The sequence below is a fragment of the Phyllostomus discolor genome, chromosome 5 (assembly GCF_004126475.2).
Source record: "Phyllostomus discolor isolate MPI-MPIP mPhyDis1 chromosome 5, mPhyDis1.pri.v3, whole genome shotgun sequence".
Lineage (NCBI taxonomy): Eukaryota > Metazoa > Chordata > Mammalia > Chiroptera > Phyllostomidae > Phyllostomus > Phyllostomus discolor.
The window spans coordinates 151237107-152229228 of record NC_040907.2 but is presented as its reverse complement, the minus strand read 5'-3'; the positions used below and the strand labels follow the sequence as shown (position 1 = coordinate 152229228).

Sequence of the window (992122 nt, the reverse complement as noted above, 5' to 3'; positions counted from 1 at the left end):
AGAAGATAGACAAGATAAAGTGCCAAGAAATATGACAGGATAAACCTTGATTACTTGTTTGGAGGGCATAACGAATACCCAGTCTTGCCTTGGATGACTGGGGGTAGGCTTTTGGAGGAAGTGACATCTGGGTGACACCTGGAAGACAAGCTAACTAGATGAAGAGGGGAGGGAAGATGTTCCAGACAAAGACCTAGAGGTAGGAGAGAACAAGAAGTGTTTGGGGTTGGGTGTGCAGGTGGTTTTGTAGGGCTGACAATCTGGGCGAGGCGGGCAGCTAGAGAGCTAAGCAGGGGCTGGGTCTTACAAGCAATGCTTAGGAGTTAGAGCTTATCCTGAAGGCAATGCAGAAGCATTACAGGATTTTAAGCAGAGGTGTGGTGTGATCAGATTTACAATTTAAACAGATTACTGCGGCTCTCTGAGAAAGGATTAGAGGAGCAAGACTGGACAGGCAGGCAGACCGCTTCGGGGGCCATCACAGTCCTCCAGGCGAGGTCTGGGCCAGGACCACGGCAAGGAGATGGAGGAAAGTGCGAAGTTGGAGCAATGATAGGGTTGTAGAATCGATCGGATTCGGTTACAGAACAAATCTTGTCTGCCTTCCACCTGATAGCCCTTCAAGTATCTATGGAGAATCATGTCTGAATGCACTTGAAATAAAACTGTTGGGAAAACAGCAGGGTCTACTGTTCTAAGCCTTGTTTAAGTCAGCCATGTCGCTCCTCTGATTTAGAAGTGGAAAGGAGAGGTGTTAACGGTGCTAATCGGTGGTCACTGGAGCTTGACTCGCCTATGGCATAAAAAGAGTATGAGAAAATCATCATGAAGGTCCACTTGGACGGCCTGCTAGTGAAAATGGGAGAGAATAGCTGCCTTCCAGCACACGCTAAGCACGAGAAAGGGATGCCTCACTGGACCTTGCCTCTGCAGATAAAATCCGGACCACAGCAGGCATCATAGTAACTCATTTTTCAAGAAGCAATATGGGGTAGTTTCTAGAAGAATGGTAGTCACTAAAGACTCCCTGAGCTCTACTGCTGTTCACAAATAACGAGGAAAAAAATGCAAAGGCGACCTTCCAACACCACTTGCTATCTAGCTACTGGAGGACAGTTAGTTTGGAACTTGGACAGGGCATGAGGTTTTGCAGGTCACTTGGCCCAATCACTGGAGAAGACAGAGGTGGAACAGAAGGTAAGGCCAAGCCGTCTAGAATGCCAGTGACTGGATATCTGGGTCAGAAAGTAAGCCTCCCTTCAGCCCTGGCTGGTGTGACTCAGTGGACTGCTGGCCTGTGAACTGAAGGGTCACTGGTTCAGGGCACATGCCTGGGTTGTGGGCCAGGTCCCCAGTTGGGAGTGTGTGAGAGGCAACCAATAGATGTTTCTCTCCCTTTCTCCCTCCCTCCCCTTCTCTGAAAATATAAAATCTTAAAAAAAAAAAAAAAAAGAAGAAAGTAAGCCTTATTTCCACAGGACACTCCATCCCATGAGAGCTGTGAGTGTCTGGGGTGTTCCCAGGTCCAAGGCCTCTCTGGAAATTGAGGTAGGTTACATGGACCCTTGAGCACCCAGGCCCAAGCCATTGTCAAGTGGCCAGTTTCTCCATAGTGCTATGCAATAGGGAAAGTGGCAGCGGGGAGGGGGGGGTCACAATTTGACCAGAGAAAAATTTTCTTAATTGGAGGTACAAGACAAATGGGAATGAAAGAATCTTATAAAATTTAGAACTCACAGGTAATGGCCCTGACTGCTGTGGCTCAGTTGGTCAGGTGTCTTCCCGCAAAGGGAAAGGTCACCGTTCTATGCCCGGTCAGGGCACATACCTAGGAGCGGCCCAGTCCTGGCTGGGGTGAGAGCTAAAGGCAGCCGACCGGTGTTTCTCTCACACGTCCAGTATTTCTCTCTCTCCCTCTCTCTCCTTTCCCCTCTCTCTAAAAGACATACATAAAATATTTAGAAATCACACATAACAAGAAAATACCTCTAGTCCCATTACTCAGAGAATATAACAACATTCTGAGGTACACATCATCTAGTGTTTTCATGCATATTTTTGTTAATTTTTCGAAATCAGATCACATCGTAACCAGCTTCTTCCACATGATATATGGTGTCCATCTTTCCACGTTATTAAATTTTGTTCCATCACCTCAATGTGAGTAACCACACAACATTCCATTGTACAAATATACAAAAGTTTCTTCATTCTTTGCTGCACCTTTATAATAATTTATTTTGAAAAGCATTTCTGAATGACTAAGAGGAGAGTGGGGAGGGAGTGGAGAGGTTCAGAATAAGGAAAGAGTCTGGCGCCACCTCCTGGCAGGTGCTGATGGGATCCCGACTGCAGATGAGGGCATAGGATGAGGGACAGAAGGGTGGACACTGGCCAGAGGGAATGTCAGAGGCAGGATGATTCCTTAGAAGTCATCTTGCTTCACATTCCTCCTGGAGCCTGACCTCACTCTAAAGCATGCTGGACGAAGAGGTTCCAGACCCTCGCTCCATGTCCAGGCACTCCCTGCTGCTTGAGACCGCACAGAGTCAGAAAGTTCACTCTTCGTGGTCTCCCGCTTCCATTCTAGGGCCACATCGCCCTGCTTTGCTGCCAGACTCCTCACGGTGGCCAAGAGGGACTTATATAACCTGGCCCCTGCCTATCTCTCCAACCCAAACCCACCATGGGAACAGGAGGCATTCAAAATGACACATCTTCTTAAAAATATAAACATTCCTTCTGCTTTCTTCCTTTATTAATTTAGGAGGATTGACAAACAACATTCTGTCTAAACTATCAGAACTTGATCTCTACTACTCACCAGCCTAAGGTGGCAGAAAGTAACAATATATTGTACATTAGGTCTGAACATCAATCATGTCTCCAGTCAGGATCTCTTAAGCACCTGCATAATTTTCTTCCATCAGCTCAATGTGAATAACCACACAGCATTCCAACTCACCAATGTACAAAAGGCTGGCACTCAAAAACTGTGAAATGGCCCTAACAAGTGTGGCTCAGTGGGTTGGGCATTGTCCCACAAAATGAAAGGTCGTCAGTTCGAGTCCCAGTCTGGGCACATGCCTGGGTTGCAGGCCCAGTCCCCGGTTGGGGCATGTGTGAGAGGCAATGGATCGATGTTTCTCTCACACACTGATGTTTCTCTTCCCCTCCTTCTCCCTCCCCCTCTCTCTAAAAATAAATGGATAAAATCTTAAAAATAAAAACTGTTGAATGAATGAATGAATGAACTGGACCCAACTCCTGCTGCCAAAGCACTCAAAGTCAAATGGACAACAGAGATAAATAAGTAGCCAGCATGGTAACTGTCCAGTGGTAAATTTAGGTCCGATTCAAGGCCTGATGCTCACGAAAGTCAGAATGTCCACTTTAAATCAGGTGTGTAGTCCTCCAGGCTGTGCAGCACTGTGGTTAAGAGCATACTCTCTGGTACTGGTGTTACCAGTGCCAGAACCATTGGAACTGGTAGTGCTGGTTCCAGTCCCAGCACTACCCTCTACCCATTAAGAGTTGACCTTGGACAAGTTCCTGGCCTTTCTTGACTCAGTTTCCTCATCTGTGAGTATTAACTAAGCTACTGTGTAGCAAGTGGTTAAAACCAGGCCTGACATGTGGCAGACACTGTTTAAGCATTTGCTATTATTGGTGCACCACACAGCTAGGTATGAGACTCACTCTTTGCTCCACTGCATTGTCATCGGGTGTATCCCAATGCAGTGATAAGTTCCTTGAGAACGGAAGCCGAACTCTTTTTGAGCTCATTCCCTAACACTAAGGAATCTGGGTTTTATTTTATTTTTATCTGCTCTGTTAAAAAAAATTAGCCAAGTAAATTTGAAGATCTAATTGTCTTTATTAAACAATTTATGAATCAGGCAGCATCTCATCTAGCAAAAAAAGATACTCCAAGGAGTTATTCAAAATGGAAAGCCTTTATTAGAAAGGGTGGTGGAGCAAGGAAATCATTAGCAAAAGAAAAATGAGCCCTGCCTGGTGTGGCTCAGTGGATTGAGTGCTGGCCTGAGAACCAAAAGGTTGCCAGTTTGATTCCCAGTCAGGGCACATGCCTGAGTTGCAGGCCAGGTCCCCAGGTCAGGGTGTGCAAGAAGCAACTGATCTATGTTTCTCTCCCTCTTCCCCCCGCCCCTTCTCTCTTTAAAAATAAATAAGTAAAATCTTCTAAAAAAAGAAAAATGAAAGCTCATTGGAAGAAAGTAAGAGTTCAGGTTGATGATGGATTCTCATTGGCTGAGCTGTGGCATTTTCTGTTGGCTGGGCTCATTGATGAGGTAGAAGAAAATCTTCCTCCTACCAGGGTAGATACACCTTCCTGTTGGAGATGTAAGATACGTCTCTTCCTTGTTTGCGATATTTAATGACAAGTGGTAGGGTGTGAGAGCTTCCTCTACAGGCCTTCCTGATTCCAAATTTAGTTAAGGTTTTCTTCATTAGTTCTCACAGGCCCTGTGGTAAATCACCAAGGAATTTAAATTCAGGGAAGACTGTGGTCAGGTTTGGATTTTTAAGAAAGTTATTCTGGCACCAAGTGGATGGTTTTGCAAAGGAAGAGTGTAGAGGGTTGAAATTTATGTCCTAAAATTTGAAATTTGTGTCCACCCAGGACCACAGAATATGATGTTATTTGGAAATAGTCTTTGTGGATGTCATTCGTTAGGATCAAGATGAGATCATGCCAGATAAGAGAGGGCCTAAATTCAACGACTGGTATTCTTACAAAAAGCGGAAAGGAGGCAGAGACGCCGCAAGAAGAAGGCAGTGGAGAAGGGGCAGAGTGCACAGCGGCGAGCCAGGGAGTGCCGAGGGCTGCTGTGAGCCAGGAGAAGCTGGAAGGGGCAGGGAAGGGTTCTTCCCTAGAGCCTTCAGAGGCAGCACGGCCTTGCAGACTTGAGTTCAGGCTTCTAGCCTCCAGAACCATGAGAGAATAAATTTCTATTGTTTTAAGCCACCCAATGTGTGGCACTTTTTTACAGCAGCCTTGGGAAATGAATATGAAGAGTGTAGAGAATGGAGGCAGGAAGACCAATGTGGAGGCTGATGATGGGGCCCAAGGAGAAATTATGGGAGCCTGAACACAGGCAGTGATGGCCGGAAGGGAGGAAGACACTCTGGAGGGTAAATAAGGGGTTGAGTCAGCTGTACCTGGTGACCAGTTGTTCTCAGGGTATAGAAAGGTTATACACAAGTTAGAAATAGCTTGCACATCTCTGGAAAGGAAAGCGAGTTTTCTGGGGAGCCATAATAATCATAGTTATGGACATGTGTTTAAGGCAAGAGTAGATTTCGGGATCTGCAATTACAAATGTAGGAGTTAATGGGCAGAGGTTGTAACTAAAGCCAATAGAGTGGACAAAAAAGGCATGCATTAAAGTACTCTTATTTAAAGCCTTTTAAAATAGCACACCAAAAATGCTGAAATAACATACATAAAGTCCACAGCTTGATGCTTTTTTACATGTGTGTGCACCATATGTGGAACTGCTGCACAGACAATGTCTTCAAAACTGAAGGAGGCCCCTCCGTGTCCTCTCTCAGTTCGTACTGCCCCCCAAAGGGAACAACTACTCTGACTTCCGTTGTTAGAGAGTAGTTCTGCCTGTGCCTCAGCTGCATAAAGAGATTCACGATAGTGTATACCCTTTCACGTCTGGTTTCTTTGGCTTGGCAGACAGGTAGCTTTAAGCTTCATCCATGGCATTGCATGTAGTTGCCTGTCCTTCCACAATGCGCAGTTTGACTATGCCAGAACATATTTATCCATTCTCTTGTGAATAGTTTGTGTCACTTCTACTTTGGGGCTATTTCCAGTTTTCACTACTATACACATCCCGGAGCCTGCCCTTTAGTGCACGCCGGCCCTCTTTATGCTGGGCCGAATGTGAGATGGGCTTGCCGGGTCACGGGGATACATATGTTTAGCCTGAGAGGATATTCCCAGAGAGTTCCACAAGTGGTTTTATCAAGTTATGCTCCTGCCAACAGTGTATGCTAGTTCCAGTTTAGTGCAAATATTTTGTCTACTTTTAATTTGTATATAACCTCACAGTTATAAAAATGTTGACCCCCCCAAAAGTACAACACCCATATATTCTTTGCCCAGCTTTTCTAATTGCTAACATTTTGCCCCAGGGGTTCACCATTTTTATCTGTATCTATTCAATCTATTTATCTGCCCACACATAGATATTTTCCAAACTGTTTATGCACTCTTTATCCCTAAATACTTCAGTGTGTATTTTCTAAGAGCTTTCTCCTACATAACCACATTTATCAAAATCAGGAAATGTGACACTGACACAAAATTATTATCTTACAACCCGTATTCAAATTTCACCAACTGTCCCAACACTGTCCCGTTTTATAGCCATTTCCCCCCGGATCCAGCATCCGATCCAGGTCACACATTGCACTGACTATTCACATCTTTCTAATCTGGATCAGGTTGTCCGCCTTCCTTTATCCTTCATGAACATTATTTATTTGATTGTTTATTTTAGATGATGGGCCAGTACTTTGGTAGGACGCCCTTCAGTTCAGTTCGCTTGGTGGTTCCTCACAATTAGCCTCAGGTTCTGCGGTCTGGGCAGCTGTACCATAGGAGTGCCACGGAGCCCTTCTCAGGGCATAGCATGGGGAAACACGGGGGGTCAGTCTGTCTCTCTATTGGCACTGCTAACTTCGGTGAAATGTTTATGGTTGTGTTCACTGGGTTAGCGCGCACTTTAGAACGACTAATTTTCCATCTGTAGTTAATAAGTGATTTGCAAGCGGGAACTTTCCATTTATGAAAATATCCTATTCTTCATCAAACCCACTTCAGCATCCATGGATAGTTCTCGTCCACACCAGTTGTTACTGTAGCGGTTGCACCATGATGATATTCTAACTCCATTGTTGCTTCTATACTTACTGGTGGACATTCTATAAGGGAAAGCTCTTCCTTCTTCCTTATTTCTCTATTATTTACATTTGTATGAGGTCATAGATTCTTTATTCTACAACTATTCTATAGTAATATCACCATTGCTACTTATTTTGACATTCAGCTTGTCCCAGATTTGACCAATGGGAGCTCCTTCTGATTCCCCTGTTTGTTTGACATATCACCATTATCTCTTAAGCACTTCCTTGCTTCCTGGTACAACAGGAAATCCTAGGCTCATCTTGTACTTTTCCTGTCTCAGCCCTGGAACCGGCCATTTCTCCAAGGAGTCCGGGTTCCCATGAGCAGAGAATGGCACAGTATACAGAAACCAAGATCTGGACGCCAGGTGTGCCCAGGCCGACTGGGTGTCTACTTCTAAGCCAGTTAACAGACAGAACTAAGAAATACAAATAAACATTTATATCTTAATTTATGTCTCTATCTATGTCTACATGCATGCATGCACACACACACAACCATGACCATGAACTCATATAGATAACTCCAGCTCCAATTCCACATAAGATTCATCTTAAGTCTTCCCTCTCTTTGTATTTGTACCTCTCTTATCCAGCAGCAAGAACTGGCTCCCATTATCCCCAGTGCATTTACTCATTTCTCAATTCTGCGGTGCACAAAAAGTATTTCAGGACCACTAAGCTACAAAACTATAGCAAAAACTCTAACTAGAATTCAGAATTCGTTAATTTTTGTTTGTTGGGTTGTTGACTCGCCCTTCAGTATGATAATGTTATTTATTTGAAATAGTGTCAGTTTCATTTGTTTCTCTTTGCATTCCATTTTTAGGTGTTCTTTTTTCCCTCCACTCCTCATCCTCGTTGATAGTTTTTTTAAGAGCAGGAGGAGTATTCCTCACTTAGGGCTTATGGGGTTTATGAATGGGCTTCATGGGGTCTGCAAACTTCCTGGAGTTTTATGCAGACTGTCAGATATGTGTGCATTTTTTGAATAACTTTCAAAACATTCTCAATGTCATCTTGAACGTTAAAAGTTTGCAGGAGGGAAAGACAAGGGCAGGAGTGTGGGGGCCTCTCAGAGGCCTCCTGCCAGTGGGCTGGGAAGTCCCATCGGACTGTGAGACTCTCCAGGGTAGACAGGATCCTATTTACCTTCGAGCCCCACTGCTGAGCACACACACAGATGCCAAGTGAAGAAAAACCAAAGAAGAGAAGAGAAACTTGGGAGCAAATCTGTACGTGAAGCAAGCCCCCCCGCTCTTCCAACCAGTGACAACATGGCACCAGGTAAGAAATCTTAGATTCTGAGCCTCCCAGGGAGGCCTGGAACCAAACCATGGGTGGCCAGGGAGACACAACCTGGGCATGTGCCTACAGATACACACAGAAGACTAACCCAGGGGAAAAATCTCAGCTTGCTGCAGAAGCACTAACCCAAGGCTCTAACGTACTCCTCACATGCATTTCTTTTGGCTGGGAGATCCCTGCCAAGTTGAACAGGGGCCATTATACCTGAGTAGGGAAGCTGTGAGTCATGCAGGTTTGCCCCCTGCAGGCACCAGCTGGAAGCTTTCCCTGAGAGCGGCGGGAGGTAGGGACCCACCCTGGCTTCTGACACAGGATGTTTCATTGAAGGGTGGCACTGTTGTTCCTCAAGGAGCTTCTGTGGCTAAAGAGGGGCCTGGGAATGCAGATCATGAGGTGAGGGCTTCATGGTCAAGGGCAGTCTCTGCAAAATGCCTCCAAGTACAGCACACCCCACTACATGCTGGTCAGGAATCCAAAGAAACAGAAGACCTGGTCCCTGACATGTGGCTCAAAGAATATTTAGAAAGTCACGTGCGGGCAGAAGCAAAATCACAGAACACAAACTGAGCTGACACAAGCTGAGGGGCCTGTGGGCGGGGTAAGTCAGAGGAAGTTTCCCAAAGGGAGCAGTTGACAGGATTTTGAAGAAGGGCGGAGTCTGAAGAAGGGAGAAGAGACAGGAGTGGTCCACTGCAGTGAGGACTCAAGGAATAGGCAAAGGGACAGAGGAGAGATGGCTGATCCTGAGAGAAAAGAAGGAAAGTGGCTTCGAAGACCTAGCTGAAGGGTCCTGAGGTCGTATGTGCATAAAAGATCCAGTGCTTCAAAAGGGACAGTGCGGCAGGAATGATGTTGGAGGCAGAGGCTGTGTGTGGGCTGGAGTGGGGAGCTGCAATGCGAGGAGGGTGGCAGAGGGCTACTAAAGTCACCTGGCGGAAAGGAGAGGTCTGCTGGGGCGGGGACAGATGGCAGTGTGATCCTGTGTTAACCTTTCCTGCGAGCAGTTCAATAAAAGATGAAAATAAGAATTTACTCCTTACATGCCTCTGTGGTCTAAGATCATATTTACATATCTAATAACAATGAGAATTATTTATAACAATTTCCTGAGTGTCTGTTACGTGCCGGTCATTGAGCTAACTGCTTGCGTGAATGTCACAACCCCTATCCAAGGGAAGTATGCGAAGTCACAGACTTCCCACCACTTCACAGCATGTGTTGTAGACCTGCTCATCCGGGCGTCTCACGGGAATCCTGTGTTAGGTGCGGCAGGAAGTAGTACCCGTGTTTCGTAGGTGAGAAAATGGGCGCTGAGAGATATTAAGGCACCGCTCAAAGCCAGAATCCAGGACCCCGGCCAGCTCTCTGGACCCTAAGTCTGGGGGACCCTTCCCCCTTACTTTCACTCTGATTTCACGTACACTGTGTTAACAGAGTCTTCCAGTGCAAACACCACTTTGACCCAGGTCTGCTGTCCACTTCAGCTGAGCACGCCAAGTGCCTGGCATTGATTGACCAAAGGTTAGAAATGGAGCTGGTTTAGGGTCACTCAGCTGAGCCTGGTCCACCTGGACACAGCGCCCAAGGAACAGAAGTAGAGGTGAGAGCAGGGGAACCAGCCCTCCCAGGCTCCTCCCCACCTTTTTTTATAAGACGCGAAATGCTCCATTTCTCTCACTCCTGACTCAGGCGGAGCCTCAGGATGTGGACGGCTCACTCGGTTGGCATTACATCAGGTTGCACAAGATGCAGGCAGAGGGAGGGAGGGCAGGCAGGTCTCAAGGTTGCATGATTTCTTCATGCCCGGAGTGGGTCCCGGGAGAGCAGACGAAATGCTGGTGTTGCTTGGAATTAGAGTAAGCGGGGAGGAGGTCCCTGGGGTGGCACTTTCCGAGGCCTTGTCCAGCAGAAACTCCTGCCAGCCACTGGGGGTTCACTCCCCAGCCACCTCCAGCCACACCAGCACCAAGTAGTTCTGTTTGAGGCATTCTCCCCTTTCCCCTCAGATCCCCTCTCTTCCAGGACCACGAACTGCTTGTTGAAATTTTTCTAACCCTCACAATTAGATGGGTAATTGTGAACCGAGATGGCATGTGAACTTAAGGCTTTGCATCTAACTAAATCCTGAGATCTCTGAGATCTCAGGATTTAGTTAGATGCAAATCCTGCATCTATACAACTTCTACCTGAGTAACTTCTACCCGACTCACCTGATTCTAAGACTGCTTTCCATAAATCCACAAATCCCAGCAATGGCTACAACAAAGCGCTGGTGTCGGGGGCAGGGGGCCGTAAGTATAAGCCCCACAGGCAGCCTATGTAGGGAGAGCTAGGGGGAGGGCCTACAGGCAGGAGCTGGAAGACAGCCAAGGCTTCGGTGGGAAGCAAATGGGCTGCTTCTTGGCTTCAGGTGGAGATCAGGTACTGCATCTGTTCTTACCAAGGTAATGGCTTGATAGGTTTTTCATCTGAGAACCAGACATTAAAACAGGCTCAAGAGCAAGGAGTTCGATTCAGATTTAGTTCACCTGCCCATCTCACAGATGTTCTAAGATGGGTGGGTGTGTCCTTCCCGGGCGTGCATCCCTTCCCAATAGCAGCCGCTCTAAATGTGAAGTTCTTCATGCAGCATTTTCTTAGAGCTTTCGCTCCATAATGTATTGAACATTTACCATACGCCAGGCCTCTGGAATGTGTGCAATTACAATAAGGAATTTCTAATTTTGTACTTCGTCTATGCTGGGCCCTGTTCATTCTCATAAGAGCCTGTGGGTTAGCTATGAAAATACCCCCATTTCACAGATGAGAAAACCGAGGCCCAGGAAGGAAAGAAACCTGCCTGAACTCACACAACACGTACAAGACAGAACAAGGATTCCAACCCTGAGAAGCGAGAGGCAGTCCTGCCTACAGAAGCCACGTCCCGGGGAAGGACTGACACGTGAACAGATCACGGAAGGTAAGGTGCTTCCGGCTCCGGCAGAGGTGGGAAGAAAGTGCCTTCTCTCTCCTTCTGCCTGTTGCTGCAGCGGTGCTCCGGGGAGGGCCAGGACCTTCGAAATGCTGAGTTTAATATTTGTCTTTCTGTGGCTGCTCACTTCTCTGCTAGATGTCAGAGGGTCAGGAGGCCAATGAGGAGCGGCCCCCATGGAGGGTCTCTCTGTTCACATTTGGTGCCCAGATCTGCCAGGGCCAAGGCCCTCACGTCCACTGTCTTGCTTAACCCCATCCGGCTGCACCCGTGGCTCCCTCGAAGTGAAATGCGCTCTCCAGGTCCCACCCCCCTCCGTCTGGTCTCTGCTGCAGTCTCCCCCCGCCCCCGCCCCAGAGAGGTCTTCCTCCAGTTCTTTATCGAAAATAGCCTCCTGCACCTCTTTATGCCTTTCGCTCTGCTTTATTTCTCCTATGGCACTCGTCATTGTCTGAGCTTTATTATATACTTACCTGCTTATTGTCTGTCTCCCCCAATGAAGACTGGGTCTTTTCCTGCCCCCAGCACCTAGAACAGGATCTGGATCACAACAGATAATAAATAATTCCCTGAGCAAGCCAATCCATTTAAACCTTACAGTAATCCTGCAGGGAAGGTATCATTAACATTGTGAGCCTCGTCACTACTTTAAAAGTAAGGGACCGTGCAGAGAGAAGGTACATGGCAAGTTGAAGTCACGTGTGCCAGGCCTAACTGGTCAGTCTGGGTGTATGCCAGGCCGCTTCGTCCCCGTGCCACCCTCTTAGCCCAGTATTGCCCTCCTCTCCTCCTTTGACCCAGCTCACAGTTTTGTGGTCCAGGGACTGCAGGCTGATCATAGAACGGGAAGAAGCCAACTGTACACAGACAGCATTTACAGTCCCTGGGAGGGGTGGACGCACAGCACAGCATCAGTGTCACTACCACTCCTCCAGCTGCCACCCAGCATTCAGCCCATGCAGTGGGCCGTGCGTGAATCACCCTCCAACTGCAAGAGTGGCTCAACCTCTCCCCTGTCGCTGGGGACACCTGCCTCTCTCCCTCCTGGCCTCTCACCCAGAGCCCTCACCCTGCGGCAGGGCTCCTGTGCTTGCATCTCAATAGGCCCCATGTTGAGGGAGAGGATCCAACCCAGCAGCATGAGGACATCTGACCCTTGAAGGGCCTCAGGCTGCCCCCAGCACTGTGAGGATGGGTACCCAGGGGAAGACCTGGGAACCTTTGGGTTCCTTGTGCTAGGCAGAGGCCACCCAGAGAGAGAGGAAGTGAGGGCAGGACCGAAAGTGTGTGTGTGTGTGTGTGGGCAGAGTGCTTCCGAGCTCTCTCACTCAAACACACACAGGGGTCAGAGGGGGAAATGATGTTTGAAGCCGCTGCCGGATCTGGGTTTGTGTCCCAGTCCGCCTCTTAGAAGCTGTGTGGTGTGGCACGAGGGAAGTCACTTCCTGGGTCACTGGGGGTGATAAGACAACACCTGCTGAGAGCACTTCTTACAAAGTGATAGTAAAATTCCGTAACACACGTGAAAGCACCTTAGAAACTCTAAAATATCTATAAACACAGATTTCCATGTTTCATTTACATTTTTCTGATTTAAAAAGGAAAATGACTTGTGGAAAACATCATGAATATCATCAATATAGAAAAAGCATAAAGAAGAAGGTGAAAACCAGCTGTAATCCTGCTACTCATGGTTCGTGGCTGTTACCATCTAGTACATCCCTTTCCGTTTTTTATCCACAGCACAGGTGCACACACACACATCACACACACACGTGTGCCCGGGCACCACGAGACTGGGGTACAGGAACTGTACCCCCAGGGCTTCTTAGAAATTTCATCATTAATTTCATCAGAGTAGTCATCTCAGTCCACACTGGAACTTTATCATTGTTCTGTCGAGGCAAAAAGTTTTAGAAACTTAACTGCTAACAGTATTTTGGTCAATACAGTTACCTGCCACATGGCACCCTGGGAAAGCCATTGCACTTGGGTTCAGGAGAGCTACAGTCTCTCCCTGTGTCTGTCAATGAAGACAGTGTGTAATCTGGCAAGAGAACTCTGTATCTCAGTTCCCCCATCTGTGAAATGAGGGTGACAGTCTATGTCTTGATGAGCAGATAAGATCTCGTAGGGGAGAGTACTTAGAAAATGCACACATCGCCCCAGTGGGGGTTACTGTTTGCGCCCTGTCCACATGGGTAACTGCAGCCAAGGAGACAGTCTGTCTCTGTTCACCCCGGTCCCATTTAACAAGTCCTAACAATGGAGGGCAGAGGCTGCCCTGAGAGTCTGCTAGTTTCTAAGATGCTACGGTACCGTTCCCTCTGCCTCCAGCACTTACCAATGAGTCACTCTCAGCTACACCAGAGCTAAAGTGTGCCCCACAGTGGTTGACTGTTATCCCAAGAGATGGAACTGCTGCACCTCCCAGTTCCAGAGTCTGGTGCTCGAGGAGTCCATGCCACAGCCTCTGTGAGGCCATCAGGTCCTGTTCTCCCAACGTGAGCTCTGTGACAACCACAGCTGGGCTTGTTGAACGTGCAGGTTCTGGGGCCCCAGCCCAGAGCCAAAGCCTCTAGGCATGGGGCTCTGGGATCTGCATGATGGGCAGCCCCCTGCACGTGATTCTGATGCACTCATAGCCTGAGAACTGATCTAGTCCCATCTGTCACTTTACAGATGTGAAAACCGAGGCTCAAGTTGCAAGGCCACGAGTGGCCAGTTAGGGCCACAGGACCAGAACTCAAATTTTCTTCTCAATCTCTCTCTGCTTCTTTCTCCTTCTGTCTTTCTTTCCTCTCTCCTTCTCTTCCTCCCTTCTAGAACATAGATGTTTTCCTCCCACAACATAACAGTTCAGCACGGGGGTGCAGTTCGCTGAGCAGTTTTGCTCCACATGGTTACAGAATTTGGATTTCTTGTTTGCATTTAAATAATGTCCAAGTTTTTTCCCTCTTAAAGCCATAATTCTTCTAAAAATCAGTGGTGAGAAGAGATGGTTTGAAACAGCAGTGAGCAGCCATAACATTCATCTGCCAGAGGAAGCGAAGACGTGGGAAGAGGGCAAAGGAGGGGAGGGAGGGAGTGGGAAGTAGTGCCACTCATCTATTCATCAGCCATCAGTAAACACCCAGCATGTGGCTGGCGCTGGGAATCCCACAGCACCTAGACAGGGCCCTGCCTCTGTTCTAAGTCAGCTCGCATCACAGCATCACTCTGGCTAAAAAAAGTGAAACCAAATGAGCAAGTGAGCAAGTGCTGGGCAAAACGGGTCAGTGGTAGCAACAAGGGCACCAGACCTGGCTTTGTCCTCTTGAGTGACCAGCCCGGTTCTTGCAAGGGCAGAATCTGTGGTCCAAGGGTGACATACAGTGTTTTTATTCCCAGATTGGACACACCCTTGGACCAGAATCCAAAAACAGGGGGAGGAAGGAAGCTCTTCCTCCCTCCCAGAGCATCAGTGCCCTGTGTGCTGGGGACAGACACCAAGAGTGAGTGAGTGGCATTCTCTGACAGACTGCAGACTTAGCTGACCTTCCAGAACCAATTAACATCGTTTCCCTGTGCTTTAATAAGGTTTTGAATAGGTCCCCACTTACACAGTCCTTGAGAAACTTGGAAAATACGGCCAAGTATGAAAGTTTTATTAAGCAGCATGTTGGGGGAATTGGTGGTACCATGGAGCTCCTCCCCCAGAATCATTTTTGGCATGAATATGTTTTGCCCTAGGTGGTCTCCTAGCTCTCCTTGTCTTCTTCCCCATCTGTCTCAGTGACCCTGTGAAATCATATCACGTCCTTCAGGGGGACCTGTGCACCGTTATGTGGGGGTGTAACTGGGACTCGCATTAAAAAACTGGGGTTGAGGGAGACATAAAAGAGTGATTTATGCAAACAAAACTGACTTGATGTTCCAACCTGAATGTCAAAACATAAAACTATTCTTATATACATGCTGGTTGAGTATATGAAAAATAAAACTGCCTTGTGAAAATAAACTCTCAAGTTCATTATACAGCTCAAGTGTGGTCCAGGCAGAGGGCAAAGCGTGGCAAAGGCAGATAGAGGGGCAGAAATTGCCCAGTAGGTTCAGAATGGGGAAAAGTGTGAGTGGCTACAGGAACATCAGGTGGCTGAGGCTGAGGACACTGCTCAGGGTTTCTGTCTCCCTCCTCTGACAGTCACCCCAGAAAGTCACAGCTCCCCAACTGCAAGAGGCAGAAAATAGAAAGGAGAAAACCATAGCTGTCGATAGTTACTGTATATCTCCTAACTGCAGAGCATGGTGCTGAGAGATTTCCTTGCATCCTCTCACTTCCAGTCCCCAAATAATTACACAAGGAAGGCATTATTTCCTGCTTCACAGATGAACTGGCCATGGTCATCTAGCTAAGGTGGGATTTAAACTCAGCTCCCCTGCCCCCCCAGCACAGGGAATGTAGTCAATAATATTGTAATAACCATGTATGGTGTCAGGTGAGTACTAGATTGATTGGTGGGAGTACCTTATAAGTTTTACATAAATGTCTAACCACTATGCTATTATATTGATATACCTGAACCCAATATAGTATCAAATATCAACTGTAATGGAGCCCTGGCCAGTGTGGCTCAGTGGATTGAGAACCAGCCTGTGACATGCAAGTTCACTGGTTCGATTCCCAGTCAGGGCACATGGCTGGGTTGTACGAGGTCCCCAGCTGGGGGCATGCAAGAGGCAGCCAATCAATGTTTCTCTCCCTCTCTTTCTCCCTCCCTTTTTCTCTCTCTAAAAATAAATAAATAAATAAATAAAATCTTTTAAAAAACTGCAATTGCAAATTTAAAAAATAAATAAATAAACAAACTTGGGCCCTCTACTGCCCAAAGCCTACATCTTAAAAAAAAACAAAAAACAAAAACAAAAACAAAAACACAGAGAGAGGATGAATATAAGTATCTGGGCCTCCAGAGACATGTGCATGTCTCATGACTTTCCCATGTTTATTAAGATAGTTTTGTCTTTGAAAAATCATTTATTAAAAAAACATACAAGTGTCCCAGGTTCGATTCCCAGCCAGGGTACATTCCTGGGTTGCAGGCCCTAACCCCCAGCAACCGCACATTGATGTCTCTCTCACTCTCTCTCTCTCCCTCTCCCCCTCCCCTCCCTAAAAATAAATAAAATCTAAACAACAAAAAAAAACATACAAGCCACACATCTTTAATACAGTCTTATAAAAGCCAAACAATTCAGAGTGAATAGAATGAAAAGTAAAACTTCTCCTTGACATTCCCTATATTCAAAAATATGATGTCACATATTCAAGAAAAAGAAATTTAAGACAAAAAAAAAACTATTATCCCTCCGCCTTGTTGAAACAACTGGGAGTAACTTAGAGTATTGCTTTCCAGTCTGGTTTTGTCTATACTTGGGGTGTTTGTTCGTTGGTGATACACACTTGGTATATTTTGTAGCCTGCCTTCCTCTACTTCTGTCAGGGCCATTTTTCACGTCTCCTGCCTGGTCTTCTTACTCCTGGGAGTTTCTGGCAGGGTAACATTTGAGTGAGAGCCATGGTTTGCTCAACTACCGGTCCCCCGCAATTGCTGAGCATTTAGACTCTTCCTAATCATTTGCTATTATCAAGTGAGCTGCGATTAAGATCTCCATGCATTCTTTTTTCCTTTCTCTGGTTTGGATTATTTCCCTAGCATTCCCAGAAGTTGAATTACTGGGTCAAAGGGTGTGAACATTCTTAAGGCTCTTGATCCACAGTGCCAAGTTGTTTTCCAAAAGGGCCAAACCGATTTTCTTCTCCCTTTGGAAGCTTGCTACTTTCCCTGTGTGAGAAGTTCTGAGGAAAGACTTTGTTTAAGGCTGCTTCTTCTGTTTAACTGAAATCATTACAGTGCACTTTCATTTTGCTGTTTCATACGGCCCTTGTGGAAGTCTGTTGACAATGTTTGACCATTTGATTACTGGCTGAATGATTTACACTGGTCTCCCTGTCTCCAGACTCTTCCTGCCCTCCATCTGTTTTGCACACGTCAGCCAGACTAATTCTTTTGCAAACATCACTTGCCTTGTGCCACTGCCCTGTTCAAGTAACTTGTGATGACTTTCTATTTCCTCTGGGATCAAATCCAAACTCCCCTCCTGGGCCTTGGAGACCCCCCACAATCAGGTCCCACCCCCACCTCTTCCCACTTCCTACACCCTCAGCAGGAACCTCCGGTCACTTCTCTTCCTTGTCCCCAAATTATGCACCATCTGCTTTCCCCTTTTGCTAATGTTTTCTCCCACCTGGAATACTCCCCCCTCCTTCTTAGCTAATCCAAATCCTCCACTTTTAGGGTGCTCCAGTCCCACCCCGTCAGTTGAGAATTCTGAAAAAAGAGCCATGAAAAGTGGAATCGGGAGTACAGAAAGGGGGCAACAGAGAAGGAAGAGCAGCAGGGTCACTCGCTGTGCATGCCATCAGGGCCAAGAGGACGAGGCACCCCCACGTTAAATGCATGAAGGGATTGACAACAGAGATTAGAACCAAGACAGTACTTTGTGCTACTGATGACATTTAGGCTGTTTCTAATGGCCTAAAGAGGGGATCTATGAGACAGCACGATTGTGGGCTACAGCTAATAAAATAACGATAACGATAATAATTATAGTATATTAGTTAGGATTAGCTTCACTTTGAGAACTCAAGACCTGAAAAATAAGGACTTAAATGTGAAAAAAAAGTAATTAACATTTTATGAAAAGGAATCTTCAGGAAATCCAGAGCTGGAATGGCAGCTCCCTGCTCATAAAAGACCTAAATGTTTAGGTGAGCTCTCTGCAATGCCATCGCCAGGGTGTGGCCCTCCACATGCTCCAAAATAGCAATTGGGACACCAGACATCACATTCAGAGTCCAGACCACCAGGCAGAAGGATGATGAAGAGTGTCTCCTCCATTTAGCAACTCTTCTCGGAAGTCCCAGGCAATACTTCTGCTCAGAACTCACTGGCTAGTCCCATGGATGTACCTACCTGCAGGGAAGCCTGCAGGCTTAGATAAAAGCAGGGCTATGTCACTAAAAGAAAGAGGGGTATGGATTCTGTGGCACAGAGCTAGCAGTCTGCTACAATCTATTGGTACTATGATCATTAGTTTATGTCTATTACCTCTTTTAATTTTTATTACAATTCAACAAGCAAGTACACAGTGGAAAGGAGAATAAATCCTGAACTGTGTCTGCATCCAGAGCCTGAGCTCTTTTCTTAAAATCCCTTTTAGGCTTCATGGAGACTTAATTGTCATGATATATAAATGACAAAATAATTGGTAAATATCCTTGTTTTTCCTTGACCAAACACACACACACACACACACAATCTTACAGTTTCTGAAATTGTATCTCACCATACAGAACATGCTAGAGTCTCTCCTTTGGAATGTATTTAGTTATCTTTTTGCATATTGTAGGTCTTATTTGTGAAGAATGTATAAGATCATACAGGTTGTAAAACACAGGCAGTTCTCAATAAGTAATATTAAAATGATGTTCTAAAGGTAAAAATAATTTATTCTTGAGAACATTCAATGTAAACATTTTTCACGAATGAGAGGTTTACTGAAATAATTTTGAATGTGAAAGAGGGTAAGAAAGATGACTTGCTTCCTCCTTCAATTAATATTGTGTTTTGGATTACAATTCCAGTTTTCCTGTAAAACAAATGAATGGAAAAATTGCCTCATAAAGTGGCGGGGCAGGTTTGCTAATGCTAATTATGTGACTGACTGGACGCTACGAAGCATGAACTCTTGGTGGAATTGGTTGGAGAGGCAGGGTGAGGCAGGATGGGGGGTGGGTAAGTGAAGAGCATATTCAATGACAAAAGGAAAGCTTTTTGGAAAAAGGATTTCAGATGGATAGGAATTGTACACAGAGAAGGAAGACACTAGGTTAAAAAAAATACCGTGGGCATGGAATGAGGGTAGTGGGGACGCCAACTGGAGTTAAAGTATTTGTAGGTCAAGCAGTTTCAGCTTTCCCCTACTGATGACCTTTAGCTCCTCCCAAACTCCCAAGGTTGAATTATCCCCAAGGACCACAGCTAAACAATGATCAGGGCCAGTAACTGCCAACATCTTGTCACATGCTCTGCCGTCTGTGGCTGTGTGAGCCTGACTTGTCTGCATGCTGCAGTGAAGGAGTTTTGCGTTCTGGGGGAATGATCAAGGCTGGCTGTTGCTGAGGAACAGAGGCAGAGAAAACCATAGAGGAAGACTAGTTCCTTGAATGTAAGCAGCTTGAGGGCAAGGACCAAATTTTATTCCATATGAAATTCCCATGCCAAGTACACTGCCTGGTTCATGGTTGCTTCCACTCTTACCCAGTGACGTTTTGTTTTGTTTTGTTTTGTTTTTACTTCTTGGAGAGAGAGAAATAGAGGGAGAAATAAAGGGAGAGCAACGTCAGTGTGTGACAGATACATTGATTAGTTTCCTCTTGCATGCTCCCAACCTGGGACCTGGCCCACCATATATGTGCCGTGACAGGGAACTGAACCTGCAACCTTTTGGTTCACAGGCCAGTGCTCAATCCACTGAGCCACACTAGCCAGGGCAGTTTGAATGAATGAATGAATGAACAAATGTGGCCCTGAGGTCACAGGCAAAGAAGAATCCATAAGCAGCTGCTTGCTGGCCTTTAAGATGACCAATTGGAGGAGATTCAAGACGGCAGCAGAACAGGTAAAAGCTACACTCACCTCCTCCCAGGACCAAGCTGGAATTACAACTAAATTATAGAATAATCATCCTAAATAACCAATTGAAGACTAGCTGAAGAGAAATCTTATAACCAAGGACTTCCAGAAGAAGCCACATTAAGACTGCTCCAAACAGTTGCCCAGGGCCAGTCACAGGCAGTGTCTGACACAGACCTGTGCCAGAGTCCCTCCCAAGAGGCCCAGAATCAACACACCCAGTGGCTAGCTTCAGACAACATCAGAGCAGGATCCAATAAGCTTTACAAGCAGCTTATCCAAAGGGAGACCCTGGCAGGCACCGAACCCTGCCGAGGTGAATTCCTCTTCGTGTGGTCAGCACCTGCACAGCAGCTTGCGTGCCATGGTCAGGGTTGAGCCATACAGACAGACAGCCTGTCAACCCCATGTACAAATGAGCCAGTAGCAATCAAGAAGACTCAATTATAATAGGAGGGCCCATAAAACCCACACAAGGCACATTCCTGGGGCACCCAGCTCAGGTGATCAAAAAGACCCCACCAATGAGCCCTACAGAACACCTACTTTTTATACAGAAGGCCACCCCACAAAGACTGGCAGTCATAGCAGATTTACCTAATACGTAGAGACAAACACAAAGAGGCAGCCAAAATGGGGAGATAAAGAAACAGGCCTTAAATGAAAGAAGAGGAGAAATCTCCAGATAAAGAGTTAAATGAATTGGAGGCAAGCAATTTATCAAATACAGAGTTCAAAGTAATGGTTATAAGGATGCTCGACAGCATGAGAAAGGACATAGAAACCATAGAAAACAACCAATCAGAAATTAAGGGTACAATACCTAAAATAAAGAGTACACTGAAAGAAATAAATAGTAGATTGGATGAAGCAGAGGACTGAATTGGAAATTTGGAACACAAGGTGAAAAAAAAAACACCCAATAAAAGCAGAAAACATTTTAAAAAATTTTTAAAAATGAGGACAGTGTAATGGACCTGTGGATCAACATGAAGTATAACACCATCTGCATCATAGGGGTACCAGAAGAAGAGCAAGGGCAAGGGATGAATAACATATTTAAAGAAATAATGACAGAAAACTTCCCTAAACTGGTGAAGGAAAAAGATACACAAGTCCAGGAAACACAGAGACTCCCAGACAAGAAGGATCCAAGAGGCCCACCTCAAAACACATCATAATTAAAATGTCAAAGGTTAAATGTTAGTGGGAGTGTCTGGGTTGATGGAAATGGAAGGATGGGCCAAAAAAGAAAAAAAAAGAGGAAAAGCTTATGGATGCAAACAATAGTATAATGATTGCTGCGAGGGGTGGGTGGAGGGAGGTGGAGGAGGGTATAGGGGGGATAAATGGTGATGGACAGAGAATTGAACTGGGGTGGTGAACACACAACACAGTATACAGGTGATGTGTGTAGAATTGTGCACCTGAAACATGTATAATTTTGTTGACCAGTGTCACCCCAATAAATTAAAAATAAAGAAAAATTCTATGTAATTGTAATATTACATTCCAAAATATGCTTAATTTCTCTGACACCATTAATAAAATGATCAAAGAATGCATAGTCACACACACACACAAAAGAGGATCAGTTGGCAATGTCCTGAAAGATCCTGTGGGAAGCAGCCCTGGCCTATTTCATGAATTAGGCAACTGCAGGTTGAAGCCAGGGGCTGGTTACCACAGACAACGGTGTGGGGTTCAGGGACCTAAATGGTGGAGACTGGGAAATCATTGAGATTGGATAAGGGGAGGACTCTGTCCTTTCTCTTTTTTTTTTTCTCTCTTTCAAACCATTTTTTGACCCCCTACTAAGTCTCAGGAATGTTCTTAAACGCTGTCCATGCATTAGCTCATTTAACCTGATGTTCCAGGGAGGGAGACATAAACATCTCTATTTTCCAGATGAAGAAACTGGAACTTGAAGAGGTTAAGTAACCTGTTCAAGGTATGACGGCTCTTAAGCAGGGAAGCAAAATGCCAACCCAACTTCCCCCAACCCCAGAGTTCTCATCTTCACCGCTGCACCCGTCTCCGTCTGCTCCGCACTATCCTTCATGTTCTTGCTCGCTTACTCAACCTGGTCACAAAACATATTCTGTTTATCTCGCTAATGTTTTATTTTGAGACATTTTCAGATAAACAAAAATTTCACCAAAACTGTACAAATTATCCCCATATATTTATCCTTCATCCACATGCTCCACATGCTGGCCTTTTACTGCTGGGAGTAAATATTGGTTGGATTTTCTGAATACATTTTTATATTTCTGTGGACTTAAATTTTCATTTGGATTTTGGGGACCACAGACCCCTACTGAGGGCAAGGGAAAAAAATGACGTGGCTGCTAACCAGTGACCACGTGGGAGCCCTGGAACAGATGTGCCGACTCCCAGCATTCCCCCAGAGAACAAAAGGGTCATCCAGTGACTCTCCTAATGGGGAGACTTCTGAGGAATGAATGTCCCAGATGCTGCTGGACTTGAGAAATTCATTAACTACAAAAGATGTCTAAACAAGTGAAACATTAGTAATGACAGCCCCTCAGAATGATTCTACCTCTTGTTCCCTTGAGCTGTCTGTTCAGAGCAGAAAGACTTCCTGTGACCTTACTGAGCAAAGGGACTGAATTGAGTGCTGGGGCAAATGGTAAGATTGTCAATGATGCTGCCTGTATCGCAACAGAAAAACCAAGATAGTTGACTAGAAAAGATAAGGGAGGCTTGGTAGGAATTTCCCCACGAGTAGCCAGATCAGGAACTTCAGTTGGGGGAAAGCTCACAAGTATTTTGGAAACAAAATGAGGAGGCTGGGAGGTGGATGGAAGGAGGCAGGACAAGATGGGACAAGTTCTCACCTGCAAACAAGGCGATCCAGCGCTGTTTCCTGCCTCATGCTGGTGGTCTTTGGGAGGCAGGCAGCTAAGGGGGAAGGGAGCCCTGTTAGGTGTGGCCAGAGGAGCAGGGGGCCAGAACCCTGAGGTTCTAAGAGTGGAACCTGCCCACAACGCAGGTGGAGCCCTAGTTCAGCCCCCAGGCGTATCTACAGACTGCAGCAAAGAGGGAATTTGGCTGATGCTCCAGGGACACTATTTGCATACAAAGGAGAGGAGAGAGCCTTGGAGATGGAGGAAGAGGCTCCCCGACCCTCCGCAGCAAGGTTCATTGATTATATCCATAAGCCTTCCTGGCCCTTTCTCCTTGCATGTTTTCTGTGCCTTCCTCTTGCCCAGTTTCATCCTGCAGACTCTCCCTGGGCACCACCCTCACCAAAAAAACAAAAAACAAAAAAACAAAAACCTCAGTGAGAACCTGCCGAGGCTCTCAAGTTGGGCAGATCTGGATGTAAGTCCCAACTCTATTACTAACCAACTGGGTCCCCACTTAACACCTCCGAGCCTCAGTTGCTCGACTGTAAGGTGCAGGTGCTGCTCTCCCTTTCATAAACTTAATGCGATGATTCAAGGAGATTGTGCATGCGAAGTGCCGACATGGCTGCAGGCAAGCAGTCTTCTCACACCTGCCTGCCCTTGACCTGATAACACTGGTGACCGGCACTGCTCCCTCCTTGTCCACTGTCTCTAGGTTGTGCTGGAAACAGACCAAGGAGCCTGAATCAGGGTTTGACTTGGGGTTCTGTCACTTACCAGCTGCACGATCTGGGACAAGACACTGAACCTCTCTGAGCTCCAGCTTCCCCACTTGTAAAATGGAAATTGCACCTGAGATAATGTAGGGAAGTGCTTTGTGAATGGTGAAGCACTTTGTGAGAGTCAGCAGCGGTTTGGCTGCCCTTCCCACCTCCCCCCACAATTCCCTCCCCTCTACACGCACAGCCCAGCTTGGGTGGAAGAAGCACTGGACTGGGAGTTAGGAGCTCTGAACTTGGGTCCCAGCCCCATCATCAATTTAGGGTCCTTTGGCTAGTCACAGTCCTCCCAGGGCCTCAGTTTCCTCACATGTAAATGGAAGTGTCTGAAAAGAATCTCTTTCACGGCCTCTTCTTCTATGAGGTTTCACGTATTTGCCATTGAAGGGGTCAAGAGTTTATTTTCCGACAGAATAAATTTGGGCTTTGAGGATGTCACAGCTTCTGGGCACGGGTCTGCTCTGACTGTATTCTTCTATCAATATGGCAGGGATCATGCACTCCTGGGCCACATGGGGGTCTGAGGGTGTCTCCAAAGCTCAGTTTAGGGTAATTAGTCTTTTTGACCCTGAGCAGGGGAAATGTCTCCAGTTGTGGGGAAATGAAGTTGTCAAACATAGCCCTTAAGGAGAGGGAGATTTATAGGGGGTCACATACAAAAGCACAGGAATTAAACAAACAAACAGGGAAAGAGCACTTGAAAGCTCAGACCAAACAATATATACTGCACGCTATGCTCAGGCAGGTCAACCAGCGGCCCGAGGTCTCCCCAAGCACCACCCAGGCGTAACAGCCCAGACAATTGTTCATCTTCCAAGAAGTCCTTCCCAGAAACCATAGGGTTGCAGGAAGGTAAAACCCGTGACTTCATTAAGGGGAAGAGACAGCAGCGGTCAGCCCAGCCCTTAGTGACCGTTTTGTTGTTTAAAACTTGCTTCTTGTATAGCCCCCAGTTGGACCCTGCTCTCCGACCCCTCCTCACGGTGCCCAGCTCCCCGACTGCCTTGGTCACCCGCTCCGCCTGTGCCCCTCCAGCTCGGCCCCCCTTCTTGGTCCCCTTTCAGATAGGCTCTTCGTAAAATACAGGATATCCCAGTTAAAATTAAATTTCAGGTAAACCACAGATACCTTGTTTAGCATAACTATGGTCCGTGTGATATTTGGTATATACTAAAATGTATTGGTTTCGTTGAAGCTTAAATTTAAATGAGCGTTCTGTATTTTTATTTGCTAAATCGGGCAACGTACTCTCAAAATATTTTTACTTGCTCTTAACTGTGTTTAGAATACACCATCCCCACATCTTCTCTCAGCCAGTTTCCTGTCACCCAGGTTCTACTTAAATGTCCCTTCCTTGCAGAGATGCTCTCTGACCCTCCTTCGCCCCAATTTAAAGTAGCTGCCCTGTCCCCATCGTGACTGTCTGGCACATTCGCCTGGGCTACTTTTTTTTTTTTTTTTTTAACTCTGAAATGAGTTTGCTTATCGGTTTTCTTGCCTGATGCCTGTGTCCTGCAGCCAGGATGGTCGGCATTGCTGTGTCTTCCTCTGGTCACCACTCGTCACCTACACATACCTGGCACATACCAGGCATTTGATAAATATTGGTTGAAAGATAAATGAGTGGAACGTAGCCTTTAAAACTGTGTTTCACAAACTTTAACAAAAACCCCAGAGATTTTGTTTAGTTTCATCAAAACCCAGATTCTGACTTGGCAGGCTGGGCGTGGGCCTAAGGTTGCGCATTTCTAACAGCTCAACGTGATGCCGATGCTGCCAGGCCCTGGACCACACTTCCAGAAGCAACGGAGTTCCCTGTGACGATGGAGATCTTCTGTATCTGCGCTGCCCAGCACAGCAGCCACTAGCCACCTGTGGCTACCGACTTCTTGAAATGTGGTTAGTGTGACCGGGAAATCAAATTTTAAATTTTGTTTAATTTTCATTAATGTATGTTTAAATAGCCACAGGTAGCTAGTGGCAGCTATATTGGATGGCACAGCTCTAGGGAAGTGGTTCTCAATGCTGACTGCACATTAGAATCATGAGAAGCATGTTAAAAAATACAGATGCCCAGGACCCACTCCAGACCAGTTAAGTCAGAATATCTTGACTTCAGTCTTACAACATTGTTGTTGTTTTTTATTAATTTCCCCAGGTTATTCCAAAGTGCATCCACAGATGAGGACCCTGCCTTAGAGTTTGTAGAGCAGTCTGCTTTCCTTTGCTCATTCGGTCCTTACAACCTGGACCACAGATAAGACACGTGTGACTAAATGCCATCAGTTCCATTTTACTGGAAGTAACTGAGGTTCAGGAAGGTGAAGGGATTTGCCCAGGGTTACAATGGAGCCAGGACCCACAGAGCTCACATCCATCCTCTGCCTCAGATTCTTTGTGAAAAAGGGGCAAACGTTTACCCATCAATCACTTCATGAAAAGAGGCACATATCTGTCCTTCAGTCAGACAATCAGGCCTGTCCATCCTCTCTCCACAGCTGCCACCAACCTCCATCTGCCTTTAATGCAACCTTTCTCAGGGCCTTGTCTGGCCACATCGTTCCCCAGGGAGGTGGGCCAATCAGCTCTCACCCTGTTCTCACCACTGATCCGGGAAAGAATGGGTCTCTCTCTCTCAACCCGGCAGAAGGGAAGTCCAAATTTGCGCGCAAGAGGGCACCACCTGCAGGGCGGAGCCCCCAAGTGGACGAGGCCCACTCCTCCTTGCCGACGCTGCCCACGGGGCACAGACTGAGGGGCCTTTGGGAGAGAAGTCAACGGTGACAACACGGGGGACTTGGGAGGGTCTCCCAACTGGCGTTTCCTGTGGCAGGGTTGGGATACCACTAATGGGGACCACACAGCAAGGGTGGTTTTAGGTGATCCATGGGAAAACTTTACAAATGCTTAATGCTTATGTATTTATCTTAATGTGTATTAAGAAAAATGTAGCACATTAAATCTGTAACTTACAGATATCTCTGATATAAAGTTCCTGGCAAATTAATTTTTTAAAAATACATTTATTGATTTTAGAGAGAGAAGACTGGAGGGAAAGAGTGAAAACTGATGTGAGAGGGAAGCATTCATGGGCTGTCTCCCGTGTACACCCTGCCTGGGGGCTGCATCCGCAACCCAGGTGTGCACCCTCAGCGGAAATCGAACCTGCAGCCCTACGGTATAAGGGGATGGCACTCCAACCAACTGAGCCTCACTGACCAGGGCCTGGCAAGTTAATTTATTTGAGGAAGGAAGGATAAGATATAAAGCAAATGTTAAGGAAGTAACAGTACATGTGGAACTTGGATATGGCCAACATGGTGACGGTGGCCTGGGTGCACCCTGAGGGTGCAGTGGGAGGCGGTGGACGGTGTCCTTTGTTCAAAAGTTGGAGATGGAAGGGAAGGGGTTCATGGAAAGAAACATTCTTATCAGCAGCTGTGTTTCGATGACAAAGAATTACTGTTGCTGACAAGAAATCCATTGTCTTGGAATAGTGGCCGGAATGAAAACAGCAAGCTTTCCTGGGTCTGCCGTGAGGGGCAGCTGAGGGGAAGGGACTGCAGCTTCATCAGCCCTTTCAAGCCCCAACAAGCCCGAGTGAGACCACACTCAGCCCAGCACCCAAGCCCCAATGCAGAGACATGGAGAGAACTGTGCTTGTCCGAGCCTGGTGTCCAAGGACAGGTCCCAGGGGAAGCCAAAGACCTGGTCCCAGCTTTGCAGGGACAGGATTTCCTCAGTCTCAGGAGCCTGGGTGGACTAAGCTCAAAGTGGTTACCGCCTAAGACGACACATCCGTGGGGGGGGGGGTGGCGATTAGATGACCCAGGACGCTGGGGTGGGAAAAGGGTATGTCTTCAGTTTAATGGGCTGACAGTCACACTTGAGAATAAAAAGGGATTGGATCCAGCTTTTAGGAATGAGAGGGCCATCTTTAAAGTGTCCCAGGAAGCAGGGAGGTATAAATAGGTGAAGCAGCCCTGACCGGTGTGGCTCCGTTGGTTGGGCATCATTTGGTGAACTGAAAGGTCGCTGGTTGCCGATTCGATACCCAGTCGGGGCACACACCTGGGCTGCAGGGAAGGTCCCCAGTGGGGGCGCATCTGAGAGGCAGCTGATCTAACAACCTCACGTTGATGTTTCCCTCCTTCTTTCTCTCCCTTCCTTTCCCTCTACCTAAAACTAAATAAACAAAACCCTTAAAAAATAGGCAAGTATGGAGGATTTTTAGGGATACATGTCATTCATTATACATTTGTCCAAACCTGTAGAATGCACAGCCACAAGAGTGAACCCTAACGTAAACAGCGGATGGCCGGTGATTATGACGTGTCCATCTGGGCCCATCGGTAGAAACAAAAGTGCCACTCTGATGGGGATGCTGAAAACGAAGGGGGCCATGGATGTATAGCGGCGGGGGGTGGGTGTCGGTTATCTCTATTCCTTTTTTCTTCTGCCACAAACCTAAAAGTGCTCTAAAAAAGTAAAGTCTTTTTTTAAAGAAGAAGTCTTGAATGTGTGAACACTCAAAATCCGATCAAAATAACTTGGAGGGGGATGGGCAACTTCAGGGAGACCCAACTTCATTGTGGGTGCACTTGAGAAAGTTTAAGCTATTTGTTTTTTATGGCTAAATAAAACATAAATTCTAGCTAAAGAGAGAATACGCCCAGAACCGGCACAGTCTTCATAAGACACCCACAGAAGTGTGCTCAGAGGGGCAGTTGCGTATTATTATATCTTCAGTACAAAGTAGGGGACAAAGTGCCCAGACCTACAACTGGGAGATCAGTTCTGGATGCAGATAAAACCACAACCACCATCACACCAACAGCTAACATTAACTGAATACTTACTATGTGCCAGTCACCATTTTAAAAGGACTTAATCCTTACAACAATCCTAGGAGGTAGGCTCTACATATGAGGAAACTGAGGCACAGAGAAGTTAAGTGACTGCATCTGAGTAGTGGACATGGAGGTATCTGGCACTCAGAGCTGCGTGATACTGCCATTAAGACCACCCAGGTGGCGATGCCCACACCCTCAAAGGTAATGCCAGCAAAGAGTCAGCAGAATGAGGTTCAAATCTTGGTTCTGTCACAGCTCAGCTTCTTAACTGTTTTATGCCCCAGTCCCCCATCTGTAAAATGGGGATAGCACCTGAGGGTGTGTGAGGATGAAACAAGAGGATATACTCAGAGCCCTTAGCCATCCATGCACACAGCACAAGGGACATAAACTTCCAGGGTTACTGACTGACCAGGTTAACCTCCTTACAGATAACTATCAGGAAACCTCATAATAATAATTGCTCTTTTTATCAAGGGCCTCCCCACACACCACACACTCTGCTAAGAGCTTTGAGTACACCTCTTGTTCAGTTTTTATACGCCCTGCTAGGCAAGTGTGTTCACTCTAATTTAAAACATTTGAATTCTGGCTTACCCATTGACTTCTAAATTTAGTCATGTCCCCAGAGACAAGCCGTTTTCTGGGTGTAGAAACCAAATAGTACCTTCCAGCCTGCAAAGTTGAGGCTCAGGCCCTAAAGGGCTCTGTGGGGGTGACCACGGACCCTTTCCAGGCACCAGCCATCTGACGCAGGGAGCCACCTCCGTAGGCTGCCACAGGATACACCCGGGACACCCTGAAGCTGCTAATCCTAGCATCAACACAGCGCTTTTCCTCGAGGATTTCCTTTCCTTTAGCAACACTGGTACTGGCTAATATTAACACATCATCATAAACTGTTAACGTGGATGCTTGTTTGATGTGTGGCCTCCTAGACATTTTCATACGTAAATCCTCTTTTTAAAAAAACAAAAATGGGATACCATCTTGTGTACTGTTCTTGGTTTTTCCACTTCATCTATGACAGAAATCTCACCAAGTAAGAATATATGGCTCTATATCGTTGTTTAAAATGCTACATATGCATTGTTAAAAAATGCAGTGTGCTTTTTTTAACTCGTTGAAGAAAACCAATTTTTTTCTTTTTATAACACTGCATTTTGTAATTTTTCAACAATGAAGATATGACTCATGTAAAAAAGAGATCACACAGGCTTTAAAAAATAATATTGAAGCACTGTAACAATACTTTAAAAGGAAACACGGCTAGTTTCACTTTGCTGAATTATTTTCCAGTTCTTGTCCATATACAAGAGCTAGAACAAATACAGGGTCCGGCACAAATAATGCCCCCGCTTTAATTACAAACTCATAAGATGTAACTCTGTAATGTAACAACATCACACTCAAGCATACCATATGGCATTTTAGCCAAAATGCTCAAATTGAAATTATAAATTATTACATCCATATTATTACCTTACCGACCACATTCCTGCAGGCGTTACATCTGCTGGACCCTGTATTTTTACCAAGGTATGACCACGCTGAAATGTGCTCCTTTATCCCATTATCCGAAACACCTGCCCACATTCCTGCAGCAGCTTCTCCTTTAACAGCTTCTCTGAAGGGCTGGAGGGCACGGGGACGCAAAGGCGCTGGGCTGCCCTGCTCTGGACGCAGGGCCCTGAGCAACCTGCTGAAACCCCTGAACTCCTTCTCAAAATAACATTTCTGAGTGTATAAAATAAAACATAGAGGACTACAAAAGAAACTGATAACATTGAAACACAATGATCAAAATAAAACATGTAATCTAGTAATAATATATACGCTTCTTTGCACATTAAGAAGTCTAGCAGTGAGATTAATTTCTACAATAATTTCAAAGTAGTGATGAACATAAATATTTCATGATAGCTACACAATCACATGATTGAAAAATATCTGATCTCCATTGGTGACAAGCCTCAGGCTCACTGATAACAGCAGCAGTCAGGTGCAGACATTTGCGATGGGAGGCAATGCTACATTTCACATTATGTTAGCAGAAACAAAGATCTCTTTTCTCCCCACCCGAGTTCACAGACCTCCTGAGTGCTACAAGATTAGTTGGTTCTAGGTCAACAGACACTTTGATCTGCTCCACAGAATTTCTACACTTACTAGCCTAGGAAGGATGAAGGAAGAAGACTCCAAATCTCTTTCCCTTTTCACATGTTCTATCCCTTCTACCCAAACCACCAGCATCTACAGCCCTCACGACTATAGGATTCTGAGGGGATTCGGAATTAGTTTTGGGGTTTCTCCCATCTCTAGGCATCTGCCTGGCCCCCAACCCCTTCCGCTCCCCGGTCATCCTCTGCACGTACATAGAAAGAAGCTCGTCTTGCCATTTTCCAACTCAGCACACTTCATATTTGCACTAGATTTAACATGCACACCCCTCCTCCTTCCTTCCTGATAGCTAGGAAGTTGCCTAACAAGTCTAGTCAGTTCTGAACGAAGGAAGCTCGATAATCCGCCTACTTACTGGAGGCTGCGTTATCCAAATAGATGTTTTTCATCACCAAAGGTATTTTCCAGGGCTCTGCAAATCCAGAGGATCAGTCTCCTTCCTTCACACAAGCATCGGCACTGGATTCATTTCTGAAATCACCGGCACCAGCCGGGCTCTGCTTCTTGGCCGCGGTTTCAGAAATTATCTGCGATTGTGCTCTCTTTTCCTTCCACGATAATTACAACATACTGCATTTGTGTGGCACCGTATGCTTCCCAGAAGTAAGGTGCACACACACGAAATGCTATTGTCCCAGAGCCAGGATGTGGACCCCAAACGCCGGAGTCCCAGCCCCATGCATTCCAAGATACCACGATTCAGTCATTACTATTTCCATTACAACACAGAGGTCCTTAAACATGGTAAACTCCTGTTCCCTTTAACTACCCATAACAATCTTATGCTCTCCTTTAACATTACTCAAAATTTTAAAATACTTCAAAAATTTAAAATACTTAAAATATTGTGGCTAAAAACAATTGAAAGCAATGGGAATTTTTAAAATACTCTTTATTTTTTAAATATCACTCTTATTTTGATTTTTAAAAACAGCATATGTGTAACACCAATTACACAGTATCCTGGGGTGATCAAACTGTCCCGATTTGCCTGGAACTGTCCCAGTTTTAAAACCGAAAGTCTTGCAGTCCACAAACCCCTTGGTCCCAGGAACCCCCCTGTCTTGGGCAAACCCTCAGTCCTGGGTAAAGTGATAGTGGTCATACTAGATGTCACTGTGAGTTTTGATGTGGATTATTGGCTACTTAAAAAAAAAATCCTGCATAGGATCAAAGATCACAGCAGGGGTCACTGACATCAAAACACAGCCTGCTCCACAGAGACGTGGCCCATCCCCCATCGGTGCTACACTGAGTGGTTATGCTTAGCGGACAGAAAAATAAAATCAAATACTAATTTCTCTGCGTGATTTTACAAATTAAACACATTTAAAGCCCCCAAAGTTTAGGCTTCATGGGTTGCAACAACAGGAACCAAGTCACTCTAACTTAAGCAAAAAATGAATTTCTCAAAAAAAAAAAATGCAGAGAAGCTCACAGAATCCAAGGGAACCTTGGAGAGTCAGGCTTTGGAGCGGACAGGAACCAAAACAGTTCCTGGGATCTATGCGGCAGGAAGTCATGGGCGATCCCTTTGGGGCAGAGATCAGCAAACCTTTTCTGTAAAGGTCCAGAGAGTAAGTATTTTAGGCTTTGCTGGGTAGTCTCTCTCTTAACCACTCAATTTTGTTCTTGGGGCATGAAAGCCGCCATGGACAACACCTAAACAAATGACTGTGTCTATGTCCCAATAAAACTTTATTTACAAAAGTTATTGGAGGGACAGATTTGATACATGACCAGAGTCTGCTGATCCTTGCATGGATTTGCTCTGTCTTCAATCTTCACATCACTTGACTAGAGATTCAAACTCAAAGGAGAGACTGGGGTGGTGAACACACAACACAATATACAGCTGGTGCAATTTAGAATTGTACACCTGGAACCCATATGATGTTATTAACCAATGTCACCTCAACACATTCTACTAAAAAATTCAAAGGAGAGAGCATCTGATTGGCACAACTTGTGCCACATGTTCATTCTTTGTTCAGGGGGAAGCGGGGTGCCTGGACTGGCTAGACTTTATCCAATTATAAGGGGGGATTCTAAAAGCAAAATTAGGAACAGTCACTAAAAGAAAAAGGAATGGATGCAGGTGAAACTGAAAGAACAAATAGATGTTCACTGGACATGTCATCCTCTGACTTTCTTCCTCACCTTGTTACTTTCTAGCACTATACTTTCTAGGGAAGGAGTTAAAAAAAAACAGGTGGTACTAGCATCACAATATAGTGTTTTTTCAACCAACACTTATAAGCAAGCATTCTGTGACAAAAGCCCATTTCTCTGAGTTTGGCGATTAGAATTGAACCATAAAGAATGTCAAATGAGCCCTGGCTGGCGTAGCTCAGTGGATTGAGTGCAGGCTGCGAACCAAAGCATCGCAGGTTCAATTCCCAGTCAGGGCACATGCCTGGGTTGCAGGCCACAGCCCTCAGCAACAGCACATTGATGTTTCTCTCTCCCTCCCTTCCCTCTCTAAAAATAAATAAATAAAATCTTTAAAAAAATGTCAACTGAATGATAAAGACTATCATCAACCCTGGCCAGTGTGACTCAGTTGGTTGGAGAAACGTCCTGTAGACCCAAATATTGTGGATTCAATTCCCAGTCAGGACACATACTCAGGTTGCAGGTTCAATTCCCAGTCAGGGTGCATATAAGAGAATGCAACCAAGTAGCCAAGTAGATGTTTCTTTTCTCTCCCTCTCTCTCTCTCTCTCTCTCTCTCTCTCCCACCCCGCCACTCTCAAAAGCAATGAAAAAGATGTCCTTGAGCAAGGATTTAAAAAAAAAAAAAAACCCTGGCTGGTGTGGCTCAGTGCATTGAGCATCAGCCTGCAAACCAGAGGGTTGCTGGTTCAATTCCCAGTCAGGGCACATGCCTGGGTTGTGGGCCAGGTCCCCAGTAGGGGGTACACAAGAGGCAACCACACATTCATGTTTCTCTCCCTCTCTTTCTCCCTCTCTTCCCCTGTCAAAAAATAAAATAAATAAAATATTTAAATAAAAAAGACTACCAAAGTCTTTGGCAGAAGTACTACCAAATTTAGTACTTCTATATTTCAGAGGGAGAAACAGAGGACCAGAGGGGACGTGGGGGCTCCCACATTGCAAGCTCCAAGGGGGCATATTCATATGTCTCCGTGAATGACACGTACCCCCTGGGGCTGTGCAGGGCTCTGGGAGAAGTGGGTGGCTTGGGATTGTTAATTCACAAAAGGGATGGGTTTAGAACTGTGTTTTCGACTTTCAGTCCAAGCCTCTCTCTGTTATACTATTAAACTTAGTCTAATTAATCCCAAGGCTTGATTTCTCCAACACAAATAATCCTCTCTCCTCTCCCTTCTCCCCATTAACCAGCCAGGACCTGGCATTTTCGTCCTTTTGGATTCAAAGCCTTGCACACACCTCTGCTGAGCTGGCACAGCTTTGGTGGCAGGATTTGAGAGGTACACACTGTTCTCCCTCCCCTGTGATATGTATCCCCTGAGTCCATCATGGGGCTGAAGTCAGAGTGACTAGTGGGTGAGGGAGACAACTGCTTTGTGACTTTGACATCTGGCAAGTCAGTCCCAGGAAGGGTGCTGTTTTGTTTTTGTTTGTTTGTTTATTATAGAAGCAAAGTATTCTAAGTCTCCAATATTCTTGTTGTCTAGCCCTGTTTTGACCTCACCCCCACTTTTCCTCTCCCCACATCTTCCCTCCTTGGTGGGGCTGGGGAGGCTCTTTGATCTGGGCTCCGTGGAAACCAGAGGAAATCCTAGATTAAGCTCTGATGGCCAAAGAATGTCTACCAGCCCCAGGGAGGGACAGGCAATTGGAATGAGAGAAGAGCATGGATTTTATGTTTAGGAAAAATTTGCATTTTGTAATATTTCTGCAAAAGTTGAGCAATGTAGGTTCTGAACAGAATGGCTTTAAGGGAGGGGGAGCACACTGCATGTGACAATAGGGTTAAAGGTGATTAAAGGTACCAGTTTTCTCAGGACTGAGGAATTTCCCAGGACTGGGGACTTTCAGTGATGAAATCAGGAAACTCACACACACACACAGGCATGCACTGGTCACACTTGTGGTAGATGATGATGATAATTTACTATGTGGTGGGCACACTGTTCTAAGCAGTTTACATTGACTTACTTCTAAACCGACTCAATGAGAGAAGTACTATATTTATTTCTGTTTTCACAATGAGAAAATCAAGGATCAGATAAGGCAGTTTCAGCAAAGGATGCTCACTTGCAAGTGAATGGGCTATACACGTATTTATCTGAGACGAGGATAAGTGCCCGAAACACCACAGCTAAGTGAACCGAAGACAGCACTCAAAATACAAGGAGGGGGAAAGACACCACTCAGACAGCTATGACACACATTTAGTGTCTCAGCTGCTAAACGGGTAAAATATTACTTACTTCACAAAACCGTGCTGTGGATTAAACGAGATAATGGATGTGAACATGCTTTGTACATTGCTGATGACGTAGGTATCATCATCCATATAGTATTATATAAGGGTATAATTTTGAGTATTTGGGTTTTTACTGCCAAAGCTGTTTTGAATAGGAGAGGGCAGCCACATTTAATATCTGCAACACTAACTAAGAAAACCTTTTTCCCCTAAGTACGCAAGTCTCACGATGTAAAGCACACAGACAACCCAGAGGGAGCAAACAGGGTGAAAGTGAAAGTCCCCTTTGCCTTCTGCCACAAATCCTTGTCCTCTCATTTTTTTTAATGCCTCTGAAAACTTTAAAATAAAACCACCAGAATTCCCTGGGATGTCTCACATTCTCTCCTCCCACCTTAGAGAACATCATTGCTCCTCAGGGGGTAAGATCCTCCCCATGAAACCCGTAGCAGAAGCAGAGATGCCTCTGACTCCTAACCCTGATTTATTGAACGAACTGCCCAAAGCAACTGCCTCCCAACTGTTGAGATTATTCACAAGCAGACATTTAAAGAGTAGACCCTCCCAATGGGTGTTAGAATACGTTTTCAAAGCATTTCGCAGGTATCACCTGTTCCATTTTTACAAAGACCCTATTAGGTAGATAGGATTAGTAGTCCCTTTGCAGAGATGAAGACTCTGAGGCGGTCTAATGCTGTCACACACTGGTAAGTGGCAGTCTGTTTAAAGCCCCGGTGGTGCACAGCCCTCATGCAGGGTGTTTGGAAAGCATGAACACAGCCACCATCACCGAATGCCAATGCTTCTCCAAGGCCATGTGTATCAGCCTCCTCGCAGGGGCTTAAAAAAAAGGCAGATACCTTGGCTTCAGTCTAGACCTATGGAATCATTAGTGTGCAGCTCTGGAATCTGCACTTAAAAAAAATTATCTTGAACTTTTTTTATTGTACTACAATATCTATTATAACAATTTACCACTATGATCATTTCCAAGTGAACAATTCAGTGGCAAAAAGTACATTCCCATTGCTGTACTTGACCATCACCACCATCCATCTTCAGAACTCTTCCATCACCCCAGACCACAATCCCGCACCCGTCAAACAGCAGCTCCCCGTTCTACTTTTCTGCTTCCGTGTATCTGACTATTCTAGGCACCTTGTGTAGGTGGAATAATAGTCCTTTTGTAGTGGGCTTATTTCACTGAGCATGATGTCCTCTGTGTTCACCCACATTGTAGCACATGTCAGAATTCCCTTCCCTTTTAAGGCTGAATAATATTCCACTGCATGCAGATACCTCATTTTGCTCATCAATTCATCCATCAATGGACATTTGGGCTGTTCCCACCTTTTGGCTATGGCAATAAATGCTGCTATCAACACAGATGTGGAGATATCTGTTCAAGTCCCTGCTTTCAATTCTTTGGGGTATATACCTGGAAGTGGCATTACTGGATCAAATGGTAATCCTGCGTTTAATTTTTTGAGGAATCACCATACTGTTTCCCTCAGCAGTTTAATCATTTTACATTCCCCACAGAATGCAGAAGGGTTCCAATTTGTCCACATCCTCTCCAAGGCTTAGTTTCTAGTTTCTTTTTTTAATTCTCATTTTTATAATAATCGTTTTAATGGATGTGACATGGTAAAATCTGTCTTTTTAAAAAATGTAGAACTTGCACCCTGGCTGGTGTGGCTCAGTGGATTGAGGGCTGGCCTGTGAGCCAAAGGGTCGCTGGTTCAATTCCCAGTCAGGGCATATGCCTGGGTTTCAGGCCAGGTCCCCACTAGGGGTTGCACAAGAGGCAACCACACATTGATGTTTCTCTCCCTTTCTTTCTCCTTCCCTTTCCCTTTCTAAAAATAAATAAATAAAATATTTTTAAAGTATACAGAACTTGGCACTTTTTTAACTTTTAAAATATTCATTTATTTATATTTTAGAGAGAAGGGAAGGGAGGGAGAGAAACATTGGTGCAACAGAAGCAATGATCAGGACCTCTTGCCCACGCCCTGACCAGGACCAAACCTGCAACTGAGGCATGTGCCCTGACCAGAATCACACTGCGACCCTTTACTTTGCTGGATGATGCCCAACCAAATGAGCCACATTGGTCAGGGCAGAATCTACACTTTTAACATGATCCTCCAACAGATTCTTCTTCACACTAAAGTCTGAGAAATTGCTACTCTTTAGAAATCTTAGCATCAGCCCTGGCTAGTGTGTCTCAGTGGATTGAGTGCTGGCCTGTGAACCAAAGGGTCACTGGTTCAATTCCCAGTCAGGGCACATGCCCGAGCTGTGGGCCAGGTCCCTGGTTGGGGATGTGTGAGAGGCAACTGATCGATGTTTCTCTCACATCAATATTTCTTTCCCTCTTTCTCCCTCCCTTGCCCTCTCTCTAAACATAAATAAAATCTTTAAAGAGAGAGAGAAAGAGAAGGGGTAGTGAGCTTTCTGAGAGGCAAAGCAGAGATTTGGCTACAGTATCATCATCAACAGTGGAGAGACAAGGAGTCTGACAAACCCCACCCCAAGGAAATATTTTTAAAGGAATGGACTTAAACCACCTAATGAGAATTTGGCAGGTTGGAAAGAAACAGGGAGGCTGTTTCTCAACTTGGTAGTTGCCCTGAGCTGGGTCAAAGCAAAGAAAAAAGTCCTTCAAACCAAAGAACACCCCACAGAAGCCTTGAACGGTGCTTTAAAATAACAAATAACATTTAACTGCAGTGTCCACAGGGGAGAAAAGTTCCTTTCTGGCAACATCTGGCTGAGTACAGGCAACGAGGCGGGGGCGGGGGGGTGGTGCTGGTGCCAGTTGTGACCGAGAGGAGGGAAAGAGGCCAGGAAGAGGAGACTCATAGAAGGGTGGAAGTGTGAGGAAGAGTGAGCTTGTGACCTTGAGTTTCCCTCCACCTGAAAGCTTTCATAATACTTAGGTTCTTAATTACATAGTTTTGGGATAGGAAAATGCACTGGTAAGAATTGAGGGAAACGGAACCTAGGCTTTCAAGTGGTGAAATTGTGCCCCCTAGTGGTCACTCTCTAAGACATTCAAGTTCAAAGAGTGGGAGCCGAAGGTGAGGAAAGGCCTGATGGCGAAGGTCAATGACAACCTTAGTTCATGAGAGCTGGCTGGGTGGGGGAGCATTTTGAAAACATTCCCCTCATCCCTACTTCCTGTGGTAAGCTGTATACAGTTATATTGCCTGCAGTGAGGAGTGATATCCGTTGTATTTCTTGAGTGCTTCCACGTTCCTCTGTACCACACAGAAAGTTCTATTATTGTTGTTGTTATCACTATTCTTAAGTAATCAATGAAGGAACAGAGGCTCAGAGAGATTCAGTGACTCTTCCAAGGCCACAGTCTCCAGTCCTGAACCCCAGCTTTTTAAAAATTTTTTAAAGATTTTATTTATTTATTTTTAGAGAGGGAAGGGAGGGAAAAAGAGAGAGAGGGAGAAACATCAATGTGCGGTTGCTGGGGGCCATGGCCTGCAACCCAGGCATATGTCCTGACTGGGAATCGAACCTGCAATGCTTTGGTTTGCAGCCCATGCTCCATCCACTGAGCTATGCCAGCCAGGGCAAACCCCAGCTTCTTTTACAATGTAAGCTCACAGAACACAGTGGAGAAGAACCAGTAGGATCACGGAAGGGAAAACCCATGCCTCCTTGCTTAGGTTCTCTGTTGTGGCAAGGGGGAAGCAGAGATATACACTAAGAAATAAATTCATGTATTTATTTATTATTTGTTATAAATAATAATTCATGTTATTTATATATTATTTGTACCACACAAATAATAACATTACCTGTAGAAAAATAAGACAGAAATAGGCAAGAAGGAAAACAAAATTACTCATAATCCCACCGTGAAGAGCTCTTCACCATTTGCATTTTGTTGAATATTACCCAAGGCTTCTACTCTGTATATATAATAGTATATGTTGTTGTTTTCTAAAGAAAGAAATTATGGTCTTTTTTATTGTTAATTAAGATGCTATGTTTGTGGGTATGTACTACATTCCTATAAGAAGAATCCCAGGGTTTTCTCTCCTGTGTGTTTTCGTCTTCCTTCCTCCTGGTCCGTGGTGACAGCCAAGGTCATCAGTCAATGAAACCAAACAGATGGATGGGGGCAGATTGTTCCGCCATTTTTTTAGATTAGTGAATTGTACACCAAGTCTGGGGCCGATCGCTCCATACTTGTTTAACCTGCTCGTAAGGTTCATAACAATTTCCGCAGTTCTGTGATCATTAATAGCCGTCATCAGGAAGAAACCAGATGATGACTTTGGAGCAGGCCTAGTTAGAACCTGGCACTTGCCTCTCACCTCAACCTGGTGTTGCTGCACCTGGGAGCATAGGCCAGAATGTTCTGTGCACCGTTAGGGCACCACAGAGAGGTGCTGGGGAGAGCATGATAGTCTCTCATAACCGACTTCCCCCTTCCTGTGTCACAGCATTCCAAAGACTGCCTTCAATTTTTTTGAGGGGCTCTATTCATAAGAGTCAGATACTAGAAAGAAGGCATATAGTCAAATACCCATCAACCAGTTGAATAAATAAACAACTTGTGATTTATATATATCACAAAATTTACCACTTTAACCATTTTAACTGTACAATTCAGTGGCAATAAGTACATTCACATCATTGTTCCATCATTACCACTAACCACCTTTAGAAACTTTTCATCATTGCAAACAGTAACTTTGTACCCATTAAACAGTATCTCCCCTCCCCCCAGCCCTTGGTAACATCTATTCTATTTTGTTTCTCTATGCTTTTGACCATGCTAGGTACCTCACATAAGTAGATCATGCAGGCTTCCAGTCAAGGTAGCACAGGCAGACATGGCTCACTTCTTCACACAACCACACCAAAATTACAACTAAAATATAGAACAACCATCACTCAAAAACTGTCAGAAATCAAGTTGAATGAAGTCTGACAACTACAGAATTAAAGAAACACATCCATCCAGACTGGTAGGAGGGGCACAGATGTGGAATGGGCTGGTCCCTCACCCATGTGTGGTGAATAAAAATTCTGGAGGGATATCTCAGGAGTGAGGAGTCCCAGACCCACGCCAGGTGCCTAGGCCAGGGTTACAGCGGCAGAAAGATAAGTCCTCACAATTTCTGGCTGCAAAAACTAGCCAAGATTGAGTCAGTGGAAGAAACTTCTGGAGTCCCAAGCAGTTCCTCTTAAAGAACGCACACACAGACTCACCTACTCAGACTCATGCCCTCTGAGCTCTAGCACTGGGGTAGCAGCTTGAAAGGCACCAGTGGCCTAAAGAGAGGATCTGAAGTGACTGACATCAAGGCGAGCAGAGGTCATCGTCCCTTTTTTAACCCTCCCCCGACAGAACCAGCAGACTGATGCCATATCTGAGACTCCATCAATCTGGCTCATACTGTTTGACCTGCCTTGGAGATCCCCAGAGACTCTGCCTCACCCAATTTATGGGCCCACCCAAGCTGCTTTTCCACATGAGTGGCTGGTCTTGGCTCCTGCTTCACAACTTCCTAAATCCTCTCAAACAAGCAGCAGCTGGCCTCAGTGAGCCCCAGGCCCAGCATTAGCAGCATCCAGCCTAGATTCACAGCTTAGCTGTACCTGGGAATCTCCAAACCCAACACAAGCGGCAGCCATCTCAGACTGCTTTATAGCTCAGAAAGGCCCCCCACCCCGGGCAAAACACAGGTTGGGGCTGACCTTGGCCTGAATTACCCAGGAAACCCACAGGGCCAGTACACCCAGTGGACAACTACAGACCACTTCAGTGCACCACCACCCTGCCCCTGCACAGCTGATCCTCCACAGAGGGCAGAGGTTGGCGGTAAGTGGTCACAACCAATCTTTGCAGCTGACTGGCCTATGTAAATCCCTCTCATTGACCTGCCAACAGCAACCAAGGCTCAACCACAAGAGGAGGGTATACTCAACCCAAACGAAGAGTGCACCTCGAGTACTCGGCTTGGGTCATAGGGGAGGCTGTGCCACTGGACCCTACAGAACACCTATTACTTTAGGCCACATTACCAAGACACAGAATGTAGGCAACTCTACCTAATACATAGAACCAAACACAGGGAGGCTGCCAAAATGAGGAGACAAAGAAACATGGCCCAAATAAAAGAAAAGATCAAAACTTCAGAAAAAGAGCTAAACAAAATGAAGATAAGCAATCTATCAGATGCAGAGCTCAAAACACCAGTTATGAGGATGCTCAAGGAACTTAGTGAGGACCTCGGCAGCATTAAAAAGATCCAGTCAGACATGAAAGGTACACTAATTGAAATAAAGAATAATTTATTCTTTGTACAGAATAATTTATTCTGTACAGGGAAACAACAGTAATGGATGAAGCCAAGATTCAAATTAATAATATAAGATATAAGGAAGCAAAAAACAACCAAGAAGAAAAAAGAATCAAAAAAAATGAGGACAGTATAAGTAGCCTGTGGGACAACTTCAAGACATCCAATATTCTCATCATAGAGGTGCCAGAAAGAGAAGAGAAAGAGCAAGACATTGGAAATCTATTTGAAAAAATGAAAGAAAACTTCCCTAATCTGGCAAAGGAAATAGACATGCAAGTCCAGGAAGCACAGGGAGTCCCAAACAAGATGAACACAAAGAAGCCCACTCCAAGACGCGTCATAATTAAAATGCTAAAGGTTAAAGAGAGGATCTTAAAAGCAGGAAGAGAAAAGAAGTTAGTTACCTACAGGTGAGTTCCCATAAGACTGTCAGCTGATTTCTCAAAAGAAACTTTGCAGGCAAGAAGGGATTGGCAAGAAATATTAAAGTCATGAAAAGCAGGGACTTACAGCCAAGATTGCTCTACCCAGCAAAGATATCATTTAGAATCCAAGGGCAGATGAAGAGCTTCCCAGACAAGAAAAAAACTAAAGGGGCTCATCATCACCAAACCATTATTATATGAAATGATAAAGGGACTTATTTAAGAAAAAGAATATCAAAACTATGAACAAAAAATGGCAAAAAAAAAAACCCCACACAAATCTATCAACAATTGAATCTAAAAATCAAACTAAGCAAACAAGAAAAACAGAGACAGAATCATGGATACAGGGAGCATTCTGTAGGTTGCCAGGTGGGAAGGGGTTGTGGGAGAATGGGTGAAGAGGTATTAAGAAATACAAATAGGCAGTTACAGAATAGCCATGGGGATGTACAGTACAGTACAGGAAGTGGAGTAGCCGAAGAACTTATATGCATGACCCATGGACATGAACAGTGATGGGGGGACTGCCTGAGGGAGTGAGGAGTGCTTGGTGGAGGGTGGGTGAAGGGGGAAAAATCAGACCAACTATAATAACACAATTAATAAAATATAAATTAAGAAAAGTAGAATTGGCCCTGGCTGGTGTGGCTCAGTGGAGTGAGTGCTGGCCTGCAAACCAAAAGGCCACCGGTTTGATTCCCAGTCAGGGCAAGTGCCTGGGTTGCCGGCCATGTCCCCAGATGGGGACGTTGGAGAGGCAGCCAATCAATGTATCTCTCGCACATCAAGGTTTCTCTCCTTCTCTTTCTCACTCCCTTCCCCCTCTCTAAAAATAAATAAATAAAATCTTTAAAAAAATAAAAATGAAAGAGTAGAATCATGCTATATTTGCCCTTTTGTGATTGGCTTATTTCAATTAGAACAGTGTCTTCAGGCTTCATCCATGTTGTAGCATGCATCAGAATTTCATTCCTTTTTTATCCTGTACAATATTCATTGTATGGATATGCCACATTTTGTTTATCTATTCATCTATCAATGGACATTTGGGTTTTGCCTTTAACTTTTCAACTTTCTTTTCTTACCACTTACTTGTATAATTACAAAGCCATTGGAACATTAAGGCGTGGTATGTGTTTCATTCATGAGCCTGGCATATGGGAGTGGACAGACTCAACATGAAGTGAATGCTTTGAAGAAGTTACCTCGACTTCTGAAATCTTTACCAAAGGCTGAAAGAATTCACCCATCTTAGAAGGTGTCTGCCAGGCACTGTTGGAAAAAGCACTCAAAGTAAACCAGAGAGTATTTTGGTGCACTTTGCATGTGGTTTTGACCTTCAGACCTCAGCTGAAACATCAATGAATTGAAACAGTCCTGAGAAGGAGACTTCTAGAAAGATCACGGCTTCAGAAAGGCGTGATCATTAGGCAGCAAGAAGCAGGCACGAGTACTTAGGAGGGAGACCTAAGGAACAGCTTTTGAAGTTGGAGTGATTTAGGATAAACAAAAGTATACAGTAGGTAATAACAATGTACTGGTAGTTACTGTAGAGGCAGTTAAGCTTAATAGCTCAATATCTATGGCATGAACAGAGGAACGAGTTTATGTGAATCCAGGCCCATAACAAAGCATTGGCCACCATGGATTCTTCATTTTAAAGAGCGCTCCCCTCCCAGTGACCTCACTCAGTTTGGTCCTGACCACAACCCAGTGAGTCCGGCAGGGAAGGGATCACTCTCCTGACCACACAGATCGGGAAACCAAGGGCGGGGGAGGCGAGTAGTGATACAGAAGGAACAATGTTCGGCTTGGAGGCCAGACTTCACTGAGCTTTGCCACCTGGAACCCCTACGCCTCTCCATGGTACAGAGCATTAAGGAACAGACCCTTAATCTTTAGTGTCTGATGTCTCACTGAGTAACCTGTGCCTCCACTGGGTGTCCCTGGAGGCCAGTTCAGTGATGCTCCATGGATGGACCACTGCTAGGCAGTCTGCCACTCCTGTGTCTGTATTTCTCTCTTCAGGCCTCAACAGAAGGCTTTGCCTGTGGCTGCTGTTTAAACTATGGAGCCAGCCCTCCTTTTCCCTCTCTATAAATATGCTGGGTTGGACTCGGAGGGTAACCTTTAAATTTAAGGCTATAATCTCCCCAACTCCAAAATGTGATAATCCTGCTCACCCAACAATTTAATATTTTAAAATCAGGAGGTATTATACAATCCATGTTAAAAGAGTCTTTCCTGCCACCACTTCCTCTGCCCCATCCTCTGACTTGTTATTAAATCCACGGCATCTGTGAATTGAAGAAACCCCTGAGCCCCTCAGGGCAGGGGGAGCGGGGAAGAAATGGGTGGTGGGATGGGATCCTGTCCGGGGTTACCAGCTGACTTGGAGCCACTATCCCGTGGCTGGCAAGATAAGTCCCTGACTGCTCACCCACGTCCCAAGCCCAGGCTGAAACGTTACGTATGAAAGGGCTTGACATGAAATGCACCAAAACGTACACATAAGAGCTAAGCAACAGCAACCCCAGTCCTAGGCGAATGAATACTCAAGAGGGCTGAAAACATGTTCACACCAGAGCTTGTTCTTGAATGCTCACAGCAGCATTGTTCACAACAGCCAAAAAGTAGAAACAGCCCAAATGTCCATCAGCTGAGGAATGGCTAGACAAGAGGTGGTCTGCACATACAACGTGATACCATTTGGCCACAGAAAAGAAGGACATTCTGGTGCATGCTGCAACATGGGTGAACCTGGAAAACGAAGGTCTAAGGGAAGTGAAAGTCAGTCACAAAAAACCACATATTGTGATTCCATTGATACACAATGTCCACGGTAGGCAAATCCATAAAGACAAAAAGTAAATCAGTGGTCACAGGGGCTGGGAGAATGGGAGTGACTGTCACCGAGCATGGGGTTTCGTTATGGGGTCATGAAAATGTTCAGAAATTAGGAAGTAGCAATGGTCGCATAACTCTGTAATATACTGAAAATCACCAAAGCATGCACTTTAAAATGATGAATTTTGTGGTATATCTATAATATCTGAATAAAACTTTTTTCCAAACAACAAGACCTGTGTAAACAACTGTATAACTTATTCCTCCATGTGGATAATAAAAAAGGGAAGAGGCTCCCGCAGCTCCCTCTCCGCCTCTGGAACGCTGACCAGGAAGCGCTCTGTGCCTGTGAGCCAGGGTGTCTCCAGGATCCCAGAGCTTCCAGAGGGGAGACACGTGGGCTCTGGAGAGAGCCCCCATCATCTCGAGGCAGCTGACACCCCTGGGTCCTCCCTCAGGGAGGACCCTCAGAGACCCATGGATCCATCCTGTCTGACCCAGGGCGTGACTCCAGCGGGCGGAGTCGGGACCAGTGGCTGAAGGCACAAGAAGGCTCGGCCTGGTCAACAAGAAGAAAGACTCCTGAGGGATGAGAGCTGTGAACACCGCGCAGGGGCCCACCCGTCTGCGCTGCATTCAGGCAAGGCCGGAGAACCCCCTGGGACCTTGTATATTTGTGTGTTCTCCTTGCAAGAGACCGTATGCTCCAACTCTGAGGTCCTCAGTGTCAGGGAGGAAAACAGGAAAAAATAAACCTGTGAGGAGGGAGGGTTGAGAGGGGGGCGATGGCAGAATCCGTGACAGCGCCACCATCAGTGCGGGGCAGCTCCCTCTCCGCCTGAAGGGGACTGAATCTTTGCAGGTGGGGAAGGCCTCACAGTTAGCAGAGCCAGACTACAGACTGTGCCTGTTTGAGGGGACAGTGGCTCGAACTCAGACCCTCAAGTGCTACCAGAAAGTCTCATGCAGTGATTAAATGGAAAGGCTCTGAGTTCAGAGGTCCCCGATTCAAATTCTGACCTGCAATTTAGTAGCTGTGTGATCTTGGGCAACACATGAAGATCCCTGGGCCACCTTTTCCCTGATTAAAAATATTGGAACAACAACAGGACCTGCCTTGCAGATCTGTTCTAAGGATTATGTGAAACAAGGTAGATAAAGTCCTTAGCTCTAACGTATAGTAACACTAGGTGTTGCAAACGGACCTAAACGAGTTTAGTCATGCACAAACCATGAGGTTGGTTTGGGTAGGCATAGGGAGCCCCCAGATATTAGGGGCTGTTGAGGGCTAGCTGCTGCCCCACAACTTCACACAAGTTTCAGATCCAATTCTGCCACATTTTGGACATTTATTAGATACACTTTTATCAGTAAGTAGACACAAAATCTGTTTTGAAAGCTGATCACAGCTCCATCCTTTCAGATGTTCTAACCAGGCCTTGTGTGAAAGTTTGGTTTAAGGAAATTCCATGGTGTAGAAACAGGATTACGTTAACCTTAAGGCTCGGAGCAAATCAAATTCTTTGGCATTATGGCTAGACACAGGACCACGTCAGAATCCAGCCTCACATAAAGTATACAGGGCTCAGAAAATTCTTTTTTTCTGTCTTACAAGGGTGAGGAATACCTGTAAACTGATTAGTCAATATGCATATCTTCCCTATTACTGATTTCAATGGTAAAAACTTAATTCTAACTGAGTTCATTAACAAGCCACATCCCCCCCCCCCAATAAAAACTAATCTAACACACTTATTGTGCTAATTAAAATGCTCTGGTGCTAATGGTAGATAATAACAGCCTAAGCCCTCAGAACAACAATGAATGTTTAATTAAACACTTGCTGATCACTCTGGTATATTCTTGATTAAGGCCCTGCCGTGCCCCCAGAGCACCATTTAAATGAGCACATATTCACGACCACACTGTAAACCACAGATGTCTCAGAGCTGACTGCATTTCTCCAGTGCCCTGCTAATCCTGAGACAGAGACTTCCTTGTAGTAGGAGCTAACCACCTGGGTCGGGGAGTTCCTTTAAATCCTTAAGGTCATTTAGGTTCTCACCACCCTTTCATGGGTGGGTATGACTCTCACTTCATCAGTGAGAAAACTAAAGTTCAAAGCCACAGAGCTGTAGGATATTTGACAGAAATAACGTGAAGAAAAAAAGAAATGAGAACCTTCCAGTAAATGGGTCACTTTAGGGATAGAGCAAGAACGAGATGAAGTGGGGCCACCGATCCTGCCCCCCATCTCTCGCAGACAGCCTTCCTTTAGCAAAAAGAATCACTCATCTTCTCATGTAATCCACTGCATCTCCTTTGCCTCTGTCCGAGTGTTAACTTCACATTTTCAACTGACCACAGAGAGATGCACTCTCTCCCCGCTGCCGGGCTGCAGACCTCTAGGGTCCGTGCACACGGCTCTGCCCATGCCCACTCCCCGACCACCTCCATCTAGAATTACAGCAGGCGGGGGCTAGGGTTACTGCACTTAGCACTGAAAGGCTGCCTCATTCCAGCCTTTTAGAGCCAGGCAGCTAATCACTCATCACTTGCCAGTTGGCTGGTGTATTTTGGGCTTGCTTTGTTTCTGCCAGGGCTGAAAACAAGCCAAGGGTGAGGGGCCATCAGGAATGGAACAGGCTGAGCAAGGCTGGAGGATATGAGTGACATGGGAATTTGGAGAACCAACACCCCCAGGGTGTTAGGGCAGGTGTGAGGGTCTCCACCACTGACAACATGCATGGAACTAAGGCCTGTGTACACTGTTCCCAGCCAGGATTACTGAGGGCCTACTATGTGCAAGTCATTTTTTTCTTAAATGGGAACTTCAAAACAGTCACTGTCTTTAAGGGAAGCCTGGTAAGTGCCCTTTTATAATGAGAGGAGGTTAGGACACACACACACACACACCATGTGAAGATACGGGGAGAAGACAACCACAGAAACGCCAAGGAGAGAGGCCTCAGAATCTTAGACTGCCAGTCTCCAAGATGGTGAGAAAATAAGTTTCTATTGTTTATTTATTAGTTTTTCTATTGTTGAAGCCACCTGGTCCATGGTACTTTGTTAGCAGCTGGAGCAGACTACTACAACTGGATGTCCACGCAAGAGGCGTGGACACTGAAGAAGTCCGGCTGGGAGAGGGATGAAGCTGGCTCATTCCGGAGAGGAGCAAAGGCAATGCAGCAAATGGGGTGAATTCCAGAGAGGGCTTAAGGTGCGATCTGTGGAACTAGCTGACAGTCTAGCTGTGGGGGGCGGGGGACGGAAGGCTCGAGGATGGCCGAGGCAGGCTGGCCTGAGCACTGGGGGGGCGGTGCTTTTACCAAGAAGGGGAAGGACTGGGGAGAAGTGGGGGTGAGGAGAGAAGCAAGGCTCCTTGTCACGACCTCCATGGGGGGCCATGTTCTCAAGGACAATGACGATAACATTGGCTGCTCCCTCAATAAATAAATAAAATTAAATAACCCAACATAAAGGTTTTAAAAATTAATATACTTCAGTTTTAGAACATTTTTAAGCTTACAGAAAAATTAAGTAGATAGTGCAGTAGTTCCCATATACTTCTCTCCTCTGCACACAGTTACCCCTATTAATACAACATAAACTTTAAGGTCAAAGGAATCTGTTCCCAGGGTCAAAACAAAACCTTTGCATGCCCAACACAGAGAGATGGCTTTAAGGTGGGAGACCTTCATAGTGACCCAACAGCGAGTGCCACCTGCCCCAAGCTCTCTCTTTGCCCCCTCTCTCACCAACTCCCCTCCTTCCCTTTTCCCTTAGGTTTACTTTTCTTCCCTTCACCTGGCTAACGCCTATTCATGCTTCAAAATTTGGCTCTCACGTCACCTCCTCCCAGAAGCCATCCTGAGCCCTCCAGGTTGGGCCACGCCCCATGACCTTGCCTTACTGTATCTGTTCTTAGTGCCCAGCACAGCGCTTGCTGGTAGCATATACCTCACGTGCGCGCGCGCGTGTGTGTGTGTATTTATATTTGGGGGGACTAAACAGAAAGTGATTGGAGCCATTAAGAAAAAGGAAAAGACCGCCGGCAACCCAGCGACCAAGAGCACAGCGTGGACCTCAGGGGGGACACCTTGGCACAGCAGGGACCTCCCCTGACTGCAGCAGGGACTCTGTGCTGAGAGGCTGGTGGGGTGGGGCTGCACCTGCCCAGGGTGCCACCCAGGGTGCCGCCCAGAGTGCACTGAGCTGACAGGGCCACCCCCAGACCTCCAGGCTACCCCTGCTGGATGGTGGGTCCCAGAATGAGGGGAGGGGCTCGCCACACCTGGGCAGAGGCCAGCCTGGGGTGGGGGTGCCAGCCGGACCTCCCCAACTCAGCACTGAATAAAAAAAAAAGGAAAAGGAAAAGAAAAAATCCTCTTAGATTCAGGACTTAATAAGCTCAAAGCCAGCCAGCAAGACTGCCTGCCTGCCAATTGCAGTCCACAACCTCCTGGGCAGAGGAATCACACGGCTTATTAGGGAAGGTACTCAGAGGATGCAGAAGGGCAGACAGTAAGGGGAGCAGCTGCTTGCGGCGAGCTGTTGTCTAACTTGTCATTGCTGGGTGTGTGCTGAGTGCTGAAAGGAAAAAAGATGATCTTCCGTGTGCCACATCCCTGAGCCCTCCATTAGAGTGACCTATTGTGTGAGAATGTGAACTTGACAGGTAATCTATATACTAGAGTGGAATCCAATTTTGTCCACCTGGTCAGTGAGTGTTGGTTAAATGATCCATCTTCTCCCTGGAGGTGGTTATTCCATTTAAGTGGTAACTGGGTCTTACTAATCTGTTCAAACTCTTGTAGTTCCTACAATGTCCTCAAATGATGTATTCCACGTTACGTATTTGTGTTCAACAAATACAAATAGGTTCTACATGCAAGGTCTTGCCTTGAAATAACTGACTGTGTGACCTTGGAAAAACCATGTGACGTCCCTGGCACTCCATTTTCTGTCCGTGGCGCTGAGATGCTCTGTTTGCCTTCTCCAGAAAACTCCGGAGGAGGCAGCCTGGAAATAAAGCAAGGACCTTGGGGTAGAGGGTCCACCTTCAACATTCCAGTCTTACACCTTCCTTGCTGCTGATATCCTGAGGATTTCCCCTTGATGCTAATCAGATGAGTGCCTCCTTGCTGGCTTCCCTCCCCGCCCTATGCTTCTATTCTTGTATAAACTCTGTGTGTATGTGTGTGTGAGTGTGTGTCAGGGGTGGGGAGATGACTTTTCTTTAATTGAAGATCGCTGATGCACAGAAAAAGTAATATGACTTATAAAGACACAAAACACAATTTAATATAGTTGCTATTCTCGTGAGAAAATTATGACTAGCTCAAGTTGTTTTATTTTTAAATATACTGGAATACATGAAGCTATCAAATGTTATATTTAAAAAAATTTTAATGTGTTTATTGACTTTAGAGAGAAAGGAAGGGAGGGAGGAGGAGAGAGGGAACGAGGCAGAGAGGGGTGGTGGGGGGTAGAGAGAGAGAGAAACATCGATTGGTTGCCTCCCATACATGCCCTGACTGGGATCAAACCTGTAACCTAGGTATGTGCCTGACCAGGAATTGAACCTTAAACCTTTCGGTATATAGGACCACGCTCCAACCAGCTGAGCCACACCAGCAAGGGCTATCAAATATTCTTTAATTTTGTATTATAAGTCAGTTAGTGGATAAAGGAGAAGTGAGGAAAGAAAAAAGGAAGAGAAAAGGAGAGAGGGGAAGATGGAATGACAAACAGAAGTTTCAAGAGGAAGAGGCAGAGAGAGAGCATGTCAGAAGACTAGGGGAGGAGGAAAGATGGAGAGAAGAGAGGGGAGCAGAGGTGCGGTGCGGTGAGGAGAAAGGAAAGAGCGTCAGGGGAAACAGAAGAGAACAGTCAGAAATGCCCTCGGTCAGCCCTGCTACTCACCAGGGTGGTCGTCTTTCACCAGGGTTACTTGTTTGCACCTGCCCTCAAAGTGTAAGTCTCTAATTCATCACTGTCCACAGCCTGTCTTCATCTGTACTTTTAGTGACTTAAGGATTAAACCCACTGTAGAACTGTAGTCAATAATGGAGGAATTCTTCTTGGGGTGCAGAAGCAGTGACAGCAGCAACTCTTGCCCCAATGCCCCAGGAAATCAAGCAACCCCAGGCAGGGGCTGGACTTTCCTTCCCACCGAATTTTTCCCAAAACAGTGATTGTGTTGGTGTCCTGTAAAGGTGGTCAGCTTGCCCATTTAACATCACATTATACCAGGCGAGAGGGATTCACAGATGCATGTGACACCTTGCATCTATGAAAGCTACCACATTCAGCTGTGGGAGTTCTTCACTGACCAAGGGGGGTTGGCCCAAGAGACACACTCATAACCGAGCTGAGCACCTGGCCAAGCCATGTCCACTCGGAGGAAGCAATGCCTTTTTCTAATTTGCCCAAAAGGGCAGTGGCCCTATGGGACCCAGACTCCATTCGGAGCAGGTTTGTTATTTACTGGAGACTGCGAGGTTGCGGGCAGTTCCGGAGGCTCAGTCTGCAGAGGGGTTGCTCAGAGACACTGAGACCTACTCTTGGGCACATAAGATAAGTAAATTCAGGAATTTAGCACAATACCAGGCAGAGGTGTGTCAACGAACAAAGAGCCGTGGAAGCTAAGAATAGACATCGGTTCTAGAGACTCTGAGTCAGATGCTCTGGCTGACTCGCTGAAGAGGAATTTGGGGATGTTGCCAAGTCCCTCTCTTATCTTAACTTGGTTACTGTCAGACATGGGTGGGTCTTCCTTAAAGGAGTTGTAGGAGTGGGGTACCCAGAGAATCCAGGTATTTCCTCTGCCCAGGGAAGCCTGGGAGATGTGTGAAGCCCAAGTCTACATGGCCTTGGGTCCCTGGTCAACGGCTGAGGGTGCTGACAAGAGGTCCTCAGAGACAGTGACAAAAAGAGCTGTGCATCTCCTTGTGACCACTAGAGGGCGCACGCAGGGCACTGCTTCGCTGGCTCCAGAGACGCTAAACAGTGAGAGAGCAAAGGTATGGAGGCAGTTCTTACAAGATAGACCTCACCAAGAGCAGCCACTGAGAACAAAGTGGGCATCCAAGTGAAGTGGCCACAGCCAGTGTGTCTCAAAAAGTTTTCTAGAGAAGGGGCATAGATCAGTTCAATCCCCTGCTCTGAGTGAACTTCAGCAAGTTGTTTTACTTCTCTGAGCCCTCGGTTTACTCACCTGTAAAATGGAGTTATTATGACTCAGGGTTGCAGAGTTGCCATGAACCTTCTAGAATGTCTAATACACTGCCTGGTACTTTAAGCATCCAGACTATAGTTTATTGTTATAAAGATTCTACTATGTTTCTGGTCTCAGGGAAATTCTGAAAGGGTACTTGAGCCCTGGAGAGAACCCATGAAAGGACCCTGAAGTGTAACTTCCTGGTGGGGGTTGTGTCCCTCCCACATGGTCACCATTAGTAAAGTGTGTGTGCTTACAACCTTGGCGGTATTTTTGGTTTACATTCCCAAGAGCCCTGTGTACAACACTGAGCACCAGTCGGGGGCATGCGGAGTGCAGAGTGGGGAGAGGGGATGTGGTGAAGGGAACTTGCCAAAGAGGAAGAAGGGCTGGGGACAGGTGCAGGAACGGAACACTGAAGAGAGGGGGCTAGTGAACCTTGGGGTGGGGGACGCTGGATCGGACGGGATGTCAGAAAGCCACTGACAGGAGAGGTGTTGTGAGGACAGACATTCTCCTCGCTGCGATCGTCTTCTCGTCTTCAAGATGGGGAGTGTGGGCGATCCCTTCCAGCCTTGACATTCTCTCATTCCACGTGGCGAAGCAGGAAGAGAATCCCAAAGACGTAGAAATCTAGGACAACACCAACACCTGCTCCAAGTCATATTTCCAGTTCATTTGTGTTGTTGTTGTTACACATGTATCAAACATCCAGCATGTTCTGGGCACTGTACTAAGGTGCTGGGGCAGGAAGGTGTTGGTAAGGATTTAATAGGAGGAGAAGGGAGAACAACAACTCTGGGTCTGACTTATTTATCAAATCCCTCAAGCTTCTGCTGTTTGCTCAGCTTGTGCCCAACAGCAAACAGGCAACACACTTTGGCAATGTTTATAACATAGTAATCTTAAGAACAATACACTTCATTTATATTGTACTTTATACTTTTCTAAGCATTTTTCATAAATGATGTCATTTATTATCTGTCTCTGAAGGCAGTAGGAAAGAAGCGCAAAACCTGATCCTTACCCCCAAAGAGCTGGTTTTCTAATTGAGGACGGACATAATGAGATAATCAATAAAACTACTTGGATCAAGAGCTGAATTTTGCAGACGAGGCCATTTCATCTACATTAACAGAAGGTGACATGCCCGTGCTGTGAGCTCTGTGAGCATGGTAGCTGGAAAGGACTTCACAACTGGGACAGAAAGGAGATTGTATACATCATTATAAATAATGAGAGATTTGGTTGATTGGATACAGTAATGAGGTTCACCAGTGGCCTTTGAGAGTACATTTGATACTTGCACAGTGAGGAGCCACAGTATGACTGAGAAAATGTAGGTACCTTTGATTAAGAGGCATTTGGAGAGCCCGGGCAGGGGTAGCTCAGTGGATTGAGTACGGGCTGTGAACCAAAGGGTCGCCAGTTCGATTCCCAGTCAGGGCACATGCCTGGGTTGCCCAGGTCCCCAGGGGGACCACATGAATGACAACCACACATTGATACTTCTCTCCCTCTTTTTCTCCCTCCCTTCCCCTCTCTAAAAATGAATAAATAAAATCTTTACAAAATTTTTTTTAAATCTTTTTAAAAATAAAAGAGGCATTTGCAGAAAATGAATCTGGTCCTGGTATGAGGATGAAGTTTATCAGAGATCTGCCCAACCCAAGGTGACAAGTTAGGAGGCCATTTCGGTAAAGCACTTAAGCTTTAGGATCAGACAGACCTTGATTTAACCTTGGAGCCCGTCACTTAAGAACTGAATGTCCTCAAGCAAGGGGTTGATACACTCGGATTTCGATCTTTTAACCCACAACATGGAGACCATGGCACACACTTTTCAGGATGGTTCCAGTCTTAAACTGGACAGGATATGCAGAGTCCAGTGCCTGCAATGTGTTACGTGTTCAGTCATGTTAGTTCTCTCATTCCTTCTAGTCTAAGTGCTGAGGGGCTCTCAGGGAAATCCCTTGTCCACCGACTAGTTCCATCCAAAGGGAGGAGAGCAAGGAAAGGCGATGCCATTGGCAGAAGTTGCAATGGGAGTAGTTTGGGGGAACAGTGATGAACTCGAGATGATGATTGTATGGGTTCAATGAGAATTATCCCCTAGGCATTTAAAAATATGACACAGAGGGAAACCAAGCCAAACCTGTAGATGCAGTCCTCTTGGTATAAAAGGGGGAGTTGACGTTGTGCGTGCAATGACAAACTTCGGGACAGCAAGAGTGGAGAACCGTCACTGAGACTTGGAGGACTGTATTAAGTGGGGCTGGAGAAGGAAGAGGAGTGACTACTCTTTTTTTTTATATCCTCACCTGAGGACATGTTTCACGGTTGAGAGAGAGAGAGAGATGTGAAGGAGAAAAACATTGATTGGTTGCCTTCTTGTATGCTACCAGGGATCAAATCCACAACCCCGGTATGTGTCCTGACCAAGAATTGAACCCGAGACCTTTCAGTCCACAGGTGATATTCCAAACAACTGAGCCACACCAGCCAGGGCAAAGGAGTGACTACTCCTTAAGAAAGAAAATGACTGGGATAGTACAGAGTGTCAAAACCACAATAAGACTTTCCAGAAAAAAAGACATTATGTCCAACACGGAAGAGAACACAAACCTGAAGAGAAGCCAGCTGATCTCAAGGTCAGCGTCGCAGATAATGGGAGGAAGTGGCAGGACTTCAGCTCCTCAGGAGTGCTGGGGAAGGGACCCACGTGTCAGGGAAGGGGCCGAACCAGCTGACCACAATGTAACCTCAACTGCATCAATATTCGCCACATGGGAGGAAGCATCATTCAGGATGAGGGAAAGGAAAGTAGCCGGTGAGAATAAATATTCAAAAATCTAACCCAGAAGACAATATGGAGTGATTGCTACGCCTTTGAGGGTGAAAGGAAGAAAGGTAGAGAATATTAAACTTAGGGCAGGGGGATCTCAGAACTTAAAATAAGAAGCACTGTTTTTAGAAGTAGGAAAGAAATTTTTATCTAGACTTTAAGGGAAAGTGTTACTTTAAGAGACAATGGGTATTTAGTCTTTTGAAAACTAAGGAAAAAAAAACATAAATTGAAGAGAGTGGGACCCATGAAGGAAAGCCTCCCAATGGGCCTCAGCCTTCTTAGAAGAATACTTAAAGATGGAAGTGGTTAGCAAGAGAGGACCTCCTATGGAGAATACACCAGGACAGCCCAGGCACAGAGGAAATGGGTGCAGTAGAGAACACCCACTAAAGAGTGACCAGGAGCCTGGGGAAAGTCAAAGGACTGAGGCTATTTCACCTGGAGAAGGACAGATCTACCTGGGCATCAGTGGCTTCAAATACTCGGAGAACTATGCGGAAGGAGCCAACATCTGTGGGAACAGGAGGAGCAGGGATGGAAGTTACAAGAGGCAGATTCCACATGAACACAAGGCAGGACTTTCTCATCCTTGTGGAGTGGAGGGGTGAATGGTTCTCCCATGGGTGTTGTCCAGAAGGCACGGGACAGTTTTTTGCCTAGGATGCCATAGACAGGATTTACTATCTGAAGAGTTAGACTTTGGTGATTTCTAAGACCCTTCCCACTGGCACAGATGAAATCTATAGGCATGCAAAAATTTTAATTTAAAAATCTCAAGGCTGGAAGGAACCTGGACGGTCATCCAATCTAATAACCCATTTGGCTATTGAGCCCTCTCGATGGCAGGCTCACCAAGGGATCGGGGACTGTAAAACCAAGCCAAGCCTGAGTCCACACGTAGCCACTGAACGCACTGGGTGTCTAGTTATTTATCTTCTGGACAGAGAACTAATCTGTGGACCTTCCAGAGAACTCACTGTGAAGGTGGTCCAGGTGAAACTTTCCTGTGGACCATTCTCAATGAAAGAGGAAATGTTGATAAATCTTGTATATAATTTTGAGTTGCTTTTCACCCTTGTTTATTATACTTGAAAGCCCAAACTTACAAAGCAAATGCAGAGTTATTGTTCATATTTAAAAAGGGTCCCCCACTTTACAAAGTAATTCACTTTGTGATACTCTAAGCAACAAATTCCAGGGACAGACTTAAAATGCACTCCGCTTTCTCCCTCTCCACAAGCAAAAGCTCTTTGAACACAATTTTCCAAGAACTTGTATGTCACACAAAGTGAATTTCACTGGCATTACAACATAACAAACACTTCCTCTGCTTCCTTGGCCACGCACAAGCAGTCAATGATCAGTTTGGTTCCATCAGAACACATCTCCTTTGATCCAGAATTTCAGGATCTGCACTAGCCAGAGCTCTGTTTACCCAGAGATGAGAGGTAGAAGACGTCAGAAATGTTCTCAGTGGCTTTGGGTGGAAAGCCCTTTTGGGGTTACTGCAACTGTTACTGGCCTGTGGCCCTGAGGTCAGTGTCTCAATCTCTCAGCCTCAGTCTCTACCTGTGTAAACAAGGAGTACCCAACACACATGGATAATTCTGCGGATTAGAGAGAATGTCTACAGAGCAATGCACACAGACGGCCTGACACATGGGAGGCAGGCCCTCTGCTGCCTCCCAGGGCTGACTTTATTTCTCTACAGCCCAGTGAGGTGGCACACGTAAAGGCTGTTAGTGCCATTCGACACGCGGCAGAGCTAAGCTACAAACTAAAGCTCAGCCAGCACAGAACCTGCCTTCTCTGACACGGCTGCAGCCTGCCAGGCAGGCTCTCCACCTCCTCAGGCGGGAGATTCTGATAAGAGTAAAGGAAGAGCATGGATGATGTTAAGAAGACATAAAGTAACAGGAGCTGTGGGAGAAGAACCAAATACAAGGCCCCTTCCTTATGCCCTGCTGACCCCCATCCAGTTCCTAGAGGAGAAGGCGGACTGGGAAGGAGGAATGACTGTAGGGGCTGTATGAAGGGTGAACTTTACGTGGCTATCACATCTCTCAGTCCCCAAGAATTTCTCCAACCACCATCAGCATTGTCTTTATTAGGGGTAAGTGGCAATTTTCATAATCATACTTGAAAGTGAACAAAAACCTCTTAATTACATGCTGAGCAGAATGGTTAAAAATGAAAAAGAAATGAAATACAAATGCTAAGTATGGGGAAGCCTGTGGTACTAGGCTGGCGGAAGTGTAAGTGATATGGCCAACTTGAGAAAACCGCTTGGCCGAATCTACTAAGGCTGGGATTCATACCCTGTGACACTGACACAGAGGTTGCACTCCCAGGGAAACAGAAATGTTTACTACAGTCACCAAAAGACATGCCGAAACTGTGCTGTCCGATACATGTGGCTCTTTATATTTAAATTAATTATGACTTTAGAAAATTACAAATCGAATTCCTCAGTCACACCAGCCACATGTGACTAGCGGGAACCAGCTGGGCAGCCCCGACACAGCAGGTTCTCATCGCTGTGGCAAGTTGTACTGCACACTATTCCTGAATGTTTGCAGCAGCAACACTCACAACGGCCCCAAACTAGAAACTGCCCAGCTGCCCATCAGCAGCAGAATGGATAAATTAACTGTGGTGTGTTCACACAATAGGAATACCATTAAGTAACCAAAGAAAACTATCTACCACTTCGCGCAGCAATATAGATAAATCTCACGGTGTCAAAGGCTAGGCACGTAAGAGTACATACTACATGATCCCATTACTATAATGTTACCAATAGGGCAAAACTAATTTATCCTGGCCGCGGTGAGAACCCAGGGTGGTGGTTACCCAGGATGGCGGTAGGTGGGCGTAGTGACAAGAGGAAGCCCGAGTGGACTTTTGGGGGCTGGTAAGGTACTGTTTCTCCATCTGGGAGCTGGTCTCATCAGAGTGTTTGGTTCACGAAGATTCAATGAGCTGTATTCTTACGTCTTTTCTGCATGTATTTGCTACTTCAATAAATGTTCGAAAAGCTGCCTTAGAAACTGCTGCTATTAGTGTCACCTACAGCCTAGGTTTTGGGAAGTGCGTCCTTTCAGTAAAGCAAATGTGGTTCTGGGATCAGTGCCGCCTTCCCCGGCCACCTCCCCTGGACTTCCTACAGAGGCCTGACGGACTCACCAAAACTCCCCAGAACGTGCTGCCTCCTCGCTGCGCGCTGGGCCTGGCTCCGCGCCCAGCTTGCGATCGTCAGGACCGCCGGCTCGTCAAGTTCGGGCTGTCGTCCCGACTGCTAGCCAGGCTCTACCGGGGCTCGCGGGTGCGCTCCCGGCCCAGCGGGTTCCGACCGCCCCAGGCCTGTCTGGGAGGCCGCGCCCGCCGCATGTCGCTCGCGCTGCCCCGGGCGGTTCCCTAGATCCTTCCCCTTCGCGCAGAGCCAGGCTCTGGCCCAGCACTGAAGTCTTTTTGGTCACTGGGAATCCGTCCTCCTTCCAGGGTTCGGTTCGAGTTGGGAGAAGGCGCTCGGGAAGTCCCCTCATGGCGCCCTGAACTCTGAAGTGAAGGGGAAGGAGGCTGCGATGGGGGCCTCGAATCCAACCGCCTCCGGCCGGCGCCGGGCCTCCCCGGCCACACCTAGAGAGGAGGCACCGCCGCAGGTTACTCGGGAGGTGCAGAGGCACAGCTGGGCGTGGGACCCAGGAGACGCCCGGCGCAGAGGGGCTGCGCTGCTTCTCCGAGCCTTTCCTCCCAGCCCTGATGAACTGGAGAGGGCCCGAGGCTCCACCTGGAACCCCCTCTCACCTTCCCCTTCCGTCGAATTCAACAAAACCAGCCAAGGTCCATGCTTGTGCGAAGCCGCCTGCCCCTGGCTTGCCAGCAGGGACGCCGACCCGCCTCAGTGGCGATGACCGCCTGCAAGGTTGGGGTTCTGAACCATCGCCGGCGCCCCTCCACGGACCTGGGAGTGCCTCACGAGCAGAAGAGGGTCGTGGGCTTCCCGGCTTGCACAGCGCCTAGCACCCGCCTGGCTTATAAACACTGATGTAATGCCTGATGCGCGGCAGTCACTGCGCTAAGCTCCTTTTACATGGATCATCTCATTTGTTTTCCAAAGCCAAGATGATCTGTACTTGAGCTTTTACATATATAAACATTCGTTGAGTTGTACGCTTAAAATTTGTGCGTTTTGCAGTACCTTAAAAAAAAAAAAACCAAGAGAGAGGCGCTGTAAGTATACCCATTTTATAGAGGAGGAAACAGGTTCCGAGGGCTCCTAACTTACTCGAGGTCCCTACCACAGGTGGGGGTGGTGCTGAGGCTAGAAAGGAGGCAGCCCCACTTCAGAGTCCAGCCTCTTGACCCCTCAAGATTGGGCTCCGCAGAAAAAAAAATGCTGACCTTCTAGATCCTATTCCACTTCCTCCGTCAGTGGAGCCTATTTGGTTCTTAAGCTCAGTGTGGCACCAGTCGCTGGGAGGGGAGGCATCAGCCACCATTCAGGGAAGCAAGAAAGAACTGAGCCAGAAGTAATCTGTGATATCATATAGTCCATCTTTCTCTCTGCCTGAGAGCTCAGAAACCACAGCCCACAGGGGCAACTTATTTCACCTGTTCAAAATCTCACGGGTCATCAGAAGACCTGGCTGAGTTTTACGAGATTCCTCCTGGCTCACAGAACAACCCAGCGAAGCAGCAGTTTGGGCCTGGGAGAGATCTTTTCCCTTGCAGAGGGAGCTTCAGGGAAAGGTAGCTTGTATTGGTCTAGGGTTTTCACCCTCCAGTGGCCAAGGCCCTGGAATCCCAGCAAGGAGCAGTGCGGAAATCCTCCAGCGGAGAGATGGGGAGCTATTTATACGTGGAGACTGCAGGCTCTGGGGAAGGGTAGGGCACGGGAAGGGGTTGGTCCAGACTGGCTTTAAGTATCTCAAGACACGCAAACTTCTGGGAAGCCAATCCATAGAACCAGCTGTGTTTCCTCTGTGAGGGTTATGCACCTTTTCCCACCCTCACCCCAGGACAGCAGGGGATGCGGAGTGAAAGACGAGAAGTGCAGGCCAGAAGGAAGCTGGGGGTCTGGCACTGGGAGCACAGGGAGGCCACGGCGGAGAAGAACACAAGGTTGGAGAAAACATTGCTTACTTAGAAAACCCTCAGGGGAGCAAGGGTGTCCACTCCCAGAGCCCTGGGATTCCTGGTGCGAAGGCACTGAAATCCCATCTTAGAAGTGAGTTCCCAGGACGCAGGCAGCATCTTGACCAGCTGCCATACTCCTCATCTAGTGAACGAAGGGGAATTCGAAGTGGGTCCCAGATGTAGGTCCAGGATTTATCCTATACATCCCAGATTTTCATCTCCCACCCTGCCCGAGTCCCCACATCCTTCCCAACAACTCAACTTGCTGTCCAGGTGTCAAAGTCATTACCAAGTTTTCAGCCTCCTTTCCTAGGTTTTGAGCTTAGAGCAAGGGACAACTCCCTGGGGGAAGCTGTGTCCCCAGGGCGGCATTGAGGGGTGCCAGAGGCGGGACCTTCCTCTGGGATAAGTTGGGTTGCACATCTTCCACTAGCGATTTCAGCTGTCCTGGCTCTGCTCAGGCGAGCCAAGAGTCCGGCCCGCATCCCTCTTGCAGTCAGCACCCAGTGTCAGGCAGTTCGATACCACTGGAGCTACTGACAGGGTCCTGGAGCACTAGGGAAGGTGGCCCTGAAGGAGCCTGGCCCCATGGTCTTCTCCTGTGTTATCTATCTCAGAGGAAAAGATGCCAACCTGCCCCCCCCTTACTGGGACCGCACATGGAGGGAAAGAGACAAATAAATCTTTGCATGACACTATGTTGTGATATTGGAAAGTACCTAAGACTCTGGGTGCACATATGAGGGAGTGATTACCTCTACTTGGCGCGGTTCAGGAAAAAAGCTTGGAAGGCGGAGCACGAGTCCACCAGATAGAGGAGAACGAAGGGAATTTTAGACGTAGGGGAGGGCATATACAGAAGCAGGAGGCTGCAACAGCAAAGCACTGTTTGGACTGGCTGCTGCTTCTTCTCTGTCGTTCAGGCATCAGTTTACATGCAATCTTCTCGACGTGGCTTTCTTGACCATTTGCTCCAGAAGAACCCTCCCTCCAGCACTTGGTTCTCTTCCCTTTTTAGAATCTATCTACTATTTTTACACGTATTTGTTGTCTACCTCCTTGCCAACGCACCCCTGAAAATAAATTCCATATGCCCGAGGTTGCTTTTTCACCGTCCTCAGCACCCAGAACAGTGCAAGTGAACACATTTTAGTAGCTTCTCAGTAAATGCTGCGGAATGGATGGGTGAATGAATGAGTCGTTTGCATCTTCAGGCAGTGAGGAATGTGTTAGGAAGCGAGAATTCCCTAAGTTAACCTAAGCAACTTAGGGAAAGATAATAGCTCCAGAAGAGAGGGCTGCTAGGAAGGGGGCTTGGGGCGTCACGTTGGTGGAAGGTGGTGTCTTCGTTCCAAGGCAGCTTTTCAGAAACTAGGGAACTGGCGGCAAGTAGCTCAGGGACCCGCAGCCCAGTGCAGAAACTCGAGCTCGGCTCCAGCGTCTTTCTGCTTCCAGAGAGGCGAGGAGAGGGAGGGTCCTCTCTCCCCAGGCGCCGCCTCTCCAGCCTCCAGCTAGGCCCTTTTGGTAGCGTCCAAGCCTCATCCTGGGCGGTCAGTGGGTTTTAGAGGATTCCCTTGCCGGCCTCCCCTCTTCTCTTCCCCTCCTCTTTTTCTTCCTTCTCCCCTTGGTCTCTGCTGCTCCCCAGCCAGGCGGCCCCGCTGCAGACAAGCAGCCCCCGCCCCCTCCAGTAAGGACGAAATTGCTAAACTTGTAGCAATAATGACCCTGCATTCAGGCAGCCGACTCCCGCTGAACGTCTCAGCTCCCGGGCCCGCCGGGCCTAATCAGCGCGCCCCTCCCTGCTGCCCGCCCAGGCCCCGTCCCTCCCTACCATCCCCTCCCCCAGCGCACAAAAAGTGGGGAACAAAACCCCCGCGCATTTCTCCGTCCCTCTGTTGAGCAGACTGCTGCACAAAGCCCCCGCTCTGAGAAGCAATAGGGAGCTCGGGGGGGACGTCAATCCCGACGCGCTGGGGTTTTTGTTCGCGCAGGGGACTTCGCCTTCCTACCACACCTTTTGTTCAGGACTCCAATAAAAAGCCATTCTTTCCGCACCTACCCGGCCCGGAGCCGCCTTTCAGCAAGGCCCGGCCCCACAATGGCGCGGCGCTCTGAGGCCTCCCCATTCACCCGCCTTGGCACGCTCACAATCGGCCGTGTGGCAGCACAGACCTCGCACGGCATTCTCCACAAGTGACAAGGAACGGCATAAAGCCGCGGCCGCCGGGGGAGAAGGGAGGGCGGCCGAGGGGGAGAACTCGGCCACGGCGGGGCGCAGCGCTCCCGGGCGCGCTGGAAGCTCCGGCGGCGGCCGCCGAAGAAGGAGCCACCTTCCTGCCGCCTACGGCTGGGCTTGGGACGAGGTTTTCTTTTCCCGGCGACCCACGAGGTGGGACAGACACTAAGCCTTGATCTAACCGGGGCTCGGGCACTAGCCCAAGCATCTGGGTAAAAATGGGGGGTGGGGTAAAAGGCCCCAAGTCTCGGACCTATCCTCCCCACAAGAGTAAAAAGAAATTGAACAAAGCCATGAGAAGCCCAGATTTGCAGCTTGGGGACTGGCGCAGGGCAGAACAGGCCTGCGGTCACCCGACGAGGACTACTTTCCCTGACCCACCTACACCTTCCCCGCTCATATTCAAAGGGTTCCTCCCCACTCTGGGGGTGCCAAACAAAGTCTGTAGCCGGCCGACGGTTCGGAAATATTGCACCTTATTTATTGACTCCTGTAGTGTATGGCAGCGGGTGTGTACATGGCATGTGGATGCAGTTATATATATTATATGTGCTGAATACAGAATACGAAACAGAAAGGAACCTGGTAACACCTCCCACAGGCCACCAGGTGCTGGATTTGTTCAGTGCCCCCCAACTTTTGATTTCGCTCCGCTGTTTTTCTGGAAGAGTTCTACGCCCCCTGACAATGCGGAGATTCCGGCCGAAGATTCTGCTGCTGAGGGCAGGCTGTGGTGGGGGGTGGGGGGTAGGAAAATCAACTGTAATGTGGCGCTCCGGGCCCGCAAGGGGTCAGAGGGTCGGTTAGGGCCTGGGGATTTCTCAAGCCACGACGCCCGTTTTTCTCTCCTTCATGCAATTTTTCTTTTTTGGCCTTGGGGTTTCCGCCCGCGTTTCAAGGAGGCCACGGGAAGGCCGAGGGAGAGAAGCCTTCTCGCTTTGGCAGAAACAAACGGCAGCCAGATTCCCAGCCTCTCGCACTCCCTTAAGGACCAGGTTGGGGCCTTTCGTCCTCCCAGGCACCTATCTGGCCTTTCTGCCTCGGAGACAGTCTCCGCGACCCATCCAGGGCATCCTCCTCGCCCTTGGGTCCACTTTCTCAGGCCTTGTGTGATCTACGCTCCCGGGCTCTGATGAGCGAGACGTTTATTTTATTTTTTTACGAGTGGACCTGGCCCTTGGACCCAGCTTTTCTCGCGCTTCAGTCCCGCTGCGCCAGGCTGCGGTGGGGCGCCCACGGCTGTGGCCCTACCAAGCCCGGATTCCCTGCAAGGTGCCCTGCGTGCAAGCTGCCCCGGCCGCCGCACCCTGGTGCAACGGCTGGGCGCCGCCACCGCCGCCGAAGCCGCCCAAGTTGCTCATGTTCACAAAGGGGCCACCTCCGGCCGCGCTGCAGGCGGGCTGCATGGCCCCGGCCGTCGCAGAGGCCCCACCGCCCCCGCCCCCTCCGCCGCCGCCAGCCGGGTACGCACAACCGTAGCTACCGCTGTAGGCCGCAGCGGCGGCGGCAGCAGCAGCCGCGGCGGCGGCCGCCGCGGCTGAGTTCCCATAGCCGTAGGCGGGGAAGCTGTTGTAGGAGTAGGCGCCCGCGCTCACGCTGTAGGGCGCACCGTAGGCTTGCGCGCCGGGCGTGACGCACGGCTTGCCGTCCCGCACGAGCACCGGCACGGCCACGCGACGCGGCGGCGGTGGGGGAGCGTGCGCACTGAGCTCCAGAGACTTGTCCTGCCGCTGTCTCTTGCACTTGTACCTGCGATTCTGGAACCAGATCTTCACCTGCGTGGACGTGAGCTTCAGGCTACTGGCGAGGTGCTCGCGCTCAGGTGCGGACAGGTACCGCTGCTGCTTGAACCTACGTTCCAGCTCGAAGACCTGGGCTTGCGAGAAGAGAACTCGGGGCTTCCGGCGGCTTCGTGGCTTCGGCCTCTCGCTGTCCTCTGCCACCTTACAGTCTCCGGCCGCCTCCAGAGGCTTCTTCAGCGGGCAGCTTTCTGCAGAAGAAGCAAAACAACAGCGTCCCTTAAGATGTTCCGGGCCTCGCGGCAGCTCGGATCCTAAAACACGGTGGCCCCATTTGATAGCAGTACGGAGAGCGCGGTAGGAAAAGTTTATGGCTCTTGGCACTTTGGGGCCCTGTGACCGCCCAAGTACAGTCAGAACGCCCTTGAGGCACGTTCCATGCCAAGGGATAGTTAGTACGCGTTTATTTAGAACTTGAGCATCTGAGAAAAGAGATTACCCTGTATTAAATGTGTGGCTCAGCGTGCTAATGACTATTTTCAGGATGCAGGTTTGCAACTACATAATAACTACAGTATTTGCAAACTTGCTTGCCTTCCATTCCATCACGGATAGCTGAAGGTGAGAGGCATGTTGGTATCTGGGGACCGGTGTGCGAGAGTTGCTCGGAAATCTTTCCGATAGAAGTGGCTGAGTGTAATGCTCGTGCGTTGCCCAGGGACTGGTTTTTGCTCTTTAAAAGACTACATGCTCACAGCTAAACATCCGTGCGATGATGTCTGCGCTACTTTAGAGAGAAAAAGAAGTTTGATTCACTGATTTAGAGAGTTTCGTGTTGATTTTAGGCCCATGGAGCTGTCAGAGCATAGGCCTTGGTTTTGGCCGCATCAAATCTCTCGGGGAAAGAGACTAGACTGTGTACCCTCAGAAACAAACATTCCCTTGGAGGTTTTATTCAGTTATCCGATTTCCCTACCCAAATCACCTCCCATCAATGAGAGTGGCCAGGATCTCCGACTAAGTTCAGCGCGGTTTTCCCTCGACCCACAGCCGCTTAGTCTGGGACACAAAGCAAAATGTTGCAATTTTTTTTTTTAAGGCTGGTGCCTCAGGGGCGTGATTGCTCTGCCTAATGGACTGTGTTTCTGTGCACTCTCCAACTATCCCCTATCTCCTCCCTCCCTGCCCGATGCTGTGGGTGTGAGAACGCTGAGCTCCAAGGAGAGAGGTGAGGAAATCACTCTGCTGGTCTCTACCAAAGTTCCTGCGCCCTGTGGGCCCTGCAGACACAACCAGCTTGGACCCTCTTTTCTGAGAAGAGGGACCCCTGCTCTGGCATCAGAGAACTCATCTCAGGCTAGAGAGAAAGTAGAAAAGATTCAGGTTGTTGCCCCTCTAGTTCTTGGAAAGAGCAAAAATACAGGGAGTTGCCTGGACCCAGCAGCTGAGCCCCTGTTGCTTACCAGCGTCAGGGCAGCAATAACTACTTTGCCTTCCCTTGGGTGCTGCCTCGACCCCTCTCTGGGAGAAGCAGTTGTCAGGGTCATCTGGTCCTTTTCCCCTGCACCCCAGCTCCCTCTCAGGCACCTGCTTTTTGCAGAGTTGTCAATGACCAGTGCGAGGGATGACCCCAGCCAAAGGGTAAAGGGGCAGGCACATATGCTGGTAAGGTTCGTGGGATGTTTGCGGGCATTCCGCCATTGCTCCAGATGTATGGGCGCATTTCCTCCCCCACCCCCCGCCCCCACTACTCACTTTGGCTCCGGTCCCTCAAGACCTCGGACTCCTCTTCATGTTCCTTAGGCCCGCTGCACGAGTCTCGCAGGACTGTGTGGACATAGCTCTGGGGACAGAGCCCCGAATCCCCGTGGCCATCGGCTGTGGCCAGTGAGTTCAAATAGGACAGTTTCTCGCCCTCTTCCTCCTCGTCGTCTTCCCCTCCGTCAGAAAATTGCGTCCCATCGGCAGCGGCCAGCATGCAGGGTGCCGAGTGGAAGTGGTGCTCCAAGTCCGCTTGCAAGTGAGCGCCGTGGAAGTGCTGTTGCTGCTGCTGCTGCTCCAGGTTCAAAATGTCTTTGACTGAGAAAGGGGTGGAGGTGACCGGGCTTGGTAACATCATCAGGGCCACTTAATTGTCCAGTCCAAATACTCAATAAATCCCGGCGGGGGCGGGGAGGCAGCTCTGCGGCACCAGCACTCCTTCTGGACTCCACCGCTGCTGCCGAGTAGGGATTTTGACAGACCCGGTCCAGCTCTAGTCTAAATCGCCTCCATTGGCCCAGACCTGGGAGTCTGGGTTTTGTTACTACCACTGCAGAGACTGGGGCCTCTGCTGTGAAGCTTGTGTCTGGGGTAGTTGCGTCACGTCGGGGGCGGGGCTCTAGTCTTCCCTTCCCTTTCCATTGGTTCCAGCTCATGTGGACCACGCCCCCCACATCCACGGAGTGGGATGTAGTGGCACTACCAGAATTGACAAGGACTAGTGTAGAGTCTCGAGGGAAGTTCAAGTCTTAGCTGGTGAGGCTGCACCACTTAGGGTGCCGAACACTGACTCCCATGCCTCCGGGCTGCACCTTCCCAGTCAGCTCCAGTTCTTGGAGGCTTCCTGTCTGCAAATCAACTCCAGGAAGGACAGATGGCCCAGGAGCGTGGTTTTTCCAGCTGTTGCGGGGCAGGAAGGCTTCCTGCCCTGTAAATACTGGGCACTGGATCTCCAAGAAGACAGTATGTTTTATATGTTTATAGTTGAGCGACGTGTCTGTTCCTGCCTCATTGACTTTGCTCAAGCTGTTCCCTCCTAGTGGAACGCTTCCCCACCCTTGATTCCATGAGTCAAAAGCTGTTCTCCAAGGTTCTGTTCAAATACCACCTCCAAGGAAGCATGCTCCCTGATTACGTAGCCGGAAGCCATCTCTCTCGAATCTGAACTTGCAGCACGTATTAGTAAAGGACATCCATGTTGCTTATTACTTCCCACCTAGTACTGTAGCTGTATTGCTTGCCTGCTCAACCCAGGTAGACTATGAGCCTCTGAGGGCAAGATCCTGGTTGCATTTGCCCTTGCAGCCCTTGCAGCCGCTGCACTAAGCAGGTATGTGAAAGACGGCACAGCCAAGTGAGTTATTACTGAACTTTGTTGTCCCACGATTCTTGGTTTGAATTCTAGCCTAGTCAGTGTGTGGCCTTGGGCATTTCTAAGCCTCAGTTTCTTTGTCTAACAAAAAGGACACAATAATACCTTCTACAGGGTTGTTGCCAGGAATAAATGAGGCAAAACGTGTCAGGAGCTAAGGGAAGTCCCCATGCATGGGAAGTGCTCAAATACATATTAATTGCTGCCATTCAACATCAGAGGTCAATCAGTGTTTGTTGACTGCACTGGTGATGACACAGCTGGAGTGCCATGCACAAGGGGCGGTCTTGAGTGCAGGATCTGTCCTCAGAAGGGAGGTGACCCAGACGTAGAGGCTGTCTTTTCCGCCTATTGAAATTGGGCGCCTGTTTCTAGGCCTTGACCTTTGGGTGTCTAATTTTTCCAACCCGCATACCTTCTGGCGCCCTCATGTGGCCCTAGTTGTTTTCTGGGCGAATCTGTGGTGTTCCCTGAGATTGTAGAAACTCCCATCGGGTAGGGATCATCTTCCTGTACAATAGGTGTTCACTTGCCATCATGCCTAGCCCAGTGAGGGGCAGCGGGCACTGCTATGAGGCCCACAGAAAGACCCATGAACAGCACTGGCCTTGAAAAAAAATAGAGATCTTTTCCCACCCAACCTTGGTGCCTTTGATCTGACCCTAGCTGCCCCAAGCATTTTTTGGCGGCTGTGGTGGTGGAGCTGGGGGAGACCTGTGTGTCAGCTAGAAGGAGCAGGGTGAACCGTGCAGGGACTGTGGACAACATCCCTGGCTGGTTGCAGACATGGAATGGGAGTGGGGGCACAGTGGAGAGCTGCCAGGTGCCCCCTTGGCCCCCCCTCCCCGGCAAGGCAGTAGGAGTGGGTGTCCAAGGCTGGGGAGAGAAAGAACAGCCGGTCGGGAGGGGATAGAGGCGGGGCTGCTCAGGAGGGAACGGAAATGCTTGGGGAGTCAGCCCCTGAGGCGCTGGGGAGCTGGGATGCGGTAGCACGGGCCACGTGCGCTGGGGAGTACTTAGGTGGTGGTTGCTGGTGGACTGTGGGGAGGCCCTCTTTGGGCAGGGCTTTGTGCTGGGAAGACCATACCACAGCCACAGGGGCACCCCGTGCCTTTCTGCTTTGAATTCTCGGCCCAGGCGGGCTGACGTCTCCAAACCAGGCCACGGTGTTGCAGAGAGAAGGATGAGTCTGGTTTTGTGGCAGATCAAGAACGCTTGGGCGCAAAGATCAAGAAAGAGGTGGGGGTGAGTGCACGGCACTGCCGGGTGGGGATCCTTGAATGTGTGTGTGTTGTGGTGGCAGGCAAGCATAAAAGAAGGAAGCTGTGTTCAGCGTTCCAGCTTCACTTTCCGCCCCTAACTTCAGGGCTAGAAGTTGCTCTGGGAATGTTTCTTCTCCCCTCTGGTTCCCCACCCCCGCACCCCCCCCTGGCCTTTTTAAAATGCCTCTCTGGACGCTTTTTTTGCACGATATCAAGATTCAGTAAAAAAAGAAAGAGAAAGACAAAAGCTACCGAAACTCTCTCATTTCCAACTGAAGCCTGCATTTCTCCTTGCTACAGTTCTCTTGCTTCTCCGCAGGGCTTTGCTTGTAGGCCTTCCTTAAGTCCCTAAGGACCCCCATCATAGAGGTGGTTGCCCTGGGGCACCGGGCATGACAAGGTATGCCCACACACCAGCTGCCGCTGGTATCTACCCGGTTTCCTCCACCCTGAGCACACAGAAGGCTGTCTCCTCCCCATCCACGGGCCCACTCAGTTCATTTTCTTCCAAACCTGCTGCCGCCACTTCCCAGCCAGGTCCCCCTGGGCCAGGCCTGAGTGGCTTATCTCCTGCATCCCCTGGTCGTGTTGCTCCTCAGCAGGCTGCCTGGGACTCAGTTCAGAACTACTGGGCTGAAGGCAAGTGAGGATCTGGAGGAGAGGGGAGCTGAGGTGCAGGGGCCTGGCAGGCAGTTTCTGTGCCCTGTCCTCCTTTTCTCTTCTCATACCCAGCCATGAACAGGGCTATCTGGCCAGCAGAAGACTTGTACCTGATACCTAGAGATGATCTTGGCCTCATGCCCGTGCAGGGGTTCAGGTCATCTCGGGCTGCCCTCCCCTTGTTCTTCAGGTTGTTTTTCGTGGGTCTGGTTCCCCCCAAGCGGAGCTTCCCAGCAGGGATCCTCACCAGGCCAACCCCATCTAAGTGGCCTGCCTTTCCAGGAGCAGAGCTGCTGCAGCCCCCTGCCCCAAGGACCTGGAGTGTGCACACCACCAGTTGTACGCCCGCCCCTGTCGGGGAGGGAAGCGCCAGAGCAGTAGTTAGCTACTTTATCACCGCCCTTGGTTCTCCAGAGTCACTTATCAGGACATGGGATCTGGTTCCAAGGAGTATCCAGTTACGATGGCGTTCTGGGGCATTTGCATTCTCTTGTCTGAAAAGAGGATCTTTAAAATCCTGGAGCTTGTGTTCAACTAATAATAGGTTTTCGTTCCAGATAGCTTAGCTAATTACTATCATATAAAGTAAATATCGTTGCATGCATGGAAGCATTTGATTTTATTTTAATCGAGTGTATCTGCCTACGTATACTTGCCACATTAAACATTTATGCAAGCCCCCCTCCTCCCGTATGTGATTCAAGACCATAGTAAAATGACAGCGAATTCTGATAGGAAAGTGCTATATAGGTGTGTAAGCAATAAATAAAATTATGCCTTTTTTGGAGGAAAGTCGCATACTAATCATTACAATAAATATATTACCAAATAAAAATGTGATGCTTCTTTGAAAACTGTAATGTGTTCACGTTATTATCTTCTTCACAAAAATTGCTTCATTAACTACATATAAAATAGGCTGATAATCGGTCATTTTAGTTATATATGCTGCTTCTTATGTTGTTATTTGCCAACTATTCAAATAATCAGTTAATTATGTAACCAATGCCACAAGAAAGTTCAAAGTTATTGTGGCTCTCTAATCTAAATGTAGCACCAAAGTCAGAAGTGATTTTTCTATTACAACATGAAAAACCATCTGTGATGAGCTTATAACTAGACAAAACTACACGATAACATTTCAGCAGAATTTTTTCATTTTTACTGCTCTCCAAGAAATTTTACTTTTAATGGCTCTTATACAAAAAATAAAGTGAAATTTTTTTCCTCTTTAGGGGCAGCACTTAAGTAGGTTTGGTTATTTTGTTGGTGGTGGAAGTGGTGTGTACGTGTGCAGGTGTTTTGGTCTGGTTTTTAGTTGAGGGATGTTAGAAAGCTATTCGACATTTTTGAGCGATCCAAAGGCAACAGTGTTTTGTGAGGAGGTTGAATACATTTTCTACTTTTCAAGAAACGACAGTCAGCTTGGTAGGTCATTCCCAGAAAGCACTGAACTGATCTAATTCCTTCAGAAGAGATTTTCCCTCGTTTTGGTAATTTTGTGATCGATTTTAAAATGGTGTCGAGCATTTTAGCTTGTTTTGCATGTGTTTGTGTAAATGCCAAATTTTTTCCGTTTTGTGTTTGGAGTTTTCTTAATAAGCCACCACTTCCCTTTCCTGGGAGAAAACCAGTCTAGGTTCAGTAATCCTGTAATTCTTTGTGAATTACAGGCCGTTGCTGAGGACGAGTTTCGATTTCTCAGGGAGAGTGCCTTCCATATCCACGCGTATCTGCCCCACTCCAAAATATTTTAAGATAACAATGTAGATACAACTTTCATCACCAAAACGAGTTCTACTCTGCCAATACATCATACGCCTCAAAAAAACTAACTTTTTCTAATGAAAATTAATGCGATATTTTTCAAACAAAAACGCTTAAATAAAGGATGCCTAAACACAGACATTTATTTGTACTATTTGTGTCTGCTTTTTGGTAGTGCAGTGAAGTTTTTAACTTGGGGATTAAATTGGAATTCTGAATGCATTCTTTAACTTTTTTTTTTTTAGTGTGAGCTAAACTTCCTGTAGCGAAATTTCATTGTCTATAGGCTTTAAAAAATATAGCCTGACTTAAAAACTGCAGCTGCAGTCTTTGGCCAATAAATTCACTTAAACCAGAGCGTCTGCCGGCCCTGTGCAGATCTCTGAGCCAGAAGGGTGGGTGGTGGGGGAATGTGGTCATCACGTTCCAAGAAGCAGAGGTTCTCTGTAACTCTTCTTACCGCGATCTTTTCAGCCCTGTCTGTTCTCAACCGCAAGCTGTGGGACTTTGGCCACGGGCGTAGAAATCTTTTCTCATATCTCCGTGGCGGTCAATTTGAAGTAAAGAACGTCAAACCGTTTGAGAACAAAAAACACCTTTCTCACTTGGAAAGAAACCTTTGCCGCAGCCTTGTCGCTAACGCAATTCCTTGTCTCGTCTCCGCAGCGTCCAGGCTGGAGGTTCGGGTCTGTGGTCCCCAATCTGAGAGCGGTCCCCAAGGTGCCGTGGGACCTTCGCTCCATCAGTGGGCTACTGGGTCTGCCTGTCTAGCCGCCAACTTGCCTTTGATTCTCTGAAGCGCTGGGGAACCCAACAATTACCACTGCCCTGGGGACAGCTGCAGCTTGCCAGACCCTGCAGGGATGTTTCGGGGGTGGGAGAGCGGCTGTGTACTGCTGGCCTTGATCTGCACAGGCCAGGGACTCGACCTGCAAAGGACAGAGGCCCCAGGCAGCCGCGGGGCACCACGGCGCAAAGCTACAAAGCTACCGAAGGCGCGCTGCGCCGTGGGAACCAGGTTCAGGCCCACACTCGTGGCCTCGCCTTCGCAGCCTCCACAACCAGCAGAGACGCCCTGTGTTAGGTGGGAGATCAAGAGTCAGGGGCCATGAGACTGCAGGGACTGTAAGGTCCCCAGGCCTCTCTCCACCCTGCCAACCACCGCGCGCGTCTCCAAGCCCGTGCACTTAGCCGGCACTGAGCACTGGAGTGCAGGGCTTTCTGCCGCGCGCGCGTCTTCCTCCAGCTGCGGGCCAAGAGCCCGGGGCCCTAACAAGGAGCCCAGGGATCACAAGGGCTGGACTTCTGTCCTTGCCTGTAGGTTCTCGAACTCCTCTCGACCTCTCCGGGCTCCCCCCTGCCTACCGTGGAGAAAGACCTCACCTCTGGCGACTCGCGGTACTCAGAGACCCGGGAGAACCTCAGAGTTCCGGACCCCAAAACTTCCGCGGCAATCCCCCTCTACCGCCTCCAAGTCTCTTTTCCCTTTGACCCCTTCCGCTCTCACCGGGGCCCATCTCTTGCTCTCCATCTCATTCCTTCCTCGCTCCCCTCTTTTCCTCACTCCCCTCCCCCCAGCTCCTTTCTCTCTCATCCCCTCCTCTCTCTGACTTCCTTTCTCACTGGGTCTCCATTCCTCCCCCACCTGTTTCTCTCTTATTTCCACTCCCCCCTTTCCATTTTAATTTGATTCCTCTCACCCCTCCTTTCTCACCCCTCCACTCTGAAGCTCTCATATTTTTGTCCCTGGACCCTATAGGTGTTTGGTATGGAGAGAATCCCTCTCCTTTGCTCCAGAGGGCTTGTACAGGTGGGACCACACTGGTAGAGCCTAGCCCCACTCCTGAACCCCAGACCCCCGACCCTCCATTTCATACCCCATACCCGTGCTTACTGTGCCTCGGGAGCTGCTCATAAAAATGCCCAAGCACCGTGAGTGTGTGATCGGGACCCTTTTCTGCACCCTGCTCCAGCCTGGAGGGCCTCTCTCTCCCTGCTGCCCCCCAACCCCCAGCAGCCTCAGCTGCGGACCCTGACCAATCTGTGGGGCTCCAGGTGGCAAACTTGGCCACCTTCTGCATGGAAATCCCCACCGCAGGCGGATCCTGCAGAGCCTCCGTTTCCTTCTATTGTGGCAGTCCAAAGGGGGTCACAGAGGAGCTGAAGGGGGCCGTGGGGCCTGGGCCCCCAGCATCCCTTGAGAACACAGATGGGGGCTCTCAGGCCAGGGCCACCCCTGCCCCCTCCCCCAACACTACACACACAGGCAAGAGCAGACTGAACCGACCTTCCCTTCTCTTTCTTTCCTGCCAGCCCCCCTTTAGATTAGGGGGCAGTTTAGCCTTGAGATCACCCCAGCTGGGAAGTGTTGAAGTGTTTCTCAAACTGCCCTAAAATGCAGGGGCCAAAGCTGGGAGAACAGAGTGGGGTTCTGCACTCTCATACCACTCTGTAGCTGTTCCCCACACACCTAAATCTCTTATGCTCTTCCTAGCTGCTGGGTAGGGGACCAGTGGGGACACCGAGTCACTGGCCTCTGGTGAGGAGACAGGGTCTGGAGCCCTCTCCCCCGGAAGTCGGGCTCCCCAGCTGTATGGTAGGCAGCAGCCAATCCCGATCCCTTTCCCTCCCATCTGCAGCCGTGTTTCTGAGGTTGAGGGCAGTTGCTACAATCTGATAAATAGGGATTTCCAGCAAATGCATGCAGACCCGGCATGTATGTTTCTGTGGACTTATCTTTCTCCTTGAATGAAACGGCGTGTGCTTTTCTGTGCGAACACATTAGTGTGCACGTGCAGATCGGCTAGGGGAAGAAGGCACTTGGACTCCCTAAATGCAGCCTCACATTAGGGCTCTGCTCTTTCAGAGGGTGTGGTCAAAACAGGAGGGCTGGGCCAACATCCATGCTGAAACCCGCTCCCTCCCCTTTCCCCACCAAAAAAACATGAATTACTGGTAGTGACATGGGATTTGAAGAGAAGTATTTATATGATCCAAGATGAAGACTAGCTTTCACGAGTATCAGATGCACTATTTCCATTCAGGCAATTTATGGGATCATTACAATTAGTCTTGTCCAAAGTGGTCTCATAAGGACCTGTCTAAGCTACAGTCGGAGGAGAGGGGATAGATTTTTATTACCAGAGTTGTAATGACTGTGTGTGTTCTTGAAAGTAATAAAACCACACTGAAATTATTCTGTAATTTAGCCTTTTAAAATCTTCACATGCCCCCTTCCTGTCAGCACAGTAGGGAGGGTGGTCTGCGTTTGCTCGTGTACACACATCGTGCCCCCCACACTGCGTGCACACAGACGGGGTACGAATGAATGTTTCACATCTCCCGCAACTAGGAAACCAGTAATCGTGTCTATGAATGGATGTGCACAAACCTCAGGAGCTCCCATGTGTAGGAGCCGGCACCTGTGGCACCCTCCCCTTGGTAACACACATAACAAAACTTACCATTTAAACCACTTTAAAGCATACAATCCAGTGGCAATAATGACACTCACAATGTTGTACAACCATTACCACTATCTCGTTGCGGAAATTTTTCATCACCCTAAAAGGAAACATCCCTATGGGGGTCAGCCCACAGAATGAGGAGGCTGGGTTTGTGGTGGGGGCCTGGGAAGACAGGGCTTTCTCTAAATTATATTCATACCTCATGCCTCTGTCTTGGGCCAAAGCATTGACTTAGGGCCACTTTTGTGGTCTTGTAACCTTCAGCCTTGATAAGCAGCAGTTTTCTCACCTATAAAAGAAGATAATGATGGTGCAGACTTTATGGGCCTGCAGTAAGGATTAGAGAAATGATCGCTCACGGAGCCCGCAGGACAGAGAGGTGCGGAGTAAGTGCTCTTGTGGTGGGCCTGCAGGTGAGTGTTACGAACAAGGAGGAAGGCTCTGAACCTCTCTTCCCCTGAGCGGAGGTCAGGGAGCAGCATTCCCAGGTGCCCCTTTTTCTCACTTGGGGGGAAAAAAACATTATGTAACTATCAATCAAATTTTGCACTTTTTAATTTGGCCCCCAAACAAGGAGACTGGTTCTCTTAATCGTTGGAGCTTTAGGATATACAAGTACCCTTGGAGTCCCCACCCGCCCGCCTATGCACACACAGGCATATCAAACAAACCCTGCACCCTGACCCAGCTCTCTGCTCCCACAAATGCATCATTTTTTAGCGGCAGTAAACAAATCCCCGAAGTCTCACGTCATTGTTATCATGTTTAGATAAAGATCTGGCCAATTAGTGTTCATGCTGGAATGTAAATAAATCAGCAGCCCAGGACCTACCCCTGCGGGGCGGTGGGTGGTGGGTGTCCTTCTTCCCACCCTGCCTTGGTATGACGCCCCATACTCTCGATTTTCTCCTTTTCCTTCTTGTGTGGTGAGAGCCTCTGACCTTCCATTTCACATGGTATCGAATCTCTTCACCCTGTCCCACATCCACTGTGTGACTTCAGGCAAGTCACTTACCCTCTCCGAGCCTGTTTCCTTTTCCTCAAAGAGAAGTTATTGATGACTACGTCTCAAGTAGGAGTGACCAGCAATTATAACAGATATAACACTGCTAACGACAAAAACAACAACAATACTCCCACCAGCAATGGTCATATAGATAACATTAGCTACCTTTCACAGCTTTCAGTGTAACAACCTCCTCACTTCCTGCTCCTGTGCAAACTGTCAGACCTCTGGCAAGAGCCCTCCCTAGGACTGGGGGCTGGGAGACTGCTGGCTATGAAGATTGGAGAACAGCTCCAGGAGCACTGTAAACCCTTCCTCAGTGTCCACCATGGTTATTGTTTCTGCTTCTTGTGACAGCTCTTGTCTATGATCCTATTCATTCAGCGTTTTTTCAGGGGAGGAAACTGAGGCTCAGAGAGGTGAGGTAACTTGCCCCAGTTTTAGTTCCTTGCATTCCCTCCCACATTCGGCTCCCTCTCTCTGCTCCTGGCGCTTTCCTGGACAGCCCCAGCATTACCAGCCCGAGCTCCACGCATGGACTGTCTGCCCATGCTCTGTGCTCTCTGCTTTCGCAAATTCCAGCTCGACAGCCCTCCCCTTCCCCAAACCTTCCAGTAGGACCCAGGTGGCAGTCCAGCCCCAGAGAAGAATGTGTTAGAATGTGCGCAGGTGATGAGATTGACTGGAAGCTGTCTTAAAGAGAAACACTGCTGGGAAGTGGGGTGGAGCCCTGTGGAGTCCCCAACCCTCCCTGGACATTGGCTCAGAACTGGTTCCCTTCTCCCCATCCCTGTCTTAGCTTTCTGTCCAAAAAGAAGAGGATACTGCCACACTGTAGGCTCTGTTTTCTGATGTGCCTGCCATGGAGTTAATATTAATCATAACAGACCTCCCACTGGTGAACAAAATGTTCCACATGCACAATCATTACATGTCTGAGACAGATATTGCTTTTCCCTTCTCAATTAGAGCCACGGAAATTGAAGCCCACAGAAAGAAATGACTTGGCCAAGGTCATAAAGCACGTAAAGGGATGGATGCAACACTTCCAGGCCCTGGACCTAGACGCTGCCACTCCACCTCCTAGGTAGGCTGGAGAGGACGTCCTGCACCAGCCGGATTCCAGGAACCAGGACTCCAAGGCCCCCTGCCCACAGGGAGACCAGCCCCCAGCTAGGCTGAGTGTCTAGCACTGGGGCCCTGAGCTGACCCAGGAGTCTAGAAGTCTAGCTCTGGGAGAGCCTCAAGCCCACAGTCCCAGTCCCTCAGAACAGGCCACAGGGCTTTTGGAGATAGTTCCCCTCTCTGCCGGGACCTCTCATCCACTATGCACAGTCAGTCCCTGCGAAGGAGATGGAACTTCTCCCCGGAAACCAACACTGAAGCCTCGCGGGGCTGGCTCCAGACCTTGGAAACCAGGTCCCTAGGAGTCTGGGCCATTGCCTGCACCCCTGGTGCGCGCAGTGCACTCCTTGGTGCAGAGTGGTGGGTTCAAATCCTGTCTCCACTTTGTCTCCGGGTGAATTCCTCAATTCTGAGCCCTGCTTTTCTCATTTGTAGAAGTGGAAATACTAAAAGTACCTAGCACATTGGTCACTTTGAGGATTAAAGTCTATGAAGCACTTAGTGTGGCGACTGGTACAGCAAACCCTCAATGAATGTTAGTTTATTAGTACTAAACCCGGGACTAGTGGAGGCTGACTGTATCCGTTTCTCTGTGTGAGCTCTGTGTGCCTGTTCGCACCGAGGCTGAGGATGAGGCCCTGTGGCACCGGTGGGCGGTGGCTGGATGCACAGGTGCGGGTATTTGGGAAGAAGAGCCGATTAGCTCCGGTTCCGCGGTGTTTGGGGCCGGGCTCAGGCGGTAACGTAAACTCTGACAGCGGTGGTGCGGCATTCTAGGCGTGTGTGCGTCTGTCCCAAGCCACGTGCGTGCCCAGGCCTGTGTGTGTCAGGGTCCCAGCTGACGCGCCTGCGGGGACCTCACCTGCGTCGGATTCAGATTTCCGCCCCGCGAGAACCTTCGGTTTACCTGACGGATGCGTGTTGTCCACGCTGTGTACACAAACTCTGGAGCAAGACTGGGGTCCCGAGTGCTCGGCCTCCGGCTCATCGAACAATTTACGCTATTAATGGTTATTTTATTTATATCGTTAGAATTGTCCCCCTGGGTCTGTTTACACCAACGTCTGGCTGTCCCAGCCGCAGTGTTTGGACAGGGGATTACACTAATGGATGGTGAGCTGAGAGTGGGGGAAGGAGGCTCCGCTGGCAACGGGGCTCCAGGCCGCCGGGCCGCCGGGCCGCCAAGCGGGGCGGGCCTGGAGGGAAGCGGGAGCAGGCCTCTCCTGGGCTCGACCTCTGACCTTAGGAGGGAAGGAAACGTGTCTGCCCGCGATAGGGAGCTTTGGCCTCCGGTGGGGTGGAGGCTGGAGGTGCCTGCTCCCGGGAGGCCCCTACCCCTCTTCTCTCAGGGCTGCTTCCCAAACCGAGGTCACCCCGCTCGGGCGCGCACGCGTCAACAAGTCAACAAGACCTGGAGCTCCCAGGATGGCGGCCGCTTTGATTTTCCCTGTAGGTGGCGGCCAGTTTAGTGCTGCGGCCTCCAAATCCGGATTACAGCTGAGCCCCGGGCGCCTGGCGGTCGGCCGGGTTAGAGTCGCCTTCAGCCTTCAAAGGGCGGCCACCCAGCGGTCGCGATGCTCCCCAAATTGGGAAGACCCCACAGCGCCCAGCCCTAGATGCGCACCTGCATACCCACCGAGCTCTCTGGGGCAAAACGCGGCCTGTGCACCCACCACGCGCAGTGGAAAGGCCGCTGCCACCTGCTAGCGGGCAGGTAGCCCACCCGCTGGCGCTGAGGGCTAACGCGGATTTCTGGGATCTTGGCAGCCTTCAGCTGGAAAAGACTAGGCCTGGAATTCCTGGCTTTGGAGCCACGCGTCTCTACTACAGGGCTAGGGCTGATGCGTAAAAATAACGTTTAGTTGGCTTTTCCTAGTGCCAGACACCATGCTAAGCATTTTTACTCTCCACAACAATCCTAGGAACTATTATCTCATTCGGCGAAGAGGAAACAGGAGGCTTAAGTCAGGGCTAGTTCTCACAACTGGTGTGGAGCCAGAACTCTTAACTGCGAAGTCCCGCCGGGGAACCAGCGGCGGTTCTTAACATTTTGGGGGTAGAGCAACTGTTTGGGACCCTGGTGTAAGGTATGAACCCTCTATCCGGAAGAACGCCCATGGGCGCATGCAACCCCCCATCCACAGACCTCTGGCTAATTGGCTTTAGAGATTATACAAATCGCACTTGATTTAGTTTGTTAATTTTGAACATAGACCAGAAAGACAGTATTTTTTACACCCTTCTAACTGTTACAAACTTCTAACTGAAAATTCCTGAAGCTCAGAAATGTGAAAGCACTTGCTCTAAAGCACACAGCTGATACATGTGGAGGTGGGTTCTCAGGTCTTAGGACCCTAGAGTCTTCGTGTGCACACCACTTCTCCAGTCTCCCCAGACCTTGAAGTTCTCCTTTTCCTTACCTCTTGGTTCTCACTTTCCGTCCGCTTGCGGGGGAGCTCGGAGCCAGGCCTCCCGAGTATCTCGGTTTTTCTTTGGGGCCTCCTCGAGGTGCTCGGCGGGCCGGTTGGCGGGGGGCAGGGTGGGGGACGCAGCGCCAGGACCCCGTTGCCCTGTGCTCTGTGAGCCTCGCTGCCAGGAGGCGCGCTCCGGTAAACGGTTTATCTAAAGACAACTTCTGTTTCTCGTTCGCTGTCGGGAGTTGCCCCGCAGCCAGCAATGAAAAATGCGCCTTTTCCCGAGGCTCTGGCGCTGGTGATTTATGTGGGAACCGTCCTCACCCGCGAGGCCTGGGCTGCTCAGGGGTGGAGGGCGGGGGCCTGCCTGGAAAAGAACCTAGTGCCCCGGTTCTTCCAGCGCCCACTTTAACGGAGCCCTCCTACACCCCTACCTCCAGGACATTTCACAGCCGCTCCCCAGGAAGCCGAGCGCTTTATCGGCGGTAAAGTAAACACCATTATCCCAGGTCCATTAACACAGAGATTTTGGCGTTGTAAATATACCTCGAGAGAGAGAGAAGGGGAGCCCCGAGAACTCCCTTGTAAAACGGTGAAGGTTCTCCAAGATTTATGGCCACCGATTGGCCCCCCAGCCTTCTAAGAAATCCCTGTCTAAACCAAAGCTAGAAGGTAGGGCATTCCCCCAGCCTAGACATCCTGCTCTGGGTGTTAAGACCGCGAGGGTAGGGAGTCCCCAGGACGCATCTAGCCTAGCCATTAATTTTCTTTAAGTCAGGGGCCAGGAATGCTGATTTCTTTCCGGCTGTGGACGCACAGATAAACGCTTAGCAGAGAACAACCAGTGTAGATGGTGCCAGGGGCCAGGATGCTTGTGTCTCAGACTCCTTCCTCATTTGTAAACTGGATAGTGCTTTCAGCAGCTACTTGGGAGTTTGTAAAGCACAGGAGACCTGGAATTTGTGGGCACTGCCCAAACACCCTGTGACCCAGGGCAGTCATTTGGCCAGCTTGTGTGGCCTTGCTTTTGCTTCTCTTTCCAAAAGGAAGTGCCCACCTAATTTACTCTGGGGCCAGCTTATACATGGAATCAAGTAGGGAAAATGGTGTTGGCACATGGCAGATTAGACGGTCCTCTCTCTCCACCTGTCTGGGTTTCTATTTCTGATGAGTATGACTTGTTCCAGGAAGTTTCTGCTAATCTAGAGTGTGGTTTTCTTATCCTCTCAAGTCAATATTTATTTCGATAAAACAGTGGATTTTGAAGTAGGAAAAGTGGCCCAGTTTGATTGAGAAAACAAAGGGACACGTTCTCCAGGCCAAGGGAAGCTTCAGGAGGAGTCAGCCTCTCCCAACCTTTGCCAAGGCCACTTTCCTAGCAAGGAAAGTAGTCCATGCTAGGAGTCCGCTTCTTCTTTAGCCCTGAGAATTTAGGAACTTTTGTGAAGTCCTCCACCTGGCTGACAGGTTGGCTTTGTGGGGAGGGGCAATAGACTAAAAACAGGGAGCAGAAAGGTGCCAGACATAGTTTTTGGTTCTTTGGCATAACTGTCACTATATAGAGCAAGGGCTTTTAACTTCTTTTTTTCCCTCCGCCAAGGACCTCTTTGACAACTTTGACAATCTGGTGAAGCCTAAAGACCCCCTCTCAGAATAATATTTTTAAGTGCATTAAATAATATACATATAGCGATATTGAAATACAGTTAAAATCTTTTTTAAAATAATAATATAGTAATATATGTGCATTGTTTAAATAAGAAAATCTAATGGTAAGTCTAAAAACAACCATCCATTTATTTATTTATTTTTTCTCTTTATTTCATAGTTGTTCTATTTTAGTTGTCCCAATTTTCCCCCATTGCTCTCCCCTGCACCCTCCCACTGTCAATCCCCACCCTGTCGTCCATGTCCATGGGTCATTTATACCTGTTCTTTGACTAAACCCTTCCTCCTCCTTCCCCCCTTCACTCCCTCCCCCCTAAAAAACAACCATCATTTTAAAGTAGTGATGAATGTAAATGGGATGTCAGAGCATTGGAAGGAGCAGGCTATGACATGTCTGTGATTCAAATTGGTGACAAAAATCACAGGTACTAGTAATACTACTGGGTTTGTTGCCTACATTCAAAGTGAATGAAATTGCTGAATTACAGTTAGGACTAATAAAAATAAAGATGTATTTTCCCCTTTCAAGTTCATGGACTCCTGCATTCTATCCTCAGGTCCCTTGGAAATCCATAAACTGCAGGTTAAGAACCACTGGTCTAGGGTCAGAATCTAGATCATCTCATCTCAAAGAACGGTCTTTGGATCACCTTTATCAGAATCATCTAGGGGTGTTGTTAGAAAATTCTAGGGCCCCTTCTAAAGTCTACTCTGTAGGTGGAACCAGAAAACTGTATTTTAAAATAAATTCTCCAAGGACTGTTTTCACACAACATGTGGGACTCCCTGCATCTGGACTTCACTGATTAGCATTATTATTTTGGTTGGCTGCTTGGATGATGAAAGAAAGACCCCCTCGGAGATGTGGGGGGTAGGGTGGGAGATGGAATTCAGAAGCTGTTCCATGGAGACTACTTTGAGGTGGTGCAGGTGAACTTGGTGGGCACAGGAGGCTGGGGGATGGGAGAACACCATGGAAGGAAGCCGGAATGGGACATTTTGGTGAAACATCCTAACATGCTGGTAGAGGCTCCGGAAAAACTTCAGAAATCAACTGGTCCCCATCCCCACCTTGATCCTGTATTTTATTTTATTTTTTTAAAGATTTTATTTATTTATTTTTAGAGAGGGAAGGGAAGGAGAAAGAGAGAGATAGAGAGAGAAACATCAATGTGTGGTTGCTGGGGGCTGTGGCCTGCAACCTAGGCATGTGCCCTGACTGGGAATCAAACCTGCGATGCCTGGTTCGCAGTCTGTGCTCAATCCACTGAGCTACGCCAGCCAGGGCTGATCCTGTATTTTACATATAAAAAGAGAAACTTGCTGAAGGCTGCATTGCTAGTGGCAGAGGTAGGTGTACAATCCACTATATTAAAATGCCAAGTTTAATCTTCACACTTGCTGGTGGTTAGTTCAGGGCATGACATATGGTCAGTGGCAAGCCTGTCACTATGGCCTTATGTAAACTTCTCCATCAGGGTTCTGCACTGGCTTCCTTTTTGCTTTCAGGTGCTCCTGAGTTCTGAGCTCCTTCATAGAATTTCCCATGTTTCCACCTTTGAAACTTTTTTTTTTAAGATTTTACTTTTAGAGAGAGGGGAAGGGAGGGAGAAAGAAAGGGAGAGAAACATGAATGTGTGGTTGCCTCTCTCACAGGTCCCCTACTGGGGACCTGGCCCGCAACCCAGGCATGTGCCCTGCCTGAGAATGGAAGCAGTGACACTTTGGTTCGCAGCCTGAGCTCAATCCACTAAGCTATACCAGCCAGGGCTTTTCTTTCTTTCTTTCCTTCTTTCCTGCCTGTCTTTAGTTCTTCTTTCGTTCTTTCTTTCTTTATTTCTGCTTCCTTCTTTTCTTTCTTTCTTTCTTCTTTCTTTCTTTCTTTCTTTCTTTCTTTCTTTCCTTCCTTCCTTCCTTCCTTCCTTCCTTCCTTCCTTCCTTCCTTCCTTCCTTCCTTCTTTCTTTCTTTCTTTCTTTCTTTCTTTCTTTCTTTCTTTCTTTCTTTCTTTCTTTCTTGTTTTTGTTTAAGTACAGTTGTCTCCATTTTCCTACCACCTGGAACTTTCACTCACTCACTCACTCATTCATTCACTCAATGATTGTCATGGACCAGGCCTTGTCCTGGATGCTCTGAAAGGTAAAGAAATGAGTAAAGAGGTGATTAGTACCCTTAAGGAACTTTCACAGATACCCTCTCTCATCACTATCTGTTTTAAGTAACCCTGATAAGCATCAAGCCTCTTTTTGATGCAGGGCTGATTTGATGTTTATACAATCACTGAAGGCCAAATATGTTGTGTTGGAAGGGAGGAAGAACCTGCAGCACATTGATTGGTTGGGAACCTGACCTGCAGCACATTGATTGGTTGGCAAGCAGTTAGATCATGAGCTTTGATGAGCACCACTGTAATATTAAAGTGTTGAACAAAGTGGGGCCTTTCCAAATGTAAGAAATGTGCACGATGCACCCAACCTGACACTTAGGATGATTATGAAATTGCTGGCCCCAGATCAAGCAAGTGATTGTAACTGGCTGCCCAGAGTCAGCACAGCTCTAACGAACACATTTTCACCTGGCATGAGCCTCAGCTCTACTGTTACCATTTGTCTCCCTTTGTATTCTAATGTGTGTCTTCCTAAAAACTTGTGCCTCAGGCAAATAGCTGAGTTTAAATTTTCTCTTGACTAAAATGAGTATAGCAATGCCCACTTCATACACTTGTTAGAAGGGCTAAGTAAAATCATGCATGATGAAAGTGCTTCATAAACTCGAAGCCACTATGCAATGTGAGTAGATCTGGCTTCAATGTGAGTAGGATATGCTTTTGGAACCAGATGGACCTGGATTCCAAGCCTGGCATTAACCACTGACACCATCTGTATGCTATTTAACTTCCCAAGCTCAATTTTCTCATCTATAAAATGAGACTAAGAATACTTATTTTTCCGGATCCTTGTTCTAAGATTTAAAGAAAAGAATTTGGTGGGGGTGGGCGGTAAAAGAGTGCCCACCACACTGCAGTGTAAGGCAGCCAAGAGCCATTCCTAGGTTGTTGATGTTGGAATGCAGGAACTGTGTCCTAGTTTTCTTCATGTCTTTAGAATGTGGCAGAGAGTCCTGCACAAAGCTAACTCTTCATTTTGGTTGAATGAATGATTAAGGAAGCTTGGTATGTATGTCAGCAAGCCCTACAGAAGCTGTATTTACACAAAATCCTCATTGGCCAAGCACAGCTACTCCTATGTTAATTCCAACCTCAGTCCTACACCGGTGGGCCCATAGCATTCACCCCTCTCCCTGAAGAAAACAGGAGTCGTGATGAGACTCAGAAAGTTAGTAGCAGCAAACAACAATAGCACATGGCTTGAGGAAAAGATACAAATTTCTAAGTTACCATCCACCCACCCATCAATCAACAGATGTTTATTATGCTGGTACCATGTACCAAGCACTGTTCTAGGTGTTGAGGACTCAGCAATAAACAAGACAGACAGGATTTCTGTCATCAGTCTCTTTAGCCAGTGCAAAGAGTGACACCTAGAGTTTCTGTTTCTTTTCTTGGTTTTCTTTTTGAGACGAGTGGATCTGAGAGTGGAGAGCAAATCCAGGAACTTGCTGCAGTGACTGAGTCTGCAGTGGAGAACCGAGCACAGCCTAGCCACACACACTCAACGATAAGGGCGCTATTGACAGAGGGAGAAAGAGCAAAAGAGAGGGTGAGGGAGAAAAAGAGAAAATTCATTTTCTATTGCTGCTGTAACACAGCCTGTAGACTTAGTGATTTACAATGAGACAAATGTCTTACAGCTCTAAAGGTCAGAAATCTGATGTGGGCCTCACTGTGCTAAAATCAGTGTTAGCCTCTTTGGAAACTTAGAGGAAAATCTATTTCCTTGCCTTTTCCAGCTTCTAGAGGTGGCCCATATCCCTTGGGTCGTAGGCTCCGACCTCCATCTCCACAGCCAGCAGTGACAGGCTAAGTCCTTCTGAGCTGCAGTGTCCGGTTCTCTCTCTGACCCCCTTTCAGTAGTCAAATCTCTCTCTGACCACAGCTTGGAAACTAAGGATTCTTGTGATTAGGGGTAACCTGGATAATCCAGGATAATCTTCCCATATCAAGGTCTGTACCCTTCATTATTGTGCAAATTCGCCACGTAAGGCAATATATTCATAGGTTCCAGGGATTAGGATATAGGCAACTTTGGAGACCATTATTCTGCCTATGAAAGAAACATTTCCCTGATGTCTTTCCCAGAAAAAAGGACTTCCAATAACTGAACAATTAAGACTTAAGAATGCAGCTTTAAAATTCGACATTTTCTAGCAAATTATGTTTTACTTTTTGCTACGCATTCAGCAACAGCTGACATAACATACATTACTCAAAGCACAAACCACTGCTCTTAATGGCCACCCCCTCTTCTCATCCAGGAGTCCGCTCCTGCACACAAGCTATGTATGAAAGTAGGAGATCGACTCCTTGCTCATTACACTTCATCTTCGTCATATTTTCAGCTTCCCATCTAATGCGAGATGAGCCCCAGGCAAAGCTGCGGGAGAGCTGACATCTGTCATTGGTGCCACTGTTGTCTTTACCACTACACAGACTGTTCTGCCTACAAGCACATCCATAACTGCCTGAGGAGTTTTTTTAAAGGTATACACCTATGGAAGAAGATTGGAAGAGAGTACTCCAAATGATAGTATTTTTTTTGGTGGTAAAATTATGAGTTTCTTTCTTATCTGTCTTTTGGACATTATTACTGTTCCTTTGTACTTATCAATAAATATATATTCATAAGTGTTAGCCATTTGATGGACAACTGGTTTTGCAATGTGAAGCTGAGAGCTGGAGATCGAGATTTAGATTTTGTACTTTTACTTCTGAGAAGGCAGCCTTGCCTGGGAGTGAAGAATATGAGACTCAGGTAGACCTGGGCTGGAGTCCTCATTCCTCCATATCCAACCTGGTTGACGGTGGGAGAGTGACTCCATTTCTGCAGGTGTAAGATGAAGAAACTAAACAGCTTTTCTCTCGCAGTGTTTCTGTGAAAATTAAATCACAGATGCATGCAAACTTCTCAGGCTGGTATCTGGCACATAACAGGCCCCCAGTAAACACAAAGCGTTGTTTTTGGAGCACAAACATTCCTTAATCCAGTCCTCAAAGCGCATATCTAATCTATTAGCAGGGACAGCAGGGGTGGCGTGTTCCCAATTTCTGGATGTGGCAATTATGGACAAACAGAATGTGTTTTCATTTGAGAACCTTCAATTTGGGTGAAAGCCCATAAGTGACTTAATTATATAGACAAACACTACTGGTAATGCAGGATATGGAAGCAAAGAATAAAAAAGCAGTCTTTCAAATTTATTTACTTAATACTTACAGAGCACTTAGTATTTTCCGGGGCCTCTATACACAGGTCTCTGTCCCCAAGAATTTATAGTGTACCAGAGGAGAAAAGAAATGAGCACAAATCGCTATAAAAAGAGGCAGGCTAGATATTAGATAGCAAGTGCCCGGGGCAGGTTAAAGGGGGAGTTTTCCCTGGATGGTGGTCAGGCTTCCTGGACACGGTGGGATTTGAGCTAGGCCTTGAAGGAGGGTGGAATTTTGACAGGGTGAATAGGTGGTGGGAGGAAATTGGGGATTACCCTGAAAGCATTTTCAGATACAGGCTTCCACCAGCACAAAGATTCAATGTGGCATTACCAGGAGTTATACTCTTTGAAACAGGGAGGAGTTTCAGTGCAATGTTACAATCATTCTTAAAAGGATAAATATGCAAAGTACTTAAGAACATAAGGTGCTTTTGTTAACCAAGCCCTCAAAAAAGGTATATGTGAAAAATGTACACACAGTATGATATCAGTGATGTAAAATGCACAGAAAAAAGATGACAGAAAATAATTTAAATTGTTATGATTGCATCTAGTTGTTGGGATCACGGATTTTTCTTTTGTATAATTATTATGTGTGTATGCATGTGTACTAAATACCCAGCAATAAATGTGCAAAACCCATATGTTCAGTTGTAATTACAACAATAATATAAACACTTATCACCCAGTAAAGTTCTTATCACCCAGGTAAAGAAATAAAACATTGTTGGTACTTAGAAGTTACCTGTATACCCCTACCTAATTGTATGCCTTCTCTCTCCCACCCCCACCCGGCTGGTATTAAGTATTTCCTTTGAGGTTTTTAACCTATGCATGTATCCCTAAATACCATATTACTTAATTTGGGGGGCGGAAACTGAGTGTCAAACACAAATCCAGCTGTGTGAGGAGAGGACAAGTTTGCTGCTATTAGATGGAGGTGCCCAGAAGGAGGGGAGGTAGGAAGAGTTTCTGGTTCATAGTCCTGCTGTAGCTTTCCCGAGAGTTTACCTGAGCCATCTGGGAGACATCAATGGGCAAGACCATAAGTAAGTCCTGAAGCCTAGGGCTCTCGAACCAGGGGAACCAGCAGGGCAGTAGCGTGGGACTGAGGTAGGATGATCAGTAGACATGGGCAGAGGGAATGGGCTACTCTGTATGTTTTGCTTCTAAGCCCCCATAGATTCCCTGTAATGCTCAAGAGTAGATCCAAGAAGACTCCTCTAGGGTAAAATGAATGCCCTCAGTTGGTCCATGTAGTTAGCATCAGAGTGAGAGTGAGCTAGAATTTGTCAAGACAAACAAGTATAGGTAAGAATCTGGGCCAGGCTTATCTGGAAGTTTTGCCCTCAGGTTTAAAAGATGGTGCAATGGTGGAGGAAATGCCTGCCATGACAATGCTTGGGATGCCTGGTCCTGGAATCTTACTGCTGCCGTCTGAGCTGGCTGCCCTCTTCAATGGGGCCAACCATTCCCTTGGGCTCTCCAACACTCTCTGAGGAATTCCCTTCAGCCCTCTGCTTATGGTTTCCTTATCCCACGTTCTCTTCATGGTTATTGCTTTATTTTGTAGGAGTACTATTTCCAAGAGTTTTATTTTGAAAAAGGCAGGGTGCAGGGGAAGTCAACATTTGTGCCCTTGAATATCTTTTATTTTTAAATTTAATCTTTACTGTATTTTTCCATTACCATGTAGTCCCTTTAGAGACTTTGAATATCTTAAAATGAATTGTATTTTACATTAATATTTGATTGAGTATATGTGGATCTAGAATTCTTGTTTGGAAACTAATTTTTCTTCATAATTGGGAAAACATCGCTCCATTGTCTTCTAGCTTCTTCGTTAGCACTGAGAAATCTTAATCCTCTCTAAACCACCTGTGTTTTCTCTCTGGGAACTTGTAGGAGCTTTTCCTTTGCCCAATGTTATGAAATTCTGTAAAACATGCCTTATTTTGGATCTACTCTCATCCACTGTGCACCTTTTCAGTCTATCAATTCATGTCCTTCACTTTGGGAAGTTTTCTTAGATTATTTCATTGGGTTTTGTCCTCTCTGTTTCCTTCTTCCACTCTTCTATTATCTGAATATTGGATCATTTAAACCAATCCTCATTTTTCTTTTCTTTTCATTCCACCTTTTCACCTCTAACTTTTTTGCTCAGCTTTCTGGGAGACTTCCTCCATGGGATCCTCCCACTAATAGCTGAGCTTTACATCATTGCTTTCATGTTTGTAATTCTCGAGAGCTCCTTTTACTTCATCCTCTGAATATTACCGTGTTGTAACACACACCCTATTCTTATTTCGTGACTACAAATATCTTCTTATTTATCTGAAGGTAATATTGATAATTTTGGCTTATCTTGTTTTCTTATCTCTGCATAACTGCTGTTTCTTCCAAGCTACAGTTGTTTTTGTATTTGCATTTCATGTAAAGTCTTTCCTCAGATGTCTAGTGATACTTGAATGATTAAGAATGGGTACCTAAAATACTGATCGAAACTTCTGAGAGCAGAAGTGGGTCTTTGGACTCCAAGCTTCAATATATAGTGATTTGAGTGAGCTGTATGTTGGCAGAAACCCGATGTCAGAATCTTTAATGCATTTCCTCTTGGGCTGGTCAGATTCTCAGGGCAGAACCTGCCAGCCTTCTGCCTGGTACTGCCCATTCTGAGATTTTGAGGATGCTATGTATTAATTGGATTGGTTCTCAGCTTTACCCACTGCTAGTTGGGTTTCAACTTTCTTGATTCTGCTATCTGTAGGGACAGATACTCTTATAATTGGGAAGTGAACAAACTAAAGAACAAAAAACAAAAGTAAGACTATGGTGTGAGGTTAAATTCTGGATCCTAACATTCAATTTTTATTTCAGAAGAGACTCAGACCTGTATTAAAGTATGAAAAATCAATTAAATTACATATGTCTTAGATATTCAATTAACTCCTTAATCACCTGGGGTAATGGAGGAAATCCTGCATTCCCAGAACAACAGATTGTCAGAACTCGAAGGCACTTCGGAACTCATTCAAGCCTGTCATGTGCAGAAAAAGAGCTCCTGAGCCAGTCACTCCATATTTGCCCCAGAAGGCATTCTCTGAGCTCTGTGTTTGCCTGGCCTAATACACAGCTAGCTCAAGATCCCTGAGCACACATCTCCCAAGGGAAGAGAGGGAGCCCAGAAGTCTGGGTCTTGAGGGAAAAGAAACTTGCAGAGACAATTTGATCAGTGGATCGTGTACTCACAGATGCACCAAAGCAAGCTACATCCAAGTAGCTTCATTGGATCTGACCCCTTTGGATAAAGTACTAAACATTTGGGAAGGTCTTGGTCCTGGAGAAGTGGTGATTATAAGGAAGACCAATGCAGGGACACTTCACCTCCTACTGCCCTATGAGGACGATCCAAAGCTAGGACACCAGTTTCTAAAACCATCATTAAAACCCATGCCAGGGTAAGTCAGTACAAAGCATGTTATTCCCAATATCAGTTGGTAGAATCATGGTGGGAATAGGAACCAGAGGCTTTTAAAACAATCTTAGAAGACATTCTGATTGTTCTTTCTCTTGTAAATTCCCTCACCTGGTAATGTGCTGACTTGGCTCCACACCTTCCCTTTTTTTTTTGTTTCATTATATTTTGCATTTATGTAACTGTAATTTTATGTATTTTTCTGAATAGGTATTAAATTCATGTTTTTCAAACTTTAAAGGGTATGAGTCTCCTGTTTTCCTGTGTGCCCCAGCCGCTGGTTCCTTCTCTAGAGGCAACCAATGCTATAGTTTTCCCACATATCTTTCAGCAACACTCTGTGCATGTACAAGCAAATAAGCTCATATTCTTTTTCTTCCATTTTGCCTTTTGCACAGGTGATAGTATTCTGTGCAGTTTTCTGTGCATGGAATATTACCATGCATGCAATTCTGCACCCATAACCCCATCCAACAGCACATTTTGTTACGGTGGTTTAATATACCTCTACGTAGTACTTCACTGTGTGGATAGACCACAGTGCAATCAATCAATCCACTGTTAGTAATCCCTTATGTTATTTCATCTCTATTTCCTTTTGAAGGCTATGTTTTCTAGTCTTTTCCCCTCTCTCTTCTTTTAAAATTTAATTTAAATTATAGAGTATAAGCATATAGAATTTTAATAGGTATTGCTAAGTTACACACTAAAAAAGGTGATAGCAATTTATACTTTCACTAAATGTATGAAAGTGCCTATTTTCATTATTCACAACAGCCAAACTATGGAAACAACCCCAATGTTCATTGGCAGATGAATGGATAAAGACATTGTGATGTACACAGACAATGGAATGGTAATCAACTTAAAAAAAAAAAGAAAGAAAATACTATCATTTATGACAACATGGATTAAACTGGAGGACATTATGTTAATGAACCAAGCCAGTCATAGAAAGACAAATACTGCATGACTCCACTTACACGAGATGCTTAAAGTAGTTAAACTCATAGAAGCAGAGAATTGAATGGTGGTTACCAGGGCTGGGGGAGGGGAAAATGAGGAGCTGTTGTTCAGTTCATATAAAATTTGTTATGTGAGAGGAGTAAATCCTAGAGATCTGCTGACCAACACAGCACCAATAGTTAACAATATTGTATTGTGCACTTAAAATTTGCTAAGAGGATAGATCTCATTTACATTAAGTATTCTTCATACAAATACACGCAAACACAAGGAAACTTTGGGATGCAATAGGTGTGTTTGTTTGCTTGTGGTGATGGTTTTTTATAAGTGTATGCCTATGCCCAAACTTATCAAATTGTGTACATTAAATATGTGCTGTTTTTATATATTAATAATACTTCAATAAAGCCATTCTTTTTTTTATTTTAAAAAGAAATTTCTTTTTCTCCAAAGCTTAACCCATACAGGTTATTTTCAATCTCTGAAAATGTTCATCTATCTAATAAGTTTTATTTGTTTAATTTTAAATAACATTTCCACAATTTTATTATACAAAAGGTAAACGATAGCTAAATAAAATTTTAAAAATACAGAAAAGAAAAATAAGACAATTATAAACTCCATAATTTCACCCAGCAACAACCAAGTTACAATTTGAGGGATATTTACTGCTCATGCTATAATTTATATTCTATTTTTTCTTTTGGAGGGATATAAATATGGTAACATATTACATGTATTTTTCTTTAACTCATTTTTCAAAGTTAATAATATATGATGAACATTTTCTATATTATTAATTACTTCTGTCTTTAACATATTAAAATTATAAAAATTTGAAATGTGTAAAAGTAGAGAGAATATTATAAGAACATTCATATATACAGCTTAGATTTAAAAATCAGCATTTTCTCATTTTACTTCTTCTATTTCTTTTTCTTTGTTGAGTATTTGAACATCATGACATTTTACCCTATTTCCAGATTTTAGTAAAACCACTCTTTCTCAGTTTTCTTCTTAATCTGGTATTATTACAAATAATTATATATAAAATCATGTATAATTGTGTATAAAACTACATGATAGAATCCCTGAGGCAAAATGGTAGAACCAGGCTAGCTCCTTGCCCTGAGTACCCAGAACCTTGTTCTGTTTCTAGGGGCCTAACAAAACCATTTACACGAAGTTGTCAGGACCTTAAAAAAAAAAAACAATAAATGTTGCCCTAACTGGGTAGCTCAATTTGTTGGAGCATCATCCCTTACACCAAAAGTTTGCAGGTTTGAATCCCAGTCAGGACACATACCTAGGCTGCAGGTGGGATTGCTGGTCAGGACATGTATGGGATATGGGAGGCAACTAATCCATCCATGTTCTCTCTCTCCCAAGAATTAATAAACATATCTTCAGGTGAGGATTTTAAAAAATAAACATTGAAGAGTATGTAAGTCTTTTAAAAATCTCTCTTCAAAGCAACATTAGCTATGAGGTAGCTAGGGAAGACATTAATAACCTATTTTACAGACCAGAAAAATAAGGCTTCACAAAGTTAAGAAGTTGCTATAGACCACACTCTAATGAACAGAGGTGGGACTCTAACTCACGTTCTTACTTGACAACAAAACATTATTCCTCCCAGGAGTTTTGCATCTGAAAAGAGGGCTGCAAAAGAGGATAATACCTTATACACAATGATAAATTGGTAGTGTGGGATTCCGGGGTTTGGAGAAAGATATTTTGGGAAAGAACTACTTTTCCAAAGACCAGTCTCTGCCTACTCCACCAGGAGGTAGAGGTAAGCACATGAGGGCCTGCTTTGGGTGAGGAAGCATTTGGGGATATTTTGCAAAGGGAGAACTAAAAGGATTTAAGAATTTGCTGGTCACTGGGAAAGAGGAAGAGGCACTGGGGAAGATGCCAAGACTTGAGCTTAGTTGAAAGGAAGAATTCAGGCTCAGCTGATCTGGGGGAAAGGATGACAGTCCCCATGGATTTTGGCATATTGCCTTTGGAAAACATCTAGAGAGGGGTGTCAAGTGGTCATTTGGAAGTTCAGGATTGCAGCTCAGAAAAGGAAACTGTATGGCTGTAGAGTTAGGAATCATTGAAGAAGAGGCAGTTGTAGGTAGAGGCCATGGCAGGAGATGGATAAAGAGAGAGAGTGGAGAGAACCAAAGATGAGGTCATACGTAGAATCATCAGGAAAAAGAAGAAGAAAACCAGGAACAAAAAAAAGGAGACAGAGAAACAGCGGAGAGAGAGAATGAAAGAAGGATGGTGTAGTGTTACCACATCTGATTAGGAGTCCCAGCAAAGAAGGTAGAGGGCTGGTCAATAGACAGAAGTTTGCAGGATGGTCGAGGAGGATGAGAACTGAGAAAAGGCCATTGGATATGATGAGAGCTAAGAGTGTGTTACTGAACCGAGTAAGGGAAAGTCAGGTTGAAGGGTTATGAGTGGGGTGAAGTAGAGATAAAATAAGCATATATCTCTCCATCATCACCTTAAACATAAGGGAAACTAGCTCATGCCCTTTCAAATATTCATAGGGAAGGTCCTGGTAATAACAGATGATAGATAGATAGATAGATAGATAGATAGATAGATAGATAGATAGATAGATCAAGTGTCTGTTTAACTAAAGATAGCATACATATAGAAAAGTGCAAAAATCCTAAGTGTATAGCTTAATGAATTTTTACACTGTATATGCCTGTATAGCCACTATTCACATCCTGATATAGAACATTTCAGCACTCTAAAAGTTTCTCTCAGTACCCTTGGCTGTGATTTTGGACAACTGGTCCAACTCCAGATATGAACCCCTGGTGGGACATCAATGTTTAGCTGCCCCTGAGAAGCAGGATACAATGGTGAGAAGTGTGGACACTGGGCTACTACCTGCCTTTAAATTTTAGTTCCACCACTTACCAGCTCTGCAACCTCTGACCACTTATTTAGCATTTCTGTACCACAGTTTTCTTATCTGTAAAATGAGGCAAAATGGTAGCTACTTGATAGGATGATGGAGAAAATTAAATCTGACACTGAGAACAGTGCCTGGCACACAGTAAGCACTGAATAAATGCTATCTCTTTTTAAGCCATTGGTGGGAATTCCAGGTGCACTGCCAGAGGCAATGGAGCATAAATTTGGGGGCGGGACCTGATGACCCTTCAAACCCCACCCTTAGGCGTTTCCACCTAGCTTGCAAGAGACATGGTTTTCCACTACATCTTCCTGGCTCTTCATGGGGCCTCTGTTCTATCCTATCCCTGGGCACTGCACAGTCAGCTGAAGGAATGGAGACGCCAAGCCTAGCTCTGGTGGTGACCTTATCGAGACTTTCCATCACACCCTCTGGGTCATCGGAAAGGCTTGCTCACTGTGCAGGCCAGCCAGCTTCCAGGGACCTTATCAGCATTCTGGAACTGGGGTGTGTGTGACCCTCAGCTGCTCCCAGGGCTTTCCCCTTCCTTCTCCCCACCCTGGGTTCACCTCTGGAATCGGACCAGTCCTCCACAATTGCAGCCAGGGTGACAGCAAGGTGTGATGGATGGACAAGGAGCTGCAGAGTGGCAGGGCGCTTGGTCGGGAACCCAAGGCTGTGTTTATAAGAAGGAAGAGGCTGTTTCCTGGAGCAAGCATAATGCAGCTCTAAAAAAGGCAGAGGAAATACATCATGCAAGGGAGCGTAACCCTGGGAGGGCCGCTGGGAATCCGAGTTCCAGAGAAACCCTGGCAGGTCAAGGTGCCTCTGACAAGACCTTTTTTATAGGCCATTTGCGTGAGGGTTTGCTGCTGTTGCCTGCAGAGCTGACAGCCACTCAAGGTCTCAGTGGAGAGGTTGGGAGCTAATCTTAGCTGTCATTTTCCAGACCTTCTTCACTGGCCCTGCTGATGCATTCAGAAAAGAAATAGCAAACTCTATTGTGTAAAAAAAAAAGAAAACAAAACCCTGCAAAACAACAATTTTAGCTGTTGGCTTTTGCATGGTTGCACATAGGTTGGGAGTGTCGGCTCTTTGCCTCCTTCCAAACCTAGGGCAAAAGGCTATTTAACTGGATTCCCCCTATGGTAAAGTGAGGTCCAAAAATGTGTTTTTCCCAGAGTGTTAGTATCTCTATTTGTCCCTGATGATTCTTGTTCCTCTGACTTTCATGAAGATCCTGCTAGGCCGCAAAGGAGACTCAGGCTAAAATGAGCTTTCTGTATTAGTTTCCTATGACTACTGTAACAAATGACAAACTTTAATGGCTTTCAATAACAGGAATTTATTCTCTTAACATTCCTGGAAACCAGAAGTCTGAATCGAGTCTTGCAGCATTAACAATCAAGATTCCAGTAGGGCTGGCTCCTTCTGGAGGGTCAATCTGTCCCTTGCCTCCTCTGTTCTGATGGTTCAGGTCATTTCTTCGCTCGAGGCCCCTTCCTCTGTCCCTCTGCCTCCTCCCCCACCCTCAACTTTTTTATTGTGGTAAAATACATATAACATAGTTTATCATCTTAACCATTTTAAGTATACAGTTCAGTAGTTTTAAATATATTCAGATGTTATGCAACCATCACCCCCATCCATCTCCATAACTCCTTTCATCTTATTAAATTGAAACTCTATACCATTAAACAATAACTCCTCATTCCCTCCCACCCTTGGCCCATGGCAACCACCATTCTGCTTTCTGTCTCTACAATTTTGGCTACTCTAAGTATCTCATATAAATGAACAGTCTTTTTGCAAGTAGCTCATTTCATTTATATCATATCCATGCTTCAGCATGTGTCAGAATTTCCTGCTTAAGGCTGAGTAATATTTCATCTTACGTATATACCACATTCTGCCTATCCATTTATCTACCAATGGACAGGTTGTGTTCCTTCCACATTTTAGCTATTGTGAATAAACGCTGCTGTGAACATGAATTAACAAATATCTTTTTGAAACCCTGCTTTCAATTCTTTTGGGTATATATGCAGAAATGGAGTTGCTGGATCGCACAATAATTCTATTTTGAATTTTTGAGGAACTGCCTGCCACAGTTTCCCACAGCAGCTGTATGAACCATTTTACATGCCCACTAATAGTGCACAACGTTTTACATTTCTTTACATCCTTGCCAGCACTTGCTACTCTCTGTTGTTCTGACAGTAGTCATCCTATTGGGTGTTAGGGAGGCGGTATCTCATAGTTTTGATTTGCATTTCCCTAATGATCAATGCCGTTGAGTATCTTTTCATGTGCTTATTGGCTGTTTATCTTCTTCAGAGAAATGTCTCTTCAAGTCCTTTGCTCATTTTTGAAATGGTCTTTGTTGCTGTTCTTGTTGTTGAGTTTCCACCTTCCTCTTCTAGGACACTTGTGATTACATTTAGGGCTCACTTGAATAATCCAGAACAATCTCCCCAAATTCCTTCTCCCGAATAAGGCAACATTCACAGGTTTTAGAGATTAGGACTTAGATATGTTTGAGGGTCATAATTCAGCCTATTATATACTCTTTAATAACCATAGGAATTTATTGAGCATTTATTATGCACTAGGTACTGTGCTAGGTGCCTTAATGCAAGTACCTTTCTAATTTTCCTAGTCTAGGAAGTAGGTACTGTCCCCGATTTGCAGACAATAATACCTAACACCCACTGAATTCCTAGTATATACCAAGCGCTCTTCTTCAACTTTTGATATATAACACTTTGAACTCTTACAGCAACCTATGAGGCACATACTATTATTATCTTCATTTTAGAGATGGGGAAACTGAGGCATAGACAGGTTAAGTAATTTTCCCAAGATCTTCTAGTAAGAAGCAAAACTGGAATGTGAATTTAAGCAAATAGCTACTAAACTTTCTGCCAATTCAGCTTTGTTCTTCCTAGTTCATCATAGGTTTGCCTGGCCCTTTATTGTCTTTATTCCACTGACAAGGTGACAGTGGTATTGTGATCTGAGAGCCACCTAGAAGGTTCATTTTTTGTGGTGTTGTCATCGCGTAGGATGTATTCCTTTGCACTCAGTATTGCACTTACATCCTATTTGAAACTAAACAATCTTAAGAGGAGTAACATGTTAAGTCATTAACGCCTTTGTGTGAATAGGTTTACCGGGTAGTTTTTACAACAGAAAGAAATGCATGAACCTGAAGGGTTAAGAAAGAGAAAGCTGAGATACAAGGGTCAAAAATTATGAAGGGGGTTGGGGAATGAGGAAGAAAATAACCCAGCTTCTGTTCTGAGAGTACAAGGTCATGGTGAGGAGAGAGAGGGAGGGAGGGAGGGAGGGAGGGAGGCAGAGAGACAGAGATGACAAATGAGAACTCGAGTGTCCTGAGCCCACCGAAGTGAAGTTTGCTCCAAAGCTGCGGAGCTGCAAGTGTGGAAACGAATGAACGGCCCTGCGTCAGAACTGGCACTTTACTGGGAAGCAAGGTAGAAAGAAGAGATAATAAAAAAGGACTCATTCCGTCAGATTTTTCATTCCAATAAAACCCAAGACCAGCACCATAACCTATTAATTCAAAAAGTATTCATTAAGCTGTTACTGCGTGCTCAGCACTTTTCGAAGAGCTGCCGCTGGAGCGGCGCTGGTCCTCTGAATACAGTCATGAGGCAGCGCATGGCTGTAACGGGATTGCAAGCCCTCTCCAAACCCAGGGGCCTAATTCTGGAAGCAGTACTTTTTCCAGCGAGCCATTTTAAAAATTCATTTCAATTTTTTTTAACTTTAAGCAGACCCTGTTCAGCTCACCACGCTCCTCAATTCTATATTGGTATATTCTCAATGTCCTTCATTCATTGTTTATCCAGCCCGCAAAAGTCTTGAAGTTTGCAACCTTTGAGATAGGCCTTTGGTCATGTAATATAGGCTGCCAAACTATCAGAATGAAAGCTGTTAAGCCAAGGAAAACTATGCTTACAACCATCTTAGTAACTCCACAAGGCCACACACCTGATCTTTCAACCTCATTGGTCCATGAAGTGTGCCTCACTAGAAGACCCATATGCCATAAATTTTACTGCCACAAATTATAGAGTCAGACCCTTTCCCATTCTGTCCTCTATCTTTGGGTCTTCTGGGAGGCTGGAGGCTGTTTCTCCTTGGTAACTGGAAGTGTTTGTCTCAATGGCTTTTACAGGTGGGCAAGATTAACCTTTAGCCTCCACGTGCACATAAGTTGTATGGCAAAAAGGCCAAGACCACTGGGGACTGGCAGGTGCTGAGGAACTGAGATTGTATCAGGTGATTCTAACAAAAATGATAAGATGTCGGAGCTACAAGATACCTTAGATTATTCATTCATTCAACAAATATTTACTGAGTGCTAGCATTTTGCTAGATGCTGGGGTCCCAGCAGTACACACGAAGTTCCTGCCCTTGTGAAACTTACGTCTAATAATGCAGCTACTCACAAGTCATGTCTGTACTCCAGTCACCATATCGACAATGAAATCAGGATCAGAGCAGGCATATGAATTGTCTCAGGTCATATGGCTTATTAGTGAAAAAACCATGACTGAAAATAAGGTTTGACATTCGTTTCCAGGGTTTTCCTACTTCCTACTTCTTACACATTCTCCTTAAAGTCTTTATCTGCCTTCATCTTCCCCAGTGATTCATCCCAAAGCATCCTTCTACTGATGCTGACCATGTGGAGGTCTTCTGAGCTTGCTTATCAATTGATTCTCCTATCTTACAGGATTGAGCAAATTGTCCCAGATTTATAGAGCAACTTCCTTATTTATTGCCACACTATGTTGTTTCTTTCCTATAAATTACATCCAAAGGCTTCACCACCTACTGCAATTATTACATTTTTTAAAAGTGGGTTAAAATATTGTTTAAATGAGTTATTTCCACAGAAGAGTACATACTATATGATTCCATTTATATGAAATTCTAGGAAAGAAAAATTTTTTTATATGAAATTTTATAAAGTTGTAAAAAAGAGAAGTATATCAGTTGAGTTACTTAGTGTTAGGGGTAGGAATTTGCTGCAAAGGGGCACAATAGAACTCTGCGATGACAGTTATGTTCTAGCTCTTTAAAGTGGTGCTGATAACATGGATGTATACATTTATCAGACTTGTCAAACTGTATACTTAAGACAAATGTGTTTTATTGTTTGTAGATGCTATATCAACAAAGGCTTTTTTATTTTTGAAAAAGGGGCTTTTTGAAACAGGCTTGCCTCTTTGCAAAGAGGCAGATAAAGTCTGCCAGAGTACGGAGCTGGGTCTTAAAATGCAACACTTAACTAGCATGGGTGATTCTACCCAGAGGGGAAGCGACACTAGAGATGTGAATCTGCTCTTCACTCCCGTGGTCTCATTTGCACTGTGCCTGTCATAATGTAAGCATTTTGCTGCAGTGAGTGTGATCCTGCTGTTTAAAGAGAGTGACTAGGCTGACTTATGGAGATGTCTTTAGAGAGACACGTGAGAGTACAGGCACAGCTGTTCTACTTCATGGCTGATTTAAGGACTTTCCAAGCACACATGATTGCCACCATGTAAGCTCAGTTTAAATCTTAGCTATCTGCTTTTTTTCCCCAGCCAGAGCTACCATCTTCCAGTAATTCACCCAATGACCAACACAAAGGCAAGAGAAGCACGCATTACATGTTCTCAGAGACTTTTAGAAAACATGGGCTTGTTCCTTTGGCCACGTACAGGCAAATCTACAAGAAAGGTGATATTGTTGACGTCAAGAGAATGGACACTCTTGAGAAAGGAATGCCCCACAAATGTTTCCATGGTAGAACTGGAGGAGTCTACAGTGTTACCCAGCATGCTGTTGGTGTTGCTGTAAACAAAAAGTTAAGGGCCAGATTCTTTCTTCTTCTCCTTCTTCTCCTTTTTATATCAAATTAAAGCCAATTCTCTCTCTCTCTCTCCCCCTCCTCCTTCTCCCTCTCTCTCTCTCTGTCTCCCTCCTTTTCTCTCTTTCTACATCAAGTTAAGGGCAAGATTTTTGGCCAGGAGACTTAATGCACTTACTGAAAATATTAAGTACTCTAAGAGCTGAGATAGCTCCCTGAAACATGGGGAGGAAAATAATCAGAAAAATAAGGATACCAAAAAGAGGGGGATACCTAGATTTAGCTGAAGCACCAGCCTGCTCCACCCAGAGAAGCACATCTTTATGGGAATCAAAGGGAAGGAGCCTGAGCTGCTGGAACCTATTCTCTATAAATTCATTGCATGAAAGGTGTAAAAAAACCCCACAAATAAAAAGACCTCTGTAGTATAAAAACAAAAACAAGGGGAAAAACCCTTTATCCCACGAAAACATCAACTCCATTATTTGCTCTCAGCATGTTTGGGAGAAGAGAACAAAACTGAACTCTAGGTTCATTTTCCCCTGGGGAAATTTGACAAAATATTTTTCTGAGGAATTGAATCAGTTTATCAGTCTGTATATAAGCCTGGCCCTTTCTGTGTGTCTGAATATGAATGTCTGTATATATGTATGCTTACTGTTGGTGGCCTTGTTTTTTCTATTAATTTGAAATCACCTCCAGACTCCTGGAAGTGAGAGGTTATGGTCATTTTCATAATAATATGAACATTTACAGTGGTCTCTGTGGTTATCTGATAAATACATGTGGACCATTTGATTCCTTTTGCTTTTCTAAACTCAATTTGTAGTTGTAATTTAATATTTAAAGGGCTCAGTTAACATCCTTTGTGTGCAAATCTCCCCATGGAAGCACCACAGAGCTGGTGATACAACCTCAGGGGGCCTGTGCAATACTTAGTTCACCAAAGTTACCTAGCCTTTCTCCAGTTTCACCCTACCCCTGGGCAATGACATACTATTTGGGGGAGCGATACATATAGTTTTAATAATACCTTAGATTTGCTGGGCACTTGATACATTTCAGGATATTTTCACATACATTATTCTCATGTGCCTGGGAGGTGTACCAAACACATATTATCACCCCCATTTCATCATCAAAAAGCCCAGACCCTGAGAGCACATGAGATTTGCCCAAGGTCATATGGTGAATTAGCAGCAGAATTGGAACAAGGACTCACAGCCACTGACAACGAACGAGACAAGGGACAGATTAGAAAACCTGTAGAGTTATCTTAAAAGAATTCATCAGAAAAATAAATGAGGAAGATAGCCACAGTTTATTGAGTACCTACTAGGTTCCAGACACTCTTCAAGTTGCTTTATGTCTATTATCACATCCAAAGTCATAGAAAATATATGTGATTGTGATTATATGGGGGAATGACTTTTTCTCTCATTTTACAGAAAAAAGAAATCAGGAATCCAAAAGGACGAGTAATTTGCCCAAACTACTGGAAGGAAGTCCCTTCACTATTCCTTTTATAAGAATATTCTAGAATGTATACGTAAGGCCTAGTCTTTCCTTAACCTCAGCTTCAGTCTCTGTTCCCATCTCTTCCGCCTCCACCCTCATTACCCATCTTCTTTTTCACTTTATCTTCAATTTTATTCTCAATCTCAACCTTAGTTGTAACTTCATCTTCTCCCCATGATCAAGGAGAATCAGTTTCAATACACAGTAGCTGATGATAAGGAATTTCATGTTTCCTGAGTACCCAGCTGACCTGGTCTCCAACCTGCTGGTACAATTTCTGAGGTACCGTCTTTCTCACACAAGCCTGTAGATGATCGTTTTCAAATATTTCTGTTGAGTAAGTTCATGTGTTGTTTCCTCCAATAATTTGCAAGCTCCTTCAGGATAGGAGTTATGGCTGCTGTGCTCTTTAGACTAAGAAGCTAGCATAGTTATTTCTGTACTGTGGGAAGTTAACTGATGTTCGTTCCCAGTGAGGATGTGATTATACTCACAGTGGGTACACAGGGATTCTTCCCTCATCATTTTCATTTGTTTTTTGTGTTGGATCCAGAAGTTCATCACCTTTTCTAATTTTTATGATACATTATTTACTATTATCATTAGATTCCACTGACTATATTCACTTGCTCATTTAACAAATGGTTATTGTGCTAGCTAACAGGAATATAAAAAGGACAAGACATGATCTCAGACTTTAGATCTTGAGGCATCAACTATGTTTTTGTCACTTTGAAAGCATTTATTTTGGTTTGGTAGTTGTTTTGCAAACAGTAATTTGACTAGGAAGAATAGCCACAATTTTGTGCAAAATTATCAGATTATTCTTGCAAGGACCAGAAGAAACAGCAGCTCTGGAGGTCTCATGTGATTCTTTTCTAGTGGTGTTTAGCCACAATACAGTTGAATTTACTTTTATTATACATTTGTTATGCCCTGCATTTCTCTAGTATTCAACCAGAATTTTCTGGAGATTCTCTTTCATAAGAAGGAAGGTTAAATAAAAGGAGACCCCCCCCCCCAACCAAGTAGTAAGATGCCAAAGAAACATTAGGAACAACTGTACAAGAAAAACCAAAAAGAGACCCTTTCATGAGTTATGGTCTTTAACCTGTAAGGGAATTTATTTATTACCTTGGAATACCCCCACCCAAGGATATTTCCAGGATCATGGAAAACAACAGACTGGACCTGTAGGATTCTAGCCAGATTGAATCTTCGTGAAGGACTGTGTAGGGACACATACTGTCCTTTCCGATTCACCATATGACTTTTCTCTCAGTGTGATGGCTTGGTTCCAGGGTAGATTAGTGTTGGCAAAAAAGAGAGGCACAGACTTCCCTTCCTAGGACCTTCTAATTAGGAAGATGCTTTGTTGCATCTTTTAGAAGACATCCAACTGGATATGTATCATTTTGTTTCTGAGAGCATAAAGAATGAATTTCAAAGTGCCCCTTTCCCTATGTATAGCACCCATCAATGTAACCGATTATATTACTATTGTCATAATTTCCATTGTCCAATGTAGTTCACTATGGTGGTTTTGCAGTATAGACCTGAACAATAAATATTTCCAAAGGATGAGATTGGCTATATTTTGTGGTATAGTGCAGGTAAGAAGTTGGTGAGCATCTTTCCCCTGATATTTTCACCTTTTCCTACATCTTTTTTTTTTTCTAGATCCTTCAAAATTAGAGGCTCCCTTACTTATTTCCCACGTGTTCCTCAATCAAAAACCCTCTCACAGTTTAGGTTCAATTTCCTTACTTTCACCCCCTCCCCCACAGGATGCAAATCCCTCCCTCAGATCCCTGGGGAGGAATGACTTTTCTGCCATTTCCAATCCTTTCCTTCCTCCAAAGTCCACTTTAGAGCAGTGTCCTCCATCAAGTCCTCCCTGACAGCTCCTGCCCAGTTCCCTCTTCCTTCTCTGGCCTCCTACTACACAATGGTACATGATAATAATAGCCTTCACTTGTGATTTTTGTAAGCCCTGAGGTGAGTAAGGATAATTTTCTTGTCCCCTCAGAAAAACAAATATAGCCCTGGCTGGTGTAGCTCAGTGGATTGAGCGCAGGCTGTGAATCAAAGGGTGGCTGGTTCGATTCCCAGTCAGGCAGGACACATGCCTGGGTTGCAGGCTAGGTCCCCATTAGCGGGTGCACAAGAAGCAAGCACACATTGATGTTTCTCTCTCTCTTTCTCCCTTCCCCTCTCTCTAAAAATAAATAAATAAAAATTTAAAAAAGAAAAACAAAAATAAAAACTATCCCAAGGCCATATGGCAAGTGGGAACACTGAGATGTCAGCCCAGGACCTGGAAGTCAATAGCTTTCCTACTATAGTCTTTTGTCTCTACCTCACACTTCTATATGACAACAGTACCTAGTTCAGAGTTGAGGAAAATTAGACACTCCAATAACCATTTGTAGATTGCTCTACTGACCTTGTCAGATCTTCATTTTTCTTCCTATATCCCACCTCCTCCCAACTCAAAGTGGCTGCTCACTTGTTTTGTATCCTGAGTCTACAAAGCACCAGAGTTAGAAAATCTGCTGTGTCTAGGGAGTGGGGCTGAGGTCTGTTGTCTGGGGGTGCCATCTGTGAGGGGCATGGTCTCCCTGAACAGCTAGAGGGGGGAAATAGCTCTATAATACAGCAGAATGAGTACATGATTTCACTTGTTTGTCATGAGATTTTTTTTTTTTTGAACCAAAGAAAAGGGGTATTAAAAAAAAACACTAGCAGAGAAAATCTCTCTCCTTTGGCTGAGTGACATTTCATGCCTGTTCATATTATTATGTCAGTCTTTGAAAAATGAAGAACTAAAGCAGTCTCTTTCCTCACTAGACAAAAAGAAGAGTTGGGTGTTTCCCTGGTAGGAGACCCACAAGTGATGAGTGAGGCATTAGGATACAAGCTGAGTCACCGGCATCGGGAGGGTGGGGAATCACAGCCTTCCCCTGAGCTTTCAAACCCTGCAAATGTGCTTAGGGCCCTGGTTACACACACCTGTTGGCGGCAGTCAGTGCTGGTATTGTCAGCATCTGGGACACAGCTCAGGGAAAATCTCCAGCTGTCTTTAGTTCTTTAATTCTTTCTTTAATTCTCTCAAAATGGATCTTCTCCAGATTGGGGGGGCTAGTGTTTTACTTTTTAATAACAACAACAAAAAAAACAATTTAGAATTCACAATTAGTTGTAACATGGTACATATAGTTCTTGTGTACCCTTCACCCAGCTCCTCCCAACGATGATTTCTTATCTAACCATAGTTGTTTGTTTTAATGTAGCATCTAAGAGCAAATGCTTTATTATTATCTGTGGTGGTTCTAGAGATTGATGAGCTCAGCTGGTTCTCTTGTGTCTTTCATTCAGTTGCCATCAGATGACAACTGAGGCTTCCTCACTTTGATGGTTTCCTCACTCATGTGAAGCTGGGCCAGTGGAACATCTCTCTCCACGTGGCCTTTCCCAGCTCCAGCTTCCTGACAGCACGGCGGTCTCAGGGTAATCAGATTTTTTATGTGGTGGCTGGCTTACTCCAGAGCAATTGTTCCAAGGGGCCTGGTGGAAACTGTAAGGTTTCTTATGATCTAGTCTTGAAAGTCCCAGAACATTGCTTCCATCACATTATATTGGTCAAGCAAGTCATTCAATCCAGCCAGATACAAAAAAAAGGGGAATTAGATTCCACATCAAAACAGGAGAAGCAAAAAACTGACAGTTATCTTTAATCCACCACAACTGCCCTATAGTTTGCTTGGTGGTTCCCAGCTGAGTGGACAGGCATGTTAATGGAGAGCTCATTAGAAGTGCTGTTTATGTCATTAGCAGGGCAAGTCCTTGTATGATTGGCCCTATGGGAATTCTCATCTAGTCCCAGTGCCATAGCACATTAGGCAGCATATGCTCAATAAATGGTCTGACAGAGCAATTGAATCACCTTCTCAACTCATACAGAGTAAGCAGAAATCAGTAGGAAGTAGTATTTCTGTGGACTTTAGGGGAAAGCTTGGAATTGCTCTTGTACTGCTGCAGCTTCCATTCTTCAAATAGTTTGGGACTCATCACATTTTTTGTGTGTGTGTGCTAAATTTGTATCTGTTACACTAATCTGTCTGGACTGGACAAGGCACTGTGCTGGGTGCTCTGTGGGCACCCAGATGGCTTCACACGGCTCCTGCTCACAGGAATGCTGGTAGCAATTCCTTCCTACCTTTCTGCTGGGGTCTGATTTGCCATCCTGGGTATTAAGCAAGACTGGAAAAGTGGAGAGGCCCTAGGTGGCGAGGGAAATGGTCAGGGAAAGCAACGGGCGCCATAGTTGTGATGATGGAAACAGGTTCAAGTGGTTATTCCATGAGGGAATGTGCAGCTTGCCTCTCAGCAGCAGCCTTTACAGGAGGGAAACATCCTTCTGGTTCTCTTGTAGGCAGAGAGCAGGGAAAGAGGGTTGGCATGGTGGATCTTGAATTTTTTTCTAAAAGAATTATCCTCTTCGGGGGAACAATTTTCTGCTCATGCATTGCCTGGGTGAAAAGAACTCTTCACCGAGGGGTGGGGAGCATCCATGTCATGGTGGGTGGAGTTGGGGAAGCTTTGGTAGGAGCACAGTGGGCTTCCACAGAAGCTGGTGAAGCGCGGAGAGAACTGAGGGTTCCCGGCGCTGTTTGAATGAAGGGAAAGGCGGGAAGTGAGCAGCTCATCTGGTTTGTGTATTGAACATGCTTCCTGTGATCCTCTTCCTCAGAGTAAAGATGGTTACTATTCCAGTCCTGGGGTTTGTGGGGAGGAAATTTAGAGGAGAGGAAATTTGGTGGGAACCGCAAATGGGTGGGTGTGTCCAACAACAGAATATTCGAAGGACAGGGCTCCACCTGGAGGCCTTTTTTGGCAGTGGTGGCAGGAAAGAGGCTGGGGTGTGCCCATGGGGTGGTGTGGTCTGAAGAGGGGAGGGTTCTGGCCTGAGACCCCCTCCTGCGGTGTCAGCATTGTGGAGTTCTGGGCTGGTAGAAAACCGTGCATATCTAGCTGAACCCTGAAGAGTGTTCTTCAGTGGAAGGAGGGGAGGCTGCCCTGAGCGTGGGGTTGGAGGGAGGGAGAAGCTGTTGCATTCCAAGTGTTGGACCTATGGGAAGCCGGCTCAACAATGGCATTGCCAGCTCTCTGAAGGTGCTCTTTCATGCCTCTGTGCTTTTGCCTTGCTGTTCTTTCTCCTTTGGAATGCACTCCCTTTTCTCAGGCCTGAATGATATGAGGTTGTAAGATTCAACAGAAGCTTCAGGACCTTAGAGGAACTTTTTTGGATTAGTCTCAAAACCAGGCAAAACTTGGGGTTCCCATTGGCATGAGTTCCATGAAGGTAGGGATTGTGACTCTCTTGTCCATTGTAATTTTCCTAGTGCCTAAAACTTGTAGATTGTTAATACATATTGGGTTGGCCCAAAAGTCCATTTAGTTTTCTCTGTAAAATAAAAGACACATTTTTTCATTTTCACCAATAACTTTATAGATTTGGATATTTTGAGTATGAACATTCTTAACTGATGTCTCAATTTGATCGATATCAACTTCAGCTGGTCTACCCAACCAGAGAGCATCGTCCAGAGAGAAGTCTTCAGCATGAAACTTCGCAAACCGCTTTTTAAAAAAAAAATTTTTTGTTTATTTTTAGAGAGAGGGGAAAGGAAGGAAAAAGAGAGGGTGAGAAACACCAATATGTGGTTGCCTCTCATGTGCCCCCTACTGGGGATCTGGCCCACAACCCAAGCATGTGCCCTGACTGGGAATGGAACTGGCAACCTTTTGATTCACAGGCTGGCACTCAATCCATTGAGCCACACCAGCCAGGGCTGCAAGCCACTTTTGACATATTCAATCAGTCACAGCACCTTCTCCATACACTGCAAAAACTTTTTGTGTGTGTGTTTCAGTTGTGTTTTTACCTTTCTTGAAATAATAAAGCATAATATGCCAAAAATGTTGCATATTTTTTCTATCTTCAATATTAAAATGGCTATACAAAAATTCATCAATTTTGACTTTTAAAAAATGCATGCTGATGTGACAGCTGTCACAATACAATCTAACACAATTGTTTTGAATGAAGTTAAAGACAACTAAGTGCTTCTGGAGCCATCTTAAAGAAAAAAACAAATGAACTCTTCGGCCAACCCAATATTTACTGAATGAAATACCTCTGTTGTAGTGGTTATCATAGGTATAAAAATTGTATGTTGACTTGTCTGTCTCTCCCACCAGACTATGAACTTTCTGAGGACAGGGACCATAGCTTATTCATCTTGGTATCCCCAGAACATTAGCTTAGAGTCTGAGAAATACAGGGTGGTTGCCAATATTTATTGAATGAATATTACAAAGAGAAGGGGCAGTCTGGGGATACATGTAAGGTTAGTCAGTGATTCTAAGCTCTGGCTTATAGTAAGATCTCCAGGGGAGATTTAAAAATACTGATGCCTAGGCCCCATGCCAGACCAACCAAAACAGAGTCTCGGGGGTGGGACCCAGACATTAGTACTTTTAAAAAGCTTTACGGGTGAATCTAGTGTTGGGAACTTCTCAACTAAGCTCTAAAGGTGTCAGAGTGTAAGACAGCCAAGAGAACAATCCACAAGAGTCCCTTTTTGCTGAAGAGGGAAGGGCTTTAGTTCTCTTCCAAAACTGTGTAGGTAAGGACTAGAGAAGAAGAAAATAAGGAAGGCTAAATTCTATCCTATCACTTGATGAATTCTCTCTGGGGGAAGAACTGAGGTAGCCAAATGTGCTCTGCTTTCAAGAAATTAGAGTAGTTTTTCCAAGGAAGGTCTTCAATGTAATTTCCAGGACCAGCAGAAGCAGTTTCATCTGGGAGCTTATTAGAAATACAAAATCTCAAGCCCCCACCCTCCCATACCTGTGAATGAGAATATGTATTTGCACAAGATCCCAGGTGATTCATATATGCATTGAAGTTTGAGAAGCATTGTTCTGAAGTGGTTATTCTCAAAGTGTGGTTTGGTACCAGGATCATCTGACGTAAGTGATGGGGTAGAGTTGGGGGGTTGCAGGTCACACACTTTAGTTTGCATCCGAATTACCTGAAGGGTTTGTTAATTTCAGATTGTTCAGACAATTCCCAGGCCAAAGGGAAACTGGTAAACCCATAAACCACCTTATCCAGTAGGTCTGGGGTTGGGTATGAGAATTTACACTTCTAACAAGTTCCCAAGTGATATTGATAGTGTTGGTTCAGAGACCACACTTTTCTTGGCTATTATACAAATAAAGCTGTCATGAACATTCATGTACAAGTCTTTGTATGGACACATACCTTTATTTCTTTGGGGTGAATATCTAAGAGTGGAATTGTTGGATCATGTGAGAGTTTATACTTCATTTTGAAAGCAACTGTCAAACTATTTTCCAAATTGGTAGGACCATTTTACATCTCACCAACACTGGATGAGAGTTCTAGTTCTTCTACATCTTCATCAACCCTTGGTGTGGTCTGTATTTTAGTTTTAGGCAATCTAATAGATATGTGGTGTTATTTCATTGTAGTTTTAATTTGCATTTCTTCAATGTCTAATGAAGTTGAGCATCTTTTCATGGGCTTATTTGCTACCTCTATGTCCTCTTTGGTGAAGTGTCTATTTAAATCTCTTGCCATTTTTATATTGCATGGGTTAACTATTTATTATCGAGTTTTTGCTTATTAAGTTTTGAGAGTTCTTTATTTTGAATATAAGACTTTTAACACATATATGATTTGAAAATATTTCCTTTCAAATAATAGGAAATATTTGGAAGAGCAAGAAATATTGCTCTTGCTCAAGCCATCAGTCATCTGTGACTTGTCTTCTCAGTATCTTAGCAGAGTCTTTCAAAGACCAGAAGTTTTAATTCTGATGAAGTTTAAGTTAGTAATTTGGGGGGTTTTTTTAGGTTTAAAAATTCTTTTTTTAAATTTTATTTTAACTGTTCAAGTATCGATTTGGTTTTGCATGGAATGTGCTTTTGAGGTTGTGTCTAAGAAATCTTTACCTAATCTAGGATCACGAAGATGTTTCTCCTATGTTTTTGTCTAGAGATTTTTTAGTTTTAGGCCTTACATTTAAATCTATAACTCTTTTTTTTTTTGTATATAGAAATCCAATTGTTTTCATCATCGTTTGTTGAAAATACAATCTGCTGATTATCTTCCACCTTTGTTGAAAATCAGTTGTCCATAATGTGTGTATTTATTTCTGAATTCTATTCTTTTCCATTGATCTAATGGTCTGTCTTCATTCAGATACATTGTTTTAATTACTGTAGCTTTATAATTAAATAGTCCTCATACTTTGGTTTTCTCTTTTTTAAAGATTTTATTTATTTATTTTTTAGAGGGGAAGGGAAGGAGAAAGAGAGGGAGAGAACCATCAATGTGTGGTTGCCTCTCATGCACCCCCCCACTGGGGACCCGGCCAGCAGTCCAGGCATGTGCCCTGACTGGGATCTGAACCAGCAACCCTTTGTTTCTCAGGCCTGTGCTCAATCCACTAAGCACACTTTTTTTTAAGTATATTTTATTGATTATGCCATTACAGTCATCCCATTTTTTCTCCCCTGTATTCCTCTCCCCCTGTACCCTGCCTCTTACCAGCATCCCCTGCCCTTAGTTTCATGTCCATGGGTTGTACATATAAGTTCCTTGGCTTCTCCATTTCCTATACTATTTTAACCTCCCCCAGTCCATTTTGTACCTACCAGTTATGCTTCTTATTCTCTGTGCCCTTCCCCTCATTCTCCATCCTTCCCCTCCTTGCTGATAACCCTCCATGTGATCTCCATTTCTATTAATCTGTTCCTGTTCTAGTTGTTTGCTTAGTTTGTTTTTGTTTTTAGGTTCAGTTGTCCATAGTTGTGAGTTTGTTGTCTTTTTACTGTTCATAGTTGTGATCTTCTTTTTCTTAGATAAGTCCCTTTAACATTTCATATAATAAGGGTTTGATGTTGATGAACTCCTTTAACTTGACTTTATCTGGGAAGCATTTTATCTGCCCTTCCATTCTAAATGATAGTTTTGCTGGATAAAGTAATCTTAGATGTAGGTCCTTGCCTTTCATGACTTCAAATACTTTCTTCCAGCTCCTTCTTGCCTCCAAGATTTCTTTTGATTAATCAGGTGACAGTCTTATGGGAACTCTTTTGTAGGTAATTGCCTTCTTTTCTCTTGCTGCTTTTGAGATTCTCTCCCTATCTTTAATCTTGGCTAATGTAATTACGATGTGCCTTGGTGTGTGCTTCCTTGGGTCCAAATTCTTTGGAACTCTCTGAGCTTCCTGGACTTCCTGGAAGTCTATTTCTTCTGCCAGATTAGGGAAGTTCTCCTTCATTATGTTTTCAAATAGTTTTCCATTTCTTGGTCTTCCTCTTCTCCTTCTGGAACCCCTATGATTCAGACGTTGGAACATTTAAAGTTGTCCCAGAGGTTCCTAAGCCTCTCCTCATGTTTTTGAATTCTTGTTTCTTTATTCTGCTCTGGTGAATGTTTCTTTCTTTATTCTGCTCCAAATAGTTGATTTGAGTCCTAGTTTCCTTCTCTTCACTGTTGGTTCCCTGTACATTTTCCTTTATTTCACTTTTCATAGTCTTCACTTTTTCCTCTATTTTGTGACCATACTCAACCATTTCTGTGAGCATCCTGATTACCAGTGTTATGAATTCTGTATATGATAGGTTGGATAACTCTTTATTGCTTAGTTCTATTTTTGGAGCTTTGATCTGTGCTTTCATTTGGGCCATATATTTTTTTTTTGTCTCTGCATGCATGTTACATTGTAAGGGGAAGAGCCTTAGGTATTAGCCAGGGCAGGTCAACCCATGTTGCTGCATTGTTGTGCTGTATGTGGGGGAGGGTTCTGAGAGGGGGTCCAAGAGGGAGCAATGCCAATTTCTCTGTTCTCACCCTGCTTTCAGTCACTTCCCCTGCTACCCACAAGCAAAGTGGGCTCTTCTGGTACTGATTTTTAGGTGGATGGGTTTGTGTATATTCTAGGACCCTGTGGGTCTTTCCAACAAACTCTCCTGTGGGCAGAAGTTTCTCCTTCTGCTGCAACCTTTGCAGGTTTTTATAGTAAGAAGTTTGGAGGCTTTCTTTTCCCTCACTGGAATCCTGGGTTGCATAGTCTTTCTTGCTCCCAAGTTGTTTCTCCTTATTTATCCACACACAAATGTGGGACTGCCAGCTGCTGCCTCGCCTACCTGGTCCTCCAGCTGCCACCTTGTTTTGCATCCTCTCTTCCCTGGCTGCCTGTCTCTGCCCCTCCTACCAGTCTGGGTCAATGTTTCTTCTTTAACTCCTTGGTTGTTGGACTTGCATACACTTCGATTTTCTGGCAGTTCTGGTTGTTTTTTGTTTTTAAATTTGTAGTTGCCCTTCTTGAGGTTGTGCAAGGAGGCAAAGTGTATCTACCTACACCTCCATCTTGGCCAGAAGTTCTGGTTTTCTTTTTCAAAGTTGTTTTGACAGTGCCAGGTCCTTTGCATTACCATATATATTTTGGGAGCAGCCCTTCAAGTTCTAGTAAAAAGCCTGCTGGGATTTTTATCGAGATTGCCTTTAATCTATAGATCAATTTTGGGAGAATTGACATCTTAGCAATATTGTATCTTCCTAGTCATTAACATGGTATATCTCTCCATTTATTTACATCTTTAATGTCTCTCAACATTGCTTTATAGTTTGCAGCGCACAGTTCTTTCATATTTTTGTTGGGTTTAGACCTACGCATTTTATATCTTTTGATGCTCTTGTAAAAAGGTATGGTTTATTTAATTTTGATTTCTAAGTGCCCATTGCCAGTATATAGAAATACCATTACAGTAATTTTTGCATATTGATCTCATATCAGCTTTGTCTTCTCAACTGATTGAGTTTGCCCAGGTCTCTCTGGGTGCCCCCTCTCTGTACTATGGCCTGGAAACTCTCTCAAGATAGGAATCTGGGACAATTGTAGTGCTTACTTCATGTGTTTCACATCTCTGAGAGATCACTTTCCTTCTTTACCTAATACCCAGAACCTTTCAAACAATTGTTTCAGATGTTTTGTAAATTCTTCTGGTTGTTTCAGGTTGGGGAGTAGACCAATCCTCCATTCTGGTCAGAAGTGGAACTCTACATTTAAAACTTAAAGCCTGCTTTTATCCTAAAAATTCTTTATATGTTTTAAAGAATTTAAAAAATTGATTTATACATTTCTCAATTAAAACTCTAATTTTCTTCACCTGAAAACTATTCCTGACCAAGTGAAATTGCCCTTAGCTTAACTAGCAATGCCACTGCTTACTCCAAGATGTTAGAGCCTGCATTTGAATATAAACCAAGCTGTATTAAATCACTCTGTGTGTACTTCACAGTGACTGGCAAAACACAACTGTAGTTCTGGGTATAGCCACTTGAACTAGAGCAGCGGCATTAAATCTTCACCTCACTCAAGTACAGCCATTCTGTGGTTTGCTTTACAGCTGACATGTCAAAGACATTATGAGCAAGAAGACGAAACTCAAAGGTAAGATTTATAAACATATGCTCCCTGCTCTTAGAGTAAGTGTCCCCAAAGACTTCAACCTAAAGTGGATCTCTGTAAGTCAAAATCCTGATTATGCACATGCTGATGTCTTCTATTTGGATATCAGTGGGAATTGTTAAGTGACTATGTAAATCTGACGACAGTGAGGAACAAGCACTTATTGGATAGTGCTGAATGGGGGAGGTGCAAAGTGTGAAGTCATAACAAATGAACATTGCCAGTGGACAGAGAGGAATGGCAAGGATAGTTTAGGCATGCATCAAAGTATTAAAGTGTAAGGGCACTACAGAAATAGTGCAGATCCCAGAGCCTGGATTTAGATCTTATCTGTGACAATTACAACTGTGAAACCTTGGAGAAATCACTTAGTCTTCATTGTGTGAGTTCCCACAATACTAATTCATGGGGTTGTTGTAAGACTTGAATAAAATAATATGTGCAAAGCATCTAGAAAGTGCCTGAACATAATGAGCTCAATGTAATGTTAGTTATAGTTATGGTCACCAGCATGATTATTGCTGCTATGGAGAATTGCACGTGGAAGGACAGGAAGGAATATGGAATGTGTGGAGAGCATCAACAGGGAAGGTCTCCTTAAGACGGTGCAGTCTGAGCTGGGCTTTGAAACTTAGAACTTAGAACAATGGAAATGGGTGGTGATTCTGGGTGTAGGAAACAGAATAAGCCAAAATCCTAAGGAAAAAAAGTTTAAGGTATGAGGAAATCTAGCTGGTGTGTATGGTGTTGCTAGGTGATAAAGCTGGAAGGAAAAGAAATTTTAGGGTTTGGCAACTGTTTGGATGTGGCAAATGAGGGAAAAGGAGGTGTCACATATAACCCAAATACAAGCTCCACATGGCTCAGTCTCAAAGCAATGATGAACTCAAAAAAAAAAAAAAAAAAAAACAAAAAAAAACAACAAACTAGCAATCCAAATTATTTTAAAACTAATTCAAAATTTTGCTTGCCATTCTCCAAGAACATTAAAAAGCATACAGTTCATAAGCGTTAAGAACAATTCTTAAGCCCTGGCTGGTGTAGCTCAGTGGATTGAGCGCGGGCTGCGAACCAAAGTGTTGCAGGTTCGATTCCCAGTCAGGGTACATGCCTGGGTTGCAGGCCATGACCCCCAGCAACCACACATTGATGTTTCTCTCTCTCTCTATCTCCCTCCCTTCCCTCTCTAAAAATAAATAAATAAAATTTTTTTAAAAAGAACAATTCTTAACACCCCCTTTCTCTCCTCAGTAATTCTCATATCCCATCAGCTCTGGAGCTTTCATTCTCTTCACCTGTCACTTTCCATTACTTCTCTCCTGAAACTCTCAACACACTCAGCCCATGAGACCCTGGTCTTTAGTTCTCCTTCTTCCTTTCCTCTCCCTCTTCAGTCTTGTCTCTGTTTATGTTTTCTCCTGGTTTTGGGTCAGAAAACCTAGGAACCACCCTGAAAAAGGCAGAACTCTCCTTAGAGAGGAGGTTTTTCAAAGCTATCAAAGACAATCTTCTCTTCACAGGCGGGTGGCAGAGAGTTTTATGTTATGGCAGAGAGATTATGTATTAACACTTTCATGTTCATCTGTTTTTTACATTATCATACATAACACTAAGGCTTGAGCCTTAGGGGTAAGAGAATGCAGGGTATATCATTACAGACACAGGAAAGCCAAGGAATGCTTGAACACTGGGGCCAAGATGTTGAGTCTGGAACTGAGCATGCATTGGAGCCAAAGCATCATTCCAGGTATAGACAGACAAAAGAAAACTGGGTAAATAGACAAGAGACTTAGATGGATTTGGCCATTATCCCCAAAGAAGTGATAGCTAAAGGCGTGGGAATGAATGAGAATAGACATACAGGGAAAGATAAGAGTTACAGATAATTCAGAGAACACCTACATTTCAGGATAGGAGATGACAAGAGGACGCAGGGAAGGAGAGAGAAATCCTGGTGTCTAGGCCTCACTCAGACCAATTCCACCAGAATCTCTGGAGGTGAGATTCGAGCACTGACATGGTTGACACCTTCCCAAGTGGTTCCATGTGCAACCAAGGTTGAAAACCATTGTTCTAGCAGCTTATGTGAAACTTGATGGCTTTTAGGATTGGGCAGGAAAGCAGTTGTTAAAACATAAAGTCCTCCTAGTTTATTGGGTTTTAAAACCAGAAACTTTAACATTCTCATTTTGCTGAGGCACTGGGACTCAGAGATTAATTTTGTGACCTTAAACAAGAAATTTAATGAGTTTTCAACTTCCTACTTACGTCTCACTGTCACAGACCCAAACTTCTCCGCCCTGACTTCGACTTCTCTCACCCTGCTCTTCCTCACCCCACCCCAAGACTTCTACGTCCTGAGACTGCCTGCCTCTTATTCCAGACTGTGTGATTCTTTCAAGGGCTCTTACTTCAGATTTTGAACACATTTCTGTCAGGAGACAGGCTCATCTAAGGCATGTTCAGCAGCAGCAGCAGAGCAGACCAGACCACACTGTCAGACTAAAACCCTTTAAGGGGCTCTCTCATAACTCTGTGAACCAGGAGGAAAATGGGGAGGGGGAAATCCTGCATGTGAGGTGCTGGACGTAGAGACGCCCTGACTTCAAGCACAGCCCCCTCCTCAGAGACTCCAGCAGCACCCTGCGTGCTGTTTATGAATTGGTGTCACAATCTGGGCTGTGGTGGTGAGGCCTGCCAGAACTGATGGGGACACAGCATTTGTGGGAATTCTGTGACTCCAGAAGGCAAAAGGTCAGTTTCTTTTCATTGACAGTGTTCTTGCTGCCTGAAGGTTTATCTCTGGGAATCTTGACTGGTTTCCAGGGTCAGGCTTCACCTCCATTGTTATCTGGAAACACAGGAACAGCCCTTTTGCTGTGCCAGACTGGGTTAGACATTGCGCCCCAGTCCCCACAGCCTTGTAGCCATGCCCTTCCCCCCTGAGTGAAGTTCTACCGTCTCCCACACAGCTGGAGGAGAGTTTAAAAGTACACAAACCTGCTTGTGTCCCTCTCATATACACATACATTTGAGCTTGACTCCTACTTCCCTCTGGATTTCATTTTCTCTTTGGGCTCCACAAAATCACTCATGATCAACCATTGGAATGTAGCCTGGAGCTTGAGGACACACCTGAAATCCCCTGCAAACACTTGTCTTTCATTCATCCTCATACACAGAAAGGATATGCACATATAACCCCTGAACTCATACATGATTCCACCAGCCCACAGTCACACTAAAAGTGGGTTCAAGTTACACATGTGCTTGCTTACACCTCGGCTCCTGCGCTCCCACCTGGAGGTTTGTGTATACAAGGCCTGTTCATTCTTAGCAGAGCTGACATCTGTATCCACAGCCACATCTGAAACATACCTTTAGGTCTATTAAGAAACAAATGGCAACAGGGAAGGGAAAGAAGGCCGCTGAAAGAATGGCTCTGCTCCTGGCATAAAGCAACCAGGTTCTTTTGGGCGAACTTGGTGTGGTGGGCTGCATTGTAGAGTCCTTCAACAGGCCCTGATCTGGCTCCAAGGCCAAGAGCAACAATCTCCTCTCCAGCAACGTCTGCTGGGTTCCTCCAGCTGTCTCCAGAGCAATTCTCCCTAAATGCAAACTATTAGCATTTCCTGTTAAAACATTTCTAATAAATAAATGAATACATCATCTTTCCGACCCAAAGCAGGTCTGAAAGCAGCCTAGGAGCTTCTCTGGGCTAAGGACAGACATGGACCACCCAGCACCAGCCCACTGGCCTGACGCCAATGTTGCTTTTGTTTGAATTCCTGTATGAGTAACTGCTCGAGCTGACGCCAGCCAAACTCAGTGAAATATTATTTTTAATATTAAATAAATAGATGGTGGGTGTGTTGATCTTTTTTCCCCCCAGTAAATTGCTGCATCACAACATAGAAACCAGTTTTTGTATCCAGATTTCCTCAGATAGCAGAAGGAAGGTTGACATTCTCTTTGACCTCCTTTATGAAGTACTTACCCCCCAGGAGATAGAAAAATCCCAGTTGGTGTTGACAGGACCCTATTTGGAGTAATCTGGAAGTTCAGCTGGAAACAAAGCTTGTATAGGATCTCCAACCATTTTTGTTAATTTTTCTAACTTATTGTTTCCTTTCAATATACAAAAAGTACGTGCTCTTTATGTAAAAATCAGAAAGCACAGGTCAATCCACTGAAATTCTACTACCCAGTAAGAGATAATTACTGCAAATTTTTGGTAAATATTTTTTTCCAGCTTTTCATATTTACATGTATATATCATACTCACTGAAGGTTGATTTTGCAAAAATGGCTCATACTGTACATATGTATAGTTTTTGACACAGAATTAATTTGGGGCATCTATTTTATAGTCTCCTAAAACTCTACTTATAAGGGCTGCATAATACCCCATCATATGAATATGCCACAGTATGTTCCAAACAGTCTCCCACTGTTGGATATTCAGGTTGTTTCCAAATTTTTGCTATTATAAACAACACTCCAGTAAAAAAAATTGTAGCTAAATCTTTGCTTATGTTCCTAATTATTTTCTTAGGATAAAGTCCCAATTTCAAGACTTTGGCTACATGTTGCATAATTGCCCCCCAAATGATTATACCAACTTACATTGCCACCACCAGGGAATCAAAACAGTCCCCTGCTTGTATCTCTGTCATGATGTCTATTCTTCAAAAATGTTCTTTGACAATTTGTTAGGAAAAGAAAAAAGAGCAACTAACCATGAACATTTAACACAAGAGTTGAGCCATGTAGAACTTTTGCCAGTCGGAGGGAGAGAGGTAGATAAGTGGCTGCAACACTGGGCAGTGACACTGGCTGTGATGGCCTTGAGAAAAACTCAGACAAGTGAGAAGTCACCTTGACACCATGCAGTCTGTGCTCTGTAGCCCCAAGGTGAGCCAAGACAAGAGGCTCTACCATGGTGGGTTTTGCATTCTCAATGAGATTCATGTATTTGGAGGAAAAAGACCCTGAGGTCAAGGAGGTTTGGAGAAGAGTGGGATAAGACAGGTGAGATCAGTCTCTTCACGGCGGGATTTCTCAGAACCTGTCATGCTAACGTAGGGCACTCCAAAGCGGGGAATATGGTTATGCAATGTTTTCTCAGCTCATTTAACCACAGATCCAGCTCAGCCCCCTCACCCCATTTGATAAAAACTTTCCACAATGCATCTCAGGGATCTAGCACTTGGTGGAACACGCCTTAGGAAACAGCCTGGTGCCGTAAGTGGAAAATACTTTTCACAGAAAGGGAAGAGAATGGGAGATGGGACAGAAAAGACAGAATGGGGGAGAGAGAAAGAAGGGGACAAGGAAAAGCAGGAGAATGCAAGGGAGATTAGAAGTAAGGAAAAGGACGCTGGCTGGTGTGGCTAAGTGGATTGAGTGACAGCCTTCGAACAAAAGAGTTTTCCGGTGGATTCCCAGTCAGGGCGCAGCTCTGGGTTGCGGGCCAGGTCCCCAGTGTGGGGGCGCTGAAGGCAACCACACATTGGTGTTTCTCTCCGTCTCTTTCTCCCTCCCTGCTGCTTTGTTTAAAAATAAACTCTTTAAAAAAAAGAAGGGAAAGGAGAGAAACACAAAAGGAAAATGGGACAGGGATGCAAAGAGAGGGAGGAAAGATTTAAGAAAGTGGGAGCAGAAAGTACCAATAGAGTTTCCTTATTTGTAGGACCACCTCCCCCTTGCCTGTAGGAGAGGCCCAGCTGCCTGTAATCTCCTTCATGCTCATCTCCCACTACAGGCCTCCCCAACCCCCCATGCCACTCTGCAAGGGGGTTTTCTATAAAATGTTACCCTTCTCTAGCCCTGCCCTCAGTGGCTATTACCTAAATGTAAGAATTCATTTGCAAGGGAAGCTCAGAACATAGAAATAAAAGTAGGCCCCCAAAATACAAATAAAACATATAACAAGAAATTCCAAAATTATTTCATTAGTACCCCTTTTGTTGTTGTTATGTGGCTTCTTGTAGCACAATAGGACATGACTGAAACTAAACAAACACACTCAACACAGCCAGGAAGTCTCGTGGCCTAAAGAGCAGATGAAGGCAAATTGACAGCTTTTAAACACCAACCGGACCTTTCACCCAAGCGGGACTGCTTTCAAGCAAACTGAAAGCACTAAAGCGATAAAATGAATTCCTAAAAGCTTAAATTTAGTGCATGTACACAGTACTAAACTCTTTAGAATTCCACAACAAAAAGACATTTAATTATTTAATGAAAGCAATTTGTTATTTTTTAAAAGTCTCAAGGAACACATGCTAAAATAGAAATAGGCATTGTAAAATAAACTTGCAGAGCATTCATCCAAACCTGAAAACCCTAGAGTTCTCAGAAATGTGGCGTAGGACTTGAAGCGCTTACATGAAGGTTGACAGCAGATTTCAATAGAACAGTGATTTCCAACCTCTTAATCACCAATTGTTCCCTGTGATCAGTCCCTTATCTTGGGTCTTCACTCCATTCATGTCCACAGTTGCTCATGGGTTCAGTGCTAGACTGTCAGGTTGACCAAATAACATCCCCCAAAATTCTGTGATTTCAATAAATGTAAGTCATAGTGACTAACGTGATAACCCAAGGTTAGTGAAGAAAGTTGATACTATTCTATTCAAAGGGAAAGAAACTTGACATTTAGTTAACCTTGTCAACCCTATCACAGATAAGGAGTTGGCGCTTCATATTATTAAAATTAGATATAACCATTAATTCCAACTTTATAAATGTCCCAGGGATCTAAGATCCCAGGATGAAAACTCCCACATTTGAATTTTCCTGAAAACTTTCCAGCTTTCAATATTTGCTGCATTTTTTAGAGTTGACTCATCTTGAGCCTCTGAACAAGAAGTAGCCAGTTCTCCCTCCCTGTGCTTGTGGTAGACATCTCAAATCAATCCCTGCAGTCTTTCCCATTGAGAAATTTTTACTTCCTAATACAGTGTTCTGAGCAAGAACAAACTACAGCTGGTGCTGAAGATGAAACCACCTTGTCTTTCCTGCTCTACCCTGTATCTTAGGTGATCATAAGTCAAGTACGAAAGGTATGGGCTTGAAATTCCTCCGAGTAGGGAAGCTTGAGATTTTACAATAAAGATGGAAGATGTAGAAATGAGGGGAACTAAGAGATGTAGAGTCACATGAGAACAAGATCTGACTTCTCTCCATCCCATTGACAACTGATTATAAACAGCCCCTCCTTGTTCTTTCGGCTTCCTGTACTCCTCTTTTTAGCACAGGTACAAGGATTGAATGAAAATGTATCAGAATGAATGGAAAAGGTTAGTCCTAGAACTGATTAATCTGGGCTAGGGAAACTTCCAAAATGGTCTTGGAATAATACTGATACCACCTTACAGGGCCAAGGAGTCAGAGTTTCCTGGTCTCCGAATCCTTTCTCTCATATTCACTCCTTGGCGACTGACACTCCTCTAAGATCGGTCAGTAGAAAAGATGTCATCTTCCCTCTAACTCATGAGGAAAGAGAAGCTTAAAGAAGGCGAGTGACCTTGTTGAGGTCATGTGGCTAGGAAGAATGTAATCCAAAAAACAATCTGGATTTTAGAACTCTGAGTCCAGTGCTCTTTCTTATGCACTCGTTCTACTCACAATGGGGTAAAGCATGCCAAATAGGCAGGTGGGCCAAGAGATCATTTCAAGATTTGGGATAAAACGGCACTTCTCAAAGATTTTTTAGGAAATATTTTGATATAAAAAGTATAAAGGCACATTATAATGTAAGATGCAGAATTTGCATGACTTTTTATGATAAAATACAAGATTTCAAAGATATCCTTTGCCACTAATGTGGAGCCCTTCTGGCTATGCCCCCAAACTTTCTGATGGTGTGCTTCATTGTTCTCTGCTGTTCTGGTGGAAATGAGTGAGTTCTGCTCTCTGTTACACTGCCTCTTGCCTCTTCTTTTTTCCTCCTCCTTGGATTTCTTCCTCATCTGCATTTGTTTAGTTGATGCTGCCACTCCCAGAACCCCGCAAAGGTAGCTTGCTTGTGAGGTCATTTCAGAGGCATGGGGATGCCATGGTCAGGTTCTGGTGAGGACTCTTTTTTTGGCTGGCAGACACAGCCTACTTCTCACCATGTCTGAGGGAGGGAAGGAGGGAGGGAGGGAGAAAGAGAGAGAGAGATTGATTCGTTTTTTGGTGTTCCTTCTTATAAAGGTACTAAGGGAATGCCCATACCTCATCTAAACCTTCCAAAGGCTCCATCTTCAAATATCATCACATTGAGGGTTAAGGCTTCAACAAGTGAACTTGGAAGGGGACACAATTCAGTATCATTTAGGATGATTTCAGTTTTAAATAACAGAAGACCCTTTGAGACTAAAATGATAAAGGGAATTTGTTGGTCCAGATAACTAGAGGCAAATTAGGGTGGGCCATCCTACACCATATCATCAAGGACTCTGATGTCCACAGTGTTGTCTTCACACTGAGATTGCTTATTCTCTCCCTGTAGGGTGTCTGAGACTTGGTGCTTCCCAGTTTACCTCCAATGAAAATGTCTCATTAGCTGGAATTGTGTTATGGACCCATTCCCAAAACAATTACTGTGGAGACGTGATGGGCTTTATTGATTCACCTAAACCACTCCAAGTTAATTTGGAGAGCTGAAGGAAGGTTCAAGCCATCCAAATTCCACAACTGCTTCATGATCTGGGAAAGAAAAGAGTGGAGATGATGGGAAGTAATTTTGTTGTCCACTGTAACTTCCTCTTTTAAAGCAATTCACTTCACATTGTTCTGTCTGGCATGTGGCAAGTTCTGAATAACTATGAATTGTCCAACTCACCATGTGCCTGTTTATTATGAACAATATGAATATCTGGGGAGGGGGTAACATAAAGGGAAGTGCTGTGAATCCTAAGGCCAACACCCCTCTGAACTCTTATGTGTGGCAACACAAAAGAATTCAAGAAAGAAAAAGAAGTCCCTGGCCCCAAAAGCTGTATTCAGAGTTTCTTAAGACTACATTTCATCTGCATCCCTCCCTCCCCCAGGTCTGGGAAGAGCCATCTTCACTTATCTTCCATATAGGTACTGGCATTGTATTATGCCAACCTGGTAGGATCTAGATTTTTAGTTTTATTTAAAACATTTACTGTGATTTACATCCATAATCATTTTGTAAACAGCTTTGGAATATACCTAGCTTAAAAGTTGCGAGTCCATTATGCTAACTGAAACAAGCCAGTCATTAAAGGACAGGTACTGTATGATTCCACTTACTAGAGGTGACTGGAGTAGTCAACTTCATAGAGACAGAAAGTAGAATGGCAGTGGAGCTGGAGGGAGGAGCAAATGGGGAGTTACTTTCAAGTTTCAGTTTTACAAGATGAAAAGAGTTATGGAGATAAATAGTCTGATGGTTGCACAACAATGTGAATGTATTTAATACCACTGAACTGCACACTTAAAAATGGTTAAGATGGCAAATTTTATGCTATGTGTATTTTACTACAGCTGAAAAAAAAGGTGGGATTTCCTTTTTAAATTATACTTTTACCATCATATTTTTCAGAATGCTCTTTTCTATTTCTATCATAAATATCATACTTGAACAGTCAGCAAAAATTTATTTCCCACCTCAGGCACTTGGACTTCATTTTTAAGGTTAACTTTAGGTCTTCTATTGAGGTACTCTAGATTTCCTTTCTAGATTTACAATATATATTTTTTCTCCCAAAGTGTTCCTTTCCATTTTTACCCTCCTTGATAATGGAATTTTTGTTTTGTTTTTGCAGTTTCCTTTTCTTTTCCAATGGCCTAACTTTTGTTAACTTCAGTGGCTGTTACAGTTACCACGATTACACATTTTCTTGGGGGGGTCAGAATAACCCAACCACATTTTGGGTAGGATGCCGCAAGAGCAGAACTCTACCACTTAGTAGGGCTGTGGTCTGAGTGTTGCATCTTTCCCCAGGCACTCAGCAATCACCTCCTCTGCCAGGCCCTTTATGATCATGATTTCACTGGGTTGTCTCAAAGGTCTGTATTTCACCACCAGTACACATGGGGACATCAGGAAGGTTCAATAACTTGTTCCAATCCTAAAGTTAGTGTTCCTGGCTCCAAAGCTTTGTAATGACTTTCCGTGCTTTGGGGCCTCCACCCAGTCTTTTCCTTTTACTCCAGGGCATTAGGATATCTCCATTGCTGACCTCCTGGAGCAATGACCGCCTTTTGTGGGGGACTGAAAAAACCTGCTGGGAAGAGCTGGTGGTGGAGTCCCACGCAATAAGAGATGACTCACTTTCCACCTTCTTCCCTTTGCATCTGCCCAGTTCCTCTCAGTTCCCTCACTTCTCCTGCTACTTTCACCTCATCTAACCCAAAGGACACTTCAATCCTCTCCTTGAGCCAACCTATGTGTGGACAAATCCTCCCCTTCCCCTTTTTGAACAGAAACAAGAAGAGTACTTTTCAAAAGTAAAGAAACATTTACTGTGAATGTAAGATAAAATCAAAGCAAACTGCAACCAGGAAAGACAAAAGCATCAGAGCAGAAGTACTGACAGGGAGAATCCTCTTCATAATTTAACTGCTGTCCTTCCAGAGTGGCTGCTGGTTCACCTGGCTGCAGTTCCACTCCCCATCCTCATCCCCAAGTGCCTCGGGGGGAAGGAATCAGAATCCTGATGCCTTCATCCTTTCAGGGCCAACTATGGGCCTGGGGACCAAGGGGACCATTGCCCTGAGAGAAAGAACCTTCACATCTCTGCAGCATTAAAGTAACAAGACTGATTTCCATACCTGGAACCCAGTGTCCTTCTCTCCTGACAAGGGGTAGAGGAAACTGACACATTGAACACTTAGCGTGAAAGGAACTGACAGGAGTTTAATTCTCAAGGCCACTCCCACAAACCAGGTATTATAAGGAAGAGCTAAGAGAGTGTTCAAATTCCAGCAGTGTCCCCACTAGCTCTGAGGCCTCAGGCTGGGCAAAGAGTCGTGCCCTCCAAGTGCTATTTCCTTCTTATGTAGGGCATCAAGGAGATGATTTGTAATAACCATACTAGCAGTTGTTATATGAAAACATTATGTCCTCTTCTACCCCAAATCCTGGTTACATGAATACTTAGCATAATCCCCCAAACTGGTGACTTTAAATTCCAACTGAAGAGGTAAATGAACGTAGCACTCAACATCCTCCCCAAATGTCCACTGTTATCAGCGACCCTATGAGCCAGGTGTCAATACTCCAATTTTACAGATGAGGCAGCCTTTGAACCCAGGTCTGCTATGGCCAGGGCTCATGTTCCTTTCATCTGCCCATGGCTGCAGCCCTCATGTGGGCACTTGTTCTCATTCTACCTTGAGCTGTTACCAGACTATGCATTTGTGGAGGCCAGAACAGCCCTAAGTAAACCACTGTTTGAACTGGATGCATGAATGCCTATGTTAGTAAAAAGAGAGGAAGTGATCTGAACTTGAGAAATGAGAAAGCACCTATACCAGAGGATAATAGATTAATTCATTTAGGCAGTCAGTTAATATTTACTGAGCATTCATTGGATACCTGGCCCTATTCATATACATTGTACCATTTTGGATGCCTGGAGGGAGTGGGGAAGGCAGGGTGGGGGAACTTAGAGGAATAAAAAGGTTGGTTTGATACAATAAAAATTCAGAATTATAATTTTTAATACTATTTTATTATTTTCAGAGAATTATAAGCCTCAAACTAGGCTAAAAAAGTATTGCTAGAGAAAGTAAAAACTGATAATATAATATGATTTGTAATAACCATATTAGTAGTTGTTATGTGAAAAGTCTGTCCTCTTCTGCCCTGAATCCTGGTTACATGAATACTTAGCATAATCTCCCAAACTACTGACTTTAAATTCCAAAATAGCATAGAGTCCAAGTGAAAGTTTTTATTGGGCTGTTGCTATGGGCAGAAAACACTTGAAAAGAAGACACCATGCCTTGGGTTGGAGGACAAGATTCCAGAAATCAGGATTTCGTGTCTGGAACGAGGTTTATGTTGCTTGACTCAGGCATTCATCTGGCTTACGAAGGGGACGAGCAACACAGGTAGGAACCCCACACATCAGAGGCATGCACAGGTAGTTGGGGGTAGCACCACCATTGCAGAGAAGGCTTGGTGCAGTTAGGGTTGTGGATGGTTGGTGGAGAGGAGGGGAGAGAGGGAGAAACCCAGGGCCAAGGATCCCTCGGTGTGGGCATCTGCAGGTTCAGACAGGTAAGAGAACAGACAGGTTAAAGCAGGTTGGATCACAGGTGACACGGTGAGAAAGGGCCCATGGGAGTGGCTCCCAGGCATGAATCCTCAAAATGAGTGTTGAAATAAGAGTGAGATGAGTGTGGGGACCTCACTCCTCTTGCAGTCAGACTTGAGCCATTAAGTGGATTCTGGCTCATGCAGAAAGTGGACTCTCGAAAGCAGTGTAGTAAGGTGCCTCCAAACATATCTCAATCCCAATCTGTCACAGGTTGAGCACTCTTGGTAAATCATTTATTCCTTTGGTTTCCACTTCATCTGTGAAGTGGGGATGGCAGCAACAGTATCTGCCTCACTGCAATGTTATGAGGATTTAGTAACTGGTTGAATGTCACATGCTCAGCATTGTATCCAGCACCTAGGTGCTCAAGACCAGGCAGTGACTAGGGTGGTTCAATAGAAGCTTTGCTTCTAGTGACAATGTTGAAAACTGATCAATGTTATATTGGATAGGCTGGGATCCTGGGAAGGAGACAGGAGGTCTCTCCTCCAGATTGGGAGATCTCTGGCTGAGAATCTCTTTAGCAGAGGCAGCTAACATCTCTTATAGTTCATCTAGGTTAAATTACAATAGACTTATTTTAAAAAAGATTTTATTTATCTTTTCTTGGAGAGAGGGGAAGGGAAAGAGAAAGAGAGGGAGAGAAGCATCAATGCGAGAAAGAAACATGGATCCATGGCCTCTCGCTTGTGCCCAGACTGGGGACTGAACCCACAACACAAGTATGTGCCCTGATGGGAGTGGAACCACAACCTTTCACTTTGTGGGAGGATGCCCAACCCACTGAGCTACACTGGTCAGGGCTAGACTACTTCTTCTCCTGCACCCTCTTTCTCCTCCTCCTCCTTTTTTGAATGCTAATTACTCTCTTACACTTAGCTTTCTTAGTACTTCATGCAGGTTACTATCTTCCTTCCTTTGCAATCCCTATCCTTTTTAAATGTCTCTTTATATCTTTCATTTAGTGTGTAAACTTTTTTTCAAAAAAGTCCCTTCATTTCCATATGTTCTCTTCCTCTGACTTTCCAATTCTCTATCTCCTGTCCTTTGGACCTTTGTTCTTTTTTATTAGTCATTTCCTTTTCTGTCTTACTTGTTATTCTTATTGCTCTAATGTAGCATGAGTTTATACTCATATTCAGGTCTACATCTTCAGCCCAAGATAACTCTATCTCTTTGTAAGGAGAAAAAGCTAGAAAAAACCCCCTAAAACTCTGGGTTCTGGCCCTTCTCTTGTTATATAGCTCTGTTTTGCCCTTAGTACTTTTATTCTTAGTGTCAGCATTGAAAAGAGAGAATGAACTAGGATGCTGCTCGATAATATGCTCCATGAATCACCTTTCGACTAACGGGTTAGAAGACCCAACTTTACCATTTAAGGTGCAAGATATTCCAAGCTGATATTATGCTTTTAGAGGACTAGATATTCTGACTGCAGCCCAGCCTCTGCCACTCCACTGCCCACAGGAATTGGGGCACTTAGTAATTCTGAGTAGCCTTTGCTTTGGAGTTATACAGACTTCGGCAGAAAGATCCATCAAAGTCAATGTAGGCTATCCAGCCACTGGACACCCGTGAATCCAGGGAAGGGAAACTCACCACTTCCCCAACAGCCCAGTTCGTTCCATAGTCAAATAAAAAAGCAGAATTTTCAAAGAAAACATTTCTATGTTTGGTCATGGTGGTTGTTTGCTCAGCAAACTACCTTTCAATGAATGATAGCTATTCTTAATTTTCGGTAGCCAGAGATTATTCCCCTTCTATCAAGGCCTTTGCGAGAGAAAGGGCTTTCAAGTTGTCAGAATATTGGGTTATTTGTCATTTTGAAATTTACAGATGTGGAGGTAAATACGTGTTTGTAGTGCCTGGATCCTTCCTCATCATCCTCATTATCATGTGTCATCATAATAGCTAATAGCTAACACTGCTATGGAATTACTATGTGCCAGGCATTGTTCCAAGCATTTTGCATATATTAAATCAAGAAAACATAATTTCTCTAAACAACTTTTACTGTTTGCTTCTGTACAGGTGTCCAGAATATGATGGCACATCAGCAAAAGATGAACCTAGTCATCTAGTCCAACCCCCAACTTTCCAGATAAGTCCCAGAGAGGGTATATGCCTCCCCTTAGGCCACACAGTTATTAGTGGTAGAGTGGGATCTCAAATGTCTTAATAACAACAGGCTCATCAGTCATAGCCAGGATGAAGTAAAGTATTTCAGGAACTTGAAACCTTTTTTTTGTAAGAATCTGCCTTGTTTTGCTCTACATGTGGCTAATACTCTGCCAAGAGGTGCCAAAATTACCAACTTTCCTGTCTTTTTTATCTTTTAAAATAAGCCTTTCTTTGAATTTCTTTGCAGGCACTTCCATTTCCCAGTCCATTTTGAAATGTTTCTAATGCAGCCAAATGCATTTGTCTCCAAGGGAGAGTGAGATTTCTGGATTGGGAACAAAACAATCATTTAACTTCTCTGCCATTGACTCTCTTATCAGAACAACTGACAAACACAGTGCAGTTGACCTAGTCAAGATCTGTCGGATCCTTCTCTTGCATGGCTGATGGGGAAGGATGTAAGAGGCAGTGCGAGAGCAGGTATCAGGGCAACTTGAACTCTAGGCAGAACAAGGGGCTGGCTGCCTGTTGAACAGAACACCTCTCTGGCACAAGAGAAGGGAGCTGGCTGGCTGGCTGGTTGCTTCCATGGAAATTGACCTGAATTTTGCTCCTGGGGCAGCCTAGGGACTCAACATGGAAACTCCTGCTCAATTCTTCCCAAGGACCTCTGTCTGTGCCCTATCCACATTTGGGACATCATTAGGGAGAAAAGACTATTGTCCTCTCAGAACATGGGAATATTCTAGGTCAGGGACTGCTTTTTTTTTTAAATATAATTTTGATGCATCAGCGTGTGGGCTACACAGGATATTTTAAAGTCATATTTGCCTTCAAGTAATGACAGCTTATAAATAGTATGGACATGGATATGAAATTGTCCAATTCAATTTGTAACTAATGCTAAGGCAATTCCCAAACTATTTTATTGTATAAAATATTGTTCAAAATTTGCTTATTGGGTTTGAGCTGCTTTTAAAAATAAAAGAACAGATATTATAGTTGGATTGGTTGGGAAAAAATACTGAAGAGAAACGGGTTGATATTTAGTTAGATCTCAGGCAAAAGGGCATTTTCCCTAATAGTCAGAACTTTTTCCCTCTTCATTAACTGGAAATATGGAATGTGTATGGATTTTAGGGTTACACCACACACACCTGTGGAACTCTATCTACCTGGAGATCTGCATTCTACCTGTTAGAATTGTGGGAGCTTGTGTGCGTGACGTAACTCCCTGGGTCTTTGCTTCTTTCCATGTGATCGCACTTATCTCACAAGCCAATGTGAGTTTCAAACGAGATGTTTGAAAAGCACACAGAATATGTTTGCATCATGCTAGTTATATGGCCCCTCAGTGATGTTAGTGTCTGTCTGTCTGTCTGTCTGCCTGCCTGTCTCTCTCTATGCGTTTGGAGTGAAGAGAAGGGACTGCATCATGAGTGTGAACTGGAGGACCATCCCAGAGATGAAGGATCTGTAAACAATAAAACTAACAAAAACCACAAAACAGAAAGGAACAGAGATGAGAAATGGAAAACAAGAAGCTTAGAAAAATGTTATCAACAAGTATTTACTAAGCACCTCCTGTTTAAATGTTTATGTCCTCCACCAGGTAACCAATGTATGGGACTCAAGCATAGTGCTTATCTTCAGACAGCCTACAATGATTTTGAGGAGACAAGATTGATTCACTTGTAAAAGAGATAATTAAAAAGCAAAAGAGTTGAGGAGTTATTGCTCTTAGAGTTGTAAGGAGAGATATTTCTCTGCATTTATGGTTCTTTGGAGACCAAGACAGAAGTCCAATGGTGCTGTGGGTCAGAGGCAAGGACAGATGAGAAAAATCTTGAAATGATCTTCCATTTAAGTCTGTTGACAAAGAATTGGGAATGGCTTAAACAAGGGGAGAAATTGCTGTTTGTTTATTTGTTTGTTTAAACAGCAGTCGCGAAGAACGTTCTTAATATTCTTTGGAGCAACAGAAAAATCCTCAAAACAAGCCTAAATGGGGCCTGCTAGTCTCACAGCAGTCAAGCTAAGGCGGGGAGGGATGGGGGAGGGGCCGATGGACACACTGAAGACCTCCTGCGCATACTCCTGGTTTCCTTATTTGGCCCGGGAGACACCCATACCCTTTGTTGAGTTACTTATCCCAATCCTTCTTAAGCTCCTTTTCTTCCTTTTTTCCAGTAGATCCCTGGAGAGATGCCCTTTCAACCCTCCATCTCTGCTAAATGCCTTCTGGGTCCCAGCAGTGGAGCCCATTGGATGGTTGGACTGACTCAGAGCAAACTGTTAACTGAGGCCTGTTAGGGTTGGCGAAAAGAATTCTAGCCAAATCTTCCAGGTTAGGGGAGAAAGGACAGCTCCTCCCCTAGTATTCCCATGACAAAGCACAGCAACCATCCTTCAAAGGGTTAATACTTCCCCCCACTCCTGTCCCCCAACTTGCTGCCAGAGATCAGCTAATCTGATAATTATGGCAACAAACACAGTTTAGACAAACAAGACCTGACCCTGAGGGTTTGGAATGAAAACATTTACTCTCTCCCTCCCCGGAGAGTCGGAGAGTCGGTGCCTGGAGCATACACACAGAGACACTGGGAAAATACCCTAGTGCTGGAGCGACAGGGTGAAAACATCTGTGTTCCTGGGCTGCTTAAGAAGATAAAGTTAATGGGAAGAAAGGACGGGGTGGGGGAGGTGGGAGGAGCGGGGAATGGTGCAGTCGAAGGGTGTGCGTCTTTGAAGTGGATGGAAAACGTACCCATCGCTGGAGATGTGAGCCAATGGTAACTGATTTTACAACAGACGCAGAGTGAGGGGAGAGGTGCAAAGGAGACTCAGTGATGCGGAATTCCCGCGAAAAGCCTGGAGAGTGGCTAAATGAGGAGGAACATCTTGGAACGCCAAAGGGGGATTTACTACTGAGCGCTACAGCGGAAGGATATTGAAAGAAGTCCACGGTTCTGAGTAAATTTGGTATCTGCCTGACAGGGAGTGAGGTTCACAGTCTAGGTTGGCTGGTCATCCTTTTCTCCAACCACTCCCCGGCCCCGCCAGCCCTGCCGCCCCGGCCCCAGTTTTGCTTCTGAACTGAACAACATGCTCCTTTCCCCTCCGTCTGCCTGAAAACCTGTCAAGCTGTGTTCGCTTCCAGTTCGAAAATGCTGCTTCCTAGAAGAAATCTTTCTGGGTTGCTTAAACTGGAGATTCTGACCTTGGCTTGCTCCATCCTGGAATCCCAACAGTTTTTCCTTTCTCAGTTCTATCCTTAGGTTTTTGCACTACCTACCCAAGTCCTGGTGCCGAACATCACTTATTTTTTTATGTATGGATGGGGGTGTATCGGCTGGTAAATTGCCTTGCCCCTTTGAACTCTCCACATTGTCTCTAGGCATCCAATCCCTGGAGGATTGAAGATCATATACATGGATGACACCAAGCTAAGAGGAGTAACTACTGGTTGATGATAGGATCAAGCTCTACATGAATTCCGTGAGGTGAAAGACCTCCTGAAATCGATAAGATAGGATGAGCCAGGAATGTGAAGCCCTGCATTTAGGTCCAATAATCAGTTGTGCAAGTATAAGATGGAAAGATCTACAAAACAAAAGTTTATGTGAAAAACAAAACAAACCAGGCAAAATATTTTTTGGTCAACAAGTGGTTTGATGTGAGACAACAATAAACCTTATCTGCTTAAATAGTGACTACAATCATTATAGGTATTAATAAAATTGTTGCAACAACATTAACACCATGTGCTTAACAAATGGAAGGTACGACCAAACAAATCTGTTTTATTTTACTTTAATATAACTATTGGCTGGCCAAGCATGGAGTCCAGAAGGCTGTACATAACAAATTTGTCTTGTTTGTGCTTTAGTTTCAGATGCAAGTCCCCTACTGGTGCAGGGGTCCACCTTGATAACTTCTCAGGGGCTCCCATTCCCTGCTCAGCCAGTTCCACCTGCCTCTGCATTTTGAATCTCACACAAGCCCACTTAGCTGCCCCTCTGGCAGTCTGTTGGAGAGCCCCCCATCCTCTAGGAGAGACACTTCTTTTCCAACAGGCCAGTATTCTCGCTGTTCCTCACATACCCCATGGTCCTTCCTTCACTGATTGACTGATTGATTCATTCATTCATATATCATTGACCATCCACCATGTACCAGTTCCTGGGGAGTCAGTAGTGAACAAGACATGGTCCCTACCCTCATCAAGCTGATGTTCTCATGGGGGAAGGGAGACCCTGAACAAAAATTAAAAATATCAGATAATAAAAATGCATGAAAAGTTACCAGGTACTTGAAAAGCCTTCTATCTTCTGCCTAGACTTTTCAGATGTTACCTCCTGCTTCCTGACCCAGTTCAAGTTCCACCTTCCCCTTGGAGGCACAGGCTGCCTCCAAGATCTCTCTTCCCTGAACTCCTGGTGCCCAGGGGCTTGTAACACATAATTTAGCACTCAACTGCTCTCTGATTGTTTCCCTAAGGCTAATTTTGCCTCTCAACAGACTGTAGGAGACAGCAAATTCTTTGAAGTTATAGGGTATGCCTTCTATTTAATATATTCAGTCAATCTCTACCTAGGATGCTCTTTAAAAGGAGATGAAAAACACAGTGCAAACATGGTAAGGTTTTTAAGCTGATTTCCAGATAACAAGAGAAACTTCTCCCAGTGCCTCTGAAATCCTCTAGAATAAGAATGTAAAGTTAGAACAATAGTTTATTTACTCGCTGAATTTACCTCCTCCAAAGAGTCCTAGACTCTGTAAGGAGATCTTTAAAGCAACAGACATACCTCAAATTTAGTGGTGGCAAGATCAGAGAGAACAGCAGGAAGAAATATCCAACAAGCTCAAAAAGGGAGGCAAGGTAAGGACAGACAATGGCAAATTCAGAAAAATGCTCAGACCAAAACTGAGCCCAAGCATTCTTTTGGACCCTTCACACTCTGTAGAATGAGTGCCCCTCCCCTCCGCCCTCCAAAACAAAGCCAATGGACTGGTTAAAGAAATAATGGTAACTTCATGTGGTGGACTGGTATGTGGGAAGAATAACATAGGTAAAACTTATACACTGATGTAAAGAGATGACCTCTATCTAGTTTAAGAAGTGAGTCTCATACAATCCCTCTCATTAGGATCCTTCTGATTAAAAATCTATAGATAGTACTGGAGATAATATGATCCTTCTCATTAAAAACCTGTATTTATGTATGTGTAGAAAAATGCATGTAAGGATATATACCAAATTGTTAATAATATTTCTGGGAAATACTATTTGGGGTAATAGGAAATGGGGTGGGGGAGACAGAGGAATTTAATAATTTATTTTTGCTTTGTAACTTCTGAACTATTGTATATCCTGCACTTAATTATATACATATGTATATATTTGTATTTAGAATGAACATTTATTGATTTAATAAGACATTAAATAGTTAACTAAAGCAGCCATCGTTTTCATTAATCTGTCTTTTGGAGAAGAAACACGTGGTGTAGGGAAGAAAGATCATTACTAATGTTTGGTTTTCTTCTTGGAGAAGTCCATGTGGGAGGACTTCCGAAGAGAAACTCTAAGAATTTGCCCGTGGACTGTGTATGGGGACAGCTCTGCCTCAGGGGACACTCTTGTAGAACAAAAGCACATCTAAACCAAAGATAAGGCAGGAGAGAGATGTACAAGGAGAGAGATGAGGAGGCAGCTAGAAGCATGTTTCGTGAGTTTGCTTCCTTAATGCAACTCAAGGATGCATTTAACAAATTTCTTGACAGATTTTTTGGTTGTATAAATGAACTCCTGGAAAAAATATGTATAAATACAATTTTATGTCAACCACAATTTTAGGCAGTAAGAGAAAATAATATTTAAGAGATGTTAAAGTTAAGAACGTGGTTTTGGAGTGACAGAGACATTTGAATTTGAAATTTGCCACTTAACTAGCTTTGCCATCTTGAGCAAATTACAGCAGGTCCTGCAATAATGTGGCCTTTTCCAACATCATTTGGTTATAATGTTGATGAGATGCCTAGGAACGTAACTCTTGTTTATGTCGATTAGCCTATGGTAAAACTGGTTTTATTACTTGTTATTTCACTTAGAGGTTTGGAACCTATTGACGACCTTAAGTAAGGACTTACTGTATGTCACCTCTCATTATTTTCCTCCTACCTCTTCTGAATCTCTACTGGGGGCTCCTCTTTCCCTTTCCAACCCTAAAATGCTGATGTTCCCAAAACTGCTGTCTGGGGATCCTCTTCTCCCTTCCTTGGGTAATATTATCTTCTCATGGCTTCAGTTACCACCACATGCCCATGACATGCAGGTCCGTGGGTCAGGCCAATATCTCTCCTCAGCCACATGCTCTGCCTACTGCCTTTTAAGGGATCCCTGTTTCCCACATGCTGAAACCCTTTAACATGCTTTCCGTGGTCCTTCAAAAACTGGCAGCAGTTTATCTTTCCAATCTCGTCACTCACACATTTCCTCTTCCCTTTCTGCTCCAGGCTACCCCACACCATTTTTCATTTCTTTGACTAATGGTTTTACGTTTTCTCTGAACTCTAGGCCTTTACAACTACTGTCTCCTCAGCCTTGAGCCTCCTTTCTCCTTCTTTTCTCTTGGTTAATTCACACTGTTCCTTTAGATCTCATCTTACACCTCAGTTTTTCTGAGAAACTGTTCTTTCTCCACCTGGTCTGATACTGCACTCCTCACTGCATTGAATGATTTGGGTCTCTTACCAGATCATGAGCCCCATGAAAGTGTGGAGCATATTTGTTCTGTTTGTCACTGTATACTTAGAAAACAACCCCCAATACTTAGAACATAGTCCTCAATGTTGGCATTTAATTGTCTTAGATATTTGTTGAATAAAGCACTATGGTTTGTTATTAATATGAATAAGGAGACACATGGTTAAGAATTAGACTCTACTGCTTAACAGTTGCATAACTTTTGGCAAGTAAATTAACTTATTTGTGCTCAGTTTCTTCTGTTATCCCATACTAAATGCTTAGAGGAAATGAAAGACTAACTTAAAATAATCTTTTTCATTACAAAGCAAGGGCTCAATAAATATCATTATTTTAACATGAAAATGCTTAGAGCAGTACCTGGCACATAAAAAGAACATAGTAAATAGTTATTATCACTTAAATTTGTTGTACCAATAAAAAAATCTCTAATTAATTTAAAGAGTTTAGACTTCAGAGTATAGATTTTCCTAAACTACAGAATATCTGTACTTAGTAAGTCAGCTAGTCTAGTAGCTCTTCCCTCTAGGAAAGTATTTGAGCACTTGGGTGGAGACTTATTAGGGGCAGTATGAGGGCAAGGAGAACCAGTCGTATGTGTTAAAATTGTTTTTTATTTAAGTTTTTGCAATACAGTAGTTGGATTTTAAAAAGTGTTTCTATGTTCATTGCTTTTGTTCTAGATGGTAGTTCTCAAACTTTGGTGTGCATTTGCATCATCTGGCAGCTTGTTAAACCCCTGATCAACCACCTCTATCCCTAGGTGGTTCTGGGATGGGGCCTGAGTCCATGGACTCTGCCAAGCTCTCCCGGTGATTCTGATGCATACCAAAGTTTAAAGACCTGTGATCTAATGAAAAGAAATTGGCTAAAATCAACAGCGACTATGACCATGTGGCAGCATTGGGTTCAGCAGGACTATGCTGGGAGTTGCCTTCTGGAAAGTACTCTGAGAGATTGGTCTCTGGAGATGACCCTGCTGCTGGAAGTGGCTTCTGGGACTGTTGTTACCTCCAGGAGAATCCTAGAGACAGCTGACTCCACCTCTAACAGGAACAGCTGCCGGAGAACTGGTCCTGAGCTCTTGAGGGAACTCTTTCTAAGGGATGTGCTGTAAATGCCATTAAGAGTTATTGCTGGAGGCATTGACCCAAGGAGCAGTGCTCCTACTCCAGATCTCCTGAATCAGGATCTGCATTTTACATGGAGATCACATGGAAGGTTATCAGCGGGAGGGGGAGAGGAGAGAATGGGGAAAGAGGTACAGGGAATAAGAAACATAAATGGTAGAAGTACAAAATAGACAATGAGAGGCTAATAATAGTATAGGAAATGGAGAAGCCAACAAACTTACATGTGTGACCTATGGACATGAACTAAGTGGGCAGAATGCTGGAGGGAGGGGGGTGAAGGATGAAGGGAAATAAAGGAGAAAAAAATGGGATAACCATAATAGCATAATCAATCAAATATAATTTTAAAAAGGATCTACATTTTAAATAAGCTTCACAGATTTTTCTGTGTAGGCTAACACCGACAGAAGGTTGAGGCACCAGTGTCCCCTTTGCCATCGGGGGTGGAGAGGTGTTTTTGTTTTGGTTTGTCACAGCCCCTTTTCTGGCAATCTGGCCAAGCTGGAGGCCCAGACATTCTGCATGGAACCTCACACTGATTTCTCAGACCTTAGATGGTCATCAGCTGTCAAAGACCAGGTGGAGGGCGTAACCTGAAAAGGACTTCTGCAAATCGCAGCATAACTTTCCTTGAGGTATTAGGTGTGATGCAACTGGAGTGGGCATCTGGTTTTCAGGTTGTCTGGCTGAAATCATTTTCTTCTGAGAGAAATCTTAATTGTGGTTGGTGGGCCCTGCCTGGATCCCTCCTGTAGGGTCCTGCAGGCGACAAGGCTGTCCTGGCACACTTGGCTCAGGTGAGTGAAGCATTTTGTCGGTGACATCTACTCTTCTTATCTGTCAAACAAAGATAGGTGAGTAGGGACTTGGTTGCCGTGGGGGATGTTACCACCTTGGTTCTCCCATCAAACTGTCAGGCTTTGTAACTTGAAGAAATGAAGGGTGGAGCAGGAGAGGGACAGTTTCTAACGAGCTGTCAGCAGGGCCCCACCACCAGCTGGAAACCGCCCTCTTTGTCGGCCTGCCTCAGCCCCGACTTTGTTCCCGTGCTATTAGGGTAAAATCCTTGAGTTTCTCTCAGAGACAGAGAAGTGGCCTGGGGCTGAGAGGCACAGAATCATAAGTAATTTCTCTCATTATACACTTCAGTGCTTAATCGCCATTTCAAAGAGGAAGAGCCATCACAGCAGACTTTGAGAATTTTGCCCTGGAAAGGACTCACATCCCTCATACTACAGCTTAGTCAGTGTGCTTTTCTTAATTGCTTAAAGTGGGGAAGGCCTCACTCTCAGCAATGCTGAGGTGCAGGTGGCCCTCTGTCCCAGGTGACTTTTAGGGGTGGAACAAGAGATAATTTACAAAGTGCTAATGTAGAGATCCTTCTGGAGGTGGGATCTGCTTGCATGGGTGAGTTATCAGAGGAACCAGGGAGGCTGCTGGAGTTGATGCCAAATATAACACTAGATGGAAGGGGATCTGGAGACGTCAGAGCAGCACAATTCCAGCAACCCTGGAACGGAGAAGTGACAGGCTTACTAATGAAAACCCTGGGTGCCCTAGCAGTTTTTGTTTTGTGTAGGTATTATAGATTTGTTTTATTTTTGCCAGCCACTATACTATTTTAATTATGCATTTAAGATTATAATATTAAAATAATAATTAGTTTAAATAGTCCATAATCCAGGATTACAGATGGTATGACAGTCAACAACCCTGGAATGTATTTTGGATAGTTACCCAGGTAGTGTGTGGATACATTCTTGCTGTAAAATATTTAGAAGTTTACATAGCAAAAAAGTTCTTTTCCCTCCCATTTCTTTTCCCAGTAGTTACCATTGTCAACAATTTGGTGAGTACCTTTTAGTCATCTAATCTATAAATTGCCCTGGCCTGTGTGGCTCAGTTGGTTGGAGCATCGTCTCATAACCAAAAGATTGTAGGTTCAATTCCTGATCAGAACACATACCTAGGTTGCAGGTTTGATCCCTGGTCTTGACATTTACGGGAGGCAACCTATTGATGCTTCTCTCTCTTCCTTCTTGTCTCCCTTCTTCTCCCTGTAAAAGCAATGAAAAAACAATGTCCTCAGCTGAGGATAAAAAATAAAAGTAAACATATACATATATACTTATCTTTTCACATAAATGAGATTATATATCACATATTGTTATGTAACTTTTAAAAAACTTAATAGTATCCATATACCTTGAAGATAGTTTCATGGCAGTAGATGTGTCTTCCTCATTCATTTCAACATTAGCACGGTTTTTTCTTTTTTATTACTTTTAATATACTTTATTGATTATGCTATTGCAGTTGTCCCATCCCTCCCTTTATTCCCCTCCACCCTACACACCCCCTCCCACCTGCATTTCCCCCTTTAGTTCATGTCCATGGGTGATACATATAAGTTCTTTGGCTTCTACATTTCCTATACTATTCTTTTTTTTTTTAAGTTAACTTTTTAAAAAGATTTTATTTATTTATTTTTAGAGAGGGAAGGGAGGCAGAGAGAGAGAGAAACATCAATGTGCAGTTGTTGGGGGTCATGGCCTGCAACCCAGGCATGTACCCTGACTGGGAATTGAACCTGCGACACTTTGGTTCGCAGCCTGCACCCAATCCACTGAGCTACGCCTGCCAGGGCTTACATTTCCTATACTATTCTAAACCTCCCCAGTCTATTTTTCTCCTTACAATTTATGCTACTTATTCTCTGTACCTTTTCCCTCTCTGTCCCCCTTCCACTTCCCCACTGATAACCCTCCATGTGATCTCCATTTCTGTGATCCTGTTCCTGTTCTAGTTCTTTGCTTAGATTTTTTTTGTTTGTTTTAGGTTTGGTTGTCAATAGCTGTGAGTTTGTTGTCATTTTACTGTTCATAGTTTTGATCTTCTTTTTCTTAGATAAGTCCCTTTAACACTTCATATAATAAGGGCTTGGTGATGGTGAACTCCTTTAACTTGACCTTATCTGAAAAGCACTTTATTTGCCCTTCTATTATAAATGATAGCTTTGCTAGCTAGAGTAACCTTGGATGTACGTCCTTGTCTTTCATGACTTGGAATACTTCTTTCTAGCCCCTTCTTGCCTGCAAGGTTTCTTTTGAGAAGTCAGCTGATAGTCTTATGGGAACTCCTTTGTAGGTAACTGTCTTCTTTTCTCTTGCTGCTTTAAGATTCTCTCCTTATCTTTAATTTTGGGAAATGTAATTATGACGTGCCTTGGTGTGTTCCTCCTTGGGTGCAGCTTCTTTGGGACTCTCTGAGCTTCCCTGGACTCCCTGAAAGTCTATTTCCTTTGCCAGATTGGGGAAGTTCTCCTTCATTATTTTTTCAAATAAGTTTTCAATTTCTTGGTCTTCCTCTTCTCCTTCTGGAACCCCTATGTTTTGGATGTTGGAACATTTAAAGATGTCCTGGAGGTTCCTAAGCCTCTCTCATTTTCTTAAATTCTTGTTTGTTCATTGTGTTCTTTCTGGTTGGATGTTTCTTTCTTCCTTCGGCTCCAAACCATTGATTTGAGTCCTGGTTTCCTTCCCATCACTGTTGCTTCTCTGTACATTTTCTTTACTCATATAATGTAAGCTTCATTGCGGCCTGGGTCTTTTTTATGCTGTTGAAGTACCTACCCAGAGAGTTCCTGGAGCAACCTGATAACCAGTGTTTTGAACTGTGCATCTGATAGATTGGCTATCTCTTTGTTGCTTAGTTGTATTTTTTTCTGGAGCTTTGATCTGTTCTTTCATTTGGACCATTTTCTGTTGTTGTTGTCTTGGCATGCCTGTTATGAATAAGGGGTGGAGCCTTAGGTATTCACTAGGGCAGGGCAACCCATTGCTGTGTTGTGTGATGCTGTATGTGGGAGAGGGGTCCAAGAGGGAAAAGTGGTGCTTGCTACACTCTCTGCCAGTTTTCAGTCACTTCCCTGCTACCCACAATCAAATTGGACCCTTCTGGTGCTGATTCCTGGTGGATGGGTTTGTGTACATTCTAGGACCCTATGGGTCTCTCCAATGAACTCTCCTGTGAGGCTGGGGGTTTCTCCTGCTGCCACCTCAACCCCTCACAGGTGTTTTCAGTCAGAGGCTTTGAAGCTTTATTTCCCTGTGCTGGAACCCTGCATTGTGCAGTCTGTCTCACTCCCCAGTTGTTCCTCCCTGTTCATCTACAGGCAAATGTGGGACTGCCCAGTCCTCCAGCTGCTGCCTTGCTGTGAGTCCTCTCCACCCAGCTGCCCATCTCTGCCCCTCCTACTGGTCTGGATGAATGTTTCTTCTTTAATTCCTTGGTTGTTGGACTTCCATACAGTTCAATTTTCTGGCAGTTCTGGGTTTTTGTTTTTAAATTTGTTGTTGTCCTTCTTTTGGTTGTATAAGGAGGCACAGTATGTTTACCTATGCCTCCATCTTGGCCAGAAGTAAACATTAGCGCAGTATTGAATTATATGGATGTGTCCTATTAATGGAATTACTCACTAATTGGTAAATGTGAAAATTGCTTCCAATATGTTTGCTATTACAAATAATGCTGCAATGAGCCTCGGTGCACATACATCTGTGTACACATATTCTTGTAGGACAGATTCCTGGACACAGGACTGCAAGACCAAGGGCAAAGTTCAGGCTGTTTTTTTAATTTCATTACCATTTCTACATTTGTTTATTGCACCATATGCCTAACTCTTTTCATTTCTCAATTCATCTCTTTCAATGGTTCTCAACCCCAGCAGTACGTTAGATTCACCTGAGGAACTTAAAAAAAAATTACATATGCTCAAGCTGCACCCCACACCCCCTAAACCATACTTTTTGAGAAAGGGCTCAGGCTTTGGATTGCCAGAAAGAAATCTGAAAATTCTAATGTGCAGCAAAGATCCAGAATCATTGATCTATACATTAAATAAAACAGACCAGAACTGTAGAGCATTTTAGGATACTACAACAATTATAGAAGCTGGGTCAGTCAGTCACTGGTTGTCTACTCTGAAAACAGCTTGAGTATATCAAGTTGTGCAGGCAAAAAAAATGTGGCATTTAATAGTTGTATAGCATTTTTATCTTTTGAAAGTGATTTCCTCTTTACTTTTAATCTCAGGTTGTCTTCAATTCAAAGCTGTGAGCAAGTTGGACCTTATCTCTTTTACTGTCTCAGAAGCTGATGGGGGTAAAAATGATGCTTCTTAATTTTAATGTGCTTAGGAAATATCTGGGATCTTCTTAAAATGCAAAAGCCAACTTAGTAGGCCTAGGGTGGGGCCTGAGATTCTGTACTTCTAACAAGCATGTAGGTGATGCTGTTGTGACCGATCTGAGGACCATGCTTTGAATAGTAAGCACCTATGTGAAAGGCAGTGAGGTAAATACAAGGAAGAGCCCAATCCAGTGGAAGAAACTGGGTGTCATAGGAGTGCATTCTGAATATGGCACTAAAAGGATTCTAAGCCTACTGGCTGTCATACCATCTATAATTCTGGAGCTTGCCCGATACTGTTTCTTGTCTCAGACTATAACCTTGCCTTTTGAGGAAACCTGACGAGGTTCATGGGTCCTTTAGTGCTCATTCCACTGCCTTTCATGCCTACATTATAGACAATGCCTAAGTTATAGACCAATCCTCCCACAGCGAACTGGAGGACCCAACTCTGCACTTGACTTGTCTCTGTCCATTATTTACTCTTTTGGGTCAGTGATCTTCCAGAGGGGACTTTGCAGCCCAGCACTGGCTTTCATGTCCATCAGACATGAAGGAGACACTGTAAGTCTCTTGGTGATTTCTACTCAACCTCTATGACAGGGCTGTCCTCTTTGGACAGTGCCTATCCTCAGTTTTCCTCTCAGCCTTTAGAAATTCTTGTCTTATGTAGGATAAGCATAATAAACATAAATGTTTCTGATTTTACCTTCTCTTGATACTTGTTTCTCTTGATACTTGTTTCTTTACTTAATACAACTCTGTTACTCTTAATTTCTTACTTGCTTCATGTTTCTCAGCTGAATCACAAAAATAAAAATATTTGTATCTTATTAATGGAAATCAGACTTTAAAAAAATAATGTTTTTATCTTTCAGAACAAAAGAGCTAGAAGCAATAATAAAATAATAAAGGAATTATTTTTAATGGGCCATTTTCTCTTGAAAACATTGGCTGCCAAATGGCTTCCAGAAATTGAAGATGAATATGTGCAAGCTAGAGGAACCAAGAGGTACCGCTGGGATAGGAATTAGAGGCGGGATGCCATCCATGCTGGAGGGAACATTCTGAGGGGGAAAGAACTGGCCTCAACTATATTCATTCCCCCCATTATGTACTTTCATGTGTCTTTTCCATACAGGTATATAGCACTTACCATGGCTATAATTTTAGTAATTTTGTTTATTCAATGCTGTTATCATCTTCCCCATTAAGTTAGAGAAATCATGAGGATAAGGACTTTGTCTTTTTGTTCACCATGTTATCCTGAACAGCCAGTGCAATGCCTGGCACATAGATTGTCAATAAGTATTAATCAAATGAATAAATAAAGCATGGAGAAAAAGAAACACTGGTATTATGTTATGAGATGAGCTTAAACTAAGGCTAATACTAAAATTAAAACTAAAACTATGCCCTGGCTGGTGTGGCTCAGTGGTTGAGTGCTGGTCTGTGAATCAAAGGGTCGCCGGTTTTAACTTCCAGTCTAGGGCACATGCCTGGGTTGCAGGCCAGGTCCCCAGTAGGGGGCACGTGAGAGGCAACCACATAGTGATGTTTCTCTCTCTCTCTTTCTCCCTCCCTTCCTCTCTCTAAAATATAAATAAATAAAATCTTAAAAATAATGAATTAATTTAGAAAACCCTAAAACTAAAAAAAACAACTCTCAAGAAGTCTACAAAGCTTAGCTTACAGAAGAAATATTCCTGATTGGAAAAGGAATATTCCTGGTTGGAGATCCATTGCTTTAGTCATGTGGAAGATTAAAACTAATACACAATATTTTACCCCTTTCAATATTTTTGACATTGTTTTGTAATTCCCTGTAAGGCCTTATGTTTCTTCCACTTCTAGAGCAGGATGTTTCTCTGTTCAAAACTTGGATCTGTTGTATGGAAATTAATGTGATGTCAGAAAGCAAATACCATTGACTTTATCACAGGAACAAGGACCTCCAGTGGTCTTTTTAAACACAATTAATGAACTGGTAATAATGTTTTAAAAATATGCTGTACCTCAAAAGGGAAGTTGTGGTGTTGATTTCCAGGTGTGATTTAATAGGAAATATTCTGAGCTGTCTGGAATAAAAGCAAAATATAAAAACAGTAAAATTGCATTCATTCTTTCATTCAGCAATTTTTTGTCACACCAGAGGCAACATGGCACAGTGGAGCAGAGACTGCCGTTGTCTAGATGTGCTGTCCTGGGCAAGTTGCTCAGTTGCTTTTGCCTCAATTGCCTCCTCTGTTTAGTGGGATAATAAAGCCACGTACTTCAGTTGTTATTATAATTTGAATGATTTAGTGTTTGTAAAGCACTTGGAATGGTTCCTGGCATATAAGTACTATATACATGGTTTTAAACAAACAAACTCCAATAAATGTGGTAGGCAGGTATTAAATATCAACAGGCTCCCAGGAAAGTAGTGAACTACTTAACACTTACTGTGCATCAAGTGCTAATATTCAGGCACTTATACATCTATTTTTATGAAAATGCTGGTGGAAATATCATCCTCATTCATTCCTTCCTTCAGCCAATATTTATTGTATAGTAGATGTCAGGAGCTGTTTTAGGTCCTGGGTTATAGCATCTTGCAATTTATATTTTACAAAATCACTATTTTATTATCAAACAATTTTCAAAAGCCCCCAGTTTCGAGATCTGCTCTAAACTGTAGCACACCATTTTATTTATCAAAATAATAGTTTTTCATAACATCTGAAGTTTTTTTACAGTGCTTTGAAGAACTAGTTTCCCCCTCTGTTCTACTTATTATTGTTATAAACTATCTTAATTTTGTATTCTTATAGTCTCTTTCAAATCTGTTATTTTTCAATAAAAACTTGATTTTTTAGGTTATAAATAACACATTTATTGAAAAGTATGTCAGTGTTTAATATGTTTCTATTAAAGCAATACTACAATACATAGCTGTATACCTCTATACCTATTCCTGAAAACTCATATAAATTTCTTTAAAATAAGTCACTAGAGGAGAAACAGATGGGTAAAATAGTATCTGCATTTTAATTTTGACTGATATCACCAAAATGCACTCTGAAAAGGTTTTATCTATTGACACTCTCACCAACAGTGTATGGAAGTACCTTTTCCCCTGTACTCTCAACACTATTTTATCAATATTTTAAGTTTTTGTCAGTCTGATGTGCAAAAATGGATAAATTGGTATGGTTTCAATTTAATAATGAGGATGACTTTTCGTATGTTTATTCACCATTTATATTTCTTTCCAGATTGATTTCTTCATAGCCTTAGATCATTTCTCTATTAATACAATGAAGCTCTGAATATGTAATAGAAGTATCTGATAAGCATGCTATAAATATTTTTCCAAGTCATCATATTTTTATTTATGGTGTCTATCACCATACAAAGTCAATTTTTTTCTTTATGGCTGTTGAGATTGTGTCATGATTGGGAAAGTCTATTCTACCCTAATACTGTTTCAAAAATCCCCTTTATTTTATCTATTTTGTATGTAGTTTAAAAAATTTAAATCTTAAATTCATCTAGAGTTTATTTTTGTGCTTGATGCAAAAGGGAAAAACAAAATGTTTTAATCACAAATTTGACATTACTGACAATCACAACATTAGATAAAGATCTGTGCTTGAAAAGGTACACACATTGGCAGTTGAATATGGTCCTCTGGGACAGTTTCCTTCCATATACCAGCTTCAGTCCTCACACATACCAGCTGAATAAAAATACTACTGTTACTGCAATAATGACTAAAAATAGTCCTTATCTTCAGTAATTAACAAAAGTCAGATATTTTGAAAATCAAATAATTGGCGAGTGAGTTTATATTTTAATGTGATAGTTTCCTTCATATAAATGTTTCATTATATGCTAGACATAAATGACTCATTGAAAGCTCTTTATAGAAGGACCTTATTTTCCGGCATATATTCCCAGGTTTATAGAAAATGGCTGATTCACAGGTTAGAGAGATTAGGGCAGAACCTCTATGAGAGGAGAAAGAATTTAAAATAGAGTAGAAATCTTTGATTACCTTGTTCCACACATCCCTAGCTACAGAGTGAAAGTCCTGTATCTTTTTTCCTGTTTGTGCCCAATCACTAAAGAAGTGCTTTGGAAACAATGATGTGGAAGATAGTTATTAAGAATTAATTCTGATGATAGCTACTCTGACAGGTGCGAGGTGGTATCTCATTGAAGTGCTGGTGAGAACGTGGAGACAGGGGAACCCTTCTGCACTGCTGGTGGAAATGCGGACTGGTGCAGCCACTGTGGAAAGCAGTATGGAGTTACCGCAAAAAATCAAAAATAGAACTGCCTTATGATCCAGTGATTCCACTTCTGGTAATTTATCCAAAGAAACTGGAAACAATAATTTGAAAGAACATATGTACCCCTATGTTCATTGCAGTGTTATTTACAATCACCAAACTTTGGAAGCAGCCCATGTCCCATCAGTAGATGAGTGGATAGAACAGCTATGGTACATTTACACAACAGAATACTACTACATGGCTGTAAGAAAGAAGAAAATTTTACCCTTTGTCACATGAGAACCTTATGTTTAGTGAAATAAATCAGTCAGAGAAAGACAAATACCATATGATTTCACTCATATGTGGAATCAAATGAACACACTGAACTAACAAGCAAAATAGAGACAGACAGATGGGGAGCAGGGTGACAGCTCTGGGGGGTATATTGAGGGGATAGAGGGATTGAGCAAAAAAGAAAAAGAACTCATGGACATGGACAACAATGTGGTAATTGTTGCGGGGGAAGTTGTTGGGGGAGATAGAAGAGGGTATAATGGGGAAAACGGTAATGGAAATAAAATACAGTAAAAACAAACTATTAAAAAAGAATTAATTCTGGATGAAAATGTTCTAGAGATCTGGTGAACAACAATGTTCATAAAGTTAACACCACTATACTATACACTTTACAATGGTTATAATGGCAAATTTTATATTTTTTATTATAATTAAATTTAAAAAGTTAATTTTGCATGGGAGTTTATGATTTAATCAATCAACAAATATTTGGGTACCTGTATGAAAAATCTTGTTGCAGTGGAGGATATCAGGAAGTATAATTGATGGTTTCAGTTCTCAAGGAACAATCAAGTTGGAGGGAGAAGTTAAGTACACATAGAAATGAACAATCTCAAGCCATATAATGATACTGAATGAAGAGAAGAAACAAAGTTTTATAGTTTAGAGAAGGCAGGCATCTCTTTGAACTATAGTGATAGAAATATGTTAGGTACTTAAATAGCTTTTAAAGCATTTTAATACATATTTTCCAAATTGACCCCCTTACTAGATCTAGGAGTCATTATCTATGTTTAACAGATGAGGAAACAAAGGCTCAGAGGTTGTAATTTTTCCAAGTTCACAACGCAAAGCTGGGAACTAGACTCAGCATCTTCCAGCTCTTATTCTTGGTGGGATTTATTTAAGTTGGCACTGAAGTTTTGCTGCCAAAAAACATTTTGAGGGTTAGAGCAGAATCCAAACGTACCAGGGATACTGTGGTTATGTATTTTCTAGAATTAGGATTATTCTCTCCTCTCTGTCATCCTGCCCAAGAGCTTCATGTAACTTTTAGGACAAAGGAACAGATCTGTCCTTGCTACTTACTGGACAGAGAAATCATACTCCAAGAAAATGAGGACTAGTTAGCACATTAGGCTTTACTCTCCCCTCTACATACACACAGCCATTCAGCCAACTGCAATCTCATGAGACATCCCTACCCTCATGTGGGACACCATTCTTTAAGGTCACAATGCATGTGGTATTGCAAAGATAGATCTGATTCGACTCAGGTGTGACATAGAGGAAAACTAACAGCACAATCAAGTCAGTGAATTATATTTACAAGTAGTTATCAGGGCTTAGACCATGAGTTACACACATTTTAAAACCACATCCTGCTAGTTCAGTAGATTGACTTTTACCCAGAAAGCACAGGAGCATTAGGTCTGTTCATACAATAACCCTATCTGATCGTCAAGCTACTGGGGTCAAGCTACTGTTTATCTTTGCCAGACAGAACCCATATCCTGAGCAGAGGACCTAAAACCTTCTGCATTTTCCACCAGTTACTTCAAGGGTATACAGTCTCTTAAGTTTTTTCTATGTAATCATTGAAACAGTAAGATATACATTTTTTTTTAAGGTATTGGGTAAAGGTAAACATATGGACAGAGTGGTCAAGAACTTTGCTTTTATTTTACTTCTCATGAGCACTCAATATAGGGTGGGGAAAAAGTAGGCTTACAATTGTGAGTACATAAAACAGTTTATTCTTGTACTATTAATTATTGTATTATTTTCCATATGAACACTGTAAACCTCCTTTTGCCCTACCCTGTTTTGCAAAAGAAGGGCAGTGCTGCCCTCTACTGTTAGATATTGAAATGTTAACAATACTTCTATTTCCCTGCTATGTGGAATAGATTAAGTTTTAGTCTCTAATAAATGTGTTCTTGGCAAACACGTTGAATTTATTTACTTCACTATCTCCTCATCTACTCTAATCTTCTGCCAAAGTGTAGGATTTTAGAACATGACTCAATTTAAAAAAGGACATCACAACTTGGGGGAAAATGCTTAACACATTGTTCTAGAAGTAAGAGGCTGTATTTGTGACTCATTTAGGGAGAAACAGATCAAGGAGAGTTAATTTTCTTCTGACTTTAAGGTCTGTAGTCTTGCAGTTGTCCTATCATTTGAATGTCTTCATTTGCTTTTTGTTAAATGATTCTAGTTCCTTTGTATTTCCATTGTACATAAGGAAAGTCACCTGGGGTTGTAGAGAAAGTAGAGAAATAGTGTTTCTAAAACACTTTCCACTCTTTTAAAAAAGATAATATAGAAATACAAAGAGCTATTGTTGGCATTGCTTTATTTAACTTAATTATGAAATATATTGTCTTGTTACCTTTAAATTGCTTTGAAATTTTTACAGATCAGTACAACAATTTCTTGGAGAACTCTAAATATTTTTTTTAAATTGTGTTTTCTGATTTCTTTTTCATTTTTTAAAAATTCAGGGTATATCCCTGCAAGAGGTCAGAGCAGGAAGATTGCAAAGAGAATTAGCCTTATCATTATCCTACAAATACCCAGGGACTAAAGTATATCTCTATGGCAGTAACAATTTCTACAACTGTGTTAAAAGCCCATGTGTATTCAACACTAAGCAAAAATCTTTTGTCCTGCCCTGGCTGGTGTAGCTCAGGGGATTGAGCACTGGCCTGCGATCCAGAGGGTTACCAGCTCGATTCCCAGTCAGGGCACACACCTGGGTTGCAGGCCAGGTTCCCAGAAGGGGGCATGCAAGAGGTAACCACACACTGATATTTCTCTCCCTCTCTTTCTCCCTCCCTTACCCTCTCTCTAATAAATAAATAAATAAATAAATAAATAAAATCGTTAAAAAAAAAGAAAAATCGTTTGTCTCAATTTACAGGCAAGAATACCAAAACTCAGACACATATGTACTCACAGTTTCAAAAACTAGTAAGAGGCAAAACTAGAGTATGATTGGAGGTACAAAGTACATGTATTGTTCTGCTATGCAGCTCATCATTTAATAAACAAAGTCGATACATCTCCAAGGCAAGTGCTGGCAAACAACATCTGTGGTGATGATGATGATGATGGTGGTGGTGGTGACAGCTAATATACTGAGTGTTTACTAAGTATTCAATACAATTCAAAGCATTCTGCATTAAATTACTTAATCCTCACACTTTGCATTTAATCCTCACAGCAACACCATGAGGTAGAACTATAATTATCCCCATGTTACAGATGAAGAAACTGAGGCATACAGAGGAAATCTAGTTTCAGAGGCCATGCTTTTAACCATTATGCTACTGCTTTTTAAGTAACTATATAAAACAACAATTTCTAAATGGTACCCTGGAACTTAATAACATTCAACAAGTAGATAAAGATATCAATAGTTGTCATCCTGTTGATATCTCTGTTACACAAAAGTCTCAAGAGCTTTTAAAAAATGTTCTGATGTGGGTGCCCAGTTCAGGAATTAACATTAGACCCTATCACCCCAGGCTTTAAGGGACATGCCCTTGTATGAGATAGGAAGCAGCAAGAGACCCTCACTTGGTCCAATCCATGTGTACAGGTTGGGCAAGCAGTGGAAGAGAAGAGGGTATAGTTCCACTAAAACACACCCAGGAAACACAAAAAACACCTAGGAAACAAGCCAGTTAATTGGATTGATAAGCAATCTCTTTCCTTAGCAAGAGTCACTCAATTCCCTGAGAGAACCGTACCAACTTAGGGGCTCTATGCTTATCTTATCACTCTGTTTAGCCACACAGTGACTCTGGAACAGATCTCTTCTTACAGGGTGGTTGTTTTTTTTCTAGATCCTGCCTCAGGTTTATTTGTACAGATAGCACAGGACGATGTCAGCCCCACACAGACAGCAGCCCAGGGGTCACACCAGTTTTTCCATATTCATATCAGCAGAGGCCTCTATTCTGAAGCCTTCGTGGGCCTGGACACCTTTAGGAACCTCTGCTAGAGCCTGAGCCCAAGCTGCAGCCACAGCCTGGGTCTTGGTTTGAGCCTTGGTCTTCGATTTTGGTCCGCACAGCCTGAGACCCTTGGCAATCCAGGCATAAGCACCTTTTCTAAGCTTGGGGTGAGCAACGTAGGCAAGTAGATTGGGTTTGTGGCTGTCACCTTTGGGATCTTGGGCTTGACCTCCTTGGGCTTGACAAGGGCCTTGACAGCCTTAGCACATGCATTCATGGCATTCATGGTGTTGGCTTGCATCTTCTTCAGGTCCTTCTTGTTGTACTTCTTGTTGAAGCACATGTTCTTCAGGAACTTGGGATCTACCCCCTTAAGAGATTCATATGTTATTGAGTTTCTTGATGTTGTTTCTGTGCCATTTTGGGGACTAGCTATGCGTGGCGTGGTTCTTGGACTTGGCCATATTTGCACCAAAGCCTGCGGCACTTGAGGCACCTGGGACCGGAAGCTACAACTTTGGTTTTTAAGGAAACATTTGTACAGCACACAGCTCAGCTGCTAACTAATACTCTCATTAGTGACAGCATACACCCAAAACTACTCATTTCAAACCACTTTGCAATTGAATGCAAAGTGTGAAAAAACGCCTCCCTCCCCTGACTTGTTCTTAAATTTAGATTGTCTGGGTATCAAGGGCAAGACTGAATAAAATAAGCAGGTGTGGGTTTGCTTAGAGTGCAGTGCCCACTGCTGCCCTGGCCTGGCCTACCTCTCATGCCATGGAGTGGAGCTGCTCAGTCCTAAACACTTCAGATTTCCAAGAGAGTTATATTCTGAAGAGATTCATTCCAGATGAAGGTGTTCCCACCCAGTTCCTCCATTTCAAATCTTTTGAAAGAATGGAGGGGGGAAAAAAGGCAAAGAGGTGACAGTAGGGAGGACTCTTAAATGCTTAAACAGATAGTAACAGCAAAGTCAGGCGGCAAGGAGAATATCAGCCTATCTTGCTTTTGACCCTTATTGCCCTTTTCCTGGACACTCGTTTCACTCGGCTGCCCACTTGTCTGGGCAGCATTGGCCTCCCAGGAGCCTTTTGCTTGAATTATCCTTTCAGCGGAGAGCCAGTATTGCATCAATTCTAAGTCAAAGTGTTAAAATTAGCAATGGCCTGGGAAGCATTTTGTTTATTTCAAGACTGGCATTTTGCTTGGAGAGACAATCTACAGGGCTCAAAGTGGAATAGTACTGAACTTAAAGTAATCTCCAAGGAAACAGCTTAAGTGCCCATCAGTAAATGAGTGGATAAAACATCTGTGGTACATTTACACAATGGCAAACTATTCAGCTGTTTAAAAGAAAAAAAGGAAATCTTATCTTTGGCTGGACCTGGAGATTATTACGCTAAGTGAAATAAGCCAGTCAGAGAAAGACAAATACCATAGGATCTTATTTATAAGTGGAAGATAATGAACAAAATAAACTGATGGAAACAGAAACACAGTCATGGACACATGGACAGATTGACAGCTGTCAGAGAGGAGAGGGATTGGGGGACTGGATGAAAGAAGGTGAAAGGATTAAGCAAAAACCTTGTGTGTGTGTGTGTGGACAGCAGAGTGTGGTGATAGCACAGGGAAAGGAGGGTGAGGGGTAAGTGGAGGTGGGCAAGTGGGGGTGGAAATGGAAGACTTTGCTTGGGGTGGTGGGCGCATGATGGGGTGTGCAGATGATGCTTTGTTGAGTTGTACACTTGAAACTTCTACCCCAATAAATTAAAAAGAAAAAAGAAAAGGGAAAAATAAAGGTGTATTGAGAAAGGGAAAAAAGTAATCTCTAAGAACCTCATATTCCCAAGGAATAAAGTTTGGGACTTGGATCCCACATATGTTGTCTCCCTCTGCCTAAAATTCAGAACAGATATCATGGACATATTAGGAAAACTGCATGCATATGGCACTTTCTTTGTCCCTATCAGCCCTCACTTGGTTATGGAGCTGCTTAGGTTGTCAGTAAGTATTTATTTGGATTTAACTAGGTTGATCATGTTTGGCTAACCTAGGGTTGTTTTTACCCCAGGGAATGACGTAGGGAGTGACCATGATACTGCTGGCCAACGCTGTGATGATGCTACCTCTAAATCAAACTCTGGGGAGGCTGGGCTTTAGAACACCCCTCTCAGCAGTTGCCCTCTGCCTGTGCTTTTGAAAGCACCACAAGTTCATTGTCATTTCACCTTTAAACTTGCAATCTTAGAGGGAAGTGTTGTTAATGAAACACTGTGGTTAGTTACCTTTAAAACCAGAGGCAACATTTCCAAAAAAATACAGGCAGTCAAAGGTTGGTAGGTGTTGCACAAAGTTCTTTTGGCTCGTGTTCATTACTTTGAACCGAAAACTCGTTTTACCCAAGGAACAGAGGCTGAGGTATTGTTTTCTTCTGACACACCAGAATTGGCTCGTCCTCCCACCACTTACTGGATGCTCACTAAGTGCAAGAGGAAGAATTACGCAGGGTGAGATCTCTAGCCAACAGAAGCTTACCATCTACAAGAGGTGTGGCAGATGAGCAATGATAACAACTAACATTTCAGGAGTGCTTACTAGATGCAACAAAACACTTTATATGTATTAACTCACATAATCCCCACAACCCCGAGGAAAATACATTATGTACTTTACAAAACAGGAACAAAGAGATCAAGTAATTTGCCTAACCCTACCCAGATTAGTAAATGGCAGAGCCAGAGTGTAAATTAGAGTATAGGTTCTTAATTAGGTCATTTTCTAAAATGGTAATATTACTAATAAGGTATAGAAACGAAGGAAAGAGAGACAGATTTTGACCAGAGTGAGGGCTAAGGGAACATTTTACTCTGGGTCTTGAAGGTCACGAGGGCAGGGGGTGGGGGGAGACTGGGAGGGAAGGAATATTCAGGAGGAAGTAACAGCCAGACTGAAAAACAAAAAAACAAAACAAAAAAAAAACAACACGCAGTCTGGGTACCAGCCAGCTGAGGGCGGCAATATCTGGTTGAGTGCGTGCGTGGGAGGGAAGATAGCTGGAGAGGTTAGGCCAGAAGATCCTTGAGGACCAGACATTCTCCGTAAGGAAAAGGAGAGCAACAATCTCAAACTGTAAAAGCGGCAGAAAGGAATTCCTGATCTCTCCCTCACTTTTAGTAAGATGTCCTCTGAGGCCAGTCCACCCACATTTCCCTCGGAGGCTGAGGGCCATGGTCAAGGTCGCCCGCATGGTTTCTGGAGCTGCACGTCCTGGCCCGACGATTAGCTTACTGAGCGCAGACCTGGGAACTTGGCTGCCGGCCCACTACGTGCCAGGAACGTGTGCACCGCCGGGCCTGGCAGAGACAGCACCTGCTCCACGAGTACCGGAAGGCCGGTCCTCAGCAGTTCCCGCCGGCCACCTCTCTCTCCTTAGCCTGGTGGCCCTAAAAAGTCAATGAGGCAGCCTCCGGGACACACTCACCGCTGCGCTCCGCCCCTCAGTACCGGGACGCCGAGGAACAATAGCCTCAGCGGTGGGAGCACGCTCCGCCAATCAACCACAGCCCCCGCCTTTATCCTCGCAGGGGTGTATTGCATTGGTCGTATCAGTCCTCCTTGGATTGGCTAATAACATCTCCTCCTCTTGTCCGTTGTGCGTCAGAAGCTCGCAATTGGTTAGCTGCGTTGCCAAGCTCCAGACGCGGCTCGACGATTGGAGGCCTTGGGCTATCCCCGCCGGCTAGGTGAAGGTGAGAGTCTCCTCCAGCCAGCGCCTGTAGACTGAACGGAGTGGCTTAAGAATCACGGAGGGGACTCGTGGCTAACTCTAGCTCTCTCGCCATGGCGCCTCCGTCAGTGTTTGCAGAGGTTCCTCAGGCTCAGCCTGTCCTTGTGTTTAAGCTCACTGCCGACTTCCGAGAGGATCCGGACCCCCGCAAGGTCAACCTGGGAGTTGGAGGTAAAGATGCAGTGCCCAGAAGTGTGCATCCTGGGGAGCGGAGCGAACCATAGTCGAGCCGTGGGGGCTGTGGGAGACGCCGAGGCCCAGCTTGGCGCTGGGGTGGTCCGGAGAGGGGGGCGAGATCCTCGAGGCTTAGTTCAACCTGCCCTTTTTACAAGGTATAAGAGTCCCTAGAAAAGGGAGGTGTATCCAAGGTCACACAGAACAGGTGTGGCCGCCAGGACACGAACTGTTTTTCCAATCCCCTATTCTATGTTCTTTACACTACATCCTTTAACTTAGTAAGAAATGGGACGACCTGAGATTTTAAGGTGAGGGAGGAAGATAGGAAGACTAATGGGTTTGCAGGCCTGGTTGATGGGAAGTGGATAAAAGGGAGCTCTGTTCTGAGTCGGTATATATTTGAATGACTACTAAATATCAATCAGGTACTTTACCAAGGCTTGTGGGGGAAGGCCGAGGCTTGGTTTTGTTCTCAAGCAGTTTAAAATCAGTAGATGTGAAGTGAGATAATAGAGATCAAAAATGCTTCTGTGACAGGTTAATCCTTCCTGGGGGAACCTGGGAAAAAATGTTCTGGCTCTGAAATGTGGAAGGAATTCGTAGAGATGTGGAAAAAGTGGAAAGACTGTGGACATTAGAAGGTCATTTTCCATGCAACCTTGTCTTTCTTGCTAGCTTGTATTTCTTGGACCTTGGACAGCTCAGAGCTTGGCCCTGTTTTCCTCTTCTGCCTAGAAAAAGATTTGGACTGAAGTGCTTCTGAAATTCCTTTAATTCTAATTTTCTCCGATGAATTTGTTATTTTTATCACCGTCGTTTGGATGTTTAAACTCCACAGACACTTTCTTGACCACGTACAGAGAGCAACCTGAAGAACATGAGTAGGATGATATGTTATGCTAGAGAACTGACTTAGAGTAAAGAGACTAAAAATTTTGAAAAGAGGAGTTGAACTGTTTTGTAGCAGAGTGTGGCAAGAAGGGAGGAGGTTCAGAATCAGGCTTCCCACTGTGGCTGTCTGTGTCTGTACATAGGACCTGTTAAAAACTCCACCAAAGGTTATGGGGGAGGGATGAAAAAAAAAAGCCATTAAAAATGATGGTTTTTTGAAGCTGATAATTTGTTGAAGGTGGGAAATGGGTACATATGATGGGTACCTTATTATCTTATTCTTGCAATCTTGCATATGTTTGAAATTTCCCAAAATAAAGCATTTTTAAATCAATACTACATGGTTTCACCCACAGAGGGAAAGTGATATTTTTAACAGGCAGCAGAGTGGAAGAATATTGAAAGATTTCCTTAAATTGAATTGGAGTGAGTACCATTCAAGCTCCTATTTCAATCCAGTCCAAAACTTCCAAGTATTTCCTTAGGGCCAGATATATAGTGAAGAACTAATATTGATGTTGATCTAAATGTATCTTTCTAAAACCTCAGATTTCATTGGCTCAGTTACCTTTGGACCCTCTTACAGAGTTTTTGTGAGGATTAGTTACATTTGAAGTGCTCAGAACAATTTCTGGCACATACGTAGGAGTTTTGTAAGAATTAGCTATTACTATTATTGTTTTGACATTTTGGGGGGTGGGTCACATAAAAGATGTTAACTAAAAATTTTCAGCTCAAGAGCTGCAAAGCGAAAAAGTTTCTGACATTGGTTCAGGAATACAGTGCTCATGCCAGAAGTGATTAGCTCAGGCACATACTCTGTATCTCAGAAGTTCACTTCAACTGTGACAGTTCCTTTGTCATGTTTTCCAGGAACTCCACCTCCTTACTATGAGCAAATGATTTGTGCATTTAGTCTCATTAATGGTTACAGTAACTGTAGGGTTGTTACTATTACTGTTTTAAAGGTAAGGAAACTAAAGCCCAGACTGATGAAGCAGTTTGCCTCAGGTTATACGGCCATGGGTGGTGTGGAGCTGGGATTCCAGGCCAGGTCTCTCACGCTCCTGGGTCTCTGCCCCCTCCTCTGTTTTGGGTACCTTCTGGTGCTCCAGAGGTAGCCAATACACTATAGTGGGAAGAGCCAGGAGACCTGGATACAGGTCCAGTGATGTGACCTAGGGTGGGTTATTTAACAGATTCAGTTGTTTAAATGAGGAGCCAGGATGTGTATGCCCTTTCTCTAAAATTCTACTCTAAGATTCACTAGCACATTACCGGAATGTAGAATAGGATAATAATGTTACTGACTGGCCTCTTCTGTTGACTGAGGATTAAATGAATAATTATTTGTGAAATGTGATATGTAAATGAAAAGTTATATAAATATTATTTTTGATGATCATTGTGACTCATCTTTTTTGTGGATGGCAGGTGCTTGGTAAGGGTCTGAATAAAGTAGAGTAGAATAAGAGGTCTCTTTCCAACTTTTGTATATCCTAGCTCTATACATATCTCACAGTCAATTCTTTTTGAAGGAAATGTAATTAATCACTGACTTTGGGGAAGATACTCTTTTTCCCTCCAAGTTAAGATAAAGCCCAATGGAGGTTATCCAACTCAAGTTCTAGTGATGTTGGGCATGTTTAAAATAAATTGCAACCATAACCTTATTAGCTAGTTGCTACTTGCCGTTCTTTCCTCAGAGAGTTTCTCGTTGCTGTAACTATTTGCATAACTTCCTTGTAGTTAGAGCAGAGCATCATATTTTCCACTGTTATGTATGGTGCTCTCTGATTTGACAGTTCTAGTACTTCTCAGAGGTTCAGACAAATGGCTTTAAAGGCCAGGGAGCCATGGGTCTAGCTTTGTGCAGCCTAAAGCAAGACATTTCTTCATAGACCCAATTCATTTATCACATAAACAGCTTTCTCTTGTTCCAAACTGCGCTTACTTTAATATTTGTTGTTTTTAATCTGGGTTCTGGCATCTGCAGATAAAATTGTTAAGGAGATGTACTGCATCGGGTTTTTGAGTACCCCTGGCCCTCCCCTCAGGACCCTAGTTGGAGAAGGGCATTAGAGGCTTACCTGCGTGGGCTTTTGGGTGGGGAAGGGTGAGGGAAAGGGGAAATCTTAGGAGGAGGAGAGGATGGTGGTTTCATCATTTAAATCTCTACCTTGTTCCTTTTCTTCTGGAAAGCAAGACTGCTGGACTCACCTGAAACTTGGGTGACTTTTTTGAAAAGGCCTGTATCCAAGGGCACTGGTGCCTGAAGGTGGGAGCATGCTGCTGAAAAGGTCGCTCACACAGTCCTCTGGGATCTGCGTGCTTTGGGCTTTTTCTAGACATCTCTTTCTCTTAAAAAAAAAATCACACGGATCCATGAACTTAATAGTTTGACTTAATAGTAGGACTCTTTCAGTCCTTATGATCTTGGGCACATTATTTAACTTTTCTGGTCTCAGTTTCTAGATCCCTGAAATAGGGATCACAATATCTATTTTGTGAGTTGGTATGAGAATTGAGAGTAAAGAAAAAAAAAGTAAAGCATTTAGCACAGTGTCTTGTATGTATTGAACTAAGTATTCAGTAAATCCTGGTTATACAGTGGCTTTGGCTACTGTCAGTGTCTGTAGTTATGAAGACTTTCCATCCTGGATTTCTTCTCTGAACACCAGGTCCAGTTTGCCAGACCTATCCTAAAACCACCTGAAATTCAACATGTTTAAAACAACTAATTATTTTCACCTCCCCCTCAATCTTTTCTTTTTTCTTCCCCTTATGTTCTATGTTTTGGTTGACCCCCCCCCCCCCCCCCCCCCCCCCGCCCGCCCCCAGCACCAGTCATTACCCAGATGAGAGAGAGACTTTGGAGTCATCAGGTACCCTTTCCTGGGTCCCATGTCTGTTTACTTGATCACTAACATGTCTCTTCTGCCTCGTAAATCTTTTTGTTTTAATTATCTCTCCTTTTCTTTATCTCTGCTGCTGCTGCCTTAATGAAAGACTTCATTATTTTCCTTTGGGTTTATTGCATTAATGTCCTGACTGAACTATCTGCCTCTGTCCTCCTCTCTAGTTTATTTTCTATCATGTCATTCAAGTGATCCTATTAAAATGTACAGCTGTCCATGTCACTCCTTTGCTTAAATGCTTTCACTGACTTGCGCAGTGAAATGAAGTTCCTTCTAGGAGAGACTCCAAGACTCTTGGAGCCACTCCTTTCTATTTCTCCGTGGATCTTACGTGCCAGCCGTGAACATGAAGAGCCTCCAAAACCTCATCTCTTCAAGCTTTCAGGACCTTGCACAGGTGTTCCCTCTGCCTGGAATGTTCTTCTTTCCTTGTTTCTTTTTTCCTTTCTCTTTTTAAAAAGATTGTATTTACTTATTTTTAGAGAGAGGGGAAGGGAGGGAGAAAGAGAAGGAGAGAAACATCAATGTGTGGCTGCCTCTTGCACACCCCCAACTGGGGAACCAGCCCGAAACCCAGGCATGTGCCCCGACTGGGAACCGAACCAGCAACCCTTTGGTTTGGAGGCCAGTGCCCAGTCCACTGAGCCACACCATCCAGGGCCCTTTTTTCTTTTAAATCCTTCCACACTTACTTCATTGTCTGTAAAATCTTCCCTGATTCCTCAGAGGAGAATTAAGGGCTCTCTGCTCTATGTTTCCTGGCGGGCATTGTCTTATCTTATCTTGCCCATTTCTCTGTTGCTACTTCTAGCCAGTGCCCGGTGCATGGTAGATTTAGTAAGTCCTTGTGAAATGAATGAGTGAATGAAAAAAATGAATGAGAAGCTCATGGGCCTAGAAACAAATAAAATCCCTCTGGAGAGCAGGAATAGTGTTGATAATGCTCGACCTTTTTGCTCCAATCACCCAAGAGGAATCTGCCTCTACCTCAGGCCAGTGAGGCGAGGCATTGGGCATACATCTGGAACTGAAACTGGGAAGTGCAGCAGGAAGGGGGAGGTATAAATCAGCCAATTTATCTTTTGTCACAGTGTAGACACACTGGCTCCTTGACACAAGCATTTCTTAGAGTTGCACAGAGTGTACAGTACTGGTAAGAGCAGTAATACTGTGGCTTTTTCTTTATCTTTCATATTTTATTTCTTTAGAATACATGATTTACAAATGACATTATCATAAATATAATATATATAGCACAATTACATATATAACCTCCAAACACAGATTAAGGTATAACAGAACTGGTTTTTCTATTAATTCCCAAGCTCTTGTATATCTAAATAGTATTCTTTCTGTGTAGTGCAGTCCATATATACTGCTATTGCTCAAAGATTTCTGAAAACTCCGTGGCCTAGATTCACATGGGAGATCATGTCTTTATAATTCTGCATTAATATTATCCAGTTTATTCACCCACCTGCTTTGCTAGACATGATAGAAGTACCATTTCCAAAACTTAAATTTACCTCCAGTGAAGTAAAGATTTGGCACCATTGAGGATATTCAAAATAATGAGATGTCACCTCTAAAAACAGTTGCAAAAGGGACAACTCTTACTTGGAAGTATGTAGTTATTTTTATATCTCTTTAAAAAACCAGACCAGATCCCACCTGATAAGGTAGGATAAGTTTTTTGAACTTGTTGAGAGGGAGTTTGGTGAGCTGGAGGGTATAATATAATGGTATGACAACATTGGAATTAGGGCCATCCACCCAGAGATGTTGGTTGTTTAATGGCTGCGTCAGTCCGCAGCACTGTCCACATTTTTATTACTAGCTTGATATGCTTATCATATTTGCAGATGACACATTCCTGTGGGGTAGAGTTAGTTGATAGAAAACAGATGCAAAACCAAAATGATCTTATTAAAAGTCTCATTAGTTGTATAATGTGATTTGGTAATTTTGCATCTAGAAATTTTTTTCTAAAGAAACATTCATGAATATGTGTAAAGATATAAGAACATTCACCGCAATGTTTATAACAACAAATAACCTAAAGCAACACAAATAGTTAATAAATTATACATAGAAAGTAGTATTGTCTAGCCACTAAAATTATGTTGTAAATAGCTCATATATATATCTGAAAAATGCCCAATTGCATCTATAATAGGAGAAATGCAAATTAAAACTACTCTTGAGATTCTATTTACAGCTTCATATTGGCAAAAAATCACTTGCTGAGGCTGTGGGGAAGCAGACAGTCTTATACGTTGATGATAGGAACGTAAACTGATAAAATCCTGATGGAGGCCAGTTTGGATTTCTGTCAAAACCCACACTTCTCAGCTCACTCTTCTATTTTCAACCGTGCATCTAACAGATATATTTGCATGCATGTAAGATGATGTGTGTACAAGGTTGTTCACTGAAGTTTTATAATAGCCAAAAATTGGAAACAAATGTTCATCAATAAGAGACTGGCAAAACAAATTATGCTACATTCAACAGTTTGCAGCTGTAAGAAAGAACAAAGACATTGTATGCATAGATAGAAAAAGAACTTCAAGTGGAAAAAGCAAGGAACCAAACAGTGTGTACTGTGCTCTATGTTACCTTTTGTGTACAAGGCAGGGGGTCATAGCTGTATTTGCTTGTGTGTGCATAGGGAACTTCTGGGAGGCTACAAAAAGAAATTAGGAACAGTTGTAATTTATGGAGGGAGAGTACCTGGAACTAGGTAGACGGATGATAAAGATGGGATGAGGACATGTGAATATATCACCTATTAGAAGAACAGTTAATGGTGATTAAAGATACTCATATATTTAATAAGTGAAAAAAAGCATTTTGAAAATTCTTTATACAATTTGATCCATATTTTATAAAAGAATATACTCATGTAAAATAAAGCTTAGAAGGTTGTACACCAAAATTTTCATACTCCTTATCTCTAAGTGCTGGGGTTACATGTTAATCATGTTTACCTTTCTGGGCTCTTCTAAACTTTCTACAATCAACCTGTGTTTTTCAGTAAACAATATCAACCACCCTACAAAGTGACTTTTTTAAAAAGGGGATTAATATTGGGCAGAAATCAACCGGATAAAACTTAATCAGCTCTGTGGCTGCCACAGCTCCCATGAAAAAGCTTGTGGCAAAGAGGGGCAAAAAAAAAAGAAGCAGGTTCTGAAGTTCACCCTCAACTACACCCACTCGGTAGAAGGTGGAATCATGGATGCTGCCAATTTTGAACCGTTCCTTCAGGAGAGAATCAAAGTGAACGGAAAAGCTGGGAACCTTGGGGTGGAGGGATTGTGACCACTGAAAGAAGCAAGAGTAAGATCACTGTAACTTCTGAGGTGCCTTTTTCCAAAAGGTATTTGAAATATCTCACCAAAAAAATAGTTGAAGAAGAATAATATCCATGATTCATTGGGTGTAGTTGCTAACAGCAAAGAGAGTTACGAATTGCTGCTACTTCCAGATAAACCAGGATGAAGAAGAGGAGGCAGATGAGGATTAAAACTCATTTATCTGATACATTTTTACAAGCTCTTGAATAAAACGTAGGAACCAAAAAAAAAAAAAACAACCCCAAAAAACCTTAATCAGAACTACTCTAAAATTTTCAGCGTCAAAGTCACTTGCAAAAGTGTAGGCTTTTGGATACCTAAACATTTCAGCAGAGGGCAAATGGCCTCAGTCAGGAATTCTATTTGGAGAGATCACTGGCTTGGGTGCGAGCCAGAGCAGCTGCCCTTTAAAGCTATAATCCCAAAATAATCATAGGGTAGTATAGGGAAAAAAGAACGGTGATAGGATAGCCCAAAGTGGACAAAAAATACTTTTAGTGTAGAAGTGCTTAGAAATTTGCCTGTAAACAAGGTTAAATGTTATGAAATAGATGCATTTAGATCAATAAAAGCGTGAAGCACAGGAAGTGGGAGGAACTGTTAAGATGGTAAACACGGAATGGTGTCAGAACACAGAGAGGACACAGGTGCGTTTCAGTGGGTTGTTGGAGATTGTGTAAGCTGTTGTTGGAATCTAGTCACAGGGTGTTTGTCACTTGTCCCATTTGTGTTCTCATAGGACAAGAAGAAGGGGTGGGCCTCCTCCCAAACCCCCACCCCCTTCTCCATGTTTATGTTTGAAGGTGCTGCATTCATCTGAAGTATCATAGCCCTTTTCTGGAAATCTCTTGGGAAGATGCAGAAGGAAGCAGGTTGCTGAGCCAATGGCCATAGAGAGAGAGACCTCAGTGCGCTAGCAGTACTGACACAGCATTTGTTAGATGTACCGTTTTAGTTTGCTGAGTGCTGTCACATGCGTTCTCTCACTCGATCAGGCTCTGATGTCCCAGTTTTGTTTTAGCATTCTAGTTTTTGGTGGCCATGTATTTTAGAACTGTAAGTTTCATAAGGATGGGAACCATGTCTGTCCTGCTTGCCCAGCACCGAGTTCTAGTGCCTGGCCCAAAGCGGGTAGTCAGCATGTGGCTGAACTTAAGTTTTCCTCACAGGTCTGTTTTCATCAGATGGTGGTAGAACTTTTCCTGTTCACAGTTACAAACTCTTATTTGGACGAAGTCTCAGACAATTCCCTTATACAACTCTTTCCCCTTTTGCAGCTTATCGCACAGATGACTCCCAGCCCTGGGTTTTGCCTGTCGTGAGGAAGGTGGAACAGAAGATAGCTAACGACAGTAGCCTAAACCACGAGTATCTGCCGATCCTGGGCCTACCGGAGTTCCGGGCTCTCGCTTCCCGCCTTGCCCTTGGGGAGGACAGCCCAGCTCTCCAGGAGAAGCGGGTGAGTTTTGGATGAGGTTGTATATTTTCTCTTTAGCAACAGTGAAGATAATAAAAGGGTGAAAATTCAAGTTGTTGTACAATGTTAGGTGTTATGTCTATTGAACTGTCAGTGAATAAGAGTTTAAGTAGTGTGACCTCAGGAATCTGATAGTGCAAATAACGTGCTTATGTGTAAAGCACAGCCTCTTCAGTTGTTCACTTTTGTGCAACTGATGATCAGATTTCAGCTGCTGAGTTTGAAGCAGCCAGAGGAAATGCCAAGACAAGGGAACTTAAGGGAGTGATGAAGAGACCAGGGTCTGGATTCAGCTCTGCCACTCTTTTTGACCATGGGAAATCAGTTATCCTTCCAGTCCCTGTGTCTCATCTACATGCTCCTGAAGGACTAGTTTGTGGTTCATGGTTTCATAAGGAGCACTTGCATAAGGGATCACTCAAGGGGCCTCCAAATTCCCCTGAGATTTTATGCAGAATTCTGTGTGTTCATGTATTTCTGAGGAGAAGATTCATAACTTTTATCAGATTTTCTAAAGGAGTCTGTGACCCCCAGAATTCAAGAGCCACTAGTCTAGATGTTCTCTGAAGTTCCTGTCAGTTCTAATAATCTTTCATTCTTCCAGCCTTGATCTCAGCGTCTCATTCAGGTGCTTTCTGGCGTATAGGCTCTCTATAACTGGTGACACATGGAAGACACACTTGGAAGCAGCCAGTGAGAGAGGCTCTATGTGGCAGAAAGTGGTATTGTGGAGATTTTTAGTGTCATAAGAATTCAGAGTAGAGGGAGGCTGGTAATGGCCAAAGATGAGACTTCAGCTAAACCTTGGGGAAAGAGGCCAGCACACAGGTTTTCAACGCTGACTGCACGTTAGTATCACCTGGGGAATTAAAAAAAAAAAACATACTGGCCCTGGCTGGCGTAGCTCAGTGGATTGAGCGCGGGCTGCAAACCAAAGTGTTGCAGGTTCAATTCCCAGCCAGGGTACATGCCTGGGTTGCAGGCCATAACCCCCAGCAACCACACATTGAAGTTCCTCTCTCTCTATCTCCCTCCCTTCCCTCTCTAAAAGTAAATAAGTAAATAAATAAACGAAATATTAAAACAAAACAAAACATACTGATGGCCAGACCCCATACCAGACCAGTTAAATCACAATCTTGTAGGGTACCACCATCCTCCCCTTTTATGACCTTTCCCTGTCAATCCCCTTCCCTTCACGGGCATTTTTTTTATCCTTACCCAAGGACATGCTTATTGATTTTAGAGAAAGGAGAAGGGAAGGGAGAGATGGGGAGAGGAACATCAATGCAAGAGAGAAAAAACATTGGTTGCTTCTAGTAGGCACCCAGACTGGAAATGAACCTGCAACCTACGCATGTGCCCTGACCAGGAATTGAGCCTATGACCTTTTGGTTTATGGGACGACGCTCTAACCACCTGGGCCACACTGGCAAGGTCACGGGCACGGGCAATTTTTAATAGCCTTCCAGGTGGTTCCAAAGTATATATAGTAGGGTTGGGAACCACAAGGTACAGAGGGAAAGTACCCAATATTTGTCTGAATTGGTGGGAGTCCAGGGCCAGAATAAGAGGTAAGCAGGCCTAGGTGTAAAGAGACCTATCTGATTAGAGCTGGGAGCACGATGGATAGATCAGGCAGGCTGGTTTTGGCAGCCAGGGCAGGGAAGCCACCTGAAGGTTTGAGTAGAGGAGTTACCCAATAAAGGTATTTGAAGAAGATAAACTTGGCTGGATGATTAGGAAGGGGAAGAGCTCAGGTTTTTGCAATAGTCTGGTTAGGTATTATGCAATTTAAGCCAGCGGCCTTTATTGCTTCCCTGGGCCATTGTGTAGTGCGGCCCTCATGCGTGGAAGAGATCACATCTTGGAGTCGCCTGATTTGCCCCCACATGCTATTACCCATATGTCCTGATAGACAGGACAGCAGGGTCAAGTGAAGGTTACATAGGAGCACATCCATATGTGTATCAGGAGGCAGGGAGGCTCAGTGAAGGTCTTGGAACTCAGGTCAGTAATTAGGCAAGTAATTGACTTAATTAGGCTTTTGTCTGGATTGACATGAGAGACTGATACTTGCTTCAAGGAACTGAAGGGGAATACGGTAGAAATGGCAGAGTTTAGAGATTGTGGGCGGCACTGGGAAGTTGCTCTGACAATCCACTGTTTCCACAGCAGGAGAGGAGTGTCCTGATGAACTTGAAAGTGGGGAGCTTGGGCAACTAGGAGTTATTCTCTATAGTTGGCATTCTGTTGACAAATGAAAATGGCGTTTCTGTGTTGGGGAACTTCTTCCTGTAAGACTGTGCATTCTTATATATTTATTAACTGTGTTGGCCGATTCTTGTTCCTTTGCCCAATGCCCCCCATTTTTGACCACTTAATGCTGTAAGACTTAGGGCTGTTGCTTGTGGAATGTAGTCTTTCCTTTTAGTCTTTGGTCATAGAACAAATTTAAATGGCAGTCTGTAAATATTTGAAGATTTTTGCAGAGAGAAATGGCACTGTATGGCCCTAGGTATCAGTTATGCTGAGCTCAGCCTTTGCTCTGTCCGCGGATGTCTTCACCACCCCCAGGCTCCTGTGTCAGGTCTGCCCACCACCACCTCATTTGGATTCTTTTACTGGCCTCCTGCCTTTAGTCTCTTCTCTATTCTAGTATATTCTGCGTAGTGCAGCTAGAATTATCTTCTGTAGCAAAACAACCCCCAAAAGCTAATCGTGTCAGCTGCCCCTCCCTCATGCACAATAGCTCCTCCATTATTTACAAGGTAGAATCCAGACTTTGAACTGGGCTAGCAGCATATTTATAGCTGTTCATTCATCCTGTTTTTCCAGTTATTCACCCCTTCTCCCCTTTCCCCCATGGAGTCCTGTCATTCAAGAGCCTTTGTCTCAGGTGTTCTCTGCTGTGAATGCCTCACTCACCTCTTGAAAGCCCCAGTTGCCACCTCCAGGCGATTCAAGGCCTGTATAAGTCTTACCTCCATGCTGAATCCTTCGCTCTTCCAGGCAGAGCTGGTTGTTGGAGTCTGAGTTATCACAGAACTTTGTTCACAGCTTGGGAATGACAGTACTTACTGTGCTTACTAATTTTATGAGTATAATTAGTTGTATAATTTTAATTTTATAAGCCTGTTTCTCGCAGTAGGCCATAGCTTCCCCGGGGGCAGGGATGATGGCTTGCTTATTTATCTTGCAAATCTTCACCAATCTTTATCTCCTAGGCTGGCCCCTCAGACATTTTCAGATGTTTGAATTTACTCATGTATGCAGTCAGCAGATGAGCGCTCACCGCCAGGGGTAGGCACTGGTCCAGGTGCTGGAGTACAGCAGTGATGCAAACACCCCGCACCCCCTGTCCTGGCTTACGGTTTTGTGGAGAGAAACTGACTATAAACATAATAAATAAGAACATGATGTCATGCATTAAAAGATGATAAATGCTATAAAAATAGAGCAGGGGGAAGCATAGTTAGAGTCTGAGGGTAGGAGTGAGGATGGATACAGTTTTAACTAGGGTGGTCATGGTGGAATAGAAATGACATTTGGGCAAAGACTTGGGGAGAGGAGGCATGAATGAAAGAATGAAGGAACCAGAAAGCAGTAGTCATCTTCCCTTAGATTTTTCTTCTCAGGGTTTAACATGACCAGGTCTGACAACCACTTGAGAAGACCTATTTTTTAGACTCCTCACTGCCTTTTACTGCTTTTCCATCTTCAGACCGGAGGATCCAGACAAAAATGTCCATTTTTCATCTCCTGTGTGATACTGTTTCAGCTTCTGAAGTTACTGAGCCCCTGTAGGGAGGAGGGCACGTGGGTCACATGGTGACACTCCAGGCAACTGGGAGCCGTGGGGCTTTGGCCGTGGCGCTCATCCTCTCATCACTTTCTCTCTCTCCATCTGGTTGTGCCCATGTTTATTTAGTCCCATGAGCCAGATACTGTGTGAATTGTTGTGGTCACCCAGATCAGTGCAATATGACCTTGACTGCAAGCAGCCTTCTACTTGGCCGTCCTGCCCCTCACAGTGAAGTTACCACATCAGTAGTTTGTGATCCAGACAGATGTTCTCGAGTCCAGCAGGGATTTCTTGAGTAGTGTGACTAAGTCCAAAGTATGGATGATCTACTGACATTGCCTCGCAATAAGGCTTACTGGATTTCTCTTCGTTCTGGATCTTCCTGTTTAGCCACTCAGCTAGTTGCCTGGCTTCTTGAGAATATGTATTTACTTCCTTTGATATTATGATTTTCCTTCATCCCAAATACAGAACTTTCTTGGGCCCTAGAGCAATTTGCCAAAAATCAGTTGACAGAGTGACCAAATTGGTACATTATTGGTCCACTGTAAATTTGTTTCTGTTAATGCAGATGTAGTTTAGAGCAATTTGTATATCACTGAAGCCATCCATTGTTTATATATATATATATAATATGTATAATATATAAATATAAAAAATATATAAAATATATTTATATATGTAAATATATATATATTTTAGGGAGTGCTAGGTTCTTGAGAATTTGATTTATTAAGCATTATATACATCATGAATATCAAGGATCAGTTCATGTTAGTGAAGTGGGTGTATTTCTTCCAAACACATTTTCAATCATCTGTTGACTTTCTGACTTCTTTTAGTTAATGAATTTGCTTTCTGGACTGGGAGAGGAAGGGTGGAATTAAAAGCTGAGCATAGGAAAGAAAAAATCATTCCTGGAAATATTTTCTCTGACAGCCACACACACCTGTTGCCTATCAATGATAACTTAAAACCTTGTTTTAGGGAGATCTTGCTCATTTGTATAGGAATTGTCAACATTCCAGAATTACTTACATGTTTGAAATGTGAAATAATGAATAAAGTTGACATTCAACTTAGCTAGGGACAAATCCATGAAAAATAAACACACATGTAGGTTACATTACCTTGATAGAGATTTGCATTAAAGAATCCAGATAGATCACAATTGTGGAAGCGAAACCTTTTACATAATGGGAAGGGGCCCGTGCTCCGTCAGGATCACTGAAGAACAGGGAAGTTAGTCTGCCGGAGCTGGCAGGCACTGGCAGTTTCGCCGAGTCCACTGCTCCTGCTTCTCTCTGCAGTGTGCAGCTGTGCTCAGTTTCGCATTTCCTTGAATCTCAACTCTGCTTCTGTTTCTTCTTTTAGACAGTATTCTTTCACAGATGTGAACATCTCTGAATATAGATAGGACAGTGAGGAATGATAGTGGTGATAGGTATCATTGCCTTGCTTATGGCTTAAAGGAGCTTTTTGCTAATGATTTATTGTTCATCGTGAGGCTTACTTATTCATTATGGCTGCATGGATGATTTTTCCAGTTATTTTCAGGATGTGTGCATTGTTTTCTGTCTTCCTGAGCATTTATATCAGAAATGGCTATGTTGTCTTTCTCATCTGTTTATGATGATCATTCAGATTTTTTGTTTAGCAGCATGAAAAATTTTATAATATATTTCTTAATAATCATGCATTCATGGGATGATTCTCACTTGATCAGAGGGCTAGTTTTAAATGTACTTTTGAATTCTTACTGTTCATTAATGTTTATTTGGAAAGTTAGTATTCATGAAAGAGCTAAGCCTCTGCCTTTTCTCTATTTCTGTTTTTGTCATCTTTAAGCATCAGTGTTATGTTAGTTTATTAAAAAAGATTTTGGAGGCTTTTCTTCTTTACCTAGGATTTCATTTTTACCTTTTTTATTGTGGAAAATTTCAAATACATACAAAATGGACAAAACAGTGCGATGAGCAAACCTCCACACGCCCACCATGTAGCTTCAGCGATGATCTGTGTTTGGTCATTCTTGTATACCTCCCACCCCCCCTGCCGAAGCTGAATTATTTTACAGCAGATCCCAGACATCAAAATATATTTTGAAATTATTTTAAAATTTTACAAATAATATACGAATACATTTTCCATATTTTTAAAAGACAATTCACAGGTTGGGCCACAGTCCCTTGGACCACTATTGCCATAGCCTAGGCCCCTCCCAGAGGTTGCCACAGTTACTAGATTGGTGCGTGCCCTTCCCTTTATTTAGACAGGCTTTCTCGTGTGGTTTTTTCCTTTCTCCTTAACCCTGTAAACATAGTAAGCAGCATGTAATTTGTGCTATTTCTGTACTGATGGAGTTATGCTGAAACCTTGTTATCATTGTGACAGGGCAGAATCAAAGACACGGAGGCAGAGCAGCATGAGCACGGCATAGGGACTGCAGGGAGAAGGCCTGGACGGATGTCCAGCTCTGCCACTCCCCCGCTGTGTAACCGCTTCTCTGAATCAGTTTCCTCACGTAAATTGTGGCTGTAGGACTTACTTTATGGGACTGTATGAGGACCAAATGGGAATGTGTGTGAAGGTATTTTGTAAATGATAACATTTAGGATTTTTATTATTCTCCATGTGAGGTCATATTAAGATGAGATGAAGCTCAGGGAGAAGAAAGTAGTTTTCATATGTCACTTTTGTTTTGTTAGAGCATATTCTTAAGGGTTAATACACCTGCATTCTAGAAGGAGAAAGGAGAATTCCAATTGATGTCGATAGCAAGCGGCACACATTATTTTCCAGACTTCTGCGGGGAAGGCAGTTTTGATCTTGGGTTAGGTGTCTTCCAGGGCACACTTGAATGTGCCTAGGTGTGTCCTCTACCTCTGTATTCAGAAGGGAAGCTCCCCTAAGAGTCAGACTTCAGACTTCCTGGGGTGAAGAGCCCTGCCGCTCGCTTAGCTGGTAACTTTGAGCAAGGTGCCGCACTCCTCGGCCTCAGTTTCCTCATTTGTAAACATGGGCAAATAACAGTATCTTCTCCATGTAGCTGTGAGGTTGGATGAGATAGCACCTTTAAAGAGCTTAGCACAGAGAAGACACACAGTGAGTGCTCATCATTGCCATATCTTTTACAATATTTTCTGACCTCACTATCAGCAACCAGTGACCCTGCTTCTTTTATTTCAGGTGGGAGGTGTGCAGTGTTTGGGGGGAACAGGTGCAATTCGAATTGGAGCCGATTTCTTATCACGATGGTACAACGGAACAAACAACAAGGACACACCTGTCTACGTATCCTCACCAACCTGGGGTGAGTTCTTTAGGCATATCACACTTTAGGTGTATCGGGAGGAGAAACAGAAAGGCCAGAGGCAAGTATTCTCATGCCTCTCACTGCTAATCTAGAAATGTAACCCAGCACGGGATCAGCTGACATTTGGGAATGGCTTGAGCGGTGGATTATGGCAGGATGTGAATAAGAGGTTGCTCAGATTCACATTAGGAGTACTTCCCCCTGAGAGTCTTGGTAGACTTGTGTTTTCGAGTATGTTGAAACTTCCCAGAGGAGGCATAAAATGTAGGTACAGGCAGTTCCTGCATCTACATTGGGATATACGTTTATATGAGTAAGACTGGTTAAACTTGTTTTTGGTTACGATCATTCAGATCTTAACCCCTCACCTCACTGTTGCGCAGTAGATATTACAGGACCCTGCACGTTGACTTATGTCCTTTCCAGTTACACCTCCTTGCGTTTGTAAAAGTGTTTCATGTTTTACCCCTTTGCTTGCAGAGAATCATAATGCTGTGTTTACTGCTGCTGGATTTAAAGATATTCGGTCCTATCACTATTGGGATGCAACGAAGAGAGGACTTGACCTCCAGGGTTTCCTCAATGATCTGGAGGTGGGTCATGAGATGAAAAAGTAAACAGAATCCAATTGGGTGGGGGGGGGGGGGCAGGGAAAACGTTTTGGGTCAGTTAATAAGTGAGAGAGTCTGAGAGATCCTACCCAAACCAGACCATGATTTCTGAAGTGGCACATAAGGATGGAATATGTCACCCTTGACCAGTTTGCCACTGACTCTATTTCTCCACACTCTGGCTAGTGTCAGAGCTGACATGGCTTCCTTCTCCTCAGAATGCTCCTGAGTTTTCCATCTTTGTCCTCCATGCCTGTGCTCACAACCCGACTGGCACTGACCCAACCCCAGAGCAGTGGAAGCAGATCGCCTCCGTCATGAAGGTAACTGCCTTTTTAGGGCATCTCTTAAAAAGTGCAGTGTATTGACATTTAATGTACCCAAAAGCCATACCTATTTACTGTAGAATTTGTAAATGGAGAAAAGTTTGAAAAAGAAAATACGTATTAACTGTAAATCCTATTACCCAAAGAAAGCCACTGTTAATATTTTGGTGCAGGGTGTAAGTTGTTTTTTTTAAGTGTAGTTATACATATAAATGTATTTTACAAAGATGGGATCATTTTGTCTGTACTGTTTTATAACATACCCTGTCCTTCATTTGAGCTCCTGCACACGTCACTAACTGTTTTGTAGCGTTGTTTTCTGTGCAAGGAGGTATCACATCAGGGACTGACTAAATCAGCTGATGGACATTGAGAGCTCAGGTTTCTTGCTCTTATGAACAGTTATGTAAATTCCATTGTATTATTTCTTCAGGATAACTTTCTGGACTGGAATTTCTACCTTAAAGTATATGTATGTTCTTCATTAATGTGCTTAAAGAGTGCTTACTGAGAAACAGTTATGTGACTGGCAGCATGGGGATACATTAGGGAACAAAGCAGGGATGGTCCCTGCCCTCAGAGAACACACTCATCCTGTTTGGGGAGACAGCCAAGTACTAGGAGACAGCTGTGTTCGTTGGGTGCAGGGAGACACATAGCCCTGACTTTAGGAAGAGTGTGTGTGGTCAGGGGCGGGGGGGCAGAGTGTGTCGGGAGGGGTGGTAGTGGCAGAAGTCTTCCTGGAAGAAGCGGTTGCCATGTTGAGACTTCAAGGACGAGGACAGGCTGGGACTGGAGGGGCAGGAGTGTTCCCTACAAGGGGAAGAGCATGGCCAAAGCCCAAGGTGCAGAGATCATGCCCCATTTAAGGAAGCAAAAGTGATTCCTGGCTTAGATTCCTGGAGAGTTGGGGGAGTGTGAGTCATGAAGCTGGAGAAGTGAATGGAGACCAGAGCCTGGGCTGAGGCACTGGACTTCATTCTGAGGGCATTGAGGAGCCACTGAAAATCTTTGATGTCGTGGAGTGACATGACCGGATGTACGTTGTCTTCAAGTCACCTTGGCTGCATGGCAGGGAATAGATCAGAGGGAGTCAAGATTAGACAGGCTGGGAGAGCAGGTAGGAGGCAGTTGCTCTAACCCAGGTAGGAGCTGATAGGGACCTGAGATAAGTGGGTGGCAGTGACAGCCATGAAGGGATTCTAGAGCTCTCAGGAGACAGGAGTGCTAGGACTTGGAGGACGAGTGGATGTGAGGGATGAGCTGCAGAGGCAGGAGTGGAGGATGCACCCTGGCCTCTGGCTTCAGTGGTTCGGGTCAAAGGGGTGGTGTCCACGTAGAGAGTGAGCCCAGTAGCAGGATCAAGTTCAGTGTGGGGAGCCATTTGAGGAGACTGGAGTAATTAGAATAGAAAGCATGCAGTCTTCTTGGTCTTTCGGTATGCAGTAGAACAGCCTGAGGTTGTGAAGAGGCCCTGGGGATACCAAGCTGACATTTGACTAAGTTTATCACACTAGGAATTCACGGGAAAGAATCCACGGGAAAGAATCCACCAATGTAGGACAGACACTACCTCCATGCCTCAGAAAATAGGCCCTGGGACAATATATGAATACTTCAAAAATACAAGCTTTACTGAAATGGTTAGATTTGGGGATTGGCATTTAGTTGAACAGAGAAACAGATTTAAAGTGGTGGTTGGATGCAGAAAAAAGAGAAATAGGTGAACTGTACAGTGTTAGAAATTCTTTCTAGGTGCCAGTTGGGGAAGGAAAGCTGGCGTCTGAGGTTGGTTCCAGAAGGATTTCCCTCCCTGACTCACTTTCCTTCCTTGCAGCGCCGGTTTCTGTTTCCCTTCTTTGACTCGGCCTATCAGGGCTTCGCGTCTGGAGACCTTGAGAAAGATGCCTGGGCCATTCGCTATTTTGTGTCTGAAGGATTCGAGCTCTTCTGTGCCCAGTCCTTCTCCAAGAACTTTGGGCTCTACAGTGAGTCTTCTCCTGAGTTACAGACCTGTCCAGCCCACCCTGCCCTCATCGGGGCCCCCCAGGCTGATTCTCATCCCTGTTTCTAGATGAGCGTGTGGGGAATCTGACCGTGGTTGCAAAAGAAGCTGATAGCGTCCAGCGGGTCCTTTCCCAGATGGAGAAGATTGTGCGAATTACTTGGTCCAATCCGCCTGCTCAGGGAGCGAGGATTGTGGCCACTACCCTCTCTGACCCTGCGCTCTTTAAGGAATGGTAAGGGGTTCACAGCCTGATGGGCAAGGGGTGGGAGTGCGGAACAGTAGTTATCCCATTACATTCAACTGTCTGTCCCTTTTATCTTGGCAGAGGCAGGACACAATTGCTTTAGCCTTTTTGAGTCTCAGATATTTCTATAAAATAGGGATGCCACCTACTCTCACATGTGTAATACAACACATGTGCCTAACAAGCACCGGGGATCTAGGAAGAAACACTAGATGAATGCCAGGTTCCCCCATTCTCCCACTAAGGCTTCATCCCCTTAAAGTTGGGAAACAGGAATTCCAGCTTCAAGTTACTGTGACTCCTCAGTAACTTGAATTTGGGGCTCCTCATTCTCCTCCTTCCTTTTTTTTTAGATTTAAAAAAATATTTTATTTATTTATTTTTAGAGAGGAGAGGGGAGGGAGAAAGAGGGAGAGAAACATCAATGTGTGATTGCATCTCATGTGTTCCCAACTGGGGACCCAGCCCACAACCCAGGCATGTGCCCTGACTGGGAATTGAACCTTCAGCCCTTTGGTTCATAGGCCAGTGCTCAATCCACTGAGCCACACCAGCCAGGGCTGGGGGCTCCTGCTTCTTAACAACTTTACATATATTTTATCTTATTTTGAAATAGAGTAATTTTTACATAGTAGCTATATCTGAAATCTTAATTAGGACTGATAAAATACATCTTTCTGTCTAGATCAGCACCTAGGTGAAGTCTAAGTTAAAACATAGGAGGTGTTACAGCTAGTTTGCCCGAGACCAGCACTGAATTCCAACAGTGAATATAGTCCTTTCCTTGGGCCTGGTGATGCTTGCTCTCTGGCCTGCTTATGCTTGCATCCAGGCATCCATGTACCACAGCAGGCAGGCCTGATCCCACTTTCAGCTTATAGATTAAATTGTGGTTTTTAAACCTCCACGTTTTCATGTACAGTCTCTCCTATCTGTATTGGTATTTATGTTACTGTCCACTCAGGACCGGCAATGTAAAGACAATGGCTGACCGGATTCTGACCATGAGATCTGAACTCAAGGCACGATTAGAAGCTCTCAAGACCCCTGGAACCTGGAACCACATCACTGAACAAATTGGAATGTTCAGCTTCACAGGGTTGAACCGTAAGTGGCCCCCACCCCTATGAATGCTCACTATTAGCTATTAGACACAGTGCTCCTTCCTCTCAGTCAGTGTCCTGGGGCTTGGATCCATTAGTTGTTGCCAAATTGGCTTGGCCCAGTACAAGTTAGGTTTCTCAGTGTGCCCCATCCACCTCCTGAACTTCTTGGGTCACAGAAGAGTATTGTTGTGGTCTGTCCTGTCTCCCGTAACTCGGATATTTCATTTTTGTAGGCAGGGAAGTGGTTTAGAGCCAGCTGGTCAGTAACAGGGTTTATACGTTGGAGCCTTGATTTATGAAAGTTCTCTCATAAATTCTCGGGTACTTTTCAGCCCTTCCTTAATTCTAAGTATGAATATTATATATGATTATTCAGGTACCTAATTTCTTAACAGGTCTTTGCTGGTCCCTAGGCATTGCCCTCAAAAAGAATTTTCAAAGTTCTTTCCATTTCATAAATAAGAAATTGGTAGTTGGAATTAAATGACGATTGAATGTCCAGTGGGCAGCCATGTATGATCTCGGTCAGCTGTCAGTAAGGCCTATTCTATTGCAACTGGTTGTCCTTCCCAACGATAGAGGGCTCATTCACTTAAGTTATTCCCAAGCACCTACTGGCTTCCCCAGCTCTAGTCTCATGCATGGTGCGGTGTGCCTACCTTGGGTAGTAAGTGGGACGTCAGAGGTGCTCAGAGGTATAATAAACCAGGGCCATCAGAATGCCTGTTTGAAATGAGCTCAGAAAAAGCCAAAGGAAATAAATATAAAAACAAGAAAGGTAGTAAAGATAGTATGCTGAAGACCCCTTGAAATATACTTTGGGGCAAAGTGAGAGGCTACCCAGGAAAGTAAAGGGACAGCTTAGTTAGCCACAGTTGTCCTCATGGTTCTGGAATGGGGGATTAGTGCACATGAATGCATAAAATAATCCTTCTTCAATTTTAAAAATACTAAGTGTAATAGAAATGGTTTTAATAGTAATATTCTAAAGGCTCACAAGATGGGGATATCTCCCCATAAAACATCAGCTTCACATACCTCCTGTGTCATCCCACTCTCCAGAGTAGGAAATCAGTTTTACTATGGATTGAAGAATGGTGAGAATAGACCTGTGCTTGTAACACAAAAGTTGTATTTTTAGCATCTGCTACCATTTACCTTGTATAAAAATAGCATGTTTTTCCCCCTCCCAACACTTTATTAGGGAAAATTTTAAACATACTGAAAAGCTGGAGGAATTTGTGCAGTGAACCCCACATACCCACCACCTGGTATCTACAATTCTCACGTTATGACACTTCCGCTATTACATTTTATTCATCAGAACAGGGGCTTTCTACCTGTAGTCCATGGGTGTGCTCTAGGAGACCTGTGGAGCCCCTGAAATGATATTTCAAAAATTATGTATGTGTATACTGGCCTTTTTCTAGGGTAGGAGTCCATAACTCTTACTAGCTTCTCAACTGTAATGTTCCCCTCCCCCACAAAAGTATAGCAGTTTCATCTTTATTTTGAAAATCAGGATGAGACACCTGTAACCACATCTGCTTTTGGGGCATAGGATTTACAAATAGTGGTTTGCCTGTGGCTGCATTGCTGTGTGAGGTTAGGCTTTATTTTCTTGGATGACTAATTTATACAGCCAAAGCCGTGACAGCCACTTCTGAAGGTCCCTTTGTTTGGAGGGGCCCATGGGTAGCCCAGAGTAGAGGGTCCAGATTTTCTACTTCGATATGGAGGTAGCAAAGTGTCGTGGCTAAGAACTCAGAATCAAGAGTGACACTGCCTGCCTTAAAATCCCAGATGCACCACTGGCTAGCTGTGTGACCTTGGGAAGGTCACTCGACTCCCCTCTTCGACATCTGTAAAATGGGGATGAGAAGGTTATAATCAAGATGAGTTGAGTTAAATATAAAGAAAGTGTTTAGAACACTGCCTGGCACATAGTGTTTGCTCCTCTGATTATGATGATTTTATTACCATCTTAGCTTGGGCTGCTATACCAAAATATAGACTGGGTGACTTAAACGACAGAAATTTATTTCTCATAGTTTTGGAAGTTGGGAAGTCTGAGATGAGGGTGCCAGCTCAGTCAGGTCCTGGTGGGGGTTCTCTTCCTTACCTGGAGGTGGCTGTGTTCTTGCTTTCTTCTCACATGATGGCGAGAGAGTGCGCTGCCTTCGGTCTCTTATAAGGGCACTCTTCCCATCATGGGGCCCCACCCTCATGACCTCATCCAAAACTACCAAAGGTAATTGGTCCTACCTCCCAATACTGTCACATTGGGGGTTTGGCTTTCAACGTGAATTTTGGAGGGATACAAACATTCAGTCCATGACAATTATTATTATCCCATTCCCTTAAATTGATGGTGTCTTAAGGGTACAAATAAGACAAAAATCAGCTGAAATTCTCTCATGGCTTTTCAATAAAGCAAAAAAACTCTAGAGGTTGTAGCACAAAGGAAGTGCTGCCATTCCCTTCCTATTTTATTCACGAGAATTTCTGCAAACACTTGGGAGAGCACTCCTGCTTATGTTTGAATGAGAGAGCTGAGAAGTACCAGGTCTGAGAGGCATCTGCAGTGTTTCAGCCTGTGGGTTCACGCCCACAGTGTTTATCCAGCTCCTCTCAAGCATAGGCCTGTACAATGGACTGTGAAAAGGGAATGTCAGCCCTGGCTTGCGTAGCTCAGTGGATTGAGTGCGGGCTGCGAACCAAAGTGTCGCAGGTTCAATTCCCAGTCAGGGCACATGCCTGGGTTGCAGGCCATGGCCCCCAGCAACCACACATTGATGTCTGTCTCTCTCTCTCTCTCTCTCTTTCTCCCTCCCTTCCCTCTCTAAAAATAAATAAATAAATAAAATCTTTAAAAAAAAGAAAGAAAAGGGAATGTTAAAGAGAGGTTGCTGCTCAGTGGTTAGGGATAAGCAAATACAGGATAAGGGAAAGATGAAGGAAGCACAACATAACCCGTTTTTCCTATCAGTGGTATGCTCTTAAGTCTGAGGGTTGTTTCAGTTGATAGGGTGTCCTGGTGAATGGGGTGTGCAAGATTGGGTTGGGAGATAGTCCCAGACTAAAATTCCCCTGAGGAGGAGGAATATTGAACTTTCTGGGGATTAGAAAGCTAATAAGCCTAGTTTCCAGAGCCAATTGAGCATATTTCCCTGTGTACCAACTGGACAAACTAATTCCTTGTTTTGCTTCTCAATGCTATGGGGGAAAGAAGGAAAACTATTTGTCATGGAATCAGTAAACCTCCTTGACTTAAAGGATTCCTACCATGATTACATATCTCTTTCGGTTTTCAACAGCCAAGCAGGTTGAATATCTGGTCAGTGAAAAGCACATCTATCTGCTGCCAAGTGGTCGGATCAACATGTGCGGCATAACCAGCAAAAATATAGATTACGTGGCCACCTCCATCCATGAAGCAGTCACCAAAATCCAGTGAAAAAGCAATGACGACACCAGCACCACCAAAGCGGTCCTGTCACGTGTGTCCCCTGCCTGCACAAACCTAGTTGTATACATCATGGATTAATTAGACTTTTGCGGGACTGAAAGTCTGCTCTGGAGGGGTGGCCCCTGCCTAAACTGGTTCCACGTGAAGGGAACATCCGTTGAAAAGAAACGTGGGCCTGGGATAAGAGCCCTTTTGGAGGCCAGAGCAAACGAAGCTTTCTATTTAAGAATAAAACGGTACTTTTGATCATGAGGCGTAGCTATCCTACCCCCTCACTAGAAACAGGAGTCTTGCTGTGTTGCTTGTGTGCTTCTGTGTGTTGCCTGACTCTATAAAGTCTAGTCCCAAAGTTCAAGTTGTCTGAAGAGCCACATGTGATTGTGGGTGTTGTTTGTCATTAAAACTCATCATCTCTACCTGGAGTGTCTGTCTCCCTGCTCTTTCCGCATGGTTGTGTCCCTGGCCCCAAGCTTTAGTTCTTCAGGGCAGCCAAAGTAAGAAATAAATATATTTACATCATGCACATGTGCACACATTTAACTGAAATGTTTCACAAACCAGTATTTGCCCTTCTACATGCAATGCATTCTGGTTATTTTCTAGTCCATTCTCTTCTGTTGTGTTCCATTTCACTAAAGAAATAAAAGTGCTGATTGAGAACCCGTGGAATTGGTTTTGTGACCCACGAATGGGTTATAACCCATGGATTAAAATGGATGCTGGAGAAGGATGTATGTGTTAGCTGCTGGCACCAGGCTTCTCTTCAGTGAACGCGCCGCTCCACAGCTCTTGCCAGTTACCTGGGTTTGTCCTACAGAGACCAGTTGTCTTCTTGTATCACTCAAGACCCTGGACGTCACGGATTCATAGAAGGGTTGACATCCCTCAGGGTAATTCTGGATCAGAGTCCCGCCCAGTGCAGTCGAGCACCTCCTGATCTGTTAGAGCCACTTCAGCACAGATCACATTATCCAGAGTCCAAGGGACCTTACCCCTGATGGTTCTGCAGAATTGGAGTCCTGAGTGTGAAAAGAGTGAATGATAATCCTTGTTGTTTTAACAGGATCTGCCCTTTTCTAGGATACCTTTGAGTTGTTAGAAAATCAGTCTTTAGGGGTAATTGGGATCTTCAAAGTCAACTACAACCTCTGTCCCCAAGTGTTACAGTCTCTTCCATGCTGTCCCTGACTTACCATTTTCACCTGGGGACGGGGGTGGTGGTGGTGGACTCTTAACACTTGGTGAAGCATCCCCATTCTATGGATGGAGCACCGTAATTGAAGAGGTTGTTTACCTTGGTCCAGAACTTGATCTGTTTATTCTACTTCCCTGGTCTCCTTCCTCCTTTCCTTTAAACCACAGACATTAAGTCCACTGGCACTTCTAGTTGATGACCTTTTAAATATTTGAAGTAGCAGTTGTTATTTCTAGTTGTTGCCCTTCTATGTGAAGCCCCCTCCCCCCATTTTTCAGTGTTCCTAAACAGAATATGGTTTCCAAGTCCCTCACCATCCCACTGGGTCCTTCAGAGAACTCTGCTAGTGTGCGATTGGGCTGGTGATGAGAATGGATTTAAAGTGATGAAATGTAAATGGTGATGGAAGGAGACTTGACTTTGGTGAACGTACAATACAATATACAGATAATAAGGAATTGTACATCTGAAAACTATATAGTTTTATTAACCAATGTCATCCCAATACGTTTTTTGAAAGTTTTTTTAAACAGTGATGACTTGACCTCACACTTCACTCCTTGTTACCTTCCATTCCATTTCCTTCCTATCAGGGTGTGTTCTTCCTACTGAAAGATGCTTGTCATGAAGAAGGGAAGACAGGCAAAAAAAGAGTAGAATGATTTCACCTGTCAATCTCCCATTCCCAAAGCATAGTTTTAAACCAGGGTTGAAATCTCTCAACGAGGATATTACCTGCCGGGGGTGGGGGGCAAAAAACGTCTAAGATATCAAAATGGTTTGTGGCCCTCCAATGCAGTCCCATTGGACAAAATCTTATTTCTTGGTATTTAATTTCTCTTGTAAGGGAAAATTTAATTTTTCTCTTTGTGGAGGGAGAGTAGCTAAATAAGAAATGGTTAAAAAATATTTCTTTAAACCAAAGTACCTCTACCAACATGCTAAAATGTTTTTAGTGCTTAAGAAAAAGCCTTAGTCTCGATGGGAGTTCGGCCTTCTTCATTCTCTTATGCACGTTTTGGTCAGTGTTTCCCCATGTGTCCCCATGAACAAAGCGCTCTTGGTAAGTTTGGGAACCACGGCGCTTAGTAAGTTAGGGTAGGCTCTTTGCCGCAGGACTTTTCAGGGCCTTCCACATGCAGCCGTGCACTGTGAGCTTCGGAGATACGATGGTTTCACAAATGTTGCCTGCTCTCGCAGACGGCACTCCTCCAGGCCCTACTACTTCCTGGCTGTGTGACCTTGACCAAGTCACCTGAATGCTCATAGCCCACTTTGCGACTAAAAACAGACTAAGACCTTCACAGGGTCGTTTTTGAGAAAGAGATGAGCGAATGGATACTCAGCACAAGACTTACACATAAAGCCCTCAGCAAAATAGTTGTTACTGTCGATTATTTTTTTACTGTTAATGAAGTTAAGAGCTTTTATGGAGGCTCCTGGGAAAAATCTTAAGTTGTCCTGGCATAGGCCGCTAATTGTCCTGGGTTCTGGTTTGAGATTGGCCGCAGGTGTCAAATCCCAGGCTCCTTCCACAACAAAGATGTTAAATGTTACCCAACACACCTTCCCACAGGCCTGGCTGTTCCCTCCCTGCTGCATTGGTTTAAAACTGACCAATTAGCTCGGCTCACCCGCCCTGTTCCTTTCCCCAGCCTTTGGTGGAAAACTGTTGGAGTCTCACCACTGCAGCCTCTCTCCAAATAGTCTGCAAAAGCAAGCCATTGTGACTAGCACGTGGTGTCAAGGGCTAGGCTGGGTCTGGCCCCCAAGACCTTGAACTTGAAAAGTGCCTACCAGTGTGTCATGCATCACATGGGTTTAACAAAATATTGTCTTAGTGCTTCTTTCTTGCCCTCATTCACATTCTGGCTTCTTCTCATTTGGGTTTTACTTCCCATTTCTGGCATTTGCTCTTGCAAAATCTTACCCATCTGGCTTTCCAAAGCAGAGCACCAGCACTTTGCTGTAACCTTAACTGCAGTCTCACACCTGGTCTTCAGAACAAGCCTCTTCAGGCAGGTGGACCCCAGGTGAGGTCATCAGATGTGCGCTCCATCCAACCTGTATCTCAAATAAAACCACTCCAGAACTCTGAGATTCAGGGGCAAGAAAAACAGTCACATTTCAGGAAAAGCCTTTTCATTTTATTTAAAAATTATTTACAATTCATGAAGCCTTCATAGATGCTTTATTTTAAAATTACAATCCTCTTTTTTTTTTAACTTTTTTAACCTGAAGAAAATTTGGGGTGGTGCAGTTGGGGAATAGGGAAGGGAGTGGTGACAGGCTCCGTAGGGATTTGCAAAGGGCTGGATGTAATGCGATAGTGGTGGCCTGAGTGGTAATGTAGGGAAAACTAGCCAGACAGGCCTCCTTCAGCCAGTGGCCAGCCAGGCAAGAAGAATGCATGATGACATTTCTTGCTTGAAATTTACAGTTTGCTGGTTTGGGCCCCAGGCAGTCAGCACGAGGGAGGGGGAGGGGGGCTTGACACTGCCTATTCCTACCAGGTGAGACTAGGTGTTGGAGGTGGGTGGTAGCTGTGGAACTGTCTACGAGAAGTCATGCACTGCTGAGCCTCAGGTAGGGCCAGGCAAGGGATGTGAAGTCAATAATACACGGCTGGAGAAGGCATCCCCAGCTGGAGAGTCTACTTTCACAAGCTCCTGGCTGCAAGAGCTGCTCTTGTTTGGCGGGGAAGAGGGGGATGAAGTTATGTGGGGTGTAGGTTGTGCACAGCCTAGGGTGTGCCAAGAATTTCTGAGGACCACTCCTTGGTGGGTGCCAGCTTTCCCCACTGATTTCAAGGACACTTGCGAAGACCACTTACTACTAAAAATCTGTCTCAAACCGCCACAGTTCACTCTGCATTGCAGAAACCTTGGGCTGAAAGTTCCACTTTCAGTTAAAATAGGGGTTTTTAACCCTTTGTGGGCCTGAGACCTTGGAGAAACTTATGAAAGCTTTAGCCCTCCTGAAAACACGCATAAGAACACATACACTAAATTCCTACTGTTACAAATTTCATGGACCCTCTGAAGTCCAACAATGGACCCCTTGGGGTGATGGACCCCAAGTTAAGAACTCCTGAGTTAAAGGTTCCTGTGGGTAAGCATTTTCTTTTGAGCTGCAAGTAACCCAGAGGAATTATTATGATTCCTCAGCCCATGTGATTATTGATGGAATGGGTGAAGACATGGGAATGTCCTGATTGTGGAGGAAGGGGAGGTAAGCCTGGTGGTCTACCCCAAAGAAAAGAACATTAGGGAATGTTCTGGAGATTCAATAGGCAGCACTGGATCAGGGAGCTAGATCAGAAAGGGACACAGATGTCCCAAAGACAACCTTCACGTCCACCTTTTCCCTAAGGCTGGCTTTGAGTCCAGAGTAGAACGTTTTTTTTTTACTCAAGTAGGTATGTGTGGTCATCCTGCCATCTGATGGTTATGCTTGGAACTGCATCTGCCCCCACATCCAGGAAGAAAACCAGAGATCTAACATGTTCTTGGATTAAAGTACACATGGCTGACCTGCTGGGGTATAGTAAGGGGTAGGGGTGGGGGGAACGGATGAAAAAGAGAGACTCTTCACTGTTCCTGTGTGATGCACACTGAAGTCCCACGAGAGCTTGCGTCCTTCTTGGCCGACCGGGGCACTCTTTGGTTTGTCATGGCTGAACTTGCTTCAATAGCTTAGAATTTTTCCATATATATTCTACTTCTATTTGAACTTAACACCTGAAGTTCCATCTCTGGCTCCCAACTGGGTGTCTCTGCTCCCTGTTCCTCTCCCAGAGCCGATTTATTGATGGATTGATAACTGGCGAGGGGAAGTCAAAGCAGATGTGTCCCTGGGAAAATTAGTGACTTGAGGTTCCACTTCACATTCTTTCCATTCCAGCCGAGACATACTTCTCAGGGCTGCTGGAACCCTATCTGACAGGGAACCCGCCACCGACAGTTTTCTGTACTGTGGCCTTACATGCCAACATGGATGATCCCACTGCCTCCAAGTTCTGGAGGAATTCTTGGTGCATTAGTTCTTCTGAACTAACTTGCATACCTGCTACTCCGGCCTCCTCCGTGACTGTCTTGTCAGTGGCACTTCTGAGCTAAGCTAAGCATGAAATATGACATCAGGGGATCTCAAAGAACAAAAGGGGCATCAAAGGTCCCCGAGTGGCAATGTCAGCTTGGGGTCATGTCTTCTCCAGTCCCAGACTGTGCTGTGGACAAGACCATTTCTAGCATGTTCCACTGGAGTCACCTCCTCCCACTGTGGCCACAGCAAGGTTCTGAGTCAAACTGGAGGCAACGAGGGAAAGTCTGCCCAACGGACGGGTAGGGGTGAAGAGGTGGTAGGGGAAGCAGTGCGCTCTGTCACCTGTGGGAGGCCTTGGGAGACGCAGATGATGGGAGGGTGGGTTCTCCCCCAAAGCTCTGGAATCTCACGCACTCAGCAAACCATGTCTGCCCCTGTCATGTGATCAGAGGTGTTAAATTGGAGTTCTCCTCAGAGTCTCTCTCTCCATCGGGTGACCTCTTCCCTTTTCGACCACCTGAAAAACACAGTTTGTGAGGATCACTCTGTAAGACTGGGAAGACATTCATACTCTTCTTCACAACAGAAGCGGAAATGGAGATAGTCTGGCAGGAAGGAGTCTGCCTTGTGTCCTGCCTGGTGCTGATATCAGCATGTTTACATCCTGAAGGATGAGGATGCCCCTTCCACCTGAGATGACAGCTCTAAAAAGCCCCAACTCCAGGCTAGTGCCAATGGCATGGAACTTTCCTGGAGAGAACTGAGGAAGGCCCATGTAATGCTTGGGATCATGCCTTTCCCATCCTCACCCCAACCGACCACCTAGCCTCTGACAAAGGATTGGCCTCACACCTTTGCTGTCCCATGCATGAGCCATGGTGGTGGGTACAGCTGGGCACCATCCCCAGGGACCTACACTCTCTAGCTCTGATGCTCTGCTTGCACTGGGCGGGTGGGGTGGAAGGGCAATCTATTCCCAGCTCTGCTGTTTTTAGAAAGAGCATTTTTACCTTTCTTCTGCCACTGACTTCCTTCCTTGGTAGACACTGCTCTCCTTTCTGATCAGTCTCCTGGACATAAATGTCTTTAAAGGACCAGGTAGTAAATACTGGTTTTTTACTATCTGAAAAAACCAGATAGGTTTTGCAGGCCTTATGATCCATTTTGCAATTATTGAACTCTGCCACTGTGGCCATAAGTAACAAATGGGTCTGTCTATGATCCAATTAAGTCTTCATTTAGAAGAACAGGCAGGGGGGTGGTCAGGGTGGGCCCAGGGCCATGGTTTGCAGATCTCTGTCTTAGATAACCGTCACTTGAATAGGACAAATCCCCACATTATCAAGGGTGAGGTACCGGCTGAAGCCCTATGATGGATTTCCATGACTGAACCTTGTTAGGGTTCCCAAAAGGAGCCAATGGTTTCTCCTCCATGAGTAACATCCTAACATGCTTTCTCTACTAACCAGCTGGTGGGTGGCTTTCATCTTGATGAAGAACTACTCACTTAAGGTTCTCAGCAGCTTCTTGCCCACAGTTTCCTCAAAATCGCTACTGCAGGGGCTGGTCTCTGTATCCAGGATGATATTGCAACATTCACTATCTGATACTGAGAGGACAGAAAAAAGGACACAGGTTTTTCCAACCTACACATCCAGGGATCTAAGTGGAATGATTCTGATTGATGTTTCTTAGCAGGTGCAAGTGCAAAACCAGAGCTAAGTCAGCAGGGGCCCTAACAAGGGAGGGATGCCCAGGAAGCCTTTATTTAGCAAGGGGCACTTTAGTGCCACAGAAGGAACAAAAGGACAGAACAGGAATCAGAATCAAGTATTCAAAGTCTGGCAAAGGAAAGAGAGAACAAGATGTTCTCTACTCGGCATCTTTGCCAGACAAAAAGCACATCTGAGGACAGGTGGGGATGTTTCCTTCCTCTGTTTGAACCGTCCCTGGGAAATCACAGGGCTCAGTAACAATTAAGTGCATGTCAGGCTTTCTCCCCCTGAACCCAGTGAGAAGTCAGAAATCTCAGCCAGGAAGGGGCCCAGGCTCCTACTGCCAATGCAGGAAGAGCCTAAACAGGAGGTGAAGTAGTATGGTGGGAACTGCACTGCACTCAGCCAGGAGGCTGAGCCTCCTCTAATGCAGTATATGGACGGTCCATTTCCCTTCTCCAGGTCTCAGGGTCCTTCTGTGTCACTGAGGAGGATGGATTAGATAATCTCCAAAGACTATCCCATCTCCTCCATTCTCATTCCTTTGATACAATTTCTTGCTACACATTTTAGCTACTAAACTCAGTGTGTGTGGGAGAAACAGAACATCAGTTCTAAATTTGGGTCCTGGGCCAGTGATTACGTATGTCCCAGATTTGCTGCATTAGCTACAGTTTGATACATCTTGTCTCCCTGACTTTGAAAATCTATGAGCACTTGTCAGGTCATTGCTCTGAACTTGAGGGGTCTCAGACTATGGCCTAGGGCAGATCTCAAACAAAGGTCAGGCGGGGTAACTGCTAACCTGGGGAGTGGGTACCAAGGGCTGCTGAAAGCTTGGGGGAGTGTATCTCGGGCAAGAACAGGGGGATCTCAGGACTGCTGGGACACTGGGAGCTTGGAGCAGCACCATGTCAAGTCAGGGGCATCCAGTGTCCCGGAGGGAGGTGACATGATTTCAGACTTCAGGACAAGTCCTAAGGTTACTTCTGGTCTCTGGGCCTCAGAGGAAGGGAAGGGCCCTGGCAATGAGTGCTGGCAGACTTCCATGTCTTGATGTGTAAAGCAGGTCTGACAATCACTGCGTAATATTTAGAGAGCGTGGTACCAAGCACTGGGATGTGCCCCCTCTGTATGTTATCTCGTCTGTGCTCAAACCTACTTTATGAGCTAGTTCCCATGATTTGTATTTTTTTTAACGTAAAGAAACTTACCTATTTAGACAAGGAAACTGAACCTTCAGTCACAGTAACTTGCCTAAAATTGCATAGCTCCTAAGTGAAGGAGCCAGGCTCTGAACCCAGGTGGAAGCCTGGCTCTTAACACTGCCCTACACACTGCCTTCCCAGGAGAATGAATCAGGTTGGGTCGGATGCATAGTGATTACTTAGTAGATGACAGTTTCCTTCCCTGGTGGTGTTAAGAGCTGGGACCTACTACACAGGGGCCGGGGCCCCAGGCTCCCCTCACCCAGTGCCTGACGGCGATGACCTCCATGCTGCTCCGAGCCCTGTTTCCCTGCCTGACCTGCTCTTGCGGGAACCGCTGCAGGAGACAGAGAGAGCTGCTGCGTGCTGTGGTCCTCGAAGTCTGTCACATCCTCCTGGGTGAAGGTCATCTCCTCCATCCGCAGGTACACGACCTCGCCGGGGCTTCTCAGCCCATCTGAGTGGCTGCCTGAGGAGCACACGAGTGTCACCACTCTGCTTTGGAGAAGGCCTGGGGCTCCATGAGGACAAGACAGCAGCTCTGGACAGCTCTGAGGAGGAAGGCAGGGCTGCCCCCACCCAAAGGCGGCCCAGCCCACCCGCCTGACTGACTTACACGGCAGGCTGTTCCTGTTGTTCAGGAGGGTGACAGCAGGGTCATCCTTGGGGGTTTGGGGCGTGCCCCGGATCGTGGGGGCCTTGGTGGAGTCTCCATCAGCGAAGGCCTCCATGTCGGGGGACTGGGGTGAGCTGTCCATGTGGCAGGCGGTGAGTGCATTCTGGTACTGCTGCCGTGTGATCTGGAAGGAAGAGGCAGAGGGGGCAGAAGCTCAGGAGGAGCTGGGCTGAGCCCTCCCCAGGTGTGGCCTGCCTGACCAAGCTCAGACGCAGACCTGCCAGGGTGCTTTGGGACCCAAGACTCTGGCCTGGGCCCATGAACTGGGGGGCCTCACCCAAGCTCTACCAGACCAGGGAGTGAAGGCAATGAGGGGACCCTTTGCTTGTTTGCCACCGGTGTCATTTTCATTGGCTCTGGACTCTTCACCTGCACCTGGAGGAGCTAAGTCTTCCCCTGAGACCCTGGAGAGGACAGAGGGCATCTTTGGTTGGCAGGGTGGTTGCCCAGGGAGATGTTTAAAACATAGGCTTCGTTGGCAAAGGGCCCTCTTCCTAAGGGTCAGTCAAGAATGACTGACTTGGCAAGAGTGAGACCCTTAGCTTGTGGAAAAGGCTGAAATAAGAAACTGCCATACACAGAACATGAACTCTGGCAAAACCACAGACGAAGCCAATGTGTATGTTTTGATGCCTTCCATAGTTAATATAGGAGTACATCTGCTAAATCCTTAAAGAAATGACTGCCAGAAAGAAGCTCCTTTCCCTAGGTGATTATATACTTCCTTATATTGGATGAGAACCCGAAGATCCACTGTTTCCACCCTCTCCACTTTTTTTTGGACCAGGAAGCTCATAGATAAATTTACTATTTACTTTCAGTAGCAAACTCCTTCCTGATAGCTTTTTTACCAACTCGGTTTACAATCTCTTCTCAATTTTTAAGTTAAAACATAATTGGACTATTTATTTATTTTTGGAATTCATGTACTGTCTTACTGGAAATACTATAACTATCCTAAAGAGATGGAACTAGAAATTAGGTTTCAGACGCCGGTGAAAGCTCTAGTGCTAGCGTTACCCAGAAGGGCTTGTTTTGCAGGCAGAGGTTGGTAGAGGAGGACGGGACCTTCCATCCACATAGTGCATTATGGCTTACAGAGCACAGAGGCACGTGTAATCGCCTTTGCTGGTCATGACTGTATGGGGTGGGCAGGCAAGGTCTGGGACTCCCCATATTATGAGTAAGGAAATGGGGTCCAGGAGTTTGAGGAACTTGCCTAAGGTTTGGGAGAGGCAGGCCTTCAGATCATGGCCAGGGCACTAGCTCCTGCAGTCTGGGTTTGGCCTGGGGGGACCGCTATTCATTCTTTGGAGCCAGGGTGATCTGAGAATGTGCAACTCCAAGCTCTCAAAGGGGAAGCTCCAGAGTCTCATAATGGCCCCCTGTAATTTGGATATTTTCGTTTAAAGGGTCTTCTCTCTTGCTCTCTATGCCACAAACGTACCTTCCTGCATTAGGCTGTCTTTCTCATGTCCACCGAGATGGCCTTTCACAGTCCTTCAGGGAAAAATGCCCCAATAGCTACTTTGTAGTTTTGGGCTACATAAGAATCTGGAGGACTGACAAAAGCTGGCACAGAGCTGAACCAAGGTCATCATCAAAACCCAGCTTTTTAAATGTGCCTACAGGTTTTCTGAAGCTGAAGCTTTCTTTGGAGTCTTGCAAGTTCTCCTGGCTTAAAGGACAGGAAAATCTCCTAAGCGACACTTGATTAAGCCCAATAAAGCACCTGGTATTACTTAGGGATATGCTGACTTAGTAGCCAACACATCCAGAAGTTCACCTTTAACCAGTGTGATATCTCCTATCATTTCATGACTTTCATCCCTGAAAACACAATCCTGCAATTTAGGGATTCTGCCACCAGATGGTGATGAGGCATCTTGGTCGCAATGACACAGCCAGGCTATGCCAAATATTCTTAGTGTAATAATGATATTTACAGAACATACTTCAAAGAAAAAAGGCATAAGGACTCTTTGGCACCTTTACAACTTACTAACTACTACTAATCACAGCCGTCGTATCTTCCCCAGATAATCACAAGGTCCACTTTTCTGCCTAATGTTGTAACTTACTGTGAAGTCAATTTACTCCTGGACTTAACAAACAGTTCTGGATTCTGGAACTTCATTCAGCCGGTCACAAGGGCTTCAGCCAGTGAAAACTCCCCTTTTGTATAGACTTCTCTAAAGCTTCCTCAAAAACTCTCTTTGTGTTAAAAAAAAGGGGGTGGGTGGGTGGGTGGGAGAGGTCAGTAAGAGAGCAGCCTACATAACGGTCCTCACACATCCATTAAATCAGGAGGGATTTTTAATTTTAGTCTGAGGCAGGGGTGTCTAGCCTGCGGCCCATGGGCTGCAAGAGTCCCAGGATGGCTGTGAATGTGGCCCAACACAAAATTAAGTGAACTTACTTAAAACATTATGAGATTTTTGGGTGATTATGTGTCTCAATGTATTTAATGTGTGGCCCAAGACAACTCTTCTTCTTCCAGTGTGGCCCAGAGACACCAAAAGGTTGTACACCCCTGGTGGCATCACCTTAACTTACATTAAAAAAATGAAACATGAGAAAAACAACACCAAGCCCTGTGTTAAAACGAGGGGTTGAATGGTCAAATTCCCTTCTATCAAACCACTCATTCCAGAGTTCTCCATTTGCAAGATAGGAAGAGGCTCTCAGCAGACACCAGCTCTGCTGGCACCTAGAACTTGGACTTCTAGCCCCCAGAACTGTGAGAAATAAGTTTGTAGTTCAAGCCACTCAGCCTACGGCAATTTGTTGTAGCAGCCCAAATAGACTAAGACAAATAGAAAGACCTGAGGTGCAAACCTAATGAAAACTCCCAGTTCAAACAGAATCCAAATGCCTTACTCTGGCCAAAAAGGTGCCAGCGGGCTCTGCTGCTGATGCTCCAGTCTCATCTCACAGCAGCCGCTGCCCTTGTGCCCAGATCCCCAAGCCACCAAGCTCTTCCTGCCTGTTGTTTCTGTCTTGAACATTCTCCCAACTTCCCATTTCGGGTCTCAGCAAAAACATCCCTTTCTCGCCTGCTCTGGTGAGCATTTCTAACGGAAGCTCACTGTTCACCCCACCACCCTGTTTATTTCGTCATGGCTGTTATCACTACCTGAAATTACCTAGGTTTTATCTACTCGATGACTTGTTTACCATCTTTCTCCCCTGCTGGCATGGAAGGTACAGAAAGGCAGGAGCTTGCCGTCTTGTTCGCCCCAGTAACTCACCAGTGCCTGAACAGGGCTGAGCACATAGCAGGCATTCGGTAAATATTCGAACCACTAACTCCTACTGTGACTTTCCATTTCTCTTCCTACAAATCATGTGGCCAGTCCTACAAACCAGTAAGAGTTAGCACAGTAGAATTTCCCTTCTCCCATTTAGTCCTACCTCTGCTTCTTGGGAAGGTTTGCAATGAGAGGGCTGCAGGGCTGGAAGTGAAGCCAGGAGAAGAATCATGGGCTCTGGCTTTCTGAGGTTTAACCGCATCGTCACATTGTCTGGGATCATGGAGGAATGGGATGCACATCCTGTCCCGCTTCCCCAGCCAACTCTGCCAGCAGGATCGAGGGATGGTCCACCTGCGGGAGTTACCTTCACAAACTGCACGTCGCTAAGGATGTGAACTGAGTAGTCAGGAGTGTAGAGGTTGTTGTTGCTACTGCACAGCTGGGTGTTGCTCCCTCCGAAGTCGCTGCGCTCTCGGTTGGGAGACTCAGAGCGGTTCAACCCGCTGCAGCGAGAAGGGGAGCGGTTCACTGCAGGTGATGAGGGAGAGGGGAGGGAGAAAAGGCAAGGAGGGGTGGGTGCAGAGAAAGGAGAGGGGACCAGAAACAGAGGCGGGGGAGAGAGAGGGGGGTGTTGTTTACTGAGGTTCTGCAGGACTTTAAGGCAATGGTTACGCTGGGTGGTAGAACCAGGCCCTCACCCTCCTGTCTGAGCCCAGGGAAACGGCCAGCTGCCCCACTGATGTGTGTTCCTTCGAGGGGCAAACACCTAGGACAGGAACTCATGGCTCCTCTCTGCTCAGGTTCTTCCTGCTCCCAAGACAGCCAGGGAGAAGCTGGGCCGAGGGTATCGCTGCCTTATCTGGTTCTGGTTTTGGGTTGAGTGCTGTGGAGGAAAAGGGGGCTCCGTAATACATCTGACAGAAAGGAACCCCTCAGGATGATCTGATCCTAAATTTCTCACTGGGCAGTCGCACCCCAGGCCTACAACAAGGTTTAGGCAAGCCCTGTCCATGGCTCTTGTGCATCTAGGTTAACACACCTTTGAAATGTCAGTGTGGTCCTCTTTTCCAGACCCCTCTGGAGTGTGACCGTTCTCTAGGAGGCTCAGGATCTTAACTATCCTGTGCCTTGCTTTCTCCCATCTTCCTGCAATCGTCCTTACATCCTTCCTTAATTTCCAATGTATATAACAAAGTGCAAAATTGTCATTCTCTGGGGCATTGCGAGATCTTGCTCCCTGGCATGTGGTCAGTTTGGTTCAAATAAACTCACAAAAATTCTCTACAGGTTGGGTGTTCTCACACTGACAGTGTGGATAACGCCCAGGCTATAGGTGTGGTTGGCTACCCTGACCATGGGACCTTCTAGCAGGGTGCGTTATTTTGTATGGACTCCATTCACAAGCCTTACTTTAGAAAGGCCAAGATGTGCCCTCAAACCTGTCCGTCACAGCCCAGGTAACCAATCCTCCCTGCACTGCTGTGCTGCCATGCGGTAACTCGGGTCTGCCCCACACCGGCTGGGCCCGGGGCCTGTGGAGGCCCACAGACTCTGTGGGTACATGTTCAAGTCACACCCATGAACTGTTAACATAGGTTCTATCCTTGTCCTTGAAAGCCTGGAAGGCCAGGTCCAACTCCTTAGAGTTTTGTGTCAGGAAACAGGGCTGTATGAGGAGAACCGAGCCCCAGCCCCCTTTTTGAATGGGGAATTCTGGGATTTCTGTATCTTGAAATATAGTCTGGAAGGAAAAACACAGGTTGTGTGGGCATATCCTTTTGGCCTGAAAAACTCCTCACCCCACAGAGAGGGCCAGGATTTAGGAGGGCTAAAGTGGGGCCCTCTGAAGTGCGGGGCTAGGGCAGGGCACCCTCTGTGCCTAATGGGGAGGAAAGAATAAGGCCTCCTAAATGTTCAGAGTCACTTTGTCTTCCATTTTTCAAGAAGCATTTCTTGGGAAAGCTCAGTTAGGACCGTGTTACTTGGTTTCAAAGTGAACTGTGTAAATTACCCTCCCCAGGATTAACAGAAGCGAAGTTTTGAAGATGACCCTAACTTGATCTCACTTTGGGAATAAGTCCCTCCCAGTCCTCTGCTTCCCAACTGACACCACTCTGCATTTCTCCTTAAAAAGGAGAAACAGCAGGCTGTCCGCTTCTCATAACACAGATTTAGCCCAGGGTTTCAAATGAAGAGTCCAATAATTCAGAGATTCTGCTTTTTGTTCTTTCAGGGTAGAACCTCAGGAATTTAATTCTCTCTCTTGAGATAATGTTGTCATCAATCAAAGTATCTGATTAGCATCTATTTGGAGTGAGTCCTTCGGGGCTGATGATTTGTTCAGCTGCCAAGCTATTATTGTCATCTGGCAAACTGTGTTTCAGAAAGATTAAAATAACAACAGTGTGAATCATTTTTTTCTTTAGAACCGTAAGAATCACTGCTTTGATAAGATCACCGAATTAAGGATTCCACTTCGTCTTCCCCTTCTCAGTAAATGTCATTCACGTAGACTGTTATTTACACTGGAAACCAGCATCCACCCTGACCCCTGCCACTCCGCCAGCCCCGCCTCAAGTCCTCTCATCTCTCCACTGCTCACAGAATAAGCCCATCTGCCTCTACCTCTGTCTCAAGTCAGAGCTGTCATCCCTTTCACCTGGCCCACAGTCTGGTCTCCCCACTTACACTCGTGTTTATAATCAGTTCTCACCTCAGCTACCAGAAGCACATTTTAAAAACACAAATCAGTTTCTTATTGAATCTGAATAAAATCCACACTCTTTGCTGTGACCCTAAAACCCTGCCACGACCTGACCTCTGCTGTCCTGTCTGATCGCATCTTGGGACTCCCTTCCCTGCCCCTGCTTGCTCTGTTCTACTGGTGGCCCGGGGGATCCTCAATCATGCAAGCATCTCCCACCTCCATAGATACCATTTCCCCTGCTCTCCTCCTTTTATCCCACCTCTACCTGTGCCCCCACCCCCAGTGCCCCGAGGGCATTGACCTTGTCTTCTCTGGTCATCATTGTACACCCAGTACCTAGCATGGTGCCTGGCCTAGAGTAGGTGCCCAATAAAAATGTGTAGAATGAATGAATTATCAGCACATAACAGTCTCCTAAGGACTTTCTTAAAATTGAAAATCTAAATTTTGTTTTTTAAAGAAGTTTCAGAGCTCTCAAATCATCCTGGAATCAGAAAACCTTTCCCCGGCATCCTAAAGTCATTCTGAGAAAGTGGACATTTCCAAGAAGCTCGCAGTGGGTAGGACACCCTAGAAACACAGCTGGGGAGTGCGGTCACATGCAGTGAGAATCAAAGGGTACCAGGAAGCCGAGGGCGCTGGCCCGGTAGCCTGAGGAAGACGCCACAGGGAGCATTAGGATTTTCTATCTGACTGTCTAGTAGGAGCTTTTGCAACTGGAGGTCATGGAGTCAGGTCTACTTATCCACTGGGCTTTAGAGGGCTGGACCCTCCTCCAGAGTGACCAAGGACTGAAAGGGACAGGGATTGTACAGACAACAGAGTGAAGCACCAAGGTAACTGTAAATGGTGGTAGTATCGGGCAGAAAAATATGTATTTAATTTCTGGTCCTGGTCCCTTGAAAACAATGATGAGTTTTGGCTTGGCTAGATCCATTTGTGCCATTCTAAGGTGGTGGCTGGCTAAGTCTGTTGATGGTGCCTCACTGGGGTGAGTTCTTAGGGCAAAGGCAGGGAGCTCTGCAGGAGAGCAGCTTCTGTGGCCTGTGAGTGGAATCTGGAAAACCATACCTTGACCTGCTGGGTCTGGTCCTCAGTTCGGTTTGAAACAAGAGGGGAGAGCATAAGCAGGCCCTGTGGCTTCAGTTACCCTGAGAAATAACCATCACTCCTTGATAACTCTGTCTGTCTGGTAGGACATGTGCTTCACATGCCCCACATCTGCTGTCCCACATCCTTATCTCTTCTGTCACAATTCAAGGTGCATTCAAGGAAAATGACAGGGAAACACAGCCCTGTCTTATCTACTAAAAAACTTCCATCCATAGAAGGTTCTGCCTGAATCACTTCTATTCTTTATTGGACACAGAGGCAACACATAGTGTCCCGGTTCCCCCAGAGTGCTCCTCCTCACTGACACCCAGCATAGACATGTCACCATGTCACCCAGCATAGACATGTTGCTCACAGGGACCTGCATGTCAAACACAAACAACACCGCTATTGTGCTGGGAGGAGACACAGGGCTTTTTTTTTTTTTAAGTAAAAACAGTGCTATTGAAGGTTTATTTGTAAAATCCCAAAGGATTACCCACACCAACAGATAGAGCTGTCTTACAAAGGTCAGGTCTATAAAAGTAATTTTTAAAAGGAAAAGAAATCCTCATTTCATGACAAAGAAAGTCCCCAGCTCATCCAAGTGTTGTGCAAGATGAGTATTTTCATGTCCCAGAGCCTGACATTCCTCAATAGGTGGGATGCTGATGACTTGGCTTTTTGGTAATTGTGCCCATGCACGCAGAGGTTTCTGAGGGACATGGAAATGCTTTTAATACAAAAGGAGAAGAAATCAGTAACAGACGAGTGTCCCAGCAGCATGGCAAACTAGTTCAAGTTGTACAATTCCCCTTGGCATTTCCTAAGCACACAGAGGCACAGCTTGGGGAGCGAAGCAAAGAGGGAAATCCTGGCTGCAGTGCGAAGAGGTCTAAGGGCGGACAGACCAAACAGTGATGCATGACACTGACCACAGGACCCCTCTACGGGAGGGAGGCCAAACAGCCAACACAGCCCTTGTCAACTCTTGCTCATCACGCCCTCAAGCTGCCCCGGAGAGACAGGGTGGTGGTGGGGGGCAGGGATTTCTACTCAAGACTTCCAAGTGCTGTGGAGAAGTTGGTAGACCTCATTCTTGCAGCCATTGCCTGGTTGGTCTGCAAGGTGTGTCCTAGATGACAAATCAGAGTGACTGAGGTTAGGGGGAGAAGACACGGGGTATAACTGGGGGTGGCGTGGAAGAAGATTTTCTACTGTAGACAGGGCTGCACAGAGTCTCCTTTGCATTGACAGGCAGGGGCCCCAAAGACCTACGCACAGCTCTGGTACTCTTGCTTCACTCTTGACACCTGTACCAGGGGAGCGGCTGCAACTGTATCCCAGGAGGAGGACCCACAATACAGTAGAATCCCCTCTCCCCTGTTCAGTCTGGGGATTTGAGGGGAAAGTGGGGTTCAATGGCTGCCTGAGCCACTGAATACATCTTTTGGAGTATTCAGTGAGGGACAGGGGGAGAGGCTCACTTTGGTCATGGTCAGTGTGCCACAGGCCATCGGTGTTCTCTGAACTTCATGGGGGGAGTATAATTACACAGGCTTAGAAGAGTACAAACTAGGGTTATAAAAACGCATCATTCTGGGTTAATAGCCAACATCAGACAGCCAAATGTCAAAAGCTCTCCATCAAAGCTACAATGTGAACTCTGCAAATCAGCCCAAGTTAGAAGCCCAGATGAACTTGCTCATGTTACACGGGGTTTTAATGGTTCCCAAATGTTTACAATGCAAGAGCCAACCCAAAGGAATATTTCCACTGACCACATTTCACAAAGTAATAAGATTATTTTTAGGGGTTCCTCATATATTCTGGGAGAAAACTCTATCCTCCTTGATCTCAAAGCACATCACAGATGGACAATTGAGCACTGACAAAGAACCCTTGCTCCCAAACTCTCTCCTGCCTCTGCTTTTGTGCATTCAGAGGGATTGTGAAATCATCACCGCTGTTGGGAGAAGAAAGAAGGGATGAATCTGAGGAGGAGGAGTAACAACTGCAGCAGGCCGCATACTCTCAGTGGGTTGATTGGAAGTTTCACTTTTAACTGAAGGCACCTGCAAAGCTGGCTGCTCACACCGCGCTCTGGAGGTTATCCACAGACCACTCTGCTCTCCTTACTTCACACTGAGGCTCAGAGAGCAGGAAACGCCCTATGGATAATGGTGGCAATATTTGGCGCAGGAACCATGGGCCTCAATCCAATGTGAGCACCATGTTCATTAGCAGAACTGCTTTCAAAATGCAACCAAGTCTCAACCCTCTAGAGGGCACAAAATGCCTAGTTTCAGAGGTGCAGCGAAGTCCCTCTACCTTCCTATTATACCGGTGACACTGACCCAAGGGCTGTTTCTCAGAGCCTGTTTCCTTACCTACTGTCTCCCAACAGCAATTCCTGCCCATCCCCTAAAGTGGTTGTGGAGATCAAATAAAATGACAGGGTTCCTTTTACACTTTAAGGCCCTATTAATTTCCAGGATTTATATTCTTCCCAGTGTAAGATGGGGTTAAGACATAATTTATATAATATGCACCTGGATTACAAATCAGGTATGGGCCAGGTGCCCAGGACTGCTTGCCACAATACTCTTATGAGTGAGGCTTCTTCCGCTGCTGATATGGAACAGAAGCAAGAGTGACAGTGGAAATAGCATAATATAGGTCCTGGAGATGTCGCCCAACCACTAGGAAGGCTTGGCCGTCAGCTATAGACAGGGACCAGACAAAAGAAGGTAGGGAGGAAAGAGCCGAAGGAGAATCAAGGCATCCCTGCCTCTCATTTGCTCCTCTTCTGTCGGTCAGGGCTCTACTCTGCAGACTTAAACCAAGGGTTGGAGTATGGTGGCCTTGCTCTCACCTCTTTGTCACTCACCTGTTTCCTGTTGGGTTGAACACCCACAGAGAGGAAAAATGGCCAGACAGTTAAGAGCTCCCGGGAACACATGGCACCAGCCAGCTGGACGGGAAGCCTGCCTGGCAGGACTGAGTCACCTTCATCTCTGACACTGGGTTACCGGGAAGGTGTTCGTAACCAACACCAATGAACTAGAACTAATCTTTAGTTTAACTGGAAAGTTACGGTTAACTAGGTTGTCTGGTAAACTGAGGGTTAATCAGAAAGGAAAATAACCCCCTGCTGTCACTGCTGTTTTTTTTTTTAATGCTTTGATCTTTTTGGTTGAAAATCTTTAAAAAATGGGCATCATCCCTTTTGCTGAAACTCAAAGCACGTTATTCCTTCATCAAGATTCCCCACACGTAAAGGATTTTGAAGGACCATGATGTGGTCATTTCTAGTTTTGCCCGCATGCAGCAGTAGCCGGCGAGGGCACCAGCTCAGCACCTCACACTGACCCTACTGTCCCGTGGTCATCATGAAAGCAAAGTGAGAAAGATGTTATTTCTCGGTGGAAAATCACTATCCAGTGAGAGGGAAAATTTGGTGAAATTCGAGAATGTGGTTGACTTGTACAGATAAACATGGGAACCAGATGCTTTCTGCTGGGAAAATGTGACTTGGGAGAAGTAGGAGTCAACAAAAATACTTCTGAAGTTGCAGACTTGGGGGGTCTGAGCTCTCATATGGCCTTTTTGAATGTTGAGGGTTTGTCTACAGATAACAAAGTGTAACTGGGTTTCTGATGACTGAGAATACGGTGGGGCCTCAGAGTCACTACCGCAGCCCTGGGATAAGGGAGATGGATATAAGGGTGGGGGAAACTGTGTTCCAACTCCAAAGCCATTTAACAAATAAATTCTTGGTTTGGTCACTACTTACTCCCTGAACCTAAGAGATCAACCTCTAGATATAAAAACAAGACAAACACCTAATTGATTGTTAAGATTTATTATATTCTACTCAATCCTTGAGTTACTGTATAACTCTACGGGGAGCTGCTTTACCCAATTAAAAAGAAACTGGTAACTCCTATTTAATTAACGAGAGGTTAAACCTAATGAAAAGTTGTTCTGAAATTCTACATGGAGCATCCTTTGTGTGAACAGAGCCAGAGGGAATATGGTCACCACATGGTAATATTACTGGGAAGATAATGAGGATGGGTTAGTGGTTAGCTAAAGGCGAAGACCACACAGAAAGAAAGGTGGAGAAAAACAGGAATAAAGCACTAATACTCCATCATTTCTTCCTATTTTTCTCCTGCTGCATACCCCTTCCCTCCATTCTAGAGTCAGACAAATGATGAGGAAGAGCTCACACCATCTCACACCCCTTTATTTCTCCATTTACATGCACTGACCCAGCCCTGGGAGCTAAATTCACAAGTGACAACACTGAACCAGCAATGCCTGGACCCTATGTGCAAATAAGTGTTATCTGTGCTTTGTGTTATGCCTTAAGCCCTTAGGCCCGGGAATGCCTCCTGGGAGAGACTGTTCTTATGCAGGAGAGTGAGAGACTAAAGGCCTCTGGTAAATGCCACGGGATCTATGGGGACCCAAGACACCCATGCATGTTTACCTGGGGAGCCTGCCAGAGAGTCCCCTCTGCTGAAGGCGAAGGTATGAGACACAGAGACGGGCACTAAAGAGTCAAGGGCCAAGGATTTGTGAGTTGCGAAGGGGAAGATAAACACAAAAGGAGAGAGACAAAGAGTGTGGTGAGACAGTCTGTTCCGGGATCTTTCTTCATAGCATCACATGTATCTGCAAAAGGGAATCGTGCCTCTGAAAACTTGGAAAACGTTCCCTCTTACAAAGTCACTCTCCAGGAAGAGGAATAGAAAATAGACTTTTCTGAAGGTCTTCCAAAAAGATGCATAGTGATTTTAGAGGCGATCAGACCTGCCAAGGACAAGAACAGGCATTCGCGGCAGCCTTCTTTTTGAGCCGGCAAATCTGCTGGGGGCCCAGCACTGCATTCCCACCAGGCTCTCCCAGCTGCCACATGTATCTGCTTCCCAACCAGAGGGCTGAAAGCAAAGTGCATGCCCCCGCTAGGGGCATCCTGGAGGAAGCTGTATCCTGCCTGGGACTCCTGGGGGGGTCCCTCTGTGGTCACAGTGCTGTGGAGGCACTATGTGTTGCTAGAGGCTTGGGAAACGGGAAGGGCAGGCAGCATTTCCAGCAATCTTAATGTGAATCAATTTGGTGAATTAACTCACAGTCACTTCTCAGCAAGAACGAGTGCTCCAGGATACCTCTTCTCCTGTCCCCTTTTCCTTCTCTCTCTTTCCCCAGAGGGTCCAAAATGGCACTGGTCATCTCTTGGGATGTGGGTAGAGTACACAGTAATCCTCCAGTCCTTCCCTAATCTTGACCTTGATCGAGCAGTGTTTCTGCATGGGAATCTGTCTTCCTCTCTCTTATATGATCATTTCGGGTCCCTTCCAAGGAACTAAACGAAGCCTGTCTGCAGGTGACGGCACACTGAAGCAGGCAGCTGCTGCGGTCTTACCTGCCGTATCAGATGACTTGACTGAAAGGACCCACCACATGCAGGGGAGCGTGTGTGTCGGGAGCTTTATACCTGACAATCATATTTACTCTGACAGAAAATATCAAAGACGACTTGAACAGGCCCTTCATGTCATGAGATACACTGAAATAAGAAACTCCATAGTCTTAAGAAGAATCTTGGCACTTCTGGGCTACAAATTAAATGTATACCCTGCCAAGCAATAGGAGACTTGTCCTCTCCGCCTGTATAGCCCTGTGGGCTGCTTTTCTGGTCACCCCGAGCTCAGGCCCAGTTCCTCCAGTGCCAAGCTCACCATGGTCCTCCCGGTTCCCTGGCAATCAGACCCAAGATAAAGGAGACAGTACTGGCTGTGTTCCCTTTGCTCCACACAGGAAAGCCAGAGTGACTTACCTATAACCTCAAGTTCAACTCTGAAGCACTGGTTACAGGGCTAGTGTTCTGGCAAACTTGTTATACCGTTTATCACCCTCAAAGGCTGATAGAACTACAGGCTGGCTTTGAGGACAGGGGCAATTTGCTGGAGTGAGACTCTAAAAGAGTTTACTGCCTTGTGGCAAAGGCCGACGTTCTTGGCCAGTGAAAGATGCTGGCTGGCTGGCTGGACCCTGGGCTGAAGGTTCACCAGGGACAACAGGAGGGCGTGGGATTCTTTGTAGTTGTTTCACACTTCACTCCACTAAGTGGGGAGGGCTTCGGGGGAATGGTAAATGTCTCTATACCCCTACAGACTAATTCGATTTTCTTTCCCTCCTGAAGATTTCTGAATATGCCCAGAAGTGGGGGGGGGGGAGGGGGAAGAGGGGAGGGAAACAGTGTAATGCTTCCTTTTGGTTAACCAGTTTTGAAGGAGAGATCAGTGTTACAAGTTTATTCCTGTTTCACTGATACAATGGAAGGATTGTGATAGAAAACACTACAGACAGAAAGGAAAGGAGGAAACCAGATCACATCTTCCTATTACTTTTAAAATATTTCCTTTTAAAAGAAGGTCATCTAAATTAGGTGGGCTGGGGAGCCTCATGAAACCATTACCCCCCAGAGTTCCCACCTATTTTGGTCTTCTGGAAAAGCCAGAACAGGGCCAACATGCCGAGGTAAGGTTCAGAATCCCAGTAGTTACTCTACCTTGACCACTGCGATGGATGGAAACCTCTGGAGAACCAGGGTTTGCCTGGTCCTGCAGCACATCCCGCACCCATCCAGAGCTCTCGTTCTGAGTACTGATGCTTCCTCCATCAACCTTTCTGGAGATCTCCTGGTTTATGTTCATATGCTAATGTATCAATACCAGGGATTTTTATTTTTCAGATCTCCTTCAACTCATGTTGGGCCACCCCTTGGGTGTGGGCAGCTACTCCAATTTCATTTCCGCCCTATGCTGGGATGGGATGTAAAATTACACTGTAAATTGTTCCAATAGTCCCACATGGAGATAGCATTCTGGAGCATGAGGGATCTCAAGTCTGTATTTCATTGTGCTGTGTGTGCCGGTCAGGACAGCGGAATGCATCCATGGGAATGCACCCAACTTGCTGGGTGATTTGGAGCAAGTCACTTCTTTAGTTTATCCATGCTAAAACAGTACCTATCTTTCATGTGCCAGGGACTGATCAAGTTTTGGGACCCTCTGAGAAATCCAGTATAAAATGCTACGTAAAACCTTTTTATGATAAGAGAAAACACCCCATCTGGCATTAAAGTAGCCACTGCAAACAATAACAGCTGAAAGCAATGCAAATGTCAGACCAGTGAGTCAAGAAATTCTAGAGAAATAATTCTTCCTGGATCACACTTACATCACAATGAACGCCATGCCTTCTAAACACAAGTGCAATAATTTGATGCAGGAAACAGCAAGTAGGTAAAGTGCAGAAGGGGCAGAGCAAACCAGCCAGAAGCCCTGTGCCAGCCCCACCGTCAGCATGCACGGCCAGCTGGCAGACACCTCTCTGGCAGCTGAGATGTGGCAAACAAGGAGAGAGGAGCAGAAAAGCAACATATTGCACCAGCCTGAGACTTACGCTTGTATATCCCAAGATCTTGCAGTCACTTCCTACTAACCCCACTGAAATAATAACAACATATTAGGTTTTCAAGTAAAGGCCAGTGGGTGAATTATCATAGCAGAGAAAGAAAGGCTCAACCTTCACCAGAGCACACAAATCACCTGCATTCCCTGGCAGGTGACAATAAATGGTGCCTCCCCTCACAACCTCCCACCCTGCCATTCTCACTTGTACATGAGCAGAGAAGCGGCAGAAAACATTCCAGACACAGAAACTAAGCCCCTGTGGCCTGTGGGTACCTGGCAGGAAGCAGTATTTTTGGCAGAGCATTACAAAGAGGCTGCCAGCATTAGTGTTAGCCCCAGCCCAGGCTCAGAGTGCTCGGTCCAGGTGCCCAGAGTGGGCTGAGGCAGGGCTACGATGGGGAGGATGAGGGAGGGGTTTGAGAAATACATACGAAAGACAGACGATCCAGTCAGACTCCCCACCTTCCGCACATCGTTATCTAAGAACAGAAGGATGCAGTGTGTTTCAGAGGCAATTCAGAAAGTACACCTCATTATAGGAATTCTCCCTTTTCCATCCCACCCCCGGCACCAATGAACCCTGAAAAAAAAGCAAAACAAAACAAAACAGACAATTTAGGCCCCAGCAGGGTAGTTCAGTTGGTTGGAGTGTCGTCCTAATATGCCCATGTCCCAGGTTTGATCCCCAGTCAGGGCACATACAAAAGTCAACCAATGAATCCATAAATAAGTAGAACAACAAATTGATGTTTTCCTCTCTCCCCCTTCCTCTCTATCTCTAAAATCAATAATAATAAAAAAAACCCCAAAACCAAAACCCAGACAATGTAATGGAAGTGTAAGAAAAAAATAAAGTTGTTTTTTCATACTAAAAATACCAGTATTCATCCCTAACACTTGATATAACATTACCAGCTACCATGTACTTCCACAAACTCTCTGAATAAAAAATGAGTCTAATTTCCATTTTATGCTGGAGGACACTAAAGCCCAGGAAGTTAAAGGGCTTGTCCATGGTCCCTAACAGGAGTCAAGACTTGATTGAACCTAACTGCTTTTTTCTATGATAGCCCATTGCTTCCCCAACAAGCTGTGGCTTGGGAACTGGAATACCTGAGCAAGAAGTGGTCATGATGGCTGGGACACCATAGTAGGTGAAGGCTCCATTCTCAAAGCGCAGGCCTTCCTTACCAACCTCCACCTCCACTTTCCCCTGGAGAAAGAAGGAAGCGTATTAAAGGTGTGTAAACGCACTTCCGGTTCTATTATTCACAACAACCCTAAGCTTCTGTCTGGATAACAAGTGACTTAAGATCTTATCACAGGAAAATGTGAGTTCTGTCCAGATTTACGTTTCAGAAATAGCACCTCTAACTTCAGTAGCTCTTTGCAGTAAATTAATTGCTTAGTTCATAAAGCATCCAGTCATGAATAACCCTAAGCAAGCTCTCCTTGCATAATGTAATGGCCCTTCCATGATGCAGGTCCAGGCACCAGCCGGCCCAGGGCCCTGTGAACTGTCTCACTGGTTTGGCTGAGATTTAGACCATCCCTAAATCTGGATGAGATAAAATCTGACTTTGTGCAAAGCTTGTTTAAATTCATCACCACTAATGGCGGCTTATGTGTAGCATATAGTGTGTCTGTGGGCCTGACACTGCACTTCGTGCACAGCACATAAAAACCTATGAGGCCCATGCTGACTTCCCTCTCAGTTTACAGATGAACTAACTTGGAGTCTCATAGAGAGGTTACACAGCTTGGTCAAGGCCAGTTAGGAAGTGGCAACATTGGAATTTTAAAGCCTAATCTTTCTAATTTCTGGATTTACATTCTTGCCACACTACACTTTGCTTCCTCCAACTTTGATTTGAAAACAGTTAAGTTTATATTAAGCATAAGACAGTAGTGTGTAGAGGTTCATTATGTTATTCAAAAAATGAGACAGAACACTTCTAGATTTCCAACAGGGAAGAATGTGACTCCATTTTCGGAGAAGGGAGGTCACTTTGAGGCTATTTGGAAAGATGGGTGTGAGGCACACTACCGTGTCAGAGCAGACAGACTGCAGGTGGACAGTGACAAAATAGAGGCCACTTGTAAGTTATTGTGTGTTTAAGATTTTAAGACAATCACTGTATTTAGGGTTCATAAGGTTCTACTGGGAAGAGATGGGACGGTGATAGAGGTGACGGTAGAGCCGGTAGCATCCAGTGCTGGAACTAGGCCTGCCACGCATTTCCAGGCCTATCCGGGCATGCAGGGCAGAAAGTGACTGCACTTATGTGAGTGCTGGGCAGTTGCTGCACCACTTTCTCTCAGTTATTAATTTCCTTCCTGGTTCTCTTAAGGAGAAGAGTCAAGGAACTGCAAAGGCTGAGATGTTTGAGAGAGAATGGATGTGTTCTGTGCACCTCCAGGGAGGAGAGCAGGACCAGTGGGTGGAAGTCAGAGATGATGAGATTTCAGAGAGACAGAGGGAAAAGCTTGAAATAAGAAGTGTCTGAAGTCTGGGAGAAGGCGCAGGACAGTTCCACTTCTGGGCACGTCCAAGCAGAGACAAGAAGGTGTTAGGGATTCTGTAGGACGGCAGCTTTGGCAGTTCAGTCACAAAACCCCTCTGCTGGAGAGGTACCCACTGCACCTGACCACAAACCTCCCTGAGAGGTCAGACTACATGTCATCAGATCCCACCCCTCCCAGGACACCAACCAGTCGTACCGGGCTCCTTCTGTGGGTCACTGACAAACACTGACCTGACCTGGCCTTGCTCCCAAAGGCAGCCAGCTGAACCCTGGAATCTGGAACTGGGGAGGCAAGACCATTCCTCTCCAGCCTAGGGATGCCCTCGTCTTGCCCTCAGAGGGCCTCTACCTTTCCTACTCACCTGGAGAAGCAGCACAAAATAGTCCACAGGGCGGTTGCGCTGGTAGAGGTAGTGTTCTGGGGCTTTCTTGTTCTTCTCATCAAACTTCAGCTCCTGGATCACGTTCGGGTGTTTCAGGAGCCGGAGTAGGATTTTCTCCGAAAGGTACAGAGACTTAAAGGGCTCCACTTCTAGAGGAGAGTAGGAGTCAGGAGGAATTGGCAGCTGGGAAAAGTCAGAGTGGGCACAACCAGGGCACGTGTCTAGAGCCGACCTCCATCTGTGCTCCAGGCACTCAGCTGGAAGGGCTCCTCCTGTGACTCTCCCGGGTGGGGGCAGTCTTAAACCCAAGTGTGCATCCCCCACTCCTCCTGGGGATGCGTGTCCCTGCACTGGCACCTCAGGAAAAACAGGTCACCATTTTGGAAACGACACCTTTGTAATTAATCTTCTACTTGATTTTATTAAAAGTTGCATATGGATTTAAAAAAAGGAGGCAATCTTGCCAAGTGTGACAACATGGATGAACCTGGAGGACACTGTGCTAAGTGAAATAGGCCAGACACAGAAGGACAGACATTGCGTGATATCGCTTATATGGTGAATCTAAAATAATCACACTCATAGAAGCAGAGGGTAGAAGGGTGGTTGCTGGGAGTAGGACCTGCGGAGCAGCGAGTCAAAGGATATAACGTTTCAGTGTTGCCAGATGCATGAATCCTAGGGATCTACAGCACAGCAGGGTGTCTGTGGTGAATGACACTGTACTGTATACTTAAAATTTTGCTCAGAGGGTAGATCCTCTGTTAATACACAAAAATAATAATAAATAAAGAGGGCGGGAGGAAACTTTTGGAGGCAATGGATATATTTATGGCATAGATTGTAGTGATGGTTTCACAGGTGTATACTTGAATGAAATGAAATTTCAAGCTAACAGAAATGGTAATTATTTAAGTGATGTGTGCTCAATAGTGTGGAGCATCCTTGCATCAAATTGATATATTAACAGATATTATATTACATTATATCACATTATAATATTATTGTATTAAAAGATATAGCTGCTTTGCTCTAGAAAATCAGTCAGTAGTTAAAAGAAATCCGTATTCAGAACCAGACAGGTTGAAAACTCCAAGGAACTGCAACATAAACTTTTCTACTTTTTCACACCTGGAATAGTACCAGTACTCATTATATACCCAATAATCATACACTGAATTAATTAAATACTGAACTTCGTAATGGGTGTGATCACTCTAGGTCAGCATATTAATTAGGCATGGGTGAGGAGGTCAGAGGGCTTAAGGACAAACTTTACCTTGTTCGCAAGTTTAGCTTTCCATTCTCTCACTTTGTTTTTTTCTACAGAGCCCAAGATTCACAACCCACTTCTGTATTTTAGAACTCGTACCTCACGGGCCTATACAGCCTCTGGAGGGTACTGGGCTCCGGAGCCTTGTTGACGTGTAGGCCAGTGCCTTTCCCTTCCCCACAAATCCTCTGGGCACCCCAACTCCAAGAGGATGGAGGCCGGCCTCTGTCTCCCGCCAGCAAGCGAGTGGAGGAAGGAAAAAGTGCAGCAGTGGTTTCTTTAGCTTTTTCCTCGAGAGACAAGCAGAGTTGAGTTGTACTCACTCCCTCCCTAGAAGACCAGGCCAGGCTGGAACTGACAGTATGTGGCACCCTGTCATCCTGCCTAAGGCGATGGCCTCTCCTGGAACAGTGGTTCTCAGTCTCACATTGGAATTAGATCACGAGGTATTACAAATGACTGGTGCCTGCAGATTCGGCTTTACTGCCTGGGGTGGAGACACGGGTAGACAGAGTCATACCTGTGGCCATGAAGCGGTGCGTGGCCAGCAGAAGCTGTGGGGAGATCTTCACCCTCATCTCCGAGTCGGAAAGCTTAAACAAGGAGAAGTCATGCCGTTTCCTCTCCCGGTGTGGCACCCTCTGCTTTTTCCGATTGTCGGCTACGGATCACAGGGGACAGATTGCCGCTATCTCAGAATCACTGTTGGTTTTTGGAGGCTTTCCCAGAGTTATATAAGACAGACAGATCCTCTGAGACCACCTGAATTTCTGCAAAGTGTCAACTGTAGCTGACATTACAGTACCTCTCCCAGGGAGTGCAAGGATGCTGACAAGGGCCAGAAGGTGGGAGGTGCTATAATCAGCTCAGTGTTGTTTACACTTAGGTGGTGCGTGGTGGAAAGGGGAGAGGCTGACCTCTGACTCCCAAGGTCAGGTTCTAGAGCGGGCTCCCCTACTACAAGCTGTGTGACTCTCTAAGCATCAGAATGTTTGTTTCTTTTAATCTATACAAAAAGGTTAATAATGTATAACTCTCCTGTCCATCTCGTGCAGTTATTGATGCTGTGAGCCTCCAACCAGGAACGATCTGTGAGGTACTTACAAAAGGGCATTCAAACCTCAGGGACTCACATTCTCAGCATCAAGGGGGTTGGCAGGCCAGGGGGTTTCTGCCTCCGCCTTGTTTCTGTCTGCAGAGCAGGACTCACCTGGTCTCTTCCTGCTGATTTTGACCACGCTCTGAGCAGAACTCAAGCATGCCACCCAAGGGAGGTGGGTGGTCACCTCCTCTTCCCCCATTCACAGTTCTCTTGGGTTAACCTTGGCCCCTCACCTCCGGGGGGAGAGAACTGAGGGAAATAAAGGAAAGGAGAGAGGAGAGGACATGGGAACAGCCTATAACCTGCAGAGGCATGTTCTCTGGGCAGGACCTGGAGGAACTTCAGAGAGCCTGTGGTCATTGTTTAAGAAAGTTGCTTTATCCAATTTTTTTCTCCCTTCTGTTCTTTTAAGTTTTATTTAAAAAATATTTTCCAGGGGAGAAACAGAATGTTTTATTGAGTCATTTGTCTTTTGCTTTCTCTTAGTTTTGAGTAAAAATTGGAAACTTCCATTAGTCTCACCTGTGCTAAGTAAGGGGCATAAGAAAGGAGGTCTGGGTTTTCTCCCAGCTTGGCCTAGAGAAAAACAGGACTGCGGGGAACCTGCAGTGCAGCTGAGCAGATCCCGTGGAAATTAAAGGAAATGAAGCCCAGAGACAGGGAACCGGGGCTCAAATCTGGCTCTCTTGGACTCTCAGCCTCCTTTTGGTGCTCATCTCAGCCTTATCGGCTGGGTCTCCTTCCAGAAGGAGACGTGCCCTCCCACTGTGCTGCTCTCTGTGGACCTGCTTTGGACTCTGGGTCCTGCTTTAACACTCCTTTTTCTCAGGTTGCAACAGTGGCAAGATCCAGACCCAGCTTTCCTGTGGGTCAGGGTCAAGTGAGAAGCAACACAGTATTCCTGGCTCCTCAGACTTCTCAGAGCTCTTAGGAAGCGTGCCAGAAGCTTATTTACAAGGGCAGGAAAACCCTAACCCTCTCTTTTAGAAAGAGAATCAATTGCTCAGCAAGAAAGTAGCAAGTATTTGTGTAGGGCAGTCTTTTTAAAAAATCTCCTGAGGATATGTTTATTGATTTTAAAGAGAGGAAGGGGGAGAAAGAGAGAGAGATAGGAAAAGACAGAGAGAGAGAGAGCAAGAAACATTGATGTGAGACAGAAACATTGACTGGCTGCCTCCCGTATGTGCCCTGACTGGGGACTGAACCCGCAACCTTGTGTTGTACGAGATGACGCCCTAAACAACTGAGCCACCCAGCCAAGGGCTAGGACGGTTCTTTTGCTCTCATTAGTGAGCAACCTTCTGATTTGCACGATATGTTTGCCTAATCATTCCTCTCCGTCCTCCATCAGGATGCCACTAAACATTTCATCACAGAGAATCACTTCTCTGACCTCCTTCTTCATTCCTTTTATTTTAATAGTGAGTATTTAGAACATTAAGGTTGCTAAAAAAATGCCTTAAGAGGTTACTCATTTACACTACTATCCCTACTATCAGCCACTAACATTGTATTGTGAATATCTTCACTAATATACTCATGGAGACACTTGCAATTCTAAACCAAGAGTGAGGGGCAGAGGTGGAGAAGGGAGAAGGGAATGGGGGAGGAAAAGGTCAATCTCTTTTTGAGGGGGATAGGCCTGGCATCACAGCAATACCAGGTACTGTGACACACCTGGTATGTTCTGTCACAACCAGGCCACCTTTTAGGTTAGAGCTCTTCTTAGTCCAAAGGGAAAGCATTCTTTCTGCTCACTGCCTTACAGTATCAAAGCTTTTTCTACTGGGAGCTAGTTTTTGAATGGCTGCTTCTACATAAGGACAGGGGGTCTGGCATGGGTTACCACTGGGTTACCAGTGGGGAGAAGGGATTGCTGGACCATGAGGTGAAATTCAGAGGAAATACTTCCTGGTCCTAAGGATTCCCATGGATTTATTTATTTATTTTTAAGATTTTATTTATTTTTAGAGAGAGGGAAGAGAGGGAGAAAGAGAGGGAGAGAACATCAATGTGTGGTTGACTCTCACGAGGCCTCCACTGGGGACCTGGCCTGCAATCCAGGCTTTTGCCCTGACTGGGAATCGAATCAGTTACCCTGTGGTTCACAGCCCACGCTCAATCCAAGGAGCTACACCAGCCAGGGCAGGACTCCCATGGATTTAGATAACACTCCCATCCTACAGACAAAGCTCTGTCTGCTGTCTGTAACATTTGCAACCAAAGCTTTGATAAGGCTCAGTAACTAAAAGGGTCATTATCTTCACAGAAGACTCCATTCTGTTCCTGAGGAGTAGTGGGTAGGAGGGTGAGGAGACCAGAAAGAAGGGAAAAGGACAGAAACAGGGACAGGAGCCAGGGGTGGGAAGGGAGAAGAAGGGGAAACCAGATGTTAGGGCTGAAAAAACATAAGGGAGAAGAGCAGTGTGTAGGAAGGGACATTCAAGGTGTGGCTTAGGCTGCAGTGCACAATCTCAGGACAGTCTGCACTGCAGGTGATGTTTTGGTGTGAGGAGGCTGTTGAGTGGAACCACAGGGCATACTGGGGTCTGCACAGGTGGACAGAGACAAAACAGGAACAACACAGGGGACAGAAACAAGGACAGAGCAGCCATCCAAGGTGTATTTTGCTTCCTTTAGTTCTTTTTTCATCCAAAGGCCAGGAGGTCTCCTTTTCATAGTCTTCGTTCCTGAAGGTTCCCTCCTGATAAACATTTACCATATTTTGCCTGTTATAGTGCACTCCTGTGTATAATGTGCACCTGTGGTTTTGTGCATGTTATACATGGGATAACATCCATTATTATATCCATGGTATGTAATCATTATACCCACATATAATGCACATCCTTATTTTTCCCTCAAAAATTCGGGCAAAAGAGTGAGCATTACACATGGCAAAATATAGTAGCTAGCACAGTGATTTTCAAGCGGTGTGCCACAAGAATTTTTAAAACATGAAATACTTGACAATTTAGTCAGAGGCACTGACTTCTTTCCCCTTAGATTGTTAAATTAAAAAATGACAAGAGCCAAGGCAACAATAGCCATCCGATGTAAATAAACTGAAATTATAGCTATTTTCCTTGTCAAATCAGCAACAAAATATATTTTTTAGTGTACCGCAGAATTTTAGTAATTACTTTAGTAATGAGTGTGCCATGAGATGAAGAAGGTTGAAAATCACTGACCTAGCATTTTCTCAGGGACTCGGGTAATTCAAGCCAGGGCACCATGTCAGGCCAGCACCTGGCATTAGGGGGTTGACACATGGCAATGCATGGGCTTGGCATGACCCTCTTTCTCACTATGTTTCAAGCTAAGCCAGCTCTGAGCATCACAGAGGAAGACTAGATGACCTTGAACAATAGCCAAGGCCATGCACTTACTATAGAGGTCAGTTTCGTCCAGGATCTCTGACTTGATGATCTCCTCTATGATGTCCTCCAGTGTAACAATGCCCATCACCTCGTAGAAGGGGTCCCCTTCTCCCTCATTATTCACCCGCTGGACAATGGCCAAGTGAGATTTTCCTAGAGAACAAATGAAGTCACAGTTTAGCATCTGGGATGTTTTCAAAGACCCTTCCTAGGAGAAACTTATACAAAGTTACTTTCTGACTAATCTCAGGACTGAAACTATCCCTGGGCCTCCTTAAAATATGAAGTCTGTGTACAAGCTTATATAAATGCAAACCTTATATTTTACATCTCTGATTCTTTTCTGTAAAGTTACCTAATATACAAGGTTGGCAGAAGTAGTTTTACGGTTGTCTGTATGGAAAAAGACATGGAAGTTATGATTACTACAATTGCTTTATTAATTCTGTGTTTCATGCACTCACAACTATAAACCTACTTTTGCCTACCCTGTATACAAAGTCAGTTAAATTTTTTTTCTTTTAACTTTCACATATTAGCAAGTACAGTTGAACCTTGGGCAATGTAGGGGTTGAAGCACAGACCCCTACGCAGTTGAAAATCTGTGTATAACTTCTGACTCTACAGTTAGCCCTTTGCAACCATGGATTCAACCAAAAGCGATTGAAATAGTATTGAGAATGCAAAAATACTGTTTTTGAGTGGCAGGTGGTTGAATCCGCAGATACGAAAACCATGGATATGAAGAGCCAACTGTATTTATTGAAAAAAATCCTCATGTAAGTGGACCCATGAAGTTCAAACCAGTGCTGTTCAGTGGTCAACTGTATATCTAAGCTGAATGAGGATGAATAGCCTAATTAAAGACCAAAAACTTGGAGTCAGAAGAATTAGGTTAGAAGCCTTTTCCTCCTTCAAACTTTCACCACCCCCAACCACCTTAACCATCTCAATTATCCGTGCAACCAACCCTTGTCAAATCATTTGACCTCTGTTAGTCTCAATCTTCTCATCTAGAGTCAGGGGAAAATACCAGTATGGTGACTTTAAAACATTCCCCCAAGTTCTTTGATAGGCTTCCCACAGACAGGTGTGGTCTGTTGTCTCCTTCCCTTGAGTCAGGGCACGTTGGGACTACTTTAACAATAGAGAACAGGAAGTGTCTGCTATGAGACTTAGGAGGCTAGGCCACCATGATGGAGAAGCCACATGCAGGTGCTACATAACAGTCCCAGCTAAGCCCAGCCTTCCAGCCATCCCATTGAAGTGCCAGCCAGGTTAGCAAAGAAGCCACCTTGGCAGTGAATCTGCAATCTCAGTTGATACAGCTCTATCCTCTAAAGTTCTCCAAACCCATTGGAATTATCTCCAGCTGCTGGCACAGACGTTGCAAGGCAGGATAAGCAGTTCCTACTGTACCTTGTCCAAATTCCTGATTCACAGAATCTGTGAGCATAATAAAATGGTACTTAGAAGGTGACTCTGTAGCTCCAATGGCCTAGGGGATGTGTGAAAGCACTTTGTAATATGTCACAGGCAGTTCATTATTATTGCCCCACAACTGAATAATAATTAACACTTCTTGAGCTCTAACTATGAGCCAGGCACTATTCAGAGCACTTCACATGTACTGATTCATTTAATCCTCATTAACAACCCCAAGTTGAGTACAATGATAACCCCCATTTTACAGATGAAAGAGCTGAGGCACAGAATGGTTCAGTAAAATGCCTGAAGTTACACAGCCACTCAGACATGGCAGAGCTGGATTGTAAACCCAGGTAACTGGGTTCCGTCCTAACCAAGGCCCCCAGTCTCGTGTAACGGTCCTGCTTCCTCTTGGTTTGTTTCCACCTTCTGATAAACACACTTCCTGGTCCTGTTTCTAAAATGAAAATCTGGGTGGTTTTTTCCCCTTGTCTGAGAAACACTTAAGGAGAACATCTAGGATGTTATTCTTGAAAAAAAAAAAGAAATTCATGCTTTATCAGTGTTATTTTTTTATAAGTTTTGCTTGGTCATTGCAATTTAAATACATTAACTTCAAAAACTTCTAATCACAAGAAAGCTACCTATTGGGGTTTTTATTGAAAAGATGGTATTTTTAATCACTCAATAATGGTCTATAATTTCTTCTTCACCTTCAACCTATCCTTCAACTTACTCCCAAACTGATCTGATCGTGCCACTGCCCTACTCAAAGACCCTCTATGGCTCCCTAGTGTGCACAGAATCAAAGCCAAACTCATGAGTTTGGTATTATCAAGACTACAAAATGTGGCTCTTCCCTATCCTTCTAACTGCATGCCCTCATCATTCCCTAATCATTCCACCTTCCAGGTTACCTCCCCTTCCTCGACTTCCTGCATGTCCACTTTCTAAGTCTTCACTCATGCAGTTTTGTTCTCTCATTGACTGCATCTGCACTGGCCCTTCAAGTTCCAGCTCACCTGCCAGTTCCTCAAGAAGGCTCTCCCGGATCTTCCCCATTCTGAATCTGAACCAACCTCTCCTGGCCGGGGTTTCTAAGCCCTTGATAACTCCATTAAAGTAGTTGTCATACAGTTTGCTGTTTCTTATAACTGGCAATGCGTGTATCCTCTACTGGACCATGCTTTTCCCTCAGATCGTAAGCTCCTTCAGGACACAGACTTGCACAGGGCACCTTCCATGTACCAGGCAGCTGGCAAGTGCCCAATGAACTGAACTAAAGCAGAATAAAATCCATACTGAATGTAATATTTGACATTAAAACCAGACACTAAAACCTTTACTTTTTAATAAAGCACAATGTGTTTAAGTTAATTAAAGTTTAAGCTCTGTCTCAGTGATTCTAAAATTCCTTCTCTGAAACAACTGCATCCTATCCAACTGAACTGGAGAATTTTGTAGCTTAGTATAGATTATGTTGATTATTAGAATGTGCTCAATTTAAAGTTTTTCCCCCAGCACAGCATTCTAACATTTATGGCTTCTGTGCACATTCTTCTGCTAACACGTGCCAGCAGATGACAAAACAAATGCTACTACAATGAAAAAAACTTGAAAAAGTGATTTCTTAAAAGCATTTCCTATAATTGGATAATTTTTGTAATGTGGAGCCCAGGATATATGTAATACAGCATACTTCCTGCTATTAAGAGATTAGTTCATATGAATTAACATTTTATGATGTTTCACACAAAGTACCATAATGTCCATGTGAAAGTCTACCATTGGGCTATCTTTATCAGGTCAATTGAGGACACACTATGCGATCACCAAGGAATAGAGATTTTAAGTCCTAATTATATAACATTCAGGCAATGTACTTATGTAATCTAGTTACAAACATTCTAAAATCCATGGTCAGCCTTTATGACTCCCTTGAGTGCCTGCAGAGATCTACGAACCAATGAAGAAGTCATTCTCTCTGGGGTACAGACTGGAATAGGAATTAGCAACCACATAGCCCTGTTGGGAGCCGACACTCACAGGGACAAGACAACTGGATTTTCCCATGACACGCATACCTGAGGTCCTTCCTCTCTCAGAAAGGCTGGCCTTTGGGAGACTTATCTCCCTGTTTCCCTCCTCTTCCTGGGCCCCAGAAGGGGTTGGGATGGCCCCAAGTGAAGACCATCTTGACACATGGAAAAGTTAGTCACCAGCTCCTGCCACAGCACTTTGAACATACCTCTCCACTGGCATTTCTAATACGTGCACTGATAGGCGTCATGATTATTGCAGCAGCCACCACTTGCTATACACACTCTAGGGACCAGGCACAGTGCTAAGCATCACACAATTATTTCACCATGTTGTTGTTCTCTGTTTGTATGTGATCCCCCAAGATGATGGTAAGCTCTCTGAGAGGCAGCAGCTATGTTCTACTTACCTCTGTTTCCCCAGAACCTGGAATAGCACCTGGCATAGAGTGAGAACCCCATAAATAATGGGTGAAAACTGGTTATCTACATGAAAAAGGGTAAGGTAGAGTGTCTACCTCACACCATATACAAACATTAATTTGAAATGGACCACATGCCTAAATGTGAGAGTGAAAACTATGAAACTCTTAGAGAAAAATACAGGAGTAAGTCTTTGTGATCTTAGAGTAGCAAATGACTTTTTAGATAAGACATCAAAAGCACAAGCAACCAAAAGGAAACATGCACACACACACACATATATATAACAAGAGCATCAAAATTGAAAAGGGACACCATCAAAGAGAGCGAAAGACAGCTAAATATTTGCAATCATATATCTGATAGGAAGCTTGTATCCAGAATAAAGAAAACTTACAACTCATAAAAACACAACTCAATCAACAAATGGGTAGAGGAATAAACGGACATTTATCCAAGATATACCACCAGCTGATAAGCAATAAATGTTGATGAGGATGTGGCTTAAATTCTCACTATTCCCTTCTTTTGCCTTCTGGGAGGTCCTGGAAATGGGGACTGTGGACTTTCTCACTGAACCATCCCTCTACAGACTAGCAGGATTTTTCAAGTGCCTTCTCACAACTACTGGTCCATTAATTTCAGTTTCCTTCCAACTCACTAGAAAAGCAGGATGCCTATGAATTAATTTAGGCTAATTAATGGTGAGGACTGTTAACATTTATACCGAACTTCACAATTTGTCAAGCATCCCAGGACTGAGTTAGAAATGCAAATTTTCAGGCTCCACCCACACCTAGTAAATGAGAACCTCAGGGAGTTCTGCCCAGTGAGCTGCAGTTTAATAAGTTTTACAGCTGGCTGCGATTTTCAGACTAACGTTTGAAAATCACTGGTTTACAGGTAGGCTCTGTAGCACTCTGGTTATTTGTCTGATCTGTGACCTATTAACAAGGAAGAGAAAGAAGCACTGAGATGTCTAGTTAAATCCTGGTCCCTTTGGTAAACTTGGTTTAAGTCACAAGATGCTAAGTACTCATGAAAAGAGAAGAACCTCCTGGAACAAAAAGTAGTTGCAGTGTCAAGCTGATGAATGCTCTCCCTCATACGATATGGTGGTGAAGGTATTTTGTTGACATGGGGAAGAGAGTGGGTGTTGATGTTTAACACTGAGCTTGGAAAGGGGTTTCTTGTAGTTTTTGTACCTCTGAGGTAAATTTGAGGTTCTACACTGTCTATTAGGCACTTGGTATGTCTGAGGCTGATAAAATTCCCTACTACTGAAAGCCAAACTACTAGTCTTTTCTGTTGCCCCATGAACCCACAGGGTATTCGATCCCACCACCGCCTGGCATCAACATACACACCCAGACTATGAGTCAGATGTCTTAGAAGGGCAACTAGGTTTTCAGATGCTGCGTTTAAAGCAGTGTTTCTTACCTAGGGCTGACTTTGCCCCCCAGGGATATCTGGCTATGTCTGGAGATAATCTGGGTTGTCAAAATGTGGGGCGGGGGATGCTACTGATATCTAGTGAGCAGAGGCCAGGAATGCAGCTAAATATCCTTCAGTGCCCGGGGCGGCCTCACAACAAGAAATGTCCAATGTGCTGTGGTTGGAAACCTTGCTTTAAGAAGACAGAGAATCACAACTGCATTTTGGCATTTAAAGAAACTGAAATATCTTCTGTGGAGTCTTTAATAAATATAGCCTCTAAATGGTTTAGGCACGTCCACAGAGAAGAGCTCCCAAAGACCCTGTTAGCATACCTCCTGTGACTTGGGGAAAAAAGCAAGTAATTGATTTGCTCCCTTTCTTTTTCAAAAATAGCTACATCACTTCGGTAAGGTAAGGTGTTCCCAAGATAAAATACAGAAGCTTGGAGGAAAGCATATTGCTTAGAAATAGAGAATTCAGGAAAGCAGAAATCATTTAATGGTTTTATGGTTTCTGCTTCACTTATGACCTTCACCTTGTAAAATACAGTGGTTTTTTTTATTACCCTTGGTGTCCCTGCAGCATCTTTTATTCATTTGCTTGATAGTATTGAGTGCCTCTTCTTTCTTACCTTGGTCTTGGTGACCCTCTACCACTCACAGTGTGTTCCTTCGGAGGAGCAGCAATGAACATCACCTGGGCACTTGTTCAAAATGCAGATGCTTGGGTCCACCCCTGACCTACAGAATCAGGATCTTGGGTGGTAAGGTTGGGCCCAGACAGCTGCTTAATGACATCCCAGGTGATTCTCATGCATGCTAAAATTTGAGAAGCACTGCTCTTGATACTTGCTACCAGAAGAACTGGTATCTTCTGGGAGTTTGTGACAGATGTAGAAGTTTGGCCTCCATCCCAGCAGTCCAAGTCAGACTGCATTTCCTCAAGTTAGACAAGTAACTCTCATGCACATTTGAGTATGAGAACTGGTCAAGAGTGCCTTAGTTTCCTTCTTACTTTTCTGTTTCTATTGTGGCTGCCTTGACCTTATCCTCACCTAAAGATAAATATACCTCAAAAATTCTCAGTGATTCTCAACTCTGGCTGCATGTGGGAATCACTGGGGAGCTTTAAAACCTATTGCTCTCTGTGTCCCACCCACAGCAGCTCTGATCTAACTGGTCTGGGGTGTGGTCCAGGCATGGGGATGTTTAACACTTCTCCAGGAGACTCTAATGGGCAGTGGCTCCAATCCTTGATCCTCTGCTCTTCTCTCTCCTCAGTTAAAGATCCCAGCAGAGCCCATCACTTTAAATATCATCATTACTTCTTTTCCGAGAACTAAATTTATATCTTAACATCAGTGTCTATTTTAACTCTCATCCTGTTTCAGACATTTTGCCTGAGCTGTCCCCTTGTCTTGTCTAAATCACTTATCCAAATAGGAACACATGATCTTCCAGACCCACCATCCCCGCTCTTCCTCCCTCTTTGCTACAGCAAACGGCACTATCAATTTTCTAGTCACCCGGAGTCATAACCCAGGAGTTATTTTTAACCTCCTCTTCCTTTGCTCCTATTTAGAAGAAATCCCCACATTCTTATACTTGGTCTTTTCTTCATTCTTTCAACAGTATTTATTGAATGCCCACTATATGTCAGGCACTATTTCAGGCACCAGAAATTCAGCAATGAACACAATGGACAAGGTAATTGTTCTCCTGAAGATCACATTCTAGTAAATGGGGGTGAGAGATAACAAGCCAGACAAATATGTAGAGTCTATAGTACAGTGCTAAGGGGAAAAGCAAAGCAGGGAAGGGCAATGAGGGAGTGTGTGGGAGTGAGCCAGTAGGTGTTACAGTCTTAGGTAGGGGAGGCCAGGGATGAATCCCCGAGAAGGGGATAGTTGAATAAAGATACGAAGGCAGTGAGGGAGGAAGCCTCATGGATATCTGGGGGATATCTTTGCAGTAGGACAAGATGAAAAGGCCTTGAGTTGGAATTGTAACTCGTGTGCTTAAGGAATGAATGGCAAGGAGGCCAGTGGGGTGACTGCAGAGTATGGGAGAGGACGGTAGGAAGAGCCAAGGTCAGGGAGGTAGGGGGTGGGGTGGGTGCAGCTATGATCAAGCCTGTCTGGGCTTTGTAAGGACTTCGGCTCTTACTCTGAGTGAGATAAAGCCTTTATAGAGTTTTGTGGGTTTTCTACATGTATTTGCTCTTTGGCAAAAAAAGGTGACATGATCTGACATATGGTTTAAAGGGATCCCTCTAGCTAGTATGTTAAGAATGGACACAAAGATGGGCAAAGGTGGCAGCAGAGAGATCTCACAGGAAGCTCTGGCACGCACCCAAGTGAGAGACAGGTGGTGGCTTGGATCAGGATGGTGGTAGTGAGTTGGTGAGGTATAGTCAGATTCTCTAGATAGGCTGGAAGCAGAGCCTACATGAGGGACTGAATGTGGGGCAAGAGAAAAAATGAACATTAGGCCTGATGTTTATTTTTTTATTTGCTTGGGATGCCTGAGGAAGGGCAGAGTGATGAGTCAAGAAACCTAATGTAAGGAAATTGCCAGAACTCAGTATTGGTTTCCTGGGCCCTACCCAAAATAAGCAGCTCTCAGTTTTGTTTACCACATACAGTGACTTTTAGATGGGCTGGATCAGCGCTTGTCATACAAAATGTCTAACTAGATGCTATTCCTTTAACTAGGTCAGTGAGGTAAGAAGCAAATGGTAGAGTGTCCTGAGTGCTACTACAATGCAGTATCATTATTCCCATTTAAAGAAGGGAAATAAGCCTCATTCTAAGTGGTAGAGGGACTTGCTCCACCCAGTCATACAACCGGTAAACAGAGGAGCTGGGATCTGGGCCCAGGTGTCTACAAGCTCTCTGTGCCTGTGGCTCCACGGTCTGAGGCAGCAAGTGACGATGTGGCTTCTGGTTCTGCCTCAGTCACTAACATTGAGCATGCTACTCATGTCTCCAGATCCCAGGTGCCTCATCTACAAAATGGGGATAAATTCTATTGACCTCACATGCACCGTGAGCACACGAGTTACTGTTGTGGAAAGAGTTTTGCTAGTGTAAAGTCTTTACAACTATAAGGGCTTATCATTGCTATTTTTGTTATTTATCCTTTCTGGGCCTCAGTTTTCTCCACCTTAAAATGAATGGATAGGACCAAGCGATCTCCAAGGTGCCCTTTCTGGCTCTAAAATTCTATACTTTCATAAGTCAAAGGAGTCCTGGACTGCAAAAACAGTTCAGCTCTGCAGAAGGCTTCTTTGTGATGGTATATGATATGCCTGAGTTTTACCAGTGCCAAAAGTTACAGCCTCTTGTATTTACAAAGGGCTGTGAACCCCTAATGCTTATATTTTAATACTGAAGAATTCCACTAGAATAAGATGAGAAAAAGCTGCCTTACCACATGCTAAGTCTTTTTAAAATCTATACAATCAAATCAAATCACTTTCTATCAAATCGGAAAGAAAAAGACAAAAAATGTTATCCTGGCAGTAACAAAGGTCCCTTTCTCTAGTTACTAGAGAGAGACTGTCCTTTGTAGTAATTATCCTGCTCCAATTCATCAGAAATAGAGTAATCAACACATTTATCACAAAATTTCCTGAGCCACTGAAAGGCAATTATAAAAAAGCCAACTGTGTCACCCAGAGCGCCATGGCAACCAGCATCACCAGGGCATGAAAAAGTAGCTGTTTAGTCACTAGAATCTAAGCCGATTGGCAGTTTGGCTTGCTAAGCAACACTATAAAAATAGCAGCGTGGCGACCCATTATCTGGAGGTCTGACTTTGCATGGCTTTGACTCTGGTCCCAGAAGGAACTCTCCCAGGTTTGTATACCAACCCCACACCCCAAACTCCCAGTCAAAGCCTAATTAATCACTTGTTCAACAAATATTTATTGAAGCTTATTGTCTATCAGGCACACAATTCCCAACATGTGTACTTATCTGGTTTCTCAGTGAAATAAAATCTCTCAAAGAGGTTCAGAAAGAGTGGTTTTGCGGGGCAGGGATTTGCTTGCAGCCAGCTCAAATAGAACCAGCAGCCAACAGCCCATGGATAGAGAAAAATAAAAAAGTAAATACTGCATAAAATAATCTCCATTCTCACGGCCATGCTCCTGTGTCCTCAAGAAAAGATCAAGTTATATTTGGGATCCTTTGTTCAGGAAGGCAGAGATGGGTATAAAACGTTTTGGAAATATCACCACCCAAAATGGTTAAAAGATACACTTTCGGCATTGGGAGGAAACAGATTACATTCAACAAAGAGCTCACTCTGCCTAGCTCTCCATTTTGCTGGAAGAAAAGCAGCATTATGATCACGGCTTTGCCAGCACTCGAATGTAGCATTGGCTCCCTCTCCGCCTTTTTCTACCGCAAGCTCCTGCATCAGCTGGCATGCCCTTTCCCATCCTAATTGCTTATCAGAGTCCTTCTCTTTCACTCCCTCAGAGTTTTCCCAGATCCTTCCAGGGAATTATTTCTCCCTTCACCCTTTCCTCCACAGATGTTGTCTGGATGCCTTTGCAGCATTTCCATCAGGGCCCTTCCTCTTTTCATGCTCTTGGAGGGCAGGGTCCTTCCCATATTTACATCCACATCCATCTCCCAGAGCCCTGGTAGCCTGGCACCTTGTGAATGTTACTGCATTCAGTTGTCCAGATGACCTTGTCAGTCAATAGAGGTTAAGGGAGGGTTGGTTGGTGGAGGTGGCATTTTTTCTCATGCATGTTAAAAGGCCAGGAACCCTGCATGACACCCACACTGGCCCTCTTTCCTGAAGCCTTTGCAGGTCTGCTCCCTTCCCCTGGAGAGCTCTTCCTCTGGTCCTCACCACCCTGTAGGACTCAGCTTAGATATCACTTGAGGAGGGGGAGTCTGTCCTTACCTATAAGACCAGGCCAGGGCCCCAGTTACGTGCTCTCATAGATCCCTACACTTTTCCATCAAATCACTTGTCACCCTGTGTAATTATCTATTGCCCAGTGGGTATCTCCCTACTTGACTGCAAGCACCAGGAGGGCAGCAGGCTTGACACAGAATAATGTCATATAGGGAAGGAAGGAAGGAAGGAAGGAAGGAAGGAAGGAAGGAAGGAAGGAAGGGAGGAAGGAAGGGAGGAAGGGAGGAAAGGGGGAAAGAAGCAGGGAGGGAGGGATAAAATGAATTGAGAAAAATCTTAATTTGGAAAGGAACAGACAGCAGGAAATAAAAAGAGAACTGAGCTGTTATTGGAGGTCTAGGGGTCCCAAATGTGGGCCCAATGTTCTCTTAACCAGTTTAAAAGAACACTAGGCAAATCCAGAGACTCCCTCCTCTGAAACACCCAATGCTTTAAATGAGTCAGAAATATAATCAAATGTGTGTGGTTGTTAAAAAATGGAATTGAGGTGAGGTACTATATTCTTCAAATAAAAGAGGACTCACAAAAGATGATAAAAAGAGAAAATGGAATTTAACTACAGCCTGTGGGATTTAGATTAGATAAAAAGATAGTCTGACAATAAAGGCTGTTATACCCTGGAAAAGATAAATAAATCTAAAAAAAAAGTGTGAATTAGATTTTCTCTCACGATTTTCAATGTTCCTTCCTGCTTGGATTCTATTGTTAGCAGCTATTTCTTTTGCCAAGATGAGAAAAAAATGATTGCGGATCAATATTACAACAATCATAATGAGCCCTGGCTGGTGGCCTATGAACCAAAGGGTAGCTGGTTCAATTCCCAGTTAGGGCACATGTCTGGGTTGCGGCCAGATCTCCAGTAGGGGCATGCAAGAGGCAATCACACATTGATGTTTCTCTGCCTCTCTTCCTCCCTTCGCATCTCTCTAAAAATAAATAAACAAAATCTTTTAAAAAATGAAAAATTTAAAGAAATATAAACTAACAATTTTAGCACCTTGTGTAATTAATTATTTTTACTTTTTCTTGTTTCCTTTTTTCTTCCTCCCTGTACATGATGGACTAGGCTTTGTTTACTGTTTGCTCTAATTATTGTTTAGAAGGCAAGCATTTCATTCTAAATATTATTAATTATTACTTAGCAACATTTAACACATTTTAAAGCACATTACATCTAGTTATACCAGTGAACTATAACTTTGTGTGAAAATAATTTTTTACATTCTTTTACGGAAGACAACAAATGCAGCACTCAAATTTTGGCAGCTTTTAAAAGAATTAAACAAGAGACAATTACTCTTCCTGATAAAACAGCTCATGCAAGAACCTGGAGTGATAAAGCCAAGCACCGACTTTCCACCAGATTATTCCTCAGTGAAAATGTTACTGAGCGCTTACTGGTTGTTCCGACGGACTTTTGGCAACAGAGCACGTGCAGTAGGACCAAAGACTGAGGTGCTGCCTTTCGGCTCCACGATGACTGCTCAATGTCTCTCTCGTTCATGGATGCATCCCCAGAGCCTACCCCAGTGCCTGGCCCAAATGAATGAGCAAAGACTGAATGTGAAAATGGCAATAGGCCACCTTACATAATTTTACGTGGCTATGCTACTCTACAGATAGAGTGACCCAACTGTAAGTGAGTTATGCTGCTTTTTGTTTGGGAAGATGGTGCTACTAACCCAGCAGAGCTGAATTGTTTCACTGAGTTACATACCAGAGCTGGTGTGCCTGTAGGTCTTAAGACTTCAAAACAAAGCTTTATGCCTTCTCCCTGTTGTCTATACCACAATGGTTTCTTCTAAAAACAATCCAACGAAAGAGTAGTAAACTTTAGACATTAAGTTCAATAAATCTCTAGGGCTCCATTTTGTAAATTAGCCTTCTTAAATTATAGAACTCAACCCCAAGGCTATTGTAAAAATAATAACATCATATAGAAACCATTCTTGAAATTAGAATGAGATATTTGATTTGTAGAAAAAGGTAAGACCATTTTCCTTTTATTTTCTTTTAAAGAACTTGATTAAGGCTGCTATTATGTACAATATATTTTTTAAAAGGTTTAATTTTTTATTTTTTAAAGAGAGGGTAAGGAAGGGAGAAAGGAAAAGAAATATTGATATGAGAGAGAAACATCGATTGGTTGCCTCTAACGCACTCCCCAATGGGGGACGAACCCTGAACCTAGGTATGTGCACTAACCAGGAATTGAACCAGCAGCCTTTCACCTTGCATGATAATGCCAACCAACTGAGCCACACCAGTCAGGATGCAATATATTTTTAGCATGACAAAAATATTGAGTTATTATTCCAGGACAATACGATAATTATCTTCAGATTGTTTCTACTTTTTCTACTATCCTATATTTTTCATTTTTTATAATAAATATGCAGTGTAGAAACATAAACTTCAATACAGATTTTTAGAAAAGCAAACAACCTAACCATAGTTACTCTCTTCATGTTCTCAGTGAATTTTAATATTTCTATTATAGCACTTTTGTTTTAGTAATTTACATACAGGCTTGTCTTATCCATATACTTATATGCTAAGATGTGGCTTGTGAATTGCACTGAGGTTCGAGGTGCAGGGTGGCAGGTGAGTCCAGCCTGCCTTCTTGCTTTACAAAGTGGACTACTCTTTTCCCATTAGGCTGTAGACTCTTTGGGAGCAGGGACTGTATCTCCTACACCCAACTCTTAGTACACTGCTTTGAACATGAAAAGGGCTAGATAATTGTTATAATAAATAGATGTGGCTAAAGAGGCAAAGAAACAATGTATGTGGCACTTGTCTTCTAACATTTAAAATTTGACTTTGTCCTACTGCATGGTCCCAAATGACGGGGCTGGAGATAATTAATGACTCATTTACTAGAGCTCTGGAGCTCTATTATATTAAAGTTTAAGTCTTTCATCATTTATTCAACAAAAATTTATCAAAAACTCACTGTGTGTCATATTCACTGTTAGTATGCTACAGATACAGACAGATAAGACAGTCTTTGCCATCCAGCTGTTATTATATATGTTGGCAACACAAATAAACAAATACAGATGATAGTGCCTGTTAGTTTAACAATGGAGATAGAGAACAATTAAGGTGGCCCAAACTGGGGTTAACAAGAGAAGCTTCACAGAGGAGGTAGCTTGTATCCCAAGTGTTAAAGGAGGAACTGGAGTAGGGGTCAGTCGAGCAATGCATATTCCTGACACAGAGTAGAGCATGAGTAAAGGGACGAAGGCAAGAAACAGCACAGAGTGGCCATAGCTTGAATGTTGCTGGAGCACCTTCTGAGCTGAGGCAGGAAGTGGTGAGTGATTAGGCCAGAGGGTGGGCAGGGAGCAGAAGGGGGGAGGGGGGACACAGCTTAGACTTCATCCAAGGCGGTGGAGAGTGCAGAAGCGTTTAAAGCAGGAGATGACATCACCAGAGATTATTTTAGCGGTGGTGGAGAGGGCAAATTCGAGGGAGGCAAAATTTGGAAGAAGCAAAATTTCTTAGGAGGCATCTGCACAAATGAGTAGTAGATTTGTTTATATTTAACCACAGCTAACATTTATTTAGCATTAATTAAATAAAAGTTACTAAGTAAGCATTATAATGCAATATTATCTTACTATTTCAAACTACCCTGTAAGTAAATACTATTGTTATCCTCATTAACACAACAGACAAACATTTAAATACATGTCCAAGGCTAGGATGCAATGTGGACAGTCTGGTACGAAAGCTTATGCCCTTAAATCACTATCCCACTTGTTTAATTTCTGTCTCTTGCATAAGAATAAAAGCTCCATGCAGATGGGGACCATACTGGTGGTGTTTTCCACTCTGCCTAACCTAAGTGAAAGAAGTAGTGGACTGAATTGAGTATAGATACAACAAATATTTTGGATGCAGTATTAGCCATGTTTTTTGCACACTTTGGTGATTGTTATGGACTAAATGTCGTAAGTCACATGTTGCCCCTCCTCAAATTTGTATGTTCAAGTCCTAAGCCCCACTGCAACCTCTAAGGAAGTAATTAAGGTTAAATGAGATCCTAAGTGTGGGGCCCTAATCAAACAGTTAGATGTCCTTATAAGAATAGGAGGAGAAACCAGAGTGTCTGTCTGTCTGTCTGTTTCCCTCTCCCTCCCTCCCCCTTTCTCCCCACCTATCTCTCTCCATGCCTCTTTCTCTCTCCATGCCTCTTTCTCTCTCCCCACCTCTTTCTCTCTCCATGCACACACCCAGGAAAAGTCACGTGAGGACTAGTGAGAAGGTGGCCTTCTGCAAGCCAGGAGAAGGCTTACACCAGAAAGCAAATCAGCTGGAACCTTGATCTTGGACTTCTAGCCTACAGAATTGTGAAAAAATAAATTTCCGTTTTTAAGCCCCCAGTGTATGGCAATTTGTTATGGCGGCTAGAGCAGACTGAGATGAAGGTGGTGGTGAAGGAAGGGTTTTTAGCCTGGAAGACTAGAGTGGCAGTGGGGCCAGTAATTGGGGTAAAGCGCCCAGCAAGAAGAGGAGAGATTGGATATGGTCAATGGAACAAACATTAATTTTTCTGAACTCAGGGTTTATCTCACTCAACAGAGAAATATGGAAGTTAGCTATTTAAAATAATTTATTCAATAAATGTTTATTCATCCCCTAGCCAAGGTGGCCACTGTGCTTATCCTGAGAATACAAAGTACATAAGATTCATTCTCTGCTGTCAAGAAGTTCATAGTCCATTGGGGAGAAATATTGTTTCCTTTTGTAAGGCTACATGCCAGGTAGAAAGACAGGTTTCCTTTGATGGGTTTCCTTTTCTCCTAAAGGCCTGGGGATTAGCACAAGTACAGAGGTAAAATCCCATATGGACAAGAGTTTGGAGTCACATGAACTGTATTTGAATATGGGCCTTGGAATATACTAGCTGAGTGATGATCATAGGCAGTTTTAGGGTTCTCACTTGGAATCGCAGAGCTAAGGTCAGAGAACAAAGGTAGGTAGAAATGTTTTGTAAAATGCAATGTGCATGTTAGCAATTATTATCATTATAAAACCGACATTTCTGACCTGCAGAACCTAGAGGTGAATCAGCAATGGGCAGCAAGTCAGAGGTGAAAAGACCACCCTGTAGGTGGCAGGGGTTCTGAGATGGGAGGGGGAGTAAGACTAGGGTAGTGTGACACAGAATAGACTTCGGGGTCTTATGGACCTACTTCAAATTACAATTAGGTCAGTTATTAGCTATGCAAAAATAAGGAAGTCATGAAATTGATCTGCGCTTTAGTTTCTTCATCTGTGAAACAGAGTTAATAATATCTACTCTGGATGGTTGTTCTGAGTATGTAAAGGGCTTGGCGGAGTGGTCCCTCAATTAATGGTAACTGTTGCTCCTATTAAAATATTATCATTTGCCCCTCCTACCTCCTAAGGGGTTTGTGTAGGTAGTGAACTAACTAGAGATGCCAAGAAGTGAGGGAAATGGAAGGGCTTTTATGACTTACTTAAAAGGTTATTATTAAAGGTGAAAAAAAGAGTAGCCCAACTCAGCTTTTCTCTCCTAACTATGGTGCAAACATAACGGTCAGAAATGACCATGGTATTATATAGCTTAGAGTCACAGGACACCCACTGTGATAATTATTCCTTGTATTTATTCTATCCTAAGTAAATCTACCAACCACTGTGAGTAAGGGTTCTCCAAAGGCAATGCTTCTCAGACGTTAATGCACACGTGAGTCACTTGGGGGCTTAGTAACATGCAGACTTTTATTCCGTGGATTTAAAGTGGGGCATGAAATTCTGCCCTTCTAAAAGCTCCCAGGTGAGGCCCATGCTGCTGTTTGATGAACCACACTCTTAGGGAGAAGCAAGGCTCTGAAGGGACGTGGACGTATCTTCCTTGGCGTGGTGTTCACCGTAATGGCCTGCTTCTCTTTCATGATCTACTTAACTGCAAACTAATTACTAGAGCCCTAACAAGCCTTTTTCAGACCAGATTTAGAAATTCTGCAGTGGGACTCATTTCAGACCACTATCGACATTTTTGAGTAACCTGCTCTGTGCAAGGCACTATACAAGGCACTGGGGATACACAGGTTTGTAAGACAGAATTCCTGCTTCCGAAGACTGACTCTTTCTAACACTGTAGGACCTTGAAGACTGTTAAGTTGCTGAGGGCAGTCTTACTGTCTCCCCTGTTGCCTCACACTATGTAGATGCTCAATAAACACTAAATGAATGACTCAATGACTTCATAGGAGTTTCATCAAAAATGTCTTCTCACAGGACTATCTTAAATGTCTTAAATATCACATATAAGGGGTGGTTAAATTAAAACGAGGCTGATAAGATGGGTCCTAACCCAATCTGCCTCACGTCATTATGAAAAGATGAGACTGGAATATACGGAGAGAGACTCCGGGGATAAGAACACAGCGAGAAGGCGACCATCTGCAAGCCAAGCAGAGAGGCCTCAGAGGGAACCGATCCTGCTGACACCTTGATCATAAGACTGCCAGCTCCCAGAACAGTGAGAAAATAAATTTCTGTTGTTTAAGCCACCCAATGTGTGTTATTTTGTTACAGCACTCTTAACAACTATACAGATTTTCACAGCTTTCACGCCCAGATTCAAGATTCTCTTCTGTAAGGTACACAAAATGGAAGAATAATTTGAAGAGTGGATAGATGAACCTCAGAATGCGGTGGGAATGAGTTATAGGGGGGAGACAGACAGAAGGTGAGACAGCTGTCAAAGTGAGCTAAAACAGCTGCAATTTATATACATTTCCTCCCCTTCTCATAATACCAACACAGTCTAGGGCTATTGTCTCTCCAAATCTGAGACTGAAAGAAACATTTTTACTTTTTCCCCCCTTGGTAGCAGAAGGAAAACCCCAGATATTTCTCTGCATGCAAAGAACTAAAGGTTACCTATGATGATAAGGCAATGGGATTTAATTTTTGATAAATAAAATAAAAAAGCACGCAGTCAAATGAGATTCCAGAGAAGCTGCATTAGAAAGCCGATTCTAAAGTCAAGGAATTATTATTTTTTGTTTAGCTTCGTTTGTAATAAGCAAGCCAACTCATATGTATAGATGAGTGCCTCCTTCAAAACTATCATTCTGGAAGGCCCTTCCCTTTTTCTAACCATGTCACCATTCACAAATCATTTCTGGAATTGCTTTCAGAGTCTGTGAGATAGTCTTCTGAACACTCTCAATGGTGACCCTGGAAGGTGGATTTAATGTTCAAAGACAACCAAGTGTCCTTCTGGGTCAACTCTGGTTAAGCAGGGGGACCAAACTGTGGAATGCCAAGAGGACTGACCAGAGTGCCCAAGCTGATGTTTCTTGAGTGAATTGTACTCGACCCTATAAGTCAGTTTCCAAAGACAAACCCCAGACACGTAATGAGCATTATAACATGTAATGTTGTAAGCATGACATCAAGGGGGCATGGCGACTGCTCTGGAAAGAATCACACAAGTTTTCCTTTCCAGTGAATATGTAAGTTGTCTAGTGGTTCTCTTTACCAGACCATTTCCTTAGGCACAGATCTAGCCTACCTCATAGGACTACAGTTCCCAGAAATACCAGGACCTCACTCCCTTAGTCAACTTTTACTCTCCAAATTAGGTATTTGATGTATCGAGTGAATAGCTGATGGAAAATTAAATAGGCAGAGGAAGAATGTCTAAGGTGTTTGGGGCTTACTCTGTGTCATTCAAAAGGCATAATTAGGACCCGGAGAGAGGCCTGGGAGAAATAAATTCCTACTCCATGTGAGAAAGCCATTGTCAGCAGCTGGAGCTGTCCAGCAGTGGAGTGAGCTTGCACTGGAAATAGTGAGCTTCCAGCCCTGGGAGTTTAATAAAACAAAGGCTGCTTGTTATGGAAACCTGTAGAGGTTCTTCCTATAATGGTTGAGGAGCTATATGCCATGACCTCCAAGGACTCTCTTCAAAGTCCATCCTGCACAATACTGGCAATTGGTAGGCCCGGAAAAAATACTGGAATGAAATCAGTAAGAAGTATAGGGCACCTTGTGAGCCAAGTCAAGGGGACGAAGCTCGAAGCTCAGACAACTGAAATGAATGTAGGGAAAGGTGAAATAAAAAGAGCCAGGGAATCATGAGATAGGGTCTATCTTGAGTTTTGGGTACCAAAGGAGAATTGCTTTGGGTACCTGAAGCCCCACAAGTTTACAAAAGGGTAATACTTTTGCAGGGGATAGGAGTGGAGGAAGGAGATAGACCACTGCTCACCCTTCTTAAACTCCTCCAGCACGGTGTCCAGCCGAGTATCGTTGAAGACGCAGTGCAGGGGCCGGTTGTAGAAGCGGGTGACGGTGAGGAGTGGAGTGCAGTCGTCAGGGTCCACGAAGGCCAAGTCCTTGACAAACAGAATGTCCACAATGTTGTGCCGCTGGTCGCCCTCGTACACGGGGATACGAGTGTAGCCACTGCGCAGGATCTCAGAGACAGTGGCGAAGTCCAGCACGGCATCTGAGCGTAGCATGAAGCAATCTCCGAGGGGGGTTAGCACCTCCTCCACCACTTTGGTGCGAAGCTCCAGGGCGCCCTGGATGATATTGAGCTCCTCCTTCACCAGGTCGTTGTAGGGGTCCGCGGCCCGCAGAGTTTCCAGCAGCTTTTCCCTTGTGTAGAAAGTGCTGATCTCCTGGCGCAGGGCCCAGTCTAGCAGGCGGCCCAGCGGGTAACATACGGGGAAAGCGGCCGCCATCAGGAGTCGGGTCAGGCACACGCTGTGTGAGGCGATGGCCAGCCCGTGCCGCGAACATACCGAATAGGGGCAGATCTCCGCGCCCAGGAACACGGCACCGGTGCACACGAGCGCCGGCAGCCACGGGAAGTGAATCCCCGCCTCGCCGTAGTCTTCCCCTTGATCCCCGACGCCCGGAGGCAGCGAGGTATACAGCCAGCCGGCCAGGGCCGCGTTGGCTCCGGCTTGGCCCAGGAGCAGCGTGCAGAGCAGATGGGTTCCCCTGCCGCGCACCGCCTGCACGCGGCGTGCCTGCTCCTGCTCGGTGGCCGAACCGCTGTTCCGCAGCACCCGTAACTCCACGGGGTCCAGCGAGAGCAGGCTCAGGCGCAAGCCGCTGAACAGGGCAGACAAGGCGAGCAGCAGGAGTGCCCCGAGCGCCCGCAGCCACGCGGGGGGCAGCAGGCCGGCGCCCAGGCCGTACATCCGCGGGCGGACGCGCAGCAGGAAGCCGCCCGCGGCGCCGTGGTGGTGCCAGGAGCGTCCGTCCCAGGCGCACAGCGAGAAGAGCTTCCCGCCACCACCCGCACCGCTCCGCTCTGCCTCGCCCTTGCGCAGCTCCCGCACCCGCACCTGGACTAGAGCCGAGCCGGCCACGCCTCCGGGGCGCAGGGGCCCCAGGACCTCCACGTCCGACGCCCAGTCGCTCTGCTCGCGGCAACGCTGAGGCCCCGGCGGACGCGTGGGCACAGCGCTGGGCGCCAAGCCGCTCCCGCCCGGGGGCTCCTCGATAAACACAAGCCGCGGAGCCCAGTCTCCGGTGCCATTCTCCCCCGGGGAAAGGGTGGGTGCGGGCACCCGCGCCACGGGCGCCGAGGGCCCGGGTTGGAAATAGACGCGCAGGAGGAAACTGGTGCCTTCTGCTGCGCGTAGGGTGCCCCCCTCCAGGGACACGCGGCCTCCAGCGGTGTCCTCGGGCCTTAGGCCCAGCAGCCAGGCAGCGGCAGCGGGGGGCCGAGGGGATAGGGAGAAGAAGAGCAGGAGCACAGCACCCCGGCTGCAGCAGTCCCGGAGTCTAACACCCACCGCAGCTGCCGCTGCCGCCATCCTGCACCCGGCGCGGCTGCACGTGATACTGCAGAAAGCAGAGCGAGAACTGGAGGGAGGAGGAGCCAGAGCCGGGAACTGGCCCCAGGCAGGTCACCACGTGTACACCCCCTGCGCCCTTGGGCCAGAGGCGGTGGGGGTTTATAGCATGCCTGGGCAGGGGGTTCCTCGCAGGGGACTGGAGATGACTACCCAACAATACACTGTGCATGACCTTTCCGCACTTCGGTATATCTGAGTTACAGCCTGGAGAAAGCTTGGCTTGGAGCACAGCCCCCTACTTAAGCCGTAGGGCGCTCCTCATCGAACTCTTACCCGGCAGTAATTCTCTGCCAGTCCCTCTTCTTCCCTATTGGCTGGGGAAATTTCCCATCGTTTTGCTTCTCCAGCTGCTAGCGTTCCCCCTTCTGGAGAATACCAAAAGGTATTCTGGAGGCAAGTCTTGAATCTGAAAACTTTGTGTTTGGTGTCAACACCAACTGATCTTTCATGTTTAAAATTTTCTAAATTACTTAAATTCAATTCCTTGTTGAGACTTGAATGACCATCAATAAGAAACTGTTGAAATAACTCATGGTACCTCCGTGCGATGGAATACTATGCAGCAGGGAAAAAGAAAGTCATGGATCCTTGTGTTTGTGGCATGGAAAAAATCTCTAAAGTAAATTAGTCGAGAAATGGCAAGGTGCAGAATAATGCGTTTGATATGCTACTGTTTGTGTTAAAAGTATTTATGTATAAATTTATAGGTACATATATACATATATAAGATATTAGGATTAATAGGCAGAAGATATGAAAGAAATTTGCAATAGTGTTCACCTTTGGGGAGTGGGGAGCAGGACTAGAGTCTGGAAGCTTGTTTGAGAGATATTTAAAATACACCTGCGCAAGTGCACAGGATGAAGTTGCAAAGATAGTACAAAGATCCGTTACCCTTTACTCAATTTCTCCCAATGGTTATATCTTAACTATAGCATAATAACAAAAGCAGGAAATTGATATTGACATAATGTGTATATAGTTCCATGTCATTTTATCACACGTGTAGATTTATATAACCATCACTGCAATCAAAATACAGAACTATCAATATTTATTCTATCACCACAAAGATCTGAAAGGGAGACTTTTTACTGAATTCCTGCATTTGAATTTATCATAGGCCTGTTACTTTATTTTTAATTTATGCATTTATTTTTAAATTTTATGTAGTAAAATTCACTTTTCTGCTTATTATTCTGTAAGTTTTCACAGGTGCATATTCATGTAACCATCATAAAAAAAATAGTGCCGCCATTCCCCAATGTTCCCTTTCATTGTCTCCTTGCAGTCAGCCCTCTCTTCATCCTATCCTCTGGCAACTACCGAGTGGCTCTCCCCTGTAGTTCTCCTTTTCCAGAATATCATAGGTTGGGATAATACAATATGTAGCTTTTTGGATCTGGCTTCCTTTAGCATAATGCATTTGAGAGTTATCCATATTGTTGTGTTTATTGAGAGTTCATGCCTTTTTATGGCTGGGTAGTATCCCATTATATGGATGTATCACAGTTTATCTATTTACCAGTTAAAGAATGCTTGAGTTATTTCCAGTTTGGGGCAATTATGAGTAAAGCAGCTATAAATGTTCATGTGCAGGTTTTTGTGTAAGCATACATTTTCATTTTTCTTGGGCAAATTCACCATAGGTCTGTATTAGTTTTTTAAAAATATAAAAGTAACATTAGTTTGGCATATTACCTTTGGTCCCTTTTACTAATTAAAAAAATTCTTGTTTTGTGTGAAATCTCATTTTCCATTGAATGTTTGAGACCCCAAAGCTGTTAATTTAAAAAGCCTTGCAGAGGATAAAGCTCAATACAAATGGTCCCAGTTAAAAGTTATCTCTTTTTTTCCCATAATGAACTCTAATCACCCAGAGTGGAAATAGCCCCTTTCTGGTTTGGTACTAGACAGGCTTTAGTAGGCTGCTGGGTACATCCCTACACAGGCTTCCTTTTCACTTTACAGGGAATGTGAAACAAACTTGCCATTGCCTTAAAATACACTAGATCCTGTCCACAACAAGCTGCCTCTGGCATGGGCTGTTTAAGAGATAGATGGATTATTTAATTTGGAGAGGGAACATTGAGGCATTTATTGGCTGTATAGGGGAGAGGGAGAGGTGAGGTCAAGCATGTGATTCTTTCCCATAAGTGTTGGGGGGAAAAGCTCTCACTTTTCTCTTGACACTTAGATCTCTCTCCTCTCTTAGCCTAAAGCTTCTCAGCATAAGGGCACATTATCCTAAGGGTACTCCCACCTCTTTTAGGCCACAGGACTTTATCATCATTATAATACCACCTGACAGCTTTATCAAGCTTGAGTGTTACAAAGGAATTTCATATTTATTATTTCATTCACACAATAGCCCTGTGAAATAGATATAAATATGCCCATTTTACAGATTAGATTAAATGATTGGTAAAATGTCTTTGGATACGAGGTTGGTGCTACCTAACTGCACAATGCTAACCACTATCAAAATAAAACCACTCAAAAATATTAGATCAGGAATTTAAAGCCCAAATTTCTAAGTATAAAGAATTATATGCTCATTGAAGATAAACTTTTAATGTAGAATAGCATAAGGAAAATGAGACTATAACCCCACCAACCTGAAATAAACACTGTTAATATTATGGCACACTTTTTAATTTTCTACATAGATTAACAGAAATATCAATATACCTATATTTGGATATTTTATATTTATTTATTTTTCATACATGTTATATGTACAATTCTAGTCTGCTTTTGTCAATGTATCAAGAGCATTTTCCTTAATGTAATGAAGATTCTTTCATAAAGATAATTTTTAATGAATGATACCATTATATATATATGTACAATATTGAGAGAGAGAGAGAGAGAGAGAACTGTAAGAATGATTCCATTTCTAGTTGTGCCAGCTCTTTTATCAGCATGTGTTAGGTTTTGGAAAGTCAATCCACTTATCTGGGCTCATCTGCTCATCTATGACATGAAAGACAGTTTTAAGGTCTCTGCCCTTTCATGAGTCAGTGGGTATGGGCTAAGGTACACTGGGTGAAGATGATCTAGAGAGACTGAGTACTTTTCCTTTACTGAACAGGAAGTTCTGGAAAAGTACTGGGTTTCCAGTATTCTGCTACAGCTGAAAGGATTCCTGAGACAGGTTCAGGCAGCAAGGAAGGGCTGCCAAAAGAGCTCCCAGAATCCGAATGTTGACTGTCTTCCTAGCTTACAAAATGGGCAACTTCTCATTTTCCAGACAGATGAGGAAATGAGATACTTGCCTCTAATCTCATGACTATGCTCTTTCAGAATGTATATGTTAAAATGTTTTTCTCATTACTTGTTCATTGATTAAACAAATATTTGTTAGTCAACAAAGTGCCAGGCTCTGTGCTAGATACTGGGCATAGACAGATACCATCCTTGCCTTCATGGAGCCTAGATTCTACTGAGGATGACAGAGATGAACTAGAAATTGCCACCTACCTAATTAATTAATTACTCTTGTGAAGGAGATGTTCAAAGTGCAATGAAGATTGAGGAAGTGTAATGAGGATTATAGCACAAAATGAAGTTTAATGAATATAGAAGAATATATACATTAGAAAGAACATGATAAATGTCACACTTTGTACTTTCTACTCTTTTTACACTACTTTTAAAACAATGACAATGCATTAATAATATTCCTAATAACATAATATGTAAACATTTGAGTGCTTATTGTGTGCCAAATACATTGTCTCCTTTAATCCTCACAACAGATGAGAAAACTGAGTCTCTAACTGGGTAGTTTTGTGAAAGTCACACCATTAATGGGCAGTGGACCCTGATTGGATAGACAGTCTGAGTCTGGAGCCTACAATTCAAAAAGTTAGAAAAATACTGATACCAGGTAACCCTTATATAAGGTTTGCTATCATCAGGCATAAATTAACTCATTATAATTCTCATAAGCACCTTTGGAAGTAGGTGTTATTATTATCATTTCCATTTGAATTGAGGAAGCTAAGATACAGGGAGATTAAGTACTATGGTGGCCAAGATAATACAACAGTGGCAGAAACATTGCCAGTACACAGCACTACAGCTGTCTGTCATGCTTTTTCCCATTTATGTGCATGGTTCTACATAGTTGCGTTTCTAACATTTTTAAAGTTGTAGCATTCTGTTTCCTTTCATTCCTCATATAGTAGTGTAATTATTTTCCCTTATTAAAACTATAAACATTTTTCCCTCTCCTTCCCTTGTATTGTTATTGTTTTTTTTTATTGGTTTTACCACAGGCACAGAGGATTGAGCTAATTATCTTCCTCAGTTCTGGGCTATGAAAAGCCTTCATCCCCATCCTAATCCCTAATCCCATCCTCTCTCCGTTCAGGCAGCCACTCCAATGTTTTTTTATGTTCTTTTATATCTAAGTATCCTTGTAAAATAAACAGGATTGGTATGTGTGTGCTTTTCTTTTGTTGAGATATGATTCACACCCTTAAATTTCACCCTTTGAACTATGTAATTCAGTGGTTTTTATTGCAAAAAAATTTGTGCAGCCATCATTACTATCTACTTCCACAATATGTTTATCAACCCCAAAAGAAAGCTCATTTTGTTCCCTGCCCCAGCCTTTAGCAACCACTGATATACTTTCTGTCTATGTATGTGCTTTTAACTTTCATAAAATGTGCTATAGAATTTGTTCTGTTTCACATTAGAACTTGCTCTAATGAACTTGTACATTTTCCCTCAACATTATGTTTATAAAAATCTGTCCATGTTACTGAATGTATGCTTAGGTTGATGTTTCTATTATAAAGGCTGGATGATTTTCCACAGTGAAAAGTTATTTTCACTTATTCCCTTAGAGCTGGACACTTAAATTGCCATCAACTTCTCGCTATCCCAAAACCACAGTGAAATTCTTCACCATTCCCCACTGGACCTATGGAGGATTCCTCTGGGATGTGCCCACTGTGGGACTCTTGGGTCACAGTGTATACATATACTTAATTTCACTTGGTACAGCTAGAATACTCTCCACCAGTAGTGCCTGGAGTTTCCTGTTTTCCTATATTCTAGCCTGCAATTAGTATTTTTCTCTTTCCAAATTTGGCCAAGCTGATGAGCATGATGTGCTGTCTCATTTTAAACATTTTAATGTCTCTGATTCCTAACAACTTTGAGCATCTCTTCATTCATTATTTGTTAGCCTTTCAGGTATGAAATTGAGTGGAATGGGGCTAAAGTTTTGGGTTAGCATCTAAAATACATTTCTTTTATGTGACATATATTCAACCATGCTTCATATCTGAAAACACTAACCCACACTTTACTCTGCTTGAGGCCTTGGACCATACTCAGACAGAAGTATGGAAGTGGAACTTCCCAGTAATGCAGGAGTGAGGTAGTCTGGACTCGTTAATGTCTGCAAGAAACCATTGGTTGTGTGCACAACATTTCTGAGATCTAGGCATTTCTATCAGCTAATAAGTGAAGCTCCTGCCTATGGCAGGGTGGTTCTCCCCACTGCCAAAAAAAAAGTTCAAGAATTTTCTTTGGTAATGATTAATCCCCAGCATCTAGGCAGTCAGAAGGTCAATCCCACTGTGATCACCAGCTAATTGGTTTATTGAACACCTGAATCCAGTGTGAAGTACCAGACTGTGTCACAAAGTGCTGGAAACAGAGGTGGTAACTTCCAGCCAAATGATTAAAACTACTGGAGATGTTTTCTTTACCAAGAGGAGATGGGAAAATTTCAAATTTATTCATATATGATTGCCTTGAGTGTTGTTTGTCAGGATAATCGGTTCTCAGAAGGGCAAGGGAAAGTCAGTCTGATTAAGATAGTCATTAATGCAGGAAAATATTCATTTTTTCTTTATAAAGCAATGACTTTCAAATTTTATTATGCATAAAAATCACCTGGGAGGTTTGATTTTTCTTTAACATATCCCAAAACAATGCACAGAAAACTGGTAATGGTGGTTGCCTCTCTGAAGAGAAACTGGTAGCTGGGAAACAGGGATAGGAGAGAAACTTTCCCCTTTTGATCTTTTAAATTTTATACAATCAGCCTACCTGGGTAGCTCAGTTGGTTAGAGCATAGTACTGTTACCCTAAGGTTGTGGGGTCAATCCCTGACCAGGGCACATACAAGAATCAACCAATGATTGTGTAAATAAGTGGAACAGCAAATCAATGTGTTTTTTTTTTCCCCTCCCTCCCTCTCTCTGAAATCAATCCATAAAAAATTTAAATTGTAGCCCTGGCTGGCGTAGCTCAGTGGATTGAGCGCAGGCTGAGAACCAAAGTGTTGCAGGTTCGATTCCCAGTCAGGGCACATGCCTGGGTTGCAGGCCACGGTCCCCAGCAACCACACATTGATGTTTCTCTCTCTCTCTCTTTCTCCCTCCCTTCCCTCTCTAAAAATAAATAAATAAAATCTTAAACAAATTTAAATTGTATACAACTAACATACATTTCCTATTCAAAAATAATTTACATTTAATTAAAAATGCACAATCCTAGCTCTATTTTGATTCTATGTGTCTGGAATAGGACCCAAGAATCTGCATTTAAAAAAGCATTTCCTGTGATTCCAATACAATTGGCTATTGATTCACTTTTTAAGAAACAATGATATCAAAGAGTGGTTCTTTCTTCTTCTTCTTCTTCTTCTTCTTCTTCTTCTTCTTCTTCTTCTTCTTTTTCTTCTTCTTTTATTGTATTTTTTCCCATTACCATTTAGTCCCCTATATCCCCCTCTCGCACCTCAATCAACACACTTGTCCATGTCCAGTGAGTCCTTTTGGATTTACCCATTCCTGGGAATTTCTAATAAAATCTATGGGCTTTTTCCCTAGAAAACTGCACATGTACTCAAGGACATGATAATGGGAATATGTTGTGAATACAATGAAAGGAGTTCATGGGAACCCCAGTGACATCACATTTGTGATCTTAATGTTAGGGACCTCTGATATAGATTTTTTCTATGTTGCAGCAAGGAGTTTTTTTTAAAGAGAAGTTTAGAGAATTGAGAACATTTAAAAGTATGTATATGTGCATATGTGCACATGTGTATGTGTGTGTCTAAGAGCAGAGGTGACTTCTAATTTATTAAAATATTGTATTTATTTATTTTTAGAGAGAGGGGAAGGGGGAGAAAAAGAGAGGGAGAGAGATATCAATATGTGAAAGATACATTGATCAGTTGCCTGTTACATGCCTTCAACTGGGGACCTGGCCTGCAACCCAGGTATGTGCCCTGACTAAGAATCAAACTGGTAATCTTTCAGTTCATAGGTCAGCATTCAGTCCACTGAGCCACAGCAGCCAGGGCTGATTTCTACTTTTAATAAAGGGGTCCCTTCTTCACTTCTAGAACCAGCTCCTATCTAATAAAGGAACAGAAGATGCATTGCTCAACAGTTCCCTTCCAGTTACATCTCGTCCACAAACATGTTAATGAAAGTTGCAGATGACCCCAAAAGAAGATACTCAGCAAACACCAGGAGAGGCAAAGAAATTATATAAAACATAAGCAATATGGCAAAGAGAATGACACTCAACTTGGAAAAAATTCAAGTAGAGGCATCTGGGGAAAAGTAATTGAAAAGAAAATTTTTCATGGGGTGGAAAACACCTGGAAAATAGTAATGGCTATAAGAGGCCCAATGTGATGCTAAATGGCAAATTAGATATATGTCTGTTACATAATATAGATTAGAAAAGTATGACACTGACCTCTGGTCACAAAGCAAGAAGGTAATGGCTCTTTCTGTTTGGCTCTAGTGAGATAGTACCTGGGATGCTGTTTTTAGTTTTGGACACTTCATTAGTGGAAAATTATTGATTAGCAGTTGGGAATTTGGAGGCAAGAAACAAGAACAATTAAAAGCATTTATTTGACACAGCTCAACCATTTAAAACCAAAGGCACAGAAGGAAAGAGAAATAATGAACCTACGTGCTTTGATTATGTTATTTGAGAAATCAAAGAAGTCAAAGTTCTCTTCTTTCAATTTCAGCATAGAACCACTGATTGTTGGAGCTGGAAGGGACTGTGTAAATGAATTTTGATGACCTTTAAGTTCCTGGGTAGTGTTAAAATTTTGTTAGCTGGGCAGGTTGCCCTTGGACTGTGCATTTCACAGATGTCTAGCAAGGGTCCTCTTAAAACATAGATCTGTTATTCTTCTCCTGATTAAAATCCCTCAATGAATCCCCATGGTATTTAGAATAAATTTAGCCTTTTAACAGGGCCCACGTTGTTAAGCCTTTGCCTAAATCTTGGCTTCTACCGCTCTCCCTTGAGTTTACCAATCTTCAGCCACACCGGCCTTCTCCCTATTTCTAGAACTCTCCAAACTCTTCCAGCCTCATAGTCTTAGCATTTGCTGTTTATTTCTCTAGCTCCTTGCATTATTGATTCCTTCTTATCTTTCTTCCTCACATAAACATGTTATCTAGAGTCTCCATTCCCACCCCATCATCTTGTTTATAGTATTATCACAATCTGTAATTAACTTGGTTATTTGTGCATTATCTTTCTCCCTTTTTAGAGTGTAAAATCCAGGAGAACAAGGGGGGAATCCAGTGAGATGTTTTCTATCTCATTCACTTCTATTGTTGCCGTGCCTTTCATGAAGTAATAGCTAACACATATCGGGTTCTTACCATATTCTTGATTCTGTTTAGTGTTTTACATGTATCGATTCATTTAATTCTCACAGCAACCTTATTAGATAGGACTCTGATTATCTACACCTTACAAATGGGGAAACCAAAATACAAAGAGGCTAAGTTAATTTGCCCAACATTAAACAGCAAGTAGGTGGTGGTGCCAGGATTTAAATCTTACCAGTGTGACTTGTCCAGGATCTGAGAAGTTAACAGAAGAGTTAAAGTTAGCACTCAGGGCTTCCTAGCTGCCTGGTGTTCATCTGCCTGGAGAATAGGCAGTGGATTAATTACTTGGATAGTTATGTGCTGTTATGAAAAAGTCTAGTTGGAGACTTGCCTCCATATTTGAAAATGTGTGATCTTGAGTCATTCTTTCAGTGAAAGAATGATGAAAATAGACAATTTGGGACAGGAACAAAAACAGGAGGTAAAACATGGTGGAACAAGATTTGAGCTTTTTGTAATATAGTCTTGGGAGAGGCAAAGGAAGCTAAGAGGAAGTAAAACAAGGACTTGTTTCTTGGACCACTAAGGAAGCAGGGTATTGGGTTGGTATAAGAGGAATTGGGGGAATATGCCTTGGCATGAACTTATTTATCATGGGCAGAAACAAAATCTATATAACCCTATAATTTGCAGAGAAAATTGAGAAATACCTGTTCAGCTAGGCCAAACAGACTAAACAAAGTGTGTCTAAGGCCTTTTTGTATTGGGCAGCCAAGTGACTCAGCCTCTATGAACCTGTGATACCAAGGATGTTGGAGTCAGTGACAACCCAGTGTTATAAAACCAGAATGATGTATTTGGATGGAGGAACAAACAGGGACAACATTTTCTTAGTTTGCAGATTGTCTGGAACCAAGCAAGACAAATTTCTGAGCATCTTGTCAAAACTAAAATGTTTTGAGCAAGCATGGAATGATATGTTGAAATTAACTATTTTATTAGTAGGGATGAAAACATATCCATAAGGGATTTCATTGATTCATTCGCGATGGCATTGGCTTCTTCAACTGTATTTTCCCTGATTCCAGTCTTATTTTGTTTCTCTATGCTTTACAGCAGAGATTGATTTTGGTTAAAATTTCATTTTTTAAAATTGACTTTATTTTTTTATAGTAGTTTTAGGTTCACAGCAAAATTGAGATGAAGGTACAGAGAGTTTTCATCTTACCCCTGAGTCACATATGCATAGACTTCTCCATCATCTACGTCCCCACCAGACTATTACATTTGTTACAGTGGATGAACCTATATTGACACATCATAATCACCCGAAGTCCATAGTTATATTTGGGTTCACTCTTGGTGTTGTATATTCTATAGGTTTTGGCTATTATTGTATTGCTGTCTGTTTCTGCCTTTAAATCTGTTAATAATTAATTACATAATATATTTAGTTAGTATGATGGTGGGTACATATATATTTACAATCGTTATATCTCATGGTGAATTGACCCTTTTATCATTATATAATGACTTTCTTTGTCTCTTATTTCAGCTTTTGCCTGATACAAGTATAGCTACCCCTCCTCTCTTTGGTTTCTGCTTGCGTGATATATGTTTTTCTTTTTCACTTTCAGCCTATGTTTTTCTTTTTCACTTTTGTTTTTCACTTTCAGCCTATGATTGTTCTTACACCAAAGTGAGTCTCCTGTAGGTAGCATATAGTTGGGTCTTGTTTTTTTTTTAATTTAAATTTTTAATCCATTCAGCCTCTCTGCCTTAAAAAAAAGATTTTATTTATTTATTTTTAGAAAGAGGGGAAGGGAAGGAGAAAGAGAGGGAAACATCTATGGGTGGTTGCCTCCCTAGTGCCTCATATTGGGGGCTGGACCTGGCCTGCGACCCAGGCATGTGTCCTGACTGGGAATCCAACAGGCGCCCCTTTGGTTCACAGAGTGGCTCTCAATCCACTGAGCCACACCAGCCAGGGCAGCCTCTCCGCTTTTTGATTGAAGAATTTAACCTATTTACATTTAGAATTATTATTACTGGATAAGGACATACCACTGCTATTTTGCCAACTGTTTTCTATTTGTTTTGTAGTTCTTTTGTTCCTTTCTTGTTGTCTTGTCTTGTGAATTAATGATTTTTTGCAGTAGTATGCTTTCTTTTCTCTTTGTCTATAGTGTATCTATTATAGGTGGTTACTATGAGGCCTTCACAAAACATCTTAAACAGTCTATTTAAAGCTGGGAACTTCAATTGCATAAAAAACCTCTACATTTTTACTTGTTACCCCAATGTTTTATGTTGCTGATGTCATAATTTACACCTTTTTACACTGAGTATCCATTAAAAGAATATTTAACTATAGCTATTTTTAACTCTTTTGTCTTTTGGCCTTTACGCTAGACTTCAAAGTGATTCATATATCATGTTTACAGGATTACGGTTTTGCAAAGTTGAGTGTACATATACCTTTACCAGTGAATTTTAAATTTTCATATGTTTTCTGATTGCCAGTTAGTGTCCCTTTGTTTCAGCTTGAAGAACTCTTTTTAGCAATTCTTGTAAGAAAGGTCTAGTGGTGAATTCCCTCAGCTTTTGTTTGGGAAGAGATCAATATTTATAAAACAAATCTGATTACATCGATCACTTGCTTCCAATGGCCCTCTGTTGTTTTTAGGATAACGTATCAAACCCTTAACATGGCTTATCAAAGTCCTTCATGAGCTGCCTTCTCTCTGTATTCCACCACTTTGTTTCTCAATGGTGATAAGTGGTAGAGCTGGGATTTCAACCCAGATAATCAACTTTCAGAGTCAATATTCTTAATTGCTTTCCTGTATTGTTCAGCAGTCAGCTATGCTGAATTTCTTTCATTATCTCCCATAAACCATGCTTTGCCCTGTCTTTAGGTTTTGCTACAAGCTATTGCCTCTGCCTGGAATTTTCTCTGACCACTCTCTTGGCTTGGAAAACCCCTCCCTGCAGAGCTCAACTGGGAAGTTTCTCTAAGTTTTAGAAATTTCCCAAGTCTAGGTCAGAAGCCCCTGAAGCACATTCCTATAAATTCTTTTCCTTCCCCGGACATGTAACTTATTCATTATAACTGCCAGTTTACCTCCTTGAAAAAAATTGGACTCTGATTTTAGCGGCTGTGATTATCTTTTGCATCATTAATCCCCAGTGCCTACTACAAAAGTAGGCACCAGGAACATATTTGCTCCATAAACGAATGGAAGATTTAAAACTCCTTAATAGGGTTTTTTTTTCTATTCTGTAAGTTTTTAGAAACTTTACAGTGGGGGTTGGGAGGAGAATACTATTGTAGTTTTGTCGTTTTGATCTGTTGTGGGGGCCACTCAAAACACACAATCTAGAGAGAACTTAAAGGCAGCCACTCCTGCGTATGCTCAGGAGTGACAGAGACAGGGAAAAGGCGGTCTGGGACAGGTGGAAGCTGGAGCTGCTTTGCTCTCAGGGATATTCCCCTGAACCACACATCTTTGTGGGTGTATCCGTGTTTTTTTTTTGTTTTTGGCTGGTTTGGGCCACACCTTCCCTCTCAGGGCGTCTGGAGGCCCGGGGAAGGCCTCTCAGCCGGAAGTCTTCGCACAGCTGGTAACATCGCGATGCTTCAAAGCCGCCCGAAGTATCGCGGGGCCTCCACACGGCCCAGAACGTTCCTGTGCGAGAACTTCCAGGAGGTCCTCGAAAGTTCAGGAACTTTGCTTTGGTCGTCGAAGGTTCGGTGACTTTTCAGCACGTGTTCCGACACCTCTGCACTCATGTTTTACACAGGTCCCAGCACGCCAGACTGGAACCGACGCAACGTGTGGAAGAACGTTATTCTCCTGAGGGGTTCCGAGAGGAAACATCTCCGCCAGCCGAAAAGAGCCGGCCTGAGCCCGGTGGTCATTGTTGGGAGTGGTGACCCCGGGCCAGGCGGGGAACAGGGAGTTAAAGGGAAAACCGGCGTCCGGAAGCACAGGAAAGCTCAATTTTTGAAGAAAAAAAAAAAAGGACCCAGGAGGGGATTGTTTTCCTCCAGCCTGCAGTGGTGAAGAGCCCCAGGGTCAGCGGACAGAGGAGGCCCACCAGCCCTGCGCGCTGAAGAAATCGCGGGCCAGGGACAGGTGAGGTGAGCGCTGCCCCCTTTTGGCGACCACTGTCGGGACTAGTGGGGGACGGGTAACTCCCCGCTAGTTAAGGGGGTGGGAGCTGAGGGCACAAGACTTGGAGTATGGCCCTGCAGGGATCAGATTTATACTGTTCTGGAAGACCTCGGAAAAGACTGGTTGTATTTGGACTTTTAAGTTAGCTGCAACTGGGCGACCCTTTAGGAATGGAGGAAGAGATGAGTGCGTAGGGCTCCATTGAAGAACCTAGTTATAAAATATTCATGTAAATCATCTTAGAGATAGCTGGCAGTGGACCTCCGAGCTTATTGCTTAGCCTTAGTCCAGAGATTTAGATAAATTTATTTCTTGCTTGCCTTCATCCCATTCCTCCTAGCAACTTCCTTGCTTTCTTCACTCCTCACTTTTTCGTTCTTCCCCTTAGTTGTCTCCTCATCGATGCCCCCTTTCCTGCCATTAAACCAGGAGTTCTTCACTCTAGCATTCCTGTGGCCCGTGAACTAGAATGGAAAGGATATCACGTCTGTGTTTTGTCTAACATCTAAGTCAAGTTTTTGCGTCTTCGTCATTTATTAAAGTAATCGTAAACCAGAGAAATACTAGCAGTTCGTGTGACTATGTCATCAGTGGAAATCACCTTTGTGAACATAGAAATCATGATGTTGACATTTACATTGTGGTATTTAGAAATATTTTTGCTTAGTACTGTGAAAATGTGCGCTGCTTAACTCACTGCCTGATCTTTTATTCAATGCACTAACATTGAAACAGTTAATACTGTATCAGTAATTTAAAAAATATTTTGATAATTATAGTTCAGTAGGATTGTTTCCTTTGCGTATTTCTTATCCATTCCTAATTTTACTATGGTACATGGAAGGAAACTTGGTCCTGCTGTTTGGAAAGTGAATGACCCAAATCACTGGGCTCCAAATAATATTCCAATGTAGGTGGTTTCCAGTTCTTCCTTCCAACAAAATTGAAGGAGGACCTAATGTAGTTGTTAATTGATAATTAAAAGTAATTTTTAATAATAAATCACTGTGGGATTTTTGGCATATAACACTGGAGGAGGTAAAAAAACTATGATTTTGCCATAAGAAAATGTTTTATTCCTATTTACATATTTATGTAAAACAAGCTTTCTCAGAGTTTATATTTAAAAATAAAGGAAAAGAATTGATTGTGTACATTGACTAATAACTTTCAGCAAATGCTTAGATTCATAAAATAAAAGTCACATTCATCTCACTAAGAGGTATGGTTCCAATAAAAATTTTCTTATATATCTATATAAATTTTATTATGTTTATACTGTTTTGCTCAATTGGGCACTAATACTAATTGTAGTGACAAATTAATTTAGAAGAATTTTTTTTAAATCCAAGGATATGTTTGTTGAAGAGAGAGAGGCAGACATCAAGAAACATTAATTGGTTGCCTCCTGTGTGCCTCCACTGGGGATTGAACCCACAACCTTTTTGGTGTATGGGAGGAGGCTCCAACCAACTGAGCCACCCAGCCAGGGTCCTTGATTCATCTTTAGTTAATTTTCATAGATGGTGTTAGATTGGGGTTCAACTTCATTCTTGCACATGTGGATATTCAGTTTTCTAAAGACCATTTGTTGAAAAGACTGTCCTGTCACCATTGAATGGTCTTGAAACCCTTGTCAAAAATCATTTGATCATATATTTGAGGCTTTTTTTCTGGGCTCTGTATTCTTTTCCACTGGTCTATATGTCTGTCTTTATGCCAATACAACACTGTTTTGATTCTGTAGTTTTGTAGTGGGATTTGAAATCAGGAAATGTGAGTTCTCCGAGTTTTTTTTTATCAAGGTTGTTTTGGCTATTCAGGTCTCTTGAAATTCCATATGAATTTTAGAATGGGATTTTCTTTCTTTTTTGAAAAAAGAGTTTGTTTATTTTTAGAGACGGGGAAGGGAGAGAGAAAGAGGGAGAAACATCAGTGTGTGTTTGCCTCTCATGCGCCCCTACTGGAGACCTGGTCTGCCACCCAGGCATGTGCCCTGACTGGGAATTGAACCTGCAACCCTTTGGTTTGCAGGCTGGTGCTCAGTCCACTCAGACACACCAGCCGGGGAAGGATGGTGCTGTTCATTCCAGGAATGAATCCCACGTGGTAATGGTGTATAATCCTTTTAATATGTTGCTGAATTCTGTTTAATAGTATTCTGTTGAAGATGTGTTTTACATTGATGTTCATAAGGGATATTGGTCTGTAGTTTTCTTGTGGTGCATTCTTCTGGCTTTGCTCTCATAGAATGAGTTAGGAAGTATTCTGTCCTCTTTATTTTTTGGAAAAATTAGTTTAGGAATGATTGGTATTAGTTCTTCTTTAAATGTTTTGTAGAATTCATCAGTGAAACCATCAGGTTCAGGGCTTATACTTTTGGGGAAATTTTTGATTACTGATTTAATTTCCTTATTAGTTATAGGTGTATACAGATTGCCTATTTCTCTGTATGACTGGTAGGTTTTGTGTTTCTAGGAATTTGTCCGTTTTATCTAGGTTATGTAGCTTTTTGGCATACAGTTGTTCATAATACTCTTTTATAATCGTTTTTATTTTTGTAGAGTTGGTAGTAATGTCCCCACTTTCATTTCTGATTTTAGTAATAGGTCTCTTTTTTCCTTAGTCCATCTAGCCAAAGATTAGTCAATTTTGATGACCTTTTCAAAGAATCAATTTTTGTTCCATTGATTTTTCTCTGTTTTCTATTCTCTATTTCATTTATCTTTGTTTGCCCTAATTATTATAATTTCCTTCCTTTGATCAACTGTGGGTTAGTTCTTTTTTCTAGTTCCTTAAGTTGTGAAGTTAGGTTGTTGATTTGAGATCTTTCTTTTTAAAATGTAAGCATTTATAACTATAAATTTCCCTCTTAGCACAGATTTTTCTGTGCTCCATAAGTTTTGTATGTTGTGTTTGCATTTTTATTTGTATCTAAGTATTCTTAATCTATCTTTTGTTGTGATTTTTGATCTATTGATTGTTTAAAAATGTGATGTTTAATTTCCAAAATTTTCTGAATTTTCCAGTTTTCTTTATGTTTTGATGTGTAACTTGACCCTGTTGTGGTCAGAGAAGACACTTTGAATAACATTTATATTTTTAAATCCATTGAGACTTAATTTGAGGCATAACATATGGCCTGTCCTGGAGAATGTCCCATGTGCGGTACTTGAGAAGAATGTGTATGATGATAGTTATCTTGTATATCTCTATTAGATTTAATTGGATTATTGTGTTATTTCAGTCCTCTATTCCTTTATCTTCTATTTATTTATCTATACATTATTATGAGTGGGATATTGAAGTGTTCAACTGTAGTTGATCCTCGAACAAGATAGGGGTTAGGGGTTCTGACTCTCTGAAGCTGAAAATCTGACTCCCCCAAAACCTAACTCTTGGAATCCATGGGGGATGGTTCCAGGATGCCCCACAGATAGCAAAACCATGGATGTGCACGTCTCCTACACAAAATAGCATAGAGTTGGCCCTCTACATCTGCAGACTTCCAGCTGCTGATCGAAAACAGTACAGGCATTTATTGAAAAAAAAAATCTAAGTATAAGAGGACCTGTGTAGTTGAAACCTGTGGTATTCAAGGGTAAACTGTATTATTATGGAACTGTCTATTTTTCCCTTCAGTACTGTTATTTTTTGCTTGATATATTTTGATGGTCTGTCATTAAAATTGTGATTTCTTATATCAAACCTTTCATTAATACATAATATCCTTCTTGTAATCTGTTTTTTAAATTTAAAGTCTATTTTGTTTATTAGTATAGCCAGCCACTCCTGCTCTATTTTGGTTACTGTTTGCGTGGAATCTAGTTTTTTATCCTTTTACTTTCAACCTTTTGTGTCTATATTTAAAGTGAATCTGTAATAGACAATATTTATTAATAGATGGGTTGTGTTTTTTAAATCCATTCTGCCAATCTCTGTCTTCTAATTGAAGAGCTTAATTTCTTTATATTTAAGGTAATTATTGATAAGGAAGGGCCTACTTCTGCCATTTAGCTGTTTTTTGAGTGTCATACATGCTTTTTATTCCTCAGTTTTTTTTTAAGATTTTATTTATTTATTTTTAGGGAGGGAAGGGAGGGAGATAGAGATAGAGATAGAGAGAGAGAGAGGGAGAAACATCAATGTGCGGTTGCTGGGGGTTATGGCCTGCAACCCAGGAAGGTACCCTGGCTGGGAATCGAACCTGGGACACTTTGGTTCCCAGCCCGTGCTCAATCCACTGAGCTACGCCAGCCAGGGCTATTCCTCAGTTTCTTGATAGGCCTCAAATTGTGAAGGGAATGAAAGAATCATGGTTTTAAAGTACTTTTTAAAAAAGATTTTACTTATTTATTTTTAGAGAGAGGGGAAGGGAGGGAGAAAGAGAAGAAGAGAAACATCAATTTGTGGTTGCTACTGGGGTCCTGGCCTACAACCCAGGGCATGTGCCCTGACTGGGAATTGATCTGGTGACCCTTTGGTTCACAAGCCAACACCCAGTCCACTGAGCCACACTGGCCAGGGCTTAAAGTACTTTTTGATTGTATATATGTTATATGACTCAGTACCAAGATGAGAAAGATAAGTTATCAAATATTAAATTGTTCAAGGGAAATAGAACATTCTTAAAAAGAAATTATTTAAGGTTTTATTTTTAAACAACCATTTATTAGGTACTTAATATTTATAAAATACAGTGCTTAGTTCTATAGAGATAAAAAAATAAAATAATGGTAGCCACCATTTGTTCAGCAAAGGCAAGCACACTGTTAAATCATTTAAAATGGAAGTTTATTTAATTCTTACAACAACCCTGAGGTTAAGTATTGTTATTTTTTCTCTTGTTCCCCTACTCCATCAACCAGTCTTCTTGGCTTTACTTCCAAAATATTTCTCATATCAGTCCACTTTTTGGTGTCTTTACTGCTACTACTCTAATCTAAGTCCAGTAATTTCTTATGGGACCTGCTGGTCTCCCAACTTACACCATCTCTCTCTATACAGTAGCCATCATGAACTAACAATAAATGTTTGTAAGATTATATCCTTTTTATTCTTAAAACCCTTCAAGGGCTTTCTGGTATATGAAGAAAAAAGTCCAAACACTTCACCATGATTTACAAGGTCTCACACAATCTCTTCCTTGATTATTAGTCTTAAATTAGACGAGATAAGCTCTTTGAATAGGGGATCCAACAGAGCCACAAGATTTACTACAACCTTAAATGAAAAGGGAAGAAAAAGGAAATTCCAAGGTGGTTCTTCCTATTTAACAAAGAATTTCCCAAGTATTATTCTTTACAATTCAGATATTCTTACAAGAACAATAAATTATTAAATGAAATGATCAGAAATAGAGACTTTTAGAACTTATAGGTTACTTTCACAGAACAAAACAACAATAAACTGATTTCTTATGTTTTTATGAATGACCCTTTTAAAACAGAAAACAGAACAGTATTTTGTGTTTTCTCAAGTGTCCTCAAAGTAGATAGCAGAGTAAATAGGGTATTTTGTGTAAGTTCTCAACATGACATCTTATTAAGTATAATAATTATACAAATGTTTGTTTTACACAAATGTTTGTTGTAAATATACAAATAACAACACTAAGTTACATATATTACTTACACTATGTGCCAGGCAGTATTTTCATTTATGTTTATTGACTTTTAATCCTTCCAGTAACTCATGAGGTAGGAACTGTTAGTCTCATCATTTTAAAGATGTTGAATTGAGGTGCAGAAGGGTTAAGTAATCTGCCTCAGTCACCTCTAGTAAGTGGTAGGGTTAGGATTTGAACTGAGGCAGTCTGGCTCCAGAGTCCACACTTTTAAGAGTGTACTGTATTGAAACTCAAACAGTATACTGTATAGCTTTTTGTTATAGAGTAGAGCAGTGATTTTCAACTTTTTCCATCTGAATGGCACATACAAGCCAATTACTAAAATTCTGTGACACACCAAAAAAATATTTTTCTTTGCCAATTTGACAAAAAAAAGTTGGTATAATTTAGAGTTGTTCACATTGGATGACTATTGTGTTGGGTGTGTTCATTTATAGTCAGGTATTGCATGTTTTAAAATTTCTTGCTGCACACTGGTTGAAAATTGCTGGAATAGAGCCTTCCTTTATTGTAGCTATATGGTAAGAGAGTATATTTTAATACCATCTTTCTGAGATTTTCTTCTCAAGTAATTTTGGGGGCCCATAGCTTCTAAGCTAAGCATAGGAATTCCATTGGAACAGAGAGGAAAACTGAAAATATTAAGAGTGACTTTCTTTCGGTTCTTCCCAGCACTCCAAGCTTGTAACTGTCTTTTTTCTGATTTCTGCTTGGGTTGTAGTTCTCCCTAGTCTTTGAATTGCTGACTTGTCTACATTTACGTCTTCATTCAAATGTCACTTCTTCAAGAGATACCTCTCTGTCACCATCCCATCTAATGTCGCCCTCTTTCCCTTAGTTTATATCATTTTGCCCTGATTTGTTTTCTCTATATCCCTGAATTATATGTTTACTTTTTTATTGCCTCTTTCTCCATTTTAATATAAACTCCATGAACATAAGGACCCTGTATTTTTCACTGTTCTACCCTTGTAGATGCCCTTGGCATCTGGAACCGTACCTCACATATGTAGGGATTTAATTAGTACTTGTTGAGTGAATGAAAAAATTTTGTTTAATAGATAAATAGGCTCAGGGAATTTAAGTGTCTTGTTCAAGGGCACAGAGCTATTAACTATAGGAGTCTGAATCTAGAACTGGAATTTTAACAGCTGCCTAGCTTGCAATATGAGATGGGCATGCCCACAGTTAACAGTAACATAGGGTGGCAGAAAGTGTCTGTGCTACATATACAGGTTAGGTAATGATGATAGGGAATTGTTCCCAAAATTGGCCAGAAGTTCTTTTCTTTTATGCTTCAAATTATGGCTACTTCACTCTTTCCCAAAGTCTGGGGAAGGGAAGAAGAGATTTTGTCATTGTTTAACTGCTCTGATGAAAGGTATGAAAGAAGAGGTTGAAGTAATCGTTAAACAGTTGAGATTTGGGGAATGCTTATGAAATTCAAATTTTCATTTTGTTTTTCTCCATAACTGGGGACATTTTAGGCTTTAATATACTTCTGAGGTTAAATAAATACAGGTGTTTTAAAAGATGTAATGGCATTCAAAGCCCTTTGCGATGTGGCCAAACTTGCCTTTGACTTTTTCTTTTATTACTGTCTAGACTGAATCCTTCCTTAGATGATCTGGTTCACTTAGTGCCCATCTGATAGATCTTTCTCTTTTTCTTCCCTGAAGTTTTGCCTCATGATGCTTATAACCTCTCTTGTGATAAATCTGGGATACTCACAAACTTAGTATTTTGGAGCTGGACTTTAAAAGAACTTCTGATCCAGAAAGCTTAAGACTTGTTTGAGGTAACATAACAATTAATGGCAAAGCTAGTCAAGAACCCAGTTCTCTTACACTTGTAGTCACAGGCTCTGTGCACAGCCTCACTCTGCCTCACTTTTGGATTGCTAAGAGTAGTATCTAAAGGATATGCTGAGAGGCCCTCTGGGTCTCCTCTGACATCAACTTTAAAATATGTGCCAGTGTGAATTTTCATATATAGAGTATGGGATTTTTCAAGAAAGTCACGTCTGTTTTATTTACTCAGTGTAGTCCCTGACAGCAATATGCAAATATAGAACTTATTTAGTCTGCCTTCCCTGGTGACTTGCCAGTCTCCGAGGGGGGAGAAAAACATTTTGTTTCCCATGGGTTTTGTTTGTCATAGCTTGATTTCCCATAATGAAAACAGCCCTGGGTAGCTTCATATGGGACAAAGCTGGAGATTATTAAATGTCTGACTTATGTACATTGGGTATTCATAATTTACTTACGAAGATCCTCCATGCATTGAATTTAGAACTTGCCAAAATCTACCACTCAGAAATTGTTTTTTTTTAGGTATTCTGATGAACTACAGTATTTGACAAAGGAAAGCTAGTCTTATAGTGTAAAAAATTGGAACCTGAATTTTATTTACAGTTTAAGAATCTCTCTCTTCACTAAGTATATTCCCTTTGGTAAAGAATAAAAAGCATTGATTCTTACTGAGAACTATAAATTCTTCCACCTCTGTGGTAACATATTCTTTACCAGATAGATGTTCTTGGCCCCAAAATCCAGCATCATCCTCCCTTTCTATGTATAATTTGCTTGTAGCATTTCTCAAGATAGCTCATTTATGTGCTATCACTTTTCTATGGTATCAGTAAAGAACAAGGCACTCTTTTCATGAAAAGAAACCATTTCTTCATTCTTCCTAATTGGTTCTGTCACTATCAAAAAGAACAATTGCAACCCTTATTCTGAAATGAGATTTCTTTCTTTTCTGATGATAAATGAAGATCCAGGGAATATATATAAGCTCAATAAGTAGGAGAGGAATAATGGTTTTTATAAATTGTGATTTTGATGACTTAATCAGTTATCTTTGGTATTTTGAAGTCTGGAATCTGAACAGGCATTTAAAAAAAATCCTTACCCAAGAATATGTTTTTTTTTTTTTTTTTAAGATTTTATTTATTTATTTTTAGAGAGGGAAGGGAGGGAGATAGAGATAGAGGCAGAGAGATAGAAAGAAACATCAATGTGCGGTTGCTGGGGGTTATGGCCTGCAACCCAGGAATGTACCCTGGCTGGGAATCGAACCTGGGACACTTTGGTTCCCAGCCCGCACTCAATCCACTGAGCTACGCCAGCCAGGGCAGAATATGTTTTTTATTAATTTTAGAGAGGAAGGGAGAGAGAGAAAAACATCAATTGGTTGACTCCCATATGTACTCTGGCCTGGAATTGAACCTGCAACTGTTTGGTGTACGGGATAGTACTCCAACCATCTGAGCTACCTGGCCATGGCATGCCTGTCATATTTTGAATAGCTAAGTCACTGCCTTTTTAAGTTCACTATAACTCAGTCTCATACTATTCAAAGCATAGTTGGTGGACCAGCAGCATCAATGTCACCTGGGAGTTGTAAGAACTATAGCATTCAGATACTGCCATAGACCTATTGAATCAGATTCTATGGTTGAACAAGATCCCCAGGTGATTCGTATGCCTATTAAAATTTGAGAAACGCTGGTTGCCTCATGGTCACAAGAAGTTCTTATCTGAAAATGAGTTCCATGAACTATATTTGTAGGTATGACTTAATTTATGCAGCAGGTGTATTTATGACATACAGTAGACCAAAGTTTTGAAAATTAAATTGTATTAAATACACCAGGACAGAGGGGCAACCTATTTTTTTAATCACATCTTTGTGCCACTCATTGGGTTAAACATTTTACCTGCATTATTTCAATATTCTTGAAACAATCTAATGTCTATAGGTATAATAATTATAATTATCATTGACATTTTCAAGTGAGGAAACCATAGGTCAGAGTATTTAAGTAACTCACACACTCTCAAACATTATATGGCAAAACTGGGACTTGAAGTATCTCTAAGATTCCAGAATTTGCATGCTTAAACATTTACGGTAATCTCATGGTGTAGTCTGGTAAGATCTCTCTCTTTTTAAATGAAGTGCCCTCTGATCTTTTTTCTTACAAGTTTTATATACTGAAATAAATTATGTAATAAATGTAAGAATATAATAATGTTAAATTATCTATTACATATCAGTTATTATTATTGGCATAAATAGCATTATTCCTTCCAGAATTCTTTAATTGAACTTTCATAAAGTAATAAAAATAATATACAGAATAAAATTTGCATTTTTGAAGTTCCTAATCACCCATCTTCAACCTTATAGTTTAAATTTATTTCTTAAAACTGTTCTTATATTTTGATTACATAAGTAATATATATTTATTGTAAAATGCTTTGGAAACAGAAAACTTTAAAGAATAACATAAAATCACTTTTAAACGCAGAAATAGCTATATCTACTTTCAAACTTTTTTCTGACGTACATATCACTTTATACATATTCATTGTTAAAGTATTACGAAGAGTCCTGCTGCCCCCAATTTATTAATTTTTGATTTTTACATATCTCTTCTTAATGTGAGGTACACAAGTTAAACTGTATTATATGATAGACATCTTGAAGTTTCCATCCTCTTAGAAATTTGAGAGTTTTTATTTTATTGTATTGTGCATATGGCATTTATCCTATCAAGAGCATAAGCTAATTATTCCCCAAACCACCAGGATGCATAAATGCTTAGTATTTCTATTAAATAAATGTTTTCTAACACAGAGGGTGGGGTGGTATCTAAAGTACTATCAGAGGTGAAATAGTTCCTAGAGATCTCACCTGGTAAAGAACCAACACCATCCAGTGACCCTGTCTTTTCATGGCTTCATTGAGCCAGGCAGGCTGAACTCACTAACACAGAGTCATCCATTTCATTTTCCTTGATCAGTTTTTCCTGATAGATTTGCCTTAAACTGAGCCTGAACCTTATTTTCCCTTGGTTTCTACCTATTGGTGCTTGCTCTGCTCTCCACAGCAAAACAGAACAAAGTACTTAAGCTTCTTTCCGATTTTTCTCAAAGGGGGCTGCCAACTTCCCAGCAGAATGAATATGATGTTTTACCTTCTCAATTTATATTTTTGTGAATTGTTAATGTACTAATGTGTTAATGTACTAAGTTAATGATGTATATTTGATCTGTTAAAATATGATAAAAAAGTTTGGAGACCTCCCTTTTATCCTTCCAGTATTTGAAGCTTCTTTTTTATAGCCTTTTCAGCTGAAAAGTCTCCTGGGGTCTTTCTCTAGCTGACCTTTATATTTTTGCATTTTGTCACCTGGTTTCTCTCACCAGAAGCTCTGTAGCTTATTAATACTATTTTAAATTAATTTAATTTTACACATTTTATTAATTTTAGAGAGAGAGGAGGGAGAAAGAGAAAAAAATATTGTTTTGTTGTTCCACTTTATTTATTGTATTCATTGGTTGGTTCTTATATGTGCCCTAACCAGGGATCAAACTTGCAACCTTGGTGTATTGGGAAGAATGATGTTATAACTAATTGAGCAATGCAGTCAGGGCTAGATTGATGTACTCAAGATTTCAAAATGCAGACCAGCAGATTATCTGAAGAGAAGTACAGAAACATTTTACAGGAGTAAAGTTAAGGTTTATGTTCTTCTAGAATCCTAAAAAAACTTTTTCCCTTTGTCACAATACATTCTTTTAAAAAATTACTCATGTTGTCTGTAAGCCTTGAGTGCGTGCAAGTGTATGTGTGTTTGTGTTTGGTCTTTAAAATGCCATAAAATGATAGAGATGATTGTTTTTATGCTATTTCTCCTCCCACCCATTGGGAGATATCTTGGTTTGAATGAGGGATAAATGAACTCCTAGCAGTTTTCCATCATGTCTCTATAATTGGATTAAAACCTACCAGATGACAGTCACTATCCATTTTCTGCTCTTTGTCTTACTCTTTCAGAATTAACCTGGTAACTTAAAGATTATGACTCTTGGGTAGCATAGTACCATGATTTAATATCTCTATTTTCAGCACATAATCTTACAATAGTCATTGTAAATGGTTGTAGTCATCAGTTTTTGCAAGTATCAGTACATGTGTCACTGTCACTGATTTAACAACGCCTGCAGAGATTAGAACTCAATAGTTTCTTGTCTGCTGTTACTAATAGCAGTTATTCTATTTATAGCAGTTATGGGATTTTCAAAACTCTTAAGTAGAGATGAAAAAAATAACAGGTTAAAAAAAACTCTAGATTTCATAAAACAGCATTAAAAATATAATTCGGATGAGGTCATTGAATGCTCAGGTAAGAGCAGAGGCTAATAGGTTATATAAGACATACATATAGTAAAGGAATTAGTGTTGTAGTGAGAAACCCTGGGCTGGAAGCAGAATTCCTTTTAAAAATTATCACTAGATAACCATACAGCAAAAGTACCCAGCTATGAAATTTTAAAAATGTTTCTGTAGGGTTTTATATGCTAGTGAAATAAGACATACAGTGACTTGGGCTTTAAGTAAATAGGAATTAGTAAAGAAAATGTCTGTGAAGCACTTAACATTGAGCCTGGCTCATTGTAGGTGTTAGTAAATTGAACTATTATTATTGTTCTAAGTAACAGTATTGTTATGTATATGTGATAAAATAGTCTGGAAATTAGTTTTATTCATTTTTCAACAAATAACTAGGAATTTACTGTAGGCAAAGTATTATGTATGATAAGATGAATAATCTATTGTTTTGAACATTTAAATTATCACTCCTAAGAGTACTAATAAAATATGATTTTTAATATTGCTTGCTTTTTACATAACCCATATTTATGATGCCATGTACTATTATTCAGTCATTCACATTACCAGGATTCCTACCTCCCCCTAACACACACACACACACACACACACACACACCCCTACCCCTACCTTCCTGTTGCAGCCTCTTCTTTTCACTCCCAGTAGAAAGGTTCTGTTACAGTCTCATGTCCTGAGAGACATTCTGGCCTGAAAGAGCCTGGTCTGAGTTGGTAGCTAGGATGATGTTGGCTGTTGTAAGGGTAACACTACAATCATCTTGTTGGAGGAGAGGGAATGGAGAAGACCCTGAAAGGATGCTGTATCTGCCCTGGCTGGTGTGACTCAGTAGATTGAGTGCTGGCCTGAGAACCAAAGGTTGCTGGTTCAATTCCCAGTCAGGGTACATGCCTGGGTTGAGGGCCTGGTCCTCAATTGGGGGTGTGAGAGAGGCAACCTATTGGTGTATCTCTCACACAGTGATATTTCTCTCCTTCTTTTTCTCTCTCCCTTCTCTCTCTAAAAATAAAAAGTCTTTAATATGAAAAAAGAATGCTATATCTGGAAAAAGGGAGGATTCAAAGTGAATGGGATTTACATATCCCTGGGGTGAATCCTAGGAGTAGGGGGTGGGGTAGGGGTGAGAGTAGGGAGGAGGGTGAGTCATGATTAAGTTAAAAAGGAAGGAAGAAGGAAATGTCCCTGGGATACTTCCTGGTCCAGACAATTGAAGCAGGTAATACTTAAGTAGTGTGACCATAATGTTAGTTTGTCCAGAAGAGTCCAGTTCATACCTTGGTTCTTATATATTTATTGATAGCTCTCAGAAGTGTCTTATGTGGGATGACAAATTATACGGTTACCTTACCTTTAGGATACCAAGGTATAGGAGTCAAGAAAGTTCCCCTGAAAGGAAATAATAAAGATTAAAGCTGAAATAAATGATATAGAGACTAAAAAAATTACAAAATATCAATGAAACCAAGAGTTGTTTCTTTGAAAAGGTAAAGAAGATTGACAGACCTTCAACCAGACTCATTAAGAAAAGAAAAAGTGAGGACCCAAATAAATAAAATCAGAAATGAAAAGGAAGTAACAACTGACACCACAGAACTACAAAGAATTGTAAGAAAATATTACAAATAATTCTCTGCCAACAAATGGACAACCTGGGCAAAATGGATAAATCCTAGAAACATACAGTCCTTCAAAATGGAATCAGGAAGAATCAGAAAAATATGAATAGCTCTGGCCAGGTGGCTCTGTTGGTTGGAGCGTTGTCCCATACACCAAAAGTTTTCAGGTTCAATCCCCAGTCAGAACACATACCTAAGTTGTGGGTTCAATCCCCAGTTAGGGTGCATACAGGAAGCAGTCAATCAGTGTTTCTCCCTCACATTGATGTTCTATTTTTCTCAGTCCCCCTCTCCCTCTTTCTCTTTGTAAAATCAACAAACACATCCTCAAGTGAGGATTAAAAAGAAAGAGAGAAAACTTGAATAGATAAGTTAAAACTAATGAAATAGAAGCAGTAACTAAAAAGTCTCAGCAAACAAGAGTCCTGGACCAGATGGCTTCACCGGCGAATTTTACCAAACATTCAAAGAAGAACCAACACCTGTCCTTCTCAAACTATTCCAAAAAATTTAAGAGGAAGAAGACTCCTGAGCTCATTTATGAGGCCAGCATTAACTTAATTTCAAAACCAGATAAAGATACTACAAAGAAAGAAAATTAATAGGCCAATATCCCTGATGAACATAGATAATAAAATCCTCAACAAAATATTAGCAAACTGGATCCAGCAATACATTAAAAATATTGTACACCATGATCCAGTGGGTTTTATTCTGGGGATGCAGAGTTAGTTACAATATTTGCAAATCAATAGATATGACACATCACATTAACAAAATGGTTAAAAATCATATCAACTGATGCAGAAAAACATTTTATAAAATCCAGCACCCATTTATGATAAAAACTCTCAGCAAAGTATAAGTGGAGGAAACACACCTCAACATAATAAAGGGCATATATGACAGACCCACAGCCATCATCATAATGGGTGAAAACTAAAAGTGTTTCCCTTAAGATCAGGAACAAGAGAGAGATGTCCACTTTCGCCACTCTTATTTAACATAGTACTGTAAATTCTAGCCATAGCAGTCAGACAAGAAGAAGAAATAAAAGGCATCCAAATTGGAAAGGAAGAAATAAAACTATCATTTGCAGATGACATATTGTATATAGAAAACCCCAAATAGTCCACCAGGACACTACTAGAACTGATAAATGAATTCAGTAAAGTAGCAGTATACAAAATTAATATTCAGAAGTCATTAGCATTTTTATATACCAATAATGAAGTATCAGAAAGAGAAATTAAGAAAATAATGCCATTTACATTTGCAACAAAAAATAAGGTAACTAGGAATAAATTTGACCAAAGAGGTCCAAGACCTGTACTTGGAAAATTATAAGATATTGAAGAAGGAAATTGAGGAAGATACAAGTAAGTGGAAACATATATAGTGCTCATGGATAGGAAGAATTAACATATTTAAAATGTCCATACTACTTAAAGCAATCTATAGACTTTATGCAATGACAGATTCCTATCAAAATACCAATGAGGTATTTCACAGAACTAGAAGAAATAATAAAAAAATTTATATGGAACTACAGAAGACCCTGAATATCTTCAGCAATCTTGAGAAGAACAAAGTTGGAGGTATCATGTTACCTGATATCAAACTATGCAACATGGCTCTAGTAATCAAAACAGCATGGTACTGGCATAAAAACAGACATATAGATCAATGGAACAGAATAGAGAGCCCCGAAATAAACCCATGCTTATATAGTCAATCAATATCTGACAAAGGAGGCATGAATATATAATGGGGGTAAAGACAGTCTATTTGATAAGTAGTGTTGGGAAAGTTGAAAGAAACATGCACAAAAATGAAACTAGATTACCTTTCTTACACCATATACAAGAATAAACAAAATGGATTAAAGACTTAAATGTTAGCCTCAAAAGCGTAACACACCTAGAAGAAAACACAGGTAATAAAATCTCAGACATTTCTCATGGGAATACTTTTTTCCTGATATTTCTCTTTGGGCAAGGGAAACAAGAACAAATGGGACTCCATCAAACAAAAAGCTTTTGAACAGCAAAGGCAACCATCAACAAAATGAAAAAACAAACTGCTGAATGGGAGAACGTATTCTCCAATGATACATCTGATAAGGGGCTGATTTTTAAAACATATAAAGAACTTACACAACTCAACACCAAGAAAACAATCTGATTAAAAAGTGGGCAAAGGACCTAAATAGACATACAGAGGCCATTTGTATGTCCAGAGGCCATTTGTATTGGCCATTTGTGTGTTCTCCAAAGAGGACATACAGATGGCTGATAGACATATGAAGAGATGCTTAACATCACTAACCATCAGAGAAATGGAAATTAAAACCACAATGAAATATCACCTCACATCCATTACGATGGCTATCATCAATAAATCAACAAGTGCTGGTGAGGATGTGGAGAAAAGGGAACTCTCACGCACTGTTGGTGGGAATGCAGATTGGTGCAGCCATTGTGGAAAACAGTATGGAGTTTTGTGAAAAAAATTAAAAATGGAATTGCCTCTTGATCCAGCAATCCCAGTTCTAGGAATATATCTGAAGAATCCCAAAACACTGACTTGAAAGAATATATGCACTTGTACATTCATTGCAGCATTATTTACAATAGCCAAGATTTGGAAGCATCCCAAGTGCCCATTGGTAGATGAGTACATAAAAAAGCTGTGGTACATTGAAATAATGCTCAGCTGTAAAAATGTAGGAGATCTTACTTTTGGTGACAGCATGGATTGATGTGGAGAGTATTATGCTAAGTGAAACAAGCCATTCAGAGAAAGACAAATATCACATGATTTCACTTATATGTGGAATCTAATGAAGAAAATAAAGTAACAAAGAAAATGGAAGCAGACTCATAGATACAGAGAACAGACTGACAGCTGTCAGAGGGGAGGGAAGAGGGACATTGGGTGAAAAACGTGAAGGGATTAAGCAAAAACAAACACATCAACAACTGTATCATGATTGCCAGAGGGAAGGTGGGGTTGAGGGAAGGAGGAAGAGCACAAAGGGGGAATAAATGGTGGCAGAAAGAGACTTGACTTTGGGTGGTGGGTACACAATGTAGTATGCAGATGATGTGTCGTAGAGTTGTACACTTGAAGCCTGTATGGTTTTATTAACCAATGTCACCTTAATAAATTCAATAAAAAAGTTTCCCTGACTTATGCCATCTACATGACTATCTCCAGAGAGAACAGGGATAGATACATTGAAGAGAAAATGATAACAAAGAGTTAACTACAAACAGCAAATAAACTTGAAAGATTTCACTTCAGCTTGTTTTCATCTCAGTAGAAAAAACTAGAAGTTGAATGCAAAAGTACGCCAATTCTCTGAAGTACTGGGTTTGTGAGGAACTGGATTTTTAGCTCTAACTCAGTCAAATAACTTGCTATATGACTTTTACTCTTTGGCCCTGCAAGAGCCTAAATTCCCACACCTGTAAAATGGAGGACTGAGTTAAATTATTTCTTAGGTCCCCTGCAGTTCTGATATTTAAGTAATTATTGTTTTCATGAGAAGTGGACTGGAAGAGTCCCCATGCAGAATTTTGTTCCAGTTTAAAAAGTCACATCTATGTAAGTGAAATCCCCAAGTGTGTTGGTGAAGTATATTTTCCAGCTGACTGTTACGTGGTTATTTCATACTACATGAAGACTTGCTCCAGTTTTCTCTGGAAATTGAGAAAAAAATATTTTTCAGACAGGTGTAGTGTTGTCCTTGTTTGAGAATTTCATTTCCTACATTTAGCCTTCTAAGAAGTGACCTCAGACAGAATGCGAAGCTCTGAAAACATTCAGCTACCCTCAGAGATGTCATCTCTTTCCAAGGCAGTTCTGAAGCAGGAGCTGAAAGCCCTCTTTGTGTTTCTGTATCCATTGATTGATAGATTACAGTTTAGGAGCTGCAAGCTTAGTTCTTAGTTTCTGTTCCTTTCTTCTTGGTCTTCTTGCCTCGCGCTGTTGACAGGCATTTAGTTATTCTTTATTTATACAAATGGCATCAGAGAAGTTACATGACCCCAGATGGGTTACTGATCTGTTTGCCACTATTTTCTATAGGGACTTGCTTTAGATTGGATCTTAGAAGTCGTGTCCCTGGCATCAGAGATAGTGCATATATCCTCACTGGGCAGAGCATCATGGCTTCTTTTTTGTCCCTGCCATTGTTAATGGCCACTCCATCTCAGAAGCATTCATTTCTTTTAGAATGTCTGTCAGTTACTGGGTCATTTATCTATCACTCCATCCATCCATTCCTCCAGTCATCTATCCATCCATCTGCCCACTCCTCTATCGGCCCATTTTATATGTGCCCAGCCTGTATCACGTAACTCCAGAAGAGAAGACTTGTATCCTTTGTTTCTTTTGGAAACTAGTCCCATCCTTGTAATGGGCCTTTGTGTCTCAGACCTGATTCTCCCAGATTTTAGTGCCTAGTGCCTAGATTTAGAATCCTATTTTCTTAGATTCTGTTTTCCTTGCTTGTAATTTGTTAAGATTTATCTTTAACCTACTTAAGAGTCATTACTCTTGGGCCAAAGGCAAAGGGAGAAGGAACATTTTCAGGCCATAATTTTGTTTGCTTTTTTAAATTAAAAAAAACCCTTTTATTATGGAGACTTTCCAAAAGACCCCCCAAATAGAATATAATGAATCTGTATCACCTAGATTCAATAATTACAACATTTTGAAAAAAAATTCAGCTATCTTTCCTCTTTTTTCCTGGAGCATTTTAAAGCAAATTCTAACATGTAAATTCACTTATAAATACTTAAGTCTGAAGACATTTTTAAAAAAACATTACCAGCCTGACTTTTTTTTTTCATCTTTGATGTAGTCTTTGCTTAAAGGGAACTTTGATGGGAGTATAAGAGAGGAATGAAGGGGAAGTTAGGGTGTGTACATGGGGGCAGGGGAACCTAGTGAAGGTCAGAGTTGTTAAGGGAAATTATAATCACTCTTTTTAAATCAGGTACAGGTGAACAGATGATTCAGACCCTATCTGGTTGCCCCTGATATTGCCATGTTATAGTTATTATTAAATCTCACTTAAAAGCAGATGCTTTTCTAGGGCTTTCCAACACAGGTTCAGAGCTTGAGAACGTTTTCATAAATATTCCATTATGTATTTTACCTCTAAAAGAAAGGGCTTTTTAAAAAACATAATTATACCCTGATAGTTATATCACCTATAGAACCACATCACGTACAAGAATTAACAGTAAATCATTAATATCATCAAATAACCACATTCCCAATTCCTCATAAATACTTTGAATTTATTTTAGTTTTGTTTTAATCATGTTGTAATTGGTTGATACTGTTTTAAAGCCTCTTTTAAACTGAAGCACCTCCCCCATCCCCTGCAGTTTTTTTGTGAAAGAAACTAGAGAAACTAGATCATTTGTCCTGTAGAATTTTCCTAAGTCTAGATTTTCCTGTAAATTGATAGTGAAGAGATTCAGGTTCTTCTCCTCCCCCACGCCCCTTGAGTTTTTTTTCTTTAAGTTATGAGAACCTGTCTATTAGAGTTATTGTAATGATTCAGTGAGATAACGCATTAAGCCTATATAGATTATTTTAGACTTCCTGTCAAGATGGTGGCATAGACAGACATAGCTCGCCTCTTAGCACAACCATATCAGAATTACAACTAAAATTTAGAACAACCATCACTCAGAGCCATCAGAAATTGAGTTGATTGGAAGTCCGACAACTATGCAATTAAAGAAACCACATCCATCCAGACTAGTAAGAGGGGTGTAGACACAGAACAGGCTGGTCCCACACCCATGTGTGGTGAATAAAAATTAGAAAGAGATATCTTGGGAGTGAGGAGTCCCAGCCCTACCCCAGGTCCCCCAGCCCCGGGTTCCAGTGGCAGAAGGGTAAGTCCCCACACCTGGCTGGTGTGGCTCAGTGGATTGAGTGCTGGCCTGCAAACCAAAGGGTCATCAGTTTGATTCCCAGTCAGGGCACATGCCTGGGTTGAGGGCCAGGTCCCCAGTAATGAGTGTGCAAGAGGCAACCACACATTGATGTTTCTCACCCTTCCTTCCTCTCTCTCCAAAAATAAATAAATAAAATCTTAAAAAAAGTTAAAAAGTTCCCACAAATTCTGCCTACAAAAAACTGTGGGGATTGAGTTGCTGGAATAAACTTCTAGAGTCTCAAGCAGTTCCTCTTAAAGAACCCACACATGGACTCACCTACTCAGACTTACTCACTCTGAGCTCCAGCAGTGGGGTAACAAACAGCTTGAAAGGCACCAGTGGTATATACAGAGAAGCTGAAGTGTCTGGCATCAAGGGGAACATAGGCCATTGTCCATTTCTAAATCCTCTCCCCACAGAGCCAGCGAGCTGGTGCCATATTTGATACTCCATCAATCTGGATAACACTGTTTGACCTACTTTCGAGATCCCCAGAGACTCTGCCCACCTAGCTTACTGGCCCACTCAGCTTACTGGCCCACTCAAGCTACATTTGCACATGAATGGCTGGTCTTGGCTCATGCTTGACAACTTCCCAACTCCTATTAAATAAGCAACAGCTGGCTTCAATGAGGGCCAGGTCCAGCACTAGCTGCAGCCAGCTTAGGTTCACAACTGGCTTCCCCTGGGAATCTCCAAGCCCAGCACAAGTAGCAGCCATCTCAGGTTGCTTTATAGCTTAGGCAGGGTGGCTCGGTGTAGAACACAGGTGGGGGCTGACTTTGGCCTGCATCACCCAGAAAACTCCAGGGCCAGTCTACCCAGTAGACAGCTACAGACCACATTGGACTACCACCACGCTGTCCCTGCACAGCAGATCCTCTACAGAAGTTGGAGGTTTGTGCTCAGTGGTCATAGCCAATCATTGCAGCTGACTAGCCTGGGTAAATCCCTCCCATTGATCTGCCAACAGCAACCAAGGCTCAACTACAAGAGAAGGGTGTACTCAGCCCACACAAAGGGTGTACCTCTAGGACCCAGCTTGGGTGATAGGGGAGGCTGTACCATGGGGCCCTATAGGACACTTATGTTAAGCCACACTGCCAAGACATGGAGTCAGATTAGTTCTACCTAGTACATAGAAACAAATGCAGGGAGATTGTCAAAATGAGCAAAGAAATATGGTCCAAATGAAAGAACAGATCAAAACTTCAGAAAAAGTAAACAAAATGAAGATAAGCAATCTATCAGATGCGGAGTTCAAAACACTGTAACCAGAGACATTGAAATAAGGAACAAACATATTAATGAGAGGGCAGGTGGGAAGGGATAACAGGAGAAAAAGATGGAAGGGTCATTAAGGAGCACACATGGACGACACATGGACAAACCCAAAATGGATAGGATCAAGGGTGGGAGGTAGGGATGGCTGGGGTTGGGGGGAGTGGTAGAAAGAAAATGGAGACAATTGTCTTGAACAACAATATAAAAATATAGCTAATATGTAACAGCCTTGTAAAAAAACTTTTCTTGAAATCTTACTAAAGGATTTAAAATATAGATAATAAAATAAATTCTTTATTCTGGTATATCCCCCACCCCCTAGAAAACACTGTTTATAAGGATGCTCAAGGAATTTATTGAGAACCTCAACAGCTTAAAAAAGGTACAGTCAGAAGTAAAGTATACACTAATTGAAATAAAGAACAATTTTTGGGGAGACAATAGTAGAATGGATGAAGCCAAGAATCAAATCGATGCTTTGGAACATAAGGAATCAAAAAACAACCAATCAGAACAACAAGAAGAAAAAGGAATCTAAAAAAATGAGAGTAGTGTAAGCAGCCTGTGGGTCAACTTCAAGTGTTTCAACATTTGCATCATATGAGTTGCCAGAAGGAGAAGAGAAAGAGCAAGAAATTGGAACACTATCTGAAAAAATAGTGAAAGAAAACTTCCCTAATTGGGTGAAGGAAATAGACATGCAAGTCCAGGAAGCACAGAGAGTCCCAATTATGATGGATGCAAAGAGGCCCACTCCAACACTTGTCACTGTTAAAAGGTCAAACGTTAAAGATAAGAGAGACTCTTAAAAGCATGAGAAAAATAGTTACTGGAAGGTTGCCAGATGGGAGTAGGATGGGGGAGAATGAGTGAAGAGGTGAGGGGTTAATAAGTACAAATAGGTAGTTACAGAATACCCAAGTCCCCTTGGGTAGAGTACATTATAGGAAATAGAGTACTCACAGAACTTATATACATGACCCATGGACATGAACAATAGTGTAGGGATTGCTTGAGGGAATGGGGGTGCTGAGTGGAGTGGGGCAAAGTGGAAAAAATCAGGTCAACTGTAATAGCATAATCAATAAAATATAATTTTAAAAATAATGCAATTAACATCTTTACACAGTGCCTGGTACTTAATAAGTGCTCAAGAAATTAGTTAAGTAGTATCCTCTGTTAACCTGGGTGGATAGATGGATTTCATACCTGAGATCATAAAAGAAGGGTTTATAGTGACATTAGCTTTATTTTCATATTGTGTCCCTCTGTGGCAAGAACAGATTTTGTTTTTCTGCCTGTTTGATATTGTGTGTGTATACTTTCTGGTTACAGTGACTTTGTTTTGATCCCATGATGCCCTGTACCCACTGGGTATTAAGTAAATAATTGATAACTTTTTGTTTTCACTGAATACAAGTAGTACATTATGTATTTTTAGATAATGTATAAAGTTAAGGTGGGCCATGCCCAATTTTGTCTTCATGAAATTCATGGTTTTTTACCTCCTGGACTTGCAGACTTCCCAGCAACTGGGGGTTGTTCCTCTAGCTATTGTTAAGTTTGCGATTGCTGCTTCATCTATCATTAACTCACAAAGATACATAGACACATCTGTGGGCATTAATTTTCAGGATGTTTCTGACTGATCTATTCCGTATTTTACAATTGCTTATTCACCATCAGTAACAGAAACCCTGTAACTGTGTATTCCTAGTAGTGTTTGCTCAATTTCTGTCTTCTTTTGCTTTGGAACATTATTTTATCAATGAAAGTAGTGTTTTCCTTTCTCTCTTCTTTCCATGGGCTGTATGTTAAGTGTTACGTGGAATGCAAAGATGAGTTTCACTAAAAGTTTAAAGAACTGATGAAGTTTCAGTACTTAATGCTAAAACTTGGGATAAGTTTAGTCAAGAGGAACTGAACAGAGCTAGTGCTGGAAACCTCTTCTAAAAAATTGAGATAAGGCTTGATTTGCTGTCCCCTAAAGTAATGCTTCTCAGATTTTAAATCTAAATTTTAATCACTTGGGGAAATTTGTTGAAATGTAGATTGTAATTTGGTAGGTTTGGGTTGGAGCTTGAAATTCTGCCTTTTCTAATCAGCTCCTATGTTATGCTGATGCTGCTAGATCTGTGGACCACACTTTGAAAAGCAAGGCCTTAGAGCAGAAGTATGATGTCACCAGATATATGAACTATAAACACACGTTTTACCTTCTGTTTACACTTTTATGGGAATTAATTGTATGAAATATCTTAGAAGCTGGAAAATTATTTATATTAAATATTAATATCAAAGATAAATAAAAGAAAGATCTATTTACAATTTTTTAGCTTAATTGAGAGTGGATTAGGAAGCACATTTAAATTAATATTAGTGGTTTAGTTTAGCCAGTACATTTATTCTGACGTTGCTGTCTTTTTTTCATGTACCCCCATGAATTATTACAACATCCTTGTAAATTAGACTAGTGCTCTTATTTTACATGTAAAGAAATTGAGATCTAGGGAAGTTAACTTCCTAAAGGTTTCTTCGTAAATAGTAAAGTTGGGATGACCTTAGGTCTGACTTCAGAGCTTGCTTATTTGGCACTGTAGTGAGCTGCCTTTCTAAGATTTTTTTCTGGGAAACTGGCTTTATATAAGTGTTTAAAAATGTCCATGGAACCTTCTAAAGGAATTTATATATTTAGCGACCTGGGAAATTTTAGATAGTTTAACTTTGTGAGTCTTTATAGAATTCTGTGATGTTTATAGTGGTTATGTGTGTGTGTGTGTACATTTTCTTTAAATGAGATGCTATCTTGTAAGAAGACATTCCCTCCCTCTAAAACCAGAGGCCTGAAATAGATTTCTTCAAGCTCACATATCCTATAATATATGTGATATTTTTATTTTTGAAAATGGATTAAGATAAATGAGGACTTAAAACATTTCCACCAGCAGATGGCACTCCAACATTTCCTAGCAGGCAACCCTTAGGTATATCCAAGTAAAGTCTAGGCAAAACTGGAGACAGAAAGCAAAACAAACAAAAGAAAACCCTAACTCATTAAAGTATGAAATATTTCAGCTTAATTCTGATGGAAGTTCCATGTGAATCAAGTAATAGACTCCTGCATATACAAATTAATACTAAGTCATCATCCTTTACAGTGCTCTGCATCACTTTTCACCTATCATAGCACTTACCAAATGGATTTGTATTTATTAACCTGTTTGTTTTTCCAGCTAGACTGTGAGTCCAAGGGCAAGATTATTCTTTGGATCCCAATATGAGTGGGTGGGTAGGCAGATATACTATATACACCATAGTTGGCACTCAGTAAGTATTTCTCCCTTTCATAGTCCTCTCCCCAAATTGGTTAAGTATTCTTTGAATTCAGAAGAAAGTTTATGAATATTTGTCTTTGCAAGGTCTCTTGTTTTGTTTTCTTCCCTTTCAACAATTACTTTATAGGCATTAATATGTTTGATATACGTCCTTTGATATTTTTATATTCTTATAAAATATATTGTTTTGTTGTGTGCTTTGTTTTTACTGTTGTTATACTATAGCTTTCCTTCTGTTTTTCATATTTCTCAAATATGTAAAAGCCCATCCATATTGTTGTATGAACATTCAATTTATTGCTTCCAACTGCTCCCCTCCTCATTTTACCAGTCCATCACCCTTGTGATGGGCAGCTAGGTGCCTCCAATTCCTCAGTCTTAAAATTAATGCTTTCTGACCATCCTCATTCAAGTTCTTTTATGAGCCTTTTTTGTGAGTTGCATGGGAGTTTATGCCCATTGTGGGATTTCTGGGTCTTAGGGAATACACATGCGTAATTTCATTGAATATTGCCAGATCACTTCTCAGAATGGCCCAACCAGTTTATACTCCATCAGCGTGTAGGAAGGTTACCATCTCTCCACATCCACAATTATTATCTTTTATTCAAATTTTGCTAATCAGACAGTGTAAAGTCAAAACATTTCCTTTTTAAATATATTTTATTGATTATGCTATGACAGTTGTCCAGTTTTTTTCCTCCCCATTATTCCCTTCTGTCTTGCACCCCCTCTCCCACCAGCATTCCCCTACCTTAGTTCATGTCCATGGGCTGTACATATAAGTTCTTTGGCTTCTACCTTTCTTATACTATTCTTGACCTCCCCCTGTCTATTTTGTACCTACCATTTATGCTTCTTATTCCCTGTTCCTCTCCCTCCATTCTCCTGCCTCCTCCTCTGCACTGATAACCCTCCATGTGATCTCCATGTCTATTATTCTGTTCCTTTTCTAGTTGTTTACTTAGTTTGATTTTCTTTTTTTAGGTTCAGTTGTTGATAGTTGTGAGTTTGTTGTCATTTTACTGTTCATATTTTTTATCATCTTCTTTTTCTTAGATAAGTCCCTTTAACATTTCATATAATAAGGGGTTGGTGATGATGAACTCCTTAAACTTGACCTTATCTGAGAAGCACTTTATCTGCCCTTCCATTCTAAATGAGAGCTTTGCTGGTGAGAGTAATCTTGGATATAGATCCTTGCCTTTCATGACTTTGAATACTTCTTTCCAGCTCCTCTTGCCTGCAAGGTTTCTTTTGAGAAATCAGCTGACAGTCTTATGGGAGCTCTTTTGTAGGTAACTGTCTCATTTCCCCTTGCTGCTTTTAAGATTCTCTCCTTACCTTTAATCTTGGCTAATGTAATTATGATGTGCCTGGGTGTATGCTTCCTTGGGTCCAACTTCTTTGGGGTTCTCTGAGCTTCCTGGACTTCCTGGAAGTCTATTTCCTTTGCCAGATTGGGGAAGTTCTCCTTCATTATACTTTCAGATAAGTTTTCCATTTCTTGCTCTTCCTCTTCTGCTTCTGGCACCCCTGTGATTCAGATGTTGGAATGTTTAAAGTTGTTCTGGAGGTTCCTGAGCCTCTCCTCATTTTTTTTGAGTTCTTATTTCTTCATTCTGTTCTGGTTGAATGTTTCTTTCTTCCTTCTGCTCCAAACCAGTGATTTGAGTCCCAGTTTCCTTCCCTTCACTGTTGGTTCCCTGTACATTTTTCTTTATTTCACTTTTCATAGCCTTCACTTTTCTATTTTGTGACCATAGTCAACTATTTCTATGAGCTTCCTGATTACCAGTGTTTTGAACTCTGCATCTGATAGGTTGGCTGTCTCTTCATCTCTTAGTTTTATTTCTGGAGATTTGATCTGTGCTTTTATTTGGACCGTATTTTTTTTTTGTCTCTGCCTGCCTGTTTCGTAGTAAGGGGCAGAACCTTAGGTATTTGCCAGGGAGGGGCAACCACTACCCTGCATTGTGGGGGAGGGGTCTGAGAGGGAACAATGCCACTTGCTCTGCTCTCACTCCTTCATTCATTTCCCCTGCTACCCACAAGCAAATTGGGTTCTTCTGATGTTGATTCCTGGGTGTGTGGGCTTGTGTACATTCTAGGACCCTGTGGGCCTTTCCAGCAAACTCTTTTGTGAGGTTGGGAGTTTCTCCCACTGCTGCAACCCCCACAGGTATTTTTAGTCAGAGGTTTGAGGCTTTATTTTCCTGTGCCAGAACCCTGGGTTACGTGGTCTGTCTAACTCCATAGTTGTCCCTCCTGGCTTATCCACATGGGAATGTGAGGCTGCTGGGTCCTCTTGGCGCTGCCTTGCCACACGTCCTCTCCCCTGGTTGCTCGTCTTTATCTTTCTTACCAGTCTGAATGAATGTTTCTTCTTTAACTCCTTGGTTTTTGGACTTCGATACAGTTCAATTTTCTGGCAGTTCTGGTTATTTTTTATTTTAAATTTGTTGTCATCCTTTTGGTTGTGCAAGGAGGCAAAGTATATCTATCTATGCCTCCATCTTGGCCAGAAGTCGTGAAAGATTTCTTGAATGAAGGAATAATCATTTGAAAATCCACTAAAGCTAATAGGTTATATGGTATTTAGTTGCATAATTTTTCCCCTTTTAGATGGTCCCTCACTGTCTGAACTTTCATTGCCTAAATTTAGGAACAGAATAGATTCTAATAATTTTTTTGAGATATCCCTTAGTGTTTGAACTCCAGCTCCTCATTATCTGAAACCTAGGAATCAAACAGATTCAAATAATATATATCTTTTGCCATCTAAATTTGCTTTCTGAAACTAGTAACCCAATAGAGTATATGGTGTGGGATCCAGGGTATGCTGAGTCCCCACTCCAAATCAATTATCAGAATATCTGGGGAGGGGGGTGGCCCTGGGCATGACTATTTTTAAAAAGCGCCTCAGGTGATTTTAATGTCTTCCCAGGGCTGAGACCCACTGACCTGAACTCTCAAATGATTTTTATTCCTTCCTGAAAGGGAAAACCATTTTTGTATTTAAACACAGTATTGCATTAGCTAAGCTTCAGAAAGTCAAAAGAGAAATTTGAAATTTAAGTGTCTCATGAAAATGAAACGTACTTTCTAAAAGTCACAGCACATCAATATTTCTAGGCTACCAAAAGAAAATGGAAAAATCTGATAAAAGTTAGGGCTGATGAAATTTAGCATAATGGTTACTGAACTAAGGAAGGACTTGGATCTGCTCATGTGGGGCTAACACTAAAGAATTAGTGATCTAGGTGTTAACTCAGGCAAAGGTAAAAGATTCACTTGAGTAAGTATATACTTATGTTCTTAAGTATGTTCTTACAAGTAGAGTCTGTAAGCTGATTTTGATTGTTAAAGAGTGTCTTAAACCTGTGGTAAGTCTTCTGTTGTCATTATTTGTTCAACTCCCATTATTATGAATAAGAGAACATTAGGGTATTTAAAAAGGTCAAAGTGTGCCATTAGCCTAGTAGTCATTATTTGGGGGGTAGACAAACACTTGTGTTCTAGGCAAATGTTTTATTATAGGTACAATTTCTCAATGTTGAGACTAAAATAGGTATATTGAGATAAATATATATGATTTATATATTTTACTTTCTTAGAAATTATCTTTATAATTAATTAAGGCTTAAAATAGACTGGCTAGAAAAGTAGTATAGTGGCAAGTATAAAGAACTTATAGTAGTTTGATGTTATATAAAAATAATTTATAGTTAAGCTGTAGAACATGTGAAAGGCAATTTGAAATTTTTTCCTAGGACATATAACATACATACATGTAACTTTTATCTGTAAAAGTTCTCAGGTATTTTCAATAACAAACATACCGAAAGCAATCTGTATCATACAGCAGAGCTGGCTTTAGTCTCAGGTTCTTCAAGAAATAGTATTTTGAACTTTTCGGCTCTTGATTTCCTTATCTGAATTAGAGGATAAGTTTGTCTTACCTGTGCTATGAGCATAAAATGGAATCATATACATACATGTAGGAGTTATTATTATACTATTTCAAAACATTAGGTTTCAGGTATATAAATTTCTTCCTACCTTATCTATGCAGATTACATTTATTTCCACCATGACATCCAATAGTGAAACTGATAGTTCAGTAGTAACTATATGCCAAGAACTAAAGACATTACCTCATTTAATCCTCAGAACACATGTAGAGGGAAGAATATTTATGCCTAGTTTATAGATGGGAACATTGGGGCTCAGCAAGAATAAATGACTTGTTTGATAAAGATTATATGAGCAGATACTGGATTATGAAATGGGTTTTAATAAAAGTCTGTTGAATTCCAAAGCCCATGCAATTTGCAGTAGAATGATGTTTTTCAGGGCTTACCTGAATGTACAAAAAGGCAAAAGGAGCTAGGATGGTAAAGTGACTCATCAATGAAGGTGACTAAGGTCATATGAATACTTTTATTTTACTGTTAGTTGGTTTTCCACCTACAGCAGTTCCTCAAACAACTGTCATACCTATCCCCAAACATGCTAAGGGATTTCAAACTGAATTGAAGAAAGTCAACTGCATTTATTATGGTTATGATTTTCATTTACTGCTTGAGAGCAACAATGGGAACAAAAACCATCTAGCTAGAGTTTTCTTACTGAGGTAGAATAATCATAGAGTTATAAATTTCTTTCCCCTTCAACTTCTCACATAGAGAAAGTGTTGTCATTCCTCCTTTTAGCAGGACAGAGACACAGTCTGTCTTACTCCTCAGCACTGTCCTTTACCAACTCCTGTCTCTCCTCTCTTAGTGGAAAACTGAAGGAAGCATGTAAAAAACCTACTTTTCTTTTTTTCAGATGCTAATTATAGGCAGAAGAGCCTGCATGGTTAAAATATGTGGTATATATTTCTATTATATTTTATTACTGCATTTATTGACATTATATTAGATAGAGTTGACTTTTTGTTTCAAGGTTATCACAAAGTTATTTGTATATAATTTAATTCTTGTCCCAATTACCAATTGACAGGATGTATTTGTGGCAGTTGTGGGAGATAGGGAATAAAAAATAATATTAGACAAATAGTACTATCAGCATAATATTTTAGAATTTATAAAGTACTTTCTCTATACACAACTTTATTCTGTTCTACACTGGTATATTATATTAATTTTACAGAGTAGGCAGCTGAGGCTTAGACCATTTAAAAAATTTACTCAAGGTCACAAAGCTGGGATCTGACAAACTCAGGTCTTTCAACTCCTCGTCAAAGTTATTTTTTTCCTATTATACATTGACAAGTTGTTTGAGGGTATACATTATTTTAGTTACTTACAGTGGAGTGTGGCGGTTAGTAACACAGACATAAGCTTGAGAGTCAGGCATCCCTGGGTTTCCATCCATTGCTGCCACTCATTAGCTGTGTACCATGAAAAAGTTGCTTAACATCTCTCAGTCTCAATTTTCTTAAATGTAAACTAGGTATTATAATAATAAATTTTATCTATCTCTCAGAGTTATTCAAGAAAACTAGTAAGATAACATAGGTATAGCCCAGAGCATCATGCATGGATCATAAAACTTCAATAAATAGTAGTCATCATGGACAAGTACACAGGCAGTGATCAGACAGTGGACTGGCTGCTAAATCTTCATGCTTCCTAGTCCCAGTTTTGGTGGAAAGGACTTTTTTCTTCCTATTGGATACATAGGTATAGTTTTCTCAGAAGAGGTAAACAGGCATAGAAGTAACTACGGCCTTGCATGTTTAATAGAAGCAAAGGTGGTATATATAGAGTCAATGAATTTGTGACAGGCTAAAAGTGAGAAAAATAGCATAGGTAAAGTGGAAAGAAATTACTGTAGTCAAGATGACCATCAGTAAAAAGTCTGCACATATTGCAGCAACACTGTAGGATGCAAAGTAGAATTTCGCCATACACATAGGATATATCATTAATCCAGTCACCAGTCCTAGTACTCATGTTGGTCACTGGCATGCATTTTTTCACTGATCTGAAATGAAATGATAAAATATTATAGTGATTTTTCATGAGCTAAATGTGTTCAATATAAACACTTTCTCTTTATTTTCACATATAATTTCAGCTTTTTTTGGCTTTTAAAATGTTCTTTTGGGAAGTAATAGTGATAAGTAGTTAATTTTTTTTAAGGTCTTTCCTAGACAAAATAAAAAGTTGGCAAATATATGTCAGCTCTCCCCACTAATATTTATTTTGAAATCTCATAGTCTAGAAATCACTGAACCAGTTAACCTTCAAGATTTCTTACAGGTCTGGGAACCTAGACTCCTAGATATCAAAGGAATTTATCCATAAGGACCATTCATTAATACCAGGCAGAGCATTTTCAAGGAGACTTCAATGTATCTCATGCCCAGTAATTAATATTTTATACATAGGTCCAATTGTTGTCCCTTAGGGAATTACAAACTAAGACAGAACAGAGATGCAGATTGTTGTCCCCCAGTAGCACAGAGAGAGTAGGATAGAAATATCAATCTTAGTATACAGACTAACAATGAGTTATTTACAGCATATAATTTAGGATGACATAGGCAAGACAAAAACCATGATATGGGGAAAGGGTGCTATTTGGAAGGAGTAGCCCTGTGCAGATCTATACCCAAACTAAACCAAAGAACCAAACAATCAGGTCATCATCTCTGAGTCAACCAGGACTATCTGGAACTCCTTAAATGTTATTTAATTGCTTTCTTTGCCTCGACGTCCTGAGGCTGGACATGACTATAGAACCTCAGAGGCACTAGAGAGATAGTTTTAATAAAAAATTAAGAAAAAACACCTTTTTTGGTTTTTAGTTTTATACTACTTACAAATTTTGATGAAAACACTAAATACTCATTAAAGTAATAGACCACCAAACAATTACAGAGTAGTTGGGTCAATAAGTAAACATTGTGGTTAAAATTCATGATTAAGCAGATTTTTCATCATATCCAGGTTCACCCTTAGTTACAAGAGTAAGGTACATTACTTATAGATACAGTATCTAGTGGGTGAAGTGATTTCTTTATTTCATTCAAGTGGTCTTCTTCTGGTCTCAGTTAATGTGGCTTCTAAAAGCACATTCACTTGTAAACCAGGGGTTGTTTTACCCCTTGGAAATATCTGTCTCCTTGGTTTTAATTGTGAATATAGAAAATGTGCTAATTACTTCTGAATTTGCATGAGATGATCAGGAAAATCCTTGTAACTTATAACAAGAAAAACAAATTACTTAACAGAAACGTAAAACAAAATTTACTGTGACAAATGTATTTATTATTCACATTCTTCTTGAGAGCAGTGCATGATTTTAGTGTGTTGAGTATGATTTGATTTATGATTTATTTATTTCAGAGACATTTAATGAGTGCCTACTAAGTAGGAGCCTGGGTCTGAAGATACAAAGATACAAATTAAAATCTTTGCTCATCAGGCTGTCACTATCTTTAGGAGGTGTTCAGTGCACACTTTAAAAATACAATAATTTCCACTGGAGCTTACACCATACCACACATCTGCACACAGAAACACACACATATTTAAAGAATCTAGATGTGGAAGAGGTTTTCAGAAACTAAAGGAAGCAGGCCTTTGGGACCCACACCTATTAGACTCACATCTAATAGTTCAGTATTTAACTTCTTGGTTTTTAAAATCATCTTTGAATAATATGTTTTGTGTTTTCTTTCTCCTTTGGCCTCATTTATGCAGTCCTACTTCTAGAAAGAGGTCTTCATGAAACTTTCCATTCCAGTCCAGCCTAACCTCTGGATTCCCTGGTTGCTTAACTTGGTAGAAGCTCCTCAGGGAACTTCAGTTGAAAGTCATCTGCTCCAGCCCCTTCCACATTCTTTAATCCTATGGGGTACGGAAAGGGAGACAGGTTGCCATTTCAGTGTTGTGGGCTCTGAGATTACCCCTGGAGAAAACCTTTGATCTGTATTTTAGAGTTTTGCAGGTTTGATATCTGGAGGCCCTATGATGCTATGCATTCCCACACAGCATAAAGTAGTTCTCTTTGTCTGCCAAGTAGAAGGCCCATTTTGTTTTTTCTCCTTCTAAGAAGCCAAAAGTGGGGTCCAGTGGTCTGACTGCACAGATTAGGTTTGGTCCTTGCCTGATGCTTTGGTTTGAGACCCAGGGTTGGACTGAGAAGTGCTGTGGGTCCCTGCTCCATGAGCCAGGGCAGGTAGTGCAAGGCAAAGCTGGTTCTGAGATGTTCTTGCACATCCAGGAGGCCTACCTGTGGGCGGTCTCTGGCTGACTGTGGGTTGAATTTGAAAACCTGTCATTCTGTTCCACTCCAGCACCACAAAGGCTCTCCTCAAGGCTGGGCTGTGCTTAATGCACTAGAATAGCCAAGCAGTGGTTCAGATGGGTGCAGCGCCGCCCAGACTCAACACAGACCAGGTTGCTTTGACTTGGCTGAAGTCAGTGTAAATTGAAGCCCCTGAGACACTTTAACTTCAGCTGCAGGCATAACGGGACCACTCACAGCTTAGACCCTTATGCCCCTTTGGAGGAATAAGCCCCTTTGACCTGGTCACTCTGTGCATTCCTTCTGGCTACTCTTTGCCTTGTCTGGGTGAGAGGATGCTTTTGGGTGGCTGTCCTGTGCATCACAAAGGTTCCAATTTATGTCCATGGAGTCTCCCTCTGCACTGTGCTTTGGCAGGAATCAGTCACCACAGGAAACAGGACCCCATCCGCAACTTAACTACCCTGCTCGGCTGCTTCAACCCAAAGGGAAAGGCCGGGAGCAGGCGAAATGCCCGACGCTCTCAGGGCAAACAGGCGAGTGCAGAGTGCGGACACTTGACTTCAGTGTGCCCAGGGCTGGCACTGGGCTTTCCTGTCGGGGTTGGAGGTAGAATGGCCTTCCCCAGAGCCTCGAGGGGAAGGAAGTAAAAATAAGACATTCCACCCCCAGCCTTAAAAATTAAAATAGTACTGCTTCGATCCCTCCCTCTGCTTCCTGACCCTAGAGGGTTAAATCAGGAGGGTACAACGCCACCCCTTCGTCCTACTTCCCGCCTCTCCCCCCACCCACCCCCTTACCTTTAAAAAGTTAAAAAATGTCTGCAGTCGAAATCTCTTAAAGGGGCGGTGCTGGTGAACGAGTACTCTTGGCACGAGTCGCAGAGAAGGCTGGCTAGGGGCGTGAGTTTGCTCCACCAAGCACCAAAACAGAGAAGAAAAAAAAAAAAGAAAAAAAAAGAGAAAGAGCAAGAGAGGGGGGGAAAGGAAGGGAAAAAAGGGGGGGAATAGCAGACAGACACACACTTTAGATAAGGACAATTAGTCACCAGCGAGACCCTGTGGGAAGACAGGTTTAAATCAGAGGGATTTAATGAGGGTGCTCTGTGCCTTCCCTGAAGCCATGCCCTCCAGCAACTCCCGCCCCCCGTCGTGCCTAGCCCCAGTGGCTCTCTTCTTGGCTCTATTGCTCCATCTCTTCCTTTCCTCCCAAGCTGGAGACAGGAGACCCTTGCCTGTAGACAGAGCTCCAGGTTTGAAGGAAAAGACTCTGATTCTACTTGATGTGAGCACCAAGAACCCAATCAGGACAGTCAATGAGAACTTCCTCTCTCTGCAGCTGGATCCGTCCATCATTCATGATGGCTGGCTCGATTTCTTAAGGTAAGGCAGGGGCTTCGATAGATTTTTTAAAAAAGTAACAACCCCCACCCCTTCCTATCTCCCATTCCAAAGGGGGAAGAAGAAGAAGAAAATAAGCCAAGCGGATCTCTCAAAGAGAAGAAAGGAGGTTTTCCTCCTCCTGGAATATTTGCTGCAAGGCTGTAACTGGTGATTGAGAAAAGCAATGTTTTCTATTAAGATGCACATGTTTGCAATGCAGAAGGCATTTCAGAAACTTATCAGTTATGACTGAAAAAATGTTGTGCTTACATATACCCACAATTAGCCTCCTCATCTTCTGAAAAAGAAACAAGAGGTTCAGAGTAGTTATAAAAATGAAGAAAAGGTCTGGAGCAACAAAGACCCGAGAAGAATGTGTGTATGTGTGTGGGAGAGTGCATGTCTGCATGTGTCCGTGAGTGTTCAAGTGGGGAATCGCATGGAAGTGGAATTTTCCTCGGAAAGATAGTATCGTCAGTTCTCTCCTACTCCCAGACAGAAAACGACTTTAAGCAGAGGCTTGAGCAGTGGGCAAGTTGGGTCGGATTTTTAAACTTTTATTTTATATATATCTTCAACTGTTGTTTCCAGACTTAAGGACTTTGTAAGAAGCTTTTTTAATAGACTGAATGGCCCCCCAGTCCCTCCTCCTCAAATCTCCTGCGGTAACTGCATAGTTTTTCTTTAAAGAAAAAAAAAAATCCTCACTCGGGTCATGTCGTATATAAGGAGAGCGGAAAGGGTTTTAGAAATACTCCCGGGATGTTTTGGAAGTCTGACCCCGGCACTGGTGGATTAGCAAACCCGGAGGTTTCTGCTCAAGGACTCCCTTACTCTGGGGCTTGGAATCTAACTGGGTTCACTCTCTTCCCCCTCGTCGTTAAGTGGTAGCGGTTAGGCAACCACTATCCTTTCCCATCAGGGGCAGAGTTGCAGTATGAAAAAAATAAAAGAAATAAATTGTCTGCAATGTCGAATCCAAGTGTTGAGTTTTTAAAAATTCCCTCCAAATTGGAGCCTCAGCTGTGGGTTCTCCCGAAGAGTCCAGAGAGCTCTCAGTCCCATTTCTCCGCCCCGAGGCCGCGTCCACCGCGCGTCTTTCGTGAGTACCTTTCACTCCTTGAGAAATTAAAAGAGTTTTGCCTCTCGCGTGCGCCCGCCCCTCAGCGCTCTTGAGTCTTCTCGGGCCTCCGCTGGTTCAGCGGACGCGGCAGGTAGCAGGCAGCGCAATGTGGGGCGCTCCTTCCACGTGAAGCAAGCGTTGTGTGAGGACTGAGTTGCTGCTGCCCCCGCCGAGACCTTTTCGGCTGCTGCCTGAGCCCTCGGTGGGAGGGCGGGAACAGCTCTGCGCCGCCCGGTGTCCTCTTTGGAAGCTCCTCGGGGAAGCAGAGCCCGTCTCCAGCCCGTCCCCAGGTGGGAGGCGGCGGGTTTGCCGAAATAACAAGCCCCACTTGCATTGCACTCTTCCAGCTGCGCGTTAAGGATTCTTTTTTGAAAACCATCCTGTTCATACCGAATGCTTGCCATAGAAAAGATTCCTAGAAGGCGGCATTGGGGGAAGAAGCCGTGGCGCAGAGCATTTGCATTGGGGTGGAGGCTTCCGGACGGGCGGTTGCTGGAAACGCCGTTTCCGCGGGGCTGGACTCGCGCAGATGTCCTATGTGCCCGCCGAGGGCCCACGCGCCCGCCGCCCCGGAAGGCAGTCCCGGGGTCCTCCGCCACCGGACTGCCCGGGGTGACCAGGCTTCTTAGAAAGTCCCTAAGCGGCATCTCTAGTGGTTTTCCTCTTTCTTATCCACTGCCTTTATGATGCTCTTTAGTTTCTCCATTTGGGTGTGGATTTTAAGAACCTGAACCAGCAAAGCGTTAAAAATAAATTACAGGTCTGGAACTCAACAGCTGATTTCCTTAGCACTGAGCATCTGCATTGCTCTTTTTTCACTGCTTTCCGAAATAGCAATTGGCTTAAAAAGAAAAAAAAAAACTACTTATGGGAATCCTGAACCTAAATAGAGGTAAATGCTTTGTCCTGGTGTTCCTCAAGTTTCCTCCGAAGCGTAGGTTCCACATTTCGGCAAACTTCACTTTCCCCATCATTTCCAAATGACCCCAAGTATGGTGGAGAAAAGATGGAGCCCAGCTCAGGGGGTGGAGAGAAGAATGATACCTTTCTGAGATCAGTCTGAACTGCATGGGTCAAAGAGACATTGCCTATGTTGTGCAAGGCAGCGATGGAGAGTATTCACAGTAAGGCAAGGATTTACCCCGGGAATCCCTCCCGTCCAGGAATTTGGGAGATCCATGCGGTTGCTATAAACTAGTGGAAAAGGAGAACCAACTTTGGCATTAACTTGTCCTCAAGTGCCTGGTCTGAGAGAAGAAAACAGATTTCACCTTCTCTACTGAGGTGGTGGTGCCCCTGGGGCCGAGGAAGCAGATCTCCGGTTTCAAGTCGGAGTCTTGCCGTGGTCCGCGAGGCGCGTTTCCTTCAGGAGCGCTTTCCCGGCAGTGGCAGAACAGGTCAATTGCGCCTTAGCCCCTTGTTCTTAGAAGTGCCCCCCCCCCCTCCGCCCACTCTTAACACAGTCTAACCCTTTGGAAATAAGTACATTTGGCGAGCAGCTGCGGGGTGTCTGTGGGAGGGGGCCAAGGCCGGCTGGGCACAGGAGGAATAGCCCCCAGGAGCCGGGCGGCCAAGTGAGGGCGGGCAGGGGTGCCGGGCGCACGTGAGGGGCCAGAGCGACAAGGAGCCCGCGCGGTCGGCGGCCTGGGGCGTACGCTGAGCCTCGGCCAAGTCGCCCGCAGAGAGTGGGAAGAGGGCTTGCAGGATGCCCCATGGCCTCCCGCCTTCCCTCGGGATCCTTTCTTTTCCTCTGTCCCTGCAGCTCCAAGCGTCTGGTGACCCTGGCCCGGGGACTTTCGCCAGCCTTTCTGCGCTTTGGGGGTAAACGGACTGATTTCCTGCAGTTCCAGAACCTGAGGAACCCGGCGAAAAGCCGCGGGGGGCCCGGCCCGGATTACTATCTAAAAAACTACGAGGATGGTGAGAAACTTGCTTCCCATTCTTGCGGGGTGGGGGAAGTTTGAGGAATCGATGTGTGTGTGTGTGTGTGTTGTGTGTGTGTGTGTGTGTGTGTGTGTGTGTGTGTGTAGGGGGTAGATTTGGAGGAGAGCCTGCTAGAAGCTCCCCTGAAAAGCTGGTAGCTGCGGGCAAGAGCTCACCGGTGTGTGGGGCTTGTGACTTGATTACGCAAAGGGGGGCTCCCAGGTAAAGTAGCCAGGGTCGCCGCTGCTGGCCTTCCACTGGGCTGCTGAGTCCCGAGGCCATTAACTGATAGTCAAAACTTCTGTTAGGCTAGTCCTGTGGGAAGAAGAGGTAGTGGGTTTCTTGAATTAATACAGGCAGGTTCATAGGTTACTAAAGGGCCAGGCTTATGTTTCATTACTAAAATTCTAGAAAAAATAGCTATTTTTCTTATTCCTTGCTTTCCTGTGACAAGATCCAGCCTTGTTTTTTGAAACCCACTCTAAAGTTTTCTGGAATAATCCCTTTTAGATTGGTCCCTTGTTAGAGAAGGTTTGAAAATCTCCACAGTGGGTTCTTCAGACCCCCTAATCTCAAGAGTCAAGTTTTTTCATTAAAAAATGGGATTATAAATGCCAGCTTTTTTTCCTGCTAGGATCAGATGAGTTAAGCATCAGGTTTTGAAAACTCCAAATCCTATTCCAGTGTGAGAGGCCAATCTTTTTAGGTATTTTTACTAGGGAAAAAATGAAAATGGTATTTTAAAAAATTTAGAGGGTTTGGTGTTAATATCTATGAATTTTCTTTGTGGGCAAAGGTACACACTTTCTTCATACAGGCAAGATGGAAATTGGTGGCTCCTCAGCCACTGAGGCTGTTTAGACTGGATAGATGAAGCATTAGTGTCTATTCTTGGAGGGCTATCTCTGTCCTGCTGTTCCTTCCTATAAGTGAGCTACAGTTTTATTTTCAAAGGGTTCAGGGACAGTTTCTCAGCACTACCTGGATTTTGTTACATCTTGTCCTTATAAATCAGCAAAATGAGGAAATGCTGTTGTATTTTCTGGGGCTTTCACTGAATGGGAATTCTCGAGAGGTATTGGGATTTATTTCAAGGGTGGCTGAGAAACCATTTTTTTAAGTGCCAGAATGGAGAAAGAGAGCAAGGCTGAGGCTTCTTGAGTTTGAAGTGTGAATAGGACTTCCTCTTTTAAAACATTTGCCAAAATGTGTAGGTATTTAAGGTTACATCTTTTCAAAGGGAAATAAATGTCATTACCATAAAGAGTAGATTGCAAGTAGATTTTGCTGTCACTCAGCATAAAATGCTGAAAAGTAAAAGATAATCCTGAACAGCATCTCTGTTGGTAATTTGACCCAGGGCTTTATAGCTCCCAGGGTCACTGTCAACTCTGAGATCAGACACAGGAACAGAAAATATTAATGTTTTCCTGATGAAACAGCTCTTCTTTGAATCCATTTGGAATACTTCCTCTTTAGTTTGTAGGAGAACATGTAAGAGCCCCAGGAACCAATGGAGGGAAAAATGACCATTATAAGTTATAGGTATTGGCCTTTTTCTCCCAAACTTGTACCTAGGATTATATTTATAATTCATTAAGAACATGAGGTCATCTTCAAATGAAGGATACAATTTGTTTCCCTTTATAAAAGGAGAAAGTGGGCATATCATGGGGAGAAAGGAAATTGGCAAAAGACTATGCCCCATAAAACTTCATGGAATTAAAAAAATCAGAATTGGAAAAGATCTAAGAGATCACCTTTAATCCTCCCACCACTTCAGGGGACAGTACAGGATTATTGCATGTGGAATCCTTTTCTTGTTTTGTCCAACCTGGCATTAAATATCTCTAGGAATGTAGTTTTCACCACTTTTGTGAGAGTGGGTTGTTCTGTCCCATAGGTTTTTGCCAGCAAGCTTATCCTGAGATTTCCCTTTATAAATATTCCCTAAATATTTATGATTATTTTTGTATTTTTTAGACGTCTACCTTCAAAATAATTTCTAACCTTGGTGTGTCAGCTTCAGAAAAAAGTTTCCTCATAGCTGATTTTTATCTAGACTACCTGGATTTAATTCTTTTAAAACTTTCTTTAAAGTCAGTCCTTCCAGACACTAATCTGTTTTATTGCTCCTAGCTGAACTCCTTTTGATTTATGTCTCTGTGGTAATAAGATGCTCTGAACTATATCAGTATTTGAGGCCTTAGCAGAGTTAAAGAGAGTGGGAATGCCCTATTTCTGCCCTTTGATGCTCACATATCCTTAAATCACCCATGCTGTCTTTGTTGTTGCATGTTGCATTGCAGAATTCAAGGCAAAATTGTCTTTGCTATAGTCTTAGCAATTTTGAAAAATTATACTTCAGTTGTTATCTTTCACTTACTGATCATTGTCATCATCATGAGCATCTTAAAATAATTAAGTGTTCTTAGTAAATGGTATTTAAGCATAAGTACCTTATTTTAAAAAAGATCTACTGACTTAAATATAATATTGTATAATAACAGAAAGTCATGTGGCTTCTATTTTCCAAGTACTTTATTTAAGCACTTTAATGCTACTGTGTTTTCTCTTTCTAAAGCCACTGTTTCTCACTTTGGGAACTTTTTTGTTACTCCTTTAATACATTCTATGCTTAGGCAACTTAAATTTCATACAAACATAGTGATGATGGAGGAAATAAAAATTGGATTGTTCTCATACGTTGGAATCTTACCCTTTGCCTAACTTCCTCTCTGTTCTGTGATGTTATGCTTTACTTGCTCCCAACAAAGAAATCTTGGATTAATTTTTTGTTCGTAAGTTTATTTTGCTCCACTCTGCCCTTCTTTGTTACATATTCAGTATGCTTTCTTTATATACCTGTCTCTTTACTGCCATAACCATGTCTTTAATTAAGATGTATACCATTTATTATGCACATCAAAAGCTAGCTTAAGTATTTCTAAAATGTCACATTCATTATGTCATTCTTTAAAAACATTTTTTTGTTTTTCAATTACAGTTGACATAAGAATATCATATTAGTTTGAGGTATATCATGTCACTCTTTTGCTAAAAAACTTTGATTATTTTTGGATTGTTTACAGAAAATGTTCAAACTCCTCAACTTGGCATTCAAAGCCTTTTACATTTCAATCTCAGCTTACCTTCTGTACCTTATGTTTTCATATACCTTTTTAACCCTACTTGATTTCAATGTCTTCTTAAAGCACAGTCTCACCTCCATACCTCTGTTCAGCTGGTATATCTCTGCTTTGAATGCCTTTCTTTTGGCTTTGTTCAAATCTCACTCCTACTCTGCCCAATTCCTGAAGGTCTGTCTATTGCAAATGCCCCTTATTTTCACAAAGCCTTTCCTGAACAGGGCATTCCACAGTGATCTCTTCTTTCTCTGAACTGTTGAAGCTTTTAACTCTTTATGCTGTTCTTCTGGCCCCTTGAGTCTTGTTTTGCTCTTTAACTTTACACATGTTTATTTGTTTTTTTTACCTTTCCAACTAGAATGCACATTCTTTATAGGAAGGGATCATAACTAATTATTGTGTATTTCAAAATATCTAGCATTATGTAAGATACATAGAACTTAAGCAAATATTTTTGGAAACATAATAGGTTAAGAGCACTGTTAAAGGCACTGAGAAAATGTAGGTGACCAATGGAAAAATGAATGAATATTCTATTATTGTTTCACTTTCAATGCGTGTTCCTATGAAGTCTGTTCTTAATGCTTAGTTTAATGATATTCTTCATCATTTTAACCATGTACTCTTTATCTTTGGCTGTCTAAGTTATCTTGGTTTCATGCTCTGGATTAAATCAGCTTTTCCACCTGGTTTAAAGCCTTGCACTGGACCCACACTATTTTTTTAAAAATTGTATTTGTTTCTTCTTTGCTTTTTCCTTGTTAGCCTTATCTAATTTCTATGCCTAACTTTCCAATTCCTGATTTATTAGTACCTTTTCATAAGTTAAATTTTTTTTTTGTATCTCCATCTCTTAAAGATTTTCTCTTCAGAGAGCTTCTGAAATCCTAAATGATGAACGTGAGTACACTTTGTAAACTCTAAGGTCCTATACAACTATTATTATTTTTCCCCTTTCTCCAGGAGCTTTTCCCAGTTTTAAGTACAGGTGAGGTAATTCTTTTTATTTCTATTCCCATTGCATTAATCAAGAATATGACATACAAATGGCATACCTACCAAAATGTGTATTTGCCTTGAACTTACCCACTTTTCATTATCTCATTTTACATAAATGTTTCTTGAAATTAAATTATACTTAAGTATTTATTGATTATCTACTTGGTGTTTAGTTTCATGTTGGACAAAGAACAGCAAAATATCAAGTAAGTAAAAGATACTGTCCTAAATCACCATTAGAACACAATATGAAAAACTATAGTGAAAACTGCTAAAGGCAGAGTCTTCAATTCAGCGTTAAAATAAGTACAGGAAACTTTAAGGTAAAACAGAATATTTGCATAGCTTCCAGAATATTTATTAATCAATTATTGTCATGGTTTTAGCATATGTCCTCAAATTCTTTGATACTTCTTCCTCTAGGATAAGGTAATTGACTTCTCTCCTCTTGAGTATGGACTGACTTTAATGACTTGCTTCTTAAAGAAAAGAGTCTGTACAGCAGGAAATGTTAACTTCATGGTGGAGAAACTGCCAAACATTATTTTAGCAAAATGATCAATGTTCACACCAGCAGATAAATCATGTTGACATTATGTATTTCCTGATATAATGTGATGAGAAAGGCATTTCACCTTTTGTGATATTCTTTCCTCGAATCCATAACTCTTTGTAAATCTGAGAAAATGCTAGTAAAACCCAAATTGAAGGGCACTACAAAATACCTGACTTGACCCATCAAAATACACTATTCTAGTTTTCAATGAATATAAATAGCTTAGTGAGATACTATTACAAATAAAACTGAGGAGTAATCCAAAGACAACATGTAATAGAGTGCTAAGTAGAACATAATAGTTTGCCAAGGTATAACAGTAAAGTAGAGATGAGTACTGGGCAGACTTGGACAGGAGTTAGGGAGGCCTTTTTAAAGATGGATGGATATTGGAGGAAGACATGAGAAAAGAAGACATTTAAATTCAAAGGAAAGAGCATGAACCAAAGCTTAAGTATGTATTTGGGCATTAAAGAGAGCACCTTGCCTTCATAGCAGGTATATGTTAGAAATTATCTTAGTTCATGTTGCTAGAACCATGTCATTTTTTTATAGAAGCCCATGTGCACATTTTTGTTAATTCAGAAATGTTTATCATCTTAAAAATACATAAAAATAGAGTGCATGTTAGAAATTATACAAAAAAGCTCATATTGCTAGAGTTATGCCTAAATTGGGTCTTAAAAATTCTAATATATTACTGTTAGCTTCAAAATATGTAATTAAAAAAGAAGAAGGTACATGCATGAAAATAAATGTTAGTTGGGTAAATCCAAAACAGATGATGAGAATCTTGCATTTTAGGCATAATAAAATGGAATTGGCCCTCTAGGAAAATAGAGTTCATTATAAGTTCTTTTACTCCATTGGAGAAGGGGAGAACATTCTCAGCCTGATTAGTGACCCTTGCCCTTCCCATTGTCCTTTTCAAATCACTACACACATTTATGTACTTGAACTGCTGTGTTATAATTGCACTTGGTGAGGTTTGAGTTATGAAGTATGTTTGAAAGATAATTTAAAATTGAATTATGAGGACTTCTGATCAAGATGGCAGCATGGGTAAACATGACTCGTCTCCTTGCACTACTACAGCAAAATTACAACTAAAATATAGAACAACTATCACTCAGAACTGTCAGAAATTGAGTTGAATGGAAGTCTGACAACTACGGAATTAAAGATACCACATCCATCCAGACTGGTAGGAGGGGTGGAGATGCAGAACGGGCTGGACATCTGTATGCGATGGATAAAAATTCAGGAGGGATATCTTGAGAATGAGGAGTCCCAGACTCACACCAGGCCCCCCAGGCCAGGGTTCCACTTCCAGGAAGATAAGTTCCCATAACTTCTGGTTACAAAAATAACAGAGATTGAGTTGGTGGAGGAAACTTCTGGAGTCCTAAGAGTTCCTCTTAACCCACACATGGACTTATCCAGACTCACTCCCTTTGAGCTCTGGCATTGGTGTAGCAGCTTGAAAGGCACCAGTGGCATATAGGGAGGAACTGAAGTGTTTGGCATCAGGGTGAGAGCAGGCAGACCCACCACCCTGCTCATGCACAGCTGAACCTCCACAGAAGGTGGAGGTTGGTAATTGGTGGTCACAGCCAGTCCTTATAGCTGACTGGCCTGGGTAAATCCCTCCCATTGACCTGCCAACGGCAACCAAGGCTCAACTACGAGAGAAGGGTGTACTCAGCCCATACAAAGGACACACCTTGAGTACCCAGCTTGGGTGATAGGGGAGGCTATGCCATGGGACCCTACAGGATACTTAGTACATTAGGCCACACTACCAAGACAGGGAGTCATAGACATACCTAATACATAGAAACAAATACAGGGAGGCTGCCAAAATGAGCAGACAAACATGGCCCAAATGAAAGAACAGATCAAAACTCCAGAAAAGTTAAACAAACTGGAGATAAGCAATCTATCAGATGCAGAGTTCAAAACACTGTTTATAAGGATGCTCAATGAACTTAGTGAAAAAGACCTAGTTAGAGATGAAGGATACGCTAATTGAAATAAAGAAAATTTACAGGGAAACAACAGTAGAGCAGATGAAGCTGAGAATTAAATCAATGCATTGGAACATAAGGATGCTACCAATCAGAACAAGAAGAAGAAAAAATCCCCCCAAAATGAGGATAGTGTAAGCAGCCTGTGTGACAACTTCAAGTATTCCAACATTCACGTCATAGGGGTGTCAGAAGGAGAAGAGAAAGAGCAAGAAATTGGAAATCTGTTTGAAAAAATAAAGAAAACTTACCTAATTTGGTAAAGGAAATAGATATGCAAGACCAAGAAGCACAGAGAGTCCTAAGCAATATGGATGCAAAGCAGCCCACCCTAATTAAAATGCCAAAGGTTAAAGTGAAAGAGAGAATCTTAAAAGCAGGAAGAGAAAAGAAGTTACTTACCTACAGGGAAGTTCCCATAAGACTGTCAGCCGATTTCTCAAAAAAATCTTTGCAGGCTAGAAGGGATTGGCAAGAAATATTCAAAGTCATGAAAAGCAGGGACCTGTAGCCAAGATTGGTCCACCCAGCAGAGATGATATTTAGAATTGAAGGGCAGATAAAGAGCTTCTCAGACAACAAAAAACTAAAAGAGTTAAATCACCACCAAACAATTACTATATGAAATGTTAAAGGGCCAATTTAAGAAAAAGATGATCAAAACTATGAACAATAAAGTGGCAATAAATACATATCTATCAACAATTGAATCTAAAAAACAAGGAAAACATGAAGAACAGAATCATGGCTATAGAGAGTGTTTTGATGTATGTCAGATGGGAGGGGGGTGTGGGATAACGGGTGAAGAGGTAGGTGAAGGGATTAAGAAGTACAAATAAGTAGTTGCAGGATAGCCATGGGGGTGTAAAGTACAGTATAGGGAATGGAGTAGCCAAAGAACTTTAGCATGACCCCTTGGACAGGAACAATGGTGCAGAGATTGCCTGAGGGAGTGGGCAGTGCTGCGTGGAGGAGGGCAACAGGGGAAAAATTGAGACCACTGTAAAAACATAATAAAATATAATTAAAAATAAAATAAAATTATTAATCTGATTTTTATATTGCAGGGTATTTAAAATAAGTTTGCTGACCTGCGAACCAAAGGGTCGCTGGTTGGATTCCAAGTCAGGGCACATGCCTGGGTTGTAGGCCAGGCCCCCAGTAGTGGGGGCATGAGAGGCAACCACACATTGATGTTTCTCTTCCCCTCTTCCTTCCTTCCCTTCTCTCTAAAAATGAATAAATAACATCTTTAAAGAAATAAATAAAAATTTTTAGAACTTGGTAATTTTTGTGTTGTTATTCTTTTATAGTATAAAAATAGCCTAATATTTTATTATATTTATTCACTCATGAATTTGCTTATTGAACAGGCATCTAGTTCCAGGCTCCTGTTTGTCACTGAGGCTGGGAAAATGAATGAGGCCCAGATACTACTGTCACATCACACATAACTAACCTCTTGTCACTTTTGCAGTATCAACCAAAAGCAGTTTCTGGAGATTTTTAGGCCCAAGATTAGCCTCCATTTCAACTTTATTATTTGGTATTTATGATTTGTCTGTGAACAACTTTAAGATTTGATACAATTTAATATTGTATTAAAGGATGCATTTTCTGTAATGTTTGAAATATGGTAACCAGGTCCTGAGTGCTAGCTGCAGCTCACTTTACCTTTGTGAATTTGAATGTGGTATCTCACAAAGATAAAATCATCATGTCATTTAGTCAAAGTTTAGTCACTGTGGCCATCTGTATAGTAGAGATTAGGATACTCTGATCTATTGCTTGTTAAGGTAGATTAATTAATTTCAGTGAATCAAAAAGCCAGTAAACAAACCTTTCTGTCTCAGCTTCATTTGTATACTTATCACCTGATCATTGGTAATTCACAAACAGTTTTGTGTTTCTGTAACAACACAAATTGTGCTACTGTTGCTAATACCAAATAACATTATTTATCTTGCCAAATTTGTTTAAATTCTCTCTCCTGTTCTCCTAAGCACTCCTTTTGGGATGGGTACCTCATAAAGAGAAGATGTTTCTTTCACAATTCCTCTGGCCTGTCTGTTCAGTCATCCAGTTACATGGTCTGGGCTCTTGGAGTCATGAGCCTCTTTTGAGAATCCTTCATCAAAATGGATTAGATGTTAAGAATGTTAACTTCAGTGCTTCTTATGCTTTAATCAAGTTTTCAGCTGTCTCAGTCCATGAGACAGTGTTTGTGTGGTGTGTGGGGGGGTTGTGGTGAGGGACAGGAGGGTAGAGGGGGAGAAAGGAAGGAGGGAGGTAGAAGTAGAGAGAGAACATGAATATATGAGCATGGGAGAATTTGGTGTGTTTTATTTCTTGCTCTCATCTATGGATGGTGATACAGGCAAAATAAAAACATTTCTAGACTAGTGGCTAGTGCTGTAGAAGGTAAAGATACTTGTTTAACTCCTTTATCCTTTGATTTCATGATCTGATTGAGCTGGAGTCAACTCTGTTTAGTTTTCTTTACTTTAGGAGAGTGAAAGACAGTATAATTTTGCTTAATTTTAAAAACATTTTCTGATTATCAACTGTATTCAAACTTAGATTGGGGCTACCAAGAGGAATAAAACATGAACTGAGCTATCAAAGTGCTCTGATCTTACATATTCAACAGAATTTCACACTGGTCTCTAGTACCACCGCTCCACTTTAGTTAGACTAATCTTTGCCTAGTCCCTCCGCTTTGTTAGTATGATACCTTCCACCTTGAACACTTTTTCCCTTTTGAATTAAAAATTTTGCTTGTCCTTCAACCTCTAACCAAGTTCCCTCTTTCAGTAAACCTTTTGCTAAGCCAATCTCCATTAATCCCCCTTCATTTTCTGAATTTTTCTGAAATTCTTTTCTGAATACTTGAATCAATTTGGCCCAAGTGCCTCAGAATTTATGTTTGATTGACGTAAGCAGACAATTTTTGTCTCTAGGAATTTACAATCAAAACACACTGGCATTGACATGCACATAAAATCCATGTAGAGATAATCATCATCACACTGCATAGAACAGACACATTAAGGCAAACAACGTATGTTATTTACAATCCTTAATGCACATGTTTTGCTTTTCATGTGGCAAAGAATGACGAATGAAAAATACAAGCTGCATATTTAGAAAAGATGGGGTTATATGTTTGCATTGAAGGAGTTGCAGATTAAATCAGTACTTTATTTTCACTTACTCTGGGAAGGCAAGAACACCTTGAAGGATGGAAGGTGATATTGGAAGGTTGGGAAAAGGAAAATTGTCCAGATTTGGGGCATTATTTGAAAATGCTATAAAAGAATGGATGTTTTTTTCCTGAAAATAATAGTAATAATACAGTATATCTAACATTATTGAGTGCTTATTATGTGCCAAGTACTATTTTAAGCAATTTACATGAATTAACACATTTAATCCTTTTAGCAACCCTGTAAAGAAAGTTGTTTTCCCCATTTGACAAATGGGGAAATTGAGACAGAGTGGTTAAGTAGCTTGCCCAAGACCACCCTGCTAATGTGGTGTGAAACAGGGACTCAGTGATGTCTTTCATTAAACTTGCAGGCTTAAGTGGAGCCTCTGCTGTGCGCTTCACAAGGAGACTTTGGTATTAGTTTCAGTTCTTTTATTAACTATATGCCTTTGGGGAAATTGTTCAGGCTCCTGAAGCCTTCCTTACCTGTGAAATAAAGAGAATTGACTATATTGCCTACATGTAGTGTCTAATTGTAAAATTCTACGAGTTAAAGATTTCCTTAGACACACAAGACATGTAGGAAATAATAGCAGTGAGCACAAGATAAGGTATTTTCAAAAGTTAAAGGATGTACAAGTTGTAAGAGCCATAGGAGTTCAGAGGAGGGGTTAAGTGAGAGCTGGAGTAGTTAGGACAGGTGGCTAGAAGGAGGATTCTTGACCTGGTCTTAAGGGTGAGTACTACTACTACTACTACCACCAATAGCTCCTGTTTGTTGGGCAATTACTGTGTTTGACATATGTTACCTCCTTTAATTCTTTTTTTTTTTTTTACCTCTTCTTAAATCAGTCTGATGGAAAACTTGTGTGTATGTGTGTGTATGGAGAAACTGAGACTTGGAAAAGACATGTGACTTGCTCAAGTTCATACAGATGAATAGTTGGTAGAACCAGGATTAGAACCCTGTCTTATCCTCTCTTCACCGTGCTTCAATAAGAGAGGGATCCAGTCCTTGATTCATTCATTATTTCATTAATTCATCCATTTATTAGGTACTCAAAGCCCTATACTGTGCATTATGGAGCATTGAAAAATATGTGCCACAGATCTTCCTATGAGGATATTTAAAGGTCTTGTGGGTCAGGACACAAAATAGTTGTTATGTAAAAGCAATGAAATAATAATCACAGAGATATATGAACACTTGAAAGAGATGGTTGTCACACTTCATGACAGTGAAGGAATAGAACATTAACTGATCTAGTATGAGATAGAACTTACTAGTTTCTCTGGGAAAGAGGTATATGTTGGTAACAGATGCATTGAAGTGAATAATAGAAATGAATCCACAGTGTTATGGAGGTTAAGGGAAATGTCAGGAAAAAACAAAAATAAGAATATTTGAAAAAGCTGTTTGAAAGTTACCATCAAATTGTTGGGTATTTTTAGAATTACTTTTTTTAAAAATTTATAAACTGGAACCATATTCCACCTTCTTCTCCCTTCAAGTTCTAAGCCCAGTGAAATCTTGTGAAGGGTAAAAGGAACTGATAAGAATGAGGTTTCAAGAAAACCTGTCCTTCATTCCTCCCTCCCTCATCTTTCTCTTTGCACTGAGAGTTTGTTAAATTCAAGTAGAGAACACTGTTATAGCCACTTAAACTGAAGAAACCAAGAGGCAAAGAGGTTGTATGTTTTATGCAAAGTCTTGGGTTATTTAAGTAACTGTACTAGTAAGTGGCAGAGCTGTGGTTAGACCCAGGACAGTCTCACTCCAAAGTTGATTGTCACCACACCCCATAATAACATTCACAGCAGTTTTCCTCATTTGTCTACCAAGGCAGTTTCAGAGCTCTTTCCTTTAGGGGTTTATATTAGGTTGAGTCTGACTTGAAAGTTTGAGAATGGGGCTAAATGAAAATTATTACCATTTTTTCGCTGTGGTTGTTTCCAGCTGGTTTAGGCTCTCATCACTTCACACCTATTCTGTCATCTCTCTCTCAGGGAACTGGGTTCCTTGTCCCTAGTCTTTCTCCATCCTGCTGCCTGATTAATCTTTCCGAAGCACTCTGTCCTCCTGTGACTGTCCAGCTAGAAATCTTCAATGGCATCCTTGTCTGCTAACTCAAGTCCTTTTCACTCTTCTCCAGCTTTCCAAGGCTCTCTACAGTCAGCCCAGCATCCTTGGCCAGCTTCTTCTCTCCTCCTACCAACAGGAACCCGGGTCTATTCACAAATGGTATAGATTCTTGTCACAAAGCTTCTACTCTGCCATTCTCTTAATTTCTAATACTTTTGAATCCCTCACATCCTTCTGCCTACTTCCTAACCATTTCTGAATTCTTTCTCTTTCAAAGTCCTGTTCAAAATTGTCCTCCTCTCTGAATTTTTCACATCGCAGCTCAAAGTGATTTCATTCATTCATTCATTCATTCATTCAACATTTATTGAGCCTGAATTTCTAAGGTATTTATTTAAAAATCACTATAGCTATTTTTGTATTCTGCCTTATGTTTTCAGGTATCTTTTTGTGTATGTTCATGTAGACTTAGCTCTACTCCTAGGTAACTGAATTTCTCTTTTTTTCCACAACATCTGGTATTGAGCCTTTTGCATAGTAGCTGTTCAGTAAATACTTGTTGACTGATTATTTGCCATTTACTTGGTAGCTTAATATACTAAAAGGGATAACCTCTTTTCCATTTATTGTTTCTGCTTTTTAACAATTCAAGGGACATTTCTGGATAATGCATTTTCATGAATATAAATTTAGTAATATATATATTAGTAACCCCCAATCCCATTCTATACCACTTATAACAGGCAGGTTTCTTTTCAGACCTTTTCCTATGCATACAGATGTATATAAGTTTTTAAATGTATAAGTGGGATTATATTGTTGTACAACTTGCATATCTAGATAACCTTTTTTCCCCTCAGTAATTACAGTCTGTTTCTCAGTGGCTATAGAATAAATCCATGTGTGAATGAGCTATAATTTAATCATTCTCTCTAACTCCTTTCATCAGTACTTTTTAGCAAGCACCTCTCTGTTTGCTATTTGTCTGTAGTTTCTAACAAAGCAGTGCTATAATGTCATATTTCATTTCCAAATTGGTACTTGATCTAAATTATTTATTTTCCCCAACATCTTTTTAAATATCCTCATCCATTTTAATACTTTTGGCTGTAATATTTCTTTGAGCAAATGTCAAGAAAAGAGCCACAGCAAAACTAATGCTGTGTATCATACATAGTATCGTTTCCTTTAGTGAAACAAATGGTTTAATTGTACTTGAACAGCAATTAAAAATGTGAAAAAAATAAAACAAGTGGTTTTTAAAATTTTGGATACAGAGAGAAAGTGACACTAAATATATTTTGCCTTTTTGTTCAAATAGTATATCACTGTATGATTTGAAAGACATCCTAGCTGAGGATTTCTTGATTCTCTCTGAATTTCACTCATCTTGTTAAAACTGCTTTGTGAATTTGAATGCTAGTCAGCTGAAGAAGAGATTTATGAAAAGATCTGGCCTAAGTTTTGTTAGAAACAGACTAAAGAAGGCACAAGGTAGTCATTTTTAAATAGCTCCTTAATCAGTTGTTTGCAGGAGAGAAATAATTACACTTTATATTTGTAATGTTCTTTAAAAATGTTTTGATCCCCACAAAACTGTGTAGAGTTAGTCTTACTTTAAATTTTGGTGTTTCCATGTTATAAATGAGAAGACAAATTCAAAGAAGTTGTTGAGAGTAACATGGCTTTTAAGTGGCATAGCTGGAATTAGAACTCAATACCTCTTCCTTCAAGTCTAACACTTTTAAATGAGGTATCACAGCTAATAATCCTCTCACTCTGCTGCAATGAACCCAGTGGGTACTGTTGCTCTTTGGTAGTTGGGCCAATCTGAAACAGGTTCTTTGGGAAGCCAGAATGGGTTTTTTCTGAGAGGCCATTTTGTTTGTAAATGTGCTGGGGTCCAGTTTAGTCCCAGATTCTTGTATCTTTTTGAATTTCACTGACAAGCTCTTTAATAGAATGTCATCCTTGGAGATGTAGCACATGAATTCCAGACTCTCTTGAGACTGGGCTCCATTTGCAGGGTGAAGTTAGAACCAGCCCAGAGAATGGGATGGAGAGGATCTTGAGAGCACTGGTTGGGAGGCCACTAACACTGAAGAGACTTACAACAAAGAATTTCAAATCCTTTTAAATGCAGACATTCATTAGCTATCAGTGCACCCAGTAAGAAAGAGGAGGAGTCTGTTTCATCTACCAGGGAAGAGTCCCATAGTGTGTAAGCAGAAGAGCTGGAAATGGAATGTGAGCTTTTTGGTGACATAGTCACTGAACTACACGGACTTAAAAAAATGTAACTACCGAGATAAATTTTTGCGTATCAGTCAGTGCCCTAATAGGTATACTGTTTCCATCTGGGTGTTTATTCCTTGCAATTGTTGAAAAACCAGGTTGTGGACTTAGTTGCCTGGCCATTAAGAATCCCCTTGGAAGAGTAGAGTCAGGTTAAACCCAGTGAGGTATAGATTCAAAAGGAACTGCTTACAGGCCAGGCTTAGCCAAGTTAAAATCCATAGGTGAAACTAAACATGTAACCTAAAACTATTAGAAAAATAAGTGCTATTGTTTCATAGAACATTTGTAGAAGCAAATGAATGACACTGCAGTCCAAAGGTCAGGATTTTCAACAACTTGTAGCAGAAAACTTACACTTATTAAATGTCTTCACTAGGGGTTTTTGTGTTAGTGGATGACTGAGGTCTTTTGTTTTTTCTGTTTCCTTATGGCAATAAAGTTGAAATTTAGCAAGCTTTCAAAATGAAATTTCTCATAGAAGTTATAACCACAAGTTTTAAGTTTTCATCACCTAAATGTGGAACAGAACGATTGAAAACTTTGGGGGAGGGGAAAAGAGAGTTGAGGACACATGTGGTGTATATCAAGAATCAGTGTAAATCAGGAAGGTGTGGTAAGGGGGATTTCCTGTGTTCGAGAACTGCTGAAATAGTGCTCCCCCACCCCCACCCATCAACACATTCCAAATGAAGGTGCTGGCCTTTGCTGACACCTTGCAGAGATGGGTTGCCCTTGCCTGACACACTGTAGTTTCCTTGAAGCTTCAATCAACATTTTGCTGCTAGGAAAAACTCATCCTGTGGATAATGTGTTCTTTGATTGTGGTCTTTCTTTTGTGTCTCATGAGTTTGGCAGGTACCAACCTGTAAGATGGGCCAGACCAGTACGTGTGAACCTGTTGTATTTTATCCCTACTGTAGGATAATTTATTTCTGAGTTTCCAAGTATGATAATAACTCCCAAACACTGAGCACTTATTATACATCCCAAGTACTGAGCTGTAAACTTTTTAGAGGTGATCAGATATTCATTCTCCTCACAACCCCATGAGGCCAGTACTATTAATTGTCCCATTTGATAGAAGGGGTTAGTCAGTAGGGGAGCTTAAAAAATATTGGGAGCTATTCCAATTAAATAAATCTCTGAGGTATAGTTGAAGCATTGAGATTAAAAAAAGTCTCCCCAGGTGTTTCTAAAGTACACACCAGGGTAAGAACCTCTGGGAAAAGTGATTTGTGTAAGGTACCCCCTGCTGGTCTGTTGTGGAATTAAATCTAGATACCAGGCATAGCCAACCCTACTGTAGTGCCACCTAAACCTTAATGTGCATGTGAATCACCTAGGGAATCTAGTTAAAAATGAGATTCCACGTTTCTGACAAACTCCTAGGTCTTGTCCATACTGCTGGTCTGGGCACCATACTTGGAGTAGCAGGCTTTGCTACTTGATATTAATATTAGTACCTATGATAGCCAAAAGAGGAAAATGTTCACTGAAAGGCAGCAAGCAGCCAGACGGGGAGTGGGGAGGGGCTTCTCATCCATTTTAGTTTAGTGATGATGGCAGGGATCATGGGTTGGTTATATAAACTCTCAGTGTTTTCCTAGGGCTAAATAACCTGTTTCAGAATATTTCCTTGTTCCTGAGAACCCTTGGAACTTTAAGACGGGCAAAATTAGTAAAATTTCACTTGTTTAGGTGTTTTCATCTGTTAGATAGACTTGTGGGTTGTAATTGCTAAATTGATCAGCTTTCAAAACACTTTCCTTAATGAAAAAATATAATAAAGATTAAATTTAAAAAAACTTTCCTTATTTTTCAAGGAGGCTGAAACAGGAATTCATATAGATGAGAAATTATGAGAAATCCATGGATTTTCAGTGAAATATTTTAATAAATATTTATTAAGCACCTGCTATATAACATAGTATTTTGTTAACATTGCAGTATCCTCTCTCTATAGGATACCAAAATGAATGGTATGTATTCCTTGCTGTGATAAAACTCACACTTTAGTGGGGAAGAAATGTCAAATGGATAATGATATGGTAGAAACATGAATAGACAGATTACAGAGAAAGAAGCAGTAAGCTTTATCTGAAGACTTTATAGGTGTCACCAAATTTACTCATTATTTCTGATTGTTGAGATTCTTAAAATTTCCTCTGTATCACAGAATGGTTTTATAATTTGAGATGAAGGCTTCAGATGATTCTCATCAATTATATGCATGAAAAATATTGAGATGAAGTGTGTTTTCTTCTGGAAACAACAATATTAGTAACATAATCAGCCTGCATTTATTGAACATTTCCAAGGTGTTACAAGCATTGTCTCATTTAGTCATTTTTAAAGTATATTTTATTGATTTTGATATTACAGTTGTCCCAATTTTTCCGTTTGCCCCCCTCTACCCAGTACACCCCTTCCCTCCAGCAATACCACCCCACCCTTAGTTTATGCCCATGGGTTGTACATATGAGTTCTTTGGCTTTTCTATTTCCTGTGCTATTTTTAACATCCCCTATCTATTTTGTTGTATTTAGCAATTTTGCTTCTTAATCCCTGCACCTTTTCCCCCCGTTCTCCCTCTTCTCCCTCCCAGCTTATTACCCTCCAGATGATCTTCATATCTATGATTTTGTTCCTGTTCTGGTTGTTTGCTTAGTTTTTTTTTTTTAGATTAAGTTGTTGTAGTTGTGAATTTGTTGCCATTTTAATATTCATTGTTTTAATTTTCTTAAATAAGTCCCTTTAACATTTCATGTAATAATGACTTGGTGATGATGAACTCCTTTAGGAAGTTTACCTTGTCTAGGGAGCACTCTATCTATTCTTCCATTCTAAATGATAGCTTTGCTGGCTAGAATAATCTAGGTTGTAGCTCCTTGCTTTTTATCACTATGGATACTTCTTACCAGTCCCTTCTTGCCTGCAAAGTTTTCCTTTGAGAAATCAGCTAATAGTTTTATGGGAACTCCTTTGTAGTTAACTTTTTTTCTCTTGCTGCTTTTAAGATTCTCTGTCTTTAACCTTTGGGATTTTAATTACAATGAGGCTTGGTGTGGTTCTCTTTGGGTCCAACTTGTTTGGAACTCTATGCTTCCTGGACTTGTATGTCTATTTCCTTCTCCAAATAAGGGAACTTTTCTTTCATTATTTTTTCAAATAAGTTTTTAACTTCTTGCTCTTCCTCTTCTCCTTCTGGCATCCCTATGATTTGGTTGTTAGGCACTTTTGGAGATGTCCCAGAGTCTTCTTATTCTTTCCTTGTTTTTTTTTTTAAATTCTTGTTTCTTCATTCTGTTCTGATTGAATGTTTTCTTTTTTATGTTTCAAATCATTGATTTGAATCCCAGCTTCCTACCCTTCACTGTTTTTTTCCCTGTAGATTTTTCTCCATTTCACTTAGTATACACTTCATTTCTTCCTTTATGTTGTTGTCAAACTCAATGAGTTCTCTGAGCATCTTGATCACCAGTGTTTTGAACTCTGCCTCTGATAGGTTGGCTATCTCCATTTCATTTAGATCTTTTTGGGGGGTTTTGTTCTGTTATTTCATCTGGGCCATGTTTCTTTGTCTCCTCAATTTGGCAGCCTCTTTGTGTTTGTTTCTGTGTATTAGATAGAACTCTTTTGACTCTCTGTCTTAGTGTACCTGTTACGTTGTATGGGGCAGAGACTTATGTATTCATTCACCAGGGTGGGGCAACCCACTTTGCCACTTTGTGGCTTTCGGTGGTGGGGGAGGGCTTAGAGAGGGGATAATGCCACTGCCTGGCTTCCAGAGGTTTGCCCAGTACTCACCTGCTTTCCAGTCACTTCACCCACTTCCTTTATGCAACTGGTACCCTTCCAACTGTTGCCCTGGTGGTGAATGCCAGAGTGAGTGGGTTTGAATACATTCTGAGTCCATGTGGTCCCTTTAAAAGGACTATCTTGAGAAACTGGCAGTTTCTTCTGCCGCCCCAACCCCCACTGGTTTTTATAGCCATAAGTTATGGGGCTTTACCTTCCCGGCACTGGAACCATGGGCTGTGAGGTCTGGCCTGCAACTGGAATTGCTTGCTCCCAAGATATCCCTTCTGATTTTATCCACCACTTATGAATATGGGACCACCTGTTCTCCTGCTGCCTCTATACTGTGTCTCCCTGTGTTTCCACCCAACTCTGGATCTGTGCCCCTCCTACCTGTCTGGATGAATGCAGCTTCTTTATATCCTTGGTTGTCAGACTTTCATATAGTTCAATTTTCTGTCAGTTGTGGATGTTATTTGTTTTGAGGTTATTTGTAACTCTTCTTGTGGTTGCATAAGGAGGTGAAATGTGTCTATTTACATCTCCATCTTGACATGAAATTTCAATTAATTATTTTTAAAAAGATTTTATTTATTTATCTTTACACAGAGGGGAAGGGAGGGAGAAAGAGAGGGAGAGAAACATCAGTGTGTGGCTACCTCTTGTGCGCCCCCTACTGGGGACCTGGCCCACAACCCAGACATGTGCCTTGACTGGGAATTGAACCAGCAACCCTTTGGTTCACAGGCCAGTGTTCAATCCACTGAGCCACACCAGCCAGGGCATTTAATAATTGTTATAAACAGCTTTATTGAGCTATAATTTACATTCAACACAATTTACATACTATTTAAAGTATACACTTCAGTGGATTTTAGTATATTTGCAGACTTGTACAACCATCACCACTATCTATTTTAGAACATTTTAATCCCACCAAAAGGAAACCTTGCACCCCTTACTTATCTATCCCAAACTATCCCCCACCCCAGACCTCAGCAACCACTAATATACCATCTGCTTCTCTGCGTTTGTATATTCTGGATATTTAATATGGATGGAAAGAGGAAATTAAGGTGCAGGGAGGTTAAAACTCTTAGAAAAGTCCACAAAGCTATAAAGTGGACATTTTTGGCCCAACTGGGGAGTGAGACAGACCATGCAACCCAGAGTTCCAGGGTGGGGAAATAGAGTCTCAAACCTCTGATTGAAAACATCTATGGGGGTTGAGGTGGCAGTGGGAGAAACTTCCAGCCTCAAAGGAGAGTTTGTTGGAGAGACCCACAGGGTCATAGAATGTACACAAACCCACCCACCTGGGAATCAGCACCAGAAGGGCCCAGTTTGATTGTGGATAGCGGGGGAAGTGACTGAAAACCAGCAGAGAGCAGATCAAGTGCCATTGTTCCTTCTCAGACCCTTCCCCCACATACAGCATTACAATGAAGCGACAGGGGTTGCCCCGCCCTGGTGAACACCTAAGGCTCTGCTCCTTACTGCCTAACAGGCACACTGAGATGAAAAAAAATGGCCCAAATGAAAGAACAGATCAAAGCTCCAGAAAAAATACAACTAAGCAACAAAGAGATAGCCAGCCTATCATACATAGTTCAAAACACTGGTAATCAGGATGCTCACAGAATTGGTTGAATATGGTCCCAAATTAGATGAAAAAATGAAGGCTATGCTAAGTGAAGTAGGGAAAAATGTACGGGAAACCAACAGTGAAGGTAAGGAAACCGGGACTCAAATCAACAGTGTGGGCCAGAAGGAAGAAACAAACATTCAACCAAAACAGAATGAAGAAACAAGAATTCAAGAAAATGAGGAGAGGCTTAGGAACTTCCAGGACATCTTTAAATGTTCCAGCATTGGAATCAATAGGGGTCCCAGGAAGAGAAGAGGAAGAGCAACAAATTGAAAACCTATTTGAAAACATGATGAAGGAGAACTTCCCTTCAAAGGAAATAGACTTCCACGAAGTCCAGGAAGCTCAGAGAGTCCCAAAGAAGTTGGACCCAAGGAAGCATACACTAAGGTACATCATAATTACATTAGCCAAGGTTAAAGATAAGGAGAGAATCTTAAAAGCAGCAAGAGAAAAGGAGACAGTTACCTACAAAGGAGTTTCCATAAGACTGTCAGCTGATTTCTCAAAAGAGACCTTACAGGTAAGAAGTATTCCAAGTCATGAAAGTCAAGGATCTACATCCAAGACTACTCTATCCAACAAAGCTTTAATTTAGAATGGAAGGGCAGATAAAGTGCGTCCCAGGTAAGGTCAAGTTAAAGGAGTTCATCATCACCAAGCCCTTATTATACAAAATGTTAAAGGGACTTATCTAAGAAAAAGAAGATAAAAAATATGAACAGTAAAATGACAACAAACTCAGTTATTAACAAGAGAACCTAAAACAAAAACAAAAACAAAAACTAAGCAAACAACTAGAACAGGAACAGAATCACAGAAATGGAGATCACATGGAGGGTTATCAGCAGGGGAGTGGGAGGGGGAGACAGGCAGAAAAGGTACAGAGAACAAGTAGCGTAAATGGTAGGTAGAAAATAGACGGGGAGGTTAAGAATAGTATAAGAAATGTAGAAGCCGAAGAACTTGTAAGTATGACCCATGGACATGAACTAAAGGGGGAGGAATGTGGGTGGGAGGGGGTGTGCAGGGCAGAGGGGAGTGAAGGAGGGGAAATGGAACAACAGTAATAGCATAATCAATAAAATATATTAAAAAACAGAATAGTATAAGAAATGGAGAAGACAAAGAACTTATATTCACAACCCATGGACATGAACTAAAAAGGGGGATTGCTGGGGTGAACAGGGGTACCAAGAGGAGGGGGTGGGCAAAGGGGAAAGAAAAATTGAGACAACTGTGATAGCATAATCAATAAAATTACTTAATTTCAAAAAAGGGGAAAGGTTAAGAATAGTATAGGAAATGTAGAAGCCAAATAACTTTTATGTATGACCCATGGACATGAACTAAAGGTGGGGGAATGTGGGTGGGAGGGGGTGTGCAGGGCAGAGGGGAATAAAGGGAGAAAGTGGGACAACTGTAATAGCATAATTGATAAAATGTATTTTAAAAAACCCTCAGTGAAATAGGATGCTTTCCTTTGATCATGGATGTCATGATCTTAGGTCATAAAGGGATGGAGCCAATGGCTAAAGTGATGTATTTAATCATTGTATGACTTTTTATCAGATTGTTTATAACGGAATTCATTATTGTTGACCTTTTTATTTAAAATTTTTTCCATTTACATTTTTTGTTAAGTTTATTGGGGTGACATTGGTTAGTAAAATCATAGGTTTCAAGTGTGCAATTCTACTATAATATATCTTCTGTACATTGCCTGGATTTTTTAGCACCCAAAGTCAAATGTTCTGTCACCATATATTTGACCCCTTTTACTCTCTACTACCTCCCCCTGACCCCTTTTTCTTTTAGATAATTTTTTCTTCTTCTACTGAAATGTAATGACCTGAAATATTTTATCCCAAGGGTATATTTTCTTCTTTTCTGCATTGGATTTTGCCTAGAAGTTGAATTTTTCTTAAGATAGAAAATGTTCAACCTTATTTTGAGACCTAGCCTTTTCTTTAAAAGAACATTTCTTTTAGTTTATAAGTATAATGAAATCTTTTTTGATGCAATGCCAACTCTCTTTTTTGCGTGCTTAACTCCCTTTGGAATTTTTCTTTTTCTCTTTGGTCTTACTGTTACTGTCCTTTTCAAGCCTTATACTAAATGAGTAACTTCCTAATTGGTGTCAGTAGCCCTAATTTCTTCAAAGAAGGAAATAAATGGTTCTTGAGTACTTACCCTCTGAAAGGCAGTTCATAGAATATCTCATTTTATCCTCACGACAACCCTACCAGGCAGGTTTTCCAAATATCACCATTTAAAGATGAGGAAACTGACGTTCAAGGAGGTTGAGTAATTTGTCCCAGCTTTACAACTAGGACTTAGCAGAGTCAGAGCTGATGATTCTAAAATCTGTTTTATCAACAATATATGTTGCTCCCAGTCCATTTTAGAATCTCATCATTTCTAGAACACATAGTGGTGGTCAAAAATGCTTGTTTACTTATGCTGCACTCCTGTTTTAGCACACAGTTATAATATTTAAAAGTCAGGGAGAACTATTGATCCTCTTACTATAAAATAAGGATGGCCAAGGACTCATTGCACACTTCCTCTTAGAGTAGACCTCTGTCCCTGGTATCTTTTGATACCTCTTGGTATCACACACTTGAATGTATGGTGGTATTTTTGTTTTTTAAATCCCCACCCAATGATATGTTTATTGACTTGAGAGCGAGGAAGAGAGAGAGACACCAGTGTGAGAGAGAAACACTGATCAGTTGCCATCCAAATACACCCCAACCAGGTTAAATCTACAACCTAGGTATGTGCCCTGACCAGGAGTTGAACTCATAACTTTTTGGTGTATGGGATGTTGCTCCAACCAACTGAGCCACTGGCCAGGGACTGTGGTACTTTTTTTTTTTTTAAGATTTTATTTATTTAATTTTAGAGAGGGAAGGGAGGGAGAAAGAGAGAGAGAGAGAGAGAGAGAAACATCAATGTGCAGTTGCTGCGGGTCATGGCCTGCAACCCAGGCATGTACCCTGACTGGGAATCTAACCTGCGACACTTTGGTTCACAGCCCACGCTCAATCCACTGAGCTATGCCAGCCAGGGCTTGGTACTTTTTTTTTTAAATCACTATATATTCTGTGCCATGCACAAGTCCTGGCACATAGTAGGTGCTCTATAAATATTTATTGAAATAATAAATGATAGGTTAAGTTGTGGTGGTCTGGAATCTATCCAAACTGAAAACAAAGGTCTTTAATTTCCTTAACTTGGGGGTAGTTGTCTTTCCAGCGGTTGTTTCGGGATCTTTGTTTGCAGTCACCATTAACCAAAAGAGCTCCAGTGTCTATAGAGAACCTATGAGTCTAATGTGAAATATTCTTTTATGGAGAATAGAGGTCTTGAGAAGCAGTGGTTTGCATGTAAAGAAGAAGTTCTTACATCTTCAGAGTGTTGCTGCCTTTGAGCTAGTTTGTTTATTCAAAAGGAAAGAAACATGATTCTAAAATCTGTTTTATCAACAATATATTTTGCTCCCAGTCCATTTTAGAATCTCATCATTTCTAGAACACATAGTAGAAAAACTAAAAACAAACAAAAACTAAATGGACAACTCTTAGTAATTGGGTATGAGGAGGGAGTAGAATTCCTGAATTTTGTTCCCATCCAGGCAGCTGATTTAGTCCACCACTTCCAGCTCCTGCTTTGCTCCCCCAGTAGCCTCATTTGCTTTACTACTAGTATAGGAGAGGGCTGTGGTGATGATATGGAAGTGAGCATTGTGAAAACTTGATGACATTGTTAGGCTGATGAGCTACTGCCATGGAGACAAGTATTATGCTCATCTTCTGGCAGGCTTGGTTTCTTAAAAGTTGGGAGGCCTCTAGAAATAATTGGGAGCTTAGGCTGAGAAGTAAACTTTTCTTGGGAATGAAGGAATATAGGGTGGGTTTTGTTTTGCGCATATTAATCTTTGCTCTTTTTTCTGGGGATTTTGGTCATGGCCAGGAATATTTGGAAATGAAGGAGTACTCTTTTATCTTTTCTTTTTCACACATGGTTTAATGTTTGGAAATTGATGAACTAAAAATAATGATTATGTGCCATTGGGTCAATCCCATTTCCAATATACCAAGGCCGTTTGGGAAACAATTGTGAAACGCTTTCCTTGAAAGAAGAAAATAGATTGGGTTTGGGATCAGACAAACCCAATGGACTGGGTTTGGTTTGTTGAACATAATCTGAGAGTTAACTTGAGAGTTGAGTTAAGGGATTTGATTTTATTCTTTAGATAACAGAGAGTCAAGAAAGGATTGTAACTAAGAAAGACTTTTCTATGGTTCATAGGACAGAAAAATGGTAGATTGCTTGCTGCAGAAGGACCAAAGAGAGGCTAGTGAAGATATCCAGGAGTGAGATGAAGGCAGATTAACATTTTTGAATCAGTAGTGGGAAGGAAAAGACAGAGAGTCATTACAAAGGAAAAATTGACAGGATATGGTAATTGATTTGATATGGATAGTATCCTTTGCAATTAATTTGTGTTCCAGTTGTAACATGAAAGAGAGAATTTTTTTTAAAAGAGAATTCACTGGGGCCAAAAATGCTTATAAACTGAGGGATTAATAGCATTGGCATGAGTCAAACTTAATTAAAAAATTTAGTCTGTGCAGAGCAGGTTTTTGGCTCTTTCAATTCAGTTAGAAACAATCCCCTCTTCTACTTTTTTTTTTTGACTGACTCCTCTCTCAAAAGGCAGAATAAAGCCAGACAATTCAGTAGTTGAAGATGGGGTTAAAAATGTTTTAAAATGTTTATTAGTACACGGGCAGAAAACACGTTTGTATTTGATACTTCACCAAATATATATCAGTGTGACAGATATGCGTGAATCTAGTTAACACATAAAGGAAAAAAATCTTTCCTATAGCTAATACTGCACCCTTAAACCTGCCCTGTTGTCCTACAGTTGTATGTTCTGGCTTATGAATAGGGACTAGGTGAATGAATGGATGGCCCAGTTAATCATCATCATTGTTGTCATCATCATATAGCTATTTTTATTATTAATGACTTTTATCTAACAATAGGAACCAGACATTGTACCCATGTTATGCCTATTTTATGTTCTCATAACCATCTTGTGAGATAGGTACCATTTTTGTTATTGCACAGAGGAGGAAACTCAGGCTTAGAGCATAACTTGTTCAAGATCCTACAGGTAGTAATCGGTAGAGCTAGGACAGAACTCAGATCACGTTGACCCAAAAGCTCTATTATATCTGCTAAAACACTTTCAAGTACATCTCCAGCAGACATGCAGGAAGCATCAGTTTTAGAGCTAAAAATCAGTAGCATATTGTACCTCTTAAAGAAAAATCTGGTTATAGGGGATAGGAATTATTTACAAAATGTTTAATACCATGTTTTTAGGTGCCTATCATTTTGCTATATATTGAAAATATCTCAATAAGTCAGTGATGAATAGCAGTGAGTCACTATCTGACTGGATAGTTATTTTTATTAAATGTGGCAAAAAACATATAACAAAACAATTTACCATCTTAGAACTAGTATTCAGTAAAGTTTCAGGTCACAAAGTCAACACACTAACAATGAACTATCTGAAAAGGAAATTAAGAAAACAATCCCATTTATTATAAAATCAAAAAGAATAAAATACTCAGGAATATACTTAACTAAAAAGGTACAAGATGAGTGCACTGAAAATTATAAAACATTGATGAAAGAAATGAGACACAAATAAATGAAAAGACATCCTGTGTTTATGAATTAGAAGACAATGTTATCAAAATATTCCTAATACCCCAAACAATCTACAGATTAAATGCAGTCCCTATTGAAATAAATCCCAGTGGCATTTGGCATCTATTTCTATACAGAAACAGAAAAACAGTCCTAAAATTAATTTGGAATTGCAAAGGACCTGGAATAGCCAAAAGCATTCTGAGAAAGAATAACAAAGCTGGAAACATAACACTTTCAGATTTCAAAATATATCACAAAACTATAGTGATAAAACAGTATGGCACTAGAATAAAACAGACATATAGATCAGTGGCACAGAACAGCCCAGAAATAAATTCATGCATATATAGTCAACTGATTTTCACCAAGGGTGCTAAAAATACACAATGGAAAAAGGATAGCCTCTTCAACAGATTGTGTTGAGAAAACTATATATTCATTATCCATAAGCAAAAAATTAGATTGGACCCTTATATCATACAAAATATTAAATAAAAATAAATTAGAGTTAAACAAAATACTTGAAAGTATAAAACTTCTAGAAGAAAACATAGGGGAAAAGCTTCATGACATTGGTCTTAGAAATTATTTATTGGATATGACAGCAAAAGCATAGAAACAAAAGCAAAAGAGATAAGTGGGACTATATCAAACTAAAAATTCCCACCTGACAAAGGAAATAGTAAAGAGGTAGCCTACAGAATGGGAGAAAATATTTGCAAATCATATATCTGATAAGGGGTTAATAGCCAAAATATATAAGGAAATCCTTCAACTCAATTGTAGAAAAATCCCAAAATAACTCAATTAAGAACTTGGCAAAGGATTTGAATAGACAGATCTTCACAGAGGATATATACATGGCCAATAGGTATGTGAAAAGATGCCTAATGTTACTATTCATCAGGGGAATGCAAATCAAAACTGCAATGAGGTATCACTTCATACCTGTAAGGACACTATTATCAAAGAAACAAGATAAGCGATGGTGAGGAATTGGAACCTTGTACAGTGTTGATGGGAATGTAAAATGCTGCAAATGCTGTGGAAAACAATATAGAGCTCCCCCCTCCCAAATTAATAATTGAAATACCTTGTAGTCCAGCAATACCACGTCTGGATATTTATCCAAAAGAATTGAGATCAGCCTTGGTGAATGTGGCTCAGTTGCTTGGAGCGTGTCCTGAAACCAAAAGGTTGCAGGTTTGATTCCCGGTCAGAGCACATACCTAGATTGTGGGTTTGAACCCCAATCAGGGTGTGTACTGGAGGCAAGGGATCCATGCTCTTGCATTGATGTTTCTCTTCCCGTATTGTTTCCCTAAAAGCAATGAAAAAAAAAAAAAGGTGGTCTTGGGTGAGAATTAAAAAAACAACAACAACAAAGAATTGAGATTAGGATCTTGAAGATCTCTTGTTCATTGACACATTATTTGCAGTACCCAAGATATGGAAACAACCTAAATGTCCATCAACAATTGAGAGGATAAAGAAAATGGGGTATATACATACAATGGAATATTTTTCAGCTTTAAAAAAGAAATCCTGCTCTATGCAACAACATGGATGAATCTTGAAGACATTATGCTAAGTTTTAGAGATACATGGTGTGCAGCATTGTGTAACATCTGCTGTAACAACACTGTATTGTACTTAAAATTTTAAGAGGCTTGATCTTGTGTTAAGTGTTTTTACTACAATAAAGATTTCTATCATAACAATATTATAAAACTCTAAAGCTTATTATATGAGTAAAATAGGGTTTTAAAATGTTCATTGTGACTATTTTTGGTGTCAACTCAACTGTAAGATCTATGAGAGTGGAGTTCATTTTATCTCTTTCATACCCCATGCTTTTAAAATGATGGAGAACCACACAGTAGCAGGCAGTTAAAACTTTCATTAATGGATAGATTTATTGTTATGAAGGAAGTAAGGACATTCAAACCAATGGAAAGACTATTTTTGAACATTTACTTTGTTGAATAAACACGGTGAAATGTTTAGAATATTTTGTCGTATTTAAATATTTATAAAACTCAGTGAAAAAATTATTGCTACTTTTAGAGATAAGGTATCTGAGATTCAGAAACATAGGTGAATTGTGTGTGAGAGTATGGTTAGTAAGATTTGAAACCAGATCTTTGGTGTTTTTGAGTATTTTTTTTTAGTCCAGAAACATCTCTTTAGCTAATAAATTATTTTGACTTTGGAAAATATTTCCTGTCTTAACCATTTTTAAGTGTACATTTTAGTAGTAGTATGCCCAGGTAGTTTTGAGTCTATGTAAAGGATATCTCCCCTCTATCTTCTTCACTTTTGTCAGATTTATGTTTTATATTAGTAATTCTATGTTATATTCACATGGTATATTATTGTTTACTATGCATTTGGCATATAGGTGTCATTTAATCTTTAAATAATCCCTTCAGGTGGATATTCTTATTCTTAGTTCAGTGAAGAAGAAACAGACTTAGAAATTAGGTGGCTTGCCCAAGTGGGAGGTGGAACTTGGTACTTCTAACTCCATGTTTGGTATTTCTTCCACTGTAAACTATTAAGTTAGTAGGGAGTTGGAAGAAAGACAATTTGCTACTGCTAGTCATCCAGAGATGAATACACCATGCTTTCTTTTAAGGAATGCCTCATGTAAGAAAGGCAGATATGTGCATAATGCACATGAAATAGAATGTTAATGTTAATCTGGAGATGTGTACAGTGTCAGGTGTTAGCAAGCAGACATGAAGAACTAAATCATGCCCCACTGGAGCACAAATTTGCATCTCTCCTTATATATCTGTAGTACAGTATTTCTTTAACTAGAATCTGAGGACTCCTGGGGGCCGGGCATTGTATGTGTTCATCAATGTCTTCAGTTGTCCACTAGTTCTTCATTAGAATTTTAAAGTTTTATTTTTCATCCTAATGATAATCAAATATATATGTGGATCTGGTGCATTCTAATTAATCTGGATGAACGTATCTATGATAAGATTTTATTATCTGTATTTCTTGGTCTTTAGGATTGTACTGGTGCCAGGACATACTACTTTAATTGCCTCAGATTTGTGGGGAAAGAACAGGGACAAGCTTAATACATTAATGATATGATTAGCCCAAATGAAGACAAAATCCTGTCAGAGAGGGCTCTAGGAAAAAAAACTTTAGTAGTTCAAATAGAGAAAAGATAATGATGATGATGATAATGATGACAGTGATAAGGATGATGATAGTGATTATGTTGACAATTAACATTTTATGGTGCTTAATATGTACCAAATACTATGTACTTTACAGGAGGTGTCCTTAACCCCTGGGCCATGGCTATTAGGAACAGGGCTGCAAGGGAAACTCACTTGAGCTCCACCTCCTAACCCCTCCCCTGACCTCCATGCCAAACTGGTCCCTGGTGTCAAAATGTTTGGGGATTGCTGCTTTACAGGTATTGACTTATCAAAATAACCCTTTGAGCTAAGCACTTGTATTTCCTTATTTTCTATATGAGGAAACTGAGCCATTACTGTGCCATAAGTCTTAGCTACAGTCAGGTCATGGGTGGTAATTTAGTATTTCAGTAAAATGATGCTATCCATCACATTAAATCGATGATGGTAATTTAAATTTTATGGATTTTTTGTTTTTTTCTACTTATAATTTTTTTTTATTTTTTGTAGTTCCTTAAGAATTATAGGTAAAGGCTGGTTTTTGCTTCTAATTATTAAAATAGTATGATGAAAATAATTTATTTTAGTTTTGGGGGTGGTCCATGAGAATTTACTTTTCTTTGTCTTTAAAAAGAGAGCTACATTTGAAAGACATTGCCAGGGAACATCATAATATTCTACTCTGTCCTCTATTATAGCAGCATGCCACTCTCTGGATCTATTGATTGAAATAGTAGATGTCCAAATTTTTTGGCAGTGTACTTCAGTTAGTAAAATCTTTTAAGCACACTTACAAATTTTGTATATTTATTTATTTATTTATAAATTATATACTTGTTTTATTGTATTTTATGCTGTACTAATATAGCATATACTAGTATAGTATATATCTACAAAAATGGAAATTATAAAAGGTTAAAATATATAAATAGATGTCACATTTTCTTCTCACATCCCCTGGAGCACATACCACTCATTTTGGAGATCACTGGTATAGAAGATGGTGTTAGAATAAGATTAGGAAAACTGGCTCTGGCTGGTGTGGCTCAGTGGAATGAGCGACAGCCTGAAAATAAAAGGGTCACTGGTTCAATTCCCAGTCTAGGGCACATGTCTGGGTTGTAGGCCAGGTCCCCAGTAGGGGGTGCATGAGAGGCAACCACAGAGTGGTGTTTCTCTTCCTCCCTTCCCCTCTGTCTAAAAATAAATAAGTAAAATCTTTTTTTAAAAGATTGAGAAAATTGGGTTCTATTCCTGGCTCCTTTAACTTGATTAAGTAATTTATTTCTGGGCTTTTGTTTATATCTAAAACTTGAATATCTAGGCTTTTTTTTCTGTACACAAGTTATACTTTTGTTTTTTTAATAGTACATTTAATCTGGGATTGTAGGTAATGATTATCGTACATACTAATTGTAGGCATCAGGTCATTTGAACAAAATTCTTGGCATTACCCACATTTTATTTGTGATGGGTTAACTCCTTGGATTTTTAATTTATTTTAATATTACTTAAAAATTTTTATTGTATTTTTTCCATTACAAAGGGTACAATTTTCATTTTTTCTATGGCTGAGTAGTATTCCTTTGTGTAAATGTCCCACAGTTGTTTTATCCACTCATCTTCTGATGGACACATGGGCTGCTTCCATTTCTTGGCAATTACAAATAATGCTGGAGTGAACATAGGGGTGCTTATGTTCTTTTGAATTATTGTTTTGGGTTCCTTCAGGTATATTCCCAGAAGTGGGATTGCTGGGTCAAAAGGCAGATCCATTTTTAATTTTTTGAGGTATCTCCATACTGCTTTCCACAGTGGTTGCAACAATCTGCATCCCACCAATAGTGCAAAAGGGTTCCCCTTTCTCTACCTCCTCTCAAGTAGTTGTCTGTTGATTTTTTTGATGATAGCCTTCCTGACAGGTGTGAGATGATATCTCATTGTGGTTTTAATTTGCATTTTAGATGATTAGTGACACTGAGCATCTTTTCATATGTCTGTTGGCCATCTGTATGTCCTCTTTGGAGAAGTGTTTATTCAGGTCCTTTGCCAATTTTTCAGTTGGATTTTTTGTTTTTCTTGGTGTTGAGTTTTGTAAGTTCTTGGATATTGACCCCTTATCAGATGTATTGGCGAATATATTCTTCCATTCCCTGGGTTGGCTTTTTATCTTGTTGATGTTTTCCTTTGCTTTGCAAAACCTTTTTAGTTTGATATAGTTCCATTTGTTTATTTTTTCTTTTGTTTCCATTCCCTGGGGAGATACAGCCAACAAAAATTGCTACAAGCAATGCTTGACATTTCAGTGTCTGACATTTTCCTGCTTATGTATTCTTCTAGGATTTTTATGGTTTCAGGTCCTTACTCCATTTTAAATTTATTCTTGCATGTGGTATAAGAAGGTGGTCTAGTTTAATTTTCTGTATGTATCTGTCCAATTTTCTCAACACCATTTATTGAATAAACTGTCCTTAGCCCATTGTATGTGCTTGCTTCCTCTGTCAAATATTAATTGACAATAAAGGTGTGGGTTTATTTCTGGACTGTTTATTCTATTCCATTAATCCATATGTCTGTTTTTAAGTCAGTACCATGCTGTTTTGATTACTATGGCCTTATAGTATAATTTGATATTGGGTAACATGATTCCTCCAACTTTGTCCTTCATTCTCAGGATCACTGTTGCTGTGTGGAACCCTTTGTGGTTACATATAAATTTTTGAAGTATTTGTTCTAGTTCTTGGAATCTTGATAGAAATTGCATTGAATCTCTAGATTGCTTTGGGTAGTATGGACATTTAAATGATGTCAGTTCTTTCTATCCATGAACATGGTATGTGCCTCCACTTACTTGTATCTTCTTCAATTTCTTTCTTCAATGTTTTATAATTTTCCAAATACAGGTATTTTACATCCTTGGTTAGGTCTCCTCCTAGGTTTTTAATTCTTTTTGAAGCATCTGTGAATCGGATTGTTTTCTTAACTTCCCTTTCTGTTCATTATTGGCATATAAAAATGCAGCTGATTTCTGGATATTAATTTTGTATCCTGCTACTTAGCTGAACTCATTTATCAGTTCTAGCAGTTTCTTGGAATCTTTGGTGTTCTCCATGTATAATATCATGCCATCTGCAGATAAATAATTTTAATTTTCTTTCCAATTTGGAAGGCTTTTATTTCTTTTTCTTGTCTGATTGCTATAGAACTTCCAGTACTAGGTTGAATAAGAGAGGTGAAAGTGGACACCTCTGTCTTGTTTCCAGTCTTAGGGGGACTACTTGTAGTTTTTGCCCATTGAGTATGATACTGGCAGTAGGTTTGTTATATATGGCCTTTATTATATTTAGGTATGTTCCCTCTAGTCTCATTTTGCTGAGAGTTTTTATCATAAATGAGTGCTGAATTTTAACAAATGCTTTTTTTGCATCTATTGATATGACTGTGTAGTTTTATTGTTTTTTGTTCATGTGGTGAATCACACTTATTGATTTGCAAATGTTGTACCAATTTTGCATTCCCAGAATAAATCCCATTTGGTCACGGTATATGATCATTTTGATGCATTGCTGTATTTGGCTTGCTAATTTGTTGTTGAGGATTTTAGCATCTGTGATTATCAGTGGTACAGGCTTGTAAAATTCTTTTTTTGTATTGTCTTTTTCTGGCTCAGAATTAGGATAATGCTGGCCTCATAAATGAGCTTGGAGGCCTTTCATTCTCTTGAATTACATGAAATTCCTTGAAGGGAGGTGTTAGTTCTTCTTGGAATGTTTGGTAAAATTCACCTGTGAATCCATCTAGTACAGGGTTTTTGTTTGTTGGGGGTTCTTTGATTACTACTTCAATTTCACTAGGTGTGATTTTTCTGTTCAGATTCTCTGATTCTTCCTGATTGAGTTTGGAAGATTGTATGTTTCTAGGGATTTATCCATTTTGTCCAGTTTGTTGGCATGTATTTGTGTATAATATATTCTTATAATCCTTTGTATTTCTTTGGTATCAGTTGTTATTTCTCTTCCTTTATTTCTGATTCAATTTATTTGGGTCCTCTCTCCTTTTTTCTTGATGAGTCTTGTTAAAGGTTTGCCAATCTTGTTCATTTTTTTAAAGTACCAGCTTTGGAGTCATTGGATTTTTTTTATCATTTTCTTAAAACTCTATTTCATTTATTTCTGCTCTGATCTTTATTATTTCCTTCTTTGTATTCACTTGGACTTTGTTATTCTTTTTCAAGTTCCTTTAAATGTCAATTTAGATTATTTTAGATTATTTGAGTTTTTTCTTTTTTTTTTTTTTAGATAGGCCTGGAATGCTATGAATTTTCCCTCGTAGGATTGCTTTCCTTGTGTCCCACAGGTTTTGGATTGTTGTGTCCTCATTTTCATTTGTTTCAAGGTATCTTTTGATTTCTTCCTTGACCTCATTGTTGACCCATTCATAGCTTAATAACATGTTATTTGGCATCCATGTCTTTGCATGTTTTTCAGTATTCTTCTTTTGATTGATTTTGAGCTCATTGCCTTTCATAAGTGCTTGGTTAGAGACCAAGCTTGCAACCTAATTATGTGCCCTGACTGGTAATGGAACTGTTGGCCTTTTGCTTTGTGGGACAATGCCCAACCAACAGAGCCACATCAGTGAGGGCTGAGAATTTTTATTAGGTGTTAGTTTTTATATCTGTAAAACAAATAATAAGTGGATAACACTTACTGAGCACATTTAATCTTCACAGGAATTCTGTGAAATAGATTTCTCTCATCTCTACTTTAGATGTGGAAACTAAGGAACAAAGAGGTTATTTATCTTCTCTGAGGTTACTCAGCTTGTAAGTGGTGAAGTAAAAAAGTTGATCTCAGGTGGTCTGACTCTAGAACCTGTGCTCTTATTACTCTGTACTATCACATTTGTTATTGTACAATGATATGATATTATATGTCATGACAGTAAATGACATGATACATAAGATAGCGCAGTGCCAGTGCATAGTAGTTAATTGACATATGGTCATTACTCTCTTGTTTTAGTTGAGTCATCACATGAATTGCCCCATAAAGTGTTCTGTGGCAGGAAGGACTTTGAATGAAGTTAGAAAAACTCCATAGGGAGGCAGGCAGTGGGGTAGATTCATATGGGGTAACAAAGGATCTACCTAGGCTAGTTCACAGAGGGTTGGAGGCACTCCGACTGCTTCCTAAGCCGGCCAGAGCATCTCTCGGGACCCCTGTAACTAAGAGAACAGTAAGAACTCCACCATATCAGGCAATGTGGTTGATTAATTCTGAGGAAGGCAAGGCATTCTGAGATATTGCAAGGGTTTCCCTCTACCTCAAATAGGACCCACTGCTGCTCCATTCAGAGGTGCCATCAGAGCTTATTCAGACGATTATGTTCTTTGTAAACAAAAATAAACAAACAAAACAACAAAAAACCAGGCTTGGCATGGACCATGCAATTAAGTTAGCTCTTTCAGGATACTGACTTTGGCATGTCTTACTGTAGGGTTAAGCTGCAGTCTTTGTGTGGGCCTGTTGTCATTTTGTGTATGACCTCCAATCAATCTTTGCATCAGAAAGCAGCACTTTGTTAGACTTTCCACACATGACAAAATCAGTTAAGATCATACTTTTTAATGAGGCCTTCTCCTTTTCTCCCTCTCAAACATGGGATCTTTTTCTCCTCAATTGTCTACTCTGACGTGTTCATGCAGAAACAGAGAAATGGAGGTGTCTCTGCCTTCTGGGGAACTGTGGGATCTTCCATTTAAACTTGTATGTTTTGCTTTCTTGGCCTGTTTATATAAATATAAGAAACCAGAAGCCAGTGAAAATAAAAATCATGAAGTTATCCATGAAACATGCAGAAGCAGCCTCCTTGAATGATAAACAAGTTCAGCTGCAGGAAGATCTGTGGTCTGATATTCATTACTGAAAAACTTCCATTGGATGGACAGTTTGTCCAGATGAGTTAATTAATTTTAAAAGCTCTTTGTCCTCTTAGAAATATACCATTCCAGATTGGCTGAAAACATGTTTACTCTGAACATTCATCAGTAATTCTGGGTCAGCCACCCCACAGCTTGGTTTGCTTTGGTGCCAGCTGCATGTGGCAGAAAAGTTAATTAGATGTTTCTTGTATTAAAAGGGGGAAAAATCATGTGGGGGAACAGGACTCTTGCAGAGAGAAGGGAGTATGGAATTTCCAGTTCTCAGAATTAGGAAGCCATGAGCACAGAGACTATTTCATATGGATCCATATGGAAATCAGAGGCCTTTTCCAAGGATAGCTTCTCAGCTCTGTACATGAATTTCCATTTCGATATTCTAAAAATATTTAAACAAATTATTTTACGTGTCCAAAGGATTTTTTTTAAAACCCCAGATTTACCCTGTCTTCCAAGTCCTGCTTGAGTCCTACCTTACTTCCAACCTTTCTTTTACTGCAATGGCTTTACTATGGTCTAGAGTTTTAAAGCACCAGGCGATAATAACTGTGCTTTCTTCCAATGTATACTATTTTGCTGGTGTTTCAAGTATATTTAGTAGGTCTTGATTACATTTAGGTGAGGGATTACCTTGTGAGTGGATAGAACAAGTGACAGCCTTTGCAAATGAATTTGTAAAAAATTTCCTCATTCTTCACCTCCTTCCACCTCCTCCCCATCTTTTTTTTTAACTTATTGGCATTTTTTTCAGGTAAAATTTGCCATTTTAAGTGTACAATTTGATGAGTTTTGACAAATACATTTGTCAAATGATTACTGTAATCATGATACAGAACATTTTTTAAAAGTTTCTTCTTACCCTTTATAGTCAACCACCCCCTCCAACCTCCCAGGTACTACCAATCTGCTTTCTGTCACTAAAGTTTACACTTTCTAGACTTTTATTTAAATAAAATTATGCAGTAGATAACCTTTTAATGAAAGACTTCTTTTACTTAACACCGAAGAGTCATCAGTGTTGTTGCATGTATCAGTATTTCGTTCCCTTTTATTGTTAAATAGTGATTTTCATTGAATGGATATATATACTACAATTTGCTTATCCATTTTACCACCTGGTGGAAATTTAGGATCTTTCTAGTTTTGGTCTATTATGAATAAAATTGCTATGAAAATTCTTAATCTTCAAGGACATGTTTACATTTCTTTGAGATAAGTACCTGAGAGTTGAATTACTGAATTGTGTGGTAAGTGTACATTTAACTTTTTAAAGAAATTGTCAAACTTCCCCCTTAATGATTGGATCATTTTGCATTTCCACCACTGGTTTATGAGAGTTCCAGTTGCTCTACATCCTCATTGAAGCTTATGTTCAGTCTCTTTAATTTGAGCTCTTCTAGTGAATGTATAGTGGTATCTCTTTGTTTTCATTTGCATTCCCCTAATGATTTTGAGCATTGTTGCATGAGCTTGTTTGCCATGTATATTTTCTTTGGTGAAATTTCTGTTTAAATTCTTCACCTTTGAATTGGGTTGTTTTATTGTTAGGTTGTAAGACTTTGTATATATTCTGGACACAAATCCTTTTTCAGATGTTGTTTTGTAACTATTTTCCCCTTGTATCTGGTTTGCCTTTTTATGTTCTTAAAATGTTTTTGTAAGAGTCAAAAGGTGAATGGGTGAAAAGGTAAAAAGAAAATAAAAGCAGTAAAAAAAAAAAGAAGAGAGAAAGCTGTGTGTCCTTTATTTAGACAGGTTCAGCTATGCATCATAACTCAGGGTTCCACTTTTGCCTTGGGGGTGAAAGGAAGCTCAGTGTTGTATCCACTGCTAAATCATAGTAAGCTTTCTTTTTCTTAACCTTCTGGTATGATTTATGTGCCTTATGAGGGCAGGGGCTGGATTGTGTTTATGTTTTCAACATGCATGTACTGCACCTGGTAATAATAGTAACAGTTATTGCATGGTTATTACTTGATAGGCAGTGTGCTAAGCATGAAAAAAAGTTTTTAATTTTGATGATGCCAGATTTGTCATTTAAAAAATTGTGCTTTTTGTGTTCTAGAGTTTATAGAACACTTTTTAAAATAATCAAAATCTACTTTCAATTAATACTATATACTTTTATGCATAGTGTAATTACTGTATTTCTCCCTCCCATCCCTCATGCCATTGATATTATAGCTTTGTTTTAGTATATGGTATACACAAAATACATTGTTCCTATTTTTGCTTAAATCATTCAGCTACCTTTTGCAGCAATTAAAATAAGAAAAAGATTTTGCTTTTTCTACATTTATTCTTTTTGTGACACTCTAGTGTTTTTTTACATCTATGTTTCTGACTATTTCATTTTCCTTCTGCTTGAAGACTTTCTTTAACATTATTTTTTATAATTTTTTTATTGTTGTTCAACTACAGTTGTCTCCATTTCCCCCCCCCCCCACCATGTTCCCACCCCACCATCCCCCATCTCCCATTCTTGAACCTACTTTTTTTGGCTTTGTTCATGTGTCCTTTATAGAGTAGGTATGGTGACAATGAATTTGTCTGTTTGAAAACTATTTCTTCTGTTTATTTTAAGAATATTTTGGCATAATACAGAATTCTGGATTAACCAGAACTTTTTTAAAACATTTTAAAGATGCCATTCCACTTTCTTCTGTGACTTCTGATAAGACATTTGCTATAATTCTTATTCTTGTTCCTCTGTTGGCAGTATATCTTCTTTTTTTTTCCCCACTGACTGCTATCAAGATTTTCTCTTTGTCTCTAGTTTTTAACATTTTGACTTTCATATGCTTAAGTGGGTATGTGTGTGTTTGGTTATTGTTTTTTATTTTGTTTAGTATTAATCCAACTTTATTTGCTCTGACTATGGTTTGTTGTCTGTCACTAATTTTGGAAAATTCTTAGCCAATAGTATTTCTTTAGCCATTTTGGTTTTTTTTTTTGAGTTCTGGGATTCTAATTATGCTCATAATATACCTTTTGATATTGTTTCTCTCTTCTGTTTGTTTTTTAATCTTTTTTTCTTTTTGCATTTTATTTAGGTAATCTCCATTTAACCTGTCCTCTCATGCTTGCTCTCATTATTTCTGACCAAAAGTCTTGTGCGCGCGCGCACACACACACACACACACACTCCATATACCTAATGTGTCTTTTTGCTGTCTACTTTTAAGATTTTTCTCTTCAGCTGCTTCAGCTGTGGTTTTCAGCAATTTGATTATGATGTGCTTTGGTATTGTGGTGTGAGGCTCTTTCTGCTTCTTCTTCTTGGGGTTCTCTGGGTTTATAGTTTTAATCTATAGTCATATGCCATGTAGCAGTGGGGATGCTACAGAACACCTGAGAGAGCAGAATACCTGAGAAAGGCATCATTAGGTGATTTTGTCTTTGTGCAAACATCATAGAGTACACTTACAAGAACCTAGATGGTATACACCTAGGTTATATGATGCCACTTAGGAAATGTCCAAACCTGTAATGAGTTTTTATGAGTTTATTTGAGCTAAACTGATAACATATGCCAGGGAGAAAGATCTCAAATTCTCTGGAGAATAACAGTTTTGCAGCTTCTTTTATTCATTTGTAATTAAGGAAGATTACATGGTGCTGGGAGAAAGTAAGGCAGAGATTGGATTGCAGTATAGTTAATGATATTATGTGTTGTCTTTTTATTGAGCTTGTTGGGGTGACACTAATTGGAGTTAGCAAAATTATACAGGTATCATGTGCACAATTCCGCATCACATCATCTGTACACTGTATTGTGTGTTCATTACCCAAAGTATGTGCTCTCTCAAGGGTGGTTATTTCAAAGATGTGTTAACCTAGATGCATAGAAACAATAGACAGGGCTTGCTTAAGGCATAGATAAACCTTCTCTAAAAAGTAATATAGATGGGACATGACTGCCCATCATGACCTTCCCAGTTAGGAATTCATCATAGATCACCCTATGAGGTTACTTCCTGTAGAACCCCTTTATGTCATCCACAATGGTATAGCCTATTGCTCTGTAAGGGAGGAAAAATAACTTTCTCTCTACCTTTCTGGGTTCTTGGCTGAGACATTCTGTAATGAAAGACAGATTAGCAGAAGGAAAACAAAAGTTTAACAACATGTATACCTCCTGTGGATACAAGAAATATCCAAACCTGTAGGGGATTTTTATGAGTTTATTTGAGCCAAACTGATGACAATTGCTGAGAAGCAAGATTTCAGATGTTCCAGAGAATGACAGTTTGCAGTTTCTCTTATGCATTTGGAATTAAGGAGGGAATGTACAGAAGATAGGAGACAGGATAATTAACAAGATTGTGTTTTCTTAGGGGGTGGTTATGCTTCTGGGGGGTCTGAAAAAGGGGATTACTCTGACATTTCAAAGGTGTATTAACTTAGATGCACAAGAGCAATGTGCAGGGCTTGCTTAAGGCAAAGAGAAACCTTTTACTAAAGAGGTTATATACCTGGGGCATGACTACCTACCTGGACATTCCCAGTCAGGAATTTATGATCAGATCACTCTGTCAGGTTACTTGCAGTCTGGGAAGTTGTCCGGTTTATTACAGTACCCGTGTTTCACCCATGCTCCTCTGTTATAATCTTATGGAACCACTGCTTTATATGCAGTCTGTTGCTGACTGAAACAGTTATGTGTTGCATGACTGTAATTTAGAAGTTTTGACAATTATTTTTTCAAATATTTTTTCCTTCTCCCATCCATTTTGGGACCAATTGCTCATATGTTATGCTGCTTAATATTGTCTGATAGCTCAGTGATGCTCTGTTGAAATTTTTTCAGTTTTTCCCTTTCCACATTTGTCATTTTGGATAGTTTCTGTTGCTATATCTTTAATTTCATTAATTTTTTTGTGCAGTGTGTAAATTACTGTTAATCTAATCTAGTATACTTTCATTTCAGTTATATATGAATTTTAGTCCTCACCTGAGGATATGTTTATTGATTTTAGAGAGAGAGGAAGGGAGAGAGAGAAAGAAAAACATCTATGTGAGAGAGAAACATCAATTGGTTGTCCCCTACATGGGCCCTGACTGGGGATCAAACCTGCAAACTAGGTATGTGCCCTGGCCAGGAATCAAACCCACAACCTTTGGGTGTATGGGATGGTGCCCCAACCAACTGAGCCAGTTGGCCAGGGCTTAGTTATATTTTTTATTTCTAGAAACTCAGTTTCTTTTTTATATTTCTAATTTTCATTCTTGTGCTTTTTTAAAATCTTCTTGAACATATAGAATATATCTGTAATTGTTTTTTCAAATCTTTGGTTACTACTTCCATTATCTATGTAATTTCTTTTTTTTTAAAGATTTTATTTATTTTTAGAGAGAGGGGAAGGGAAGGAGAAAGAAGGAGAGAAACATCAATGTGTGGTTGCTTCTAGTGCACCTCCTACTGTGGACCTGAACTGCAACCCAGACATGTGCCCTGACTGGGAATTGAACTGGCAACTCTTTGGTTTGCAGGCCAGCACTCAATCCACTGAGCTACACCAGGCAGGGCTTTTCGTTTTCCATCTATGTAATTTCTGTGTCTGTTTATATTTATCGATTTCTCTCCTGTTTATCTTGCCTCTTTGTATGCCTGGTAATTTTTAATGGGATGTTAGGCATTTTGAATTTTACACTGTTGGATGCTGCATATTTTGATATTTTTTAAAAATATCTTTTTTGTCTTTTGGAGGATGAAGTTAATTAAAGTCCTTAGAGTCTGTTTGATTTTCTAAGCTTTGTTATGGTGATCAAAAACAGTCTTTGGTCTATGGCTAATTTGGCTTCTCTATTGAGATATAATACCTTTCTGAAGCAGTACCTTTTGACATCCATACCCTGCCTTGTGTGTTATGAGGTCTTTTCAGTCTGGTTGCCCAGAACACGAACTGTTCTGGTCCTGTATAGACTATGGTGACTGTTTCACTTCTTTCTGGAGGTTCCTTCTCTTGCCTTGGTAGTTTTGTCACATATGGCAGGTTGTTACCCAGAGATGCCAGATGGCTCCGCTTTAGATCTCTGAGTCTCTTGCTCTTTGTGTATCTCCCACTTCTCCTGTACTATCTTCTGTAAATTCTAGTTACCTTGAATGCTTCCTCCCCAACTTAGCAAGACTGCTGAGTTCTGTTTGGGTTTCCCCTCCCTGTACTACAGCATGTAAGGTCTTTCCAGGTAGTGAGATAGGGCATCACAGGGGTCACCTTGTTTGTTTTTCCTTCCTCAGGGATCACTGTCCTGTACTTTCTGTTTTCCAATGTCTGAAACGATTGTTTCATATGTCTTGGTTTGCTTTTAAGTTATTTAAGGTAGGAGAGTTAATCTGATTTATGTTATTTCATCGTGATTGAATGCAAAAATTTGTAATATGATTTTAGGTTTTTCAGAATGTTTCCCTGTTCCCAGATATCTTCCTTACTGCCTTCCAAGGTGCTTATAATTCTACCATTGAATAATTAGTAATTTGGGTCATAGATATTTGAATATCCTATTAAGATGCGAAAGTGCCTCATATGAAAGGAAGCATAACAACACAAGTTGCTCACTAAATACTTATGGGACATCTGAGAGCATAAAGATATAGAACTAGAACTCTGGGTACCTGGTTTCAGTCTGAGGTCTACAATAAGTTCGTGTGAACCCTGGTCAAGTTATTTGACTTTGTGGACCCAACTTTATCATTTGTAAAATGTGAGGACAAAGGCATATGTCCTCTGGCTGAGGGCATTAGGTCCATGTCTTACTCCTTATGGAACTTAAATATAGTTGGAGAAACACAACTAAATTTCCTTAAAACTCTTAAGTTTAGGAAATCATAAAGGACAGTGTAGTAGAATATTATTGATGCTAAGTGCTCTGAGAGTTCAGATATGTTAACCTAATAAATTAACCATAAGGCCTTTGATGCAGACACTGGCCCACAGTTTCCAAGTCACTATGGATGAAATGAGACATCCACATGGACTACCTTGTCTGGTGGAGGAAAAGGGACAGCATGGCTTCTCTCAAGGGGAGCCAAAAGCCTTGGCTCTTGCTGTGACCAGCCTTTATTGGGGTTCTTGGCACATTACATGATGGTTCTCATTTACTATGCACAGGTTCACTTTAGGTGGTTACCTTTTACAGAAAACAAAGAAACCAATACTGCTAATCACATCACAGAAGAGGGATATTTGCAAATGAAAAGGCAAAAGTGGTTGAACTGGTTACACTCATCCTTGGAAGGTTTAGCATGGATTTTAGGAAGTTGCTTTGCAGTAAATGTCCTCAATTCAGGGTGAGGGAGTTTTTTAGCAAGAGCAAGACTCAAAGTGGCCTAGGCACATTGCAGGCCTGATTCCCCATGGGAGAATCTATCCATGGGTGTGGGTCCTGTGCATCTCCGAGTGAGAGCTGGGCCCATGCCACGCAGAACAGTCTCCTACAGCCTTGAAGGGATAAGATAAAGCATTGTGCAAAGATGGAGATCAAGATGTTCCTTAAAGGACTGGTATTTTTTGATAAGCCAAAGAGAACAAAAGTCAGGGGAATAAGATGTTCATCTTTGTTAGAAAATTTTTATTGTCTAATGAGAGTTTAGTCTCCTGATACTGGATCAATTTCAGGGTGTTATCTACCAAATTAGAAGTAATTATTTTTTACCTATATCAATAAGGAATATTATTTTAGTAGAGGTTATAACTCTTCTGGTTATTTTGATATGGTTATAATTTTTTTCAGATTTTTGAAATTTGCAAATACTTTCTAGTTTTTTTTAAAAAGCCTAGATCTAACATGTACCCCAAATAAAATTTACTAAAGTTTTTCATTATTACTCATTCCCTAGACTTTGCCTGTGTCCCCTACCATGGTTAATGACATCACTGTCTACCTTGTCTTATAAGGAAAATGTTATACTATTTTGATTCTTTTGAGTCTAATCTCCCACATTCATTTGGTTATCATGTATAGTTGTCTTTAACTTTGGATTCCTCTTTCTTGCTAGTTCTCTATTGCCAACCTGTCTTACCTCTCCCCTGGACTATTAATGACAGATCAATGGGTCCCTCTGCTTCCCAATTCTCCTAATACATTCCTCATATTGCTGTTAGACTATTCTTGCACATAGTCTTCAGTAGGTCACTTCTTTTATTCAGAGCCTCTGACATCTCTTTAGAGCCTGGAAGATAAAACTCAAACTATAAAGGCACTCAAATGTTTGCTCCCAGCTTGTTTCTCCAGTTTTTTCCCCTACCTTACTGTACTCTAGTCTTAGTATTCTAAGTATGGTATATGGAAAAAGGAATATTTCAAACAGGAAGCAGAATTAGCAAAGGTATGAAAATATACATGTACTTGGATTCTCTACCAGGTAGACTTCTACTTGTCCTTTAATAAAGATTTGACTAAGAAGTCAGCCCTCTTTATTATACACTTTTCTCTTCATCCCCTTTCCCTGCGAATGCAGATTTTAAGTGCTTATTTAATTGTTTTACAGTTATTTCTGTTCTTTCTTGTTATTATAGTAGACTGTGAGCTCTAAGATGTTAGGGATCAACATTTATTCATATTTGCATTCCCAGTGTCCAATATAGTGTGTTGAATACATTGTAGGAGCTGATGTGTTTGTATGAATTTATCACCGGCATACATAACTAACACTCTCTTGAAAGTCTGATCCTTTTCAGGATTCCTAGTGCTGTGGGTCCCCTGAGGCAGCCACTAGGAGGCTCCAAAGCCATCTACATGAGGAAATTTGGTTTGTTTCCAAGTTAGGCAAGGAAATGAAGATGCTTGGCAAATCCTTATTAAGAGTTCACATGTCTAAACTTTTGTCTTACTTTCTTTAGAATTCTATTTTGTTTTCTGGTTGTTTTTGATATTTAGCAGCCTTGGATTACACATTGTCCTTTGGAGAACTTACAATATACTTAAGTGATGCTAAGTCAAAGACCCAAGGTCTGTCTGGAAAAAGTCCAACCGTTGTTAATATAATGAGAATGGTTTGCACAACATTAATGTAACCTGGTAGCCAAGGCAAGTGGACTGGAGTGCGCATGTGTGAACAATGATGACTTTACTGTAGTATTCAGTGGGGACAGTAAACACCGTTGAGTGAGCATGTGTACTGTGTGGCTGTTGCATTCATAATGATTGAGTGAGTAGAGCAACAAACCTGCATTAGATTTTGTGTTCAGCTTGAGCATTCCTCTGTGGAAACTATTCAGATGATTCAGAAGGCTGCAGCTATGGGCAACTGGTGACTGACAGCTTCATCACAACAACATGCCCACTCATGCATCACATCTGGCTAAGTTTTTTGGCTAAAGACCAAACTACCCAGATGGCTCATCCTCCTTACATCCCAGATTTGGTGCCCTGACTTCTGGCTTTTCCCAAAACTAAAATCACCATTTAAAAGGAAAAGATTTCAGACCATTGATGAGATTCAGGAGAATATGACAGGGCAGCTGATGGCAATTGGGAGAACTGTGTGAGGTCACAAGGTTGCTACTTTGAAGGGAACTGAGATGTCATTGTCCTATGTACAATATTTATTGTATCTTGTGTCTTTTTCAATAAATGTCTCTTTTTTTTCATTACATGGCTGGATACTTACTGGACATACTTCATATGTACATTCTATTCTTAGCAAGTCTGCATGTACAATGAGGGAAAGTCAACTCTCAAAGAAGCTGTTAGTTTTTTCAGGCACAGAATGAAGTCAAGTGCTACTGACTCTAGTCCAGTGCTTAGGTATTTTTCTCTTATTCATCAGAAAGCATGTATTAAGTGTAATTGTTGACTCCTTCTCTTGCCTGTTATTTATTTAGTTCCAAAAGATTTGAAGATATCTGATTCCAATGGAAATTGCCATCCAAGATTATTGCTGCTCAATGACCAAATGTGCCAGGCCATTAGCCCTAATTGGCATTCATGATTGCTGCTTTGGTGAAGTAAATTCTAAACCATTTTTTGTAAGATTGTCTCTTTAGCAACCTCCTGTTAATGGAATTAACTAGAACTTCTGAGTGGTTTTTACTATTTGGATGTGAGGAGGAAGAGAGGAGCCCACTGGTGCAGAACTACATTTATTTCTTTATACAATCTATGTTTTCTCTTTCCACATCTGAATTCTGTCTGTACTTCATGCTGAATTCATCTTCTGTAAGGATTTCTCCAGGGTGTAACATTCTCTCTTTTTTTATGAATTTGTACTAAATATTGCAGTTGGAAGAACTTTAGCTGGTATAGTCCATTTTTCTACCCAATGTGTGAATTCTGCCAACTGTGGGTAAAATGGCCCCAGATACACTGAGTAAACCAGAAAATGTCTTGGTTTTGGCCAAGGCTGGTTATGTAACTGTTCTTGTCTGAGCTCAGTCTTCTAAGAATTAATGGTTTATGTCAAGCTGTGTATATCACTACTAACAACTACGTATAATTACACAGTCCTTTTTTGAGGCAATTTATTTAGCACTATTATGAAAAATTAATCAGTACAAAAGTGTCTTTGTGGATGGCATTTCAGTAGTTGCAGATGAAAGAAAAGAAGTAGATGTGATACATTCTGCTACTTTGTATAGAGTAGTATTAGATCAGTATTAGATCAGTATCATTTCTGCGGGAACTCTCACTTGAAAATAGACTCCAAGTTGAATGAATATGAGTCATGGTGCACAGATAAAAAATTAGGGCTGTGCTTAATACTGTAAGGACAGCCTTAGAAATATTTAGCAGATAGCTGTGGCTGGTGTGGCTCAATGGATTGGGAGCTGGCCTGTGAACCAAAGGGTCACTGGTTTGATTCCCAGTTGGGACACATGCCTAGGTTGCGGACCAGGTCCCCAGTAGGGTGCACACAAGAGGCAACCACACATTGATGTTCTTCTCCCTCTCTTCCACTGTCTCTATAAATAAGTAAATAAAATCTTTTTAAAAGAAATATTTAGCAGATGAATGATTTATTCTGAGTTTTCATGGGAAGTCTCTGCTTCTAGGTTCAGCCTCCCACCCAATTGTATTGCTTGCTTTCATGAGCATTCTTGAGGTGGAACAATGGTGTCTTTACCTGGGAATTATGTAAGACTAGAGAAATATTGGAGACCTCACAAGAGGAAGTCAGAGCAGAGACTTGAATATTCATGGTCATCTGCTGAGTAAGCATATGTATTTGCATACATTTAGCAGAAATAGATAAAAAACTTGCAGAGGTGGTTTCTGCCAGGGTGTCATTTATTATGCTGGGTGATATAGTGGGAAGAGCACCAGCAGTTAGGAGGTCTGAGTTCTAATCTTTGCTTAGTATAAAATGCTGTGCAATCAAACTGCTGGGCAAGCCCTGGCCAGGTGGCTCAGTTGGTTGGAGTGTTGTTCCCTACACCAAAAACATTGTGAGTTTGACCCTCAGTCAGGGTGCATACAGGCAGTAGCTGATTGGTGTTTCTTGTTCACATTGATGTTTCTTTCTCTGTCCCCCTTCCCCTCTCTCTAAAATCAATAAACATATCCTTGGGTGAGGATTTAAAAAATTGCTGGGCCAATCACTTCATCCCTGACCCCAGTTTCCTCATCTGTGACTTGAGAGTATTCAACCATTTATTCATCTTTCTAGATCAGGAGTCATCAAAGTATATAGCCTGCAGGGCAAATCTTGCCATCACCTGTTTTTATAAAGTTTTATTCGAACACAGTGATGCCCATTTATTTATGTGTTGTCTCTTGCTGCTTTTGCATTACAACAGTAGAATTGAGTAATACCATCATAGGCTATATGGGCCACAAAACCTAAAATATTTACTGTCTGATTCTTAAAGAAAATGTCTACTAACCCATGCTCTGGAGAACATTTTTTTTAATGGGTTGAGGATTTACCATCATTGACACTAAGGATGCTACTTGTATCTGGGGGCCAAGAATGTCAGATGTCCTGTGGGACATAATGAATAGCTTTCCCTTTAAATTCCAGTAGCTCCCTCCTGGAAATTCCTTCCCTATTTTTGATTCTAAGGGGAGCCATTTTTTAAAAGCTATATCAATTCTTTTAGACTACTAGGACAGCAATTTTCCAAGTTAAATGAATTAGGAACTTTTTAACTGTCCCCCATAACCTGAAAAAGAGTATCAACCACGATATCCACCAATGATCTAAATCAATTATTATGCTTAATGGTGAGAAAGTCAGGAAGAAGCCAACTAAGCCCTCAGTTCACCTTTGTACTGGCGGTTCTAGCTGGCACAATAATATCAAGAACACTGAAGAGTCAGAGGTTTTTCCCTACTCTCAAGCTAACCAGGCAGCCTGCCAGAGTTGCATGGATGCTGGCAGAAATTATGAGACTCCTGTGTCAGACACAACACAGTTTATTTTTATAGCAATTTCTGTGGCCAGAGTATGAACACATTTTTGAACTGTTTTGCTGCGTCTCAGTTCTCATAGGACAATAAAAATGCTAAGTGATACTTGCACATGCAATGGGTTGTATAACAGGAGGGGAACCCTGAGATTAGGGAACCTGAATCTTTTGTATTGAGAAGTAAACAGTCCTGCCCATTACCCCAGATGGAAATATTATCCTTATTATATTGGATACTAAGCATGCCTGCCCTTTGATCTGGAAGGAGGTACTATCTCTTTTTTTTTAAACTGTGCAGTATACAAACATCTTTGAATAAAGGTAACCAATGCCTCTGATTGTAAGGTAAGCAGAAATAGAAGAGTCCCATGTCTTCCAACAAATAAGAAAAGTAAATAAAATATAAGAATTAGGAAGGAAGAAATAAACTTATTTTTATTAGCAGATATATAATTGGTTACGTAATGAATTCATGAACATCTAGTCACAAATGGTTAGAAATAGTAAGAAAGCCAAGATTGCTAAATTCAAGCTCTGTGTAACAAAACCAGGTGCATTTTTATAAACTATGGACAATTTAGAACTTAGTATAAAAACAATGCCAGAAAAAAACATAGTATGTTTGAATAAGTCTAAGAAATGTACTAAAGAAGACATTTTTAATAGAAGACATTGTAAAACCTTTTTGAAAAACATTAAAAAAGACACACAAAAATGCATAATGTCATGAACAGGAAAACTATCTTGAAATTGTCTCCAAATTAATTTGTAACTTCAGTGCAGCACAAACTCTGACAAGCGCTGTGTGTGTGCATGTGTATGTGTGTCTAACTTATTTAACAGACTGATTATCTCAATAGAGCAGAGAATGCATTTAATACAATTTAATAAACATTCATGGTAAAAGCTTATCAAACTAAGAAGAATGAGGAACTTCTTTAACCTGATAAGAAGTATCTATACAATGTTATAGTAACATTCTTAATTATAAACAACTGAATACTATCTAAGATTGACAAGTTAGGATGTTCACTCTTGCCACTCCTATTCAACATTATACTTGAAGTTCTAGCCAATGCAATAAGGCAAGACAAATAAAATGCATATGGATTGGGAAGGTAGACATAAAATTGTCTCTATTTGCCAATAACATGATGATCTACCTTAGAAATCCTAAAGAATCTGTAAAAAAGTTCCTAGAACTAACTAGTTTGTCAATGCTGAAGAATACAATGTTAATAAAGAAAACTGAATTATATTTCTATATATGTACTTAAAATTAAATTGTAATTTGAAATTTACAAAAGTAACATATATAATAGCATCAAAAGGTAACAGTCTAACAAAATGGATGCAGAATGTTTATGCTGAAAACTATAAAACTGTGATGAAAGAAATCAAATGAAGGGAGCTATAACATGTTGATGGATTGGAAGACTCAATATTTTTAAGATATAAATTCTTCCTACTATGTAGTTTATAGGTTCAGCTCAATTCCAATCAAGACCACAGAAAACACACATACATCCAAAGGAACTAGAATAGACAAAATAACTTTGAAAAAGAAGAACGAAGTTGGAAAACTCACATTACCTGATTTCAAGACTTATTATAATGCCACAGTAATTGAGGGAGTGTGGGGTTGGTAAAAGAAAAATGCATAGATCAGTGAGACAGAATAGAGAATCTTAGAAATAGAAGCACACACATGTGAACTGATTTTTGACAAAGGTGCAAAGGGAATTCAATGCAGAAAAGAAGTCTTCTCAACAAATGGTACTGGGACAATTTGAAGTTCCTATGTGAAAACATAAACCTTTGTGTATGCTTCACACTTTTACAAACATTGTCTCAAAATTGATCATATACCTAAATATAAAACACAAAACTTAAAAACCTTCTAGAATAAAGTAGGAGAAATCTGTGTGACCTTGGAATTGGCAAATTTTAAGATACAATATCAAAAGTATGATACATAAAAGAAAAAATTGATAAATTATATTTTATCAAAATTAAAACTTTTGCTCTGTGAAAGTCTCAGTAAAGAGAATGAAAAATGAAGCAACAGACTGAAACAACACTTTTGCATGTGTGTTGGCTGTTATAATTTTTTAATTTGACAATCTGAGGAAAAAGGAAATCAGTGTCTCTGACTAAATAGTCAGTATTGCATGTTATCAAAATTCTTGTGGCATACCAATGTGCTTCTTGTGGCACACTGGTTGAAAATAAGTGAGTTAGAGGTGAAGTCTTTTATTTTAATTTATTGGGATGACACTGGTTAATAAAACCATACAGGTTTCAAGTGTTCAATTTAATAAAACATCATTTGCATACTGAATTGTATGCTCACCACCCAAAGTCAAGTCTCTTTCCCTCACCATTTATCTTCCTATGCCCACTTCCATCTCCCCCCACATCCCTTTCTTCTGGCTGTCACCATATTGTTGTCTGTATCTATGTGTGTCATATATATATTCTTTTTGCTTAATGACTTCACGTTTTTCACCGAATCCCCCAACTCCATTCCCTTCTAATAGCTATTAGTCTGTTCTATGTATCTATGCTGCTGTTTCTATTTTGTTTGTTACATTGTTTTGTTGATTAGATTCCACATATAAGTGAGATCATATACTTGTTTTTCTCTGGCTGGCTTATTTCACTTAGCATAATAATCTCCATGTCCAGCCATGCTTTTGCAAAAGGTAAGATTTTCTTTTTTATATATTTACAATAATTTATTTACATTATTTACAATAGCCAAGTAGTATTCTATTGTATAAATGTACAACAGCTTTTTTTGTCTACTCATGTACTGATGGCACTTGGGCTATTTCCAGACCTTGGCTATTGTAAATAATGCTGCAGCAAATATAGGGGTGCATCTATTCTTTTGAATTAGTGTTTCAGGTTTCTTTGAATATAGTTCTAGTAGTAGAATTGCTGGGTCATAGGCAGTTCCATTTTTAATTTTTTCAGGTATCTTCATATTTTCCACAGTGGCTGCACCAATCTGCATTCTTACCAACAGTGCGCAAGGGTTCCCTTCTGTCCACATCCCCCCCAACACCTGTTGTTTGTTGATTATTGATGATAGCCATTCTGAGAAACAGGAGGTGGTATCTCATTGTGGCTTTAATTTGCATTTCTCTGAATATTAATGATGTTGAGTATCTTTTCATATGTCTGTTGGCCATCTGTATATTCTCTTTGGAAGTGTCTATTCAGATCCTTTGCCCATTTTTTAATTGGGTGGTTTGTCTTCTTGGTGTTAAATCATGTAAGTTCTTTATGTATTTTGGAAATTGACCCCCTATCTGATGTATCATTGGTGAATATTATCCCATGTAGTGGGGTCCCTTTTCATTTTGTTGATGATTTCCTTTGCTGTGCAAAAGCTTTTTAGTTTGATATAGTTCCATTTGTTTATTTTTCCTTTGTTTCTTTTGCCCAAGGAGATATATCAGCAAAATTATTGTACAAGATATGCCTGAGATTTTACTGCCTGTGATTTTTTTCTAGGATTTTTATGTTTCATGACTTCTATTTTGAGCTTATTCTTGTGTATGGTATAAGTTGGTAGTCTAGTTTCATTTTTTTGCATCTACCTGTTTAATTTTGGGAGCAAATATTTTTAGAATCACAAATTTGATCCAGGATTTTTATCCAAAATGTACAAAGAACTCTAAAAATTAAAAAAAAATGGAACTGAGTTAAACACAGGCAAAAGAATGTGAACAGGCACTTCATGTAAGGAAATATTTGCATAAAAATAAGTATATGAAAATATGTTAAATATCATTGTTATTAGGAAATGGAAATTAAAACCACACTGAGATATCACTACAGACTTATTAGAATATCTAACAAACAGACGACACTGAGTGCTGCTATGAATGTGGAGCAACTAGATCTCTTATACATTGCTGCTGAGAATGAAAATTAGTACAACTACTTGAGAAAAGAGTTTGACAGTTTCCCATAAAACTAAACATACACCTATATGGCCCTGTAGTCTTGCTTGTAGAAATTTACCCAAGTCAATTGAAAACTTAATGGGAAAACCTGTACATGCATGTTTATAGAAGCTTTATTCATTGTCCCAAATTGGAAACAATCCAGATTTCCTTCAGTGGATCCCTACTGATAATTTTGTGTTTTTCAGAATGTCATATCAATGGAATACTATTCATCAATAAACAAGAATTAATCATTGATTCACAATAACATGGATGAATCTTAAATAAATTTTGCTAAGTGAATGAAGCCATATCCCAAAGGCGACATACTGTATGATTCCATTGATAAAACATTCTGAAAATGACAAAGTTACCTATATGGACAAAAACCTCAAACAAGAAAAAAACAGATCAGTGTTTGCTGGTGAGAATGGAAGAAGGAATTGATAGTGAAAATGAAGGGGTATCATGAAGGAGTTTCTTGGCTGATCAATATGTTTTGTGTGGTAATGAGCTAGTAGAAACTTGATTCTATGCAATTTTAAAAAGCCATGAAATTGTTAACAAAGAGTGAATTTCACTCTCTTCAAATTTTAAAAAATCAACCAGGATGTTGGGGAAACCAAAGATGGAATGTAGATTTATAAATGAATCTAACTGTATTACAATGAATGATGCAGTTCCACTGAAGGCTTGGAGAAGAAAGGAGCTGATTTAAGTAGCTTTCTTTTGATGACACTGTAAGGCTACTGAAAAAAGAGCTGAAGCGAAATGCTGAACTACAATTGATAAATTTTTTTTCTGCATGTATACTACTGTTGAACAAATAAGTAAATGTATTGTTGTTGATAAGCACAATTCTCATTGTCAGAGGAAGAAGTTGCAAACACACAAATGGGAATGCTAGAGTGAACCTTTGGTACTGGATTAGAGTTGGAGGCATCAATATGAACCAATGTGTTCTTTCCTCCTTTTAATAGATACACAGGTAAATACATATAGAAATATACATACGTATGTATACATCAGTTAGTAAATATATATACTTTTCATAGTTCTGTCTATAAGAGGGCTTAGAGGTAGTGACAGCCCAGTAGCAATGAGCACATGTTGTGCTCAGATATTAGTTTTTAAATACCATTCTTTTTTCATGTCTATATCAAACTGATACTGATTTTCAACCTGTATAAAAACTGATCATCCATGGCATAATATAAAAAAGGAACACAGTGTTTAACTTTGGTAGGGTTGATAAAGTAGTGACAACTAACCAATGCCCTGTAAATACTCTTATTTTGATAATGGCCCACAAAGTTAACATTTAGAGAATTCAACATTTACAATTAAATAACTCATGGAAAGTAAACTATATATATTTTCCATTTTTAGGCAAAATATATAAATGAAGATAATACCTTTTTATATCACTTGAAAAAATGTCTATATACTAAAGCTGCTACAGTGTGCAAGATACATACAGCACTTAGAAAGCAGATGGTCACACATTGTTCTTTTCATATATGTACATACAAAGATGGAAATCAACATTTGTAGCATGAATAGGTTTGATTAGCAAATGTCACCCATGTAGGTATATTGTCTGATCAACAAAGTATGCCCTTGATTCTAATTACCATTATAAGTGAATAATCTGAATAATCAATTAATATTGTATAATCAACAAAGTATGCCCTTGATCCTAATTATATTATAACTGAATAATCTATAAATTAATATTGTGTAATCAACAAAGTATGCCCTTGATCCTAATTACCATTATAACTGAATAATCTGTATATTATATCATGAGTTATAATCCCCCATCCATCCCCTGTAATGCATGGTGATTCTAAAAAGAAACACAACTACACATGCCACATCAGTAGTTTCTCTAAATCTCCAAAGAGGGCTATTTTTCTTTAAAGGCTCTTCTTTCAAGTCTTTCATCATATCTGTATGAACAAAACCTGGTGTAACTACATTCATTCTAATTTTCTTTCTTGCAATTTTTTAGGAAGAACAAGTGAAAATTCAACCAATTTGCCTTACTGGCACTGTACACAGACTGGCCAGCACTGCCTTTTAAACCAATAAATACTACATTAATAATAGATCCTCTTTGTTGTTGAATCATAGTTTTCATGGGAGCTTTACAGGTTAGCATGGGACCCCAAATGTTAGTATGAAGCTGAGATATCATATCTTCCTTGTTAGGGTATCCTTGTTAATTTCAGCTGCATTTGTCAAGAGTTAGTGGGACCTAAATTTTTCTCTATTTATTCAAATGTATTTTTGAACAAAATATTCTCTGGCAACATCACAGCTAAATGTCACCAGCAGCAGCTTTGGCCACTTGCAGATTTCTGCTGATGATGGCCAGTTGGTAGCCTTTCTGGGCCACGGCCCTGCCAATGCTCTGGAGCCTCCAAAACCTGCAGACTTTATCTATCTTGGAGCAGGAAGTTAGATTTGGAGGAAAGAGGGCTAGGCTTGGCGGCCCATTTCCAGGTTTGGACTTTTATAACACGAAACAAAAAAATTGCTATGGGAAAAGCACTGCTATACCACTCCTTCTACACTGGACTCTGGTGTTTAAATACCATGCTTAAACAAAAGGAACAGGACTCTGAAGAAGTGTATAATTTCAGCACTGGGGCAGGAAAAATACAAGATGATTCTAGGACATTTGTGGTATTAGAAAGTAAGGAAGTGCTTCAGAAGAACACAGAAGCTGACCTGAGAAAGCTCCAAATAGCCAAAGGTGGAACAATTTGTGCAACAAAATAGATAAATATGATTATTGAAAGAATAAAATAAATGCCTATAAGTCCCTAGTAATATAAATAATGGTTGAGTAAATAAGTGTAGAAGGGACAGCTTTTTTATTTTTTGCAGAATTATTCCAATTAATAAATGTAGAAGGAATGCAAAAAATAGAATCACCTTTAGAATACTAGAGGAATAATTGCTGTAGGGAGTATCCACTAATGAATGTTGAAATTACTGGGTAGAAGTTTCCAGAAAAATGTGGTATTGTATAGCCTCAAAGTTTCTTCCATAAAATACTAATTACAAAGGCAAAATAGTAACTTTACAGTGAAAAACCTATCAACCCCCTTAAGTGATCAAGGTTAACATCACTAATGACACCTAAGAATAATTCTGAGGTATCCTTCCCCCAAATCCGTAACTTATAAAAAACTATAAAAAAACTTCAACCAACCCCAAATAAGAGACAGTCTGAACACTTTTCTACAATGCCTGACTAGTACTGTCAAAAATTGCAAAAGTCATGAAAGACAGGGAGAGACTGAGGGACTGTGACAGTTCAGAGGAGTTTAGAGATGTAGAAACTAATGCAGTGTGGGATCCTGAATCAGATTCTTGAGTACAAAAAGAATTCCAATAGAGAAAGTGGTAAAATCTAGGAAAATCTGTAGTTAATGTATTTGTAGCAATGTTGCTTACTTGGTTTTTTATAAACTTGGTTGTAAAAAAGTAAGCTAACATTGTATGTTTTTTTATGTATTAAATGCATGCACACATATCCATCCATCCATCCATTCATCTACCTATCCATCCAGTTACTTACAGGATTTAGGATGGTAGTTATTTTTCTGAGGGTAAAGAGAGGAAGGAGAATATCATTGCAGAGGGACAAGCAGAGGGCTTCAAGTGTTTCTGAATTTTATTTCTTTAAACAAATATGAAGCAAACATGGTAAAATGTTATAAAAGGATAGAGCCGAGTGAGGGTACATGGGTGTGAGTGGGTAGTCTTTCTACATTTCTCTGAACATTATGTAATTAAAGTGAAAATGAAGGGTTTTTTTTCCTAAAAGTGATATGCTGAATGCCTTGGAGATCCATGAATATGGAGTTGTGGATGCTGGCTTGCACTATTTTAATTTCCAGATAAGAGGTACATAGTATTAACTGAAGTTGAAAAGAAGGGGGCAACTCTAAGAGACATTTTGAAGCCAAAGTTGGTAAGTTTGGTGGCTTGAAGGGAAACGAAGAGAGAGAGGAATAAAAGATGGTAGGGGTCAGACACTAGAGGATTGGGGAAATTATGTGGTTGTCTGAATTAGGGAAATTAAAGGGCAAGCCAACTGGAAGGAGAATAGAGTAGATCATGAGTACTTTGGTTTTAGAGGTCTAGGCTCTCATCACTGAGGTTCTTCTAGAATCTGAATTTCTTTCAAAGGATTGACTGGTCCTTGATTTCCCTATATCCTGATTCCCTACATCCTTGTTAATACTTGGCGTTTTAGTCTTTTGTATTAATAGTCATTCTAATGGGTAGCATATCTTTGTGGTTTTAGTTTGCATTTTCCTAATGACTAATAATATGCATTTTCATGTGCTTATTAGCACATTTAGCATATTTGTGTAACTCCTTTGGTGAAATGTCTATTCAGATAGTATATCTGTTTTATATAGGATTATTATATTTTTATTAAGTTGTAAACATTTTCTTTATATTTTTATTGCCTATATTATTTTCAAGTATTTTCTGTTTGTATCTTTTCATTTTTTTAGAATTTGAAAAGTATTGTTTTCAAATGAATTAAATTTATTGGGATGACATTGGTTAATATGATTATATAAATTTCAGGTGTACATTTCCGTGATACATGTTCTGTACATTGCATTGTGTGCTCACCACTCAAAGTCAAATCATCTATCACTATATATTTGGTTCCCTTTACTCTTTACTACATTTCCTCTCCCCCTCCTTCTGGTTGCCAATGTATTGTTGTCTGTGTTTATGAGTTTCAGTTTTATATTTCACATATGAGTGAAATCATATGGCTCTTAGCCTTTTTTTACCTTTTTAAGTTCTTAGCTTTTTCTGACTGACTTATTTCACTTAGCATAATCTCAAATTGTGTTGATGTTGTCACACTATTTTGTCTTTACTCATGGCTGAGCAGTATATATATATATATATTGCATCTTTTTTAAAAAAGATTTTGTTTATTTATTTTTAGAGAGAAGGGAAGGGAGGGAGAGAGGGAGAGAAACATCAATGTGTGGTTACCTCTCACATGCTCCCTACTGGGGACCTGGCCCGTAATCCACGTATGTGCCCTGACTGGAAATTAAACAGGTGACCCTTTGGTTTACAGGCCAGAACTCAATCCACTGAGCCACAACAGCCAGAGCTGTACCACATCCTCTTTATCCAATTATGTATCAAAGAACACATTAGTTGTTTCTATGTCTTGGTGAACAATGAATAATGCTGCAGTGAACATAGGGGTACATATATCTTTGCAAATAAATGTTTTCATATTTTTCAGGCAGTTACCCAGAAGAGGGATTGCTAGGTCATATGGTAACTCTATTCTTAGTTTTTCTGAGGAACCTCTGCCCTGTTTTCCATAGTGGCTATACCAGTTTTCATTCCTACCAGCAGTGAATGACAGTTCCTTTTTCTCCACAACCTCTCCAACTTATTATTTGTCTTGTTGATAATAGCCATTCTAAGAGGTGTGAAGTGGTATCTCATTGTTGTTTTGAGTTGCATTTCCCTAATGGCAAGTGAAATGGAACATTTTCTCATATATTAGTTGGCCATTTGGATGTCTTCTTGGGAGAAATGTCTGTTCAGGTCTTCTGCTCAATTTTTAAATTGGATTGTTTGTTTGGTTGGTGTTGAGTTGTATGAGTTCTTTATATATTTTGCATATTAACCCTTTGTCAGAGCTGCTGTTTGCAAGTATCTTATCCTACTTGGTTGGTTGCATTTTTGTTTTGTTGTCAGTTTCTTTTGTTGTGTAGAAGCTTTTTAGTTTGATATAATCTCATTCATTAATTTTTGCCTTTACTTCCCTTGCCTTTGTGGTCAAATTCATAAAATGTCCTCTAAGACCAAGGTCAGTAAATTTAGTATCTATGTTTTCTTCTATGTACTTTATTGTTTTGTGTCTTATACTATATTTAAGTCTGATCCATTTTAAACTAATTTTTATACATGGGAACAGACTGTAGTATAGTTTCTTTCTTTTGCATGTAGCTTTCCCATTCTCCCAGCATCATTTGTTGAAGAGGCTTTCTTTTCTCCATTGTATGTTTTTGGCTTCTTTGTCAAAAATTATTTGCCTGTATACCTGTGGTTTTATTTCTGGGCTCTCAATTCTGTTCCATTGGACTATGTGTCTGTTTTTCTGCCAATACCATCCTGTTTTAGTTATGGTTGCTCTGTAGTATAATTTAAAATCAGGTAGTGTGATACCTCTGGCTTCATTCTTTTTCCGAGGATTGCTTTGGCTCTTCAGGGTCTTTTGTGGTTTCATACAAATCTGATTATTTTTTTTGTTTTATTTCTTTAAAAAATGTCATTGGGATTTTGATGGGGAATGCACTAAATCTGTATATTGATTGCCTTGGGTAATACAGACATTTAACTATGTTGATTCTTCCAATCCATCAACAGGGAATATCTTTCCATTCCATTGTGTCTTTTCCAATATCTTTTAATAATGCATTGTAGTTTTCAGTATATAAGCCCTTCACATCCTTTGTTAAGTTTATTCTTAGGTATTTTTTTCTTTTTGTTGAAATTGCAAAAGGAATTTTTTTCATTTCTTTTTCTGAAATTCCATTGTTACTGTATAGGGGTACAGTGGATTTTTGTAAATTGATTTTGTATACTGCAACTTCACTGTATTTATTATTTCTAATAGTTTTTCGGTAGTTTTTAGGTTTTTTTTAATATATAGAATCATGTCACCTGCAAAAGGTGACACTTTAACTTCTTCCTTCCCAATTTGGATGCCTTTTATTCCTTTCTCTTGCATGATTGCTCTGGTTAGGTCTTCCAGTTCTATGTTGAATACAAGTGATGATAATCGACAACCTTGTATTATTCCCAATTTTAGGGAAAAACTTTCAGTTTTTCACCTTTGGTTATGATATTAGCTGAGGAGTTGTCATATATGGCCTTTATTATATTGAGGTACTTTACGTCTATACCTGTTTTATTGAGTGTTTTAATAAAAATGTTGTATCTTAGTCAATGCTTTTCTGCATCTATTGATAAAGTCATATGATTTTTATCCTTTGTTTTGTTAATGTAGGTGTATTATATCAATTGATTTGTGTATGTTGAACCATGTTGTGCGCCTGGAATGAACCCCAGTTGATCATGATGTATTATTTTTTAATGTATTGTTGTATTTGGTCTGCTAGTGTTTTTGTATCTGTAGTTATCAGAGATACTGGTCTGTGGTTGTCTTTGTGTTATCTTTGCCAGATTTTTGTATTAGGGTTATGGTGGCCTCATAAAAAGTATTACGAAGTGTTGCCTCATCTTCAATTTTTTATTTATATGTTGATTTAAAAGAGAGAGAGAGATTTGTTGTTCCACATATTGATGAATTTATTGGTTGATTATTGTATGTGCCCTGACTAGGGATCGAATCTGTGTCCTTGGAGTATCGGGGACAACACTCTACTCTAACCAAATGAGCTATATGGCCAGGGCATCTTCATTTTTGGGGAAGAGTTTGAGAAGGATAGGTATCAAATCTTTGAATGTTTGGTAGAATTCACTAGTGAAGACATCTGGTCCTGGACTTTTATTTTTTGGGAGGTTTTTGATGGTTGTTTAAATTTCCTAAGTGTTGGTCAGTCTATTTAGATTTTCCAGTTCTTCATGTTTCAGTTTAGGAAGTTTATGTATTTCTAGGAACTTAACCATTTCTTCTAGGTTATTGAAGTAATTTGGTGGCATATAGTCTTTCATAGTGTTCTAGTATGATCTTTTATATTTCTGTGATGTCTGTGATAACTTCTCTTTCATTTCTTGTTATGTTTATCTGAGTCTTTTCTCTTTTTCCCTTAGTGGGTCTAACCAGGGGTTTGTTGTTTTTATTAATCTTTCAAAGAACCAGCTCTTGGTTGTATTAAGGTTTTGTATAGTCTTTTTGTTCTCTATTTCATTCAATTCTGCTCCAATTTTTATTACTCCCTTTCTTCTGCTGACTTGGGGCTGCTTTCATTCTTCTTTTCCTAGTTCTTTAAAATATAATGTTAAGTTGTTTACTTGGGATTTTTCTTGTTTCTTTTCATTTTCTTAATGTGTATCTGTTTGAATACAAGGCCTGTGCCTTCAACTATATATTATATTGCCTCACATAATGTCAGAGAAAGTACTTAACTTTGTACTTGGCAGGCTTTGATGACTATATTGAAATCATTTTATTGTGCCTGTGTCATCCAGTGTCAGCTTGACTATTTCTAGGAACAGGAAACTCACTCCATTCTCAAGTAGCTCTTTTTCTCATATCACAGTTTCTGTTATTACAGTTTTCTCATGTGGAGCTGAAGGTATGTTTTTTGGTTATTCCCATAATGTTTGATTTTCGAGATTTACATGGAACAAGTCAGTTGTCTCTTCTCTATGAAAACAACTTTTCTTTTGTATTTTCTTTACCAGGTTTGACACCCTTAATTTTTTCAACCATTAAAAAAATAAACTATTCATCTTGTTGCTTTTCTTTGGATGCTATCCAGATGATTAGTATCCTACCAGGACTATTAACAACTGAAAATAAATATAATACCACAAGTTGGATACTAAAACAAAAATCATAATAGTTACCTTTTATAGAAATCTTATTAAGTAGCATGCATAGGCTAAGTCTCATATGTCTCTTCATAACAACAATAAATGAAAAAATTGAGGCTTGTAGAGGTATTTTTGTCTGTCACTTCTGCAACTAATAAATAAACAGCAAATCAGAATTTGAACTGAGGTCTGCCTAGCTCCAACTCTTCACTCTGCTGCCCTTGGTTGGCATGGAAAGCAGTGTGGCTGTGTTACCTCATGAATTCTGGATGTTCTGGTTCTATTAATTTAGTCTAAGACTGCATTAATCTTTTTGGTAGCAATATCATATTTGGCTTGTATTAAGCTTGCAGTGAACTAAAACCTACAAATCTTAATAAGATCTTTAATATTTGAGCTTCCATCTGGTCTGGCCTTCCCATATTATCTTATGCAATTAATTTTCAATATAAACGCAGGACTTTGTGTTCATATCTTAACTACATGTTGGGGATTTCATTCTGAGTTTCTAGGCTGCCAAAATAATTTTGCATTTTGATCCTATCATGTATGATGCTAACTCTTCCTCCAGATATATGACCATGTGCACTTTTATCCTCACTGAAGTCCTTTTTTTTTTTTTTTGAAGGCCTTTTTTTCGTTGCTTTTAGAAAGAGAGGAAGGGAGAAGGGAAAAGAGAGAGGGAAGGAGAGAGGAAAAAGAGAAACATTGATACAATAGAGAAGCATTGATCAGTTGCCTCCGGTATGCACCAGGAAGGGGGTTGTATGTTGGCCTGGAGATTGAACCCTCAACATAGATATGTGTTCTGATGAGGAATTGAACCCGCAACCTTTTGGTTATGGGATTACGCTCCAACCAACTGAACCACACTGGCCAGGGACATGTGCATCTTTAATTAGTGTTCTTGCTTTGTGTTTAGTCTTTGATATAATCCCAAACAAATTAAGGACGAATAAAAAAATAGCATACCTATTTTTCCCCATTTTTGAAATGTACTTTTTAAAAGTCTAGGACATATGTTTGGCCATGCATGTGATTTTCTTTTCTTAGTATTATTAAGATAATATGGTCACTTTATTTCAAGGTTCTCATTGAAGATCTTGAGAATATCAGGCTTCCTCTCCCTTCTGAGCAATAAATTTATTGGATAGGAATTAAAGAGTTTCATAGGTGTTCTGCTTTTTGTATATCTTCTGTCAGAAGATATTGGGGTAATTTGAAGCTCCACTTTTTTTTTTTAAGATTTTATTTATTTATTTTTAGAGAGGGAAGGGAGGGAGAAAGAGAGAGAGAGAAACATCAATGTGCAGTTGCTGGGGGTTATGGCCTGCAACCCAGGCATGTACCCTGACTGGGAATCGAACCTGCGACACTTTGGTTCGCAGCCTGCACTCAATCCACTGAGCTATGCCAGCCAGGGAGCTCCACTTTTTTAAAAAACAAAGTTTGTAATGTTTTCTGGGGAAGTATCCATATTTCTTTTCTGGATAGACTATAGCATGCTACTGTAATAGTATAGTTAGATTTTTCTTTTTAGTTCCTCACTTTTATTGCCTATTGTACTTTAGCACTAAGTTCATGAGTTTCCATATAGGGATAACCTCTGGAAAGATCATTGGATTTGGCTTTGAAAATTCCTGGATTTGGGGACTGACCATGCTTTGTGAACCTGAGGTCCACTTTAGCTTTGTGGACCTCAGTTTCCTCAAATATACAATAGGGATAATCATATTATTCCTTATCACTTAAGATTAAAAAAAAAGATTACAATTTTAAAAACAGGTAACTGACTATGAGAAATTGAGAGTTGGACAGTTTAGAACAACTATGGTAGGTATGATAGCTCAATAAAGACATTGGGGACTTAGGCTTGTCCCATCTTTCTGTTCGATATCCTTAGTATGGAGTCATTTGCCCTCTTGCTTCTTGACTCATTGAAACAAAATGGCTACTCTAACTCTAGGCCTCATGTCTATGTTTCAGACATAAAGAATAGAAAGGACTAAAAGGATGAAAGTAAAAAAGACATGCCTGATTTCTCTTAGTGAGGTTTTATCTTTTAAGTTGACAAAGGAAGTACCCCTACCATGGATGTCTGCCTGCAGCTTATTGGCCAGAACCATGTTACATGGCCACCCCTTGCTTCAAGGAAAGCTGGGAAATTTTATATTTTAGCTTTTCAGTATCTTCAGTAGTGGAAGGCAAAAGATAAGGGAGCATATTTAGGTTTGTGTCAGCAAGTCAACAATATCTGCCATGTAATTTCATAGGATTATTTGAAGGATTCAGTGATACAATGTAATTAAAAAATCAATAGAGTGTAATTTTTAAAAAGATTTTATTTATTTTTAGAGAGGGGAAGGGAGGGAGAAAGAGAGGGAGAGAAACATCAATGTGTGGTTGCATCTTACATGCCCACTACTACTATGGGGACCTGGCCCATAATCTAGGTATGGGTCCTGACTGGGAATTGAACCAGTGACCCTTTGGTCCTCAGGCCAGCACTCAATCCACTGAGCCACTCCAGCCGGGGCTAATAGAGTGTTATTTAAATAAGTGTAAATTATATTATTCCTCTTGCCTTCTATTGTTTGTCTTGAAAACTAGAGTGTATCCTTGAATTAATTTATTCTAATTTTGTATTCAAGCCTCAAAAAAATCTATAAGATTAGTTACTTGAATGTTAAATGAGTTCACTTTATTGCCCACATTCTAGAACTTGTTACAAATATGTCTAGGCATAAATATTGCATTATTTCCAACCAGCTCCCCCTTTTTTTTACATAAGAATGAGTGAGGACCATTCCCACATCTGGCTATTTGTGCACCACACATTCTAACCCTCATTGTCATGGGTTGTTATTTCTATCTGGGCTTCTCTTTTAGGGTTTTATTCATGGATTTGAAGATTATTTGTCCACAACAATGTTCTGCTCTTTATGGTCACATGCCCATTTTTTTCTTAATTATCATTGAGCATTGCTTAAAGAGCCAAATCTTTCTACTGGTACCATCAACATGGATATTCATTTTTTTCCCCTTCCAAAGCCACTGGTGTCAGCAGTGGCAGAGCAGTTACTTTCTACAGTTTTCTCCTGAAATCCTTTAGTTTGCTTTGTAAAACTTGAAAGTTTCTAGAGTTGTCATCCAATTGCTATTGATAGTATTTGTTTCCATGATAATCAGCTGAATTCTATTTTAATTTGTAAAAATAAAACAAACAACTTTAGGGCATGTAAGCTCCCTGGTAATTGGGATGCATTCTAGGTGAATGTTTTTGAGGAAGGTTGTTTTCTGGAGACTTCTTTGAGTGGAAATCATACTGTATGAAAAGTATAAAAAACAGCTTATCACTAAGGGGAAAATAACTGGGAAAGAGGAAGATCTGAAAAGTGACTATAGCTCTAATCTTGCTTCTTTAGTGACTCACAAAATACTTCTAGATTTAAAGAGTGGTTACTAAGTCAGAATGTAACCAGAGACATAAGAAAAAATAGCAAGACAAATTCTGAGTAACTAACCCATAGAACAGCAGCCCTAGTTTTAGCTGAGTTGGCTGGCTGGGAGGCAAATTTGAAGACAAGGCCAAACATCCTGAATACACGTGCTGGAGCTGTCACCTGTCCCTATGGCATGAAGCAGATGAAATGACTTTCATAGTCACTAGTACTCAGACCAAGTTGTATTATTTTTCCCCATGGAGAATGCTGAAAGGATGTTAAGAAAAGGCCCGAGAAGGTAAATAAGTACTAGAAGTGAGTTTAGAAGGAAACGGAGTAGTAAGAATCTTAAATGAGGTCAGAGAGAGATAAGAACCAAAAACATCTTCAAAGAATATGGAAATGATGAGAGAAACTTGCAGGTTGTATCATGAAGTTGGAGACCCTTAGGTTTATGACTTTTGAATTTCTTCATTCTCATTAAAATATGGGTAGTTTATAAATTGTTGTTTGGGGATGAAACAGGACTTTGATGTGTGCATGGTTTTGTTTGTTGATTTTTTTAAATGTTCTTTTTGCTTTTCAGTTGTGCTGCCTGCCTTTTTTCTTTCTTATTGTAGACATTGTTCGAAGTGATGTTGCCTTGGATAAACAGAAGGGCTGCAAGATTGCCCAGCACCCTGATGTTATGCTGGAGCTCCAACGGGAGAAGGCAGCTCAGATGCATCTGGTTCTTCTAAAGGAACAATTCTCCAATACTTACAGTAATCTCATATTAACAGGTAAGGCTATTAGCGTCAGCTGGAATCTTAGAGCACCATAGATTGATGGCCTCCATCAGCCAGCAACTTGATGCTCGGGAGATACTAAAGTGGGAGCCAGATGAGCTCACATCTGTCTGTCTTTGCTTACTATATCCCCCCATTTTAAAAAAAATTGTGATGACTCTTGTCTTCCTATAAAAAACATTTCTTGTAGTTTGCAGATGTATTTTGGCTTGAGGTTATGGGCAATTCAGCATGTGTGTTCTTAAAAGACAGAACCAATGAAAACCTAATGAAGCCTTATAAAAATACGACTTTTTAGATGTGTGCCAGTAGATTTTGAGAGAATTACTAAATTTGGTGTCTAAGAAGCAGCTATTTTCCTCTTTCTGTGTATGTCCTTTCTATGAACCCAGTGAATATAAAGATGAAATGAAAAAGAGATAATGATCCACAGGCAGAGTTGAGAATGTTCTGTTCGTGGTGGAGTTTGAAAATATCTGGGGAATTGGATTTTCTTTCTAAGGGCAAAAAAGGCTATGAAATGGAGCCATTCTTCCTTATATCCTTGGTTCTAGGAGGGAAGTGAATATGTGTGAGAGCTCAAAGGAGAAACAACTTTTTGCAGGGTTGCCTGCAAACTTTGCTGGTAAAGAACATGTGAGTTGCATGCCTTAGTCAAGCTTTGAAAACGATTCTAATAGCAAACTCTCTAATGTGAGAATCATGAAGGACTTGAGATGAACTAACGAGCAGTTCAAGTTGCCTGTATTTTCTTGAGGGCGTGCAAGGCACACTTGCATTACATCGATCCAAATAAACTTTAACAAATCAAAAGTGTATATTTTCTCTTGTTTATGAATATTTAAGAAATAAAAAGATGGACTGTTTGACAGGCTATAAACATCTCACACTTATTTTTGTTAGGTCCAAGTTAGGAAAATTTTAACTTGTTTTTTTACAGGCTTCTTGGCATTTCACTAGGAATTGCTGAGTGGCAACCAAATTGTTTTGCTTTTTAAAAAGCACAAGTCTGTTTCAACTCTTCATCTTGTACCTGGTGGAGAACCCAACACCATGAGATGAAAGCTAAATTTAATGTGGCTTTGGTGAGCAGAAAAGAGGATTATGGATTTCGTAAGTATAGGCCCTGTTTTTTAGCTCTCTGGTAGGTCATTTAAGAGGGAAAACTTAAAAGTGATTTATAGCCAATGCATATATTTCCCTAAATTGGTTAGTGAAACTGTGTTTAGTTTAGATGTTTGGGTAGAACAGATTTTTGGACCTCAAATATACAAATGTACATATTTTTAATGTTTTCCAAATCAGTTATTGGAAGTGAAATATTTTTATTCCATCCTTATTTTAATATTTTAAGCACATATTAGAGAGGTCAGACCTTATCTTCTTTAATGTGGCATAGAAAGGGCTTAGGGTAATTCTAACCCTAAACTGTGGATCCAGAGTGTGGCTCAAAGGCATATTATCTTCGAAAACACAAGTGTTCTATTGAGTTCGATGGAATCTTTTCTAATTCTCAGTAACATAATCCCTTTGGATGTTTATTCACAGTTCAAACTGTTGGAATCAACATTGTCAACTTTTACCCTGACAACTTGCTTACTTTCCACTAAACAAACTTACCCTAGTGAAGAGCCTCTTTCCTGCTCTCACTTCTCCCAAGCTGCTTCAAAGAGTCCTCAGGCATTTTCCACATTTTTCACCCAAATGCCTTTGCAGAGGTGGTACCTTGCAGCAGACAGAGCATTTGGTGTACTCTGGTGTGTTTACATGAAAGTTCAAAAGGTTTTGTTTCCAGGTGTTGGGAAGAGATGGAGTCATTTCAATTTAGCACCAATGGCAAAGCTATTTTAATGTCCTTTAACTAAGTCTTTGATTTTATACAGTGTGGTTTTCTAATTGTTATGAAGTCTAATCCTTGATTTCTTATATAAATTTTGAGAACATGGTCTCCAGACAGCTAAACATAATATTTAAACATAACTAAACTAACTTTTGTAAATATTTCCCTTTTCAGTGATGAATGTATATTGGTAAGGAGGGTGAGGTTGAAGGGGCAGAGATCTCTCAAATGAAGTGACTTTCTTTACCAACATGTTCAGAACACCTACTCTAGGAGCTCTACTTGGTGATGTTCCACTTATTTTGTGTAACTCTGGCATAATATTTGAGGTATCTGCAGTAAAGTATTTTTGTGGGAATAGGATGAAGAAGCTGGGCCTCCAAAATCTAAGAAAGAAACCACTTTTTCACACCTCTGCTCTCCCCTCAATACCTCTCCCAATTATTTTTAGAATTTCATGTATATTGGTAGCAATGTATCATAATTGCTTCCTGATCAGTTAATAGAATACTCTTTATTTAAATTTTTTTTTTGATTTTTTAAATTTAAGTATTTTATTGTTTATGCTGTTACAGTTGTCTGAATTTTCCCCTTTTGTTCACCTCCATCCAGCCCGTCCCTCCCACTCACACAGTCAATCCCCATATCATTGTCCATGTCCATGGATCATGCATATATGTTCTTTGACTAATCTCTTCACCTGTTTTCAACCAGTGCCCCCGTTCCCCTCCCTTCTTGCAGCTATCAGCCTGTTCCATGATTCTATGCCTCTGGTTTTGTTTTGCTTATTAGTTTATTTTGTTCATTAAATTCTACTTATGGGTGAGATCATATGGTATTTATCTTTCACCCACTGGCTTATTTCACTTAGTATAATAGTCTCCAGTTCCATCCATGCTGTTATACAAGGTAAGAATTCGTTCTTTTTTACTGCTATGTAGTATTCCATTGTGTAAATGTACCATAGCTTTTTTTATCCACTCATCTCCTGATGGGCATTTAGGCTGTTTCCAAGTCTTGGCTATTGTAAATAGGGCTGCTATGAACATAGGAGTACATGTATTCTTTTGAATTGGTATTTCAGGATTCTTAGGGTATATTTCCAGCAGTAGAATGGCTGGATCAAAAGGCAATTCCATTTTTAATTTTTTGTGGAAATTCCATACTGTTTTCCATAGTGGCTGCATTTTCACCAACAGTGCACAGCTAGGGTTCCCTTTTCTCTGCATCCTCAATAGCACTTGTGTGTTGATTTATTAATGATAATGATTTTGTCAGGTGTGAGGTGTTATCTCATTGTGGTTTCAGTTTTTATTTATTTTTTGCCTTTTAAAAAAGATGTTATGTATTTATTTATTTTTAATTTAAATTATTTTATTGTTGTTCAATTACAGTTGCCTGTATTTTCTCCCCACCCCTCCCCCATCACCATCATTGTGGTTTTAATTTGCATCTCTCTGATGGCTAATGATGTTGAGCATTTTTTTTCATAAATCTATGGACCATCTGTATGTCCTCAGGAGTTTTTTCATTACTGCTTCAATTTCTTTAGTTGTTATCAGTCTATGTTCATGTTTTCTGCTTACTCCTGATTTAGTTTTGGAAGAATGTATGTTTCTCGAAATTTATCCATTTAGCTCAGGTTGTCCTATTTCTTGGTATATAGTTGTTCATAGTATTTTCTTACAATCTTTCCTATTTCTGTGGTACCAGTTATTACTTCCCCTCCTTCATCTCTGATTTTATTTATTTGGGTCCTTCCTCGTTTTTTTTTCTTGATGAGTCTGGTTAAGGGTTCATCAGTTTTGTTTATCTTTTCAAAGAACCAGCTCCTGGATTTATTGATCTTGAGAACTGTTTTTTTTTTAGTCTCTATGTCATTTATTTCTGCTCTGATCTTGATTGTTTCCTTCTACTAATTCTGGGCTTTGTTGTTGTTTTCTAGTTCTTTTAGAAGTAGAGTTGGATTGTTTATATGAGATTTTTCTATCTTCTTTAGGTAGGCACGTAATGCTATGAATTCCCCTCTCAGGACTGATTTTGCTGTGTCCCATAGGTTTGAGTTGTTGTATGTTCATTTTCATTTGTTTTCAGGTACTTTTTGGTTTCTTCCTTGATCTCATTGTTAAACCCATTTATTATTTAGTAACATGTTCTTTAGCCTCCATGTATTTGATTGTTTTAGCATTTTTTATTGAGGTTGATTTCTAGTTTTAAGCCATTGTGATCTGAGAAAATGCTTGATATGATTTCAGTTTTCTTGAATTTCTTAAGACTTATTTTGTGTCCTACTGTGTGGTCTATCTTTGAGAATGATCCATGTGTACTGGAGAAGAATATGTATTATGTTGCTTTGGGATGAAATGTTTTGTAAATATCAATTAAATCCATTCAGTCTATTGTGTCAGCTGTTTTCCTTAGTGATTTTGTGTCTGGAAGATCTATCCACTGGTGAAATGGGGGTGTTAAAATTCCCTACAATGACTGTATTGCTTTTGATCTCCTCCTTAAAGTCCTCCAATATTTTTCTTTATATATTTGGATGCTCCTATATGGGACGCACATATGTTCACAAGGGTAATGTCCTCTTGTTGGATTGATCCTTTAGTATTATGTAGTGACCTTCTTTGTCTCTTGTTATGTCCTTTGTTTTCAAGTCTATACTGTCAGATACAAGTATTGCTACCCTAGGTTTTTTTTTTGTCTCCATTTGCATGGAGTATTTTTTCCCATCCCTTTATTTTCAGCCTGTGTAAATCTTTTGTTCTGAGGTAGTTCTCTTGTACACAGCATATATATGGGTCATGTTTTCTTATCCACTCAGCTATACTATGTCTTTTGATTGCAGCATTTAATCCATTTACATTTAAGGTTATTATTGATAGGTACTTACTCATTGCCATTTTCCTCTTTATTTTAAAATTGGACAACTAAAATCTCAGTATAGGAAAAAATTAATAAAGTAAATGTCAGTGTAGTAAGAAATTAATAAAGTGATTGAAATGTCAGATGGTTAAAAGCATGTTAAAGATACTGGCTATTGTTCTCCATATCACAAACCAGCCCTCATTCTTAGAGGCTGCATCTTTATATGATGTGACTACTAGTGTTGAGGTGAGAGACATGGCTTCATATTCTGCATTTCAGCTCATTACCTCTCTTAAACAGACATCCCTCAGATGAGGGTAGATGATATTATCTACCTTTGAGGGTCTTCTGACCATTTATTAAAGGAAACAAGTCTACAGTACTAGTGACAGCCCAGTTAATGGAAACTAATAATAATTATTTAATTCATATATCTTATTGAAGTATTCTTCATTATATTTTTTAAAAAGTAGATTATATTTTTGCATGGTACTAACCATGTCTTTTAAAACAATTTTATTGTATTTTTTTATTACCATTTAACCCCCTTATATGCCCTGCCCCCCTGCAATCATCACACTGTTTTCTCTGTGAGTCCTTTTTCCTTTTTGTTCTATCCCTCTACCTCCTAATCCCCCATGCCATAGCTGTCATCCTGCTGTCTATGAATGAGTCTGTCATGTCTTAATATTTTTATGTGAATGATTTACATTGTATTGGAAATGATGTTAACTTCACCTATCAGAGAGGGTTTTGAACCTTAGAGTTTACTCTAAGGTTACAGAAAGGTGAAAGAGTAATTATAGTAGAACATCAGTGATAGAACTATTTTAAATGGTGATGAATCATATACTGCACTTATCACTCTGACTTACCAACATCTGATTATATGCTTGTCCTGTAGCTTTTTGAGTCTGATAGTGTTAATATCGCTGCATGCTACTCAAGGAGTGCTAAATGAGAGGGAAAGGTGGGTAGGAACCTTTAAGAAAGAACAGGGATTGTGTCTTCCATTTCTTTGTTCTCTCATGATTCCCTTTTTTGTGTGTTTGTGCTCTCATAATTCTTAATATAATTATGTTCTATAAATTTTTTGAAAATGTCCTGTTGTGCACATAATGGATGAATTTACTTGAAGACTCTTTTTAAGGAATAATTTTGACATCTATTAAATAACTTTCATAGGTTTAGATTTGGTTATATGTCTTCCCTCACCTCACCCCCTCCCCCTTTTGAGGTATCAGTTGAACTTGTGTGGCAGATCCCTATACTATAATCAAATGAAAAACAGAAAATAAAAGTTGTATGTCAGCTCTTAAGGGACAATATATTTTCATGGATGTCGTTTAGGACTTAAACTCATGGAGGGCAAGAAATAACCAGGCAGCCCGAACCATAGCCATTATAAATGGATGACGTTACATAGATGCTTTCCAGAATTCCTTTATGAGGTCTCTTGTCAAGTTATTGGCTGCCAGATAACTGGCAGTTAGTCTCATTATCTTGAGACTAATGATATTGAGCATCTCCCCTCATGTGCTTATTTGTCATCTATATATCTTCTTTGGTAGATGTCTCTTCAAACATTTTACCCATTTTAAAAAATATGAGTTTTGTTTTCTTACTATTGGGTTTTGAGAGTTTTGCATATATTTTGGGCTATAAGTCCTCCATCAGGTATGTAATTTGCAAATACTTTTTCCTTTGTGATTTTTTCCCCCAAACAGTTTCTGTTGAAGAGCAGGAACAATTTTTTTTATTGTTGTTCAAGTGCAGTTGTCTCCATTTTCCTCCTACCACTGCCCCCCATGTAGCCAGCCCCATCTCCCTCCGCTGATCCCACCCTCCCCTTGGTTTTGTCCACGTGTCCTTTATATCTATGTTCCTGAAAACCCTTCATCTTTTCCCCATTATCCCCTCCCATCTCCCTTCTGGTTACTGTCAGTTTGTTCTTAATTTCAATGTTTCTGGTTATATTTTGCTTGCTTGCTTGTTTTGTTGATTAGGTTCCACTTAAATGTAAGGTCATATGGTATTAGTCTTTTACCACCTGGCTTATTTCTCTTAGCATAATGCCCTCCAGTTCCATCCACACTGTCACAAAGGGTAGGAGCTCCTTCTTTCTTTCTACTGCATAGTATTCTATTGTGTAAATGTACCACGGTTTTTCACCCATTCATTTACTGATGGGCACTTAGGTTGCTTCCAGCACTTCGCTATTGTAAATTGTACTGCTATGAACATTGGGGTGCACAGGTTCTTTTGAACTGGTGTTTCAGGGTTCTTAGGATATAATCCCAGTAGTGGAATTGCCAGGTCAAAAGGCAGTTCCATTTTTAGTTTTCTGAGGAAATTCCATACTGTTTTCCACAGTGGCTGCACTAGTCTGCATTCCCACCAACAGTGCACACTAGGGTTCCCTTTTCTCCACAACCTCTCCAACATTTGTTTTTTGTTGATTTGTTTATGATGGCCATTCTCACTGGTGTGAAGTGGTATCTCATTGTGGTTTTAGTTTTCATCTCTTTGATGGCTAGTGATGCTGAGCATCTTTTCATATGTCTCTGGGCCCTCTGTATGTCCTCCTTGGAGAAGTGTCTATTCAAGTCCTTTGCCCATTTTTTAATTGGGTTGTCTTCTTGGAGTGGACTCATGTGAGTTCTTTATATATTTTGGAGATCAGACCCTTGCCCAAGGTATCATTGACAAATATGTTTTCCCATGTGTTTGGTTCTCTTTTCATTTTACTGCTGTTTTCTTTATCTGTGCAGAAGCTTTTTATTTTGATGAGATCCCATTTGTTTATTCTTTCCTTTATGTCCCTTGCTCTAGGGGACGTATCAGTGAAAATGTTGCTGTGTGGAATATCTGAGATTTTCCTGACTATGTTGTCCTCTAGAACTTTTATGGTGTCATGACTTACATTTAAGTCTTTTATCCATCTTGAATTTATTTTTGTGTATGGTATAAGTTGGTGATCAACTTTCATTTTTCTGCATGTAGCTGTCCAGCTCTCCCAACACCATTTGTTTTAGAGGCTATTTTTACTCCACTTATGCTTCTGCCCTCTTTGTCAAATAGTAATTGATCATAGAGACTTGGGTTTATTTCTGGGCTTTCTGTTCTGTTCCATTGGTCTATGTGTCTGTCCTTATGCCAGTACCAGGCTGTTTTGATTACAGTGGCCTTGTAATACAGTTTGGTATCAGGTATTATGATCCCTCCTACTGTGTTGTTCTTCCTCAAAATTGCTGGGCTATTAGGGGTCATTTATGGTTCCATATAAATTTTGAAGTGTTTGTTCTATCTCTGTGAAATATATAATTGGCACTTTAATAGGGATTGCATTGAATCTATAAATTGCTTTGGGTAGTATGGACATTTTGATGATGTTAATTCTTGCAATCCATGAGCATGGTACATGTTTCCATTTGTTTGTGTCTTCCTTGATTTCTTTCTTCAGTGTTGTGTAGTTTTGTGAATACAAGTCTTTTACCTCCTTGGTTATTTGGAACCGCCCTGCCCGGTTTCAGGAGCTATTATCCCCCATGACTAAGTGTGAGTGAGAGACCTTGGGACCATAAGCCACTGAGGAGACAAAGTTTATCTCCCTGGCAGGAGCACTGCCTCTGCCCATTTTACTTCATCCTGCCTGGTCCCCCATGCTTGGTTGGTTAGCCAATGATGATTAAGATTCCTCAAGGGAGGATGGATCTAAGACAGGCACAATCATGTGGGAAGGCCCTCAGGGAAGGGCTTGGGGCTTGGGGGGCAATTGAAAAAAGGAGTGATGGACCCCTGCCCCTGGGCTTCGACATAGCCTGAGTCCTCATTCTGTCTGCAAGAAGTCTCCTAATCTCTTGGCTGCCTTACTTTTCCTGCTCTACCTAAGCCTGAAACAATGCAGGTGGTGAGTGCAGCCCTGTGCGGGAAAAGGCAGGTTTCCTTGGGCAATCAGGCCTAAGAAAGAAAGCATAAAATCCTATGAAACCTACTTTGCTAGTACCCTCAATTTAAATGATAAGGGTCCAAGCCTGAAATGAGTTTGTTTTCCCAGTTTCATGGTCCTTTTGCTATCTAATCTGACTCAGAATAGGCCCTCAGACTTCTTTGAATGTTATCTATTTGATCATTACTGCCAGACAATGATCGATGGGCTTAATCTGAGAATGTGGGTCAATGGAACCACTGGTTGTTTACTGATTGTAATAATCTTCTGTGTACTTTAACACATTCTCGAATTATTTTCCCAGCGTCATGCGGGAGACCAGCAAGCAGCAAGCTTTGTGGGATCTGTAGCCGTCCTAACAAAAAACAAAGGGGGGAGATGTGGAAGGCCATTCTGCCTGGCTTGGGCCCAGCTCCCACTCGGAGATGCACGGGACCCACGCCCATGGATAGGTTCTCTTGTGGGGAATCAGGCCTGCAGTGTACCTAGGCCGCTATGAGTCTTGCAGACACTGGCATGCAGACACTGCACGCCAGTGTCTGCATCACTTGGTTAGATTTATTCCTAGATACTGTATTTTTCTTGTTGCTATATCAAATGGGATTTTTCTCCCTTATTTCTGTTTCTGATACTTCATTGTTGGTGCACAAAAATGCCTTTAATTTCTGAATATTGACTTTGTATCCTGTTGCTTTGCCAAATTTAATTATTAAGTCAATTAGTTTTTTGGTGGAGTGACGTACACTATCATGTCTTGTACAAAGAATGGCAGTTTTACTTCCTGCTTTCCAATTTAAATGTCTTTATTTTTTTTCTTGTCTGATCACTGTAGCTAACACTTCCAATACTATGTGGAACAGAAGTGGTAAAAGTGGACATCCTTGTCTTGTTCCTGATCTTAGTGGGAAAGCTCTTAAGTTTTTGCCCATTGAGTATGATGTTGGCTGTAGGTTTCTCATATATGGCCTTTATTATGTTGAGGTATGTACCCTCTACTCTCACTTTGCTGAGTGTCTTTATCATAAATGGGTGCTGTACTTTATGCATCTGTTGATATGACCATGTGATTTTTGTCTTTCCTTTTGTTTGTGTGGTGTATTACATTTATTTATTTGTGAATATTGAACCACCCTTGCATCCCTGGGATGAATCACACTTGATCATGGTGTATCATCTTTCTAAATGTATTGCTGGGTGTGGTTTGCCAGTGTTTTTTTGTTTTTTTGAGGATTTTATAATCTATGTTCATTAGCGATATTGGCCTGTAATTTTCCTTCTTTCTGTGTCTTTATGGTTTTGGGGTTAGGATGGTGCTGGCCTCATAAAAAGAGCTTGGGAGTCTTTGCTGTACTTGGATTTCTTAGAATAGTCTGAGAAGGATAGGAATTAGCTCTTCCTTAAATGTTTTGTAAAATTCTCCTGTGAAACTGTTTGCTCCAGGGCTTTTGTATCCTGGGAGTTTTTTGATTACTGCTTCAAATTTGTCAGCTTTTATTGGTCTGTTCAGGCTTTCTGTTTCTTCTTCATTCAGTTTTGGAAGATTATATTTTTCTAGAAATTTGTCCATTTCACCCAGCTTTCAAATTTCTTGGCATATAGTTCCTAGTAATTTCTTACAATCCTTTGTTTTTCTGTGGTACCAGTTGTCAGCTCCTCTTTCATTTCTTTTTTAAGATTTTATTTATTTATTTTTAGAGAGGGGAGGGAGAAAGAGAGAGAGAGAGAGAGAGAGAGGGAGAGAGAGAAATATCAATGTGCAGTTGCTGGGGGTCATGGCCTGCGACCCAAGCATGTACCTTGACTGGGAATTGAACCTGCGACACTTTGGTTCGCAGCCTGCGCTCAATCCACTGAGCTACCCCAGCCAGGGCTTCCTCTTTCATTTCTGATTGTGTTTATTTGGGTTCTTTTTCTTGATGAGTCTTTTGAAAGGCTTGTCAGTTTTTTTTAACTTTTCAAAGAATCATCTTCTGGATTTATTGATCCTTTGAATTGTTCTTTTAGTCTCTGTCATTTCATTCTTCTCTGATCTTGATTATTTCCTTCCTTCTACTCTCTCTGTTGTTCCTCCAGTTCTTGTAGATGTAGTGTTAGGTTGTTCATTTGAAATGTTTCTATCTTTTTTAAGTAGGCCTGTAGCACTATGAACTTCCCTCTCAGGACTGCCTTTGCTATGTCCCACCGGTCCCACAGTCCAAACCTGTTGTGTGTTTCTTTTCATTTGCTTTCAGGAACTTTTTGATTCCTTTCTTGATCTCATTATTTACCCATTCATTGTTTAGTAGTATGTTATTCAATCTCCATGAATTTGGATGTTTTTGAGATTTCTACTTGAAGTTGATTTCTAGTTTCAAGCTCTTGTGGTCTGAGAAAATGCTTGACATGATTTCAGTTTTATTGAATTTGTTGAGGCTTATTTTGTGTCATATCATGTGGTCTACCTTAGAAACTGTCCCATGTGCATTTGAAAAGAATGTGTATTTTGCTTCTTTGGGGTGGAAAGTTATATGTATATCAAGTTAAGTCAATTTGATCTAGGGCATTGTTTAATACCACAATATCTTTGTTGATATTTTGTTTGGAAGATCTATCCACTTTTGACAATGGAGTATTAAAATCCCGTACTATAATTGTGTTGCTGTCAATATCTTTCTTGAAGTTCTGCAAGAATTTACTTATATATTTGGGTGCTCCTATGTTGGGTACATATGTATTTACAATGTTTATGTCTTCTTGATGGATTCTTCCCTTGAGTATTATGAAGTGTCCTTCTGGGCCTCTTTTTATGGCTTTTGTTTTGAAGTCTATTTTGTCTGTTAAGTATTGCTACCCTAGCTTTTTTTTTTCCTGTCCATTTGCGTGGAATATTTTTTCCCAGCCCTTCACTTTCAGTCTGTGTAGGTCTTTTGCTCTGAGCTGGATCTCTTGTAGGCAGCCATGTGCCAGTAATGTTTTCCTATCCATTTAGCTACCCTATATCTTTTGAGTGGAGCATTTAATCCATTTACACTTAAGATTGTTATTCATAGGTACTTATTCATTGCCATTTTACCCACCTGTCTCTCTCTCTCTCACTCTTTTTCTCCTTTTCATAAAGCAGTCATTTTATCATATCTTGCAGGGCTGGTTTGGTGGAGGTGTATTCTTTCAGTCTTCTTTTGTCTAAGAAACTCTGTATTTTGCCTTCTATTTTAATGAGCCTTGCTGGATAGAGTAGTCTTGGTTGCAAGCCTTTGCTTTTCATTACTTGAAATATATCTTGCCATTTATTCCCTTTGGCTTGTAGTGTTTCCCTTGAGAAGTCAGCTGCTAGTCTTATCAGGGTTTCCTTGTATGTTTTTCTGTTTCTCTTGTTGCCTTTAAGATTCTCTTTGTCTTTTAGTTAGAATGTGTCTTGAAGTGGGGCTATTGGAGTTCCTCTTGATTGGGATCTTCTGTGCTTCCTGGATTTGTGTGACTCTCTCATCAAATTAGGAAAGTTTTCCATCATTACTTTTTCAAACAGGTTTTCTATCCCTTGCTTCTCTTCTTCTCCTTCTAGTATCCCTACTATATGGAGATTATTACATTTCATGTTGTCCTGAGATTCCCCTTAAACACTCTTCATTCTTTTTGAATATTTTTTTTCTTGCTCTTTCTGGGAGTTTTTTTCTATCTCATCCTGCAGCTTCCTGATTTGATCCTCTGATTCATCTAGCCTGCTTTTGACTCCTTCTACTGTGTTCTTCAATTCAGAAATTGTATTCTTCATTTCCTGTTGGCTTTTGTTGATAGTTTCTATGTCTTTTTTCATGCTGATATAGTTTGCAGTAAGTTTCTCATAGCTTCCTTGCAGTTTTTGGTAGTTCTAACTGAGCTCATTGTGCTAACGTATAACCATTGTTTTCAACTCAGTATCTGATAGCTAACATGTCTCTATTTCATTTAGTACTCTTTCTGAGGATTCTTCTTTTCCTTTAGATTGGGGGTTGTTTCTTTGTCTTCCCATTTTTATTTTTATTTATTTATTTATTTATTTATTTTTTTAATCATTGTTCAAATACAGTTTTCCCCTTTTTACTCCCAGTCCATTCCCCCCTCCTACCCCTCCCCACTTCCCTCCCACTACCACCCTCCCCTAAGTTTATGACCATGTGTCCTTTAAGTTTGTTCCTGTGAACCTTTCCCACTGTCCCCTTAAATTCCCTCTACTCTCCCCTGTGGTCACTGTCAGCCTGTCCTCTATTTCAGTGTCTTTGGTTACATTTTGTTTGTTTCTTTGTTTTGTTATTTAGGTTCCTGTTAAAGGTGAGATCATATGGTGTTTGTCTTTCACTGCCTGGCTTGTTTCACTGAGCATAATGTTTTCCAGCTCCATCCATGCTGTTGCATAGGGTAGGAGCTCCTTCTTTCTTTCTGCTGCATAGAATTCCATTGTGTAAATGTACCATAGTTTTTTGATCCATTCATTTACTGATGGGCATCTTGGTTGCTCCCAGCATCTAGCTATTGTAAATTGTGTTGCTATGAACATTGGGATGCATAGGTTCTTTTGAATTGGTGTTTTAGTGTTCTTAGGATATAGTCCCAGCAGTGGAATTGCCAGGTCAAAAGGCAGATCCATTTTTAGTTTTCTGAGGAAGTTCCATACTCTCTTCCCATTTTTAAAGAGTTTCTTCTTGTTTGTTTCTGCCTCTTAAATTGATCTGTTTAGATTACTTGAGTTTGTGTTGTGAACTTCTATGGTAGGAGACCTGTGAGATTCAGTGGTGTAGTTTCCCAGATCTCCTGAAGTTGATGCTCTGGGGATGCCCTTTATGTCTTTTATGTTGGCTCTGTGGATGTATTGGGTTTTGATTGTTGTTGGGTTGTCCTTGCTGGGTCCTTCCCTCCAGCTGGGTGACTTAGGGTCACTTAACCCACCACATTTTGTATGTTGTTGTACAGGTGCTGCCAGAAGAGTCAGGTTGTGCTGAAGCTGATTCCTCTGTCTGTCTGAGGTTATAAGCCTTCTCTTTCACTGTTGTTCAGTTGTTTGTTCTAGGTGATTTCTCCAAAATTTAGTTGTAATTGCAGATTGGTTCTGGGAGGAGGTTAGTGTGACTTCCATTCACTCCTCCACCGTCTTGCAGCAGTCTTCACTTTTTAGGTTAATAGTTGTGACACTAAATACAACTCCTTTATCCCAAAAAGTCATGAAGAGCCTCTGGGAAAGGGGGCAGTTTCCTATGTTTTCACCATCACTGCCAGCCAGTAGGGACAGAAATGCTCTTTCAGAAAGTGCCCAAAGTTCAGTTCATCTTCTCTGGGTTTGAGGGTTTGGCTCTCAGGCTGGGGGTGGAATTGGAGGGCTGAAGAGTGGAATGAGGGGTAAGCCCAGCACTTGGGTTGGTGTCATGAGTGGAGCTCCAAGGCCTGAGTAGGAGAAGTCAGTCCCACGTGGACACATGACCACCATCTGGCATCTTCTGGAGCCTGGACATCTGAAGGCATGGACAACAGCCATGGAGTGTTAGCTTTTGGTTGTCTCAGTCCCATTTTGGCTGGAGTAACTTCAGTGGCGGGAATGAATGGGTGGCTCCAAGACCAACCTTTGGTATTTTAAGTGTGATGTGTGTGGGTGTGGCCCTCTGGGTCCAACTTATATAGAACTCTCTGAGCTTCCTAGACTTGTGTGTCTATTTCCTTTGCCAAATTAGGAAATTTTCTTTCATTATTTTTTCAAATAAGTTTTCAATTTCTTGCTCTTCGTCTTTTCTTTCTGGCATCCCTATGATTTGGATGTTGGTACGTTTAAAGTTGTCCCAGTGGTTCATTAGCCTGTCCTTGTTTTTTTTGAATTTGTGTTTCTTCTTTTTGTTCTGGGTGAATGTTTATTCTTTCTTTTTGTTCCAAATCATTGAGTTGAATCCAGACTTCGTTCCTTTCACTGTTGGTTCTGTGTATATTTTTATTTCACTTTTTAGAGCCTTTACTTCTTCCTTTATTCTGTGGCCATTGTCAGTCATTTCTGTGAACATCCTGATCACCAGTGTTTTGAACTCTGCATCTGATAGGTTGGCTATTTCCTCATCACTTAGTTCTTTTTCTGGAGTTTTGATCCATTCTTTCATTTGGGCCATATTTCTTTGTCTCCTCAATTTGGTATACTCCCTGTGTTTCTGTGTATTAGATAAATCTGCTTTTACTTTGTCTTTGTGCTCCTGTTATGTGGTAAGGTGCAGAGCCTTAGGTATTTGCCAGGGTATGGCAACCTGCTTTGCCACTTTGTGGTGCTGTTTGTGGGGGAGTGGTCAAGAGGGAACAATGCTGCTTGCTCAGCTCTTACCCTGTTTTCGATCACATCCCCCACTTCCCATAAGCAACTGATGCCCTTCTAGCTGCTGGTCTGGTGCGGATTCTCTGAGTGGGTCGGTTTGTGTACACTCTAGGACTCTGTGAGCTCTTTAAATTGACTCTCTTGAGAGACCAGCAGTTTCTTCTGCCACCCCAACCCCCACTGGTTTTTGTAGCCAGGGGTTATGAGGCTTTATTTCCTGGGCCTGGAACCATGGCTTCACGGTCTGGCCTGGGGCTGAGATCACTTGCTCCCCAGTTGTCCCTCCTGGGTTTTATCTGCTGCGCGTGAATGTGGGACCACTTGTTCTGCCAGCCATTGCTGCTGCCTTGCTATGCCACACCATAGCCTCTCTACCCCAGCTAGTTGTCTCTGCCCCTCTTACTCATCTGGATGAATACTTCTTCTTTAACTCCTTGATTGTTAGATATCCATAGTTTGATTTTCTGGAAGTTCTGGTTACATTTTGTTTTTAGATTGGTTGTTATCCCTTTTAAAGTTGTGTGAAGAGGTGGAGCATGTCTGCCTACACCTCCATCTTGCCTGAAAGTCAGATGTAAAAGTTTTTTAATCAAGACAAGGAAATGGTTATGTTTATGGGAAAGAAAAATGATTTTGTTTGCTTGTTTTTAAAAAGATTTTATTTATTTATTTATTTCTGGAGAGGGGAGGGGAAGGAGAAAGAGAGGGAGAGAAACATCAATGTGTGGTTGCCTCTTCCCCACCCTGTACTGGGGTCCTGGCCCACAACCCAGGCATATGCCCTGACTGGGAATCAAATCAGTGACTCTTTGGTTTGCAGGCCCATGCTCAATCCACTGAGCTATACCAGCCAGGGCAAAATGTTTTATTTCAGCTTCTATAATTTAGGAAAACATAATTTCTGTAAAATAATTTATGTCCTACAGTATGGATTGTCCCCAAATACAAAAGTTTGGTTAGTCAACCTTTGAGAGATGTGCTAGATAGTTTCCCTGTAAGAATTTTCCATTGGCAGTAGTAAACTGACATTATTTCTGAGGCTCAATGGAGGTGCTTTGAACTGAGCACATTAGAACCAAAGCTTGCCATCTTTAGAGTAATGAGTTAGATGAGTGATGATAATGATAAAAATAATAATAGATATATTTATTGATCACTTATTATTTAGTAGTCATTATATATTTATTGGATCTTTTGTTTTACCATGAATTAAATTCAATGGGATGTTACTAGGCATTGAATGGGGAGAGGGGAAGGTTGCATGGTTAAGCAGGTTTGGGGAACATTGAGTTAAAACCATTTTTTCCACTGAAAAACAGCAGGGCCTTTAATATTTTGATATACTTATGAATTTCAGTGAAGGGGATATAGAATATGTTTTTTCCTTACCTTATTTGACCAATAACCCTTTCTCTTTCCTCTTTCTTACCACTTCCTTTGCATGTCTTGAGACTGTAATGATCTGAAGATTATACTTTTGAAAACAGCATCTAAAAGGATTTTTTTGAAACCTCAAGATTCTTAGCATTTGAGCTCATGCATGTAACAAAGATAAGAGTAATTTTTGAGTTAAAGAACTTTGGAAAGAAAAGCTCATAGAGAATTAAAAACTCATAGTGAGTTTTGTTTTAAGTTAATGAGCAAAGTAACATGTCCTTAATTAAATGAGAATATGGTAAAATGGTCAGAAAAAAAAGATATAGCAGAACTGCAGCATCAAGAATATTTAAATTAAGGGACATAGTAATGACATTTATGCCCCCATAGAAAGGTAAATTGAGGGCAGCTGGGGCAGAAGAATATGCTGGAAGAACTATCAAGAAATATCACAATAGGAAGTGAAACACTGAATACCAAATGGAACAAAGTGTTGGAGACTTTGTGCCCTGCTCCTCCTCTCTTCCCCCTCTCCTCCTTTTCCTTCTTTTTAAATCAGAGCAACTCCACTTTTCAAGGGATTGGCCCAAAATCACAGCAAGTCATGGCTATGACCTTAAAGAACTCTGTTATTTATAGATTGATGAAGCTGTGAGTATTCTAGAAATAATGGTGGACTTAGAGTCAGGAAACCTGGGTTCAGTTTTTGCTTTATACCAGCTCAGTGGCTCTGGACAAATAAATGAGGCAGTGAATGTACTACATAGTAGGAGTTGAATGAATTTAGTTGTAGCTCTGTCTCTTTGAGTACATACAAAAAAAGGTTGGTATATTTTAGAACTTCTATTTCATTTTCTAACTTTGTAGTATGCTATTATAAGCAAATGCTAAGAACTTATAGTTTAAAAGTAATACTTTTGTCACTGATAAAAATGTTGGTCTGTAAATATCATCTCTGATGGCTTATTACCATCAATAGAAGAAAATATAGAGTTTTAAAAGATTCTATATATATATATATTTGACAGAAATAATTTTACTTTAATAAGAAGTTCCATTTAATCTATTAGGGCATACTCACAAAAGTTGTAAGAAGTCAATCATATTTACCATCTACTCTTGTTTACTGAAAATGGTGGGGAAATAAGTAAGGTGTTTTTGTACATCTATACTATAACCAAAAGATTAGAAATGGGTATTAAAGCCTCTAAGCCCCAAGACATTAAAATTACATATTTTTGATTATGCTAATACAGTTGTACCAATTGTTTCCCCTTTGCTGCCCACTCCCAGCATCCCCCAATACCTCTGACAATCCCCATACATTTGTTCATGTCCATGAGACATGCATGTAAGTTCTTTCGCTACTCCATTTTGTATACTGTACTTTATGTCTCCATGGCTATTTTGTACCAATTTGTACTTTTAAATCCCCTCACCTATTCACCCATTCTCCCACCACCCACTTCCCCCCAACCTGGCAACTATCAAAATGCCATCTGTATCCGTAATTCTGTCTTTGTTCTTCTTGTTTGCTTAATTTGTTTTTTTTTTTTAGATTCAATTGTTGATAGACATGTATTTATTGCCATTTTATTGTTCATAGTTTTGATCACCTTTTTCTTAAATAAGTCTCTTTAACATTTCATATATTAATGGTTTGGTGATGATGAGCTCCTTTAGTTTTTTCTTGTCTGGGAAGCTCTTTATCTGCCTTTCCATTCTAAATGATTATCTTTGCTGGGTAGAGCAATTTTGGCTGTAGGTCCCTGCTTTTCATGACTTTGAATACTTCTTGCCAATCCCGTCCAGCTGGCAAAGTTTCTTTTGAAAAATCAGCTTACAGTCTTATGGGAGCTCCCTTGCAGAAAACTAACTGCTTTTCTCTTGCTGCTATTAAGATTCCCTATCTTGAATCCTTGGCATTTTAATTATGATGTGTCTTGGTGTGGACCTGTTTGTGTCCATTTTATTTAGGACTCTGTGTGCTTCCTGGACTTGCATGTCTATTTCCTTCACAAAATTAAGGATGTTTTCTTTCATTATTTTTTCAGATAGATTTCCAATTTCTTGCTCTTTTTCTTCTCCTCCTTTTATCCCATGATGCAAACTTTAGAATGCTTGAAGTTGTCCCAGAGACTGCTCACACTATCCTTGTTTTTTAAATTCTTTTTGATTCTGATTGGTTGATTTTTGCTTCTTTTCATTTTTATTTCTTTTTTTAAAATATATTTTATTGATTATGCTATTACAGTAGTCCTATTTCCCTCCCTTCACTGCCCTCCCCCCTGCACACTCCCTCCTGCCCACATTCCCTCCCTTTAGCTCATGTCCATGGGTCATACTTATAAGTTCTTTGGCTTCTCATTTCCTGTACTATTTTTAACCTCTCCTGTGTATTTTCTACCTACCATTTAAGCTACTTATCCTCTGTACCTTTCCCCTTTCTCCTGCCCCCACTCCCCTGTTGATAACCCTCCATGTGATCTCCATTTCTGTGATTCTCTTCCTGTTCTAGTTGTTTGCATAGTTTGCTTTTGTTTTTGTTTTAGGTGTGGTTGTTAATAATTGTTAGTTTGCTGTCATTTTGCTGTTCATATTTTTTATCTTATTTTTCTTAGGTAAATTCCTTTAACATTTCATATAATAAGGGCTTGGTGATGATGAACTCCTTTAACTTGACCTTATCTGGGAAGCACTCTATCTGCCCTTCCATTCTAAATGAAAGCTTTGCTGTATAGAGCAATCTTGGATGTAGGTCCTTGCCTTTCATGACTTGGAATACTTCCTTCCAGCCCCTTCTTGCCTGTTAAGGTCTCTTTTGAGAAATCAGCTGACAGTCTTATGGGCACTCCTTTGTAGGTAACTGTCTCCTTTTCTCTTGCTGCTTCTAGGATTCTGTCCTTAATTTTAATCTTGGGTTATGTAATTATGATGTGCCTTGGTGTGTTCCTCCTTGGGTCCAACTTCTTTGGGACTCTCTGAGCTTCCTGGACTTCCTGGAAGTCTATTCCTTTGCCAGAATGGGAAAGTTCTCCATTATTTGTTCAAATAACTTTCCCACTTGTTGCTTTTCCTCTTCTCTTTCTGGTACCCCTACAGTTCAGATGTTGGAATGTTTAAAGATGTCCTGGAGGTTCCTAAGCCTCTCCCCATTCTTTTGAAGTCTTATTTCTTCCTTCTTTTCTGATTGGTTGTTTCTTTCTTCCTTCTGGTCTACTCCATTGGTTTGAGTCCCAGTTTCCTTCCCATCACTCTTGGTTCCCTGTACATTTTCCTTTATTTCACTTAGAGTAGCCTTCATTTTTTCATCTAATTTGGGACCACATTCAACCAATTCTGTGAGCATCCTGATTACCAGTGTTTTGAACTGTGCATCTGATAAGTTGGCTATCTCTTTGTCACTTAGTTGTATTTTTTCTGGAGCTTTGATATCTTCTTTCATTTCTGCCATTTTTTTTGTCCTCATGCACCTGTTATATGTAGTGAGGGGTGGGGCCTTAGGTGTTCACCAGGGCAGGGTAACTCACGTGGCAAAACAAATCTTGCTTTGGGCTGGTCATCAGGGCAATAGTAGATTAGGGAACATAAGGGACTTAAAAGCTAGTTCTTTCTTTAGGCCAAAAAGCCACACAGCATCCCAACCAGCTATAAAGCTCTTCATTTGATCAACGCCTTCATATATCACTTCTGGTATTGTGTGCACATTTAAGAGAAAGGGAGACAAATTAAACCAGTATTAACAAAGAGAGTTTCAGCAATCACATTAAGAATATGCAGAGGACCATAGCCTGCCCTCAGATATACACCCAGAATTGTCATTGACGTCAATACCTATTGCTTACACATATCCAAGGGCATGATCTGGCCCTTAGAAATTAAATTAAATAATTCCCTGTGTGGGATGCCAGAAAGTATCATAAGCTACTAACCATGAAAGGGAAGTTTTTCTGTGGTAATGTCAACACTGATGGATTAAGATGTCCCAGGGATGCAAAATATGGGTTCTGCCCATTACTCTTTAAATTTACAAACATTTGTGATCTGCAAATGTGTTTTCAAGAGTATAATTTTCAAACCTGTAGGAGGTGGCTGTAGTGAAGTTTCAATCCTTTGCCTGTTGTATACTTTTAAATGCAGTGGAATTAAAATTCTAAACCCAAACATTCCAAAATCACTCTTATTCTATAATTTTAGACATGAAATAATGCAGAGAAAACCAAACAGTTTCCAGACCAGCTACATTTCATTCACTGGTGGATACATTTTCCACAATGATGATGTCTAGAGTTTGAGAATTGTTAGGAATCTTTTGAACTCAACAAATGGGAAAACAGTCCACTGCATGATCTTCTGGTTTTAGGGTTGGATGGAAGTTGAGTGCTTGTCAGTCCTCAGAAGGAGAGAAATTGGTTCTTTTTATGCATAGTAGTAATACAAGGGAGACATCATTTTGTGACACAGTCACAAAAACTCATTTGCCCTTTGATTGAAAGATGAGATTAGAAAAATTTATTTTCTATAAGAAATCCAATTTAAATACATATAGAGGTCATCATTTAAACTCTTCAGATGCAAGTACTCTTGTGTATTACCATGTTTAGGTTGTTAAATGCTGATTATAATAATAATATTTCCTTTTTCCCTAACTTCCATTCAGTTAAAGAAATGTTTACTGTGTGACTCCTTTAGGCTAGTCTCAGGGCTGGTACTCTAAGCTGAATGCTCAGTCTTGGCTATCCAGGTACTCTTGATGGGAGTAGACATACTATACTATGCACAGAAGGCAAAGTGTGGAAAGTTATATAATGTACATATAAACAAACTCTGGGAGATAACAAAGTGGGAGAGAAGACGTTCACATTTGCCTGCTGTTTTGGAAAGGGCCCAAGTGGATTGATTATCTGTGATGTACTTTGTAAATGAGTGTGGTTTGACTGGTGACAGAAGTATAGGTAGGACAATGAGAACTGTATTCCAGGTGGAGGGTTAAGCCTGGGAAAAGAATGAGACAAGTACTTGATATGGATATTGGGAAGCTGTGCGGTGTCTGGTGTGGTTAGAACATAGGGTACATTGAGTAGCAATAGTGGAGATAAAATAGTTAGGACCAACTTTTGGCCCTAGAATGTCAAGCTGAGGAATTTGGATTTTGCTTTGAAAACACTTTGCCATTTCTTAGTGTTTTTGTCAAATTTTAGTTCATATGAGGATAAAATTCTATTCATTTCTCTTATAAAAATAGTTTCACAGATATTATCTTAAGCCTCTTTTATTCACATGTAATGTTTATTTTTTTCACTTTCAATACTTTTAATAAATATGATTCTCTACTCAATTCAGGAATGTTTCAATATTGAATAAACATGTTTATGAACCAATGTGATGGTTATCATAGAAAGGATATGAGATGAAAAAGGGTGATATGATATTTTTGGGCGAGAAAGAGACACATGAAGGCTTCAGCTCTTGTAGTTTTCCCTTATTTATAGTTGATGTATGTTATTAGCACAGGCATGCAGCTAGTCCCAGCCTGGTCAACTGTGGTGCTGGGAAATAATCTTGGGCCTCTCTTTTAGCCCCAGTACACAGACTGGGACAAATTACCTCTCTGGACCTCACATTACTTATTTTGAAAATGAGGAGTTGGTCTAAATAAACTCCAAATTCCCTTCCTCTTCCATGATTCAATATTGAGCAGTCATGGCTGCAACTAGCAAGAGAGAAGTCCTCTTGGATTTTCTTTTTTGTGGCTGACCAGTGCTGAGGCACTTAGCATCTCACTATGGATGCTCTCACAGATTCCTACATCTGTCTTGCTCTGCTCCCTCACTTTGTCTTAAACCTGCAGCCTAATGAAGGGCAATGGAGGAGATAGAAAGGAGAGGTGCTAGAGGCAGAGAGGAAAGTTAGCAGTCACAGTATACTTTGAGTGGGAAATGTGAAGGATATAGGCCAGGAGAGACATATCTACAAAATAATCAAAGCTGATCTTTCTCACTGCTGAATTTGTTACTTTTATATGTACCTTCTGTGTGTTAGGCAGTATTGACTGGCCTGTTAGTTGATTGGCTTGTTTTTGCAGATTCTACTCTGTTAAATTTCTTCAGATTCAATCACTGTGTTTGCTGAGAACCAGAGGCATGCATTTATAAGAAGTGCTATCCCTAGTCTTACCAGGTTGTTTTGTTTTTGTTTTTGGTTTGGTTTCTGCTTTTTTTAGAATTTTGTTCATTGAGGGATAAAATTAAAATCATTGGCCTCATTCAAATCAGTGTCTAACCAGTGGAGCCAACCTGCTTATCAAAAGTGGTTCCCCAGGGAAGCTCAGTGTTGGCTTGTTTGCAAAAATGTCTAACTTTAAAAAATAACCCCCTGAGAATAAGGGAAAACCTATTCCCTGAGAACATTTGGATCTTTCTTCTGTGAGGACCTTTGACCTACCTGGGAACTAATATACATCAAGTGGTTTGTTAGGGAAAGGAGCCAGTACACATTTGCAAAGAAAAAAACATGGCCCTGGTGAGGTGGCTCAGTTGGTTGGAACTTTGCCATGTATACCAAAAGGTTGTGGTTTTGATTCCTGGTTGGTTGGGGCATGTATGGGAGACAGCGGATCCATGTTTCTCTCTCACATTGACATTTCTCTCTCTCTCTAAAATAATACATATATCCTTAGTGAGGATTAAAAAAAATAAGGCCACTTTACATCTTAATTTCCTCCAGCATTTTCCTTAGAAGGAGAAAAAGCTTGAAATTATTGTCATTGTCCTTAGTTCTCTGGAATTGAAAACATGGACTTCAGGGCCCTTAAATATGCTAGTTACCAAGAAAAGCAAATGCTTCTCTGTGGCATTCTGTTGACATTATGGAAACACTACACTGCCTAGCATTTATTTCAGGATGGAGAGGAATTGAGTTTTATGGTTTTCTCTGAAAAGGGCACAAGACAAATAAATCTTAGACTTCTGACCTGCTTGTGACCTTTTTCCGATAGTCGTCACTTTCATTTCAGATTGAAAATGGGGTAACCGTTTCCTGGGAGAGGACTTTGAGCAGTTACCTAAAACAAAACTTCCACAGATTCCTATACAATTTTTCAGACCTTTAGGTCAGATTCAATGTCTTCTAGCTCAGGATTTTTCAACATTTTACAAAATTCTCATTGTCTTCTTTGACATTTGTTCTTTTTTTCAAGACATTTTCTTTTCTGTTATTGGCCCCCCAAAACACATTTGTTAGAGGAAAAAAAACCTTGGTGTTTCTCTCAACAAACACTTCTTTCCAAGAAAATTAAATTGCAAGCTAGTTGAGAAGAATGGAGGACTTTTCACTGTCTTCTGGATTGACCACAGTGTACCCAGGGATAGTGATGTCTAGATTGAGTAAGAAAAGGCATTTACTGCTGGTTAGGGTTCTCTCTGCCCTGAGCCTATCTATATCTATGCTGTCTTCTCCCTTTGTTTTTTTTTTTTTTTCATACTGTCTGAAACCACATGTTCATCATGTATGGGGCCTATGTGAGTACCTGAGATTATTCGTATTTAAAACTGAGACTTCTGATCTGTTTTCTTGTCTCCTTTATCCTTCAAACTTAGGTAGGAAATCTGGTATACCATGTCATAATAAAAAAATAGAGAAGTGAAATATGTGAAAACTCACTGTAAATTGTGAAATGCTGTTTTAACATAAGATGTTAGAAAAAAGGAAAGTGAGGGTGTAAAAAATCTTCTAGACCTATTTTGTGACTTACTTTAGCTACTTGTAAATGCCCATTTATTCACAGTTGCTTTTAATTAAAATTGTTTTTAGAATAGTGACCTTAAAGTTATTTGGTTCACCATTTCTTTTGGTGGGGGGGGGGCACGGAGAAATCCACTTAAATAATCTTAGAAAGATGGATACTGACTTCTGGCCAAGATAGAGGAATAGGTAAATACACTTTGCCTCCTCTCATAATCAAAAGAAGGATAACACCAAATTTAAAAACAAACAAATAAACAAAAAACTCAGAACTGGCATAAAGTCAAACTGTAAGGAAGTCCAACAACCAAGGAGTTAAAGAAGAAACATTCATTCAGACTGGTAGGAGGGGCAGAGATGGGCAGCTGGGGCAGGGAGGACATGCAGTAAGGTGGCTGGAGGATTGGGTGAGAAAGGTGGCTGCTGGAAGACTCAGTGGTCACACATTTGTGTGAAGATAAACAAGGAGGAACAACTGCGGGGGGTGACACACACTGTGCAACCCAGGGTTCCAGCACAGGAAAAGAAAGCCACAAGACCTCTGGCTGTAAAAATCTGTGGGGGCTGCAGCTGCGGGAGAAACTCCCAGTTTCACAGGAGAGATGGTTGGGTTTCTAGGAGACCCACAGGGTCCTAGAACATATACAAGCCCACCCACCTGGGAATCAGCACCAGAAGGGCCCAGTTTGCTTGTGGGTAGTTGGAGGAAGTAACTGAAAGCCAGCTGAGAGCTGAGCAAGCAGCATTGTTCCCTCTCTGACACCTTCTCCACATACAGTGCCATAATGCAGGGACAGGTTTCCCTGCCCTGGTAAATACCTAAGGCTGTGCCCCTTAAAACATAACAGGTATGCCAAGACAAAGAAATGTGGCCCAAATGAAAGAACAGATTAAAACTCTAAAAAATAGAACTAAGCAATGAAGAGATAGCCAACCTATCAATGCAGAGTTCAAAACACTGGTCGTCAGGTGATGTGTGGGTCACCAGCCAGCAGTGATCACAGAACACTGTGGATGGCTTGTCAAAAAACGTGAGAAAAAACATGCACAGAGACAGACTAGTTTCTGTGGAGAAGTAGGGACAGAATGGCCACCCCTTCTAGTGGGAAGTGCGTCAATTTACCATCCAAACCTGCTTTTATTGGGCTTGTTTTGCATAATAATTCAGGTAAAGTACATTACTCATTACGAGGAAGTAAGGAACAATAGATAACAAGGAACTCTGTGGGTCTATTTTGAGTCAGGGTCAAAGAGCTAAGACTTTTAAGGAACAAACTAATTTCCTCCTGGGCCCTTCTCATTCAACTGAGAGCATTCTAAACAAAGCAGGTTTCACAGGATTTTACATATTCTTTCTTAGGCTTGATCACCCGGGAACCCACCCTTTTCAGCACAGAGCTGCACCACCCTGTCATTGTTTCAGGCTTAGATGGAGCAAGGGAACTAAGGCAACCAAGAGATAAGGAGATTTTCTCCCAGACAATGAGGACTCAGGCTATGTCAAAGTCGAGGAGCTAGGGTCCATCACCCCCTTTTGCTGTAGCCCCCAAAGTACTTCTTTTGGGGGCCTCCCACGTGATCATGCCTGTCTTAGGTCATTCCCCTCTTGAGGAATCTTACCTGTCTTTGGCTAACCGACCAAGCTTTGGGGTTCAGTTATGAATGAAGCAGCAGAAGCAGCATTCCTGCCAGGGAGATAAGCTTTTGTCTTCTTGCTGGCTTACGGTTTCAAGGGCGTTCCCTTAGCCTTAGCCTAGGCGGGGGTTACAGCTTCTGATACCAGACAGGGCAGTTCCCAACAGTCAGGCTGCCCACAGAAATGGTTGAGTATGGTCAAAAAATAGGGGAAAAAATGAAGGCTATGAAGAGAGAAATAAAAGAAAAGGTACATGGGACTAACAGTGATGGGAAGGAAACAGGGGCTCAAATCAATGGTTTGGAGCAGAAGGAAGAAATGAACATTCAACCAGAACAGAATGAAGAAACAAGAATTAAAAAAAACAAAAACAAAAACGAGGAGAGGCTTAGGAACTTCCAGGACAACTTTAAACGTTCTAGCATCCAAATTACAGGGGTGCCAGAAGGAGAAAAGGAGGTGTAAGAAATTGAAAACTTATTTGAAAACGTAATGACAGAGAAATTCCCCAATCTGGCAAAGGAAATAGACTTCCATGAAGTCCAGGAAGCTCAGAGTCCCCAGAATATTGGACCCAAGGAAGCACACACCAAGGCACATCATAATTACATTGGCCACAATTAAGGATAGGGAGAAAATCTTAAAAGCAGCAAGAGAAAGGGAGATTTACCCACAAAGGGGTTCCCATAAGACTCTCAGCTGATTTCTGAAATGAAATCTTGCAGGCAAGCAAGGGCTAGAAAGTATTCAAAGTCATGAAAAGCAAGGACCTACATCCAAGATTACTCTATTCAGCAAAACTATCATTTAGAATGGAAGGGCAGATAAAGCGTTTCCCAGATAAGATCAAGTTTAAGGAATTCATCATCACCAAACCCTTATTATATGAAATGTTAAAAGGTGATCAAAAATGTGAACAATAAAATGACAACAAACTCAAAACTATCAACAACTGTACCTAAAAAAATTACCCAAAAGAAAAACAAACTAAGCAAACAACAAGAACAGGGTCAGAATGAAAGAAATGGAGATGACATGGAGGGTTATCAGTGGGGAAGAGGATCTAGGAGAATGCGGGAAAAGGTACAGGGAATAAGAAGCATAAATGGTAGGTACAAAATAAACAGGGGGAGATTAAGAATAGTATAGGAAATAGAGAAGCCAAAGAATTTATATGTATGACCCATGGACATGAACTAAGGTGTAGGAATGCTGGTGGGAGCAGGAGTGCAGGGCAGAGGGGCATAAAGGGGAGAAAAAAATAGGACAACTGTCATAGCATAATAAATAAAATATACTTTAAAAGAAAGATAGATGGATACTGTTTTCATCAAAGTCAGTAGAGAAGAATCCATATTTTTGGCACTCTTTTCCAGTGTTTCACATCCCTTGTAATGTATATTCTGATTTTCAATCTTAGGATGTTCCTGTATAATTGAAGTCTGTTCCTTTTGTCTCATCACAATGGGAACAGGACATGTAGCACTCATAAAATAGTACTTTGATTTGCTAAGTGGAACTAAACCAGAAACATGTAGACTTAACATCACTCAGATTTGCAAAATGATTGAGCAGTGTCAGGATAATGCCAAGTAAAATAATGTGATGAACTCTAAACATTATTTTCTCACATTCCTAAAAGGGGTTCCAGGCTTTCCAGAGTCAATGCCAAAGATACCATCACCCTAATAGGATATTATGGTGTTTGTCCTCAAAGCCGTTATTTCCCCCATTTCATAGGCCTGGTTTATATAGTTAACTAGATAATTAAGAAGCAACAAAAGCATTTTATATTGGTATTATTGGTTTTTTGGTCAAGATAGTTTAAACTAGGTACATCAAAGTAGATGTCACACAAAGAACATTAGGTTGATAACTTTTAAAACCCAAATGAAATCTTTTTTACAATAAGAAATTATCTCTTATCTTAACATCCTAAGATGAGTATTTTTGTTTTTACCCTTTATAAAATTTGTTGATTTTATAAAGGGTAAAAGAGAGGCACTGGGGGAGGTGGGGGGAAAAGAGAGAGAAACATTGATTTGTTATTCCACTTATTTATGCATCCATTGGTTGATTCTTGTATGTGCTTTGACCAGGGATTGACCCCTCATCCTTGGCATATTGGGATGATGCTCTAAGTAACTGAGCTACCAGGCTAGAGCTCATTTTTGCTCTTTCTAGATAATTACAATGTCATGACCATACCATGTTTTTCTCCACTTTTCCTATGGACTATAACAATATGAAGAACATGTGCTTTGGAGCCAGACAGATCTGGATTAAAATCTTGGCTCTGTCATCTACAATATCAGTGGGTTTGGTTAAGTTGTTTATCCACTTTGGTCTTCAGTTTGTTTCTCTGTAAAGTGAGGATGACAGCTGACACTGAAATATACCTTGGGTTTCACATAACTAGTCTCTGTGTAGTATCTTATTGCAAGGAACAGCAATTTATCAGAAAAATTTAACTGAAAGAATTAAGATAGATTTTAAAATATAGAATAAAAATTTAACTATTTTATGATATATAATAAACTGCACATACTTAAGGTATAAAACTTAATAAATTTTAACATTTATATATATTGTTGAAGTCTTCACCACAGTCAAGTTAATGAACACTTCCATGTCCCTCAAGTCCCTTTGTAATACCTTCTTTCCACCCTACCCTGGTTCCTCCATCTATAGGCAACCACTGACCTGTTTCTGTCATTAAACTTCAGATTGCATTTTAAAAAAATTATATAAATGAAATAATACAGTATGTACAGTTTTGGTTTGCTACTTTAAGTGTAATTATTTTGAGATTCATTCATGTTGTTATGTGTATTATTAGTGCATTTCTTTTTATTGCTGAGTAATAATCTGTTGTATCAGTACACCATGATTAGGTTATTCATTTTCCTGTTGGTGGATATGTTTTTGTTTGTTTGTTTTTAGTTTCTGACAAATAAAACTGCTATGAATGTTTTTGTACAAGTCTTTGTATGAATATATGCTTTTACTTCTCTGGCAAGTATATGTTAAACTTTTAAATAAACTATTTTCTATATATAGTGGTTCTAATCTCTGGCAAGTATGCACCGAACATTTAAAGAAATTGTTTTCTGTATATAGTGGTTGTAATCATTTTACTTTCCATTAGTATCATATGGAAGTTCTAGTTGCTCCACATTCTTGCCAATACTTAGGTATGATCAATCTGTGTAATTTTAGTAGTTCTAGTAGATAGTGGTATTTTTTTGTGGTTTTAATTTGCATTGCCCTAATGGGAAACGGTGTTGAACATCATTTCATGAGCTCATTTGCCATCAGTATATCATGTTTGGAGAACTGCAGGTTCAAATATTTTACCCATTTAAAAAATTGGGTTGCTTATTTATTTCTGAGTTTATGGAGTTCTTTATATATTCTAGTAAAAGTCCTATACCAGATATGTGATTTGCAAATATTTTCTCCTGGTCCGTGGCTTGCCTTTTTATTCTGTGAACATTGTCTTTTAAAGAGCGGAAATTCTTACTTTTAATGAATTTCATTTCTCATTTTTTTATGGGTCATGCTTTTGGTGTTACATTCTTTGTTTTTTATTTAATCCTTCTTGTAGTTTTTCATTATGGTGTGACATTCTTAATTAATGGAAACCATTCTTTTTTTTTTTTAAAGATTTTATTTATTTATTTTTACAGAGGTAAGGGAGGGAGAGGGAGAGAGAGAGAGAGATAGAGAGAGAGAGATTGGGAGAGAAACATCAATGTGCAGTTGTTGAGGGTCATGGCCTGCAACCCAGGCATGTACCCTGACTGGGAATCGAACCTGCGACACTTTGGTTCACAGCCTATGCTCAATCCACTGAGCTACGCCAGCTGGAGCTTGGAAACCATTCTTTTAAAAATCTCTAGACACTTCTGTCTAAATTGCTCTGGACAATAACACTGAAAAAAATTTGCTTTATACTCTCCCCAAATTTGCTCAGTACCTAGATATGTAGACTCTTTTGTTTTTCTGCCTCTATCTCACTTTTCCTGTCTTTATTGTGGACAAAATGTCCCAATATTATTTGTCCAAATAAGCATAGTTTTTTTTTTTTTGCAATTTACCAAATAAGAAGCTGGTACAGTTATAGCAGTTGCAGTGTCTCCATGACCCTCTTTAGATGAGAATAGACATGGACAGTATGAGCGTTAGATGAGATAGATGATCCATTATAGCTATGAGTAATAAGCAACTGCTCAATGTGGCTCTCATTATTTTTTTCATTTTATGCCACCTTAGCTAAACACTTTTCAGCATCACTCATAACTGTTAAGTATTACTATTATATAGATACAACTATAGTGTGCATATTATACATGGAAGCACAGAAAAAGGAAGGAGAGGGTGAAGAAATTCCTTTTTAGAACATACTCCTTTTTCTTCTTTTTAAAAATTGTTGTTCAAGTACAGTTGTCTCCATTTCCCACTCCCCTCACTCCTCCCCACCCTAGCCATCCCACCTCCCACCCTCAATCCTACTGCCCTTTGGCTTTATCCATGTGTCCTTTATACAAGAATATACCTTTAAATATGCTTTTTCAAACTACGAAAATCATTTGTTTTCCACAAATGTAGTACGTCACATGTGAGATAGCACTTAACCCATAAAGATGTCAAAAACCTATAGATTTGAGAACAGAGAGGCCTAGCTCTCATGACTTGATCCCAGTATTGCCCCACAAGCAAAAATAGTTCATTACTAACTTTTTAAAACAGATTTTATTTATTTATTTTTAAGGAGAGGAGAAGGGAAGGAGAGAGAAAGGGAGAGAAATATCAGTGTGTGGTTGCTTCTTGTACATCCCCTACTAGGGACCTGACCCAAATCCCAGGTGTATGCCCTGATTGGGAATCAAACCAGAGACCCTTTGGTTCACAGCTCACGCTCAATCCACTGAGCTACATCAGCCAGGGCCATTACTAACTTTTCTGGGAAGAGATAGGAAAACAAAAAGTTTCCTTATGATCTTTTTAAGTAACTGCTCTCAATTTCCCTATGAGTTGGGCTTAAATACTTTGAGGACTTTTGAGATCCAGGTCAGTTCTAGAGCTTTCTTAACCTGTACTTGGACAGTATTTCCAGTTTCCTAGCTGGTCTTAGGAATCCATCTGGAATCAAGAGACATCAGAATTAACTAAGATCCTGTTTTGTTCAGACCTTAAGGCTTAAGTCTTAAGGCTTAAGAGAGTATTCTCAGGGGAAGAATACTGGCCTCATGAATGAGTTGAGACGTATTCCTTCCTCCTTCATTTTCTGGGAGAATTTATGAAGGGTTGGTATTATTTCTTCCTAAATGTTTCGTAGAGTTCACCAGTAAAACCATCTGGATATGGTCTTTTCTTTGAATAAAGGTTTTTTTTTTTTTTTTTTTTTAATTACTAATTCAGTATCTTTACTCATTATAGGTCTATTCAAATTTTCTATTTATTCTTCAGTCAATTTTGGTCATTTACGTTTTTCTAGGAATTTGTTCATTTCATCTAAGTTGTCTAACTTGTTCACATAAAATTGTTTAGAATATACCTTTATACTTCTTTAAATTTCTGTAGAATCAATGGTGATGTGTTCTTTTTCATCCTTGAGTTTGGTGATCTGTCTTCTCATTCTTTTTCTTAGTGAGTCTTGCTAAAAATTTGATAGGTTTGGTTTTTTTTTTTTTTACCTTTTTTGAGAAGCATTTGTTTTTATTAATTTTTTCTATTGCTTTTTTCTATTTAATTGATGTGTAGTCTAGTCTTTATTATTTTCTGTCTTCTCTACTTTGGATTGAGTTTACGCTTCATTTTCTATGTTTTTAAGGTGAAGGCTTAGGTTATTGGTTTGAGATCTTTTTTCTAGCACAGTCATTTAAAGTTATAAATTCCCCTCTAAGTTTTGCTTAGCTGAAAAATGGATAAATTTATTGCTGGTTATTTTTTACTTCAGAAGATATAGTAGTTTTTAATCTTGGTTTGGCAGAGACTATCCAGATATTTGTTCTGTTTGGACATTGGGGTTGAATATTTACTGCCCTGCCAAAGCTACAATCTTTAGGGGCATCTACACTGTTGCTGGGAATTCTTTTTTGTCCCAAACATTTGTTCTCCAGAGAAAGTCTTACAAAACCATTTCCACAGCTGTCTGCCTATACCTATTCACTTTCTGCCTTGCATTTGTATTTCTGTGACTTCTTATTTTACTACTTCAGTTGTTTTCCATAATCATTTGAAGCTGAAGAGAAGGGAGAAAGTGAGGGAAATAGTGTTTCAAATGATAAAAGGTACTGGGAGTTAGAAGGCTTGTATTTTGTTCCCAATTTCACTGCTTGTCAGAGTTGAACATATACAGTATTTTGGATGAATGGGGTAGTGTGATTTTAAAGGTATCAGGATGGTGTTTTTCATGCCTTCATTGCTTCTTCCCCTCTACCTTTGTTTGGTTGATGTCCACTCAGTCTAGTCTTTGGCTTAGACATTCATTCTTCTAGAATTCTCTGATCATTTGCACTTTGTTAGACCTCTTCTCTAATAACACCATGTCTTAACTCTTATCATAGCAATCACCACACTTCAGTGCAACTGCTTGTTTATTTATCTGTTCTCTATGTTCTGTGAGGATAGGGCTTATTGATTTGGTTCACATGATATATAGTACCTGGCAATATTGGATATCCATGTAGAATTTTAAAAAATTGATTTCTGAAATTTAGCAGTTACAGCTGATTCTTTTGTATGATATTTATTCATCAGTGTAAATTTGGTGTTTAGATCCTTTCCTGAAAGTAGACTTTGTTGGGAGGGAGCTCAGGGTACCTTGGGAGCAGCACCAAAGGAGAACTGGGCATTGAAAGGGGCAAAGGGCACACTAAAGGCTCCATTTACCTCTGAAATTAAAATGCTTTATTGAAATTCTTATTTTTTGATAAATTTTGTATCATTTTATATTACTTTCAATGATGAATGGAAAGAATATATGTTTAATTTTGCTAATCTCACAAAATAGAGCTGGTGATCTTGAACCTGACAGGAATATGTTCAAATTTAAAATGATCTCCCTCACTATGTAACAGGCATGTCAAGACAAAAAAAATGGCAGAAATGAAAGAAGATATGAAAGCTCCAGAAAAAATACAACTAAGCGACGAAGAGATAGCCAACCTATCAGATGCACAGTTCAAAACACTGGTAATCAGGATGCTCACAGAATTGGTTGAATCTGGTCCCAAATTAGATGAAAAAATGAAAGCTACTCTAAGTGAAATAAAGGAAAATGTACAGGGAACCAAGAGTGATGGGAAGGAAACTGGGACTCAAACCAATGGAGTAGACCAGAAGGAAGAAAGAAACAACCAATCAGAAAAGAAGGAAGAAATAAGACATCAAAAGAATGGGGAGAGGCTTAGGAACCTCCAGGACATCTTTAAACATTCCAACATCTGAACTGTAGGGGTACCAGAAAGAGAAGAGGAAAAGCAACAAGTGGGAAAGTTATTTGAACAAATAATGGAGAACTTTCCCATTCTGGCAAAGGAATAGACTTCCAGGAAGTCCAGGAAGCTCAGAGAGTCCCAAAGAAGTTGGACCCAAGGAGGAACACACCAAGGCACATCATAATTACATAACCCAAGATTAAAATTAAGGACAGAATCCTAGAAGCAGCAAGAGAAAAGGAGACAGTTACCTACAAAGGAGTGCCCATAAGACTGTCAGCTGATTTCTCAAAAGAGACCTTAACAGGCAAGAAGGGGCTGGAAGGAAGTATTCCAAGTCATGAAAGGCAAGGACCTACATCCAAGATTGCTCTATACAGCAAAGCTTTCATTTAGAATGGAAGGGCAGATAGAGTGCTTCCCAGATAAGGTCAAGTTAAAGGAGTTCATCATCACCAAGCCCTTATTATATGAAATGTTAAAGGAATTTACCTAAGAAAAATAAGATAAAAAATATGAACAGCAAAATGACAGCAAACTTACAATTATTAACAACCACACCTAAAACAAAAACAAAAGCAAACTAAGCAAACAACTAGAACAGGAAGAGAATCACAGAAATGGAGATCACATGGAGGGTTATCAACAGAGGAATGGGAGGAGGAGAGGGGGGAAAGGTACAGAGAATAAGTAGTATCGATGGTAGGTAGAAAATTGACAGGGGGAGAGTAAGAATAGTATGGGAAATGAGAAGCCAAAGAACTTATAAGTATGACCCATGGACATGAATTAAAGGGGGGGAATGTGGGCAGGAGGGGGTGTGCAGAGGGGAGGAGGGTGAAGGGGAGAAAATGGGACAACTGTAATGGCATAATCAAAATATATTTAAAAAACAAAAAATAAAAGTATAAATAAAATCTTTAAAAAAATAAGAATTTACATAATGCAGCCATTGTGGAAAACAGCATGGAACTTCCTCAGAAAACTAAAAATGCATCTGCCTTTTGACCCAGCAATTCCACTGCTGAGATTATATCCTAAGAATCCTGAAACACCAATCCAAAAGAACCTATGTGCCCAATGTTCATAGCAGCACAACTTACAATAGCCAAGTGCCGGAAGCAACGTAAGTGCCTATCAGTAAATGAGTGGACCCAAAAACTATGGTACATTTACACAATGGAATACTATGCAGCTGAAAGAAAGAAGTGTCTTCTACCCTTTGTAACAGCATGGACAGAACTAGAGAGCATTATTCTAAGTGAAATAAGCCAGGCAGTGAGGGACAAAAACCATATGATCTCACCTTTAACTGGAACATAATCAACAAAAGAAAAAACACAGAAACATTGAAATTAAGAACAATCTAACAAAAGCCAGAGGGGAGGTAGGAGAGGACAATGTGGGGAAGTTTTTTCAGGAACTAGTATAAAGCACACATGGACAAAACCAAGGGGGAAGGTGGAAGCAAGGGAGGGAGTTGGGTTTGCCTGGGATGGGAGGAGTAGTGAGGGGAAAATGCAGACAACTGTAATTGAACAACAATAAAATAGTTTTAAAAAATAAAATGATCTGAAGAAGTGATAAAAAGGGAAGATATAAAAGAAGAAAATTTCAATTTGGGCTAATTGCTTTAGAAGACAAGTCAGAGATGGAGTCACTTTTTTAGGAATAATATTAATGTCTGTATCAAGCTGTAAGCATAATAGTAAAAAAGGTAAGGCTTTCTAAAATTTACAAGGAAATTTTCTCTGATCATATTTTTTCTAAAGAGAGCTACTACCATTCTATTCTTTAAACCTAGAATTACTTCATTTTTAATGCATATAGAATGACACAACTTTTTTGTTCTTGACTCAAAAATAATTTTAGTAAGAAATGCTAATAAAATATGATCTCACCTTTAAGTGAAACCTAATCAATAAAACAAACAAGCAAGCAAAATATAACCAGAGACATTGAAATTAAGAATAATCTGACAGTAGCCAGAGGGGAGGTGGGAGGGGATAATAGGGGAGCAAGGGGGAAGGGTTTTCAGAAACAACTATAAAGGACACTTGGACAAAACCAAGGGGTGGGGGTGGAAGCAGGGGAAGGAGGTGGGAATGCCTGGATTGGGGCGTAAGTACAGACAATTGTACTTGAACAACAATAAAATAATTAAAAAAAGAAATGTTGCTAAAAATAGTAATACTTTATATTTGTATATCACCTTAAATTTCTTTTAGTTGATAAAGTATAACTTAAGAATAATAACACCTGTATTTTGCTTTATAATCTGCAAAACATTTTTTTCTTTAAAAGTTATAAAAGACTAGTTATTCCATTGGATGAATACTCTGTAAGGTATATAAATGTCTAATAACTGTGCTATATACCTGAAACTAATTTAATATTTTATATCAACTGTAATGGAAAAATAAATTAAAAAAATAAAAATTATGAAAGAAGTATGTTTGGTTAGAGAAAATTGTAGGACATTCTATCTATCTATGTATCTGTCTATTTGTCTATATACATCCATCCATCCATCTATCCATATTTATTTAATGTATGTTCCCCAATCCTGTGTTCTCCAGCCCTACTTACTAAAATTAATACTGGTAACAGTTGTGAAACTTCCAGACCTTTTCCTGTTCACATATAAACATATATTTGTGTGTATATATAACATATATAGCAAAAGTATAACATATTTATGTATGGGTACATGTTTAGCATAATTTAGTTATTTTACTTTACATCCTATTATGTATTTTTATAAATTTAGAATAGTATTTCTGATTGATAGTACACTAGGAGCAGAATTGATGGAGTTAAAGGTTATTCACATTTTAAATGTTACAAATTGCTTTCCTAAAAGGTTTATACTCCCTCCAACTGTATATTTGAGTATCCTTTTTTCCACAACCTTGCCAAGATGGTATTTATCCATCTCTTTCATGCCAAACTTAAGAGCAGTATTCCCCTGTTTAGTTTGCAATGTCTTGATCTCTAGTGAAGTTGAACATCTTGTATTTCTTCTGTGAATTAACTGTATATGCCTTGCCATTTTTTGTGTGTGTGTTATTTGTATTTTTTTATATTTGTAGGAGTATTTTAATTATTAGGGATATTAACATTTTTGTTAAATATTTATTATATTTTCTCTAAGTTTAACATTTATCTTTTAACTTTGTTTATAGTGTGGCTTACAAAAATTTATTATTTTTTTCTGAAATCTTCAAGATTTTCACATGCAATCCTTAAATCCATAAATGTAAGAATTACTATCATCATCATTGTACTGATGAGCTAGCTGAGGTTCATAGAGCTTAAATGACTGGCCCAAAGAGGAAGGGACTCATATCTAAGCGTGCCTTGTCAGAAATGCACACCATGGCAAGGGAGACTACAGAAAGATAGGTGGAGTGGCTAAAGAGCCACAGAACAGAGAATGTCCCCTTCCAAACTGGCTGCTCCTCAGGGCCCAGCTGTTGGTCAACAGTCTTTAATGAGGCTGTAGCTAAAGCAGCAGTAATAGTTTTGCAATGGGCTTTTGCTGGGTTTGGTGATACAAGGTGTTGGTAACTCCTCTGGCTTAGATTTGACACCTATTTCCCTTCCTTGCCTCTCTTTGCCAACTTTGTTTTATGGCTCTTGGCTCAGATTTGGATATTAACTTTGCATTTATTTCATGACTCCTGGCTCTGATCATTGACTGTGCCTATAGACAGATTACTGGCTGCAATCTCAGTGGATCCCCTGGTTCAAGATCTATGATTTTAGCCTTGTTTGATAGCCATGATGCTGATACAGGGCTCTTTAGGCCTTTGTATAGGTGGATGACAGAGTGATGGAGAGCTGGGGGGAGTGCAACAGAAAAAAATTTATTTAAAAATGCTCTCAAAACATTTAATGAGAAAATTCAGCTATTGGATACCAAATATTTGTGAGCAAGTAAGGGTAGGTTGGAAGAATGGTACATTTTACTCTTCTTTCTGGCTGGAAAGAACTAGTTGTGTTCAATTTACTTTTCTCAGCATGGATTGAAATCATAAAAATTCTCCCTAATCACTCTCTCACCTGGGGTTTGAGAGGAGCAGGAAACTGGTAGTAACTGTCATGCACTTCCTAGCCAGTTTGAAATCTAGAAAGTAAAGTATTATCAGATAAAAAAAGCAAAGTACAGAACATTGTGCACAGTGTAATCCTATTATAGAACAAAGCACTGCCCTACAATAGTGGTTAGGATTCCAAATCGTAATCTATAAAATTCATTTCTGGCTCTAATTGATGTGGAAAAGCTCCTGATAAGGATTTTGGTGGTAAACTGATAGAAGTCTTGGAGCAGTTTCTCCCCATTCTCCCATCACCTCCTACTACCACCATGTTTATTTTTTAAAAATTTATTTTAATTGTTGTTCAAGTACAGTTTTCTGCCTTTTACACCCATTCCAGCCCACTCCCCCAGCCCTCCCCACCTCCCTCTCATTTCCAGCCCCCCCAGTTTTTGTCCATGTGTCCTTTATACGTGTTCCTGTATACCCTTCCCCGTTTCCCCTGACATGAAATGGGCAGACATATTGAAAGAGTCTTTAAAATAATTCACTAAAGCTGAACACAGCCTCTCACAACCATGCCAGTTGGTACACTGATACAGATAGGTCCCTAGAACACTCACCTAGCAGAGAAAGCCTGTATTACAAGGGACCCACCCTCCAGAAGATAATTCAATTTTTTGGAGGGGTTCTCCTCTCATATACAATTGGTATCTTGTATCCAACCATGGGGAAAAGCCAAAATTTTCTCTAATACTTCTTAGCAGATGGAAAAAAAGAAGAGAAAGGAAGGATAGGGAAGAGAAGAGAAAGAAAAAAAGGAAGAATGGAGGAAAGAAGGAAAGAAAAGAGAAAAAGGAATGTAGTAGTATCTATATTAACTTTTATCATCATCAAAGTAAAGCACTAGTAGATAAGTTTATGATCATCAAGATTCTACCCTTTCTTGATGCCAACAAGAGTGAAACAAGATACATTTAAAAATAGGCAAAGTAGAAGAATTTTGGCAGTTTAAAAGTGAAAAGGCCATTTATAGTAGATACACATTTATTTAGAGCTTTAGCATCTGTTGCTCTGACAATGAGAAGTTTACCACAGTTCCTTAGGGTAGGATGGAGTCTTTCTTTCTTTCTTTCTTTCTTTCTTTCTTTCTTTCTTTCTTTCTTTCTTTCTTTCTTTCTTTCTTTTATTTTAATCATTGTTCAAGTACAGTTTTCTCCCTTTTACTCCCATTCCAGCCCACCCACCCATCCCTGTCCACTTCCCTCGCATTAACACCCTCCCCCTAGTTTTTGTCCATGTGTCCTTTAAATTTGTTCCTGTAAACCCTTCCCATTCTCCCCTGAAATTCCCTCTTCTCTCCTCTCTGGTCACTGTCAGCCTGTCCTCTATTTCAGTGTTTTTGACTATATTTTGCTTGTTTCTTTGTTTTGTTGTTTAGGTTCCTGTTAAAGGTGAGATCATATGGAATTTGTCTTTCACTGCCTGACTTATTTTGCTTAGCATAATGCTTTCCAGCTCCATCCATGCTGTTGCAAAGGGTAGGAGCTCCTTCTTTCTTTCTGCTGCATAGAATTACATTGTGTAAATGTACCATAGTTTTTTGATCCATTCATTTACTGATGAACATCTAGGTTGCTTCCAGCACTTAGCTATTGTAAATTGTGCTGCTATGAACATTGGGGTGCAAAGGTTCTTTTGTATTGGTGTTTTAGGGTTCTTAGGATATAGTCCCAGCAGTGGAATTGCTGGGTCAAAAGGCAGATTCATTTTTAGTTTTCTGAGGAAGTTCCATGCTGTTTTCTGTAGTGGTTGTACTAGTCTGCAGTCCCACCAACAGTGCACTAGGGTCCCCTTTTCTCCACAACCTCTCCAACACTTGTTGTTTGTTGCTTTATGATGGCCATTCTGACTGGTGTGAAGTGGTCTCTCTTTGTGGTTTAAATTTGCATCTCTCTGATTGCTAGTGATACTGAACATCGTTTCATGTGTCTTTGGATCCTCTGTATATCCTCCTTGGAGAAGTGTCTATTCAAGTCCTTTGCCCATTTTTTAATTGAGTTGCTTGTCTTCTTAGAGTGGAGTCATGTAAGTTCTTTATATATTTTGGAGATTAAACCCTTGTCTGAGGTATCACTGGCAAATATGTTTTCCAATACAGTGGTTCTCTTTTTATTTTGATACTGTTTTCTTTAGCTGTGCAGAAGCTTTTTATTTTTATGAGGTCCCATTTGTTTTTCTTTTATGTCCCTTGCTCTAGGGGACATGTCAGTAAAAAAGTTTCTGCATGAAATATCTGAGATTTTCCTATCTATGTTCTCCTCTAGGACTTTAATGGTGTCACGATTTATATTTAAGTCTTTTATCCACCTTGAATTTATTTTTGTATAAGGTGTAAGTTAGTGCTCTAGTTTCATCTTTTTTTTTGCACGTAGCTGTCCAGTTCTCCCAACACCATTTGTTGAAGAGGCTATTTTTACTCCATTTTATGTTGCTTCCCCCTTTGTCAAATATTAATTGACCATAGAGACTTGGGTTTATTTCTGGGCTCTCTGTTCTCTTCCATTGGTCCATGTGCCTGGTTTTATGCCAGTACCAGGCTGTTTTGATTACAGTGGCTTTGTAATCCAGTTTGGTATAAGGTATTGTGATCCCTCCTACTTTATTCTTCTTTCTCAAAATTTCAGCAGGTATTTGGGGTTGTTTATGGTTCCATATAACTTTTTGAAGTGTTTTTTTCTGTATCTGTGAAATAAGCCATTGGTACCTTAATAGGTATTGCATTGAATGTGTAAATTGCTTTGGGTAGTATAGACATTTTGATGATATTAATTCTTCCAATCCATGAACATGGTATATGTTTCCATTTGTGTCTTCCTTGATTTCTTTCTTCAGTGTCACATAGTTTTCTGAATACAGGTCTTTTACCTCTTTGGTTAGGTTTATTCCTAGGTATTTTATTTTTCCTTTTGCTATATCAAATGGGATTTTTTTCTTGATTTCTGCTTCTGCTGTTTCATTGTTGGTGTACAGAAATGCCTTTGATTTCTGGATATTGACTTTTTATCCTGCTGTTTTGTCAAATTCATTTATTAGGTCGAGCAGTTTTTGGGTGGAGTCTATAGGATTTTCTGTGTACACTGTCATGTCATCTGGGAACAATGACAATTTTGTTCCTCCTTTCTGATTTGGATGCCTTTTATTTCTTTTTCTTGTCTGATCACTGTGGCTAAAACTCTCAGTACTATATTGAATAGAAGTGGTGAAAGTGGACAGGCTTGTCTTGTTCCTAATCTTAGTGGAAAAGATTTTAATTTTTGCTCATTGAGTATGATGTTGGCTGTAGGTCTCTCATATATGACCTTTATTATGTTGAGGAATGCTCCCTCTCTTTCCACTTTGCTGAGTTTTTTTTTTTTTTTCATAAAAGGGTGCTGTACCTCATCAAATTCTTTTTCTGTATCTTTCGATATGGTCATGTGATTTTTGTCTTTGCTTTTTTTTATGCGATGTATTACATTTACTGACTTACAAATATTGTACCATCCTTGCACCTAAACAACAAAACAAACAAAGAAGGAAAATATAACGAAAGATACTGAAATAGAGAACAGGCTGACAGTGGCCAGAGAGGAGAAGGGAGGGAATTTTAGCGGAAAAGGGGAAGGGTTTATAGGAACAAATATAAAGGACACATGGATAAAAACTAGGGGTGGGGTGGAAATGGGAGGGAGGTGGGGAGGACTGGGGGAGTTGGCTGGTATAAGAGTAAAAAACAGAAAACTGTGCTTGAATAAGAATTAAAATAAAAAATTTTAAAAATTATATATTTTTTATTATTTTAAATCTGAAGCTTTGACCATATGGGAAAGAAAACTGGGGACCTCAGTATGTAGGCTCTCCATTTGGCAACCACTGAAAGTAGTGCTAAGATTAGTGAAGAGGAGTGAGACTAAAAATGAAGCTTTGTTGGCCCGTTTTGGGAAATTTGGACCAGATCTGACAGTCTGAGCATCATTTTTGACCACCATGCTGGGAATCCTGTTTTGTTCCACTGCACAGAAAACCTTTAGGGGTTAAACTCCTACCATTCAATTCTTTGTGGAGAAACAACACAAAAGTAGGGGCTCAATTTGGAGGAGAAGCTGAAAATGATTCAAACGTGATTTTATTAACTAATTTGGGGAGCATTTGGAGCTGTTCTGAGCTATACAATTACTCCCTTTTTCATCTCCACTGACACTCTGAGAATCCGATCACCTGGGGAAAGCAGATTTAAAAAATTCCAGATGGTGTGTGCGATGCTCCAGCTGTGGAGAATCTCTCCCAGTCAGGCAATCTGCGTTTCTGCCGGGACCCTGTAAACTGTGCTGCCCATTTGTCATGCTTCTCCAATTGCAGCCTTCTGGATAGTTTCTCTTTGCCTTGTCTGTGTCTTCCTTTCCAGTTTTTATCAACCTCCTTCATGAGCTAATGTACTAACATCTCTTCATTGGCTGTAAATCCATAGAACGCAATATGAAACATGGTTTTGCAAAGGAAAATTGCAAAACATCTGTTTTTTTTACCCATAAGATTTGGTGTTCACTTGTCTCGTATGACGACGTGACTGTTCATGTGTGAAAAAGAAAAGAAACAGGAAGAGGGAAAGGCTAGCATGAGCAAGAAAGAATTCATACATATATTTTTGTAGCCAGCTGGACAAAATAGGTCATCTCCACATCAGCTTGCTTAGAATCCTGGGTTAACGTTGGATTATGTCAGTCTTACTGACTAGAGTGACTTTGAGGGAGTCTACCAAAGAAATGATTGCTTCTGAACTGGTCCTGGCTATTGTCTTGATATGTTTTGTCTGGAGTAATTATGCCTAGCTTATGGTGGCAAAGCCTTTAAGTTTATGGGCATGTTTTGGTTTCCAGAGGATTCTGGTGGGTTTTCCTTGAAAGTTGAAAACTCTAGGAGGTGAAGGGAAGAAGAGAATGGCAGATTAAACCCCATGTTGCTGGCTAACTTGCTGCCCTTATATCTTTCTGTATAGACTATACCTTTCCTAATTTGTAGAATATTAAATGGATGAATTTTTTAACCTTCCATTTTAGGTATGTTGTAGTTCATAATTGAGTTCAGGTAAGGTGTGTGGGTCACTTGAGTTTAGTTTTACTTGATATTTGGTACCTCTGAAATCTAGATAGAAAATTACATAAATTGGCAGGAACTGAAATTTATTTTCCCATGTCATCACATTAAGAAATTGAAGTAAAATTTATATATCATAAAATGTAAACATCTGAAGTGTACAATTTGATTAGTTTTAATAAAAGTATATACCTGTGTAACTACTACCTCAGACAAGATTGAAAAATTTCTGTCATTCAGAAAGTCTCCTGTTGTCCCTTGACAGCCAGTCCCCATCTCCCAAAGGCAACCACTGTTCTGATTTCTACCACCAGAAGTTATTTTGCCTATTCTTAAACTTCATATGTATTCTATGTCTAGCCCTTTTTCTAAATTTATTTTTAATTATAGTTGACATACAGTATTGGTTTCAAGTGTACAATATAATGATTTAACATTTATATACCTTATGAAGTGATGACCATAACAAGTCTACTCATTATCTGTCACTCTATATCATTATAATGATATTATTGATTATTATTTCCTATGCTATGCATTACATCCCCATGACTTATTTTATAACTGGAAGTTTGTACTTTTTAATCCCCTTGTCCTTTCTGCCTATTTTTCCACCCTCTTTCTCTCTGGCAATTATCAATTTGTTCTCTGGATCTATGAGTTTGTTTTTTTCATTTTGTTCGTTCATTTGTTTTGTTTTTTAGATTTCACATGTAAGTGAAATCATATGGTATTTGTCTTTCTCTGTCTTACTTTATTCAACATTATACTCTCTAGGTCCTTCAGTGTTGTTACAAATGGCAAGATTTCATTATATCTTTTTATGGCTGTCTGGCTTTTCAAGCTTAACATAATGTTTCTAGTACTCATCCATGTTGTGTTTCAGTAGTTCATTTAAAAAATGTCTGAGTTGTTTTTCATTGTGTGAGTATCCCACAATTTGTTTATGCTTTCTCTTGTTAATGAAGTTCTAACTTGTGAAGCAGAAAATTTTAATTATGGTAAGTCCAATTAATAAAAAATATTTTTTATGTTTAATGTTCTCTTTGTCCCACATATGAAATCCTTGTCTACTCCCAAGGCTGCAAAAACTTTTTTTTCATGTTTTCTTCTAGAAATTTTATAGCTTTAGGTTTTACACTGAGGTCTTTGATTCATTCACATAGATTGTGTCACGGATATTAATATTTATTTTTCCATATGTTTATCTAGTTATTCCAGCAGCATTTGTTAAAAACACTATCCTTTCCCCACTTAATTATGCAGTTGAGGATTTGGGCTATTGATATGTAACTTTTTTGGTAATATCCTTGAATGATTTTGGTATCAGTGTTAAGCTGGCTCATAAAATAAGGTGGAAGCATTCTTTTCTTTTATTCTGAAAAGATGTGTGCAATGTTGATATTGTTTTCTTTGGAATTTACCAGTGAACTCAGGTGGGCTTGGAATTTTCTTTGTGGGAAACTTTTAATATGTATTTAGTTTCTTTAACATATCTAGGGGCATTCAGATTTTCTATTCCTTTTTAAGTTATTTTTAAGTTGTGTTTTTAAAAGAATTTTGCCCATTTTATCTGTTACCAAATACATTGGTATGAAGTTGTTCATAATATTCCCTTATTTTCCTTTTGAAGTCTGTAGGATCTATAGTGATGCTTCTCTTTTATTCCTGATATTGTTAATTTGTGTTTCTCTACTTCTTAATTACTCTTGGTAGTTGTTTATTATTTATTAATCATTTAAAAGAAAAAACTTTTGACATTGTTGATTTTCTGTATTGTATGTTGATTTCTACTCTGGTCTTTATCATTCCTTTCCCACTACTTAATTTGGATTTAATTTGCTTTTTTTCCCCTAGCTTTTTAAGGTGAAAACTTACATAATTGATTTTAAATCCATCTCTTTTTTCTGATATAATAATTTAAAACTATAGATTCCCCCTTTAAGCACTGTTTTGGCTGCATTCCACAAATTTTGATGTGCAGTTTGAGGTATTTTCTAATTTCTCTCTGATTTCTTCCTTGACCAATGGGTTGTAAAGAAATGTGTTACCTAATTTGATATTCATACTAGGAGGTTTTCTAGATATCTCATTATTATTGATTTTTAATTCAGTTTGATTTTCCTGTTGGAGAATACATTGTATAAGTTTTTAATCTTTTGGTTTTTAGATTTGCAGTTGGTGTACTTCATCACCATTTTTGGCCATTATTTCTTCAGGTATTTTTTCTATCTCAGTCTCCTTCAGGACTTGTTATATGTACGTTAGGTCATATCATATTATTCCAAAGATCTATGAGGCTCTATTAAATTTTTCATTACTTTCTTTCCTTTTTTCTTCAAATTGGGTTATTTTTACCCATCTATATTCAACTTCACTGCTCTTGCTTTAATAGTTCATTCTTAAGCCATCTAGTGAAATTTTTATTTATTAAATGTATTGGGGTGACATTGGTTAGCAGAGTCATACAGGTTTCAAGTGTACATTACTATGACACATGATCTTTAGATTGCATTGTATACCTACTACCTGTAGTCAAATCAGTTTCCATCACCACATAGTTGGCCCCACCTACTACCCCCAACCCCTTCCATCTGGTAACCATCATACTGTTGTCTGTCAGTGTCTCTGAGTTCAGTTTTAAATCCTAAATATGAGTGAAATCATACGGTTGTAAGCTTGTTCTGACTGACTTATTTTACTTAGCATAAGATTCTCAAGGTTCACCCATATTGTTGCAAATGTCAGTGTTTCACCTTTTCATATGGCTCAGTAGCATTCTATGGTATATATGTACCGTATGTTCTTTATCCAATCCTCTATTGAAGAACATCTTGGTTGTCTCCACATCCTGTTCACCGTGAATAATGCTGCATTGAACATAGAGTTGTATATATATTTGCAAATAAATGTTTTTGAGTTTTTCAGGTAGATAACCAGAAGAGGAATTGCAGGATCATATGGTAACTCTATTTTTAGTTTTTTGAGGAACCATTGTACTGTTTCCCAAAGTGTTTGTACCAGTTTACATTTCCACCAGTGGTGAGTGAAGGTTCCTTTTTCTCCTTAACTTCTCTAACACTTGTTATTACCTGTCTTGTCCATTCTAACAGGTGTGACGTAGTATGTCATTGTAGTTTTGATTTGCATTTCCCTAATAGCTAGTGAAATCGAATATCTTCACATATCTGATGGCCAATTGTATGTCTTCTTGGGAGAGGTATGTATGCAGGTGCTCTGCCCATTTATTAATTGGGTTGTTTGTTTGATGTTGAGTTGTATGGGTTCTTTAAATATTTTGGTTATTAACCCCTTGTTGAAGCTTTTTATTTTGATATAGTCTGATTCATTTATTTTTGTTTTCTTTCCCTTGCCTTTGTGGTCAAATTCATAAAATGTCCTCTATGACAAAGACCCATAAGTTTAATACCTATGTTTTCTTCTATGTGCTTTATTGTTTTATATCATACATTTAGATCTTTGATTCATTTTGTATTAATTTTTGTACAAGGGGACAAACTGTAATCTAGTTTTATTCTTTTGCATATGACTTTCCGATTTTTCTAGCACCATATGTTCAAGAGGCTTTCCATTCTCCATTGTATGTTTTTGGCTCATTTGTCAAAAACTATTTGCCTGTATACCTGTGATTTTATTGCTGGGCTCTCAGTTCTGTTCCTTTTTTGTGTGTGTCTATTTTTCTGCCAATGCTGTTAGGATTATGGTTGTTCTTTAGATAACTTGAAGTTAGGTAGCGAGATACCTCTGCCTGCTGTTGCTACTTCTTTCTTCTTCTTTCTTCCCCTCCTCCTCTTTCCTCTCCTCTTCCTTCTGCTTTCTTTTTTTCTCCCCCTGCCCCAGGATTGCTTTGGCTCTTAGGAGTCTTTTGTAGTTCCATATACATTTAGTGATTTTTTTGTCCTATTTCTTTAAAAAATGTCATTGGGATTTTGATAGGGGATTGCATTAGATCTGTATATTGCTTTGGGTAATATGGACATTTAAAATATGTCAATTCTTCCAATCCATGAACAGGGAACATCTTCCCATTTCATTGTGTCTTTTCCAATCTCTTTTAATAATGCACTGTAGTTTCCAATATATAGGCCCTTCAAATCCTTTGTTAAGTTTATACCTAGGTATTTTATTTTTTGGTTGCAATTGCAAAGGAAATTGTCTTTTTAAAATTTTTTTCTGAGGTTTCATTATTACTATATAGAAAGCAGTGGATTTTTGTACATTGATTTTGTATACTGCAACTTCACTGTGTTTATTTATTGTTTCTAATAATTTTTTTGGTAGAGTCTTTAGGGTTTTCTATTACAGAATCATGTCACCTGCAAAAAGTGACACTTTTACTTCTTCCTTCCCAATTTGGATGCTTTTTATTCCTTTTTCTTGCCTGATTGCTCTGTCTAGGACTTCTAGAACAATGTTAAGTAAGAGTGGTAAGAGTGGGTATCCTTGCCTTGTTCCTGATTTTAGAGGAAAAGCTTCAGTTTTTCATCATTGAGTATGACATTGGTTGAAGGTTTGTCATGGCCTTTATTATGATGAAGTATTCATTCTATACCCATTTTATTGAGTATTTTTATTATAAATGTGTGTTGTATCTTTAATGCTTTTTTCTGTACCTATTGATACAATCTTAATGACTTTTATCCTATGTTTTGTTAATGTGGTATATAACATTGATTGATTTGCATATGTTGAACCATTTTTGTGCCCCTGTAATAAACCCCACTTGATCATGTTGTATTATTATTTTTTTAATGTTTTTATTGCCCGTGGATATTTTTGGTTAATTTCCATCTTTTCTCTTTTTTTAAAATTTTGAAAAGATTTTATTTATTTATTTTTAGAGAGGGAAGGGAGGGAGAAAGAGAGAGAGAGAAACATCAATGTGCAGTTGCTGGGGGTCATGACCTGCAACCCAGGCATGTACCCTGACTGGGAATTGAACCTGTGACACTTTGGTTCGCAGCTCGTGCCCAATCCACTGAGCTATGCCAGACAGGCGTGTATTATTTTTTTAATGTGTTCTCTAGTAGTTTGTGTTTCTCTAGTATAATGTGTTTCTAGTATTTTGTTTAGAATTTTTGCATCTGTATTCATCAGAGATATTGGTCTGTAGTTTTCTTTACTGGTGTTATCTCTGTCACATTTTTGTATCAGGGTTATGGTGGCTTCATAAAAACTTTAGGAAGTATTGCCTCTTTTACAATTTTTTGAAAGAGTTTGAGAAGGATGGGTATAAAATCTTCTTTGAATGTTTTGTAGAATTCACTAGTGAAGCCATCTGGCCCTGGATGGCTTTTATTTTTATTTTTGGGAGGTTGTTTTATTTATTTTGATGGTTGTTTCAATTCCTAAGTTTTGATTGGTCTATTTAGATTTTCCAGTTCCTTATGATTCAGTCTAGGAAGGTTATATATTTCTAGGAACTTACCCATTTCTTCTAGTTTATTGAAGTAATTTGGTGGTATATAGTCTTTTATAGTGTTCTAACATGATCCTTTGTATTTCTGTGATGTTTATGGTAACTTCTCATTTATTTCCAATTTTGTTGATATGTCTTTTCTCTTTTTTTGTTAGAGAGTCTAGCCAGGGGCTTGTCAATTTTATCAATCTTTTCGTAGAATCAGCTCTTTGTTGTATTAATATTTTATATAGTCTTTGCTCTCTATTTCATTCAATTCTGCTCTAATTTTTATTACTTCCTTTCTTCTGCTGACTTTGGGCTGCTTTTATTATTCTTTTTGTAGTTCTTTAAGATGTAAATTTAGGTTGTTAACTTGGGATTTCTCTTATTTCTTGAGATAGCCCTGCAATGATATAAACTTCCCTCTTATGACTACTTTCCTTGCATCCCAGATTTATTTCTCCTATGACCTAATCATATTTAGTAGTATGTTGTTTAATGTACCCATGTTTATGGGTTTCTTTACTTCCTTTTTGCAGTTGATTTCTAATTTCAAAGCATTGTGATCAGAGAATATGCTTGGTATAATTTCAGTCTTCTTGAATTTGTGAGGCTAGTTTTGTGAACCAACATGTGTTCTATTCTTGACAATATTCCATGTGCACTGTAGAATAATGCATAATATGATGTTCTGGGTTGAAAGACTCTGTAGATGTCAATTATTTCTATTTGGTGTAATGTAGCATTTAAGGCCAATATTTCTTTGTTCATTTTCTGTTTGAATTATCTGTCTAGAGCAGTCAGTAGAGTATTAAGATCCCCATCTAGATTGTGTTTTGGTCTGTTTCTCCCTTATTGATGTCGTGTTTCTTTTATTGTTATAAAATGTCCATCTTTGTCTCTTATGACCTTTGTTATCTTGAAATCCATTTATCAGGAATAAGTATAGATACACCTGCTTTTCTGGGGATGTTACTTGCATGGAGAATCATTTTCTACCATTTCGTTTTGAATCTACCTTTGTCTTTGGAGCTTAGGTGTGTCTTCTGGTGGTAGCATATGGTTGGATTTTGGTTTTTGATTCAATCTGTTACCCCGTGCCTCTTGATTGGTGAATTCCAATCATTTACATTTAGGGTAATAATTGATGTGTGAGGATTTCCCAAAGCCATTTTATCTCTTGTTTTTTGGTAGCTCTGTGCCTCCATTGATTCTTTTCCTTTGTGTTTCTGTAATGAATATTAAAATTTCAGGTCTAGAATTTCTGTCTAGTGTGTGTGCATTTGTTTCTTTGTTTATTTTAGTTTTTATTTCTCCACTAACATTCCTTATCAATTAACTCATTAAAATCATATAAATATTTTAAATTCTTTATATGTTTATTGTAAGTGCTTTAGAGTTTTTGTCTGCTAAGTCCAACATCTGGGCCTTTCTGATCTGGTTTCTACTGGCCGATTCTAATTTTTTGTTTATTTGTTTGACTATGGATAACATTTTTGTTTTTATGTATCTAGTGACTTTTTAATGGAATACTGAAATTATACATAAAAATATTGTAGAATGTCTGGATTCCGTTATATTTTTCTGAGAAGCATTGATTCTTATTTTAATAGGCAGCTCAATTTCTGGTGCAGAATCGAACCACAATGTTTCGGTTTGCAGGACAACAACCCACTGAACCACACCAGTCAGGGCAAAAATGTCTTTAATTTGCTCCAATTTTGAAGGATATTTCACTCAACTATAGAATTCTGGGTTTATAGATTTTAATTTTTAATTACAAATTTTTTGTGTATGTTTGTTTTCTGGTTTTAGAAAATGGTGTCTTACTTTTTTCTGGCCTTCTTCCTTCATGTTGAGAAGTCTGCTTCATATGTATTATTCCTCCTCTACATGTAATGTGCCATTTTACGCTGGCTGCTTTAAAGAGGGTTTTTTTTTTTTTAAATTTTCTGTGGTCTGCTCTTTTACTAACATAAGCCTAATGTGCTTCTCTTTATGTTATTTTTTTTCTCTGATTTGGAGTTGGCAAGCATCTTGGGTCTAAAAGTCAATGTTTCTCACCAAATTTTGGAAGTTTTCATTCACAATATTTTCATAATTCACCCCACCCAAACAATTTTATGCTTCTTCTGAGATTCTTGTTATACATGTTCAAAAATGTGATATTGTTCTATGGATTCCTGAGACATTGTTAATTTTGTCCAGTCTTTTTCTTTTTTGTTCTTTAGAGTTCATACTTTCTATTGATCTGTTTTCAAGTGCATACTCTTCTCTTGAGACAGTTCTGATCTTCTCTTAAGCACATCTATGAAATTTTTTTTATTTTTTAAATTATATTTTATTGCTTATGCTATTACATTTGTCCCAATTTTTCCCTCTTTGCCCCCCTCCATGCACACCACCTCTCCTTCAGGCAATCCCCATACCATTGTTCAAGTCCATGTGTCATGTGTATAATTCCTTGGCTACTCCACTTCCTATACTGTACTTTATATCCCCATGGCTATTTTTTGAGTACCAATTTGTACTTCTTAATGCCTTCACCTATTCACTCATTCCCCCACACCCCACTCCAATCTGACAACCATGAAAACACTTTCCTACCATGATTCTGTCTCCATTCTTCTTGTTCACAAGCCAAGCTATGACTCTAGGCTCATTGCTGCTAGTGATGGGCCTAGGGCCACTTAGGAAGAAGTATAGGGACTGGGGGTTTACTGAGGGTGGCTATTGCTTGCTTGAGAGGGTTTAGGAAGATGTGAAGCATCAACCATGACCAGCCACTCATATGGAAAAGCAGCTTGGGTGGGCCTGTAAGTTGGGTGGGACAGAGTCTCTGGAGATCTCTGGAGGTGGGGCAAACAATGTTAGTCAGGTTGATGGGGTCTCAGATATGGCACCAGCCTGCTGGTTCTGTGTGGGGAGGGTTCAGAAAAGGACAATGGCCTCTGCCCAATTTTCTATGTGGGGGAAAGCTGTGCGCCAGCTCTCACTCTGATGCCAGATACTTCAATTTCTCCCTGTATGCCACTGGTGCCTTTCAAGCTGCTACCTTGGTGCTGGAGCTCAGAGGGAGTGAGTCTGAGTAAGTCCATGCATAGGTTATTTAAGGGGAACTTCTTGGGATTCCAGAAGTTTCTTCCACCAACTCAGCCTCTGCTGGTTTTTGCAGCCAGAAGTTATGGGGACTTATCTTCCTGGTATTGGAACCCTGGGCTTGTGGACCTTTGTGGGGCTGGGGCTCCTGGCTCCTGAGATAATCCCTCCTGAATTTTTATTCACCACATGTGGATGTAGGACCAGCCCATTCCATGTCTCTACCCCTCCTATCAGTTTGGATAGATGTGGTTTCTTTAATTCCGTAGTTGTCAGACTTCCATTCAACTTGATTTCTCATTGTTCTGAGTGATGGTTGTTCTAGATTTCAGCTGTAATTTTGATATTGTTTCGTGAGGAGGTGAGTCATGTTCACCTATGCCAGGTAAACTTGTTGACCAGAAGTCCCAAATATTTTAATTTAAATATTGTAGATCTCATTTCTAGAGTTTTCATTTTGGTTCTTTTTTTTTATAGATCCCATTTTCCTACTTAGATGTTCCACTTTTTCATTCATTATGCTCATCTTTTACTTTAGTCCTTGATCATGTTTATAATAGGACCTTTAAAATCCTTGTCTGTTACTTCTGACATTTGCATACTTTTGGGGTTTCTTTCTATTGACTGCTTTTTCTTTTGTTTGTGGTTCACATATTTCTATTCCCATGTCTAGTAATATTTAAAATTATATCTTGATATTATGTTTGCTACAGCGTAGAGAATCTGGATAGTGTTCTTTTTCTCTGGAGAGTTCTTTTTAAAAAAATTTCAAGCAGACAGATCAGTTATTGGATGATCACCTTAAACTAGTATGTAGGCTTCATTTTACACTTTGATAGATCAGGTTTGTATTAATTTTTCTTTTAATCTTAGGGTGAGACATAGTCTTTACTCCTATGGCATTATCCTTCTTGCAGTTATTACTGGAGAGCCCAGATATTTGTCAAGTCTCTCTAACTGGCAGAATTCAAATTAAAAACACTCTCTTCCTGCATTGGGCAGCAACTGAAATCTGCTTGGCCTTTTCAACTTTCCAGCCATTGCTTTCTGACAGACTTTTTGGAGCCTCACAGTTCAGTTAGTGATCAGTTTTTACTTAGATTTTATACTTAGATTATAATTGTATACTTAGAATTTATACTTAGTTTTGAGTTTAGGGTAATCCTAAAGAGTATATGCATTTCCCCTTCCTATTGGGTTATAGTAGAATGGGGCAAGATACTTTTCCTGATAAGCTGCTCAGATAAGTAGCTTTGTGAAATCTCACATACCCAGTGGGAATAATGGCACTTTGTTAAGTTGTATTTGTTACTTTTTAAGCTGTTTCCATTTTTCTGTACTTCCTCCTGCTGTTCTCAGGTATTCAGTTCTGGTGATCTTAAGTCTTAGCTCTCTTGGTAGGGATTTTTGGAGAAATATCATTTATATACTATAGGTTAAGTAAGAATAGGCTTTTTTTAAAATCTGAAAATTTAATTACTGTGCATATTATTGATTCATTGTGGAATTGTTATTAAGTTCTAAACATCCAGCCTATATGTGGACATTTGAAAAACCTGCTTATAAGTTGGAGTGGTTCAATGTCAGCAAATTTAGACTCAACAAATGATTAAGTATCTATATAAATTAGCTACTATGCTAGGGGCTTTCATGTATATTATCTGGAATAATCATCATGAAAACCTGTATGGGGGGTATTATTCTTTCTTATTTTATAGAGAGAAATTGGCAAACAATTAGAGATGAAAATGAACATTGAGACTTCTGATGTCTGGTGCAGTGCGTAAAGAGAGCTTGTACATCTCCACTTTATCCTAACAAGAAATAAAAGATGAACAAACTAAATAAAAACAACACTTTTTAGATTCCATCAGAGAAGCAAGGTCACAGAGCAAACATCTGCCCTTATTTCTTGTGGATCACCTAATTTGAAGTACACTAAAAAACTAACCCAAAGAAATCTTATATTCAAGAAAAAAATGAGTGGAGATGGTAGAGAGTATAAGGGGGATAAATGGCAATGGAAAAATACAATAAAGAAAAAATAATAAAAAAATGAGTACCATGTGAAAGCTACTCCCTTAAAAGATACCTAAAGCCTTTAAATAAATACCAGAAGAATAATAAATAACTTAACTTGCCTATTCACCCTCAAAATTTCAATTATTCTTGGAAGATATATTATAAACTATTTTAATATTCTTGTCTCTGAATAAGACTCAGAGCCCTCTCTTTTGGAAAGAGCTTGCCAGCTCTCAGTGCAATAAAAAGCTCTAATTTGTTTTCCATCTTACTTTAAAATAATTCAGTGGTATCCAACCCAAGTGTCTCTGGGCCACACTGGAAGAAGGAGAGTTGTTTTGGACCACACATTAAATACATAAATACTAATGCAAACTAATGAGCAAAAAAAAAAAAAAGCTTTAAGTAAATTTATGATTTTTGTGTTGGGCTGCATTCATAGCCATCCTGGGCTGTATGTGGCCCATGGGCTGCAAGTTGGATGCCCAAATCCTACTTCACAAATTGTGTTAAGGATAAATTTGAAATCCATTTCTCACATTAGACTGTATTAGTGCTTTTAAGAATCTTTAAAGCATGATTATTGAAAAAAATCTGTTAATTCAATTTTTAAAATACACTTTTATATTTAATTTTCAAAATAGACAATACTGAAATAATCATCAAGCTGAGAAAGAGCTTATTTTGGTAGAAATATATTGTTTGGTAGAAAGTTCAATAGTTCCTTACATTCCAACACTGGCTGGTGTCCTGACCTTTTGAAATACTCAACATGTAAAGACTAGACATTTACAGATTCAACATTTAAGAAGCCTATGAATGCCCTCTACCTCTCCTCAAAAATGATAAACCTTACTTGAAGATTTACAAATAGAGCCATAACTGCCTATAGCTGCAAAGGAGTAACTATCTTAGCAAGTAGAGAACATGAGAAAACTCTTCCTAGAGAGCTCTGGAAAATTTGCAAAATCTTGAAATTTGTTAGAAATCAAAGTTTTATTTGTTTATTTGTTGTTTAAATTTTTTGCAATTGTGCATTTTTCAAAATTGTTCCAGAACAGTTGTCTCCATTCCCCCCCTCCCCCACTTTCCCCTGTCCTACACCCACCTACACCCACCTCCCACCCTCAGTCCTACCCATCTTTGGCTTTGTCCATGGGTCCTTTATACATATTCTGTGATGACCCTTCCCCCTCTTTGCCTTTATATCTCCTACCCCCTCCCTTCTGGTTACTGTCAGTTTGTTCTTTATTTCAATGTTTCTGGTTATATTTTGCTTACTTGTTTGTTTTGTTGATTAGGTTTCTTTATAGGTGAGATCATATAGTATTTGTAATTAAAACCACAATGAGATACCACTTCATACCAGTCAGAATGGCCATCATAAACAAATCAACAAACAACAAGTGCTGGTGAGGTTGTAGAGAAAAGTGAACCCTAGTACACTATTGGTGGGAATGCAGACTGGTGCAGCCACTGTGGAAAACAGTATGGAATTTCCTCAAAAAACTAAAAATGGAACTGCCTTTTGACCTGGCAATTCTATTGCTGGGATTATACCCTAAGAATCCTGAGATACCAATTCAAAAGAACCTATGCACCCCAATGTTCATAGCAGCACAATTTACAATAGCCTAGTGCTGGAAGCAACCTAAGTGCCCATCAGTAAATGAATTGATGAAAAACCATGGTATATTTACACAATGGAATACTACACAGCAGAAAGAAAGAAGGAGCTCCCATTCGTCATGACAGCAAGGATGGAACTGTTCATTTGTTTTTAAATGAAGAGACTACATCATGATAATTGGCTGCACGTGTTTGGAAGCAGCCCTTCCCAATTTTCACTTAGCATGCTGTGGAACGTATTAGCTTAATTCCTCACAGAAATGTTTGTGTCATCAGACAAGAAATATATGAAGTTACCATTTAAAAATAAAAAAAAAACAGTTGGCATTTTAAGAAGAATCACTTCCATGGAATTCCAACTTTTATGAACAAATGCTATGCATTTTCAAACCAGTTGTTTCAAGGATTTGAAGAAAATGTGTTACTGTTAAATCTTGGTTGATGAGCAATGATAGAAGGTTATAGAGTTTTGAAATTTTTGTTTTGGATCATTGAGGATTAAGCACAATGGAATATTTTCTGTGAAAACAAAGTGGGTCTAGGGCAAAAGTTCTGAAAAAGCTTGGTACTTTAGAGGGCTCTTATCAGAAATGGTAAGGAGAAAATAGAATATGACAAACAGAGGTGTGGGGCATAGTACCTCCAAATACCAACTGTAGGACTCTGCCTCACTTATGACTAGCTTAATTACCTAGTGAATTCTGGCCAACTAGCCTTTTGGGGATGAGTGAAAATATTTAAAGGAAGAGCCAAATAGCCCAGGAACTAGAGTTTTCAGTGTCTTACAGTTGCTTAATATTCTGATGGTTGAGTAGAGCCTCTTGCCAGAGGACTCCTGGAATCATATAGAGATAAAAGTATACCATTTACATTTCAATGTAAGGAAGTATAACTTCCTTACATTTGTTAAATTTAACTTCAAATTTGTTAAATTTGAAGTTCTTTTTTTACATCAGTAAATAATTTATTTACTTGACAAAGCAATTTCTGTAAAAAGAGAAGGGGAAATGACTTTATTTACTTTGTTTAAAGTATGTCAGTATTTTTTATTATTTTTTATTGTTGTTCAACTACAGTTGTCCCCATTTACCCCCACCACTCTCCCCCTCCCCAGTCAACCCCAATTCCCACACTCAATCCTATCCCCCATTTCACAGATATAGAATAAACATTTCAAAAAATTTATATGAAACCATAAATGACCCTGATTAGCCACAGCAAATTTGACAAAGAAGAACAAAGTAGGAGGGCTCACAGTACCTGATATCCAACTATATTACAAGGCCACTCTAATCAAAACTGTCTGGTACTGGCATAAGAACAGACACATAGATCAATGGAATGGAATAGAGAGCCCAGAAATAAAACCAAGTCTCTATGGTCAATTAATACTTGACAAAGAGGGCAGAAGCATAAAATGGAGTAAAAATGACCTCTAAAACAAGTGGTGTTGGGAAATCTGGATGGCTACATGCAAAAAAAAAAAAAAAAAGAAACTCAACCACCAACTTACACCATATGCAAAAATAAACTCAAAATGGAAGTTTCTTTTAAGGTATCAATATTCAATAGATGTCATATACTAAAGTGCCAGTACCTGGAAACTGGTCACATAATCTTAAAAACTCCTCACTCGTATGAGGGTATGAAAGTCCAGGAAGGAGGATTTCTAAAGGAAACTTTATTTGGAGAAAGTGGTACTGTGCATTCTTTTCCCCATACATCTCTCCCAGGAATAGAGGGAGACTGCTTCCCTCTTCAAGAAAGAAAGGCTGTGTAAAGCACTTGACATGCATTTCCTACCACTGGTATAGGAGAATGCAGTGAACTGATTTCTGTCTGGGAAGTCTGGAGAATAAAGATAGATGTCCTAGTTACCTTTGTAGTGGAACAAAGGAGAATTGCTACTGCATTGGAAATGGCCTGCATTTCTCATAGTATTTGGGGGTGGGGTGAGAAAGACATCATTAATCCATTAGTGTTTTTAAATTTTATTTATTTTTTATTGATTATGCTATTATACTTGTCCCAATTTTAATCCCTTTCACTCCCACCACCCACCACCCCAACTCTTTCAGTCCATTCTCATACCATTGTTCATGTCCATGGGTCATGAGTATAAGTTCTTTGGCTACTCCATTTCCTATACTGTACTTTATATCCCCATGGCTATTCTGTAACCACGTCTCTGTACTTTTTAATCTCTTCACCTCTTCATCCATTCCTTGTCATCTCCATCCCATCTGGCAACCATCAAAATGCTCTTTGTATCCATGATTATGTCTCTGTTCTTGTTTGCTTAGTTTGTTTTTTAGATTCAATTGTTGGTAGACATGTATTTATTGCCATTTTATTGTTCATAGTGTTGATCTTCTTTCTCTTAAATATGCCCCTTTACATTTCATGTAATAATGCTTTGGTGATGATGAACTCCTTTAGTGTTTTCTTGTCTGGGAAGCTTTTCATCTGCCCCTTGATTGCTCTGGGAAGAGCAATCTTGGCTGTATATCCCTGTTTTTCATGTCTTTGCATATTTCTTGCCAATCCCTTCCAGCTGACAAAATTTCTTTTGAAAAATCAGCTTACAGTCTTATGGGAGATCCCTTGCAGAAAACTAACAGCTTTCCTCTTGCTGCTATTAAGATTCCCTATCTTGAATCCTTGGTATTTTAATTATGATGTGTCTTGGTGTGGTTCTATTTGCATCCATCTTATTTGGGACTCTCGGTGCTTCCTGGACTTGCATGTCTATTTCCTTCACCAAATTAAGGATGTTTTCTTTCATTATTTTTTCAAATAGGTTTTTGATTTCTTGCTCTTTTTCTTCTCCTTCTTTTATTTAGATGCTTGAAGTTGTCCCAGAAGCTCCTTACACATTATCCTTTTTTAAATTCTTTTTTCTTCTTGATTCTGATTAGTTGTTTTTTGCTTCCTTATGTTCCAAATCATTGATTTGGTTCTCAGCTTCATCCACTCTACTGTTGTTTCCCTGTAAATTGTTCTTTATTTCCATTAGTGTATCCTTCATTTCTGACTGGGTCTTTTTTATGCTGTCGAAGACCTCACTAAGTTCTTTGGGCATCTTTAGAAACAGTGTTTTGAATTCTTCATCTGATAGATTGTTTATCTCCATTTTGTTTAGTTCTTTTTCTGGAGTTTTGATTTGTTCTTTCATTTGGGCCATGTTTCTTTGTCTGCTCATTTTGGCAGCCTTCCTGTGTTGTTTCTATTTATTAGGTAGAGCTGCTCTGATTCCCTGTCTTGGTAGCGTGGCCTAATGTAATAGGTGTTTTGTAGGGTCCAGTGGCACAGTCTCCCCTATCACCCAAGCTGGGTACTCAAGGTGCACCCTCTGTGTGAGCTGGCTGTACCCTCCTCTTGTAGTTGAGCCTTGAATGCTGTTGGCAGGTCAATGGGAGGGATTTACCCAAGCCAGTCAGCTGGAAGGACTGGCCATGACCACTGAACACCAGCCTCCACCCTCCATGGAGGATTAGCTGTGCAAGAGCAGGGTGGTGGTGCTGTCATGTGACCTGTAGTTGTCTACTGGGAATTCTGGCTCTGGGATATCCTGGGTAATACAGACAAAGGTCAGACCCCACCTGTGTTTTCCCAGAGCCAGTCCACCTGAGCTATAAAGTAGTGTGAGAGGGCTGCTATGTGTGCTGTGCTTGAGAGTCCCAGGCAAAGCCAAACTGTGAATCTAGACTGGCTGCTGCTAGTGATGGGCCTGGTGCTACTTAGCAAGAAGTATGGGGGCTGGGGACTCACTGAGGCCAGCTGTGGCTTGTTTGAAAGGATTTAAGCAATTGTCAAGCATGAGCCAAGACCAGTCTTTCATAAGGAAAAGTCATGGTTAACAGTTTGGGTAGTCCAGTAAGTTGGGTGCGATGGAGTCTAAGGAGATCTTCAGGATGGGGCAAACTGTGTAAGCCAGGTTGATGGAGTCTCATATATGGCACCAGCCTGATGGCTCTCTGGTTGTGTGTGAGCAGAATTCAGAAAGGGACAATGGTCTTTGCTTACCTTTCTGTCTGGGAGAAAGCTGTCCCCCAGCTCCCACTTTGATGCCTGACACTTCAGTCCTTCTGCATATGTCCATGGTGCCTTTCAAGCTGCTGCCTCAGTTTTCAAGCTCAGAGAGAGTGAATCTGAGTAAGTCCATGTGTGGGTTCTTTAAAGGGAACTGCCTGGGACTCCAGAAGTTTCTTTCACTAACTCAATCTCCCCTGGGTTTTGCAGCCAGAAGTTATGGAGATTTATTTTCCTAGCACTGGAACCCTGGACAGCGTGCAGTGTGTTGGGGGCCCATGTAGGGCTGAGACTCTTCATACCTGAGATACCTCTTCCGTTTTTTTTAAGTATACTTTATCGATTATGCTAGTATAGTTGTCCCAATTTTTCCCTGTTTTTCCCTTCCACCCCATACCCCCTTTCATCTAGCAATTTCCCTCTTAGTTCATGTCCATGGGTCGTATGTGTATGTCCTTCAGCTTCTCAATTTCTATACTATTCTTAACATCCCCCTGTTTAATTTATGCCAACTGCTTTTATGATGCTTCTTAATCCCTGCACCAGTTCCCTCTTTCCTTCCATTCTCCCTCCTAGCTGATAACACAACAAATAATCTCAGTACCTATGATTCTGTTCCTGTTCTGGTTGTTTGCTTAGTTAGTTAGTTTGTTTTAGATTCACCTGTTGATAGTTGTGAATTTATTACCTTTTTAATGTTCATGGTTTTGATCATCTTCTTTTTCTTAAATAAGTCCCTTTAACATTTCACGTAATAATGGTTTGGTGATGATTAACTCTTTGGTTTTACCTTGTCTAGGAAGCATTCTATCTGTGCTTCCATTCTAAAAGAGAGCTTTGTAGATAGAGTAATCTAGGTTGTGGTCCTTGCTTTTCAACACTTGGACTACTTCTTACCAGTCCCTTCTTGCCTGCAAAGTTTCCTTTGAGAAATCAGCTGATAGCCTTATGGGAACTCCTTTATAGGTAACTATCTGATTTTCTCTTGCTACTTTTAAAATTCTTTCTTTATCTTTAACTTTGTCATCTTAATTATGATATTGTCTTCTTTGTGTCCAACTTGTTTGGGACTCTGTCCTTCCTGGACTGGTATGTCTATTCCTGCACCAAATTAGGGAAGTTTTCTTTCATTATTTTTTTTCAAATAAGTTTTCAATTTCTTGCCCTTCCTCTGGCACCCATATGGTTCAGATGGTGGTATATTATAAGTTGTTCCAGAGGTTCCTAAGCCTGTCCTTGTTTTTTTGGAAATCTTGTTTCTTCTTTCTCTTTTGATTGAAGGTTTATTTCTTATGTTCCAAGTCATTGATTTGAATCCTGGCTTCCTTCCCTTCACTATTGGTTCCCTTTGTATTTTTCTTTATTTCACTTAATGTAACCTTCATTTCTTCCAGTCACTTCATCCACTTCCTGTATGCAACAGGTGTCTTTCCAGCTGCTGCCCTGTTGGTGAAACCAAGAGTGGGTGGGTTTGCATACATTCTAAGTCCATCTGGGACCTTTAAATGGTGAATATCAGCAGTTTCTTCAGCCACCCCAACTGCAACCTCCCCTCCCTAAGTTTTTATAGCTAGAGGTAATGGAGACTCATCTTTGTGCTGGCACCCTGGGCTATCCAGTTTTGCTTGGGCTGTGATTCCTTGCTCCCAAGGGATCCTTTCCAATTTTAATCCACCACATGTGAGTGTAGGACTGTCTGATCTGCCACTGCCACTGCCATGGCCACTCCTCTATGTCAAGGGAAATTATTGTGACAGACTGTCAGTTTTTGAGTGTATGTGTGTGGTGCTTTGAAAAATGTGAAAGCAAGTACTAGAGAGTTTCTTTAAACTTCTACCAGATTCAGAGAGCATGAAACCGAATTATAACATACTAACTAATTTTCCTTATCCTTGTGTGAATCCTTGAGGAGGAAGTAGATGTAATTTTTAATAACATCTAGATTTGATTATAACCTGAGATTAGACATTTTGTGAAGTTTGAGCCTATGGTTGAATCTTAAGGTGATCATAAAACATTTGCTACCTGCTAGGGAGAATTAGAAGCCATGGGACTGCTGAAGTTTTCATCCAGAGACACAGGAAGTGCTCCCCCCATAAAATGTATTTCATTTTATTTTATTTTTTATTGTTTTTCAAGTATAGTTGTCTCCATTTTCCTGCCACAACTTTCCCCCACCCCCACCCCATCCTCAATCCTAACCACCTTTGGCTTTGTCCATGGGTCTTTTATACTTGTTCTTTGATGACCCTTCCCCTTCTTTCCCCTGTTAGCCCCTCTCCCCACTCACCGCTAGTTACTGCCAGTTTGTTCGTTATTTCAATGTCTCTGGTTATATTTTGCTCACTTGTTTGTTTTGTTGATTACATGCCACTTAAAGGGATAGTGGGAGTCAAAAGTAGTATGCTATTTGATTATCTTGTATGAGTCTACTTCTAATGGGTATGAAGTAGATATCTGCAAATAGCTTTCTGTTTTCTTTACATATGAATGACAACTTGGCTTGGTATACAAGTTTGTGGTCACAATTATTTTTCTTTAAATTCTGTAATAGATGGTTATCTTACATTTGTGTTATAGAAAAGATATATGACTTTTGCTTCATTTTATACACACACACACACACACACATATATACATATATGTGTGTGTATATATATATATTTTCTTACTTGAATGATTTTAGGGATTTTGTTGTTTCAATTTCAAACTAGAATATATTTAGGTATAAATATTTAAAAATTAATTTGGTCTAAAATGGAAATAAATTCAACCAGAAAGGCATGAAATCTAAATTCAAAAAATCATAAAGTTTTACTGAAGTTCATAAAACTATAATTGAATAAATAGAGAAGCATATCATATTCCTGGAGTTCAGGAAAAATAAATGTTGTTTCTTCCCAAATGCTATGTTATCATTATATCAGGTGACGCATAACATGTTTGTCCCACCATTAGTGATACAAATATAATTTGAATCCTAGAAGGGTTATGGAAGGATGAAATTTGGCAAGTTGATTTTAAAGTTTGTTTATAATAATAAATACATGAGAGTATCCAAGAAACTTTGTAAATGAATATATTATAATGCTAATGTTTTTAAAACATTGAGTTGGTAAAAAGATAAATGGCTTTGAAGAATGAGTCTAGAAAAAGAAGTAAGCATATATGGAATTCTTAAAAAGTGTATTTTATTGATTATGCTATTAAAATTTTCCCATTTCCCCCCTTTAATCCTCTCTGCCCTGCACTCCCCCTACCACCCATATTACCCCCCCTTAGTTCATATCCATGGGTTGTACATATAAGTTCTTCAGCTTCTCCATTTTCTATATTATTCTTAACCACCCCTTGTGTATTTTGTACCTACCATTTATGCTTCTTATTCCCTGTACCTTTTCCCCCATTCTTCCTCTTCCCTATTCCCACTGATAACCCTCCAAGTGATCTCCATTTCTGTGATTCTGTTCCTGTTCTAGTTGTTTGCTTAGTTAGTTTTTGTTTTTGTTTTTAGGTTTGGTTATTGATAGTTGTCAGTTTGTTGTCATTTTCCTATTCATAGTTGTGATCTTCTTTTTCTTAGATAAGTCCCTTTAACATTTCATATAATAAGGGCTTGGTGATGATGAACTTCTTTAACTTGACCTTATCTGGGAAGCACTTCATCTGCCTTTCCATTCTAAATGAGAGCTTTGCTGGTGAGAGTAATCTTGGATGTAGATCTTTGCCTTTCATGACTTTGAGTACTTCTTTATAGCCCCTTCTTGCCTGTAAGGTCTCTTTTGAGAAATCAGCTGAGAGTCTTATGGGAACTCTTTTATAGGTAACCGTCTCCTATTCTGTTGCTGCTTTTAATATTCTCTCCTTATCTTTCTTTTTTCTTGGGTAATGTAATTATGGTATGCCTTGGTGTATGTTTCCTTGGGTTCAACTTCTTTGGGACTCTCTGAGCTTCCTGGACTTCCTGGAAGTCTCTTTCCTTTGCCAGATTGGGGAAGTTCTCCTTCATTATGTTTTCACATAAGTTTTCCATTTCTTGCTCTTCCTCTTGTCCTTCTGGCACCCCTGTGATTTGGATGTTGCAGCATTTAAAGATGTCCTGGAGGTTCCTAAGCCTCTCCTCATTTTTTTGAATTCCTGGTTCTTCTGTTCTGGTTGAATGTTTATTTCTCCCTTTTGCTCCAAATCATTGATTTGAGTCCCAATTTCCTTCCCTTTACTGTTGGTTCACTATATATTTTTCTTTATTTCAGTTTGCATAGCCTTCACTTTTTCCTCTATTTTGTGTCCAAACTGAACCAATTCTGTGAGCATCCTGATTACCGGTGTTACGAACTCTGCATCTGATAGGCTGGCTATCTCTTCATCTCTTAGTTCTATTTTTGGAGCTTTGATCTGTGCTTTCATTTGGGCCATATATATATTTTTTGTCTCTGCATGCATGATATGTTGTAAGGGGAGGAACCTTAGGGATTTGCCAGAGTGGGGCAACCCACATCACTGCACTGTGGTACTGAATGTGGTGGAGGGGGCCAAGAAGGAACATTGCCACTTGCTGGGCTCTCAGTGGGCTTTCAGTTACTTCCCCTGCTACACACTAGGAAATTGGGCTCTTCTGATGCTGATTCCTGGGTAGGTGGGCTTCTGTATGTTCTAGGATCCTGTGGGTCTCCCCAACCATCTCTTCTGTGAGGCTGGGAGTTTCTCCTGCTGCTGCAAACTCCATAGGTTTTTACTGACAGTGGTTTTGAGGCTTTCTTTTCCCGTGCTGTAACTCTGGGTTGTGTTGTCTGTCTTGCTTCCCAGTTGTTCTTCCCGGTTACCTGCATGCAAATGTGGGACTGTTTGGTTCTCCAGCCACCTTGCCACACACCCTCTTTGCTCCAAATGTCCATGTCCAACCCTTGTACCAGTTTGAATGAATGTTTCTTCTTTAACTCCTTGGTTGTCAGACTTCCATACAGTTTAATTTTCTGGCAGTTCTAGTTATTTTTTGTTTTTAAATTTGTTGTCCTTTTTAGTTGTGCAAGGTGGGAAAGTATATCTACCTACAACTCCATCTTGGTCAGAAATCCTCTATATGGAATATTTTTCAGGCCTTTAAGTCATTTTTTTTCTTTCACTCTTTTTTTTCTTCTTTTAAAAATTTTTATTGAATTATTGGGGGTAACATTGGTTAATAAAATTACATAGGTTTCAGGTGTGAAATTCTATGATATGTTATTCTGTGTTCACCACTCCCAAGTTAAGACTCCTTCCATCACAATTTATTCCCCCTTTAGTCCCTTCTACCTCCCCCACCCCCTTTCCCTCTGTTAATCATCATAGCGTTGTCTGTGGTTATGAGGTTTTTTTTTCTTTGCTTAATCCCTTCACCTTTTTATTACAGGCCCCCAAGCCCCTCCCCTATGACAGCTGTCAGCCTGTTCTCTGTATCTGTGTCTGTTTCTATTTTGTTTATTAGATTTCACATTTGCATGAAATCATGTGGCACTTGTATCCTCTGACTGGCTTACTTCACTTTTCTGATATTTCAGATCAATTAGGAAGGAAATTTAAAAAATTGTGCTGAATACTTGACTAGGCAACTAGAAGAAAATAAATTTAGATTTTATTCTCTTCATTTCATGTATAAGAATAAGTTCTAGATGAATTAAAAATCTAAATATAATTCATTTTCCAACTATGTAATTTTTTACTTTATTTATTTTATTGTTGTGCAATTATAGTTGTCCCCATTCTCCCCCCTTACTCTACCCACCCTACCCACCCCCACCTCCCACATTCAGTTGTTCCCCATCCCATTGTCTTCATCCATGGGTTCCTTCATGAATGAAGAGTCATCCCCTTGTTTGCCTTGTTATCCCCCTCATCCCTCCCCTCTGGTTACTGTCAGTTTGTTCTTTATTTCCATGTCTGTGGTTATATTTTGCTCATTTGTTTGTTTTGTTGATTAGGTTCCACTTATAGGTGAGATCATATGGTATTTTTCTTTCACCACCTGGCTTATTTCACTTAGTATAATGCTCTCCAGTTCTATTCATGCTGTTGTGCAGGATAAGAGTTCCTTCTTTCTGTTTGCTGCATAGTATTCCATTGTGTACCTGTACTACAGTTTTTTGATCCACTTATTTACTTATGGTGTGTGTTGAGGGGTTGGTTATACAGGGGAGATCTTTAGAGTGATGGTCAACTTATGTACCTTGATTGTGGTGGTACTACACGAATCTACCCAAATGATAAACTGACACTAACTATACATACACTTAACACCAACATTGATTTCCTGGTTTTAATATGTTAGTATAAGCACTTAAGCTGTTTCCAGCACTTGGCTATTGTGCTGCTGTGAACATTGGGGTGTATTGGTTCTTTTGAATTGGTGTTTCAGGATTCTTTTTTAAAAAAATATTTTATTTATTTATTTTTAGAGAGAGGGAAGGGAAGGACGAAAGAGAGGAGAGAAACATCAGTGTGTGGTTGCCTCTTGAGTGCCCTGCCCTGGGGGCCTGGTCCGCAGCCCAGGTGCCCTGACTGAGTATCAAACCAGCAACCGTTTGATTCACAGGCCTGTGCTCAATCCACTGAGCTACACCAGCCATGGCAGTGTTTCGGGATTCTTAAGGTATAATTCCAGCAGTGGAATTGCCAGGTAAAAAGACAGTTCCATTTTTATTTTTTTGTGGTTTTTTTTGAGGAAATTCTATAGTGTTTTCCACAGTGGCTATACTAGTCTGCATTCCCACCAATAGTTTACTAGGGTTCCCATTTCTCCACAGCCTTGCCAAAACTTGTTGTTTGTTGTATAAACATTTATTTTTGATGGTAGCCACTCTGATTGTTGTGAAGTGATATCTCATTGTGGTTTTAATTTGCATCTCTCTAATGGCTAGCAATTGCTGAACATCCTTTCATATGTCTCCTGGCCCTTTGTACCACAGAATTTTAGTAATTAACTTACGTGGGTCATGAATTGATAAAGGCTGAATATCACTGACTTATAATACAGTATTAAAACCAGGAAATCAATGTTGGTGTTAAGTGTATGTATAATTAATGTCAGTTTATCATTTGGGTAGATTCGTGTAGCTACCACCACAATCAAAGCACATAAGTTCACCATCACTCTAAAGATCTCCCCTGTATAACCACCCCCTCAACACATACCATAATGGATGTACCACAGTTTGGTTAATCATTCACCTATTATAGGGCATTTTGGTCATTTCCAGATTTTGGCTATTGCAACTAATGTATAAACAATTGTGTACAGATTTTTGTGTAGAGGCAATTTTCATTCTGGGATAAATGCCCAGGAGTATGATTGCTGGGAGGTATGGTAAGCATATATTTAATTTTTTAAGTAACTGTCAAACTATTTTTCAGAGTGACTTTACCATTTTATACTCTTACCAACAATGTTTCTTTGCATTCTTGCCAGTATATAGTATTGTCATATATAATAAAAAATAATAAATATTTTTTATTATTATGAAAAAATTTTGATTTATGAAATCAAAATAATAAAATATTTTTATTTTAACTGTTGTAATAGGTATGTAGTAATAGCATCATGATTTCAATTTGCATGTTTTGATGGCTAGTGATGTTGAACATCTTTTCGTGTGCTTACTTGTCATCCACATATACTTCATATCTTTTGTTTATTTTTTAATTGGATTGTTTGTTTATTTTACTTTGAGTTCCCTTGGTACTGTGACTATGTCACCTTATATGGCAAAGGGGAATTTAGGTTGTAGATGGAATTAAGGTTATAGGGGGTGGACCCTCTGTAATTACAGGGATTTAAAAATGGAAGACCAAAGCAGAAGAATAACTCAGAGAAGTATAGATGTGATTTGAGAAGGACTTGATTTATTGTCTGCTTTGAAGAATGAGGAAGGGAAGGGGGTCATGAACTAAGGAATGTGTGTGGCCTCCAGAAGCTGGAATATGTAAGAAAATGGGTTATCCACTGGATCTTCTAGGAAGGAATGCAGCTCTTCCAACAAATTAATTGTAGCTCAGTGAGACCCATTTCATACTTCTTCCTGCCAGTAATAAAATAAATTTGTATTATTTAAGCCACTTAATATATGGCAATTTGTTACAACAGCAATAGAAAAACTAATTTAATTATCAAGAAGATTTTTCTAAAAAATGAGTTCATCTATTATAGGATTTATAGAAAACTTTTAAAAAGTAGGGAGATAAATAAATATTAAAATAGATAACAATGATTTTGAAAAGGATAGAAGAGGGAGCATGTGGAAATCCTGAGGTACTTCAGTAGACTCCTTAGGGAGTCATCTATGAATACCATAGATGGTATTCATTTAGAAGATTATTGATTTTTAATGATTAAATAGTGGCATGTTTTTCTGCTTTTGTAGACCCATAGTTTTTTATTTGCTGATATATTATGTTTTTTTCTCTCTACCTACTTGCTCAATGAGTGGGTAAACAGAAGGGGGAGCTCATAATGTCATGAACTACTGGAACAGGTTGAAGACATTTTCTAAACATTGTTCTATGTGCAAATATGCATCTGCTGAATCTAGATACAACAGCTGTTTCTCACTTTCTTATGATGTGCTTCAAACATTCAACAGTATCTGTCTATGAAAAACACTTTTAAAATGTCTTACTCATATTTATGATGTGCAAATGGAGATTAAGATTACTGTGCTTATGCTTGAGCCAGATCTATGTGGTGTGAATGATGCAGACATTCAAACTAAGACTAAAAGTCTAGGTTGATTTGTGCATATTTTGTGAATGTTGTATTTGCTTTCATACTTAATAAGGCAGTGGAATTTCAGGAACAAAAATCACTAATAGCTGGCCATACTTGAACTTCTGGCATTCTGTACCTCAGCCTTAAAAGTACAATGAAAGTTCTTTTTCATTGTCACTATATCACATTTACCTTAGCAATGGACCAACTGACTGTTTATCCTTTTATTTGAGGACTTTCAATTTTTCCTGTTGTACCTCCCAATGTGTACTGTATAAGTAATCCAAACACATCAAAACCGGTTGCTTTTTAGTCTCCACAGCTACTTTGACCTTTTTCTTTCTCTGCCCTTTTCTACTTAGAATTATTTCCAGTCCTTTTATCCCAGCCTATGGAAGTTTCAAGAATTTTTTAAATCCACAATTCTCTATTTTTTCATGAAACATTCTCTTATTTCCTCTAAATTGGAAGGAATTTGTCATAGAGAGGTTAGTTTACTATGTTATATATTATGGAAATTTGAGTATTTATTGGGACTTTCTGAATTTTCCTCCTTTCTTTAGGACCTGGTATAAAATTTAGGTTCTTAGGAGATATTGAATAATGAGTATATGAAATAACTATTAAAGTAGAAAAGTAGGGTAATTGATATGGGCCCACCCACACAGAAAAATCTTCACATTTAAAACCAGCTTTTGGTAACTGGGTTCAGTGTTTGTATGTGTGCCTTTTATTTTTTATTAATGTATTTTATTTCTAATACACTGGTTTCATGTGTTTGATATGGAAGTTTTAAAAAACCAGACTAGTTAATAGCAAATAATATATTAGTCTCCTTGGTAATATTACTTTAGAACAAAGAAGGAGAAATTTTGACTATAATATTTCTTAGGTTATCTTATAGTTGAAGAACACCCCAAAAAGTATTATTTTTTTAAGCTTTGGGAGGCTAAGGGGGTAAAGGATGAAGATTCTTCCAAGGGTTCTTGTCCTATTATAGGTAAATTTCTTCTTGCTGAACACATTATTTCTCCATTCAGCTGATCAAATTAACCAAAAGCTAACTTTTAGGTGAAACCACGTAGGTCTTGTACACATAACTCTCGTTACCCCATTTCTGTTTTTCGGGGAGAGAATGAAGGATCAGCCTCAACTGTATTTATTGGACAAATATTCATTCAACATAAATGTTTATTGAGCAACTAGAGCAATCATTGAAACCTTTTTCAGATCATTAATCAACCATTCGATCACTGAAAGTCCATGTTCTCTTATCTTTCTATTCTTTCCAAATCTTTGCTGACCTCAGCTATCATATTAGACTTACTTCTACCTTCCTTTGTGACTTTACCTTATTTTTGCTGTTATAATGCACTTTAGAAACCATGTTATCTGGATGCCCAAAACTCTGATCTCAATTCACTGTCATTCTTGATCTTTATCTACATATTGCTGTTCTTCATGATCAGAATCTGGAGATCATTATCAAAAGAGATTGGGTCCTTCTGTTTCTGACCAAGAAGGAGTAATAGGGACTGGACTTAACATTCCCACTTGTAACATCTGCAATACCAAGCAAAATACATAATATAAGAGCTTTGAAGACATAGCACATCAGGAAGTTCAGGACAATGATTTCTGAGAAAGGGAAACAAATGAAATAAGCTTTACAGTTTTACCAGTTTAATGCTTTCAGACAGATTCCAGATTTCAGTGGAAGGAGCAGAAAATTGAGGTTGAGCCTACTGGTTTCCCTGGGATAAGGAGATTGAACTGGGAGTCCAGAATGGCCAAGCTGGCTAGAGTTACATCTGTACATACAGAGAGCTTCAGAGATATTCACGGGGCACCAATGAGTTTTCCATTGACAACTGACAAGCACATGTATGTATTGAACTGTCAGAGGCCAGGGAATGGCTACTCAAAAGAAGCAGAAGGCACAATCTATGTGGTTTATAAAAGTTTGGGCATAGCACATATTCTCACAAGCTATAGTGAAAAACCTTATAATTAATGGGACATTGGGCAAATTACTTGAAGGATATTCATTTATGGTGAGGTAAAATCAGCATTAGATAAGAGGCTGCTCTGGTTATACTTAAGAAAACTAAAAATCAGGCATCAAAAGAATCAAAGAGGAAGGTTCTAAGAGGGAGGAATTTAGGAGGATTACTGAGTTATTTATGTGCTCCAAGGATCATCCCTGAGCTGGGATCCTGAACAGCATAGTAAAAGCTAGTGGACACTTCCAATCACCAAGATATGGAAGCAGCCCAAGTGTCTATCAGCAGATGGGTGGATAAAACAATTATAGTGCCCATCAATAAATGAGTAGATCAAAAAACTATGGTACACTTACACAATAGAATACTATGCAGCAAAAAGAAAGAAGGAGCTCCTATCCTTTGCAACAGCATGTATAAAACTGGAAAGCATTATGCTAAGTGAAATAAGCCAGGTGACAAAAGACAAATACCATATGATCTCACTTATAAGTGGAACCTAATTAATAAAACAAACAAGCAAGCAAAATATAACCAGAGACACTGATACAAAGAACAAATGGACAGTAACCAGAGGGTAGTGGAGAGGGGATAATGGGGGAAAGAAGGAGCAGGGTCATCAGGGAACATGTATAAAGGACCCATGGATAAAGCCAAAGAGGGGAAGGATTGAGGGCAGGAGGTGGGGTGTGGGTGCCATGGGGGAAAGTCTTGGCAGGAAAATGGAGACAACTGTACTTGAGCAAGAATTAAAAAAATCCAACAACTATGGGGCATTTACACAGTGGAATTCTACTCAGCCATAAAAAAAAATGTTACCCTTTGTACCAGTATGGATGGATCTGCAGAACATTAGGCTAAGTGAAATAAGCTAGTCAGAGAAAGACAAATACCATATGATTTAATTCATATGTAGAATTTAACAAACAAACTGAATAAGCAAAACAGAGACAGACTCATAGATGGAGAACACATGACAACTAGTAGGGGAAGGGAGATGAGGGGGTGGAGGGATTGAGCAAAAAGGAAAAAGGATTCATGAACATGGACAACAGTGTGGTGATTGCTGGGGGAAGGGAGATATAAAGGGACTAAATGGTAATGGAAAAAATAATGAAGATTATATATTTTGTGTGCATTTTGCATCCCTGGAAGCACTCTCTGCTACATCCTGAGGCTGGGCTGCCTCTGTGGGCCTGGAGATTGTAACGGGCATCCCTTACAAGTGGGATCTTGAAATAGCCAGAAATCAGTGACAGGGAAATACATTGACCTGGTTGCAGGTGATCACCATAGAAAGAATAACCCCACGATCTTCTTCATTGGATCCTTGAACTGGAACAAAAATAGATTCTGAAGGCTAAAAGCCATCTTCTCTCCAAACCTCATGTGCACAACAGTACAAAAGACACGGTAGACAGAGTGACTCTTAGTCAACCAGCTGCAGAAAAGGACCCACCAAAGAACAACCCAATAACAGTCAAAACCCATTTACACCCAGAGAGCCAACATAAATGGCATAAAGCACATCTCAACAGCATCAAGTTCAGGAGATTGAGGAGACTACACCACTGAATCTTACAGGTCTCCTACCACAGAAGTTCATACCACAAACTCAAGTAGTCAAAACAGAAAAATTTAAGAAGCAGAAGGAAACAAGAAGAGTCTCACAAACAGTGAGAAGACAAAGAAACAACTCCCAGTCAAAAGGACAGTAGGAATTCTCAGAAAGAGTGCTAAATGAAATAGAGCATGTCAGCTATCAGATAATGAGTTCAAAACAATGGTTATACATAAGCTTAGTCAGTGAGAACTACCAAAAACTACAGGGAAGCTATGAGGAACTTACTGAAAAGTACATCAGCATGAAAAAAGGCATAGAAACAAGACCTATCAACAAGAGCCAAAAGGAAATGCAGAACGCAGTTTCTGAATTGAAGACCATAATAGAGGAATCAAAAGCAAGCTAGATGAAGCTGAGGTTTGAATCAGCAAGCTGGAGGACAAGGTAGAAAAAAACTCCCAGAAAGAGCAAAAAAAAGGGAAAAAAGACTCAAAGAAAATGAGAAGGGATTAAGGGAACTGTAGGACATGTAATGTAATGGGGACACCAGAAGGAGAAGAAAAGGAGCAAGGGTTAGAAAACCTGTTTGAAAAAGTAATGATGAAAGCTTCCCTAATTTGATGAGAGAAAAAGTCACACAAGTCCAGGAAGCACAGCGGATCCCAATCAAGAGGAAACCCAAGAACCCCACTGTGAGACACATCATAATTAAAATGGCAAAATAAAACACAAAGAGAGAATCTTAAAAGCATCAAGGGAGAAAGACGAAGTAACATGCAAGGGAGCCTCGATAAGGCTAACAGCTGATTTCTCAAGGGAAACACTGCAAGCCAGAAGGAAATGGCTAGAAGTATTCCGAGTAATGGAAAGCATAGTGCTGCAGCCAAGACCACTCTACCCAGCAAGACTCTCAATTAAAATGGAGGGCAAAATAAAACGTTTCTTAGACAAAAGAAGGCTGAAAGAACACACCTTCACCAAGCCTGCCCTGTAAGATGTGATAAAATGATTGCTTTAGGAAAAGGAAGAAAAAGAGTGAGAGAGAGAGGAACACAGGTACAAAGTGGATAAAATGGCAATGAATAAGTACCTATGAATAATAACCTTAAATGTAAATGGATTAAATGCTCCACTCAAAAGACATAGGGTAGCTAAATGGATAGGAAAACATGACCTGCACATAGCCGCCTACAAGAGACCCAGCTCAGAGCAAAAGCCCTATACAGACTGACAGTGAAGGGCTAGGGAAAAATACTCCAGGCAAATGACAGGAAAAAAAACTAGGGTAGCAATATTTATATCAGACAAAATAGACTTCAAAACAAAAGCCATAAAAAGAGGCACAGAAAGACACTTCATAATTCTCAAGGGAAGAATCCATCAGAAGACATAAGCCTTGTAAACATATATGCACCCAACACACAAGCATTCAAATATGTAAGAAAAATTTTGGAGGACTTCAAGAAGGATATGGACAGCAACACATTTATACTATGGGATTTTAACACCCCACTGTCAAAAGTGGATAGATCTTTCAAACAAAATATCAACAAGGATATTGTGACATTGAATAATCCCCAAGATCAAATGGACTTACCTGATATATATCTTTCACCCCAAAGAAGCAAAATACACATTCTTTTAAAATGCACATGGGATAGTTTCAAAGATAGAACACATGATAGGACACAAAACAAGCCTCAACAAATTCATGAGAGTTGAAATCATATCAAGCAATTTCTAGGACTGCAAGGGCCTGAAGCTGGAAGCCAACCTCAAGGAAAAAACTCAAAAACCCTGAAATTCATGGAAATTGAATAACATGCTATGAAACAATGAATAGGTTAAGAGATCAAGGAAGAAATCAAAAAGTTTCTGGAAACAAATAAATATGAACACACAATGGCCCAAACCCTATGGGACATAGCAAAGACAGTCCTGAGAGGGAAGTTCATAGCACTACAGGCCTACCTGAAAAAGAAACATTTCAAATAAACAACCTAACACTACATTTACAAGAACTAGAGGAACAACAACAAAGAAAGCCTAGGGTAAGTAGAAGAAAGGAAATAAGATCAGGGAAGAATGAAATGACATAGAGACTAAAAGCACAATTCTAAGGATCAATAAATCCAGGAGCTGGTTCTTTGAAAAGTTAAACAAAGTCAATGAGCTTTTAAGCAGACTTATCAAGAAAAAAAGAGAGAAGAACCAAATAAATACAATCAGAAATGAAAGAGGAGAGATTACAACTGATACCACAGGAATACAAAGGATTGCAAGAAATTACCGGGGACAACTATATGCCAAGAAATTTGAAAAGCTGGGTGAAATGGACAAATTTCTAGAAAAATATAATCTTTCAAAACTGAATGAAGAAGAAGCAGAAAGCCTGAACAGACCAATAACAGCTGATAAAATTGAAGCAGTAATCAAAAAACTTCCAGAACTGGATGGTTTCACAGGAGAATTTTAGGAAGCATTTAAGGAAGAGCTAACTCCTATCCTTCTCAGACTATTCCAAAGAATCCAAGAAAAGGGAAGACTCCCAAACTCTTTTTATGAGGCCAGCATCATCCAAAAACCAGATAAAGACACAACAAAGAAAGAAAACTACAAGCCAATATTGTTGATGAAGAAAGACACAAAATCCTCAACAAAATATTGGCAAACCACATCCAGCAATACATTAAAAAGATCATACACCATGATCAATTGGATTCATCCCAGGGATGTAAGGATGGTACAATATTCACAAATCAATAAATATAATACATCACATAAACAAAAGGAAAGACAAAAATTACATGATCATATCAATAAAGGAGGAAAAAGCATTTGATAAGGTATATCACTCATTTATGATAAAAACACTCAGCAAAGTGGGATTAAAGGGCATGAGGTATGTACATACCTCAACGTAATAAAGGCCATATACAAGAAACCTACAGCCAACATCATACTCAATGGGCAAAAACTAAAATCTTTCCCACTAAGATCAGGAACAAGACAAAGATGTCTGCTTTCACCACTTCTATTCAACATAGTGTTTGAAGTCCTAGCCATAGCAATCAGACAAGGAAAAACAATAAAAGGCATCCAAACTGGAAAAGAGGAAGCAAAACTGTCATTGTTTGCTGATGATATGATAGTGCACATGGAAAATCCTATAGACTCCACCAAAAAACTACTTGACCTAATGAGTGAATTTGGCAAAACAGTGGGATACAAAGTCAATATTCAGAAATCAAAGGCATTTTTATACAGCAACAATGAAATGTTAGAAACAGAAATCAGGAAAAAAATCCCATTTGCTATAGCAATAAGGAAAATAAAGTACCTAGGAATAAATCTAACCAAGGAGGTAAAAGATCTGTACTCAGAAAACTATACAACACTGAAGAATGAAATTAAGGAAGACACAAGTAAATGGAAGCATATATACCATGTTCATGGATTGGAAGGATTAACATCATCAAAATTTTCATACTACCCAAAGCAGTTTGTAGATTCAACACAATCCCATTAAAATACCAATGACATTTTTCACAGATATAGAACAAATAGTTCAGAAACCTATATGGAACCATAAACGACCTGAATAGGACAGTAATTTTGAGAAAGAAGGACAAAATAGGAGGGATCATAATACCTGATATCAAACTGTATTACAAGGCCACTGTAATCAAAACAGTCTGGTACTGGCATAAGAATGGACACATAGATCAAAGCCCAGAAATAAACCCATGTCTCTATGGTCAGTTAATATTTGACAAAGAGGGCAGAAGCATAAAATGAGTAAAAGTATCCTCTTCAACAAATGATGCTGGGCAGTCTGGACAGCTACATGCAAAAAAAATGAAACTTGACCACCAACTTGCACCATACACAAAAATAAAGTCAAGATAGATAGAAAACTTAAATATAAATGGGATACCATAAAAGTCCTAAAGAAGAACATAGGCAGGAAAATCTCAGATATTCCATGTAGCAATATTTTCACCAATATGTGCCCTAGAGCATGAGTGTCAAACTCATTTTCACTGGGGGGCCACATCAGCCTTTCACTTACCTTCAAAGAGCCAAATGTAATTTCAACTCCTTAACAGTTAGGGAGTAGTTACATTTATACAGTCCTAAAATGATTTTGGCTCTTTGAAGGCAACTGCAAGGCTGATGTGGGCCTCGGTGAAAATGAGTTTGACACCCCTGCCCTAGAGCAAGGGACATAAAGAATAAACAAAAGGGACTTCATCAAAATAAAAAGCTTCTAAACAGCTAAAGAAAACAACAACAAAATGGAAATCAACCGTATGGGAAAATATATTTGCAAATGATACCCTGGACAAGGGTTTGATCTGCAAAATATATAAAGAACTCACACAACTCTAATCCAGGAAGACAAACATCCCAATTAAAAAATGGGCAAAGGACCTGAGGAGACACTTCTCCAAGGAGGACAGACAGAGGACCCTGAGAAATAAGAAACGATGCTCAGCATCCCTAGCCATCAGAGAGATGCAAATTAAAACCAAAATAAGATACCACTTCACACTGCTCAGAGTGGCCATCATGAACAAATCAACAAACAACAATTTTTGGTGATGATATGAAGAAAAGGGAACCCTAGTGCACTGTTGTTGGGAATGTAGACTGATGCAGCCACTGTGGAAAATGGTATGGAATTTCCTCAGAAAACTAATAATGGAACTGCCCTTTGACCCATCAGTTCCACTGCTGGGATTATACCATAAGAATCCTGAAACACTAATTCAAAAGAACCTATGTACCCCAGTTTTCATAGCAGCACAATTACCTAGTGCTAGAAGCAGCCTAGGTGCCCATCAGTAAGTGAGTAGATAAAAAACTGTGATACATTTGCACAATGGATGCTACACAGCAGAAAGGAAGAGGGAACTCCTAACCTTCATGACAGCATGGATGGAACTGGAGAGCATTATGCTAAGTGAAATAAGCCAGCCAGTGAAAGACAAATACCATATGATCTCACTTTAAGTGGAACCTAATCAACAAAGTAAACAAGGAAGCAAAATATAACCAGAAACATTGAAATAAAGAATGAACTAACAGTAACCAGAAGAGGGAAGGGGATAACAGGGAAAAGTGGGAAAGGGTAATCAAAGAACATGTATGAAGAACCCATGGGCAAAGCCAAAATGGGGTAGGATCAAGAATTGGAGGTGGGGATGGGTGGGGGGGGGAATGGAGACAATTGTACTTGAACAACAATAAAAGATTATATATTTAAAAATGCATACATATGTACATACATACATACATACAGAAAAAGAAAGAAACCTCTGAGAATGAACTAAGAGCTAGATGATTGATCTAGTTATATAATGGTTATTGGTGGGTACACAAATGTAGAATATATTAAAATACCACTGTAAAGTCTTTCAAAACAGGACTCATTGAAATTATAACTCAGTGAGAACTGGTTTGACTTTTGGCCTGAACTCATCTGGCCATTGTCATTAAAATCATGATCCCAGGAGGACTGGTGTACTTGTGGCTTGAACAAAACTCAAAGTCTTAACTATTCCAAATGGCCAGGATGGATCCAAAATTGTGTGGCATACAAATAACCAGGAAAATTTCAGCTTACATTGGGAAAAATAATGAACAAACATAAATGAAAATATCACAGAAATGTTGAAATTATCTGGCAAAGACTCTAAGGTAGCTATTATAGTAATGCTCCAACAGTAAAGGTACTCACTCTTAAAAAAATGGAAATAAAGAGCGTTTCAGTAAATAAATAGAAAATATAAGGCAGAAGCAAATGGAATTTTAGAACTAAATAATATAGTAACTGAAATAAACTCACTGTAGAACCTTAATAGCAGCAGAAAGATGACAGATGAAAGTGGCAGTATATGTGAAGATAGATAGGAGAAACTATCCAATCTGAACAAAAAAGAGGAAAAAGACTGAAAAATAATTTAAGAGATCCTCAGGGATCTCATGGTCAAAATTAAAGTGTCTAACATTCATGTCATCTGAGTCTCAAAAGAAAAGGAGAAGAACTGCATTTCAGAAAGTAAAATAATGTCTGAAACTTCTCAAATTTGATGAAAGACATAATTCTGCAGATTCATGAAGTTTATAGAATTCCAAATAGTATGAATCCAAAGAAATCTATACCAGACACATCATAGTCAATCAGCTGAAACTTAAATCAAAGAAAAAAAAGTCTTGAAAGCAGCCAGAGAAAAATAGTTTATTACTTATGGGACAACTACAATTCAGATAGCTGCAGATTTCTCATGAGAACTCATGGTAACCAGAAAGAAGTGGAACAACATTTTTTAAAGTGCAGAGAGAAAAGAAGTGTCAACTGCAAACTCTGTATACATAAAAATACCCTTCAGAGAGAAGGTCTAGTAAAGATCTCCTCAGACTAATGAAAATAATTCATTTCTAGGAAAGCTATTCTAAAAGAGCTGCTCAAGTAAATTTTTTTCAGACAAAAGGGGAATGGTACCAGCAGGAAACTTAGAAAATCAGAAATGAAGGAAGAACAATAGAAATGGTAAATTTTGTGGTATGTGTATTTTACCACAATAAAAAATTTAAATGATGGGAAAAGTTATATTATGAAAACACTAATAAAGAGAAAGTTGGAGAGATTACATTAATGTCAGAGAAAGTGGACTTTGGAGAAAAGATTGTAACCATGAACAAAGAAGTTCATGGGTTCATATTGCATAATGATACAAGGATCATTTCACCAAGGAAACGTAGTAATCATACATTTGTATGTACTTAACAACAGAACTTCAAAATACATGGAGCAAAGAGTTATTAAGATAAATTAATTGTTTAGTTGTTACATTTAAAATGATTATATTTTAAATTATATAAAATGTTTACTGATCTACAGCAACAAAAATCAGCTCAATGGTGACCTGAGTACAGAAGTTAGAATTCCCAAGGGGCACAAGGAAACATTCAGGTGTGATATGTACACTATCTTCATTGTAGTAGTGGTTTCTTGTGTATATACATATTTTTAAGTTTATTAAATTGTACACTTTAAATATGTTATTTATTGTTCATTGGTTCTGCTTCAATAAAACTATACAGAAAGTTAAAAGAGATAGACTAGAACACATCTAATCTCCCACAATAGTTTTAGTTCAAAGGCTCCATATTTCTCTCTATTCCTACTCTTCCCCACTGCATATGCTGTTTACCTTTTTTGGATCCCTGGTTTCTTGACTACTTTAAGCTCTTTTTTTTTCTTTTTGATAGCCTCTTTTTGGCCATATATCAATTAAAATCAAGGGAGTAAGGGAAGTTTTGAAATGTCTGATCTTACTGTTTTAGCTGAGAAAAGGAGAACCTAATCTAAGGGTAGAAGGTATGGGAAGGACAGATTATAAAAAATAGTTTCTTTAAATATTTTGGATCTTGAAGTCACAAAACTAACAGTTATTTACAAACTTGGTCTACTGCAAGGAAGCAGAAACAAACAAACGGAAAAACCAAGAACAAGCATGTGAAAAGGTGCTCAATATCATTATTCATTAAGGAATACAATTAAAACCCCCTATGAAATATACATCACACTCACTAGGATGGCCATAATAATAACTTTTAAATGGAAAATAGTAAGTGTTAGCAAGGATATGGAGGAACTAGAATCTTTATACAATGCTGGTACATTGTATATTTGTGGTCTGAATGTGTAATGTGATATCTCTCAGTTCTGATCTGTGGTTTATTTGAATTGATATTATGTGTACTTGTACTTGTGTTCATTAAATGACTGTAGAAGGGCTTTGTAAATAAGTCTTCAAAACATTGTAAATTTGGAGGTAATATAAACCCGAGGGCCCAGTCAACTATTAAGTCTCCAGAAGAGTCATAGAAAGGGAAACAGTCTTGCCCCTTAAGAAGGTTATAATTAATTGGAAGAGTAACTAGTTAATATAATAACTAAGGTTATTTCATAGAATATTAATAACTCACATCTGTATGAATATTCTGAAATTTGACAAGCATTTTACCAAATATACTCTCACTGATTCTTGTAACGTCTCAGTGATGTATGTGGCAATTAATGCTAACCTAATGAATTTTTTGCTGGGTTAAAGATCACTTAATGCTACCCATATCAACAAAAGATGATCCTTTTCTTTCTGAGTTTTCTTCATTCTTCTTTGAAGGGTACAGTTTCTCCTAAGTGTCCTGGAGAACTTGCAATTCAAGGCAAACAGTTGTTCCTATCCAAAAATGCTTCTGGGATGAAGAAGCAATTAGAAAAGTAAATATTGGTTTGAAGACTACCAATATTGCAGGAGAAAAATAATAATGAACCAGATACCTTGGGGCTCCACAAGTGAGCTCTTTAGAATAGGATGTGTAGAGTTATTGGACAGGCCATTGTGTGTCCATCATGATGTGTACTGTGTCAGGTATAGAGACTTAAGAAAATGGATTCTGGGAAATGTGAATTTGTTAATATGAATGACTAGTTAGTAGTCTTCACTTTCTGCATAAGCCTTGGGTATGTTGTTCTAAGTGGATGTTTCCTCATCTATAAAATAGAGATGATAATCTGCCCCAAAGGGATTCTCTTGAGGATGAAAAAAGGTCATGCATATAAATTAGTTAATATCATACCTGATGGAAACTAAGCAATCAATACATATTAGCTGTTAATATTAATTGTCATGGATGAAGACAAAGGTTATATACTCTAGTGGTAGCAAATCTATTAAAAAACACTTTGAAGTAGGGGAAAAATAGTCAGAGAACATTTTTAGGTAGACTTAGAAATGGTTTGTGGAAAGAGAGATTCGCCCAGGGAAATTTTCATGGGTGGACACTAGGACTACCAGCAGTACAGCTTGATCTGAACTGAAGGATAGGTCTTGGAAGAATAAGAGAAGAAGGATCCCTACTCCTAAGAAATCATGAACAGTGAGATTTAGTATTCTCTGGACTTGGGTGAGAGGTGGGAGTAGAAGCAAGGGTAGAATTAGGAAAGGAAGTGACAGTCTATAAAAGTCTTATCAGTGTTTTCATCTTTGTGAGGCCAACTTTAGGTAGTAACATTCTGCACTTGAAAATCATTTAGTCTAGATCATCAGACATTGTAATTAAATGGAATCAAAATATAATTGAACAAACATTGAGCACCTCTTACATGTAGGTCAATGTCTTATGTAACTGTTAATCTTGATATGTTCAGTATTTTTAAAAAAACCATGTTCTTTAGGAGTTTATTTAAATGAGCAAATGAGTATGCAACACAGATGCTCAGTTTTGGATGAGGGTGCTGAGAGAATTGATGGGAAAAGAATATCTTCCCCCAGCTGCATGGTCTAAAGAAGAAAAATAACTGAAATCACTCTTGAGTGTTATTGGTAATAGAAAGCAATTGGGACAAAATGATTGGGGACTTGTGTTGGAGGACTTTTGTTTGTTCATATTTTTTCCCTGCTGAATATGGTTACACTTTGAACACTGTATTGGCTCGCTATTGTTATGTAGGAAATAACCCCAAAATTCAGTGGCTTTAAGCAACAAATATTTATTGTTCGTAGCCTGAGGGTCACATATCTGGGAATTAATTTATCTAGATTGGGTTTGGCTAAAGCATTTCTGCTCTTCAGGCTAATGAGTTTACTAATTTGGCATGTTTTTATGGTGATGGTAGAATACACAAGAGCAGATGGAAACATGCAAGGCCTCTTAAGGCCTCTGAGGTTCAGGAATAGGCCACTGTCATTTCAGCCTCTTTTTATTAGCCATAGAAAGTCATGTGGCCAACCAAACCTAGGGTCAAGGCTAGGAAAATACACTTGACTTGTTGAGGTGTAGGACAGTGAGCCACTGGCAAAGGCTCTTAAAAAATTTACATAGTTTGATTTCTACCATGTAAGTCATGCCCCTGGCTAACACTGGAACTTTGATCAGTCCTTTCTATTTGTGCAGCAAATTAAAATTCACAACAAATTTTCACATATGTTATTTCAGATCTGTTTATTAATACTATAAGAAGAAATCATCATCCCTGAATTAAGGGTCAGAAACATGAAATAGCATTCCTAGGTTAACAGTCTCTAGGGCTGAATAAATAGGAATGGTTTTCCCTTGATTTTATACAAAAGAAATTCTGCAACATAGGTAAATGCTCAGGAGCCATTGTGGGTCTTTGATGCAGAAAGTAATACTTGTCTTCTACTCAAGAGCAGGGAGATTGGAAGAATGGCTTCTACATATTTTCTTCTCTATTTCTAGATTCTGGACTCTAGACTCAGAGGGAAACAACAGATTTCCTTCTTTGACAACAGATAGGTGGAAAACTGATTCTTTTGGTTGCTTCTACAATTTTCTCTCATTCTCAAAGCCTGGAAGATTGGAATTGATTGCTACTTCACTTTCAAACATAACTAGATTTGAAAGTATTTGTCAGATAGTATTTGGCAATGGTTAGAAAAATGCCTCAGTTGGTAGAGCTCTCATTTCACTTATGATTTGGTTTGGGTATGTGGTAGGTATATTAGTTTCTTACCTAACAGCCATTCCTGCCCTTCTTCCTTTCTAAAAGGGCCTCACTTTTTTTTCAGGAATAGGCAGGTATATGCTTCTGGGGAAGATGATTCCTTCCCAGACTTAGGTAGGTGGGTCTTCATTTCTTTAAGTCAACCACGGTGTTACCAGTTATTGGTTTGGGAATAACCAATAAAATAAAAATGGAAGTTTACTGGGAGGATACTAGGAAAGATTTCTTCAGTTTTAAAAGAAATGCACTGAAAAAACAATTGCGTGAGGAGGTAAGGCCTGTAGCTGCTGCAGCCATCTTGCTGCTATTAAGGGACATATTTGAGGACAAAAGCCAACACTCTAAGAAGAGCAGAACAGAAATTGGAAAGGAATTATTTACATCATTAAAGGTATCATTGAGCCACTGAATTACTCAACTCTGAACACAACTTATTTCAAGACTCCTCTTTTTATGTGAGATATTACATTTATGTATTGTTACTTTTTTTCTTGTTCTTTGCCACTAAAAGTGCCCTAATTAACTGTAAGGAGGACCCTGTAGTGAGATGATCTACATCTTGTTCTGCAAGGAGGCAATAGGAGGCAATAAATATGGTAATCAGGAGGCTTTGAAGTATACCAGACCTATATTTAAATCCTAGCTGTTAGCTTAGTAAACTTTGATGTTATTTAACCTTTCTAAGTTTCCTTTGTTTTCTCTTCTATAAAATGGGAATAATTCTATTAGCTATTTTCAGGATTATTAGGATTAAGTAAGAAAATGAATTCACAGCCTTAACACAGTGTCTTTCACAAACTAGTGCTCAATAAATTCTTGTTATTTATTAATGGTTTGCAAATTTAGATGGTACCACTGTCCACACCATTTATGCAATCAGAAAATATTGATTAAGCACATAGTTTGTAGATTTAGTGTTGAGCATAGCTTGCTTCTCTCTTTGGAGACAGGAATTTAAGTTGTGAGAGGAATTATTGTTTTGGGAAAAGGACTACCTGATCCTGCTACTCTGAATTTAAGAAAATGCTTCCAAGGGCCCTAACTCCACTCTCCTAGCCAAGAAGCATCATGGGCCATAGCTAGTTGTTCTACTTGGCTCAATCATGTCCATGGCCTCTGTGTTCCCTGGCCCTTTAAACTGAGCTGAGTTGCCCTTTTCAGCCAGTCTTTAAGACAGAAAATGGTGATTATTTTAGAAAATCACTTAGAATGACTCTCTTCACCTCCTTCAGGTATATCGTTTTTTCTTTAGGGGCAGGTTACCCCTGCCTCCTAAGGAGAAGCCACAAGGGCACTGCTGTCTTCTACTTTCACTATGGTAGTCTTGTGTTTTCTTCATAAAAGCTTAGGAGACCTCCACCATGGTGTTACCTCTAGGTGCCCTGCTCTCCCCTCAAAACATAAATATACCCTATCTTGCCTTTCCCCCAGATATGCCCCAGCAAACATAAAGCATTTTATAGTTGTGGTAGGAGACAAAAACCTTGGAAAGCTCTGTTCTAGAGAAGCTGCTGTAAGACTACCCTGGAAATAGATCATCTTTCAGTCCAGGGGAAGCACACTAAAATGCCTCCCTGGCTCCCAGCCCAGTCCTCAGACCAGTATTCTGTCTCAGATTTACTGTGGGACCTTAGGAAGTCACTTTACCTTTTGATGTCTATTTATTCATTCCCAGTTAATAACTATATATTCATGGAACAATTTTTAATCTTTTTAATAATTATGAAAATTTATGATTAATACATTCATTTGAATAATTATTTAGTTAATGTTTTATTACTTAACTGAGTGCCTCCAAAAGATCAGTAACCATGCCTGGCTCTACTGGTTATGGTAACTGTTAGCATAATTCCTGACTTAGAATAAGTGCTCAAAAATAATTACAACAGAAGAAATGAGTCTATAAATATAAATAAGCTCTGGGAGAGATCCCTTCTTTTTCTATAAATAAAGGGAAGATATCCTCAGTGTAAAACTGAATAAATAATGCTTCTTTGAGAAAATAGAAATTTCATAGTATTTGAGGAGGGAAACCATCTTGATCTTTGAAGTGTCAAGATAATGGGGCACTAGAAAGAACTTTTGAGGAAAACATGGCTATTTTAACTTGACAAGATTGGATTTGGCAAAGCTTGAAAGTACTATATGCATGCATGCACTTACCTTAAAGGCCACGGTAGGATCATATAAAGTTAAGACCATTACCTTGGACTATTTAGTCTCAACAGGTATAAGGCAAAGTCTAATTTTTCATGTGTTCAGATAAAATTGAGAGCTTCCATAAAAGTTACTATGACACTGCATAATTCTGTGGGAGAAATTGTCTCCTGTATGTGAGATGCTTCTGATGCAGGGGGCATCTTGAAGTAATATGCAACTCTTGATGACACCTCTTCAACACTCAGTAAATCTGACCTTTCCTTTCATCTGTCATTATCCTGAATCACATGGCCCAGCAAGCAGCTAACACATTGCAACCAAACTTTACAACTGCAGGCTGGGAACATGTGCTCCCTCAAATTGATTAGTGATATTACTAGTGTTTAAACCCATTTCCTGTCACCTTGGAGGATGAAGGTTACTTAACAGGAAGTCATTCTGCTGTTATCCAGCAGGGCTGCCAATGCAGTTCTTTAAACTTGATTAGTAGAGAGGCAGCCAGCTTTACTCTGGTCTAAAGCTTTTGCTCATGTTGAGTAATCAGGCATTTAGCATTTCATGGAAGCACCTAGTCTGATACTAATGGAATGTGCATTAAGGAAAGGATTTCTAAGTTCTCCAAGGTTTTGGCAAATGCTGGCATAGAAACGGTTTTAGTTTAAAATGAGCTTATTTTGTGTTTAAAGGGTCATTTTGCATTAGCTGTGTCTTCAAGTCGATTTTGAAAAATCACCTCTTTGGGGAGTGGGAAAAAAGAAATCTCAAGAGGCATCACATTTCCTCTAATAAATTCAAGCAACTTTTTCTTTGTATTGAAGATATTATTTGTCATACATTTTCCTTGTCATACTGAGCATTCCCAGACCATCATTTAAAACATATTGGTAATTTGGCCCTTAATTTTGGCACCTGTACATCTTTTTAAGATCTGGTCTGTGTTTGGAGACTCAACTACTCTGTAAGTTAATACCCTTTTAGGGCCTAAACACCACCATTAACAGCAAATTGGCCTCTCAGGATGCTGGATAGAACCATTTTTAATATTTATTTGTTTAATCTTTATTAGCCAAAGGTTGTCTAACAGCTCAAAGGGAGTGAATTGCCCATGAGGCTTGGAGGCATGTTTAAATCTTTCCCTATAACTTCAGGGTTAGGAGAAGTTTTGATCATTCTAAGTACTTTGGACTGCTTACAATTCCAAGATCCTTTCTAAGCAGCCTTGAAAACCCACTCATGAGCTGATCCCATTCTCATCTGCAGGCCCAGTAAGTCCTAGATTTCCATAGCTGGAGGAATCCACAGAGATTATTTGGTCATAACTACTTATTTTACAGGTAGGGAAATCGAAGTCCAAAGATTGGAAGTGATTTATCTGCTAGACGTTTCAGTTATTTCTCTTACCAGGAGGTGTTTGCTTTTTAAGAGAAGTCTTCAAACACAAAATTTTCAAGAATCAAGGGAAAGGATTCTTATTGATGGAGTTTCATGAACTACCAGGTGGTGGGGACCTATCCCTGGATAGGGAATGTCTTCAAGTATGTGGCTATTCTTCTGCATTTTCACCTTGGTACTACTAACTCTGCTAGGGAGTAAGACTTTTTAAAATCAAAGAGGCTTTGTTCCATGTAATACCTGGATGTATTTCTTTCAGGACAACACCTAGGCAGTGTCTGGCATGAACTAGGCGCTTAAAAATGTGTACCAAAAGCATATAACAAAATGAATTTAAAGATTCTGATACAATTAAAAGTAACATCTGTTGAAGGAAGAGGATATTACTTAAGAGTTCAGATTCCCAACAGTAATAGTAGAGCTTTTATGGAAGGTCTCAATTTTATTTGAATACATAACTGATGATTGCTTAGAAATTAGCATTTTGAAATTCTGCAATTAACATTTATTGTCATGAAGGTTTTTCGTCTGTTCTGAAGTACCTGGCTAATCTTTTGCTGATTCTTGACTGGTAGGGGTTGATATGAAAAAGGAATATGAGATTTTAGAGTTTGATGGCTTCTTGGATGCCATCTAGGGCAGCACAGTACCTTAGCCTTGCTTGATTTCCCTTTGCAATAAACCTGCCAAATTGTTAAGCAGATTTGCTTAAAGCACTCCTGGAATAGGGCAGCTCCTTAAACCATGAGGTGGTCCAGTCATCTTTTTCTTTTTCTTTCTTTGTTTCTTTCTTTCTTTCTTTGAGGGGAAGGGAGGGAGCTAGAGCAGGAGAGAAACATTGATGTGAGAGAGAAACATCGATTGGTTGCTTTTCATACATGCCCTGACTGGAGACTGAACTGACAACCTAGGTATATGCCCTGACTGGGAATTGAACCCATGAACCTTTGGTTTATGGGATGATACTCCAACCAACCAACTGGAATGCTGTCATCTTTGAATATACTTAGATAGTTTTGCCTTTAAAAATAAATTCTTATTTTTATAAATACCCCGCATCTCTTAAAATTTCTACTTGTCATAGTAGGTTCTGATCTCTGGAATCATAGGAAGAAGTCTAATCCTTCTTCCACAAGACAGTAATTAAATCCATTTGATATAGTGTGTCATTTAAGGCCACTGTCTTCTCGTTGATTTTTTTCTGTCTGGAAGATTTGTCTATTGCAGTAAATGGAGCATTAACATCCCCTACTATGATTGTATTTCTGCTTATTGCTTCTTTTATGTCCATCAAGATTTGCTTTACATAGTTAGGTGTTCCTGTGTTGGGTGCATAAATGTTTACTAGGGTTATATCCTCTTGTTGGATTGTTCCCTTTATCATTATGTAGTGTCCTCCTTTGGCATTACTCTATAGCCTTGTTTTTAAAGTGTATTTTTTGGATACAAGTATTGCTGCCTCAGCTTTTTTTCCCTTTCCACTTGCATGAATTGTCTTTTTTTTTGTCCCTTTATTTTCAGTCTATGTGTATCTTTTTATCTTTTATGGGTCTCTTGGAGAGGTATATGCTATCTGGAAAGGTCTGTCTGGAAAAAGTCCAACCATTATTGATATAATGAGAACTGTTTGTACAACATTGATGTAACCTTGGTAGCCATGGATAGCGGACTGGACTGTGCATGTGTGAACAATGACAACTTCACTGTACCAGTGGGGGTGTTAGATGCCATTGAGTGAGCATGTGTACTGCGTGGCTATTGCATTAAAAATGACTGAGTGAGTAGAGCTATGAATCTGTATCACATTTTGCGTTAAGCTTGAACATTTCTCAGCAGAAACTTTTTGGATGATTCAAAAGGCTGCAACTATGGGCAACTGGTGATTGGCAGCTTTAGAACCCCAATGCATCTGCTCATACATCACATTTTCTGCAGAGTTTTTTGGTGAAACATCAAATCACCCAGGTGACTCAGCACCCCTTGAGCCCAGATTTGGCGCCCTGTGACTTTTGACTTTTCCCAAAACTAAAATCACCTTTGAAAGAGAAGAGATTTCAGATCACTGATGAGATTCAGAAAATACAACAAGGCAGCTGATGGCTATTGGGAGAATTATGGGAAGTTCCAAGGTGCCTACTTTGAAGAGGACTGTGGCGTCATCATCCTATGTACAGTGTTTTTGTATCTTGTGTCTTCTTCAGTAAATGTCTCTCTTTTTCATATTACATGACTGGATGCCTTCTGGACAGACCTTATATATGGGTCTTGGTTTGCTATCCATTCATCTACTCTATGTCTTTTGGTTGTAGCTTTTAAGGCATTTACATTTAAGGTGATTGTTGATAATACATGTTTATTGCCATTTTATTTTTTAACTATTTTCCTCTGGTTTTCTTTTTTCTTCTTTTTCTTTTTAAAGCAAGCCCTTTAACATTTGTTGCATTACTGGATTGCATTAACAAACTCCTTTAGCTTTTTTCTTGCCAGGGAAGCTCTTTATTTCTCCTTCAATTTTAAATGATAGCCTTGCTGGGTAACATAGCCTTGGTTGTAGGTCCTTGCTTTTCATCATCTTGAATATTTCATGCCAGTCCCATCTGGCCCCAAATGTTTCTGTTGAGAAATCAGATAACAGTCTAATTGGAGCTCCCTTGTAGATACCTACATGCATCTCTCTTGCAGCTTTTAGGATTGTCTCCTTGTCTTTAAGCTTTGCCATTTTAATTATTATGTGTCTTGGTACAGTCCTCTTTAGGTCCATCTTGTGTGGACTCTGTGCTTCCTCAACTTGTGTACTTTCTCTTTCACCACACTAGGGAAGTTCTCAGTTATTATTTCTTCAAATACGTTCTCAATCCCTTGCTCATCTCGTCTTCTTCTGGTATTCCCATGATGTAGGTATTGTTACACTGCATGTTGTCCCAAAAGTTTCTTAAGCTCTCCTCATTCTTTTTATTTTTTTTTTCTTTTTGCTTCTCTACTTGGGTGTTTTTTCCTACCTTGTCTTCCAAATCACTGATTCAGTCCTCTACTTTATCAAACCTACTATTTATTCCTTCCAGTGTATTATTTATTTTAAATATTGAATTCTTTGTTTCTATGTCTTTTTTCATTTTGTTGAGTATCCTTATAATCATTATTCTATAGCTGATAAATTGCTTGCCTGTTTCTCATGAATTCTTCTGGAGAAGTCTCTTTTTTGGGAGGGGCCTGTTTCATTGTCTTCTCATTTGGCTGACTCTATATCTTTGTTTTTATGTATTACGTAGATGTGCAAAGACTCTGGTGCAGCCCTTTGTCAGATGCTGCATGTGACTGGTCCTGGGCAACCTGTTTGGAGCTATCAGTGAGTCACAGCATGTGGCCCCCTCTGCTGGGTCTGTTTGTGTTCAGAAGAACTAGGCTGTGCACAAGGCCAACCATAATTACTATCACTGGGTCTGGGCTGGGGGTGGTGGTGGTGGTCAGCTAATATCTCAGAGCTCCTAGAGATCCACCTTAGTTGTTAAACTTAAACACTGATATGGTCTCAAGCTGTACTCATCAGCCCAGCATAAGCTCCAAAAAGGGTGGGGCAGAGTAATTCCTGTGGGTGAGGCTATTGCTATTAGGCTGATGCCACTCAGACAGGAGTGCTCTGCCTAAGAAAGATGGCCTCAACAGTATTGGGAATGACTCAGCACAGGGATTCTGGCAGCTGTTCCTTCGGTTTTTTCCCCAGACACTCCCCAAGTTGTATAGTCCACTCTGCCCTCTGTCTGTCAGAGTCCAGCGTAAGTGCCTGCAAATGAAATTTGTACATTTTAAGACTCTCTCTGGGACTCTAGCTATCTCTCTCTGGCAGAGAGAAATCCCACTGCCATTCACAGATGGATATTATCTGAGTTCCTTTCTCTGCTCTAGTGCTGTAGGCTGGGGAGCATAGCTTGGGCTTTAGACCCCACACTTCCAAGGGAAACCTCTGGCTACTGGAATATCCCCCCAGAACTTCAGCTGCTGCTTGTAGGAGCCCAACCAGTCCTCTCATTCCTCCTGTGTACTCCCTACAAGTCTTTTTTGTGGTGAAGTGGAAATGGTTTCTTCTGTCTGTAATTGGTTATAAGGATTCTCTCCAGCTAGTGTTCAGGTGGTTATTCAGGATGATTTTTCTTTAATTTACTTGTAATTCCAGCTTTGGCCTCAGAGGAGGTGAGTGTGGCTTCCACTTACTCCTCTGCCATCTTGGATCTTCTTTTCCTTGGCTATAAATTCTTAAGGAGGGGGTGTCTCTCTGTCTATCTCTTTAAACTTTTTTTATAAGCAAGTAGTCAGGAATCAGGAAATGTTTATTGGGCAAATGAAATAATCTGCTATTAAAGGAAAAGCAATATACTCAGAATTTAGAGATTTGGGTTCTGGTGTAATTTCTGCCATTAGTCAACTTGATTTCTTTGAGCAAGTGTCTTCAACTCTCAGGAAGTCAGTGTTCTCATCAATAAAGTAAAAGGGTTGGACTAGCTGATTGTTTACCAAAAATGGTCTATAGATGAATGCCAGTCTGTGATGAAGTTTTCAGCAATTTAGGATAGAATGAGAAAATAAAAACTATGTGGTGAGTTTTTAATGATGCTAAATTCATCTAATTTTTAAGTTCCAAGTTTATGTCCTTTCCATATTTTTGTTATTAAAACTTGTATAACATTATGAAATAGTTTTGATAATTAAGAGTAGTTCCTTTTTTAAATGTCTGTTTTGCTAAAGCAAAACACTATGAGAAAATGAGTAACCCCATTTTGGTACCCTCAGTATTTTTTTTTGGGAACTGTTGTTCCATGGTATCCATATGTATATGAATCACTGGCTTACATGCTCTCCAACTCTTCTACCAGGGTTAACATTCTATAGTCTGTCAAATATAGTTGGATTAGGCTTGCACACAAAACACCTATGGAGAATCCAGGTGCTAAAGGAACTGGCATTTGGAATTCTGCCTGAGACTGATTGTCTTGTTCCTATGATCCACTACTGAATCAGTACTTCAGGATGGTGGCAAGGCCATTTGGCTGCCAGTAACCCTGCTCTGGTGAGAGATTGAAAACTGGAGCTTGTGCTGGGTCTTCATTCAAGATCCTTCAAAACAGCCCTAAAAGCTTTTGCACTAAGTAACTACATAATTCAACCAAAATGGAGACTTTCATAATTACCTCCAACCATCAAAAAGTTTTTGGTTCACACTTGACAGGGCAATAGGAACTTTCGGGTACAAGTTAAGGGAGTGGTAAATAGTAAATGGCAGTTCTTTTAAAATGATGTATGTTTTCAGATATAGGATTCAATTCTATTTCAGCTATAAAGGGACCATTTAAGAAAAGTTTACCAAACTGCTGTTCTTGATATTGCTTCATTCTATTTCCATTTCAGTCCCCATATCCATTCCACCCCCAAGCACTGAGTTTGTGTTAGCATTCAAGAAGACTGACCCAAGAGGCTTTCTGTCTCTAATTTTACAGTAGCATATCTCTTGATTATTAACACATTAAGGCAATATACTTCTAGTTTAGGAATCTGATACTAATTGGCTTTGGGATATTTTATTTAGAAAACATTTTTCAAATGGGACTGTGAATTGCTCAGTTTTTTTTTTTTAATTCAGGACAAAAGAAAACATTAATTCTGCCAGGAAAAGTTTGTCCAGCAGGGCAGAAATATTAGAGTCTTGGAGTTTACCTGTCAATCTTGTATTTCCATGTCCTTTGCCTAGAGACAAGCCTATAAGCTAATTGACTTCTGTTCCTTTCCTCTTGGCCTCTCATTTTTCTGAACATGGACACTCAAATTAAAACAAAGATAAAATTCCAGGGAAAGCTGGCATTGATCAAGTTTTGGATTAAATTAAATTAAGTGCTCTTTATTGAACTCAGCAGTATTAGTTATTAAAACCAGAAGGCTTTACCCTGGCTAGTATAAAAAAAAGAAAACAATGACTCATACTGCAGCACAGATTTTATTGGGAAATTAAAGCACTCATTTTCTCTTACTCTATTAAAACTTTTGCAGACAAACACATGTAAACAAGATCAGGAGATGGAAAGCAGTACTAAGTCAGTCTTTCTGGGCTGTGATGCTTTGTGGGTTCTAGCACTCAGTTGCAGGGACTTAGGGAAGCAATCTTACCTGGAAAGAAAACAGGAAGGCATAGTAGGATTTTGTTTTTTAGAGGATATGTCAGACAAGTTGTCAAAGTGCTCTTTTGTTTTTCTGTTGACTTGGAATTATGTAGTTGGGGAAGAGGAGAGGGCAGCAGCATAATGTAGCATAAAGAGCATTAACCAGGAAATTAGACCCCCAAAATCCCAGATTTAAATTTACTAGTTATAGACAGTTGGCCTTGGGTAAGACAACCTTTCTGCTCCTGTTTTCTCAGCTGTAAAATAAGGAGCTAGAGTGGATAGTCTCTAAAGACCCAGATCTCATTCTGTCATATGTATCTGTGTTTTGTTTAGTGCTGTGGGAGACCACCATCACGTATAGTGAATATAGCAATTAACCCAGGCTGGTCCAGGCTAAATCTGTCCTGCCATCTATTATTATTTTTTAAATTAACTAAAAAGTCCATACTTTATTCAGATTTCCTTAGTTTTTACATGTTCTTTTTCTGTTCAGGGTCTGTCATCCAGGATACCATATTACACTTGGTTGTCATGCATTTTTTAGGCTCCAGTTGATTGAGACAGTTTCTCAGGCTCCCCCTGTTTTTGATGAACTTGATGGTTTGGAGGATTGCTGGTCAGGTGTTTTATAGAATGCCTCTCTTTTGGGATTTGACTAATGTTTTTCTCATGATTAGACTGCACCTATTGGTTGCAGGAAGAAAAACCTGTAAAAACTTTGCCACAGAGGTTAATTGCCATTCTCATTGCATCATATCAAGGGTACATATTGTCAACACAACTTAGAACTATTGATGTTGACCTTGATCACCTGGCTGAGGTAGTGTTTCTCAGATTTCTCCACCATAAAGTTACTATTTTCCTCCCCTTTCTGTACTGTGCTTTTGGGAAGAAAGTCCTTATGCACAGCCTGCACTTAAAGAATGGGAAGGTACACTACATCTCCTTGAGGATGGAGTATCAACATAAATTAGTTGTATTCTTCTGCATGAGGGATTTATCTCTTCTTCCCCACTTATTTATTTATTCATTTATTAATATCAGTATGGACTCATGTATTTTATTCTTTTGGATATAATCCAGTATTTTATTACTCAAATTCTTCCAGCTTTAGACATTGGGAGTTTTTTCCCTTGGCTCCCATGTCCCTTGATGCACTCTATCACTGAGCTTTTCTTTCTGAGTATTTTTTTTTGCCATCTGATTTTTTAAATAAAGTTTTATTGTAACACAGCTACACTCTTTCTTTTACATATTCTTTATGGCTGCTTTTGCACTACAAAGGCAGAGTTAAGTCACTAAAACAGAGAACATATGGCCTGCAAAGCCTAAAATATTTACTGTCTGATCTTTTACAGAAAAAGTTGGCTGACTCTTCATTTAGACTATTCTCTATGTTTTATAGTAGCTATAACTTGATGGAGTATAATTTCTAGGATTTTCAGATTTTACTTTGTCATTTTTTTCTCTCAGAATGTGATCTTACCTTAAAATTTAGTCACCAATTTTATAACAAGCCTTTGTTAAACACTTATAGGTTTGGGTGGCTATGTCACTTTGGCTATGACTGCTTCCTTGCCCAGGTGTTTGACTAGTTGTAAAGCACCTTGTCTGTTAGCAGTTTTTTCATGGAAGGAACAATTCAAAGATCAGGTCTATTGTGTATTTATTCCTTTTACTGACTTGGACTAAAAGAATTCATATAATGAAGGTCTGAGTTGTTTAATGGCTATGTTCTTGATAAATTTCTTGTAGCACTAGGTCTGCCCCATGGAAGCAGATACATAGAGAATTTGATGCGAAGTGAAGAATGTTGACTAGAGTTTTTGTACAAGTCCATCAAGCTTATTTCATTAGTGAATTTAATCAAATTAGAACCAAAGTTTCCAGTACTGAAATATGAGTGCATTAGCCCACTTCTTTTAAGTGTTCTCTAAGCCATGTGTTCTGACCAGTACTTGAGAGAAAATAAATCGTCAGACTCCATAGTGGTTTAATATGTCTAAACATCTGGATTTAGACATAAATCTTACTTACTTTCACACTCCAATATCATCGTCTCATCAAATTAGTGAAGTTGTTAGAGAGTAATCAGAGAAATGGGGTGATTTATTTCAAATAATAAATATATTAAAGTCCCAAAGAAGCAACATTAGTGCTATAAATTCAAATTAAATTTCAACCCTGTAATAACATAGACAGGAATACAGAATGGACCAGGATAATACTCATATGCTGTCTATGGTGTGTTGAGGCTGATATCCTACATAACACCATGCATACAGCAGACAGGATTTGACCCATAGTATGGCCTAATTCAAATTAATGGTGTCCTACTTTAGAATTTTACTATAAATATAAAAGTTAAAATAATTGACTGAGAAAATTAAAGTTATCCTAGGTACATTAAACTCAGCACATAATATCAAGCTCTATTTCTTTCTTCTTTCTTTGCCAATCTTTTCAAATATGCAGTAGTTTTACAGCTTCCACTTTGAACTTACACTCTCATTAGTTCTTTGAAGTTGGCCTTTTCCTCTGATTACTTTCCTTGACCAGAACTCTTGAAGGTCACCATGACCTCCTAAGAGCCAAATCCAATTGTCTTTCCTCAGCCTTAGTTTCCTTGATTTGCATGCACGTCTGTACATGTATGTGTGTTTAAAGTTTAGTTTTTAGCTCTTGGTTTTTGTCACTCTATGCAATTTTTTTGGTGATTTTGTTCCCTTATTGTCTATATAATCCTCTTTTCTCTAAAACAAGCTTCTTCATAATCCATTAAACTTACCTTTTATTTAGGTCTTTCCTTTTGAAAATCATGGTAGCCAGAGTCTGCTTATCTAAAATGCCTTCCCTATTCCATTCCACAGAAAAATCTACACATCTTTCAAGTCCCAGTTCACATCTCACTTCTAATAAGATTATATGAGTGCAAGGTGGCTGCATGGAAAGGTAGCGTGGTAGATAGAAGGAAAAAGAAAAGATTTGAGCTGAGAGGACTTCACCATCTGGGTGGCTTTAGAAAAATCATTTTGCTTGTCCAACTTTCATTTCCTAGCCTATAAATGTTAGAGTATACCATTACCTTTACAAGGGTGTTGGTTGGCTTAAGAAAATAAACATATGTAAACTCTTCAAGCATTGTATCTAGCACCTAGTAATTGAATTGCCCACAAATGTTTGTTGCATCTGAATCTCCAAAGCTAAATTGTAGTAGAATTGTTTGCACAACTCATGTTGTTCCTCTATGTTTACTGCCTTACTATGATGATGAATTAGTTATTTCTTTGTAATCTCCCTCTCTTCTCCCTCCCTCTCTTTCTCTCCCTCTTTTCTTCTCCTCTCACAACCTTCCTTTTCCCTTCATACACATCTTTCTCATTCTCTCTCTCTCTCACACACACTCACACACACACTCACACACCTAGCAGAGTACTTTGGGGGTAGCATGGGGCCAGTGAATATTGACATATATTATTTCACCTGATGGCACAGAATTTAACTGTAACTACCTCTTTTTTTCCTCCAACCTCAGTCATCTCCAGATACCACCACTCATCCCCATACATACATACACATTTACTTGGATCCAATCAATAATAGAGAAATCTAATTCCAACCTCAATTAGAATTCTGTCTCTGACCTCTGCCTTGCCCTTTGGGAAGAATAGAAGGGGAATAAGAACTTGTCCTTTGATAATGGTGGGTGAAAGTACAAGATTGGAGTCTCTTTAATATTTTCTGGTATCCAGGAGGTGTCACTACAACCTTATATGCATTGTGAAAGAGTAGAACATACCTTTTGCAGGAATGGATTTCTTACTGTAGTATGAAACTCTGGATACTGAATTTTCCTCATCTGGTCTTGTAAATTGTACATGCATTACTCTCAAGGATGAAGCATTGAAATTCAAGGCACAAATTCTTATGTAATTCTGAGAAGTAATGGGGAGTTGCTGGAAAGCTGAATGATCTTCAGTTGTTGTGTATGGAAAAAATGATTTGAATCTAACATCCAAAACAGTTTGGAGCTAAACGAAGGAGAATCTATGTTTCCAGGGAGCTGATGCCAAGGTGTTATGATTATTTACAGGTGTGTTTATGCTCTTCTTACAAGAAGCTTTCATAGGCAGGTAGTACTGGGCAAAAGCATGTTAAGAAATCTGTGGTCTTCTTTTATCTCTTCTATATCTAGAATTCTCCTCTAGGTTCAACAAAAACTAGCTGAGCTTCCCACTAGGGAAATACTTGAAGGCTATCACAAGGAGGAGGTAAGCACTCAAAATTTTCTTGTTTAATTTGGCAAAACTAAACAAATAAAACAAAAGTTATAAAAAATACCTAAAAGTAGAATCTTTGGATGGCAGTGTGCTCACCTGTACTTCCTTAACCCCTATCACAGGTTTCTCTCTTCTATTTGCCTGTGATGCAATATATCAAACTAAGGGTTGGCTCAACCTACTAGGATAAAGACCTTGTCAACTTTCAGCACAGTTAAGTTTGTGTGTAGTATAGTACCTGGAAAGGAGACCTTAGAAAGGAATGGTTTGAGCATGACTAGTGGGATTATTTTTCCTGTTGTATTAGAAATAAACCAGTGCTCCTGATGGAAGGAAAAGGTCCCTGTGCTATGCGACATGCCTTCTGTGAGATGAGGCTCTGACCACTAATGACACTTGTGCTTTTCATTACAACAGAGGTGTTAACCACATCGTGCTGGCTGTGTTCCAGCCCAAACCATTGCAGCCTTCTGCTTCTGCAGCCTTCCTCCTCTTCGCCTTGGTTGGCTGTAGAATTTTTCACTTCCTGTCCTAAACTTTTGTGAGGTGTCATGGCTGTTAAACAGCTGCCATGTTGCAGGCCAGATGTCGCTGCACTTTAGTGTGCATGAAATGTTCCTCCTATAAAATATTAGATAGTTTAAAAATCTGTTTTGAAGGTTTGTAAAACACTTAGGATTCCTTCAGATAAGAGGGCCATTTGTATATTCTTAAATTGTGTGTGAAAAATGTGCCAAAGTATACAATGCAAATGTGTAAATACTGTAGTCCTCAGTCTCCCTGTTGTGAAGATCAGTGCCAGCTATTTTGAAGGAAACAAGTAGATATAATCTAATTAGACTTTCAGAAATCTATAACAAGATTTCTAATCAAAGATCTTTAAAAATGTAGATATTGCCTTGATTTTGTAGGGGGAAGGGTCTCATTTTGGCTGAAGTAGTCATAGAAAATAAAGGAAGAAATAAGGCATACTTACATTATTTTAAAATTGTTTCCTTAAGATATAATTTATGTAGAGTGACATAAAAGATCTTAAGTATTAACAGTTTGATTCATTTTTACAAATGCATACTCTTGAGTCCCTATGAACATGCAGTACATTTTCATCACCCTCAGAAAGTTTCCTTATGCCCTTCTCCAGTCAGTTCTTACCCTGTCCCATCCTTAAGCAATCACTGGTCTGATTTCTATCATAATATATTGAGTTCAACTATTCTAGAACTTCATAGAAATAGAATTATGCAGCATGTACTTGTGTTGCATCGGGCTGCTTTCGCTTAGCATAACGTTTTTGAGATTCACCCATGTTTTTCTTTGTATCAGTAACTTGTCCTTTTCTTTGTTACTGAGTACTATTCTCTTACATGAATATATCACTGTTTGTTTATTCATTATCCTGTTGATGGATGTCTGGATCGTTTCCAGTTTTTGGCTACTATGAATAAAGTTTCTATAAGTTCTTGTGCAGGGCTTTATTTAGACACAGATTTTTATTTTTCTCAGATAAATACCGGGAGTGGAATTACTGAATCATACAGTGGAAAGATGTATGTTGAATGTTTTAAGAAACTGCCAAACTATTTTCCAGTGGTTCTACTATTTTACACTCCCACCAACGAGGTATGAGAATCTGGTTATGCCACATCCTCTCCAAAATAAATTCTTTTCATTTTATCAATTCTAGTGGACATGGAATGGTACTTCATTATTCCTAAGTTTTTGTTTTCAAATTTGGCTTCACAGAAGTTTTAAAACTTCTGTAAATTTGGATTCATAAATTCCTATGAATGCTTCACCTAGCTTCCCTTAAATGTTAACATCTTACATCATTTTGGTACATTGATTAAAACTAAGACATTAACATTGTTATAATACTGTTAACTAATCTACAGCTTTTATTTGCATTTCCTCAAATTTTCCATTAATGTCCCTTTTGGTTGTTGTTATTCCAGGATCAAATCCAGGATACCACATCGCACACATTGCATTTAATCTCATTATGGTTTTCATTTGCACTCTTCTGGTGACTAATGATAATCATTTTTTCATGTGTTCATTGGCCATTTATAGATTTTCTTTTGTAAAGTATCCAAGTATCTTGCCTGTTTTTTTAAGAGTGCAAGGAGCATTAAGTTAGAGTTCTCATGATCATAAGGAGGACTCAGATTTAATATTTTTGAAATTAATCTGGAGAGAAGAACATAGTATGACTTCTTCAGAAAGGCTGGTTGAACTAAATTTGTATGGACTCTGAAATATAAACTTGAAGGGGGATATGTCAGGAATAGACCTAGTAATAATAGTAACAACAACAATAGTAATTGCCAGTACTTCTTGGGTGTTCAGTATATAAAAGAGCCTTTGCTTATTGCTTAATAAGCATTATTTCATTTCATTTTTACAATAATCCTATGAGGTAGGACTACTGTTATCCACATTTAAAGGTAAGAAAACCAAAGTTTTAAACAATTAAATAATTTGTTCAAGTTACAGCTGGAAAATAGTGAATTCAGGGCTTAAATTCAGGCAGTCAGACTACAGAGCCTGTAGGCTTAATTTCTGCACCATTCTGATAGAAAGAAAGTCAGTGAACTCCAGTGTGCATGGCTATGGACATGACACCCTAGAGCTATGGAACACTGTTTCCTGATGTCATTGTTGTGGCAAAAGTTATTGATAACTTTCTGGAAAACTATGTTTACCCTTGGATAAAACAGGTGCTCCTCTACCTACAGCACCATGTGTAATTTTTTTGTCACTACACTTCAAAGTGGTGGAATCAGAAGGTCAACTAAAATAATATACAGAGAAAAAAGAAGGAGTCATAGTGATTGAGATGTTCAGGAACAAATTATAGAGATTGGAACTGATATATGAAGCTGAGAGGGAATATAACTAATACAAAAAGTATCCAGAGTATGGAAAAAAATGAGCATGGACAAAATAAGCATAGTTGTAGTCGCTGGATCCCACAACTGTAACATAAGAGAACCATCATTGAAGTTTCTTTAATTGATGGAAGCTTAAGTAAAATAAAAGGAAGACTTTTACATAATTTAATAGAACCTATTAACTGAAGATATTGTGAAGTGTAAAAATAGAAACATAGTCAGAGGAAAGGTTGAAAAGTTTAATTAATGGCAGTTTCATGAGTTATTTAGTGGAGCTAGGCTGTGACAGGGAGGGAACAGGGACACTCCTAAGTTTTGAAGTTGATATCCAAGAGGATAACTATGTCCAATTTTAACAGAGGACATTGTGAAACTTTAAGACATTCTGTATGTCTGAACAACTTGTCTTTTTCAGAATATGACATCGTATTTTTATGTTATTGTATATGCAGCTTTCCTTAGCCCTCTTCATCCTTTAAGACTCAGCTCAAAATGCATCTCTTTTGTGCAGCCTTACCTAATTTCCAGGCATTTAGTTACTCCTTGCTCTATTATCCTTGTAATTTCTTCAATTTTAGGATCAATTACAATGTTTAGCAATCTTACAAGCTAAATTTTCACTGGTTAATGATTGGTTGGCAGATCTTGAGGTCAAAGAGATCAAAGAGGTCAAGAATATACAATTTTCCTATATACCCAGAACTAGAAAACTTGATATTGGTTAAACTATAGTGATTCTCACCATGTCCATTGTCCCTGTTGTGAGCTAAGGCTCAGAGATGTTAAATAATTTGTCCAAGGCTAAAGAGCTGCCAAGAAGCATAGCCAAGATTAGAATCTAATGCTCTCTAACTTCAAAGGCCATGATTTAAATCAGTATAATATGAAAACTTTTGGACTCCTGTATCACATTTTAATTTACTCCACAACTGGCTACCTTTGAGAATACCTGTAGGGAAGAGGGATGTTACTCCTTTCCTTAAGTACATTGGGCCTTCTCACCAGCCTCTTATAAACTTATTGACTGCAAGGCTTTTCTTATTCTTTATTCCACCATAGATCAAGCACAGTATCTTGCACAAAATTGGTGCTCAATGAAAATTTATTGAATTGAATTATATCTTACTGTGCTCCAATGATTCAGCACAGAGGCTGGGCTGTGGCTTGAGAATTAAACCCTCATTGTTTCAGTAAATATTGGCAGCAACATAATCTCATGCCTATGTTCTGAAGTATATTAACATTTTCTATTTTAAAATCTTATTTTGCTTCTTTAAGAGTTATTACTAAAGACTTTCTATTTTTTAAAAAAGCCCACTTGCTATGAAAAATACAACAATTTAAATTATAGAATCAGTTCTAAAGAGGGTAGAAAACTAAAGGGCAAAGGGGCTTTTCTAATTTGCTAAAGACAAGAGAACCATAAAGTATTTTATAAGGTAAGAAATATATTTTTTGTCGTGTTGAATATTTATTTTTAAAAAGTAACCTTACCTTACATCTGAGTTTATCCTGTATTTAGGGATATGCAGTAGCAGATTGCCTCTGTCTTTAAGGAAATGGTATTGATGGAGTGGGTGTGGGGGGGGTGGGCAAAGGTGGAAGAGGATGTGAGGGATAAATAGTTGTGGACAAAATACATAAATAAATAAATTAATTAAAAATCTAGTTGAGAAAAGATAAGGTTGAAAGATGCAATTGATAAAGATGTATTTGGTTTATTTTCTGTGTTACTGGAAAGGAGTCCGTGCCTTATGGCTTCAGAAAAATATGTGTGGAAGTGATGAAACAGAAGAGATGGTTGAAACCTGGAATGGTTAGGACTAGGGTTAGGGAGACAGTGGAGTTATCTGGGTGCAGCCTGCTTCAAACTGCTCCAAAGTAGTTTTATGTGGCTAGAGAAAAACAAACTAGTTTTAATTAATTTTCTTAATTTCAATAACCTGAAATAGGCTTCAGTAACCTGAAATGGTGATGCGAAGCAAAAATGTCAATAACCTGAAATGGTGATGTTAAGCAATCTTACTTTTTTTCTTGTCCATTTACTCTCCTATTTTCTTTACTTTCTCTCCTCAAAACTTACAATTATTTTTCCTCCTTTATCTTTTATGTTCAGTGGCATAAAAACATGAATTCTTTAAAACCTATGTCAGGCCATGTGACTCTTCTGCTCAAAACCTTTCATTGGTGTCCCATGCCTCTCAGATCTAAGACACAGTTCTTATAGTGGCCTACAAGGCCCTGTGGTCTGTCATTCACCCTCCACCCCACCACAATTGGCTGCCTACTTTTTGATCTTTCTCCTCCTACTCTCCCATTTGTTACCTTCACTGGCTTCCTTGCTGTTCTTGAAAATACAAAGTGTGCTCTTATGTAAAGGCTTTTACATTAGCTATTCTGCTTGGAAATTTCCTTCATATGCTTGTGTGGCTTGTCATTGACTTCCTTCAAGTCTCTGCTCAAATGACAGAGAGGTTTTTCCTGGCCACTTACATAGAATGTTAATTCCCAGTCTGACCTGAGCAATCTCTAGCTCCCTCACTCTGTTTTATTGCTCTCTACATTATATGTTTGTTTATCTGTTTAGTGTCTGTCACTTCCCATTTCAATGTAAAAAATTTTGTTTTGCTCTGAGTTACAGTCTCAGAACTTACATGTTGTAGACACTTGCTAAATTTTGAATAAAGTAGGCACTTGAAAAATGGGTAGACATTTCAGAGACAAAGGCTAGAAAAGTCATTTCAAGTTAGGAAAACTGTTTAAGGAAATAAAGAGAGGTGGGAATATGATCAATTACCGAGATAGTGAATTGACTAGTATGAGTGGGGGATTCAGTTGAAGTTGAAAATGGTAGGACAAGATTTGTAAAGTTATGTTGGAGTATATTGTGAAAAGTTCTGAAGAACAAGCTAAGGTGTTTTATTTGTATATGTAGATAATGTGAAGTGATTGCAGGTCTTAGAAGAATGGAGTGTCTTTCCTATTATCAAGACAGAATACGTTAGGCACATCCCATGAAATATTACAGCCTCTCCAGTGTTCCTGTGGCTGGAGCTCCAGAAGCTTGCTTTATTTTGCAATATATGAACAGGTTTTAATTAATTTTCTTTTTTTTAGCTGGAAGACACATTTGACATATTGTTTAAACTATTACCATGATGATGTAAATACTTTCACGTCAAGAACCATTGTTTAGCACATTGTCTGCATTAGGAGCCAGTAAATATTGGTTTTATGAACACTATTTGTTGAGTAGAAACAATTCCCAAAGAATTTGAGTGACTTACCTTAAGGTCATCACAGAATGGTTCCCAAGTCTAGACTTTTGACAAGTGTTCTTTATGGTTTCTTTATAGCAAGTAATTCAAGAGATTAACTACATAATCCAAACTCTAGATTTAGTTATTTTTTCCTCCTTCAATGAATAACTATTAAAATATAACATTACTTGTTATGTTAGAAGTAAATAACTCAATGAAATATACTTTGGATTAAAATGCAATGGAAAGAACATGTATTGACTCATGGACATGGGCAACAAGTGGGGATTGATTATGGGAGAGAAGGGTGGGCTGGGTGGAGGGGGGCAAAAGGGGAAGACATTGGGACAAATGTGATAGAATAAACAATAAAAAGTAAAGTAGAAAAAATAAGTTAACAAACAACAAGTGCTGGCAGCGATGTGGAGAAAAGGGAACTCTGGTGCACTGTTGGTGGGAATGCAGACTGGTATAGCCACTGTGGAAAACAGTATGGAATTTCCTCAGAAAAGTAAAAATGGCACTGCCTTTTGACCCAGTGATTCCATTGCTGGAAATATACCCTAAGAACTCTGAAAAACTAATTCAAAAGAACTTATGCACCCCTATGTTCATAGCAGTGCTATTTACAATAACCAAGTGCTGAAAACAGCCAAACTGCCCATCAGCAGGTGAATGGATTAAAAATATGTGGTACATTTACACAATGGAATACTACATAGCAGAAAGAAGGAATTCCTACCTTTTGTGACAGTGTGTTTGGAATAGGAGACTATTATGCTAAGTGAAATAAGCCATTCAGTGAAAGCTAAATACCATATAATCTCACATATAAGAGGAATAATGAACAGAATGAGCAAAACAGAACGATAGACATGGAAACCATGGAACAGACTGACAGCTGCTATAAGGGAGTGGGGTGAATGGTGGAAAGAAGTGGAAGGGATTAGTCAAAGAACATGTGTGAATGACCCATGGACTTGGACAACAGTGTGGGGATTGACTGTGGGAGTGGGGGATGAGCTGTGTGGTGAAGGACAAAGGGGAAAAAATTGGGACAACTGTAACAGAATAAACAAGAATAATAATAAAAAAATAATTGTGGCCCAGAAAAAAATAATAAAATATAATTGAGTAGACTAAGTAGAACTAGCCTCTAGTTGACTGTTTAATTAGGATTATAATCTTATCTAAAATACATAATGAATTTTCTTTACCATAACTTTATCTTCGCCCCTGCTTGGTTGGCTTCTGGCAACTCTGATATTAGAAAGCCACATTTATTGTTAGGTGCTTAATAGCTCTTTTCTTCTGGTTCTTAATTTTCTTTTATTCTTTCTTATCAAGAAGAAACTGAATTTATTTCCTTTGTTTTTAGATATTATTTATTTTATCACTGTACCCTAAAAACTAAGTGAGGGATTCATTTGTCTATATGAGAGTCTTGTCAGTGTTAAGGTATCTATTGAATTCATAGAGAAAACTTTCTCCATAGGGTGCCCTCTGCCCCCAGCCGTTTTACTTGTTTTTATTGTTGTTTTGTTATTAACTTAAATGTCTTATAACTTGGCAGCTTTATATCCATCTTTTCCCTCACTTTTCCAGATTCCTCCCAAGAAAACATTTTAAGAAAGCTTTAGATGACACTATGTAGATTGACGGGCATTTAAAAAAAAAGAGAGAGATGACCTATCTCTTTACCTGAATTATTTGTTTGTTTGTTTGTTTGTTTGTTTGTTTTTAGAGAGCAAAAGGAAGGGAAAAAGAGAGGGACAGAAACATCAATGTGTGGTTGCCTTTTGTGCACCCCATACTGGGGACCTGGCCTGCAACCCAGGCATGTGCCCTGACTGGGAATTGAAGTAGTGACCCTTTGATTAGCAGGCTGGCACTCAGTCCACTGAGTCACACCAGCCAGGTCTCTTTACCTGAATTTTTGATGGGGGCTAAGCATTTTCCTTTAAAAATATTTTAAAACATATTGATCAAAATGAAACAAAACATAATTTTTGAGAAAAAATTAAGGTAGTATTTTCTCAGTGATAATTTGGAAGCAGTGATTTAAAATTAATACGAGTGGTGATGGAAGAAGGAGACTTGACTTTGTGTGGTGAACATACAATACAACATTGAGATGATGTATTACATAATTGTACACCTGAAACATATACTTTTATTAACTAATGCCACCCCAATAAAGTCAATAAAAAGGGAAAAACACTAAAAAAAGAAAAGAAAAAATTAAAATAAAATTAGTATGAAGTTAGTGACCAGTCAAGTAGACAGTCTGAGGGAAGGAGGCCAGTAAGGAGAGTGTTGTTTATCCAGGACTCAGGTATTAGTTAGTGTTAAGAAGGTATCAGGGAAAGAGGCAAGAATGTATGAATGCAAGGATAAGACTGACTTCTTTTTTGAAGATTAGTGAGTGAGAAATAAAAATAGTTGTAGACAGAAGGCGAAATGGTTTTAGGTATATTGGGTTGGAGGAGGGAAGAAGGGCATATAGGTAGAAATAGCCACCAGACAGGTGACAATATTGAACAAGAAATTAGAAGAGATATCAATAGAAGTTAGAAGTAGAGGTTTAAACTTTCAGTAGTCTAGTGGGGTTTTTTTTTAGATTTTATTTATTTATTTTTAGGGAGAGGGGAAGGGAGGGAGAAAGAGAGGGAGAAAAACATCGATGTATAAGAGATACATCAATTGGTTGCCTGTCCCACACCCCCACCTGGGAACCCGGCTTTCAGTCTAGGCCTGTGCCCAGGCTGGGAATTGAACTGGCCACCTTTGTGTTTGCAGTCTGATACTCAGTCCACTAAGTCACACCAGCCAGAGCAGTAGCTTAGTGTTCTTTTATCTAAAGAATGTTTGGATATCCTAGTAGAGCCAGAGTGAGAGAGAACAGGAGGAATGAGCATTTTTTGAAATTGTTAAAAATTAAAAAGGAGAAAACTGTATTTGGACAACGATTAAAATAAAAAAAAGAGAAATTGTTAAAAATTAGACACTATGCTAATTTTTCATAAATGTCATTTCAACCTCTCTTACATTAACCCTGTGAGGGTATGAGCCTCATTTTCCAGATGAGGAAATTAAGGGACTTGCTAGCACATAGTAGAGCCAGGGTTAAACTAGTATTTTGTTTTCAAAGTCCATGCTCTTCCCATTTATATCACACTGATTCTTCTACCTAGGAAGGGAACTCTTGGGGTAAGGATTAAGAAGCATGCAAGTAATTTAGGAATGAGAGGGCAGATAGAGAGCATGAAATAGCTGTGTAAGAAAGACATCAGGGAAGAGTTTAGGCACCATGAAAATCTGATTGTATTTTATCCAGAACCAGGTTATATAAATGTGGAGGTGATTCTATTTGGATCCTTTTTAAATTGTCTGGTGACTATGTACTTGAAGTTTTTCTCTCAATATTTCATATACTCAATACATTGGAATATTGCCATCAAATACACATATTCTTATTTTTGGCTAAAGATTCCATGATGGATAGCTACTGAAATTGTCAGAATTTGGGAAGGTTCTAATTATAATATCCTGTCATACTCCAAATTGGCAGCCAAACTACAGCAGAGATTGAGCCTTAGAGGAAAAACATTTTGACTTGTCAGGCAGAATATATATCTGCTAGACAAAAATATTGTCTTAACTATTTTAACATTAATTGTTGGGCTGTGCAGTAATATTTGGTTTAGCCATGTAGAATTGTCAGTATTCTACCATTTTTAACATTAAGAGTAACAAAATAATAAGAGCAATAATTTATTGACATTACTAAATCTTTATGATGTGCTAAATGCTTACCATTATTATCTTATTTAATTTTCAAGGCAAACTGTGTGATAGATACTATTTCCCCCAGATACTGTTTCCTCCTTTTAGAGATGAGGCTAAGACATGCTCAGTGCTGTCTACCAGCAGACAGGTTGGAAGGTAGCAGAGCTCACATTTGAACTATCTCTTACTGTAAGTGCCCTGCCTTTCAGCATAATAGGTTGATTCCTTATGGAGGTCTAGGAAAATGAAGACTCTTGTAATAATGATGGCTGCTATCTGGGGCATTCATCTCACATGCAGTGTTTTATGTACATTTTAATTAAGCCATGCAAAAATGGATATCTTGCCTCTCTAGCTGCAGTACCTTCCAAATGTGGCTTCATGTTTACAATAACTTTATTCTGAGGCCTATCCAATGTGACTTTCCTTTTTTTCTTTGCCTTGCAAACTGCTCTGGACATTTCTGCTTTTGTTGCTTGAATATCCTTTTGGGACACAGGGAGGATGTTTGAAAGAGCCTTTCAATTAGAAATGATTTATTTCTCTTCTACTCATTGCTTCCTTTTTAATGAACTATTGTAGTGTTATGTTTTATAAAGTTGCTAAAAACACTGCATTAGGGAATACCAAGTCACTGCTTCTGGAGAAAATATAATATTAGGGTCCTGTGAGCTTCTGGTCACATTTTCACCAACCAGGCAGTACATAACCTTGTTTATATATGTTTCTGTTAAAGATACTTTATTTAATACTGTATGTACTTCATATAAACAATTAGTTGCATGCAGTATTTCTTTACAATAAAACACTACTTAAGAAGTGTGTTAACATTTTCCTGACTCACAACAATACTATCTTCTATGCTTTTTTTTTTCAATTGGTCATCTCACAAATTCAGAAATAAAGCTGCTTTTTCATCTTTACCATAACTTCACCACTTGCTATTTTAACACTATTTAGAGTGGCCTCCTTTTTCTGGAGGAAATTTATTATTGATTCATTAACATTGAACTCAAGGCCAACAAGTGGGCAGTTTAAGGGAAAAGAGCCATTAGAACTGTGTATCCTCTGTAAGGCACATGCATCATTGTTGCATTTAGGATCAATACAGAGCACATCAGCACTGAGCTTAGTGGCCATTTTAAATAGCAAAATCACCAACAAAAAGCACCAAAATGCAAAAAATGTAGCATGAAATAAGGAGGAAACGAGCACACTTGTTTACAGTTTGAAAGCTAAAAACAAGAAATCACCTATTTTGACCTCAGTTGGGAGCATTCAAGTTAGATGTCAAAATTTTTTTTGCCATTCTGGGTACATCTGTAAATAACCATGAGAACACCATGAGTATTGACTCGGGGGTTACAGGTAAATTTTAGCAAGGGACAGATTTGCAAATATAGAATCAGTGAAAAAAAGTATCAACTATAATTGGATTTATTACAAACCATTGTTTAATGCATGGCAGTTTTCAAGACTTTCATGATACTATGAATGAATTTAGAAAAATAAAGTAGCATCTTAAAAGTTACCACATACTTTATTACTGTATATTCCTCAGATTAGTCCTATAAAGGAAAAATTTGAATTTGTTATCAGGTTACCATTATACAAACAGAAACTGAAGTAAGTAGAGTGATTATTTTCAAATCACCAAATAAGCCACTTGTTAGTCAAAATGCAGCTGTGACAAAACAAGACAAGATTACCAGGTTATTTTTGCCACTTCTGTTGGTATACCCTACACCTTCTTTTTCTTATTTTTGAGAGTTTGATGATGAAAAGTGATTTCTTTGAGACTATAGCCTTTTTTAAATTTATTTTATACATGTCAAAGGTACATGTTTATTTAACAAATATATTTTAATGCAATTTTTAACATTTGTATAACAAATATGATGTGGTAGTTAAAACTTCATGCCATGGAATAAGCCTAGTTCAAAAGCTGGCTTTACCTTTTATTAGCTGTTTAGATTTGGGCATTGTGTCTGTTGTCCCTAAATCTGTTTCTCTGTAATACTAGTGAAATAATAAGAGTAGTTTATTTCATATATACTATGAATATATGAACTTTTCACTTAAATGAAAATTTATGAAATCTATATTCATATGTACTATAATTATTATATAATTCTTATAATAAAAGTTCAATGTAAAAATGAAATATGTAAGTTGTATAAAATGCATAGCACTAGCTAGTACATATAAGCATTTATAAGTATATATTATCATTATAAAGAACCTATTTTAAATGAGAACACAACAATTCTCTAAGGCAGGCAATGTTTATTTCACTTCTGTTATTTATTATATCTTATGAAAATGATCTGCTTGCCAGACTTCACCATCTTCAGGTGGGCCCATCTTGTGAATTTACAATGAGTCCTGTTCTGTTAGAGTATTACAAGATAATGTAATAAGTCACTTGAAATGACATGTGGGCAAGATTTATGTTTGTTCTCTTTATGGTTGATTTCTTGGTTGCCCAGCTCATTGCCTGGCACATAGTAGGTCCCCAGTGTATGATTACTGAATGAATAGCTTAAATGCCAAGGTCATAATTTCTGTGTAGTGAATCAGCCCTCTTCTTTTCTATTTTCATTTTTATTTCTCAATATTACTGCCATTATACCCATGCTTCTTAGATACTACTCTAGATTGGAAGAGTCAAGACTACAAAGATATACAAAATACAGTTCCTTTTCCAGGATGTACAGTCTGTTACAGATGGCAGATGGATAGTGTAGCAGTTTCCTGTAGCTCCAGTAGCGAACTTCCACCCATGGTGGCATAAAACAATAAAAAATGTATTCCCTAACAGTTGCGGAAGCCAGAAGTCCAGAATCTAGGTTGGAGGGCCAGCTTCATTTGAAGGCTCTCAGGGACGTCAGTTACTTGCCACTTCGAGTTTCTAGTGGCTTCAGGCATTACTCTAATCTCTGCCTCTGTGGTCACTGTCTTTTCCTGTTCTGTTCCTTGTGTGTCTTTTCTGAGGACACTTGTCATTGGATTTAGGGCCCACCCAAATACTCCAAGGTGATCTCATTTCAAATCTTTAACTTAATTACATCCACAAAGACCATTTTTTCAAATAAGGTAACAATCACAGGCTCCACAGTTTTGACATAGATATTTTGAGGGGTCATTTTTAAGTCTATCACAGATAGCATCCACTGTTAATCTGTTTTTATGAGGATACAAACATTTTCTTACTTCAGGAGTGAGAAAGATTATATTGACAGCTACAAACAAGGAGACGGCAGTATGTATAAAAGTCAGCTCAGCCAGGCTGAAGGATTGTCTTTTTAAAGAATATTAAGTTCTGAATCTCTTACGAAACATCCAAGCTAAGTTCTTATTGAGAAATTTAATATGAAGTTCCCTCTTCCCTGGGAAGACAGTGGAAAACAGGCTGTGGAACCAGATTACTTGGCTATAAATTCTCACCATACCCCCAATCATTTAGTAGGCATGTTGTCTTGGGCAAGTCTTGCTTGTAAAATGGAAATTATAATAGTACTTACCTCAATGGGTTGTTATAAGGAATAAATGAGTTAATACATGTAAAACACTTAGAACAGTTCCTGGCACATAGTAAGGACTTAATTAATTCATATGAACTATTATTAGCTATTGTACTTGCCTTTGTTGAGGATACAGGAGAAATATAAGACATGGTGCCTTTCCTTAAGGGAAATACTGAAAATTGTATTGAGTGAAAATCTTGTGGCAAATACAGGACTAACATAACTGAGCTCTGGTTGTAGTATGAGAAACCAAAGTCAAGAAGTCTGTTTCAGAGATTGCTATGGCAAATTTCATGAGAGGGTCCTGAAGCGGACCTGTAGAGTAGAGTAGAAGGGTTGGATAAGTGAAGAGTTTTAAAGGAAAGTGGACCAAGACATGAAACTTTATTCTACCTTGTTGAGGTGGGCATTCTTTTTCTTAGTTATATTCTATTTCTAAAAACAGCATTCATTAGACTTTTTCTCTAAGTTGAATTAATAAGAATCCTTGCAAAGCTCAAGTTATCTGAATATTAACTCTTCTGATTTTTTGTATTTTATTTAGTCTTTATTGTATTTTTTCTATTATATTTTAGTCCCCTTATTCCCTCTCCCCAAAGCAATCACCACATTGTTGTCCATGTGAGACCTTTTTCCTTTTTGCTTAATCCCTCCACCCCTACCTTCCTCCCTGCCCCTACTAGCTGCCATCTTGCTCTCCATCTATGAGTGTGTCCCTGTTTTCCTTGTTAGTTCAGTTTGTTCACTAGATTCCACATGAGTGAAATAGTATTTGTCTTTCTCTGACTGGCTTATTTCACTTAGCATAATGTTCTCCAGGCCATCCATACTGCTGCAAAGGGTAAAATTTTCTTCTTTTTTTCTATAGCTGACTAATATTCCATTCTGTAAATGTCCCATGGTTGTTTTACCCACTCATCTACTGATGGACATGGGCTGCCTCCATATCTTGGCAATTGTTAATGATACTGCGATGCATAGAGGGGTGCTTATGTTCTTTCAAATTAGTGTTTTGGGTTCCTTCAGATATATTCTCAGAAGTAGGATCATTGGGTGAATCTCCTTGGTCCAACAGTTTGTTCAGGTGAACTGAGTGCTAGTTCCAACCTCTATCATTGTCTGAATACTCTCTGCTGAATAATCAACCTTTACACTCACTCATTCCTACTCTTAGAGCTCTTGAAGCACGTGAGGTGGGTCTCAAATACCTCTATATGAGAGTGGAAGTCTTCTGAATAAAGTACACATGCTTATTTTTTCACTTCATTCCTCTGATGAAAATACAGGGAGATAGCCAAGAAGAAAGAAGAGCAAAAGTCTTGTAAGGAGAGGTGGCTCTTTTTTCCTTGAACAGTTAGTGTGATGTGATCTCACAGTAGTTTTTCTGCTTTGTAAATATGCAGCAGAGTATACCCTGATTCTGCCAGATATATTAACATTATAATCTCAGAAACTGTTGGAGTTTCCCTGTTAAATCTAATAAAGTTTCATGAAAAGCAGTCACCCAAACAAAAGTGAAAAAGGCATTCACTTAGCAGATTAAGTTGAAGAAGATAAAATTAAAACCAAATTAGAAGAACATTCTTATTTTCAGCCTTCAGCCTTCATATAATCGTTACTAATTTAAAGAAGGTAAGTCTTACGTTCCATCTGCTATATTGAACTCCGGAATAACAAAACTGCTGCATTGAATACCAGAGTAAGAAAACTAATAGCATGGAATTTCCCCTCTAATAAAGGTTTGAAGTTAACTTTATTAAGTATCAGTTTCCTGCTTCCAAAAATAGTACATCTGCAGTCAATCTTCAGTTAGTGGTTATAGGTGGAAAGATATTTATTAACAGTAAAAGGTAACAAGGCAATTTGTAGTTACTTTATAACGGGTATATTGGTGCCTAAAGTTGAATTACCATGCCTAACATATAACACAAATTTGCACAATCTTTCTATCATCACCAGGTAATTATCGTCTCTATAAAGTTGCTGCAGTCTTTTAAAACCCCACATTAAATATATTTTATTTGACTTTACAAATCATTCTTTTTGCTCACTCAGGGTCCCCTCTATTTTGAACCTCTCTTTGTCACTATGTATGGTAGTGTTGTTAGTAGAGATGAGGGGTATGATGAGGATTAATAGAAGTTTTTTAAAAAAAGAAGTTAGTTCATTTTTGCTCATTTTACTCATTTATAGACAATTTGCACAATATAGACAAGTAGAAAGGAATATTGAGAACATTACCCAACTATACTTCTAGAAAATTCCAGTGGAAAATATGAGCATATTTATCAAGTGGGGGAAAAAAAGCTCTATTCTTATAAGAAGTTCACATTTGGTAAAAACAAATTTGAAATTTATCTTTTGCTATAACTAAGGTGTGATCATAAAGGCCATTTAGCTCAGCATTACTGTTTTATATAGTAAATGCTGTTTTATTTTGTGTAGGCCTGTGTATTTTACTTTGAAAATAGCATCTACACCGCACTTACCTGAGAATTTATATTCAGAGACAAATGTGTTTGTAGGCAGGAAATTCTCTGAGCATTTTCAGATTGTGATATAATATAGGTACATATTCTGAAATTAGTGAACCAGCTTGGTGTTTTTACTTGGGTAACAGCTCTTTTCTGAAAAGTTTCTTTGTGTCAAAGTTGTGACTTTTAGACAGAGATTGCTTATTTATTCAGGTGATTTTGACATACTTGTAATCATGGTTATATAGCTCAAACAGAAAATTGCAAACACTGTCAACTTTGTGTTACTACTTTGCTGAGGGTTTTTTTTTGGCAAGGATTACTATAGCCTCTGCTTGATGGAAGAAGATATAATAAGCCTTAATATTATAGTTCATTAGTGTAGTTTATTATTGTTCCCACTTGATTTATACAAATCATTGCAAAATTGTATTGTACAGTGGAAGCCACTACAGTGCTTAGAAGAAAAAAAACCTCACAGATTTTTTTTTGTTGGTTGAGTAGTAAATCTAGAACAATACACACACAGTTCAACATAGTGGTGTTACTATTGCATGACATATAAAGGGAATCAATATATACAACGTATCATCTTTAAAAAGGATCACTTGGGCCCTGGCTGGGTAGTTCTGTTGGCTAGGGTGTCATCTTGGTACACCAAGGTAAGGGTTTGATCCCCAGTCAGGGCACATACAAAAATCAACCAATTATCCCTGACTGGTTTGGCTCAGTGGATTGAGTGCCAGCCTGTGAACCATAGGGTCACTGGTTTGATTCCCAGTCAGGGCACATGCCTGAGTTGCAGGCCAGGCCCCAGTAGCAGTTGCACAAGAGGCAACCATGCTTGGATGTTTTCTCTCCCTCTCTTTCTCCCTCCCTTCCCCTCTCTAAAGATAAATTAATAAAATCCTTTTAAAAAGTCAATGAATTAATGCATAAATCAGTGGAACAACAAATTCTCTCTCGTTCTTTCTCTCTCCCCCTTCGTCTCTCTCTTTCTAAAACCAATTAAAAAAATTAAAAATATCATCTGTATCAAAAGTGTTTTTGACCTCTAAACAAGAAACATGCCCACATGGAGGTGTCTCCACAAATACATATCTTAAAAATACAGATAACTGTGTCAAATGAGACTACATTTATGGGAACTAAAATGTTTTCTGCATTGCTGATTAGGGGTAGGACTTGATATCAGGAAAATAGAACAAGCATGGTTGTCTTTCTTCTGTTGGAAATCTTAAGCTTTGGGGATGGGTGTTGATGAAGTGGTTTGAGCTCAGTGAAAGAAGAGAAGAAGAAGGAAAGACAGTAGCAAACTGAGCATATGCTTAGAGTGCTAGCAAAATTAGGTGCACAAGATTTTTTGAAAAGGATTACCATATTTTGCTATGTATAATGAGCCCCCATGTATAATATGCACCCATGCTTTTGGCCCAAACTTTTAGGAAAAAAATCTTTCCTTTTAATTTTTTAATTCAATTATTTATTTATTTATATTTAGGGAAAAAAAGCAATTATTGTTTCCAGGGTATTATTTTGCATACAGATATTGTTATTGCTTTCTAGAGCTACACTTTCTTTTCTTTGGCTAATGATTTTTTTTTTAATTTAAATTTAAATTTTGTCATTGTTGTTCAATTACAGTTGTCCCCATTTACCCCCCATTATTCTCCCCTGCCCTGCTCACCCCCCACCTCTCACATTCAGTTCCTCCCATTGTCTTTGTCCATGGGCCCTTTGTACGTGTTCCTTAAGCATAAATAAAAGAATTAAAAGCATTTACATTGGTATAGAATTAGTACTACACATGTATAATGCACATTCTTATTTTTCCCTCAAAAATTTGGGCAAAAGTGCACATTATACATGGCAAAATGGTAATGATATGGTAATACTATGGTAATACTTTTTTTTTAAAGGCATGAGGGTGTCCACCATGGAGAAAATCAGAAAAAATTTTTTATTGATAGTATTTTTATTTTGAATTACATGATAGGAGATGTGTAGGGAAGGGGAAGTCCCTAATTCTTCAGTCCTGTAAAAGTCTTAGTCTTTAATCTGAAAAAAGAAAAAACATTATTCAAGCCAGGAGTAAATGAGTTGTGTGTGATAGGCTTGTTTCTAGAATTTTCCAAAGCTTCAGAATTTCAAACTTGAGTAGATGACAAACTCTGTCTCCTCTTGCTTCTAGCCACTGGTCAATTTGGAAAGACACCCAGCATAATTGGGTTGTTTCTGAACTCCCAAGTTAAAATCTTAAAAGGCATCTATCCAAAACAAGTGGCAGTTTGGGGTCACTAGTGGTTACTCAACTGAATCGTCATCCAAATATTTTACTTTATTTGCTTTACCAGTTCATTATTTAAATTATTCTTTTTTCTAAACTTAGCTTAGAGTCTGTCTGAGGCTTGACCACATGTGAAGTTTGACATTTTAAAGGTCAGCTGGTTTGAGTTATTTGTATGTAAGAGTCAACAGATTTGTTTTTCTTTTTAAACAGGGAAATGTCTATTGTTTTTTCCACTTGAAAAACTAAATAAAACATACAAAGAGTTCATGAGCTTTCCTCATATTTTCCCAGAAAGAGTCTGTAATTGTGTTGAGACAAAGCACAGGGAAGTTGCAACCTCAGATGTAACAGTTCACATTGCAATAGCCAAAGGGTTAGATAAGGAGAAACCTGTGGAAGGAAGACTTCCACTAGTTTAAGTGGAGAGAAGAAAATATGACTTCTTAGTGGCTGTATTATAGCACTGTACAGAATCATAAACTCCAATACAGAGCCACATTTGGGACATGGCTGGGGTGGGACTAATATAGTATTGGGTTGCCCAAAAAGTCCATTGCTTTCTATATTATGGCTCTAGTAGTGTTTAGCTGTCTTTAACTTAATTCAAAACAATTTTATCAGATTGCATTGTGACAGCTGTCATATCAGCAAACTTAAAAACAGCAAAATCAATGAATTTTTGTGTAATCATTTTAATATTGAAGATGGAAGGAAACATGCAACATTTTTAGCATATAATGCTTTATTTTTCAAGGAAGGTAAATGGAACTGGAATGCAAGAAAAAAAGATTTATGCAGTGTATGAAGAAGGTGGTGTGACTGATCAAACATGTCAAAAGTGGTTTGCAGAGTTTCTTGGTACTATTCACATTTTGGCTGAATAAATCGTTGCTGTGGGATTGTCTTGTGCATTGGAGATGTTTAGCAGCAACCCTGGCCTCTACCCACTAGAAGCCAATAGTGGGAGATGAGGTGACATACTCCAAATATACCAATCAATAAAGTTATTGGTGAAATGAAAAATGTGTCTTTATTGTATGAAAAAAATGTAACGTACTTTTTGGCCAGCCCAATAGTATATGCTAAGCTGTTTCTGGGATATTCTATTACTTCTTAGCTTAGACCAGCTTCACTATCCACATCATCTTTTTTAGTTTAAGCCTCCATGGAAACTGCTAGCTAAAAGCTTGGAAGAAAACATTCTGGAGTCTAACACTTTCTTCTAACTGTTCTCTTTTAAGACATAGTTCACAAGACAGAGGATGATCTTAGAATACAAACCAGATCATACACTCCCTTGCATAAAACCCTAATTTTTTTTTTTTCCCATAGCCTGGAAGAGCCCTGCATGATCTGAACCCTATCCTAGGAGGATTTCAATGTCAGCCTAGTTGAAGGGGGAAGGTCAGAGAGGGAGTGGACCATGGAAGCCTGGTAGAAAAACTACAATAAAAAAGAATCACTTCACTGTTTAACTCTCTTCTCTTTTTGTCACCTGGCAGCTTTCTTATTGCTACCACTGAAGTCTTTTCATTACATATATATAATTCAATATATTACTGGCACCTATTTAAAAAAATGTGGCACTTAGGTAGTATATGCTCAGGGAAGGGAACTACTTTCTCTTTTCTACCTTGCTTGGCTTCTTTTCTGTTTTCTCAACCTCATCTCTTTTTTCAGTTACTTTAATTTGCCAAGCTATTTGTAGCTTCAGGACCTTCACATACACTATTCCTTCTGCCTGGAAACTCTTCCTCTTTTTTTTTTTTTTTTTTTTGGCCCGGCCAGCTTCTGCTAATCCTCTAGAACTCAGTGTAATTCAGTCCCCATCAAAGAGAATTTCCGATAAGTGATTGAATGAATGGGGGATACAAAGAGGAACCCCCTCAAGGAACATGTAATACTGCTGGCATGGTACATTCTGAATACATTAAAAGTTCTTGATAAGACGATTAAGAGACCTGAGTGCTTAAAAGAGGCAGCATTTTTTTTTTTTTAGCTGAGGTTTTTGTTATGGACTTGACAGAGTAGGGTAGGTTTTGAAGAGAACTTGATGAATGATAATATTTGTGTAGATGTAGAGTAGGGACACAAGAAGGTGGAAGAATGTTCTTGTTTGGGACAAATGCATATGGGAACTAGATAGGAGTGGACAGTCTGGGAAAGAGAATCATTGAACTTTAGAGGTGGAAGAGACCTTATATTAAGATTCACATGACTTCAGTTGAATGCCTACCATGTGTCAAGCAATATTAATTAATTTAAAGTTAATATTTACCACAATATCTGAAAATGTTATTACTTTTCTTTACATCTAGATAAGGAAAAGATTCATAGAGATTAAGTGACTTGCCTGAGATTATAATTAGTAAGTGGCAGAAACTTGTGTTAACTCCCTTATCTCCTTACTTGGAATCCAGTACTCTTTCTGCTTTTCCATGTTCCTTCTTAAAAATAGTCCCAAAATAAGAATCTTGGGCTGAAAACAAATTGTAGAAGAATCTAAAAAAATTGAACCTTCTTTTTTGGGCACCAGTACCTATGAAAGATATTTTGATCAGGGGAATTACATGATGAAAAAATATTTTCAGAAGATTTTTTCTGGTAGGCATGTGCAGGATAGGTAAGAAGTGGGAGAGTCTGTTGATAGAGACTAGTAAGAAAGGTATTGGCAGTAGTCTAGGCATGAGGTAACAAGGGGCCCAATCTGGAAGCTGGAAACATAGGAAACAAGTTATGAGTATTAGGAAGAAGATCAAGGAAAAATAAACAATAGTTAGTGAAGAAGGAGAAGCCAAGGGTGATTTCAAGGTTTTGAGTCATCTAGGAGAATGGTTTACCTCTATTAAGAGAGAAAGAGAAACCATTATATATTTCAGGGAAAATATAATAAACCTGGGTTATTGATATGATTCTAGAAAGATATATACTTGGAGATGTTCTGTAGGCATCTTAAAAGAGGTATGACCAGAGTTAGGGCTTGAGATTTAATGAATAGCTGACTAATAAATGGGGTAGCAAATGTCAGGAATGCAGATGCAACCTCTAGGAGTAAAGGGTTTTGATAGAGACAAGAGCAGAGGACTGGGAACAGATCCTTGGGGAATACTAGCATTTAGAGGGAAGAAGGGGAATAGGTATCTATAATACAGGTAGTAGAGTGTTAGAGGGCGGGAGAACCAGACAAGAGGAAAACTGTGGAAAGAAAGGAAGGTACTTTAAGAAATTAAGTGTAGTAAACATTGTGGCAGTTTCAGGTGCTTGATACTTACAGATAATATGGTTTCTAAGGTATTATTAAAACAATCAAGTTATTAGCTAGACAAATAGACAAAATGGAAGTAATGCTGAGGAATACCAAATAGCTCAATCTAATCATACTTTCAGTAAACTAATTTATTTTTAATGTGTAAGAGTTCTTTTTCTCCAGAGAGCTTAGGTCTCTGTACAGAAAAATTTAAATAGGGATTCCTTACGTTACACATTTATGGGAAGGAAAATAGTGAATAACTGGAAAGTAAAATACACAAAATTAGGGAAGGGTAGGCAGTTGAAGAGCAAAATCAAAATTTAGGAAGGTAATGGTCCCTGGACAGTCATTGGGTTGGAGAAAAACTTGTGTTGATTCATTGAGTTATGCAGGTGTTCTTTGTTTAGTAATAGACATGCTCTTCTCAAGTTATGTGAACATTGACTTGTGTTTCCCATTGACTTACGTTATAATGTGAAATATTTTATCTCCATATGCCTTGAGACTAGATAATAGACCCTGCTATTCATAATAAGTGTTCTTTGCTAAGTCATTAACTTCATCCTGACCTTTGGTTCCTACTCTATGAAGTCATTCCTAAGAAAAATGTATTGATGAGAGAGAGAGAGAGAGATTTATCTGCAGGTGTAGGACACCTTTATGTATATAAAGGTATGTATATATTTATGTATAACACTGGTTGCTTCTTGTGTATGCTCTGACTGGAGATCAAACCTGCAACTTTTGCATATGGGGACAACACTCTAACCAACTTAACTACCTGGCCAGGGCTGTAAAGTCATTTCTGAAGCCTTTTTCCAGCCACAAAGTCTTAATTGGAAAATGCCACTATTGATGTTCTCCACCTAAAGAAACATTTTGACACATCCTTTTCAAAAGTCCTTATGTTTCCTGTTAGGTCATGGAATGGTCTACTGGGAAAAAACTGTAAGTTGGTATTTTTAGGCATACTTTGGTATTTCTTGATGTTTCTACATTTCACATTATTGGTACATAAAAACCAAGCATAGAACAAAGGTGGCACAAGAGTGAATGTGAGGATGAGTGAGATGAAAGTTGGGAGCATAATTTAATTACACAAATGCAATCTCAATGCTGAAAACAAACAAGCAAAGATAGGAGATGAGGAAAACATTATAAAATGTTAATAGTTATCTGCAGGTGTAGGAATTGTGGTTTATTTTTATATTTCTATACCTTTTTCCTTTTGCTTTTTTGTGTTGTTCAAATTTTCTGCAATTATCATATTTTAACTTTCACAGTCATAAAAAATCAGTGACAGAAGGGTGTGTTAGTTTTTAATACATATTCCAAAGAGCTTTAACATGATGTGTGTTTAATAAGTCTATTTTGATTTTTATTGACTGATCTTTAATGAAGGGAATAAAAATTGTGTACTACAGAGAAGTTATGTTGTGTGGGTCCTCAGGATCCTTAAAGTGACTACCAATATTTTTCTACAGGTGTGATGGTGAATCAGGTTCCCAGTTCAACAAACATTCACAGAGAATGTACTTTGTTTAACATGAAGGGATCTACAAAGATGAGCAAGATTTCTAGTAGCTTACACTTCATTTAAGGAAAATGAGAAATATACATAGCTAATTACAATTCTAAGAGGATGAATTCATGCTATATTGGAGGAACAAACAGAGCTGTAGGGCTACAGATGAGGCAGAGATTAGTTCTTCCTTTGGGTAGTGGAGGGGTACATTTCAAATGTTCTCTTTTCAGATTGTATAATAACTATAGTATCTTCCAAATTTACTCACTTTCAACCCACCTTCATAATTTCCCCTTTATCTGCATTCCATTTTTGTATTTGATCCATTTTAACTGTAATAAACCAAATACATGATTAAGAAAGTAAACTTTATCTTAGTACTATAAATGGAAAACCAGTTCACTTACCATAAAAAGACAGTAACTAAAAATAAAGATGGTATAAATAAAATGGTGTTATTACATTCTATCTAGGTAGTGTTGCCTGTTCCTTGGCTCTGAGACTGAGTCCTAATAAAAAGTTTAGCAAGTGTTGGAGAGATGCTAATGACACATTAGCATGACACTGAAACTGGCTTCTTAACAAATCAGAAAATCAGAAACAATTGAATATGGAATGACTATCTCACTATGGATTCAGTGCTATGTGATGACTTCTCTTGCCACTCATGATACCAGCCTCCTTTCTTTGGAAGTACTTTGGTGAATCAGCAGTCCAGATTTTAGGTTTGACAGACATGATCTCAGTAGAAAAGAGGCAGATTCCATGGAAGAAGTGGTGTATGAGGCTTTTGCTTGGCAGAATGAGGGAAGGATACTACCATGGAAAAACTATTCATAGAAGCATACTGGTTTCTATGGTAAAAAGAGGAGGAGGAAGACTTACTCCTATTTTACAGTCTTATTTTTCTGCCCCCAGAACTCATTTGGGTTTAGACATAAGGATGAGCTGAAAGCTGAATGCCGACTTTCCTCTTTTCTAATGCCTTCTTTCTGGTTGTCTCAATCTAAATGAAGGCCTCCACCCCCCAGTCATCTGTGAGTCTGCTTTAGACTATAAATGCCTCTGCAGATGTGAATAATGGATACCTTTTTGAATGCAGACGACGTTTATATACTGAAAATGGACTTCACTAGTGGGGTTTGCTGGAGTTTATCAGCTTCAGAAATACAGTCTCTCAAATGTAGATCATTGAACACATTAGTATCATTTCACAAAACATCTTGGGCACCAACAGTTCTTTGATGCTTTGAAATCCAAGATAAATGCTGTCAGTCAAGACAGAAAGTGATTATTCTTTATGGGCTAGACCTTTGAAGAGATACGGGTGTTGGACTTGGCAGCACATCAGCAGCCACTGCGACTCCTTTCTCACTGACCATTTTTTTTCAAAGATAATTTTGACAAGAAACTGGAGAAAATCCCTCTCAGTTCTCTGGGGAATGTGAAAATACCAGATTTACAATGTCTAGCTTGTTTGCCTTAGAAGGCCCAACTTTAACCTTGCTAAGAATTATAATTTTTAGCAGAATGCGAAGCAATAATGGAACCACTCCTTTAGAAAGTATGAACTCACATCTCATGCTGATGTTCACAATAACATGATTAATATCCTAGTCACCCTCCTCTTAGAATAATAATAAATATATTGGATACCTTTTTTTGTGCTTTCTCTCTTTACTATATGTCAGACACTGTTTTTTACTTTACATACATTATCTCTAATCTTGACATCAACTCTGTAAAGAAGATAGTTTTCCCACTTTCAGATGGAGAAGGTGAAATTCTTATGGAACTGACCAAGGTTACATAGCTAGAAGTGGTAGGAACTGGTATCTCTTAATTCTGCAAGTCTTTGTCTTTAAATCAGATTGTAAATTTGACATGATATGCCAGGTGAGGTGTGGTAGGAATATAATTTAGTAGAAGTATTATAAACTTTTAATATTAATGGAGTTTAAGTTTACATTTTCCTTTCTTTTCCTTCTTACCCCCTGTGGCATGTGAGCATCACATAAGCTTAAGAAGCTGTTAGAGCACAGGGCTTGGAGTGAGACAGATTTGGTTTGAGTCCAGTTCCATCACTTAGTAATTCTCAGATTTGGCAAGAGATTTAATCTCCCTAGTACTCAGTTTCTTTAACTATAAATCAGGTGTAATAATAGTGCCTGTCCCTTGAGATTATTATTATTAAATGGGATAAGGCAATTTGCACATTGCCTAGCATGTAATAAATGCTCACCAATAGATGGCACAACTAATAATCATTATCGTTATTCATTTTTTAATTGAAGCTTGACTTTTCTTATTGCATTAGCTTCTCTTTTGTTCCATAGTTCTCTGTGTGACCTCTTGTTCCTTGTGTATTTTCTAAAACTCCATTATCTGTTTGACTAATCCTTGACTTTAACTTGTTCTTTACAATGCCCAGCCAGGTTCTACAAATGTGTTAAAAATATGTCATATGAAAATTATTTGGCCTGATTTAGCTATTGTATATGTATATGTGTATATGAATATGTATGTGTGTGTGTTTGAGTGTGTGAGTGGGTGACACATAGATAATGAAAGACCTCTGACACACTAGCTTTAAAGGGCATTATTTTGTTAAGAACCTTAGTGGTCTCCTTGGAGTCCAGATCAATCTTTAAACAGCTAAACCTTCTGGAAGATCTGTGACTCAGATTGTCAAACCTTATCAAGAGTGCATGCTGGAAGAAGAGGCAGCCCCTCCAGCTGTTCCCTTTCTTCTCTCTGCAGATGTGAACACTTCCCACAAACCCTTGTATGAAATCTGGGAGAAGCAGAAGGGAAACTGTTGAGCTGTTTATTTCATTGCAAACAAAGGTTAAGAGACTTTTTTCTAAATGTTTTTCTTGGAAGCCAAGAATGAAATCTTATATTACTTGACCAATATGTTTATTTTGAGGCAATTTAAGATTTAACTACTTTGAATTGTATCTCTGTTCATGACATTTCCACATGATCTTCTTAAAGCCCAAGTACTCCAATGCAACAATTGGGAAAAGCTGCTAATGAAGCAGGGGGAGGAGGAGTGAGACTCAAGAATCAGAAGCTGTATTACTGATGGAGCATGTAGAATTAGAAAATCATATTCATGACAAGGGAACTTAGATAAATCAGCTGTTTGATGGTCTCAGGAAGGTTGACCTGTTTATCCATATCACAGTGAAGATGGCCCTTTCAAGAGGACTGGAAAATTCTCCAATCTGAATTTATTACTGTAGACTTTCATAAAGTCTAACTAACATGCTAATCTCATGACTTCATGCTGTAACACTCTTTTTTTTCATTCAATTTTTGCCAGTGCCCTAGCTTTCTTTTTATTCCAAAGACACAGAATTCAGAATTCAATCCCACTGAGTAAAGTTGCACTTGTCTTTTCCTCTGATTGAAATGTTCTACCTCCAGATCTTTTCACGTTTGCCTTCTTCTCATGACTGAGACTTCAGGTCAAATGTTAGCTACCAAGAGAGGCCTCCCCTAACTATCTTTGACAAAAATACTATTTGCTTCCCAGTATTTCTCCCTTTCTTGCCTTGTTGGGCACTTTGGCACACAGCCAAACAACTATTTTACCGAGGCTCCCTTGCAGATGAATGTTGCCTTATAACTAAGTTCTGGCCAATGAAATAGAAACCAAAGTGTAATGTGGTGCTTTCAAACAATTCCTATAAAGAAGAAAGTATATCCTTCTTTCTCTCCCTTTCTGCCCTGTTCCCTAGAATACCAGGTGGTAACTGGCTCTAGCAGCTACAATGAATCATGGGGGAAGGGGCATTCACTAGGCGTGGTGGAGCAGAGATCTAGAAAGCCTGAGTCCCTCATGAATTTCTGAGTCTCTAAAGTAGCCCTGAATTGTCTACTTCCAGGCTTTTTTTTTTAATGAGACAAATAAACTTTATCTCATTTAAGCCACTTAAATGAGATAAAGTATCCATCTTGTGCCAGCAGATGCCATACTTTATCATACCATTATTCTCTGGTTTGTCTTCATGGAACTTTTTAACAATTGGAACTTCTTGTTTTTTCTTTCTTTATTGTTTGTTTTTCTCATGTAGCATGTAAGGTTTATGGGGGAGGGACCTTTACTTTGTTCACTACAGTGTCCTCAGAGCCAAAATAATGTTAAATAGATACTCAATGAACAATTTGTTGAGTGAGTGAAGTCTGTAGACTAAAATTCCTGCTACTCATATGAACATTTGTCTCTTTATTCTGTTTCTATGGCTGACCAGTCTTCTTGTGAATCCCACCTTCTTTCTTTGGATATAGTAATGTGTTTAAATAGATCTTTCTAGCTTTGATACATTGAGTATTTAATATGTGATTTAACCTTCACTTCTAATTTTGTTTTGGGTAGGGGACATCTGTTATCACCTATAAGTTCTTAAAACGATCAAATTTGAGTTATTGGTTTCCTTGCAATGTAACCTAACTGTACGTTCATCCTAAAGAAGGTAGAAAATGTTGGGTTTATGTTGTAGTCACCTGATAACTGTTACCTCAGATAGAATGAAAGGTTTTCTATTTCTTTTATGGAACAAGGCTGATACTTTGTAGAGTTGTACTCTCAGGATCACAGCAGCTACCTGTTGCTGACTTGTCAGCAAAAGAGCTTGCCATATCTTTTAACCTCATGCAAAAAATTAAATTCCCCCAAAAGTGAGTAAAAAACTACCACTGGTGATATGAAAAAATGTTCTTAACACTTTACAAGTAGTGGGAAACCAAGGGACATTTGTTACCCTTTGAAATATTTGTAATGTTTTAAGGGGGGGAAATGAGAAACTACCCAGAATGAAATGGTATTAGTATCTACAGGGAATCTCTGAGAAGAGGTAATAAAATATGTCCTATGCTCATTGAAGCAAGAATGAGACCTCTGTACCCACTAGGGTGAGGGTAGATTTTGAAAGATAAAGAACTTTCACCATTTTTTTAGAGAGAAAGGGGTAACAAGTGGGATTATGAGAACAGAGGAAAACATAGGGAGAATGCAAGAGGATACATTGGGTTGGCCAAAAAATCTGTGTGTTTTTTTCCGTAAAATAAAAGACACATTTTTTATTTTCACCAATAACTTTATTGATTTGGATATTTGGAATATGTTGACTATCTCCTGTATGGCATTACATTGACTGTTCTCAATTAATGTCTTGATCTGATCGCTATCAACTTCAACTGGCCTACTGGACTATGGAGCATCATCCAGCATAAAATCTTGAGCACAAAACTTTGCAAACTACTTTTGACATGTTTGATTAGTCATAGCACCTTCTCCATACACTGCACAAATCTTTTTTTGTGTGTTTCAGTTGCATTTTTACCTTTCTTGAAATAATCAAGCATAATATGCCAAAAATATTGCATATTTTCTTCCATCTTCAATATTAAAATGGCTGCACACAAATTCACCAATTTTGATCATTTTTTGTAATGCACACTGATATGACAGCTGTCACAATAAGATCTAACAAAATTGTTTCAAATGAAGTTAAAGACAACTAAGCATCATTAGAGTTATCTTATGGAAAAAAACAAATGAACTTTATGAACAACCCAATAACTCCCAAGTACAGAGTTGGAAAGCACAGCTCTCCTTGAAAAGACTCCTCAGCACTCACGTAAGATGCTCAGTAAACAGTGAATTGAGTAAAAAAAGTGCCCTCTGTGTGGGCACCATCCACAGTACACCTCATCTGTGTTTCAGAATGGAAGCAGTTTCTTATACTATATTCCTTTATATAAATCAATAGCTTTTTAAACCAAAGTTACAAGAGCTATAGGAAAATATCTATACTAAAATCAATCTGAATATTTTCTTTCTATTACAGAAAAGTAAAAACTTAGGAAATAAACCTTCAGAAATGTCAGAAAGTATTTCATTTTCACCACCTGGCTTTTTTCATTTAGCATAATGCTCTCCAGTTTCATCCATGCTGTCACAAAGGGTAGTAGCTCCTTCTTTCTTTCTGCTGCATAGTATTCCATTTTGTGTAAATGTACCATAATTTTTTGATTCACTCATTTGCTGATTGGCACTTAGGTTGCTTCCATGTAGACAACTGTACTTGAACAACAGTAAAAAAAGAAACTAAAAAAAAATCATGTCAGGAAGTAATTTCAACCAATTGGTGTTCGTTAAGCTCAAAGATCATTGTTTTCCCCCTAATGCTGCTAGTATTGTTGCTTTTCTAGGAAACCTTGGTATCTAGCAATCATGAGTGTTTAACCAAGGAGATTTTTAGTAACATACTTGGTGTCACTAGGGCTCTCAATAGAATGGAAGAGGGAATAAAAATTTTAGGCATTCCCACTGTACTGCCTGTATTCTTTTCCAAACTCTTAGTGTTCTTTTCCTCCAGTTCTATGTTCCTTTTTACTAATGATAACTAGTATTTATTGAATACTTAGTAGAGATTTACTACTATACTTAGCACTTTGTTTACATTATCTTTTTAATCTTAGCAAAAAACATGTGGATTTAGGAATTTTATTCCCAGTTTAGAGATGAAGAAGCTGAGGCTTAGAGAAATTAAGTGTTTAATGTTACATGGTCACCAGTTGGCAAAGCTGAGATGAGGACCCAGATCTGTTGGATTCCAAAGTCTGTTTTTATTTAACCAGTTGTTCTATCATATGGCATGTTATACTGCCTCCTTGTTGCCTGTTACTTCACTCCCTAGTTATGATCCAGATAAGTATAATTTGGTTGTCTTACCCAGCTCCCCCAATTCCTCAAGCTCCATAATAGGTTATCCTTTCCACTCCCTCAGTGTGGAGTTGTGTTTTTTTGCACTTAATCATGTGGGTCCACCAGTATCAAGCAGGGCTAGATGAATCATACAGTATACTACAATGCACAGACATGAGTTGGGGGTAGAAGAGACTAGACCCAGGTAGTGTGAGCAGTTTGGTCCCGTGAGATGACTGAGTCTGCCCAGGTCCCTGTAGTGTTGGACAGAATTATGGAGAGGTAAGCTGGCATTGATAAGTCCAAAAGTCATAGTCACAGCAGCAGCACTGGATTAGACATGTCCATATGGGATAAGGCCAAGTCAGCAAAGTTCCAATCATGTGGAAAGACTGTGATCCCAAGTAGAGCAACAAATGAATTCCAGCTCCCACTGAGATTTTCCAACTGAAACCTTGTATTGGGCCTCTCGGAGCTGCCAGGTTAACACTGCTATACCAGAAGGAAGTCCAGCTCTCTTAAGAAATATTACTCATGTCCACTAGGAGCCTTTGGCACCTTCTTCAATTATAACAGTGCCTTGGACTTATTTGGGGCTCTGGCAGAAGTGGGGGGAAGAGAAATGATGGGTTAGGTGTCATGGTTCATTATTTTTTGACCATGGACTGAATTGTGTTTCCCCAAAGTCATATGTTGAAGCTCTAACCTCCCAATGTAAATGTGTTCGATAGAGCTTTTAAGAGTTAATTAAGGTTAAATGAGATCCATAAGGGTGGGATCCTAATCCTAGGGAATTGGTGGCCTTGTAAGAAGAGATATATTATGTATCTCTCTCTATGCACACATACCTAGGAAAGGCTGTGTGAAGCACGAAGAGAAAGAGGCTATCTACAAGCCAGACAGAGAGCTCTCACAAGAACCCTATCATCCTGGCACTCTGATATTGGACTTCCAGCGACTTCCAGCCTCCTTAACTGTGAGGAAATAAGTTGCTGTGTATAAGCTACCTAGTCTATGGTATTTTTCTCTTCTTGAGCTGATGAATACAATTACTTTATCATCAGAACCTTTGACCTCAGTGGCTGGTCATTTTCTTTGGCAACAGTGGTGGGAATTCTTTCAGTCCCTAAAAGGGAAGCAAACTGATAAAAGTAATTCACAATGAGTTGTGAATGACTAACAAGTATACCCTGAGGGAGGGGGGATTTTCCAGTTAAAAGTGATATTTGTTGCAGCCCACCTCTCATTCTTCCCCACTCTCTAGCTCAATCCTGGCCTGTTTTGCCCAACTGCACAGCCATACACACACATCCTTTTGAGCAAGGAATCCTTCCATAATGGCCTTTGACTTTCTTGACATCCTTATTTTTACATAAGTGGGAATAGTGGACTATGGGACAAAGAAGTGATCTTCTTAGCACCTCACTCGTGAAAAGGAGCTCACTTTTGACAATAGATTATTATTTTCTGCCAATGACTTTGAAAAATAAAACCCTGTAAAACAATCAAGATCAGTCATTCTTCTCTGTAACTAAGAACAGCAATTCAAGTCAGCAATCATTTGGGGTAGGGTTAAGAGTAGCTGAGGGTTTGGAATCAGCCACCTGGGCTTGAAACTTGGTTCTGCAGATCATAACTATATAAACTTGGGCAAGTCACTTTACCTCTAGGCCTTTATTGCCTCATCTGTAAGATGGGGTTTATGATAATAATTATTCAAAAGGATGTAGAGATTTATTTGGGTAATCTGTGTTAGCTTGTGGTGGAGAATCTGGTTATCTAAGTAGATAATAAATATAACTTAACAATAATATAATTTACTAAACACCTCATGTAAAAGATACTATATTTGGAAATACACAGAGAAATAATGCTGTGTTTCTTCCCTTGGGGATCTTACAAGTATGAAAAACAGCATGCTGAATTCCTATGAGATTAAGGGACCCTCATAGACACCAAGTCTTTTAAAACATTTTCAAAATCCCTGTTTTCCAGTAAAGCTACTGTCAGGTTTTCTGCACACTCAGTTTATCTGTCTTCCTAAGCCCTTTGAAGTCAGCTACATTTGGCTTTTTTGCATCTTTCCTCCTAGCCCTGTGCACAATGTGGCCAAGTATTATACCTCATGTATTATTTTTTGTCACTTCCCTGGTGCTTCTCCAAAGCAGACCCTTTTCTCACATGCAAAGGAGGGAGACTTCCTTGGAAGAACATCTAGTCCAAAGGCTCCACGTATCACACATGCCGACTGTGTCATATCTTCACAAAGACAATATGTTTTCTTGGGGGAAAAAACAAATAAAATTGTTCTGTAGGAATGAACAGCATGTCTTAATGATACCAGTTAGGATAAAAATACTTTGCTTTCTTCTTTGATAGAGCCAGGGTATTTCTGTAGTCACACTGTTGTTGTGCAGACTGGGTATTTGCAGTGTGCTTTGGTTTGAAAAAGAAAAGGAGCTAGTGTTTGTCTCCTAGTGCTTATAAAATTGCTCTGTCACCTTCCTCATTTTTCACCCCTCTTCCTTCTCCAGTTAAGTTAGCACTATGCCAAAGGGGCTAACCACCACTTCTTGTCACTTGTATATACAAGCCTGGCTTAGATAGCCTTCACATGAGCTTTCCTTTATTACAACCTCTGATACAAGGTAGCGCAGAAAGGTAGACAGAGGTCAGTGCATGTGCAAACACTGATGCCCATAGTAGAACAAGTAAAGGGGAGAAAAAAGCCTTACCACTTCTCAATGGACTAAAAATCACAAGGGTACTTTGTAGTTTTTGGAAAAGGGGACATATTGTCAGCTCATGACTTCTCATTTGAATTGCTCATCCTCTTGAATGAGTTATTTGACATGGAAATGTTGATTTGATTTGCTTATTGAATGAGCACATGTTGATATTGCACTGAAAAAAAAGGTTATGGCACATTCAGCTATCGTATATGACACCCCAGGTTAATTACAGTCTTTCTGTGGTTGTGTGGTTTTAGAAAATCAATTCAAAGGAAGTTGTTATAGTCACAGAGATGGTCAGAAACATTTGGAACTATTGATAATGTAGTAGGAAAATGACAATAGATTCTGTGAAAAAGGACAGTATCATTTTATCTTTTTCATTCATTTTAATGATTCAACAAATATTTACTGAGTTCCTCCTACTGTATGTCAGTGAATGTAACTAAGATTTTGTCCATTATAAGATACATTGTCATTTGAGGTACCACTAGAGTGGCAGTCAGCTTCTGATGTGGTTCCCAATGATTCCCACTTCCTAATATTCACACTCTTGGGTAATTTTTTAATGCGGGTTGGACCTACTGACTTGCTTCTGAAGAACAGGATATGAGAAAACATGGATGCCACTTTGTGTCTAGGTTACAAAAGATCATGAATTTATTCTTGCTAAGATTCTCTCTCTAGCACTCTCCTTTGCTTCCTTGCTTGCTTATTCCCATAAACAAGCAAGCACATTGTTTGTGATATGCTCTGTAGAGAGACCCATGTAAGAGACCCTTAGGCAGAAAACCCAGTTAAGCTTCTTCTAGATACAATATACATAAAAAAGGAAAAACTAAAATGGAGTCAGCTGTTACTAAAAATTCTCAAGAGTTCTGTTTTCCTAACTTAATGTTAGAAACACTTGATCTTTTCTCAGTTTCAACAAGACATAAATCCTCTGTGTGTGTGTATAGTTAGTAAGTTAGTTTTTTAGAACTGGTATTTTTCTCCATTGGACATACTTCTGCCTTTCTGTTTTATGTTTTCCCTTTTTTTGTCCTTTACCTTTATGCTTTTTTTCTCTTTCATGGAATGTGATTTGTTTTTATAGAAAAGATAGTGGTTCAAAGCCAAAGCTTACTGCTTTATAATCTTACTTATTTTTTTCTGAATTTTAGGTTTCCTATGTGTAAAATGGGAATAGTATCTGCTATATTAGGCATGGTCTTTTTATTTCAAGTGACAGAAATCCATCTTAGAATAATTTAGGCAAGCAGTAAAAGTAGAAATTTTTTACTTGAGGTAACTCCAGAAAGGGGTGCAATTGAGACTCAGGGATTACTGACACTAAGGACTGCAATGTTGTAAGAACTCTCCTTTTCCATTTCTAAACTCTGCTACTTTCTGGTCAGCTTCATTTTCTCAGACTGGTTTCTTTCACACGATTGTAAACTGGGTGACCAGAAGCTCCTATTTCTTACATCTCAGGTACAGTTTTATCACCAGAGAGGGACTGAATTTCTTTCCCCAGGTCTAATTTAATGAATGCCAAGGAAAGACTGATGGGCTCACTTTGGGATATGGATGTGGAACAAGGCAGAGGCCTATACTTGGCAACCTTCAACAAAACTACCTGGTTAGAATATGTGTGTGTTGGGGGCCAGAGGGGGAAGCATCACACTTGTTTTGAAGGATTATTATGAGAGTTAGAAATAAAATTCTTCTAAAGTGCATGATTTATATTATTTTTTCTGAGTATGAAATATTGCAATGTGAATGGTAAATATGAAACAAGAGGTTAGTGTTATCTAATTGTCTCTCTTAAGGTACCATTAAATTTTATCTAAAAAGGATTTGAACATTGAAAACAATATAAGATTAAAAAAATTTTGAGGATGGAAAATTATTACCCACAATTCCATTTACTTAATGAATTTTTGCATGTTCCCTTCTAGGCCCAAAACATCTACAGAGTTATAATTGTATTTACCTGTACTTTGTATCCTGTTTTTAATATCATATAACAAATATTTCCCATCTTTCTAGGTAATAATCAGAGTAAATAATGGCTATATACTATTCCATTATGTTGATGGGTCATAATTTATGCTGTACTTCTTTATTGTTTGGATTTCACAGTTTAATATAAGATAATTTATTTTTGGCTGTTACAGATAATGTTGTATTGTGGATTCTTAATAGTGTACTGGATTAAAGATAGGGTATACTATCAAAAATTTGTTCACAAATAGACAAATCACAAGACTGGTTACATGTTTAATAAATACTTTTTGCATGAGTAAATGTGCCCAAAAAATGGGCTTCATGGAAGTAAACAAACTTTAACATGGGAAGAGCATTTGGCTGAGGATAAAAGGAGAAAGTTATGTGCACTTGAAATTGTGATGAGGGAGAGATCTCGTGTTACAATGTAAGATGCTTTTGGTATTAAGAACTTTGACTTCCTTATCTGCCCAGCTCTATGACTTTCAACAAACCCTTTACTCTCCAGAGCCCAGGTTTCTAGATGATTTCTAATGTTCTTTTCAAATAAAAAAATTTATTTGATTGTGTGATGTCAACTGTGTACATTAGTCTGAGCAGGGAGAATATATGAATAATGCCTTCTTCCTAATTCAGAATTACAAAGCTGGACAGAGGAAATTATAGTAATTATAAGTAACTTAACTATCTTGATGACTGCTGGAAGCTAGCATGTATTATGAATTCTTTCCTTGTTTGAGAGTTTTGCATCTAAGAGGGTAAAGCAGGAAAGCAATGGGAGAATCTTTCTGTGTCACCTATAAGTTTGATAAGTAGGGAAAGCTGTCAGAGGATCAAATGTGAACAAAAGTCGTTTTTTAAAGGGAAAAGGTGTTAATTTTGAAAACAAGTAAGTGATTTATATGTTTCTAATAATGTAAAAACAATGTAGAGAATTATAAAGCTTGTGTTTTGTTAACATTTAGAAGAAAAAGTGACAGTCAATAAGAACCAACTATGTTCTCTAAGAAACACTGCCAAAGTAAATTTGCTTTCTTTTGGTGTAGGGTTAGTGGCTTGATGTATTGGGGAATTCCATACACAAAGGGTACATTGATTTCAGCAAATCAATTTACAAAGGCTTCAATGTCATAGTCTTGTTGCTAAAATGATGAATTTGTACTAAGTGAATTTGCAGTTGATTGAGCAACCATTGTGGTGTGACAGCAATCTAAACAATCTTAGGCTCCATTAATAGATGTGTAATGTTTACTAAAAAGGAAATAATGGCCTCCCCAGTTATTAAAATAAATAGAGCTCAGGAAGGGTCTTGGCTCACCAGGTACTCTTTCTTCCAAAGTCAGTACTGTGGAGAAGATAAAAGAATAGATGTTCGAGCTTAAAGGGCTCAAGGATGAAGAAATTTGAGACTAACTAAGGGTTTCAGAAATGAATGAAGGAAAGAGGAACTTTTCTACTTAAGCCAAAAGTCAGGTTTTCGTAGTGTCAGGACCAGGTAGAATGAGTGTTATGGGTTTCCTGAGGAATGTATTGTGTCTTATTGACCCTTTTAATCCATTTTCACTCCTAAAGACTAGCACATTATGTTTGGAACAGAGGAAGTACTTGGTAAACAATTATTGAGTAAATAATACATGCAAAAGCATGAATAGGGTTGCTTTCCAAGCTGAGAAGTTGCCTTGTCAGTACCTGTGTCCCAAAACCACTGAAAAAGCATAAATTATAATTTGCCCAAGGCAACACCACTGCCTCTAGCATTGTGCAGAGAGAATACTCCAACGACAGAGTTTATAGACATCTTATCCAACTTCCTTTTTAGATCAGGAAACCAAATCCCCAAAGAGATCAAAAGGCTTGTCCAGGATCCCACAGCTAATTAGAAGTACAATTAATTTATGAAATACTAGTCTCTTGGATCCTAGTCCAGCAAAGCTTTTTTTGCCTCCTTCCTATTTCTACTGTTCTCTGCCTCAGCTGCTTCAAAACAAGTCCTTTAACACATTTTCACCTGAGTACTTGATGTAAATGGACTTTGGTCAATCACTCCTGAGCTCATTCCCTACCTCCGCCCTTTGCTTTTCAAACTGATTTTCATTCTTCTTCTTGTACCTATTTGGCCTCTAGGTAAAGGACAGTTGAGAGATTTTCCATGTACCCCCGACTGCTCCTAGTCTTGAATTTTGGTCCTCAATACCCCCTTTCTTTTATTTGCTCTTAGAAAACCAAAGGTAATGGTTTTATTAGTTATCTGTTGCTGTGTATCAGCCTGTCCCAAACCTAAGTGCCTAAAACCATAAACATTTATCATCTCAGTTCTTCTGGGGAAAGAATCTGAACTGCTTAGCTGGGTGGTTCTGGTTAAAGGCTCTCCCATGAGGTTTCAGTCAAGAAAGTGGCTGGGGCTACTACAGTCTCATCTGAAGGCTCATCATGGGGAGGCTCCATTCATAGACTCATTCACATGGTGTTGACAGGCTTCTGTTCCTCACTGGCTCCTGGTCAGAGGCTTCAGTTCCTCTTCTCATGGACCTTCCCATAGGTTGCCCGAGTGTCCTCACAACATGGGAGCTGGTTTCATTCAGAGCTAGCAAGTCAAGAGACAGGGAGAGAAAGAGAGAAATGGAGAAGAGAAGAAAAGAAAAGCCACTGAGCTTTATAGCCCAGTTTTAGAAGTGATACACCATTTGCCACATGTTATTTGTCACACAGACCTTCTTGGTACAGCAAGAGAGGGGACTACACAAGAGTGTGAATACTAAGAGGTGAGGATCATTGGGGACCATCTTAGATGCTGGTTACCACAGGGTACAGAAGTGCTCTTTAGTGAGGAGGTTCAGAAACAATTAAAATTTATTTAAAAATTATTTTAATGGGGTCTACATTCATGCAGTCTAAAAATCAAAGTACAGTCATGCACTGTGAAATTATGGTTTGGTCAGTGTCAGACTGCATGTATGACAGTGGTCTCCCATAAGATTAGATATAATAGAGCTGAAAAATTCCTATTGCCTAGTGTTGTAGCTGCTCTAAAACCTTGCTGATTTTATTCTATCATTAATAATGCTATTGCTATTGACTAGAAATGCCTGAGGGCCCTCACCTGGGCCCTGGTGGGGTTCCCACAGACATGTCCCCTCTCTAACCAATGTTATGAGTGGGTCTGTCCTTGTGGTTCTTAAGATTGCAAGACACCACCCTTCAGCAATAACTATTAGAACTTTGAAGAAAAGAGTTTATTACCTATAGGCCCTGGAGTGTACAAGATATGGGTAAAGGGGCATGTGAGCATGGGCCTGGGGTTCTGCTTTTATTTGGGTGGGTACAGAATGGGAGTCTAGGGTTTTGTGGGCTCATTCTTTATCAGTGAATTTAAAATGTACAAGGAGGGCATTTAAAGTACAGAAAGAGAAAAGAAGTAAGTGGTCCAAATGGTCAGTTATTGAATCAACCATGATCTCTAAAAAAAGGGGCTTCAGGGTGGGGTTGGGGGTGGGTTGGGGAGGTGGCCTGGGTCTTTATCTAGTCTGGTGCCTGGCCATGTGTTTATTTGAGGTAGCTTTTTTTGGGAGGGAAACCTCTTTGACGTGAACGCCTGGGCAACTAAAGCTTAAATCAGGTACTTGGTAGTTATAAGTTATGAAAAGAAAGGCCTACTGTCAAGGTTTACACTGCAGTTACTCATGTGCTTGTGGTGATGCTGGTGCAAACAGATCTACTGTGCTGCCAGTCATATAAAAGTATAGTGCATACAATTGCAGTGGTAGACTCAACCATTGAGTTTTGTGTAAGTTCAGTCTATGATTTTCGCAGGACAAAATTGTCTACTGACATATACTTAGATTGTATCCCTGTTGTTAAGGAGCACATGACAAGAATATAACAGATACTCAATAGAAGTCTCTTACTCCTGCCTTCATCCTTCCCCTTCTCATAGTAACCATTTTTAAAAGTTTCTTGTATATTGATTTGGAACAGAGTTTGGAAGACTTTTTACATAGAGGGTCAGACAGTAAATATTTTAGACTTTATGGACCATGGAGTCCCTGTTGCAACCGCTTAACTCTATTGTAACAAGAAAGCACCCATAGATTATAGTGAACAAGAGGGCATGGATGTGTGCCAATAAAAGTTTATTTATGGACGCTGAAATTTGAATTTTTTAAAACATTTTCTGTCATGAAATAGTTTTCTGCTGATTTTCTTCAGCTGATAGAAATATGAAAAAACCATCCTTAGCTTACGTGTTGTACTAAAACAGGCTGATTCTGCCCACTGGCAGTAGTTTGCTACCTTTCGTTCTAGACTTTATGCAAATGCATGCAAATACAAACATTTAGCCTTATTTTTTCTCCATTAAGGATATTAAACAAGTCTGGGTTATTCCCTCTAGAGCAAGCCTCTCATCTGTAGTATCTCAATTTTTGGTTGTTGGAAATTCTTCTGGCAACTATCCTAGGTCTTCATTAGCTATCAACATGCAGACTTCTTTACAAAGCTGGGCTTCTTCTCTTGTTCAGAATAAAGAAATTTTAGCATGGAACAGTAGAGCCATGGGGTCCTTGGATATTATCTTGTCTACCTCCTTACTCCTTTTTTTCCATTTTATAAACAAGTAATTCTGAAGTATAGAGTCTTTTAACTTTTATTTTTTCAAAGGGTAGAGCTAGTACTACAAACCTAGTCATAAAAAGCCTTACTTTGATATAGGTCATGAAGAATGAGAAAATGGAAGATGATAGGATCTGCACTGTCTACTGTCATTGAAGCTTCCAATTTCTCTGTTCCTTTACCTGGGTTGGTGACAGTGGTATGTGTTTCTGGAACTTTGTGCCTGCTATATATGTTTACAAGGGCATGTTCAGTGTGCCATGGGTATTAATAGGAATGTGGCAGGACGTTGATGACTGCTAGGGAGCATCAGAGGCCAGGGAGGACTAAACGGAGGGGTGGGTTTGTGGTAGAAGTGTGGAATTTGTTGGTAACTGGATAAATAAGCTTGTTTGTATGTCAGGTTGGCTTTTCTTTTTCTCTTTTCTTTCCTTTTAATTTAGTTTTGGGCCAGGGTTTCAGTGTCATGAAAAAAATTAAGATGAGAAGATGTATTATAACTTTCATTTAATGTGTCATAATAACTGCCTTTTTTTTTCTTTTTTCACCTTGTGGGTTTGGTGGGAAAAGCATGTCTCAGATTTAATGGTGCCTTGAAGCCATGTTGATATTTTGTTGTTATAACCATTGTTGTCAATGCTGGGAACATTGGCTGATTAGAAGGGCAGACAACAAGAAAGTATTTAGGCAAATATGTCAGTGGCAATTTAAATAGACCAAATATATTTTCCACTACCTAGACAGCTAATATGAAGCATGCTCCTTTTTTTCTCATGCTTCGTGCAGTGCTCACTGATCAAGGGTACACTCAGTTAGGATCTGTCTCCAGGAGTGGGTAATCCTAGCTGTATACACCATGTCTTTCTCTCAGTTCAGCACTGTGTACTGTACTTGTTTTACTACTCTGTAGTCATACTTTATTTTAATTTTGTTTCCTACCTTTAATTCTTTTTTTACTACATTTATTTATTGTTTAGACCTTTTCTTTATTCTCCCTATTCACTTTCAAACCTCCCAGTGGTTCAGAAGCAATTTTAAAAAATCTGAATTTTTTATTTTTTTATTTTATCTTTTTTTTCCCCTGAGAGCAGTCATTTTATGACTTCATCAATTTGTTCATCAAGATACTATGGCCAGTCAAAAGTCCTGCCTTTTTGAAACTTGTTTTTTAGTGGGGGAAGACGGACAATAAATTAGAAACATTGTTGCTGAACAAATACAGTATTTTAAAAGGCAATGTAGCCTAGTTCCACTTCCAGGCAGGTAGGGTAGATGTACTTTTCTCTATTCTGCTTGCTAAGTGCAACTAAAATCCATGGAGAGGCAGCAAGAAGAAGGCAGTCCAGGACTTAAGGAATGAATGACACAAAATGAAGTTCAATGAAGTTAAAAACTGAAAAACAGTAGAAAAAAATCAGTGAGACAAAAAGAAGATTCTTAGGAAAAAAGCATTAAAATGTATGGGCTAGCAAGACAGAAAAGGAAAAATAGAAACACAAATTACTATCAGGAGTGAAATAGGCTATCACTACAACCCCTGCAGACAACAAAAGTATAGTAAGGGAGCGCTATACAACTCTACATGCATAAATTTGACAACATAATTAAATGGACCAATTCCTCAAAAAACATAAAGTCATAGATACAGACTGGTATCCACCGGTGGATACCGGTTACAGAATGGTAACCACCATTCTGTTGGGAAGGGAAGGTGAGTGGGGGAAGGGTGAATTGGGTAAAGAGGTTCAAATATATGGTAACAGAAGGAAAGTAGACACAATGTGGTTAGCACTCAATAAGTTATACAAATATGAAATTAAAATGTATACCTGAAATTTATTTTTTATAGCTTTCTTATTTATATATTATATATTTATAGTGAATGTAATGTTCATGGGATAATATTAGTGGAAAAGTACCTAGATTTTTTTATATTACATTTCACATGTAATATGATTTGTCTTTTTTTCCTGGCTCCCTGTATTTATTTATTTGTTTGTTTGTTTGTTTGTTTATTTATTGTTGTTCAAGCACAGTTGTCTCCATTTTCCCCCTTTCACTCCCCCGAGCCTGGCCATCCCCACTTCCCACCCTTGATCCTACCCTCTTTGGTTTTGTCCATATATCCCTTAAAGATGTTCCTGAAAATCCTTTCCCTTTCCCTCGCCGTTATTCTCTCCCACCTCCCCTCTGGTTACTGTCAGCTTGTTTTAATTTCAATTTATTAATGTTATAAATCAATGTTACCTCAATGCATTTAATTAAAACTAACTATAAAAAAGTAACTACCATAATTCATCTGATATGAAATAGCTAATTTGAATAGCTGTAACTATGAACATAATTGAATTCATAATTTTAAAACACCCTAAAAAGAAAATTTCCAGGCTTGGGCAGTTTCACTGGAGAATTCTACTGAATTAACGGCACTTCTATGCAATTCCTCCAGAAAATAAAAAAGAAGGGAACATTTCTCAATTCATTTTATGAAGCCAATATAGTCCCTATAGCAAAACTTCAAAAACACTGTATAAGTAAAGAAAACTACAGACAAACATTTCTCATTAATACAGATGCAAAAATCTTTAACAAAATATTAACTAATAGAATTCAGCAATATATAAAAAGAATTATACACCATGACCAAGTGGGTTTATTCCAGGAATGTAAGATTGGTTCAGTATTCAAAAAGCAGTCAATCTAATCCACCATATTAATAGACTAAAGAAAAGTAAGATATATTAAGGTACATTATATCAAAAGCAGAAAAACATTTCACAAAATTCGCTATTTGTTCCTGATAGAAACTCAGAAAAACAGGAATACAGGGGCACCTCTTTAACTGGTAAGGAGCATGTACATAAAGTGTATAGCTAGCATTATACTTAATGGTGAAAAACTGAATGATTCCTAAGACTGGCAGGAAGGCAAGGATATCTGTTCTCACCACTCTTAGTCAAGATAATGCTGAATGTTCTAGCCACTGCAACAAGGCAAGGGAAGGAAATAAAAGCCACACAGGGAAGGAAGGAAGGAAGGAAGGAAGGAAGGAAGGAAGGAAGGAAGGAAGGAATAGAACTGTCCATATTTGCAGATGACATACTTTCCTATTTAGAAAATCTTAAGGAGTTTACAAAAAATAAAAAACAAAAACTAGAACTGAAAAATGAGTTCAGCAAGGTTGCAAGATTCAAGAACAACATATAAAAATTCTATTATATTTCTGTATATTAGCAATGGACAAGTGAACATTTAAATGAAAAATACAGTAACATTTATTTGTAAACACTCAAAAAGTGAAATGCTTAGGTGTAAATCTACCAAGATATCTACAGAATTTGTATGCTGAAAACTTTAAGATGCAGATAAAAAAAAACTAAGTAAATGGAGAGACATACTATATTTATTGATTGAAAGATAACATAGTAAAATGTCAATTTTCTCCAAATTAATATACTGAATTAACATAATTCCTATCAAAATGTCAACAATAGTATTTTGTAGATACAGAAAGATTAATTTAAAAGTGAAATGAAAAGGCAAAGAAAGTAGAAACAGCTAATTTTGAAAAAGAAAAACAAAGTGGGAAGAATCAGCTTACTAATTTCAATACTTGCTAGGTGGTCATCAAGAATGTGTAGTATTGGCAGAGGCATAGATACACGCACACATCAATGGGACAGAATAGAGAACTATAATAGCCCCACAAAAATATGCCCAGATAATTTTTGACAAAAGTGCAGAAGCAATTCAAGATAGGAAAGATAGCCTTTACATCAAATAGTGTTGGAGCTATCGGATATCCTACATTTTATACCTTATACAAATATGAACTCAAAGTAGATTATAGACTTAAAATATAAAACTTAAAACTGTAAATTTTACAGAAAAAAAAAACAGAAAATATTCAGGATCTACTAGGCCAACAATTCTTAGATTAGTACCAAAAGCACAATCCATAAGAAGAAAATTCAATACATTGTGGTTCACCAAAATTAAAATTGTGCTTTGTGAAAGGCCCTCTTAAGATTATAAAAAGACAAGTTACAGACTGGGAGAAAATATTTGCAAATTACATGTCTGTCAAAATAGAATATACAGTTGGTCCCCTGTATTTGTGGGTTGTTCATCTAGGGATTCAACCAACTGCAGATCAAAAATATTTTTAAAAACTCCCAGAAAGTTCTGAAAAGCAAAACTTGAATTTGCCATGCATTGAGCACAATGCTGAATCCCCACAAATGAAATGATGTGTAAGCATACCCTGCTATAGCTTATATGCAATTACTGTCTTATATAAGGGAGTTGAGCATCCTTGCTCAATACCCTTGTGATACTTAGGCCTCACTGTATAAATCCTGATGTGGACTCTGGCCAGTGGTGTCCACGGTGTTGTGGATGCAGTGAACAAATTCACATGAACTGCAGAAGTCCTATGGAGAAAAGGGACAGCAAGGCTACTCTCTGAGTGAGAGAGCACCATTCCCCCTCCACCCTTGCCTGGACAGGCTTTTATTGCTTTCTGGGAGTGTTACATCGAGGAAGGTTCTCATTCATCATTGGCAGGCAGTAATGATCAAACAATAGATAACATTCAAAGAACTATGAGGGCTTATTCTGAGTCAGGGTAAGTTAGCTAAAGGACTGTAAAACTCTGAGAAACAAACTCATTCCATGCTACTCTGGAAAACACTTAGGCAATTTTCTGACCTATATCAGAAAATTGAGGACATTCTTAGGAAAACAGGTTTCATATGGATTCATAGGATTTTATGCATTTTTTCTTAGGCCTGATGCCCTGTGGAACCTCCTGTTCCTTCCCAGGGCTGTACCACATTGTTTCAGGCTTAAGTCAGGTGGTGGGAGTAAGGCAGCCAAGAGATTAGGAAACTTCTTACAGACAGAATGAGGACCCAGGCTATGTCAAAGTCAAGGGGTGAAGGTTCATCACCCCCTTTTTCTGTAGCCCCCCCAAGTCCTTCCCTGACGGCCCCAAACTCTGCCTGTATTAGGTCACCCCTCCCTTGAGGAATCTTACCCATCATTGGCTAACCAGTCATCCATCCAGGAACAAGCAGGGTGAAGTAAAGGGGACAGAGGCTGTGTACCTGCCAGGTAGATAAACTTTGTCTCCTTAGTGGCTTATTGTCCCAAGGTCTCTTTACTCAGCCTTAGCCATGGGGGGTTACAGCTTCTGAAACCAGGTAGGGTGGTTCCCAAAAAAATCCAGTTAGAAAAGTAACAAAAGACTTGACAGATATTTCACATGAAGAAGGTATACAGATGGCGAATTAGTATATGAAAAGATGTTCAATACCATTAGCCAGTGGGGAAAAACAAATTGACACTAAAATAAGTTACCACTACACACCTGTCAGATAGGCAAAAATAAAAAATAATGACAACAAATGCTAGTGAGGTTGTGAGGAAACATATGTAAAATGGCACAGCTACTCTGGAAAACACTTAGGCAGTTTCTTAAAAATACTATGCTATCACCATGAGACCCAGCAATTGCCTTACTAGAAATTATCTCAGAGAAATGAAAACATGTCCACACAAAAATCTGTACATAATTGTTGATAGTACCTTATTTATAATAACCCAAAATGTGAAACACCCTAAATGTTCTTCAATAGGTTAATGGTTGGACAAATAGTGATGCCTCCAAACCATGGAATACAACTCAGCAATGAAAATGAACAGACTATTCATATATACAAGAACTTGGATAAATCTCAAGATAATTATCCTGAATGAAAAAAGCTAATCCTTAAAGTTTACATTTGAATGATTCCATTTATGGAACATTCTTGAAGTTACAAAATTACAGAAACAGAGAACAGATCAGTGTTTGTCACAGTCGTTACACTGGAAACGGAAATGGCATAGAAGACCTAGCTGTAAAAAGAGAGTATGAAGGATCCTTGTGGTGATGGAAATGTTCTGTATCTTGACTGTGTCAATGCCCATGTCCTAGTTATGATTTTATACTATAGTTTTGAAAGATGTTGCCATTGGAGGAAACTGGGTAAAAGGTACATGGGCTCTCCCTGTATTATTTCTCTAAATTGCATATGAATCTACTATTATCTCAATTAAAAAATTAATTAAAATTAGTGTTGTAGAAAAACAAAGTAAAGCAGTGTAAAGGAAATTGAGATGTCTAGATTTGCAGGGAGGATGTATGAATTTAGAGTGGTCAAAGAATGTTTAACTGAGACAGTGACATTTAAGCAAAGATTTGAAGAGGCTGGGGAGTTAACAGTGTGTCTATCTAGGAGAAAAATCTTTTTTCTAGAGGAACAGCCAATGTAATCAATAGCTTGATTGTAGAACTTGCAATTAATTGCTTATACATTGTCTGCCTCTAGAACCTGAGTTTCCTGAAGAGGAAGTCAATGTTTTATTTGCAATTTGCATCTGTATTTCCGGTGCCTATTTGGGCACATTGACATAGAGTTAATTCCTAGTTATGTTCATAAAATCAAGCTTGTTTTGCATTATACAGATCCAACTTCTCCGTTCTTCTTCCCAGAATTTTGTAATATAACAAGTAGGAGTACAGTGTACCTTTGTTGTTGCACAGACATATTCCATCATCAGAAATAGATAATCTTACTCTTTGTGAGTCGTGGGTACACTGAGAGCCCTGAGGAGTGGGCAAGTCATTTCCAATCCCTTCAGTTTTCCTTTTATTTCATAGAATATGATTCAGATAGGCAATCAGTCATTTGTTCTCCCTCCTTCCTCTTTTCTTCTTCCCTGTCCCCTTCTGATAGTGTCAGTTTTATGTTGTTGACATGTTTGTGCTCAGTGATTTGAGAATCCTCTCCCTTCTTTTTGTTCATTCATCCTGTGTTTCAGTGTGGAATGCTTCCAAAGTAAAGGCAAAGACACCTCTTTTGCTTAGCGTGATGGAGTTTGGTATCTTAACTAAAATTTGTTAGGCTCTCAGACACACTGCTTTTCACCAGGGACCTAGGGTGGGTTACAAAGAATTAGGTAGAGTACCCTGTCTTGTCATTCCTGATCATTATTATATAGTTGATCACATTTTATGAGCACAAACTATGTATCAAGCCCTGGGCTAAGAACATGACATACATTATCTCTATTACTCCTCAACTACTCTATAAGGAAGATGGTAATTATTGTTCCTTCATATACTGATGAGGAAATGAGATCTAGAGACTGGATGGCTTGTTCAGAGTAACAGGACCAATAAATAGCAGAACTGGAACTCAAACCCTTGTCTCTGTATCAAAATCTAGAAAGGACATTATCCAGATTTCTTTTTTTTATCAGTATGGATTCATAGTTGAAGCTACATAACCACTCCAGATAGTTTAAGCATAAAGGGAATTAATTAAAGGATATTAGGTAACTCACAGAATCTCTAGGAATGCCAGAAAGGTCCTAGATTTAGCCCTTTCCTTACAGCTGGTCACTTGTATTTAGCACACAAGTTTTTCTCCCCAAATTGTCACCTACTAATTTATAGTTACTAACCCTTACCTTAAAAGTTAGGAGCATGAGGGTAGGTAACAGAACATCATGGAGAATATTCCTTTAGTAAGACTCTCCTGTACCCATGGGAGGAGGTCTGTGACTGCAGTGATTTCAGAGTATTTTTTTACAGGACACTGGCCCCAACTGCTAAAGAAGAGACTTTGAAAAGACAAGGCTGTGCTGATAAGTGATGTTACAATTGGGTAAAAGAGTATGTGCTAATGAACCATGCAAAGCCCCAGTCACTAAAGTTGGGGTTTTACAGATGTGTTTTTATGGATCCTTATTTACCATGAACATTTACATGGTAATTGGAGCACAAATTGTCTGTTAAAATAGTTATTTCAGCTTTCCCCTGACCATCATAATCTTTTGGTAATCCTTTTTTTTTTTTTTTTTTTTGGCAATCTCCAGCTGTCTGCCCGTTACTCAGAGAGAGGCCAGCTTCCCCTTTGCTGCTGTGAGTGAAGGCTGAGCCTTAATGTGTGGCCACTTACATAGCTTCTCAGCTTTCTAGTCAAAAAAGAGGCCAGATCACTTTATATGGTCACTGGCTTCTCCAATGTGGAAAGCAACTCTGTCCACTCCCAGAGCAGATGAGCAGATGTTCCGACTGATGAAAATGACATAAATAATAGCAATTTCCAGTTACTTAGTTCTCAGTATGTGCCAGGAACTGTGCTAAATGCTCTATCTGCCTTGGCTCATTTGAGTCTCACAATAGCACACAAATAGGCACTATTATAATCAGTTTATAAATGAAGTTAACTGAGGATGAGAGAGGTAAAAAACTTTCCTAAGGTCACCCAGTTGGAGTGCCTAGTGGAGTCAGGATTTAGACCAGGCATGTCAAACTCATTTTTACCGAGGGCCACCTCAGCCTCGTGGTTGCCTTCAAAGGGCCTAATGTAATTTTAGGACTGTATAAGTGTAACTATTCCTTAACAGTTGAGCAAGAGCTTGGTGTTGCCGCCGGGCAGAAACAAGGTGCCAGGCTGGATAAAACAAGGTAGAGGGCTGGATTTGGCCCACGGGCCTTGTGTTCACCACTTATGATTTAGACCAAGAATGTAGGAGTACAGAGCCTGTACACCTAACTGTCAAGGCAGACTGCTTCCCTTCACTAGAATTCTTATGTGTTGACTTTGAAACAGCATCATCCAAATATTCTGGCAGCTGGATGAAGCTGCTTGCAGCAGGAAAGGCAAATTCTCCTGAGAAGTGGATGAATGTTGTACTCCAGAGAAGACTCTTGTGTGCCTGAATTGCTTGCACCCCTGGGGCTCAAAGAGGAGACTATGATTATTTAAGTTGAGAACTTACTTGGTTTGAGAAAAAATTCTTATGGATAGAGTTTTCACTATTTTTAGTTCAATCTGGTTTTTTATGGGAAGTTTAATCTAATTTAATTCAATTATGTGAAATGTTAGTAAAAGATGTTCTGGAAGTTAGAAAAAAAACATACAACCCAAGGGAGGTGGGTAAGGCATTAGGAATAAAATGTCTAACTGTGAGGGCTGTTAAACACTGGGTTATTGTGTAATCTCTGGAAAATTCTGAGGACCAGCTACATTTCTGTGTCCTGGAGGTGGTTTAGGTTTGAGATTCTCTGCAGAGGGCCTCAAGTTTCCTTGTGATTCTTATTCTTCATAAGGTTGCTTAAACTACTGTGCCAGTTTAGGTATTCTGAGAAGCAGACACCAAGTCAAGAATTAGACATGTATGAGTTTTATTTGGATAAACACCTATGAAGGAGAAAGGGGGAAAGGAGCAGGAGTAGGCAGGGAGAGCCTTCAGGTGTGAAAGGTACAGAAGAAAAGAAAATCGGTCAGGAGACCTTCAAATCACAATGCAGTTCTGAGAAACTCTTGGCCAGGCTGATAGGAGTCTTTAGGCAAACACTGCACATTAGAGAAATTTTTTGTGTGTTCGGGGAGGATGACCTAGCTCCACCACACCTGCTGTGCTTAGTCATTGCCTGGGAGCAGCACAGGAGTCAAAGGGTGGAGGGTGGGGTGGGGACCATGGCCTGAGTGAACACTGCAGTAGATCTAAAGGTACGACAGCTGGAGGCTGTCAGACAGCTATACTTCTAGCAGCAGGTCTTCTTGAACGGAGGAGAGCTGAGTAGGTCATATTCATGTCTGCCACAGTTACATACTGCATTGCTAACCTGAAGGGTAGTTTCTGAAAATTTACTGCTAGTGTCAAATGAACCAAGAAGTAGACTTTCCACTTCAGCAGTATTTTCTCCTCGAAATAAATCCCCTGGCATCAAAGTGCATTGTCAAAAAAACCCCTTAGTCTCTTTCTTTCTAGACAACATATCCAACTATATGGCTTTTTATTTATTTTTTCTGGAATCTGCTAAAGCTTTGACATTTTGATATCTAATAATTTTTCTAAATGCTTTAAATTTATGTTTTGATGGGAGTAGGAAGAACACTCCTGAACTTAATTTTCAATTTTACTTTTTCATAAATGTTGATTAATCTAAAATGCTAATTTTGTCTCTTGAATGTATTTAAATTTTGTTCTTTCTTTCCATTTTCTGTGCTATTAGAATAGAACAGTTCCCTCATCCTCACTTCCTTGAATTATTTTAGTACCTTTACACCTGTTCTTCTTCCTCTTGTCAACATTTGGTTCACCTTCTGTACAGGTACAAAACACATATGTAACCTTTTTGGAAAACCTCCATGACTTATTATCATTGAGAAGGGAAAAAATCCAAGCTGCCTAGCATGAAAATGACAAATTTATGAATTGCCTCACTTACCCTGCTCACTGCTAACTTTATGTCCTTCAATCCTTTGCCGTGTGCTCTTTATCCCAGTGCCATGGGACCAAGTACAGTTCTGCACATTGTCTGCCTGTGTATCTAGGCTTTTCTTTTTCCAGACTGTGCTCTTTTGTGTCCATTTGACACACTGCTACTAAAAATATGGTCAGGTATCACATTCTCTTTGAAGCTTTTCTGGATTTCTGTTCAGAACTGACCACTTCATCTTTTGTATTCCTACTGAATCTCCTACCAGTCTGTAATTGCATGCTCTGTGTTTTGTATTACAGTTATTTGTACCCTTTCCATAATGGACCAGGTTGTGTCTTATTTTTATTTGCAACCCTTGCCCCTTAGCACAGTGCACCCTTGGCCCAGCAGAGGTGCTTGATAAATATTGGTGAACTGAACCAAAATTGAGTTGTACTGCCCACAGTGTCTACCACAGAGTATCCTTGAACAAATATTTGTGAAATGGGATGTTAGTGAACAAAATGAAAATATATTTAAGGAACCTTAAGAAACCTCAATTTCAGTATTCATTAATACTGGACTTGATGATGTTTACATTTTCCCAATTTTTATTACTTAAGAGTGGTTTGCCTTAACTTGCCTTGCTGTGGGTCAACACCATTCCTATGTGTATCACATGTTTACATAAATATGATGATGTAATAGGCAAGAATTGAGGGTCTGAATTACCTGGCAAGCATGGCCCTGACACATTTTCATTTTCATATAACCTATACCTGAACAATTATTTTGGGTTATATCTTCAGAAAAATGTCACTAGTGATATGTGACTATACTTCATTAAAATTCCCTATGGGTATTGCCATTAGAAAACTAACAAAAAAGAAATTAACTTCATGGCTAGATGACTACATATTTATTTGTTCCTTCATTTATCATTTCTTTTATTCATTCACTCATTCATTTATCTTTCAGCTTATAGTGGTAGGTAAAAATGCACAAGGAAAGAAAATAAAGGGTATATGCCAATTATTGAGTGCTCATTTAGGCATCAAACTAGGTGACTTAATCCTCAGAACAGCTCTATGAGATAGTAGAAAATACTATTTTCATTTTAAACATGAAGAATTAGATGTTTAGAGAAGTTAACTGATGGAGCTAAGATTTGAAGATAGGAAGGAGTTAATGTTTTGAAATAGCTCTATTTCAGGATTGATTTCAGAATTATTCCCATCTACTCACCTGAAGATTGCTTATGTAATTTATACTGCTGAGTTATTTTCCACTCAATCCAGAAGTCTGATGATAACAACTTCCATATTAGATGTCATTTAGAATTAAATTCTGAATCACTGTCATATTTGTTAAACATCTAATGTATATAATTAGGATGTTTTTAGTTTAGTTCTTAGTTTGCCTATGAGAATTGTTTCAGCTAAAAATGCTAGTAGCTCTTCCTCAAATTCCTCCAGTTTTCAACCAGCTAAAAGTAAATTGGGGTGGCGGGGAGGGTGTCTTCATTTAAACTGACAATGATAAAATAGTCTTGGCTGGATCTATATTTGTATAACATTAATAAATGGCTTCCTCCAAGCATGAGGAGGCATTTTGTTTGGAGGCATCTTTGAATTTGCCTAGTAGACTTCCTTAGCAAACCTTACTCTCCCGAGTTGAAAACATTTATGGATAAGAAGTTATCCATAAGTTAAATGGTAGCAGATATTCCAAGGAATATTATAGGGATTTGATCCCTTTATGAATCTGTGATAGATGAATGTGTGGAGATGGCAACTAGTAGGTAACAGAGCAGTGTTGGTATGGTGGCAATATAAGAAAATATCATCATGTTAGAAACCTTGAGATGAGTATAAAGAGTGGCTGTTTTTACTGGAGAAATCAACTACTTCCACATGTCCCCTCTCTACAACACCAGTTTTACAAATAAAAATTGGGTCATGTACATTTTCATATCAAACTTTTTTGTTAAATAAACTTTTGTAATAGCAACAACAACAACAACAACAACAAAAGGCCTCTTCCTTTCCCACTTCCCCCACCAGAAAGCAAGAATCAAAAAACCTAGCACAATCTGACAAGAGTTTCCATGTCCCCATTTGAGGCCTATATTTTGCTTTGTATAAAGACAGACCACAGTTTGGCCCAAGGGGAACTACAGTCAGACCTATAGCAGCCTCCTTTCCTCCCAGTAGGAAGCATGGTAAGGATGGATACTCTAGAAATACAGCAGTGCTGACATGGCAAGGGCTGACTGAGAAGGGGAGCAGGGGCTGAGCTCTGTGTAAAGGCAGGGGCCAGGCCAATGTGTTAAGGCTAATCAGAATAGATGATCTGACTATCTCCCAGAATATAAACACTCCCAAAACTTAATCGTTCTATTTATGTTGAAAGAAATCAAGAAACAAACTTGGTTATGTTATTTGGAATAAATCTGTGCAGATGGTAAGCAGAACCAGAAACTGTTTGAAGTTTTGTGACAAGCCAGGGCATACGTGAATATGATAACTTTTCCTGTTTGAAAGCACTTGGTTTTATCAACTTGTTTACCTATCTGTCACAATAGATCATAAAACCAAGAAACGTTTTCATAGACTGATATCTGAGACATGTTCCTAGTAGCTGAGAAGCAACAAGAGAGTTATATATCAGTTTTCTGCTCTTTGTTAAATGTAGTAATAAACTAGTTCTTCAAAAATCACCTAACTGGGTGTCAAATAGAGTGTGACAGTGGGCAGATTTATAGCAAGGGGTAGACATTGTCTATATAACAAATGGCTCTCTTGCATCAGTATTTCATGCCCTGTGCAGATAAATCAAAAGCAATTTGTCACATTCTCAAAAATTCACTCCCATTAAGTTGTTAAACAAAGCAAGTAATTGTGTTAGAGTTTTTTATTCTTTAGTCTTCAACCAAAAGATACCATTTATATCTCTGACAAACGTGGATGGTTATCACAGCCAGAGCAGAACTGGTTAAATCTCATTCTGCCTTCCAAGAGGGAGCTAAAAGTAATTGCAAAGTATTTTGTCCCCCTTGGCTCTGCATGTAGATTTAAAATTAAATTGGTTCTGGTTAGCAAGCTAGAACAGGGCAACTAAATTGAATTTTCTGAGGAATGTTGCGAATCCTGTGTGGAAAAAAAAAGATATACAAAGTTTGTATGTTTCCTGATATTCCTTTTGTACTCTGCTCTCTCCTGTCTACTGTAATCTCTTCATACTTTCTTTCTTGTTGGTAAGGCCAGCCTCCATTATATCGCATTTGGAGTTTTATATGCATTTTTACGTGTCAACATTTCTCTGAACGTTTCAGACACTCCTTCTTCTAGTGACCTTTCTGAGTACTCTTCCTCTCCCCAAGTGCAAATTGCTGTCTTTCTTTTTCTTCTCACTGACACACTTTTCATAGAATGCGATTATTACTAACATTTTATTGAGTTTGCACAGAGGATAAGCAAACACAAGAAGACCAGAGACTAGGGCATGCAAAGTGTTAGTCTGCCAGTTGTGTTTTTAAATCATGATCACAGACTTTTGGTGATGCTAATTTCCAGAGTAAATGATGACATTTTGAAGAAGAGTCTAGAATTATCCCCTTAGAAATAAGCATTTCCCTGCCTGTAACTTAAAAAACTTTTTAACATTTACTTTCTTGCTGTAAAACTATTGATTTATCATTATAGAAAATATGAAAAATTTAGAAAAGTATAAAGAAAAATATTCGTATAAAATTGTATCAAAATAAATTGTACTTAACTTTGTTAGGTATATAGAAGTGTGTAGAAGAAAAAATAATCTTGCCATTAAAGATAACAAACAATGAATGATGCCATATTTCCTTGCAGTCACTTTTAATACATAGTACTTTCTATATTGTTGAGATTATACTGTGTATACACTTTTGGATTTTTTAAAAAGATTTCATTTACTTATTTTTTAGAGAAGGGAAGGGAGGGAGAAAGAGAAGGAGAGAAACATCAATGTGTGGTTGCCTTTCACGTGCTCTCCCATGGGGGACCTGGCCTGCAACCCAGGCATGTGCCCTGACTGGGAATTGAACTGGTGACCCTTTGGGTCACAGGCTGACATTCAACCACTGAGCCACACCAGCGAGGACTGGATTTTTTTTTTAATCTTGGAAATTTTTATTTTTTTCCTTAATTGATCTGTGATATAGGGGCTTGGCCTTGAGATAAAGTCTACCTCATAGCTCCCTTCCATTATGCTTTGCATGTTTACCTAGCAGGGCATCTGGAATGTGATAAAATTGGCTTCAGTTTGGTAGTAGTTGGATGTCATCCTCTACACTCTTCTCCCTTTGCACTTGAATGTAGAGGGCAGGTATCTTAGTGCTGCCATAGTTCAGATTTCACAGCTCCCATTAGGGTGTTTTTTTCATTGAACCTGTGTAACTTTTCTTATTAAACATTTATCCTCCATGTAAGAAGATACTACATCAGACATACATCTGATGTTACAGCAGGTTACTAGATGTGGCTGCCCTGGATTAAGAAGTGTTTGCTATTTGGCCTTTAGGCAACATATTGGAGCAATCTTAATTTTTATCTTATGGTTCCTTCCAGGAAGATTAATGCTCCAACTGACACTAAATTGTGTGGGTTTGAGAAATTACTGTGTTTTCTGTTGTGCTTTGTTTTGTGTCTTATTTTTATTGAACATATAGCACTAGGTTTCATAATGCTTAAGTCCTCCATTTTCACCTACTAAAATTTCATTTCCCTCACTGATCACATGAGATGGGAAAAAAATTAACTGCTTACTTTATTTTCATCAGTTACATGTGGATTTGAGGCTCCATCAGTCATTCAGTATGGTATTTTCCTTGCTTTTTTATTAAGGAATCATCCCCTTCTTTTTAAGTTCTTAAATTATTTTCTTTCAAGAAATTGGTTTAAAGTTTTTTTTTGTTTTTTTTTTTTTTAAAGATCCATCTTACATGCCCCATGTGAGAGCTTTCATTTCATTTGAGTTGCTTCGATTTAGACATTTCCAGGCCATGGTGGGCACTCAGTGTTTCATATCCCTGGGCTCTGTGGCATTTGGGCTGCTCATTTGGGAAAATTTTAGACCAGTTTTTCTCACAAATGGACTGTTTTAATGATGGTATGTTCTGTATTTTAGAAGGAAATAAAAGCCAGCAATATTTCAGTCTTCTCTGAGGCCAATTCTTTGCAAGTATTTCTGGGCCCTGCTTTGTCTCTACTGTGTACTAACCAAAGAAACCATAAGAGGCTATGGTGATTTACACATAATTTACTTAATTATATGACCATAGATTACAAATGATTTCTGTCCTACAGCTCATTTAACAGTTTTATAATTAAAGCAGATAAATTAAAATGTTGATTAACTTCCAATGTGTATAATTATACAAGGTTTAAGGGCAGTGACTTTAGTCATTTCAGTTTGGTTACAGGACCTCTACAGGCCACACAAGGTTTCAGTATACAGTGATGGGGTTCTTTTAACATTTTGCAACTGATGATGCCAATTATATTATAACTCTACTTTAGATATACATTGTTTAATATAATTTTTAATACATTTCTTTTGTTGAATATCTGAAATCTTTGAATAGAGAATCATAACTTTAGCTAATTAAGTAGCTGGAAATATAAGAAAGAAGAGAAACTTAAACTTATACCAAATGGCATTGCTAGAGAATTATGTTCTACTGGGCATGGTGTCTAGCTGAACATATGTTAGCAATTCTCTGGGTTGATATTAGAGATGTTTATTACAGAGAACAAAGTCAGTTGCTAAATACAGGACTTTTCCCTCTTTTTACATCTTCCTTAGATTCCATATCCAATCAGTGCCCGAATCCTGTTCACAGTAATCTGTCTCCTTACCCTCAGTGCTGCTGCACTATCCATGTATTTGTCACATTTATTACTTATTTTGTAGCTAAATACTACATTATCATATTTAGGTGCATATCATATTAGCAATTCTGCAAAAGTAGGTATTATTGTCTGTATTTTACAGAAAAGGGAACAGAGTTTGGGGGAGATGATATAATTTCACAAGGTTGAACAATGTACAACTTTTTAAACACATGTCCATCTGGCTCCAAAACAAATTCATCCATTTCCTGTTCTATTTGCAACAACCTTCTAATTTTCCTGCCACCACTTCCATCTAATTTCTAGCCCCCTTCTTTTCTTTTTTTTTGCAGTAAAACTATGTTAATATTAAAATATGCAAACATCAATGTGTCCTCAATTGCCTAAACAATGAAGTCTAAACATCTAGGCTTATTTCATATGGATCCTAACTGGATCCCTCCCTCATCTCTGACTGCTCTCCAACTGATTCCCTATGTTTCCACCTCTTGGCTACTTATGCTTCAGCTGTTTATGGTTCAGATTTGTTGGCACTATCTGAATGTTTCCTACTCTTTGACATTTCTGTGCCTATTTCAGTTGCCTAGAACACACTGCCTGACTCCTCTTAGTTTGTGAACTCCTGTTCATCTTCTTAGACCAGCCTGAGTGTTACTTCCCTTGAGAGGCCTTTCCCAGCTTTGTCAGGCAGTCACTATGACCTCTATACTTCTAATACACATGTAAGACACCTTAATTGTTTGTGTCTGTTCCCCCTCACAAGCCTGTGAGCTCCTTAAGAGCTGGAGCCAAGTCTTAGTCTTTGTGCTGTCTCCTATAGCTCCTAGCCAATAGTCTGTCTATGGGTACCACTTAATGGCTCCTAGAACACCTGCAGCCACATTTTGTCTTGGTCAAAGAAATACAATCCAAAGACGAGAGCAACATTTGTTAAAGGCTTCTTTGCCCTCCATACCACTTCTATACACACTAGACTTGTTTCTTACTGCTGTCTGATACTTTCTCCTCTTTCCCTGTCTTTCTTGGCTAAGCTGCTTTTGGCTTTCTTCTGGTTTGATTGCCTTCCTTTTATGATTCTTCATATTCTGCATTTTCTTGTCAAGATACAAGTGTTTTCAGAATGACTGGTGGAAACTCAAATCCACAAATAATTGAGAGGAATAAACAGCTAATGTGTGTGTGTGTGTGTGTGTGTGTGTGTGTATGTGTGTTTCTCTTTTGCATATAATCATTGAGGGAAATGAAATATTAGTAGGTAAAAATGACAAAGATCTAGTTTGATTTCTTCAACAAGAATAAAAGGTAAAACAAAAGAAATCACTATTAATTTCTTAAACCCACATAATTTTAGTACCAGTTAGGGCAGGCATTAATCTTGAAGGGTGACCAGGTAAAGCTGAGGAGGCAAAAACTCAATTATTTTTAGTTAATCAAGGTCTTAGAGGAAGACTGAAAACTCATGTCTTGAGATCCTTAAAAAAATTTTAATCCACAAGTGTATTTTGTACTGAATTTGATCTAGTGGAAAAATTGCTGGATATGATCACCTGACCTGGGTTCAGTGTCTCTGTTCTGGGTCATTCTGAGTCTTAAATATGGTTCACATTGTAGAAGCACTCTGAAAACTGCAAAGCAATACACTGACATTGAGGGACTTCTGTTCCTCTGGGCCTGTCCTCAGGCCCATGTGGAGCATTGTCTCCTCCTTCCTCTAAAGCCTTCTTCTGTCTCATGTATGAAGATACAGCTGCTGCATTTTTTTCTTTTACATTTTGTTACTAAAGATAGCATTCAAACTAAAAAGTGCATAAGACATATGTGTAGAGTTTAACAAATAGTTTTACATGAAACCTCATGTAACTATTAAGTTACAGAACACTGCTGGCACTCCCTGACCCTCCCCACCCCCATCCTATGAGTCCTTTTGTTGATTTTTCAAATTTTTTTGCAGTGGTCTCTTTATCCCCCTCAGTGGAAACTTTTCTTTCCTAGTAACTCAAAATTCTTCTTGGGCCTGATGCTGTACTGAAGACAATGGCAGGGGCTTCTGGCAGGGGAAAGCTTTGTCTAATAAAGCAGCTCCATCTCATTGTCCCAGCTTCTCCATGGGCACCAGGCTACTAAACCTCTCCCTCAAAAGTGTCTAGCTTCTTTCCTCTGATGGAAGGTGATGGAAGGTGAGCAGATGGCCCTGCAATGCTCCTCCTGGTTGGCCCATTGTGTCAGTGATTTTGCTGGTTCCTTTTTGCTCCCCCAACATAATTAGATACATCTTTATGAGTACATTTTTCTTCTTATAAAAGTATTAAGGTCTTTTGGAAAACTTGAAAGAAAGTATAGATAAGAGTGTTAAGTAATCATGTAGAATTAGCTTATATTTCTCTTGACTTTTTTCCTGTATTTGAAATACTTTTAATCTTACTTTTTTCATTTAATGTGATATTGTAGGTATTTGCTCATGTCATTAAAATTCTTCATTAAAATTATCTTAATGGTTGCCTGATATTCTATCACATGGCTATAGTTTACCAAACTGTTCCTTTGTGTATGTTATTTAATTTGTGTTTTTTTTGTTGCTTTTTAATGTTGGTAAGTAATAGTTCAATAAACACCTCTGTATATACATTTTTCTCTGAGTTTCAGTTTATTGGCTTTGGCTAAATTCTCCAAAATTAATTTTTTGAGTTAAAAGTCATGCTTTTCAAAATCTAACATTTTTTTCTAATTGTAGAATTATTGTGTGTTACCTATTGGCATTTTGGAAAATAATAAAGAAGATTAAAAAATTGCCTGTATCAGTTACTGAGGTAACAAATAAACCCTGAAATGACAGTGGCTTACCACATTAGCATTTTCCTCCTCTTTCAGAGGAATGTGGATCAGGCCTCTCCTGTGTGACTCTTTCAAACATCAGGGACTTGGAATACTTCTCTTTGTGGCTTCAAAGTCACTTGGTGTCACAGCTGACTCACAGGAAATAGTGAAGTGTAGAAGATCACACACAGTCAGGCCTGGAATTGAAATATTTCACTCCCACCCACCTTCCATTGCCTGAATTCAGTTACCTGGCCAAGAGAGCTACAAGGTTGTTAGTGAAGGGGTGTTTAGGACAGGATACTTCTCTTTCAATGCCAGGAGGAAAATGAAATGGCTTGGACAGTATACAGCATTATTTTTAGAATATTAACCACAATTCTGTCTCCTGGAAGTAACCCTTGTTAGTGTGTTCTGTGGTCTGACTTTGCCCCTTACTCCTCATTTCATACATAGAAAATCTGATGCCTGATGTGAAAGCATTTGGACATGGGACTTGTAGGTCCTGAGGGCAGATACCTCATGAATGCGATTAGTGCCCTTAGAAGAGGCTCTAGAGCAATGCCTTGCCCCTTCCTCCCCATAAGGGTGCAAAGAGAAGTCAGCAGTCTGTAACCTAGAAGAGGATATTCACCAGAACCCAACCAGGTTGACACCTTGTCTTGGACTTTCAGCCTCCAGAACAGAGAGAAATAAATTTCTGTTGTTTACAAGCCACACAGTTTATGGTATTTTTTTAGAGCAGCCTGAATGGACTAGGAGACTAAGCTGATATGTTTCCTTTTAATGTTTTTATGTAGATATACTGAATATCAAATAAATTAGCAATTACTTTGCATATGTATCTTATATCCATTATTTATTGCCTAACATCTTAGGAACATTTAAAAATTATTAGCTATTCTAGTTTTGAGTATTTTTAAAGTTCTTGATGCATAATGACAAATTGTTTTTCAAAAATGTGACACCAGCCCTGTGTTAAGGTGACTTGCGTGGTTCTTTATTGTTTCATGTCTTATTTAGCCTCTTTTGACCTTGGTTTCCTCATCTACCTCTACCTTGTGTGGTTGTTTTGAATATTTAACAACTTAGTGCAGGTAGATCTTAAAGTAGTATTTATCATAAAGTGCTCAGCAAATATTGTCTATTATTACTTACTGTATGAAGAGACTGGACATCCCCAAGTCAACCATCAGTTTTTTGCCTTTATTTTGGTGTCTTAAATATGCTTTTGCATGTCCTTTGTTTGATATTGAGTGTTCTAAGCACTTCTTAAGTAATTTTGACTTGTACAATAGGGTACCTCTATGAAATAAGTTTAACTACAGCAGTGAATGATTGTTGGGAATGCGGGGAGGGAAAGGAAATTGTAGTTTGTTGAGCACTTACTGTATGTCAGACACTGTTTTGTGCTTTTATACCATATCTAATGTATCTCCCTGGGACTCTGTAAAGCAGGTATTATTATCCAGATCGGTGGGATAAGAAAAATGAGGCTCTGGTCATTAATCTGTGATCACAAATGCTAATAAATAGCAGGTTCCGAATTTAAACTCAGATCTGTCTCCCATCAAAGTCTCACTACTGTTCCATGATGCCTCGTATTTATTCTGTTTTCTCTGCACTTATGATATGTTAATATGGAATAATATGCAGTTTTTAGGCCAAGAAGTGTCAGAGCAATTACAGTGTCTATTGTTAAGCACTCCCCAAAAGAAACCTGAAGCACATTTGAAGATCTTTTAAGGTTGAAAGTCACTTCTTTACTTGTCTATCCACTTTTTCCTCTTTCATATTTTTCAGTTAAGAACCAGAAAGAGCTCTTAACTTAGTTTACAAACATTCAAACAACGTACTAGTATTAAAAACAAAGTAGAACATTGTACCATCTTACAAGTGTATTGGCCATATTGCCCTGAGAACACAAGTATGAATGTATACCAAAACAGAAATCCAGCTTCCCCTCAAAACTTTATGTATTAGTTACTTACTTTGCTGACCATTTAAAACATAGTCTGGGTTGATACAGAAACTTGGGGAGGTTTGAGCACAGTTATTATTTAAGCTTCTTTCCCACATGCAGTCTTGTCACTTCTCCTCCAGTTAATCTCAGAACATCCTAGTAGAGGCCTCTGTGTCCTTACTATGGACTGCTGTAATAGCTTTCTAACAGATCTCCTCACCTGTGGTCATTTTTTTCCTTACTTCATTCAGGTCAGTCTGTGGACCAGATCTGGACTGTGGCCTGTTTTTGCACTGTCCTGAGAGCCAAGAACATTTTTCACATTTTTAAAGAGTTGGGAGGTAAAAAAGAAGATATGACATATCCTGATAGCTAAAAATATTCACTTTTTTTTTTACAGAAAATTATTTTTCTGACACTCAATCTAGATTACTTCTAGCAGATCAGGCTGTGGGAAAAACCCTCACAGAGGCGATGAGGTATCTGACATAATGGGACAAACACTGGCCCTGGAATATGGAGTCTTGGCTTTTAGTCCCAGACTAACCCTCCTCTGTCTCTGTCCTTATTTAGAAAGGGAAGTGAAATGATAATGCTTTCTAAGTTCGTGTTTTCACATTCTATTTTTTTAATTTTTAAAATTATGAGTAATTCATGTATATGAGAAATGTTTAAAGTAATATACAATTGACCCTTGAACAATGCCAGGGTTGAGGTATTGACACCCATGAAGTAAAAATTTCACATATAATGTTTGACTCCCCCAAAGCTTAACTACTAATAACCTGCTGTTGACCAAAAGTCTTACTGATAACATAAACAGTCAATGAACATGTATTTTGTATGGTATATATATATTGTATACTGTATTCTTACAATGAAATAAGCTGGAGAAAAGAAAATGTTATTAAGAAAATTAATTTATAGTATTTATTGAAAAAAATCCACATATAAGTGGAACCATGTATTTCAAAATCATGTATTCAATAATTAACTGCAGAATATATGCATATATGTGTTTCTGTGTATGTGTGTGCATATCTTTAAAAGCATCTAGATGAAAGTTTACAAGCCTTTTACACAAAAATATATATACATATACATATACACATATAAATATATAGCTACAATTTTTCCAACTTGACAATACATCATGGATATCCTAACTTGTCAGTGCATACAATATTTTGTTTTTAAAAAATTGCCATACAATGGTCTCTTAACCCTCCAGGTGTGTGCCTTGGCAAATGGAAAATGTACACTGTGCCTTGAAATGACAAACTTTGTGAAACACTGATCTGAGCTGTTCTCCAGCCTTCATAAAAGATGGTGTTAAGTTTTTCCATATGGATGCGAGTTATTCTTTCTTTCTCAAAGACTTATCTTCCTTAAACATGCCATGCTTATTACTGATCTTGTTTGTGATAATCTGTTTTGCTTGAACAACCTGCAGTATTACCTTAAATGTATTCTGATTCTATCAGCCCTCCAATATTCATCTTTATCTCAAGGTACCTTTGTTTCTGGGAATTTTCACATCTTATTACTTACACCTAATTTACTGTGTTTTCAAAATCCTACTCTTTTGATCATCTCTGATCTGGAGAAGTGTAAGACTTGCCTTTTAAATGGACTTCATATAAGGACATTATTCTGCCCCCAGGTTTTCCAGAACCCCTCACAGCAGCTTCCTATAAGTAATAATAGTTTAGTTTCTTAAAGGTAATATAACATTCAGAAAAAAATTTATTCTGTTCAACAAAAATTACAGAATCCTAAATTTGATTGATTAAGAGGAGCCTCAGGCAATCGTTTGTTTTTCTGAATGCAAAAAAGGTATCATTATCCCTTTTTGACACAGACAGTAACAGAGGCAGCAAAAGATTCTATGATTTGTCAAAGTCTATGTACTCTGGTCATTCTTTTCTCTGGGTTAAAGAAAATTAAGCAAGTCCTTTCATCTTCTCAGATTCTAACACAGTATAAAGTACGTATACACATAGAAGCAGTAATTTAGACCATAGTTTTAAAGTCAGAAAGAACTGGCTTTGAGTCATTACTTCATCATTTCCTGGCTGTGCAACTCTATACAAGTTACTTTATCTTTGAAAGCCTTAATTTCTTTGTCTGTAAAATAGGCATAATAATAGTACTTCCTCATAGCATTGTTGTGAGAATTCAATACTTAAATAAGATATATGACATGCTTATTTAACACAGTAAATTTAAAATCATTGTTATTACAAATACTAAATGAATAAACTACCTTCACTATTAAGTTGTAATATTCTAGCACTTTTAATTAGTAGCAAATGTTTAATCTATATACTTTATACAAAATTTTTACTCTGTATTCTTAAACTATTGGTTTTCTCCCTTCACCACATGTCTCTGAAATAATTCCAATTCTTTGACTTTTCTCTGATGTTCCTTTGGCACCTCTCTGACTCTGACTCTTCAGGTTTTCTGCAGCTTATTTAGTTGTCAAGTACGGAGTTGAACATCATAACTGAGCAAGAACCTGATCAGCTGCTAGTGTCCTGGGTTACCTAGAGACCTATGATGTTCCTAACATCATAATTTCCTCACAATGAAACTTCATGGCAGTGTTTCAGTATCTCCTTGGCTTTCTGGTTTGGTTTTCCAGAAAGTGATTCTGAGGTAGAGATTAGCATAGAGGGAGTATCTGTGGGGAGCGCTCTCAGGATCAACATTGTGAAAAGGGAAGGAGTGAGTTAGAACTGGGCAAAGGAAGAAGTTGGTCTGTGATACATTCCAAACAAGGACTCAGGAAATTCAGCCAAAGCTCTGCAGCTGGGATGGCCTTTCAGAGTGGAGATGAGGGAGTCAGTCCTTCATACCCTGACATCAACCAATGATTGGATGCAGGCTACATGACTTTGGAAGAAGCAGCCCGTTTCAGCCAGTGGCAATTCCTGGAGGTGGCTGTCAGCTGAGTGTTGTCAACTGGTGGCACTCCCAGCAGTTGAGTCTTTTAATGCTGAAGAGGGATCTGGTAGGTGCAACATAGAGTTCACTACACTTATTTTGTGCAGTTGTTTCTCCTAGTCTCAAACAGCATTGTATTCCATTTTTTCTGTTGAGTAACTTTTTTTTAGTTTCCATTGTGTCCTTCTGGTCTTGCCTCAGAATTTAAATAGTGCATCTGAACACAACAAAGGGCTTTTCAATGCAGGACCAGTAATTCTTAATGTACTCCTTTCCAGCCTTTATTGAATAGTACCATGTTAATGCTATTTATAGCAACTACTGAAAAAAAAATCTTTATAACCTGTTATTTCTAATGCTATTCTGGAAGGGAGGGTCACCAAAATACAAGGGGTAATAATTACTGCCTCCATACCTATAGACTGGCTGCATATGAGTCATTGGGGCCTGAACAGTTAAGTATTTCTCCTAAAATGCCTCCCTTTTCCTAATTTTAGTTTAGTTTTCTCCCTTCTCATCTTTCACTTCTAGGCTCCAATCAGAAGTACTTGTTAGTAACCATACAAGTATTATATAAGAATAAATACAAACATATAGCCGTATATGTGATTGATGTTATTTGTGATCTTTATTTTACTCCTGTCTTTTATTTTGCCCAGACAGTGAGAACTGGCAATGATGTATTAGACATTAAAGATTTTTTGGAAATATCTTAAAATTACATGTCATTAAGATTGAAATATATGTATACATGCCCCTGGCCAAATAGCTCAGTTGGTTAGACCATCATCCTGGTATGCCCAAGGTTGCAGGTTCAATCTCCAGTCAGGGCACATACAAGAAGCAACCAATGAATGCATAAGTAAGTGGAACAACAAATCAATGTTTTCTCTCTCTCTCTTTCTCTCTCCCTTTTCTCCTCTTCCCTCCCTCCTTCTCTAAAATCAATAAATAAAAAAAATTATGCATACAGGAGTTGGAAATTAAAATACTGAATATCAAATAGTACTCTTAACTCTTCTCTGTTATATTGAGTATTATTTGAGAGTATAATTTAAGTTGTTTGCCTATTTTTAATATAGACAATCAATCTGTAGAGCCACCTTTTACAATGATTTTTTTTATTTCTTGACTTTATATGGGTTTATTGATTAACTTGTTTTTTAGCTTATAATTTCCTTGATGTTTTTTTAAAGATACAGAAGAGTAGGAAATATGAAGATAATCCACAATTTTTTTAAAAGTCATTACTGTACAGATAAGCAAATATTAAACCACTAGAGAGTATGCTGTTATGTATGTCTGTGTGTGTAGCTGCATAGGTCTTCATTTGCGAGAGATTCAAACTACAGTAAAACTTCTTGTTTAAATTATTCTGGGAGAGGATATGAGATAACTGCACTTTCACCTTTTAAAAGAAAGTGCATATGATTGATAAGAGTACAGCAAGCTTACAGCTCTCACTGAAACTCCTCACCTTCAAAGCTCTTCCTTCAGTACGTTTTCTACCATACCTGTTCTGTTCAAGCTTACTATCCAGTTGGCCTTTGTCTGTTCCAGCCACAGGCTAACACTTCTTCCATGTTACTCTCCATCTCCTCAGTCAGTCTTGAAATCATTACATTTCAAGCTGTTTTTTTTTCTTCCAGAAACTATTAAAATTCCATCTGTTACTCAGTTATAAGAAAAAATATTCTATTTATTATTTTTTCAGATCTTAGACCACATTACTAACTTTATTCTCACTAACTTACAAAGAAAGTAGGTAAACAAACAATTGTTTCTAAAATGTTGATATGTCATAGTGTACTATAATACACAGTTTACAAAATAGTTTCATATTATATTTTCATTTAATTATTTTAATAACCCAGTGGATGGCAGTTTTTCTATTTTACAGTTTCAAAACTGAGATTCATAGTAATTAAACTACATGTTCAAGGTCACAAAGCTATTAAACCTACTTTATTTTACCCATGTTTTCTGAGTCTAAGTCTAATGGCAAAGTGTCTTCTCCCTTAGTGTGACTGAACAAACATGAGGGTTCAGCTGCCTGTTGCCACAAAAGACAAACTCATGAGGCAGATGCAGGTGCAAAAGGAAAGAGGTTTTTATTTAGGCAGATTGACCTGGTGCAGTGTGACCTGGGAGAATGGTGGGATCCTGTCTCAAAGACTATCTCCTCTTTCTGCCATGGAAAAAGTCCAACCATGTCCTTGGTGAGGTCAAGACAAAAGCCAATGTCCAGAGTTCCTGCCTGATTTTAAAGTACAGTCCTTTGGAGCCTGCATGTGGCTGCTAAGTGGTCTTAGTCCCCATCTAGGTAGCTTAGCTTGTTCCTGGCTGCTGTCCATTTCAGACCCTGTCCTGGAGGCCATGGGCCATGTGGCTGCTAAGCCCATGGAGAGAACAGGTAAGTGCACTGTGTGAGTACAGGTTATGAGCGAGAGAGAGAAAGAGATGGCTCCTTTGTTCCAGGTACTTTCTCAAAATGACCAATACACTTCCCAAACTTTTGTGTACTTTGGGTGGGCCTACCTCCCAACCATTCCCTTCTTTCCTCTGGCTAGACTGACACATATCTCTTTGATCTGTCACCTCCCTCTGCACCATTTTGGCTTTTATCATGCATGTGCCTGCCTTCCTTTGGTCCTACCCCCAATCTGGTACTAGGAGCGGATAGGGAAAGGGCTTTTCTTCTATCCAGTTATCTTGTTAGCTTTTCACATGCTCAGTGTAGGAACCACCCCCTGCTGCTACCATCTTGACCAATAGGAGAGACTTTCCAGTGCTCCAGCTGACTGTCCTTGATAACATTAGCACTTCTACATACTTCAGTTATGGTACATGATTATTTCTGTCTTAATTATGTGTTTATACACCTGCCTCCCTTAATAGACTGTAAACTTTTTGAGGGCAAGCATCAGGTGTCATCTGACTTTATATCTTAGTTGCTTCATAGAATGTCTGACATGATATAATTACTCAATAAATTTGTCAAGGATAGTCTCAAAAATTATTGTGTCCAAGAACACAGGTGAAATAAAACTCCAAAAGAAAATCTGAGGAACAATTTTCCAGGAATATGTAAGAAAATTTTAAATGACTTTAAAGCAAGAGACAAGGAAAAGAGTCAGTGAAACAACTTACTAATCATAGTAGAAAAGAGGAGGCATGGGGTAGAGAAGAGACTAGAGACAGATGGAGTACATTTTTTTACTTGATATTTAATTTTTTAACAGTTTTATTGAGGTATAATTCATATACTATACAATTTACCCACTTAAACTGTACAATTAAATGACTTTTAGTGTAAGTATAAAGATGCACATATGTAACCACAATTAATTTTAGAACATTTTTACTACCCAAAAAGAAAACCTGCACTCATTAGTCATCACTTCCAAACCCTATCACTTTTATCCCTAGGGAACTACAAACTTACTTTTTGTCTGTCTCAACTTACTGATTCTGGATACTTCATATAAATGGAATTATACAATATACTTTTGAATGACTGTCTTTTATTTACTCAGCCTTATGTGTTCAAGTTATCCATGCTGTAGCTTGTATCAATACTTCATTTCTTTTAATGACTGAATAATATTCCATTGTAAGGATACACCACTGTGTTTATCCACTTAGTTCATCACTTGATGAACATTTACGTTTTTTCCACCCTTTGGCTACTGTGAATAATCCTATTATGGGCATTTTGTTCAAGTTTTTATATGGGCATATGTTTTTACTTTTCTTATGTACATATCTAGGAGTGGAATTGTCAGATCTTGTAGTTGCACTACGAGATTGAACATAGTGGAACTATATTCAATCATCTGAAGAACTGTGGGACTATTCCAAAATGGCTGCACTGTTTTACATTTCTATCAGCAGTGAATGGGAGTTTGAGTTTCTTCGTATCCTTGCCAATATTTGTTATTGTCATCTTTTTATTAGTCTTGTTTTTTTATATAAGTGAGGGACTAAGGAACTTGCTGAAAATATTAGGGAAAAGAATCTCCGTATGTGCTGGGATGGGGGGTATAGGATCAATGTTATTTGAATATGTAAGAAAAAAGAAAGACTGTAGAGTATTTTTTTCTGATATTTAAAAACTTCCTTAACTGCTGTTTTCTTCAACATTTTATTATGAAAATTTCAAACATGTAGTCACATTGGCAGAATTTTACATTGAACATATATACTCACCAAATTGATTCAACCATTAACATTTATGCATAGTTGCTTTATCACCTTTCTATCCATCTACCCACCCATTTATTCATCTTACTTTGGTACACTGGAACATAAATTGCAGAAATCGGTATACTTTATCCCTAAATGTTTTAGCATGCAGAACATCAATTAAAGTTTATTATTTGCATATAGTGTTTACTCATTTCACATAAAATTTTCAATACAATAAAATGCAGAAATAATAGAATGTATTCACTGAGTTTTAACAAATAAATATATATACATGTGGCTCAGGTTATAGAGTTTTAAGTTACAAAAGATCTCAAAAGTCATTAGACTTCTCCCTCCCATTTTACAGATAGGAAAAACTGATGTCCAGAGAGGAGAAGTAATTTGTTCAAAATCAAGAGAATAGAACATCAGCTTAGCATAGCTTTACTCACATTGTTATCCAGACCTTAGGTATTGAGGTTCTTATGATTCATAGACGGCCCCCTATCATTGCAATAATCTTAGGCTTTAATTTATGCTTATTGTACATAGGCTTAAATGAAGCAAGACTTTACATGTCAAGTAATAAAGTTTCCTTTCAGAGAACTTCATGAAAAAAAATAAGACACTGAAAAGTCTAGTCAAGATCACAAGTTAGATTCTCACTTCTTTCTTCAAACACACCTTTATTCATATACTTCCTAGTTTGCAAAATCATATTCAACTACAACAAAATCATATTCAAAAACATTATTCCACCTCTCTTTTCTACATCTTATCCCCTTATTATTTGTCTCATGTAATTATTACCTCTTAATTCAGTGTTTTGTGATTGTGAATTGAGATCCTAAGGTATCTTTAATGATGAAAGAACTAATGGATGGCTGTGTGGGTTGTGATTTACATTAATAAATTGTACCATTTTAAGGCAACCTAGATGCCAAGTTCTCTGGAATAACTGTCTTAGAGACTGAGGTACCCAGTGTTGATTAGCCTGGCTAAGAAAAATGAAGAAAGCTGGTCATAATAACTGAGGATGTGCCATATGTGAGGCATTATGTGAAGTGCTTTACATGCATTATCTCCTTAATCCTCATAATCCTCAAAGTGCTATTATTATGAATATTTAACAACTGAGGAAACTGAGGCCTAGAGAGGTTAAGTAACAAGATCACTCACAAATGATATGTCTAGAATTAAATTCCAGACCTGTCAGAGTCCAGAGTCCATGGTACAACAACTCCGCTATACTGTATCCAAAATAGGTATCTTTGAATATTCAAAGGCTATCAAGAAAGATTATATTTTAGGGTAGCTGCTGAGGTCAGAATTTGGGCCAAATATGGCCATTAGAGGGAAGTATATTTAGACACAGCATGGGGAGTTTCTCTGACAGCCCAAGAAGTAGACAAGGCAGCCTTGTATAGCAGCAAGCTTCAGACATGAGAAACATTTGGATAGGGCTAGGTGACTGCTGTAGAGAAGATACCTGTATGCAGGTGGAAGTTGCATTTGTTCAGAGATTTCCCCAATAATGGAATCACTTGGAGGAATTTTTTTTCAAAATCAACTTTATTTAGGTAAACTTAACATACAATAAAGTGTATCCATTTTAACTTCACACTATTGACAAATTTGTACAACCATATAACCAGCACCAAAATCAAGACATGAAACATTTCAATAAGCCTCCAGTGTGCCCTTGTGCTCCTCCTGAGTGAAGACGCCCTCCATCCCCAGCCTCAGCAAACACTACTCTGTTTCTCTTACTGTAGGTTATTAGATGTATCTTTTCTGGAGTTCAATATGAATAGAATCACACTGGTTGTTGGTTTGGCTTTTTTTGCTTAGCACAGCATTTCTGAGATTCATTCATGTTGTTGCATGCATCAGTAGCTCATTAATTTTTATTGCTAAGTAGTATTCTTTTGTATGAGTATTCCGTAATTTATTTATTCATTCACTTGTTGTTTGGTGTTTGAGTTGTTTCCAGCTTTTGGCTACTATAAATAAAACTCCTGTGAATACTTATGTCCATATTTTTATATGGACATACATTTTTATTGCTCTTTACTTAATACCTGAAAGTGGAATTCATGGGTTGTATAGTAAATATAAGAAATTGTCAAACTGTTTTTCCAAGGTGGTTGTACCATTTTATATTCTCACCAGTAATGTATGAGAGTTCTAATTATTCCACATCTTCACCAGCATTTGGTATTGTCAGTCTGTTACTTTGACTTATTTTGATGGACATGTAGTAGTACTTTATTGTATGTGTTTTTTTAAAAAAGTTTTGTTGGAATTTAGTTGACAATCAATGAACTGCACCCATTTAAAGTATTCAATTTGATATATTTTGACACATATGTACACTATTAAAACCATCATCACAACCAGGATATATCCATCATCCTGAAAAATTGTCTCATGTTATTTTGCAACTTCTATCTTTTTCCTTCCTGCCTTCCACGCTGTTCCCAGGTAATGTTGATCATCCTTTAATTATTGTAGGTTCATTTTCATTTTCTAGAATTGCATATAAATAGAATATTACAGTATGCATTCTTTTTTGGCTTCTGTCACTCAACATAATTATTTTGATATGGATTCATGTTGTACTATTCTTATTTATTGCCAGTGGTATTTCATTGTATGGCTCTACCACAGCCTGTTTATCTTTTTGTCTGTTGATGCACATTGGATTTTTTTCTGGTTTTTTACTATTACAAATAAAACTGCTATGAATATTTTTGTACATGTCTTTATTTGGACATATGCTTTTATTCCTTTTGGGCAATACCTAGGAGTTGAATGTTTAGATCACATGGTGAATTTATGTTTAACTTTTTAAGAAACTGCCAAAATGTATTCTAAATGCACTGTTTTACATTCCTGCCAATGATGTGTAAGAGGTTCCATTCCTTTACCTCTTCAACAAAACTTGGTATAGTCAGTCTTTTATTTTTAACCATGCTAATATGTGTCTTCTGGTACTTCATTATGTTTTCCATTTTATTCTCCTAGTGACTAATGATGTTTAACATATTTTCATGTCATTATTTGCCATCCATATATCATATCTTCTTTGATGAAATGTTTGTTCACATATTTTGCCCACTTAAAATCTGGTTCTTTGTTTCTTATTAGAGTTCTTTTTTATATTCTGGATACAAGTCCTTTATTAGATAAATTATTTGTAAATATTTTTCTCCCTACATGTGACTTGAAATTTCATTATCTTTATGGTATCTTTCAACAAGCGAAAGTTTTACATTTTGAGGAAGTCCAATTTATCAAATTCTTAAAATAGATTGTGCTTTTGGTGTTTTATCTAGCGCCCATACACCAACTCTGGCCTGTTTCCTGTTTTTGGCAATAAAGATCTTTGGGCATACAGCTATGACCAGTGGTTTACATACTGCCTATGACTGCTCTTGAGCTTCAACAGCAGGGCTGACTTATTTCTAATAATGAGCACATGGCCCACAAAGTCTAAAGTAAATACCATCTTGCCTTTTATCTACAAAGAAAAAAGGTTGTCTAACATGGCACAGAGACTTTCACTTGTGCTTTCTTGTACAAGTTTTATAATTTTAGGTTTTACATTTAGGTGCATGATCCATTTTTGAGTTGTTTTTTATAAGTGGAGATGAGGATCAAAATTTCTTGTTTTGCGTGTAGACATATGTTCCAGCAAATTGTTGCAAAGACTATTCTTTCTCCACTGAATTGCCTTTAGACACACTTTTCAAAATCAGTTTTCCATATATATTTTAGTTTATTTTGGGCCTTCTATTGTGTTCCATTTATTCATTTGTCAATCTGTACATTAATCCCATACTATTCTGATTATTTTTAGCTTTAAAATAAGTCTTGAAATCGGACACTGTTAGTCCTCCGCTTTTTTCTTCTTTTTGAAAAATGTTTAAGTATTCTAAGTCCTTTGTATTTACTTATTTCTATCTTTTAAAAAAATTCTATTGAATATTTTATTGGAATTTCATTGAATTCAATTATCAAATTTTGGGGAATTGATATCTTAACAATATTAAGTCTTCCAACCCATGAACATGGTATGTTCTCTAGTTATTTAAGTTTTTCATAATTCTCAATAATGCTTTATTGTTTTCAATGTGAATTCTTTAACTTTTTTGCCATATTTATTCTTAAGTGTTTCAATATTTGATGGCATTGTAAATGGTATTTTTAAATTTTAAATTTCTGATTTTGCATTGCTAGTATATAGAAATACTATTTATTGTTGTGTATATAAGTTATATCTTGCAACCTAGTAGCTTTTTTTGTAGATTTCATTGAATTTTTTATGTAAATAATTATGTCATCTAAGAAAAAAGAGTGTTTTTTTCCTGATCTGAATGCCTTCTTTTCTTGGTCCATTGACTGGCTAGGCCCTTCAATCCAATGTTGGAGGTAGTGGTAAGAATGGACAATATTTTCTTGCTCTGAATCCTAGAGGGAAAGCACTTATAGTTTTCCATTAAGCATAATGTTTATATGATTACTTATAGATAATTTTTTATCAAATTGAGAAAGTTTCTACTCCTATTTTGTTATGAGTGTTTATCATGAATGAGTGTTGAATTTTGTTAAGATATTTCTGCAGTTACTGGCTTTATGGTTTTGTTCTTGATCTGTTGATATGTTTAAACACATTTGATTGCTTTTCACGTATTGAAATAGCCTTGTACTCCTGAAATACACCACACTTTGTCGTGACGTATTATAGTTTTGTATATTGCTGGGATTTTCCTTGCAAGCTTTAAATTCCAAATTAATTTAATATATATATAGAGAGGGAGCTATTCAGATTTCTAATTTTTTCTTGAGTAGCTTTTGGTAAAGTTTTTCAAAGAATTTTTCATTTCACCCAAATTATCAAATTGATTGGCATAAAATTATTTATAATATTCCCTTCTTACCCTTTTTAATATCTATAGTGTTATGATGATTCTTTTATTCCTGATGGTACATGTATCTTTTTTCTTTCTTATGGTTAGTCTATTTAAAATTTTATTTATTTATATTTTCAATGAACCAAATTTTGGCTTAATTAATATATTATGTTTTTTTCTCTTTTTAAAAATTTGGTAATTTCTGCTGTTATTTTGATTTCTAACCTCCTGATGGCTTAATTTTGCTCTTTTTAGAATCTTAAGATACTACCTTATGTCATTGATTTTATACCTTTCTCATAAAAGCATTTAAGGCTATAAATTTCTCTTAATGGCCAACCCTAGATGTATGTTCTATTTCCTTTTTCATTCAGTACAAAATATTTTCTAGTTGTGCTTTCCTTTTCTTTCATCCACAAATTATTTAAAGTACGTTGTTTAATTTTCATATAATTTGAGAATTTTTCCAGGTATTATATTACTGCTGATATGCACGTTTATCACAATTACTACCAAAATCTCAGCAAGGTACAAAAAGGATTTTTTCCTAAAAATTTATTTGGTAGACAGAGAACAGAGGATAGTTACCCATTTTGAAAAGAATAAATTGAGGGGAATTAGTCTACTATCTTGTTTTATTATGTCACTACAGTAATCAAGAATGTGTACATTGACAGAAGGATACACACATAGATCAGTGAGACATAATAGGTAACCCAGAAATAGACTCACATGAATATGACCAAATGATGTTATTTTTTGCTTTGAGTTTTGAACATACTTTAGACTTACAAATAAAGCTGCAAAAATATACAGAGAATTTTGAATACCCCTCACCCAGCTTCCTCTTATTTTAACGTCTTACATAACCAAAGTACAATTATCAAAAGCAAGAAATCAACTTTTATACAGTTCAAATTTTACCAGTATTTCCACTAATGTTATTTTTCATTTCCAGAATCCTGTCCAGGATTCAACATTGTATTTATTTATTAATTTTTCTTAGTTTCCTTTAGTTTGTCAAGTCTGAGCTTTTCCTTGTTTTCCATAGCGTGAACACATTTCTTCAAAATAAACTTTTGATTTAGACAGTTTTAGGTTTACAGAAAAATTGCAAAGGTAGTACTGAGAATTCCCATATACATCACAACCCTTTTTCTCTTACTAGTAATATTCTACATTAGTATAATATATTTGTTACAATTCATTAATCAATACTGATAAATTATTATACTATTAGCCAAGGTCCATGCTTTATTCAGATTTCCTTAGGTTTTACCTAGTGTTCTTGTTCTGTACTAGAATCTCATCCAGGATACCACAGTACCACACTGCATTTCGTCGTCATGTTTCCTTTGACTCTTGGCTATAAGTTTCTCAGACTTCCCTTGTTTTTGATGACCTTAACAGAGTAGTCAAGGATTTTGTAGAATGTCCTTAATTTGGGATCCGTTTGATATTTTCTCGTGATTAGACTGGAGATGTGTTTTTGACAAGAAAGCCTTAGAAGTAAAGTGCCATTTCCATTACATAATATCAAGGATGTATACTATCAGTATGACTTATATCCCTTTGTTGATTTTGATCACCTGGCTGAGAAACCTAACTTTTGTCAGGTTTCTCCACTGTTAAATTACTCCCCGCCCTCTTTGCTCATATTGTGCTCTTTGGAAAGAAGTTCCTCTTTGTAGCCCACATATAAAGAGTGAGGAGTTACACTCTACCTCCATGAGGATGGAATATCTCTATACATCATGTGGAATTCTTCTGAAGGAGAGATCTGTCTCTTTTCCATATTTATTATTTACTCAATCATTTATATCAGTATGGACTTTTGGATATTTACTGTATATGTTGGGTTATAATTCAATATCACTTTATTTCACTGCTCAGTATGGATCATATATTTAAGTATAAAATGCTATACTACATAACTCATAGTCTTACCATACAATTCAGCAATTATACTTGTAGGCATTTACCCAATTGATATGACCTTTTCTGTCTATAAAAAACCCCTGCATATGAATTTCAAAAAAGATTTTATTCATTCTAGAGAGGGGGGAAGGGAAGGAGAAAGAGAGGGAGAGAAACATCAATGTGTTGTTGCCTCTTGTGCACCCACTACTAGGGATCTGGCCTACAACCCAGGCATGTGCCCTGAGTGGGAATCAGACTGATGACCCTTCATTTAGCAGGCTTGTGCTCAATCTGCTGAGCCACACCAACCAGGGCTGCACATGAATGTTTATAACAGCTTTATTCATAATTGCTCAAAACTGAAAGCAACCAAGATACCCTCTGGTAGGTGGATGTGTAAACAAATCTGGCACACCTATACAGTAGAATGTCATTCAGTGATAAAATAAATGTTATTAAGCCACAAAAGACATGGATGCACCTTGAATGCATATTGTTAAGTGAAAGAAGCCAGTCTGGAAACACTATGTTCTATATGATTCCAAATCTCTAGATTCCCTAATTTCTGCCTTCTTTGATTTCTCTTACTTTCTTGCCAGCTCAGTAATTTTACAAGATATTTTATATTGTATTCAGAATTTAATTTTTTTATGCAAGTTAAGTAATGTTCAGGGTATGTATTGTAATATGCCATCTGATTAGAAGTGCAGTTAAGATGTTTTCTTTTAATATTTAGTATTCTAGTTCATGTCTTTCCTGTAGTATGACTCCATATGCAGATGTTTGCATTGAATGCATACCTTTTTATTTGAGGAAAAAGGAATATCTTTAATAACTTGTAACTCTCTAGCAGTTACTTAATCTTTTTAAGTTTCATTCTATAAATGGGGGTGATAATGATACCCACTTCATAGTATAGTTTCCAAGAATTAAATAAGACAGTGTCTATAAAGCACTTAGACCAGTGCATGGCATTTGTTAAGTACTCAGGTTAGCCACTCACCTCTTCCCTGCTTCAGGAGGGATGACAGCTGTACAAGGCTTACCAACAAAAATAAAAGTGTTAATGGCATTTTCAACAATGTACTTCTCACTTCTGTCACATAAATTAGCCACAATTCTTGGCTTCAGGGATAATTAAAATCATTCAGGGGGAATAAGAGACTTGTCATAAAGCAATTTATTTTCATTGTCAGTTAACTGGTTGATGAATTAGTTTGTGGTTTTTGGAAGTTGGGACTGAAACTCAACTCAGTAGTGAATATCTTGTTTTTTCCTATATTGATCTGCAAAGGGTTTTTTGTTGTTGTTCAAGAAACATCTGAGAGTTCATAAATTGGGAATGTAAGAGAAAGGTTCATATTTGTTTATTTCTGGTAGATTTTCTGTACTCCCGTGCCTTGTACACTTAGTAAATATTTGCCAAATTAAGTAAAAGATGGATTTAGTGGTATCAGGATATATTGAACAATTTTATTCCAGATTTATTCCAAAGTTCAGTTAGGGTCTTTGGGCTTATAATGGGGCCTGGATTGTAATATTAGGTTGTGACCTTTGACAGTCAAGGATGTGGATAATGCAACAGAAATATAGTGTGCCTAATCCTGGGCTGGGGTTGGGGCGGGAGTCCTCTCATTTTCTGATGACATTTATTTAAGTTTTTCTTCTTTTCTTTTTACTTAATTTTGAGAAGAATATTTTTCAACTTTTAGCTCATCTTTATTTTATGTTCTTCATCCCTAGTTTTATGTCTGAAAGATTTGTGACCAAATGCCAGAAGTATAAAAAATGTTCCCACACTCTTGATTTAAGAATGCAAAAACTATTGGCCTAGCTAGTGTGGCTTAGTGTAGTTGGTAGGAGTGTTGCCCCATAACCAAAAGGTTACAGGTTTGATTCCCTGTCAAGGCACATCCTAGGTTGTGGGTTTGATCCCTGGTCTGGGCATGTACTATCCCTCTTGGGGGCACATATGGGAGACAACTGATTGATGTTTCTGTCTCACATTAATGTTTTTCTCTCTCCCTTCTTCTCTTCCTTCCTCTCTCTCTAAAAGCAATGAAAATATGTCTTGGGTGAGGATAAAAAATAAAGATTGAATTATTTATTTTGTTTAGGTTTTTTTTTTTACATCTTTTTATTGTTGTTCAAGTGCAGCTGTCTCCATTTTCCCTTATATAACCCTTACATACAAGTATGCACATTTTTGTATAGTTGAAATCATAATGAACAAGCAATTTGGATCATGCTTCTTCACTTAGCACTATTCATACATATTTTCCTGTAGTATTATCTACCCCTTATAATAATGTCAATGGCTTCTTAATTCTGTGTTTGGTTTTTTAACACTTTTCGCTTGTTGAACATTTGGATTTTTTTGCATTTTCTTCTACTACAGTTAGTAATCCTTAAATCATTTCATCAAACACCTAGTTTCTTTTTCATAATTATTTCTTAAGGATAAATCTCCAGATGTGAGGTTATAGGGTCAAAACTTTATTAAAAATAATAGCCTATATGTCTTCAGTTCTTCCCATGTGCCAGGTTGTGATTGGAGAAGGGTCTTTACCTGAATTTACTTTAATCTTTACAAAAACCCTGTCAGATAGCTGCATTATTATCTTTATTTTACACAATGGATAACTGCATTAAAGAATCTAACTAAATGCACATTGAACTTTTGACAATCTGAAACTAGAGGCTTAAACTTTGAACCATTATGTGAGTCTCATGTTCTGGATGCATTTATTAATTTGTAAGCAGTTCTCCACCCTGTCCTATCCACCCACCCAAGCTGTGACCCTTAGAAAAGGTTAGGCATTCCTCTTCCACTCTCCTCACTGTACCCTCTTCTCAGCTTTGTTAATTTAATAAAAGCAAAAGGTACCCCATAGTTAATCTAAAATTTTGGAGCTGGGAGGGAACTCCTGGAATATTGTTTTATTGATTACCAAAGTGAGGTTCAAAGGAGTGAAGCAATTTGTCCAAGACTGACTTGGGATACTTGATTCCCTGGGCAAGTGCCTTCGCTGCCATCAGCTGTTTGTGTCTTCCTCTTGTTTCTCTTCTTGTTTTCACTTGGTCCTTACCTGCAGATGCCAGTAATGCTGCAGAGTGAACCCAAGAATAAAAATTTAAGAATGAAGACAAATCCAATTATATGACTGAGGCAGCCTCTTTTCCAGTTCAGTTTTATTGGGGAAGGCGCAAGAAAAAAAAAATCTAAAACAAAAAGCCTTGCTGTTTCAGAAGAGATTGATATAACACTGGTATCACTGGCAAGATAATAATTCTGAGGATGTGGCTTCAAATGATTAGTTTTCACGTATTTTTTAAAGCAATTTGAGATCAAAAGAAGTATCAAATTTAATTGGCATCCCACAATTCCTTGTTTTTGTTGAAGAAATGCCATGTTTATAGTTAATAAGAGGTTTACTTATGCTTTATGGACTGTAGAGAAACAATCCATTTGATTGTTTCAGTGTGTTTATGTCAGTCAGTTTGAGGAGAAAAGGAGAGGATAACTGAGCACTAATATGTGCCCAATTTGTGTTTAACATACTTTCATTTATATAAGCCTCAAACAGAAGATGTTATTATTCTCCTTTTATAGATGAGGAAACTGGAGCTCAGAGACTGTTACTACTTACTCAGGTCACAACAGATAATTAAGAGATGAGATGGTATCTGTCTGATTTCCACTATGATTTCTTCTGTCATTGAAGATCACTGATATTTCTCCTCAAATTCCTAGCGCAAAAATGGGGATAGTCAACTACCATTTTTAAATAAGTAGACAAAAAATATTTGTTCATTTCTGACTTTAGAAAAGGTGATTTCTGAATTAGTGATTCTTAAGAATTATTGTGAAAGTTTCTTACTATGAGGATATAAGTGATCAGACTCCACCAACTGACTTCAATGGAGAATACATGTAGAGATAATAGAAAGATGAGCCTATTTATTAAATTTCTTTCAGAGCTGATTACCATGCACTACTGGGCTTTCTTTGGAACTTATCTTAATGTTTATGTGTTTGTGTGTGCTTATATGCATGTGTGTTAAAGGCCTGTCTCTATTAATTTCTGCAACTAGTCTTTTTTGTGTGTCACATTTTCCTTTTTAAATTACTTCAGTTGTATTTTCCTGGTATCATATTGTTTTCACCAAGGCTTACTTTCCTGTTTCCAAAGGATATATTTGCATCAACTCTGACGAGTGCTTGTCTTTATTTCTCCCCTATGAGGCTCTTTCTTCCTTTGGTAGAAAGGCTCTTTCTCTTACTCTTTCTTCCTTTGGTAGGTTTTCCCTTTAGATGTTCAAGATTGCATAATTTATGCGCCTCCTCCCTTTTACTTTTTTTGTTGTTGTTATTCATTTCTGGTTTGCCAAATTGTTTTTCTCCTAAACCCATCCCTGTGAATATTTCTATACTAATCCTAATTTACTTTTGAACTCCTGCCACACCTCAGATGCTTTCTTTCCTGACCCCTGTGGCTTTCATAATGCCTCTCTGTCTGTCTGTTCTTCCTGATCCCCCGTTTACTAGACTCACTGGTCTTGTGTTGTCCACATGGTTCACATTTTTAAACCAGAAACATCTGCATGGGGAGGAGATGCTAATAATAAATAATTAAGTTTAGCACTTGCCATGTCTTAGACCCTCTTTATCCATGTTATTTAGTTCTTTCACACAACTGAGCTAGTGGGTAATATCATTTTTTCCATCACAGAAACAGTGGGCTAATGACTTGAAGAAACTGAGGTAAATTGAGATCCAACCCTGGAATTCATGCATTGTTAAAGCTGTCATTATGTTTCCTTGCTTTGACCTAAAAAAAAATTAACTTATACTGTATGTTTGTATTCTATAGGACATTATCAGAGGTCATTTTGTACATTTGTGACCTAGGAAAACTTGTTTAGCATTGTAATCATTTGAAATTTGTGACTTTTTTGACAGCCAGTACTGAGGTATTCCTTTATGTTATCCACTGTAAATTTACAGAGAACTCCAAACCATAGTCTCTGCTTTGCCTTCTTTGGAAAATACAAGATTGAGAAGGATTTGACCATATTGTTGGTTTTATGTAATATGACTAATTGCAAATTAGACCCATTGAGATTTGGAAACTGTTTTTAAGCAGCTATTATATAATTATATCTTCCAAAATTCAGGATTAAGTCTATCACTCCCCTGCTAAAAAAAAAAATTGGCTTCCCATTCTCTGCTGAATTAAGGAAGTATTCTAGCAGCCATACCTGGCTGGTTCTTCCTTAAATGTCCCTCTTGTGCTTTTCTGATCCTTTCAACCAGTTCCTTCTTCCTAATCTCCATTCTTGATAAATCCACTCATTAGGCCATTCCAGTATTTAGCACTAAACTGGGATTATGTTAGGAAATCACCTTCATTCAACTCTGTTGCACGGATGAATCTCAAAGCCCGCCTTTTTTTTTAAGTTTTTAAAATAATTTTATTTTAATTATTATTCAAGTACAATTTTCTATCTTTACTCCCATCCCAGCCCACCCACCCAGCCCTCCCCACCTCCCTCCCATTTCCAGCCCCTAGTTTTTGTCCATGTGTCCTTTATACTTATTCCTGTAAACTCTTCCCCTTTTCCCCTGAAATTCCCTCCCCTCTCCCCTCTGAACACTGTCCGACCTGTTCTCTATTTCAGTGTCTTTGGTTACATTTTATTTGTTTCTTTGTTTTGTTATTTAGGTTCCTGTTAAAGGTGAGATCATATGGTATTTGTTTTCACTGTCTGGCTTGTTTCACTTAGCATAATGTTTTCCAGCTCCATCCCGATGTTGCAAAGGGTAGGAGCTCCTTCTTTCTTTCTGCTGCATAGAATTCCATTGTGTAAATGTACCATAGTTTTTTGATCCATTCATTTACTGATGGGCATCTTGGTGCTTCCAGCATCTAGCTATTGTAAATTGTGCTGCTATGAACATGGGATGCATAGGTTCTTGTGAATTTTGGTGTTTTAGTATTCTTAGGATAGAGTCCAGCAGTGGAATTGCAGGGTCAAAAGGCAGATCCATTTTTAGTTTTTCTGAGGAAGTTCCATACTGCTTTTCCATAGTGGTTGTACCAGTCTGCAGTCCCACCAGCAGTGTACTACCTCTCCAACCTCTCCAGCCTCTCCAACACTTGTTGTTTGTTGCTTGTTTATGATGGCCATTCTGTCTGGTGTGAAGTGGTATCTCATTGTGGTTTTAATCTGCAATCTCTCTGATAGCTAGTGATATTGAGTATCTTTCATGTGTCTCTGGATCCTCTGTGTGTCCTCCTTGGAGAAGTGTCTGTTCAAGTCCTTTGCCCACTTTTTAATTGGATTCCTTGTCTTCTTAGAGTGCAGTCTTGTAAGTTCTTTATATATTTTGGAGATTAAATCCTTGTCTGAGGTATCATTGGCAAATATGTTTTCCCATACAGTTTGGTTCTCTTTTAATTTTGATACTGTTTTCTTTAGCTGTGCAGAAGCTTTTAATTTTGATGAGGTCCCATTTGTTTATTCTTTCCTTTATGTCCCTTGCTCTAGGGGACAAGTCAGTAAAAAAGTTTCTTCATGAAATATCTGAGATTTCCTACCTACATTCTCCTCTAGGACATTAATGGTGTCACGTTTTATATTTAAGTCTTTTATCCACCTTGAATTTATTTTTGTATATGGTGTAAGTTGGTGCTCAAGTTTCATTTTTTTGCACGTAGCTGTCCAGTTCTCCCAACACCATTTGTTGAAGAGGCTATTTTTACTCCATTTAATGTTGCTGCCTCCTTTGTCAAATATTAATTGACCATAGAGACTTGGGCTTATTTCTGGGCTCTCTGTTCTGTTCCATTGGTCTATGTGCCTGTTTTTATGCCAGTACCAGGCTGTTTTGATTACAGTGGCCTTGTGGTATAGTTTAGTGTCGGGTATTGTGATCCCTCCTACTTTATTCTTCTTTCTCAAAATTGCAGCAGCTATTCGGGGTCGTTTATAATTCCATATAAATTTTTGAAGAGTTTGTTCTATGTCTGTGGAAATATGCCATTGGTACTTTAATAGGAATTGCATTGAATGTGTAAATTGCTTTGGGTAGTATGGACATTTTGATGATATTAATTCTTCCAATCCATGAACCATGGTATATGTTTCCATTTGTTTGTGTCTTCCTTGATTTCTTTCCTGAGTGTTATATAGTTTTCTGAATACAGGTCTTCTACCTCTTTGGTTAGGTTTATTCCTAGATATTTTATTTTTCTTTTTGCTATTTCAATTGGAATTTTTTCCTTGATCTCTGCTTCTGCTGTTTCATTGTGGTGTACAGAAATGCCTTTGATTTCTGGATATTGACTTTGTATCCCGCTGTTTTGCCAAATTCATTTATTAGATCAAGCAGTTTTTTTGGTAGAGTCTATAGGATTTTCTATGTATACTATCGTGTCATCTTCAAACAGTGACAGTTTTGTTTCCTCCTCTCCAATTTGGTGCCTTTTATTTCTTTTTCTTGTCTGATTGCTGTGGCTAAAACTTCTAGTACTATATTGAACAGAAGTGGCGAAAGTGGACAGCCTTGCCTTGTTCCTGATCTTAGTGGAAAAGATTTTAATTTTTGCTCATGAGTATGATGTTGGCTGTAGGTCTCTCATATATGGCCTTTGTTATGTTGAGGAAAGCTCCCTCTATTCCCACTTTGCTGAGTGTTTTTATCATGAATGGGTGCTGTACCTTGTCAAATGCTTTTTCTGCATCAATTGATATGATCATGTGGTTTTTGTCTTTGCTTTTGTTTATGTGATGTATTACATTTACTGACTTGCGAATATTGAACCATCCTTGCATCCCTGGAATGAATCCCACTTGGTCATGGTGTATGATCTTTTTAATGTATTGTTGGATGTATTGGTTTGCCAGTATTTTGTTGAGGATTTTAGCCTCAATGTTCATCAGTGATATTGGCCTGAAGTTTTCTTTCTTGTTGTGTCTTTATGTGGTTTTGGAATTAGGATGATGTTGGCCTCATAAAAAGAGTTTGGGAGACTCCCATCTTTTTGGATTTTTTTGGAATAGTCTGTGAAGGATAGGGGTTAGCTCTTCCTTAAATGCTTTGTAGAATTCTCCTGTGAAACCATCTCGTCCAGGGCTTTTGTGTGTTGGGAGTTTTTTGATTACTGCTTCAATTTCTTTTGTTGTTATTGGTCTGTTCAGGCGTTCTGCTTCTTTTTCACTGAGTTTTGGAAGACTATATTTTTCTAGAAATTTGTCCATTTCACCTAGGTTTTCAAATTTCTCGGCATACACTTCTTCATGGTAATTTCTTACAATCCTCTGTATTTCTGAGATATCAGTCGTAATCTCTCCTCTTTCATTTTGATTGTGTTTATTTGGGTCTTCTCTGTTTTTTTCTTGATGAGTTTGTTTAAAGGCTTATCGGTTTCGTTTATCTTTCCAAAGAACCAGCTCCTGGATTCATTGATCCTTAGAATTGTGCTTTTAGTCTCTATGTCATTTAATTCTGCTCTGACCTTGGTTATTTCCTTCCTTTTGCTTGCTCTGGGCTGCCTTTGTTGTTGTTCCTCGAGTTCTTGTAGACGTAGGGTTAGGTTGTTTGTTTGGAATGTTTCTAACCTTTTTAGGTGGGCCTGTATCGCTATGAACTTCCCTCTCAGGACTGCCTTGGCTGTGTGTCCCATAAGTTTTGGGTTGTTATGAGTTCGTTTTCATTTGTTCCAGACACCTTTTGATTTCTTCCCTAATATCATTCTTGACCCCTTCATTGTTTAATAGCATGCTATTTAATCTCGATGATTTTGAGTGTTTTTGGTTTTTTTCCTTGGGGTTGGTTTCTAGCTTCAGTCCCTTGTGGTCTGAGAAAATGCTTGGTATGATTCAATTTTCTTGAAATCCTTGAGGCTTGTTTTGTGTCCTGTCATGTGGTCTATCTTTGAGAATGTTCTGTGTACATTTGAAAAGAATGTATATTTAGCTTCTTTTGGATGGAGGGCTCTGTATATATCAGTAAAGTCCATTTCCTCAAGGGTATTGTTCAGTGCCACAATATCTTTGTTGATATTTTGTTTAGAAGATCTGTCCATTTTTGATAGTGGGGTGTTAAAATCTCCCACTATAATTGTGTTGCTGTCCGTATCTGTCTTGAAGTCCTCTAAGATTTTCTTTATGTATTTGGGTGCTCCTATGTTGGGTGCATATATATTTACAATATTTATGTCTTTTTTGATGGATTCTTCCCTTGAGTATTATGAAGTGACCTTCTGGGTCTCTCTTTATGGACCTTTTTTGAAGTCTATTTTGTGTGATATGAGTATTGCTACCCCGGCTTTTTTTTCCCTGTCCATTTACTTGGAAGATTTGTTTCCAGCCCTTCACTTTCAGCCTGTGTAGGTCTTTTATCCTGAGGTGGGTCTCTTGTAGACAGCAGATATGTGGGTCATTTTTTCTTATTCATTCAGCTATTCTGTGTCTTTTGATTGGAGCATTTAATCCATTTACGTTTAAGGTATTATTGATAGTTACTTATTCATTTTCTTTTATGTACATGTGTTCCTCTCTCTCTCTCTCTTTTTCTTTCCTTCCTTAAAGCAGTCCCTTTAGGATCTCTTGCAGAGCTGGTTTGGTCGAGGTGTATTCTTTTAGACTTCTTTTGTCTGGGAAGCTTCTTATTTGGCCTTCTATCTTGATCGAGAGCCTTGCTGGATATAGTAGCCTTGGTTGCAGACCTCTGGTTCTCATTACCTGGAGTATTTCTTGCCATTCTCTTCTGGCTTGAAGTGTTTCCATTGAGAAGTCAGCTGTTAGCCTTATTGGGGCTCCCCTGTATGTTACTTCCTGCTTCTCCCTTGCTGCCTTTAAGATTCTCTCTTTGTCTTGAAATTTTGCTATTTTAATTATGATGTGTCTTGAGGTGGGCCTCTTTGGATTCCTCTTGATTGGGACTCTCTGTGTTTCCTGGATTTGTGTGACTTTTTCTCTCATCAAATTAGGGAAGTTCTCCTTCATTACTTGTTCAACTAGGTTTTTCATCCCTTACTCTTCTTCTTGTCCTTCTGGTGTCCCTATTATACGGATATTATTACGTTTCATATTGTCTTGCATTTCTCTTGATCCCTCTTCATTCTTTCTGAGCCTCTTTTCCTTTTCTTGCTCTTTCTGGATGTTGTTTTCTACTTTGTCCTCCAGCTCACTAATCCGATCTTCTTCTTCATCGATCCTGCTTTTCATTCCTTCTACTGTGTTCTTCAGTTCAGAAACTGTATTCTTCATTTCCTCTTGACCTTTGTTGAGAGTTTCTATTTCCTTTTTCATGTTTATATAGTTTGCAGTGAGATTGATGTAGTTTCCCTCTAATTTCTGAAAGCTCAATGTGAGTTCATTGAACTTCCTGGTAATCATTGTTTTGAACTCACTATCTGATAGTTGAGTTGCCTCTATTTCATTTAGCATTTTTCCTGAGGCTTCCTCGTTTCCCTTCAATTGGGGGTCGTTTCTTTGTTTTCTCATTGTTTGTGTGTTTCTTCTTTTTTCTTCTTGTTTGTTAATTTGATCTGTTCTGATTCCCTGTAATTATGGTGTGAACTTCTGTGGTAGAATATTTGTGAGATTCAGTGGTTGCAATCTCCTTCGTGTATCCTGGTGTTCACAGCTTCCTCCTGCTCGTCTGGTTTTTCCGTGATTGCAATAATTTTTGATGTCCTGCTTTCAAAAGTGATTCGGTAACCTAGTCCACTTGCTCTGTTTCTCCACTGATCCGCGAGTTTCCCTCCTCTTCACAGAAGCCGAGAAAAATGCTGCCTAGAGTAAAGCCGCCATCTTCCCCGAACTGTCTCTCTCTTTTGAATATGAACTCTGCAGGAGCTTCCCTACAGTGCTTTTCTTCTCTTAGTTGGCTTTGTATCTGTGTCATTAGCATATATTACTTCTGTCCTCTACTAGACCTTTCACTGCCTCTGGTTAGAAATTATGTATTTCTCCGTGTTAAAGCATTATACATAATAGATGCTCTATAATTTTATATGGAGTTGGGCATGTGTGAAAGTAATAAATCTTTATTAAATATATCCTAAATTAGATGGTCATGCCTTTTATTTAGTCCAAGCAAATGAAGTTTTTGACTTATGTGTTTTGCATGTATCTGTATATACAATTATGTATAGAATATACAAATATTTACAATATTTCTTCCTTAGTCTTGTTTTTGAAAAACCATGAGGCAGGAGATTTATGATCAAGAAATATAAAATTTGTGACAAAAATAATCTTAGAAGGAAATAAACTCATCTATAAATGTCTATATAAATGTTTATTTTTATATTTTAATATTGATAACCTCAAAAGAAACTTTTCTGATCTTTTTTTTGTCGTAAAATGTTTTTTTTTTTTTTAAAGATTTTTATTTATTTATTTATTTATTATTTATTTTTATAGAGGGAAGGGAGGGGGAGGAGAGAGAGAGAGAGAGAGAGAGAGAGAGAGAGAGAGAGAGAGGGAGAGAGAGAAAGAGAGAAACATCAATGTGCGGTTGCTGGGGGTTATGGCCTGCAACCCAGGAATGTACCCTGGCTGGGAATCGAACCTGGGACACTTTGGTTCCCAGTCCGTGCTCAATCCACTGAGCTATGCCAGCCAGGGCTGTCGTTAAAATGTTAACAAGACTCTCATAAATTGATTATGCTTTTTGATTATGCTTTTTTTCCATATAAGAGGATGTTTATTTTTCTGTAGCAGACCTTTCATCTAAACTTTCAACACCTTTCAGGTTGTATGATCTGTCTTCAGGTTTCACCATGATCCCAGAGGTTTAAATCATTTTGATACTTTAAATAGAAACACAAAAACAAAAATTAAAAAACTGCATATAGCTTTAAATTAATAAACTCTGTGGAACTGACTAGACATTTCCAGCCTTCCTAGGTCTTAGCTCTGTCCATATCAAAGCATATTTTTTTAGCCTCTATATATTTTAGCTTCTTTTCCCCTAACAAATTGAGCAAACAGTTTCTAAGTCCTGAATTTACCTTCTGTTGTTTCCTTTATGTACTTTGATACAGCATAGCAAAAATTTCTACTTCTGCTCTGCCACGGTTTACTTTTTAAAAAATTCCCAATACCATCCTTCTTTTTCGAAGTCATCGCCCCCCCCCCCCGCCCCGTTCAGCTGTTCATCATTTGTATCTCTGAATAATTATGGATGTAGGATTAGCACCTATTGAAACCTTCTCATCACCTCTCCTAAATTCATTTTCTTTAAGTACCAGCAGAAATGTATTTTGTTGCACATTTCAGAAGAAGCAGAGGAGAGAGTTTCTATCATTCACTCTATAGCCAACTCCTTCAAAAGCCCTATTAAGATATTCCTACTCTTTAAAGTTTCTGGTTAGCCTTGCAACTGTGAAGAGTTTTCTTCCATTATTTTCTCTCTATGTACTACTCAGCATTTTTGGCTCCTTTATCTACTAGGTTTTCTATGAGAAGTTCTCCATTTCTCATAACTTACTATACAAAGTTATTGAGGTTAGTTCTAGCTCCTACTTGCAATCTTATATATCTAAATCCATCACAGGGCTCAGTAAACAAACAAAAAAGAAAACAAACAAACAGAAACACCAAAGGATCCTTAGTAGTAGGATCTATATTGCTTAGGAGGCATGATCTTCTTTATTACTTGAGGGTTCTTACTTCAAACTCTAACCATATAAATATTATTTTAATTAAGTTCTGTGCTGTCCCAAAACAAGCTGTCTTATCATTTTCTAAGAGAATAAACAATTCTCTATATTGTTGTCACATCTCATCTCCAAGAGGATGGGCTTACATTGAACATATTTTGGAATATATTTATTGGAAGAGGAAAGATACACAAAACTCTTCTAGAATTTTGTCCAAAGTACTAGGTATTGTGGAGGAATTCCTGTTAGGAGTATTAAATAAGAAAACAGATATTAGGGTAATGTCTGGCTAGTCTTATTTTTGTTTATTATTCTTGTAAATTTTATTAGATACTACACTAAAATGATATGCAATAATCTTTTAAAAACAAATACATTAGAACTCCAAAGACCAAATGAGTTTTAATTCCTTTAAAGTGATTCTTATTAGATGTCAGACACATACTATAGCAGCATTTTTTATCATGCTAAACATTTTTGTTACAAGGAATTGGCTTTCAGGCAGTTATGTTAAGACCTCATCAGAAGAAAATTTATTCCACTCTAATGTAATTGTTTTCTTTATTCCAAATGTAATTAGGTAGTTTAGTCACAAAATTTCTTTACTAACTCAGCTCCAAATTGCTTTTGATTTATCACTGTTAAGAGTATTTATTTAAAATAATGTACAATAGTGTTAACAATAAAAATAAAGAAAAAATAAAATAAAATAATGTGCCACAGGCTCAGAAGTCCAAGGAAAATCAATGGTAGCAAATTTGGAATAAATATACCATTTTCTAAATACTTGTGTGGTCTTGGGCAAGTCATTTTCTTTTCTTCTTGACCTCAGTTTCCTTCTTTAGTGTATTGAGGGGGTACTGTCAATGATCACAGTAGAAAATCAATGGTATATGAAAGTCAGGAGCTGAAGCAACTTGGTTGGAGCTTCAAGACAGGGAAAAGAGAGAAAAGAAGTATGAGTTTATGATATTCTCTTGCTTGTTTTTTAATCTATACATTTAAATTTTAACTTCAAGTTTGGAAAAAATACTTCTTGTAACTGTCATTTTTTTAAGAGAGGTACATCCAAATTGTATAGCTAATAATAGGTATTGTGTTATGTAAAGGAAGGGTGTCAGAAAGGAATGAACTGTCCAGTGAAGAAATGGTTAATTGTGAATTTGATTGAACCTAAAGAAAACAAAGGAATCCAGTATTGTCTTTTTTTGTTACATTGCCTTTCAGTGATCAGAACCCAAAGTTGAATGTTGCTAATCTAATCGGCAACCAAGGCAGCTGAGATGTTCTCATAGAAGATAGGAGCTGTCTCTCAGAATACCTATTAAGCAGGAGTCAAGGCTGAACCCATAGTGTCCCTGAGAACCTCTCAGAAGGAATGAATAGTTGTGGAGAAAGTACAGGTTTTAGAGTCTGATATGATTGATCTAGGTTTACATCTTGGCACTAACACTCACAGTTCAGTGACCTTAAGAAAATGATCTCAATTCTTTCAACCATGGCTTCCACTTCCATGTGATAGGAACAATTCTACCTACTTGGTAATCTTGTTATCATGATCAAGTGTATGCAAAATATAGACCGTCAATAAATGAGATTTTGATTATATACCTGGGTTATATTTGGGGCTCATGGAAATCCAGTTCTAATCTATGTGCCCCCAGTAGTGGTTAAGGACAGGTAAAACCTAACCCTGTTGGCATAACCCCAGCATTGTTGATAAGGAAAGCAGTTAGCAGCTATATCCAAATGAGGTCCTTTACCCTCTCGCAGTGGGATTAGACACAGCCAGATACTTGTCATTCACCCTACATTCACATCAGTGTTGGTATCACTGGGTCTTGGTCTTCAAAGTAGAAAAAGAAGCCCTGAGCATTTTTTAGTTTAAGTAACTTAGATTCCTATATATGTTGGAATAATTTAATAGTATATAATATCGTTTATAATTTAATGACATCTAATAGCAAATATTTCAAAGTTAAGATAATTGTGTTATATAATTGTGTTCTTATTTAAGATTAATTATTCATTGATTAAACAAACACTTATTAAATTTATGCTGAAAACATGCTGAAATCAACATCTCGAAGGAAGGACACAGATGTGCAGATTTGGTAAGACAGGCCAGGCCGTTCTGAACAGGAAACAACCCGAGCAACAGATTCCAGAAAACTGGCTGCTGTCTACAAGCAGGCAAATGTTTCCTCTATCCTATCTTGGGTAGAGTTGATACCTCTTTGAGCAGTAATCCACTGTGTCTTATTAGAAAATTAGAGATTATTTTTATTTTGAAAATAGTCTCATCTATGGAAGTTGAAAACCTGACAATCAAATAGGAATTTATTGAAGATGCAAAGTGGCAAATGCAAAAAAAAAAATTAAAAATCTACCAATCTCCTGCTCTGTCTTTATTCTCCTACTATATGCAGGATAGAAAAATTAAAAATCTAAGATGAATTCTTTTTCTCTTCTATCTACCATTGTATCAACTATTTAGGCATTTTGTTTAGGTTCCTTCCTATGGGCAAGAATTAAAAACTACTAGGAAAAAAGTATGCAGTCTGGATGTCAAAGAAGAGCTTTTTTCTAGAGGTTTTTTTCCCCACTGAGAAATAAAATACAATCAGATTCCTCTAAAAGTACTGAAATGACAAGGGCATCTTGCTTTACTCTATGTCCATCCCTATGGGTAGAATGTCTGCTTTTCCTTTCTTTTATAGGGAGATTACTAGGCCCAGTTCTGGTGGTCAACAAGGTCTACATGAGATACACAATACCAGCATTAGCCTGAGCAAGAGTTTCCCAAACTTCAGTCATTTATACCATTTACATGATTTTTGCCATAATTACTCACAATCTGTTCAATTATTGACTTCATTTTTCTTTATAGCAGCTTATACTTTTTACTTAAATACTTATATTTACCTCACCTAAGGTAAATATATTTATAGAATATGAGGTTTCATATGCTAGTTATATTTTTAAATTCAAATAAAATTTAAAAGTTTGCCTATTTACCACCCAGAATCTTCTCATGAGTCACCAACATGATTCATACATTTTTAGCAGTGATGATTTCAAGTCACCACTCTGCCTTGACACTGCTGACTGGAATAATTAAGAAAATGGTGTCTGAAAAGTACCAAGAAAACTACAAGTTGTCTATATTATTTCTTACCATGCTAGAGTATGAAGCTGTCTTATGCATCACTGTCCACCCAGTTTCTGTCACGTGACAGATTTTCAATATACTTTTATGCATGAACTTATGGATAATTGAAGACTCAAGGATATGTTTACTTATTATTTTACCCACAAAATTTCAAAATGTGGCTTCCATTGAAGGGATACCAAGCAGCATCTGCATGTTCCATGTAGATTAACCAAAAAAGGTTAACTTAACCACACTTATTTATCTTAGTGACGTCACAGTCAAAGGAGTCCCTATCTAACCTCACTTAATCCTGGAGTTTTGTTTACCAAAATATAGGACAATTTTAGTTGGTATATGAATTGATTTAACATGGTTCATGGACATGGTATTGAGTGAAATTTGAATCACGTAGTAAGGGAAGTTATTCTAGTTTCAAGCTTCCTTTAATTCGATTTACTCAAGTACACTTCCTTAGTTTTAGCACTAGCTGAATATCTCAAATACTTCAAAAGCAATGATAGGTAATTAGAAATTTAATAGCATTGTTCTGTTTTTCCATTTGTATCTGTATTTACAGAGAAATGTATTATAGTGGTTAGGCAGAGAGGCTTTGGGGTTATTCAGCCTGGATTAGAAATACCAGGCCTGCTACCTTACTAGCTTTGAGGTTTTGGGTAAACACAGGTTCTTTCCCTATGTTTATTTGCTCTTAACTGTAAAAGGAACTAATGGTGATAACTCCATGGGGTTCATGTGACGATCACAAGAGCTTATACATGTAAAGCATTAACATAGTACCACATACTAGCAAATACTCAATAAGTGTTAGCTATTATATTATTTTTGACAAGTGATAATTTCATTATAGTAGGAAATTAAATTTATATTAAAATAAAATTTGAGAATTAAAAAAGTGGTCAACATAGAAAAATATTAAGTAAATACTAGCATAGATAGTTGGAAGCTCTAGCTAAAAGCATAAAGGTAGATGACTAATTTGGGAAAGTACTATGCTGGGATAGTAATTACAAGTTTTCATAGAACCACCAAGAGGCAGTTTTCCCCAAATCAAATGTTTCATAGAACTACTCCAAGATTATTTGTGACCAGTGGATTTAGCATGTAGCCTGGCACAACAGCAGAACTCTATAAATATTTGTTGAGTAATGAATTAATACAGATAACTTGTACATAGACTAATAGATTTCCTTGGCTAAAACTTACCTTTTCTGTTTTACTTTTGAAGGAAAATGTTAAGCCTCTTTTCACCATCCTGTAGCCCATTTCTAAGCAGATTTAGGTGGATTTTTCTAGCTATTTCCATAATACTATGGCAACTTTGTCATCTGTATATTAATATTCAAAGCATATGGATTTTCTTGCAAGCAGCAGCAGTAAAATATCTTCATTTCAGACTCTCACTGGAGAGCTTGTCTGCAATGTCCTCACATAGATGTGCCACAATCTTAGCTGAGCTCATTAAGAATTGAAGAAGATGGGCAAGGACTGTGCTTTCTCTACCTTTCTGTGAATTCCAAGTTAATTCTCACACCAGATAAAACAACAGATGAATATTTATCTGTACCTCATTACTTATTATCCTGCATATATGCTTTTTATTGAGTTTTTTTTATGTTATACCTCTGGGAGTTAATTGAACATGGCTTTATTATAGGGAATGCTATTGAATATTTTATGAAACCGTCTTCAAAAACATTGTTTATTTTATTGTGAAATATTGGGTTGCCAAATAGTTCATTTGGTTTTTTCCATAAGATGGCTTTAGTTAGAGCTTAGTTGTCTTTAACTTTACTTGAAACAATTTTGTTAGATTATATTGTTGTGACAGCTGTCATATCAGTGTGCATTTAAAAAAACTTCAAAATTAGTGAATTTTTATGTAGCCATTTTAATATTGAAGAAGGAAGAAAATATGCAACATTTCCAGCACATTATGCTATATTATTTCAAGAAAGGTAAAAATGCAACTGAAATACAAAAAAAAGATTTGTGCAGTATATGAAGAACGTGCTGTGACTGAACATGTCAAAAGTAGTTTGTAAAGTTTCATGCTGAAGATTTCTTGCTGGACAATGCTCTACAGTTGGGTAGACCCTTTGAAGTTGATTTTGACTACATCAAGACATTAATTGAGAATAATCAATGTTACACCCTGCAGGAGATAGCTGATATACTCAAAATAGCCAAATCAATAATGTTACTGGTGAAAATGAAAAATGTATCTTTTATTTTATGGAAAAAAATATGGACTTTTTGGCCAACCCAATACCTATTATGTAAGAATTTATTATTTACATTCCTGTTAGAATATGAATTAACATCCTTTCTTTTATTATAAAATGAAATTTATTTGTTTGACTCATTGAATCCCTTATACTTGTAAGTGATGGGAAGCTTGGAACTAAAATTACTGATCTTTTACAGTAACATATATTAACCTAAATTTTAAAGGAAGTGTGTGCTTCCAATCACTCTGACTTTTATTTTAAATTTCTATTTTAATGAAATTTTTTGTATATGTCTTCTATTTCAAGCCATCTATAATCCTATTTGAAAGTAGAAAGTACTAAGAAGCAGTTTAGGCAGTGATAAAATATACATGCTCACACTGTGTTCAGATCCTGGCTCCATTGTGTACCAGCTATGTTGTCTTGACATTTCACTTAATATTCTGTACTTCATTTTTCTCATCAATTGAATGGGAATAATAATAGACACCATCTCATAAGTTTGTTGAAAGGATTAAATAAGTTAATGCGTAGTACAGTAGCTGAAAATCATAACAAAATAAATGCTAATTGTTTTTTAAAAGTAGACTATGTGATAAATAAGTAGGATTTAATTATTTTGAAGAATAAACTGATAAAGAATTGAAATAGGTAAAAGTTAAATGCGACTATTTTCACTTCCAAAACCAATGAACCAATTTGTAGGATTGACTTTCCAAGGCCTGTGTCCTACTTTAGGCTGGGTAACAGATATGTAATGAATGAGGACATTTTGGGGCAGTTTTTGTTGAACTTCTAAGTTATTCAATGTCTGCATGTTCCTGTGTTTCTCTGGGCTCTGGGGATTCAGAGATATTCAGAAATAAACAAAATAAAGTCCTGGCTCAATGGAAATTAGCATGTGGGTTTAAGTGGGTATCAAGGGGGAAAGGCTAACTAGCTTCAGAGAGGAAATAGAATCTAAACCACAGAGAATGCTAATATATAGAAATTACAAAGTAAAGTATGTGAATTTTAGTCTTGAAAACTGACCTGAAATGTACACTTCCAGCCAAAATGGAATAACAGGAACCAGAATTGTGCTCTTGACTTAAACAACTAAAATGTTGGATAAACTATACATAGGTTTAAGGTCTTGGACAATAGGCAGCACAGAAATGTGATCACTGAGAAAAGGGAAACAAACAGCTCTAACTCGTTGTCTGGAAGTAGTTCCTAGATCATAGCCTGTGCACAGGATGCTATAGGAGTGTGTAGTTAAGGGATCTAATTTTTCTCTGGGAGCCATAGAAGGCCTTATTGAGGAAGTGGTATTTATGCTAAGACCTGAAATATTCACTTATTAATTCAACATGTATTTGTTGAGCATCTACCATATGTATATGCTGTTTTAGGCACCAAAGTGGCAAAGCTGAATAAGACAGAGAAGATAGGAAACTGGCTCTCATGGACTTTTTTTTCCTGGTGGATAAATACGAGATAAGCAGGACAAGGTAGCTGAGAGTGATCGGATGTTCCAGACTGAAGAAAGAGAAGGTTCAGTGACCCAGAAGTAAGAGATGCTAGTATGTCCGATTGATTAAACATTTAGTTTGATTAGAATGGCAATAGAGGGACTTGGCATGTGAGGGGCTATGATGAAGCTGGAGAATGCTGCAGAGACCAGAAAATGGCAGAGGGTGGTGGGCCATGTTAAGATTATGATGCTTCATCTCAGTAGTAATGGGAAAACACTGATGGTTTTTAAGCAAAGAAGAGATTGAATCAATTTGTGTTATTAAAAGATCACTCTGACTCCAAGTTAAGAATGAATTGGAATGGCAGGAGGCAGGGAGATCAGTTAGACTAATGCAGATGCCCCAGTGGGTGGTTGTAGAGACTGGATTGGAGTATGAATGCAATAGAAAGAAGTAGATGAGTGAGATAGATTGAGTGGTAGATTGAATATGTGGGGAGGAGGGAAAGAAGGAGAGAGAAGTGAGGGATGACCTCCCTGTTTCTGTGTTCAGCAACTGGGAGAATGTTGCTCTTTACTGAGGAGGCAGTTCAAGAAAGGAACATATTTGGGAGAGGACAAGCTAAGTTCGACTTTGGGTACATTGCATTTGAGATGCCTATGAAATACCCATGTGAAGTTGTCAAGATAGTGAATACACAAGTCCAGACTACAGATGAGAGTGCCAGCAAGATTTGGGAGGCTTCACCATGTAGATGGTAATAGAAGCAACGGATGTTGGTAAAAGTATCCGTGTCATCCAAGTGTCTTTTTGTTGTTGTTAATTCTCTGTATGTTTAGTAGGCATTTTTTAAGGTGTTTCACACATCTGTGTTCTGTAAAAGATGCTTTTTGGCCTTTGATTTCTTTTAGAATACTTTTGCTACTTCCAAGCTTCTAGAGTAAACTTCTGTAAAAAGTGAATGCACCATAAACATTGTTGATAGAGATATCAAGAAGCATTATTCTGGTGATTGGTAAGGACCCACTTTTTTCTCTAACAGGTAAATTATTCCTATTTGAGGCAATAGATTTCTTAGGAATTACAGGAATTTTGAAGGATTTTTCTTCTACCATAATGTGTATCCTGGCAAAATAAACACGCATTCCCTTATTGGATCAGGCAGCCAGGAATGTGGGGCTCTGGGAAATCCCTGAAGTAATGAGCTCTGCAGTGTAAAGACCCATGTGAATTATTTTCAGGCACAAGTTGATGGAGCTTGTCCCCAAAGTGGCAATGGTTTTATGGAGCAAACATCTGTGGCCTTAGTGGACCAGAAGGAAATAGACTTACAGCTGATAGTTATTGAGTTAATACTGGGGAACAACTGTAGTTCTCATTCTCTCTCTCTCTCTCTCTCTCTCTCTCTCTCTCTCTCTCTCTCTCTCTCTGTGTGTGTGTGTGTGTGTGTGTGTAAGATGCATTTCTGAAGAATTCTATTCCAACAGGGAACATGAGTTTTACATTATGGTTGTTTGCCTCTCTGTACATGACTTTGCCTTCAGTCTTTCTCTTGCAAAAGTTGCAGTGCTGGTCTACTCTGATGTTTCTTCAGTGCAGCTGGAGACATGTCTTTTGGCAAGGTTCTGTGTTTATTTTAATCTCTGTGATGTGCAAAAGTAAATTTCTTCTTTAACTTTCTTTTTAAATACTTAGAATTATGAATGTGGTTTTAATTAAAGATTTCAAATTGAAACATTTCCTTTTTCTTAGGACAGTTTTCAGTTAGAATATTTTAGGGTTTTGAGAAATACCAGATCCCCTACTCACAAAGTGCAAAAAGAGAAATCATCAGTCACTCTTTTAAGCTGCCATGGTGTGGCTAATGTTATAGGGCATGGATTTGGGTCCCAGTCACAACCAAACAACTCTTTATTGCCCCTTTAAATGGCTACAGCCTCTTTACACATTTGGAAAATCTTCCCTATATAGTATGGTGGCTGTTTTTCCTTTATGTAAACTCATGCCTGTTATGCTTAGGTCTTACTCCAGGCCTGGCTTTTCAGATCAGATACTGGCTTCTCCTTTTAATAGACTTATGACTTTCACAAATCAATTAGCCTTCGTGAACCTCAGGAACTTCATATGTGTAACTCAGATGTTCTGCTCTTTCCAGGTACAAAATAATTTTTAAAAAGTAAATGAGTTTATATGCTCTGCTTCCTTTTGATTATTAAATGCTATATGTATATGCTTGTAATTACATGGAAATAACTCCGCAAAACTATGATAGAGTCTGAGTAACAATTGTTGCCTCTAAGGATTGGCCAGAGGCAAGAGGAAGACCTATTTTTCACTATATATATAGCCTTTTGTATCATTCAGTTTTTTCCATGTTAAAATATTACCTTTTAAAAACCAGCAAGCCTCTGTCTTGTCAATTGTGAGAAATGTTTTCTATTCTTGGCATTCTTTGTCTTTTCAGATATTCCTAAAATTGCCTTCCTAATCTAAGCAGTCAGTCTTTACCATCAGTGAAAATGCCATATTCCAGCAAACAGATGTGTATCCCACTGCTGGTGCTGCTGTTTCTACCCTATAGCATTGCTCCTTTATTCAGGGATGTCTTGGCAGGACCCATTAGTTCCTGCCCAGAAGCAGAGCTTTCTTTGCTTCCAGATTTGGCCCTCCACCCTCCTCTTCTCCACAGACTCATGGCCTCAGCACAGGCTGCAAGCAGCTGCTCAGGAAGAACACAGAAAGAATGAACTCAGAGAACTGTCAGGGTTTTCAGAAGGTCTACTTTTGCTGAAAGCTGTCAGCCCTGTTTTGATGGGTAGGGATTCCACAGCTTCTCTGGGTAGATATGGTCCAGTCAAATCCTTTCTTTCTATGTTATCAGTGAAACATTTTTCTCAGTAACTTGGATGAAGATAGAGAGTACATGTATGACACAAAGGTGATAAAATCAGGGCCCCAAAATATCTGAATAGGCTACAACTAAATTAAATATAACAAGATGGGCTTAATTATATATACAGCTAAATGATCTTCCACTTAATGGGAAGTAATGTTTAAGCATCAGTCTGCATGGAATAAAGGGCTGATTTTAGGTGAGAGTAATGGACTACCAACATTTTTAATGCTTAGGTCATTTTAAAATAAGAAAAATACCTAGAGTGAGAACTATGATAATCTTACCATGTCAGACCATATATAACCATTGCTTTCTGTATCAACATCTATTTTTGAGAGGTATAGTAACAATTGATATTTATAGGAGAGTAACAGAAATAGAGAAGAACCCTAATTATTGTGATGTTGTTTAATTATGATAGCTAGAATTTGCTTACCAATTTCTATGTACCAAACATTCTGTTAAGAACTTGTGTTAGTTTTTGCTGCATACCTGTGGTATATTAGATTATCATTTAGTTAAATACTCACTCCTCTCCCTCCCCAAATCTATTAGAATAGTAAAATTTTCCACCCTATTAATGTTGAGCATGGCTGTGTGATTGCTTTGGACTCAAGGTCCATGGAGTTTACTTCTCCTCCTCTCAATTTTGGACTTGGGCACATAATTTTCTTTGACTAATGGTTAGCTAGTTGATGTGACAGACAGAAGCACAGTTTATACTCTTTATGGGGTATTTTTAGTTGGGTTTGTCCTCTTACGCTCTTCCCGTTCACTATAAGATGAATATATCTTGCATAGCTTCTGGTCTGAGGAGGATAGGACATATTAGGAGCAGACCCAGACCCCATCTGCAGCTTTTGGAGTGAATCATAGCCCAGACCAGCATAAATCTGCTAAACTTCAGTCAGCCTGGCAAGAGAGCTAGAGCTAAGTGTTTATTGTTGTATACTTAGTTGAGGGGTAGTTTATTACACAGCATCATTTTGGCAATAGTTAACCACCTTGAAGTCTCAATGGCTTATAACAAAAACCGTTTTTCTCAAAAGTCTGTGAATCAGTTGTGGCTCGGCTGGACTTGAGATAAGCTAAATTGTCTTCAGAATGCAGATTGGGTTTAAGTTGGCTTTGTGTGGTCACTCCCTGAGGGCATATTCTGATCAAAGTTCATCACAGCACAAGCCAGCACATTTAAAGTTTCTGATTATATCATTCCTGCTAACATTACATTGACTAAAGCCAATCATTTGTCTAAACCCAACATCACTGGGACAGAAAAGTATGTCTACCCATAGTAGCTCTGCAAACATGGCAAAGAGCATGAGTGTATACTTCTAATACAGGGAGGATATGAAAAAATGGGGACAAGGATCATCCTGTCTACCCCAATGCTCCACAAATAATTTATTTTATTCTTTACAACAATCTGTGGAATCAATACATTACTATTTCTCTTTGGTAGATGGGGGAAACTGAGACACAGAGAGGATATTCAGTATCCAAATATAATAGTGAGCACATTGTAGTTATGGGATTTGAACCTTCAGAGTATGATGCCAAAGACTGTACTCTTTACCAGTATGATTTCCATTCTCCCAAACACATCATATGAACAATGTCTAAAGGAAACAGTACTGCTTTGCCTGGAGAGGAGAAACCATATGTTCGCCATCCTCATAGCTCTGAAGGGCTATCATATGGAAGAGGGAGATAAGATACATTTTATGTGTTGTCAAAATGTAGTACCCTTGGTAGGGGTAATGGATAGAGAGATCAAAGGGATATACATTTTGGCACAATTAAAGAAAATCCTTTTCACAGTCAAAAGTTCTCAAAGATGGAATATATCCAGATACCCAAGTGACCAATGGGTATGGCTGTTATAGAGAAGGTTCTAATATCATATAGAGAACTAAGTTAGCTTGAAAAAGAATTGAAACTTTAAGAATACTTCCAGCCAAAAATCCTGTAATTATATGAAAATGTAAATGGTTCTAAAAGTGGATATTCATTCTCAGTTAATAAAATCTTTACCAGCAGTAATAAATCAGGATTTTCCAATGTTTAAAATGGCTAGAAATTTTAGCACTCGCTAATAATTAAGAATCTTATGTCATGCTCTGAGTCAGCTATGCCTCATCCTGTAATATTCCAGATGTGTGCAATAGATAACTTAGACATGGGTTATTTATGACAGGGATATATAAAGACAATTCATTGAACTTTAATTCATTAAAGTTACTAACTTATGTCCTCGTCCCACTCTGGAGCTCAGTTTTCCTGTCATATAAAATGGGTGATTTTAGGTTAGATACTCCCTAAAGACTTTCAGCCTGACTCTGATAGTCTGTGGTTCTATATGTTAAATATGAAGAATTTAAGATTTATTGTGTGCTTATTTTAAAAAATAAAAGTAATTTCATGCATCCAAAATTTATACTTAAAAAAAAACCCTTTCTATATCCAGGCATCTAGGAGAACATCAGGTGTGCAAAACAAGGTGTGATTGTGTGTCTTTCTAGATCATATGTAGGAATCTTTCTTCCTCTTTTCCTCTGCTCATTATCTTCTCCATTGGATTTTGTGTCAGAATTTTAAGTTTAAAGTTGAAAATTAATATAAAAAACTGAATAAAGATAGCATTCCAAGTTTCTATTACCCACTTCAATTCTAAAGAACACTTTTTAACATAAAAATATGCTAAACTATGTGTGTGATAGCATATTCCAGATTCTCATGGAATTCTTTCTTGCCCAGCAAAAATGTTCTGTGATGTGATGAACTGAAATTTGTTATCAGGGTCACATGTGAATGTCCTCCCGTGTTGATACCACTTGACCTTTCTACAATTGCAGTCTCTTACATAACACAGGCTTTCAGCTAAAAGTCAGAGAATGTCACAAGACAAAAAATGATTCTAGGTGGTACAAAAGCACCATCCTACACTTCATATTTTTCAGAAGAGAGTCAAGAGACCAGCCAGTGCAATGATATTTGAACCTTCTGTTTCTGCTGAGTGTGTTGGCTAGAGTAGAAATATCACTGTCTTTGAGCTGGTGTGTCTTGCTATGGTTAAGTGGCATGGTCTGTTACAAAAATGTACTTGTTACAACAGATTATAAGAGGGATAGCTTCCTGAAGACTTTATATATTTAAAATCATGTAATTAATGATGTATATTCTCATAGAAATGAATGTGAAGCCTTGTAACAAATATAGAAAAATTTTGACTTTAATGATGTTTTTGTCCTATTTATCACAACATGAAATAACTCAGGAGAAATTGTTCTTTCCTAAATAGCATCAGTACAAACTGTGGTGGCTGCTGTCCTAGCATTTTTCATGGCATTTTAATCAGATCTAATGTTCTTGAGTATACTTGTAACATGAGTTCTACTACTGAGTGAGTGATGGACTGCATTGTCATTAGTAAAATTATTTTAAATTGCAAGGATGCCACTGTTACAGGTAGTGGCCAAACTGCATGGTAGGTACCGAACATCTCACCCAAATTTAATATACGTGAATAGTATAGTTCTCACCTTACTGACATCAGTGGTTGGTCCTATCTGCTTAGCAGCTTAAATGGCACCACTAATAGACAAATATAAACTGTTTATAATTCACTGGCCTGCCAGTGTGAAATGGTATTTTTTAAAATTTTTCCCCAAATTTTGCATGTAAATTGCAGTTTTTATTTCTTTTTTATTATTATTTTTAAATTACAGTGTGACATACAATATTATATTACTTTCAGGTGTACAACCCCATAATTAGACATTTATATAACTTGCAAAGTGATCACCCTAATAATCTAGTATCCATCTGATACCATATTATAGTTATTACAAAATTATTGACTATATTCCTTATGCTGTACTTTATATCCCTGTGACTCTTCTATAATTACCAGTTAGTACTTATAATTCCCCTTCACCTTTTTTGCCCATTCCCAACTCCCCTCCTGTCTGGCAACCTTTGAATTATTCTCTGTATCTATAAGTCCTGTTTTTCTTCTGCTTGTTTATTTTTTTAATATTTCACATATACAGGAAATCATCTGGTATTTGTCTTTCTCTGTCTAACCTATTTCACTTAGCAAATAACCTCTAGGTCCATCCATGTTGCTGCAGATGGCAAGATTTCAATCTTTTTTATGGCTGAGTCATATTCTATTGCATATATGTACCACTTCTCCTTCATCCATTCATTTATTGATGATGGACACCCTTGATTGCTACCATATCTTGGCTATTGTAAATAATGCTGCAATAAACATATGTCTTTTTGATTATTTGGGTTTCTTCAAATAAATACCCAGAAGTGGGAGTTGATGGACCTTCTTTGTCTCCTGTTATGGCCTTTGTTTTAAAGTCCTGTTTTTTTCTGGTATAAGGATTGCTGCTCCAGCTTATTTTGTGTCCATGTTTATGAATATCTTTTTCCATCCCTTACTTTCATTCTGTGTGTTTTCTTTTGATCTGAAGTGAGTCCCTTTTAGAGCATATGTAAGGTTCTTGTTTTGTTATTCATTCAGTCACCATATGTCTTTTGCTTGGAGCATTTAATCCATTTGCATTTCAAGTAATTATTTATTGTCATTTTAGTATTCAAAGTTGTTAATCTTTTTTTCTTCTTTGTAAAGCAGATCCTTTAATATTTCTTGTAATACTGGTTTGGTGGTGATGAACTTCTTCAGCTTTTACTTGTCTGGGAATTCTTTATCTGTCCTTTGATTCTAAATGATAGCTTTGGTAGGTAGAGTAATCTTGGTTGTGGGTCCTTGCTTTTTATCACCTTGAATATTTTGTGTGAGTCTCTTCTGGCCTACAAAGTTTCTTTTGAGAAATCAGTGGACAGTCTTATGGGAGCTCCCCCATAGGTAACTAACTGCTTTTCTGTTGCAGCTTTTAAGATTGTCTCTTTGTACTTTAATCTTTGCCATTTTAATTATGATGTGTGTTGATATGGTCCTCTTTGGGTTCAGCGTGTTTAGGACCCTCTGCACTTGTTGGACTTGTATGTCTATTTCTTTCATCAGGTTGCGGAAGTTTTCCGTCACTATTTTGAAATAGGTTTTTAATTTCTTTGCTCTTTCTCTTCTCTGTCCAACACCACCAAGATGAAAATGTTATGCCTGATGTTGCACCAGAGTCTCCTTACACTATCATCATTTTGGGGGGATTCTTTTTTGTTGTTGTTGTTGTTGTTTTTTCTGTTCTCATTGGGCCTTTCTGCTTCCTTATATTCTAAATCACTGATTTGATCCTCTGCTTCATCTACTCTACTCTTGATTCCTGTAATGTATTCTTCATTTCAGCTAGTGTGTTATTTATTGGTGGCTGGTTATTTTTATGGTTTCCATGTCCTTTTTTATGCTGTTGAAGTTCTTACTAAGTTCCTTGAGCATCCTTTTAACCGTTGTTTTGTACTCTATATCTAGTTATTTGCTCACCTTCATTTCATTTAGTTCTGTTTCTGGGATTCTCTTGTTCTTTCATTTGGGCTGCTTCATTTTGGGTGCTTCCCTATGTTCATTTCTATGTATCAGGCAAAGCTACAGCTCTTGGTCTTGGTAGAGTGGTCTTATGTAGTAGATGTCCTGTAGGGCCCAGTGGCATAGCCCCCACAGTCACTGGAGTATGGTGCTCCAGACACACCTCTGTATTGTCTTTGTGCACTATCCTCTTGTAGTTGAGCCTTGATTGATGTTCACACATCACTGGGAGGGATTGATCCCCAGGCCAATCAGCTGCAAGGACCAGCTGTGACTACAGTAAAGTAGCTGCTATGCAAGAGCTAACCCCACGGAGCAGGACTTGCTTCAGCAGGGCTTTGGTGCCCCCAAGTTCACCCCTTGAGTGTGTCACTTGTGGAAGTGGTTGTGTTGTAATCAGCCCTGGTCTGAAGCTGTTTACTGGGTGCACTGGCTCTGGGGCCTATTGGGAGGTATAGAACAAGGACAGCCACTGCCTTTTCTGTGCCCAGGGCTACCTGGCATGAGCAACAGAGTGATCTGCAAATGGCTGCTACTTGTGCTGGGCTTGGAGCTGCCTGGGAGAGACCAAGCTATGGACCAAGTCTGGCTGCCACTGGTGCTGGGCCTGAGGCCACTTAGCAAGAGGTATGAATTATGCAGAAGCCAGATGCTGCTTGTTTGAGAGTTTTTAGGAAAGTCCAAAGCAAGATCTAAGAGAGGGCCGTTTGTATGGAAAAGTCATTGGAAACAGTTTGGGTGGGCCTGCAAGTTGGGTGGAGCAGGTTCTTAGGGAGTCACCAGGGTGAGGTGAACAGCATATATACCAGGTTTATGAAGACTCAGATGCGGTTCCTGTTTCTGTGGGGGAGGGCTCAGCAAAGGAAAAATGGCCTCTGACAGCACTTTTGCCTGGAAGAGCTGCCCCTCCAGCCCTTACCCAGAAGTCAAACAATTCAGTTCTTTCCCTTGTGTCCCTGGTGCCTTTTGAGCTGCTGCCCCCAGTGCTGGAGCTCAGTGCCAGTGAATCCAATTAATGTCATATGTGGGTCCTTTAGGAGGAATGCCTAGGACTGTAGGAACCCTCTGTCTCACTCAGCCACAATTTGTTGTTGTTTTAAAATCCTCACCCAACAATATGTGGATGTGTTCATTGATTTAGAGAGGGAGGAAGGGGAGGGATGGAAAGAAAGAGAGATGGAGAGATAGAGAGAGATAAACACTGATGTGAGAAAGGAACATCATTGATTGCCTCCTGTAAGCGTCCTGACCAGGGATTGAACCTGCAACTTAGGTATGTGCCCTGACTGGGAATCAAACCTAAACACTTTGTGTATGGAACAACACTCCATTCAGCCAGGGCAAGATTTCATTCTTTTTTATAGCTGAGTAATATTTCATTTATATCTATACTACATCTTCTTATCAGCTTGTTCATTGATGGACACTTGGGTGGTTTCATATGTTGGCTATTGTAAATAATGCTGCACTGAACACGAGGGTGCATACATGCTTTCAAATTAGTGTTTGGATTTCTTCAGGTATGTACCCAGAAGTGAAATCGCTGAGTCATGAGGCAGTTCCATATTTAATTTTTTGAGGAACCTCCACACTGTTTTCCTTAGTGGTTGTACCAATTTGCATTCCCACCACAGTGCACAAGGGTTCCCCTATCTCCACATTCTTGCCAACACTTATTGTTCTTGGCTTATTGATAGCCATTCTGACAGATATGAGGTGATATCTCATTATGGTTTTAATTTGTATTTCTCTGATGATTAGTAATGTTGAGCATCTTTTCATATGTCTATTGACCATATATATATATATATATATATATATATATATATATATGTTGTCTTTAGAAAAGTGTCTATTCAAGTTCGCGCCCACTTTTTAATTGGATTGTTTGTGGAGGGGCTTTTTGGTATTGAATAGTATGAGTTTTTAAATAAATTTGGGTATTAACCACTTATTGGATGTATCATTGGTGAATATCTTCCTCCCATTCAGTAGGCTGTCTTTCATTTTGTTGACCGTTTCTATTTGCTGTGCAAAAACCTTTTAGTTTGACGTAGTCCAAATTGTTTATTTTGCTTTGTTTCCTTATCCCAGAAGACATGTCAGAAAATACAGAGTCTGGCAGAAGTAATACCATTGAGTTGATTAGTGGGGTATGTGAATGTCTCATACTCGATGGACAGCAATTTGAACATTTCACCTAAAATGTTATATGGTGTGCTTGAGAGTGATAATTGTTATGTAACAAAAATACATGCTTATGATTTTTTAATAAAAGATTTTATGTAATAATAAAGGGGTGTTATTTGTGCTGGACCTTGTATGTTGACAAGAGAAATGTCCAAGATTTTACTGCCTGTTTTCTTCTAGGAGTTTTATGGTTTCAGGTCTTACATTTAAGTCTTTAATGATTTTGAGTTTATTCTTATATGTGATGGTCTAGTTTAATTTTTTTCATGTATCTGTCCAATTTTCCTGACACCATTTATTGAATAAACTGTCTGTACCCCATTGTATGTTCTTGCTTCCTTTGTCATAGATTAATTGACCATATAGGCATGCTTTTATTTCTGAGCTCTCTATTCTGTTCCTTTGATCTATGTGTCTGTTTTATGCCGTTACCATACTGTTTTAATTACTCTAGCCTTGATATCAGGTACTATGATACTTCCCACTTTGTTCTTCTTTTTCACAATTGCTGTCACTATTTGGGGGTTTTTGTGTTTTTCATAAAAGTTTTTGGATTATTTGTTCTAGTCCTGTGAAAATGGCCATTGGAATCTTGATAGGAATCCACTTGAATCTATAGATTGTTTTTGGTAGTATAGGCATTTTAATGATGTTAATTCTTCCAATCCATAAGCACAATATGTGCTTTCATTTATTGGTATATTCTTCTATTCCTTCTTCAAGGTCATATTTTTAAGTAAAGGTCTTTTACTTCTTGGCTAAAATTATTCCGGGTATTTTTAATGGAATTGTAAATGGATTGTTTTCTTAGCTTTCCCTGATAATTTTTCTAATCGTTATGCAATGGTGTATAAAAACACAACCAATTTTTGAATATTTATTTTGTATCCTACTGCTTTACTGAATTAATTTATCAGTTTCTAGTATTTTTCTGGTGTGAACCTTCAGTGTTCTCTATATTCACCTTATTTTGTAAAAGGCATTTTTACAAAACTATAGAGTTCTAAGTAGACAGGGTTGATGGTCTTCATTTTTAAAATTATGTTTTAAGTACTTCAAAAGTGTTGCTCCTGTCTTCTCACGTGCATTGGTTTCAGTGAGACATCTGACATTTTAGTTGTCTTTTACTCTTCTTGTCCATAGCATGTATTTTTCTTCCTTTGGTTGTTTGTAAAATTTTCTCTTTATATTTATTTGAGCTATTTAGTCATAAGGTAATTTTTCTTTTTATGCTTGTTGGCATTCTTGAACTTCTTGGATCTGTCTTTTTTAGTATGGTTTTTATCAGAATTTTGGAAAGTTTTAATAATATTTCATTATTTTCAAATGTTTACACATCCATCTCTCTCTGTCACTTTAATTCTCTCCCTCTTCATTTTCTATTTCTGGAAGCTAGCTTGCTGCCTCTTTTCTTGGGTTCTCATGTTGTGGGTCTGATCTCTGATACTCTTGGAACTGTGGTACCAGAGGACTAAAGATGTCACCAAGCTCCATACAGTGGTATATATATCTGAGTCTTAACTTCATCCCTGCTAGTACCCTTATTGTAGAATCAAATGAAATACTTCTTGATATATCTGTTAACCAATATTTAATTAGGAGCATATAATTAATTTTTTTTTTCAGTTTAAGCATGGATTTTCACTTTGCTATCATACTAGACAACTCATTATCTCTGTAATACTGTATTTCAAAGTTTCACTCCCTCCAAGTAATATTTAAGTCACGAGACATGTTGGAGTTGTAACAACACCACATTCCTTACCACTAGTGATACCTGGGTCAGCTTGCTGCAATGTTGAGATGTGGCCCTCTGAGTCCTTTTTTCTGTACCCTCTCTTGATAGTTTACAGGCTTATTATCTTTTGATTGTCCAGTAACCCTCTGGTATGGCTGCAGTCTAATGTAATTATTTTTATGAAGAAGATGGCATTTGAATTGTCTTAAAAATTGGAAGGGCTTTCAAAAGTTGGAAAAGAAATATAGCTTTGTGGTTAGTGGATAAATGGCACAATACCCAAGATTGTTCTAGATTGACAAGGTTTATGTCCTGGCCTTGGCACTTATTAGAAGTGTTACTTGCAGCAAGTTATTTAATTTCTCTTGGTCTCAGTTTTTGCACCTGTAAATGGGCATATTAATAGCAACTGTTCATCTAGTTGTTGTGAGAATTAAATAGAACAATGCATGTAAAAATACTTAAAACATATCAAAAATGCTCAATTTTGTTAACTCATAAATGTTAGCTATTTTATTCATTTTTGTTGGGGGAAGGGTATTCCAAATGGACTGGCACTGGCTAGCATAAACAAAGGTATTTAAAAGTATGACTCTGAAAGATTTGCTTTGATATTCACTGCTTCCACAGTTGGAATGCCACTGGCATTCTCAAAAGAGCTCTAGGCATAGACTTGGGGATGCTATTATCACTACAGCACAACCACGTTTTAAATCAGGGGTGTCAAACTCATTTTCACTAGGGGCCACATCAGCCTCATGGTTGCCTTCAAAGGGCTAAAATAATTTTAGGACTGTATAAATGTAACTACTCATTAACTGCTGAGGAGTTAAAATTATATTCAGCCCTTTGAAAGCAACCTCGAGGCCGATGTGGCCCCCTGTGAAAACGAGTTCAACACCCCTGTTTTAAGTGATACACTTTTTGCCAGCTAATCTGGAGTATAATAATCATTTGCAATGAGATTGGCAAATTTCTTTTGTAAAAGGGCCACATAGTGTGTGTGCTTGTGTTTTAGGCTTTGTGAGCCATATGGTCTCTGTCTCAAGTCTTCTATGTGAAAGCAGCCATAGACAATACATAAACAAATGAGTGTGGCTATATTCCAGTAAAACTTTATCTATGGACACTGAAAATTGAATCATGTAATTTTCATGTGTCATAAATATTAGTCATCTTTTTTTTTTAACCTTTTAAAAATGTGAAAACCATTCTTAGCTTGTGGGCCATACAAAAACAGGTGGTGGGCTGGATTTGGCTTGAGGGCCATAGTGCTGATCCCAGATTTGGAACATTGTTCCCCTGGTGAAATGAATTCTGCATTCTAAACAATTGGCTTAGAAACAGACTTTTGTAATACAACCTGTGACTAAGGTAGAGGGGCTAGGTAGCCTCTACTGTATGTTCTTTTAGCAGCCCCCTCTGCTGGTTGATTTCATGCACAAATACACTATGAACAGATTTCTCAGGAATTCATTCTCTTTGAAATAATTTGTAATACCAACTCACATTTACTGGTAACATTGCGTTTGGCGTTCTTCCATACAATTCCAAAGAGGCTTTTTTAGCAAACTTTCTGTCTTTAGCTTTCAGTCTCTGGTACAGACCACTATTCCTTCTCCAAACTTATTATTATCTTACTTCCTGCCAATTATTAATGGAGTCTGTGGATTTAAGAGCATGGAAGTGAGCCTACCAAGTATAAGAATGGAATTTCTACTGTCAAATTTGGTTTTCTATTAGTTGCCCTAAAAATATCTTAGACATTTAAAATTGCCAAGGAATCAAAGCTTAATAATCATGTGTCACATTTTGTTTTGTTTTTTACAGCTCCATGCAACAACTATTGTAGCATTGGGCAAACCACTTAAACTTCTGAGCCTGTTAGCTTGTCTATGAAACAGGAAGAATAGTAATTGTGACGGATTGTTAAGGATTGGATAAGATGATGTATATGATATCTTATACCTATTAATAGCTATGACTATTATTTGCTGGCTATTATTATTATTTTTCTTTAAGACCAGTATTGTGTTTTTATAAACTATCTCTTTCTCAAATAGTTCAGTCTCCACAATTTTTTCTACTCACAATGTTTTGTTAAATCATCTTATGTTACATTTTGTCATCATTACTTTGACATATAATAATCTAGAAGAGATTCTGTACTCCACAAATGTAAAGTTTCCATTTTGAATTCCCTGTTTCAGATAATGCATAAAAATGCTAAATAAAACCATCCTAGGTAGGACCCCTGAACAACTTCATTATTAAGACATCTTTACTAAAAGTCATGTACATTTAACTCTCATATTTGCCTCTGGTCATTAATATAATTCTCTTTCTAGTGTAAGACATACCTCCATTGAGATCTACGCTGTAGATTTGTTTGTCTTTGAATCTTGATTTGGTGTGTGTGTGTATGTGCGTATATGTGTTTACTCATCTGTATTTCAAAACTTCCTTTTCTGTTGTAAATATTGTACTTGTTTTAATATACTTTGGAGAATGACTTAAAATGTATGAGGTTTAGTGTTTTCAACCAATAAAGAAATATCTATTGCTCCAAAAAGATTATACTGTTTCCTTTCCAGCTAACAATTGAAGGGATGAATTGCCTTCACATTGTAGTGAGCTGTTTCTTAGCTTATACAAAGATATAAACACTTTATTTTTCTAGTACTTATATGTCTGGCTACAAAGTACAGATATGAAGTCCTCTCTATCTGTGCAAGTAAAGTACTCAAAGGAGACTATAAGTAAAAGAGATGATCTTGGAGTACATAGGAAGGACTGATCAACATAATTAGGTGAATAGAAGGTCCAAGAGCAAGAAGATGAATGAGTATAGAGTCCCAAAAAGGGAACTGACTGCACATATGTGGTTTGATATCTCCTGAGAGATGACGTGTCTGAGTGAGTCTACTAATTATAACATTTTGTGATCAATGCTTGGTGGACATTGCCGGGAGATCAGAGTTAGCTGAGTGTGAAGATGTGATAGAGAGAGGAAGGAGACATTATCTACATGTACTGTGGAAAAGCTAGACTACCTGCTGGGTCATTGAGTCTCCACCATACTTGGCTTCCTTAGCAAGGGTTCTCCTGTGGGAATGATACTAAAGTAGTTCCTATTACAATGTTTCTGATTTTTATTGGAGACACTAAATAGCTACATGTGGGATGACTGTGTGCTTGCTTGGTTGGGAAAGGCAAGGGGCACGGAGTTCATTCTTTGTTGTCCTGGTTCAGCTGGAGTCTTAAATAGATATTGTGTCCCTACATCTCAGGTGTAGGGCTTTTTTATCAGTGATTCTGCCTCATCCTGGATGATAGAGAATCTGTGATGGTCTGAACTCAGGACTGTTTCCTGCCTCACCCAAAGGGGTAATGGGTTTTTTTCTAATCCCATCCCTCAATTGCAGTTGGTTTTCAACTGTGCCCTGAGAACGATAGAGTGTGCTTCCAATCCTTTAGCAGTTTAGAGATTTTGTACCTTAGAGAAGGTAGGGAAGAAGGACCTTGACAGGCTTTGTGCCTTTTCCAGAATGACTGTTATTTTCCCCACCCCTCCCCTCTTCCAGGCCTGAACCACCAAGCAGAGTGCTCCTGGTCTCCTGCCCCACTCTCCTTGACATCACACCCAATCAATTTAATGCATGCCCAATGAGTTCCAGAAAGAACAGCCTGCAAGTGGATGCTAAACTTCCTTTGCATCTTTGTACCTGACTCCCAGGGGTTCTATGCTTTCATGCTAGTCCACACTCTGCCTTTTGCAGTTTGTTGAAAAATTTTTTGCGTTCTTACCCTCATGCTGTGCCCCAGGTAAGCAAGTACAGGCATCCCATCCCTCCTTGAAAGTGCATGTCTTTCCTTAGAATTCAGGCTAGTTCGTTGTCCCAAGATTTTTGAACTGACAAGTTCAAGAAATAATTTTGTAGATTATCTGGCTTTTTCTTAGCCATTAGGGTGGAAGTGAAGCTCCTTGTATTATAAGAAGACATCAAAAGTCCAGAGAGTTGACACCAGAATTTGTAAAGATATTGAATAATTTCTCTCTATTTGTTAGCTTTATTGGTTAACTAAGTGAATATTATCTATAAAGAACCTAGTGGTTTAGAACAGAAAGCTTGGTTTTCTTGCCCCTCACTAGTAGTAGGTGTCCCTCTCTTGTTAGTGCCTATGAACTCTGGTTTTCATATGTTCCTCAGTATGTTTTTTACATGTTATGTATTCTTCCCTTTTTTACCTATTAGAATTTCAGCTCCCTTAGAGCAGCAGTTATATCTATTATTCATATTTGTCCTTCCCCACCTCCCATAGCATACTGCCTATGTATAGCAGTAGGTTTAGACATGTTTGCTAAATTCAAATTAAAGAAAGTAATTTAGTGAGCTTGATTATAGATTATTAGACTATTTGGTCTTTAGAGTCATTTCATTCCTTGAATGGAAAGTTGAAATGTCATAAGTTGGTCTTGACAATCAAAGAAATACTGTCATTAATACCTAATGATACATTAAAATAAAACAAAAGAAAGCAGGTTTCAGTCTTCTGTGTGAGCAGTACATTTAGCAATTCATAATTGAATTTCTTGTAAGTGAACCTTGAGACAGTTCTCTCTCTGCTTGATTACACAGAAAACCATTTCTTATAAAAGAATCATCAACTCATAAAGTAGCCATTATGATGCCAATTGTGCATGAAACGTGCAATATAAGGAAATCAGTCCAAAGGAAATGAACAGAAAGGGCAGAGGACATCAAGAAACTTTCACTTTTAAATCTTCATTTTTGCCTTTAAGCTTAATTCCCAGAGTAAAGAAAAGGGGAAACTTTTTCTTGTTGTATTATTCCATATTTTAATATATTTTTTAAAAATCATTGAGACACACAAATCTTGCTTATTGTCTTGATTTTTATTAGCCTATTTAGAATCAGAGAAAATACCAGAGAGAAGAAGAAAATAATAATATTCCCTTTCACTTGTCTAGTCCTTTACAGTTATCAAAGCAACCTCACATACCTTGTGTGTGAGACAGTTAGGACCTTCAGTTCTCTTTCACTGAGAAAGTAACTGAAGTTCAGAGCAGATACATGAGTGGCCCAAAGTCATGCAGTGAGTGAGAAACAGAGAGTTGGATCATCTCTTCTAGCTTAACATCATAAATTGCCTCTTTCTAACTGCTCTGTTTTTGTTAAGATTCATGTATAAATTCATATATTCATATATATATATTCACGAATGGAATAGCTGGTGCTGAGGAAGAGATTATTGTAGGTGGGTGGAGCAAATGGGGGAGACAGCACTTTTACTTATTTTTGGCCATTTTACTCTAAACCATGCCACCTCACTATACTAAAACATTTTTCCTAATGATATGCATGGACAGGAGATAAAAATAAGAAGAATAGATGAGAAGAAGATGAGGCAAGAAATGAAAGGAAAAAAGTGAATGAAAAAAGGATAAAGATAGGAAGCTCTCTTTTTCTTCCTGCCTGCTGTCAATATCAAAGCAATAACATTGACTGGGGGAACTTGGATTAACTCTAATCTTGGGGAGTTTTGTTTGCTGAAGCACCTTGCTTCTCTGGAAAGGGATGGAAGAAATTGCCTTGGTGCTTACTGAGTTTATGGAAGACATAAAAGGGAAAGCATCTCCTTTTAGTGTGTGTGTGTGTGTGTGTGTGTGTGTGTGTGTGTTTAAAAGCTGTCTATAAATCTCAGAACTTTTAAGGGAAGTTTTGCTATTCCTCCTCATTTAACTGTGAGAATAAAATGGTTTGGCCTTTCATAAACTGCCTATTGCATAAAAAATTTTTAAAGAAGATTAATGACAAGGATATTTATGAAAATGTCTCTCTGATTTTTGTTTGTAACTATTCAGATATGTGGCATTTGCCATTTGTATTTAATTTACATTTTAAAACTTGTTTTGGAGCTCAGCCAGACAATATATAGCCCAGAAGAGGGCCTTGAAACTGTGTAAACAAATAAATAAGTGATCCCATGAATGTCATATTCATATAGGAAACTTTTCAGCTCATGTTCAAGGAAGTCAACAGCTCTCTGGTGGCAGGTAGGAAGAAAAACCCATCTTAATGTTTCCAATTTCTTTCTTCAGTTTATATGTTGTTACATGAGATGCTGAGTTATAAATTTTGTGAAATCTTTCTCTAAAGAGAATTAGTTCTCAAATATAAGTGAAAGTGGAAGCTACTATAGTTGGACAGTCTTGCTGACATTGTGGGTTCATGATACACCCTAAATTCTGAGTCATTTTAGTCTCTCTTTCTAGTTTACCTCCTAATTACAGCACCTACTTCTCCCAGCTTTCTTAGAAGACAAGGTAAAGGAAAAGTGTTCCCAACCTGGCTTTGTCTGGGTGATTCTAATTTCTTAGGACACATGGTTGCAGAGAAAAGAACTCCAGAAATAATTGGTCTGAATCCATGCAGAAGTTTTCTTGGAGGTAGAAGTGAGCTTATTTGTAGCACAATTAAATTAAAACTAGTTTACTCTTTGTCTTAGTGACCTCAAGAATCCAGCATTCTAGCTCAGTGTTAAGGAAGGTGAGTGTAAGATAAGGGAACTTTTTAAAGAAAGAATCCCTCAAAATGTGAAGGAAACTGTGAGAGAAAATCCAACTTGTGGAAAATCCTGGAGAAACTACAGAGAAAAGATTGTTCCATATCAGAGAAATTTGCTCTTTTCAGAAAAAAGAAGAGCAGAAGGATCTGGGAAGAGGCATGGGTTCATTATGGGACATATTTTCTTTAGGAATACCTTCCTGGCTTTATGCCAAACCAAATTAAAACCTTTTCACTTTGTAAAAACCTGTACAGTAGGAGTTTAAGGACAACTAGGAAGAAGGGGTACATTGAAGCTTTCCAGAGAGAAATAGCAGCACCTATAGCATCACTAAAATTCAAGGCTTCCTCACTTACACCAGGCTCCCTAAGTCTCAGATAACTTCCTACCTGTCTTCAAAACTTTTTGAGCTTTCACTTGCAAAGACTTTATAAGATCCACATCACATAGTATCTCTCCTGAGGTACCTCTTCCTTTCCAAACTTACTTCTACTCAAGTGTATGATTGGCTATTTATTGTATTACTGTGTAGACAACCTCAAAATGTAGACTATGTTAGTTTCAGATGTTTAATTTTAGTCATATTGTCAATTCAGTTGATATGGATTCACAATAAATCTTAGGTTTTAGAGTCATTTTTAATGTCCATTTCTGGTTCATCTGATAATTAAACACCTGTTTCTCTCAGGATCTTGGAAGGCAAGATAAGAAAAAGTGTCATCTACATGCTTTTGTCTAGGAAGGTTGTTTAACCTCTCTGACATTTCCTCACCTATAAAATGGCAATAAGAATATCCACTTTGCAGGCTTGTCAGGTGGATTAAAGTAGTAACCCTAACTCATTTAGCATAATACCTACATCCCAGTAAGCACTTGGGTCTACCGATTTGTTTTGTTTAGTTACTACTTCTAAAGTTGCTAGAACTGTTTTTATTCTCTCCTCATAACTTCTAAGCTGTATTTCTCTGTTATATAGGGCTTGGGACATCTGCCGAACAATGTGAAATAGACATGGAATGTGCAGTCCCCTCCATATGGGATAATTTGTGTGGTACAGAGAGGCCTTTTCTATCAGGAAATTTCTCTAACATTAGGTGTGTAAAACTAGCTCTTCTTACAAAAGTGATCTCATTGGCATATTTGAATTCATATATCATATAAGAACAAATATATTTGTTTTTTAATTTAATCTTTATTGTCTTTTTTCCATTATCATTTGTCCCCTTATACTCCTCTCCCCCAATCACCACACTGTTGCCCATGTCCATGAGTCCTTTTTACTTTTTGTCCAATCCCTCCACCCTCTCACCTCCCCTTACCATCAGCTGTCATCTGCTCTCCATGTATAGATCTGTCCCCATTTTCCTTGTTAGTTCAGTTTGAAGAGCAAATACTTTTGAATTCAGTTTTTTTTATTTTTACTTTTTAAAGCTAACCCATATAGCTACTTTTCACTTCTTTATATTTATTCATATATTGAGAAAGAATAAATAGTCTTCCTGAATTTCTAGTTCTTGTAGCTCCCTTCCCTTTAGAAGATCTTATGGCTATATTAAAGCTTTGACTTTCACTTCCAAAGCCTTTGGTGAATCTATTCCTTAATTTTCTGGTGATGAATCCAGTACATTTCTACCTTGGTAGATTTATTTATTTATTTATTTATTTATACCTCTTCAGCCCAACTAGGTTTCTTGAATGGTTCATCCTGAACTTAGAAATGTATTGTCTTTTGCAAGCAGAAGAATGATTGTTAGATATTTCCAATCTTTGCTTACTCTTTTGCTTCTTTACTCTGATTCTGCATAGTAATGGTGCTAACTTATACTTGCCTAACCTTTACAAGGTGCACAGTACTTTTTTTCATAGATATCTGTACACACATATAAGGATTTGTATTTGTATATTTGTGTATACACACATTTGTCAAAGTATATGTATATTAATTATGCAGTTCATAGTGAAACTTAACAGGGAGAGAAACCTATGTTATATACTACAAGGTTGATATTGGACAATTCACCTAACCTCCTTGGGCTTCAATTTCTTCATTTATAAGTGGAGATAATAATTCCCTGCCCTGTGTGAGAATTTTCTTTATAAAATGCTATAAAACTATAATGGATTATAGATTGTGGGGCCTTGAAATGGCAGAGAGTGAATATGATTCATTTGTGTAAAGTCAATGTATTTGGAATATAGCAGGCCCTCAACAATGTCTTGGAAGAGTAGTGAAAGGAGAGAGTGAAGAGGGGAGGGAAGGGCAGCAAGGGGCCAGGACAGAAGGGAACATGGGAAATGGGATGGTGGAGGAAAAGTGCATGGTACTTTGTAGTCTTGGTGGAGAGATTGCCTTGCAGCTAATGGGACACTAACAGTTTTACCTCCCTGCTATTGTTTTAGGACACTCTTCTGTTTCCATGGCCTCTGAAATCTATGTTCTCTTCTTTGTACCCATCCATAAGACTCACTTTCGCCCATCTGTTTTAGTGCAGTGATGAAAATTACCAAAACATAGGCAGTAAGTAAATAATCGTTTCTCTATAGTAGGACCTGGCTTTTATGGGTTTCCAGCTTTGATCTGATTCTCTTTTTGTCTAATCTTGTTGCTCTTTGGTCTTTCTTAGGTTTTAATCTGTTTGCTCACTCCTACTAAATCTGTTTTCTTTTTTACTCTCAAATTCTGAATTAACTTCCTTGGCTGTGGACAAGTCTGCTTCATCTTAGTCTTCATCTTTTTAAGACTGTTTTTCACCTGAATTATTTTATAAATGATATGCACAGAAAACATCTAGCTAGTATATAAAGGCTTGTTAACAACTGACAGTGACCTTGGGGGAGGAGGGGGAATAGCAGGGCAAGAAAGAGAAGGGGCAAACCAAGGAACACAAACAGAGGACTCATAGGCACAGACAAGGTGGGGGGCGGGAGCTTGTCTGTGGGAGTGAGGGGGGTGAGGCAGGGGAGAGCAATGGGGGAAAAGGTGGTACAACTGTAATTGAACAACAGTAAAGAAAAACTCTGATTTTCTGATTCCTATTGTTCTGTCAGCCCAGTTGAGCCATCAGTTTCTTATGGGAAACTCAAGGCTGGTTCCTGTTACTCACAAATAATGCAATGACCATATAACCTGGATATTCTAATACAGTACTAATTAAGGAAGTTCTTTTAAATTGACAGACCAAGTGTTCTGATATTAGTCTGGTGAAATACAGTTGCATAGACATGACATAAGCTGGTCTACAGAAGATATCACATATTATATGTAGGGAGAGTAATACTTCATAGAGGAAGTATTTATTACCTAGGGCAGAGTTGGCAAAGACTTGAGTATATGTCACTGCTACCACTTTTCATCCCTTACACATAGCACACATCAATAAACAATCACAATTCTTTTTTCCACTGAGGTCACAGTTTGCCTAAGAATTCAGGAATGTATTTCTAATCCAAGCAAATTGGCATATAAAGTGAAATCCAATAGCCATGCTTGGATTAGTGGTTAAAGTCACAGGCTTTAGCACTTAGGCAAATTTGGGTTCAATCTAAGCTCAAACATTTATTAGCTGTGTAACCTCTTTTGGCCTCAATTTGCTCAATGAGGATAATAAAAAATTGCCTCCTGGGGTTGTTGTAAGTATTAAATGAGGTACTACAAAGCACAAATGCTGGATACATAATAAGTGTTCAGTAAATAGTAGCTGCCATTATGATTAGAATTAAAAGTTACCAAATACATTTTGGTGGATAGTATGACCCATCTGTGACTGAAAGACAAGGGGAGATCGATTGTACTCTTAAAACAGCTTAGAAAACTCTCTGGGAAACCTCTTAATGATTTGGAGTTTCTGCTTCCTGTCAGATGTTGTTATTTAACCTGCAGGTGGATGGTGAACTGAAGAAATGACTGTGCCAGACTGGCAAGGACACACTTGAGCTAACCTCAACCATCACTATTCTTCCTCTGTGTTTTATACTTGCTTGAATTTTCTCTGGGTTTCTTTATATTGTAGGTGCACACTCTCTAACCTGCATAGAATATTACAGAATTCATATCCTGCACTCCTCAGTGTGAACTCAGTCATTAAAAACAATGTGCCATTACATGCAGCAGTGTGGCAGCAGCCTCAGGGAAGCTCATTTTAAAACAGCATTTGTTTATTTGTTGTTTTAATCTGTTTCTTTCCTTGTTGGCTTGAGTTTTAGTAGCTTTTACATTTTTCAGATTTTACTTAAAGTTTTTTCCTTAATGATTAAGGTGTTTGAATATTGCATCAGTTATCCCAGACAAATCTCCAACAGCTGCTGCCCCATTCCTGGTTTCCTAGACAACAAGGAAAAAATGTGCACAGGAAATACGTAGCAATGCATGTCTCCAGGCTCAGCATACTCACATACAGCCTTGTGCTGTATTTTCAGGTTCCTTTTCACCTAATCATGCATTTCAAAACCCAGGTCACGATAAAGAAGAAATATAATCAGTATAGCAAGTAGCAAAACATAACAAACAGATCTAGAAGCCTTGGATCCTACAAGTATATTTGATATTTAATGCTGTGTTTGAAAACAAAAAGTGTATCATTCCATACATAAAATTATAGAAACTAAAACTCAAAAAACTCTCCATGGTTGGTAGAACATATGTTAAAGATATTAAAAGCAAAACTTTTCAGGTATCTCATACCTCTTCTATATGTATTTGCCATGTAAGAGATGCTGGAATTTGTTAAAATTGGCATGTTCAAATGTGAATATAACACAATTTCTGGTCTCTAGGAGCTAGTCAATAGACAGTAATATCCTTCTGCCTTTACTTTCTAGTCTCTGCTCTTTGAACTCTTAAAAGTATTTAAAAAGTATTTCTTGTTAATTTTAAATCATCCTTTTAAAGTAATATATCTATTGCCATTTCAAAGTTTTTCAAGACTATCCCTTAAAATAATACTTTATGTTTTCTATTCAAAATTCTAAAACATGAAATATGAAAATAAATTTCTAATGCCAAAGAATGTTTTCTTTGAAAGGGCTGGAAAGTCTTAATTCAATATTTCTTTGTATAACTATGAAAAGAAAATTTAGCTCAGGCTGGTGTGGCTTGGTAGATTGAGTGCCAGCCTGCAAACCAAAGGGTCGCCAGTTTGATTACTAGTCAGGGTACATTCCTGGGTTGCAGGGCCAGGTCCCCAGTTTTGGGGGTGTACAAGAGGCAACCACACATTGATGTTTCTCTCCCTCTCCTCCTTCCCTTCCCCTCTCTCTAAAAATAAATAAAATCTTTTTTTAAAGAAAACTTAAAATAATTCATATATTACCATGTTCAATAAAGCCATCAAGTTTAATTTTCTTCATAGTCTAGTAATTATATGTTGGATCTAAACAGAACATTTTACTTTTCAAAGAACTTTCAGCTAAATAGATTTGTATAGTTATTCTAGGAGGTAGGCATCCAGGGATTATATAGCCATTGAAAATTTCAACTTCAACTTGCTTCTTTTTTAAAATTCTCAAAAGGTGATACAGGCTTTTTAACTCAGCTTATTTTCTTGTTAAGCTATATAGACAAAATTAAAAAATTGTATTAGTAAGTTTATAATCATATATTTCTCTGCAGAATCATCCATTACAGAGCCCCATGCACTAAAGAAAATCTGTAAAGTTATCTTGCTTTATAGGAAACAGAAATCCCATACCACATGCCAGACCCATGGCCCCTTATTTTGCATCTGTTCAAGGGGGAAATACTTGGAATGGAAAAGCATTCCTATTGGTTGGGATACATACTACTGGTAATTAAAATCTCTGATTCCTTTACTGAGCAGTCCCAAGACAATCAGTAGGAGCTTGTGCACTGAAGACTCCAGCTGCCTTCAGCCTGCAAATGACCCAGTTCCCAACCTATGTTAGTCCATGACACACCTGTGCACTGGCCAGGACACACTGGAGAGTAGACGGGAAGTCCCTTGTCCAGCCTGCTTGCAGCCACATCAGAGAGACACACCAGGTGTGACTGGAAAATAATGAGGCTCACTCAGAAACAAAACTTGACAACTGGACCAAGAATAGGATTTATGCATCCAATTGAGGATTGTTCCTCAAAGTGGTCACCATGGAAAACATAAAGTGCTGCCATTGCTCATAACACTTTTAGAATGTCTCCTTGAGGCCTATAGAGACTGATCTTCTCAAGAAATTTGTTCATTTCTTTATGCTCACAGGTTGGTCTTTTAACCAAAAACTGTGATTTGCTATATAGATCTGGTACTCAGAGGAGAGGTCTACAGTAGGTAAATACCACCATTGCCACCAACCACCCATTAGAAACAGGAAAAGGTGTTGATGAAATGATGAAATGAAGAAATGATGTTGAAAGTCATCTTTAGGCTATTCACCCAGTCTCCAGCACTGCAACATTGATTTGAGTGCAGTGAGTGCTCTCCTGCCCTGACCCCATGCTCCTGACTTTGACAGATTTTTTTAAAATTTTTCCCTTTCTCCAAGCTTTCTTCATTCCTGCCTGGCTTGGAGGCAGCTCCCTTGTTCCTAACTATTTCTTCCTACCTTTCCCATCCCAACTACAACTTCAGGAGTTATTTCTATTTCATTTGTGTCCCACCCAGCAGTGCCTTCAGCCAGGAAATTAAAATCTTAATGGTATTTTAAAACTACCTTGCCTTGCACATAATAGAAATATCTTTTTTTAAATATTTTATTTATTGATTTGAGAGAGATAGAATGACAAGAGAGACTGAGAGAGATAGAGAAAGAGATGAGAGAAACTGATTTGTTGTTCCACCTATTTATGCATTCATTGGTTATTTCTTGTATTTGCCCTAACTGAGGATTGAACCCACAACCTTGGTGTATAGAGATGACTCTCTAACCAACTGAGCTACCTGGCCTGGGCAATGGAAATGGTCTTGATTTGATGTAATTTGCTAATGGAGGAGTGTACTGGAAGGAGGTTGGGTTTTCAGTTGGGAGGCCAGGGTGAGAATCTTGGTGTTCTCAAGTTATGTTATTCTGTCTTTAAGATTCCTCATAAGTATCATGGGAATATTAATACCTGCTTTTTGGGATTTGTTGTTAAGATTAAGTATTAGACATATATATGTAATGTAAACCTGCATATGCCTAGAACATGATACACACACACACACACACACACACACACACACACGCTATTACTAAAACTAAGTGCTAAGGTTCTCAGAGACTAAGTGACTTTCCCAAGGTCACATGCTTGAATGATGTCCTGGTGTGTTGAGTCTGTAATTATAGCTAACCCATGGTTCTGACTTTTCATTTAATAATGTTAATATTTCTCTTTGTCTCCAAAACCTTACTGTATACAGGCCAAAACTTGACAAAGGTCTAAATTTTATTTATTTATTTACTTATTTATTTTATTGTTGTTCAAGTACAGTTGTCTCCATTTTCTTGCCACCACTTTCTCCCACCCTTAATCCTACCCTTAATCTACTGTCTAGTTCTACAGAAGTGACTTGAATATACTGACATCATTTAAATAATGATCAAAACCACATACGACTATGAATAGCTTAATATTATAAATTCAAGCATAGCCCACAGCCCCAAAGTGTAAGCAGTTCTAAATGAAGATTCTTACAGTCTAGAGACTGATCACCTCATAAACACTCATCTGTTTTTACTGGAAGCTTTAACCTTGCAGAAGCCTTCTGAGGAAGTTCCTCTCCCCTTCTTTTATATTTAGCAGCCCAGAGAATATCAGAGCTAGAAGAGACCTCAGAAATCATCTAGTCCACTTTCTCAGTTTACAAATGAGAGAATTTAGGCCCAAAGAGGGAAAATGATTTGTCTAGCATCACATAACTTAGAACAAGATCAATTAATGTATAATTTAAATGAGCTTCTGTTATCAATAACTCCTTAAAAACAAGAAGGAATTCTAGTCTTCCAATGAAACTACCATCTTAGGGATGAAAAAGAGTCTGTATTTAGACAGAATTATAATTTAGATATTAACATTTTCTGAAAATAGGCAAAATATATGTATCTAGAATTACGTCAGAAGACTCAGGATTTTATTTACATTTGCCCACCAGGCAGTAAATGCATCACTTGGAGGCTTTAGAACCAAACCATTTGAAGACATTTTTCCCAACCTGGGGAAGGAGTAATGCACAAAAATAAATGTTTGGTAAGAAAGGAAGATTTGTTATTTGTACATTTGTCATAAAATGTTAGTTTTTTGTGAGAGTTGATGTTCTGTTAACTTTCAGTAGTGAAAATGGGGATGGGAATAACTTTAACAGAAGGTTAGGGAATTTGAAGGATTTCTCATTTCTTTTTCCATTGGTCTTTATGTTATGGTTTAATTATTGAAACTTTATATAGTATAGTTACAAAACTTTTTTATATTTAAACATAGATGTCAAAATCTAAAGCTAAATACAAATAACTTTTGAATTAACTATATCATAATTTCACTTCAGTTTTATCATAAATGAGAATGTGTTGTGTTCTCTATTGGATTCTCCTTTCTAGTACAAACCATTTCTTTATATTCCAACATAGAATTTTAAATACTTTAAATTCTATAAATTTTCTGTAAGAAATGTTAAATCCCAATGAAGCCAACTTAGCATCATTGATATGACTATAAAATAATGAGGCAAATAGTTTGACAAAATCAGTCAGAACCAGTTTATCCAAAGGGATGCTATCCCTTATATTATTAGACTCATGGAGGCAAGTACCATAGCCATGATGAACTTGGAGTCTCCATTTGTTTTTGCAACTAAGTAAGAATATATGCAGATAGTATTTCAAAGGACTTACTCTGTCTTTAGACCAATAATGTCCTTGTATATTAGATCCCATTGCTTCAATGTATACAAGTAAATATTTTTAAGTATCTATTATTTACTGCTGCAAGGAGATGCAACAGTAAATAAGGAAGACTAATCCCTGCCCAAAAATAACATGAAATTTACATTCTACTGAGGGAAGACAATGTACTTTTTGTCATATCCTTAACAACTATCTTGTTAGCATATTGCATAGGAACTACTGAAAAAAGAGTCCTTATGGGGAACATACTAAGGGAGAGTACTTGTGCCCCTATTTCACTCACAGTTACAGTTCTGGGGGCAAGACTGAATGTGATTCCACAGATGACATTATAGCTACATAGAAGTAAGGATGGATCTTTGCAATACTATTGAATGAAAAGCAAGTCCCAGAAGATTACTTATAGCATGAATGTAAAGAGTCATGGTATTGGACTTTGAGTCAAGATGGCAGTGTAGATAAACATATTTGTCTCCTCTCACAACCATATTAAAATGACAACTAACCTGCAGAAAAACTGTAATTCAGAACCATGAGAAATCAAGCTGAATGGAAGTCCTACAACTATGGAATTTAAGAAGAAACCACATTGAGACTGGTAGGAGAGACAGAGATGTGAAACAGATGGCCTGAGGGAGTGGTGGCTGGGTGAAGGGAGGCAAAGGGGGAGAAATTGAGACAACTGCCATAGCATAAACAATAAAATGTAACAAAAAATTCAAGGAATTTTTTTTAAGCTAAATGCAACTAAAACTAAAAGTACTTTTTTATCTCTATCTATCTATCATCTATCTTCAACCTATATATATTTTTTAAAGCTAAGGGAAGTATAAAAAAAGATTAAGGTAGTAGTTACCTCAGAGTAACTATTGCCTGAGAAGTGGAGGGAAGGCATAGGAAAGGAACACATAGGTGAGTGTATGTTTTTATCAGTATTATTCTTCTTGTTTTAGGTGCCAGGTTCATATGTGTTAATATTAGTTAACTAAACAATAATTGGAGTGTGTCATGAATGAAAAATTATGATTAATTCAATTTTGTGTACAGTAGATTAAAATAATGTTCCATCTTAAACTGACAGACCTTTAAATAAGCATGGCTCTTGTGACTTCCTTTCATTTTCTTAGACCAGGCTGAACATGTTAATTTCTTTAACCATTCTCACATATCTCAGTATGATTCAGCGTTGACCTTTCTTTTTCCCAAACATTTTTTCCTTTGGATTTCATGATTCTGTTAATGACACTATCCTCCTCTGAGCCACTCAGGCTTGCATAGTTGGAATAATCTCTGAAGCCTATTTTTTCTTTTGTCTCTTCTCCAATCTAATCAGTGTCAAGCCCTGTAGAGTCTATCCTTGCCCTTCTGTTCTCTATTTCTGACATCATTCTAGCCCCACACCCTTATTATGTCTCTCCTACAATATTGAAAAAACTACCAACTATTGCCTCTTTATAGTCTATTACTTCTCCCATCACCTTTCAATGTGCTGTCAGATTTGTTCTCCTTTCATACTTTCATATTTCATGGCACTCTTTTGCTCAGAACTTTTTAACATCTAAAGATAAAGCTCTAAGTCAATAGCTTTCTCTTTTAGACCTGCCACCTGCTTCTGCCTATTTTCAACCATATTTTTAATTTTTCTCCTTTACCCATTATATAATTTATCAGCTGAACTATAAATTCACTTTTCCTTGTAAATGGTTTCCTACCCTATCCTAACATTTAGGAGGTTTTCTTGATTAAGGGATAACTTGTTTACTGGAATAAACAACGTACATAAAGTAAGACAACTTGAGTTTACGTTCACCAGCTATAGGATCTTGGACAAGTCACTGCATTTCTCCAAGTCCCAATGTCCTTATGTGCAAAAAGTGAAATACAAATGAAGATTGTCCTAAGGTTTAAATAAGAATATGTGATTTTAAATGTGACTGTATATTTTTAAGATGTTTTGTGAAATATTTTTAAATGTTATTAGTTCTTCCCATTTTCACTTTCCAAAGATGACCTTAAATGCCACTCTTGGAAATTTTAATTTAACACTGAATGTAAGTCCTCCCTTTTATGAACCCAGTAGCACTTTCAACATACCTACTTGGGTCACTTTTAATGTATACCTTTTATTATAATTATTTATTTGTATGTTCCATCTTTTCTACTAAATTGAAAGGATCTGGAGGACTGGGTTCTGGCTCACTTATTTCATCTTTGTATGTACCTCCTGAAATTTAGTATGGTGTTTGAACATTGAGGATGTTCTATTATACTTAATGGATGAATGATGGATTTGAATTCATGATTACAAAAGTATCACTCATCTTTTTATAATTTATTTATTTTTCTAATATCCATCTTCTCTTTCAAGCCTAGAGTGCTGGTGAGGTTTCAGGAACCGTTTGAATCTGATAAGAGTTTAGAGCCTCATAGCTGATATCAAATGCAACAGCAGTGCTATCTGAGTTGAGTTTCCAGACATCGTCAATAACATGAGAAAATTATCTCTCCTAACTTCTACATTCAAATTGTCAGTCTTAATGTTGCATGGCTTTGGCTTGGCCTTTAATTTATAAAGTTTCTGTATTTTAATTATGTCTAGATGAATGAAATGAATGTTCTTTATATGGCTCATTACCTACATTAGTAAAGACATACTCTAGTAAAATGTGAATCACATATATTTTACTGGGTTATTTCTAGAACTGATCTATTACAGTTTTTTATCAACTTCATTAGATAGTTTATGAATTTTAAATATAGACTAGATTAGAAATTTCCAAACTCCTGTAGCTGGGTGAAGACTGTGGAGAGGATTCACAGAGGTGCCCCTTTGTCATTATTAGGTGAGCTCTGCCTCACAGGAGGTCAGCTAGGGCTTAGGAGCCCAGGACAGAATACACACCTTTCCACATTTTTCATAATTTTTTGAACATCCAGGCCTGTGCTAGGTGCTGTGGCAAACATAAATGCATCAGGCATGGATCCAGCTCTAAAAGAGAGGATGAAAATGTAAAAATATAATTATATTACAAGGTAGACAGCAATAATACAGTATATTCAGCTTGTATGTGGCAGGCTCTATGCACATTATTTTAATTTATATAATATTTATAATAAAAAGGTGAGATACACACTATTATCTCTGCTTTACAGATGAGAAAACTGAAGCTCAAAGGAATAAAGTAATTTGTGTGTGGTCACTGAATTTGTAAGTTATGGAGCTATGATTTAAACCCAAGTCTGTTTAACCAGAAAGTCAATTACAATAGGATTTGAACCATAGGTGAGAAGTACAAACTACTGTGGGAGATTAGAGAGAAAAAGAAACACCTTACAACTTGCAATTTTAGGGAGCATTTCAATTATTTTTTATTTTTAGACATTTGTCTGAATATATAATATACTTTTCTGGTGTTTTTAAAAATTATGAAAGAGTTCAAGCATACAGGATGATATAGAGAATAATACAATGAATATCCATGTATTTACTACCAAGATTTGTCACATATTAGTATTTTATCAAATTTGTTTCAGACTTTTTAAAACAAAGCCTTATATATACTTTCCTAGATCCAGTTTCTTCTCTCTCATGAGATGACAGCTATCCTGATAGTGATATTTCTTATTCTTATGCATAGAAAATAAGAAGCAGTACTAAGGGCAAGGAGTGGTTTTGCATTAGTACTCTCTCATCACCTTTTGGTACCTGCCCCATTCTTTGAAATAGACAATTATAATTTCCCTACCTTTTGTAAAGTACTGTGCAAGTGCTGTTTAAGCTCTTATTCTAACCAGCCTCTAGGCCTCTTAACACAAAAATTCTTGAGTCTACACTGACCAAAACTAATGTATACATTTCATGATATAAATGGGCCAAACTATGTCCCCAGCCTATTTAATCAAACACTAATTAGGAGTTTCTGTGAAAGTATTTTGTAGATTGGATTAAAGTTCATAGTCAGTTGACTTTATTTAAGGGATATTATCTAGATAATCAGTATGGACCTGATTCAATCAGATGAAAGTCCTTAAAAAGTAGGGCTGAGACTTCGTGAAAGAAGAAAAATTCTTCTTACAGGCAGCAGCTTTAGTCGGTGCCTGTAAGTTTCAGCATGCATGTCCTTACTGTGCCTTTCCTATACATTTCAGACTTGCCAGCCAGACCCCACAATTGCATAAACCTTTTTAATAATTATCTATAAATCTATCTTTCTATCTATCTATCTATCTACTACTGGTTCTGTTTCTGTGGTTGAACTCTGACTGATACATACAGGGTCCAGCACAAATAAGACCCTTTTTTATTACATAAAAATCTTTTATTACAAAATTATAAGCATGTAATTCTGTAACATAACCATATCACACTCAAGCAAATGTCAAGCTGTATGACATTTTAGGTAAAATGTTCAAATTGCTGTCTATCTCATGTGAGACATTTGTGTACCCTACCAACCATACTCAATGGCATTACTTCTGCTGGACCCTGTATATTATATTCAAAAAATATTATGGTAGGATTTCCCTCCCTCCCTCCCTCACTTCCTTTCTTCTTCCTTCTCCTTCTCTCCCTTCCTTTTTTATGATAAGTATATTATTATTGTTCAATCATTCAGAATTATTATTTTGAGTTCTCTATCTCCTCTCTCACTCTGAGGCTGTTTTTATCTTCCATTATTTAATAGTGTATTGCACATAATAAGTACACAATACATTTGCTGAATTGATGGCCTATAGCCATCATTCTCCATTTCTAAATTGTCAGTTCTAACGTACTATAAATTTATCAACCAGACAAGGAAAGATTTAAGAAAAGTGCATGAGGTAAGAGTAGATAGGCTCTAAGTGGGTTGGGGGAACAGAATAAATGGCACATGTCCCTGTGCATCTGGCCCAGAAATCTGTGAACTCGTATAGGAAGCCACTTTAACATTTGTCAGATCTTATGTACTTGGTTTCTGTGAACCTGCTTTGTGCCCATCTACTTCAAAGAGGCAGATAGATTGTAAATGGATAGAGACAGCATAGCATTCCAGGTTCTGTGTTAGAGATTTGCATGGGTTGCTTCAAGCGTCTGAAGGAGGCAGGAGATCACTTTATAACTCAGGCTACTGACTAAACATGTGAAACATTATGTACTGCATAACAACATTCAGTTAATGACAGACTGCATACATACAATGCTGGTTTCATCAGATTATAATGGAGCTGAAAAATTCCTATTGCCTGGTGACACTGTAGTCTTTGTAATGTCGTAACATAATGTATTACACACATGTTTGTGGTGATGCTGGTCTAAACAAATTTAATGCACTGCTAGACATATAAAAGTAATATACTTATATATAGTATCTAATACTTGATAATTGTAATAAGTGACTTACTGGTTTATGTATTTACTATACTTTTTATCATTATTTAGAGTGTACTCTTCCTTCTTATAAAAAAGTTCACTACAAAACAGTATGTTGTGTTACTCCAGCAGCAGCTTCATACAGCTCCTGTTTACTGCATCTCTTGATTGCACCATTTTCTCTTGAGGTTGATTTATAGTGTTATTTTATAAATTTAGTCTAGCCTAAGTATACAGTGTTTATAAAGTCTATGGTAATGTACAGTAATGTCCTAGGCCTTCACATTCACTCACAACTCACTGACTAACCCAGAGCAACTTCCAGTCCTGCAAACTGCATTCATGGTAAGTGCCCTATAGAGGTCTACCACTTTTTAAATATTTTATGCTGTATTTTTACTGTATTTTTCTATGTTCAGACACACAATACCTACCATTGTATTACAATTGCTTACAGTATTCAGTGCAGTAACATGCTGTGCAGGTTTTTAGATTTGGAACAGTAGACTGTGCCATATAGCCTAGGGGTGTAGTAGGCTATATACCATCTAGGTTTGTGTGAGTGTACTCTGTGATGCTTGTACAATGACAGAATTGCCTAACAATGCATTTCTCAGAATGTATCCCTGTTGTTAAGTGGTGCATGTCTGTACTTCATTTTCAAAGATGGTTGTAGATTCTAAAGAAAAGGTGTTAAGAACCCATGATTAGAGTTACAGACACAAGAACTTGAGAAGCATGTAGTTAATATCTAATCTTCTTTTAAATATGTGGTTGAAGAGTGATCTTTTCAAGTTATAACACATCCATCAGTATGACAAAATGATTAATTAAGCAGATAGGCTTTCCACCCATTCCTGCATTGGAAAGGATTGAGTGCAGTGGAGACTTACCATATCTTATTAATTCTAGGATGTACTCTTTAGGGCTTGATGAGTTATTTTAAGGCTAAAACCTTTATAACCAACACTGAGATCAAGAATTAAAACTTTTTTAGCTATCCCAAATTCTTTAATGTGTCCCACTCCAACTAACCCTGTCCCTGTCTCCAAAGCAACTGCTATAGGAGTCGATTTCTTATGTTTCTGTATACTTTTATCACTCAAATGTGTATCCCAAACACTGTAGTTTGGTCTTGCCCATTTAAAAAAAATCATGTTTTCAAACTCTTTTATTAAATTCTTCCTTCATTCTTTTTTGTTCCTTACAATTTGTGGAAGAATCCAGGACATTTGACATATAGATTTTCCCACAGTCTGAGTTGTGCTGATTACATACTTATGTTGCAGTTCAACATGTTCCTCTGTCCTCTGTATTTTCTAAGAATTGACAGCTGTGTTAGAGGCTTGATCAGACTCAGGTTCGATCTTTCTGGCAAGACTAATAGTTCACAAACATTTTAATTTCAGAATTTCTTTATTTCTTAAATATTTTTGAAGGCCCCCCCATCAAAAGCTTTTTCTTATTTGAGTCATATTTATCAGTATTTTCCAAATTAGAAATTAAATCTGAGAAATTTAGAAATATTTATGTAAAATTTATTTAAAATTACCCCACTACATGCTAACATAAATAACATTTTAAATCATAAATAACTATATTTTACAAAATCAAAAAGTGTCTACTCAGAAGAATGACATTATTTTACATTTTTTGCAAATCTTTTAATGTCTGGTTTACTAGGAGACAACTGGATTACCATATCTGCTTTTGCATTCAATCTGTCACATGATGTTTTATTTGAAGTGCATGATGAAAACCTGCCCTCACACACATTTGTGGTTGGAAATATAAGGACCTCACAGATGCCCTGAAAGGGTTCCAAGGCTTTTATACTATACTGTAAGAATCTCGGGGCAAATCTATAGGTGGATCGAGGTTTTTCATGAAGAGGGACATGATGTCTAGTTGCTCCTTTTGTGCCCAAATGCATTAAATTAAATCACTGGAGGTTGCAAAAATGGTGATATTCTGTCTTCTACTTTTAACTTATTGGTTGGAATACTTTTGTGAAAATCTGCTTCCCATATCTTCTGGTTATTCAGTGGTACAGTTCATCCAGGAAAGGTAGGATAAGTGATTTTTTCCTTATTTACAATTTTTCAAGATAATTTAATTCTCTATCAACTTTCAAAGGTGGCCAATTGGTTTTTAAATTATCACTATGGATTAGTGACATGAATATATTTTTGTGTTCCAATTAATTGTTATTATTATCCTTTTTGAAGCTTGTATTGCTCCATCTTAACTATTTGGAGCCTCTTGAAATTGCCTCCTGAGTCCTGATTGTGAAGAAGCGAAGCCCTGTCATTTTTTCATAATCAACTTCTCTGAAATGAGAATGTGTCCTACAGTGAGTTTTGGGTGTCACTGTTTATTTGGCAACTTTTTTCTTTCTTAGTGATATACCCAATCATATATCCAATTACATATACTATAATATATAATATATAGGATCACCAGTAGCATCTTAGATTTGTTGAAGTACTTTAATACAATTAAGGTTTATTTCTTGCTTAAGGTATGATAGAGGCATGTTAAGCACCCTTGTCCATCTTGTTATATTATCTGAAACACTGGCCTCTAAGCTTACTGTGACAGGGTTATAAAAATTTGAGGATTGTACCAGATGCTTTAAAAGTTTAGGCCCCAAATTGGTAGCTAACTCTTTTACCCACATTCCTCATTGGCCGAATTTAATCACATGGTTGCAATTTAATTTCAAGGGATGCTAAACGCTGGGAAATGTAGTCTTCCTTTGTGCTTAGGAAAAAGTGATATGAAGACAGCAGTGCTTCTGTAATATCAGGTAACTTGCTTACCATCTGGGTCTCAGTTTCCTTATCTATAATGTGAGGATAATAACACAGTCTCCTTTATAGGGTTATGTTCAGGATTAAATAAATTATATATAAAATATTTCATATGGTACCTGACATATAATAAATGCTCAATAAATGTAACCTATTAATAGCAATGTTTTTCAATAGCAATGTCTTAAAACAAATGCCTAATATGTTCCAGAAGTCTGAAGCATGGTTATTCCTTAAAAGGTATTTTTCAGAACATGTTCAGATTCAAGAAACAGAAAGTTTTGGCAGATATATTCATGCTCTAAACCAGTCTCCTAATGCAGCCATCTTTTTTGAATTCACCTTGAATTGTCAGGTCAAAGAATAAAGATCTCCAGGAAGAAAACTAGTTGGTAGTCATGGCTTGATTTTTGCTTCTTCCCTAAGGGATCTGGTTCCATTTTTGTCTCTCTAGGAGCCTCATGGATTGTTAGGTGTTTGGAGAGCTATCTGCCTCTTGACTATTTGACTTTGCTTTTAAAAGGTTCCAGAAAGTGCTGTTTGTTGATAAATCAGAAAAATCAGAAAGAAGAGTATTAGTGAAACTGTAAAAGTAGGAACAAGGTTTTGTGCAATGGTGCCAGCTGTCATCCCACTTAGGAACACACATCGTAGATTCAGTGCTTTTCAGACATCTGCTCTCTTAGCCATATAAAACAGTCATCCTGTCAGCAAAAGTCCTGGCAAAAGAGCTCCATCATTTCAGGAATCACATTCCCAGGCCTGGTGTCTACATCTCCATAGTTATGGGTATAGAGAAGTCTCATAATATTCTCTTGCAAAATTAACCCTAGTACGTTTTCTTAACCCATGACTGGAATTCAAGCTTCTTTCTACATTAACTAAATATGAAGCCCTAGATCAGTGTTATCTGGGCACCCTCTCTTCTTGTAATCTGAAAAGAGTAGCCACTATCTAAATCCTCTTCCACATGGATCATGACCACAAGTTGTCTCTAATCATCTGGTGCAGATTCTCTGCTACCTCACCTAGACTTTTAGAATCCTCCAAGCTGAACTCATTCCTCATGATAATTATCTAAACCCTTAACATTTTGAGATTGAACCCAGATCTTGCAGTTTATTTCAAGCTGTTTGTCAGCTTTCAGTTGAACCTAGAAACCATTGTTGTCATTTGAACTCTTTACCATCTGACGATTGAAACCAGACCCCAAGCTGGTCTTCCAAGCTTTTTAATGACAAGAGATTGAATGCAGACCTCACTCCTGACATCCAAAACTCTTACCATTTGAGGATTAAATTCATTCTCAAATATTGTCTAAGCTCCCTGCCATTTGGGGACCAAACTTTTGTTTGGGTCTTAGGACTTTTACCTAAGTTCTTTATAGTTTCTGGATTTAACCCATGAAGTTCATATGTTATCGAAGCACTGTATCGATTGAAGACTGACTGCACCACAAGGCGGACAGCCAAGCTCTTTAGCAGTTAGATATTGAACCCAGACCTCACTGAGGATTGTCTTCCAAGTTTTGTGCCAGCTGGATTTCGAGCCCAGTCTGTGGCCGCCTTCCAACCCCCTATTGATGGGGGAGAAACAGAGGTCCCCAAACCATTTTAAGCATTCTATCCTGAGGGATCAAACCTATCTATGGTAATTATCCAACCTCTATACCAGCTGTGGATTGGACTCGGCTGTCAAAAACCAAGCGGAAAGATTGGTTGAAAGCTCTATTTTTCTTTTTCAGCTGCTAAAGATCTTGAATGATGATATTAGTAGCTCCAAGGAGCAGTACTTCTGAAAATATTGTTTCCCACCACCTGCATCAGAATCACCTGAGGCTGCTTATTGCAAAGGCATGTATCTGGGCCTTATCCAAGTTCTTCTGGCTCAGAATCCTTAGGCCTGTGACCATGGAATCTGCATTTTCAGAAAACACTCTAGCTAATTCCCATGCACACTAAATTTGAGAACCACTGCCCTTGAGCAAGGGTCTCCCTTATCTGTTGGAGAACAATCCCAGATCTCCCAGCTGCCATCCAGCTGTTCACCAGCTGGGTCTAAAGTGCAGGTTCTTATTAATATATTCTATCAGTACATTACTTTATTAGCTTGGATGTATAAGCCAAGTTTTTCCTAACTGTTATTCAGTTGTGCTGGTTTATAGGATGGGACTCATTCCCCTGGTTCAATAAATATGGGAAGAGGGAAGTAAGTTGAGTTGTGGTATAGCTCAGCCAAATCTTCACAGGGATTTTATTTCTCACTCTGAGAGGACCACCAATATAGTACCTTGCCTTGGGGGAAGCATACCATCAGCCCTGAATGTATGTTCCTTAGCACCATATCATCCTGCAAATACAGAAAGGCCAGTATAGCTTCTGTGAAGGTAAAAACGGGTCCTTCCCAGCTTCTCTGTAGCAGACAGGCATAACAGGTGAGATTCTAAATTTCTTGCTCACCCTAGTTCTCTCTGCTTTCTTGTGCACCCCACACTTCCCATACAAAATTCAGAACATTAACAAATGTACTGTTTTATAAGGAAATGCAGAGGGGTGGGGAATGAAAAACAAACAATCTAGATGTTAACATCTGGAGCAGACCAAATTAAGACATAAGAACTCATTACTGTAGCAATTATTTACTAAGTCTGGGAAACTTAAATCTGGGTTGAAATTTTTCAAGCATGCCTTAATATAAAAATAACTTGGGAAAAAATCTTCATGGACTATTGTGAATCAAATTGAATTTTATGTCCACTATTGAAAATGCATGGCCCTGCTTTCCCATTGATTCTTAGGGGAGAATAATACTCTCTAGGGCTGAAATGTGTATTTGTTTTAAACCAAAGGATGTTAAGTTAAAGAATATTTTAAACCATCAAGTCTTTTTCCCCACACACAAAGTGACTGTTTATTTTTTAAACTTCTTGGTTAAAGTGAAAAAGTTCTCAATAATGTTAGAAGTTTTGTTAATAAGTGTCTACGTGAGCACTTTTACTATAGAGCTTAGGTTTAGGAAGTGTTGAAAATAATCTTCGTAAATCCTTCTTCCTTTCCCCAGTAGGGTGTAGGCCCCTGAGGTTCAACGTTGCCATCGAACCTACTATTTTCAGACTGAAGCCTTTTGTTTCTGAATCACAGGTGCCTTTTGCTCATGTGCGCATTAAGTAGAGGAAAGCATGATCCTGAGAATAGTGAGAGGTAAAAATAGTCTCTTCATTAAGTCCTATTCCTTACCCTGATTTTTTTTCTTTCTCTTCACCTTTCCCTCCTCCTCTTAATTCCCCTCCCTCTCCTTTTCCACTTCTCCATTACACTTACTATTATTGTTTTCTGTCTTCCCCACTAGAATGTAATTTCCATTAGGAGAGGGAACTGCGTTTGCCTCATTCACTTAAGTTTCCTCTGTACCTGGCATATAGTAGGAAATAATATTTATTGACTAGCTGAAAGACTGCCTAATTGAGTGAATGAATGAGAATAGCCAGAAATAAGTAACTTAAAATTCCCTGTGATATTGGAGTATACTGAGTCATGAAAATTTCACAATTCAAGGTGGTTATTGAAAATCACTTTGAAAATGCAAGCCAAGCCCTTATATCATAGGCTGAATGGCATTTTGGGGGGCTAGGTATTCACTTTTTTAGAATTTATTTTTAATTGTAGCATATATATAACCTAAAATTTACCATTTTAATCACCTAAGTGGACAGTTCAATTGCATTAAATACATTTACATTGTTGTGCAACCATCACCACCATCCATTTCCAGAATTTTTTTCATCTTGCAAAACTGAAATTTATACCCATTAAACAATAACACCTTCCTCCTAGCCCCTAACAACCACCATTCATTCTTCTTTCTGTTCTTATGAATTTGACTAAGTACCTCATATGGTATTTGTCCCTTGTGACTGACTTATTTCATTTTAACATAATATCCTAAAATTTTATTCATGTTATTACATTCATTAGAATGCCCTTCCTTTGTATGTTTGCATGTACCACATTTTGTTTATCCATTAATCTGTTGATGGACACTTAAGTTGTTTTCACTTTTTGGCAATTGTGAATAATGCTGCTATAAATATGGGTATACAAACATGTGTCCCTGCTTTTAATTCCTTTGGGTATAGATCCAGAAGTAGAATGCTGGATCATATGATAATTCTTATTTTTAAGCTCTTGAGGAACCTCCATACTGTTTTCCATAATGGCTATACCATTTTACATTCCCACCAGCACTTCACAGGGTACCAATTTGTCCGCATTCTTGCCAACACTTCTCTCTTTTTTTAATAATGGCCATCTAATGGGTAGGAAGTGATATCTTACTGAGCTTTTCATTTGCATTCCCTAATGATTAGTGATGTTGAATGTCTTTTCACATGCTTATTAGTCATTTTTATATCCTCTTTGGAGAAATGTCTATTCAAGTCCTTTGTCCATTCTTGAATTGTACTGTTTATTTTTTTGTTGTTGTTGAGTTGTAGGAGTACATGAAGTTTTCTTCATGAGAATGTCTCAAAGTTCAAAAAGAAGGCAGGATGATACAGCACCAATAATCTGTACCAAGAATCAGATGATTATGAGTTCTAATCCAGGCTCTAACACTTAGCAGCCTTGTAACTTTGTTCCAAGTTATTTATTCTTTCCAAGCTTCAGCATCCTTGAAAATTTCACTCTTCTTACCTTTCAAGTTTGTGGGCATCCAAAATAAAATGCATATGAATATTTTTAAACACTACAAAGCTTTATGCAAAGAGGAAACATTGTGTATTTTTTAGGGTTCTTTAGAGAAAAAGAACCAGTGGGATGTGTGTGTATGTGTATGTGTATGTGTATGTGTATGTGTATGGAGAAAGAGAGAGATAGAGACAGAGACAGAGAGAGGGAGAAACAAGGAGATGGAGAGAATTTTAAGAAATTGGCTCTTACTCTTGTGGGAATTGGCTAGTCCATCATCTGCAGGATAGACTGGCAGGCTAAAGACCAATGGGAGAGTTCCAGTTCAAGTCCAAAGGTAGACTACAGGCAGAATTTCTTTTCTTCTAGGGAGGTCTGTCTTTTTTTTCTTTTAAGGCCTTCAAATGATTGGATGAGGCCCACCCACATTATAAAAGGTAATCTGTTTTACTCAAAGCCTATTGATTTAAATGCGAATCTCATCTAAAAAATATCTTTACAGAAACATCTGTAGTAATCCTGACTGATGTGGCTCAGTTGGTTGGGCTTCATTCCACCAGCTGAAAGGTCACCAGCTGGATTCCTGGTCAGGGCATATGCCTGGGTTGCAGTTTTGGTCTCTAGTTGGGGCATGTAGGGAAGGCAGCCAATTGCTGTTTCTCTCTGTCTCTTTCTCCCTCCCATCTCCTTTCTAAAATTAAAAATAAAAATAATTTTAAAAAAGAGGCATCTAGGACAATATTTGACCTAATATCTGGGTGCCATGGCCTAGCAAAGTTGACACATAAAATTAATCAACACATGGTGATATGGTGGCGAAATAGATTCCTTGGTAACACCACTGCCCTAACAACTTAAAGCAGCTTTTAACTATTAATTTCTACCACATAATAAAATATGTAATTCATTCAATCTTTCATTTCCTCTGCTTTAACTTCCATTATTGTTTTACCATTGTAACCAAATTGAAACTTCTCTTCTCTAAGTATCTTTTTTCTTTTTCTTTTCTTTTTTTTTTTTTTAGAGAGAAAAGGGTGGGGGTGGAGAGAGAGGAGGTAAGAATCTTTTTTTTTTTTTTTACTGTTGAAGGCTATTATAGTTATCTATTGTTTTATAGTAATAGACCACTCCCAAAACTAGTGGTTCACAACAATTATTATTTATCTTAAGTTTTCAATTTGTTTGGTGCTTGGTAGATAATGCTCATTTCTGCTTCACGTGGTATCAGCCAGCTGGACAGCTTGGTCTGGGGGCTGGTGGATCCACTTCTAACACTGCTGATTCACATGGCTAGTAAGTTGGAGTTAGCACAATGCCTGCTGGATCTGAGGGCTAGGGGTCTCAGTTCTCTCCACATGGATCTTCCCATGTGGGAAGCTGGCTGTTTGTCTTTCTCATGGCATGATAGCTGGTACCTAGAGTAAGCAGTCTAAGGGACAAGAAGTAGAGCTGCCAGTTTCCTAAGAGACCTGGTCCTAAAAACTCATACATTATCACTTCTGGAGAATTCTTTTGGTCAAAGAGTCACAGAGTCCAGATTTGAGGACAGGAGACTTAGACTCCACCTTTCAGTGGAAGGGGTGTCAAAGAACTTGTGACCAAGTTTAAAATCTGCCATAAAGATATTTCCATAAATCTCATTGTTGTATCTTCACCTTCTTGTAAGATTTGCTAGTTTGAATTTAAAAATTTAAAGTATAATAAAATGAATATTAAAAATATTAGAAATAGGGTCAGTTTGGTTCTTTTGCTCCTGTACAACACAGACACTTAATATCTTTCAGAGTGTTCTCATGTAGTCATTCAACAGATATTTACTGAGCATCTACTATGTATTTGGCACTATTCTGAACACTTGGAACACAATGGTGAACAAGAGAGACAAGGTCTTTGCCTTCTTTGGCATATACATTTTAGTAGGGAAACAAATGCATGATAATCTAATGATTTTAGATAATATTCAGAGAATTGAACTGCAGTTACATGATAGCAATTAAAAATGAATGTTTTCAGCTGCAAGTAACAGCTGCAATTAATTAAGAGCAGTTTAAATAATGAATCTAAAAGTAGGGTGGTTCTGGCTGGTTAATTTAGGGGTCAGAGACAACATCAAGAACCCAGGTGCTTTCCATCTTTCCCCTCTCATAGTCATAAAATGACTGCAGCTGTTCTGGCATCACATGCATTCACGACTATGTCCTGTGACAAAGAGATAAAAAGAAAGGATGTGTATGCACATCTTCTCTCTTTTTCTTTCTCTTCAGTGAGGGAAATTTTCCTAGAGGTAGATTTCCTTCATTTCTTGTTGGCTAGAGTTATGTCACATGCTCATGCTTAAACCAATCCTAGTAATGGTAATGAGACCACCATAACTGACTTAGATAATAGGGTTCATCCCCTGGGGATGGCATCTGTCTCCCCACAAGCACTGTCTGCTCAAGGGAAGGGTAAATAAAATTTGAGTTTTATTAACAAAGAAGAGGGAATTGGCTTTAACTTTAGCAACTAAATTTTGGTTTAGGAGGTTAGGAAAGTCATTTCTTGAATAGATGACATTGAAGCTGAAATCTGAATGACAGGAAGGAGCCAGGCTTGCTTGAGGAAAAGGAAACTCTTAAGGAACTATGTAATTGGCCTTTAGTAATTCTCCAGCCTTTTCTTAAATAATTATGCACATATCCATTTCGGCCCTTGGTTATGACCTTCCCAGTGGCTGTATGCTCTCCTTTCTAGTATAATACTATTTTTATTTTATTTTTAAAAATTTTATTAAATATTTTATTGTTTATGCTATTACAGTTGTCCCAGTTTTTCTCTTTGCCCTCTTCTACCCAGTCCCACCCCCCACTCCCATAGTCAGTCCCCATACCATTGTCCATGGGTCGTTATATGTGTTCTTTGATTAATTCCCTTCACCTTTCAATCAGTCCCCCATCCCCACTTCCCCATCCCTCTCAGAGCTGTTCAGTATACTCTAGGTTTCTATGACTCTGTTTCTATTTTTTCTTGTTAGTTTATTTTCATTAAATTTCATTTATAAGTGAAATCGTATGGTATTTGTCTTCTCTGACTGGATTATTTCACTTAGCATAATAGTCTCCAGTTCATCTATGCTGTTGCAGTATTTTTTATCCACTCATCTACTGATGGGCGCCTAGGCTGTTTCTAGATCTTGGCTATTGTAAATAGTGCTGCTATGAACATAGTGGTGCATAAGTTCTTTTGGATTGGTATTTTGATATTCTTAGGATGTATTCCCAGCAGTGGAATTGCTGGGTCAAAAGGCAGTTCCATTTTTAATTTTTTGAGGAAATTGCATACTATTTTCCATAGTGGCTGTACCAGTCTGCATTCCCACCAATACTGCACTAGGGTTCCTTTCTCCACATCTTCACCAGCACTTGTTGTTGTGTTTGATATGTTAATTATAGGCATTTTGGCAAGTGTGAGGTGACATCTCACTGTGGTTTTAATTTGCATCTCTCCGATTGGTAGTGATATTGAGTATCTTTTCATATGTCTATGGGCTATCTGTATATCCTTCTTGAAGAAGTGACTAATCAAGTCCTTTGATCATTTTTTTATTGTTCAAGTACATTTGTCTGCATTTTCACCCCACCAGGCCCTCCCACCCCACCCATCCCCATCTCCCACCCTCCAACCCATCCCTTTGGTTTTGTCCATGTGTCCTTCATACATGTTCCTTGATGCTCCCCTCCCCTGTTATCTCTTCCCTCCACCTCTCTGCTTACTGTCAGTTTGTTCTTTATTTCAGTGTCTCTGGTTGTATTTTGCTTGCTTGTTTGTTTTGTTGACTAGGTTCCACTTGTAGGTGAGATCAGGTGGTATTCTCTTTTACCACCTGGCTTATTTCACTTAGCATAATGCTCTCCAGTTATATCCATGCTGTCATGAAGGGGTAGCAGCTCCTTCTTTCTTTCTTTCTGCTGCTTAGTATTCTATTGTGTAAATGCACCACAGTTTTTTGATCCATTCATTTATTGATGGGCACTTTGGTTTCTTCCAGCACTTGGCTATTGTAAATTGTGCTGCTATGAACACTGGGGTGCATAAGTTCTTTAGGACTGGTGTCGCAGGATCCTTAGGGTATAATCCCAACAGGATTATTGCTGGGGTCCAAAAGCAGTTCCATTTTTAGTTTTCTGAAGAAATTCATACTGTTTTTCCATAGTGGCGTCACCAGTTTGCATTCCCACCAAGAGTGCGTTAAGGTTCCCTTTTCTCCACAACCTCTTCAACACTTGTTGATTTTGTTTAGATGGCCATTCTAGCTGGTGTGAAGTGGTATCTCATTGTGGTTTTAATTTACATCCTCTCTGATCCTTTGCCCATTTTTTAAATTGGATTGTTTGTTTTCCTGGTATTGAGTCATATAAGTTCTTTACATATTTTGTATTTTAAACCCTTGTCCAGTGTATTGTTGGCAAATGTGTTCACCCATACAGTTTCATTTTGATGATGGTTTCTTTAGGCTGTGCAAAAGCTTTTTAATTTGATGTAGTCCCACTTGTTTATTTTTTCTTTATTTCCCTTGCCCTAGAAGATATATCAGCAAAAATATTGCTACATGAGATATATGAATTTTTCTGCCTATGTTTTCCTCTAGGTATCATGACTTGTATTTAACTCTTTTATACATTTTGAGTTTTTTTTCTGGTGTATGGTATAAGATGGTGGTCTAGTTTCATTTTTTTTTTGCATGTACTAGTCCTGTTCTCTCAATACCATTTTTTTGAAGAGGTTGTCTTTACTCCATTGTATACTATTGTCTCCTTTATCAAATACTAATCGATCATAAAGACATGGGCTGACATGATTTTTTTCTTTAGGAAAACTCAGCTCAAGCATTGCTGAAGGTTTCAGGAAAACTTTCTTTGCCTCTCCTCATGTCACATACATCCAAAAACAACTGAATGTTCTTGGATTGATAAAGTGTAGAGAACCATGCACTTTTTGTAAGATACTTGTATCTCTGTTTTGTTATAATTATTACAGCAGAGATTTTGAGCATGATAACTTGAGTAGTGTGTGGGACATGTACCATACCTTTGAAAGGGATGTCAGAACACAGACATCATACTCGTTTTTCTCAATATTATATTCCTAATAAATATTGTGGCTCAGTGCCTGACACATAACGTTCCATAATGTTTTGTTTGAATGAATGAAAGGAAGGGAGGTATGGAAAAGAATTCCTTTTCTTAAGAACTATACAGGCTATTAAGGAGATAGAGAAATAAACCAACATTTCAATGCAGCCTGCTAAAAGCTGTACTAGAAGTAGATATTAAAAGGGTTTTAAAGAGAAAAAACAATAATAACTAACTCTACCTGAAGGATTTTCTTGAAAACATACTCGTGAAGTGGTTTTGATATTCTAGGGCATACGCAACATTTAATTCTGTCTTCACATGGCCAACTGAATATCTTAAGGGAATAAAATAATTTTGAGTGTGAGAATCAGAACAGTGGCTGAATCTTTTTGCCTAGTTTATAGAATCATAAAAGATAAAAAATGAGGTGGACATCTGAAGTCATCTAATAACTAACTCTTTTATTTTAAACATTACTTTGTTAGCCTAGTCTGGTCTCTGTGGTGGTAAGAGACATTGGCACACAACACAAAATCTTTAAGTATCACAGAAATTAAAAATGATGGACTATGTTTTGAGGTATTTTTAATAAAATTTTGTTGAATTAAAAACATATATGCAGAAAAGTGCACACAGCATTAGTGAATAGCTAGATGCATTTTACAGTGAGCACACTGAATAACAACCACCCAGATCAGGAAGTAGATCTTTACTAGCACTGAGCTGATCTCACCATGGCCACTCTCCTGAACCTTAATCTTTTTGAAGATATGGCTGTTCTAATTTTAAACATCATAGGTTGGTGTTGCCTATTTTCAACTTTATATATATGGAAACAGAGTATATACTGTTTTATGTCTAGCTTGTTTCACTCAGCATTATTTTGTGTCTTCATATTCCATGTAGCTATGGTTTGGTTCATTATCATTGCTACATAGTATTCTATTATTTGTATATACCAGGCTTATTTTAATATGTCTATTATTGATTAACATTTATGTTTTTTCCAGTTTGGGGCTATTACAAATATTATTGGGTATATGCCTAGGAGTGAAATTGGTAGGTTATCAGTTATAATGTATTGCCCAGTAGTTTTCCAAAGTGGTTACACACCCATTAGCTATTTCCAGTTTTCCTGTGTTCTCACCAAAATCTAGTATTGACAGTCTTTCATTTTAGTCATTCTGGTGGGTGTATAGTGTTATCTCATTGCATTTTCCAGATGACTAGTGAAGTTAAGCACCTTGCAAATGTTTATTAACTATTGGTATCCTGTTTTATGCAGTGCCTTTTCAAGTGTACCCAGTTTCTATTAAACTGTCTTTTTCTTATTGAATAGTGGTTTCTATCTTTATATATTCTGAATATATCCCTTGTTGATTATATGTATTATGAATATCCTCATCCACTCTGTATTCTGTTCACTTGGCTCAGTAGTGTTGAGCTCAATTTATCAATCTTTTTCCTTCTGGTAGTGAAGTTTTTTGTTCAAGAAATTACTGCTTGCTCCATGTAATGAAGATATTCTTCTGCATTATTTTAGAAAATCTTTATTGTTTTACTCTTTACATTTAGACTTGCAATATCCATTGAATTGATTATTATATAGATGAGGTGGGAATGGAGGGTAGTTTAAAATTCTTTCTATTTGCATATCCAATTGACCAAGCACCATTTTTTTAAAAGATTATCCTTTCCTTGCTTGTCTGCAGTGTAGCTTTTATTATAAAGCAAGATCCAGAAAGGATAGGCGTTAGATAGGCTTCTGGACTCTCTGCTCTGTTTTATTGGCCTATTATCTATCCTTATACTGATATCACACTTTCTTAATTACTGTAGATTTATAAATCTTGATATCTGATGGAATAAATTCTCCAACTTTGTTCTTCTTCATTGCCTTGGCAGTTGCTGGCATTCACATTACCATATGAATTTTAGCATTAGCTAATCAATTTTTACAAAAAGTTGCTTGTGATTGATTGAGAATGTATTTAATCTATAAACAAGTTGGGGAAACTAATATTGGGTTTTCTAGTCATGAAGACAATATATTCATTCATTTCTTCATCTCTTACTTTAAATTTATATATCATAGATTTCTAGGTAGATGCTTTATACATCTTTAAATGTATTCAAATTTATTCAGAGCAATCTGGCTTCATATGCATTATGCTATTGCAGATACTCTTATGGTCCTTTAATTTGATTTTTTTATTGTTTGTTGATGAAACACAGAAATACAATAGATTTTTTATATGTTGGCATGTATCTAGTGACCCTGCTTAATTTACTTATTCACACTAAAATTTTACCTGCAGATTTTGGTATTTAAAAAAAATTTAAGTATATTTCATTGATTATTCTATCATAGTTGTCCCATTTTTTTCTCACCTTTATCTTCCTCTGCCCTGTACCCCACCTCTGTCCAGCATTCCCCACCCCCTTATTTCATGTCCATGGGTCATACATATAAGTTCTTTGGCTTCTTCATTTCCTATACTATTCTTAACCTCCTCCTGCCTATTTTATGCCTACCAAATATAATTCTTATTCTCTGTACATTTTTCCTCCATTCTCTCCCTTCCCCTCCCCACTGATAACCCTCCATGTGATGTCCATCTTTCTGTGATTATCTTCCCGTTCTAATTGTTGGTTTAGTTTTTGTTTTTGTTTTTGAGGTTCAGTTGTGGATAGTTGTAAATTTGTTATCATTTTACTACTCATAGTTTTTTATCTTTTTTTACTTAGAAAAGTCCCTTTACCATGTTATATGAGCTTGGTGGTGATAAACTCCTTTAACTTTATCTTGTCTGGCACTTTAAAGATAAGCACTTCATCTGCCCTTCCATTCTAAATGATGGCTTTGCTGGATAGAGTAATCTTGGATGTAGGTCCTTGCCTGTCATGACTTTGAATACCTCTTTCCAGCCCCTTCTTGCCTGCAAGGTTTCTTTTGAGATATCAGCTGGTAATCTTGTGGGAACTGCTTTGTAGGCAACTGAATCCTTTTCTCTTGCTGTTTTTAAGATTCTCTCCTTAGCTTTCATCTTGGGTAATTTAATTATAATGTGTCTTGGTGTGTTTCTTCTTGAATCCAGCTTCTCTAGACTCTCTGAGCATCCTGGACTTGCATGTCTAGTTTCTTCACCAAGTTTTCCTTCATTATTTGTTCAAATAACTTTTCAATTTCTTGCTGTTCCTCCTCTCCGTCTGGCACTCCAATGATTCAGATGTTGGAATGTTTACATTTGCCTGAGAGGTTCTTCAGCCTCTCCTCATTTTTTAAAATTCTTGTTTCTTCATTCTGTTCTGGCTGAATGTTTATTCCTTCCTTTTGCTCCAGATCATTGATTTGAGTCCTGTTTCCTTCCCTTCATTATTGGTTCCTTTATTTCACTTTGTATAACCTTCGTTTCTTTCTTTTCTTGCACCCTTACTCAATCATTTCCTTGAGCATCCTGATTACCAGTGTTTTGAACTCAGCATCTGATAGAGGTTAGCTATCTCCTTGTCGCTTAGTTGTTTTTCTGCAGTTTTGATTTGTTCTTTCATTTGGGCCAGATTTCTTGGTATACCTGTTATGTTGTAAGGGGCGGAGTCTTATGCATTTGTCAGGGTGAGGCAACCCACTTAGCTGCATTTTGGTGCTGTATATGGGGGAGGGGTCAAAGAGGGAATAATGCTGCTTGCTCAGCTCTCACCCCATTTTCCCTTGCTTCCCACAAGTGGATTGTGCCCTTTTACATGCTGATTCCCAGGTGGGTGGGCTTGTGTAAGTTATAGGATTCTGTGGGCCTCTCCAATGGACTGTCCTATGAGACTGGCAGTTTCTTCTGCTGCCACAACCCCCACAGGTTTTTACAGCCAGAGGTTTGGAGGCTTTATTTCTCCATGCTGGACCACCGGATTAGATGATTTGTCTCACTCCCCAGTTCCTCCCATCTGGGTCTGCCATCCACTGCCTCACCAGCATGGTCCACAAACCACAGCCTTGTCACACATACTCTCTACCTTGGCTTCTGGTCTCTACCCCTCCTACCAGTCTGGATGAATGTTTCTTTTTTAACTCCTTGGTTGTTGGACTTCCATACAGTTTGATTTTCTGGCAATTCTGGTGTTTTGTTTTTGTTTTTTTTTTAATTGGTTGTTATCTTTTTGGTTATGTGAGGAGGTGAAGTGTATCTGTGTATCTACCTATGCCTTCATCTTGTCCAGAACTTGATTTTTGGTATTTTTAATGTATATAATCATGTCATCCATGAACAATGACAATTTTATCACTTCCTTTCCATATTTTATGCCTTCATTTTTAATTATTGGCTTATTAGTTAATGAGGACTTCCAGTACAAAGTTGAAAAAAAGAAGTGGTGCTAATGGACATCCTTATCTTGTAACTAATATTAGGGAGAAATCTTTCACTGAAGTATGAAGTTTGTTGTAGATATTTGTAGATAGCTGTTATTGTATTAAGGATGTTTCTTTTAATTCTTATTTGTTCAGAATTTTTACTGTAAATGGGTTTTAATTTTTATCTAATGCTTTGCTATATAATCAATTCAGATGATCATATAATTTTTCCTACATAGTAAATTACATTTATTTATTTTTGAATGTTAAACTAACTTTGCATTCCTTGGGAAAATTCAGTTTGGTTTTGATGTGTTAGCCTTTTAATATATTGCTAGATTTTGTTGGCTAAATTATACTTAGGATTTTTACATATGCATATTTGCCAACAATACATCAGAAATGGGTTTAATCTCCAAAATATAGAGAGAACTTATACAACTCAACACCAGGAAGGCAAACAATCCAATTAAAACATGGGCAAAGGACCTGATTAGATATTTCTTCAAGGAGGATATACAGATGACTCTGGGACATGAAAAAATGTCAAGGTCACTAACCACCAGAGAGATGCAAATTAAAACCACAGTGAGTGGAAAATAGTATGGAGTTTCCTCAGAAAACTAAAAACGGAACTGCCTTTGGACCCAGCAGTTCCACTCCTGGGATTATACCCTAAGAATCCTGAAACACCAATTCAAAAAATTTTTGCATTCCCATGTTCATAGCAGCACAATTTACAATAGCCAAGTGCTGGAAGCAACCTAAGTGGCCATCAGTAAATGAGTGGGTCAAAAAATTGTGGTGCATTTACACAATGGAATAGTACTCAGCAAAAAGAAAGGAGCTCCTACCCTTCGTGACAGTATGGATAGAACTAGAGAGCATGATGCTAAATGAAATAAGCCAGATGGTGAAAGAGAAATACCACATGATCTCTATAAGTGGATCTCTATAAATACCACATAATACCTATAAGTAGAACCTAATCAACAAAAAACAAGCAAGCAAAATATAACCAGAGACATTGAAATAAAGAACAAACTGACAGTAACCAGAGAGGAGAGGGGGGAAAGATAATAGGAGATAATAGTGGGAAGCCATCAAGGAACATGTATAAAGGACATATGGACAAAGCCAAAGAGGGTAGGTTTGAGGGTGGGAGGTGGGGATCGATGGGGTAGGAGGGAGTGGTGGGGTGAAAATGGAGACAAGTGTACTTGAACAACAATAAAAAAAGAATCACTTAATTGAAAATAAAATAAAATTATATTATCTTCTTGGGAAAAAAAATTAAGATAAGGGTGGACTGACTGTGGTCCATGAGCCAAACCTGGCCTACAAGAGAGAAGTGCTTTTTACGTTTTTAAAGAGTTGAAAAAATAAAAAGACAAATGATGTTTCATGTATTACATGCTAACATTATTTGCTGTTCAAATTTCAGTGGTCACAAATTAAGTTTTATTGGAACACCACACACACACACACACAAAACCACAATGAGATACCATCTCACACCTGCCAAAATGGCTGTTATTAATATCAACAAACAAGTGCTGGTGAGGATGAGAAGAAAAGGGAACCTTAGTGCAGTGTTGGTAGGAATGCAGACTGGTTCAGCTACTGTGGAAAACAGTATGGAATTTCCTAAAAAAATTAAAAATGGAACTGCCTTTTGACCCAGCAGTTCCACTTCTAGGAATACAAGGTCTGTCCAGAATATATCCAGGCATGTAATATGAAAAGTAGAGACATTTACTGAAGAAGTTACAAGGTACAAAAACATCGTACATAGGACAATGATGCTTTAGTCCCCTTCAAAGTAGGTACCTTGGGACCTCACACAGTTCTCCCAATCACCATCAGCTGCCCCATCATATTTTCCTGAATTTTTCTTTTAAAAAATTTTCCTGAATCTTATCAACAGTCTGAAATCTCTTCCCTTTCAGAGGTAATTTTAATTTGGGGAAAAGCCAGAAGTCACAGGATGCCAAATCTAGGCTGTAGTGGGCCTGAGTCACCTGGGTGACTTGGTGTGTCACCAGAAAACTCTGCACAAGATGTGATGCATAAGTGGGCTCATTGTCATGGTGAAGCTGCCAATCACCAGTTGCCCATAGCTGAGGCCTTCTGAACCATCTGAGTACATTTCCATGGAGGAATGTTCAAGCTTAATGCAAAACCTGATACAGATTCATTGCTCTGATCGCTCAGACATTTTGAATCCAACAGCCACAGTGCACATGCTCACTCAACTAGGTACCTTTGCATTGTTGGTAATAACTTTTGACCATAAAAAAAATCCTTTAGAGGATAATGGCTGTTGCTTATATCCTGACTTTCAAATCTTCCATACGTTCCTTTTTTGGCCAGCACTAATCGAGAACTATATGGGGAAGAGCTTTGGGGCAGTGTTCGCAACTTCACTAAATTAACAACACAAACCATCACACGCTAGGTGTCATTTTTCTCCAGAAAATATTTACTTTTGTTTTTGTCAGACAGAATAGGGGGCCAATTACTTTAATCCACTTAGGACTGAGCTGACTTAAAATTTGTTTCAGTCTTTGTGGACTTCTATTTCTGGTTTGTTCTAACTCTTGGCATACATCCTTTCAGTGTCCCAGCAGAAAGCTTGGGACAAATGTTATATCCCAGCACTGTGAGACTGTTGGAAGCTGTGCTCAGTAACTCAGTCCTTTAGACACTGTTTCCTCCTTGACTGTGCAGCTTCTGGGCCCCGTACTGCATATGAACCAGCAAATGCTTTGAGAAGGAGATCATGGAAATATATTCAGTTAACCACGGTGCCGTATTCTTTTTTCTTAGATCTACCTCTTATGTCCTACCTGTCATAGTAACTCTCTGATGCCTTCAAACTGATTTTTAAAATTCAGTTTTTCTATCAAAGGAAGGTAATCTTATGCAGCATGACTCTTCATAAACAAGAATGGAAATCTCAGTTATTTTAAAATTCATCAGCCACAAATGTATAACAATAAAAAGTTATATTGAGTGATAAACAGGAAGGGGCAAAGACAACATTAAGAAACAATAACAGCTATTTTACTGGTTGACTTCCCTATTGTTGAAGAAAGTTGTTTATCATAGTTAAGTAGATGTTGCTTCTCACTATGGAGCATCATAATACATAGAGTTGCCCAAATGAAAAGCAGGTTATAAATTGCAGCTTGATATTTCTACTACTACTATGTTCCTTAATTGGTTGTTTTCTCTGTTTCTGGTATTTTAATGAGGGAGGCCTCTCCATTTGGTCGGTCTTGAATAGACTATTAGCCAATCACAAGTCATGGCCTCTAAATTTATGGACATCTATGTGTTTATTTTTATTTGATATAGAGCAAAGTAGTAAACATATAGTTATGATTGTATTGATTGGACCTGTATAATCTACGAAAATACAAGTAGTACTAAGTGACTTTAGATTTGTAGGTTATTTGGTCAATATACAAAAAATCAATTCTATTTCTACATACTAGTCACCAACAACTGGAAAATAAAACTTCTAAAAATACCACTTGTAATGGCATCAACAAGTACTTAGTAACAAATTTGATAAATTGGATCTGTGAAAATTTACATAAAACATTTTAATAACATGTATGAGGCTTTTTGGATTAAACAAATTCAAGCCCTGGTTCTACCAATTACTAACAGAGAAAACTTAGACAATAACTAGCCTCTCTAGACTCTGTTTCTCCCTTTTCTTTGAAATTAGGATGGCAAGAATTACCTTAAGGAGTTGAAATGCTAACATATAAGGAGGTGCTTAGTAAATTAGTAGTCTCATCTTTGCATAACAAAATGCAGGGGCCATGTTCTACCTATGAATTTAAAATGTTTTATTTCAAACATGGCCAAATCGACTACCTTAACTTTTTCAGATACTTCTTGGTTGATTAAAGTAAACAAATACTGAAATAAAAAATACCATTAAAAATGTAATGAGCATAATCTTTTGTTAATCAATTCACAAAATGAAGGCCAGGGAATTGTCCTATGGAAAATACTACCTTCTAAAGTTTGCTGATAGCAACAAAGGTTATTATTTATGGAGAGATAATAATTTGGAACTCACAAGATAAAGTCTTTATGTTCTGTTTTAATAATAAACCTAATACAATTGATTTAATTATTATAGGGCATCTATTACTCCTCCAGAGAAATGATACTTTTTTAGATCCTTTAACTCTGTCAGGTTCATAGAGCATCAAGCTCAGTGCAAAAGCTTATTATTATAACATTATGTCCCAAAGTGCCTGATGTATTTTTAGTTGGTAGTCATTTTCAGGAAAGTTAATGATGAAATGCAGCAGGAGCATTGGACCAGATGTAAGAGAGCTTGCAGTAGGTTGTTACATCAGTAAATCATCTGGTTTCTTCTAGTCTAGCGATTATGTGAGAACCACAATACCTGGTAGCTATAGTTACATATTATATATATCACACACACACATATATGTTTATGCATATATGTGTAATTTATATAAATACATAATTAATTTAAATTATAAATTATTTAACCAATAATCATTTATATATGATAAATTTACCATAAATAATTAAGCAAATAAATATAATGTAAAGATATTTATATTTTATAATAATATATAAATGAAAAAAAAAAAAAAAAAAAAATAAAAAAAAAAATGTATTCATACGGGTATATATAATATTTACATGATTATCAATATATAAACATGTTATATAATACATTATGCATAAATATATAAAAAAATATGTTTTGTATATTTCTATACATCATCTTTTAACAATCCTATGAAGAATTTTCAAATGATAAAAATGAGGCTTAGAGAAATAAAACAAATTAGCCTATGCTGCAGCTGGTCAACAGTGGAGTTGGGACCCAGTCCCATGTGATTGATTCCAGAATCTATGCCTTTAAACATTATATTTTACTCTTGCATAGCAGTCCTTTAATTGACCTAGTTCTATTTGACTCTTGGGGCAGGGCCACTTTTATACCTTGATAGAGAAGGAAGTGATTTTAGAGATTCTAAGGTCAATGGTTTCTCTTCTTCACTTCACAATGCTTTGGAGCTGATGAATTGAAGATTCTTATTAAGGTGACCTTATTTAAGCTAATGACTGGAACACTGCCAGCAAGAGACACCCTATTTCTATCTAGATTTTTTATCTTGTTTAAAGATCAAAATATGCTAGAGTTTCTGGGCCTTTTCATGATTTGTAGAAAGAAATAGTTGAAGTTCTGTTCATGAGTCTTTGATCTAGGTTTGTATTTAACTGGCTCAAGTCTTATGGTGAGTGATACTTGTTATTAGTTGTTTCCTCTTAATAGAAATGATAGATCAAAAAGCAACTTTTCTGGGAGGAAAAAGTGAGGTCATTGTACATAATAGAAATATCCTTGAGGTAAGGAAAAGTAAATAGACTTGGAAGACTGGAGAAAGCCAGGACTGACCACCAATTCTTTCATATTCTGGGATCTCTCTTTCATGTGTTTGTCCTCATCCAGCTCACAAAGAAGATTGCTTTGAGAGTCCACATGAGCTATGGTCCATGCTCTGTTGCTGTGAGTCCCAAACTTCCCTGAAATAAGAATCACCCGAAGTGGCACACATTCTTGGGGTTCCCTACCCAAACTACTAAATTAAAATTTTTGAGGGAAAAGCTTACTAATCTGTATATTTAATAATTCTTAAAAGAGAAAAGGATAGAAAATTCAAAGTGACTGTCCTCATCCAAGAAATTGAGAAACAGTGCTTTAAATCTGTGCTGTTTCATAAACCAGCTACATATGGCTATTGAATACTTGAAATATTGTCAGTATTATATGTCAAAATGATGATATTTGGGGCATATCAGGTTAAAATTAATTTTATCTGTTTTTCTTTTTTTAAATAGGTCTACCAAAAACTTTTAAATTACATGTGCGGTTTATATGACATTTGTTTTTCTGGAAAGTGGTGCTTTATGGAGCACAGAATAGATGAGTATTTCTCACATATGGTTCATGGGCCACCTGTATCAGACTCATCTGGATAAAATGACAAATTTTATGGCTGATTAAAATGGCAGATTCTTGGGTACTAGCACAGGAATCTCAGAGGGTGGACCATATTTATCTGTATTTTTAATAGGTGTTCATAGATACCAGGTGATTCCTGGAGAAGTCCTTTATTGTTTTTTTTTTCCATTTCCAAATCATAGGAGTTAGGACAATTCAGATTATTGCCAGGTAATCTCCTATGGCTAACTAAATCCTTCCTGAATAATATTCCTTGGGGACTGAGGATGGAACAAGAGTTACCCTTAAGAAAATTATCTGATATTAATGTAGCATTTCCTTAGTTAGTGCAGGTCTATGCGAAAGAACAACAGTAATTAAATGAAAGCTGGAATGGGTTTATTGAAAATAGACAAAAAGTAGATTCAGAAAAACAAATATTGTCAAGGGTAAAGAGGAATACTACATAATGATAAAGGGGCTATTCATCAAAAAGACAAAATAACCCTAAATATGTATACATATAACAACAAAGATTCAACATATATAAGCAAAACCAGAAAGAATTGAAAGGGAAATAGACAAATTCACATTTCTACTTGGTGACTGCAATACTCTTTTCACAATGACTAAGTAGACAGAAAATCAATGAGGGTATGAAAGACCTGACAACAGTATCGCCCAGCTTTACTTGATTGACATTTATGGAACACTCAAGCCAACAACAGCAAAATCATACTCTTCAAGTGCACAGAGAATATTCACCAAGACAGGCCCTATTCTGGCCACAAATCTAGGCCAAATCTTAATAAACTTAAAATGTCTGAAATCAAATAAAGTATGTTCTCTGACTGGAATGGAATTAAACTAGAAACCAATAACAGAAAGATATCTGGAAAATTCTCCAAATACTTTGAAGTTTCTCAAATATTTGTAAATTAAACCACACATATCTAAATAATCCACAGGTCAAAAAGGAAGTCACAAAGGATATTTAAAAATATTTAAAAGAATAAATATGAAAATACATCATATTAAAATTTGTGGGTACAGATAAAACAGTGCTGTGAGGGAAATTTGTAGCATTAAAGTCTTATGTAAGCATCAATTATCTAAGCTTCAACATTTTGAAACTATAAGAAAGGAGACAACTTTAAATCCAAAACAAGTAGAAAGAAGGAAATAATAAGAATAGACATCAGTGAAATTGAAAACAGGATAACAGTAGAGAAAATCAATAAAACAAAAGCTGGTTCTTTGAAAAGATCAATGCAGTTGATAAATCTCTAGCCAGATTGACCAAAAAAATAAAAGAGAGAGAGACGAATAAGAAACAAACTATATGCCCCCAAATTCAAGAACTTAGATGAAATAGACAAATTCCTTGAAAGACCTCAACTACCAAAATTCACTCAAGAAAAAAATAGATCCTTTAATCCCATATTGCTATATTGATAACTCTACCAAACACGTAAGGAAGAAATAATACCAATACATACCAATTCTTCAAGAAAATAGAGGAAACACTTCCCAACTTATTTATGAAGCTAATATTAACTTGATATCAAAATCAGACAAAGCCATTACAAGAAAAAAACAAAACTATAGACCAATATCCCTCATGAACAGAGAATCAGAAATCCTGATCAAAATGTTAAACTGAATCCAACTACATGAAAAAGGATTAAGTGATATTTGTCCTGAGAATGCAAGACTCATTTTACATTCAGAAAACAATGTTCCTCAGACTAAATCAGAAAAACTATATGATCATCTCAATAGATTCAGAAAAAGCATTTGACAAAATTCAACATCCATTAATGATGAAAATCTCAGCGAGCTAGAAATATAAGGGGATTTTTTCAACCCCATAAAGAGCATCTGCAAAATCCACTGTAATTCTTAATGCTGGAAGACGAAATATTTTTTCCTGAATGAAGAACACAGCAGGATGTCCACTTTAGCCACTTGTATTCAGGAGAACAATAAGCAAAAAAAGAGAAATAAAAGGCATTCAGATTAAAAAGGAGTAAGTAAAATTGTCTTTATTCACAGACAAAATGATTGTGTAGAAAATTTTAAAGAATCTGGAGAAGTGCCACTGTAATTAATATGTGTTTAGTAAGATTGCAAGATACAAGGTTAACATATAATCTGTATTTCTTTTTTTTTTAAATGAACCTTTTTTTAAAGATTGTATTTCTTTATTTCTAGAGAGGGAAGGGAGGCGGGGGGGGGGGTAGAGAGAGAGAGAGAGAGAGAGAGAGAAACATCAATGTGCGGTTGCTGGCGGTTCTGGCCTGCCACCCAGGAATGTACCCTGGCTGGGAATCGAACCTGGGACACTTTGGTTCCCAGCCCACGCTCAATCCACTGAGCTACGCCAGCCAGGGCTCTAATCTGTATTTCTATATCCTAATGAAGAACAATTGGAAATTTATATTTTAAAAATAGTACTTTTTGCAGTAGCATTTCAAACCATGTAACAATTGGGTATAGCTCTAACAAAATATGTGTAAGATCTACATGTTTGCAAACTATAAAACACTGACAAGTCAAATAGTACCTGAATAAATGAAGATACTTATACAGTGTTCATGGTTTGCAATACTTACTGTTAAGACATCAATATGATCTTTAGATAGATCTGTAGAGTAAAAGCAATCTCAATCAAAATCCAGCAGGACTTTTTATAGAATGTAACAAGCTGATTCTAACATCTACTTACTTATCAGGTTGTTCTGATGATAAAATAACTACATATAAAAAGTTTACTACAAACTCTAGCATACAGTAAGCAAAAATATTAGCTACTTATATGCATTGCTTCCTTTGGCCAGTGGATGTCTTTGATCTTAGATAGTACATTTCCTTTGATATATACCCAGAGTTGTATCCTCTTTGGCATTTGTCCTCATTCATTCATTTCTTCATTCACTCTACAAACAATTATTGGGCATCTACTCTGTACACAGTGTTGAGGTAAACTGGGGAAACAATAAATAAATAAACACACTGATGCCTACTTTCAGGTTTTCATTCCAGTAGCAAAATAGGTATTAAATTACTTTTTTTTGGTAAAATTATGTAATTACAGTTGTCAAACTTGTTTTGAAGAAGTAGGGAATACTGAGATAACTGGGGGATTTAACCAAGGCTAAAAGTCTTCCTTAACAAAGTATCATTAGAACTGACATAAGGGGTAGGAAGAGGGGGCTAGACAGATGGAACTGCCTATGGGCAGGTCCTACGGTGGTGAGAGAAGGCCAATGTATACAGTAAAGAAGAGAAATTCAAGAGGCCATTGGAGAAGAAGGCAAGGGCTAGATTATGCAGTAGTCTTTCTCATTTTAAGAGTAATGGGAAGTCATTGAGGGTTTATAACAGGGACTTAGTAAAAGGAGGATTAATCCATCCATCCCTAGTTTCATGCATCACAGCCATATTTGAAGACCATTTTGTGACATATATGTTACATATATTAACATGACAAGTTGGTTGCTGAGAATTCAGTGATGAAGAAGCCATAGATTTACGATGAAGCTAATGAAGTTTAGATTTTAGGTCTTGTCATTTGCACAGGCCTAATGAGTACCAGTAATGAGAAAGGAAAGCTAGGTTGTAATACATTCCTATTGTAAGCATTTCTAGTAAACTTTCTAAAGAAGTCTCAGAAAAGAAAGATCTTAATCTTTAAAGCTTCAGTAATCTGTTGTGATTTCTTTTCTTTATAAATAAACATACATGTTTATACACAATTTCGTATGTATAATTTATATTTTTTAAAAGAAGGCTTCCTATGTTGTATTAGTTTCAGGTCCCACAAAACCTGGATCCACCTGGTTGGAGCCCTCTTCCAGTCTTACAGGGGAATCAGATAAATAAGCAATTCCAGTATAATATGACAAGTGCTGTGCCAGAAGAAGGCACCAGACCCAGACATGGGTGCAGAGGTAGTGAAGGCAGGGAAACTAGTACCTGAATGTCGTAAGAATTAGTAGGTCAAGGAGAGGAGCAGATTCCATAGTACAAATAAGGAACTAGTGGGAGTGTCTTTGGGCCAAGTAGAAAGTTAGTAGCTACTGGTTGCCATGGAAACAGAAATTGTGATCATGCTTTTGAAGAACATTATGAATTTGAATCAGCCTAAGGGCAAGAAAATCTTTTATGATTTTCCTCCATCTGTTCTGCCTAAAAGAATTGCCTTAAATCTTGCCTGGATGTAACAGAAGGCAGTCCCAGATAAGGTTGGTAGGAAATATCAGTGCCTTGAGAGCATAGTAGGTCAGATAAATGGATTTTACTTTCAGTTTGCTTTGAAGTATAGATGGATTTTTTTTAGTAGTTAATACTTCCAAGAATACAGCCTCCAGGTCTCTGTAGCACTAAGGATTTTAGTTGTTAATATTATTATTTTATTTTTTAAATTTACAGATGCTGGTAAAACTGCAAACCTTTTTGTATTACATAGAGCAGACATGTTCATCCACTCTTATCCCTCCTAATTCCCAGAATTAGCTATCAGTTTGGTGGGTCTCTGTCCAGCCCTTTATCTCTGGATATACAAATTATGCATTCATAAACACACAGAGCTTTCAAAACTCCCAAATGGAGCCATACTATCCTTATTGTTGTTCTTCTTCACTTAACAGCATATCACAGTCCATTTCTGTGAGTATAGAGAGATCAATATTAATTGTTTCTGGTTACTTATTACAGGGTTGGCAAAAGTAGGTTTATAGTTGTGAGTACATGAAGCAGTCTATTTTTATATTGTTGTTACAGTTGTTCATATCCAAGAACAACTGTAAACCTATTTTTGCCCCACCCTGTATTCATAGTGGATACGTACCTTAATTTTTAAAAATTTATGGAAAAAAGTTTAAATATATGAAAAAAGAAGTGAGAAGTGTATAATGAACCCATCACTTGATTTCAGGAATTAATAACTCATGGCAGTTGTGTTTTTCTATATACTCAACCCACTCTCCTACCTGCTTATGAGTAGACACTAAGGTTATAGCTAACAGTTTACTAAACAAATGAAACTATAGTGAATATATTTGTAAATGTATCTGTGCATGCATATTACCAAAACTTTGAGCACTGGAGTGAGTGTCAATTGGAGTATATTCTGATGGAAGAGTCACAAAGGAAAGTAAATGTCCGGACTCTACTAAATTGCAAAAGAGAAACTAAAAAGAAAACTAAAATCTGGAAGTTAGCTGTTTTGTGTAGTTGGGGACTTGGCATGAAAACTAGTCATTAGAGATAAATGTTCTCAGTTAAGATAAGCTCTAGCTTACAGGTTAAAGTAGTAAACTGGAACTTCAGAGCTATGTAGCTAGGGCACTAATTGGAGGCTATCAAGACTGAAACTTTATGGCACTTTTGAAGGGCTCTCTAAATGTAATAATGGGGGTATAAGTTTTTATATAGAGACTATAAAATTAGGGAAATATGATGTATTTGAGAGGACCCAGATTGTACTCAGATTTTGTTGGTGTGATTTCTCTGAAGATTATCAGATGTTTGCATTTTTCAGGCCTACTTATAAAATAACATGCTTTACCAATAAAGAGAACTTGGTTTTTTTCTGGCTCAAAAAAGGATTTATGTCTTTTTAAAGTCTCCTAAGTGTTGAAGGAATGCTGAGGCATGACTCTCACAATTTCTAAAACAGTCCAAAATTCTGTTTTTTTGATTAAGCATTATATGCTAGAAGTTATATTTGATTGACCACATTAGCTATTGCATTAATTAGGTTGTGAAATTGTAATGTCCCCAATTAGTGGAATTGGGAAAAGAGTAGAGCAAATAAGAGGTATTCTAAGGAGGCACTCTTCTTTGGAGTTGAATTGAGTATAGGAGATAGGGATTTAAAAATGTAAGGATGAGGCTCTAGCTTGACAGGAAGACCGGGAGGGTGGTGGTACCATCAACAGAAACAGATTTCTTGGAGGGGAAAAGTGTTCAAGGGAATGATGATGTATGCAGAAGATTCTTAGGGTCAGAGAATTATGGGCTGGAGATATTGATTTTGGAGTAGCTCCTGTAGAGATGTAGGCTGAGGTCGTATAAATGAGTTGTCTATTAGAGCTTGTTAAAAAAAAAAGGCAAGGCTGAGGAGTAGGTCTTAGAGTATCTTCCCATTAGTGCATCAGGATAAAATCAGGCTGAGAAGAATTTTTCAGAGAGATGAGAGAGCCTAATAAGAGCAGTGACCAGGAGAAAGTAATCAGTGCTTTCCTGTGTCCTTCACAGGACTCAGTCAAAACTGGTTTTGATTTGCCCAGCAATACACTTGAATAAGTGGCTGCAACGAGTTGAGAAACTCCTCACTTAGGCTACTAAAGTTCATTTTATTTTTTTTATCATTAGATACTATCACAAAGATATAGAGAACTTCTTCATTACGTTTCTACAAAGACCACTATCATATTGGAAACTTAATTAGGTTTATATGCCCACCTAGATAAGGTACAAGGGAACAATGAAGAAATGTCAAGAAATACTTTAAATAAAACTTGAGAGTCATCACATCAGTGAAATTGAATTCATTGTGTTATCAGCACAGCTTCTCTGGGAACAGTCAGAACACATGAATGGTGCTGGCAGTAAGCTAACAGTTATTGAGCACCTGCTATGTGGTATTACAGTGCATTTTTTAATATTTACAGCAGCTTTGAGAGAGAGGTGTTATGATTCTCGTGAAGGGGGAACTGAGAATTTAGAGCAAAGAAAGTTACATGTGAATTTGGATGGAAATTGAAGTGTTAGCTGTGTGATTTAATAAATGAGATTATCATAATCATGGAGTGGATAGGTGGGGAGTGGGTGGAGATTTAGATGACCTAAGAATGGCAGACACAAGAGGTGAATGTACTTAATGCCACTGAACTATACACTTAAGAATGGTTAAAATTGTAAATTTTGTCATGTGTATTTTACCACAATAAAAAATAAGAATGGCAGAATTTTGAAAGTACTGAAGCTGGGTAATAAGTAAGTGGCAATTTGTTATATTCTACTTAGTCTATATATGTTTGAAATTTTCCACAATCAAATAAAAATTAAGATTCTTTAAAGACAAATTTAAATGTCTGCACTATCTTTTTTTTTCTGAAGCATAAGAATTGGGCGTATAAACTACCTGTTACACAGCATCCGCATAACAGTCTATTTATTTGAAAAATATTACATCCGTTTAACCAAATTGTGACTATAAGATCATCATCAAAATGACACATCCTAATACTTTTAATATTCATCGCTTTTTACAAAGCACTTTTGTATTGCATATATATAAATTTTTGAGGTAGGCCTTATCATTTTATTTTTACAGAGTTATAGTGATTGCCCATGGTCTCATAGAAAGTAAGAGGCAGGCCTACAATTTTAATTACAAGTTTTCTGACTATAACTCCAGTGCTCTGTCCCTTGTGTTCTCTGGGTGGTATTATTTGCTAGTGATACTTCTGTGACATCTCTACCAGTGTTCTGGCCTCCAAGCCTGAACTGTCAGATCACTAGAAGTGTCACTGTAGGGTAACTTTGGGCAAGCCAGTTAACTTTAATCACTTCATTTTTCTCATTTGAAACCAAGGGAACTAAAGAACTAAATGTAAGTCTTGGTTCTTTTTTTCTTTCATAGTAGCATTATTCATAATAGACAAAAGTGCAAACAACCCATATGTCCAGAAATTGAAGAATGAAGTTTTATTTTTTTAATGTCATAAAACTTTCTTTTTTCTTTTTTTGAGTTAATATTTTTATTGTTGTTCAAGTCCAGTTGTCTCTATCTTCCTGCCACCACTCCCCTGCACCCTGCCCATCCCCACCTCCCACCCTTGATCCTACCTGCCTTTGGCTTTGTCCATGTGTCCTTTATGCAAGTTCTTTGATGACCCTTCCCTTTTTCCCCATTATCTTCTCCCTCCTCCCCTCTGGTTACTGTCAGTGGTCTAGTTAATTCATATTACAGAACTTCTTGCTCAATCTCTATCCACTCTCATTCTTTGTATTTTCTATATAGACTTTGGATTTTGGGGTCAATTCCTTCTTTATTATTCCTAGTGACAAAATTTCCAACTACATGTTTCATTTTTTTTCTCACACTTAGTTAATATTTGTGGTAAAATTAGCTCTACTACACTACAGTTGAAGAAACGTTTCACTGCAGTGGACACCCGTGTGATTGCCCACTAGGTGTGTAAACTAATTCCATGTCATAAATACTCAACATTTCCTTTTCCTATGTAAAAGCAACTTATTTATTTACCTAAATATTTAGTCTATTTTATTTAAACCATATAGATTTATATCAGAATCTCAGTTATTTGTATCTATTGGAAGTTTATAAACATATCTTTGTCTTTATTAATAACTCACCTTTGTTATCCATCTCTTGCTTCCTTAATTTTTTAGTGACCCTTGAGATTTTTCTAATACTCACGGTTTGAGTAACTAAAGAAAACCTCCTACATTTGCATTTAATTCATAGGAATTTGTCCATATTATACTTCTATCTTGAGAATTAACATTACATTTTTCCCATCTAAAGCATAAACATACATTGATCTCTATCTATCAAAACATATTGAGTTGGCCAAAAAGTTCATTTAGTTATTCTATAAAATAAAAGATACATTTTAAATGTTCACCAATAACTTTATTGATTTGGATATTTGAGATGCTGGCTATTTCTTGCTTCTAGTGGGTAGAGGCTAGGGGTGCTGCTAAACATCTTCCAATGCCTAAGACAGCCTCACAGCAAAGAACTGTCAATAGTGCCAAGAAACTTCGCAAACCATTTTTGACCTGTTCAGTCACAGCACCTTCTGCATGCACTACACAAATCTTTTTTTTTCTTTTCAATTGTGTTTTTACCTTTCTTGAAGTAATAAAGTATACTGTGCCAAAAATGTTGCTTGTTTTCTTTTATGTTCGATATTAAAATGGCTACACAAAATTTACCAATTTTGATTAGCTTTTTTTAAATGCATGCTGCTATACCAGCTGTCACAATAGAATCTAACAAAATTGTTTTGAATGAAGTTAGAGACAGTTAAATATTACTAGAGCCATCATACAGAAAAAAAATAAAACTTTTTGGCCAACTCAATACATATTTTTTCCTATCCACCCTTCTTAGCTTATTAGTAATGGAACAAACTAATATTATATACCTCCTGATACTCTAAATTGAAAATGATAAGCTTTTCATAACCTGTATAACCTGAATCTAATCTCAAGGAAACATCAGACAAACTCCAATCTAAGGATGTATTACAAAACAAATGGTCAGTACTTTAAAAAAGAAAAGTTAACATTGTAAAAGATAAAGAATAAAGAACAGTTCGAGACTAAAGGAGGTTAAAGAGGTATGAAAATTAAATGCAATGTGTGATGCTGGGTTGGAATAATAAAATTTCTATAAAGGACATTTTAAAAAATCTTTAAACATTTTAAGATATACTACAAATTAAATAATATTTTAAACTGAGATGTAATTATAATAATGTTTTGGCCCTAGCTGGCGTAGCTCAGTGGATTGAACTCGGGCTGCAAACCAAAGCATCACAGGTTTGATTCCCAGGCAGGGCACATACATGGGTTGCAGGCCACGGCCCCCAGCAACCACACATTGATGTTTCTCTCTCCCTCTTTCTCCCTCCCTTCCCTCTCTAAAAATAAATAAATAAATCTTTAAAAAAAAAAGTAAAGGGAAACATTTAAAAAAATAATAATGTTTTAATGTTGTTTTCTGATTTTGATCGTTATACTTTCATAATTTTCCTTGATCCTAGGAAAAATACATTAAAATATTTAGGAGTTTAAAAAATCTTCACAGTCCTTGAGATTCCCATATATAGGATCTGCATAATTTAGCAGTCCCTGCCTACCTCTTGGATCTCTCAGAACTCATGTCCTTCCTATTTCTTTTCATTAGAATTCAGTAGCCTTGGTCTTCTTTAGTTCCTCAAGCATTCTAAGCTTGGTCTGCCTTTCAATATTTTGTACTTTCTGTTTTGTGAGTCTGCAACATTCTCCTTCCAGTTATGTGCATAGCTGGCTTCTTGTCATTGTTGGGCCCTGGCTCAGTGTGGCACTTCAGCACCTCACCTCAGGGCAGCAGTCTCTGACTACTCCAGTAAAAATAGTTCTCCACACAATTACTAACCTGTTTTCTTGTCTTCTTGGAGTTACCATATCTGAATTTATCTGGTTTGCTTTTTGTCTGTTACTCCCTCACTTCTACTCTTCCTTTCTCACATAGTTAGAATATGGATTCATAAAAGCAGGGACCTATCTTCATGACTGCTTATAAGCCCATTGTCTAGGATAATACCCGGCCCATAGCAGGTACTCAGATACATTTGTTTAAGGATGAATGCATTTATGTATACAAAGACTAGAGATAAGTAACAGAAGGAACAAATCAGTTGTAAGGATGTTATAGATAACTAAAAAATTATGTTCAACTGCATGAATCAGTTGATTTCATAGTAGAAAGTGCCCATGACTCCAAAAGGGTTAACACCTGCAGTGGTCTGCTGTAATGGCAGTGACTGATTACTTTCTACCTAGAGCCAGAGCCAGAGGGAATTGGACACAGTTTAAAGATTAGGGAGAACAGAGTTTCCAAACTTAACTGGTATGAAAATTAGAGGAGAACATCTGATATGCAAACTATCTTGGACTGTTTATGGAAGAGTGGGTATATCCCTGGGAGAGGAATGGTTGCCATGCTGGTGGAAATAGGGCATTCATACATTTTGAGAACAACTCGTCATGCTGAGGGCCCATCCTAGTGAAAAATTTCACATTCTAAGTTATACTTTTGCCTGTGAATGGGCATGCTATTTGCCACATTTTGAGATGTGCTGGAGAAGAGCTAAGGCAGGCATTTGTCTAATAATGGCCCTAAGTAACAACATTCCTCATTTCATCTTCTTTCGACCTTTTCAAAGCCCTTCTTCAAAGCTGTTCTCTTTGAGGCTCTGTTTACTCCATATTAAATGTCTCTCTGAGTAAATTCTTTGGGTAAGGGCCAGTCTTCGTGGTGTTCTTGCTAATGCAATCTATAAATGACAGGTCTCCTTTGCACAGTTGGTTAGAGCAATAACCGCTACTCTGACCCCTGGGTGGCAGGAACCATTTCTCATTCTTCATTTTTGTAGGAATTTGTAAGGAGCTGGGCTTCATTAGACTCTTTAAAATCCTTACAAATGCCAACCACACTTTGCAGACACGATGTTTTCAGACACTTGTAAGTTCAAAAATACCCTTTATTCTTTCCCTCTCAGTAAGAAGGCTGTTCCCATGGAGGCCTAGCCACAAAGCAAGTTTGAAGTTTTCTTTTGTTTGGCTTATATGGAGTTGTTGATGAACTAACTATACAAGTCCCTCTACCCTTTTTTTCTGTATTTGGGGTGGGGGATAAACAAAGCTAAAGTTGTCTTGATTTTACTCTTTCTTTGTGTTTAAAGAGATAAAAAATATGTTTACACAATTAGATACCAGTACTGTTTTCCCCTTGATAAACAAAAATAAAAATAAATGGCTAACGATTGGATTTATTGGTTGAGAAGAAAACTGTTTTGATTGTGTAGTGAGACTGTATTCTAGCAGAAGTACCCATACACCTGAAACAATAGGCACAAGATTTTACCTCTTCAATGATATATTAATTTATAAGGTCTTCTTTTAAGTTCTTTTCAAGGTTATACTTGATTTTGTAAGAAGCAGAGACGATAATAAACATATTTTCCCATACTATTCTGGAACAGGTAACTTTTAACTGTTTCATATCTGAGATTCCATGAAAAATATTCAAAACAGTGTAATTTCAAAGCACCATTGTCATTTTATGCACTAGGAAAATAAAATTACATAGGTGGTAAGTTTGAACTAGAAGTTAAGTGACAGGAAGAATAATTCATTAGAAAGGGTATGGAATTAAGCATCAGAAAACTTCGGCCCATGGCTGTTTCTGTCTATCTACATAGCGTTAGGCAAATCTTATGATCATTCTAGGCCTGGATTCAAACATTTACTCTATAGGCAGTATAATATGAGAAGTAGGTATGAAATTACTTTGAAAAGAAATAAGTGCTATACTATTGGGGAGCTAAAGGAGTTATTTAATGGTTATTTAATTAAGTAGAAGTACCTCTGAAAGACAATTGCATTTGTTTTGTAGAGATACTTCTTTGTGAAGTCAGCTTCCATTTAATAAGCATTTTGGTCAAATATTTGAAACAGGAATAAAGCACATAAATCCTTATTTGGGAAGGGATTTCTTATAAGGAAAAAGTTCACCTGGTAATCCCCCTATCTTGCACAGCACGTGTGCCAAACACATAGTCTGTGTACTTTCTCAGCACATTTTATTTCTCAATACCAGGCTGTCTGGCTTTCATTTCCAACAGTAGTAGTTTTCTCAAAGCTCATCCATCATCATCCAATGGCCAAATTCAATAACTTCTTGTTTAGCCTTTGTGCTGAGTATCTGTAGTGGCATTACATTTGCCCCTCCTCCAGGTTCTGATGCCTGCCCCATGCCACAATCAGTTCCAACATTCACTATGTCTTCATATTCTAAAAAGAAACCACTAATAGCTGTGGGAAAAGGGTAGATAGACCATGAAGTACAATGCTATATGTAATATAAGAACAGAAGATACTCTCTTTGTTCTATGACAATAAAAATGTGTGGAATGTTTGATAGAAACTCAGAAAAGAGGAACTATGAGCGCCATCTTGTGGCAAAGGCATTCCCTACCACATTTGAACTTGACATACCTCACAGGGCATTTCATTCCAGCTCTCCCTCCACCCATATTTAACTGTGCTCTGTGTCAATTGACACTGGAGTCCACCACTCTTTTGAAGCTTTTTTTATCTGTAGTCTCTGAATCACTGCAGTAATTCTTAGTCTTTATTGTTTTCACTTTCCAAGGGCTCATTTATTCATCTTATTTTAAAAATCACCTCCATCATTGGATCTCAGTTGGCTATTATTTCATCTTGGATTTTGGATCATTCTATGACTTCCTCTTATCTCTTATTGACAATTCCACTTCTTTTCTGATGACTGTGGCTTTATTCTAAGACTTAGCCCTTAGTAAACTTACCAGATAAAATACAGGACACCCATTTACATTTGAATTTCAAATGACAAAATAGAATCATTTATTAAGCCTATTTATTAAGCCTAGCCATTAGCCTTCTCTTCTTCCCTCATTTGTGGTACATATGAAGATGTATTGCTCAGATGTCTCTTCAAGTAAGGGATTGCCCGGGAGTGGGGATTGAGGTCAGCAGATGGCCTTTCAGCTATCAGCTCCTTCAGGTGTTTTCTTATCCACAGTCAGCCCTTCTCAGTCAGATGACTGAATGAAGTAGGGGTACCAGCCCCAACCATTTTGATCTGATGCAGGGCAACTCTGTCAGGCAGTTATTGCCTCAGAGCTCCCCATCAGATTGGCCAAGGCATTTTTTAGCCTGCATTGCAGTTTGATTTCTTCCCTGTCCAGTCTACTTTCCTTCCTTTTTTCAAAGGTATTGGTCCTTAATAAACATCCATATTTATCTCAGCTTCTGTTTTAAAAGAACCCAACCTGCAAAACTCGTCCTCTGAAAGAAGTCATTCCTGTGACTATTACTCTTCTAACTATGCTCATGTTATCCCAAACATGTGGTCCCTTATACTTGAATTCACCACTGCTCATAGGACCTCTCCACTTGAGGATCTGAATGTTTTCCAGACAGAACTAAAATTATCCTTTTTATTCATTCATCCCAGAAATATTTTTTCCTTTTCCTGAGAACATTTTTTTCATTTATTTTAGAGGGAGAGAGAGGAAGGGAGACAAAGAACCCTCCATGCAAAGAGTGAAGCACCAATCGGTTGCTTCCCTTATGCACCCAGCCCAGGGATCATAGATGCCTAGAGTAGGGATCAACCCACAACCTAGGTATGTACCCCGACAGGAACTGAACACACAAACCTTTCTGTTATGGGAGGATGCTCCATCAATTGAGCCACACTGGCCAGAGCCCCACAAATACCTTTTGAGTGCCTACTCTGTTTCAGCACTGTGTCACTGGGGGTTTACAAGCAATGAATGAAAACACACAAATCCCTAACCAAATGGAGGACAGTCTATTGGGAAGACAGATATATAACAAGATAAATAAATGAAAATGCATAATAAGTTATACGGTGACAATCACTAAAAAAAAAAGGAGCAAGAAACAAGTATAGGAATTGTGTGTTTGGGTTTTTTGTGAGGAGACATGGCAGAGGAAAATTTTGGATATGGTGGTCCGAGAAAGTATATTAATCAAAATTGCTATGCTATGCCATAGTAATAAATCTAGATATCAATAGTGTTAGCCCAATAAATTTTAGCTTTAATTCGTAAGAAGTCTGATATAAGGTGACTCATTACTTCACCCAGCATTCAGGATATCAGGCTTCCTCCATGTTTTTGATAGTGCTGCATTGATATGTAGTTTCTAAGGGACGAGAGGACTGGGGATAGATAAGTAGCCAATAGGTAGGTTGCCTTGGCCTGGAAGTAACACATCACTGGTGCCCACATTCCCATTTGGCCAAAACTAAGGTCACATGCCTCCCACACTTAACTACAAGGAAATCTAGGAAAATGCTCCCCTGTCTGCAATAGGAAAAGGAAATGCAGCAGTGATCATACCATTTTTGCTTCCTGCCACAAAGGCTTCACCAAAAAAAGTGACATTTGAATAAGACCTGAAGGAATTTTCTCAGAATTTTTGGCTCTATTATAAGATTTATTTGTTTCAAATACATTGCCCTCACAATTCCTTCTTATTAAAATATGTGGTTACCTTGTGTTCTTTTATCTTCTCTAATCAGAAGTCCTAACTCATGTCTATAGTATTGCAATAATCTCATATAGTCTGTTTCTATATATAGCCCTTTCCCACTCTCCAGTCCCCATTCATCTTTCATGACATAGCTGAAGTGAAAGGTCTAAAAGAAAAATCCTGTTGATATATGCTTTTCCCTTAAAAATATTCTAATGAAAAAAGAAAATCCAATTTGAACCATGCATCTGTGATTTTCCCCACTAATTACTATTATTTACATGTCTTAAAAAATATAACAAAAAACAAGTTTAAAAAGACAATTAAATATAAATGACCATACTAATAAAAAATCTAGCTAATTATTCATCACTACCGATGGATAAAAAAAATTTTCTACAAAATAGAGATTTTTCTGTTTTGTGTTTGACTATGTTTTCCATTTTAAAATCAGTACTTTTCAAGTTTCCCTCAGCTCTTAAAACTCTGTGCCTATGATTATCAGAGAGACATCACTTTGTAAATAGCTCTCAGAGCCTCCTTTCCAATTCTGCCTTCCCGCACGCACTCTCCCTCTCTCTCACTCACCCCCTTTCCCACTCTTGTTCTTACAGGGGAAACATTTTTCCATATTGATATAAATTATTCAATAAACAAATAATTGGGAGAGAGTAGACAAATCTCCCATGAATAACTTATACACAAGGAGTATTGAGAGATGGGAAGGCCAGCTTTATAGTGGAGAAAATCAATACTATAGAAGAAACCATTTTAATGTAATTTTTAAAAAAATTTGCTCAGAGAATTCCAGCTTCAAGGAGAAAAAATATATATTATGGAGACACCCATTCTTGCAAACCAATGTTTGGCTCTCTAGCAAGAGTCTTCCAAATGAAGCAGGTCCTTACCCCTTGATGTCAGTTTCTCGATAAAAACCTTTAAAATTAACTCCAATGGTTTGGACCTGAAGATAGTGTCCTTAAAGACACTGACAGTATTAGGACTGGTTTTCTGGTTTGTGAGGTTTTTGAGATTAGGGACTCTGTCTTATTTATTTTGTATTCTCTTAATTTCACTCAGTGTATGGCATAACTAGGGTAGTCAATAAATGTTGGAATGAATTAATGAATGAATACTAGAATCTTCTAGAAGATTCTTGATAGTTTGCTTCTGAACCTAAAGCAACATTTTAAAATAAAATGTTTTGAACAATATGTATTAATTTTTCAGTTCTCAAGATAATTCCTGATTAGGGCTTCATTGGATAGAGCAGAAGCCCACAGTGTGTGTAAACATCAGCTTTTTAAAGTGTTACCTCTTGGCATGAAGTTTCCCCCTGAATAAAAAAATGAAATTGTGAAAAAGCAGTGCCTTCCCCTCATTTGTGCTTTCAACTGCCCATATTGTGTGAGTGAATAATACTGGAGTGCTTCTTTTTTAAAAAATATATTTTTTTGATTATGCTATTACAGTTATTCAATTTCCTCCCCGCTTCACTCCCCTCCACCCTGCTCACCTCCTCCCACCCACATTCCCCCCTTTAGTTCATGTTTATGGGTCATACATATAAGTTCTTTGGCTTCTACATTTCCTATACTATTCTTACCCTCCCCCTGTCTATTTTTCTACCCACCATCTATGCTACTTACTCTCTGTACCTTTTTCCCCTCTCTCTCCCCTCCCCACTCCCCTGTTGGTAACCCTCCTCTAGCATTATTACAGTTGATTTTTCCCCCACCTAGGTTCAGTTTTGGTGTGTGGGAGGAGCGCTGAGGTCTTTGGAAGAAAGAGAGAGGGAGAGATTGAATAATTTCAAGGTATTCCTCCTGTTAGTGATTTCAGACACTGACCTTCCTCAGAGCTTTTAATGACTTATTTCTGCATCTCACAGATGATGGAAAATGAAGACACTAAAAAACTAATTTTTCTTCTTCATGGGATATATTCACATAAGCACATTTGTATAGACTCTCTGCCCCGATCCAGTTTTTCTGCCTGGTAACAAAATGGAGCTAAATCTTATTTTGCAGCCTAAAATTAATGTCTCACTTACACATCTGTTTTGCCATATTATTTAAATTTTCATATGTAACTTGATATAAATCTCATAGATGACACGCTTTAATTTTGGTTATATCATCAATGAAGTCCATTAAACTTGGAACTTTATCCTTTATTTGACTTTCACAACTTCTTGAGACGATTTCTCTTAGAAGGAAAACATCTTCTATACCAGAATTTATTCCACAAGTTCCCTTCTGATTTCTCTAGAGCAACTTCATAGATTCATGACAGTGACAGCAGAAACAGGTAGACATCAGAGAGTACCTGATTTAACCACCTGCTTTTATAGATGAGCAAACTGAGGCTCAGTGAGGGGTAAGGGAATAACCTTAGCAGAAAGCAGAATTCAGCTTAGAAGCAGACTCCTGGTCTCCTGACTCCCTCTATGTTTAGATTTGGTCTTTGGTGTTCTTATGTTTGATGTGCTTGCGATGGGCATACCTGTGACATGAAGGAGCAATTGTACTTCCCTTGACTTAGACCACCACCAAGGAGTCCTGATGGTATGAGAGAACCTGTGCTTCAAGAAAGCACAAGAGTTCCGTGTGGCTGTAGCACAGGGAGTAAAATGGGCTGTGACAGGAAAGAGGAAGGACAGGGAGACAGGGACTCCCATTCTAAATGCAACAATGATGTTATCAGGGCTTGACATGGGGTTTTAAATTTTTGTTTTATTTTGTTTTGGAGCAAAAGAAACTATAATATAGTGGACACACAGAAAATTAGTAATGCTATCAAAAGGAAAACAAAGATGAAACCATTCTGTTTTTAAAAGGTCAGCGTGTTGTCCTAGCCAGTGGGGCTTAGTTGGTTGGAGCATGTATAGTAGCTGAAAGATTGTGGGTTCAATCTTCAGTCCAGGCACATATGGGAGGCAACTAATCGATGTTTCTCTCTCACATTGATGTTTCTCTCTCTCCCATCCTCACTCCTTTCTACTCTCTCTTAAATAAATGAAAAAAAATGGCCTCAGATGGAGATTAAAAAAAAATAAAAGGTTAACATTTACTCTTTGCAAACTTCTGGCATCACATAATATGCACTTTATTGGTTTGGACAGTTATAAAAACTCTAGGACATAATTCAGTTTGGTTTTCCCTTGTTTTTCTTCATCTTTAAAATGAATCTAAGTATCTCATTTAGTTACTAGAGAATTTGAAAGAGAATTTGCTTGTAATTGTTTTTATGTCCTTTTATGTAAAAGAAAATAGTTGGCTAAATTCAATTTGTCTGTTGAACTACTAGCCACTCCACTTCTATATATAGCTTTTAAGTCTTGTGTAACTTGTTTTTGGGAAGTAAGCCTGCCTGAGTGCTAGGGATGAAAGTAAGTGGGCTTTGCTAATTCAGTCTTAATATTCTCCCTACGATTTTTTTTTTAACATCCAAGAAATTCAAATTGCTTTTATAACATGGAAGATGCCCCGTGATGGTGACTGGCTGCTCTCATTCATTTTATTTTCTTCCACAATGTTTTATTCTGAAAAATGTGAATCTCAAAGGAAAGTTGAAAGTCTTAACACATCAGTTGTTTACATTTTGAATACTTACTTTTTGTCACCTGCCTATCTCCTTATGTAACTTTTGGCTGAATCATTTGAAAGGAAGTTGCAGACATCATGATGTTCCAAATACCTTAGGCTCCATCTCCTAGGTACAAGAGCTTGCTCCTGCACAACCATAGCACCATTACAGTACCTAAGAAATTAGATGTTTATTGATTCAGCATCATCTAATACACAGTTCATATCCTAAACTTTTCCTAATTATACCAGTAATGTCCACAGTAGCTATTTTCATCTCCTCCCCCTCAATCCCGGATCCAAAGAAAGATCATGTTACATTTAGTCTTCTTTCTTTTTAATCTTTTTAAATCTAGAACAGTTCCCCAATTATATTTTGTCCCTTGTGACACTGACATTTTGGAAAGTGCAGGCCAGATTTCTTGTAGAATGCACCTAAATGGGAATTTGTTTGATTGTTTCTGTATGGTTAGATTCTATTTAAACATGTTTGGCAAGAATACTACATGGGTGATATGTTGTACCTCCTCTTAGAAATCTCTCTGAGCTATAGTATGGAGACAAGATTGGAGGGAGCTTTGTGGAGAGACTGTGGGTAGTTACTTGGGTGAAGATATGGGGACCTCAATTAAAGTAGAGGTGGTGGGGACTGAGGATGGGAAAATCCAGCAAAGGCTTAGAAGATGGACTTGACTAGCTTTGGTTGTACTAGGTGATACAGAGAGAGGAACCAAGAATAATTCTCAGGGTTACTGAAAAATGACTTTGTCATTCATCAGTTTAGGGAATATAAGAAAAGAAATTTAATTGGGGTGGCTGATGAGTTTATTTGTCACATGTACCGTTTGAAATGCTTGTGCATTGATATGAACTGTGGTTCAGAAGACAAACCCTGGACTGGAGACTTAAATTGGGGACTAAAATATTAACATATAGTTAGGGATAAAGCCATAGAGGCATCAGATTGCCTAGAAAGAGTATTAGGTGAAGAGTGATACAGTGATAGAGCATTCTTAATTAAGATTTAGCCATAGCTCTTAGTCCAGTGCTCTTTCCCTGGAGTTCTTGTTTAGTTTTTCAGCATTTTAAGTTTTGAAGTTGTTCCACTAATTTGGTCTTTAGTCACCAGCTAAATTCAGAATTGTTGGCCCTCATCACAGATTGCGTTTGTCCCAATAGACTAGAGAATCACTGGTACTGACCCCACAGTCAAAATGATCCATGTTTCATCCAGATACCCTGGGTAGGTGTTGGGCTAGTCTCTCCCAAAAGAGCCACACCCTAATTAAGATGGGGCCATAGTATGGAGATAGGATTGAGGGGAGGCTCCCCCATAGTTGCTTGGTTCAAACCCAAGTAACAATGTGCTGAGGCACATTATACAGATCAACCAAACGCAATAAAGACTATCATACATCAGCAGTACATGTGCACATGTGTGTTTCTGCAATCTGGATTGCAATTTTGTGATGAAATAGTTCCAGACTGACCTAGCAGAAGAAAAAGAAAGGAAACCCAAAGAATGTTTTCCCAGCCCTGTGTAATACTTTGACTTTATCAAACTTGTGTGCTGTGTTTCTGCCTGTAGCTCTCAGCATATGGAGAAAAGAGAGTCAGTCTTTCCTCCCCATTCCTCCAAGAAATCTTTATACTTCCCCCACAGGTAGAAGCCTGATTCACTAGCCACACTAGATAGTGCTTTATTGGAACTGTGTCATTACATTACCAGAAACCTTCCCATTCCCAGCATGCTTAGACTCATGTCAGGTGAGTATCTAAAGAAATGGAAACTCTTATTCAGTGACCTCTAAAGAGGAGATGAAGGAGCTTGACAATATAAGAAGAAAAGGGAAGGCTGAGTATTCAGTTGTCAATACCTGTTACTTAAGGACTGACATTTTCCAGAACTCATGTCAGGGAAGGCAACACCTGATTTCACTTAAAACTGCAGCATCTGCCCTACTTCTTTCCCCTGACCAGGCCCACACCTCACCAGCCAGAACCATGAAGGCTAAAGAAAGGAGGATGCAATTAGCGGTGAGTGGCAGTTGGGATGAGTGGGAAGCTCTTGAAATTCTGATCTGATTGTTCAGCTGCCTTAGGAGGTTTCCTCCTGCACACTAACACACATTAATAATATAGTCCAGTACTGAGAAGCAAGAGAGAGAGCTGACCCAATCATTTCAACATTAATGTGATATGTTTGTTTGTTTGGTTTTAGGTATGCCTGGTTAATTGTTGTTTTAATGGTTTGATAGTAGCTCTCTAGCTTCTGATTTATTTAATCATAAATGTTGCTTGGTATATGAGGCAGAGAATTATTTTTCTTTTAAATATTTTGTTAGCCTTGCCAAGGAGACTCTAAAAGTTGATCAGGGTATTCATGTTCAATTATTTCATTGTTTTCTATTTCGGCCCTTAATGTCTTCTTTGCCTTCGCTGAAATTTTCTGTGTCCATAGATACAATGTACATATGTGTATACCCAAATAGATATGATGAAGATAGAGAAGACATTAAGGATCAGAATAGACTACATGTGTGTATGTATGTACAGGGGTGGGGGAAAAGTAGCTTTACAGTTTGTATGGAAAATAATACAATAAATAAATAATATTCGAATAAACTCTGCATTTCATGTACTCACAACTGTAAACTACTTATGTGTATGGGGGTGAGCAAAAGTAGGTTTATAGTTGTGAGTGTGTGTGTGTGGTGTATACTTATCTCCAAAAGATAATCTAGATTTCCTAATGTTAATTTTAATGTGAAGTTTCCCATTAGGCTGGAATGAGACAAAAGTTCAAAATTATAGCCAATGCAGGAAACTTTAAAGCACAGAAATATTGTTTAGTGATGTTTTAACAAATATTTTTATTTTATTTATTTTATTTTTAGACTAAGGGAAAGGGAGGGAGAAGAGAGGGAGGAGAAACATCAATGTGTGGTTGCCTCTCACATCCTCTCTACTGCAACCCAGGGATGTGCCCTGACAGGGGAATCAAACCTTGGACCCTTTGGTTTACAGGCCAGCGCTCAATCATTGAGCCACACCAGCAAGGCCTGCTTAGTGATTTTTTAAACAATGAAGGTCTATTTATTGTCTTGCAGCCTACTATTTTTCACTTAACCAATATATTAATATTTTCCATGTCAAAAATTTTTTTCTGTAGTGTATTTATTGAATCCATACCATGGATTTATATATTCACTCCCCTATTGTTGGAAATTTTCTTTCTCTTTTTTCTCTCTCTCTTTCTCCCCACCCCTGCCATTAAATAAAGCTATGATGAACATTCTATGTACTTTTGCATCCAGTTCTGTATATTCCCTCAGAGGAAATTTTTAGAAGTAGAGTTTTGAGTCCAAGGGAATATGTACTTTTAAAGTTTAGCATCTTTTTGCCAAAATGTTTCTTTCAAAGGAGCTTTTAAAGTTTTATAAGGATTGTATAATCTGAAATTTCCATAAACAGATTGAGACTTAGAGAGGGGATTACACATTCCGAGGGAGGTCATTACTGTATATCTGAAAGTACCTCATCCAAAATAATTGGGATAGTTGTCATTGAAGACTCTGCAAGAGTCTCATAAAAATCCAAAAATATATAAGGAGATAATATTTAGTAGAAAAATAAGCTGTAAAAGAATAGATACTTGCTGTGTCCACTGAATTAAATAATTCTGATATGCAGAATATCCTTGACTGATGGGGTGCACATTCTATAACCTCTGGCTAGGACCTTGGAATCAGGCCATCATAAGTAAGCTTTCTCAATGGAGAGCAGGCAAAGTAGAAGTTAGAGGCCTTCACAAAAAGGGAGATAGATCTTTCCTAATCAATCATAATTCTTTGTTGATCTCATTAGTTTGCTTGCAACCTAATGACAGAAACTGTTTTTGCAGTTCTTCCCTAGAATCTCTCTTGTTTAATAAATTTCTATTCAAAGTTCCAGCCTCTAAGCAGTATTCTCATAGTCAACACTTTTTGCTACTGATATTTTGTTTCTAGAACTTATACATGGAAGATTATTTTCTGTAGCTATATCTAAGGGATACAGCATTGTTTCTTATTTTCCATACCCATTCTGGCAGTAACCAAATCAGTCAATAAATAGTAGACACCTAATCTGCATTAGCCATAGTTTCTGGGATTCCATTTATTATATGACCTTTTAATTTTCACTCTGGTTATGAGGTCTTACTGACACTTTGGCTCTCCAGGTATCATTTTCCCCCTAGTCCTAGTGCTAAATACTTCTCAAAATATCTGGATGTTCCCTTTTTCTGGGTGTACAATTCCTGAGTAAATAACTATAGACCCTTTAGGGAATGAGAACTATTATAATATGTAATGCTTCAGTGTTCTTCCTAAAGATCTGGCCATGGCTTTTATCACTAGGTTCTGGATTTGAAAATTGGCTCAGGACCAAGAACTAGCAGGGATTATGCCTTTCTTTGGAACAACCAGTCTCAGCCTCCTGCTCATCCATTTTTGTCTTTCTGTAGTTGTAGATATCAAGTGACACTCTTGTAGCTGCCAATCTGCTTGCCCTAAGGATGTTATGCTTCATTAACCATCTCCACAACTCCCTGCTGGTCAAGCCCCCTTGGCCACCCCTCTGATCTTGCTGGCCATTATGGTAATTGCAACCTTCTGGCTTATCAGGGTTAAGCATTGCTGCTGGGATCTATTGCTTTGGCTCCTATCATCCCATCCTAGTGGTTATTGACAAGCCCAAACCTGCCTGCAGATTAGAGCCACCACTGAACTTTTACCAATGCAGTGACCCTGTCACCAGAACAGTCCTAATGGCCTTGGTGGAATGGGGTCATGTGGGTTATTCCTGGATCATAACCCTCTGGTGAGTTTCTGGCCTGATTAATATATTCATTTTTAGCATGACCACTTCCCTTAGTTTCTTTTATTCCTCCTTTACCATCTTCCAGTGCAACTCAGGCATTTCTACTTTGTTTAGCATGGCCATTACTTTTTCTAGTATTCTTTTTTTTTTAAAATTGCAGGCTTAGAGTGGTCACTTTTTTTTTTAAGATTTTATTTATTTATTTTTAGAGAGGGAAGGGAGGGAGGGAGGGAGACAGAGAGAGAGAGAGAGAGAGAGAGAGAGAGAGAGAAACATCAATGTGCGGTTGCTGGGGGTTATGGCCTGCAACCCAGGAATGTACCCTGGCTGGAAATCGAACCTGGGACACTTTGGTTCCCAGCCCGCACTCAATCCAATGAGCTACACCAGCCAGGGCTTAGTATTCTAAATATCATCCTAGCAGTAAGTTTGCTCCATCCCCTGGGATCCTTGCCAGGATGTGAAATCACATATCCCAAGAAGTAACCCCAAGTCAATGAATTCTTTATTATCTAATTTTACATCTCGGCCCCCTTGATCAGGCACCTTCAAAATCCGATTCCAGGGGTACCTCCCTGGCTTCTACAGATATACGCTACTTCTTGCAACTGCTTGATGTTATTGATTGAACATTCAAATTTCCCTGGAGCCCTGTAATTGTCAGATCTTAAGTCTTCTGCTTACTTGAGTGTGTTCTTCTACTACAGGATATAAGGGCATCTTTACAAATGACCAGAGAAGTCCTCTGGCTCTCACACTTAGTCATAGTTAATAGCCCTCAATTTCTCATTTTTCTTAGAGCCTCAATACATTTTTTTGCAATAATCTGCAACTATGCTGTCTCTGTAGAATACCCTTGCCACCGTGTCTTTAAAATTTTTGCAGCTGCATCCCTATACCTGGCTATTTCTCAAGTCACCATCCGTGAAATCTTAAGGATCCACTTATCCCACTCAAGATGGTATCCTTTTTGCCCATTTGGTGGAGAGTGAACCAGTCCCAGGTCCTCATTTTACTGCCTGCTCCTGGAACCATTCTCCCTATCATTTGCAGTAGTTTAAGTATGCCAAGAAGCAGACACAAAGATAGGATAGATGTGCCAGAGATTGACTGGAGCTGGTGGAGTTGGCAAAGGTGAAGAAAGACTTCAGACTAGTCTAATGTCTGTGGAGAGAGGAAATAAATAATAGGTTAGGAGGAGTCTTAGACTATAGCACAGTTCCAAAAGCTTCTTTCAGGTTGATAGGGAGTCTTCAAGCCAAAGTTGTCTGTCAGAGTCCTGAGACTTACTGTACTGGACTTGCCTTAGGACCTTTGGCTACTGGCTGGGAATAGCTCATGAGAAGTGTGTCCTCAGCATGAATACTGTGGTAAATGCAAAAGGGCAGCAGCTAGAGTCAATAATCAGTTATGCTTCCTGTAGCAGGATTTCTGTATGGCATATTTCATGGCACACATGTGTACATGCATGCACACAGTCATTGCTTAAGATCAGTAAATCTTCATGTTCAGTACTAGCAGATGAGAGTGTCTGAGGGGCTTTGTCTAGGGGAATGGGATTCTGGCATCTCCAGTTCCAATTAATTCAAAAATATACAAATACACACACATGCATAGTACACTTAGGAGTCAGACTCTACCATACCATTAGTATTATAATTTCTTATTTAGAATGGGTTTGTACAAAGTTTCTTGGCCAGTGTAAACAATGACCCCCATCCATGTCTTTGTTTCTATGTGACAATATGTACCAAGTTTCCCACAGCTGACTGATAAGTCTTTGGAACACAACTGAATTTTAAACTGAGAACTTTCTGTAGACATGAGAGGCCACTCGGACTCCTGAGTACTTTGTGATATAAAATACCAAGTATGTGTTTGACCACTATTTCAGTGATTTTGACAAAGGTGCTTCTCTATCCATGACCTTTCTGGACAGACACTCTTCAAGCTGAGCAACAACATTCCACCTTCGCATCCAAAGAAAAATAATGTCAAAGAAAGCTTGGTTTTCATATGTGACCATCATGACTAGAGCACATGTTCTGTCTCATTATTCTGTTCTCAGTTGATAATCTGCTGGTTGTATCCAAGTTACTATACCTCAGCCTATAAATTCCTTGAAAGCAAGGACCATGCCTCATCTTTGATTACACTCAATACCAAGTGACTAATGCAGTGCCAGTGATTATTTGGTGACTTCCCTTTCTTAATCCTCTCCTGCCTTCCCTGGACCAGCTCTTTATTGTCCTCCATTATGATCACAATCTTAGAGGGATGCCCCATGTCTCTGTAAAATCATTTCTCCTCTCTGCATTATTTAGTACCCACCAGCCTCACTCATGGGAGAGCTGGGTCTGTCCTAGAGCCAAAATGATTTTAAGTCAAGAATGAAATGTTATGTCTTACTGTGCCATACAGTAAGATTTATCACTGTCTCCATGGGACCTTTGCCAAAAAACTGGTTAGTGTGTCATCATGGCATCTTAAGAAATTTCTTCCTAAGAAAATGTCTTTATGACTAATGAAGTCAGTTCCATAATGTCTCTAACCTAAATATAATAACCACCATCCCCACTGCCACCTCATGAGAACAACAAGCCATATCCAGAGACTTCAAGACACATAGATGGATATAAAAATTTTTTTTTAATGGTTACTGACAGGTCCTGGAAAAGGGTGGACTGTGGATGTTATTGAGGTGGTAGTTTTGTTTTATTTTTTACTTTACATTGCTTGGGATTCACAGAGCACCTTGAATCTGTTAAGTTTATTATTTCTTTTAATCAAATTCAGAGGTTTTAAACTATTGTTTCTTCAAATATTTTTTCTATACTTTTTCTTTCTGGTTTTAGGATGTCAGTGACATGAATGTTGAAGCTTTGACATGGTCTCATAATTGTCTGAGACTATGTCCACATGTTAGGTTTTTGCTCTCTGTCTTTATATTGTATATTTCCTCTATTTTATCTTCAAATTAATTTACTCTTTACTCTCTCATTCCCATTCTGCTATTGAGTCCATCGAATGAATTTCTAATTTTGGATATTTTTTCTGAGCTAGAATTTTTATTGGGTTCTCTTTTATAATTTCTATTTCTCTACTTAGAACTTCTGTCTTTTTGTATGGTTCAGGCATGCTCATCATTACCTTATGGGTGATGGCTATAATAGCTGCATTCAAGTCTTTCTCTAATAATTTCAATGTCTGGGGCATGTCGGGATTGCCATCTGTTGATTGTCTTTTCTCTTGAGAATTGGTCAGATTTTCTCTTTTTTTTGTTTGATTTTTAGTGGATTTTTTTTTCATGTTAGATTAATTTAAAGTGTATTCTGGACATTTGAATATAATGTTGTGAGACCTGGGTCCTGTTTTTCTATTTTGTTTTGTTTTGTTTGGCATGCAGTCAACCTGGTTGTAGTCAGACTGTAATTTTTAACCTTATTTTCCATGAGTAGTGGTTTTAATGTCAGTTCAGTTTTCAAAACTGTTGTTATGTTATTTGGGTCTTCCTGGAGCATCTGCTATTAAGGATTATTTTGGACTTGGACCATGATTTCTATCATATTTTATTCTTAAATACTTTACTATGCTTCTTTGGGCCTCTTCGGCAGATGTGCAACTGAAGGGTAATCCTGGGACTAGGTGTATCTCTTTCTTCAACCCTCTTCTCTCTGGGAATCCCAACACACACACATACACAATGTAAGAGATTCTTTTCCTCAGTCCTTTTATCCCAAATAATGTTTTTTATTCCTCAGGGTTTTATTCTCCCATATTTTCATGAAGTTCTGTGACACTGGGGCCACCACAGGGACAAACTGGTAAGAAAGAAGGTGAAAAAATACCAGAGAATTCCTCTACATTTTGGGGCAATGGGAGCCCATTTCCCAGTTCTTTGTCAAGAGAGGTGAATCTTGTCAGGCTTTTAAGTCCTTGTGTCATCACAGTCACATCCCTGAAAGTCTCAATGGACTAGTCCTACAAATTTGGCTGGGGGAGAAAAGAGAAAGAAGGAAAATGCTGAAAGAAATGAGTATTTGTCCACACACTATTTTCTTATAGGAGCCTCTTTTCCGGGTCTGGGGCTAGAAGCAATGTTTTGTTTCTGAGAATTTTTGCTTTTGACACCCATGGCATAGTTCTGCCAGCTGGGTCTTCCCTCAGTCAAAGCCTGGAGGTAAAGGAGAAAAATAAGACCATAAAATTCAACTTCATTATAGATTATTATCCAGATTTTAAATTCAGTCCACTGTCTACTTGCTAATATTTACTTTTCAGAGTGCTTAGGTTGTTGTCTTTGTATTCTATCCAGAGATTTTAACTGTAATCATTGCAAGAAATATGCTGTAGTTTTTACTCCATCTTGGTTGAGACAGATGAAGTCTTCAAAGTATTATCCTTATTTTTGGAGGGTGTTTTCTTCTAGGTAAATAATTTTACCTTGAAAGTTTTTACTTTCAGAACTTTAAAGATACTGTTCATTGACAGCTAACTTACATAGTTGTTTTGTATTTATTGGGCTGTTATTGGTTAATAAAATCATAAAGGTTTCAGATGTACAACTTGGGGTGGTGAATACATACTTTCTATTTGAAAGTGAGCTGTTGCCCTGGCTGGCGTAGCTCAGTGGATTGAGCGCAGGCTGGGAACCAAAGTGTCCCAGGTTCGATTCCCAGCCAGGGTACATTCCTGGGTTGCAGGCCATAACCCCTAGCAACTGCACATTGATGTTTCTCTCTCTCTATCTTCCTCCCTTCCCTCTCTAAAAATAAATAAATAAAATCTTTAAAAAAAAAGAAAGCTGTCAATCATTTTATTGATTTTGAAGATCATATGCCTTTCCCTCACTGTGATTGCCTTTTTAAGTTGTTCCCCTAGCTTTGCTTTTTAGTAGCTTAGCTATGATCTTTCTACATTTTCTTTGTATGTTTTTAACATGGGTTTTTCTGGGCTTCTTAAATATTTGAATTGATTTTTCTCATCAAGTTTGGAAAATTCTTGGCTATTATCTCTTCAGATATTGTTTGCTCCCTATTCTCTTTCTCCTCTTCTGAGACTCAGTTACACATATGTTAGACCTTTAGATTCTCAAGTTAATCCAGAATTGACAAATGGTATCACAGAAAACAATGGGTGGCAATCATCAGCTAACCTCAGGTGGGCTCCCTACTCCATGAAATTCTTTGTTTTACTCTTCCATATTAATTTTAAAATCACTTCGTCAATTCTATGATATCTTTGGTGAATGTTTTGCTAGAATTACATAATATATTAATATAGGGAGAACTGGCATTTTTTAAATCAATTTTTCTTACCCCAAAATAAGGCATAATTATCTATTTTTTAAGCCTTCTTTTATGTCTGTCAATAACATTTTGTAACTTTCTCCATAAGAGGCGTGAACAGTTTTGTTGTGTATGTACCTTGGTATCCCACAGATTTTATATATTATAACATTTCCATAATGTGCCCTTTTCATAAGTGGTAAGATTTTTGTTTGGTTTGTTTTTGTTTTGCATTTTTCTAATTAGTTATTGCTGACATGTAAAATTGCCCATTTCAACTTCAGTGGCATATTGCTATTTATACGTATTGCCAGCATATAAAAATACTTCCTTTAATAGCTATATTGCTTTTTCTTTGCTAAAATTAGTTTCTATACTTTTTCTACATTTCTTCTTCTCTCTCTCTTTTTATCTATCTTGTTAGAAATTTGATCATTAGCTTTTCAAAGAATTAGCTTATGGTACAGTGTGATTTTCTGTTTTTTAATCTTTCAAAATTTATCTTCTTTTGATCAGATAATGTGCTTAGCTCTTCTTTTATTTACTTAACAAGTTTAGCTCTATTAACTTTTGCTGAGAAAGATGAGGATTTAGCTCACATAATTGACTTCTCTCTCCTCATTTCTTTCCATATCTGACTGATTTATGGTATAAATATATTTGATAACTGATAGGCATTATAGTAATATTAATAAGTTATATAAACTTATAATTAATAGATATAGTTAAATATATGAATATTTTAGAATATTTATTTATTATCATTGTAACATTAAGTAATACATTTTAACTTCCACTTTTTGTTGTGTTAACTTTTGACAGTATTTCTTGATGCTCTGCTCCATAAAATGAAGATATTAATACTGCTACCCTTTTATCTACTTCCCCTTTTAAAACTCTCATTTTCAGTAACACATTTACTTTTACCTTATCATTGGTGTTATTGATATTTTGTTCTGCAATCTGAACTGAATCCTCTATGCTTTACTATGGAAAGTATCTGAATATTGAAAAGCAATAAAGGGGATTTGCATAGTTATGACATATAAAAGTCATTTACTGTCATGACAAGATCTAGGCTAGAGTGATATTTTCTACTTTAATGTCACAACTCCTGGGTCACTCAAGTAAGAATTTTCTTACTGCTAAGGTTAAACAATTTTTCCTTTATACTACTTTATTTGCTTACAACCATGTTACATTTCAGATTACTTCATATTTGGACTTGACTTTCATATTCAGCTCTTTTGTTTCCAAGTTTTTAAATTTCTTCATCACCTTCATATAATTTTTTAAACTTTTTCATCTAATGTAAGCTCTTTCCCCTCTAGGTCTTCTGCATGCATCTCAATCTTGAACTTTTCATTCTTATTCTCTGAATTTGATCTACTTTTTCTGGATCCTGTGACTTCCTTTTCTGTTTGGCTGAATTGGAACCTTAAGGAATTCTGTTAGGAGGGTGGATGCATGGAAGTCACAGTTTCTGAGTTCCTGGGTGATTTCTTCTTTTTAATATCCATGCATTTAATGGGTATTCCACATAAGAGCAGTTACAATTTTGGTATTCACTGATTGAGCAAATTAATAACAGGAAGTTATTATGAATTCAATATGCTTTTTAAAATAATTTGTTTTCTGTTCATACTTGTTTTGAATGTTATACTATTCAAAAGTATCAGTAAAAATGTATATGACTTATGTAATTTGTTCATCCTACAAATCAAATAATGTCTGTAAGTTGTCCATGCCCCTCAGTTTGGAAACTCAGTATATGATGATAATGATTATTACATTTTTAAAGTGTTGTTTAAAAAAAGAAGAAGAGGAAAACTATGTGAAAGAGATAGTATATGGCCCATGAACCTAAAATATTTACTTGCCCTTTACAGAAAAAGTTTGCAAACCCTTATTCTAGAATACAGGAAAATGTCATAGAAGAGGACCAAGTAATAGCTTACAGGACAGCAAAGGAAAAGAACATTTCAGGCTAAGGAAACTGGATCAGTAAAAGCCTAGAGGACCGAGTATGACTGTTAGTGAGATTCATTGGAGATCGAGGCAGTGCCATATTGTAAAGCCTCTACAAGTGATATGATTCTTATCTAAACTTTCATAAGTCTAGATAAGAATAGTCCACATGTTCTTTGTTTCACTACAAACAAGTGCTAGGTTATGTTGTTTCCTAGTAGTGAGTGGGGAACCTTTTAATGCTGGAATTCATGGGAACCACACTCAAAAATATTTGGGATTATATTTTTTTAAAACATAGTTTATATAGAAAATTGAAGCAATGGCACTTAAGGCTTAACACAGCAAACCCTTAAATTATATGGTAAATATTATATATTAAATATTTTTATATTGTTTTCTTTCTTTTAATATAGAAAGGTACAGGAAGGAACCATAATTCCCTGCCTATGTAAGGCTTGTTTGTGAAGAAAAGCAGACTTCATGAAAACTGAAAAATAAAAATCTCACTCCTGTCTCTAAGCTTCACTTTTCCCTCTTCCAAAATTACCAGTCTTAACAGTTTTGCTTCCTTACAATAACTTGGTTATTCATATATCCAAATATGTAGTATATAGTATACCCATATATCAATATATAGTACATTATACTATATGTATGGTTATATATGTGTGCATATATGTATACATGAATATATCACTTGGAAAGAGTCATATTATACTGTTATAGTCATTGCCTTTTTCCTACTTTTTAAAAATAAAAAATTATATATATTGATATTCTTTTCATATAAATATATACAGGTCAACTTTGTTCCTTTTAAAACATTTTATATTGAATTTTAGGCTTATGGAAAAGTTGATCAAATTTTATGAACTCATAATTTATATATATATTTCATAGAGTTTTATATACTCTTCATTCAGCTTCCCCTAAGTTAACATTTGACATAGCTACAGTACAATTACAGAAATAAGAATATTAACATTGAGGAAAAAGATGACGACAGAGTAGATGGAAGCTGCATCTACTTGCTCATGCCCCCAATCTGGATTTGCAGCTGAACTTCCTAACAATCAACCTAAACAATCGACTGAAACCTTGCTGATAGGGAATTTTGAAGCCAAGGAGTACTAAAGTTCTTCATTGAGACTGGTAAGAAGGTTTAAATGTGGACTGTGAAAAATGTGGACCCATGGTTGCTGTTACAGCTGAGACCAGGTTGAAACATGGCTCCAAAGCTCCGTCCCCTTAGGAGTGAGGGGCCTTACCCCACACAGGGATCTCCAACCCACAGCAATAGAAATGGGGAGAGGAGACTGTGTAGCATCTGTTGGTGGGAATCCCTGGGGACCCACTGAGCCTGTGAAACTCAGGGTGCACACTTTTGGTGGCATGAAGCACCCCCATTGTTGCAACACCAGCCTGGAGAGCTCAGGATAGGGGCACAGCCTGTTAGAGAAACCCCACAGCTACACTCGGGTTCTGTGGACATGCCTACAGACTGTGGCCAGCAATAACTTTGAGGGGCCTTCTAATTTCCAGGGAGGTTTTGTGCAGAGACCCAGACAGGGACTTAGCTGTGTGGCATGGATACTCCATTGAGACTGGTAAGAGGGGCTGAAATGCGAACAGGAAAGGACTTCATGCACAGCAGCTGCACCAGCTTAGAGATCAGATAGAAATCATGGCTGCAGAGTTCCCACCCGTTAGGGGCAAGGGGCCTTAATCCCACCATACAGGAATACCCAACCCACAGCAATAGAAATGGAAAGAGGAGACTGTGAAGCATCTGATGGTGGAAATCAGTGGGGTTCTCCCTGCCTGTGAGACTCAGAGTGCACACTTTTTATTGCAAAGTGCATCTATTGTAACACCAGCCTGAAGAGTTCACAATATGGGCTTAGACAGCTGGAGACACTATACTGCTGCACTTGGATCACTATAGACTACAACCAACAGTGTCTTTAAGGGGCCTTCTCTATGCTGGGGAGGAATAACTAAGTGACTTGAGAAGGAGGACCAGTTCCCCCATTCTCAAGCACACAGGTGGTTGTGCCAACCCCATCTTTGGGCCACTATTCCTGCTGAGTGTAGAGGTGCAGAGAAGCCAAGCAGAACTGGGAATTTTGGGCCCTCCCTGCTTTTTCACAGTCATGCCACACTGTGCTGGGACATCAGATCCTCCCCTGCTGACATCAGCTGTGTGGGGACATCAGGGTGTGGCACAAGGAAAAGACTTTGGATTCTGCTCAGCTCGTTATGACAGTGAGCTGAGTGATTCACAGAGCTGAGAATTTCACACTGTGTCTCTTGGGGAGGCTACTGTCTGGAAGTTAGACTGGCAAGGGCTGAACTGCTTGGATACTTGGCAGGGAGGCAAACCCAGTCTCAGCCCACATTACACCGGAAAAGGAAGGAGTGCCCACCCCTATCCTATAGGTTTTCTGGCACCTCCCTCAATGGGAACTGTGTAGATCAGCCCTGCCAAGTACTGGATTCTCCCACTGGTTGCACTTCCTTGACGTAAAGGAAGAGGAACTCAGTACAGGCACTTTCAAAGTATGAACCCCTCAGAGGCTATTTCCTGGGAGAGAGAGAGAGAGAGCTTAAGCTCCTCTTGAGATTTTGGAGCGCAGGTGTTAGGAAAGATGGTGTCACTGACAACAAAAAGACAATTTCATCATAAAACCATCAAAGCAAATTTGGGAGCCGTAACACACCTACATAGAGCTCAGATGGGGTGACAAAGAAAAATATTCCAAACCAAAGGACAACAGAAAACCCCACAAAAATAATGAAAAGAAATAGTTGAAATGGAAGCAACCCAAGTACCACATGCAGAGTTTAAAATAAAGATGCTCAAGGACCTTAGGGGAAGAATGGATGATCTCAGTGAGAACTTAAATAGATAGTAAACATTAAAAGGATCTAGAAACCATAAATAAAAACCAGTCAGAAATTAAGATTACAATATCTGAAATGAATTTACATGAAGTAATGTACAGCAGATTAGATGAAGCAGGACTGACTCAGTGATTAGAGGGCAAGATAACAGCATCCACCCAAAGAAAAAATTAAAAAGAAAAGAAACTTAAGAGAAACAAGGAAAGTCTTAGGGACCTTTGGGACAACATCAAGCGTAACAACATCTGCATCATAGGCGTTCCAGAAGGAGAAGGGAGTGATCAATGGATAGAGAACCTGTTTGAAGATATAATGGCAGAAAACTTCCCTAACCTAGTGAAGGAATAGGTTACAAGAGCTCAGGAAGCACAGAGAGTCCTAGTCAAAAGGATCCCAAAGATACCTACATGAAGACACACCATAATTAAAATGGCAAAAGGCCAAGACAAAGAAATGTTAAAGGCAGCAAGGAGAGTTCATTATATACAAGGGAGTAACCATAAGGCTGTCAGCTGATTTCTCAAGAAAAACACTTCAGACCAGAATGAATGGGCAGGAAGTATTCAAAGTGGTGGAAGTTAAGAATGTGCAACTGAGATTAATTTACCCGGCAAGGGTATCATTTGAAATCAAAGGCCAAAAGAAAGAGCTTCCCAGACAAAATAAAAGGGGGTGGGGTGGAGCTAAAGCAGTTCATGGCCACCAAAACAGCATTGCAAGAATGTTAAAAGATATTCTTTAAGAAGAATAGAAATACAGAGAGAGGAAAATATAGGTACAATTTAAAATATGGCAATAAATAAGTACCTATCTATAATAACCTTAAATGTAAATGGAGTAAATGCTCCAATCAAAAGACATAGGGTAGCTGAATGGATAAGAAAACATGATGCATATATATGGTGTATACGAGAGGCCCATCTCAGAACAAAAGATTTCCACAGGCTGAGAGTAAAAGGATGGAGGAAAATATTCTGTGCAAATGGAAAAGAAAAAAAACTGGGGTAGCAATACTTATATCAGACAAAATAGACTTCAGAACAAAAGCCATAATAAGAGACAAAGAAGGTCACTACATAATGCTAAAGTGATCAATCCAACAAACAAATATAACCCTTATAAACATGTATGCATTCAATACAGGAGCACCTAAATATATCAGAAAATCTTGGTGGACTTTAAGGAAGAGATTGACAGCAATACTGTCCTAGTAGAGGGTTTTAACACCTAACTGTCATCAATGGATAGATCTTCCAGACAACAAAAATCAATGAGGAAATAGTGACATTAAATGACATACTGGATCAAATGTATTTAATTGATATTTACAGAACACATCATCCCAAAGTAGCAGAGTATACATTCTTCTCAAGTGCACCTGGATCATTCTCAAAGATAGACCACATGTTAGGTCACAAAACAAGTTTTAACAAATTCAAGAAGATTGTAATCATATCAAGCATTCTCTCAGAGCACAATGTCATGAAATTAGAAATCAACCTCAATAAAAAGACTCAAAAACACTCAAATACATAGAAGCTAAATAGCATATTATTAAATAATTAGTAGGTTATCAATAAGACCAAGGAAGAAATAAAAAATTACCTGGAAAGAAATGAACACACAATGACCCCAGATCTATGGGACACAGTGAAAGCAGTCGTGAGAGGGCAGTTCATAGCATTACAGGCCTATCTAAAGAAGATAGAAAAATCTCAAATAAACACTCTAACCCTACACCTAAAAGAACTAGAAAATCAACAAACAAAGCCCAGAGCAAGAAGAAGGAAGGAAATAATCAAGATCAGAGCAGAAATAATTGACAGAGACTTAAAAAAATACAGATGATCAATGAAACCAGGAGCTGGTTCTTTAAAAGAATAAACAAGATTGACTAGCCTTTAACCAGACTCATCAAAAACAAAAACAAAAGAAAAGAGTGCCCAAATAAATACATTTGGAAATGAAAGAGGTGAAGTAACAACTGATATTACAGAAATACAAGGGATTGTAAGAAATTACTATGAACAATTATACACCAAGAAATTGGACAACCTGGGCAAAATGGATAAATTTCTAGAAACTCACAACCTTTCAAAACTGAACAGAAAGAATAAAAAAAAACCTGAATAGACTGACAACAACTGATGAAGTTGAAGCCGTATTCAAAAAACTCCCAGCAAACAAAAGTTCTGGACCAGATGGCTTCACAGGTAAATTTGGCCAATCATTCAAAGAACTAACACCTATCCTTCTCAAACTATTCCAAAAACTTAAAAAAAAAAAGGGAAAGCTTTCAAGCTCTTTTTACAAGGCCAGTATTGTCTTAATTTTAAAACCAGATAAAGATACAACAAAGAAAATTATAGGCCAGTATACCTGATAAACATAGATGCTAAAATCCTCAAAAAAATATTAGCAAACCAGATACAGCAATACATTAAAAAGATAACACACCATGATCAAGTCAGATTCATATCAACAAATATGATACATCACATAAACAAAAGGAGAGATAAAAACCACATGATCATATTAATAAATTCGGAAAAAGCACTTGATAAAATCTAGCACCCATTTATGATAAAAACTCTTAGCAAAGTGGGAATAGAGAGATTATACCTCAACATAATAAAGGCCATATATGGAAATCCTACAACCAACATTCTTCTCAGTGGGCAAAAAGTAAAAGCATTTCCATTAAGATCAGGAACAAGACAGGAAGTCTGCTTTCACTACTATTATTCAACATAGTACTGGAAGTCTTAGCCACAGCATCAGACAAGAAAAAGAAATAAAAGGCAACCTAATTGGAAAGGAGGAAGTAAAATTGTCATTATTCACAGATGACATGATTTTGTAGGTAGAAAACCCTAAAAACTCTACCAAAAATCTACTAGACATAATAAATGAATTTGGCATGGTAAGAGTATACAAAATCAATAGACAGCAATTGATGGCATTTTTATAGAACAACAATGAACTATCAAAAATGGAAACTAAAAATAATATCTCATTTACTATTGCAACAACAAAAAAATAAGGTACCTAGGAATAAATTTAATGAAGGAGATAAAAGACCTATGCTAGGGAAAGGACATTGAAGAAAGAAATTGAGGAAGATACAAATAAGTGGAAGCACATAGTATGTTCATGGATTAGAAGAATTAACATCATTAAAATGTCCATACTATCCAAAGCAATCTGTATACTCAGCACAATAAAATACCAATGGCATATTTCACAGATCTAGAACAAATATTCCAAAAATTTATATGGAACCAAAAAAGACCCTGAATAGCCTCAGCTAATCCTGAGAAAGAACAAAGTTGCAGGTATCACAATGTCTGACATCAAACTATACTATAAGTCCACTGTAATCAAAACACCAGGGTACTGGCACAAGAACAGACATATAGATCAATGGAACAGAACAGAGAGCCCAGGAATAAACCCACACATTTATGGTTAATTAATATTTGACAAAGGAGGCAAGAGCATCTAATGGAACAAAGACAGTCTCTTCAATAAATGGCGTTGGGCAAACTAGACTGGTACATACAAAAATATGAAAGTAGACCATTAACTTACACCATACAAAAGAATAAACTCAAAATGGATAAAAGACTTAAATATAAGTCAAGAAACCATAAAATTCCTAGAAGAAAACATAGGCACTAAAATCTCAGGTATCTTGTGTTGCAATATTTTTACCAATGTATCTCCTAGAATTAGGGAAACAAAGGAGAAAATAAATGGGACTGTGTCAAATTAAAAAGTTTCTGCACAGCTAAAGAAACCATCAGCAAGATGAAAAGGGAACCCACTGTATGGGAGACCATATTTGCCAATGATACATCTGATAAGGGTTTAATCTCCAAAATATATAAAGACCTAATATAATTCAATACCAGAAAGACACACAATCCAATTAAAAAATGGGCAAAGGACCTAAATAGACATTTCTTCAAGGGGGACATACAGATGGCCCATAGACATATGAAAAAATGCTCCACATCACTAATCCCCAGAGAGATGCAAGTTAAAACCACAATGAGATATCACTTCACATCTGTCAGAATGGCTACCATCAATAAATCAACACACAAGCAAGTGTTGGTGAGGATGTGCAGAAAAGGGAACCCTAGTGTATTACTGGTGGTAATGCCAGCTGGTGTGGCCAATGTGGAAAATAGTGTGGAGTATCCTGAAAAAATTAGAATGGGACTGTTTTTTGACCCAGTGATTTCACTTCTGGTAATATATCCTAAGAATCATGAAACACCAATACAAAAATACATATGCACCCTTGTATTTCTAGCAGCACTATTTACAGTAGACAAGATTGGAAACAGCGTAAGTGCCCATCAGCAGATGAGTGGATAAAAAAGCTGTGGTGCATTTATACCATGTAGTACTATGCAGCAGTAAAAGAGAAGGAACTCCTACCTTGTGCAACAGCATGGATGAAACTGGAGAATACTATGCTAAGTGAAATGAGCCAGTCAGAGGAAGACAATACCACATAACTTCACTAAATGTGGAATCTAATGAACACAATAAACTAACAAACAAAACAGAAGTAGAAGCATAGATGTCTGAAACAGACTGACAGCTGCCAGAGGGGTAGGAGAGACTGGATGAAAGATGGTGAAGGGAGAAGCCCAATAACACCTGTGCATAACCCGTGAACTTGGACAACACTATGGGGATTGACTGAGGGAAGGGTGGGGGTGGGGCTGTGTGGAGGGAGAAAAAGTGGGGACAACTGCAATAGAATAAACATTAAAAATAAAATTATTTTTTAAAGAAAATTAACATCAATTTTCCTACTATTTCCAATAGGGCTTTTTAAAATTTGACCAATTTTCCCACTGTTGTCCTTTTTCTGTTTTAAGATTCCACCTAGTATACTACATTGATTGCATTTAATTGTCACATTTCCTTCAATCTGTGATTGTTCCTAAATCTTTTACTCCTTTTCATGACCTGGACACTTTTGAAGGGTCCAGACCAGTTATTTTATAGACTGTCCCTTAAATTGAGTTTGATATTTTCTAATAATTAAATCAAAGTTTTACATATTCCATCAAAATACCACAAAAATGATGCTGTACTTTATTCAGGGCTTCATATCAGGTACCTTATGTTAATACGTCTACTAAGGTTAATTTAAAAATTTTTTAAAATTAAATTTACTGGAGTGACATTGGTTAATAATATATGTAGGTTTCAAGTGCACAGTTTTGTGATATTACTTCATTCATGTGTATATTACATTGTGTGCCCACCATCCAATGTCAAATCTTCTTGCATTGCCATTTGACCCCCTTTGTCCTTTATTACCCCTACACATGGATGGATCTTGAGAATGTCATGCTAAGTAAAACTAAGGTTAATTTTGATAACAAGGATAAAATGGTGCCTGCCAAGTTTCTTCTCTGTCAAGTTCCTGTTTTTGTCTTTGTAACTAATGAATATCTTTGGGGAGATAATTTGAGGTGATACAGATATCTTTTTCTGTTATCATACTCTCACATAATAATTTTAGCATCCATCAGTGGCCTTGACTACAATTACTACTGAGGTGTTGCCTAATGGCAATTTTCTATGTCTATTCTTCTACATTTACAAATTGTTATTCTGTGAGGAACAGGCTGTTCCTTCTCTCCTTTTGATTTATTTAGGCAATTATTTATTTATACAAGATGACTTTTGGGTATTTATTTTATTCTGTGGGTTATAATCCAGTGCTTTGTTTCATTGTTCAAATTGTCTCAGCTTTAGCTATTGGGAGCTCCTTCAGGTTGGCTCCTATGTCCCCCTACATGTCTCTATAATTTTTTGAGAACTTCCTTACTTTCTGGTACCAGATATTCTGGGCTCATCCTGTGTTTTTTCTGATCTCCCTCTGGCATCAACCATTTCTCCAAAGAACGCTGATTCCTTTTATTAAGTATTGGTATTTAGAAACTAAGATCTGGGTGCTCATTGGTACTGGAACGCCCATTACTTTCAGGCCTGCTCAGTAGACAGTATTATATTTATATCTATAGATGTATATATCACCCATATATACAAGTATATTTCTATATTCATCCATCTGTACATATATTTTAAAATGTGAGTTGTATTGATACCTCCAATTCTAATCCAGTTCCACAGGGTTTATTCCAGCTTCTCCCTTTTCTTATTGGAATCTCTTTCTGTAGCATAGATTCTTTATCATTTCTTTAACCAATCCTCATTTGATAAACATTTGGATTGCTTTTAGTTATTGGCTGTTAAAAAGAGTATCGCAGTGATAATGTTTTATATATATGTATCTTAGAGAGATTTTTAAAGTATATACATAGGAAAAAATGTCTATCAGTGGGTTTCCTTGGTCTAAGGAAATTAACATTTAAAATTTTTATAGATATTTCCAAACTATCTTCTAGAATACTGTTTGCATCTTTGAATTATTTTCTTAAGGGCACATTTCTTGAAAGCCATCCTGGCCTGTTTGCTAGTGTCATTATCTCTTTTACTCTTTTCCTGTCACCATTAAGATGGACTTCTGATGGGATCCAGAGGTCCCACTATACTCACTGGCATTTAGTTTTCCCTTTAATCTAGTTACATTGATTAATGAAATCATTAGTCTTTAGCCCAGAGTCTTCCAATAGTGTTGTAATTTTTATTCATAGACATTTCTCAGGTCTCATTATCCTTCAGCAGCTTTAGTCAAATTGTAGACATTTATGCAGATTTCTTTATAACCTAGTTAAAGTTTCATTGCCCAGACTAAACTGGAGATATTTCTCTTTATATTAAAATGTGCTCTTAGCTTAGAGATATCTTCACTCTTTATAAAATGGCTGTGTTTTCCTTCTAGGCAATTTTTAAACTGTTCTTGCTAATAGCTACAATTAAAATGCCCCTCCCGCTTGGTTGTACTCAGTAATTCAAATGATTCCGCATTAACTGATGATCATTTCTCTCTGAATCACAAGAAGCAGAGTTGGTTCAGAGTTCACTTTACTCTATTTCACTCTTACATTTCTTTTCTGGCTTCCACTAGATATTCCTCTGCTTTTCCAGTCTCTATTGGATAGTAACTTATCTCTCTCCTGTATTATTCATTCTAAACTGAACACTTAAAGCAATGAAGATATTATTTGAATGCATTTAACAGCACTGAGTAATAAACATAATCTATAGGGAATTTGCTACAATAAATAATGATAATTGAGGGTAAGTGTTTTGGGTTCACACATGTTATAAGTGGCAGTGAATGGGCCTAAATAACACCTGCAGAGTTAAACATTTCTCAAAGCTTATTGTGTATCCAGCATCAAAATGGATGCTAAAAAGGCAGACATGGTACCTTCTCTTTGGCAATTGCTCCAGTCTGCCATTAGAGCAGGAGGCAGAGCTGAACAATGATAGCCTGGTTGGTTATTGCTGTTACAGGAGTTGATTAATAACTGGGAGAGACTAAAGGGGGGAGATCCCCAATGTCTTTACCTTAAGAGGTCATTGAAGACCTCATTGAGAAGGCCGTTGATCTAGGCTATGAAGACTGAAGAAAAGAGGAAGAAGGGTATTCTAGGCAAAGATTAAAAGCTCAGAATAATGGAGCCATGGAATAATGTGGAGTAACGGGGAGCTCTAATGTGGCCCAAAGTTGATCAGACACTATTTTAGAAACTCTTGACCAAGTATAAGCAGGTATCACACAGAAAACATGGTGTATTTGTTTTAGGGATTTGATCTGATTTTATTGATTTCTAAACTGGAAAAAAAAGGGCTACATGTGACCATTGTGACTATTGTTCTTTTTTTTTTTCCCTAAAGAAAGTACTTTTTTATTGTGTGGCTAAGGACTTAGACACATGATGTCCTTAGCTCTTGGAGGACACTACTGGTGACTCCAAATAGGGAAATTGGTGCTCAGTTTATTCTAACTGTGAGCACCTGAGAATATCAACAAATTATAAATCACATGAACAACAAAACGTAGAGATTAGTCATACTTGAGCAGAGCTCAGCTAATCCTGTGGTGTCCGTCTTCTAAGACAGCTTCCCCAGCCCCCAACCCAAGGAGGCAAAATGTAATGGAAAGGGGCTGGTTTGGGGGAGAGTGAATAATGGGATGACTTCCTGGGTATCCAGTTATGAAAATGTTTTAATGACTTATCTTGATAGAATCCTGAAGCATAAGTATAAAAAGTATAAGCCAAAATTACTCAACAAATCACTATTTAATGCCCAGATGACACTTACTGGTGCCATAATTTCTATAGAAGAGGAAGTTAGAGGGGCTATCAGTTTGGAAAGGGAGGGATTAGGCCATGTCTATAAGCTTTTTTGTGTAGCACTTTACATAAGATTAAGAAAATGTCAATTGTCCCCATTAAAAAATGAGGGGTAGGATAACCATTACTTTGGGAGAAATATATACAAATAGGATGAAAGAGGGAGATGCTAATCCTGGAGAAGGAGTCAAAGAGAGTGAGAATCAAAAATATGTAGGTGCTAAGCAGCAAAGGGAGCAGGAGGAAGGGCTGGATAGGCTGCCTTGAGCGCATTGGTATCTGTAAACCAGAAGAAAATCCTGTGGCAGTTCCACTCTCCCTCCTTTACAGCTCTGTATCTCTCCCAGCCTTTCAAAATATTTTACTGGAATTATATCTTCAGGTGATAGCTCTCCCTTGACTCTGCATATATATAGTCTGTCCATTCAGATTCTTTGCTTATGTGTCTTGTATGTCATTTCAAGCTAAACATGCCCCAAATCAAATTATTATCTTTACCTTCCCTTCCTCCCTTTCCTCATTCTTCCACGCTTCATTCTTCAACATCAAGTTCATCTTTCTGTTGCTCAAACTAAAAACTTTGTCTTTTTTTTATGTATACATCCAATCCTTCACTAAATCCTGTCAGCTCTACCTTTGAAACATCCTAGAAACCCAACCACTCTACCACTCTGCTGCTACTATCCTGGTCCACATTCTTATGATCCTTTGACTGAATTATTACTATAGACTTCTACCTACTTTCCTTGCTTTCATCTTTGCCATCTATTTCCCTCCAGTCTCTTTTTAGCTCAGTAGCAAGAGGGATGCTTTTAAAAAGTGAATTGGGTCATATTCAAAACCACCCAGTGGTTTCCTGTGAAATTCAGGGTAAAAGCCAAAGTCCATACAGTGGCCAGTAAGGCCCTATGTAATCTAGGGGGCCCTGCTATCACTCTGACCTCATCTTCCAACTGCTCTCCCTTTCGCTCATTCTGGGGCAGCCACACTGGCCCCATTGCTGTTCTTCACATCCATCAGTCTCAGGTCTGTCTTGGACCTGTGCCTTTACTGTGTACCCTATACCTGGATTTTTTCCATGGTTATCCACTGATTTCTCTCTATCTTCCTCTGCTCAAATGTTACCTCATCAGTGAAGCTTATTTAAAAGAGTAACCACAACCATTGGTTCTATTATCCTCTACCCTGCTTTACCTTTCCCATTGGCCCCCACCAGTTACACTAAACGTAAACTCCATGGGGCTAGGATCTGCTTTCTATTTTGTTCATTGCTATAACCCTGGAGTGTATAATATTGCCTGGCATGTAGTAGGTACTTAGTAACTATTTGTTGTAAATGAATGAATTCTCCTAGAAATTCTAGACATTGGGTGTTTAAATTAAGGAGAGTCCTTTTTTTTTTTTTTGGTCTGTTGGATTGTTGTTTGTTTTGTTTTTAAGGTGCCAAGTAGTTAGGAAACTAAGGAAAATGTCATTCACAGCTTAGTATGAATTCAATGATATTATCTATTTATACTATAAAGCTGAAATTAGTTTCACTGAAAAAATTTTTTTTGACAAAACAAGGTTTTGGATCTTGATTTTTTTTTTTTGTATTTGTTACAGATTTTAGAGAGAAAGAGGAAGGGGGAGAGAGAGAGAGAGAGAGAGAGAGTGAGTGAGTGAGTCCAACCAATTTGTTGTTCCAGCCATTTATGCTTTCCTTAGTTGATTCTTGCATGTGCTCTGACCAGAGATCAAATCTGCAACCTTGAGGTATTGGGACAAGACTCTTAACCAACTGAGCTATACAGCCAGGGCAGATCTTGATTTTTTAAAAATTTATCTTTTGTGTTACTCTTGTAATTATTTTGTTTCTTTACTTCCTGTTATTGAAGAGCTTCAACAAGTTGAATGTACCAGAGTCTGTTTTTTTTCCTCTACCACTCATTGTCTAAGTTCACACCCCCACCCTGAATCTAGTTTCTAAACTCACTTTTTGATTAACTGTAATGGCTTTTTTCTTTGACCTTTTTCACCTCAATTTCTCACCAACACCTGCTTTCATTGACCAGCATCTCCTTGAAACTCTTTTCCTTAAGATTACATTTCTATGTTCTCCTTCTCTGTGACCTCTTTTCATTTTTCCTGACATTTATTTGTAGACATTTCTTAAGGCTTGTCCTTCAGAAGCACAAGAATTTTTACAGCCTCAACTGTCAGCACAATATACTGTACAGGGTGGGGCAAAATTAGGTTTACAGTTGTTTGTATGGAAACTTATACAATAATTAATAAATAAGAATATAAGAATAAACTCTGTGTTTCATGAACTCACAGCTGTGAACCCACTTTTGCCCCACCCTGTACATGACTCTCAAGCCTATTCTCTCCTACATCTCAAGCATCAGCTCTTCATCTTCAGCTGCTCACTAGACAAGGCTCCTTAAAATCATATCCAAATGAGATGCCCAGGAACCTGACTATAGGACATAGAGGCATTGGCACCCTCTGGTGGAGAGAGTAGAAAGTCATCTTTAAGTATCTGCTTGCTTGAAGATGGGGCCTGACAGAAGATGTTGCAACAAAGATGCGTTTGTTGAGCATCTACTAAATGTTCTCTGTTCAAACATATGCAATTTTCTAATAAACTCTGCAGTACATCTCTTGAGCTAGCAATACTATTAGATCGCTCTTTGAGACCTTTCAATTTCTTACTAGACCACATATTTGCAACTACAAGGATTTGGGTTGTGAGAACTCTTCAGCATATTAAGGCAGGAAATTGCTCTCTGATAGATGTTGTAAAGGATATAATGAGATACAGAATCAGCCTTAAGGAACTTACTTAACAGTGGAACTGGGAAACAAGCCATGCACTCTGAGAAAGTGACTACATTAAGAGGTAAATCTCAAGGTATGACAGTGTCACAGGAGATGTCACTAGGCACTCACATTCCAATAATTTGTATAGATCCTGAGTGTAGAGAAGGTCTAAGTCACTGTGGGGAGGTTGACATTTTCAGGAATGACTCCATGAAGAAGGCAGGACCTCAATTTATCTTTACCAAGGTATTTCCAAAATTTCTAGAACTCTAGTTCTTATTTTTGCCATGTTAAGAAAACCATTTATATTATTTCTTCACACTTTACATTGACAGTTTTTTTTTGTAAATGTACTTTTGTTTCAGAATGGACCCATGGCGGATTTCTCTATACTATAATTCTTTGTCCATTGCCCTTAGGAATTGAGGTTCTCAGTGCCAGAGTTTGGTAAAAAGGAAAGGAAATATTTATTCAAAAGTTATACAGGTTTAGGGTAATGACAATGTCACTATTAAAAATCCCTAAGTCCCTTAAAACACCCACAAACACACACAGTCCTTCCTTCCCCCTTTGCCCTGGCAGGCCAGTCTCAGAACCTGCCAATAAGAAGTACTGACCTCCAGAAGAAAAAGAACAGAAGTCCACTGCTCACTCCTCCTGGTTCCTCTCAGTAATTCGTGCTTGGCTAGGCAGGTTTTCCAGTCCCCAGCACCATTAGCTGAGTCGCTAGAATCTCCAGTTCTTAATCCAAAACCATGAGGCACTTTTTCATGTCCCACTAGCGAGAGTTCTTTCACCATTTTCCTTCCTTGCAAGGTTTTGCATTGTCCTCTCTCATTGTCCTGCATTGTCCCTCATCTCTAGTCCTGCATCATCTCACCCTCCCTCATGCGGGCCCACCTTTAGTTTTAAATCCCAGTCCAGAACCTCCTCTGTAACACCATTTCCGACTCCTCCCACAATCGGCTACACCTGCTAGCCCTCCCACAGTTTTCAACATTTCTGGGCTGCCTTGGTTAGTCCTGCCTTAGTTAGGCATGGACCCATGGCGGGGATGGAACCACCTCCAAGCTCTCATGCAGGTGTTATAACCAGGGGGAGCTGCCTCCCAGTTATATCACTCCCATCTCCCTGGTTCAAAGCATGACCACAACTACTTAACATATCCATGAAGCTAGTCAGCTGTTACAGATATGTAAAATAACCATTTTTTTACATATCATGTATGAAGCTGGCCAACTGTAGATATGCAAAATAACTTTCAATAGCCCTGCTTCATGTGTCCCATCCCCTAGTGAGGACTTGTGGGAGTGGGAGTATCCTATATATTTCCTGGACACCCGAGTTCTAGACCCCGTTTCAAATCCTTCATTTGGGGGCCCCTGGCTGCACCCCATTACATTCTGTCTTGTCTAAATCAGGGATGTCCAACTGTTTGGCATCTCTGGGCCGGCCATACTGGCAGAAGAAGAGTTGTCTTGGGCCACACATTTAATACACAAACACTAATGAAAACTGATGAGAAAAAAAAGGTTTTAAGTAAATTTATGATTTTTGTTTTGGGCTGCATTCATATCCATCCTGGGCCACAAGCAGCCTGTGGGCTGTGGGTTGGACATCCCTGTCTCAATCCAACAAATGACAGACTTGATGTACTTTTGTGTTTGCTATATACTTGTTTTTCTAATATACATGAAACAAACAAAGGAAATCCTCACTATATGGAGATAATTACAGTATGTCCTCACTTAATCTTTAATAGGGTCTGTGACTTGAAGAGAAACTATGTATAATGAAACCAGTCTTACCATAGGCTAATTTATATAAACAAGAGTTAAATAGCTAAGGCATCTCATCAATGTTATAATAAAATGACACTGAATAAAACAATGTTATTGATAGAAAGACCACATAAGGAAATCAGTCCATCTAAAAAGAGTACCAGTCATTTATATTAACTTTACATGTAAAAGTTTGATTATGATTTTAGTTTGCATATGAAACTAAAAATTATGAAAATAAGTATTTCATTGTATACTTTACATTATATGCTGTTGTGACTGAACAATTTGAGTGAACAAAATATTATTTAATTGAATAGTTAGTATTTTTTGACAAAATAATTTAATTTTAGTGGCACAATTATAAATACTAAAAGACTTCACATAGACCTCTCTTGATCTTTTAATATTCAAATTATTTTATGAGCAACCTTTTTAGTTATCATCTTTGTGAGTTTTCTCTTCTTCAGTTAACTAATTGTTTTAAATCCTTGTTACTGGATTTTCATGGTATCTAAGCAGTTGTCAGACATTTTTTTTAATCTCATGAAATTCTACTTCTTTTGCTTAGATTTGTAACTTGGTTTTCCAATAGATTTATACTGATTTTGCATTATATTGGACAAATTGAAAAGCATCATTGATTTGATTAGTGACGATATCATAAAGTGGAAGGATTACTTAAGTCAGTTCTCAATTCAACAGTGAACATTTTGGTGTTAGGATGACTTTTATTTTCCTAGCATTCTTTAACTCTAGAATAGCCTTCTCAAATTTTTATACTGGAGAAACACTTGAAATAATTCCCAAGTCTCAGGAAATCGCTAGATAAAAATTATATCTAAATCTTCTAGTATGTCAGTTTGATAATTTAGTTGTAGATACTGTAATCCAATAATAATTGTCAGTAATCTTTTAAACAGAGTGATTATTTTTTTTTTGAGGACGTGTTTAATTTGACCAACTGCTTAGCCTATCCTTTTGTAGGTCCCCCCTTTCCACAAAGGATACCAACTATAATGTAGGTCAGTAGTATAGGTAAAAGAAACTTCAGGTTTTCCTTTTTCAAATTTATTACTTAACTTTTTTTTGGCTTCTCAAGGTATAAAATTATTATTTTAAAAAAAAGATTTTATCCATTTATTTTTAGAGAGGGAAGGGAGGGGGAGAGAGAGAGAGAGAGAGAGAGAGAAACAAACATCAATGTGCTGTTGCTGGGGGTCATGGCCTGCAACCCAGGCACATACCCTGGCTGGGAATCGAACCTGCAACACTTTGGTTCACAGCCCGCGCTCAATCCAGTATTACTTAACTTTTTTGGTGCCTTACCCAAGTAGGGCTAAAAGTCTTATCACATATTTCTATTATGCAAATGCTATTGATGTATAATATATGGTATATGATAAGTTCAAAGATAGGTTTGCCCCTCCTATTTAAAAACTAAAAGTGACTCTTTAGACAATCTTTCTTGAAAACAAAAACAAGCAGTTAACTTTGTTTCTTAAAATTAATTCTTTTCCTTCCTTTTTATGAATTTGTAGACTTATAAAGCAGACATAATATGTTTTTGTTAAGTAACTGATTTAAGCCAAAATGAGAGGTAATTTTTCTAAAGGTAGGTTTGTTAGTTTATTTAAAGAAAGTTTATGAATTTAATTAATGTTGTTTTCAATATGAAAATAAATTAATGATGTTGAATAATAAAGTTACTAAAACTGTATGGCAAAGCAACATGAATAAAATTGCCCACGACAACATTTTAACAAACTATAGAAATGATCCCTGAAAGTATAGTCTTCCAAGACAACATTTTATATAAAAGTTTGAAAGAAATTATTTTTTCTGAGTGGCATGGTCAGGCTCACATAGATAATTATAAAATTAATATACAAGTATTGGTTTCATGATCCTTTACTAGATTTATACATGAATTTTAATTTTAATTGTTATTTTGAAACTAAAAAGTTTATTTATAGAGTTCATGTTCCTGATTCTTTTTTAAAAATACTTTCTCATACAAATATGAAAATGGCAGCCCCTCTATATCCCATTTTAAAAACAGATAATGGACTCAACCAAATGATCATGGCCCCACTTTACAGGACCAAAAGCCTTATAACAGTTACTAATGGGACACCTCGGTCACTCTGCATCATTTTTTGCAGAGCATCCTAGAGACATCCTGTGGATCTACCGTTTAGTGTCCCACAGAACCCCATTTGAGAAATACTGCTCTAAGGCTGGAATAATGTGAAGCTCTGTGCATAATTATTAACCTACATTTTTTTCAATCTGAATACCACTTAAATTCATGTCGTTCATACCTTGGGAAATACTGCCTAAAGGACAAGTTAGATCTGGATATGTTTAAAAGAGTAAAAAGGGCATGCCAAATGAAGAGGATAATTAGAGCAAAGGCCAGTGGGGTAGGAGATTCTCTATTAAGTAGAACTGGCTGACACCAACAAAGAACTCATTGACACCATGGAAGCCTGAATTTGGGGGAGAGAAATTATGGAAGAAAATAGTCTTGAATATCCACTAAGGTTTTGAGGGGTGAGTGAAACTGATGAAATCAACTGAAGGAAGCTGATTCCAGCAGGATGGGAGGAATCTAGATGTAGACATGCAAGTACAGATATTGTGGCAATTTATGCAAGTGGAAGTAAGAGCCAGAACTAGAATGGTGGTACAGAAATGAAGAAATGGGATGCATATGGGACACATGGCAAGTGGAGTTGATAGTATTTGGGATCAACCTGACAACGAGCATATCTCTCCTAATGGTTATGGGACTTCCGTTCTTAGAGATACTAAAACTTTGGAATTGGGTGATTTTTTTAAAGTGCTGCTAGGCTGAGCTATTTTCCAAGACTCAGCAGCCAGGCCTTTCCTGGTCTTGTCTTCTGACACTGTTCCTATCATTTCATAAAGGAATGCAGACCTAACGGTGTCAGATCTTTTTGAAAAAAGCTAGAAATCTAGCTACTTTATGATATCATTCCATTTTAAATGTTAGCAACTCAGTGTTTGGTTATCAAATAAAACATACTGTGGACTAGAATTGCTGCTGATTTGCGGCCTCTGTCTGCAGTTGTGTGTGCTGCTGTCCAGTCACCTTAAAATGTACCCTGAGAAACCCCTCTGTGTAATCCCTATTAGGAAGCTCATAGAAAGGCTTTTTGTAGTAGCCATATTTTCCTTTTGTTGGAATGTTGATTTGCAAGTTACAAGCCTTTCTCTGCTTCTTCCCAGCCAGGTCTCTAGACAAACTTTACAACTTTGCTGATTGCTCTGGACTCCACCTGATATTTGCTCTAAATGCACTGCGTCGCAATCCCAATAACTCCTGGAACAGTTCTAGTGCCTTGAGTCTGTTGAAGTACAGTGCCAGCAAAAAGTACAACATTTCTTGGGAACTGGGTAATGGTAAGTAAGATGTTATTTCCTCTAATTGACAAGATAAAGGGGAAAATGTTAGTGTGGGATATAGTCACAATCAGACCACCTCTAGCATACTAGCTCAGAAAACACTTGGGGTGTTTGGCCACTGAGTTGATTTTTCAAATAGTAAAAGATCAAATAGTGAAGGGCAGTAGATTTAGTGAATCCACACCATTTGCATCTATAGTTATAGTTATCTCTAGTTACCTAATTCCCAATATGGAGAAAATGTTACATGTGATTTGTAACTAACAAATTGATGCTAAACCAAATACAACCCATCTGCACAGCCAGTGCTGCATTTTACAGTGTGTGGCACATTAGTCCTACAAGATGACCTTTATAATAACTCGAAAGAGCTTGGTCACATATGTTTGGGGACTTTGCTACCCTGTGTACCTCTTGGAGGTTCACAATTCACATTAGCCTACAAAAGGCTCTGAGAAGTCCTGCTGCAATGAAACTGTGTAACATGCTTAACCCAGCGTTTCTTAAGCCATCTAACTAGGATTTCTCTCAGGGCTGCGCAGCCTGTACAGCCACACAGGCCTGTGCTGAGAAGAAACCCATGCTTGGTTCAATGCTGTGCCTTTGCTGTCTTGAAATTCTTAATTTTTAAATAAAGGAACCCACATTTTCATTTTTCACAGTGCTCAGTCTTATTTAGTCACTGAAGTGTGTGTGTGTGTGTGTGTAACTTTTTATCAGCCCATGCAGTAATATTCCGTGGAACAGACTTTAGAGAAATACTGCCTAAATTCTACTATTCTTTCATCCACAGATGATATATATGTATGTGTTGAGATATAGATGATATTCTGTAGATTCCATGACTCTATTATTATCGAGGCAATTAATACAGGTTTTAGCTAAAATTATGGATAATATCAATTTGAAAATATTCTGATTCTCTAATTAAAAGACATTTTGATAAACCTTAGAACAAGACAATTGAGTTGAACAAACCAAGACTTCGCTTAAAACTGCTGTAACAAACTGATATCAGCACTTTTGTCCATGGCCTTGTATATCCATAGCAACCCTGTATTTGTCTGGAGTGTGCACACATACATATGCATGTGTGAATTTATTATACACCAGAAGTTGAGATCCTCATAATAAGATAAGAAGGAATGAGGGCCTTATTAGAATGTGCCCTGTTTTCTTATCTGTTACCATTAACTGGAATGTACCTCTCCTACTCTTCTTTTCTCTCTTCCTCCCCTGGAGTAGGAGAAACTTGGGGAGACCTAGGGGCCAGATGGAGACCCAATGAACTGAACTGAAGGTGCTTTTGCGGTTGGGTGAAGTACTGGGTTAGCTGGAGGCTTCTCATCTTCCCAACTTGTCTGGATAGAATGTATCTATTATATATTCTTTGACAAAAGCAAGAGTGATGTGATCAGCTTTAACTAGGAAAATATTATGTAGTAGGCAAAACCCTTTACCAATCTCTCCCCTTCCCATATTCTATTTCATATTCCTTGAGATCTTTTGGTGTTTTATGATGTCTACTCATGACTACTCACCTAACCCTACCCTGCTGCAATTTCAGACTTCACACAGCTTAGCTCTCTTCCCAAGAGCAAAATATTCTTTAAATCGTGCATTTCCCAAACAGCTCATTACAACAGTCATGAAGGACCTATTACAAATAATACTTAAAATGGACAAGTATATGACAGTAAGGAGTGGTAGGGCCTCTCCTAGGACAGTAGGACAGTAAGGAGTGGTGAGCTGTAGAATACATGCTCTGCTTAAATAAAGCTTTATTTGTTGTCTTTTTTATAATACTGTTCTAAATAAAAGGGGTTTCTAAAAAAATCTCAGCTAGTTGTAGATAAACCCAAAGTAGTTAAAACTTACTTATGAGTGATTGATGGCCATAATCCCTCTAGCGTTTTGGGGTGCTTGCTAAAATAAATAAATCTTTAGTTGGGATAACTGGCATGATTTGGTGGTGGTAGGGGTGGGTAGGTAAAGAGAGTATATGCATCTTTCTGCATATACCCATGTATTCCAGACAACTGAGGGCCTCCCTTCCCATCCACCTTCTTTCCCCAAATTATACTAGTTTGGAGATGCAGCTAATTACATTTTAAAATGTTATTTAGTCATTTTAGCCACACAATTAATGATTCCCACTATCACCTTTTTAAATGCCTCTTAAGCATTTAACAAAAACAAAGAAGCATTTACGAGGAGGAAAAAAAGCACAAAGATAAGAAAATAAATAAGTATATGGATAAGAATGGATAGGAGAATAAGCAAATCTATGAATTTTAGAATTCAATAAAGTAGAAAATGTCTGGTAATCTTTTTATGAGCATTTCTATCCAGGTACATATAGATGATTTTGAGTCTGTAATCAAGACTAGACTTGGTCCTCTCCCAGCTCCCTTTCCTTTTATTTTAAAAACTGCATTTCTGTATTTTTGATATGACTAATAAATAGTCTGCCAAACTGAATATACCTTTTAGGGTTTGAGGAAGATTTATTTTACTGCTTCTTCTAATTCATTTTATTTTTTATCTTTATTATATTTTTCCATTACTATTTAGTCCCTTTACATATACTCCCTCCCCCAGCAATCACCAAAACTACTGATAGTTTTTCTTGTGCTAGAATTATATCTCTTGAGATATCTTGTGTATTCTGCTCACAACTGTTGTGTTTTACATTCAGACTTCCCTCTCAAAAATTATCTGCATTGGCATCCTCCTGGCCTAGACTTGTCTCTCCAAACTTTTGTCTGTTTTATTCTTTGTAACCTTATCTCTTTTGGATAGAAGTGACAGTTTAACCATCATGCCCAAATTTAGGGAGGGACAATAGAACTGGCCAGTCCTTTTATCATTCACTCATCCTCCTGTATACCCACATCCTGTTAACAAATACTTTATCTTGAGAGCAAATCTAGCACTGGAAAAGCTAAAGTAGACATTTCTTTGGCTATTTCTCTGAAAAATAGCAAAACTTCAAGTGGCTAACTTACTGTTTTTCCCCTTTTTGAAAAGTCAGTGTGTAGTGTACACTGTAGACCACAAGAGCAATATCCCTGTAGCAGGAGATAAAAATTACAAAAGTTTAGGATGTCAAAATCTGTGAAAGAATAACTTTTTAATACAAGATTTTTAACTACATTCTGAAGATACAAAATGTGTCCTTAAGAGTCATTAATTGTAAACGTATTTGCTTAATGCTAGGTGAGGATTGTAATTAATTTACACTTCTATTAATCATTAGTGAATCTAAATTAAGAAAGAACTGGGGGAATTTGGAAGATAGTAATTAAACACTGGAAATACACTTTGGTCCAACATTGCTCCTGGGACATGGTGTTTGTTGTTTAGGTTATTTTTAACAAAAATCCTCTGAAAATGATGCAGCATCTCTAACTGAGCTCTACGTTATAAATTGCTCCCCAAATTAAGTTCATTTTCTAAATAAATCTGCCCACTTCTGTGAGCAAATAAAAGCTACTATAATTACTTAGTGTCATATATGCATCTGACCTATACACTTAACAATTGTTCTTTTATGATTTCAGTTTCCTGGAATCTGATGTCTACTGAATGAGTTCATAAAATCAAATTTCTGATCTTACAAAATTTAGCTCCTTAGAGGTAATGATTTTGGAAGTCCAGCTGTATTTAGTCATTTATTCACTCAGTAATTATTAAGCTTTTATTCTGTGATTATGTGGATTAATGTATGATGTACTTATGTATAGCCATTAATACATTTCAGTTGTATATATTTGTGTATATATAACAGTTACAACCTTGGGAAAGCCAAACATAGGGTTGAGCCACTGTCTTCAAACATGTTGCCAATTGTTAATGAGACTAAGTCATAGCCCAGAGCTTTAGAGAGCTATATCTTCATAGGATAGAGTTTAGATGGTTAGGGAAGGAAAGGAGCAGGAAAGAGGAGAGAGGATGATGAAAAGCCATATGTATTAATAGTTTCTTTACCTGCTTACTTTTCTCCTTTTCCTCTCCCTATCCAAATCTCCCCTTTATCACCTTCACCTTATCAATTCTTTCTCTGCATACACCCATCCACATATATACTTTCATGCTGTTTATTCACTCCTGTGTTTAATATGTATGTACTACTGAGTATCTGCCATGCAAAATATGCCAAGTGCTGGAGTAGGAATTGTAGGACATCCTTGAAGTCCTCTGCCCACTACAGTTTCTTTTGGTAGAACAGACTATGGTGGAGAGTAAATACACACAACAAAGAATTCATATTCTGTAGGAGCTTATTATCTGCAGGTAAAGGCAGGATAAAGTTAAAACTATTGAATGGTTAAGCCCTCATATATTAGAATTCAAAGAAGTCTTTAGAGTTATAAAAGGGGTATAGAATAAATCAGAGAAGTTGTACCAACAAATAATGTAGGATAAAAAATAAATAATGCACAAAAGTGTTGATAAATTCATAGCTTACATTTGTAAGCACTTATGTTGTTTAATTATTAAGGAATGTAGTGATCTTTAAATTATATCAATTTTTTAATTCTGTTCATTGTCATAGTAGAGAATCATATTATTTTATGAATATGGTTTAGTGTTATAGTTTACAATGTTTAACTGTTTGTTGTTACAGTTGGATAGTTGGAGAAGGAATTTATGGGATAGCAGTTATGTGTGTGGATGTGGGATGAATCATTGATAGGACCAAGATCATTTGTTTTTTGTTATCACTGGTATGATCCACTTTGAGGTGCAACTGACTCCTTAAGAAACAGAGTAAATCATTAGTCACCTTCTGCTCACTTCTTAAACATTTACCTTTGTTTAGGTTAGGTTACTACAAAAAAGGAACAATCTGACATGGTCCAATCTATCTCTTCTTGCCTGCTGTTCTTAAATACTTCAGATCCCTTCTGTAACTTGTGAAAGCTCAAGTGGAGTTTGCTGTTCTGACTCATTGACACATCAGTGACTTCTCTGTTCATATTAAGTGGACATGGGGGAGAGAAAACCTACTCTGGTCATTTTTTGGCTATGGGTATGGGGCATGCAGCAGTGACTGTTCACAGCATGTGGACCAACTCCATGGCCCGTTTAAAACACTGTGAGTCACAATTCCAACTACATGACTTTCTGACAAAAGTAGAGTTATAGAGAGTGAACAATAGATCAGTGGTTTCCAGAAGGTCAGGGGATGGAGAAAAGGATGAATATGTGGAATATAAGATTTTGGAAGGAGAACTTATTCTGTATCATACTGTAATGATGGATATATGACATTATACATTTATCAAAACCCATACAGCCTTGGAACACAAAGAAAATCTTAATGTAAACCACAGACTTGAGTTATAACAACATCACTGTCAGCTCTTTCATTGTAACAGATGTGCCACACCAAGGCAAGATGTTCATAATGGGGGAAATTGTGTGTGTGGAGGGGGATGACAGGGTATACAGGAACTGTTGGTACTACCTATGCAATTTTCTGTAAACTGAAAATTGCTCTAAAAGATAAAAATAAAGTCTATTAATTACAAAAAAATACTATGAACCACAGTGTAGACCTACTTCTTGGAACAAGGGATTTTCTTGTGTTATTTCACTTCATACTAAGGACAACACAAGGATAGGTTAAAGAATCTGTTGGGCAAAGGATTTTCCAAAGAAGAAATATAAAATATAATTAAACAGATGAAAAGATGCTCAATATCATTAGCCATCAAGGAAACACAAATCAAAACCACATGAAATAGTGCTTCATATCCACTGGGATGGCCATAATAATAAAAAAGGAAAAGAACAACTCTTGGCAAAGATGTAGAAGAATTGGACTCACACACTGCTGGCAGGAACATAAAATGGTATAGCCACTTTGGAAAACAATTTGGCATTTCTTCAAAAATTTAAATACAGAATTACAGTCAAATACAACCTAGCAACTCCACTCCTAGGTCTATGGCTATGAGAAATGGAAACATATGTCCACATAAAAACTTGTATACAAATATTCACAGCAGCATTATCCATAATAGTAAAAAAAAAAAAACCAATGTCCATCAACTGCTGAATGAATAAATAAAATGAGTTCTAGCCATACAATGGGATATTATTTGTCCATAGGAAGAAATGGAGTATTGATATATGCTACAATGTGGATGAGCCTTGACAAGATAATGCTAAGTGAAAGAAGCCAGTTGCAAAACACCACACAGTATAATTCTCTTTATGTGAAATGTCCAGAATGGGCAAGTCTAATAAGCAGAAGGTAGATTAATTGTTATCCCTACAGATGATTTTGGGGATGAGCAGTAACTGCTGAGAGGCATGAAATTTCTTTTTTGGTTGGTGAAAATGTTCTAAAATTTGGTTCAGTAATGCAGTGATGGTTGCACAACTCTGTGAATATACTTAAAACCACTCAGTTATAGACATTGACTTGGTGAATTATATAATATGTAAACTGTATCTTAACACTGCTGTTACAAAAAATGAGAATATAGTATTTTATCTTTTTATTTTAAAGGCAATGCATATTCCCTGCCACTGGTTGGTGATGAAGTAGTTACTTCCTTAGGAGCCTTACATTTGTAATTGGTAATAATATTGTCATCCAATATTTGCATATTATGTAGTTTACATAGCACTTCCTAACACTCCTCTTTGGACCCCAAAATGCTAAATAAGTAAATGTTATGCAAGTGAGGAAACCTATTGGAAAGCTCAAGCAAACTGCTTAATGCAGCAGTAAGTGCTAAATCTATGTCAGGAACTTGGGGGTTCTAACTGAAAGGGAGGTTCTTTTTTAATGATATTAAAACTTCTTGGCTTTCTTCACTTCATTCAATTTCCATTCAACAAATATTTGACTGCCTAGTGTGTGCCAAAGGTACTGTACTAGTTTTAGAAGAAAAAAAAAAACAGTAAATATCCCTTCATACACTCTACTAGAAGAGATAGATAATAAATAAGATTTGAAAACAGTTTATCATTATCCTCTGTCACATTTTTTACCTTTTAACTCAAACTAAAATACTCAACTTGACCCTATGCTTTTCTGACAGTGAATTAATGTACCCCTCCCTCTCCCCCTTCCTCTATTCTTCCCTTTCTCCTTGTTTATTTTGCAGTTCACTGATCCTTAGTAAATTTACCAATTTGTACAACAATTTTCACACTCCAATTTAAATACATTTTCATCACTCCAAAAAGATCCCCTGTGCCAGTTTTCAGTCAATTCCTGTAGCCATTCCCAGGCCCAAGAAACACTAATCTGCTTTGTCTTCAGACATTTTTCTTTTCTGATGTTTCATAAAACTGGAAACATACAGTGCATACTCTTTTATATCTGACTTCTTTCATTTAGTGTTTTCAGGTTGATCCATGTTGTAGAATGTAAAATAGTTCTTTCTTTTTCGTTGATAAATAATGTTCCAGTGTATGAATATAATACATATCACATTTTGCTCTTCCATTCACCAGATGATGGACATTTGTATTGTTTCTCCTTTTTGTCTATGATAAATAATGGTTTCATTTCTCTTAGGGAAATATCTCGAAGGTGAATGGAGTTGTGAATTTGTATATAAATTTATGTTTCTTTTTAACAAACTGCCAAACTATCTTCCAAAGTAGCTATACCATTATATATCTTCATCAGTGATATAAGAGAGTTTCTGTTTTGCTATATCTTTGGAAACACTTTATAATGACTGTCTTTTTAAAATTTATTTTTATTTAAGTATAGTTGGTATATAATCTTTTTTAAAGGGAATTTTGAAATTTTAAAATATTTATTTATTTTTAGAGGGAGGGTTAGGGAGAGAGAAAAGGCAGGAGAGAAACATCAATGTGCCGTTGCCTCTCACACACCCCCAACTGGGGACCTGGCCTACAACCCAGGCATGCGCCCTGAATGGGAATCAAAGCAGCTACCCTTTGGTCCGCAGGCTAGCACTCAATCCACTGAGCCACACCAGCCAGGGCTAGTAGATAATCTTATATTGGTTATATTAATTTGAGGTGTACAACATAGTATTTTGACATTTTTATGCCATACAATGTGATTACCCCACTAATTCTAATAATCATCTATCACCATATAAACTTATCAAAATAGTATTGACTACATTTCTCTTCCCCTTTCCACTCATGGTCTCTGTTTCTTTGAGTGTTTTTTGTTTTTAGGTAGCCATTCTAGTGTGCTTGAAGTAATGTCTTTTTTTTTTTTTTTTCGGTTTCTTTTCTTTTATTTTCTTTTTTTTAAATATATTTTATTGATTATGCTATTATAGTTGTCCCATTTCCCCCCTTCTCTCCCCTCCACCCTGTACCCCCCTCCCACCCACATTTCCCCCTTTAGTTCATGTCCATGTGTCATACTTATGAGTTCTTTAGTTTCTACATTTCCCGTACTATTCTTGCCCTCCCCCTATCTATTTTCAACCTACATTCTATGCTACTTATTCTCTATACCTTTTCCCCCTCTCTCCTCCTCCCACGCCCCTGCTGCTAACCCTCCATGTGCCCTCCATTTCTGTGGTTCTGTTCCTGTTCTAATTGTTTACTTAGTTTCTTTTGGTTTTGCTTTAGGTGTGGTTGTTAATATTTGTGAGTTTGCTGTCCTTTTACTATACATGTCTTTTCTTTATCTTCTTTTCTTAGATAAGTCCCTTTAGCATTTCATAAAATAAGGGCTTGGTGATGATGAACTCCTTTAACTTGACCTTATCTGAGAAGCACTTTATCTGCCCTTCCATTCTAAATGAGAGCTTTGCTGGATAGAGCAATCTGGGATGTAGGTCCTTGTCTTTCATGACTTGGAATATTTCTTTCCAGCCCCTTCTTGCCTGTAAGGTCTCTTTGGAGAAATCAGCTGACAGTCTGATAGGAACTCCTTTGTAGGTGACTGTCCCCTTATCTCTTGCTGCTTCTAGGATTCTCTCCTTCGTTTTTACCTTGGCTAATATAATTATGATGTGCCTTGGTGTGTTTCTTCTTGGGTCCAACTTCTTTGGGGCTCTCTGAGCTTCTTGGATTTCTTGGAAGACTGTTCCCTTTGCCAGATTGGGGAAGTTCTCCTTTATTATTTGTTCAAATATGTGCTCAATCTGTTGCTTGTCCCCTTCCGATTCTGGTACCCCTATAATTCGGATATTGGAACTTTTAAAGGTGTCTTGGATGCTCTTAATCTTTTCCTCAATTTTTTGAATTCTTATTTCATCATGCTTTCCTGCTTGGTTGATTCTATCTTCCTTCTGGTCCACTGTATTGTTTTGGGACTCATATTCCTTCCTTTCACTATTGGCTCTCCTCCGTGTGTCTTCCTGCATCTGTTTTATGGTAATCTGCATTCTTTCATCTAAATTTCGTCCAAAATCAACCAGTTCTGTGAGCTTTCTGATCACCAGTGTTTTGAACTGTGCATCTGATAGATTGGCTAATTCTTGGTCGCTCAAAAGGATGAGTCCTGGGGGACTGATCTGCTCTGTTGAAAACATATTTTTTTTCCCCTGTCTCTCCTTTTTTTTTTCCGGTCTGGTTGCTCTTGTTACAGTGGGGGGCGGAGCCTTAGGTGCTCACCGGGGCTGGGCACCACAGTCGCTAGATTGTGACGTTATATGTGGGGGTGGGGCGGGGGCGGGAGCAGGAGCGGGAGCGGGACGGGAGAAAACAATGGCGGTAGTTCCGTTCCCCTGGACTCAGACCCTTTTCTGGGCTTCTGGGCCGCGAGTTCTGCCCTGGTCCACAATCGCTACCCCTCTGGGTCTGCCAGCCGCAGCTTGCGTAGTCAGGGATCACCGCTGCCTTCTTGCGCCCCTGGATGGCTTTTGCGCCGATTTCGCGCCAAACCTTCCCCTGACCTCCGCGCGCTGCCGACCCGAGCCAGCCCCACGCCCGCCCGGCTCGTCTTCTCCTACCAGTCCGGATGAGCGTGTCTACTTCAACTTCTTGGCTGCCCGACTTCCATTCAGATAAATCCTCTGCTGGATCTGGGTGTTATTCTGATAGTAAATTATTGTTGTAAATTATTGGTTTTCTAATCTTGGTTGTACGAGGAGGTACGGTGCGTCCACCTATTCCTCCATCTTGCCGGAAGTCGCGAAGTAATGTCTTAATATGGCTTTAATTAGCACTTCACTAAAAACAATGATGTCGAGCATCTTTTCATGTGCTTAATCAGCCATTCTTACATCTTCTTAGGGGAATGTCTACTCAAATCTTTTGCCCTTTTAATTGGATTATCTTATTATTGAGTTGTAAGAGTTTTAAATATATTCTGAATACAAATTCTTTATCAAGTAAGTTATTTGCAAAAATATTCTTTTAGTCTATAGCTTTTCATTTTCTTTGTGTCATCTTTTGATGTACCGAAGTTTTGAACTTTGTTAACTTAACATTCAGGTTATCAATTTTATATGGATCTTGCTTTTGGTGTTATATCTTTGCCTAAAGTCACAAAGTTTTTTTCCCTGTATTTTCTTCTAAAGTATTTATAGTTTTTGTTCTTACATTTGGGCATAAGATTCAAAATGAGTTATTTTTTTAGTATGGTATGAAGCAGGGGTCTAAATTCATCTTTTTGAAATGTGGAGCTAAACTTGTTCCAGCACCGCTTATTTAAAAGACTATCCTTTCCCAGCCCTGGCTGGTGTAGCTCAGTGGATTGAGCGCGGGCTGGGAACCAAAGTGTCCCAGGTTTGATTCCCAGCCAGGGTACATTCCTGGGTTGCAGGCCTGAACCCCCAGCAACCACACATTAAATCTTCCCCTCTCTCTCTCTCTCTCTCTCTCCCTCCCTCTCTCTCTCTCTCTCTCTCTCTCTCTCTCTCTTAACTTCCTCTCTCCCCCTCCCTCCCTTCCCTCTCTAAAAATAAATAAATAAAATCTTTAAAAAAAAAGGATTTAAAAGACTATCCTTTCCCTATTGAATGCTCTTGACACTTTTGTCAAAAATCAGTTGACCATAACTGGGTTTATTCTGGACTTTTAATTCAATTTCACTGATCCATATGTCTCTTCCTGTACTGGGACTACACTATCTTGATTATAATAGCTTTATAATGATTTTTGAAATTGAAAAGTATAAATCCTCCAACCTTTTTTTTTTTCAAAATTGTTTTGGCTATTCTTGGTGTTCGCATTTCTATGTACATTTTAGGCTCAGTTTATAATTTCCTCAATAAAGCCTGCTGGAATTTTAATAGAAATAGCATTGAACCTACAGATCAGTTTAAAGAGAATTGCCACCTTAGCAATACTGAGTCTTCCTACTCATAAGCATAGATTATCTCCCCATTTATTTAGTTTTTCTCAAGATGTTTTGTAGTTTTCAGGGTTGGCAGTCTTTGTAGTACAAGTTTGGCAGTCTTGTTAAGTTTATTCTTAAATATTTTACTCTTCTTAATGTAATTGTGAATGGAATTATTTTAAATTTCATATTTGTATTGTGCATTGCTAGTATTAAAAATACAGTTGACTTTTATATATTGATCTCTTATTGTCAGGCTTTGCTTAACTTACTTATTTAAATCTTGTATTTTTCTCCTTTATTGTGAATTCTTTAGGATGTTCTGTATACAGGCTAGGTTGTGTTAGAATAAAGATAGTTTTACTTCTTCCTTTCTAGTTTAGATGCTTTTTATTTCTTTTTCTTGCATAATTGCACTGGTTAGAACCTCTACTACAACTGTTGAATATAAGTGGCAAGAACACACATTCTTGCCTTGTTCCCAATCTTAGGGGGGGAAACATTCAATATTTCACCATTAAGTATGATGTTTTACCATAAATCATTCAGTGTATTGTCATTAAATATGTAGCTTTTTCTTAGGTTTTTTTTTATATATAAGATTGAGGAACTTTCTATTCATAATTTATTGAGAGTATCAAGAATGAGTTTTGGATTTTTGTCAAATGAGTTTTTTCTTCATGTATTAAAAATGATAAGGTGGTTTTGGTCTTTTATTCTATTAATATGGTATTTTATATTAGTTGGATTTTGATGTTAAATCAACCTTCCATTCCTAGTAAATTTCCACTTTGTCATAGTTTATAATATTTTTTATATATTGCTGGGTTCAGTTTGTAATATTTATTTGGGAATTTTTGATTCTATATTTATGAGGGACATTCATCTGTAGTTTTCTTGTGGTGTGCTTTTTTCCATCTTTGGTATCAGGGGAACATTAGCATCATAAAACTAGCTAACATTCTCTCTTCTTTACATTAAATGTTCTCTCTTCTTCCATTTTCTGGAAGAGTTTGTGAATGACAGGTTTTATTGCTTCTTTAAATATTTAATAGAAATCACCTATGACTTCACCTGGGTCTGCACTTTCTCTGTGAAAATATTTTTAATGACTAATTCAATGTCTTTTGTTGTTATAGGTGTGTTTAGATTTTCTTTTTTTTTTTTTTTTTTTGAGTCAGTTTGAGCAAGCGGTGTCTTTCTTGAAAGGTTTTCAATTCACCCAAGTTGTGTAAATGATTGGCATAAAGTTGTTAATAGTCGTCATATCTTTTTTATTAGGGTGAGGTCCTTAGTGGTATTCAGTCTTTTGTTCATAATTTTTTAATCTCTGGCTTATCTCTTTTTTCTTGGTCAGTCAGGCTAAAGGTATTTTCAATTTTGTTGATCTTTTCAAAGAACCAACTTCTGTTTTCATTGATTTCCTCTATTTTTGATATCACTGATTTCCAATCAAATTTTTAAATTTCATTTCTTTTTCTAGCTTTATATTTAGTTTTCTCTTCTTTTTCTCCTTTCTTTTTTAAATCTTCACCTGAGGATATATTTATTGATTTAAAGGGAGAGGAAGAGAGGGGGAGAGAGAGAGACATCATCGTGAGAGAGAAACATTGATCAGTTACCTCTTATACATGCCCCGACCATGGATCAAACCTGCATTCTAGGTATGTGTCCTGACTGGGAATCAAACCCACAACCTCTTGGTGCACAGGATGCTGCTTGAACCAACTGAATCTCCCAGCCAGGGCTTCTTTATCTCCTTTCTTAAGATAGAAGCTTAGATTACTAATTTGAGACCTTTCTTTCCTAATATAGGAATCTAGGCATAAATTTCTGTACAAGTGTTACTCTTTTCCCCTAAACAACAAACTTTTATTTTTTCACTGTTCTGGAGGCTAGAATCGTAGGAGCAGGGTATCAACAGATCTGGTTTCTCCTGAGGCCTCTATTCTTGGTTTGCAGATGTCTGTTTTCTTGCTATGTCCTCTCATGGCCTTTCCTCTGTGTGTACAACCCTTATGTTTCTATGCACATCCAAATTTCTTTATTTTTAAAAATATTTTAGAGGAATTTTAGGTTCATAGCTGTACATTTGTTACAATTGGTGAACTTGAATTAATATATCATATCACTCAAAATCCATAGCTTACATTATGGTTCACCTTTCATGTGCACATACCATGGGTTTGGACAAATGTATAACGACATGTAGCTATCATTATGGTGTCGTATAGGGTACTTTTCACTGCCCTGTGCTTCATCTATTCACCCCTCACTCTTCTTCCCAATCCTGGAAACCACTGATCTTTTTACTATCTCCATAGTTTTGCCTTTTCCATAATGTCATATGGTTGGAATCATAGTAGGTAACCTTTTCAAATTGGCTTCTTTCACTTAGTGATATGCATTTAAGGTTCCTCTGTGTTTTGTTTTGTTTTGTTTTGTTTTTTGTGGCTTGATAGCTCATTTCTTGTTAGTGCTGAATACTATTCTACAGTTTATTTAACTATTTACCTACTGAAAGACATCTTTGTTGCCTCCAAGTTTTAGCAATTATGAATACAGCTGCTATAAATCCATGTGCAGACTCAAGTGTGGATGTAAGTTTTCAACCACTTTAGGTAAATAACAAAGAGCTTGATTGTTGAGTCTTATATAAGAATATATTTTGTTTTGTAAGAAACCACCAGTTTCAAAGTGACTATATCATTTTGCATTCCCACCAGAAATGAGTGTGAGTTCCTGATGCTCCGCATTCTAGCTAGCGTTCAGTGTTGTCACTGTTAACACGTTTTGACCATTCTAATAGGTATTACTGATAATTCATTGTTATTGTAATTTGCATTACATCTTTCTCATGATGTGTGATGTACAGCATCTTTTTATATATTTTTTTGCCATCTGTATATCCTATTTAGTGTAATGCCTGTTAGGTCATTGGCTCATTCCAATTAAATAGACAATCTTAACTCTAATAGAGCTCTATTTCCACCTCCTTTGTAGCATTATTATTCTAAATATCATATCTTTATATAAGCCCAACAATACAGTTTTCTAGTTTCTATTTTATAGAACTCATTTAAATTAGTTAAGACTAATGACTATCTAACTGATTTTATAATTATCTGTGTAATTACCTTTATTGATGTTCTCTCTTACTTTGTGTGGTTTTTCAGTCACCATCTGGTGTCGTTTCCTTGAAACCTAAAAGACCTCCTTTTTTAATTTCGTGTAAGGCAGATTTTCTCACGCACATTTTTTCCTTTGTTTTTCTGAGGTCTAAATTTTGCTTTAAGTTTTGAAGGCTTGATTGCTGCATATATAGAATTCTTGGTTGACAGTTTTTTTCCTTTAACTATTTGTTTGTTTGTTTGTTTGTTTGTTTGTTTATATTTCCTTTTTAATGCATTTTCCCAATAACATTTAGTTCCCTTATACCCTTCTTCCTCCAGCAATCGCCACACTGTTGTCCATGTCCATGAGCCCTTACTCCTTTTTCCTCAATCCCTCCCCCTCTAACCTTCCCCACCAGCTGTCATCCTGCTCTCCATCTATGAGTCTATCCCCATTTTCCTTGTTAGTTCAGTTTGTTCAGTAGATTCCACATATGAGTGAAATCATATGGTATTTATCTTTCTCTGACTGGCGTATTTCACTTAGCATAAAGGTCTCCAGGTCCATCCATGCTGTCACAAAGGGTAATGTTTTCTTCTTTTTTACTGCTGAATAGTATTCCATTGTGTAAATGTCCCACAGTTGTTTTCTGCACTCATCTAATGATGGACACTTGGACTGCTTCCATATCTTGGTGATTGTAAATAACCCTGTAATGAACATAGAGGTGCTTATTTCTAATTAGTGCTTTGGTTTCCTTCAGATATATTCCCAGAAGTGGGATTGCTGGGTCAAAAGGCAGTTCCATTTTTAATTTTTTTAGGTACCTCTATACTGCTTTCTGAGGTGGCTGCACCAGTCTGCTTTCCCCTCAACAGTGCAAAAGGGTTCCCCCCTTTCCATGTCCTCACCAGCACTTGTTGTTTGTTGATTTATTGATGACAGACATTCTGACAGGTGTGAAATGATATCTCATTATGGTTTTAATTTGCATTTCTCTGATGATTAGTGACATTGATCATTTTTTTCATATGTCTATCAGCCATCTGTATGCATCTTTGGAAAAGTGTCTATTCAGGTCCTTTGCCCATTTTCTAACTGGGTTGTTCAGTTCTTTTGGTGTTCAGTTTTATAAGTTCTTTGTTTATTTTGGATGTTAACCTCTTATTAGATGTATTGGTGAATATGTTCTCCCATTCTGAGGGTTGCCTTGTTATTTTGTTGATGACTTCCTTTGCCATGCAAAAACTTTTTAGTTTGTGTAGTCCCATTTGTTTATTTTTTCTTTTGTTTACCTTGCCCGGAGATTTATATCTGTTAAAATATTGCTACAAGCAGTGTCCAGGATTTTGCTGCCTATGTTTTCTTACAGGATTTTTATGGTTTAGGGTCTAAAATTTAAGTCTTTGATCCATTTTGAATTTATTCTTGTGTGTGGTATAAGAAGGTGGTCTAGTTTCATTTTTCTGCATGTATCTGTCCAATTTTCCCAACACCATTTATTGAATAAACTATCTTCAGACCATGGTATATGCTTGCTTTCTCTGTCAAATATTAATTGACTATAAAGATGTGGGTTTATTTCTGGACTTTCTATTCTGTTACACTGATCTGTATATCTGCTTTTATGCCAGTACCATGCTGTTTTGATTACTATGGCCTTATAGTACAGTTTGATATTAGGCAGTATGGTTCCTCCAACTTTGTTCTTTCTCAGGATCACTGTTTCTATGAAGGGCCTTTTGTGGTTCCATATAAATTTTAAAAATATTTGTTCTAGTTCTGTGAAATACATCATAGGAATTGCATTGAATCTATAGATTGCTTTGTGTAGTATGGACATGTTAATGATGTTAATACTTCCTATCCCTGAACCTGGTATATGCTTCCACTTATTTGTATTTTTTTCAATTTCTTCTAAATGTCTTTTAATTTTCTGAGTACAGATCTTTTACATCCTTGGTTATGTTCATTCCTAGGTATTTGATTTATTGTAGCAATTGTGAATGGGATTTTTTAAAATCTCTTTTTCTGTTAGTTTGTTGTTGGTATATAAAAAGCAACTAATTTCTGGATAGTAATTTTGTGTCCTGCTACTTTGCTGTTCATTTATCAGTTCTAGTAGTTTTTTGGTGGAATCTTTGGGGTTCTCTTGTATAGTATCATGTCACCTGCAGATAATGACAGTTTTATTTCTTCCTTTCCAATCTGGATGCATTTTATGTCTTCTTCTTGTCTGATTGTTGTGGGTAGGACTTCCAGTGCTGTGTTGAATAAAAGAGGTGAAAGCGGACATCCCTGTCTTGTTCTGATCTTAAGGGGAATGCTTTCATTTTTTGCCCATTGAGTATAATGCTGGCAGTGGGTTTGTCATAAGTATTATTATTATGTCTAGGTATGTTCTCTCTAATCCTACTTTGCTGAGAGATTTTACCATATATGGGTGCTGGATTTTAGCAAATGCTTTTTCTTCATCTATTGATATGATCATGTGGTTATTATCCTTTATTCGTTTGTGTGCTGAATCACATTTGTTGATATACAAATGTTGTAGCAACCTTGCATTCCAAGAATAAATCCCACTCAATCATAGTGTATGATCTTGTTGATGTATTGGTGTATTCGGTTTGCTAATATCTTGTCAAGAATTTTAGCATCTATGTTCATCAGGGATATTGGCCTATAATTTTCTTTCTTTGTAGCATCTTTACTTGGTTTTTGAATTAGGATAATGCTGGCCTTGTAAAATGAGTTTGGGAACCTTCCACCCTCTGGAATTTTATGAAATAGTTTGAGAAAGAGCTGCTACTTCTTCCCATAATGTTTGGTAAAATTCACCTGTGAAGCCATCCATTCAAGGGCTTTTGTTTATTGGGCGTTTTTAAATTACTGCTTCAATTTCAGTAGGTGTAGCCTGTCTGTTCAGATTCTCTGATTTTTCCTGATTTAGTTTTGAAAGATTGCATATTTCTAGGAATTTGTCCATTTTGTCCAGGTCTTCCAGTTTCTTGGCATATAGTTGTTCATAATATTTTCTTAAAATATTTTGTATTTCTTGGTGTCAGCTGTTATTTGTCCTCTTTAATTTTTTATTTTATTTATTTGGGTCTTTTCTCTCTCTCTTTTTTTTTTTTTTTGATGAGCCTGGTTAAAGGTTTGTCAATCTTGTTTAGCTTTTCAAAGAACCACCTTGGATTCATTGATCTTTTGTATCATTTTTTAAGATTCTATTTCATTTATTTTTGCTCTGATCTTAATTATTTCCTTCCTTCTGCTCACTTTGGGCTTTGTTTGTTATTCTTTTTCAAGTTCCTATAAGTGTGAATTTTGATAGTTTGAGCCTTTTCTTGTTTTTTGATATAGGTGTGTAATGCTATGAATTTCCCAGTGTCCCACAGATTTTGGATTGTTTTGCCCTCGTTTTCATTTGTTTCAAGGTATCTTTTGATTTCTTCCTTGATCTTGTTATTGACCCATTAATTGTTAAATAATGTCATTTAGCTTCCATGTCTTTGAGTGTTCTTCAGTGTTCTTCTTGTGATTGATTTCTAGTTTTATAGCATTGTGGTCAGAAAAGATGCTTGATATGGTTTCAGTCTTCTTAAATTTATTGATACATGTTTTGTGTCCTGACATGTGGTCTATCCTAGAAAATGCTCCATGTGCACTTGAAAGGCATGTATATTTTGCTGCTTTGGGATGAAATGCTCTGAAGATACCAATTAAACCCATTTGATCTAGTGTGTCCTTTAAGACCATCATCTCCTTGTTGATTTTCTGCCAGAAATATCTATCTGTTGAAGTCAATAAGATGTTAAAATCCCTGACTATGACTGTATTTCTGTCAGTCTCCCTTCGTGTCCATCAAGATTGGCTTCACATATTTAGGTGCTCCTATGTGGTGTGCATAAATGTTTACTAGGGTTATACCCTCTTGTTGGATTGTTCCCTTTATCATTATGTAGTGTCCTTTGTCTCTTACTGTAGCCTTGGTTTTAAAGTCTATTTTGTCAGATATAAATACTGCAACCCCAGATTTTTTCCTTTCCATTTGCATGAAGTATCTTTTTCCATCCCTTTACTTTTAGTCTGTATATATATTTTGATCTGAGATGGGTCTCTTGGAGGCAATATTTATATGGGTATTGTTTTCTTATCCATTCAGCTACCCTATGACTCTTGGTTAGAGCATTTAAGCCATTTACATTTAAGGTGATTATAGATAGATACATATTTAGTGCCATTTTATTCTTAGATTATTTTTCTCTGTTTTTTCCTTTCTCTTTCTCTTTCTCCTTCTCCTTCTCCTTCTCCTTCTCCTTCCCCCACCCCTTCCCCTTCCCCTTCCCCTTCTCCTTCATCATAAAGCAAGCCCTTTAACATTTGTTGCAGTACTAGTCTGGTGTTAACAAACTTCGTTAGCTTATTTTTGTCTGGGAAACTCCTTATTTCTCCTTCAATTTTAAATGGTAGCCTTTGCTGGGTAAAGTAGCTTCCATTGTTGGTCCTTGCTTTTCATCACCTTGAATATTTCATACCACTCCCTTTTGGCCTGAAATGTTTCTGTTGAGAAATCAGATGACAGTCTAATTGGTGCTCCCTTGTAGGCAATTACCTTTTCTCTTGTGGTTTTTAAGATTCTCTCCTTGTCTTTAAGCCTTGTCATTTTAATTATGATGTGGCTCAGTATAGGCCTTTAGGCCCAACTTGCTTGGGACTCTCTGAGCTTCCTGGACTTGTATGTCTTTTTCCTTCACCAAATTAGGGAAGCTTTCAGTCTTTATTTCTTCCAATAGGTTCTCAATCTATTGCTTGCTCTCCTCTCCTTCTGGTGTTCTCACGATGCAGATGTTGTTATGCTTCATGTTGTCCAAAATGTTTCTTAAGCTCTCCTGATTTTTTTAAATTCTTTTTTTCTGTTTGCTCTTCTGCCTGGGTGTTTTTTTCTACCTTGCCTTTCAAACACTGATGCAGTCCTCTGCTTCATCTTACCTACTATTTATTCCTTCCAGTGTTTTATTCATTTCAGATATTGCATTCTTTATTTCTGACTGGTTCTTTTTTATGGTTTCTATATCTTTTTTCATGCTTTTGAATATTCTTATAATCATTGTGCTAAACTCTCATCTGATAAATTGCTTGCCTCCATTCCATCTAGTTCCCCTGGGGAATTCTCTGATTCTTTCATTTAGGGTCTGTTTCTTTGTTTTCCAATTTTGGCTGCTTCTTTTTATTTTCTGCTTTAGTTGTTAAACTAATCAATGACATAGCCTCAAACTGTAATCAGCAGCCAGATTTAAACACCACAGGGTGGGGCAGAGTAATTCCTGCATGCAGGGTATTGCTTCCCCTCAGGCTCTTGTCATTTTAGTGGAGTGCTCTGCCTGAGAAAGATGACTTCTGCAGTATGAGGAATGACTTAGCTGCCAGGGATCCTGGGAGCTGTTGCTTCAGTTCTCTCCCCAGAGCTACCAACCCTAGACTCTTCTCAATCATCTCTAGCCTACTCTGCCCTTCTACTGGAGCACAGGGTAAGTGTCTGTAAATGAAATTTTGTGCATTGGCCCTTTAAGAGGCTCTCTTCATCTCTAGCCATCTCCCCCTGGCAGACAGAAACCCTCTGCTTTTCATAGCTGGGTGTTCTCTTAGTTCCTTTCCAGCTCTGATGCTGTAGGCTTGGGAGTGGAGTTTGGGGTTTAGACCCCACACTTCTCAAGGGGAACTCCCTAGCTGCTGACATATCCCTCCAGAACTTCAGCTGCCACCTGTGGGAGCCCAACCAGCCCTTTCATGCTTCCTCCACACTTCCTACCAGTCTCACTGTAGTGAAGTGGTTTCTTTTGTCTGTCTTTGGTTATTAGGCTTCTCTCCAGCTAGTGTTTACTTGGTTATTCAGGATGATTTCTCTACAATTTATTTGTAATTCCAGACTGGTCCTAGGAGGAGGTTAGCGTAGCTTCCACTTACCCCTCTACCAACTTAGAAGTGTCTCCTTTAACATTTTAAATATATCATCCCACTGTCTTCTGGTGTTCATTAATTATGGTAAAAATTCTGCTGTTAATTTCACTGTGTTCATCTATATGTAAGGAATCATTTCAGTACCAAGATTTCCATTTGATCATTTTTTATAATTGCTATCTCTATATTTGACCAGTTAATAAATGTATACTTCCCTTTAATTTGTATTGTTTCCTTTAGTTTTCTGAAGATACTTATAATAATAGTTTTTTTGGTTTTTATTTTTATTTGTAATTTATTTTAATCTTGAGAAGAAAACTTCTTTGTTAATATTTCATTTTTATCCAGCTAAAAGAAAGGCTAGTTTCTACCAGTTGTGTTGCTCTACAAAGAGCCATTTAATGAAATAGGAAATTTCCACAAACTAATGTCAGTTTTTAGTCCTTATCTATGAAGTCTAACATTTGAACCCCCCAAGAGAGAGATCCTAGTTATGCTTTTTTTCTTGTTATGATCACACTTTACTATTTCTTTGTATGTCATAATTTTTTATTGTTGTTGAAAACTATATATTTTAGATATGTTGGAGCAACCCTGAATTCCAAATCCTCCATCCTAGAAGCTATTTTTGTTATGGGTTTTTGTTATTATTATTTGTTTGTTTGTACTAATTCTGTAGAGTTTCTCTCTTAATTTTTTTTCCTGAATCACTTTTTATTTTGGCCAGCTTTCTAGGGGTTGCTCTGAGTCAACATAGCTCAATGGTGAGACAGTGATTGATCACAGGTGGTACTTACATTAAGCAAGTAGGCTTCTACCCTTTGCCAGTGGATCTGTAGGTAAGTTGAGGAACACATTAAAATTTAGGCAGTTTATAAGTCTGACTGACTTTTACTATCAGACATGTCTTCTTCATGAGTGTACTAGGTTTCACATTCATCTGGGAATGCATAGATAGCTAGTGCTTTCTCCAGTGTCTCCTGAGCATGCACACAGCCTTCCAGACTATAAGGTGTATATGTGAGCTTATCAAGGCCCATTGTGGCTGTCTTATTCCCCAAATCTCCCTGTTAAATTTCTTGCAAGTATGCTGGTCTATTTCTTGCCCCCAAAGTATCAAAACCTCAAGATAACCTTGTAGCATGTGCTTCATTTCATATCAAGTTAGCCCTGTCCAGCAGTGGAACTGCAGGTATTTAGGATTTTCCTTGCCCTTTAGAACTACTAAGTTAAGAAAAACTGGGAGAGGGGGGTTAACTGTTAATTATTTTACTCAGCTATTTTGTTATTATTATTATTTTATATTTTTTGGTAGAATGACCATATTTTTGAAGCCTTCCTGTTTTACCACTTGTTGTAGGTTATTTTGCCTGCCATAACAAATTTCTATGAGGTTGGTGGTATAAAACAACAGAAATTCATTCTCTCACAGTTCAAGAGACCAGAAGCCTGAAATCAAAATCTTCCTCAGAGCCTGCTTCTAGAAGCTCTGAAGAAGAATCTGTTCCATGCCTTTCTCCTAGCCTCTGGTAGCTGCTAGCAGTCCTTGGCCCAGCAGCATCCCTTCAATCTTTGCTTCCACCGACACATGGCCTTCTTCCCTGTGTGTTAGTGTACCTGAATGTCCCTCTCCTTTCTCTTATAAAGGCATCGGTTCTTGGATTTAAGGCACACCCTAATCCCATTCCCCTTAATCTTAATTAATTATGTCTTCTCAGACTCTATTTTCAAATAAGGTCACATTCTGAAGTTTCAGTTAGACATAAATTTTGGAGGACACTGTTCAACCCAGTATTTCACCCATTATAAAATATTACCTGAAAATCAATATGTTCTTTCTGTTTTGGGCTAGGTGATCTTTTGTGAAGATTGGTTTAAAAATGAATGGAATGATAGGATGGTGTTGACTTTTTTTCTTGTGCTTGTTTCTCAAGTTAATCCAGCTCACACCCTCTTTTGGTTATTTTATTCACATTGTTAAAAAAATGATAGAGACTCTGGACAGGAAAGGGTTGGCAGAGCTTTACTCTTCTCAACTTTGACTTACATGTCTTCTTTTAATATAGAGCCAAATAACTATCGGACCATGCATGGCCGGGCAGTAAATGGCAGCCAGTTGGGAAAGGATTACATCCAGCTGAAGAGGCTATTGCAGCCCATCCGGATTTACTCCAGAGCCAGCTTATATGGCCCCAATATTGGGCGGCCCAGGAAGAATGTCATCGCCCTCCTAGATGGGTAGGTCAGAATATTTAGCAGTTCTTATAACATTGTTCATTAAATGTAACAAATTAATGTATTTGTTCTTTCCCCCTGGTTATTTTGTTATTAAGAAGGACAGAGAGACTTTTTCCATGACAATTTCCCTCACTGTAAATTGGGGATTCTCCATCAAAGAGTAGAATAACCTTTCATCTGTCCAGACCTTCCATAGTCAGCAGAAGGTGGTGGGTTTGGGGATGGACATCACAATTTCCAGGACAGTTTGAAAGGTATGCAATGTTTTAAAAAGCACATTTAATATTGCAGCATTTTATAGCATCATTATATGTATATAATGAAGTATATATATATAATAGTACCTATTATATATATAATACATATATACATATATATAATATTATCTATTCTTGCATCCTTTTACAGAAAGTAAAGCTTAAAATCTTGGCCAGTGGAACTGGGTGAAAAACACCACAAATACTTGCAGATTAAAGCAAAACTTAACCAACAGATTAGCAGGTATCCTGGAAAATTGCTGTCATGTGACTTAATTTTGACTGAATCTAATAATCATTTTAAAGCATTGGTTATAGATGAGGCTCTATGTTAAATGCTCTCTGCCCCAGTCTTGCTCTTAGGCCAGGCTTAGATCAAATAGTGGGCATAACCCATCTGTGCCAGTTTGCTCCAGTTATGCAAGGTCAGAGGAAATGGCAGAGGGTGTGGCACAAGGGAGACTGAAGGTGTATGTTGAGTTCAAGACCCAAAGTGAAGATGTAACTAGAGCTGGAAGGGTGGGAACAATGAAGTTGAGAGAGTCAGGACTTCATCTGAAATAGAGTATGCACCAAGGCACACTTTTTATGTGGTATCTTGTTATGCTCTTGGAGAGGTATAATTATTCCTGCTAATTCAAAGATAAGTAATACATTTTCCAGTGAAGTGAACAACCCACATTAGGTTACATAAATGCCATGTGATTACAAACAAATGGAGATATCTGAGGAGAGAGAAACCTTTGGCCAGCCTCCCAGATGGGCCTTGTGGCTTGACTGTTCTTGTGGCTCTCTCTGTTCCATTTTGTGGTGGCTTAGTCTTGATCTAAGCTAAATAACATGGCAGATATTACTAGGGTGTTGGAAGGCAGAAAGATTTACATTTTAACTACATTAACAACCTGAAATTTAGTTTTACTCATTTTCCTCTTCGCAAAGAATCTCAAAGTCCTTAGTTCAACTCCTATCCTTTTCCCACCCTTCTGTTTTCTTTCAGGAGCAAATTCCCTTTTTTTTTGCAGAACAGTTTCATGACCATGGCCCCTGACTAAAAATACAACTCTGTGCCTCCCTTAGCATACTTTCACTGAACTTTGGAATGACTGTGTGTATGTGTGTGCTTGTGTCTGTGTGTGGGGGTGGAGAACTTGGTTTCATTTTACATGTTTTAATTAGTGGATAAAAATCACATGCATAGAACTTTATCCTCAGTTCATAATAGATAATCAGGCAAAGCCAATGACTCTATCATTTACATCCATGTAGTTATGCTTTGGGATTTTCTTTTCTCTTTCATGATTTGATTAAGGTATTCTGATGGGGCTGACAGTGTCCTCTCAGTAGCATGACCCTGTATCAATTATTCATTCATTCTGGAAATGTTTCTAGAGTAACTGATATGTGCCAAGTACTTTCTCAGCCTTCATGAAGTATATAATATGGCAGGAGAGACATAGACATTAATCAACTGATCTTAAAACTAACACAATACCAAATAAAGGTGCATGATACTATGAATGACCCTAAGGGCTGGGATTTGACTGAGTAGGAGATCATGGAAGGATTTCCTCCATGAAGTCACTTGTAAGAGGAAGAGACATATTTAAAGTATAATCTAAATGATAAGTAGGTGTTAACTGGACAAAAGTGAAAGGTGAACAATATCAGTGTTCTTGGCAGAAAGAAAAACATGTACAAAGACACTGTGGATGAAAAACGTCTAGGTTGGCTAAAGAAAGGCATAGCTAGAGAAGTAATTAGGTGTGATATTATATAGGGACTTACAGGCATAGTGAAGGACTTAGAATTTCTTCTAAGTATAGTGGGAAATATAGTGAAAGCTGAGGAGAAAAATAATTTGATTTATTATACAAAAAATATGCTGTGTCTACCCTATGGAAGATAGATTAGAGAGGAAGCAGTGAGTAGGCTGCTGTAGCAGAGAGAGAAAGAATGATGGGAGCCTGGACTAAGATGGCAGCAATGGAATGTATTGTTGGAGACAGAATCCAGAAGTCTTGACATGTTGGGTAAATCTATGGTGATGTGACATAGGGATATGTAAGCAACTGGGTATGTGGTATTTCCATTTACAGAGATGGGAAGGCTAGAGGAGTAATTGGTCTGGGAAGAAAATCATCACTTTAGTTTTTGTATTATATTTATTATGTCTGAATCTAAATGAAGATGTCAAGTATATCATTGAATGAGTCAAGGGATCAAGATCTCAACTAGAGATATTAATTTTGAGGGTCATTAGCATACAAATAGGATTTAAGGCTACAGGAATAGTGGAGATCATTTAGAGAGAATGTGGAAGGAGAAGAGACAGAGGCTTGGGAGAGAGCCAGAAGAACTCTCACATTTAGAGGGAAAAAAGGAATGGTCTCAGAAGAGAAAAAAGGAGAGATTGAGGTGTTACTGGAGCCAAGAAAAGAGAGTTCTAAGTAAGGAGGAGTGCTGCTAGGATGCCAGGAGGTCAAGTAACAGGAAGATAGAAAGTGCTATTGGATTTGACAATATGCACTTTGTTGGTGACTTTGAATAACACAGTTCAGTGGAGTGGTGGGAACAGAAGGCAGATCACAATAGTTTGAAGAGTGAATGGGGGTTGAGAGGTTGGAAACAATACTATGGAAAACAGTCCTTCAGAGAATTTCTACTGTGAAGGACAGCAGAAAAACATGTGGCATTCAAGGAGAGTGATGGCATTTTTCTTCTGGGAGACACTAGAACAGGTTTGTATGTTGATCAGACTTATCTGTAGAGAAGAGCTATATGATATAAGAGATTGAAGATATAACCAAAGTGAAGAGTTCTTTAAGGTTAGAAGAAATGGCATCCAGAGGGATTGGCCTTCTTTAAATAGAGGGGTAATTCCAGAAGGTAAGAAACAAATATTTCTCCATGTCAGAGATTAAAAAGTCACTTTGAAGAGACACTTGTACCCAGTACACAGGTGTAGTTAGGACATCCCAGTGTGGGTACATGCTGTAAATGTGAGCACACAGATGCTGGTTTGTAATGAAAAAGTCAAGAAACTTAGATACAATAGAAAGTGACAGATAAAAGAAATGAGCATGTAACTGAATGCTATGGTAGCATGTGCTGGGGTTTACTTCCCTGTACATCCAAAAACTAACAGGACTCAAGAGACTAGAGAAGATCACTTAAGGCAAGGAAAGGTGCTGGTGAGCACTTTTTTCTTTTATATACCAGGAAATAGAAAATTTATCTTTCTTAATGTATGTGTATTAAATACACAGACATATAACTTGAAACACATAAGCATTCCCAGCAAACTCAACCAATAATACAAAAATGTCAGCACTCTAAGTGACCAGCTCTGTAGTCTTTTCCAATTCTCCTGGTTACACAGATATAATTTTACATGGTTATGACCATTGTGTATGTATCATTTGAGATCTGCATGTTTTACCCATTGCTTCATATTGCCCTTTCTTTATCCCTACATAGTTCTCATGTTTGTCATTCTTAGTAGCAATAAAACATTCTATTGCATTAATGTTCCAAGCCTTCTCTTGCTGTTGGGCATTTGGGCTGTTTGCAGTTGTTGCCTGTAATATATAGCACAGCTTATAAACATCTTTATACAAATAGGTTTTTTATTCTTTTGAATTAACTCCTTGGGCTGTATTCCAAAAAGTTGGGTTTCTGGGACAAAGTATGTGTATGATGATTTTTATGGCTCATATATTTGTTGCCAAATTTCTTTTCAGAACAATTGTACTAGGTTTGCAGGGCAGCAATGTGTTTAGTGAGTCCTTTCCCCCAATACCCCACAGCAATGAGTATTGTCATTTTTATTAATTTACTCTATTTTAATTGATGCAAGATTCCCTCTGGTTGTTTAAATTTGAATCCTGTTAACCACGAAAAGAACCAAACATTTCCCAAGTCCTTCTGTTGTCTTCTTTCTCCCATCCCAGGTTTGGTTAATGACACAATGCAATTTTGCCCCAAGCACAGATGAAGAGGCCACTTTAGATTCATTCTTCTTCTCCTTTGTTCACATACTCTACCAATTACTTATTAAGTTCTGTCATCTCTGACATCTTAGTATCACTCATATTCTGGTCTCCTTTTCATTTTTTATTTTAAGGCCGTATCATTTTTTCCTCCTAAATGATTTCTCCATACCTAGTTTCAGACTCTAATAATTGGTTCATACAGATTTCTGAGTGGTTTTTAAAAAAATGTAACATATGATCAAATCACTCTTGCTTGAAATCCAAGCCCTTTCACATGCATGGCCAGGGCTTTTAGGGTCAGGTGGCCTGCCTCATTTTGCAGCTAGTATACAGCTACATCCCCTTGTATACCCTGCCCTTAGCTGTCAGAGTTTATGTAAATATTGGAAGATGCCACATGCTTTTTACTTTGAATCTTTTTATTTTGTGGCATTTTCATTGGAATACCCACCCTCTCCCCCTCATTTCTTTCTGTCTGGTAGATCTTCTCTTGACATCTTTAGCAGGTTTTCTTATCATCTCTTCTGTCCTTGTATGGCACTTTGTGTATTCTTCTGCTACAGCACTTAGCAATTTGGTGATAACATTTATTTACATGTCTTGCCTCCCCTAATAGATTGTGGGCTAGGATCAGGACTCAGCCTATGTTTTATTCATCTGTAGCTTCAGAACTTAGGAATATAATAAGTGTCTTACTCAACAACTGGTTCTAATTTCATCTGACCCAAAAATGGTATGCATAAACATGATTGTGAAGCATTTTAAAGCATTGTGTAAGTAGTGATTTAAATAAATTAAGGCAATTTATGTAAATCATAATGTTTATCTTTAGTTTTATAGAGGCAAACTAATTTTTAAGTTCTTACACTTACGTAGCTGCAAGACTAAACAGGACTAACTTTCGTGTTAGCATACAAACTCCACTGGGATAAAGACAGAATCTTCACATTTGTATCTTCAGGGACTAGTGTGTTGTCTGGAATATGGGAAATACTTAATAAAAGGCTTGCTTTATTATTTTCATTTCCTCATTTGGGACCTGGCTAGTCCTCATAACTGATTTTATCTAAAGGCATAAAGAATTGTTCTTTAGGGTTATATCAGTTTCCTCTGTAAACTTTTATACATTGTCTATGTAATGACAATTTTATCTTAATCTATTGCTTTTTTATTACTTTGAAACCTGTTTTTATTGTTTCTGAAGTTTATTTTTATTATAATTATTCTTGTCTACTTTTTATTGATAGTCTTTTCTGTTTGTCCTTCCACAGTTAAGATAAAGTTACTATTTTATTTTCATCTAGACTTTTTTACTGTTTTAATTTTAATGTTAAGCTCTTTTAACTTATTTGAAGTTTATTGCTATGCCTGCTTTAGAGTTAGACCTAGCCTATTTTTTGTGATGCAATAGTATCAAGAAAAGCAGATCTCTGTTGAAAGCATGTTTACTAAGGCTCCCTTTGAGGTTTTTAAAGAGGCCTAAATCACAGGGCCATGAGTACTAAATTCCCTTTCAATAAAATGCTGGAAGCAAGTGCTGGAAGCAACCTAAGTGCCCATCAGCAAATGAGTGGATCAAAAATCTATGGTACATTTACATAATGGAATTCTATGCAGCAGAGGGAAAGAAGGAGCTTATACCCTCTGCGACAGCATGGATGGAACTGGAGAGCATTATACCAAGTGAAATAAGCCAGGCAGTGAGGGACAAAAACCATATGATCTCACCTTTAACTGGAACATAACTCAACAAAAGAAAAAAGCAGACAAAATATGACCAGAGTCATTGAATTAAGAACAATCTAACAATAACCAGAGGGGAGTAGGGAGGGGACAGTGGAGAGAAGGGTCTTCAGGAACTACTATAAAGGACACGTGGACAAACCAAGGGGGAGGGTAGAAGCAAGAGAGGGAAGTGGGTTTGGAGGGGGTTGGGGGGAAGGGTGGGGAGAAAAATATAGACAACTGTAATTGACACCAATAAATCATTTTATATATATATTTATTGAATACCTATTTTGTGTTGGTCCTTGCTTAATTCTGGGTACATGTGATGAATAAGGTCGAGAGTCACAGTACAGGACAAAAATAAATGATTACAAATTGCATGTAATTCTGTGAAGGAAATGATCAGAATACCTGGGGTTAGGGGAGCTATTTGGACAAGGTGATCAGGGAAGACTTTTCCAAGGAGCAATTTATTTAAGCCTAGAACAAAAGAATGAAAGTCAGCTGTTCAGAGAGTACAAGGAAGAAACTCCTAGGTTGAGGTTCTAAGCTGTGTTTGTCAATGTCCTGAATTGAAACAAGTTTAAAGACATTTGAGGAAGAGAAAGACAGGCAGTATTGTGAGCAAAAGGAGAGTGGTAGGAAGTAAGAATGGACAGACAGGCCAGGACCAGATTGTTACTGGACCATGCATACCACAGGAAAGGACAGTGTATTTTATTCTATGAACAATGGGAAGCCATTACAAGGTTCTTATAAGGGCAGTCTATTACCCTATTCTGTGTGCCAAGTATATTTTGAAGTCACAAGTAAGAAATCAAAGAGCTTGATAAGGAGTCTTTCACTATGAGATGATGGTGGATTGGGTTAAGATAAATGGCAAAGGAGATGGTGAAAAGTTAGGCTAGTTGATGGATATCTCAGCAAAGTGAGAGTGAGAGAGTGGGGAGAATTAATAAAGGATGACTTCCATCTTTTGAATAGTCAGCATCTCTCTTTCAAATGCCATCACATGCAGAAAAAAAAACTTTTCAAAAGGAAGTTACACCAAAACGAACACACATTTATACTCAGGATATATCTTTGGAGCAACAAAAGATGGCTTTAAATATATTGGCAGTGCTTCAAGCCCAGGGTAGTGATCTGAGCCCAAGCCCCTCCATTTTCTCATGGAACCACCATTCCAACTCCTGTTAAAAATTGATAAAGAACAAATCTGTAATAATAAACACATAAAAGAGGGATCTTCAGCAGATGAGAGATTTTTAACAGATTTTTATAAGACAGTTAAAAAGATGGAAGCTTGTCAACAGATTAAGCCGAGTAAGGAAATGGCAACTCAGAGAAATGGGCTCTGGGAAAAGATAGTCAATCTGCCTAGCAGATAGGTTCAGAATCAGGAGGGGTGGGATGAGAAAAGGGGACCAAGCCAAGGGGGTTATATGAAAGTCTGTCTGCAGAGGGACTACACCCACAGCTCAACTCTCTCTCTATCATTTTAAGTGCCTACACCCCACCATATAGAGCAAGGACAGCTCAGTCTGTTAGCTCCAAGTAAATGCCAAACCAAATCTTAGGAGCCTTTGCCAAAGAAACTGAAGGAATAGCTGGGGATGAACTAGGTTGCTAAGAGGGAGTTGCTTTTGCATGGTAAGTAAATCACTGAATAAAGCATCATGTGATACCCATGCCAAAGGCTGTGTTTGTGCTCCCCCTCTTCCTTCTCTAAAGTGAAATGTATTGGTCAGCAAGCTCTGCCCATAAAATAGACATTCCAGTGAAAAGGGAGACTTACCTAAAAAGACCACATATTCAGTAGCTGAGAAAAATCTGCTCCTGCTACTTAGAAGAGTCTACTTAGCCCTCAGTTTTTAAATATTAATTGCTAGTCAAAGATCACAGGACATAAGAAGGAAACCAGCAGCATGGAAGAGAAAAAACAAGATAAATTTTAAAAATTGACCAAAGAAGGTTATAATTGAAGATCAGAACTTTAAAAATAAAAACCAGGAATTAGAATCCTTATAAGGATATAGTGAGATATTATATTCTACAGTAAAAACATATCTCTATGAAAAAAGATACAATTAGAACAAAACGATATTTTTAAACTAAACATGTAATTGCTGGAATTATGTTTAATAAAGGTTAGACAATGATTTCTTAGCTACAACACTGAAAACTTAAGTGATAAAAGAAAACATTGATTCACTGGACCTCATTAGAATTAAGAACTTTTATACATTGAATGTCATCATCAAGAATGTGAAGGTCCTGCCTGAGTAGCTCGGTTGGTTAGAGCACTATCCATATACACCAAGGTTGCAGGTTCAATCCACGGTCAGGCATACAAGAATCAACCAACAAATCGATGTCTGTCAGTCTGTCTGTCTGTCTCTCTCTCTAATCAATAAATAAATTTTTTAAAAGAATGTAGACAGGCACACAGGATGAAAAAAATGTTTGCAAGTCATAAAACTGATAAAGGACTTGTATCCAGAATGTATATAAAGAACTCTCACAACTCAGCAATAAAAAGACAATCTATTTTTAAAATGAGCAAAAAGGAATTGAGCAGACATTTCTCCAAAGAAGATATACATATGGCCAATTAACACATGAATAGATGCTCAATATCATTACTTATTGGGGAAACATAAATCAAAATCATGAGGTACCACTGCACATTCATTAGGATGGCTATAATCAAAACAACATACTAGAACAACATTGGAGGGGATGTGGAGAAATTGGAGCCCTCACACATTGCTGGTGCAACAGCTTTAGAAAACTCCAGCAATTACTCAAAATGTTAAACATAGAGTTACGTGAATCAGCAATTCCACTGCTAGGTGTATACCCAAGATAAATAAAAACATATGCCCATATAAAAACTTGTATGCATATATTCATAGGGGCATTATTCATAATAGTCAAAAAGTTTTAGTAGAAACAACTAAAATGTCCCTTAATTGATGAATGGATAAATAAAATGTGTGGTGTACCGATACAATGGAATATTATTTGACAATAAAAATAAATCAAATACTAATACATGGTACAACATGGATGAACCTTGAAAATATTATGCTTACTGAAAGAAGGCCAAATATTTTATGATTCCCTTTATATGAAATGTTCAAAATAGGCTAATCTATGGGGACAAAAAATAGATTAGTGGTTGCTAAGGGTTGGTAGAGATTGTGGAGAAATGGAGAGTGGATACAGGATTTCTTTTTTAAGTTAAATATTCTACAATTAGTATATCAATGGTTATACAACTCTGTAAATATAATAAAAACCTATTGAATTGTACACTTAAATGGGTAGATTAAATGGTATTAAATTATATCTCCAAAATGCTTTTAAAAGAAAAAGCCTAACAAAGAATCAGAGGATAAAATCAAGGAAATCAACCATACACAGAGCTTGGGCAGTGAGAGAAAATTTGAGCTAACATATTACTGATATAGAGGATTAATTCAGGATACCCAGCAGATCCAGATCCAGAAATAAGGAAGAAAATTATGGTTACAGCAAAGAATAAAAACTTTATTAACCTTTATAATGTAAAAGTAAAGGAACAGTTGACAGAAAGTAGATGGTAGAAATGAAGAGAAGAAATAAGACATACAAAGGCTGATATCCTCATGTAATATACATGAAGTCAGAAAATATTGTCTAAATCATTGAAATAATAGGTGAAGAAGAGGAGGCCCAGTAAACCAGGTATATGGAGTTAACTCTTGGTTAGAATGACTTTTGGTAGCATTTCTCTAAATGCACTTTGGAGAACATCAGTTCTGCAGAATATTGTTAATTATGCAAAAGGGAAAAAATTAAAGTTTCCAAGTAAGTTTGAGAAATACTGGGGTACGCAAATTTACTGAAATACTTCCCAGAACCTTTAATACATTAATTTACATTCTGAATCGTTAAGAAGGGTACTTAGAATGCAACTTTTTTAGCTTTATTGATTTTTTTAGAGAGAGAGAAACATTGATTTTCTTTTGTTCCATTTATTTATGCATTCATTGGTTGATTCTTGTGTGTACACTGACCAGGGATTGTCCCCACAACCTTGGGGTATCATGATGATACTCTAACCAACTAAGCTACCTGACCAGAACAGGATGCTGAATTTCTTAAGTTTATTTGACAAGAGGCCATCTGGAAGAACCATTGTTTCACTAACATGTTTGGATCACATTGACTTGGAATATGAACCCTGCTTTAAGTGAGGGATGACAGCAGAGCAGACAAGACAACAACAAAGAATTACAGTTTAGAGAACTCAGAACCTGGGCCACTTCAATAGGCTCATTAAGGTTTTGTTTTGTTCTGTTTTTTTTGCTTCCACTCTTATCCTCATGAATCTATTTGCCACTCAGTTGCCAGAAAATCTTTTATAAACATAATTTACTTGATGTCAGTCACTGTTAAATACTTTTTAATAACTTTTCATTGCTCTTAGAATAAAATTTAATCTCCTTACTCACATCTGACAAGGCTCCACAATGAATGATCTGGCTGCCGCACAGCTGTTCATTCTTATCTTTTCCTGCTTTCCCTTTTTCTTTCTTCACTCAGGGCCTCATTGGCCTGACATGTGCTAAGCTTCTCTGTATTTGAGGGTGGGGCATTAACATATGCTCTTTCTACCTAGAGTGTTCTCTCCGCTTGCCACATGCCAGGTTTCTCTTCATCCGTCAGGCCTTTCTCGAATAACCTAGTTAAGTAATTTTCTGTCAACTCATCCTGTCAGTCCTCTTTATGGCATTTATCACAATTTGTAACTATGTATTTATTATTTGTTTGTTCGGAAATATGTCTTTTGTATTAGGTAATGTATATGCAGTCATGGCAAAAAGCTTCGTACATAGTAGATGCTCTAATTTGTTGAGTGAAAGAAAGGAGTTATCATAACATTCTACAGAGTTGCCAGTGGAATATTCTAAACTGACACTGTGTTAGAACAAAAAGCTAGACAGGGCCTTTAGCTCCCATGATAGCCCAGAGAGCTATGGAAGACATTCTAATTTTGGCAAAGAGGATAAAAGCAGAACAGAATTAGAAAGCAAACAATGGTCTTTTCCATCACAGCAGATCACATGATGTGTTATGCTGTATGTTCAATCATCTAAAAACCAGAAACAGAAAAAATGTCTTTTTACATCCAGAATTTCTATCTTTAGTTGTGTCTAATTACCAATACTTCTCCTAAATGTCTGATGCTGATTTATAGACTTCACTTACACCGAAAGCATAGATAATAATGAAGGTTGGGTGTGTGGATAAGGATCAAAACTTCATTATGTTCCTACACACAGGCTCTCCTTATGACTTTTGTGGGCCATAGGCATTTTTTTACTTCACAGGTCTCTTCCTCCATAAAAGACATTAAAAAACAACAGCCTTCTGTTTTCTACTGTAGAGAGTCAATATAGAAGGATTGGGGGAGGAAAAAAAGCAGGATGGTGAAGAGCATGCACTTTGGAATTAGATGAAACCCAGGTGTGCCACTAGCTAGGTCATCATGAGGAATTATGTAATCTTTCTGAAACCTCATCTGTAAAATGGGACTAATGAAATTACCTGTTTCTTAGACTTGTGAAGTTAAATGAGATAATGAATTTAAAGAACTTAGCACAAATCCTGCTACAGTTGACACATAAAAAATGTCAGCCACAATTGTTAAGAGTAACCAATGTATTTCAAAGATGAAAAGACAGGATTTTTTTTCTGACTGCTTTTTTGAGTATGACTCAATATAATTCTAAGCAGTTCAGAGAACTGTGGATGTGAACTAGAAAGATTAGCTATAATAATGTGCCGGTATAATGTGTGTGATCACATCCCTACCTCCTGCCTAGAAACTTGCTTACACCACATTCTAGTTTGTAATAGAAAAATGTACAGCTGGGGAAATTTTGATGCACAGAGTAATTATTACAATGTTTTACCTAATAATTGTTCTGTTTTATATCAACTGTGAAAATAATACGACTTGACCAAACTATAGGAGAAAAGAACAATTTATCCCTTTTAGTTCATGAGTAGAGAGTTTTCATCTCTGCCTCTAGAGATAAGCAAGGTCTCCCAGCAGCTATTCAGTGCTCATTAAGAAAGAAGCGCTGGCTACTGGAAAGGTATGCTTTCTCTCTGAGAATTGTGTTAATGACTACTTACTTCTAAATTTGCTTTCATTTATATTTTTTCCCATGGAAAGGACTCCTTTCTTAATTAGAGAAACAGCCTAATTCCTTACCCAAACCCAAGGTTCTCTGTTCTTGCCATTATGATTAAGGATGTTTCTTTCCTCCTCTAATGTCAGAGAAGTTACATGGGGGTTAGAGGATGAGAAAAAAACCCTGGAGGAGACTGGAGTCCTGGAACACAGACTAAGATTTAACACAGATGATCTTGGGAAATATTCTTCCTCACTCACTTTCTTCCATTTTTTCCTTCCTTTTCTTTTCCACTCCCCCTTAGAACCCTACTTTCTCCTCCAAGAATGGCCTATTGTAATAGGTGTTTCTAAGATCAGAATCTGTCAAAAGTATAGTCATGGTCCCCCTGCATTAAAAACACTTGGAGAGCTTCTTAACATGCAGCTTGATTCTTCGACTTCAGTCCAGATCTACCAATCCAGAATGGGTGGAAATAGGACCTATATATTGGCATTTTGAACAGAGACCCCAAGAGATTCTGTGCACATCAAAGTATGAGAATCACTGCCCTGTAATAGAGGCAGAGCAGGGTTTTGGTTTTTTGTTTTTGTTTTTTAAATTTTATTTTAATATTTTATTGTTTATGCTATTACAGTTGTCCCACTTTTTCCTCTGTTGCCCCTCCTCCACCCAGCCCACCCCCTTCTTTTTTGTTCTATTGCATAGTATTCCATTGTGTAAATGTACCACAGGTTTGTTTGTTTTTTTTAAACCACTCATCTACTGATGGGCAACTAGGCTGTTTCCAAATCTTGGCTATTGTAAATATTGCTGCTATAAACATGAGGGTGCATAAATTCTTTTCAATTGATGTTTCAGGATTCTTAGGGTTATTCCTAGCAATGGAACCACTGAGTCAAAGGCAGTTCCATTTTTAATTTTTTGAAGAAATTCCATTCTCTTTTCCACAGTGGCTGCACCACTCTGCATTCCCACAAACGGTGCAGTAGGTTTCCCTTTTCTCCACATTCTCGCCAGCACTAGTTCGTTGACTTATTAATGATGGACATTTTGGCAGGTGTGAGGTGATATTTCATTGTGGTTTTAATTTGTTTCTCTCTGATGGCTAATGATGTTGAGCATCTTTTCCAATGTCTATGGACCATCTGTATGTCCTCCTTAGAGAAGTGTCTAATTCAGGTTCTTTGCCTATTTTTAATTATATTTGTCTTCCTGGTATTGAGTCATATAAGTTCTTTATATATTTTGGAGATTAAACCCTTGACCAGTGTATCATTGGCAAATATATTCTCCCATACAGTTGGTTTCATTTTGATGGTGGTTTCTTTATCTATGCAGAAGCTTTTTAATTTTATGTACTCCTATTTGTTTATTTTTTTCCTTTTTTTCCTTTGCCCTAGGAGATATAGCAGCAAAAATATTGTTATGCAAGATATCTGAAATTTTACAAGTTATGTTTTCCTCTAGGATTGTTATGGTATCACAACTTACATATAAGTCTTTTATTTATTTTATAGTTTATTCTAGTGTATGGTGTAAGATGGTGGTCTAGTTTCTTTTCTTTTCTTTTCTTTTCTTTTCTTTTTTTTTTTTTTTTTGCATGTACCAGTTCAGTTCTCCCAACACCCTTTATTGAAGAGACTGTCTTTACTCCATTTTATGCTCTTGCCTCCTTTGTCGAATGTTAACAGACTATAAAGACTGGGTTTATTTCTGGGCTCTCTATTCTGTTTCATTGATCTGTATGTCTGTTCTTATGCCAATACCAGACTATTTTGATTATAGTGGCCTTGTAGTATAGTTTGATATTACATATTGTAATATTTCCAACTTTGTTCTTCTTTCTCAACATTGCTGAGGCTATTCAGGGTCTCTTTTTGTTCCATATAAATTTTTGGAATATTTGTTCTAGATCTGTGAAATAATGCTATTGGCATCCTAATAGGAATTTCATTGACTCTATAGATTTCTTGGGTATTGTGGACCTTTTAATGATATTAATTCTTCCTATCCATGAACACATTATATGCTTCCACTTATTTGTATCTTACTCAATTTCTGTCTTCAGTGTCCTGTAGTTTTCTAAGTACAGGTCTTTTACCTCCTTGGTTAAATTTATTCTTAGGTACTCATTTTTTTTTTGTTACAATAGTAAATTGGATTGCTTTCTTAGTTTTTCTTTTTGATAGTTCATTATTGGTGTATAAAAATGATATCAATTTCTGAATATTGACTTTGTATCCTGCTACTTTGCCAAAATAATTTTTTAGGTCTAGTAGTTTTTTTTGGTGGAGTCTTTAGGGTTTTCTATGTAGAATATCATGTCATCTGCAAATGACAGTTTTACTTTCTCATTTCCAATTTGGATGCCCTTTATTTCTTCTTATCTGATTGCTGTGGCTAGGGCTTCCAGTGCTATGCTGAATAAGAGTGGTGAAAACAGACACCCCTGTCTTGTTCCTGACCTCAAGGGAAATGCTTTTAGGTTTTGACCATTGAGTATGGTGTTGCCAGTAGGTTTTTTGTAAATGGCCTTTATTATGTTGAGGTATTCTCCTCTATTTCCACTTTGGTGAGTGTTTTTGTCATAAATGGGTGCAGGATTTCATCAAATGCTTTTTCTGCATCTATTGATGTGGTCATGTAATTTTTGTCTTACATTTTGTCTATGTGATATATCACATTTATGACTTGTGAATATTGTAGTATCCTTGCATCCATGGAATAAATTCCATCTGATCATGGTGTATGATATTTTTAATGTATTGCTAGATCTGGCTTGAAAATGTTTTGTGTTTTGTTGAGGAGTTTAGTATCTATGCTCATCAGAGATATTGGCCTATAATTTTCTTTCTTTATTGTGTTTTTACCTGGTTTTAGAATTGGGGTAATACTGGCCTCATAAAAAAAATCTTGGAAGTTTTCCCTCTTTTTGAGTTTTTTGGAATATTTTGAGAATGGGTGTTAGTTTTTCTTTTAATGATGGTAAAATTCACCAGGGAAGCCATCTGTTCCAGTGCTTTTGTGTGCTGGGAGTTTTCTTGAGTACCGCTTCAATTTTTCTAGTTGTTATTGGTATGTTCAGGTATTCTACTTCTTCCTGATTCAGTTTTGGAAGATTGTATGTTTTTAGAAATTTAGCCATTTCACCTAGGTTGTCCAATTTTTTGGCATAGAGTTATTCATAATAATGTCTTACAATCCTTTCTTTTTCTGTGGTATCAGTTTTTACTTCTCTTTCTTTTCTGATTTTATTTGGATCCTCTCTCTTTTTTTCTTGATGAGTTTGATTAAAGGTTTGTCAATTTTGTTTATCTTTTCAAAGAACCAGCTGCTGGATTCATTGATCTTTTGAATTGTTTGCTTAGTTTCTATGTCATTTATTTCTGCTCTAATCTTGATTATTTCCTTCCTTCTACTCACTCTGGGCTTTGTTTTTGTTGTTTTCCAGTTCTTTTAGGTGTAGGTTTAAGTTGTTTATTTGAGATTTTTCTATCTTCTTTTAGGGATGCCTGTAATGATATGAACTTCTCTCTCAGGACTGCTTTTGCTATGTCCCATAGGTTTTGGGTTATTGTGTGTTTTCATTTATTTCCAGATACTCTCTGATTTCTTCCTTAATCTCCTTGTTAACCTCTTCATTATTTAGTAACATGTTATTTAGCCTAAATGTATTTGAATGTTTTTCTGGTTTTTTTTCTTGATGTTGATTTCTACTTCTAAGTCATTGTGATCCTAGAATATGCTTTATATGATTTCTTGAATTCATGAAGATTTATTTTGTTTCCTACCATGTGGTCTATCTTTGAGAATGATCTGTGTATGGTGAAATATTCTGTAAATATCAATTAAACCATTTGATCTAGCATGTCATTAAATACCACTATATCCTTGTTAATTTTTTAACTGGAAGATCTGTCCATTGTTGACAGTGGGGTGTTAAAATTACCTACAATGACTATATTGCTGTTGACTTTCTTTACATATTTAGTTGCTCCTATATTGGGTGTATATATCTTTACAGGGGTTGTATGCTCTTGTTGGACTGACCCTTTAAGTATTATGTAGTGAGCTTCTTTGTCTCTTGTTATAGTCTTCGTTTTGAAGTCTATTTTGTCAGGTAGAGATATTGCTTCTTCAGCTATTCTTCCACCTCCATTTGTGTGGAATATTTTTTTCTATCCCTTTACTTTTCAGCCTGTTGTGGATCTCCTGTAGACAACATATATGTCACATTTGTGTTTTCTTACCCATTAGGGTACCTCTGTCTTTTGATTGGAGCATTTAATCCATTTACATTTAAGGTTATTACTGATAGATACTTACTCATTGCCATTTTTTCCTTTGTACCTGTGTTACTCTCTCTATTTCATCTTCTTAAAATAGTCCCTTTAGCATCCCTTGCATTGCCAGTTTTTGTGGAAATGTACTCCTTTAGCCTTTTTTTTTGGAGGGGAGTGGTCTGTGAAGCTCTTTAATTCATCTTCCATTTTAAATGAGAGTCTTGCTGAATGGAGTAGTCTTGATCATAGATCCTTCCTTTTCATTATGTGGAATATTTCATGCCAGTCCCTTCTGATCTATAGTGTTTCTTTTGAGAAATCAGCTTACAGACTTATTGGAGGTCCCTCGTAGGTAACTAACTGTTTCTCGTTATGCTTTTAAGATTCTCTCTTTGTCTTTAAGCTTTGCCATTTCAACTGTGATGTGTCTTGGTGTGGGCCTCTTTGGGTTCATCTTGGTTGGGATTCTTTATGCTTCCTGAGCCTTCATGACTCATTCCCTCACTAAGTTAGGGAAGTTTTCTATCATTATTTCTTCATATAAGCTTTCTATCCTTTGCCCCTTTCTTTACTTTCTGGTATCCCTATCATGTGAATATTGTTACATTTTGTGTTGTCCCAAAGATGTCTTAAACTATCCTCATTATTTTTAAGTCTTTTTTTATCCTGTTGCTCTTGAGTGGGTGTTTTTCCTTACCTTGTCTTCCAAATCACTGATTTGATCCTCTGCTTCATCTAGTCTGCTTTTAATTCCTTCTGGTGTATTCTTCATTTCAGATATTGCATTCTTCTTTTCCAACTAGTTCTTATTCATAGTTTCTATGTCCTTTTTCATGATGATATAGCTCTCATTAAGTTCCTTGAGCATCCATATAACTATTACTTTGAACTCTATGTTTGATAATTTGTTTGCCTCAATTTCACTTTGCTCTTTTTCTGAGGATTCCTCCTTCTTTTTAGTTTGGATGTTGTTTCTTTGTCTACCCATTTTAGCTGTCTTTTCTTTGTTTGTTTGTATGTATTAGATAGATCATCTTTGACTCCCTGTCTTGTGGGGTGGGCTTATGTGGTAGGAGTCCTGTGGTACCCAGTGGTGCAGACTCCTTGATCTCCTGGTGGCTGCTCTAGGAGTGCCCTTTGTGTGGGTTATTTGGGCTCTCTTATTGTATTTTGGCCCTGAATGTTGTTGGCCTGTTTGTGGGATCTCCCCTCCATCTGACTGACTGAGAGGCTCGACCCCCACCACATCTTATATGCTGTTATACAGGTGCTGACAGAACAAAACAAAACTATAAAGTGGAAAGATAAATGGAATGTTAAGGAAAGGGGAGGAAAAGAAAAAGAATAAGAGAACACCAAAGGACAGAAAAGTGATTATGGGGAGATAAAAGGGAAGAGAACTAATACAAATAATGAACCAAATGAGGAAAACAGGAAAAAGGGACATCAAAACAGAAGAAAAACAAATTTAAGAAAAGGAAAGAAGAGAACAATGGGATAATCAAAGATAAGAATAAGATAAGAGATATGAAAGAAAAAATAGAGCAACAAAAGAAGAAAAAAAAAATAGGAAAAATAAAACTGTTATGAAGAAGAAAAAATAACAAAAGTAATGAAAAAGAACAAAGTGGAATTCATCTCAGCAGAATTTAGTGCTTGCCTGATAGGTTGTTCCTTTTGCTACAGCTCTAATGTTGTCTGTGGTTAATATAAGCCAATATCAGGTGCTGACCACATCTAGCCCTTGGCAGCTTATTTGAAGCTATGGGTGATCCACAGTTTGTGGCTGATTCCTCTGGGCTTGGCTGTGCCCAGGATGGGCCCAGCTGCTCTGCGAAGCTAGGTTTTAGCAGTACTAGGCCCAGGGGTGTGTCCTCAAATGACCCCAGTCACCACAGGATCTGTCTCTGCCTGTCTTTGCCTGCTGGCCTACTCCCAGTCTTAGACTAGTCACAGACCCAACTGTTTCTGAGAGGCCTTCTGGTGGAATCAGGGGGCCAAAAGGGGACTTCTGCATCTCTCATGGCAGGTATGTTTCAGACTCCAGGGAAGATTGTGGATATGAATCCCTGACCCCAGGCTACTAGTCTGAGTCTTCCATGGATTATATCCCTGTATTCAGCAGGGTGGGGCCTCTAGTAGATGAATGGGTGAGGTCTTCAGAGCCCAGATTTTGGGTCTGCCAGAAACCAAGAGGGTGTTTCTGTGAATCTGCCACAGGAGGAGGCTCTGGTCTGTTTCCGGGAAAGTGTATGCAATGGCAGTGCCCTACAGCCCATCTCTGACACCCTTGTGTCTGCATATGTTGCTGTCCCTGCAGCAGGTATAAAGATGCAGGATTGGAGAAAAGAAAGAAGAAAAGGAAAAAACCCAGACAAAACAAAACAAAAAACAACAGCACAAAACAAAAAGAGAAAGATGCAGGCTTCTAGTCAAGATGGCAATGTAGGCAGACATGGCTGGCCTTTTCACACAACTGCATCAAAATTATAGCTAAAATATAGAACAACCGTCGCTCAAGAATGTCAGAAATGGAGTTCATTGGAAGTCTGACAACTATGAAATCAAGTTGAATAGAAGTCTGACATCTATGAAATTGAGGAAACTACGTCAATTGAGACCAATATGAGGGGTGCAGACATGAAATGGGCTGGCCCCACACCCATGTGGAAAAAATTCAACAGGGATATCTTAGGAGCAAGAAGTCCCAGCCCCACATTAAGACCCCAAGCCCAGGATTCCAGTACCAGAAAGATAAGGCCTCACAACTTCTAGCTGTGAAAACCAGTGTGGATTGATTTGGTTGAGGAGGCTGCTGGAACCCAAAACAGTTCCTCTTGGGAAACTCACACACAGACTCAACTCCTCAGATTTGCTTCCTCAGAGCTCCAGCACCAGGGTGGCAGCTTGAAGGGCACAAGTGGTTTACAGGGAGAGAATGAAGTATCTGGCATCAGGATGAGCAGAAGCCATTGACCCTTTTCTGAGACCCCCCCCCCCCCGCCCCCCGCCACAGAGCCAATAGGCTGGTGCCATATCTGAGATTCCATCAACCTGGCTAACACTGTGTGATCCACCTTGGAGATCTACAGAGGCTCTACCCCACCCAACATATGGATCCACCCAAGCTGTTTTCCATAAGAACATCTCGCCTTGGCGCCTAAATCCTATCAAACAAGCAACAGCTGGCTTTAGTGAGCCCTAGCTGCAGCCAGATTAGAGTCACAGCTTGGCTTTACCTGGGAATCTCCAAGCCCAGCACAAGTAGCAACCATCTTAGATTGCTTTACAGCTTAGGCACGGTGCCCTGGGAAAAACACAGATGGGGGCTGACCTTGGCCTGTACCACTTGGGAAACCCCAGAGCCAACGTACCTAGTAGACAGCTACAGACATGTTGGAGCACCACTACCCTGCCCCTGCCCACAGAAGGTGGAGGTTGATAGTAGTGGTCACAGCCAGTCCTTGTGGCTGACTGCTGAGTAAATCCCTCCCATTTATCTCCCAACACCAACCAAGACTCAACTACAAGAGGAGGGTGTACTTAGCCCACACAAAGGGCACACCTTGAGTACCCAGCTTGGGTAATAGTGGAAGCTGTGCCACACTGGACCCTCCAGGACACCTACTACATTAGGCCACACTACCAAGACATGGAGTCAAAGCAGCTCTACTTAATACATAGAAACAAACACAAGGAAGCTGTCAAAATGAGGAGATAAAGAAACATGGTCCAAATGAAAGAACAGATCAAAAATCCAAAAAAGAGCTAAACAAAATCAAGATAAGCAATCTATCAGAGGTAGAGTTCAAAACACTGTTTATAGTGATGCTCAAGGAACTTCGTGAGGGCCTCAGCAGCATAAAAAAAAGACCCAGTCAGAAACAAAGTATACACTAATTGAAATGAAGAACAATTTACAGGGAAACAATGGTAGAGTGGATGAAGACAAGAATCACATCAATGATCTGGAACATAAGGGAGCAAAAAGCAACCACATAGAACAACAAGAAGAAAAAGGAATCCCCAAAAATGAGGATATTATAAACAGCTTATGGGACAAATGTAAGAGGCGCTACATTCACCTTATAGGTGTGCCAGAAGGAGAAGAGAAAGAGCAAGAAATTAGAAATCTATCTGAAAAAAATAGTAAAATAAAACTTCCCTAATTTGGTGAAGGAAATAGACATGTAAGTCCAGGAAGCACAGAGAGTCCCAATTATGATGGATGTAAAGAGGCCTACTCCAAGACACACCATAATTAAAATGCCAAAGGTTAAAGAGAAAGAGATTCTTAAAAGTAAGAGAAGTTAGTTACCAGAAGGTTGCCAGATGGGAGGGGGGCAGGGGAGAGTGGGAGTAGAGATGAGGGGACAAAGAAGAATAGGTAGTTACAGAATAGCCATGGGATGTAAAGTATAGGAAATGAAGTAGCCAAAGAACTTATACACATGACCCATGGACATGAACAATGGTTGGGTGATTGCCTGAGGGAGTAGGGGACACTGAGTGGAGGTAGGCAGAGGGGGAAAAATCAGGATAACTGTAATAGCATAATCAATAAAATATAATTTAAAAAAAGATGCAGGTGGGGCGAGCAGGAATGCAGAGGGTGAGGTGAGCAGTGTCCCAAAGGAAAAGGTAGCTGTTTTTCCCCTAGGAGGGCCTGCTCTTCTCAAGAAAGACAGCTGCTGTGGAATCCACGTATATCCCAGCACAGAAAGCCTCATAGCTACACCCCCATCTCACTGCCTAGTGCCTCCCACTCCAGACTCTCCTCACACAACTCCAGTCCACACTGCCCTCCCTTCACAGGGGCCCAAGGTGAGTGTTTGTAAACACAAAATCTGTGCTTTGGCTCCTTTAAGAATTAAAAAAATAATAATAGCTTTATTTCCAGTGGTCACATCTCTTCCCAGTAGAGAAAAACCCGGTGGCCTTTTACCTCTGGATGTTATGTGGTTGTCTGATCCTGGCACTGGTGCTCTGTGCTTGGGAGCCTGGTTTGTGGTCCTGGCTTCTCTCCTTTCAAGGGGAAGTTCCCACAGTTGGGCCGCCTCAGCCCACTGCCCATGTGAACCTGGCTGACCCTTTTAACGACTGCAGCCTTCCTACTGGTGTCATGGTGGTTTTTGCCCATCCTGGTTAACAGTCTCTTTTTGAGGGTAGTCTTCAGTTTATTTTGAGTAACTATTCCCCTCTTTCATTTTATTTCCAGTGTGGTTCTGGGAGGAGGTATGCAATATATCCTCCTACTCCGCTGCCATCTTGCAACCCTGAGAGCAGGTTTTATTATCTTTATTTTACAGGTCAAGAAATGGAAGTGCACAGATGTTAAATTATTTACCAAGCTTACATTTATTGAGTACCAACAGTATACCAGAAAGCACCCTTTTCCCTTCATGTATGTTATCTTGTTAATCTTCATAAAACATTTGGGAAATAGCTGCTGTTCTCTCTATTTGAAATGGTTCAGGGAGGTTAAACAACTTACTCAAGGTCACATGGCTAATAAGTTATGGAACCAGGTCTTAAGTTAGATATCTGTGTGACTCCTGGGGCCATGTGGTACTCTTTTCCTGACTCTTCATCCCTGAATGAAGCCAGACAGTCTAGTATACTAGAAAAATATAATTCTTCACCTTAGTTCTACAGTGTTCACTCTCTTTGATGCAGCTTCATTCCAGGGCTTGAGCTTTTGGAAAGTTTGCTTTTTCATGTGAAATTCATCATAACATCTTGATGCATTTTTCCTCCTTCCTACCAGGCTCCACAGCCAGGGCAAATCATATTAGATCAGTTATAGCCTTCTATGCTTACATCCAAGTCTTTATGACTGTCTCAGCAGCTGTCAGGAGATGTCTGTCAAAATATTCCCCTAACCAGCACCTTCCAGCCTCAGCCACAGCCTTCCAGATCTGTTTCAACATCTTCTCTCATCATCCCCCACATCCTTGCCATTTGTCTTCATTCTAATCAAGCAAACCTCTTTGTCCTCTACGTATTATTGGCTCACATCTGCCTCCACTTAGTTCCAGGCATTGTCCTATATAGCCTCCTTCCTCCTAACCACCTCCCATTAGAAGCAAATAGGCTTCACCTTGGGGGCCAGTTCCAGGTAAAAGTGCCTGGAACCTTGTCTTGAGAAAGATCTTAGACCAATTTGGAGTATTACCAATATGTACTGTAGGTTTAGAAAAAGGGAGCAGCACCACACGTATCACAAATTTGCCAAGTCTGCATAGTTTAAACAAGCACTTTAGAATCAGAATTGGGTTTGGATCTCAGCTCTGCAACTTATTCCCTGGGTGATCTTGAGCACAGTTTCTTTATACAATGAAAGTGATACCAACTTTAGATAATTTTATATTACATAAAGTGCTTACCAAGTGTTTGTCAATCAGTAAAAGTAGCTTAACTTATTTTTTTCTTTCTTTATTCAAGAACCTTCTTAAATTAAACTTGATGGGTATAACTTATTGGCAAGAGAGATTGAAGCTTTGCCCATCTCTAGTCACTGTACATTAATAGCTATAAAAATCTATAAAATTAAGGGAATTTTAAGCTATAAGGGAAGCTTATTAACCTGCTGCCAGTGGACTATCATATTTAAATAGGAGCAGGGAGAGAAAAGGAAGGAGAGAGCCAGGGAGAAAGGAAGCGAGGCTTGAAAGGAGGGAGAGGCAGAGAAAGAGAAAGAGAAAGAGAAAGAAAGGTGTCCATATATTTGTTCAGTGCAGTAGCTAGTATAGCTCAAGATAAAATTAGCCATGGAAAAGTAACTGGCTTTGGACCAAATGGAAGATGCCTGGTTTGCTGAAATTGAAAATGAATAATTTCCTCACAAGTTTTTTTCTAGGCTTTTGTATGGAATGACTGTCACATCTTATTCATGTTAGTTGCATAACCAAAGATTCTCTTTGTAGACAAAGGAAGAAAGACCAGGCTGCCCACTCTTACTGAAGTTTGTACTCATTTTAGATATCCAGCTCCCTGTGAAGGATTTATCCTCTTTCCTGGGAGAAAAATTTAGAATCCAATTTTTAGGGTTGCACTCTGTGGTCCAGAAAGTAAAAGTCAAACCCCAAAGACCATGAATAAAGATGTGCCTTATTATAAGAGAGAGCTGTGATATGCCCTGGGAGAGAAGGCTCAACAATATTTTAGATACGTCATATGTGCAGGTGGATAACAAAGGAAAGAAATTCTCCCAGATTTGGGGTCCCTTGAGGAAGGAAAGGAACTCTCACAATGAAAGGGGATATTTTGTTTTTTTTCCATAGCAGCAGATTGGCTCCAATGGGAAAGATTTCCCAATACTGAAAGGTTGGCCTGGCACTGGCCAGTTTTCTTCAATACAGGTCCCTGTTCCTTTCTGTCTCTTATCCTTCTTTGCATGACTGGATGTCAGCATGGGGGCTCCTGTTCTTTCAGATAATCATCCAGAACTTCTGTCTTCACACTTCAGGTATGGAGATCCAACCTTGGAAAACCAACATCTCTCCCTCCTGTCATTATTCATATCCTAGGTCATCTTTTATTTATATATTCATAGACCTAAATCTAGGGATCAGAATGGAAGTGAATGGTGGAAAATCCTTGGATAATACCAGACACTAAACGGAATTTCACTTTCCCAGTAGTATTTTACTCCTGACAGCACAAGTCTGTGTGCATGTTATTCCACTTCTAATATTACTGCTGCTGAGCATTATGCAGCTGCGTTGAAGTTATTCATTTATGTGGTTTGGGCCAGTTTCTGAGAAATAGGCAGAACTAGAGAGCAGAAGAATCCATCAGTGTTAGATATGAACAAAGAAAATTATGATCTTTTTGGACTTGTCCTCCACAATACCAATATAAATATAAAAACACCTGAAACTAATATAATATTGTATGCTAACCACACTTTAATTAAATTAAAAAAAAAAAACAGAGAATAGGAACAATGTAGATGCAGGTAAATAGAGAGAGCCCTAATTCTTTAGAAAGGAGAATGGGGATAGGGACAACTCCCCAAACTCTTTGGCTGTAATATCCATTCCTTAGACTCTCATCTAATGTTTCTTTTATGTCTTATTTCTGTGGGTGGTTTTTGTATTTCTAGGCTATTATTTAAAATATTATTCAAAGACATCTGAAAACAAAACATTTGCTCCATTTTAGATGGCTTTTTACACATCTCAAAAAACAAGGATATGTTTGGCTATCCTGGCAGTATTTGGAAATGCATATTTTGTTCAACATTATTTGCAAATTAGATTTTTTTCTTCCTCAAAATAAGTGTAGAAATGCTTCCATATGTTTGAAGTCAGTCTTATCATTTTGCTAAGAGGGAAAAAGAAAAAATACAGTTTATAGCAATTTTCATGAGAACATATCAAATGGTGTTTTCTCAAAGTTAGCAAAAATAGCTTTTCTACTTCAATATAGTACTAAAGTTAAGAAGACAATATCATTTGTTTAAAAATGTTAAATTGTGATTGACATAATTTTTAAAATGTAATGAAACCAAACTATATTTTACTATTTTGATTTCTTATACAAAATAAAATATTAGGTGAGAATCTGACTTTAATTCATTTTTCCAATAATCAGAAATCCATATTAAAAAAATGCTTTGGATTTTTGTATACTAAATTTTTCTTGTAATAAATTCTTTAACATAAATTTAGAAAACAAATTTTGTTCCATGTATCTCCTTACTGATTTCTGAGCTAGAAATGTTTTAATCATTGCAACTTTTATGGTATATTTTAATAGATGGTAGATTAAATAAAATGTTCTTTCATTATTCTAGTTTTTCAGAATTTTCTTGGCCTCTTCAGATGAATGTTAGAATGTTTTTATAAAGTTTCAAAAATATCTGCTGAGTTTTTTTGTTAGAATTTTATTAAAGCCATAAATTAAAGAAGAATAATTGATTTTTTCCTGTCTGGGATCATTTTAATTTTAAAATATTTCTCTTTAAACTATACAACATTCGATGTATGGGTCTACTAACTTTTATTTTTAATTATGGATATTATAGATTTTCTTTGAGTGGTGTAGGGAGAAAACATTAGCATTACTTTAAATGTTCCTAACTCTAGTTTTTCCATTCCTTTTTTTTCCTCTTTATTGAGTTTACTGGGGTGACACAGGTTAACAAAATTATACAGGTTTCAGGTGCACAGTTCCACAACACATCATCACCACCTCAAGTCAAGTTTGCTTCCATCAACATTTATCCTCCCTATACCCTCTCCCACATCCCCCCAGCAATCACTGCACTATTGTCTCTGTCTATGGGTTTTTTCCTCTTTCTTTCTTTTTTGCTCAATCGCTCCACCCTCTCAATCCCAACTGCCTCCCACCCTCAACAGCTGTCAGCCTGCTCTCTGAGTCTGTCTCCGTTGTGTTTGTTAGCTCATTTTGTTCATTAGATTCCAAATTTCCCTATTCATTTTATAATGCTACATTTGATAATGGAAATTATTTAAGGACTTAATTATCAACCTATAGCAGAACAAACTATCCAATGCATATGAGGATTTTCAGATTATAGTACCATGAAGAACCATTTTCCAACTTCTAAAATGCCAGATTAGCCCTGGCAGGTGTGGCTCAGTGGATTGAATACTGGTCTGCAAACCAAAAGGTCCCTGGTTCGAGTCCCAGTCAGGGCACATGCCTGGGTTTCAGGCCAGGTCCTCCACAGGGGGAGCGTGAGAGGCAACCAATTGCTGTCTCTCTTGCACATCACATCGATGTTTCTCTCCCTCTCTCTCTCCCTTCCTTCCCCCTCTGTCTAAAAATAAATAAGTAAAATCTTTTAAAAAATAAAATAAAATGCCAAATTAGATGTAGTCTTAATTGCCTGCCCAGAGCCTTTTAGCCAAACAAGGCATTATTATGTTTTCCTTCTAATTTCCTGTGAATGCATAACTTATCATCAATAACTTTTTACTTCAAGTTCTTTGTGGCATATACAGGAGTATTAGAATACATTCACCAACATCAGCTTCAAAAGTCTGTTCTTGGGTTGTCCATATGAGCAATGACTCTACTGCAATTAAAACTTCAGGGTCTGGTTGCCAGAGAGGAGAGGGGTTGGGGGACTGGGTGAAAAAGATGAAGGATTAAGAAGTACAAATTGGTAGTCACAGCATAGTCACAGGGATGTAAAGGACAGCATAAGGGATTTAGTCAATAATATTGTAATAAATATGTACCGTACCAGGTGGGTACTGGCAATATTGAGAGAAGATTTTCTAAAGTATATGATTGTTTAACTACTATGCTATACACCTGAAACTAATATAAAATCACATTGAATCTAAACTGTAACTGAAAAATTCAAAAAATGTTTTTTGAAAATGCAAGGTCCTTTCTTATACACTCTCCCCCTAAATGTGCCTGCCCAGTCCTGCTGAGTGCTCCAACAGCGTTTTTCAGTTGTGTCACTTTCCATCCTGGGTTTCAGTCTCCCACCTTCTACACTCATCTGCTGCCAGTCTGTCCATGCCAGTATCTTTCACCTTCACCATAGCTAGAGGGAGCTTCCTAACACTCAGTCTGATCTTGACACTCTCTGGTTTAAACACAGGAGAAATCCAACAAATACACATGAAAGATGAGCTAGCTATATTTTATAATATGTTGAGTACTAGTCATACACAGGTAAATAGGACATGGGCTTGTCCTTTGTTGTTACAGGATAAAAGCCAGACATGTTAGCATCACAGGCTAGTCTGACCTGCCACTCCCTTACCTGTCCTCTGACACCCAGCCACACTGGACTCCTGAGAACACACTCAGCTTGATTCTTCCTTGCTTTACTCATACTGTTTCTATGCCCTGCCTGCTTTTCATGGCGAAACCCTACCCTTCTTTCAATGCCAGGTGGAATGTCATGTGCAATGAGAAGCTTTTCTCACTGGTTATCCCTCTTCTAACACCAGAGAAGGTGGAGCTGACTGCTGCCTGGACTGCTGTCCCACAGCAGGCAGATTGTACCGACAGTGCACACATAAGAGACTCTGAGGGCTAATTGTCTCAGTGTCTGTCTTCTCAACTTTATTGTGGTTGTCTTATAGCAGAAACTCCGAATCAGTCACCTTTTGATACGTGCTTTAATGCCCTGTCTGACAAATGGCACAGAAATCCTCTGGTCTGCGAAAGGAAGCCAGCAAGCAAAGAAGGTGCTCAGGCCTTATTGCTTTTCCTGATAAATATGGCAGTATTTTCTCAAGGCAAAAGTTCAACTTGTTTTTTGCATCTAAGAGTTGCACTGTACTTCTTGGCCTCAGTGAAAATAGCTTAGGGGGAGTATAGGATCCTAGAAGGAGGGGCAGGCTTTGGAATCAGAGAACCTGGGTTTAGTCCATACTAGCAATATGAGTTTGAGCAAGTCATACAACCCTGAGAGTCAGCCTCCTCCACTATAAATTAGGAATATCTGCCAACCAGGGATAAGTTCAAGGTTATGTGAAATTATACACATGAGAAGCTAAAATTTTTTTTAAATGAGAAAGCACTATAAATGTCAGTGTTATTTTCATTATGGTTATTTTATATGTAAATGGAGATAGTTTTACATAAAATAGAATTTCTGTTTCAGAGATTTTTAGAAATTATTTTGGAGGAGTAAAGCCCATGTAAATATATTTTAAGTATTCTATTTCTTTTTTTAAAAAAATGATACTCGTATCTAAGTTTGTCTAGGTTTTATCATTTTTTAAATGTCCTGGCAGTGTCCTGGCCAGATTGATCAGTTTGGTGGAGCATCATCCTGTACACCAAAAGTCTGTATGTTTAATTCTTGGTCAGAGCACATACCCAGGGTGTGGGTTTGAACCCCGGTACAGGAGGCAACTGATTGATGTTTCTCTCCTCTACCCTGCTCTACCTTCCCTTTCCCTTCTCTTCTTGCTCCCTCCCCCTTCCTCTCTCTCTCTCCCCTTTCCTCTCATTCTAAAATCAATAAACATATCCTCAGGTAAGGATTAAAAGAATAAAATATCCTGAGGGAGAGTGCGTAAGTCCATCTCCCCCTCTTTACTTTTGGGTGATATTACTGATCAGATTATTATCAGATCTCTGCTGTTTAGCCTATATCTGTGCCAGGAATAATATTTTGGATGCTAATCTGCATTTATTCTCCCTGTATTTTCCCATTTTTCTCCTCTCTGTTCAAGCATGTAGCTGATTGCACGCATGCTTATTGATTCAGAGTAGCACATGGCAAGGTGGAAAAGAGAATATACAAGCCTTTCCTCCTCCTCATGCTCCTCTCCTCCTTTTCCTCCTTCTTCCCCTTCTCTCTTTCCCTTCCGTCTCACCATCCCAGTCCTGGCCAGTCTCCTCTACCTCCTCTTCATCTTGTATAAACTTCACTCTCATGCTAAGCAGCAGTCCTGGCATCCTCTCTCTACCTTTCTAAACTCAGTCCTCTTTTGCAATCATGGCAAAGCAGAACCTCTGTTTCTGCAATGCACTGCACAACAACCCCTTTGCCTGTGTGTTCACCTGGCAAGCTTATGCTGGGGCAGGGCAGGGATAGGGCCTTCCTGACAAAAGACTGTCTTCCTTCCTAGTGGAAGAGTTCTTTAATTATGAAGTACTGAGTGAAGATTGTTTCTGTCTGAAGGGAAGTTCTCCTTCAGGGTCTCAGAGTTGAAAGAAACATCTTAACGAACTGAGATGTTCCTTTGGATTCCCTGTGCCTGGTCGGTAATTCTCTCAAATAATAACCATAGCCATGTCAACATATGTTCTCAGAACATGTGGACAGGAAGAAAGGGGCAGATAGGTAAAAGAGTTATTCTCAGACTTAAATTTATGATACCCTGTGGCATCTGGGAGGCTTCAGATGCGTCCTTCCTCCTGGCCCTCCTGGTAGAACCTCCAGTAGCACAGGAGGGTGGGGAATTTCTAAAAAGACTTTGCTGTGTGCTTTGCAGAGAAACAGGTCTGGTTTGCCTTTCAAGCTGAGCATGCTTGTCAGGTGACACTCACTTCTCTACCTAGCTGCTCCAGAAATTGTTAGATTTCTCTGTATGGTGCCCAGGTTTCTACATTCAGACAAGTGTAACAGCCCATCATTGGGATATATTTGATAGTGCTGTATGCTTGTGTAAGAAATCAGGTTTTCCCATGCTCTCTTTAAAGGAGAGGTCTGAGGTTTTCTCAAAGGCATCTGTTAATGTTGTCATCCTTGGGAAATGTTATTTAGTTTGTTTTCTAGGGGACCTCAGCATCCTTAGAGAACATGAAATGAGACAGATAAGTTTTGATACAGGGAAAGCAATTTGGGAGCTACGAGGCATGGGCTGAGGAAGATGGACGTAGGTAGAATGTGCTTTTGGGTCTCGAGTTCCAGATGGCAAAGGATGTGTAGAGAGCTGAAAGCATAATTACCTTCACATTCTATACAGTTTAATTTCCAATAGGTGTGGATTGGCCATAATTGTGCCTGTGGGCCCTCTGCAGAAGCACAGCTGCCCAGGGAATGTCCTGATCTATGCCTCAGCTTATTTCGTTTTTACCCTGGAGATATGGTTTACTTCAAGCTGCAATATTTTTGTTCTTTATCTTCCTCACAGATTCATGAAGGTGGCAGGGAGCACAGTGGATGCAGTTACCTGGCAACAGTAGGTATTCACCATTTTTGCTCTTACTTATTATCAGGTGCTGGGAAATGAAAGTTATTAGTTATCATGAAGTTTATAGCTGACATTTAATAAGCTATTCTTCATCCTCTAGGAAAAAAGTTGAAACTAAGTCCAGAGTTGTTCTTATGACACATACTATCCCATAGTAATACAATTTAAAAACAACAACAACAACACTGACACATTTGGGAAAGCTCAGCTATTATGTACTCTATTAAATCAATCTGTCATCAGTCAGCAGGTAATGAAGTCCGAACATGTCACCATTTCCCCATAAGCTTTTGCTTAGGAATAAATTTCCTTAAGAGGAAATATTGTTGATTACTCAATATATCATGTGAAAATAGAAACACTTCATTATATTAATGGCAGTGGTCTTAATTAGTGCCAAGAGAGTTACTAATAAGAAGCAAGTTTTAAAAAAAAAAGAATACGAAGGGGATGAAGCAGCTTCAACAGAGAATAAACCCCAACATTCTAGGAAGAAGCTTACAATGGCAAAGATATATTGCCCCAAAGGGAGATTGACTTGTAAAGATAATTATCTGATGTATAAATTTACATTTTCTCTAAGTTTCCTTATGGCATTTGGGCTGGAATGTCCAACATCTTACAACGTCTCACAATTTTACACTGGAATCCTGCCTTTCCTTGTTGTAAGAAATCTGTACCACAGCATATTCCAAATCACCTCTCGTCTAATGTGGTCCTCATAGCCCAGATATTTGCTCTGGTTCTGTGCCCTCATAGCTGTCCACTCTGGCCATCTTTCTCAGTTACTCTAACTTTTCCTCCCTAACTCATAACTCTTGTCTTCTTCTGTTTTAAGGGGTCCCAGGATTCCTTACATATTCATGACGTGTGAAAGAAAGCAAAGTGAATGAAATTTTATTAACTGTCCCAAAAGGGTTTGGGGGTTGTTGACAATCAGTAACTCCAATCATAGTGGAAATATTTTATTCTACATGTTTACTGTTAGTTTCTTTAAACATGTTCCAGATATTTTCAGACATTCTTATCCTTTAAATTGTTTTTGTAAGTGATGGATTCAGTAAGTATGAAAATCTAGTCATTCTTTTGCTTAAAACCCTTCAGTGTTGTCCCTTTGCACTTAGACCAAAAGCCAGACTTTCTGCCCTGGCCGATGAGGCCCTTTGTGTTCGGCCTCTGCCACCTCTCGGGGCATCTGGTGCCACTCTACCCTTACTCATTCCATCCCAACACACTGGTAGTCTTTTGGTTCATAGAAAGTTCACATGCATGTCTGCCTCAGGACCTTTATACATGATATTCTTCTGCCTGGAATACTGTTCTCCCCATTTTTTGTGCGACTGGCTCCTTCTCATCTCTTAAGATTCAGCTTACATGTCATTTATATCAAAAGGCCTTCCCCATCTAAACCAGGTTCCTCACTGATTCTCTTTCTTAGCCCTTTTATTATAGTGTTTATTATAACTTACAATTACTATTTTTTCTTATAACTTGTTTTTGTAATATGTGTGTTTTTCTCTCCCATCAAAATAGCACTTATTTAATTCAACAAGTGCTTATTTAGCTGTTGTTGTTTTAAGACAATACTTTCATTTTATTAATACTTAATTAAAAGTGGCATATTAGAACCAGACACCCATATGGTTTAGTGGTTGAACACATGGGCATCATTGTCAGAAGGTCTGGGTTTGAATCACAGTTCTTACGAGTATTATTATGTCTATAAGCTTTGCAAATCTTTATAAAACTCAGTTTCTGATTTTGTTAAAATTTTATTTTTCAATTACAGTTGATATTCAATACTACCTTACATTAATTTTAGATGTAGAGCATAGTGATTAGACAATCATATAATTTACAAAGTGATCCCACTGATATTTTAAGTATTTACGTGGCACCATACTTAGTTATTACATTGTTATTGATTATATTTCCAATGTTGTACTTTTACACCCCATGACTATTTTGTAACTACAAATTTGTAGTTCCTAATCCTGTTATGTGTTTCACTCATGCCCCCCATTTAGATAATTGTTTATTGCACATTTACTTTGGAGGGGAATAACAACAATGATAATAATAATAAGAATATAGGAGAAACTGTCACAAATTTCTATATGCCTTACCATATCTTATCCTCACAATGACCAAATGAGGGAGGGACTACTTTTATCTCTATCTATAACTTAGATAAAGTTGTAGAAAATCCAAAGATTGTGCAGAAAGTGAAGTTTGGGTCTGTCTCACTCTAAGGGCTATTCTCTTAACTATTATTGCTTTGATAACTAGAAATGATCCTTTACCGAACGTATTACATTCTAGTGAGGGACTTCAACTCCTCTTCAGTGTCCTCACCAAAGGCTGTATGGATAATGTAGCATAAAGATGCTACACTATAAATTGATGAATTTATAGTGTTGTGGGTAGAAATAATGAGTGTACAAATACTAATGGGTAAGAATGTAAGTCTTGCTCAATTATCATGGCTGAAAGGGAGGGATCAGAGAAAGATTTTATTACCTAGTGAAGCATTCTTTATAGTGCAAATGGAGTGAAGTAAACACAGTATTTTTTTATAATGGAAAAATACATTGTTTTATAAATACATTTTATTTATTAGCTGTTTAGAAATATTGGCCATTCTCTCAAGATAAGATCATATGTTTACAACTACTCTAAAAATACCCCCAAAGCAGACAACATGTTTTTGGTTTTGACTCCAGAATCAGTACTCTTTTGAGGACAAGAAATAGCCCCTGGACCTGCCATACTTACTCCTTCCAGCTATAGCTTCTAGTCAAGACTTGGAATAGTCATGAAACAATTTCAGAAAATCCTGGCCAGGAGGACTCTCTAATCCTAAAAAATGCTAAGGTGAAAATTTCTTAATAATGTAAAGAAAATCAAGAATCATTGTTAGGAAAAAATGAATTAAGATAGAATTGTCAATATGAGGGGTACCCAAAAAAAGCAGAATTATCTTTTGAAGGGCAGACCCTTGTAGTACAGGCTTCTTCCACTAAGTGAGTGTTCTAGGACCCCATCTTTATCAGTGTACCAGTTGGTGTTGTAAGAGGCTGTGTTCAGCTTCAGTGAACTTTTTGTGAAGATTCAACCCATTTGCCCATTTTATGACGGATGATTTACAAACCCACCAGTTCACACTGCACTGAGTATTCAGCAGTTTTTGACCCAAAACAGCATGACCCCCGTACCCCCACCCTTTCATTTCACCCAGTCTCTCCCTGCAGAACTTTTTTTTGTTTCCATGGATGAAAACAGTCCTCAAAGGAAAATGTTTTACCAGTATGGAAATAGTGAAACAAAAAACAGCAGAAGCACTAAAAGGTATCAAAATTGACGAGTTTAAAAACTACTTTGAGCAGTGGAAAAAAAGTATTTCAATAGATGCACTGTATCAAATGGAGAATACTTTGAAGGTAACTGAAGTTTAAACATATAAGAATAAATATACAATTTTTATAAATAAATTCTGTGTTTTCAGGTCCCCCCTCATAAATACCTATATACAGGTATGCAAAAGAATGAATTCAGTATTGGAGTGCTATCTTAGAGACAAAACCAGAACTCTGAGTCCAAACTCATAAATAAACATATCTATATAGTTAGACTATTTTTATTTAAAAATTCAGGCTCTTAGATTTTGAAGACCAAGATACATGACTTAGTGATTGGTACTGCCCGCCAAACCATGCAGAAAAACCAGTAAGAGCTAGTGAGACAAAGTTGTAATTCCAGAAATAGTGGAGCAGCTTCTATCAGGCATCAGTGAAAAATCTGGACAAAACACTGAAGAATGACCAAAAGGAAGCAAAAACTAGAAGTTATTCAGTCCTTGAAAGAAGTAAATGGTACTGATGAGACCTGTAGGTATGTAACAAAACATGCAGTGTGAGGTGACTAGAACCCAAATGAAATACATGGTTATGTTGGCTTGAGGTTTCAGAAGAAGGAGTGAAAAGATGGAAATCTCAGAAAGAAGGAGCCATGAGGCAAAATGCCAAATATGCATATGAATTTGTCTCAGATCTTTGCCTGATCCCTGAAATGTGCATTTTCAGGGGAGACTCAAAGAAGCCTGGTAAAAAGCAACAGCTGAATGCCTGAAAAAGTTACACAGAGATTTCAGTTGTTGTCACAGGAGGGACTGAGACTGTATTTTGAATCTTACAAATTAAGAGGGGCTGATAAACACCTTGTGCTTCCCAGTGAAAACCAAGAGTTATGCCTCAGGAGTACAGTCTACGTCTCAAGACTAGGGATTTGCTAAGTATGATGTATAACCAAAACAGGCTTACCCTAAAAACGTGTAGACTGAAGCTGCTGCAGGAAAAACATGATCAGCCATTCACCCAACCTCCTGCTAGATCTGAAATCAACACTTTTCTGTCTATGCAGAACATCATCCACACTTTCATTATACAGTTAAAAGATTACTAGACATGCAAAGAAAACAGGAAAGTGTGACCCTTGGCCAAGAGAATGAGCAATACATAGAAACCTTGTGATGACTCAGATAATAGAATTGGCTGGCAAGGATTAAGGATTTTAAAGAAGCTATTGCAAATTATTCAAATAGTTAAGGGGGAAATGCCCATATTGGGTGACTACATGGGGAAATATCAGCAGTGAAATGAAAACAACATATGGTTAAAAAAACAAATAAAATTCTTAAAGAAATAAAAACAATAAGTGAAATGAAAGACTCACTGGATAGGCTTAACAGGAGATTAGAAACTACAGAGAAAAGGGTTGGTGAACTTGCATACAGATCCATAAAAATTGTACAAATAAGAATAGAGGAAAAATACTGAGCAAAAATGAGGTTTCAGCAACCTCATTGCTAATAGCAAATGGTCTGATATGTGTGTAGTTAGAGGGAGAAAATGGAGCAGCAGAATTTTTTTGAAGAAATAAAAGGTGAACTTCTCCCAAATTTGTTGAAAAATATTAACTTACAGAACCAAGATGTTAGGCAAACCCTAAGGAAGATAAATATAAGGAAAAATCATACCTGGACGTGTCATTGTCAAACCGCTGAGGAAAGAAGTTAAGGAGGAATTCTTCCAAGTGTTCAGACAAAAATGACACTCAGAACACAGACACAGATGATGGCTAACTTGACTTCAGAAGTAATTGAGAACTGAAGATAATGGAACATCTTTAAAGTACTAAAAAAAAAAAAAGTCAAGCCAGAATTCTATATCTAGCAAAAGTGGGTTTTTTTAAAATAAAGCAGAAATAAACACGTTTTTGATCATGAAAGCCAGTGGACCTGTGCTATAGGAAATACTAAAGGAAGTCTTCAGACAGAAAGGCTGTAACATCAGAAGGAAACTTAAGTCTCAAAAAAAAAGTATAGGGAATGGTAAACTTGTGGATAAATATAAAGGATTATATTTTTCCTCTTAATATCTTAAAAAGTAATTAACTCTAATGCAAAAACATAGCATTGTATTTGTGGAGTTTATAACGTATATAGTTGTAAAAATACATGGCAACAATACCACAAAGGATGAGGAAAGGATGAGGCAGTAAATGGAATTATACTGTTGCAAGATTATTTCATGTGAAGCAGTACAATATTTAAGGAGATTGTGGTAAGTAAGGCTGCAAAATGTAGTTCTAGAGCAATCACTCGAAAGATAATAAAAGTTATAGCTAAAAATGTATTGGAATTAAAATGGAATACTAAGAAATATTGAATTAACTTCAAAAAGGCAAGAAAAGAAGAGCAGAGGAACAAAAAAATAAATTGGAAAAAGAAATCAAATAGCAAAATGGTAGACCTAACCACAATCATATCAATCATTATATTAAGTGTAATTGTTCTAAATAATATAATTAAATATAAAGATTGCCAGTCTAGGTTACATAGAATACCCACCTATACTCTGCCTATAACAAACAACCCTCAAATATAAAGACACAGATAAATTGAAAATAAAAGGATAGGAGTGACATACTATACAAGCAGTTATCATAAAAAACTGGTGAAGCTACCTTATAATCAGACAAAGTAGACTTCAAAACAAGGAATATCACAAGAGCAAATTAATGGTACACTCCACAAATGAATGTATCTCAAAGTCATTATGCTCAGTGCAAAAAAAGAAGCCTTCTATTAAAAAAAACACATTTGCCTTATTCCAATTACATGAAGTTCTGGAATAGGTTTTAAAATTAGAGCATTGACTGTGTCCCTTTGGGTGGAGAGGGTAGGGATATGGATTGAGAGGGAAAGGTGAATGAAGGAATATTCTGGAGTGATTATAATGTGGGGTACACCAGAGTACACACTTGTCAAAATTCATCAAATGATACACTTACTATTGATGCACATCATAGTACATAAAACTTAAGAAAAATAACCATAAAGAGACACTAAACTCTAGTTAATAGTATGCCTGATGAACTTATTAGGATGAAAATGTACCAAGTCTGCAATTTGCTTTGAAATGCCTCAACACATGAAACAGATCTATGAATAGATAGAGGAATAGATAGATTGATAAATGTGTGATACAGGATATATAGCAAAGTAGTAATTGTAGAACTATGTTGGTAGATAAGTGGATTTTACTATCTAATTCTTTCCACTTGTCTGTGTTTGACATTTTTCATAACAAAATATTAAGCAATGGGCCTGAACTGTTATACCTAAGTAAATAATGTTATTCATCATGAAGCAATTTATTGCTGTGAAAATATTTATGAAAAGTATAATAAATGCAAAAACTACTTTTGTCAAGTGAATAAAGTAAAATATAAAATATACAAGTCATACCTCAATAATACAGATTGACATAAACTCAAAGAAAAGGCACTGATTCATAGTGTTAACTTTTAGATGTATATAGGGACTCTTTTATTCTCATTTGTAAGTTTTTGTACTTTCTAATATTTCTGGAATAAGCATATAATGCATTTTTCTTTATAATAGAAATCATCAATACCCAATCCACCCTTCCCACCTCCAATTCCCCCTCTCTAGAAGCAGTCATCACAATTTTAGCCATTTCTGATGCTTGTTTTCACATTTCTAAGTAATGGTCTAATACTACTCTTTCTTGATTTTCTCCCAATTCAAATATTATCTATTAATTACCTACTATGGAAGATGAGGATTTAGCTCTCTTGTTTCTCTAGCTCCTCACACAGTGAATCGTACTTACCGTTGCCTGTCCTCCAATATTTTACATCTTAAGTATTGGTGAGATCAGAACTCAGTGCTCACATTTTTATTACTATATAAATATGATTCCTGGCAAAGAATGTGGTATGCTGTGATCACATTTTCTTCCTTTCACAACTTTTTGCTTTCCCTGGAATTAATAACTGTCTTCTCATTTTCACTTTCCTAGTTCCTATTAATCTATCCCTAACTCTGTACCAGAAGGGTAGAACTCTCTCTATGCAAACACCCCAGGTAGCCATCAGTTTCATCCTGTCCTTGGAGATTCTCCTGGAGCAGGCTCTCTCTGGCCCCATCTGGACTGGTTGATCTCTGTCCTTCCTGTACAGCTGTTGTCCTGGGATCTCCCTTCACCATCATCCTGGGGATTCCTTTGACTTTTATTTGTTGGATCCATGCCCTTTTTTTTTTTTTTTTTGAGGTTTACTCCCTCATTTTGGTGGAACATTTTTTGCAGGAAATTCCTGAGAAAAGATAAATGAGAGGTAAATATGTTGAGACCTTGTAATAGAGTTTGATTTATATTTTGGATACATAAAGATTTCTCTCAAATTTTGATGTTCTCTTCCATTTTGTTCTAACTATTGATAAATCCAACTCCTTTTAAATTTCCAGTCCTTTTATTTGCCCTGTTTTTTCTATCTTGGTACTTTTAATATCTTGTCCCAAGTGATCCTTTATGTGATTCTCTTTTTATTCTGTTCAATAGGTAGGTGGTAGGCCCTGTCAATCTGAAATTCATTCCCTTCAGTTTAGAAAAAATTTTCTGAATGTTTTTTCTTGGACAATTTACTTTGTTTTATTTTCTGTGTTCTCTCTTTCTGGAACTTCTATTGGTCAAATATCAGAACTCCTCAAACAGTACTCTAATTTTTAGGTATTTTCTTTCCCTTTTTCTTCTATTTTTTTCATAAATTCCATTAATCATCTATTTTGTGCTAAAATTTTCATTTCTGTTCATCATATTTCTAATTTCTGAAAGCTCTTGTTATTCCTCAAAACTTCTTTTTTTTAAAGAATTTATTTATTTTTAGGGAGGGAAGGGAGAGAGAGAGACAGAGAGAGAGACAGAGAGACAGAGACATCAATGTGCGGTTGCTAGGAGTTATGGCCGGCAACCCAGAAATGTACCCTGGCTGGGAATCGAACCTGGGACACTTTGGTTCCCAGCCCACGCTCAATCCACTGAGCTATGCCAGCCAGGGCTTAAAACTTCTTTTTTTATGGCTTCTTATAGCTTCTTTTCTTGTTTCTCTGAAGAATCAATTGTAATTACTTATTTAATTTTGTTTAGTCTTTTTTCTTACCTCCCTCCTTCACGCACTCTGTCTCTAATAGTTTTCTTACAGTTTCTGAATTAAACATTTTCCCTCCATGTCCTTCCTTCCTTCCCCATTTCTTTATTTTGGTTTATGTCTTTCACATTAAAGATAGCACATCATTAAAAAGCACATTTATTATCATTACTGACTTAGTCAGAAAGTCTTTAAGTTTTGGGAAGCTGACAACAGATACAGATATACCAAAATACTAATTTTCAAGATAAAGACAGAGCAGTTTTAGACTTCTGGTTAAGATGGTGGTATAGGTAAACACAGCTTGCCTCCTTACAGAACCACATCAAAAAAAATTATAAGTAAGCTATAGAACAACCATCATTCAGAACCATCAGAAATCAAGCTGAGTGGAAGTTGTACAACTACAGAATTAAAGAAGAAACACATAGAGACTGATAGGAGGGGTGAAAGTGAGGAATGGGCTGGCCCACACCCATGTGTGGTGGATAAAAATCAGAAGGAGTATCTCAGGAACAAGGGGTCCCAGCCCCATACCAGGCCCCCAAGCCCAGGGCTTCAGTGCTAGAAAAAGAAGTCCCCGTAACTTCTGGCCATAAAAACCATCAAGGATGGAGACTGTGAAAGACAGAAACTGCCAGAGTCTCAGGCAGTTCCTCTTAAAGGGCCTGTGCACAGACTTACTTAGACTCCCTCCCTCTGAGTTCCATCATGGGGGAAGCAGATTGAATGGCATGAAATACATATGGGGAGGAACTGAATTGTCCAGCATAAGGGTGAAAGCTGGAGGGCAGCTTTCCCCCAGACAGAATTGCTGGCTGAGGCCATTGTCCCTTTTCTGAGTCCCCCACTACAGAGCCACAGAGCCAATAGGCAGGTACCATATTTGAGACTCTATCAGCCTGGCTCATTCTGTTTGCCCCATGCTGGTGATTTCCTAGACCTGGCCCCACCCAACTTTCAGGCCCACCCAAACTGTTCCCAGTGGCTTTTCCATATGAACATCTTCTCTTGGCCCATGCTTCAGGTTTTCCTAAATTCTCTCAAATAAGGAGCATCTTGCTTCAGTGAGGCCCATACATCTCACTAAGTTGCCCTAGCCCAGCACCAGCCTCAGCCAGCCTTGTTCTACAATTTGGCCTCACCTAGGTACCACCAAGCCAAGCACAAGCTGCAGGTATCTGTAGATTGCTTTGTAGCTTATGCTGTGTGATCCCAGACAGTGGCTGACCTTGGACTTGCCAACAGCAATCAAGGCTCAACTACAACAGGAAGGTGTACACAGCCCACATGTTGGGTGGACCTTGAGTACCCAGCTTCAGTAATAGGGGAGGCTGTGCCACTGGACCCTACAGGACAACCTACTACAGTAGACCTTTCTACCAAGCCTGGGAAATATAACAGCTTTATTGAATGCATATAAACAAACACAGGGAGGCTGCCAAAATGAAGAGACAAAGAAACATGGCCCAAATAAAAGAACAAAACAAAATTCCAGAAAAAGAACTAAAGAAAATGGAGATAAGCAACCTATCAGATGCAGAGTTCAAAACATTGTTTATAGGGATGCTCAAGGAACTTAGTGAGGGCCTCAGCAGCATAAAAAAAATACCCAGTCAGAAATGAAGGATACACTAATTAAAATAAAGAATAATTTACAGGGAATCAAGAGAAGAGTGAATGAAGCCAAGAGTCAAATCAGCAATTTGGGATATAAGGAAGAAAAAACAACTAATCAGAAAAACAAGAAGAAAAAAGAATCCAAAAAAAATGAGGATAGTGTAAGGAACCTCTCTGGGACAACTTCAAACACACTGACATTCGCATCATAGAGGTGCCAGAAGGAGAAGAGAGTGCACAAAAATTGGGAACCTATTTGAAAAAATAATGACAGAAAATGTCTCTAGCTTGGTGAAGGAAATAAACATACAAGTCCAGGAAGTGGAAAGAGTCCCAAATAAGATGAACCCAAAGAGGCCCACACCAAGACACATCATAATTAAAATGCCAAAGGTTAAAGAAATAGAATCTTAAAGGCAGCCACAGAAAAGCAGTTAGTTACCTACAAGGGAGTTCCCATTTAGACTATCAGCTGATTTCTCAAAAGAAATTTTACAGGCTAGAGGAGAATGGCAAGAAATATTCAAAGTGATAAAAAGCACACCTATAATTAAGATTACTTTACCCAGCAAAGCTATCATTTAGAATCAAAGGACAGATGAAAAGCTTCCCAGACAAAAAAAAAGCTAGAGGAGTTCATCACCGCCAAACCAGTATTATATGAAATGTTAAAGGGTGTTCTTTGAGAAGAAGATAAAAAATATGAACAATAACATGGCAATAAATGTTATCAATCAACAATTGATTCTAAAAAACAAAATAAACAAGCAGAATAGAAACAGAATCATAGAAACAGAGAATATTTTGATGGTTACCAGACGGAAGCAGGGTTTGGGAGAATGTGTTAGGAGGTGAAGGGATTAAGAAGAACAAATAAGTAGTCACAGAATAGTCACAAGGATGTAAAGTACAGCACAGGGAATAGAGTAGGCAAAGAACATATGTGCGTGACCCATGGATATGGACAATGGTGTTGGGATTGCCTGAGGGAGTGGGCAGTGTAGGGTGGAGGCAGATGAAGAGGGAAAAATTGTGACAATTATTGTAGCATAAACAGAATTATAAAATAAAATCCTCATTTTTACTTAACAATTCAAAATATATAATCAGTAACAAGTCTGTCAGTTGTTTTCCTTGAAATGACAGCCTTACTTTGTTCATTTTTTAGAAAAATGTTTTTCAATTATCCAAATTTGAATTATCACAATTTGTCTGTCAGTCATTATTTTAAGTAAAAATGTCATTCCATAAAAAAAAAATTACCATTTCAGTTTGCAGCTCTAATAGTCATACAAGTGTTTGTCCTCAAGTTAACCATCATACTTTGCAGTGGAGGTGAAGTCTTTTATGCATATTTTTCATTTAGTCATATAGATTATTTTTTAAATGTGTGCTTGGAGATTAAAATTTAGTTAAATTAATAATTTTTATTACTTGATCAGGAGAATTAGTAAGTAAAACTGACATTTTTGTTTTACTGCACATGTGTGACCGTGATCACAAGTACAGTCCAACGCTCCTGATTTGACATGTACTAAGCTGCCAGAAGTTTTACCCACTGTTGCTTTTGTACCATCAGTCCAAATGTCAGCATAATTTTTCCAGTACGATCTGTGAGAGTCAAATCAATTATTTAACACTTTATATATAATGTCATCATTTGTATTTAGTGCCAATACACCAAGTTATTTTAGTGCCATTTACATAAACAATCTTTATCAATGCTTAATTGGTGTTAAGGTTAGATGAATGCAAGAAAAAAAAGCTACATCTGTAGATTTACCCAGATATTAATATCCTGAAATATTAACTCTTCATGTTTGTAGCTAAACCTTTAATTTAACAAGTTCCTGTATTTTGGGGAAGTGGTGCTGGGGTGATGGGTTACTAACTTTGCTGAGTTTCCATCTGGCAGTCATCAATGGTGTCATCGGTAGAAGGCTCTGTCAGTCTCTAGGCTACCTCGTGCATCTGTGTAACCAATGCAGCATGGTAACCTACTCTTTTAGGTGCAGTAACCTTTGAAATAATTTTAAAATGTTATTGCAAAATAAGAAAACAAAATGTCCTTATTTCCACATAGGCATAAGAAAAACATTAGGATTTTCAAAATACATTATTGGATGGTTATGGCATTACACAGATTATAGCAGGTATAATAGAAAAAATCTTGACAAACCGAGTTAACCTTTGAAATCACACATATTTATACCCCAAAGCCACACCTTATAAGAGTCTAGAAAACAAGAATTTACAGGCATACATCCCATGAATAGACTGAGCAATGACATTGTCACGTGTCATATGGGCTCTGGAAAACCCCACTGTATGCTTGTGAGAGAACGAGAGTCAAAATGGCAAATAAGTGTCTTAGTGTAATAATGAAAATAGTTTTGATCTCATGGGCCCATAAAAATGTCCTGGGGATCTGTGTCAGTCCACCTCTTCACACCATTCTCAAAGGCATCTGGTGCTTCCAGCTCCACAGCAAGAAGCATGCTGCCTGTTTTTAGGCTTCCCTAAAATAATCCACAGATGTAGAATACAGCCTCCTCTGGTCAGCTAAATCAGTTACCACTCACTCTTCCTGCTGTTTTCTAATATCAACACTTGTATTATCGTGTTTTCTTGTCCTGTTCTCTTAGACCTCATAAGTTAATGCCTTTTTATTTTGGTTCATCACCATTGTTTTAGTGGGTTTGGGGAGGGAGCTTGGTAAAGACCTGTTTTTAAACCTCTACGTTTAATCTGAAATCCTGCTGTCTGCTTCTTAAATCCTTCTAGTATTATTTTTAATAAGACAAAATTTAAAAATTACTTTCTAAAAATATGAAATTCATTTTTAACATTTTTCAAGTTAGGCAAACCCAGGTGTTCCCAATGTATGGGCCCCACCAGAGACCAACAGAATAAAAACTATGAGTGGCCCAAGCATCAGTATTTTTAAGAAATTCATTAGGTGATTATGACATTTGGTGAGGATTGAGAACTACTGCCCTACAGCCTTCTGATTGACCATCCGTAACCCCTGGGCATTTAAACTCCAAAGACCACACTCAGCCTGTGGCTTTTAGACCACCAGCAGCAACAGCATCACCTGGAACTTTTTAGAAATGCAAATTCTCAAGCCCCATCACAGACTCACTGAGTCAGGACCTGACAATCTGAGTCAGGAACCAAAAACTGGTTCTAACACTCCCTCCCGGTAATTCTGATGCACTCTACAGCTTGAGAACCACAGCCATAGAAAATGACTTCCTGGATCTGACTTCTAAGAATACACTCATCACCATATTTTTTGGCATAAAACTTTCTTCAGTAGCTTTTTTTATTGACATATGGATGGGAGAGGATTTAAAGAAAATTGTCCTGGGAATTGGCCTTCAGAAAATTCCTTGCCCTTTGTAATCAGAGTCAAAGCTTCAAGGCATCTAATTTTCAATAAGTTTTTCTCATATAAAAGTCAGCACTTTTCTCTCTTTGGCCTTAGTCTGCACTTATATACATCATTCCTCACTTCTCTTGTTGCAGAAAAATGAAATACTGTGCTATACTACAGCCATAGGCTTAAAGAGATCAATTTTATAATTTAGAATTGTAGCTACATTTAAAAGCATAAAAATGAACATTTTAAAAAAGTCATTGCAAGAGCAACTATGGATTTGCCTGTAATATAAGTAAATGTGAACAAATGACTCTGAGAAGAGCATCTGTTGGAAATTCATGAACATTGCCAGGGGTAATGGGACATTGGAATGACTCGTTAAGCAGAGATTCTGCTTAAAAGGAAAAGCTGAAGGAATTCATCATATAGATACTCAATTTTAGAGAAAAGAGTTCAAGCAAAACGTGGACCTTATTTATAGAAAAATTGGAAAAATTATTTAACAATGGAAGTAATTCACTAGAGTGATAAAATATTTAAAATACTATTTGGGAAGCAGAGAACCTATAGAGCCGTGCATTATGGTTTGGTAGAAAGAAAGAGGGCTTTGAAGTCAAACATGCCTGGACAGAATTCCTCCTTAGCAGATGTGGGGCCTTGGGGAAAAAGTGAATCCTTCAGTAATATCCTACTTTGTAGGGTTAATGCCTACCTCACAGAACTATTGTGAAGACTTAAATGAGGTAATGCACAAAAAAACACTTTGCACAGTACTACATACAATATATTGGGTCCTCACAAACTGTGTTTGCTTCTTCTTTCTCCTTCTGTCTTTCTGTGATCCTTCCAAATCTCTCTGTTTATGAAAGGGTCTCATTGTGGAATAAACAGATATTTGGCATATACTCCATTACTGAACATTTTTATAGTAATCTGCAGATGCTTTAAGGCTTTTGCTTATGGTCCTTTCAGCCAAGGAGGACACTGGATGGTTCTTTGGGATAACCCTGTTGTGTTTTATTTATTAATTCACTCAAAGGTTATTTACTGAGCACCAATAAATATGTTCAGGCATTGTGCTAGATGTTAGAGATAGACTGGTTAGAAAAAAAGAGACAAGATCCTCTCTGGGAAACTCATTGGGCTTCTAGTTAGCAAGGAGTTTATCCCTCTCGTGATCATTTCTGCAAACCATGCTTAATCTCCTCCTTCCCAAAGAGAAGGTAGAAAAGGAGGGGTGCTCCTGGTGGAGGGACTAAGGTTCACAGTAAGAAGAAAACCTTGTGGGCCCCTGAGTGAGCCACGCCTATATCTGCTGCAGAGGATTTAAAAGAGAAAGGATAAGGGGGGAAGGAAGTCATAAGTGACACATGGAGCTTGGCAGAAGAAGAAGGAGAAGGAGAAGAAGGGGAGGGGGAGGAGGGGGAGGAGGAAGGGGAGGAGGAGGAGGAGGAAGGGGAGGAGGAGGAGGAGGAAGAGGAAGAAAAAAGAAAACTTTTTAAAAGTTCATAGAAGAATAAAAGAGCTCTTCAAGAAAGAGAAAACTATCTACACACACCTGTATGTGTATATGTGTGTATGTGTATTATACATATTTTAACTGAGCATTTTCTTGGATCAAGCTCTGTGCTAAATTCTTTATAGAAGTGATCCAGACCATGGGTCTTTCTATCTAAGAGACTGAGTTCAAGTCTTCAACACGTATTGTCTGTGTGACCTTATGTAAGTTGCTGACACCTCATTGACCTTCGATGCCTTCTTTTGTGACACAGGTGGTAGGCTCCTTACCATTGTCCCAAGAGGTGCTTATAGCTCTCCTCTCAGCCTGACTATTCTGGAAGGCTGCATAATCTCCATTACTAGCTCCTTTTACCTCACTCATTCCCATGGAGGCTGTCTTCCATTGACTTGGGTGAGAGAGAGTGAACAACTCCCCATTTTACAGAGTATACACACACATAAAACCCCAAAGAAGGCTCAATCTGGCATTGCCTCCAGATTTCCACAGGTGACTCCTCTGTCTAAGGAAGGAAAGCTTGAGACACTGGTCCATGGCCTTATACATAGCCAGTAACATCTGCCATTAATTGAAGTTGCTCAAGCACATTATATACATTATATGAAGGGCATCTGACAAATGAATGGATATTAAAGGGGCAGCTTTTAGAGACTTGCTGCACTTGAAATCCTAAGATCATGTCAGATCCCAACTATCCTTGTTTTAATTACCCTGGAGCCCACCCTGGAGAAGTGTTGGTTGATTATATTTATCCATCTTGTTACTTCATGAGATATCAAAGGGTCTGGACGCCAGCCTAGACTTAGAAATTCCTGACCTTCACCTTCTTCACTCCTCTGTGAAACAAGTATTGCAGTAGTCTGGCGTCAGACTAGTCATCTGGTTTTGAATTCTGGCTCTAATGCTTACTAAACTTGTAAAAGTCATTTCACTGCACTGAATCTCAGCTTTTGCATCTGTAGAATAGGTATTCATTCATTCATAATATGTTAATGGAGTGGCTACTCTGTGACAAACACTGTTCCAGGTGCTTAGGGTAAATTAGTGAATAAAACAGACAAAAATCCCTGCCTGCATGGAGTTTATATTCTGGGAGAGTGTGGTGGGGTTTGGTGGGAATGAGAAGGGTGGGTAAAGACAATAAACAATAAATATAATAAGACAATTATATGTGAGAGGGTCAAAAGTTAGAATAAAGGCAATGTTGAGTGAAGGAGGGCAGACTGCAGAATTAAATGGAGTTACCTTTGAAAAGGTGAGATTCAAGCCAAGATGTAACTAGGAGGCAAGGGACTTAGCTAAACAGACACCTTAAGCAAGTGTGTTACAGGCAGAGGGAGCAGCTAGATCAAAGGCTCCAAGACAGGAGTGGGTCCTAGGTGTCACATTAGTTCCCACCACATAGGATTGTGAGGCTAAAGGAGATGATGCATATAAAGCATTAAGCATAGTACTTGATATTTATAAGTGTTTAGAAAGCTTTGGTTATGATTACTATCATTTTTACAGATGACACGTTTCTACATGTTCAGTTTGCTGTAGAATCATTCAAGGGGATCCACATAGCACATAAATGGAATGGTGCCTTTTTGAAATTGCTGTTTTCCTTCATACATATTCATGACTTTTATACATACTACCTTGAGATGAAAAAATACATTTATTATCTCTGAATACTTTTCTTCCTTGGCAAGAGTCATGAAAAAGATGAAAACTGTGTTATATTAAAAAAGTTTTGAGGCTGAATTGGAGATGTGACCACTGTTCCCAGGTCTTCAGTTGCTCTATCAGCCTCTCGGTGGTGATCATCTAAATGGCTATGACTATTAAAAGCATAGCCACTACCAGGGAAGACTTTCCAGTATTCCCAATCTAACAACTTTCCTTTCCATGTTTCTTTCCAGTTTTGAAGGAAAGAGTAAAAATTTTATATTCTTGAAATTCAATTTTGGCTTTCTTAATTGCCAATCCTTGGAGGATTCGAAGTACTTTATACATAGTTAGTGTACAATGTAATGTATTGTGTGAAAGCTTTACACTCACCAAATCCGTTGTAGCTACTTTACATAAAATTAAATCCTTGAAAGACCTGACTATTGTGCTGCACACGTATGGACCAGACCTGCAGCATCAGCACTACTTGGGAATTACTAGAAATGCAGATCTTGGGCCTTGCCCTAGACCAGTCACTGGGTCAGAATCTGCATTCTAACAAGATCCCAGGTGTTTCATATGCACATTGAGGTCTGAGAAGTACTGCCCTGAAAAAACAAATATTATTAACATCATCTACCTCAGATGAGGAAAGTCAGCTTCAGAGAGAGCAGGTAACTTGTATAATTACTCACAGCTAGTAAGTGGTGATCCTGTATTTAACTGAGATCTGTTCACAGAAATGAGTGCATACTCTTTCCATACACTATTTCCTTCACAGTTTTTTAATAGACATATTTTATAATCTATTTTATAGAGAAAAGGGAAATAGGTCCCCTTCCACTTGAATATACTTTGAAAGCATTTGCCCAAACAGGCTGAGTGTAAACTCCTTGTCTGAAGGAGCAAGTCTAGAAGATGATACTTGAATTTGTGTGTGGCTGTGGGTGGATGTCATGCTCCCCTGTTCTTCTGAGGTAACCTGCCTTTCTGTTGAATTAGGGAATCCAAGTGTAATTGTTGGCGGGATTCTCCCCAAATCTTACTCTGAGGAGCAGAACACAAGAGCAAATGGGTAACAGCAGACGATGGCCGCAGGAGATGAAGAGTCTGGTGTATAAGTCAGGGAATGTCTATTTTTATGAGTAAGGAGGTATTTTTATGGTTTGCCTTGAGCAAATAGCCTCTGATGTTGGGAAAACAGACTGGGAACAGCTGGACCACACTTTGGATCAGTTGCAAAACAACTTGATACATTTGTCTCTGGTGTCATTTGATCCCTTGGAGAGCTGTATTATCTCAGTGTGGATGTTTGACTTTCAGGCTTTCTTTGTGTAGTGAGCACTGTTTGATTGTGTTCCTCAAGTTACGTGGAATGTTGATTATATTCATTTGGGAGTTTGGATTCTAGGATTACAGAACATGGAACCTCACAGATGACTGGATCCCAGGATCTCATAGACCCGTCATTATATTTACCACCATCAGAATTCTGGTTTCCAGGGCTAAACCATCCTTGATAGCATCTGAGAAAACTGTACAGATGTTCAAAGTCATCTTCGATTTTCAATTTCTGGTAATGTATTCCACATTATCATCTCAGGTGGTCCTTGTGAATAACACTTTTCAAACTTGATCTCAGTACAAAAGGTATTGTTTTTGTTATTCAGTATTATTTTTTTCTTGAAAAAATGAAGCAAGAGACATCATTTGAAGGTTTGCAAAGTACAGTTGAATACACTTGTGTGATTTCAAAAGCAGCTAAATAGTTCCTCTTAGAAGTTTAGAATACCTAAAACAATCTATATAGTCAATGTACTTCCTATGAAGATACCAATGGCATATTTCACAGACTAGAACAAAAATTTATATGGATATAAAAGACCCTGAATAGCCACTGCAATCTTGAGAAAAAAGAATAAAGTTGCAGAAATCACACTACCTATATAGAAATCAAACTATACTATAAGGCCATAGTAATCAAAACAACAGAGTGATGGCATAAAAACACACATAGGGATCACTAGGAAAAAAATGGAGAGCCCAGAAGAAAACCCATGCCTTTATGGTTAATTAATATTTGACAAAGAAGGCAAGAATGTACAATGGGTTAAAGAGAATCTATTTTTTAAATGGTGTTGGGAAAATTGGACAGATAGGTACAAAAAAATTAAACTGGACCACCTTCTTACACCATACACAAGAATAAATTGAAAATGGATTAAAGACTTAAATGTTAGACTTGAAACCATAAAAATCCTAGAAGGAAATATAGGAAGTAAAATCTTGGACATTTCTTGTAACAGTATGTTTGCTGATGTATCTTCTCAGGCAAGGGAAACAAAGGAAAAAATAAATAAGTGTGACTACATCAAACTAAAAGGTCTTTGCACAGCAAAGGAAATCATCAACAAAATGAAATACAACCTACTGCATGGGAGAACATATTCACCAATGATACTTCTGATAAGGGGTTAATTTCCAAAATTTATAAAAACTTATAAAACTCAACACCAAAAAAACAAACAATCCAATTAAAAAATGGGCAAAGGACCTGATTCTCCAAAGAGGACACACATCTATCTAATAGATGTATGAAAGATGTTCAATGTCATTAATTATCAAAGAAATGAAAATTAAACCATAATGAGATAGCACTTCACACCTGTCAGAAATGGCTATCATCGATAAATCAACCAACAAGTTTTGATGAGAATATAGAGGAAAGGGAACCCTTGTGTACTGTTGGTGGAAATTCAGATTGGTGCAGCCACTGTGGAAAGTAGTGTGGAGTTTCACCAAAAAATTAAAGATGGAACTTCCTTATGACCCAGCAGTTCCATCTCTGGGAATTTATCCGAAGAAACCCAAAACACTAATTCAAAAGAATATTTGCACCCCTATGTTTACTATAGCATTATTACAATAGCCAAGACTTGGAAGCAGCCCAAGTGCCTCTTAGTAGGTGAATGAATAAGGAACATGTATAAAGGAGTCATGGACAAAGCAAAGGGGGATAGGATTGAGGATGGGAAGTGGGGGTGGGTTGGGTGAGGGAGAGTGGTAGGGGGAAAATGTAGACAACTACACTTGAACAACAATAAAAAAGGAAAACAGAATTATTATTTTCTTCATATATAAAGATAACGTTGGATGTTATAAATTAAATACATCATTTTCCCAGGCAATTCATGAATAAATGATTTAACAAAAGACAAAAAAAGCTGTGGTCTATTTACACAATGGAATACTACTCAGCCATTAAAAAGAAGGGAGTCTTACTTTTGGGCACAGCATGGGTGGTCCTGGAGAGTATTAAGCTAAGTGAAATAAGCCAGTCAAAGAAAGACAAATACCATATGATTTCACTTACATGAGGTGGGAAACCTAGAAAAACTGGAATTATCTTCTGGAGTGTGGGCCTCTTGTAGTACAGGCTCCCCCAACTAGGGGGGCGTTCTAGGAACCCATCTGTATGGGTACCTGAGTGTACCAGCTGGCATTGTTGTGAAAGGCTGCATTTGGCTTCAGTGAAATTTTTTTTAAGACTCTTTCAACTCATTTGCCCATTTTATGATGGGTGATTTACGAGCATAACTACCCACACCATGCTGAGTGTTCAACAGTTTTGAATCCAAAACAAGATTACCCTGCCCCAACCTCCCTATTCACCCAGTCTCACCCCGAGTGACTTTTTTTTTGTTTCCCTGAATGAAAAAAGTCCTCAAAGGGAAACATGTTGCCAATGTGGAAGAGGTGAAATAAAAAATGGCAGAAGCACTAAAAGGCATCATAATCGGCGAGTTCAAAACTGTTTTGAGCAGTGGAAAAACATCTTGATAGATGTATTGCATCAAATGGAGAGTACTTTGAAGGTTATTGAAGTTTAAACATGTGAAAATAAATACACAATTTTTTATAAATAAACTCTGGGCTTTTGGGGGCCCAGATTCCTTTTGTATGTGGAATCTAATGAACAAAATAAACTAACAAACACAAACAAACAAAAAAGCCTTCCTAGACTACCAGAGGGAAATGGGGATGGGGAGGCAGGAGAGGGTAAAGGGGAGATAAATGGTGATGGAAAGAGACAAGGCTTGGGGTGGTGAACACAATAAAATACAAAGATGATATGTTATAGAATAAATACACCTTAAACCTATATAATTTTATTAACCAATGTAACCCCAATAAATTCAATTAAAAAAATGACTTGTCTTTTGATGACAAATTGAGAGAGAGCCCAACAACTGTCACATGATAAAGGGCTGAGTACTCTGGATGATTTATCCTGACAGGTATTTGTTCTCCTTTGGAAAGGTGGCTCTCTTCTCTCTTTGGTAAGAAATGATCAAGCACTCTTCTTCCAGTCCCCAAATTTGTGGCAGCTGAAACTCGAGACACTGTTAAATTTACATTGTCATACCTGTCCCCACTCCCATCATCCCCACCACTTCCAGCTACTCTGAGAGTCATAGTTGGGCTCCTTTATAAGGAACAAAATCTTGAGAATTCAAGAAAGCAATGAGAAGTAAAAGGTGTGTTGTTAGAAGCTATGGAGGATGATTTTGAGCATGTGCAGGATGTAATTTCATTATTGTCTAGAGTTACATGGCTGTTTCCTAAACAGAATATATTGTTGTTAGATGGTAGCATAACTGTGGTTTTTGCTGGCATTTGGTGCGGAGGTGGATAGCTGTTTCCTGTCATTCCTCCCCCACTTTTTTTCCTTTCTTCCCACTTCATTTTGTATAAATAAAAGGAAACAAAGTTAAGGGTAACAAAGAACCACCACCCATGAACACTTAAGTTGTACACTTGGCCTATAGAAATCAAGAAATTCAAATTTCCTCTATTTTTAAAAATTCATTTACATTGTGTGTAATTAGTATAGTTTTCCAATGTTTGTTGAACTTTTACGTAAGATGCTTTAATGTGAATCACATGAAAAATGTGGTTGAAATTTACGAGTACTTTAACATTTGCATTTCCTGTTCTGTGGGAGTATTTCTTAAATTTGATGTTAGCCTAACAGGTTGGGAGGGGGGCAAAGAGAGTTGAAAAATGCCCTTCCTTTTTGGATACTTGGTATGCCTTGAGTGAAGGGATGGTGATTTCCCTCTGACACAGGGGGCACTTTTATTTCATGAAGAGCCAAGTTTTCCCTAAGGAAATCAGGAAGCATTCATTCCAGGCAGGGAAAAAATGGAAGGGAAGCCACAGCGATAGTTCACTGTTTGAGAAGACCAGCCTAGTGAGCACACAGACTCTGTGCTGCTGGGACTCAGAATCCCAGGAAAGACCTCCAGGTCTTAAGAGATTTTGCAGATCCTTATCCACTTACCACAGGAGCCAAATCTTCACTGCTATTTCTTTGGGTTTAAGGCACTTCTTAAAGTAATCAATTCTTTTACAATTCTGATGAAAATGATTTTTCTTAGAAAAATGCATGTGTATATGCAGAAATATACACACACACAGTTTTACATAAGAGTTCAAGGTTTTTATGGATCCCCTAGAGCCCCGTCCACAGACCTCATGAGGAATCCTGAGGCCCTGTGTTAAGAACTAGATTTGAGCATTGCTTCCTCCTGCCCTGGTAACCGCACAACTAACTCCCATGCCCCCAAGTCCTCTTTTAAAATGCCTTTGAAGTAGAATATATAAAGTTCCAAAAATCATAATGTAAATTAAATTATTCTTGTGTAACCAGAGACAGGGGGTTGTGGATAACAAGAGAAAGAAGTCTTTCTTAGTCTCCCCTTCATTTCTGCCCTCGATGTTTTATATATAAGATTAGTGTTCATTAAATCACTGTGGAAAGAAGTGGAGATGACACATGGAGAAGATACATATGACTATCCGAAGACACTATTTTTATCTTGTTTTTCCTGACCTGGTATTTGCCAGAGTTTTGGTGTAAGAGAAAAACAAGGGAGTGAAATGTTTGTATAATACCATGATCCACACAGTTTTAATGAATTCCTCCCTCATAGATTCATGGAATACTGCTAATTGGCATATTCTTCCCAGCACTTCTTGCAACATCTGTAATGACAAGCATTTTTACTACAATTGTACTAAGAATTATAATCAACACAAAATAATGCACAACCGATATATTAGATATTTAGTGAACAGATTGCAAAAAGCTGCTGATTATTCAAGTACATCATTTTCTGGAAACTATTCAATTAACAATTGCTTTCTGCTCACATGTGGGAGACAGTCAATAAATGTTGAATCTGAATCTGTTTCAATTGAGGCAGAAGTGAAACAATGATCATTACAAGGTTGTTTTTCAGATGCCTTCCCGAATCAGGCCATAAAGTAAAATGCATGTTTTATTCCTGAAGAACACTCTTAACAGTGATGTGGGGAGATAATTCAGGTCTATTCTGCATCTCAACCTGCCCCTGAGGATAAAGTCCAAAAAGTTTCAAAATCATAGTGTTAGAAAACAAGATGGTTTTTAGGCCATCAAGAAAAGAATAGCCTCAAATATAGTACTTTTTAACCCTCCAACAGTCTTGCCAAAGTTATCTTGTTATGTAATTAATAAAATTATGTTATAGCCCATGTATTAAGAGCATTGTTCCTGGATCTGTGATTTGCATGAAAACATTATTCTATTTTGTAGATGATGAAAGAGAGGTTGAGAAAGGTGAAATAATTTAATCAATTTATCTTTATGATAGTACAGTAGTCAATTAATATAGTTAATATGACTAATTATAATGCTTTTTCTAAAAGAGATTTTCTATTTTTTAACATTTACCAGAAGTGTAGTTAAAGGGAGGTAAAAACAAACTTAAAATGTGACCATTTCCCCAAGGGTGAGCCTGCCTTTAGTATGTATATTAGGAGATTTGGGAAGAAATAGCCACCTCCCTCAAATTAGCTGGAAATGCACCCACCTCAAGTGGTCCAAAATAAAAGTTTTACATGTCCTAAAGAGTTTTTTAAATTATGTCAGTGGGTTATTTTCTGTCTTCAAGTGGTAATTTAATTAGCTAAAATGTAAAAAATCGAAAGAGGCAGGAAATGATTATATTTCACTAGACTCCAAAAGCAGTTAGTTAGTGCCAACCTTCTAATGTCAATTGGCCATCAACATTTCAGGGCCTAATGGCCCTGCGACTAGCTTCTCTTTGTCATGTATCTCAAGACCCCCTGTACCTTCATGGTTAATTGACATGCCCTTAGAGACTCATTGCCAAGGGTGGACACATGCTTGTACTTTTACAGCATTTAGACATGAACTTCACCACTTGAATGCCAATGTAGTTTATTTTTTGCAGGGCTAGTTTGATGGTTGTGTGATCTGTGCAGTAGTAACACAGGGCTCCATGCTCAGAAGGACCTTGCATTTGGTTTAATGCTCTGCTGTCACTATCTTGAAATTCTTAATGATTTTTAAACAAGGGCTTTTGCACCCTTGCATTGGACCCCACACATTATGGAGCCAGCACTGATTCATTATAATCACTTTTAGGCTTTTTTTCTATTTTAAGATTTTCATGAAAATGCTTGACTTTGTTGGGAAGATTATCAAATACCTATCTAACCAGATGCAGTAAGGGGCGTGAAGGAATTAGAAGTGAATAGTATGATTCATTGTGATTCTGCTGTGCTTCCAAAATGTCAAATGTCAAATCCCAAAATTCCCCTTTCTGACTGTTCCCTCAGGCTAACCTGTCCCAAGTCCTTCTCACTACAGAAGGAGCCCTTCACTTCTCCCTGATGGAATTCGTAGCTCTACATGTCACACACTTATTATGTGCCTTGTACTTTACGTGCACTACCTCATTTAATCCTCACAGCAGCCATGGAAAGTTGGTGTTGTTATACCTTTTTTATTGTGAGGAAGGCAAGGTCAGAGGGCTTTACTAATTTGCTCAGAACTTCAGGCGAGGTCTGTTATTTTGTGTCTGTTTGTTTGCATCACCAGCATCCATTCCCCACTTACACAAAGAACCCTTTTTAATGTAAGAACAGTATTTAGTTCCATTTGAGTTTTCTCTAAATATCCTTCAATACTTCTTTTAAAAAAATTAATTGACTTTATTGTGGTGACATCGGTTAATAAAATTACACTGGTTTCAAGTGTACAATTCCATGATACATCATCTGCATATTGCACTGTGTGCCTACCACCTAAAGTCAGATCATCTTCTGTCACCATCTGTTTGACCCCCTTTATCCTTTATTATCCCCCTACCCCTCTTCTCTCTGGTAACTACTCTACAGTTGTCTGTGTCTATGAGTTTTTGTTTGGTCATTTGTTGCTTTCAGTTTTATATCTCACATGTGAGTGGAAATAATATGTTGCTTAATTTATTCTGTCTGACATTTTGCTTAGCATGATACTCTCAAGATCAATCCATGTTGTCACAAATGGCAGTATTTCATCTCTTCTAATGGCTGAGTAGTATTCCATTGTATATATGTACCACATCTTCTTTACCCAATCATCTATTGAAGGACACTTCCTCTTTCATTTCCTGTCTTCATCTCCTCTCTTCTCCCATATTCTCATTCCTTTTTCCCTCAGTTCTTACTCCTTCTAGACCAGGACTTCCCTTTTTCACCCATCTGGTAGTCCTGTTGAAAATTCTGTTTTGTTGTAAATAATTTCCCCCATATCTTTAACCTTTTCACAGATAACCCCTTTGCCTTTTACAATTTTATGAGTTTGATATCATCTTGTAAATAAAAATTATATAAACCAGCCATCACTGCAGAAAAACAGTAACTATTTTGTTTGCATGATAGAAAGTATTCCCCAAAATAAATCAGTCAGTTATAGCACTTTTGATATCATTATCATTACATAGTGATTGGCCTCTCAGGAAACAAAGGACATTAGATAATGTAGAATTAATTAATACTTTTTCCACATTAATTTTACAAATATTTATTGAATACCCCTGCATGCTAATATTTTTAAGAAAACATAGTTGTTATTAGCATTCAATTATTTAAATTTTATTTAACAAAGTTCCTACTGATTATAATAAAGGCCATCATAGTCTCATTGTAGACCTATTTAGTCTCACCTATGTCAATAATCAGCTGAGGCCTCCCTGCCTCTTGTTATCTCAGTTCTCAGTTCCATCTCATCACTATCACTAGTTATTTTTATTAAACATGCATCTGATTATATCCTTCTCCTGTTTATAAACAGTGATTCATTTAGTAGCTATTGACTGTATCCCTACTATGTGCCAAGCATGTAATAGACACCAGGAATACAATGATGGTCATAAGGACTTGCTGTCATGGCGATTACATTCTAAAGCTAACTTCCCATTTTTTCCCTCGGTAACAGCAGAACAACATGGAGGGCTTCTCATAATTGGCATGGCACTTACTGTTCCAGTTTTATCCCTGTTCATTCTACCTCCCTCACCCCTGGGCATGCTGTGCTCCCACGGATGCAGTGGTTCTGTTTCCACAGCATTCACTTTCAAGCTGGCACTATTTCTTCTGCCTGCAATGCCTTTCTTTCCTTTCTCTGACTTAAAAAACTTTACCTCTTTAAAGCTGAGCTCCCATGTCAGACTTTCAACTTCTTCACTAAGCCTTTCTTAAATAACCTACGTACCTCAGCATAGCAACTATTGAATAGGAATTGCTTTCCTCTTTCTTTTCCCTTTCTTGCTCTTTAAAACTAGGGGTCTTATGCACTAAATTTAAAGGTGTACAAGAAAAGTAAAACAAGTAGTGGGGAATGAAGAACTGCAAAATCGATTAGCAAACTGAATACAGCACTAAAATTCAGCTAGGATTATTATTTGACGGTTGGTTATAAATACTGGATGATAAGTAGGGATAATACACCTAATAGACAAAGCCCCAGTATCCAAGAATTTACAATGTAGTGGGGAAGATAAAGTTCCTTACATGAAACTACAGTAATCAATACAAAAGAGTAGATGATGGGATGCTATTTTTGAGGCATAGACTAAACCAAATTTATAGATCAAGTGAAGGCACTTAATGAGACTTGGCCCCTCTAACTCCAAGCAAGAATTTAATGACCTCATTTTATGGATAGGTAGGTAAGGCCCAAAGAGGTTATGTAGCTTGCTCAAAGTCACATAACCAAATAGTTGCAAGAGAGATCAGAACCCAGGATTTTTCCTGAGCAGAACTGTCTGCCCTACACTACTATCAGGCAACCCATCAGCAAATCCTGTTAGTTCTATCTTCAAAATATATCCAGATTCACCCTGACTGGTGTGGCTCAGTGGGTTGGGCATCATCCTGAAAAGGGAAAGGTTGCCAGTTCAATCCTTAGTGCAGGGCACATGCCTGGGTTGTGGGTTCTGTCCCTGGTTGAGGCATGTATGAGGGGCAACCAAGCGATGTTTCTCTCTCACATAGATGTTTCTCTCCCTCTCTTTCTCCCTCCCTGCTCCTCTCTCTATAAATAAATAAATAAATAAATAAATAAATAAATAAATCATATATCCAGATTCCAAACACTTCTAACAATTTTCACTACTGCCATCAAAATTCAGAACAGTTTTTATTTCTTCCTCAGATTGTTGTAATATCCTCCTAACTGATCTTTTTGCTCCCACCCATAGCCTATTTTCAACAGACAGCTAGAGTGATCCTATCATTCCTCTGCTCAAAATCCTTCAATATCTCTTCATCTGACTTAAAGTAAGAACCTAAGCTGTTAGCCAATGAGGCCCTGCATTAACTGGCTCTCTGAATTCATCTCCTGTTACCACCCTCTTACTCCCTGTCCAAGTCTACTCCTGCCTGCTTGCTGTTCCCTGAACATGACCCTTGCATTTGCTTTTCCCTTTTCCTAGAATATTCTTCCTCCAGAAATATGCATGACTCTCATTTCATTTAGGACTCTGCTGTAATGTCACCTAACCAAAGTGGCCTTTTCTGGTCACCTTTTGTAAAAAAGTGATTTCTCCCAGCTTTGTAACCACTTCATCCTGCTTTTTTTTCTTCATAGCACTTACCCCCAATCTGACGCATTAGTTTATTTTTATTTTTTTCTCCCCTTCCTAGAATATAAATTCCATTACATCAGAGGTATTGACAGTCTTATTCTCTGCTGTATTTCCACCTGGAATGACACATGGTACATAGTAGGTTCACCTGGTTCACTAAAATGACACCTGGTACATAGTAGGTGCTTAATTATGAATTGTTAAATGAGAGAAATAAAGGATTACTAGTAAAGACTAGAGTCCTAACCAAACTGGCTTCCATTATACCTGGTACATGACTTGTGTTTTCTTGATTCTTGTAATGTCTAACCCTCACACCTCTGCCATTGGACCTGTTCATTCTTTGTGATCCACATTAAATCTCACTTCCTCTCTAAATTTTAAGTGTTCTAAGGAACATTAATTTCATAGTATGTTAACAGTTGGTCCTTGTATTAAGTTCTCCAGAGAAACAAAACCAATAGGATCTGTATATATACAGAAAGAGATTTATTATAAGCAATTGACTCGTGATTATAGAGACTGGCAAGTACAAATCTATAGTGTGTGCCAGCAGGCTCAAGACCTAGTAGAGCTGATGGTGCAGATGAAATCCAAAGGCATCTGCTGGACTGCCTCTTGCCCTATGGAGAGGCCAGTCTTTTTGTTCTATTCATGCTTTCAACTGATTTGTTGAAGCCCACCCACATTATGGAGGGCAGTCTGCTTAGTCAAAGTTTACAGATTTGAATGTTAATCCCATCCAAACATACTTTTCAAGTTGACACATAAAATTAACCATCACAGTCTCTTAAAAAATGACCCCATTATTAATTTTGTGAAACCCTGGATTGATTAATGTTTGTTCACAGTGGTCTTCTTAAAGTCTTATATGTACTATCAATTTCCAGGGTATGCACCCTTTGGGACTAGTGTTCCATGCATATGCATTGGGAAAATGCTAGACCAAAAGGTCTTTAAGATTATTTCCATTTCTAAAAGGTCAAAATTCTAACTGACTTGCCCAAAGTTCATGGCTGCATTCATTGCATCAGATCTTAGACTTAAACTCAGTTTTCTTACACATCCATTATACAAAGTTATTTATTAAGCTTTAAAATAACAAAAAATTGAAAACCTCCTAATGGTTTATTAAGATAAAATTAGTTAAAATTCATGGTGTATGCACATGAAAGAATACTGTGCAGCTTAAAAAAGAAAGAGGAGGTTCTTTGTGTACTACTAATATGATGCAATCTCCAAAATAAATTATGTAGGTGAAAAAAAGAAAGCCAAGAACAATGTGTAGTATATTACCTTTTATGTAAAAATGTGTGTTGAGAGGGGATATATGCCTCCATTATATGTCCTTAAATTCATTGTTAGCATGTTTTGCCTCCAAGGAGGAGGATAGAGTCACTAGGACTTAGAGGTGGGAGGGAGACTTTTCACCATATACTGTTTCTTTTGATTCCTGAACCTTGTGAATCTATTACTTTTCACAAACAAAAAGTAAAGATATAAAAAACAATCTAAGGTAATTCTAATGAATCAGGGAGTTGGAAAACACTGGACTGTGTGCTGTCCTCCTAGACCAGAATCCTCTGAAACTTTATTAGTGCACGTTTTGCCCCATGCTACCTCCAGTGACTTCCCTTATGCATCCTTTGAAAGAGATAATCACACCCCTCTCCCTTCTCCTGCGTCTCCAACTTCTCAGCCCTAATACAGGCTTATGATTCCCAGGGGAGCACCAGTTACAGTTATTCTGTGTCTGCAAAGCTTATTACAACCTGAAAGGAAGGCTGTATCAGGGCAAGGAGGGGCCAAGGAATGGCCAGCAGCCCAGACCCAAGATGAATGTCCTAAGATGAGCCCTGGGCTCTGGTGCCAATTTAACATACTCCCTCCTTGCATTTCAGTTTTCTCCTTTGGAAAATAAGGATAATTTACTTGTATTGGGGAGGTTTTGAGGCTCAAATGAGATTAGAGATGAAAATGTACTTGGCAAATGCAATGGGTTCCATATATGTGGAAGAGAGGGATTTGTTGTTGGAGAGTAAATTGCTCCAGATGCATCCACTAAAATGAGAATGAAGCAGCATTGTTCTTGGTCACCACACCACCATCCCTCATAAAGGAAGAACAGAGGGGCCATGTCTTCTGCAAGCTCTGGAACCTCAGCCTGAATGCATAAGAGACATTATGGAGAAGCTGAAGTTCAGAGACATAGCCAGAAATTACCTTCTCTGTCCAAATGGGCTCACTCACCAGCCAAGGTCTTTCCTGTGACCAAGAGAGGTTATGGTGTGTAAAGGGTGCCTTTTAAAAGCTGCCTTTTTTATTCAGAGTGGAATAATTTTAGAAGTAGAACATGGAATTATTTTCAGAGGCATTGGAAGGAGGCCAGTAATGAGTTGCATAACCTTGGACCAATGATTTCACCTATCTGGGTCTCAGTTTCCAAGTCTGTAAATCAAAAGGTTCTTAGGACCCTAGCCCCTTCCAATTCTAAAGCAAGAAAACTACCCAGCAACACTGGAAAATGAAAAATGAAAATCCCAGGCATTTGTGCAATTCTACGTTCAAACTGTCATCAAATTTAGACCATAAATTTGCAGTGAGAACCACTCCAGATCAGCATTCTTGTTCATTAACACAGGACCATTTTTCCCTCTCATGTGTACTTACTTCAGTTTGATCTGCCCTACCAGCAGCACTTCCTCTCTTCCTTCAGACAAATGAATAAATAACAAGCCTAATAGCCAAGAATGAAATTAGTAGCAGGTGGAACAGCTTAGTTTTAATGATGGTGCAACCAAATTTTAATTGAACAAAGACTCATAACTTTTCTGTTAGCCCATTAATGCTTCATAAGTACTCAATGATGTTGGCCACACCTAGCTCCCAGTGGGGGAAATACTAACACTCTTAACATCCATTGTCAGCTCTCTTTTCCACCTCTAGAAATGGACCCACTTTCCTGTACAATTTAAGCTTCACTTAGGCCTGGATTTTGTTTGTTTTATCTTTTAATGTCGTTTGCATGTCAGTTTGCTCACAGGACTCTACTCTTTTCCTGAGGGGAAAGGGTGAGTCAGTGTGTGTGTTGCTGTGTATTGGAGTATAGTTCTGATGGAGAACTCAGAGTGCCAGTGTGTTCTCTGAGCTTTCCAGATGCCACCTTCTTCCTGAACACCAGGCCAGGTGGGCACCTGAGCAGGGGACCTCGGGTGACTTAATTTAGTTTGCCACTACCTATTCTATGAAACAAACGGGTTTTTTGTTCTTGAAGAAACTCATGGTAGGACATGTTTCTTATTAGAGGTTCACATACTAATTTTTACAAAATTTCCATGATGTGACTCATGCTAAGTAATTCTGAAGATATCCTGCCCCCCTCCAAGTGTTGTTGCACGAAGGCTATGAAGTTGGAACAAGCAAGTCCTGAGTATGAAAGCTTTAATTTATCTACCTCATTTATTTTTTATTTTTGTAGCCTTAGTCTCTCTTTTCCTATTTTATGACCACTGAAAGTGTTCCTAGTCCCCATCTTAAACCTAGGAGTTGATGTATTAGTAGGAGCAGCTGGACGCTCAAGATGTTTTTATGATTTTTTTAATCCCCTTTTCTGTCTATGTAATATTAAGCAAATGATAAATGTTGTTTTTAACAGTGTAACGAGGAAGAAGGAAAGACCCTAATTTCTTCATGGAGGAGTCTTTCCCCCTCAGTGTGGAAATGTAGATCAAAAATATCAAAAGCTGTTCTCTGAGTGATTGCATCTGACTTTAGGATCCAGAAACATTTTTTGGTTTTGCCAAGCTGTGCCTTTCCTCCCAGGATTGTCAGTGACCACAATGACAGTGTCTGTTCACATTGTGAAGTAGACGCTGTTCCAGAGGACACGCCAGAGCCTTGCTCTCTGTTGCGCCTTGTGAATGTATGATGTATGGAGACAACCCTGTAGTTGTACCTGCTGATGCTGGCTGTTAGAGAATACATTCTGGATATTTTGTTTCAAAAACAAAAAACAAAAAGAACTATCCATAGGACCTCCCCAATGTCTTGTTTTATAAAAGATCAGAAATGGCAGCAGAAAGAATTATATGAAGACATTCATGTATCCAACTCATAATTAGTATTAAGTTTTAAAGTTTTGCTTATTATATTTTATATAAAACAAAACATCATTGATATAAAATTGAAATCTACCTGTTTTCCCATCTAGTCTCATTATTTTCCAGAGATAACCACTTATATAACTTAAGATTACATACTTCTGTCTATATTTATTTTTATATTTTTACTAAAGCCATGGGAATCTATAAACTAGCTGTTGTATTGCTTTGTATGCTTTAAACATTTACATAAATTACATAATTGAAAATTATATAAAATTACATAAAGTAGAATGATAACACTGTCATATTCTACAAAATTGCTTTCTCATACTCAACATGTTTTAAGATCTATATATAGTTACTTGTAAATTTATTTTATTTATCTTTGCTATATAGTATAATGAAAAACATTTCCAATGTAAAATAAAAGCATAAAAATATTCTTTTTTACTTAAAGTTTTAAACTTTTTTTAATACTTAAGTCTTGTTCCATCTGGAATATATTTTTGTTTATGAATGTGAATTAGAAATCTGATTTTATAATTTTATTCATATAGTCCCTGCACACTTGGATAGATTTATTCCCAAGAATCTCATAGGTTTACTAAATGTCATCTTTTTAATATAGTTTCTAACTAGTTGTTTTTAGTATTTGGGAGCACTATAGATTTTATACATTCATCTTTTAAGTGACTACCATAAGTTTTCTTAACCTGGTCTCAAAATTTTTCTGTAGTTTTTTTAGCTTTTCTATAGATAATTATATTGCTTGCAAACAATGATAAATTAAGTTTGTTCTTTCTAATAATTTTGTGCTGTTAATTTTTTTTTGAACTAGTGAGGATCTTCAGTACAGTGTTTAATGCTAAGGGTGATGGAAGGCATTTTTGTCTGTTCTTGACCTGAATGGGAATGACTTAATTTTCACCGTAAGGTCTGATGTTTTCTCTGGGGTATTGGTAGATAGCCTTTATCAGGTTAAGAAGATCTTATCTTCCTGGCCTGTTAAAGAGTAGTTTTGTTTTTTTTTTAAGTAATGGAATGTATCTGTTTTTATCCAACTTCTTTTTTCTGTATCTACCAAAATGATCATTTGGCTTTTCTCCTTTAATGTTATGATAGTGTATTACATAGACAGAGTTTTTGATATTGAACAGTCCTTCCATTTATGGGATAAACCCTATCTGGGCTGTAGTATTTTTTAAATACATTGCTGGATTCTATTCACTAATATTTTAAGATTTTTGTTTCCATATATATAAGTGAGATGATTCTATAATTTTGTTTTCTTGTGCTATTCTTTACTGCCAGAAGAATAGGGGTTCTACTATCATCATAAAATGATTTGAATAGTTTTCCCTCTTACCTATTATTTGCAACAAAGTATTTAATATAGATATTATTCATTAAACTTGTTTTTAGAGAGCTTCTGGTCTGGTCATGATGGAGTAGTTTGTATCTGACTGATCCTCCAACGAAAAACAACTCTAAAAGCTGATCAAACAATAAAGTAACCTTAATAAGGCATTGGAATATAACCAACACAGGGAGAGTTGAGGGGCTAGGATTCTTGAAAGAAGAGAAATTTGTGAAGTGAACCCCATATAAGCATCATCCCTAGACTACTTTCTTGAGGATATTTTCCAGATTACAGCCTAGGGGAATAGAGTTTAAGCAGAAATAATGTTCTTACTGGGCCACAGCGACAGAGTCAAAATTTAGAGCTGCCAAAGTGGCTGGTATTAAAGGATAAGATTCTAGAGAAAAGCAAAAAAACAGAAAAGGAGCAATATGAATACAAATTTCCCACAAGTCATTGGCCATATCCTCAATTTCATATACAAGTGATCAGACCCCTAGAAACCAAGCAGAAAAAGGCAGCAGAGAGGCTAAATGCTACACAAGGATTTCAGCAAACACATGGTAATAGAGAGAGGCTAGCACGCAAGTCCTGGTAATGTGTAGATGCTTTAATAAACTCTCCTGGTTATTAGCTGAGATTCTGAAAGGCTCATACCCTAGAAGTAATGACCATGTTCTAGAAGTAAGGACAGTGTCTCAGGAGTAGGGATAAATTTGAAATAGACCAACTTCCCACTGCCTTAAACCAAGCTTTAGGAGAATCAAGGTGATATCTTGGTATTCTGTATTCTTTCCAAAATAAAACATGACCATCTTTGGAGAATGACAAATCATCCATAGCCTTTAAAATTTTTCATCCACAATGTCCAAATCCACTTAAAATTTATGAAGCACACTAAAAAATAGAACTAAGTGGCCCGAAGCTAAGAAAGGACAAACACATACACACACACGTGCACACTCAGGTGATTCTGCCATTGGAGTTATCAGACAAGGAATTTTAAATAACTCTGATACATACCTTCAGGAGAATGTGAATAAAGGTGAAAAATAGAGGATTTTAACAGAGAATTGGAGTCTATTTTACAAAAATTAAATGGACAGTCTAGAAGTACAAACAATATCTCTTGATGTATTTAACAGCAGACAAGATATAACAAAAAATAAGATTAACTGACCCACGGACAAGTTAACAGGAAATACCCAGAATGAAGCACAGGGGCGGTGGGAGGGAAGGGGGGGCAGGGGAAGAACGAGTACAAGGAATGTGTGAGATACAGGCGGCTTTTACTGTCCCTAGAACTGGAGCACCAAAAACGGAGGACAGAATGTAACAAAAACAATTTTTTCAAGACAAAATGGTCACGAAAATGTCACAAATTCATGAAGCTCACATCCTCATACAGTTAAACTTAGAATTACCATGTGACCCAGCAATTCTACTCCTAATTATATATCCCAAAGAATTGAAACAGGTCTTTTTTAAATTGTAAATGGGCATTCTTAAAAACAAATACTTGAACTTGAATGTTCATAGCACCACTATTGACAATAGCTGAAAGGGGGAAACAGTTCAGATGTGCATGAGTGAATGAATGTATAAACAAAATGTATATCTCTATGATGAAATAAGTGTGGATACATGACACAACATGGATGGACTTCAAAAACATTCTGCTAACTAAAAGAAGCCAATCACAAAGGACCACATATTATGTATTTTCATTTATATGGAATGCCCAGGGTAGATAAATTTACAGGTACGAAAGATTAGTGACTTCCAGGGTCTGGCAGAGAGCCTAATGGGGAGAGACTGCTTAGTGAGTATAGGGTTCCATTTTTGGGTGAAAATGTTTTAGAATTAGTTAGCATGCTGGTTGTACAATGTTGTGAATAAACTAAATGCCACTGAATTGTGAACTTTAAAATGGTTTATTTTATGTTATGCAGTTTTCCCTCAAATGAAAAACATGTAGAAAAGAAGCTCAGCAAATTACAATAAAGATACATACAAAGAAAACCACACCCAGGTAAATCATTGTCATACTGCTAGAAAACAAAATCAGCAGTTGAAAAATGTAATTTTATTATCTTCTAGCTTCGATAGTTTTTGTTGATAAGTCAAATATAAGAAATGTGGTCACTCATTTGAAGGCAAAGTCTTTTTTTCTTTGGCAGCTTTTAGATACTCACTTGATCTATACCTTACACCATAAAGGAAAATGTTAATTCAAGACAGATCACAGGCCTAAATGTGAAAGGTAAAACCAAAAAGCTTCAGAAGAAAACATAGTGTGTTCTCATGACCTGGAAGTAGGCAAATATTTTTTAAATAGGACATAAAAATCACTAACCCTGAAAAAAAGATTGATTAATTGGACTTCATTTCAATTAACAATACCTGTTCATTTAATGTTAAAAAAATCCATAAAGATTGGAAAATCACAAACTGAGAGAGGATATAGGCCTATGTGAGCACATACAACAAAAGGTTTGCATCCAGAATATATAAAACATTCCTGCTGGTCAGTAAGAAAAGATGAAATTTTATCTTAACAAGGATAAAAAAAGAATGACAGTACGCTTCACAAAATGCTTTTTTTCATATAGGCGCAGCCCTTGAGATTTGTGGTATAAATTGTATCTCCTAGTTACCATTCTGATTTTGAATCTTTATTTTTTTTCTGCTAGCTGGAGATTTACCTTCATTTCAAGTTTAACTAATATTCTTTCTTTTATTTGTGCCCCATTTCTACATGTCTAAGATTAGATGGGGGATTCCTAGCATCTACTTAGTCATATGTGTTTACTTAAGTCCAAATTCCATTTTTATGAAGTCATTTTAGATTAGAGTGGGTGATATGGCCCTGGATTGTTTCTGGATTCATGATTTTATATTACTATAAATCATTGTGGGCACAGTAGGTTAGAAGAGTTCACAGAGAAGGAAGCTATTTAGACTAGGAAGAGTGAAATAGAAGGATCTGGAGATTTATACAATTGTTGGAAACTAGCGTTGGAAGACCTAGTGTACTTTTAGCACCTTCTTTTCTGTTGAACTCTTTTTGAGCATTTGTTCTTTGTCACTGGGGACCTGGTGGGCTTGTTTTTTTGTTTTGTATAAGCAGAGGATCTAATAATGTACAGTAATTCGCTGATCCTCAAAGTCTGGATCTATTCACAAATCATATTACCTGAGATACTGATTAAAAATGTAGATTTAAGGGCTTCACCCAGGGCCAGGGAATTGACATTTAACATACTTTCTATGATGGTAATTCATATACTTTAAGTGGGAAGTTACTATAGATAGATACTAGAGATAGGTATATTCACCTTACCAGTGGTGATTGTGTCAATTGTGGAATCAATTGTGAAAATCTTGCTAATAATGCTTAATTCAATGGGGTAGCTTGTACTTTTCTAGCTGTAGAGAGTTTTAATTGTCTAGTGTGGCAGGTACTAGCAACCTATGCTCCGCAGGCCAAACCCAGCCTATCATGGATTTTTGTATGGCCAGCCAACCTACAAAATGTTATTTGCATCTGTAAATGGCTGAAAAAAAATCAAAAGAATAATACTTTGTGATGTGAAAATTTTATGAAATTCCATAAAAAAGGTTTTATTAGAATACAACCATGCTTACCAATTTTTATTGCTGTGACTGTTTTTGCATTACAATAGCAGAGTTAAGAAGTTGCAACAGTGACCACATAGCCCCCAGTCACAAATGTTTGCTGACCACTGAGCAAGGGTATATAGACCTTTTCCTTAGTGTGGGCCTCTCGATCTCTCCATGGCACCAAGGCTCCCTCCACTTCTTTACCTCCCCCTCACACCCAACACACACACACACACACCAATTAAATGTCCTGTAGTGGAGCCCTGGACTACTGTTCTTCATTATGAAATAAGAAAGCAAACTTGCCCTGTTCTCATTCAGAAAGATCCTTTAAGTTTATCTGTGAAGTACTGTGATCTTTGAGGAAATATATTCTGGAAATACCAGGTAGCTCTGATTATATTAATTCAATCCTTACCAACTCTTGGTGCCACATAGGAGAACCAACTCTAGCCTCAGGAAAACATAAAAATGTCTACAAATTTTTAGAAGAGGAAATCTATTTATGACAAACTAAAGGTTAATAGATTCATAATTCAACCTCAAACTATTGCATCAAATAAAACATTTGATCTGACAAAGACAAGAGTGTTATTAAACTTTGTAAGAGAATATGACTTACTGAAACTTTCCCAAATATTTAATAAAATAAAAGATTGATATTGGAGAAAAGAAAATAAAGCAGGGAATAAGATTAAGAGGCTTTGCTTTGCTTTGCTTTGTATATATAGAGAGCTAATTATATAGTTTGTGAATTATTGAGTGCCTTTTTTTTTTCAGTTTCTCTCAACCTTCCTTCTGGCCACTTTTCTGTCCAGTAGCAAAATGATAAAAAAAAAAGTGAGGAAGTAAGAGTAAATGGAAAATAGCGTTAGAAGGACAATAAAGCAATGAGAAAGGTTAACACTAAAATGTTTATGAACTTTTTTTATTCTCTTATTAGAGACAGGCTATAAATTTCATTCTGTTTCCAAGTAACCAAAGTGAAGTGGAAAACAAAAATCTAGTGTCCATAAGTCAAAAACAAGAGTAATTTTTATGAGAAACATCATTTTTCTGATTATAAGCCTTGAGATAAATTTTTTCTGGTAAGTCCTCTGAAAAGTCTACTATGTGCTAATGTGGATGCTATTTCACATACATACATACATAATGTAATATAGACAGTTTTTGCCTATCCTGTTCTTTCAAAGACATGGATGCAAAACCTACATTAAGGAAAAGGTATGGCATACAGAGTGAGGAAGTACAAAATAGAAGTAATTTCTCAATCTCATATACAAATGATGGTGTGGAAAATAAAACTCAAATAGGAAACTTACAAGAGACTTTTGGGCAAGTCATTTTGTTTTGCTTTTCTCTTTGTATATGTTCCTGTGTGCATCTGTTGGATGACATCATATGCAAAAGCAATGTAATTAGTACCAAATGAAATATAGGATTCTCACATGTGTTTAGGGGACACCCACTGGTATCATCTGACTCTGTGTCAAAGAGGAGAACTTGAGCCTTGGATCTGGAAAGGGCCTTAAAATCATCTTGGTCAAAAATAGCAAATATGTGGCACATGTGCCTTAATTCCTTATTCTCCTTACCATGGACAGACATTACTAACTGATTACATTAGCACATTAACTGACAATGCACTTTGGAGATAAGGCTATCTCAACACAATGCTTAATGCAAGTATTGCCAAAAGATCAGTGCTAGCATGCATAAGAATTCTTTTGGTGGACTTCTGGTTTTAGCCACAACATGTAAAGAGCTTGCAAATTGTTATTCCTATTCACTCAACACAAACAAGATGAACAGTTTGGAAATGAACAACTTTTCTTGGAGAATTATGATTGGAGGGCAAACCAACACCCTGACATCTGGAAAGACAGGTTGATCCAGGCTTGCCACCAAAATTTGCTTATTTGAAACAGAAAATACTGAAACCATAACTGGTAGGAACACGTAAGTGGTATTTTTAATGACTTTATAGAGAGACACTTAGTGTGGACTGGCTTGAAAATAAGGAACTCCTGGAGGCTTCAGTCTTAGCCCCTCATCCTCCACTTTTGTGGAATCTAAGAAAAATATCCTAGTGGCTCTGGCCAGGGGAGAGTAAGAGTTATCATTATGGAATATGATCATAGCATTCTCTATAACAAATGTCAGCTCTCTAAGAGAAAAGTTATAACCAGAGCCTTATCCCTTTTATGGAAAGGCATTCCTCTCACTCTAACCCCTCTATCCTTCCTGTCTCACCTAAGAAAGAATAGCTTAAAAAGTGACATTTATAGTCCAGAGATACAGACCTAATAAAAGACTGATACTGAATCATAAAATTAGGGAACAATTTCCTTCTTCTTTACTCAACCACCATATCAACAGGGTGCTAATATAATAACAGTGAATGCTAGCTTAAAAAGCTGCAACACACACACTCTCCCTGAGGAAGAGTAATTAGGGATGCCAAAGTCAAGAGATGAGGCACAAACAAGGACATCAGAGGAGTCTGAAACCTCTGGTACCTACTATACAACAAACATATAACATAGACCAACTTCTAGCCCAAATCCTCACAGTAAATGTCTACTTATCTCAGTTTCTGTTTCCTAATTCAGCATGTTGGCTTTCAATAAAAAATTACAAAGTATACCAAAAAGCAAGAAAAAACACACAGTCTAAACAAACAAAAAAAAACCCCACAAGCATCAGAACTAGAGTTATATATGACACAGATGTTGGAACTATTAGACAGAGATTTAAAATATTGCATTTTGCCATGTATAATGCACTCCTGTGTATAATGTACACCCACATTTTTAGCCCAAATTTTCAGGAAAACTTGAATTTTAATTTTTTAAAATATTTTATTTATTTATTTTTAGAGAGGGAAGGGAGGGAGGAAGAGAGAGAGAGAGAAACATCAATGTGCGGTTGCTGGGGGTTATGGCCTGCAACCCAGGCATGTACCCTGGCTGGGAATCGAACCTGGGACACTTTGGTTCCCAGCCCGTGCTCAATCCACTGAGCTACACCAGCCAGGGCTGCATTTTAATTTTTTAATTCAATTTATTTATTTATATTTGGAAACAAAACCAATTATAGTATTTCAGGGTATTATTTTACATATGGATATTACTATTGCTTTCTAGAGTTACACTTTTAATGCATAAGTATAAATAAAATAATTAAAAACATTTATATAGATACAGGATTATTACTCTCCACGTACAATGCACACCCTTATTTTTCCCTCAAAAATTTGGACAAAAAAGTGTGCACTATACACAGCAAAATACGATAATTATGATTAATATGTTAAGGGCTCTAATAGAAGAAGTACACAATATATAAGAATGGGTGGGTAATGTGAGCAGAGAGATGGAAATGCTACAAAATGATCAAAAGCAAATACTAGAAATCAAAAACACTGTAACAGAAATGAAGAATGCCTTTGATGGGCTCATCAGGAAACCCAACACAATTTTAGGAATCAGCGAGCTTGAGAATAGGTCAACAGAAATTTTTCAGACTGAAATGAAAAGTGAAAAACAAAACAACAGGATATTCAAGAACCATGGGACATTTTTAAAGTGTGTAACATACATAATTGGAACATGAATACATGGAAGATAAAAAAGAACACAGAAAAACAACAATGAAGTAATAATGGCTTAAAGTAATTCATTAATAATGACTGCAAAATTTCCAAAATTCATCAAAAGCAAAATACTGTACATACATCTAGGAAGCTCATAGATACCAAATAGTGTAAATAGTAAGAAACTACACCAAGAAATATCATGGTCAAACTGCCAAAAACCAAAGAAAAAGAGAAAACCTTGAAAGAAGTCAGGGGAAAACAACACTTGACCTACCGGGGACAAGAATATGAAGTACAGTCATGCACCATTAACAACAGGGAATTGTGTCATTAGGCGATTTAATGATTAGGTGAACATCACAGAGTGCACTTACACAAATCTAGATTGTATAGCCTACTACACACCTACACTACATGGTATATCCTGTCATTCCTAGGCTATAAGCCTCTACAGCATGTTACTCACTGTACAAAACAAGAGTAGATTAAATCAAGCACAAGAGAAAATGGTGTAATCAAGGAACTAGGTAAACATGAAATGTGAGAGGCTGCTGCCAGAGTAATGTGGCGTACTGTTACATACTGTTTTACAGTAAACTTTTTTTTTGTAAGTAGAAAAAGTATGCTCTGAAATGATGATAAAAGTATAGTATAGTATAAGAAATTCATAAATTGATAAGTCATTTATTATTATATACTGTACATAATTGTATGTATGTGCTATACTTTTATAAGGCTGATAGTGCAGTAAGTTTGTTTATACGAGCATCACCACAAACACATGAGTACTATAATGTTTTGTAATGTTACAGCTGGCTACAATATCACTAGGTGATAAGAATTTTTCAGCTCTATTATAATCTTACAGGACCACTGTCATATATAGGCTCCATTGGCCAAAATGTCGTTGTAGAGAACATGACTATATTTGCTCATATTTTTGCCCTTTTCTGAGGAGCATAATGAAATCAGGAAGTATCCCTTGAGATTACTCAGAGGGGCAGATTTTTTTTTCAGACATCTGCCTCATTTTGGAACCTGGCTACGCTAGCTGGGAGTTAAAGGGGTAGGGGCAGATGCTATCAAGAAGCATTGTTCTGTAAGCATTTCTGGTAAATTGCGTGAAGAGCTCTGAGAAAACAAAATGGGTTGGAGATGATTCTGGGAGTTTGTTGTGATTTATTTTGTCATTCTAAATAAATATTTACTTTTGTAACGAATCTTGTGTTTTGTACTTTCGATTCCTTTTTCTTAAAGAATGTACCACAATTTGTTTAAGTTTCAGCCCCAGAATACACCGACCCACTCTTGTCCATACTTTGGATGCCATCACTTGCTAGGACTAAAAATTCCCAGAGGTGCCTTCCTCGGAGCCCACTCCATTTGCTGGAGCTGCAGGTGGCTTTTCCACCCCGTCCTTATGGGCTGATTGTAGAGCCCTCCTCAGCACTGCAACAAGGGCCAGCTGTTTGAGCCTCTGCCAGGAGATAGTCTCTCAACATACACTGGAATGACTTGGACTTGGGACCAAAAGTGTGCGAGGAATTAGGACAGAAAAAAGATCGAGAAAATGGGGCTCTTAGAACAGCTCTTAAGCCTAAGGGCCACCCTTTTGGCTCACTGTGGGTTGGATTATACAAGTAGACATGGTTTCATTAAATGTAGTTTTTGAGTCCGCATTATGTGCCTCTGGAATTGCCCACAAACCTGACCTCTACTTTTACCATTTTTCAATGATAACATCTTTTTAAAGTACCAACTCTTGGAAGTTCCTGAACCTCAACCTTGTAATCAGCTGGGTGACTCCTGTGTGGATTTATAGGAACCAGTCTAAGAAATTCAAAGAAACATCTATATTCAGTAGGATCTTTTTTAAAAAAAAATTGTAATAATTTTCATTTCATCCAAGCTTTACTTGCCCAAAGTAGCTCTGAGCACAAGATAGGAGGGTTGACCCATTGCAAAGATGGAGAATAATGCAGCCTCAGAAAGAAAACCTAAAGGCAAGTGTGAAGAATGTGCTCAGCAGGAAGCCAGAGTGAGGTCCTTTGGAGGAGGAATGAATACGATTTACAGAGCTTTAGAGAGACCCAAGTCAGCTTCTCCAGCGTTTGGCTTCAAGGTGTCAGAATAGGTTTTATAGGTCAACAGGGTTGTTCTAATGATTATCCAAGCTTTTCCCCCTTCAGTGGGGAAGGCCCCAGTTTTATGGAATTACCTGCCCAGTCAGCAGGCTGGGTGTTAGAATTCTGAGCAGACTGCCCCTCCTCCCTAAAAGCAGCAGGCAGCAAAATAGGTCCGGAAATTCCTGAGCATTGGGAAGCCAGCACTAATGCAATTACCTGAAATAAAAGAAGGGGTCAGATAATAAGGGGCAAAGGTTTTTCCTTTTTAAGTAAAGAGCCAGGTAAATAAAACCAGCTGCCACTGGAGCCAACAAACTCTCCTCATTAAATGTTTTAAGAGGCTAATGGGCATAAGTGGCTAATTGTAGTACAATGCTGAGGACTGAATCTAGGGACATGGAGAAGGGGGAAGGGGAGCCAGGGTTAAAACCTGGCTGGCAGAGACAGACAGGGGATGAGACCTGCCCCTGGCAGAGGATCCCTAAACGGACAGAGTGGAATTAAAGCCAGAGTACGATGACTTGAAGCCCAGAGTCTCCAGTATTTCTGACAGTTTCCCGGTGAGGTGGGCTTGGGAGTCTAGTCTGGGACAGTTTTAAGTTTATATGCTCGGAGAATGGACTAGAATCTGGAATAAGTCATTAAAATAACTAATTGTGGGAAATTTTATGTGTATTTACTATGAAAAACTCCAAAAGGTGTACAGCAAAAGGTTAACATGACTCTCTCTCTCTCTCAGTGTTGGCCTTATCAGTGATTTTTCATTCTTATATTTTAATGTCATTTATGTGCATTTTTGTTTTTTAAATTTTTTATTGTTTATGCTATTACAGTTGTCCCAATTTTCCCCTAGCCCCCCTTTTCCTGTAGTCAATTCCCACATCACTGTCCATATGAAGGGCAAAACTTTAAAGAAGATGAAATATATTAAACTGGAAATAAAATTTAAAACTAAGGAAGGCAAGAGAGTTGGTGAATTAATTGATAGGTGGTTCCATTTACTTTGTATATTCTGTCATCTTTGCTGCTTCCCCAGATGTGTGCTTGGTATTATCTGCCACTCTACAGACCAGTGGAAGAAGGGGTGAAGGTTGCTGGTATTGAGCCAGACAATTTGTCTCCACAGAAAGGTTTCAACATTTCAGCACAGTCTCTCCTGGGTTCAAGTTTTAGTTGAGTAGCTCAGCCACTATGGTATGATCCTAACAGATGCTGAAATTTCAAGAGAGCTTGGAGGAGGACTATGATTTACCTAAATGTATCAGTCTTAGTGTTGCTAGAACCAACCATTCTGCCAGGGTTTATGTGGAAATACCTCTAAATGATGAATTTCCTTTCTCCCTTCTTTCTTTCCTTCCTTCCATCCTTCCTTCCCTCTCTGATTTATTTAGATTACTGACACCTTTGTAGCCATTACTAAATGAATTAGCTCTTGTGGAGAGACTGGTTGGTAGCTAAGAATCAGCTTTATCATTCCCAGTGAGAAAGGCAGAGAAACGCAGAGTTGCCCCTTGGTCACTGGAGAGTTAGTCAGTTGGAATCCAATTCTACTTCTTTTACCTAGTCTTAGTGAGAAATCACCAACATCCTCATTTTTAACAGTTAACTCTTACCAAGTGGTTACCACAGGCTACTCCACCTCCTCCATATCCAAATAATCTAAATGTTATGCTGGGTCCTTTACTACAGGCAGCCGCTATCAGAGAAAGAAAGCTCTGTCACAGGCAGGAATTTTTTAAATAACCACAGATTGTTGATGTTGAATGTTTTCTAAGCAGCTTCTGAAGATTAAGTACAGAAAGCTACCTGTTTAAAGGTTCCCAAGAAAAGAGCTTAGGTATTTATCAGATTCATACCTGTGGTTAGATTATGCCCTCTTAAAATTAGTACAGAAATCTGGGGGAACCAAAGTTCCTATTTCCATAGTACAATGAAAGGTTGCAAATGAAAGTTGCTGAAACTTCTCAGTATAACAGAGGGGCTTCCTCTGACACCCAAATGTGAATTTGACTCAGACCGAGGTTATTAAAAAGACACTGTGTTGGTCAGGTTGTGGAAGGAATAGATTCTTACTTAACTGGGCCAAATGTAGAGGCAATGTCCAGGGCCATGGTTGAGAAGCATTTTAGAGGGTGTCTGATATCTCTGTCAACTTCCTTTATTCTCTTGGAGAGCTCATCTATAGCCATGGCTGTATTTATTACCTATAAACTGAAAAAGACACCCAGGTCACCATTACCTGTCTCAACTTTTCTCTGTACCTCCTCCTTAATATCTCCAACGACCTGTTGTGTCTTTTCCTCTTTGATGTTCTCTGCATCCTTGATATTTCAAGCAGAGTTATTCATCCCCTTTGACAAACCTACAACCTAGTCTGACTGGCCTGCATGCCTTTGGCAGCAGGGTTCTCTGCAACATTCTCTCTCATAAGCTCATAGTCATCACTCATCCCCTTCCTCTCTTTCTTACACTCCACAGAGCTTTATTTTATTTTAGTTCTTCACAGACTCTCACTTTTACTTCTTTCCATGACCTCCCTTACTAGACCCAGATTCCTTCTTACCTACACTGTTGAGATAAGATAACCTTGTCACACTTGTTTCCTGCCTGGAGCTCTCCCCTGTTCCAGTATAATTCACAGCCCACAGAAATAGCCTGAGACCAACTGAGAATGATTGAATCCAGCTTGTTAGGTTAAATGTGGGGCCAAGAATAGGCTCTAAAAAGCTAAAGCCAAAGATTTTATGGGAATTCTTCTCCTACATGTTAAGTGAAGGAGGAGTTGAACTATTTCTTGGGTCTAAGAAAACAGCTATTGAGTGGAAAGTAAGAGGGAGCAAATTTTAGACCCATGTTAAAAGAGCCTTTCATGGCTTCAAGCTGTTGTCCAGTGGAAGAGTACTAGCAGTAGATGAAAGTGGGTTCCCTGTCCTACATGATCACTTCTCAGGGATGATGAAGCAAGCTTACATGCTTGACCATACAGGTGTTTTCAAGCTCCCTGTTTTTGCAACGTAATCACAGCCCACTCCATCCCCGCTCTGCCTCCCTACTGGTAATATCTATTCTTGCTGCCTCCTTCTTCCATCATTCCCAGTCCTACTGTGGATGAACGTACTCTCCTTCCCCAGGCGGATGTTCCCCTGCTCGTGCCATCCTATGGCTTTTCCATCCAGGTTAGTGCCACCCTGGGTTCTTAAGTAACCTGGTGGCTAGATTTGGTTATTGATTCCTTTTTATGTGCTAGGTTCTGAGCCCAGATTTTTTTTCTGATTTGGTTGGTAGAGTAACCCTGTGAAATACTATAGTTTCTTTTTAATTCGATTTTAAATAAAGGGAAACCCAATTATCATATAAATAATGAGTGTCAAAGCTGGGATTGAACCAAGGTTTTCTAACTCCAAGGTCTGTATACTTGAGGAAAAAAAACAAAAGGAAGGGGAGGGTAAGAGTGAAGGCGCCCTCAACCCTGGACCATGGATTTGTCAGACAGGGAGGGTGTTCATAAGGAACACTACAAACTGAAAAAGTACAGCTGGCGTTCTTTATCTCAGTAAGTATTTAATTACATGTGTTGCCAGCAAAATTTGTAAACTCACATGTTTGAAATAGTTACTGGGGGCTAACTGAGAAAAGAAGAAACTGTAATATATTTGATTAAAACATAACAGAACACTAATTACAGTGCACTTTTATCATATGCCTAGTCATCATGTAAGATAGCAACAAGTGTTCAAGTATTTTCAATGTGTGTTAGATGAACATTCATAAATTATTTTAAATTTTAGCACTGTTTTAATATGCCTAGCTTCCATGTAGTATGCTGTCCAATAACAACTTTTTAAAAAAAATAAGAGTGCTAACAGTGAAATACTAATAGGAGGTAATGAACATGGACATGCCTAGCCCTCTGTGTTGTACATAATAAATGTTTATTGGATCTGAGTCTAGCACTTGCACCAAGAATGAGGCGAAAGGTCATGTCATTGTTTTATTTTATTCCCTAATATAAGTAACCATGAACATTTTTGAAAGCATATACCTTTTGATACAATTCCACTTCTAGAATTCTGTACTCACACTAATTTAATCAGTCCCATGTTGTTTATGACCCCGTCTTTGTGAGCTGAAAATTAGAGAAATTAGAAAAAATACTAATGAGTTACTACTGTGTGCCAAACACTTCAAGTTTATGTGCTTAAACTTTAGTTAATACTGAGAAGTAGATATGTTACTTCTCTTTTAATAATAAGAAAACTAAGGCTGATAGAGGCCAGCTATCTTGTGCAAGATCACATTGATAGGAAATACATGATTTGGAATTTGAACTCACAAATCTCTGGCTCCAAAACCCATACTCTTTCCAACACACCAATATTGGATTGCATGGAGATGTCTGAGGTAGTGAGGGAAGCCAAAGAGAGGCTGAATGGGTGAAGTTCATCTCCCACCTTCACTTCAACCAGAACACCTGCTTTATAATTTAAAAAAAATTAACCATTCTACTATATCATGTATTGGTATGGGAATTTGACATTAAAAAAGAATTTTCACATGGTTCTATAATGTGTACTGATAGATTGGTGTCATTAAAAATGAAAAATCTGTCATTAGCCTTCAGCCAATGAGAACTGAGTTGGAAAAGACACCTGGAAGTCATAAGCATTGATTTAAATTGATTTAATTTGGAATTTAGCAAAGTTGGGGGTGGGGAGGGTTGAGTCATCTAACCCTGGGCCAGTATCAGCTTAGATTTTAGAGTAAGAGTTCACAAAGAGGGTCCTCATAAAGTAGATGGAACTCTTTGAGTTAAATGTTCACAACACAGTATAGTAGCACAACTTGATGCTTCACTGAAGCTACCTAACAAAACCTATTCACCAACCCACCCACATGTGCCTTCTTACTATTTTAGGAGAAGGCTCCTGGACTTTAATCTATCTGACTGATGTATTTGTTTGTTTAGCCATTCATTCACCACTCATTTACTTTGGAGGTAGTACAAGAAGGTTGACCACAAGGTACTTTGCCCAGGGAGGTGAGCTCAAGCTGAAATCTTTGAGACTCACTCACCACACTAAATCAAGTTTTTGTGGTTGGTATTTGTTTCCTTGTTTAAAGGTGTAGAAACCTATAAAAATGTTTAAGTATTTTTTCAAACTTCTCACATACCTTTAGTACTTTAAGATCTAGATAGGGGTGGCATTGGATGGGTGTTAAATTTTTTCCCTAGGGGCAAAAATGTAAGCTTTTCTCCGTTACCCAATTTGTTTATGAATTCCTATTTATTCCTATAGAGCAAGAAATGTAGTTTCATGGGACAAACATTGAAAAAAAATCACATTAGCCCACAAATAGAGAAGGAAGGTGATTGAACTTTGGGTGGTGAATGCACAATGCAATATGCAGATGATATATTACAAAATTGTACACCTGAAACCTATGTACTTTTGTTAACCAATGTCACCCCAATAAATTTAATAAAATTGTTAAGAAGAAGGAAATGAAGTATACTATTTATTTGAAAAGTACTCAGGGTCAAACTTTTTAGAATATAAGAACCTAAGTGAATCCTGGGCCGTTTTCTCAGGCAACAGAGACCTTTGGCTAGTGAAGTATATGTAGTCTCCTGCTTGAGATTTTGTCTGATTTTTATTTTATTTTTATTCCAGTTGCTACATTGATGGCCGGGTGGTCAAGGTGATGGACTTCCTGAAAACTCGCCTGTTAGATACACTCTCTGACCAGATTAGGAAAATTCAGAAAGTGAGTAAAAGCCTCCTGGGAAGAAGAGGAGACAGTTTGGGGGTAAGGCAAGGCAAAGGTCACCGGGGCCCAGTTGGACATCAACACTGTGGGAGCCAGGGTAGAAAAGTAGCATAGTCCAGATTTGCGCGGTCTAGAGCTCCCTCTCATAGTTGATGATTGTTTATGGTTTTTCAAATTGAGAAGGGTTTGAATATAACACACCAAAGTTTAATCACTTTTATTGTTACTCTATTACAGTTGTCCCAATTTTTCCCCCTTTGCCCTCCTCCGCCCATCCCCCCCCCCACAGTCCCTTCCCACACTGTTGTCCATGTCGGTGGGTTATTCATACATATTCTTTGTAACAAATATTTTGTAATAGTTTGCTTCTGAACTGTGAGTTTCTTAAGGATAGGTTTACTCTGTTTTCTTTTTTGCAGGGGTTGATTTGGGGTTAGTTTAAGAACTAACATTTATTCATTGAAATTACATTTCATTCAGTGAAATTACAAATTACAGTGAGATTACATTTATTCAGTGAAATTTTGACCTGGAGAATTGGCAATTGTAGGCCATATTTACACTATTTCTAGATGTCTTAGAATCAGCCAGGTAACAAGTAGAGGTTTGAGTAAAGCCATACTAAGCAATTGCATGTAGGTCCTAGTAACAGACACTTTTGGTCAACAGTTCTCACACTTAAGTACAGTCAAAGTCACCAGAGCTGGTTCACAGAGTTTCCAACCTCACTTCTGATACTCTGATTTGGTGTGTCCAGAGTGGATGCCAGACATCTCTGTATTGAATAGTCAGCTGTTAAGTGACTCTGCCCAGTGCAGATCACATTTTGAAATATATGGGATCCGTTAATTCTGAATCATGAGAATCTTATGTCTACAATTTCCTTCTGCCTCTACACAATGGTGATTTCAATCTTTTGTTGCCTAGTCAGGACCTTCTTCAAGAAATGGGGACCTTTTGAACATATAGCTATCTCTTGAGCAGACTAAACAAATTTTTGCAGAAAAATAGCAACAGGTAGGCACCCATTAATATGGGATGAATAAATAAGTGAATGGACAAAAGAATGAATGGCTCATGTATAAAATTAGCTGCAAAGCAAAATCCTATTTAGAGCAATCATATAAAAGCACTTCTGATTCTTAAAGTGGAAGTTGGTACCCTTTTGTGCATTCATACGAATGTCATACTCAGCTTACAAATACCTTTTGGAGTCCCCTTATCACCAAAGGGTTACAGAGACTGGTAAGCCTCCGGACCTCTGGACATTATGTCCCAGTCTGATCTCTCTCCGAGGATCAGGTGTATTGGCCGGCACCCTCATCTGTCACTGCCATCTGCTGGCAAAGCCTAGGAGACAACTAAGTGACTTGTCAGTGTTTGGCATTCATTTAGTGTTTAATATTTAAATATTTAATATTTACGGGGTGCTTAGCAACTACCAGACAAAGTATCAGGTGCTGGGATGCTATACACTGTCAAACTATTGAACACTATAGTTGTCTGCGCACATTATGCTAACCCAATATTAAGTATTGCTTTGTAAATGGAGGGGGGAAATTTCTCTCATTTATTTATTCATTCATTCTTCCATTCCATAGGTATTTATTGAGTGCTTACTGTGTTCCAGGCGCTGTCCCAAGTGTTTGTATTACAACACTGTACAAGATAGACAGGTCCCTGTATTTTTTACTTTCCTGGTTTTGACCTGATCAGCATGGAGGTAAAATGATTCAGTGGTATTGTAGCCCTGGCAGTGAAGGTTCTAGCTGTGGTCATGTAATTTTTTAAGTAGAACAAAAGCTCTAAGTCACAACGAAGACAAAGGTGTTGGGAGTTATGTTCCTCTCCTTTCTCCCCACCACTCATTACCCTCCACCACTGCATACTCCTTAACCATCAGGGAAGGTTCAAACACTAAAATTAATAAGCTAAGCTTACCTCCTAGTTTGTGTAGTAGGCAGGGCCAAAGCAACTTAAGAAAAAAGGCTTAAACTCTGTGCACAGTTGAGATTCAGAACCTTAAAAACATGTCTCTTCAACGAAGAGGGCAAAGTGCAGTTGCAGGGAGGGAGAGTGGAACCTCTAAGAGAAATGACCTACATGCAGAAGGCACCTGACAGGGGACAGCTGGAATTAGCATTAGAGCCTGGAGTACCATTTGGCGTTTGCAAATAGAATGTGTGCCCGGAAGTCCCCTCAGGCCTCAGTTCCTGATCTGATTATGTTTCGCTGATAACAAATTACCCCAAAATTTAGTGCCTTAAAGCAACCATTTATTGTGCTTACGGATTATGTGGGTAAGGAATTCCCACAGGGAACTGTAGGGTGACTTGTTTTTCTTGAAAGATGTCTGAAACTTTCACTGGAAGATTCAAAGGCTGTGGTGACTCAAAAGCTGGCCACTGGAATCATCAGAAGGCTCATTGACTCATGGGCGTGGCAGTTAGTTGATGCCAGCTGTTGACTAGCACCTTTGTGGGACTGATAACTGGAATACCTACATCTGAGCTCTTTCTGTTGCCTGGGCTTCCTCCCAAAGTTCTAAAGTCGAGAACCCAAGAGAGAGCCAGGTGGAAACTGTATCACCTTTTCTAACCTACCCTCAGAAGTCACAGGGCATCGCTTCCACTATAATTTATTTAGGCACTGAACAAGACTGATAGAGATTCAAGGGGAAAGGAAATAAACTTCACTTGATGGGGGTGGGGGAGTGGGTGGCAAGATTTGGGAAGAGTGTATAGGACCAGAAATATTTTTGCAGTTATTTTTGGAAAATGCTGTCTGCCAAAGTTCTATCATCCATGTTACATTTAGTATCCCATCAGTTATTTCCCTCACTCGTTTTCTTTTTCCAGTTCTCTTTTACAAAGCTGCTGCCAGATACTGCCTTACATGGGTATCTGCTGGAGGTGTTACAGGATTGCAGATTCCCTGAGACTCAATGCACGGGGCAGGCTCTCCACTGACTACAGCAACCTAAACTCAGTTGTTAGGGCCCTCAGGTTGAGAGTGTCTCACCACAGCCCCAGATGTGCTAGGTACTGGCCTGCCCTGGGGAGATGAGGGCTGGGAGAAGGCCAGAGAAGGGTCATCAAGCTTTGCAAGTTGAAAAGTTGCTTTTCCTGTTCCTGAAGTTCCTTGTGCGTAGGAAGGGGGTATATATAGGAAATTAGAGTCCAAGGTGCAAACCAAGGCAGAGTGGCCAAACTGCTTTACTGCGAGCCTCCAAAATCAATTCAGAGATGAGCCAAGTAAGATTTTAATATGTTTATACCTGGAACCTACATCCAAAGCCTGAAATGAAATCTTTGCTTTTTTTCTGTACTTTGGGAAGTTTAAAGAAGTCCTAATAACATCCCTTCCCACCTTCCCCCAGGCCCACAGTGATAGAAAAAGGGTAGATTTCCCACCAAAATGGATTTATATAGGATTGGTTAGATAAATCAGTGGTGAGGCTGTCTAAATAAGAAATAGGATACAGGATTTGAAGTCTGGTGGCTTGGGTTCAGGCTTGGTTGTGTGACCTTGGAACATTACTTAATTTCTCTGATTCTGTTTATCTGTCAAATGAAGATGCTAAGAACACTATCTTCCTTCCCACTTGGGACAATTAGGAAGGTCATGTAAAGCCCTATTTTGTTCATTGCTATTGAATGCTAGTTCTTAATGCCATTATTATTGTGGTTTCAATTATTGTAGTTATTTTTAATAATTTATGTAAGTGGAGAAGATTCATGCTACCTTTATCCTCAGCTTTTTTGCTTTTTTCCTCTTTCCTCTTCCTTTGAACCCTGGAGAATATGATAGGTAATATTTTTGGCACCTGAAATGCAGTAGTAACTCAATTGCTAAAAACAGCTGTGGTTTCCAAATTTGGACTGCCACTTATAAGAATTGTCAGTTTTCTGAGAAGTGGGCAAATTCCTATAATATGAAAATCTGCATGATGCTATTGAAAACTGAACAGAGACAGTGTTTGGACAACCCGCTTCTTTAGCTAAACCACACTCTCTCTCCCTGACATTAGAATGAGGATAATCATCTGTACTTTGGGAGATCAGTCGAGGGAAAACAGTTGAAAATCTAACAGTGCAAGCAAGAGTCAGATGGGAAAGGAAGAGATGTTTAGGATACTGTACAGATGGTATAGTGTGGATAGCTGGGCTGACTCCAAAACAATGACGCAAGGACCAAGAAGAACCACTTTGGCTTAAGTCACTTGGACTCAATGATTTGTGTCTTCATCTCCTAGAGGAATCAGAGGAGGAAATAACACTTTTTGTTATTATTTTCAGGAATTCAATAAGCACAGGAAAGAGTTGGTGAAATCCCAGTCATAAGGGAAATATTTCCAAGAATCCTGTCTGTATGATTGCATCTTAAATACTAAATAAACTGACAGTTGGCTTCCCTAATAGTTGAAAATTTCCTTCTTCCTCTGTCCTTCCTTCTCTTTTCTCTTTTCTTCCTTCATTTATTAGTTGGTTATAACATTCTTAGTATTTTTCAGACCCTGAGGATAAAATGTAAGCAAGACTGATATGGTAGTTGTCTTCATGGACCCATGGTTTACTGGGAAAATAGTTAACAAAGCAAACAATGATAATAAGATGCAATGTCTCCTATAATAAGGACAAGGTACTATAGGTGCCTATAGTGGGAAATATCTACCTTCTAAAGGAAGAGAAAGATAAGAAACTCCTCCCAGAGAGAGTAACATTCAGGCTAATACCTACAGGACAGACAAGTTCTTATTTATACCGTTCTTCTCGAGGTGTAAGCAGAGGACTCCCAGTTATAGATGTGTATGATAGAGGGTGTGGTTTATATGGTTCATGATGTAACTATGATCGTGCTTTTGATAATATTATCATTGACTTTGATTGCTGATAATATTTAATAAAGGTTAACTCTTAAAATTTCAATAAATATAGTAATGTTACACCACTTTTTCCAATATATGCTAGTTGCAGGATCATGGAAGTAGGTAAGGCAGAGGAATACTTAATTCTTTTAAAGTAATTAATAGTTGAAAAAAGAAACTTTTGTTCTCAACCAACCTTCTGATGTATCTACTTATTTGAGCCTATTAGTATATCAAGACGGAAGAACATAAAAGGATAACAGTTCGTCAGGATCATAAAATAACTGGACTCACGAGGAAAAATGAGGACAATGACATTGTTAACCTTCTCTAATGAAGCAAACTGCACAAATGAAAACACATTACTAGGTTAAGAACAGTAGTATCACTACAAAAATCAGTATTTGAGTCATTCATTCATTCACTCATTCATTCATTCAATCATGTTGATGCTTATTTGCATGTCCAGTGCCTACCACAGTACTTATCACTTGGCAGGTGCTCAGTGAATGTTAGAGGGAGGAAGGCAGGCAGGAAGGGGAGGTGAATGAGCAGAATCAAATAATGGAAGTGTAGCAGAAATAAACTAATATCTTTGTCTCATTCACATTTGGATCTAGAATCTAATCTGCTACTAACTTTGTAGTGTAGTGTTGAATAGATAGAAGTTGATTTAGGCAGCCGTAAATGGACTGTGGCTACATGCAGACATAGTAGGAGATTGTCTTCTGGGCATGAGTTTAGGAGTGAAGGAAAGATTTCTTTGTGGCTCAGAATAACATTGCACTCTGTTTGCTAATGCTGGATATTTCATTTTACAAAAGTAATCTTTCTTTCTACAATAGAATAAGGATGTAAAAATATAAATATCCCAAGAAGAAGTTAACTACACAGGTTTAAAGTCATGCTGTGGTGCTAATATCAAATGGAAGGTCTTTTCCCAAGAGCAGATTTTGGTTGAGGGGAAGAGAAACACAGCCCAAGACAGTACTCAGGAGAGGCAGAGGATCCTAAATACAAACTGCATATTTTGTTTGTATGCCACTCTAATACCTGGGGCACCATCCCTGGGTGATTCTGAATTTTAAGTGGCCAGAAGCTTATGCAATGGTGACCTCTTTAAGAAAAGAAACAAAACAAATTTTCACATTTTAAAAATACATCTGAACAAATGAACACATTACTCGGGCCTGCCTAGGATGTTAGTAGAGGCCTGTGCAAGTGCAGAGCTGGAAGGGTAAGCTTCAAGAGCTCCCCAGTAAATTAGCCTCTGTGGCTTCACTTGGCTGTGCCTCTGCAAATCAGAGAAAATGACCCAAGGGGAACTGTGGCTCTGCTCTTTCATATGTGAGACACTAATGACAAATTGGAACTCTAAGTAGAAAGGTATGTTTACCATGGAAAAGCTCCAAAGTTGAGGTTATTGTCATTGCATAAATAATATTTTCTTGATTCTTAAACACAAACAATTATAAAATACACCATTAGCTGGGGGAGAGAGTAAACAGATGATAAGTTTCTTTTGATAATGATTATGAAAAACATTCCGATTTCAAAACTATTAAAATGTGAAAAATGCATCATTAACCTTCAAAAATATAATTGTATTATATTTTTTATGATAAATGCCATTTATTAAGTGCATCATATATTGCTAACCCATTAAAGAAACCAGTGATTTGCACAAGGTCACACTTGCTAAGTAGTAAAATTAGAATTCGAATCCAGGTCCACCTAACTCCAGAGCCTATACTCTTATTCAATATACTATCTGCATCTCCCTACTTGTTAACCATTTATTTTACAGTACATGTAATATTTATATTCCTAACCACCCAACATTAGGGAGGCTTTTAAGGAAGAATACTGAGTTGTCCTGGTGAAAGAACATCAATTTAATCTCCAAATTAGTTGATATAATCTGGGGTGTGTATCCTAAAATCACGGTTTAATGAAAGTTGGAACCACAGTATTAGATAATATCTAATGTTACCACAAAATTAGATATTGGAAGAGGATAAGGCTTTTCAGGTAGTGATTTGCATTCTTTCACTGGAGTCTATTTATATATTTTATGTGCATAGGCTTTTGGTCCTGTTACGTGCAAGGCAGTGACAACATGGAGCTGTGTGCTGCCCATGGACATTGGAGGAATGGCCCTGGGAACAAAGTTCTGGTTGGGGCAGAAAGCTTCTTCAAAAGGAGAAGGCGACTTGGGGTGATTTACCAATGTTTCCCGTGGACGTGGGGAGATTATAGGGTTTGTCCTAAGTGAGAGGAAATTACCTCTGAGGCTAGTGGAACTATCATTTGTCAGTAGGTAGACTGTCCAGGAAGAGTGAGGAGTTTGTTAGTCACAGAAAAGGCTGGGAAAGGGAGGATGACTGATTTACAGGCAAGCAGCTGCTGTCCAATCTCTTACTCCACCAACATTTGCCCTTGAACATGCTTTTGGGACTCAGTGAAACTTTATTCTTTATTTTTCCTGTGTTTGCTCATAATTTCCTTGCCTTCCCAGTAACGTTTCTATATGTCTTATTTTAATTTTATGTATTTTTGCAATTACATTCAATTGCTTTTTCTGTGGTCTGAGATATCAGGAGCAGAGAATGCAATTTTAAATCCTAAAAATGACACAGAAGCCACAAATTAAAAATTGATCTAATACCAAAAGAAAATGGGCAAATCTGGCACTCCGGAACAGGGAGATGATAAAAAGAAATTATACAGAAAAAAATTAATGAAACTGACAGAAAGTACATTAGACAGAAGAAATAAATCAAGAAGAATGTGATGAGATACAGAATGGCTGAGCTCAGAATAACCCAGCTTGTTTAACCTAAGAAGAACATTAAATATGGAAGCAGTTTAGTTGACCAGAAGCTTCTAGGCCTCCTCAAACAGAAAAATTCAATTAGAAAAATGGACAGAGCCCCAAACTGCAACTGTAAGGTTTTGTTGTTTGCTATTATGTTTTTGAGGCTATCTTCTCTAAAACTCAGACTTTTTCATCAATAAAATGTTATCTCATTTATTAACACATAAGTTAATTCATGACCTCACTACTTTATAAGTATTTAATAAGCATTCTATAAGATACGCAAAAAGGGAAAAAATGTGGCTTTCTCAAGCTGCATATAGTGTAGGAGGGAAAACAAATAGGCAAACAGAAAATTACAACTCAGCATAATAAGGTCAAGGTCAGAGACAGGTTCGAAGAACTTTGGGGCCCAGAGTAGGGAAATAATTTTCTGAAAGTTTGAGGAAAGTTTCACAGAGGAGGTAACGTGAAGTAAGCCACGTGGGAAAAAAATCAGACAACATAGGTGAGGAATGGGTGGGGAGAAGGTGATTGGTAGATACCTAAAAGAAGATCGTGCAGCTGAAAATGATGAGTCGATTCTGTGTTGTAAACCACAGGTGCTGTGGGGAGGGATGGCAGAGGAGGTAGCTAAGGGGCTTATGAAAGATCTTAGATGCCAAGTTAATTAAAGCAGTTGGCATCGTATTCCAGTGAGTTAGTGGTTCTCACTGTCATTCCATGTTGTCTAAGATACTCCCATGGACAAATGGATTAAATAGACCATGGGTTATATGCAGTGATTGACTCCTTAGTATTTTTCTCAGTTAAAGAAACATTTCATAATTCTGGTAAATGAAGATAATGTTACTGTAACAACTTTGAATCCTCTCTCTCTCTTTCTGTCTCTCTGTTTTTTGGTTTGTTGTTGTTGCTTTTTTTTTTTTTTTTTTGGTAAATCATTCCCCAGACTTTAGATTCATTAGAAACAAGTTACTCGTAGCACCTCTCGTAACTAATCGCACAGATCTCTCTCTGTGACCACACACAGCAGTGTGGAGGGCAGGCTAGAGGAGGATGGACTTGGCAGGAAGACCAAGCGAGAAATGGTAAGATCTAGCACTCAGCAAGGGGCTGTGGGGAAGGAGATGGCAGCATGGAATGATCCCCTGTTCCTCTAATGTAGAAGGTAGCTTAGAGTGAAAAACACACTGCGGCAGGAGAAAGTGGTGGTGGAAAAATGGAGACAACTGTACTTGTACAATTAAAAACAAAACAAGAACGATGGAAAGAAACATAGGAATGTTGCTGAACTCTAACCAGGTCCCCTTATAAGCATAATATGGAACAGAGAGGCAGAGGCACTCTGTGCTTACGTAAGATTTAAGAAGCTTCCTGAATCTTTGAACCAATGATACAGAGGACCGATTCTAGTTTCTTAAAGAGCTACTACACTTCCTGAGGTCCTGGGTAAGGTTGATTTCTGAGTAGATGAGATGCTGGAATTAATGGACTCCAGCTTCTTTTGGAGGTGGGCCTCCTGCCAGGGCTGATTAGCCCAGCTGGCCTGTCCACTGTTCCTGTTTTATTGCTTCCTTTCTCATTAAGGAAGGTGTTGGATTTGGATAACCATAAACAACATGTCTGCTGCAACAAGGCTACCATCTCTTGCACAGCCAGTGGCTGAGACCAGGCTCTCAGGAGCCTTTTTTAAAGACTTAGGTCACAGTTTTGGAGAAACAGGAAAAGGAAGTCCAGTTTTGAAAATGTGCCATGTAAATGGTAATTTTTCTATTTTTACTGTTTTTCCTTTTAAAAAAAATCTAAGTGGTAGAGAAAATAAAACTTAAAAAAATCAGTGCTGTTTTTTCTTAACCTCTGTCTTCCCTCTCACCCCTCCTCTTTCAGCATAGCCACATGAACTAGTCCTGACTCCCTCAACTGGGATATGTGAGGTCAGGGAGCTGGGTTTCCCTTCACGCCACCCTGCCCCCTGCAGGCCCAAGGATTCTGATCAGTGTGGGTGACTCAAAACTCCCTTGTCTACATGGGCCCAATGGCTGAAGTCTATTTAGAACAAAGAACTGCTGAAAGAGAGCTAGCCACTGGGCCTGCCTCTACCCTCCATCAGTAATCTCAGCATTTGTACTTCTCCCTCCCCAGACAGAGTGTTCCTTAAAATAACCTTCACTGGCACATCATTTCTCACCAGGAACGGACCCTGGCTTTTTCCAGTCCTGCAATTTTCCCTCTTCCAGCACAGGGAGAATCATATTTATGCAGAAAACCGCAGGGTTGAACTATAGCCCTCAGTTTCTTAAAGTTTCACTTTCTAAGGGAATTTTGCAGGTGGTTCCATCTGGTTTTCCTGATTTTTTTCTCTCCTATTCTGCCCATTCCGACTTCCTCCTCAGCCCCAGCCAGCACCCAGCCTCAGTGCCTTGCCACCACATCACCATCACAGTCTTCTCTGCTCATGATAGACAGGCCGCTCACCAAGCCTCTTGCCACACTACAAAGAGTAAATGCTCAGAGAGTCCTTGTTGGTCTGTACCTTCTTGCAGATTCTTCAACATGAGTACTTTCTGGGGATCTCTTTTCCACAGAACATTTCATATAACTCTTTTAGGTTTTGTATCAAAGTTCTACCTCACTGTGTTTTTTGTTCATGTGACTTCTCTTTAAAAAGACAGGAATTGCTCCTGTGTCGAGAGTGGATGAATAAACTACTCTGAATGCTAATTATGTTAATATGAATGGCCCATGTGCATTTTAAATTTTAAATGGGTCTTCCTCTGTTACTCAGCATCCATCTGGCCTGTTACTTACCACTACAAGCATTGTGTCCATAAGAAAAGCAACCAGTTCTAATGTTAGATTGATCCAAACATAATCATATTTGCTGTGGACAAGGAGAATAGTCTAGGTCAGTGGTCCCCAGCCTTTTTGGCACCAGGGACCAGTTTTGTGGAAGATAGTTTTTCCAGACATTAAGGTGAAGGGAATGGTTTCTGGATGATTCAATCACATTGCATTCAAGCTCACCTCCTGCTGTGCAGCCTGGTTCCTAAGAAGCCTGAGCTGGTACCGGTCCTCAGCCTGGAGGTTGGGGACCCCTGGTCTAGGTAGTTTTGATTTATACCTCAAGAGCTCACCATATACCAGATACTTTTGTAAATGCCTTATAATTATTAGGTAATTTGAATATCAAAAAACATATACACACAGCTTTATTGAGATATAATTCACATACCATAAGATTCACCCTTTAAGAGTATACCATTCAGTGACTTTTACTATATTCACAGAATTGTGAAACCATCACCACTATTTAATTTCAGAACATGTTCATCATCCCCAAAAGAAATTGCACACCTGCTTGTGGTCATTCCTATCCTCCCCCCTCTCTACTCCCTCTCCATCTCTGGCCCTAGGAAACCACCCACCTGCTTTCTGTCTCTATGGACTTGTCTGTTCTGGGTATTTCACACAAATGGAATCATATATGTGGCCTTTCTGTGTCTAGTTTCTTCCAATTAGTTTAATGATTTCAAGGTTCATCATACTGTAGTATTTACCTTTTTGTTTTGTTTTGTTTTGTTTAACCAACCCCCTTTTCTCTAGCTGCCTTATTTCAATATCTGTCTTTGAGCAAAAATTAAATTCTGAATATCCTGGAAGCCAAAGACAAAACAAAAAACACCATTATATTCCTCAGCTCTAGTTATTCATAAAAGAAATACAAAGTTAATCAAGAGCACAGGTATTCTTCTAGCACAGATATGTTTTATGGAAATCATTGATGTAGTCCTTCAATTTCACCCTATGGCTCTGTCTTCTGATTATTTCAGGTGTTTTTCTGGCTTTCTTAGTTATACTGCTTTCAAGCCCACGCAGGCTAGGCATTGTGGGTTGTGTTGAGAGTGGGGACAGGACTGCCTGTGGTGGCCTCAGTGACTCTTTTCTTTCTGAGTGCACAGGGAACTCTTGTTTAATCTCCAGCAGCATTACCATCTGACCTCCACTATTAGTTCCCAGGGTTTTTCTTCCATTCTTGACTGCTATCTTAATTTCATCTGAAATTTTTTAAATATTTTTGCATTTTTATTCCTGAAAGGGTCAAGCAATTTGCCAAATCTGATTTTAAAATAGGTCTCAAACAATATAAATTCTCTAGTAGATGGCAGAAAGGGCAGGGAGCTGTACCTAGGAAGAAATAAAATAAGTAATCTGCTGATGTCTCCCCATGGTTTTGGGAAAAGAAAGCTCTGACATCTATGCTATACCATATATACTTGTATTTCTTTATCTGAGGTGCAAAGAATTAATTAGAATCATATTCCTGAATTGCAGCAAGTTGTTATCATCAGTTCACACAAAGACCTACTGTTTTAATTTTCACCTTCATCTCTAATCCCCACCCACATGCACCTCTCTGATACAAAATACATGTCTTCCATATGTATTTGATTATATCTTTAAGAGGTATATCTTTACATAGTTTTTAGTGTTATTGGGTGTGAATGAGTAATTACATAAATAATATTGTGCCGTAAATCTTATTCCATTGCTATTTTTTTAACTTACCACTAAACCTTTAAATCCTGTCCATGTTACTGGCTTTACATTGAATTTATTGCTCTAACTGCTGTATAAGATTTTATAGTATGTATCCACCACATTTCACTTTCTGTTCCTCTGCAATGGACATCTGCTACAAATAGTGACACACTGAACATCCTGATACTTGTCTCCTTAGAGACCTAAGGGAAAAATTGCTTTGGTCTCTATGTATAGGAGAGGATGGGTGGGGGGGGGGGGGGCATAGGACCTACCTAAATACACTATTGTGTTTATCCAGTGCCTCTTGTGCATAACCAGCATCCTCTCACTCCCACCTGCTGCTCTGGCCCTCTCTGCAGAGACCAGAGCTAGGCAGCTGCACAGGCCACAGCCAGCGTGGTGCTGGTGTGGTGCAATAGGGCCTCACCTTGCATTTCCTGTTTGGGGGCTTCTCTAAGGCAAAGATAGGGAACACAGGGAACCTGCTCAGCCCTTGTGCCCAGATAACGAAATGGGCTCCTGCCGGGAAGGGGATAACAGTCACAGGGCTGGGGAGGGGTGGGTAACAGTCGCGGGGCTGCTCTTGACCTTTGGAGAATACAAGCCAAGGGATAAATACCTCCCTTGTTCCCTTTTAGGAGACAGTATTGAGACACAGTTCATAATGCTCTTACCAAGATCCATGTGGGGGAGTACAAGTTGCCAGCATTTGTTGCCAATGTAAAAGTGCTTCCTGTGCTGGTTTTCCCTTCTTCCCTGTTTCAGTCCCCGGTTCCTCATTCCTGCCGTTATTACTTCCCAAATGCACTACCTGTAGACAGGCCTTCGTCTCAGGCTCTGCTTTAAGAGGCTACGCAGTGTACAACATCATCCCTGAGCACTGCCAGATTGTTTTCTATGAGAAGGCTCTGAGCTCTGACCAGGATAGTCAGACCAGTCTCCAGCTCATGGGTCATAAGAAACTGGACCACATCAAAACTTCAGAGGGCCACCTTTTGACATGAGGCTTTGCCTTGGCTTAGAAGGCTGCTCCCTGTATAGGATCTTTCACCTGTGTGTCAGTGATTTTTTCTTCTTACATCACTGCAATGATTTCAAAATGTGGCTGTAACATGTATACATGCCCTGTTAATTATAAAATACTTGCCCCAAACACTGATCTCTGCCGCCTCTCATGATTTGTGGCTTATAATGCTTGGGCGGTGCACTCATCCATGGATGTGCTGAAACAGAGTGTTAAGAAAACTTGCTTCTGAATACTTTTTAATATGGAAATATCACAGATTTGTATTTTCCTATAAAGGGTGTTGCAGTCAGTTTACGTCCTGGAATATGCACTTGTTCTCTTGTTGTATTGGATTTACTTAGGAAAAAATGGTTATTTCTTTGAACGGACATGTATTGATATTAATGCTTGTGTGTGGGGTGCATCAACATAAAAAAGCACAGGTCATTGCCACCTGGGAGCAAGAGACTGGACGAATTTCCTTAAGGGAATACGTGTTTTTTTCTCATTTGGGAACACCTTTTAAAAACCTCACTATCCCCTTCCGCTTTTGTTGTATGACAGGTGGTTAACACATACACCCCAGGAAAGAAGATTTGGCTTGAAGGTGTGGTAACCACCTCAGCTGGAGGCACAAACAACCTATCAGACTCCTATGCTGCAGGATTCTTGTGAGTAACACTTGCACTTTCACCCCCAGGCGCTTTGAGGAAGGACAGTGAAACTGGGACAGTTGCTCGGTATTTTGCCCGTGAGAGGGGGAGTTCATTCTTGTTGAAAATTCTTTATTCTCATTATAAATTCTTTATTTATTTGTGAATGCATTTTACCATTAACTAGACAGTGATTAGGGACTTTTTTAGATATTAAAATGTCAGACACAAGCATCAGAACAAAATAGTAGCAGCAGTAGTCGTAAAAGTAATAAGAAGTATATTTAATGTCTCCAATGCAAACCATAGCACTGATAGCATACACTGTCTCATCTAATTTTCACCGTACTCATGGGAGATAGGAAGGAGCATCACAGGATTTTTGCCCTCCAAAATCTGAACATTGGAGGAAGGGTTACAAGAAGTAAAATAAGTAAAGTCATAGAAGATAAATGCCATGATACTAATTTTAACTCTACAGTGCTTACAATGTGCCAAGCACCATCTAAGTGCTTTATATATAGTTAATAATTTAACAGCCAGTGAAATAGATACTGTTGCTTTATAACAACCCAGTGAGATAGATGCTATTATTAGTTAGTTGCTGAGATTGGACTCGAGCCCCAGCAGCCAGCTCCAGAGTCCAGCCTCTCTGCCACTACATCACACCACCTTTCTTTCTGCTTCCCAGGGTCTGTCTATAAAAGAAAAGTGATAGACATGCAAAGGAATCAAGAATTCCTCTCACTGGGAGGATCAGGAAGGGCTTCATGGAGAAGGTGGCATTTCAGTGGGACCTAGAGAGATTACTTGTTTTTGTTGGTGGAGAGTGGCGGTGATGGGATGGGGAGCATTCTCAACTGGAGGAATGGGGGAGAGGGATGATAAGTGTGACAAAAGCCTCAGCATCTGCTGGGATACAGAAGGGCTGAGACTAGGGAAGGGGTTTGCCATCAAATCATGGAAGGCCTTAAAAACCTGGCAGAGAAAATGAGGCCTTCTTCTTCATTGGCAAGCCAGTGAAGATTTTAGGGGGGGAGAGAGACACCATCTGACCTGTATTTTAAAATGTTGACTTTGGCAATAGTACACTCAAGACTTTGGAGAGGCAAGGGATAGGAAAATGAATCTGAAGGCTACTGCAGTTGTCTGAAGAGCAATTTAAGCCAGAAGAATAAGGGCCCCTCACTGGCCTGTCATTGTCACGCAGCAGGGACAAGCCCCTCAGGACCACAGTAGTCTGGTCTAGTCTAGTCCCAAGATCCTGGCTTGAGCAAAATGTCCTAAGAAGCTTCTTTGATACATTTGTGGAGGACAAATCAGACCAGGCAAGTAGATTGCCTTTCCAGGTGGAATCCTACAAGTGCAGATGAAGATAAGGAATCAATGTTAATACACTGTGATACCTTGAGTCTTCCATTCACGTGTCCTTGTCCCCTAACACTGAGTGGCACAGAGCAGTTGTTAATGAGCATGGTTCAGATGAATGAAATGAAGTGAATCAGCATGTGATGCAGTGTTGCCCAGAGTCTTCATTCAACCATACACTCCCACTGGGCTTCACTGTGAGCCCTGGGGCAAGGGGAGGGAGCCAGATTGGCAGTCAGTACTACAGGGGACCTCTTGGAATCAGCAGTGGAATGGCTTTTGCAGAGCTTTGCAAAAGAACTGCTGCAGAGCCCAGCAAGCAGCGCGGTTGCACAGAGTATTTTTATGAGCATTGTTACCTTCAGGGGATGATGTGAAAAGAGAAATACCACAGACCTTCACGGAGGGAGCTAGAGAGACACCTGTCTGTTAGTGAGCATCCTGATGCCAGGGATCTGTAGATCTCCGTAGTCAGTTTGCAGAACAGAAATAAACAGAATTGTTTAGATTTTGGTTGTAGTTCAGATACTATTGCTTAGTCAGCACAGATCATATGAAAAGTACTTGGTTCTGCTCCTGGTCTTCTTTCTTACACTATTATCTCCCATTTGCTCTTAATTCCTCTGACAGCTACCCAGCTTTGTGCCCTTTGAGTTCACTTCTCTTCAGGTATAAATTGCTTTCTAGGAAAAAAAAAGTAAAGCATGATAGGAAGTTCCAGAAAGCAAGAAATTGGAAAGAAGGCATTTTTTAGCCTTTTTTCAATATATGGCATAACTGTGAGCTTACTAGAACACATACCTGTGCGATCATGAATCAGAATTCTTTACAGCCAAGTATTCAAAGGTAATTTTCCCATCAGCACTTTGAGACTCTTTGGTGCACCACACAGACCCCTGGTATGCTTCTGAGTCTCTAGTTTCTAGCAGTGCCTGGCACATTGCAGGTATTCAGCAAGCTCTTGGGGAATGGAAAATAATGCCTGCAGTAGCATCCCTGCTGCAGTATTTCTGTCATCCCACCACCCTTCTCTGCTTGAGCAGAAAAGGGACACTTGGAACATCATTTATTTCCCCTTCTCAGAAGCTTATTATTGCAGAAGGACGATGAAGATAATTGCATTACTAACCATCCACTCTGAAAAGCAGGGGTTCTGGTCATAGTCATTTTTTAATTCTGCAGGGATGTGTATACCATATAGGATGTGGGTTTGGAGAGGAGGGTGCATATTCTTGCCTTTCACATGACAGTCCCTTCAAAAACTCCCTATATACTAGCAAAAAAATCAAATTTATTAGTTAACATTTTATTTGTTATATAATTAGTATATATACTTTATGTATATACATATATGCAATCTCTGCAGGTGACTGTGCTAGGCTCTGGAGAGGTCACAAGCAGGAATGTGATACCATCCCTGTAAATGTGTGTATATGTACAGGCCATTTACAGACCCGGTGCTTTTTACAAGTGATTTACATGGTCACACAAGTATGTTTTTTAATCTATCCTCCATGCTGAGAAGGCCTGGCATTTACAGTTGATTAATTAATACTCTTGAATGAAGAATAAATGAACAAGCAGTTTCTTTTTATATATAAAAATACCAAAATAAGGTCTTGTTTTGACATCCAGATGCTACTTGGTAAAGGGACTCATATATATGTGATTATATATTTACTCATCAGTCTGTTTCTTCATTCTTCCAACAAAGATAGGGATAGAAAGGGGAAGGCACATTGTTTTTATAGATAAAAACTTGTTAGAATAGACTATCTTGTATGTGTGCTATTTTCTCTTTGAAAGAACACTGCTTTAGGAGGTCTCTACCCAAAATGCATGTTACGGTTCTATCCCAAGGCCTTTAATACTGTGTCTCCAAGGAAAAGCTAAACTTGTTATCCTGATTGCACAAGGTTGCTAAGTTAATAACAATAATAAAGTCAAGTAGCTTAACCATGTGATATTCTAAAAGAAATTTTAATTCCCTAGGCTATGACTTCTTCCTGATAGAACAACAACAGGAAAGGTTCTATCATATTATCATTACATTTTCTTTTTCATTTAAAACTTTTTTTTTCTGTGGTTTGTTTTGCTTTGTGTTTGGAACTCTAATTATCAGCAAAGATTTTCTAGTTTTTATGAGAATAACATATAAGTGTCAATGTGAAAAATATTTGAAAATATCAATGATATGCATTCATAATATAAAAATTAGCAATGCTCTTTATTGCAGTAAGGAAACATCTTAATTCTGTAGGTCACTTGTTTGGAGTTTCATATGGTTTGAGTTTGGGGAAATCATAACTATGCATAATTTGTCCCTAGTATGCTGAATGGTGATTCTTAAAGTTCCTAGAATCTAATTTGATCCAGATCAATTTCAACGTGATAAAGACAATTGAATATCTACAGTGTACTGGGAACTCTGGTGGGATGTTTTGAGTACAAAGCTAACACGTATGTCTGTTCCTGATGAGTTTATAACCAGCTGGGAGATGGCAGAGAAGTAAGCAACTGAATAATACCATTTAGTGGGCTGGCGGAGGGTATGAATAAGAGTTCTGGGAAGTACAGAGGAGGAAGGTATTACTGTTGACCAGGGCGGCAGAAGTTAGAAGGAGGAGACGCTTAATTTGGAGATTAAGAGATGGAGAGAAATTTGCCAAATGAGGTGGGTTAGAGGAAGAAGAAAGTGAATACTGAGCAGAAGTTAAAACATATATAAAGCCTCGGGTAAGCATGTGAAGGTGTGGTGCATGTGAGCAGCCAAGAGCAGTTTTATGTGGCTGAGAGCCTAGGGAATGGAGTTTAGGGTGAGAGAAGGGGAAACAAGAGGTGAAGATTAAGCTAGACACATACGCTCAGGAAAGACTGTGAAATGACTTCTTTTCTACACTGAGATGACTGAAGTTCTTCTTACGTATGTATTATTACAATTAGAAGTTTCCCTAAGTTTCAGAAGTAGAAATACAAAGAGAAGTAAATTAATTCATGAGTGAATGAATGAACTGAATTTGTAAATGATGAAGGCAGAGTTAGCATGGTTGTTGGAAGAACCAAGATAACAGTACTTTTGTAGTCCGGCATACCCTGGAAAGTAGGTATTGGGCATAGTGGGGTATGTGATGAGTGTCTGAGCAATGCAGGTCCTCCACTATGACTCATATGTGATAGTAGCATACTTGAATCCCTGTATAGTTAGTTATAGTACCTAGCACAACTATTATTGCATTGACTGCTGATGGTAATACATGAGCAATACAAACGACTAGACCACTGTTGCACAGGCCAAAGGACTGTTTGAGTTAGGGACACACAAAAGGTGCGTGTACAGTGATAGGGTATAAGCAGAGTTTAAGTGATGGGAAGGACAGTGTGTGTATTTCTGTGATTGTGCATCCTGTGGCCAGGGGACAATAATAAGGCTTACAAGTGGGTAGGGTGTTCATTTTATTTTTCTATATTACAGGAATAAGATACAAGTCATTCTCAACAAGCTACTTTATGATCAAGGGCAATTCATTTTACTCTCCTGGACTTCTGTTTCTTTTCCTATAAAATGGGAGGTTAGGTTTGATAATCTCTAAAATTGCTTCCAGCTGTTTATTCAATGCTTAAAATAATCTTCTCCTTTAAAGTACGAGGTAAATTTGGTGGTGGGGGGTTAGTGTGTTAGCCAGTCTCTGTAGAGCTTGTTATATGCCATTTTAAATATATTGATGTAGTTTTTTCCCCCTGCTTTTTAGATGGTTGAACACTTTAGGAATGCTGGCCAATCAGGGCATTGATGTTGTGATACGGCACTCATTTTTTGACCATGGATACAATCACCTCGTGGACCAGAATTTTAACCCATTACCAGTAAGTGTGAGATAAAGATTCCCAGCTCTTTTCCCATGTCATTCAGTTCTTTTGATTGTGCCTTGCTCCACACTGAGGGAGTTTTTCTTCTGTTATCAGTTAATTTCATAAATTAGACAGAAGCATTCCTGACCCATTGCACAGACTTTCAGCTTCCCCACCCATCACTCCCTCATACCTCTGTATGTGCATGTATGCATACATGTGACACACACATATATACATTTATATATAATATGTTTGTGTATTTATTTACTACTATAATTTTAAGAAGCCTTGTGCAATTGAGATTCCACATCTACTTGTGGCCCGTTTGAACTCTGCTAGAGAGTGAATTTTTCCAGATTGTGTTCTTTAATGCTAATAGGAGACATTAGTTAATGTCAGATGCAACATGTTGAAAGCAGATGGGAGAGTGCTTTCCAAGATCAGATACAGTAGGAGCCCATCTCTTGGAGAGTGGCTGAGTGAAGTGCACTTAGAGTCAGATGTTGATCCCTGTGTGAGAATGAGGGGATCTCCCCAGAGCACCAGCTTCTCTGGCAAAGCAAAGGAAATAGAAAGCGAAAGAATGGCAAAAGCAGAGGTCTGGGTTTGTCTGGTGACGGACCTGTTAGAGAAATCCCACTTATTCCAGAAAAGCTGTGCTTATCAGAAATATTACGTGGTCCATCCTTTTTACAGACATCTTGGTCACGATGCAAGGTCGGACTCCTCTCATTAACCCATAGAATGTCAGATCTAGGATCTCTTTTCGAGATGACCTAGTTTTGCCTCCTGTGACAGAGGGACTGATAGCTGGAGGGTGGGGGGAGTGGGAATACGGCAGGTAGAGCCAGCTCTAGAACCTGTCCCGTGCCCTGGCCCAGTGCTCTTTCTATAGAAGTGCTGTTCCCCCAGGGTCCACAGGAAACAAACCTATTGGAACCAGTGAGTGTTTCTGCTGTTTGCTTCCCCCCACATATTCCCAGGCCTGAACCTGGAGGCCTCCAAGCATAGAACAGACGACAGCTTGCCACCCAACAGAACCATTTCCATGTCTCACAACAATCCCTCTAGGATTGTATCATTGCATCATTGTATCAATGATAGCACATCACTTTAATTAAATCACAACACTGAAACTGCCTGGCACAGTTGCTGTTTTTCACAGGGCCAGGATACCTCTCTCAGAGTGTTCAGGGGCTGGGTGTGGAGGGGTGGGAAGGGAAATTACTGTTTGTAATCTTAGGGTTTGGTGTTTGTTTTGAGCTCATAAACTTGTGGAGAAAAAAAAATAATAAGTAGAAAAATAGCTTAAACAAATATAATGCTACATGAAACCACTTCTTAATCACCAGGCAGTGAGGAGGAGATCAGTAATAGGAAAGCAGACGTGTAAGTGACAGAGAGAGCACTGTGACGGGGGTCGGGGAGTCTCCCTTCGAGTGCACACACAAGGAAGGCTGGCTTCTCTGAGGTGGCATTCAAGGTGAAGATTCCAATGACAAGAAGGAGCCAGCCATGCGGATTTGGCAGGAGAGCTTGCAGGGAGGGGACGAGGCTAGCACAAAGGCTTCACTGCGGGCCTGTTTGAGGAATCCCAAGAACAGGGGAGCGATGGGAACCTGGCAGGGAAGTGGAGACTGGCTGGGCAGGAGGCCCGCCGAAGTCGGATCACATAGGGCTGCTTGTTTTTTGTATTGTTTTATTTATTTTTATTTTTATTGTTGTTCATTTAAAGTTGTCCCCATATCCCCCCATTACTATCCCCTACCCTACCCACCCCCAACTCCTACATTCAATCCTCACCATCCCCCCATAGTCTTTGTCCATGGATCAAGAGTTTGACTTTTACGGTAAGTAGTATGAAAGCCATTGGACAGTTTTGCGCAGAGAAGTAACATTTAGAAAGATCACCCTCGTGTAACCAATGCATCAAATGTGAGTAACAATTTCTTTAATAATGTGGATAATATTTAATTTACAGAGCACTTTCATATATGGTACATCAGTAATGTTCTGAACACTCTGTCCTCTCTCCCCTTTCCTTTTTCCTGTCTTTCCTTCTTACTTTATTTCTTCTTTCACTCATTCAAATCTTATTCACTCTTCCTGATGATGTGCAATGGGCCACTGTGATGAACCAAAGAGACAAGGAACTCTTGGAGTTTATAATCTAGTGAGGTATACTGAGAAATGGGAAGTAACTAAACATGCAAATAAAATACACTGTCATAGCTGCTCTGAAGAAAGTCTGGTAGTATAACTATACTTATTTTGCTAAAGAGAAACTAAGATTATTAAGGGATTTATCTAAAGTCAGATAGGTAGCAAGAGCTGGAAGTCTCAGAGTTTATCACTTCCAATCCTATTTTTGCCTCGAGCTGCACTACTTCATGCCGTACTCTCTGTTGCATTTGCCCAATGGTGAGGTCAATGTTCACCTCAGAACTGGGTCTGGAGATGGAAAACGGGCATTTTAAGGAATTTGAGAGAAGAAAACCTAGGCTAGAAAAAGATGGCCTTTGGGTGACCAGACAGGCTTGATTTCCAGAAGTGGACAAACCTGGGTTCCAAAGCAGGACCCTATATAGGTTAAAGACACAAGTCTTCCTGGCTTTGTTTTTTCAAATGAGCATTGCTGCAGGTGACTTTCCTTGAAAGCATGGCACGAGAGACCTGCACTGATGGTGGCAGTAGCAGGGCTCACAGAAGTTCATAGGAAGCTAAAATACATCCCACGGATTTAGCACAAATGAGCTAGGCAGCTGTGTTTCTGGAAACACCAAGCTCTAATAAAGAAACCATGTGTAAAAGCACTTAAAAAGGTAGCAGTCTTTCTTTTTATCTTTCTTTGCACTAATAAATTCTGCACCTTATAAGTGGAGAACTTGGCAGCTGGAGAGTGTGTCCTAAGTCCCCCGGAAAAAATGTCCTAGGCCCGACCAGGGCACTGACCTGATGGTGCTTGCCAGCAGTCGCTGGAATGTGTAGTGGAGGTAGGCCTGGGAATTGTACAGGGTGCCACTTCGGAGGGCTGTACAGCTGATAACCAAACACTGCCAATAAAAACTTGCAGATTTTATATTGTGATTAAATCTTCAGGAGAATTTGTTAAGAGCTTAGGGGATTACTGAGTTGTGTTTTGGTTGCCTCCCAGAAAAATCAGTATTTTCTCTTCCAGCTCATTCAAACCTAGCTCAGTACAGTTCAGGAAAGGTTTTTATTAGAAAATATCATTTTGGTTTTGCTTTTGTTAATGTTCTAGGGTAAATGTTGTAAAAGTTAGGATCATGGCCTAATGGCTCCTCACCCCTGCCACTGACTCAGTCAGCTTCGACCCCAGTCTGTAGGATTGCAGCCGAGCTCTGGCAAGGCCGTTTCCCAGTCTAAGGTAAGAGAAAAAACTTGTCCTCGGAAAAGATCATTCTCAATGATATCCATGTTCTTTATGGTTCTTCCCCCAGAAAAGTGCCAACTCTCCTCCTTCTGGGAGATTTTCCTTCTCCTGGGAAGAGGAGAACATTTAGTTCAGCAGTGCTTCGTCAGTCAACTCCCACCCTTTTCCCCTGACCCCCGTGCCATTGGGAAAGAGGGAACGTGTGAGCCTCCACAGCCAGCCCGCCAGTCCTGGGCTCCCGTGGGAGTAAGTGATGTTTGTGCATAAGGGATCTGCACATTCAGTGGACATAGTCCAGACCCCACCAGGCGTGGACATTCTCCTAAGAGAGGGTTTGGGAATTTAGCTTGCTGGGTTTTTTTTAAGAGCTCGATTTACAGAACTCTCAGGGAAAGGAATGGTGAATTACTAGTAAACATCTTATTCACTCCCACGCCAGCCTAGCAAATATAATTCAATTACAGAAACATTAACACTTCAAATGTGTCTGGTTCTGTGCTAGGTATTTTTGGGACATGCAGATAAATAAGATACAGTTCCCTCATCCACAGAACTAACAGTCTGGTGTGTGTTTGTATTTGAAGGGTTACAATTCAGTCCTCTGTTTAGAATGAAATAGAAAACAAGTCCACATTGGACTGACTTTTCTATATTTGAGCCTAGTGGTGGGATATTTATATTTGCTGTCAGCATTCTTTGTTGCTGACTGCTCCTGCTGAATAACAAGAAACATTCTATTCAACCCAGCGCACACTTATTGAACACTTGCTGTGTACATTGTTCTGGAATACAGTCAAGGGGTCATGGATTATAGTACAACTCACTAGTCTATGGTGGGATTAAACCTACGGCTGTGGTTCCCATAGCAACAGCATCCGAGCCAAGCCACTGTTGATCAGATGTCATTTGACCATTGGAAAGAAATTGAATCATAATGGTGCCTGCCTAGCTTCAGTAGTCAGTCTATCACAGGATTAAGGTCCTAGGTACTTCATTCTTGCTCCCCTTCAAAAGGTTAGACAGTGCTCCTTGTGCACTGCACAACCGTGATATGGACACAGGATCAGCTTAAATCTGTCCCTTTCCTGAGGGAGCACAGCCAGTTACAAACCCACGTCCTACTGATGCTAGATTGATGTACAACTTTTCCTGATATACCACCTCGTTAGGGGGCCTCATGGGAAGCAGCAGGAGCCTGGTATAATGAAAAGATTCACGATGCTCCCCTTCAAAAGGTTAGACAGTGCTCCTTGTGCACTGCACAACCGTGATATGGACACAGGATCAGCTTAAATCTGTCCCTTTCCTGAGGGAGCACAGCCAGTTACAAACCCACGTCCTACTGATGCTAGATTGATGTACAACTTTTCCTGATATACCACCTCGTTAGGGGGCCTCATGGGAAGCAGCAGGAGCCTGGTATAATGAAAAGATTCACGATTCTAGTCCTAGCTCTGTCATTAGTTAGATATGTATCTTTAGATTCCAATGTTGTCATCATGTAAATTGTGATAAAAATGTCTGCTCCATCTGCCTCCAAAAAATACTGTTACATTCCTTGAGAAAGTTAGATATGACAATAGGATGCTGATTTTGTGTATACATGCACACATAGAAAATTACTGGAAGAGACTACATCTAAATGTTGAAAGTGGTTTTCTTTGGGTAGTGGGATTATAGATAGTTTTTATTTCTTTCTTTCTTTGTGGATGTTTTTTGTATGTAGAATTTTACTCAATCAGCATTACTACTTTTAATCTGAAAAAATAAAGGCTATTTTTAAAAGTAAAAAGAGAATTTTGAAAAGATTAAGTGCTTTAAATAATTGAGCAAATATTATCCTTGCCTAATTCATTTGTCATTCATTGATTTGTTCATCATAAATACTTACTACACTTGTGCTACACGCTAGATAGATACTGTGCTGGACACTGGGGGCACGGTCTTGCCCTCAAGAGCTTATGGTGTAGAAGGGAGACAGATGAGTCTGCAGGAACTGTGGCAGAAGGAAGCACTTTGTCAGGACAGAAGAGGAACAGAAGCCAGCCTGCTTCGGCAGACATGAGGCATCAAGAAAGTTTTTCTGGAGGAGACAACATCTGAGCTGGATCTTGAAGGGGAGGAGCAAGTTGATCAAAGAAGAATAGTTTGGGGCCTGGGGAAGATCTTCCAAAGAGAAGCAGCAGCATTTGCAAAGTTACAGAGGTGTTAATTTTTCAGATTCATGGTGGATGAATTATGAAAAATTACTTAGGCTGAGGGGCCACACAGGCTGAGTGAAATTAAAGAATTTCAAAGCTGGAGGTAGTGAAGCAGGGGAGGTACAAAGCTCAGCCAAACCAGCCTGTGACCTGTTCTTGCTGTAGCTTCCTTTCTCTTTCTTTTCTTTCCCGTGGGAGCCATCAGGAAGATGAAAGAAGCATAGTGTACCTGTTTAGGGGTAGCTGTGATGTGAAACCCAATCCTCTCATTAGAGGCCCTGACAAAACCTTCCCCATGCACAGCCTCCCTTTGTGGAAACCTGCAGCTGCTGAGAGAAGGGCATCCTGGACTGCAGGATCAATCACTGGGACTCGGCTGGCTCCACGTTACTGGCTGAAGCGCCTGGGCTGCGTGCCCAGTGGGCATGACTTGCTTCTTTCCTCCTCTGTGCCTCCAAGCCCTGCTCCTCGGATCAGAGCCTGTGCCTGCATTGTCTGACAAGGCGGGCAGCTCTGTGGTTTCTAATGCTTTAAATAGAATCCCCTCTGATTTTTCCTATAGTATTCATCCTTTGCTTATTTGTCAACCTGAGAGGTATGCATGGGATGTCAGCAGCAGATGTCAGCAATTGTAACTTCCTGAGGGAAGGTGCCTCAGACGCAGGTAGAAAGAGCTCTCTGCACCTGAAATCAGAAGGTGCAGGCTCAAAGTGCAGTACCACGAGGTTTCAGTTGCTTGAGTCTAAACTTCCAGTTATGTAAAATAGGGCTCACTCTGCTGGGGTTAGGCCTGGGGAGTATTTTAATGTCGTGCTTAAAAGTAGGATTGGCTCTGGAATCAGACTGACCTGAGTTTCCAGTCCAGCTCTACCAATTGTAAGCTCTATGTCCCTGGGCAGATTTCTAAACCTCAATAAACTTTAATTTCCCTCCTTAAAATGGAGACAATAATAGTGTCTATCTCAGAGGGTAGCTGGAAAGGATTACTTGAGTCCATGCATATGTAGCTTTTACTACATGGTAAGTACTCAATAAAGGTTAGCTGCTAAAAGTCACTTTGTAAAAATGTAAAATTCTGTAGTCACAGTAATAATTATTATTGGTAATGTGAACTGTGGTGAGATAATATCCATTTAAATATCTATACAGATATCTGGAAATCAACTCAAGTTACAACTAATGTATGTAAACCAGATATTTTTTGTAAGAATTCTATTACCAGAAAATTAGAACAAAGAAAAGGAAAGCTGTGATTCCTGCACTTGAGAGGAATTGACAGAAAATGGTTAAAGACAAACTCAAAATCACAGTTTATTTTCCTCCAGGGAAGATGCTGCCAGCCTTTCCTAGCGAAGGCAATTAAGGCAGTAACCACACTGTAGTACTAGCTCTAAAGCCTTCATTTGGTATTTACAAATGGCCTGGTGAGCCCTGGAAACCGTGATATGTCACATCAGAGTGCTAATGACAGTACATTACCTGAATCATTGAGAAGCAACAATTGAAATTGTTACTCTGCCATCAACCATTTGTATTGTTCCCAGAAAATCAACTGAGGGATTACAGCTACAGCTAATTGTGCAGCAACCTAAATAAATTAAGGAAAAGAAGCAATTATAGCCTCACTGCATTTGACATCAGGACCACAGTGTGCCGTTCCTGAAGCCACCCACAGATGTTGGAGGAGTAAGGCCAGCTCTGGAAGTGAGAAGCTTCATCTCCCCTAACCTCATCAGCTCACCTAAAAACACTAGAAAATAATCTAAAAATAATCTGGAATGCTCGGGGGGGGGAGGGGTGTGTGGAAAGATCTTTTATAAGTGCCACAATAGGACAAACTTAAGGGTTTTTTTCTTTTCAGATATTATATTTGTAAGTACTAAGGACACAATGATATCTGGTTATGATGGTTAGGAACTAACAAATAGGCCTCTCATAGAAGTGAACATGAGAGCTGAAGAGAATACATTATGTTTTATCTAACTCAATTTTGTTGTTGTTGTTTTTAAATAAAAGCAGAAGTATTTTAAAATAGAAATGGAAGAAATAAAGTTATTCTGTTTTTTGCATTTATATTAATTTATGGTTTTTTTAAATAACAGCTTTGTCAAGGTAAAATTCATGTACCACAAAATTTATTTTTAAAAAATGGACAGTTTGCTTATTTTTAGTGTATTCATAGAGTTGTGCAGCCATCACCACAATTTATCTTAGAATATCACCTGAATGGGACCTCATCAAATTAAAAAGCTTCTGCATGGCTAAAGAAAACAGCATTAAAATGAAAAGAGAACCAACTATATGGGAAAATATATTTGCCAGTGATACCTCAGACAAGGGTTTGATCTCCAAAATATATAAAGAACTTACACAACTCTACTCCAGGAAGACAAAAAAAAGCCCAATTAAAAAATGGGTAAAAGACTTGAACAGACATTTCTCCAAGGAGGACACACAGTGGGCCCAGAGACGTGAAAAGATGCTCAGAATTACTAGCCATCAGAGAGATGCAAATTAAAACCACAATGAGATACCACTTCACACTGGTCAGAAAGGCCATCATAAACAAATCAACAAACAAATGTTAGAGAGGATGTGGAGAAAAGGGAACCCTAGTAGTGTTGGTGGGAATGCAGACTGGTGTAGCCAAGTGGAAAACAGTATGGAATCTCCTCAGAAAACTAAAATTGGAACTGCCTTTTGACCCAGCAATTCCACTGCTGGGATTATACCCTAAGAGCCCTGAAACAGCAATCCAAAAAACCTGTGCACCACAATGTTCATAGCAGCACAATTTACAATAGCCAAGTATGCTGGAAGCAACCTAAGTGCCCATCAGCAAACGAGTGAATCAAACAACTATGGTACATTTACACAATGGAATACTAAGCAGCAGAAAGAAAGAAAGGAGCCGCTACCCTTCATGACAGCATGGATGGAACTGGAGAGCATTATGCTAAGTCAAATAAGCCAGGCGGTGAGGGACAAATACCATATGATCTCACCTTTAACTGGAACCTAAGCAACAAAACAAACAAGTAAGCAAAATATAACCAGAGATATTGAAATTAAGAACAATCTGACAGTAACCAGAGGGAAGCGGGGATGGGACAGTGGGGAGAAGGGTTTTCAGGAACTACTATAAAGGACACATGGACAAAACCAAGGGGGAGGGTGGAACCAAGGGAGGGAGGTGGGTTTGGCTGGAGTGTGGGGGAAAGGTAGGGGGAAAATGCAGACAACTGTAATGGAACAACAATAAAATAATTTTTTTAAAAAGTTAAAAAAATAAGCCCTGGCAGGCGTAGCTAAGTGGATGAGTGCAGGGTGCGAACCAAAGTGTCACAGGTTCGATTCCCAGTCAGGGTACATGCATGGGTTGCAGGCCATGACCCCCAGCAACTGCACATTGATGTTTCTCTCTCTCTCTCTTTCTCCCTCCCTTTCCTCTCTAAAAAATAAATAAATAAAATCTTTTTTAAAAAGTAAAACAATAAAATTCAAGTTGTGTAGGAAAAAATATACATATCACCTGAAAAGGAAACCCTATACCTATTAGCATAGGTGTATACCTGTTTTCCATTGCCTCCAGCCCCTGGAAACCACTGATCTATTTTTCCTTCTCCATAGATTTGCCTGCTCTGGATATTTCATAATATGGAATGACACAATATGTGGTCTTTTGTGACTGGTTTCTTTCACTTAACATATTTTCAAGATTCATCTATATTATAATCTGTATTAATACTTCATTCTTTTCTATTGCTGAAAAATTCAATATTCCATCATTTAGATATACCACACTTTATTCATAAATTGATAGGTATTATAGCTCTTTATAGTTTTGGGCTATTATGAAAAATGCCACCAGTAAATATCCATGTAAAGGTTTCTATGTGATATATGTTTTCATTTCTCATGGATATATACCTTGGAGAGGAATTGCTGGGCCATGTGTTTAACTTTTTGAAGAATTGTCAAGCTATTTTCCATAGTGACTTCGTCATTTTACATTTCTAACAGCAGTCTATGAAGATTCCGATTTCTCCACATCTTCACCAACACTTGTTGTTTTCTGTCTTTTGGTTATAGCTATCCTAGTGGGTGTGAAGTGGTATCTCATTGTGGTTTTGATTTGCATTTCCCTAATAATGCTGAGCATCTTTTCTAGTGCTTATTTGCTATTTGTGAATCTTCTTTGGGAGAGTGTCTATTTGAATTCATTGCTATGTTGAAAGGGGGCCTATTTGCCTTTTTATTGTTAAATTGTAAGGCATTTTGATAATACAAATCTTTTATCAGATATTTGATTTGCAAACATATTCCCCAATTCTATGTTTTGTCTTTTCATTATCTTAATGATGTCTTTTAAGCACAAAGGTTTTTAACTTTGATAAAATCTAGTTTATCTATTTTTTTGTCATTGGGCTTTTTATATCTAATCCAAGGCCACAAAGATTTATTCCTATGTTTTCTTCTAAGAGTTTTCTAGTTAGCTCTTACATGTATATTTCTGATTCATTTTGAGTTCACACTGTATATGATGTAAGGTAAGGATACAATTTCATTCTTTTACATGTGGATACAGTTACAGTTGTTCCAGCATCATCTGTTGAAAACACTTTTTGTTTCCTCATTAAATTGTTTATGCATCTTTGTTGAAAATCAACTGACCATAAATGTAAGGGTTTATTTCTGCTTTCTCAATCCTGTTCCATTGACCTATATGTTTATCTTTATGTCAGTATCATACTGTCTTGATTAACATAGCTTGGTTGTAAATTTTGAAGTTTGAAAGCATGAGTCCTAAAAAGAAAATGTTATTTATTTTTCAAGGTTGTTTTAGCACTACTTTCAGTTTGGGATGGTGTGGCAGATGCTAATAGCTCAATAAATAAATTTCCAATGTTTGCAGTTACTCCAAGTTCCTTATCATGTGTCCGTTGGCTCAGTAACAACAACCCTGCTGACTTTAGGTTGGGGGTCACAGAGCTTGCCGCCCCATTGTAATGATAATGTCTTTTTCCTCACCCAAGTGGGGAGCATGAACAACAGTCGAGGAACCATTTCTGTGGCTTGTTTCAATCTTGCTCCTCACTGTTCATCCTCTAATAGTAAATCAACTTTTGTTCATTAACAGGCAGTACATTAGGGAACCCTTACTAGCGAACCTTAACCAATATTTGGGTGAGAGTACTCACTGCCTGATCCTGAGAAATCTTTGTATATCCCTGAGCCTGGCCTGCAAAGCCCTGTCCTTCCTTATCCAGAAAGTCATGTCACTGTCAGCATCACACCCTTATCACCAAAGCTGTCAAGAACTGTGGAGGGCCTGAGATTTCACCCTACTTGCAAGCTAATATGTTAGTTTGTGCTGCTTCATAGGTGTAGACCAAAGATACAAGACTCCTGGGTCAGAGACAAGACTTTAGATATCCGTGCCTAGCAAGCAGCATAAACCTTAGCATATTTCCGTGGGTTCTTCTGGAGCCAAGTTGCACTGGAACAATGCAGTGGGCCCAGATAAATTCTACACAGACAACTGGTTTGAATTGCACCTGAGAAGTTCAGCACTTTTTGAGCAAGCAGCAAGCATTGTAGCAAGCAGCAAACTAGCTAGTCTTCTTCCCCCCAGGGGTGAGCAGTGAAATGGTAGTCTCACTGTGGTCACTTTGACCTACTTAGTTGCCTGTGTGAGTAACTATAAACTCAGGGAATAAACTGTTTTTGATCAGAAGATAGACAAGCCTTGCAGTCTGGCACACTACCAAGAACATGCAGGAACAATCAGAACTGGGGGGCTACTGCCTTTCCCAACAATCTACCCCTTGGCCCTATGTGTTCTTCGCTGAACTCATGTTGATATCTGAGTGTATCAGTGTGCCACTCTGTCAACCACTCTGATGACTGACTGACAGAGTCTGGGGCCAGATGTGTTGCATTTGTCTCATACAGCATAGTGATTAATTTTATGTGTCCATTTTGCCAGGCCATGGTACCTAGTACTTAAACAATATTTTTAATATTTAAATGAAGGTATTTTTTAAAGATTAGATTAACATTTAAACCAGTAGTTGAGTAAAGCAGATGATCCTCCATCATACTGGTGGGCCTCCACCAGCTGAAGACTTAAATCGAAACAAGACTGACCCCCGAGCTAGGAGGAATTCTGTCAAGAGATTGCCTTTAGACTCTAACTGCAGCTAGCTCTTCCCGGGGTCTCTAGCGTGCTGGTCTGCCCTGCTGATTTTGGACTTGCTAGCTCCCATAATCACGTGAGCCAGTTACTGCAAATCAATCAGATGGATAGGCAGATAGATAGATACAGGTACAGATATAAACACACATATCTTATTGGTTATTGATTCTGTTTCTCTAGAGAACCTTAACTAATACACACAAAATTTAATAAGGCTATTATCTACAGCACCTTTATAAAATACTGACCATATTGTATTGTGATTAATCCGTTTATCTCTCTTTTCTCCTCCTCTCCTGTGAGCAGGAGAAACATTGGAGTTGAAAGTGACTATGAAACCTTGGGTGATGAAACTTTATTTTAATGAATTCGGTCATCCTCAAACATAGTAGGCATTCAGTAAAGGTTGGTTGAATGAGAGAGGAGCTGAGTGTATGAGCGCGTGATGGAATTTCTTCAGTTCCCCATAGTTACCTTCCTTAATGTCTCCATTCAACAACAGCAACAAAAAAACCTAGCTATCTTTCATACATATTAACTCTTTCTTACAATTTTTCTTCAATTTTCCTAAGATAATGTTTTTTCTCCAGCTTCCAAACTTCATTAACATTGAATCTGTATTCTTTTATGCATTTAGTATGTATGATGTTATCTATAAATATTTTTAATCTTTTGCAAACTAGTTACATTTCCCTTCCTAGATTGTAAGTTCCTTGAGTGTAGGGACTTGATATACTGATCCCTGTTATCTCCTCCAGTATCAAGTACAGAGTCGGTACCTAACAGACACTAAAAAATTGTCTCCTAAATTGGGCTATCTCAAGCTAGGGTAGGGGGTCACTGGTTCAAATGTGCTAATTACCCACAGCTGTTCTTAAAGGTGTTTCTGATTATTAGTTAGCAGTTCGGATTCCCTTTAGGAAGCATGGCCTTTTTGTTAATGACCACTTTAACTACCATACTTCTCTGCAATGATTGGTTGCCTTTAAAATGAGCCCATAACTAGATGTTTAAGAGAGCGTACGTGTGAAAGACCTGTGAGTAGAATAACAAAATGTTCAGAGACCCAAATTACTTGGGTGTTGAATTGTTCTAGATATCCTAGTTTATACACCTCATTATCACCTTCATCTTTTAGCTACGATGAAATGAGAGCCTGCTATATGCCAGGAACTAAATCATTTCATACCACATCTTTTAATCCTTAAACAACTGGAGCTATTATGTTTAATCTGTCAAGGAAAAGGAGTTCCAGAGAGTTTAGGTAATTTACCCAGAGATCACTTGCAACCTACCTAATCTTCATACCTTGCTCATCTCTCAGCCCTTCAAATTCCATCTCAGCAATGGTCATTACTCTAGTCTCTGTAATCACAGGGAGTTTTATGAGCTCTTGTCTGATCATTACCACGACCTCGAATAAATCCTCTGCAGTATCAGTCAGAGACATGGCCACATCTTTCCCCTTCTTCAAAACCCCATTGCCTGCATAATTCCCCTGACTCCTAACCCTGCATTCAAGGTCTTCCATAATTTGGATTTCTTTTGCCTTTCTAAGTCCTATTTCTAGCCAGTGACTTGCAGATTACATGACTTCCACTAGCATCACTGACCCTTTCTTACCCCAATTTTAGACTTTGCTCCAAAGCCCATCTCTAGTGCCACCTTCTCTAATGTCCCCAATAGAAATCTCTCACTCTGGTTCTCTCACAGCACTTTGATTGTATGTTGCACTTGGTTCACACTATACAATGGTGTCTATCATATTTATAAATACACAGGTCAATCTCTCCTTTTAGAAAATGAGAAAATTGAAAGCAGGGCATATTATGTCTCATGCCTAGCACATAATAGGTACATAAGGAAAGCTTATGAAGTTGGCTGAGATTGTATTCAAATGAGCTTGAGTTTTGGGTGACTCAGCATAGGAAGCCATACCCCACTCTGAGGAATAGTTCTTGCCTGAAGGGACACTGATTGTAAATTCTTTAATCACTCTCTCTACTGGACACACCCACCATTCAGGCAGTTGTTTATCAGCTGCAGCTTGGATAGAATGGAATCTCAGATACATTCGGAACTGCTTTTCTAAGTGTTTTGCCAGCTCTGAAAAGCACCTGGTACAGTGGTTCCATACCAACTCAAGTAAGACTTGAGAGGGGATTTGAAGGGTGAGAGAGAGGTAGCTTGCCAAATGAAATGTTTTAGAAACACCAATTTAATGACTTACATATAAATTAATCATAAACATGTGGATTAAATTTCCCCAGAAAAGGCATGTTTTGGCTCTCCATGGACCACAAATGATTGAAAAATGATTGGAGATATTTCCTGAGCCCAAAAACTAAGAAGGAGCAGGTCTATACTTCTTTAACTGCAAATATTAGTGCAATAGATAAATTATCCAGGGGGTCTGGGGAGGTTAGAAACATGGACAGGAAATAAGAAAATAAGATTCAGCTTGAAAGTATACTCCAGGTACATCTGGGGCAAAATAATCAGAAACAGAGAGATTTTGTTTTAGAGAGAACCCCAGAAAGTTAGGAAGACTACAAGACATTAAGGGCTATTTCTGGTTGACCTGGCCCATGTGATAGAAGGCTGGTCATTCTTATTCCTGAGGATGCAAGAGAAAAGGCCCTGGACTATTGAATATGAAATGCCACTTGTTGACCACAGAATGCAAGCAGAGCCTTTGCTTTTGGTTATATCAAAATTTACCTGGTAGAAGAAGGGTTTGGCTAAAATTAAACTAACTTTTTCAGATAACTCAAAATAAATGACCAAAGTCAAGACTGTAGTCTTTGAGCATAGAGTCCAGAGTCTGAATTCTGAATCAAGAGACACTGACACCCAGGCCCAAATGGATACCTTCACTAGGGAAGAGCACAATCTTTGTTTGCAGTCATAAGTGCGTTATGGGCCATCCACAGAAGGCCTCCCTAGAAGCGTTTTATCCTTCCTCGTCACTTGAAAATACTTTTTGAAGAGGCCAGACATCCATCTGAATAGGCCAAACTAAAACACAGTCATTACAGACAACTTCTGACCTTGGAAACTAGGCCATGTTTTGCAGTATTATCAAATACAATGGTATGAAGACCAAATGCCCTAATTCCAAGGAAATAGAAAGAGGTTTTCTTTGAGTCTAGAAAAGAGAATTAAAGAAAATAACCTATTACTCCCTAAGAGATAGGATATCCTGATATTATAAAAGTTTCTGGATGCCCAGTGAAGTGTGAGAAAACTAATAACGGTCAATGACAATAACAGTCTTTTACATTTGTATAGTGTTTTGCCATTTACATGGTGCTCTACATAAATTCTTCCATAACTTCCTAGTAACTCCCAGGCAATGTCACTATCTCATTTTTACAGATAAAGAAAATGAAGTACAGAGATGGCAAGTAATTGGGAGCAAGTGGCAGTGTCAGGGACACTGCTAAATCATGTTCTTTTGATCCTTAATTCAGTATTCCTCCTATATCTAAGTGATTTTATAGCTTGTTAGTATGACTCTATAGGGAAGAAGGTTACCACGGCTTATTGAAAGTCTCTTTACACTATGCAAGTCCCTTGTTGATTGGGTTGATTGTATGGCCTAAGCATTTTACTATGTTCACTCATTTAATGTTCACAGCACTGATGTACACCTTACTATTACCCTCACTTTAAAGTAAGAGAAACAGGTTCAGAGGGATTTAATGACTTGTCTCCTGGCTAGTTGGTGAGGTGGCTACAACTCAAAATCAGGCAGTCTGTCTCCAGAACTCATTTTCCAGCCATTACATTGTACTCTATTTAGAAACTGCTTTATCATAAATATACTTTCCTCTGGTGAGAGGAAACCTATTTCAGAATAAAGTTAGCATCTAATCCTAGGTGTATCTAAACGTGGGGTACAGAATTTAATGCACTGCATGTTTTTATACTGGAGAAAAGCTGAGGTGGCATACCTATCAGCAGATGGCACACTGCAACTCCAGCCTAGATATATAACTCTTTTCTCGGCCACTATGTCACTACTGAATCCTAGATAGATAGGAGAACTCCAAAGTAAAAGAATAAGGAGTGATATTTAAACAGTATAATTTTTCAATGATATGACCCCTAGAAGCATAACCAGAGATTTCCATTGGCAGGATGGGTGCTTCTTATTAATGGGACATGTGAAGAAAGAAAAGTTATCTTTTTTAATTAGGAGGAAGGACAGTGGGCTTTGGGTTTGGTGTTGGTATAAGCTGACATGTCCGCCTAATAGTTTTCTCTTACTTTTACTGGGTTGTAGAGAAGCAATGATGAGGGGACTTGGACTCAAGAGTAGACATTTTAGTTCAGCTCATCTTTGTTTAAATCTACTAACTTAATGGAGAAAAGGCAGAAAAAAAATGTGAATATTTAAATAGTTGAGTCACAGCTGCCAGAGGCCTTTTTCTGATAGGCTGACTAAATGCTATAGTAATTCTATAAAGAGTTTCAGTCAAAAATCAGGATTCAAAGGGAATGAAAAGAATCATTCTGATCAAGGCTGAGGATAAAATTGAAGACTTATCAAGCAGTGGTGTGCAGCATGTGGAATGAGTGTGGAGGAAAAATAGACCACTTAACAAATGCTCTAGGGAGAGCGATCTGGATGGTGAAGGGACTGAATCAAAGACATAGGTATGGGTTGAAAGTCCTGGGCAATTTAGGCTAAAGAAGGGCAAACTCATGTGATGTGAAGGTTGTCTGACATGTGAGAGGCTATCATTTATAAAAGAGCTTAGATTCCTTCTATAGGGCATAGATTTCTTGTAAGGCCCAGAACTGCACCCTAGGTGGAAACTAAAAGAAGGAGGACTGTAATTCCTGCAAAAAGCGATGAGACAGGATTCAAAGCCCAAGTCTGGCCCGAGAGCAGTTCATCTTAACCGTTAGTTTACTTTACAGGAGGGCTTAAAGTTATACTCCGCAACTCAGATCTTTAAAAAACAAACTTTAACTCATTTCTCTGAGCCCCTTATCCTGCTTGAGAATAACAAAACATAACAACAAAAAGCAACTTGCCAATTAAAGGAAACTGAGTCTTTTCTCCTGATAATTTTGCAGACTTTTCTGAGTTTCCATCTCTTTCTCCTTTTCTTCCTTCTAGATGCCTTCTGGGTACAAGGGGATGCTGATCTCATGTGCTGGTAATGGGGAGGGACAACATATTCCATCATCTGGGTACTCACTGACCTTCACTCAGTCATGCCCCTGATTACTTGGTGCACCACCCTGGTGTTCACTTAGGGGGAGCTGGTGCAGCCAGGTCGTTGGGCTTCATGTTGGCACCTTCTGTTGGTCATGGGCATTGCTATTGCTCCACATTAAGCTCCCGTACCCTGGGACTTTCTTGTACTGTCACCAAGATTCTTCCAAAACATTAGTTGTCTGTGGGCTCACAGAGCACTTGGGAACTTGAGGATCTCCTTCAGGAAAGCAAAGGCCCTGGCAGCTGGGAAGCACTGACTCAGACTCTCTCTTTGCGGAATCACACCAGACCAGCCACCATTTCTGTGCCACTATAGGTGCCCTTGGTTGGTATGTGATATCTCCCCCCACCTCAAGTTTCACATGAAAAGTGAACACACGTATACTCTTCTTTCCATCGCCCCTTCTTCCTGGCCTGAGGACAAGGGGGATGAATACTGCATCTCTTTTCTGTGATCCAGGTAACTCCCTAACCCTGGTCTTATCCCCTCCAAACCTTCCCTCTGTCAGTCCTATCCTCAGTCCTCCCTGTAGTCGGGCTCCCGGTGCAACTTGATGTTCAGACTTCTTAGCATTGCTATATTAAGAGAAGCTTTAAGAACTGTGAAGGGGTACTTAGTAAAATCTACTTTCTAGAATTTTGCCTCACTAAGTTTATTGAGGCCAATTTGAAACTCAAAGCTGAGCCTTAATCTTTCCATTGTGTTTTCTGATCTTCTGAAGAAGCTTGAATGTATTTTATTCAATATATAAAGAGTTGAAGGGCAAAAAGATTTACAGAGAATGAAAGTTAAATTGGTTATTTTATATATTCTTTTGTTTCAGTGAACTTTTTAATTTGTTTATTGTTGTTCCATTACAGTTGACCCCATTTCCCCATCACTCTCCCTTGCCCTGCCCACCCCCCAACTTCCACCCCCCATTGTCTTTGTCCATGGGTCCTTTATGCATGTTCCTTGACTTGACCCTTCCCATTTCAGTGAAATGTTTTATAATTTTTTTTAATTTAAATACATTCATTTTAGATCTCAAAATATCATTCTTGGTATACTTTACTGCCCTCTGTGAAGAAAATCAACTATAGTGTATAGCATAATCCTTTATTCAAAAATGCCAGGAGAAAGAAGGTTCCAAAGAAGTGTTCTAACTTGGGGAAGGAGGGCAGAAGCTTTTAATAGGACTTTAGCAGGAGGGGTTAGCCCAAGTTCAACTAGTTTCGGGAATAGTTGGATGAAGACAGTTCTCAGAAGAGGGAGGAACTGTACTTATGAATTACCAGCCACTGTTTGGGCAATTCCAATTTTATTAAGAGTAGAGAGGAACAGCTGTGGAAGCAAGGATGTGCTAAGGCCATAGTGGAAAATTCTCTGGCCTGAGTGTCTCATAATTTATAAAGTGGAAAAATACTCCAGTGTCTCTGTTCAGCATGCAGTAGACTGTTTTCTGAGCAACTGTGGCTCAAAAACCTTTGAATACAGTAGGCTTTCAATCAGTGTCTGCTTCGCTGGGCTGAAAAGAGGCCGAGTCATTGAAAAACTCACCAAAGAACGGGTGAGATAGGTGTAAACAGATTATTATATCAAAACAAAAGTATGTTCAAAGTACTGTAAAACTCGGGGGAAAAGTGACATTTTTGCAGAGTCTTAACATTCAATTCACACATTGAAGGATGGTAATGATTATGATAAACATAATATTAATATAAGCTACTATTTACTAAGACCTATCATGTCCTAGCCACTTTATATACACATTATCTTGAATCCTCAAAATATCCTACTTAATCCCTTTGGCCTGCTGTAACAAAAATACTGTAGATTAGGTAGCTTATAAACAACAGAAATTTGTTTCTCATAGTTCTGGAAGTTGGGAGGTCTAAGACCAAGGTGCCAGCAGATTCAGTTTCTGGTGACGTCCCTCTGCCTGTTGATAGCTGGCTGTCTTTTCTCTGTGTCGTCACAGGGTGAAAGGATTGAGGGATCTCTCTGTGATTTCTTGTAAGGCCCTGATTCCACTCGTGAAAGCTTCAATCAACCTCAAAAAGGCCCTACTTCCTAATACCCTCACATTGGGGATGAGGTTTCAGCATGCAGATTGGGGGAGACATAAACTTTCAGTCTACAGCATCCATGGGGATAGACTTTAGCTACTTCAGAAGTAACAAGTGAAGCTCACAGAGGTTCAGTGACCTGTCCAAAGCCAAATTTGTAAACGGCAGAGCTCAGATTTGAACCTGGAACAATCTGGCTCTAAAGCCCACCATCATTCTCCTGCACCAGTGTTTCCAAAGTGTGGGACCACCACCACTTCCACACTCCTGTGGGGAGAGGCCCCTGGGCGTGCTGTGGATGAGATTAGGAGACACATGACATGGCATTACATCACATGGAACCCCATAGTGGGGGAATTACTGCCGTTTCAGTTTTCTGTTCGAGTATGAGAGGAGGTTTCCATGGGATGGAATATGTTCTCACGTATCTTCAATCTTGCCACTCTCCCATCTTACAGAGAGCCTTGGGCTCAGAGCACTTGGCAGCATTCTCGCTAGAATTTAATCATGCAGTTTTTATGGTACTTACTTTAATGGCTAACTTTCTAATTATGGGGAAAAGGTGCTTTTTACATTTTTACATAATTTTAGGGATTGGCCGGGTAGCTCATTTAGTTAGAGCATGGTCCGTATACACCAAGGCTGCGGATTTGAACCCTGGTCAGTGCACATACAAGAATCAACCAATGAATGCATCAGTAAGTGGGACAACAAATCGATCTCTCTCTGTCTCTCCCCCCCTTCCTCTCTCTGAAATCAATCAATAAATTCATTTTTATAAAATTATACATAATTTGATATGAAGTTTCCAGTTTATACACTTATTTAAGTTAAAAAGTATTTTTTAATATTGGGAAAATATTAGTGGAGATAGCTGATGAATACGTGATAGTGGCCCATGTGAGTGACCTGTGGGACATGAGGGCTCTGCAACTTCACTGAATAGGATCTCACCAGCTAAACAGTGACAGTGGGAAATAGCTGCTGGTGGTGAAGGGAAGAGCACTCCAAGGAGAATAAGTGACTCATAAAATGAGAAGCTTATCAAAACATAGTACATTTGGAAACAGTGAGCTGTTAGAGGAGCTTAAATATGCATGGTGGATATTGAGGCATCAAACTGGCAATGTTGTTATATATGAATCCTGTATAATTTATAATAGAGATGAACGTGATATTAAATAGTATCCTTGTCTCTTTTGTTGTCCATTGTGAACTCTTCTTTCTTTTTCATAAGAGAGTACCATAGCCTTAATTAAAAATTAGAAAAGCTCCATTCTGTATAAGTAGGCAAGAGATAAAGATGAAGAGAATCAGAATATGCCATCCCAAAATACGCCACTTTGGCATAAGGATTGTTTGAAGACAGTTAAGAGTCAGCAAATAAATGTAAGAAGAATTAATGTATTAGCCTCAAAGCAGAACATAAATTTCCCTTTGTAAAGTCTTCCCCCTCACTTCTCCCATACCAGGAGGAGCAAAAACAATGATTATCACTGCAAGCAGAAAGTCAGTATCCAGATGGGTATGCACATGGGTATGCACAGCCCTGGCTGGTGTGGCTCAGTGGATTGAGTGCTGGCCTGTGAACCGAAGGGTTGTCGTTTCCATCCCCAGTCTAGGGCACATGCCTGGGTTGTGGGCCAGGTCCCCAGTAGGGGGTGTGTGAGAGACAACCATACAAGATGTTTCTCTCCCTCTCTTTCTCCCTCCCTTCCCTTTTCTCTAAATAAGTAAATATAATCTTTTTAAAAAGGTGGGTGTGCATAAACAACCCTTACTAAAATATCACCTATTTTCTATTAGATACATTAGTTCCCCCTATATACCTTGGATTTAAGTTATCACAGCTTACTGCTCCTGGAAGCCCAGTATCATTTTCCTGAGTCTTGCCACTTCTCTTCTCCACAAATACATCACCCTTTGACAAAATAGTATAAAACCTGAGTCTAACTGCTTCTTGGGGTCTTCTTTTCTATGAAGGACTCTATGCATATAAAAGTTAAAATGTTAACATCAAATAAAATTTGTATGTCTTTCTCCTGTTAATCTGTCTTTTGTCAGTCTAATTCACAAACCCCAGATGCCATGGTGAATCTAGAAGGGCAAAATTTTCCCTCCCCTACAAATGCCTGTTAAGCAAAGGACTATCATACTATCGTACATTTTTCAGAATGGAATGTGGGCAAATAAGGAGGCTGTTCTTAAGTTGCAAAATATGCCTCCATAAGTAAGGTATGCCCACCTCCTTAAAGAAATGTAGTTTTAGGAAAATTTCTGACTTTTTCTAATCCTTTACCTTCAGTTATTTCAAGTAAAATAATAGTAAAATAAAGATATGATTATTTACCTACAAAGTAAATTATACTCATTCTAACTAAATAAGTTAAATAATTTTTGATAAAGACAAAAAAAAAGAGTTTGATGACAGTTAAACTTTCTTGTTGTAGAAAGCAAAGCCTCAGCGACCAGTGTACTCCCTGAAGCCGACTGCCTGCCCTCTTTGACTTTTCCCCTCTCTCTTGTCTATGATTTGTAAGAAAAGAAGGAGGATTTTTGAAAGTGGGGAGGTGGGAAAGAGAATTGAGACCTTCTTATGATTTAATTCAAACACCCTAAGTGAGGTGAAGAAAGAAACATAGCAAAATCCATAATAATGATATTCTTATGTGCTATTACTGAGCCAGCCATGAGGATGAGGACAAAAAAGAAAAGAAAAGAAATAAAGGTCAAGGCAGACATACGTGTTTATCCCAGGGTGGTGTCAGCTTCTGCCTTCCTCCTTTAATCATTAACAAATTTGTCACTTGTGAAAAATATACCTCTTTAAAACATTCAACATCAAATAAGTATCAGGTAATTGTTCCTTTTAAAAGATACTGCTTTAGCCCTGGCTAGCGTAGCTCAGTGGATTGAGCGCGGGCTGGGAACCAAAGTGTCCCAAGTTTGATTTCCAGCCAGGGTATATGCCTGGGTTGCAGGCCATGACCCCCAGCAACCGCACATTGATGTTTCTCTCTCTCTCTCTCTATCTCCCTCCCTTCCCTCTCTAAAAAATAAATAAATAAAATATTTTTTAAAAAAGATACTGCTTTAGAACAACTTTTAAAAACAAAGAAGTGCTTACAGTATAATGTGGCATATTTCTTCCTGATGGTAACTTTCCATGTAGCAACTAACCCAAAATCCAGGGCAAACCATGTGACTTAAGGCATTCCAGCCAGGGCTTTGTCACACTGCCACCACCTGGTAGCATTGGACCAAACTGCAAGTTGTTTTTTGTTTGTTTGTGTTTGTTTTTTGAGTTGTTGAGCCATTAACTTATTGGAAAACTCTAAGACAACTTGTATTCTTATAGAACATTTAAATTTTGTTTCCTGTCTTTTCTTTTCTCATTTTACTACCACAGTATTGTGTCACATATTTTACGCTCTCCTTAGTAGTGCAAGAACCTCTTACCAGTCATTCCAAGGCAGGCCTGGCCTTTCAGGGAGAAAGGTAAGACACCTGTCTACATATGTACTTAGGGTTTCTGGCTTCCTTTCGCAAATATCCACTGTTGCATGCCAGCTTCCCAGAATATCTCCAAAGCCAGGAGGAGGATTTTGAGGTGAAGGGTTCAAAGGAGTCATGGGGTGTAAACTATTGTTTCTTGTTTTCTATGGACAGGTTGATGAGTCTTCCAGGCATGGAATGCACAATTAAATTATTTCCAACTCCTGTCATTTCTGGGCAAGAACTTCTTGGATTAGTAAAGTTATATTGATGAAAATAGTGAAATGGTAACATCAGATTACTGCAGCCAGTAAGCTGTGTAGGTAACAATAGTTTCAGTTCTCAGCAACCAACCACTCAGATGCCTTATTTCTGCCCTTGTGTGGCTGAAGATTCATTCTGGTGAAGGTTTTTTGGCTTTTGGGGTAGCACTGTGAAAACTGCCCGGGTGTTACAGCGGGTATACTCGGGATAGCACAGTGCTCAGCAAGTGTTCCTTCCCTTCCCCTTCCTTTTCCTCTTTCTGCTTTCGGAGGCTTTTGTTAAGATGTTGAGAAATTGGAACCTTTATACCTTACTGATAGGAATGTTAAATGGTGCAACTGCTTTGGAAAACAGTTTTACAGTTTTGCAAATTGTTAAACATAGAGTTACCATACACCCCAGCATTTTAACTCCTAGGTATCCACCCAAGAGAAGTAAAAACACATGTCCACACAAAAGCTTGTACATGGATATTCATAACAACACTAGTCGCACAGTATCTAAAAAGTGGAACTAGCCATCAGCTGATGAATGGATGCATAAAATGCGACATCTTCATGCAATGTAATATTATTAGGCAATAAGAGGAACAAATTATTGTACATGCTACAACATGGATGAAATTGAAAACATCAGGCTAAGTGAAAGAAACCAGTCAAAAAGACCACACATACACTGTATGAGTGCATTTATATGAAATACCCAGAATAGGCAAATCCATAGAGACAGAAAGTAGATCAGTCTGCTTTCTGATCTACGTTCAGAATGAGGAGTGACTACTAATCATCATGGAGTGATGGAAATGTTCAAAAATTGATTGTGATGATGGTTGCATAACTCTGTGAATATACTAAAAACTGTTAGATTGTACACTTTCATGGGTGTCCAAACTTTGGGCATCTCTGGGCCACACTGGAAGAAGGGTTGTCTTGGGCCACACATGGAATACATTGGGATACATAATCACAAAAAAAATCTCATAATGTTTTAAGTAAATTTACAATTTTGTGTTGGGCCACATTCATAGCCAGACTGGCCCTCGTGTGGCCCACAGGCCGCAGGTTGGACACCCCTGCATGGATGAATTGTGTGATATGTGAATTATATCTCAATAAAACCATTAAAACAAAAGCCCTGGCTGGTGTGGCCCAGTTGGTTGGAGCGTCATCCTGTAACTAGAAGGTTGCCAGTTTGATTCCCAGACAAGGCGTGTGGTCAGGTTACAGGCTTGATCCTCAGTTGGGGCTTGGGCAGGAGTCAGCCAGTTGGTGTATCTCTCTAGCACCAATGCTTCTCTCTCTCTCTTTCTCTTTCTCTCTCTCCCCCTCCCCCATAAAATAACCCTTTTTTTTAATGTTCCCATAAAATGTAAATACTCTTTAGTGTGGGTCAAGCTATAAAAGAATCCATTAACTGATTGCTGAGAGCAAAACTTCAGAAAAGGAATCTTGGCTTGGTGAACAATGGGCTGGGACTGAGAAGGAGCAGGCCCTGAAGGAGGAAGTGTTTGCAGAGCAGATGAACTGGCACGACCGGCCTTGCCTGGTTCAGACCTGCCTGTGCTGGACCTGGCGGCCAGGTCACCCAGGGGCCTGCTCAGTGCACGGGGGTCATTTTTAACACCCCTGCTCTTCAATGTGACAGCTGTTTGTAGTGATAATCAGCAATAAAATTATTTTCTTGATTCCTCTTTTAGTATTAACAGTTGAAAAATTTAAAAAGTAAATACATTTCTATTTGAAAGGTATTTGTATTTGAAGAGATCACTCAAATTTAGTAAATGATTTTAGTATAAACTGAAATCGCATTTGTCAAATAAGAAGAGTACTCCTCACAGCTCTCTTTTACTGTTTGAATTTTAAGCACCAAATCTTCAAGTGGTCACATAAAATGACAGAATTGAAATAGTACTCATTCTGTTTTTTCATCTTTAAGATCACTGAGCATTCACTGTTTCTTTAGAAGCTTTGGTTTAAACTTAGGAATGTGTGTTGCTGCAGGACGGAGATGGAAGAGCTTGCACCGCCCCACGCAGCTTGCACTGGTGCAGACCTCGTGTCAAAAGGGCACATGTCGCCAACTCCCTGTGGGTAGGGGACTCACTGAATAACCCAGGTCTCTGAATTAACTTCCATGTAGAATACAATGTTTACGAACAAACAAATTATTAAGATGGACTAATTTTAAGCTTACTTATATTTGATTAAAACTCAACCGTAACTACTGCAGTTCATTTCAAAGTTAAACCAACAAAAGACTTTTTCAGGGAGGAATATTCTATCACTGGCAAAGTTTAGAATTGCTGGTACATGGTGATAATAAAAAGCAGACTGACTTAAAGTCTGTTTCATTATTGCTTTTGAAATCTCTACACATGAGGCACCCACCGTCAATGTCTGTACCTAGGGCAGGCTCCCTCACCACCCTACATGTGAAACACACTGATGTTAATTTGCATAACCATGGTAAATGGTGGCTTATATATTCTAACAACTGTAGTTACTGTGAATAAAATATGTTAACCTAAGAGTAAAAAGTTGTATCATTTAAATATAAATTTGCTAGCACTGGAATTACAAAACCTCTCAGTTCATGGAGACTCTAAAACCCACACTGTTGTAATGAATTAAAATGAGTTTCTCAAGACAAAAATTGGTTTTCTTCATTAAGAAGAAAAGGCTGGTTTTTACAAATTACTTATGGCCACATGCTGTGATCTTGGGGTACCCAACACACATTTTGTTTTTAAATGTTGAAACTCTTAATATTAAAAAAAAGAACATGAAAAGAGGGAGAATAATAAGCAAATAATTATAACAATACTAAATAAAAACATTTAAAACTACAACTTGTCATATTGTCTAGGTTTACCCCATTTTCAACAGAAAGATGGTATGAAATATAAGAGAAATACATTGAACATATAAGGAAAAAAAGGCCAATTGAGCCTATAACCCGAGTCACTAAGAATTCTAGAGACTTCCTATAAAATCTGCTTACATACTTGAGATCTAAAGTTTAGAGAACTGAAATACTCCATCATTCTATCCACCCATTCTCTTTCCTTCCTGCCTGCCCGGCTCTCTGCCCTCTTTACTTTCCACTCTTTTAATTCTTCATTTATGCAGTTCCTCTTCTATCCCAGTACTGTGTACTTTGTAATTTGTGGATTGCAAAGATGAATGTTACCATTTCTGCCCTCAAAAATGGTAGAACAACTTATTATAGTTGTGAACAACTTATTATAATTCAGTGTGGGATGCTGCAGTGTAAGAATGTACAGAGAGCTGCAGGCGCATCAAGGAAGAGGTAATTAGCCCTGTGTGGGCAGAGAGAATCTCTGTCCAGGAGGGGCCATCAAACTGAGCTTTATGGGCTGGAAAGGAGTTCTCTCGGTGGTGGCATGCGTGAGTGGGCTGGGAGATGGTGGTGGAGTAGAGGGGAGACATTCTACAGTCAGAGTCTAAGATTTGTTTTACTTTTTTCTTCTAGTGTTTCTCAGTTTAATCTGAAGTAATTTCAAAACTTATTCTCAATGTTTCACTGAGCACCTCATACATGCAGCATTCAGCTAATAGAGATTCCTGGATTATTGACAGCTTACACATCATTCATTGATTTTATAGAGCAGGTTGCCAAGCTCGCTTAAATAGGACCTTCACAAACTTGAATTCTTACCCTAAAACCTCCTTTTCTCTCTGTTCAACTCTATACAAGAGTACTTTTTGGACAAGCAGTACTTTATAATTTTTTTCCTATCTCCATCTTTCAGGTTTAAGGGGTCTTATTAAATCTAATAGCCCATAACTTGGGGTATAAAGCATGCTTACCCTGGTTGTTTGTCTTGAGAACAGGGTTAGGGAAGCCCACCCCCAAAGCACCCCCACCCTGCAGGCCTACCCCTTGCATTTCCTTTCCTCAGAAAGCTGTCTCAGAATGGCGAGAGGTCTGCTCAGCCTCACTGGAAGAAGCACTGTCAGGCCCATCCAAAGGCTGCCTTGCCAGCCCCAAAGTTCCCAAAGACAGCAAAATCAGACAGTTGAGAAAAGAAGAGCTGCTTCTTCTCAGAAGCAGAACTACTCCCTCTTGGACTTAAATAAATAAATTCACTCAACCGAAACCCTAGAAGCATGCTTGTGCCTTGTTTTCTAAAACTACCACAACTGTGTCTTCCATTCCTTATGCTCTTCTTCCATTGTGACCTGACACTCCTCCCATGAAACAGAAAGTGCTGTGTTCCCTCTCCGTGAATCTGGGGCATAGCACCGGGACTGCATCCACTAATAGAGTACAGAAGATACACCATGCAACTTCCAAGACTAGTTCGTTAAAATACTGGGCACTCCACCTTGTTCTTTCAGGATAATTACTCTTGTGTCCCAACCTCCATACGGTGAGGAAGCACAAACTAGCCTGTACAGAAAAACCACACGGAGAGCTTTCAAGTAAATTCTTTTCTTCATGCCTTCCCTGTTCACAGCTGAATGGGGCGGGGGGAAGGGAGGACTAGTCTTGCTGTTCTGCCACCTCCTGAGATTATAATGCTTTCTTCATGGCTGGGAGTATTTGAGCTACAAATGGAATCTAATGTGAATGATTTAAGGTAACCCCACCTGACAGACTGTCACCACAGGATTTGAATTGTACACTCTTCTCCACCTCCTGCTTCCTACTCTACCCAGCAGGACGTGTCATCCCATTACCCGCCTGGCTCCACATAACCAAGCAGTCTCCTATCACTTATTTTTCCTGTTGGTCCTCCTAGGAAAACAGCCCAATATATACAAGTTTCAGGAGCTTAGAAGAGAGAAAAACTGGCACTTCTGCATTGTGTGAATATAACAACACACTTCAGATTTGTGCACCTTTTACTGTTTCACGTGCTGCGCACTGCTGACGGGCTGCAGAGAAAGGATCACTTCCACACTGAAACCACAGAGCCATGCTGGAAAAACAGTCTGACAGTTTCTTGAAAACTAAATGCATACCCTACAAACCAGCAATCATACTCCTAAGCATTTTTTCCAGAGAAAACTTTTGTCTACAAGAAGACATGTACACTATTAATCATTGAAGCTTCATCAGTAATAACTAACAATGTGTTAACAACCAAAATGTCTCTCAATAGGTGAACAGTTAAACTGTGGTGCACCCACACTGTGAAATATTACTCAGCAATAAAAAGAAATGAACTACTGGCACATACAACTTGGGTAGATTTCAAGGGCAGTACGCTGAGTAAGAAAAGCCAGAGAGTCAAATGACATATGATTCTATTTGCATAACATTCTTGAAATAACAAAATTACAGAGATGGAGAATAGATTTATATTTGTCAGAGATTTGAACTGGTGGGGGCTTGTCGGGTGGCATGACCATGGAAGGTCAACCTGAGGGAGATCTTTGTGGTGAGTGGTTCTGTGTCTTGATCGTGGTGGTGTTTGCATACATGTGCACGTGGGAGAAAATGGCATACAGCTGCCCACACATTACACCTATGTCAAATGCCTGGGCTTGATGTTGCTTTATAAGTTCATCAAGGTGTAACTCTTAGTGGAAACTTGGGAAAGGGTACATGAGACTAATCTGTACTATTTTTGCAACTCCCTAAGAATCTCTAAAGTTTCAAAATATAAAAAACAAAACTAGTGAGTTTTTTTTCTCACTGTCTTAAAGATCTTATTAGACATGTAAGCATTTGATATTTATCCCCATTTTACAAAGAAGAAACTGAGTCTCAGAAAAGGTTTCAATTTGACTACAGGCCCATGGCTAAGATGATTCTGGAACTGGGTGTCCTCCAATCCCAGGGCTGTTTTATTCAGGCTTTAGTATAGCTAAGTTAGCTCTAAAGGTCAGAAGCTTAAAGCTTCTGTTCTTATTTCACTAATGTGTCACCAGATGAATTTTCACATGGTTTATTCAATTGACCTTGTTAATCACCTGAATTTGCTAGATAGTATATCATTTTATGAAATGACCATTTGTAGCTCATAAAATTATTTATGTAAATAAAAATGTTATAGAACAAAAATAACATGAATTATCTATTTAAGCACTAAGATTGAACTCAGGGTTTTTTAAAAAGCCTATACTAGTTATATTTAGAGCTTTAGGGCTTAAAAACTTGAAAGTCTCAAAATATTTTGGCATTCTCTTGAAAAATGGCTGGTCAAAGTATATTTGCCTATCATCTTTGTAATTTCAGTAGTTATACAATTGAAAAAAATACAAAAGTTGCTAATATAAAGTGTATATAACTACTTTTGACCTTTTCCAGGTTTGTTTTCTTTAAAGTAGAGCCCTAGTGTAAAATACTTGAGAAAAATCTGAGACTAGCATTTTTTTAATATATATATTTTATTGATTATGCTATTACAGTTGTCCCATTTTTCCTTCACTCCCCTCCACCCTGTACACCCTCTCCTACCCATATCCCCCCCTTTAGTCACGTCCGTGTGTCATACTTATAAGTTCTTTAGCTTCTACATTTCCCATACTATTCTTACCCTCCCCCTATCTATTTTCAACCTACAATCTATGCTACTTATTCTCTGTACCTTTTCCCCCTCTCTCCTCCTCCTACTCCCCTGTTGCTAACCCTCCATGTGATCTCCATTTCTGTGGTTCTGTTCCTGGTCTAGTTGTTTGCTTAGTTTCTTTTGGTTTTGCTTTAGGTGTGATTGTTAATAATTGTGAGTTTGCTATCCTTTTACTATACATGTTTTTTCTTTATCTTCTTTTCTTAGATAAGTCCCTTTAACATTTCATAAAATAAGGGCTTGGTGATGATGAACTCCTTTAACTTGACCTTATCTGAGAAGCACTTTATCTGCCCTTCCATTCTAAATGAAAGCTTTGCTGGATAGAGTAATCTGGGATGTAGGTCCTTGTCTTCATGACTTGGAATCTTTCTTTCCAGCCCCTTCTTGCCTGTAAAGTCTCTTTTGAGAAATCAGCTGACAGTCTGATGGGAACTCTTTTGTTGGTTACTGTCCCCTTATCTCTTGCTGCTTCTAGGATTCTCTCCTTCATTTTTACCTTGGCTAATGTAATTATGATGTGCCTTGGTGTGTTTCTTCTTGGGTCCAACTTCTTTGGGGCTCTCTGAGCTTCCTGGATTTCCTGGAAGTCTATTTCCTTTTCCAGAATGGGGAAGTTCTCCTTTATTATTTGTTCAAATACATGCTCAATCTGTTGCTTTTCCCCTTCTGATTCTGGTACCCCTATAATTCGGATGTTGGAATGTTTAAAGATGTCCTGGAGGTTCCTAAGCTTCTCCTCATTTTTTTTAATTCTTATTTCTTCATTCTTTCCTGCTTGTTTTTTTTTCTTCCTTCTGGTCCACTCTATTGTTTTGAGTCCCAGTTTCCTTCCCCTCACTATTGGTTCTTCGTGCATCTTCCTTCATCTCTTTTATGGTAACCTTCATTTTTCATGTAATTTGCACCCAAAATCAACCAATTCTGTGAGCTTCCTGATCACCAGTGTTTTGAACTGTGCATCTGATAGGTTAGCTATTTCTTGGTTGCTCAAAAGGATGAGTTCTGGGGCACTGACTTGTTCTTCTATTTGAGACATCTCTCTCTCTCTCTCTCTCTCTCTCTCTCTCTCTCTCTTTTTTTGGTCTGGTCGCTTAGGTGTTCACCGGGTGAACCACCTAAGTCACTAAGTGGCACCCCAGTCGCTAGATTGTGACGTTGTATGTGGAGGCGGGGGCGGGAGGGAACAATGGCGGCAGCCCTGCTCTCTTGGGATCTCAGTCCCTTCCCTGGGATCCTGGGCTGCGCGCTCTGCCCTGTTCCACAATCGCAGCCTCACTGGGTCCGCCAGTTGCCGCTTGCGTACTCAGGGTCCACCCGCTGCCATGTTGCACACGCCCCTGACCCGTTGCCTTAGGCGCCCAGCTCTCCCCGCACTCCGAACGCTGCGATCGGTGCTCGTCTTCGCCCCTCCTACCGGTCTGGATGAACGGGTCTACTTCAACTTCTTGGCTGTCCGACTTCCATTCAGATAAATTCTCTGTCAGTTCTGGGTGTTATTCTGCCTCTAAATTGTTCTTGTTCTAATCTTGGTTGTGCGTGGAGGTCCGGTGGGTCCACCTATGCCTCCATCTTACCAGAAGTCTGAGACCAGCATTCTTATACAGCCTTATATTTTCCTCCGTTCTTGTCTACATCTAAATGAACAGCAATTTTCTTTTTAGTGGACCTTTCCTGTATCAAGTCTTTCCAAAACATTCAACTTAGTTTTCATAGAAATAATACTTCTCTTCATATTTCACTAGTTTTCATATATACATGAAAATCAACCACCATTAGCCTAACAGATTTGAGGGGAAAACACATCTCTTCTTGATTGGTATTTAACTTGACTGATGGAAGCAGGATTGTGAGCAAACCAGCAAGTGGTCTGGTAGCCATGAGCATGCAGGAAGTCCTGAGCACCAGTACTGTGTTTCTCAGATGGGAGGGAATGTGTCCAGTAAGTGGCTGATGGAAGTCAGCTCAGATAGTGTCTACTGTGTTACATTAAAAACCAGAACAGCAGGCTATATAATTATATTCTAAAAGGGGAATGATTTAAGAAATACAGACCTCTTGGAAACAAAAAATATTATTTCCAAAAATAACATTTTATTGAAAAATAATGTAAAGGAGTCTCCAAAATTAGAACAGAAAGAAAAACAGATTAATTATGAGCTAAGATTTATCAAGTAGAGAAAATTAGAAGGACCCACAATTTCACTAGTAAGGTTCCTGGAAAAGAGAACAAAGCAAACGGAAGAGAGAAACTGATCAAGGAAATAATTCAAAGAAACATTTCAGAACTGAGTATGTTCCAGAGCTGAAGAGGAATAAAAGTTTTGATATCTTTAAGGGCCTAGAAAACTCTGAGCAGAATGAAAGAAAAATAATCTACACCTATCCACAGCATTGTAAAATTTCCAAAAAAAAAATCAGTAGAAGATACTAAAAGTGTCCAGAGAGAACAGGAAACAAGGGTCAGATTGCCATCAAATTTCTCATCAACAACAAGGGAGGCTAAAATACAATGAAGCAATATCTTCAAAGTTCTAAGAAAAGGTAGTTTTTAATGCAGAAATCTATACCTCATCCAACTTTCAATCAAATGTAAGGGAAAATTCAAAAATTTTTACATGTGAAAATCCAAAAAGCACCAGTTTGGCAGCACATTTATAGAGCAGACAGCCCAGACAGGAACAGGAAGACATTTCAAGAGAGAAAAATGACAATTTGATGAAACAGGAAGTATTGGAGATTTTAAGAAAAAGAAAATGTCATAAAGGCAGAGTTCAAGAATAAAAGAAAGGCCTTTTACAAACCCTGAGGTGGAGGAGAAGAGGGAGAATGGGAAAGAAAACCAAATAATAAAATCATGATTCAAATGAGAGCAAATGAAAGTTGATAAGACTTTCAGCAGGTGTTTTTCAATATGTAAAATATACCTTTAGACAAATACTAGAAGATAACCATGGTTATAGAACAGACCATAAATACTGTCAGCCTTGGAAAAATATAAAAGTAAGGGCACCCTGACAGAAGCTGGGAGGGGGAAGGCAAGAGGAGAGGTACACTAAAAGATGGGAGAACTAAAGACCTTCTTTTACAAAGTGCAGTTGAGTGTCCTGAAAATACCACCCAAATAGCCTTGTTAACAGGCCAGAGGTGAGTGTTATCACTTACTGCAGCAAGGGAGAGCACTGCCTTGGCAAATCTTAATCTATTTTTGTTCTCAGACTCTTAAAATATACAGTGAGGTATTGATGGTCTGCCAATAGGACTCTTGCCCATTGTAGATTTTCCTTGCATATTAAATCCCCTGTTTCTGGCTTAAGGCCATTCACAGAAAGGGAGGAGAGAGTAGAGTCCCCTCTGCTTCAGGATCTGTTCAGGATCTGCTCTCTAAAGGTGTTAAAAACCTTATCATCGGGTCTCTTGTAGACTCATTCTTTCTTCCTTATAGGACTGAATAGGAGCTTCTGATACAATTCTGGGTACTGTAAGTGATTCTTGGGGTCTTCCCTGTCTGCCTTCTTTACCCGATCATCTGCACCTGAGGTCCCCACTAAGCTATGAACTATGGGGTGTGGATTTGTGAGCCCTGGATTATGCACAACTATTCCAAAACTATTCTAAATTTCTCTTCAAATGTCATTACATCTTGTCTAGGCTTTGGAAAGTCTTTTTCAATGGCCCTCAGCTCAGGTTGAAACCAGGAATTAAAAGCCCTATTCTAAAAGGGGTTTAACTTTAAGAGGTAACTGGACTTTGAGGGTTCCTGGCAGCTAGGACAGGAAGGTAGTGGGTGAGGAAGAGATAGAAGCAGAGTGAAGTCAATAACATATGATGGGAGAAGAGAAATAGTAAGGTGAGGGCCATTTGTTTCAAGTTGTGAGTTTTGGGGGTACCTGACGCAGACACTGGCTGGCAGTGCCCAAGGCATTATGGGTGAGACACGAGACAAATTCACATGGACTACAGAGTCCTGTGGAGGAAAAGGGACAGCACAGCTACCCTCTCAAGGAGAGAGTGCCTCAGAGTGGCCTGGCCACTCACTCTTTCAAAAGGAGAGCACCCTGACCCTTGCCTTGACAGGCTTTTATTGGGTTCATTTTGCACAAGAATACAGGTAAAGCTCACTAATCATTATCAGGCAGTAAGAATCAAACATACAAAGAACTCTTAGGGCCTATTTTGAGTCAGGGTCAGATAGCTAAAGAGCCATAAAACTTTGAGGAACAAACTCACTTCTTGCTTGGACCCTTATCATTTAATTGAGAGCATTCTAAACAAAGCAGGTTTCACAGGATTTTACATACTCTTTCTTAGGTCTGATTGCCCTAGGGAACCCACCCTTTCCAGCACAGGGCAGCACCCACCACCAGCATTGTTTTAGGCTTAAGGCATTGTTCCAGGCTTAAGTCAGGCAGGGGAAGTAAGGCAGCCAAGAGATTAGGAGACTTCGTGCATACAGAATGAGGACTCAGGCTAAGTCAAAGCTGAGGGGTGAGGATCCATCACCCCCTTTTGCTAGAGCCCCCCAAGTCCTTCCTTGGGGCCTCCACATGATCGTGCCTGTCTTAGGTCATTCCCCCCTTGGAGAATCTTACCCATCATTGGCTAACCAATCAAGCACTAGGGACCAGGCAGGGTGAAGTAAAAGGAGCAGAAGCAGTGGCCCTGCCAGGGAGATAAGCTTTGTCTCCTTAGTGGCTTATGGTCCGAAGGTCGCTCACTCAGCCTTAGCCATGGAGGGTGGGGTGGGGGGAGGTGTTTCAGCTTCTGAAACCAGGCAGGGTGGTTCCCAACAGGTACCTAAAAGATAATTTTAAGTATTTCACATTTTTCTTTTGGCTTGGCCAAAAAAATTGCTTAAGGAAACAATTTTGGAATTTGAATTTCTCTTATATGCTTTTCACACCAATCAAAAAATGCAGACCATTTGATATTTACTTCCTTTTCATTTGAAGGTGTTTCTCATATGAGCATTTTTTGGTCATGTAAAAATTCTGTAATTTTAAATTATCCCTGGTATAATTGTGCCATTTAGAAAGTAAGTTAATGAATTTGGACCTGGTATAAGTACATGCAAGAAGGAGGAGTATAGCTCAGAAGGTTGAATCATTGGATTTAGATGGAGACAAACCCCTGAGAGGCTGGAAATGGTTGAGGGCATCACTGTGTACCTCATAACTTAGGTCCCCATCCAAATGACTGGACTGTCGCATTGGAAAACTTGGATTTCCGGTGGGACAGAAAGTTTGGAAAGGAGAACTCTCCCAAGAATCAGTCTCACAGACAAAACAGCAAGAGTGAGACAAGTTTTCATAAGGCTCTGAAAACTTACCTGAACCAGCTCTCCAAAGGATACTGCTCAAGAAGAAACAGACAGGATTCAGGACATGCTGCCCCCAAGTGTGGTACTTTGGCATATTTAATATTTTAAGCTGAAGGAGTTGGAGACCACATCAGAAGTATACTTCCCCACCCCCACCTTTTATCCTGAAGCAGGAAGCCAAACAAACGGGCCTTCCGAAGTTCCCCCATTTAGTACACTTACCTCATGATCTTTGATCCCTTGTATTTCTCTACAACTGTCCACTCTATCAAACCTGCATAAAAATACTAAGGTTTCAACACTGCTTTGCGTCTTCATTTCTTTTTAAAGGTTCCTGCGTCACTGTATATCAGTGTAAAAACATTAATAAGTTTGTTTGCTTTTTTTCCCAGTTAATCTGTCTTAGTTTAACTTTCAGCCAGGGACCATAGAAGATCGAGGAATATTTTCCTCCCTGATAAAACCTCCTGAAATTCTTAGACCTTGGGGCCAGCTTGAGTAATAGACTGAGTCTTTGTCTTCTCTCCTTCACATATTTATCCTAAAGATGCCCAATAAGAAATGGGAAGGACAATCAAAAACAAACAGTAGTGTTTTTACTAATCAAAGGATTCCTAAAATGGATTTCTTAATCCTGGGACACAAAACAATCTCAGCATTTGAGGAGCTAAAGGAAACAAAATAGAAAATAAAGTAGAGTCAGGCCCAATGCAGCACTTGTGAACTCCAATGTCAGTGCCAGGGGGACCCCAGCAGGAGGCTGAGGAACTCTGGGAAGCATTGGTTTCAAACTGAGAGCCTTGGGTCCTGATGGTGGAGAGGTATCAACCGGAACTCAGTGGGACTGCCAAAACTTTTGAATGCTGTCCCCAAAATACCACCAAATAACTTGTTGATAAAGCAAAACTAAGTTTATTGCATCTTGTAGTCAGAGAAAATAATCTTAGCAACCACATCTTAGCGACATCCCCGATTGGCAAAGATAAAATAAGGATTTTTATGAGGCTTTATTTGAAGTCTGATTTAAAGTAGGTCATTCAGTTTGTGGACTTAATTAGTATTAGGTAAATAAAATATGCCATAATTTTGAGTTTTGAAGGGAGGGTTTGTTGACTGCAAACAAAAAGTTGGCCAGGTATTCCTTCAGCAAAAAGGATTTATTTGGGGGAAAAGAAAGATTGCAGTAAGGTATATGCAGCCATGTTGAACCATGTGCAAGTCCAGCAACACAAAAAAGAGGAAGTATTTTTGTAGACAGGAAGAGGAAGTGTGTGGGGTGTTTCCTGGAAGGCTTTCCTGACCAATACACAGTATGAGAGCTGCGCCTATCTACAGGCCCTCCTCTTCTGTCTTGGTGAAAGTCTCAGTCATTAATTTTGACAGTTTCAAAGAGTCTTGGAGAGTAAACAGTTATTTGATGCTATCTGTAGAAAACTGGAGCAGTCTGATGTTGTTTAAATGGGTTTTCAGGAAGTTCCTAAAACAAACAGTACATTTATTTTCGAGTTGTAGCTTTCTGGTCAAGAACTTACTGAAAAAGAAAAATCATGTTGATGAAGACAGTGAAATAACAAAGACAGTAGCTGCTTTCCTTTTTCATTGGAGTATCACTAAGTAGTAATCATGTGTGGTTGCAACATAAGACTTAGCAGTTTAAATATGTCGTTTGAAATTACAGAAGGGAACAGTAGAGGCAGCTAGAGTATAATTTAATCCTATTGGGAGAAGGAATAGAGGGTCCAGGCTTTCAAAGAGCTAAATCCTCATCCTATATATCAGAAAGTCAAGGATAATTCTAAAACTGATCATTAAGATATAATAATATGTTTGGTGGGAGAGGCAGCATGCTTTATTACATTACAAGCCTTTTGGTGAATTTTTTACCTTGTGAATATATATTACTTTGGTAATATAGAAAAAATAAAGAAGGAAGGGCTAATTAGTAATTGAAAGCTTGGTAGAAATACTTGAGAGAGTAAGGGCTTTGTTAGAGAAAGGGTCATTGATCATCTCCAAGTTATCTCTAAGGGGAGACCACAGGGGAGGGGGAGAAATTGGAAGCTAAGTAGGTGTTCTAGAAGTGTAGGCAGGCATCAGGAAAACAGAAACAAGGCAGTGCAGAGGAGGGCTCTCAGTGGGACAGAAGGAGGTCTGGCAGTGACAGGTGCGGAGGTGCCTGGGACCCTGCGGAGCATCCTCCTTTCCCTCCCTACACTCCCTCCTTCTCCACCGCTCCTTTTCCTCTTTCACTGGCTGTAACGTGGGCCTGTGGTAATTTTTATTACAATTTTCAGTGTATTTATTGACTATAGTTTTATGTTTCCTGTTCATAATTGAAAAAGCAGATGAGTTAAACATTTTCTGTTTTTCATGAAAAAAATATTAAACCAAATTGGTTTATTTCTCTGTGGTGTTCAGTTGACTTCATTCTGTGGGTGAGTAGTCTTCAAACACTCGCCCCTCCCCCCTCCTAGCCTACACTGTTCCCTCGGGTAAATGTAATCCTCCTTCTCATATGCCAGAATTTTTATTGTTTCCCCGGTGATTTGTGCTCTTCTATGACACCTTTGATAATTTTAACCTGCACTAGGTTTTATCTGTGATATTATAGGTTGGTCACTTTGTAGCTTAGTTCATAATGTTCATATTATTCTGAATTCATTTTTGATCTTCACATATATTTCTTCCACTAAAAAGTGAAGCAAGGGTTTCATTTCACTTAGAAACTGAAGAGTCAATTTCAATTTTTAAGTAAACAGTGAAAATAAACACTTAGATTATGTATCAGCATATGAAAATACTAACTGGAGGTTCACACAGGATTAGCAAACTCCTAGTGAATAATTATTTACTAAAATAATCTCTTGTCTTTATCAGATGAATTTAGCTTAGACATACAATTTAAAATGATAGCCTGTCCTAAATTTGGAAGCTATAGGGAGTTAAAGATTTTGGTGACTGTAGGAGGCCTAGGAAAAGAAAGTGAAGAATTGGCAGCATGATATGGCAATAACGTTAGACTGGAATCAGAAGACATGAGGTGGAGTTCTGGCCTCTGAGCAACCGCTTGATGTTAAGCAAATTTCTTAATCTCTCTGACATCCTATTTCATTAACCATAAAATGGGGATAATGATAAAATCTACATCATAAGGCTATTGTGAGGATTAATTGAAATAATAAATTAAATGCTTAGAATAGTGCTTGTCACACAGTAACCACTTAAACATAATTATTAACTGTTTTATCTTCAGTGTTCCTATGACTTGCTACTGCAAATTCTCCATTAGGAAGTGACTACCTATTTGGGCACATCAGAACAAATGAGTTCTATCTTATCTCTGTTATCTCCAATTCAGCTTTCTTCCAACTAAGATCCACCAGGGACCATCACAGCTGTGTGATGACCTGTATTCTTTCCCTCCGTAGGTATAGCTAACATCCCTTCTATGGTTATTATATAAGCAAATTCGGTTATATTTAGATATTAAGAAACATCAGAGTCTAATAAAAATGAACCTAAATTCTTCTCACAATCCATAATTAGTTGGTTAAACCCAGGACCCTTTCTGCTGTCTTTCCCTTTTCAAGGCTGCTCAGCCTGTTTTTAACCCCTTCCCCTTCAATGCCTGGCTGCAGAATTATCCTGCCTAGCCTCCCTCTTTCCTGCTATCCCAGAAAATGGTGAGGGCAGGAGGGATGGAAACCAAAAAACTAGTCTGTGGAGACACTAATCTATGTGGAGCCTGCTGGGGTTGAGGTAGTTCCCAAGGTTCTAGAGGTTGGATCCTGTTCTTTGTGTAACCATCCTTGGTAACGTATTGTAGTTGCTACCTCCCCTGTATTTCCAGATCTTGACAGTCAGTGTTGGCTGCCCCAGTCGTCTACGTCCATTTATATTTGTAGGAAACTCAGGGCAACTTGGCATTGTCCCCTGGTGGAAGTAGAACTTGTTTCTAACTCCCATGCGCAGAGGGGATCATCCCTTCCTGGTCTTTGCTTCGGGCCTGAATCTCACGCAAGGAGTTTGTCTCACATTGGGTCAGTGGGTAGGCCTGTGATGCCCTACAAGCTCATGTCTGAAAAGCTTCAAGTTCTTCAAGAGGTGTCAAGGCACCTAATACTTCCTGTCTAGCTTCCTTCAGCAGGGGCTTTGCAAGGAAAACTCCTGCTTCTCTTTATCATTTCTAATGTACTTTTTTTCAGCCTTTCTTTTCTTTGCTTTTTGGTTTCCAAGGATTCTATCACCATATCCACTAGCTCAGAGACTTTTTTTCCCCTCAGTCGTGTCCAGTCTACTATTAACCCCTTCAAAGGCATTCTTCATTTCTGTAGTGTTTTTTTTTAACTTATTTATTTTTAGTTCTTTCTTAGGATTTCCATCTTACTGCTTACATTGCCTATCCTTGCATATTGTGTACTTTATCCATTACAGCACATTATACATAAGCGTTTTAAATTACCAAGGATGTTGGTAATTCCAACATCCTTGCCGTGTCTGGTTCAGGTGCTTGCTTTTCAGATTGTGTTTTGTTTGGTTTGGTTTGATTTTGAGTTTCGGTATACTCTGTAATATTTCCTTGCTGTATGGACACGATGTACTGGGTAAGAGAAACTGCCACAAACAGGCCTTTAGTAATGCGGTGGTGGGGTGTAGGGGGAGGAGAGGAGTTCTGTAGTCCTGTGATTACATCTGTCTTCCAGTGAGCCTGTGCCTCTCCACTGTGAACTCAAATACTCAAATTGTGTCTCAGTTCTTTTCTCCTCCACTTATGTGGGACAGGATGGCTAGAATGAGCTGGAGTTGGGTGTTTTTCTTCCCCAGGTCAGTTAGGCACTGATAAAACCCCAGCCAAACTAGTTAGGCCCTGGCTAACTAGTTTCCTCTGAGGATGGTTCTAGCTGAAGAACAGAGTGCTCTGGTGCCTTCTTCCCTCCCCTGCCAGCAGCTCAAGGGTATTTTTCTCTGATATCTACTGTGGGAACCTGATCATAAATTACCTATGAACAGACCTCCCTGGAGTTTTTAATTTAATCACAGCTCAGGTTTCCCTACCTAGGAACTGGTCCCCATGGCCGTTTCTGATCCCAAGTTTTTGCTCCTGTTAATGGTGATGACCTATATTCACCTATCTGACTCTCCAATCCTGGAACCAGTGGTCTGCATTGCATACTTCCTTCTCTTATGGATCCAAGAAGAGTTGTTGATTTTTCAAGTCTGTTCAGGCTTTTACTTATTGTTAGGATGAAGTGGCTACTTCTAAGCTTCTTACATGCAGAACTGGAAACCAGAAGTCTCATGTTCTCTTTTTAATTATTTTTTTATTTTAAGTAGTGCATAAATTAACATATTCTAAGTGAGGAGGCTCTGCTTTGTATTCTGTCCACAATGTTATTTCTCTTTCCCCATACCTGGCCAATCTCAGGCAAGCCCTGCACAGGTAAACTAAAGCAGAGGGTCCTAGGAATGCATTTCCACCAACATGTTCTAGGAACCAGCTGTGTGTTGAGCACCCATGTAGGGGTAGCGAACAAGACAGAAATTAATGAATAAGGCCTCTGACGTCAAGTAGCCCTCAGGTCGTTAGCATGATATTCAAGGCTAACATACATAGTAGACAGCATGATGCAGCAGAAAGGGCATTGGTTTGGGGGCAACAGATCTGTATGACATTGGGCTAGTTATTGTACTTAACTTTATTTTCCTCAATTATAAAAGGGGATAATACCTTTCCTGTGGTGGTTCTTGTGAGGATTTATTAATGCAAGTGGCTAGGCATTCAACAAACAGTGACTAATTATTTGTTGTTATTATTTCTTAATACAATAGCAGCATTTACTATTAGGGCCTTAGAGCCAGAAATACAAAATCTGAAACTCACCTCTATTGTAGAGAAGTCTTCAGAGATGCCTTTAGTTCAGAGAAGAAAAGAATTGTTCCAGCTCACTGGTGAGCCTTACCTCTGAAGCCAGCATATGGAACTTCTTTCTACTCCCAAGAAAGGGCCCATTTTTTACCATGAAGCACAGGGAGAAGGACTCTTTGGAGACCCCACTCTGGACAGTGTTCATCACTCAGGCCCACAGGTGAAAAGGAGGGCACTGAGTTTGCTGCCCTCCATTCTAGAGCTGCAGTGAAATGGGGTGAGAGCAAACTTCTTGCTTGACTCCTGTTCTGAGGACATATGATGGAAAACACCAGGAACTCTGCACTGTCTACTGTTTTTCACAAAGGTTACAGGTCACATAGGTCATGGCTCAAACCTGAAAGAAACTTCAGCTGCTAGGGAAACCAAGCTTGTCACAGAATGCACTGCCTGTATAGATGAGGAGCTGAGGTTAAAAACCACCAGTGCTATTAAGTGTTCCTAGAGATGACCTTTAATTTAGTTAGTTCCAATGAAGTCAACCTACTAAGATTATTACTGTATTTCTATTTTATACAGCTTTATTGAGATACAGTTCACATGCCATACAATTCATCCATTATATGTACAATTCAATGGTTTTTAGTACATTCACAGAATTATGCATCCATCACCACAATCAATTGTAGAATATTTTCTTACTCTAAAAAGAAACCCTGTACCCCTCAGTCATCACCCCCCAACACTATTCTCCCCTTCCATCCCCAGCGCAGGAAACCACTAATCTACTTTCTGTCTCTATAGATTTGGCTATTTTAGACATTTCATATAAATGGGATCATACCATATGTGATCCTTTGTGACTGGCTTCTTTCGTTTAACACTACTATATTTCTTGAAGACAGGTATCTTCAACTTTTGTCAAAGGGGAATGGCTAAATAAAACTGAGTGCAGTCAAGCTGTGGATTACAACACTTAAAAAATTAGGCAGATGTACATATATTCATAAAGGTCTCTAATATATGCATACAAATACATGCAAATCTGGAAGAATACACATCAAAATGATTAAAGTGGAGACCTGAGGTGTCTGAGCTGCCTGTGGCAGGTTCACACAGGAGGCCATGTGGAGCCTCTGACTAACTCCAAGATGGGGATATTCTTTTTAAAAAGAGGATGTAAGGAAGAGTCTAAAGGGAAATGGTAGAGAACTAAAATCTGTGGAATCAGCATGAAGGCTGCTTACGGATTGCATTAGTCATGGAAGGTGAATTCACCCTCAGGAAAGCAGAAATGTGGAGAGTTGGGGAGGGTGCAGTTGGCAGGATACAAATGATAGGTGTGAGAGTTAACAAAGTACCTTCAGAAGGAAGAAACCCAACTTCAGTCATCCTAATGCACATGAGCATGTGTGGATCAGATCAGGAAGGAGAGAAAATTAGAGCAGTGGCCAAAGCAGAAATAAGCACATGAAGACATGGTTACATGGCCATAGCAACAAGCAAACTGGCCTCTGGAACACCCAGACACTATCTCTAGACACACACACACACACACACACACACACACACATACATACACGGTCATCAACTATAGTATCTTGCCTCAGTGGAAGGGAGATATTATATTTAGAAAGCAATTTTGTTTTGAAATTAGAGGTAAGGCCAGATACGAATAGAAAGGAAATAAAGGAGTTCTCTTCCTCTGCATTAGAACTCCAGGAATTGGAGGCCAGTGTGAAAAAATAAAAGTCCCCGTGAGATGGACAGCTATGAAAATGAGCCCGTTTCAACTGCCAGTGCCTGAAATGAATCAGCCTGGGCCTAATGACCTTAGCAATTATTTTGTGTGGGATTTGTATGGAACTTCATTTTCAAGGCATCCTTGAATGCCCTCCATTCCACTTGCTATTTCTTCATCTCATGAGATTTCTTATTTCATGAAATAAGTCAGCAGTCCATGACCAGTGCAATTTCAAAGTTGGAGTCCAGTCTCTAGAGCAGGTAAATCTTGAACTCAGTCTTAGGTCCACTACAGACATGTTAGGAGACCTGAGTCAGTTAATTCATTTTTCTGTTCTTCACTTTTTCTGTTTGTAATTCAGGTAATGTAGTTTTATTGGTCAGTTACTTCAGGATAAATACTTTTTTAAAATGTAAAATTGTTTTACTCCTTTGAAACCCACTCAACAATATTCCATTAAATATGTGTCTCCTTTGTGTAAGATACAGGCTAGAGTCTGTGCAATGTGATCCCCATGGTTAATCCACAGGATTATTGTACTGGGCAACACATGGACCAAGTACTGACATGCATTAGGTCTTTTCTACTTTCTCTTCTAGAAATATCTCTCCTGGAATCTGACTCTGAAATTGCCTGACTTTTCCAAGTTTAGATAATAAATCTTCCATTGCACTAGTATAACTTAATGCCTTTATTTGCCTGAATTATATTTTAAAAAGAAAGTTGTGCAGCCCCACTGCCCTCAGTGAGGCCACAACAAGCATATTTCATTAGATTTATACACCTGTGATTTTACACTGTGCAGTACTAGAACTTTAAACATACAATAATTAACACTATGCAGTTGAAAACAGAATCTGGGAAAGGAACAGTATTTGTAACATTGGACATGATAGATTATTTCAAGCCTCAAGCGTAGAGTCAGAAAATGCAAGGTGCAGTTTGAAAGAAGGGACTCTAGTTTAGTTATCCCAGTTAGTTGTCCACCCCTGGATCCCTCATTTGTTGCCACGGGGTCACATTGTACAAGGGGATGCTCCTGGAGTAACCATCTGTTGGCTCTGCTTTACATGGAAAAGTTAAGGGAATCAATAAATACGTGCTGAGCAGACAGAACAAAGAGTCCAACTACCAGGTCACGACTACGTGCTGGTTTGCCTATTCTGACCAGGTCAAAAAAAAAAAAAAAAGAAATAGTTCCCACATGGATGATTAATAGTTAGTTAATTAACTAACAGTTCATTGTTAAAAACAAAACAAACTTCCTCATAGTCCAGAGGGAGAACTCTGAAGTAGCCAGGAGGTGGTTCTTAAAGAAGAAAAGTCAAGTCAGCAGATGAATTAATTTGAGTACCTACTGGGTCCAGTGTATTATACTGTGCAGCGAAGACATACAGTGATAGAAGCCATACCTGCAGATAATACCAGTAAGTGCAAAAGAATGGCCCGTGAGGAAGAAAATCAAGTAACTACAGAATAGGCTCCTCAGGGGAGACCTGCCTTCAAGGAGGTGGAGGTGTAGGACTGGCTTTGGAAAGCGGTGAGGGACAAGGAAGAAGTGGCTTGGGGAGAGGATTCCACCTGCCAGGAAGAACCTTACAGAGACAGTGGGCATGTGGGCGTGCTGGGCAGGAGATGCCAGTGAGACATAAAACAGCTGGTCCAGAGAAGGCCATTTAGCACTTAGATGGACAGACTCAATATGCAAGTGGGATCATGTTGGGTTCTTAGGAGAGGAAAATAAATGGAGCTGGCATGTGAGGAAGTTTCTTCTGTGCAATGCTTGGGGGGTCAGTGGAATGGGAAGATCCAGGGGGCAGACAGGTCGTTGGGGTGTCTGTCATTCCTGGTCCGAGTCAGAGATTGGGGAGCTCTCCCAGAAGAGGTGAATGGGAGAGACATCTGGGTGGAAGAGTCCCCAAGAATGGCCCTGTCAGTATGCTCCTTTGCCCCCTCATCTCTGCTCCTTGGAGTCTGGTTCCATGAAGCACACACAGGAGTAACTAAGTACTGGTTTGATGATGGTTAGAGAGAGGAGACTTGCTGGTGGGGACCAGGAAGGGCTTTGTAGGATAAATCTGGGAAGATGAATGGAATTTTGACAGGTACAAAGTTCCTTGAAGATGAAAGAGAGAGAATGAGAAGGAATGCAGAATTCCAGTAGAAGTCTTATTTAATCTTGATTCATAATGCTATATGGTATGTTATAAGCCTTTATAGTTTAATTGAATTTATAGTTTATAATTTTAATTTACAATTAAATGATAATTTACATTTCAATTAAAACTAGAGAAGACAGAAGAATGGAAATCAAACTAGTCTAACCTATTTTATTTATAACAGCTTTAATGAGCTATAACTCACATACCATAAAATTCACCCATTTAAAGTATACAGTTCAGTGGTTTTTAGTATATTCACTGAGTTGTGCAACTATCACCACCCTCTGATTTTAGAACATTTTCATCACCCTCAGAATAAACCTATTTTTAATTTTGAGCTCACACATACAATGAGAATGGAGGCTCTGATTGCCAGGAATTCTTTGCCTGTCTTAGCTGGGTAGAAACCTTGAATGACTCTCATTAATCTTCAAGTCCCATGTCACTGTTGCTCTACAGAAAAACATCCTGGTGTGGCTAGGCTTCAGGGGGTGGTTCCCAGAAAGGAATGATTTATAAGAGAACCTCAAGGGGGAGAAAGGAAGCTGCTGGGCTCCGAGGAAAAGGGAAACCAACCAGGGTCAGGGTTGTGGAGCAGATATACAGGCAACACTTCTCCCAGCGATCCCAGCAATGTGAGACTCGTACAGGACAATCGTGCAACTGCTCCATCCCATACACCCTCAGGGCTGACTGAACAGGAACTTATTTCCCTTCTCCTACCCATTCTCCCTGCAGCAGTTGAGCTCATCTCCCCCTCTCTGCCACGGTGCTGCTGAGTGCCACACCCTGAGCTGGGGATGTTCTCTGTGTTATCCACAGAGATATTTGCATCTCTACAACAGCAGGTATGGCTGTCACTCTTTTTTTAAAACATGGGTTGCAAATTTATTAAAACACTTCCAAATATTTAACAAAAATGACAAGCCTAATATATGAGTTCTAAAAATGTTTTAACATCTTACGAAAGACACACATAAAACATGAGAATCACTACAGCTAATTCTTTTTTTCATTATATAGTTTTTTTTATTGTTGTCCAATCAAAGCTAATTATAAAAGCACGGTTTTTAGGTTCTGTCTAAATTGTTTCTCATTCTTTCTTAAGCATGTTCTCAGCACCCCACAAAGATCGGCTTGCCCACCAGGTCTTTGTGAAGTCAGCTCTGGACTGGGCACCTCAGGAGGACCTGGTGCCGTCACTGAGTGAGGCTGGCCTGCCCCAGCCTAGAGATTAACAAACTAAAGCTCATAGAGTTAAAGTAACTTGCTCGGGCTCAAGCACCTGGTAAGTGCCTGAGTTGATTTCAAACCCAAGACTCCAACAAGAACTCATTTAGCTTCCAGGTCTTTACTGTCACTGCCTCAGTGGGATCAACACCCTTTTGTACCCTTCCTGACACTCCAGGACAGAGGACCAAGGCTTAAGAAAAAGCCTACCAACCAAGACTGATAAAAGCACTATGGTAAGCAAGGTCATGAAAATCTCTGAGTCCTTCACTAATGTTTTTGAAAGCTCTGTGGTCTTCCCAGCAGGGTCTTTTCTGTGTCAGCCCTTTGCACATCTGGCACACTAGATCCCAGATGTGTGATTCTCATCCTATCCAGTGGGGCCACAGTACCGGGGATCCTGCTGGTTCAGCTATGCTCAAGAAGGCCTGTTTCTTTGACAGGGCCTGCAGGAGGTGGCTAGTGGTGGTTTCGTAGCCCCTGATTTATTGCTGTCTCTAGTCAGAGACAAGTGCTACACAATTTGGTACACACACACATACACACACACACACACACACACACACACACACACACCATCCATTTGGAGGGAACACGTAGAAGGAAACATTCACAAGACATCACCATTGATTTCTCTTTTCTCCCAGCTCAACTGGTCTAACTTCTCCCTGTTGCCTCCTTTGCCTGTGGTCTGTCAGCTAGAGGTGATGACAAGGAATATTTCAGACTCTTTCCCCATCTGCTCCAAACACCAGGAAGCTGCAGGCTTGCTTCCCTCCAGGCCAGCTTAGAAATCCTGGTGTCAGGATAGAGCAGGCTTCCAAACGCCAACCACAGAACATTTAATACCTGTGCAAACCCCACGTAGAATTCATATGCCATAGGGTCATGGCTTTATGAGTGTTTCCATGACATGGTATTATTACACCCCAGATCTCTCACCTCATATGTCACTCAAGCATTCTCTGTCAGGAAACCAAGGAATAAACATCCAAAAAGAAGATTAATATTAGAGAGACTAAAAGAGTAAAGTTCACACAAACCATATGGTTCAACTCAGAAAGGATGTGTCAGCCTTCTCTCTATCCCTTTGCCCTTGCTTCCTCTGCATTCTCGTCTCACACCCCAAGCTGCAGTTTCTTTACAGCAGTGTTGCTCGGGCTACCTGGGTCAGAGTCAGCAAGGGAACTTGTTAAAAATACAGATTCCTGGGATCAGAATTAAGGGACATGACCTAGGAATCTACATTTTACACACCTCCAATAGGTGTTTCTGAACAGCAGACTCCCTTGTGACCACCCCAAGAAGCAAACCATCTACCCCAGTTTGTGTACCTTTTGTCATGTAGAGAACCCACTACTTCCTGAGCAGCTAAGTCTAATGTAAGATCATTGTAATGGCAGGAAAGAACTCTTATATTGGGCTGAATTTGACCTTCTATAATTCTCATCCACTTTTCCTCCCATTTTTCTTCCTCCCTCTGGAGCTACAAGGACTAAGTCATCTCCCTGCCACTGGAGATCCTCTAGCTCAGACCCTCGTGTGTCCTACATTGGGAGGCAAAGAACTGAATCCGCCCACTGGACTGGTATGGCTAGTCAGGGAGGCCACTGAGGTAAAAGGTTTGGACCTGCCAGGGTCAGGCAGAAGGCCTGCTGCTGCATGTTTTGGGTACAAGTCTAGCTTCTGGTCTCCTGCTGAGGCAGGTTTCGGCTGTATACCCTTTGGCAAGGTGCTCGCTTTCTCTGTGATTCAGTTCTTCATCTGCAAAACAAGGACGATAATGATGACGATGATGGTATAAATTTTTGTGGAGATTAAATGAAATTATACATATAAAGCATTCGCAAGAGTGCCTGGTATATGTTACGTTCTCTAAGTACCATCATTGTCACTAACATCACCCTCAGAGTGGGAAGAGGGCAAGGAAAAAAGTTCTTCAAGTTTGCCTCTTCTTTTCTTTCCATTCCACCAAATAACAAAAAAGTAAAAGCTGAAGAAGGTAAAGTTGTTACAGAGATGCTGAAAGCCCATTGTCTTCTCCAGAGAACACCAAAGAGAAGGGCATGGACAGTGCTCACAACAGGAAGGGTTGCCATTAGTGGGGTGACCATATGTCCCAATGGTAGCCTGAAATTGCCTCACTTTGTTCCTGTGGTAGTTATTAATACTCTGAAAAATGTCCCAGTTTGGATAATAAATTGTTGAGTCACCCCAGACATTAGATTTTCAGATGACTTCCAATGTGAGTTGGAAGCATTAAGACAGGTTTCTAAGAGAGCTTGTGAAATCTCTCCTTTGGAAATATTTAAAACATGCCCATCTGGCCAGGATGATGTAGAACAACTGCAAATAAGGACTCATTTATAAACCTCTAAAATGCTTTGTTTGGTTTGGTTTAACTAAGCTGCCTTGCCCTGCCTCCAGGAGGCACATAGGTAGTAAAACTAATGGAAACAACATTCTGAACCACTCAGTTTGCCAAACAACAATTGCTTTGTGCTGTGGGCTAGTGGATATGGATGAGCAACCATTGTGCATTTAGAGCCAGTACACTATGACTCAGATGGCAGAAAAGAAATACTGCAGGTTTGGAAGTTGAAAGTTATTGGGCAACTAAAAGTTTGAAATAAGAATGTAGACTACGACTTGGGTAAGAACATTGTAACAACAGTTAAAAGTGTGCCAGGTACTGTATAGATATTAATAACACATTTCATCCTCACAAAACCCCTATGAATTTAGTACCGGAGAAAACTGAGTGACAGAAAGTTAGGAAATTTGCTCAAGTTAGTGACAGAGTCATGATTTCTCCCAGGCTGATTGGATCCAGAACCTATGCTTCCACCACTCTGGCAAATGCTCACCATCCCCTCCCCCCCCCACCCCCAAGAGAGAACATTGAATTTAATGGAAGTGGGGACAATAGCACCAGCTGGCTTCTTGTTTATCTGAGCTGGCTACTGGTGAGAGCAGGCTGTCCTGCAGCTGAGGGAAACAAACTGATCCTCACTGAGGACTAAATGAAGAAAACTAGTATTTCTAGAACTTTGTGTTAAATCCTTATAACTCCCATGGAAAGTAGGTGTCATCATGTTCATTTCACTGTTTAAGGGAAGTGGGGGTTTAGAGGAGTTAGGGAGTTTGCTCATGGTGAGTCAGGGCCAAAAGCTAGATTCTGACTCAGGAACCCTGGCTGACCCTGGGACCCCTGTTCTTAGCACCTGTGGAGAGTGTCTGAGATCACTATTAAGCCAAATATGCAGGCTACAAACCTGAATTTAGAAAATGAATCAACATGTATTTGTACCTAATTTCTTTTTATTGCCAAATGATATTTCATTACATTGATATACCACATTTTATGTATCCATCCATCAGTTGATGAACGCTTGAGTTGTGTCTACTTTTTGGCTGTTATGATCATTCATGTACAAGTTTTTGTGTGCACATAAGTTTTTATTTCTCTTAGGTATATATATCTAGGAGTAGAGATGCTGGGTCATGTGATAACTCTATGTGTAACCTTTTGAGGAACATGTGTAACTTTTTAAAAGGTTTTTTAAGCCATGGCCCCAGGAACCACTTACATGATAGTTGGAACAGGAAAGTTTATCTTAAAAGTAAATGGTGCATGTCAAGCCTCTTACAACATCAAGTCATCCAAATAAGAAAGAGACAAATAGAAAAAAATAAGACACTGGTCCTCAGGAGAGATTGATATGTACATTGAATCCATTGTCTGTTCATACCACAAATATTTTTTTAGTGCCTTATGTAGAACATAGGACCCGGGGATTTGAAGTCAGAGACCTAATCACTGCCTTTCCAGGCTCTCTGAAGGGTGTCCAGTGGAATCAAGTGTTTTATACACTCAACTGGCTGTTCAGTTTTGAATGACTTGTAGTAGGAGTGATCAGGGAAGCAAAGTCCTCCTGAAGTGAACCAATACACTAAAGGCTGGAGTACACTAGACACAGAAAAGGCCGGAGAGGTGGAGAGGAAGGTGGGGCCTACAGGGGAACAGGACTAGGCTTTGGTCTCAGGCTGCTCATGGTTCAACAGTAAACTGCAAAGGGAGGGCAAGGCCCAGGGCCATTCGGGAGGTGCCTCTCAGGGCAGAGATGAGCCCATGTGGCTTTGCCCCTTCCTCTACTTGCTCTTTGTCTCAACTAAGTCTGGTTGGGAGAAGCAGGCAGCACGTGCAGTTACAGTTTAAGGAGAGGAATTAGGGAGAAAGAAGTAGGTTGTGACCATCTTTCCCAGTACCTAGGATTGCTGTGGTGGTTGAGAGAAGAGATGTTTCAAGAAAATTCAGGGATGTGATTGGCAGTCATGAAAGGTAGGGCTAAAGTGGAGGCCCAGGGATCTAGAGAGGGTGGGAGAGGTGAGCATGGATGAAACTGATTCTTTATAATGCCAGCTCTGCACTCCGTTTTTCAAAACCATCCAAAAGCTGTACTACCTATAAAATGAAGTCCATAGTGAGGTATCCATGGCCCTCCGTGGTCTGATCCTAGCTTAATTTTCCAATCTTACTTCCCGTTGCTCCCCTCCATTATATCCAGCCACACTGAAGTATTTACTTTCTCCCAAATAAAACCAGAATCCGGCCCATGTCTGGATTTACTTTCTTTATTCTGTGTATCCAAATCACTACCAATTCGTCAAAGCCCAGCTTACAACCCACTTCTTCCACAAGGACTCTCCAGAACCCCCACGCCCTCCTTTCCATACAGAATAACTCTCAGACTTGCCAAAATACATGTATTTACCTGGATAGTGACTCTTACAGGTTATCTCTACCTTTCTCAGAGTACAGGCTTCTCAGAGGCAAGACCATTCCTTAATTCACCTGCCCCTGAGATAGAGTCTGGTACATAGTAGGTATTCAATAAATGTTTATTGAATCAGTGGGTGGATGAATTAATGGACTAGAGATGTGTAAAATGGGAGGGGAAATTGGGAGATGTGAGGACAAACCTGATCAGATTGCCAGTGCAGACCAGGAGAGAAGGCTTCCTCGTAAGATGACCAAAGATGTGCTACGGTACAATCAGATGGGAGTGGAGATTGGTGGTGGGGAGCAAGAGTGGGCAGAGGGTAAGGGATTATACAATACAGAGTGAGCTCTATCCTGGGGACTCAGAGGTGGGCTAAGGAATCAATAGACCGATTCCTGTGGGGCTAGATAGGGAGGGTCAGTGACTGATGTAGGGACTAGTGTGTATCTGAGGGCTAGAGCCTCTTCTCAGCTCCCATGGATTCTTGGATGTAAGCCATCATGGATGGATCTTGAAATGTTTTCAAGAAAAATCCATAAAATGTGTTTTTTTGGTAAAATCTCCCGTTTGTGAAGTTTTAGAAACTAACTGGGTTTTTAAAACTCTTTGAAACAATGTATGTGCTGGCCTGGTAGCTCAGTTGGTTAGAGCATGGTCCCGACACACCAAGGTCGCAGGTTTGATCTCCAGTCAGGGCACATACAAGAAGCAAGCAATGAATGCATAAATAAGTGAAACAATAAATCAATCTCTCTCTCTCTCTCTCTCTCTCTGTCTCTCTCTCTCAAATCAATTTTAAAAAACAAAACATAATATATACAGAAATGTACACATATTGTAAATGAATTTTCACAAGCTGAACACATCCATGCAACCAGTACCTTGGTCAAGTACCAGAATATTGTCAATTCAGAAACAACCCCCATGTACTCCCTTCCAGCTCTTGCTATTTCAGTAATAACCACTAGCCACTATCTTGACTTCTAATACCATAAAACAATTGTGCCAGTTGTATAGTCTATATAAGTGGAACCATATAGTGTTTAATTTTTGTGTGTCTGGGTTTTTTCACTCAACATTATGCTTGTGAGAACATTCATATTAGATGTAGTTGTGGATTGCTCATTCTCATCACTGTATATACCCCACTGTGTGAATATACCAATATTTATGTGTCCATTCTACTGATGAAGGACATTTAGTTTCATTATTTTAACTATTACAGACACTAGGAACATCTTTTGAGGAACATATGTGCACATTTCTAATGAGCATACAAGTATACCTAGGAATGAAGAAACAGGATTGTGAAATATGTATGTGTGCAGCTTTAACAGATACTGCCAGTGTGTTTGTACAGATTTACATTCCCACCAGGAGTATATGGAAGTTCCAGGTTCTCCACAACCTTGTCAACACTGATTTTTTTTTCATTTTAGCCCTTCTCATAGATTTGTATTGGTATTGCATTGTAGTTTTGATTTATATTGCCCTGATGAATGAATGTTGTTCATTGGCTTATATTCATTGGCCATTTAGGTAGCCTCTTTTATGAGGTGGTGAGTTATTTTCTCACTTTTCTATTGTGTTGTCTATCCTTTACTTTATATATTCTGGATGTGAATTTTTTAAAAGGTACATGTACTACGAATATCTTCTTCCACTCAGTCACCTGCCTTTTCACTCCTTTAATGATGTCTTTTGATAAATACGAGTTCTTAACTTTAACATTGTCCAATTTATCAATTTTCTCTTTCTGATCAACATTCTCTGTGTCATGTTTTAAAAATATTTGCATACTCCTGTCACAAAGATGTTCTTGAATGTTTCCTCTAAAAGCTTTATTGCTTTACCTTCCACATTTAGCTCTGTAGTCCATCTGGACTGTTTTATCGTGTGGTAGAAGGTAGGGTCAGTAAACATCTTTCCATATGGAGATCCAATTGTCTCAGCATCATTTATTGAAAAAGATTATCCTTTCCCCAGTGCTCTGCAGTGTTACCTTTGTCATAAAGCAGGTTATCATATACATGAGGATCTGTTTGTGGACTCTGATTTACATTTTATTTGTTAGTTTTTCTATTCTTGCACCAAAATCTCAGCATCTTAATTACTATAGCTTTATAATAAGTATTCATATCTGGTGGTATAAGTCTCTTCCAGCTTTGGGGTTTTTTCTTCAAGATTACATTGGATATTTTTGCTATTTTGTATTTCCATATGAATTTTAGAGCCAGCTTTCTAATTTTGCAAAAGAATCTGCTGCAATTTTGATAGAGATTACATTAAATCTGTACTGTAAATTAGGGAGAATTAACATCTCTACAACAGCAAGTCTCCCATTCTGTGAATATGGTAAATCTCTTCATTTACTTAGACTTCTCGGTTTCTCTGAATAATGTTTTATAGTTTTTAGGGTAGAGGTCTTACTCAGTTTTCTCTAAATATATTCCTAGGTATTTGATATTTGTTGAAATTGTAACTTTTAAAAAATTTCTTTTCTTTTTATTAATATATTTTATTTATTATGTATTACAGTTGTCCCATTTCCCCCTTCATTCCCCTCTACCCTGCATATCTCCTCCCACCCACATCCCCCCCTCCTTTAGTTCATGTCCATGGGTCATATGTATAAGTTCTTTGGCTTCTACATTTCCTATTCTTAACCTCTCCCTGTCTATTTTCTACCTACTATCTATGCTACTTGTTCTCTGTACCTTCCCCCCTTCCCCTCCCACTCCCCTATTGATAACCCTCCATGTGATCTCCATTTCTGTGGTTCTGTTCCTGTTCTAGCTGTTCGTTTAGTTTGTTTTTGTTTTTGTTTTAGGTGTGGTTGTTAATTATTGTGAGTTTGATGTCGTTTTACAGTACATATTTTTTATCTTCTTTTCCTTAGATAAATCCCTTTAACATTTTATAAAATAAGGGCTTGATGATGATGAACTCCTTTAACTTGACCTTATCTGAGAAGCACTTTATCTGCCCTTCCATTCTCAATGATAACTTTGCTGGATAGAACAAACTTGTATGTAGGCCCTTGCCTTTCATGACTTGGAATACTTCTTTCCAGCCCCTTCTTGCCTGTAAAGTCTCTTTTGAGAAATCAGCTGACAGTTTTATGGGCACTCCTTTGTAGGTAACTGTTCTTTTCTCTTGCTGCTTCTAGGATTCTATCCTTAATTTTAATCTTGGGTAATGTAATTATGATGTGCCTTGGTGTGTGTTTCCTTGGGTCCAACTTCTTTGGGACTCTCTGAGCTTCCTGGATTTCCTAGAAGTCTATTTCCTTTGCCAGATTGGGGAAGTTCTCCTTTATTATTTATTCAAATAACTTTTCCACTTGTTGCTCTTCCTCTTCTTCTTCTAGTACCTCAATAATTTTTATGTTGGAATGTTTAAAGATGTCCTGGAGGTTCCTAAGCCTCTCCTCATATTTTTGAATTCTTATTTCTTCATTCTGTTCTGGTTGGATGTTCCTTTCTTCCTTCTGGTCTACACTGTTGATTTGAGTTCCAGTTTCCTTCCCAACACTATTGGTTCCCTGTATATTTTCCTTTATTTCACTTAGCATAGCCTTCATTTTTTTTCATCTAATTTGTGACCAAATTCAATTGTGAGCATCCTGATTACCAGTGTTTTGAACTGTGCATTTGATAGGTCGGCTATCTCTTCATCACTTAGTTGTATTTCTTCTGGACCTTTGATCTGTTCTTTCATTTGGGCCATTTTTTTTCTCAGCATGCCTGTTATATAGTAAAGGGTGGAGCCTTAGGTGTTCACCAGGATGGGGTAACTCACATCAGTGCATTGTGATGCCATCTGTGAGAAAGGTGTCTGAGAGGGAACAATGGTGCTTGCTCCATTCTCTGCTGGATTTTAGTCACTTCCCCCACTACCCACAAGCAAAGTGGGCCCTTCTGATGCTGATTCCCAAGTGGATAGGCTTGTGTACAGTCTGGGACCCTGTAGGCCTGTCCAACGAACTCTCCTGTGAGGCTGGGCGTTTCTCCCGCTGCCACCTCAACCTGCACAGGTGTTTTCAATTGGTGGTTTGAGGCTTTATTTCCCCACACTGGGACTCTGGGTTGCGCAGTCTGTTTTGCTTCCCAGTTGTTCTTCCAAGTTTATCTGCACATGAATGTAGGACCACCTGCTCCACCAGCTACTGCGTCACCCGTCTGCCAGCCACCACCTTGCCCGTCCCAGTCTTACAGCTGCCACCTTGCCATCAGTCCTCTCTGCTCTGCTGCCCATCTCCACCCCTCCTACCAATCTGGATGAATACATCTGCTTTAACTCCTTGGTTGTCAGACTTCCATACAGTTCAATTTTCTGTCAGTTCTTGTTTTTTGTTTTTCAGTTGTCCTTGTCCTTCTTTTGGTTATGTGAGGATACACATTGTGTCTACTTATGCCTTCATCTTGGCTGGAAATCCTTTATTTTCTGTGTATGTTGACCTTATATCCAGTGATCTTGCTAAAGTCACTTAATTCTAATAGTTTGGAGGATTCTTTTGGATTTTCTACATACACCTAATATTGTCAGTCAATAATAACAGTTTTATTTTTCCTATTCTGATTATTACTTACCTTTGTTTGGGGCCATCTATTTGCTGAAGAAGTATGTCCATCATGGTGATCTACTATTTATTTGTATTGGGATTTATTATTCATACCTCTTTCCACTAAGTTCATACTTCCTTGGCTCTGGAAGTATGCTCCTCCCTCTGTTCTCTGCATCCAGGGAGAGACTCTCTGTTACTGTCTGGTGAGCTTACCCCTCCCATTATTACCACCAGTCTCTTCTGAGTACAGGTGCATGTGGTAAACAATAAAAGTGGGAAGTCAACATGATTTCTTATTCAATTCAATCTTTTCTGTGGTACACAGCTAAGTCTCTAATGAGAATATTCTCTGTTTCTCTGGTATTCCATTTACGCCCTTAGATTTCACAGTGCTAACAAGAGTAGCTTTTAGAAGTGTGGCTTTTTATTCTACCTCAAGCAAGCAAACATAATGCTTGGTCAGGGTGCTAACTACAATGTATGGTGCTAATTATGGTATATTGTAGTTGTTGAGCTGTGCATCTGATAGGTTCCTGATTTCACTGATAATGGGCCTTCTTAATGCTGCTTTCCATTCTTTTTGTTTTTGTCAATGGGTTTTGAAGGAGGGGAATGAAGTTAAAATGGCTTTATTGCATCATTTGCAACCAGATGTCCCCTTTACATTTTTAAAAGCTAAAACTTGGGGGTTTTATTACAAATTTTATACATTCTTATATATTTTATACATTCTTATTATAGAAGTATAGAAAATAAATAGAAGCACAAAGAAAAATTGTTAATAGAATAGCATGGACTTATTTGCTTGAGGCAAGAGCAGCAAAGACTTTGGTATAACTGCAAGACAAGAGGTGTTAATGGACAAAAGAATTCCTTAGGGAGTCAGACTGTGCCAAAATATACAGCCCTCAAAGGGGAGTTTAGTTAGACAAACCCACAAGACAAGCCGAGTGTGCAAACATAAACAGCCCTCAGAGGGGAGATCTGGGCAGGCAAACACAGACAAGGCCCTGAAGGAAAGCAGCGGCTGCAAAAAAGGCAGAATGTGCAAACAGCACCACTCAGAAGGGAGGCATAAAGAGGGTGGAATCCCAGGCGTTAGAGGTGCTGGAAGGCTTATTAAGTTACACTCCATTCCCTGGGGCTAATGTTAAATCATTCCCAGTTAAGGACTCATTTCATGCATTTTGCTAAATGGCTCAAGAGGGGACATGACTTCCCCAGAGAAGACGGAGCTGTTATTGCTAGAAGGGACCTTAGGACAGTCTATGCCAATACCTCCCAAAGCATGGTCCCTGTGTCACTATGGGCATAGGCAGATAGTACATAGATTGTTTTACTTTAATAGTTACATTTATTTTACTTTGTGTTAGAAAAGAATTATAGCTAATACACTGAAACCATAATTTCACAGATATCCTTTTTTTAGGATGAGGCTAAACTTGGTAGTAGTGTTAAGCCTCGGTTGATTTAAAGGAAACTATTATGCATATAAATCACAGATATTGTGCAGATTTTACACACAAAAAAATGATTTGGGACATACTGATCTAGAGCACCCTCCTCATCTCAACTAAGAAGAAACTAAGGCAGAGAAGTGAGATGACCCACCCCCAGCAGAACCAAGACAAATGCCCTTAATTCCCAGACTAGTGTGCTTTCCTTGTGATAAGATTTTCCTTAATAAGAATTCCTGGTTAACTTGAGAGAATTCAAAATCAGAAGAGTTTCTAGGCATTCAGCTTATCCTTTTGGCTGCCCACTTTATGATAGTTGTATAACTGCAAACAAATTCTCTGACCTGATGTAGTCATTCATTCAATAAACATCACAAAGCATTGTGGGGAGTGATGTAAGGAATACCGAGATAAGAAGAAGGGATCCTTGACCACAGAGAACTTAAATTTTATGAGAAATTATATGTTAACATAAAAATAATTATTCAAGACACAATAAAGTATATGTAGATATAACAATGTAAGGAAAGGCTTGTTCGAGAGGAAGAGACAATTATTTCCAGGTAGAGACTGAGAGACTTCATGAGGAAGGTGCAACTTGAGTTGGGCTTGGATGAATGCATAGGATTTTAGTGGGCAAAGAAGAAGAGAGAGGGTCACAAAAAGATGTTTGTACACCCATGTTCATAGCAGCATTATTCACAATAGCAAATGTTGGGGCAACCCAAGTGAATGAATGAATGAAGTGTGGTGTTCGCATACTATGGGCTACTATTCAGCCTTAGGAAGGAAGGAAATTCTCACACATGCTAAGTGAAGTTAGCCAGTCATAAAAAAACAAATACTGTATGAATCCACTTATATGAGGTACTTTGAGAAGTCAAAATCTTAGAGTCAGAAAGTAGGTAGTGGTTGTCAGGGACTGGGGGTGGGGGCAAGAAGGAGTTACTGTTTAATAGGTGTAGAGTTTCTATTTTGCAAAATAAAGAATTCTGCAGATGATAGTAGTAATGGTTGTACAACAACTTTGAATGGACTTAGTACCACTGAATTGTACACTTAAACGTGGTTAAAATTATCAATTTTATATTATGTGTATTTTATCATAATAAAAGAGATTGGACGAAAAAAGGAAGGGGAGAAAGAACATTTCAGGCTCAGGTAAACAGCAGGAAGGAAGGCTGATACATGCCTGAGCGTACAATGAGTTTGGATAACAGTGAAGAGCCTGACCTGGCTGGAGGCCTGGGAAGTGGAGGCAGTGAGTGAGGTGTTCTGAGAGGTAAGGTTTCAAGGACAGGAAGAGGCTGAGTCTTGGTGGGCATTGGAGGTAGTGTCAAGAAATTTGAATTTTACTTTCTAGAGGATGGCAAAAGGTAAATGGGACTGAGGAATCACATGTTCCCAGAGTGACTATCACATAGTTATATCTCTGTTTGCTTAACACTAAGAGTGCTCTGAGTCCTCAGTGAGCTCCAAGGAGGAAAAAACACTAATGAACAAGATAGTGATGCCAGATGGTACTATAAAAATTAACAGGGGTTAGAGTGGTGCAGACACTGGCCCACAGTGTCTGCAGTGTTGTGGATGAGATACGAGACAAATTCACATGGACTACCAAGTCCTGTGGAGGAAAAGAGACAGCACGGCCACTCTGTCAAGGGGAGAGATCCTCAAAGCGGCCCGGCCACTCTCTCAAGAGGAGAGCACCCCAACCCTTGCCTTGACAAGCTTTATTGGCTTTCTAATAGTATACGTCAAAGAAGGTTTTCATTCATTATACTTAGGTTTGCTTTAGGTAATTACTTTTTACAGATAGCAATGGAAAGGATGTTACTGATTACTTCTTACAGATTAACAAGGAAAAAATGTTGCAAATGCAAGGGAATGATAAGAGTAACAGATCTGGTTAACACTTCAATCCTTGGGAGAATTAGCACAGACTTCAGGAAGTTACTTTAAAGATATGCAGTAAGCATTTCCTGCCTCAACTCAGGGTGAGGGAGTTCTAGCAAGAGCAAGTCTCAAAGCAGCCTAGGTATAAAGCAGGCCTGATTTCCCACAGGAGAACCAATTCGTGGGTTTGGCTCCTGCGTGCCACAATGCACCTATTGGTCTTTTCAATAGGGCTGAGCTACAATTGCCATTGCCAGGCAGATTTTTTTCCCTACATTAGAGGATCAACAAGACAAAGACAGAGGTCACTAGCCTACTGGAGGAAAGGAGTCCGGATGGGAATGAAAAGCAACTCCTCAGGCAGCACAGGAAGAGCAATAGAGAAGAGAGAAACCAAGTAGCCATCATTGGTGAGGACAACTAAGTTTCTCTTTCCTGTTGTGACACTGCAGAGGTTTCAGCAACCTGCAGCCTTGGGAAAAAGGGAAAGCTAATGACTTCCTGTGATCTGAGGACCAGACATTAAGAGGTGAAATTAGGACTTGAGCACTGGATGGCAGGGCTGGAAGTGGTGGAGAGAAGGGTGGCAGAAACATCAGCTGGGGCAAACCAAGAGATTTACCTAGGTGTTGCCAAGGTGGTATCCTTTGTACAAAGGGTAGGCTTCGGGAAGAGGTAAGCCCTTTACTTGAATAAGGATGCATGCCTAAGCATGTGGTTGACCCCTGAGGATCCTGGGAGGCTGACCACACAGGTAAGGGCCACCCAAAATTATATGTGTCAACAGGAAAAGGAATAAATTTTCATTAACATGTACAGGAACAGACAATATAAACTGAGATAACTCAGAAAGAATAAGCATCTACTGCAATTCCATAGTTTATTCCTAATTAATATGTATGTGAATATTGTTCTCTGTTCTGAATATAACTTTTAAATATTCCCAGGAGTGCCAGGAATATGTTTTCTTGAAATAGCTCATGCAATCAATTCCACAGGAATTCATGTGGAAGTGATCACATGAATTCATGTCACATGGAATTCATATGACAGATGCTTTGAATCAGGTGTAATGTTAGTAATCTGAAAACAAGTGTGTGTTTATGCATGTCAAATTAACAAAGGGATGGGAACAGTGATGAGGCTAATTGCAAAATATCGGAAATTCTGAAAATTTTATCCTGCTTTGGAATCCATTTTAACTCAAAAAAATTTTATCAATGTCCTTCTGCAGGCAGAACTGTTCAGTGTGTTCTTAGAGAAACAAAGAGGAGAATCAGGAGCTTTTGTGAATCTGGAGAACTTTGCAATGTAGTGGTTGACAGACATCACTCATATATGCAGGCTAAAATAAATGTTATAGGCAAAGCTTATGTAGGATGTCTTGGAGATTCAAAGAAAAGAGATTACACTTCCCATATCTCATCAAATCTAAGATACTGTCAATTTAAAGATACAACTTTTATTTTATGTGACACTAAGGAAAAAAGACCTGTGATAATTTAACTATGACATGTCATTGATTATAAGAGGTATCTGTGTTCTAGAGACATTTAAAATATGAAAAAAATCTAGAATTGATGAAATATGGGCATTGAAGAATTTTGACAGGTTGAAATAAGAGGAAAAGCCCACCAAGCAGGGGTCCTTCTGTTTTTTATATACTACACGCTTTCTATGATCATTCACAGGACTTCAATCATTCCCTCTAGGGTCATAATTCATAAATCTTTATCTCCTGCCAGAATTTTTCCCCTTAAATTTAAACCCTTCTATCCAACTTCATTTCATTTATTTATTTATACTTTCATTCATTTATTTAACTTTATTTCATTCATTTATGTAACACTTATATAACTATCATATACCAGGCAGCATTCCGTTTTATATTAAGTATCATAAAAACCCCATGAATATACATCATCATCTTCTTTTTCTTTGCCATTATATATAGAAGTTAAGTAAATTGCCCAGGACATACAGTTTCTAAGTAGCAAAACCAGAAAACATGGGCACAAGACATTACAAATCTATAGGACTTGAATCTACAATACTTGACAACTAAGTGGGGATGGAACTGAGAGAAGGAAGGTTTTAAAAGACAGGAAGAATCATTGTGTTTGTACAGGCCGCTATAACAAAATACCACAGACTGGGTGGCTTAAACAACAGGAATTTATTTCTCACATTCTGGAAGCTGAGAAGTCCAGTGTCAAGGTTGCAGTAGATTTGGTTCCTAGTGAGAACCCTCTTCCTGGCTTATACATAGCCACCTTCTCACTGTGTCCTCACATAATGGAGAGAGGGACAGACCTCTGATCTCTCTTCCTCTTCTTGTAAGGACACTAATCCCATTATGGGGCCCCACCCTCACAACCTCATCTAAACCTAATTATCTCTAAAGGGCTACACATTCAAATACCATCACATTGAGGGATTGGGGCTTCAACATATTGATTTGAGGGGCACACAAACATTCAGTCTATAACAAACACCAACAGCAATTTAAAAAAAGTAAAGGAAAGGAAATTTCCTTTGGAAGGAAAATATTTAAACTTGGACCAGTTGACTTTTTAAGCGCAGGTGCAAATATCCTGCATTCAGTTGGAAACACTAGTGTGTAGATCGGGGCAGATCCCCGGCCAGGAATATTGATTTGGGAGTTAGACACAAAGCTGAACTGTAGGAGCAGTTGATACTACTGAGGAAGGGATCTAGTAGAAGCAAGCTAAGGACAGCTTAAGAAAAACCCGTATCTAACAGAGACAGAGGAGATGGCTCAGTCTGAGGTAGGAAGACTTAGACTGTGGAGGGTCACAGAAAGCAGAGAGCTTCAAGGAGGATGTTTTTGGTCAGTGTAAATTGCCAGTGTTAAGTGCAGAAGCAGAGAAGAAAAATGATTAAGTAAAGCCCTCACATTCAGTAATGAGATGCTCACTGGTGATGAGAAAAAACACTTGCATCAGATTGATTAGGAGAAAGTAGTGGGTAGGTGATTTTAAAAGAAAGCAGGAATTGCATATGTTTTCTCAAGACTGACTATTCTTTGAGGAAGAGCCACAGGAACAAGGAAATAGATTGTTTAAATAGAATTTTGAAGTAGCGAGGGCAGAGACTAAGTGTATATAAGTCAAGATATAAGATGTAGATAATCAAAGGGTTTGGCTTCTGAAGGAAACCAGAAGAAAGAGGGATCCTTAACAAATAGGACACTTCATTCTCTGCAAAGGAAGAATAATAGTAATAGCAGTGTTGTTATTTTGATCTTTTGCTAAGTATCAGGAACTATTCTAAATAGTTTATGTGTTTAATTTAATCTTATCAAAATTTTGTAAGGTAAATACTATTATTTTTCTCATTTTACAAACAGAAAAATGAAGCTCACAATTTTCAACAGCCTGTCTGAGATCTGAAAGCCAGTAAGTTGAGTAAGCAAGATTTAATTCCAAGTAACTTGATTCTAAAATCTCCACTCTAAACCAATACACACTATAATATTGTAAAGATTTCCATGTTGCTAGAACAGGAGTTTAGGATACGTATGTCAGATGACCTAACACTACAATAAAATAAATTTGAGGTCATCTGCTGCAAGTGGGCAAAAGAAGGTGAGGTTGGAGGATCTATACGAACAGGGATGATTTGGGAATCTACTGGAAGAAATTCAATAGGGCTTTAGTAAGAAGTGAATCAAAAGACCCATATCCTTCTTACCTACCACAATGGGAGAAATATGAGTATCACAATAAGATTAATTTTGTGCTTATTTTTCTTGACCCTTTCAAGATGGATCCAGATGCTGAACTATTTGATTGTAGAATTACGGGGTGGGGGAATGGGCCTAATATCTCAGCTTTGATTCCTACAATGGTATGCCTATGTCAGCATTCAAAGGAGCTATGTACTCCCTCACCTAAATCTCTGAAACCATACAGGAAGATAGAGGGGAGAGGGAATTTGTCCACCCCTTGTAAACAATATGTTTTTTGTCAACACCATGCACTGTCATCAGAAAATCATGATTATGGCCAAAGCTTTATAAGAGCTATTAGACAGGACCCTGGCCTGGTAGCTCAGTTGGTTAGAGCATCCTGTTATGCCACAGTTGCAGGTTTGATCTCCAGTCAGGGCACATACAAGAATCAGTCAATGAATGAGTAAATAAGTAGAACAACAGATTGATATCTCTCTCTGTTTCTCTTTTTCCTTTCTTCTCTCTAAAATCAATAAATAAAAATATAAAAATAAAGCTATTAGATGTGAGTGATACATCTTTGTGACCCTATTGCTTTGTCCTCTTATGAAATATATAAATTTAATTATATTCTAGTTATCTGTGGGTATTTTTGTCCCCTCTGAGACCATCAGCTTGGAAGGCAGGGACTGTGTATTATCAATATTTGTATTTCCAGAGCTGGAATCTCTTGAGTGTATAATAACTCTTTAAATTGAATTATTGTTAAGAGAGAAAGACCTCTTGCCAACTTGGAAATTAGACCTCTTGCCAACTTGGAAATTATGTCTAGTTCAAATAATTCTGAATTTAAATGAATTATTTCACATGGATAGGCCAGTTCCAATATCCTTACTTTACTTTTTGTCTAGGTAATTTGTGGAGACCATTACAATATTTTAATAAATATAATGCGTCTGTGTGGTTCAGAATTTGATGCATGCAGCAACATTTCAAGGAAGTAAAGTTTAACTTTGAAAGAATTAAATTTCAAAAAGTAAACTCTGATGTAGAAAACTGTTTTCCAACTACAATGACTCTAAACATTTATTCCACACTAAATTATTATATTAAAACCCCGTTTTTTAAAATTATGTAAAGATAATTGATTAAAAACTTCTGTCTAATGAGTCATCTGAGTTCTAAATAAAGGTTATTCCTAAAAGAATAGCTATTCCTCTTCTTCACATTTTTCTTGCTTCCCCTTTATAATTTGACACAGTTTATATTATAGTCCTTAAGTCTCTACAACCTTAAATTTAATTATCCTTACTTTTTAATTTTTTTTTTACATCTAGAATCCAATTATATCATGGTGGATGCGTTTGAACTGGCTGTGTATTTCAAACTTGCTGTTTCCTAACTGGATTACGAGTCCTTAAATGTGCTATGATTTAGTTGCTTTTGCTTATTTAATTTTCTTGCTGTTTAACTTTCCCTCAGTCTTGCAAACTATATTTTCAGAGAGCATTATCCATTTAAGTTATGCTTTTGAAGGAGTTTATGTTTTATGTCTTTGGTTTATTGCTCTAAGATCCTGTGGACTCTGTTCTCTATTTTTAAAAAATGTTTCTTTTGCTTCCGTCATATGTGCTTGATTTCCTCAAAAATGTGTTTAAGGCACACTTTTAAATGGTTTTAGAGACTGGGCGAGCCAGCTGCAATTGCATTTGGCCACTACATCTTCGTGGTCCCGCCACAATGATAGTGAAAGTCACAAGCCCTTTACCACATGGGTCAGTTTATGTTGCATTGTTTACAGATCACAGACCTTGCTCATGACCTTGTTCAGAATTCACATAAATGTGTATTTTTAGGCACAAGAGAAACTAGGGAGAAACATATACAGATAAATCCAACTCCAACTCCAACTCTACTGCTAAAAAAATTGTTCAGTGTGTGTGCTCTACCTTTGATGGCATATCAAGCCACATTTATTCATTTATTCAACAACAAATTATTGACTTCTTCCTATGTTGCATGTACTCTTTTGGAATTTTCATTATTATAGATCTCCATCTCCACCATTGATAATGAACATGATAACTGAGTAAGAGATAAATGTCAAGGACTTTTTTAAAAAGTAAGTAAGGTGGTTGGGAAGTATCAGAGAGAAAGGTACAGTTTTAAATAGAGTGGCATCTTTCAAATATTTTGGGGGCTGTGTTCCATGCACTTGGTGAAAAGGCAGACACACTTCCTGCCTTCAGGGAGCTCACAGTTCAACGGGGAAGACAGGTATTGAACAGGCAATTGCCAGTCCAATCAGTGTCCTTAAATCTCCTTGAATAAATGGCATTTAAAATGAGGCATAATGGATGAGGAGTTGGCTAGGTAACAATGAAAGGCAGTATTTCAAGTGAATCAATAAGGTCACACTGAGAAGCCCAAAGTTATAAAACCACAGAACTTAAGGAGGCACTTAGACATTATTCTTTCCGAGTTCTTTTCACATGTGGGAAAACTAAGCCCTACGAAGATCAAATGATTTACCCAAGTTACACAGTGAGTCAGGGACAAGATTAGGGCTAGAACCCAGAAGGAAAGTTCCACAAGAAACACATTTTCATCTGTTTTCTTCACCACTGTGTCCCCATGCCTAGAACAGTAAACATTTGTTGAATTAAAGAATGAATGAATTGTCCGATTGGCTCTTTTAGGGTTTTTTTCTACTCTGTCATAAAGCTAATACACAATACTGTACTAGGCCCCTAGGACTGAGTGTGATGTGTGAAGGAAAACAGACACATTCCCTGTCCTCCAATAGCTTGTTGTATAAGACCAGCAGGTCTCAAACTTATGGCCTCAGATCCCCTGTACACTCTTTAAATTTACTGGAGAAACCAAATTTATGTGGGTTATAGCTATCAGTATTTACCTTATAGGAATTAAAACAGAAAATTTAAATACTTATGTACTAATTCATTAAAAATGATAAGCCCCATTTACATTAATATAAATAACATATCTTATGAAAAATAACTATTTTCCAAAATGAGAAAGCAATTGAAAAGAGCAGCATTGTTTTATAGTTTCACACTTCTCTTCCATATCTGCTTTAGCAGAAGATAGCTAAATTTTCATCTGTTACTGCATTCAATTTATTGCAATATCTTGTTTTGGTTGAACTATGTGAAGAAAATCAGTACTTATACAGACATGTAGTTGGAAAAGGGAGGAATATTTTGAAATCTGCTAATTAGACAATCCATAGTTCTTCCAGAGCCTTTGTGTCAATAATTCTATAAACCTGAAATTCTTAATTTTATTTACTATTTTTTTATTTTTTAAATTTTATTTTAATTATTGTTCAAGTACAATTGTCTATCTTTTACTCCCATCCCTGCCCACCCACCCAGCCCTCCCCACCTCCCTCTCATTTCCACCCCCCTAGTTTTTGTCCATGTGTCCTTTATATTTACTTTTTTAATCTTTTTTATTCATGATAACATTTCTGGCTGGCACTTAGATTAGTGCTTTACCTTCTCTCATTGAGATTTTCCATGCACACGTCTATACTCCTTACTGTGTGACACCTCACACCAGTCATTGTTGGTGTAATTAAAATAAATATGGCCTCCGACCAATCCTTTCAGATTTCTTTCATACTGACCCTTAGTTCTATTTGCTAATTCCCATTTGTTTTAACTCAGCCTTAAAAATGTAGGACCTTCGAATTATGACAATGGATTTTCCAAAGCAGAGCCAGACCTGATAGAGGCAAAAAGAAAATGGGACAGAATTTTGGAGAAGATAGCAGTCTCCTTATGCCCCTCACTGGCAGAGAAAGTGGACCTGGCAACTGTTCCCTCAGCACATATTCTGATTTCACTGGCCTGGAATTGGATCCTGACATTGGAATTTTTAAAAAAGCTTTCAGATGATTCTACCCTGTGCAGTCAGGGTTGAGAACCACTGATCCAAATGAACTTTATTTTCAGATGAGGAAACTCGAGGCTTTCAGTGTTTAAGTGGCTTATTCCAGGTAGTACAACAATTTGTATGGAGGCCAAAGTCCAGGTTTCAAACTTCTCCATTCAAGGGCTTTTCTCCCATAATGCCTTTTCTTAAAGATGTAGGAAGACTGTTCAAGGATACAGGAAGAATTGTGGGGGACAAAACTAAGAAGGTTGTGCTTAACAGTGGGTAAAACCAGGAATTAATATGAACATTAAAAGAGAAAAAAGAGTCAAAGCGAGTAGGGCAGTTTGCCAAGAAACCGAAAGAGGCAGCTGTGTGGGAGGTAGAAAAGAAAAGAGAATGGAATAGAGGGGAAGAGTGAAGAAGGGAGGTGTGCATGGGGACAGAGAGAGCCAGCAACAAAGAAAGAAGAAATGCAGAGATGTCAAGAAAGATGTAGGTGGGAAAGCTGCTGAAGTAGAATGCCACCCACACTTTTCTAAAACTACAAGTAAAGTGTTTATAGTAGGATCACAAACAGCTTTGTTAACATACCTTTTAAGGAAGGATAAGCATCATGCTTTGCAGTTACCAGGCTGTTAAATATTGTGGGGTTGATTTGTTGACTAAATGGTTTGACAGAGAGGGCCAAAAACAGATTTCAACCTCTTCACCACTTCTGAGACTAATATTAAGCAATCATCTATTGTTTTCCTGACTCAATGGGTCAGTAATTCTGGAGAATGATATTCTGGTTTTCTCTTTGGTGCTACTATAGAAAGCAGTCTCTGTTGCTGGCTAACTATGGACAATTTAGACAAGATTTATCCAAGTACCTGGTAATACATAAGAAACCATCTGCTGTGATCCACCCAATGCCTTCACTATCCTCACAGATGGGCATGTTCGCTCCCTCCATTTGCATTCCTCAAGAGCATACTCAAACTTTTCACGTCTTCCATTAAGTTAAAGCAAGCAGTTCTCTAGAGGTGAATGGATGTCCTTTTTTAGGAAACACGGATGTAAGATCAGAAGCCATCTTAATTAAGGTCAGTTGTTCTCAATCTTGGCTACACATTTAGAATCACTCAGGGAGCTTTTTAAAAGTTCAATTCTTAGGCAACATTCTAGACCAATTAAATCAGAGTTTGGGGGAGATAGGACCCATTTATCAGTATTTTTAAAGCTCCCCAGATGATTCCAGTGTATAGCCAAAGTTCAGAACAATTGACCCAGGCCTTCTTAATGAGATGTGTTGAGGGACATTACAGAGTCCTAGAGAATAAATAATCTGTCTGTTCTCTCCCAGCTGCCCTAAGAAACTAATGTAAATCAGTAATAAATATATTACCAAATTTGCTAGTAAGATTAGGTAAACCAAATTTCAGGAAGCTTCATAACTGTCAGGAACATAGGAAGATGAAGACAGCCCAATGAAGGGAGGAGGCTGATAGAAGCTTGACTTTGAGACACCACTGTTCACTTGAGACACTTAATTTCCCTTCAAAAGTTCTTCTTCTACCCATCCTATAAATATTAATATTCTTTAGGGTTCTGTCCTAGGCTTACTTCTTTTCTTATTCTACATATACCCTATATAAGCTCATCTACTCACATTTCTGTCATTCATAAATGCACACAGCTATCCCATTTCTCTCTCCTGACTTTGAGCTTCCTACTGAATATATCTGACTGGATGATTCATAGACATGACTAAATGTAAACTCAACATCTCAATTTCCATACCCTTCCACTCCCTTGCCATAAGTTGGAATGTCCCCCTGTGCCATATCTAAATGAATGGCACCACCGCCCACCCAATTGCCTAAGCTACAGACTTTCACTTACCTCTTCACCTCCATCCTGCCTCCTTAATTTGTCCCTGCCCTTCTTCCATGCCTCCCCTCTGTCTATTTTCTATACTAAAGCCAAAGTGATTTTCTAAAACACAACACTTGTTAACACCTGCTTAAAATCCTTAGTTTATTGCCTCTGGACTAAAATTCAGATTCATTAAAGTGGTGCACAGGGTACGTGATTTAGTCTCTACCTGCACCCCCAGCTCCATTTCCTACTACTCTTCTAATTGCACTCTGAGCTTCAGCCAAATTGAATTTCTTTTATCCCCTTGAAGGTGGTTTTTTTCTTCCTTATCTCTGGGTAAACTCCATCGCACTCATTGCTGCAATCCCAGTCCCTACAACAGTACCTGGCACAGAGTAAGGACCCAAGCAACACTGTGCCCTGTGAGTATGTTTGCAGGAGAGGCTGAATGTTTTCAGGCACTCAAAGCCTTAGAGGTTCCCCTCCCTCATAATGAGCTAATTCACCAGCACCAACCTATTGATTCAGGATAATCCTTCTTTTGCCCTACCTGGCCCTGACCTTTAGGCGGGCAGGGGTGGAGGGGGGCGGTGTTTAGCTCTTGGCTCTTACGCTTCTGGCCTTACTTCCTGTTGTTTCACCACCAACTCCAACTGAGACCTTACCCTTTCTTCCCCCTCTCTGGTAACCAGATCCATCTCTACTTAACTCTGCCTTAACAGTTCAGTAGGAAGGACATCAATATTCACTGCTCATATCAGAAGCACTCTCTTTTTCCAGGATCACCTCAATGATTTCCCCCAGACCTACTTCTTTAGCAGTTCAGTTTGGGTTCTTCACCAACCCAAAATAATACAATAAATACTTATGTGTGGATTATTTTTTAATGATTAACTGAGGATATCCTTTCATTGACTTTGATTCTCATTGAGCCTTTGCTTTGATAACAAATTGGACATGGACTTCCGGCAAGATGGAGGAATAGGTAGACGCACTGTACCTCCTCGTACAACCCAGATTAGAAAAACAATAATTTACAACAATAATTTACTATCAGAATAACACCCAGATCCAGCAGAGGATTTATCTGAATGGAAGTCGGGCAGCCAAGAAGTTGAAGTAGACGCGTTCATCCGGACTGCTACGAGAAGACGAGACGGGCAGGCGCGGGGCTGGCTCGGGTCGGCGGCGCGCGGAGGTCGGGGGGGGGGGGGGGGGGGGGGGGGGGGGGGAAGGTTTGGCGCGAAATCGGCGCAAAAGCCATCGGGCGCGCAAGAAGGCAGCGGTGATCCCTGAGTACGCAAGCTGCGGCTGGCAGACCCAGAGGGGCAGCGATTGTGGACCAGGGCAGAACTCGCGGCTCCGAAGCCCAGACAAGGGTCTGAGTCCAGGGGAACGGAACTACCGCCATTGTTTTCTCCCGCTCCCGCTCCCGCCCCGCCCCCACATATAACGTCACAATCTAGCGACCGGGGTGCCCAGCCCTGGTGAGCACCTAAGGCTCCGCCCCCCACCGTAACAAGAGCAACCAGACCAGGAAAAAAAAAAAGGAGAGACAGGGGGAAAAAAAACCATGTTTTCAACGGAGCAGATCAGTCCCCCAGGACTCATCCTTTTGAGCGACCAAGAATTAGCCAATCTATCAGATGCGCAGTTCAAAACACTGGTGATCAGAAAGCTCATGGAACTGGTGGATTTTGGACGAAATCTAGATGAAAGGATGCAGGTTACCATAAAAGAGATGCAGGAAGATACGCGGAGGAGAGCCAATAGTGAAAGAAAGGAGTATGAGTCTCAAAACAATACAGTGGACCAGAAGGAAGATAGAATCAACCAAGCAGGAAAGCAAGATGAAATAAGAATTCAAAAAATTGAGGAAAAGATTAAGAGCATCCAAGACACCTTTAAACATTCCAATATCCGAATTATAGGGGTACCAGAATCAGAAGGGGAAAAGCAACAGATTGAGCACATATTTGAACAAATAATAAAGGAGAACTTCCCCAATCTGGCAAAGGGAACAGTCTTCCAAGAAATCCAAGAAGCTCAGAGAGCCCCAAAGAAGTTGGACCCAAGAAGAAACACACCAAGGCACATCATAATTACATTAGCCAAGGTAAAAACGAAGGAGAGAATCCTAGAAGCAGCAAGAGGTAAGGGGACAGTCACCTACAAAGGAGTTCCCATCAGACTGTCAGCTGATTTCTCCAAAGAGACCTTACAGGCAAGAAGGGGCTGGAAAGAAATATTCCAAGTCATGAAAGACAAGGACCTACATCCCAGATTGCTCTATCCAGCAAAGTTTTCATTTAGAATGGAAGGGCAGATAAAGTGCTTCTCAGATGAGGTCAAGTTAAAGGAGTTCATCATCACCAAGCCCTTATTTTATGAAATGCTAAAGGGACTTATCTAAGAAAAGAAGATAAAGAAAAGACATGTATAGTAAAAGGACAGCAAACTCACAAATATCAACAACCACACCTAAAGCAAAACCAAAAGAAACGAAGTAAACCATTAGAACAGGAACAGAACCACAGAAATGGAGGGCACATGGAGGGTTAGCAGCAGGGGGGTGGGAGGAGGAGAGAGGGGGAGAAGGTATAGAGAATAAGTAGCATAGAATGTAGGTTGAAAATAGATAGGGGGAGGGCAAGAATAGTACGGGAAATGTAGAAACTAAAGAACTCATAAGTATGACACATGGACATGAACTAAAGGGGAAAATGTGGGTGGGAGGGGGGTACAGGGTGCAGGGGAGAGAAGGGGGGAAATGGGACAACTGTAATAGCCTAATCAATAAAATATATTAAAAAAAAGAAAATAACACAATAAAAATTAATCAATAGTAACATAAACAACAACAACAACAACAACAACAACAACAACAAATTGGACATTTCTTTGTCCATTTCCACTGAGGTCCCAAAGCAGTGGGTATAAAGTGCCATACATCTAAAGAGGTTCAAGCTGTACCATCCATGCAGGACTTCCCAAATAAGTTCTAGACCCAAACCAAATGGGATCTTTTGCCCATTTCCTGTCTACATACGAGAGGGTCATGGGAGGTTAATGAAGGGAAGACTGTGTTTGTGTCTGAAGAGATTTTTATCAACCCAGCAGTAAGGACAAGAAGGAGGTTCTTCCTCTCTACCCCAAATTGTTTTTGCAGATTTACTGGTGCTTAAAACTCAGAGCCTAGGAACCATGCCCTAGGTAAAGGCCTACCTTCTGTGCTGCATATTTCACAATATTGAATTATTTCTTGGCTATTTCCCCAAACAAGTCATATATCATAAAAGTGAATCTTAATGTATATTAAGCCGAAGTAAAAATGGCCTTCATTTCAAGCACCAAAGAAATATATTTTCAATCACCACCATGACTATATCATCTTTTATTAAAACTTTATCAATACCTAGAGGGTACTTATTTAAAAGTATAATGCCACTTCTCTGATTTCATTACTGTTCTGTCACATATGTGAGCAGTGTTGGTGCAATGCAGAAACAAAGAGGTCACTTTTCTGGGTCAGGGTTTTAATTGTACCATAGGTGGCTGTCCGTCTCATTGTACATTTTTGCCCATTTACCTTTATAAATCATACTATAGACCTTTCAGTACTTATATACATTTAAACTGAGAATAAATATGCATTAGAGAAAAGCATGTTGAGTGGGTTTTATGTGTTTAAAATGGCTCCACATTTCATAATTATTTTTACATCAAAGGCTAGCAACCTTTGAGAAAGTTTTCATATAAATGTACAAACTAGAACATAGTTTTAGGAAATATTAAAGAGAGCTATGCAAATTTCAGTGTGTCGTCCCATAAGTGAATCAAATAATCTCTACTCCCTAGAAAGAAAAAAGAGTAGCTGGCCATGAGTTTTTAAGACATGTTTTAGAGAAAATATAAGAATCACCATCACTGGCATTTTTGACCAGATACAATAGTCGAGCTTTATGCCTGACTCTGTTGTTCTGTGATTTGCTCCAATTATGTTCTTTTCTATTCAGCTGTTCTTGCCAGTGTTAATTCCCTATCCATTGAATATCAGCATTCATGTTAAACTTTAAAATAGCTCCTGGTGGCATCTAGAGTATATGTCAGGAACTCCTGAAAGCCACGTCTTCTTTCTTCCCAAATATGACAACATTTAGCTTTATTAGTAACAATGAAAATGACAGCTGAGGAATTTGGAGATGGATGGTGACTTTCAGTGAACATGCAAGGCTGGAACATCAGGACAGGCTACTCCATGCAGTTAGCAATGCTCAGTTCTTCTTGGTTTTCTTCAGATAGTGAGCCCACATGGACTTGCCTAACTTCATGGTCATTTTAAAATATACCCAGAAGGGCAGGACAAAGATAATAAGAGAATGGACCAGGTATCCATTAGTTTGGGATTACAAGCCCACTGTTTTAATTGCTGACTTCATAAACACCTCTGACTCCTAAGCCCCAGAAGCACTAAAGAAGGAACATAAGGAGGGTCCTTGGAAGGACTTGACATGTGTCCTACAAGAGAAGGATCCATGATTTGGGCATCTCCCTCAGAGGGCGCCCAAAGCCAGATTGCAGTAACACCAGTCATTAAAGCATTTTTGCCCCCATTTACCTTTATTCTTTCCCTCTATATCTTCAGGAACTGGTGGGAAAGAGGATTAAATAAAAAACAAACAAGTGAACAAAAATATTTATCTCCTTTCACTAGTTTTCTGATTCAAATATCAGGCCTAAACTGGTAGATGTGAATGGAACTGGATGAAAAACTGAAGTTTTGATAGAAGATTGTTTTGAACTTTTTAATACCTGACAATGAAAGCTTTCATTAATATCCAAAAGCTAAGAAATCAGCTTTGAGATACACTTAGGAAAGTAGGTTTGAAAGGCAGTGGTAAAAAAGAAAAGTGTCAAGCTTTCTATGGACACTCCACCAAGTTGAACCCTTCCAATAAACCATTATATGTTCATTCTTAACATCTAATGTAGTGAGAAGGGAGCAAGGAACCACCTCACATATAAAGTAAGTTTAGGAGTTAACAGGCTAATTTTTTCAAACCTTCCAGAACTTGCATGCCCAAATGAAGAGATCACTCTCCAGAGATAGTCACTTCACAAGGCTCTGCATTCCTTTACTGATATTGTCCTTGCTCAAAATATATGTGAAACAACTGAGTTTCTGGCACATTCTTTAATATCTTATCTATGCCTGATCTTTATCCTTGGTAGTGGGTTGGATTTTTCTGAAATATCTTTTATTTTGAGCCAAGACTGAATAAAGTGGATAATTTAACTGAGAAATTTCACTTGGGGTGAAAAAAATCTCAGGTTATGACTGTGGAGTGGATTTCTTCCATGACTTTTACTGGCTCAAAAGGCAATACAATTCAAATATCCAAATGGTTGTGAGTCATGGCAGTGTTATTTGAAGCACCACCTGACCAAGTGGGTGTCCAACTTTAAGGATCAAATTGTTTTCAATCTCTTGGTCAGACAAAACAGGTGGTAGTGTGGGCATCAGAGCAGATGCCACCCATCAGTCAGTATCATGGTTTTCCAATGCTGATTGTGATGTCTAGCCATATGTCTAACCCTTATTTCTGTCACTTTTTAAACTATAAATTTCTTCTTATCCCCAAAAGCTAAGTCACCTCCCAGCCTCCTTTTCTAGAGACAAAACAACACACACAGTTTTTGGACACCAACAGAAAATCTGGTTAATTGCTCTCGGAGGACTGAGTGAAACTGTTTCACATCATTAGAAAAAAATGAAAATGGTCATTTTGAAATTCAGAATAACTATTAATGACCAACAAAATCAGTATGTTCTCCATCTGCATTTAAAGTCCCCCTGAAAGGCTTCTCACATTGGCTTTCATTGTTCTGTCCAATTTTGAAATTTCCATATCCTACCAAAGTCTGCCGGACAGCTTCCTAATTCCTTCCGTTTCCCAGAGTGAGGCCTATCTACCGAGCTATCCCAGGCCTTCAGGCTTGGCTTCGGGAAGTGTCTTTCCAGTTCCTCTGCTGACCCTGTTGCAGGAGTGATCTAAGGATTTCTCCTCATCTTGAATACCAATCAGAACCACCTCTGAAAAATCAGACCCTAATTTTATCAAAGAGTTAACTGGTGTTTGGAACCATACAGGTCTATTCAATATAAAAAACATATGTTTAAAATTGACATTTGGACCAATTTTTGCATCCATTAGATCCCAGATTTAGGAGAATTGCATGTGATTAACATTACGAAACATAAACACTGTGTTCCAGTGACTCAAAAGAAAGCCAGGAAATTTTGTATTAAGGCATTATTATATCTTCAAAATGTCCCATTGTGACTCCCATAAATACCTCTCAAAACCTACCTTCTTCTATAAAATTCTACTTTATACTGTTTGAGCCTCAAATTATGGCAATGCTTCTTGACATCACAGCTGCTTCTTTTGCAGTCTAGCCCATTGGCCGAGGTCTTTGTTGCCTGCACTGCCCCTGAACGCATCCGGCTTTGTAGCAGTCAAAGCCAAACATCCACTGAAAAGAGGGTACCAGGAGAAATCTGCAGACTCATTGAACAGTGGAATTAGAAGGGACCTTAGAAATCATCTGGTCTCTACAACTGAAACTATTGAGGCTCCACAAAAGGGCCAGACCTGGTCCTAGGTCCTCAGTGGATATCAAGATACCAGAGGATTAGAGTAAGTCCAGAGCATCTGCAGACATGAAAATGGACTCGGGCCACTGAAGGAGAAAGAACCAGGTCAGTCCTTGTCCTTGAAATTCAGTAAGGCCAGAAGAAATAGAGGTCAAAATAGACAAACAAAGGGGAGCTTTCCCAGTGTCTGTAGTCTGTTTTCTGAATCCCTGAGAGAGAAGGCTATTGTTCCACCCTCTTAAAGGTAAAATGATACGCTAAAATCAGGTGATTAGACTTAGAAAGAATCTCTAAAATCAGATTGCTGGGAGTTTGTCAGGCAGTGAAATCAAGACCCTGGACTGCACACTAACAATAGGGATGGCTGCTCTCCTGTATGATGTCATGTTGTGTGCCTAGGGATCCCTGCACAGGGAGAAAGGAGGCTCAGGGGTACTCCACTAAAGCAGTGATTCTCAAAGAGTCCCAGACTATCAGCATCACCTGGGAACTTGTTAGAAATGTGCGTTCTCAGGCCCATTCCAGTCTTACTGAATCAGAATCTCTGGGGTGTGGGCTCAGGAATCTGGATTCTCACAAGGTTTCCAGGTGGTTCCTTATACATACTAACATTTGACAACTGCTAGAGACTTTAAAGACCTCCAAGTGAAGGATGGAACACAAGCAAACCGAAATGAGTCTGGTTGGACTTGGCACCTTTAAGCAGGAGGAAAAAAATACTTCACCCCACCAAGTATGCACATCCCTGCATTGTATGTCTGTCCGTAAATGCAAATGAAGCAGCCAGAAGGAGCCAGTGAGCACCAATATGGTCTTGTACATTTTTCAAAGATAAAGCCCTGGCAATCGGTGAGGATCAGGGAGATCTGACCTAGAGCAATCAGTATTGAGTCTAATCACCTAGCACTTTATAACTAAAGGTACCTCCATCTTATTACTGTTAGTAGAGGAGCAATGGGAGTATTACCTGGTTTGTGGTTTTTAAATCATAAAATGTTATTAAGAGATTAAATTTACTCTGGTAGATTAAGCTTCTAGCTGCCCATACTGAACTTCTTGAAGTTCAAAGTCTTCTATGACTGCCTAGTTCCTGTCCAGTTAAATGCAGACCTCTTGCTCTGCATACAAGGTCCTCCCTGATCTAGTTATGAATTCAAGTTTTCTAACTCTTACATTGAATGCAGTTATTTGTAGCCAGCTTGAGTTATTTCTTGGAACAAAGCACAGCAGGTCTCCATCAATTAATGAAAATGGTTACTTACACATGTGTCCTCTACCCTGGTCACTTCTGGCAAGCAAGCCCTAGTGGCCCTTGCAGCAGGGGCACAACATTGGTTAAGTTTTTGTTAACGTATGTTTATATTTCTATTTTTAAAAAGTTTTTAATTATAAGAGTAACATAATTATGGTAAGAAACCCAAGCTATATTGGAGGACATAAAGGATTCCCTCTAAACAGAAGTATCAGCTCCTCACATAACAGTTTCTCATGCTAGTTTTAGAAATTGTGCATGCATATGCTATAATATATTTATGTGTGGCATAAACCTTTTTAAATACCATGTTCTGCAGTTTTATTTTTTTCACTTATTATATCTCCGGCAAATTTCTGTCTCTGTGCAAATTGTTCCACCTGTTTATATTCTCAGGTTATGTTGTCATTTATATAACCTTCCACTTATTAATAGACATCTAAGTTGTTTATATATTTGCTATTATAACAATGCTATAACTAACATGCTTGTATTCAGTCATATACTCAAATATTCACCAATACTTATTGACCACTCTATGTGTGAAGGGCCAGGAGTACATATCTGAATAATATACTGTAGGAAGGGACAGGGATACACATCTGAATACTATCCTTTGCTTTGTGGAGCTTACAGTCTCACAGCTGTTATAATGTAATTACGGGTTGTGATCATTGCTATAAGGGAAATAAAGTGTGCTAATGTAAAGTTAACAGGAAACACTTACCTGAACAACAGAGCCAGGAAGAACTTCCTGAGGAGTTGACATTTAAATTGAGACCCAGAAATGACAGAACATTGCAAGCATAGGGAAGAGCATTACAAAGCCCTGGATAGAAAGGAACTTGGCATTTTCAAGGAATTGAAAAGAAGCCAATGTAGCTGAAAGGTGATGGATGAGAAAGAGTGGCACGAAATAACACTGGAGAGGTAAGCAGAGACCAGTCATAATCTATTTGAAATTCTGAAATGTCAGGGGAAGCCACTGGAGAATTTTGTTCAGGGGAGTATCATGGTTAGATATAGATGTAGATGATAGGTATAGATGCAGATATTTACATATGTAGATACAGATACAGTTATAGATACATATGTGTAAAGACTTCCCAGATGCTCTGTGGAGAATAGATTGTAATGTGATAAGGATGAGACCAAAAAGGATACTATTTCAGTAGTATGGGCAAGAGGATGATGGATGGTTTGGGTCCGGCTAGTGGCTACAGAGATAGAGAAATTCAAGATCTATTTAAAAGATAGAACTCACATGTATAACAGGGATGGATGTGGGGCTTGAAGAAGAAAAACCTGGACAGCTAATGAGTAGTGGAGCCATTCACTGCATGAGGAAGACTAGGGGAAAAATAAGTTTGTAGGGAAAAGATGAGTCAAGTATATACTTTGAGAATGTTACTTTTTGATGCTTGGGAGACATCCAAGTGGAGTATCGAGTATGCAGATTAGTCACAAGTCTGGAGCTCAAAGGAGATGTTTGAACTGAAGATATGAATGACTGAATATATAAATTTGTCAGTGTATTTAAAACCATGTGAAGGTATGAGGACTGTGCAGGGGAGAAACAAGTTGAAAGATAATGCAGACTAACCTTCTCTAACTAGCACTTCTGACTTATGTAGGAAGAAGGTATAGGACACAGAGGCAGCCATGCAGAGATTGGGTGATTGGAAGAAAAGGCACTTTCAAACCATGGCTTCTCATATTGCTCAAAGCATAAGACAGTGTCTTTAACTGAGAGGGAGGGAGGTGAATGGAGCAGAAAGCAAATGTACAAAATAATTATCTCAGAGAACAGCAAAGCAAGCTTGATGAAGAAGATAGAGAAGCATCATAGGATTACACCAGAGGTAACACTAGAGCACATCTGATGTACAGGATCACATTAAAAGTGGCCTGTCTGTCGTGTGCTTTTCTCCAGCTACCTTCAGCTGCTTGGGTACAAAAATGGAGAAAATGAGTGATTCTGCATGTCTTTGTGTATTATTGTAAGTCTGCACTAAACATACCTTGAAGTAAAATTACTGGTATAAAGTATTGATAAATATAATGTCTATTACTGTATTGCTGATTTTGCTGGAAACTTGTTTTAAAATACTGTTTTCATCCCTGTCAGTCTCTTTTAACACAACAAAAGCAAAAGCACTAACTGAATAATAATAGTATTATTAAAACCAGTAACTCAGAAGTTTCAAAACAGAAAAGTTTAATGCAATTTAAGAAGAGAAACAAAGTATTTACTTGCATAATTCATCTTGTGTTGTACGAGGCTGTTGCCTCGTGTGTATGTTGGTTGAGTAATGGTTTGCAGTGGGGGGGTGTTTAAAAATGGAAGGTGACCTACCTTGCCCCGCATGGACCCAAAGACATTATAACTGAGCCCAGCATGTGCCATAAGAGGTTTGTGGCTATTACCACTTATTTTTCACAATGTCTTCCCACTGTTCAAGTCTGTCAGGAAAATAGAGTGGTTTGGCTAGAGATGATGGGGATTTGCTGAGAGGGGTGGAGCTGTCAGATTTATATGGCTTTTTCTCTTAAAAATATATGGCCTTCCTTTTTCATTTGCAGTCACTGTAAAGCTCATTTGGGGCTGTTACTTCCCAATCACTTGGCTCCCTGAGTCCTAATGAACACACAGCACATCACTCAGAGGGACTGTACTTCCGGCCGACACATCAGATGGGAAACTCAGAGCAGTTTGGTCCCAAAACTCCTTCTGGGTGTCCACATTTCCATAGGTCTCTCCTTTCACTTACCAGTCAAAGGTTATTATAACTAATTGGGTGTCTGTCCTCCGCTGGCTCTCACGGTTTGATCTGCACACACTCGGGCCCACTGATGGAATCACCATGTGGCCTGGGGAACGGCGCTGATCAAAGCGCCGTGCATCCTCTCGCTCGCTGACTCTTTTTTTCCCTCCAAATTCCAGCTGTGCCTCTGGAAATGCCCTCTAAAACTTGCATCATGTGCTTTTTTTGATAAAATGACATGACTCAGAGAATGTAAGTATCTGGAATTATATCTCGTAAACTCAGCTTTCAAAACTTAAGCGTGTTGAACCAAAGCCAGTTGAATGAACTAAAGCTGGCTGGGGGAGATGCACCCGGGAGAGTGATGAGTGACTCCAGGCTGAACAGAGGAGCGCCTGCCGTGAGGCTGTCAGGGATGAGGAACCGTTTGATTGTTGTCTCTCTCATCATCCCTCTTGATCTAGAAGGCAGATGTTAAAGCCACCGTAATGAGGATGTAGGTGATACTAAATTGGAGGCATTCTCTGAGGCATTTTCTGTATACTTTAGAAAATATAGGTGGGAAGTGCACAAGAGAAAGAAAATGGTTTTTCCAAAGCCACCACTGCTATAATAGAAGGTTCAGAGGTTCAGGGAGCACCTGACCATGCCTGGCACTCCTCTCTCCCACTCCTGAAGGGCCTCAGATAAGCAACTTGGGAGCTGGCAAATACGATTAATTTTGCTGTCCAGGTACATTCTTCAGCTCTGTGGCTGCAGTTACCTTCCCCAGGAATGACCAGAGATTCAAAGGTGCAGTTTTAAAATATCCTGGGCATTGTGACAGGAGACAGGTTTGGTTACTCAATACATATTTATTGAGCACCAGCCTCGCATTAACATTGTGTCAGGCTCTGGGAATGTGGCCATGTGAAACAGGTGTGGCCTCTTGCTCTCAGAAAGCTCAGAGTCTATCTAGGGGAGAGGCAAACAATAAGTAACTCGATAAATAAGATAATTACAGATTGTGAGAAATGCATTAAAAGTTCGGAGAAGTCTGGTGAAGGAGACCTGAAAGATGAGAATAAAATGGCCTCCAGCAGAGCCAGGAGAAGAAATTTGGCACAGGGGCCTTTGAAGGGAGAGGGTCTGTAGGGTTCACAGAACAGAGAAGAGAGCTAGGAGTAGTGAGCTAGGAAGAGAGTGATGTGAAAATTGAGTTGGAGAGCTAAGCAGGAGCCAGATCATGCCAAGGGTGCAGATCACTATAAGGAGCTTGGATTGTAGTCTAAGAGCCATAGGCAGCCAGTGAAGGGGTTTAACAAGGAACTGATAGGATCTGACATGAGTTTTAGGAGAATGACTGTAATTGCTCTGTGGAAAATGGATTGTAAAGAGTGAAGGCAGGGAGCCTAGAGAGAAAGATGTGGCAGAGAAGATGAGAAACAGTGGTGGCTCAGAACAGGGTAATGGCAATGAAGAGAGCAAAGGCGACAGCTGAGAGGTATAGTAGAAGGTAGAAATGAAAGGATATGCTGGTGGGCTGGATAGGAAGGAGTACAGATAAGAGAGAAAACATTTTTTTTTTACATTCTAAATCCTAAATCATATCAACACTGTACAAGCTCCCAGGTAGATCTGAGTGCTCTGAGTAAGGGTGGGCTGGCTGAAAATCTTTGCAAGGGACATGAATTGATATCAGCATAGTTTGATGCTAGGTCTTCTTCCAGAGTGCTAGACCCCAGAAATTTCTACTAGCTTCATCTCCTTATCCCCAGTGAGCCCTGATATCTAGTCATGACCACAGAAGGGTGTTCCTTCACCATCATTCACTGCTATGATGAAGATTTTCTCTCCAGGCCTCTACCCTGTTTTGATTCCTGTTTGGAATGCCTAACCCACCCCTCTTTCCAATAGTGTCATCTGCAAACTTAATGATGACCATGTTCAGTATGTTAGCATCCAGGTCCTTTAGAAACAATGTTCTCTGTATTTATTTTGAAGTTGCGAGCAGATGGCCATGCTGCATGAGCAGAGGCACTGAAATTTGAACCAAGGAAATGTGATTTTGGAATGAGACTGGTTCCCCGTGACTAGTGCTAAACTTCATACCATAGAGTTCAATTTAACATTGGAGTTAGTGTTGTAATCAAAATAAAACATCAGAGCTGATCTGATACATCTGATACATGTGATTGTTATTATGCTGTGAGCAAAATGACATGTATGTAAATGACTTATGCACATTTCTATTTCACAACCACACCAAAGCTGTAGTGTTCTTTACAAGAATTGTCAATAATTTTCTCCATCATCCATTGAAACAGCTCACAATAAAAAGCCAAGATTCTATCTGGACCTTATTCTGATCATTGTACTCAAAGAGTTGTCATTTCCCTTGTTGTCCCTCCTCTTCTCCTCTATGCTGCCCTGCAACGCCCGGTCCTTAAGTAGTACACATCTAACCAGAAGGCCAGAAATAGCAGAAGTTCTAGCTTCTGAGACTGTGGACTTTTTGCCTGAGGTATGATGGCAGATATCATATTCCTGTTCTGTGGGGTGAGTAAGGGTGCATAAGGTTGGAAAATTACATCTTAGACAACGCGTTCTTAGACAAATCTTTATACAATTTTGCTTTGCACTCATGGGAGCATCGAAACTGAAATATAGATACTCTTATTGGAGAGTTACATCAAAGTTTTTTGTTGAAACATTATTCATGGTCAGTGTTAAAAGCTGCCAGCACTACTTCCCTCATGCTGCCAAATACCCAAATTCTTTAATGGAGATAAGACACTGAAGAATCTGTCTACCAATCTCACCTTTTTGAGTTCACATGCTCCCAACCCACCTCACCCCTGCTTGTCTTCCTGCCCTTCTGAGATCTGGAGGCCACAGAGGTAAGATGTTGGTCACAACGGCAGCCCACAGCCTGCTTTGCTTTCTCCAAAACGTGGTCTCACCCACCAAGCTCAGTTTTTACCGGAAGAAGTTCCTTCTACTTCCCTCAGTTAGTAGCAGCCATCTCTTCTCTCCTTCTCCAGCTTTTCCTTTCATAGTCAGAAAGCCGCGTAGGGTCTCTCTTGGAACTGGCTTCCCATCAAGTCTCTCTTGTGGATTTTGGATTCCCACTCTACCTGATGAGACCTGCCTATGAAACATATAAAAGAAGGGGACATTTTAACTCTGTAAACTTTTTAAGATAGGTGAGGAATGATTGTGCCACATACACAATTTGTAAGACCCTGACGAAATGAAAATAGGGGTCTTCACCTTCAGAAAAGTGGAATTAAAGGTAGGCATGTTATAGAACTCTGTACCTGAAACCAGTATAATTTTGTTAACCAGTACCACCCCAATAAATTCAGTAAAAGTTAAATAAATGGGTAAATAAACAAATTAGGAAATTATTTTTTGAATGATATAAAATGTAAAGCTTTTTCCTTTTTGCCAGTCTCTCTCAACTTATTGTACTTTTTATTTGCTATTTAACATTGTTCCAAAAAAAGAAAAACTAAAATGTTAAATATTTAGCATGAATTTTGCCATCCACCCTTATATTGTTCATGTGAGATTTAAATGCTAATATAAGACCATTTAACTTTTATGCAAATTACCAAAAATCATACAATTTGCATTTCATAGCTTTGATTATGCATATGCATTTGGTCTTACCAGAACAATGGAAACACTGTACAAAACTAACTCAGCTAGTTTTATTTTACTCTTGACATGTGCCCTTTCTACCACCACTCTACCCTCGGGTTACTGACAACCACGGTAAGGACTGAAAGAAAAAGTAACAGTGGGTTCCCTGCCTTGCCCTTTCCTCCTGTTACCATTTGCACCAAAGTGGTTGTCTAATATAGGAAAGTAATGGGAGTAAGAAAAGGTACCATAGGGCTCTTTCACATGTTTTGGAATGCTATTGCTTTCTCCCTGTGTTCAAAACAAGTTCCAGTGTGGACAGAAAGTGTGGCCCCTTAAGGCTGTCAGCCCCTCCACTGCCCACTTACACACTCACCCTGCAGTCACTTGGAGCCTCGCTGAACTCCCCTGCAGCATGGATCCACCAGAATTCTGTGCCCGTGGGCACCACGAACACTGTGAGCTAATTGGATAGCAGGGAGCTATAGCCCTGAACATTGTACATGTCTCCTCTGGTCAGTGCATACTCCACTGTCTCTTTAGACTCCAATTACCAAACACAAGTTCAACAACAAAATTATTAAGAATTTCAAGATGGCAATAGTAGAGCACTCAGCCAAGTGCAGGGCCCTTCTGAGCACCAGATCCAGAGCAGTCACACAGGTTGCATGCCCACAAAGCCCACCCTGGCACTGAAAAGGGGTATAGGATCAGGTAGTTGGGAAAAAGCAGGTGGAAGAGAATCATGACTCTGCCAAAAGAAATCCCTTATTATATTATGAAAGGCCCCAAACCTATTGAACTTTCTGGTCCAGTTTATGTCAAGAACATCTGAAAATCTTTGGCTAAGGAGGTAGAGAAGCTAGAAAGAAGTACCGCCAATTTTTCATTCTAGTTGACAAGGCAGCTGAGGGAACAGGTAGTGAACCTATAGGACAGAAACTTTTGTTCCTAATGGTAGGGGAAATTTTAAATGCATTCTCAATTTCCCACTTACACTTTTAAAGCAACCACCACTGTCATTTAAAACTAAAGAATGGTAAGCAGAGAAAAATTAGGATAAAATTTTCCATCCACCTTCCTTTGTGTGGAGAATTTGACTTTGTGCAAATCAAGACTCATGTCAATGTGCTTTTGTAAATAACAGAATTATCAAATTATGTAATGAGATTTATAATGTCTCCATTTGGGGTGCAATAAGCTATTTTCCAGCTGGCAGTTTTCTGATATTGGACTTTACTCTGAATTTTGAAAATTTGTATACATTTCAAAGAGTCCATATTCTATTTCATACTGAATTTCTGTACTAACGTTGCTGTTCTTTCCAGCTTCTCCATCAATTAATATTTTCGTATGCAAAGTCTATAAAACCCCATAAATGAAGCGCTTCAGATTTGTAATGATTGATTCCCAATATGTGGGAATTATATACAAAAGTATCAAAGGCATTTCTGAGTCTGTACTGTGGCTTCCCATTTGTGCTTATTAAGAATAATAACACAATACTGGCGAAGTACCTGCTCCAAAGTGTTCCTGTTACTCATCCTCAATTACTCTCTAAATAGAAAGGATGAGGTAATAATTAAAAATATACAGACCTTTTCCAGTGGTTCTGTGCCGTACCCAACCAAGAGAACTGCGTGTTGCCCTGGCCATAGGGCAGTGTCCACATAGGAAAAACTGAGCCACAGGCCAGAAAAATCCTGCTGTGTGGATGAGGACTTTGGTTAATTTTGTTTCTCATGTAGTTTCTTTTGGAATTATTCAGTTTGGCATTGTGGGTTTGCCAGTTAATTGCCAGTCCTCCTCTTTGCTTGGTGTCAACAGAAATGGTCACTGTAATGAGAGAGCTAGACTCAAGGCGCATGAAAGCTGGCAGGCAGGTCTTCTGCCTTTTCTCTCTCCTGCTTCTGTCTCCTCCTCTAGAGATTCCCTGATGGAGGTGGGCTTTGTTCCAACACAAGACCGATTTCCTCACACCCTAGAAATGCCTCACACATCTCATACACTTCTGTGCTTTTTATAAACAGCCAAGTCCAATACCTACCAGCTCCCATTACAGGATATGAAGGGGGACAGGTTACTCCCCAGCTCGATTCATCACAGGCATGCCCTGGCTTCGAAATACATGGGTTGCATAGTTAACTGTACTTTGAAAATCACATAAAGCCTGATGTCAATGAGCATATCCTAAAAGGCACTATACATACAGCTCCTTCTTAAAGGATGAATCTGACCTTGCATCTTGAACCCACTTTCCTGGGAGGCCTGGATCTGCTTGCATGTGGGCCTTGTAGAGTGGGGTTAGGAGTCCAGACAACCTTAAGGGGCCCCCAAAAAGCACTGACAGCGTATTCTATACTCTATACTTAAAACAGTAAAATGTGAGGTTATTTAAGACTGTTTCCTGAAAATCAAATTTTAAATCTTCTCTATAATTGATTCTAGGGTCTATTAGTTGTGTCCTGCCCAGAAATTTAAGTTCGGCTCAGAACCAAGGAGAGAGATAGAGAGACTAACCTATTTATCGGCAGCCAGCATTTTTCTTCAGGCAAGATCCTGAAGTTAAGTACCTGAAGCATAGAAAACCCCTTTCCAGTGTTCAGGAAAAGTGAATGGAGCTCACCCCTTCTCCTAACCCCAGCTGAGTTCTGGGTATGTTTGTCCTGCAGGGGGGTGGATTGATAGACAAAACTTCTTTGGTCCTGCTTTCCCACCAGTTACATATTGTAGCCATTTCAGGTTCAGCCATGTGATCCAGATTGAATTAAATGCTTTTTTAAAAGCCTCCAGAACAGGAAAACAGCACTTGGCTGAGTGCTCTACTATTGCCATCTTGAAATTCTTAATAATTTTGTTGTTGAACTTGTGTTTGGTAATTGGAGTCTAAAGAGACATTGGATCATACACTGACCAGAGGAGACATGTACAATGTTCAGGGCTGTAGCTCCCTGCTATCCAATTAGCTCACAGTGTTTGTGGTGCCCACGGGCACAGAATTCTGGTGGATCCATGCTGCAGGGGAGTTCGGCGAGGCTCCAAGTGAGTACAGGGTGAGTGTGTAAGTGGGCAGTGGAGGGGCTGACAGCCTTAAGGGGCCACACTTTCTGTCCACACTGGAACTTGTTTTGAACACAGGGAGAAAGCAATAGCATTCCAAAACATGTGAAAGAACCCTATGGTATCTTTTCTTATTCCCATTACTTTCCTGTGTTAGACAACCACTTTGGTGCACATGGTAACAGGAGGAAAGGGCAAGGCAGGGAACCCACTGTTACTTTTTCTTTCAGTCCTTACCGTGGTTGTCAGTAACCCGAGGGTAGAGTGGTGGTAGAAAGGGCACATGTCAAGAGTAAAATAAAACTAGCTGAGTTAGTTTTGTACAGTGTTTCCATTGTTCTGGTAAGACCAAATGCATATGCATAATCAAAGCTATGAAATGCAAATTGTATGATTTTTGGTAATTTGCATAAAAGTTAAATGGTCTTATATTAGCATTTAAATCTCACATGAACAATATAAGGGTGGATGGCAAAATTCATGCTAAATATTAACATTTTAATTTTTACTCTGGCTGGATGGTTCAGTTAGTTGGAGTGTCATCCCATATACCAAAAGGTTTCAATTCACTTCCCACTCTGCGCACATGCCTAGGTTGCAGTTTTGATCCCCAGTTGGGGGACATACAGAAGCAACCAATTGATTCTTCTCTCTTACACCAGTGTTTTTCTCTCTTTCCCCCCTCCTCTTTCTCTAAAATCAGCAAACATATCCTCCAATGAGGATTAAAAAATAAAAAGGTATGGTACATTTACACAATGGAATGTTACTTGGCCTAAAAAAGATGGAAGTCTTACCTTTTGCAACAGCATGGATGGACCTGGAGAACATTATGCTAAGTGAAATAAGCCAGTAAGAGAAAGATAAATAACATATGATTTCACTTATATGTGGAATCAAATGAGCAAAATAAATTAACAAAACAGAAATAGACTCATAGATACGGAGAATAGACTGACAGCTCTCAGAGGGGAGGAGGTTGAAAGGCTTGGTGCAAAAGGTGAAGGGATTAAGCAAAAAAACAAAACAAAAAAAAAATTCACAGATACAGACAAGTGTGTGATGATTTCCAGAGGGAAAAGGGTATGGGGGAAGGTAGGAGAGGGTAAAGGAGGGATAAATGGTGATGGAAGGAGACTTGACTTGGGTTAGTGAACACACAATATAATATACAGATGATATATTATAGAATTATACACCTGAAACTTATATAATTTTATTAACCAATGTCACTCCAATAAATTCAATAAAAAAATAAAATACAATAGAAAGGCCCCAAAGCAGGAAAACATCTTTCTCCAACTGGTATTTTTTTCTTTTACATATTTACTAATGAGTGTCTGCACAATAAAGATGTGGTCTGCAGCTAGTTTTCCAAGGAGAAATCCAATTTGGCTCTCATGGATATTGCTGCTGCTCAGATACAGTTTAATTCTTTAATTGAAGCAGCTGCAAAATAGCTTGTGGGCAATGCAATGTTCCCCAGGCTTTCCTGGAGCGGTCTGTGTGGGGACCACCTTCACTTTTGTGTTCCACATCCCTTGCGCTCATCACAGAGGCTGTCGAGAAAATGTCTCCTCTGGGGTTCTTTGACCTTGCCGTTGGCCTGTTAAAGCTGTGGTTGTCTGTGGCTGACTTCACAGATTCGATTCTACTCTTTGTAGTCAGAGAGTTGCTAGCATTTTGCCACCATGGACAAAGGAATAAATCAATTTCTCTCCAAAAGCCCTTCCAGAAATCTCTCCACTGGCCCAGCTTCTATAGTCTGCCCAGAAATGCATTGTTAGAAGGCCTGTTCCGTAAGTGGCTCATTGCACTTAACTTTTGTGACTTGCATACATACATTTCATACAGGAAAGCTTTGGTAAAAGAGGGCAAGTTTGGGGAGAAAAAGAGTACTCAAACCTACAGGGGCTTACACCCCTCTGTCTACCAACACCCAAAGGAAGCGTCAGTTAAGGAAGAAGATGTGGGACCTCAGAGTTAGCTCAAAAGCTCTACTGAGAGACCATACTGGTTTTTGGCCAACCTAACTATGACCTTTTCAAAGTGTGAGACTGTGTCTTAGTTATTTCTGTTTGCTCAGTGCATCACAGGTGCTCAGCAAATGCTGATTTACAGTGATGATGATGATGCTATGTAGGCAAGAAGTCCTTCTACAATCCATTCATTTCTAATGAAGGCAGGGCCCTTCTCTGTCCTTGTCCCTGGCTCAGTTCTCTAAGACTTTGTAGCACCAATGTAATTGCCCTCAGCTTTTACATCAAAGTACCACTATCCACTCCTAACTTTTATCCTTTTTACCTACTTTTTCTCTCTACTTTATTCCTGCATTTCTCCCACACATAGTTTATCCTCTGCTTATTCTCTTTTGATTGCTTAGTTGTTTGAAGTCTGTCTTACCTGCCTTAGATCTTATTTTCCTTATCATTCATCCTTTTTGAATGTATTCACTACAATACATGTAAGTGCAGACATTTACAGAAGAGGATTATTAATGCTAACATCAGCTGCTGTTTCTCCATATCTGCTGCTTACCAGGCACTGCCTGACCCCTTTCCTTTATTGTGAATTGTCGCAACAACCTCACGAGGTAGGCACAAGTGTTACCCTATTTTATAAATGACAGTCTTGAGGCTTACGGGGAAAGTAATGCCCACGATGGTGGTCTCGCCCAGGCAGTGGCGAAGGGTCCCTGGAACCTGTCTGACTTCCGTTACTGCCATCCACACTTGCAAAATGACGTCCAAGAGGTGTCCTGAGTGAAATGAAACCCCTGCACGCACAGCCCTCTGCACCCACAGTCCCTCAGCCTGTGAGGCCTTTCCCTGACAGAGCTCCACCTGTCCTTCCTTACTGCCTGCCACGTTGCTTCCAACCAACTCCAGGGGAAGGCTGTGAGCTGCACTCAAGATCCTTCCCTGATAATTGCAGCTTGACTTTGCCACCTGCCCTGACTGTGTTTTGAGAAGAGCTGAAGGAACACTCTGGGGCTCTAGACACTGGGGGGAAGCTTTACCTTACCTAATAATCAAGTAACAAAGGAAAAAACTTTTGTGAGCAGCAACTGGTTCCACCTGCCAGGGTTGGCTGGACCAGGCATTTTACCCACCTCATCTCATTTCATGTTCACCATAGTCAAGCAAGGTAGGTTTTATGGTTGAGGAACTTGCAGCTTAGGGCAGTTGTCTGACTTGCACTGAACAGAGTTAAATGAGTTTTAACTGGAATTCCAGTCCAGGGTGTCTAACTCCAAAACCCATGCTTTTCTGCCTCTGCTAGGAGCATACACAAGTGTCCAGAAATCCAAAATGATCCAGGGAGCTGGCTCCATTGAAAGACAAAGCTTATAATGCAAGTTTCCCATGCTCAGAAACATTCATTCACTGGGGTAACTGGAAGAAAATTTTTAAATTATCACTAACAAGATATTAGACATTCTTGCATAGCACCATCAAGCACAGAATGTTATGTTAATGAGATACTGTTTACTTCTACCTCCCATAAAGAAACAAAACATGCATGTCCACATGTAGATTTGTAAGATACTCTATGAAGTGTGGAAGAGTGATGCACCACTTTTTTCCACTTGCCACACTCTAGGTCAGTGGTTTGTCAAACAAGGAGAGGTGATTTTGACCCCCAGGGGAGATTTGGCAATGTCTGGGGACATCTTTGGTCATCATGACTGGCAGAAAGGAGCTACTGGCATCTGGTAGTCACAGGCTAGAGAAGCTGCTAAAAACCCTACGATGCACAGGACAGCCTAGCACAGGCCCCCAGCTTCCGATACTGCTGAGGCTGAAAGGCCCTGCTCAAGGTTTAAGAATCAGGGAAATGATGCACTTTTTTCTAGGTTCCTGGGATTCTAGAGAAGAAATTGTTTCTAGTGTATTTTCCTGCATCCTCGATAAAAAAGTAAATGTGCCTGAAAGCAGGAATCTGCCTAAGAAAAACTCACTGTTTCTCCCTTTGCTCTCACAGTGCCACCCCACTCACAATGCTTCTAACACCCGATGTGTCGGGTTTTTCCTTACCAACCGATTCTCCAGCACCAGCTGGTTGTCCTACAATTCAGTTTGGTTCTGAAACTAATTGCCTGGAGTTAGTGTCAGATGCCACCACTTAAGGGCTCGGTCCTACAACACTGCCCTCACTTGTCTTTGGAACTTCCCACCAACAGCCTGCTATGAATCAGGGCTTCCTGTGACTCCCTCCTTAGGTTTGATGATTCACTGGAGCAGCTCACAGAACTCGAGGAAGCACTTACTTGTGTTTATTGGTTTATTATATAATGAAGGATATGAAGAAGGATACAGACTGGACAGCCAGGTGAAGGGATGCAGAGGGTAAGGTCTAGAGGAGTCCTGAGTGCAGGAGCTTCTGTCCCTGTGGAGCTGGGGTGCACCATGCTCCTGGCACATGGCTGTGTTCACCATGCCAAATGCTTTCTGAATCCTGTACTTGTGTGAGTTTTGTGGAGGCTGTCTCATGTAGCCATAATCAATTGTTAACTTAAATTCCAGGGCCTTTCCCCTCTTTAGAGAATAGGGAGGGCGGTACTGAAAGTTCCAAGCTTCTGATCATGCTTTGTCTTTGTGATGAGGACCAGTCCTGATCCAGGAATCCAATAAAAGTGGCCTGAGGAACAAAAGCTGGTCCTATCACCCAGGAAATTCCAAGGGACTTAGAAGCTCTGTGTCAGGAACTGGGGTCAACCCAAATATAAACAGGAACTGAGGATAGAGACAAATGGATATATCTATATACATACACATACATATACATATAAATATATATACAAATATAAATATATACATACATATATAAAATAGAATCTTTCAGAATCAGGGAGAAACCAGTGAATTTTTCTCCACCAAAAACTGAGATTTTGGCCACCTGTTCCTTTGCTTTTCACTGCAGTGCTCAGTTGATTATTACATTTGTCCCAGGTTTGTTCTTCATATTCTAGGACCTTTCTCACAGTGTGAAGGCCTGGACAATGAACTTGGGTTCTGCTCAGGCCTTCAAAGTGCAGCAAAGAGGGATACAGGGCATCCTGGAGGGCAGTTCAGGCGAAAAGGAGTATGTTCACCTCTTGCCTTTCCCTGTGTCTAATTCAGCCAATGAAGTGCGGTCCCTGTTTCACTAATTCTCATAGAAGCATTCAGTGGAACAGAGGGAATGGGGCAGATTTTTATCTCCAGGCAGCGGTGGCTCTGATTTTTATGGGAACTTCACCATGAATTCACTCATCAGTGAGATAAGATGTGTCCCCCTTTTGGCTACACACTGAAATGTTACCCATATGATCAGCCTGGCACTTTTAATTCTAGCAACACTTCTAAATTACAGACTCAGAGAACTGCAATAGTGAGATTTATCTACACAATTTTAGTACATTCATTCACTAACTCAACAAATATTTATTAAGCACCTACTATACACCTAGGCACTGCACTAGGTGCTAGAGCTTCAGCTCCATCGCTGAGGTACACCTCTTAGCTTCAGTATTCTCACCTGTAAAAAGGGAAAACAATAGAGCTTCCTCACAGGATTGTTTCATGAATTCAGTGAGGTGATACATGTGAAGCACATAGTAAAAACTCGAGAAGAGTTTGTTCCTCGACATTGTTATGAACAAACATGGACCCTGATCTCACCGAAGGGTCCTGTGGTGAATACATACAAGATCCTGCCGTAAATAGGCAATTAGCACACAGCGTGAAACCCACTCTGAGAGAGGAACTGTAGGTCCACGAGATCTCATACAAGAGAAACCCTAACCTGGACTAGGGTCTTCAGGAGGCTTCTTAGAGGAAGTTTCACTTGGGCAGAAATCCAAAGAACGACATTAACCAGACAGAGTGTGGGTGGAAGAAGTGCTCCAGACAAAGGGAGCAGCACTTCTTAAGGGCCCAGAGGTGTCGAGAAGGGGCCTTTCCAGGACCTGGAAGGAGAGCCGTGCTGCTCAGAGACAACTCCTGCTGTCATTTAGGGTTATATCCTTCACATTTCCCAGCACAGAGACACTTACCTTCCTTTAAAAAATGAGATCACCCAATTTTAGAGGTGCCCTTTTTCTATACACTATAATGAACATCTTTTGATGTCATTAAATATTCCTCTCAAATATGAGTTCCAGTGATTGCAAAATTTTCATAGTTGGTCTACCATAATTTGTTCATCCAATAATTTATTCAATGAGCTTTAGTTGTTTTGGGGTTTTGCCCATTAAAAATAATGCTGTGGTTGCCATTGAACCAATTACAGTTCTTTTGTCATAGGGAGGAAAGGAGGGAAGGAATCGAAAGGACTTAGGCAGAGAAGAAGTGGGGTCCTCAAAAACCGAAACATCAGTTTGGGCAGGATGGGATTGGGGCAACGTGGGCCCCAGGTGCAGCACCAATGACTTGTCTTTTTAAGGGGCTGTGCCCATAGAATAAATCCACTGGAACTACTCCGAGCGGGCTTGGGCACACTGCTCAGTTTCCAGCTTCCCCAAGAGAAAGTTCAGTTAGCTTAACGTGATCGTTGACTCATCTCAAGGGAGCTCGGGGATCTTGGAAAACAGTAAATAGTCATGGCTGAATCATTCCCCACAGAAAACCCAGGTGCTATAATCAGAGGAGGATGAGCTGAGATGAGGGCACAAAACCAGCAGTGGGCACCTCACAGACACGTCTTTGCGCATATCTGTCCACGGTCATTTCCAAAAAGTACACAGTAATTTAAGGCTTTTGATACATATTGCCAAATTATTCTCAAGGAAGTTTATTTCTGGTGATTCATTCTTTTCCTTTTTTATTGTGGTAAAATGTATATAACAAAGTTTGCCAACTCAACCATTTTTAAGTGTACGGTTCAGTGTCATGATGCACATACACAATGTTGGGCAGCTGTCATCACTCTCCGTTTCCAAATTTGTTATCATTCTGATAGAAACACTGTGCCCATTAAGCAATAACTACCCTCCAGCCTCTGGTAACCTCTGTTCTACTTTCTGTCTCTCTGTCATGTAAGTGAAATCACACAATATTTGTCTTTTTATATCTGGCTTATTTCACTGATCATAACAATTTTAAGGTTCATCCATGTTGTAGCATGTATCAAATTTTATTCTTTTTATGGCTGTATACTATTCCATTGTATGTACAGACCACATTTTGTTTACCCATTCATCTGTGGATGGACACGTGGATTGTTTCCACCCTTTGGCTATTGTGAAGAATGCTGTAATGCTGTTTGCATTCCTGTGTTCAATTCTTTGGGGTATATACCAGGAGTGGAATTGCTGGATCATGTGGTGATTCTGCTTAACTTTGTAAGGAACTGCCAAACTTTCCCACAGTGACTACACCATCTGGCAATTCATTCCTGATACTAAACACTAGAAAATGTTTCATTGGCATGTGAGACCATCATGATCTAACTATCCAAATTATTAAACCAAGAATAGTTCAAATGCATTTTTTCTAAAAATAACTCTCATTAAAAATCACATAGTATGGCATTTTTTACAACAAATTCATCAGTTCTGCCCCTGGCATTTTGAAGCCAGACAATATCACTGTCCTAGTGAGCAGATGAAGAACCCTTTATAAATTCTTTGTGCAAGCTTGTGGTTGCCTTCGCTTGCAATGTGCCTGGAATTCTGACCACACACACCAGTGTTTCTGGCGCCTCCAGTGTGATGACCCTTTGGCCTGCATTTCTAGGTTGGAGGCTTCCTAGGCTGTGATGCCACTCAGTTCTCTGGGCATCATCCCATGGTATTGGGCTAGAAGTTCCCCAGCAGCTGCTCCACAGAGCCCCAGCTGAACCAATGCCCCTCACCCTTACTTAGGTCTGGGATCAATGGGGCTGAGTACAGAAAAAATCTGTCATTTTGTTTCAAGTAGATCACCTGAAATCGATCTAGAGATGGGAAAGAGAAACAAGGGGCAGGGGGCCCAACCAAGGGGAAAACAGGCGCTGTGTTGGGCTCTGGGAATACAGCAGTGAGAAAACACAGTCCTGTCACCGTGAAATTCACAGTCTAGAAGAAAAGAGACATATGAATCAGAAATTCTACCAATAAATGTGCAAATACAAACTGAATCAAGTGTCCTAGGAGAAAGAAATGGTTCTCTGAGAACATGTAACGCAGAAATGTGATTTAGCTCAGGCAGGGGGCAGGGGTGGTCCAGGAAGCCTTCCGTGGGAACATGACCCTAAAGCTAGCATCTGAGAGTTAACTAAGTGTGTGTATGTGGGGAGGGGTATAGGGATGGGAGTGGGAGGTAATTACGGAGACAAGAAGGCCCTGCCCATGTGGGAGGGGGAAAAACCAGTGTCCTTGAGCATGAAAGGCAAGGCACTCAGGGCCCAATTTCTATTAAAACCATTGGTCTCACTCTCTCACTTGTAGGCAATAGGAAGCCATTTGAAGTTTTAACAGTGGTCAGACCATGGGATGGAGGAATTTCATTCCCTCTAGAAAGGAGATCAGGGAAAAACTGTAGCTTTTAGTTGTCTGAAGTTGCTGTAGTCCCCTGGGAACTTTCTGGGTGTGCCCTGCAGTGTCCTCTCTGTGGAGGAGGTCGAAGCAGCGGGGTCCTCTCCCTCCCACGTGAGCTCAGGTGCACCAGCACATCAGGTGCAGAAATCCACAGTGATGTTCCTCTTCATTTCTGCTTGGCTCTTGAAGGCCAGATATCTAGATGAAGAGTGGCTACTGATGTAGCGTTTGTACAGCATCTAAGAAATGAGTCAACTGGGATTTTGTAACTTTGGAAGTCAGACAAGAGCCTCTATGAAGGAAAAATATTTGTCTTTTTGCTGACATACTTCAGTACTTGCATACTTCCCAGGAGTAGAAAATACTGAAAATAAGCAAGTTTAGGCACCGACAGCAAGGCCTACCAGTGCTCAGGAAAACCATGACCTTCCAAAGTTACCATTTCACTCCCAGTCAGCCCTGGAGGCCCTTCCATCAGCATCAGGAGGTGAATCCTTGTTCCATAATTCATTCAATCAAAGGACACTTCCTGAATGCCAGCGTTCTCGTTCACAGGCACTAGGGACGCAAAGGTAAGCCCCAGTCTCAAGGAGATTCCTTCCAGCCACCGTTAAACTTTCCAAAGCACTCACACACACACACAGACCAGTTAAGTTTATGTTTGAGGGCAACTTGAACCATAACTGTGTACATACTATAACATAACTGTTTTCTTGAGGCCAAAAAAGATCTTTCAAGGAATAAAGAGAAGAATAAGCAACATTTATTAAATACGTTTATCTATCAGGCATTATGATAGATGTTTCCAGGTGTATTATCTCATTAAACCTCTGTGAAGAAACTGAGGTTTGGGTATAATAAATAACTTTCCAGGGTTTGAGTATATATCTTTCAACTGTAAGCAAATTATTGCTCCACTTTTGTTTCTATGAAGCATTCCCCAAGTCCCCAGTCATAATTAATTGTTTCCTCTTCTAAATTCCCAGAGTACAAGTGGTTCCTGCTTGTGTGGTGTTTACTTTAGTGAGCCTCACTTTACAGAGTTGTTTACATGTGTCTTGGCCCCTAAGTTCCTTGAGGACAGGAAGATGCCTTGCTCATCTTTGTATCACCCAGGCTGGACAGGATACCTTGTGTACCACCAAGATGTGCTCGTGAAATGCTTGTAGAATGAAAGAATGTATTCACAGCTCTCACTGGGTTGATCAGAGCCTCGGGCCCCAGTCCAGCACCCCCTTCTCAGCCCTAGTTCTGTGGTGTATCATCAAGGGTCTTATGGTCACGTGGAAAACATCGTCGGCAAGCACAAGCCCAGCTCATGCCTGCAGAAACAGCTTCCCCTCGCCACCTTTCTGGCATAGTGGTACAAATTCTCGGGAAGTCAGACTCCAGGTTAAGGTCCATGCAGGTTGTGGCAACAAGCAAGGCACTCTCTGTGCATAGAATTCTGGGATCATGGGGACTCACAACCTGATCTGCAAAGAGGCATGGGCCCTTGGCTCTGTGGACATCTTACCTCATGGGGAGGGGTGCAGCTGAAGGTGGACCAGAGCCTAGCTCTCTAGAGCAAGGGCCCCCTTGCCCAGTTCTACACTAATGGAAATAGCAAATGCGAGAAATAATGAGTCAAGTGGATAAAGACAAAACATTCCAAAAATATGCACTGGATTCATATGTACTAAAAATAACAAAACAAACTTCAGAACTAAAGTTCAGGGGCACATTAGGAAAGATTTAACTGGTGCACATTTGTTAGTTATTACTGCTACGCTGTTTGATTCTGTTTTCTTTTAGGTATGTTCTTTACTTCTCCCTGGCTGAGCTTGATCCCACTGAGCTTTCGTGGGCTGGGGTTGCAGTGGGAGGTGGTGGTGTTGAGCAGAGAATGGAAATACAGCTCTTGTTGCTGGGCTGCCGGAGCCCTCCCATCCTCTGCAAGTAAGGATCTGAGCATTTAAAAAGCTACGAACCCTGCTTAATGCTCATTCTCTATATCCAATTAATCACCATGTCCAATCAATTTTATCTCCTAAATATTTCTCATATCCCTCGTCTTCTCTCTAATTTAATTTCCTCACCTTAAACGATCATCATCTTTCTTCTAACTAACCTCCTAAATGGTTTTCTTCAATTCATTTTCTGCACAGCTGTGAAAGTCAACTTGCTAAATGTAAATTGAATCATGTCACTTTATCTCTTAAATTCTGCAGTGGCTTCCCATTTATTTTAAGACAGATTCTAAAATCCTGAAGCCTATTATCAACCTGGACCTACTGTCCTCATCTGGTATTCACTTGCTGAGCTCCAGGCTGAATTGGTCTCCTTTCAGATTCTCAAACTTTCCAAACTCCTTCCCATGCCAGAGCTCTTTCTTTTGCCCAAGGCACTTCCTATCCCCTCCCCTCTCTTCCTCAAATCTTAAATGTCAAAATGTGACTCCATGACAGACTCCTTCCCTGACTGCCTCCTACCCCCACGCTGGGTCACATCTTCTATTATACAGCCTCATAGATTCCTCCATTACCTTAGTACTGTTAAAATTAATTCACTGCCTAACCCATTGGCTTTAGGACTTTCTTTCTTGCTAGATTATAAACTTCATTATAGCAAGAACTGTATGTGCTTTATTCACTACTGTTTCCCTAATGCCTAGCACAGAGCCTTAAACATGATCCACATTCTGCCATCGAATTCTAGCACCTCCTGCAGGCCAGGCGCTCTGCTCGGGGTGGACTGTAGGAATGGGTAAATAATCTTCGACCTGGAGGAACACGTGGTTCAGGGATTAATCCAGTAAATTCTGCAACCCTCTGTCAGTTTCTCCTTTCCCATTTATTTTGGTTCAACTTACTCCATATACTTCATTGTTGAGCTTTCAGACAATTGACTTTTTGACAAATACTTGAGAAAAAGAAAAGATTTAAAACCTCTGTCTTTTCAGTGTCATCTGTTATTAGTTTTCCCTCTCCAACTAATAAATGGACACTATTTTCTTCAGTCTCCTCTCATGTCTGATACATTTAAAGAATGTCTGTTTGTGTCTCTCTTTGTCCCTTGAAAATTGCAATGCATTCCTTGCTGTGGATTTTTTTATTGTTGACATAAAAAACCAATATATTTGCCTTCCTTCTTGATGGCTTTTATTGTCTGAAAACTTCTCATTATATTCCATCTTTCTTACAATGTTCTTTTTTTGTTGTTGTTAGAGATGTGTGTACATTCTTTTTTCTTTCCTATCTGCTTTTTCATAAAGATAATTTTTTTCTGCTTTTCCATGTCATTCCCTAAGAGATATCTAGAGATTGTATTATTTATTTATTTTGTTTATGATTATATAACTGGCACATATTCATAGTAAAAAGAAAGTGAGAAAGGAGAAAAAGAGGGAGGAACAAAGGCAGAGAGGGAGGAAGGAAGGAAATACAACTTGAGTCAGCTAAGAGTTAGTTTACAAAGGGGAGAGAGAAGGCGAGTGAGAGAGGAGGTGGAGATTGTAAGGAGGAGGAGAAGGGGAGGAAGAAGAAGATAAATAGGGAATTGAGAAAAGAACACAGGTGAAAGAGGAGACCGAAAATGATGCATGGAGCTAAGTGTAGGTGAAAATTCCACATTCACCTTGGTTTTTAACCTACCATCAGCTGACTCTGCAACCCACTCCCCAGAGGGAAGAGATGATAAACTAAGAGCAAGTCACCATGACCCATGTCCCTTTGGGTGAAACAGTTCAGAGATGTCAGCCTGTGGGTGGGTCACGATGTCATCTTCAGACAGTAAGCTCTGATTAACAAGTGCAGCTGTCATTATTCTTTACTATCTTTTTAATATATTACTTGACATGTTCAAAAGAGTATCCTTACCTGCATGTCACTTTTAAAGCAAACTAATACAGTCAGCACCTGTGAATCCACCACCCAACCCCAAAATGAAAACACTGCTGATAATTCTCATCAAAATGTAAGTTCTCTCATATCCCATTTTCCCGATTTCTTCTTGCTCTACTTAAGGTAACTGTTATCCCAAATGTTGTGTTTATCAACCTATTGCTTATACGCCTATACTCACAATTTTATTACAAATATATATGTGCTTAAACAACATATATGACCTAAATGTGAACGGATATTTTTTAAGAAACAAAAAGCAAAAAAAATTCCAAAGTCACACCATACAAGCAACACACAGCCATTGCCTAGAACACGCTTTACCTGGGCTTACTATCATTGAATTTTGGGAGGTGCAGTGGGGTGGAAGCAGGGAAATGAAGGCTTTTGTCCACTGATGTACATTTTTGGAAGTGAAAGCAAAGACATCCATCGCAAATAGTTTTCATACAGCACCAAAAGGATAGGCAGGGAGAAAATGAATGTAGAGGCACTTTGAAAGTGCTTTATCTAGAAATGGAAAATCAGTGAATCTGCCAGTAGAGCAAATTTGGGGCTTAACACTGGATTCTTTTTATTGCTTTGCTTGCTGCTAAATGGTGAATAGAAAACTTCTAAAAATAAAATGTGTTCTGATTTCAGTCTCTGAGTTGAAAAGTTTTCCATATTTTCTTCCTCTCTCCAGTTTTTCTTTTATTATAAAAGATCTAGGATACTTTCTTAATAGAAAAATATAGATGATTATGAACTTTCACTTTCAAAGGAAAAAAAGGAAGGAAGGAGAAAGGGAAGGAAAGAGAGAAGAAAGATCCCTGAGTATAAAGAGGTTTTTTTTCTGTTCTTTTCATATTTATTGATAAGATTCAACATCATAAAAATATAAATTCTCTTCATTTAGTCTGTAAATTCGGTGAAGTTCCAAAGTCACAGGAAATTTTGTGTAGATACTTGATAATCTGATTCTGAAATGTCTATGACTGAGTAAAGGCCCAAGGTTAGCAAAGCCATTATTGAAGAACAAGGCAGGAGGATGTGCTCTACCGGATTTCAGGTTACATATAAAACCACAGTAATTAAAACTGTGCAGCATTGGTGCAGGACGGAAAAATGGAACAGAACAAAGAGCCCGGAAACAAACCCGTGAATATATGGAACTTTGATGTACCACACAGAGGGTGTTGCAGATCGCTAAAGAAAGGAGGGACCATTGAATAAATGATGCTGGCACAATTGACTACTCATAAGGAAAAATATGAAACTAGATACTTACCTCACACCATACCACAAATTGATTCTAGATCTATTAAAGCCATAACCATAAAAAAACATTAAAAGTTTTAAAAGAAAAAGCAAAATATCTTTATGAACTAGGCATGAGGAAGGATTTACTAAAATACAAAAAAGCTAAGTATTATATGCCCACTAGGTTGGCAAAAATGAAAAAGTCTGAAAATCACAAGTGTTGGCAAGGGTGTGAATCAAAGGGAAGTCAAACAGACACTGCTTGAAGGAAGTATAAGTTGGAATAATTGAAATCACTTTGAAAAAACAATTTGGCATTATCCTGTAAAGCTGAATATTTGCACACCTGTGTAGGACACAGCACTTCCACTCTTAGGTATCACTCTAGAATGCTGCTATGGTGCTTCTTTAACTTTAATGAGTAGCAGAATTACCTGGGCAGCCATGCAGTCTGAAGGCCCCACGTCTGGAGATTATGACTCAATAGGTCTGGGATAAAGCCTGTAAACTGGTGTTTCTACAAAGCACACAAGTGTTGAGGCTGCTGCTAGTTTCCAATCACAATTACAGTCATACTTCTCCAGATTTCTTCATCTGTGTCTTAGGAAACAGGAACGAGAATGTTGAAAGCCACATTGTTCATAATAGGAAAAATCTGGACACAACCCAAATATCCATCAGCAGAAGAATGGATAAATAAATTGTAGTATGTTCACACAATGGAGTATACAACATTGAAAATGAATGAACTTTAAGTAGGAGTAACAACCTGGATGAATCCTATAAGCATAATGTGAAAAAAAGTAAGTCAGAGAAAATTACATACAGCATGATACCACTTTATAAGCATGTTGGCTTAAAAAGCTAACAAATTGCATAATATATTGCTTAGGATAAAGTTAAAATATGAAATAGGAATGAAAAGCACAAAAACGGGAAAGGAAGAATCATGTAACTAGATGCGACGGTGTGGCTATTGTAGCTTTTAAGGTGAATGATGGGTTTTCTGTGCTTCAGAACTGCCATGTAAGATACATATGTTCTCCTGTATATGGAAAATATACATAGAACACATGAAATGGAAAAAACATTAAATGAGTGCTAATCAGGTAAGCTAAATGAGACAAGAAGAGATTGTAAGGAAACTAAAACTGATAAATGACAGAAAAGATCCTAGAGAAAATAGATATGCAGTGTGCAGGACAAACTTGAGACCTCTTCTTGCAGAGAGGAAGCAGAAAGATTTAAAAAATGAGAAAAGAGATGACACTTGCGCAGAATCGAGGATGGAGATTGGCCGGCTCCTGGAACAGAGACTGGAGCACACAGAAAGAAACACGGTTGAGGCTGTGTTTAAAGAGCACTCTCACGGGCTGGAGAGAGGCCTTAGTCTGTCTTATCAAAAGCATTCCCAAATACCAGCAAATTAATGCAGAAACCCTGGTTGACACATTCCTGGTAAGAGTCCAACTATCAAGGATAAAACATGACTCCCATAGCATCGTGGAAGAACACAAAGATAGAAGATAAACAGGCTAACCAAACCCAGAATAAAACCCATGCTAGTCTCAAACTTCTCTGGAACAACAAACAGTATGAAAAGTAATTTGGGGGTTTATTTGGGAAAGTAAATGGATATGACTAATTAAGGAAAGTTTGAATAAAGTGAGAAAAATGATAATGAATAGACTTGAATCTGTAGATATTAACATGTAAATTTTTAATCATTAAAATGATGTGAAACTGATAGTGAAATGGAGAGTTTAGTGGAAGAGAATAGAAAATCCAGATGCAGAATTATATATAACATTTCTTACCAGTATGTCATGATATATATAGTTCATAAAATATCATATATATGACATATTCCTACATTTACATATATTTGATTTATATTATATATTTATTATAATATGCATATATAAATACATGCGTAAAGTCAATATATTAAATATATCATGTATGATACAGTATATATGATATAATTATTAACATAGAATAATTCTATATAATATAATGCTATTTATATTTCTATTTAGTTACATGTATATAGAACTTAATATGTAATGAAGATGGACTTAGGAATAGATTATTCACTATATGATGGTACAACAACCATAAATTATTCCAAAAATAATAAATAAAGCTACTCTCATACACCAAAATATTTCTCAATGAACTAAAAGGTTAAATTTTAAAATTATAATATAATAAGAACTAGAAAAACATAAGTTAAGATTTATCTGATCCTTGTTTGAGGAAGGACTTTCTAAGACTAAAAGAAATTGAGAGAAAAAGATTGACATATTTTCCTGTAAAAGTTTTTAAAATTTTTTATATCAAAAAAAAAGCACAAAAAATAATAAAAGGCAAACTACACACTGGGACAGAACATTTGCCCACATACAATCGAAAGGATTCTTACTACTAACATTAAAAGGTCTGTTACCAATTGGTGAGTACAGAGTGGACATCTCATTGGAAACATGGGTGACTGTGATAAACACATCACAGAGTAATAATCAACAGCACAGAACTGGTAATCAGAGGAGAGCACATTGAACCAATGAGATTTTGTATCTGTATGACTGACGATGATGAAATATTTGCCATCTTAAATGAAAAGGGACTATATTTAATAGTCATGCTAAGGCCACTTAAAGTTAATGCAGGTAGATAGATGGTCTGGCAAGGTTTAGAGCCCACTACTCAGGACCAGTTTGAACTTATTCTGCTGGCAAAGGGGCTGTGAGACTTTGTTCTGAAAGTCTTTGAAAACTTGCAGACATTTTTAAGCAGCGGATGTTATAGATGGCTACACAAGAAAAGATAAAAAGATCATTAAGAGGCTTCTGCCTGGAAAGGTGGCAGTGAGAAGATGCGGTTGATGTCTGGGAGACTTTGAGCGGCAGGCACCGAAGAGCAGGTTCCCTGAATGACAGGACTGAAGTGGTGGGAGGAAGCCCTGTGCCACAGACACTGAGCCACTGCCCCACGACAGGCCATAAGTGCTTACACAATGCAAATGCAAGTTTATGGTTGTATCAAATACAAAAACAAAATATGCTAATAGAAAATATCATACAAATTAAGGTGTTGATGAATAGGCTTTTGTAAGTTCAAATACATGCCTGGGTTACAAATCAAATATTTATCAGTTCCAGATGAACCCTGGGACAGCTAAACGTATCATGTTCTTTTTAGTTTACAATTAGTCTTTTTATTTTAGAATTTTTGAGGATGACCCAGAATTAGCACCATGGTTTGCGAACATTCTTCTGTTTTTGCTTCTGACCCTGGAATCAAAGACTCTGGTCTCCCACCTGGAGAAGCTCCGTCTCTCACACCTCACTAATCGTCTTCATTGACAATATTTGGAGAATGACATTTTAGATTCTCATATTGGTGGCAATTCTAAAGTTGGAAGTCTTCCACTGTACAGTGAAACAGAAGCCATAAACCAGAATAAAACTACAGTCATAGGAAAATAAAATTGAAAATGTAAGGCCCCAACCAGTTGCTATTTCATGTGAATCTGTTGTTTCAAATGAAACTTTGCTTCATTTGTCTGTATGCAACTCTGAGTCACCTCCACTTAGGTTCCCCCATTTAGGCCAGTTGAAAGGCCAGTTTAGGTCATGCCTGCTTTACTATCAACCCGGGTGAGCGCTCCCTCGGGGTGACCATGCTTACAGGGTTGGTCGCATTGGTCAGGATTTACTCCTGCTAAGGAGGACTTTCCGGCCTGTGTGTTTGTCACGTGTACTCAGAACCCCTGAACATGTGTCTTCCCCTGACTCTCCATCTCTGTTCTCCCCAGGACTACTGGCTCTCTCTCCTGTACAAACGCTTGATTGGCCCCAAAGTCTTGGCCGTGCACGTGGCGGGGCTCCAGCGGAAGCCACGGCCAGGCCGAGTGATCCGGGACAAACTGAGGATTTACGCTCACTGCACAAACCACCACAAGTAAGTCTTCAGAGAGATGTCACAGAAAGCCACCTGAGGGGCTTCAGGCTTTCGGCCCCTCTTGGAATTCCATGCCGTGTGGGAGGACTAACTGAAAACTGCCTCTGGAATCACTCATTCTGCTTGCTCTTTGTGGATTTCAAATTATCTCTGATAAATAATTTTTCTCCAAGTAAACCCCTTCTTCACACTTAGAGGATTTATTCATAAAATGTTCATAAAAACACATGCCATTTTTTCATTTACTTCTTCATCCAAAAAAATTTTTATTGAGCTTTTTCTCTGTGCCAGTTGATATAATGCCCAAGGTTTTTTTGTACACCTCTGGCTAAACCAAGGCGAGCTATAAAATCCGTTCCTGTCATCCACCAGCAGAGGTTGAGGAAGTCAGTTGACGTTTCTGACACATGCTGGAGAGCTAGAGCTGAAAACAGCCCCAGCCCAGTGCATCCCAAGCTAGGGGCCCCCAGGATGGAGGAAGGTGTGCCCAAGGGAGTCATGGCAGCTTTGGAGCCGTTTTCAGTATTTCAGAAATCTTTTCAGCTACTTTAAGGGCTAAGAAGTTGAACAAAATCCATTTTAGGGGGCCGGACCCACAACAGCTCAGCCAGGTGGTGTGCAGTTATCTCCTTGTGATCGGAAACACTACTTGTCATTAGAGTTGTCTTTAAAACAAGTATGAAAAATAGTTATCAGTAAATAAAGTTTGGCAGAGAAAATATTTTGAAACATGAGGGTCATAAAGTAAAAAATTAAAACTGATCCTAAAGCAAAACCCCTCAGACCAAAAATGGCTTTCTTATATCATTTCCTGTTGAAGGAGCAGAATAGGCAGTGCTGGAAAAGAGAGTTTTTTCTCTTATCGCAGAGAAATGTGGGCACGGGGGTGGGGGCAGTGTCTCCAGCCAGGCCTTCATTCCAGCAGGCCCATCACGGGCTGATCATGGGCAGCAGATAGCACAAAGGGCCCCCCGGTGGTCAGGTTACAGCCGACGCCCCTTCCCCTTCCTTGATGAGAGAGGAGCCAAGCCAATTAATTTCTCATGATAAGATTTTTCAAAGAATCACTCTGAGCATAGGCGGCCAGGGGCCAGTTGTCTTGTCTTTAGATACAAGTACCTATTGTGGATGAGTGGAGGCTGGTTTGGGCAGAGGCCAGGGGTTTTCAACGTCCCTTTTGCTCAACAGGAAGCTCAGTCCAATACCTGACAGAGAGTGACTGCTCTACGGCCTTGGCCTGGAGTTATCTGATCACCACACAAGGGAACATTGTACTCCTTGTCTCCACCCTGCAGTAACCACCCAAAAGGTGGACCCCCAGCTTCAAGAGGGAAAAATTATTCTTGGCACCTCTTGTCTCTTTTGGGAACACATCAGTTTGTGGCCTTTATACTGTCTGTCTGAGGACTCGGGGGAAAATGTCAGTAGCTCTGCTTAGCAGGACTTGAGTGTCTTCACAACGGACCCCTCACCTAGCCTCTTCCCAGCATTCATTCTGACATTCTTTTATGTTCCCACAGAAGTCGTCACTAATATTCTGGGTATACCGTGAACTCAGGTCCAGTGTCTCATTTGTTTTTGTTCTTGTTGTCTAGTAGAGTGACCAGCCTAAAGACGTTCTCAGCAAATATTTGACGAATAAATGAATGAAAGAAGAGATAAGGCATTAAGACATTCCTTCTGACTTAGAGTTCTAGCTCCCTTCCACTTTGATATCACAACATCAGCCAGAGGGAGAAGGTATGGTAGAGTGGCTAAGAATTCTACATTCATGAGCATGAGGCCTCCAACAAGTTACCGAGATCATCCAGAGTCAAAATTCTCTCCACATCACCAGCTCTCCTCTGCTCTCTGTGAGGAGTCAGTCACTCCCGAACTTCTCTGGGGAAATGGTGCCACTGTGCTTCGGTCAGGGCCATTCCTCCTTCTCCCCATTGAAAGAAGGGAGGGAGGGAGGGAGGGAGAGAGGGAGGGAGAGAAGGATGGAAGGAGAAAGGAATCAGGGAGGGAGGGAGGGAAGGAAGGAAGGAAGGAAGGAAGGAAGGAAGGAAGGAAGGAAGGAAGGAAGGAAGGAAGGAAGGAAGGAAGGATGGGCTTTACTAATCCATTCCACACATGACCCTAATGATAATAATTGGGGTGGTGAAGGTCTTTTTGTTCCTGTAGAAAAGAAAACCCTCAGTGGATGCACTGCATGGGCTGAGATTGCAGGTCTCCTCCACATCAGTGGGTGTCAGGCACCCCAGATAGGTAGGTGCAAGGAAAGAACTCTCTGTGCTCCACCTCTTTAGGAAGCCACATGCCCTGTCTGTACCCCCTCATCCTCCACAACAGTCATAGAAAACACTATTGATGCACTTCATTTATTCGTGGCCAACAAGGCCCAGGTCACAGAAATGTCCCAGAGTGGGCATGTTGGCTTCACACTATTCAGTCTTGACCAGTACTATGAAAATATCTTATATACCCTTGGTCAAGGATTGGGTGAGAAAGTATAAACTTACTGTAGAACAACCCAAAGAGTCTGTTAACACAACTCCTGCACTCTAACATGTATTGAACACTTGCTATGTGCCAACCATCTTGCCAGTAATTTGTACTTATGTTATATTGAATTCCACAGTTCTAATGCATCACCCTTGTATGCAAATAATGCATATACAGTGCGTTAATAATGCAAACAGTTTTACAGTTCAAAAGAACCCTTAGAGATCCTTTGGCCCAGTGTCCTATACAACACAACAATTCCTTTTACACTCTCCCTGACGGTTATGCAACCTCTACTTGAATACCTCACTGTCTGTCATGGCAGTCTCTTGCATCTTGGGTCATTTCTGACCTTGGAGAGTGTTGTCTTTTGTGATAAACTTAGGAACAAAAGTCAGATGCTCATACCAACACCAGCAGGTGCTCTTTCGCTTTCTGTTCTGGAGTTAACACATTAGGACACAGGCATCTTGGGAGTTCTCACCTTAGGTCTTCTTGTTCAGAGAACAAATACATTTTGACTGGGAAAAACCATTTTCTCAACCATTCTGCTGAGACAATGTATGTTTCTGGGGAGGGGCTGAGGTCTTTAGCCAAGTTTAGAACCAATTGGAACCTGGTGGATATTGAAGCAAACTGAGCCTTTTGGGGTTCAAGTTCATTTATTATTGGCAAAACATGACTTCCTGTTTTTCAGAAGAAGGTTTTTTTTAAGACTCATAAAAAAGGTTCCTGAGGCTTCTTGGACATCAAATGGCTCTTACAAAACAATATTTTGATGAGTTAAGTGTAAATGAATCAGAAACATGTGGATTAAATTTCCCTTAAAATACACAGGGGCTTTGAAATTAGGGGGAAAAAATGTTTGGCAAAACATGGCCTGACTTATGCCGAACCCAAAAACTTTGAATTAGATTTGGAGACAATGGACCAACCCAGTTTTCAAGCATATTGACTTTCCCTGAGAACGACCATGATTCCAAAGCATCATCCTCCCTCCCTTCCCTTTCCTAGTCTCCCAGCTTCAGTAGAGACATTTCTAGAACAGTGACTGTTTTTTATCTGGAAGTCAAGATGCACCTCCCCATATGACATTCCCCACCTCTTACGTCCAAGATATTCTGATTCCAGCCTGCCTTCTCTGACTCACTTCCTCCTCCTCCCATGGCAACACAGAGAGGATGTCAGGCAGCAGAAAGATGAAGTCCAGATACGTGGATTCTCTGCTGGTGGTAAAAATGTCACCGTGAGTGAGACATGGAGCAAGACAGATGTTCTACCAGACAAAAAGGGACATTCATTAAGAAAACCAAAAACCACCTGGACTAATTGCCTGCAGGCCACGCCTTCAATCAGACCCCATTTTCTTAGGGAACGGATACTGTTCCAAGATTAGTTCTCTGTGGGCAGAGAATACACATTCTTCAGGAATCTGGATTTTCAACACAGTACATTCAGGTTGGTGCTGTACTCCCCAGCCAAAAATGTGTCTTCAAAGCCAGAAGACATCTGCTTAATGGCCTTGCCCATCAGCCAAGCAGGGAAGGTCTGGCAGAGGCTGTTGTCAAGCCAGTTCCTACCTGAGAAGGCTCCAGGAATTCAGTGGGAGCCTCTGCATCTCGGTCTCTGGGCCGGCTGGTTTTCAGCACTGGTTTGCCTCCCTCAGGGGAACTATGTGTAAATGGAAATCAGGCCATTGCCAAGCAGCCTGAAAAGACAGCTTTCCCTGGAGCCATGCTGTGATTTCAGGTCTCCCTCCCACCTACCACTTCCCACCTCCCACCCTCTGCTCTCCAGTCTCTGAGGCCTCATTATGCCCAACTCTGCAGAAAAGAAACTCATAAATGCATGCACAAGGCTCTCTTTCCTCCTCCACTGCTGGCCTTTGAGAAGGTTGTCTGATGATTGTTAACAGAAGGGATTACCATGGTCAGCAAAGTCAGTACCCATGCATGCCTACTTTCGTTCACATTCTGGAGCCCAGAGAAGCAGCAGTTAATGGTGTCTTCCTCAGTTCCGCACACAGCTAAGCTTAAAGCCCACCAATGGAATATGGTTGGTGTCCTTTAATGATGGTAAATGCTGACACAGGTTAGCAGCATCTCTCTTCAGAGCTCTGGTGACACAAGCCTGTGCAAATAAGTTGGCATTGTCTTCTGGCCTAACTCATTTGTCTCCAAAAGTTAGCTCATGTGTTTCAGGGGATTGAGAAGAAGGACCAAAAGAGGAGAGATCAGATGGAAGAGTCGTTTAATAATTTATCAGAATATCATGTAGGCATACAGGAAGCTTGGAACACAGCACTGTACCCCCTACTCATGCAAGAAAAATCAGGACACAGCCAGGTGGGATATGCTGTGGTAATTCTTCTCATGACCTTAGTGGATTGCTCTAGCCAATGGCTCCCAAACCCAACTCATCTGCCAAATATCCCAGGAAGATTTTTTTTTAAAAATTACAGATATGCAGGCCCTGATCACAAATGGATTGAAGAAAAAAATGCAGGGGTTAGTCCTGGAAACTATATTATTAAAAACAAATAAACAACCCAAGTTATCACACTGACCTGCCCTTGGTCACTCAGCTCTTAATTATCACCTTTAGAAGCAAAGATGAGTGACCCAGAGGCTAAGGGGGCTGTTTCTGCAAGGAATGATATTTTCCTCTGGGCAGAGTTGACGTAGAGTTTCTCCGAGCTCCTCCTTTGAAGGCTGGATCAGGTCATTTTTTCTGTTTCCTCTCATTAACCCATCCAGATGGGGCCTTAAGGGACCCCTTAGAAACAAAATCTTTTTTCCTACAAGAGAGAAGGAAATCATTATAGTTTTGTTGATACACACTGAAAGGCCGTGTAGGCATATAGTTCTCCCAGGCTTCTGAACATCCTGTAGTGGTTTAAAAGGACCCCAAAGTGGTAAACATTTTTATAATCTAGGGGTAGGTAAAACGGCTAAAGCAGAAATCAAAGAGATCAATAAATTTGTCTACATAAAAGTTTTACATTTGGGGGTGGGGAGCCGAGGTGGGGTGAAAATGGAGGCAACTATACTTGAACAACAATAAAAAAATGTTAACTTTTATACATCAAATAAAACATGAATTGGTCAAATGAATTGGTCAAAGAAAAAGGGGAAATTTTGTAAAATACATGCAGGCAAAGGCTCACTATCTCTAATAGATAGTTTTTATAAACCAATAGAAAATGGGCAAAGGACATGGTCAGTTTAGAAAAGAAGAAATGGCCAACTGGCAAATGAAAAAAATGCAGCACTCAGTATGAATTTTTTAAAATACAAATTAATACAACATTGAAATCCTATTATCACCTCTCAGGTTGAAAAAGGTTAATAGCCAGTGTTGTTAAGAATATAAGGAAATGGGCATTCTTATACATAGCCAGTCAGAGTAAGTTGGCACAAACTTTCTGGAAAGTTAATCACAATATTACCAAAACGTGTGTATCAGCAGGATTGGTGAAATTATGCTCTGATAACAAAGGCCTCCACACGTCCGGGGCTTTCAATAAGAAAATGGATTCCTCATTCACACTGCTGGTGTGTTACACTTTAGCCGTAGCTCTGCTGTACCTCGTCTCCATCCCAGGGTACGGGTCAAGAGGGCCCGGCGCCCACGGTCAAGAGCATTGCTGGTCTTCCTGCAGAGAGGAAAGGGGCAAAACAGGGGTTGGCTCTCAGACCTCCTGGCCAGAGGTTTGAACATGTCCACCCACATTTCATTGGTTTCGACAGAGCAGGGACATAAAATGTTCCACAGGGAGGGGCACCACTGGGAAAGGACCAGATCTGGTGAGGAATCATACAGTGTTCATTCCCCTGACCTGATGTTTTCAACTAGGAAGACTCCATCCATCAGAAATAATCATGATGCACAAAAAGTTTATGTACAATGAAGTGCCTCATCACATAATTTATAATGGCAGGCAATTGAAAACAATGTAAGTCCCCAAAAGTAAGGTATTAGTGAAATAAATTACGTTACATTTCTATGATTGAAGAATTTAGCATTCTTTCATAAGTAACATATATCATATAATAACATGGGAACATGTTTAAGATGTTCATGAACTGAAAAACTGTATAAACAGTGTGATCCCAATTATGTAAAAACTGAAATATGTCACATACTCAGTAAATATTTGTCAAATTAATAAACTAAGAAAACTGGAAGGATGTTTATGAAAATGTTATTATATCTTAACATACTTGGGTTATGGGAGTTTTCTTTTTCTTTTTGTGTTTTTCTATGTTATTTATTCATTTCATTCAGCAGTCAGCATGTTTTACTTCCATACTCAGAAAAAGATATTCTGTTTTCTCAAACCATCCCAACACACTTAAACAGGAACAAAAGGAGTGTGGTGAGAAGTGAGCATCTTCTCTGCAGGAAACCACAAAAACAAGGCCTTCCTGTCTTTGAAGGTGGCCAAGAACCATTAAATAAGTGCCCTTTCCTGGAGCAGTTCTGCTTCCTACCATCTGTAAATTATTTAGAAGCATCTAACTGACCACCTTGTTTCCATCTTTTCCTTCCCTCTCCCTCTGAATCAGCCACAACTACGTTCGCGGGTCCATCACACTTTTCATCATCAACCTGCACAGATCAAGAAAGAAAATCAAACTGGCTGGGACTCTCAGGGACAAGCTTGTGCACCAGTATCTGCTGCAGCCCTACGGACAGGAGGGCCTGAAGTCCAAGTAAGTGCTGACCTGGAAATGGCTCAGGTGCAAGGGTAGCAGAAGCTGGGTGGGGAGGGAGCTAGAGTTGTCCTTTTGTTGAAGTCACCAGTGGTGCAGCTGATTAACTCAGGGGCTCAGTGGGACAGAGTCAGGGGAATGCTGACCGCCCCCCCTGGGATGCTGGTCAGTCATCTCCCTGTCTCTAGGCTCGGATCCCTCAACTGTCATGTAAAACGGTGGACAAAATATTTGTCAACAAGGTCAGTCTGGGCATCTGGGCAAGACAATTCTTCATTATGCAGGATGATCCCATTTCAAACTGTTTAGCATCCTTGGCCCCTGCCCACCAAATGCCAGTAGCACCCATTAGTCATGTGCCAACCTAAAACACTGGTAGTGGAGAACCATGTCCCTTCCAGCTATAACATTCCATACCACAATAACTCCATCTGTCACCATTTATAAACCTCATGGGGCTTCAAGGAAGGCGCACGGAACAAAGGATCAGAAGTCGAGACATCAGAGGCAGTTCTGCCCTTAACCACGTCACTCTGGGCACATCACCTGTCTGGGTCTCAATTTTCTCCTCCAAACAACAGGAGAGAAATTATATTCTGAGGGCTTTGGGTCCCTTCAAACTCGATATATATATGATTTTGCGATACTCCCTACCTCCCTCAGTTTTTACTAGAGACTGTTGACAACACTGATTTCTATCAACAGAAAGCAGTTCTAGGCCAAGGTGACAAGGGCCTGGTCAAGGGCAAAGCCACCTCAGTTCCCCAAGAGAGGCCTCCCAGGAAGGGTATGGGAGGTTGTACAGACTGGGAGCATTCCCACTCCATTTTTAATGTTTACCAAGTTTAACAAAGCTGTAAACTTGGAGCAGGTGGCTTGCACTCCCACAGCTGCCCACAACTATTTGTGCTTTAATTATTCGCTGTTGCACTGCAACCTTGGTGGCTTGCATTTGGCTTCCAACTGTATGTGCGATGGGAACAAAACACAATCTGGGAAGTCACTTACGGAGTTTTTTAGCCCACCCTAGATCTGTACTTTCAGTCCTGGTTCACATTCTGGCTCTGTTTTCTGGCCACATGTACATTGCTTCTACTTTTCTTTCCTCTCAATCCTACCTATATCAGCAGAACTCTCTTGAGTGTTTTATTCCCTCTCTCTCAGCTTCCCAGTAGTTCATGACTGGTGTGCTGAATTCCTGGTCTTCATCCTAGGCAGGAGGCTTGGTTCTGGTTTACTAAAGAATCATAAAACCTGGGCAAATCCTTTAATCCTAATCCCTAGGACTCTATTTCCTTATCTGCAAAATTCAAGGATTACTATATTTTTGCTAAGATCCCTTCCAGCTCTAAAATTCTCATACGTGGTCTGGTTTTCTGAGGGCCATGAATTTGTCTCCCACTGCCATTTATTTTTTTATTTTTTTACATTGCTAGTTCTTTATTTTTAAAATTACATTTTATTGATTATGCTATTACAGCTGTCCTGATTTTTCCTCCTTTGCCCCCCTCCACCAAGTACCCCCCATTCCCTCAGGCAATCACCACACCCATGTCCATGGGTCATAGTTATAAGTTCTTTGATTACTCCATTTCCTATACTGTACTTTCCATCCCCATGGCTGTTCTGTAACTACATATTTGTATTTCTTAATCCCCTCAACTTTTCACCCATTTCCCCACATTCCCCTCCCATGTAGCAACCTTCAAAAGGCTCACTGTATCCATGATTCTGTCTCTGTTCTTGTTTGCTTAGTTTGTTTTTTCAATTCAATTGTTGATAGATATGTATTTGTTGCCATTTTGTTGTTTAGTTTTGATTTTCTCCTTTTACTTAAATAAGTCTCTTTAACATTTCATATAATAATAGTTTGGTGATGATGAACTCTAGTTTTTTCTTGTCTAGGAAGCTGTTTTTCTGCCCTTTAATTCTAAATGATAGCTTTGCTGGGTAGAGCAATCTTGGATGTAGGTCCCTGCTTTTTATGACTTTGAATATTTTTTGCCAATCCCTTCTAGCCTACAAAGTTTCTTTTGAAAAATCACTTGATGGTCTTATGGGAACTCTCATGTAATTAACTAGCTGCTTTTCTCTTGCTGCTTTTAAGATTCTCTCTTTATCCTTAAACTTTGGCATTTTAATTATGATGTGTCTTGGTGTGGTCCTCTTTGGGTCTAACTTGTTTAGGACTGTCTGTGCTTTCTGGACTTACACGTCTATTTCCTTCACCAAATTAGGGAAGTTTTCTTTCATTATTTTTTCAAAACGTTTTCAATTTCTTGCTCTTTCTCTTCTTCTGGCACCCCTGTGAGGTGAATGTTGGACTTCTTAAAGTTGTCCCAGAGGTTGCTTATATTATCCTCATTTTTTAAAATTCTTTTTTCCTCTTCTTGTTCTGATTGATTGTTTTTTGCTTTCTTATATTCCAAATCATTGATTTGATTCTCAGCTTCATCCATTCTACCATTGTTTCCCTGTAAATTGTTGTTTATTTCAATTAGTATATCCTTTGTTTATGACTGGATTTTTTTATGCTGCTGAGGTCCTCACTAAGTTCCTCAAGCATCCTTATAACCAGTGTTTTGAACTCTGTATCTGGTAGATTGCTTATCTCCATTTCATTTAGTTCTTTTCTGAGTTTTGATCTGTTCTTTCATTTTGGTAATATTTCTTTGTTTGCTCACTTTGGCAGCCTTCCTGTGTTTGTTTCTATGTATTAGGTAGAGGTGCTATGACTCCCTGTCTTGGTAGCATGACCTAGTGTAGTATGTGTCCCATATGGTTTAGTGGCACAGCCTCCCCTACCACCCAAGCTGGGTACTTGAGGTGTGCTCTTTGTTTGGGTTGAATATACCCTCCTCTTTTAGTTGAGCCTTGCTTGCTGTTGTCAGGTCAATGGGAGGGATTTACCCAGGCCAGTCAGCTGCAAGGATTGTCTGTGACCACTGACCACAAACCTCCACCGCTGTGGAGGTTCCGCTGTGCAGGGGCAGGGTGTTGGTGCTTCAACATGATCTGCAACTATCCATGGGGTGAGTAGGCCCTAGATTTTTCCAGGTGGTAGAAGCCGAGGTCAGCCCCCACCTGTGTTTTGCCTGGGGCCACCCTCCATGAGCTCTAAAGCAATCTGAGATGGCTGCTACTTGTGCTGGGCTTAGAGATTCCCAGGCGAAGCCAAACTATGAATCTAGGCCAGCTGCTGCTAGTGCCAGGCCTGGAGCCATGTAGAAAGAAATATGGGGGCTGGGAGCTCACTGAGGCCAATTGTTGCTTGTTTGAGAGGATTTAGGAAGTTGTGAAGCATGAGCCAAGACCAGCCATTCATACAGAAAAGCCACTGTTAACAACTGTAAGTTGGGTGGGATGGAGCTTCCAGAGATTTCCAGTTTGGGGCCAACAGTGTTAGCCACGTTGATGGAGTCTTGGAGATGGTACCTACCTACCAGCACTGTGGCCCTGTGAGGGGAGGGTTCAGAAAAAGGACAATGGCCTTTGCCTGCCTTTCTGTTTGGGAGAAAGCTGTCCCTCAGCATTCACTGTGATGCCAGATACTTCAGTTTCTCCCTGTATGCCATTGGTCCCTGTCAAGCTGCTACCCTGGTGCTGAAGCTCAGAGGGAGTGAGTCTGGATAAGTCTGTGTATAGGTTCTTTAAAAGGAACTGCTTGGGACTCCAGGAGTTTCTTCCACCAACTCTCTCTGCCTGTTTTTGCATCCAGAAGATATGGGGACTTATCTTCCTGGCACTGGAACCCTGGACTGGGGGGGCCTGGTGTAGGGCTAGGACTCTTCACTCCCAAGATATCCCTCCCAAATGTTTATCCACCACAATGTGGATGTGGGACCAGCCCATTCTGCATATCTGCCCCTCCTACCAGTCTGGATGTATGTGGTTTCTTTAACTGCATAGTTGTCAGACTCCCATTCAACTCAATTTCTGATGGTTCTGAGTGATAGTTGTTCTATAATTTTGTTGCAATTTTGATGTGGTTGTGTGAGGAGGTGAGCCATATTTACCTATGCCACCATACTGAGCAGAAGTCTTTTCCTACCACCATTTAATAATGGCCTAAAAGTCATGTCTGACAGAGGGGCTGACTCTTCAGCAGTGACTGTGGTAGTTCTGGGTCTTCTGGAACCAAAGAGATTAGGAGCTGAGCCTGCCCAGTGTCAGGAAGACCATGTGTACCACATGGTAGGAACTGATTTAGTCATTCCACAGGGGTCCTGAAGAGGGATTTGATAATACCCACTAAGATCAAATAACAGTGTCATACAACTGGAAAGAGAGGGAGCTGGAATCAGAGGAGCTATGAATCCATTTGCTACCATTTGCCTGTGTAACCAAACCTCAGCTCCCTGGCCCGTCTGATGGGGTTATTGTGAGAGTCAAATTAGAACATACAAGTGAAATGAAGCCTCCTACAAATGAAAATTTTACACACCCATGCATACATATACATATGTAAGTATAAAGACAGATACCACATGTGATTTTACATACATTATACTTACGAGAGTTTTGGATTGGAAGTCAACAGGGATTCCAGCTGGAACCCTGAATCTACTGCACTGTGGAATTTTAAGCCCTTCGCCTACTTCTGTAAACTTGTTTCTCTCCTGTAAACTATTGCTACTTTAACACCTCTCTCATTCTAGGCCTTGGTAGCTCTAACCTTAAACTGTGCCTTTTTGGACCATAAGCTGCCAGATAGGGACTGCCATGTACACATTCAGTGCCACATCCAGCGCTGTGCTCAGTAACTGCTAACAGCAAGAGCCCTCAGCGGTGCTGGGCTGGGGGTCTCACAGGAAGGGCGTGGTTTCAGTGCAGCAGACTCCACAGGAAAGGATGAAAGGAAATGCTAGGAAGTGATTTCAGCCTTTGGTGTCTCCTTCTCTCTTTTATAAGCCTCTGGGGCCAGATTCTGTGTTCTGTGTCTGCTAATTCCTAGCGGCAGCCTGAAGCCATGTTAGCTCAGAATCGGACGGAAAGCTCCTGGAGCAGGAGAACCTGTACTTGGTCCTGTCTGGAGGAACCTGGAAGAGGATATGGAGTAGGTCAGTACACCACTCAGGCCACTGGTGGGGCATTATGGCCTGAGGTTTCAGGAGGAGGAAGACATTGGCACACTTTTTTGATTAGTAGAGAACATGTGGTAATTTGCCTTCTCTTAAAATTGCCATCAGGGCTGGGAATATTTGAGATCTCTGAAAGGGTTTCCCCATGTGAACTCAGGACCCAGGTATGTCAGGTGTTACTGCACAGGAAGTACCTTTGAGGTCAATAGTGGGGCAGAGTCCAAGCATCCTGGTCCATAGTGAAAGTTCCTGTTTCTTGTCTCAGTGGGTAGACCAGTCGTAAGGCCCACCACTCAAGTCTCATAAAAGACAGTTCTCATTCTAGGAACCAGACAAAAGGTAGGTGCTCTGTATCCCCCAGGTTAGGAAAAATGGAGCTTTTACAAAACTTTGGTGTGTACAAGGAAAGAGTATCCTATTTCTGGAATACATATTCTTCAAGGCTGGCTGAGGGAAATGAGCAGATTTAATTCAGAGAAGAAAAATAAGGTAAGTCACAAGGACTTTCTTCAGATAATCAAATGACTGCTAACTGAAGAAAACAGATTTGGCTTGGAATCCTCTAAAATGACAGAAAACCAGTCAGTGCAATTTAAAAGAGAAAGATTTCACCACAAAATGAGCTGATTTTCCCAAGGCTTGCCTGGTCCGACCAAGGGCAGGGCAGGCTTTCTCAGAAGATAGCCTATCAGTCAGAGACTGAGCAGCCACGGCCAACTCAGAGGCGCCCCGAGCCTCCTCACTCAGTGGAAGGGGGAGGCAAAGGAGTACTGCTTCCCCCCAAACTCAGAAGTTCTGTCCTTCTCATCCACTGCCCGTCCCCCACCCCGCTTCAGGAGCCTGTTGTTTCTGTGCACACCTTCTGAGTGGCTTCTTCAAGCCCCTGAAAGGTCACATGAAGAGACTGCACTACAGGAGGGAGTGGTGGTCATATAAGGCTAGTTTCTCTCTAAAAAATCTCCAGCTTCAGGGCCCTTTCTGTCATGTTCTTGATTTCTCACCTTTCTGTGAGGAAGACTGACCATACACACCCAAGACAAGAATAGTTCCCCTTCTGGTTAAATCAGAGAGCACCTTTGGGGGCTGCTCTACCACCTACAAAGGAGAGAATCTGTCCACTGCTTCGCACAATCACAAATCAATAAACACTGTCCTCTAGCACAGGTAGGGAATTTATTCTTCTCCAGACATAAATATCTCCAATGTCTTAACAGAGAAGCAACGGGAAGTCAGGCCAAACAAGTCAACTTACATCAGAAAGCAGGAGGGCCCACTTTGGGGGGGAAGTCAAACCAAGAGCAGGTGTTTGTTTAGATCCTGGTGTTCTTCCCTATGTATCTGGTTCGTTTCCATTTGGAGGGAAAACTATCCAAAAATTAGAAAAGAAGAAAACAGCTTTTATCACATTGACTATTTTATCCCAACACACTGACCTGAGGGAATCCACAGACGCTAGGGATCCTGGAGTGGAATGACATTTCGAGGTGTCCCGGTTCATTCCCCTGCCTGCAGACAGTCTGTGGCTAGAACATCTGGACCAGAAGATGTTCTGTGTTTAAAGACCTCTGGGGAGGGAGTGCCCACAGTTTCCATTCTGTCTGAATTGCATAAGAACACTTAATTATATAAGAACACAGGGGCCTGCTGTGCCTGTGGCTGGGACTTTATAGGTAATAAAGAGCTTTAATAGACATTATCTCATTTAACCTTCTGAACAGCACTTGGAAGCAAGTAGAACAATTTGTCTCTCCCCCCTTTTAGAGTTGAAGAAACTGAGTCTCAGAGCAGTACGTGACTTACACCAGAGTCACATAACTATTAGGTGGCAGAGCTGGGAAATACCTAGCATTCAGCCCTCCTTACCCCGAATCCAGTGTACTGTCTTCAACACTGTACTACCCCAAGAGCCCAGTAATATAAAGGTATAACGACATAGTGACAAATATACATCATGGATGACTGAACTCCATCACGATACCATCAGGATTAATTTCATCTTAGGCTCTTTACATAATGAATATATATTTTTAAAGATTTTATTTATTTATTTTTAGACAGAGGGGAAGGGTGGGAGAAAGAGAAGGAGAAAAACATCAATGTGCGGTTGCCTGTCGCACACCCCCTACTGGGGACCTGGCCCGCAACCCAGGCATGTGCCCTGACAGGGAATCAAACCGATGACCCTTTGGTTCAAAGGCTGGCGCTCAATTCACTGAGCCACATCAGCCGAGGCAGAATATATTTTTAAAATAGTACTTTACTCAGCAATGTTCCCTCCTTTAGGCTAAACTCATCCCAGTTCCATTAAATATTCTTCACAAGTCCTAATTTAAATCCTTAAAACTTCTTCTCTGAGCTGCTTCTAAGATTCTGCCTCCCAGTCACAGAATTTTAGTATGAGCAAATTCTTTTTCTTAGCAAAATTAAGTGATTTCTTTCTACTTCTTCTGTGCTCTTCTCAAAGGGGTTATTAAATATCAGGTGCGATTATAAATTGGTTTGATCTGAGGTCTCTAAAAATCAGTCTCAGTGTGTCCTATTTTGACCCCACACCCAGACACTGCCAGCTGCCCCCACCTCTTGGAGCCTCCCTCAGAGACCCATCTCTGAGAGAAGGTGCTGGCCGGGAGGGTTTCCCAGGGAAACTGGAGAGTATGTATCTTCAACGATTCTTCCACTTTTATTGAGGTCATACTTTGTACCAGACACAACTCTTTCCTCTTTAGCAGTCCACTTTGCAGTGGCAATTAATCTGGCTAAAATGTTAAATGAATTGTGGTCCCATATCTATATCCTTTTATATAAAAACTCAGGAATCCAAGTAGACAACTTAGGGAAAAAGTCTGAACGTGAAGTTGAATGTGAATACTTCAGACCAGAACATCTCTCGATCGACTTAATGACAGCCCATGTCAGCACCTGGCCTTCAAAAGCTATTTAATGTTTGGGGGCAGGGTGACGCTCAGGTCTCTGCCCTGAAAGAGTTCATCTCTGTTATTAGAAACAAACAACTAGCAGGAAGCAGCCCATGGATGGTGCCATGAGACAGGTGCAGAGTTCTGCCTCGGGGTGTAACAGGTTAAATGTTTGAATTTCATATCTGCATGAGGCTCTCCTTCAGCTGCTATGGTTTTAGATGAAAAAAAAAAACCTCAAGGATGCTATGAACCAAGAATCTTATTGCCTATTCTGGGAAGAAATGAATATCTCCCCCTCCCCATATTCTACATACTGCTTTCTCTCCCTTGCCCTCATCTCTCTGGGATAAATTTTTGCTTTGATTTTACCCCCACTAAATTTTCTATCAAAGAAAAAATTGGCATCTAGCTGCATGCCATTTGAGAGGTGTCATTTAACATTAGCCAAACAGATTGGTTCTGAAAATACTGAAGTAACACCCAGGTGCTGAGACTGTAAAAATAACCTCATGTCCATGCTGAAACAGGCCCCATTCTGAGAGTGCATTTCCAGATTCAGAGCTTGGCTTGCGTGAAAAGTCCTGAGGGCTGAACTGACCCTGCCTGACCCACCACAATCTCTCTCTTATGATGACTGGAAGCACCACATTTATTTTGGAACATGCACAGATATGGCAAAAGGAGCTTTGGGGAAAACCTCAACCCTAAAAATTCTATAACAAGACTTCTTACTCAACAGCAAAATCTGAAGACTTGTTTTCTGGGACCAAAGGGCCATTACTCCATTGATCTCAGCAGACTCAAGACACCTAAGGGTCTTACTTCTGTACTGCGGATTTTAGTTGGTGCCTAGAGTTTCTGAACTCTGGTCGACCAGATGTACTCTTGCAGGTTCCATTATCTTCATTTGTCTGGGATAATTTAAATTAGTTTCTTTTTTAAATAAACCACCTTATGAAAGTTCTGCACTTATTAAAAGATGACTTTATGCAGGAAAAAAATGGAAGTACTCTTAGAAATAAATACATGTTTCTTCTGTAACAACCCTGACAGAAAGCCTGTCAGCTTCTGCTTGATTGGGAGGCTCATCTCCTGAGCTGGTCCACTCTAGGACTAGATGGTTCTGATTGTAGGAACGATCTTCTTTATATGTGGCCAAAGGGTGTTTTCTTCCCATTTCTTCCTTGCTGTTTTCTTGTTCTAAAAAATAAAGCAGAGTAAATCTATACCTTCTTTACAACATTTCAGTATGCCTTCCCTTAGGATTCTAGTCTCCAAGCTAAACACGCTCAGCTCTTTCAACCACTCTTCAAGCAGCCTGGTATAGAGACTGCTCACTGTCCTCTTTGCCTGGAATCCATTGAGTTTTAGAACTTTATCTCATCTGATTGATTATCTTGCACAGTTCAATTTTCTTACCTCAGACAAGCTTAGTTTTAGCAGTGTAAGAAGTAAGAAATGTGAACATTTTGTTATTTCAATCTACCTCATCATCACAGAATAGGAATATTTTTTAAATCTTTGCCAAATTCATAATGAAAAATAGTATTCTTATTTAATGTGTATTATTCGAGTATTATGAAGTTGAATTTTTAATTTTTATTAGTACTATATAGTTGTCATGAGTCTTCTATGTCCTTTGCTTACTTTTCTACTGGGATGTTACCTGTTTTATTAATGATTTGTAAGTTTTTTCTAATATAAGGCAATTTCTCCTCTGCTATCTATCGTGTGTGTTGAAATATTTTCTCCAGTATTTTTTTTGCTATTTTCCAACTATTTCATTTTTAGAGTATTATCTTGACATACAGAAGTGTTCCCTTTTTATATAGTTAAATCTATTTATCTCTTGTTTAGTGACTTCCATTCCACTTACATTTTTTATGTATTTATATTTCTGAAAGAAGATAAATATGTATCTTTATTTTCTTCCTAGTTTCTTTTTTGTTTTGTTTTTATATCAGTGTTTTTAATGCATTCAGAATTTGTTCTGAAGTCCTTTCTCTAAGATGTAGAGAACATCTTAGATGTTCTCTAAGAGTCCTTTCTCTAAGATGTAGTTGTGCCTTCAGGCTGAGAGAATGTAAAGAAATGTCAACCCATGGAGGGCTTCAGGGGCTGTTAAAAATGTCATTTTTAAAAAGTAAGGGCTTGAGTATGGGCCCCTTCCCTTGAAGACAAGGCCCTACTGGCTCAGATGCAGCCACATCACCTGCAGCCCTCTGCAAAGGCCACTCGGAGCCCCTGAGGAGGCACGGTCAGCTGCAGAGGCTGGGAGCAGCAAGTGGCGGGGAGGTGTCGGCAGGAGGGAAGACTCAGAGCCACCGTGGGCAAACAGGAGGGCAGTACCTCCTCTAACCAGCAACACCCCGGTTCGTGTTCCGGTGCACAAGGTCTGAAACAGACACTGTAAAGGCAGAAGTTAAATATATATGAGACTATCAGTTTATAAGAGTACTTATACATGAGGCTCTGAGTCAGTCTATAGGAAAAAGAAAGAAAAGTAAATACATAGAGAGAGAAATGGGTCTTACGATCTTTAGTCAATGTAAGCTTCCTCGCCGAACCTTAGAGGAGGTGAACCTTGTGCTCATTTGAGGGTGTTTGTGGCTAAGAAAGAAATGAGTTACAACAAACGTATATAGCACTGTCTAAGTAAATAATTACATATATATCTAGAAACTGTAGTAAGGGTGCTGGATGATGTACTTAACCCCCTCGGTTCCTCTTGCCTAAAGAGCTTGCAGCACTCTTTGTGGGGAGCACTCTGCACACAGCTTGAGAGAAGTCTACATGACTGCATAGAACTTGCACTTCAAGAAAAGGACAAAGTTTTCCCCTTCAGTGCTGAAGAAACGCCAGAGTTCGTTATCTGTGTGAATGTGTCATCTGATTCCACTCTTATTCCACCCTGTAAAGCATTACACACATGCTGCCCTGGTTCGTGCTGAGGGGCAAGCTCATCTCACTAGTGTACGTGACATGGGAGAGACATTGAGAAAGCAATTCTATTGAAGTGGCAGAAATGCTCATTTCAGACTATTCAACAAAAAGCATGCCTTTAAAAGGTCACATCTTCCTCTTACATTAAAAAATGTGACCTACTGACATAGTACTCTAAAAGAGTTAAAAAAAAATGTGTGTTTTCTTCCAAATAAATTCAGAATGGCATGGTTAACAAGCTGCCTGATTCCCCTCCACCCGTAGCTGCAAACACACTCCCACTCTCTCTCACCCCTGGTGCTCAGTTGTGCTGCACTTGGAATCACTGGGGAGTTTTAAAAACCCCAATGCCACACCTCACTCAGACCAATTAAACCAGAGTCTCTGGGCTCGGACCCAGGCACCAGTCATTTTTAAAGCCCCCCGGGTGATTCAAATATGTGGCCAAGGTGGAGAACCATTGTCCCTCTAGAAAACTCGGGGAACAAGATCCCTGCTGATTTGCATCTTTAATTTCACCCAGATTCTGTTCTTCATTCAGTCAGTAAGCCATTTTGCCAAAGGTGTGAACATGCCATGATCTCCCCCTCCCATGAGTTCTTTTCGACCTAGTGTACGACTCCCCAAAGGTTTTCTTGTTTGTTTTAACTCCCTGATTAGTAACGGACAAATCATCGTGCAGATCAGAGGATTATACAATGCTTTTATATTATACATCTCAACTTATACTTGACATCTTAAACCAAGATGCTTAGGGTTCCCGAGTTTTCACTTTTATTTTCTGAGAGTTTTTCATTTGTTTTCAGCTACAGAATACATTTTCTTCCAGCTTACTCCCAGCAGCTGGAATCTCTCCACATAGCTGTCCGTCAAGGCTGTGCTCTCCCCTCCCCACCTCCTTTCACCTGGGGACCCTTGTTGCATAGATTTCCATTCTGTTCCAGGTGACTCTGATGAAACACTGGTAAATGCACACCTTAGGGTAAAGCTAACATGTTTCCAAGCATCTGATTCCGAATTGAGAATCAAGTGAATTGAATGAAGTGAAAGGAGAAAACGGGCCATGCTGAAAAGAAGCGACCCCTGCCTTCTTTCTTCACTGCCTCTAGAGGCTGTGGCTGGGTGCTGGACAGACGTAAGGCCCAGGGAACTGCAAGGACCTAGCCCACCTCACCCCTGTAGCAGGGCCAGGGTGTGGTTCTTTCCAGACAAGCGGCTGGAGGGCCAGACTGCACACCAGCTGCCAAACACCAGGAGTCACGTAGCAGGCCACCTCTCTCCTGCTCACCTTCACAGGAGTGATTCCTAGTCACCACACCTGACACTCTGATGTCTGGAACAGAACCTGTACCACTTGGGATATCTTATTTTTTCCCATTGAGGGTACACCAATGCACTTGATATTAGAGGGAACACTGTCAAACTCCAATAAAACTGAGATATTTATCCCTTTGATGTAGTATATTTGAATAGGCGTCCAGGGAGACATGACCTTATAGTAATGGAACTAATTTTGGGCATGGCTGACTGACTCTATCTCGTACTGTCACGTACCGTCCTACCTACCTGTGCACGCGTGTGCCTGTGTACACACACACCCACGTGCACACCCCTGCCCTTTCATGTGACTCTTCACCTCACCTGCAGACTGCCTGCAGAGGGATGCCCCGGCCCTCGCCCCAGCCCCCGACCGCCTCTTCCAGCTTCTCACAATCAGGGTTGAGGAACCTGGTCCCTCCCCACAGGGGATACTTTAAGACAAGACAAACCACATGAAGGTAAATATAGGAGAGTGGCAGTGTGAGGAAGGGAGAGGTGAATTCTGACCTGGGAACCTGGGAAACCCTTGGGGCTGAGGGCCATCAAGCAGGAGGAGCTAGACAGATGAGACCTATGTCTCGGAAATGCTGGAGGGAAGGCGAGTTTAGTAAAGGTTTGGGAATACAAAAGTTCAAAGGCCACTTTGTTTGGGGGTATAGCACGTCACCTCACAGGACTGGGATATAAGATGCTTTGTGGGGTGAAGGGAAAGGCCACAAAAATAGATTAGTGCCAGAATCCAGAAGGCCTGGAAATCCTGGCCAAAAAGCTGATTTTCCTGCCGTCTCCCCCTGTGTAATGTGCTCATTACAGTGTGTCTGACCGCAGTCTGCGTGTTTCTGTGTTTGCTGCCCGGGTGGGTGAGCACTGCATTTGTTGTCATTAACTCTGTACAGCACAAAGATCAGTGAGAACATGAGTGATGCCTCTGACACACTATTTGTGAATGTCGGCGATCATGGTACTGGATCTTTACAGTGGGAAGGGAACTAGTAAAGCACGTACTCAAGCCTCCATCATGTTACAGCTGGTTCGCACCGTGTCCTGTGGTACGGGTGTGATGTGCCTGTGACACGCACCTTTCAGACAGTCACAGAACCAAGTATTCTTCCCAGACTGCCCCCAGATGACTCCCTCCTCTGTTGGGAGTTAATATCAGCACAAGTTCAGGTTCTTAGCTGGACTCTCGTCTGCCAAATGTGCTAAGCTATTTTAAGCCAATAGAAGCACATGGTAGGATTTCATTGTGACTTGGACAATTATTTCACAGACTTGGATAGAACACAGATCAAATCAGGACCCCCAAACCTAACTGCAAGCAGGAAAAGCCTATATTCCCAACAACTCGCCTGTAAAATCCCCAGCTCTGCTTACATAATGGAATCCTAGTGTCTTCTCTGTGGCACAGAAGCTCCATCCGTGCCCCTCCTTGTGCAGATAGGCCCTCAGAGAGTAGGAAGGAGGGCGAACACTCCCATAGGCCCCCAGTGTCTCAGTGGCCGGCCGGGAGCCTCACAGATGATGTGAGCTTGTGGAGGGACAAGGGGAACAGAAAACATTCCTCTCCGTTTTTCTTTCTTTCCATCTCCTCTCTTTAGCAACAGAGGAAGGGGTTGGAGTATCTAACCTGCCACTTGAGAACCCCTAGAGAGGTCGAGTAGAACTCGACAAGCATTAATTTGAATGACTATCATAGGCAAGAAGGCGCTGAACCCAGTGGGACTGAAAATGAAGAAATGAAAACAGTTCTGTTCAGCAGGCCGAATGGCTCCCGCACATGGATGAAACAAAGCTGAGAATGGTGCAGGCTAGAGGAGGGGTGGGGCGGGGGTGGGGGCAGGGAAGTGCCTCTCTTCCAGCTGGGGCTCTCAGATAAGGCCCCGGTGGAGGAGGCCTCATCCCATGGGGCCTGGAGGGAAGAGTGTGCTTTTTGACAGATTGTACCAGATTGCAGACGGAGCACAAAGCACATGGGAGAAAAAGTGTGCAGGGCACACTTGGGAGGAAGTAATCCTCCCCACGACCCCCGAGGAGCAGGAGCACCCCAGAGAGGGTCATAAACATACAGCCTTTGCTTCTGCTGGGCATGTGGGATCCGGACACTAGGCTGCAGTGGCCACTCCTCAGACGCCCTCTCGGCGGAGTCGCCATCACTCATGGCTATTTCAAAGGAACTCCCTCTCTAAGCGACCCCAGATGCACAGCCCCTCGCAGAGCAGGGGAGGGGAGCAAGGTCTCTCCTCAAACCTGGCCGCGCTCCCTGCGACTCTAACCTGCCCCTGACCTGGAAAAGGGCAGGGAAGCTGCACATACCAGCTTTCCAACTCGGCCAGGGGCCTCGGCGGGACCACTCGGGCCTCCGAGCCCTGTAAAATGCACACAGGTGCGCAGCTGGCGAGTGGGCCGGGGTGTCTGGGATCTGGGACTGGAGAGCCCGGCGCCTAGTCGCGCAGGCACCGCCAGCCCCGCACCTGCGCTGACCCCCCTCTCCGCACACTGGCCCAAAATCCCGCACCCCCGGCAGGAATCTCAGTCTGGCTTTGCACATTTGCTGAATATCAGCCTCATTCCAGGTGGATTCCCCTACCAACTGGACCACAACGAAGTTTTTGTTGGGACTTAGACTGAGTCTGTGGTTAGATCATCCGGGAGACCAAGCGCTGGGCTCACCTCCCGGCCTGCCTCTCCGGCACCGCCGGTGGCTCCCAGGAAGCGGGCCAGGCTCCCCTGCTTCTTAGGAGCCACCACCCGGTCTTGCTCTCCGGCGCCATTGTGTGGAACAAGAGTGACCTCTAGTGGCTCGTGGGAAACACAGGAATAGTGTCGGAACTAGGAGGTGGGCGGGTTATTGGGGAGAAAAGGAACCTGACACCCACTTAACCTGACACCCATAAGCCCCCCCCCCCCCCATGCACACACTCAGACTCGTGTTCATTATCTTTTTTCTCCCTCTCCACCAACCCCCATCCCTTCTTTCCCTTTCCCCCCAGGCCTCTCCCATCATTTAACAATCGGGTAGCTGAGACTCGACAGGACTTATCTAGGCCTGCACTTGTCATGCACAGACTCTGGACTAAAATTCCAGCCTCTGGCTTGCAGTCCAGCGCCTTTTCTGCTGCCCGCATACTTATCCCCAGTCCTTTTATCGAGAATCAACTTTGTGAGTTGGTGGACAGGGGCGAGCAGCGTGAGTCCGACAGAAACACGATGTTCCCGTCTAGTGGTGAGACTGACAAGCAGTCAGCATTCCCAGTGCTGGGCTGTGCACACCGAAGTGCTGAGACCCAAGGAGTACTGGGCGATGGGGGAGCACTTGGAGGGACGTGCCCTGCAGGACAAGTAGGAGTTAGACAGGAAAAGGAAGCCAGAAGGGTGGGGAGAGCATGGAAAAGGTTTTACGCAGAGGGAACAGGTACAAAACCCATGAGATTAGAGAAGTTCTGGTTGGAGAAATTGCAGCACAGAATGAAAGGAGGCAGTGGGCCGTGGGGGGCCAGAATGGGCAGGAGCTACAGTGAGCCTCTAAGGGGCTGGAGGAGCATGTAGAAGGCCTTGCTTATGAGGTCTTGTAAGGACATTTAGGACAGTGGTTCAAAGGTTAGGTAGGTGGATGGCATGATTAGATTTCTGCTTGTGTGAGATCAGTCTGAATTTGACAGTAAGCTCTGCCTTGGGCCAGTTGTCAGGTTGTGGGCCAGCTGCCCAAAAAATGTTCGAGCCAGAGGGAATGTTAGAGTTCAACTAGTCTATCTTTCAGATTGAGAGGCCCCACCTCAGAGAAGGGGAATCACTTTCTCAAAGTGGGTGAGGTGGAACTGGTTATCCCTAAGTCCTTTGACCTCCTACTCAAGGCCCCAGATATGCCAGGCTGAACCAGACACCAGGTCCCAAGGCTGCTCCCCATGATACACAGACTTCCCCTGTCTCTGCCCCCACAAAAGCCCACCTGGGGCCAGGTCAGAGTCCAGCAAATTGTCTTCAAGACTGTCAAAGTCATGCTCACTGGACCTGCTTTTAAGACCTCGGAAGAGTCGAGAGCTTCCTTCAGTGTCCATTGCTAGCAAGAACCATGGTAAAGCATGAAGACCAGAGAGCATAGACAGGTGGTGGGGAGGGGCAGGGGGGTGGCCTGGCCAAGAGGCTCCCTGAGAGACCTGGGGAGCAGAGAGCTCGACTCCAAATTGAGACATCGAATCCCATTTCAAATAGCACGGAAAAAAAAGAAAACAACTTTAGGAATTGCAAGTAACCCAGACTTAGTAAAAACAGATGGTGATAAAACCCAGTTGTTCTAATATTTGGATAATTTAAATGCCCTCAACAGCTAGGGAATTAAGAGAAATAGCTCAACGTGGGCTGGGTCACTTAGCATCTGGTTTGAAAAGTCATGGGCAGTAAGGAGGCCCCAGAATATGATGAGAATGTGATAAGAATGGGCTTCAAGGGAGGAAACACGATCCGGTGGGTGCCGTCTGGAACCGAAGGAAAACATGAAATAGAAAGAGGCGTCGGGAGGCCTGAATTCAAGACCGAGCTTAGCTCCTATTAGCCGCATGACCTTGCCCAGACCACTTAACCTCGCTGACCTCGTCTCCCCAGTAAAGTTACAATAATAATAATAATAATAGTTGCCCGACATACTTCACAGGGCTCCGTAGCAACCACAGGGAAGGCCAGGTAGGACGCCGGGGAAGGGCAGCAGTGCAATCTCAGCCCTACGCTCCCTGGCTGTGTGACTCGGGTGAGTTTTGGCCCCTCTGAGCTTTGGGCTTCTCATCTGAAAGGGAGGGGTGGGAAGACCTGCCTCAGCTGGTAGCTGTAAGGACAAATGCAATAGTCCAGGTAAATCATAGTGTGGTGCCTTTTGCACGGACTGTGCCCAATACTGGGTGATTCTTAACATTAGCATGATTATGCTTTCAAATTTGCAGATTGTTCAATGCATAAAAATGACATATATTCAGCATGATATGATGTCACTGGATAACAGGATAAACACTAAAAGAAAAATGTAAGGAAAAGAGAATGGAGGTGGTTAGGCCCACAGGCCACCTTTGTAATGGAGAGACCTTCTAGATCAGGACGTATGAGACTCACGATCTCACAAAACTGACTCGTGTTGTTGGCTTAGTACAAAATGGTCATATAGATCTTTTTCAAGGATGAGAAATGCTAGCAGTGACCCGTGGTTTTGTTTCAGGTTGGAATGAGGTTATCTGCCATCTCCGAGCCACTGAGAGCCAGAGTGACTGGGATGTCAGCGCAGCGATTTTCACACGCGATACCTGACAGTTTAGTCAGGGGCACTGACCTCTTTCCCTTAGAGCACAGGAGGCAAACACAAGGCCCGCGGGCTGCATCGGCCCTCCACCTCATTTTATCTGGCCCGGCACCTTGTTTCCACCTGGCGGCAGGCAGCACTGAGCTCTCCCTTAACTATTAAGGGTAGTTACATTTATTACATTCAGCCCTTTGAAGTCAACCACGAGGCTGATGTGGCCCCTGTGAAAATGCGTTCGACACCCCTGTCTTAGGTCGTCAAATAAAAAGTGGTAACAGCCAACACAGCAGTAGCTGTCCAGTGTGAATGAATCAAAATTATACCTATATTTTTGTCAGATTGGCAAAAAAATATCTTTTTTGTTGTGCCACTGAATTTTAGTAATTAGTTTACGTGCCATGAGATGAAAAAGGTTGAAAATCGCTGTGTAAATCTGTAAAGACACTCAGCGAGCCTCCAGGGAACCTCCTTAGAAGTGGGGAGACTTAACCCAGGAAGACCAGAAATAATGCAAAAGAGCCTCAAAAATGCATTCCCTTTTTCAGAAAATATTTTGTCCCTACTCTGTGTCAAGAATCTTGGTAGGCACCAAAGATTTAAGGACAAAAAGACGGTCCCTTTTAGCCCCAAGTTTACCATCCAGTGAGGGATAGAGCAAGTAAATCACAACAACTCAGTGAGGTGGTAACAGGTAAATTTGGGGTACAAGAGAGCCTAGAGGTGGGACTCCCAATGCAGGGGTCAGAGAAGGTTCCCCAGAGGGAGCAACACCTGAGCAAGGTCTACAATTATGCAAGGAGTTAATCTGACACAGAGAGTCCCTAGGCAACAACTGCAAGTCATTTCATCCGATCCTGCTGCGGAAGGGCGCAGGACCTTTGGAAAGTGGGAGTCTTCCTCTGTGATGTCAGCACTACAGTAATTGTCCTCTTAAAACTTGCGTTTGAACAAAAAGCACAGGATGCCCTCAGCGTCCCAGAAAATCCTGTTGGGAATTTCATTACAGTTTTAAATCAACTTGTTTCTTATTAATCCCAACAGCATCTACTGGCATTCACATTTGAAAGATATTTACTATACTTCTAAATGAACTTGTGTATTTTAATCCCAACAGTATCTACTGACATTTTCACTTGAGAAATATTATCTCATCTCTGTGCAAGACTTACTAGTTTTTCATTGCAAAACAGTCTTTGTTCATGCATATATTGATGAAATTGTTGCAGTAACTGCCAACGCATCGCCCCCACACCCCCAGAGCTCCATGATGCACAGTCGGTTAGCACTGGAGCAAGGGCGCTGGCACAGTCTGGGCCTGGAGGGGTAGCTGACACTAGGCTTCATTGTCCAAATGCAGGTGGAAGGGACGGGGAGTTCCTGGAGAGCTTGAAGCAGTGACGACAATGGATCACCAGGTCAGCGATGTGCCAGGTGTGGGGGCGGGGAGTGTACTGAAATAATAGTCGATGGAGAGTAAGGAGCAGAATTGAAAGACATTAAAAGGGAGAATCAATTAGGCTTAGGAACCCTGGATATAGGAACTGGGAGAGAAATGCCAGGTGACGCCCAGCTTTCTGGCTTGGGCAATTGGATGGGTGGTAGCGGTGCCAGCACAGAGATAACAAGGCAGAGAAGAGGGTTCAAGTAGATTTTTACTTTGGACATGGCGACTCTGAAGTTCCTGTGGGACAGCTAAGTGGAGATGTGTAAGGTAGAAGGATCTAGGCTAGAGATGCAGGTTTGGGAAGCATTGCTATGTGGATTGCAAAGTTCTGGGCATGGGTGATAGCTCAAGGAGTATGTAGTGCAGAAAAAGAAGAGGTCCAAAAACAAAGACCAGGAACCCCAACATCTGAGAGGCAGGTAGAAGAGAACAGTCCCCCTGAAAAGGAAATGAAGGATGGAGAGAGAGAGAGAGAGAGAGTGCGAACAAGCACATGGGAGAAAAGGGGAGAGAAGGCGGGGAGCCGTGAAAACATGTCAGTGCCACAGAGCAGTCAAGTATAAGGACCAAACAGGGTGGGTACCCATGATGGCAAAGAAAAGAATAACAAAAACACCGTTTCTCACTTATATGGCTCATTATGCTTCCAAGCACTTTCACAGTTTTATTTCATTGCGTTCACACTACAGCCTATGTAGCACTCTTACAGATGCAAAAACTGCAGGAAGTGAGAAGAGATATGTCATAGCTATCTAGCAAGTTAGGAGTCCGGCTCCTGGGATTAGAGACCAGTCCAGAATCTTGACCATGCTCCTTGTTCCCACCCACTCCGAGTTAGCTTTTTCACAAGCCTATAAGGAACTGAGAATGGGGTGTTTCAGAGTAACTACCCATTATTAGCATAGAAATTAAAAGCCTTGCCTAACACACTTGGTTTTGCGTTGCCTAGAAGTCAGATGCCAGTACCCTGGGATCATCTGAATTTAAAAGGGCAATACCCAAATCCTCTAGGTGAGGGCTTGCATCTAATTCTGTATGTAACAGGGACATTGAAGGTTTTCAGGTAGAGAGTGATGTACATTTGAGTATGCTTTGGAAAGATTAATCAATGTTATTGAACTTGTATCTGACAGTGCCTTGGTCTGGTCACTGGATAGTCATACCACCTGAAACAAAATAATGAAAACACGCTGTGAAGACCCGTCTGGGTATTGGGGGGATTTTTATTTGGGTGTGGGTTCTACAACAGAAATACCTCTCTTCAGCCTGCCCCCCATTACAATGAGTAGCCTGTCTTCACCAGAGACAATCACTCCAGTTTGGAGCAAGAGCTCCCTGCATATTTGATGAGGTCAAAACCTACCTTCAGATCTTGTTTACCCCAACCCCTTCTAGAGGCAGGCCTGGCTCTCTACACAGGAGTCTGTTCCTTTCTCATTCATTCCTTAGTCATACCAACGAGAAAAGGGGGGCTGTCCCCGCTGGCCTGTCAGATCTGGACAGGGTCCCAACTTATTCATGTGGGGCCCGGCCCGGACCTGCTTCTCTGCCTCCTTCTCCATTGGGAGCAATTTACAACACACTTATCTCTGGGAATTCACTGCTCCGTTGGGCATGGGTTTGATTATCTCTCTCTAAACCTGTCTATCATTCACAGCACAGAAGGAACACTAAACAAAGACCTTCACATCAATTACTAACATTTTATTCTCTTTACAGCTCAGATGATATCACCGCAATGTTATCACTTAGAAGCTTGGGCCAGTCCCAGAAACAGTCATCACTATGCAATGCTGATTTTCTGAGGGTAGCTCACAGCCGTGTTTCCAGCTGGTGGCCTGGTTCTGGCCTTTTCTCCTGACCCATAAAACTGAGCTTCAGCCTGGGTACATGGCCATACAAGCCACTCGGCAGTCAGGAACAGCTGGGAGCTGTCTGGATTCTGGACCACAGGCCAGGGAGGGATGGTCTGTTTCCCTCCACTCTCTAAGCACCACGTCTGTGGCCCCTGCTCAGGGGTGAAGATGGCTGCTGCGCAGGAAGACTGAGAGCAGGCCAGACGGGGGAATTAGGATCATGAATGCCTACTTTTATCACCTTAAACTCCATTGTGTTGCTAAAAATGGAAACATTCATTAAATATTAGATATGAACACTCATTCTTAGATTTAAAAGGGAGAATTGTTAGCTATATCTCTGTCCTTCAGAACAATCCTGTGCAAGCAAATGATGACAATTCTTTAAGCTGTCAAATATAGTAATGAGAATTTTGAGTTTAATAGGAGATTTCTGCAATCATTTTAAGCCTCTGCTTTGTTCCACAGGTCTAACTAAAGTGTTATTGTGATTTTTAAAAAATGTAAGCATGAGGCACTTTTCAGCTTCTGCATAACAGAGACTTGTCATTTGTCTAAGTGAGGTGTCCGTGGGACAAGGTGATGTTCAAATCCTGGCCCCAGATCTATAGACTGTGTGATCCTGAGCCAGTCACTCAACTACTGCAGGTGGCATGGCAATAATGACAGTTTCTCCCTCAGAGTGTTGCCGAGATACTTGAATGTGTTGTTAAAATAAAGCCCCCAGGGGAGAGCCTGGGCATAGCAAGTGTAAGTGATGGCTGTGCCCATCTGCCGGGTAGCAGCAGTGCAGGGCTGCCCAGGCATTGCCCGGATGGCTCCCCTCAAACGCACTATTAACAAGCTCCATGCTGTCTTTCCTCACCACAGGTCAGTGCAGCTGAACGGCCAGCCCTTGGTGATGGTGGATGATGGGACCCTCCCCGAATTGAAGCCCCGCCCCCTGCGGGCCGGCCGGACATTGGTCATCCCTCCAGTCACCATGGGCTTTTATGTGGTCAAGAACGTCAACGCTTTGGCCTGCCGCTACCGATAAACCACCCTCACGTCACACAGTGCCCACAGGTCTGCTGGACTGCTTTCCACTCTTCTGCCACAATAGTACTCTCATTTTTCCAGACATCTTAGCAACAAACCAGTCTCTGCTGCCCCATCCTGCTGGAATCAACATAGACTTGCTCTGCCAAGGTAGCCTGAGCATAGCCCATGTAGGTCACATCCACCCTTAAGGGAACTGTGGACACCGCCTGTACCTACAGAGGGATGAAGGTCTGTGTGTACAGCTGTATGTATCCTTGTACATGTACCATGAAACCAAGCTGAAGCACGCTCCCCGGACCAATGACACCGCTCCCCGTGACCCTGGTCTCACAGCCAGGGCACTGCAGACTAGCCCGTGCTGCTCCCTTCGGCGACAATGAGCAGGGAAAGAACCTGGCGGACATTTGAGAGGCCCGTCCTCTTCCAGCTCCTCTCCCTTGTCTGTTCCCTGCTGTTGCCCTGGGTTTCCTGTCAGCTAGCTCCCTTCCCAGAGGGGAGCGAGCGGGTGAGTCAGCGCTGGCCTGCTGGGTGAGCTGTTTGTGTAATTTCCCGGCTGATGTATGAGCGTGTGCATCTGGGCTTCTGACAGCAGCATCGATCACTGGCTATTCCTCCGGGAAGCGGGTGCTTCAAAAGTAAAATTGTAATCATACCCCAGGTTTTATAAGAAGGTTCTATTCCTCTGTGAGCCCGGATCCCCCCAGGGCTGGAATGGGAGTCAGGTAACAATGTGCATTGAGTGGAGAGCCCTGCATTAGGCACCACGAAGGGCAACCGCCCTCTGCCATGTGGGCTGTGACAGAGGGAGTTGTCGTACAAAGAGCAGGCACACCAACCCACACCCACACGTGCACACACAACAGCAACAACCACAACTGAACAAAGCAAATAATCAGACCTGCCTTGAACTTGAAAGAATATTTATTAAAGGCAAGTCCTTGATGATTTGGTAGACCAAAACCATTTTTTAAAAGAAGAGGTATAAATCAAAGGTCCTCCCTGTTCAGACACAGCTGGCTGTAATCTTTCTGCCTCTTCACAATGCAGGTACTAGGTCATCTCGGATGGCCAGGTCTGCCTTGGCCCAGACCAGCTTATTTGAGTGGTGAACAAAGCTTTCCGGGAACCGCTCTGGGAAGGCCGCGTCTGGAGACAGGACTGGTGGGGAAACTGTGGAACCAGAGGTGGGAAGCTGCCAGTGGGACGGGGGCAAGTGGAGGGAGCTGAAGTTCATCGTGAGGACCTTCTGGGTGGGCTATTGGGCCTTTGCAAACAATCTGCCCTTGAATGACTCCCTTTTCTGTGGATGTGACTTTCTTTCTCGGGATAAGTGACATGACTGATGCTTTTTTAAAGGAGGAGACAGTTGACAGTGTCACAGGGTTCCAACTGAAGGGGCGACACAACTTCTGTAGTGAGGGAAGGACAGGAGTGGGGGGAGGGGCAGGGTTGCCGAGGCCAGCCGCCAGGGAGACTGCAGAAGGAGCCTGAGGAGTTGAGTGAGGACTAGGGCCACGTCTGCGAAGTGAGGCGAGGTGAGAGGTGGGAGGAAGAGGAAACAGGAGAGAAAGTAGAGGGTTCTCAGCTTGGAGAGCTGGGAGTTGGGGTGAGGGAAGCTGACAGCTCAGTTTACGTTTAAGGAAGAGAGTGGACACCGTTTTGACAGGCTTAGTATTAGTACAGAAGGAAGAGCACACGGGAGATGCAGCAAGAAACGGGAGACGGGGGACTGGCTGGCCCCCATTAGGGGGAAGCTCAGCCTGGACGCTGGGAGAGAGAGGAAGTATCGGACCCTGACCCCTGACCGGCGGCCTCAGGGCTCCTCAGTGGCTCCTCCTCTTCTCCAGAGCAGGCACCTCCCACTGAGGCTCAGCCCTGAAAGGGGTGGAGAGAGAAAGGACGGGAAAGAAGTGGCAGAGGACAGGCCCAAGTGGAAAAGACAAATGAGAGACCAAGTGGTGGTTTCCCCAAACTTTAAAAATTTTGTGCACATATCAAAATCTCTCCTACATACTGATACAGGCGCTGCTGCAGGGCCCCTGATAATAACCAGAGCAACCCGAGGTCCCCGCAGGCCTGGCCCTCAGCTAGTCTGCTCTCCATACACGGTAGCCCCTGTTTCTCCTGTAAGGCATGTAGAGGGTCCAGAGCTTTTCCCAGGTCGCCCGGGCGATGGGTTGCAGAGCTCAGGATAATCGAGAGCCTGTTCATTTAACCGCCACGCGCAGTGACTGCCCAACTCAGACTCACCCCTTCACCTCTTCACAGGTCCTGCTAACTCAGCACAGCACAGCCTGAAAGCGCCCCTCAGACACGTTCTGTGAGTGCGCTTCTTCACCAGGCCCCCACATAGGCAGAACATGGGCAGTTCCTGCTCCTTCTGTCTTTGTACTAAATGCTGCTCCTAAGAGGTCTGTTTTGTTTTTTAGTTAATAAAAAGGGAAAAGAGGATCGCTGAGATTTATCTTCGGAGTCCTGCAACTCTAACTTTGCAACTGTCTCATAGAAGAAGTATTTGCATTGTTCAAAGGAAACCAAGAAACTCAGTATAAAAATCACATCCCATAGAGATGTTAGTACAGAGCATCTATCCTGGATTTCTCATTTTGGGTGGGGGTAATGGCTACATCAGTGCGGATGGCTCCTTGTGATGGAGTCCCCATCTCACTTCCCGCAAAAGATACCCTGTGGCAAAATTCAGCATCACCACCCACTTCATCAGGGAAGCCGCTTGGTGGGCTGGGCCCTGGGACAAAAGGTCTCATCACCAGCCTCCCAGACCAGATACTTCCTCCTAAAACATGACACGGCTGAGGTGATCTAAGACGTAGGAACCACTTTATTTTGAACCAGAGAATGGGCTTCTAAAGTGCTTATTTGAAAGCCTGATAATGTGTAATGAGAAGTCTGTGTCTTGTTGAGATGATTTTCTGCTCCTTCTGCCTCTAGGAGTGATTTTCTTTCTCCTTTCTTATCGCAAAGGCTCAGAACAAATTCTCATTGTTACTTGGAGAGAGTGTCCCAATTCTTCCAGTGCCCTGAAAAAGCTGCAGCTGTGAGATATTAGCATTATCTGCAGATGGAGAAAAGCTTGAGAATACCAGAACTGAGCTACAGTGAGACGCAGGCCCGGGACTCCCAGAACCACAATTCCCAGAGGCCCACTTGCCCTCTGCAGCCCCAGCCTCTCCCCAGGTGGATGGGTCCAAGTCCCACACCTATTACAGGGCACTGGTTGTTGGTGGAATTTGGCTGAGAAGCCTCACCAGCTCTCTGGGGCCTCCTGGGGTGAGGCAGTGAGGGAGGCGGGTGCCCGGCAGGACTGGGAACCGCTGAGCTGCCAGCGGTCCAGGCCAGGCCCGGCCTCTGCGGGTGTGCTCCACCACGTGCACTCCAGGTCCCCGTGGTTGGGATGGATGCGGCTGCGGGATTCACCTTGGAAATCCATTGAGAGCAGTTTTATTTGTGAAAACAAAAGGGAAGTATTTAATCTCTGTAGAGGCAAAGGTGAACCAGGTGGATAAAACATTGGAACAGGGAAGGACTTCAAAAATTTGAAATAAAAGACGTATCAATAGAACAACCAAAAATAATAGAGATACGGCTTGGAGAAGGCAAGGAAGGGATGGGCATAGACATTTACACAGCTTGGCTGCCTCAGCTTTCCCGTCTCCCCAGCCTCGGCGCCCCTGCCCAGCCTGGACACGGCCGATTGCTCTCTTCTACTCACTCACTCTCCTGTTCCACAGCCTCGCCTCTGCCAGCCGCTCTGTCCTCCCCCTGGAGCCCAGGGAAATCTGCTGTACCAAGAGGGAATTAAGCTTTTATTGAAGAAACAGTTCTTACAAGGCCCAAGGAACTGAAGCATTTCAATCACTGCCTCTCAGTTCCACTAACAGGAATACAAAAGCTTCTGTAACTGCCCCCCTGTCTCAGTCCTGGGTAGTGAGTATGTGTATTTGGGGAGGACCTGAGAAGCAATTTACCCAAGGCCATCCAGATAAACAGAGTGGCAGGCCTGGGACTTGAACCCAGGTCTGCTGTATTCCAAAGCCTGCTCTCATTGCATTGTACTCTCTCCCCCATTGGACTGGTTATGGCCAACTTACTCACTTCCCTGTGATGTCCAGTTAGCTTTCTCAATGTCCTGTGTGTGTCTACAGAGAACCCTAGTAGTGTCTTCACCCAGGACCGTTGATCTCGGGTTTGGGGAAGCCAACTGACAACTCCAGTGGGTAGTGAGTCTGGCTATGACCAGCTTTGGCTGTAGAGTTTGGAATCGGGGATCATCTTGGCCTACCAGTGACCCTCCCAGTCTGCCCCTCTCCCTCTGTGGTTTTCTGAAGAACAATTTAAAAGGCCACTCCTGCCATGAGCACCCACTGCAGGTGATGAGTCTTGATATGCTAAACCCTGGCGCTAAGTGGCCCAGCCAGTTAGCTCCCACACATGCACTGCCTCGGCTAGCACTGCCCCTCCCCCTGCCACCACCCAGAGGTTTGGAAGTTTCTCTTTACCTTCACAGACTAATTTTAAAAGTCCATTAATCATTGCCACATGGGTAGTATTTGCAAACATCACTCTGAAACGAGAAAGCCAAAATATCAAAAGACAGCAAGTCAAATGCTCTGGCACCTACTTTCTTCCAAACACCTGAGCAGCCCCTGGGAACCCTGGGAGTATTTGGGAGGGACTGACCAAGTTCCAAATGACTGGCTCGTGAATAAATCCCACTGTCCCGTGCACCCAGCAGAAAAAAAAAGGGGCCCTTCCTTGCAGCCTACATCACTAATATTACTCTAATTATTATTCATGAAAGTTTTCTCTGAGTCTTTTTCAAGTTGTAAATGTTATGTAATAAATTATATTTTTAGGAGAAGCAAAAAGAAACCTTAGTTTTATTGATTGGAAGTTGGCGAAGTGAGTGCAGAAACACCTCCCAGGGAACGCTGCTTCTCTGTGCAGGGGGTCTGACAGTTGTGAATGTTTTCTTCTGGAGAACAGATTATACTGTGGCTTGTATGTGCCCGGTCATTGCAGACAGTTTGGTTCGTGAGGTAGTTTATATGTTGAGGTGATGTTCTGTAAGTAATAAAATGTGAATGCTCTGACTTTCTGTTCTCAGGGTGCTCTGTGGGGAGAGGGAGGTGACCATTGTCCCTGCTGTGCCTCGACTTGAAGACTGACTGCTTGACGAACTAACACACGCACAGGCCTTGATTTCATGGGGCACCGCCCTCTGCTCCCCTCTCCCCAAAAGCTTTGCCTCGAGTACTCTAAATGGAAATTAAATTTCATTATTCAAGTTAGATGTCATTGTCTATCTTAGTTAAAGTAATTATTATCTGCAATAACAGGTAAGCCCCAGAATCTGAACAGCATAACATAATTTATTTCTTGCTCACAGACCATGTAAAATTCAGTGGGTGGTAATGGGGCTAATGTGGGCAGTGGTTCTGTCCCATGTGGTTCTTTGGGATCCAGACTGATGCCAGTTCTCTGCCATCTTCAGCACTTGACCTCTAGGACTCTATGGGCATCACTAGGACTATATTCTAGGCCACCAGTACATTTAAAAGGATTCAAGTCACACAAAGCGTATTCTCTGACCAAAGTGAATTGAAATAGAAATCTGAGATACCTGGAAAGCCTCCAAATATTTGGAAATTAATAACACATTTATAAATAACCATGGGTCAAAAAATCAAAAGAAATGTTAGAAAGCATTTTGAACTCATTGAAAATTAAAATACAATATATCAAATGTTGTAGGTGCTGATAAAGCAGTAACTTGAGGGAAGTTTATAGCAGTAAAAGTCATCATTAAAAAAGACAAAAGGTCTCAAATCAGGTCAGTTTCTACCTTAAGAAATTATTTAAAGAAGAAGAGCAAATTAAATCCAAAATAAACAGAAGAAAGGAAATAGTAAATATCAGTAAAGAAATTGGTGAACTGAAAACCAATGAAAATTGATGACACCAAAAGCTGTTTGAGAAAAAATCAATAAATTCCTTAATGGGACCTGAAGCCTTCCAAATTTATTGAACAGAATAGAGAGTCCAGAAATAGATCCACACATATGGTTGACTGATTTGAGATAAATGTGTCAAAGTAATTCAGAGGAGAAAGGATATTTTATCAGCAGATGGATCTAGAAAAATTAAACCTCTATATGCAAAATAATGAACGCTCCTCTCATACCATCCACAAAAATCGACTTGAAATGGGTCATAGAGACAAATGCAAAACCTAAAGTGATAAAACTTCTGGAAGAAAACACAGAAGAAACTCTTTGTGGCCCTGGCATAGGCAAAGATTTTCTAGACAGTACACAAAAAAGCACAGTGCTTTCTATTCTTCGAAATATCACTGTAAAGAAAATTAAAAAACAAAGCTATTGACTGGAAAAAGTGCAAAACAGACATCTGATAAAAGATTTGTATCCAAATATATATAAAACTCATATAAATAATAAGCAAGACAACCCAATTTAAAAATGGTCAAATGATTTGAATACTTTATCAAGGAAGAGATATAAATGACATATAAGCACATGAAAAGAAGTTTAATATCGTTAGTCACCAGGAAAATGGAAATTAAAACCACAATGAGAGACATACATAAAAACAACTACATACCTACTAGAATGATTGAAGTTAGAAAAAAAGATAATATCAAATGCTAAAGAGGCCACAGAGCAACTAAAACGCCCAGTACTGCAAGGGGGCATGTAAAATGGTCAGGCACTTCGGAAAGCAGTTCGACAGCTTGATACAAACTTAAGCGTACACGTTGCATAGAGCCCAGCCATCCCACTCCTAGGTGCTTACCCAAGTGAAATAAAAACATGTTGACACAAAAACTGGGACATAATCACAAATAGATCAGTTGGGTTACATCAAAATTGAAAACATTTGTGCTACAAATGGTAAGTGAAAGGACAAAACACAATGGGGGAAATTTTTTGCAAATCATATATCTAATAAGGGACTTGTATCCAGAATACATAAAGAACTCTTATAATCCAATAATTAAAAAGATAATTAACAATTTTAAAATGGGCAATGGGTTTGAATGGACATTTCTCCAAAGAAGATATGCAAATGGCCGCAAAGCATATGAAAATATGCTGAACACCATTAGTCATTAGAGAAATGCAAATCAAAATCACGAGATACCACTTCGCACCCACGAGGATGTCCAAGTTAAACTAGACAGCAAGCGTTGGTGAAAATATGGAGAAATTGGGACCATCATACATTGCTGATGGGAAATGAACTAGTGGGGCGGGGGCGGGGGGGAGTAGCAGCATACTCATTTGGTGGAATTTTGCAACCGCTGAAATTCAGGCTGATGATGAAGAGAGAACGTGGTGAGTGGAAATAACAGGACAAAGAGTGCATGGCCAGAAGTTCTCAGCTGTGGGTAGGAGAGAGAGATGCCTGCGCGGGGGGCTAACTGCTGTAGACAGGGAGCTGGAAGGTTTGGGCACTAAGGTGGGCTGCGAGGGTTGAACGGTGAATGGGGGAAGGAGAAGGGTAGTGACGCTTGCTTTGTCTGCAGGTGACCGAGGCATTAATTCTGGGCCCCTGCCTTCCATGGGGGTGGCAGGTGGGGCAGTGCTCCCCAGTGTATCCCAGACAGTCCCCAAAAGTCAGCCCCTACTGAGCTGTGCTCAAGGCTCCCAGGAGACTCCAAGGCACTGCGGGGTAACTCAGATGGGGATTTAGTCCCTTCCATGACCAGCTCTCCCACCTTCAGCCACTACAAATACACGCACAGTTTAAGAAAATGTTGCAAACATGGGTTCAAAACAAAGTCTCTAACGTGCAACTCTACTGTCCCCACCACCACACACACACACACACACACACACACACTGGATTGAGAACACTAATAAAGAAATGTCAGCATGGGCACTCTGGGGGCAACTGGGCCCTCTGTCTTCTCCACAATAGGCCCATGAAGCCCACAGCTCTTGCCCCAGAGCTGCAGTTCAGCAAGTGAAACCAGTGAGAACGAGCCCAGCCGGGAGCCAGGAGACCTGGGTACTCAACCTAACTGGGCCTCCTCAGTAAGTTATTTCCTCTAGTTGGGCCTCAGTTTCCTCTTCTGTAAAATGGGGCTAAATGGGCATGGCCCTAGTGCCTCCCTGGGGAATCACTTGAACCAAGGCATGGGAAGCCCTAGCACGCAGCTGAGGGTGAGGTCCCCAATCCCTTGGACCTCAGCGCCCTCTGTCGCCCTTGACGACAGGAAGGCGATCAAGGGGCAACAGGGGTACAAGTTCTCTGGGCCAGGCGGCCGAGCCAGAGCCGCTGCACCGCCTGCAGAGACGACCAGGGGCAGGGGCGGTCACGTGGGGTGTCACGTGCCCCCACCCGGAAGCTCGCCGGGGGCCGGGACCAGCTGGGCCGCGATCCGGTATGTGGACCTTCAGGGCTGTCCGTGGGAGGCCCTCGGCTGCCCCCTGCGCGGGCAGCGGAGCTTCCTCCGCTACCCCGCCCGGCCCGGCCCTCCGGCAGTGGGGGCGCGGGCTCCACGCCCCAGCCTCACCCACCCTCCTGTGTGGCCGCGGGCCCGCGCTTCACTTCTTGGAACCAAAGTTTCTGCAGCTTCAAGTGGGGCGGCTTCCGCGAGCCGGGCCTTCTTCCCCTGGTAGCTGAGGTTGGAGGGGGTCTGGGGGTGAAATTGCCGCGTAAACTGGGAGTGCCGTGTGTAGGGAGCCCCGCCGCGGCGAGCTGCTCGTTGCACCCCGCCCACTGTCCCTCCTGAGTGCAGCAGCCCAGCAGCGGCCGGTCGAGGTCGGAGTGAGGCGGCCCCGGACTGAGCTGCCGGGAGGCAGGAGTGGCGGCCGGCCGCAGGGGAGGTTTGCTGGGCAGGATGGTGAAAAGGGGCGCCGGACCCCCCGACCCCCACCAGTTTAGCCGGCGCCGATGGGTCCCCTGCTCCCGCCTGAGAGCAGGATAGAAAGAATGGAGAATAACACCAATGAACCTCTCTCATCAGCCTTTTGGAATAAGAAAGTAGAACTTAATGTTCACGAAGAAGCATTTCCCATTTTCCTCAAAATATGGCATTAAGGCCAGTCACGCCGGTGATGTAGCAAGTCTCAGTTACATTGTAAAAAATGCGCAACTCCTAAAAGCTTTTTCTTGCCTCTAATTTGCTTACAATGTTTGGTTTCTTAATTAAGCAGAACTTTTATATTATTCCTGTCTTTTATCATCAAAATGTGAATGATCTGGAACCAGTTTAGTTCATCCTGTGATTTGACCGAAGGGCACTTGGGAAATAAGAATCAAGACCACTAGCAACCCCCCCCCACCCGCGTGCGCACGCGCGCGTGTACACACACACACACACACACACACACGGCCCCCTGCCCCACACACGTTTATGTAGGAAAGCAGTTTGCTAAAAGCAGTCCTGCCTGGTTACTCCCTAACTCTCACTATAACCTTATAGGGAGGTGGAGCAGGAGATTGTCCCTCCCCTTCCCAGCAGGAGTTTGAGGCCCAGAGAAGTTTATGTGCCTTGGCAAAGCCAAAACTAGAACCAGGTGTCAGGTTCTTTCATCGGGTTCTCCCAGGACACCTACTTTCCTCCGGGGCTGCTTCCCTGACCATCTGAATACGCCATGCTGTTGGACAGCCAGTCATAACCCCTTCCCTGGGGCCACTCAGGGCTGGTTTGCTGACCGCACCATGGCTCTGAGTGACCCATAGTGAAATGACAGTGCTCTGAAGGACACAGTAGGTGGGGGTTAATGTTTGTGGGCACCTGCTGTATCTAAATGACTGTGTTGGCTGGATTCCCATCCTAATGGTTTGAGAGTGGGACTGGGAACAGTCAGAACTGCTTGCCCTCATGACCTCTGTTTTAAGCATTTGCAGGACCCAGGATGCTATGCTGCTCTCCATGAGTTGGTCCCCACATCTGTCCATTGCTGCCCTTTCTGAACCTCTGGCTATCTGGAAGCTGTGCTGTGTTCCTTGCCAAGGTAGATGATTCTGCCCTACCTGGGGCAGACCGAGGCAGGCAGCACCCACTCTGGGGCTGTGGGGGGTGGACAGAGGGGGCAGGCCATGACCTGAGCTCTCCCTGGCTCTGCAGAGCCCTCTCCCTACCGCCTGCCCAGGTCTGTATCCTGATGTTATCCTCGCCTGCTCTCTTCTTCCCCCCTCACACCCAGGCAGTCATCAAGGCCTGCTGTGGTGGTGAGGTGCTGTGTCTCTAAGCTACACTTTTCTCCCGGCCTCCACCAAGGAGTGGAGCGTGGGCCCTCATTGTCCCACATGAGGATGACCTACCTCCATAACCTAATCTCATCCATCTGTGGCCACACCCTTACCAGCCTACAGGGGCTCTCAGCCATTGACCGCAGCCTCCATTCCATAGCCCACCACACCCCAACCCCCCACTCCTTTCCCATTGGGCTGGCCACTCAAGCCCCTATCTGAGTTGCTCTCACCTGGGAGTCCTCCTCCAGGTCCCTGTCCTCATCCAGCAACCTCTTCACACTCCACTACTCACCCAGTCTCCACCTTGTGCTTAGCAAGGCCGCAGGAATAGGCCGCATTGTTTCACTGTGCTGGAAACACCGTGAGGCTGGGTGCTCTGAGTTAGAGCTAACAAACCAACTGGAGATTTGGGGGAATTCAGTAAGTACCACTAAGCTGGTCTTATAGGGGATCCTAAAGAGTGTGGATGACTCCGAGGCCTTTAAATGCTGTTGAGGAAACGGACCTCCACTCCCTGGCCTCACCAAGCCATGCCACCTTGTGCTCTACAAAATGGGGGGAACTGAGGTTCCTGTTTTACCAGGTTGTTTGAGGGTGTGACCCCATGCTGGTGCCTGGCACTCAGCGAGGACCCGGGAGCTGTCCCTCTTCGTCCCTCAGGCCAGGCTTCAGGCTATGGGGCTGGGAGGTGACCCGGACCGTGATTTTCCCTGGCAGATGAAGTGCGTCTTGGTGGCCACGGAGGGTGCAGAGGTCCTCTTTTACTGGACAGACGAGGAGTTTGAAGAGAGTCTGCGGCTGAAGTTTGGACAGTCAGGGAATGACAGAGAAGAGGTGAGTGTGGGGCTGGAGGGCTGGGCAGGAGGCAAGAGAACCTGTCCACCCCCTCCTGCCCAGCCCAAGGAATTAACAGGGCAGCGTGTGTGGTCCAGCGCCCCTCACCCACACCCTGGTCCTCGGAGGTTGGCCTCCCAATGCCCTGGAGTGCAGTGTGGAGTGCCGTGACCATGCCCCACGCTGCCCCACGGGCTCACCGGGCTACGTGAGGGCACGAGAGATATTGGGTTGGCCAAAAAGTCCATTATGTTTTTTGTGTAAAGTAAAAGACACGTGTTTCATTTTTACCAGTAACTTTATTGATTTGGATATTTTGAGTATGTTGGCTATTAGTTTCTAGTTGGTAGAGGCCAGGGGTGCTGCTAAACATCTTCCAATGCATGGGACAGCCCCACAGTAAAGAATTATTTGACCAAAATGTCAATAGAACCAAGAAACTTCGCAAACCACTTCTGACATGTTCGATCAGTCACAGCACCTTCTCCACACACCGTACAAATCTTTGTGTTTCAGTTGTATTTTTACCCTTCTTGAAATAATAAAGCATAATACGCCAAAATGTTGCATACCTTTTTCCATCTTCAATATTAAAATGGGCACAAAATTCACCTATTTAGATAAGTTTTATTTTAAATGCACACTGATATGACAGCTGTCCCAATACAGTTTCATGAAATTGTTTCAAATAAAGTTAAAGACAATTAAACCCTACTGGAGCCATCATACAGAAAAAAGCAAAACGAACTTTTTGGCCAATCCAATACAATTTTACTCGCACGGCAGAGAAATGTGATGTCACCCATTTCTTTACCTAAAAAGTTTAGCATGAGCTTAACATGTTACTTCCTATGGCAGCCACATTAAGGTGTAACTGGCAGACTAACCCTGACACACTCAAAGCGTGCGGTCTGACCTGCTGTGATGTGTACGTGCACCTGCAGCTCCATCCCAGTCAGTAGGAGGGACGGATCCGCACCCCCCAGATCTGTGACCCTCCTCACTTCCCCCACCTGGGCAACCACAGCTCTGCCTTCTGTCGCAGTAGACGAGTTTGTACTTTTCAGACGTACCTATGACGAAATCATACAGCAGGTGCTCAGGCTGGTTTGGGGCTGGGTTTGGTCTAGCTGCCTTCACGCAGCCCAGCTGGGGCCCTCCCCTGCTGCACCGTGGGGCCGCACTTCATGCCCTCGCACTGCCGAGCAGTGGGCCCTTCAACAGTACACCGCGGTTTGTCCGTCCACTTACCTGTTATTAGGGGTAACAACACTGGTGGTTTCTGGGTTTCACCTACACACGCAGCAGCTGTGCACGTTCCCGTGCGGGTCTTTCTCTGTGTGGATGTCGGCTGTCACTTTTCAGGGAAACCCCCAGGGTCGCGTGGCTGGGCCATGCCGGTGCATGTTAACCTTGTAAGAAGCGCCCGACTTTTCCAAAGGGGCTGTATCAGTTCACGTTCCACTAGTGGGATGTGAGACTTCTGCTCCCTCAGCGGCCCGGCCCGCGCTCGCTGTGGTCAGGCCTTGTGAGTCGAGTCCCTCTGATGGGGACCTAACAGAAAGTGACTTTTCTGTCAATATAATTTGCTCATGACAGAATCTCATTGTATTTCAATTTTCAGTTCCTTAATAACTAATGACTTCAAGCATCTTTTCATGAGCTTATTTGCCGTTCTTATGTCTTCTTTAGTGAAGTGTCTGTTCAAGTCTTTTACCAATGTATTGCTTCCTATTTTTATCGGGTGTTGAGTTTCTTATGTATTTTGGATGGAGGTCCAAGGAGACACGTGGTTTTAGTAAAGTATGTTCTTCAAGTCTGTGTCTTTGCATCCACCTAACAGCGTCTTTCAAAGAGCACAAGTTTTTAATTTTGATAACTTCAATTTATCCTCTTTTTTTTTTTCTTTTTGCTTTTATAGATGATGCTTGTGTTGCCATTTCTAAGAAATCTTTGGGTTGGGGCCCAAGGTCGCAGAGTTCTCCCTGTATTTTCTTGAAATGTTATAGTTTTAGGTTTATATTAGGTCTAATGATCCGTTTTGAGTTTTTTATGTGGTGTCAGGTGTGAGTTACAGTCGTTTATTTATTTTTGGCAAGCGGGCATCCCCGCACGGGTCAGTTGTCCCTCAGGGCCCCTCCCGATACTCTGGGTACAGCCTCTGGGGTCAGACAAAGTGTCCAGGGTCGCAGCTGGTGAACTGGCTGTCCAAGGTCACGGCCGCGGATCTGTCTGTCAGGCTCTTCTGTTTTTCAGCAGTCAACACATCTGATTTTTAAATTAAGAATTTTTAAGTATTTTAGGTTTTAAGCTGTTATTTCAACTAGCTCCCTGATACTGCTTCTCTTCCCCTTTAATGAAAACCGGGGAAAGGAACAAACTGAGGAACTCCTGATTTTTCAGTTTCTACATGGCTAGTATAAAGAGAAGAGTCTTTAAAGTTTTAATTTTTTTAATGTGTACAGCATACTTTTTTGATCCTGTAGATAATCTGAATTAACTGTAGGAAATTTGGGAACAGAAAGAAGTCATTTTTAAATGATCCATAATTTTACTATCCATAGCTATTAGCTTTTTAGCATATTTTTCAGGCCTTTCATTTTTATATGTAGTTGGGATCATGCCGTAGTTAAAGTTTTGTTGCCTGTTTTTTTTCCAGTTGCCATTATAGCTGAAGTGCTGTTCCATTTTGTTAGGTTTTCTCAGAAGCGTGTGTGTTCGTGGAAGCGCACGCCGGTGTGTGCGTGAGCGCGTGCTGGCACCCACTCGTCTCCTCGATGCTGGGCAGGGTGGGGGGGGGGGGGTGCGGCACGGCCGGCTTCTGTGACCGTGGCTGCAGGGCACGTTTGTGCTTGAATTCTGCCCCCACCTCACTGTTTCCTCGGGATAAACCCCTCAGAATGGAACCATCCAAGACAGCGTCCCGTGGTCCCTCCAGCTGGCACGCAAGGCTCCCTCTTCACACGCTGCCTGCACCAGACGTTTCATCTCCTCTCCCCAGAAAGCACCCTTGCTACACCTGCAGACGAAGCCTTTACTTTTAAAATGAGTTGCTGTACACAATCAAGATTTTTAAGTGACTATTCTATTAATGTAATTCATTCATGCCAGTTCCAGAAAATAGTGGTATGTGAATAATTCAGCAAACATGTGCCTGTCCGAAGGGATATTCAGTCAACAGATAGGAATTGAGAACCCACTGTGTGCCGGTCCCGGGGGTAAAGCAGTGAGTTGAGTTACTCATGGAGTCAGAGGCGAAGGAGGGGTGACATCCAGTGAACCAGGGAAACAGCATGAGGTCGGGGAAAGATAACTCGGGTGTGACGGGCAGGGTGGCCTGAGAGTGGACAGGGGAGCGGCCGTCTGAGCTGGGACCTGAGTGATGAGCAGGAGCCAGTGCCTCCGCCTCACTGGCAGATCCGGCAGCAGCCGCGCACGGGCCTTGGTCCCTGAGCGCAGGGAAGGTTGGAGGAACAGGCGCCATGCGCTGCTGTGCCCGCTGTGTTTTCAGTGCTGCCCGTGGCTGCTGGCCCATTGCCGGTTTTGCTTTTCGAGGAGGGTCTTGCTCAGCTCCTTATGCTGAGACAGACTTCAGCAGCCCAGCGCAGGGACCTCGTTGTCTTCCTGTTTCAGGCCAGTCTCCCAAAATCAACTTGGAGAAGGTCGGCTGTTTTCCTCCGTTCTTTTCATTCCAGTGCTGTGAAACTGGGCTCTGACCTTTCTGCTGGCTTCATCCCATTTTGTTCACAGATTTTCAACTAATCTGTCCTGTCTCTTTTTGGTTTTACTTGTTCTGTTCCTTATTCTGGAAGGCAGAGAGGATGGATGCGGGACGAGCTTGTAAAAGTAAAAGTATGCTTGTTATGGAAATAGGGCAAGTACAGAAGTATATAAAAAGTAGGAGGGAAAATCACTCACACTCAGTCTGTCCAGAAGTAATAAATTTAACCATGTTGGCTGTCTTAATATTTTCCAGTACGTTTTATGCAGTGTCATACACAGAGCATTCTCACCGTTTTTTAGAAACAGCACTGTGTCAGAGGAATGTTCCATGTCATTGAAACGTTCCATCCTTGCACCATGGACTGTTGTTTCTTTAACTGTTCCCCTGGTGCTGGACATCTACATTTTTCCCAGCTGCTTGCTGCTATAAATGATGCTGTAGTGCAGCGGTGCCCAGCCTTTCTGGCACCAGGGACCAGTTTTGTGGAAGACCATTTTTCCACAGCTGAGGGGCTTGGGGGCATAGGAAGCGGAATGGGAGAGCAGGAGGTGGAGCCCAGGTGGCGATGCCAGCAAAGCTTCGTTCGCTCGTTGGCTCGTCTCCTGCCATGCAGCCCTGTTCCTAACAGGCCACAGATGGGTGTGGGTCTGTGGCCCCTGGGGTTGGGGACCCCTGCTGTAGGGGACATCTTTGCACACGTGTCTACGCCCCTCTCGGATCATCTGCCTTAGCACGCAGTCCCCCACAGTAGACCTTCTGCTGCAGAGGGCTGGGCCTTGGTGCATGTGGTGGATGTTCTCTGAGTTGGCCAGCTCTCCACTAAATGCCCCAAGCATCCCACAGTGGCTGTGTGTCCTCATTCCGTATTTCCTTCTACCTTCAGAGCCCGAACAGCACAATTAGTTGGCCAGCCCTTCCATGGCCGGTGTTCGGCAATGTCTTTCTGCCCCCTCTCTGTCAGAACAGTGACGTCATCCCCAGCAGGTCCAAAGCCATGGAGGCCCTTGGCAGCGAGGCCTGGGCCTTGTCTGTTTCTTTGTCCCCAGTGTCTGGCACACTCAGGCAGTGTCCTTTCCCTCCCCTCTTGCAGCTTCCTGCCCTGGAGGACCAGCTCAGCACGCTCCTGGCCCCGGTCATCATCTCCTCCATGACGATGCTGGAGAAGCTCTCGGACACATACACCTGCTTCTCCACGGAAAATGGCCGCTACCTCTACGTCCTTCACCTGGTGAGTGTGTGGTTCTGGGGCCCGTGCTCCTCCTCCCGTGCGTCCACGGGCCATCCGCTTGCCTCTCCCTCATCCGGAACTTGAGACTCCTGTAGGAGGCAGGAGCTGAGGCGTATGGCAATCCCCTGGGCCCTGATCCTCCCCTCACTGTCCCCAGGGGCCAGGGCAGGTGAGGGAAGTCCCCTGGGGCCGGCTGACATCAGCCCGCTGTGCCCACAGTTCGGGGAATGCCTGTTCATCGCCATCAACGGAGACCACACGGAGGGCGAGGGGGACCTGAGGCAGAAGCTGCGTGTGCTCAAGTACCTGTTCGAGTTGCACTTCGGGCTGGTCACCGTGGACAGCCAGCTCATCCGCAAGGAGTGAGTCCTCATGGCTGGTCCCCTCCGGATCTTTGCTAAGCACCCTCTTGAGGCCGGGCAGTGTGTCCCCCCCAGCCTCTGGGAAGCTGCCCGTCCGTCCTGTGCCCCCGCTTCTTCCTGGCACCTCCCTGGGTCTCTAGCTGGCTTCCTGTTACATGTCCGCGTGTGACAGAGACTGAGGTGCAGCGATTTTCTCAGTGGCCTGGCTCCCGTTCCCCACCCATCCCGCTCCACTCTCCAGCCAGGCTCAGCCTGAACGCGGGCCCCCCGCCCCCACCATGGTATTTGGTCGGATCTCATGAGCTCTCCTGGCCCTAACAGGGGTCTAGGGCTGCGCTCTATTGGTCGAAGTTGGGCACAGCCAGCTCTTTCACGGCTCTCTCCCGCCCTTCCCCCAGGCTGCGGCCCCCAGACCTGGTGCAGCGCGTCCAGGTGTGGGAGCGCTTCCAGAGCCTGCTGTGGACCTACGGCCGCCTGCGGGAGCAGGAGCAGTGTTTCGCTGTGGAGGTGACTGCTGGGCGCGAGAGCCCTCGGGCCGTGGGGGTGTCAGCACAGAAGGGGCTGGGGGCTTTAAGACCACACTTTGAGTGACGAGTGAGGGCACAGGAAGACCCCCGAACTCATGCATTTAGAGGGTTGTTCTTCTGACCACATTATTTTCTGACCACAGGGTTGGGTTCTCAGATGGGCCTTTCTCTGATGAAACAGCTAGCTCCTGAATAAAAAAGACTTTTTGATGCAGTTTTGAGGCTCACAGTAAATTACAGAAATCTCTAAAGATAGCCCCCTCCACTCTGGCCCCCCCAAAATTATTCTGAGCTGAAACTAGAGTGGAAAGTAGAGAAGAATAAGCAGCATCGAAGGCAAGGCTGCCTGAGTGCAGACACCGAGACCAGCTCTGCAAGCAGAGCACGGAGCCCAGCCCTGAGGAGCAGAGGTGGCCGCTGTCAGCAGCCGTCCCCCGACCCCTGCACCGACACACAGACTCTCCCCAGATCAGGGGTTCACACACCCCGTTGTGCGTCCGAATCATCCGGAGGCTTGTTAGTACAGGCCGCTGGGCCTTACCTTCCTCATTCGGAGGGGGCGGGAGGCTCCAGAACAGGGGGGTCCAGCCCGAGGCCCACTGGCTGAGTGCGGCCCAGGATGGCTGTGAATGCGGCCCAACACAGAAGTATAAATTTACTTAAAACATTATAAGATTTTTTTGTTTTCCTTAGTGTTTGTGTATTTCATGTGTGGCCCAAGATAACTCTTCTTCTTCCAGTGTGGCCCAGAGACACCGAAAGGCTGGGCACCCCTGCTCTAGAATTTGCATTTCTAATGAGCTCCTAGGTGGTGCTAACTATGCTGGTCCAGGAACCACACTTTGAAGGCCACTGCGTCACCGCTGTGGATGGCAGGTTAAGAGCAGGCCACACGAGCTGATAGTTCACCGTCAGGTGCATCGGGAAGCAGTCCCGTGAGAGAGAATCAGGGGGGTCCTAGCCGATCACGTTAGCACCCAAGGAGCTTGATGTGCTAGAACTATTAGTCCAGGAAATAAAATAACTGAAATATTTTAAAACATAAAAGCTAAAAAGGAACCCATGTAGCTATTGTAGAAATGAAAATATAACGGTTAAAATGGAAACCTCAAGGAAGGGGTTAAATAGCAGATGAGACGTAGCTAGAAAGAGAATCAGTGAATTGGAAAATAGACCTGCAGGAATTCATTTTCACAGCCCACTCATTCACTCCTCCCATAAACATGCAGCACCTACTGCGTGCAAGAGGTGTGCCAGGCCCTGGGGGTACAGAGATACAGAAAGGCACGACCCCTGCCCTGGAGGGGAAATCGGCCACATGCTAAAACACATGAGAAAGTATCCCGGGTATTGTCATTGTGAATCTGTCATCACAGTCCATGATGGTACACAGGATGTGATGGTCAGCTCTTTCTGAGACATTAGAAGGGCTTTTGTAGATGACGGAATGCAATTCAAATAAAATCCAACCCCTGCCCAGGCCTACCGGGCCCTGTACGACCTGCCACCGCTTGTCCTGGCCCAGCCTCACCTCGCGCCTCCTGTCCACACTGACTGCACACTGGCCGCCTGGGCTTCTTCCCTCCCGGGAGAACTGTCTGCCGGCCACAGGCTGTGCGGCACAGCAGGCATCAGCCACACAGTGCCGTTAGTTAGAGTGCAGTGGTGTTAGTTAGATGGACTTGTTCTTACAGGTAAAGGATACCCTGGATTTTGAAGACTTAGTACAAAAAAGGGGCATGTCAAACATTCCATTAATGATTTTATATTGTATGTTGAAATATACTATTTTAGAGATATTGGTTAAAATAAGTTACTACAATTAATTTTACCTTTTTAATTTAGTTACTGGAAGATTTTTAATTGTGTGTAGGGCTCGCCTTATATATTAGTTGGACAACACCACTCCAAACTCTCTCCCCGCCTCAGGGCCTTTGCATGTGCTCTTCCATCTGCCTGCAGCACCCTCCCCCACCCTCCTTTCTCTGACAGGATGTCTCGTCCTTAAACTGACTTCTTCCCTTGTACGCCTGACCCAAGTGGGTCTCTGTACTCTCTCTTGCCCGGCACTGTGTATTTCCCACTGGGCACTTGGTCTTCCTCTCGCGTAGTGTGTGACTCACCCCCTAGTTCCAGTGAGCAGACTGCACGCCCCAGGGGAGCAGGGGTGGCACTGGCGGGAGTCTCCCTGTTCCCAGGTGCCTGGCACACAGTCTGTGCTCGGTGCGGACTGGGTGAGCGTACCCACCAGCCGGGGCCTGGAGTGGGAGTGGTGGTGGGTGACGTGGCCTCCTCTCCCTGCCCACGTGCGGCCAGGCTGTGGAGCGGCTGATCCACCCTCAGCTCTGCGAGCTGTGCATAGAGGCGCTGGAGCGGCACGTGGTCCAGGCTGTCAACTCCAGCCCCGCCCGGGCCGGCGAGGAGGCCCTGCATGCCTTCCTGCTCGTGCACTCCAAGCTGCTGGCCTTCTACTCCAGGTGAGCCCGCGGTCCCCCGGCCCCTCGTTCACACCCTGTCTGGGAAGCTCCACTTCCCTGGCCAAGAAAACTGTCAAGACCCCCTTCTTCCGTGAAGCCTTCTCAGATTCTTCAGTTCTTCAGTCCCTCTCAGCTCACTCCCTTCTCTGAATTATTTTTCCCAGCAATACTCTGAGTCTGAATGCTGGACTGGTCCCTGGTGGTTTCCCATTGGTATTTTTTTTTAAAAAACAACCAAGTGTTAGTTTAAAAGTCAATGTGTTAGTTTTACATATATCTTGCCTTTCTCCAAAAACAAAGTCAGCAGGCGCATTCGTAACCTCCTTGAGGGCAGGGACCGTGCTCCAGACTTAGCTTAATGGACTGTGCCCGCCCACTGCCGCCGGGACGCTGGGTGGTGCCGCCCAGCTGCCTGTTCTCCCTGCAGCCACAGCGCCAGCCCCCTGCGCCCGGCCGACCTCCTCGCCCTCATCCTCCTGGTCCAGGACATCTGCCCCAGCGAGAGCGCAGCGGAGGACAGCGGCGCCGACGACGAGGACACTCAGGTCTCCGTCCCCTCTCGGGGCTGCGGGAGACCCTCAGGGCTACGGCCCAGGAAAGAGCCCAGAGGGTGCGGGGCAGGCTGCCGGGGAGGCCGTGGCTCCTGAGTCACAGGGCAGTGGCTGGGCACCACACGCTTCCTGCTGCTTTCAGGTAGGGGAGGACTCTGGAGGGCACCTGGTTAGAAGTGCAGACTTTGGAGTCGGGTAGTCCCTGCGTCACCTCTTAGCAATGTGAGCTGCCCAAGTACTTGCCCTTCTGAGCCTCGATTGCCTTATCTGTGCGATGGGACAGTGATGGCTTCCACCTCTCAGGGTTGTCTGGAGGAATAAAGGGGGCAGTTTCGTGGAGCCCAGCAGTGCCTGGGGGTAAGGAGCCCTCAGTGAGTGCTGGTCACCACCGTAGCCACCTTCATGGTCTTCGGTGGTGGTTTGGGTATCAGTGAGGTGGAATTTCAGTGATCTGGAGAAAGATTGGACCACCTAGAACTGAAACAGCCCTGGAAAGTGAGGGCACTCACCAGGGCTTCGTGCCTGAGCCCCTGCTTCCAGGGCTGTGCTGGGAAGTGCTGGGAAGTGGGGGCAGGTGGGGAGGAGCCCGGTAGGCACCTCTGACTGCTCTCCTGTGCCTGCCGCAGCCTTCCCTACGGAGGCTGCAGAGCAGCCAGAACATCCCCTTGCAGCAGGCCTGGAGCCCTCGGTCCTCCGCCTCCACCAGGAATTCTGCAGGGACAGTATGTGCTGTGTGCCTGGGAGGAGGGGAGAGGAGGGCGGGTGGGGTGGGGGGAGAGAAGGGAGGGCTGCCCCCGCTGGGTCACTGGGTCGGACAGCAGGGACCAGGGAGGAGCCTTCAGTGCATGCTGCCCCCTTCTCCCCACAGGAGACAGACAGCTTCTCCCTCCCTGAGGAGTACTTCACCCCGGCTCCTTCCCCAGGGGAGCAGAGTTCAGGTTCAGGTGAGACCTGGGGGTGGGGAGAGCGGGGAGGGGGGGGAGTGGTGGGGGGGAGGAGACAGATGCCAAGTGGCGGTCCGACTTAGGGTGCAGTGGGCCCCCTGGCTTGTGAGGGCCCAGAGCAGACACCGATTTCTAGGGTACAGCCCGCAGCCTGCAGCCGCCCTCTGCCGGCGTGGCTGGCCCCAGTCTGGGCTCAAGGACTGCGAGGGCCACTCGGGCGGTTGCTGAAAACTTTTATGGCAATCGATTCCATTTAAAAATTCATCTCTCAAATGTGTATTCTCTGCCTTCTCTTTCCTTTTGTTAATTAATAAGTAACCAGGTAGTTAAAATTAAGTAGTGGTCACTTGATTTCAAGCAAAGTGGTTTAAAATACAAATATCCAGCCTCTACTGCTGTGGAGACTGAATTTTTTTTCAGAGAATGCAGGTAAACAACAAAAATAAACTAAACATACTCTAAATGCTATAACAAAACAGCGAAGGCAACATCGCTTAGAGAAATGGGTAAGCCGGCATCTGGACTGTCGTCACCACAACCAGGAATGACATTTCCCTCCGACGTCCTGGGGAGAAGGGGACGCCAACGCCGTCCGGCCGAGGGAGCAGGCCAGGGTCTGAGGAGGAGCAACTCCTCGGGGACTCAGCTCTGGAAGGGAGGCGCTGTGCGGCTCCCTTAGACCGCGGGCTCTTGGCCGGGGCTGCGCCGCGGAGCAGCTGTGGCCAGACCGCGTGAGCTGGAGTCCCAGGGCTGGAGTCCTGGCGTGAGTGCTTCTAGAAGTTTCCTGTGAGGCCAGTGAGCTGCAGGGTGAGAGCCATGGCTGTGCACAGATTTAGGTTAGAGCAGCGGTTCCCACCCCGGCTGCTCAGGGGGCTCACTGGGGGTCTTCAGAAACTGCTGGAGCTGGGCCTGGGCCAGGGACTCGGACGTAACTGGCCTGGGGTGTGGCCTGAGCATCAGGATCTTTTTTTTTTTTTTTGAGAGAGAGAGAGGAAGGGGGGAGGGAGAGGGAGAGAGGGAGGGAAACAGAAACATCGATTTGTTGTTCTACTTTTTTGTGCATTCATTGGTTGATTCTTGTATGTGCCCTGACCAGGGACCAAACCGTCAACCTTGGGACCACGCTTTAACCACCTGAGCTAGCTGTTCAGGGCCTCAACACCAGGACTTTTGAAAGGTCTCATGTGCAGCCACAGTTAAAAACCACGGGGTTAGAAGTTCTTAATGTTAGGTCCTTGGACGGACTGCCGGAGCCTGGGCCCCCTGAGGTCAAGTGCCAGGTCATTTATACTTATGCATTTCCCTGAGGCCAGGGCCCATGGCTGCTCTCTGAGCTCCTACACGAGCCCAGAACACAGAGAAGCGCCGTTTGGGGTGATCGCTGAAGTTCCCTTTCCTTCTTACTGCTCCCCTCCCTCATTCATCACAACCCCCCTTGCACCTTTCTCTCAGTGTTAGTTCTTTATGTCTTAGAGCTATAAATAATGCCCTTCCACAGTGCAGAGGACTCGCAGCTTATAAATAAATGGCTTGAGTTGCACGCGTCCATTTGTAAATCAGGTGTTTGAGACGTAGGAACAGACTTTCCCCAGAGAAACATGGTTATAAATGATAGTTGTTTGCAATAAACTATGAGAGAACACTATTATTACAATCATATAACATTTGCAATATGAAATGGGCTCTGTAGGTTTTTGTGAGCTACGCTAGGAAGGGAAATGTAGCTCAGTTCCCAGCACACAGTAGGTGCTCAGGAGCGCCTACTGGTGATTGACTAACAACCGGGGAAAAGCAGACCGAGTGCTGTCTCCTGTGGAAGAGGCACTGTTATCACCAGGTGGGGACCTGAAGGAGGCGAAGGGCAGAAACGAGGAGGGGACTAAGGGGGCGAGGAGGAGACTGAGGCGCATGGCCCCCAGGCACATGCTCCCAGTGGTGGGCTCTGGGCGGAGCTGCTGTTTCCCGCCTGGGCCGCTCTAGCCCTGGCACCATGGCGTCTGCCTGCACCTGCCAGCCTGGGATAGGATGATGGGACGGGACAGGCACTGCCGCTCCAGCCCATGCCAAGGGCTGGGCCCTGCCAGCTGCTGCAAGGAGATGGGGCCTCTGTTCCACCCTCCCCCTAACATGCTATTGGGCCCCTATTTATACTTTCCAATCATGTATGTTGTTGTTGTTTCATCACCTGTGGCCTGCAGGCAGCACCGTCTGGCTGGATGGAGGCACCCCACCCACCGATGCTTCCCAGATCCAGGTGAGTTTGGGGGCGGGGAGAGTGTGCAAATCTGCCAGGCACCAGCTCAGCCGGGACGCTGCGGCGGGTGCTGGGGACGCTGAGGTCTCCCCTCTGCGTCACTTCTGCCACCGGGGGGCTGGCAGAGCCGGGGGCAGCTCACTCAGCCCAGAGGCAGGGGCCAGGGTGGGGGGTGACGGTGGCCTCTGCTCCTGAGAAACCCCTACACTCCTCACCGGTCTTGGAAATGAGAGTCCAGCTTCATTTTTCATTTTTTTTTTCCAAAATGAAGGTGTAAATATATTCATGGCAGAAAAATTGGGAAATAAAGTATGGAAAAGGAATAAAAACCTCTCTCTATACACACACACACTACATATGTGTTTTTTGTTTTGTCAAATTTGAATCCTAATGCGTTTTCTCCGAGACGGGGCCCTCCTCACTCCTCAGCGGTGAGGTTAGGGACGGCCCGAGAGTGCAGCGCCTGGTGCTTATGTGCAGACCCCAGAGCAGCTGGTGCATTGCACCCAGCTTTCCGCTTCTGTCGTAAGACCGCTGTGTCTTCCTCACAGAGAAGTCTGGGTGGCATCTCCGATGAGCTCTTTAATCCTCTCCTTTTGCCCACTAAAGGCTTTCTTAGAGCCTTCTGTAAGACTGGGGTCTTGCTCATTCAGTCATCTTATGCCTCAGTTTCCCCCAGTATAATGGCTGCCATGATGCTCTGAGGGTGGCTGGAATGACAGAATGTTCCTTTAAATGCTTTCATTTATGATGATGGCCTGGGGAGGGAGCTTCTCGCGCTCATCCCACCCGCCTGCTTTTCCTGCCTTTTCGTTTCCTCTCTGCCGCCCACAGCCCTGCATGGCCCTGCATGGCATCCAGCCCTGCCTCTGGGGGGGAAAGCCCAGAAGCAGCTGAGAGGGAGACAGACGTTAGTTAGAACCAGAGCTGCGAGAGCAGGGTCCGCAGAGCACAGGGATTGATGCGCTGGGATTCTTGGAGCTAAAATGTTTGCTCCCGTGGGTCACAGCGTGGATGGCGAATGGGCAGCTGTGGGTGGATCTAGCGTGGGGAGGAGACTGGATGGGCCCCCCACCTCCTCCCGTGACAGCACCCCTTCCTCCGCAGATAGCTGAAGACACCCTTGAAACACTCATCCCTGACCCCCCGGCACCTCCCTGTCCCAGAAGGATTTTCCTGGATGCCAGTGTGAAAGACAGCTACTGCCCCATGGTGCCCCACACCATGTACTGCCTGCCCCTGTGGCCGGGCATCAGCATGGTGCTCCTGACCAAGGTACGAGCCCCCCATCTGCCCCCCACCTGCCCCGGCGACGCCGAGGCCGGCACACCTCCCCCACCGGGTCGTGGGCCCCTGCCCTCTGCTTCTTCCCTTAGAGCCCCAGCGCGTCCATGGCCTCAGTCCTGTACCAGCTGCTGGACGGGTTCTCCCTGCTGGAGAAGAAGCTGAAGGAGGGGCAGGAGGCCCGGAGCTTCCTGCGGTCCCACCCGCTCACGGGGGACCTGCGCCAGAGGATGGACAAGTTTGTCAAGAATCACAAGGGGCAAGAGATTCAGGTGAGGCCCGGATCCGCAATATACCCACCTCCGGGGGAGGAGGCGGGGCCTGTTCAGCCCACACCAGTGAGGGCCACGGGCTGTGGAGCCCTCCACCGCCCCACCACAGCTTGGGGACCCCTGTTCCCCCATTAGGAAATTGTAATAAAAACTGACGGTGGCACCTGACATTTTCAGATCATTTTTATGTTTTAAGTTTGACAGGACATGCATTCTAGAATTCCCATTGTTTTAGGGGGGAAACTGGGACTCAGACTGCGCCTTGGCCGGAACCACTCAGGGAGCCAGAGCCTGACCCCAGGACGCAATAAAGGCCATCGGCTGCCCCTGACACCCCTCACAGCACTCGGGTCTCACAGAGAGGCCGCCCCCATCCCCACCCTCAGGGGGCTTCACACCCTGGTGGGAGACAAGGCAAACAGGCCAGGGACAGCACCTAGGGGCATGTGGGAGCAGTAAGAAGCAGGGCACAGCGGCATCAGGAGCCTAGAAGGAAGGAGGGACACGGGGCTTGGGGTAGGCAGCTGGTGGTGCCCGGTCTGCTGAAGAGCCAAGTGAGAGTCGCTGTGGCCACCGTGCACTTGGCCTGAAAACAAGCGGAAGGATTGGAGGAGGCAGAGCAAGCCAGGCGGGGCCGGACCCAGCCAGACCCAGGGTCCCGGCCCAGGGCAGCCGCAGGCCATGCTGCAGGGCTTCGCAGCAGTGGCGTGTTAGAATGCCACGTGCTCCTCTAGGAGGGGGCCCGGGGCTCCTGCCCAGCGCCTGCCCCATGTCCACCCTCCCTCGAGTCACTTACCTGTCCCCAACGGCATTCATTCACGGGTCTGTGCCAGCCAGGCAGTGAGCCCAGTACCTGGCACACAGACGCTGCTGTTCAAAGAGACACCTTCCAAGAGAGTAGAACCTGGTGGACAGCAGGTGCAGAGAGCGGGGGGACCTGCCAAAACCCCCACTCCAGCTGTGCGAGTGCATGTGTGTGTGCTGGGCCTGACTGCGCCTTCGGGAGGCTGACGTCCAGGGGCCTCCCCGTACCTCCCTGTGGGTACATCATCCGGAAGCTGACCTGTCCCCTGTCCTCTGCAGAGCACCTGGCAGGAGTTCAAGACCAAGGCCTTCTCCAGAAGTGAACCCGGATCGTCGTGGGAGTGAGTAGTGGGCTCACTATAGGAGGGGGGCGGGGCAGGCAAGTCGCCTCCAGGCCAAGAGGGAGAGAATGTTCAGGAAGGCGCTTCTGAGGGGAAAGGGGTCCTGGCAGAGTGGGGTCCAGCACCGGGACGCGGGAGGGAGGTGGGGAAGCAGAGAGGCCAGAGGCTGAGGAGCAGGGCTCTGAGGACGAACACTGGGACAGACCAGCCGGGTCCCGCCCAGCTTCTGCGCTGATTCAGGGCGGCCTGGAACATGCCACTCCCCCATTTATTGGTAAAAATAAACCATGGAGTTGGACAGGATCCCACGAACTTCATTCAAGTGCATGGAGCACCGCGTTGCGGGGGGAACCGGAAAACTGCCTCCTGGGTCACGAGGGTGAGGTGTCAGCTGAGTCTCTTGTCACTGCAAGGGCAGGGGCGACCCCCACAGGGGACGAGGCACTCTCCTAGGGCCCTTCCCACTCTGACGCTCGCCTCTCCTGGTGCCCAGGCTGCTCCAGGTGTGTGGGAAGCTGAAGCGGCAGCTTTGCGCCATCTACCGCCTGAGCTTCCTGACCATGGCTCCGGGCCGGGGAGGCCCCCAGCTGCCCCAGCACCTGCAGGACCAGGTCCAGGCGCTCATGCAGTGAGTGTGGGGGTGACTGGCCTGATGGCCCTGGGTGGGGGTGGGGCAGGCCTCCCCATTCCCCGGCTTCCCCTGCTTCCCCGGCAGAGAAAAGCTGATGGACTGGAAGGACTTTCTGTTGGTGAAGAGCAGGAGGAACGTCACCATGGTGTCATATCCTACTGTCCGAGCCCCGGGCCAGCCCAGAAAAGCCCCTCGAGTCTGCCTGCCCTCCACCTGCCCCCCGGAAGGACTGCGGCTTTGGGGTGGGGGATATGTGCCCCACCACCTGAGCTGCTTTTCTCCGCGCAGCAGTGACAGGATGTAACGGCCTCCGTGCCTCTCTGTGGGGACGCTCCAGGGGCGAATTCAGAAGCCCCTGGTGTCCCAGAGTCACTCTGTAAAAGCCTCGGAATCCACTCACGTCGGTGTTGTCCAGCCAGCAAGGTGCTGATGGGCATTCCAGGAGGAGCGGGGGTCTGAGGCGCGGGTCAGCCCGAGAGCCACATCCTCCTGCTCCAATGTCATAGTTCACAGAAGGTGAAGGCTCTGAAAAGGCCTGCACGAACGATCTTCGTCCCTGTTTAAGAAACCATGCCCGAGACTTATAAGACCCTGTTATTAAGGAACATGAGTTTTATTGGACACTGATTTCCCCTGGAACTTCTAATGAAGTAGCTTTGCCTGTGCGCAGGTCTCTGAAGGGTCTGGTGTCCAGTCCCCTGAAAGCTCTGTCTGCAGTGTGAGGGCGGAAGGAACGGCAGAGCCACCAGCCACTGCCCTCTGTGGGGGACTGTCCCCGCCTCCCAGCTCTCGGGGGAGGTGTGGTGGTGAACAGAGTCTCGCTCAGGTGTGTGCGCTGGGCGGTCAGCCGGCTCACTCGTCTCCTGCGTGGTCCCCGTGCACCAGCCGTGCACCAGCTACGCACCCCTCAGGGAAGTCATACAATAGGAGCCCGTGTTTCTGTTTCGTCCAGAACACCGTGTGTTCCATGTGCCAGGGCCAGGGATTCACTGTACCTGCATGTCAGAACTTCTCAGGGTGGGGGTTAAGAAGTAAAAGGAGATCTGGGAGGGACCTGAAGGGTCGGCTGGGACAGGAACCTGTGGGGAGGGGTGGGTGTGGCAGGCCTGGCCTCCGACCAGCTGCTGAGCCTTGTAGAGGCCTAGGTCAGGGACAGAGAAGCACCCTCCCTGGTTCCTGGCCTACGAGCACCTTAACTCAGACCCTAACCTACCTGGAAGACTTCCCGGGCTTGGTGCACTTCATCCACGTGGACCGCACGACTGGCCAGATGGTGGCACCTTCTCTCAGCAGCAGTGAAAGGACCTCATCTGAGCTGGGCAAGGGGCCCCTGGCTGCCTTTATCAGAACCAAGGTAACTGCCGCCCAGCCCGCACCCTGGGGGACCAGGGGTGCTGCCAGACCCCTGCCTGGGAGGGGCTGGCCCTGGCCCTCTGGGCTCTGGGAGGCTCTGAACCCCACCCCCGCCCCCGTTCTTCTGATGGTATCCGCTCCAGAGGAGAGCGCTTGTCTCTGTCACCCTAGGGCCCAGGTCCGCACCCAGGGCCACATGGGCCTTGGTCAGTGCCGGGCATTTGCTAATGCCCTGGATTAGCAGAGGCTGGGCAGCAAGCGAGGTCAGAGGGAGGACAGGCCGGAGCCCACCATGGTGCCTGGCGGCAATTGTTGAATTAAATAAAACAGAAGAAACAGCTTAATTTGACTATCAGAACTTCAAACTAGGTCATTTCTATGAAGGAAGCATTCTCTGGGGATTCTTTTTTTCTCTTTGACTCTTCTTGGCAAACTAGTATTTTTGACGAGAAGGGCGGGCCCTCAGCCACGTTCTAAACTGTCTGTGCACACACAGACACGCACAGCCGCTGTTTCTGCATCCGAACGAAGTGTGTCCCAGAGGCTAACGCCAGACGGCTGGCAGAGGCCTGTGTCGGAGCCCTGCACTGGCTCTCACTAGCCGTGCGGCTGGGGTGTTACATACCGTAAATTCAGTTTCCCCGTCTGGGAAAGGGGATGGGCCTGGAGCCCCCGCGGAGGTCACAGACGCACAGAGTGGCGCGTGTGGAGCACTCCGCGCCGCATGTGGCACAGCCTAGAGGGAGCACTTGCTGAGCACTTACTGGCACCATCCGCCGCCGCCTCCAGCGAGTCCCTCTTTCCGGAGCCGGTCGGCTTCTCTGGACACAGTCCCCTCCTCCGCTGTTCTTCTGGGCAGGTCGTGGGTGCGCTCTGTCCCTGCCGGTGTGACTGCCACACTGTCACTTGCCTTTCTATCGGGTGTGCTTTCTCGTGCCATTAATTCTTTATTAACATGATTTTTAGCAGCTCTACGACAGTCTGTCATGTGACTGCAACATAATTTACTTAGCCGTCTCCCCGGCGCGGAGCACGGAGATCGTTGCCAGGCTCTCGCCATTGTAAATAAGGCCGCAGCACACACCTGCGCACATCCGTCTCTGTCCCGCCTCCGATTGTTTTTCTCACTGCGCGCTCCCAGAAATGGAATTACTAAGTCAAATGGGAGGGATGTTTTTAAGGTTATTGATACATCTTGTCAAATTGCTTTCCTGAGAACATAGCAAATCCACGTATTTGTTTGCAGATGTAATTAGACGTTACATTGTGGGCAGGTTTGGGGTGAATCACGTCTGCTTTCCACTGTTTCTCGGAGAGAGAGCTCATCAGGCCTTCCCCCAGCCCGGGAGGGGCCAGCCGAGCAGTCCCCACTGCCTGCCCCCAGACAGTGCACAGGCAGCGTCAGGAAGCCCTTGAATGAGGCGGAGGGCATCTCAGTCACTTGGCCCCCTGAGACCGCGCTGCCATCAGGCCCCTTGGTGAGCCTAGTCTGGGCCTCGCCCCTGCAGCAGAGGGAGCACTGGGATCAGGGGGCCTTGCGTGTTCACCCACCTCACTTGCACCTTCCAGGCCTAGAACCTGTGTGTGCCAAAGGGTCCCGGCTGGGAGGGGCCTGGTGAGTGGCTGGCCCCTACAGCAGGAGGGGTTTCTAGGGGCCACCCTTTGTCTCCTACTGGATCACCGCTGTCAACGGTCACTGGACCGTTGTCCTTGGCTGATTTCTGACCCAAAGGATGAGTTTGCTAATTTGTAGTTGGTGTGTAGAGCAAAGTTGTGTGAAGTGTTTTTACATATGTTTATCGTCGTGGTGACTACAGGGGTAGTCCCCTTGTCCGCCCAGCATGGATCTGTTCCGGATCTCCTGCCTGAGCCAGAGCAGTGCCTGGGTGCTCAGGGAGGCTGTGTGTGGACAGGCCCCGGCCCCCACGGACCTCCTCCCTGGAGTGCTGCTCTGGCCACAGAGGGAGAGAGCCTGAGCTCCGTCCCTGCCGCAGGGTTGACCTGTCTGGGGTGCTGAGCCCTCTCCCCCCTTCCCCAGGTCTGGTCTCTGATCCGGCTGGCACGCCGATACCTGCAGAAGGGCTACACCACGCTGCTCTTCCAGGAGGGCGACTTCTACTGCTCCTACTTCCTGTGGTTCCAGAACGAGATGGTGAGTGTGGCTTTCCTTTCCTGCAGCTCCTGGCTGCTTCCTGCTGACTGTGCTCAGTCCGCCTCTTCGTCTCTTCTGGTCCCGGGTGGAGCCGACAGATAAGCTGGGCTGGTTGGGACCCAGGACCCAGAGGTCCCCCTGGCACACCGGCTTTACCAACCTTGCACCCAGTGGTCTGGAAACCTCACGCTGCTGTTCAAGGCTGCGTGCAGGCCCTGTGTGGACTGAGGGACCTTGGCCTGTGTGAGGAGGGCCGCTCGGACCATGTGCTTGGGGGAGGGGGGAGGGCAACACGGCCCCCCGCACTTAGGAAGCATGGCACCCTGGTTCCCAGGTAGAGCCGGTGAACCAGGCGCAGAGCAGCCAGCCAGACTGCACCAGGTGAAGCTGCCGGTGCGGCTCTGGGTGTCGCTGGTGCTGCGGGGCCCGCCCACAGCCTGGGGAGGCACCATCTGCGCCGTCCCAGAGTCTGTTTCTCTTGCTCTCTCTTCCCTCCTCTTTCCTCTGCTCTCCTTCTCTGTTTCTCTGTTTTCTCCTCGGGTGGCACCAGTGCGTTAGTCACTATCCCAGCTCTTTAAGGGTCATTTCTTCCCCCTCACATGTCCCTGGTCCCCGCTCTCTTGTCTCCCCCGCCCCCCCCCTCCCGCCCTTTGCTTACTCTCTCTCTCTCTCTGCTCTTGGCGAGAGGGGACCCTGAGGCGATGGCCCATCCCTTTTCACAGTGCAGGCACTAGAGCCTCTCACCACTGTTCTCACGACCCCACGTCCACACAGCCCCACCCCATGGCTGGGGCAGGCGTCACTGACCCCGTTCCACACCCCGGAGACACTGGTGATCTGGAGGTCAGACACCACGGCCGGGGTCACTGAGTCACGGGCTCAGCTCGTTGGGCCTGCAGGCTGCTGCTGTCTTTGCTCTGTGCCCTCAGAACTCCTAGAGCGAGAAGCGGCGTTCTGCTGGGTCGGCCCCACAGGGTAACAGGCTGAAGTGAAGCTGCCCCTGCGCCGTCGTGAGCGGCCACTGGACACTGCCCAGTGCGCCTGCCCGCCTGCAGGGCGGGCCCCATGGTCCCACGAGAGCTTTCTGAGGAGCCCCATGATGGGGCCTGGCTCACGGTGGGGCCAGTGGGTCTTGCTTCCCTCCCCTCCAGACGCTACCCTGGGAGTGCCCAGTGTTTTCAAAGAGAGACGGGCCTTCTGATGATGCTTTGCCCTTTGTGACACCTCCCAGGTCCTCCTCCCCATGGCCCTCCTGAGCACGCTGACCCAGGCCCCTCCATCCACGGCGGTGAGGGCTACCACGTGCCAGGCACAGTGCTCAGGACTCGCACACGTTGTCTCTGACGTTCACTGGGCATTGCTGTCACTCCCACGTCACAGGAGGGAAAGCAGGGTGAACGGTCCACGGGCGTTCCCAGCACCACGCACACCGGGCGGGGCTGCGCCGGCCCCGAATCTGGGGCATCTGGCCCACCACACTCACCGCCTGCCCCGTCATGACCCTCCGCCTCCTTCCGTAGGGGTACAAACTGCAGATAATCGAGGTGCCTGTTCTCTCCGATGACTCGGTCCCCGTGGGCATGCTGGGAGGAGACTACTACAGGTGACGCTCATCTGGAAGGCTGTTGGGGCCGTGGCTGTACAGGCATTGGGTGATAAGTGACAGCTCCTCCTTCAGGATCCCCCCTCCACCACCCAAAGAAGCTGGAAACCCTTGTGGAAGCTCCTCACAGTGGGCCGGCCTCCCGGGAGAGGGCAGCGCCTGCAGCACGTTTGGGCTTCTCCCACCGTGCCGTGGGCACCCGCTGGGCGGCATCTGCAAATGTCTGTCCATGCCAGGGCCCAGGACTTCCCTGCGGCTCTGTGGTGTGGCATCTTGGCTGGAACGCCGCTGTCGGCACGCCCCACGCAGGACTGAGAACCCACAGGGGTGGACCATGGTGGCCTGGGGCTGGCCTCGTGCGGTTAGGTCAACAGGGGCTGGGTGGGCGCGCTGGCCCCGGTGCTGGGAGCCAGAGAGGTGACGGTGCTTGCAAGGCTCCGGAAGAGGTCGCTGGCTGTGGGGGAGGCTGCGGCCTGACTCCTGAACCCTGTCCTCCCTTCTCCCCACAGGAAGCTCCTGCGCTACTACAGCAAGGGCCACCCCGCCGAGACTGTCAAGTGTCACGAGCTGCTGGCCCTCCACCTGTCGGTCATCCCCATAGACATGCTGGTGCAGCAGGCGGGCGAGCTGGCCCGGCGCCTGTGGGAGGCCTCCCGCGTGCCCCTGCTGTAGGCCGCCGACTGCCCACTGCAGGGGCCCGTGCACCCCGCTTCTGCACCCCACCCCCGCGTGCAGACATTCCCCAGGGCGAGAGCCTCCTTCTGTCTGAGGAGGCCACCCGAGGATGGTGTCGTCCCCAGGGCAGCCCCAGGGTTTCTTTTCTTTTTTTTCTTTGTTTTCTTCTGTTCCCTCCTGGTAGGATTTCTTTAAGAAGCTTCACCTGGTACAGCCACTCTCCAGGCAGTGACCAAACCCCCAGACTCTTCCGTCTTGCGGAGGAGGGTGGGTGGCCAGGAGGCTCCATGGGTCTCCTTAAAACAGCAGTGGCTGTGAGGTTCAGGGCTGCCTCTCCATCTGTCCTCAGGAGGCGGGTCCCCAGTGCCTGCCGTGTCTGAAGACACCTACTCTGTGCCTTGTTGGAGGGAGGAAGACTCCCTCCAGAAGCCGTTTCCTCCCCGCACGGAAGGAGCTCCGCTGGCTGGGGTTGAACTCCGACTCTGCCAGTTCCCGTCTGCGGCTCTGGGCAGCTCTCCCAAACCCAGCCTGTCTCCCCATGTGCGGAGTGGCCGTGCCTCCTTTCCGGGTGTTGTGAGGGCTGCTGGACACGGGACAGGGGCTCAATAAACGCTGGCGCAAGTATCGGTATTGTCCAAGTCAAATACACCTGCACCCCTGGGCCCTTCTTGGTGCCCAAAAGCTCTGGACACTCCTGGCCTCTTGGTGCCCCATGCGGTTCTCCCGTCCTGCCTGGGCCCCTCCCAGAGATCCGTGTCCTTCAGCTGTGGGTCCCAGGCAACCCTGGTATGCCCGGGATTGAGATCCACTGCCCAAGGGGTGCGGCCTCCAACATAGGAGCTCCCACCCCAGGAGACACAAGGACTGGCCGCCGGAGCGCTGGGCCTGGGGAACAGCACAGCGGGTCCGGTTGTGACTGCAGACAGCCCCCAGGCCTTCCGTGTCCACGGTCTGCAGCCGAAACTCATGCCAGTGAGGCTGTTCTTTCCCATTAAGGGAACACGCTGAGGGGGACAGAGGTGCTAAAGGAACTAGGACCTCATCTCAGGCTCAGAAGGTGATGGTGAGGGACAGACTCACCTGAGGGAACGGGGGCCACACCCCTTACTGTGACGTGATGGATGGAAATGCAAAACATCGACTGTGGCGAGTACGGAAGAGCACAGAGGGGAAACTAAGCCTAGAAGCCCCCCACCCCTGCTGTTTAGGGTCCCCACTTCTGTCCCCTTAAATTTTAGCAGCTGCATGAGGTACACTCTCAGTTTAACTTTCAAAATTCTAGTAACACCGGGGGAGCGTCCTGAGTGGGATTTCAGCGCAGCGCTCGCTCCACAGGCGGGGGTGACCGTTCCACAGTGTGCGGAGGGGGTTCAGGAGGAGAAGGTCCTCGGGGCGCCCCCTCACTCAGAAGCACTTTTTCCACATACTGTCCCAATTTGGAGGTGAGTTTCTAACAGTGGGTTTCTAGAACCTGTCAGAGCAGTGTGGACACGCCCACCTCCTGGGGGGCTTTGTTCCTACAGGGGAGCAGCCTGCTAATGAACAGGCCAAGGACAAAGGCACCCCTAATTCAAGACAGGAGGGGGGTAGTAAGAAGGCGTTTTAACTCAAGATACTTGTAGAGGTGATCTTTAATCTCTGAGGATTCTTGGGAAAGGTGCCAGGAGACAAATATCCAGGCCATCAAAAAAAAATGTAGCCCTGACTGGCGTGGCTCAGTGGGTTGGGCGTCTCACCCACAAACCTAAAGGCTTGGTTTGGTTCCCAGTCGGGGCACACGCCTGGGTGGTGGACCAGGTCCCCGGCTGGGGGCATGCAAGAGGCAACTGATCAATGTTCCTTTCCTTCTCCCCCTCCCCTCCCCTCCCCTCTCGCTGAAAATAAGTAAATAAAACCCTTTTTAAAAAGGAAAAGGTGAACCCCAAGAACGTCAGACGAGTGAGCTGGCCCCAGGCCCCTCAGGCCCTGCAGCAGCCTGTTGAGCTCATGGAGGTTAAGCATTTGGGGGAGAGAGCGTGCTGCCCTCTTGGACCCAGCAACAGGCATGCCCCGCCCCCCTCCGTTTTGCTGAGGCCCTGGGCTCCCTGCAGGGCTCACCACCCTACTGGCCAGCAGCACAGGGAGTGGGAGCTGAGTTGGACTCGAGTCTCAGATTTCCCACTCAACACATCCCAGACATTTAATTCCATAATGAGAAATGGGACAGCGTGGGGGGACACTCAGGCTGCACACCCTCCTCTGAGCCTCGGTGCCCCCATCTGTAAAACGGGAGTCCCGGGGCCGCACAGCGCCTGGCACACGTGACCCCTTGGAGAACCATCAGCACAGAGGTGACTCTCCGGAGGCCTGGAGGTGGCACCACTTCTGCCAGCGCCGCAGGCGACCTCCCACAGCTTCGTCCTGTGTGGACTCCGGGGCGTATGCAGCTCAGCCGCCTCTGTTCAGCCGTGGCCCGAGGCCAAGAACGGCCCCAGGGCTGCAGCTCCTCCCCTCCTCCTGCACTGGCCCTGCTCCTCCCCCTGCTCTAGGAGGGCAAACGCGGGTTGCAGGCAAATTCCTGGTCCAGTGCTGGCCAGAAATGGCTGCAAGTGGCCGAGGCCTCTGCAGGGCCCTGAGTGCCTCTCCCTGCCCTGCTCGGAGACACGCTCACTGGGAAGCCAAGGCACGCCTGAAGCCAGAGTATGACGCGGTGGTGATAGGAGCAGGTAAAGTAGGCTGAGCCAGCGCTGAGGGCTGGGAGGGCAGCCTGCTCAGAGGCCTGGAGGGCCCCCTTCCCAACCTTCCCTGTGTCCTGGGCACAAGCCAGCCAAGAATTGGGGCAGGTGACAGCAGGAGCTGCAGTGGAAAGCCCACCAGTCTGCAAGCAGGCTCTGGGGCTCTGGGGCTGGCTCGGCTGTGGACTTGCTGTGTGGTCTGGGGCAGATTCCTGCCCTCTCTGGGCTTGCGCCTCACCATCTAGAATGATGAGTGGGGACTAGGTCATTCCACCTCCAGGTGAAATTTGCTGGTCGCTGTATTCCTGAAAAGCATATGGTGTGTGGCGGTTAGAGGGAAAGAGCCCTGGGACAACAGGCCGGTGAAATCCAGCCACCCAAGTGCCTTGAGTTCTGGTCACCACAGCCTCATCGCTAAGGCCACCCATCCCCAGAGGAAACTGGAATTGTTTGCTAGGGGGCAGTTAGGAAGAAGTAGAAACGAGTCCCAGAGACCCTAGTGCGTGTCCGCAGAGGGTGAGCCCCCGCCGCCCTGCACGTGTGGGGTGTGGGATCTGCAACAGTGGTCCCGCCGCAGTCCGTTGACCCGGGCTGCAGAGCCCAGTTCTCCCCCGTGACCCTGCGGCTGCAGGCCAGGACCAGGCTGTGCTTCCCAGGGCCGGCCATTCACACTCACGAAGGACCTGAGTCCTGGCTGTCGACATTATTTCCAGCTGGTTTATACAGAGAGACAGTGACGGGACTGAGCTGAGGACACGCCCTGCAGACAGCTGGGAAGGTGCGCATGCGCACACCGGCAGCCGTTTCCTAGCGGCTGAATGGAAGGCAGTGCGGCACGCCGTTTTACTGGTAAAGCCGTGGGGCTGTAAGTTCCAGGCGGCCGGTTGATTCTCGCCGAATCTCTGTGACTTTTGCCAAGCTCAGTAGCCAACCTATGGTCGCAACCGACAAATGCAGATAGTTCCCCCCCAGATGTTTGATACTTTCATCACCTTAAAGAGTAGACGAAAGTGAAAGAAGTGGAACAGCGAAGACTCACACCCGAACTCCACGCCTCCTCCAGCGCCGGGGCACTCCCCTCACTCGGGTGCAAGTTCCTGGATTCTGGAAGAACATCCTTCCGTTCTCTGTGCCGTTCACCAGGGTTCCTCTGCGGACACGACACAGCAACGAGTCTTACCTCTGCACCCCTGAAGTCCCACCAGCACCTGGGAGCCACCTTGATGATGACCCTTAGTCACCCAAGAGTGTGCCTAAGAATGACCCAGGAGCTTATGAAAGTGCAGGTTCCTGGGCCCTGAACCCGTGATGAGGATTCTCAGGACAGAAGGTGACCCCAAGGTCAGCACGTCTAACCAGCCCTTTGATTGGATCCCGTAAGGCAGCTGCAGCCCACGCGTTCGGGAGCCCTTGTTCAAAAACCCTCGTTCAGAGCAGCTTCTCCGCGGAGCCCTGGTGCCAGCTGCCTAAGGACCCCAGGAGTCGGGCCTGGAGATTAGCTGAGCCTGCAGCTTAAGGCCACTTCAAGGGCCAAGGGGAGGGAGGTCACCAGAAGCCACGGGAGGGTTCAGCCAGGACTGGGGGAGGGGGGGGAGGAGGAGAGATTCTCGACCTTTGTCATTTGAAGTGTGTTTGTGCATTTGAGGGCTTATCTGTGATGATTGAACTGGAACCCGGTTGCCTGGAAGCCTTTATTAGTTTTTCAAGATTTATAATCAGCAGTAATTAAAAAACCAATGGCTACCATTTATTGTGGGGCTGCTAAGGGCTGGGGCTTTACATATATTATTGGTCACTCTCTCTGCGGACACTGCAAGGTCCCCAGTGTCCCCTCAGTTTTACACGTGAAGAAGCGCGAGGCTCCTGGCCTTTAAACGGACTCTCCCAGGGCTGCGCCTGGGAAACAGCAGAAGCCAGGCTGAGCTCCAGACGCTGCCCTCACGGCTGTATGTATCCGAGACCAGGGCTCTTCAAACTGCAGGCTGCGACCCATTCAGGAGTCCCACCCAGCAGTAGTTTTCAAACTTTCCTAAGAGAATTTTCAACAGTGTTTAAAAATAGTATATCCACCAGCATTTTAAAAAATAAAATATTATCAAATAGACCATCACCTGCTGATCACATGACAAGAGTTAATATCAGTTTTGTTATGTGAAATTTTTGTTTTTGTGAAATGCACTTGCATGTGGGGGCTGTGCCAGCCACAGAGCGGGGTGCGTTTCTTCCCGTGGACCCGTGTGGGAGGGGCTTGGGAACTCCATGCTCCAGATCCCTCATGCAGATGCTAGGCTCAATGACCTCTAAAACCGCAGGGGTTTCTATGCGGAAAATTTAAAACAAAATCAGCTCAGCTGTGAAGAAATCCATCACATGGGTCATTGCTGTTCCCCTGTTTGTGGATGTTTGCGAAGTTATCAGCTGAGCATTTTTATTTGAGTCAACACGGCATTCAGGTTGGTCCTCAGAGAACACAGTCATCTCCTGACCACTCTGAAGACACAGGGCGACCTCTTATCTCCAAGGATGGACACACGCAGCGTGGCCCAGACTGAGCCCCGCCCCCTTCCCTGGAAACGACAGGGGCCTGTTCTCTGCCCCACGGGGATTCTCTGTGGGCAGCTGCACCTTCTCCTGAAAGTAAGGAAAGAGGAGGCCGCTCAGCCCCAAGGGCCGCCTGTATCAGACAACCTGGGGGCCTGTGAGAAAGCCCATTCCAGGCCCCACCAACAGCCTGCTGAGGAGACTCTGGGAGACTCGGCATTTGCAAGAGTCCCAGGTGACCGTGAAGCTTCTCAAAGCTGGAGAGGCCCTTGCCAGCAGTGGGCTTCGTGTGGAACAGGGGTCCCAAGCCAAGTCTAGGGCTCCTAACCCCCTAAGATTTTCAGAAAGAAACTTTATATGTAAGATAGGTGAGTTTGCCCTATATTCTGGCACCCTTGAACCATACTGGCCACTCTAGCACACGGGGCAACTGCATGTTTGTGACTTCCTTTCGGACTGCGCTTGTTTTGTTCTGGCGGCACCGGGGCTGACAGAGACACACCCATGTGCCGAAGCCTGCTGGGGCCCTGCTGTGAGCCACACTTGGCCACACAAGCCAGGCTTGACAGCAGCCGTCCACACACCCAACGCTTCCCCGGGCGGCCACTGGTGCCATGCAGACAGAGACCTGCAGCCTCAGTGAACCAGCCACGCTCCCTCCTCCCCCCTGCCCCTGCCAAGCAAACTGTGACGCTGCCCCCGACAGTCACCCACTCATCCCCAAGTGATGGAAGCTCAGCTTCCACCTGATGCCCACAGACCCCTCCTCGCCCCTCATGCAGCACACCCCTGGCCAAGCCAGGGTGAAAGGGCATCTTTCAAGGCGGGGAAGAACCGGGGTTTTCCGAGCCCAAAAGGCCAGGTGTTTTAAGGCATCAAGCTAGAGGCTGTGCTAACATCCCGGTGCAGATTCAGGGGCCCCCCAAAGTTTCTGCTACCCCTCCAGCATCTTCACAGGCATGGGGGCAGGAATGGGTGGCCCCAGTACTCAAGGAATGTGTCTGTCTTCGCACTGACCGGTGTTGCTTCCTCCCCTCTCCCCGTGTCATTGCAGGTCACAACGGGCTGGTGGCGGTGAGTACCTCCCCCTCTGCCCCACTTCACCGGCCCTGGGCATGTAGCTCTTGGAGGCCTCCACAGAGAAGGAAAGGCAGGCTGGTGCCCTCTGCCTGGTGCTCACCAGCAGCCGGCTGGAACGGACACCCTCAGCAGTTAAAGAGGACATCAGGGGTTCCCTTCCCTCTCCTCTCCTCTCCGTAGTGCACGTGGAGCTGGGGACGTGTGGGGCTGGCACAGCCCAGGAGACGGGTTCGAGCCTGGGGGCCGGGTGACTAGAGCTGGGTGGGGCCGTCTGCTCCAGGTTGCGGGCAGTCCTGTGTGTAGCGCCCCGTGCACCCCGCCGGGTCTGGGCCCTGCTGGAGCCGCAGCAGCCACAGAGCCCCACGTGCACCCTGGAGACAGCGAGGAAGCCAGCGCAGCAGAGGAGGTGCCACTCAAGCTGAGCCGGGGCCACCCTGTGGCTGTGCCTCTCAGACCTGAGTCCACGTGCGAGTAGGAGGCCACAGGTGCCCACGGGGGCTCAGGACACGAGGCGCACGGGGAACGTCTAGAAGCAGTGGCAGCTCTAGAACAGCAACATGGTAGCCTCAGCCACGCCGGGGAGGGATGGGACAGGCACTAAATCTCAGTGCTTTCCCGGATGTACTGGCTTTACTCGAACATTTTACTGATTCTCCGATGTGCACTTTGGTTGGACGATTCGAGGGAGACTCTAGGAAGGAGGTGTTTGCTGCCAAGGGGCACTGCCAGAAAGTGGGGGCACTCTGACCAGCACCTCGATAAACCTGGTCTGTAGGGAGCGGGGAGGAGAGCAGGAACTGGAGACGCCGCAGCAGGCACGCAGCACAGAAAGGCGCCTGTGGTGTTTTCGGGGGGCCCACAGCCCCGTGTTTGTCTGTGCTTAGAACTGCAGGGGGGCTTGCTCTGTCCGTCTCTGTGCCCTCAGACTCCCCTGGTCGCAGGTGGTCCTTCTAACAGAGCCTCGAGGCTCACCGAGGAGCACCAGGCCGGCTTCCCGAGGTCGGTGCTGCTCTTTCTGCTTCCTGGGACGTGCCAGGGTGTAGCCCCGGGTCCAGAGCAGCTGCGTTCAGTTCCCAGCTCCTGTGCTCACCGGCTCCATGAGCCTGAGGAGAGTGATTTACCTCACTGAGCCTCAGTTTCCTCATCTGTGAAATGGGGAGAATTATACTCCTACCTTGAGGGTGCTGGATTAAACAAGATGATCCAGCCCAGTGTCTGGCACTTAGTAGTCGCCAAATAAACCATTTTTAAAGAGCCTGAATTCTGAGCTACACCATCCGTGCTGTCACCTTGGTGATGGTGAAGGACCAGCATAGACCCAAAGCCCGGCGAATTCTAATCAGCAGGTATTCATTGATTTCCAACTAAGTGCTAGAGAAAAATGAGTAAACCCCTCCACCGTTTGTTCCTCCAAATAAAGCTGTACTGGAGCCCTAGCTTCGTTTATCGGGCACATTCTGTGTGCCAGGGCCCAGCTCAGTGACCCCCCAGCGGCCTACAGGGCAGGAGCCGTGGGCGCTGCCATCCTTGGCCCCACCTTTGCAGGTGAGGAAACGGAGGCCTGAGGGGTTGGGTGCCGCTGAGGAGGCGCCCCAGCAAAAAGAGAGAGGATTAGAAGCCAGAGGATCAAAGCTGGCTCAGTGCCCTCAGGCAAGGCCCCTGTGCTGCCTCTCAGCGGGGCCTGTGAGGAGGGCGGAGCTCACACCCGCCTGGGGGAGGGGCCTGAGTCCACAGAGGCACGAGGCCTGGCAGAGGGAAGGTGACCTTCAGCTGGGAACTAGAGGGGCAGGAGCCATCACGTCTGGTCGTAGAAGACATTTGGGAAAGTGAGAGTGTATAGGGCACACCAGGGGAAGGGCTCTCCCGGAGGCGGGAATAGCACGAGCCTAGGGGTGGCGGGCTGGCCCCGGGGTGAGGACCCTGAGGCCGCAGGCTCGTCCCGGGGATGAAGGGAGGGCCCTGTGTGTCCCCCCAGGCGGCCTACCTGCAGAGACTGGGGGTGAGCACGGCAGTCTTTGAGAGGCGCCATGTGATCGGGGGCGCGGCTGTGACGGAGGAGATCATTCCAGGTGAGCCCCCAGAGGCGATGTGGGGGCGGGAGGCAGGAGGCTCATCGGTGGCCACTGGTACCAGTCTTCATCTGATTTTGTTTCAGGGTTCAAGTTCTCCCGAGCATCCTACCTTCTCAGCCTGCTGAGGCCACAGATTTACACGGACCTGGAGCTGAAGGTAGAGCCCTGGCCTGTAGCCTGTCCAGGGTGGGGGAGGGGTCAGTTCCGTCTTCCCTCTGGTTCAGGTGCCCACGGTGATTCCCTGCACCTGAGGTCTCTCTTCCACCTGAGGGCTTGTCCATCCCACACAGTCTCCTTGGTACCTTCCTGGAGATGGGTTTTGTCCAGCCCAGCCAGTGTCTTAAAAATCAGGAAATTTCACATAAGAATGAAACTTCCTTTGATGGACGAATTTGGCAGCATCCGGCCCATGTTCCTACACACAGCACTCTGACACCCTACGTGGATGGGGACCCTGCCCCCCTTCCCTGCCCATCACTTTCTGGCGTCTGGTCTGGCCCTCATGGGGACCCAATTTGAACCCTTGAGACTCTGAGCTTGCAAAGCTGTCTTAGGACGTGAGGCTGATTGAACTTGAGATCCTGCTACCATCCGCAGCAGCCTGCGCAGGAGGTCACAGGGACTCGCACCCTTTCTGGCCCCTGGGCTGTTGTGAGACCTCTCAGTCCACCCCTGTTGCCTTCTGGTAGCTTGACCTTGGTCCACAGGCTTGGCCAACGCTGCCCGCACCCTTTCAGATTCCGTCCACCCATCACTGCCTCTTTTGTAAACTCTGGTCACCTCATCCCTGAGCGTGCCAGCTCCCCCCTGCTTGGTGCCGCTGTCACCCACGAGGAAAAGGTCCTTCGCCGTCTGTGCAGGGAGCTGCCGTGATGTTAGCACCAACTTGGCTCCAAATTGAAAGTTCGAAATTAGTAAGATGTGGAGCCACTGTCCACAGCAATTTGGCTGCTTGAACTGTTTCACAAAGAGGAGTTCTCTGAACTGAGTAACTACAGAAACCCATTAAAAATTACTCTCCGAGCCCCTAAGAGAAAGAGAGGCAAAAACAGAGAGGAGGGAGGCAGAGAGAGAGAGACAGAGAGAGAGAGAGAGAGGTGGAGGAAGAGGGGAGAGAGAGTGAGCCTGTCACCAACCAGGACGGGATGGAATCCAGCCACGGCTGCACAAGGGTCTCTGGTCCTTGGTCCCTCACACGCTCCAGCCGAAGGCGGTTTGCAAACGCGCCGCTTACGCCCAGTGGCACATGTGGTGGTGGGTGTGTGGGTAGACCCTTCTCTTGGACAGCCCAGCTTCTGAAAACTAAGAATCACAGAATATAAATTTTCTCATGATCATACACTTTTTAAAAAAAATATACTCCTGAAAACTGCCACGTGCTACTCAAATACATATAAAGCAAATCATATATTAAATACATCGAGGGAACTTTTGCTTAAGGTGACCATGGAGTAAATGACTGCAAAGTAAATAAAATTTCTTGATGTGAATAATTTACCTACCTTGTAAATATGGATTTTCACATGATTGTTGCTTTATTGTGTCTTTCTAAGTTTTAATTACTCATCTCCGGAGTGGGGGAAGCTACAGGCTAGTGCTGAGAGTGAGCCAGGGCTCGGGAGTCGCAGAGCTGTGGTTTGGAGACCCCGCTCCACCTCCCAACGCAACCTCGCTCAAGTCAGTTACCTTCTCCGAGCCTCTGCTGTGCGTTTGTCCAGTGAAGATGCACGGAGCAGCTGCGTGTGAGGGAGCCGCTGGAGACCCCAGCGCAGTCCCTGGCACAGGGCAGCACGGTGTCGCATGGTGTGCTGTGGCGTTGTGTGTTGTGGTGTGGCGTGGTATAGTGTAGTGTGGCTTGTCATGGTGTGGTACGGTATGATCTGCCACAGAGTACCTGGGCAAGAGGGCTTCTATACACTTATATTAAAAAATAGGAACCAGGACCTTGGGAACCTGCATGCAGGTACGTACATGGTCATAAAACCGATGAGAGAAGGGTCGGGGGCAGAGGCCACACGTTTCTTCTAAGGCTGCGTGTCCTGTCTGTGTTCTGCAGAAACATGGCCTGAAGCTCCACCTTCGAAACCCCCACTCCTTCACCCCCCTGCTGGAAGAAGGCACAGGGAGCAGGCTACCCAGGTCCCTACTCCTGGGCACCGACATGGCGGAAAACCAGAAGCAGATCGCCCAGTTCTCACAGAAGGATGCCCAGGTGGGGAAAGGGACCAGCGGCTGGCCTCGTCCTCCCTCTGCAGCCTGCAGGCAGCTCATGAGAGGCAGAGGGCTCTCGTTGTCCCAGAGCACATGTCTAGGGCCCACGGGGGCTTGGACAGGTCACACCCCTGGCCCCAGGAGAGTGTCAGCCTGTGCCAGCCTCTGACCCTGGGCACTGGGAGGAGAAGGGGATGGAGGCCAGTGGTTGAAGCCAGGGGACACCGGGCCCCCAGACCCATGTGTGTCTGGTGGCCTCTGCCTGCTGCGTTTCAGTGGGGAATCCACTGCTCCGCACTCGCACTGCCTGGGCTTCCTGTCTCTCCTGCTCCCAGCGGTTATCGGTATTAAAGCACATGAAGGCCAAAAAGAAGGATTAAGGACGGATCAGACACAATTAAGGATAGAATGAACTGGATCAGGAATTTGGGACAAGAGAGTTGTAATAAATGTTCATTCAGTCTGGCATCAGTCCCCTGGCAGCCCAAGGCCAGAAGCCGTCCGCCCTGGCAGGCGGGTCGGCTGAAGGGAGCGCCGGGGTCTGCAGGGAGCACGCTGTTCCCCTAGGAGTGCATTATGGGGGGGAGGGTGGTTGTTGGGCAGCTTTGTCTGAGGAGTCATTGAATGCAGTGGGCCTGCTGCGATTGGTTTTGCAGGTATTAAATGATTCCTTGAATGGCTGTTTTTTGTACTAAGCCCAGATATAAGCTGAAGGCATAGCATTAACTCGTATCTTGGTGGAGACATTGTTATAAGAACCTAGGTTAATACAATCGATGTGTGTTTCTTTTTGCTGTGTTGATCTAGTAGTGACCTGACCGACAGTCAGAACCACAGAGGGAGCGTTGCTTTTTTTCAAAGCTATCCTCCATGCAGCGGGTTGGGGACCCCTCCCCACCTACACAGGGTTCTCCAAACCCTGCCCCCGTTGCAGATGCACCAGAGAGCACCCTGGGCAAGGCCGGGTCCCTGGGCCTGTAGGACCGTGGCTGTGGCCGTGAGTGCGGCCGGCCACAGGGGTGGGAGGCAGGGGCACGTCCCAGCTTGGAAAGTACGGGGCCTGGGCTGCGGCTGGGTCTCTGTCCGCTGCCGTGTCAAAGGGCTGCTGCGGAGAGAGCTGTGTAACCTCACATTCATCAAGACTTCTCACATGGCCTCCGGCACAGGACTTTCCTCACGTAATGGCTATGAGAATTCCGTGGGTGTATCTGTGAGTCTAGATGAAACAAAAATTAGAGGCTCCGGGCTGAACATGAAGATAAGGCTTCCAGTGACGCAGTGAGGGGGGCGGATGTCGGGCGGACTCTGCTGTGGAAGCTGCTGGGGCGAAAGGAGGAGACTGCTGCTCCTGCTGATGGAGGGAGGACACGGGCGATTTGCAGACCAGGGAAGTGTGGTTGGCATGCTGGGATTCAGGGAAACAGCTTACTTTTATCCACAACATGTGGACAGACAGGAGAGAAAGAAGAAACTTTTTAGAGGTTTTTGGTTTATCACAGAGACCACACCCTAGGTACTCGCCAGTTTTCTGTGGCTGACGACTGGTCTCGACCAGCACGAGCCCCTTGCTCCTGCCGGGGGGGAGTGACTTGGCACAGCCATGCTCAGGAGGCCCGGCGTCGGGCCGAGGAACCACAGAGGCTCAGCCGAGGGACGGCAGGCCCGCACGGGGCCACCGTGGAGGGCCAGGCACGGGGGACCGTGTCCCTTCGAGGCAGTGGGGCCTTGACTTGGGGCTCTGTTCTAGGCTTTTCCCCAGTATGAGGACTTCATACATCGCTTGGCACTAGCCATTGACCCCCTGCTGGACGCAGCCCCGGTGGACGTGGAGGCCTTCCGGCAGGGGTCCCTGCTGCAGAGGCTCAAGTCACTGGCCACCCTCGCGCCCCTGCTGCAGGCGGGTAAGTCCAAAGGGCTGGCATGAGGGCAGGATGTGCGACCTTCAGGTAGCAGAGCCCCTTTCTCCACAATCCTCCACACACCTGAGCCTCCGTGGCAGCCTGCCCGCCGCCGTCCATTTAGAGGGGCAGCCTGGAGCACGTCTGTGAGGGGGGCTCAGCCCTAGAACTAGGGCCCCACACAAAGGCGTACATGCGAGTCGTTCATTCAGAAAGGGGGTCCCGAGAACGGAGGAGTGGACCTGGAAATGGGGGGAGTGATACCAGGGTGTGCTGCCTGCTGGCCACCATGTGGGTGACAGGGTGCAGGATCCCGTGGGGACCCTCTGAAGTCTTGTGAAATGCACATGAGACCCTTCCCAAGAGAGGAAAGGAGAAACATTTCTGCACCGGGTTCTGTATCCCATTGATCAAAGGTTGCCCCACGAGCCATTAATTCCCACACAGGGCTGTGCACCCATGGTTGTTTGTGGGCGTCCTGTCGTGGTGCCAGAGGGGCCCTGAGGCAGAAATGAAGAGGTGCATCTTACAGGTGTGAGGGGGGGTGCTGTGGGCTGCACCGTGTGAAGCTGGAGGAGGCCGGCATGGAGCTGTCGCCACAGCCAGCTAGAATAAGAGCTGGGGCCAAGAGGCACCCCATACAAAGAGGATGCTGGATTTGGGCTCAGCAAGAAAAATTCTGTGATCCGTTAGTAATGTCTGCCATGGCTATGTGAAGGGAAGTTTGGCTAAGCATGCTACTCTTTTCTACCACTCCTCTAGGTTATAAAGTCCAGTTTGGCTTCTCTGTTTTAGAAAAATACTGAAATGGTTAGCTATGATCACAAAATTGCTGCATAAAACTATAAAACTCCAATGGCATTAAAAATAAAAATGTGCTTCTCACAAATCTGCATGGTTTAGCTGATCCAGCTGGGCTCAGCTGATCTGGTCTGGTCTCATGCATGTGTTTGTGGTCGAGGCCAAGCTCTGCTCCAGGTGCTTCTCAGCCTCCTCTTGGAAGCTACAGGCTGGTCCAGGCATGGCCTCTGGCAGCAGTGGCAGAGGAGCAGATGGAAACCCTGATGTCCAGGCCAATTTCAAGCCACTATTTGCATCACATCTTCAAACATCTCATTGGCCAAGCAAACCATGTGGATGAGTCCAGAATCAAGGAGTCGGGCAGGAGCAACCCAACTGGGGTGGTAGGCACTGCAGAGTTCCACGGCCAAGTGTGTGGATGCGGGAGGGGAGGAGAATTGGAGCCAGGAATATCTATCACTCGTGCCAAAAGTAGGCACTGTCTCTCAGATTACCATCCAAGAGGCTCAGGCTGAAATGTTCATGTAATGAACATTTATTGAGCAACCCCTACGTGCCAGACAAAGCTAGGCACAGGGGCTACAACAGCTGGAAATTCAGATCCCCACCCTCACCACCTTACTACCCAGTCATCCTCTGAGATACTCTGAATCAGCATCGGAGGGGTGGACTAGCCAAGCCGGCTACCGCCCAGGGCACAGGCCTTACAGAGGTCAACGTAAGGGAGTAAGGTACAAGTTATAAAGGAGTTCCCATAAAACTGTGAGCTGATTTCTCAGAAGAAACCTTACAGGCAAGAACAGGCTGGAAAGAAGTATTTGAAGTCATGAAGGCAAGGACCTACATCCAAACTTACTCTATCCAGCAAAGCCCCCTTTTAGAATGGAAGGGCAGGGAAAGTGCTTCCCAGATAAGGTCAAGTTAAAGGAGTTCGTCATCACCAAGCCCTTATTATATGAAATGTTAAAGGGACTTATATAAAAAAGAAGATGATCAAAACTATGAACAGTAAAATGACAACAAACTCATAACTATCAACAACTGAACCTAAAAAACAAAAACAAAAACTAAGCAAACAACTAGAATAGGAACAGAATCACAGAAATGGAGATCACATAGAGGGTTATCAGTGCAGAGGGAGGCAGGTGAATGGGGGGAAAGGTACAGAGAATAAGTAGTATAAATGGTAGGTAGAAAATAGACAGGGGGAGGGTAAGAATAGCATAAGAAATGGAGAAGCCGAAGAACTTGTGTGTACAGCCCATGGACATGAACTAAGGTGGGGGAATGCTGATGAGAGAGGGGGTGCAAGACAGAAGGGAATAAAGGGGAGGAAAAAATGGGACAACTGTAATAGCATAATCAATAAAATAAAATAAAATAAAATTTTCCCAAAATAATTGCAGCAGCCAAAATGTATTAAGTGCCTGTGAACTTGCAAACATTTTGCACCTTTGTTGAATCCTCTCAATCAGTCTCAGGTGTGTGACATGTCACTCCTGCTTTACAGGCCAAGGAGCAGGTGATATTGCTGATCAGAGTGTTTCCTTCTTGCCTGTCTCAGTTTCTGTTTCGTGGGTCTCCTCTTCCAGGCCGCACCCTGGGAGCCCGGCTGCCCCAGTACTACCAGGTGCTCACTGCTCCGATGACCAAGGTGAGGGGCTCCCGGGCCTCGGGCTGGGCCTCGCAGGGAGGTGTTCTCTCCTCCAGAGGCCCCTGAGCCCTCCCTTCTCCCGCCGTCTTGCTGGCGCAGGTGCTGGATCAGTGGTTTGAGTCCGAGCCTCTGAAAGCCACTCTAGCAACAGATGCTGTGATCGGAGCCATGACAAGTCCCCACACTCCGGGGAGTGGGTGAGTACAGGAGACGAGGCGGGGCCACAGGTGAGGAGCGAATTTCCCCGGAGGAGTGACAACAACTGTCACTCACTGAGCTCCCCCCACCCCGCCCCGTGAACCAAGCATGAAGCCACGCACTTCATACACAACCCAGCTTGCCCTCATGCTCACAACATCTGAGAGCTGTGGCTCAAGAAGGAAAATAGCTTGCCCAGTCACACAGCTAGTAAGTGGCAGAGCCAATCCGCAGCCCAAGTCACCTGACCCTCCTCCCCCGACTCTTCCTTCCTAGCCACTGCCCTCTACCCTTCAGCTAGCAAAGCCGCTCACCACCTCCGACTGGGACAGCTCCCATGAACATAGCTTCTTCCCACTTTTTCTCCTCTTCTCTCGCTATCTCCTTCCCTCCCAGGAAGCCCCGTGGCCCCTCCATCTCCCACTGATCCTTTCCCTGGGTCCCAGGACACGCTCTCACACAGGCACCTTTGTGAGGGTAGGAAGTTGCCCTTGCTCTGTGAGTGGGCTGTGCTGGCAGCCTGGTCCGAGAGGAGGCAGTCAGACGCTGTGGGGCTAGTTGTGCAGGGCTCAGTGAGCCCCCGAAGGAGCAGGAAGGGAGGGTGTGTGTGTGTGTGTGTGTGTGTGTGTTGAGATGGAGGATGCTGCCAGGTATTGGGCCATATCCGATGTACCAGAAGATGCAGCTAGAAGCTGTTAATGTGGCTTTTCTGTCAAGGGGGGAGAGTGCCCTTTGGAAGTGGTTTTCGGCACGCATGAAGCCAGCCCCAGGTCCCCCGGGGCCGTGGAAAAGGGGGTTGGCCGCACCTTGGCCAAGCTCTGTGATCAAACAGACAATTTGGATCTTTCAGCTGGGGCCTCCTATCCTTTTTCTGCGGGTCTCCAGGAGGATTAGCTACTACCCAGGTTGTAAAATGTGCCTTGAAGTAATTTGTTTCTTCATTAATTCTTTCAATAAATATTGATGGAGCACTTGCCTGTGCTAGGTGCTGGGGCTACAGTGGTAAATGGAGCTGAAACCCTGTGGGAGAGGCAGACACGGAGCCAGTAATGATAGCGAAGTGCCAAGAGCGCTGTGATCGGGGAAGCGAAGCAGGGAACCTCATGCTCTGGAGTCAGAGAAGCCCGCCATGAGAAAGAGATGTTTAACCTGAGACTCTGAGGAGAGGAGGAGTTGGTTAGGTAAAAGATGAGGGAAGCAGGGGGCTCTAGGCTGTGAGAACGGTGTGTGCAAAGGTTGGGAGTTGAGAAACCATGTGGTCTATTCAAGAAACCGGGAGAGGAGCGGTTTGGTAGGGCTGCGGTGGGAGCGTGCCGAGGGGTGGGGCTGACGAGCAGGCAGGAGCCTAGGGGACCGTGTTCAGGGTCTGGCCAGGACCCGAAGAGCAACAATGAGCCAGCGAGGGCCTGAAAGGAGGGAAGAGATGGGAGCATAGCTGGGTGTTGAGATCAGGCTCCAAGTTCTGGGAGGAGAGAGGTCTGCAGGGAAGGAAGGACAGGACAAGGCGGTCCAATCAGGAGGAGGTTCCTGCAGCAGCTGATGGGAGAGAAGAGAGGCGTGGATGGGGGAGCAGCAGCAGGGAGCAGGGGTGCAGGAAAGCTCTCGAGGAGGCGGAGCTGACAGCCTGTGATTGGATGTAGGCGGTGAGAGACTAGTAGGAGGTGAGACTGACACCAGGTTACTTTCGGAAGCCGAAGATGCCATTCACTGGGATGGGGAAGACTGAAGGAGGAATAGGCTGGGGAATGAGGGGAAGAAGGGGGTTTGAGATGCCTGCCAAGGAACCATCCAAATGGAGATATCTGTGGACACACAGGCTGGAGCTCAGGAGAGAGCTGGGGCTGAGGGTGGGGCATCGTCACCTCATTGTTACAAAGCTGCTTGCAGACACATTTTCGTGGGGAGAGAATGGGAGATGGGGAAGCAAAGGACTCTGACAGGAGCCTAGAGCCCACCGAAAGGCTGGCGGGACAGGGTTGGGTGGGGGGGTGGGGAATAGGGAGGTTGAAGGTACAAGACAGGATGAAATATTTGCACCTTGAACTCTGGGGAGATTAAATCCCAACTCCGGCTACTGATTCTGATGATCTGCCCTCAGGTATGTGCTGCTGCATCACATGATGGGGGGCCTGGAGGGGACGCAGGGGGCCTGGGGCTACGTCCAGGGTGGCATGGGTGCCCTCTCTGATGCCATCGCCAGCTCAGCCACTGCACACGGAGCAAGTATCTTCACTGAAAAGGTGAATGGCCCCTATACTCCCTACTCGGATGATTGGCTAGGATCCTAAAGTAGAACAAAATCTCAGATTTGGAAGTTCCCTCGTTTTACCAATGGACGAGGCGGGGCTCAGAGTCCAGGGGCTCAGGTTATACAGCTTGTTGGTAGCTGAGCAGCTGTCAACTGGATCCAGCCTCCTCTGTGACCCCTTCGAATTGCCCACCGCCTGCCCACACCTAGCTGAGCCTTCCAGTTGGGGGGGCTGGGCTAAGGCCTCACTGAGGAGCTGCAGAGCCCGCAGGGTGGACTCGGGACAGCAAGGCTGTGAATGTCTAGGGGCAGCACAGAGGATGGAAATCCTTCAGGATCTAACCTAGTTTTCCTTCCTGGGGGCTCCTGGGGCCTTGTCCCTGTGGGGCGCAGCCTGTGGCGAAGGTGCAGGTGAGCAGTGGAGGAAGCGTTCAAGGAGTTGTGCTGCGAGATGGCTCAGAGGTGAGGAGCAAGGTGGTGCTGTCCAATGCTTCGCCGCAGATCACCTTCCTGAAGCTGACGCCGCAGGTGAGGCCCAGGGGGTGGAGGTTAAGGTGTCTGACGCAACAGGGGCTGAAAAATGGGGCAATCAAGGGGGCCAGGACTGCACGGGGTGGGGATGCAGGTGCCAAGTCTGTCCACCCTGGGGGAAGCCAGTCCTTCTCTTTCTTACTAGCAGGCAGGTAGCCAACAGGAAAGAAGCTGCACAGGTGAGGAGAAGGGTCCGGAGAGGCAAGGTTCCCTAGGCCACGCAGGTGACAAGGGACAGAGCCAGAGCTGGACCCCAGGTCTGACGTTCAATCCAGTTATTTATACAACTTCCCTGCTATCCTGATTTCTCCTTCCTAGCCAACCCTGATTCCACTGTCTGGGTCAATTATCCATTTCCATTTGAATGCCACATAATAAAGCACCACACAACTTCTGGGCATGTGACAAGAAATACCGATTTAGCACAAAGAGCTGGAGAATTCAGTAGATCTTGGTTGAGTTCAGCTGAGCTGGGCTTGCTCGTACACCTGCCATCAGCGCCAACTCAACCGGTGGGCCCTGCTGACCTCGGCTGGGCCTGCTTGCGTGCCAGGGGGCAGCGGGTTGCGGCGGGGGCAGCACGGCTTCTGCCGGAACCACGGGGGCGACCTGGCTCCGCTCCACCTGCCGTTCATCCTCCAGCACGTTCTCAGCCCCTGGCAGGAGGCAAGAGCAAGCAAACTCAACCATGCAAGTGCTTTTCAGGCATCTGTTTGCGTCCTGTTTCCCAGCACTGGTCTAGTCTCGTGGCCAGCCCCAGGGTCAGAACCGGGGGACATCACAAAGGGCCGTGCATACACAGAGGGTGGGGGGTTTGGAGTGCATTTTGCAACTGACCAAGCCTCCCCGTCCCTAAAATTGATGACAATACACATATGCGCATGGAGCGCTCATTCTTGGGACTGCTCCTGGGGGCAGGAACCACTTCTTCTGAGTGATTCTGCTAATAAAATCCAACAAACATTAGTCAGGAAAGCATCTTATTAGGGCACTCCTCGGGTCATCAAGTTTTCCAGGAGCTTAGAGGAGGCCAGAGGAGAAAGAGGCCTGCAGACCACCAGCCGTGTCTAAAGCGGAAGTTAGTGTGGGCCATTCACGGCCGGGATGCCGGCAGGTCCCAGAGGGAGGGGTGGTTAGGAGAGGGGGCTTACGGGAGAAGGTGGTATGGCCGATCTCTGAGGGGCGGAGAGGACTTCTGGAAGTGGGTAGAGGGCAGGAGGCCAGTCTGCGCAAAGGAAGGAGGCAGCCACTTTGGGGCCTCCGCCATCCCAAGGCCTGTTATGGAAACGTCTGCTTCCAGGAGTGGCTTCCTGAGGAGTTCGTGGAGAGGATCTCTCAGCTGGACACCCAGTCGCCTGTCACCAAGATCAACGGTAAGAGGCCCACCCGCTGTGGAGCCGCCTCTGTGGCGTGATCGGAGTGAGCCACGTCCCGGTCTGCGGGAAACTGACCTGCATCGTCATTTCTACCCCCGACCTCCAGCCTGCCCCCCAGCTTGAAAGTGAAACACTTGTTCCTACTTTTTTTCTTCCTAGTCTAACACTGGGTGATGGGTAGGGGAGGACCCTGGGGGGCTGAGGACACAGGCCTTTGGGCCCTGACCCCTCCCCCACTTTGGTTTCTCAGTGGCCGTCAACAGGCTGCCTGACTTCCTGGCAGCCCCCAACGCTCCCGGGGGCCAGCCGCTGCCCCATCACCAGTGCTCCATCCACCTGAACTGTGAGGACACCCACCTGCTCCATCAGGCCTTTGAGGATGCGGCGGATGGCCGGCCCTCCCGCAGGTGGGTGGTCCCCGGGCTTTGCGTCCCTTGGGGTGCTCCCACACAGGGTCCTGGCGAGGTGGGGGGGCCTGTCCAGTAGGGACTGGCTCTTCTACCTGGTATTAAATACTCACAATGACGTGGGGTCTGCCTCAATCTATATGTAGACTCTAAGGCTAGGAAATGCATCCTAGGCCAGAACTCTGTGGGCCTAGGCAGGTAAAAGGTGACGAGTCGGACACGTTCGGCTGAACGTGTCACAGGTTAGCAGAAGGAACGAAGGACCGCAGAGGGGTCCGTGCTGGCGTTTGAGAAGAATTGGGGAAAACGCCTTCTGGGAGGGAAAAGGCGGTTATCCAGTTCAGCAGCCCACCCAAAGGCACACACTCAGCCGATTCTATGGTTTCTCTTACCTCTCATCATCTGCCTCGGTCCAAACCTTGTAAAAAGGCATTGCCCACCTACCCCCGCACCCCAGCTGTGTCTCCATCCTTCTGGGAATAGGCAGGGATGTTGCAGGAGCAAGCATCTTTCCCTGCTGTCAACTGTCCACCACAACTTGTTGACAACCTATCCTGTGCCAGTCGCTGTATAGGCCCTGGTTGGGGATGGGGGACCAGGTGGGGGCATGTCACACACACGGAGTTACAAGGCAGGCACACAGCTGTGTGTAGCACGCGGTAAGGAGGATGTGTGCACTGAGAGAAGGGTAGAGGGCAAAGTCCACTTACCCATTCATAAATATTTGGGGGCTCCGACTCTGTGCTAGGCTTAGTCCAGGGACCTGGCTGCAAAGCAGCAAGGCCTCTGCCCTCAGGTCACTGACATTTTGTGGGGGGAGACAAGACAGGTGATGATGCATGGATGGTGTGGAGAAAAATGGGTCGGGGGACGGGAGAGGGTGTTAGTCTTTATCAGGAGGTCAGAAGAGGCTTCTCTGATAACATGACGTTGAGCAGAGACCGGAAGGAAGTGAGAATGCGGGTCTTGTGGGTATCCAAGGAAGAACAGCCAGGCAGAGGGAAAGTCAGGTGCACAGGCCCTGGGGCAGGAGGGTGGTGCCCTGTTGGAGGCACAGGGATGAGGCCAGAGTGGCTGGAGCAAGAGAACCTGGGAGTGAAGTGGCGGGGGGGGGGGCGCTGAGCCACAGCTGCCGCATCTGCTGGGCCGCGTCGACCGCTCTTGGATTTTATCCCAGGGAAGTCTGTGCAAAGCCTGATTTACACTTTAGAAGGACCACGGTGGCCACTGTGTGGAGCAAAAGGGCGTCTGTTGCAACTTGTCACTACTGCAGAATCCAAGGGAGAAGGATGGTGGCCCGGACCCGGGTAGGGGCAGTGGAAGTGGTGAGAAGTGGCCACATACTGGGTATTTGAAAGTAAAGCTGCCAGGATTTGCTGCTGAACAGGAAGTACGGTGTGGGTGAGAAAGAGGAGCCGCAGGAAGATGGTGTTTCTTTTTGAAGAAAACGGGAAGGTGACGTGTTCCAGGAGGAGCAGGCTTTAGGGGATACCAGGCACTCGGGCTTGGACAAGTTACTTGTCTCTGGAGATGCCTGGTGGACATGCAAGTTCAGAGGACACACTGCAAGTGGGGGAGAGGGAGAAGGGGCATTTCGTGTGGCCATCTTGGGGAGGAAAAATGTGCTTCAGGTGAGCAGGTCTGCAGACAGGGAGGGGCAGGAAGCAGGCCCCGCTTCGGGGTGTCAGGCTGCCCAAGCAGCTCAGCTTCGCCTGGCCTGCTCAGGAAAGGTCCCCACCAGGCCCGTGAGCGTGGTCGAAATCTGGCTGCCTGGGCGCCTGCTGTCTTCGCCTGGTTCCTCACTCATTCAAGTTGTCTGTCCGGATGCTGGGGACATTTGAGACCCTGATTGTTCTACAGGCTGTGAGATGGAAGAAGGCAGGGACAGGCCATGCCTTCGGGGCTGGCCCAGCCCCTCTGGGGTAGTCTGGACACTCCTAGCGGCCACTGGCCCCATGCCGGTGAGCAGCCACCATGGCCTTTATGGTGACAGTGGGCCCAGCCATGCTTTCATCTCGTCCCGTGTCTTCATTTTGTCCCCTGTTACCTCAGAGCAACCCCCAGCCCCTTTCTTCGGGGCAACTGCCCCTTCAGATCTGTCCGTCCCTCCGCCCCTCACAGGCCGATGATTGAGCTCTGCATACCCTCCTCGCTGGACCCCACCCTGGCTCCGCCCGGCTGCCACGTGGTCTCCCTCTTCACGCAGTACACGCCCTACACCCTGGCTGGAGGCAAAGTCTGGGACGAGCAGGAGAGAAATGCTTATGCAGACAGAGGTAAAGGGGACCAGCCTATCCTGTCTCGCGTGCCAGCTGGTTCTGTGGTCTGAATGGACCCCTCTCCGTCTGACTGCCCCATTCGGGATGAACACCTTCAGTTTCTAACCCAAGGCAGAGAGAAGTCCCCAAGGGAACCTAAATCTACAAAGTGAGTGCCTTCCAGGGTCAGGTACTGGGCTAAGAAAGTCAGAAAGTCAGTTGCTGCCCTCAGGTTGCTTGCAGGCTGAGTAATGAAGAGACATCTTACAGTACAAGGCGCCACGTGAACCGAAGGAGGAAGCGGTGAGCCAGAGAGATGAAGAGCTTCCCAAAGGGGGGACATTGGAGCTGGGCCTGAAAGGATGAATAGGAGTGAGTGCAGTGGCAAAGCGCATTCCAAGCAAAAGAAACTGCTTGAGCAAAGCAGCGAGGCGAAGAAAGCTTTGCATAGTCAAAGGGAGACAAATACCTCTGTGTCCAGGGTTGGGGCAAGGAGGTAAGAAAGAGTGGAGGCTGGACCAGCCTGAGACCCATAGGCCTTTGTGCTGAGTTATTTATTTGCCTATGGACTGTTTTTGTTTTTGTTTTGCTTACTGAGCTACAATTTGCATATGCTAAAATAAACCCATTTTAAGTGGGTAGTTTAATGACGTATAGTTAGTTTGCCAAGTTGTGAACCATAACACCTCCTCCTCTTCCTCCCAACATGCTGCTGTCTCCCTGCCAGTGTTTGACTGTGTCGAGGCCTACGCCCCTGGCTTCAAGGGCTCCGTGGTGGGCAGAGACGTCCTCACACCCTCGGATTTGGAGAGAATCTTTGGGCTTCCTGGAGGGGTGAGAATATGCCTGGCGGGGGTCCCTCGTCACATTCTTCTCTCTGCAACCCCGCTGCACACACGGCCTTCATCGGAAGGGAGGACAGTGACAGAGACCATGGTGACGGAGGAGGGGGCAGGTCTAGGGAGCAAGGGAAGAGTAGAGAGATGCAAGCAGGAGAGATGGCATCTGCTGAGAAGGCCACCAAGGTGGTGGCCCTTTCGACTAGACAACCATGTCAGCCTATCCTGTTAGAATGTCTTCAGAGGGAGCTCCCTCCCTTAAGGCAGCATGTCTTGGGCTTCGGGTCGATGCCTCAAAAGTCTGCTGAGGCTGGGGGCCGGGACACCAGCTAGGAGCCCAGTTCCAGCACAGCAGCCACCAGCCTCATGGGGCTGTTGATGGCGTCGGTGTGTCTGGGCCAAAACGGATGGGCTGAGGGTGTAACGAGCACACCCAATCACAAATACTTAGTGTGAGAAACGTGTAAAGTGTCTCATTAATCATTGTTATGCTGATCTCATACTGAAATGGTAATATTTTGGATCTCCTGGGTTAAATGAAATATGTATTGACATCTATTTCACCGGTCCCTTTTTGAAGTCTTAATGTGGCTACCAGAAGATGAAACCCGTATCTGTGGCTCATGTTATGTTTCTGCCGGGCCGCAGTGGTCCAGCTGTAGAACAAAGGAGGCCAGCTGGTGGGAAGGGAAGCAATGGTGGGTGTGGAAGAAGGCATGGGGGGTGGGCAGGAGTTAGAAGTCTTGGTGACAATATGCGTGTGGAGGTCAGGTGCAGGTGGCGTGGAGGATCCAGCCTGGAGGCCAAGGAGACGAAGGTGGTGTCACCCACTGAGGCAGGGAAGACGGAGGGAGCAGACTTGAGGGGCAAGAATGAGCTCGGTCTGGGACGCATTGAGAGCGTTGGCTGGAAGGACATCCCGTGGTGACATCCTGCAGATGTTGTCCTGCTCGTCCAGACCGGCCGCACGAGGCTGACCCTCCGCTCGGGCGGTCCGACCCAGGCCGTGGGAGCAGAACCGAGCTCGGACCCCCATGCCCCTTGTCTGCCACTCACTGTGCCTGGCTGGGGCGCGGCCCCGGGGCCCAGGCTCAGATGCGCGTCTTAGTCAGAGAAGCACGTGCCAGCAGCTAAATATGTCGAATTCCTCTAAGTCCGAACAGTGAGCGGGGGTCCCAGTCCACAGCCCAACGTTGAGAATCTCGCTCTAAAATCTCCCACTCAGTTTCCTTGAGCTCTGAAGACGGTCCCCACCCCTCTCTCTTCCTGACAAGATGCCTCCGGAGAACTTAGCCCCGGCCCCAGGACACGCACCCATTCCCTCTCCACCCCTCTCCTTTCTGTGTCCTAAGCACCAAGGAAACAGCACCACGAAGGAGACCCTTTCCCAGAGAACCAGGGAGGGGGAGAGGCCTCCGAAGGCGGTGAAGACCTTAGCACCCCTCAGTTAATGACTGCGGCTCTGCCCCCACAGAACATCTTCCACGGCGCCATGACGCTGGACCAGCTCTACTTCGCCCGCCCTGTGCCCCTGCACGCCAGCTACCGCTGCCCCCTCCGGGGCCTGTACCTCTGCGGAAGCGGGGCCCACCCTGGTGAGTGACCCGCCATCCCCCTACCCTGCCTGTGCGGATGCGAGGGCTGGCCAGACATCAGAGGCACGCAGAGGGGGACCAGAGAAACAGTGAGGGTGGCAGGGACAGAGGGCAGGGGCACGGGACTCCCACAAGAAGAAGCCGTCCCCCATGTTCAGAACTTGCAGAATTCTCAGGGAAACACGGTGGCCCCTGCCCAGCTGGCCACAGCCCGCAGGTCAGGTAGCTCACGTGCCGCCGCCTCGTGAGGTTTGAGGGTGTGTCCCAGAGAAACCTCTCCAAATTCTGGTGTGGGACTGAGAGACCCAGGTCCCTACATTCCCCCTCCATGGTTTAGACTAGTGAGGATCCAGTAAAGCTAAGTTTCTCGATGCACGAATTCTTCCCTGCAGGTATCGCAGGCTTACCTGACCTCACTAAGGTCACTTCGTCTTGCCGTCTTCTCTGCACTGTGTGGGTTTTGACCTCCCAGAAAGGCTTGTTACGTCCACATCTTCCCCCTCCAGCCCTCAGTCTTGCACGTGCTGAGTGAGAGTCTTGTCATCTAGCTCATCCGCTCTCGCACTGAGAGGGGACAGCTCCTTGGATCGCATGTCTGGTCCCTGCCCCGAGCTCTGAGGCAGGAAACCTACAGGGGGCCCAGAATCTGTCTTCACGGTCAGTCGTCAGGGTGGTTCTGACGCCCTCGGCCCCTCAGGCATCTCCACTCTGCATGGCTGAGGGTCCCCCACAAGCCCTGGCCCTGCCCCCTCCCCGGGGTTGGGGGGTGAGTGCAGCTTTGGTTCACGGGAGATTCTCTTCTAGGAGGTGGTGTCATGGGAGCTGCTGGACGCAACGCAGCTCGTGTTGTCTTCGGGGACCTCAAGAGCATGTGACCCTGAATCAGGAAGAAGAATCCACCCTTGAGCTTTGAAGTCTGCACTGGGTCCTCTACCCAGGCTATAGCCCAAGGGAAACTAGTCCTCAAAGCTAAAACGACTATTTTAGAAAAACATTCAAGTTGCATTTGGTACTGATTAACCTTGTAGCCATGTCTTCATGAATGAATTGCTTTTGTTTTATTAAAAATAATGTTTTAGCCCTGGCTGGTGTGGCTCAGTGGACTGAGTGCCAGCCTGTGAACCAAAGGGTCACTGGTTCCATTCCCAGGCAGGGCACATGCCTGGGTCGCAGGCCAGGTCCCCAGTAGGGGGCGTGCGGGAGGCAACCACACATTGATGTTTCTCTCCCTTTCTTTCTCCCTCGCTTCTCCTCTAAAAATTAATCATCTTTAAAAAAAATAAAAAATAAAAAATAAAAATAGTATTTTATACAGAGAGTCTGCGTTGTTCTCTCCATAGAACATTAGCAGAGCAGGCGGTGTGGAGTTGTGGGATCGCACGCCTGTGTGCAGTAGGCGGGGTATACTCATCCGGAACACTGAGTGTTCTCGCAACATCAGCTCCAAACAGCCCATTTGGCCGACAAGCATCCCCATCTCACTGCTGGGCCTCCACCAGCACTGGACAGGAGGGCCTCCCGCCGAGGCCCACTCTACTGCTATCACGGTCCCGGCAGATACGACCCCACTGACCAGGGACCCACCGAGTCATCCACAGGGGCCACAGGCCTGAAAGATGCCTGGCCTCTCAAACCGTCAAAATTACCAGTCAGGCAAACAGCCATTGAGGGTGAGTGCAAGGTAGGTGCAGCTGTGGGCCGGCTGGGAGCCCACGTTCCTGATTCTAGAGCATTCCACCCCTTCCTTCCAGGGAGTGAGACATACTTGTCACATCACTGAAGTCTCTCCACACGGACTTACGTTATTACAGAGTGGGCTGTCACCCTTGGTCAGAAAGATTCGTGCAAATGTGTCGGTGGTGACACACCCTCCCAGCTGGCTTCTCCAACCCAGACCAAGACCGCAGGTCCAGTGGGCCCTGTGGGCAGAGGAGGCGGGAGCTTCCCTGGGGCACCTCGCCCCTCCTTTCCCCGGGCAAGTTTATACAGATTAAGATGTACCCACCTCATTACTTAACCTCCCTGAACTCAGGTTTCCCATCTGTAAAGGTGCTGTGATTTAAAGATCAAATAAGACGGCAGGTCGTGCTTTTAGCCCAGTGTCTGGCACGTGGTAAGTGTTCAGTACGTGGTGGTGGTCTTGCTGCCACTGCTGTGGGCGAAGATGCCTCTGTCGTTTCTGCCCCTGCAGAAGGCAGGGAAGGGACGGGGAGGAAGACGACGCGTGGGAAGGGTGGGCAGTGCCGGCTGACACCCGCAGTGGGCCGTGTCTTCGTTCCCGCGAGGCTGCCTCGTTCTCGTCGCCCTCGGAGTCTCGGCTGACCCCTTTCTAACTCACGCATGAAGAGAACAGAATTGAATAACAAATGCAAACTTATAACAGCTTCAGAGGCCTGGGGCAGATCAGCTCAGACTTGGTCTTTCAAAATATTAATAGTCGGGGGTTTTCTGGTAAATAAAGTCATAAATCCTTAATTTAAGAAACTTTAAAAGTATAATGAGAAAGAACATAAAACTCAAACGTAGTCTTACCTGGAGCAATAACCGTAGTTACCATTTTACGATATTTCCAGCTCATCTTTTACACAATTTGGATCCCATTCCATATTCTCTATGTGAGTTTTATACTTTTCTTTCATTTTACTTCATGTCATGAACATTGTTCAGTGTTAGAAAAATTCTTTGAAAACGTTATTTTTAATAACTGCCTAATATTCTCTTACGAGGAGTACCATCATTTGTGCTGGGACACTGAGTTCAGCCTCGGCCTTGATTGCCGATGAGCACCGGCCGGGGGCTGGAAAGCTGCTCCTTCACCACGTCTACTCCTCCTTGAATGACTCACTGTCACGTCCACCAGGATGCAGCTGCTGTCCAGGCAAACATTCCCTCAAAGGGACAAGAACTCGGAGAAAGCCAAGGGGAGGCCAGAGAGCAGTTTCAGCAGCGAGAGGAAGAATTTCCCAGTTGGGTGGCTTCCTGCCTATGTCTCAGGGCTCTGCAAGATGCATTTCGTTCACCACCGGGCTGTGGCCCCATGGGGTGCCGTGGCTCCTGTGAGCCCTCAGCTGGTGCCAGCCGGCTGAGAAAGGGGGACTGGCCAGGGATCAGGCCATGGGTCCCTTGCTGACTCCAGAACATAAAGCTCTTCCAGGGATAAATAAGTCAGCGCTGTATTGTTACCTGATTTATACTTGTCCGTTTCCCCAAAGCAGTGGGGAATCTCTTTCTCTGAGGCTCCTGACATGCACGTGGGCTTCACCTGGTGAAGTCGTTGGATAACGCGGCCAGCCCCGCCGGCCCCAACAGCCCCAGGGGTGCATGTCCAGAGTCTGGGTGAGGAGAGACGTTTAAGGTTCTGGGGGGATTTCAGGCACCTCGCTGGAGGGATGACAAATGTGGCCGGCCCAGCCACCTGCAGGCCTGTGAGTGTGCGTTTTCCCAACGCATGTTCTGTTTGCAGAGCGCCTGACAGCACTGCGTCCTTCTGTGGGATGTTGCTGTCACCCCCGTGGGAAAGGCAGGGAAGACTTGCCCAAGCACGGGGGGGCCTTCTGTGAGGGAGGGGGAACACGTAAAATAAGAAGGAATGCAAAATGCAAAATAATTCACCGAAACCAAATGCAGGAAAAAGTGCAAAATAAAGAAAAACAAATGGACAGCAAACTGAAAAAAAAAAAAACTTAACCTCACCAGTAATCAAGCAAATTCAATTAAAACCAAACTCTCATGTTTTACCCATGAAATTAAGAAAAATCATTTGTAATGGAAAATTACCAGTGTGGGCAGGAAAAGCTATTCTCACATGCTGTTGGCATTGGCATAGATTGTATCTGATAATGAGAATCCAAAGACAACATCCGAAAGCCACCCCATCGGGCGGATTATTCAACAGCTTGTCACTTGGCCTGAGGAAAATATCAGAGTGTCCCCAAGGCCAGAGGTACAAGCAGAAGTATGCGGTGTATTTCAAAAAGAGCTGCAATGTCTCAAAAATAGAGAATTAGTTAAATCATTCCCAGCACTACTTGGGATGGACTATCGAATGGTAATTTCTTTTAAAAATCACATCTTGAAATTACTTTTTTTAATAACATGGAAAAAGGCTGATGAAAAGTAAGACAGTGAGTACCCCATTTTGTTTATAGAGATAAAAATGTATATCTTTCTGTCTCTCTAGTACAGATACATATGTATATTTTTATATTGGAGATATGTGTGGAATATACATACCATACATACACAGACAGACAGACAGTCATGAGAGAGGAGTTGCTCACAGGAGGGAAAGGCGGACGTGGAGAACAGAGAGACAGACGGGAAAGGAGCGAGTGCACCCGGATGCCAGCGGTGGCTTGGAGTCTCTCTGCCACTTGATGGCAGTTTGGGAAAAGTCTCTTACTGCCTTCCTGTGGTGACCTGTTCTAACCTAAGAACAAACCCAAAATGGATGGACAGGACTTTGAAACTCTGTTTAAATGACGGTCTAGGCCTGGTCCAAATAATTTATTTCTTACTTGTGCCTGGATGTCTCGATCACAGGTCAGCGAATTTCCTCCGTGGAGGGGGTGGTCTCCATCGCCACCACACCAGGGAGGGGTGGCACAGTGTCGGTGTCCAAGCGCCCAGCAGAAACCCTGTGCACCAGTGACCCCTAGCTACAGAGGTGGCCCCAACCCTGGCCTTTCTTTCGATTTATCTGCAATTACATCAGCTCTATTGTGCTTGTTGTCAGGTCAACAGCCCTATGGTGAGATGTGTCTTTGACTAATAAAGAAATTGCAAAGGTAAATTAAAGGATACGGAGCAAAGGACATTTGCTTGGCAGCTGGGTATGCAGATATCTCCTGAAACAATGGGTCTCTTAAGAAAAAGTGGTGACGAGCATTGTCGATAGTGAAAAAGCGCCAGAACCAGACCTACCTGCCCCGCTGGTGAGACGGCCTTCCCTCCCGTCCGCTCCTGCAGGGCCTGAGACCGGAGTCTGGGTCTGGCTCCGATGTGGCGCGCACCCGGGGCTGAGGATGCCCTCCTCTCAGAGGAGATGTGAGGAACGTATCTGATGATTTCAGGTCAAACCGCGCTCCTAGATTTCAAAGTATTTCCATCTAAAACGACCCTGTGACCTGGACACCTCTCCCATGGTGGCCGGCCACCTGTCCCCTGGCGGGGCCAAACCTGGAGCCAGCCATCACGGAGGTCGTCAGGCAGACGCACTGGGGGTTGGATGCTGGCTCTGCTGCCATTTGACCTTGGGAAAGTTCTGTAACTTGTCTGCGCCTCAGTAGCTTTTGACTAATGGGGACAGTGAGTTTCACCTGGCCTGAGGCACACAGCGAAGACTCGTTTCCTCCCTTCCTTACAAACTGACATGTTACTGCATCCAGGGGGTTCGGGCAGGATGAGAGGCACTCGGGAACATTCTGGGCTCACATGGAGCAGAGGAGTGAAATTCAAGCCACCACACAAAGTCATGGAAGAAGATTCCATCCAGGTTCTGCCTGAAGATCTCTCAGAGACAGGGCCCCCAAGCTAGGAGTGTCCATCCTGGGACGGCGGCAGCCTCGTGCACTTCCACAGTCAACTCCACCAACTCACCCACAGGCAGATCGATGCGCCGGGGCAAGACAGCAAGGAGCAGACAGGGCGGTTTGCCAGAGCCGGAATCTGTGTGTGGGCTGGTGAGCTGTATTTCTGGCCCAATAAATCAATCTGCCTTGAAAGAGTTCCTCCAACTCCGTGACTGTAATTGGAGCTCCCTTCCTCCCTGGCAGTTTGTTACATTCAAGGTCAGGTGACAAGCACAGGTTTGCAGAGTTGTACTCACTTGCTCTTCACCTGCCTCGGGGAAAAGCTCCGTAATACCTGGAGAATCTGCTAAAGGCTAGTCTGTCTGCAGGGCGTTGAAAAATTGGGAGAAATAGGACTGGGTTAAGCTTCGATTGTTCCCCTTGCTGGGTTTCCATAACTCACTTCAACATTCTCTCTAGGATGCCTCTCCTAAAACCAACGTCTCCATTAATTTGCTGCGTGTTGAGTCTTGCTGCAGCAGAGGTGCCTGGGCACAGGCCCAAAACAGACTCAGGTAGTAATAATAACAGCTGCTGTTTATTGAGTCCTGGCTCTGTGCCAAGCACGGCACCGACCGAGCACTGCGCTGCATTACTTCACTTCAAATCCACAACAAACCCAGGAACCATCCACACCGAGTGTGGTTCACAGAGGAGGAGACGAGCCCATCGAAGTTACACAGCTTTGCCTAAACCGAGGTCCCAGAGCGGGAGCAGACACAGTCGAGGTCTGCACTGCGGTCTTTTTGACACCAAAAGTCATGCACAGAATCTGCACTCTGGATCCGACTAGGAGACAAGTGGTTGCATCACCACAAGTCCCATTAATTGTTGACTTCTTTGTGTTTAGGCTGTATACAAGTGTGCAGTGATCCATGGCCCCCAGCCTCAAAGCATCTGCAGTCCAGTGGGGGGAACAGAAAGCATGTGTATGTGAGTTACTAACACCTCTAATGCCACATGAGTCTGGACAAAGCACAACATGGAATGTGATGGAGAGACGAGCGGCCTGTGGATGGGTAGCATCGGGGAGTAGCTCTTCCCAGCGAGAGAACTTGAGCTAAAATGAGATCACTCTAGACTCGATGGGTGAAAAGACATGATAAGTGAACAGGATGAGGGGGATATTCTAGTTCCTCCAGGGGGCCATGTGGCAAAGGCCCGGATGTGGACATGGGTGGAGAGATTGGGAGTGCACAGTTGGCCGGGAAGGGCATTTGTGAAAAGCAATGATGGGAAACAGATGGGACAAAAGGTTCATGCTACTGAGAACCCTGGTGCCTGGCTAGCAACGGGCTTCATTCTATAGCCAACGTGCAGAGTGAGAAGGTGTTGGGAATTTTCCACAAGGTGGGGGATGCGCGGCTCTTCACCTTGCTTAAGTGGTCAGCACACAGTGTTGGGTGAGGTCACCCAAGGCAAGCTTTCTTCCAGGCGGCCATCACGCCCCCCTTGGCTCTCTCCCAAGGCACTCAAATGAGTGGTTCAGGAACATGGGTTAGGAATGGGACATTGTCCCCAGGAGGCTAAAACCAGATTGTTAGACCGTCACACCCCACTATCGGCCCCGGCCAGGAGCGCACTGTGGGGGTGTCCCAGGAGGCCAGCGTGGCTCCGTCTGGTCCCAGCAGAAGAGCCCTGTCACTGGCAGCCATGGCGCCAGTGGCTCCTCGTTCACCCTCGCCAAGGAGAGAGACCCAGGCCATGGGACCTGGACGCAGGAAGTCTCGTGGGCAGTCTCTGCTTTCTGTCGGAGACGCCTATAAAACTTTTTAAGTAATGGCCCCTAGAGTCCTTTATTCCAAGAGCAGCTCAGAAACATCTTCCGTGAGGTTTGGGACCTGCTTTGGGACCTCGCGGCCAACCTGCATTTCATCGGGGACGGAAGCAGGTGAGGCCCCGGAGCTGCACTTCCAGGAGAGAAGCCAGAGACTCATCAGCATGCTGCGTAAACCGCAGTGGCCCATATTCGGAGTTGGGAAGAAGTTTAATAATAGTAAACAAACTTCCTTGGAGAGGGTTGGCCTAAGGGGAACTGGCTATTAGGAAGAGGGAAAAAAAAAAAAGGAACCACCACCACTGCTTTAATAGTAACCCTGCTCAGTCTATAATGAGAAAACCTCTCTTCTGTATAAATGACCTTCTAAAGTAAGTCACCCAGGCCCCACCTCCCAACCCTTAGCCCAGGAAGCAGGAGCATAATGGAGCAGTCAGGTGTAAATTATAGGAGCCCGTCAGGGCAGGAAGCAAGGAGAGTTATAATAGAAGAGTAAATTAATTTCACATAAGTGGGATTAGCAGTCAAATAAATAGCAGCCCCACCACTAACCCTGTCTGGAATGCTAAGTGTCTGTCCCCTGCCAAGGGGACAGAAAAACCTAATGACTAAGCAGGAATCAGGTCACGACATAGTTGCCTGCCCACTCTTAAAAACAATTCCTCTGGAAATATAAGGCAGAAAAATGTTTGCCTTCACCCACTGAGGACTCAAAAGGAGATGACACGGGGGGGGGCGGGGGGACGCTGCCTTCCGCTGATGGCTCAGCTGCCTTTGATGGCAGCCACAATCCCACAATCCCACACAGGCCAACGAAGCCCTGAGTGGCACCCGAATGGTGGGGGAGGGTCGCCCAGGTAAACTGGGGGCAAAATGCTCTGAGGATGGACCCATCGGAAGCTTCCATTCCAGGCTGAGTATGTGTTGGTTTTATTTTTAAATTGTCAGTCTCTTTCTTATTTATTTGTTTGAGGTTTTTAGGGCCTCTGCCCCTTTCCCAATCTGAAGGCAACCTCTGTTCAGGCGAGGGGAGCACGGGGTCCTTTGGGACCTCAGAGGCCTTGGGGCGTGCTGGGGAGATGAGGTTGAGCAAAGTCCGGCCCAAGAAGGCCAGCTCGGATCTGACGTACAATGCAGGGTCAGCCACACCCCACAGAGCTGTTGTGAGGACTGCATCTAACTAGACCAAACACCAAAAGCCCCTCGTCCGAGTCCTGCCCTGCTGGAGATGACCATGTGAGGAGACGGCAGCTCTCCGGCCCCCCTTCTGGAACACAGTGGGGCCACACAGCAGAATCCATATTGGACTCTATTCAGAGGGGGCTGTCTCAATATCAAAATCTCCCTAAGATGAGCAGCACTACCCACCCTCTAGATAATCCCTGGTGAGGAGCTCCAGGCTGCTTCACGAGGCTGTGATTCTCACTCTCTGCGCTGGTTTAGAATCTTGTCTGAGTCCAGATGGACTTGTAACCGTAGCTGCAGGGGGCGGCTGGGAGGGGGAACATTCTTCGGAATTCTTGAACCAGGGATTCCTGAACTTTTCTGACCACACCCACTTGGGCAGGGACAGGGGACACCCACGTCCCATCTTCTCCACATCTCTCCGGAGTTTGACCCCGAAGGGGGTGGGGCGTAAAGGAAGGGGATGCGAACTGCAGAGGACACTGAATTTGAGCTTGCAAAACACACGGCTTTCTACTTACGTTAAGAGAGAAGATCTTCACATTATACCCTTGATTTTACATTATAAATGAATGGCCTATGGTCTCGAAAACTACCTTACTAATTTTATTATACTAATCTTTCTTGTAACATGAAAGTTATTAGAATAGCCCAGGCAAGCAAGCCACCAATAAAATGCCCCTAAATAGTATGGTGACCATTCGTACCAGGTTGCCCAGATTTTCCTGGTTTTAGCACTGAAAGTTCTGCATCCTGGCAAAACCCTCAGTTCTGAGCAAACCAGTGCCGCTGCTCACTCCTCCATCCGTGCAGACCGTGAGGGGTGGGTCCTTGGGCAGCAGGAACATACGGGCGACTCCTCATTGAACTGCAATCCACTTACACAAAATATGGAGAGAGTGGACAATTTATAGGCCAAAAATACCCGCTCCGGACAAACCAAACTCTCTCATCAGACTAAAATGGATAATGAGTGCACAAAACCAATAGCAATTTATAAATAAAAAATATGAATAACAGCAATCAGAAACCACAACAGCTCATAACAACTCCTGAAGACCTAACTTAAAAAACATCCTTCCAAAACTTGGAGAGAAATCCACCTATGTGAAGTAGGTGTGGAATAACAAAACTGAGTCCTTAGTAAACCGTGGGGACACTAATTTTAGTTTATGAATACCAAATTTTTGTGGGTTGCTGGCAAGGAGCCTTTAATTGTATGTGAAGAGGAAAGTCCGTGGGGTGGGTGTGAGTCACCTGCGGGGAGGGGGAAGGGTCCAAGTTCCTCGGTCAGTTCCCGGTCATCAGGGCCACACCCAGTTCCCGCGGAGGTGTCCAGGCCAGCCCACGAGAGCCGCAGCGCTAGCGCAGGTAGTAAACGGGAAAACCGGGGCCCAGAGAAGTTAAAGGACTTTAACAAAGCTATGGTTGCCAGGGAGGCCCCCCAAAGGTTTTGGGGGTGTTATAGGGGTACATTAGGAGGGAAAGTTGTAGGATTTTTAGACATTTAGTCTGTCATCTTTTGTCACCCCCTCCAGGTACCTCTGAAGCAGTGAAAGAAGATTGATTCAGTTGACCCCCAAAAACTACGTTGAAGTTCCTACCCCCAGTATCCTCGAATGTGATATTATTGGGACATAGGGTCTTTGCTGATATAACCAAGTTATAGTGAGATCATTAGGATGGGCCCTAAGCCAATGGCTGGGCTCCTTATAAGAGGGAAACACACACACACACACACACACACACACGAACACCACGTGAGCACACAGACACAGAGGGAAGACAGTGTGTGAAGGTGAAGGCGGAGATCTGAGCTATGGTACCACAAGCCCAGGAACCGCTGGGCCCCCAGATACTGGAAGAGACCCAGACGGGTCCTCCCCTGGAGGCATGGAGTGAGCAGGACCCTGCTGACCCCTTGATTTTGGACCTCGAGCTTTTAGAATAGTAAGAGAAGAAATTTTCATAATTTTAAGCCACCCGGGTTGTGAAACTTGGTTACAACAGCCCCAGGAAACTCACACAGGACGCCTAAGTGCTCACAGTCCCCAGGTGTGCGAGGGTCTTCCTTCTCACATTCTCCTCCCCCCTGCGGCTGGCTGGGAACAAGAGAGAAGGGGCAGTTCCTCCTCAGTGTCTTCACGTGTGTCTTTCCTGTCTCTTCTGCAGCGGCAGCGGCAAGCTCGGGGGCCTCCCTCCCCTGGGTGGGCACACGGCATGGGCACAGAGAGGGGGCCGTGATCTCAATACCCCCTGTCTGGGCACGGGGTGGGCGGGGCGGCCCTGGCGGGCACACCCCTCCCCCTGAGGACGGCGCTCCCAGCCACGCGCTCCCTGCGGAACCGCTTGACATTTCCCTCTCCACACCCCATTTGCCAAGGGCAAGAGGTTCGGGGAGCTGTCCTGCCCTTCACCGTGGTTTTCTAGGACGAAAGCACGGAGCTCATCAGACTGCCGGAGAAGGACTGCTCTGCAGAGGCGGGGAAGGCTGCCCATTATCTTGCTTTTATGTTTCAAGTCTTCTTATAGATGCCACATGCAGACTTGCTGGAGTTACACACTACTCTGTGGTGTGGCTGCTGGCAAACTTCCCCCTGGAGGAGAGAGTAAGCTTCCCCGCTGCCCGACCGCTCCAGCCCGGGCAAGTCAGTGGTTGGGAATATTCCCCGGACTCAGAGTGTGATCCTAATTTTGTAAAATAAATGGACTGACATGTCTATTAAAATATCTGGAAGGATATCACCAAAATGTTATCTATCAGGGTAAAATTGGAATTGTTTTTATTTTATCTTATTCTTTTCTAATATTGCTACATTAAACAAGAAGGGATGACATAATAAAACTAACCAAAAAAATCACCCAGATTACAGCTCTTGAGTACAAATACTGTTAATATACTGATGCCTCATAAGTAGATTAAAATACCAAGAGAGCTATAATGACAGAACTATATATAATATATAACATGAACCCTTCCTTACCTCAAAAAGAAATAAACATGGGGTTTTTTAGTGAAGAATTTTTTTCCTAGTTGAGATCACCCTGAGTTCACAAAACTAAGGCCTCACTTGCAGCCGTAACGAGCGTCTCCCCACGGGGCTCCGAGCCCTTCGCGTCCAACAACCACGATGAGGGACAGGGGCGCAGCACTCCGTTCGGTACATAGACCTTCGTTTCCTCAGTCGCCACGGCGGGACAGCCTAGTTTCAGGTCTCAGATTTCTAAATTAGGGATTTCGCATTTCACTTCCAGCGCTGAAATTCAGAGAGCCAGGTAACTTTCACGTTCTGTTTTCTCTTTTCATCCTGCAGGTCTGATTTTACTAATGAGCAGTAACCTGTCTCGTCGCTCTGTTAGACACACGTGTGTCTTCACGTGTCATCAGAGTGTTGCCTGCTTTTCTTTAAACTACAGTGTTTCAAATTAAAATTTAAAATTTCGCCTCATCCCAGTCAGGCACGAATGACACTATTTTTCCCATGGCTACCAGCCTTGCTGGATGGAAGGAGGCATCGAATGCAGATTGATCCCGAGCGAAAGAAAACGGCTTCTGCCCCCAGGCCTCCCGGCCCTAAATCCCTGTGCTGCTTGCAGCTGAAGCCCTGCCCTTCCCACATCTACACGGCATCCCTGCCTCTCTGCAAGGAGGCGGATGTGTGCCGTGTGCCACGCCGCCCCTCATCCCTTGTCTGAGGCCAAACCGCCACATGGCGGCTGCGTTTTCCCCAGCAGAGCCGGGACACAGCACAGATGGGCAGGGCACCTGAGACAGAAAACGCTGCCTCCCCAGCTCAGCGGTGCCGCATGTCTCTTCCAACCCTGGTGTTCTGTGAGCCTTCATTCACATCCTTCTGTCGTCACCCTTTTCGTTTAAACTCTAGATTGCGTCGAGTTGCAAACAGGACCTAAGACGTCTGTGCCCTACACGGTCCTGGGGAGAGGAGTCCTGGGGAGGAATGCCCACTGCAGGCCCAGAACGTCCTGGAAGCTGGAGGGGGAGGATTCAAGGCGCATTGAGGATAAATCCAAACCAGGTGATAACAGAGCCGCTTCCTGAGCCGCACTGGGCTGAGGATTTCCACCAGCCCTTGGTGAGGAGTGACTGGAAATTATTCTCGGAATCCTGCTGTGGATCTGTGGTTCGCAGTGTATAATTATGCCTAAGATCACTTTCCAGTCAGCTGCCTTCAATTCTCACTCGCAGTGCAGGCTCAGGCAGCCTCAGACGGAGCTCCTGTTGTTTTCAGAAGGCCCGCAGCAAGAGCTCGACTGGGAATGATCATGCAGAGCCCGGCACAGAGAGCACCCCTTCTTATTGCAGAATTGTAAGCATGTCACTGGGTAACATAACAGTATCACACTCAAGCACACCATATGACATTTTACGTGAAATGTTCAAAGTCAAACTATAAATTATTACACCCACATTATTACCCAACCAACCACACTCAAGCCCGTGTTACTTCTGCCGGACCATGTATTATAAATCTGTCCTGGAGGATTCCCCAAGTGACTATAGCAAAAAAGATTTCAATTCCCCAAGTGAGGAGACCAGGGGAACAGAGGCTTTTCCGGCATGCTGCTTAATAATGCTTAGTTTTGACAGGGTTGCTACCTATTACAGCAGCCTCGGAGGGCTCAGGCACGCAGCCATCCATTCATGTCACAAGTATTTACCGAGCTCCTACAATGAGCAGGCACTGTGCTAGGTGCTAGGGATACAGCAGAAAATAAAACAGAGCCCAGGCTGGTGTAGCTCAGTGGATTGAGTATGGGCCTGCGAACCAAAGGGTCACCAGTTCAATTCCCAGTCAGGGCACATGCCTGGGTTGCAGGTCAGGTCCCCAGTAGGGGGTGTGCAAGAGACAATCACACATTGATATTTCTGTTCCTTTCTCCTTCCCTTTCTCTTTCTCTAAAAATAAATGAATAAAATCTTTAAAAAACAACAACAACAACAGAGTACATAACTTCCAGAAACCTCCAGAAAGTAAATAAGCAATAAAGGCATGAGTGGGAAGCAGGTTTTAAGAAGAGAAGGTCTGGAATAATCACTAAGGGTCAAGAATGAGGAAGACAATGAGGAATTAGAGAACAGACTGATAGAACGCCACATTGTGACCGTGACCGTCCCGCTCCATGGAACCTGTGTGAACCATTGAGAATAAAGACATGAGAGGGCGGGTCTTTCTATTTCATGTTCCGGGAGCATAAACAGCTCCAATGATGAGATTCCAGAGGATGTGGATGGTTTTGGACATCAAGATGTCAGGTGGCGATTGCCCTGTAGTGGGTGCAGATGGCTTGAAGTGGGGCCCATGAGCAGGGAGAGGCACCCCCATCCCTCTGCAGCAGCGGGAGGTGGAGCGGTGAGCGAGTGACGACTGATATGCTCCTCTTGGAGCACAGCTGCAGGGAGGGTGGCCAACGAGATGCAGGCGGGGATGGGAGGGGATGTGTTTCATCAGGATCCATCCTTGTGCGATGCCAACCCATGAAAGGCAAGGAGGGGAAGCTTGGAGGCAACCCAGCTTTGTTAATGCTCTGCCTCAAGGAGCTTACTTGCCAGGAAGGGTTTAGCGTGGGGGGTTCTCAGTAAAGGAGATAAAGCTTAAATCAAGAGCTTTGAAAATTACTGGTGGAATTTAGGATGCTGCCCTCAGGCCATTTGGCCCAGGGATGTGTGACGAAATCTAAAGGAGCCTCTTCTACTCACAAGGCTTGAAGCTGAGAAGAATCTGAAAGCCCAGGTGGCTGCATCCCCCAGGCTCCCGTCCTCTGTTCCTCCGACCTCCACTGTCACTGGGGTTTGCAGCTGCTTTTCCTGCCTCCATCCACTCATTCCGGGCAGCCTGGCCTCACTTGACAGTAATGAAAATTACAGCGATGTCCTCCCTGTATTTGTGTATAACCCACAGCTTACAAACTTCTGACAATGTGGAGACAGAAACAGAATAAACACTTATGATAATCCTCCCATTTTACAGCCCAACAAATGGAGTCTCAGAGAATAGATGGGTATTTTCTTGGAGTCGTATGTGGTAAGTGGAGCTAGAAAAGGAAGCGTTAGTTTGGGAGTTAGACCAAATGTGATCATAATCACTTATAGTTACATCATACTTTTTTTTTGCATAGCTCTTATTTTATTTCTAGAACGGTTGAGTAGGACTCAACCTGGAGCATCCTGCCTCTGCCCTAATCCAGGTTGGGGTGGCCAGAATCTTAGTCCCCAAAACCTAGACAGTTCTGACACAGCGGCAATAGGCTCCATGGGCACTCAGCCTCCGCGTCCCCTTCCTGGGCGAACAGCGCCTGGAGAGTTAGAAGCCTCCCACCGTGGGCCGTCTCTTCTCTCCCAAGGCTCAGCTGGGCCCAAGAGGCCCCAGTACCACCCATCAGTCTTTCTTCTGGGACTCCGGCGGCTGCAGAGTGAGACAGAAACCGTTGGAGCAAATTTTTCCCGGGGGCACAGCCCCAAGGAAGCTGTTAATTAGTTTCTCCTGCCAGGCCCTAGAACCCCCTGGTTCTTGACCCTGTCCAGGCCCGTTCTCCAACATCCCACCGGATTCTGAAGGCCACCTGCCCTTTGCCTCCCAGGCCAGCTAGAATCAGCTTCTGCTGCCTGGAACCACAGAACAGTTCATCAACACCCCTTCCCTTCCATTCCCTGTGCCCTCTTTCTCCTCTGTCTCCCTCTGAAGGGATGCAGAACCACACGAAGGAAAGAGCCTCAGAATCAGAGTTAAAAGCCTGAGTTCGAATCCAGTCTCCACCAAGGCCTCAATGGAACAGCAAGTTCACAGTGAGTCACATGCAACCGGGACATGTGTAACGGTCCTTTTATCAATAGGTCATGAGATGCAGGTTAGTTAAAAAAAAACAACAAATCTTCTAAGATAAGAATAAGGAAGAAATTCATACAGCTGAGGATAGAGTTGTTTATCCTGGGGGAAGAAAGGGGAACCAGAACAGGATCCCAGTTCCTCCTTGATCTGTGAGGGGACCTTTGTCCTAGACACTTTGTGAGGCCAGAGGACAGGCCCAGAAATGTTCCCCACAAAGGAGAGTAAACACACGGGCATCCTGGGCACCGAGCGAGACAACCGTCCCCTTTCATCGGGGATAAAGAGGGCAGTGAGTTTGCGAACTTGCTGGGGGTGGGTTAAGGTGAAGTCGGAAATTCCGGCTACGTCAGGCTGGCTCCGAGTCAGGTGGTGTGTTTGGGGCTGCACAGCCCTTTCCTGTTGTTCATCTGTCTCCTGTTTCACCCCGTGTGTGGAAAGAGGGGTCATCGGGGCCATGCACAGGCCTGTGCGTGCTGCCAGAAGGGGCCCGCTGGTCCCTGAGCTGTAATTAGGCTTCAAGAAGTCAACAGGGCGCTAACCGATCAGGGCCTGACTCAGGCTGTTGCAATGTGGAGGCCAAGCCCCAGGGCTGCTCTGGAGGCGCCCCTGCCTGTTTTGGATGCTGTAACCAGTTTCTGTTCTGTGCTCTTCACTCTGCCTCCTTTCGTCTGGGTCCATTTCCACTGCATTTGAAAACAGTATTTTTCAAAAACTTTTTGTTCTTTGGCTTGACTCCATGCAGCTTCCAATAGTCCCCCAAGGCAGAATGGCAGAAGTCCCATAGGGGCCGTAACCTGTTCCTCCTTTGTTCTGAGCTGGAATCCTCTTCGGATCCCTGTTCCTTCGAGTGACTTGGGTTATTGTCCAGGTGCGTGTGCCACGTGAGTGCCACTGTTTGCCCGCCCACCCTACCCCCCACCGGCTGCCTGAGATTCTATACCACATGAGGACCATCTGAACTAGGCCTTCTGTGTGGCCCATCCAGAGTCAGGTCTTTAAACTAGCACTTCCAAAACTGTTTTTTAAAAATACTTATCTGAAAGTGTGGAAAAGAGCTGTGCTGACCACTGAGCCCTCAGAGAGTAAAGCCTGGCTTTCCACAGAGGCAAGTGCGAAGAGGTCTCAGGTGCCCCTTTGCTGGGGCCATCGGCTCTGGGCCGCTGGTCCCAAAGGACACATTGCTTCCCTCCTGCCCACCTGTTTCTCTTCGCCTCCCCTGGGGAGGGATGGAGAGCAGTGGGTACTGGTGGGAACCACTGCCAGTGACCAATGTCTGCTGGGAGAGAGGCTGTGCCCTTCAAGATGAGCAGCGGGGTCCGCTCTGGGAGCGTCATTTGGGGGCTCGACTCGGGAGGACTTCTGTGTGGTTTATGGCACATCCTCACTGTGGTTAACTTACATTTCTCTCAGAGGGGCAGTTCCTACCCAGTGCTCCGGGAGCATGGGTTTGAATCTCTCTCCAGATGGCTAGCTTTGTGGGCAAGGGACTCAGTGTCTCAGAGTGATGCCTCCCCATCCTTAGGTGGGGACACCAGCCTCTGGCACACCAGCCCCTGGCATTTGGTAGGTGCTTCGTAAGTGTTACTTCCCTTTCTATAGTCGCCTGAGGGCACTAACAGGCTCAGTTTGTTCCCTGTCTTCACTCCCCGTGGAAGTGTCCCTCCACACTGGTTCTGAACTGGGCCATGGACAGTAGCAAATATGACAGAGACTTGGGAAGTGCTTGCATGTTGGGCTTTGCCCTCCGGCTGCTCTGGACCCCTGCCGCTGTGTGGGCAAGCCCGTGCTAGCCTGGTGGAGGATGAGAGACCATGGGGAGGCGACAGAGGTGGTCCGGCGGCCAGCAGCCAGCCTCAGCTGCCACCGGCAAAAGTCATTAGACAACACGCCTCAGACTGTCTGTGATCCCCTGAGTGCGCAGCATCGAAGGGCCAGTCTCTTATCGGCCCCAAAGCTTTGTCCATGTTAAAAGCCTTCAAAACAACAAGGTGACTGACTTAATATTTAAACTTTTACTCAGTGGTCTCATATCCTATAGATTTGCTTCTCAGAAGCCTCAACATCATGGCAAAAAGTGAAGTTTTGAAGGAAACCTTTTGGGAAATCAGTTTAAATTCATGCTCTAGAGCAACCAGATGAAGCATGGAGAGGAAAGGCCCCTGATGTCTAGTTTGCCAGGCAAATGCCACGGGCCCAGCCCAGGACAGAGAGACAGGGCCAAGTGAGGCAGTTGCCCCGGGCAGAAATGGAAGCCCCGGCCAAGAGGGAGGTTCGGGGTACACACTTAAGTCACGGCAGTCATGCTAGGGCTGATGGGGCAAGAGAAGGCCGGCAGCAGGGAGACGGGCTATCAGGTCAAAGTCTGGGCAAGTCAGGAACACCAGGGGAGTAAGAAAGCCAAGCAGATCGCAATAGACAGTTTCCGGACTAGACCTATGGATACTGTGAGTAAGCTGGCCTCTTCTCCAACAGCACGGCTGTGGAGTATTTGGTCTCTGGCTTTCAGATCACCAGAGACCCCCTCAAGGACTGGCTGAACATGATCTCAGCAGGTCAATCAGTGGGCATTAATCAAGTGCCCACTGTAACCCAAGCTTGGGCGAGGCACTCTGAAGGTCATAAGATCAGGCTAAGACCCCTGCCCTGCAGTGGCTTACAAGCAACCTCCTGGGAGCTGCGCTAACCAGATCCAGAAAAGTACATTCAGAGCAATTAGGGGAGAAATAAATGGGAGTTGAAAAGTTCTGTATGGATTTCTAGAGAAGAAAAACTTGACTTAGACCATGAGGATTGACTATAATTTAACAACAAAGAACTTTTTGACCTGGGGTCAAGACAGCTCAGTGTGAAAGAATGCCATGATTGATTAGTGATGTCTGCACGAGCACAGAAATAGCCACATCCTGCCCTGTGTTTGTCGTCTCTGGCCCAGATGATATTTAAAGTCCCTCTGCTAAGATGCAGCCATGGCACCCACAGTTCATGTTACTTAGGGTGGTCATAGAAGGGAGACCAGTATAATATTTTTTTTGTCAGAATTTCTCATCCAAAACCACAAGAAATTGGTTAGTCTGGTCTAGATCCTCCCAATTGCAAACGTGTTGGCCAAGATGAGTGAACGAGCCCACAAACAGAAAGCTTAGAAGGCAGTGGATGGAAAGAAAACTAAGGGAATGATTAACATAAAATTCAGGATTTCCTTTTGGCAGAGGGAGGGGAATTCCACTGAGAAGGGCATACAAGAGTAATATTCTATTTTTTAAACTGGCTGATGAGTACTTGGGTATATGGTATGTGAATATTTTTAGTATTAATTGAAAGACATTTGGGGTGTTTCCACATTTTGGTTATTATGAATAATGCTGTTAGGAACATTCACGTACAAGTTTTTGTGTTGACATGTTTTTATTTCTCCTGGGTGTCTACCGATGAGTGGGATTGCTGGGTCACACGGCAACTCTATGTCTAACATTTTGAGAACAGCCAGACTATTTCTCAGAGCAGCTGCACCATTTTACACTCCCACCAGCAATGCAGTATCAGGGCTCCAGTTTCTCTGCACCCACAACCACACTGGCTATCACCCATCCTTTTTATTATAGCCATCCGAGTGGGTGTGAGCTGGTGTCTCATGGTTTTCGTTTGTAGGCCCCTCATCATCAGTGAGGCTGAGCATCTTTTCTTGTGTTTATTGACCATTTGGATATCTTCTCTGGAAAAATGTCTATTTGGATCCTTTGTCCATTTCTCAGCTGGATTATTTGTCTTTCTATTATTGAGTTGTGAGAGGTTTTTTTTTCCCAATATATTCTTAACACAATGCCCTTATCAAATATCACTGGCAAAATTTTTCTCTCATCCTGTGGCTTTTCTTCTACTTTTCTTGATCAGCTTAGGCCTCGAGATACAAATATCTTAATTTTGACGGTGTCCAGTTTATCTATGTTTTCATTTGCTCTTCCTGCTTTTGGTAGCATACCTAAGATATTGCCTAACTTGAGGTCATAAAGATTTTTTCTCCATTTTCCTGTAAGAATTTTATGGTTCTAGCCCTTATATTCAGGTCTTTGATCCATTTGGAGTAAATTCTTGCACCAGGTGTGTGATAAGGACCCAACTTCGCTCACTGCCTGTGGACACACTGGATATTATGACCTGGTCTCAGGAGTGACTTCCCCTTGTTTCTCTGTACTGTACTGACCACGTAGGCCAATCCTGCTACAACTCGGAGAGGAGATGGCACATCCCCTTCTGGTCGTGAAGACCAGGATAATCACGGCATCGTCCTGGAAGCTGTGACCACACCACAGAATTCCAACATTCACAAATCAGGGAAATTCCCTGACATTACCACTACTGAATAACAAAAGTAGTCCCCCCATCTATTCCTGTGCATCCTGGCAATAAGATCTATCATTACTTGGTTCCTGGGGCATAGCCAGTTTTCCTACTCATTATTTCTAATTCCCACTTGTTGAGAATTAGAAGCAAGGAATTTTTATACCAATGTATTGATGAAGAAACCAGGAGAGAAGTTGAATTATGTGTCCAAGGTCACCCAACCAGGAAGTGGTACTCACGTTCTAAAACCTCGGCTCAGTGGCCCTCCGGGTCCTTCCTTCCCCCCCTCCCACTACTGTCCAGAACCCTCCTGGGCTTGCGAGTCGGGGCAGGGCTTCTCTGCTTCTCTGCTCTCTCTGTGCCACATCCACCTGGTCATTCTTTGGATCAGCCCCCTCACAACACTCAGAAGTGAGCACACTGAGGAGCTATCACCATTACTCTGCACCGGGTCCAGCTGCAGGGCGTGGGGCGCCGGCGTCATGGGGATTGACAGGCCTCGTGGTGTCTGCTCTTGCTGCTGCCGAAGATCTCGGAGGCACTGTGCCAAAATTCAAAACATAGTCCAAGTACATTTTTATTTGCACTTTAAAGTCTATTTGGAATAGCTGAGCTCCTTAAGAGTTATCCAAAGTGTATTATTTTCTTTTAAAAACATACTGTAATGTGTTTCACCGCATTCAAAATGATTTTATTACATCTTGGAATCAAAACGTCTTCTAAAATGAATGTCCGATTTTATGAGTCAAGACTATCAGAAAACAAGCCTAGTTATACATTCAAAAATTATATTAATGGATACTTTCATGTGTACCCATTCCAGAAGGAGGTGGGATCGTCTCCTCCCACCCACACACACTCAGAAGACTCAGAGACTTAACTCATGGGAATAGAGACAACGAGAATATTCTGCACCCCCCCAAAAAATTTTTAAACCATTTTCAAACATTAAGTTCCTTGTACTTTTTTGGAAAGAGTAGATATTGCAATTTGGGCTTTTTCACCATTTAAGGGTTTACCGTGAAAAACAGCTGTTGTTTTTCTCCTCTGGAACAAACACCAAACCACAGGCCGGGGTTCTCCTTGTGCCCCAGTCACTTCCATCCCACCGCCCAACCTCAGGGGATTTTGTGTTTCTAGGGAGGGGCACACACTGGAAATCTAACTCACCTAGCAAAGCTTCAAGCAGACACAGAATAAGCAAACATATCTATAAAACTGGCTCATTTATTTTGCTGTATTTAGTTGCTTCCTGGCCCTCCCGGTGGTTCTCAAGTTCCCCCAGGTCACAACAACAAGCCTGTAGCTTCAGAGAGATGCCTGCGCTCCAGGGGGCCTCCTGCAAATGCGAACACGAAGGCACCCCTTGTCTCCCGGAGACACCCCGTGAGGCTGTGAGGCAGCATCTCCCGTGGCCTCGGCAGGAGCTTCCTAACGGGCCTTCCTGCCTCCAGTGTCCCTGCCTCTGCCCCACTCACCCCGTGGAGAGTCCTTTCTGAAGTGCCCAGCACTTCCCTCCCCAGCCTATCACACGGATCCAGGAAGGGGGACGACTGGGCGCTGTGAACCTCTTATCATGGCCTCAAACAATAAAGAACAAAAGGAAAGAATCAAACTCCAGCCTAATGACATCTCCAGCTCTCCTGGTTGGTAAGAAACACACAGAGAGAGCCCCGTGTCACCTGACACCATGACCACGCAGCCTGCAAAATACAGACTGGCGAACTCTACAAGGCAGATTTCTTCAACAACAACAAAAAAAAATTGCAAGGGAAAAAAGAGATGAAATGGGAGCCTGTGAGTTAGAAAAGATGAAAAGGGCTTTATATGGCTCCTGAATCTAATAAGCAAACTGTTTAAAAAAACAAAAACAGAGAAATGGGAACACCTAACTGGACATTTCATGGTATTAAGGAAATATTGTCAAACATTTTAGATGACTTAATGGTATTGTGTTTATGGTAAAACTTCTTTTTGAAGGAGTCTTTATCTTTTAGGAACACATACTGAATATTTACAGTTGAAGCAATATGATGTCTGGGTTAGGTGTCAGATTAACCCAGGAGAGTGAGGGGCAGATACAGCTGAAACAGGATTAGCCACGAGGTGGCCAGTGTTGAAGGTGGGGCACGGGGCCCATGATATTATTCCCCCCACTTCTGGTGTGTTTGGAAAATCTCTATAATAAATGATGTTTCCAATTAAAAAAATATTCTGAGAGGTGCCCCATGGTCCCTATTTGGCAGGGATGGCTCCAGATCTCGGTGAGATCCTGATGAAGCACATAAACAATCCCCTTTAAAAATGCTGTCCTCTCAGATATCCCATGCAGTCTGGGAGACGACACAGACCCCTGACACCTCTGGCCTCGGGTTCTTGTGTCAACCAGTGCCCGTGATGGTCTGGCCCATGCCCTCTCTGGCTTCTCTGCACCACCTGCCCCAGGCTCCGCCCGGGCCCAGGCCTCCGTGCCTCTACTCATGAGGCCCCCTGTCTGAAGACTGTTTCCTAAGAAGGCCCACATCCAATCCTCCCTCCTCGCTGAAGTCCTCCCGCACCAGCGGCACACCGGCTGCCCTGGCCCCTGCCCCTGCGGAATGAGTTCTGCAGCCCCCTTGCCCTCCCGCGTGCTGCTCACTCGCCAGCCCGCGAGTGCCACCCCGCTCTGGCAGCCCAGGCTCCCAGATTTGTTCCTGTCGTGAGCTCCCTGAGCTCACCCCTTTTTTTCCTATGCTGAGCCCAGAGCTTTTCACACAGTCAATACATGTTGGTTAAAATAAATTCAGTGGAAAACATAAAGCCCCAGGGTCAGAGAAGAGATAATGGGATCTTACAGCACAAATACCGTGTCAGAGGTGGCGGAGCAGGGAGCAACACTCGGAGCTCACTGCTGGCAGGTCTTAGACACATGTGTCAGGAGAGGGGTCTGCGCCCCAGGGTGGCAGGCTGCAAGTGGGGGGCTCGGCCAGGTCCGGCGGCCAGCACAGCTTCACCCACAGGGACTCTACCCTCGGTCTCAGCTAAAAGGCTATCAAAGATGAGGGGCCCAGCCAAGTCTCACATTCAGTGCTTCATCCTTTCTCCTGAGACCCTGGGGAGAATGTCTGTGGGGTGAGGAGGGGCTTCACTTGGGTGAGGAGCAAGCAGACTTCTCCTGAAGGTGTGCACTCGCCTGCAGACCTGGCGGCTGCGTATCCACCACCACGCCCTACCCAGCGCCCTCCGTCCCTCGCACCTTCTGTTCTCCTGCGCCGCAAATAGATTCCTGAGGGAAGCCTCATTCACCCCTCAGTGTAAATTAGTGCCGACTACTGGGCCGGGGTGAGGTGGAGGACTTGGGACATCTTCTGGGACTGCAAAAGCACTACCCTGGAGAAGAGTTCAGAAGGGGGAAGCTACAACCAGAAGGAATAGGCGAATGTTAAATCCGGGGCGAACAGAGCAGGTGAAACTGGGAAAGAAGCCACCAGGCCCCAGAGGAGCAAGCAGGGGGCTGGGTCGGGAGCAGACAGGCCGACAAGAAGGCCCCACAGTGAACCCCAGGAAAGGCTGGGATACCCGCCCACCCGCCAGGGCATTTGCCTGGACCTTGGTATTTCTTTTAAAGGATCTAGGCTTTCCTGCTTGTCAGAAGACACCCCTGGGACTGACAAGAAGAGAGAAGGACGAAGAGACACAACGTGAGCTTGCATCAATGTCTAAATGGAAGCGTCAGGGCAGGCTGGGCAGCTGCACACTGAGATTCCATCTGCACAGCCAGGCACCTGAGCTTCCCTGAAAGCACAAGAAAGGAGACGCTTTCTTGAGCGCAGTGCTGAGGGGAACTCAGGGCCACACCCGTTATCTGAGGGGCTCTTCCATGTCATCCTCTGAGGCAGGTGATGTCATCCCCATTTTGTAGCTCAGAAAACTGAAACTCAGCAAGCCCGCTGAGTGGTCAAGTCCCTTTCCAGGAAGACATGGTTAGCAGGCCACGGCCCTGGGATCGGAAGCCAGGTGTGAGTGGTCCAGAAGTCCAGGCAGGGACTGTCACAACCGTGGTTTTCCACGTCGCGTGTTTCCTGCCAGTCTTCAGGGAACGTCCTCGTGCCTGGAATCACTCCATCAGCTTTTACCGTGGACAGTGCAGCCCTGGCAGTGATACAGTCCTTGCAGATACAACGTGGTGCGGACAGGGAACTGGGCTCCCAGGCTGCAAGGGGAGCAGCAGAGACACTGACCCAGGTGGCGGGTGTGGGTCACGCCCACCCCTGCAGGCTCAGCCAGTGTGCGCCCCCTCTCCGGCTCTCGTCCTCTCCTGAGGTTGAGGCACCACTGCTGGGAAACGTTGTTTAAGAAGCCTATCTGTCCCAGAAGTGGTCCTTCCCCTCCAGGGCTTACGTTCCTGGAATCCCCCATTTCCCTCTCTGTCAGTAGCATCTTAGAGGGGACCCCCAAATCATGATGGAGTCTGAGTCACAGCCACGTTTTCTGACAGATCTGGAAATTGCTCTTATTAACCTCTCATCACCTCATTAGCACGTCGGTCCTGACTTGTCTGTTCCGTCCTTCAAAGCCCCCGCCGCCATCCCACGGAGTGAGTGACGAGGGATGTATTGCAGGAAGAGCTGCAGTTGCTTCCTCCTTCTCCCTTTCTTGTCTGCAGAACTTTAATTCTCGTTATTCATTCTTCCTTTTCTCCTTTAATCATAGATCTCCGTCGCCTGACAGGCATACTTGCCGTTTTTTTGGTCTTTGCTCTTCGCCTGCTTTCACAGGCACTTCCTGAGCCTGCCGAACCTCTGCTTCCCGAGCTCACTCTTGTGCGAATCTCCACAGTCCTCGCTCCCTCCGCTGTGACTTGAACTCTCACACAGCAAGTCCAGGCTTCCAGAGCAGGGCTCATGCCTCTCCCCTCTTGCAGAGAAAGGCCTCCAAACTCCCAAACCCCACTTTTTCCCGTGTCATAATAGCAATATTAACCAACGTCTGAGAGGTGAGTTACAACGTTCAAAGCCTGTTCCTGTGTCACCCTCCCAGCAACCCCATGACTATTTCCAAGCAGGCGAAACTGGGGCTCACAGACTCTCCAGAGAGAGAGTCTGCCGTGCTGGGGCGGGGGGGGGGGGGCGCTGGGGGGCGGGGCGTTGTGGGGAGTGCAGAGCAGATGCCTGCAGTTCAAAAGTGTTTGCCCCTGCATTTTATCAGCAGCAGGAGCCCAGGAATGTAAGATACACTCTTACTCCATGAGGGTCTCCTTGCGGACATGTGTGGATTTGCCAGAATGATTGCTCCCTGCCCACCCCACCACGGTGCGTGTCTCCCCATACACTCAGCAACCTCGCCGGGGTGGCATCTTGGCCCCCCTTACCTGCCCTTCTCTGTCCTCAGTTCCCAGGCCCCAGGCCTCCTCTGCTTTCTGAGAGAAAAGCAAGAGGAAAGACGGAGGCCAGAGCCCTCCTTGTGTCTCTGTGTCACCGAAGTCCCCCTGCCCGGGTGGGCCTCCCCTGGCAGCTGCCCCATACCCTCCAGCTGGTCAGAGCCCAGAGGCGTCTTCTAGGCCGGTGGCATCTGCCCCTGAACACACAGGCGGCCACAGAGAGTCCGCCTTTTCCTGTCTGAACTCCTCTGTGCTCCTCGCCAGGCTCACGTGGGGTCCACACACGGCTGACTCTCGTGTGAACGTCCTCGACAAACTTGCCGTGGCCTGTCCACCTCCTCTCTCCCTCCTGAGCTTACACCTGGCTCCAGGTCGCCTCACCCTCTGGGCTCCGGCCCTAGCTCTTGTGGCCGACACGTGGAGCTCGTCCACGTTTTCAGTTCTTTGTGATTCACCATGTCTTTCTTGACTGGAATAGACGTGGACATTTTTCATTCCTCAGTGTAACAGGACTCCATGGCTCCAGCTGCCACATGTTTCGGAGAAAGAGTGTTTTTCTGGACCCATGCTTAAGAGTTTGGCCCATCCCCATAATCCATAGCCTGTGGCCACCAGCCACAGAACTTGTTTAGTCCATTTTGGCTGCCACCATGAAATTACCACAGATGGGGCGACCTGAACAGCCAGCCTTTATCTCTCATGGTTCTGAAGGGCAGACGCAGGATCAAGACTAGGTGTCCAGGGAGGACCCACTTCTTGGTTGGCGAAAGGCCAGCTTTTCACTGTGTCTTCACATGACGGAAGGGCGAGGGAGCTCTCTGGGGTCCCTTTTACATGGTTTTCGTGTCTCCATCACACAGTCAGCTATGCTGTCCGTCCTCGGGGCCTGGGTCAGGCGGCCCCTTTGAGTCTGAGTCTGTGGACCGTCGGGCTGTGCTGGACACTTTGGACCCAGGGACTGAGCCTAGGTCCATCATCCTCACATCTGTCTGCCTTGTCTGATTTCTTCGCCAAAACACGATGCTCTTTTTGCTCACGCTAACAAACATTTAGTGTAGGAAGTGGGTTGTAACATAATAGAACACATAATTCTAGGAGAAGTCTGAACTATCAACCTTGAACAAGAGCGTGAATTTGTAGAACAAAATTGAACAAGAAGAACATTTTCTCTGGGATAGCAAGGTAGGGCAAAGCTAAGAAGAGGTGTGATCCAGAGGCTTAAACAAAAGGACAAGCCAAAGATCTCTGGGGCAGGGAGGGGACAGCTGCGGCACCTGGAACGTGGGCTCGGCCAGGGGCTGCAGGTACACACAGTCCCACAGCTGCAGCAGCGACGCTGTTCAGAGCATGCTCTTGGGCTGCTTGTCCAGCTCCTGCCTCAACTGCTCCAGTCTGTGAAAAGAAGAACTTTCCCGGCGGCATCCTTTGCCTTGGAGATATCAGGACTGGGTGCCGTGTTTCAGCCCTACTGGTCTAACCAGGCAAGACCGATGGAGGCCATGACCTGTGAGCCATCCCAGTGTGCCGGGCCTGACAGTGAAAAGTGGGGTTTGTTTTAGCTCATCAGGTACCAATTTATGGATGGGTTTGTCATAAATTTCATGGTATCGATTCATGGACTCACGGTGTGGGCTTACAGATTCGTGGCACATGCACTCATGGGTGGTTAGCATGGATGTGAATTCCCACACATGGACTTATGGATTTACCCCGTCCTAACCAGGCTGTACGCTTCAATCCTTAACTGACAAAACCACACTGAAACTTCCTTTTCTAGAACATTAAATCCCCACGTGACTCAGTTGGAGTGTGGTTCTGTGCACCGAAAGGCTTCGGATTGGATTCTGGGTAAGGCACACGACTGGGTTGAGAGTTCGATCCCCAGATGGGCGCATATGGAGGCAACCAGTCAATGTTTCTCTCTCACATTGATGTTTCTCTCTCTCCCTTCCTCTCTCTGTCAAAATCCACGGAAACATGTCCATGGGGGTGGGTTTTAAAAACCCCACACTATTTGCCATCCTAGAGCCACTCGATGAGTCCCTTCCACAGTGCGAGTCCCCTCCGGGGGCGGGCAGGGCCCCTCCTCCCTCATTTCATCCATCCCTGCTGCGGCCTTTGCTTTTCCTGTGACAATTTCTTTCTCTCACGCTCAGGAAATCACTTGAAAATACGAGTGAGATGATGGTGTTTATTATGGAGAAATCTCAGATGCGTGTTCCCTCTTTTCACAGCGCGGCCGCCTTACCTTTGATGAGCGGTAGCACATCAAACCTGATGATGACATCCTGGTCAAGAACCGACCAGCCCCCACCATTTATCCTGCAGGAGGCATCATGCGCTGTGTTTTTAAGTCAAACGCAAGGGTGTCTGAGAGTCCGGCGAGCCGGCTGTGGTCAGATCTCTGTGCAGCCAGCGCGTGTGGCTGCTGGCAGACCGTCACTAATTCTGAAATGCCTGAAGGTGGTTTCCACTTGGCAAGCAAGATGACTGCCGTTCAGTGAGATGGAGCTTTTGGAAGTGGCTTGATGTGGCCATTACTTATGCTTAACTTCTTTCCCTTCTTTTTTTTTTATGACTGCAAGGTTTCATAGTTACATGTTAATCACATTTTCTGCTTCCTTCTCCACTGAACTCAGCCCAGGCAGTGATATGTTTAAGAGCCTCCTCTCAGCACGAGGCAAGGATGCCGGAATTCTTAGCTGACGGCAGCCTGCAGACTCCGAGGGTTTTTCTCAGTTATCCTGGAGAATGTGGGCTTGCTGGGGTCAGGATGCGGGAAGTGCCTGTGCCGGCCAGACCTGCGGGGTCCCCGGGGAGCCATACTTCAGCAGCAAGGAAAATGTATGGTTCTGACTCTCAGTCTCGAGTCCAGATGTGCACACTGGGAAGAGACGGCACGCTGGGAAGTGTGCGAGGCGAACACTCGGGGCAGCCGTTTGCAGAAGCGAGGCCTGTAATTTGGCACCAAGGACCTTCTCCCACTGCTTGTCTGGAATTGACATTGATGTCGCCGTTGAGGGTGTTTTGAGAGAGGCTATAAATCTCTCCCTGCGTCTGAGTTGATCTAACAAGCTGCCGAGGCTCCTGGGAGAGCAGGTGGGTTGGCTCCCTGCGGGGCGCCTCCAGCCATCCTCCAGGGGGTAGACTCAGGAATGAATTAGGGTCTCCAGACCATGATCACTGCTGGGAAATTCCGCACATGGAGCTGCTGCCCGTGTCTGCAGGTCTCAGCAGGGCAGGAGACCTTAAATGTTCCAGCAGAGCTCCCGGATATAAATGTTAGAGGCCCAAGAGAGGCTGGCACTGGTAGATGATAAATCAGAAAGGTAACTGTCAAACAAGTGGAAACTTCAAGTTCAAAGTCCAGATGAGGCCGCCTTTCTAGGGTTTATGTTATGGCTATTGTTTTTTTCCTTCCAAGTGCTTACACTAAGAGGCGTTCTTATTTCGAGATGATAGTATCTTCCACTAAATCTAACAGTGTCTAAGTTAGACGTTACTGTGTACCAGACACCCAGCATAAGACTTCTCACTTAATCCTCACGGTAGCTCTCTGTGAGAGCTGTTGCAATCCTCGTCTTATTAATGGCCAAGCTGAGACTTAGAGAGAAAAAAATCGTGTGACCAAGGCCCCTCAGCTAGTAGTGGCAGAACAGAGGCTCAAGTCGTGCCTGCCTCTTGAAGTTACTTTACAAAAAAGGTGTATGAGTCTGTAAGAAGGTGTATGAATCTGTAAGAAGGTGCATTAATCTGCTTGGTCTGCTCTGACAAACTGTCCCAGACTGGGTGACTTTATCACAGGCTGGGTGATTTATTTCTCACAGTTCTGGAAGGCGGGAAATGCCAGATCAAGGTGTCGGCAGATTCGGTTTCTGGCAGGGAAAGTCTTCCCGGCTTACCGAGTCATGGCACACCCTTATGACCTCATTTAACCTCACTCACTTCTGCAGAGGCCCCGTATCCAAATACAGCCACACCAGGGGGTTAGGGCTTCGACACATGGATTTGGGGGCGGGGCACATGCACGTTACCCATGGCAGAGCCCACCAGCCCCCACCTGGAGGGAGAGTGTTGGGGACGTGCATGAAAAGTGCTGTTGCCCAGCTCAGCATGAGGTGAACCATTGTTTGTATGGAAGGAGAATGGGCGGCGAGCTCCACCAAGGCAGGTGTGATAAAAGGGGAGACTAAGAATTGGGGAGGCTGAAGTGGAAAGCGAGGCCCACGCCATGTGTCCCCATGAGAGGCGGGGTCTGGCTGCAGAAGGAGCACGCAACCACTGGGTGTCCTGAGACAGCTGTGAGTCGGGCCTGCGGCTGCCTGAAGGGTGTCGGGATCACGGAGGGGAAGGACCCACAAAGAGGCAAAACAGCAGGGTCCCCATCTCTTCCTCTCCTCTCCCTTCCCCCTTCCCTTCCCTAACCTTTTTCCTGTTATTTTATATTAATTATTTGGTTTGGACTTTATCTCTGGAGCCCTGCAGGCAGGGCCGGATGAAGGCCATCTTGTATCTTGTCTGGTATCACAGTAACTCGTCCACCTACAACATGCGTGCAACAGATTCATCTGGCCTCTTCTTGAATACCTCCCCTGACAAGAAACTCACACCTCCTGAGCCAGCCCATTTCAAACATCTTTCACTGAAACTAACCCCATCTCTCTGCAGGTCGTGCTCCTGCCTTCTGGAGTCACACAAATGGCGTTAGCCCTTTAGGAGACATTTGCAACAGATCTTCTCTTTCTACTCGAAATTCACAGTCCCTACCTTGTTCATGCTCAGTGTCGCTGTCCCTATTTCCATGTCTAAGATGGACTGCTCACCTTCTAAGATATATTTTATTTCTGTACCAGCATCAACGTCTAGTTAAATAAGCACGCATTCACCAGAATTAAGCCCACTTTAACTGCTCCCTACATTGTGAGTCATCTACTCCACAACTCCTCGGTGAGCATTATCTCCATGCAAGACCGCCCGGGGCGCAAGGACAAAGCTCTGCGTTAGACAGTCAGAACTCCTACCTTCACTGAGCTCAGAGTCTGACGGGGGAGACTGGTAAAAAGCAGGCAAATAAGAATGTCAGGTTGGAAATGCCATAAAGTAGTGACATTTCCTATCACCAGCAAACTACAGTTTAAAGTCTAGCGAGCACTTGGTGTGAGCAAGGCACTCTGGCACTCTGCTAATTACAGAACTAATAATCTTGTGTGGAAGTACAGGGTTTTTAAAATAAGCTTCACAGAGCTTCATGCTCTTTGATCCTCACAAGAACCTTGTGAAATAGATAGGATGGGCATTATTTTTATTACTGAGCCCGTTTTGCAAATGAGGAAAGGGAGACTAATTTTAGCAGCAACACAGCCACTGGTGGGTATGTGAGAACTCACACCACACTCTCTTCACGGTGTCTGCCTGCCACAAATTGGTGGGTTTGCTGATAGCTTATCCTCGTTTCCCAAGCCAGCTCTAATTCAGTCATTAGCCGCATTGTATGCCAGTATTTGACAAATGCACACATTCACATATTTATGCGATGCCTTTGGTGGTTTGGGAAATATATCTTGCATCCCACTGTCATCATTAGTCTTTGTAGGGAGGACATCAGTGTGGGGAGCCAGGAAGAGGCTCGCCGGGATCAAGAGACTTCACCGCGGAGCAGGGGGCTGGTTTCCGTGTCAGGAAGTGCAAGGTGAAACACCTGGGGGAGGTCAGGCGGCCGCTCATTCGACAGGCAGGACTCGGGGGCAGGCGGGAAGCCCCACGCAGGCCGGTCACTGGTGCACAGCTGCAGGGGGACAGTCGAGCTGGGCCAGCAGTTCACAGAGGCCACAGAGGACAGCAGCGTGAAATGTCTCCCCACAACTGAGGAGGCAGCTGTATTTGGACGTCTGCTGAATGAGGTGGCAGAAAAGGCTCTGGCCCCCGCTCAACGGTCTGCCCTACCGGGGGCTCTCAGCCTCTCCTTCTGCCCTCTCAAGAAGGGGCAGCCCAGAACAGAAAGCACCCATCTTTCTTTGGGTTCTCATTATTAATTTTTTAAATACCTATGCAGGACAGGTTTTATTTGTTCTGATTGGTTCTTTAATAAAACTCTGCCATGTGATCTCCCTACGGATAGATACCAAATCCCTGGAGCTGGTAGTAGTCAGGGAGCTAGACCAGGCCCCAAACAGGGAAGCTCACCTGAGTGTGCCACTAGGGTGTCAAGGACGAGCTGAAATGAAGGGGTGGCACGTCGCAGGCTGTGCACAGAAACCAGAGAGAATCAAAAGCGATTTAACTTGGGTGCGAGAGAGTATGAGGGTGCTCGGGACACAAGGGGTCAGACACTGTTCATCTTTTCCGTCCCAGCCTGACCAACGGAACCCGGAGCCTGCAGAAGGCCATCCCTCTGAAACAGCCTGGCCATCGCTGCAGGGTTCCAGGGCAAGGTGAGTGTGAGTGTGGGGAAGACAGCAGGGCCTGGGAGCTGCGGGGTGGGCCCCACCCCACCCTCAGGAGTCAGACCCACTGTTCTGTACTGAGCCGCACGGGTTGTCCCTAACACGGCACATGTGAGGAGAAAGCAAAATGTCAACCAGAGGGGTAAACAACAAAGTAAAGTTTAAACTGGGAGAGTCCATCCAGACAACCTTCGATGGCTTCGATGGCGTGTGACTGCATCTCCCTGGGCCCATTTCTGAGTCCAGAACTTGACAGGAACGGGTCACGTGAATGCCAAGATCCCTTCAAGCTTTGAGATACCGGGTCCCCGTGAATAAAACTGCAGAAGGAACAAGAAGGCAAAAGAATGCCTGCAAGGGACTCTTCCAGAGGATGAAGGGGTTGAGAAGTACAAATTGGCAGTTATGAAACAGTCACGGGGCCCTGGCTGGATGGCTCAGTTGGTGGGTGCATCATCCTGTACACCGGAAGGTTACAGGTTTGACTCCCGGTCAGGGCATGTAGCTAGGTTTTGGGTTTGAGGCCCCATCACAGGGCATACAGGAAACCACCAATCGATGCTTCTCTCTGACATTGATGTTTCTCTCTCTCCTCTCCTTCCTTTCTCTCTAAAACCAGTAAACATATTCTTGAGTGAGGGTTATAAAAATAGCCAAGGGAATGTACAGCACAGCATAGGGAATATTGTCAATAACTATGTACAGTGTCAGGGGTACTAGAATTATGGGGGATCACTTCATAATTTATATAAATGTCTTACCACTATGCCGTATGCATGAAACTAATATAATATAGAATGCCAACAGTAATTGAAAAATTTTTTAAAGATTTTAAGTAAATAAATTTTTTTAAAAAGAATTCTTCAAGGACATGAAATGTTTTCAAATCTTGCTAATTTATCTTCCCTGCATCACATTTCACAGTTTACGGTGTCACCACATATATTAGCTCCCTCATTAAGTCCTCACAGAGACAGAGTTGCCTCATTTCCCCAGTGATGCTGTGGCTCTGTGTGTGGAATTAAATGAGCTGTCCAGAGTGACACGTGTCACGGAACCAGGAGGCAAACCCAGGACGTCTGACGTGGCCGCCCCCATTTGTCACTGTCTGGCTCTCAAACCTGTCATAGCACCCTGCTTTGTTCTCCCTCCTGTCACCTGTGCGTCCTCGCATGTGCTTGTAACCTCTCCCCTGACCTCTTGCCTGGGGCTCACAACCACCCCCCCGTCCCCCAGGAACTGACATCGTTCCCCTTCATCCCCCTCAGGGCTCCCTCCCCCACCACAGTCCTCCCTTCACCGGGAGTATGCTGCTTTCATCGTGCGCACACTGCTTTGGTTGACCCAGCCGAGTCTGAGTTCGGACCCCGAGACTCACCCTGGTGTGAGAAAGGGATCCAACAACAGCCGCACGAAAGAATTATGCACATAAAGCAAGAGGGTCTTTCTGCCATTTCTCTGAACAGGAAAATCAATTCAACAAATATTTATTGAGCACTTACTCTGTGCAAGGCATGGTCTGTATATTAAAAAGAAAAATGGTATGGCCTTGAGGTGGAGGAAAAATAAAAACACGGTTCAGCCGATTTGTAATGGTCTAAGAGTCTACAGGGAGCAAGGAAGGCTCCATACGGCGCTTGTCCAATCAGACTGGTATTTCCATTCATCCCAGAACAAGAATGATGACATCTCGAAGGATATGTCACCTCTTTGAACAGCAGTGTGACTTCTGCTCCAGAAGCCAAACAACGAGAGCAGTGGCGCTGTGCCTGAGGGAAGCAGCCAGGCGACCACTGGGCGGCACCGCTGGGCTGGAATTGCAGCCCAGGACGGAGGGGAAGCGGAGCAGGGGCACCTGTGCTGCTCGCCTCTCCCTGCCCTCCCTTCCCGGAGGCCCTTCCCCTTCCCACTTCCAGTGCCCAGCCTGGCTTCACATGCATCCTGTGCGTTCTCTTTATGGCGTAGAAGGGCCCTCTCCAAACCTGGCACGTGAAAACTAACACTGCCAGGAATGTATTTGTCTGGCAGAAATTGGAGGAAGCAATGAAAAAAGCAGACAGTGACGAGGGCCCCTGGAGAATATCCCCTTAGCAGTCAGGCTCAGAAAATGTGCCTTCTGGGGCATCTCATGAGTCACAGAAGTGCAGGGAGAGGTGACAGGTAAGTCCTGGACACCACTTCCAGCAGAGTGTCCCCAGCCTCAGCCCAAACACGTGCACTGGCCTTCGCTACCATGCTGGCCACCAGGATCCTCGCCTCCTCGGCAGCTCTGCTCATTAGCACGCTCTCTCTGAAGTTCGGTTTCTCGATCACACTCACCCCACAATAGCTTCTGCCCCCTGAGGCCATAACAGACGAGCATAATTCCCAGAATTTTCAGTGTCTGGGAATCTCATGCAAGATTAAGAGCTCCTAGAGCGTAGGGGCCGAGTTAAATGTTGAGATCCTTTTAAAATTATGAAAGAAATGCAGCTCACTGTATAAAATTCAAACCACATAGTAAAAACATTCAGGTCTCCCCACGCCTGCCCCCTCCCTGCCCACACTTCGCCAGAGATACCCACTATGAACGGTTTGCGGGCTATTCTTCCAGGCTTTTTATCATGCATTTCCATCAACCCAGGGTGTGGTTCTACATTTTAAAAGCTTCTGGGTGGAACGCAGACTACTGGAGCAGCCTCGGGAGAAAACAGAAGTCCTCTCAGGGGAGAGGACAAACAATGGTTGCCACACAAATGCAGCAGCTCAGGAGATGGAGCCAAGCGGGCAGGTCCCATAGATTTCACAGCGTTCGGACCGGTAAATAATTGTTGAGTGACTCACTGAACCCATGTCTGAGGCGACCTTCCTTTGGCTGTGCTCCCCTTTCGTCCACCTTCTCCCTGGCAACCATCAGAAAACCAGGGAGCTTTAAAAATAGGCCCCAGCTCCCCCTCACCTGCCATCTAAACACTGTCCCTGGATAGAGGAGCAGACGACAGGACAGGGGACTGTCACTGCGAGACTCGGAGGAGACTTTTCCATTCAAATCCCTATTTTTAAACACTGAGTGCTTACTAGAAAGTGACCCTCCAACGCGCATGTCTATTTATTTCTTGACGGTTTCCAACCCCGAGGGTGGAATTTGAAGAGGCCGGATATTTGGAAAAATAACTCACACTACCTTTTGAATTGCCCCAGATTTATTCCTGGGGTGTGAGCCTATTTGCCAATTTCTTTTCTCTTCCCACTTGTTTTTAAATTGCTGAATTGTCCCTATACATAGCCAGGGACCGGCTGGCCCTACCATGAAAATAGCTGCTTAGAGAAACAGGGCAATTTAGAACAAGCAAAAATAGCTCTTTGCGGTAACTTGAGTGTCTCATTTTCGATATTGATTTCCGTGCCCTCTCGAGCGTGGTTTTCTGACATCACGTGTGTGGGCACCACCCTTGTTTACTTCCGGGTCCACACGACGCACGACGGCCGTCCAGTCGCGGGGGTGGAGAAGGCGGGAATGGACGCAGGGAGCAGACTCATTTCCACGTGTGGTCACAGAACCTGCAGGCGCCACATCATCCGTGACGGCCCACGGACGTCTGAAAGATGGACTTTGGCCACCAGAGAGCAGCCCACCTTTTCTGTGAAACGTGATTCTTGCCAACATGATTCTTGCTGTCTGCATCGTCTTCCTGTTGCTTTAGGGTTCACTGCTCAGGTGACTTTCGGAAACCAGTGGCATCGCTTTAGGAGAGTGGTTTTCCACCACGCCACCGGGCAGACCCATGAAGGCCTGGGGGTGGTGTCTGGGCACCTGTAATGGGAAAGGCTGCCTTGTGTGGACCCTTCAGGTCCTGCTGCTTTTGCACCATCTGTGCTTGCACGCTCCTGGAACACAGGGAGCGGCTGAGCGGTTAAGATGCAAGTGCCGGAAACCCCAGGCAGCTGCGTTCCACGCCTGCAAACCCCTGCCAAGACCCCGAGGAAGCACTCCCCTGGCCTGTGTCTCTTGCTTGGAAATACTTTGTCAACCGCTTGTGAGAGAAAAGGACGTCCTCCAAAAAAACAAGCCAATAATAGATGGGATGGATCTCAGAATAACTATGCTGAGTAAAAGGAGTCAGACAAAAAAAAAAAACACAAGTGCGTATGGTAGGATTTTATTTATGAAAATTCTAGAAAATGCATACTCTAGTGAAAGAAAGCAGGTCAGCCTTTGCTCGGGGACAGGGAGGGAGAGGAGAGATGAATTCTACAAGGGCACGAAGAAACTTTCTGGGCCGATGGATGTGTTCATTATCTTGATTGTGGTGATTGTTTAGCGACTTGGACACTTTAAGTATGTGCAGTTTATTGCATGTTCCTTATACTTCTGAAAAGCTGGGGGAAAGAGGGGATACTGCAGAAGAATTAGACATGCTGCATTATTCTTGAGCGTAAAAAGAACACTAGATTCCAATAATAGCTCACATTAGCCCCTGCTAAGCTTTTACTTGCATTATCTCCTGTGATTCTCAGAACAGCCCTGGGAGGAGAGTGAAGCACAGAGACAATGAAGAATTTGTTGATTCCCAGTGAGGAGTTTGCTGGGGTCAGACCCATGTCAGAATGACTCCATGGCCTCAGACTTACGTCCAAAGAAGTGTTTAGTCCTGGCTCTGCCACTGAACTGTCCTGTGACCGAGCTGGGTCACATGGCTGTTTGGTGCACAAATGTCCCCTGTGAAGGCCCAAGCACCCTTTCAGCAATATCTCTCTATAATAAGACTTTCTTTTTGAGGGATCACCAAATTATCCTCCAAATGAGTCAAAGTCTTACATAAAAAGCTGCCTGATGCCATTTAATTATAACGTGGCCAAGGGAATGTAGGAGTCACTACGTTTGAGACGTAAATGTGCATTTGACTTTTAGCTCTCTACTTTTAAAGGATGGCAGGTTACTTTGGCCCCTTGGTAAGAGTCCCTGGTGGACACCTCTCTGGGGCTGCAGAGGTAACAAACAGACTATGCACATGATTGGTGTTGCTGATGGTGACCTCTGAGCCCACAGACAGGGCTGCTCCTTTCCTTACCAGAGGGGGAAGTGTCAGAATCCCAGGGCCCTGAGCCCCTGGCCACGTGCTCTACCCTGCCGGGAGGAGGGCCAAGAAGCTTTACTTTCTGTCTCCCTGGGTCTCAGGCTTGTTTCACCCACACCTTATAAGTCCCCGCATGTTCTCCAAGTCTCATCTTTCCCCACTGAGTAGGAAAAGAACCAATTTCCTGTGAAGCTAAAGAGGTATCCCTTCATAACGCCATGACCTCGAGCAAGTCACTGCAGTCTTCCTTACACCAGTTTCGTCAGGTGCAATCAAAAGCAGAAATTAACTAGTTAAAGGACACTGGGCAAATCATCTAACCTTTCTGTGCCTCGTTTTCCTCATCTGTAAAATGGGAATAAAAAGAGTCGTTTTATGGCATGTGGGTAGTCAGAGGACTGACGTAAGGGTTGGAAGAACTGGCGGAAGCAGAGCAGCCACAGCGGTCCGACACACGGGGCACTGCGGGCTGTGCGGGAGCAGTCGCTGTTGACTCCGCCGCTCACAGAGAGCTCTAGGTTAATTCTGCACCTGCATTACAGAAGAGGGGCCCAATGTTTCAAGAAAGTTGAGTAACTTGCTTAGCCAGTGAGAGCAAGCTAGAACCTGCGCCAGGAATTGAGTAGATGATAAAAAACGCCTTTACACTCTAACACTAGGTGGTTTTTCTTCTTTTGGGCATCGGCAATGTTAAGTCTGCAATAATCTTCTCACAAGGCTTCCTCTATGCGATACCACACTTGGATTGTCATGGAGGAACGGAGGTAGAGGAAAACGGACAGGAGCGACCTCCACTGTAGTACACTGCCCCCTGTCGGCAAGGAAATGGAGGCGGGGCGGCCTAGGAACACCTCTCCGCGCTGGAACACACTGCCCCCTCTTGGCGAGTGGGCTAAACCTGAGTAGCTTCTTTAATTTGTGGTTGACTTCCGTTTACTGGAGGCCCACTGCTTCCTGCAAAAAGGGTTAATTTTCCACTTCCAAAAGTACCTTCTGCTAGTGAGGCTGAAAGCTTTTTTCTGATCTGAACTCTGAAGTTATCTGAAACTGGATATAAAGCATGCCCCGTAATCTTGAATCAACAGCAACCCTGAAGGACACCCGGACACTTGATTTAGAAGGCATCTCTGTGAACCAGACGAAAAATTTGGGACAGCAATGCCAAAACTATAACTTCTGATTCTTCTGTATTTACTGCTGCAAATCCCAAGTCTTATCTGGCAATTCAGTGGTCTAGTTAAGAGGGACATTTTTCATGGACAAAAATGTTGCTCCAAGTTTGCCTTTCAAAATTGAAAGAAGAAAAATCAGCTAGTGTTTGTCGGAACCTTAATACTCAGCCTTCTGGCTTCTCGGTACAAGAATCAGAAAGCCACTTGGGCTAATTTAAATAAAACAGTTATGGAAAGAGTAAGGGGCATCTAATGGCCACAGATTTATATACTCATAGCCATATTCTTTTCCTTAAAGAATTTATTGTTAAAGTGGTATAAGCTTCAGACCCTGCAAAAGCTGGACCCAGTTCTGTGCTCCATGCCCCAGTCCGCTCTGTGGACCACACATCTGGGGGCGGACGGTGGCTGAAGTGGTGGCCTCAGCTGGTCTCTGCATGTCATTTAGCACAAGGCCCAGTCTCATCAGCTAGAGTCTCTGCCACCTTCAGCTCAAGTCCTGGAAAGAAAGAATCTCACTAGTTATTGCCCAGCCAATGGCTTGACTCTTTCCCATGCAATCATTTGGAAGAGTGGAGGGGACGGGAATCCTTTGGTAGAAAAAGACACTCATCTCTTTAGCATAGCCTATAAATGACAACAATTCCCAAAGAAGGTAGCCTCCGACTGTGTTAACTACAGAAGGAAGACCCTCAAGAAAATGACCAAGTCCTCTTCTTCCTCTTTCTCTCTCCTTTCTTCCCTTGGAGGTGGCCATATGGCCAGGGACTGAGAGGCAGTAGGGCCGAGGAGGTGGCGCATGGTCCAGGGCCCAGGGAGTTGCCACGGGCTGAGACGGTGGTGGCAGGGCACGAAGCCCAGAGGCTTCAGGCATCAGCAGGAGCTTTGGTACGTAAGAGGGAGTGAGTGAAGAAGTAAATATATTGAGGTTAACAGGAGCCTAGTGTTTCACTGTTGAAGACAGGATTTACAAATATGGATCAGGGAAAGACAGAAAGAATTCTGAAGTGATAGACCATAGTTAGAAGTGTTGATATAAATTTTAGATACATAGATGGATAGATAGATGGACAGATAGACAGATAGACAAGTAAATCAGAAGAGGCAGCTCTTTGTTACCACAAGAGGTCCACAAACAAATGTAGAAGGAACAGTGGGAATCAGGTGTCACTGTTTGGCAGCCGTCATAGGGGTTGTTGACGGGGGTGTCCACAGACGCTAAGGCTGAGTAGAGGTGATACTGGAGTAGCCTTAGAATATCTCCCCACAAAATGCTTAGCAATCACAAGGGGGAAAATGGTGCGTGTACAGCACAGAGCCTGGCAGACACCACCTCGACCAGACAGGTGATTGAGGATCCATCACAACGGTGTGAGAGTCAGCATCACCAGACCCAGTGAGGTGCACAGAGAAGAGCCCAGGCTCATGTCTGTGGGTTTCCCATCAAAATGCACGGCCTGAGGACGTTTGGAAAAACCCAGTGGAAGAACTGTACTATCTGTGCACTGTCCAGGTCAGGAGAGACGGGGCAAAGACTGAGCCAATGTTCCATGTGGGAAGGGAATTTTTTAAAAAGGTGACAACCAAAAGCAACTTGTGCTCTCAGATTGGTCCTGGACCAGAAAACAAAGAGAAACATCGCTGGGATAACGGTTGGCCAGTGCTGAGTGAGATCCGTGTCACAGTGTCATTTCTTGACTCAGAGGGTGTGTGGTTGTTGAGCAGGACAGTGGCCTTGATTTGGGGAAGTACGCACCGAAGTGTGAAGGGGCGTGGGGGGCCGGCCTGCAGCTTGTTCCTGGAGAGTTCAGAAAAAGCAGCAGTGAGAATGGGGAGAGAGAGAGAGGGAGAGAGAAGGGATGGAGCAAACGGGCCACCTGTAAACAAACGGGGAATTGAAGTGAAGGGGCATTGGAAACTCTGTATTCTTCTTGCAACATTCCTGTGAGTTTGCAAGTACTTCAAAATAAATCATAAAAGTGTGCTCACAAAACAAGTCCTGAAATTGCAATCCGTGTCCCCCAGACCCCTGACAAAGGGGAGGAGCGTTCCTCATTGGGGTGCGCAGAGCCGCGTGAAGTGCTCTGGCCTCTACCCACCGAGGCGAAGCCGGCACAATCGCCTCTTCTGCTGACCAGGGCAAAACACCAGAGCAAAATAGAGTGAATTTAAAGCGCTCTCACGAGAGTAAATAAAAAACTAGTCCTGCTTTGGTAAGACACTCTGAAGTGACCCTTTGTTTACAATCTCAAAAGCAAACAACTGATTCATGCCAGAAATAGAGAGCATTTACATTTTTAAAAATAAGTGCCTCTGACAAACAGTTGGAGCTGATCAGTGCCAAAGCAAAGCATTGTCCTAAATATTTCCATCTACTTTTGTCGTATTATAAATAAAGTGTTGACAGTGAAGGAGACCGTATGGTAGGGCATTAAGAGTTCATGCTTAGGAGTCAGGCATGGCTGCTTTCGAATTCACACTCCTCTGCCTTCCAGCTGCGTGTCTGCAGGCCAGCAAGTCAGCCCTCTGAACCCGGGGCCCCTCACCTGTGGGGGCGGACAACAGCAGCTACCTGCTACAGTTGTGGGGAGGCTGGAAGACTATCCTGCTTCTGCAAGACCCTCAGGAAACACCTGTTCCCTCGCTCTCTGTGGCACACGTGGAAAGCCCCGAGGCCCTCCAGGACCCCAGGCCGTACTTGAAGAACAATCTCAACAGACACGGAGGCACTTGGCCAGTTTCATTCATGTCCCTTTAAGCCTGTGATTTCTTGCCTTCACCCTGGTGACATTTTTTTCCCGGCTGATCTTTATTTTGACCAGACACCCCTTCATCTCCCAGCACGAAGCCCAGGCAACGCCTGGATGTGGCCGGATTTATCCTTTCCCCTTGAAGACATTTCCCTTCACTGGCACGGCTTCTGAGCGAGGGGAACCGAGAGGGAAAATGTTCATCTATCTTACCCGTCTGCAAAGAGAAGCAACACGTAAGAAATTGGACTGAGATGGATTTCAAAGGGTTGAACTTAATAGCAAAAGGCCAAATAAATCTCAAGGAGTGTGTCCGCAGGACCCCGGGGCACTGCTTTTGGTCCTTGTCTCTTAGAAGCTGGTTTATTCTGAGAACAAGTCATCATTTAAAAGCCAGCCTGATGTCGGGGTCAGCAACTGTGCCTGCTCCCACCTCCCATTGTTTTTCACGTCCAGGAAGGTGCATCGCCCATTAGCTGAGGTTTTAGGACAAGCCTCATAATCATCTCCTACCTAATCCTTTACCATCACATCCACTGGGATGGGAGAGGGAGGAGAGAAGGATGGACCTGCTGGAGCTTCGGGCTCTCACACAAATTGCTGCAAACCCGGGAGGGACTAAAAGGAATGTGGGTGGCGAGGGTGGGGGGTACAAATGGCCGAGAGAAGCTCTGATCCTATTCAGCTCCAACTCACTACCCTGAAGCCAGGGAAAGCCTGTTCCAAATATGCCCTTTAAAAAACATCCCAATGGCAGGGATGGTCCTCTAGTTTCTTCCAGAAATAGTACTGCTTTGGGAAAAAATGCTTTTCCCCTTTTTCCTTCTTGCCGAGACATAGTCATAGCTTCCGGTCAGGATGGCACCGTAGGCAGACGTGGCTCACCTCTTTGCACAACCACATCAAAATTACAAATAAATATAGAACAACCATCACTTGGGAACATCAGAAATCGAGTTGAAAGGAAGTCTGACAACTAAGGAATTGAAGAAACCACATCCGTCCAGACTGGTAGGAGGGGCGCAGGTGCGGAACAGGCTGGCCATACACACACATAGATAAAAATTCATGGGAATACCTCAGGAGCAAGCAGTCCCAGACCCACAGCAGGCCTCACAGCCCTGGGTTCCAGTGCCAGGAAGATAATTCCCCACAACTTCTGGCTGCAAAAATCAGTGGGGATTGAGTCGATGCAGGAGGCTGATGGAGCCCCAAGCAGTTCCTCTTAAAGAACCCACACATGGACTCGCCTACTCAGACTCATTCCCTCTGAGCTCCAGGACCAGGGTGGCATCTTGAAAGGCACCAGTGGTCTACAGGGAGAAACTGGAGTGTCTGGCATGGGGTGAGCAGAGGCCATTGTTCCCTTGCTGAGCTCTCCCCTCCACAGAGCCAGTAGGCTGGTGCCACATCTGAGACTCCATCAACCTGACCAACACTGTGTGACTCACCTTGGAGACCCACAGAGACTCCACCCCACCCAACATATAGGTCACCCAAGCTGTTTTCCATAAGAATGGCTGGTCATGGCTCCTAAATCCTATCAAACAAGCAACAGCTGGCTTCAGTGAGTGCTAGCTGCAGCCAGATTAGAGTCACAGCTTGGCTTCACCTGGGAATCTCCAAGCCCAGCACAAGTAGCAGCCACCCCAGATTGCTTGATAGCTCATGCAGGGTGCCCCAGGCAAAACACAGGTGGGGGCTGACCTTGGCCTGTACCACCCAGGAAACCCCAGGGCCAACACACCTAGTGGACAGCTATAGACCATGTTGGAGCACCACCGCCCTGCCCCTGCACAGTGATCCTCTGTGGAGGGAAGAGAGCTGACTGGCCTGTGTAAATCCCTCCTATGGATCTGCTAACAACCACCAAGGCTCAACTACAAGAGGAGGGTGTACTCAGCCCACACAAAGGGCACACCTTGAGTACCTGGCTTGGGGGATAGGGGAGGCTGTACCACCAGACCCTACAGGACACCTACTATGTTAGGCCACACTACAAAAACATGAAGTCAAAGTAGCTCTACCTAATACATAGAAACAAACACAGGGAGGCTGCCAAAACAAGGAGACAAAGAAACACAGCCCAAATGGAGAAACAGATCAAAACTTCAGAAAAAGAGCTAAATGAAATAGAGATAAGCAATCTGTCAGATGCAGGGTTCAAAACACTGGCTATAAGGATGCTCAGGGAACTCAGTGAGGACCTCAGCAGCCTGAAAAAGACCCAGTCAGAAATGAAGGATACACTCATTGAAACAAAGAACAATTTACAGAGAAACAACAGTAGAGGGAATGAAGCCAAGAATCAAATCAATGATTTGGAACATAAAAAAGCAAAAAACAACCACTCAGAACAACAAGAAGAAAAATGAGTCCAAAAAAAATGAGGACAGTATAAACAACCTCTGGGACAAACTTAAAAGGTCCAACATTGATGTCATAGGGGTGCCAGAAGGAGAAGAGAAAGAGCAAGAAATTGGAAATCTATCTGAAAAAAAATATTGAAAGAAAATTTCCCTAATTTGGTGAAGGAAATAGCCATGCAAGTCCAGGAAGCACAGAGAGTCTCAATTATGATGGATGCAAAGAGGCCCACTCCAAGACACACCATAATTAAAAAGGCAAAAAGTTAAAGAGAAAGAGAGACTCTTAAAAGCACGAGAAAAGAAGTTAGTTACCAGAAGGTTGCCAGATGGGAGGAGAGAGAGGGAGAATGGGTGAAAAGGTGAGGGGATTAAGAAGTACAAATAGGTAGTTAACACAATAGCCATGGGGATGTACAGTACAGTACAGAAAGCGGAATAGCCTGAGAACTTATCCGTATGATCCATGGACATGAACAATAGTAGGGGGATTGCCTGAGGGTGTGGGGGGTGCTAAGAGGAGGGGGGCAAAGGGGGAAAATCAGGACAACTGTAATAGCACAATCAATAACAAAGAATTAAAAAAACATTTTAAATAGTCATAATAGAAATATTAGTAAATACAGAAAAGCCAAAAATAAGGGGCAGGGGGAATTATCTATAACCCTATTGATACACTACACTTTTTCCTTTTTCAAAACTACTGTTGTCCTGTACGTGATCTTTCACTACCAGCATTTTTCATTTAACAGCGCATCACAGAGCATCAGCCCTTGCCGTTAAGAATCGAATCCTTCCGAGCTGTTCTTTGTGATGGTTGAGCCGTGCTCCTTAGGATCACACATCATTCAACTCAATCTCTAATGCTGAATATTTAGGTTGTTCCCCACATCTTACCACTTGTAGCCATGATTATTTCCCGAGAATAAATTCCTACAGGTAAAATGAGTGTAGCAATACTATGCAGATTTTTAAGACTTTTGCCATGTTTTGCCACTTTTCTTACCAGGGAAGTTTTACCAATGAAATAATACATTCTTACTTTCAGGGGATCGCAGCTGCCAAGTTCTTTCATTATCTTCTTTACCCCGTTGTAGAACTAAGGCCCGTGATTTACACACATGATTTAAAAGCGTGGAGTTAGGTTAGCAGCTTGTGAGAGAAGCAGGAACAGGAAGGAGCAGCCATAGCTCTGAGGGCGCTTGTTCCCACCCACTCGGAAGAGTGTCTGCTCAAGGAAACACGGATTGTGGCTGTGGTTTCTCTCCACAGCATAAAGACCTCAAAAAGCAGGATTTTGCCAATGATACATCTGATAAGGGGTTAATATCCAATACTTATAAAGAATTCATACAATTTAACACCAAAACAACAAACAATCCAATTTAAAAAATGGCCAGAGGACCCAAATAGACATTTCCTCAAAGAGGACATACAGATGCCCAATAGACATATGAAGAGATGCTCAACATCACTAATCATCAGAGAAATGAAACTAAAACCACAACGAGGTATCGCCTCACACCTGCCAAAGGGATACCATCAGTAATTCATCAGACAACCAGTGCTGGTGAGGATGTGGAAGAAAGGGAACCCTCATGCACTGCTGGTGGGAATGCACATGGGTGCAGCCACTGTGGGAAACAGTATGGAGGTTCCTCAAACAATTAAAAATATACCTGAAGAAATCCAAACCCTAATTTGAAAAGATATGTGCATCCCTATATTCATTGCAGCATTATTTACAGTAGCCAAGATATGGAAGCAACCCAAGTGCCTATCAGTAGATGAGTGGGTAAAAAAGCTGTGGTACAGCCCTGACTGATGTAACTCAATGGGTTGAACATGGTCCTGTGAACTGAAAGGTCACCAGTTTGATCCCAGGTCAGGGCACGTGTCTGGGTTGCCGGCCAGGTCCCTACCTGGGGACATGTGAGAGAAAGACAGCCAGTCCATTGCTGTCTCTCTCACACACCAATGTTCTCTCCCTCTCTTTCTCCCTCCCTTCCTCTTCTCTCTAAAAATAAACAAAATCGTTTTTTTTTAAAAAGCTGTGGTACATATATACAATGGACTATTACTCAGCTATAAAAAAAAGAGTGAGATCCTACCATTTGCAAAAGCATGGATGGACGTAGAGGGTATTATGTCTAAGTGAAATAAGTCAGACAGAAAAAACAAATACCATATGATTTCACTTATTAGTGGAATCTAAAGAACAAAATAAACAAGACAAACAGAAACGGACTTCTAAATACAAAGAACAGACTGACCGTTGCCAGAGGGGAGGGTTTTGGGAGCCAGGTGAAAAAAGGTGAAGGGATTAAGAACCTCAGATTGGTAGTTACAAAATAGTCCTGGGGATGTCAAGTACAGCTTAGGGAATACGGTCAATCACACTGTAATAACTATGTATGGTGCCAATGGGTACTACAATTACAGGGGGATCACTTTGTAAATTATTTGAATGTTTAACCACTATGCTGTATACCTGAAACTAATGTAAAAAAGTTTAATGTCCTCTATAATTGACAAATAAAAATAAATCAATGTAAAAAAGACAACTCAGAAGAAAAAAATCAGGATTTACAAAAGAAACCTCTTTCTTTCTTTCATGTCTTTATAAAAGTTAAGCTCCATCTGGAATGTTTGAAAAGGAAAGAAAATTATTTTAAAGAAAAATTATGCTCCAAATTTGCACAGCCCAAGCTCAGCACCATGAACATTCCAGCGGATTTCCTTTAAGTCTGTTTTCCTTATTTGTGTTTTGTTTGTGTACGTGACAACACATTCCATTCTGTAGTCTCATTTTTTACGTTTTGTTCTCTACCGAGGAGCTCTTCTGACCTCCCCACACTCGGGGAGAGGCTACCTTGCTCACCTTCCACGCTTTCCGGGGCACAAGGGGCCGTCCGTGGGGAGTGCCGTCCCACAGGGCCTTCGGGAGGAGAGCCGCACATCTCTCCCGCACATCTCTCCCGCACATCTCTCCCGGGCCTTCGACCTCTGGCTCCAGCCCTGGGCTTCTAAACACTCTTAGCTGGACCTTCCTCTGCGACAATCTATAAGCCATTAGCTGGGGCAACATTAAATCTAGAAGGTTCATCCCTAAGACCTCAGCTTTTACCCGGGGTCGATATAATAAACGACCCTCTGAAGGATGTTTCTGCATCTCCCACAGAAGTCTCTGAAGAGAGCGTTTATTATGTGCCTCGCTGTCCTTATTTGAGATCCTCATGATAAATTTGTGCTCACAATGAGTGTCAGGGAAAAGTTTGCCTCTCCTGACAAATGGCTGTACTTCCTTTTATCCAATAACTCATCACATTTCCCCTTTCGCTTTAGCTCAATTTAATGCGCAATTGCGGTAACTATCTTCCGCTAGGTTTCTGGTTTAATCATTTCCTCCCTTCATCCATATGACTTTGGATATTTCATCTTTAATCTCACTGACCTGGGGCCTCTATTTTTAACAGTTAGTCATCTCGAATTTATTTGGCAGTTAGTAGGAACACAAATCATAAGTAAACAAACAATTATCTGGACCCCCAGGCCGTTGCTTTAAAATCATATCTGCCTTTGTAATTAATAATTCCCTTCATTAATTCCCAATTCCTTCCTGGTATTTCCAGGCAACTGCACCCATACAGCCATTAGACGAAGCAGTTTGGATACATTATGCCTGACTGAGAAGAATAGGATTTTTTGGAAATGAGGTGTTATATATTGGTGTCACTTAGTCATTTTCCCATAAAACCGAGCCCTGGTAAGCCTCTCTGATTAAACACAGCCTCTTACTGGTATATCAGCAGGATGTTTCCCTGCAAGGACGACAGCCGCTCCACCCTCATGCCAGCTCCCTCGGCGACTGATAAAGCAAAAGAGAGAGAGGCTTCCCGGTGCCCTGGCACGGTGTGACAGGACACTGTTGTTTCTGTCTGAACCAGGTCCGTCACGTAACATTCCTTTCCCCCCAAGCCCCACCATGGACCTCCTTTTGTGTGTGTCTCCCCATTTTGAAGTGTGCCTCCTCTGTCTCCTAAAACCATTCCTCCCCCCATAAAGACCTGCTCTTTAAGTGAAATTCCTCACCCTTCCTTGCACCCAGGCCCTTGCCATGGTCTCAGCATGGGCACAGTGCACTTCCCCACTCCTTGACCTTGGGCTTCGCTCTGCAACTTGCTTTGGTCAATAGTGTGGGCAGAAATGTGTATCTAAGCCTTAAGCCTAAGCTTTAAGAGGCCTGGTGAGCTTCCACTTGCTCCATGTGCTCCTGTTGCAGCCATGAGAACAGTTTCCTTCAGCCTGGTACCTGTACAAAGCAGAGCGTCCCCAGGTGAACAAAATAAATACTCATTTACACCACTGAGATATTGTGGTTGTTTGTTATGCAGCAAAAGCTGACAGATACATTTTATAATAGATCTTTCTGGAAAGACCTGGTTTTTTATCTTATTTTCTTGGCTTTGATTCTTCAGACCATTCAGTTAATTCTCAAGGCTCCTGGAAATTAGTTTTCACTCCTATGACCATTCTCAGCCTGCCCCGAGCACCTCAGCTCAGCACAGAGTCCTGGGGCTTGTCTCTCAGGATTCTCTAGGATGTCCTAGCAATGAGTAGATATAGAATGTGTGCATTGTAGTCCCTGGAATTTGGATTCTAAAAATAGCCAACTGTTACTGAGCCTACAGGTGTTATTTCAGATATTCCTCAGAATTATGTGGCAGGGATTATTATCTTTGCTCTGCACACAAGGAGACTGATACACCCGGGGAAAGCAACCTGCCCAAGTCCCATGGCCACTTGGAGAGAGAGCTCAAACCCACGGGTGCCTAACCACAGACCCCACATCATGCTCCTACCTTCTTTTTAATCTAAATTGTGTGCATTAC

The 992122-nt window shown here is 40.9% G+C and overlaps 6 protein-coding genes and 2 pseudogenes across 15 annotated transcripts; 5 read left to right on the top strand and 3 right to left on the bottom strand.

Annotated features, from left to right (window-relative positions):
- Nucleotides 1-62587: 62587 nt before the first annotated feature.
- Nucleotides 62588-66187, bottom strand: NKX2-3 (NK2 homeobox 3). The gene is made up of 2 exons (XM_028512181.2): nt 65624-66187; nt 62588-64119 (listed from the first exon to the last, which is right to left on the bottom strand). The coding sequence occupies exons 1-2, from the start codon at nt 65985-65987 to the stop codon at nt 63377-63379; spliced, it is 1107 nt and encodes a 368-aa protein (XP_028367982.1). The 5' UTR covers nt 65988-66187; the 3' UTR covers nt 62588-63376.
- Nucleotides 66188-147077: 80890 nt separating this feature from the next.
- LOC118500886 lies at nt 147078-149060 on the bottom strand (annotated as a pseudogene).
- A 2733-nt stretch (nt 149061-151793) lies between these two features.
- GOT1 (glutamic-oxaloacetic transaminase 1) lies at nt 151794-176288 on the top strand. The gene is made up of 9 exons (XM_028512180.2): nt 151794-152092; nt 160544-160725; nt 167738-167861; nt 168345-168457; nt 168694-168798; nt 170639-170789; nt 170876-171041; nt 172018-172160; nt 175477-176288. Exons 1-9 carry the CDS (start codon nt 151975-151977, stop codon nt 175614-175616), a joined length of 1242 nt encoding a protein of 413 aa, XP_028367981.1. The 5' UTR covers nt 151794-151974; the 3' UTR covers nt 175617-176288.
- On the top strand, nt 159000-159566 carry LOC114496193 (annotated as a pseudogene).
- Nucleotides 176289-179046: 2758 nt separating the features above from the next.
- CNNM1 (cyclin and CBS domain divalent metal cation transport mediator 1) lies at nt 179047-227905 on the bottom strand. Of its 4 annotated transcripts, XM_028512478.2 has the most exons (12): nt 226197-227905; nt 207682-207825; nt 203711-203851; nt 201897-202066; nt 200123-200222; nt 199441-199488; nt 196018-196080; nt 188085-188248; nt 184407-184590; nt 184110-184259; nt 182375-182476; nt 179047-181384 (listed from the first exon to the last, which is right to left on the bottom strand). In XM_028512478.2, exons 1-12 carry the CDS (start codon nt 227758-227760, stop codon nt 181305-181307), a joined length of 2910 nt encoding a protein of 969 aa, XP_028368279.1. In that variant the 5' UTR covers nt 227761-227905; the 3' UTR covers nt 179047-181304. The 4 variants fall into 4 exon arrangements, with proteins under 4 accessions (XP_028368279.1, XP_035883024.1, XP_028368280.1 ...); XM_036027131.1 differs by lacking the exon at nt 184110-184259; XM_028512479.2 differs by lacking the exon at nt 196018-196080 and having other exon boundaries at nt 226197-227903.
- Nucleotides 227906-273729: 45824 nt separating this feature from the next.
- On the top strand, nt 273730-892787 carry HPSE2 (heparanase 2 (inactive)). Of its 2 annotated transcripts, none has more exons than XM_028513737.2 (12): nt 273730-274285; nt 277171-277328; nt 340891-341052; nt 635589-635762; nt 658155-658326; nt 688364-688411; nt 736577-736712; nt 750474-750580; nt 755680-755794; nt 858447-858592; nt 865648-865794; nt 887508-892787. In XM_028513737.2, the coding sequence occupies exons 1-12, from the start codon at nt 273996-273998 to the stop codon at nt 887671-887673; spliced, it is 1821 nt and encodes a 606-aa protein (XP_028369538.1). In that variant the 5' UTR covers nt 273730-273995; the 3' UTR covers nt 887674-892787. The 2 variants fall into 2 exon arrangements, with proteins under 2 accessions (XP_028369538.1, XP_028369539.1); XM_028513738.2 differs by having other exon boundaries at nt 273732-274285; nt 736577-736670.
- Nucleotides 892788-896029: 3242 nt separating this feature from the next.
- Nucleotides 896030-920560, top strand: HPS1 (HPS1 biogenesis of lysosomal organelles complex 3 subunit 1). Of its 6 annotated transcripts, XM_028513614.2 has the most exons (20): nt 896031-896103; nt 897567-897682; nt 898641-898757; nt 903572-903709; nt 903929-904071; nt 904470-904578; nt 906915-907075; nt 907503-907620; nt 908253-908348; nt 908495-908570; nt 910769-910824; nt 911932-912099; nt 912201-912380; nt 913464-913525; nt 914019-914153; nt 914241-914306; nt 915366-915510; nt 917548-917661; nt 919182-919264; nt 919774-920066. In XM_028513614.2, exons 3-20 carry the CDS (start codon nt 898641-898643, stop codon nt 919934-919936), a joined length of 2130 nt encoding a protein of 709 aa, XP_028369415.1. In that variant the 5' UTR covers nt 896031-896103; nt 897567-897682; the 3' UTR covers nt 919937-920066. The 6 variants fall into 6 exon arrangements, with proteins under 6 accessions (XP_035883019.1, XP_035883023.1, XP_028369415.1 ...); XM_036027126.1 differs by lacking the exon at nt 919182-919264 and having other exon boundaries at nt 896030-896103; nt 919774-920560; XM_036027127.1 differs by lacking the exons at nt 896031-896103; nt 919182-919264 and adding an exon at nt 896139-896337 and having other exon boundaries at nt 919774-920560.
- Nucleotides 920561-922452: 1892 nt separating this feature from the next.
- PYROXD2 (pyridine nucleotide-disulphide oxidoreductase domain 2) lies at nt 922453-945441 on the top strand. Its single transcript, XM_028513330.2, has 16 exons — nt 922453-922644; nt 926249-926268; nt 928250-928343; nt 928430-928503; nt 930403-930558; nt 932305-932458; nt 934849-934910; nt 935010-935107; nt 937207-937348; nt 937750-937884; nt 939188-939260; nt 939514-939670; nt 941792-941946; nt 942656-942762; nt 944242-944362; nt 945167-945441. Exons 1-16 carry the CDS (start codon nt 922518-922520, stop codon nt 945235-945237), a joined length of 1746 nt encoding a protein of 581 aa, XP_028369131.1. The 5' UTR covers nt 922453-922517; the 3' UTR covers nt 945238-945441.
- The last annotated feature ends 46681 nt before the right edge of the window (nt 945442-992122 follow it).

Excerpts from the sequence above, each read along its gene's own strand:
- NKX2-3 (XM_028512181.2), bottom strand. The coding sequence starts at position 65,987 with ATGATGTTACCAAGCCCGGTCACCTCCACCCCTTTCTCAGTCAAAGAC. Across the intron at positions 64,120-65,623 it reads CTTGAGGGACCGGAGCCAAA|AAAGCTGCCCGCTGAAGAAG; the intron begins GTGAGTAGTGGG and ends CTTCTTCTGCAG.
- CNNM1 (XM_028512478.2), bottom strand. The coding sequence starts at position 227,760 with ATGGCGGCAGCGGCAGCTGCGGTGGGTGTTAGACTCCGGGACTGCTGC. Across the intron at positions 200,223-201,896 it reads ATTTTGTGCTGCTTCTCCAG|GGGAAAGTGGAGGTGGAGGT; the intron begins GTGAGTAGGAAA and ends TTCTTTCTCCAG. Across the intron at positions 188,249-196,017 it reads CTCTCTGGCAGGCTCCCCAG|TGAACCGCTCCCCTTCTCGC; the intron begins GTAAACATGCAT and ends CATCACCTGCAG.
- HPS1 (XM_036027126.1), top strand. The coding sequence starts at position 898,641 with ATGAAGTGCGTCTTGGTGGCCACGGAGGGTGCAGAGGTCCTCTTTTAC. Across the intron at positions 908,571-910,768 it reads GGAGCAGAGTTCAGGTTCAG|GCAGCACCGTCTGGCTGGAT; the intron begins GTGAGACCTGGG and ends TGTGGCCTGCAG. Across the intron at positions 910,825-911,931 it reads CCGATGCTTCCCAGATCCAG|ATAGCTGAAGACACCCTTGA; the intron begins GTGAGTTTGGGG and ends CTTCCTCCGCAG.
- HPSE2 (XM_028513737.2), top strand. The coding sequence starts at position 273,996 with ATGAGGGTGCTCTGTGCCTTCCCTGAAGCCATGCCCTCCAGCAACTCC. Across the intron at positions 341,053-635,588 it reads CAGTAATCTCATATTAACAG|CCAGGTCTCTAGACAAACTT; the intron begins GTAAGGCTATTA and ends GCTTCTTCCCAG. Across the intron at positions 736,713-750,473 it reads GAAGAGGAGACAGTTTGGGG|GTGGTTAACACATACACCCC; the intron begins GTAAGGCAAGGC and ends GTTGTATGACAG.
- PYROXD2 (XM_028513330.2), top strand. The coding sequence starts at position 922,518 with ATGGCTGCAAGTGGCCGAGGCCTCTGCAGGGCCCTGAGTGCCTCTCCC. Across the intron at positions 937,349-937,749 it reads CAAGTATCTTCACTGAAAAG|CCTGTGGCGAAGGTGCAGGT; the intron begins GTGAATGGCCCC and ends TGTGGGGCGCAG. Across the intron at positions 937,885-939,187 it reads TCCTGAAGCTGACGCCGCAG|GAGTGGCTTCCTGAGGAGTT; the intron begins GTGAGGCCCAGG and ends GTCTGCTTCCAG.
- GOT1 (XM_028512180.2), top strand. The coding sequence starts at position 151,975 with ATGGCGCCTCCGTCAGTGTTTGCAGAGGTTCCTCAGGCTCAGCCTGTC. Across the intron at positions 168,799-170,638 it reads AGATCGCCTCCGTCATGAAG|CGCCGGTTTCTGTTTCCCTT; the intron begins GTAACTGCCTTT and ends CCTTCCTTGCAG. Across the intron at positions 171,042-172,017 it reads CCTGCGCTCTTTAAGGAATG|GACCGGCAATGTAAAGACAA; the intron begins GTAAGGGGTTCA and ends CTGTCCACTCAG.